Source organism: Andrena cerasifolii, chromosome 14 (genome assembly GCF_050908995.1).
Source record: "Andrena cerasifolii isolate SP2316 chromosome 14, iyAndCera1_principal, whole genome shotgun sequence".
Lineage (NCBI taxonomy): Eukaryota > Metazoa > Arthropoda > Insecta > Hymenoptera > Andrenidae > Andrena > Andrena cerasifolii.
Window position 1 is genome coordinate 2,807,726 of NC_135131.1, and position 977,572 is coordinate 3,785,297.

The 977,572-nt window shown below is 41.3% G+C and overlaps 6 protein-coding genes across 33 annotated transcripts; 3 read left to right on the forward strand and 3 right to left on the reverse strand.

Annotated features, from left to right (window-relative positions):
- Nucleotides 1-1,092: 1,092 nt before the first annotated feature.
- Nucleotides 1,093-680,374, reverse strand: Atg16 (Autophagy-related 16). 14 transcript variants are annotated; one of them, XM_076826311.1, is made up of 11 exons: nucleotides 679,745-680,363; nucleotides 679,332-679,590; nucleotides 679,064-679,226; nucleotides 678,863-678,951; nucleotides 673,889-673,942; nucleotides 673,187-673,325; nucleotides 670,260-670,365; nucleotides 668,534-668,676; nucleotides 195,124-195,181; nucleotides 20,196-20,316; nucleotides 1,093-1,234 (listed from the first exon to the last, which is right to left on the reverse strand). In XM_076826311.1, the coding sequence occupies exons 1-10, from the start codon at nucleotides 679,872-679,874 to the stop codon at nucleotides 20,204-20,206; spliced, it is 1,254 nt and encodes a 417-aa protein (XP_076682426.1). In that variant the 5' UTR covers nucleotides 679,875-680,363; the 3' UTR covers nucleotides 1,093-1,234; nucleotides 20,196-20,203. The 14 variants fall into 14 exon arrangements, 13 of the variants coding, with proteins under 13 accessions (XP_076682426.1, XP_076682434.1, XP_076682431.1 ...); XR_013087045.1 differs by lacking the exon at nucleotides 195,124-195,181 and adding an exon at nucleotides 266,705-266,829 and having other exon boundaries at nucleotides 1,206-1,234; nucleotides 679,745-680,365; XM_076826316.1 differs by lacking the exons at nucleotides 1,093-1,234; nucleotides 20,196-20,316 and adding an exon at nucleotides 193,053-193,120.
- On the forward strand, nucleotides 79,142-372,518 carry Neo (ZP and PAN domain-containing protein neyo). Of its 4 annotated transcripts, XM_076826273.1 has the most exons (7): nucleotides 79,142-79,302; nucleotides 168,790-168,832; nucleotides 262,714-263,111; nucleotides 295,408-295,609; nucleotides 352,224-352,560; nucleotides 356,499-357,164; nucleotides 366,752-372,518. In XM_076826273.1, the coding sequence occupies exons 3-7, from the start codon at nucleotides 262,742-262,744 to the stop codon at nucleotides 367,313-367,315; spliced, it is 2,139 nt and encodes a 712-aa protein (XP_076682388.1). In that variant the 5' UTR covers nucleotides 79,142-79,302; nucleotides 168,790-168,832; nucleotides 262,714-262,741; the 3' UTR covers nucleotides 367,316-372,518. The 4 variants fall into 4 exon arrangements, with proteins under 4 accessions (XP_076682388.1, XP_076682390.1, XP_076682389.1 ...); XM_076826275.1 differs by lacking the exons at nucleotides 79,142-79,302; nucleotides 168,790-168,832 and adding an exon at nucleotides 254,616-254,701; XM_076826274.1 differs by lacking the exons at nucleotides 79,142-79,302; nucleotides 168,790-168,832 and adding an exon at nucleotides 260,956-261,057.
- LOC143376564 (uncharacterized) lies at nucleotides 680,356-682,430 on the forward strand. The gene is made up of 4 exons (XM_076827043.1): nucleotides 680,356-680,372; nucleotides 681,114-681,273; nucleotides 682,021-682,106; nucleotides 682,221-682,430. The coding sequence occupies exons 1-4, from the start codon at nucleotides 680,356-680,358 to the stop codon at nucleotides 682,414-682,416; spliced, it is 459 nt and encodes a 152-aa protein (XP_076683158.1). The 3' UTR covers nucleotides 682,417-682,430.
- Nucleotides 682,431-682,885: 455 nt separating this feature from the next.
- On the forward strand, nucleotides 682,886-933,470 carry Cask (peripheral plasma membrane protein CASK). 11 transcript variants are annotated; one of them, XR_013087042.1, is made up of 23 exons: nucleotides 682,886-683,789; nucleotides 702,590-702,702; nucleotides 707,431-707,536; nucleotides 711,172-711,249; nucleotides 714,272-714,447; nucleotides 721,019-721,090; nucleotides 729,547-729,722; nucleotides 729,876-729,998; nucleotides 732,374-732,563; nucleotides 732,920-733,041; nucleotides 735,734-735,913; nucleotides 894,338-894,529; nucleotides 895,631-895,795; nucleotides 896,993-897,067; nucleotides 911,727-911,756; nucleotides 917,250-917,487; nucleotides 922,945-923,001; nucleotides 927,362-927,481; nucleotides 927,700-927,816; nucleotides 928,722-928,829; nucleotides 928,909-929,084; nucleotides 930,173-933,207; nucleotides 933,238-933,470. XR_013087042.1 is itself a non-coding variant. In XM_076826255.1 (22 exons), exons 1-22 carry the CDS (start codon nucleotides 683,731-683,733, stop codon nucleotides 930,350-930,352), a joined length of 2,853 nt encoding a protein of 950 aa, XP_076682370.1. In that variant the 5' UTR covers nucleotides 682,886-683,730; the 3' UTR covers nucleotides 930,353-933,470. The 11 variants fall into 11 exon arrangements, 10 of the variants coding, with proteins under 10 accessions (XP_076682370.1, XP_076682371.1, XP_076682375.1 ...); XM_076826255.1 differs by having other exon boundaries at nucleotides 930,173-933,470; XM_076826256.1 differs by having other exon boundaries at nucleotides 896,993-897,061; nucleotides 930,173-933,470.
- Nucleotides 933,471-934,516: 1,046 nt separating this feature from the next.
- Karl (lipocalin/cytosolic fatty acid-binding protein Karl) lies at nucleotides 934,517-942,102 on the reverse strand. Its single transcript, XM_076826348.1, has 4 exons — nucleotides 941,831-942,102; nucleotides 935,680-935,908; nucleotides 935,324-935,495; nucleotides 934,517-935,224 (listed from the first exon to the last, which is right to left on the reverse strand). Exons 1-4 carry the CDS (start codon nucleotides 941,990-941,992, stop codon nucleotides 935,065-935,067), a joined length of 723 nt encoding a protein of 240 aa, XP_076682463.1. The 5' UTR covers nucleotides 941,993-942,102; the 3' UTR covers nucleotides 934,517-935,064.
- Nucleotides 942,103-945,018: 2,916 nt separating this feature from the next.
- On the reverse strand, nucleotides 945,019-950,202 carry Cnb (centriole duplication and spindle assembly protein centrobin). Of its 2 annotated transcripts, none has more exons than XM_076826370.1 (8): nucleotides 948,405-950,202; nucleotides 948,222-948,330; nucleotides 946,494-947,186; nucleotides 946,202-946,428; nucleotides 945,921-946,123; nucleotides 945,585-945,841; nucleotides 945,348-945,506; nucleotides 945,019-945,294 (listed from the first exon to the last, which is right to left on the reverse strand). In XM_076826370.1, the coding sequence occupies exons 1-8, from the start codon at nucleotides 949,856-949,858 to the stop codon at nucleotides 945,265-945,267; spliced, it is 3,132 nt and encodes a 1,043-aa protein (XP_076682485.1). In that variant the 5' UTR covers nucleotides 949,859-950,202; the 3' UTR covers nucleotides 945,019-945,264. The 2 variants fall into 2 exon arrangements, with proteins under 2 accessions (XP_076682485.1, XP_076682484.1); XM_076826369.1 differs by having other exon boundaries at nucleotides 945,019-945,281; nucleotides 948,405-950,201.
- Nucleotides 950,203-977,572: the final 27,370 nt, after the last annotated feature.

Sequence of the window (977,572 nt, forward strand, 5' to 3'; positions counted from 1 at the left end):
CGTTTCAATGACTTATAATTCATCTTTTCAAACACTGCGCGAGATCCTAGCTTTCGGATCTAATTGAAACGCAACGAGTACATGAACGCGGGTCAAATGCTGCTGCCTCTGATAGTTTACCGCTGAATAGTACGTGAAGAGCATCCGGAATTGTCGCTTTGATGGCCCTGCACGTGGCATCCTGCGATGGATGCTCTAATTGGCAAATAATTGGCCCTCTATAGGAGCATAAATGAAAAATTATAAATAAATCTGCTTGACCGTTTCGCGTGGATGATGGTAACACTGTTATCATCGCCGATAATGAACTCGGATTCAGGTGCCATTTATCTTTATGCAGGCTGCGTTACGCAATTTTGATGGTCGCGCCAGCTGTTTCGATAAAAGAAGAACGCGGTGTTTGGTAGGCTGGACGAGGTGATAATGGAAATATCGTATTGCAATATTTCAGACCACCTTTCCCCACCCTTTGCAATATGCACTCTTTCTGAATGGAATCATTAGATAGATCGAAAAAAGCAATTTTCTGAGACTTTTCAATTACATAGGTATGTATGATTTATTCATCTCTAGGAGACGAGGGAACATTTCATCGCGTAATAAACTCAAAAGTTGCGTTTCGTGACGTTTTCTAACAATAATGGGATTTTTAATTGTGCATACAGAACAAATTAAGAATGCGACGAAGGGTTGAAAATTCGAAGAAATGCAATGGTTCCACGAATCGTCTACAGATCTTTGAATTTTATATTATGTTGCAACAAGTAATAGTAACTATATGCAATTACCAATAGGTGTGTACAATAATAATATTTTAACGCTGACGTATTTGATGGTTTAGTGCACAAATATTGTGTGTCCACTTTTTGTGAAATTTGAGTTGAAAGAAAAATGAAAAATAGTATTTTTCTTCATTGTACGTCGCTGAATCTTATGTAACATTTTATGTTTAAACCTGTTTTTCTCGAAAACGCTAAAAATGGACATACAATATTTGTGCACTAACAAAAACCCATCGATATGTAAATAATAACTACTGGCGTACAGAACTCACCACGAGATAAATCAAGTGATGTCACCTTCCCCTCCAACAGAATGTCATTCGAGCTGGATTCGGCTCTCGTATCCCAAAATCTGATTCTCTGATCAAAATGTCCGCTGATTATCGTGGAGCCTGCCCCGTCAGAAGTTACCAGATCGTTGCAGCTGGAGCCTGCGAATTTTGTTTCTACGCCTGCAACCAAAACATGCCACTCGAATTAAATACCCTTCACCAAAATCAAATTTCAGATGTGCCTGTGTAGACAATTTATATCGAATCACAACGCTCCTAAAATACGTTATTGCATTTAAGGGGAATCGTATTCTTTGGGCTAAAAACATAGTAAAATTTGGAATTTTTTTTTAAGAAACCTGCGTTTCGAATTATCTGAAATTTGGAGGATGCTTTGATACATCTTTGAAGAAGCTGCAAGTTTTTTTTTATTAATTTTTAACCATAAATATTGTAGTTATGCATGATCGACCATCACGCCGCGCGAAATTCGTCGACCGTTGGTGTGCATGATATTTCTCTACCCGGTAATCTGAAACAGCAAAATGAAACGGCGTTTTATTTTATACATGTGTAGCTTGAAATTGATGAACCAGCAAAAAATAAAAAAAATTATTGAGCAGTGTGAAGAGTTTTCAAACTGAAAGGTCTGAACCTTTAATTTTTGCGATCCAATTTTGCGCCAATTTTCTTATGTAATAAAAGAAGTATAGAATTTAGCGGTATTCTGGTTGATTAATTTTAAGCTACACATGTACAAAGTAAAACGCCCTTTCATTTTTCTGTTTCAGATTACCTGGAAGGTAAATATCATGCACACCAGCGGACGACGAGTTTTGCGTGGTGTGATGCATAACTCCTAAATTTATTATCAAAAACGAATATAAAAAAAACTGCAATTTCTTCAAGGGTGCATAATAACATGTTCCAAATTACAGATGAATCGAACTGCTAGTTTCTTTAAAAAAAAATTCTAACTTTTGCTATGTTTTTAACCCATAAAATAGGATTCCCTCCTTAAGCTAGCACACAATTTAATGGAAATTAAATGAAACGAAGTTTGCTGCTGGCATTCAATCACCTGTTCGAAATAATAAATAGTAATTCCAAGTTCGGTTCTTAAAGCTTCCTCGAAATTAATGAACCGGAGACACGTGACTCCACCTTAAGTTGCTTCAATAGTTTGGAAACTCTAATTGAATCTGACCACGGGATAGGAATAACTTCGGACTGACTCTTTACTGAGCATTTTAAAGTTATCCTGACGCCAAGAATTCTCTAACTGCATGTCTCGCGACCAACGAATATATTTATATAAACATTAAACCTAGTTATGCGGGTGAATCAAGCGTTCGAAATTAAAGCAAAAACAAAGGGTACGTTTCGTTCACCTCGATATTAACTATACGTCGCTTGAGGTAATAAAATTGCGCATCATTTCAATGGCGAATCGATTGGAATCAGAAAAATATGAAATGTGGGAAGTAGCGAAGCAACAATCGCGATGCTCGGTCCGAAACTGCAATCGGAACGCGTATCTCCGCATTCGTATAAAATCTGCTTACGTCGGTACACCTAAGTCGACGGGTATGATGCATCGCCACGAAGTAATAGGATCCAGTAATTCCATCCTCCTAGGAAGCACAGAGCCTGAGGCGATATCAATAACCGACGTATCGTCGTAGTAAATTCGACAGGCTAATTGATCGGGCATTAAATCACGTTTGATTTAACATGGGCCGGCAACAACAAAGTAAAACGACCGTCCCCCTGTACAAAATTCGTAAATGTACAAACGAAGGAAATGGGCACAGCGAGATGGGTTGTTTATAGTTGCCCTGTTGCAGAGCCAATAGTTGTCCACCGAGCCCCCAAACAATTAACATCAAAGAAGCACTGGCCCTCGCAAAACAACACGGCAAAGGGAATTTTGTGACAGTGGTTGAGGTGAAAATTCACTGTCGCAATTCATTAGTATCAATGGATCGTTTGAAACAATCTGATAGAGTTTGGAGTTCGTCGTATCCATAATTGAAGGGTAAGGGGGAGGGGGGGGCAGGGAATGTCACAAAACAGCTTTATCGAAAAAATTAAGTTAGAATACTTTAGTCCACCAGTGACAAGGGAAGTTCGGTTACCCGAGTATTCCGATTTTTTCTAAACTGTGCAGTTTTGTAGAGGATCTCAATAGAAGTATCAGGTTTCGTTTGTACTCAATTTCGCTTCTTCAAGGTGAAAATGTTCCTTAAAGATTTCCTACTTTCGTACATGTATATTCATGTATTTCTCGGTTCCATCTTCAAAACCTTTATAGAAACCGAAATACGCAAATACCGGTATGACGTCATACCGGTATATTTACCTATATTTACCGGTAATTTTTTCGGTTTTCGGATTTTATTACAGTTTTCAAAGTATTATTAAGCAAAAGCGATTGTACATGATATTAATATTGCTGTAATACTGAAGCTAATAATAAAATAACATGTATAATGTGTTCGCAAGTGAAGAAGTAAGTGATATTGCGTCTTCCGGAATTCGGAAGGGAAACGTTGCATTTTTTCTTTATTCTGCGGCCACTCTATAATGAAGTTACGAATCTATTGGTATTTTTATGAAAATATATTACGTTATGAAGATAATACTTTAATCTACCATGGCACCTAAAGAGAAACCGGAAAAATGCCGGTATTTATTTCGGTTTCGGTACTTGAACGATTTCGGTACTCACCTATTTCGGTTCTATAAAGATTTCGGTAATCATCTGTTTCGGTGCGATTTCGGTATAGATTTGTTGACGTAATACCGGTATGAAAATCATACCGGTTTGAAGTCCCTGCCTTTGGGGGTGTTTTCACCCTGAAGAACCGAAAATGGGCACAAACGAAATATGCCTGATACTTCTATCGAAGTCCTCTACAAACCTGCAGAGTTTAAAGAAAAATCGGAATATTCGGGTAACCGAATTTTCCTCGTGAGTCTCACATCATTGAGGGTTGGTAGCTTTCTACATAACTAGTCCCAACTAAAGTGTTCAGAAGCTCTATTCACAGGTATTCAGGGTAACAGCGATATATGTATTTCAAGCTGCAGTCCTTATAAATAAAAGGAGGATCATAATATCGTCGAAAATTAGCGTACAATCTACTATTCGACCAGACTGCTCTCTCAATTTCAAAGCAGTTCAGCACTATCCGCAGCAAATACACTGCAGAATCCAAGAGTTCGTCGCGGAAACAAGGTGACGCGAGCGTTATTTCCCCGCGTAAATTAAGTTTGAAATCCTGCTTATTGCGCCGTGGAAATCTATGAAAACGACCGGCCTGAGTAGCGCAGCCCTCGAAAGGGGAAACCGCCCTCGACTTGTAACGTACTTTTAATAACAGCGTTAACCGGCGTGGCGCAACACTGGCGTCGCACACTTTACTCGTATTTCAAAGCCGCGATGAAATTGCACGATCCGGTTTCTTTGTTACTTCCCTTCGGCACAGTGGTTGTGTCGATGTTTCCAAAGGCCGCGCTATGGCCGCGGGTTTCGTTATTATGTAACGAATAAATACGTAACGGGATAACTCCCTTTTCCTCGATTGCACCTTCGAGGTGCTTCCGTCCGTTTCTCGTTTCCTTCCTTAAGCAGCTGTATATCACATTTTATTCGATATATGCAGCACTGGATGTGATTCTTTCGTTTCGGCATAAAAGTATAAGAATAAAGGGTTTCAGGGATGTAAGGCAGAATGTAATTGGATCAATTGTGAGATTACTCTAGCGAGCGGACAAAATATTGCCGCTTCTTAATTGGGTTTTAGTCTGTACCAATGTTGAAACGGGACGCGGTATGATTTATAGCTAATGCAGGTAGTTGAAGGATTCGAGGTAGAAGTGAACCAGAGATGGGCGCAATTTATATTTAAATAGATTTTCGTATAACGAGTATAAGTTACAAAAATTATTCGTCACGCGTCGAATAAAAAAATTAGCTTCATTCGTCAAATAATCTGAAGTTAAAGTAACTTTTATTTGATCCGTTATTTAAATAATTCTTTATTTAGTTACTGCAGAACTCTGAAGTACGGGAAATATGCGCTGTACCTATCGCTCGAATATTTAGCGTGTATTCGCTTACACCTCGTTTAGTGTTAGTATTTGGAAAGTACTTTTGCGCGATTGCTGACTAAGTATTCGGTACTCGATATGTTTAAAATAAGTTGGATACCAGCTACTTTATCAATCATTACTGTAGTTATAAAGATTGTTTCGTAGTGTGATATAATAAAGATTTCCAGTATTGTACAAAAACAAGAAGGAATTTTGAAATAGAATTTTTTTATATCAGGCTTCATTTTTCACAGAAACGACTTTGAAGTTTCATGGGACGGAATTTAATGCGTGCACGTAGGATGCGGCTTGCCTAACTACGGCAACTGCCTACGGCTGACTACGGACAAGTAGATTCTACTCGCACTGGCCGTGCCTTCGTTCCATCGCCGTAAACTAGCAGTTCGAATCAGAGTACCGAAATGGAAATTTTATTACCTGAATTAAGAAAAACCTGAGAAGTAGGTCAAACTTATTCTTTCACATTTTTATCGGGAACTTTGAAATTTATTAAACTATAGAAATGCCTGTTCATTTACTTGCAGTATCTTAATGAAATTCAGCACAGAGGTCGAGTATTGAAAAATATTCTACACGTATTTTTCATATCGACTAATCTTCTTGTTTAGGGGGTGAAATTAGTGCTCTAAGTTGGGGATAAAAACATATTCTGCCTGGTTGCCTCTAAAACTACTAAAGATAGAAAAGATGAAAAACACGATCCAAACAAAAATTGCGCCTCATCATAGGTGAATATTGCAAAAAAATCGCTTTTCCTTAATATTTCTTATAAACCATGTTCCTGTTACTTAATATCAACTAGGTCATGATTAATCAGAATTAATTAAGTACATCATTGAGAAATAAACCTTTAAGTGTTATTTCCACCCTGAAGAACCAAAAAGTAGCAGAAAAGAAAAATCGTCTGATACTTCTATCGAGGTGCCCTGCAAACCTGCAAAATTGAGAAAAAAAATCAGAATTTTCGGGTGACCGAACTTCGCTTCTGAACGTGTCTTGTTTTTTCTTCTTTTTTTTTTTTCCTAAGCAGTAAGAGAAATCAGGGAAGCCATTGAGGGTCTGAAACTACCGCAGAACAGTATTTGAACTAGCAGATCCAGCTTTTCAGCAAACCAGATATCGTCTCTAATGTAATTATCGAGGGAGTTCGATATTCGAAATCATATACTTGAGGGAAACTCGATCGGTTGTCAGTTTGCGATGCGCTAGTAGAGTGCTAGACAGACTTCCGTAGGCTACTAATTTGTTCGTCATGGTACGATATACTTATGTACACCAGACTGAACTTTCCTCTAAAACGAATGTTCCTAAACTTTTTCCTATTGCACCATCCAAGTTCTGCATCGTCCAAGCACTGTCGCCTTAGCCCCTTCTATTGCTCAAGTAGTGGATACTGTCCCTTCAGTTGAATTCAAGCAACGTATAGTATACTTAATTCTGTTTTTCACACGATACATACGTTCCCGAAAAATCCGTGAAAAAAAGATGCAGTGCATATGAAAAAATACTTGAGAGTGTGTAGCAGCCTTAAATGCAAATTCTCAGAATTTTTTTAATTGAAAATAAGTGGAATTTTCTGTGTTAAAATTAAAACCATGTCAAAATTTTAAAAAGACAAATTTATCGAACTGTGTTAGATTAAAACAAATCGCACAGAAAGATAATTTATTATTTCTGCCCCATGTTAAATGAAGATCCTGTAAAAAGCAGAATTAAGTGTATTTTGAATTATCTAAACTTCATCCCTGTCTTTTATCCTCGCACTTCGCTGCATAATCGCTAGCCAAAGGCAACGTCAGTTTAGATTTAGAAGCAATTCAGTTCCAAATCAGCCTGAATCGTACATCAGTCTAATATTATTTTAATCAGTTGTAGTTCCAATTCCTGTCGAGACTCTTTAGTGAACCATTCCAGCAATTTTTTCCACCACTTACTTCGATTAATTAAATCTTATAACAAGTTACCTGTCCCTCTCGTTAATTTTTCGCCAACCACTAAACACTCTCTTGAAACTTGAAGCAATATAATGTGTCTTATCGCCTTGAAGACCAAAAACCCTTCAAGAAATGTGTTCTATCTGCTGTGTCGTTATCATCACGATAGGAGCTTTAATGACGAAACAAAGAACCTATACCAAGGTACCCACCCCCACGCAACACTCCACTGAAACCTCATTTTCCAATGTTGCGCATTGAATTTCATCGTTGCCGGGCTCAAGCCTCCGGAAATATTCTCGGCGACTAGCTGCAGCGCAAGTGAGTAAGCAGCAAACTTTCTTTGAAAGTATGCTGGCACGTAAGGGGAGGCTTGTCAGTCGATTTTCTGCCTCCGCGCCATTACGCAGACACGAAACGTGATTTATAATAACACGCTACATGACTTGCTCTGCATGTTAAAAATGGAGTCACGATTAAAGACCACGCGCGGCGAATCCATTCAGCGGCAAAACTGTATACGAAATGCCCGGGTATTCAGGCAACGAATAAATATTCCTAATTCACCGAGCTTATTTGCGAACGTTAACGATGATTACTCGGCTGAATCCTAATGATAATGCTGGCGGAATACGAACATTACCACAACAAGCCACCGCTTGGGACTTGGCTAACGTACCAGAGAAAGACCAAATGAATTCAGCCACCAACACTTAGCAGTGCCCTGGCCTTTAATCCTCTGACACGACACAGAAATTACTTAACAATAGTTTTAAACCCACCGCGCTATCAATCTTGCGCTGCTTCTCTTTTATTCCAAACGTAATCAGAGGCTTTTCACGAATCACACAGTCATCGCGGACCTTGACGGACCTTGAGTAATTATGGTCGTCGAACTCGACCAAGTGTTGACTGTGATTACGTACATTAAAAGACATATGGTTCTGTTTAAAAATAGAGGGCGATATTAATGATCCCGATAAGTGTAGAGAAGGTGCCCGATGAGAAAAGAGTCAGGCACGCCCATCGCGAACGTTCTGTGTAATCATTTAATCCGTTAAACGGAGAAGGCGAGTTTAGTCGTCATTCAAAAATGCTTCTGCGTTGGCGAAGACGTGTTAATACTTTACAGCTATTTAATAATTGAAGGGCCGTGTTGCAATAAAGGACCTAGCGCTCGAAAATGCGCGAAGGTATTGGATTTTAAAAAATATAGTGTTGTAAAGCCCGCCACGATACACATTTTTTCTATTTACAGTTTTTTTATTCAATCATTATTAATTGTGGTAAAAATTATGAACGATAAATGTTTCTTCGTCCAAAGTCGATATTTTCTTTAAATATAAATTTCGATAATTTGCGGAAATATTCACGGGTTATTTTGAAACGCAAAGCATAACTTCAGAAAGCTCTAGTGAAGTGTATGCACAAAGGCCTAATGTAAAAGAATCTAATAATGTTTAATTAAAATGTAATACTGGGCAGAACCTATGTTTTTCAACATTCGCCGATAAAAAGTATCGAGGCAATTTTGAGGTACATATAATTTACAGCGAAAAGTTCCTCCTTAATATACGAGGAAGATTTTCACAAATTTTTACATTGATTAATAAATAATTGTAGAAGTTATGGCTGTTTATATGAATCTAGCTCGGCACCAACAGTCAGTAGCCGCGTATACTGTGCTACTTAGCACTCGCGTTGACTCACGTCCCCTTATTGAGTCGATTCGCGTTTGGCCATTATTAGGGACCTATTTTTCAAAAGAATAAAATTGTTTCTGGTCGAGAACTGACCCAATTAATACGTAAGTTTACTGTGATCAAACAGTGTGATTGAATGTTTGGACAAGAGGAGGCAGATGGGGATGCATCTCATTTCATACTTCACTTGAGCGGGGCGTGTAATCAAAAACAAAGCAACTTTCCAATTATTACGATTTCAGTTAGTCGTGGCTTTATCCTCATTTCAATAATGTTGTCACAGCGCCGCGCCGTACGAATGGGACAATAGGTTGCACGCTTTCAATTCGCTGAACGTTAAAAACGGTGGCGCAAAAATTGAGTAGTTTACTGCTTGAAACGTGATGGCTGTGTTTTATTCAGATGGATCTCTGATATATGGAGGGGGATTCGTGATGGGATACGCGACAAAGCGTCAAGCAGGGAGCAATATTGAAAATAGAATGTAAAATAATACACGCGTCTGCTGGATTTATGGATTTCCATTGATTTCCACGGAAACTTATTAAAAATTAATGAAATACGAATTAAAGGATCACTTGATATCATGGAGATTGGTTAATACTTTTAAAAGGAGCACGTTGAAATTTGTTAAAAACTTTCGTGGAGTTTTGTGATTTTAAATTAGAGATTGTTGCTTGTTGTGTGAACTATATGTGCAATGGTGTAAATATTAAACTAACAGGCGTAAAGTGTTCTATTCAAGTATACCCATGCGTTTGTAAATATTTTCAATTTAACATTGCATAGTGATGTTTTCAGAATATTGTAGGAATGTGTCTGTAATATTAACCGCTGTATGAGTGTGCACACCTTCTCCAATATGAAATATTTATATTAAATTCGAAATTCCGGATGAATACAAATCGTTACTATTTTTTATAAATTCTGTTGAAGAATTCATTAGCCTATCAATAACAGGGTAAAGAATAAACGAAAATAACGAAACCTACTTCAGAAATTACTATTGTCCGTGCCACGTGGGTCACTGACGATATTTATCTTAAGCTCAAGTGAAACTCTCAATAAAGAAAGACGTTGAAACGCAACAGATGAAGAAGAAAGGTTAAACTGCGAAAAATTCAACAGAACATCAACTGTTTCTAATTTTCGAAGTGCCATAAAGAATCTTAAAATCCAAAATGACACTTAATATGTTAATATCCTGATAAAGGGTATCAGAGAAATATAGAAATTATTAATTGCTCGAAATATTAGTAGAAGATCACGAAATGTATTGAAATATTAAAATCTGCTGCCCTACTTCTTAAACTTTTTAATAAAAGACATCACAGAAAACACACATCAATGATTTAAGAAACCTAGGGTAAAGGACCCAATTACTGACACCTAACCAATTACTGTCACCTTAAGCTATTTTACTTAAAATAACGAATAAATAAACGTTGTAAAGTCATACAAAAAAATAATTATGTAATTCAACCTATAATCTATACTATATTTTATTTATTCGTTATTTTAAGTAAAATAGCTTAAGGTGACAGTAATTAGTTAGTTGTCAGTAATTAGGTCCTTTACCCTGTAAGAACAACTAAACTGTGCCTAGCCAAGTCTAATTGTTTTTGTAACACAATAAAAGCTCGTTTCAACAGGCTCTTCAAATTAATCTCGACCAGCGTGGGCCAATATTGATACGCCAAATTAAGGTTTATGTATTAATTAAACGACCGTGTTTGCATGTTTGTCTATCCTTTACAACTCTTGCATCCATTTCCTCCCATACACGCTCTCAAAGAGCTAGACACTCTCAATTCGAGTAACTCGTGCGCTACAAGCAAATAAGCGTTTCTCGATGTCGGCTCGCTCTTCCTGCTACTGTCTATATTAGCGAAGAAGAGTTTGCAACGGATTGCACTTGAGCACAAACGCGAGTTCCCAGGCGCATTCACTCTGGCTCTGGATTCTTCCTTTCCTTTTAAGAAATAATCAATCGTTTGGAGTAAGATCGTGTTGAACAAACTGCACAGTGTTTTAGAAATAGGGTGTATAATTCCTGAATAAAACTAGAAAGTGAAGTCTTCGTTTGAAAATTTGAGATTTAATTCTACTAGCATTGAGACTACTACCTGCACCTTCGCTGACTGCCAACTGGGATACCGAAAGCTGTTGCCTTTAATAATTATCCAGGTACATTTAAATCGTCTCGAAACAGCTGGACTTAAATTAAGAAGCCTATGCGTTAACATCGAAGTCTTCACAATCCTACATCTCTAAAAGAACTATTGTCTCCTCTTTAAAAATTATTAAAGTGATAATCTACTAACCTACTATTGTGGTCAGGGAACCATAAACACCCTAAATATATGTATTAAAAATATCTGTCTATTAAACTCGATAGTGACAACGTGTTTTAAAAATGTCTTCAAGCTGGATAGCCCAATGAAACTTTGCTTTCAAAGCGTTCATGTTTGTGTCAGGACCAAGATGGAGCCTCGCTGTATCAGGTGATGCTTGGTGACTGCACGTCACGCAGCTATCTTGTGTGGCTTGAGTTTTGTAGAACGGTGTTACTAAAAAATAGGGACATTCTTCCTAAAGAATCCTGTCACGATTTGGAGAAGGCGAAAGCGTCTTCTGATCAGGGAACCCTAATGAACCACGTGGCACTTATCCCAGAACCTCTAACTCCTAAACTACTGCTTCTTTTAATCCATCTTGCATCGAAGCTAGCAAACTGGCAGCTTTCAGTTGAAAATAGGGCAATTGCCCTGATGAAGTCACCCAGCCAGGGCGCTGAGAGGGTACGGTAAGAAAGATAATACCCCAATAGAAAGCAGCTGATCCACTTTAAGCCTTCTTTTTGTCTTAAAGCGTCCTAGATAAACAATAATTCACGCCTAAACGCGCTTTCAGCGGCGGCGGTCCTCTATTGTCCCCTCCTTGCGCGCAGAGATTTATTTGCGCAAAACTTTTGTACACCTCCTCCGCCGCCATCCGCCTTTCCCTGATAGCAGCGGGCTTGGTTTTCACTATTTTGCCGTGGCACCGCGTTCACAACAAAAGCGTAAAAGCCTCTAACCGAAATGGATGTCCGAGCCCGGTATGTGTGTATCAACCTTGCCCAGCCCCCTCCCGGCTGCTGGATGTGTGCGAAATTAACTCGGGTTTAACTCGCAGAAGCGGACAAATTTTTGCGAGAATGGCTCAAGTGTGTGTCGCCGGGTCCGGTAACCCGGGCTCATATTTCTGCACGTCAAAAATAAAACAGCCGACCGGGAGGAGAAAAAGGAGCGCTCGCACGGTACGTTTGCATCGCAAAACAATGAAGTTTTGGCTCTCCCTCATCTACTTTCGTCGAGTGCTCGTAATCGCCGGGGACATGTTGACGAAAGGCGCCGTCATTTCTGCGCTCCAAATGGCACACCGGGCAGAATTCTACCCCGCGCGGTTTCCTTTTAAGTGACTAATCAGAGGCTATGTTTCGCGCGAGGAAACGGTACCTACGATTTTCTGTGTAGTTCGACAACGCTCGATCGGAGAGCTTTCGTCATAATTCTCCACTAATTACTATTATACGCGGCTGAACATTTTTTTTACAACTTACTGAAATGTTAAAAAATACGTGTGGTGGGAAGGGAAAAAATTGGGCTTCTAGACGAGAACACCTACCCCCTTAAGGGGTTACATCCACCTAGAGGTCCCGAAAAAGTATACAATTTCAGGAATTTGTTTGGGGAAAACTATAAGTGAAAATCATGCACAATGTTTATTAACTAAAGGAGATATCGACTTCGATATGAGACGTGCTTTTAAGCATTAGCCGGTGGACATTCCCAAGGCTAAACGATGCATCAGAAAGCAAAAATTCAAGTAGATTTTAAAAATAAATAACTTACAGAAGTACCTGACGTTCTCCGAATGTTAATATTGTATTTTGGTAAAAAAGGGCGACCGTTTGAAGTTGAAACATGGAATTTCGTCGGAAAAAATTTTCTTCCTTCAAGAAGGCTTTGCAAGTATTTCCATTATGGCAAAATTGAAAGCAAAATTTAAAAATACGAGAACGTAGAGTACCTCTGAAAAAAACTTCTTTAAATTTGTATGCTTTTTCCGGACCTCTAGGTGGATGTAACCCCTTAATGGATCCGTTCAACAGCCCTCTGTCGTCCAACAATTTGCAGCCACTCTTAGTAACCAAAAGTACATTTTACAATGGCCCTTGGTCGATTCTTGCAAATTAATACAAACGAGTACACTGTCGCTTAAAGCGGGCTGCGATCGAGTGTCCTCTGTCAATAGAATTTCACCCCTCAGTGGGGGGCGCGCTTCGGTGCTCTGTGGCGCAGTTGACCACAGGTAAAATCGATATCTCGAACAGTTCTTCGGCTGATATGGTTTCACGAGATTAGTCAGCGGTCCATAGGGATCGAATGTAAATCCTGCATACATTTGCAAACTATAGAGAGGCCTCTCATCCGTGTAGCTCGCATCAGCCAGTCACGTCCCTGCGCGTTCAATTTACTTTCCTCGTCCCTTACAGCCACCTCCATTTAGCGTAAGAGCTAACCCCAGGCTCCTTTTCCACGTTGCCTGTATCCCGCCACAAGAATGGCCACTTTCACTTGCCAGTAAATTATCATTCTGCCCCTATTTTTAGAGCGCTGCTTGTCACGCGAGATCGTGGCTCAGAAATGTTCAAGGGTCTATCGGTTTCACTCCTGTGGCTTTAGATACGAAATATATTGAATGTAAGCCGTCGGAGGATTGTAAATCATCAGCTTCTCCCTTTTTCAACTATCGATTCGATATCATATAGACTGTCGCTTAAGCTTATCATATAGGTATCATATAGACCGTCGTTTAAGGTTATCAGAGCTGCAGGATGTCTCGTAGAGAGCGATTTCATTGGGAGGAAAGTGATTCTTGAGAAAGAATCAATTGGAGATGTAAGATTTAGGTACTTTTTGCTTTTCAGATAGTCAATCTCCATTTGTTCCATGCTTTACGTATCAAATTTTAGATTAAAGGTTGCTCGTAATTAATAGGGGAGGTTGCCCAATCGGCTGAAGAATTTGAAACACGGATCACATTAACGAGGATTTTCAAGTCTTTGTTTAAAGTGACACAAATATATCCAACGATTTCCGGCTGAATAAAAGAAGAAAGCTGAGAATTAAATTACCGCAGGTTTATTGAATATTCCTTTTCTTATGCGAAACTATTTTTTTCTCAATTTTACCACCAGTTATTGTGAGAACTTCATGCAAGAAAAGTATATTTAATTTCAACGTTAATTAACTAAGGTGAATGTCCCAATTTCTGCTCATGTCCCCATTTCTGATCAATTCGTATTTTTCTTATTATTATATGCGTTACGTTTGTATTATAGTTGCAAGAAAATAATTCTAAATTATTTAAACATTTACGCGACTGTTGCACGAGCTTGGGGCAATACATACATCGATATTTTTCATGAGCAGAAATACAGACATTTAGATAATTATATATTTAATTACAAATTACTAATAGTTAAACATCTTGAAATATCTTTCTTAAATAGTTTTTGAATTGGTTGATTTATTATTAAAGAATTAATCAATTACTCTGCAAATTTTCATCACAAACAAATTTTTTACACCTTCTTTATGACGAGTTATCTCTTAAATGAGCAGAAATTGGGACATTCACCTAATTGACTTCACGTGAAACGAAAATAGTTTTGTCATGCGATTTTTGCAAAATCGAATAAATTCGATTTTTCTGAAATTATAGTTTAAAAAACGAAGGAAAGTATTAAATAATAGAGCTGGATGGAATGATTCGTTGAAGACATCATTATATATCCTATAAACATGGCCGGCTGTTTCTAAAACCACGAACTAAGTAGTATCGTACACAGAGGCTAGCACTTTTCTTTTTACACAGTATCGATTTTCAAAATAATTCCAATATTGGTTGGCCGTTCCAGGATAAATGTTTAAAAGTCAAATACACCCACGCTGAATCATTTTCGCTGGTGATTTGCGAATATATTTCATGGCGATCTCCGATTGACGCAACACGACCCATGTCAACATAGCTTCCCCATTGATCTTTGGATTTTTTACGGAACAGCTCCCAGGCGCGCTGTCGCCTTTTTGTGCAAACTTGGGCAAAACAAATGTTTGGTTTTATTCAAACATCGCGACACTATTTATATTCGAAATAAAGGGAGCCAGTAGACACGGAATAGACGCTGGTTTTAAGATTCCCAACACGTTGCGAAGGTGGATGGTCTGATATTTTTGAGGTGTTATTTGAAGAAACATCGTTTGACTGCAATACTTCGTGTAGTTATCGTTGGAACAAAATCAACCAGCCACTGTCACTTTGTGCGAGAAGGAGGAAAACACAGTAGCTGGGTATCCAGGTACGATGGGTAACAGCTCCTCATTGGTCCTCAACGACCAATTGATTTTGTTGCAACTACTACAATAATCAAGTAGATAGTAGAATAAAAGTATAGTGTTGTATAATAACTATATAGTATAGTGAAAGAGTCAGGAGTCTGGAAGGAGACCATTAGTCCAATTTTTAGTTTTCAACAACGAGTGCTTCATATGGTATTATATATCTATCTTCAAAATGCTACCAAGTTGATGAAAAGTGGTGAGATTGTTCTTTTTAATCTTCCTAATGTGCTCCAAAAATTTTAAACGAATTCACTAAACGGTTGCTGAGTTATAACGATTTTAATTTTCACTGATTTTACACGTATTCTTATGGAAAGAAACGATCTTGACAGATAAGACAGCTGAAAAAATGTTGAAGAAATGGTACTAATGTTTTCAATTTTTTGTACATGTGGTATTTGGATAGATGAAAATATCTGCCGAGTTTCAATTGTTTTCACTACACCGTTTTAAAGAAATAAATTATAACCTGAGAAAATGGCGATTTCAGGGTATTTTCACTGGCAAAAGTTTAGCAAGTAATGCTTGAAAAAGTATTTGTAAAGTGAAAAATATCTTTCTAGGAGTAAAAATAAAACTCCAACTGCTGTTCGAGTTCCTTATATCTAGATTTACTATGCGTAAGACTTAGATATTCAAGTATTTCAAATTTCATATATTTTTTCTAATATTGTACGTCCGAAACATCCTTAAATATTACACTTGTGTTTTTTAAGAGAAATTTCATGTTATTCCAAATACTTCGTGGCACCAAATTGAATAGCAGAATTTTTCTGTTTGCACCATGTACGATAGTCATTAATTAATTTCCAAAAGAGATATTATGACATAACCAGCAAACAAATTTATTGTTCCAATATAGAAGTATCCTTCATTCTCCATTTAACGTCCCGAAATTTACTAAAAAAATAAAAATATGGACAAGATAAACCAAGACTTCAGTCTCGAAAATGCCTAACTTTCTGTTTTTCTTGCATCTACGAAATTGTCTGCCTTGTACGTAACTTTTTCAACTCGATAAAAGGAAATTCCAAGAGACTAAAAGTTTCCCATGCTTCACACAGAGATTAACAAGTAAAGCATGAATATTAAAAATTTTACTTTAGAATTCTGAGAAAAAGGAATCGAATACTTTGGAACAGTGACGTGCACTATACATCGTCGTTACCAGTCTATGTACAAGAAAATTACGTTGCTTTGATCCGCGTTAAATGTTGAGCTCGAGGCACTGGCTGTTCCGACAAATACTATCTTGAAAAAAGTTAGCGAACTTTCGCGCTGAAAAGCCGAAACAGAATTAACGCTATCGGGTCGCAAGCTGATCTAAATTGAGCTTCTTCTATCACAAGTTCCCCTTAATCGGTCTATCTAACTTCAGGACAGGCACATTCATCCCGCGTGAATTTACCAATTTCTTATCAAACCACCTTTTATCGAGAAGCATTATGCGTCGGTGGCTACGAACAAAAGGTGTTCCTGCGAGGAAAAAACTGCAGATTGAAGCAAGTTAGGAAGTAGCCGGCTAACTCGTGATAGGAGCCTTATCGGCTTAATTAATCCCACAAAGTGACGCCAAGACGGGAGATCATTTTTACTGGATCTTTCTCGTTACGGCGGCGTTAACTTTCACGGGACGAATAAATTGGCGTCAAATTTACACTATATTTCGACTACTAAAAACCACGTTCGATGAATCATGAAACACAATAACGCAATTCAAGCTGATGGGTGCAAATTTAACTGGTTGATAGAAACCATAAAAAGGAGTTGGGAATGCGTTAGTAAACAGATACACAGCCAGAAAGGGGTTCAGAGATTCATCTGAATCAACCCTGTAGTTTAATACAGAAGTGGGGAAAGTGTTCACGTTGGAAGTCTGCATTAAGGCCGCATTCAAGACACTTTAGTGTGTCTGCTTTTTGTTGGAAAGCATTTGGTTGCAGCATGAAGGTCCGCAGTATCCCTTGATCCTCTAGATGGGTATTCGTCATTTGACGAACAAAAATGTATTAATAAAAGTAAAACGATAAAAGGAAAAATAGCTGGTACCAATGTACCTATGCATCTCAGCTAGGGATTGCAAACCGGTAAATCGGTAAATCGATTTGAAGCTTTTTTCACTGATAACGTAGTAGATATCGACGGAATTATGCGCTACATATATGTGCTACATTGCTATACATAAAATTTACCGGTAATTCGCCAAATTTCTCGCGATCTATCGGTAAATATCGAGAAATACATAATTTACCGGTAAATATCGAGAAATAAGTAATTTACCGGTAAATATCGAGAAATAAGTAATTTACCGGTAAATATCGAGAAATAAGTAATTTACCGGTAAATATCGAGAAATAAGTAATTTACCGGTAAATATCGAGAAATAAGTAATTTACCGGTAAATATCGAGAAATAAGTAATTTACCGGTAAATATCGAGAAATAAGTAATTTACCGGTAAATATCGAGAAATAAGTAATTTACCGGTAAATATCAAGAAATACGTAATTTATCGAATTCCCGGTAAAAATTTGGCGATTTACCGGTAAAAATTGTATGTATAACAATGTAGCGCAAATATATATAGCGCATAATTCCGTCGACATCTACTACGTTATCAGTGAAAAAAAACTTCGAACCGATTTACCGATTTACCTAATCTCAGCCCGTGAAATATTGCAAAACACATTTGGCGCAACACAAAACAAGATCATATTCCTCCAGATTTCGATGTGCCCCGAACTATTCTATTCGCAGAGTTTGTTTTCTACTGTTCTAAGTTTGTTACTTCCTTTTCGCCTTCTATGAATTTATGTTATTTCTACGTAGTAAGCAAAACGAAGTAAAAGGTTTCCTATTAGCGTTTCAGCGAAGTGAAGTTACCAATTAGCTGGTGCAGTAGGTTGCAAGTGCATGCAAGTTGCAAGTGTACGGCCGCGACAGCTCTGGGAAAGCATGCAGAAGGTATCGGCGCCAAGAATTGAAAATACGTATGGATAAATGTTCCGCGATTGCCGTTCGGAATCGCGGCGCGCTTTATCACGCTGCACAAGGAAGGCGACATTGCTGGATAATTCTGCGCTATCCGTGGGAAAGGTTGGGCGGCTAGGGAATACGCGCTTTAATGTCCAGCAACTTTCGACTTTCATTTTTAATCTTAATTAAAATGCGGTCTGACGTAATTACACAGCGCGAGACGCGAAGATGAAAAAGAAATGAAACACGCCCCAGAATCTGAGGTTTCGTGTTAATAGCGCGGGGGTGAGGGAGCTTTCTAAAAGAACGGGTGTGAGTGAATTGTTTAAGAAGAATTAACGATGCTTTCAGGTAGTATTTCATCAGAGCCCTGGGATAGTCTTTTAGTACACTTCAGTGAATCGATGGCGAGTTTTCGCAACCTTCAGCGAGTTTTTTGGGAATATTTAGGGTAGATGCACCATTTGTGGCCACTTTAAGGTATTGTACCAGTTTTGGCCACTTCTTAAAAAATATAATATATTCCCGGGTAAGCAATAAATGTAACCTCATATTTCTGACGATATACTAACAAAATATTTATGATGTGAAATTCTCCACATAATAATGATCTGTAAACAATTTTAAAATAAGATAATTATTATTTTGGCCACTTCTTAAAAAATATAATATTTTTCCGGGTAAGCAATAAATTTAACCTTATATTTCTGACGATATACTAAATAAAATATTTATGATGTGAAATTCTCCACCTAATAATGATCTGCGAGCAATTTAAAAATAAGATAATTATTATTTTGGCCACTTCTTAAAAAATATAATATTTTTCCGGGTAAGGAATAAATGTAACCTTATATTTCTGACGATATACTAAATAAAATATTTATGATGTGAAATTCTCCACATAATAATGATCTGCAAGGAATTTAAAAATAAGATAATTATTATTTTGGCCACTTCTTAAAAAATATAATATTTTTCCGGGTAAGGAATAAATGTAACCTTATATTTCTGACGATATACTAAACAAAATATTTATGATGTGAAATTCTCCACCTAATAATGATCTGCGAGCAATTTAAAAATAAGATAATTATTATTTTGGCCACTTCTTAAAAAATATAATATTTTTCCGGGTATGCAATAAATGTAACCTTATCAACACAGCTACTGGCCGCGCGGAACCATGCCCGCAACCCACTATAAGTCCGCCGCCAGCCCTGTTCGACGGACTCATAACGATTACTGTACTCGGATTTCCCGGGCCGTCCGAATTATGCGGGCACCCGGCTCGGCTCGAAAACCGAGTCCCGGCTCGGTCCGAATTTCAAGCTGTTCGAATACTCGAATACCCGAGCAGCTCTATTTATAAAGAGCTACAAAGATTACAAAACAAATTTCCCTCGAAGCCCCATGTACCACCCTAATGATACACCGTCCCCTTAGAACATAGAAAAACTAGTCTCACGCTAGTTAAACAGCAGTAGCATCCGATAATAAAATTCTGCACAAATTAACGCTTCTCTCAAAACGTACAAAACTTCAGTGTACGAAAAATTAACGACTACTAGTGGCGTCATAAACGCGGGTTCGATTCACGGCCCTCAACAAATTATACGCGAGCTATTAAATTTCCATGAAGCAAATCGTCTCCTTATTACCGAAGGGGCGAGCGGGGGGGCCGAGGGCTGGTGAGGGGGTTGGCTCGAAAGGTATGGCCAGCAATGCGCGGTACACAGGAAGAGCCACGTATATTCGTCGTTCATTTTGTTGTCTCGAGACGCCCGTAGGTGTATTAGCATTACACATGACTAATGGGAATAATGAGGAACGTGATTACCGCTAATGCTGCGCATTACTTTCTGTCTATACTGCTACGTGGCCTCGCATCACGGTTACGAATAAACGGCCGGTGATGGGCTCAAAACGTTTCTATTTGTCTCGCGCCGCTTACTTACACGCTTTGCTACGCAGGTCCCAAATTTTTAGGGTACGATCGTAACTGCCGGTAACTACTTTTGAAGGCTCGCCAAGAAACTTCGCTGCCATCACCTTCCCGCAGTGGCCCGTTAGGGTGTGCTGAAACAGAAATGAGGATGCCGTTTCAGAGCATTCGCCAACACTAGCTGGGGCAATAACAGGATAATCTGTGACATACGTGACTTACTAAAAACGGCCCTAGCAGTCCTATGTCTGGATTCTATTGGCAAGCATATTGCGGGGAGATTGCAGGACGTTTGGAGTTTTAAGGGCGAAAGTTCGGGAGGGTTTAGAGGTGTCCAGAAATGAGAAATAATATCTGTGAATGTAAGTTTGGAATTAGGAGGGAAGGTGTAATAAATTTTAGATGTAAGCTGGGAGTGGTGGAAAATGTGGGCGTGAGTAGGGAAGGGGTAGAAAGGAGGCTGGCAAGTAAGATAGATTAACTGTACAGACTGTAATTCCGTAAACTGGGGGAACATTGGCAGCACGGGGTAACATTGGCATACGCCGGGATTACATTGATTTGCGTCAGATTAGTAAAACTTAGCCTGTTAATGCTAATTATATGATGTGCCAATATTACGAGGAGATTTTAGTTAAGATGTAAAAAATATAATAAAATTAACAAATTTAAGTGTCAATGTATCTTACTGACTTCAGATTAGTAAAATTTAACCTGTTAATGCTATCTATATCATGTGCCAATGTTACCCCGGTACACTAATGTTTTTAACATGTATTAAAGAAGGGAAAGGACAAAAATTTTATGCATTTTGACACTTGCAGTACAATCACAAAATATGCCATGTTATGATAGGATACTTAAAGCAAATGTAAACATGTTAATTTTTAAATTATATAACAAAATGTTTCCAAAACCTACGAATGTTTCTCCAGTTTACGGTAATAAGTAAAGCAGAGATACGTAAAAATGGTCGTATTGATATCGATAGTTTCAAAATATCGTTTGAAAGTATGGAATTTATACTTTCAGCTGCTTTGTTCCAGATTTTAGTGGTATTGGTTTTTGGCAAAGTTATAGCGATATAAAGAGCACTTTGTCAATTTTAAAATTTTTTCTTCAAGTTTGTAATGTTCCATGGAGCGAGTGAAATTTTTTAAACAGGTTATATTTATATCAGTCGAAAGCAACTACTTTCCTGTGTAAAATCAGTGTTAAGTGGTTGTTGTGCGATTTTTTTTCGCTGAGTTATTCGACTTTGAAGCAAAACTCGTCCTTTTGACTTTAATTGCTTCTAGAAAGCGAAGGATTCATCATAGAACGTTCTTAAAAAATGCAATAGAAAGGACAGTCTTTCCTCTTTAAGACGCATGTTTTGCAAGCCTGCAACCCCTCATTTCATTAAGAGATTCTTCAATAGGAGTGTTACAGTTACTCTACGACAGAATGATTTTCATTTGTAGCGAAACTAAATTAAAATGCACTAAAAACTAAAAAATAATTCTTTTTTTGTACTTCAATTTTGATGGTGTTAAAATGGTGTTTAATCACTTTAAATAAAATCGTGGGGCACCATGTGCAACCAGAAGGTGAAGTATTAAAGTGATTCATATCCCGTTTTGAAATATCGTGCCCCACGATTTTATTTAATGTGATCAAGCATCATTTTAACACCATCAAAGTTGAAGTACAAGAAAAGAATTATTTTTTAGTTTTTAGTGCATTTTAATTTAGTTTTTACTACATTTTAATAAAATCGTTTAACATAATTTTTTTTTATATATTTTTTATTGTAAGTGAATGAAGTTATACCACAAACGATGTTCCCAATCAGCGACGCAATTCTAAAGAACCACATACAGCGAAGTTCGATATGCTTCGTAATACAATCTGGAAAGAAGATGGTTCCTCATTCGAAACTAACAATTGAAATCACAGAATAAATCTTCTCGATAAGAAGCTTCCGTTGCGAAAGGGCTGGCTTCGAAATTCTGTTGAATGTGCATCCGCTCCAACAAAGACCCCTCGATACATTTTCATGCGAACTGATCTTTTGTTTCGACGCGGTGCGCCGCGCGCACTATCGTGTCTATCAAACTTGCTTAACATGCACTGATGACTTAATAACTTATCGCCGTATTTAATTAGTAATTGCTTAAAAGCTATCTGCCTCTTGGCGCCCGCGAAGTGATCGAATCAAAGATGTTCATACGGCATGAGAATCTTTTACATTTCAAACGTATGTGAGAAAAACGAGAGGGCTGGTCTCATTAGTAATTGTTAGACCACCCTTGATACGATTCAACATTGCATACGTGAGTTATCACGCCACACAGTGATAACTCGACAGCTATTTTCTGCAGCTTTTCTAATCTCGAGAAGCGGGATCATTGCACAAGGTCGTGCTGGATTCGAATTCCACTGTCTGAATGGTACATTGTGTTCGAATCATATGAAAGCAAGTTTCTTAAGCGGTTCCCTTGATAGTAGATAATGTTCTGTTACAGCTAACAGTACACAGGAATCTTGTATCCTTTTGAAATAATTACTGAGGCTACCGCGTAGTCATCGAGTCACATCGTCTTCCCAAGTATTTCAGTTTTGGATAAATAGATTAAATGTTTATAGAATGTTTGTGTATTTTTAAATGATAAATAAATAATATAATTTGCTTTATTATGCCTCCAATGATTTCCCCACTACTTGCAAAAATTTCTCTGCTTGAACAGGTTCGAGAAGACCTGAATTAATAGTAGTTGGAAAATATATTTTCTATAGAATGTAGGAAGTGGAAGATAGGGGTCTGGGTTCTTCTAATTTTCCCTTCATCAATCGAAATGCTTAGTTTAAAGCAGGCACCGCAGATTTATTTGCTAAATGCACAAGAATTTAACCCTTCGTTGACACAACTCTTTTTTTCGATCAACTTTGACATACCTGGGTGGCTCACACCCAGAACAATTTTTGAACGACTGCCGTTCCTATCTGAAGAATCTAATCGTTATGAAAAAAATCATAGGTCAATTTCAAAGTCTGTAGAATGTATTCTAATAGTTTTTCTTATTGAAATTTCATCACAGCTTTTGTAAAAAAAAATTTAGATCACCATATGTCGAGAAAACACGAGGAAAATCTTCAAAAAATTGTAACTTTTACAAATTTCAATATTAGAAGCTGAAACTCTACAGAGTTGTTGTTCGGATATAATATTTTGAGAGAGAAAATAGTTTGTAAGTTAGCTTTGAAAAGAAGGTATTTATTTTGCATATAGAAGATACAGAGCGTCAAAATCAGCTTATGGGTGGCTCACACCCAGAGTGTCAACGAAGGGTTAAATCATCTGTCTTGGGAAGAAGTAAAAAAATGTTATTCCACACTTCTGAAAGAATAGGAAAAAGAAGAAAGGAATAGCAAAAATGGAATAGGGTGGCTCGGCAATATAAACAACAGGAATTCATGTGGTTTCGCATAATTACGGTAAATATACAGAATGATCGTGGGCACAAATGGAGCGTTTTCGTTGATAATACACGTACAATCGTCGACTGGGGAGTAGCATGGGTTCTATCAACTGCGTAAATACGATTTAATATTGTGTGTCAATTTGCATGTTAATATCGATTGACATTTCGGAAGATAACCTAAGCACAATCTGCAATGGTCATTTTGTCATCGTGACAGAGATACCCGCATTGCGACGCAACATTAAAACGTGATACGTGCAATCTGACGTTTGAAGTAACATGATACCCATTTACGTCATGGACTAGTTTAGGTGTATATAATATTGTAACGTTCGTTACAATTTATTCAGCAATTAACATTTATCACTGACCAACTATCTTTTCAATCACGATTGACAATTTGTCATGTACCTCTCGTAAATTAATTACGCAGAAGCATAGTGCAGCGAAGCACATAGCAATTAGCAATCATCTGATTGTTCATCATGGGCAATCAATTGCGTCTTAATAAAGGTTTCGAATGCAAAATTGTTGGCAAATAAATTATTCCTGAAGTACTAGTTTACACGTCATTATTTTTATTAAAAACTCTTTCGTTATCACCTTCAAACACAGGATTGCTTGCATAATTTGCCCCGTTAACAGACTTCATTAATGTTTACCAATATCTTTTGCGCATAAATTATAAGCATAGCTAACGATTGCCCTGAATTATTTACAAAGCTATTCACCAGGTCCGCAAGAAATGTTTGGTCGCAAAACATTCCAGCCACTAGCACGGAGAAGGGTTCTTCGCCACCTTTAAACTGTAAAAGGCCAAACTGTGAGGAGTAATAGAGTGATAGCGGATGCACGGTCTGACCTTTCGGCTTCGCCGTTTAATGGCGAAGAATTGAAGCGTGGCGTCGACAAGGGAGGCACGAACAACTCGAGAGCTCTTCCCCCGTGAAGGGGGCGCCATGAAAAAGAGGAGTTCGCCAATTTTAAGGTACACGGTCGTCGGGAGCTCTTGAAAAATGTCCTAATGTAAATTAATGGCCCGGAAGTTTAGTCAGAAGGGCTCTAACGTGAAAGAAACACAGGTAGGAGAACACAGCACCCACCTACGTTATACGAGCTAAGGAAGAACTTTTCCCGCGCCCGCGGGGGAGGGCGGAAGGGAGGAGAGGCGAGAGAGAAGAGGGAGCCGAAGTATACGATAATCTAACGTCTCGAGAAGTTGGTCGAAAGTGTAGGGGCGAGTCCGCGTTTCTTACGTGGGGAACATTAAACGATCCAGTGGATCTTCTTTCTCAATCGCCCACCACCTAAGGAGAGTTCAAGTTACGCTTCTGGTGCCGTTTATGGCTTTTAATATGCTTCTCTTCTTTTACGAAATTACACGAAGTAGGCATAGTTAAATCGGGACAGTTTATTATCTCCGGTTTGCGGACGATTGATAGTTATATTCGAATTAAAAGTTTCCGCGTGGGGAGTCCCATTTGACGTTACACGATAAATTGAATAAACTTATTTTGGCGGAGAATTTTGCTCAGTGAAATGGAAATATAGAGGGTTAGTTTTAGCGTAAGGGGTCAGTCCATTGCGAAGTTCAGAGGAATTGTCATTTTTTAGGATTTATTTTTTAGTACTTATTGATACAATTATTGACAGTATAAAAAAAATTATTTTAAATTTTAAACAGTTTTTTTTAAATATATATCGCACTGATGTGAGCGCCTTGAGAAAGCGACGCAGTGCTGGCGCAGGTGGTTCCGGGAGAACGACGCATTTGAAACAAAAAATTCAAAGTGTGATGTAATCATTACGAGTGTGGTTATCGCCGGAACCAGGATTATTTTTACTGATAAAATATTAACAAAATGGCGGAGGTTTGAAGTTTAAGTGTCGAAATAGGGTGAATTTTTCAATCATTTTGCCTTGTAAAAAGTATGAAATGGTTAATCCAAAAAGGTTTCCGTGGTCCCGGCCATAGCCGCAGATGTTCTGAATAACGTGTAAAAATTTCAGACTGATTGGTCAAATAGTTTTTTTTGCAATCACCTGCACCAGTTGATAAAATGTTGTTTTGAGATAATCGCTTAAAGTTTTAAAACAAATTAAAAAGAGTAGCTTAATAAATACCAAAAAGATTTATTGCGTCATATGCTGTATCTGCGGAGAAAAAAAAACTATAAAAATAGCTTAATTTTTCAAACCATCACAGTGGACTGTCACCTTAAAGTGCTACCTAATTGTAAGATCAGGTGTTAAATTTTGGACGTGAAAGTTGATAACATATATGCTAAAAGAAACTTTTATTTTTAACTTCGATTAAAAAAAAAAGAACAAAAAGGAAACTGTTTAAGTTTGAAGTAAAAATTGACTTATACTTGTTTGCCCGCCCATCAGAGATATGTTCACGAAGTAATCAATTTGGAAGTATTCAACTGCTTACTTAAAAAATTAAAAGTAAATTTAAACTCAGTAATTTTCTTAAAATCATACTACACACTGATGTTCTGAATAACGTGTAAAAATTTCAGACTGATTAGTCTAACAGTTTTTTTTTTAATCACCTGCACCAGTTGAAAAAATATTGTTTTGAGATAATTGCGTTTTAAATTTTTAAAACAAATTAAAAAAATTCTTTTAATTTTTTGTACAATATAAGAGTAGCTTAATAAATACCAAAAATATTTACTGCCTTATATGTTGTATCTACGGAGAAAAAAATCTTTAAAAATAGCTTAATTTTTCAAACCGTCACAGTGGACTGAGCCCTTAATTTAAATATATTTCAGTGTCGGTGCAATCTCTGGATTGTACGAAACTTCGTTTTTGAGGTTATGAGCGCGCTACTTTTAGCGCGCGCCATTTAAATCCCAGACGGGCGACCGTGCGATGGCGCGTGTGAAAAAATCTTTAAAAATAGCTTAATTTTTCAAACCGTCACAGTGGACTGAGCCCTTAATTCAAATATATTTTAGTGTCGGTGCAATCTCTGGATTGTATGAAACTTCGTTTTTGAGGTTATGAGCGCGCTACTTTTAGCGCGCGCCATTTAAACCCCAGACGGGCGACCGTGCGATGGCGCGTGTGAACCCCTCTTCAGTTATTTCCTCGTAACTCTCTGTACGAATAACGACACACGAAGAACCACTAATCCACTTTCAGAAAAAATGCCACCCTCAACAGACTTCCCAAGTCAAGTTCCTTACAAAAGGAAGCCTCGCATGAGAGCTATATTCATCCACAATCTTCATCCTTACACCTTTTTGTAACCCAGAGAGCGTGCAGAATCACACAGGCCTATTCACAAAGCAGAAGCCTCATGTTGCAAACTCTGTCAGCATGGGCATAAAATAAAATCAACTTTTGCACTCCCTGGACACGTAAGAACGTTACGCGGCGTTGTATAATTGTATAATGCGGCGTTTAAAGCATCCTCGTCAAAGGGAACGTCAGGCTATAAAAGCGTATCCACAGTGCGGCGGCGATCTGTCTGCAACCCGCTTTTATCGTCGCGTTTTCAACGCTCGACCTTCCCTCGGCGATGCGCATAAACAAGAAAGAAGATCTTTGACGATCCTATTCGCGCATGTGTTTCGCCTCCCATGTTGCACGCCTACGAAAACCTGCCCCTTTCGTTCCGAATCCGCGCGTTACAGAATTGTGATCGCGGAGCACGCTTGGGGTTCTTGAAAAGGATCCCTTCTAATAAGACGGTGCACGTGATGGTGCCTATCCTCGCGCCTGCTAACGTTTGCGGTCGGAAGCAAACAAAATGAAAGGAAGCTGCGCCGTCATCTGCCCGTGTTTGAAAGCAACTATATAAATACATCGAGTTCTAACGCCGGGTGCTCGTCCTGAAGATGCTTCAGGTGTAAAACTGTTTGTTTTGAAGGGAGCACAGGTAAATTTCTTGCCTCTTCTGTCAGCTTTACGCGGATACGTGTCTGAATTATTATTACTGTTATTACTGCAACGCGACAAATTGCTGATTCGTGGTATTGTACAGTAGGGAGGCCCTTATTTATATGTTTCGAAATTGTTTTTGTATTCCTCTGCTCCCACCCCCTAGAACGGTGCCATTTGATAAAAAAAATAGTCCCCGAAAAAGTGAATTCCAATCGGAAAACAGGAATTTGGATTTAAAGAATTTCTAAAAAATGGTAAGCCCTATCGAAATTTTGTTCAAATAATATTAAAAGAGAATTCAATTTTCTGCAATTACTGTATATATAATTTTTTCGTGCTTCCAACCATTTTTTAGATAATTTTTTAGAAAATCTTCAAATTCAAACCATTAATGAATTATAAACTTTAAGGCCTGGTCGGCAGCCTTTCCGGTTGTTCGATTCCAATAATCTTTTTCAGGGTCTATTTTTTTATCAAATGGAACCATGTTAGGGGGTGAGAGCAAAATAAATCGCAGGTTGAAAATAAGTACCACCCTATTGTACAGTACAATTATAAATACTACTGACAAGGGAAGTTGGGCAAATGGAAAATTCCAAAAATCTAAAACTTTGCAGAAATGTAGCTCAAGTGATGATAATAACGCAACTATTTTTTGATTCGGCAGTAAAACACCCCTCAAAGAAATTGTGAGTTTTCATATTATCGTGAATATCCGCAGAACCGTAAAAGATATCGAAAAAATTTCGATATCCTACAATATGGCGATAAAGAATTGTCGGAAAAAAGATAGTGGGGATCAATTTTGAACAAAACAAAGTGTTTCGCAATTTTTTATCGGCGTTTTATACCGCATAAAAAACAATAGAACTTTGAATATAATTTCTTTCTGATTACATTTACAATTTCGTAGACATTCACGCAGAGTTAGGAGCGATGGGTCCGCAGTAAATGGAGGGGGAAACACCTACAGGAGCGGCGGTTATGTTTGCATGAACTGCGCCTGCGTCAGTCACGCACACATTACCACCGCTCCTGTAGGTGTTTCCCCCTCCATTCACTGCGGCCCCATCGCTCCTAACACTGTATTCACGACAGGTAATCTGAAAACTCGCCACTTTTCCGAGGGGGTGTTTTCACCCTTAGGGCCGTGTTATTGGCGAATCATAAAATAGTTACGTAATTAGCATCACTTGAGCAACATTTCTGCAAAGGTTCAGATTTTTTGAAAGTCGGTTTTCCCTTGTAAGTAGTAAACGCACTTTCACTATAAATTTCACCAGACACAGATCAAACACCTATCTTCATAGGCACTAATTTATAAACCAATATTATATAATCTCCTCGCGATCTTGCGATTTTATTACTGAAACATATTAAAACAGAACGCAATAAAATTTTCACAAGTCCCTAACCCAGACTCGAATCTCAAAATCCCGCTAAAACCGCGGGTGTCGTTCAGCTACCCCAAAGCAGACATTTGTCTCAATCAACGCGGTCAGAATTAGAAGCAAATGGCTGTATTTCCATAAACGTACACGCCGACAATGGTGAAGTAGCGGAGCACCCGTTTCATTTTAAGCGCCTGAAGATCCTCCGTACGCCAGATCGCCGGAGCAACGTGCGCGCACCCCTTACGAGCGGTTCTCGGAAGGCGGAGGCCGAGATTCACGAAATACAGCTGATATCGTCCTTTTTTACGGCGAGCCAGCAGCGGCAGCGTAAGAAGTGTACCAGATGCATACCCGGAATAAAGGCATAAACTCTTTCGTAGAGCTGAATCGAGGGTGGGCTAGCGGCGGGGCTGAACGCGGAGAAGGGAATACGGCGAAATAGGGAACGGGTGGATGTTCCCAGCTGTACGAACGTTCAATTAAAGTCGACAGAAGCGGGGAAGAAGAAGGTGGCAACCTTCTTGGAAGCAACTAGCGACCCCCGGTTTTACAGCCGGCGGGTTCGCGCTGGTTTTTAAAGCGCCTGGGCTGGGTCCCGCGCGCTCCGCCGTCGAAAGCGCGCGTGTAACTGCTGCCGAGGCACAGGCGCGAATGTAATAATTTCGTGACGTGCTGTCTGGCGAGTGTATGCAGTCGTTACTCGCCGCAATAAATTAATGTCGTAGGGATAGACCCGATGGTAGATTGAAGGTAAATTAACATGTCGTGTATGTATAACTGTACGCTGTAACCCGAAGCGCATTGTGTACATAACAAGCTTACAGGCGTGCTGTGATTGATAATATTCCGCGCGCAAGAGTTCGTACGTATTTCTGATTGTACTCGATTCGATGGCGTGGCGTGTATCCCGGTAGTCTGGATGTGTTCCCTTCCTGGATCTGTCCTTAACGATGACGTCGGCTTTTTGCTTTCAGCGGAGCGGTGGAAGCTTGGTAGTAGGCGTGGTTGCCACTTGCATCCGTGATTCGAAGCTGAAGGTAGCAATTCTGAATTGGGCAATGTTGCTTCGGAACAATTCTGAATTGGGCAATGTTGCATGGCTCCTGGTAGGGAAATCCTGCATGCGGGGCTTGTTAATGTCTGTGGAAGGATCGGGGACGTGTTTAAAAGGAGGGTGGAATAAAAATGGTACCATTAGATGGATCGGTATCGGTACGTATCTTGTAAAATAGAACGAGGGTAGATCGGTGATAGCAACATGCTGAGTGCGGTATTTAAGATGTTTAAAGATACGTACAAAGATATACAATATAAACGTTCTTTCATCTATGTGGCAAATATGGGCTCGGCTGAACATTTTTCTGCATTAAACTTTTACAAAGCTGCTGCGATCGCTCTGAAGATTTGTAAGGGAACGAGGCAAGACTTCGGTGCCTCCGCTCCTTCCTGAGTTCGCAGGATAGGCTTGAATGAATCAATTAGCGCAATTCCAAGGCATGGTACCGGCGAATTTATTGTAACATTGTTCCCACGAATGCGTGACTTTGATTACGTGAGAAACGCGAGCATTACGTATGAATGGAATCGGTTTCATTCACTTTTCATGAACTCTAGGAAACATCTCCTTATTAATCCCGGTCGTTTTCATTGAATAGATTATATGCGAGATTAATTGAGCTTGCAATAAGTACGGGGGCGATTCGCGGTGAATAGAGGGCCAGAGAAAACGCTGGATTCTCGCGGATTCTGTACTCGAAGGTCTTGTTCTAATTCAAAGGCGCCTGTTCGTGTAAAATTTTTGTGAAAAGGAGTCTGCCTCATATTTCTTCCTGTATTCAAAACGGTTAGTAAGGTTATAAAAATGCTGAAAGCGTTTAACGTTGATTTCTAACACTCTCAAAGCTGAAGGTACGCATAGACGGGGAATTAAGAGGAAGAACAGAGCAAACTCTAAATAACGAAATTATAGATACCAAAACGACGAGGATCAAAGCAGAATAATATTGGGAAAAATGTGAAAAGAAGCGATTAAAGTTAGATGCAAAATAAGTTGCATTAGGAATATGTGGAATTCAATGTTACATAATAACGGGAAACCTGTGATTTAAAGGTAGAGATAGAAAAGCTTCTCAAATCAGAACGTGATATTTTATCCTCCTAACTTCAACAGATTTTCATATCCTTGAGCATAAATACTGTTTCATAAATGATTAAAAACCCTTCCAAACTGGAGGATTCATAAGAACAATGCTTCCTAGGTTTCAATCTACAAAACCTGTGGCCTTTATTAAATAAAAACAGTAAAAATAATATCTGAGAAAACTGTCAAATAATCTGCATACACAGAGACACCGCAAATTTCATTAATCAAATCCCACCAAATGTCTATTACTCATTTTTTACGCATCCACTGAATCGTCTACAATCCCCAACAACCAAGTACGTATCACAGAAACGATCTGGGTGATAAAACTGTAATATCTACAAAACATGTGGCATAATTTTGCAGATACCATCATCGCGAAGGTTAGAAGATACGTTACTGCATTAATGACGAAGCAGCCTGTGCGGTAATTTACTTCGCACAGGCAGCAGGGGGGAAACGAACACGCGCCAGTGACCCAAAGAAGTCACGGCGAACTGAGAGCAGATTCCGGCTCCCTCCGCGAGCGGGTCTGGCCTCAGCGAAAAGAACGGGGCCCGGCGACAACGTGTTCTAAATGTGCGGAAATCGGGAATCGTTACCCGAGAAGCAAACAGCCGGCTACTTTCGCGGGAAACATCTCTCTTGGCAGAAGGCGAAGAGCATATATGCCCCGCTCTAAGCAAACTTTACACATAGTAGAATGCTTGCACGCGAGCGGAGCGATGGTTCTATGCCGTTCTCATCGTTTTTCACTGCCACTTCGTTAGCACAGCACAGGCAGAGTGTGTTTCCGCGAAGGAGAATTCCGCCGCCTAACGTCCTGCCCATAATTACAGCCGCGCGGACGCGATGCTTTCGTTTTGATTGGCGAAGGTTGTCCTGGCTCGCTCGATACCTGATGAGGGGGACCAGAAGTCGTACCTTTCCACGCCACCGCAAAAAGATAGGGTACACGTGACTCAGCGACATCGCGGAACGGCGTACAACGCCGGCCAATGGGCTTGCGACCATAGAAGATATCGCCGTTTTATTGGCTTTCCGAGGAGATTCTAGGATGCTAATCTTTTAAGGGCCTTTACGCGGCAAGAACACGATTATGAGATGACGACGTGGTAAGCTGACGAGTGAAGGGTGGATTATATACGCGGCTAAATAGTAACTGGAATTAATTAATTAGTGGCATGGGGATTAAATCAATTGGATGACCAAGAACTTATTACACGTTTGTCGGTCAGAAAATTAAGGGAATCCGGGGAGAAAATTGACAGGGTAAAGGGCCCAAAATTCGTCCCCGCGCCTAATTTCGTCCCCTTGCGTTTCTCGATTCCTTTGATTTGGAGACACTATAATAAGAGTCTGACCACGAGCCACTGTCCGACATGTTTCGGCTAAATCCTACGAGAGAGAAAGAGATATACACCATTTCACTCTTAACCACTCTTAACCACTCTTAACAACTCTAAAGGTGAAATCAGAGGGCTCGTGGCTCCGCGAGCCGGCTCGCCTCGTTTAGCTCGTCAAGTCAACTTGGCGAGCCCGACTCGACAAGCCATGACCGATCAGACGGATCGTGGCTCCGCGAACTGGCTCGGCTCTTGTAGCTCGTCAAGTCGGCTTGGCGAGCCTAGCGAGCTGAGCCATGACCGATCAAGGCGGCTCTTGGCTCCGCGAACTGGCTCGGCTCGTCTAGCTCGTCAAGGCGGGATGGCGAGCCTGGGCGAGCCGAGCCATGACCGATCAGACGGCGCGTGGATCGCTGATCCACGAGCCGTCTGATTTCACCTTTAAGGTCTGGGTTAAGCTTACTTTTAAAGTAAAATCAAACGGCTCGTGGATCGGCGATCGGTGACATATAACATGCCAGAAAGATCGATTTTTTTTATATATTTTGAGTGTTCGATACGTGAAAAATGTTTTCCCAAAATTTGAGACCAAAATTCGCAAAAATATCCAAGATATATACATTAAAAGTGAAGCATGCTCACGCGTTGCCACACGTTAATGGGAACATCAAATAAATTCTTCTCGGAACCAGGTTTTCAAACACGGTACCCACGATTACTAAAAAATTACTCCCAATTTTTCATGGCCACATGATAAAGTATTACGCACTTTTTGACGGAGCGGATTTTTTTGAATTCCTTTACAAATTAACTACTTTGAAATCGGCCGTGTCAGAAACAGCATCTGTTAATATACTTCAAGAAACTAATTTGCTTCTTGCTTTCGCGTGAAATCTGTTTAATTAGGAGTGGGTGCCGCAAATCACTGCAGCGAATGACGCATTTGGAATTCGCCCCTGTAACTGTATTATACGACTGATATACATAACAAAAAATTAAGTATTACACCCAAAGATATGACATAATTAATAAAAAAAATGACAGGTGCAATAATGTTAAAATTTTCTTGAAACATATTCTAAAAGAATCTCAAGCTGTATATCTCCCCTTAACACGGAAACATCATCTCCAGTGCATTAATAAATACTGGCAATGTAGTGATGCGTTAAGGGGGAAGCCCTATTTAGGACGCTAGGAATAAGGTGATTTTTGGGAATTTTTTTCTAAGAAACTGTTAAGCGGATCTTCTCCAAATTTTCAGGGTATTTTAGTTCACATTCAAGCAATAAATATTATTCTTTTCGTTAGAAAATGTTCGGTAGAAATGGAGATATATGAACACGTTCGTTAGGACTCGCACGCCGGAGTTGCAAATTTGCGATTGTAATGGTGGCCCCAATTCTTCCCTGAAATAAAAAACACAAGGTTTTTCTTATTTCTAGTATAATTACATTGTCGATGGACCTATAACTTTGATAAATAAATTGAATTGAACAACTCCTTTTCCATAAATAGTACGAAATATCTTGGGGCAGAATCGTAATTTATTTTTCTTTGAAGTCCCACCAATTTGCGAACTTTTAACTTTTTTCCCGTTTGTTAAGTTCATCGACAATGTAATTATACTAGAAATAAGAAAATCCTTGATTTTTTTATTTCAGGGAAGAATTGGGGCCACCATTACAATCGTAAATTTGCAACTCCGGCGCGCGAGTCCTAACGAACATGTTCATATATCTCCATTTCTACCGAACATTTCCTAACGAAAAAAATAATATTTATTGTTTAAATGTGAACTAAAATACCCTGAAAGTTTGGAAAAGATCCGCTTAACAGTTTCTCAGAAAAAAATTCCCAAGAATCACCTTATTCCTAGCCTCCTAAATAGGGCTCCTCCCTTAACAATGACTAATTTAACTGTTACAGACGATTTCGTCCTATGAGAACGATTTGAATAAATCTTATATTTTACGAGATCCCATTCCCACCCAGTATAACAGCATTACTTTCGTCTGCGAATGTTTCCACCAACCCCTGAATAAATATTTTGCACTTCCCCGTGTCGTGGAAAATCGGTTCGCCGCGTCGATGCGCATGGAGTAGCAGGGTGACAAAAAATGGCGCGGTTCGTACAGGGTGCGAGTGGTAGCACATAGGTACTTGGAGGCTTTTATCGAAGAATACTTGGGCGCGACCCAAGTATTCAACTACTCGGCTCCTTCAACCCCTTCACCGGGAGCCTAGTAAATCTATATTTTCAAGGCTGCAATGCTGCGAAGACGGAAAAAGCCATTTCCTTTCCCTCTTCCTTTCTTAGCCGCTGTTCTGCCCCTCTTTTTGCGAATTCGACACTGGTTGCTCGCCATCCCTCTCATTTTCGATCGCGGCTCGCCTGCCGCCCGTGTCCGCGGAAAATAAAACGGGGCCGCCATCAAAAGGCGATAAATTACGGCTGACAGGTAAACATTCCCGTTTAATTAATCCCATTAGCGGGCGGCCATTTGCCGAAATTGAGACATCCCGCCCGTCGTCCCAATTGGATTATCATAACGGAATTTTAATAAAGGCATTACTGTTATAATTACTCGGCCGAAACGCTGACCCTTCCGCCGTGTATCGATTATAATAACCAGCCGGACAAATAACGAACGCATAACAAGGGGCGGGATGTTTTTCGAGATAATTCTAGTACCCCGCTCATCGGTTCATCGTATCAGTAGTCAAAGATAACAGCTGAATATTCATACGCGTCTGCTGTGCATGCAGCGCGGGGTCCCAGGTAGAGTTTAAACCTAAACCAACATTGCATTATTCCGTGCCAGGCAAGAGTGATATATCCCGCGGGATCCGCGAAAGGCACATCCTGAATTAACGTGCGATTAAATCCTAAGTTACGCAACGACTGCAATTACGCGCCAGTAATATTGTGCGGTCTCGTACTCGATGTACCAAGACAGAATGACTCTCCCTCTGATCTTCGTAATGACACAAACGGTTACCAGCGGCCGCCTAAGGCGCCAGGATCTAACAAGATTCTAAATGGATGGCGCTGCAGCTGTTTTCTGCTTTCATTAATTCATCCGAGTATCAAATGTTGGATTGCGCAATCCTTTACGCATAACTGCGCGAAATATTACTGGTAATGGTGAGTCGAGACCTTCTCGGTCATGCCTTAACGATCAGGGGTATTTGCTACTGGTCACTATACGCGTGGCTATTCAATTGCCTTGTAATTGTTTCATCTTCGTGACACATACAGCTACGATATGCATTCTCACTTTTTTTATTTTTATTAACGTATAAGCGTGGCAGTTCGTGGTGACAGCTCGGTGTTGTATCTTCGGTGGCTTTTAAGTATTTTAATGGTTAAGGTATTTAGATACATTGCTGAGTTGAACTTGTTGAATTTGAACTTAAGGGGTCCACTGTGACGGTTTGAAAAACTAAGCTATTTTGAAAGATTTTTTTCTCCGTAGATACAACATATAATGCAATAAAGTTGTTTGGTATTTATTAAGCTACTCTTATATTATACAAAAAAAATTTAAAGAATTTTTTTTAATTTGTTTTAACACTTAAAACGCAATTATCTCAAAACAACATTTTTTTCAACTGGTACAGGTGATTGCAAACAAACTATTTGACCAATCAGTTTGAAATTTTTACACGTTATTCAGAACATCTGCGGCTATGGCCGGGACCACAGAAACCGTTGTGGATTAACCATTTCATACTTTTTACAAGGCAAAATGAGTGAAAAATTCACCGTACTTCGACACTTAAACTTCAAACCTCCGCCATTTTGTTAATTTTTTTATCGGTAAAAATAATCCTGGTTCCGGCGATAACCACAGTCATAATGATTACAACACGCTTTGAATTTTTTGTTTCAAATGCGTCATTCTCCCGGAACCACCTGCGCCAGCACTGCGTCGCTTTCTCAAGGCGCTCACATCAGGGCGATATATATTTTAAAAAACTGTTAAAAATTTAAAATAAATTATTTTATACTGTGAATAAGTGTATTAATAAGTAGACAAAACATTATTTACGTTGGACATTCCGTTGACTAAAAATAAATCCTAAAAATGACTTCACAGTGGACTGACCCCTTAAGGGGTTAGTGGACATTTGGATACGTGAAATCGTTAGTTTATTTGACGCTAAATTACTCTGATACCGAATAATCGTTATAGTCGTGCTTTTCAGAATCTATTGTGCGCACGTTTGCGAGTAATTACCAAAAACAAAATCGTCGGAATGTATAAAATTGTCGAAGGTATTAATCGGCGAAGATAGCCCTGTACAGCGAGCCGCTGCAGGTGGTGTACATCGATTCAGGTGAGCCAATCAACTGAGAGCAAAATGCTTTGGGGTGAATACTTTATACACCAAAATCTACAGAGTGGAACTTTCCCGATGAATTTGAACATAAATTGTAGCAGTTACACACGAATCAATTTTCCCCCACATATTTACGGGAAAAAAGTCGCCTTTGATCAGTTATAAAATGTTTTACAAACATCCAATGTTGATGCGGGAATTCCACTCTGTAGAGGAAGGAATTCTACACGTCCAGTAAAACTTTCAAGCGAAAATATTCATTGGTTCAAGAGCTGTGATGTACACCGTGCCTGAAAATGGTGTTTCGAGAAAAACGGCTTCAAAGTTAAGTCCCCTATGCCAGTGCCGCTCTGCGAGGCCGTTACTCGACGGTGCACTCAATTACGTTCGCTGCTATAACATCTACAATTACTTGAATTTCTTCAGAAGCTTAAAATGTTCATAAAGGAATAAGACTTTCAGAATCAGTAAAAAAATAATCGATTTTTTGAAGCTGAAATAGTCCACTACCCCCTTAAATTTCAGCTTCGAAATATGCCAATTTGTAAATAATTTGTAAATAATATTATGGTAGTCTGATTAAAAATAATTTCTAACACGTGTTTGAAGCAGTTATGAAGATCTCGCTGTGCTTACTATGAAAATGAGTAAAATGGAACAGGGTGTTGAGTTGGGCAAAGTGTTTCAGATAAGTACGTAAGACTTCGGGAGTAAAACGGAATGAAAACACTAAAATACAAGGGAAATATATTCTAGTGTGGTTGACAACAAACTATAGCTTTTTTAATGTAATATTACTTAACTGAAAACTGATGTTGCAAAGTAGAACAAACCTTTTATATATATTCTCTGTGTCATTTAAGAAGGAACCTGCCGACCGACGAGTTTAGACCAATTCTGCGCAGGTTGACGCTCATTGGTGCCGCAAGAAGCCACTATTGGCTGTACCCCCGCCAACGCTTTTTCGGAGCCAATAAGCTCATTCTACATGCGCGAAACGGGTTCCTTCTTAAATGACAGGGAGAATAGTATTATCTGAGGCATTGAGAGTAAAAACGGACTAACCCACATTTTTTGTGAAATTGATTTAGTAGCAATAATGTATTCCGATATGCTGTATTAATCATATAAAATAGGAGAAGTTAATTTTTTTTTCAACGCGAGTTTGTCCGATTTTGCTCCCAATGCCTCATCTGAGAATCCCATTTAAGACACATATAGTACTTGCAGCACAACTCCCAGTTTATTTACATTCCCCAAAGACAAATAAAAACAGAGAATAATATAACCACTACTGAAGTAATTCAAGATCCACATTTTATTCTTTAAATAAATTTTTACAATCACCTAATGAAATTTGATTGAATTCGCATTAGAATATTTTTATCCGCTCAACTCGGTTCCCCTCAAAATTAAATCCTGAGTGCCCCACTGTACTCAGAACACTGTACCTCTATCAGTCCAGATCATTTTCCAATCTGTTGGGTTTAAAATTCTAAATAGTTGCCAGCAAAGATACTTCAAACCTGGCGTTCCAGTTGTTGCAAAATGCCTAGAGCTCGCCCCTAATATCAGCGCGCGTCAACAGACCTTACTTGTTGCGCACAAACGACTACATCAGGCAAGCCACGAGGAAAATCGAATTCATCGTATCATTATGACGCTCAGAGCGTCCCACGGTGCAAGACGCTCGGCGCCCTTTCTGCTCTTGTGTATTACAGCTCGGGAGTACATCGACACTCGCGTCTTGCCGTAGGTGTCGCGTTAGAGGCGGTTGCTTACTGCAGAATCGCGCGGTTCTGCTGTCGATATTCCTCCTAATTATTGGGTCCGGTGCCTATCGAAGGCGCCGGGTACCGCGTACCGAGGGGAGCTATTATCGGGAAAGCTTGGCAGGCGACCGTGAACATGACAAAGAAAATGAGAAGGTGGAGGTTGCTAGGTAAATCTAGCCACTTGTTATTTAGTAGGAGCCTCCAGTTTCACTGTGCCCCGTACTCCAGAAGCACGCCGGAGAGCAAGAAGAGACCAACTCGGCGGAGAAGGTGGTGAAGGTAGCGGTGAAGAGGCAGCAGAGGAAGAAAGGCGATCGAGGGTAGAGAGGGGGGAGGAGGAAGAACAGGAGGAGGAAGCACTGTAAGGCACTTTACTAGGCGCACACGTACAGGGTGTTTCTTAACATGTGGGAGGCAATGTAACGCTGGATTCAGATTCAAAAGTGGTTTGTAAAAAATTCTGTTATTACGTCTGCTAAGACAGTGCTTTTGAGCCACAGCGAGCGCGAGCTGTGTTGTAAGGGCTCCTTTTTAAAGTAACAGAAATGTACTTAGGGGAGACCGGGGCTAGTTCATACGGTTTTCTGTTTTTAATTTTTTTTTTCATTTTTATTTGAATTCATTACTTCATAACAAATATGCCAAAATATACTTTGGTCCTTCCTCTTTAATATATGGTAAGCGGAAACTTGAGAACATACATAGAAAATGAAGGAAATAATGTTATTTGGATGAAGGTAAAATTTATCAATTTGCCCCACTGCGGGGCTAGTTGATACGTTATTCTGTTTTCAATTTTTTTCATTTTTTATTTGAATTAATTACTTAATAACAAATATGCCAAAATATAGTTTAGTGTTTTCTCTTTAATATATAGTAGGCGAAAACTTGAAAAAATACATGCAAAATGAATGAAAAAATGTTATTTGGACGATCAATTTGGATTTTATTTACATTTTCTTTATATGAACGAAAACAGTTAGAAAACGATTGTTAACGTCAAGGTACTCAGACGTACGCTGGATCGTAGTAAAGAAATGAACAACAAACTTCACATATCTCGCTTGAAATGGAGCTACATATATACGGTGTCGAGATAATTCGTCTGTATCAATCTGCCCCTGTATCAACTAGCCCCAGTCTCCCCTACATATTGCTTTGCTATTTACACGAGGTTTAGGTTGTTCATTTTTACACGAGGTTAGGAAGCTTATTTTTCAGCTATGAAAATATGGTCTTCTCACCATCTCAATCTGATGCTTTTTTATAAAAAATAAAATCAAGCAGGGTATGAGCACAATTGATCTATCTATATACAGGGGTAGCTCAATGATGGTGGAATTTTCAATGTGTATGATAATTGTATGGAAGAGTATGGAACACTGGAAATTTTTTCAAATGCATTCATTTGCTCATTAAGAAAAATAGAAACTGAGAAATGGTGGAGACACTATAATAAGAGTCTGGCCACGAGTCGATGTCCGCCATGTTTCGGCTAAATCCTACGAGAGAGAAAGAGATATACCCAATTTCACTTTTAACCACGCTTAACAACTCTTACGTTCATGGCGGTTTTTTACTTCGTGTAAGTAGTACATACAAGTGGCAATAACTCCTCAAAAAAAGGATGAGGATATGTCATGAAGGTATGTTATGAAAGTGTTTATGAATATATATACATTATTTATTTTACTACCCAAATGCACATTTTCAGATAAATAGATTAGAATAGTATGACAAAAACCTTTTTTTATTAACTTTCAAACATATATTTTTTTAAAAAATGTGTTACAATTAAGATTAGTATAATTGATAGATTGAAAAATCAGCGGGAATAGACGAAAAAAGGCGGACCAATCAAAAGTGTCCTTTTCGTGGTCAGACTCTTATTATAGTGTCTCTAAGAAAAGGTAGTCTAGGGAATGATCGGTATAACCGCAGCCATTTTGGAGCAAAAGCGGAACTAACATAACCTAAACGTTTATCTATCTCTTTCTATCAGTATTTCTGTCCCTTTCTTTTTTACACTTTCTTTCTCTGTCTACTTCCGTTTTTGCTCCAAATCGCGGCAACCAATCAGCAACGATACACGTTGTCCCGATCACTGCCTAGACGATCACTAAGAGAAGGTATCATTGTACCCCATCTGACGTATAATTAAGTAAAACAATTAGTAGATCTGATGTCTGAGCCTCTGTGAACAATAAATTTAACAAATTACTCAAGTATAAATGCAAATGTAAATGTATAAATTAAAACGTGGTTATTATATGTCGAATTTTTATAATTTCTATAATTTTTTACTCACTTGAGCCACCCCTAAACATAAAAATGAATCGCCCAAAGTTTGTATATAGTGTTTGTATGTCCGAAGGAACAAATCAGGATGGTAAAACTTATAAAAAAATATTTAATTTTTTTTTTTAACTTCTAAGCTCCACCCTACTCAATACCAAAAACACCGTCCACGCGAGCAACGTCTACCCTGGCCCCCATAGCCCCAACAGCCCCACCTCCTCTGCGACCAAGGACAGGTAAACAAAAGGTAGCATTTAACAGTTTCGTTCAATCATCCCGCGACATGCGCGTAACGCGATACGCCAAACAGGGCTCTCGCGTTACCCCGGGGTTTCCCACATGCTGAGAAACACCCTGTAGATCGTGGGCGCCTAGGTAGCGAGAGCAGCGTGGACTGAATGGTAGTTCGCTGGCTTCTATACGTACTTACGTACGTACGTAGATACGTCGCTACGTTAGTAACATAGCTAACGTAGAGTACATACGTGCAGACTGCGCTCAGCACCGAAGGGAGGTTCGTTGACCGCGGTGAGACTTCTTCTCCGTCCCTCCCTCCCCGCCCCTTCTTGCGTCTCTCCCTCTCTCCCTTTATCAGCCTATCTGTCACTCCATCCCTCTCCGTCGCCGTCTGCCCACCTTCCTTCCGTCTTCCTCCCTCCGTCGAGACTCCACCACGACCTTGGCGATTCAATGCCCGCACCAGATAAATCCCCTTTTCAGATAATAGATTATTTCATTCGTGTAACTAGTCGTTGGTAGCGGTCTCTTCCTCTTCCCCTCCCCCTGCTCCGCCCCTCTTCAGCCGTTGCATCGGTTACCCTCTTTCGCTTCCTCCCCCTCCCCGCCCCGGCGCTCTTCCTGATAACTCGCTCAGCGAAGCGCGCGCGAAACCAGCGTGTGATGCGCGGGTATGCGCGTACCCTGCCCTCGACAGTTGCACAGAGCTGGGCGAAAATTGTTACGAATCCGAGCGAGACGATCCGCTGGGGGGCAAATGAATGAAAAATTCTCGCGCTTCTTGCGCAGCTAGGTGATTCCTCTCTTCCTCGGAGGGAGAGGCGACTTTTGACTGTCGAGGGTGCCAGTGATTAATGGAGAGTTTGTTTGGGGATGTGGTTTGAAGTGGGATAGGTGGATTATTTTGTTAGGGTGCCGCAGGATCTCTTTTGCGTGGCGTTTTGTTGAAAGTAGCATTCTCTTTGTGTATCAAGAGTGGAGTATGGATTTAGGAGGCTGGGGCATAGACGTCTTTAGAAACTGGAAAAGTATTAACGGTTAAAGTTAAGGGGATAGCAGGTTTGGTCATGAATGATTGCTGCACTATGGCAGACATGAAAGAGGTGTGTACCTGGGACAAGGTCTAGATCAGGTACCAGGTATGTGTAGCGGGAAGTTTTAAGTTCGGATCAGGCGCAGTGAAGCTTGTTAAACCGAATTTTAATCGTGTGCAGTGAGTGATATTAAGCATAAGTTCTAGGCAAACCAGGAAGACTGTTGAACCATGTGTAAATACAGTTGATTTACTTTCTTGAGTCACCTTTGCTCGGAAACAAGGCATTACTCTGTAATATGTACTTTTTTAGAATGGAAACTTAATTAATATTCTATACAGCAGGTAGTGAATTTTGGACCAATGGTGTCAAATCGTTTTATAAAATCTAATGTAAAACAATCAATCCAAGAATAGGATTCTTCTGCTACAGATTTCGAGGTGTGCAGACGTGTTGATTGTGTAATAAGCATGTTCCAAATTTATGAAGCCTTTATCAATATATAAATCAAATACAAGCACTTCGAGGGCGATGGCTAAAAATAGGCACTTAACAGAACAATCAGTTTTGTTTATCGAGAATTATTTTCGAGTTACTCTGTAGATTCCCACCCAAAATGATTCGCACATCTATAGCATTCATGTGCACTGAGCACATACACACAGTGGAAAAAGACTATGCTACTAAATATTAAAAATACAAATATTAAGTGCTATGCTACTAAATATTAAAAAATACAAATATTAAGTGCTATGCTACTAACTATTAAAAATACAAATATTAAGTGCTATGATAGCTAAGTATTAAAAATACAAATGTTAAGTGCTATGCTACTAAATATTAAAAGTACAAATATTAAGTGCTATGTTACTAAATATTAAAAATACAAATATTAAGTGTTATGCTACTAAATATAAAAAATACAAATATTAAGAGCCATGCTACTGAATATTAAAAACAAATATTAAGTGCTATGCTACTAACTATTAAAAATACAAATATTAAGTGCTATGCTACCAAATTTAAAAATTACAAATATTAAACATAAAATTCTGTATCGCGACATGTGGTTACGCTCTCGTTTAATCTTTAATATAGTACAGTTTGCTTAATTTAATTAATTTAATTATACATATTCATAAACTATAATAAACCACACATCATAAGAATTAATTTTGAGTTCGGCCTGTCTATAATTAACTAAAATATACAGCATCAAAATCAAACGTATCCTACTGTCTAAACATTTTTGTCACTCGCTGTATGCATTGGCGGGAAACGGACATCCACTCAAAATCATTCGGTGTATCGATCTCATTAATGTCTGTTCCCAAAATGTTCGTAGCATTGCGGTTTCTTCGAGGAATTTCAGCGGTACTAAGGTGATAATCTGTACCGAGTGCTCTAAATCATCCACGCATGATCCGTTATTAGCGGAATAAATGTATTAGGCGTGGAATCAGGTTCTGTTTGAAACCGAGCATATCGAACGCATTAATATCCTTACCGGGTATTACATGATTAAGCGACTGGTTTCAGTTTTTCCGATTCGAACGAGTTTCGCCATACGTTTCCACATATTGTCGGCCATTACGATTAAGAGACTAAACGAGGGAAGAGTTCAAGCCGAGGATTTTTCCTAGGATCGGGACAAGAAACCCTTGATTTGTTGGAATAGGAAAACTTGGTCGTTTCTGCTGCACGAGAGGGGAAACGAGTTCTGTGGAGGAGCGAAGCGTTTTTGAATTTTCAAGTATCGCACGAAGCTGGGCTTAAGCATTCCCACATTCTGCGAACGTAATGTAAAATTATATTATGGTATGACGGAAAATGTAATGATCCAAAAAATGGAAATTCGTGCTCCTGCGAAACGTGACCTTTAACGATCTCAGAACTGTGTTTCCAGATAGGAATATCGTTTAATGCATTTCGACTGGATTTCACTGGCAACGGATGTTCGGTAAACCGAAAATTCAAGAACACTTGAAACTTTGAAAAAGGGTAGATACTTTAAAAGATACTAATAACGTGACGTAAAAATTTAATTTTTGCCCCAGCTACCCCTTTTTCAAAAATTCTTTGTCACCATAGTATAGGACATGAAGAATCGCATAACTTTGAATTTTACCTTTTTTTCGATATATTATACGGTTTCGCAGAGATCTTCGATAGTAGGAAATCCAGAATTTCTTTGAGGGGGTGTTTCCGCCCCTAGGACCGTTTCATTGGCGGAACAAAAAATGGTTATGTTATTAACATCACTTGCACTACATTTTCGCAAAGTTTAAAATTTTTCTGAACTTTCTATTTGTTAACATCCCTTGCAAGAATTAAAAATTAAAAGACTTGAATTAAAAATTGAATACAGTTGGAATTATTAATCGTTATTCGACCGTGATATTATTTCTTGCATTCTCTCATTAAGTTTTCCTTCTGCTGTACATTGCTACATCCCTGAAATTAAGGATGCAATTCTATTAATTTAATTTCGTATTTAAGAACGACTCCCACAGTCTAAGCAGGAAAGAGAATAAATTCTTTAACGTATAAATCCTTAATGAGGATCGTTAATAAAATTTGATTCATCTACAACCTAATTATTGTCTTAATCAGTATATCTACCCTCCAAAGACACTTCTTTTTCAATCCTAAATAAAGAATGTAGTTTCATATCTCCAACATTCCTTGGGTACACCACAGTCAAGGGTTTTCATCAGTCGATCCAGTCAAATAATTGTGAAAACTTCTTCGTACTTATATGTTTATTACAGCAGAAATTGAGGAATCAGTTCACATCGCACTACCATCGAATTTCTTACGTAAAGGAGCCAGTTGTGCTCGTCAGGTTTCCTTGCTCCAACTGATGAATTATTCCGTGCTTGTGTTCGACATTATTTCCGCTGAAAATAGCCACGAAATATCTTCCTCCGACGAATACATTGAGATATATTGCGTGAGTAAAGTAGGGGTGGAATAAGGTATCGTACGTCGATTTTATTCAGTTCTGTTCGATTCGTGCCGTTTGCATAATGCTAGTGGACTGCATTACGCGGATGTGAGTTTCCCCTTGCATTTCTGTTTCATCCTTTCTTCTTTTTTTTTTTTAAGACCCGTCGTTTTTATCCGGTCGCCAGTAACTCGTGAAAAATCACAGAAATGGGATTGCTTCTTCTGTTTAAACGCATCGGCGACGTGACGTTGTGACGGTTGTTACCATTTCCAGAGCGGTGCCGTCGAAAGGTTTTTTATTTACGAAACGAACGTGACCACATTACAGTTATCGAGAAGCCCGGAAATCGTTTTACAATCAATATCTGGCCACGGGTAACACGTTGTGGTCAGACTCAGCCGGGCTGCCGAAACCCGCGTGTAACTGGATTATTGAGTAATTACTTTATAGTTCGAGTAACTGTGCCTCCTGTTCACTGACCATGAATGTCACAAATCTTTCTCCAGCAGGAGCTACAATGACCTATGGGATTCCTTTTTACCACGCATCGAAGTACCATAGCTTTTACTGCTCCCCTTTCTACGACCCTCATTCTACCACTCTCAGTTCTATAGTACCATTTTTTCCTCCGTCACATTCCTGCTTCGCTTATGACTATTAAATTATACTCACACTAGCATCCCCCGTCGCGGCTTCGTCCGAAATAGTAGCGTGAGTGATTCATAATCTGTAGTCTGCAATGTGTAAACTCGAGAGCCCTCGGCCACTTATGCCCGGCGCGGTGCTGTTTTGCAAGCGAGAAACGCTCGCCCGGTTGCCGCCTAGCGGTCGCGTCCCGAACTACTATTATTTAAAAATCAGTATTTTAAAAAAATAAAAACGTTAGAACCTTCCTCTCGCCAAGACGAACAAAGTGATGTAACACGCTTGTGCGTACAGTTTATATTTATTAAGAAACCGCATTTCAAATTATGCAACTTCAATTTTATTGTATAATAGTATAGATAATATTTCACGCCATCTTGATTGTATTATACCCGAAGTTCGATTATGGGAATTAATTGGATGTCACGTGGACAGTGTTTGGGTAATTAGTGGCCCATTATTTTGTTACATTCTGCATGCCATTGAGTGAGTACCTATATACAACTGTATTTAAAATTTTGTGGTATGTATTGATTATTCTGTACAGTAAAATTAGAAGAAAATATTAATTAAGTGTCTAAATAATAGTTTTAAATTCCTACAAAAAGTCATACTTAAAGAAAACCAATTAACTCGTTTTCCTTTGCTGAATAACAAATTTCCTTTGCCGCCTGTGTATATTATTCCACCTGACGTGCAAATTTTAAATACGTTCATAGAAGTCAGGCGCTAATTTTGATGTAAAATATTCACTACTGTTTTGATTTCATCTTCACCAAAGAAATAAGAATATATTTCCCAGCAAACAGTTTTATAAATTGCACGGGTAAATGCATTCTCAGTAAAAGAACCCCCCAATTTTCTAAAGTGTTACGCCTGCAACGAGCAGCATGTATTATCACAGTGGAATTAAACATTTTTCTATTTACTAATGCCAGCAGATTTTAGCAATTCTGCAGCCAGTGGTTCGGGCTGACGAGAAAGAACTCCTGCGTTTATACTTTGATTAGTTTCCAGCAGTTCAACATGAATAACAATGCACTTATCCCACTAAGAAAATACAGACATCTTTTTCAGACGCAAATCCCCTCTCGCCATTAGTTTGCTTTCTTATCTCTATCTGTCCATTGTCTGTTTCTTATAACATCATTGTAAATTTCTCATCAGCGGCTACAATGCGGTCAAGAAACCGCTTTAGCGCGTATTCGGATACCGGGGAAGTGCAGGTGATTATTCGTTACTGAGAATTGGCTTCTTATAACTCACGAGATACTAACAAGGGAAGATCCCGAACCCGAAAGTTCAGAAAATTCTGAAACTTTGTGAATATGTAGGGGATTTCCTCCTGATTACAACGCAATTTTTGTTTGCTGCCTAAATTCACTCGAGGGGGGTGATATTAACCCCTGAAAATTCGGCTATTTTCCAATTTTGTGCTATAACTCGCGAACTGTAAGAGATAGAAACAAAGTTTCACGACAAAAGTTACTTCTTTTAATTAGATCTATCATTCGGTGGAAATGTTATTTTACAATTTATGAGTTATAACACAAAATCGGATAATAATCGGATTTTCAGGGGTCAGTTACACCCTCTTAGAGTGAATTTGGGTAGCAAACAAAAATTGTGTTATAATCAGGAGAAAATTCCCTACATATTCACAAAATTACAGAATTTTTTGAATTTTTGGGTTCGGGATGTTCCCTTGCAAGTTTCTCACGTATGACACATTCCCTAAATCTTTTTAATCTCGCTGGTAAAACTGAGTGTTTACATGGTGAAAATTCAACTAACTTAGTGAAAATTCGAGAGTGGGTATGTACAACTAAAGAAAGATGTTCGTGTGTAGAATGATTTATTCATTCGATGAGACAAAAATATAAATGACTCATTACAAATCGGTGCTTCCTGAATTTCAAAGGTGCAAATGCACAACGAGACAAACATTTTTGGATAATTTTATTATTTTTTAATTATTTTGTCATTAGATCCATTATATACTTTCAAAACTCCCATCTCTCGCAACTATTTCCATTAGATATTTACAACTAGCTGTTACTGAGATTTTTGTCAAAAAATAGAAAAGTCTCGGGTAAAATGACATCATGGATTCGCACCTTAACCGAAGAACTTCATTACGAGCAATTAGACCATTTGAAAACAGTACCATAAACTGGGGGAATGTTGGCATGTTTTTGGAACATTTTGCTATATAATATAAAAATTAACTTTTTTACATTTGCATTTAAGTATCCTATCATAACATTGCATCTTTTGTGAATGCATTACAAGTGTCAAAAATGCATAAAATTTTTGTCCATATCCTTCTTTAATACATGTTAAATAATATTGGCACATCATATATAAATAGCACTAAAAAGTAAAAGTTTTACCACATCTGAACTTACATCAACACATAAATTTGTTTCTTTTTCATGGTCAATGCATTTTATTTATTTTTCTATTTTTTTAATTAACAGTTTTACATTTGCTTTAAGTATTCTACCATAACATTGCATCTTTTGTGATTGTACTACAAGTGTGAAAACGTATAAAATTGTTTCCTTTCCTTTTTAATAGATGTTAAGTAGACGCCAATGTTACCGCGTACTGCCAATGTTCCCCCAGTTTACGGTAACAATATAGAATTTTATTGCATCGAATCTACGTGCGACCAGGCGTCGCAGGGAGCACGTTGCTGAAAACAAGTCCTACTCCAATTGGAAGCATTATGAATCCCCATCTCTCTCATCCGACGCTGCTCCAATGATATTTCCATCTTGCCCAGGGATCTGAAGATTCAAGATTCCCCGACTGGCAAATGTACAAGGTCATTCACCATCGAACATCCAGTATCAAAAATATAATCGAGGAATCTTCGAAGACGAACCCGAAGGAATTCCACGACAAGAGAATAGAAACCCCCGGCGCGGCGATCTGATAACATAGAAAACAGTGGTATAAACTGCCGATAAAGTAGCCTGAATCCCTAGGAGCAGTCGGCGATATTCGAGGGAAGATGAAAAATTCCTCGTAGGAGCGATTGCCACCAGGTATTTCCATTTAGCGGTGGGAAGTTTTCACGCACGTGGACCGGCATAATCGGGATTCCCGAGAGCCAATCGGATATTTTTAGCCCCCGTTTCGCCGGGCAGTCGCGTAATCGGCTGCCGGCCGACGGTCTCGAGGCAGCTGTCTCGCGGAAACCGCACACCGCGGCCGTGATCGCCCGCGGGGAAAACGTGGCAACGCGGAAAAGCATCGTACAAGGCAAGGAACTCGTGTGCACCGACCTTAATGCAAATTTACTGGCGGCGCTCTTTCTGTCTCCTTCGTTCTCCCTCTTTTTGCCCTCGCATCCTCTCGTTAGCCGATAGCACGACGAAGCTGATCGCGCAGCAGGAACGAGACTGCGCGAGGATGAGAACGCAATTGAACGTCCGGAGTCACGGAGCCTTCTTTCGACTCCTTTCGACTCCTTTCGCCCTCTTCCTCCTTCCGGCTTGCACGCTCCTTGCGAACGTTCGCGCGCGTCCTCGGAATTCTGCCTCGATTTCGACGGAAGAGGGATTTCGACGTGCGGGCTTGCCCGGCTGCCGCTAGACTAGTATACTGGAATTGAAGATACGGCGGGGCATCGCGGCAGGGCGAAATTCCACGCTGGATGCCCTAACGCGTAAGTTTTAGGGAGAGAATTTCGAGTATGACATTCTGCAGTTGGTTCTGACTAGCTTTTGATCTGATGAAGTATCGACCGACAGACAAATGCGGGGCAGAAGACAAAGAGACAAGGAAAGTTAACCCTTCGTGGTCACGCGGGGTGTATCGCACACCCCGATAAATAAGTTTGTGGACCTTGATAATAAAATTTAAAATTTTTGTGAATTTTAACAGAAAAAGTAGCTTTTCTCCACAGCTATTTTTTCCAATACAAATTTCAACATATCAAAAATTATATTTCTAGGAAAAAACGAATAGGTAAAAATACGAAAATGGTAAATCAAAAATGTAACTGGGGAGCGGTGAACCCCAAGTGATTAAGGGATTATAAGAAGGTGTGACTACGGAGCCTTAAATCTTAATATATAAAGCAGAAAGTGTTTGTGCGACTGACACCAAGAACGACGTAATTCGGACCATAATGAAGGAAATCACATAAAAAATTGATTTGCATAATTTCAAGCTAACTTCGTTGAAAATAGTCCGATTTATATGAAATTTGGTATGATTTTAATCGGGAGAACGCCAGGAATCTATTGGTGTCACTTCCATATCGATACGATGAAGAATACAGAATTTCTTAATACGCTGAAATGAATATTTCACATTTTCACCCTGGACTGCGGGGCGCCGATATCTCTTTGATCAGGCGCACCGACAGAATCACCATGTATACCGAAACTGGTACGTCGTTAAGAAGAAGTGTAAGTTTGAATTTAAAATATCAGAATTTCCTTGAGCTACATTCCTTCTGCCTTTATACAAGGAAACAAGCATTTGTTAAAAATATCCCGGAACGTAAAATATTTGGAAATGTCACATCGAAATAAATTTATACCTTTTACCATATTTTTCATCTGAAACGACACGGCCGTTCATCGACTGTGTACACAGACAGTGTAGAAAAAGTAATATCCAGAAATATCATGTAAAAGAAATCAGCAGCGGAAAGATTTATGATTTTATGATATATGCTTAACCTCGTCTCTTTTTTCCTCACCCCCATCTAGAAATGGTATATGAATTCACTGAAACTTATTCACGCATTTGAAAGGCGGTTTTTGAAAGTACCAAAAGTTGGGGTTGGAAACTTAAGTGTCGCGTAAATTACATTTTATTATACATGGGGCGCATGCCCTCGGTTGAATAAGTGATAAAACTTAATTGCAGGACCTGGAATAATAGTTCTCGTAATTAATTATGCATTGAATCGGCTCGTATCCCTTCGTACGTGCACGCAAATTATTCAACAAATCGACGGGCCGACGAACAAATGCTTGTCCAGGCGGGCCACGCCAGTGGAAATTGGCTCGAACCAGTTTTAATGATGAGCGCGGACTGTTCTGCTGGTAATTCTGCATTCATAGAGTTGGAGCACGGGGGAGTGCTCGTCCCCGTAAGTTTCGTGTTTTCGAAAAAATAGTATCTCGTACCTTGACGCTGGACGATTCGAGCGTGTTTATAAAAACATATTCCTATTAACGGTACCAAGTGTCATTAATTAGCGATAGCTGTTGGTCGTAACACTTCGCCAAGTACAATTAATATAATAACGTCACAACCCAATTTAAAAATAAAAACCAAAAACAGTACATAAATCTGTATCAAAATTTTTGTCAGTAATAATATTATTGTACGACATGAGTTTGGTGCCACTGATTTGTTGCGAATATATAATAATATTAATAATTAAAATATGGAAATGAAGATGGCCATATTTATAATTGATCTGAGATATTTAATCTTCTTTCAACTTTTAATAGCACTACGTTCGAATTGAATATGCAGAAATGCCTAGAAAATTATTAATGCAAATAACGGATGCAAATGTGCTGCAGTTCGAATGTTACGGTTCTTTGAAAGTAACCTGTTCCCTCTGCAAACTGTTCGCAGCGTCGAGTACAATGGCTGCACCGTTTTGGTATCGGGGAGGCATGAAATTCTTTGAGAAAAAAAAAACTTTCGTTCCCGTTTGAAGTTTTGTTTCCATGCACGACGGGAAATACGAGGCACGAGGTGCATAGATATTTCGTTCCACGGGAACATCTCGCCTCTAAGGAGCGGCTGGGCAAAGGTGCAAACAGTTTTCAATCGAAGAAATGTTAGAACAGCCTCCGAGGAGAAGGACGAATTTCAACGCGCATGGACTCCTGCAGGTACAGTGAATTTGTAAGTTAACAAGGTGCATTCATCTGGAGGATTAAAAAAAGTTGATCAATTATGGATTTTTTCTTTACGACACTATCAACTTTCTGTGAAGAATTTTTTATTTTTTATTAGTAAAATTCTTTCAATTTTTTTTTAAAAATCACGAAGGTATAGACAGACATATGATATACGAACAATTCAATTTACATAATAATTGTGCAGTTATCTACATATGCAAAAACTGAAATTTCCTATTTACAATAAAATGATGTTGTTTTAAAATAGTAAATAGAAATTTCTACATTTTCGTTCCACAATTTTTCGATTTAAATATTAAATGAAACCAGTCGTGAAAAAATCGAGCGTAACTCTGTTCAATTTTGTAGAATATTCTCTGAAAATGGAATGTGGTTTCGAGACAATCACGATTCTAAATTCTGCAGGAGATATTTCTGAAGTGAGACACTTATATTCTATTTTATCCTTTATCAGTGATTCCTGATCAAATACACTCCAAGAAAGTGTGTGTACAAAGGATAAGGGACTATCCGGAGAACATAATAAAATTCGAAATCCTGCCGATACTATTGACTATTGACCTGGGGGTAAATGGGGTGTTCCGTGCTCATGCGCTCGAGAGCTGCTGCGCTTTAAATTTCATAACTTCGTTAATTATGTAGCATTCGATGTAACAATTTTGGAACATGTTCAGAAAACTTCGTCCGTACTTCAAAAGAATACAAAAGTAAAAAAATCTATGAAATCGATGAAAAATACAATTTTCCTTAAAACGTTCGATAATTTAAAAGAAGACGTGTAACAAGATGGAGAGTTTATTATAAATATTTTCATTGGTCGCAACTATTCATACCAATCTGCAAAAGTCCAGATTATCATGACACTTTTGATAAAGCATAAATGCCAAGAATTTCTAAATATAATTTAATGGTTTCTCTTATGAAACATAATTAATGCTCTTCTCATTTTCACAACTGTCTTGGTTTTATAATTTGTTAGAAACCTCGATACTTGTACAAAAAATGAGGCTGAAAGGGTGGTTTCCCATTTGATACATAATACAGAATTCTTCGATATTAAAACAGAAAAATTCCTAATAAAAAGACTGAAATAGAGAAATTCCCAATTTCGACTGTAAATAAAATTCTCTGTTGCTAACGAGGCATACCTACAATTTTTCATAAAAATGCAATGCATATAATTTATATGCAGATATTGAGGTTGCATATGTTGAGGCCCCATTGTAGCAACAACAGACCAGTAGATGTAGTCAATTCTACATTTCTATAGATGCAAATATCTGTTTTACACGTGAGAATGCTGGCAGCTTTTACGAGTGAGGACTGTTCACTTTGGAATGCGAGTGTTCCTTCGATCGGACGAAGAATTGCTCGCGTCAGAATTTGCAAAGCCGTCGAATAGGGATCAATGGTGTAGCCATGACTCGACACGTGCCATTAGAGTTTTTACGTCAGTCATTTTTGTTCGTTCAACCAACTCTCGTCCACTGAAAGTACTGAAACCAGGCTCTGTCGACGACAGTGAAAAAAGGATTCTGCCACTTGAACTTGCAATAGGGATTAGGAGTTATAATTTCAATCTGCGCGTGATGAATCCTGACAAACTAACAATTATAATGAAAATAATTGAAATCTGAAGGGGAAACAATGTAGGTACAGAGTTGATATTGGAAAAAATGTCATAAAAGAAAACTACTTCGAATTTGGAGACTCGTCGCTCATACGTGAACGACCTTTACAATTTTTGTCGCTATTCCGACCAATTGCTTTTTTTCTCAAAAAGACGAAACACGTCATTTAGCAAACTATTCTTTCTAGCTTCTCGAAAAAACTCAACTCCTTTGGACCAGTTCTAAAAAAGTTATGCGATCTTAAACTATGTAAACTTTCTTTCGTCCGCCCCTGTATGTGTTAGAAGATTTATTCAAAAGCTTCGCTTTTATTGCTAGAATCGAAATTTTTTACTTTTCTCAATATGGAATATGGGTGCTTGTAAAAAAGAAATCAAGTATTTTTTATTCTTGCCAATTTTGTTTTCGGAATAATAAACAAGACAAGGGAACAAAATTTCACTGCCAACTTTATATTTTCAGTTTATTTAGTTTAAAAAAAACGACCTTTACTATTTTTTTCGCTATTCCCACCAATTGCATTTTTTTTTCAAAACAACGAAACACGTCATTTAACAAACTAATCCTTCTAGCTTCTAAAAAAACAATTCAAAAACTCGTTTGGACCAATTCTAAGAAATTGATACTACATTAAAGGATGTAAACTTTCTTAAATTACCCTAATATATATATTGCATGCTTATAAAATTCTTTACCAAGCCTTAACGAATTAAAATACCACAGTAATACGCATAATCGTGTATATAACCAATTCCTCAGCACCAGCACGCAAACGTGTATCAGTTTCAAAAACAGGAAGGTGATCTCAGATCCGCCGTTTGTTCCTGCCAGCTCCTAAATCTCGACGGCCCGATTAAATCCAAGTTTTAGGCATGCGCAGCTCCCGGAGCTGAACGTTTCCGTTATTCAATCATTTACACGTTTATCTCCGTAATTATACATTCAGGATGTCGTGTGTGCCCCTCGGTTATATCTGCCAAAATCTCGGCGGGAACAATTACTTACCACGAATTGCCACAGTCCCTGCTACCCGACACCGTCTTCAGCGGAGTCTCACGGGGCCGAGGAGAAGCCGAAGTTCGTGGGACGGGAGCAAGGCGAAAATATGAAATTTGCATTCAATGTCTCGGTACGAGGCATTCATATTCAACCAGCCGCGACGCGGGCAGAAAAATCATCGTGACGCGGCCTACCAGGGCCCCGAGGGCCCGTGAAACACGGCTCACCGTGTCCACCGCCGTTGTTTAAGTAACCGTAGAAACACGCTCGACTGGGTTTATTAAAATCTTAGCAAAGCCCACTTTGTCCCGGGGCAGCATTGATTCACTGCCCCTATCGATGAAGAACGAAACAGCCCACCTACGGTATCGCCTGTAACGAGCCCGCGGGATCCCTGATGAAGTCGCAACGAATACATTCAGCGGGACGAACTGAAACGATCGCCGAGCTAACTGGCCGGCTGCGCTCCTCGACTTTGAATTTCTAACGTCCGAGTTGCAGATACTTCCGTCAGGCAGGAAAAAGAAGGAGCCTGAACTCGGCCTGGTCTAGGCACTAGCCAGGGGAGCGTGCGTAGGAGCGTAATTTGTTTTGACAGGTACGACTATCGAGAGAAAGGAGCGGGAGGGTGGAAGAGGGCGTGGGCGATCTGGAAACGGGCCCCGAAGCGCCGCGGCATGATACAGAGGCGATATTAGCTGCCCCTGCCAGCGCTGCCGTTGCTGTCGCGGCGGATGCTGCGGCACCCCTCTCTCGCTCCTGCCAGCCGGGGCAAGCTTGCCGAGAAATTGATTCGTCATTACTTCGCTTGTAAAAGCGGGGATATTGCACATTCCTGGTGTCGTTGGATGTGTTCGCGGGGCCCCGTCGATAAATACGGCGCGAAAATGCTCGGGGATTTTAGAGGATCGTGTCCCCGGGATATGCACCAGCACTAGCGCGCTAAGTGGGTCGTGTACGTCGAAGCACATGTACACGCGGGTCAGCTTGATTCTGTCCCTTTCTCTCACTGATTCTCACGCCCGTACACTTTCTCATTTCAGCTATCAACACGGGGGCCAAGTAGTTCGTCTACGAGGCACGTGATAAATCGAAGCCATTGAAGCCTGATGCGGGAACGGAATAAGAATGTACCACGGGGCTCAGATTATCCACGAGATTCCTTTCACGAGGAGGCAGGGTCCGTCTTATTCGCTCCCAGGGAAACGCAGTTCGGGAAGCGAGGTTTTACCAGGATTATCGCGCGAAGGGTTCATTATACTCGGACGCGCTTACTACTTTGCCCGCACGTAACTATACGAGGCACACGTGGAGCCTTATTCCAGCGGAGCATTCATCGTGTGCGTGTCACCCGGCTCAACATACCGACCTGCAGGAATTTATTGTTGCTGCCTCTCGCGGCTGAGTTTGTTAATAACTCTGGTCGAAGGAGACGAGATTACCTAACAAGAGGAACCGTCCGCGCAATAATTATAGGGTAAGCGAGATTGCCCCGACGTCAAGTGGGTATTCGGCTGGGTAGGTATGCGTATCATTAAGATTTTAGCGAACAAACTATTTAGCCTAGGAATTCGCTGTGTATGATAGGAAGCTGGTATAATTCCATGGCAGGATGTGCTGAGCGGTGTACCGTAGGAGGTTTTTTATGTGACTTCTGTGTAAGTAGCCTTGAATTAAAGTGGGTTTAAAGTAAAAGTGTATGTCATAGTGAATAATGTGCTAACTACGGCAATAATATTATGTAGATTTTAAATACCACTTTGTAGACCTTGTTTCCCTCTGAATATTCTTCAAAATTTCTTAGAGGTTCTTTAAATCTATCCTTTCTAAAAAAAAGCTTTGAATACTATTTAAATACATTTTCACCTTGTACTGATTACTCCATAAAACCTTCCCCTCAAAACAAGCCTCGAAGCAGCCTCTTACTTCCCATAGTACTACACCCTTTACAACGTTGTAAATTAAGATCATCTGCGCCACGGACATACCTCTTTCTTGAAGTGGCACATTGACGCTATAAAAAAACATTTAAAACAAATTAAAAATATCTTTTTCAATTTTTTAGTAGCTTAATAAATACTAAAAAGATTTATTTCATTATATGTTGTATTTACTGACAAGGGGAGGATAGGGTGTGGTAGACATTGATTTTGATGAGCCTCGGCACGATGGAACTATGTCGAAAATAAGTAAATAGGTGTCCGAGCGTTTAAGCCAATAGGCCTTAATAATAAAGATATTTACATGTAAATTATTAAGCATTTCATAGTGCCCGTTTAAAAATAAAATAAATTATGAATTATTTTTTTTTAACGTGGGGAAATCTTCAAAAGGGACCCCGACACCTCCAGAGGGGAATACCCGGAGGCGCCAGGGTAGTGTGGTATTTTTACCGACTAAAACCCCACGGCCATTATAAAATGTTTAATAATTTACATGTAAATATGTCTATTGTTAAGGCCTATTAGCTGAAACGCTTGGACACCTATTTACTTATTTTCGGCATAGTTCCATCGTGCCAAGGCTCATCAAAATCGATGTCTACCACACCCTGCCCTCCCCTTGTGAGTATAAAATCATTAAAAATAGCTTAATTTTTCGGCCGATCGATGTAAAATAACCCCCTAAAATACAACTACTGTGCTCGGATGGAAAGAAGTCGGTCGAGAAACTCTAGGGTCCGAATATCAGGTCCGAATAGTATATCCCTATTGGCCGGCGCGACAACGTCCATGAATACAAAGCTAGCAAACTGGACACGGGCGGGGGGAGCCAATGCGAGCGAAGAACCCTTCTTGCCCCTGTGACATTTCAACCGACTTCTTTGCATCCGGGCACAGTAGCTAGAATGAAAAATGTCGCTTTTTGGTAAACAGTTCATCCCTGATTTGACGTAGGGATTCCACGTCTTCCTTGCTAACGCTGGCCGAAGCAACAGGCCTACAACCTACAAGAACATGCAGGCCGAAGCCCAAGTACGTATATCCGAATAATGAAACCCAGCTAGCAAAGTTCATCTCTACAAATGAATTTTCTCAGCGAAACCGTCCACCAGAACCATACCCGCCAGGTGTCCCCAGTAACTCCACCGAGAAGACTGAACCCAGGACCCTGGGACCAGGGGAAGGCGCCGCAAGTTGGACAGTCGATGTGTCCTCCGGCCAACTCAATAATGGCACTGGCAGCGTGCGAATAAGGAAGCGAGCATCCCGCTAACGGAACAACGTTAGTCATCGCGAATTCGCAGCTAAGCCCACGCATACCCGAACGAGGCTACAAATTCTTCAAAGTGGCGGCGCACTTTAAGATGACGATAAGGGAGTTTAAAAATATTCTGCATAGCTCCGTAACGAACAGTCCCCGCCGACAAGCGTGAACCCATCGCGAAAAATCCGTACCCGCGTGCGCTTTGCGTGCGCGGTAATAGGCAGATGCTAGATTCTTTTTTCCCGCGAGGTGTGCACACCTCTCGTCGAGGTGTAACGTACTCGCGGTGCGTTCTTGATGTCCAGATAAATCTGGCGACACACAGATAAGATCTGGCAGGGGGGGCTAGGCGAGCGTGGTAGGAAGTTATGCAGGATTCTTTCATGGCCGCGGCTTGAATGTCCGCTTTCCTCCGCTTCTATCTCGGTGGGCTTATCAGAGGGACACCGTGTTTGCTGGCACCGGAACTGATGAGGTCTTTAGCTGCCGCTCTCGCTTGATGGATAGAGGGGTTTATATTGCGCCTGTAAATCTTCCCTCTTATAAGAGATCCATAAGCAGGATTACAAACAGACTCAATTAGGCCGCGACACCCTTGCGGGGGCCAGCGACGGCGCGAGGAAGGCCCGCGCCAACGATTACCTTTTTTACGGGCCGGCCAGTCGGGGGACACCGCTGTTTGCTCGGAACGGGAATCGGCTTTGATCGGGGACAGATCTTTCTGTTGTTGCAGCCCTCCTCGGCGGGATGATCGACCGATCGAGTGTCAGCTGGGGTGAGCAGGGCGAAGGAGAGGAAGGAAGGAAGCTCGGCTGAAAATGGAGGAGCCGGCTTCATAAGCTGCAACGCGGTCATTAATCGCTTTTCACCTGTCGCGAAGTTGGACTACCGGGTGTGGCAATCTATCGGGAACGCCAGTCCACGTGTAATTAGTAATTACTCATAAACAGTGGAGCAGCGACGACTCCTACGGAAATTTGCTCCTCTTCTTCCAGCTGTGTGGCTAGCTAGGTTTTCCTATTAGGTTGCCCAATAAGATCCTGCCGTTATGAAGCATTTAATTTTCTCTCTTTTACTATGTTTAAGTTTTTCTTATCTGCTTTTTCATTTCCTCGCGGTAAATTTGAAACTATGGGGTGTCTTTGTCGATAAACATGAGTATTTCCGACGCCTTGCGTTATTTCAGTTTAATCGAGGTTGCGCCGTGTTCCGAGCTGCTCGAAACATATGTGTCGTTTATAGAAAAGACACACTTTGCAGAGAGAACAGCTGGGAAGTGGTGGTAAAGCCAATGGTGGTTCAAGAACGACAATTGCAGGGTCGGCCACGAGGAGGCAGTGGGTGCAAGACACGCGGGGCCCGGGCTGTACAGGGCCCTCAGAAAAAGGAAGAAATAAAGAAAAGCGGAAATAAACAAGAAACAAATGAGGACAAATCTTTTTATTTGATTAAAATTAGGAAAAAGAGAAATTAGAACATAATATCTAATATAATAATATAATAATCTAAGATTATTAATGATATGACACTAAAATGTCATATATTTAAGTATGGTAATGCTTTTTTTATTGTTTTATTTTATTTTCTTTATTATTATTAATATCCTTTTTTTCCCGATTTCCTTCTGTGAAAAGATATTATGATTTTTTACCCTTGAGAAATTGTTTGAGGCCCCAAAGTATTTCTTGCAGACGGGCCGCTTTATAGAGAAATTCGGCCCTGGACAATTATAATACCTCTGACGAGCCACGTTTTGGGCGACCGTCCGCCTTCAATTATGATCGATTGGAGGCCTTAATTCTGGAGAATCCTCGTCAAGCAGCCCGCAAATTATTCGACAAGATGCGCTTCTTACCACGATGGGGCAACGGGAAAGGTTCAAAAATACTTTTCCATTACTAAAAAGCGCCACTTACTTATTGGACAACCTGGTGGTTTGACAAGTGCTGAAAGCGCGCAAATGCAAAAGCGTTTTAGCAGGTGACCGGGTCGATACTAAGCAGCAGACAGGTATTATAAAACCAGGTGGATAGGTGGTGTGGCTAATTCCCGTTAGTTAACTATGGACGTTGAAGCCGTTGAACCAATATTGTGCCCACCTGCGCTCTTTTTCATCTGCGGAAGTCGACGCATTTGTGAAATGGAAATTCGGAACGAGTCCGGCTGGCCTTTAAGAGAATGAAACGCGGGAGGAAGTGAAATACGATGTTGTTAGGTACCGTGTGGGCTCGATTATTCGGTAAATGAGAGTGTCAATGACAGTTCGCCAAACAAATTTTTAATTATGCTCAAAGTTGTACAAATACAGGCTAAAAAGTATTTTCACACTATGACGCTTACTTTTTTTAATATAAAATCCTAAAAATGACCTATTTCTGGAGTGATTTGATGGGAGAGTACCCTTAACGAAACATTGTTTTAGGGTTTTACGGTATTTATTGTCCTGACAACTTAGGAGGGAATATCTACCCCTGCCCCATTAGGGTGGCCCTTATTTTCTCTAATATGGTTCCATTTCATAAAAAAATAGTCCCTGAAAAAGATTATTGCAATCGGACACGCGTCGTACTCGAAAACAATTCACAAAATATAGTTTTGCAAATTTTTGCAGATCGATCGTGTGATTAAAAAAAAACTAGAAAGTCTCTACTTTCCGTACATTCAACCCTTGCTGCGTGGAACGACGTGGAACATATAGTAAAATACTGTTTCAATAGCCATTTTAAGTTAGATGAGTCAACTGTGGCTCGAAATTTTTTTTAAAATTCCATAGATATCTCAGAAATTACAGGAATAATCATTATATTGTAACTGATAATTATAGTTAAAGCACAACATCTACTGTCGTTTTGTTCTTCTTCCTCTATTGAATTAGTCATATTTTTATTCTATTGATATTTTCAGTGAAATAATAAACTGTGATACAATTTGAACCCCATATAAACCCAAAACCGCGAAAAAATAATTTTGTCCAGCCAGCATGTAGTATACTCGAACCACTGTGCGCTGTCCAGAAAACATCCGCGTAAAAACAATGCGGAGCAGCAAAATCCCTCGGCGCGTCTTCGCGCCGACGCCACGGAAAGTGTTAAATACCATTGTACTGGAGAACATGGTTTGCGCACGGCTGTAACACGTAGTAAACTGTATGCATACAATACACCACAATTGCGCGCAGCATCGTCAATCAATCAGCACCCAACACCACCAATATCTCAATGCTTCATCAATCTAGAACAGAGAGGATACAGCGCAACAGCGATCAGATATCATGCCTCGAAGATTCGTTATTTTCGACAGAGCACTGTGCGAATCCCACGCTCTAGGTGTTAAAAAATCCCCGAGCAATTTATAATACATTTGCCGCGGAATCTCTGAATCCCCGTCGAGCGCGTGACGAGCAGGGCGGCGAGCAATCGCGCGAAACTTTGTATTTCCTTCGTCAAGTTTCCACTCGATTATACGCGATTAATGGGTATCGACGGTCAAAGCTCGACAAAACTATTGCGCTGCAGGTACCGCACACGGTTGCCCGCACGTAGCTGGGTCTGACAACATCAAAAACGCACCGGTCCGCACGAAAACGAACACCGCGAGTAGTGTCCGAGCAAATCAATACCACACTCGGCCGGCACAATAGAGCTGGCAAGTGCGTGGCCGGTGCGCACTGTCTGCCAACAGACTAATGAAAACAGGGAGACCGGATGTTGCAGAAAAGTTAATGATTTTATAAACACTGTCGCGCTCCGAAGCCTCGTTAGCCATTATCACTCTCCGCGCCTTTTTCCACCCCCCCAACCCCCGTCGAACAAATTTGATCCAGCCCGTGCAAATGTTTTCTCTGCTGTCGTTGCAAAAGAGGGAGCTCGACGGGCCGTCGAAACTGCGGGCTGGACGAAAGAAATTCTATCGTCTCTCTGTTTGCTTGGGTGGGGAAGGGCGTATGCGAAGGCTATTGTGCTCCTTCGGCTATTCACAATCGAATATCCGAAAACCAAGGGGAATCGTAAACAGGGTAAGCAGTTTCCCCGGGGGGCACAAACGCAGTAGAAATTCAAAACCACGGCTGTTTGCTTTTCTTCGGGAATGATACGTTTATTCGTCGATCGAGAGGCAAGTAGATAAACGTGGACAGCGACGCGCTCGAGATTTAATCCTGCGGGGAGGCGAGTCGAATGGGGTAAAAATATTCTTAACGCGAGTTGAACGAAATTCATTGGGTGATTGTAGAAATTTATTTAGAGAATAGGATTCAGTTTTCTTCCCTGTTTACAAAGCTCTTGACTTGCTTCGGTTGTGACATAATCTCCTTTTTTCCATTAATATTGCTGGGCATAGTTAAATACGCGCTTCTAATGTAATTAAAATTTTAATTTTTAATTTTTTGTTAGAACAATTCGAATCGCCGCATTTTCCAAGGCCCCTTGTGTCTACCATTTTTATCGTTATGGATGTAGTTGCTGAGGATCGATTATACGGCCACCATCCTGCCCGAGCTCATCAATTATTAATAGAGGAACAATAGGATTCTACAATTTCATGGCATTAACATCGACATAAAATTTCGTGGACTGGCGCTTGTTAACGTTAACGGAATAATCAGTATTACTGTTGGCGGGTGGAGTGTTATTCAGCGGCCGACCTGGTATTACATTTATTACCAGGAAAGAAGCACGCTTACGAGATAGATCCTGTTAAAAATTCAGTAATGCACTGTATCGTTGCTTCGTATTACAGCACACACCGTTTTAATAAAAGCGTTCCCCTGGGCAATTTTGTATTTTTTAAAGTATTAATGTGTTAATTATACCATCCGCGTCGGTTAGTAACGGTACATTACCAGGGAACGCTGAAACATTAAGTAATACTTGCCACAGATTTATGACGCAACTAATCGCTCGAAACGAAATGAATCACGAGCTAATGCAATCAAATATCGTATGATCGTTCCTATACTTAAGGTGCACTGATTAGACGAATGATGAAAGATCGTTCTGAGTGGAGTTCATCATGAATCATTCCACGTTCTATGGGGACAAGTGCTTCAAATCAAAGTTAATCTGTTTTCAGGACATGTAATCGAAAACGATTTATTTTTATGAAGTTCTTTTCGGATGAAAATCTTGTGAATATTGCAAAGCCGCTGTCCGCTCTTTTTTAATGGAATTTATAATGCTGTGTTATACATAGTTTGTAGATGCACGATGCAGAGTTGCTTAACATCCTCCTCAGAGCGAAGTAACTTAGGTAATAAAAACAAGTCTGCTATAGCGAATTTCAAAACTGAAGACATTTCAGTGCTGTAGATTGGAAACTTGCACTGCAACGGCGCAATGACTTTTGATTGGTAGATTATTATTTCAGCAACTTTTAGTCTTCAGTTAATAAAGGTGCTTCCTTAGAAGAAGTCAACAACAAATGGAATAAATACATTATTTACACAGATTCCAGGGGCATCCTTCCAGCTCTAGAAGTCGCAAATATGAACATCCAATTATCAAGCAACTTATTGAGGAATATAATGAAATTTTGTGGAAAAAGGACCAACTAAAATCCTACTTGGAAGAGTCCCTTCACTTGCAGGAATCGAAGGGAACGAAAAAGCTGACAAAATTACAAAAGAGGCTGCAAATTTATTGTATGATAACCCAATTATACCTGGCTACCATAAAGGGATTCTAAAATCATTTCACAAAGTTCTAGAAATTTTTCTAGACCTAGCCCCAATTTACTATCCGAATATTTCCCGTTTCTGCCAAGTGTCAGGGATAGGTTAAAAGCATTTAACTCAGAAATAGTGAATAACTCGTTATTACAAAACGGTAATACACCCTCCACGCAATTACAGGCGCCAACGCTCCGTCTACTTGAATACTCGCGTCGAAATGCAGGATTTCGTTGGGGCAAAGCAAATTACCAGTATAAACGGCGTTTATTATTGTCCACTGAGATTGCATCGCGCTCAAAATGCCAGGCGTCAAATTCGTTTGCGTCGAGGGGCGCGTAACGAGCTGTCGCTAACCTGTAATCGGCTGATTATGGGGATTCCTATTAGTGGCACCGTGGCCAGCTGGGTGTTTTTTTTCCGCGGGACAGTCGTGACGGGTAACAACGCGCGACATTTATATCCGGAAGATTGTGTTGCAAATTGCGGAGTGTTGTCACGAAGCCCACCAAATCTATGGACAGGATCCTCATTTGTGTCAACAAGGACGTGTCGTGTCTACTGCCCAAAAAGGGTTGAAAACCAGCAACTGTGAAAGCTTTGACTAATTGTGAGCTTATCGGCTGGTCAAGGAGAATTATATCGGTATTAACCCTTAACTGGTATCTTGGGGTCGCTCATGACCCCAGGCACGCAAAGTTCGCTGCAAAATTTTTGGTTGCCTAAGCTTGTAAACTGTTTTTCTAATTAATTTTATAATAACAGTTTAACTTTCTAGGTTTCTATTATTTTACACATTACCTGAGAACAAAATATTCATAGAGGTTGATTCAGGGTCGACTTTACAAATTTCTGGGTCCTTTTTCATTTGGGGTCTGCCACGACCCCAGTATACCAGCCACGTTTGCCAAAAACAGTATACCAGTTAAGGGTTAACCCTCGTACACCGAATGCAGGGTCATTTTGATACAACTTTGACAAAGTCTATCACGATGTTATATTTGTGTTGGCAATGGCAAAATGTAGCATATGATTCCTAAATTGCAGTGTTGTATTCCGTATTTTTCGTATTACTTTTATTTTATTAAATAACTTTATACAAATAACGGAAACTAAGACGATTACAGATAAATACTAGATTATAGATTTAGAACTAGATTCTCGTGTCCAGACTATTCGGACTGAAGTGCTCAAGTGCTTCTAACTGGAAGAATTGCGTGTAATATATATATGTACGGTTTTCGGTAAGCTGAAAAGTGGGGGTTGTCCTGAGTTTAACGGTCGTTAAGGGATGAGGCATAGAGATCGAGGTTCAAGGATGAGTAATAGGGTACGGATAAGGTCATAAAAGAAGGACTTCAGGATGCTTACTATTGCTATCTGGAAAACTAACGCGCTGACTAATACTTTATATAGATTTAAATGACGTTGGTATACAACAGCAGTAACATTATTTGTAAAAATCATACAGGAGATACCTACTCCATGTACCAAATGTACATAAATAATTTTTTTATGTATTTCTTTATTAATAATATTTTTAGTTAGTTTGAGAAATTTTAATTTTAATTCATTTTATATTCAATTTTTTCGTGAAACCGGTGTACCATAGAAATGTTGCTATGTGTCAAACTGACCCTGCAGTCGTCTCACGCGACCATATCCACCATTCGTCTTCTGAGGGTTAAGGATACAGTCTTGTGTAACCCCTTAAAAAATTTAGGATTTTTTTTAAGAATTCTTAAGATGACAAAAATGGTTTTTATTGTTTCTTTTCCTATGTGATCTTGAGTAAATAGCTGAAGGTGATAACAAGTTTTTTTTTAAATATATTTGTACAGTTATCGCATTATCGCTAACTCCTTAGCTTACCGTTTAAATTCCGACCGCCGGCACCAAATCAGCACCAGCGGTGAGCCACGCGTCGAGCCATTTCACGGTTCGGCTCAGCGTCCGAAGTTGTCAATCGCACGCGTCTTAGCCCCGTTACGCAGTTGCAACAAAGGTGCCGGAAACTTAGCTAACGGGGCTTATGATGTGTGTAAATAAATGTGTATGCTGCCAGGAATAACTGAGATGAAAAGACATCGGCGAAGCGTTCAGTCGTCGTCGAGGATTGCTAGCGAGGCGTGCCCTTGACCTTTGGTGTTTACTTTTCGCCCGATCGACGTACCACGAGTCTGACTCGTGCTTTCCATCTTTGGCCCGATCGACGTGCCACGAGTCTCACTCGAAGTTCTAAGCCAAGGGGTTAATAAAAATGTCCCGAAACCGGTAAACTACATCGAAAAACATATTGAAAAAAAATTTCTCTCAGCTTAAACTACCTGCAAATTAATACCAAAAAGGCTTTTTTCCCTATGTGTCACAGTTTCCTTTAAAAAAATCCTAAATTTTTTAAAGTATTACGTAAGTAAAAATTTTATCAGTTTCTTAGGTCAACAGTTATAATTTCTTGCAAAAAGCTCATCACTATATTTCGAAGAGCTGTAACATCCACAATTTCTAAAATTTTGAAAAATCCTTCGAAATAAATTTATATAGAGGAAGTGCAGCATATTTGGAATAGGTACTGTTGCTAATTTGGAATACCGAAGTATCTATTAAACTACTAACGCTATTTAATTTGTAACACCGTAGAGAATAGGGGCTAATGATCTGTTAACTAATGACATTTGTGGATGAACCGGCATTTTGACATTTTCGACTTAATCCGCAGAATAAGAAAGCGTTAATCTGCAAAACTTTTTCAGAGTTAAAATAATCATAGTTAAAAGATCTCAAAACTTTAAACACTTAATCTACTCATTTACATGTTCCTTCTATGGTTCCGCGTGAGTTTTGCGATAATTTCGAGAATACAAAGTGTGACATGAAATGTTAGGTTTCAATGCCATGTTGCTAATTCGGAGTACCGAAGGTGAAGCTAATTTGGAATAGTCCAACGCTTGGCGATGCTTTTGTTTCACGCGCAAAAGCTACCGCCGCGTTAGTTCATTAGCGCTGTCGATTTATAGGTATTTACCTAAGATTGTTCCTATATTGTGATTTTTAAGCCTGATTAAATCATAAAAGCAAGTAATTTTATTATCTACATGGTTTCTTAAATTTATAAAGTGAAGGTAAATTGTAGTACCGGTATTCGAAATTACCTGCACCTTAACGAAGTCGATACTTACCTGTCATTTTTCATTTAGGCTAAAGTTTCAGTTACTTTTTCTTTTTTTATTAATACTGACAGTTTGAAATATAAAAGTTTATTAGTTTCCCTATGATAATATTCAGTTTCATTTGTTCCCACCCGCTTCCGTAATTTTGTATTCGTCTTAAACTGGTATTCCAAATATACTGCACTTCCTCTATCACTAAAGACTAGAATTCTATAAGGATCATTCTGTGCAGACAGGACCAGTACTTTTAGAAAATCCTATAAGGTCCCGATGAAACGTCATGACCCTAGCCATCTTTCGTCTTCTCCTCCAAAGCCTATTTCATATTTGAAATAATGTTTGTTACTTACGATTAGTTAAAACACGAGCGTATCCCTACACCGCGACAATGTCCCTTCTGCACCGTTCCAGAGCGGGTCCTATGGTCGTTACACCGTACGTACATTTGTTACGTGTGCCCTTTAACAGCGCGTGCATGCATTGTACGCTGTAGTCGGGTCTATTTTATGGGATCATGGCCGCGGATGCTCGTTGCGTGGGGGCGTCGATTGGCGAACGGCTCGTGTTATGAGTCCACCCGCGATATATCCTATTAAATGCTATTGCTAGATTGCATATCCATAGATAGCACCGAACACACTGCGAGTACAGCGAGTAATGTAGATAGTCATTAAAGGTTTTTTCTGTTAATCGCGTGCACAGCCTGCCGTACACGGGATGTAAATAATGCACTGGCACGTACGAGCGTCGGGGGTTGATAATACTTTGTGAATGGGAGAAAGAGATCTTGGTACATGCGCAAGATGATTCAGAGCCGTTAGTAGAAGCTTGAGTGGGCGATGGAGACTCGGGGCTGCGAGGTAATCGATCTTGAGACATACAGTGTTTCAAGGAGAAGTTGCTTCTTAGTGTTTCGGGGCCCAGTTGATTGTATTTCGATGGGCGCTTTAACTGGGGGAAATAGCAAGGCATATGGATTCACGATAGCTGAGTAAGATCGTGGCTATTTAAAGTTAATTTTGGTATTACTGAAAATGTAAGTGATTTAAATTACAAAAATAGATGTAGCACTGGATCAATTGCCGCCAGGCCCCGATCTATGGGGGCGCAAGCAGGGAACTGACCAGGGTGCAAATTTGGGGGCAGGAAATTGGTAGAAAGAGAAAATTAGATAAATCCAATAACAAAGTAAAACTATTTAAAAAGTTTGAATGTAGTATCAAACTGATAAATTGTTTTCAAATCTCTCATATAATTACTATTATACTAGAAAAAAGTGCGTACTTATATTAAAGATCTTGGATTGTCCCCCTTTTCTTATATTTAAGAATATTTCTTATATTTAATTAAAAAATAGGAACCTACCTCCTAGCTATATATTTTATTTTGTTTTGTTACAGGTTTCCTTATGAATATTAAACATTTTACAAAAAGAGGCTTTTGTTATTCAAGAAAATACCTGCAAAATAATTCATTCACTGTAAACAATTAGAGAGCAAAATAACTCATTCACTGTAAACAATTAGAGCTCTATTTAGATCGCGTTCTGATCACCGTTCAGTTACTTGAAAAATGTTCAGATTTGTTCGATAGGGTTCCATATCTGTTGTTATACTGTGTAATAAAGAATATTCTGCTGAATAGATTACAAAAAAAGATTGAGCACCCCCGAGAAATGAAATATTCGTTACATTAAAGCGAAGAGATAATATTCCACTTGCGATTAATAAACAATGCTCGAAAGTCGCAGGAAGCGTGCAACAAGAAGATAGAAAGAAACCATTGAATACCATTTTCCCGTAGTTACTTCCACGTTAAACCGTTCTCTACCTGCACCAGAAATTCCGTATCAAATAAATTTTTCGCGGAAAACGCCGATGCCTTCAACGACCGTGAAGATAATGCTCCGTTTGGTCGGTTCATTATAACCTATCATAATTAGCACAATGAATGTCTAACGAATTTCGTCGGCACTGGTACTCCTCTCATAAATTGAGCTAAGTAGTAATTAGCAACGATAAAATATCTTTCTACGCATACTGCAAATATTCCATCGTAATGATTGGGTCAGTGTCGTAGCATAGGGTAAGTGTGGGCATTATTGCGGATGCCCCGATTACTGCGAATATTCTAAAACAAATCGTATTTAATGTTGGAAAGTACATAATCCCTTGAAAATTATTTGACAAAATTATTTTATACTCTATTACAGATAATTATTAATAAATATCTGCAGCAAAGTTATTATTAATTCTTTTATCGTAGTTTGAAATTCGTCAAGGCGAAACTTTGATCGATTTCCCGATGTGGCGATCATGAACACCTGGAAAACATTTATATTTTTGTTATTAACAGTAATACATGTAATGTAGCGTTATTACTCGATAGAGTAAGAGTGACTTTCTTCAGAAAAACAGTAAATCAGTCATCCACATTTTAGTTTTAATTTTTATTTCTCGCCGCAGTATTAGGCGCAGTACTTCGCACCATGTGCATGTAGTACTGCGGATTGGCGACTGCTTAACCTAACCATTTTTCAGATCCTACGTCAATCTAACCTCCAAAGTGAGCCGCGGTGCGTGAGTGACAGTTACAACTCTGTAAAGATGCCAAGAAAAGATAAAAGTGAAAAAAAAAATAAAAATAAAAAAAAGCCAATATGCTTTCTTATACTAATATTTCGCCTAACATCAGCCCGTAGTAATACACGCGCAGTAATTGGTATTTCGTTAGTAACTGGCACGCAGTAATGCAATGACACTGATGTTTAAATCTCTGTAATTTTAATTAACCGCTTCGTTCCCTCGGACGTGTTATGTCGCTACGCAATACCGTTCGTGCGACGCCACAGCCGAGTAAACGCGCCTCTTCTGTGGCAACCTAATACCGAATTCGGTACTTCGCACTGACTCTGCACTGGTGCCAAAGAAAGACTTGGATTGGTTGATTCTTATAGAGCTATCTTCGTTTCAGAAACAACCAATCCAAGTGATTTTCTGGCACCAGTGCAGAGTCAGTGCGAGGTACCGAATTCGCTATTAGGTTGCCACAGAAGAGGCGCGTTTACTCGTCTGTGGCGTCGCACGAACGGTATTGCGTAGCGACATAACACGTCCGAGGGAGCGAAGCTGTTAACTGCGCCTATTACCGTGTCCTTATATTCTTTTTTATAGAATTATTAAGGTCCCAACTTTCTTTTAAAAGAAGAAGGAGGGACTTACATTCACTTGAGCGCTTTATCGAACGTTCCACAGTTAACCTATCTTAAAAGTCCGCAGTAATACCCACACTTACCCTACCACTCGCGCTGGATACAAAAAAAAATGTAGTAAAACTTTACTACGAGAATGAATGGATTAAATATAAATTGAAGAGCCATTGAAATTAAACCAACGATAACGTGATCTATAGATGACGCATTATAATACGTATATCCCATTGTCAATAAACCTATTGCAGTAAAACGAAAATAATGAACATATTGAATGCAGAGACCATATGCGTTCGATGACGGCAGGGCTTTATGAGTAAAATAATAAATGCAGCAGAACTTATTCCGTTTTTGTTATCAACGAAATACCCCGCGCCTGCGAATAAATTTCTCATGTCCTCGGGCTCCAAATAAAATCACTCGTGCACCGATGCGTCTGTCGTAGTACAATATTTATTTACACCACCCACGCGTATGGACGCGTAGGGAGGCTCTGGCGCAATTATTAGTACTCGACTGAATGAGCAATCTGAGTTTTACACCTTTAAAAATTTCATTGATCAATATATTATTACGATTATTATATTAATTATTTTTTCCCCTTGTGCGTTGGTTCGATTTTGCTTTTCAATGCCTCATATTAACCCCAGCGAGAAAATAAACTTGCTGGTGTTTAAAGTCTGTTAGAACCAATGAAATGGTATATAGACATTAATCACAGTGGTTAATTTATCGCAGAGGCTAATAATAGCTTCTTATAAAATTATTAAAATTTTGCAAAGGAAACTTGAAACAAGAACTAAATAGTTGCGTGTTTCATGATCGAGGTCATTACGCGTAAGTGCACAAAGTTTTCTATTTTTTTTGTGTTTGCTAGAAGAATTATGTTACTTGAAGTTTGTTTCTGATTGTGAGTTACCGTGATATGCTTATTTGTCACGAGCCAGGAATAAGCTCCTAAAGTCGAGAGTTTCAGTAGCGATCTCATTGTTCCTTAGAGTTGACTTTATTGCATGCATTCATCAAGTTAATTTTCCCATTACATAATTTTCCTATACTACGAAAGCGAGCTCTGTAAACCTGGAGGGGCTTTATAACTTTCGTTCTTGCATTAGGACCTTCTACACTGGTTTTACAGTGGATTAACTTTGCTCCAATCAATTAGGTGGCTATTGATTATTCCTGATTCACCAATATTCAACTAACACTTACTGATTCTCCTTGTCAATACCTTTCGAAACCTTCCAGTCGATGAAAATTTCTCTAAAAACTTAGAGGGGAGGTTTTCGATTCCAATAATACCTACGTATTAATGTTAAATATTAATAGTTACTATTTAATAACTTAAATTGACAAACACTCTGTCTGGGTCACGTTGGGTGTACACTCTATTTTTCATGAACGAACTATGTAGTGAGAATTACAATAATCGGTTATACTTCACGAACACTTAGTATGAGGTTCAACTTCGAAATATTTATACGAAACAAATTATACTAAAATCTAGACTACTACAAATACAGTTTCGAAATCTGTAGCGCGAAATGGTAATGTAATAAGAGAAAATCTCAATGCTATCGGTAAAAATAGCACGAAATTGTATTATTCAGAGGTGTATGAATATTCGAAAATTTCGAGTCACGCAGTGTCAGGTATACATATTGCAATCAAATCAGAATCTCGAAAGCTTCCTGCCATGTAAGATGACTCAGGTAGCTGTGACTTTCGCGAACCTCAATTCTGAACGTATTTCCGTGATCGGATTGGGTAGTCAAATATCTAACCGTCAATAAGACAGACATATCTAAAAAAAAGAAAGAATTACAAGTTAAATGAAACGTAATGCTGTCTTTACAATTAAACCAGTTACGACATTCGTTATTACAACGATGTTACAATGTATGTACAAAATGCAATTGTAATTATGAAAAACAAGATTTAAATCATATAGCTTGGCAAAGAATAGAATTAATTAAAAAATTAAATAAATGTAAACTGCGTCTATCACTAGATATACGATTACTTCTCACAAGGGAACATCTCGAACCCAGAAATTCGAAAAATTCTGAAACTTTGTGAATATGTAGAGTATTTCCTCCTGATTACAACGCAAATTTTGTTTGCTGCCCAAATTCACTCTAAGAGGGTGTAATTGACCGTTGAAAATCCGGTTATTTACCGATTTTGTGTTATAACTTGTGAACTGTAAAATATTTTTTCACCAAACGATAGATCTAATTAAAAGAAGTAACTTTTGTCTTGAATTTTTTTTCTATCTCTTACACTTCGCGAGTTATAAAACAAAATCGGAAAATAGCCGAATTTTCAAGGGTTAATTTCATCCCCTTCGAGTGAATTTGGGCAGCAAACAAAAATTGCGTTGTATTCAGGAGGAAATCCCCCACATATTCACAAAGTTTCAGAATTTTTTGAATTTCCGGTTTCGGGATCTTCCCTTGTCAGTAAACCGAATATCGAAGCTTGCACACATGTGTACCACTTCCTTAAAAAAATGTAATCTAAAAATACAAGCACGCATAATCAACGCCACTGAACACATCATGTACCTTGCATTACTGAACAAAGCTAAGGTAAACAATTGTTTATTAAAAAAAATGTAGAAATTCATGTGAAGCTTTATAACTATCTATTGCAAGTTCCTTTGAGCTCAAATAAAAAAGAAACAAAAATCACGACATTATTTCAGTAATTAAGTGGAATATAATATCATTTGAATTTTAATTTCTAATTGCGTGCATTGCTATTTACTGACAGAAAAACCAGAATAATAATGTAGTCTCTACCTGCCAACACAAGATAATCAATTTTTTTTGTTATCGAGTTCATAAATTTCTTCCGTAAATACAGTCTTTCACGAAGAAGTACATGTCTGTTTCTCGAGCCTTGCAAGAGGTGTAAAATATTTGTAACCTGTTCCGACCTAACAAGTTAACAAATTCATACGGGATGCAGCGTTGCGAATGAGTTTCATCAACACACGCTTTTATAGCTCTTTGCGGGACCAAAATGTAGCACGAGAATTATTTGCACATTGAATTGAAACTGGGTTAAGACAGCCCAGACAGGATATACTGAAAGATTCATAAGCATTTTCAAGATAAATAAGATAAAGCCGGTTATGCATGCGAGATAAGGCAACCACATTACTTACGAAATAACCGGTGGAGCGCGAGATTCCAATGTTCCCGCCCAAAGTAGGTTTCGGGTATCCGAAAATGCTACGTGGCAAAAAAATGTTGGCTCTTCCGCTGAAGATAACCACCTTCCTACGTTATGCAATCTAGAAAGTAGTTGTAATAAAATATAATAAAATCGAGGGAATGATAATACAAGGCAGTACAAACTGACGCTAGAAGCTAATCCTTTGCAGTCTAAACATAGGTAGGTGCTTCTCAGGTTCATCGAAGTTGAGTTTAATGTTAATGTAAAGTTACATAGTGATATCGTTCAATTTTGTAAACGTAGAGGAATACGTGATCCACAGTATTAAATTTATGAATTTCTGATTTTAACATCACTGTTTTGTGTTTTTTTTTTCATTCTAAGGTTCTGTATTTAATTAATAAGTGTAGCACTTAACCAAGGACATTTATAAATTGATGAGCGATTAAGTTGGAGTGCAAAGAGTTAAAGTTCGTCAAAAGGAAACCATTCTATACAATAATAATTCTATAGTGTACATTTATTCTTGAAATAGCGGCTCCAAAGGAAAGGCCACTGAACTCACGAATTTTTACTGTCACATTTTCTTATCCTGACGTAATGGTAAAAATTCTCTTATCCTTAAAATAAAATGTTCTTATCGCGACTCGTGATATCCCGGTTTTTAGCGCCAGATCGGGTTCAAAATATCATTATTCCTGAAATGTGGGGGAAGACGTTGAGGGGGGAGAGAGTTGGTATCCTTAATCGGAGAATGGAAATAGAGAATCAAAACTAGTGAGACTTCTGTCTGAGGTCGAGAGATACTGTCTCTGATACTAGCAAGTTTTCGTTACTTTATATTGTAAATAAAAGTCTAATAGATCAAAGCAGGCAAAGAATGTGTGTCTCATACGACTAAATATTTTTGCCACTTATTTCACAATATAATTATTATTAGGACACTCTATAGCAGAGTTCAGACATCCTGATAATGGGTCCAGTATCTTATGCAAACGGAGAATACAATTATTGCTTCGAGCGTAGGTGCAGAAGACTTCTGCTCCAATAAGGAAACATCCAATAACGCCAACCCACACGTTACATGAAAACTGCTGTCGATAAAAAGATACGGTAATAACAAAACATATGTGTCTTCACACCTCCACCGATGATTATTATGCAAATTCGTAATAGTGTCTAGGAATGAACATAGCCTTGTCTATAACGTACGAACGCTCGAAAATTGCATTTCTTATTATTGCAAGTACCATTTCTGAAGTATTAATCGTGGAGGATGATGTACTGATCAAAGAACCTATAGTTTTAGTACACAGTACAGGTAACATGGATCGTGAAGGACTTCCCACGCAATTGATTAGGGCACATCTACTCCTATTACACACTATCTACTCCTATTACTGTAGACTTCTACATCCTCATTAACGCCTTCAATTTAGAGCTGTAAATAGTCGAATAACTGGAATAATTTCGAATACGAATAATGTCTTCGAATATTCGAATAATTGGGAGTATTTAATGTTCGGACTGATCGAATTTCGAATTGTACCGAATAGGAATCTATACGTGAAATATTTTTTCCCACTTTATCGTGAAATTCTTTTTATATTACCCTTTACAATTATTTGCTTTACAAACGATAATCTGGGCGAATATTCGAATACCAGAGAATTCAAGTTTGAGATTCGAATATTCGAATACCAGAGAATTCAAATTTGAGATTCGAATATTCGAATACTAGAGAATTAAAATATGAAATTCGAATATCGAATACCAGAGGATTCAAATTTGAGATTCCAATATTCGATTGCCACAGAATTCGAATTTGAGATTCGAATATTCGAATACCAGAGAATTCGTATTTGCGATTCGAATACCAGAAAATTCAAATTTAAGATTCGAATACCAAAGAATTCGAAATTGAGATTTGAATATTCGAATACTAGAGAATTCGATTTCGAGATTCGAATATTCGAATCCCAGAGAATTCGATTTCGAGATTCGAATATTCGAATCCCAGAGAATTCGAATTTGAGATTCGGACATTCGAATACCAGAGAATTCGAATTTAAGATTCGAATACCAGAGAATCCGAATTTAAGATTCGAATGCCAGAGAATTCGAATTTGTGATTCGAGTGCCAGAGAATTCGAAATTGAGATTTGAATATTCGAATACTAGAGAATTCGATTTTGAGATTCGAATATTCGAATCCCAGAGAATTCAAATTTGAGATTCGAATATTCGAATATCAGAGAATTCAAATTTGAGATTCGAACATTCGAATACCAGAGAATTCGAATTTAAGATTCGAATACCAGAGAATCCGAATTTAAGATTCGAATGCCAGAGAATTCGAATTTGTGATTCGAACGCCAGAGAATTCAATTTGAGATTCGAATATTCGAATACTTAGAATATTCGAATATTGGTGTATTAACGCCGAAGGTCGGAATTTAAGTATCTCATGGGGTTGATATTTTCGACCCGAGTCCCGGTTTCATCGGGACCTTGAACTGGTAATAGAATTCTCCTACATCGAGCAGCAGTTACGCTTACAATTAGTCAACGCGGGAACAGTTACAGATTTTTAACCCCATCCCGGGTAACACTACTAACGGCGACACATCCTTGTTGACACAAGTGGGAATCCCTGTCTACAGGCAGTGGTGGGCTTCCTACTTCCTAGCGCCATCCGTCCGCACACCTCTCCCGGGCTCCGGCGAGCAAAATTCATACTCGCTAAACCGATCCCAGCTGCGTTCGAATTACGCGTGTGTCCACTGACCGATGTGGAGCCCGAAGAAGTTAATCGTCGTCTCGGAGCAGAGGCACGCCACTAATAGAAATGCCCGTTAGGATGTTGGCTACGACGTGAAGCGTAACCAGCGAGCAACGCCGGAACGGAATCAAGCGAACGCACTCGTTGCAAGTCCGAACTATTACCCGGCCGGCGTATATCTTGATGGTCGCCGCTACTTAACACATGGCTGTGCCTCAAAACGATGACGCGAATCTCATTGCTCCACTTATCCGCGCGGGCTTATGCACCGATGACAAGTTCCCAGGGCTATTAAAGCCGCCGAGCTGGACGCCAAACGGGCGGCGCGTCCCGCGTCGCGGGCAACGAGATTCATGACAATTCCTTGACGAGCGTGAGTCACGTTCGCGGCCAGCAATTCGAGGCGCATGAAAAGCTTTCGAACAGGTTGCCACGGACAAGATCCAGTGGACGTTTTCCTGAACGCGTAACGTGCCCCGGCGGCAGCGCGAACTAGCCCCAAGATTTATGGCATCCGCTTTACTACATTTTAATGCGGCGCGTTCGCCCGGTTTAAAGAATGGTATCGCGCGCGTCGGCAATCATTTATGATATTATTTTGCCCGATGATAATATCAGGAGACGGATACCAGCGTGGCGGTCCATTCGATGGCTCTGCGGTTCGCTGCGCCATACGCGCCGATCGCGCTCAGATGTAATTATAGAATTGGAACAAGAAAGCGGGCACGCAGGGCGACGGCGTCTCTGGATAGACGGATCTCTCTCGATCAAGGGATCGTCGTGATGAAATAACACGTTTATGAAATTCGCGGGAGTGGTGCATTGCTGAGGGGGGCGGTTCCTGGCATGCAGAACACTCGAGGTGAAATTGTTTCATCACTCTGTGAGACGTTGGATAAATAATACAAGTTCTCAGCATTGCGGGGAACAAGAAATTCAGAATTTGGGTAACCTCCTGTCTGGAGATATGAAGACATGGAATAATTGGGTCAAGTTGTGCAGAAAACCACCCTCAATAATCTGAAATCCAGTTTTAGTTTGATGAATTTTAATTGTTAAAGAAAAGTAGCTTTATTTTGTATTAGGTATATATTACCTCTTGGTATTTATTTGCAATATTTATTACATACTTATTTAGTAGTGAGTTGTATAATTAATATTATTTAAAATGGAACTATGGCTTTAGTAAATTTATTACTTCTTTGGGATTTTGGGGGTTGGTAGGAGTAGATATTGAATTAGCATAAATGAAGTTATCAGGATCTCCTAAAATATATGGATATTGTATAATGATTAAAAAGTGAATGAAAAAATTAAGATAAATCCTAATATATCTTTAATAGTGAAGTATAGGTGGAAAGGAATTTTATATTTATTTCTTCTTGTACCTAGTGAATTATTTGAACCTTTGAGGTGGAAAAAAAATAAATGGATAACGACTAAGATTAAGATAGTTAGTGGGAGAATAAAGTGAAATGAATAAAATCGATTTAAAGTGGCGTTATCAATTGAAAATCCTCCTCAAATTCATTCTACTATTATTTGTCCAATATAAGGGATTTCAGCATAGCGCAGCCTAATTGTTTTTATTCGACGATTTTTGCTGTAACGGCATGCTGAAAGGAGTAATAATCATAAATGTGGTAAACATACGGAGAAAGTGTTTAGTATCGATTAGAGTGAAAGATATTTTTAATGACTTCGATCTGGAGATGAGTGTCAATATTAATTCGATGCGAAGTGATCGTTAAAATTCAATGAATTATTTATGACTGTCATAACTGCAGACCTCACTGAGAAACATTGGTCAACCTGTTGCACAATCCATCATCTTTGAGAAATGAATCCTGATTAGTGAAGGATTTCTTTGAGAAATATTCGAAGCGTAAAGAAATGCATGCAAAGTACGATACGCGTGATGCTAATTCTCCGCGAATGGAAATCTCTCAAGCAGTAACAAACCACTTGTATGCAAATGGACCGAATTCTTTTTTTTTAACGAGACTTATTTGTGATCCTGCGGAATTACAGGCCACGAACTGTTACGCCGCATCAGCAGCCGCTTTTGATAAGAGCAGCTGGACCGTTTCGGTGAAGGAAAAACGGTCAATGTCCCTGAAGAGGTGCACAGGTTTTCTCCGCCAAGGCAGCGCAAGGTCGCGTGCCCCGAATAATACATCGCAGCAGAAACTGCAACAGTTTGATTGAGAAATAATGAAGCATTCACTGTATTCACCAGATATCGTACTACCGCGTTGCGTTGCTTATATAGGGTCGTCCAGACAGATAGGACTGATGAAAACGCGGCGGAGGAACATGTTGCGTGCAAGATATGGAATACTTAAACGAAACTGACAAAGTCCATCAATAACATTCGGAGAAACGGTGGAAAATTTACAGGAAACTTTATTCCAGTGGGAAGCAATCTCTCACTTAAATTACGAACTGTGACGAGACATAAGAAGTTGGCACAATTAAAGCCATAACAGTATAAGAATAGTTAAAAAAATATCGCAAATTCTGGGAGTTTGGGAATATTCCGCGCAACGTGTTAAGATACTAGTAAGCACAGACAAACACGTATTATATTGCAAAGTAACCTCAGTTAAATAATTAAAAGCAAGCCAAATATATTATTTAACTTTTAAGAAATTTCGGATTAGGTATCTCAATTCATCGATGTTCAGAGACACTTGATAATTATTTAGCAGTACCTCGCAAGAGACAAAGGCACGAGAAAAATAGAAGGTAACAAAGTTTGCCTATCTTCTTTGAGAGAAACGATAAATTAAGGGGTCATTCCTGTTTTTTTTCTCAGTGAATACAATGAATAACCATGTCAAACTTTTTTTCATTTATTAAGCTACTTATAATGTATACGGAACTATTTTTAAATCCACCTTTAATTGTGTTTTTTCAATGTTATCTGGAGGTAAAAGAAATTAAAAGTGTATTTTTAATTGCTTAAAAAATAAAACAAAAGTTTGCCATTGTATTCATTGTGTTCACTGAGAAACAAACCTGACTGTTACCGAATTTTGCGGCGTGATTACAGGAACGACCCCTTAAATTCATGCCCACAGTGCGTCACATTTCAGAGCGCACAGGTCCACTTAACTAATTTATGAAGAAAACCACAGTGCCTGCATATTCCGTAGAACCAGCTACGAATATAAAGTTCCCAGCGGTTGCCGCGCGACCGTCCACGACGGAGTAATCCAGGAAACAATCCAAAGAAATTCCATAAGGGTGGTTTCGAACGGTACAGAGGAAACGGATGCGCAGGCATTCGCCGTCCAGAGGCCTTAAAAGCGGCAAGGTCAAAAATCCGAAAGGTTCATTCCGCGAAACCGCGGAAGCGCAGACCCGGTGAACGTACTTGAAATCACACGTTGAGTCGCCGAATCGCGGGGGCCTTCCTCCCTTGGTAACCCCCTCCTGGCCGCCGCATCTTCTGCCCCCCCTCCAACCGGCCAGCAAATACACCACCATCGCCTCTTCTCCTTCCCCCTTCCAAGAACGTCCCGTCGCACTAATAATTCGCGAGTACGTTGCGGTGATGTTGAGCATTCCACCTGCCAACAGCAACCGGGCACATCCCCCCACCTGGTGGTACCGGCAGGAAAAGTGGCCGCACGCCTTGCAATCCCAGCATTTCTGTGTTGGTTGTGGCCGTGAACGGGGCTCAAGTCCAAGGTTACGCGAGAAAGAGAGAAAGAAAGCTTCGAGTGCTACGACAGTCTATCCTCCGCGCTAGAACCGCCACGTTCTGTCGTCAGGTGTACCCCCTTGGTCCCGTCAAGCCGAGCATCCCCAGGCCAACGTCGCCCGTCCAGGTAGGTAATTTCTTACGAATGACAGAAACTGACTACCAAGATCGCCGGCGCGAGATATCCACGCCACCTTAGCGCCCCGCGAGTTTATCGTCGCGGCCGACTCAATCACGCGAACGCCGGGCGTGCACGCGAAACGACGATAGCGGGCCACCACCTTGGGGGCACCTTGGCCACCTCGGCCGGGCACTTCCGCGAAGCGGCGTTTTTAATCCGGCGGTGCCGGATCGGAGCCCGGCGAATTGGGTCTGGCTCGGAGCGGGGCGCGAATAAAAACGGTGATTTATCTTGCACTCGATGCTCGAAGGAGCGCGGATTGGGAATTCCCACGGGAACGAGTGACGGTCTGTCGCGCGTCGAGGGCCATCCTCGCGGATGGCCGTGCTGCGAGACGTCTCTCCGGTGATCGTCAAGACTCCGGGCGAATGGAGGGCGCCCGGGAGATATCGAGCACGGGGGAAATTCTAAATCAGATCCTCTCAAGGGGCTCGCCCTGGCGGTCCTCTTTTTTCCAATTAAACGCCAGGCTCCGGCGCCACGAGCTGACGCGAACCCTCTGGCCCCCGGGCCGTCGAATTTTTTTCCATTTTCGCGTTTTCACGTCTCGCCGGCTACTGGACGAGCCGCGTGTATCCCCGGGATCGCATCCCGCCGGTGCGCGTTTGTATTCCCGATAGAAATCGATAAAGTCCCATCCGCGACGGTTATAGCCGCAGCCACTCTACGTATCACGGATAGCGGCAAAACAATTTTCCATCCCGACGGTTTCGCCCACTCGAGAGAAATTTCGATCTTCCGGGCCTTCACGCCAGTCAGGAATAATTGATTGCCTACGAGGAATCAAAGTCCGCGTATGGCTGCAAGGTGATAGCCACGTAGACAGTCTATTCTGTTGTGCGTCAGTCAAGAAAATACACGCGGTCGACGGGATAGGTCTGCCGGGGTTTCTGCATAGGACAGGACTCGGTTGCTCAGGGTTCAGCTAGCTTTCAGCGGAGGGAATAACGTGGTTCCGAGGGAGGGACAAGGTGGACGTTCTGAGTAGCAGTTTATTTAAGCGACCGTCTTCCCTCGTCTTGGGAAAATTTGTCAGGCAACTCTCGCGAAGCTGCTATTCAACTTGCTCAATATTCTTTGCATAGACGGGGACCTTCCTAAACACCTTCTCTACATTGGGAATGTTTTATCACGTTCACGGTGTTACGTGAGTTGGTGAGGTACGAGGCTGCAGAGTCAGGCGAAATACATCATTTGCTCCCTGACTATGCGAGCACACCTTGCAGAATATTCCTTGACTATCTGCAACACCGTGTTCCCCAACCGTCCCTATTAAACCTGCACTTGCGCCGACGTATTTGTGGCGTAAATCGGTCCCTGTAATAACCTTAATGAATGGCAACAAAGGCGATAGCCTTATACCGAGCGGTATTATGTTCTCTGTGCTCCGTGTTCCACCGCGCGTAGCCTCACTTTCGCCTTCTTGCTCCCTTTTTGGTCTATCCGCGGCCCCTTTCGCCGCTAAGATCGTTTCCTTCGCTATTACATTGTGGCGAACTGTTCGACTAACTTTGAAATAATTAGTCCGGATAATGAAGTTCAGCTGCACAATGGCCTTAGCTGCGGAGGGTAATGAGATTCGTCCGCCTCTGTCCCGTCCTCCTCATGCGATATTGATTACGTAAAGCCCTTCAATGGTTTTACAAGGGGCTCGAGGGATAGACGAATCAGTCTCATCATTCTCGACTGGACGTTACATCGTTTCGCACCTATGTGCGTAACGCGTCGCTGTCAATTTCCTCGTTAATTAGAGGCGAAAAACGAACGAGTCGATGCTCGCGGCTCTGACGTTACCTTCGTCATCAATGTCAGATCCCGAGGGTGGCTAAGATTCTTACCTCCTAACAGGATTTAGTGGAACTGTAAATACCCCTCTCTGATTCCTTAATGGAATTCCACTGATTAGTGCGCGAGGATCCTGCCACCGATTTCCTTCAAATTTAGGTGTATTCATTAAACGCGCAGGATGCTCTGCTAAAAAGTTGGCGAGTAAATGGGATTAAACGTTTCGCTTTTTCTAGTCTCCATACGTGCACTCGTATGTAAAGATGAAAGTGTAATTAATTTACAGTGGCAGGTTAACTATTATTTCTACTGATTCACACACCAGATCAGGAGAAGACGAAACTTCTAACCCGGTTTTTCCACAGAGTTTTGGGAAGTACACACTATGCATTTAATACCCAATTATACAAAATTTGAATGAAATCAGTGACTCGAGCCCTGTGCACTCCCCTTGTTAATCGAATGCTCGACAAGTTCCCAGTACTAACTCTGCGTCTGTTCAGGCAATAATGAATACTTCAGAGGAAAATAGAGAGCCTGCTTTTCAGCAAAGTGTGCGCGAAATGTGATAAATCGATTGCATCGTATCAAGTCAGTGAAGTGTATTGAAAATGTCACGCTGCAAGCGGTGATACATATGAAAGTAGTTCAATGCCTGATTAACGAGCCGCTGTGCGCTAGATTGATAGACGGCGAACCGATATTGTCCCCAATAATTAACAAACTGCGAAACATGTTAAACAGATCGGTGGAATAAAGGTAACACTTGCAGCCGATACTCATCCGTTCGAATTCCGTAGCTAATCGAGCGAGGGCGGAAACGTAAACTAAGGGAACGCTTTCCGTGCTCCGTTTCGAGATAACAGGTTATCGATAAAGCTCGTCGTTATCGAACGTTGCCTTGCCTCCTTAACGGTTAACAGCCCGTGTAACACGCTAACGAAACGATCATAAACCATAAGGAAGGAATTCTTTCCATTTCCTTCGTCGAGCTTGCCAAACGGTTTAACGACGATTCAATCCCATCGTTGCCGGCAAATTAGAAAAGAAACCTTCGCCCTTGATCCAATACACCTTCGCCCCTGTTCCGCGTTCAATCGATCAAGGATCCAAGCACATTATTCGTGGCACATGATTTAGCTGCTGCTACTTTTACTTCTTCAAGGTGGAACAAATTGATACTGCCGCCGATAGCCTGTACAAGATTAGCTCGGCGTTAAAGTTAACAGTCTTAATTACGTGGCCGATGAGGGGAGCGTGATAATGCAAATCCAAACGACGCGTCGCGCCTTTGTTGATCAGTAAAGCGCACCATCCCCGCGAGTTGTTCAGAGATTATGAGACACTTACAAGGAACACTATTCAATTGATGATGAAATCGCCCAATTTTTTTTATATGGATCAAAAGTATATGTCACTAAGGTCACAAAAGTGTAAATTAAAGATGCTCCCAAAAGCTGGTCTGATCTTGAAAAATCAGCACAAGTGGAACAGGGGAAGGAAGAAAAGTGAGGGAAAGGGAATGACAAAACCGTCTTTTCAAAATGAATTGTCTTCAGTATATGAAAATACATTATAGTAAATGAATGATAGATCACAATTAGAAAAAATTAATGGTAATATATTATAATACTAATTATGTCGCGCAGTATATGCCTTTACAGTGACATGTTTAGACTGTCTCGTTGGTCAAGGTATGAAAGAAACAGTGTTCCCTCGTTGCAGTCGTTGTGAAAATTATCATTACTTGAATCACTTTATTAAACCTCCTTGTCGACAAGATTATCATAAATATAATGGTAAATTACCCACTGTTGTGATTTCATTAGTATTATCATTTATTATCATTAATTTTTTCTAATTGTTATCTATCATTAATTCATTGTCATTCATTTATTTTAATGTATTTTCATATAATAAAGATAATTAATTTTGAAAAAAAAACAGTTTTGTCATTCTCTGTCCCTCATTTCTCTTCTTTCCCCTGTTCCACTTGTGTTGATTTCTCAAGGTCAGGCCAGCTTTTGGGAGCATCTTTAATTCAGATTTTTGTGACCTTTGTCACATATACTTTCGATCTATATAAAAAAATCTGCGCGATTCCGTCAATTGAATAGTGTTCCTTGTTAGGGGTCCTTAAGAGTAGGGTAAATTTGATGGAGTTCGACCTGCAGAAAAATCGTTTTAGTTGAGGGTCGCTCCAATTCTCTAGCTAATCGAGCGTGGGAGAGGAATCGACCTGGGCGAATGCTCAGGGTGCATCGTCTCGGGATAACAGGCCCTCGATAAAGTTTGTCATCGCGACGGAGGCTGGCTGAAACAATTAACAGTCGGCACGAGCTACTGGAACGATCCACCGCTGTCGACGCGGGTATACTCTTTATTTCCGCGGGCTTTCGAGCCGCGGAGGAGGGCTCGAAGGTAGGCAGATTGGAGAGTTCATAAGCCCCGGAGATAAATCTTCATCGCGGAAAATTCTGAATGATACGCTGGCCTGCTCTCGAGAGGCGCGTCAATAAAGTATTAACGAGTGCTTCGGGATTACTTTCTCGCCGAAAAAGTCCGTCTAAAGCGAAGCTCGGCGTCACGTAACATTAGCGCCGCGGCTAACAAGCCGTGTAAATTGCGAACAAGACTAGTTTCCTTCAATGGACTCGCGCGGTTCATAAAGACCCGGTGAAATCAACTTTATCGCCCTTGACCGGATGTAAACCCCAACGTGACCTTAGAATAAGCCTTCTGACAAGGGTTGCGTGATTGGATACGACGCGACGGTCATTCACGCTTGGTTTATTTAGTGGCGCTAATTTATAGATAGTTGGGGGATAACGTTCGTTTCATTGCGCGTAAATCATGGCTCGAAGTATTGGCCTATTGTTGGCCTCTAATTCCTCCCGGATTCCTTTTGATTGAAGCAAAACGACTACTCTGAAAACGTGCAATTATAAACGGAATGGTGTAAGGACTGAGAACCATATATATCATTAATTTAAGAAACAACAATACTTCTTTCCCTCGCTTAATCTCATCCTGGCAAATTAAAATTAACACGCGTGCAAAATTAGACTTATCAGTATTATTATTATTAATTATACGGGAAATCCCCAGGATTTACAAAAAATAAAGCCAGGTATTAATTACAGAGTCTGTACAATAAATCAGCCAATAATAAGTAGCTAAAAAAGCTAACTTAACTAAACTTAAAGGATAAATAAAACACTAAGTACTAAGTACCTCCGTGTAAGTTAATTGCATGCCTATATAGGATCGTCCTTACCGAAGTCAAGTAGCCCAGGAAGGGGTCTACGGCACCGAAATTTTGGTTGGCAATAGTCAACGCTCTGTTAATAGGGTCGACAGCGTAATGCCGATATTTCGGAAACCTCGAAACTTTATGAAGGGAAATTGTTTCCGTGAGTAACCTTGCTGTTACAGGTAGAAAATAGCTGAACCTTTGATACTTAATGTTCGCCTTTCAAAAGGAATATAAATAATAAATAAGAATATTACACTGAATGTTATTTAATTCATTGGGGTGCATTATTTTTAGCTTCGTTAGTAATCGCAATGGTACTACTTCGCATGAGCCATATAGTCGTTATTCACTTGAAGATATCGGTGTTAATTATTTTCAGAATTTTCCTACACCTTTTGGCAAAGCATCCCTTCTTTGGCTGCCAGTTTAATTTGTTCAAACAGTATCTCGTATCCAGCAGTATCTTTCGTTGTACCAAAATTAGGCTGCTGTATTACTACCTGCAGAAAAACACCACCATATTACAAAGTACGAGACGACATTCGACCAAGTTAACGCGACAGCCCAGACAAAGAGACACTGTGCCAGAAACGCAAGGACCCCAACATTATCAGCGGAGACAGATAGGCTGCCATAACGTCATTTGCAGCGCCCCGTGTCCGTTTTTTAATTTGTCAGCTGATCAATTAAAAACTGTGGTGGTCGGTGATCAATCACCCGTGACATCAGGATGAATAACCTTAAATGGATGACAACCATAAGACGCGGACCAGTATCCGCGCCAGCAGTGAGACCAATTTCTATATATACCCGTGAACATCAATCAATTACGTCCTTAAGATTCATTTTCTTGTAAAAACCAGTGCTTAATCTCGGGTAATGAAGCGAGCAAGTACAGGATTCGAAAATATGAATATTTCAAATTTAGTCAGCATCGTATCTCTTCCAAGCAATATTCGAGCTTCATTTATTACTAAATATACGCGAGCGCGACGTACGTGTAACGTGAGCAGCGTGCACGCGGATAGGAAAGGGAGAATAAAAGAAAGCGAAGGCACCCGTATATATGTAGTTCAAGCATATTCTGTTAGAGTTCGATTATACTTTTAACTTCTGCTTTCGTTTTTCCAAACACCATCAAGTTTCGATATTGGGGGTTGAAAACACATTTTCTGAAATTTTGTAAAAACTCAGCAGGGGGCTTCGTCTTTAAAGAACTCACTCAAACAAAATTGTTCCCTAATAGTTCTTGAGACATTCCAGAAAATTTGTTTTCAACCCCCAACTGTAGGGGCTGTTTTCACCCCTTCCGCATGGAGGATCGCCGATACCAAAAAATAGGTGTAAAATATTTCCCACTATTCCGCAAATCTGCAGAGTCTCGTCAAAATCGGCGTCATCGAAATAAAAGCCTAGAATCCCCCGGCTAAAATATTTCTTTTAAATTAAACAACCCTTGAAATACAAAGCTTCGCAATGTCTTCAATCCCAGTGTCCGTCAACCCGTGCTATTTTAAACAGCAGCAGGAGTTAATCCCCGCGAATTTGCGTTCCAATATTCCATTAACGCCCGCGGAATTACATAAATTCCTATTTCGCGGTGCATTATGGAAATTACTAGGAGAATTAATTGTCTGTAAGGTATTACAGATCTCTCCCGTGTATTCCTACGGAATGTAGCGTAATAAAGGCGATTAATAATAATAAGAAAATTACAAGCTCCTTCTTAATCAAGCGTGCCAGTCCCCGGCAGACGCGTTTCGTTGGGTTTTGCCCAGGGACAAGACCGTCATGGTGGCGACGAGAAACGAACGGCAGGCGTTTCCGGTTGATCGTCCTTGAGCTAGCGGTCTGTCGGTGAAGTTTTGTCGCTCCGCGGGAGGGAAACCGCGGAACTTAGCGGGGAAATTATCTACAACCGTGTTGTGGAGATCCTCTTTCGGCAGTTTTGAGTAATTGAACTAGTTTCCGCAGATAAGACATTTGCCTGCGAGCGCGATGAGTTGCTGGCGAGCGGGGATAATGAAAGGTTAGAGACGTTTTTCAAGAAAGTTAGTCACGCGTACCCTGCGGCCAGCACACAGGATGCTCCTTAACGCGGTCTAGGCCAAAAACTACCGTTAAGCTGTGTTCTTTACGCGCTTATGCTACATATCTTCATAAATTATTCTTCGCAATTTGCGCGCGAAAAGAAACACGCAGGTTTATTACCTGTTTAAAAGAATGCTGCTGTTGTCATTGGCGAAAATGTTAGGCCTACTCTATTGAAATGTAAAGTGCTTTTTTAATTCATCAGGGATGATATGCGCGTCTTTCTGAGGAATGAGGTGTAGACACGGAAGAAGTGGGGAAAATATTTTTGCGGGCTTCGTAAGTCGTCATGTAATAGAGGAAAAGGCGGTATTATGGCCCCCTCGTGATTTTTATATTATAAAAAAATATATATAAATGCTAATAGCGTTATCTACTGCACCCACTAGCTGTATAGAAAGAGAAATTGTCCTAGACTAAGACATATTGGCGCTCGGAGCATAGTCGTCGCTAATAAATAATCAGCGTAAATAACATAACATGTGAAACGAAAGTTTTTCAACGTCTGGAGAAAAATAAATTAAGAGCAATTTAAATTATGAATCAGATTTTAGGAGGATATATAAAACTGGGGGCCGTGTTGCAACCCCTGAATCTAATAATAATAATACGTATTTATTACATTCCCATCTGCATACAATTAACAAAAAATCAACCACCCTAAAATAATATGAGCCTAGTTGAGAGACTCAGCAATTTGCTGGTCTTAAGTCCTGAGAATAATCTCAAAACACTAATCAACGAATTCTGTTAGAAGCATTGCACATGATTAAACAACCTAGCGTAAATCTTAGGTATGAAATATCTAAAATACAAGACTATTACGCAACTTTACTTAAAAAGTAAGGCCTAATGACACAGTCGCTCTAATAGAATTTTGGTTTTTCTGTTTCTCTATGATTGGACTATTATTACATATGATAACTTCTTAATTTATGTAACTGTTTGGTTTTTTACACCTATGAGGGATGTATTTATCACCAAATAAATAATAATAAAGATATTAGGCATTGTTGGCGTGAATTAATAGAGTTTCGTCTTTTCTAAAACATTTTAAATTGTCAACGGTTATCGCTTCGGCGTCGATCGGGTGCCTTTGGCATACTGTTTGGATGTTCTTGCCTGATTTAACACTGTTTACCTCAGTCACCAGTCAGCGGACTCGAGAGTCGCATGTCCAACTACGAACGCGACATTTCCACACTCTTTTAAATTCAAAAGTTCATTTAATATCAATTTTTATTTCCACTTCTTAATAAATAAATTTTACTTTCCTTGAAAATGGTCAGAATTATTGACGGAAACGTTGGAAACTCTTAAAAAAATGTTTCAAAATTGCAATTAGTTTTTGTTTAAATATTCGAAGGACCGAACCAGTGCGCCGAAGCAACACTTTTAACTCAAAACACTAATAATAATAAAAAAAAGAATACAAATACTAATAATTCCAACGACGTGAAATTAAATCATATTACGGTACTACACTACTTACGGTAAGTTTTTTGTTCAAATTTACAATTTTATCTGCTCAGCTCGAAAGGTATCATGGCTTCTCCACCATAAAAAGTATATTCGCGACGTGAGTTGCTAGAATCGACGTGTTCTTGCCGGCTTGACGTCTTAGGACAGTGCCTAGCGCACTTGCCATATTTTAAGAAACACCCCGTACATTGGCGTTCAGACGAGCCTCCTATTGCATCCCTTAGGCTAGTCTGTGTCAGCGGAACTAATTAGAAGCTGTGGTACAGTCCAAGTTTCTTCTGCCGGCTTGTGGCCTGTATTTTTATTATATATCGCAATTAAGGTTGCGATCTACGGGTAGGAAATTAACGTGTCAATTAAAGCTCGAACGATATATGCTTGTCAACCTGGCTGCGATGCCTCGACTTTCATGCGATATACGGTGCAGTAAATTACTGCGCTGCGCGTGGTCGAAGACACGCGATCGCTTCGGCTCGTTTTACCTTTGATTGATCAAAATTTACTGGTCGGTTGGATGAACGACAATCGAACGAACGATTCTGGCCTGCAAATCCACCATCCCCGCAACCGGCATACATTTTCATTTCATATCCACGTAATTTCTGCGGTATTATGGCTCTGCGTTGCGCCTGAGTATTTTTAACGTAACTGGATCCGGTGCCCTGCAGGTATTTATTTCAAGCTACTATCTTCGAAACGCTGCACAGTGACGAATTTGCACTAAATCGTGGCCAAAACTAACATCTTCATATTTAAGTTACATTGCTGAAATAAATTACAATATCATGACTCTAGGAAGATATTGATGTACTTTCTTAATGAATTTTTTTTTAATTATACTGTTATAATATATTTGAAGCATTATATATATATATATATATATATATATATATACATATTACAGTTGATATATATATATATATTATATTACATATATATATATATATATATATATATATATATATATATATATATATATATATATTACAGTTGAATGCTTCAAATATATTATAACAGTATAATTCAAAATTTTTCATTAAAAAAAGTACATCAATATCTTCCTAGAGTCATGATATTGTAATTTATTTCAACAATGACAGCAACAATATGTATATAAGACACATTCTACGTCATATTTAATCGTAAATAATAACTGTTATAATATAATGTTGAATATATGCAATAACATACAAGAAATTTTGGACAAAATTAATATTTACAAATGACGATCACTGGTAAGGTCGCAGATTGTCGCAGCTAATTTCAATCAGAACTTCTTCTATGACCTTTAAACTTTGCTTTAAAAAAGAAATCGAAGCTTGATCTCGCTTGATACACGACTATTCGCTTAAAGACAGCAAAACATACATAGGTCTTGTATTTTGAACTACCACAGCTGTAGAAATATTTAAAAACTAACACTATTAATATAAATATAAATTTTCGGACATGTTAGATAATACCAACATCGACAATAAATCGTAGCACAATTTCTAAATCCATTTTCTAACACTGATAACCTTGAAGTTGGATATCCCCCAGAGAATTGCAAGTTAAAAATTATTTTTCATGGAACAACATGCTCTGACATTTCATAAATGAAGTAGGTACAATTCGCAGATTTTTAAAATTAAAAAAAAATAAAATTTCTTTTGGGCATTATATTAAGACAAATCCGCCACTGTGCGCTGCTCTGCAACCATGAACTTGCACACTAATATTCCACTTTAAATGGTGATGAGAAATACTCTTTGCAATTCAGAAACACCTTCAGTTCTCACAAGTTTCGTTACTCCCCCAATGGCCGTTTTGATAATCCGACAAGCCCCGCGCTGTATTAGGTGTTTCTGACGCAGAATATTCTGTATAAGCGCGATCCCAACATCATTATCTTTAACATACTACCTGCGGGATCCCCGCGCACCGATAGATCCGAACAAACAGCTTCCTTGTACGTATGTAAAAATGATATTAAAGGGAATGGCGATGCAAAATTGTCGCATTCTCGCGAGAGCCGGGTGTTTTATTGTGTTTCCTATACGATTATTTCGCGTTCGGAATACGGCGCGGGGCTCCACGTGCCCGATGCTCCCGGAGGATGCGAACAGTCGGGAAAGGAGACGGTGGAATTTTTCTTTTGATAAATCCGCGGGATATCGGCACGCTCGCGCGAATTTACACACAAAGGGGCGCGCGCGTTTGTGTGTTGACAGGAGGCATTAGCATGCGGGAAGCCGCGCGAGCGCGTGCGTTTCGGTACCGCCCGGATCGCGACGGCCGATCAGAACGGACGTATCGCTAAATTTCATTATCCGCCCTTAACGAGGCAACGATGGTTACCAATTAACCGCTTTAACGCTGCGAATTTCCTGTCATTTTAAAACGTAATTCGCCTAGGGGGTGGGGGAACGATCCGGCCCGGGGCCTGCCGCGTGCCGAGCCGGGCACCCATTGGAATCCGACTGGCCAGGAAACAAAGCGCTCGGCCACTCGTTTACACGAATAAACGGCAACAAGCAATTTGTAGCGTACGTTCTTTAAATAACCATAACTTAATAAAGCAAGTAAATATCGTTTAAATGTAACGACGCGTTCCCAGCGATCCGTTGTTCTGGCAACCGCATCGCATGAAATTCAAATAACATTACTGGATAATTGGGTAATTAACTGAATTAAACGAGCAGCACTCTGCAGAAACAGTTTTCTATGTATAGACGTTCCGAACGCGGAATGACTCCGAACGGAAATTAACAATATTCCAATCTAGTTGTCTAAACACGAGTAGCACACCGGAGCCTCACGGGCATGCATCATCAGCTAATAATGGGTAACCGCTGACAGACAGAACGAAGTTGCTGAATAAAAAGTAACTGGCTGGAAAGTAAATGAAAGTTTAATCGAGCAGAATTTTGCTCCCCACTTCGGGCAGGACTGCGTATAACTTCATTTGCTGCCCCATTATCCAACTACCTCCGTAATATCCATTTTTATCGGGGAACCTTACGAAACGCTAATCCGGGGAAGGTTAATTCGAGCTTCGTATCTGGCTTGACGAGCAGTCACGCGAAAAACTAGCCAGCCTGTAATTCGTTCTTTAAACGCGGCCTTCCGCAAACACTGTTTCCGAGAAAAGATGCCTGATAAAATATAAAGATACCCCTGCACTCTCGGAATCGAACGTCACGAGCCAGCTGGGAGGATTATAACCGCCTCGCTGTTATAACGGTACAGCCATATGCGTATGCAAGTACGTACAAGGTTTCAGCTCCGAGCGAAATCGGAATAATATTCTCGCTTCCTCCCCGCGAATTTGCCGCTCCGCTCCTCGAGCTCTAGCCTTCGGTAGGACGTGACGATGCTCGTTCAGCTGTGCAACTTCCGAGAGCTCATAAAACTCCCGGCCCAAGGAACACCTCATTAGAACGTGAGAAAGTAACAGGTCAACGACGTCGCTATCAGCGATCGCGACTTTTCTTTTATCTGTTAGTATTCCGACAAGTTTCGTGTAAAATGACGTGACGTGTTGCGTAAACAGAGAGCTTTCCAATGTAAATGCAGCGGCACTTAGTTGGTAATTAGAGATGATTGAAAGGTTGCAAGGGACTGTATGCATCTGCATAGTGTTTAATATGCAGAGCGTTTAATGAAAAGATGGTTTTCTCGAGGGGGGGTGGTTTGAGAGGGAAAGTGAAGTGAAAGGGTAACTAGAAGTGGCTTCTACTTGGCGTGGGAAACCTGTGCCGAATGAATTATTAATTTTACATGAAGATAAACAGTAGTGTGGTCCGTATATGTAGATATGGTTAAAAATTGAAGTTTTTAAACATTTCTTCTGGGTGTAGTAGGCAACCGGCATTTAGGCAAAGGCCTATGGTGTGCGATGAGGCCCATAGGTGGCGTCCATTTATGAAGAGTTCGGAAGACAGGTACCGTGGAGAGTCGGCGTAGCCGTGGTGGCAAACGCGAGACTGATCAGCACGCGGACGGCTCAGGTCTGTGAAGATAGCACCCCCAAATTCGATTTTTTAAAAAAAACTCAACGGCATTCGTTTGTCCATCGTATGCCCACGTTTGCCCACCCTTCAAAAGAAATTATGGCAAAAAAAAATTTTCATCAGCACCCCCATGAATGCATTTCAATTTTTTAAAAGAAGGATACGAATGTACCCGACCTGGCCGCGTTTGCCCACACTCAGATTTCATTTGCCCACCCTCTAGAATTTAAATAAAAAATAAAAACCGCGAAAAAATGGGTATAGATGAAGCGATCGCGTTAAAGTTCGATTATTCTCGAATATATTATCAAAATCGTTCTCTCAACGGTGCAGTTCGTTAGTTTAGATGTAGAAGAGATTTGCCCATCCATTAATTTCGTATGCCCACCCTCCAGAATCGAATTATTAATAAAGTTAGCCAAGAAGTGCGGTACCCGTTGAAGCGATCGCGTTAAAGTTCGATTTTTCTGGAAAATATTATCAAAATCGTTCTTTCAACGATGCATATCGTTTGTCCAGATGTATTTCTGATAAGTTGTCACCAAATACACTAAACTCTTACGTTAAAAACAAACATTGAAATTCGGTAACAAATATGAAAAACATTTCAAAATTCCAGTGGAAGAAGAAGAAAAAGAAATAGTGGATAGCATTAATGTTTCTAACGAAATTAAAAAAGTCCAAATAAAATAAATAATATACTGCTGCAATTATATTTTGATATTACATTGTCTGAGGGGCAATGGATAAATATTAATCAGAGACAATGACCACCTTTAAGTGGAATTTTGATCAAAATCTTTGCCCACTTTTAAAAAAAACTTGAAAAAAAATATAGCTTTATATTAATTACTCATTACATTTTGAAAGAAATTTGACGTTCCACTATTCTTCCACGAGTATCGACGAAAAGTTTTTTATTGTCTATCCCGTTTGTGCCGACAGGAAAAGCACAACTACCTGGTTGGAAATACTAGCCCGAATAATCGGACAGAGTGTTTCGCCAGGGTGGTCGTTTATGGCGGTAATGTCCCGCGAGTCGACCGTGGATAACGGTACACGCGTGTATTGCAATGTAATATCAAAATATAATTGGGGCAGTATATTATTTATTTTATTTGGACTAGAATTCGCGAATTCCAATATTACTTTCGTTAGAAACATTAATGCTATCCATTATTTCTTTTCCTTCTTCTTCCACTGGAATTTTGAAATGTTTTTCATATTTGTTAGCCAATTTCAAAGTTTGGTTTTAACGTAAGAGTTTAGTGTATTTGGTGACAACTTATCAGAAATGTTTATAAATGCGTAGTTACTTTCGTTCGATGACGGCACGCAGCGCTGATACCCTAAAGGGTCGCAGCGCCGAGTGCCACTGCCGAAACGTAAACAGATGTCTGCGATACTCGCGAATTCTTTCCAACGACGCACGAAAGTCAGTCGGTCTACAGAGATCGGGCACAGCTCTTGCAATGTCGTGCGTTCATTTACGGTTTGTGAAGTAACTGTCAGATTATATTATTTTCCGTTGTGCGATATCATTGCGGTAATTAGTGAAAAATGAGTAGAAAACCACTCCGGTGTTATTCTGCGCATGCTGCAGATGTGTGAAAAGTGTGAAGTATTCGATGAGCGATACAAATTCAAGTGGATAACATGTCACCAAGCAGCTTAAACCTTTACGGTAAGAACAATCCATTTTGATAATTCATTCGGAAAAAAACGAACAGAAAGGTATTCGGTTCAACGGGTACCGCACTTCTTGGCTATCTTTATTAATAATTCGATTCTGGAGGGTGGGCATACGAAATTAATGTATGGGCAAATCTCTTCTACATCTAAACTAACGAACTGCACCGTTAAAAGAACGATTTTGATAATATTTTCGAGAATAATCGAACTTTAATGCGATCGCTTCAACGGGTACCGCACTTCTTGGCTATCTTCATTAATAATTCGATTCTGAGGGGTGGGCATACGAAATTAATGGATGGGCAAATCTCTTCTACATCTAAACTAACGAACTGCACCGTTGAAAGAACGATTTTGATAATATTTTCGAGAATAATCGAACTTTAACGCGATCGCTTCATCTATACTCACTTTTTCGCGGTTTTTATTTTTTATTTAAATTCTGGAGGGTGGGCAAATGAAATCTGAGAGTGGGCAAACGTGGCCAGGTCGGGTACATTTGTATCCTTCTTTTAAAAAATTGCATTCATAGTAGGTGATGGAGATAAATTTTTTATTTTGTTTATAACTTTTTTTGGAGGGTGGGCAAACGAAAATTTTTCATGGGCAAACGTGGGCAAACGATAGACAAACGAATGCCGTTGGGTTTTTCCAAAAATTCGAATTTGGGGGTGCTATCTTCACAGACCTTTGTAAACATAATCTCCCCTAAGTATATGTTTTTCCTATGCTTACAAGATGTCTTAAACTGTAATAACAATTTGCAGAATTTCCGAAATATTTTTCGCATGTGATACACTTTTAAATAATAACACCAACACTAATATTCCTTACGCCATTTTCGTGTGGCAGTTCCTTTAACATTTACAGGATCTCACAAAGAAATCATATCTGCCCATATTGAATTGTACCAAAGATTTCAAAAGTTTCTAAAACTATTGCACTCGCTTTTGTCACATCCTGTTAATGCTTCAGCCATTCAACCCCCACGTTGCTCGAAGTATTACATTTCACACAGTTCAGTGTTTCGTGGAATAATTATTTTCAAAATGACCAATCATTAATGAATAAAGTGTAAGCAATTGCTTTTTCTTAATATTTTACTAGGAATTGCTTAAATTCATGCGAATAAAAACACAAGCATTTGCTTTATCTTGTAGGAATACCTAAACGCCTAGGAATTGCTTAAAGGAATCGCTTTTCCTTAATTTTTTAAGGAATCGCTTACGATCGAATGAATAAAACAAGCAATTGCTTTTGCTAAATAAGCAATTCCATAAGAATTTTTAAGACTGCTGTACATTTGCTAACATTTGCTTAAAGGACCAATTTACTTCATTAGTATGTATTAGGGTACGTTTATGTTGGAGCTGCGACAAGAGCGAAGAAAGAGAAATATTTCTTTCTCGACGCTTTTATCGTTGGTCATCTATATAGTCATCTCGCTCTTATCGTCGCTCTGATCGTTTGCCGCAGCTCCGACATAAACGCACCCTTAGAGAGAAAGCGTATGAATAAATGGTACATGAAGCTCTTTAAACGATAATTAATTGCAGCCGTTTTAAATTCATATATGTATTATACAGGGTGTAACAAAAATGTTTCCGTTCCTTAAAAGGGGTGATTTGTGGAGTGATTGCAAACGATTGCGAGCCGCGGTTCCACGCCCGCGCGTCTCGGCTCACGGGCGGCCTACGAGCGTATTTGGGTAACTTCTCGATGGTCGGCGTTTCTCCATGAAAAGTTTCCTTTTCTGCATGCTACACTTGTAATTTTGTTTACGCTGCAATAACCTATGGAAATGGCGCACTCCTTAAACGTCCGGAAAGAAAAATTCATAATGTGCGAAAGAAATGGAAAAATTGGAGATTTTCGAAAATTATATCTGCAAAGGCGGGCGCGAGTCAGGAGCACTGAACGCCAGCGAGCAGGGGTAGCCCGAGAGGGAGAGTGAGAACGTTACCGGCAGTCACAGCTACCTTTTACTTATACGGTCTAGCAAAACCAGCAATTCCTTATGATTTTTATTCATATGAAAATAAGAAATTCCTTTTTTGCTTAAGTAATTGCTTTTTAAGCAATTGATTTGGCTAATAAGGAATTGCTTGTAGGAATTGCTTAGTTTTTATTCATCAGGCCCATTATGTGATACGGATGAGGCCTCGAGCTTTAAAACATTAAAGCCATTAAATGGAGTAAATGGCCACTTCTATTTACAGTTATTAATGGGCACGTTATATCTTCAGCTACACGGTCACTTCTTTCGGTGGCTCTATTAATTATCAGAAACGAAGGTCAGAACGTTCTTGTGCCAGAGTCTGTCGTTACTTTAAACTGTAATTTTGGACATTCGGTTTCGAACTTCATTAAATTGTATACGTGGCTGTTAACGCGTCAACGACTCCGCGCTCGCGTCCTTTGTGATGACAAACAAGTATCCCCCCATTCTTTGTGACATTCGAGACGGGTGATGAGAATGCGTTTGAATGCGGCCTTGCGGCAAGGAGGAGCCAACGATCCCGCAAACACGCGCAGCTGTCGCTTCAATTTTCGCCGAGTTTCGCGCGTCTTTCGAAACTACCTTTTTGCAGCAGAGGTTTCTCTGGTCAGCTGCGATTTTCGATGCCAGCGTCATTAAACTCGATAGTCTCGCGTCTCCATACTCAATTCTCTAGTGTTTCACATGCCTGAATATTTTGAGGGCTATTTCCAAAGCTCGTCACGTGGCTTTTATGGAACGTCTACAACTTACGACGGATGAAAGAATTTCGGACAAGGGTGCCGACAATTTGCATTCTCTCGTGCAAAGGAAAAATACACATATTTTAGTATTTCGATCGATTCCAGAAGCGAAATCAAAGAGGGGCCCAAAAATGGCCCGTTTTTGGCCCCACGATTTTGCAACCGAGTTTTGTGCCAAATGACACCTTATGGTGAAACATCAATCACAACAAATTTTCAAGTTGAGTCGACAATTAGTTTCTGAGATATTGGAGGTCCAAATTTAAAAAAAAAAACCCTACTACATCGACATTTATTTTTCTTGGTCAATGGTCAATCCCATGGGCCGCATATACCCAATCCCGATATATATACATAAGTAACGTAGGGTAAAGGGCTCAAATTTCGTCCCCCTTTGTATTTGACCCTGCAGAGGGTGCATAAAATGTTAGAATGAGCTAGCACTTTGCAGGCATTTTCTTTGAGCGTTTCTCTGTGTATCTACGAATCGCAAAATGCAATTATGACATGCCGACACGAGATAATAAACAAAACGTGCAAAATGTGATATCTGAAAAAAGTGTTCCTAATTTCGTCCCCCAAGGAAATGTTTGTAAAGCAGGAAATAAACTGAAAAATTACTTTTTTTTATTGATACAAGTGATCTTACAGTTTATGTGTGCAAGCAATCGCGGCAAATAAACGTCTCATAAACATTTACTTACCACCAGATGACACTGAAAATGCAATCATATGAATCGAGAAAAGCAGGGGACGAAATTAGGGGCGGACCAAATTTGGTCCCTTACCTATCACCATCTCCAAAAATCAAAATAAAGAAAAATAAATGTCGTTGTAGTGAGTGTTTTTTTTTTAACTTTGACCTCTCCTATCTCAGAAACTAATTATCAGCTCGACTTGAAAATTTGTTGTGATTGATGTTTCATCATACGATATCATTTGTCGCGAAATTCAGTTCCAAAATCGTGGGCCCAGAAACTGGCGAAAAACGCCCTCATTTTGGGTCGCTCTTTTTCCTTGTTTATTGAAGTATAGATACTAACCCAGCTAACTCAACTACGAACCAGTGGGGTCTAAGTACCATTTTTGAACCGGTTCGCCAAATCTCGCGTGTTCCGTCGAGCCAGGTCGCGTTGCGGTGGCAGGCTCGTCCAGAAAGCAGTGCACGGTTCAGGAGAAATCTGTGGAACCTGAGCCTTCGCAGAAACCTGTTAAAGTCCCCCGAAACGTACGAGTGTGCAATGCAAGTGACATTTAAAATCGTGCAATCTGCTTCCACGCATGAAACTCGATTCGTCTTGGAAACATTTCGGGGACAGGCTCCTAAAAATAATGGCCCCCTGGCGCTGAGGATCCAAGGCAACTGCGAAGCTGAAGGATTGTCGTTCGCCATCAATTAGCCGTAGTGGGTGGCAATTCTCGTTCATAGTACAAGGTAATCACGACATCTCCGTCATCTATCTCGGAATAGCGTTGCCGTTAAGCGCGGATGCACTGACTCGTTGTACAAGCCGCTCAATTAGGAGACCACTCAAAAGAGAACACACTCCCCCCTGGATACCCTTATCTCCTGGCTGGAACTCTCTCTCTCTCCTCCTGCTTCCCCGTCTCCCACCCAGACTGGAATTCTGATAAGACCGCGCGGCGGGGAGAGCACTTCCGCTTCTAGATCATTGTTTGCGAACGGTTAATAGCCCCCTGGGTACACCTATCCGACCGCCCGAAGTCTGGCCGCTCTCATGGAAGCGCAAGCCGTCTTGGCGTCTCTGTTCTTCGCTTCCTTCGCCCCGTCTTCGTCTAGGCACCATGCTTTTCCCTTCTTTCCTGCTCACCTCTGCCTCTATCTCCATCCCATCCTGCTCCCTGTCCTCCTCCGCTCTTCAACGATCATCTCTATCTCTCCCTCCGCCCTTCTCCTCACCCTGTCATGTTCCTTTCTGGCTGACTTCCTCTCTCGCTTCCATCTTACCGTTCTCCGTCGGCTCCCTCGAAAAATTATGCGCTCTGGGAGGTGAACATCCGTTTTACACGGGGCCGGGACGTACCCGCTGCGTGCGCGGCCCCCTCCCCGCCTAGCGCCGCGCGTGGATCCGTGCGTGTACGCTGTTTTTTTTTTTTTTCTCCCCCCCGATCCCTTCCCTCCCCCGGTTCAGAGCGTGTGCTCGCACGCCCGTTCACAACGGGCGTAATTGAAGACTTGCAGCCAGAATGGGAGTGCCACGTGGACGAGCGAAATTAATTGCCGCTGGCACCGTTAGCCCCATAGATCGTAGGTGGTTCGCCGCGGACCGTGTACCAACGCGCTTCTCGGAAAGGGAATGGAAGGTTTGTTCGCGGTTCAGTGACTGGTGATGCGCTCGCCACTTTTTCGATCGCTCCTGACAATATACGCTGTACGTTGACCTGTTGAGAGCGCTATTTGGAACTACCAGCGTCTGAGAGATTGGAACTGACCGGATAGAAGTACAGCGTGCCTCGCGGCGGCGAAATATTTTCCACGAGAGAGAGCTTTCCGGGGTGTTTGGTCCTCGGTTCCATGCTGAAGAGCTTATGCTGTCCATTAACGTAACTAGATTTCATTTATATTTGGTCAGTGCAAAAATTCATTTGCTCAGTGGGTGGTATCGTTAGATGTAGGCACGGAAGTGACTATTTTTAAATGATTTTATTTAACTTCTCTCTTCTTTATGTTTGTTTGATTCTCCGTTTGTTTGGTAAAAATTTTGCAACCCAATTTTAACTCAGTTCCACAAACCCAGTCGACTTGAAACTTTGCAGGAGTATCTATGTTGTTATGGTGACAATATAATAATTTATAATGGGTGAAACAATTGCATCCCTTGCAATTTTAACCCATTTCCACAAATCCAATCGACTTGGAACTTGATACAAATAATTGTAATTTGCTGAAAATAAAAATTAATTGTAATTTGCTAAAAATTAAAATCAATTTAATTTTTTAATGTTCAGATCTATCTGAATTCGGTACTCATTATTTACGAAGGAATATTTGAGTGAGAAGAAAAATTGATTGCAAAACACAAACACTAAATAGTAAAAAATGAAAAATATATACAAAATTTAAGTGAAGCGATTCTATTTAACTTGATCAATAATGCACTAAATAGTAAAAAATAATTATTTTCTTGAACTATAATTTCGGTGGTGATATGTGACGTTAAATAAGATCATATTAACTTTGTGATTATCCTTTTTAGAATTGATTTGAACAATTCTGCACGATAATCACAGAGTTTGTATTATGTTATTTAGTCACATATCACCAGCGAAATTGTAGTGCAAGAAGAGAATTATTTTTTAGTTATTGGTGCGTTATTTTGCAATAGCTACCAGAATTCTTACCAGAACAGAAGAAAATATTTTTATTAAAAAAACATATAATATACTGTTACTTTTACTAAAAACTTTGGTTCAACATAGCGAAGGAACTTTTACACCGACCTAATATGTTATTATGTGATAGTGGTAGTTCTCTGTAAAATATTGCATAGTTTGTCGTACACATTTGGACGAAGAGTGATTATTTTAAAGCTGCTTTGTACGAATACTTTTCATTTATTAAAAGAATGCAGGTAATTTAATCTTTAAGATTTTATTCTGCAGGATTGTCTTAATATCTAAAACTCAGCTACAGCTAACTACTCTTTAGAAAATTCTCATCATAAGAAACAACTTGACGAACTTTATGTAAATGCACTTTTCCTTTGTCAAGTCGACTTTTTGCAACCACATGTTGCTGCCCCTCTTTGCATCCAAAAATGAAAGGTAGCTAACTTCCTCTTGCAATAGACTATATTCTCAAGCTTACAAATTCTTAGAAAATTTCAAACACTTTCACCTTTTCATAAGTGAAACCTTACAGAATTAGGGTGAAGGTACCAGTAGTTGACAACTTTTCAGAAAAACGTGAAAAATAAAGTTTTTAGAAGTGGCCAACTGTGGGTATTAGGAGCCTCAGCGCGCTGTTGAAAAGAGATAGTTGCACTTCTAAAAACCTTATTTTTCACGTTTTTCTGAAAAGTTGTCAACTGCTAATACATGATCAACTACTGCTACCTTGTACTACTGGAAGCTTGAAATACAGAAAATAAATGAAGCTTCTCTATCAATGGCAACTCCGGAAATATGCCTGAGAGGCAGTGTGGTAATCTACGATCCGCGTAGGAAAATAATAATCGTCATAAGATGGGTGGCCGAGTAGCCTCTCGAGGTCATACGGTAGTCTCCTGATGCAGCCAAGAAAATAGGATTAACGTCACTCACTATTAAATGACATCCCACCTCACTTGGGGCAAGTAGGGGCGCGATTCCCGGAAGAATTAAAATTTCGTGATTAATTGCAGTGGAAATACGTATACAGGACGCATACGTCCATTAGCTTATAAATAATTACTGAAACGTGTGCTCGTTCGGTTTATCCCGCGGCTCGTGATTGAAATTTGATATCGGCGAGCTCTATTCAGAGATTAAGTAACTAAGCAACGAAGAAATTACAGCTGAACTTTAAGCCGTGTAATTTGAATAGAACCGGTGCTGATAACGTATTTCGATTAATTAAGAGGCTTAGCCAGTGGAAATCGAATTAGCCGGCGTGGGAAATATTTAAAGTTATCACGACTTACCATGCGAGTAACGAACTTCTCAATAACACTCGTTCCAACGGTTGTACTAATTGGTTAGAGAGCACTCGGGCTCGCGTATTATAAGGACATTCTAGATTCCAGGACATCACGCACTTCCTCGAAGCGATAAAAGTACGCGGCACGAAGTGGATAGGTAATGTAGCGATCTCAATCCCACTATGTGTAAAGCAACGAGTGTGTGCACAAAATCTGGCTCGAGTGTCCACCTCATCGAGGTTAACGGTGCAAAGAATGCCGCGCGTTGGAGCATCGGATTGCTTAATTCCATCAGGCATGTACCCGGGACTCGAGTCTTCTTCGAAAGGATTAACGGTTACGCGTCTCGATCCGGTGAAAAAAAAGGAGGATCAGATGAGGAAATGATGTTCGCTGATTGCCAGGCCAGAGAGATAGCATACCACTGCGAAACGCTAAATGAAAGACACATTCATTTAAAAATAATTGGCCATACCTCGGGACCTCCATTGAAGATCGCTGATACGTGTATCGTGGCCAGAAAGTGCTTTCAGCCCTCGAAGCGGTGCTCGAGCCCTGCCTTAATAACGCGATCATCTTTGATACTGTTGCCTGTTCGAGGAATCCTTTCATATCGAGGTTACGCTATGTCGAGGGGCACAGCCGATCGTCGTAAGATCGGCGCGACTTTGTCCTGGCTATGAGTCGAGTGGCTGATAGGACTTTACCATGAAGAGTGATGAGAAACTTTAGTTATATGTGGAAGAGAAGCAATTGTATTAGACAATTCGTATTATCAGCTTCGTTATCCTTTTCTTTTCACCTTAAGTTTCAATTTTGATGTATGTCGTGGGTAACCGATGAAGCATAGAGTGCCGTAATAGTGCCCTGGTCTAGTTGTAATACGATTAACTACGTTTGATATTAAAATTTGCGTGTAATAGGTAGATCAGTGGATAGAGCATACGTATCAGGTAGGGATGGGACTATTCGAATAATTTAATATTCGAATACTTTGCAAGTATTCGAATGCTACGAATAAACTTCGAATATTTGAGAATTCGAATGTTATTATTCGAATACTATTCGAATACTATTCGAATAATGATGTATTTGAATATTATGGTGTGAAGTAGGTCAAAATTAGCTTATAAGATTTTATCCTGACAAATGACCCTAAAGAACTTGATTTATAATTCACACCATACCTGCTATTCGAATACTTAAATACTCGAATAATATTCGAATACTTGGATATTCGAACAGTATTCGAATACTTGGATATTCAAATAGTGTTCCAATACTTGGTTATTCGAATACTTAAATATTCGAATAGTATTCGAATACTTGGATATTCGAATACTTGAATATTCGAATACTTGAATATTCGAATACTTGAATATTCGAATACTTGAATATTCGAATACTTGAATATTCGAATACTTGGATATTCGAATACTTGAATATTCGAATAGTATTCGAATACTTGAATACTTAAATATTCGAATAGCATTCGATTACTTGGATATTCGAATTATATTCGCCAAATAATTGAGCAACTGAAGTATTCGAATATTCGAATACCGAAAAATTCGACAAATAGTCCCAGACCTAGTAATCAGGTGGCTGAGAACAGTTCAAGATGGAATGCAAATAGATATCTGTAAAAGTTCCTTCTCCTTCATCAACTTTAAGGCGCCCCTCGGCCAAATCTACTCTCTCCCACAGTTCAGTCTTCAGTTTTTCCGTTTTTCCGTCTCCGGTTTATCACTATCGCATATGTCTCTACATTCGAGCGCTAGTTTTGTTTTAATTTCAGGCCTAGGTTAAGTCTTAGTTTTAGGTATGTAAGGTTAGGTTGCAAGAGTCTTTTACGACTGAATCTCGCCTTGCACTACTTTTTTTCTTTTTATTTCTTATTCCCATTTTTGTATTGTGCAATAAAGATGCTGCATAATAACACTAATACTAATAACATCTGAAACACTTCTATTGAATTAGATAAAAAAAATTCTAAGCTAATTGGAGGCATATTATTCTCATCATTTATTAAATCGATTTTCCATTTTTGTTACAAAATCTATAAGTTTAAACCAGCGTAGGTATACGACGCAATAATGACACAACATACGTACAGAGATATCTTTCTGAACGTAGACTATCCTCATTTCCAAACAATTTTGAAAATCATTACACGGTATAAATTCAAAGCAGATATCCCGCATGGATGCTGATTCTCGCTGCTTCTCGATTATTTGGGGGGGGGAGGGGGAGGGTTCGATGATTGCGAGAAAAAGGGAACGTTCATGCGAATGATCGGGGTTCACGTTGAAGTGGGTACAGTTAATTGGAACGGCGAGATGAGGGAGGAAATAATAACGACGGGAATGAATGAGAATACGGAAAACGCAATGTCCAGTAACAGATACCGCGGGTTTTATAAAAGCACCCCGTTTCATTCTGAGCGCGATCTGGTTAATTAAATAATTAGCTGGGAATGTTCCTCAGCTTCCTGTGCAGCCGAAAGATAAGCCTCGGGGTTCTCTTACGGCGCTAGGACATTTTCGACTGCGATAATTGGAAGGACAAGCGGAAGTTTTGGTAATTACTTAATAGCGGCAGACGTTAATTTAACAGGCTGACTTCTGTCAGGCAGATTTAACCGAGGACACGTACAGGAAGCCATGACGAAGATAAAAAATCAACTTCACCATGTAATTAGCTAGCAGCAGTATTGTGCGAGCCGCGTTTATTTAAACGACTCTAATTTTAGCTGTCCCATCACGAACTATAGTAATCATTTCTGCGTAGCATTATAGTCATCGCTAAATTAAATATACCACAGCAGAGTATTAGAACTAACCACTACCACCATGCAATGAACTCTTCCCCTATTAGCAAGTTCGATTGACCACTTGATCGTCAGTGAATTCGTTTGAAATCTAAGCCACAGTCGCGCGCATACGGAAAAACACGTTGCCGCGACGCAAGCAAAATTAACGGCCTTAAAATCCCCCTGATACCTTCACGTGTGGAGAAGTGAATTCGCGCGAGGGATGTGCTCTCTAAAACACTTGCGCGTTACCTCGTAACGTTCACTTGTCACGCGTTACGTGTTTCACCCTGCATGCCGCCTTGATGTTGGGTGTAATAAAAATGCACCCCGTTCCGCGAGGGAGCGAAAGCAGCATCGAAAGGATTTTCAGAAATAGTCCACGATCGCGTTTCGAGGTGATTGGAATTAAGTCACAGTTCTTTTGTTAGCCATTCCCACGTTCAGCTGAAACGGAGGCGTACGGTGTTTCCAGCCGCGTAATTCACTGTGCGCTCTACAATGAACGCACGACGGCTTCAAACAGTATGGTATCTCCGATCGTATGGTATTTTTCGTGATCTTTACGGTAACACGAGCAGAGTGAATGGAATTGACGTTTCCTACGAGGCTTCCCTCAAGGTTCATCCACGTATACAGCTCGAGGCGTCACACAGCTGCGCGTACGCGTTCCACCGCTAACGAGCATGTAATATTTACATCGGTTCCAATAGGCGAAGGTTGTTCACATCTTCCCCGCGTAATCGAGAGGCGAGAGTCCCGTAACGTGACGCCGGGACTACGCTCCTGCTACGCGGCTACGGAAACGCTGCCTCGCTAACGCGTTACGCCCTCTTCTTCCTCTTTTGTACGCTCCTCGTTTCTCTCCATCATTCGCTCTTTACGGATCAACAGGATGAATTTCGCAGGAATATTTTCAAACCTTCCCTATTGGTATTTCAACAAGTTTTTTCTTTTAATAGCTTTCATTAGCTTTCTGCGAAGGAAATGTTTCGGTTCTTCTATTTATTTTTGGAAATTTCTAAATCTCTCTATTGAATTTTCGAGAACGAAATTGTGCGAATGCTTTCAAGCTTCGAAAGCTTTGAACGCTTCCACTGCTTTTCGGTGAACAATTTTTTTTGCTAAACAAATTTTTAAATACTTCCACTGCCTTTTAGCTTCACAAAATTTAAATCCTTCCACTGCTTCTTCGGGGTGCAAAGTTTTAAATTCTTCCACTGATTTTTCGCTGAAGAAATTTTTAAATTCTTCCACTGCTTTTTCGCTAAATATATTTTTAAATCCTTCCAGTGGCTTTTAGTGGAGAAAAATTACGGATTCTTACGCTCACTTTTGCCAAGAAACTTTTCGCACTGTTCCATTGAGTTTTTGAATGAGATATTATCGAAGGATCAGAAAATTATAATCCTATGATTTTATTTGACTATTTATCGCGTTTCGAAACATTTCGGAAAGCATCAATAGAAGTGGTAAGACACATTTTGTTTGCAGTACAGAAGCGAAATAGTTTGGCAAAACGTGCGGCGTCGACAGTGGTAGTCAACGGCGGCGCGCGATACACTGCCACTCACAAGGGAAGATCTCGAACCCAAAAATTCAAAAAATTATGAAACTTTGTGAATATGTAGGGGATTTCCTCCTGATTACAACGCAATTTTTGTTTGCTCCCCAAATTCACTCTAAGGGGGTGTAATTGACCACTGAAAATCCGGCTATTTTCCGATTTTGTGTTGTAACTCGCAGACTGTAAGAGACAGAAAAAAAGTTTCAAGACAGAAGTTATTTCTTTTAACTAGATCTATCATTTAGTAAAAAAATTATTTTACAATTCACGAGTTATAATACAAAAATTGCGCCCTTGGGCAACAAACAAAAATTGCGTTATAATCAGGAGGAATTTCCCTCCATATTCACAGAGTTTCAGAATTTTTTGAATTTTCGGTTTCGGGATGTTCCCTTGTGAGTGGCAGTGTATCGCGCGCCGCCGTTGACTACCACTGTCCCTTAGTTTTGGAAATAAATTGAAAGATATCTTCAAAAATGAGTGCATTTCGGGTGTGCTTTTCCTTTTGATCGTTGATTAAACATATTTAAATGTTCATAATGCAATAATAACTTACATCGTTGTATTGGGGAGGGTTCATAGAATAATTTGACGCAACGAGCAAACAAATAACTATTACCGTTTCGACACAAAAGATGTTCAAAATTGAAATTTTGCAATTTTTTTTCAAATTCGAATTTCTCAAAAACGGAGGGTGATGGTGACAAAGGGTTTGCGAATTCGTTTTCAGCACACGAAAACCTATAACAAACGGCTATTGAATGTTACAGAACAGAAAAAAGGTTAAATTTTGTTAGACAGTGTAATTTGCAACTGCGATTCAACTAAAGCCCTACAGTGGTGTCCTACTCTAAAGCCACTTGCATCAATAAAAACAATTTTTAAACTCAAACCGTGTAAGTCATGACTCATCACAGCCGAAATATCGCCACTCCCCCAGAGCAGCGTCGGGCCTACAGAAACCCATACACGATCTTAAACCGAAGTGTATTCAGCGGTGGCATTTCATCACCGCGACCATTCGAGGCGATTCGAGAAGAAGCTTCTCGGAAATCCTGATAACACCCCTGGCGCCCGTGGTCCCCTTCTGATCTGTTAATATAACTGTCACGAATTGCAAATCGCCGGCGCGGAAGGACGGACAGGATCCAGGGGCCGCAAGGTACACCGCGGCTCTTCTGGGAAGTAGAAGCCGACCGAAGAGGATTACAAATGGCTGCCGTAGTTTGGGAACGGCCACGGGTAATCCATAAGGTATTTCCTGTACGCGGCGATAGTCAGGGAATATCGAATTCAACGTCCGATTTAATTTACCGAGTATGCGGTGAGCAGAAGCTCCGACGTGCAGCATTCCAGCTGAAAGGAATTCTTTCGTGCCCCGAAGCTTCTGCGTAAATCATCCGAGACAACGAGTTTTAAACGTGAAATTTTCTTCCAATCAGGCCAGTCGCCAGGGTTTCCGGCACGTAATTAAAGACACTCGAATTGCTGCTCGGGGATAACGAGAGGTAACGGGGCGGGGGGCAGGGGGAGGCGGGACGGTCAACGAGCCGGACAGATCTAAGAAGCGTGACCAACGACTTCATAGGTTCCAACGGCGTTCGTTTCCAGGTTGTGATTAGATTCGCAAACGATACTTTATGCCGTTTGCTGTACGTTAGATCAGGGGATCGCTTTGTACGTGATGCAGTGGGTGGCAATTAAATTCAGGAACGTAATTTATGGTGCAAACGGAATGAAGGTGACTCCGCGCGCGAAATTCAATTAACGGGTGTTCATTGAGTACGTGAGCATTTCAGGGGAGAGTTTGAAAACGTATGCAAGATTCTGCGATATACTAAATTCGCCGCGATGAAATGAGGGAAGTCTTTGTAGTAGCGCGACTTGTGTCGGTAGGTCAAATTTGGATTGCAGGAATTTTTAAAGCAGTTGAGATTTCAGAATTAAAAGCTTTCATAAATGCTGTCAGCTGATCAGAATTTACGACGACTCTTTTTTTTTCTCTGCTCTTTTTCTTCGTGGTTTGGAGTTTTGTAAAAAGTTATTTATCTCCGAGGAAATGGGGGGAAGACGGAGGATTTTGTTGGGGTATGAAGAGGCACAGGAGAGGATATGATGTTCGTCTTGAAAAGATAAATAAGGATGTAAGTTGAGAATGTTAACTAAAATTCATGCAAAATTGCTACATATTTCTAAAGTCCTGAGAAACGCAGGGAACTTTTAGTGGAAGTAATTTTTCAAATAATACACCTGGGAGGAGTTACAGACAGAAAGAATTTCAGTGGTTTAGGCTTGGAAAGTGTGTCTGATCACATACGGTCTGTCTTCCCTTTCTCGCCTCTACTTTGTCTGTCGTCATACGGATCAGCCGTAACTATCTCTATCTCACTGTCTAAAGTTGCTTAGATTAACAACAATTTCGTGACAATGTACAGATTTATAAATAATCACAGTACGTGCTGGAAATGTTTATTGCATCACTCGAATAAACACGTTGTCACTTGTACCTCTCTTATTAAATATTATTCGTTGCAAAAATATGTAGCTGCATATCTTGACCAAAATAAGTTGGATATGAATCATTTTATCAATCATATTGCTATGAAAATTGTGCGTGCTACTTTGAGAGTGATGCAATAAATATTTCCATTACTGTACATATCAAATTCTCAAGTTAGGTATATCAATGTTTATCTCACTATTATACGGTGTCCATTCGTTCCTGATCTCCAGGAACAGTCCCCGGAACAAGATTTGCGTCCCCAATTCTGAATTTAAGGTAATGATGTGTCCCCGATTCTGTATTTCTTCATTAAAGTCACACAATAATCAAAATGAAACCGAAACCACGAGTTTGCTATTAAAATTCTACTAATTTGCCAACAATGTAGCCGAGTCTACGAGGAGTAGAGGTGGTCCCCGAAAAAAAATATCTCACGTCCCCTGAAACACCACGAAAAACATACCTTACACTACAATGACCGTGAGATTTTCTGCTTCGCGTAGTACGAAAAACCCATTTGCATGGTGAAGCTTAAAGAGGGAAGTTACTTTCACATTATAAATACATTCGTCAAAGCTTTTTGTAAAGAAGCTGTCAAACACTCTGCACATACATTTCTTTAAGGGGTCATTGTGGTAATCACGCCGCAAAATTCGGCAACATTCAGGTTTTTTTTTCTCAGTGAGTACAATGAATGACAATGTCAAACTTTTTATCATTTATTAATCTACTTATAATGTATGCGGAACAATTTTTTAATTACACTATTAATTGTGTTTTTTCAATGTTATCTGGAGTTCAAAATCGCGCCTGTGGAAAGACGGCGTGAGTGATTTCAGCTCACAGACTCATCTGAAACGAAAAAACCAAGCTGATTCTTAATCATCATGAGTACCGCTGTCGCAGGTGCCAGAATTAGCCACGTAAGTCAAAATTTAACAAAATTGCGCGCATTCAAACTTCAAGTAAGAATGGAAAATTTCGAAACTTGAAGTTTCAATGCGCCAATTTTGTTAAATTTTGTCTTACGTGGTTAATTCTGGCACCTGCGACAGCGGTACTCATGATGATTAAGAATCAGCTTGGTTTTTGCGTTTCAGATGAGTCTGCGAGCTTAAATCACTCCCGCCAGGGAGGTACTTCTTTTCAAAGGCGCGATTTTATACTCCAGATAACATTGAAAAAACACAATTAAAAGTGTATTTAAAAAATTGTTCCGTATACATTACAAGTAGTTCAACAAATGAAAAAAAAAATTGACATTGTCATTCACTGTATTCACTGCGAAAAAAAAGCCCGAATGTCGCCGAATTTTGCAGCGTGATTACCAGAATGACCCCTTAAATCAGTCCTAAGAATATTACAATGCACTTCCGTCGTTGCATATAATATACTAAACAGTAAATGAAGCAATGATTCATTAACTGATATAAAAATCAGGCTATTTTAAATCAGTTTTTCCGACAATACTTCTATCATACACTTCTGGGGCCAGGAAAGTCAGCAAACAAAATGGCAGTACCACTGTACAAGCTCTTAAAAAATTTCTCTTCGAATTTTCACTCGCAGACGGAATGTAGAATGTACATATAAACAACATTGACATTTTAGCATTCCCCGAAGAGCTTTTTACGGCATCCTAGCTCCTCCAGCCTGTTAAGACATTTCCCCGCGACATTTCATATGTACCAGCTACTTGGGAAATATAGTGGGAGGTTTTAAGAAGCAGAGCATCGGTGTAGACAGGTACCTGGCCAAAGTAATGTTCGGCGGAGTAACGCGAGGAGTAGGTTCCGTCGATGGTGATTGGTGGGTGGAGGCGGGAGGTGAAAGAGGACGGGAAAGAAGCAGCAGCTACGTAATCAAAAGGATGAAAGAAGCTTGGAGCATTCGCGAGTGATTACGCGTTTACTCCGAACAGCAGTCGCAGCTTAAAGCTCGAAGATGAAGTTTTAAGTGGTTGTTGCTCAGGTGGTCCCGTTATTCCCACGGAGAATAGTGGACGCGACAATTTCAGAGGCAGAATGGCGGCGACGCCAGCCGGTATATTACACATCTTTTTAACCCCCAACACTCGGTTTGCACGCTTTGCAAATATTCAAATGGCTCCGCTAATGGACCCCCGACTCTCCCCCTGGCACCGACGGCGCGCCCCGGCGTTGCATCAAAGTGGCACAACGCAGGCGAGTGCTCCACATCCATCTTCCCTTGACCCACCCGATGCAACGCTGGGATCCGAAAATTACGGGCTAACGGAAAGTCTCCACCCGTCTCGCCCCTGCGCCCCCTTCATCACGTTCCTCTTCCTCGCCTCGCCCTCTTTCCCCCCCATTCCTTGCTCCCCCCCATTCTTCCGCGCTGGTCATTGACTTCACCTTGGCCATGTCCGGGGATCGCCGCAAAATCGAAATACAGTTCGCGTCCAATTTTCGATCGCTTCAAATTACACCGCCGCTTGCGAAATATTGAACGATGAGGCGCGTTTCATCTTTGCACTCTCAGCGGACCACAGTTATCTTTAGCAGTAATTATTTACCGTGGGTAATACAGTTAAGGGGTGGTTTCAGTTTAGTGGCTTCAATTGTCAAAATCGATATCGAAACATTTTTAGGGGCTATGCCTACCTTGCTGCCGAAAAAGACCATTTACTGTACTAAAGTAAGTATTTTTTGTATCTTATATATTTACGTTAATAATAACTGCTACTACTTTATTGCTATTTAAGAATTATTAAGATAATTAATCTTAAACTCGTCAAAATTTTAACATAACTTGCAATTTTATAAACGACTAAAGAAACCCAAATTAATTAATTCGGGTAAATAATAAAGAATTTAACACAAATTTATTATAAATAAAATATTTTTATTTCCACAAAATATTACCATATTGATTTATTTTCATTAACTGATAGAAATAGTTCAATTAAATATATATTCAATAATTGGGGCACTGATAATTAATGACTGGGACACGCTATGAATTTCATTTAATTACAGGGCCATATGAACAGTTTCATGGTGTAATTAATTTAAAAATTTTCCTTTAATAAATGTAGATTCTCGTTACTTTATCAGAAAGTAGATATTTTACGCTTTCGAATAATCATACTTAGTTATAAAATTGTATAGTGTTTAAACATAAAAGAAATTGCAATTATCCCAACTGCTTCCTTAACTGTTCCACCACTGGGCTATTTACCTTAGATATTCCACAAAAAATTCCCGAAAATCGCGTTCTCTTTCGCCAGTTGACTAGGCATAACCCCTTAAGGGGTCTTTCCACTGTGACGCCCTGATAATGTACCGCTGTTTGGAACTTTTTTCTGCCACAAAAGGAATGTGTTTACTAAATTGAAGATTTTTCTACTTATTAACACGCGCTTGGAGAATACAAAATTATTTTTTTCATATTATTTTAATGCTTGCTTGCGCCGAAATAAGTGGGTGTAATACGCGCTGTAAAATAAAAGTCGCCTCGACTGCGCGGTCGATTTTGGAGGAATCGTGTGTCTGAGACCAAAAAACCAAAAAGATTTGTAATCGGTATGACCGTCGCTATGGCAGGGACTAAGATTAATTAGATTGATGAGAAATTAACAAAATGGCGGTCGTCAAAAGTTGAACTATCGAAATTAGCTAAATTCTTAAATCATACTGCGACGCAAAAGATGACAAAAACGCAACAAAAATGTGTGATTCTAGTTCGGGCCATAGCGATAGTTATACTGATTACAAACCTCCCTGATACCACCGCCCTAGATGCATAGATCCTTCAAAATTGACCACGCAGTCGAGGTATCTTTTTTTTCACCGCGGATATTACACCCTCTTATTTTGAGGCAAGCATGCATTAAAAAAATATGAAAAAAAATATTTGTATTCTCCAAACGCATATTAATAAATAGAAAACACTTCGATTCAGTAAACACATTCCTTTTTGTGACAAATGAAGTTCCAATCAGCGGTACTTTATCAAGGCGTCACAGTGGAAAGACCCCTTAAAGGTGCGGGGAATCACCGATTTCACCAAAAGCATTCCATACTTTTTATGCATCCCTGAAGAAATAAGGTCCTCCTCCGCGTTGTGCTACGAGTTACTCTGCCCGACGTGTAACTGTAACGTACTGACCCTTTACTTATCTGACTATCTCTGCAAACATGAATCAGAGTAACTACTTTTGAGCCACGTAAACTACTGCTGCGTAAATGTAAACACTGCGTCATCCCTGCGACCCATCGTCATGTTAGCTAATGCGTCACCTACCCAAAATCCTGCAGTTCTGCCCTACCCCGTCATCCCCTCTCTTACATTCCTAAACCTTTAAAACCCCATTGCATTCCCTTATTCAGCAGCATTACTATTTCAAAAGCTACCAGTCTCAGTCACGAAGTCCAGTTCGAAACAGTTGAATCTGCAATATCTTTAATTCAGTTGAATAAATATCTTTATAAATAATATTCATAAAAGGTAGCTCAATTATCCCTGTGTCCATTACATAACCCCAAGAAAAGTTTCATTCACTGCCTGGGGAATTCGAAATGAAACAATCCCCCAATTATTAATGGTCCCCACTGGCTAATCCGTGGGAGGGCCCGCGCCCACTTTATCACGGGCTTGCGATACGCTGAGAGTTCGCCTGTTAACAGGGGAGCACTTGTGCCATCAAGAAAGCGAAATTTTGCGCAACTGCACGCAACAAGGTTGCCGCTGGGTAACAGTCAAAGTTGCCCTGGGCCATTTAACGAAGTCTCCGAACTCCCCACTGCGAGCTCCGCAGCCAGCAGCGCTGCACGTGCCAATGCAGCAATCTTTAAACAGGGCGCGGCCAAAAAGGGCGATACAAGCTTCTGCAAAAATAAATGAAAAATGTAGAAGAAAAATTTTTCATCCGGAACTTAGTTTACGAGAAAATCCAGCTTGAAAATTTGTTGGGCACGCATGCGCCTGACTAAGAATTCGTGGAATGCAGCAATAAACATTGCACAAGCGCCGGTGAAATGGATCCTTCGGCAGAAATAAGTAAAAATTGTAAAATGGCTCTCTTCGAATAACGATTTATTTTCAAGAAAATCTACAAAGTTATTCTACGATTTCGAATTATGTGTACACGAGGACTAATTCCACTCGCAGTTGCACCCTATTTACCAATTAATCCTGCTCCTTTCCAGTCGGGTTCCATTTCTGAAAATCGATTTTCTCGAAAACTAAGCCTGGGATGAAAAAATTTAATTCCACACTTTTGATTCGTTTTTCCGATTCAACAAGGATCGACTCCTGCCCGCTTGTTGTTTATAGAGACATGCTAAACGGAAAACCGCCCACGCGAGCGCGGTTATTTGCCCGCGAGTCTGACTAGGTTAGTGGAATGTGGACCGCGCGTTTTATTGAGAAAATAGAGGAGACGTAAGAAAAGGAGAAAACAGGGAACGTCCGTTGCGCGTCGTACGCTCGACGCAGCTGTAACGCTCGTAAACCATATTTCCTTATCGCGTCGCCTGTCTTTCGCATAATGTTCAATTACGGAATCTGGGGCGACGCGTTTTTCTTCATTTCGCAGAGACAGTAAAAGCTGCGCGGTAAAAACTGTTGCACGCAATTTGCAGGATTAGAGCGTCGTCTCGCGCTCGGTCGTTGCCGTTTCTCGATTCATCGATTTCTTACTACCTCTGTCGATGGGATACCGCTACGTCCGTGTCTTCCATGTCACGCATCACGTTACACTGATAACTAACGAGGGGGGCATTCCCAACCTGTGAATTCTGATTTTAATCACACTTCCTGCGAGCACGGATCCACACTCCAAGGAACAATTCCTGTTTCTGCGGAAAATTCACTCTGAAGGGGTGCAATCAGCCCTTAAGGGGTTATGCCTACCTGCATGGTCTGAAAACTCAAGTATTTTCGGGATTTTTTTTTTTTAAATTTACAAGAAGTTTTTAAATAAGACGGTTGTATATTCGAAAGTATATATTTTAAAGTTCTTGTAGTTTTTTTTGCAATGCGATATGTAAATAAATAATGGAATTATAAGCGATCTTCCGGCAGCGTCTTTTTTATTACGGTGATCACTGTAGCTTTGACCTGGTTCAACAGAAATAAAACATTCGACCAAGTTTAGTTAGTGTATTAGATTATCTTGTCCTTAATCGCGGCTTCTTCGTTTCCGTTGCGTAGTTTTTATTTCACAGATGAAAAATGATGAAACATGAACGCGATTCTGTAGTGAAAATTGATACTTTTGCTATGAGAAACCGCTATTTTGTAGCAAATTAATATTTTGGGATAATGAACGATCAAGGACAAGATAATCCAATATACTAACTAAATTCCCGCGAATTCTTTATTTCAGATGAACTAGGTTAGAATTAGAGTGGTCACCGCAAACTACTGAAAAAAAATCGCTGCCGGGAGATCGCTGATATTTTTTTTATTTATTTATATTTTCCATCGGAAAAATTACTACAAGTAGTTTAACATGTACACTTTTGAATACATACAAGTTTATTTCAAAAACTCTTCCAGTTTGTTAAAAAAAAAAATCCCGAAAATACTTGTGTTTTCAGACCTTGCGGCGGAAAAGAGGCGAATATTTGTGATTTTTTTCGAAGAAGCGGAAGCGTAAATTTTTACGAAACTTTTTGCGCTTAAAAGAGCAACATTTAATAAACATTTGGTAATTTTTTCGTGGAAAATATTTACGTTTATAATAAAGTAACAAGCGACATCCAATAAGCATTTTTAAAAATTTGGTTTTGCGGTGAGCACTGCCATTCGGAACTAGATTTCGTTAGTATATTAATGTATCTTCCGATTGACGGAGAGAATTTTGCGAAATATTAATTTAAAACAAAATGGCGGCTATTTAAAGTTGAAGTCCTGATGTTTTAGTGCAAAAATCACGCGAAAAAAATCAGGACTTCAATTTTAAATAGCCACCATTTTGTTTTAAATTAATATTTCGGAAATTCCCTCCGTTAATGACAGGCGATATTAATATACTAGCGAAACCATTTTTGTTTTCTAATTTTAGATAATCTGGTTTCGAATGGCAGTGCTCAACGCAAAACCAAATTTTTAAAAAGGCTTCTTGGATGTGGGTTGTTAATTTATTATATACGCAAATATTTTTCCACGACAAAATTACCTAATGTTCTTTAAATATTGCTCTTCTAAGCGCAGAAAGTTTGGTAAAAATATACGCTTCCGCTTCTTCAAAAAAAATTCACAAACACTCGCCTCTTTTCGGCCGCCTGACTAGGTACAACCCCTTAAAGTTATTTGCGTTCTTCCTTTTTTAAATATATACTTCATTCACGCAAAGGTTCATTTAAACCAGACTTTTCGGCTTGGGAGTGTTCTCGACTAATCTATGGAGGGATCATTCAAATTCTAAATCTGATTTGACTACAGTGTCCAGATGCAAGCAAGTAGACCTTCGTAAAAAATTTCACCTTACCAGTGCGCTATTAAATTGAAACAGGTAGCAGTGCCTCCTCGATGCTAGCGTTCTAGTAAACTCGATCCTTACGTACGAACAGAATACCCCCCAACGAAAGTCTGGTGAGAAACGAGGAGCACACGGGGAAACTGGGAAACCGGTAGCCGAAGGTGTAAAAATTACTCGAGCAGTTAACTGGGAACGTGACTCTTTACTCGTTAATTCGTTGCTGGGAAGCTGCGTCGAACGTTTGCCGACATTTCCCAGCGAGGCGTAGGAAATTCAGGGCGAGCGCAGGATTTAAGTACACACACCGCGGAAAATAAAGGCGAGGGGAGACGGGCTGGGCTCGGGTCCCGTTATGCAGTTTCGCGGGGTACACACCGAAAATGGTTCTGCTTCAGTTGCCGCTAAAACGATGGGAATTTCGCGTTACGCGCGGCCAGCGGGCAGACGAAAGGAGAAAGAGCGTGCTGCTTCTGCGGTAACAGCAGTTACAGCGGTAATTTTACTTTACGCCGGCAATAAATGCGCCCCGCTCACGCACGCTTCCGCGATAGCGGCGCTCCCTCCTCTCCTTTTCGCGCGCCCGAGCCGCGCCCGTACTCTCGCTACCTGCTCCTTAGAGTCTCCAGCGAGCGCCCACGGCGTGGCACGAGCCTCGAAAAAGAAAAAGGGAAGGAAAATCGAGGATATGTGCCACCGTTTACCTCGTATCCTACACGCGACGTCTTTATTAAACACGTTCCCCAGTCGACAGTGTTTCATTACACTGTACGAGATCAATTTTGCCCCTCGCTTCTCAGCTGTAGGCCGAAGATAAGGTATCGTGGGATACAAAAGGTACGCGAGGACGGAATGGAAGAGAATGGGATTCACTTTTATTCGGTATTCGTGGGGCTCTAAGAGTAGCTTGGTCGTGTTTAGCTGGTGGATTAGGGTAAGAAAAAATGCTTCTTTGGTCCGAGAATATTTGGAAATATGGGCGGATAATTATTAAGGGTCTAGCCGAGTAGGAGTAGGGAAAATGGCCCCAGCAGCAATTTTAGTATTTATATGTATATGAGACAAATGCTCTTTGCCTAGGAAACCACTGAGAAATTTTAGATCTCTACCCCCTCTCAGTTTACTCTAGATATTTTTCGTAGGTGTCACTCAAAAGGTTGTTTGCAAGAACAACCCCCACGAAATTAATTCCTTTATTTCCACCCTTAATGATTGATTTGCAATTACGAAAAAAATATATGTAGTGGAGCTGAATAGTACCTACTTCGTCCATTTTGAAGCATAGGAATATCTTAAGCAGTTGTTGAGAAAGAAAATGATAAAGTTTAGAGTTGTTATCACCATGTTAGCCTAACGAGATGGGGTGGAGATATGAAATTTCTCTCAGTGTTTTTTTGGGCAATGTTAGAATTTTTGTTTGGTACCTATACATAAGGTAAATGTCCCTATTTCTACTCATTTCGTATTTTTCTTACTATTATAAGTGTTTGGACTATAGTAGTAACAAAATAATTCTAAATTATTTTAACATTTACTTTGGGGCTAAGTGCAGCGTAAGCGAAGAAAAACTTTTAAAACAATAGACTCACGCTTTTTCGATCGTGTTCTAGCTCTTTGTGCAAAAATAGTTTTTGCAGTGAAAGTTCTTATTTAATAACAAAAACAGATACCGTATTATTGTGCTCTGGATTCAGGTTTTTGTTTACTACTCTATTTCTATTCGAAGGTATTTTACTTTTTATTTATCATTATTTTGTGCTTCACTGTTGTGTTATAAAACCTCTCCATACAAGGTGTAATTTAATTTAACCTGAAAAGGCAGCATATTATATCGTCAGATGTCTGAGACGTAAGGAAACATTGTTTCTGGTATTGACCATCAAAATTTCTCGCACGAAAAATAAGAATTTATTCACTTTTCATAAACAAAAATATCACTGATGCCTTATTGTCTGATAATTTCAAAAGTAAGACTTGTTAAAGCGTCATTTTACCATCACATACCTGCAGTTTGAACTTTCCATTTATCTCCTAAAGCACATATAATACATAAACAAGCGATCGTCCACAACTAGCACGAAAAATTTCACGAATAATGCGCTGCTGGAACAAAATGCTCTCTCACTCTATCACACTAACTTCAATTGACTAATTATTTTACCACAACATAAACTAGAAGATCAACGCTGTCTGTTAGTTTTTGCTCCATCCAAATTAAGTCACACAATTTAGAGTTACAGATAAAGGAAAAACTATCACGGAGTAACCTGTACCACGAACTCACCCGAACTTACCGCAGGGATTGTAACCCGCTCGGAGCCGGTTACAAGTAACATAAGACAGTCTAGTTCAGACAGCCACTTAAGGGGGCACTCTGGTCATCTGGCCGAAAAATTGAGCAGGGCACAAGTAGATGAATATTATGCAAAAAGTTTTGCACAATATAGTTTATTAATCATTGAGTAAAAAAATCATAAAGATAGCTCATTTTTTCGACCGGATGACCAGAGTACGTTAAGTGGCTGTCTGAACCAGACTGTCTTATATTACTAGTAACCCGTTCCGGGCGGGTTACAATCCCTGATTTACCATCCCTTTTACCTTCTAGATTTGAATTTCTATTGCAGGTACACAGCACACACAGAACCAACTTAGATTAAAAAATACCACTTGTACCATTCGCAATACTTACAATATTACGTATTAATTATACCCCTGGAAGGTTCCTATACAGAATTACCATAAAATGAAATAATTGCGTATCAAAATGAAATTCCCTAGCAAGATATTGAAACAGAGCTACTTCTGTTACAATTATTATCAACAACTTCCAACGAACCCGACGAACTGCCAAATAATAACACAGCCCGACAAAAGGCCACCAATTCATTCAGAGTCGAGTGTCCATGGAGCGGAGCTACCGAATGCGAGTTTCTGTCCGCTTGTTGCTGTTCAGATTAATTTACGCGGCTCTGATAAACCAAATCGCGTCTCTCGCAACAGGAGCGCGGGATCGTTCAGATTCCTCGGATTCCCCGACAAGCAGATAATTAATCGTTTTTCGGATACGAGCAAAGAGAGTATGTCACGAGCCAGTTTTGCGGTCCGCGGAAGGGCCCTCCTCCAGCGAACGAAATTGCGCGGCGAGCAGCACTTTGCTCGGTCTAAATTACAAGAGAATTAGGCAAACCGATTACGTCGTTCGATGCACAGCTGTTATACAGCTCCGCGATTATCAGGAATGCGCTGCACCACGTGATTTAATGCTGCAGACGCATCAGATTATGCGCGCGTTGACAAAATGACAGACGACTGCTGACGCCATCGCTGTTAATTCCTGGCTCGCGCTGGAATTATTGACCTATCAAAAGTGAACGGTCCACTTTTCCAACGATATGTTAAGCTTTCTCGTTGTTCGGCATAGTCTTGTGGTTAATAGCAATTATCGCGAGGGTGGGATACCCTTTGTACTCGAAATTAATGAAATTTGAATATGAATATGACGTACCGGGTAGAATATTATTTGGGTTTCACACGAGTAAAATTTTAATAGAAGTATGATGGAGGTATTTGAATTTACGGGTACAAATAATGAGCAAAAGGATCGAAATCGCGAAATCCTATTGATTTTTCAGTCTGTGATGAATGAAAGTTTCAATTTTTGTCTTTAAATGCGAAGTAAAGTAATGTGTTGGTTTAATTCCTCTCTGCTTTCGAATTTGCATCGTCGCCCAGGAAGAGTATGATATTTTGAAAAATATAGTATGTCATTAAAAATTAATTCGAGTTTAAGAAGTTTGTGAAATAAAAATAATTATAGATCTTTAAGGGGGTGCATACCTTTGTCACCGTGAAAAATGACGTGTTCAAGAATTTATTCAAGAAAAAATACCTCGTGAAATGATTTGATTTTTTTTTTTCGAAAGAGGGTACATTGTAGATTATATATAAAAAATTGTCGATGATGTGTATTTATAAGCAAATATGGCAGATAAATTAATTTCTGGCTGGAGTGTCTGCATGATTCAGGTTCCCATAGTGGTCCGATTTGAAAATGGTTGGGATTTTATTAAACTTTATCGTATTGGCTGTGACCAGAGATGGGCAAAATTTTTATTTAAATAAAATTTCGAATGACGAATAAAAGTTGAAAAAAATTATTCGTCATGTGTGGAATAAACTTAACTCGGCTGAACGAACGTATGACGATTTTTTTTAACTTTTATTCTTTATACGAAATTTTATTTAAATAAAAATTTTCCCATCTCTGGCTGTGAGGTATCGAAGGTCGATTCTTAAATTTCGAAAAATTAACAAAATTGCGCCACATTAAAAGAAAAACTGGCAATTTATGTAAAAATTATTTCTTTTATTAGTGAATAAATCTTGAAAAAATTAAAAATTGAAAAAAACAGCTCAACAAGCCAAAGATAATAATATTAGCTGTGTGTACACCAAAATTCGGGAAAATATACTGAAAATTGACAGAGTTATCGCGCAGACAGTTTCCCAAATTTGTGTTTCGAGAAAACGCATGTAAAGTTCTACACGGAAATGTATTGGTCATACGTGCTCTTACATTTTTAACTATAACCTCATAAATTTTCGGAATTTTCTAGCAAAATTTTTATAGCGTTTTCTCCATAGTATATACCTACAATTATTTACGATTATATACGATTTTTTTTAACCTCATAAAGGTATGTACCCCTTTAATGTAGTTTAGAATATGATTATCTTCTGGCTTGATAACAAGAGACCTGACACGATACACATGTCTGGCAAGCCCTGCTGATTAGAAATAAGCACGTGTTAATGAAATGACGCATAACCAGTTACACTGTGGTATATAGCAGTAATCGGAATATCCGATCGTTTTCAGTACAGACTCGCTGTAACAAAATGCAATTATCGATTTTACAGAGGATTAATGTCGATATGTCAATCTTATTCAAACGATGCCTGCAAATCTGATCAATCGTGTCAGTTGTTGGAAAATTCGAAATGACATCGATATACGATAAGGGGCAGGGACTTCAAACCAGAGTTGAGCATTGTCTAGATCAGTGGGCGATTAAATAATTTTACTCGTCCCCTTTGATTCGAAAATATTACGTTAGGAAAATCTGCAATCACTCATCTTGCTTCAGCTTTCCTGCAATCCATTTTCATGATCGTGTTATACAATCCTGCACCAATTTCCACAGTTCATTTCTTAAACCTAATCAGCGATTTTCGACCTTATTCTGCGATCTTTAAACGTTTGTAGCTCGGAACAACGTTCACCGATTTTGATGAAAATTTAAGCACGTATACAATTTACTGCAATCTACAAACGGTTTTTTTTTTAATTTTCATTACAAGCTCACAAAAAAAGTTTAAAAATCGACCTTTACTATATTTTTCGCTATTCCGACCAAATACATTTGTTTTCAAAACGACCAAATACGTCATTTAGCAAACTAATCCTTCTAGCTTCTCAAAAAAACTCAAGTCGTTTGGCCCAATTCTAAAAAAGTTATGCGATTTTAAAAAGTGTCCGAATATTAACGCGAGTCACTGTAGATACTGTCATTCCGAAATGTCACTTTATAATAATATAACACTCCAAACGTCTAGAACACCCCCGAACTGGGTCGTCGTTTGTTGCAACAATGGAGCAATTCAGCCCAATCGTATCGCGCCTCCCCCGTCCTCCGCCATAAACACTGTGACATTTGTCCGGCCGGTTCCACGACCTTCCCCTAGCCACGGGCAGCAGCGCGAAAGCTGAAAAGACAGCAGAAATAGGGGGTCTTCGTTGCCACCAGCGGCGCGACCGCGATGAAATCGAGCGATGACAACGGGTAATTGCTTTTGCGGATGAACAGCCGTGGCGGAGTTTCAGCGGGCGAGCCGTACGCTCGCGGCAGGGGTGCCCGGCTCGGCAGGGAGAGCCGAGACAGAGGCGTCCCAGGCGCCCCCGCGTACCTCCCCGCGCGTATCAAACTTTGTTTTGTCGTTTGCCACACGACGACGTAACTTACCCTTGTGTTTACCAAACGTAGTTACGACGCTGCCAACCTCCCTCCCCCGCCCTTTTTCCCTGCCCCTCATTTCTGTTCCCTCCTCATCTAAAATCTCTCCCTCTCTGCGACTGTCTTTTACCACCTACTCCGCGCGCAGTAAGCGCGAGCCCTTTCACCGGCCGCACAGGGGCACTTTATCCAGGGTGCACACGCCATTAATTCCCCCACCCCCCCGCCCCACCTTTCCCCAAAACGTTCCCGTGTGAGTGCAGAAATTTCAGATGTCTCTTTGTGCGCCACGGTGTATCCAGAACCTTCCTCCTCCACTTTACTCGGTTCCATCCGCGGCGCCGTCGTCGACACCGCGTAGACAAGTGTGCTTGGAAATTGCACGCGATGTGAAAAGGGAACCAGCGCCCGATGGTGGTAGGCAAAGTGCTGTGAGGCGAGCGTTTCGCGACCGACAAGCAGGGGTGGGGGGAGGTGGATGGAAGGGAAAAAAACTGTACGTACGGGAAAGGAGTGAATGATGAACAGAGGGGAGGGCGAAAGCGGAGTGAAAGTTTTTTCAAAGGTGGATATTTTCGGAGTGCTTTGATCGTGTTCTCAGTTCGACGAGCTGCTTCAAATAGTCCCTATAATTATCAGAACGGTGGTGAATTTTAATTTACCTGCTCTGCTTTGTTGATGAATTCCCAAGGGGTCGATATGCGCGCGCGGGCGAGGGGGAGTAAATTAAATAATGGACGTGAGCTAAATATGCTTCGTAAGTGTGACAAAAATAGATTATGCTGGAAAGTTGTTGCCAATGGCATTGTCAATGTAAACTTGCCACTGGTGACGGATTAATGTGTTAGAAAAATTTTAGTCGAATTAAAATGTAATGATGTACTTTTTTCAAAACAGGCCTTTGTATAGGAAAAGGTTATTTTGAGATGAAATAGTGTTCTGTTTCATCTATACCGTGTTTTCTTATTCACCTTATTTTACACGGAAGGTATCTTTTGAAAGAAATTTGAAACGAATTTGCTTCGTTAGAAAATAAAGAACGCATCTGTTATCACAACTAATTACAGGAACAATGTCATATAATCGATCCTAGTTTTAATTTAATTAAGCGGTCATGCTCAGTCAGGAGGCCGAAAAAAGGGTGGTCTTTGGAAATTTTTTACTCAAAAGCTGTAACACATTTCTCAAAAAATCTTTTTTCCTTTCAAGGATTGCATCTAGTACCGTACATCGTAATTTTTTTATTTAAAAATATTTAGAAATAACTAAGTTATTGTCCATCACTCGAAGGATCTCTAAAAATAAAGGCTTCTGCGGTGACCACTGCTGCTCGAAAGCCAATCATCTAAAATAAAAAATTCAAAAATATTTACTTATTATATTATATTATCTAGTATTTGAACGAAGGATTTTCCGAAATATTGATTTGGGAAAAAATGGCTGATGTTTAAAGTAAAAGTTTCAATTTTTATCATAAATCGTGCCTGATTTTCGCGAATTAAAAGAAAACTAAACATCGGATAAAAAAACCCTTCGTTCAAATACTAGATAATATAATATAATAAGTAAATTCCTTTGAATATTTTATTTTAGATGATCGACATTCGAGCAGCAGTGGTCACCGCAGAAGCCTTTATTTTTAGAGAACCTTCAAGCGATGGACAATAACTTAGTTATTTCTAAATATTTTTAAATAAAAAAATTACGATGCACGGTACTAGATGCAATGCTTAAAAGGAAAAAAGATTTTTTGAGAAACGTATTATCGCTTTTGAGTAAAAAATTTCCAAAGACCACCCTTTTTTCGGCCTCCTGACTGAGCATGACCCCTTAAATTACTATTTTTTTCGTTTAGTTTAAATTTCTTCTTCTTAAAAGCCACCAGCCTTCTTTAAAATTCCACCAGAGACGCAATCACGAAAATCAAATTATCGGTAATCACGTGAAAACAAATGAAACAAAATAAAACCGCCTGAGAATCGTTGCTCCAGCGACGCTTCTTCCATTGATGCAGGGAATACTTGACAAATTCTTCGCGACGAGAGATTTCACAATTTTCAATCTGTTCATCAGCGTTGTTCTGGTGCGCGAGCAACGAGTTCAAGCTCGTTTGGCGTGCAGACGGATTGCATAATGAAGAAAAAGCCGATTTTGCTTCAGTGGACTGGCTGCTTATCCTGTCACCTTCCGCGAGCGTCTCAGGGGAAAGAAAACTTGGAGAATTTGGTGCACAAAACAGGAAGCTAGCTCACGTTGTAACACGACATGTACCGTTGGCAGAACCGGCTCGATACAAGCTGCAATACGAGTTTTTTCCCCAAGTACAACAGTTTCGAGCGACGAATGATGCATGCATGCCTCCTGCCCAACGTTTACATCCAGTTTGCGAATACTCCACGGCGGTTCTCTCGGTCAAGGTTCGCTGGTCCCATTACGTTAACGAGAGTATTTAAATTCGCAGTTCCATTTACATACTTGAAACTCACTGTGGCCGCTTAATAAATCATATACGATGATGAAATGAACCGCGCACGGGGGTTTAAAGCGAAGGAGCTGCTCCCAGCTCACGCTAACATGGACTGAGCAACTTCATCTTCAGATTCATTAAGGGGTCTCGAGTTGGTACATTAAGGACACTTTATGGACAATATTACCCACCCCATTTCCAGTATCAATTTTTTGTCTCCTACTAACCGGACAAAGACTGCAAGAAGTGATGAGTAATATTTTTTAAACAGATTTCTTGAATAATTTAATCAAACTTTACGATAACTTCAGATAATTCAATGGGAATCAGTGATTAAGGGTACTAGGCAGTCGTTCCTGTCTAAAATGAAGCATTTCTGTTTCAATTAATTGCAAAGAAACCAATTGAGAATGAGACTTGTTCTTTGGCATGAAGTTTATTAACATCATAAGCTTTAAAAAAAAAATTTTGTGTAGTCAATAATATGGATTATACGGTACGCTACAGATGGATCATTAAAAAGGCTTTTTAAAAAAAGTTTCTTTTGTTTTGCAGTGATTATACTCGGAAACGGAGGTTCCAATCGATTCAAAAGAAAATCGAGGATCTTCACAAAATATGTAGTTTTGGAACAGACCTAAATTAGAGGTAATGAAAACTCTTATTCTTTATGAAAATAAACTAAAACCCCATTGAGACCCCATTGATGAGGTTTTACCATCCCCCAAGCCCCAAAAGGTGAGGTCTTGGTTTATTTTCATAAAGAATAAGAGTTTTGATTAACTTTAATTTAGGTCTGGTCCGAAACCACACATTTTGTGAAGATCCTCGAATTTGTTTTGAATCGATTGGAACCTCCGTTTTTGAGTTATCACTGCAAAACAAAAGAAACTTTTTCTCAAAAAGCCTATTTAATGATCCATCTGTAGCGTCGTATATAATGCATATTTTTTACTAAACAAACATGGTTTTTAAAACTTATGATGTTAATAAACTTCATGCCAAAGAACAAGTGCCAGTCTCAATTGGTTTCTTTGTAATTAATTGAAACAGAAATGCTACATTTTAGACAGGAACGACTGCCTAGTACCCTTAAGCTTATCAGCAGTATTATTACTAGAACCTCGCCTTTACTCTAGATTTACTTTTACTATTACTCATCTATATGTATTACTAGCTGACCTGTTACCTACTTTCACCTGGGAATTATTTATGATGCTTCCAAAATAAAGAAGCCTAAAAAATAGCTTATAATCTAATGTAGGACGTATGTAATGTATATTCAAAATTTTATTTAAATCCTTTCAGCCTTTTAGACGTGAAAGAAGGACAAACAAACAAACAGACAACGTTTCACTTTTATATAATAGTAGGGATATCACATATTTTCTTAAAGGCGTAATAATAATAATAATTCTGAGTTTGACTTCTGGTGTCATTTGAGACATTTCCACAGCTTAAATTTGATCAACAACAAATTAGACGAATCTGTAGCATACGCAGAGCAAAATACGTTTATAAATAAGAAGATGAATAGGAATTTTTGCGGGCCACCATTGTAATTAATTATTAACGATGTTTGTAATTAGATATTAACCGTAATTAATGTAACATAATAATTTACTAAATGCTTGCTAATTTCTCAAATTCAATAGCTCTCCAGTTAATCAAAATATTTTTAATAAACCACTAAATCACCATTCTAATGTTCAATTCATATTAAATACAATGTAAAGCATGTTACAAACAAATCAATAGAAACAAGTATAATAAGTCAAGCCAACAAAAGCTCACCCAGGGTCCACCACCCACCGTGCACATGAATATCGATAATAACTTTGTCATTTTAGACAGAACAATTTCTCTCTATATTCGCATATTTACATCACTTCTGATATTTACCTACTGTGCCACTCCAGTGTTTAACACGTTATTACTTATACCTCATTCAATATTAGTATCGAGAAAACACATATTATTGCCCGAATGTTGACTGGGTGTACAATATTGGATAATAACCACTTCACCAACCGTTTAGCCGCGAAAGTCTCAGGCAGAGTGGATCTGCGGGCTGTGCGATAAATATTGTTAATACATGGTCGGTAGCCCTATTCGTTCGTGTGCATCAGCAGTCCCTGTCAAATTACTGTCGCGGAAAAATGTGGGAGAAGGTGGATTTACAGGAATCGGTTAATCAGAGAGGAACGGGTGTCGTAACCTGACGTATGACGATTTTCCCGCTGCCGTAGCAACGTCGTTACGCTGAAATCTGAATCGGCGTGACATCGTGCTGACACGATAGCTGCGTTCCGCGTTACGAAATCCTCAACACGCTGAATATGGATGATGATCCTCCTCCTCCAGCGAGCTCTATTTGTGGTACATTGAGCTGTCACACCGGCCATGGAATTATGAAGGCTTCCGATGATAACCCGTTAAGCGTACGTACGAATAGACGAATGAGCTGGATGACTGGCCAATGCACGTCCCAGGATTTGCCCCGAAAGCGTTATGGCGGGCTGTTATTCGCACGCGATCTAAACGTGTACCGATCCTCGGCGTTAAAAGCGAGAATAAGCGAGCCGAGTGCCGGGAGATTTCCTACTACTGCGTTTTTTTCCGAGGAAGCGAACTTCACGACACGGGGAATCTGAGGGTATAGACTTGAATGATTAGTAGCTTTGTTTCACTGTCTCTGAGCCACTCAGAAGGTGTTATTGTATAAAACAGAAGTAGTTAGAGGAATATCTATACAGTTCGCAAGGCATCTTTACAGGTAATAATGTTGATAACGTTGGGTGCTGTTGGGTGTTCCAGACATTCGTATGGCAGTCGTGGAATAAAAACGTGCGCAATCGTTGTACTTGTCTTAGAATCGTTCTAATTACATCAGAGATATTGGGCGAAAGTTACAGATGTTGGGTTGAATGGGACTAACAATAAGAAATAGTTGAATCACTCACCCCATCTGAAGTATTCAAAGCAGCGCTTGAAACCGTTATTATAAAGATTTTGGTTCTTGACAGAGTTATGAAGAACCTTTATTCTGAATAACCGTTATAAAGAACCTAAATATCAGGCTATATCAGTTTAAGTTACGGTTCCTACATAGCTCTATCACTTTTATTTTTAGGTTCTATATAAGTTCCAGAACAGTTATAGAACCGATTTATATAATTCTATAACTTTTATTTTTAGGTTCTATATAAGTTCCAAAGTGGTTATAGAACCGATTCTTCTAACGATTGTACAGAATTTTAGAGTAAATGAAATCACAACATATTACAACTATAAATTACTGTGTATAACCAAATTGTTTAAAAATTATTATAAATAAGTAAGTAAAAATAAATTATGTACACATTTGTACATAGGTACACATACAATTATTTTGTAACATGAAGTGTTCGTTAATGTAAAAGTTTGGTTCTTATATCGATGAGGGTGTACCCTAGTAGCATTTCTGGTTGGCCCACAGTATTCCCAAGTTGGGAATTAGTTGGCCTTCAAAATGCCAACAATAAATGCTACTAGGGTAGCTCATGGATTTCAATGATTTTTTAATATGTTGTCAGAATCATGGTCCTGGTGGTGAGGTGGACTCTCATTGAAAAAATGTACTTGACAAATAAAAGTTTCGATCAATGGTATTAAATATTTATTGCACTTTGTGCTGCAATAATACACAGAATAGATAGACTTAATACGCATACTTAAATATATATGTAATAAACTTGTTTAGAGGCACGCGAGTTGCCTCATTCACCCAGCTTCTGATCCAGACGCTTCCCAATCCCACAGAACTTATACAGAACCTAAAAAATAAAAGTTATAGAAGTATATGAATCGGTTCTATAACCGCTTTGGAACTTATATAGAACCTAAAAAGTAAAAGCTACAGAGCTATATAGGAACCGTAACTTAAACTGATATAGTCTGATATTTAGGTTGTTTATAACGGTTATTCAGAATAATGGTTCTTCATAACTCTTTCAATTAGAACCTTTATATAACAGTTTGAAACAAAAAAATGAAAATCTTCAAATAAATGAAAATGCACCAAAAAGTAAAAAATAATTTTTTTCCTTATTTAATCTACAACTCTCAATATTTTTCTGTCGGCGTCTCATCATTTTCACTGTGTAAATCAGGCGCCGACTTAAAAATATTGAAAGTCGTAGATTAAACAAGGGAAAAAATTATTTTTTACTTTTTGGTGCATTTTTATTTTTTTATTTTTTACTTTTAGTTACTTAAGTTATATAATTACATTTATTTAAACAAATATGGGTAGGCCTACAAAAAGAGCTGCTCGTAATAATACTAAAGTTGATTGAGTAATCAGATTTCTTATTTTCGGAGTAACTTCAAAACTACTTAACCGATTTTGATAATTCTTTCTCCATGACTTAAGTTGATTGAAGCTAAACTAAATGCAATATGTTTTATGAAAATCGGTCCAGTGGTTACGGAGAAACTCACGGACTAACATAATACCTGCTGATATGCATACATACAAACACTTCAAACTGGGAACCTCTTTCTTTTTGAAGTCGGTTAAGAAGAACAAATTAATGTTTTGGGAACACAAAACATACAAGTATCGGTTGCAAAGATGCGTACTAGTGATGGGAATAATACTTCCCAAATAAATCATTATTCCTAACTATATAACACCCTTAAAAAAATATTCATCCTTTACAGTTACGATTTGTATGCGGTCAGTATCGATACTTTCACAATTCTACACTTACCAGTTTCTGTGTTAACACTTCCACATCTTATAATTATATCTGTATCACTTTATGACCCATCTGCAATGAATGGTTAGTGAGGAACTGCTCCTTCATTCCTAGTACTCAAAATACTTGAAATCCTCGCTGCTGTCCGCCACGGCACCATTATCAATCACTCTATCACGTGTAAAATATAAATCTGCGCATCCTTTAAATTCGTTTGAATTCTCCCCAGTCAGCATTGGAGTATCGAATACCCCGGGGAACTTGAGACAGCATCGGATCAGTTCCATCGCTGGCGCGAGCAGTTCAGTTGGCCAAGCGTCGATACATAGTTGCCTGAATCATCGCGCGGGCAAATAAGGTTGCCAGCGAGCATCCCGTTTCGCGATGCCCACGCGCCGCGCGCTCGTCCCACATACGAAACGAACTAACTGTACCGTTGTTTCGAGATCAAAGATTTTCGCGTCGAAATGAGCGGGGCTCGGGAGAAACTCGTCTAAAGCGGTGAGAAAGGGGTCGTATCGCGTCAGCCGTTGCAGCGGCCGCGGTAATTGAGATATTCGAAGGTATCGCGCGTGCTGGGGCCAACAACGGGCCGGCAAGGTGTTATTTTCCAGGCGATTTGTACGCCATGATTGCGATCGGGCGCATCGGCCCGCTGTCATGCATGTCGTAACGCGATCGATTGATTTAATATCTGATAGGCGGCACGTATCGAGCGCGCCTCGTCCTCTGCCGCTGGTCTGACCTTTCAGCCAATCCAGAATAACGTTCCCCGCAAGTTTATTGGCCTGCCTTTCGAGCACTCGTCAAACCACCACGTTCCCCAAGCCATCGGGTTCCCCCATAAATCCGTCAGCGTTTCAAGGCATGCATGATCAAGTATTAACCTCGTGAAGGGTAATTGACGTGGATGCGTGCCAGTGACAAATGGCACCCGATACAAATATATCGCGCGCGGCTTGCGTGCGAGCGCGGGGAGGTTGCGTTTTTATCAGCAGCGCGCTGTAACGGAATAACTAGGAAGGAAGGGTTATAGCTGGATCCCCGGAGCGCCCGGGAGTCTGTTGCACAAAGGCGCCAAGAGTAATAATCCCGAAAACGGCCGTGGCCCGTATCAGAGGCGAAATCTGGCGATGCGTCCTTAACAAACGGTTTCGTTACGTGGATACCGGTTTCATCGCGTGGCCGGGGCACGAAAACCCACAGCACGTTTCGCTGTAACAGAAAACCGTACGCGCGAACTTCATGCGCGCGATATTAAAGACTATAATGGCCGGCCATTAATTACCCGGCTCTCTCGAGGCTCAGCTATGCCGCGAGGAACCCTTGCAGTCCGGTAGTCGAGCATTCGTCTTGGAGAATTCCTCTCCTACGTGAGAACCGAACTCGGGGCCTGGGAGAGGAGCCGCGGAACCAGCAAGGGCGGGGAGGCGGCGGCGGCAGGCGGAGGTGGTGGAGGAGTTTATCGTTAGCGGCGCAGGAATATAGTATCCCGGTGACGCACGATCGGGTTCCGGGAACAATCGTTCCTATACCGTATTGCGAACATTCGCGGACGTGTACAATTATCCCCCTGTGCCCTGTCGCCGGCTCAGTTAAGTATGGCGTTCAGCAGGATTTATTCGCCTGGGCCGCTGTGTCACCATGCGTTACCGGAAGTCACGTTCGAATATGTCTCCCCTGTTCGACACTGAGGCTACGGTTCAAACGCAGGCTAAATGACGCTCGATGATTTCTCTGCGCGAAGCAGAGGAGGGTGGTGTGTGCTTGGTCCTACAGGTCTGTTCATAAGCCGCACTTTTCGTGGCTGATGACTGAGCGCTTTCTATCATCTCCAAAGCAACGGTGTCCTTGCTGACAATGAGTGAATAGGTATGAAATGCCAGGAGTGAACTGTAGCAGTGTCTCGCGTGGCAAGGACCTAAGTTGATTTGTAACATCACCGCTGTAACCTTATAATAGGAGTGTTTGTCAAGTTTGCTAGTGTGGGTCGGTTACGAGCAGCGTAAATCGTATTTGGGTCCTCCTCCGTTTGGTACCCTTCCAACTTTCACTGAGGAATGCTTTGGCATTCGTTTGGAATAGTGATTTATTTCGTTCCAGGCTGTGAGAATTAGGTTCAGTCGTTCTGAAATTGACATTTTTACGAAGGTTCGTAAACATGTTGTCTTTAATCTTTACTATGGTCCTGCATGTATTTTATAGTCTAATTGATTAAAAGTTTGCTATCTGAATATTAATTTTAACGATAAGCTGTGTTATCTTCTCGGCAAATTTTCAATGTCTTGCCTATTCAATGTAAGTGAATACTTAAATACGTAAGTAGAAGATCTCTACGAAGACCTCCCTTTAGAAGTGCCTTCGTACACCTGAAAATGACTTCGGTAATATTTGAAGAGCTTCAGGGATGTGGAAGCGCGATGTAATTAAAAATATTCAGCCCTGAATGGGTTAAGCTTTAAGAGGCTTTACAACATTAAAATCCCTATTTTATCCATACAGCAGGCTTAATGTTCATCCCTCAAATTTTACGCTCGGTTCTCTACAAAGCTAGCGCAGCTTTGGATCGTTTTATCAATTAAATATCCGCTCGACAAATCCAGGCGAATTGCATTTCAGATTCTCCTTGACGATGAATGAAATTGCATTATAGATCTTATTACTGCAAGAAACTTCCTATGTATACGTACCGGAAGTAGCTCCGAATCGACAGGAATGCTCATTCACAGATTCCACCTGTTTTATCCTGAAGCAAACACTCATCGCCTATCGATTAGGAGATTATTATAATTCGTCATTTCCAACGCCCCAGTTGGCATCCAATTAACGAGACAGACGTGGACGAAGGACTAAAATGAATTCTACCTTACAGGCATGCGTGGCGGGCGGTATTTCGTCGGCATAGTCTGAGAACAGAGCTCGCGACAGGGTTGAACGCTCATAAAGCAAATTCGCCTTGACATTCCCGGATTTATGAAGATTTCCAAAGTATCTCGTAAAAAGTGTTTACTACTGGCAAGAATTCCAACGACCGTCTCTTACGAGAAAGTCGTGCACGAGCTTCCTTAGGTTGTAGGCTCGGTATCCTGGTGCCAGGAGAGAGAGAGGTCGATGCCCCAGGAAAATCTCGTGAGTCGCAAATCCTTCCGAGCGTCCGCGAACCGACGTCCAGCGAGCGTGAAACATCGTTAATCACGTCAGGATTCGCTATCGAGTTTCATCCCTCGCCCCCAGTCACTAGACCCGAGCCACCATTCTGCGTTTTGAGTGTGCTCTCCGGATCCCATGCTCGCGAGCAGGCCATCATCACAAGTAGAAACCTGGTCCTTTTTTAACGTCTGCTAATTCCAAATAGGCTCGCAGAAGCTGCTTTCACTTGCAACTCACAATTGACAGGAATGAAAGCTCGTGAGGAATTGCGCGTTTAGTTGGAGATTTCATTGGCTGTGATGTCTGTATTACGTTCAAGCTAGATTCACCAAGCATTCGACCAGCGTTGCCAGTCTACCGTTGCAAGCTTTTGACTTCTTAACCCTTCGAAGGGGTGATTGTGGTGGATTATACTGCTTTCATCCTGAGAATTAGTTTTCTGTTATTATTAGAATCAATGCGGGGTTTCTTCCTCTACTTCTGAAGATAGATTCTAACAAGGAAGGATATAATGTCATAATGGTTTGAATGACGACAGGAGCTGGGGAATAATAAGAACTGCGATGATGATTCAAATATATACAAATTACTCTATAGTCCCCCACTTTACATATGAATTATTCTCACAGTGTATGTGGTCCATGTGACCTATGCTCGCTACTACACTTATATCACACCAGGATATTATTCTACATAAACACAAGTCTGTTAAGAGAACAGTAATTAGTGTATAAATTTAAATAATGAATGCGTGGTACCTTTCTATTACAGGCTGAAGCATCTGTAGTTGTACAGCCAGTTAATTGCTCAATAAACCTTCGAAATGAATAACTGGATCAATATAATAATTCCATGCTATAATAAGCCCAAACAGCGTATCGTGAATAACAGATAATCCGTACATATTCAAAGCGTACGTTGGAGAGCAATGCAGTTCGGTTAGATATGCATTGCACGCGACGTGCTACGTGCATACCTGATAATTTGTCCCGTAAAATACTATTCCTGCGCATATCTCATCTGCCCACCCGAATAAAAATAACCGCGATACTGGTGACGCAAATTATCTCGACGAGACGACTGCTCAGCCTAGTTTCGCGCAGATTAATCAGTGTGTGAAATGGTTTAACTACTTATGTTCGAAGTCACCGATGGCGACTGATAACGTCGATGGCGACACGGTCGGTTGCTTTGACCTCGAAAGACTGGTAGCGCTTACTACGCGCTAGTAAATGTGTCTGGGCTTGTCTAAACAGGCTAATATGTTAGCGCGGCAAGGAATTGAAAGATTAGCGGTACAAACAGGAATTCGTGCGAACTGCTATGTTTCATTAAACTGGATCCCTTAAGCCGCAAAAATTTGCCGTAACAGTTATTAAGTCGTCTCGCTAAGATGAATTTCCGACCAGTGGGTATATTAACGTGTTCTTAAATTAGAGATACCAATAAGGAAACGGGATCAATTAATATCACTCGTCTAAAGATAGACACTTAACTCTGAGAACATGGATCACTTCACACAGAACTGGGCAAAAAGTTTAATTGCGAATTCGAAGCTCGCGAAACGATGACTTATTTCAATGCCGCCAAGGTCCCTGACATCCAAGCGCAAAACCTGATGGGTTCAGCATGGAAGGACTCTTCCAACATTAAGGTCCCTGACATCCAAGCGCAAAACCTGATGGGTTCAGCATGGAAGGACTCTCCCAACATTAAGGTCCCTGAGATCCAAGCGCAAAACCTGATGGGTTCAGCATGGAAGGACTCTCCCAACATTAAGGTCCCTGACATCCAAGCGCAAAACCTGATGGGTTCAGCATGGAAGGACTCTTCCAACATTAAGGTCCCTGACATCCAAGAGCAAAACCTGATGGGTTCAGCATGGAAGGACTCTCCCAACATTAAGGTCCCTGACATCCAAGCGCAAAACCTGATGGGTTCAGCATGGAAGGACTCTTCCAACAATAAGGTCCCTGACATCCAAGCGCAAAACCTGATGGGTTCATCATGGAAGGACTCTCCCAACATTAAGGTCCCGGTTTCAAAAGAGACCATAGGGTTTATCTTTGTTAACCCAAGCCATCAATGAGTGGTAACATCACTACCCGCTTAACAATGGTTGACTTATTTAACTAATGCTAGCCCCAGCCGCGTCGCTGCTTACGTCACCGTGAACAACACATTGCGTAGCCGCGTGGCAAGCGAATGACACACGCAGGAATTAGATTGCACCTATTAGGGATGCGCCGCCGCGGAGCGCACGTGTTAGTTTCACGTTGCCTCGCCGAAGCACGATACATTGCGTCAGTGTTGTTGACACTCCGGCGAGTTCGTTGATGCGCGCACGCATGCGCCGGTGCACGCCGGGACCCATGCGAGCCGTGCGCCAAGGTGGGGCACCCATCGCGCTGTGTGTAAATCACGGCGTAATAAAGCCCCATCCGATAATTACTAACGAAGATCAAAGTTTTCCTGATGAGACGCGCGAAGCCACCCTTCGAGTTTCTCCGGGGGCGCCGGAGTCAAAGGTCTCCGCGGTGAATAACGTCTAATTGGGCACAGAGGGGAATCCAGTGCCCCGAACTCGGTAGCCCGAGTTACCCGCCACTCTTACTTCCGTTCGGATAGCCCGTTGTCGAAAACGGGACGAAAGTTTCGAGTTAGTTATCAATTATTCGGGGATCGGATAAGCATTCGCAAGAGGATTATATTACTACCCCGCGAAGCACAGGGCTGAAGTGCCCCTTACCTCGAACGACTCTCGATCGATGGTATTTGCGGTCGGAAATCCTAATGCAAAAGGGAAAAGTAGTCGATGCCACAATATGCTTTTTGTCTGTGATCCAACGATTCTGCGTTCTGAATTGGTAAGTTGGAGACGAGACTAATAGTCCAGTGAAATTGGGATCTGTCTTCGGAATAAATCCCAGCAAGCAAAATTATTGGTATGGGTCTTTATTTGGTCGTTTTAAAACAACATGTCAAAAGTCCCCATCGATTCGACTGCCGCTACAAATTTTACAGAGGGTTAAAAAAAATAAAAACGGATTTTCGCGAATAGCTCGTTATTTAGCAATTTCACGACAAAAAAGTTATTACGAAATTTATAGCTTAGGAAATTCTCTACAAAAAAGATCCTATGAGTTTTTTTCGTAGGTGTGACCATTTTCATGTACGTCGGGTTACCAAGTTTCAACCCCTATACTTTTGACGAGGGAAGATCTCGAACCCGGAAATTCAAAAAATTATGGAACTCTGTAAATATGTACGGGATGTCCTCCCGAGTACAACGCAATTTTGTTTGCTGCCAAAATTGACTGCATGAGGGTGTAATTGACTCCTGAATTTTTTTTTATTTTGTATTATTACTCGAAAACTGTAAGAGATAGAAAAACAATGTTCAGGAAAAAGTTACTTCTTTTAATTGGGACTATCATTTGGTAACTTATAGTCCCTACAGTTCTTACGTTTATAACACAAAATCGAAAAAAAAAATGGATTTTCAGTGGTCAACTTCACCCCCCTAGAGTGAATTTGGGCAGCAAAACAACCAAATAAAGGCCCATACCAAAATTTAGCTTGCTGGGATTTATTCCGTAGATTGACCAGATTTTCCTTTAATTTCACTGGACTATAGGGAGCCTTTATATCGTTGTAACTAGTGAAATCAGGGTTACTCTAATTGTAAGTAACTAACGAAAGTAGCTGTGTATACATGTTTGAAGCCATTTCTATTCGAAACGATCACATTTCGAGTTTATGTTTCGCGAAGAAATTAGCTCCTTTTCAGTGGCGGATTAACTGGCGGTCGATGAGCAGTTGCCGCCTGGGCCCCTGGCCAGAAGGCCCTCCTAGAGGCCCATCTTCAAAAATAAAAAAATAATAATCTTAACCAAACACTAAAATTTATTTTTCTCCACTACACTTAGCCTGTTTTTAGTAAATCCCATCTTCATTATCCCGAAAAATTTGGGCCCCTTAGAACATTTGCTGGTTGGGCCTTCTTCCTTTAACCCGCCACTGCTCCTTTTTCATACTTCCATGGACCTAACCAATGATTATAAAACGCAGCATTAGACACCCTGTCTTGCAGTGCTTAGATTTCTATACAGATTAGCAATACCCGCAATTTCTGACTCCTCCTCCTTCATTATATTGTAGATGGGAAACAATATGTAAGGCCCTACCGTCTCATCATGCACACTCCATCAGCTTTCTGTTACTTCATACTCGTCGCTCTTACATCACTCTTACCTCGGCGCATGCATATGTATGCACATCAATTGTTTCCCCCGTGTCGGCGACTAGGAGCGATATATTTTCGTCCCCCAGTCTCGCGGCTGTTCATTTTCAACGGTTCCTACTCCGCCTCCCCCTTTTTTTGAGACCCTTTTCACACTAGCCGTCACCTTTACTATCTCACGCGCCTCGTACTCTGTCCTTCGCCCGTTATCTTCCGTCGGCCGTGTGTACGTGCGCATGTGTTGTCGGAAGATTCAGCTCCGCAGACAACGACTACGCCCCGAAGACACTGTCGGGGCAGACAGCCAGTCAGACAGCGCCGTAATAAATTGCTACCGTATTAATGACGCTCCCGCGCACCGACAGCCAGGGTTAGGTCATGACATCCTTTCCGTCTCTGTTAGCTCATGTGCACGCTGCACCGCTGTCTCGCGGCCTCGCTCACCCAAGATTGACCGCGAAGTGATTATCATCAGCCTACTATGAAGCGTATTACTATCATTACCGTCTTAACGTCCATCGCGCAGGCCCATTTTCCGCCGCGATGAATTCATTTTGGGGAGCATTTGTTCTTCTACGAGCGCATTTAATGGGACGACGCAGGGAGCTTATTGTTAGCTATAAAATATCCACTGGTATATTATGGGTCAATCTGATTCGATGAAGTTGAGGGATCTTTGAAATTATATCATTAAGTGCTTAGTAACGGTAGATGTTAGACCCGAAATGGAAGTCTTTGATCATCGACGATCTGGATAGCTTCGTTGCTTGGACCAGTCGTTAGAAACACGGGGATCTAACAGTAAGCTTGAATCATCGGTCAGTGAGTAATGTGGATGATGATTCTTGCTCGTAGAAGTATTAAAAAAGTAGTAAATCGGTTTGTAAGAAAAGCTGTCTCTAAAAAATTTAGGATTTCTTTGAAAGAAAACTGTGACACATAGGATATGTCGCAGTCTTTTTGGTATTGATTTATATATATTCTAAGATGATGAAAATTTTTTTATTGTGTTTTTCACAGATGTAACCTTAAATAAATAACTCTAATTCTGACGGTGATAAAAACACGGTGTTCGTGATATTTCAAAGTAGGCTCATCTGGAATAAAAAATCGAATAAAATATATGAATATGATGTTTTCATAAAATATATGAATATGGTTATCGCATTAGCAATCGTTACTGCAAAATAATGAAAATTCGGTGATTGGTAGATGTTTTAATAAAAGTGCCCGAAACTGGTAACTTTTCGCTAAAAACTACCGAACAAAATCAAATCGGGTGGACCAAAACTTAGGAGAGGAATCCCGAAAGAATTTTTGAAACCCGTCAATTAGTTCTCCTGTCAATTAGTGTTTCTGTCACCGACAAATTTATAGCTATTTATTCCAGATTACATCGGAGAAGAAACAATAAATTTTTTTTATCATCTTAAAATATGTATAAATCCATACCAAAAATACTTTTTACCCTATGTGTCACAGTTTTCTCTTAAGAAAATCCTACATTTTTCAAGGGATCACACGAGAATGTACCTTTATACTAACCATTTTTATCAGTTTCTCAGTTCAACAGTTATAATTTATTGAAAAAAGGTGACCCCTATATTTCAAAGAGCTATAAGATCCACAATTTTTAAGATTTTGAAAAACCCTTCCAGACACATTTATATATCACTAAAGACTACAACATACCCAGCTTTCAAAGTAATCCGAAATGTTACTCCAAAAACTGTCTAATTTCGGGTGGAATGCCGCGAATAGGAAGTGCCATTCCTACTCAACACTCCCGTAACCATAAAATCCGCCACGTTCCATGGCTACCGACATATCTCGCGAGATCCATAACGGTGTCAATGATCGAGCACGGCAGAAGCCGGCAAACAAATAAACTCCGGCCGTGGACGCGCTCCATCAGGAGGCCGCATGGGGTGGAGCGAAACGTGGCCAAAGAACAGCGCGTGCTTCCGCGGTGTTGTGCTCGGAGTCGATAAAAAGACGGGAAGAATCATTTAATTCCTCGCAGAGGCGAGCCGGGGCGTACGTGATTTGTGTTCAAAGCGGACGCCGTTCGTCATTGCCGGCACCGTTACGTCCCACGGGCTCTCGGGGTTCGAAAAGTCGAAGTTAAATTTAACGAGCTTAACCGATAACTCTTGCTCCGATCTCTGGCTCTCGTTGCCTTCTCCCGGTACCGGTCCACCCGGCTCTATGTACGTATCGCCGGGAAATAGATGCCAGCAGCGGAGGCCCCGCATCGCATCGCGTGTATCAAGCCATATGCCGTGGAGATTCGAACAGTGATCCTGTGTGTCAGTCGGCATATCAAATCGGGGGGCTGCATGTGTTTCTATTCCCAGGCGACGCTGCGTCTGTCGCTCGGAGGCTCCGCGTGCATTTAGTTTGCCAGTCGTATGTAAACTCGGGGAAACGAGACAGCAGATAACGCGAGAATAGAAGGCACAGAGGAGGAGGCAGACAGAGCGAGGGTGCAGTAGGTGCAGGCGCACGTATAGGCGCGGAGAGGACGGAGATAGGGGTGGACGGGGGTTGTACACGCTCGGTTACGTTCCTAAATCCCGTACACGCTGGGCTCGCAAGTACAATGATATTACGGTTATTTTTCAAGCCCCACTGCCACCACTGACCCGCTATTACTGCAGATGCAATTCATTACACGATGGCGCGCCGCTAAAGTGTGCACAGTATCGCGAGGTATGATTGATCGCGCGGCGTGATCCGCTGAACAGCCGTGTCCCATCTGTCACCAATAAATATCCAATTTCACGTTACCGGTGACACGTAAGACACTTTAACGCGGAGTTTTTGCCGGGCCGCGTAATGGGATCATTTATTAAGGAAATTGGCTGCTTGAGGGACGGCGGTGTCCCCGATCTCTTCGTCGCGGTCCTTTAGTACTCGTCACGTCCTTGGGCGAAGGACGATGAATTACCCAGAGAGACGTGCCCCCTGTCTCGAGTTAGTCGCCAGTCAGCGAGTTTTCCGCCGGGCAAGAACTCGGTCGACGGTTCGCTCGCGGCGCGCCGCGTATAGATGACGGCGAAACGGATAGGGCGCTAGCCATTTTTCACGGGCAACGCAAAACAAGTGGATCCTTTGAGTTAGGAGAAAGGAGAGGCGGCTCCCGCGGGCAACTACTTGTCGATATGTCACGTAGAGTTCTTTACTTGACTCGAATGCTCGTGGTTTAATTGAGTAACAAATTTTAGTTTAAGTAGGAAGTACGCTTTGCAATTCGGAGAAGACGTGAGATGGGTCAGCGAGTATAAGTTAGAGTCTGAGTGACTTGTCGGGTTCCTCGGGGCGTTATATGTCCTTTTCCGTCCTTCGATCCTACCTTTCACCCATTCCCAACCCCCGACAAAATTGGAATAATCCCCCTACGCTGACCAGTAGGTAAGCTTGCAATAATTAGTCAAAGGGGAAACAGTTGTGGGTTTTCTACTCTTTAACGCCAGTAGAGACGGCACAGCCTTGTGACACAAGGGAGGATCTTGTCCACGGATAGTGGTGAGCTTCCTAACCAACATTATTGCTTTATTTGGCAGCGGTTTTCGGTCGACGATACACGGTAGAGATACTTTTCGAGTGTCCCTATTGACGAGGGAATTATTTATTTAAGTTTGAAACGAAGCACTATGTTTGAATTGAGGACGGTATATTAAAGATCACTCTCAGCACTCGTCATTTAGATAGCTTTAAGGGGGTATTCTAGTCTAGACACTCGTTTTTGAAGGTGATATTTGAAAATTAATTCTGGAAAACCTATCGCACCTACAGGGCAGGGCTTTTGCACACATATTTAGTAGTGTTTGAGCTATCAACACAAATTTTTGGAACGCATTATATTGAAATTTGTACAAGTTACACGCCGAAGGGCAGGTCATGTCATCAAAAACCGGCCCCATCGGGCGCACGAATTGCGGCCGTCCTAGTCATCTGAAACGAAAGTACCAAAGATTTTTTTAATCTATATGAGTGTAGTTATCGCCCGAACTAGACGTAACCAAGTCCGGACATTGTTACCGAAATCACAGCTGTTTAAAAATTTATATTTGATTTTTCGACTTTTCTTGAGCTAAAACAAGGTGTGGGGGAGGTTGTACTGAAACTATTGATATAATTCTAGTTCCGGCTATAGGTACACATTCACTTCGAATGTGTGCCAAATTTTAGCTGAATCGGTCCAGTAGTTTTTGAGAAAAATGTGCGCCCGATCTAAAGAAATCGTTTCGAGAAAAACGCGTTTAAAGTTTTTCATGCAGTACGACCTATACTACTGAAGTTGCGGTAGATAACAACTAATTTCTGTAACTTATCCCTAATCTGGTATACCAGGACCGTAGAGGAAACCTTCTTGAGCTTAAAAAAAATCATGTTGGGCAGCTCTCTCTTCTCTGCTGGCAGTCATAGCCTCTTTAGATACAAGGGTCGAGGGAACGACTGCCGGCCACGCTGCGGCCTTAAACCCCTATAACTCTGGGAGTTTTTCGAATTTCACTTTAACCCTTAACTGGTATACTGTTTTTGGCAAACGTGGCTGGTATACTGGGGTCGTGGCAGACCCCAAATAAAAAAGGACACAGAAATTTGTAAAGTCGACACTAGATCATCCTCTATGAATATTTTGTTCTTAGGAAATGTATAAAATAATAGGAACGTAGAAAGCTAAACAATTAACTATAAAATTAATTAGAAATTCAGTTGACAAACTTAGACAGCCAAAAATTTTGCAGCGAACTTTGAGTGCTTGGGGTCATGTGCGACCCAGGATACCAGTTAAGGGTTAATATTTCAGAGACATATTTTCGAAACCCTAAAATATTTGAAAATCAAACAAAAAAAGAATAGAATTTTTGGGTAGAATACCCCCTTAACGCGAAGCTTGGGAATTCAAGCTCATTAAACAGTACCATAGAAAGATCTCTATTCAATTTACAAAATGCAGTTGCAAAAGTTTTCGGAGACCAATGAAAAGTTTGGAGGTTTCAAAATACCCAGAATTATGGCTTCCTTCGGTAAATATGCAACGTTTGTAATTCCCATAGCTAGAGCGATGAGAAATGGAAGTAACAGATTTGTAATAAATCCTCCAGACCTGTCCATTCATACTTCGCATTAACATGCGATATGTGCACAGTGCTTCAAAGATTCCATGCAAAGTTTATTCGCCCACCGGTGCACACATTTCACATTAGCTGCAGACGCGGGCATTAATTTTTCGTCCACGACGTGGAAGTTCATCTAGCAAAGCAACAGCAGGATCACGGTCGCGAAACCGGACCAATATCCGTCACAATGATCTATTTATACTCCACGCAGCCGTGCCAATTATACGTTGAACGTTCTCTGCGAAATCACAGCGACGGGCAGACAAACGCGTTAATCACTGGCACGATTACCAAGCTCCAGTTTTATATCCCTAGGAGCATAAAATCCGCACGGGGTGTATAAACTGGGAATTCCTTTTCCACGACGAAAGAGCAGACAGATGCTCGAGAGATCGATACCCCGCGGAAGAACGACGGCAATGTCGAGCGAAGATTTGTTTCGTTTTTATGATTCGCGCGCAGGAACAAGTTGATGAGGGAGGAAAACAAAAGCTCGCGATCGTCGATATCTTTATTTGCTGCGCCCCGGCTGGAGCGTCGCAGCAGCAGTAAGCGTTTTATTACGACAACGGCGTTTCGCTGAATATCGTAATGCATAAGCTGTCCCGATGGAAAGTAGGTCTTTGAATCGTTAGCGGGATAATTCCAGCAAATATATATTCAGAGGTGCAGCCTCGCAGAGGTATATTAAATAAGCTTCTCCCGTATACTACTCAGCTACCAAACTCCTCAGTTCTAGCAGATCCATTCGAGAAGAATTATTGCGTCACTGTATTAACCCCGCGATGTTTACGCATTGTACAACAAACGCAATGCCAGGGGCGACAGCGCCACTTGGTTTAACAATTTCCGGTGTCAGGATGGGCGCGCACCCTCTCCCTCGGAAGAGAGGGAGGATTTTAACACGGGGGCATCGGAAGGGAAGCGGATGAAGTAAAGCGGCAGGACGGTTTCGAAAATTATAATCAAGCGAACAGGTGGGAGAAGCGAACGGAACTGGACGAAGCCGAGGAGCGCGCTGCGTGTGGTCGATGTCTTCAATTTGCATCGAGCGTAATCCAAATTACCGGCATTAGCGCTGGCAAAAAGTGCGCGTAATAACACAGAGCGGCTGGCGGAAGAAGTGGTAGCTCGGTCTAGGCTGACTGGGGTGTTTCAAAAATACCTGCAAAAATGTCTGCGAAATACCGGTCAGGGGGAGTAAAATAGTTCTCGTCGTTTGCGCGGCGTTGCCTCTGGCAGGACGAGCGCGGCCGCAGCCGAGGGCAGTGCCAATGCGCGGGAGAAGGGCGGAATGGGAGGTGGAGAAAGAGAAAGAAAGCCGCGGAGATCATTATTAAGGAGTAATGAATAATACCGGAAAAGATTCAAGCGTGTAAGGGTACGACGCGCGACCCCGCCGAGTATAATTCTCGGCGATTGCGTCATTAACTCTGCACAGCGTAGAAGATGGCGGAGGCCGCAGGTAGAGGAGGACGCAGCCGCGAGTGCTCCTCCGCGGAAAGCGAAGTGCGCTACATCGTAAAACCGCGTTACAATATACGCGCGGAAATTATTTATCGACTGAAGCAAAGCGACTGGGGAAATGCCGCGATTATTTTTTCGGAAACGATGAAAGTACGACTTTAAAATACTCGTGCGAGTGTCTGGTCTGGAAGTTACGTTTGCGGGAGTCTTTTCATCGTAGATGGTTTCATATTCGCTTTATGCCCGATTGCAATGTCTCGAATGCTGGGAGGGAGGAGGGCAAATGAAATTATGGGTGTTGTGTAGAGAAGTAGGGCACGAATTGAAACGATTTTTTTCTAAAATGTACACTCCAGAATGATATATGAACGATTTAAAAAAGAGCTGTAAGTATTCGAATAATTTCGAATACGAATAATTCGGATAATTTCGAATGCATATAGTTTCTTCGAATAGTTTCGAATACGTATAGTTTCTTCGAATAATTCGAATAATTTCGAATACGAATAGTTTCTTCGAATAATTCGAATAATTTCGAATACGAATAGTTTTCTCGAATAATTCGAATAATTTCGAATACGAATAGTTTCTTCGAATAATTTCGAAAACGAATAGTTTCTTCGAATAATTTCGAATACGAATAGTTTTTTCGAATAATTCGAATAATTTCGAATACGAATAGTTTCTTCGAATAATTCGGATACGAATAGTTTCTTCGAATAGTCGAATAATTGGAAGTATTAATTATATTTTAGTATATATTACTTGTTTTTAAAACGAAAAAATTGAAACATTGTTAATCTTTGGTAAATTTTCAGCTTCCTACAAAAATATATGCTTATACTAAGGTTTCAAACAAAATGAAGACACGTAGATTGACTGCGAAACAAAATTGGGCATTATTCTAATTATTTCAAGTAAATTTATAAGCATTTAACGTAATTATACGCATAAATTCTTTTTAGTGCAATATTTTATTTAAATAATAAGTACTTACTCTTTGCGACATATTACTTCTTCTATTCATTCGAATAATTGATCATTATTTATGTGAATAATTTGTTCGAATAACGATTGTAAAATAATTAGCATAATTAATAATTCTCGCTTGTTCTCGTTTAAAAATTTATAAATTTACGAAAGATTAATAACGTTTCAAATTTGTCGTTTGAAAAAGAAATTATTGTAAATGCCAACAAGAAAAGAATTTCACGATAATGTGTGAAAAAATATTTCAAGTTCAGATTCCTATTCGGTACAATCCGAAATTCAATCACTCCTAATATTCGAATACTCCTATTTATTCGAATCTGAAATTCGAATTCTGTGGTATTTGAAATAATTAAAACCATAAGTCCCAATTTAAAACCACAAGTAGTCTCACAAGGGGATATCCCCAACCTGGAAATTCAAAAAATTATGAAACTTTGGGAATATGTAGAGGATATGCAGGTATCTGCCCCACGCATTTTTTTGTATCCCCTTTTTTACTCTAAGGGGGTGAAATTACTCCCTGATAATCCGGCTATTTTCCGATTTTGTGTCATAATTCGCATATAACGTTCGCCAAATGATAGTCCTAATTAAACGAAGTATCTTTTGTCTGAAAACTTTTTCTCTACCTCTTACAGTTCGCCAGTTATAACACGAAATCTTAAAATAGCCAGATTTCCAGGGATCAATTCCGCCCCCTTAGAGTGAATTTGAGCATAAAAAAAATATACCCTCTACATATCCCCAAAGTCTCATAATTTCTTAAATTTCCAGCTTGAAGATCTTCCCTTGCTACACGAAGGAAATGTGAATATTTCACAATTCTATTGCAACTATAATAAAACATCCCCTTCCGATAAAAATTATGCAGCCGACATGCATCGCGAATAAAATTTCACCCCATACACTGCTGCCACTAACCTACCACTATAAAGCCGCGCGACAAGTATGCCAAAACAACAAAGCCTAATAACAATCACGCACGAAGCGGCACTTTATACATCTCACGCGTAACAAGCACCACAACGACAGAATTTTTAATTCTGGCTGCCGCGAATAAAATCTTCGCAACACGTTCAACGCTCCGCCGTAAAAAAAACAGCAGCGCCGCCGTAAGAATCCCATAAAACATCGCTGGCGCGAATATAGGGAACTGCATCGGCGCAAGCGAGCCGAATAAAGACCTTCGCCGGGCCGGAAAATTCGAGCGGGAGGAGTGCTCACGTTTTTACTGACGCGTTCTGAATACGCTCCTTAATCTCTCCTTAAATTCCACCCGGTGAAATTTAGCTTCTGGTATTACCGCGCGAGTAATGCATTACTACCCCACGCTATTTCGTGCTTTTCGGCTGGCCGAACCCCCTCGGCAGCCGGTACGTGCCCGCTTACGTTATATCTGGGTACAATAATGTAGAATTATCTATTGATTTAGTTTCGAGGGGGGTTAGATAGGGGGTCCGTTGGCGGTGGCAGAGGGACAGGGGCCGGGGGAGGGAGGGCGCAGCGTAGTTTAGAACTGCTATGCACAAGAGCGTCGCCTTGAATGCGAGATTCGAAATTATCGCGACGATTCGGAACAGTTAGGTTCGTCTACCGGTCGAGAATGGCGCGCGAGAGAGAAGCAAAGAAAACGGAACTGCTTCACCGAGCAAATGTATGCGCACTCTCGGAGATAACGCGAACGCGAGGAGCTCTCGCTATCTCTCTGTTTCTTCCCCTGCTTTCTTTCTCCTCCTTCCTTCTCGCCGGCATTAACGTGCTGATGCGGTCTCAAGCTCAAGAGTAGAGGTTAACTCTCGTGTCCATCTTCGCTCTACACGATGGATAATTCAGCGTTACTTAACCGTTTCTTGGGCGACGTGAAAGAAACGGCGACGCCGCCGCTAAATCGTCGCGCGACGATGACAGTCTGCTTGTTTATCACGCATTTCCATTGTTCCTCCCTACTGCCACTCTCGCGTTGCTTTGGAAAAGTTCTCGGAGCCGCCCCCTACCTCTCGCGGGAAGATCGAAGCGGCTGTAAAAGTAGAAGAAACTGGGAAGCACTCCGCTGTTGTTACCGAGTATTATGAGAGGATAGAGAATTTTAAAAAAGCTGCTAAGAAGCTGACAAGCAGGGCATGCTGAGGATCGCGCATCCGTGTGTAATGTGCGAAACATAACACACTTGTGATACCTCTTTGGTACAACACCTTCCCGTATGCTCTGTACTGCGCGATGCGGTGCGGGGAGCGTGACTTCAGACGGAACAGCTGGAAATTTTATGGCAGCGTGTAATGTCGTCTCTGAATTTAAAAATAGTTTTAATTCGAAATGTTGGAATGTGTACAACGATAGACTGTTCCTAGAGTTAGAGTGTCAGGGACTTTAAGGACCCGGTAATTTATGAGTTTCCTTTCTTTCGCTACAGGAGACCCAAAAGAGGGGAAAACCGTTTTCTCGACCCCTGCGCTTCTCAGTCCGAGAAAACCCTCTGAACGGATAACTTGTATCGCGCTAAAGACAGTATTCTTTCTATTAATTTTAGTTTAAGTTTTATACAGTTCTTATTATTATTATTATACTGACGTTCGACTGTGTAACTTTTATTTTCTTGAATAAATAAACATTATATTCTAACACGAAATGTCGTCTCAATTAGAGTGACACTTGGCTTTCACATGCGCGGGGAATTTTTGGCTTTACAAGGACGTGTGAAATGTTTACGCGTTGTTTGGAGAACCTTGTTGAGCTTGTAGAGAAATTTGTTTTTGTGAATTTATCTGAATAAAGGGATGGAAATATTGTTCGTTTGTAATAAAGAGCTTCTGCAATGGTTGTAGAAGATTGCGTGGAAATATGTCTGACGAAACTGTAACCCTCCCACGTGAAAAAAAAATTAAATAAAGTGAGCAGCGATTTTTCAAAGGGACAACATAACGACTGTTTTTTTATACAAATAACTAAAATCTTTATTTTATGAAATAATACTAGAAATTGTAACTGATCTGTTAACTAAATTTTCGATTTAATTTTACACAAGAATTTCCTCTTTATATGAGTTGAAGACGTTTTTTAATTTAAGACACCCCTTTATATTTTTCGTAAATATATTAATTATTTTGATATATTTGACAGGGCTATTTTATTAAAAAGAACTTAGTAAAAATTAAATATAAATGTAGTTTTTATTTTTTATGAACTACGAGTTCGCCTAAATTGTTTTGTTAATCGCATGAGCATTATTTATGGACTTGAACATCTCAGCTGTATCATTAGATAACTTAATAACACTCAAGTAATTCTTTTCAAATGAATCTGACATAGCACACATTTCATAATACATTAGCATATCAATATACACATAGATCATATTGTTTCTATGAGAACTGATTTCATTAATGATGCTTTTTTGAGTTAACTTCTCGATACAATTAAATGTAGATTTTTTTCGTTTTCAACTAATCTTGTACTATTTCCAGTTTTGACCTTGAAGTAAATTTTAATGGCATCGCCTTAATAATGTTACACTACATCCTCCAGTTACACAAAACACTACAAAATAAGTTTAATTCCTTTTTGAAAAATTGAAGTGAAAATACATGTTTTATACAAAAGGTCTTATTTCCAAACGTTTCTTTTAAATAACTATTAAAACAACGCCAACAACAATCAGATGGAATAATAAAATGTACACGAACTAATAAAAAAAAAATTTTTAACAAACGTGGGTACCACAGTTTTTGCAATTATTGAATTTTTTTCTAACAATAAGTTGAAGTCTGCCCTTCTGAAAAATCACTCCTCAAGGGAAGTATAATAGTCACCTGTTCAAATACAATCACCCATTTCTTTGGAACTGTGAGCAACCCTTATCGAACACCAAGCTCAAGAAAAATGGTTTCATGAGCGGCCTGCATCTCACAATAATCTTACACGAGCAATAATACCCCGAATTCTAATGAAACTATGAAGCTAGTCTGAATTATCCTACGATAGTCCTTGCATTAATTATCGACACGTTGGAAAGCTTGTTATTCATCGGTGTTGTTATCCCGAAAAGATCGTGTAGCGATTGCCTTAAATAATGATACCGGTCCCGGCCGCTGAAAGGCTCTATTGGCATTATTATGCGGGAATTAAAATTTTACGATTATCGCACCGATCGCGGGCGATGCCTAGGCAAAAACCACCGCGTGGAACAGTTCATTGGAGGCACCTAGCGATTCGTTAGTATCCAGCTTCTTCCTACATAGTATCGAGGGCCGTAGAAAAGATCCTTCGACCCTTCGTGATACTCCATCATGGGTGGTCTAGCGATTCAGATAGCGATCTCCTTTAACGGTAATCTATACTTTAAGAAGCCACGCTCCCTAAGGAAGATCGTTACCACAGATTCGATGAATATTGCCAATGATTCCTGCGCATCGTTCACTTTCGCGCTGCATTCGGCCTAATGAAATATTGTTCATTGATTCATTAATTCCCTCGGCACGGTGGGAGTTTACAGTCGATTGCATCGATAGGCAGGGTGTAAATATACGCCAACTTATGCTCCTACGAATTTGTTGAACAGTTGGATATGGAATTCGAAACCGTTGCTCCGAAGTCGATAAATAACTTGCAAAGCTAATTCTTACGAAAATTAATACAGATACCCCGTCTTACCACATCTGATGGGTTCAATCGCTCAGGATCAATCTATCCATGCCACCGCGTGAAAAGGAATGTAATAAAAATAAAAAAATGAAATCAATTTAAAGGTCTGGTCTCAAACAGTGCACCTCTCGTTTTTGAGTTGCACGCAGATGGAGATCCTGTTTTTCATTCTGTCCTGTTTCTCATTGATGTTTGCGCTCTGATAGAAGAGCTGGGGACTTCCCTTGAGCACGGCTCAATTAGCCATTTGTCTCTCATTTACGCATGGAACGGCAATCGATGACGCGGCCACAGCAGCCGCGCCTTTTCATAATCCTATTTCGCTATTCCTCCTGCAGCCTCTGCTCGTCTCTATGCTTCTGATGTGTTAAAAATACTCTGATCAGAGCGGAAAAGTTTGCAGGAGGAATAGTGGGATAGGATTATGAAAAGGTGCGGCTGCTGTGGCCGCGTCATCGACGGACGTTCCATGCGTAAAGGGGAGGCAAATGGCTAATTAAGCCGCGCTCAAGGGAAGTCCCCAGCTCTGGCTATCTGGTCCTTTCAGTGTCTCCTTCGCGAAAGTTCTTTTCCCACACGTTCCCTCCATTCTCGATGCACGACTGGCTCAGCACGGCGCACGCGTTACTCAAGCCGCTACCTCGTATTTTCTTTCTTTCATTCGCTAGCCTACTATCCCGTAATTTCCCTTTTCTCCGTTCCAGCTATCCGCGTCCCTGTTACCTATCATTTTACTTCGTCCATTTCACAGCCAGCTCGCCACGAAAGTCAATATTTGCTCTCAGACCTTTTTAGCGATCGTGATATCCTCTGATTTCGCTCATGCAAATTGCCATGGCTGACCTCTTTAGAAAACACGCTGGGATTCCGTTGCAGTTGGGGTCATAAGATTCTCCAGTCGAGGTAAATAAACGACAATACTGAGGCATTAACGTTTGTACGAGGCACAGCTTGCCGCTGCGGGGGCCATTTAGAAATATATGTGTATCCTCAGCTGAGGCATTTTTGTTAAGTCCCTTTGCATAGCAAGTACTGTAATTTTCTATATTTGACACTAATTCTGCACAAATCATATTATAATAATCAAATTATGGAGTGCACTTGTGTACCCTGAATTACCCAAAAATAAAACTGCAAAGATTACGAACACTGAACGTTCGAGTCGTTCCAGTGAAACAGTGGTTACAATTAACCAGTCGAATTGCTGAGTCTTAAGCTGAGTCACTTAATAAGTTTTTAGAGTTCCACGACTTGGTTCCACGGATATGGCAACCGTTACGATTTTTCAAAGAATTTCAAAGTAAAGAATTCAATAGTTCGTTTAATAATTTTGGGGAGGCTTTAATTGAGTAACGTTTAACGTATTAACAGTTTTCGTTATAAGTTGAAATTAATATTCTTCTCGTGAAGAAAGAGGGTGAACGTTTTCTAACTTTAAATTGTCGATTACGTGGAAAGAGTAATTCTATGTACGAAACGGTGGACATGGAAGCAATGGAGGACAGTACGAGATACTAATCGAAATGTCGTACAAACGGAATCGAACCGAGTTACTGTTATTCGAAGTCAGCCGTAGTTCTATCTTGCATGTCAGAATAAGGTTATATCGGTTTCATCTAGACCTCGACATTCTTTGATAAGACCCGCATTAAATCTCGCTCATGGATTTGTTTCGTTCCCTATTCCTGCTTCTAATACCCGATCCCGCAATCCCGTGGAGGGTTCGTGACCTAAAGTAAGGGAGCCGGGACGAGATCACGATAATTATTGCGTTGGAGTCAGTTGCGCTTCTTATCAATCCAAGATTCCTTAACGTTGCTGCACTGTGATACTGTCGATCGATCAGCGTGTGGAATTTGTATTTTTTAAGTGTACTAAAAACCGACGCCGCGGGAGAAGGCTGTGCTGATAGGATATTATCAAATTAGGTGGGGTGCCTTTAGCAGTTAGGGGAATTAAGATCTTTCGTTTAATGGGCGACCGGCTTATCAATGAATCTATCCAGGCTCTTCACAAATATCCAGCCTTACTCGAAGATCAATGTTTAAACACAACTGGCTTGTACGCAGAATTTGTCTGCTGATTCAATTCAGACACAGGGATAACTTTGCGATTTCGTTGGTAGCTGAATTTTATATGCTAATTGACATTTTCGATGGAATGTTTTGTAAAATTATTAAAGATTAAATCATTAAAGTTAAAATTGATGAAGTCAAAGAGTGGAAATTGAGAAAGTCAAAATCATTCGAATTGAAATCAGTAAAGTCCAAAAGCTGAAATTAATAAAGTCAAAATCATTGAAGTTAAAAGTAATAAAGTCAAAATCACTCGAGTGAAAATTAATAAAGTCACAACCATTAAAGTTAAAATTAAAGGAGTCAAAAAGTTGAATGTAATAAAGTCGAAATCATTGACATTCAAATCAATAAAGTGGAAGCTGAAATTAATAAAGTCAAAATCATTAACATTAAAATCAATAAAGTGGAAGCTGAAATTAATAAAGTCAAAATCATTAAAGTTAATATTAATAAAGTCAAAATCACTCGAGTGAAAATTAATAAAGTCACAACCATTAAAATTAAAATTAAAGGAGTCAAAAAGTTGAATGTAATAAAGTCAAAATCATTGACATTCAAATCAATAAAGTGGAAGCTGAAATTAATAAAGTCAAAATCATTAAAGTTAATATTAATAAAGTCAAAATCACTCAAGTGAAAATTAATAAAGTCACAACCATTAAAGTTAAAATTAATAAAGTCAAAAAGTTGATTGTAACAAAGTCAGAATCGTTAAAGTTAAAATTAATAAAGTCAAAATCACTCAAGTGAAAATTAATAAGGTCAAAACCATTAAACTTAAAATTAATAAAATGTTAAAGCAAACTTAGAACTTAGTTCCTGCACGTTGTTTCAAAAGAAACCTTATTAGAAAAGTATTATTAAATATGGGTCCAGAATGGCCCCCCTAAAAATTGACGAAGAGGTTTCAGGATAAATTTCTTGGACCTACTAAATTTTATTTCCCCTTACCACTCGCATAATCCCACCGAATACATACAGTATTAATAACTAAACGCACAACAACGTGTAAAGAAATATTTCGTGACACATGTATGTTTAGAAATTACGCCCCCTTTTGCCCCAAATTAAAGACTTCACTCTATGAAAGAGCGCACATTGCAGGCGTCTGTAAGTAGTAGAATGCTACGATAAGATCGTAAACTACACATTGCTCTATAAGTATATCGTTTGAACAGCTGATACACGTATAATTGTAAAAACGTAGTTGAACTAAGGACGCAACAACGAGGATGTCGTGTAAGATGGTCGATTTGCTGTGTTGCGCGCAGGGTCCCGAGTAACGGGCTACAAAAGATAATTATTTTGGTGCCAAGGGTTCATCGTGTATAATTGGGAACGTGAGTAAACACTTAAGTGACTTTAATTTAATTTCCTCCGTGTACTTGCGGTGTATCTCATCATGTGCCGTTCGACGGCGATCGTGATGCCCACGTTATATAACAGGCCGTATCCTGCCGATACCCGTTACCTAAAATTTGCTTACCCGGTGAAACAATGAATTGTGACGCTTGAGAATATAGAAAAATTGCAGGATAAATTTTTTCCTACAATGCTTCGATTTTGAGGAAAATATTCGAAATGCTATGCACAGTTAGACAGTGAATTCTTTCAAAAGAGAAATCGAGTATGAAAGAATTGATTCCCCAAATTCCACTTATTTTTCTGTTTTTCCTTACGTCATAATTTTATATAAAGTCAACAATTAATGTACCTACTCTTCTTTTGGGAAGTGCAGGAAGGGTTGACGATGGTGACAAATGCTGTCGAAGATTTTGGTTTTCTTTAAACACGATTGTTCTTGTAAGCAGATTTACCTAACGTGATAAGGGATATTTCCCGCGGAAGCGTGTACTTGCGTAAGTGATACCGCAGTAATTACTGAAATTACTAAAATGTCAGCGTCGCGGGAATAATAATAAAGGAAATTAATCTTTGTCATAGAAACAGCCACGGTCTTCCGATGCTCTACTGTATCGTACTATTAACGTAAAAGCTGGTTTAATGATAGTTAAATTATGGCCGTGTATTATGAATTCATGCGCCAGTGAATTCTGACCTGAGAAATGGCATTCACCGGGGATGACGTTGAAACGTTACAAACCGGGGGTTTAGTTCGCGAGTACGTAATTGTGTTACTTATGGAAAATAGGATTTAAAGTATTTAGTTTAGAAGAACATTATTTGCTCCCCGTATGCGAGATTCCATTAATGAAACGAGAATCCCTGGGAGAATGGTGTTAATTAACTAGTTAATTAACAAATAACAGTTATTTTTGTTATTTCGAATAAATATACTTAACTGTTATTCATTCGATAACTTTCTCGAACGTAAAATTTCTTAGCATAATAAAAATCCATACGTTATTTTATTAGCAAAGCATATTTTAGCCCCCACAAATTCAGACAAGAAACCATTTCAAACTTCTGACAGTCCCACGACAATGTAAAAATTATTGAATACTTCAGTGGTCCAATCATAATCACTTATTGTCCTTTCTTCTTCTCACTGCTACTGTTATTATACAGGCTTTAACAGAAATAGTGGGCATACCACGAGGGCGCATTCTACTCGTCTTAAGGATGAAGAAAGGTCATAGAAGCACGATTCTGTAATTTTGTTGAGATCTAAACTGTTTATTTATTTCATTAAAGAAATTGCTAGAAATGATTTCTTTCCTCTGCTGTGGATGACTTATGGACCGTCGGGCATGTTCAATCTGATGACAACCACTGCCACTATTTTCCCTTACCAGAAAATTCGTAATAACAGTATTTAAATTCTGACACAAAAAAAAATTTTGCATCTTGGAAATAAAACTTTTAGAAAACCGTTTACGCGATTTGTCTTCGCCCTTAACGAAAAGCAGAAAATGCTTCTAAAATACAAAGGGTGGCGAAATTATTATACTCAAATCATTTTCATCAACATCTGTGAAAGTCGTGGCTGTGATTAAAGTAAGAATGCACGAATGTTGTTGTTTTTTCATTTGTTGATTAGCTACAACATCTGGCAACATTGTGAGTAATTTTTCAAAATATAAATCTCATTTGTTTTTAAAAGGGTGGGGATAAAATTATTACAAATAAGAGAGAACTAATAGAGAATATCATCAGAGTGTGGCAGAATATTCCAAAACTGCAGGAAGTAGCCACAGCCGTCATAAAAGCTAAAGGCGGAGTCACCAAATATTGAGTAATTATATTTCCCCTATGCGGCTATATTATCAAACCTCTATACTAAAAAAAATATTATAACATTAGAAACGAGACATCTATTGTATTCCATCGGTTAAACTTACAAAATCTCAAACCTTTTTATTTTAGTATAATAATTTAGCCACCCACTGTACATCCACCTAATTGTGTTCCTTCCTGTCTATCAGTAAACCAGTACCAGTGCCGATTCTCGAGATAATCGACTATTCCCCTGCACGAAGCATTCCTTCCCATCTGTTCTTGCCATAATAATTATCTACTGAACCAGCTGAATTTTTAGCGACCGCGCTATACGCGAACCCTTCCCACGTACCAAGGGGTCAAATCCTCGAGCTTCCTACCATAACTCGATCAGACCTAGCAGCGCATTGTTCACGAAGAGAGCCATATAGCCACTCGTAATTGCTATTGGCCCAGTTGTGTACATTCAGGCCGGGTCATAGGCGACGACAACACAAGGAGCGAGAGGAGAACGGGGGTCTGCGGGAGGGCCGAGCGTAGGAGTGTGACAACGTATAGCTACGACAGAACGGTACAGATACGATGTAAGGGGAGGAAATTAGAGGCTGGACATTGATCGTCGGTTCAGTGCCACGTGACACCACTGTGGAGCCTGACCTCTCCCGTGATATCTATCGGCGCTAATTAGCCCCCGCCAGTATCTGTAACGTGTATTAAGAAGCCCCGTCCGATAATATTCCTCTAATGATACCCGCGTATTCCTGTCCGTCCAGTTAGTCTGGTTCCGCGCGGGGGTCCCATTTCCGCAACGCCCCTGGGCGAGCCAGACGCACAGCACACCTTTCCGCGCGGGTTAAGGAGCACCGATTTGCATTTCCCTTATACATTCCCGATAATTCCGCTTCCCCCTGGCCGGCTGGGCAGACTCAATCTTTACACCGTGAACCCGTTTATCGGTTCCGCAGCCTCGTAAACTGAGCCGGCATGGCGCGGCGCGGCTCCTCGCGGGGACGAAACGTAACGACCTGGGCAACGTGGACGGTTCCAATCTGGCGTGTACCGTTAAGCATGGCGACGTTTGCCGAGTCAAGTCAGCCGGGCTCATACCGTGGCGTGCGCAAAAACGACAGGGGAGAGAGGCTTTCGCAGGTAAACCGGCTGCCAGGCTAGCCTTCGGATTGGTGACAAGAAAGTGGGACGCGTGAAATATGCGTCTGGTTAAGGCAGGCGCCAAAATAACGCACAACGCCGTCAGGCTTCCCTCCTCCACCGTTTAACCGGAAGAAGGGAGCCGCGCTTCGTAGTAAGTGACGGCGGAGCGCGTACGTGTAACCAGGCGAATAAATGGTACCCCGGCCCGTATATGGATCCCCCCCGTTTATCCATGACAAATGCATTCGACTAAACGTATAGGCGATCCGGTGAAAGAGGGCGACGAAGGGTGGGTTCGCCCGTTCAATGGGAATCCAAGACCGTGCGCGGACAACACACGAGGAGCTGCAACGATACAGTGTCGTTATCGATCCCAGCCCTATTACGTGATTTGTCGCCCCGATGAATCCAACACGACAGATTAAGATCGCCCGTGTGCGACGCGGAATTATTAATTCAACCGTGGCCGATAATTATTCCCGTTCCCCTGATATCGCTCGCCAGATAAATCCCCCGGTCCCGTTTCCCGGCGTTCACACCAGCCGCGATATGACACATTCAGCTGGACCTGGACGTGCGCGAAACGAATCCGATTTAATCGTCCAGTCGAAAGGATCTGCGAATCGGTCGCCACCTTGACTCAGCGGCACTGTCCCACAGTAGCCATCGGACAGCTTCCATCAACGGATTTCGTTAGTTGCAGCGCGTTGAAACTGGATGCCTTTTTCAATGAGGAGCAGGAATTATATGGATGTGGACTAGGGTGGCTTTTATATATACGTGTCCAAATTTTGTTTTTGTGTATCTATGTTCCCACCCCCGAGAACCCTGCCATTTCATAAAGAAATAGTCTTTGAAAAGGATTATTGCAATCGGACAACAGGAAAGGGTGCCGATCATGCCTTAAAGTTTAGACTTCATCAACGGTTTGAATTTGAGGGATTTCTCAAAAATGGTAAGCCCTATCGAAATTTGGTTCAAATAATATTAAAAGAGCATTCAATTTTCTACAATTACTGTATATATCATTTTTTCGTGCTACCAACCGTTTTTTAGATAACGCCGTTTGAATATAGAGAGGACAGCGCACTACGCGCGTATAGGCAATACGTCACGGCGTATAGGGGGACGCGCGAGGTGCGCAGTTCTCTTTATATTCAAACGCTGTTATCTAAAAAACAGTTGGAAGCACGAAAAAATTGTATATACAGTAATTGTAGAAAATTGAATGCTCTTTTAATATTATTTGAACAAAATTTTGATTGGGCTTACTATTTTTGAGAAATTCTTCAAATTAAAACCATTGATGAATTCTAAACTTTAAGGCCTGGTCGGCACCCTTTCCTGTTGTCCGATTGCAATTCAGTGACTATTTTTTCATGAAATGTAACCATATTAGGGGGAGGGAGCAAAAGAAATCGCAGGTTGAAAATAAGGGCCCCCTAATGTGGACGTTGGCGTTCACTGCAACCCAGCGTCATTTTTGTGTTACCATTTTCTTATTTTTCAAGCTTTTAACTTTTCAGCGATAATAGTCTCTAATAATTTGTTTTCTAAAAATGTAAATTTTGATATGTTGAAATTTGTATTTGAAAAAATAGTTGTGTTTAAAAGGGACTTTTCTTGTTAAATATGGAGAGGTATAAAATAGAGGACTCATAAGATCGAAGGTGGCAACGGCCTTTATCTGTTTAAAATAGCCACGCGCGTCTACACTCAAGAATACCTATCTTAATTCCACGCATATCTAAAAAAAATATAGGGCCCATAAATATTCGATACGTAATCATTGCGACGAGTCCTCAGTTCCTTTCGTTATACCTAGCGCGCTAGCATTCGTCGCTGATTTCTCCCGTTGTTTCGCCGCTGCAATGCGAAAGTATCCCCCAACCGCGTGGTCAGCCACAAGTGCAACGGCCAAGCAGACCCGATAACGCACGCCAGGAAAAGTGTCCAACTTCGGATTGTCCTGTCCGCAGGACTCTGGAGATCGCCCGCTGAAACTGCATCTCGTAAACACCGTTACGAAAGGGGCGTACGTTTTGCACACAGCCGAGTGCCCGCGTGTGGACGCGCTCGCGCAAACTAGCCACAGCCACGCGAATCGCCACGCTCGTATTTCCATTCCGAGTTTCGCATAGGTGTAACGAAGTGATTTCAACGGCGTCAGCCGACTCTCGCCCCCGCGTCTCGCTTCCTCTCTTCCGTATGCACACGCGTGCGTGCACGTAAGGACGCGATGGCTCCGTCTTCGTCGCACCTGTCCCTTTCCCTGGCCGTCTTTATTGTTCGAGGTACACGCCGCGCGGCTGGCAATTTATATAGGCTACTTATGCAACGGTTCGAGCTGGTTACAGGCTAGGTCAACGAATGCGAGTACCACTTGCACGCGACAATCGCATACCAAGTCCGACAGCGATCTACACGAGGTGTCCTTAAAATGTATTCCACTGATCGTACAGAGGAAAAGTCTCGCGCAGCTGTGGACTCGCCAATGCTCTCCTCGCGACAAAGGGGAGCGCGATCGAGGCTTCGAGCTTGCAGCGGCGACTCGCTCAAAATTCAGGGGCCCGGTAGAAAACAGGCGCATGCCACGTATACGTAAATTTTCGTTTCTTTGCACCACTGATTCGTTGCTGCGATGTATCTACTGCAATTCCACCGCTTCCTAATATAATAGCGTGCACGTTTCACCGAGCAGAATTATTATATTAATTTTTCTTCGCGCGGGGAGAAGTTCATCCCGAAAAAAGGACAAGTCCTGCAAAGAGGTGAAATAAATGGTAAAAAACGTTTTTGGGAGGAGAATAAATGGGAAGATGGCGAAAGGAAAATATTAAGAAGTAATGGCAAACAATATTACACCGCGTAATAAAAAAATAAAAAATTGATTAATTTCTCATCTAAAATTTGATAATAGTTGCCATTTAATATCTAATTCAAGTACAGTTTAAAATCATTACAATTTCGTATCGCATTTCTTATGAAAATAATTTCTTCCTTCAACTTGCTTTCCTCTAAAATTATAAAACAGTGCCATGTGCTTGTTTCCTACTGGGACCCTCAATTGTTTTATAGTATAATTACTCTATGCCACGTATAGTAGGGTGTTAAATACACAGAGCTCGTTATTCAAAATTTTGCGAGGGGATCAATTTTAAAGTTTCATTTTCTACAAATTCGGTATATAGATTTACGAGTAAAAAAAGTGAAAACCAGTGGCAATGCGTGTATATCTGTGGAATTACTATGAGGATTACAGTTGAGCTGCCACTGTAGCCTAGTTACGGTTCCGTGCTCACGCATGAGTGCATGTATGGAGGGTAGGTATGGAAAGGGTAAAACTCGAATCTCGATTTGCTGGTAAATTTTTAATATATTATTTCTCGCGTTATGCGCTAACTGTAGGCAAAGTATGAATGAGATTGGTGACTCGAGCCTTTAATTGTTGCTCGTTTAAATCTCACAGCAGAAATGAATTTCGGAGTACCTACAGTGATTCGGCACACTGACAAGGAGAGTATTTTAGGTGTCCGCCTCCGATCATTTTGATTTTTAGATATGTTATAGAGGACCAAAAAATAAGAAATACGTGTTTTTTTATTTTTCCCCGTTTTCATATTTGTGGAGTGAAAACTGCGTTCAAAGTTAGGGTTGAAAAATCATTTTTGTGGAATATCTCGAGAACTATTAGAGATAGGGGAATAGTGTCAATGGACGAATTTTGTGTCTTTGAATGCGAAATATGACTGACTCACCAGATTTTAAAAAATCCACAAAAATGATTTTTCAACCCTAACTTTGAACGCAGTTTTCACCCCCCAAATATGAAAACGGGGAAAAATAAAAAAACACGTATTTCTTATTTTTCGGTCCTCTATACCATATCCAAAAATCAAAATGATCGGAGGCGGACACCTAAAATACTCTCCTTGTGAGTGTCAAACACGTTCGAAAATTCCTGGCGCACTCTGAATCGCGTAACAGCTTCGTACCACCCGATCGCAGAGATTGTGTAAATTAGCAGCTAGTTCCTGATACACTATCAGATCCCCGAATGAAGGAATCTAGACCATCGTGGTCCAGTGAACGTGCTAATTAGCTGTGAACGTGTTAATTGCAACTGCTGTACTATGTCATCGATACTGCGTACGCACGAAATATTCTTAATACAATTCGTGGTCTAATTGTCATCGTTCATATTCTATGCAGAATTCAAATGAAGTCAGTGAACGGTGTTTTCGAATGTTGAACAATTTTCATTCGTTCATATAATCAGCTGTTCCATTTTGCTAAAACATTTCAATGTTCCAGCTACCTGCATACTGATATCGTAAAGATTTTGAAGAGTATTTTTTTCCAAAGAAATTCCTCAGTTTCTCCACCATTTTGTACCTCAATATCGCGCAACGAAATAAAATGAAACACAGTTATGGATAGCACCACGAAATACAGGTGAACGGCCACGTGGTATAAAGAGAATTCACCGTTGAACAGTTCTAGCCGAATACTTGCACGGTGGAGTTGCATTTTTATGTTGTTCCGGTCGTTGGGGGCACTCGGCGCTTAAGACGAGACGGTAAAGGGACGAATAACTGGCCTTTATAGGATCTGAAACGTCGGTAAGGTATGTGTGTTTCGAGGACCAGGTCGGGAGACAGGCATTTTTGGATTCCGTACGCGTCGCTGCACAGCTTCGTGACCGCCGCGGGGTCCTCTCCGCTCGCGAAATCGCAGGGAGCGGGGCATAGTTATGACCGGTCGTCGAGGTCGTTAGTTTGGTCGCGGGGAAATCACTGCCCGGACGATAAAACGTGAGGAAATTCGGGGCGAATATTCGTTAGGGACGTGACTTGACGGGGAAGGTTAATAGGAACTGCCGCACGTAGCTCATTCTACGGTCGCAGCAGGTGCATATTATTCACGTCTTGCCCGGATAGATCTCGCGCAAATTCATAAAGCAGTCCTTTGTATGGATACTTCTGCAGGGGTCGGCGATCTTTATGGTAATTTCCCGGACCGGTGCCCGCCTTACGGCCGGGTCCAGAGGAGACCGAGGTGGAAGAGTTGGAACGAACGAGAGCAAGCGAGAGAGAGACATAAAGCGAACGAGAATTTCGGTAGGGAGGACTTAAAATATTGGCCCGCATTCGTGAGAAATTCTTCCATTTCTTTCCGCATACGCGACCATCCGGTTCCCTATCTTCTTGCGCCCAGAACTATCCACGCGCTGAGGGTCTCTTCATAAATGCTAACTCGATAAGGAAAGGGGCAGCAAAAAGCCACCTCTGATCTCTTCTTCCCGATTGATAGTTTAATCGGGCATGGCTTCATGGCCGTTAATGACTAGCTACGACGAAAGGCCGGGATTAGTTCTGCATCCTTTGAAACCTCCCCTTGCGAAGACACTCTGTCTACCCGATGAAAAATATATTTCCCCGTGGCCGTTCTCCCTTAGCCGGGCCGTGTAATCGAAAGTCCATGATGCAATCTGCGGGCTGTTCTTGAAAGGGATTCGAGCTATAGCCGCCGCAAATTGCCAAGACGTTCCACTAATTTTACGGTCAACCGCCAATGTGTACTTCGCCCGACAATTTTGAACCCGTGACAGATACAAAGTACCCAGCGGTGTACTCTGCCCGATAACGATACTAAGACGCTTCCAGGGGATCACGTGACTTTAATTATCTCCGAAGTAGTTGCGAACTTCGGTAAGGAAATAGGATACACCGCGCGCAGACTTTGCGCGGGGCCCACAGGCGTTCTTTTACTGTCTGCGGGCAGGAACCATTTCTCGTTGGGAGTTCAGGGTGACGGGTCGCGTAGTGTGAAATTCCAAGTGGCTTGGCTTTACTAACCGGGTCCGTTTTGACCCCGGACTGGATGAACATGTAACGACAAAGCTTATTCCAGGATATGTACGAATGAAATTTTATTACGGGGCGAGAATGAAGCCTGGTTCCACGGCAAGATCCACTGGCAGCCATTTACTACCCAAGGGTCAACGGCGACGAGATTACCTTCGCGCAACGATCGATTCTCAGCGCATCGCCGTCCACGTTTTACAGTGGAAACTAATGAAACGCCGTATAAAACCGTAACCCGAGGCCATTTTTCGGCCCTGCCGTAGAGTATGTCTCGGCGCATTGGCAATGAACCCAGAAGGCAGCGGTAGGCCGTGTCGCGGCGCAAGAAAATTTCTTCCTGCTCGATGCTACCGCGCGGCTAGACATACGTCCCAATATACGAGCCACTTATCAGAAGGCCGCGTATGCGCATTCCTGCCCTTAGCGCGATAGGGATACGTGTACGGTGTCTTTAATATGCGACATACAAGTTGACCTCGCCCTTTTCGTGGCGGTACTTGTTCCAGACTATTATCCAAGTACGTACACTACGTAGCTACCTACTCCGCGGTTGCTGGTAGGGAATTTATAATAACCGAGCTATAGAGTTACCACGGGGCCGTGGCACGTTCATCGTAGCGAACAGCCACGCTTGTGCCATACCCAGGCATATTCTACGTCTAACATGCCGCGCGGATGCGTGCACAGGGTGTTCCCGTACGAAAGGGCATTAGCTTCAGATAAAGGGATGCAGTCGCCGCGAACACGGCTCTGAAATAGTAAATGCACGCTCAGAGTGCGCTTTCCAGCGGGGTTATTAAATTACACCTCGTGTCATCGAGGGCGTTAATTTGTCGATAAATCGCGCGGAGAAAGTGCAAATTGTTTTAGCGGGCGGAGTCTGGTTGTTCGAAGGGAATTTTGACGAATGAGGCATGCGAGGGTTCTTTGGATATTGTGGGCAGAAGAGTTTTCATTTTTGATACGCTTCTTTGCAACCGACGTTGATAATCTTTGTGATCTGGGGCCGTTGTTACCCGTTTTGGAATAAGTTCATGGACTTGGCGAATTAAATGCAGTAAAATCCTGAATTAAATATATATATATATATATATATAGGGCCGTTTTATAACCGAATCAAAAAACAGTTGCGTTGTTAGCATCGTTTAAGCTACATTTCTGCAAAGTTTCAGATTTTTTGGAATTTTCTAGTTGTAGTGTTTCAAGTACAATAACTTCTATGCTTCAACCTTCAACCAATATATATATATAGTTGAAGCATAGAAGTTATTGTACTTGAAACACTACAACTAGAAAATTCCAAAAAATCTGAAACTTTGCAGAAATGTAGCTTCAACGATGCTAACAACGCAACTGTTTTTTGATTCGGCAATAAAACAGCCCTATGGGTAAAAACACCCCTTCAAAGAAATTGTGAGTTTTCATTTTATCGTGAATATCCGCGAAACCGTAAAAGTTATCGAAAAGAAATTCAATTGAAAGTTTTATGGCATTCGATATTCTACAATATGGTGATAAAAAGTGTGTGTGTGTGGGGAAGGGGGGTAAATTTTTGAAAAAATAATGTTTTTTTGCAAATTTTTTATCGCTACTTTATAGTAGATAAAAACCACAGAACTTTGAATTTAACTTCTTTTTTATATCTTTTACAGTTTCGTAGATATTCACGATAATCTGCAAACCCCCCGTTTCTTCGAGGGGATGTTTTCACCCTTAGGACCTTAATTGCTGAATAAAAAAAATAATTCCATTATTAGCAACACTTGAACTACGTTTCCCCAAAGTTTCAGATTTTTTTTTAATTTTCGTGTCGCCGATCGTCCCTCGTGAGTGTAATTTAAATAATCTTAATATATAAAACAGGAAGCTTTGTTTGCGCGTTTATCTGTCGCCTAAAAACTTTCGACCTCTAAACTTTGGGATCACGAAATGTGCCTCAGCTCACTATGCCTGACTAATCCAGCTGAATGTAACTATTTACACAAAAAAAAATTATTTTTTATAAAATCAGAATCTAAATTTCGGGTGAAGCCGAGTAGTAAAGCTAGTTCACTGTATTCCTATCACCAACATGGTTGACAGCCAGTCATCGAAGTCTGACAACGACTCACCATTTCTACTGCAGCCACTTTCACAGCCCCAACAACCAACGACCACGACATTCTAATTGTAATCAGCATACGAGCCACGTAGGGCTCGAACGACCAGTGGCAGGGTGTAAAAATCAGAAGCAAATTGAGACGGAGATTAGAGGCTGGATAGATTTGAAATTATTGCACCGCTACGGATGAAAGGATTCGTAATGAAGCGTCAGCGATCCTAGCGGTCAGTGAATAGACCATCTGAGCGCTGTTTTGCTTCCCTCACGTGTTAAGTAGTAATATCGTTAATTATAAACCATGCGATCGTGAAAATGAAACTGTTCGCTACAACGGCCTGTTAATATTTTCTATTCCGATCGAGCGTCGGGGTACGAGCCCAGACGGTAGATTAGAAGGATGACGTTGACACCGGCCGCTGAGAAGCGGAGGTAGAGAGAAGGCATTAATGCAAGGGTGTTGACGGAGCAAGAGTGCAGGTAGATGATGATGTGGAGGCAACTGGCAACTACGCCGGGACCCACGATGATGGATTCTATATCCTTCGTCATTCGTTCGGACATTCAACCAGCAGCCTCTTCTTCTTCTGAACATATGTCACACAGGAAGTGGTAGTGAGAGCTTCTCGGTGCACTTTACGCCATAAACCATGCCATGTAATGCTCTTTTCACCGCCCCGTCGCTTCTTCCCCCGTGTCATCTTCTCGTCCCGGCTGGCTTAGTGGCCAGTATAGCTTCTATTGCCTCTGCACGAGCCACTGAATTTCTAGGTAGGTCTGTCAGCCAGCAATTGAATATAGTTACGTATCGAATGACGATGCAACAGATGCGCGGACGCTGACAGTGCCTCTTTCGCTCCTTCCCTTTCAACAGTTTTACAGCGACACTAGGCCGTCGTAAGAAGTAGAAACGTTCTCCGGAAGTTATGCTCCAGCCAATGGACGTAGCTTTACGATCGACTAAAATTACCCGCAAATTTAACTGCGTGTCGCGTACTCCCGGCCATCCCATCCCTAATTGAATGACCACATTTTAATGGGGCTCAATGACTTACGGCTTATCGTTCGGCCTTTTTTATTCCGCATGAAGGCTGGTGTACCGTATGGTGGTGCTTCGATGCGGAATGCAATTTCTTGGTAGACGAGGATCGCGCGTAAAATTCTTCCCGCATTCTGCATAATTATACATATATATAGTGGCCACTGTTTCTATGCATTTCAAACGGGGAATCGCCAGTTAGAATAAAATATGTGTTGTTAAAGCCGTCGCAATTACCATCGGTAAAAAGTTCTACTAGATACTCCATTAGCTCAGTGGCGCAATCAGGATTTAATCCTGGGGTGAGCCGAGTTGAACGGATGAAAACATTTTTAATGCAAATTCACTGAAATTCATTAGGTGGTGATAAAAATTTATTTATAAAACGAAGTGTCCTTAATTTTCTTTTCCTTTTACAAAGCTGTTGAATTACTTCAGTCGTGGTGGCATTAATCTCCTTCTTTCGGGGGTGGGTTCTAGGGACAGTCGCCGCCCCCATCTGGGTGCGCCACTGCATCAGCTACCACTTAAATTCTCTCCATTGTCGTTTGCAATATTTTCCATTGAATTGTCCCTGAGAAGCTGCACATCCGATCAAAGTCTCCCTTCGTACAATAAGATTTGGTACCATGTATATTCCCATGGAATCGCATCGAACAATTCGAGGCGATGCCATTAACCATTGAGCCCTTTGCCAGTTCAACAATTGGTGCACGTAAACGGTTACCTTCCCCGAGGATCCTCCGAGCATGTTTCGAGCAGATCACTGTCAAGAGAACGACAATTGAATCGCATCGACCCGTTGTAGGTCACCAGTCCAATTAAACGATCATATCATGCAATAAAGTCGAAACAGGCCCTCGACCCTGCGGCGAGCTTTGAACCGGCGAATCGCGAGCCGAGCAACGGCGCCTGCGCGGCGGAGGTCGAATCAGGGACGGCGGCGCAGTTCCGCGCGGCAAGCTAGACAAATATGTGTATCTGTCTCCTCTGGAAATGACCATTATCGGTAGATTAAACGGTGCGATTTCAAGTCCCGATGCTGGTTCCCATAGTTTGTCGATTTATGTCGACCGGTGTGTTTAACGGTCGCTTCGAACGTCCGAGTGCCGTTCGTGATCGATGAAAACCTGCGACGAGTTCCCCGCGAGGTCATCGCGGGCCAGGATTGCGGGGGAGTTTCAGGCAAACAGGCGGAGGCTAGGGAAGAGGCATGCATCGGACGGCTGTGTTTCTTGATTTCGTAACGTGTTCCCTTTACGAGCCTCCCAGGGCGTATTAGTCGCGCAGCACCGCGTTACGTACTCCACATGGCTAATTATTAATGTTACGGTTATTACCGTTACACTCGCCGCAGTTACGCGCCATAAAGTAACGCTTTATCGATCCGCCGAACGTGTTCTGTTAGGATAGGTGACCATTCCTTTTGCCACTTTCGGATTCCGCCGCTAATGCTCAATAGGAGATTTATGTGGACCAGTTCTTTCGCGGGGAACAGTCGGGTGGAGTCATTAACGATCTCGCTGTGATTCTGCTCTAATAGCTCGGCGAAGTTTTCGCCCCGCGGTCGATGTGGATAAGTGACTTTGTCGTTATTCGGTCAAGGATAAAATGCGAACGATAAAACGTAAGGAGGGCAGAAATTCCTTCACGTGCGCGGAGCTCGGTCGTTCAGCGTGGTAAAGGTGGGGAAACAGAAGGCATACGCGCGTAGCCAAGTTTTGTTCCTCGATCGCGGGCACTCTGCTTTATGGAGAAGAATGTATGAAGGGTAAGGAGAAACACAAGCAACGTCACAAAATAGCGGTATTGAGAAAAGCAAGTTTTAATACTTTCAGTCCATCAGTAAAGGAACAAGGTTCAATGAACTTAACTGTATTGTTCGTAACAGGAACAATTTATATTCTAATTAGGCATCAGAAAAGGACTGAGCAAAAGGTTAATTGTTTTACACTGTTTTAGTATTTTTTTAGTGGAACACTGTAGAATACTGTAACAAATTAAACGTCCACTTCTATTATTATCAAAACTAGGATGTGCACACAGTGACGTCCCAGGGTTCATGATGTAGTCTAAGCTTACACTAATCAGAAATACATAGTGCAAGTTGGAAGACTGGGGACATTCCTTGATTTGTTCCAGTGGAGGGTGGACATGTGCTGTTTTGAACGCAAACGTTGTCTTAGGTGGACATTTCTATTTTGTAACCCTTTGTGATTCGACAGTTCTGTGGCTCCAGTAAAAATGGACATTCCCTGTTTTTTCCCCTTACCCTTCATTTACCTATGCGCACTTGGAGAGAGTAACTGAACATACAATATTTAATTTAATGGAGAAATGGTGTAAGATATACAACTAAATTTAATGGAGAAATGGTGTAAGATATACAACCGATTAACGTAACGTTTACCGTTTTACAGAAGCGTAAAGTTCTTTTAGAGCTCGTAAACTTGAAAGTTCCCTAGAAGTATTGGCTAAGTGGCAACTAGCTGTTCGCTATATTTTTGTAAAATCTTAGAAAAATGCCTCGGTCGTTCAATTACCGTCGCATTTACGTCACAACGTCACCTGGTGGGGTGGCAGATTTATGAAACGATTTTCAGTTGGCGCGTAAAGCCAGCCATCCACCGTTTCAGATCGCTAATGAATCCTCTTCCCATAGCGTCTACGCACGCGCGTCGCGCGTTTCCGTTCGTTTGGCCATTGTGCCAGGATCCTTCGATTTAGGTGCTCGTCCTCGCAGATATTATTAGCTCCCAGCCTGCGTTCATCCATTACCAGCTCTCAGAGACGGAAATTTATTCGTCTTCTCTACCTTCTTGACTCTAACCCCGACCAACCTCCGCTACGTACTTGGAATATGAGAGCCACGTATAGTCACACCTCCTCACAGGCTGGGGCGAGAGAAAAACCTGGAATTAATATTTCTTTCTGCGCCCAACCGCCCCCCCCAACCCTTCCCCGACCGCTCTTGCCGCCACCCACCCCTGCTCGCTCGTTTTCTAAGGCGGATTCTCCAAGAAACTGTGAAAAGAATTTAAATTCCGTAGCCTGAGTTCTTATAACGGCTGGTACGAGGGCTATGTGTCATATTAAAAAGTTCAGCGAAGATCTTCGGGCTGACGTTTATTTCTTAGCACGATGATAATACGACGGTGGAATTTTCATGGTATCACCGGTGGCTTTGCCTGCCCAAGCATCTGTCGAATGATTGCAGTGGACAAACCTTGCCCACTTATCGAGTGCGCGTATATTTCGAGCAATTAACGAAGTGCAGCTGCTGAACGCACGAATGGAATGCTCTTAGGGGTTGCATTGTGTAATTAGAGTAAGCAAATGTAGTTAAGACTAAGAAACATAAGTGTTGCTTAGTGAGTATGATATTACTATAGAATAAACAATTAGATAGTAATATTTGGGACAACCGTGTTCACAGAAGTTCATGCAGGTTTTTGATGTAAAAAATAGGGTTTCAACAAAATTTCGTTTTGCAGCCGTTGCTGCCAGTGCAGGAATACTTTTTTGTTTCTGCGAGGTACTATTCGAAGAGATTCCTAATAAAGATACAATTATCTTTCCATTTATTTTAATACCCAAGTGTTGCACATAGATGTCACCACAAAATTTCAATGCAACAAGTGATTTTGTTATGCCACGTGGTTTTAAAATAGAAAAAATTAATTTCTCGTATTTTATATGATTAGTACAGTAGGGTGGCCCTTATTTTCAACCTGCAATTTCGTTTGTTCTCGCATAAAAAAAATTATAGCAATCGGATAACAGCAAAAGGTGCCGACCAGGCCTTAAAGTTTAAAATTTATCAAAGGTTTTAATTTGAAGAATTTCTAAAAAATGGTAAGCCGTATCGAAATTTTGTTCAAATAATATTAAAAGAGCATTCAATTTTCTACAATTACTGTATATATAATTTTTTCGTGCTTCCAACGGTTTTTTAGATAACAGCGTTTGAATATAGAGAGGACCGCGCACTACGCGCGTATAGGCGATACGTCACGCCGTACAGGGGGACGCGCGAAGCGCGGACCTTTCTATATTCATACGCTGTTATCTAAAAAACAGTTGGAAGCACGAAAAAATTATATATACAGTAATTGTAGAAAATTGAATGCTCTTTTAATATTATTTGAACAAAATTTCGATAGGGCTTACCATTTTTGAGAAATTCTTCAAATTCTAAACGTTAAGACGTGGTTGGCACCCTTTCTCATTGTCCGATTGCAATAAACTTTTGAAGGACTATTTCTTTATCAAATGGTACCGTTCTAGGGGGTGAGAGCAAGGGAATACAAAAAAAATCGACACGTATAAATAAGATCCATCCTATTAGCACAGCCTGCTACTAACTCAAACTTGCAAAACATGGGGGTTAGTCCGTTTTTGTACTCAATGTCTCAATTGTCGTTTGGAGTTTAAGGTTCGGATGCTCGAAGCAAAAGATTGTGTCGTAAATTTCATGTTTGCGTAAAATAGTGAGTTTTCGTAGCGGATTGGAAGTTTACTTAATTAGCCTAGAGAAGCCCTAGTTTTATGAAATTGGTGTTTCTTCGAATTACGACTCTTTGGATTTTAGGGTCCAGTTACTGTACGAAATTGTACGGTTGTTAGAGAATAAATCGTGCTGCTGACCTAGTTGTACTCGCGCGGGCAAAAGTACTTAGCGTTGCCAGGGCTACATAGATCAAATAAGCGGTGTTTCTGAAAGACTGCAGCAATTTTTATTCGAATATTTCGTAAATCATTTCAATAGTAACAAATATTCCTTAATCTATAGACGATATTGGTGATCTCTAAAGGACCTTTGTCGTCGTTGCTTCGAAAATTTGAAGAAAAAAAAATTATTCGCGAAATCATTAAAAACTGTACCCACAATACCTGTGCGGATTGCGTCTATAAATACAAGCAATTAATTTCACAAACGAGGTCATCAGGAATGAGTGTTCAGAACTGCTCAGGTTGCAATTTGGTCACATTCGTCTACTTTCTCCAAGTAATTCCGTTTAGTTTATCGGTAACCAATATAAACTTCTTTCTCTCGTGATTAATTTACAGATACGCTTGGCACTGTTCTTTGCGAGCTTAATTCCCCATTTCATTATACCCATACATCATTGCTTACGGCAACATTGTCTTTTTGTTACAGAGTCGAGGGAGCTTGAAAAGCATCAGTCGCTGCTTCGGTATTGGTGAGTCAATTATTTCACTAGAAATTACGGAAAATTGGATATTAAACTGTTCGAGTGCTAATTATATTCGCCGCGCACTGCAGGACGTCATTAAGGGACATCTCGTATCGGGAAACGACGAATACTGGTACAATTTTCTTACTGCATCGTAATTTTATGCAAGCTGCAATTATATGTCCCGGCTAATTAAATCATGCTCAACCGCTGGAGATGAATTGTTATTTGTCGATTAATGTTCTTTTTATATTCTCATATGCAGCACAGTGACGTTTCGTGTCATTATAACGTACCAAAGGATTATTACCAGGGAATAAATAAATAAATAGAAAAAATTATGTTCATATTATCAGCAGATAATAAAATGTATCGATTCAAAGAAACCTGCAGGCCATTCCTTTTAGCAGTCGGACAGTTATTCCGATACAAAATCGAGGCATAAATCACCGTCATGGCAACGCAATTCCATCTATTCGCGCAAGACAAAATCAACAACCTTTGCGTTCATTGGACGCCGGCAATCATCCCACTCGATCAACGGCGTTCCAACATTTAATATCAATTCACTGAACGTCCGTTCACGGAGACAAATGATTACGAGGGCTCGCAATAATGGTTAAAACGCGCTGGCAGTCGGTCGTTCTTTTAACCGATGTGTGCGTCCCTTTGTTCGCCGTTGTGTCAACGGTAACGTATATCTCCCCTCCTGAAAAATAAAGGAACACGTCTATCGCGACGGTAACCGGAGGGAATTTCCGTCATTCGACCCCAACGTCTTGTCATATGATTCCACAATGTTTATCCACGCGGAAGCGCAACTTTGATTTCTGAGCAGAGCTTTTTCGCGCAAACCGATCCGCGTTATTAATTTTCCCTTGATGGCGAAGGTCCAATGGAGGACGTTGAGGGACCAGAGCATTGAAAATCGTAGAAGTAATTAAAATTATAATAACACTGATTTGCGGTTAATGCGTGGTTTTTTAAAGTGTACGAATCAAATAGAATTGTTGTGGAAAGAGTCACCATTATTTATTAATTTGTGAGGGGAATAATATTAGATATGTAAAGGATATTCATAATTTATGGAAAGCTTAATATTTTACTTTCACCGTTCACTTTTTACTTTTATTCTATTTTCTATGTATTTTCTATTTTCATTTTCGTTCTCATTTTCATTCTTATTTACATTCTCATTTTCATTATACATTTTTCATTTTTCATTACTCATTCTTCACTTTTATTTTCCATTTTTCTTCCATAGTTAGGTATATTTTGATATATTATGCATTTATGTATATTTATTTTCTTATTCAATCTATACACGCACAAAATATTATGTATTCTTGTTATGTAATGGGTTTTAACATAATAATAATAATAATAAACGAGTTAAAACCCATTACATAACAAGAATACATAATATTTTGTGCGTGCATAGATTGAATAAGGAAATGAATCTACGTAAATGCATAATATATCAAAATATACCTAACTATGGAAGAAAAATGGAAAATAAAAGTGAAGAATGAGTAATGAAAAATGAAAAATGTATAATGAAAATGAGGTCGAAAATGAAAATAGAAAATACATAGATATTGGAATAAAAGTAAAAAGTGAAAGGTGAAAGTAAAATATTAAGCTTTTAATAATAATAATAATAATAATATACGTTCTTTATTACACTTAAGTTCTTAGTGCCACTGTGTTGATAAATTTAGTATTCCCTCATCGACAGTTGAACTGTGAAGCTTTTGATATTTCAAAGTATGTGAATTTTTATTTAAAAACATTCTTCCAACATCCCCACCGTCTTTCAAATCCACAAATTCGCTTTAATTTTGCATAAAAAGCGATTAAAACAAAGGTACCCAAGCGCGACAACAAAAGCTCCCCTAACCGAGAAGGGAAGAACAAGGACTCGGTAATACACGACAGATATCAAATTGTCAGTGTGGTAATCGTCCTGGGAATTCGATCACCGATCAAATAAATCGATTCGATTCGCGGGGCCGTGCTGCCCTGCATAATTGAATCGAGCCCTCATTGAAAGGGGCAAATTGACAATTTCTCGTGCGTCGACTTCGACCAATAGGGGCTGCGCGCCAATTGTGGCCGCGTCGCCCCGTCTAATTCGGTTTATTGTTGAAACGTCAGAATTAGCAGCTCCTTACGTATCGCGGTATCTATCTCGTCGTTTCAGCGGGCATCACCGGGCGTAACCGCGGAGCGCGAGCAATTGGGTTTCGCTATTGAAACCGCCGTGCCAAGGAGCCACTGCTTACCCTCGAAACAACTCCACGAGAACGCACGCACCGCGCGCCTATTTTGCATAGCTACATTAATCCCCGCGACGCTCGAGTAATTGCAGATGCCGGTAGTTTGTGGCGCCATGGTCGCGTGTGAATGTGCATTTTATTTCATTGTAAGACGCAATTAGTCGAGAGTGCTTCCGCGCGTAGATGTTGCGTGCTGCTAGGATCCTTTTCTTAATTCCCGGTTTGGCTGGCCTGTTGGCGGAGCGCGAACACCGAGATGATTTGCGCAATGTTTCCCTTTGTGATTCCGCGTGGATTGGATTAGAGTACGGACCGTTATGGGGATTGTTTTCAGTGGGTGGTAGTGACGGTGGTGGTGGTAGCAAACTTTCGGTCTAATATCAGACTAGTGTTGGAATCTAAACGGAAGGCGGGGATGTAGTAGGTTTATATAGAAAAAAAATTCTTGCACGAAATTTATGCGTAGAATTTAAGGGTAGTTTTCTTTATACCTTCCTTTGTTATTCAGCTCATTGGGAATTACCAATGATGATGCAAAGTATGAGATTAAGAGTGTCACAGGCGAATTCTTGAAAATTAAAGAAGGTATGAAATATTTTTTATAGATTGTTTGGTTTAAAGGGGAATATAAGTTTCTAAGTATTCATATTTATAACATATTTCTTGATAAATGAGATGGCTGTATAATAAACAAGTAGTGAACGGAGCACGATGCTTTTTGTGAAAGAAAACGATGAATTTTCAAAATAATACATTTCCAATAACTTTCAATATTAATATTGTAGGATTCTGTACACGAAAATGTTTATTAATGGTGTACAAAGCAGTATTAAATTAGTAATTATACGTCGTTACTAATTTTGTAGTCGAGGGAAGGCCAACACATTGTGGTAACTGAAACTTACTTGCATGTTCATGTAGAAGTTTTAAATAATAAATAGTATTACAATAAACAATGCCTCGCAGGAACATCACATGTTCCCTGGACTCTGGCCTAATTATATTATCGGTGTTATGCTCGTGATTCAATTGAATTGCAACGCTAAATGCGTCCGCGTCATACCCAGAGTGATATGTCTGATCACATATTGGACATTTCTACTTGCGCGTCTGCGTGGCAAGGGAACGGGTCTCCCCTTCCTTTACCTACTGCTCTACCATTCTACTCTCGATGTGATCTTGTGTATGTATAGTCAATTTACTTCATTAGCGATGCGCTAATAAATCTTAGTGTTTAAAACACATTGTTATTTAAAGAAACCCAGATAACGCTGGTATTACACACAGTAGGTTCTTATAACTTTCGATATAAAATTTCACCGTAACCTTATTTTTATCCAAACACGTCCTCCAATCCTCTTAACAAGATATTACCAAAGTTTTAAGATTCTACTTACACGGTCCCCGAATTTTTTAGGAAACATCATTGATGAAGGCCTTAGGTGCAACATCATTATGAGGCCTCAAAATAACAAATCTATTTCTACGGATGTGTGAAATATGCAAGTAGATATAGGGGAAAAATTGATATTATCCTACTAGATTTTTGTCTCGTCTGGTACGCTCAATACAGCAGTTGTTAGTTTTATATTCTAGTATTAGAAATGGAGGCGGGAGGCCTCACAAATTTCCCAGCTGCCCCTAATTCTTATATTAAGAATTTAATATTTAAAAAGAAGTGTTTCATTTTGCAACTATAACTAGGCTGTTTTTCATATTGTTGTTCGTGAGGAGTAAGGTTTTAAAATGTGGCTCCCCAAATAATGAGCCCTTCAGACCTCGAACAGCCTTGAATTGGCTTTTACCTTCAAAGCCAATATTCACGTGCCTCTCTCTAACATTCGTCTGAGAAGAAAAAAATTGCCCTCAGGTAAAAACGTTACTTTCGGTAAGTTCTATTCCACACCGACCCTCACCGTTTGCTACCAATTCCTGCGCAGTTTTTCGTACACCCTAGATCGCCATCCTGTTACACTGCCTAATCGCATACAATTATACCTACTGCACCCAGCCCACAGAAAGGTTCACTGATCCCAGACACTCGAGTCCCCAACGCGGACGACACATCCAAACGCTGATCGTCTGGTTTAAGCGGAGCAAAATCCTTCGAGTCCCTTCCTCCATATAAAGCAGTGGCAAGGGCAATCTCAAACTACAGCAAGTCGAGACAGACCAGTTTCCAGCCCACTTGTCTCGTATCAATCTACCTTATAAATCCCTTCGCTGGTACCATTAACACGGCTAATTAAGCCTGTGGCTGAAACTTTTTCCCCGGCCGTAGCTCCGTCGACTTGTTATTCAAACTTGCCATCGCTGTGACTCGCGTTACTCGGGCTAATTACTTCGCTATTTGTTTCTACCTCTCTCCGCCATCGTTTTCAGGTGAAGTAGAGGGGGATCATAACGCGAGAATTTAATCTTACATCCGCCACCGCGAGGGCAGATAAGATAAGCCAGTGGAAATGTGGGCGAGTGGGGGGAGAGGTGCTGGCTCGATAGTCGCGAAAGAAACGAAGGGAAGGGGTCGGGGAAAAGCAGAGAAGGCCGAATGGTGTCGGCGAGAAAAAGATGGTCACCGAGACTGCGGCTCAGGAGTCTCGCTCCCTCTCTGCCATTCTCTCGCGAGATATCTCTCGAGTGGCAGTGTAACGCGGTAGGACGGCACGTAATTAACGCCTCATGTAGATGGTATCGTGTTGTAGACGATCCGCGTGACGACCAGTGATGTACGGCCTCCGCTGCCGTAATGGAATATTATTATCGGTCAGCATCAAGTCGTCGGGGTTGAACTCGGCTGGCGCGGTGGATGCGCGCGTCCGCCGACGGGAACGACCAGCGCACTGTTCGATGATAGCCGATGAACCACGGGCGCAGCCGTGCGTTGCGGCTAACCGTGCACCATCGAGCGCTTCTTTAGAAGCTAACCGCGAGAGACAAGCCGATTCATCGCGGGACTTTCGCTGTCCGGGCTCGCTCGATCATCCGGCAGGAACGAGACATCCGCGTCCTGGATCTGGCCCGACTGCGGAAGGGGTTGGGGGATGAAGAACCTTTGACACTTGGCCAGCGATGGGGGGTATTTTGCGAGCCAAGCGTAAGGTAGCATGATCGCGAGTGTCACGGTTGTAGGGACCACTTGAAAAATCGGAAATATTAGGTAGGCGACAAAGAGAGCCTCGGGCGATGGGACTCGAACCCAAGATCTGGCCTGTAGACCTTGCCAGTGGTCCTGTAGGCATTCGAGTCGGTGACAAGATATGTAGTTATTCTGGGGCGTTCCTAACGCATCGTCCGAGGGTTAACGCACCGCTTCGACAGGAAACAAAAGGACCTTGGTGATACTGAACCCCGCGCGGGTATGATGGTATAATCATTCAGCTATAAAAATACCTGGAGAGTGAACAGCAGTGGGAAGAAGTAGAGGCGACAGCGGTCCGAGGGAAATAGAAGATCACGGGTGAACCTATCCTTCTTTTTCCTATTATCCCTCTCTATCTGCACTATCTGCGTTATGTATGTATGTTCTGCGCGGGTAACTTCACTCACATGCACTGTACATCCATAACCTGTTGTAAGATAGAGATCGGTTCACCCCTTGTCTTCCCTCTTTTTCGGACCGGCCCACAGTGGTACATAATGGCATTTTTTGTTCAAATCACCCTACAGGTCGTAATTTTTCAGAAAACTTGACGATTTTTTTTTAAATTCTTCGCAATTAAATTCTCTATCGATCTGTCCGGCCGAAATTTTGAATTTCTTTGCTGATTTTTTTATATTCAGCGAAATATACAGCACTTTTCGAAGATCAGTATCTGTGGACTTTTTGGCTGCCTATTCTGAATTTAAAGTCAGATTTTCGAAATTGAAGCTGGTGAATCCAATATGCCGAATATAGTTGACTTTTCTGGCTCAATATTGATCAGCAGGATTTTTAAGGTTTGATATTTTTCAACACGTACATAAACAAAAATTCAGAGATTTGCTTCCAGAAACACAAATCCTGCTCCTCCATCAAGATTGCAAATAATCAAATCGGATTTCTACAGGCAAGTGGGATAAAACGTTAACTGAACCAGGCCTTCTAAAAATATCAAACATTAAAAATCTTGCTCGTCAATGTTGAATCCGAAAAGTCAACTATAAGAACGCGTGTGAACACAAACGAATAGGCTTAAATATGCAAAATCACGTGCATATTTATGAGATGCGTAAAAATTTGTCAAAATACGAATATCCATCCGCCATTTTAAATTTTACAATTTGATCTACCGTATTAGATTTGCGGTACAAATAAAAAATTTGATCTTTACAGTAGTTACCTCATATTCGTAATCAACGTCCCCAAAAATCTGGACGCACTATGTTTCTTCCGAATAAGCCCATTTTCTGAAATTTTGCTTCAACATATTGGATTCACCACCTTCAATTTCGAGAATCTGACTTTAAATTCGGAACAGGCAGCCAAAAAAGCCCACTGATACTGATCTTCTAAAAGTGCTGTATAATTCGCTAAATATAAAAAAATCAGCAAAGAAATTCAAAATTTCGGCCGGGCAGATCGATAGAGAATTTAATTGTGAAGAATTTAAAAAAAAATCGTCAAGTTTTTTTAAAAATTACGACCTGTAGGGTGATTTGAACAAAAAATGCCATTATGTACCACTGTGCGGCCGTCATTGGACTCTCCAGGTACTTTTATAGCTGAATAGGTATGATAGGAGCACGTGAAGGTGTCGTCAGGTGAAAAGTAGGTTGGATTAAGACAGCGTGGGGACGAAGTTCGAAATGGGCGTGAAGTTTGTTATATCTTTTCGATCCGTTCGCTTCGTTATACGGCCTGTTTTTATGCTAGCTTCCAGTTTCGAAGTTAATTACGGGCGCCACAGTAATCTGAAAACAATTTAACGAGCATGCCTCGGCGAAGTTTATCTAGGATAATCAGTATAAAGGGCTCGGTGTCGGGATCCTCGTATTTGCGTCGGTGAGACGCTGGACGACGCGAGAAGACAATGGGGGGAGGGTCCTCCCCCCGAGGGACGAGGAATTGGGAAGCACCGAGTCCCTGGCTGCTATTGTGCGAAACTCGCTGTCGAACTTTGTTGTGACTTCTTAAAAAGTTGTAAAAGACGGCCAGAGGTTCTGTCCACAACTGACGGGACGTTCTTCTCGACTGTCGGCCACGTTCTGCGGAAAATTGACGTCCACGATGTTTTTCCCCGGTCCGTTCTTGCGGCGATGCTTGGGTGCCTCTGACCTTTCGCCTCTTTCTCTTTCATCTTGTCGCCCTATCGCTTATTACGATTGTTCCTTTGGGCGCGATTGATCGCTGTTGGTTTGGAAACCTGGTGCCTTTTTCTCGGTTCCATGGAATTTATTTTCTGCAAGGGTTGGTGGGCTGTCTTTGCTCGCGATTCGAAATTAGAATTCAATGTACTTTAATTGTACGTTATATTTGAATGGCGAGTGTATTTTGTTTGTAGCGTTTCATTTCCATGGTGTATTTCTAAAAATAAATATCTTTTAGACTGTGGAAGTCGGATGTAGGTCGGCGATTATTTTTGTTCTTTTTTTTAAATAGATCAATATTATTTTCATGGTGTAATGTTCGAATGAGAATAAGAATCTTTCAATTCTGAATTGAAGCGTTCTTGTAGAAAACACTGTAAGTGCCAAAATGAAAAATAAATATACTTTATTAGAAAGTGTTCTACCTGCCAATGGTAATACCGTTGTATAGAATTTGATTTCTGGTATTCACAGTGTTTTCTACAAGGATTCTGCAATGTTTGAAGGATCCTAGTAGTGAAAAGTAATAGTACTTAAGAAAATTTATGAATGGAACAAACAAAAAGGAATGTTAGTTGCTACTGTTGATCCAGTACTGTATTGTGCAAAAAACTGACTTCTTATTTATTTAAACTTTTTACTTATTCTGGTAACCTGTACTACATTTTCGTAAATCAGAAAAATGAAAAATTATCTCAAGCGACCAAAGAAAATTTGTTTTCGATTTTGGATGAAGGAAACACGCGTCATTAAAAATAAATTTTTAAGTATGTAATAGGTCCCTGCATTTTAAAAAATTAATTGGACAATCTACGTTTTTATATTGAAAAACTGTGAGACGCTTAATTTAAGCTTAATACAAAAATTTTCTGCGACCATATTTTCGAAAACACATTTTATTCCATCAGAGGGAATTCGTGATTTTGTGTTTCTATTTATACGTAATGATCATCTGATTCGTTAAATACAACTACGATTCATTTATAATTAAAGGCTCGTTAAATTTCCCAGCAAATAACTAATGCTGCATTTACATTTATAAGTTACAACCAATTTTGACAATAAAAAGCGCATTAAGAACGTAATCATATTTATAAATCCTATCGAAAGTATTTCATGCATAATATTGTAATAATAATAAAGCTTATAAAATGACATGTGACAAAGCTATACAGGAGTCAGTGAAAAAGAGGGTGTTTAAAAAAAAATGGTCGGACGAGAAGGAAAATAAACGAGCACATTTTCTGAAGATTCAAACTGAGTTTGCATCGAAGATTTTCGAAGAAAATATATGTTCAGAAAGGGTATATAATAAACTTCTGGGGCACAGTGAATAATCCAGATATGAAGATCCCCAAGAATGATGCTTTATTTACTGACTGATAGGCCAGCGAATTAAATTCCCTCTCATTTGCATTCCAACCTCGTAAGGACCAACGAAATTATGATTATTTAAGGGTTAATTTGAGAACCCTTCTGAGAGGCAGGAAAGCTCTCCTCCCAACTCGGAAACCTTATCCTTAGTGAATTAGGTAGATTGATTATTATCTACATCGAAGGGAATGCTCCCCCTTTTCTTCATACGGACAGATTTTCGAAGAAGCTTTTCCAAACATGAATTTTTATTGACTTCTTTTAATGACAAATAATTAGAGCAGCTCAAAATATTCCTACACCCGATGCTTTAGTAGAATCAGTAGACACCTTGAAATCAGCTTTTTACTATTTTATGTCTTAAAGATGAAAGCTCCTTTTAAAAAGCCATCTGTTGGAAAGCGCAAATCGTACTAGTGCAAGCTCAATAATTTATACCACGTACTAAATACACGTCGCGATGTTAGTGTTACATTTGTGATTAAAAAAAATTATTTCTCAGTGCTTTCACCCTGAAACAATTTCAAAACTTCTTTTAAATAATGTATTGTGGATTTTCTTCAACATATTGCATTTCACACATACGAAATGATATAATTACACTTATGCAAAGAAATCATCAAACCCTTAACATTCCTCGTAACGATCAATGCAATAATGGAAACAAGAAACGTTTAAAAATTATGTAACTATATTATGAAACTATATAAATTGGGGAAAACTATAAAAATTATGTAACTATATAAATTGGGGAGTTGAAATGGTAAAAGATGTAAGTGCCGAAGAAATAAAAAATTATTTTCGTAGTGGAAAGGATGAAATCCCCCAAAACAAACATGCTGATAAACGCAGTAAGTGCTATAATAATTTATTTTAGCTTCCAGGGCTGTCACAAGATAGAGCTGAGATCATAAGTAGATACCTACCCAGGTCCTTGCGGTTAAAAAGAAACTACTGCAAATGGTCACTTCTGGCAGTTACATAATTTACCATTTCAACTCCTCAATTACCAAGCTCTGCAGCGAAAGAAAAGCCTTCCACTCCGAAAAGCCTATCGCGATCCCGCAGCGAGGCCACTGCGCTAAACGCAAAAAAAAGACGTATTGTCTCGAACGTATCGCCTGCTGTCATCGTCATTCGAAGGGACACTCTTACGCCTAACGGTTCCACAGAGAAACTGTAGCGTGCCGAATGCGCGAACGGCATCTCGCGCGCTGGTATTACGAAATTGCAGCTGGGTGTATGTACCGTTGCCAGCGCGCTGTAAAGGAACTGCGACAAATCCGATTTCACCGCGATCAAAGCGCGCCCCGGAATTTCCGAAAGCCGCGGTGACTCGCGTCGTTATTCGCGATTAGGATAAACGTCACGGCAATCAGATGATCGCCGGTGGAATGCTTCCGAGCGCCGCGAACGAAAGTGAAGAATTCCTAATCCGCGACCGCCGCCCGTCAGCCAATTAGAGTTAGCCGCTGATGGCGCGTGGACGTTAGTTTGCTGGAACTCCCTGGCGGGCCTAATGAGCAGATCTATATGATCACCGCGTCGAATAATCCTATCGAGGCCTGATCTCGATTGCTTCCGCGTGGAATTCCGAACTGAGACGCGAACGGTGCAGCGGCCACCCTTTTTCTCGCGAGAAAGGCACGCGGCTTCATTAACATGTGGTATGTTTCATCAATCGTAAATTGCTACCCGCCGATGATACATGCCGAAGAGCAGCGGAACACCGTGGTCTTAGAATTCCTAAAAACCTGTTTCGAACACCGTCCGTGGGAGGCTCCTGATCGTCTGTCGGTTCTACGCTCGTACCGAAAATTGCTTCCCCTTTACGAGCCTCTTCGCTAATAATCCTTAGCACGCGCTAAACTTTCACTGGCTGCGCTCCTTGGGATCCATTTTCTTTTCAATCTGAGAGAGAATCTGACGGCACTTCCACTGACTTTTACGCGAATACGAATATCTATTTCCACTGCGGTAGATGGATGATAAAATCGGTAACAGATTATTCACAGTCGTCTCATCTACGTATGGACAAGTGCATAGCCGTTGCTTCTACCTGCCGTTTTATTCGATCATGCGTACCCTGGATATTTGCACCCGCGTATATGTATCTGCGAGAAACGGGAGATAAAATGAATAAATGGGGGCTAGCTAGTCGAAAGAGCGACTTGAAGAAGAATTTCGAGGTAGCCTCTCATCCGAGATTGCTGTACCGAAATGAAACAAGGAGGAATTGTTTAAGAACCATACAGCGGGCATGTCTTTTATTTATTTCTCTAGCTCGCCCGTTTTCCCTCTCGATACGATCAAACAGCAGAAGGCTCCTTTATTGCAACAAGACGAGAAAATAATCCAAAGGGGATGGAGGCGGGGGCGCCGGCGTTTACCTTTTATTGCCCCCAGTGCGCGAGAATCATGAAATGGGAAGAGGCTGCGTAATTTTCTGCCGTATATTACGAAACAGAAGGTTATTTGCTTCTTCAAAGCCTTTTGACTCTGCAAACGATAACTCCGCGTAGGAACTCTTTATTGGCATATTATCCGCTAAGTCTCGTGGAAATTCAGCTTGATTTCGGGCTTCATCTTGAAAAGTTCGAATTACCGAAGAACGTATCGAAAATTTCCGTCCCAAAATCTTGCCGGTGGTAACGCGGAGCCCGTAGTCATCTTCATTCCCCGATACCTCAGTCTAGTCAGAGTTTGTTCAGTTTAGATGGATGCTCGATCTTCCAGGACCGAAATGAGAGGGACCTAGGGAGCTGCGGGGTAAGGAAGAGACAGACGTAACGGCCTGGTGGAGGCGAGAAAAGGAAGGCAAGGAGGGAAGGCACTCGCATTCCTTCACGCTTATTGGTTTCATCAGATTGCTTTGCTTCTATTAGGTGGTGTCTACATGGATACCACGTACCGTCGGCACGTTCTCTAATACCCCCGAGGAACACCAAACAAATGAAACGGTGCGCTCGTTCCGCACCCTCTCTTCCCATCTTATCCTACCCCCGGTGCTTTCATCCCTCTCTCTTTCTCCCTCGCCAACTTTTCCCACCGCTTGACTGGAGTTACGCAACGCGGAGACTGCAACTCCCCAGTTTACACTTGCGAACCCCCTTACCCATCGGTCGACTTATATCTACTTGCAAGCATAGTCTCATCCGTAGATCCTTATTACGTAGCAGGTCTCAGATGTAGGGGTTTACCATGCTCGATAGCTCTCGATGATACCTAACGAAAATCTAAAGGAAATTGTGGATTTAAGTCATGAATTAACCCTTTTCGCTATCACCTGACTGCATTTCTCTGACACTAGCAAACAGACTACAAAATAATGTTTAAAATAGTGTACTCTTATGAGGGGTTTATAGACAAGCTGACGAAAGATACTCGTAGTAACTTGTAACCGTCGCTTCTCACAAGAGAAGACCGCGTCGTGTGAAAACTAACCTCAAAGTCAAATAGGCACTCCCACTTTTTCGCGTATAACTCCTAAAGTACAAGAGATAGAAACAAATGTTTCAGATAAAAGTTTATTAGTGCACTGAGCGCTGGAAACTTTCGGTATCAAAATTTTGAAAAAAGTTTTTTTTCGTCAGAAATATTATTTTCCAAATTCTATTCAAAATTTTGTTACCGCATGTTTGCAGCGCTTGTGGTACCATTAAACTTTTGTTCGAACACTTTTCTTCTGTCTCTTGTACTTTGAGAGTTACATGCGAAAACGTGTGAATGTCTAATTGACTTTGAGGTTAGTTTTCGTACCTTTAGTGGGCACGAGTGATACATACCGTTGTTCTTGCCCTGAGTCACTCTATAAACCCACAAAGTTGCCATCCAATCCGTGGGCGCTGGTTCGCGGTTCCCCTTGTCAGTCACCATGCAAATCACTCCGCTAAATTACGTGGCGACTGAGGATTGCCCCTCGACTGCAAAGGGTTAATAATATCGTAGCCACTGCTCAGACGTTACGTTCCGGGTAGATAACTAGGCTGTCACGATAAGGAAGTAGGAAATGCAGAAGGTGCAGCTAGCGAAGAATAAAGGTGGGGGGGCGCGGCTGTCGCTGACGGCCACCGCTAACATAACCTCGAACCGTCATGGAAGTCCGAACCCCGGCATGAACGATGCATTTGCTTATTTCCCGCAGAAACGTACGCGCAACAATGTTGCTCGTCCATGTCGGCCCAGAGGTAAATACCCTTCGTAATACCTATGGGGAGAGTTAAGAAATGATAACCTATCAGGGACATAATGAAATGCTGTGTACACGTGCATTTATAGAGGGTCATGTGCAACTTGCACGTACAGGTACATGTTCGCGCAGCTAACAGCAGGTTAGAAACATTCACTCTTGTTATTGATCACCGTAAATCCTGCGGCCACGCTTTTCAAAAGGGGCCCGCTGACTGACGAGGAGGGCGGGAGGGGCAAACGTCCACTGTACCGTGGTTAGCCGCCAGAATATTACTAGCAAAACTGCCTACCGAGTTTACTCTTTGCCTCGTGGGCCGATCAATAGCGACAATCTGCGGTGACCGTTGACGACGAAGGTCAATACCGGCTACCAGCTGGGGCCACGACGATGACGGGACCCTGGACCGCAACGATGACACCCATGAACTCGCTGGGTATAATAATCCGTAAATTACGTGCTCCCCAGGTCCCCATTCTCGCGCGAGGATTTCATCGTGATTGTGTTCAATGCAAAGGAATTAGTCTCCTTTCGACTCTCTTTATGCTATCTTGATTGATCCCTGACGGGAGATCTTCGGGCAAGTATCACGTAATCATACCACTTCCACTGGATAAAATCTCCGTGGAATGATCCAAGCGTGAAATATTCTGAACATTTCCGCTTCAGACTGAACCGCTCTGTTGTTTTATCCGTTCCGTCGCTGGCAGTGTTTGGGTAGATGGTTATGAAGAACGTGTTAGCTTTAGGTTCATCTATTCCGACGTCGAGGCTGTGCATCGCAGGTATGCCACTCGGTTAACGTGGATGAAACAGCGGACGATCGCGAAACTTTAACGCTTTAACGCTCTCGCGAAGTTACGTTGACTCGAAATTTCGGGAGCATCACCGAGATGTTCGTGGCTGGCGGCGGGGAATGAGGCGGAATCGGGACGACCATTGTGAGGGCGTGCTGCGAAATTCCAGCGGACGGTGAACACCGCAAACGTTCTAAGTAATTTTCTCGTCTTCAATATATCCTCACGCGATTAAAGTGCGAGTGGGATTAATTCTCGTCGGCGGGGGGCGTGTAACAGCTGCCTGACAGGGTTACGCAAAAACTTGGCGAACGTTGGGATAGAAATGGGGAAGCAAGAATAGAAGGGAAAGGAAAATAAAGTCCGTTTTAACGATGGAAGCATGACCGGCTTTTTAACTACTCACCTTAGAACTGACGGTTACAATTGTAGGAGGAGAATCGTTTTCTACGATGACTACTATTTAGTATGTCATGCTCCATTCTTTTGCGAAGAATGTCGCGCTGACTGCGCAAACAAGGCCTGAACGGCCCAGCGCGGCATTGTTCTTTCCACAAGCCTTTATCTAGCTTGCTAACGCGAGTCCACGGTCGTAATAGAACACACACTATTAACATATAATTATCAGTGCTGGCGAGTGTGCAAAGGGGTACATCATGGGCTTCCCGAGAGATATGCGCATTAGGAAGGGCTCTCCCACATTAAAGACGTCCTAATAAGCGAGCGAACTAGGATATTACTAGAGGATACTCTGGTATAGTTCTCGCGAGTGAAACTGAAGGGACTGGGAAAAGGAGAATTCTCAGCGTCACAGGTAAAACGAGTAACGCCTCGACAGAGAGTTATGCATACAATTTTCTTTTGCAAAATATTCACATCTATCATTCTTGTGAACAATTCTGTCAGAACTGGGAATTTTTACTTTTCTCCCACCTGCGTTAGTTTTGCTCTTAATATTTTGTAAAAAAATTCTATGAATAATTGTTTGTTGTAAATATAAATGTTTCCGAATGATTATGCATTGAGTATGGAACACAACGCTGTAAAAGTTTACGATCTAAACTATCGAATCTTGTTAAGGGGGTAGACTACTGTGACGGCCCGAAAAAATAGGTAATCTTCTGATGCAAATTGTAGAGAACCTAATCGATCGATTAAATTGCGGTTTAGCACTTGATTTTGGCATATTGTAAAGCATTAAAAACCATTATAAAAATTAAGAAAATATGTATAGATATATGTCACGAGGCGGTTCCGAACTGATGGTCTCTCTTAAACGGTGTACCTCCTAACTGAAATTTGGATTGTCTAAAACCAAAAAAACAAATGTTGTCTATTAAGTACAATGTTATACCAAAGCATTAACGGACCATTTTTTGGAAATTACTTTTTTACGGGAGTTACAGACGAATCGTTGCGAAAATCGGCATCCTTTTCTTCAACACGCTGCTATTCAGCGAATTTTCAAAATATTAGAAAACGGGTCCGTTAATGCTTAGGCATGACATTATACTTAATAGAAAACTTTTGTTTCTTTGTTTTAGACAATCCAAATTTGAGTGAGGTTGTACACTGTTTAAAAGAGACCATCAGTTCGGAGTCACCTCGTGACATATATTTATATACATTTTCTTAATTTTTATGATGGTTTTTAATACTTTACAATATGCCAAAATCAAGTGCTAAACCGCAATTTAATCTTCTGATTAGTTTCTCTACAATTTGTATCAGAAGATTACCTATTTTTTAGGGTCGCCACAGTAGTCTACCCCCTTAAGAGAAGCTAGAAGATTCATTCTCAAAGTACTCTTAAAACCTGTTGCCAGTAACTTACGTTGAATATGGATTCTTGATGAGTATGGTTGTGTAAATAAGTCCTACCGAAACATCTACCAGAGTTGAGTCAGATAAATGAATGTTCCTTGACTCGGTGAATTGAGGTTCACGTCTTTAACCCTTCTTCCACAGTGTAGCCATATCTTGATCCTCCGTAAGCAGAATACGTGTTTCCGTAATGGAATCTGTGCTTGAGGAAATTAAACGGTCTTGCACGCTGCTTTAAAGCGTGCTTCAACGCGCTGACGTAATACCAATAATCATAAATCACGCGTACACTGATCAGCGTCTTTTACATATAAAATTGCATATAGAAACTAATCAAGCATTTATCTATCTCCTTTATCTACTGTACATTACGCAATAGCTTCTATCCAGAAGGTAAGGAAAAATATACGGCAAAACCTACTTCAAGCTTAAACTACTCTAAACTCCATGTGCCGGCGATGCGCTGGCGATGATAACCGCGGCCATGTTAAGTACACGAAACAGATAGAAGTGGTTGAACCGTTAGGGTAGGCGAGTCACTAAAGACTTCGCGATACAAAGAAGATTAGAAATATGTTATTAGAAGAAGTACGTCTCTACCGATCCAATTACATCGCCCTGTAATTACGAAGCAGCGAAGTAGACAGGATCTTGGCCAGGTCGTAGGATGTTACGTCGAGGTGATTCAGAAGGGTGCTCCATTCGAGAAAACGCGCACGTTGCATCGAAATACGTTTCGCCGTCCGAGGGAGTCCGATCGCGAAGCTATCGCATAAATCTTGGCCCGCGGTAGACCTAAATAAATGAATCCCCCGGTGGCGGCCGATCATAACCATCCACCGCGGGGTATTTCCAGGGGGACGATCTGCAAACGACGTACGGGCAAGATCGAGCCAGAGCCGCGCCGACCCTTGGTACGGCCAGGTTGCCGAAAAATACCGAAACCTATATCGTTAATCAGGCAAAAATTCCCGCGGTTTACGCTGGCACGAGCGGAGAGCAGAGAGGAGCTTTGGGCAACTGCCAATCCAGCATCAAGGTGTACATCCGTAGCCAAGAACTGCCGCGAACGAGCGACGCCGCTTCCACGGGCCCCCTCGGCGAAATCGTGCATTTTTATTTGGCCCCCGCGCCTCCGAAATCCACGCGGCGCGCATCCCGTTACCGTGCACGCCCGGGGAGCAGAAATTTTTCCAACGTCGCACCCGGCAGCTCCCCTTTGAGAGGCCAGGGTCCATGGCGCGCACGCTCGGCCGTGTTTCACACGTTCCTGGCAACACGGAGGTTCGTTTAAAAAGGAGGAAGGAAGTTGGCGGCGGTGCACACGTACACCGGGCCCGTGGAACAACGTGGGGTAACGCGATCGCGATTTTCCGTGTTCGATTAGCCGGCGCGCTCTCCGTGCTGCGAGCTTGAGAGGTGAACGAGAGCCTCCCATATATCTGCCTCTGCATGCATCATCCGGCGAGAAAGAACGCGACGACGGGGGCGAAAAGAGGACGGGACGAGGCACGGAGGAGATGGGGTCGCTGAGGAAGGAGACCGTGGAGCCCTTCGGGAAGAAAGTGAAATACGTTACGATCTGTCTTGAGCCTCTCTTCCGCGGACGATACGTCGTGACTGCTCTCGATAATAGGACTCCTCGCGGTGGGTGGAATATAATACTGAACCAGGTGGAGGAGGGTAACCGGCGGAAGGGGAAGGGTGGGGCGAAGGGGGGGGGGTGGGGAGATCGAGGGGGGAGGGGAGGGAACGAGGAAGAGGAGAGAGACAGCAACAGGAGATGAGACGAAGCTTCCCTCTGGGTCCCGTTATTTCGCCAAGGTTCTTATTTACCTTTCTTTCCTCCGCCCGCTCTTCCTCCTCCACACATCGTATATTTTCGGGGGCGGAGGGCTCGATACCGACCTAACCACTTCGTGATCCACTGATCAGCCTCGCGACGAGCCGTGGAACCTGGTCTGCCGTGGAACTCCCTTGGAATGAGGATGCTGCGCCGTGTGTACCGAACGAGAGTGCCCTCGAAAGAATCCCACCATTCAAGCTAATGAAATGAGTTACGAAACTGGCATGATTTTTTACGATCAAATATACGGAATCGCGCGAACGAGGGAAACTTTTGATGAAACCAGATTTCCGCCAAAACTTTCTCACGTTTCCTTTTTCTGTCCTCCTCCTCCTCCTCCTCCTCCCCCCTCCGCCATTTCCCCTCCCCATCATGCTCTTAAAAACTCGTGGCAACTCGGTGTACAGTTAGCCAGCTTCTAATCTCGCAATTTACCTTGTCCAGCCGGCGGTGTTAACGAACGATCAGGCAGCAGCTCGCGAGCCTCGTTTCCTGATTTTCTTCGGGGTGCCATCCGTCACGCGCCCCTTAGGAACGGCTGAATTCATGCGATTCTACAAATGGTATCCTGTTACGTGGCACGCACCAGGAAAGCCGACACGGGGTCGGCGTTACGGGCACGTCGGCCCAATAGTTTCGGACATTCGATGTAGGCAGTGCTCGATAAATAGTCGGTGTATCCCGTGCACGCGAAACTCGTAAAGCAGAGCGTCACGGCCACGGGCGTGCGAAATTGATCGTCACTTGCCGCTGCAAAATCTGAAACGTAGCCGGGCCGTGTGTCGAGTTGAAATTAATAATGGAGACGATTCAATTTCAAGAACTCGGGTGCCACGGTTTACGTACGTGCACGGGTACGCGCGTGTACGGGTTTGTAGCCACGGTCTGGCGGGCGCATCTGACACGTGCTGAGAGCTTTACAGTTGAGGATATTCAGCGAGGCGGGTACTGACGTATTAGACACCTCGGCAGACTGGCCCGCGCGGAGGATGGCTCTTTAAACATTGATCTTAATAAAAACTGATACAGAGGAAAGGTGCATAACCGGAAATAGCTTGAGCATTGGTTTACAATGTCGGCTCTTTTTAGCCTCCTCAGTTTTTTACAGAGATACATGTACATTAGGGTGGCCCTTATTTATACGTGTCGAATTTTTTTTTGTATTCCCTTGTTCGCACCCCCTAGAACTGGGGGTAGGGGTAACTTTTGTTTGATCAAAAAATAGTCCTTGAAAAAATTTATTGCTATCAGATAACAGGGAAGGATGCCGATCAGGCCTTAAAGTTGAGAATTCATCAATAGTTTGGATTTAAGGAATTTCTCAAAAATGGTAAGCCCTATCGAAATTTTGTTCAAATAATATTAGAAGAGCATTCAATATTCTACAATTATTGTATATATAATTTTTTCGTGCTCCCAACCGTTTTTTAGATAATAGCGATTGAATATAGAAAGGTCCGCACTTCGCGCATCCCACCTGTACGGCGTGATGTATGGTCTATACGCGCGTAGCTGCAGACTTCTCTGCATTCAAACGCCAATGTCTAAAAACTGGTTGGATATACGAAAAAATTATATATACAGTAATTGTAGAAAATTGAATGCTCTGTTAATATACACCATTTTTTTTAAAGAAATTCTTCAAATTCATACCATTGATGAATTCTAAAGTTTAAGGCCTGGGCGGCACCCTTTCCTGTTGTCCGATTGCAATAATATTTTTCAGGGACTATGTTCGTATGAAATGGAACCATATTAGGGGGTGAGAGCAGGAGAAATCGCAAGCTGAAAATAAGGGCCACCCTAATGCAGACTGCCTAGTGGCAATACCATTGAACGCAGCTCTGGTTATACAACGAGCGCGTATCTAATGATTGAACACAGTATCCGCGCGTATAAAAGCAGAACCGAAGGATGTGTTAAAATCAGCAGACCTGCGGAAACAGATACTGGAGCAAGTATCCTCTGTTTAATCTCCAACTACAGAGAAGTTGCGCTAAAATCAATATACAGGGAATTGCAGAAGTAGCTCCCCAGCCGCGTATGGCAGACGGTCTACTTGGCAGACGCGAGCTGGAGTGCATATCGTCGAGCCCGATCACGTGGTACATTTAAAACGTACAGGAAATACGTGGCGTCGGGATCAGCCGCGGTGTTTCTCCCGTCAGGGCTTCCTGAATGCCGAGGGAAATAATTTTCCCATTCCGAAATAACCTCACCGTGAGGCGAATGGAAGAGGAAGCTTGGCCTGGGGTTGGCAAGAGTCTCGCCTCACGTTGGTTCAAAGTGCCCCCTAAACCACCCCCCTCCCCCTCTGCCTCCCGAACGTACGTGGTAACTTCCGTCGATTCGCGAATATCGTGAATTTGCAAGGCTCGCCAGCTGCGCGCTAGTTACTCGTCGAATCTACGATCCCACTCCGCCCCAGACCGTGCGCCAGATCCGCTATTATACACGCGCTGCTGCAGCGGACGAACCTTCATCGTTCCCGAGACGAGACGAGGGAGGTGCCCCGGCTATGGCCGGCCGGCTCTGCTCCCAACGAAATTGATGAAATGAAATTTCATGTTGGGAAACCCTCGATGAGGGTGTATGAATCGTAATTAGGCAACACATTGTTCACGGGCGTGATTATGGAAAACCCGTCGGTTAATAGGGCTGGGGGGGGGGGGGGCAGGGTAGCGGTGCGTGGGGGTAGTAGTAATGGAACGATGAAGGGAAAATCTAATTTTAAAGATTCCTGGCTGATGTGGCTCGGCGCTTTAACGCGGCCGCCAGTGTGCTGGTAATATAATAATATTAAATTACGTCCCAACGTTTTATACGCTGTAGAAGTTACGCTAATATCGGAGTGATTAACGTGCGTGCCAGGGCCTGCTATGACGTAGGGAAATTCCGAAAGGCCAGCGTAGCGTAAAATGAGAGAAGATGTGAGAAGAATTCTGGCTACCTTCGTCTACCGCCCCCGTTCCCCTCGGCTTTGACGTAGAATCCAAGTCGTATATCTTGGCCGTGCGTCGATGTTCTTCGATCGCGGGGAGAGCGCCAAGGGATGCCTCGCGGGGGAATGCTTATTGCTCATTACACGCGGCTTTCCTACGCTCGCGTAACTGGGGCCATTGCGGCGCGCGCTAAGGTTCGTCCCTTCTATCCGCGAGCGGATCAGGACATAAATTTCAGTTTGCCCGGGAACGCCTGATTTCGAGGCTCGCGATCGCCGGGGTAACAGTTGTTTGACTGATATAAACGTCCCTCTCGCTTGATGGACGTTTTACGATGCCTCGGTTATCCCGCGGATATCCATTAGCCCGCTGCCAATGGGCATACCGCGGGAACAAAACGTATTGGGAACGGAGGGCCAATGATTTCGCACGCAGGGGCCATTAATGTGTCGCGCGAGGCGGACGATCATCGCGCGAAAAAGATTAACGTATTAACAAAGACTGGTTTATGAGATTTTAGTCACGCCCGGCGCGGCCCGCGAGCTCGGTTAAACAGTAATACGGCGGATATGGATCGCCCGCGGAACAGAGGAACGAGTCGGATGAGGATGGAAAACGCGTGATACATAGGGCGAAAGGGTGGAGAGAGCGGTACATCCGCGGCTAATCGGTAATCTACTTTGAGTCTGAAATATAGAACATAAATTCCAGGCTGTATCAAAGGCCGGGCGCGAAAATTTAATGCCCCGATAAATTAGCATACTAACGAGGGGCGCCGGAAGAGGGACGAAGAGGCACGGAAAGAGCGGGCGGGTGGCGGAGAGAAAGAGGAACAGAGGCGTATTCACCCACCTCCCCAGCTATCTGGCCTCGGTCAGGTCGGTCGAGCAGCTTTTCCTGCGATAGTAATCAAGCAAAATATTGTGGCAACGGCCGCGGGCACTCCTGTCGAGGTTCTTGACTCTCCGGAGCATCCTAGGGTCCGTCGTACTGGTACCTCTGAAGATTACCGGATCTCCTCCTCTCCTTCTCCCTTCCTAACTTATCTTTCAGTATCCGCCCCCCACCTTCTTCTTCCGTTTCCCTTGCTATTTCTGCGGCCCGATCGTGAATAACTCGATAGTTTCGTTACTTACGGGGAAAGGTATCGCGGGACTAGGGGCCGCGAACAAAGGACAGCCCAGGACGAGAGGCGGGAGCGGATCGAAAGGGAGATCACGTAACAGGAGAAAAAAGGGTTGAGAAATAGGGAGAAAGGTTTAACGAGCGAGAAAGGGCGGGGATGGAGGTGGAGGGAGGAGGCTAGCTGGTTATCCGATTCTGTGCCACCATGCTAGCTGTCACGGTTCAGCTGCCATGGCTAAAAGTTAGGAGAAACTTCCTAATGTATGTGGGAGAGTCGGTCGGCCGGTGGCTTGCATCCGTTCTATGACCGGCCGGTCCAGGTCGTGGCCTGCCAACCCCCCCGGGTCCCCTTCCTTGCCCACTTTCCTGAGATCTCCCTTACATCTCAACGTCTCTTCCATGGCTTTTGTCTATTCCCTTTTCGCTCTGCCTCACGACCGTGCCCGGGTATCGATATGCGCGTCGCCCTACCGTGCCGTACGTGAACCCAATTGGTAACCCCCTAACCCTGTTTGAACGTGTTCCCCGGCTGCAGTCTGCATCCGCTGTACGTATCACTGTGCACTGTCGTCGAGTCCAACTGGCTCAGGAACGGAGGGCAGGGAAAAAGGTGGACGCCAGGGTGAGAGGCAACACAGCGGTGTTGTTAATGATACCGCTTGTCCTCCAGCGTATTAGACGAGCACAGACATGTACGCGTACACAGTTGCTAACTTTCTAATCTCCTTGGACCATGCTCACCGGCTGCAGTACATGCTCTGCGTAGGTATCCCAGCCAAGTTCAGCTGCCTCCTTTGTCACCATCGAGGCGCGCAAACGAGAGAGGCGAAGGAGAGGACCACGGCGGATAAGAGACACGGGGCAAGAGGTATTGCCCGAGCTTCTTCTTAGCTGCTATCGATTCCATTGGATCTAAGCACGTGTTTAGTCGACACTCGGCCCTTCTTTCTGCCGATTGCTCGATAATGAATGCAGGTGCCTGCAGTCCTATTTTCTCCTACTCCGCTCGCGGGGGGGGGGGGGGACAATGTGGCAGTGGAGGCACGCGAAGGGGGCATCCCACAATGCTACATACCGTGTCCTAAATAAAGAGAGGCCCGTTACATCTAACACGATGGCGACCTACCCGCGATTTGCAGGCTCCGATCTTCCCAGTGTCTTATATTCCCGGTGACTTGTGTTGTATGATAATAGCGAGCGATTAGATTGCTTGACAAGCAAGTGTTACACGGTATTATAGGTCGTGACATGCAATCCCTGCTCCTGGCATGGAGACCCACTCGGTACCTCTTTTGCGCCTCGACGTCTCTTGTACGGCTATCTCCAGAGTTCTCTCGAACGCTCACGACTGACCGTGTCCTTTGTTGCATTCAATTCGAGTTTACGCAAGGGTGAAAAGCTATCGACCAATATGGCACCGTATGCCACGTATGTCATCCATCTTTGTGCTCCGGAATAGTTGCCTGAGTGATGCACCAGATAAAGAAATGATAACTTGTGTAGAACCGTGAAGCAGTATCTGAGGAATATTCTTCGTGGTAGAAAGAGAATAGGGAAATGGAGGCGAATGGCGAAGACAGTAAAAGTCGCTCTTGCGAATTCTTAGTCATGCGGGAAGAACTATAGAATCGAAGGCGAATGAAGTCTCTTCGCAACTGAAGTCCTAATTTGCTTCTCTTTCTAATAGTTGGTCACTGAGAAACATATCTCTTATAGACCTTATAATTACAATAATAATACAGCAAGAGTCATGAAACTTTGGAAATTAGTTGGCAGAATTTTGTAAAATTCTCATCCAAGCACAAGCATGTTAAATATTAATAATTCTAATTGAATTCCTTTGACAATAATGAGTAATATCAGCCGTCAGCTGTTTTTGTAATGGAGAATGAATTCCCGCACTGAAGAATACTGCGTCATAAATCAACAGCTTTTATTTAATGCGTTTTTATTAAGCGGAGGGTCCATATTTTATAGTTCAACACCACCAGCGAGGAACGCGTGTCAGAAACAGGAGTTTCAGAAGTAAACACGTGATCAATTAAGAGCGAATGCTCCCCCATATTTGCTACTTTATTTCGCCCCTCGCTCCTCCACTTACACTTTACCCGCTATAGTAGTTAAAGCTAGCGAGAGTGCAGAAAGAAGTAAAAGGAGCATAGCGGGGGAAGAAGTTGTGAATCCTCCCGGTGGTCTACTTCTATTTCCATTTTTGATACGCAAGGATTTCTCTCCACCTGTAAGAAATCCAGCCGGGAAAGAAAAATTCCAGTTGGAGAGGAAATTTTCAGCTTTCACCTTTCTACGACTTTTTTATTTGTCTTCTTTGCAACAGACCCACTCAGAACGTACGACTTCGTGTGATTATCTAGATATGGGATTTTATTACGATTCTTGCTGGTGTCGTTCCCTCCTCCATTTTTTTTATCCTTCTTCTTTTACTGATCTCATCTCGCGCCCGCTCTGAACCAAACCGTTCCTTTCAGCCTGCAAGTTTATCGATGATCTCATCAGCGCAGGTGTGTCATTTGGTCGTGGGCGATCTACCGCTTCCACATTTCTGTAGTCATTTTTACCGCTCATAATATCGTATGGGCCATCGTTGAAACGAAACACCATAGTTTCTCGAGAACTGTTAGAAAATTACAAAAAAAAACGTCCCAGGGAGATGTTTTTTTGTTGGGGGAGGGGGGGGGGGCTGAAATTACGATCACTGTTAAATTTTTTAAGAAAGTCTGCTGCCAAATTTGCGTAGTGATGTAAAAACATCACTCACCGTGAAGACGCGACTTGTGAAGTGATTTTTTCACGAGTTCTGAAGTGATAAAGTTTACCTATTATAATTCCAATACCTGTACTTGGACTAATCTTTCTAATAACCTGCTTTTTACGATTAAATAAAAATCATTTCTCAAAAATACACCATTTAAATTTCGAAACTGCCTTATGATATTGACATTTGGTAGACAGTATTTGATTATTTTTATATTACAATTTATTGCTATATATATATAGTTTTGTTAGTAACAAATTTAATATAATAACTAATGTTGGTATAATACCAAAAATATAATTGTCATATGGGGAATTAAATATATATAAACTAATAGCATTTATTTCCCCATATGACAATTATATTTTTGGTATTATACCAACATTAGTTATTATATTAAATTTGTTACTAACAAAATTAGTTGATGAAAAAGTGTTGATCGGTTAATCAGTTTTCAACTGCAGAGCAGTTGCAATGATAAAAGCTTCGAACACACTTTTCTCTTTAAAAACAAGCATCCAGGTAACTATCTACATTGGGAACGTTCAAACTAGGAGAACGTTGATGTCAAGTTTACCATGGGAAGTTAGTTTACTGTTTAAGTTTGCCTTCCACACATTACTGTGTCTCATGCGTCGTGAATCTACTATTATCGAATCAAGCTATGTACATACGTCATACGTTTACCATGTTATATAGCTCTCAAATGTCAATGAGAATATTTCCCTGCCCTTCCAGTAATAGCAAGAGGATAGAATAATATCGTTCTACCGAAATAGCTCAAAGTGATCTCAAAGTTTTCAGAAAGGAAAGTAATTTTAACATTCCCCGTATTGCAACTTCCTACAGATTAATTAAGAACAGGTTAAATGTCCGCAATTTCCCTTCGTCAAACGAAAACTGTTGAAGCGAATTTGTATATTGAAATTTCCAAGTAATATTATAATCAAATGTATAGTATACATATCGTACTGCAATGATAATTCCACATTCTAGAAGAAATTGTTCAAGTAACAAAATCTCTTTTAAGTTGTATATATTATTACGTCATATTCAGTGGAATGAATATAAATTGAGCCAAGTTATGCAGAAACCTTCCAACCCTCAAAATGACAAAAAATTAGTTGAACACAGTACGGATCCCATAATTTGGTGATATTTATTTTACAAAAAATTACCGATTTAGAACAATTTTTACATTATACAATTATTAAAACTACCAACCCATAATGCATTGGAGAATTTAAAATAATATGAATTATACTACTCACTATTAAATAACCCAGTGAAAAACATTATAAAACAATAACAAGAAATAAAATACACTAATAGAAATAAAGCTACTTTTCATTAACAATTAAAATCTTCAAACGAAATTTACCAAATTTCAGACCATTAAGGATTACTAGTAACTCTCTGCATAACTTGGCCCAATTGGTCTTTTTTTCATGGCGCTACAGTAGCATTATTAAATGATTTTTGCAGGTATGCTCGTTAATAAACGTAGGCGAATCATTTCATTTACGACGGTCAGCGAAACAATAAAAACTACATGTTTCGTAGCTCACAAAACATAAATGCGTTTTCAATAAGTCTCAATTGCCTGGCGCAATGTATCTGCTGAACGCGGGCATAAAAAAACAAGTCCCTCATAAATGTTTCTCATCTGTCGTACCTACTGTTTTTCGCCTTATAAAGGCGAGAAGTGAAACGACGATGAATTTTCTCCACGCTTTGCCCCCTGTTGCTTACGATGTTTTAAGATGCAAAAACATGTACAGCTTATATGGTACACGTAGTTGTAGTACACGCGAGAATATCTTGCAAATTACATGCTGTTAGTGAAACTCGAAAAAGCTTACTTGTTTCCAATATTTTCGATTCTCCATGGGACCTTATTTGAATTGATCGAGCACTCACCTGCAACAAAAACATTAACAACAAGTAATGCATGTGTAATGTCGATAAAATACGTCTAATAGTATTTGACGAGTGAAAATTAATCATTTTGCTGTACCCTCTTACTGTAATGGAAAAGTATGTTTTATTAAATTATTTTGATTACTAAGTTGACGCTTGCTTTGCAAATATGTAGTCGTTTTTTCTTGCTACATTGATATTTATAACGGGTGTACGAAATTTATTAATTTAAAATAGAACTTGTTTATTTAACAATAGTTGGAGCACAGACAAATTTAACAGATTCAAAGCATGAAATATATCATTATTTGATACAATTCAATCACGTCACTCGGTTATACAAACTAATTCAATTCCAGCTTATAAATTCAGACATAAAATTTAATATATAAGCGGAGTTTCACATCAATTTTAATTGAAGTTTTTTGCAACGATTTATAATCACCTTCTTAAAGTTTCATACTACAATCTAATAAAAGTCTTTTACTGACATCAATTCACGCTCCGATTACGGGCAAGTACTGACGAACTCACAACCTGATAAATATATTAGTGAAGTTTAATCGGATTTCCAAGTTTTCGTCGAAACACTTCGTGTCTTTTTTATTCTTATTATTATATTTTTCTAAGAATATTATAACATCGAGCCGTGTAATCGTATCTTCCACCATATAACACGGCCCACGTCTGAAAGCCGCGAGGAACGTAGACGAAATATTTTGCAAGTAACACTGCACACAGCCCTGGACGTGGAAGTTAAATGAACCGAGGCTTGGGGGCGCGAAGGCGGACAAATAAAGCAGGCAAACGTGAAAAAGACTGAGGTCTGTTTGCGTTGTCAAAAATCAACACAAATTGAAATCACCGTCGACCTGTGTTGACTGGAGAAAATCGACTTTATCCGTCTTCAGCTAGTAGATTTTCCACCGTCTGTCGCGTTTCCCCCGATTGGACATTCCGCGAGAAGCGAATCGTCTCGAAATACGGAGAGATTTTCGAGAAATTTCATGGAAATTACTTTCATCTCTGGAAACGCTGGGTATACAATACACTCATAAATAATGCTCCATGAAAAGCATATTGGAAACTGAAATTGCAGTAACAAGACAACAAACAGACAAAGATAAATTTGTGCCTATATGTGCGAGCCACGTTACACTCACCTTCAATTTTATTTATTTTATACACGTAGGTACTTAATTCAATCGAAACGTACATGTACAAATATCCACGAAAGTCGTGCCGTTTGTAAAAAAGTCTCTGCTACTAGTTTACTCGAAATATAAAACTAAAACCAGAAACCAAATCGAGACTCACAATTTTTCGATAATTATTTTTACTCATTTTTGTAGATATAAGAAAAAGATGCAACTTTTGTTTAAACTTCCTTTCGACATCTCTCACCGTTCTCGAGATTCACGAAACAAAATTCTGCATTTTTTAAGGGATGATGTCACCCTCCAAAACAGCACTATGGCACCAACAAAAAATAGGGTTGCGTTACGGACGAACTACTCTACTTGCACGCAAAGTTGCATAATTTTCTGAGTTCCCGGGTTGCCTAACTTCCCTTGTCAGTTCGGTTCATTAATCCTTCAAGCTGTGTTTGATAATTATAAATCCAGCAGCGTATCCCACAGCGAGCACGCTTATCGGAATGCTGTCACGGTATAACACGCTCGGTCCTCGAGAGGAATTCCGAAAGGTAACGGAAGAATATATCCGAAATTACCCGCTAGATTCGATGGGGTCCCGGCAGCAGTGAAAATTCATTTATAACTGTCTGTTTTTGTTGCGTCACCGAGGCATTCATCCCTGTCTCCGCCCGGCCGCCGCGTGGAACGGCGAGTCGTCGACTGAAGATTGAAAATCTCAAATCGAGACTCTAATTGACTCTGCTCAGCGGAGAGGAAACAGAGAGCTCAAGGGGAAACCGTGGGTTTCAGGAATTGCTACGGGATAACGAAGCAAGCTTTCCCTAAATCAATAATCCCCCCTCTCTCTCTTCTGGAGGATCCCAGCCAAATTACGTTTAACTTACGTCTCTGATACGTGTAAGATGTGTATCGTGCTGGCTGCAAGTTGCCTTCAATTAGCATTTGTTCTTTGACGCGTCTCCTGATTCTCCATTAGAGACCAGCGGGGAACTTAGGTATATACAGGAGATTGTGACGTAGTTAGCGAAGATAAGCACAGAATATAGAGCACGTATCACCTAGTATTGGTTGAAGGGAAGCCTGAAAATTCCTGGAAAGCGTGACAGGGTCGATATGGAATAATTCCTTTCCATCTGTCCTTACGCTGGAAGTTAAGAGCTTCCACCTAAAGACCCCTGACTCCTCATTGTCCCCATTGGGACATTTTCTAGGGACCAAGTGAAACGAACTACACCCCGGTAGGGAACATAGCTGCGACCAGATGAATGGTCACATGTAACTGTAGCACCCAATAGGAGATCAATGGGATCATCAGTTACAGGCAACTCCGCGCGCATCGCCCTAGCCAAGGTAGTATTTCCATGCGAGGGCTTCTCGAATTACTTTGGCCGTAATGCCCGGGGCAAAGGTGGCATTTCAAAGTTCTCCAGACCCTCGTTGTAATAGGATTACGACTTCCGCAGACCTCTTTGATAAGGCACTTGGTCCAACGCAAGTCCAACCGCCATTATCAATTTCTGCGTAATCTTCGCCCTCGCTGTAAGGCGACATTAGGTGATCTCGCCAGCAAACGTAAATGGCGGCTCAGTAACGAGCTGGACGTAACCGGTACTGTTTAATGTCGTCCGTGTTTTCATCAAACGATTTTTCGAGGGCGTAGGGTGGCCGGAGTGGCCTGGCTGGTAATTAAAGGAGGCAGCGGGAGGCTCCAGCGGCGGCATATTGATGGAGGAATTTCCCAGCGTGTAAAGCTGCCACGACTTCGCTATCCTCTCCTTCGATTTCTAATCTGACCGGCGTAATGTCGCCCGTAATTAATACAAGTTGTAATCCCCGGCAGTATTCCGGTTTTGCGCTGGACAAGATATTAGTTGCGCCGTAGTTGCGCCACCAGGCAACCGCCTGCACATAGATAGGGATCGACATTAGAGGTAGCTTAGTCCTACACCTATCTTGCTCGTTCCGTGTTCGCTCCAGTCTCTCTTGGTTTCCTGTTACACGTTACAGTTGCTGGAAATTCAGCGGCGTACGGTTCAGCCCGGTCTGAGTAATTTCCACGTCCGAGTGGACGGCCTCCTAAATTTTTGTCGCTGCAGTGACTGGCCGCTGGCGTCTCGTTCTGAGAACGCATCAGCTGGGAAGCTTCCTTCGCAGTCCCCGAGGCTAGGAGGTTGAAAATCATAGGGATGAAACGAGCATAGAGCGCAGAATACACGTGGGGTGAATTAACTGATAATGGTTTACTTCCTATGGTGTTAATTTCTCTGGAGGTGCCGCAAAATACTTGCAAAGCATAGATGCATCCTTTTTATTAAGGGAACCGTTTGTATCTCGCTGCATACATCATTCTATCGCGTTATACTGCGGTAGTTTGTGGAAGTAATACCTTGCAGGAGAAAGTTGTATTTAATTAAAAGTCGCAAGTTTCAACTACATACCACGTCGTCAATTAACTGTCGAATAACTGACGATGAGTTATTTAATGTAAAATATCGCAGGCGTTAACACAGGGTCTTCAGTCCTCTGCAATTTGCATCTCAATCTGGCTTATGGTATTTAACAAAACGTATTGAGGGAACTAAAAGCCTCTAAAAAAAATTATCTCCCGCGTACGTGCAGACGTTGAACGAGAATGCCATCGGATGCGGGATATTCAGGTCTGCGAAGCTTCGTCCCTCGTTAGTATGATTGGAAAATACGAGTAAGGCGACCAACTTCGGGGATCTCCATCAAACAGAGAGGTGCTCGCGTGCGCGCCGCGAGATTAAGTTAAGCGCAGGGCGACGCATGCGATTACGTCCCGATGTTTTCCGCCTGGAATGCGCTTCCGGCCTACGTGCCTCGCTATATCCGCCAGCGAAGAAAGCTTTATGGAAATATTCGTAATTTTCTCACGTAGCCGAGCATACGTTGCTCGACATAACTAAATCTATTTCCATGCATGAATATGGATGGGCTTTGTTTATGATTCAGTAGACCCGTTTTCGACTATGGAATAATGGAATTGCTATTGCCCCCCTTTTTTCCCCCTCGCCACAGCCATTTTCACAGCTTTCAGTGCCGTTTAAACGAACTATTTTGTAGCGGATGCTTTTACAATTAGTCCATTGATTATTCATCGTTTACGGGTGGACGTTTTTACACCGTCTGCTGGCCAGTTTCCAGAGCTTAGCGAATATGAATTCCTCTGACAAAACACCGTAGCTATCTGTCTTTAAGGGCGAAAATAGTTGCAATGCTTGTGAAATTGTATGCACGTTTAGTTTTTGCAAACGATTTCGTAGCTTGGAAAATGCTTTACTAAGGTTACGTTAGATTATGTTGAGTGAGGCAGAATTTGTGATACAAAAATATTAAAGTAAGGATAAATGAAAATAGTGAAATATATTTTCTCCCACGAAATTAACCCCTCGTTCACACTCTGGGTGTGAGCCACCCCTAAGCTGATTTTGACGCTCCGTAGCTATTATATTCAAAATAAATATCTTTTTTTCAAAGCTGACTTACAGAATATTTTTTTTCTCAAAATATTATATCTGCGCAACAACTCTGTAGATTTTTAGCTTCTACTATTGAAATTTGTAAGAGTTACAAATTTTTGAAGATTTCCTTCGCTTTTTCCTCACATATGGTAATCAAATTTTTTTTTTACAAAACTGTAATAAAATTTCAATCAAAATACAACTGGAATATATTCTAGAGACCTTGAAATTGACCGATGATTTTTTTCATAACGATTGGATTCTTTCGTTGAGAATGGCAGTCGTTCAAAAATGGCTCCGGGTGTGAGCCACCCAGGTATGTCAAAGTTGTTCGAAAAAAGAGGTGCGTCAACGAAGGATTAATCGCCAAAGTTTCCTATTCCCTCTGCGCACGCCTAATACAACTTTATGTTTAATTCACTGTCCACCATACCTATCGCTAGATTTTTAAAGTAAAGGGTACGAAATATTTATTCTCCATTTCGTACAGAGACTGTCAAAATTAACTTCCATAAATAAACATACGGTAGTGTCTGCTTTTTCTATACCCACTTGTACATTTACCAAAAAATGGCAAAAGACTATAGACAGCCAAGGAAGATACTTTGATTAAAAAGAGACGTAATATATTTTTCGGTTGAATAAAGCAAAAGAACTTTTGCGCCTCCTGCCTTCTCAGAAGAATCTCTCTGCACTCAGAAGTCTCATTCCCCGGACCGTTAATTTAGTTATCGGTACAGCTGACGAGCAAAACACCACGGCGTTCCTCCGATATCTTAACGCGTACCAATCTCTGAAACGGAGATTCATTACGTTTGTGGCTGGCGAATTACATTATTCGGATGACGATGAACACGAGGGGCGTTGCTGAACGGTAGGCTCGAAGAAATTGCCTCCCCGCCCACCCCTCGCCGCTTTTAGCCTCCCTCTCGCCGCGCAATGACTAAGGTCGATTCCGCTGCGGTTTTACACGTTAACGTTCGACAGAGAGGATCATTTTTCTTGGCCGCGGCAGCGATAAATTTCTCCCCGGCAATTTCCGTGCCGAATTCGATACCACGATAATCTCGTTCGCGGTCAGCAGAGGCGCAGCCCCGTTGCAAAAACCATCCCACGTCTCTTGAGTCGAGGATCCCGTACGGTGGTTTTTGCCGCCAACTTTTCCCGCTCCATCACCCAGAATTCACCGTCTAGCAGGTACACAGTGGCTCGCTTACTCAGGGCAGAACTAGATTTATCAAGCGGCTCCTTGATACGAGGAGGGCCAGACTCCGGCCGGAGCGGATAGAGAAAGCGGCTCTATCGTCGTAAAACTATCGACGATCGGCAAAATGTAATCTGCTAGTCACTCCCTTTCTTCCTTCTTCCCTCGACACTTTCGGGAGGAAGACTTTTCTGCTCGTTTTGCGACGATCGGTTTAACCCGCGCTGAAAAGTGGCGAGTTCCAAGGCACCGGGGGGATGCAATCACTGCTGAGGCGGAGATTCGATTCTTGCTGGTCAATGAGACCTCTTAAACTGATAAGTGACGGTTGCCTGCGTGGCCGTTAGTGTGGTGGATCTGCTGAATATTTTCAGTTCAGCTGGCTACGGTGTTATACTGTTTCTATGAATTGTAAAGGCGAGGATGCACCTGGAAGCTAAGCTAAGCTAGACTAGGTACGCTATACCTAGCTGTACTATAAAACATAAAAAAATATGTTTTGCACAGCTTGGCTTTTGGTGGGAATGGTTCCGTGAGGATTTATTGAAGCTAAGTTTTTAAAACTAGGCAAAGCGTAGCATAGCTTAGCTCAGCTTTCAGTTGAGTCCTCGGCTTAACACGGGAACTTCAACAGTTGCACGGAGAATTGATTAGTTAAATCAGTGACGTACTTCCATTTTTGCTTTGACTTCTAAGAGTTCCGTACTAGATATTTTTCTCATCAAACGTGATTGCTAGCAGAAGAGCCTCATCCTCCATGAAGTTCGACCATTTTTTCGGAGCTCTACGCTACATGGTGAAATGCGCAAAGTTCACGACGAACCGGCCCGTTACCATTCCATCGAAACGATAATGATCGAAAATTGGCTCGATACGTCCGAGAAATACCCGGCCGCCCGGTCGTCGTGGTTTCAACAGCTGCTCCCGGTACGCCCAAAAAATCCTAAATTCCATGTAGACGTGTTGAAGAACTCCGGCGACCTGAGCCGGCGGCCGCTCTAAAAATGCTTGTAATCCACTCTCCCGATCAAAAATCGAAACAATCTCGGTCGCTGATTGAGCACGCCACAGGAGGCAGCGCCGATCTGGTCCAGGGATCTATCTAATACACCGCAGCGTCGTCTGACATTCGCGGTTTTTCAGGAGTCCGCTTCTCTTGGATTCCTTTTTATCCGAGCTTCGTAAGCCTTGGTCTATCTGAGGCCGTGATCGGCGACTCGATGTTGTTGGGAGGCTGGTGCCGCAAACGAGGAAGATGGAAAGGCAAAGGGGGGTCGATAGATAAAGGAACGGGGAGAAAGAGAAAAGAGCAACAGCGGGAGCGGGAAGGACTGACGAGGGGGGAGGGGCGGGGAGGTTAGACGGAGGGAGGGGAGGACGGGAGGAAAAATCCACGGCAAAATAGCGTTGGCTGTTATGGCCGCGGCACGAACTGTCACCCGTTTCCGCGTGTTTCTTACTTGCCGCGTTCCACAACTCCTTTATCCTCAGTGGCGACACGGCGATCGCGCTGTGCGCGCTCTTGGCGGATGCCCTTGTACACACGTCGCTCTCCTCCCTTCCGTCGGCCCCTCCCCCGCCCCTATCTTTTCCCCTTTATCTCTCTATAGCCGTGTATGATGAACAACAATCGGGGGATGCTCGCACGAATACGCTGGAAGCGTGTCCCATTGATCTACGAGCGAGCGCGGCGCGCGGTCCCCTCGACCACCGTGCGTGATACTTTGCGGCGAGCGCGGACAGCCCCCTCGGATCCCGCCGCGTACATGCGTGCTCGCGCGTCGCCCGCGTGCAGGTGAGTACAGGAAGAGGCCAGATACGAAAGTTGCGCGCCATAACGCACGCGGAGCGCGTCTACCCGAGGGGGGCGATTACCACGTTCCTCCATACGATAATGCCCCGCGTCGGAATACCCACTTTGCAGCGCGCCAGCTACGAATGAAATTCCATTCGCGCTCCTGCTGCTCGTTGCGTAATCATACCGTTCGAAGTTTCAATAAGGGGGCTAGCGTTTTGGACGGGGGGAAGAGAGATTGATATCGTCGAGCTGATGGATACACACGTATGTAGATCGATTAGTGGAGGGTTTCTTTTCCGAGGAAGCGCGGAGGTGGTGGAATCTTTTGCTTGTCACAGTGACGAGGATGATGCAGACTTGCTATAAAATAACATCGCGAGGCAGCGGCAATGAGTAATTCACAATTCTCTAATTTTTTTAGAGCAAGTGTCGTTAAGATCTATTTTCTAGCCCAGTTGTACCTTCAGTCCGACTGTTAATAGTTACGATCACTAACCAGAATTTGAAAGGGATGCGGTGTCTGTTCTCTTTGCTTTATAATAATAAAATTATAATTACACGTATAAATACGGGCCACCCTAATAACTTGTAAATAACACTTTGAAGAAATGATTTGGGGGAAGCATAATAGATCTCTTTAGTGATTGAAATCGACGACTCTATCAGTAGGTACCTTTTGTCAACTACAGCAAACAATAAATGTCGAGTGCTGTGTTGTGCTTCATAAAAATCTTCGATGCAGATCGTTGCACACGTTCAAACAGTACGACCAGGACGTGGGGCTCGATGAGATTTGAAAGGTACCTGCTGATAGGGATCCAAGTAATGAGACATTAAAGATGCTCGGGAGCTTCTGCCCTCTTGGGCGCTTCCTCCTTGCATAGCAGTGCTGATAGAACGAAACTGATAGAAACCAGGTAGAATCCAAACTAACCCAGTACTTCTTCTGTTATCCAGTAAACTGGCTTGTTGAAAGAGTGGCTGCCGGCTCGTGAGGCGACTGTTCGCCACCCCGACCTGGACCATAAGCATGGTCGACCGATTATTATCGGCTGGTTATATTCCCCAGGCATACAGTACATCTTTGAGACTATCGAAGGTAGCCGGAAGGGAACTTCCTTAAGTCCAAAGAGAGCTGGAATCCATTCGTTTCTACTTCGGTGCCGATTCCATCTCACACGGTCTATCTCTAGCCTGTTTTACTGTTGCTACGCGACAAGAACTCGTTGCCTCGTTCGCTCGATTCGCCCTCGCGTTATCTGTCTCATTTTCCTCTCGAACAGTTCACGGCCATCTTCGTGTATCAGCATCGGGGTTCGTAAACTCCTGCAGAGCCTCCATTGCTATCGAGGCGAACGGAATGCGGGCTAACGCGGACGGCGTCTATCGCGTGCCATCTCCTCCTCTAATTTTGGTAGTTTCTTTGTGCGTGGAGTGACGTTTCAATTGGAAATGTCGCCGACGGAATTGGCACTGGGCTCTTCTCGTCCAAAAATCTTGGACAGCACTCCTTCTTTCCAGGAAGAAGCACAATATTCCAGGATGCTTTCTGTTCTGATCGAAGTAGATTTTAGTCATATATTTTCTTTTTTTGGCACTCACGAGCGGTCAACTCGCGACCCTAGTATGTGGAACGTGTGCGGCATGAATGAAAACTTCAAAATAAAAGTTTCCGAAACGAAGCTTCGTTTTCGAGGCATCTACGCGCGAAAATACAGTTAACAGTTCGCCGAATTCTCTGTGTTTAAACAACAGAGTGCGTTTTATTTCCAGAAACCTGCTGTTCGTTTTCACGCAACTGCCAAACGAATTTCATATTTGTGAGAGCTCGGCTACCAATTCTACCGCAAATGGAGCATTCAGACTGCCGAACTGATTTTCCATAATTTATCTATCGAATCCTCTTACTCGTCCATGCGATCTAGTAAACGCTATTCTTAGGGGAGGAACATAATAGCAAATGTGTTTCGTAAGGGCCGATGTATATCAAGGTAGGAAGATACGATCGTAACCAGTGTCTCGTGCTGCCGGAGAAGAAACTGAGAAAGGAACAAAAGCTGCTCCGAAGATGGGCTTTCGAGGCGGAAGGTGGGAACGATGTCAAGAAGAGGGGGGGATGGCTCTTCGTTCCAATATTGAAAGAGGAAATAATACTCGGCTACAAGATAACCGCATTACCCCTGCGTCCCTTCAGGTTTCGTGCCCGTCTCGGGCGGTCTACCCCTCCTGACACGCTGCGAGGCACGACGACGAATACTAATTTGAAAGCGGAGACCACCAGCCGCGCCACCCCCGGAGGAATTCCCCGCGGTATCGAGTTCGATTGATAAATAAAATACGTGCGACGCGGCCGAGTGAAGAAAGTATCTTTCGGTCTCGTGGCGACACGTAACCACCCACGTAACGTGAGGCTGGTCGCCTTTCAGGGGCGGGCACGGTAATGATTCCTCGCTCGAAATCCTTCCCCATCCCTCGGGCAGCTTCGACCGAGAGTGCCGCAGATAAGTAGGCGATACGTTCGTCACGCGTTCGCCTCTTTAATTGAAAAGATTGCGGCGAAAACAATGGAGGGGCAGTGCAACTGAGGATCATCGGTTTGGTCTTGTGGCAGAACCGTGGACCTTTTCTCTTTTTACATCCTCCCGGAACTTCCAGAGCAGCGTCCTTATTTAGAGACAGTTCAGAAACCACTTCCATCCTGAGTAAATATTCTTTGCCATGGAGTAGAGAGGTACTGGGATCAGCGTTGAACAGGGTGTGACGTAAAGGAATGGTCAACAGCAAGGGGCAGCGAGTGATGTAATAGTGCGCTGGAAGACCCGTTTCTTTCGCTGAAGGAATTAAGGGAACTCTTCTTCGGGCGAGGGAAAGGAGCAGAGCAACTGAGTAAACGCGGTCGGTGTACAGCGGCCGGTGACGTTGCGTTTAAACGAAGAAAATACTGATACCGTGAATCACCTGTAAAAGAATAACAAAGCCTGGATAAAGTATAGTAGCACAGCAACAGAAAAGAAAATCTATGGCAACGAGGGATATTTAGCATCGCAGATACTGGATGCGGCGTACAGAAATGTTTCGAATTTACATGACGACCTATATACCGTCGCATGTGCGCGGCGCGAGAGGGTTCCTCGCGCGGAACAGAAATTATTTTTCTGGCAAAACCAACAGGGAAACGTACAGCACTCGCTGTTGCGCAGCCCTTGACGATGAATTTTCGGCCTTTATCGTTTTATGCTGATTTATCCGAGGCCAGTCGAGCTACGGAGAAGAATAATCCTACAAGTTAGCCAGACCTAGAGAAAAAATGGGGCGGGAGCGAAAAAACTCGGCCATAAATTGCCATGCAAATAGGAAGCTGCATCTTGGAAACTCAGGTACCCGGATCCTTGCGAAGGGACGATGGGGATTCCTTGTAACATTGAAAATCAAGCGATGGCCCCGCGAGCCCCCGCCGCAGCGCTTTCTTCCACCTGGTGTAATACCAAGGAGCAAAGGATCATCTAAGCAGTTTCAGGTGGCGGAAGGTTAAGGCGCGGGAGTTTTATCTGCGCGTTTCACGCGCATTATCGCGCCGGCGTCCCGTGATAAACGCGGATAGTGAATTCACTCGTTGCTAAGCTAGCCCGCGGTTTATACGCGCGTGTAATCCTCCAATTTCTCTTTCCTCTGTTGCTTCCTCGTTCATTGTTCTCTTCTATTTTCGCTTTCCCGCCTTTAACGAGCGTCCCCCTTTCCGAGCGGCGTCGCCGGGCGCAGGCCACCAGGATGAATCGCTGAAAGCGCGACGACTTATAAGTCCGTTCCGGCCGTGTTCGCTGTCGATCGAGCGGCAGGAATTTTACGCCGACGTGGAAGGGACGAAAACGAGGAAGGGGGCTCGCGTCGAAGGGGAGGACGAACGTACGGAAGAGGACGAGGAAGGTGAAGGTGAAGGTAACGGCTGGTATGGAAGATGAAGGTGAAGGTGAGACCAAGGACGAAGTCACGATTCAGCGGCAGAGCGATTGTCCAGAGCCGGCGAAGTAAATTTTCAGGTTCGCGGGCAGAAGACGAGCAACACAATGCGCCGGTTGCCTTTCATCGAGAAAACGCGGCCAGAGTGTACAGTTCAGTCTGCTGTAAAGATGCCAACTCCTGTTAACAGTCTGCGCGGATCTCGAGCCCGGCGAACAAAGATTTAGCGGTACAGTTCAGCAGTCCGCTGGCTCTTTCTGGACGGGGCCCCTGGGGAAGCGATGTGACAGTGCGCCCGCCCCCCCCCCCCCGTCGGCTTTATCGCGGGCGTTAATCAAGCGGATAGAGAGCCCCGGGGATATGTGAGAACATTGGAAAACGATATCCATACTTGCCGGAGGGGTCAAGTATATCATAAACACCGTACAGGAGTAAGTTGATCTCCGCGGCAAGGATGCCGAGCTAGTTGTCGGGATAAACTACCGCGGCGATCATCCGTGGAACCTTATCCGAAAGCATCTGTACGACAAATAATAATAAGCCGGGGTTATTAATGTGCCCCGCGCATCGATGAAGCGAAGATCACACGAAAGATGCCGGCGATAAAAGATTATTGGCCCGGAGAACCTATTATCATGCTGGAAGAAGATCGTAGCCAGGCCACGATGTTGCTTTCGATGTAGCGGAACCTATGTGGGAGAGAAGACAGTGTTGCGAGGAATAGAGCGAGGGGGTGAGAAAGACGGGGTGAGAGGGAGAGACAGAATGAGCGGCGGAGGGGGAGAGGGTACGGAGGATCCATAATGGCGAGCTGGCCCAGGGTGGTAGGGGGCACGTAGGACAGTAAGAGGCACGTAGGAGGACAGTGCAGACAGAGAGAGAGGGAGAGAGAGAGAGGAGCAGAGAGAGATTGAGAGAGAAACGTACAGGGAGGCACCGAGGAAGAGAATGGGACAGTATCGGAAGGGTGACGAGGGGAGAGGAACGAGAAGCAGGACAACGACGGGCGCGGGCAGGTTTATAGAGGGGATTTAGATGCGAACGAACGAACGAACGGTTCGAGGCATTGTTCGATATAAGACACGACTTCATTAAGCATTCAAGTAATGTTCAAACATTGTACATTGAATTGTACCTGCGTCCCCGTGGCCTCACAGCCTCCCCCCCCCCGCGCTCCCACCCCGCGCTCTTATCCACTGTCCCACCAATCCCTCCCCCTCCCTCTCGCGCTGTGACTTCGGTTTTGCCCGGGCGTCTACGAACATCGTCCACCCCAGGCCGGCTATGTATTGCTGAGTGCCGGCGCGGCATACAATGAGAATATCGTCCCGGGGGAACTCGTGATGCCGCAATATCGAATAATGTATAACTATATCACGCGGCGGGGAAGCGGGGGCGGCCGATCGCGGTGAAGAGACGCGAAACAGAGGGGCATGGAAACGAAGATAAAGACGACGGGGATGCCGCGTTTCGTGGCATGCCGATGAATAGTGTCGGCGTGGCTTAGATAGCCCCGATGTATCTAGATTGCGGGCGAGCGCGGAAAACATCGCCATATAAGTAAAACCCTCCACGGCCACGGGGATCAGCGCCACTGCGCCGCTGCTGGGGCTCCGAGCGCTGCTTGATTCATGACAGGCAAAAGAGCCGCCCGTTCTTGATGCCGCCGCTGGTTTATGTCACCCCCGTGCCATCGACACCCCAACCATCCACCAAATCGTTTCCGCTTCAGCCGTATCCTACACTTTTGCACACTTCCCTTGCAGAATTGTTGGACAGTTGGCCAAGGTAGAGGAGGTGGAGGGTGGATGAAATTATTCCTCTGATTCGGTGGGGTGAGATCTGAGGCTTGAAGGTGATGGTGCAGGCGGACGTTTGTATGACATGGTTCGGACGAGGAAAGTATGTCGTGGTCCAAGCGAGATACTTTGACCTTTGGTTTGATGCAATTTCAATGCATTTTAAAAGAGGTTAAGACGGGCTTAAGAATTTTTGCGCTTATCGGGTGGAGGATCGCGCGTATAGTGGAAGGCAGACTTCGTTTAAAGGGACAGAATACTTGCTGAGATTCAATGGTTGCGTATGTGTGCAGGCTTTATAGACGTGACGTCAAGGAAGTTGAATTCATTTAGGTGCAGGTGACAGATGCTTTGCGGTGAAAGAATCTCCAATTCTTCAAGTACGTAGGCAGAAGAGGCCTTTCCTCTCGCCTAACTACGAAAGGACTTTGAATCCAGCATCATCTTTTTAGTGATTTATTAGAACATATTATTAGGAACTTTAAATAATTTAGGTTTTTTTAAAAAATTGTAACAGATCAGATAAAAGCGCGGCTGTACAGGAGAATCAACCCTTAAGGGTACAGGCAGTCGCTCGTGTCTAAAATAAAGCATTTCTATTTCAATTAATTACAAAGAAACAAATTGAAACTGAGACTTGTTCTTTAGCATGAAGTTTATTAACATCATACGCTTTAAAAAACATGTTTGTGTCGTTAAAAATATGCATTAATTTTTACAATTTACTCTTGTTATTTTTCAACTACACATATGACATTCGTGCTTACTCTTAATTACGTTATTTGGCTGTCTACATTTACTTTCCGTGTACACTATTAGTGTTAGTTTTAAGTAGATTTAAATGGTAAGGTTAATAGCAGCTGACAGCTGTACCTCGCCTTTTGCACTCCCCCACTGTTATATTCGCTATTCAAGTCCAACTATTCTTTTCCTTTTTCTTTTTCTCTTTCTCGTTTTCTTATATGTTTTCTTTTGTAAAGTGTACTGTGCAATAAATAATTATTATTATATATGGATCATTAAAGAGGCTTTTTAAAAAAGTTTCTATTGTTTTGCAGTGATAACTCAAAACCGGAGGTTCCAAACGATTCAAAACAATTTCGAGCATGTTCACAAAATGTGTAGATTCGGACAGGACCTAAATTGAAGTTAATGAAATTCTTTATGAGAAGAAACTAAGACCTCATCTTTTGGGGCTTGGGGGAGGGTAAAACCTCATCAATGGGGTAATGCATATTTTTGACCAAACAGACATGCATTTTAAAGCTGTTAATAAACTTCATACCAAAGAACAAATCTCAGTCTCAATTTGTTTTTTTTTTGTTGCAATTATGTAATTGAAACAGAAATGCTTCATTTTAGACAGGAACGACTGCCTAGTACCCTTAATCTAGTGAAATTACATTTCAAACATATTCTAGTTCACCTAATCAATTAAGTATACATTTCTTTATCTCTAGATATTTAGAATCTAATATTAAAAAATCACCTTATTGATGCAACGAATGCAAAAAACCAGAATTTGTATATGCCATCTGGAGGGAAGCTGCTGATATAGTCTGTAAAATATACTGCCAGCCAAAGCAGAAGCACTATCCCAAGTATCATTTGGTTAAGCTAATCGGATTGTTATGCTTCGTCACAGGGGCGTTTCGAGCTGTTATGCTACAGTCCAGATGGGGAAGAAAATGATACTTCAGAACCATTTCTCATAAGGCTTAAAGCTAGCTAGTTGAAATTCAGATTTCCACGTCACTCGTTCCATCTGCGCTGAGGAATTTACTTGCTGAATCTTCGGAGGATATTTTATGGAAACGAGTTTGGGGAACGATAGATGTCTTTGGAATTGCCCTGTGAAGAATACCGTACAAATTTTGCGCACTTTTTCGCGCACACATTCCAGGTGTGAAAATAGGAATTCGTTTTATTTTACTTGGAAACAAATTACGGCGATACCAAAGTGTATTAGAAATTTACATTTATTTCTGTTAGTAATTGCTTTACATTAATTTTAAAAACATCCGAAAACTTACTAAAATATCTGATCACTTTTGTCGATAAACAGAGCTTTCGATCAAGTTTCCGAGAAGCTACGGATTTACTAATTGATGCATATATGATACAAAGAATCGTAAGTCAAGTAAAATCTAGAAAGATATTATTGAAAGACCACCAAAATTTCGCGACACTCTCCTGCAAAATTTGTACATTTTACAAGCAGGAATCGCCTTTTATCGTCACTTAAATGTTCCTCGGAACGTGAAGCGTACGTGTCTTTAGCGTTTCTCGATTCGGTCACGTACAATCCTCCAAGAGGGAAAGCATTGCTCGCGAAGGTGTTTTATGAAAAGGCGGCCACGGCTTACTTGGAGTAGCATCGTTTTATGCAAGTACAAAGTTGCTTGAAACCCAATGGTTCCTGCTACGGCAGCATAAAATTTATACCCTCCACGTTCGATAATACGCGCGTGTTTTACATCCGACTGCAGCTACGGGGGAATCGCTTGTCAACCAGGGCTCGCAAATTCGAGGGAAAATTGCGAACAGAATAGATGCTCCCCAGCATCTGAAGTGTAGATAAATTTCCATCGGACAAAAATAACACGTCACACCGTCGCGCAATGCGCGCAATAAAGCTCGAACTATCGACGAAAGCGACGAGCTTCGGTGTTCCATCCTACCTGGAGACAGATCAGGTAGTTTCGTGCGAACGAAAGCCACTCGGAATTTCAATATTAAGATTCGCACGGTCTACCGTAAAACTGCTCCACTCGCCGTCTCAAGCAACGGGTCCGAAAACAACGCGAATAAAAATGAAGAGAACGAAACAGGGAATTCACCGAGCACCCCGTGAAATTCTGTGTAACGGACGCGCGTGGCGAATATATTAGAAAAGCAAGGGGAGCAGGCGGAGTCGAAAGAGCGCAAAGAATATCCGAAGAACAAAGGAAAGGAGTGGAGGTATCCCAGCTGAACGAAACGTTTAAAATTTAATTGCGCCTCCTCTTCAGCCCTGGCCGCAACGCGTTCCCCTCCCAATAATCCCGCGAAATTCCGCCGGCCAAATTGAATATTCGCGAACGTCGTTACGCGGTCCCTTCATTTTCTTCGCGCAGTAATTTAACAAAATTGCCGTCGAAATACCCGCGCCCGCGCGGAATAATGCACGGTGTAAGCCGCGGCGGCGGCTGTCTCGCCAACGAAGATGTATAACGTTGCCAAGGGAAACAATGACGGTGTGGTTTACTGCAGCCGTACGCGGGAAATTTTCACGATCCCCGGGAACGGAGATCATCCCAACGATCAGGGGCGGGTTTCGGGGCAGAAGTGGCGCGACGGTGCCGCGCCAGCGGAGGGGCCCCGGCGCGGCGCAGTGGCAACTTCAACGTAAGCCAGATGTATCGGGTTTAAATGCGTTTCGCGTAATTGAAGGCACACACCGGTATGGAAACGTTTCGCCGGAGGGACGGTAATAATATCTGTCTTGCGAAGAATTGTGACTGCAATTTTCGAGTAACCCAGCCGGCCAACCCCCTTTTTCCTTTCCCTTCGGCGCTCGCCTGCGCAGGCTCCTCCGCGTTCAGTCGCCCTCCGTAGCTGCGCCGCGCCGCGGGACCGGGGATGTAAAAAAAAAAATATAACGCCTCCGCGGCCGTAACAGGAGCCTTAATGGCATTGTTAACATAATTCTCGCGTACCAGCTCGCGCATAACTTGCAGGTGCCGGGGCCATGGGGAATTGTTTATTTCCAAGGAGATACCACCGGGGTGGCCAAAATGCATCACTCCACGCGACGCGTTTGTGGATCAGTAGATTATTCTTGGTGGCGTGTTTGGCATTGGAGTGGAGCGGTATTCGTTGACGGGGGTTGGTGTTGGTTTGTATGCCTCTAGGAAGTCTGGGTCTCGTGTTTGGATGGGTGGTGTTTAGAGGCTCTGTGATTCTTTTAAAATGGCAAACTGTTGAGTAGAGTGTCGGATGAAGTATTTTGAGCGAAGACAATCTGATGAAGGGTGCTTAAACGGCATTTTCATTTCAGCATCATCAGTGCGTGGAAGAGAAACGTTGCACAGACTCTTCAGAGTGAAAGGGATTACTACGGAGGAGCTAATTAATTAATTAGAAATTCTGTGGTTGTGTTTTTTTTATTATAGTTGCTTCGGCGTAACTGTATCGGAAAGGAATGTTTGTGCGATCAGAAGATCATCTCGCAACAGGTTACGCGCGGAAAGTGAAAGGTGCAAGTTTCGAGCCCTGAATTCTGTCAAGGTATTTAACTTTCAAGGCGCAAAGTTTGAGAAATATATTCTCTCCGATACTATCAGATTTTATGTACCCAGCCGATTTTGTTTCGGAAGTTACAAATTCATGCGAACAATTTTACTAATGAAACATAAATTTCTTATAATGGTGATCATTTACTTTTTAGTTTCATCACAGATTTTTATGAAACCTAGATGTATTGTAAAACTCCACATTTTGAACAACTGTTCTGTCTTTGCAGTTAATCTAACCCAGAGTTGGGCAGAATGTAATCTAATTACAAATTACAAAGTACGATTAAACTGTAATTGTGTAATTGATTACGCATTATTTTCTGTAATCGTTCGTTTAGATAGTTGACGAAACCAAATGGTCAACTACCTAAATTAACAATTACAGAAAGTAATGTGTAATCAGTTACATAATTACAGTTTACTCGTAATTTTTAATTTCTAATTAGATTACATTCTGCCCAACTCTGATCTAACCCACCACTAACTCTAATTATAAAACCAAAGCAAGAAATTTGAAAAATATTTTTGCGAATATCTCGGAAACTACTGCCGAGCGACGGTAAGATGTATAGGAAAGAGTTATTCAAAATCATGCCCGCAGTAACATATCCAAATTTCGTCAAAATCGGCGATAAAGCTAAAATAAATAATTACCCTTATAATTATTCGATAGGTAATTTCAGCAATGCGAATGAAAGTTAGTTTCCTTGTAACTACCTGCTGATATGAAAATCTTCTGAGATATTCTACTCCAAGTTCATTGCAACTGAGGCACTAACGGAAATACTCAAACTAATTCTACTCGCCGCGATCTATGATCTGATGACTCTGCAGAATCCAAACGAGCTCGGGCAAGAAAATTGCTAAATAATCTTCACACGACTGCCTGCGCCTAATTAGCAATCCACTTGCGAAAAAGGGGCAGGGATTAATGCTGCGGAAAAAGACGACGATTAATTACTAACTCTCATGACTAAGTCCCTCGCTACCTCGTAATTACAGAGAGCGTTTAAATCCTGCAGGCGGAAATACGTAATGTTGCATTAACCGGCAAAAATAAGAATAGAGGAATCGGTTCCTCGCCGTCCATATCATTTCGATTTCCATATCCAGCTGCCTTCCTTCTCCTCCTTCGAAACCTGTTCGAAACGGCTCAGGACGGAAGCCGCTTCGCGGCGCTTGGCAAATGACACATGGCTGTATTAAGCGGAGCACGTTTTGCAACTTTAACATTGCGGATTAATATTAGATCGGTTAATGGCACCGGGCCTGCGGGATGTATCGAAAGAGAAAGGAGGATCCTAGTACAGCAAAAAATATCGAAGTTGTATAAACGGATACTTGTCAGTGCTGCGTACGTATATCTTTATTACGATCGTAACCTCACAATCATAGCTAACCGACAATTATTTTCGTTAATGATTTATGGAAGTAATAAGAAATCCGGTTCTGAATTCCCAGCAATATCGTGTCTTTGCCTACTCCTTTAACAAGGCATTTGCTCCACCGAGCAACCTTTGCGTTTCTTTTACGCACATTTTGCTACTAATAACATCTCGTACAGTGGCTTGCGCTAGGGGGTTCGTTCATCGAACTGTGGCCTGGCGCTGGCATTGCTCCTAGATTTCTATTTTCATTAACGTCGATGGTAATAATCGCCTTCATAGACTAAGGGTGTGATATTCTACTGGAATATTTTACTACCTTCCTTTTCGGGGTATCGCTGTTAGTCGACTGGGCTAGAAATTTAGAATGGAACGTGAATATTTTTCTGTGGCTTCTGAATATTATCTACGCCCATCATACAAAATTTGGGACCATTCTTCCAGCATCGCTCAACTAATTTCTGCAGATTAAAGAGAGCAACTTCGCTAGAGGACCATAGAGCAACAGTGTATAAGTGTCAGTTGCGGATTTAACGCGCGGGCTATGTGCAGTTACCGCCTGGGCCTCTGGCCGCAAGGCCCCCTAGAGCCCCATCTTCAAAAAAAGAATTATGACTTTAACCAAACACCATATTTTCTTTCTGTACAACTACAATTAGCTCGTTTTTAGAAAACTACCGCTTTATTTTCCCAGAAATGGGCCCCTGTTGAGAAGGCCCCCTAGGGCCCTATTCTCAAAAAAGGAATTATGATTTTATCCAAGCACCATATTTTCTTTCTGTACAACTACACTTAGCTGGTTTTTAGAAAACTACCGCTTCATTTTACCGGAAATGGGCCCCTATTCAGAAGGCCCTACAGGGCCGCATCCTCAAAAAAATGATGACTTTATCCCAACACCATATTTTCTTTCTGTACAACTACACTTAGCTCGTTTTTTTTAGAAAACTACTGCTTTATTTTCCCAGAAATGGGCCCCTGTTCGGAAGGCCCCCTAGGGCCCTATTCTCAAAAAAGGAATTATGATTTTATCCAAATACCATATTTTCATTCTGTACTACCACACTTAGGTCGTTTTTGGAAAACTACCGCTTCATTTTCTCGAAAATGGGCCCCTGTTCAGAAGGCCCCCTAGGGCTCCATACTCAAAAAATAATATGATTTTATCCAAACAGTACATTTTTTTCTGCACTTGTCTGTACGCTTAGCCCATTGTAAGTAAACTATCTCTTCATTTTCTTAAAAAATGGGCCTCTCAGAACACTTGCCACCGGGGTCTTTTTTTATTAAATCCGCGCTGATCAGTATACCCAGCAATAATGACGTGTGCAGTGCGCATGCGCAGCAGCGGGAGCCCCACAGCGCAAACTCTGAAGATAGCGGCGACTAGACTCCAGACATGCTAGGCCATCTAGTGTCTAGTATGGTGAACCCTATTGTTTCACATCCCCTGCTCTTAATTCCACAAACCTTACTATTGCTTGATACACCTATCCTCTACAGCGAGTCAACCCATAACCACCAACAAGCAACCTGTGTCTCAACCTCAATCTTTAAAACTGCATTGGTATAAAAAAAAACACCAGGAAATCTACTGATTTCGATTTCCACTTTTATACCCAAATATCATCCCCGTTAATGACACGTCGCCAGGCGCGTTACGCCGCACGCAGAAGTGTGCCAGTTACACTGACAAAGAGATCATGATACTGTAGGGATGAAACAGCATCTTGCGTCGTACAAGCACAAGAAGATTGGACTCGCACAGGGAAAAACGCGTACGATCCAGCACGCGATACAGGAGTAGCGATCGAACGATGAAAAAGTAACCCGGCGGCGCGGCACGTCGAAAAGGCGCACGCGGTATTCGCGTATTCTTATCCATGCTCTTTTAAGGCGTCATCAGCTGGCAATAAAAAGGCTCTACGGCCGGCCGACGGTGCTACCCTTAGCCGCGGACTTGAATAAAGTGCCGTATAAGGCGTCGCAGCGATTAACAGTTGAAGAACGCGGTGTGTACTGGTTTATATGGATATGTAGGTACGTACTAGATGGGGACGTAATCGTCGTTAAACTGTTAGAACATCTAACGAGACGTACGTTCGTTCCGCGGGGCCAGGGATTCTAGCTGAAGAGGCAAGCCGCTGTGTACATTGGCCCGGATGTTGAATAAATTTCCGTGTATCCATTATTGTCCGCCATCGTCCGTAACGTACGACACACGTTTTCGGGCACTAATCCTATTCAATCCCATTACGAATAATTCGGAGCCCGCCATAACGGGCACAAGAGAGGAAAGTTTCAGTACGGGCACTGGATTATAGAGACACGAGGAAGCTCGAGGACCTTAATGATCGATGCATGCCGAGATAACCTGAATTGTGCTCTTCCCTTTTAACAAAACGTTCGTTTTCTCGTATAATGGTCTTTCAGTTTCTAAATATTGAAAATTGGACATTCGTGTGTCATGGGTGCGATGTAAATTGCACGGGTTGAATATTTAATGGCTAAGGACTGATTTTTAGATGATGTAGTAACTATGTCTAGATAATTTTATGAGATACTGAAAATGGGGGTTCGATATTTAGTTTAACCCTCCAAGATCACACATTTCGATAATCACGAATTGGCCCCGTGGGGTCATTTCTGAGTTACCATTTTCGTATTTTTGAATTTACATTCGTAATACTCATACAATCATGCTCTATTAGTTTTTTTTTAGAAATGTAGATTTTGGGACGTTGAAAATTGTTTTTGAAGCAATAGTTTGTGGATAAAAGCAATTTATTTTTTGTTAAAATTCACAAAATTTTTAAATTTAATAATTAAGGTCTAAAAATTTACAGAACAATTTGCAAATTCAAATTCTGGGGCGCGATACACCTCGTGTGACCAGAAGCGGTTAATTAACCCTTAATCGAAACATCAACTCCGACAGGTTTATTTAGAACCAATTTTCGGCGATAGTAACACAAGTGATTTACTCGCTTCTTTTATTGCGCATGTAATAAAAATGAGAGATCAGGTTACTGTGCAGCTATTGTACTTCATTGAAATGTCATGGGACAACGTAAAAGTTTCGCTTCAGTAAGTAGAATACGCTTGCCATGGCCAGACGAAAAGGTTCGCCGGAAAAGCACTGGTATCTTCGGAATTTTGCAACGTAAAAACTTTTCAAAATATCAATTTGAAATTTTACACCTTACTTTATCAATATTTTGTCAAGCGACATCATTTTTTCAAACTAAAGTACCTACATAATAAGTTTAAAGATAGGCGCTGCAAATGTGTGGCCAAAAAAAGTGACCCGCGGTTAAATTCTGTAATACGCAGAACATTTTTTATAAATATCAACGTACTATTGCGCCAAAATAACCTATCCTCTACAACCTACACCCAACAAACCGAACCAAACAAATTACTGAAATTGTCAACGCGAAAAATCACTTCTAACTCTGACAAGTTTGATTTTTCCACTAATCTTAATTATGTTCGAAGTTCGGTAACTCGAGAATTAAAAAAAAATCTGTAACTTTGCAGAAACGTAGCTCAAGTGATGCTAATAACGTAACTATTTTTTGATTCGGCAATAAAACGGTCCTAAGGTTGGAAACACTCCTCGAAGAAATTGTAAGTTTCCATATTATCGTGAATATCTGCGAAACCGTAAAAGAACCAGCAGCAACGTAAAGGCAAATCCTTAAAGTTCCTTCGCCTGCCACATTCCCAGCCCGTTTTATTTGCATTCGTTAGACTCGGGCCGTGACCACGCGCTACAGACTGCAGCATCCCTCAATAATGCCAGCTATCAATGAATAAAAATTTCCCTCGGCAAACACAATACGTCCTTCCACCCTTTCATTCGCTGCCAGCGAGGACAGCTTATCCGGACAAAGAGCTGCGGAAAATTTCGGGGGGGGCCGCGTCGTGCATATTAAATTTCGACCGGCGATGCAGGCGGACCCTGTGCCTTTCGCGCTGAATGTCAAACAAATCCCGATTTCATCAAAAACCGATATCGGTCTATCTAGCCGTCCGCCGGCATCGCGAATTTCGCCGCGCGATGGCTATCCCGCGTGTGTTGTTCCGGCCTAAATACACGAGCGACAGAGTAAAAACCAGATACCATAGATTGTCAAACGTTCCGGCCTGCGAGCCGGGCGAAAATGTGAAAGCGTTGTTACCTTATCCGCCCCGAACACCGTGGACTCTGTTCCTTTCGAACTCCGCTGGTTCTCGATTTTTTTTTTTTTTTTTCACAAAAATCATTGTTTCCCAGCGCCCCTCGATATTGGCGTGTTCATACGCGCAAGGGGCCGCTGCGATGGATATGACTTTTTGCAAAGTGGAATTTCGAAATAGGCGGACCTCAGCGCTCGCAGTCGGAGTTCACTGCAGAAAGCTCGGAAGCTATTTCGGTAATTGCTATCACTTCGGAGCAGCAGTGAAGTTGGTAAAACGTGGCCTGTGGCTCGGAAGTAGTATTTCTGACATTCGCTTCGTCCAGGCAACGTTGCTTTCAAAAAGATGGAATATATATTGCGTTAAAATGCCAATCGTGACTGAAGCCGAGCGGCGGTAATATTATTATTATTATTATTATTAAATTAACGGGAGAACCCTTTAGATACAAAGTATAGAGCAAATTAGTACAAAGATAAAGTAAATATAATAAAAACATAAAATAAAATGTAAAACAATAAAATAAAATAAAGTGAAATAAAATAAATGAAAACAAACAAAACAGTCTGAGCCCTAAGACCTAATCACAGCACCAAAGGTGCCAAAATATGTACAGGACAAAGTTATTCAGAACGATGAGTCATGTAAAGTTTTACAACATATTTCAAGCTCATCAAAATCAGTGAGGTGTGCCCTTCTTCTATGTAATTAGCAAAGTATCTAATTCCTCTGCTTTCAATAATTTCCACTTCAACTGGCAAGTATTTCATCCCCTCAGGTACAAATGAACGAAAGCAGAAAATCGCATCTCCATTACTATTCGCGTTACAATTTGTTAATTACCCGCTGCGATCAATGCCACGCCGATGCTACTGGGAAGCACGTATTCTATCAGCGAAATGAATATGTTCCCATCGACTCATGACACAGCGAGATTTACACGCTTTCCACGTTTCACCTCTTACACGCTAATTCGTTTAATCGAGATCACGTCGGGCTTTAATCTCGTTCACGTCTATTCATCCATCATCTTGCCACTGGGCGATCCTGCCTCGCCAGCGCACACTATCGCGGCAACGCGAGTCGGCAAATATGCGAATGAAGCTAAGCAATTGATTGAGTTACGTCACGCGTCATTGCCCGCGTATTTACTCGCCTGCGAGATAAGGGCGATGCGTCATTTTGACGGATTCCCCGATGCAGCCGTTTAACACCTCGGCGAACGCTGTGTAGCGGAAGAATGCAGGTAGCCATCGCGGGGCTCAGTCAAATTGCCCTGACGAATTTGTCACTCTGACAGCTTCGCGTTCTTAGGATAGAGATAGAGGCGTGGATGAAATTGTGGTGTTTCGCGTCGCCATGGAGAGATTTTTTTTTAAATTAAGCAACGCGGAATATTGTTTTCCTTAAACTATTTTCTTTAGTTTTTTAAGAATCTGTACGAGGTAAAGGTGTCAAATAATATTCTGCCCTCCTTCTGGCATTTCGAAACATCCAAGAAAACTGAAGTTTTACCATTTTCTTTCTGCCATACGTGTAAAAAAGAAATAAATAAATTAAACTGTTTCTAGATCTCTACGAAGCACGTAGGGTTTTCTAACTTTACGTAAAAGACGCGTGGAACTTCAAATATTTTTATATTTCTGGATAATGGGAAAATGTGGGACACTTTAACTAACAAGGAACACTATTCAATTGATGATGGAATCACGCAGATTTTTTTATATAGATCGAAAGTATATGTCACAAAGGTCACAGAAATGTAAATTAAAGATGCTCCCAACAGCTGGTCTGACCTTGAAAAATCAACAAAGGTGGAACAGGGGAAAAAGAAAAATGAGGGAAAGAGAATGACAAATCTGTCTGTTCCAATTTAAATATCTCTATTATATGAAAATACATTATAGCAAATGAATGATAATTCATTAACGATAGATACCAATTAGAAAAAATTAATGATAATAAATGATAATACTAATGATGTCAGTGTCATGTTTAGACTGTCTCGTTGATCAAGGTATAAAAGAAACAGTGTTCGCTCGTTGCAGTCATTGTGAAATTTATTATTGCTTCAGTCACTTTGTTAAACCTTCTTGTCGACAAGATTATCATAAATGTAATAATGGTTAATATTACCCACTGTTGTGATTTCATTAGTATTATCATTTATTATCATTCATTTTTTCTAATTACTATCTACATTTACTCTAATGTATTTTCATATAATAGAGATAATTAAATTTGAACACACGAATTTGTCATTCTCTTTCCCTCATTTTTCTTCTTTCCCCGGTTCCAGCTTTGTCGATTTTTCAAGGTCAGACCAGCTTTTGGGAGCATCTTTAGTTTACATTTTTGTGACCTTTGTGACATATACTTTTGATCTATTTAAAAAATTGAATAGTGCTCCTTGTAAGAAGGGCAATATTGATGAACAGTGGTGATAATTGAAATTAGGATAACATGGGAAGTATTCGTTTGCCAGGGGATGCTTATCGAAATTCGAAATAGGTAGGTACTATTATTTAGGTACTTTATGATTCGTAGACACAGCGTTAAGATTGAATGGAAATTTAATAACTTGGAAGGTAGATGCTGTTATGGCGAAAATGTAATACAATAATTGCGATTTTTAGTCTGGCAATCATTTGCAAAGTATACTTCTTGCATTCGTGACATTACTGTACTCCTTTTACCGTGTGTGAGATACCATTTTTGAAATGTAACGCGGCATTTGCATGTAAAGAGGACTCTCTAGATAGCCGAAACATTAACGTTTCTCATTTAATCGTCCTAAGCACGGTTCTTTACTTGCTACAATTTAGAGATACCTACTCTTTAGTAGATAACCACAACCGTATGAACTACTAACTAAACTACTTTGATAGGAAGTGTTTCCTAAATACTATTGCTAGTATATGCAATACTGTCTTACAAGGGAAGATCCCGAACCCGAAAATTCAAAATATTCTGAAACTTTGTGAATAAGTAGGGGATTTCCTTCTGATTACAACAAAATTTTGGATTGCTGCCCAAATTCACTCTAAGGGGTGAAATTAACCCCTGAAAATTCTGCTATTTTCCGATTCTGTGTTATAACTCGCAAACTGTAAGAAATAGAATAAAAGTTTCAAGTCCAAAGTTCCTTCTTTTAATTAGATCTATCATTTAGGTAAAGAAATTATTTTACAGTTTACGAGTTATAACACAATCTCGGAAAACAACCGGATTTTCGGGGGTCAATTACACCCCCTTAGAGCGAATTTGGGCAGCGAACAAAATTTGTGTTACAATCGAGGAAATTCCCTACATATTCACAAAGTTTCAGAAGTTTTTTGAATTTCCGGGTTCAGGATGTTCCCTTGTTAGTCAGAAATAGTAGATAAGTACCTTTTCGGATTTTTAAATTCGATGCACACAAATCTGTTCCTTCGCGAAATTATCAGATGTTACTCGCACTACGTTAACTAATGAGTAATTAAATATTTTCTCATACTATCTAATCAATTTCAAATACACTAAAATTAGTAATAATAATTCTATCGACTTTGCACAGGTAGATTTATATTTAAAGATCTCTTCAACAGTACTCACGAGTTACATTATTTAAGTATAAACATCTCATACTAATCCTGTCTCAACTCTGCGCTGAAAATGTCATTTCGATTCTACAGCTGTCAAATTGCACTTTTAATCCCCAAAATATAATCCCCATTACTTACGAGGAAACCATTCTATCTGCGAAAATTATATCTGAAGGGGTGAAATCAGCCCTTAAAGTCATTGCCATTTTTTCAGTTTTTAATATAGCTTTGTAACGGTGCGAGATAAAATAAAACTTCAACTCCAAGAATTGCTCAATTTTTTATGCTCTATCGCTTTACCAAAAGACAAATAATGTTACATAAAAAATACGAAGAAACGTGACTTAAAGGGCTGATTCCAACCCTTCAGAGTAAATTTCTCGAGGAAAGAAATTTCTCCTGGTTGCTCGTGCAGTTTCGTTGAAACCCGAATTTTCGGGTTGGGAGCGTTTCTGTGTTAGCTAACGCAACTCGGAAAGCTAAGCTATATAGGTTGTACATTGCATTAACACATCAACTTCCCATTAAGCAGCCCAGCAATTTGCACGGAAAAAGGACAGGTTGCGGGCTGAGACACGAGCAAGCAAGGATAGGTAGTCGCGGAAACCGTTTCAACCCCGAAAAGTTAACGCAACAGCACGCTGGGATGAGCTCGGGTATCGACTTGCGAGAAGATAACAAGCCAGCCCTTTGAGGGGTCTTAATTAGTTCGGAAACAGCTCGATCGTGTATAACTTCGATCTGACGAAATCTGTTCTCGATGCTGATGAAGCTATTACGTATTATTGTGCAGCCCCACGAAGGGGACCTAGGAGTAACGCATGTTAATGAACCATATAGGTAACTCGGGGATGCTCGTGTTGCGATTCCCGGGGTTCCGCATGAACGGACATGTCAACGAGGGGGAAGCACCATCGCATATATAATATTTCTATACATATATCCGATTAATGGGGCTAATGAAGCGTGTTGTTCCGAACTAATTGCTTGTTACGTCAGACCGTCCTTGTTAACCACAGAAAAGTGAAGATAGAAATGTGCATACGCGGTTAGAACGGAAGGAATTGAGACCAAAACGAAAAGCTGACTCGGATGAAAAATGACAGGTGAATGAAACAGGATTCACTCAGTCTACTGACTTTATTTCTTAGAAATCTGATGCAACTAATTTACATCCCCAAGAATAAATTCCACCTCATTAAGTGTAGCATTCAAATGTAAGTAAGATACTCTTCCTTTCAGTTATCTAGTATCAGCCATCGTGTAAATGATCCACTATCAGCTGTCAAGCCGAGCGGTAGATCCATCCATGTGATAAATAACGTGTTACAGGTGTCTGGTTTTAAGAAATCACTATTTAATCTAATTGCCCGGCAATGCCGTCGATATGTACAAGCTGCGAGCATGATAAATTAGCTATCCTGAATAAAATGAAAAGCCTTCAAAGCACTGACATAAATCAGCTGCTAATAATACGCAGTTAAGGAGACTACTTAGGCAGTCAGATCGCTCGAAAATCAAGTACTCTTTGCGAATTAATTACAAGGAGATGAAAGCAAGCACAGACTATTCTACAGTGTTCATTACTATCACGTAGGCTAGAAAAATGTTTTTTTTTTATATACACATCTATTTTACAAATGGAGGTCACACGAGGGTGATTATACAGGGTTTTAGAAAAAGTGTCTTTGGTTTTGCAGTGATATCTAGCTTAAAAATAAATATACATCGGTTTCCTTGGAATATGTTTCTCCTAGAACTTGTAACTTCACCCCGAGCCTCGGAAAAAAGAAGTGAACCAGAATTATTAAAACAGCGACTTGGAAAAGACGATTTTTAACAATAAATGTTGATTTTCGTGGCGCACAGATATTTGTATTTTTTATCTCGGAAACCAAAGCTTTTACAGTTTAATGTTGAGGTTCAGAGCTGAAAGAAATATATTCGTTGGACGTACTGTAAAAATTGCAACCGCTGCAAACCATAGAGAAAACACCCACGTCACATATATATTTAAAAAAAAATTACGGTCTTCAATGAAAAATATTAGAAACCACTTTTTATCACAAACTGCATTTCTACTCTGAACGTAAGATTTCAACTATCCTCGAGCTGTTACGAAACAGCAGGGAAATTATTCAGCGTTTTACGTTCACCCTGCAGCTTTAGCGGCCTCCGTCGCCGTGGTATTGTTTCCCATTCCAATGAGCCCCTCTTTGACCCAGGTGATATAATGTCGTACCTGTGGTCCTGCAGTTTCCAGCATGCACAGCCACACTCGAGCGTGTGTGCACGCGTGTTTATGTACCACCTGTATGGCCAAACTGCCGAGTACCTTGTCCCGATACACACGCTAGTCAGTGGATTATGCTGTACCTGTACACGAGTTGTTTGTACGGGGGATGAGAGGGATATGATCTATTCCGAGGGGTCAAGAGTCATCCATTTTTCAAAAGTTCTCCAGTCGCCGCGGAAGCTCTCCCTTTCTCCATCTTCCTCTGGCCCGTGCTGTATCTTTCTTGGATCTGTTGCCCCAAAAACATATTGCCTCCCCTGTCGACACGTTCGCGCGCTTCGAAACTGTGTCAAACAACATTGTGGCAAACGAAAAAGTTGTATTTCAGTTTCAGTGTAGAAGGCAGACTGACTCATCCTTTTTTTTTAAATAATAGTTTTCAAAATGAAATTTATTAGTCAGAGTTTGAGTTTCGAGTTTGTACTACTTGGTTCTTAAGTAGCTCAAAGAATGTTGCAGGAAATAGAATAATCAGAAGTTAGCTACTCCGATTTTTAAGATTTTTGTTTAGAGTAAGTTCGTTATTTTAGTGTAAGCTTGTTAGTTTAGAGTAAGCTCTTGACAATTAATTGGAGTAAATTGAATACATTTAGTAAAAAAGTAAGGCTCGAAATTGAGAAACTGAGACCATTATTTTTTCAATAACACTAACATTAATCTTATTAAAAATGACTTTGGTAATCTAGCCAATCAGTAGAACAAATACCACTGTTCACATCATTCACTCATTCCCCCCCTACAATTTAAACCAACCTATTGCCTAAAAAGAACATCCCTTAATGGGGGATTTTCGTGTAACAGCCCCCGAAATTTATGATTTTTTTAAAAAACTATTGTTAGTGTTGTATTAAACTCTTTTGGGATATAAGGAGGCGTCTTTAAACTTGAAGAATTTTTTTTTATGTCGATTCTTCTTCTTATTTATTAATTATTGTGGAATCGTGTTAACCTCTTCGACGATATTGGCGTCAGGTATAGCACCTGTCACAGTCATCTGATTGCAAAAAGAAGAAATTTGTCTTAAAGTTAAATAATCTACGCTGGGACTGGGCCTACAATTTTAATTTTAGTTTTTATTTATAATACTTTTTTCGTCGATATAAAAAATAATATGAAAAATTTGTGTTAAATAAAAACTTACTTTTTCTTTCAAACGCTATAACTCTTTCAATTTCTCATTTTTATTCTTCAAAGTGGACCAATCCCAGCGTAAACTATCTAACTTTAAGAAACTTCTATTCTTTTGGCAATCAGATCACTGTGATAGGTTCTACACATCCCTCCACCAGGAGTTACATCGTCAAAGAGGTGGACAAAATTCCACAATAAATAATAAATAATAAGAAAGATCGACATAAAAAAAATATTTTCCTCAAATTTCAAGATGCCTCATCATATTCCAAAAGAGTTTAATCCAATATAACCAACAGTTTTTAAAAAAAAAAATCTTAAACATCAGTTACTTTTGGGGGCTGTTAGACGAGAATCCCCCCTTAAACATTCAGATAACCTCATCTCCCCACAGGGCTCACATCAATCTCCAGTTCGAGGTGCCAAAACTAGTTGGCAGCAGGGGTCAGATAATCGAAAATTTCAATTTCTATTATGTCGTTCAGCAAACCGTACGACCGATTTCTTTTCCCCCATCAAACGAAAGATTGATTTATCGCGCTGCCACGCTGAAAGTGGCTCGCCATTCTTCCCCAGTGAAAGCATTCGTTGCTCTCCATTAACGTTCCTTCGCAGTGAAAAACACGCTGCTCCGAGGGGGGGGGGGGGTTGCGAGGCGCAGCCAGGGCGCGATTTCCATCGACGACACGGCAGAATGCACGTCGATGGGATCGCGCGATAACGCATACGGAATTCCACGCGCCCGTTTACACGCGGTTGGGCCGAACTTTTATCTAGCGCGGAACGTGCGAAGGGAGCGAACCTCTCAGGCAGCGATAGTTACTCCGGGGGGATAGGCGCTGCCCCTGCAAACTTTATACCGAACTTTCCGCGAAATTATTTCCCAGATAAAAGTTTCCCGAGGTGTCAGTGGAGTCATGGCCGATATATAACCGGATATTACGCTGCTAAAGAGTCGCGCGAAGAGCAGCATTTACTGGCGAGGGTGATGAAAATGTCCCGGGGAAAAGTTACGCCGCCGAGGGTGAGACTGATGGTAACCAACGGCGAGGTAATACGAAACAGTTCGATCGACTATGAAGTGGAAATAGAAGTAGTTATGCGTCGAGCCATAAACTTCACCCCCCCTCGTGATTCTTTCACCCACAGTGGCTAAAGTTTCTACTCGCCCACGTAATAGTAGACATATTCTAGCCTTTTAACGAATTTCAGCGAAAACGACGTTTTCCTTTCGCGAGAATATTACTTCGCGAAATATAGACTACCTTCGGCTTGAAGTATATACTTGACCAAGGAGCACGGGGATTTATAAGATGGCAGCGGAGCGCAGGTGGAAAATGTCCAAGATTAAAGGCGAATGGAGGGAAGCGAGTCGGGAAATAAAGGAACAAAGCGCGGTGTTCCTCAGCGAGAAGGAAAATGCCCGTTAAAACCACTTCCCTTTACTTCGTTGCAGCCCGCCACGGCTTTCTTAGCTTTCGCTAAGACGCCGGGGGTTGGGGGTTGGGGGGCGGTGTATCGTTTAAACAGAATTAGAATTTCGAATGGGAAAGTAAAATAAATAAGGGCGTTATTATGCGGCGGCACAGTAAAGTGTTTCATCGCCGAGGCGAGATATCGCGAACTTTGCTGACCGCCTTCCAAATGAGCCGGATAAAATATTCTTGCCTCGTTCTCGGTGGCGGTCGACTCTCAAAGTTGCCCCAGGAATTGCGTTAAATGTCTCGAGCAATTTCGCCAAGTGCTTTTATCCGCTAACGAGTAAGTTGTAACGCCGGAAATTTAATAACGCCGGCATTCGTTAGTTGGGCGATTTAAATATCCCGCCTACAGGAGCCATCCCCCCCTCGTTAGCCTTTTCTTCTGCCTTATGAAAAGGTGGGCAGCGGAGGGGCTGAAACAGCGACGCCGCTTCGAAACCGACCACCAACATGGCGCAAAAAGCCCGCATGTGGTACCGGAACCGTGGCCCAATTGTTGGCCCAGTGGCGCTGCAGCGAATGCGGTGGGGGGCGGCCGACTCGTTCAGAGTCGCAGCTCATTAAAGATAGGGGTAATTCCCCGATTCCGGGCAAGTTGCGCGTAACCGTTGCAGATGCTTGCCGCGTTTCGTTATCAGCGCTCCGACAACAACCGACGACCATTCCGCTAAATTGAAGGTCCATATGGCACGTAGGAGAACCAGTCAACGAAATTCTGCAGCGCGAAACGCGATCACGGACGTGTCTTCGTTAACCGAACCATCCCATTTATATTGCAGCCGCATTCCTAACTCGAGCTTCCTTGCATGTGTTACCCTGTCGGAGATTTTTAAAACAGTGGGTTCGAATGGAAAGTTTTTGCGTTTTCTACGGGGTAATTTCTTAGTAATTATTCTTTTATTTTTCGTAACATAATTTAGTATTTTATTATAGGATGAGTCTATAATTGAAAAGTCCTTGTAGGAAGCTCTGTAAGTACCAGGAATAACGTTCTTTCATGAGAGAGAAAAAACTTCGCTGACATTAAATTATTTACGAAATTTGGTTTGTTTTGGTTGCTAAATATGCTTAAGTATACGATAACCCAAATGCATCACATCGTTTTTTGATATTTATTAATATATTCCAAGTTCGTGAAGAAGGAATTGTATTTGTTGACAAAACTGAATGGGGCTTCATTTAAATTTGCAAGCACTGCAAATGCCAATCCTGTTGTCCCTAGCTAATTGGATGTTACATTGTTTTTTTATGGAAGTGGTGTTGGACGTACCAGCGGTACCATCTTTTAGCACTATTGGTAACTTATTTATAAGGGGAAATTGCATTAAAATTATATACTATAGTATTACAAGTGGCACGCAGAACATTTTCCGATATTTTTTTTTAATTTTGGCACTGGCAGTGTTTTGTACAACGCCTCTTCAATTATATTCTGAGTGTTCCATTTAGTATTTTGTCCTGAAATTCGTTCGGGCATGCCAGTTAGTAGAGTGCATACTCGACACGGACTACTTTATGCGTTTCGAACAGACACTAGAGTCACAGAAACAGTAAAAAATATTTTCCAAGTGTCTTCAGAAGGCGTCATTAAAGTCCAGATGTGTCAGATTAATATAGTTTCAAAAATTCAGGAGATTTTGGGTGAGGCGATGCACCACGTCCAAGCGATCAAAGGTTAAACGAGGATGATTTACAGCTGACAATTGTCATAAATCGACGCAGCACAGCTACAGAACTCGCCATTAAATTTAATGTGCCTCAAACATGTGTCCTTTTTTCTCATTAACGCAGTTTGAGTCTCCACATGTAGGTAATTCTGCAAAACATTCTACACTTATTACAAACCTGTTCATGCACTCATTTATAAAAACAGTGCTTCTTTAAATCACTAGATTGCATTCATTTGGATACGAATAACCTAAATTGCATACTACTACCGTGTGCTTTTAATGTATCACATTACAATAGATGTGTTCTGGAAACACTCTTGAATAAAAGTCTAATAAAAGAAGAACGCAAAAAAGTTTCGTTTAACACAATAGTATCTAGTAAATCGTGGGGTGTGTCAGCTTGAGATTCTTCGATACGCATAGCCGAATCTCGCACACCTGTATATACCACCAATAAGAAATTCCACGGTGCGGAACCACCGCGGGGAAAACCCCATCACTTATGAGATGGCCCAGCAGCTGTGCCGCTTTTTGTCAGGCACAGAGGAACGGATATAAATGACTGTCGAAAATTCGTGACAAACGCCAGGTCGGTTCGCCGTTCGGAAGTTAGCGAGCAAAACGATAGCCCTCTCACCCCCTCGGCCTATATGTGTACGTACAGCGCGGGTTCGCGTAAAGTTCGCGCAATTGTGGAAACGGGTGACGTAATTTACGTGGATACAGGCTCGCGGTTATATGATACTGTATAAGTGCTGGCGGGAGTACGTATACGTACAATTCGTCCATTAATTTTCGTCCAAGCTGCTCCCTCGCCGTGTCAGAAACAGCGATGCAGTAGCGGGGTCGCGAAAAAAGTTGCTCGATTAAACTGGATCCTACGATATCTCAGCCTGGATGGATTAACAATTCTATTGTTATCGGGGGGTCGTTGGACATTGACACTTTATTTATATGTGATTTCTTATATGCGAGTTGCGAGGCTACGTTTAATTGCGGTGGGGTTTAGTATCTTCTTTTCCATCATCAAAGCATACTTGAATATTAATATATTCTTATTAATTACTAGCTTAAAGTTCCCGGTGTTACCTATATGTCTTTTTTTCGGTGAAGGGGTGGCAGTGTTTAAAAGGATTTCTTAACGAGCACCTAGGGGCTAAGAAGAACCTATCTACCAAATTTCATGATCATAGGATCAGTGGTTCCTGAGAAATCGTGATGAGTCAGTGAGTGAGTGAGTCAGTCAGTGCTATTTGGAAGTTATATATATATATACCTAGTCCTAATCTGACTGAGGAGATTAAGTATTTTAAGATTCTGTAGATTTATTCAGCTGGTTTAGACAGAATCAAATTCTAGGTCAATTCTAATCCTTAGTCTCCTATTCAGTCAGATCCGAGTTTCCTATAACCGTAACTCACAATTCAGTTCTAATGGAGTTCTAAAGCTCTGTCTGGGTCTAACAACTCTAACGAGTCAGCCACATCACTTCTATTTCACGATTCCTGCATGGTAACAAAGATAGGAATCTTCACGATACCTACACCGCCGGCGTTAGTTTCTGTGGCATACCTGTTCATCGCGTTCAATTCCATCTAGGAATGAAATGATTTTAATCAATACGACCCAGGTTTTAGTTACGCACATCGTAACCGCAGGTACGCAGGGGGGGGGGGCGAGGGATGATAGATAATTCAACTGTCTGCCGGCTTAACAAGGTACTTTAGATAAATCACTTTAGATAAACACTCTTGCTATCAAATGCATCGCCCTACCTGTCCCCCTGAAAAGAATTATGCGTCTGTGTGGTATCTTAATCTCTCAGCCGCCTTGTCAACATTCAGGTATCTGTTCGCTACTTAACGCCCATTAAATACCAGTACAAGAGGAAAGGTATTTGGCCGTTACATATGAAAGTAGCCTGCAACGTTTACACGTAAACGCCCATAATGTTCCCCTTCGCATCTGATGGAAGACCAACGCTCTGGTGTTTCCATTCCCTCTTATGAGAATAATGCTAACGCCGTAATAGGCGCTGGCACCTCTTTCTCAGGCGGAATTGATTAATAAAAGGATCACCTCTTCACCTGGACTCATAAACAATTCTAATTTCGCGGCGCGCCAACTTTGGAAGCGATAAATCACAACGATTTCTGAAGAATCATTACTAACAACCCTAGCCGCCATCAGACCACCAGCAGAATCGCAGAACGACCTCTATGAAGCGCTGTAGCAGTCCCCAGTCACCGTAGGGATATTGATAGAGTCGTACAAGTCAGCCGGTGAATTCTCCCGCGAACTCAATGAAGTATGAAGTATGCAGCTGGATATGTTTCTATTTCAAGAGACGGTCATTGGATACGTTATAATCCGCAGCACACGATCCGCCAGGCTACACGCCAGAACAGTGCTCGTTTCCCCGAAAAAAAAGGTCGGCGGTCGCATTGAATTACATCGGCGGGACAGCCAGGCTGAAACAATCCAGATACATTATCGAGCCATCCAAGTATATCACCGGGCCCTGGCCCGTGTACATTTCTATTCGCGGGGATTCCTAAGGTCGCCACCATTATACGTTCACCGCGGACGTTTACGCTGCTACATCGACCGGAAACCTGGTGTTCAATGCGCGCGTACGGGAACACGGGACAGGGGAGAGAGGTCTATTGTACTTAACGTGCATGCAGATACCGCGCGTACAAACGGACACGATCTCTGGCGCGAGTTTACAGTCCTCAGCCACGGATAGGTATCGTAATCCGTGTCCCGGGTCAGCCATTTTAAAGACAAAGCGCCCGCGGAGCTGAGAAAAATGGCCGCTCGGGGACCCCTGGCAGCGGCCACCCGTGATCGTCTATTCGCAAGCTCGGCGAGGATCGCGGAAATAACGTTCCTATAGGTGGACGCAAGCCGCATAAATATGACGGCTGAGGCACAGTTTGCAGGCCGAGCGGCCTTTTTCTTTCATGTGTCTTATTTGATCCTAATATCGCGTTTCCGGTATTCCAGCGCGATGATCTACATACCGGCGAGTACCGGTTGGCAGTCTGGAGAACCGGTTGATTGGGCGCTTTCTGCTGCTTTTGCCTTGTATTTTTCAACTGTTTGTTGAACGATGCTATCTTAGCGTCGGTAAAATTAGATGCCTGGCAGATGTAGATGTATTGATTAGACGTAGGGTAAAGGAAGAGATGCGCAGCTGCACTTTGTGGATGCACCGTGGTAGTTGTGAAGATTGGTTTGCCTATACACGACTGGACGCAACGTCGACAATTTCAAAGTCGATTTTCTCGAAAATGAAGCGAGATATCAAAAAAAGTTACTGTTCCTTTTCGACTCGTAACATGTAAATAAGTCGAGAAAAAGGAATACAATTTTTTGATATTGCGCTTCATTTTCGAGGAAATCGACTTTGAAATTCCTGACGGTGCGTCCAGTCGCGTATTGGTAGGTCGTGTTGGGCGTTGTCATTGTCCTCTAGTAATGTCTTTCAAGTATTTTCGACGGAATAGAGGATAGTAATCTTGTCCTGCCTATAGTACCAACTAACTAAAACGAAGATGGTGAAGTGAAAATTTGTAATTATCGTGTATCTTTTGTACGGAATTAAGATATCCAAGGTGCAATATATTTCAAATGTTTTCTGCTTTGAGGAGAAAGTTCCCCTAAGTTTAACAAATGTAAGAGGCGTGGGTTTGACGAATGGTGCAATCCTTAACTGGTTGAAGCACAGTGGCAATTGAAACGAATTATTTAAATATAGGCAAATTCTTGTGCTGTATCACAAGCCCTGATAAAGTGGGCCCCCTTAAACACTGTAATTACTAAAAAAATATACCCTTATTTCTCAAAAATTTAATTGAACTTTTTGGAAAATTTTATTCACTTTTTATAAAAATTAAGTGGGACCCCTTTGTCTCCTGGCAACCACTGAAAGTATTAATGTGACTTAACAGGAATTTGTAAGAACAGAGATTGTTGGGGTGCTGGTAAAACCACAACCAAGTCCACTTTTTTTCAATACTGAGACTTTGGTGTTTAGCAAATGCCAAGTGTATTATCTTTTAGTGAAGAGGAAACTCTAATTTTTGAAAAAAAAGGAGACATGATCAGTTTCACCACCGCACCAACGAGACATGTGATCCTACCGGAAATTTCAAAATGAATTTATTTCTATCAGATTCCGCAAACACTTTATTTTCTGGCATCGATGCCTGATACTGCCATAGCTGGGGCGTACCGAGAGCCGACCATGTTTAAACAAAGTCAACAAACATGAATCGTTGCCCGATTTTAACGACGGACTGCGCGTCGCCAGGGCTGCGAATACCCGCGGAAATTCGAGGAATCGAGGACGATTTTTGCCCAGCGCTGTTTAATGCGAGCACCCCCGTAAATCTTCCTTTCGCTAGCGTACGAAACCCGTTTTGCATGTGCATGTCCGGTAACGATGTTGTCCATGCAAACACAATCACTGATGCAAGAAGAACGCATCGAATAGATTACACGTAACTCGCCGCGACGTAAATCATCGTGCTACTGAACTAAGGCACGGTGGATCCTGAAAACGACAATGAGTCCCGTCCACTGGTGTAAATCAGGGGCCCTTTGATTTAGGGATGTTTGCTACGTGGACAGCTTAAAGCGGTGGAGTCCGAAAGAAGGTAACATTTCACGATATAATCTCGATAGGAAAGCAAAGTAATATCTCTTGCGGGCGGGCAAACGAGTATAAGTAATATCTCACTTCAAACTAAAACAGTTTCTTTTCTGTCTGTTTTTTGTGAGTCCAAGTTAAAAATAAAAGATTCTTTTAATATATATTATATATATATATATATATATATATATATATATATTAAGTATATTTATATATACAAATATTATATATATGTTAAAAGAATCTTTTATTTTTTATATATATATATATATATATATATTATCAACTAAAAATAAAAGATTCTTTTAATATATATATTATATATATGTTAAAAGAATCTTTTATTTTTTTATATATATATTATCAACTTTCACGTCCAATATTTAGCACTTTATAAATATTCAAAGTGTCTTCCTGCAAAACTAATTCCAGCCGTGGTGCAAAACCATTTTATTAAGTGGCAAATATGCAATATTGAGGTACAGTAAATTTCTAATTTAATAAGTAATTCAATCTTAGCCGATTCGACGGCGTGTACACAATTTAACAATAAAAAGATTCTGGATTTCCTGTCACTTGTGTAAGGGTTGCAAGATTCAGGTTCCCACTAAAACCCACGCAAATCTCAGAATAATTTTATTCCCTGCTCCTTCCCTCCCTTCCATTAACAGTCGCAGAGATTCCATTAGTTTAACTTCTGGGTCACTAAAGTTATAATCAAAATTCTCAAATTTCGAGACGCCTCTCTGCAGCTAAGTAAATAGTTAAACAACGAAGAAGTTCAAATATTAACTTGTTAGATTACTGAACAGAGTAAACGCAATCCAACCCTTTAGAATAATCTCATAGCCACTTTAAGAACAAAGTCAATCTCAAAACCAGACACCGTTTACCATAAAGCTTTTCATGTCTCAACAGCTTTTTCTCCCAAACCTCCAATTAACCTATTGGGAACGGTGCGCATTAGTGTTCGCGTTCTTCTGGCTCAAGCTCCCCTCCCCACGCGATCGGGGGTTAATAGATCGACATCGTAAACATTTACAGGATTTAGGAGCAGATCGCCGCGGTTTTTCATGCAAACGATAGCTCGCGCACGTTCAGCTGCCGCGCGAGCCATGATTTCTTTGGTTGACGCATTCGTCAACGTCGAGTGGCCGAATCGCAGAAATTTAACCCGCTGGAGAAATGGACGGCTTTGCGGTGTGCCATTGGCGGATGGATTATATCCACTGTGCAAAATGTCGTCTGTGGAAAGCCTCGATTTGTTCACGTGCTATATGGCTGGGGGTGGAGGTAATCGTTCCTTGTGAGAACTCCGATAGAAGCATAGACTTTCGCTCTCGATTCGTTATCCCCTGCTTTCGAATATTCAACGGGAATGCACGTTACTTAATAAAAAACACACAAAAGGTGATAATCTGTTGGCAATCACTTCTCATTTAGAGACACAATTAATGCTAGGTGCTTAATATTTTTTAGTTGAAAAATGCTCAGTGGAAACTGAGAACAGGTTGATGGAAGAAATTCGAACTCGTTGCAGAGGAGTATTCAATTTTCACTCCTACTACCTTCAAATGGAGATTGAGCGATTGTAAGATGTAGAAGTTAAACTTAAGTATTTTTAGATAATTATTTCTGTTTAATAGAAGCAGGTAGTATCTAAATCTACGCAGGCAGAACATAGAGTTGAAAATTCTTAGGTAGGGATTCCAATAAATGCCAGGATTCTTCGTTTTACTATTTATCCCCCGTTTTATTACTTTTTCATCGCAAACTACATGAAGCTCTTCCCATCGATAGTGGCGCTGAAAAAGCGCGGCTTTTTCTCTGAAAGTTGTTAGAGCAATCCACTTCCAATAGTCAGTTTTGATTCCATTAGTACGTTAATATCTCAAGTATTCCAGCTTCAGTGGTGTGCAATCAAATTGGAATATGTACTGCACCCCTTGTTTTCCAACCACTAGTTAATGAAACTTCCCTCCGTACTATCTTTTTCCCGGCAAACCAGCTCCAACGTTTTCCTCGTTAAATTGTTGCTTTTAAGGATTATCCAATTTGCACTGTAATCTCGAGCACACCAGACATATTATTAATTAATTAACTGCGCAACAACGCTGGGAATATAATGAGCTGCATTATCAAAACGTGTTCATAAATTTCACGAGATTATCAAGGAATTTTCATTCACCAAAAACTTAATTACCCCTTACATCAACTTGTAAGGGGCAGGCCTTGATTTCCAACGTGAGTGACACAAGAGAACCTCGCCAACACCATTTGCCCCATAAAATCACTACCATCCTATCAAGGCGAAATTATCAGTGCAAAGTATTTAAAAAAAAAATATCGCAAATTTAGCGCCCGCTTTTAAACAGTTACAACAGCGTTGCAGCTTACGAGAGTACACGGTTTCGTGCGTACGATGCGCTCCGTAAATCACCTCCCTCGGCAAAGATTCGTGTGCGTTCGCTGAATAAATTGTTACGGGTTTATGCATGAATATTTAATCGCCGTAATCATTTATTCCGCCGGGCCGGGATCCTCCGCCGTTGCAGAAGAAAAAAACTCCCGCTAAACTCGATGAATTAACTAAACTCGCCAACTAAACCGTTGATACCCGCGTGAAAGTTTCAACATCGTTTCCAGAGGGTGGAAACTCTCGCCGCGATCGCGTTAGCTTTATTATTTCCCTGGACCCGTGCAATCAACAATTCCCGGCGATTCCGTTCGAGCTTCAAAAATTCAGGCCGTTAAATTCTGTTGCCCCCCGGGGAGCGTTGCTTCGACGAAGTACGCGCGCGCGCGCTTCGTAACGTTCGCAATCAGTGCAATGGAAAACGGGGTAAGTCAACAAGGGACAATAAACACTTTGCAATTTACAGCACACCGTTGGCATCGGGTGAGAAAGGATTTGTAGGATCGCGGGTGTACCGCGGGGCGCGGGTAAACGTTTCGGGAGATTCAATGGCGCGCCCGGGTGGTTTTAGCTGGCTAATTTCAGCGCGAAAGGGAAAAAAGGAGCCGGGTCGTGACAAAAAGCGGGAAGAAGGTTAAAGCTCTCATATGTGCGCGGGCACATTAGTCGTGGCAGAAACCGTCCGGGTGGCGGTGTAGTGGTCGCTCCTTGCGTCGGGTTTAATTTTATTCGGTCGGCGGGTGCGGGAGGGGGCGCGACGGAGGCGAAAAAAAAAACGGAGAGGGAAGCAGAGGGGGCGAGGGTGCTCGGCCTCGTTCACGGTGGTTTCGTTCCTTACCGTTGCCTCTCCCTCTAAAGGACGAATTAGATTACCTCCGACTCGATTAAACCGGCGTCATTCGAGGCTGGTCCAGGATAATCTCGGACGTTCCCTCGCCGAGGTACGTGTTGTCGACACGTTCCAGAGGAAGCCATGATTTCGTGCGGGTATTACCGGGAACTTTTACGAAAGCCGGTAACACTGGGCGAATCCATTACACGGAATAATTACACCGCGGGTAATTATCAGCGAGTAATCTCCGCGGGGGAAAATAAAATAGCCCGCGTAATGAACGATAATTTCGCGCAATTCCGGGCCTTACGATAAATTCACGTTGTCGGCGGCGAGCGGGGTGGGATATTTCGGGACGTGACGTTGAACGATTCGTCGATATCCGACGGTTTAAATATCTGTCGAATTCTTGCGATTCGATTCCCGTGATTTGCACTTAATGCGCTCGACGCGGAGGGAGCGCCGGCGAAACCCTGCGATATGTAGGTAGGGATGCTCCTCCGTGGCGGTTTCTCCAAGTTCCCAGCGAGTATCAAGATGGAGGTTTCTGGGATGTATTTTATAGCATAAGCTTCAGCCTTCTGTGTAATTTAATCTTCTTGGGGACAGTCCTATGGTTACTTTGTGGTATTTATTTATATGCGATCCTGGGGTGCGATAGTAAAATGATTTTAAGTGTCTCGCGTGGTAGTCAGCGTACTCGAGGGAGGATAAGAGTTTCCTCTCGTGAGCATTTTTAATTTTCCAAAATTCGTAGAAGCTCACACAACGCGAACATAAACGTACAACACCCTTGCCAGGGTAACTTTATTTCAAAACCCTTTCATCACCCTTATTATCTACTTATTTCATCCCCCTTCACTTAAGGCTGACACTAAAGTAACGACGTTGCCCATGCACGCGACGCATTAAACCCTACGTACCAGCTTTCACCAAACGTCACCTAATATGCTTCCTGAGTCGCCGAAATTATTATCACGCATAACCGGTAAATACAGAGTCCCCTCCATAGGCTACAAGGTTTGCAAGAAGCAACCCCTTGCTAAGAAAATCAGCGCCCCCTCGAAATGTCACACTAGTCAATCACATTAAACTACAAAGCACGAGGCAAGCTAAGAAATACCTTGGAGTACCTACTCCCACGAGACGTTGCCACAGCAGAAGCGCCCAAAAGTCACCACCGCGGTGCGCAATCACGGTGTGCGAGTCGTACGCGCCACGGTCCTCCGTTCCTTAAGTCGTTGTCGTTCTCCATAACACCTCGGCGTCTCAGCTTCAAACGGGGCCATATTATATCGTGCCGAATTGCGGCGCCAGCGATACGGTGGAACCGGTGTACGGAGAAATCCCATGAAATAGGGTGCACGCCGGTGTACACGGGGGGGGGGGGGGCGCGATGCGGCGCGGCGCGGCAGTAAACGTTAATTGAATGCGCTAATTCACTCTCTAATCTTGTGTAACCCTATTTACGCGTAATTGCAAAATACACGGCCGCGATATTGCCCCGCGGGCGTGGCGCACTTCTGCCAGTGCTCCGCGAAGGTCGCCGCGCGCAGAGCCGGGATTTTCAGGCACCTACGGGAATATTAATTTGGAAGAGAGTCCGCTGGCACCGCGGCAAATACCTATAGTCGAATATCAGGCACGTAACGCGACGTACGGCGGGTCCCGGTACCCTCGTTCCACGCGCAGAACCTCGGCGTAATTATGCCCGCCCTACGGAGAACCTGCATTCCGAAAACGGGCGATAGCGTTCGCCCAAAAACGTTCCACGGGCGTCGCATTTCTGCGAATGAGTAATACGTGGAAGCTGTTATCCGTGGGAGCATTTCCTTGACTGATCCCCTGTGTTTCTGAGATTGGTTTATTATTTAGTGTAGTTTGCTTAATTATTGATTGCTTTGGCAGGGGGTATACAGTATTGCGTGACAATGTTGAGAAACGAGCGAAGCATTATTATTATTACGAGTTTATTGCTCATAAGAAATAAATGAAATAATGGATATAGATGAGTAATAGTAAAAGTAAATCTAGAGTAAAGGCCAGGAGGCTGCAGTAGAAATTAGAGCTGCAAATATTCGAATATTCGAATACCAGAGAATTCGAATATGAGATTCGAATATTCGAATACCAGAGAATTCGAATATGAGATTCGAATATTCAAAGGATTCGAATATGAGATTCGAATATTCGAATACCAGAGAATTCGAATATGAGATTCGAATATTCAAAGGATTCGAATATGAGATTCGAATAATTTCGAATACGAATAATTTCTTCGAATAATTTCGAATACAAATAATTTCTTCGATTAATTCGAATAATCGAATCTCAAATTCGCATTTCCTTGTACTCAAATATTCGAATCTCAAATTCGAATTCTCGGGTATTCGAATATTCGAATCTCAAATTCGAATTCTCTGGTATTCGAATCGCAAATTCGAATTCTCTGGTATTCGAATCCCAAATTCGAATTCTCTGGTATTCGAATCTCAAATTCGAATTCTCTGGTATTCGAATCTCAAATTCGAATTCTCTGGTATTCGAATCTCAACTTCGAATTCTCTGGTATTCGAATCTCAAATTCGAATTTTCTGGTGTTCGAATATTCAAATCTCAAATTCAAATTCTCGGGTATTAGAATATTCGAATCTCAAATTCGAATTTTCTGGTACTCGAATATTCGAATCTCAAATTCGATTTCTCTAGTATTCGAATATTCGAATATTCAACATTCGCCTAACCATTAAGTAAGTACCTAAAGTTAAGAACTAAGATTAAAAATGATGACTCGATAGTTTACGAATTAATAATGGAGGTAATATGGCAGTGAATACTACAAGAAACTTTAAATTTAATAGTACTGCTTTCCCTTTGTGTTGCATTTGTTAAATAATATACCTAATCGATATGTTTTGTGGTGCTGGCATTTCTGTGTTGCAATCATCATCGTGATCCTTCAGTGCTCATTTAGGACCACCCAATTAAAATACGCAAGACTACCCCTATTGTTTTTATTTGTAGAATTATTTTCCCCCATGATTGTTATGAATTCATCTATTTCAAACTCACTTAAATAAAAGCTCCAGACGGATTTCAAAAAACCACAAGACAACCTCAGTTGAAATCACTGTAGGATTAAAATTCGGTACCATTCATCTTGCGGTACGATAAAACACTATGTTGCGATATTTAATCGTCGCGAGTTTCTTGCAGGAAAATAAAGCACGTTTAATTGGATATCGAGGTCGGTACGCGCAATTTGTGGAAGTTGCTGAAGGTATTTCGGAGTATTTTGTACGACACAAATAGTCTAATTAAATGGGACACCTAAGATTGTCCTTCTACTGCTGGAGTTTCATGAAATTGTTTTCGACAGGGATTGTATGGCACTCGAGCTAGGAGAAGGTAGGGTGGAGATAGTACAGCCATTTTCTTCCACGTTACACGACATAACGTAAAAGAGGATTTCAGAACAAGTCTGCGATCCCACTATTTCAGTGGGCCAATCTCTTTTTTCTCAAGAGAACGTCCAAAATGTCCCCCTTGATTCGAATGAATTTTAAAAATCGTTGCGTCTCCGAGCAACATGGTGCTCGACATTAAAATCTCAAATATTTTAACTCCACCAACGTATCTATTATCCACAGTGTGTTCAATATAATTTAGAACTAAAATATGTTAAACAAGCGAGATTAAAAACGACAGAAATTATAATAATTTTTAATACGCAACTTGCAAAACACAAGAAACTCAGCAATAAACCACTTAGTATCCACAAATAAAATCACGACCTGCCTGCTTATCTCCACACAAAAATGTACCAATTCGAATTCTCAATCGCCAATTAATCCTCCAAGATTGATAAAAAATATTTCAGTTTTCAAAAAGTCCAGAATTTCCATAATGTCCTTAAAGCTCAAATTAGCCAGCAATTGTAATAAAACGAATCGCACCCACCGACGTACGGTACAACGTGCGACATAGGACCGTTCTCTGGCAAGGCATAAATTCCACCCAGCAGGGGACAAAACGAAAATTCATCGGCGACAAGCGAAGCACGGGGCTATTCGTGTGCCGGATAGCGAAAGCAAACGTTATTCCTCTGAAACTGTCCCCATTGTCCGTCCGTACCGTGCCTCCACTTACGTCCATACCAGCGATTTTAACATTTAAACCCTCCGGCCGCTAATTGGAAATGGGTCCTCCCCTAATTTTCCCTGTTTAATGGACCCGTCGTCCGTTCGAAGAGCCGCGAGAAAAGAACACAGCTGCTGCCAATGTAAGTCCGGCTATTAACATTTCCATTCGTGCAGTTCGTGTGTGTCGGACAGTGCAAAGAGGACTACCAAGGGCGGGTGGAGCTCGAATAGGCGAACAAGAAAGGCTGATTAATACCCGAGGTATTGTTTTATGGAAATTCCCGGCAGCCGGGGGCACTTTTTATTCCTCACCCCTTCAGCCGTGTAACCCATTAGGGTGGGTGGGCAGAGGGCCGGGCGAAGCCGCCAGCATTGTCATGCTAAGACACTGATTTTCCTCCGGTCCTGATTACCTGCCTTAAATCCTGACCAGGTACGGGGGCAGAACAGAGGGTGGACCGGTGCTTTTTCTCCGGCGGACCCGTTGGAACGAGTCAACTTCTTACAGCGAGATCTTTTGACTTAATTACGGCCGAACAAAGGGAAGGAAATCGGCGGCCGGGTCTGCGGGGAAATAAAGAGGACCCCTACGAATCGAACCGCCATCTTCGCCGCGTAACGAAGTTACGGGCGGCGGTCGTTTGCATCCGCGTACGCTGATGGCGCCTGGTGAGTTACGTAATTCCCCAACATGGGCTTGGGGAGGCGTACAAAGAACGGCCACGGGACCGAAATGGAATAGAATAGGAGAAGAGGACGGAATAGAATAGAGCACCGAATACAATGAATATATAAAGTAGATCCGCAAACGACGTGTTATCCCGTACTAAAAGTAGCTCGTCGAAGGTGAATCGTTATCCACGTGTACCTAGCCTGCTGCCTTCAGCTCCGAGGATTCCCTGCGTCGCGCTGGCCATTACCGCGACGTATTGCGTTAAAATATCGGCTGTCTTTTTACCTTTAAAGCTAGTTGGCCTTTTTTTCACGGACTTCCTACCGCGTGGGAGATACAGTAGGCGCGAGCCGTGGCACCACAAGGGCAACGAACGACGGCGACACTGAAATATATGGACATGTCTGAGATCGTAAATTACTAAAAAAAAAACCTGCTCAGCTTGTGAAACAGTCGAGCGGTAGGCACTTTCTGATTCACCATCTAAAACACTGAGAATTGATGCCGGCAGTAAACAGTCGGGACCCAATCTTCACATCCACGGGATAATTAGGCTCCAACAGAGCCGAGCCTATCTCGGTATCAATACACCCTGGAAACAAGTTTCCAATTCCAGATCTACTGTATCGCGTTACGAGCATGGAAAGTTGCGATGGAACCTAACGGTTGTGAAACGACCCGGCTTTCCGTGGAATCCAGTAGAATCGTGCGTCCTCTGCTAACACGTCCTCCCTGGAGCGCTGAAAGGGTGTCGCCGCCCGGGACGTCCGCGGGGACGTTTCAACGACCAGCGCGACTTCCCTCGCGATCCGAGGAACGAAAGTAACAGCGCCGCGGAAAGTAAGCGTGCGCAACCGTCGATCTGTCTCCGCGGTAGGCGCAATAAAACTTTTGCGAATGATATATCGGCGTTTCAGCGGCGACGAGAATTATTTGCCCTCGGAGCGTGTGAACGGGCCCTCCGCTGAACACATGTACATACAAACGCGACCCGTTGTTGGCTGGCCGACGTGGAAATATCATTTCCGCTCTCAGAAGCTCACCGGGATCTGTCTCTATTACTCGGCGCAGGCTACACAGAGCTGGTGCCCGGTCCTCCGCCGGTGCGCGAGTAGATCCTACGCGGCGCCATTGGAATTACCCCGTCGAGGCTGACACATCGACCTTTTATCGTATCTCGGGTACTATTAATTTAATAACAGCGAGCACGACCGCGTCGTTTAAATATCATCCGGTTTAATGAGCGTCGCATTCACCTCCGCGGGTCGATTTCTCCCTGGATTACCGGATGAAAGCAAGTGATCTAATCGGTTGTCTGACAATTAGGATTCAAGATGTAGGATTTATGGCTGCGCCGAGTGGTTTCCGGGCGAATCTTATCCACTCCCAGCTTCCTTATTAGCGGTCCCGATGAGGAATCCGTTTCGTGGATGCCCACGAATTTCGTCAGAACCACGGCCACATTCGGGACAGGCCAACGAACTTGTCCCACGCTCCTCGCATGGCGTCATAATTTTTTCTCAGTCACGTGTCGGCCCCGTTAGAGACCTGCACCCGTACCCCGGGATATTATCGATTTAACGACGGCGAATCTGCACCCGGCTTCCTTATTACAGGCGATATCGAAATTCTCGGGCGTACCGTGCCCCCCGCCTGCACTTCGCGGAAACTATGATCGCGCACGCAGATTTTTCTGGCGCCTGCTATTGCTAACCGCTTAACGACAGCATCGGTTGTACCTTGTCAGAGGCGAATTCACTCGCGGCGCACGGTTATCACTTACAGTTGCATCCAATTTCAATGAGCCGAGTACGTTAACACCGCCCAAGTAACAACATGGTAAGTACATTGCTAAGTTGTAGCGGATGCGCGTAGAGTAGGTATTTCCAGGCAGTGTAATGCGCTGTGCAACTGCAGGGCTAGTGATTTCTCGTTGGAAAATAAGTACCGTAAACTGGGGGAACATTGGCATGGTTTTAGAATATTTTCTGTATAATATAAAAATTAATATTTTGCATTTGCTTCACCCTTCGTGGTCACGCGGGGTCGCACCCCTGGCAATTCTCTTCCAGAGGATATGTCTTTGCTAATATTTCTGTAAATTTTTAGACCTTGATATTAGAATTTAGAGACTTGGTCGAATTTTAACAAAAAATTGCTTTTTTCCACAACTATTGTTTCAACTACCGTTATGTAAAAATTTTCATTTCCGGAAAGAGATTATTACAGCATGATCGTATGAATATTACGAATGTAAACTTATCACTGAAAGTTAGAAATACGAAAATGGTAACTCAAAAATGACTGGGGTCCAGTGAACCCCATGTCACGAATTTGTGATTATTAGGTGTGTCCACGAAGGGTTAAGTATCAAATCATAATATTGCATTTTTTGTGAATCTATTACAAGTGTCAAAATGCCTCAAAATTGTATCCTTTTCCTTCTTTAATACATGTTACTTAGCTCGGTTACTGGGTAACATTGGCACATCATACCTACAGTGGCGTGCAAAAGTATTCAGGCACCCTTTAAAATCGCATAACTTTTTTAGAATTGGTCCAAAAGACATGAGTTTTTATTTTGAAAGCTGGATGGATTTGTTGGCCAAGTGACGTGATTGGTCGTTTGGAAAAAATATGCACTTGGTCGGAATAGCAAAAAAATAAATAGAAAAGGTCGGTTTTTAAATTTTTTTTATTAGCCCGTAACAAAAATTTTAAAAAACCGTTTGTAGATTTAGGTAAGTTATACACGTGCCTAAAATTTCATCAAAATCGGTTAACGTTGCTCTGAGTTATAAACGCTTAAATATCGCAGAATAAGATCGAAAATCACTGATTTCAGGAATTTCGCAATTTTCTACCTTATTCTGCGATATTTACAGCCTCATAAAAAAAAGTTTAAAAAACGACCTTTTTAATTTTTTTTTGCTATTCTGACCAAGTGATCTTTTTCAAAACAACCAATCACGTCACTTAGCAATCAAATCCATCCAGCTTCTAAAAAAAATCCTGTCTTTTGGACCAATTCTAAAAAAATTATGCGTTTTTAAAAGTTGTAAACTTTCTTTCGCCCGCCGTAGGTATAAATAGCACTAACAGCTAAAATTAAAAATTTTACCAATCTGAACTTACATTGACACTTAAATTTGTTTTCTATTTACGTTCAGTGCACTCTCCCTTACATTTTCTTATTTCTTATTTGTTTTGTTTTTTACTAATATTTTTAAATTCGGTTTAGGTATCCTCTTATAACTGCCAGTGTTCCCCCAGTTTACGGTAACCAATGGAATAATCTCTCATCTGCTTATGTGCCTATCGACGTTATTACGCTGAGAGCTTCGACGACTCAACGACACTTCACAATTTACTGACATGTCAACGAGAACACTCGCAGCAGTAACTTAACAAACTGGGCTTCTATTAATAGAAAATCGTTTTAGAAGACCGTTGAGAGTACCCCGCTAACTGCGCGCGTGCTAGACGTCGCTCGAGGATGGTTGCCTCGATGAGGAAGGCTCGGGTGGTAGAACTTTGCCTCGCGTATCTGCACTTGTATCTCATCGCGAAATATTACACCATTCTACCCGACGGCCCGTATAACAATTTACTGTGCTCTACGAAATTCTTGCGTAGATTTTTTGCAACCGTATATCCGCGCATTACGCGGCTGCCCTCGTAGGCACATTACACACCCCCCTCCGCCGCAGCCCTCCGCGTTCAGTTTTAACGATTATTGGCCGCCTAACTAGTTCTTCCAATATCCTGTATTATTAGGAATTTACATATTTATGCGCACGTAAAGCGGTCGCTCCCAGCATGTGATTTCATTCGGAGTCCTTTAATATAAACTTCGACGGCGGTTTCACGTGATACGTCCGCGGGTTCCTCGAGTAGAAAGTAACGGGCGGAGAGGACGGGCCCGGCTTGTTTACGATTATCATAAATGCGATCTAGTAACTTCCTGTCCTTGATCTTCATGCGTCACGAATCAATTCCTCTGCTGTAACATTTATGAACATCATCTGCGTCCCCGATGGCCGGGGAAGAGTTGTTGATCTTAATGAATATTGGGATAAGTTAAACCCCCGGCGTTGCGTGCGCGGCGTCGTAACTGGTAACGGAGGAAATAAGACTGGGGCATCGACGATTTTCTCTCATTCGTGGCTGCACTGTTACGGCATCGGCACGCAAAGTGAAACTATGCGAGCCAGATCAGGTGGAAACGTCAGTCCTCCAAAATGAGCACTAGGGTTTTGGAACGTAACTGCAAATAGGCAACAGTATCCGTCTGCGTCTACAAACTCTACTAACGAGGAACCACCGCCCGAAAATTCTGATTTTAATGAAACTTCGAAGCAATGTAGACCACGTTGGAGTACACAAGCAGCAATTTTTTCTGCGAAAATTCACTTTGAAGCGTGGCCGTCCGCAGGGCTTGGGAAAAAATCGCTTGTTTTTAAAAAACCAATCTTTCTTAAGTTTATGCCAACAAAGTGAATATTTTTAATTTTCAATTTTTCAATTTTAATTAAATCCGCGCCACAAAATGGGCTCAGCAAGCAACCAATGCTTGCCTGTCAACTGGACTATTCCTCAAAGTTCTCTTTGAGGTCCTTACAGTCGTCGCGTCTTTTCGTTTTTTAATATAACTTTACTTTTCTCTTGGCAGTGCGATAGAGCATAAAAATTGAACAATTCTTATATTCGAAGTTTTATTCTATCTCTCACCGACTCACCCCTTCAGAGTGAATTTCAGCAGACAAAAAATTCCTCCTTGCATACTCCCCTAATTTTCCAATAAACCGAATTTTTGGGTTGGAGATGTTTCCCTGTGAGACCGAATGTGTCTTTCTAAAAATCCCCTCTCGCTTTCACTGTTCTTCTTCTCATTTGCAACCAGACCTCACAAATAAAACGCCACCATCGCGCTGAACCTTAGTACCAATCTTTCTATCTAAATATGCCACTGCTCTGATCCCACAGTCAGCATCTTCCATAAGCAGGGCCGCGCAGGCAAAGCCAAGGAGCCAGCGCGTTTGCGGCTTTGACGATCTAATAGCAGCCCTTCTTTGTCAAACGACAATCTCCCGTAGCGTGGATTAACTGCTCGCAAATATATTGTGCATAACGCCGTTGCCTTATGTGTCCGCGTAATTAGCCGATCTTACAGCGGGACTGGCGCTAATGAAGGGTACCTACACGCATCTGCCGGGGCTACCGTGTACCCAACGATGACTAATCTCCCGCTTGTGGCTCGTTGACCAATCGCTATAGTCCGGGCAACGACACAGAGCTTCTTCTTCTTCCTCCTCGCCGAAGAAGAACCCGGCGCTCTCGCCCTCTGCGAAACGTTTTAAACCTCGGCCGACGATAGAGGTAATCGCGTCCGCATACCAGACGAATCGACGGACCGGCGACGATGATCGACGATTGATCGTCCAGCTTTAATCACTGTACCGTAGACCCGGGAGATGTACAGTACTACCGGTCATAAATATTTGGACACCTACTGTGCTTGCAAAAAAATGTGATATTTGGTGGAGATTGAGTACTTTTCGCTGGTTTTAATTCAAAATGCCAAATGAAGGGAAACCGTAATTATTCCGCACCGGTAGATGTATACTACCGGTTGCAAATCTGTGGCGCGCGGGCAAAGGGGTATAAGTGGAATTTTGGTAAAAACGGGATGAGTGCGCTAACATTTTACACATTGATGTATTTTGCTTTTGGTTTCAGTAGTACCAGTCAATATCACTTCTTTCTCGTTTTTTTTTTACTAGAAATTGGAGTTAAGGTAGTTCCTGAATAATCTACTAAATTCAAGAATTCTTTCAAATTTCGTGCTAATTTGTAACACAAGAAACCCTTGTGCGATGTTTAAAATCGATTTACCACACAGTTATCGGGAAATTGTTTATTAAAGTTTGTGCATTTTAACACAGTAGCATGTAGCAGAGTCGGAGAAAGAGGGTTATAGTTTCAGTTTTTCTTCTGAAACAGGAAAACTATATTCACAAAGTGTACCAAAATTGGCAGAAATATACATTGAATTGTCAGGAAATGAATTTATTAACATGTTGGTGGAATTAAAATATTTGTGATTTTAATGTCGAGCACCATGATGATCGGAGACGCAACGATTTTTAAAACTCTTTCGAATCAAAGGGGGCATTTTGGACGTTCTCTTGACAAGAAATCAATTGGCTCCACTGAAATAGTGGAATCGCAGACTTGTTCTGAAATCCTCTTTTACGTTACGTCGTGTAACGTAACAGGAAATAATTTTCTCAAATTTGTCGAATTTTCTTTCCCAATATTATTTCTTTTAATAAATATGACCACTGCTGCTCGAAAGTCGATCATCTAAAATAAAAAATTCAAAACAATTTACTTATTATATTCTATTGTCTAGTATTTGAACGAAGGTTTTTTCCGAAATATTGATTTGGGAAAAAATGGCTGATGTTTAAAGTAAAAGTTTCAATTTTTATCATAAATCTTGCCTGATTTTCGTGAATTAAAAGAAAACTAAGCATCGGATAAAAAAATCCTTCGTTCAAATACTAGACAATACAATATAATAAGTAAATTCTTTTGAATTTTTTATTTTAGATGATCGACTTTCGAGCAGCAATGGTCACCGCAGAAGCCTTTTTTAGAGAACCTTCGAGTGATAGACAATAACTCAGTTATTTCTAAATATTTTTAAATAAAAAAAATTCGATGCACGGTGCTAGATGCAATGCTTAAAAGGAAAAAAGATTTTTTGAGAAACGTGTTATAGCTTTTGAGTAAAAAATTTCCAAAGACAACCCTTTTTTCAGCCTCCTGACTGAGCATGACCCCTTAAATATTCTGCAAGTGTCTTCCTGCAGAACTAAGAATTCTGACTCATACTCGTGTGCGTGCCCACCAATGAAGTATTCGGACACGTACCTGCTCTGCGTGGCAACTTTATCGAAGAGGTGTAAGAAATTTTACTTCATTCGGTAGTTTAAATTAAAAGCAGTGAAGAGTATACAGTCTGTAGCAAACATCAGATTTGGGGCCAATACAGCAGGTTTCCCAATGTGCACTTATGAAGGATCGACGACAGGCTTGGCGCGCTCCAGCTATCCGTCTCGTCGCTCTGTAGCTTGCCTAGGAGCACGGGATTCCTATCCTATCCTCGTTGATGAAATTTGAATTATGATAAGAGATTACGGGGAAAGCCAGCGTAGCCGAGATAGCGAACGCGATAAAAATGTCTCCGCCGCGATGCTAATGTGCGGGGTGGACGTGCCACGAATACCGTCGCGTTACCTCGAGTGCCTGGTAATCCCTTCCTCAGCTGATTCCCACCTGGACCCTTTTGTGCTCCACCTTCGTTCGTTTAATCCGAGTCTAACCGCAAATTGGATTATCGCGAACTTTTCGATTGGGCGTCGGCTCGTATGGTTTCCATGCGGCAAATTCTGGATTGTGATTCTGCACCGTGGATGTTGCGGGTACTGGTACAAGTAATTTGGTGCTAGGCCTGTGGATATTTTCTTCTGGAATTATTCTATATCGTCCTGGTAAATTAATAAATTAATGTTGATCTTCTCGAATAAGAGGGTACCTAGGAGTAACGAAATTTATGAGTAGGGAGTAAAAAAAGTTATCTTTCATGGCAATAGAAGTCGAGAATGTAGAGTAGAATTCCTCTTCGTAGAATGCTGATAGGTACTTGTGTTAAATTTTTGTATTGTGTGGCGGAGGGTTAGTCGAGTTTTATGTACTTGGTTATGCACACACGCAACGGAGATTCAAAGTTAAATTTCTCACAAAACAAGTCTTCGGGTCACAAAAATTTCTTCTGCTGTTTTGATCTGTTGTTTTAGTAGGAAGCTGTTAAGTAGTTTTATTATAGAACAACAGAGAATTATTTAGACTTTACAATCTGAAGAATTCTGAGCTGTGAAGTGTTTTACAATTGAGGACCTTGCAGTACGTAAAAAAATCTACATTGTTTATAATATTAATATCAATATTTTTATTGTGGAATATTTTTTCGCCCAAGGTAAAAATAAAAACTTATCAACTCAATGACTACCACTTATTGTGTGAAAATAAATATTTTCCATGAAAATATATATTTCCCAATTAGTGTTCTGTTTTCAATGTTAAGTCAAAGCAATAATTTTATAAACACTTTTTTCTAATTTACTCCAAATTGATGAAGCTGGAGCTGCACCTCTCTTGCTGCAAGGTCCTCAATTTGTTGCAACGATTTCTCCAATTGTACCTATATAGAAGTGTCTTCTTCCCCCGTCGAATTACCCCGCAAGAACGGTGAAAGATCGTCACGATGAATTAACGATAAATTTGCGAAAGCTCTGCGCGTAAATTCTTATCACCTTCAAGCCTTCAATTATCGTAAGCGATAATGGGAGACTTTCGTAGCACGCCCGTGGGAATTTCGGTGCGAACGAAGATATACGATTTCGAGGCGGTCTACCCAGCTTGGTCTACTGATCTCACTCTTAAGGGGTCTTTCCAGAAGCAGGAAGTAACAGAGTTTGCCATAAAATAACAGTAAATCCTCCATTCACACACCGTGAATTAAAGTTGCATTACGATAAGTAATTGTGTTTCCTTGTAAACTCGATATCCTCTCGAGCTGCTGCTTCATGAATATTCCCGACGTGCTTTTTCGCGAGCCTTTATATCGCTGCACTTTCAAACTTGCATTCACCATTGTCGAATCCAGGATCACGATAAACGAGTGTTTGTGAGGGAAGAGAGCTTTCTTAGCAAGTTGTGTGTCTATAGTAGATGCAAACGTAATTACAGCTTGCCACGCATTCGCTGGATAGAATTACGCTTTATTTGAAAGCGCCACGATCATTAGGAAGGCGTAAATGTAAAATAGGCCATTCATTTCACCGAAGGAATTCAGACGCAGGAGCAAATTACTTTGGCAAAAATAAGAATAAAATATTCGCTTGATGGTAAGAAATGAAAACATCAACGTTCTGCAAAGTCTTAAGGGATTCACTTGAGCGGCCATGATTACATTCATTTCATTGTAGCATCGTTGGAACAGGTATAATCATACAAAATTACACGGCGACGTTTTTACAGCAAATGAAGTCTTCCTTGAGAAGAAAAAGCTAGGAAGGAAAACTAACAAGGGAACATTGCTGCCGAAAAAAATCTGATTTTATTCAAACTTCGTGTGAATGTAGAGCAGATTGGAGTGTGCAAGGAGTAATTTTTTTTCTGTGGAAATTCACTTTGAAGGGGTGAAATTAGCCCTTAAAGTTGTCGCGTTTTTTTTTGGTTTTTAATATAATTTTGTAACAGTGCGAGATAGAACAAAACTTTAAGTATAATAATTGTTTAGTTTTTCATGCTCTTTCGCACTGCTATAAAAAGAATAAAGTTATACTAACAAACGAAAAGACGCGATTACTTTGAGGGTTTATTTAAAAAATATTATCTCTACATTTACACCAAGTTTCATTAAAATCAGAATATTCGGGTTGGGAACGTATTCACGACTGTCGAAAATATTGTGGGGACTGTGCTCTCCTGTAGTCAAGAATGACACTTCGTACTGATTGTGAGTAAAGTTCGGTAGCTCAAAGTGCAACACAGGAAAAGAGAAAATTAATTAATTGCTGGGCTATTGAAACAGACAGTTAGGGCGGCACAATAGTAGTGCTTGATTGCAATGAATAATAATTTTACTTCGATTGTGGTTGCAATGTTAAAAATTTGATACAATTCGCCCGTTATAAAATCAATTGGCTGCTCGAGGTTTTGAAGAGGTTATTCTGACCACATTTTTTTTTTAATTATTTATTTAATGTCGCATCAGCTTAGAGCTATTATAGACGGAGTTTAACGAGTATTGCCTAGTTGTGATAACATTGGATGTCTTAAGACCTACTACTATATATAATATATAATTTACAATTGTACAAGGTGTGTTTTTTGAGGTATTTTTTTTATTATCTTAATCTATTATGGTTCCTCTCACCTAGTTCATATATCCTTGATTATTTTCAGTTGCTCTAGAAAGGATACTGTATTCCCAATATACTTTTTATTATTCAGACATTCTTTGATAGTGGATGGGATTTTTTCATTTTGCCTTAGGTCTGACCACATTGTTTGACTGTCCCCACCACGATAGTCGATTGGAAGATTCTGTAATATTACTCAATTTGAAGGGTATTAAATCTTATTTAATTGAAAGGTAATTATAATATTAGGTTCCAATAGCATACCAACAAGACCAGAAGGTAATCAAATATTGTGTCTCCAACTTATCACGGACATTATTAATAATAAGACACAAGTAGCAAAGGAAACAATTTCGAATGGAACACTGATTTTAAAATAGTCCCCAATATTGCATTTTCCACGGAATATCCATGGTGTTCAATTTTGAATGTGAAAACTTCTAAGTCTCTAGACAAGAATTAGTTCTAATTTTAAGAAAAACATTTGTCTATATTAATAATATTCTCGAATCCAACTAAAAAAAAAAAATAGCAATATATCTTTAGAGGTTTAGGAATTTCTAGAAGGCACAGAATTGTTTGGAATCACAAGGTTATCACATATTGTCACCTGAAATCTCTATTACGCAAGAAGTGCCCAAGATAGTCTACGGAAATAGTGATTGAAATAGCACGGGAGTTCATATTTCCAGAATCCCGATTTATTTCACAAATTGCAGGCTCGTATAGAATTTATTAAGCGGGTAGCTAGCAATGTCTAGGTAATCGCAGCGCCTGTTTCGTGAATCTAACATGAGCGCGAGCATAATAAGCAAGTTGCAGAATTAAACGTAACAAGTTTCCAGTAGGTCGAACGCATGAATGTTGGACAGTCAGATGGATTCTATAGCGTGTACCACAATACATTAACAATGCCAATAAAGGAGCTCTTCACGGTATGAATGCATTATTCAGTCATTACCAGTGCGCCAATTTGACGTACAGCTACGCAGCTCGTGTCATGTCTCGTTCGTTCGGCAACGATATCATCTGCCTGGAATTATTACTCGCGCACAGGCGTCGCGGGGGTCATTTTTGCGGGCTGTCGTTTGATTGATTCGCATTATTAAAACGAACCACAATTATGACCACCCGTGCTATAAACTAGCAGGTGCAGGGAATGCCATTAATCAAAACACCATTTTCGTTCATTTACTCCGACTTGGGAGAGCAGTAATTTTCGCTCAGGTGTGCGTGCAGTGTAATTAATATTGTACATCGATAAAATTGTAGAAATTTTATCATTCCTTAAGTTTTACTCTATTTTTATGCGCGACGACTCTCGCTGGATTCCTACGTAGAATAAGTTTGGAAAAGGGGCATCCGATGTGGAAGGGAATTGAAGGGGAACGTTGATTCGAATTGAGATTAATGCACGTGGAATTTTAAAAAGTTCACCGACATTAAGAAGAATAGGGTCAAAGAAGAAACCTGTTCCGTCCAAACGCCATAAACTGAGATTGGAATGTGGTCGCGTGTGCGGATAACAGGTCTACTTTAAACCTCACGGGGACGCTTGCATATACAATTCTCTTCGTAACTGTTCGAATGACTGCCCATCAACATTACAGAACGTATAAACTGTATTACACTGCAACGATATCGTTATCGACACCAGCGTCAAACGGTAGCTACCACGTGAAGAATGTGTCTAATCTTGCTGATAAGGGATATGAGTCTTCTGCGACTACCGATGTTCGTAACAAATGCATCAGGTGGCCCAAACATAGCCTCTTTAGACAAATACGCGATTACGGTAATAAAATGGTAAAATATCGGGCCAATAGGAATTAACACAAGTGTTTTAATTCGTAGCCTTTGAGAGAATTGATCTAGATAATATTTTATTATACTTTTGCAATGTGAAAAAGTAGGAGATAAGAGCATTGTTAAACAATAAATATAACACTTATCTCTGAGTCTACTTTGGAGTAAATTGAAACTCATTATCATTCGAATAATTATGGAATGCTGTGTGCACGGAAACTTCACTCCATCAAACCGCAAAGTTCCATCCAGGTTGTTTAAATTAAAACAGTTTTATCTAGGTACACCACCAACCAATATTTCTTCCTGAAATTTGGCAGAACATCAGCTGGACAATTACTCTATCTCAAAGAGTATTCCGATTTTTTTAAAACTCTGCAGGTTTGTAGAGGACCTCGATAGAAGTATCTTCTTAAAAGTTAATGTGTGTTTCCTACTTTTCCGGTGTGAAAATAGAGTAGATATAAACAAATTTTAGACTGAAAACTTAACGGCTTTCTATGCTGTATAATATTGCGCAATCAAATTACTTAAAATTTGTAGTTTAGACGGGACAACATTCCCCACCATAAATTTTAAACAACTCGATTACATAGTTTAATACAGCAAAAGAACCATTAAATTTTCTTTATCGCAATTTTTTTTATATATACCATAGTTTACAAGACACTTATACCGTGAAGTAGGAACACACTCATTAACATTTAAGGGGTATTTTCACCTTGAAGAACCGAAAATGGGCCCAAAGGAAAAATTGCCCGATACTTCTATCGAGGTCCCCCACAAACCTGCACAGTTACAAAGAAATCGGAACGTTCGGGTAACCGAGCTTCCCTTACAAACCAGCAGAGTTTGAAAAAAAAGTCGGAATGTTCGGCTAACCGAGCTTCCCCTACAAACCAGCATGAGAATTTTAACGAAGAGCAGAGAACCCACATTATTCACTCGCGATACGTCAGCAGAGAATTATCTGTCAACTGTAGCTACAAGCATCTTCTGCTTAAGATCCTTAACTCAGCTCTTCCTTCTCCGAACTTTCCCTCTAAAAGGAAAATTGAAATTCGTCTCCGCATTCCGCTAAAGGAAGAGTACAGCCGCCGATCGTTAATTACAACAAATCTCCCCTTTGTCTCTACGTAACTTTCCATTAAAAGAACACATCGAAACGGCGAGCAATTTACGAATAATTGATGACCGCCGGGTAGAGCCAACCCGCGCTGCAGAGGCAGAGGGATCCTGAAGCAATAAGATTTCACCGGGACGACAACTGTTACTCTCGTCCTGACGACGCAAGTCGTGGAAAAGTTTCCAGAGAGGCTCTCGGCGGAGGATGTAGGCGGAAGGGGGTTGATTCCCTCGGAAGACTCGAGCAACCACTGCTTAACTAAAGGACGGGAGTAGTGACTGAACGGTTTGGTAAATCGAGCGTAGGGAACGTACGTTCTGCACGATTGAGAAAGTGTTGGTAGTTGTAGGGAGAACGGCGGCGGTGGTGGTGGTGCCGGTGGTTGTCGTCGTCGTCGTCGTCTTCTACGATGAGATTTACGTTCGACGATACGGCGGGCTTCGCCGAGGTTATCGATTGTACGCAAGGTGAGTTAATTGCCACTGTTCCTTCTTCCATCGTTCCTTCCTTCATACGGCACGGTTTTCTTCCACGGCTATATGGGCTTTAATTGCGCCGCCGCGATTTCGCGAAACGGGACGCAAGAATGAACCGTTTGAAGCGTCGTGGGTGAACAGGAAGGGATTTTTAAAGCAAAAGAAACGAGTGCAATCGCATAAAAGGACTCGAGGTATATTGTTTCCACGCGGAGCGCTTTATCCGCGATCAGGGTTCTCCTAGAGCGCAACGAGCGGCCTACCGCGCGGGCAAACCCACGCAGCGCCTCGGCAAGAAGCTGATGAACGCGGAAAGCAACGGTAATGACAATCAGAGAGCGGTAGTCCCATTATACGCGGCTAGCTTCGCAGACACGCAAGTGTCTCACGACCTTGTACGAACACCTTCCTTTAATCGTTTTTCATTCCACTTTTCTTATCGCCGCTGCATCCGCCGCGAGTCGAGCAGAGGTCTCATCCTTACGAATTACAGGCTGCTAGATTACAGCTCTTAGAGAGGCTTTAATGATTCATTAAGACATGATGTCACTATTTACGGTTTTTCGAAAAACCCTGTCCTCCCTGCTTCACTACACACGTACCGTGCTCCTCTTGCACCAACGCTCAGGCACAGACACACACACACGCACAGTCGAATAGCAACGTCGTTATTTAATCTGAAAGCATTAAACCCGTCCAGCCAAAAATTACCGTGCAGCTGAGATCTGCAACGTAACATCATCACCGCGAATTCCCATCGTTCGAATAGGAAGATTCGATAATACACGGTTACGAAGGCCAGCAATCCGCGCGTTAGATAGCGCCGAGTCGCAGGTTTGCGTGCACACGTACACGTGCGCGGCCGTCTATCGGAATCAAAGGTGGCCGTTGCACGGGCACACAAGCACAGTAGACGCCCATTGGGAGGGTACCCGGTATCGGAGGAGACTTATCCAACGCTGGTGGGTACGTGATCCATATATCGGATCGGGACACCACCCACGGCAGTCATCGAAAAGGGGGCAGAAGCGAGAGTCCGGGGAGCAAGCGGGAGGAGCGAGGAAAATAAGGAAGTTATGAGGAAGGCAGGCACCCAGCCCGGTACACGCGCATCTAACCTCTATACTCTATGCAAATAATGCATTCTCGCGCGCGATAGAGACTCGAGCTTGCGGATCGTAATGCTGCTCCATGGCCCGTGACAAGATCTTTTATCGCGATTGAACGCACGAGTCCCAGCACGCCACCTCCCCACCGTCCCTGTTGCGCCGGTTCCCGATAAGAGGCACCAGCACCGCCAGAGACAGCAAAACCAGAAAAGCCACGGCACCGTCTCGCGTCCGCAGAGTAGGACAAACGAAAGAGGCCTGGCGGAGCAAGGTGGATCGAAAGGAAGGCAGGCTCGAGCGGCTACGAGGACGGTCGGGGTCACTATCAATCTCCCCCGCGACGTTCTCCTGGAGGACGCGCTAGGGATCAGACGGGCCTGGAACTAGCGAGACAGCGCTGGGGACGTAATACGGCCAAAGTTTAATTACCACATTACTTTGGTACGCTTTATCAATCTCATCCCGGGGCCGCTCTCATCCTTCTTCCGTTGAATCCATCAGCAGTCACAGGCGGCGGAGGAGAGAGGACGGGGGTTGATTGCGAGACACAGGGGACCGTGCGGAGGCAGGATCACCTCCTCTCGAAATTCTATACACCATTTCCCTTGAACTTCATCCTCCGGCTGTTGGAGCGATCCTACCCACCTTGACGCGCTCGTGATCGTAGGCTACGTGCACGTCAAGGTAACCGCTTCTTTTCTCTGTCCCTATCGTTCGCCACCGTTCCATCTAATGACCAGTCCAGCTTTATTTCGTTCCAGCCAATCCCCCTCTTGGCGTGTATGTGTGCGCGTGTCCGTATACGTCTCTCTCTCTCTCTCTCTCTCTCCCTCTCTCTCTCTTTCTCTCTCTAACAGTATCCGTGAACAGCGTAGCATCTATAGATGGTAGTGGGCAGCCACTTAGAGGCGCGGAGCGTAACCACGCATAAACCAGTTTCCTGGTTATTCGACTCCTCGCATTTTCCTGGTCGACGCACCGCGCGTCGAACCCGCACGGAACGTACCATTAACGGAGGCTCCGCTCGATTCCGCTGCGATCGACGATCACAAGCAGCAGCAGCAGCAGCCTGGAAACCGGTGGTGCCGATGCCGCTGCTTAAAGGCCCTGGTATCGTTTTAAGAGCGACGACGTTACAGGCAGTCTGCATCATGACAGCGAGCATCGAATAATTACGTAACGAGCCAAGCTTTCTTCTGGCTGCGCAGGGGAGATCGGGAGAGACACTTGGGCAGAGAGAGACGTTATCAGATTGACTGGTTTGCGACTGATCGAACAACACTGAACGCGCTAGCACGATCGTTTTAGGTGTTTAGAGATTGGGGTGGATTAACTGGATGCTGCGCTCCTCTGACTGTGTTAGATTTCTGAAAGTAGGAATAGAGTGTTCCGAGGTGATTGGTGGCCACCATGGGACTGCTGATGATAGCTTGGTATTGGGCCATTTAAATAAGGAATGGTCGTTTGGAGATATTCGCACATTTACTTATTATATTCTTTAACCTGGCTCTGCCTCTGATAAGTGTTACTCTAACGTTTCACGTAGTCGCCCGCCACTTTGATTACCGAAATAATGGACATGGGTTAGGTCTGGGTTAGCAGAAGGTTCCCTCGCGATTATAGTGTTCGTCTTTGTGTGTTTAAAGTTGTCGAACGAACGTGATACGTGGGTATACCACCGTTGTTATTCGGTGACCATGTAACTCTCTTTAGTATCCTGATACACTCGGCTAACAGTAGTGGTCTACTGAGAAGACTTAGTAGGACTCAGATTTTGTTCGCTTCGAATTTCCTTGTAACTGTAACTCCATATAAAAGTGATAAATGCTAGAAAGCTTTTTCGAAAAGTGTACAGTCCGCCTAGTTCCATATTCAGCGCGTGTCATATTTTTCGAGGACAACGTACAGACTGACCTTAAGGCCCCGTGGATCGTGAAAGCAGGACAATTCACGAGAACAACCGGCTATAAGAAAATTATTAAACGAGGGTAGGAGCTTGCTTGGAAGTCGGGAAAGAAGCCGCTGGCAAGTTGGTTTCGCAGTGCCGTGGACGCCACTGCGCGATGACATTTAGTAATTTAGTATCGCCTTAGAGAGACCCCTCGTTTCTCCCTTTCACGCGATAGACTGGTACAAATTAAATCAGCATGGGAGAATATCGTTACGGGAGGACCAACGTCCATAAATTTCCGGAGATCAAAGTGGCGAGTGTGCATCACGGCCAGGCATTCGCGTACACTCTTATAATCTTCTGCATAACTTTGAGAATCCGTTTGACCGAGAACCAGTATCGAGAACGGCCTTACGCCGTTATGCGATAAGTCGCGTGCCCGTTAAACGTTCGCACCAGTAATTCGTACGTTTCGCTTGTTGTATATTCCTGTCTGGAATCGCGGTTACGCTATGTGCGAACTAATATATTAAGCTTGCTAAATTAAAGGAACGTGTTGAATCGCGTTACTTTAATGGCGAATTAATCTGCCACGTAACTGCTGGAACAACTAACCGTTGTTTTTGCCGGTCTCCACTGATAAACGCAATATCGTTCTCACGCTTTGATAATATAATAGTATCATCTGCGACTTTATTATTATATAATAAAACTAGTAGAATATGAAACATGGATTAACGGAGGCAAGATCGAATAGCAAAGTGTTTGAGTTACCACTAAAAGAAATGTAATAAATTTATAATTAAAGAGAACTGTATGCGACTAAAGATTTTAACACCTGAGTAGACTATAATCTTCGCTAGTTACTTTGGCGAGTGTTGACAACCACTCGTGTGCACACCATTTACTTGTTCACAATTTTCTTGGCTGAATGATTAAAATTTGGGTCTATGACGGCAACAGCTTTATTAGTAAAAGATGTTATTCTAAATCTCAATTTAAATATGCCTGCTTCAATTTTTGTCCCCAATTCCCAAAACTGTAGAAATAGGATTTCTGAGTTCATAAGTTCTCTAAGCTGAAAGTACTCCGGATCAGCAGCGCGCCTCCGTAGAGGCCAGGCTCTGAAGTGGAGCACTTATTTGAACAATCCCAGTTGGAATCGACCGAAATACCACGCCAGCCCGATGACAAATCGATGAGATCTTGCTTTCCTTACAAGGTCGTCATCTTCGATGATTACGATCCACCTGGCTGCCACTGAGAAAGGCAAAACTGAACGAATCCCCTGGACGGGGAACTCGTAATACAAGTATCTTGCATAAAACGGGGGCAATCGAAGTGATCGCGGCACGCGCACCCATCGGCTTTATTAGAAACGAGTCCGTAAGACACGCATCAGCAGACCAAACGACAGAGCTAGGGGGCCATTGGGTCGATCGGTACTCAAGGGCGGACGAATAGCGGCCGCTCGTAAATCGACGAAGACGACTACCACGGCAAAACGGTCGTTTCCTTGCGAAATTCCGCAGCAGAAGATTGCCGATTGCGATTGAACCCGATGAGACATCCAGGCACCGTTACTTCAACATGGTGACGCGATGGTATAAGCACCTGGTACGAGCGCTACATCTTTCTCTCTCTTTCCCTTCTTTCTCCGTCCCTCTCCCACCCTATTCTTTCTCTTTCTCTTTCTTTTTCCCTTCCTCGTTCCTTTCTTTCTCGCTCCTCCTACTCGTTTCGCTCCTTGTACGCCCAACAGCCTCTAAGCATCGCGTGAATCGGCCGGGGTATGCGTTCAGAAGGACACCGACGCCCGGTTAGGTCGCACTGTTCACACGTGCACTAAATTTTGCTCTTTTTCGAAATCCCCCTCCGCCCCTGACCCACCTTCTCCCCGTCCTCGCGCACTCGTCATCCGCTCTACTATGTGCGCGATCAACTGATAATTATCATATACTCCATATGCGTCGCTGGCTACGAGTTTCGAACACAGCAGCGTCGGTTTAATCACAGACCGCTGGAATGTCTGTCCCCTTTCATTTAATAAGTCATTCCTACTTCTCTAACTATCGTTCCTTAGCCTGTAATTCGCCGTGCTGTTCGACTCCTCTTTTCGCCACGCGGCACGCATCCCGTGCAGGCCCCGCGTTTTGGGACCCTTCCACGCAGGACACTTGTCCCAGATATATTTGCTGGCTGGAGACGATGCTTTAAAAGAAGTAGAGAAAGTAACACGACGTCTCTAAAGGCCCTTATCCTTGCGCAATCGAGGCACACGAGGCCCCGTGGCAGGTGTACGACCAAAGAGCAGAGAAAAGAAGTCCCCTGTAATTATACCGGGCTCCTCTAGCTCCAGCAGAAATGATGCAGCAGTTACCGACGAAAGAAACGGAAATGAACAGGTAGTCCCGACTACCCGATAAGTCTCTTCCAACAGTCTCTAGCTTCCCTCGCGGATGACGATGCAACAAACCCGGCCGCGAGTGAATTTCACAGTTATTAAACCCGGAATACTTAATTACTTGCGATCCCCGCTGGAAGATTCCCGAATCGAAGAGCGTGAGTCGCTTGATCACGGACACTCCAGCGGGGATCATCCGTTCTCGCGAGCAAAACCGAAAGGAATGCAGAAAGCGCGCGCGAATACTGTTAAAGGCATAGTCGCCCATACCGTTCACAGTTGGCCGGCGACCACTGTCTGTACGGAAAGTCTGCAGTCCCTGCGTGCATTTCAATCATATTCGCCGAACCGTTCGGCGAACAGTTCCCGCGCGCTGGCATCGGGACCGGTGCCCACGGCGCGGCAGAATAAATTTCGTCGCGGTCCCCCGAAGCGCGGGGTTACGTCAGACGCGTTGGTGGGGCCCAAAAAAACACCGTTGCGCCTGGCTAAGAATAGGATTTCACCCAATCGCTTTGAAATACGTGAGCGAAATTCAGGTCTATCGGTATCTACGCCGATCCACCAGGTGTGGGAGGGTTGGCACAGAGCGGGAGGGGGGGGGGGAGGATGGTGCAGAGGTGGGGGTAGCCGGCGGTAGTGCTGTAATCTCGATAGGAGCACGAGGAATGAACGGAATGGGGGTAACAATTCGGGGTAGAGGCAATGGACACACGGGTGACGGAAGGAGAAAGAGGTTGGCTTGTTTTCAATGGTGTCGTATACCTGCGATCGAATTGTGCGTACCGTTCTGTCCTCCTTAGTCGGCAGCGGTCCCACTGCCCCCTCCCCCTTCCTACGATCGGTCGAGGAAGAGTCGTGCGCCGCGGCTCAGCCAGGTGTACCCAGTGCCTAAGAGCCAGCCGGTCGACGTCGTTATACCCTGCAGCGTGGTGCTCGCGAGGTGCGTATTATCATTGCCAGTCGTCGCACGATATCCAAAGTGGTTGCCCGCGCGCGATAAACAAACGTAAGCTCACCTGTCGAGAGCTTGTGGTTCGGTGGTGCACGCCGTTAACCCCAGTTGTGTCGGTGATCATCGCCGGTCCTCCAGTTGGGCATCGCCAGCCGAACGGCCCCGTGAGAAACGTCCCCGTGGTACCTGTATCAGGTTCGGGCAGAAGGAAGCAGTAAACGCTGCACAATTCCGCCCGAGTTCCGCATCGAATTTAATATCGACAGGTACGTTCGCCGCCAGCGCCGCGCGCTACGGAATCGTTCCGCTGAATGGGGCATGTGCATCGGTGTAATTATTTCAACGGGCGCCGGGGGGCAGGAACCGGGGACCGTTCGCGCGCGAGCCGCTCGTCGCGTTTTACCGCAATTTCCACGGCAGGAACGGCGAAATTTGTACAAGTTTGCCACTTGAGCTTTCGCCCGTCCTCTCGCCGAATCGCTCGTACAGGCGCGTATTCGATCGGCGATGTCGAGGCTGTGCCGAGTGTTATTTAGCTTCCGCGCGGCAGAAAACAACGTGACGGGAATCGGGGCGGGCGGAAACACGCGCCGGTATATTTGTGCGTTTTTTCCCTTCGCTCAAGTGGGGCGACCCGACCGAAACTCGGATGTACGATTCGGACGATGCACGGGCCCGGTTTGATGTGGTGGAAACTTCGTCGCGCTCAACGCTTGCACACTTATTTCGGTGATTTATGTTTGCGAGACATGATTGTAAAATTATTTGGCTTACTGTGACGAGCCTCCGGTGAATTTAATATACTTGATTACACGAAGACGTTACTTTTGTGGGTTCCGAGAAATATTCTCACTACTGGATCCACAAACACAGATTTTCATCTCTGTAAATTCTACGTGCCTATACGCTTTGGTTGAAGTTTGTAGAATTTTCATTAAACTCTTGAGGACGCATTGATAAAAACTGATAGACTGTACAGTGATTACACGATAATACGATTATTGTTTTCCTGGAAGCTTAGTTAGACAATGGACTCCGCTGAAATGTTTGCGCACGGTATAATACAATTCAGTGATTTAAATGGATGCACAAAATTCATAATGTGCCGAAGCTTTGATTTACCAGTACTGATTAACAGTCATCAAAGTGGATCAAATATGTATTTATCAGTGCGATCTCGAATTCAATCCAGCGATTATTCCAATTTCGCAAATAAACATGAGCACACGAAAAGCCGAGATTTAGTTTTCAATAACGACGATAATTATAACCAGGAGCGTATTCCACTAAATCTGTCGGCATATGTCATAAAAGAGGATCACCCGAAATTACTATTATAATATCAAACATTAAGCACAGACATCCACGAAAATGCTGAAGAGTTCCCGAAATATAAAACTAAGAGCAACTAAAAAATTCACAGCTACCAACTATCTAATTTATCACATTATCTCTTCAAAAAATCCGCTCGGAAGGCTTTACTCTCACCTTCAGAATCAAACCGTCTGTACCCCATTTCAACAAGATTGGTCCATTACCTAACTCGAGCGAATAGACACGGGGGAATAATTCGACCCCAGAAGCGAAGCAGCCTTCGATTAAATCTAACCCTGTCAACTAACCCCGGTTGCTTTCCTGTTGCAGATAAAGCTCGAGAGTCAGGTGGATCGGCATGATGACGAGAGAACTGATCGCGACGTTCCTGCTGCTGCAAGCAATCGCAAGGTACGGTCGCGTGGCGGCCGCGGAGTCGACGCACGCGGCTGACCAGTCGGCCTCTTCCGCGGTCCCGTCGGGGCTTTCTGGGCCAGATTACACGGGCCCGTCCGCTGGCTCTGACGAGTGCGACCCAGAAATGGTCGGCTTCGAGCTGGTGACCGGTTACGTGTACACCGCGCCCACGAACATGCTGGAGTCCATACCGGGAACCCTGATGCTCACCGACTGCCTGGAGATCTGTCAGGGGAACGACTCCTGCCAGGCGGTCAACTACGAGACGGGCCTGTGCGTGCTGTTCAGCTCGAACGCAGACAGCAACCCAGGTAAGATTGAATCGTTATCGTACGGGGCGCGCGAACGCTGGAGCGGTCGGGAACGATCGGCCGGGAATTGTGTATCCTGGATGGGACCGTGAACGGGTCAGGGGACTGGAGCCCCGCTGTCGATCGGTCTTTCTCCCGATTCGTCAGCGTCGAACGGTGCCACGCATCCGGGCATCGTACATATATGTATGCCCGGCGGCCGAATAAGGGAATTCCACGGAGCGTGTAAGCGTCCCGCGGAATGATTAAATGTCTAGGACGATGGATAAAATAGACGCGTGTCGTTCGTAGTGGGCAGCCGGCGCAGCCTCATGCAGCACGTGAGCCGCCTGGCTGAGAGCGTAACGGGCTCGAAACGATATTAGGACGGGGAGGTGGCTATTTCTTTGTGCGATTCTGAAAAAAAGTAGATGTTGAAGAACCAGTCTAGGTGCCTAAGGTAATAGTAAGAAAGTGCGATATAAGGTAGAAGAATAGAGTCCACAGAACTGCGATTTATATAATTGATTATTCTCACAATTACTAGTCATGACCAAGATGCTATTGATTCTACATTGACAAGTAAGGAGGTTTTATGATTTATCGTTTCTGAAACAGTCTACCAACAAGTTTTACTAATCGCAAGTTCATCACTGATCATTTTGTGCAAGGATTTAGAAGGAACTTATAAAACCCCCACGGTTTCCATATAATTCAAAGAAATCCTCATGAAATTATTTTTATCGAAATTTAAACTACACGGGGTAGTACAAAATAGCATCAACCGAACAGATTCCTTCTATGCGAAATTAGGAAACCACGCACAAGTGGGAAAACATTCGACAATCTCAAGGAATTAGTAACTATGGCAGTGCAGTTTAAAATCAGTGCTTACGTATCAAAATAGTAGCGAATTAGCGCGACAAGCTTGTAAATACAATCTAAACGCATTCGCGAACGATCGAGAATGTCCAGTTACGATTAATCCGGCAGAGAGAAAAAAAATTGAATCGCTAGCCTGAAAAATCGCTGACCAAATGTTTAGGGAATCCCCCGGCTCAGCCATGGTATGCATTTGATAGAATTCACCGGTTCGTATGTTACCTGTCGAGCGTATACATGTACTCGATCGTTATTAATCGTCCATTTCACGGATTATACAGCGAGGCGTAGCGTAATCCGTGTTTGCCGATTGTATCGCAACACCCCGCGTATCGATCTCGCGAGCTGCGAAAAATGCCCCAGCATTTCGAGCACCGGTTCGCGCCGGAAGCCTGCCGCGTTCTTGGAACACTTTCGGCGCGTCGAACTCCGAACGGTACTTCTTTGGGTCCCATCGTGCGCGACAGGTTGAAATTTTCACTGTTAGCGGCTGATATCGATATTCACCGCCGTTGCAATAGTTTCGCCGCGGGAAACCATTTCCGCCCGGACGCGAGAACGCTTGGCTTCTGCCAATTAACTTCGCCAGGTTTATATTTATGAAATATAGGGAGGCTGCACTCTCGGGGCCACTTTTGCATAAAGTGTTTAAAAATTTTAATGAGGCAGCTGAAATTAATGCGTTTAAAACTTTTACGCGCGTAAGAGTACACGCCAATCCAAAAACATGCCACCGCTGTTAATCCAGTTTCGTCCACTCGAGGCTTCTTATTTTCGAAGTCTGCCTTTTGTAATGTGTATAATAAGCTCGTGAAATTATTATTACGTCACGCCAGTGTACACTGGGAATTTCGTGAACGCTGTTACGTGGAACAAGCAATTGCAGCTGGGGGAATGGTGAGAACTGTTCTTCTGATACGAGAGAAAAGTTAGTGGCACTAATGTCTGGAACTATTAGAGTGGCATTCGCTCATTTAAGAATAAGAATAAAACACTCTGCGATGCACCAGTCACTCTGTCTGTCTTCGACTCGCCTCGGCCTCGTTAAAACTATTTTGCAAAAGGCAAGTCGCCGTTCAGCTGCCAAGCACAGTCGATTTTCCTGCGAAGGGTTCGCGCAAAAATATCGAGAGGCGGCCGAAGGATTTGTCAAGCGCGCTCCTCTCGACCTACTCCCTCATCGCATTTCGGAGCGTCGGATTGAAGACAATTTTAAGCCATTCCGGCCGCGAGCATCGCTCAGATTACGTGTTAAACTTTTACCGTGCAGCGGACCGTTTTTGCGCTACCTCTCGTCACGTTTGAACAGAGTTCTCACCCGAAGAGGGTGCGCGGGGGAGAGAGAGCGAAAAAAAGGGGCGAATTTCCGCGCTACATCGCGTACACGCTACTCGATATTAAAAACGTCGCTCATTCGTGCGTCGATTGCAATGTACACGGTTCGAATGGAAGGGAGGAAAATACAAGGATGCCTGTCGGGGTGAAAAATACGTAGCACGTCATTATCGTAATTTCTTATCGCCGAGCGTCCAGCCGAACCATATTGAGAACTCTTTGGAGAAGGCGAAACCCCGCGCATTAAAATTTGTCGTCCCCGCGAGAGAAAAAAGACACGAACGGAGCCTCGTTACCGGGGTAACTAAAATTACAGGAAACTTGCAGGGGGGAGGGGGGCTGATGTAAATACGGGGCAAACTTTAAACTTCATTAAATTCGATTAAACCGGTGGGCTAACTGTAAAGCTGCAGCGGAAAGTTTGATCTGCTTTAGTTGCCAACATCGATTAAAAATACAATTTGCTTAAAAGTTACGGTGGTTCCCGTTAACGCGGCCGGAGATGCGTCTACCTAGCAAGCGGCATGAACGTCGAAACTATGATCTCGGACAATTAGGTGCGCTACAAATAAGCCGTAAGAACGATGGTTCCCATGCAGCGTGTGCAGCACAGTTAAGATACAAGATAATTACCGTGAAACAAGGATGCACTGTAATTATTTCGACAGTCCGAAGACACGGGCCCCCCATTGAAATTATGCGCCGCAGAAACAGACTGCTGCTTCGAGAAACTTTGCAGAAGCTTGATATAATTCTGCTCTGCTGTTGCATAATGTGGGAAAAAGACCGGGGCAAATTTGAAAACAATATCCTTTCTTCTGACTTTTCCCGGAGCTTCGGGTATTACTGCGTTACGCTCCGCGGACGGAGTTGGACGAAACTCAATCTGAAACAATCGAATTAGTCTGTCTCTCGCCGGCCATAAAGAGAATTAGCGAGACTTATCGGAATATCCATTAGAGGGAATCGATTCGGATTTCTTGTCGTTTACATAGCCGTCTTCGTCTACTTTCTGAATGAAAGGCGAGACGTGAGAGACGGAACGGATGAAACAGATATCGCGGTATAAAGAGACTGAAATGCGATGCACCTCTTGTTACCTTTTACATCGGTTTCCGTCAGCGAGATTAAATGATTCAGGGTCTAGTTTGAATAAAGGGGCGAGCATTTATTCCTGCAAAAACTATCTCTCACTGTTTCTGTTAATAATAATCTCTGATAAAATCGAGGCTGTAGTTATTCGAACGGAGCCTTCAATGAGTCTAATGCCGTTAGGTATTACTATTGACGTAGATCATTAACATTTTGAATGGCGCAAGGTTTTGAGAAATGCCCCTTTAAGTCAGTCAGACCTTCCCGAGTGAGCGTTTCCGCCGAGAAAGTTATGCTTAACTCACCCCGGGCAAACATTCGGAGACTCTCGAACAATACTTTCGATGGGATCCAGAATATATCGACGTGAAGGCACGACAAGAGCGTGCATAAAATGCAGATCCCTCGGCGTGGAAACACGCCGATGCCACTGAAACAGTTAAGTTCATCGTAACTCGTGAGCAGTTTATCATGGTTGGTGATATATCTGAGAATAAATAGAAAGCTAACTAACACTACGTTAGAATAACAATTATCCCACAAGCTCAGCTAAATTCCGGTCGCGGGTGACTAAAGAACTAACTTGTAGTTGATAATTAGGGGGGGACCACCACTGTAATGGCCCGAAATCTTTGGGAATTTATTAAAAGCAAACTACGTAATGAATCTTTTTCAAACTTTCAGGACTTTTTATTGGATATTTAAGTTATACGAATATAATTTTTTAAATTTATTTAAAGCAGATTTGCAAGCTGTACAGGATTAGTAACTGTGCGCTGCAAAAAATCTGCTTGACAGTTTTCTGACGAAATGAGGCTTCTAAAATCAACAAACCAAAATGTTTTAGAAACTATATGCGGATGGCTATGGCACAACCGGAGATTTTTTTGATCGGTCGTTTCCATCTATTTATTTTCCAACGAAAGCGGTTAATTTACTAGAATCAAATTTCACTTTTTTTTCAGAGATTCGCCAATTTGTAATTTCAAAATTTTTGCAAATCAAACCCGTCGTGCCACAGCCATACCATATAGTTTCTAAAACATTTTGGTCTTTTGATTTCCGAAGAACCGTTTCGTCGGAAAACTGTCAAGCACGTCAGCGGAAATTTTTTGCAGACCTAAGTTACTGGTCCTGTACAGTTTACAAATAAATTTTAAAAAATATATTCGCACAACTTGAATATCCAATAAAAATTCCTGAAAGTCTGAAAAAGATTCATTACGCAGTTTGCTTCTAATAAATTTCCAAAGATACCTTTACTTTTCGGGGCATTAAAAAAATTCAGTAGATTCGAAACATAAAAACTTCGCTTCCATTTAGAAACGCCTTTACCGAGTCTATGATCTCTGTATCTGCTAAAATTCCTCGGAACCACGTTAACAGAGTAATTGTATTTAACGGGGTATCGTTATCGGCCAAAGAAGCTTAATAATTGCGGCCAGCCGCGGTGGATAAGGCCAAGGAAACACGTACAGCCATTCAATATGTTAACGATCACTTGATGTAACGAGCATCGCGAAATTTCCGGCAGCATTAACAATGAACCGCGAAAGAGATTTTCATTAATGAAGGCGGGCTCTTAGGTCGAGCGTGCTCCAGATGCATTTTTATCAAATTCCATGTACGAAAATCTCGCTGGAACAATATACTGTAACGATCACGTGCATTGTCAGGCAACTACTCCGCCGCGCTGGTTCCTCATGAATAATGGATACTGGTATAAGTAAGTGTAATGAGAAATGCACTAATTGAATCTTCCGGGGTGTAATTAATATAAACTATGCGTTCGTGGCTGGCCGATCCGTGGGCATTAATTACATGGTAAATGAGTTACCGCACCTATAGAAAAACGGTGTTACTCCGCGAGATCTCTTTCGATTACGGCCGCCGGTGTGTTCGAAGCGTGTATTAGCCGCTGGCCGAGGAACGATCGTATTTATTACATCGTTACATCATCCTTTTTACGGTCCCGGGGCGGGGTTAACAAACTTCTTCCGCGTTTTCGAATTCGTAATATCTCCGTGGGCGGGAAGTTAGCGGCGCTCGACGCGGGAGTGAGTTCGTAGAATTGAATTTAAACAATCGCTGGAAAGGGGTTGGACGGGGGGCCGCGGTGCACTTTTACAACAATGAAAACCAATTTCTGCCCCGTGCCTCGGCAGCGCGAGTCCCTCGCTGCCTGGGAACGTGTCGGATTGCTCGATGTTCTATGAAGAAATGGAGTTATTCAAAAAGTTGCGACCACTTTCGCGAAGTACGTAAATTCTGCCGAGTGGGGTGCACGCGCGGGTCACGGTTACGAAAACATCGTGGAAATGGATCGACGAGCCATCAAACCGCTCGTTTTATTCATGCCGGTTTCAGTTTCTGCGGATTCGGAAACAACGCTGGCAATCTGCGTTAAATTTGGTTGGGGAATTTCCTGCTGATTTCTTTTTTCGCTAGGCTTTCTGGAATTAGTAAACTATTTTTTATGAGTGCTGATTAAGCTGCATTGGTGATATTTTTCGACTCGATTTAAAGTTCTATATTACGAAACAAAATCGAGTCCACGAGCAATAGCAAGAAGAATAATAACACAGTGAATTACTAGTGTATATACCATTAAGAATATTAGGATAAAAGAAATTTAGTAATTCGCAGGAAAGGTCAATGACATTGGAACAAAATTGTTGGTCTCGGAATAAACATTGATATTTCTATTATATCTATTAATGAAGCCTATTCGTCTTAATGAATTTCAATGACAATTATACTGCTTTTGTATTTTGTTTCTATCACGTAATAATAACAATAAAACTTTTTATCGCACCAGAAGAAAAGAGAAGAAAAAATTAATGTACCAAAAACGAAAAAAGGAATAGACGTGGCTCGGCATAGCTGCTATTAGGTATAGGGTTGCCAACTTTTTTCCGGGGACATATAGTACTTTACGGCCAATGTGTTAAAAAATATAATACATTGTGAAAGAATATAGTACTTCTCGGAAGAAAGTGATACAAAATAAAGCTACATTAAAACAACCACATTTTATTTTTTCAAATGTGTATTTTTGTGGAATTTTGCTTTATTAATTAATTTATTTTCTGTGACAAATGTGTCAAAGGTTTGATTGCACTGAAAGTCCAAATTAACATATATCAGGAGCTCATTTTTTATGATAGATACACTGGTTCTGTTTCTCTCTTCCCGCCACTTTATATTCATTAAAGACAAAATCCTCTGTTAAAGTTTAAATTCGCAAATTCAAATGTTGATGTTGCCGTAGAATATAAAACTAACAGGGGAACACCCCGAACCAAGAAATTCGAAAAATTCTGAAACTTTTTGAATATGTAGGGAATTTCGTCCTGATTATACCGCAATTTTTGTTTGCTGCCCAAATTCAATCTAAGGGGGTGTAACTGGCCCACAAAAATCCTATTATTTTCCGAATTTGTGTTATATTTCGTGAACTGTAAAATAATTCTTTTACCAAATGATAGATCTAATTAAAAGAAGTAACTGTTGTTTTGAAACTGTTGTTCTATCTCTCACAGACTGCGAGTTACAAAATAAAATCGGAAAATAGTCGAATTTTCGGGGGTTAATTTCACCCCTTTCGAGTGAATTTGGGCAGCAAACAAAAATTGCGTTGCAATCAGAAGGAAGTCCCCTACATATTCACAAAGCTTCAGAATTTTTTTAAATCCCGGGTTCGGGATCATCCCTTGTAAGTAAAAATTGTAGAAATTTATCGATGTATCGGAAATATAGTATTTTAACGTACTATATCTTTTCCTAATTGTACATAGTACACAAGACAAAACACAGTGCAATACTATATATTATAGTACGGTGGGCAACCCTAATTATGTCTGAGCTGAGAGAGAAAAGGAGAAAAAGTATGTTTGTTGTTACAACTACAGTTTTTGATCGATCAAAGCCAACGCAATTCATCGAATTCCTTTGTAACGTTTGACGATCAATTTAATCCACCCGACCTATTATTCTCTGATTCACGTACCTCACAAAAAGATTCAAGTATTTCGAATAGGTACCTTACACGTCCGGCTTCCACCAGAAAATCCCTCTTAACCAGGACAATGAAGAATGCCAAAAAAAAAACAGTTAACAATTGCCGATTTGGTCGCGTTGTACCGATAACAGCGGCAATGCGGACGAGAGAGCGTGATTTTATTCCTGAATCATTGATACAGGAAGTTCGTGTCGGGAAGCCATCAAAGCGTGACCACGTCGGGTCTCGTCCTCTGGGGCCACGAGTAGTTGATCTTCGACGGCTCCGTTCTTCTTACTCTCCGTTTTTGCCTGCCTTCTCTCGCCTGGCCTCCTTTTTTTCCCCTCTTTCACTTGAAAATACCGCGGAGGCAAGCACGCTTGACACGACCGATTTTACGGTGCATGCTCAAAGTGACGCAATTAAGCTTTAAAATCGTGCGCGTCTGATTTTCATCGGTTGCTGCCGGCCTCTATCTGCCTAGAGAGGGGCGGGCGGCGGCGAGCAGCAGGGGCAGGCGGGGTTGTTGCTAAAAGACGCAAAAGAGTACTTCTTTGTGGACGTGAAGCTGTCACGGGCAGGTATGCCTGCACGTCAACTCGATAACTCGAAAAGTTCGCGGTAAATGATCGCCAATGCGCAAGGTGCCTCGAATATTTTGCATGTTTGTTGCTCGCCTCGCTCGTCACCACCACTTTATCCTCGCGGCTGCAATCTTTCCTCGGTTTCTTTCTCCTTCCTTCTATTCTTTTTTTTTTTTGACGGCGATCATCATCATTACGTGCGTGCCTCGAGATTCAATTTTTCTGATACCGCCCGGGCAAAAAAGGCAGTAATGACACGATGCTCTTGCCGTTGCTTTTTCTTAATTATGGAGCATGACCGTCTCTCGTCGCATTTCCGGATCTGTCATCTACATAACATCGAGAATTGTCTCGGCAGTGGCTGCGAGTTGATTACCGTGTAAGAACACCTCGAAAAACTCTACTTTGGTGGAAAGTCGGCTTCGGTTGGATGACTGTGCGTCTTAGGCGTGCGGTTCATTTAATGGAAATTGAAAATTATGATTATAATTCAGTGGAAACTGAATTGAAAGGAAGCCAGCGACAAGTGTTTTCTAGGTTTCGTATTACTAGTATTAAAAAAGCTTATTCAATTCTGATCAATTTCAGTAACTTACAAGGGGAGGACACCATGAGGTAGACGCCGATTTTGATAAGCCTTGGCACGCTGGATCTATGTCGAAAATAAGTAAATAGGTGTCCGAGCGTTTCTGCCAATGGGCCTTAATAATAGAGATATTTGCATGGAAATTATTCAAAATTTCATAGTGGCCGTGGGGTTTTAATGGGTAAAAATCCCACTACCCTGACGCCCCCGGCGAATTACCCTCTGAAGGAGTCGGGGTGCCTTTTGAAGATTTCCCCAAGTTAAAAAAAAAAATGATGAAAAAAATAATTTATAAATTTTTTTTTTAACGTGGAGACATCTTCAAAAGACACCCCGACGCCTCCAGAAGGGAATCTCTCACGAACGCCAGGGTAGTGTGGGATTTTTACCCACTAAAACCCCACGGCCACTATGAAATTTTTAATAATTTACATGTAAATATCTTTATTATTAAGGCCCATTGGCAGAACCGCTCGGACACCTATTTACTTATTTTCGACATAGATCCAGCGTGCCAAAGCTCATCAAAATCGGTGTCCACCTCATGGTGCCCTCTCCTTGCTAGACAAATAATGATCATTCACTCTGCAAGCAATTTTGAGAAAATATTTCCACGTTCATAAGTTGTTCCAAAGAGCATTATTTGGTATACATAAATACTAAAATTAGTGTTGGGGCCATTTTCCCTATGCTTACCCGGCTAGACACTATCATTCCCCTATCTTTAATATTTTTTGCCAATTTTAAACACCATATAGACACTCTCCTATTAATGCCCTTAATAAGATTCCAATTTTAAATAGAAATCCACGTACGCGTCATTCAATATCGACCCGATGCATCTACAACTGTACGAGGCAGAGGAGATTCTTTTGTAACGTGGATGAAAGTTTGTTCTAACGTTTCGCTGGCAGTACAGCTATCTTCGACGAAGGTTCCGCACGTTCGATATTTGTTTCTCGTAAAACGGGACCAGTGGTAGGTTCGCAGGCCCCGTGTACCGTGGATCATGATCGACGATGGGACAATGACGACACAAGCGCGCGCGCGTCACGATCACGAAATTTCTGTACCCGGGCTCCGTTACTCAATGATAGGATCATCTTACCAGCGACCTAACTGCCGCCCACTTACCATTCCTCCTCATTCGTCCGCAAGTCGTCCCTGTTCATCGTCCTCCAAGGATCACTTACAATTAGCGCAGATCGGCATTGAACGCCGCGGTAATTAGTCTCCTAGCTAACGTATTCTGGGCATCGCGGGATCATGGGAGCCGAAATGACGTTTCTTTGCTTTTCTTGCTTCCACTTCCGTGTTCACTCAAGTCACATCTAATATTTCTTTAGGTAAAGCTGGTTTGAAAGCTTTGTTTGGGAAACTATGCGAGGGTCGAAGAGAGTATTTAACAGAAGAAGAAGAAAGAACCTTTTAAAAGTAGATACTTGAAGCCACAATGAAATGTTTGTGTTCACAGATATCGATAGAAATAATCCGTAAGCGCTCCACTTCTCAGAATTGCGTATATGTCGACTCTATTTCAAGTATTTCTACTTGTTCCATTCCAGTTTCGACTGCCTCGAGTTTTATACCTGAACATTCATCTAAAAAAAATGATGGAGATTCTACGACCCAGACCTAACCCAGAACAGACCTAACCAAGACCAGACCTAACCCAGACCTAAATTAACCCAGACAATTATTCTAAACACTAATAATACAAAATAGCTACATAAACGCCCCCTTTGTCGCGTATCAAGTTTACTAGGCACCGGTCCCGCAGTAAGCAAAAGTCCTGCAAGGCACGGTGATTGTAAAAATTCTCGAGTAATTTTCTCGCCGGTGCCCCCAAAGGAAATATATTCATTCAGGAATACATCAGCGACTCCACCACTGCCTTTTACCCTAACCAGTGATCACGCTTCCGCTTTCACCGGCGTCGATTCTTTTCACTAGCCCGTCCAGCCACGACAAAAGAGACAAAAGGAAGGCTCTGTACAGGCTTTCCCGGCACAATTGCTCAGGCGTGTATATCCACTTGACGCGCTTGAGCTTGCCAGGCCAGTCATTTTTCACTCTTATCGTTCGCCGTTTATTTAAACGGGAATCGTATGGCGCCCCGCGTATAAATAGAAGGCGCGCGGGGCTGCATACAGACGACGTTGCGCCGAGGTGTCCCCGTCTCGATAAAGAAAATCGCGACCGTATCGCGGAAAGTTTATAACGATACAGGTGGATAAGTGGTTCGAAGAAGTGGTGGCTGGCAGCCCAAGGAGAAGTGAGTTTCCCTTCGTTGGGTTTTGATGGGAGCCGAGCAGCGGACTGGCCTGATACGAAGTTACCGCCCTGTGTCCGAGAGATTTAAAGTTTGTTGCGCATACTTTGTGCATTACGGGATTTTGATGCGGCTCCGGCCACCAGGCGAGCCACCCGGAGGAGCGGTTGAAAAAAAGCTCCGGCACACTCGGGGGAGATTGTTTATTAATCGTTTCGAGCACAGCCACCCGTTGAATAAGCGATGCTACCGTTGAAACATCGAACCACCAGCTCCCTCATGCATCGTGAAATTAGTTGCGCGATTTCTGGGATGGGTTGCCCCTAGTCGCGGGCCACGGCTGCCCGCTTAATTTACGAGCTTTATTTGGAAAACTGAAAGCTACGATCTCAATCTCCTACGGGATCCCACGGGTTCATAAAATATTCCGTGGCTCGCCTTGGCGCGGTTTCAGCTTTTAGCATTAGCAACATTTGAAACGCACACGCAACGGTTAGCTCCTAACTGCTGATCAAAGAGGATTACCAGCTTAGGTCTCCTGGCGCTACGACGCGACCGGCGCAATTGACAATTCTGGTAAAGGTCGTATTTAAAGCCCGCGAAAATGTGGAATAGTTAGTTGCTGGCGGTTTAGATTAGAGCGACGAGTATAGAAGGAGAAAGAGACGGTGTTGCACAGTTCCAAACAGCATGTGAAATTGCATCGAGGAAGAGAAATTTCATGGATTACCACCAGTGGGGGACTGGCCAGGGTGTCAGCCAATCAGCCTTCGAATAATATGTTAAAAATATTAATAACTTTTTAGTAGCTTGAAAATAGAATCGCTACAAGCAAAGTATTTAAAAATATCCCCCATTTAATGAAAATTAAGAAAGACAATTTAAGGGGGAACTGTGACGGCCGAAAAGTAAACCATTTTTAAGAATTTTTTTCAGGAATAATATACAGTTTTCATATAAAATTTGTATTCATTTTTAGTATAATGTCTTAAGAAACTGTAAAAAATAAATAAATAGAAAAACATGCATAAATTTTAATATATTAATTAATCTTCTAGACATCAAATTTCATTCTTTTTTTATAAACAATATGAGTGTAGTTTCCGTTGTACACACGGATTCTTTGATTAAAAACAATTTTTTTTAAATACACTCGAAAAACTGTCCATCTTATTCACGGTTTTTCGAAACTTTTCTTCTAAAGTGCACCGTTTTTACAAAAATAATTTGTTTAAGAAATCGATATGTGCAACGGAAGCTACACTCATATAATTTATAAAAAAAAATTAAACTTACACATTCGACCAGCGCGTTTTTCTATTTATTTTTTTATAGTCTCTTAAGACATTGTACTAAAGGTAGGTAATAAAATTTTTCTATAAAAGCTGTAAATTGTTCCTGAAAAAAATTCTTAACACTCTTACATTTAGTACACTTACTGCCAGTAATATGTACAATATATGTACACTGTAATTACTAAAAAAAATATAGGTACATTTAGTTCACAAAAATTTTAAAACCACTTTTTTGCCACTTATGTATTTTTTGAAATTTTCATTTATTTCTTATGAAAGTTAAGTGATAACCTTATAGTTGTGGGTGGGCCTCCTTTGTCTCCTGGCAACCAACATTTTTGGACCCAGTCCGCTAATGATTACCTCGAGTATTTCCAATATCATACTGCACTAAGCTTTTCATTTATTTCCACCACCGCCACTCTTTGCATCATCATTTCTGTCCTCCACATAAGTTAAACAACTTGCGAGTGCAAATTTAATGAATTCAATTAATTAATCACTGTTTAGACACAGACTGCTTCCATCCCGTAACGTCACCGAAAATTCTTTCCATCCGCGTGTTCGAGGCATCCGCTCGCAGAAGCGCTCGATACCTGAGAGCGTGCACCGCGACCCCCACCCGTTAACGGCACGTTAATCCAATCTCTAGGAGCCTCTCGCGTTAAATAATAAATCGCCGCGGTGGTTCGTTTCATGCGGGACGATCGCGCCCGGGAAAAATGCATTCCGTGGCTGCAATTGCACAGAACGAAAGCTCAAGCGGGGAATCACAGAAGCGTTAACGAAAGATCGAGGAAATGATTTCACGATCTGATTGTCCGGTTATTTACTGTCACTCGCTATGTTGCGTCGGGTTATTCACCATCGAACCATCCTTGGCTAACGGGGCCTGGCCGCATACCAGCGGCTGCAACGCTGCAACACTGCAACACCATAATGCCGCACGTGCATAACACGCTACAGTCCGATGCATAATAACGATTTCCATATAAAACGGAAAGGCAGCCGGGGCCGCGCGGCCGAGGGACGCTATGGCCCTTTAATGAACGATATTACGATTTTCATGCGCGTCATCGGGGGCGGGGGCGGAAGTCCAAGCACGGACGTCGCGCTAACGTTTCATCCTTTGATGAGGATGAGTCATCCCGTGCTAGGTGAGCACTCTTTTCAAACTAGCGCGAACCCCCATTATTCCGGCGCTGCAGAGAGCGCAGTGACATTAAAATGGAGGAGATTGCTTTCAGCTGTTTTCATCTGCTTGCGAATGATGCTGGCTAACAGTGTGGAGAGTGTGGTCTGTAACGAACGCTGGTATGTACCGTTAGCCCGGCTGTGTAAAAAGGATTAGAGCTCGCTGCGGGGAGGGATGTTCGTGATATGAGAGTGGAGAAAGTGATGTGCCTAAAAACAACGGGGCACTGCAGAGTACTATTGGTCCCGTGGGAATTGGCTTTGAAAATTTCTTGATTATGCACGTAGATTTAATAGGTTTAAACATGTTTGTGCTATTGCTCTCGTTGGTGGAACTTTTGTCAGTTGCGAATTTAAGGGCCCGTGTGGCAAACGCTCTGAGAGGACCATTTCTGGGGAAAGTGAAGAGGTAGTTTATTAAAAACGGGCTAAGTGTAGTAGGGCAGAAAAAATGTAGTGTTTGGATTAAATCATTATTTTTTTGAAGATGGGGCCCAGGCGGCAACTGCTCATTAGGGTGGTGGCCCTTATTTTCAACCTGTTTGATTATTGCAATCGGACAACAGGAATTTGAAGAATTTCTCAAAAATGGTAAGCCCTATCGAAATTTTGTTCAAATAATATTAAAAGAGCATTAAATTTTCTACAATTACTGTGTATATAATTTTTTCGTGCTTCCAACCGTTTTTTAGATAACAGCGTTTCCCTCTGTAGGGCGTGGCGTATCGTCTATACACGCGTAGTGCGACTAGTGCGCGGTTTTCTCTATATTCAAACGCTGTTATCTAAAAAACGGTTGGAAGCACGAAAAAATTATATATACAATAATTGTAGGAAATTGTATGCTCTTTTAATATTATTTGGATAAAATTTCGATAGGGCTTACCATTTTTGAGAAATTCTTCAAATTCAAACCGTTGATGAACCCTAAACTTTAAGGCGTGATTCTAGGCGTGGTTCTAGGGGGTGAGAGCAAAGAAATACAAAAACAAAATTTCGACACGTGTAAATAAGGGCCTCACCCTACTGCTCATCGGCCGCCGGTTAAATCCGCCACTGACTTTTGTACTGTCCTCTAGGCTACGTGTATCTTATTTGCTCCCACGGAGAATTTCGTTCGCCGTTGAATTATGTAAATGGGGAGTAGTACCTAGTTGAACTTTTACGGAAAATATTGCTAACTTACTAGATTGAACGTCCGCCTGCTGAGCAAGGATATATTTCCTTCTACTTTACTAGGAGGGTTAGAAAAGTAGTTTATAGCTTGGCTCTTAAGATTACCTGGATCTTGCTTTAATAGGCGGCTTTTATGGCATTATATTTGAAACAAGATCATCGCATCGATTTAACTGCAAATCCCGTTGAGTTATGTACAAGGAACTGAACTCTTATCCGCCAAACAAATCGCTAATGGACACTATTTAAGTTACAAATTGTCAGACTACTTTGCCTCCTATAACACTGCCAATTATAAATGCAAGCGCGAGCAGAAAATATTGTGGTCCCCAGAGAAATCAGTGCAATAATGTCCTGTATGCGTATCTAATGGATTTTTAACGCCAATTTCATAAACACACACAGCAACGTCAACATTCGTTCTGATCACGCCCAGCCAATAATCACGCATAAAACGTGTTATCCACGACAAATAATTATTTATCCAACTCGAGAGTAATAATTTACCACATAAAACAGACCTGCCCTTTAGGGTGCAAATACCTCCTCACGTTCTGGGACCCGGGAACAGCCGAGCGCGAAACTGTTACGTTGCTAACCACAGCATGGGCTGCAGGAGGTTGCAAGACTGTGCGTGCGTCCATGCTGGCTCGTACCACGAGTCTGCATAGCTGGGCCTCACGCGCATGGGTGCATACGCACTCTTGCAGTTGTCCCAAAACCCACGCAACGGTTAGCAAGGTGACAGTTCCGCGCTCGTCTGTTGCCCGGGTCCCAGAACTTGAGGAGGTATTTGCACCCTAAAGGGCAGGCCTGTCGTAAAACGAAGTAGACTACAGAAACACAGGACATGTTTACTGCACAATGGTGGTGCAAAAACAACAAAAGTCCTTAATAACAGGATGGATAACTCGATACGTACACGAAAGTGACTTTTTTCTGCAATATCTTTATTTGCTTAGAATTTTAAAAATACAGTAACGTGCACAGTCACAGTAGGCTTGTTTAGATATTATGTGAATTTCTCTACGATAGAATTGTATGGCAATGTGAAAAAAAATTGAAAATTTGTGCATCTAATTTACATTTAGCGGATCTTGATTTTAACTTGTAACTAATTGGGTGAATGGCCCAAGGTTTTTATTATTGTGTACATTGGCGTCCGTAGGGGGAATTGCCTTTTAAGAAATGATCGCTTAATTTAAAAAAAAAACTGATCTTTATTAAGGTTGTACTAAAAAAGCGAATATTTTCCATTTTCTGTCTTAAATTTTGAATTAAATTGGCACCACAAAATGGGTTCAAAGGAGCAAGAGGGCTACCCCACTTTGTCGCCCCAAAGTTGCCCCCCTCCCTCTGGGAAAAAAAGTCTGCTGACGCGTTTGATCGTATAGGCCCCCCAGCGGTCAACGGAAAGTAAACAGAAGCCCACTTTGGCCCCAAAACGGCCCGTGCATCTTCGTCGCGTGTCCCAGGACACGCGTTGCACGTGTGGAGGCGCGTCTTCGGGATAATTGCACGGCAGAGGCCGCAGTCGGAGGGGTCAGTTTCACGTGGAGCGACATGTACGCAGGATCGTTTACGTTGCGCGCAGCCATTGGTATAACCGCGAAGTCGCGGTCCGGCGCCGCCAGCAGGCTAGTGTGACAAATTACACATAATTCACGAGCCAATTTCACACACGGTTGTCCCGCCAGGGAAGGCAGCGCTGTTGAATGCCGAGTACCGCGGGATAATTTGAGGAACGAACGACTTGGACCGTGAATGGGAATAAACACGCAGGCGAGGATGATACGTACAAAATCCTCGTGACGGAAAAATCACTGTTTCAAGAGGTCTTAAGTGGGCAGCAAGAGCAATCTGTTCTAACCCCCCCTCGTTGCAGAAAATGTCCCCTCGTCGATAGGAACGGCGTACCCTCGTGCAACAGGTACACCAAATGGGAAAAACGAGAACGCGTGGAAGGTGGCGAGACGGGTTACGTAATTTTTACGGAGGCGCGGTTTCGTTTAGGAGCTAGGTGTCAGTGAGTTGTATAATGCCGCCGATGAGTTATTTCTTTATCGCTGTTGCGTCAATGAGGAGTTCTTCAGGGTCAATGTACCGTTGGAGTGTAAATCGTGATTTATTAGACATTATCCAGTGGGTCCGTTCAAAGTCCGCTTCGGCATCAACATTCGTGAGAATACTTCGATTTGGTTAATGGGAAGATTTCGTTTAGGAGGCGATATAAGTAACCTGGCACATTTGGGTGTTTAATATAGATCGCCATTGATGGGAATCGTCAGGCGACGTTACATTAGCAGACTATACAATGTGTCTATTATATGTTAGAAGAGGTGCGGTATAATTATGTGGGAAAATGGTTATTATTCGTTCCACCTTGTTCTCATGAAATATTTATCACTGTCGCGTCTGCCCACGTCACTAATGGATAAGCTACAGTATGTATAGTCCCGCCACTGTACTTCTTTAGTAGAAAGAGGAACGCTAGAGCCAGACTAGATACTAAGAGACTACATTAAATCGAGATAGTCTTGAAACCCTATCTTTCCAGATCTGTGCATATGGGACATGCTTGTAAACATACTACTCATCAGATAGTAGTTTAAACCACGTAGCTTAGAGTCGTAAGTGTTATTACAAGAAGAAGAGCAGCAAACTTATCTGTATTTGGCGAATAACAAGCATTTCTTTCGAACAAATTAAAACGACAGGGATTCCTAAATACTCCTTTCATTCATTTATTAAGCAATCACCAGGCGACTTTAATATGATTGGGGACGGCAACCTATTCTATTTGCTTTATATGCGAATAAAATATTAAACATAATTTACTAGAAAGGACCACTTTTTTATTTTAGTTGTTTCGACCGGGTGATCTTTAAACACAGAGGCTTACGAGAACTTTAAAAACAATTCATTTTTTGCACGTAGCAAATTAGCAACAACTCATATGTGAGTTGTCATATTGAATTAATTTTTAAATGATCTCAACTCTTTTAACCCGCCGTGGGCACACCCATTTTCGCTCCTTCAGTGGGCACAGTGGGTCGTTTATGTCCGTGGCGGGATTTTTTACTGTTTTAGATTTTCAAAAAATCTGAAAAAATTATAGGATACTAATTCAAGTCTCTACTTTAATATACACTCGTTTTTCAAGTCAAATATTTAAAGGATTAATTAGGAAAAATAAAAATTCGGAAGTAAGTTTAAGAAGTTTAAGCTTTTGCCCGGACGTAAACGACCCAGTGTGCTCACGGTGGGTTAAATTAAAATATTTTTGATGATGATTCGCGGAAAGGGCGGCAGACGCTTGACGCAAGTCTCCAAATCCGCCCCTGAAGAGAGCTAGAAGATTTACCGAATCAGGACTTCAGACTGATTCACCAACCCGCCCATACAAGTCAGACTTCTGTTCACTCGTGCATAATATTCAAACCTGAGCTACTTCAAAAATTTGTCATTGCAGTCACGCACAATTTCAAAGCTCGAAACTGCGAGACGTATCGTGCCGTAGACGTATAGTCGTAAAAGAAGTATCTAGGGGGCGCAGTTGGCACTCCCTTGAGCATCTTGCCGACAAGTCAAGGATATAGGGATATATTTAGCATAACTATTTAACATTAGTATTTCAAACACCTAATGCGTGTAAGAATGTAGCTCTGCGATCAGGTTTTTGTGAATAACAGGGTTCTCTTCGCATCTCGACCATTACTTCAGAAACTAGACCCTGTCTCTTTATGTACCTTCCACCGCCGCGCATAAGTAGGTATTACGACGAATCTATGTGGTATATATTTTGGAAAACGTTGCAAATTTATTAAAGAACTCTAAAAAACTTTAATTTATTCAGTATTCTATTATTTCCTATCTTTTGAAGAAAGTGAAAAATTTATTGAAGACCTCTAACAAACTTTAATTTATTCAGTATTCTATTATTTCCTATCTTTTGAAGAAAGTGAAAAATGTATTGAAGACCTCTAACAAACTTTACTTTATTTAGTATTCAATTATTAATTATATTGTGAAGCAAGTGGCAATATCGAAGAACTCTAACAAGTAATCCTTTCCTCAGTCCTCTACTATTTATTAAACCTAGAAAATAAGAGCACTGAAAAATATTTAACCTGTACCAAATATCACATTTTATGCAAACACAGCATGTGTCCAAATATTGATAAACAGCAATGCATGCTGCGCATGTACGTCTCGACTAACAACCTAATACTAATAATGTACGATAACGAAAACAATTTGGCGGCCAGTACCCCGAAAATATGGCTTTAGAAGCCGTTTAATCGGTTCCCAGGTTAGTCCCCATACCTCTGCAAGGGGTTTTATTCGCCCGAGCCAGCCGCCTGCGCCTAAAAGCCCACCAGCGACAGAACAACGATACCCATTTCGCCGGCGCACACAGTCCCGCCTTGCTACATTCATCAAATCCCGAATAACGCGAATACCAAGGGAACCCCATAACCCGTGGCGGCTCACGCGGCGACCCGTGGCCCTTTTCGCGTGTCCAGCGCGCGGCGCGGCGAGCATTGCGTGTCGGGTCGTCGCGCCGGCGACTGAATACCGAAAGAGTATACATAGTGGATTCCAAATAGCCGTGGGAAGTACTGTGGGCCCCGATGCCTTTCGAATACTAAATACCCAGCGTCCCCGGCCACGCCAGCGGGGTACACGTAGGCGAGGTGGCAGGTGGACTGGTCGGAACCGAAGCGTTAAAACGTTCGTTGCCGTGATAGGGGCGCCCGCGCCGCTCTGGCTCAGGGGCAGGCCCCCCCACCGGACGGGTGCGTGCGTGGACGCGTGTATTACTCGCGTCCGTGGACACCTCGCGGACGTGTGCGTGCGCGGACGCGTGTACCACTCGCGTACCGTGGCCGCGGATCGAGGTAAGTAAGGCGTACGTAAGCGAATACCTTCCGTGTACGCGCTCGCATGGCAGTTGTGTTGGATGGCCGCTACGGTGTGTCGTCAAACGGCCGGGCACGAATACCACGCAACAAAGAGAGCCGAGATCATTCGTGTCCGCCGGAATTTATGGGGCCCGCTCGAGCAGCACCGCTACAGCCTGCTGCTGAATTTGCATAGTGCCGAGCGCTAATAGTCGGAGATAACCGAGGCAGGAAGAGACACCTCCGACGAGCGTCGGGGACGACGCCTTCGTGCCACGCGAACTCGCTGCTTTTTTTTGCCGAGCGGCCACTTGGGGAAGCTCGCGAAGGCGACAGGCCCCCTCGTGGACTCTCTGGTCAAGCCGAGATAGTTTCAGCCCGGGGTCTACGGGGATATCTGGACGTGTACGCTGTTTCAGGTGGAGGTGGATCGTGGGGTAGGGTTATTGTTTACGTGCAGGAGAGTTTAGTAGTTAAGCACATAATTAGAAGCATATATGGAGAAGCAATATTCTCTGCCTTTTGTTTTATGAAGATGATCAATTTGCCTTCTGAGAAGAGCATGTAGGATACGTTTTAGGGGGTAGTTTGGGGTAGCGCGCGAGTTTCAGGACCAATTTTCAGAATTTTTTATGGGCAATCAAAGTAAGTATAGTACACAAAGTGGTGCTAATATCCTAATCGTCCTTTTAACTATGTTTACAATTTTTTTTGCCGTGGAAAGATTAGTATGACGTGTGTATATGAAGACATGAAGATTGTGTGTTTTGCCATGCTGGTTGGCATGATTCTGTTCTTTGTAGGCATTTGAAAAAAATGATTAATGAAAAATTTTATTCAGTAAGAATATCGTATGGGACGAGATTATTCATTGAAATTAATTTTTCACAAAATGGCGCCATATTGAACAGAAAAGTCCGTGTCTCCCCCTTCAATTGTGATACTAATTTGTTAATTAGGAAGACAATTTTGCAGATATTTTTATAATTTCGATTCAGATAAGAATGACATCGTTTCGGAATGTCTGTGCAAAATGGCATTGACATCGTATGCACTGTTATCTTCATGTCTTCATACAGACATGTCATACTACTTTTTCCACGACAAAATAATTTATGAATATAGTGAAAAGGACGAATAAGATTCTAGGAGAAAATTTGTGTGCTACACTTACTTTGATTACCCATAAAAAATTCTGAAAAATGATCATGAAACTGGCGCGACCCACCCCTTAAGGGGGTATTCTGGTCTAGAAGGCCAATTTTTAGACCATCGCGTAGCCGGAAATTTAAAAAATTCTGAAACTTTGTGAATATATAGGCGATTTCCTTCTAATTGCAACGCAATTTTTGTTTGCTATCCAAATTCACTCTAAGGGGTGAAATATCCGGATATTTTCCGATTTTGTGTTATAACTCGTGAACTGTAAAATATTTTTTTTTACTAAATGATAGATCTAATTAAAAGAAGTAAGTTTTGTCTTAAAACTTTTTTTCTATCTCTTACAGTTCACGAGTTATAACACAAAATCGGAAAATAACGGAATTTTCAGGGGTTAATTTCACCCCCTTCGAGTGAATTTGGGCAGTAAAGAAAAATTGCGTTGTAATCAGGAGGAAGTCCCCTACATATTCACGAAGTTTCAGAATTTTTTGAATTCCCGGGTTCGTGATCTCCCTTTGTAAGTAGAAAATGTCTGTCGTGGTCAGACCACGAGTTTTTAAAAGAATTCCTAATTCTTTGATGCGCAGATATAAAGTATCTCTTTATAGAAGTGAACAGAGGACACGTAGAGCACCTTTTTTAATTTATTTCCATCCTGCATGGGATAAACAGAAAAATGCAAATCACTTAAATTACCAACACTGAAAATCACTTCCGCCATGACAGATTTGATTGATATTCCAATTACTGAAAATACATCCATTTTAGAGGATTCTTTTCGCAACGGATAGCAATCCAAAAGTTTCGACTGGTAATGCACTTCAATGTACCGTTGCCAGTACTTAAATAATCATCCACGTGAAAACCACTTCGTAGGTTCTTGTCACATTGTCGCGAAATGACTGGAAACAGAGAACAGAAGCCTCTGCCAATTGTGTACTTCATTTGCCACCACGGAGCTACAAACGACAGTCATAAAATCGTCTAGTCATCATTCGCCGAGCAATTCTGCCAAGAGCTTCCGAATCGGTGAATGCTAAAGATGCATAATCATCCCGGGGTTCATAGGTTACTGACGGTCGTGAAGAAATAACCAGTAGTCACTGGCTTCGTCACACTTGGGTAGCCGACTATCTCCCTGATCTCACATCCGCAGGAGTAGCCGATTGTGCTCGATAAAGCGTGTTAAGATGTTTGACGTCGATACTGTTACACGGAGAGGAATATAAAAGCACCGTTCTATCATTCAACTCTACAAACCAAACTGCTGAATACCGTGCAGAATTACTGAAATAGATGCTAACGAGCCAACTACATTACTAGTTACACAACTGACAGGAAACATTTTTCGTGTTAAAAAAAGGGCGACACTGCGAACGTTTGTGATAAAGTTGAATTAAGTAGTGCACCTTTGACAATTGTTCGTGGGTAAACAAAGAAATAAGTCGAAAGTCTGCCTAAATGCTTTTACCATACACATCTTAAGTAGCTTCAAGGTATTATCTTTTCTTTTCTCTTTGCCAAAACAGCACTTTACACACATTTCACTCGGAACCACGTTCTTCAGACTGGCTTGTAGCGTAACTCAAAGAAATTTTATTCGATTCACTTGACATTTTTACAGTAGCCTCTACTAAATTCTCTATAGAATTACCTACCGACTTTACGATTTACTGAAAACTTTTAACGGTACGAGCAATTTTTGAGCAGGAAATCGTGCTGAATGGCGGTGAATGGAGCTAAAGAGTGAACTTTACATCCAAAAGCTTACCATTTCTAAGACAAACAGTATTTCACAATATCGGCAAGCATTTCGACGTGGCATCGCCATTCAAGAGCATCGAAATTTATGAAACAGTCCACGCTTAATAATTCAATAAGAGTACTCCCTTGGAAACCAGCAAGTAGTCTTCCACTTCATTTTCATTCGCAACATTCCAATCTACTTTACCTTAATATTCAAACCGATTCAAACCTATTTATGACATTTCCTGCCAACCCTTTCAACCCTGCATTACCATTCTCGGAATAATTGCAATCACGTGATCTCTCGGAAGCTCGACGAAGGCTCTCTGCTAACCAGCCCTGTCGCTATCATCTCGGCCGGGCCTAAAAGAGCAGAAGGTCCAGTGGGAATGCTTTCACAATCGGCACGGCATGCGTGCCGCAAGTGCGAGGAGGGATTCCTGAGGATGCGCCCGAAGCAATTACGTTACGGGGCCGCGTTTCACTTGCGGGTCGTACAAAAGTCCTCTCGTGACTTAGCTCGGCGATGTGTCGTGCTGAAACGTCACCATTCGCGCGGGTCGCTCCCCCGGAGCCGCCTAGGCGTGGTTTCGTTTATGAAATTCCCGCCGCGGCTGATGGGGTGCACGGTGCATGCACGCAAATTAGAAGCATACCACCACGGTCGCGGGATACATCGGGGAAACGTACTCGTCCCGGGCACATTACGCGGCTGGAAAAAGTGACGTGCCGGCTCGACCAGGTTCCCACCTTTAGCCCCCCGTGTCTCGGTTACACATTCGTGGCAATTACACGGCATCGAAATGCGTGTCTTCGCGCCGCCGCGGACGCGGACGCCGCGAGACGCGCGTCGCCGCATCCACCGCCCCGGCAGGCAAGTCCCGCGGGGTCCTAACTGCGTTACGATTATCGTCGCTTGACGCCGGGCGAATGGATGTTCATTTGATTTTCGAGGGATCGCTGCAACTTCGCGAAACACGCGCCTGGAATATTGTGTCGGGCGTGGGAGGCATTGCGCGGGTGTGTTGGTGATTTCCGTGGTAGCGCGCTTAATGCGAAATACCTACCAGCTGCTTCAAGGTTTCATGCTGCAGAAGAGACGGTTCTGGAGGGAGGTTCTGGAGGCATGAATATTCGAACGACGTAGATAGAAAGACACTATTGCCGGGAGAATTAAGCGGGGACAACACTGTAATCGGCCGAAAAGTAAAGGTATCTTTGGTAATTTATTCAAAGCAAACTACGCAATGAATCTTTTTTAAACTTTCAGGACTTTTTATTGCATATTTAAGTTATACGGAAACCTTTTTTTTAAATTTATTTAAAGCAGATTTAGAAGCTTATGGTCAACTTACTTGCGGTAACAGCAAAGTTACTGGTCCTGCACGGCTTGTAAATCTGCTTTAAATAAATTTTAAAAAATATATTCGTGTAACTTAAGTATTCAATAAAAAGTCCTGAAAGTTTAAGAATGATTGATTACGTAGTTTGATTTTAGTAAATTTCCAAAGATACCTTTGCGTTTCGGGCCACTACATTGGTGTCCCCCCTTAACGTCAGGAGCTTAAATAAAATTTTCGAGGATCGGGTTGTATTAGTGTGGAAAAGTTGCGTACTAAAGTTAATAAACCCAGCGAGAAATTTCAGCATAATCGGACAATATCTTCTGTGAGCAGCAGAGGCCCTTCTTTCTTTCTATGAAAGAGCCAAAACTAGAGCACTTTCGTACTGCAGTTTTTCACTATTTTCTGTTATTAGAGAGGCAATAATCGTGGACTAGAGAATATATAAAACCACCTTTAGTTGTCAGTAATCCAAAATGGCCTAAAAAATAGTCAGTGTCATTATATCTTGTCTGACTATCGAAAGAAATGATTTTGCGAATTTTTTTTTAGGAATTTGATGTCCCAGCTGAGTCTGTTGGCTTTGAAAGGTAGAGATTATTGCATTGAGTTCGAAGTTCTTGAAAGAGACTTCTTGATTTATTGTTAGATGGCTTGAGAGAGTAGTCTGAGTTTAATTATGGTCGTAAATGGACTTGTCGGTCTCGTAAAATTTCATTCCACCCAGTCACAAGTAATAATAATACCCGCAGGGTCGATAAAACGTTTCGACAGACACATTAAGATTAAATGACTGAGTGCATCATCCATGTTTCATTCGACTTTGTATCGTGGAATGTAAGAGAGAGATAGGTGATCTTGAATTTTATTCATTTATTACTATCATTACCTACATGATTATTCCAATGTTATCGCTAATTACGAAGATATCCTTGGGTATTGAAATTTAAATATCTGCAACTGAAAAACGAGATAATGTTCCTCGGTAAGTACTGAAATATCACTTTTATTAGTACATCGGTACTTTCAGATTATCAATTCAAGCAATGCGAATGTAAAGTACCCACACAGTCCATAACATTTTACGAGCCCCACAAGGTTCTACTTTCCTTTGTATTTGAAGCGCGCAGTATTAATTCACATTTCTCGCATTTTTATTTAAGTAATTGATATAAAATGTATATACAGTGTATGCCAGAGAAGGCCAAGTCCTCCTTTTACACCTTACACTTCCATATTAAATATAAAAATATTTCTCGATATTCTTTAACACTTAAATTATTCCCATTCACTTTTCCAAACAGTCGACAATTCGACTGTTTCGACATTCTCGAATATTTAAGCGCACCGTGACAAATGTACAGCTGCAAAACGTACGGTTCCGCCAGAAGCCAACAAGCGCTGGGCCATTTAAGGAAAGAAATTTTTCGAAAATGCCCTGGCTGGGATCTCGCCGAACGTTTCCAAATAATTCACTGGAATACGTAATGCGACAGGGAAGGCGAGTGACGAGACATTTTTGAAAGTAAAATTTCAGAGACAGCCGGCCCTGAGCCGCGTCCCGTAGCGAAAAATAAAAGGGGCCGAAGGAGGAAGGGTGAAGGCGAAGTGGTTGAGGGCGACGCGAGCGCGACAGTCGAGGGATGTTAAAAGTACGAATACATTCAATTCCTCGAATTGCATCACTGTCTGCCGAGCAGGCAAGAAGCCGAAGAAAAAGAGCGCCCCGTCGAGTGCAAAGGGCGTTTGAAAATGTTGGCGTCGGTTCAACGGAGAAACTTTCCTTATTCAGACTTCGTATACATGCTAAGCTTCCCTTTTCCTATATAATATCGCCTCCGCGGCTACGTTCGAGCAGCGCACAATATCGGGTCCGAATGCCCGTAAACAGTGGATGAAGGAAATAGAGAAAAAAAAACGAAAGAAGGACCAGGGAGAAAAGAGGAAAAAAGAGGAGAAAAATGATGGAAACAGCGAGGGGGGGAGGGGGGCGAAAAATCGATTTCATTTTGCCGATTAAAAGTTTAATTACAGGCGGACGCTGGTTGAATTTTCGCTGACCTCGAGGATACCCTCGCAGCGTTGAAATAAAAATAACCGAGCCGTGGCATCGACGTGAACGAAGCAAAACTGAAATCACGCCGCCTATCTCGTTTCTGGCCAATAATCCCGTGTCCGTTGGGGAAGAAAACGGGAAAGCCGATTATGTCGATCGCGGCCGACCGGGGCCAATTGTTTATCGCGCGCTCGCCGAGGGAGAAGGACGCTCGGCCGACGACGGAAGTGGCGTCGTGCTTGTCGCTTCTTCGTTCGAGGAGGGCCTGAAAGTACTCGTGAAAGCGAGCACAATTACGCAACGTCCGGTCGCGGCTGCTTGAAAAACTGTGACTTTACACGGCGCGTTAAGCCCGCGTAACGACCGGCTGCAATTATGCGCTGGGGAACGAGCATATAAATATATGCGCGCGCGCGCGATGTTACGCGGGGTGGTCCGGCAATTACTATCATTCGATGCAGCTTCGGGGTTACGCTGTGGGATATGCGACAGGGATTCGTCCCGCGACAGCTGCGCGACGCGGAAGAAGTTAGGATGAGGAGCGTTTCGTCGTAGGAGGATATTTAAGGAATTTAGTAGTTGCATTGCTCTGTGTGAAAGTACCGCGAAGAGATATTGCATATGTTTTCACAGGTACAGATTCGATTTCGGAGGTTGGTAAATTACTAACAAGGGAAGATCCCCAGCTTGGAAATTCAAAAATTTATGAAACTTTGGGGATGTGTAGTAGGGCTGGGATTATTCGAATAATTTACTATTCGAATATTTTACAAGTATTCGAATGCTACGAATAAACTTCGAATATTTGAGTATTCGAATGTTATTATTCGAATACTATTCACATGATTTCACCCTGACAAATGACCCTAAAGAACTTGATTTATAATTCACACCATACCTGCTATTCGAATACTTAAATACTCGAATAATATTCGAATACTTGGATATTCGAATAGTATTCGAATACTTGGATATTCGAATAGTGTTCCAATACTTGGATATTCGAATACTTAAATATTCGAATAGTATTCGAATACTTGGATATTCGAATACTTGAATAGTCGAATAGTATTCGAATACTTGAATATTCGAATAGTTTTCGAAAACTTGAATATTCGAATAGTATTCGAATTTTTGAATATTCGAATAGTATTCGAATACTTGGATATTCAAATAGTATTCGAATACTTAAATATTCGAATAGCATTCGAATATTTAAATATTCGAATAGCATATATCCTCTACATATCCCCAAAGTTTCATAATATTTAGAATTTACGGGATCTCCCCTCGACTCTCAGAGCTTTAATCCTTTCGAAGTTAACAGGTGCTTGCGTAATTCGTCATCAAGCGAAGTACCTTCAGTGTCAGTTAGAAAGAAGCCACGTACCTACGTTCATACCACCCAAGCAACTACCCACAAAGGACCATTACTACTTCCTAATAATCTCAAACAAATCAACACGCCTATCGGAAGAACAGCAATCACACGGTATCCATGAGAACCGCGCTCCGCTTAAAGCAGCCAAACTGCTACCCGCATCTCTCGAATATCTGCGCTCGCTGCCTACCCATAAACCTTTTAGCACCGTGCAATTATCACTGGCCACATTCTCCCCGGCGTCCACCGATTCGGAAGATATCCGGAGCGGTAATCGCGGACCACCCTGTAGAAGAATCCACGTTGCAACGGCGAGCGCGGAAAGTCCACGTAGGGAAGGAATTTCGTTGCCTTTGTTCGCGAAAGGAAGTCAGGCCGGAGGGCGGGGGGGCAGAGGACAGAGAGAAATAAGAGCGCGAATAAGAGAAAAAGCTGTAGAAAACGGAACGGGGGTGGCTGGGGAAGAGACTGTGTGTGGGGGGGAGGGGAGGAGAAGATAAAGAAAACCGAGATTATACATCAAGTTCACCGCGACGAAGGAGTCGCTGGGACAGCGAGCATGGTACGCTGGCGATGCCACTTGAGGCTGAATCGTATCTAAATGTGCCTCGTATATCAGAAATCGAACTGTTCCGCGGTACTGGTACACAGGCGGTTCACTTGCATCATTTTGTGCGATCGCCGTCCCGTAATACAGCCGCTGCAGATGCACCCAGGCCGTTCCACATTTCCCTCGGCGTCGTGACAACCTACACGGTGGAACTTCCCTTTCCGTACTTCGCCCTCCCCCCCCCCCTTCCGCCCCTACGGAGTTGGTTTCAACGGGGAATCCCCGTGTATGAAATGATGTAGCATGCCGGCGGAACGACGGCGTGGCACGATAAATCTTGGCCAGATTTACGGCGATACAAAGTTATTTCGTTCCCTTAAGTACAAAGGCACGTCCTTCCCAGACGGAAGATTTTTGCCCCATTGGCAGGAAGTCGGACGTCGATAAGGCCGGCGCGGACGGATAGCCTGCTCGATAGGGACCGGCCTCGATACACCAGCGCCAAAAACGTGGCCCGCTTTACGGGGCACGGTGATCCTCGATGGTAGCACGTTAACGTCATACGTGCTGCGTTCCCGGCAGAAATTAGAAGATTTATGGCTGCACGCAATCTTACCCGGAATCTGCATCCCCGAAGAAACGGAAACGGGAAACGGGGAGGGGGGAGGGGGCGAGGTTGGAGCCGCGCCAGAATGCCGTGCTTTCGAGGATTGACAGTTTCGCTTCGACTCGTTTACTGGTTTATCTCGTGCGCGCTCGGGAATCGGCGCGCAATCCTTTGTGGATAAGCAGCGTGATTTTTTTTTTTTAACCGGGGGAGACTTTGCAGCGGGTAGTCGTCGGGGACGGTTCGTTCGTCGTACCTGCGTGATCGACGGTTTTGTTGGATGAGCGAAGTGTAAGAATTCTGCAATTGCTGAATAAGGTTATGTAATAATTTTGTATAGGGTGGCTTGCTTAAAATAGGACCGCTTAAATATCTTCTACAGTTGTGATGATGCAAAAATATTTCACATTTGATTTGTATGGTATGGAAGAATTTGTTTTTTACTTCGGTGGAGGAGATAAGTGACTTGTTTCAGAATTGAGCATTAAGTGAATACAAAATTGTTTAAATAACGGATCAAATTAATGTTATTTTAATTTTAGATTATTTCGCGAATAAAGTTACTTTTTCTTTAACCCTTCGTGGTCACACAGGGTGTATTGTACCCCAAGAATAATTTTCCAGTTAAAATGTCGTGTCTTTACGACTTCCAAAGAGGATTTATCGCAAGAAAAAAAATATAAAACAAAATAAAAAATCGCTAAAAAGCGATAATTTTTTTTATATTTTTTTCCCCACAGCCGTGGAAAATATCTCATTTTCAACTACAAATTTTATCATATCAAAATTTACATTTCTTGACAAAGACTATTAGACCAGGATTGTATAAGTATTACGAAAGTACAATTATCCCTGAAAAGTTAAAAGATTCAAAAATACGAAAATGGTAACTCAAAAAATGACGCTGGGGTACAGTGAACCCCGTGTGACCAACTTGTGATTATAAGAAGGTGTGACTACGAAGGGTTAAACATCAGCGTCGAATAAATTTTTCAACTTTAACTTAACTTTATTCGACACGTGACGAATAAATTTACTTTATTCGTTATTCGAAATTCTATTTAAATAAAAATTTTGCCCATCTCTGGCCTGTATTAAGTGGGATCCCCTGTAAATTAGGATTTTCAGACAGGTGAAGCACATTTCGCTCAGCACGTTGATGTTGGTAATATTTTTTTAAAAATCTCGGTATAGTGCTCGGCGCATAGTTGGAATTCGGGAGCGAAGTGGAATTGTCGGATGGACGAATTGGAGGGATTTCCTTCTCAGAAATTGGTTGCAACGGTTCGTATTTATCACGCATTTAGGCGGCCAGGTATTCCAGCAGCAGCTTGCGGTGTCTGTACGCGGGGGAACGATATTTTTCATAGCGAAGCGAGCGATGCGGAAGAGAGCTCGTTAAACGAACGGTGAAAAACACGGAACGATAGCGCCGGTCAATACCACGGCCTATGTATGACGCTTCCTTCCGCAATACGGATACAACTGACACGTCCTCCTACGTGGAATTACAGGATCTATCAGACTGCCGGTTTGCTCGTTGCGCGTGTTAATCAGCTGACTCGGTGATCGATGAATTACACCCCGCGGCAATCGAAGTAGGAACTATAATTTTAATTGGTAGCTGTTAGAGACGACAAATGAGAATCTGCTACAACAAACATCGCCATTTACGTCGTCGATGGTTTAATTCGACATTTTTTCTATACGTTGAGATCAGATAGCTCTGGGGATATTCAGAACTCCAACTGGACATTTTTATTACTCTTTCTCGCGTCTGCTTTTACCACAGTTTTCTCAATTCTCAATTCTCTCAGTACCTGCGGTATTCTCTAGGATGTGAAGTGTAATTCCTCGTTTTGTCCTCGGAGCTAGTTGAGAGAGGAAAGTATGGGATTAGTTGGATGTAGTATAGAAAAAGGGATTGAAAATTCCAGAGTAACACTAATACGAGGCACTGTGAAAGGGTACATTTGTTCTGCAGTATAAATGGGGACGAACGGAAACAAAGGAGGCTGCCCTGGTTTTCAATAAAAGTTCCCTCCGCACCTGTGAACTGCTTATGATTCGACGATGATCCCATCTCCATTATCCCATAATGCGGTAGCATTAGAACGAATAAGTGGTACTTGTCTTCTACATGTGGGACCCAGGAAGTACTCGCTGATTACTGTTATGCGCTTACCCCTCAGCCCGTAACGAGGACCATCTTCCTACCGTCTTCCGTTCCGCGAGAGATTCCGCATCACGGGCCCCGTAGAAGCCGCGAGACGAGAGAAAAAAAACGTCCCCTTTGCGCGGCGGTCGTGACTGCGGTCGCGGTCATTAAAATTACTAACAGTTATTACCTTGCGAGACTAGGAGCACTTAATTGAATATCTTTAACGCCCCCTGGAAGATCGACCCCCCCCCCCCTATCGACGGAAACCAGCCACCTCGTCACTTGTCCCCTATATCTTTCGCAGGGAAACTTTTCAACGAATCACGCTCGCAAAACTGTCCCTCCCTTCGTTACTTTGCCGAGATTAATTATGATTTCGTGAAGGGGGATGACGCTGCAGCGACGCTGGGGCGGGGAAATTATCCTGTCACTTAGCGGGGGCCCCCTCAACCCACGGATCGACGGGGTAAGAATAACGAGCTGCTGCGCCCGAGACACTTTCGCCCGCTGAGAGAATAATGGGCATTGATCAGCGTCAATTTAACGTGGCAATGTTGAATTAGAATCTTACCCGGCTGGATATTGATACACTTGAAATTAGTGAGCCGTTTGAGAAGGATTTTCAAATGGGATATATGTGGCGGCACGAGGCTCGTCTTTGAGGCCATAGATCCCAGATCGAAATTTCTTAAGGGGTTACATGCAATCATTTTAAGAATTTAGAGGTTTCAATAAAAAATTTATTAGAAATTACCGCGTTATTTTTATATCGGAAAATGTTTCTTCACTTCTTGAAATACATAGTAATATAGGCTGAAAGTTTTAAACAGATTGCATGTATAGTCTCCTTACAAAAAATTCCCAAAAGGAACCTGGGTTTCTGCCGATTACACCAGGTTACCCTCTTGAACCGTCTTTGACAAATTTCTCTTTAAACGTTTATAATAAGTGCAATATTCGATCTACACTTGTGAAGTTTTGCTAGATCATTGCCTGATGGTTATACGCATACCAAAGGTCCATTGCTTTAAAATCAGTTCTCAGAAACGCTACATTAGGTACCTACACAGGCGCGCAAAAGTATTCGGCCACCCTTTAAAACTGAATATCTTGTTTAAAATTGGTCCAAAACGACTTGAGTCTTTTTGAGAAGCTAGAAGGATTAGTTTTAGCCGAAAACTGCAGAAATGTGTGATTTTCACCAACTTTAACTGTTTGTAGCTCATAGCTGCGTTAACCAATTTTGACGAAATTTTCAGCACGTATACATAACACGTATAAACAGCTTACTTAAATCTACAAAGGCATTTTTTAAATTTTTATTACAAGCGCAGACAAAAAAGTCGAAAAACACGACATTTACTATTTTTTTCGCTATTCCAACCAATTGCAATTTTTTTTCAAAACGACGATTCACATCAGTTGGCAAACTAATCCTTCTAGCTTCTCAAAAAGAACTCAAGTCGTTTGGATTAATTTTAAAAAAGTTATGCGATTTTAAAGGGTGGCCGAATACTTTTGCACGCCACTGTAAAGTGTGGCCGAATACTTTTGCACGCCACTGTAAAGTGTGGCCGAATACATTTATATGCCACTGTAAAGTGTGGCCGAATACTTCTGTATGCCACTGTAAAGTGTGGCCGAATACTTTTACACTCCACTGTAAAGTGTAGCCGAATACTTTTGCACGCCACTGTAAAGTGTGGCCGAATACTTTTGCACGCCACTGTAAAGTGTGACCGAATACTTTTATATGCCACTATAAAGTGTGGCCGAATACCTTTGCACGCCACTGTAAAGTGTGGCCGAATACTTTTGCACGCCACTGTAAAGTGTGGCCGAATACTTTCGCACGCCACTGTAAATTGTGGCCGAATACTTTCGCACGCCACTGTACGTATGGGATGACCTAATACATATGTCTATATAATTCACGCAACAGAAGCTGCCAACCATATCGCTCAATTTGCATGTTCGTTTTCGTTACAGGTGCCCTGTCGCAGTCCCAGTTCCCAGTGTTCACGATCTACGCCCAGAAGAGCTGCCTGGCCGTGAAGCCCTGCGAGCGTGCCTGGTGCATCGACAGGGTCCAGGGACACCGGCTACAGGGCCACACACGCAGAACGATGTCTGCCTCGTCGCGACAGCACTGTCTGGAGCTCTGTTTAGGCGAGAGAGACTTCCTGTGCCGGTGAGTAGCCAGCGTAGCTATTTTTCGTCTGGTGCATCGGGAATCCTATCCAAGGTACGGTCGTTTTCCGGCGACCTGGTTCTCTCTCCCCCGTCGTCGTCGCGGCCACGATATCCGCCGTTGGGGAAAGGCGGACGCACTCTGGCCGAGATTCGTCGCGAATCGACACACAGTACAGTCTTCCCTTCGTCTCCCTCGAGTAGGTCTTCGAGAATCGAAGGCACCTCTACACGCTCCGGTGCGTTTTCCAGTTATTGGATTCCTCGATCGAGGGAGGACGTTACATCACGCTTCTATAGACTCTCGAGTGTTTCTCGGTCATGAAGCGGCCGCCCCCGACGTTTCACGGGAGCTGGGGAACACCGAAAGGAACGAGCTATCCTTCTGGAAAAGTAGCAGAGAAATAGCTCTGAGCCACCCTGATTCCTCGTATGTTTGTCGTTTTACGAGACGGCTATTCGCGATTCCTTTCCCCCTCGGCGGAATCGCAGCGTCGATTCTATTTAAATATTTTTCACGCGTTTTCCGCTCCGCCTCCCTTCGGCGAGCAATATTTCCTGCAGTTGTCGCTTCGCGTCGGGTCGAGAGAGAATCGACTGCGACGCTCTCGATCGTGGCGAGAGTAATTATGCGCCGCGCTGCTGCGCGTCTCTTGTTACTCGAAAAACTGGATGAAGGGAAATAGTCGGTTGGTATCGTGTGTCGGACCATACTAATATTTCAAATTGCTGTCAAGAGGGATGTTTGAACATGATTCTCTCTAATTTATAACGAAGGTATTTACCACCAAATAATCCTTCCAAAAGCTAAACTCTGGAAAATGAAAAGTAGAGGAAACTGAGTGAGGCACTTCTTATGTGCTTCAATACTAAAACTGAGAAATTTACAAAGGCCGAAAATTCTCATTAAAATAGTTGACAGTGAATGCACGGCGCAGTGTGTTTTGTTAACGCTGTTGCAAAAAGACTTGTTTTAATGATATTAGTATACTTTTCTTATTAAATTTCATGGCTTGAAAAGCTCTTTCAGAATATGTACACAGCAAACTCGTATGTTCTTTATAAAGAATTAAATGGAGGGTGGAACTGGAGAACCTTAGATGGAATTGTTATTAACACATTTGTACACGTTTTTAAAGTTCTTCTTTATTCGAATAATTCTTACTCGAAAGATTTTTTAAACTACATATCTATGAAAAGTTATGCCTGATTATGAAAGATGTGTCTGACAAGTAACAGTCTAGTTTCACTTTCTACTGCTCTCTTTCACTTGAATCATATCTATCAGTTGCAAGTTATTATACTTTGCTTCATTATTTAAGAAATCGTTAAGATTGCTCAGCAATAATATTCCCAAATTATAGTACATAACGTTTATATTATAGAAAACGTCATAAATCCTTTTCACATAATGAAGATAACCGAAAATGTTCAAAAATTTTAAATCCCTCTATAAATGTTCATTATGAAGTAATTAGTAAAACATCGACTAGGTATATCCCGCTTGAAAAATTTTATTTTCGAGGAAGTTGATTAAAAGAAAACATTCCTATCGTTTTATAAAATCAGCTAATGCTCTTGTATTTTTATATTTTTTTATTCGTAATGCTGTTATCGTACAAACTATTTTTTTTTATTATTATTATTTCGACTTTATTACTTGTTAAACAGAAAATATAGTACATAAGAAGAAAGGATATTTCTGGAGAATAACTAAATTTGATATGGAACTGCTTGGCATGTATGCAAAACTTTAGACCTTTCTCAAATATAAAATACTACCGTCCCTCATCTCGGCTTCGCCCGAGATATTAGCGTGACTGTTTCATGTTTATTAGAATTAATATCTTTTAAGGAAATTAAGTATTTTGAAGAAAAAAAATAATTTCTTCATAATACTTCGTCTTGAGTTTTGCGCAAACATAAAAATCGGCTCTCTCTTTATATAATAGTATAGATGTAGAAAGTTTTTCCACGTAATGTTCAATTTTCGAAAAAATAACTTTTCAAATCAGTCGAGCATTCAAGTGCAACACTCAATTGCTTACAACACATAAAATGTCACATTTTAACATAATTAAAGAAAAAACTGGCAATCGGTTACTTTTGTTAGTTCACCATGACAACATAAAATAGGTATGCGACTTAACTTGTAATCTTTCCAAGTATTTCAAAGTATTTCCCTTCGAACTCAAAAAGATTCGAATCCTTTGAAACGAACTTTCGTCATATATCATGTCTCGCGTCACGTCCATTTATTTAAAACCATTCATCGTTTAAAATGTGCAATCCCTGTTGCACCCCGTATATCAATGCACTTCATCGGCACGCTGTTCATTAATGCATCCCGGTACTCCGAAGCCGAAGACACAAAGCGCTGCTTTTCGCAAACACTTTCGGTATAGGTCGATCGAGTGGTTTTGAAGTCAATTAAGGACACTGCGCCGTGAAAAATGACAACAAAGCGGGACAGATAGAAGAGGCTCCAAGTGCCTTTCGATCATACACTGTCGGGCCATTTTCGTAACCGAGTTTTCGTACCCACGAAAGCGCACAAATTTTCTTTGACACAAAACGATAGAATCTTCGATTCCCTTTGTCGACGGGCGCACTTTTGCCTGGTGTAAATATTTCAACTTCAATACACGGGACACAGGGAATTCTTAAGGTTGTGTCATTTGGAAAATTGGTATCACTGTACCTTCGCGCATAGATGACACAGAAAAAAAGAACGATGCGAATAAATGAGACACGTGAAATTCAGTTTTCGTCACACAGATTTTTCCTTTTGAGATATTGGACCTGGACAACCGATTGGGTATTCGTATGTGTGACAAAGTTTGTACAGTATGAAAGTACCCTTTGAACAATTTGTAAGTTTATAAATGACTGCTTTAGAATTCTGGAGAAGACAAGTTTAATTTAGTCGCTTGAAATCGCTGAATGGATTTTCACGAAACCGATTGTGCTTCGGCTATAATTTCGATTCATTCTAAAAATATCATAGTTTGTCAATAGAGGCACATTTGTGTTGGAAGTTTTTGAATATCGTTTCTACCAAGTCTAGAACGAAAACATTTTGTTTCACGCTTTGAAATTATTTGGTTAGATTGGAACACTCCTCTTTTGGCTGACCCCAAAACCGAAGCCCTTTTATTTAAATTAATTGTAACAATTGTTCGTAGCATTACAATTATTATTATTATTATCATTCATATGGTGGCATTTAATCACCCCGAATGTTTTTAACTGCATTGCCCGGAATATATACAGTGCAATCTGTAGCAAATAATTCAATAAGTAATGATAATATAAACTTTTTCGATGTGAAAAGTTAAGTGACAAGTACATTTGTAAAAAATGTATTTTAAATTTTTCGAATCCTTAGAAAATTGTCCTTTCCTCAACAGAATCTTTCAGTAGACTATAGATCTACTCGAGACTATAGTCCGAAGGTGCATTTGATAAAACTTAGATATAGTAACCAATTATTGATTCATAAAACAAAATCAAGAGATGATAATGATCCTCTGATACCTTCATCAAAGTCGACTAATATAACAAATTACATACGAAGAAAATCCAACAATAGAACAGCAGAAGCACTAACATATTCCACTATTATATTTTAATATTTTATAATAAATAAATACATACGAATTCCCAAATAACCATTCTCATGAAAATGTTTGAAGAAACATTGTGACTTTTAGCAGAAAATTTTATTACAAAGATGCGTGAAGCTAATAATATTTTCAAGCAATCGTAAAATGCATATGCACTTCTTTAGATTCTCTCAAAATTTCAAGTCAATCATAAGCATAGTCTCTGAGGTCCGGGCAACGTCAATTTGCCAGTCAATCTTAAAGAACCTACCGCGTGACGAGTCTAGCACCGTTTTTCGTTAAAAAAAAAAATTTTAGTCTTGAAGAGATGTATCATATAATAAATCCCATTAATTTTCTATTGAGTTGTTCCTCATTTAAGGAGAAACAGTTGCTAAATAAACCTATGACGTCCATGCGTCCAACATAAACATTTGCCACTTAACGCATTAGCAGTCGAAAGATAAAAAACCACTGGTCCGTGACAGGAGCTACCCTATAAATGAAAAAATACTGTGCAGTCCACAACAGCAGCGCAAAGTTCCACAGCGTAAAGTACCCCTCTAACAGAGCGTTCGAATGAAGCCGGTATGAGCAGTCTAGTAGCCGGCACGCGGCAGATGTTGGCGCGTAAAGGTTAATTAATGAACAGCCGTGTCATAATCGTGACAAGCAACAATACTTGGGCGGCAAACGAGCCGCGACAACGGGCGACCGGATCGCGTCCCGGCCGTTGATACACTCGAGCGCGTTTAGGGGCGCTTTATTCCCGATTCGTCTGGTAATTACGGGTAGGCGCGTGGTAGAGACAACGGTTCAAGGAATTTCAATCCATTAGCCGCGTGAAATATCGGCGCGCCGGTAAGTATGCGGAAGGGCACCGCGGGGGCCGTGGCGGCTTCTTCCGATTTCGCTGGGGCGCAGGGGACGCAAGTTTATGCGATATCACGGCGACGCGTCAGGCCCTGCATCGGCGAGGACGGTGATCGTGCACGTGCACACCTTGAAAAGCACCTGAAGCGAAAGGTCTCTGCCAGCTGGTCGGTCGCGACGACCCTCGAGGTTCCTACGCTTCGATTTGAAGCAGGGTCGAGAGGTCCTTGCCCAGGCGGAACCGTATCAAAAGTGGTATAGCTATGCGTTCACGTCCGGGGAGCTCGTGGAAAGGGGAGCAGGGATTTGATCTCCGCAAGAACGAATCAAGTCCCGGATTGAAAGCTGCTACGTGGCGCCGCGATCTATCTCTATTTCCTGGGGATTCGATTTTGTTTAACTTCGCGTCTAACGTTGTCCCCCTTTCTTATATTGCCGGGGAAACTGGGCATATCTTGATGAATTTCTTAGGAGCAGTTGACATCTTCTTTCCTGGAGTCGAAACTGACAGGTCTGTTACGCGGACAGAGTAAAATAAAAGAGAGTACACCCGAGTACACGCGAGGTTATCAAACATTTCAGATTTAGCCTGAAGAATGCAGTGTCAAGAGGAAGATCTCTATTTTCCAAACGATGACTCTGAGTCCCCCAAAGATAAGATTCTTTTCAGAGAAATTAGACTTTCGTAAATTGGCACGCGGCTCGGATCGCTTGTAAATTTTCAATTCGAAGCCCGCCGCGTCTTCCAAGGAGCACCGCGCTTCAGCCCTCCGCAGATTCCCAGAAATCAAGCTCGAACGATCTCAGGAAAGTCGAGGACCCGTGTTGGCCTCACGACTCCCGCCAGAAACGCGGAAGAGATCACAAAGTGGAGGCGAACGTCTCCATTAAAACTGGAGAGACCCTTAGACAGGGAAGACGCTTCCTCGTCCAGGGCTGTTGCGTAGTGCCTCTTTGCGGATAATCGAGGAAAGCCACTAGAACGGCGTTATTGCTCAACAATATGTGCGTGTGGAGGTGGAATCGGTTGTCTTGGCGCTCTGCTTAGCCTCAGTTGTAAGTGGAGGCCGCGGTTTCTACGGGCCTTCGGTGTAGATCGCATTAACATTCCATGGGAACGGTATTTCCTCGGCATAATCGGCTGATTAGGCGTCCGTGGCTCGGACTAGCCTCGCGTTCCAGCTTCACCCGCATGATTGCCTCGATTTTCAAGCAGGCCCACGGATGTGCTACATTTTGCTACGCAAATGAAATTCTGGTCATCAGAGGCGAAGTGTACAGGGTGCTTCGCTAATTCTGTGCATCAGAGTTCGTTCAGAATGTATGCATAACATCGGCATGGTTTCTTTTACGGAGAATCTATTACACTGATCTTCACGAACTTGCTAATTTTAATGGATTTCGTTTGTATATTTATGACATTCGCGACCACGTTTTTACGGTTTTCAAGGGGATGTGTGGGTTTCAATATTTCCACGATCTTCATCAGATTTTTTGATACTCATAGCTTTCATTATGACTACTTTATGACTACTTTCGCCTGGTTTTAGTCATTCTCCTGTTTTAATAATTAATAATTCAAAAAAGTGTAGCACCGTTGAAGAAGATGTCTGACCAAATATTGTCCAATTTCCCTTACCCACTGCTACTCCTATTTAGCTTGCAGTTTAATTATATATTCCGTATCTTCCTAGATTTTACTGTATCGTTTAATACTTACATTCATTTTCGGGAAAATTCTCTCAACTAGAAGTTACTTAAATAAACAAAAATCCTCGTAAAGATATAAAATCTAACAAACAACGTTGTTTAACCTTTTGAATCCGGGCGGCGTATATATACGTCCTGTACATTTTAAATGAATCCGGGCGACGTATATATACGTCCCGTACATTTTAATTGAATCCGGGCGACGTATATATACGTCCCGTATATTTTTATTGAATCCGAGCCTCGTATATATACGTTCTGTACATTTTAATTGAATCCGGGCGACGTATATATACGTTCTGTACTTTTTAATTGAATCCGGGCGACGTATATATACGTCCCGTATATTTTTATTGAATCCGAGCCACGTATATATACGTCCCGTATATTTTGATTGAATCCGAGCCACGTATATATACGTTCTGTACATTTTTATTGAATCCGGGCGACGTATATATACGTTCTGTACATTTTAATTGAATCCGGGCAACGTATATATACGTTCTGAATATTTTGAACGAGTCCAGGCGACGTATAAATACGTTCCGTATATTTTGATCGAATTCGAGCAACGTATACATACGATCTGTATATTTTGTTTGATTCAGGAAGAAACATGAATTTTTATTTTAAAATTCCCCTGATTGAAAGAGTTCATAAAACTGATCCCAAATAGCATCAGACTGCAGATTCCTTGGGTACCTAACCACCCTCGATTTCAGATCTTCAAATGCACCTCAATAGTATCTACCCATACCATATTACCCCTAAAAACCAATTCCCCCAAACTTCCTTCACACATGTCCGAGGACTTCTGAAACGGGTCGTCACAGCACCAGCCGTCATCCGCCATCATCCGCCGAAACACAGATCTCCGTTCAAGTGTTCGAATAACGAGACAGAAAATTGCATCCGCGAGATTACGGCAGCAGCGGAGGTGAGCGAAGGCTCGGAGCGTTGCACTCTCATTACAATTCAATCGCGCTCAAAGGCAGAGGCCGAAACGGCGGGGGATGATTTCAGTCATCCGATCTCGCGACAAGATTATCCCTCGCAAGTGGCCCCGAGAGCCGGCGGGGGGATATGCTCGAAGTGTGCAAATAAAGCAACGAACCGTGGGGCTCGCAGAGGCAGATTCAACACGGTTCTCCGCTCTCGAAACGTCGGCGATTTGTTACGAGCAAATGGTAAAGATCGGATGAATCCCGCGCGCCCGGTGCGCGCCACGCTCTGGAGTGTTTGAACCGCGGCGAAGGGACGGCGACAGAGAGGAAAAGGGAAGCGGCGGTAAAAGAGAAAGCAGGAGAAAGGGCTAGCGGGTGGAAAAGAGGGCTGGGCCGAGGCTGTTGGCTGCTGTTGCCGCTGCAGCGCACGGTTTACGAGCGTTGGATAGCAGTCGGGCGATCGATCAAACGCGAATCGGTTGCTGGAGGATCGTTGGTCGCGTACGGGTCTCACCGCAGGACCCGGCCACATGAGAGATAGGTTATTACCGGTGGGGCGCGCGCGCCTGGCATCGCCCCCCCTCCCACCTCCTTGTTAACGGGTAATGAGTTTATTGTTTAAGAATCACGCCGCAGTTACATGTGCCGCAATCAATTACAGTAATGTAATATAATCGTAGCAAGGTACCGCGCCGCGCAGCCGTATAATGAGGTCCCCTCTGTAATGAGAGGATCGCTGGGGCGCGGCGTGCTCGACTTCCCTATGGAAGCATTCACCTACGCCGGGCCCCGCGTACCGGTGAATCCCCCGCACGTATTATCAAGCCGGCGCGCATTCACGGTAACGTCCGTGTACACTTGCGCCGGGCTGCAGGTGGAAAGAAACGCGGCGGCGTTACTTCGTATATCAACGTCGGCGCATCTAGCCCGGCGGGCTAGCAGCAAAGTTGAATTCAGTTTCGACCTCGCGCCGCGGCCAGATAAAAAGTTGAAAGTTCGCTGCCAGCTGAAAATTCAGCGGAGATACAGCTCGGCGGGGACGTGCTAAAAACCATTAACTTGTATACCGTCGGGGAGCTTCCTGGGTGGGGAGCGGGCGAGAGAGTTCCGTTGAGCTGCGAAAATTCCACTTAATCAGCTCCAGACCGTTCAATTTATAATTCGACGGAGCACAGAGCGGGAAGGAGATTTAATCGCGCTCGAGGAACCGACGGAGCCCTTAACGGCCCCGGCCGCCATCTTCGTGCTGTCCAACGGTGAATCCCAATCGCGTTCCTCCAGCGGACAGATCACGATTTCGAGAGATCCTTGGCAAAGGAAGCGTTTATGTACCGTGACAGCGTGAAAGTGGCGAGCAACGAGCGTGCCGTAAACGGGGGGGGGAAGTTCGGGAGAAAAATTCGCGTTTCTGAAACGAAACGACGTGGAGTGTGCTAGACGATGAATGAACTGAAGTAGCGCTTTTGTGCCGGAGAGTTGCCACCGCGACTTCAGGAGGAAAGCGGCCCTCGGTTTGACCCCCGCTGGAAAGGGAGCCGCGCGTGAAATTTTCCCTCCGCGCAAAAACGGCCACGCCTTCTCCGCCGTTGCGCCGTTTTTTGGGCCATGATATATTCAGGAAGAACGACGCCGACGAATTATGCGAGACCCTCGGAACGACGCTTCCGGTGCCGGAGTTTGCGAACGCTTGGAAATTTACGCTACACGGCGCGGATGGAGATGGCCACGACGTACGCGGTTCCGCCGGAATTTCCAGGAAAGGAAGTGAATGCTCGATGGAGGAAAACTTCACTCCGCAGAGACGCAGGCACGACAGTTATTCGCCCGTAACAGCGGGCAAATTCTCGCCCGTGCTTTTGTTTTTACAATGCGAAACTCGCTTCGCCACGTGCGTCGCAGGGCAGTTGCGTGTTGCTGGGTGAATTATGATTTTTGCTTTTAGTGTTCGGGTTTGAATTGAGATATACGTGTTAACAACTACTTCTTTATACCTCCCTTGAAGTGAGAAAATAATTTGGGGTGGATCAAGAAAGACCCGGGGTATCGGACAGTGTTGGAGATATTTATTGCATCACTATGAAATGTACGTAGTAGGAACGCACAATGTTCATGGCGATATGATTGATACAATTATTCCAGAAATGGTTGCTTAACATAGGCAAACCGTGCAGGTGAAGAAAAAGAAATGAGAGTACCGAAGCATGAGTGACACATTATTTTTTAAGGGATCATTCTACTTTGATCGGCTGAAGAATTAAGCTATTTGTGAAGATTTTTCTCTGAGTAAATACGACGTATAATGAAATGAATATTTTTCGTGTTTATTAAGCTACTCTTATATTATAGGAAAAAAATTAAAAAGAAATTTTTTAAATTTGTTACAATGTTTTTTTTACAGCGTCAATATGGTACCTAAAAAAAGAGGTATACGTTCATAGCGTAGGTGATTTCCCGGCTCAGGCTTATCCGAAACAAAAAATTCCAAAAGATTCTTAATCTGTATGAGTGTCGCTATAGCGTCTAGCTTAATTAACAATTTTTGTCGAGAAGTAACCGAGATTTTTCTCATGGAACACCCGCGAATACATCCTTTTGGGTGTTTTGACAAACTTTTTTTTCAAACCGCCGCCATTTTCTTAATTTTCAACCAAAATTGTTAATAGAGCTAGGGGCTATAGCGACACACATACAGATTAAGAATCTTTTGGAATTTTTTGTTTCGGATAAGCCTGAGCCGGGAAATCACCTACACCGTGAACATACCTCTTGTTTAAGGTGCCATATTGACACTGCAAATAAAACCATTAAAACAAATAGCAGAAATTCTTTTTAAATTTCTTTTTTAATCATATAAGAGTAGCTTAATAAATACCAAAAAGATTTATTTCACTATAAGTTGAATTTACTGAGAAAAATATTTTTAAAAATAGCTTAATTTTTCGGCGGTTCAAAGTAGAATGACCCCTTAAGACAATAAACAATCAATAATAGAACGACTTCTGTTGAATACTGTGTACAGTGACTTGAATATCATATTGTTTGTCTGTTTCAAAGCGGGATACTTCCTCTACGTATTAAAGAAGGAAGAGGTACAAAATTCTATTTATTTTGAGACTTGTAGTACAATTACAAACAATGCAATGTTATGATAGGATACTTAAAGCAAATGTAAAAGCGTTAATTTTCACATTATATAACAAAACATTCCAAAAACATGTGAATGTTCCCCCAGTTTGTGGTACATAAACAAATACACACGAAATGGATACATGAATTGCAGCCCTGCGTACGTAAAAACTTTTTCTCAAAGCTTTTACAAAGTCCATACAGCGAAGTAACTCATTTCATACGAAACACAATATCCCACAACGCTCAAGAACAGTAGCACCAAATATACAGACTTATCATACACGTAGATATATTTCCAGCTATAAATAAATCATTGTCTCAACCACCGTGTAAGACGGTTAAAGCCAATTTCAACTTCCCCAACTAAATATAAATATAAAAAGATCCAAGTTCCAGTACGACAAATCACAATGAAATCACTAAAACTCTGTAAATCTGTCATATTTACAAAAAAAAAATTAACTCCAGGAAACCAGAGCATACTCTTCCTCCCACATTTATTTCAAGGGGTGGAGAATAAAAGAAGGTGGCGCAAAGCATTAAGTAAGCCAAGCAGTGACTCGCCCCCTACGTATAAATCGGTGACTTCCAACGAAACGGTGGATACTTTTCATTGGGCGCTAATAGCCTTCCACTTGTCCACCTCAGGTCGATGTTTGCTGAAATACCCGTTCGACACATTAAGCAGTAACAGCGTGTCTCCCCGGCGACAGATATTGCGCTTTAGTTGGTCTACAATTTCCTCCGCTCCCGAGGAAAGTGGGTTACTCTTCCCTCGCGCTTCCCCGTTGCACTTACCATTAGGAGCGCTGCCCGTAACAGCGACACATCCAATTATAAGTGCGAAATACATTGTTCGGTGGGGCACGGGCGGGCGGTTCGGTAGCCGATCTTGTGCTCTTGTGCTTGAACGACTGCCAACTTGGGCGAGATACCTCTTGCCGGGGCGAGTGTGCCGTTGAACTACTCAGAGGCGCCAACAATCCCGCAGTCAAGCAGCTCCCTTGAGAAATCTTCCGTAGATATGTGGCGGAAAGGTGGAGGGAGGGAGAGGAGGTTGCGGCGAGAACCAAGAGGATTGAAAAGTATGAAAGGGAAGTGTACCACGGACAAAGGGTAGTTCCTTGGGTGCACACAGGGTTCATCAGTGAGCCGAGGACTAATTTCATTTATGGACTTGGCGTATAACAGTGTCTACTGTCGCAGGATTCAAGCTTGACGAAAAGTCCAGCCTCCAAAAGCTACTGAATTAATACCAGAATGTCACCGCTGTAGCTGCAGATAATACCCCGTGTATTTTATCGCTCGGACTTTAGTCGCGACCCCTTTATTCGATCGAAACTTCCGAGCCGCTCGCGAAACACCGTCAGAAACAAGTAGGCCGTAAAAGGTGGATCTTGCAATTCCTGCCTAGTTCAGCGACTGGAGCACCTGGAGCCCCTCCAACCCCTATTACACACACGGCAAATTTCAATAAGCAGACGTAGCCCGCGTCCTTTGAGACACGCTCCATTACTCTCGATCGTATTAATTTACTTTCGAGTGGCTTCTATATCGGGCAATCAGGCGGCAACGTTTGGAGGACGCCGTGATCGCAATAATTTACGGCAGCCGCCTGGAAAGACTGGAAGCGAAGGAAAATTCAAGAACAGCAGGGGCGAGGGGTATCGATTGCTGGCTCGATTTGAGCAGCTGAAATGGGAGAGGCCGTGAAATTTGTACACGCGAAGTCACTGTGCAGGAGACAAGAAGATTCGTCGGCTACGATCAGTGACTGCGGCGATGTGCATTTTAAAGGTGGACGTCGGGTTTTATTTCGCCGTCACAAAGAGACCTCAGGCAACGGCGGTGATTCCTCTATAATGCTGTTCGCGCACAAAGCTTAGCAATTCCATTTGTCGAAATCGGACTCGCTTCGTGGATTCGTGAAGCACACTTCGTGGACCACTTGGTCGGTTATCGGCCGTAATTTCTGCTCTTCAAGAAATATCCGTTGCCGGCCATTGCCACTGCACAGTGGCGAGCGATTAACGCTCCTTCCCCCTCGATATTCCCGTGACAAAGAATTGATTTGTTCGATTTCTCGTGAGCTGGTCTTTGCAATTCGCCGAACACAAAATGTTGCTAGGGAAGTATCAAACGGTTTTGTTAAGTACCTCTAGAAACAGTAGAGGTGTGTTTGGCTTGTAGAGGCCACGATTAGAAACGAAGAAAGGGAAATAGAAATAAAATATTTTTTTGTGCTGAAATTAAATTACAGTATGGAACTGGGTGAACTTGTTCATCAACAGGACGTTCTCTTAATCTACTTTACAGAGAATTATAATCCTAGACTTAGGTTTATTTAAATATCCATTCCAACGTGAATAAATTTAGCTACTGTGAAATATCTGATTCGACTTACAAGGGAAGATTTCGAAGCCGGAAATTCAAAAAATTCTGAAACTTAGTGAATATTTGAGGGATTTCCTCCCGGTTACAACGCAATTTTTGTTTGCAGCTTAAATTCCCTATACGGGGGTGAAAAAAATTTTTAACCCTTAAAAATTCGGCTGTTTTCCGATTTTATTTTGTAACCCGCAATCTGTAAAAAGTTTCAAGACAAATGTTACTTCTTTTAATTAGATCTTCTAAATGGTAAAGGTTTTATCATTGTTTAAACAATGAGAAAAATTTATTAAAAATAGAAAATTCTTTTTCCACATCAAATCTGAATTTGTGGTTTAAATAATTATGAAACAGCGTGATTCATTTATCTTCCATACAAATTCTGTATATACATGCAATGATTGGCACCCTAAGCGGAAATTCCAATTGGAATGTCTATATTTTTTTGTGAAGTTTATATATGGTCTTAATTTTCAGTTATTATCAATGATTATGGATTTATCATTAAAATAAAACATCTTGAGTACCTATTAAGGTATTTATTTTAAAAATATTCAATGAAACACAGAAATAGGCATAAAAGTACAATCATTGGCACCCTAAAATTTGAGGTTATATAGAAAAACATACATAGTTAAACACGAAGTTAAAAGTGTTTAAACAGACTATTTCATTCGCTATTAAATACCTACAACACTTAGTAAATCTGTATTTCAATCCATTACTTAGTTACAAAGCGACAAAATATACTTACCTACCCCTTATCAAAATTTTAAGAAAACGCCTAAAACCCACCCCTTTTTTCCCACTTTGTGGTGTTGCTAGATATAAAATGTGTAGTTCAACTACTGGGCTTTGCAGTGTTGTAGTGAAAGAAAAATAAGAAATTGTAAAAAAGTACTTTCTAAGCTACTTCTTAACATTCGACATTCTAATCAGGAGTGTCAATGATTAGTGCAGTTTACCCTACTCGCAGTTTCAGAATTCTTTCAATTTCCTTCCCTTGTTAGTGCTGAGACTAACTACCCTGTGAAAAGATTCATCTGTCCTCTTCAGCGTTGCCCTCAAGGCGACACTTATTATTTCCACAAGTGCTGGCAGAGTTATTTCTGTTTGTCCATAAACAAATAAATGAACATATCTGGCGGACAGGTCGTTTCGCGGACTCGCCTCTCGTTCAGCCACTTTTTCTTTCTTCGTCACCGGCCGAGTACCTGCGTGACCGGACGCCGCAGATAACTGTCGATTGAAAACAAGGCCGTGAACTCCATCGACCGATCCGAAAGGCAATTCCTTTCTCGAAACGAGAGCGTCCTGTCTCGCCACGTCGAGTATTCGAGTCCAACTGTTTCGAAGGTTACCCTTTGCCCATCGGCTGAAAGAAGCGAGGCTCGACCTACGCCCGCAGAAACAGAGAAACCGATGATACAGAAACACTGTGGCTCGTGTGCGCACTGGTGTGTGTGTGTGTGTGCACGTAAAGGGCTGCAAGAAAGAAAGGGGAGGGGCCGTTTGAAATAAAGAAAGAGGATGGAACGGCATTTCTACGTGGCGTGCAATGAGCAATTATCGCAAGGCAGCTCGGCTAGACGCTCGTGGTTTGCTATTTTCTCTGGTGGCTCGCAGCTACGCGTGTATACAGCGCTATTCAAAAGTCGCGAGCCCACCTCGTTGCCAAATTAATCTTGCAGTGACGAATCCTGTGTAGAAACGCTACTTGATGCATCAGTCACTCTGCCATAATGTCACCGCAGCTTCCTACGTTCATAGGATTCAATGATTTCTGACGAAGGACATCTCCTAGTCTTCACTTCCCCAAAGAGTCCACCTCAAAACCTGTCAGAGTGCTCTCGCGCTGGTAAATTCAATCGCGCGGTGTAATAATATTCTGCAGAGCTCTGTGCAGGACACGTCACAGGGGAAACTCGTACGAAGAAACGGGCGAGGAAAAGAGGCCCGTCGTCTCGTTTCCGCGTGAAATTCGCGGTCGATCTGGGGCGTAAAAACCAGCGGGAAGCCAGCGGCCGTAATTGCCACGCGGCGCGAATCGATGTCCCGAAAAAAAAACACGGATTATCACAAAGTGGCTGATCTGTCCGTCGTTTTAATGAGCCGAGGGTCCGCCAGGGGGACGCGTGCACGCGTATCCAATTCGATCAGGGCGAAAAGGACGTTTTAATTGCAGCCCGAGGACGCGATCCAACAGTGGACGATGGATAAAAAGCGCTGGTACATTGAAAGGGTAGTGTGGAGGGGCGGGATGAGGGGTGGGGGCGATGATCCAGAGACACAGTAATTACTCGGACGGATATAATAACTAACTGGAACGACGTGCGCGAGGTAGAGAGTCTCAGGGATGAGATAATGAAGGGGCGCGAAACATGGCGTAATGGAGCCCTCGAACTAATTAAAACTGCAATTTGTTGGGGCGATCGGGGGACGGGCCTAGCGCATGATTATCGGGGGTCTAGTGAATTAAAGGCGAGGGCTATTAACGACAAGATTTACGAAACCGGTTAATAAGGTGTGAGAATCTGTTACGTCGGGCCAGATGAGAAGAATAGAGATGGAACCGTGGCGCGAGGCAGATAAAAGCAACCACCTACCGCGTGGGCGGCGTACTTGCCGCGAGAAAGTTTTAACGCCGCCGAGCACAAAGTAATCAATCATCCGGCAAAGTTGTTTAATCCCCGCAGTAACTTGTAGCACGCATCTATCATGCTCGGGCCCAGGCATACGTAACGACTCCGATATCGAAGTTGCATCGATCGAGCCGCGTCCGGCGCGCGAAAAAACGGCGAGGTACAGCGGCGACAAAGTAGGGAGGGAGGGTTACTATTTTCCGGGGTGGACTGTAGGGCATGCTTTGTAGAGACACAGTGATTTTCTCAGAGCAATGGGGGGATGAAGTTGGTGGCCGTCAGAACTACTAACTGGCGTCGGCGTGCTTTCGCGCCGGGGATCTGCGTCCTGTGAATGGTTCTGGCATGTTTTCAGGTTGATGTTATTTGGAAAGCATTGAGAGTGTTGGCTGAGAGTCGTCTGGTATTTACTCTGCACACAACCCAGCCTTGCGCTACTCAGAGTGTTAAGTGTCGTGCAAAGTAATCAGCAGGTTGCGAGATGTATTCAGTATCATTTTTGGATATTAGTGGAGGAGAAGAAAGGCACCCTCGGGTGGTGGGACACGAATCCATGATCTTTGGATCTATTGCGTGCTGTACAGCTGCCTTAACCGATTCCGCTGACGCTGACTCCGCGAGATTTCTGAGTTTCGGACTCTGCTTAAGGGGGGAAGACCGTATGAATCGAAATGAAAATAGAAATACAATCTTTTCCGTAAATCGCTTGTAAAACATTTCAAAAATATATTCTCGAAGTTATAGGCCGAAATTCAACTCCGTATCGGTACTGTAGCTTGGTGAGTCAACGCACCACCGAGCACACAGCATAGGTACATATAACGCATTTTAAACGCGTTTTTCTCGAAAGCACGTTTGCAAAACTGGCGCGGGGATAACTAAAAAATTTTGCACACTTTTAGTTTGTAATATTCCTCGGAATATGAACCACAAGGTTTAACCGAATTATTAACTTTAACCACTGCTTTTAAACAAATAAAACGCGAATTTTTGGCGAAAATCTCACAAGTTCCACTATTTTTAAAATACCCAATTTTTTACACCATTTGTGGTTCATACTCTTACAATTGGTACATAAATTGAGGAAAAAAATTATTGGTCCGTTTCACATAACTACCGGGGACGCTGTAACCGGCGCCGTTTTTGCATCTCGAAAAACCCTATTTCAGATACGGCTCTATTTCTTTTGTATTTATTATAATTTTACTATTATAACAATTTTGTTTACTTGTTATAATGTTAAATAAAGTACCCTTAAAGCTCCGAAAGAATTTGCGCATTGGTATCGTTGCACAAAATTCCTAAAAATTGATACAAAAATGAGACGTTTATACGAGCTTCTCCCCTTAAGGGGCGCCACCTATGGTGCCACACTCGCACCATAGGCCGTTCCTAAGTGCCTGGCTCCTACATTAGTGATGTAAGGTTCCGAAGTGGCCAAATAAATGCAGACAAGGGTACATTTGGTGGCTCGCATCCTGAAGCTTATTGAATTATTCACCACTGTGGGTTTCAGGTTAGCCATTATACAAGGCGCGCTGCATAGTGACGTTGCGGAGAATTCAATTTCTGCTTGTCGATCGCGTCGAGGAATACGATAATTACTTGCGATTTAATCAAGCATTATCGCAAAATTGTTGGGAGTACCCGGCAGCTGAACGCTGGCGATCCGATTTCAATTACACTGAACCTCTCCACAAATTGAAACACGCAATACGATCGTTTTTCTATCAAGCCACTTGGCACAACAGATTTCCAGCCGACAATAGGTAATCGAAAAGCAACCAAGCTTCCCAGCGCAGGGTCATTATTATCCTTCTTCGGCCAGTGAGTGTCTATTACGTTTCGGGGAACGCAGTTATTGGAACTTTAGAGGAATTGTTCGAGTGTATCGGCGTTAAGGAATAATATCTTGCACACACTGGAGGAATGTGTGCAGTTGCAGCAGCTCGATTCAATCCACGCGTTGATCAATGTGCTTAATTCAATGCATTTCCGTGAAAATGGGGAAAAGGGGGTTTATGGTAAAAGTTTCGATTAACACACTGCATTTTATAACAGTTCAGATAATAGTCATAAAATTGCAGCTATTTCAGAATGAATTGAAAATTTTAACTAACTAAAAATTATAACTTAATTCCTAGAGACTAAATTATTAAAGATTAAATTCTCAAAAATTAAAATTTCGTCGCCAAACCATGGAAATTTGCAGTATTCCTTAATAAAAAATTCTATATTTCCACTATATTAAACGAAGATAACTCATTTGATGAAAGAACTACTCAGTTCTATGTTTCGAACATACTACGTTCCTAGTAGTCTGAGGAAGTAATTGCATGTCTGGTCCTCATTCCATTGTCACTTCTTGTTCCCCCTGTCCCCAGCCATCAATGATCGCAAGGCTTCTCGTTCGCCTCGCGATCTATCTTAGGGCGGTTTTTCATCAGCGCTGCCGGACACACTGTTCCCTGCTTCGTTCAATGGCTATTATCGTGAAACCACAGACGTATTTTTCTCGCTGACGGACTTCAAAGCTGCGCCACTGTAAAAGCTGCACAGATACGTGACACGAGGACAACGCTGAAAGCCGTTGTTTTCCACTTTCGTTCCCTTGGAGAACTCTTCCTGCCGCTCTACGAGCTCTGTGTCCGCTGCCTTGATTATTTTATAGGGGCTTGTGGAGTAGATGTCACCATTATTCAGGGGTTCTAAGTAACGAACACAGAAATAGTGTCTTTCAAACTGCGGCAGAAAACTTTTGTCCGGTGTGACATTTGCGATCATTTCAGCCATAAAATTTCAATTCCAGCTAGGTAGTCAGAAATTAGTAGCAAAAGCAATTACTATAAAATGATTGGCATATTTGAAATTACAAGATTACTGTACAATTCATCTTAAATCCTGTCGAATGACGAATGAGTTCCATTTCCCAGTCGCTGTTTAATGTGTCCTTAATATTATGTCAACAAAATTTCGTACCTTATACCAGAATGTCACACTAGAATACTCTACCATTCATTAACAATACTTAGTCAATTACACGGTCAAAGGTGGAGATGAAAAACTAAAAGAAAACAGTAAGAAATGTTCAGAACTGAACAAAACACGTAGACAAACACAACTACTATTCGTCCAAAAAATATTTAAAGAAATCGTTCGCTCCATTAACTGTACTCCCTGAGCCAGCCTTCATCAAACAACCAATGAACCAAATCCATCAAACTGTATCAGGATGTCCATTCATTCCCCATAATTCCAGCATTCAATCGAACACGAGAGATGCGACACCTAATAGTCCGTCAGTAGATCGCGGGAGACAATAAAGAGCACATATATCCATTCATCTGCCAGGCGGAGATCCGTTTGGAAACCGTGATATTATCGACACGTCCTCTTTTGTTTCGCACGCGGCGGCACCCTCGATCGACTCGCCGTCGAGCGCGTAAACGAAGGCTGAGCGTGGGGAATCGGGGTTGAAAGAGCGAGCCGAACAGAGGACAAGAACAGACAGCACTCGCGAGGTTGGATAATCGCCCGGACGTTGCGATCCGGTATTACTCGGCCTCCGGGGTTAAATTGCGATCAAGGGCTTAACGGTGATTCCGAAGGCCGATGGAAGTACGTGACTGATTTCTACGATTTATTCGCGCGTACACACGAGGCAGGGGTGCGGGCCGCCTACGGGTATTATCGATTCCACTCGTCGCTGAATATCCACATCGCGTTTATTCCGCCATTAGAAAGGACCACTGATGGCCAGTCTAATTTTCACGGCGGTCCGGCCTGGAATCCTCGACCGACTGACACCGAGCGGTTTAGACGGGGCATATCTGCGGTACGTAATTGAAGCGCGGATTAACTTTACTACGGGGCCCTCCGTCGAAAAGGGAGGTTTTATAGAATTGGTCGATATTGGCTTCGACCGAGCGTCCTCGCTGGCATTTATATTAGCCCCCGTGAGCCATCCACGGCTGACCGTATCGGTTCCCCGATTGACATTCCACCCCTTCCTCGGCCGCGATATTACGGAATAATCGTTTGTCGAATTGCGACGAAAGGTGGACCTTGAATACTTGAACGCCCGGGTAGCTCCAGAGGGAAAGAATTATTCATGCGGGTGTAGAGTTCTGTGTCGTTTCTCCGCAGAGCGAAAGAGATCTCGGGTGTTTAGGTAGAACGTGAGGTATTCAGAATCACGCTGCGCGTTGCATTTGCCTGATACGTAGATCTAAGAAATCCCCAGATAGAAGCTCGTTGGTTACTGCCATCGGAAGGTGAAAGCATAACTGTCGGCCTGTCCGTTGAACAGCCCTCTCGGAGGCATTGCCCACAAACATGAACAAAGAAGATACACACGATCCATCATCGTTCATGCAAACTAATAAATCATCCCGGGCACGGGGCGATCGCGGGTCAAGGTCGTGAAACAAATTCCTGCCTCTATGGATTCTAGCGACCCAGCGGCGATCCCTCGGTTCCAGAGAGCGACACACAGCGAGGCTGCCTGACAGCGCGATATCTGGCGGGCGGAAGATCAGGAAATAATTATTTCAATTTCACGTGAAAGCGAGTCTGCCGTTAAAGGATTACAGCCAGCGCAATTACGGCGCGGTCATATCCCAATGGCGGCAGCGATCTCATCTTTAGCGCGACTATGGATGGGCACTTAAGGCTGCGCGCGAAATTAACGGCACCGGTCGTTCGCATAATCCAACGGGCGAGTAACGGCGTTCGCGTTGCAATTAGCTGGGCGAGCACGCAGGCGAACGAATATTCGAAGCGAGAGCGGGCCGGAGTGAAAGAGAGACGTGGACAGCTTACACCCTCGACAACGGCACCGTTACTCCGCGCCATTGTAGGCCACCTACTGTACGACATGTCGTACCGAATCGTACACGCGCAATCAGCCCTCCGTCGATCCTCCGTTTTGCATGGATCTCTATAAATACTTGGAAAGTGCAAAGCCAATCGAGCCTGGCAATCGATACAACAGGCTAGCTATCAGGATAGGAGCGCCGGCGGAGGAGGTGATCCTCGGCTAAAAAGTAGCCGACGACAGGGCTCGCGTCCGCTCGACGTTCACGCTCGATCTGGAGGCTGTCCACCCGACAATATCGATCGGCGACGATCGCTGATCCAAATGGCAATTTCCGGGCCGATTATAACAGTACCGTCACCGTGATCATCCTGGCATATTCGCGGAGCTATAGACGGAGATTCGAGTATGGGTCGGCCGGTCCTTCAGTTATCTGTCCCACATTCAGAGCGTGTTCCTCGTATATCTCGTTAGACAGCCGCCCACGTGGGTCCGAAATAACCCATCGTCGGGGGTCGACGGCGGCGACTGTGCGCTGGCGATGGTAAAGCAGGCACGCCGATAGGTAGGAAGCCAGGGACAGCGTGGCATAGAGAGAGAGAGAGAGACGGAGCTGGATGGGGAAGCAGTAAATGGATGAATAGGTAGACGGAAAGAGAGACAGAGAGAAGGCATCGTGGTAAGCGATGAGCACACGCCTGTCGGATCCGACATAGCCGCTGAGAACAAGGTGGTATTGGGGGATACTGCCGGTCTCTCGATCGCGGTCGGCCGATAGCTGCCGCATGACAAGCCCAAGGGGTGTACGTAAACGGGCGAATCTAGCAGGCAGCCTCTCCACACCGCGCGATGCGAGCAGACCCTTGTCCAGCGTATCTCCCCGGCCCCCCCCCCCCGTGTCCTTCTCCCTGTGACTCGCCTGTAGGTCGGCTCTCTTGACTGGATTTGCTTGATAGCCTACATTCCTGCTCGCCCTCTGATACCCGCCACCATTTCAATAATTGTGTACGCAACGCGCCCCGGTATGGATGGATGGGACTACTACGTTCGTTGGTCCGCGTGCCCCAAAGGCTTCTGAGACCTCGATGGGCGCGCGTTCCTGGAAGAACGACTAACAGGAGTGCCGAAGTGAGCAGGCGATACCGTTCACGTGGGCGACCGGCTGATCAGCGATGCGCCGCAGCCTGGACCACGTCCCGGCCACGAAAAAGGGAAGGAGCGAGCGCGCGATCGGCGGAATGCCGCGTCGTAAATACGCCACGAATCGTGACGTCTACGGTGCCTGATACGCCGTCTTCGGGGGCCCTTTTCGTCCCACTGACTCGGGACTTTCTCTTTCTCGATCGCCCACCGACGATCGCTGGCCGAGGACGCGCCACCCGAGCTCCGCCAGGCGATCGACGACGCATGAATTGATGGAGCGAGGGGGAAGGCGAAGAAGACTTAAAGAAGAGAATTAAAAATACTCGCCGCTGTCAGAACGGAGGAAATATCGCGTGGAGATGGTAGGAGGGAAGATAAATGCGGACGTTAGTGCTGAATGAAGCGTAGCGTCCGTGGAACATCCGTTTCGGGATGGCGGGAGTAACTCTGTATCAAGTTAATACGCTGTACGATATTATGCATTGCGATGGGATATTAGACGACGTTCCATGTATATTCAAGAATTTATCATGGAATTCCTTGGTTTCTAATAGCCACTTTAAACCCGAAAGGCAAGAGCTCCGAGTCAAGGATGATATACAACGTAACTGAAAAATTTCCTCAGATTGGAAACGAAGCTGCTCGAGAGGCTAATTAACAGTGTCTCAGCCTGCGGAGTGTTGAACGCAGACGCTCGTGGTAGTTTCCGCGATACGATACCAGGAAACGAGCAAAGAGGAACTGTCCCGTCCAGTTCTTCGTTTCCACGCGCGACGCTGCACGCTTCTGCTCCGACACGTACGAGAAACAGGAACCAATAATCTAGGGACACGTATGTAGAACGTTAGTTTCTGCCCTGTCATTTCGATCCACGGTAAACGCGACGGTCCTCGTTTTGCGCGCACGTCGAGCGCGGTAGCAAGGGGTACGCGAACGAGACACAGAACGATGTCTTCCACGGTGTCTTTTTACGATAGCTCGCCCGGAGAAGCGGCGGCTGAGGGCGCGCAGCGAACTGGTGGGACGAAGATAACGAGTTCACGGGTAAATGCGATTATGAAGTCCCCTCGTATAATATACGCGGTGTGCGTAAAAGTGGCCGCGGATAAACATAACAGCCAGACTCCTCGGGACAGCTTTAATGCAAAATTCACGTCCCCCTAGCCCCTTCTCGCGAGTGGTGTGTTCAGGTTAGGCCTGGCCGGCCGATACGATCGGAACCGTGAGAGCTGTTTCCTCTATTCGTTTTCGTAGCGCGCTTCCGGCCAGCGATACGTATGAGTAACAAGAATTAATATCCAGCGGACCGTAAGAGAGCGTTCACTTTTGCCTTGTCCGTTCAGCATCGTCCCACAATAAATTCTTCCCGGTTTTCTTTCCCGGCCGGCCGCGTGGTGCACGCGCCTGCGTGGTCGTGCACGTACGTGCAGCCCCTAACGACACTAAAGGAAATTTGTAATGAAACATACAAGACATAATGGCGAAGGAGGCCGGAGGGGAGGTGGAGGAGCCACCGGAGCGATTTATCACGAACGCGATGTGATCGGGGTTCGCCTCTAGCGCTTGGACGTTAATAACACTGGCTGCGAATCACGAGTCCTATCCGCCGCCGCCACCTCCTTTCTCCGCCGTGTCTACCCCGATGCATACCTAATAAAGCGGCACGGCCGCGCATCCTTCGCGTTGCGCTGGCATCGCCTTTTCCGTACAACGGGGGTAAAAAACGCTCAGCGGCCTACAAAGACAACGGCGACGGTACGCTGACGATGGCGGTGTGTCTGGACCACGAGGGAGCACTTCGCTACGTCCACTGACAAAAGCACGGCAAAATTGGGCCCATGGTTATGGCTAAGTCTTTTTAAATGCAAAACCTTGCTTTCTGTTGACATGACTGACGATAAAATTGTGAGTGTTTAGTCACCCTCGGATCGTGAAGAACAATGCTTCCCTAGTCGAGAATGCTGAGGATAACTTGAGGGTGGTTGCGTTATTGGCGCGGAACGATCGAAGGAATATTCACCACGGTGAATTACAAACGCGATATTAATTATTTACCATCGCAACTCGCCCGCTGCTAACGGAAAGCCACAATTGTAACGAAGCTAACCGAGCGTCTCTACGTAAACACCTACTTTAGCGCGGAATAGGACCACTAAACCCGGTTCGAACGTTCCCCGTGTGGTCAGCAGAAAATGCGGCGACATTCCCGTGTAACGCGTCCTAATCGTACATCCTTCCGGGAAAGTGCGGGGCCGTCGTCTATGGCATGGTCGCCGTCGTCGTCTTCCTCGAACGACCGTTCCTTAAGGTCAGTTCGAAAGGGCGTAATAGAGAAGCTCGACCCCCTCGCGATCAGTTCTCCTGTAGTCGGACGAGCGTGGAGCAGGGGGAGGCAGAAACCCACTGGTACGGACACTAAAAGTTCGTGCTCAGTATTCGCAGCGGCGTTCCGCACGTCGCGCAACGAGCTACGTGTACAACGGTCGAGTTCGTAATGGCGGAGGTCCGGAACCGTACGGACGGATGTATCCTGCTGGCTAGATAGCTTCGGTACGGCTGAGCTGGCTGGAAGATGAGAAGAAGGGAGCGATCTCGGTGGTAGACCGTGCCGACGGACGGGGCACAAATATGTGTAACAATCCGTGATTGCTGTATCACTGGCAGCCACCGATCTTCACCCATGGAGCCGTTCCTCCGCTCCTCTTCCATCGGCGTGCTTGCGTTTTATTTCTTGCCAGGTGTTCGGGCCCGAGCTCCCTCGGCGCGCCGGCCCGCTGGAACGGGATAGCGGCAAGACACGGCCACGAGGAAGTAGGAGGAAACGGACAGAAGATGAGCATCGGTCTAGGTCGGCATAGACGTTGATGCAAAAGCGCAAAAACAAGCGGAGGAACGCGAATCGACGGAGCGGAGCAAAGAACTGAAACGTGCTTGCGAATCCGCTAGCCAGTCAACCAGGTTAGAGCCAGCCGTGGTAGCCACTATCGAGTTCGACTCTCGTTCAACGAGTTGGCAAACTGTTCCCAACGATGCTCGTTCCCCGTTCCTCTGACCTCCGTGGTATTACCACTTGAACAGAGAGAAGGGGGCTGGCCCGCGGGAGAGGGTGAAAAAGGTCGGGTGCAACGCGTTTTCTACCCTCTTGTAACTTTTATGATCCGCGTAAAGCAGTGATTTTCGCCAGCCCGCCAGCCCCCGGCCCGCCCCTTCCCCGTTACGTTTTTCTTCCTTCTTTTCTCTTGCCTCTTCTTTCCCGCAGCCATCACCGGGCAGCTCTAATTAATTCGGGTTTTACCGTCGAAACCTCCTCTCGCCACTTACTCGTTCCCTACGCGTACGAGCGGGGCCCGATGAACGTAATAGTGAAACACAAGAGGCTGCTCGCGCCTAATGAAGAAAGTAGGAACAAAGTCTTTTCGCGCATCCCACGCGATCCAACGTTACCGACCGTGTTGAGAGCCCCTTCAGGGCTTGACCACGTTCAGAGTTTACTGGTTCATTCTATGGAACGAAGGGATAGGAATTTTTTATTTGCCTTCATGGGCGATATTAGATCACTCGATAAGAAGAGCTTTTCCTTTGATCACATGTCTGACTTTAAGTAGAATGAGTCAAGAATTGTGATGGAAGTGGTGGAAGAATACATTCGGCATGATATATTGTACAAATTAAAACGAGAGGACTACTTCAAACTTAAAAGCCACAGGTAAAAAATTATCGCAGCGGGTTCCGGTGGAACTCACAACAGTCGGCAGACTCTCCGCTTTCAAATGAGCTTAAGACATTGATGTTGCGGTCATCTCTCGCGGAGATACAGCGAGTTGAAGGAAAAATGGAATTTGTGCAACTTTTAAGCATATTTTCGAAAGGACATCGTAGACCGAAATTTTAACCGAATCGAAAAAGTCAAAGATGCCTCTGAAAGAGGAAAGACTGATCTTTCTATTGCTTTGTCACGAAGCTTCTACGATGATTCCTTCGCTTGCTAGAAGCAACTAAAGTAAAAGAAAACGGTTTTTGCTTCAAAGTTGAATAACTCGGCCAAAAAAAATCGCACAAGAAATTAATTACTCTCCTTTCACACAGGAAAGTATCGGCTTTCGACTGGTGTAAATGGAATTTGTGTAAAAAATTTCATACTCCTCGTGGAACTTTCGCAAGCTGAAGAAAATTTTTTAAAATTGGCCAAGTGCTCTTTATATTATTATAACTTTGCCGAAAAGCAATACAGCTAAAATCTGAAGAAAAAAAAACAGCTGAAAGTAGGGATTCCAGGCTTTCAACCCATATTTTCAAAATATCGATACGACTATTCTTTCCGGAGTTATGACCATGTGAACTTACCCCTATTTTCGGGTTCCTAGAGTTGCTCCTTTAATTAATGTAATTAATGTTGAAGAAAAATAGATGGTACATCCATAAAGACCGATTTAAAAAATTTCTATTACGTTTCTATATAGTTTCAATATACCTAATGAAAAAAATTGTAGCGCGAGACGAAGACATTTTACAAATTCCCGTTGAACAAACTTAATTCCACCACTGGAAACGTTTTACAAATCCTCAACTCCTTCTACAACCCGCCACTTAACAAAACATTAAAAAACGAAAGGTTTTACCGAAGGTTGTACCACAAGTAGCTTATCCTTCAAATTTTAAACTGAGATACCATTTTATATATAGACGAAAATATGAAACAAATATGCGCAAGAATTGGAAGAACCGAATAATTTCCATCTTCCCACCAAAATATCCCCTGACACCTTTTATAATCAACCCCGCGATGATAAAAGGCGGGTCACGCAAAACCCGGGGATCTTTCCGCGGTATTTTCGTTTGCCCGATGGTGGGACGAACTCGAGAGTCGTTTTTAACAGGCATCCCAGCGACGGGAAAAATAATAGTGTCGTATTTGCGTAGCAAGCGTCATAGCGGAGCTTTACCTTGCAAAGCTGACAGATGACCCGGCGTTTCGAGCTTATGTTGCAAGATGGAAACGAATACATCCGGATATACGTCACCGCTCGAACGTGCGCAGGCACACGGTACCATTTAGAAGCGGCCTGACTTCCCGACAAGCCGAAACCATCCGACCTCCATCTTCGTTGCAACTTACCTAGAACAGAGAAAAATGATAGCCTGGATCAGTGGAAATAGAAAGCATGGAACTGATGAGTTCTGTGCACGCACCGATTCGCTCCCAACGCCCCGGGTTTATTGGTTTCTCGGGGCCGCGGTAATTATTTCCCTTTTCCAGGGCGAATTTCTTTCGCCCTAAAATCGATGTTATCGGCACGAATCGATTAACCGTTCTTATTGCTCGCAACGGTGGGAGTGGTTCCCGAGCTTAATTAACCGAAATACCTGCTTCGTTTTCGAACCAGTTAACCCGGACCCTGGAATTAAACTTAATTCCCGGGTTGCTCCTGAACTAAATAAAGGATCGTGCTCTCGGTAATGACGAACAGTCATTTTATCCACGCGTCAGCCTGCCGACCGGCTTATGTATTGCCGAAAATCGGTTAACCAGGTGTTAAATAGCGCCCAGTTGTGAATAATGACTAGCGTCGTTGTTTGCTACACTGGTGAAGGTTCGTGGCTCGCGGCTGTTTGGGAAAATGGACACATTTGTGTGCGGTACGCTCTGAGATGATTCTCTAGATTTTATTTTTATGAATTGAAGACGTTTCGAAATTTACTTCGCTAGCCCAATTAACAAGTGCTCATTCCTTTCATTTATTTCAGGGAAGAACGAATCTTGAGATGCTGCAGGCATTAGTATTTCCCTTCGATAGCGACAGTCGCACGTAGAAAATGGAATCCTGATTTCAACTACTCGCCGTGAAAAATTGATGGGGGTGAAGGAGCTAACGGGGGGGATGAGACAGGGGCTTAAAGCTGAAATTCCTCCGGCTTCCCTGTCATCGCGGTGTCTTCTTTCTTATACTTACGTTTTTTATTGATTGGAAGTGAAAAATGAACGCGTCGTAAACAGAAGAAGGGGGTGAAAATATTTCTCGATTAAAGTGTCAAAATCGGGTGGGCAGAAATGCTACACAACATATTTCGAAAAGATTAAGCAGCATTTTGTTTATAATTTCATTGCGTTATGTGGAGTGATGCTTATGTAGCTCCACCATAATACTTTGGGGGTAAGTCCCTCTCGTACATTTAACAAATTATAAGATAATTAAGGAAAGTGACTGAAGTTTCATATATTAGCTAAACATCCATTACTTTAGCATAAGTATATGTATATTCTGATATTTGTCACTTTAGACAGAAATTTGACAAGAAATTGATGTACAAAAAATGTGGCGCTTTGCTTCATCGATATTAAAAGAGGAATTTATTGTGATATTAATAAGTATCAGGCTAGTAGATAGCGCAACTCTTCATATTATATTAATCTACATCAATCTAGTAGATCAATTTCCTATATGATTATTCGTTGAAGAATATTCTTCAAACGCAGCATGTATGTAAAAGGGGAAAATAGCGTAGGGATAAAATATTTATCTCTACTATCATTTACTTCTCGACTCCAAGGTTCCCGTAAAACCGCAAACTGCATTCAAGTGTCACGAGTCATTCCCAACAGCATTATTCCCTCACTACCAAGGATCATTTAAATTGCCAGCGGTCGAAGTAGAAATCACAGGCCGGAAAATCAAGTCGCCGTATGATCTTCGAGAAAAAAAAAAGGGGCGTCGTTCGATTGTATTCGGTCGAAGGGCGATGGGTGTGAAAGTTGTCGGCGGCGAAGGCAGTTGACGAAAATTATTCCCCCGGGGGACGTATCGGCGAGCGACGGAGCGTATTCCTTTTACGAAGCAGGCGGAATACGGAAATTACGTATTCGCAGCGCGGTCATTACCAAGATATCCCGAAAACTTGGTGACTTTTGCGTGGAATTCAAGCGGCAACGGTGCAAGTTCCAGTGAACTGCTCCCGCGAGGGCAGATTTCAAGGTGAATGAACCGAAATGAAAACTCTACGCGGGCGGTATCGCTGCTTCTCCATTTTAAACAAAGACTTTCCATTTTCTGCTTCACCGTTCGCACCAGTCCTCCCACTGCAACTAAACGTTCCCCCAAAAGCTCCTTGCAATAGCCCACACTCTCTCAATCAATAAGCAATAAAATCACCGCAACAATAACCAGCAGACGTGGACAAATACTTCCCCCAAGAACACTAAGAGTTCGGTAATCCCAGACCCCAAGTATCGCGCCCCTTTTGTCGCAAGGCTGGCAGCGGATACGAGACGGACGTACCTGGAATTCCAGGACGCATTTTCCTTTCGGATGGTTCCCCCGTTTTTCCCCGGCTGGCGTCGCTCCATTCAGACTAACGACCACCAGGGCCCGGCCGAATCGGCCGTGAGGAATCTGGACTATCGCCCCGGAAAATCTGGAATGCCCGGGGCAGCGCGCGTCACGCCCCATGCGACTCGCTCTAGGCCGGCAGAGGCTTTTCAGCCGGCTCGATAGCCCAATATTTATTTCGCATTGTCTTTGCCCGCTATCGTTCCCCTCCGCTTCTTTTCCTGGGCCCTCGTACCCCAGGCGGAAGTCGTGAGCGCGCTGCATGCATTGCATGCCGCGCGATGCGATGCGCAACAACGTCAAAGGGGCCCCGCGATTTCCCTATGCAAATCGTCCGCTCCGCCGGGCTACCAGGCGAATCAAGGCCACCTGGAGGGGCAAAGGGTGCAGGGAAAGGGGGGGTTGGGCTTGGAGAGTGAGAGAGGGGGGGGCGCGGGATGAACCAGCTAAAATAACCGTCGGGAATAATGGCATAGATTGGGAGGACGAGTTAGCGCGCGCATTGCGAGAAATGGACAATATATCGCTGGGCCGGCCATTACAGGGGACCATTAGATAGTCGACACGTCGAGATAACGAGCATTAGCCACACAACGGCCACGTTAGGTGGGTGCTCGCTACGTACGGAGGCTGCACCAACCCAGCAAGATCCATAGGCAGCCACACTGTAACTGACCATCCCCACGCTCTCAGCGTCTCGCTCTCTCGCACTCTCTGGGAACTCTACCGCTCGGACGATCGTTCCACCCCTCCCCGCCCGCGTCCCCCTGTCTTTCGCGCTCTTGCTGAGAGGCCACGTGGTGGTTGCTGGGGCCCGTCGAACGTTTATCGTTGCAATCGAGGTAGTTCGGAATCATCTGTTCTTGAACTGTTGGACTCGCAGCGGTTTATAATGCGGCGCTCTGTATTTACCAGCGCTGGTTAGGCTAATGATGATTCCCGCGGAATTGATGGCTACTTCGGCGCCCAGTACATGGCCTGGCCCTTCGAATTGTCGTGCAATCAGGAAGTCGAGGTGGTTTGTCGTGAAAGAGTGAATGGAGATTGTGAATTAGGGCCCCGCCGGCTACTGGGCTTTGCCCACGTGGAAACCGACTTTGGGAATTAGCGCGGCGGATGGCGAGCGCGGACAGTTGCGGTACTTCGGGATAAGATCGATGGTGGAATCAATTGAAGCCTGCGGATCGGTTAGCCGTATTTCTTGGTATTTCTACGTTAAGTCAAGGCAAGTTTCGAAGGGGCTCCTGTGGTGTAAAGTGTAACGATCGTTTATACAGTATTGTTTAAATAATAATTGAGAACAGAACTTACTCTGATTATCGGGATCAGCAATGGGCTCGTTTGAGATTCAGAGAACATTAAATTTTGCCAAAGAATGTTGACTGTTAGCATGTTCTATTCAAATCTTATTATAATATCGTTAATCAGGAAACTTCATTGCATGTTAATTGTTCGCTTTATTTAAGCAACATTCCTTGGCTAGGAGAATAATAATTGAGATCCTGACACGGTTAAGATCTTGGAGAAACTGAAAGACGATAATTCCAATTTGCAATTTGAATACGACAGTTTTTTTAAAAATTTCATTTCTTTTCATACAGCATTGCATCCAACCCTGACATAAATTCAGTGGGAATGAATATTGAACGATTCTAAACACACCATCAAAAGGTCACAATGAATTAAACACCAAACATTAAATCCTCTACCACCACAAGTCCCAAAGGTGAATTATCCAGTAATTATCAAGAACTCTACTGAAATCTCACCAAGGAAGCCAGTTAAACATCTACCCTTCCGCGTCCATTAAAATACCCAATATACCTGCCTGGCTCCAAAAGGCGAACGCAGATGGCGGTTGTAACTTCAGCCCAGTGCGATGCAACTCACAAAACTGTTATTTGAAATGAAGCGGAAATAGCAAAGTGAGCAAGAGAAGGGGCGTTCGGGCCCCGTGGGTACCCACGCTGGATCTTCTGTAAAGAGCAGTCCCCGCGATGCAGGACGCTTCCTTTTTCGGCGTGGTAGATGTTGAGATCGACTCTCGACCGCGGGGCTCCCCTCCGCCGCCAGCGTAGTTCTCATCCCCCCCTCATCGCTAACGAAGAACAGAAACGCTCGTGCGGATTTCTCTCGCGGTGCCCCGCATTATTGCGCGCCCCCTGTCCGCTGCTACAGTTGAATAAAGAGACCGTGGCGCGCACCACGGCGGACAGAGAGCCCACGCCGGGGCTCGATGCTGTGCGTAATTTCCTTTGTTTCTGCCGCGCCGTTAGTTTCCAGGTGATTTCAAGAACGGTTCGACTGCCTTCGACAATTTCGCGGAGCGGCGAGCGTCTATCTTCCTCGGTGCAGCCGGGCAAGGTGAATGTGTAATCATTGGAACGAAGGAATAAGCTGCACCGTGAGAGAGGAGGAGCAGAGGAGGGTTGTTATAGACGAGCAGCGCGAAGTAATTTTGACGTTTGCTAGACTAGATCGTCGAGGGCTCCCTTCTGCTCTGATTCGCGGAAATACCCGGGGCTTCTGCTCTTCTTATCCCTCTGGCGGAGCGTCGGCGTATAAGATTGTCGAAAGTCAATTCTCCGCTAAACGAGGAGGAAATAAAAAGGCATTCGCCGGGGCGCATCAGCCAGCGCGCCGTATTCCGGAGGCGAACGATCGGGAACGGGCACGGGGAACGAGTCGCCTACCCCCTTATTTCAGGCAATGCAACTCAACGACAAAAAGTATCGCGGTTGATTGTCCTGTGTACTCAGTGGTGCATTAGCGTGTCGAGGCGAAAGCGTTTCACGTCCCTCCGCTGGATCGGTGGGGAAAGGATGCCTTGGTCCGTTGCGGGAAACGTAACTTGCAAATGCGGGATATTAGGGAAAATGTATTGTCATCGCGATAGGGATAACGAGTAGCAATACTCGTATTACTTGATTAATTGTGAGTTTTTTAAAAAATCATAGTCAAAGTAGCAATACTCGTATTACTTGATTAATTGTGAGTTTTTTAAAAAATCACAGTCAAGCTAGTCAACTAGGAACAATTTGCATGGAATATTTGGATTTGTATTATAAGACGCTTAACTGCGAAAATTACGCAAGCTCTCTCGTCGAAGGAGTTTCAACGAATTTCTGCCACTGTCGTCGAAACTATCTTACAGCAGTTCTCATTTTTTATATATTCATTTACAGATACTTTTCTTGAATACATGGTTTACCAACAACTACTCAACCCCTTAACGAGACAAATTTAAAAAAAAAACGTTTCTATCTTACTATATAGGAAATGTTTACCAACTGGGATGAAACAGTTTTTCGAAAAGGGCGTTTAATTTTTATTGTATCGAATTCCGTAATATTACGGAGGTGGAATTTCAAGACTCGCAAGAAACGGGGTTAAGGGGTTAATCGCTAATACAGTGGCGGACGAAAGAAAGTTTACAACTTTTAAAATCGCATCCTAACTTTTTTAAAATTGGTAAAATTGGAGAAAAAATGCAATTAGTCGGAATAGCAGTAAAAATAGTAAACGTCGTTTTTTAAACTTCTTTTTGTGAGTCTGTAATGAAAATTCAAAAAACTTGTTTGTAGATTGAAGTATAATAAGTTCTATACATTCCTAAAAGTTCGTCAAAATCGGTTAACGTTGCTCTGAGCTATAAACGCTTAAAGATCGCAGAATAAGGTTGAAAATCGCTGATTTCGGGGGAAAAAACTCACGTCGTTTGGACCAATTTTAAAAAAGTTATGCGATTTTAAAAGTTGTAAACTTTCATTCGTCCGCCACTAGTATATGCAATTTTCACGATCGCCTTATATTAAGCTAGCAGTACTACTCGACGTCTCCCGGAATTTAGATACCTACTGATTTTATAAAAAAAAAAATTTTGTGAAAATAATCACATTCATCTGAATTAGCCAGGTACAATCAGCTGAGGCACATGCCGAGATCCAAGAGTTTTACGTTCGAAAGTTTCTGCTTTATTGACATATATAGCCCAGCTACAGTCAATGTACAAAGTTCACTAGTACCACGCTTTATATCCAAGTATAACAGTCTCTTATATCAATTGACTTCATACTCGCTAGACTCCCACAGTAATCGTTGCAAAATTTGAATCTAAATCATCAACGTCACGAAATCACATTCCCCGTTTGGTCACACACGAATCACCAACTATCCCGCATAAAATCGCCGGCACCCTCGTTAGCCGGTGTGCGTAAATGGTATCAGCGTGATAATTCCCGGCGAATAGTCAGAAAGGCCTCGTAAACGTCTTCATACGTAATTCGCAATGAGAGATTTATCCGGGCGGGGATGGCGCGTCGGCACCGTTTGTATTAGCCCCGTCGGGCCGTAATTTGCGGTTAATTAATGCTAAGAGCCGCGCCACGATTTGTTTTAGCCGCGCGGCGTTTACGATAATGATATCGTCTTGGCCAAGTAACGACTAAGTAGTTTGGTCACGTTCCACGTCGGAGAGTAGCTTTCTGCGACAGGGGATCGTGGTTCGATCGATCAGGCTTTTCTGTCAGCTCTCGGGGACGCTGGCCCGCCCCGGGCCTGGTGAGAAACAGGGCGCCTCGTTACTTTCAAATCGGTCAACCGCACCGAACGTAGCGAAAGGCCGGGTGCCCGAGCGTCCAGCCGAATTCCGCAACAGACATCGACTTTGCGTGCGCTCATGCGGAACCTCGTCTTCCCCGCGCGTGTGCCCGTCACAAAGGAGGATTCCGGGGCGACTGTTGCAAAGAGGACGGGGTGGATCGTTAGGCGGGTACTTTCGAATCGCGCGCAAAAGTCGCGACGAAGATTCGAAAGGGCAGAAGAAACGGCGAAAGGGGCGACGCGGAAAAAGATCAATTGGTGAGGAAGAAAAGGGTGGAGGGAATGTCGTCGATGTCGCGGGTGGTTGGCTCCTAATCAGGCTGTTCTACCCCGTTCCCATCCTACAATGCCCGAGACGCGAATTGTCTTACTTTTTATCACCGGGGCTAATGGGGCAAAGGGAAATTGACGGAGAGCCGGCGCGACAATGGATCCGGCTGTCAATAGGTTAGCGCGCTGTAACAGGGCCCGGAACCACACAAGCTATTAAAATGTAAATTGACCAGGGTTCGTTTGACTAAACAGTCACCGGGGACCTCGGGGGAATGGTGATTCCATTGCACCGCTGTAGCCTGGGCCACGATTCCCTTCCCCGATACCATATGCATCAGGCTAAACACAGGAGCCAGCGCTAACACGGTAATTTCTGATGAATGGGAAAAGACGTGGTTGTGAACGTATTACCTGGGGAGCAAGAAAATGATACGTACGGGTTGGCAGGAAAAGTAGTACACGCTTGTACCCCTGCCAGGGCTACGATGACAATAACATACCCGTGCGATTGAGAAATTGCTGTAGCCGTTGTTACGATGTACAGAAACTACTCGCGTTTTAACCAACGCTTTACACTTGGAAGGAGAAGTCGAGAGATGGGTCAGTGAGTAGCAGAATTACGATGTAGCAAGTAGTCTTGTTGGATTCATCGGGACCTTATTTATATGCCCAAATGGTGGTTACTGAAAACAGTGGTCCCGTGTACACAGAAGGTCTCTAGCAACGTAGCATCTGCCGGACCTAGATGTACTTATTCTCAACATTGTTATAATTCTCCTACGTTGACCAGCCGATGAGCTTGCAATTAGTCAAAGCGGAAACACTCGCGGGTCTCGAACCCCTTTTGGGGCGATGTCGCGACGTCATTGGAGATGGTGCATCCTTGTTGCCGCAAGTGAGGATCTGTTCGTGGATAGTGGTGGGCTTTCTAACACCGTTCCCCGCGGAACGTGCCACGATCGCCCCACGAATTACGGCAATTCACCGAGGAATAATGTTTTTGCCGTCACGTTCCAGGCAACGATTACACGGTCCGGAACAATCGTTCGCCCCGCACCGCGAGCATTCGTGTAGCATTCATCTTGCCCGGTTTGTCGCTTCCGCGTCTATTGTCAGGCCGCGCGTAGAACCCGATATCCCTCTCGTTCCAAAAGACGCGCCAGGGACGCGGCGATGCGTTATCATGCCGATGGTGGTGTGTCAAAGGGAGTAAGCCGTCGTTGCGTTCGCGCATCGTTTGTCATGCGATAAACGTCCGCGCCAGAAAATCGTTAGTTGTTAGCTTCGAGTTCAGACGTGGGCGTCACGCCAAGGCAAGGATCTCTGTTTAAGATTCATTCAAACGCGCCTTCTTAATCGTCCACCGAGAAAAGACTGGCCGTGCACGGCTGCCACGGGACTCCTATAAATCATCCTCTCTCGTTGGGGGGACGCGTGCGTCTGAATTATTTCGAGCGGCTAAACATTTATCCGGACCAGAACGAGGCAGCATTTCTCATCGATGGATCGGCGGCGCGGGGGAGGGAGAGTCTTATCGGACGAATAGATAGAAATACTTTGGAAGGAATTACGTTCGCCGGTGCTAATGAAAACCGATGGTCCACGGATTCGAATAATAAGAAAAGTTTAAGGGCAACGATGACGAGAAAGAGGTGGAATGGAACTAGCCAGGGGGGAATCGCTTGTTTTTTGTGATAAACGTCCTCTAGAAGCGTTAATTACATTCCATGTGAACGACCACCATCGAGAGATTCGGAAGGCAGCCCGGGTGCCGGGAAATTCTCCGCTGAAAACACTCTGGGGGTGTCTTCCTCCCCTCTGGTTGAAATTTCTTGGGAGGGTCAGAGTTATGCGTGAAGATCGCGGGACTACGGGAGATTACATCCGATTTAGGAGATGTCGAATTTCTTAAGCGTATCAACTGAGAAATAAAGCCTGCGCGCGTTAATTAGCCAGGGGTGCTATCACAGTGTCCTTACGCGGGATTATCAATTACTGCCGCGAGTCGGGCAAACAAGGATGGAAAAATTCGTGCCTTGTGCGTATTATGCTATGCAAACACCGATAATCGCGTCGGGAGAATTCGTTCCGCCGTTAATTAGTTGTTCGCCTCTGCCCCGATTTCCAATAACCAGCGCCTAACGAAGCCATTCCTTGTTATCTGAGGATCCGTTGGAACTTCTCGCCGGATGCGATATCGAATTTGTTAAGTACGAAGCCAACGGCCAATCGTAGAAGTGGCAATTATCGAGCGTGTCCTAAGGCGTCTCGGGCCACCCAACACACTCTCGTTAAATCTTTATAAATTCCCATTGGCGAGAGCCTGCACGGTGGATGCGCGTCACAGGGGCACAGCGGCGGCGGCGGAGTGCCGTGATCGCGAAGCATGAAGGTAAAACGGAAAGATGGAGAAGATTTCCTGTGACATTTAAGCGTGCATTAGCCCGTCGTTTTACGCTATTGCTCAAGGATTTATGAAAGGTGAAGTTCAGCGGTAGCTGGCTGACAACGTATATTCGAGACGCAACGGCACGGATCAGGATGTAGAAGCGGAGAGCGCTCGCGATGGAGAAAGAAAGACAATTCCGCGAAGACTGCTGCAACTGGAGTAGAATGTTGCAAACTGATCCCTTGCAAACTGCTGAATTGAACTCTTGGAACTTGTACCACATCCTCAGACAGTGGAATCTTCTTACTGCACAGGGTGTGTCTCAAAGAGTGGTTATAAATTCAATACTAGATCCGCGAAATAAATGTTTGCTCCATCTTTTCCGCTAAACTGCAGAACAAACGCATAAAATAATTAACAAAACTGAGTTGGTATAGGCGACTGACAGAAATATACCCCACGACTTCACGACTCGGATCCTACACTACCTTCAACTTCAAAAGATGTCCATTATATTAAAAGAAAAAAATACCATCGACCATAACATTGCACTAGAACACGCAAATGAAATGGAAATAAAGCTACGTCAGACCACGTCCACGTGAATTAATCTGGCCAGCAGAATATCCATGAAATAAGGCTACCTGATGCTCGACGTACACGCGAAATCGAAGGGAACGGCTCGCCACAGTTCGCGATGTTTAAAACGCGAATGTAATACGCGCGGTCCGTAATCAATTAGTCACCGTATAAGGATCAGCCTGTATGGCGATATATCTGCGGTGCAGTTGGTACGCGTTGGATATAGCCAGTGCAGTAGGTGTACTGTCCGTTCAACCAGTAGTCCCGCAATCGTCGGTACTCATCTCGACGGATAGAAACCCCGCTGGGCCCCCGTCGTACCGCCCCCATCGCCGGGGCCCCTGCACCTTGTACAACGGCTTGATGGCAGTGACAGCGGCCCAAGCGGCGGCTATAGCAATACCAACCTACCGGCCACGATCATACTGGCACGCGAAGACAAACCGGTACCCTCTGGTACAGCGTTTATTTAAACTAAACAATGGCGAGTCCCAGTAAATCATTCAAGGCGGACGTAGGTATGTTAAGGACCCGCGCTGGTAGCCAGCCTTCTAATGCGCATGGCTATACCCGACTGTTTCGTCTCTGCGCCTGATTGTCTGTCCATCCGCCTTCTCGATTTACCTGTGTACCCACTTGTCTGGCTCGGCCAGTTTTGCCTATCTGCAGCATGATTTTCTCCGTCCCGAACAAGCTATAGCTCTTTCGCAAGGGAAGCCGGAGGAAGATGGCGATGGAAAGTCGACGGTGATTCAATAAACCGCGTGCTCCGCCGTGTTTTTTACTCGGAGTGCTTCGAGCCGCTCTCTGCGACATTTATAAACGTATATTCGGTACGTTTAGCGGAGTTTGAATAAAAAATGAGTTGAATCCGACTCCACTTTCGCGATCTTCGCCGAGGGGAGACCTGAAAGCTGCGCGTCGACTTCGAGGCACTTTAAAGAGTCCTGCACGAAGACGCGCGAAAGTGGTAGCGGCTGCACGCTTTGATTCTCACATATGCAATTTATCACGCGGCGATTCTCTGTGCATTAATGAAAGGAATGCTTCTATGCGAGCTGGGCGAGAGGCACCGATTGGATCTCACGCCGGAGACCGAGAATAGTCGGCTGGGGATCGACGAGTGACGAAAACACGGAGCCGTTTTTACATAAGCGTTCATGGTTTAACGATCGCGAGCGCGGATGGGATGTCGGGCGGGAAAAGAACGTTCGCTTTTACTGTGTATCTTCCTCGTCTGGCTCGCCTGTTCGTTATTCCGTTTGCTCTTCCCTCCCTGTTTAACCCCATTTTCCTTCAGCATTTGCACGACGTTCCAGGGAGGGTTGGCTACGTCGTTACCGTGAGAAATAGGGACGTGCATGCGCGCAGAAATCCAACCATTAAAATACATCCTGTCAGTATTCACCGGTGTGTACGGATCACGGCTGTGTGTGCGCGCAAACAGCCGTACTGGCAATGCTGCTCCTGCTGCTGCGGACCGTACTATTCTTGCGTGTTCGTTGCTAGCAACTTGGGGAGAATTACAGCGAAGATAGCAATAAGAGAGATACGACTTTATCGCGACTCTGCTCCTATCTACGGTATACCTCTGCTGTTCTGCCTGCGCCGTGCGCAGCTTCTGCTTGATCAACCCCTCTTTCCTGCCCGTGGACCCTTGTTCCACTTTCCTTTGATATCTTCGGACATTATCGGATCGTAGTCTGCTCGTAGCTCGCGTTACGCACCGAATCCTGCTGCAGATTTTAACTCGCACGATGCCGAATCAGATATGCCCGACAGTGTCGTCTGGGGTTCGTTAGAGGCCGTTGCCAGGGAGAATTGCCCACCGACACTGGTGATAAAAGTGTAGTTACAGCGCGGATGGCTTATCGACGAGCACTGCTTTATAACTTCATAGATCTCGCTGCGGGGCTTTGCAACACCGTGTGCTTAAGTTTGAACGTGCATGCAGAGTACAGTTGGTTCGTGGTGGAACTGAAAACGGCACCACCGCTCGTGGGAAAGTTAATCGAAGGTGTGCTAGGAAACCACGACGCTCTTCAGCCTCTGAAATTGAAATGTTAGATAGTTCTGGATGCCGGGTGGTAGTTTGTTAATAGATAAATGATTACAGCTTCCATTTTCGTTGTCATCAGAAACACCATAACGAATAACGTGAGGATTACCTACTAAAACTTGGCGGAAGTTTGTTGATCACACGTCTTTGATAACTCGTATGGCAGAAAATGTGAAATGAACAACTTTTCGGCGAAATGGAAAGTCACTCTGCACTCTATACCGATCAACGCCCAAGATACTTGCGGCACGGATGAATCGAAATTTACTCCCAGTCTTGGAGGAACAACGTATTTGCAGCCTATCAAGCGTCATTAACATGTGCCGTTACAAGAACGCCTGATAGGAACGAATTCCCTCAGAAGTGGACCGGTTACACCGGTGATGATAGCAGCTCCTTGCTACCAACCCTGCTCGACCCATCTCCATATCTCTGACTCGGCTACAGGATTTGCATATGCAAATAGGGCAATATAAGTAATTAATTTGCAATCAGACCCGCGTTACCATTTTGTTCTATACGCCGCCGACAGATACCGCAATTCATTAGGTATGGCGATATTTATTAATTAGAAACGCGCGTGTAGGTGGATAACTTGCGATTGCAAGCTCAATCCTCGTCATTGATGCCGGGACTTTTGCTCCCTTTCCGACTACCGCGGCTCTGCTCATGGTTAATTCTTGGTGTCTGATGTATGCGTAAACAAATTGCACCCAGTTTCTTCGAATATAGAGACGAAAGGCATATTTATATTCCGTCCTGGGGTTGAAGGAATTTTTGGACAGTTGCGCGTGCCAAGTCAACTGGCCAAAGTCAACGACCCTTTTAACAATTGAACATCATACACTATGCTCTCAGAAGCCCATGTTTTATACATGAGAAAGGAATTTGTGAATTTTCATGTTCCTAAATTATTCTCTCTCAAAGGCGTACCCTGAGCTGGCATACTCGCGCCAAACAACCAGGCTCCAGTTCATTCACCTCGCACAGTAAACTAAAAACTAGCTAACAGAAAGACAAGAATGTCACCTTCTGAGCATACCCTGCAGTAGTGATGCAAAAGCAATAGGTAGCAAAGTTGGTAGGGCCCTTAAGTGTCTCCCGGACCAATCAACGGTATAAGTTTTGAATGTTAGTGCTGCAAGGTTCTAGAGCGTGACGAATGTGACAAGTAACGAGTGGACAAGAGCACATTCGCTGGCTTGTACCCTGAAGAATCTTACACTTAACTTGACTGGATCTCAGGTTTGTAACTATATCTCAGAAGTCTGTGACAGTCAGACCTAGCTCAAACATATCTACACCCTCTAACTTGTTATACCGCAGATGCAGTTAGTTATTCGTCGATCATTCGCGTGCAATCTTCAGTCCGGTCCACTGCATTCCAATTCCAATCAATTCAATTAGCTCCTAGGCCATTAATTTAACGTAAGAGAGGCGGGAGCTCAATCGACGCCGGGCACTGGCGATGCTGTGCCGCAGGAAATAGAGCAAGAGCTAGTGGAAATGCTTACACGTGTCACGTCGTTCGAACGTCATTCACGAGGTAAAAATGCCCCCGTTGAGTCGAGTTTGCGAACTTTTCGCCGCGCAGCCGAGCTATTCCGAAGACACAGCTGGGCCCATATCTTAACTGCTTGCTTGCCGCCGGAGAAAAGCGCTATACCGATGCTCCGAAACTCACGGGGTAGCACCTGTTACACCCAGGCCTTCGTCGATCGAGCGCAGAGCCAGCTGGGCCATCCGACACCCTTACATTAACTTTATCGTAATTACATCGAGCGGCCGTACGTATAAACGCTAATACCAGCGAGCGTGCCTGCGCGTGAATGCGTTCGTGCATGTGTCCTCGCGTGTGCATCGCCCTCCTCTGCAACGTCTAATTCCTTACACCTCCGGGGTGCTTACCGTTCCTAAGTTTCTGGGTAGCGACCTCACCAGTCTGCCTGCTCTATTTTCCAGCCCTTAACCAGGTAATCCCGGGGCCATGATTTCTACCGAATCACCATCGGGGAAGCATCGTTTGTACCTCCGAGGGAATGCAAACTGCTCCACTTTCCCTGTGATTTTCTAGACTTTCACGAAGTGATTCGATGCCTCGCTTGGAGCCACTCTGCTAACCAGAGAACGCCTGAGTTTGGTGGGACCTATGGTTGAAGGGGTACAGTGCAAAATCTTGACGCTGTTGTTGTACGCTTATTCATGTTTCTGCTACGTCACTCCCCGATAGTTCCAACACGATTTCCGCGGTATGCCCATATTCTTGGTACATCATTCTCTCGCAGATGGCACACGATTTTTATGCTACTGTGACACTGTTCCCACACCAGTTTTACTTTACTTTTGCACCGCTTGGGCAGTGCACCTGTTCCACGTCATACGTCACACTTTACACATCAGAGGCTACCGATGCACCAGCTTCTAGTCAGACCTTAGTATGACAGCTTACAATGTTACAAATCGAATTTCGACTTTTCCGACAGGCGCAGCAAATTTACGGGGGGAATGTTAGCTTCTTGCGCGGACGCAACAAAGTTGCAAATCTAATTGCCACCTCTTGTGCTGCTGCGGCAAACTCACAAAAGAATATTAGTACAAGTTGTGTGTAGATGGAAGAAAAATCTCAACGGCGGAAGGAATTTAGTAATAGTGTGGGATTAACGCTTCGTGGGATTAACGCGGGGTGTATCGCACCCCAAGAGCAATTTTCGAGTTCACATCGGGATGAAAAATATCGCTTTTTCCCACAACCATGGAAAATCACTCTTTTTGAACTACAAATTTAATTGTATTAAGGGGGTAGTCTCGTCTAGATGGACGAGATCCTCTATTCTCTTCAGGGATGACCCACAAAAAACTAAGCAATTTTTACCGATCAGCATTATCCACACGTATTTACTAACATTTCAGCAAGTTGTAAACAAAATTTCAGTCATATATAACAATAATTAATGGAGATATGGGTTTTTCTCAAGACGGTGTTTTTCATGACACGATATCTCAACTTCTAGTGGGCCAATCTGGTCCATCTTTTTCGTACACCTTCAGAAAACATATAATTGAATGAGGCAACTTTTTTTGCACACGCTTTACGAGATGAATCATATCTCCATTAATTATTATTATATATGGCTGAATTTTGTTTACAACTAAGTGAAATATTAATAAATACGCGTGGATAATGCTAATCGGTGAAAAGTGTGTAGTTTTTTTGTGCATCATCCCCAAGGAAAGGCAAAAGCTTGGCCTTCTAGACGAGACTACCCCCTTAAAATTTACTTTCCTAGAAAAAGACTATTAGGGTACAGATACGAGTATTACGAATGTACAATTAATAATAATAATTCTATGCTGCACAGTAGACATTACGAGAGTAACAAGAGTATAAAAGTAACAAATACATAGGTGTAAGAAAACAAGAAAACGAAAAATAATAAAGTTAGAAATTATATAATACATGTAAAAATAGAAGTAGATTGCAAAAGGCGAGGCACAGCTCTCACCTGTTGTTAACCTATTATCACTGAAAATCTACAAGACTCAAAAATACGAAAATGGTAACTCAAAAATGATGCTGGGGTGCGGTGCACCCCCTTTGACCAATTTGTGGCTAAAAGAAGTTGTGACCACCGAGGATTAATGTAAAAATGTGTGAATGTTATGCAAAACAATGTAGGAATAGCGAGGGTGTGGCGTGGATGAATCTATATCTACCAGGCGACGTCGAATGCAAACTATTCGGCACCTCTCTTAACTTTGTCAAATTACATACGGCTACAACAGTTTGAGGAACCGCAGGTAAACGACGTTTCGTTTAGCTCCTCGAAACTACTCGTCGCAAAGCTATGACAAGAACTTCTCCCGCATGGCGTGTCGCCCCAAAAAACTAAGGGTGGAGGCAGAAAGGCGGGCGGGGGTAGAAGTGGCGGGGTTGAAAGTTGTAGATGTATTATCGGACGCGTGCATCGCTGGTAAACGGACGATTCGTGGCGGTGCACTTTGTTCGGTCGTGGGAGGGGTTGCGGAAGACGAGGCCGGCGGTGTGGGTTATGTATTGGCACATGTACGTAATTGTAGCCATTTGTCCAGAGAGCAAGAGACGAGTGAAGCCGAGGGGATGGGGAGGGTGGTGAGATTCGGTGCAACGGGGGAAAAGTCGATGGCACAGCGGGGAAGGGAGAGAAATTCCAAGTGCGAGAAGGGTGCCTCGCCCTCGTAGACACGGCTGAACACGCAAAGCATCACGGGACTGCGTAGGCGACGTATAGCACCGAGCACTGGCGCACGAATACCTACGGGGTGGGTTACCGAGATTGTAGCTGCTCGCAGCTACTGAATTGCCTGCTAAAATTCCTCTCTCTTTCTCTGCTATTATCTCCTTTGATCTTCACCTTCCTCCTATCTGATTCCTGCTTGACCCTCTTAGCTCTTTCCCCCTGTACCCTTCGTGACACCATTTACTGCTTAATATGGAGTTAGAGGTGTTAGATATTTGCATAGATAAAGCTTTATCCTCGGGGGGGAATGGAATGAAAGGGCCAGTCGACTGAAACGATAGTGATTTAGGGTTAGTTATATTGGTCGCGTTACTCATTTACGGTGAAGATACTTATTTATAGTAGAGAGGATAGTTGCATGTGGAACTTGCGCAGTTACGTAATAATACGTCTACAATGTAAATGTCAGCCAGCTAGTCGAAGCAGACCTTAAAATCGATTGTAGCTGGTTCAGGGAACTCTTGAGTCCTTGCCAGAGAATTTAATGTATTATCTTTAATGAAATACCCTGAGGCAACGTTTGATTGTTAAATAATCCATTACGTAGATAGACAAGAGCTTAATGGAATTGTGGATTTGCTTCTTGAAGCGATCGTTCTACAAACCCTGCATATTTTAGCCCCACCCCAGGATTTTCCTTCGAATCGCTAACACAATAAACAACCATTCCGCGTTAAAATCTCTTAATTAAGAATTACTGTTAGGCAATGATCAATTAATATTTAGACTGCTTGTGAGCCACGAGCACCTCCTCGAGATTAATATCGAATTGCTTGTCCACTCCACACGAGATTCAGATAACGTAACAGTCGAATAAAGTAGAGGTGAAGCATAATGAAATTACCAAATTCCTTTCTTCCCCATCCCTTCAGTATTGCTCATTGAGACTGTGCAATTCCTTATGCAATTCCTATGGCATACACGAAGGAAATTACGCACGATAAAGTACCAGTGGTACGCCATAAATCAAGCCTGACATAAAAGCCACTCATATGCCACAGTAAATATAATAATTCTATCCTGTATCTGAAAAACATTGCCCCTAACGATGTCATATCTCTTTGATGTACGCTCATGAATACCTAGCAGGCTGCCTCGCGGAGAAGGTACCTGAGCTGATTAGTTCGTTGCAGCCTGGGAAAAAATATCCCACATACGAACTTGTTTCGGTCGACGGGTACAAAGAGCAGCGGAGGACTTGCCATGAGCCTGTTTTTGCAGCAGGATCGTTAATATCACCGCTTACCCAGGGATTATTCCCCAATGTTGGGGTGCACGCGCAAAAACGAGCCGCGCTGCGGCGAAAAAATAACGCGCATTAACATTTCTCAGCCAGCGCCGTGAATGCTCACTTATACAAAGTGCGAGGCATATCATAGGGAGATCCGCAAGTTGGATTACGACGTCACTAATTATTGAATACATAGCAGTGCCGTCTTAACATAGAGGCGAAAAAGGCAGCCGCCCCAGGGCTCCGGAGCTCAGAAGGCCCCTGAGAAATTGGAGAATTAAAAAAAAAATAGGGTTGTTAAAGCTAGAAAGGAATTGGAAATGGACTCTCCAACTGTGACAGAAAGAAAATAACGAATAGATACACCAAAATTTAGATTTTAAATTCGGGCCCTTTTCTCGTGGAATGCACCCCACGTTTAATCTTATTTATCTAATTGTTTTAATACTTATTTACTTCGCGTGTTAGCGCGACACTTTTGATTTTGTTCAATTTAGAATAATTTTGGGGGCCGCATATGGAGCTCGCCTCAGGGCCCCGAAAACGATAAGACGGCACTGATACATAGTAAACTCACAAGGGAAGCTCGGCACCTCGAAAATTAAAAAAAAATCTGAAACTTTGCAGAAATGTAGCTCAACTGATGGTAATTAGCCAACTATTTTTTTATTCGGCAATAAAACGGTCCTAAGGGTGAAAACACCCCCTCAAAGAAATCGTGGGTTTTCAGATTATCGTGAATATCTACGAAACTGTAAAAGATATAAAGAAGTTATATTTAAATATCTTTGTTTTTTATATCCTATAAAGCGACAATAGAGAATTTGCGAATTTTTTTTCTCCAAATTATAAAACTTTGAATTGAACTTTCTTTCGATATCTTTTACGGTTTCGCAGATATTTGCAATAATATGAAAAGTCACAATTTCTTTGAGGGGGTGTTTTCACTCTTAGGACCATTTTATTGCCGAAACAAAAAATAGTTACGTTATTACCATGACTTGAGCTACATTTCTACAAAGTCATAGATTTTTCTGAATTTTCGAGTCGCCCCCGCTAAATCGATAACCAAAAAAAGTGCCACACATTGAATTGCAACGCCACCAATTATCGAATTCATAGTAGAGTCAGCTTTTTATAATGTTTCCTCGTTTGGCCATTCCCGCCTGCGATGGTTAGCAGATCAATTTAAGTTTTACGGCTCCAGCCTGCGATGTTATTTTCAGCGAACTGTCCCATGGCGCGACGGCACTGCAACGGAAACGCAATCGTGTCCGCATCCACGTATTTTATCGTTCCCGCAGGTTCGCGACGAAATTTTCCTCTCGGCCGCGACACGCCCTAAGAGACTTCGACGAGTCGAGGGTGGCTGGACACATACGGGGCACTCTGTGTGTTCATAGTGCCGCCACGCTGGTTTCTTGGTGGGAAATAAGTTGAAACTGAAGCGTGCTTGGTACCACGTGACGTTTCGCTTTTCGTGGAAACTGTAGTCTGTTTACATGGGACACTTTTGTGGCTCGCGACTGGTACTTGAGATATATTTACACTAGCTTTACTACTCGGCTTCGCCCGAAATTTAGATTCTGATTTTATACAAATTTTTTTATGTTTTGTTTTTTATGAAAACGATCACATTCTCGTCGCCCTCCTCAATATTTGTGCAAATCTCATGAGCCCATCCGCGATCTATACATATAATCAAGATTATTATTGGATTTTTTAAAGATTATAAATCAGCTTTTATAAGACATTTACGCCATACATAGAAAGTATGGGTACCCGATTTTGCCCCATACTCAAATACCCGGTTTTGCCCCAAATGAGGTGATTTACTAAACATTAAATATTTACACTTTAACCTGCGATAAAGAGCCGGGTAAAACGTAAAAATACTGTGTAAAGACTACAGAACACAATGCAGTACTTACCGTAATAGGTTCTTTAAATTCTAGTGGTATAAAAAAGGCAATTCACCAGCGCGACACTGGAACTTTTCAACTCGAAATTTTTAAACTTCTCTGGACGAAAAACTACGACGGTCTTTGCGCTGCGATTGATCTCATACCGTCGTGAGGTCCACCCGAATGTAACACCATACGTTGGGTGCATATCGCAGCTCTTGTCTTAGAAAAACAATGATATGATTTTGCCCCACTTTCCCCTACTGTCGAAAAATGTTTTTTAAAAAAATCGATTTCTTCAACCCCTCTAACCGGAATGACCCCTTAACCTATTAACCGGAGAAGACGACTGAACTTGGTATTTGAAGATTCCTACACGTTGCAAAAATTTATTGATTCGTTAAGTACACGACTGTCGAAATAAATCAGTGTAAAGTTTTAAACACTCGGGGTCCTTCTGATCGAGAAATGACTCACTTAACAGGTTAAGTGCACTCTGAACATCAAGTCATTTCTCTTCCCTCGCAAAACCCCAGTATTAAAACTGTTTATTTCACAGTTTCGACTCACGTACAAGAGAAAAATCATCTCCCCATTAGATCACAAGCATGGAACGCGTTGCTTTTACGATTCACATTCTTCAACAGCATTACATTGGACACGAAAGTGGAGCCATGTACGAAGTTTCCTCAGAAAAAAATGGCACCACTAAAACGGTTTAAATACCAGCAGAAACTCAATTATAGCTGAGAAGACACAAGGACCTTGTCCGCTGTATCCGTACCCCTTCACGTTTCGTAGAAGTTACTTCAGGAATATCGCTTTGATACTCGAAATCGCGACAGGGGAGGGCAAAGTCACTTTTCTGGTACGCTCGGGGGGCAGATCGCATTTATTTATTCGACTTATTTAGTTTACGCTTTCTGGCCCGTGTCGCTCAACCACGATGGAAATTTAATGCAAGTCGGACGCGCCAACACACACACACACACACACACATAGTCGATTCGTCTGTATTGAAACGCGGTCGCGACGAATAATTTGAGATTCATCGAGATGCAGCGGGTCGAGTCACTTGTAATTCTTTTCCGGCGTCGCCTCCAGCGTTTTCCATCCCTCGACTCGTCTTACTCCGCCCAGCCACCCTGATCCGCGCCATTTTATTTTTTTGCCTCGCCATTTGTTCGAAATAGCAGGGCGAGGGAAGATGGTAAGAGAATCACGATGGCGGAGGAACACAGAGGGATCACCTCGGACGAAGAAAAGGGAAAAAAGGATTTGGGGGTGGAGCGGGGTACGGACATCCCCCCCCCCCCCCCGTCGAAGTTAACTTCGCATTTAACATCTGCGCGGGAGGTTAAAATTTCCCTCGAGGTTTACTTTAAGTTGTACGGCGAACGGATATCTTTTGTCTCGAGTGGAAGAAAGAAAATCAGAGGGCGCTTTGTGGTTAAGCGACGGACCCCTTTGGCGTTCGGTGAATGGATCATTTTGAGATAAAAAGTCGCAGGCAAAGCAACTTTCAGGAGTGAATGTGTACAACAAATGTACCAGCCGGCTCCAGAGAGCGTTGAAACACAAAGGCGGAGAAAAACATCTAATCAATTTATTGAATTTCAATCGAAGGAGTTTGTCATGTAATCTCTTACCGTCGCGGGTGGCATGTAATGGGAGGTGAGGCACTTGCTAATGGAACAAAAAATAGTGAATTACTTTTAAAGTTAATTCCTGAACCCGCATTAATTACTTCGCTTATTTATAAATTCTTCAACATTCTTTACTGCACCTTTCATGCAAGGTGTTGTCAAAAAATAGCATTGCAAAATGTCACAGTAGAAATGACATTACCTAAATAAAGTACCTACGTGCATTACAAATGTTAAATATAAAAGAAGTTTAAATGGACAAATTAATGCACGCACACCGCAGTGAGAAAAAGGAGACACAATTGGCTCCTTGATTCGCTCGCAGCGTCGACGATGCAGCAATAATTCAAGCGAGAAATATCGGCTGACGGCCCTATTAGAGATCGATGGTGATCGGGCGACGCGTAGCCGCGCGCGTTAATCTTGTCGCGGCACAATCGCAGGCAGGATCAGCAAATCGGATAAAAATAATTCGCGATAAAAGCGATTTCCTGAGGCGCACGGGCGCGATGAATAATAAAGGCGGCTCGAGCACGCATATCGCCGGCCAATTACTCGAATCCCGAACAATTCGGTAGAAACATTTTGATTCAACGGACGAGCTGTTAGCCAGATACGACTAGCTACGAAACCGCAGCCTACGAAATGTCACTTTCGAGAAATTCAATGAATCCTCCTGCAGAAATGTCACGCTACTTTAAATGATCGTCGTCCTGCAAACGCTCCATTAAGATCGCTGCAAAGAAATACAAGTCTTCATGGATTTCTTCCTAGCCTCACGGACACTCGCATCTATTAAATACAGGAACATTCGTGGATATAGAACTCGTTCAACTTGCACCTCTAACAAGCTCGTGGAAACTAGGGTTGGAACTATTCGAATAATATAATATTCGAATATTTTACAAGTATTCGAATGCTACGAATAAACTTCGAATATTTGAGTATTCGAATACCATGCGAATACTGATGTATTCGAATAGTATGGTGTGAAGTGGGTCAAAATTAGCTTACAAGATTTCACCCTGATAAATGAACCTAAAGAACTTGATTTATAATTCACACCATACTATTCGAATACATCAGTATTCAAATACTTAAATATTCGAATAGTATTCGAATACTTGGATATTCGAATACTTAAATGTTCGTATACTTGGATATTCGAATACTTAAATGTTCGAATACTTGGATATTCGAATACTTAAATGTTCGAATAGTATTCGAATACTTGGATATTCGAATAGTATTTGAATACTTGGATATTCGAATACTTAAATGTTCGAATAGTATTCGAATACTTGGATATTCGAATAGTATTTGAATACTTGGATATGCGAATACTTGGATATTAGAATAGTATTCGAATACTTGGATATTCGAATAGTATTTGAATACTTGGATATTCGAATAGTATTTGAATACTTGGATATTCGAATACTTAAAAGTTCGAATAGCATTCGAATACTTGGATATTTGAATACATAAATGTTCGAATAGCACTCGAATACTTGGATATTCGAATTATATTCGCCAAATAATTGAGCAACTGAAGTATTCGAATATTCGAATACCGAAAAATTCGACAAATAGTCCCAGCCCTAGTTGAAACGCGCTCCTATCGAGCACAGTTTTGAATTACAACCGGTCGATTTTGCAGCTCCAGTGACTAGCGCTCTATTTACCACATAACCAGTCCCGTAAATTTCATTGGTGCTTCAACAGAGATTACGGAGCAGAGTCACTCGGCCCAAGACACCGATCATGGATTTGATAGGGACTGCGTCGCTGGCAAGCACGATAAAAAAGGGGTCCATGATAATCGCGGGAACCGCAGGCGATTCGATTATACGTTCAGCTGAATGGGGGCGTTTATCGCGGCCAACCGCATGAGGGGCGAGAACGGGGGGCAGCGATTTTTCGACTGGAGGTTTCGTTCGACGAAAACCCCGAGAATATTGAAATCATAACGCGCCAGCCATGAATATTATTCAGGTCTTAAGGCAATATAATTCAAAATCGATGGAGCGACGTGGAATAAATTTGGCACCCCTGCTGCTCGCTTTAAGTCTCCTAGCCTGGCGCTGGCGAGGCGCAGGGGGCGGTACTAACGTCTGGAGCAAACTTCAGTTAGATGATGATAGTGGTTCGACACCTGAGCCCCTCTTGATGGAAGTTTTCACTTCCTCCCCTTTCCTCGGCGCGCTTTATTTTATCTGTTATTCTTTCGCTGAGAAAATAGGAAGCTCAGGGTTTCAGCACCTTCGAAACTCACGTTCGGGATTAATTAAAAGTACCGCACGAAATGGAGAATCAATTCAGAGTGGACGTGATGAATAAGAGATACTTGTAGAACGTTTGTTAGTCATGGAACGCATTGTTTCAGATTGAGTATATTCGCTGTAATTGTTCACGGTTATAGAATCCATGTATTCGAAAGTAAATTCATTTTCTTGTGGAAAATTACATCCTTCAGAAATTTGTTTTCAGACCCCCGTTATTTTTTCTTTTTATTTGCTGATCAGTTAGCAACGAGAATTATGTGTATCAAGTTCTTTTTAAACCTCCTTATAATCAGGAAGTAGTCACAGGCGGTTCATTGCACCCCAGCGTCATTTTTCAGTTACCATTTCTGCATTCTTATGATGAAATTTGTTGTTCAAGAAGAGCGATATTTTTATTTGCTTTTGGCAGTCGCAGAGGCGCGACATTTCAGCTCGAAAATTGCTCTTGGGGTGCGATACACTCCTTGTGACCACGAAGGGTTAAACATCATTGATTTCGTGCATCAGCGATCGCTGAAGTGTAAAATAAAAAAGCAATCGCGCGCACCCTGTACCTTGCCAAGCATCCAGCAAAGGAGACTGCACGGATAGCACGATATGGACGAATCAGAACGCAAACATTTGCCGCGCGACATTGTAAAGCACTCTACCAATATTTATATACACCTCAAGATGTGTTCGTGATAAATATTTACATAACAGCAACAATATTCTCTTCCACCACGGGTAGAGGCATTATTTCGCTGTAGTTACCACTGGCAAACTCTCGAATGTGGGTTTACGTAGCGTGGTGTGCTTCAGCGAATGACACAGAGATTGATATCGATGAAACAGATTACTGACAGGTTGAAGCTAATTTTTCGCAGCTCGTGTTTACCTTTTAATAGAACGTGTAGCATTAACAGGCTACCGATATCTGTTTCTAGGAAGATCATTTTACAATGAAGCTTCAGTCGCTCTTGTTACGTGCCGCGGCCTTTTTAGTGTTCGAGCGGCACGATTTTTAGACGCAATATCGATTAGGGGTATCCCACAGTCGTTAGACTATCAAGTATTGCTGGATTGAGTTTATGATTTAGAAAAAGCAAGGAGGCTCGCCGCAGTCGTAACAGTCGATTCTTTTAGTTGATAATTATTTAGGTACCTTCTCAGAAGGAGAAGGGGTAGATTTTGGGATCGTTGGTGCTCTAGTCCCGTACGGGTCTTTTCAATGGAATCAGATAGGTAATTGATGAGTAGAATTTAATAGTAAATAAAGTTTTAATGATTAAATAATGAATGGATGTAAAACATTTAACAGAACTGAATATGAACAAATCAATCAATAATTTAGAAGGAATAGACGTTTGTGAAATCGGTATAATTCCTGACTAGGGGAATCCCACAGTCGTTTGACTGTCAGAAATTATCGTTAGGTACGAATTAATTATAACGGTGTATTTTCGTGTACAAAAAGAGATAAGATGTGCAACTCACCAGACAGTCACAATAATCTAATTGACAATATGCTTTAAATTTGCTTTTTGAGTTTTGGAAAACTTTCTGGATCGCTGATAAACCTTGAAGCTTGTGTAGTTCTGAGTCGCTGATAAACCTGAATCAGAAAAGAGGATGAAACGCGAACACGCACACACTTGGTTATCGTTTTGAGTAGTACTGAGTTGAATTATGAAATGAAACTGAATAATAATAATTTTAACTAGTAGATACAATAAAAATTTGGATTAAATCGTTAACAGAATAAATAGTTTCGAAGTTATTAGAATATTTGTTTCGCAAAGTCGAGTCTTTCACGCGGTTACACAGTAGACCGGAGAACTCTAGCTCTAAAACACTTGCGGACCCCAATGACACGCACCTCACGATTTATCGTCACAGAGTGCCGCAGCTTCACGCTCTCGGCAGCGACCACAGTGGGTCCGTACCGAAAATGCTTACGCTGCATTTTATCGCTCGGCCGCGCTACCATGGGCCCGTCTACTTAACGAGGCGGTGTGTGTGTGCGTTTTCACGTCCATCCATCAGACTCCCGATTCAAATATATGATCAATCTTTACGGAATATTCGTACTCACAGGAAAACATGACGTCTCACATACAATTTCGCACAGCTAAAGGTCCTCCCTTAATGTTCATGATTTCATATACACAATTTCTGACTAGGGGAATCCCACAGTCGGTTGACTATCAGAAATTGTGTTGGGTATTCAAATTTTAACAACAATTTTTAATTAATTACTAATTCACACATGCGACAAGATCGTGGGAAGGCGCGGTTCCCTGCACCGGATGTAGAGCATACAATTTCGTCAGTCTTCTAAGAAATGATCCAGTCTGCGCATTCCCGCTGTAGCCGTTACTGATTATGTTACAATGTTTAACGCGACGGTCAGAGGTGTGCTCAACGAGGGTTCTCCCACAATGCTGCAAAGCATTGTTGAAACGCAACCCTGCCGCTTACATAAAACGGATTCGGCACAGAAGGAGAATCACTGGGTCTTTCCGAACGCGACTCTCTGGTGAGAACGCCGCTGCGTCAGCACCGCCTTATCTGTATCGCGGGACGGCAGTACGTTGAGACGACGACGTTCCAAGAAAAGGGGTTTTTGTTCTATCAAAAATATTATTAATTAATAGGCAGGAGTATGATCAACGAGGGATTTCCCATAACGCTAGGCGTTGTTGATGCATACCCTGACTTAAAAGAAAAATTTTACGTTCCGAACGTAACACTCTCTTCCTGCCCACCCTTCAAGTGCAGTTCTTCTTCATCGATAAAAAGTGCGCGGCGAAAGAGGGATAGATCCGTATAAATTGGGACATGGTGGAAACGGGTTGACGTTCTTGCGGGAAAGATTACGTCTTGCAGGCGGGACAAAAACCTATCGCCGCCGACTCCCTCCAGAATTTGCATTCATGGATGCCCACATAGAACGGTTCTATCTATACCCCTATTACCTGGCAGATCCGTGTAAACACGTAAAATATCGCGATGCTTGACGTGTTTGCGCCCAGCTTGAGGAACAAAAAGCGAAATACGAATGAGCAAACAACGATGAAGCGCTCCTATTTCCGGGCGGACCGTGCGGCATTATCCTCGTTGCATGTGGACACAGAGGAACGCCGAAGAAAGCGCGAAGGGGATGATGAAGAACCGTTCGGTTGACTTCGCAGTAAACGTCAGTAAATTGGCATCTTCACACTTGTTCCGTGCTTAGTCCCGTTTCGCCTGGCTAACGATTACGATGCAATAAACTATTGCGTTTGAACGTAATTGCTTTTAACCCGAGGCGCCGAGCTAAGAACGTGCGGGGATAAAAAGCTCGAAGACGTTGCTTGTTTTGTGCTTCGCTGTCTGTAGGTTGCTCTACTGCCTAACGCTTCGTTTGGGAAGCCAGTGGTTTGAAATGTGACGTTTTTGCTTCGTCGCGTTAAAAGTAGAAAAGCAAACATTTTATTCCTCCCGGATTTCGATTTATCTTGCAAGTTTGAGATACGGCTTGCGCTAAATGTGCTGGTAATGATCTTAAATGAGGCAGAGCTAATGAAGGAAAAAGGTGGTGCAATTTATATAATTTATATGAACGCTTGTATCGAGTTGGCTACAAGCATACGTTGTCCAGTAGTTTGAACAGTACTTGTAGAAAATACTGCAACTGCCAAAGTTAAATGCCAAAAATACTACAGTATAGAATTTGATTTTTGGCACTTATAATGTTTTTTATAAGGACTTTTATAAGGGATCATCGTCGAAATTATATTTTCTAAGAAATTATTATGTTAGACGTAACGGTTTGCAAAGATTTCTCGTAATAAGTTTGGGAACAGTCCTCTGGGGTTGTAAAAGTAATTTATTGTCAGCGTTCCCATGTCAAATTTAAAGAATTATGTTGATGGAACAGAACGATGAATTAAAAAGTGTTATGGTAATTGTGGGAGAGATGCCGCACCTTGCGCAAAATTGCCACCGTGTCTAAATTTTGCAATGAAAGCTTTTTCCAAGGATACGTATTAGTTGAACATTTTGTGCTAATATTGTTATTAAGGAAAATGAAAATTTTAATATTTGACACCCTTAAAAAATTGAAACTAGAAGTCGAAACTGCGGTGGTGCCGCATTTCGAAAAACGTTTAATTTTCCATTCCAACTCGTTAATTTAAACTTTTTATTTAAAAAAAATAGTAAAAGCAAACTAAAATGTAAAATGTAACATTTTATTAATTTATACAGTTATAAAATACAATAGAATTGGAAAAATCAATAGGTACAGATATTATTTCTGTATTTCTAAATTTAATTGTCTTTTCCTCTTTCTTACACATTCATTACACATAAAATAAAATTAAAATGTGAAAAAACAGTAGAAAGCTCACAAATATGTTGGGATTCTCAGATTTGTCATTAAAAAATAAATAATTCGCCTTGAGATATCACGGTATCCATTTTGAAACACTTTTTTTTATTTTTAACATTAAAAACATCAGTTTAGTCGATTTAGACACCTTCCGATACAGTACCTTCGTATTTCCAAGTGCTATGTCGAATGTGACATATTCTGGCTGAGAAATATTCTACAGAGTTCCTTTAACGTGTTACAAAAGTTATATCACGAAAAACTATGAATTCTTAACTACTACGCTAGTAAAACTAAGCTCGACGTATAACTATTGAGTCAAAGTGCGGTAGGCTTACCTCGAAAAACAGCAAAATCTTTAAAAGTAATAAAGCAAACACATTCTCGCTTATTAATCTAACTTAAACAAACAGCCTAAAGCAAATACAATCGACAGCGTTGAATTTTATTACCGATAACCCTGAAATACCGAAGGTGCGGCGTCTCTCCCGCAATTACCCTAAGAAGATATTCAATTTTCAAGAAGAATGTGCAAGTTGTTGGGTTGTCTAACACGCTTATAACGAGTAACAAAGTAACTAACGTCATCGACAGTGTCTTCACAGCAGACTTAAAGAAAAATAGTATCTTCTGAGCAGCATAAAGCATTGAAAAGCGTCGAGCTCCGTTTCCAAGAGAAGTAGGAAGATTGCGTTGGAGGGGCTGTGTAGTTCGCTGCTAAAGGCGTGTAGTCGCTCGAGTTCTCTGTTGAACACTTCCGTAGTTAGTGATAAATACGCGACGAGCTGGGTGCAATTTGTGGTCCAGCGATATTTGGCAACGTGCAGCACGTAGCTCCCTGGAAATCCATTACCCAGCACCCATTACAATTTCTGACCCGGATTCAAGTTGGAACCAGTTGATCCTTCTTTATGGAGCACTGTTGTAACTTAATATATTCGCAGGCGGTTTCATTGAAATCCAGAAATACGGCTTTTGCATTATCCGCGACACGCTATGTCGCGTCGTTATGATAACTTAATAGTCGTTGGATGATGCTAGTCATTCAGTTGGGCGCGGTGCAACAGGTCCAATTTAATCGACGACTCCGCGCAACATTTCATTTGGGCATGGAACTAAAAATATCTCTGTGACAGCCATTAACTTATTGCAATAACGAATCGTCGACAGGTTTACGCCTAGTACTTTACAGAGCAGCGGAACGTACACGTGGAAAAAAAATTGGCCGCTGCGATTTTATCAGCATGTCGCCACACCGATACAGGGCATGATCGAGGGCACTCGATTTTTCGAAACCTCAGTGTTTCGTTTTAAAACCACTGATAGCCTTGAAGAGTTGTGTACAACGTTATTGCACGAAGTTAAGGGGCATTTTTCAAAAGTGTTTTACGGGTTAAGTAGATAAATACATACAGTGCCACCTAATTTGTAGTAGACTTAAGGGGTTGTACCTATTTAGTCAGGCAGTCGAAAAGAAGCTAATGTTTGTGAATTTTTTTTGAAGAAGCGTAGGCGTGTACTTTTACAAAACTTTTTGCGCTTAAAAGAGCAACATTTAAAGAACGTTTGGTAATTTTTTCGTGGAAAAATATTTACTTTTATAATAAAGTAACAACCGACATCCAAGAAGCATTTTTAAAAAATTGGTTTTGCGGTGAGCACTACCATTCGGAACCAGATTTCGTTAGGATATTAATGTATCTTCCGATTGACGGTGAGAATTTTCCGAAATATTAATTTAAAACAAAATGGCGGCTATTTAAAGTTGAAACCGTGATTTTTTTCGCGTGATTTTTGCACGAAAAATCAGGATTTCAACTTTAAATAGCTGCCATTTTGTTTTAAATTAAGATTTCGGAAAATTCTCTCCGTCAACCTGAGGATACATTAATATACTAACGAAATCTTTTTTGTTTTTTGATTTTAGATAATCTGATTCCGAATGGCAGTGCTCACCGCAAAGCCAAATTTTTAAAAATGCTTCTTGGATGTCGCTTGTTATTTTATTATAAACGTAAATATTTTTCCACGAAAAAATTACCAAATGTTCTTTAAATGTTGCTCTTTTAAGTGCAAAATATTCTATAAGAATATATGCTTCCGCTTTTTCAAAAAAAATTCACAAACATTCGCCTCTTTTCGGCCCGCCTGACTAGGTACAACCCCTTAACAAGGAATGCTTTGTTCTCGATAAAGACGCTTTTGAAAATACAGGTGCTGCTAATAAATTCATTTAAAAAATGCTACGATTCTTCTTAAAATAATTCACCAATGTTAACACGTTATGCTAACTGGAAGCTACTGATCTGAAGAAATTATTCCACACCTGCAATATATTCTGTCTCGAAGAAGCGGTTTCTAAAATTTCTTTCTACAAGAATCACGCGAACCAACGAGTAACAGAATCTTTAACAAAGAATGTCCCTTCTCTGTTTCAGATCTGCCAACTACGCAAACGCAACGAAACAGTGCGAGCTTTCAGACATGGACCGATTGACCGTCGCTGGATCGAACGCTTTCCAGGTGGCTAAGAGTTTCGATTATCTGGAGAATCACTGCGTGGACGAGCCCGTGAAGCTCTGCGAATTCAAGAAACTCGCTGGCCGTATTTTGAAGACAGTGGATTCCGTATACCAGGACGTTGGAACCGCCGAAGAATGCCGAGAGCTTTGCCTTAATTCCCCATTCCGTTGCCATTCCTACGACTACGGTGATACTGGCGACATGGTGTGCCGTCTTAGCCATCACTCCAGAGCCACTCTGTCTGATATTCAGGTAAGAAATGAGCGAACATTCTTCTTGTTTCATGAACGCCTTTGGACGTTGTTTTCAATTAAATTCAGATTGCCTCGCGATCGATTTTTCTCGCTCATTTAAAACACTACGTGGCGATAGGGTGCAATCCGAGGTATCCGATTTATAGTACAATAAAAAGTTGAGAAAATGCTGATCAGGGGCGGATTTGGAGAAGTGACGCCCCTAGGCTAAAATGTGTTTGCCGCCCTTCTCGTGAAATATCATCGAATGTTTAAATGCCAAAGAGTTGGAACATTTTTAAAATTAATCCAATACGACAATATTGTTAATTTGCTGCGTGAGAAAATAGTGAATTATTTTTAAAGTTGTCACAAGCTTTTGTATTTAAAGATCACACGGGTAAAACAGCGGAAATAAAAAATGGTCGTTTCTATTAAATTATGTTTAATATTTTATTCGCGTATTAAACAAATAAGCTTATACGATGCCGCCCCCAAAATCTGACCCCCTATGTTGCAGCCTACTTAGCCTATACAATAAAAATCCGTCCCTGACGCTGATCATAATTTTAGTAGAAAATTTATTACATAGTAATGATAAACAGAACCAGTGGATTTTATAGGAAACAGGCATATGTAAATTCCTCGTGCCAAAAATACTAGAAATGTTAAGTGGAATTCCATAAATAGTGATTCAGTTTCCCATAAACCAAAGTTTAACCCTTCGTTGACACTCTGGGTGTGAGCCACCCATAATCCGATTTTGACGCTCTTTACCTTCTACATGCAAAATGAAAACCTTTTCTCGAAAGCTGACTTACAAACTATTTTTTCTCTCAAAATATGATGTCCGAGCAACAACTCTGCAGATTTTTAGCTTCTAATATTGAAATTTGTAAAAGTCACAACTATTTAAAGATTTTCTTCGTTTTTTCTCGACGTGTGGTAATCTAGAATTTTTTTACAAAAACTGTGATTAAATTTAAAAAAAAAAACTGTTGATATATATTTTAGAGACCTTAAAACTGATCCATGATTTTTTTAATGACGATTGGATTCTTTAGATGATAATGGCAGGTGCTCAAAAATTGCTCTGGGTGTGAGCCACCCAGGTATGTCAAAGTTGATGGAAAAAGGAGGTGTGTCAACGAAGGGTTAAAATCGATCACGTGGCCCGATCCCATTCCATTCACGCGAGAGGAACGGCCCTCTGCTCGACGAGGAATGTTTAACGAAATATTTATCAAAAGTGTTTAATGGAAATGGTGTGAAAGGATGTCGGAGCGCGGTTTAAATATCGTCGGGGGAACATACTTTAATTCATTCGGCGCGCGAAGTAGGTAAAACAATTTCGCGTCAATCCCGGCTCGTGGAATTCGCTTAGAAATCGTAGACCGCACATTTCACACGTTCCACTCCGGCCACGTACTGTTGAAAGGGCCGATAGGGATTTTCTGTAAACGTGATTACATCGCACACGTGCACACCCCGGGTCGAACAATTCGCCGTGAGCGCATTCGTGGAAAATCGAGTTTCCATCGCAGATGCTTACCCTATCGGGCCTGTGGCCGGGCTCTTCGGCTCGTGCATACGAGAGAGAACGGTACCCCCGTGCCCCGAGAAAGTCAAGACAAAGACTTTTCTTCTCGCCAACCTGTTGAAGAATCAGTTCACTCTATCTCCCCCCAGCGTTTCACGTCGAACTGAATCACTTGTACTTCCTACATCTCATACCCCGTCGCGATTCTTCTCGCGTTTCTGTTCGACCGCGTCTTGATCACCCGAAGGAGCTTTTTCAGCCAGATGAATTGGAAGTCGAGATACCCCGCTATTTAAATGGGGACGGCGTACTGCAGCTTCGTGGAATATGTTATCACGATGAAGGATGATTTGAAATTGTATTAGGTCGGTGCAAAAGTTTCTTCGCTTTATTGAACCAAAGGCGTTATTAAAATTGAAATTGTATTACATGTATTTTTAATCAAAGCGTTGTCTTTGGCTATCTATATCGTTCTGTCAATTTTCTGGTAAAAGTACAAGTGTAGGTATAGAAAAAGTCCGTACACATAATGTCGCGTGACAGTGGGCGAACGAACTTTTGCACCGACCTAATATATTTCGGGGAGACAGTGTACCTGAATTGAAAAGGAGGGAATGGAAAGCTGTTTTGGTGTCAACTTTTGAACTGCTAGGAGTTATTTCTCGAATCATTAGTATCTCATATTTAGTAATATAAGAATTATATAATATTAGCGAGGTAATAGTAATTTAATTATTTAAAATTTTAATTAGGTAAATTCCCTGTACAGTAAAATTTCACATTTTTCAAATTTACGAATTTTACCAATTTTCGAAGTAGGTACATAAAATTTTACATTGTACAACTGTAAATATAATGTAAAATTTTATGCACCTACATGGAAAAATGGTAAAATTCTATTATTCTATTAAATTTCTATTATTTTAATGTGCTTCAAAAATTTTCTTAAGATTTCAAAAATACAAATTAGCTAAAAATATTCACGTAACAGTCTTTTCTTGTTTTGCATGAATTTTAATTTTTTCCTAATATGCAAATAATAATGAGAGCCACGCTGTAGTTTCCTGCATGCTCGAAGCACATTTTCATTTCCATAAAAAAAACATATAACAATATGGGAATAATAGTCAACCTGTACGGATTTAAAACTGTAGTACCTAGATGATAGGATATGCACAAGTACAAGATTACTTGTTAGTGTTGCAAGCGTGGTCTGATAATAGTAGGTACTAGCGGTGCTTGAACGAATCTATGTACAATACAGAGCACTGAATAAACGGCGATGCAAAATGGTGATGGTTATTGGTTGCGTACCACGCGCGAATAATTCCTATCATCAGGGAGGACTATCGAGTTTTAACAGTATCGACCAAAATTTCGGATTTCCAATTTAAAACACCAGTTTCCTCGATATCTGAAATTTTAAGTCATTGTTTTAGATTAATACGGACACGAAACAGAACGGATTATCGTTATCGAGCAGGCCATATTTTTGTATGGATTTGCTGTTCACAGAAACGTGACAGTATTTGTGGAGTTGGTTTCGTGAAATGCGTATAGTGCCAATTTTTGTAAATATCCTGCATTCACTTTGAACGACTGAGGATTAGTGTAATAAATATCCACTTTAGTTTAACACAGAAACCTTTTACAAGCGACAGAAACTAGATTTGAAGATTAGTATTGCAGCGTAAAAGTTTATAATTGTTTAATAACCTTCGTATTTATTTTACTTTCGCGTGCATCGCGTAAATGAAAACGTCACTCACATTTATCAAAAATATTTTATTTCGGCGAAATTTTACACGTGGGATTATTTCGGACTCCGCTGGAAATTCAATATTATGCTTGAAATTTATGAGAAAATACTTGAACAAAAGTCTATGGGTAGGCACTGTTTGCAATTGCCAATAGTAAAAAAAGGACCGATGTATCGTGTTATTCACTGTAATGCAAGAATGGCCGGGATATTACATATTTTCTACACTAAAACGAACAAAGCAAATTGCACGCGAACAGGATAATTGGCATTTAAAGAGAGAAACAGGAAATCTGACAAAAAGTTATAAAAAAAGGGTATCCTACATTATTAACATGGATTCGATAAATGTTTCAACAGAAGGGGCAATTTTATTATTTTGAAAAACAGATTGCGTACGTGTCCATGTCACTTGAGCAACCACTTCAATTTCCCTCGATTATGTATACTAGAAAATAAATAAACGAGAGCCTCGCTTATTAACTGTCCCTTTCACAAACAATCTGAAAATACTTGAGGTTCACTCGAGACCCCAGAAGTCCTCCGTTAGCGAGCAGAAACCATTTGCCTTCTGTAATACATTGCAGTTGGCATTATTAGTTTAGAAAGCATATACGAAGGGCACGTAGCAATAGACGGAACACTTGGTTGACTTCAGGAACCCTATCTCGACGTACCAGAGGGATCAACGTACGAGCTGAGCTCCTGCTACAACGTCACCATCGACTGCCGTGCCGGCGATATGGTGACGAGAATCCAAACTAGCAAGCTGTTCTATGGGAAAGTTTACGTGAAAGGGGCGCCGAACTCGTGCGTGCAGGACGTGAAGGGTGCCTTGGAGTTCGAGCTACGAATGGCCTACGACGATTTGGAGTGCAACATCAGACAGCAGGGTCTGGGTCGTTACCTGAACGACGTTGTCATCCAACACCACGACACCATCGTAACCAGCTCGGACCTCGGCCTGGCTGTCACCTGTCAATACGATCTAACAAACAAAACGGTGTCGAACGAGGTGGACCTAGGCGTGCACGGTGACATAACGCCAGCCCTGTCCGAAGAAGTGATCGTCGACTCCCCGAACGTTGCCATGAAGATCACCGATCGTAGCGGAAACGAAGGCATCCCGTCCGCCGAAGTCGGTGATCCGTTGGCCCTCAAGTTTGAGATCCTCGACCCGAACAGCCCGTACGAGATCTTCGTGCGAGAGCTGGTGGCCATGGACGGCGTCGACTCCAGCGAGATAGTCCTGATCGACTCGGATGGCTGCCCCACCGATCATATCATCATGGGCCCGCTCTACAAGTCGGCTACCACTGGCAAGGTGAGTTACAGTTTACGATCCACTATTTACAATCCCCACTGGGCAGCGTGAATGCCAAACTCATACGTGTACAGTTGAGTTTTCGTGTGTTTTCTAAGTAGACTGTGCAGCGACACGAATCCTTTTATTACCGCGGGAATCTGTATTAGAAAACGTCCCTCGACTTCGATCGGAATGCATCTTGCGTGTTTAAATCGGCGCCGATTTAGAAGAAATTTATGTCCTGAAAAATGGCACCTACTCGAAGTCGAGTATGTGATGTTTGACAAGAGTTTTCAGCTTCTTTTTTTAATAAAAAAACAGAACATGACGTTAATAAAAAATCGTCTCGGCAAGTAGTGGATTATAGTCCTAAGAATATTCGCGCGAAATTTTATTCAAATCGCTCCAGTAATCCATGAAGTAGTTTTGGTGCCATGAATATCAGGAGGCCTTAGGAGAAGGGGCTGCTATGGCACCATTTCTTAACATATCAAATTTATTTCTGAAGAGAATACAGCTTAATCTATGCACAACGATATATATATCCTGATTTTTAAATATGACGTTTCTTTATACGAACAAAAAATCATAAAAGTGACTCTATTTTCCGACCTGTCAAGGGTAAGTGAGCCCTTAAAATCTCGGCAGACGAAACACGATTCTCGTTGTTAAATACCCTGTAAATTTTTGGAAGTCAACGCAAATCTCCGAATATGGATTGCACGTTTTTCGGTGCTCTGGTGCACTGCGCGTAGACCCCTTACAAGCCGGACGCGGATATAGGGGGCCACAGCTGTCACAGCACGGACTATTTGTTACCAACGTTCGCCCCTAGACGGCTGCAATGCCTCCTACGCGAGCGTCTCGATGTTAATGATGCAAAGAAGGGTAAAGACCGTTTCTAATTCGGTAAACACAGCGTAATCGTGATCGTCGCTGCTAATACAGGTGACTGACACCTATTACGTTGATACGTGGTCGGCAATCATTATGGGAACGTGCGTGACGTTGTTTTACATTCATGCGCGCGGGTGGAAGAAAGGGAAAGAGCGTGAGGAGAAGCCGCGAGTCAAGCGGTCTTCTTGCTAATCAATCACTCGGACAGATTTTTCGACGGGAAGCAATTTTCTCACATCGTAATAGGTCGCGTCCCTGATGCACCGCCGTCTTAGCGATGACGCACCATGATGCATTGACGGAGAGTCGCGTTCCCTCCGACAGTTGGTCATTATCTGCGAGTCACGTGCAGTTTGTTGTCGATTCGTAATCAGGGAAATAATGATATTATTTTTCCTTCCACTACGAAGTTAATTTAATATAAATTTTATCGGAAAAAAATTCAAAATTAGGAGATGTACAGTAAATACTAACTACATTCAATAAAAGATGCTTAATTGTTTAATTATTTTTAGCTTTTGCGTCTGAAATAGGTAGGTAGCTATTGTAAGCATTACTTAAAGAATTTCTGGTCTGTGCATGGCAAGCACTTTCTACTTACTCGGTGAAGCAAGAAAGTATGCATTACTTTCTACAGTTATATAATAAAATTATAGTACAATAATTACTGATCGTAACAGACACACGGTACAATTGTTAATTATATCGATTTATTTGCAACACAATTTCATTCCTTTCAGAAAATTCCTTCTAAACTTTGAGGAAGACAATTCTTCGACCTACGTTGACTAAGTAATTTTTATCCTGTTTAGTCAGTATTAATAGTCCTGAAGTCTTTTTTGTGGCAATACTTTTATCCGAGAGTACAGAGCTACCAAAAAATTTGTAAGCAGTTGATTCGAGGCAGGATTTTGTTGTGTTACAAACGGAGGTGCACGGGCGACTTTAATATGGCCGCAGCGTAAATAAAATTCCCTCGGGCTACCTCGATCCATGAGTTCTGGTTACAGTTTAATGTAATATCACTTACAAGGTACCACAGAGACCCTTTCATTTTGATCTCTGCTTGTGGCGAAGAAGAAAATAGGAAGCGCCTAAGCATGGAAATCAAAGTACCACAGAGAGTTATAATTCGATTATTTCTCAGCCTTTATCTTCTTAGTGCCCGCCTAGTTCTCAAACGTTCCTTTGAAGAGCAAGCTAATTGAATGTAACACGTGTCTTTGTAAAATCAACAAACAATACTCGCGTCAACCTAGCTTTATGAAAACGTATCCATTACCTATGCATTCATCGGAAACATGATTCGTGTCATTTATCGAATTCTTTCTCAAGCAACAGAACCGCCTTTGAGCTGCAATTTCCGCGGCTAAATTACACCGCAGTAGTACAAAGCACGCGCGGCGCGCCATTTGAAGGGAATTAAAATATCAATACACAGACTACCACCTGGCGTATACAAGTTACGGTCAATGAACGAAAACGAATAAATCATCGTTCCGCGCTGTCCATCGGATGAAACATGACGACGATTCGTTTTACTCATCAAGATTCACCGGCGAACGATGACACACGACTTGCCCGCCACTATGCGCGAGATCAATCGGCTGGTAATGATTCCATCTCTTCCGCGTGTGCCACACAAGAAAGCGTGAAATTAATTTCAAGCTATCGTCAACACTTGATGTCCAAAACAGCTCAGCTGAAGATCAAATGCTTTGATTAAATTTAACCCCTCGTGGTCACACGCTGTGTATCCCGCCCCAAGAGCAATTTGCGAGTTCAAATCGCGCCTTTATGACTTCCGAAGGGGATTTATCACGGAAAAATGAATAAATAAAAATATCGCAAATATACAAATACCGCACCAAAATTTACATCTCTGGAAAAAAAGACTATTAGAGCATGATTATACAATTATCACTGAAAAGTTAAAAGATTACAAAATACGAGAATAGTAGGTAACTGCGAAGTGACGCTGGGGTGCAGCGAACCCCCACGTGACAAATTAGTGATTGTAAGAAGGTGTGACCACAGAGGTTTAATCAAGCATTCTATCGATTCCAAGTGTCCCATCCTCGACCCATGTATGTTCTCCAAAATGGACTTCTAGCGCGCTAGATCTGCCGGGATGATAAGTACCCGATCATCATTTCTGAAAGCAGCGACTACGTACAGCGCGCACGCTACGATGTGACTGATGTTACCTAGTCCAGGCCTTTCCTGGAAGCCCGACTCTACGACTAATTACACGCCCCCGCATCATCAGGCCAGGCTAGGCTCGAAGTCCTGAGAACTCGTCCGGCACTTTCGAAGTTCAACGTCCGTGGCACGCCGCGCGGCGTTGATACGCTTCATCTGTCGACGAGTAAAACAAACGGATCGTTACGATAGTGGCGGACAGGGACGAGAGAATCCCGGCGGGTGAGATGGTAGGGGGACAACAAGAGGCATACCGCCTCGTTAACTCGTCGTTCCACATCATTTGCTCGTTGGGAGCGCGGCGGCGTCGGCGCGGGGCAATATCGCTTTATTAGAAAGTAATAACAGTCCGGGCGGCTGAAGAAAAGGGCAAATTTATACCCGGTTAATCCAGGAAAGACGCGACTCGCCGAGATATATCGCCGGGCCGCGTGCACCCTGACACCCCGCCACGCGAGAAAACCCGATCCGTCCGTGTCGATCCCCCCGCGGATCACGCGAGCCAACCCCATTTCCTCCCGGGGACTCGTCCGAGTAACGAGGCCCTGGATCTACGAACGGCCGCCTTGTACGTGCCCCGCTCGTACACAGGAAATTACAATTCGTGGAACAAGCGACTAGTCAGAAGAAGCACCGCGAGCAACGAGACAGCGCCGCGCGGACGACCGCCGTTCATGCACGCGGAGCGTACTCGCCGGCCGAGAGGCGGGAGTGATAGAACGTCTGTCGGATACACTCGATGCGTGTTATCGATGATCATTTGCCCGTGACGAACGACGCCGCTGTTGCGTCATTAATGACGCCGTAATAAATGTTAGCAGCGTAGCCTCCCCAAACAGACAGACACCATCCTGCAACCCAGATAGCCCGGAACAACCCGGGCAGCCGTGGATATAGTTCCCTTTCTACCGAGAAACCGTTGGTCGCGTTAAGTGCTGCTTTTTATCGCGCCTTATTGTATCAGCCGTGCAAAGAAGCACACACTTATCGCGTACGAGGCATTAACGAGGCTTCCTCGGACTATAAACCTGCTGGCTTCTTTATGCTCCGCTCGACGCTGCAAAGTTACTCGTTAACAATTTCCGCTGCATTCGGGGGCGCCGGCCTGGACGGTGGAAAGAAGATAATTAATGAACAGAACAGCCGAGTGTGCGGGGGGGGGAACGGCGGAATTAGGACTTGAGAATTGGCTCGACACGAACGCTGAAACGTGGAAACAATAAATCAGGAGGTAGCACGCAAAAGGCGCACGGTCAAACGGATAAGACGAATGAATTACTCGCTGGCAAGATAATGGAGCGGGAGGAAAGAATTGACAAATAGGAGGCAGAGCGAGCAAAACCGTCCTGACAGCTGTTTGTGGAAGTCGCGAATTGCTGGCGGTGAATTCCACCCTGGCCAGACGTCGGAATACGATCTTGGCCTCGTGAACCTGTTGAATCGAAGAAAAAACACGCACGCCGGAGAAAAACAGTCCTTTTATGAAAATTACTCTGCCCATTTCTCGCTTGCATCCCCTGACGAGTGCGTGGCGGCGCAAACGTGCCAATGAGGTCCTGCCTATTACGATTGATCGTTATAACGTCACCGAAAGCGGAGAGTTCAGTTAAAGGTTAAAAAATAGACAGCAGTATGAAGATTCCGGTAAAGGGATTAACGCGCGTTTGGTGTTGACTGTGTGCAGAGCGAGGAATAATATATCAGGAGGCTCCTTCAATTTGTGGCCATTCTGTAAACGCTGTGTGCGTCAACCGCCTTTCTCATTTGCCACTGCCAGGAATTTTATTAGCCCTGGATAGTGGATGGGAAGAAAAACGACCACCGAACATTCGGCTGGGCCTGAAAGGGCTGGCAAAGGGATCCGTCTCGTCTAACCAGGAATTTGCCAAAAGTCAGGTTTTCCGGTATGTCTGTCACGTAGCCAAGCCGCGGCGCGGGGTTCTTCCCATTTCACAACCGGTTTGAATGAAATTGGAAACATTTCTCAGCCACCTCACACGCGCCTGTATGCAGAAGCTGGTGTGTGCGCGCGTGTACAGGATGTTTCATGACACATGGGACCCATTCTGGGGGTATATTAAAGAACTGCATGCGAATGCATTCACATTTCAGCCATCTTTTTATCCATACGATTATTCACTCATTTATCCTCGCGAGAAGTATGTAGGAGAGGAAGACTCCCTCATAAATGTTTTCGTTTGCAAGCATTGTGGTACTACGTCCAGGGGACGGCAACTCGGGACGTCGTTAAAATAGGTACACATTCTTTACTTTTAAAAGAGGCACAGAAACTTAACCCTGCCTAGTCACACGGGGTGTATTGCACCCCAGGCAATTTTTTTCTTTGCCAATATTTCTAAAAAAAATTAGGCTTTTAATATAAAATTTTTTATATTAAGGTATTAAAATTTAAAAATTGAATGAATTTTAATTTAAAAAAACGCTTTTTCCACAACTATTTTTAACTACAAATTTCATCATATCAAAATTCACATTGAAATAAAATTAATTTTTCCCATTTTATATGATTAGTACAGTCTATTGGAATACATTATTGTTATTAACTCAAATTCGCAAAAAAAATGTTAGATTCAAAAATACGAAAATGGTAACTCAAAAAGGTTTTCTCTAAAAAAAACTACCATATATCGTCTCCTGTGCAGGCGGTAATGGTATGGAGACTCTTTAACGAGTTAAGCTCTGAGCACGCATATCACTTCCGTGACGATTCATTGCCGAGAGTGTGAATGGTCTCATCGCTACTCCGGTCCTCTCTCATCATACGTTCCTCTCGGTCGCTGACACTGAAACAAGGGGACCATTGACGGCGCCGAGCCGTCATGGAACTGACATTTGTGCCGGGACCTTTAATCCCAGCGAAATCACGAAGCTCAGAACCCCGGGCACAGCGCAACAGCCCCGCCGGTCTCGTATCGCGCGATGTCTGCCACCATTCGCGCGGGTTCATCGTCGCCGCCGCGCCAAACGTAATCGTCGCCGATGTCACGTACCCCGGCGTTTCTCTATTCCGAGTCGAAAGGGAACGCAGGAGCAGCCCGCACCGCATGCCGCGGACACGACAGGCGTTTCTTTTCCCGCGTTTTGCCGATCCTGCCCCCTCCTGCGCGGCTACCTCGCCGGCTTCTCAGCGCTCGCCTGACGTGGAGTTAATAAAGTTCCGCTCGTTCCGCCAGACGCGTCCGCCAAAGAAACAGCTAAATGAAGCTGTACGCGGAATGAAGCATATTTTAATGTCTTAGTCCCCCTCCCCGCCGCCGCCGCGCCCCCCAGGCCCCTGCCCAGCCCGATAATGTACGTGCTCGGTGTGTAAATACGATGAACTTGGTAATGCGCCGTGGAAACCAGTTTCCGAGGACGTACGCGCGCGCACCGCTTAAAGCGCGCGCCGTGTCTGGAGCCCATCGTGAATCGGGACACGTTTCCCGGTTCAATGAAGAAGTGTCAAAAGAACCGCCGACGAAGAGGGTTCAGGGTGGGGGGGGGTAGGGGGTGGGGGGCGAGTCGAATTGATTTTCTATCGGGTCGCGCTGTTGGAGGCGGAGTAATGATAGACAAAACGCGGTTACGCGGAAAGGGATCGTGTCCTGCGCGGGGCTGTCGGTGGATGCTGCGATCGAGGCGCTTAGGCGATAGAGAACGCAGGCACTAGATGCTGGTCGCTGATAGGCCATTATTCGCGGCTGGCTAAGAGATGATTAACACTCCGTAAATGGAAGGAGGAATGAAATTTGGACTCAGAGCCGATGGCAAGTCAGCTGAAAAGGGATAGGGGATTCCTGGCGATCGTTTAGATTACGAGGGATGCGCGTGTAGTTTAATGGCACCTGTGATAGTCGAGCTACTGGCCATCTCATAATCCCGCGTAATTGCTGTTACACGGGCATATCCGATGAAGGGCAAAAAGCTGACGCGCGGCCGCTTCGGGGGGCAAGAAGCAGCGCGCGCTCAGTGATGCTCGCTGATCTGCGTTGCCTTCGTGCGCCTCAGCCGGAGTGGAGGCTAGGCGGAAGTAACGCGTGAATGGTTATTATTTGCCCTAATTGAGTGGTTTATAGATTCAATACTCGGAGTTCCGAGTAAGTACCCCGTTCTATAGAAATACTTTCGCCACAGTATCTTCGGCGATTGTAAACAAGATCGACGTAATGGACGCGCGAAGATCGATCTCCAAGTGGCTAATGCATCATCACGTTTTTGAAGATGGAAGATAGGTGAAACTTATTTACACAGTTCCTCCGCTTCTTCGATGCTCTTCTAACGGGAAATAGGTTCTTCAGTGTCGGTTAAATTGTTAAATTAACGGGATGCTAATTTAGAATAGTGGCTCGCGTGGATGTCGCCGCGAATTAGGACCAGGCCGAGTAAAAAATCTCCAATCTCCTGTTCCCCTCGCGCGACAACCGCGCCGAGTTGCTGATTACATTTCTTGTTGTCCCGCCGCGTCCGACTCGATGAAAAGGCAGGAAAAATGTGATACCTCAGAACCCCATGAAATACAAATTTTACCCTCTTAACATCCGCGCTTGATGGTACTTTAATTTGCTTCTTGCGCTGCCGGGAATTCATGGAAATTGTGTGACGTTGTGCTGCATTCAGCCGCGGAAGCATTTATCTGTATAATAAAGGAAAAGAGGGAAAGAAGTAAACACGGAGAGCGGCTTACGACGATAGCCAGGTTGTCTCTGGCAACGGTAAACTTCGTCGACAAAAGAACGCAACAATCTCAAAGTTGTTAGATTCCAAGGAAGTTGTTCTGCACAATCGCTGGCGTTTTTCCTCGTCGACGCGAACGTATTATCTTAATGGCGGCTAACGGCGTGAAATAATTCCCCATGTGACTTGCAAATCATCCGGGGGCATAGGATTATTGCTTAGTTTCATCGTTCTGCCGGCCCTCGTAATGAATTTTCGATATATATATAGCGCAGGCACCTCCGCTCCGAAGAACGTGAAATATACTGCAAAAACCACTGCGCCATTTGGCGAACTAAGGGGATGATATATTTGATTGTACAAACTTCCTCTATCTAGCTTTCGTTTCAAAGATTCTGAGATAAGCGCTATGCTGAACCTCATACTTCTCTTCGGCGCTAGTGAACGGCATCATAATTCTTGTTACTTGTGATACAGAGCTGACTTATTGCCACTCTCGAGATCAAAGATACCTATTTCATATATCCCAATCTCTCAATAAAATTTCGAGTTGTGATTGGAAGACAGCTTCTTGTATTTCCATAGTAATTAATATACTACATAAATGTAGAGGCATTAGTATGAACGCCATTTTCAAATGGGGGTTAAGCATTCCGTTCCAAATTTATTCACAAACCAACGTACCTACCAAAAGTCCGAACCCTCAGGTAGAGCTACCTCTATTTCAAAATGTACACTATGCAGTCTCAGTATTGATTCTCAACAAAAGGTGTAATCTAGGGCCCTTATTTATACGTGTCGAAATTATTTTGTATTTCTTTGCTTTCACCACCCAGATAGGTGCCATTTCATAAAAAATAGTCCCTGAAGAAGATTATTGCAATCGGACAACAGGAAAGGGTCTCGACCAGGCTTTAAAGTTCAGAATTCGTCAATGGTTTGAATTTGAAGAATTTCTCAAAAATGGTAAGGCCTATCGAAACTTTGTTAAAAAAATATTAAAAGAGCATTCAATTTTCTACAATTACTGTCTATACGATTTTTTCGTGCTTCCAACCGTTTTTTAGATAATCACGTTTGAATATAGGGAGGCCAGCACTACGCGCGTACAGACAATGCGTCACGCAGTACAGGTGGGACGCGCGAATTGCTGACCTCTCTATATTCAAACGCTATTACCTAAAAAACGGTTGGAAGCACAAAAATATTATATATACAGTAATTGTAGGAAATTGTATGCTCTTTTAATATTATTTCAACAAAATTTCGATAGGGCTTACCATTTTTGAGAAAATCATCAAATTCAAACCATTGATGAATTCTAAACTTTAAGGCGTGGTCGGCACCCTTTCCTGTTGTCCGATTGCAATAATCTTTTTCAGGGACTAGGGTAGATGTCCCATTTACTGTCAGTGCCCTTATTACTGCCACTTTATTTATCTCACTCAAAAAAAAAGTAACGTATAAAGAATGTACTGTAATAATAAAAAGAACAGTCCCAATTTTATGATAAATTCTTTTTTACACTATTCTTCATACGTTGCGTGTTTATTAAGTAAAGTAAATGAAGTGGCAGTAATAGGGACGCTGGCAGTAATTGGGACATTTGCCCTATTTTTTTATAAAATGGAACCATATTCGGGGGTGAGAGCAAACGAAATCGCAGGCTGAAAATAGGGGCCACCCTAGTGTACACTGCAAGTTATTTACTTGCCAACATACAGTAACCCCGATAAAGACACGTATCGCTCACAGCACGTCAATTAAACACACCCGTGCCGTGGTATCTTATTTACCATCACGTTCACAAGCATCCCTCTTTTCTGTTTCAGATCCTACTGTCCCACTTCGACGCCTTCAAATTCCCGAGCTCCGAGGTGGTGCAGTTCCGCGCGCTGGTCACCCCCTGCATGCCCACTTGCGAGCCAGTACAGTGCGATCAAGAAGAGGCGACTGGCGAGCTACGGTCCGTGATCTCCTTCGGCAGGCGTCGCCGTCGCCGCTCGACCGGCTCCTCCTCCCAGAGCCGCGAGGATCTCCTCCTGGTGCAGTCCATTCAGATCACGGACAAATTCGGATTCGAGCACGATAGCAAGGCATCGAACGCCAGCTCGGCGACCAGGGACACCGTGTTCGTCGAGAGCGAGGACATATCGTCCACGATGGGCGTGTGCATCAACTTAGGCGAGGCGATCGTCGCCGGCACCGTCTTCCTCGTCGCCCAGATCGCCATCATCGCCGCGTGGACCTTCACTTGGCAGAGACGCCGACAGATGCTGAAGCATCAAGAAGCCCTCTCGGTCTCGGTTTCCGTTCCCGGGATGCACTCCGTCCCGGGTCGCACCGACAGCCTCTGTAAGTTGTACGACGCCGGATATTCAGCGCGCCGTTTTTGAATAGCCTTCGTTTCCTGTCACCCCGCCCTCCCCCTCGATCTCCTCTCCCCTCGCTGGCAACGTTGCAAACACCCAGCCGATCTTCGCGAATAACCGTGGATAATCCCTTGCTTCGATTCAACTCTCTTCCATTGGCATCCCTCGTGATCCTTCCTTATTTTTTCCCTTCTCATGTACCGATGCACTTCGTGCCTTGCAATGCTCGGTGATGTCGACCGTCGCACGCGGATCGGATATTTCGGCGGCGACGATCTGCGGGGGATGCAACACGCCGGAGGGGAAACGATCAATAACATTGGCTTTTTGGCGCAGCCGTCTGTTGCCTTCTAATCGGGAATCGTGCAAACTTCGTAGGGCGTTCTATGAGTCTCAGTTCGATATAATGTAGGACAGATAGAGCAATTTTGAAGATATCGAACTGCGAGGTACTTCTGGATGGAAATTGCCCGTCTCGTCCGTCACACGCGCTCTCTTCTTTACCTTTTAAGAATCACCCGTGTACGTGCTGGTCTCTCTCTCTCTCTCTCTCTGCTGCCGGGAACGATGATCCCTCGAAACTGAAGCAACCCGTAATTACACCCATGGCGTCGCTCTCACTTCCGTTTCGTAGCTTTAAAAGTCACGCGCCGCATCATCCGGGAGTGAGAAAAAAAACGAGCTCTCAATCAAACTCGCGGTTTCAATTATCGAATTACCAGAATGGGCATGCCGGCTTCCTCGCGATCGCGTCGGTTTCTTCCCAAGGCCTGCTAAACGACGACGCCGTCAATCGTCTCGCGTTTCTTGCTCTCATTTGTGCCCCGTGGCAACCTCTAATTAACATGGCGCTGGATGTTAGCGACCATGGAAGCGCGTGTACGCATCAAGTCCCCGGCGATAATTAGCTGGCGGGATAGGTGTTCTCGGGAGATCGACGGAAACTTGCGCGCATCGATCGCGGAAACGGTTCGTTCAGTTGCCCGCGAGCTTTTTGCCCGCGGTCTCTGTCCGGGTCGTGTCAAATTAAAATCGGACAATTCTGAAAAGTCGGACGAATAATCGTAGGGGAAACTAATTACACCGTGGCGGCTAGAAGCAATTAAGGGATAAAAGGGGCAGGCCCGATCGATTATCTTTCAGCCCCGTCATCTGTCATTCATAATAGCGCATAATCTTCCTCCTTTCTTGCGACGTTTCCTTCCACATCCCCGTTCACCTTCTTTCCTCCACCCTTCACTCCCCTCCCCCTTGGTTTTTCCTGTCCGGGCGTACGCGAAACGAGACAGGACAAAGCGAAACAAGCCGAAGCGGGACGAGGCGGGGCGTGGTTCTGAAGGCGATGGAGGTCGACGTGTACTTGCTACGTAGGATAGGGCACTGGCACGGACTCTAATTAGCATTGGGAATCGAGCATGATTATGCAGATACTCCAAGTAGGATATCAACAGGAGGAATAGCGGACGGGTGGGTGGGAAGGGTCAGGGAGACAGACTGGTTGAAACGGAACGACTGGAAACAGTAGGAGACAGCGGTAGAAACCAGCAAACAGGAGGCAGGGGCCGAGGGGAGCGGGGGGATTTCGCGCGAAGGGGTTGGTGGAAGGTTAATTGCCTCTTGTGGCGTCTCGGGGTTAAGCTAAGCTCCGTAGGGTTGGACGAGAATTCGGGAGCGAGAAGGGTCCGGAAACGAGACAGCGATATGGCGTCGGATCGCATCAAGGATAGCTATCTGGAGCGTACTGGGACCACGTAACCTCGATCCCCATCCGACTTAACCTTAGCCACGTCCCGACCATCCGTGTTGGTCAGGTTAATTTACATCGCGACACGTGAGCTTATCAATTTGGACCGACGTGCTCTGAGCTCGGCCGAAGGCTAGGAATGATCCTTCCAACCAACGACAGCCAGCCTTTGAGACGGCATCGGTGAAGCAACCTTTCACCCCGTTCACCCGGAAACGCGCAAAATTGCCGATCCCGGGATGGTGAGTTTCGCTTGACCTCTGCGGATACATCAATCCACAGATAGCCGTGCTCAGTTATTTCCCTTGTTCTGCTAGAATAGTTGAAACATCCGCTAAAGTAGTTGCGCAAGGAAACTGTGCAAGCGTTCCGCGCGGAGCATCCCGGGCGTTACCAGAATTCAAAAGTTCCCGCGAGGGGGAGGATGCGGGAGGCTGCCATTGCGGCCAGAAACGAACGTTCGCGTTAGAGAAGTTATTCTGACGTTTTCCGTGCCGCGGACCCGGCACGAATCCGAGCTTAAATACACCGGCTGCCCCCGGTGGAAGTTATAACGGGGAGTCGATCTTAACTTCGGGGGCATAGATCCGACGTGCAAACATCGCGGAACAATGCGCGCTGCGCAGAGACAGTACGTTCGAACGGGTTACGTTTCACGGCGGATTGCTGTTTAACATAACAAGTCTTACGGTCGAACTTACCGGGGCCGGGTGATTCGGAGTTCGGCGCGGCTCGGATTTTCCACGGCGCGGCGCGGCACCGCGGCTGAGCAACGGGGGCGGATGAAATCCGTGCCGGGGGGACTCGCGGAGACGGCTGGCGGAGGGTGCGCGATACGTTGGATAAATTTAAGTCGGTTAACCGTGTTGCCTCGGGACGTTATCGATTTCGCCGGCACAAGGGCTCCGCGAAGGATCGGGTTAATTGGGAAACTTGAAGATTTGAATACGCTCGCCAAGATAAACAGACAGAACGGAAGGACAAGCGAAGGGGACAGATGAAGACGGCGCGAGGTGCGAGCCTCCCCGATCATCGCGGGACGTTTGCATTTCAATTAACCGAACTTCGGATCACCCGGCTCCGACCGACATTCGTCTATCATTGGCAAACACGCCGCGAGTCTACCCACCATCCCCCCGTCCTGGCTTCTTGTTCTGCTCCGCGCGCATAAACGTCAGCACTCGTAAATTCGCGCGCGCGCGCCGTAATTTTCGCCGTACACCGAGGCCACGTGGAATGACAGGCCGAAGCGGGATTGTTTCCGCGACAAACTTCTCCGGGGACAATGCTCTTGTCCTGCCGGCCGCAAAGCGCAACCCGAAAAAATGTCACCTGCGCCCGGCCGATATATTGTGTCCGGGCGTCGACGCGCGCTTTAATTATTGGTTCTAATTGCCGTGGAAATTGCTGGGCTTTCTACCGTTTCGCGTGACTCGCGCGCACGGCTGAACGGAATTTCGTTTTCGAATTGAACAGCAATTGATTGAAAGCGCAGGCTGCGGCTGTGCCGAGGCCCTCCGGAGCACGCCGCGCGCGCTGCGCGTCGCGGACCGACGCCACCCCGGCCCGCCTCGCTGCTACGATCTTCTATATAAATATCAGCAGCACGTGTACACATAATACGACGATAAGATGCCAACGAAGGTGCCTGCGCGTATGAATAAGCGGCGCTACTTAACGATTATATCTTACACTTACGAATATGCTAAGGATTTTTCGCTAACGCTGACGTAGTATATCCAATTTGCTTGTGGTGAGAGGGTAGAGCCAATTTTCTTTTTTTTTTTTTTTTAATAAACGTTCGAACGCCGAGCGTACGAGCGACGGGATCCACGAGCCGCGGTCGCGCGTGCCCGCATGCGCGACTCGCCGCCGCCGACATTTTGTCGACGCGATCCTGCCGCGTGTACCGAGCGTATGAGATGGCGCATGCAGAATTTCGTTCCCCTTCGCCGTGCCGCAAGGCTACGTTCCCAATGCGAACGGCCCTTCAGACGCGCGCGGGGAGGTGGTCCGAGATTTTCTCGCGCCATCTTGTAAAGGAAGCAGCATTTCAAGTAGCACTAGAATAGGACACACACGAGCACTTTTCATCGACTTGACCGGACTGAGGTGCCGCGAGCCGCGCGGCCGGGCGTTCGGCCCAAGTCAATGGAAACTGCGTTGTTTCTTCGTCGATAAGGTCACTTATGAAGTAACTGCCCCACTATTAACGCGTATACGATGGAAGTAAAGCCGAGCAAGCATACATGTATCGTCATTTAATTACGTAATTAAGAATTAAGTTAACTCGGCCCTGCGATGCGAGGATGGAGCAGTAGCCGCTTCTGAAATGGTAATATTAGGCTCGAGGACGATCGCTCTCACGATTGCGCGCCGAGAGACCATCTTTATGCTACTTCGACCCGCCTGGTTCTCGGCGCTCTCGCGCGCAAGAAGTTTGCTTTCCCTCCCTTTCCTTCTGCCGTTCCCTTTCGTCGTCCTTCATAATGAGCCCCGTATATACTCGTGCCCTCGCTTTTCTTTATCGTGGATGTTCACGAGTGTGCCGAGACGTCGGTGCTTGTCCTCGAGCCTGAGGTGCGCGCCTACTCCGTCGTAAGCTTGAGACGTTCGAGTCTGTTCTGTACCTTGACAAGCGTACGTAGGTATTTCTGCAGCTTTTTCCCTCCCGTTCCTTTCCCCTCGCTTCTCTCTCTCTCCCTCTCGAGAGAATTTTTTTTTTACCTTGGCCCGTTGTTCTCCCTGCTCCCCTAACCAACCAAACGGTCCTGATTCGCCGTTACGCAAGTCACGTACAGAGCTTACCCGACGATCGAGCGTTTTTACATAACACGCGCACCAACCATAACGGCTTATTTATTTTTTACGTTTAACCTGTGCCGCCCTTCAAGAATACTCTCTTACATTGCCACGCTTATCACTCCTTTTTTCATCCCTCGTATTTTTTTTTTTTTTTTCGACTTACCTAACCCCCGCCCTCCCCACGTCTGGCGCACAGCCTACCGTTTTAATGACGTCCCCTTAATTTGGACGCAGTGCAGCGTGTGTGCGCGCACACACGTGTCCCAGCGCGCGCGCGTGTGTGTGTTGTGCGAGGAAAACAGATAACGCCGCGACGAGTAGGTGATTAAACGAATTAATTGTACCAGCAGGGAGTTCGATGCGTGCGCATGTTTAATTAATTTCTCATTAATCCCTTTCTTCTTCTTTTTTTTTTTTTTACCAGTATCGAGACATCAACTTTGCTGAAAAGTCGTATATGTCAGTACCGTAATACACACGTTGTACATAGCATATATGGTACAGAGAAAATAAACTCATTTTATAATGAACAGATTTGTTGAATATTTATAACCACCTATCCGATAAAGAACGAGAAGTGGAGGAGGAACTGTGTTAAGGGGGTATTTTCGTTCGATGGAGCACGCTTATTACGCTCGTGGAGAACGTAACCAGGTGTAGCAGGTATCAGCGCAAAGAAACCAGCAGATAATAATAGTAATAATAATTCTTTAACAAGGAAATAAAAAATAAATACAGATAAGAAAATAAAGGGGAGGAATGTACTGTGCCCCGATGGGAAGAAGTCGGTCGAGAAACTCTACGGTCCGAATATCAGGTCCGAATAGTGTATCCCTATTGGCCGGCGCGACAACGTCGACGAATACAAAGTAAGCAAACGGGACACGGGCGGCGGGAGCCAATGCGACCGAAGAACCCCTATTGCTTCTGTGACGTTTCAACCGTCTTCTCTCCATCGGGCCACAGTAGTAGAGTTAACAATTATATAGTGTATGTAAAAGTAGAAGTAGAGTGTAAAAGCCGAGGTGCAACTGCTTATTCTGAAGAATGGAACACGTGGAATTAGAATCCAAATCACTTGTACGTATTTAAATTACAAACTCATCAGTATCACTTTAAATAAAACAGTATATCACTATTGCCTAAGCACGATGATTAAAAGTGACACATTCAGAAAATTAAGAAATTCTGTCTGCAAATTTGTAGTTTGATAATGAAGAAATCCATCCTGAAAACAGAAGTAGGGAAGCAAAGAGACGTTATTAATAACCCTCCATTTATGCAAACGAGCGTCACTGTGTCAATAACTGTTCTTCGAATGGAACTTTCCTGGCTTAATGTCTCAACTCGAAGCAAACGGCTGAAAGCCGGTAGTGAGTTCGTACGTAGGCGATGACCAGGTCAATCGTAAGTCCTGCTGGTAGCTTAAGTAGGTTTCCTGGTACGATGTTGGCTGCAGGGGAGCTACACACCTTTCCAAGTCACGAGAAACGCTACATCGAGGACAAGCAGTCATACGGACGCTGAAACGAATCGTGTATACCTCGCAACGACAGTTTGATTCACGTGCGTATCAATCAATTAATTATTATGCTAAATGTAATCGTGCATCGCATGTGAACATGCCGAACCATCCGGCAAGACGAGGTACAAGCTCTATCAATTCGAACATGCGGCCCTAGGTGATGCGTTGTATCAGCTTATTCGAACTGCATATAAGTGCGAGCTTGGGTAATTAAATTCTCACACTGAGTCCATCGCATGCGCACAAAAGACGCGAAAGCATGTTTTGATATGTCAGTGGTAGTTAAGTAAGAAATGCTGTACGTTCCTTTGCTTAAACTAATTCGTCGGATAGGATTTCATTTCATAAGGAAAAAGTGGGGTTTTTTGTGTACAAGAACGTTGGGGTTCAGGCTCTCTTGCTCAAATAAAAAATTTCTGAACTACATCAGAAAATTACAAGAAAAATATCATAATATAATATAAATTATTGTAGGAGAAAATTATTATGAAACTTTGCGGGTATTTGAAGGATATAAAGGTGTGTATTATGCATTTTTTTTTGCTGCCCAAATTTACTCTAAGGGGGTGAAACTGACCCCTAAAAATCCGGCTATTTTATCTCGCGATGTAAGAGATAGAAAAAAAAGTTTTCAGGCAGAAGTTACTTCTATTAATTAGGACTATCATCTGGAAACTTTCATTTCTCACAGTTCGCGAGTTATAACACACAATTTATTGAATTTTCAATTAGGATTAGTGATGCTCCCTGCTGTGAATTGAATGTTGAGTCATTTCTTACAATATTTCTTATGGATAGATAAACCTGCAAACAACTGAAATATAATTCGCGCAAAGTATTTAAGAATTAGTGTTTAATGACAAAATTAATTTCTAAAATTTAGTTACTTTTTCCGAGGAGAAGTGAGAACCGGAGAAACATTTTTCAAACTACATGACGCAAATTTAGATAAGACACTGTGCGCAAAGATAATAGAAGCTGATAAATTTCAATTAGGTAATAAAAACTAACTTAATTATACTCCACAATCCAAGCCAGTCTTCTCAGATTCCTGATTAACATAATAAATTCCGAACAAATTAAATAAAGAAAACACCGAATAAAAATATCAACGTGCAAAGAATTGGTAGAAACAAACCGCAGTGAAAGAACGTCGAAATATTTCCACCCGAGCAGTTATTATAGTCGTCATAATAGAGCCCGGAATATGCAGCCGCGTCTGGCGATCCAATTACCAGCGAAAATTGTTCCATATTCTGCAGAAAAACAGGCCGCACCTTTTCCAACCAATTGGAATGAACGTCCACTGTAGTTTTCCAAAATGATGTGCCCTGAAATTGGAATTCGAGCACGTCGCGCCCGTTCGACCGCGACTGATCGCGGCGAGTGCTGAACAATGAACCGTGTACAGGAGGTCGGTGCTTTTACATTATACATTCAGTTAGCAACGATCCCCCGGTTCGAGCGGAACACACAATGCCCCGTGGGCGATCGTCGAAGGCGAGACCAATGAAAATTAGATCCCCCCCCCCACCCCGTGAGAACAAAAAGCTACAAGTTTCAAGGGCAAAGGCCGCGGAGCTGTTGGGGATGGACCGAAACATGCCCGAGATCAATGATGGGACATCCGAAGGAATACCAGGTGCATCGTGCAGCACGAGCGAAAAGTGGACCGCGTAAATACCCGGGATCGCCGGTTTCCAGCCTCCGTTAGCTGCACTTCCCTCAATCAGCGTGGGAATCGTGCTCGGTGACCCTGAGAACGAAATTTATGAGCTCGATACCGTAGCAAAGCTGCCGCCTCCAGCTGGCGCGAAAAATCGCGGGATGCTAATAGACACGTCTTACCCATTCGATACCCAATTCCTCCGCGGCGGTATCGAACCCAGCCGTCGTTCCCCATCCAGCGAACCCCCCGCGGAAAAACTGATCCCCCATTATCCGGAGGGAAAGCCGGAGTAAACAAGGGACTTCATAGCCCTCCGCTGGAAATGTTTAATGCCCCGTGTAATGAGAGATGTGTAAGTTGAATTCAGCTCCTTCTCCCCGGGCAGGAAGTTCCGAACACGCCTGTTAATCCGGACGACTTCGAAATCGGGGCATTAAGTGCCCCGCGGCGCCATTACTGCTATCCGAGGCACCAAAGACGATTATTTTCCTCTGCGAAAATAGCGTCGCTGCTATCTTAGAGCCGGCCTGAATAAACTGCGGGATTATTGCTCCTGGACTGGATCGAAGAGCTGGCGGGCGAAACTTATCGTGCATTAAACAAGAGTGCAAGTCGGCTGGGAACGATTCGGCGAGTCCATTCGACGGGTCGGCTATGTTAATGAACTGGATCGAGATAATGGCGTGCAATGCTCGTAGTTTACGGCAGCCGTAACGCAGCAGGAAGTATCCAGCCGTGGCTACCGGGTGACAGGACATGGTTCCGCGCTATCGACCTGGGGGAAGATCTCTCTATTCGCCTCTGGTATGTATCCGCGGCGCTAGGGATCGAACGGGCTTCGCCCGGTGGCATAAAAGTCTTGATAGGTTCCCGGTAGTTCCAGACATTTCGCTCAGGGACGCCGACGTTTACCACCCCTGCGCGTCCGAAACACGACTTCAATCCACTCGCGATAAATTCAAGCTGGTAGAGGATTGCGTGCCGTTGCGAGGATCATGGGAAACTGAATTGTGTGGTACAGGGAGGATTAACCTGTTAATTGTGCTGTCTCAGTCAGTTCGGCACGATTTGTCCGGAATGTTACATGCAGTTCAATTCTTTATTTATTATTTGCTTATTTAAATAATTATATGGGGAGTACCCATGGTTTACAAGAGACAAAGCAGAGAAATTAACTAAAGAGTTTATTAAATAAATAAGCCAAGGATACACGGCTAACAAAGCCAACTAAACTGAGCTAAACGATAAAGAAGAACTAAGAACACAAAAGTAAATACTAAATACTAAATACCCCTATGTAAGTTAGTTATAGTTCTATAAAGAATCGTCCTTACCGAAGGCAAGGAGCATTGGAAGGGGTCTATGTCATTGAAATTCTAATTCGCAATAATTAGTGCCCTATTAATAAGGTCAACAGCGTAATGTCGATATTTCTGTACAATTGGAGCAAAGAGAGGCCTAGAACGCATGCTCCTAACCGGAGCATTGAATGCTACTAGTGCAGGCAAGTAAGGACAATCTATATAACCTTACGAGTGTAATTTGTTAACTTATCTCTGTACGAGTGTAATTTGTTGCTTGATTGTTGCGACGAATCGGCGAGTCAAATTTAAGGTGCAGGGATTTCCGTATTGCGAGTTTACTTACCTTGGATAGTTGTTAGGTTGAAAGTTTTATGTAGGAAAAGGTAGATGATCAGTGGCGTAAAATTGCGAGGCGAACTCTATTTTATAGGCAGTGGTCGCTACCTGAGGGTGTTTCTTTACAACCTTTAGGTTGTAGACTGTGTAACATTATAGGTATAAGTTGGTAACTTGTAAGGTAGTTGTTTAGATTGGTAGGACGTTAGTTAAAAGTGGCGAGGTTCGATGTGGATAAGGCGAGTCGGAAATGAACAGTTTATACCACATACAAGCTACTCAATTAATGAAAATTATATACGGTATCTCAATCATCGAGTCCGATTGCACGTAACAGACTGGATGAAGTATTTAGAATGTAGACAGTGATTCTCAGACAGCTGTAAGTGGACAGCTTGGATTTTATTTGAAGTGTACTATCATTTTTAGGGTTTATACAAAAACCGACTTTTGAAAAAACGAATTTCGAATTCCACTATTCCCCAAAAAAGGTTAAACCGATATTCGAATTTTCACAAAAAATTTAATTAAAATAGTAAATAAATGTTTGTACTTATTTAAAATTTTTAGTTTCCTTAATATTATGGGATTATAAGAATATAACAAAATAAAATATACTCTATCTATACAAAACTAAATATATAACAAAAATTAAAAGAACTAAAATCCGTGCAAATGCGTACAAATTTTGAGTTCATTTAATATTTATGCATCTACAAAAAATATAACACAATAAAATAGACTGCATACAAATCCAAATGAAAAAAAGAACTAAAATCAGAACAAAATATAAATCTTTTAAAAGGTTGTACCAAATTATAAATCTTTATTCCGTTTAGTATTTTTCGTCAGAAAATATGAACTCATGAAGATTAGTTTTACAGTAAACTGTTAGGTACTAGAATATTCTTGTGTCCGAGGCGATTTCGAGTCAAAATATCAAGGTTTTTAAATAAATAATTAATTCATTTCTGCATATTAATTCTAGTATATAAAACCGGTTTTTTAAATTTTAAAACCGCTCTTCGAATTTTACAAATTTATTAATAAAAACCGGTTTCCAAACCAGGCTTTTAAAAACCAAAAACCCTAATCATTTTGATGTTTTGTATTAGAAACTATGAGTAGACCTTTAAGATAGATAGAATTAGAAAACAGAAGTGTGTTATACAAAGTTACAATGCTGCTGACATTTGTACCATTTGTTTTAGCATCATTTAAATTGAATCGAAAAGTAGTTTAACACATTTCTAGAATTACAGAAACATTTTTCCAACGTATGTACTCTAGGTAATACATGACACTATAAAATTACAATAATTATACAGTATGCAACGTGATAATTAATTCTTCCTCCTTAGTTTCATTTATTTCACTCCAATTCGCATTGTCACGAATTTTGAAAAATGAGAATCGTGAAAAATTCACAGCAGCCTCAATACCCTCTGAAATTTTATGACACTAATAGAAAAGGAAGCTAGATACGTCGCAATGCTCCCGATTACTTATTCATCCTCCGCGCAAAGGATCAATCACTAAAAAATTAAACAGCAACATGGGAAATACAAATTGCTCGAGAAATTGGAAAGCGGTTTCTATTACGATAAAGTAACGTCCCATGGGAGGAGCGGTAACCGCGATGGATCATCAGTCACCGTAGATCATGTCCTATAAGGAAGCCAACTATAAGATATCAACTGCGGGCCATTTGTCAAAAGTCGAAACGGTCCTCTCGAAATGTCTCTACAGAATTATCTGCCCCTGGCGCCAGACCCAGGAAATTCCGGACAATCTGTCCCCCTCGAATTATCCGACATTAACCCCGGGTTATTGATCCAGCGATTTCTGTCCTCGCGCTCATCATTTCATGACGCTCCGTTCGATCTTCCAGTTATTTTCAAACAGCCACGAGTGGGTCCTCCACGAAAGCGCAGTAACGTTTCATGGTCCAAAGCAGATATAACGACGCACGGTCACGTAAGATAATAAAGATATGTCAGTGGGGAATGCAAGCTGCCTTTAGAAAAAATAGTACCAACTTTTTCCCGATTTAACTCACTAATATTAATTGTAATTACACTAACGTAATTACTAAATTTTCGCTTCGAATTATTTTGTCTTGGCGAATACAGAGGAATTTTTTAAACGACGCCACTTGCTTCGCCAAATGCAGTGGAATTTTTAAAACAACGTATTCACTCGTCTCGGTAGACACAGTCAAATTTTAAATTTTTAATTTTTAACACAGCGTGTTCATTCGTCTTGCTCAATGCAGAGGGATATTCGAAGTGACGAGTTTACTCGTCTTAAACAGTCGTCTACGACAATTAAACAATGGCGAGGAATTTTCAAAATGAAAAGTTAACTCGTCGACGCTGGTTAACATGTTAATCGATCCTTATCCTTCTATATTCCATTTCAAATTATTTATATTCGGGTACCGTTGGGGTAACTGAATCGTTGAATTTATTATTGACAACAGTGTAATTATGGTACGTTATTTACTTGCTGCTCTATTTCGAGACTCGTCGATTCACCGTCGTATTTCATTCCAATCATTTTTATTTAAATTTCAACGCGGCTGGGAATCCCCGACCGTAATTTCCATTTAATCAAACTGTTCGAGACTGTCGCTCGTTTGGTTGTAGTATTGAAGGTGCATTGAATTCACCTCGATTCTGCAGTGGCAATTAGGAAATGTCAGTTTCCAATGAATTCTCAAGGAACACATTAGCTTTATTCGCGTGAGACATCGCACACTGTTTACCATTAAATATAAGAATTTATTATCATTCCAATATTCCTCACACTTATCTACGTGTTTATTACTTTTATTTTAATTTGTATAATATTGAAACACGCAACGAGGACACACATAAAATTAACGAAACCTTAAACTTCAATATTTGCAAATTTTTTCCAAACATCATAACAATTATCGATTATCGTTTCGATCCATCAGTGCGTAAAAAAGAAGTGTGCATATAGAACTGATGTACCTACGTAGCATACAGCATTATATGTACCTTATAAAATTAAATAAGAATTGAAAAAATAATGTAATAACATTGGAAGCATATATCGCAGAAAGCCGATTTGCGCGTCCAACAAAATACTGTTGTCACTGCTGCAACTTAAGAGGGGTTAAACTCGAGTCACTGGTTCCACCTTTTTCCTCGGCGTGTATAAACTAACAGGTAACAGTAACTCGCTCTGACTGTAAACTCGATTCAGACGTGCCTTAATTAAATTACGACATTCTTGCCTACCGCACCATTTTGTACGTGCCTGAAAATCTGCACGCCCTAGAATGAATACGCCAAAATTGCATTCCTCGTTCGTCAAACCCGGAAGCCATGGAACTGAAGTTAAACTAGCAACGACGAGTCACAATTCCTGAAAATCCACTTTATTTACTGCGAAGTTTCTCAATCAACGGTTTAAAGCCACGTTTCTATGTGTGCTGGCCTGTCCGAACAAATTCGGCCAGCGTATTTCGTAGTGACCTCGGTTATTGCATCACAGTATGAGCATTAAAAGGGTCGTAGCCTATTATTTATTTCGCAGATAGTCTCGCTTTATTATTTCTGAAATTATTCTGCACCTTCAAACAGAGTAACGATAAAGTGAACTCGAGTCACTGGTTGCAGTACGAATTTCCAAAGGGTAGAAAAGAGGGTAGTTGCTGCTAAAGGAAGTTCCAAAATGTACAAGGGACCAGGTTACGTTTTTTATTTATTTATTTATTATTCGTGGAAAAATAATTATTCAGAATTATTAAAAGAAAGAAAGAATTATTTATTCAGTTTTTCTGGAGAAAGAACAATTTACCATATCTCCATTCTAAAGAATAGGGTAAAGTAGTCAAATATAAGGCCCATTTCTTAAAAACATCATAACTCTTGACTGAGAACACTTTTATTAAAATTCGATACAAGTTTTAAAGGTAGAACATGTATTCTTTAGCAACCTAAATGTTGTTATATTACTGGAAAGTAATATAACAAGGATTCGCTGTCTTCATAATAAAATAAAAACGAAAGTCATTCAAATACGCAGATAAAAACAATGGGTTTCTAATATGAAACCCACTTTATTTTTTCCTGAAATTTCTTTTTTCTTTCTTTTTTTATAAAGTCGGCATGTGAAATCTATTTCTTTACTACCGCAGTCATAACTATCTGCGGTCAGAGATACAGAATAGCTTACGCTAAGCTCAGGCGGACCACTTCAGAAGCCGACTACAACCACAGAACAGTAGTCAGGCCGCCGTTTTGTCATCGACGACAAAAAACTGTACCAGAAAATTGTCGCTGTCGGTGTTTGACACAACGCACAACTGTATTTTGTGGTTGCAGTGTTCTTCTAAAGTGGTCCGTCTGAGCTGAGCCTCATCAATACTTTCCAAACGGAGTGACAAAATGCTCCCCAACAACAGAAATTAATACCTCCATTCATGAGCCAAAGTACCAGAGTCGAGACAAAATTTAAAAAAAAAAAACCGCCCATGGAAATAGCCGAGGGCCTCGCGAAAGCTCCATCGGGCCAAACCAGAAGCCCCGCTCGAGCATGACGCCGGTCCGATATTCCCCAATTCGTGAACACTTTCCCGACATCGAATGCGTCAGAGCATCCATCGTATTCCCTACACCCAGCGGGATTTAATACCGTCCCCCGAAACAATGCCGGCTCCCCGTATCGGTTCGTGTCCCGCGAGCGGCGCGCACGTGAGCGACGAAAAGCGGAGAGGGTGCGAGGAAAATGCGCGCCAGCCACAGGGCCGTGGAAGTAGCCTCGGCGTAAGTGGCGGCTGGGTTCTCGACTGTTGGAACGGGTAAGGGGGTCGAGTGGGTGACTGGCTGGGACGAGGGGGTTAGCTGGTTCGGGTTCGCTCGGCTGGGGTTAGGTTGAGTGTCACCCGACAGCCCGCTGGAGGAAAGGATAGGCGAGAATGGAAAGGGACGGAGTCGCCTAGCCAATAGAGAAGGGGGTGGCATGCAGGGAAGAGCCCCGGTGTATGAAAGACCGCGGGGGAGAGAAAAATAAAGCAACCGGGGCGGGGGAGGGTGTGGTGGGTGGGGTGCGGGAGAGAGGAAACAGTCTGTTGTGAAGACGGAGGCCCACATTCCCAGGGGGCGGCCGAGCATGCCGCAGGATGGAAGCAACTTTCCGCCGCGATCTGATCGGTTATATCGGAGCCACGCGTGGTGTCACGTAAACCCAAAGAAAATACCTCCTCGTCTTTCTTCTTTTCTGGCTTTTCGGGCTGCCGCCGCAACCGCAGTTACACTGGCCATCCGGCCAGCATTTTCCACTCGCATTCTTCGCGGCCAATAGCTGGCATCGTTCACGCCGCAGCTATATTTTCAGGGGGTGGCAGGGAGGGGCCGCGCGCGGGAGTAAAAAGACGGAGAGTCGTGCAACGAATCGGACGGATGAAGGGAATTCTTGGCCCCCCTTCAGTTTCGCTGGGTGCATGAGATATATGGAGTCCCGAGTGTAGTCCACTGCTTTTCAGCGGGATGCGGCTTCCCTTATTCTCGCGAGATAATGGCGACGGTGTCTCCGCGCCCGTTAATGCTGTGTATTAAGCACGTGGGATGTATTCTTTCGGCGATTCAAGATTCCGTTGATGGAGAGGCGCGGAGATGCTGTTCTTGATTATTTCAGAAATGTTTTATTCTAGTCGGAATTAATTCTTCCCGTGGGAACGTTGGGCATCCGTTATTAGTTTTAAGCCTGTGTGTAATCCCCGGCTATTATAGAGGCTCCTTGGTGCCCGCTGTTTTTGTGGTATCGCGCTTAGTAATTTGTGACTGATTTATTCAGTTGGAATCGATGGATTTTGATTTTTGTGGAATAACAGCCTCCTTGCGATCTTGAATTATTATTATTATTAAATGTCTTTATTGCACCATTGCAATTACAAGTGGGAGAATAAGCGAGGATCAGCATAACGGCTGCTCCGCAACCTGGGCTGAAAAGACGTTTAGGAAGTAGAAGAAGGATGTAGAAAGGAAGAAAAGATTAAGTAACCACTGAGGAAACCGCGAGAGGATGAAAGAACGAACACTGTGTTTAAAGGAAGTAAACGACGACAGAGAACGTATATTAGGAGGAATGGGATTATAATAACGGGAGGTAAATCAGCGGAGAAGATGCTACATTCTGTTCCTGTTCAACGATGATCACCATACTGTCAATCAAACGGATATTCCACTTTTTTATACGACTATGCAGAATACTGTGAACAATAATACTCTTCTACCCCACGCAAAGTCTGACGAGGGAAGTTCGGCAACTCGAAAATTCAAAAAAATCTGAAATAAAACGGTCCTAAGGGGGAAAACATCCCCTCGAAAAAGTGGTGAGTTTTCAGATTATCGCGAATATCTACGAAACAGTAAAATATATAAAAATAAGATAAATTCAAAGTTCTATGGTTCCTTATGCCCTACAAAGTGACGCTAAAGAATTCGCGAAAAACATTATTTTTTCCAAATTTATCTCCCACCACCCTTTTTTTGACAATTCTTTATCGCCATATTGTGGGATATCGAAAGCTATAAAACTTTGCAGTAAACTTTTTTTCGATATCTTTTACAGTTTCGTAGAAATTCAGGATAATCCGAAAATTTACCAATTTCTCGAGGGGGTGTTTTCACCCTTAAGACAGTTTCATTACCGAATCAAAAAATACTTACATCAGTAGCATCGCTTGAGCTATATTTCTGCAAAGTTTCAATTTTTTTTTTGAATTCTCGTGTTGCCGAACTTGCTTTGTAAGCTATAAATGATACCAATTCTATAAATGACCAGTAAGTGTAGCTTCCTTTGTTCCTCGACACTTGAAGACTGGCAGAGATGATGTTATTTTAAACAGTCATCGGCGCAGCCCGGCGCAGGAATCGTAATGGTCCGGGTATTGCGTTCACGCATAAATATTTCGCGCTGCTCGCCACGAACTTGTTGGCTTTTTTCCTTAATTAGAGCCCCGCGGAACACCGAGCGGAAACGGAAAGCGGAGACCCCGAACGTTTTCTCATTTCAAGGTTCGTGAATCTCCCGGAGCAGCAGACCTCTTCTTCTTCTACTTAAGCCCCGGCCGGTCTCTTCCTTTGCCCTCCCTCTCCTCTTCGTTCGCTCCACGTCCAAACGTCTGCTTCCGTCTCCCAGGCGTCGTTCCGACAGCCAATCCTTCCGACCTCTCGCCGCGCTGCCGAACTTCAAGTATTCTCAGAGTTGCAACCATCCCGTCCTTATTCAAAAAGCTTTCTGCGTGCTCACTGACTGGGAACAGTTCCGCCGGATTTCGTACACCCCCGCTCGGATTAGTGCGACGGAATAATATCTAAAAGCACTTTTGTAACTACACGACCGTCGGCGTTCCGCTTCATCTCGGTCCTCGTTTGATCGACGGCGCCCAGGGCAGGCAACTAATTCGATTAACGAATTGGAGGAGCAACGGATTTCACCGAGAGGATATCCCAGGGAGATGGAACAAGCGATCCTTGGGATTGCATTCTGGTTTTTTGAATTCACGGCTATTCTTTCGCTCGGTTGGAGCTTTCCGGCGAAACGCAGTGATGTGGGACATATTATTTGTACAATTATGGATTCTGATAGAGGTTTGCAATTGAATAATATCGCATTTCATGCGTAGTATAGTAATTTAATGGATAAAAGATATTTTTGAGGAATTGTATATTATCTATGACTCGTGGGATATTTTGTGATCTTTTTTTGGAATGGTGTTAATAATAAGGAGGATTTATGGATTCTAATTAAGAGGTAATTTCTATTTAAATAATTCCAAGTACTTATCTAAATGTACTGTGAAAACTACTTTTAGACAGTTTCCTTTAGAATATACCAATGAATTATATGTTATTGCAACAATTCCTGACATCGTTTACATCATATGGTAGCCATATCAAATATAAAACTGTGATCGCGTCGAATTCTTCAAATATTTCAACATATAGCGTCCAAAGAATTTAAATCAAGAGACCCAGGAGATGTCGTACGATAAAGTCTCCACTGGAAATTTTACTGGAGGTTTGATATAAAATCTCTACTGAGGGTTTGATTTCAGTGCTATTCGATATTAACCAGAAAACAAAGTGGAGTATAATACTGAAACTATATTTATAACCATTGAATTGTACAGAAAGGGTTGCATTTTACTCTGACATGTAACTAGATAGTTTTAATACCTGTGACGTTGGTAGAATAAATCCTTGAATTCTTAAACATCTTTATACTATTTGCTTAATACTGATTTACTTATACTAATTTGGTTGGCAACGCTGTTAACGATAACTGTATCACAGATAACTGTAAAAATAGAAGTTGTCCCTGCGTGTATGATAAGCAAAGGCTCAATTAAATAACGAGTATACTTAAAACTTACAACCCTACAATTATAATAATAGAACTCTAGCAATGCCTCTGGTTATCAACAATTACAACAACGCAGGATATGAATCACTCATGATTCACTAATCGAGTCTCTAATAACATGTACACCTCAATCATAACTGTCATCGCCCTGTACTTATTGGCTGACTTAGCGTTGATCGTACTACTGGTTCCAAGCTCACGCATCAGGCTGTCACTGACCAAAAATGCCACGTTAATTCTTCGAATTAAACCACGTAATTAATAGTAATTAAAATTATAATTGCAGGTATTACTTTCGACTCGTTCCATCGTAATTGCACGCTTCCACCAGTAAACAATATTTTCTAAAAATGTAAAAAATCAACGAAGTTTTATCTACCTCCTAATTCATTTTGCCTTCACTTATGAATACCCAATAATCAACTTTATATTCTTCCTACAGAATTAATGAAACGCAGCACGACACAAAACCGATCATTTCATTTAAGGGTACTAAGGCAGTCGTTTTTGTCGAAAATCAAGAATTTCTTTTTCAATTAATTACAAAGAAATAAATTGAAGCTGAGACTTGTTCTTTGACACAATGTTTATTAACATCATTAGCATTACAAAATTCTGTTTGTTTCGCCAAAAATATAGATGACGCTACAAGTGGATCATTAAAGAGACTTTTTAAAAGACTTTCTTTTGTTTTGCACCGATTTTGACAAAACGAAACAATATTCAGCGACCTGTTTATAAATTCTACTTCAGAATACCTCTGAATTTGTAGTGAACCTATAAAAGAAGCAAAATTATAAAAATGACAGCTACGAAGTGGTGATTTTTCAACAAAGGGCCATCTCGTTAGATAAAGATGAGGTTTAATTTATTTTAATAAAGAATAAGACTTTTTTATCAAGTTCAATTTAGGTTCAGGCCGAAAGTACACCTTTTATGAACATCTTCATTTTTTATTCGAATCGATTGGAACCTCCGCTTTTGAATTATCACTGCAAAACCAAAGAAACTGTTTTAAAAGGCCCCTTTACTGATCCATCTGTAGCGTCATATATAACGCACATTTTTGACTAAACAAAAATATTAGATCAACGCTTATAATGTTAATAAACCTTATGTCCAAGAGCATGCCTCAGCTTCAATTCATTTCTTTGCAATTAATTGAAAAAGAAATGCTTCCATTTCAACAAAAACAACTGATTAGTACCTTTAACCTCTTTCTCCATAAACTCTACCAGAAAAAGCAGAACATTCGTTCCAAGTACACATTCGTACTAACGGTTAGTTCCATCTAGTTACGCCTAGAACCGCCAAAAAGTACAAGCTCGCCGATGATTCTTCCCCTCATAAATTTAATTATCCACGGAAGCATGAGCAAACCGCCAGAACTACAAACACCATCGTCCCGCATGAATCACGTTTATGAATCGGTTTAAAGCCAGGGGAAACGGCGCGGAGTTGGTCGCAGAACTGGAAAAGTCCCCCATAAAACGCTGTTGTCTATGAAGCGGAAATAACAACGTCATTAAAACCCGGCTCCCTATCTATCCCACGTATAGATGCATGCATCGATACGTAATATCGTATGCGTAGGCCAACGTCCAATTACCTTAATGGCACGGAGACATTCATGAAATTATATTGGCCGCGTACATACTGAATTTTTCGCTGGCTGACTTTGAAGGATACTCCTCGCCGTGGATTCCGCGTTTCTGTTATCGATAACGACGCCAGTTACAACACGGCAATTACGATTCTATCGTAGCTCGCGGTACGACTCGTAAAATCCTCGGCGCGGCCACGGCATGGTCTTCGATTAAAAACGATGATCGCCACGAATTACTGCTGAAAACGTCCCCGCCCCGCCGTCTCCGCCGTTGCTAGCCGTATCTCCGCCGGTGTTATCTGCCGTGATATTAGCGACTGTGTTTCAGGCGCGTTTACGCGGCCCCGCCAAAGCTGATAAAACGCGCGGCGAACGCTAATGAGCTTCGGAACTTTTGTTTCTCGCTTAGCGGCGCAATTTAAAGTTGCACCTCCAATTATTTACGCAGCACGTGCGCGCCCCGCGACCGTTGTTGACGCTCTTCTTGTCGCCGTTGTCCCAGGCGTTGCCGCGCGCCGGGCGTATTTCGAATATAAGACAATTAATACTTTAAGCTTCCCGTTCGGGGTCAAAGAATTTCCTGCAAGCCACTCCTGCGGCGGCTGATTTCCCACGGGGCACTAATCCTATTGTGGACGAATAACTTTTTGCCGGATACTTCCAACTAACCTAATATACTTCTAACCAGCTGGCTGGCCTGAAAAATATCAGCAAGTATCGCTGCCGCGTTCAGCAAATAAAACGATACCTCGGCGGTACCTAGTCGGGACGTGAACAACTTTCATTTCCTTCTCTTCCGTATCATTTTTCTGCGCAATACTCTGCGTTGTATTATGTCACGGTCTGTGCTAACCTGATACACGTTCTCGTTAACGGTGGCTTTGGTCGTTACTCATTAGACGGATTATAGATTCTTTTCAGGTGGAAGTTAACTAACTTCAGTGAGTTGGAATAATTTCAGGTAATATGAATTTTTTTTGATAAACTTTCGAGCGTGGCTATTGTTGTTAATTGCATAATGAATTTTGCTTGCCTCAGGCGCGCTGGTGTAATTAGAAATTTTTAGTGCGTGAAGCAGAGGGAAGCTTGTTAAGTGGCTCGATCAACTCGATTTAAGGGGCTAATCTTTTCATAGATTCAATGAAAGATTTTTATGCTGAGGATTTTACTGTATATTTATTAATATCATTTTTTGCTTGATAAACCCATGAAAGCCGATCAGCTCGAAATAAAAATAAAGAAACCAGGAAGGTTCTTAAATTATTGGGCCATGACTAGCGTTGGCAGCAGATTTGGATTGAAATTTCAATAATTCTTAAAACGGCTGCAATTCGAACATTAAGTGGCGACTTTCGCGATTTTTCTTCGTCTTTTCCGGGCTATAAAATTAAATAAAATTAGAAAAGGAAAATATTGTGGCCCAATTCTGCTAGAGACGGTAGCGACACATCTGCTGAAGATGTGTGTACACGATGGGGCTAATCGGTCAAGTTTAATTTCAGACATCGTGGCAACTATTTCCTAAAATACCGTTTGAGAAAAACGTGTTTACAATTTTGCAAACAGTTCCAGTGAAGAAACTTTTACTTACATCTAACCTGCCACGCCCAGTCCGGAATAAAAATCTTTCATTAAGTGCATAAAAAAACCGCAATAGAATAAGCCCTTAAGAGGGGATTCTCGTATAAGAGCCCTTGAAATTGATGAATTTTTTTTTAAGAAACTATTGTTAACATTGAATTAAACTCTTTCGAGGTATAAGGAGGCATCTTTAACCTAGCAGAAAATATTTTTTTATGTCGATTCTTCTTATTATTTATTAATTATTGTGGAATCTCTTCGACGATGCTGGCGTCAGGTGTACCACTTGTCACAGTCATCTGATTGCGAAAAGAAGAAAATTTCCTTAAAGATAAATAATTTACGGTGGGATTGGACCTAAAATTTTACTTTTACTTTTTATTTATAATACTTTTTCAGTCATATAAAGAATAATATGAAAAATTTGTCTAAGGAAAAGACTTATTTTTTCTTTCAAACGCTGTAACTCTTTCAATTTTTCATTTTTTTTCTTTAAACTGGACCAATCCCAGCATAAACTATCTAACTATACGAAACTTCCATTTCTTTTGCAATCAAATGACTGTGATAAATTCTACAAATCCCGCCAACAGGAGTTACATCGTCGAAGAGGTGGACAAGATTCCACGATAATTAATAAATAATAGGAAGGATCGGCATAAAAAAAATATTTTCTGCAAGTTTAAAGATACCTCCTTATATCCAATAAAAGTTTAATCCAATATGACCAACAGTTTTTTCAAAAAAAATTCTTAAATACCAGTTACTTTTGTGGCTGTTAGACGAGAATCCGCCCTTAATTGCGTACAAGTAATCAGCTGTTTGATAAAGAGAACTCGTAAGCCGTTGCATACGCTTCCTCTACATTGAATACTTTATGCTTTACTTTAATTTCACCCGCTCCGTTCGGAGTTCTATTCTTCTGAGAAGCTGCTTGCTAGGTTAATATCCTCGGCAAATAGCAGCGCCGCGTATTTTCTACACTTTCGCAACCCCGTACTGGAATTAAATGATAACACAATAACGCGGCGGGGTCACCGAAGAAACAATCCTCCGAATAGCTTGTAAAACTCAATTTCGCTACGCAAACGTGATTCTCGTAGGCGCGAGCTTGCGAGCGTGTCGCGTTAACCGAGTTGCGAGTTATGATCGTGCCAAGTTCACGCTTCTTCGCCAACTTCCTTCCCGCCTTCCAGGAATTATGCAAATCGGGCGGGAGTCGCTGCCTGTCGCGATGGCCATTCGCCCTTTCCCTTTCCCAACTGGAATTCTTGCAACCGGAAGATCGCGGATCGCATCTACAACGTCCGCGAAACAGAGAAAGGCTATCGAGCCGCGATAAGCGAAACAGCATTTAAAGATGCGTATCGAACTGTGATAAAGTCTACTTCCTGGTTGCACACGCTGTGGCCAACGCTAACAATCTTTTAAACTATTCGGGATATCGACACAAGGGTTCAGATAACAATTGAGTGGTTACCAAAGAGGAATAGTCTGTTCCAAGAGGAGCAGGCAAAATTAGGAAGCTGCCTAGGGCGTGTACTTTGTAAGAAAAGTTTATTGTTTTTGTTTTCAGACACGACATGCAGCTGTTTTCAAGCCCACCGTTTAGCCGTCTAAAATCGAGAGTCTTTCGGATATGTATGCATAACTTCCAAAAAACAATAGTTTTTTAACTGAAACTTTTTTTTTAAGTAGTTCATGATACTGTGTAAAGATAGTAAAAAAACGGGGAATCTCCATCAAGCCGTTGACTTGTAAAAAAATCCCCAAATGTACACATTTTCCGAGGGTTCAAACGGGTATACCCCTTAAGGGGTTATGCCTACCTGTAAGGTCTGAAACCGCAAGTATATTCGGGATTTTGTTTTCTTCAATTTGGAGACTTTTCTTTAAATAAACGGTAGTATATTCGAAAGTATATATTTTAAAGTTCCTGTAGTTTTTTTTTGCAATGCGATAACTAAATAAATAATAGAATTATAAGCGATCTCCCGACAGCGCTTTTTTTATTACGGTGATCACTATAGCTACGACCTGGTTCATCAGAAATAAAAAATTCCACCAAATTTAGTCAGTATATTAGATTAGCTTGTCCTTAATCGTGGGTTTTTCATTTCCGTTGGGTAGTTGTTATTTTACAGATGGAAAATGATGAAACATGGGCGCGATTCTGTGGTGAAAATCGATACTTTTGCTATGAGAAGTTGCCATTTTGTAGCAAATTAATATCTTGGGATAATAAACGATCAAGGACAAGATAATCCAATATACTAACTAAATCCCCGCGAATTTTTTATTTCAGACGAACCAGGTCAGAATTAGAATGTTCACCGCAAACTACTGACAAAAAAATCGCCGCCGAGAGATCGCTAATATTTTTTTTTATTTATGTATATTTTCCATCGCAAAAATTACCACAAGTAGTTTAACACGTACACTTTCGAATACATAAAGGTTTATTTAAAAAAAAGTCTTCGAGTGTTTTAAAAAAAATCCCGAAAATGCTTGTGTTTTCAGACCTTGCAGGTAGGCATAACCCCTTAATCCATGCTACAAAGCAAACTTATCAGCATCTACCGTTGCTGCTCCTACATTACAAGCATCGCATCTCACACCTATCCAGTGTCCCCCGAGGAACACCCAGCGGAGCCACCCCCTTTCCGAACCCTCGATCGACGACACGGGACCACTCCCACGAAAATTGCATTTCCTCGTCCGGGCAGTGAAAGACGTTCACGCGCCCCTTGCCGCGAGCGGGTCATAAATCGGTTAATTAAACCGCGCCGACGAGCTCGCGAACCGATCGACCCGTTCCGCGACAACATCGTAACGACCGGCCGCGGGTTCCGTCCAGCTGGGTATAAAAAAAGCCCCAGCCCACCGCGCTCGCTTTATCTGAGCGGGCACAAACTCGAAAACAACCCCCTGGTGGTCGTTCTGTCGCCGTAACAGGGGCGTAAACTGCGCCTACGAGCGTTCCCGCGATCGCGACACGGGCACCGTTTAATAAACGTCGATGATATCGCCGGGCGATACAATCGTTCGGCGGCCGCGAAGAAATATGCGCGGACGTTCGTTAAGAATAACGCAATTTCCATGATCGTCGGAGCCGATAATGATATATCGCCGCGTGATAACATTCCGTTTCAGCCGGTTCGCGGAAGGCTGAGCGCTGTACGCGTTGGCCTGAGGTGAACTGTGGTGAAAAGGGGGTGCGGAATGAGCGGGGGTGGTCGGGGGGAGGGGGTGGGGGGTGATACAGGGTGTGCGTAGCACGATAGGGGCGTAGAGAGGCTGGACGGGAAGGGCAGTTGAAAACGGGAGCTCCGTAAACGTGGCAAGCGCCAATGCAGCATAACGACACAGCCAAATGGTTCGACCATTACCAGCGCCAATATTACCTGCTCAACTGAATTATTGTGTCGAGCGGGCCGCGCGAAATATCTGGCATCGATATTGAATCGCCGGCGATCGCCGCGCGAGAGCGGCTCACAGGAACGCGCGGCGGGACCGCGGGGGGGTGCGGAGGATAGACTTGACAGAGAACGCGGGCGAGCGCGGAATAAAAAAAGGAGAACGGGGGATTTTTAACGAAAATGGATCTCCCAGGCGCGAAAGCTCGATTTCATGGAATAACTTTCAATAAATTCAGCCGTATTGCCGTTCCGCGGACGATTCCGAATCAGCTATCTGCGTGGTCGCTCGTACGATGCTTTAGTTTTCGCACTTGTACCTGTCCAGGCGCTATTGGGGGAATTATATAGTCGATGCGCTTGTTACCTGTCGCAATTTGTACGTCGGCAGAGAATTTCTGCAAGCGAGTAGGAGGGTGTTTTGAGGTTTAAGAATTTGGGAAGGTTGTGGTGGGTGGTATTGTGTTTTATTATCTGTGGGAAGGAACTGTGAATTGTTTTGAGTTATCATTCTTTTTTTGTAGTTTGATCGGCCGAAAAGTGAAGCTATTTTTATTTTTTTTTCTGAGTAAATAAAACATATATGAAATAAATCTTTTTGAGATTTATTCAGCGACTCTTGTATTATACAAACTCTCTCTCCAAATATAAAAAAACTTTTACATTGCATTTTTCAGATATTAAAATTCTTGTAAAGGTTTATGAACCTTTACATTATAATATATTTTAATTTTTATTTAACTGGGTTTCGTATGTGCGATGAAACATTACTTTTTAGGCTACTGATACTGAAAATTGGGTTTAAAAAATATTACGTTAAACGCTACCCGACTCCCTCTCCCGCCCCAAAACAGTTATGTAATTTAAGGACGACCCCTAAATGTGGTAAAAGTTGTGTTAGTATATTGTCACACTCTTGCAATAGTAGGTCTAGCCATATTATTTTATTTAAATGTAATTACATAACTTAAATAACTAAAAAGTACAAAATAAAAAATTTAAACAAAAATTAAAAGCGACTTCAAAAAAATAAAAATGCCTTAAAAAGTAAAAAATAATTTTTTCACTTATTTAATCTACAACTCCCAACTTTTTTAAGTCGGCGCCGGATTGACACAGTTCAAATTATAAAGCGCTGACACAAAAAATTATTTTTTACTTTTTAGTGCATATTTATTTTTTTGAAGTCGGATTTAATTTCTCTTTAAACTTGTTTATTTTATATATCTTGCTGAAGAGAAAGCTGCCTTATAACGGAATATCGCGACACTGTTCGCATCTGCAGCACATTTTTCGTGCATTCTTTATAATTAAATTATTATGTCTGCTTTGTCGACGCATTACACAAATTTGTGTGTTACTTCCGTCTCAGAAAAAGTTGGCATTTCAAACGAAATGGGCCGAAACTTCGTGCCAATTATCTGATTTCGTTCAGGCTTTTCAACGGGCCACTCGATACGTTCGACGGCAACGAGCGAGGTTCGCGGGGCGAGCAAACCGAATGAAAATCAGATTATTTGGTGCGTAATCATTTTCCACGGGGCGTGGGTGGGAGTTAAAGTTATTTGCTAGGGTGCAACGAAGCATGCAGGCCGTCCGGTGCATTTACTTCGGGCGCTGCGATTCGCGAAATCGCAGTTTATGGACTGTGCTCGGCTTCCCGCTAATGTTCATCGAATTCATTTTGTTGGCGTCAATCAATTATGAGCCGCGGACCAATCCTGGAGGAACTGAACGGTGCCATACTTCGGTTTACGCGTATATTATCACGTGGCGAGATTTCGACCACCGTTTGCCGTTTCGTCAGCTGCTGCTCTGCGAAATGTAGCACCGCAGCTAGGTGGCCTTTCGTTCTTCGACGATAAGGGTTTTTGTCAGAAGATTGACACATAAAACGCGAAATATTGTACATTATTATTAACAATATTTCGCGTTTTAATAATCAGAGCATAAGACTATATTGTAAATAAATAATCAGAGCATAAGAGCTAATTTTAATAATCAGAGCATAAGACCTTATATTATAGGGTCTCATGCTCCGATTATTAAAATTCGAGCTTTGAAAAAGAAGAGACTCTTAAATTATCAAACTCCAAAAAAAAAAATTGGACAAAGACCTAATACCTATATCTAATTGAAGAGTTCTTGTAGAAAATACTGTAAGTGTCAAAATTAAAAATTCTTTTATCGGAGAATGTGCTTCGTGCCAATGGTAATACTATAGTATAGAATTTTAATGCAATTTCCCTTTGTAAATAAGTTACCAATAGTGCTAAAATATGGCACCCCCCCCCAATTATTATGTTACCAGGAGAAATGCTGTAAGAATTAGAAACAGGAACTTTTCAATACAGTGTTTATTTATTTTTCCATCGCTAATGCAGCCAACTAACATTAGAAGCAAGATCTAGCTTTGGCCGGTACTGTACGCTGCCCCGTACTATAGAACGTTCCCCTACTATTCCATGCTCAAGTAAAATCGCGAAGAATATAACTCAAATGATACTTTCCTTACACATTAAATAAACCCCAACTTAAGGTCCCAGCAAACACATAAAACTCCACACTCAGACTAACCATTCTACTCCCGGCCGCGCTGCACTTTTTGCAGTACTCGCGCAGAAGGAAACGAAGATGTGGGGGGCGAGCATTACAACCTAACCACTGGTGGGACCCTGCCAGAGCCAGCGAGTCAAGCAAGATCAAGTACTCTGTAACCGCTGAAATATCGTGGCGGATCCAATGTTTCGTCCAATCTCGCAGATTCCCTTCGACTATCAAGTGATACGAAGGTGGTCGACAAGGCAATCGGGGGCCGCATGGACACACGAGTCCTGTTGCAGGTAAGACCAGATCCCCTGCAGCCCTGCGCCTCGTTCTTGCCCGGCTAATGCTATTGTTATTACACGTATTATCTCTTCCTGAGCAATCATGTTTCACATTACCATGGCTCGTTCCCCTCCGATCAAGCTCGAACCTCCGGTGGAACGGCGCCGGCGAGGGGCAGACCCGGCTCGAAACGCCCACTCGTACGCAAATCACCCGTTCGCAAACATGTGTGCGCACTCTTTCGACATGTTCATAGGGAAACCGAGAGTGATCGGACGCGGTGTAATACACGAGCACACGATCTCGCCACGGGCGGACGCCGATGCCCCCACGAATAGTTCCTGATCGCTTTACGAATAGTTTACATGGCACGGAGGCGTGGTACAGGTGTACAGCCGGGGATCGGAATAATACGATACAGAATTCATGAAGGAAAAGCAGCGCACTGATAGAGTGGTTTCGTGCTGGGTTACACGCCGCTGGAAGGCTATCATTTAACTGGCGGATGCTCGAGTATTTTCTTCGAATGTTGCGTTACGTACGAGGGGATTCAGATGTCGGGGGCTGTTGGATGGACAGTGTCCTGTTACCATTTTGCTAGGCAGCAAGGGACGTTTTTGATCAGGAATTGTGTACGAACTGTGTTTCAAGCAACCTTCCTGTCGTAATAGTTTCCATTGCGAGACTCGAATTCGTACAGCGCTGTGCGGAAATGCAGTGATGTAAAAGCAGGCGGGGGATAAGTTAGTAGCACCGTTGAGTACCTTACTTGAGTTAAGAACCCAGGGATGTATTCGACGTACTTATTGAATATTAGTGATCTGAGATTGTGGAGCCTGTAGGGATGTGACTGAATAAGTGCAGCCCTGTAAGCAGTGGCGGATTTAAGAAAAAAGGCCCAGGTGGAAAACGTTCTGAGGGGCCCATTTTTGGGGGAAAAAGAAGAGGGAGTTTACTAAAAACGGGCTAAGTGTAGTAGTACAAAAAAATATATAGGTAGTGTTTGGTTAAAATCATCTTTTTTTAAGATAGGGCCCTAGGGGATCGTCTTCTGGGCAGGGGCCCATTTTTCAGGAAAATGAAGAGGTAGTTTAATAAAAACGAGCCAAGTGTAGTGGTGCGAAAAATATGTAGTGTTTGGATCCCTATACCTAATCATAATTTTTTTTGTATTTTTAATTATTTTACTACCAACGAGAATGGAACATCTACTGAAGATATATACCACGTTTGAAGTAAATCGGATGATTGGTTCCTGAGATATCATGCTAACCAAATCGAAAAACATCATTTTGAGAAAAACGCGTTTAAAGTTTTAGGTACCGCTTTTTTTAATTAATTTTTTTTTAAATGTTGCTTAAATATGTACAAATATAGACATACAGTTTTTAATTAATATAATTTGGAGGTTTCTCTTAAAAAAAATTCCAAATATCGCGCTTCTTTTCAAGCTGTCAAAGTAGGGAGACCCTTTAAGTTAAGAAGCCAGTAGTGTGTGTTCTGCACACGGTTTGGTCATTAGTATTTGAAGAACCTGGGTTGTGTAGGAATGCAACTAAATAATCACGGCCCTGTAATAAACGACAAAGAACACATGCCTTTGTACTCACAGGTAAATCGTTTTATAGATCGTGTGTAGATCTCAACTTAGTCACTATATTTTTACCAGGCACCAAATGTATTCTTCGCCGCTCATTACAGGGCTGCATTCACCTCGTGACAAAAAGTGTACTGATTACATTCCTGAATGCTCGACTTGAGGGAAAACACCGAAGGGTCCTACCATTACACTACATTTTAACCCCTGCCACTTTTGCAACATCACTGTACCTATGCAGAGCATAATATACAGTTCACCTGACTCATGCTATTACGAAAGGCCATGGTCATCCTCTCTCCATCAAACATTTAATCTATATAAGACTAAGAAAACTGTAAACTGTATCATTGTAACCGGTGGTGTTTGTGAAAAACGTTATGAAAATATATTACATCGTTAATGTGCAATCTTCTGCGACGTTTCTTGCCTACGATACCAAGGACTCGTGTTGAAAATCAGTCGAGAGGAGGTTAACTCACTTTAATCTAGGGACATTAACTAGCGTGACACGTTTAATAATCTATAATACAATATTCCATATCCTCGTTTCATTTAACATGCCACCTCTGGCCTCGTTATATTACAAAACAACCGAATTTTTTAACATTATCACAAAATTCAAATGTCGATACGTATGTAGGTACAGTAGTTCCTCGTTATGGGCTCGGTTTGGTGTACACGATACGGGCTTTTCGCTATCCCCACCACTTCTGTCTCACTCTTGTCCGGCGAAGGCGAGAGCGAGATGGAACGAGAGCGAGCGAGAGGCACTGAAAGCGAGCGAAGACCGTACGAGACAGACGATTGATGTTTCGTCTCGTTCCGTCCTTCGGACGCCTGACACTCTGTCCTTTGCGTGCGCGACCGACGTGCGCGATGGTCGCGAGCGCTTACCGTGACCCGGGCCTGCGTCAAGATTTTGCGAAGAGGTTTTCGTGCTCACGGTAAGCGCTTGCGACCATCGCGCACGCTCGCCGCGCACCCAGTGTTCCATCTCGCTCCCCCCTTCGGCCAGAAAGAAGCGAGAAACGAACACTCGGAATTAGGGCTCTGTTCACGATACGGGCTCAACGCCGGTCCCGACCAGCGAGCCGTTAACGAGGAAATACTGTACTGCTGCAACAAATTGAAATTTCTTCAATACAGTAAACGTGTATTTTTAACCCTTCGTGGTCACACTTCTGTAAAGCTCCGCGGTGGCCACACGGCCGATTTTTAAACATTTACCGTACGAACTGTGTTTTAGTAAGAAATGAAGTGACAACATGTCGCCAAAAAATCTGAAAGGTGCAAAGTCCTGAAAAATAAGTGCTTTTACTGAAACAGTTTTACAGAATTTTATTTTTCAATTAATTTTCGTACAGATTGTGGCTGATACCAATAAGATATACTCCTTTTAGAAAATATAGAATTTCATACCGTGCGTTTCAAAAAAGGTACTTATTTCGAGATCTGAAGATGGTCAATTGTGGAGTAAAAGACACGATTAATTTAGAGAAATAACTATTTATTATTATTATTAATGTTATAATGTTTCTTATTATTATTAAATAATTATTATTATTATTATTATTATTATTATTTTTATTTTTATTCATAAGAAAGTAATTTTAAAATGAAAAGAATTGGATCTAGTCTTCTCCCGCGTATTCGGCACACATATAAATTCTGTGTTCGTACACATTATGCACACATATAACTTGGGGGGAAAAAATATCGTCACAGCAAATAAAATTTTTTCATTTTTTCGATAAAATTTGCACGTTGGTCACACATGGGTCCGAACGACCCACGCTCAAAAACGATGTTTTTATAACGGCTTCCACTCACCAATGGACTTTCCGATTCGCAAACTGACGATCTACACCGGCAGAGGAAACCTCAAATTTCTGTGAAATGTCAGGTAAATGCCACTTCAAAGCCAGGAATTTACCGGTATCCAGCTCCAAAGTTAAAAAGCGAGTCTATTGGACCCAGTGTGACTATGAAGGATTAAACGGACTCTATCGATGCTGAGAATTTTATTGGTCCGCATTTATTAATATACCAGATTAAATACACATCGAAAGTTCTTTTGCAGGCCAACTTTATTTCCTACGTAGAATCGATAATGTGCATCTTCATTAAATGCGCGCGTGTTCGATGTGAAATAATTTAACCAGGGGGAATCAGCTTTCCTAGGGAAATGATTATTTTCAACGATAATTCTGCATGGATCATAAAGCGCCCCTCAGAATGGAACGATTTCTAGCATGCTATTGATTGCAAGAGAATTCCACCCGCTAATGTATGCACCGCGAGTACGTACGCTCGTTCCCATGGGTAAATACGTGCTTGGAACATAATGATCCGTCGTACAGTCAATACTGGATGCTGATATTTTCAATATTCCACCCTCCGGCGGCCGAGTACACAGTAAAAAGTTCCCAATACCGTGAAACACGTGAATGCAGCAAAGTAAACTCATCGTCAGAAGCCAATATATTTGTCGAAGGCCTTAAGATTTCCGTCGCCAGGCTATCGCGCCACAGCTAATGATATCTGAGCTACTATTTCTTCTTCGTCCAGGGTCTTTCCCCCAAAAAGAACACTCGACAACTGTCAACTGTAGCAACCCACACAGTGGAAGCCTAAAATAGTGTCTATTACTGTAAATTTAATGAAAGGTAAATCAGCTTCGAATGTTTGTCGAAGGGTTAATGGTTGCTCTATTTGTGTGAATCTGTAATACATTGAAAGTTTAAAGTGTTAACTACAAGTGGGCCTAGTTATGCAGAAAGCTACCAACCCTCAATGATCTGAAACCAGAAATGGGCAAGATTTTTATTTAAATGCAAATTTCGAGTAACGAATAAAAATTAAAAAAATTATTCGACGAATAAATTCTGGTCGAATAAGGTTAAAGTAACTTTTATTCGATCCGTTATTTAAATGAATTTTTATATAGTTCATTACCAACTCTGCTGTGTAATTAATTGCTTGTCATTTTGAGGGTTGGCAGCTTTCTGCATAATTATGATCAAGTGAGAGTGAGGCTGTGGAAATTCACTCAGAATTCAAGGACCAATGAGGAGCGACCTTCAAGTCGATCAGAATTTTTAAATAAAATTGACGAAATTGGATCGTAGATCGAATAATACTAATAGAAGAATGACACTTGAACGAAGGCGACGGCACTGTTGCGCGTACTCCGTGGGGTTGTCAACAGTCAGAATAAATCATGTCACGTCATTCGATGTTTTCACACTGTTTTCAAGCTTCCAGTTTAAATCTAACAGCTGCTGTCGTCGGGCGTTAAATCTATCAGCTGCGACATTAATCTCGATGGATCGCCTGTACCACAAATTGTGGTGCCCGTTGCGTATTCTATTTTGATCCGTATAATTCCGAAATAAACAATGTTACATAGAAATCTCGATCATGCGCATGATTCGGCTGAGCACGATCAAAGATAGACGCTTTAGTCAATCGAAATTACGATCCGTCTGCGGAAAAATTCACAGCAAGTTAAATTGTTATATGCGCCCTTATCTCGCCGTTTTAAAAATTGTACAAATGGTCAAAGGTAAACGAGAACAATTCTTCGCGAATATCTCGTTATCTATCAGTTTTACGACAAAAATAGTTATAACAAAATATGTGGCTTAGCAAATTCTCTACAAAAAAGGTTCTATGAGTTATTTTCGTAGGAGCAACCATTTTCATGTATGACGGCTTACAAAGTTTCAACCCTCGTTCTTTTGGCAATCTCGAAAGTTCAAAAAATTACGAAACTCTGTGAATATGTAGGGGATGCTCGCCTGAGTACAACGCGATTCCATCTTCTCCGAATGCTAAATATCTCAGGTTTACAGCGAGGGATCTACGCTCGCGCGGCATTGTGACAGCCTAATTACCCACCCAGGGTTATCGAAGTAATTCGAGATAATCGAGATCACATTGCCTCGCTGTTACATCCCATTACCATCGTCGAAGGAGCCAGCCATCGGAAGTAATGGGGTGGCGGTTGTAACGAGATTCAACTAGCAGAAGGAACGAGTTCGGGTCGCAACACAGTCGACATCGAAGTGGATTTAAAAGAACTTTCTCGGCCTTAGCCGTGCACAGAGGGAACAGACTTATTAGTAGGGTACCCTTCGCACGAGTAATTAAGCTGAAACTTCTAATTATGAAAGTCCTTCGTTAGTTCGCCTCCCGCGTAAAGGGAATAGATAAGTGTGCGCGTTCTCGAATTCGAGGGAAAGCTTCCACCCGAGTTTACGTGCACTCTCCCCTATTTAAGATTCAACTGTACATTTACGATTTACGCCGCCTTATATTTCATTGCATAAATGTAGGGTGGGGTACGACATGTGGCGCGCTTTAAGTTCGCGTATAGTCCGCACTATGTACGTATAATAAATCTGAGGCTTGTCACTGGAAAGCTTTTGTCTCCCTAATGAAATGATTTCCTCTTGGAAGTTTTTCATTAAGGGGCCTTTCCACTGTGACGCCCTGCAAAAGTCCCGCTGTTTGGAACATTTTTTGTCACATAGAGAATGTGTTTACTAAATTGATTTTTTTTTCTATTTATTAATACTAACACCGTGGTAATAATACTATTACTATGTTCTATTATTATTATATTATTCTACCAATATTATATCTATTTACTTATCCTGATCTTTTATCCTAAAGCTTTTCATTGTTCAACCATACACTATTTTGCAAGGATCTGACAACTATAGCCATTCTTGAACGAAACCATGTAGTTTCTGTCTTCATCACAAGTATACTCGAGGATATATTACATTTAGAGTGAAGCCTTTCGAAGTTACGCGTCGAAGGAAATACTGGAATGAATTATTAAACTCATAAACACGATTTGAATTCGGTTGGATGAGTTAGTGCAATTATAGTCCGATGCCAAATTACGATATCATTAAGAATACCAGCTTGCAATTAAATTATATTCCACATTACGATGTTATTTCAATGTTGAAACGGTAGATGAACGATCATAGATATGCACGGGTGAATTCGGATAATACAGAAGCACAACGCTTCTGCCAGGAAACTAATCTTTATGCGGACTGTCTAGGAAGACATTTCTAGTTATTAATGAACATCTGAGCGGAAGGAAACAGTAGGAAATCATTGCCCGCTCGAAGAGGATATTCTATGTGTTTCGTTGTGTATGCAAAACATTAACTGTAGAAGGAATCATCTAACAATTTACATTTAATTTAATTTTATTTGACATTTACAGCAAGTAACATCACGAAGTCTGTCACTTCATTTGGAAGACACTGTGTATGAGCTGAAACTATCACAAAGACCGTAATTAATTAATTTAGCTTCTTCATGGACGAATTTGGGCCCTCCCTGCAAACACGCGGCTTTGTACAGCAAAGTAATGCTACACAAACGTGACAAGTGCTTAAACCGCAATTTCGTAAAAGCAATTAAAGTTAAGCGTCGCGCTAGGAAATTTGAGTCACTATTTCCTACGTTCATTCATTTATCAAGAAGCAGATCCCGAAGCAAATATTAAACAACGTAAGAATAGTTCAATAAAAATCTATATTGCTCCAAAAATCCATTCGCTAACCATAAACTGTACAAATAAATTATATAATATAAATTATTACTCATAGAAAATAAATAGAAAAAAAGCGAAACCGTCACATGCAAATATTCGATTTACTTAAATAACATTTAAACTTTTAGATTCACTTAAACCGAGTGCTTATAAAACTTCAAGCAGGTACTAAAATTTTATTAAACTCTCGAGAATTTTTTCGTTATTTGCAACGCAATCCTTCCAATGCTCCTTACACACGAGTTTCGCGCTAGTCTCGCTAATAGCAGATCGGTAAGAATACACACACGAAAAAAAGTACCTACGCCGCGTTTACCGCAAAAGTCAGCGAGCCGAAAAAACGTTTGCTGAGAAGCGAGGGGGTTCTCATCCCCTGATCTCGGGGAGGGATGTTGGCGCGCACAAAGTGGAACGATCCCGTGCACCGAAATCAGAACGTCTAGTCGTACACGTAACACGATTCGTATTTCCTCGTCACAACGAGCTTTGCTTGCTCGATTGGAATGAATTCCATTCGACGAGGACCGGGTAAAGGCGACGACATTTTCGACATACAGGATGTCGTAGCTGGCTACTTGTGCCCTGCTGCACGCTCCCGTCGCCGTGCCCCGAGAAATTCCGACAAGAGGCCTCGTTAAAGATTCACCTACCCCACGTCGACCGTATTAAGGTCGGACGAACCCACTTTGCGAATAGTGATTTTCCGAATGCGAGTGTGTGCGTGTACATCACACGTACACCATCGCACCGGCCATATTTAAACGGCAGCGTGCATGTATGCATACAAGGTGCTCCTGAAATGAGGTGTCAAACTTCGGGGATGGGCTCCCCTCGCTATAGCGACGGCAAAATGTCAGCGCGCGGAACACTCGACGGGCAGGTGCGTAGAGACATTCGGTGAGGGTTGATACCGCATTCATGGTGAATTAGTAGGGTGAAAGGTTATTGCCGAAATATTTATGCGATTCCCTCAGACACTAACGCTAACTTTTTGTAACATTAATGCTAACGTGGGGCACTAGGGTGGCCCTTATTTTCTACCTGCGATTTATTTTTCTCTCACCCCCTAATACAGTTCCATTTCATAAAAAAATAGTCCTTGAAAAAGATTATTGCAATCGGACAACAGGAAAGGGTGCCCACCAGGCCTTAAAATTTAGAATTCGTCAATGGTTTGAATTTGAAGAATTTCTCAAAAATGGTAAGCCCTATCGAAATTTTGTTCAAATAATATTAAAAGCAGCATTCAATTTTCTACAATTACTGTATATATAATTTTTTAGTGCTTCCAACCGTTTTTTAGATAATCACGTTTGAATATAGAGAGGTCAGCAATTCGCGCGTCCCACCTGTACGGCATGACGTATTGTCTATACGCGCGTAGTGCAGACCACCCTATATTCAAACGCATTTATCTAAAAAATGGTTGGAAGCACGAAAAAAATTGTATATACAGTAATTGTAGGAAATTGAATGCTCTTTTAATATTATTTCAACAATATTTCTATAGGACTTACCATTTTTGAGAAATACTTCAAATTCAAACCTGTTGTCCGATTGCAATATTCTTTTGCAGGGACTATTTTTTATGAAATGGCACCGTTCTAGTGGGTGACAGCAACGAAATACATAAAAAAATTTCGACACGTATAAACAAGGGCCACCCTAACGGGGCACACTGTACCTCGTGCTGTAAAAGTGACATTTGTATTGTTATAGTAACTTTATTAATGTCAAACTTGCAAAAATTGTAAATACACATTTACTGAATCTAATTATACTTTTAATGCGAATGCAAGCAAAAAAGTACACATGGAAAAGCTTCAGAGTTCATTAGAGGTTCACTTGGGGCATTGTATTCTCCAGACTAGTGTTCTAGGGTTAAATATAATTGTATTGGTGGATGCAGTTTGTAAAGAGAGGTTAGAATGTGCTAATTTGTCAGGGGAGTTGTAACTGAAAATGGAAGGAAAATTATGTTAACTATTGATTTTGGATCTGAGTTTATAGATGACTCTGACAATTTGTAGGTTTTTATTATTTACATTATATGAATTAAATGACCTTCTGGTACACGCTTAGTTGTTAAACCAGCGATACAGAGGAACATTCCATCTTTAGTATCTCTGAAATCATAATATTGTTCGTGAAGTTATATATTCAAAATGTTGCTTATATTTCCAAAGCGCAGAATTCACTAAACAGACCATTCAAGAAATTACTCCACCTCCTACCAGTGAAAGCGATTCTGTTTGATAAAATAAAACACTAAAACACAATATAAATAAATCACCGAGCCTCCCAATAAATACTTTCCCGCAATTAAATATCCCAACGCACGGAGTGTGCACTTATCATTGCAGTGTTAGGCCCAGCTGCCATGCTATTCAGTGACCTTATCGTTAAGCGATACCCAGCTATGGGTGGAAAGATTCCAACCAGGAAGTGCCCCCCCGAGTATGTAAGGCTGAACCACTTCCCGAAGTTCGAGACCACTCCGTTTCAGGAGCACCCAGTAGATGTTCGTGTACATTCTGCGATGGCCGAGAACGCGTCGATAAATTTCTTATGCACTAGCACTCCAGCACGTGCGTACAAGGGACGACCCGTTTATCCATCGATTTATTTACCGCTTTGCAGACATCCCGGGGCTTCTTTTTGGTCGCCGGAAACGAATGGTCGAGACAGCGACAGAGCCAAGGGGAGACGAATTTTCAGCAAAGCCTGCGACTGCTACACGCCCCGATGAAATATTAGGGGGAAGGAGGAAAGTCGTCCGGGCCCGCAAAGTGGGGGGTTGGAAGTGCACAGTGGAAAAGTAATAATCGTACGTTCGCGTTTGGGGGAAAGCTGACGTCGTAATGAGGCTACGTTTCCACGGGAGATTTGTAGAAAAGCATCTGGACAATTCCATTACGTCGTGGGAGTAAAGGAAAAGTTTCAATGGGGGTGGGGGAGGGTACTGCGCGCGGACGCTGCAACTGGAAAAAATCGTTCCATTTTCTGGTGACGTTTACGTTCCTTCCGCAAGAAACAAGCAGCTAAGTATTTTTATGAGAATGGAGAGGAAGGTGGGCTCGGTGGATGTTTGCTGGATTACTTGCTGGTTTCACTGAGCAAGGGTAGTAAATATTTATTCGTCGGAGGGTAGTTCTTTCGGAAATCGTACACCGTTCTTTTGTAATTTTAGAAAGGGAAAAATACGTTTACAGCGGGATATGGAAACATGTACTTTTGTCGCAAAGTTGGCTTTGCGAGGAAAGCACGCTTAGAATGCAGAGTGATATCACGAAGTTTTATGGAAGATAAATCTCAACAAAAAAAAAAGGAACTTTTTAAATAAAATTAAATATTTTACCTCTCACATCTGCGTAGTATAATATTACTTCGTTTAATTGGTGAAATTGAGGTGGAAGTGTGAAATTCAATAACGGGTAGTACATTATTTTATATTATTTTCTTCCCTGAAAGTGGAGTTTATTGATAAAAGATTTGCGAAATTATTCCCAGTATATTTATTATCATACGTGTATAATTCATATAGGTATAGTTTCTTTAAATATTTCAAATGCACCCAGCAATTTTTCTTGGCTGTAATACCTATTGTGCATATAGAAAGTCACTCTATTATCAAATATAATCGTAAAATAGGATTCGACTGCCAAAAAACTGAGAAAAAAAAAACAGAACGGAATTTTAATTATCTATTATTAATATGACCATACAGTGAACCTAAAAAAATCGCAAAAACAATACTATTTTCAAAAATGTTGTTTATATCTAAGGTTCAGTGTATGGTCACATTATTAGTAATTGAAATCCCATTCTTTTTTTTTGTTTCTATTCAGTGGTTCTGGTTTTACAGTGTCAGCAATTTAAACAAATAAATGAAAAGACGACACAAACTGATGCCAGTATTATTATAACTACGAGTTATTTTGAGTGAAAAAAAATGTGTGCAATTTTTGCATTGCATATATCAGATGTAGGTGAGTAAATCCTAAGCTCTTTTCATTGCATAGATTTTTCTACAAAAAATCTGAAGAAAACAAAATTCATTTTATTCTCGATCCAAATGACCCTCCGCCCTTAAGGGGAGGTTTCGGTCTAAATATCGATTTTTTATATCGTTTTTCGAATGTTCAAGCTTTTAAAAATACGTGCTTAAAAGGATTTTTTGAAATTCGTAAAATTCCCGAAGTTATAGGCATTTGAGTACCGGCAATTGCACGAGTCACACCCGGCTACTCGGCGCACGCGTAAAACTTAAAACGCGATTTTCTCGAAACATTGTTCTTAAAATCGGTGGAACCTGTATCTCCAAAAGTTATTATCCGATTCGACTGAAACTTTTTTTATTTTGAAGAATATACTTCTGGCTCGTGGACAAGTCAGCAAAAATTAAAAAAATTAAAAATTTGTAATTATTATAGTCGTTGAAAGGACGAAAAATATTGAGAAAAAGTGATTTCAAACTTCAAGTGTCCTTATTTTCTCAAAAAATGTGATTTTTTATAATTTTTACTGATCAGTCCACGAGCGAGTTTGATGCCCTTTAATAATCTGGAATTGTTTTTTACTTCAGACCAATGGATTAAGTGCTACAGGTTCCACCGTTTTGGATGAATTTTTTGACACCTCGACTTTAACGACTCCCCAGTGGCATCTCCAATGATTGATTATAAAACTAAAAAAAATATTTCTATTACTCAAGACATCGTTAATACAATGCAAAAAGTCCCATTAAATTATATGCAGTAGTTTTCTCTTAATTAATTCCTAAAGATCAGCTATTTTTATGGACTCTAGCCCGGAACAGCCCTTAAAGGACACATTTTTACCACGCATTAGCCACCTTTAATAACAGACGCTCGCAAACGTTTCTCAACCATATAGCACTCGTTCTCTCGAAACTGCCACTCCCACAACGCCGCAAGAGCAGCGATACATTACAGTAACAGATCGACCATCATCAAATCCCGATTTTATGCGGCAACAACTGTATCGCCCCGGCCGAAAAGAAACGAATCAATAACAGTTAGCCAAACACAGTTGACAACGCGATTGTTCATCGAGAGCCCGCAGGGATCAAGGAGTTGCTCTTTGCATCGTCTGACTGGTATCGAGAATATTACTCGAGTAATCCCGGTGATCAATCTTTCGCCGTCGTGGCACTGAAAGGTAAGTCGGAAAGCTGATAGTTACGGCGCGCGCTCGTTAGACGTAGATGTGATCGCAGACGTCCACACAGAGGGAGACACGAACACAGTCCCGCGCCCGTCCTACTAATTAGACTGGTTAATGAGGCTAGTTATTATTGCACTGTATCGGAGTTACCTGGCTGTGTTTAAGTTTGCCTTGGGTTAACGCAGGGGGGGTATCAGCCCGGTCGTAGTCGCGAAAGGAAAGTAGTTTTCACGGTTCTGTCACGGTGAAAAGTCGCGGTGCCTTGTGCAGCAGTTGTATGGGATGTCCGCCATACGAACAAACTTCGACGAATTCTGTCTAATTGATCCGCGTACAAAGACAAAGTTTCTCTAAAGGGGGAGGCGAAGTTTCAGGGCGCTGTCTTCTATTTGACCTCGCCACGCCTGTCGTCCCGCTGCACCGTCGAACTGTGCAGACGGAATTGGATTCTTTGTGTTCCAGGGGAGAACATCAGTTTTTATTAAACCGATACCCGACGACGCGAGCAATTTTTACGGGACGAAATTAGATCCCTCGGAAGAGTAGATTGGCGCCTGCTATTAGCAAATATATTGCACGTTTGATTCTGCTGGTAAAGGAGTATGAACACGGATTAGAGGGGGACATTTTGCTGCTCTAACGTAATCCTCTTTTGCCGTTAATAATAAATACGAAAGTTTTGGCGAGGAATGGTATAAGAAGACATTAGTTCTCGATGAAGAGTTAGTTATTCGTGGTTATTAGGGTGGCACTTATTTACTCTTGGTAAAATATTTTTTGCGAATTTCGGTCCCAACTTTTCAGGAAACATTCATGACATATGAAACACTGAAAATAAGGAAAAAACATTTTTTTACCTTTTTCGCATATTTCGGTACATGCACCGCCTTCTTAAACGTTTAAAAAATAGTCCTCGAAAAAAAAGATTCCATATTTTTGTGCGCCTTCATAAATAAAAAGTGTTCTAACAGCATTTAAATTTTCAAAATTTGAGGAAAGGAAAATTTTTTTCTCAGTTTTTCGGACTTTCTTCGAAAACCGTCTGTCACACGAGAAAACTAAAAAATAGAACATAAAAGATACTCCTTGTCCCGATCTACAGCTTCTGTTTGACATATTTTTTTATTTAATCCATAACTTGGAGGATATTATATAAAATCGACTTCGCGAGCTGTTAAATAATGATTTAAATGTTTAAGGGCCCAGGGGCACCCTTTCCCGTTATCCGATCGAGCTCAAACTTTACACGGATATTTATCAATTATTTAAAAATTCAAAAGTCGAAAATAAGAGCCACCCTAGTGGTTATTGTTCAATAAATAGTCGAGAAAAAAAAATATGGAATTTTTGCCATAGGTAGTTCGTGTTTGTTTGTATTTAAGCGAGAGCAAGCTTAGAAGTTTAAGAATAAATTATTTTTATGCTGAGAGATACGTATTGACTCATTGATATACAACTTGTGACAATTTACGGTCGATATATTAATAAATAGGAAATGTTATGAACGTTTATAAACTTCAGGAATTGAGTGGAGGAAATATTAAAGTATATGTAGGCGTTTTTTCAATGTTGCGTTGAAAATAAATGTACACAAAAGTGACTAATAATTAGGACGTGGATTCATTTAATTTATTTACTCGCTGAATTTATTGGAAGATCAAAGAAGCCTCTGCTAAGAACCACGTAGAGCGTCTTGAAATTAGCAGGAGTACAAGAAACCCAGTCTGGTCAAAAGGGAAGTCTACCACAACATTCTGAAATTACCACTAAGACTGCAATGAAAGCACTAAAAGGAGAGACTGTCCTTTGTCGAGGACTTCGTATCCCACTTTAATTAATCTCGTTGAAATTACGCCTTGCCGCGCAAGGGACAGCGAAGAAAGGGAACTGAGTAAAATGATTTGTTTTCTCAATGCGGATTTTCGAAAACTTCGGTGTATTTGTATAAATGTGCGTTTAAATATTATAAGCTCGTCAGATCTGCAGACAATTCAGGCAATTTAAATAGAAGGAACTTCTGAATCGTAGAAATAATAGAAGCTTCGAATGCTTAAATGCATTCGTGACAATAATAATTCGGTAAAAGTTACCTTAATTATGGAGAAAATACATTCAATATTGGGACTCAACGCAAATTATAATAAATATACTCTGGAGAGTGTAATTATGCTAACTATTGTACTCTTGACTTTTTACATGATATATTTACATACATACGTGCATCCCTTAACAAGGATCTATCTAAATTACAAAATGTAAACTTAGCTTAAAATGCATCGAGTTCGTTTCATAGTTTTTCTCGGTACGTGAATCCTATCTCATTGCTTTGTCCGATACCGCGCCATGGCCATGGAGACAAACTGTTAATCGATTTAATAGTTCCAACTTGAAATTTAGTCCAAATCGAGAAGGCAGGGTGGCTGGCAATAATTAAATCTCACGCAACTCCCGAAAGGCTGAAATTGACGTTTCATTACCAGTGAAACGTTTCCCAATGACTAACGCCCGTGTACGATTTTCAGTAATATAAATGACGTTGCTAGTCTACCTGCAATAAACTTGAATAATGAAGGATAATAGTGTTACTATAAACTTTACACAACGAACCCAGCAACGCTTTATCTAGAATCATTTTTTTATACAACTTTCCTCAAACCAAATTATTACAGAATAGATATTACGATGGACATTCCGTGGATTTTTTTTTAAATTGGACACCAATTTTGGGTGAGTGCTGTCACATTTTCGATTTCTTTTTTAAAATATCTTGATATGTAATTGTTTTATATCAAGGTACATTTATTTTATGAGATCCTATAAATGCGAATAATTCGAATAATTACGAATACGAATAATTTATTCCAATAATTCCAATATTCGGATATTAAGGAGTATCTGAATATTCGAATAATTCAAAGTGCTCGACTCGGATTGTACCGAAAACGAATCTAAACGTTCGAAAAATAAATAATTGTAAAGTGTGAAAAAATATTTCATGTTCAGATTCATATTCGGTACGATCCGAAATTCGATCATTCCGAATATTCGAATACTCCTAATTATTCGAATATTCGTAACAGCCCTAGTAGGAATGTGTAATTCAAGTTAAATTTTTTAATCTCACTGAATCTGTAATTTTTCTATATTTTAATAAAAATGAAAGATGAATGTTGCCAAACTAAAGACTAAATAATACAAAATATAGAACGTAACATACAACTGTACCCTGATTTCCTAACAGCTCGGACACTTCAGTGCATCAACAATACCGTGCTTCCTGTAAATATATTTAGTCCTCGCAGCAAAGACTCTTAGCGACGTTTCAACATCAGGAGATACGTTTCTGCGTATTATGAAGTATCGAGTCAGATGGAACCTCTTGTATACTACTTTTAAAGACACGGAAGGAAACATTTCCAATATTTTATCCGAACGTTTCTAAAGGAAGTGCACGTCTCTCTGTTTATCAATTTCAAAGGCCAGAGAGGAGACAAGCAGCTTGACTACGAAACTTTGAATTTCCAAGCAGAAACACTACGTCGAACCTGTCGTTCCATTTTGTTTCCATGACGAAGTTCGCATACCCGCAGATTTGTAACCGCAATCACTTCTGTCCTTGAATTACCTCGGTCTGTGCAGTTTATAATCTTCTCCTGGACAGAAAACGAACATTTCCCCTTTTCTATCTCTCTCTCTATCCCTCCATCTCTTCCACTCCTATCCACCTCAACCCTTTTTTCATTTTTATCAGGCAACGGATTACGCTAACTGCATCGTTTCCGAGCTTCACGAATCATGGCTTCGGTAATGAAAATTTTCTAGTACATCATTTGTTGAGGTGTTTAGAAATTATGATCCCATGTGTGATTGACAAATTCTACAACTCTAATGGCTCTATTGTTAATGCGATCACTTTAAAATAACCTGGTATATAAATAACAAATTCTATAACTTTGGTTGGAAAACTATTCTTCAAGTTTTTGGATTTGGGGACCATAGTTGCTATTTATATGGATTACTTTGAAAAAGAAATTTGTAGAATGATTCAATCAAAGTTACAAACGTCTACTGCCAGGACTATATCCTCGTCCAGTTGTTCAGCAGAAAAGTTCCTCAAATGCTATTTGTGATCTTTACTTTTCTTTCTCCACCAACAAGCATTGTGCTCTTCTGCTATCAGCAAGAGATATATATTCTTCTGCGACTCGTGGCTTCCCACTGATAGTAAGAAAATATTTCTTCAGAGGAATATTTCATTTTAGTCAATCGCTGCAAAAATACTCGCGACTTTAACTGTTAATTGCTTGCACAAGTCAATGATAAGGTTTCTATTAAACATAACAATAACTATGTAGCCGTGGTTTCTCTATTCCCAAGAGTTAGAATTTTAGTTAACACTTAGTCTACAAATCTCAAAAATGTAATTCGACTATGGGTGTTTGGCATCTCTCAATATTAATCAGTCAGCTTATACTTGCAACTTCAAATTTGTATTATATTCCTGCATTTAAATTTTACACCTAAGACTGCCATTTTGATAACATTCGCATTCAAATTATACATACTTTACCATTGGAAAAGCAATATCTTCATTTCTCACAGAGATGGGAAAAATTGTTATTTAACCCTTCGTTGACACACCTCCTTTTTCGATCAATTTCGACATACCTGGGTGGCTCACACCCAGAGCAATTTTTGAACGACTGCCACTCTCATCTAACGAATCCAATTATTATGGAAAAAATCATGGATCAATTTCAAGGTATCTAGAATGCATTCCAATAGTTATTTGATTGAAATTTTATCGCACTTTTTGTAAAAAAAATCTAGATTACCACATATCGAAAAAAAACGAAGAAAATCTTTTAAAAATTGTAACTTTTACAAACTTCAATATTAGAATCTGAAAATCTACAGAGTTGTTGTTGGGATATAATATTTCGAGAGAAAAAATAGTTTGTACGTCGGCTTTGGAAAAAACTATTTACTTTGCATATAGAAGGTACAAAGAGCATCAAAATATGGGTGGCTCACACCCAGAGTGTCAACGAAGGGTTAAACAAAAATGTCGAATAACGAGTAAAAGTTAAAAAAAAAAACGTTAAAGTAAACTAACACATGACGATAATTTTTTTAACATTCGATCGTTATTCGAAATTTTTATTTAAATAAAACTGTTGCCCATCTCTCCATATCACTGAAGCCACGAAGTCTGCGAGAATTAACGATATCTGAGGAAAATTTTCCAGAATTTTCCCATTGCTCGATCGTCAGGATCATCAGTGCGCGTCAGGCCTGGTGCATGGACCTTCCTCGGCAGATCGATTAGATCGACAAGCCGTCTTATTTATATACGCCCACATGCGCGAATACCAGTCCGTGGCCGTTTCTACGGTCTATCGATAGCGGCCCCTTGAATTATGGTACCACCCACCGGCGGCTTTCGATCGCATAAATTATTCAATAGCGAATGCCCACCTGTAATGGAGCAAATCAGTTACGTGTAAAAGTGACGGTCACGGTTGCAATTATTTCGCGCGGATCTTGCCGCGATTCCGCGAAAGGGCTCGACCGCTGGGACCCAATTAATAAACCCTCTGGCTGCCCGCAACGTCCTCGTTTTATTGTAATCTCGTTAATGCGTCGGACACGTTGCCGGGGAAATTGAATCGCTTTATCTTCGGCTTGTTTCCAGGCTTCACGCTTCTGCGCTCGCATTATTGGCGCGTACGTTTCGAACTGGCGTTTCCTAATGGTTTTTCGATTCGAGCACCGCGACCTGTGACGTTCGAATAAACTTGCATCGTTAGAGGTTACGTGATTCGAAGTGCGTCCGGGGGGAAAAAAAATTGGTAACCAGCCAGGCTCCGCGCAGAGTTCCTTCAGATTTCATCGTTTAGTAATGACTTCGGGGAGGCATTTAAGCGCGCAAGTTTCGCAATTTGCAAGTTTGGGACGTTTATGTAGTTGGAGGGTTGCGAGACGACTAAGTGTATTCAATTAGGACTCACCGTTGCACTTTTAAACCTGACGGGTACTGTTCCGTCCTTAGACAGAATTTGGTATCTGGCGCCTTGAGAGAAGTGTTTATTTCAAGGCGACAGTATTCTTAAACAAGGCGCGACTTTGCAAAGCTAGGCGCCAGTTTTCCTGGCGTGCAAGGGGATTTTCAAAGGCCCCGTTGCACTCAGGCGACAAGGATCTGTAGGACCCGATGACGGATCAGATGTCCTCGTAGAAGCTGGCCTCCCACGTCGCTGACTTTCCCACGGCGAATTTTCCCTTTCTCTAATTATTAGGGGAAGACCTTATTGCCACCCCTGGTGGGAGTTATGCCGGATTGCATCAATAAAGTCATAGGATTCGGTAAGACGAACTGAACTACACCCACACGGAGTCCACGTTGTGTCGCGTGCGGTTCTTTACATCAGTTGCCCGAAAACCACCATAGGGGCAAGCAAAATCTATAATACGTAGAGTCAATTATTGTATATATCCGCGTCTTAAGTTTCTTTTTTTTTTTATTAACCCTTAACTGGTATACTGTTTTTGGCAAACGTGACTGGTATACTGGGGTCGTGGCAGAACCCAAATAAAAAAGGACACAGAAATTTGTAAAGTCGACACTAGAGCAACCGCTATGAATATTTTCATCTTAGGTAATGTGTAAAATAATAGAAGCGTAGAAAGTTAAACTATTATTATAAAATTAATTAGAAATTCAGTTTACCAACTTAGACAACTGAAAATTGTACATCGAACTTTGGGTGCTTGGGGTCACTAGCGACCCCAGGATACCAGTTAAGGGTTAATTGAGCGTTTAGAGTCGCATCTACTTCTATGGTCATTAGCGACTACATTGGGTGCGTGAGATCAATTAGTCATCGTGCGAATTAGTGAAAAGAAAAGAAAGTGGAATAGAAAAGGAAAAAAAGAAAATGTTCCTGGGGCTCAGACATCTCAGGTACTGGTGAGCACAGCGCGTCTTAAGTTTTTGCTGTCTACACTCATTAGTATTAAAGTCAGTGCTAGGAGATACACTGTGGTTACAGTCATTTCAAATTCTCCCAGCCAGTCACAGTTCCCGTCGCCATTAGTTTGCCGCCGGGAAGCGTTGTTTGATAAGCAAAAATTGTCAAACGCGCACCTACGTTCGCTAAGTTTAGTGAAGTACGGTCGAAACAGGTACTCATTGGAAGATTCAAACTCAATAAAGCGATCAAGTATATGATTGCGATGCTATCCACTGACAATACCAGTATATACTCGCGTGACGCAGTTGTAATGTACTGACCCTTTCTTATCGTTTTTCTCTGAGTTTCTCTGTAAACATGATTCACACTAACTACCCAAATGCTGCGTAAATGTAAATACTGCGTCATCCCTGCTACCCATCGTTATCTTAGCCAATGCGTCACCTATCCAAAATCCTGCAATTCTGCCCTATCCCGTCATCCCCTCTCTTACATTCAGAAACCTTTAAAACTCATCACAGTCCCTTATCCTACAGCATTACTATTCCAAAAGCCACCAGTGTCAGTAAAACAGTTGAATCTCCAATATTCTTACTTTAAATTGAATAAATATCTTTATAAGTATTATTCGTAAAAACGATAGTTCAATTATCCTTGTGTCCATTACACAGTGACATTTTTAATTAATTGTTCTAATACACAACTGTAGAGGTAATTTGCATCCCGCGACAGAATTTATTCACTCGCCTTGCGTATATACAAAATTTATTAAAGGGGACTTTTTATGGAAAACCAATAAAGAGTGAACTGTGCCGATTCTTCCCACCGGTGGGTTTTCTTAATACTTCTTGCGTCCGAGGCTTCTGACGGCTGCTCCCTAAAAACAGCACATTCCTTCAGATTCGAGGCAAGGTTGCTGAAGCAACTCGGTCCCATGGCAGCCAAGAGAATCGAAAACCGCAGACGCTGCCCGCCGTGGTTGAAAATTCCGTGCACAACATTCTATTGACCCGCGACAAAAATTAGTTTCGCCAGTGGGACGAGACGTTGCTCGTAAAACAAATCCGCGATCCCCACTCGTTACATAGCAACTCTTTTTTTTTTTTCAGCTGTCGCCGCGCTACTAGAAAATCGACGATTGACCGCGAACGCGCGTGTAATCAGTGACGGATGGTCTCGCGTGGCGTTTTGCTCGCAGTTCAGTGAGCAGGATCACGAGGATGGCAGGAGATGGCACAGCAGATACAATTTGCTTGATGTCCACTCGAGGGGACTGCACAGTGACAGTTAATTCTTCAGGATCGAAGCTGCCTGATTTGTTCTTCGCCAGTCGTCACTTAATTCAGAGTTAAGGCAGGCTCTCACTGCGCCTCGCGCCTCGACTCCGAGCCGCGGGTTATTCCTCGAGAATATTTTGAGGAAGAGAGGCGAGGCGAGGCTACCTTTGCACACTTGCAGAGGCGTGCTGATGGAAACACAATAGGGGAGGAAATTGGTACTATTCTTATCTCGAAGACAAGTCAAGAACTCGGGGACGTATTTCAGCATACCTTTAGGACACGAGTAATCCTATAAATTAATATAGAAATATGTGAAATTGTAATATGGACTGTATTATAACATTGAAAGCTCCTAGGATGTCTAAGAATGTGACCTGACAAATGTAGTTCTGTAATGAGCGGCTAGGGGCAAATTTCGTGGATTGAATCTGAGAGTAGTCACTAGGCACAATTAATTACAAAGAGACAAATGGAAAGTGTGTCTTGTTCTTTGACACAGTGTTTATCAACATCGTGAGCTTTCAAAAAAACACAGAAACGAAATCTCTTCTCTGAGGGTACCAAAGTACTGTGCCTTACACTGCCTACAGATATGTAAGGCAGTGTAAGGCACAGTACCTTGGTACCCTCAGAGAAGAGATTTCGTTTCGTTTCTGTGTTTTTTTAAAGCTCATGATGTTGATAAACACTGTGTCAAAGAACAAGACTCACTTTCCATTTATCTCTTTGTAATTAATTAAAAAAGAAATATTTCATTTTCCACAACACCGACTGCCTACTACTCTGAACCTTTAGAGGGCCGGGGTGGCCACTATAGTGTCCCAAGGTAGACGACTATTTAATGTGCATATGTACATAGGTATATTTTATGTGCATATCTGGAATGTATGTATTTCAAAGGAAAGTTTCATATAATTTCTGGTGTTCAGTTAGGTTTGTTTAGGTTGGCAATACTGCTGCTGTGTACAATCTCGATAATCTGAACTCAAAATCGCGATTAACGACATCAAAAACCCTTAGAAACACTGAAGTAGAAATTTTGAAAATTTCAATATTTGCCAAGTCGTTCAAGGGCGGATTGACCACTTTTCTCCTTTCAGTGAGCAGAATATGTTGATGCAAAGAAACAAATTAACATTAATTTTCAATGTTATAAACAAATTTGCAGCAAGTTTTTTCTACAAATCTCCACCGATCCAGAGGTGTATATTCACCCCTGAAAGCAGTGACCATTACTTTTTTAACGTCCTGTACTTGCCAATCTCTACTAATATTTTTCATGTTTCCAACGTTGGAGATACTCATAAACATTGCATCATCCCCTTGACACAGTGCGATCCATACTCCAGTCATCGCAGCGTCCATGTCCTCCACCGAAACTTCCTAAACCTTGCCTTACCACCACCGCTGTCACTTGCAAAATCCATTGCATCTCCTCAGATCCCATTCATTACTATTTCAAAGGCAAGCCGGACTCAATCTAATACCAGTTCACTTCCAATTCCTGCCATTTCCGCTACTAGGTCCCTCTGAAATCTTGTGCCACTGAATGTGTTAATACAGCATCGCAACTTGCACATTCGGCTTGCACCCGACAATGAAAGGCGCGATTAAGAGTAGCCCGCAGTCGTGAAGGGTGTAAACGAGGGAATCCACAAACTCGTGTTCCAGCAACAACGATCGTGGCAAGAAGTGACCGCAGCTCCAATCCTATCCTACTTCGACCGCGTTTGTTTCTTCTCCTCCGCGGGCACGCCCTTCCTGGTCCAGCCGCAACGTTCCCTGCAGTGGTGAAATGCCAGGCCCGAGTTTATTATGATTATAAGGAGAACGGAGGCGAGACTCATGACTCTCCGGATCGGTCTCTCTTCGATTCCTTCGAGCCGCGTCCTCTTCTTCTTCCTCCTCCCCACTCGACCGCATATTTTTCTCCTTTTTCTGCTATGATCGGAATAAAATCAATTGGTCGTTCAAGGCCACTTTCCGTGGCTACAGGGTTTCGTTTCGACGAGATACTGACCAGTGGAATATCGCGATCGGAGCGTGTATTCTTTCAACGGAAGTCGGTTTAAGTTGCCGGACTCGATGGGTGGAACAAACAACAAACTGTGGAAGGTTGCACGTATCCCACCTGTGGTTTTTGTGAACAGAATCACCTTGCAGGTTTGTGTTTTCTTCATTTTATTGAATTTCAAGTCGTCTTCAACTACCACGGTAATCGAGATGTTGGGGTGCAGAATTTTAATAAAGAGAGTAATTCTACTTTTATATGTATTATATAATTTCTAACTCTACTATTTTTCTCTTGCTTGTCTTCTTATGTGTTATCTTCTTGGGATTATTCTTAATGTCTGCTGGCGCAGTAAAGAATTATTATTATTATTCGAATCCTGCAAGGAATGAAATTCCAATTTCTGGAAAGTGTACAGACGCTTGATAAGTCACACAGAATACACTTTGCGGTATGTACTTTCAAGGATATCACATTTCATACTACTACTTCCCCTATAAATCATCAACGAATTTTATTGATCTAAGTTGCTGGATCTCCAACCTCAATCACACTCCCCATCATTCGTACGAATGAGGACATTGGAGTACGGAAGGAGCAATTCTTTCAGCGGAAATTCACTCCGAAGGGGTGAAATCAGCCCTTAAAATTTCCGCGTTTTTTCGTTGTTTGAATATAACTTTGTAACGGTGCGAGATAGAACAAAACTATAAACATAAGAATTGCTCAGTTTTTTATAGTTAATCACTCTACCAAAAGAAAAATAAAGTTGTATTAAAAAAATGTTAAAGTGATAAATTTTAAGGGCAGATTTCACCCCTTCAAAAAATACTCTTTGCATACAGTTTCAATGAAATCAGAATTTTTGAGATGGGAATACTTTTTTTTCTAAGTTGCACCAGTGCTGTGATTAAGAGACGTTACCGAAATATACTTAATTTACATGTTCATAAAACTGAATCGACCTATTCGTTTCACCCTGTGTTCCAACATTTGTTCCCGGTATCAGGAGCGTAGCAATGACTTCCTTCCTCGATTATCCCCGTCACAAGCCACGCTGCTTTTAGCCCTGCCTTTAGCTAGGGTCTAGCTGTTCCGAGTCTCCGGTGCTAATCGTGAGAGACTGGCGCGAGATTCTGAAGAGTCAAGGGTGAGGATGGGCCGCGACCGCAGCTACTTCTTTCAATGAACGCTGCGGGCTTCCCCGTTTGCGGTTCTGTTTTCAATGAGAACGCCCGTAAAAACTTTTAAGCACTCCTTCCACGTTGCTGAGCGGTGGAGGAAAGGAATCTCGGACGGACTTTAGCGGGCAAGACGGTAGGCAGTTAGCAGACTCAAAGGATAAGCCCGAATTGGGGGATGGCTAGAACGGAAACTGGCTTTGAGTTCTTACTGACTGCTTTCACTACTTTCGGTTCGTGCAAGAACATCCGGCCGTGTAGTTTAATTAAATCGCTGAGACTGAAGCCACGCCATGCATTTCGCAGACGCCCTTGTGCCGCTGGACCGCGAGAACTCCCTAGCGGCGAATAATTGTGTGCGGGACTAAGTGCGATCATCCTCTTGGTAATTGGGAGCAAAGCCTTCAGTTGGTATGCGGTAAAAATTTCTGATTAAATGCAGTGGCTAGGTGGCAAAGTGGGTTGCAATCAACGCAGGCTGTTGGAGGTGTAATCGATTGGTGACTAGGAATTGAAAATCTTGGTACAAGAACGTCTGCTTACAATTCCTTCATTTTTTGTGGAAGAAATTGGGTTGTAATGACACAAAAAATGGCGTGGTTGAATGAAATGCTTGGAAGATGACGCTAAAAGTGAACCGGTAATTACTCTGACAGTGAGAAATATAAAAAATGGGATGTCTTTCAATTTCAGAATGTTAGCTAATGATTCCCAAGTGTATTTCTAAATTACGCTTCACCCAGATGGTATCTGAATAAATCAAAAAGCTCCAACAATGTCACCCCCTTTTAAGCTGCACTAGGAATTATATCACGTAACTGAACCTTCAGATCGTTATTTCTTTTCCACCTTAATTATTCACAGAACTTTCAAGTTCCCGAATCACCTGCCTCGCTCCGCGTTGCGCTACCCCCTCCGCCCCTTTAAATTCTTAAGCAATCCAAATCCTCACGTCAACGTTCCACGAGATCTCTCTATTGATGTAGACTTTCGCTCCGCCAGAAAAATACCTACAGTTCTTCAGTTGCGTTTCAAGCGAAGGCGTACTTTCTAGAATGAAACCCAACTTCACGGAGCAGCTGAAAAGTAGCTGCTAAAATGGAAATACATCTTATAAATGAACTCGTCCGTTCCGCCTGACTTGCGGTTGCCATTCAAGTCCCTGTTAACAGGACCAGGTTCCGACGAAAAAATGAAATCACACCCTGGCACAAAAGACGGATAATCCGCGGCCATTGTGGAAGAGGAAGCATGGTTCGACCTGTCACGTCGACTGGCAGCGGCTCTTTGTTCGCTCGAGAGGTTTGAGAAGTTCTAATCCATCGTGCAGCTTCGTTTCTGCGCGAAGAGCCGCCTCCGGGCCTGACCTTGCGCAATTGGCCGGTCTCGAAGAATAACAGGCGTTACCATGGGCCCAATTGCAATCACTTCCGATCTCAGACCCAATCCGGGCAAAAACTGATACGAAGGACACGCAGCGAAGTTAGCAGAACTGATCGCAATAATGACGAGCGATCGGGATATCGAGGATGACGCGGCGTTTACCTGGAAGAAAAATGTCGATGGTAAACGAAGGCGGACTTGATACAATTACCGTAACTTTATATCCTTCGCGGACTTCTTGCGGAGTCATCGCTGTAACGAGCTGACAGCGTCGAAGCCTGCGGGATGTATTTGAAACAAGACTCGCTACTAATAGTCAACAGCTGAAGTATCTAATCAATCAACGGATTTACAACACTCGCCGTGCCGTCGTGAATTTTTCTACCGAGCTTATGAAAGGAATTAGGCGTGTCCGATCTTCTATTGGACTGTCGATCTAGGTATGGACAGGTGTTGCGATATCTTGACAGACCAGTTCTTGATGCTTTGGACGCTACTGTTTCCTGTTACTAACAATAAGACAGTGATGAGAAATAAGTTGCGATTTGTAGGTAAATAACATCTCAAAGTAATCCTGCCTTGGGGTGATTCTCCGAGATCCACCTTCCCGCCTCCGATTGCTTTGGTTTTTGGATATGTTTTAGAGGACCGAAAAATACGATATACGTGTTTTTTTAATAACGGCCAGTTTTCATATTTAGGGGGTGAAACTACCCTTCAAAGTTATAAGATTTTCAGGTGTTCGTCTCCGATTGTTTTGGTTTTTGGACACGTTTTAGAAGACAGAAAAATAAGAAATGCTTGTGTTGCTATTTTGGGCCTCTTGCATGTTTAGGGGATGAAACCACCCCTCAAAGTTCATAAGGGGTACAAAGTTGTGTTGAATGAAACTTGATATAAATTTAATTTGATTATAAATAACTTACTGTATGTATATTCTTGTCGCCAGTCACCGTTATTAGGGGGTAAAGGCCCAAAATAGGAACACAGGCATTTCTTATTTTTCAGTCCTCTAAAACACATCCAAAAACTATAGCAGTCGGGGACGGACACCTGAAAATCTTATAACTTTGAGGGGTGGTTTCACCCCCTAAATATGAAAACGGGCCGCTATAAGAAAACACGTATATCCTATTTTTCGGTCCTCTAAAACATATCCAAAAACCAAAGCAATCGGAGGCGGACACCTGGGATACTCTCCTTATAAGTGGCATTATTCATTAAAAATTTTAATGTAGTGGAAATTTAGGAGATACGCCACCCTTTTTGCCAAATTTACCAAATTTAGTTTCGTACTAATTAAAAAAATTCCCTGCTTAGTTTCCGAGAAAACCCTTACAAATTACCATATGAATTTGTGCTCGTCGATTGGGCCCCCCCATAAGTCCCACTAATCTCACTGCTGCTCCATGCACCTATCTATAATCAGTATTCCGCTAGCCGAATAAACATTTGTAGCAAGTATTTGGTTCTCTCCTAGCACTCATTACCCCGCAAACAGACCAGCTTCATTCCCACCCAGGCGGCTACTTTCAATTTCTACTCCCACAGTCGCTGAAGAGAGAATAGGGACGAATCCGCTACAGACACCTGCGGGATTTCGACAAATGCGCGCCAGGTCCAGAAGCAGTCTATCCCAGTCAAGTAAAATAATAAGACACTGGGGGCGATGAAACGTGGCGCGTCCATAGAAAGGACACCCAGTGTACAAGTTATACCGGGGCAAGCAACGAAAGAAGGAGAACGGGGCGAAGAGGCAGAAGGGGAGGGGCAAGATAAAGCTGATTAACGCGATGCCTTGTTCCATCCACCTACCCACGTCCCGGTGGGTTGATTCGGCGCGATAAGCAGTTTATGAAGCAGCTTGCCCAGGAATAATAGATTAGCGAAAGGCTGGCGCGATGAAACGGCGGAGGAAGAGAACCAGGCTGCGGAGAACGAGGGAGGGGGTTTTCGGGGCGAAGGGGTGGTGAATGCAGTAAACAATGATGGGCCTTCCGCGTCCAGTAACTGCCGTGCTGCTCTCTAACATGGGAGCTCATTACGGGGTCTCGCGTGAGCGCATCCACCTATACTTGATTGCATTATAATATGGTCTGATCTCTCCTTCGTCGTCAAGTGGTTCTACTGCTGCAAGCTATACCGACGCTCCCCCTTGGCCTACCTCCACGTATTTGCTCCCTATTCCGTTACCCGTGTACACGTGTACCCCCGTGATCCAATCTCGTCGAATTTCGACCTCCCCTCAGCAGCAAAGAATGGATATTTTAGTCCGCACGATATCTCCGGCAGTAGGCAAATTGCAGCTTGCGCGCGGTCTAATAAAATGTCTTCGTTGGTGGTTTCAGGCACGGAGGTAATGAAACACAAGTATCGGCGATGGTATCTCGCAAAAGTAGTCGGTTCGAACGATGGCTCTTGCTTGAAGATTACCATTCGAATCGATTGGGCGGAGTGGTTTAGGCGAAGCAGCGAGCGATTAGACACGGGGTGGTATTCCATTCATCTCCTATGATAGGACCATTAACACAGTTTTCATTATCAGGCCGGATATAGTCACCAAGGCACTCCGTGTCCCCTATTCCTCGACACACAATCGCCCGAATTCATCAGATCAAGCGAAATGAAGCACGTCGAATTATCATGAATTATTACGCGGCCACTTCAGTGGAACCGTTCCGCCGCTCAGAGGATCGATTCACCTGCGCCGGAGTAATCATTGAACATTCGTCGCTACAGGCTGGCGGTTGCCAGAGGTGTAAGTGGCGAGGACTGGCCGATAGATTGCGAGTAATAGGCGCGGAATTGAAAGCTGCAGGATTCTTTGCGGCGGCACCGCTGATCGAGAAAGTAGCATCCCTAGTTGCGGCGTCTCGCGAGGGGGCCTGCGCCAGGCTACCAGCCGCGGCGGTGGATTGCGTGCGAAATGCCGGGTCTGTCGAGGAATCGCCGGCGAAACGATAACAGGGAGGTGGGAGGGAGCAAGGGGGTGTCGCGGTAGAGGAGAGAAGTGATAAAGAAACGGGCCAATATGCGCGGCCTTCATGCGTCTTCGTCTAGGCGGTGGCCAGGAGAGGAAGATGACGATGGAAAAAGGAGCAGAAGGGAGAAGAAAGGAGGAGGGTGGGGAGAAAGGAGAGGGGAAAAAGGGGCCCGCGACCGTGCTTTTCTTGTCGCCTCCATTCACGTGTCATCAGTCACGCGAGTAATGAGTGTCGGAAATACAAGGTTTCTTGAGTCAAACGGGGCATTATTTTCTCTCTTTCTAACCCTGTCCGCCCCTCCGCCTTCCTCCTCTCTGCTCCCTCCGCGTATTTATCTCTCCCGCTCTCTCCTTCTGCCAAGGGAACTTCTCCGCGCTATTTATCATGGCCCCGTACGTGCATACGTGCACGGAAAATAAAGCTCGCGTCTTCGGAACGACATCAACGTACCACGGTACGTACTTACGTACCGGGAGATGTTCGTCATATCTCGCGTATGGATCTACATTAGGATGACTTTACCCGCTGCGTACTCATTCGTACTTGACATCGCGACGCCTACCGACAGACAAATGGCCAGATGAGCGAGCGGATACGAATAGTCACACTGTACGCTATTTCCACCGCGGTGAAGACGGTCGATGTAAGTGATCGCAGATTTTCGCAAACCGAAATTGAACGGTGTTTAAGAAGTCCCGCATGGTCTCGCCGCCGGAACGTCGCATCAAGGAGATAAGGGGCATTTGGGAAACATGGGGAACTTCTGACGTCAGGTTTTCCCCGCCAAAACACCGGAAACACCAGGAGCCTGTCGAAAGCGGGAAGGACAGACAATGACACGTCCTCAAGGGACGCGTTCTCATTTCCCACGTATACTCTCTCTATCCACGAGAGAATAAACCTCTCCCGCGCAGTTTATCACCATGGGCCCAACTGTGGTTTCTATAGCAATTGGTGAATAGGTCAAGTGCCAAGCAAGGATCCGCCTTGCTCCTTCCCACTCTATATACACTGTCGCTAGCGCTCGAGGAAATTACTATTGTTATACAGGGTAAATCCGGGGTTGTCGGTACACCTAACGTAAAATGGCTATCAAAACTACCGCTGGTGTTATTTATTTTATCAGAATGAACCTAATATGTTCAGGATTTTATGCTCATTCGGAAAAACTGATAGATATTTGCTTTAAGACAGTATTTACTGAAAATCGAGTTGAAAACTGAAGTCATGACATCTGACCATTTCTCCCGAGGTACCTTTTACTTAAGGAGACTAGGCAGTCGAATAATCGATTTTTTTAATTGCATTTTCCGAAAGTACTATCTTTTCTGACTGAAATGCCGCTTGGTTTATATTAAAATTCCCAAAATAATTGATTTGGCAGCTAAAAAGGTGAAGCGGTAACCTATAGCGTCGCCTTTGCCCAGAAACTTTAAACGCGTTTCTCTCGAATCTTTTTTTCACTTGGTTTTCGGCTCGTTGCGAATGAACATTGAACGGAGGTTCAGATCGACTTAAAAAAATTATAGGATGTGTGAAACATGTGCCATTTCCCGCCAAATCTCTGACATGGCCCGTAAAAAATCAAGACTTTCATGTAAATATTCAAAAGTCGCGGATTTTTAATAACGCACAAACACGACCTACAAATTATTCGGGAATTTTTTTTGGAAAATCTAATGTATATTTTTTGCAACTATTTGCTTATTTTAAAAGTACATATATACAGCAACTGACACTGATTTTGTTAAAGAAAAATATTGAAAAATTAACGAATAGCAGCCAGTCTCGCGGAAGCTATTTCTTAGTGGTGATCACGATTTCTCCGAACTGGATCATCTGAAATCGAAAAGTGAAGAAGATTCTGTTAGTATATATGTTTATCTGGTACTTAAACGACGGATTTTTGTTCACGATGAAAACTCTATTTTTAATTCACGGAAAATGAACAGTTCAGACATCGAAAAATCACGATTTTGCGTTAAACAGCTACCCTTTTGCCCGAAATTATTTTTTTGAAAAATCCTTCGATCACGCAGCAGATAAACTCATATATTAACAGATTCATTTTCACTTTCTGATTTCACATGATCCGGCTCGGAGAAATCGTGCCCACCGCGCAGCGCCTTTATAAAAACAGCTTCCGCGAGAGTGGCTGTTACTTGTTCATTTCTTAATATTTTCCTATAACAAAATCACCGCGAGTTGCTGAATATATGTACTTCTAAAATAAGGAAACAGTTGTAGGACACGTACATCAGATTTTTCACAAAAAATTCCCGAAAATGACGATCTTTTTCGCCTGCCAACTAGGCACGACCCCTTAAACAGAAGGTATCAGGTGATCGCTTAATAATTCAGAGCTAACAGAATCATCCAACGGCAGCAAATTATATATGGTATAGCAACAATGTCTCTGCATTGGTCACAAGAATGTATCACAGAAATATTATGTAACTAATGAGGAATACCTGACGATGCAACCATGACTCAGGGATTGAGAGCAGGTCGAGGGTTTAATTTAAAGAAGCCGCAGACGCCGTAATGTTAATACAGAAGGATCCTTGATGTAGAAATTGCGGATAAATTAAGAATCGCCCTATACCGTTCCCAGGGAAACATCAAGCACCGGAATGGTAATCTGAAAACTTCCATCTCGCATCGAACATCCACACGTAGGTACGAGGCCATTGAAAAAAACCGCTGACCGTCCAGGGGAAACTTAACAAAGCTGCGGCGAATAAAAAAGGCCAAGTGTCAGGAGGAAAATTGTAAAGAAAAGTTTATGAAGAAGAGCCTCTCATTGTACGGCAAAGTTCCATCCCTTTTACGACGGGGTCCACCCTTCTACAATACAGGGTTTAGAAAAGTCCGGTGTCCTCGGATGGAGGGAATAAAGATTATTATTTCACGGTGTCGCTGAAATTACGCCGCACGTGAGTTTTTGTCATCCATTCCGGATTAAAGGATACGAAGTTCCCTATTCCGAACCGCGCCCTTCCGAATTTTAAGCGGGACCCGCAACGGGAAGAAAGGTGATCCGCCCCGGGGAATATTTTAAATTCGCGGAGGCACGTCTAGAAATATTTAGAAGACACTGAATTATTCAGACGGTATCTGCAACGGGCAGGTACGACACGAAGAAGACAGTGCGTATTAATATGCGCGCGGCGTTTAACATTGAAATTCATTTTTCACGGGGCTCCAATTACGCGTATAATTAATCTGGTCCTCGGGACGGGCATGAATACTAAATTTCCGTTGATCGGAAAATAATGTCCCCTCCCCCTTGATAAATATGTACACGGTCGGCGCGCGGTGCCAATAAATCCCACTCGTAACTTAACCAGTCGACGCTAGGCGGACGGTCTATTAACGGCGACGAATTAATAACCGAAAGACCCATCGGGCCGGAATCACGTTCGCAGCGGCAGCTTTGTATCCCGGTTCATCTGAACCGGTCGGCTGTACCCTTAGAAATTGCACTTTGTGGAATTGCGTCCGACCAAGTGGTAGAACTGCGCGCGCGCGCGCGCGCGGGAGGAGATATAAAGTGGTACTTTGCCTCCAAGAATCCTCGATTCTCTCGACTCGATATGACACTCGAGACCGTCCTTTCGCTCCTGATGGCGCTTCTCTCCCCCCCTGTCCGCCCTCCTTGTCGTTGCTGCGGAAGGTAATTTAAAGAGAAGTGTCTTGCAGCAATTTTAACACCATCGCGCCGAAAAGGACATAATAGAGGGGAAATTGCTTACAGGAGGAAAGAAACGGGGCTGCGTAATGAAACATCGTTACAAAAGTACTCTTTATTAACGAACGGCGGACGGATAGCCGACTCTCCTTACTGCCACCGAAATGGAATTCTCGAGAGGCTCGCTCCTCGAACCGGCGCCGGAATGTCCGCTCGATGAAATTTTATTCCGCAACAATGAAGCACGTACCGCTTAAGTCGATACTAGGCAGGATATAGCCGGCCCCCTCGAAGATAACAAAGCCCCCTGGCCTCTTACATTCGCTTGTCGTTCGATGTTATTAACGGGCGAAAGATTGAATATCGAGCCGCCAGGTAGACACGGTACGCATGGATATTGCGTCCAACACAGTGGAGACACGCCAGTCTTTTAAGAAAATCACGGTGCGGCGGGTAGATAGTCGTGGTGAAATAACGGGCTAGCTTTATGCTTGATGGGATCATTATATTATATTCAGGTTCATAATCAAATTCCTTGTGTATATTCTGAGATGAATTCAAACGATGCGTAAAGTAATGTTTAGAAGGATCTGAGCCATTAAACGTGTTTTTAGACAGTTATCACAGGGTTGCGCTTATTTCGTCGCATTGCTGTTATTTACTTATTTATTCAACACATTTAGGAATGAAAAATCATTTAGGAATACAAGTAAATTAGAAAATGACAATATAGTAGAGTCTACTATCGATTATAATACTCAAATAACCTGCGACCCACCTATATAAGATAAGGTAAATTTAATAAGGCAAAGAAAACACATTAAAAATAGGTGTTTGGGAATATAATTTCACCTTAATAATATTGAATTATTTTAATATATATTGAATATACTTAGAGATATTTAATATATTCAATTATCTTATGTATTTAGTGTGATGATTGTGCTTGCATCTGGATAACCAGCTTTTTCCTTTTATCATTTATGATAAATAACTGTTAGTACGTCATTAACAGAATATGGCAATGTAACCATGTTAAAATAAATAGGTGCTATGAATCGTCAACTAAAAATAACGGCGGCGATCCCCCAGAAAGCACGTTGCGACCCACAGGTTGGGAATCACTGTAGTAAAGGCAACAAAAAGAAAAAAAGAAAACAAGGAAAATGAACAGACAGTCCTATACGCGTTGCTATTAAAAGTGCAGATTAAGGCAGAGAAAAAGTCAAGGCAAATAGGTACTACCCAGGTCGCAGATTCTATGTGTAGGATCACCGGTGTGGAACCTCGAAGTGTAGCAATGCTCTTTGAAAAGAAGTGGGTTTCATGTGGGATAGCCCGGCGAGTTAAAGTAGATTAAGCTAGCCCTTCATGGTCCCAAGGGGTATCGCACCCTAAGCAAATTTTTTTTCTTAGCAATATTTCTCTAAAGTTTTAGACCTTAATATTAAAATTGAAAAATTCGGTGAATTCTAACAAAAAAGTCACCTTTTTCCACACCTATTTCTTCAACTACCATCACATAAAAATTTACATTTCTAGAAAAAGGCTATTAGAGCATGATTGTATGAGTATTACGAATGTACAATTATCACTGAAAAGTTAAAAAATTAAAAGATACGAAAATGGTAACTGAAAAATGTCGCTGGGGTGTATTGAACCCCGTGTGACCAATTTACGATTATAAAGTTGGGACCACGAACGGCTAGTGACAGGCGAACTATCAACTGAGCCGTGGATGATCATGAAAATGAATACGGTAAGTCCCGATTTGAATATCACAGTATGAACATCCAAAAATTCAGTGGAATACGTCCGCGAGTTCGTCATTTGTCTGCCAGAGACTAAAGGGTGCCACGATCCACTTGGCCTCTTGCTGCTTCCACATCACCGCGCCTCTGCAAGGCAGAAGTGCACGCTGGCATTCGGCTACATTTGTAAGTGCAGCGAGGCTGTCCGCGGATAATCACGATCTTCGGCGGGAGAGTAACGAGCCGAAAGGGAAGGGGAGCGTAAAAGTCCGGTGAAAAGGAACGCGGTGATACGCGAAACGTGTCCCCCTTGCGGCGAGGGCAGCGCCATTCATCCTGCGACGTTTAAACCGAGGTATCATCGCCAAGGTTGCGCTCCGGTTTTCACGAAGGTGACGCGACCAGCCAGATCTCCCGTGCCCCTAATGAGGTCGGATTAATTACCGTGATGCATTATTAAATGCCGCCGAGGCGGCCTGGGCGGAACGGTACACCAGCGACCAGTATAATAACGGACAATTAAGAGCAAAAGTAAGAGGGCGTTGTTGTTTTCCCTACCGACGACGCGCCTCGTCCCCTCGAGTAGAACCGAGAGAAAGAGAGAGAGATAGAGAATGAATCGGATGGCTCGCGATCCCGAATTATGATAACTGTAACGACGATCGTCCTGGCGAATCGTATCTGGCCAACTAATCGCGTCGCCAAGGCCACAAAGTATAAACGTGCTTAATTAGCAGGCCAGTTATCGGGTCGAACGCGAGCACCTAACGTCAAACTGATAACGAGCTAGCAAGTGGGAGAGGGGAGCAGGGGGATGCCGGTAAAGCCATTTAAATTGACTTGCATAACCGCGTTGCCAGAGAAAGAGAAATGAAGGAGAAGACAGAGGGGAGCGAGAAAGAGGGAGGCTGGCTGTCTCCGCCCGTGGTCCTGGTGGAAAGCCAGTAAAAACACGCATCTATTTCCATATAACAAGTTTATATATTACCCCGTCACCGGCAGCACGTAGTTACATTTGAATACGATGTCCTAAAGCCGAGAGCAAGCGGCGGCTGGTACAGCGCAGCCAGCCAGGGGTACACGTAGGTACACATCGGCCCGCGGAGTGGGTCCGTGTGCGACGGGGGACGAGCACCAGCGGGTCCGCCGCCGGCGTCGATTGCACTCCACGAATTGCAAAATGCAACTTGGCACAGAGCAAACGCTTAACTTTGGGTAATTAGCGACAGGACGTTAAAGTATTTCGCCGCGCCAAACTGCCAATTACCACCGGGCCCACCTTCCCTTTACGATCGTCACACCCCGGGAACGGTTTAAATTTCTTTGGACGGGCCGGGATTTACGACGCTTTTACTGCCCTAATGAATCTCGAGACGCTTTGAAACGTTGATCTTTCCTGCGTCGTTTTTTCGCCACTCTTCCCTATCGTCCCTGCGGAACGTTGCGAAGTCTATTATCCGAGGACACGGAAGTTCGTCTCGGGATTAAATTAAGTTGTACCGAGCGGGGGCACGGTAAATCTGTTCGCTATCGGTGTCTATCGTATACTTTACTATGTGAAAACGTGCTTCGTGCGGAAGATCTATGCTCTTGTGCAGGATATCATGCGGTTAAAGTAGATTTTTTATGATGCGAAAATGTCACACTTTTGGTCGCGCCATTTATGTAATAGCCTTCTTCGAAATTATGCGATCCTTTGAGTGTCGAAAAAGATGTACATAGTCAAGTCAATTTTGCCGCAAAATGACATCTTGGATTTTTTTTAATTTAATTACAGTTTTTCCTTTTCTTTCTCCATTTCCATTTTCCGTTTACAGTTTCCCTTTCCATTCCTTGCGGCAGCAGGAAGAGTATTTTCAATTTTTCCCGCCATTAACCCGTTTCACATCTGACAGATCAAATGTTTGAGTTACGTTACGAGCCGTGGCAAACTTTTTCCGTGATAATAAACGTTTACATTGCAGCAATTATTTAACAGTATATAACAGTCATTTAAATACATAAGATATAAAATTCAGCTAAGGGGACCGTCCGGTCAGAACACTCGAACAATAGGTGATTTTTATGATTTTTTTACAGGAACAAGTTATAGCATAGTCTAGAAAATGTTTTTGGCTTTTAGTGATGAACTGGTTAGAGTATAAAAAGAAGTTTGTTTCGTGTTTTCGGTTCTGAAGCATTTTCTAAGTGTCGCTTAGCGCAGCGCTGTCAAAAAGAGATGCCTAAACGGCAACCACGATTTCAGAAGATCTAATGAACCGATTCAAAAAAACCTTTACGCATTTGATGCGTAATTGAACTCGCTATCACATCATCTACTAATATGATTTTTTGAAACACAGCGTTTTTTTTTATCTGCATATTTACGCGTAATGTTACCCGTTTTTTTTTTGCACTATTTCGTTCAAATATGCATCAATCAACGTTAACCGATTTTGATGAAATTTTAGGCACGTATACAACTTAGTGCAATCTACAAACGGTTTTTTTTGAATTTTCATTACAAGCTCACTAAAAAAAGTTTAAAAATCGACCTTTACTATTCTTTTCGCTATTCCAACCAAATACATTTTTTTCAAAACGACGAAACGCGTCAGGTAGCACACTAATCCTTCTAGCTTCTCAAAAAAAAAAACTCAAGTCGTTTGGACCAATTTTAAAAAAGTTATGCGATTTTAAAAAGTGTCCGAATATTAATGCGAGTCACTGTATGAAGCTATCCTTCGCGCCTGAAATCCTACTTTCCAAGTGCCACGAAGCTGGCCTTCGCGCCTGAAATCCTACTTTCCAAGTGCTACGAAGCTCGCCTTCGCGCCTGAAATTCTACTTTCCAAGTGCTACGAAGCTCGCCTTCGCGCCTGAAATCCTACTTACCCTCAGTGCTACGAAGCTCGCCTTCGCGCCTGAAATCCTACTTACGCTCAGTACTACCAAGCTGTCCTTCGCGCCTGAAATCTTACTTTGCAAGTGCTACGAAACTTGCCTTCGAGCTTTACATTTCCTTACGACCCCACATTGTCATTGTCCTAACCTCCGCCACCCAGGACATAGCAGTATTTTAATCTATTCCTGCAAAAAGTTCATAAAAGTCACTTATTTTTCGAGCGTTTCGACCGAAGGGTGCGCTTATTAAATTATTGCATTGCACTCCGTCACAAATCAGTCGAAATAAATGTCAAGTAGGGAAGATCGAGGCAAAGTGACGGGAAAAAAGTTTGAAGTCGAATAATATTTTTCCCTGTCAATAAATATTTGTGAAAATAGATTTATAATATAATTTGAAGATTATTATTGATAAATGGCAAATAGCATACTTAAAATAAACTTAGAGTATATTAAAATTCAACTTGAAAAGAAAATACCAAAACGACCACTTTACCCCGGTCACTTTTCCCCGAATGTGTACTGAGTGGAAAATTAATTATTTAATAATGTTAGGGTTAATGTTTTCTCAAACGCGTGCACATGTATGTTTATAAGCATGTTATAAACAAGTAGAAAAATTTTGGAGTTAAAATAACACATTTAACACTCATTTATCCAAAAAGCTAAATTGAAAAGAAAACCAATTGGAAGTCTCTAAAACTTCATTTTTAATTTTTTAAATGAATTTCCATTTTTCGATATCTGAATGTGCATAATTATCATTGTGGTATTATACAATTTATTACGTCACCAAAATTTGTAAATATATTCTATTGTTAAAGAATAAATTAAGAAAGCTCACTTTACCCCGAGGTTCACTTTGCCCCGGTCTCCCCTATAGTCCAGTGACTACACATTTTCAAATTCATTTCCCCCAATTCAAACAAGTTCACCTCATATTTTCTACAAAAATTCGACTTGACGAAACACAAGTGACTAATTACCGAAACACGTAAGTACCATTGTCCCCCTCCCTCGCACCCTGCCTCGTTCCACGAATAACACTTTCCGGAAGTTGCAGAAGACATTCTTGATACATTTTGCACGAGCCATCAGCAGGATGCTTAGAATAAAAATATTGTCACTTGGTTGCTTGGAAAAAGTGCGCATACCTGTCTGGAACGAGTTCCTGGTTATCGTAGGCATGCATAAATGTTTATAAATAGTATGCCCACGGAAATAAGATCTATTAGAAAGGCTCAAAGCGTGATCACCATTCTGCCCTGTGTATCGATATCGTTAGGCATTACGAGATTAACGTTTTAATTATGCTAAACGCTGGATGATCACCTGCTACTCGAACCTGAACGACGTGTATTGAGGTGGCGACTGGCAGAACCACGTCGTCCAATAAAGTCAGGCATGTCGACCGATCATCTTATACTCTGCCGCCTCTTAAAACGTTCGGCACTCTTTTCTCTCCTCTCGCTGCCTCCCTTCGCGCCGTATACGTGCGGTCATCGCTTTAAATTATCGCGATTCCCATTCCATTCATGAAATTAAGGCTGCTACAGGCCTTCGAGGTGTCGCGAAGGTGTGCCAGGCAGTGTCGATAAAGTACGCCTCATGGAAGATAAGGGTGCGATTCTTGGTGGGAGACACGATTATCGAACTTTTCTTCAGGCTGCGTGAAGAAGACACGTCTTTAAAATTTAAATAAGGACCTGAATATTGCTGTGCTAGCGTTGGTATGATTTTTCCACTGGTTTGTGGAACACTTGATGAACTGTGTCAAAGTTCAGACGTAGGGTAATCAATTACTTTTAAGTAATGTCGGTTTTCTCTCACATTTTTTAATTTTATTGTCCCTTATGTAACACGAATTTACCAACGTTCGACACTTCTGTTACCACTGATTGCTATTAAAGAACACCAGGAAATAAAAAATACTTGTTCCGAAGAAATACAATTAGCTGTTTCAGTACTGTGAATAATTCGCCAGCTTCTGTGTATCGTGAGAAAACAAAGGATTATAATTAGCATCGCGGACGTTCCGTCCTGCCATTTCATCTCTATTTTTGTACAAAAGGTCCTACGTGCTGTTCTTTCATTTTAATGCAGCTTATGTATATTCGTGTTAACAGGTTTCTCGCTTATTCAAGTAATCCTATAATTACGCATGCATCTCTTCCGTTCTCGAAAAGTAATCACCAGTAAGCAATGAAAAAAGGTACGATTCCGTCAGAAAAGAGGGCATTCCCCTTCCTCAGGTGGATGCTTGGTCACATTCGAGAACAATAATGTCAAGAAACTTGGACTTTCCTAAACCTCTCAATTAGTGAATTATAACACAAACGCGGAAAACAGCAAAATTTTCAGGAGTCAATTTCACCACCTGAGAGTGAATTTGGGCAGCAAAAAAGATTTGCGTAATGTGACGCCACGGCCCCACCACATGGGTCACGCCGGTTAGTCTCCGCCGGCGCCGCTAGAGGTCTACTCTTCTCGCAAGTCCTATCGGCCACTCTCGTTCCAATATATACAAGTTCCAAATTACTTCCCCTTAGTTCCCGTGTGTCTAGGGCAGGGGCCGTCAGCTATAGCCCTGCTGATGATGAGTCTGACCTTTGACGATCCCAAGACGGGGAACACGGCACATCATCCTTCGTTTCCTCCTAGATCTTTAATGCCAATCCACCTGCCCCGCGCAGCACAGTACTCCAAAAAGGCATGACCGGCCCAAGGGATGGGATTACGGTTACGCCCGGAGACGGACGGGGAAAGATATCCTTCGTTTACGTTCCGGAATAAAAATCACCAAATCACCATCTCGGTGTTTCAGACGCAACACGTAGTAATTATAATACACATCTCTATGCATTTTCCACGTATCCCCAAAGTTTCATAATTGTTTGAATTCTCAGCTTGGGGATCATCCCTTGCAAACTATCGCTGTCCAAAAAACCAAAGCAATCCAGAGGCGAACGCCTAAAAAGTAAAAGTTGTTAGTTAAATTACGAGGGTTTCCCCACATCGTAACGCCGTCGGAATGACATGCGGCGATATCGTTCGCAGTACCGTGAGTCAGGAGCAGAGGGGTTGGCGGCACAGGCTTGCTCTTGTGCCGGTCTCGCCCAATTATACCGGCGCAACGTGAATGCAGCCTGTCGTTCGTTGCAGGCGGTCCTCGTGGAGATGCGCGCGAATTAATTATTATCGGAAGGCCCGAATAGCCGCCTTATCGGCGGCCGGAAAATTATCGCAGGTTTGATTAAATACCTGTGTAACAAATATGCATAGGGGCACGAAAAGCGGCGCGGGTTTGGCAGGGGGGATTCACGAGGCTGCTGGCTGCACAACACCATCCCGGCAACGATGGTAGAAGGGGTGGGTGGATGGTTGGAGGAGGTGTGTGTGGTGGCCGTTCGAGGGTCACGGGTTGTTATTAGCGTTAAAACAAACGGCCGCAACGTAATTATCGGCCCCGTGCCGCAGCAAGGTAACAAACGATGCCGTACGATAGCGTAAATATTCCCCCGAAACGAAAAAGGGGAACAAAGAGGGCGAACGGGGGATCCCGCGTGTGCATGACAGAGACTGAAGGTAGAGCCAGAGGGGAACAGAAAGTGCGGCGGGGCGGGAGGGCGCAGGATAATCGGAAAATAGATGAAGAAAGAACAAAGGGGAGGGTTGCTTTTGTCGACGGGGCCTGGACATTGCCACAATGGCCGGGAGCAGCGTTATAGGGAAGTTAGCGGCGCCACCGTGAACAAAGAGTGTTTGTTCGGCTGGTATGCGTTGTTCGCCCCGAACATTTAACCCCGTAATCGAGACATCGCGATGTTTTGACAGAGAAATACGCGGGGCTAATAGAATTTTCAAGTAAAGCCGAACGCGCGCCGCGCGCTCCCAGCCGCCCCAATGATTCGTCGCTAATGTATCGCCGCGAGTGTGGCGTGACTCGGGTGCACGCGTGATTTAATGATTATTGTTCCTGTTGCGGCATGCTGCTTGCTACAAACAGGAATAATTTCCGAGGTTTACATTGATTTTTTATGTCACGCGACGAACTCTGGCTGACACACAAGTGGTAATTGTGACAACGGGGACCCGCGAGGGTTTTTAGTCGTGGAAATATCGGCAGGGTTCTTTCAGCCGTGTTAATATTTTGGGAGGGACTTGTTTTATTCGGATTTCGAAGACAGTTCTTACGACAGTAAGGAGGAAACTCGGGAATGTCCGTTTTTCGTGATTTTATGATTTATAGCATATTTTGTTGGTGGCAACGGGGACTGCAGAACTGTCGAATCACGAAGGGTTATAAAGTTCAAATACCCCCCGAGGTTAACGTTAAAGATTTGGTACAGTGGTTAAAAACAGGAAATGTCCACTCCGCACTGGAACGAAATACTTTGCCTAAGCATAAGCTTCTGTCGTCAAGGTAAAACAAGAAATTGTTTAAGAAGGAAATTATATAAGAAAATTAAATTCATCGAACCTTGTTTCTTTACTGTCGGACTGAAGTATTAAAACTTAATTTTCTCGAATGCGCTGATTTGTGACATTCCCTGTTTTCCCTTTACCCTTCAGTTGTTACATTTCCTCCCGCTCTGGAAAGTAAAGAATTCCTCATTTGATATTTTTTATGATAAAGAAACTAGAAAACGCGATATCGATGAAATTGTCACCACGTATACAATTTAAATTTTCATTACAAGCTCGGATAAAAAAGTTGAAAAAGCGACCTTCGCTATTTTCTTCGCTATTCCGACCAACTGCAATTTTTTTCCAAACGACGAAACACATCACCTAATAATTCTAGCTTCTTAAAGAAAAAAACTCAAGTCGTTTGGAGCAATTTTAAAAAATTTATCATGTTCTAAGTGGTGTCCCGATGCTTTTGTCTGGCACTGTATATTCGAAACACGAGATGCATTCGTAGAGCAGTTTAAAGGAATGCAGAAGAAAAGCATTAACAGCAGCAATTACAAAGCTTCCTTACAGAACTGTTTTTAATAAATCATACCTCGTATATTAGAATGGTGATGCATTTGCACAAGCCGCAGTGCGATTTACGATAAGAAACTGAGGAATGCGATAAGCCCATAATTCAAGTCCGTAATTGCACGCGCACATATCCGTTTCACATCAAAACGCGTCGCTATAATTGCAAGGCGTAAAAAAAATGAAGTACCTATCTTAGTTCCACCCGATAACCGCGGTGCACCGTAGAGAACAAAAAACTTAGTCGATGGCTTTATTAGGAGAATTATATCGCCACATTCCCCCCGTTTTATTCATGGCGAGCACTAAACCTGCGTGAAGGTTACGCTTTGAAAATCACAGGCGCTCCTTTACCGTGAATTTCTCGCCCTAATTAAACGTATTCGACTTGCTGCTGTGAAAATCCCGGATTCCCTCGCAGAAATTCGCACGCGCGCGAGCGTGTTCGTTAGGAGCCACAGGAATGCCGCGTCAAGGCACCGATGTTCATCTGAGTAACGTTTCCAGCGTAGACCTGACAAACGGTGTGCTTTTTAGGAAACGCACTGGCGAGCCGGGGCTATAAATAAGTAGCTCGTTACACGCCACGATTATGGTCGTCCATTTCTATGACAGAGCCGGTCCCTGAATCTCGAAGTTCATCAGACGGTGATTGGTGAAAGTGGAAGCGATTCAGTCACCAAGCAGAGGCGCACGACCAAGGGCCCGGCGGCTCGTTAGGGGACGAGCCGCGTTAAATCACCGCAACGAATCTGTCTCTTTATACCAATCGCGTATCGGACGTCAGACCGTCCGACGTAGCATCCTTCTTCTATCAATCGCGATCCAGGCTCGGCGGACTAAATTCGACGCGATGCGCGCCAACGGCCTTAATGAATCCGTCCGCGACCAACCCCCCCGGTTTCAGGTAATGAATTATGCCGGCCGACACTCCCTCGGGCCGTGACGAATATCGCCGGCGATCGATCCAAGGTCCAAGCCCGATCAGGGAAAGGAGTATCCCGTGTAGCCGCCGCTGGTAGCCACGTTCCGCGGTAACGAGGATTTTCGAATTATCTTCGGGCAGCGTTATGAGCGGGGGGGAATTTATCGAAGAATTAACGATGGGTGGACACTGCGCCGCGGCGCGCCATGCGAACATTCCTCAACGTATTAGGCTTAGGTAATCACGGGCTCGCGTGGCCAGACAACGACAGACGGCTTGCTGGAGGAGGGCGGATAGGGGCAGAGACAGAGAAGAGGCTACGAGAGGAGCAAAAAAGGGGGAGTCTAACTCTGTACGATCAGCGCTGTGGGTGTAGGTAGATGCAACCTCCTGTTCCAAGTAAGAGTCGATAGATCGGACCTGCTTCCACCTTGCCTCTTTAGGTTCCTCTTCCTCTTCTTCCCCTTCTCGTCCTTTTCCCTTTCGGTTTAACAATCCTCTCCTCCTCTGCCGTTCCGGTTGCATCGCGGATCGTAGCCACGTTTGGCAGTGGAATCTTCAAATGAATGGCATAACGTGAAGCGTATCCACCATGAAGATGCTACGCGGAAACGCTGCGTGGCTTCAACGATCCTCAGCGGAGGAACTGTTGGAGAGACGGCCTGCTGCGGATGTTACCGGGGCGAGGTCTAGCTTGCCATGTACAACGAATGATATGGAGATTCGATTACTGAAGTACGAAGCAAGATTTTTATTGTTGATGATGGCACTGAGTAATTATACTTTGTAATTTTCTTGTTGTAATGTATCGTGTAACGGGGACAACTGGGGTGTAACTGTGGTGCGATCGTAACACAAGCTGTAACTGTTCGTTATTTTGTACTACGTGCTTGAAGGATAAGGGGGATAACAGGGAATGTCACAAAATAGTAATGTCGCGTAATATTTGCATGTACTTCACTTGCTGAATGCGGAATGGATATTCCCTTATTGTAATTTCTTGTTTTACCTTGACGACAGATGCTGATGCTTAGGTAAAGAGTGGGGACGTTCCGTGGTTTGCTCCAGTGCAGAGTTGACGTTACCTGCTTTTAAGGATGTATCGGACGAACAATATTAGATAAAAGTAGGGGAGACTGTTGTACCTCGGGCAACCTAGACCTAATTCAGACCTAACCCAGACCTCGGGCATAGTGTACCTTGGAACATTGTCTATCACTGGATAGTGGTGCTGTATAAACGGTTGAAATTCATTACAGGTTGTAGAGAATACGGCTAGGTAGCTCTGATGGAAGTTCTATTTATCTGTGGTGCAACACGTGTGTGTAGTGAAGTAAACAATTTTTTAAGCGACAAAAGTAAATTTTTCGTTTCTGTAATTTTATTATTTAGTAAGGACATTAAATTGTAACTGTGACCAGTATTACGTACATTGTACTCTACATCTCTTGGTGAGTAAATAAACATGTTACTTCAATAGTTTTAGTTAACCTGTAAACTTTGCAAACATATTAGTATAAATGTGCACCCTGTTGTACCTTGAAACACAACATCCTGTACCATGGAACATGGTTCAAGGTACACGATGCCATATTTTTTCAGATAATCATGCCACGAAGTAAAGAAGGTGTTAAGAGGGCTCCAATTGATCCAGATGCTTTGAAGAACGCTGTTTAGGCAGTTAGGGAAGCATGCAAAATTTATAATGTTAAATTAACCACTTTGTCAAGACTACAGGCAAAATTCCGGAACTCAGGATGCGCAACTTTTGATTATAAACCAAAATTTGACACTGTTCGAAGGTACGAGAGGTTGTGTTTCATGGTACTTGACCATGTTGTACAATGGAACATTTTACGTGGCACTGGCAATATAATTTTTAACTTTCAATATCATTGCAAAACACAAAAATAATTACAGAACGATGTAAAGGGATACTCAATAATCACATCATCACTTTTTAATTAAAAAATATCCTAACCAAAAAATAAAAACAGTAAAATGTAAAAAGTGTTCCTTGGTATAACAGTCTCCCCTGTATGAAATTTGAAATACTTGAATATCTAAGTCTTACGCATAGTAAATCTAGATATGAGGAACTCGAACAACAGTTGGAGTCTTATTTTTACTCCTACAAAGATGTGTTTCACTTTTCAAATACTTTTTCAAGCATTACTTGCTAAACTTTTGGCAGTGAAAATACCCTGAAATCACCATTTTCTCAGGTTATAATTTATTTCTTTAAAACGGTGCAGTGAAAACAATTGAAACTCGGCAGATATTTTCATCTATCCATATACCACATCTACAAAAAAGTTGAAAACATTGGTACCATTTCTTCAACATTTTTTCAGCTGTTCCATCTGTTAAGATCGTCTCTTTCCATGAGAGCACGTGTAAAATCAGTGAAAATTAAAATCGTTATAATTCAGCAACCGTTTAGCGAATTCGTTTAAAGCTTTTGGAGCATACCAGGAAGACTAAAACGAACAATCTCACAAATTTTCATCAACCTGGTATCATTTTGAAGATACGTCCGATACATTCTTAACCAGTATACCTCAACTTTAACGCTATCTTACGGGGGCATTTGAACTTTATAACACTTTGTGATTCGACAGTTCGACATAAAAGCTAAGGGATGAAAGGAGAGAGATGTGGAACTATATTTTAAAATAGAAAGTAAATATCAGACCTAAGACCTATAACAGAGGTAACTATAAAAAATTAAATAAAAAGGAAAGACTATACTGAAATACTAGGGTCGGAATGATACAATCATTTCCCTGGCTACACTCCGTCGTTTTTTACGCTGCAAAGGATTCACGTACATATGCATGGAGCCTGCAGAGATCGAGATAAACAATAGGTTAAAGTGGGCGGAAATGACGATGCTTCTGACAGCGAGCTTACGAAATCTGTAGCTGAACTAGTATCGATATAATAACGTGTGGCAGAAGTGCAACCCTCGAAATCATTGTTCTAATCATTCTCCAGCTGGGGAACTGCATCGAGGTCGAGATTCAATCACAAAGCGGTCCAATTATAAAGTGCTCCACCCCGGGACAATCTCCGTTTTGACAATGTTTCGCCGGACACGGACAATGACGCATCGTACGGTTTCCAGTAGAGTGATCTGAAGTGTCAGACAGCCAGAGTGCACAATGGCGGAATATCTATTGAACGGCGGCAAGGCTGGCCACTTGATTCTCGATATTTCTTCAAGCTGATTCGTCAACTCCTCGTACGATTTCCCGAGAAGGTGATAGTTCACGTAAACATAGAATTTCGATTTATGCAACTTCCATAGTTGTACACGGACTGTTTTCAATGCACTTAGCCGCTAAATAATAGGGGATGATTCTTTAGAAACAATTGAAATTGGAAATGAGAGTAGAAGTTTTAGTCTTAGATTATTATATGTTGCATGGAAATTAATATTTATGCAGAAATTCACAGACACCTAGATTTTTAAATGATAAAGGGAAATAGATTTTTTGTTGCTACAAGGAACTTGCACACGTTGCGTAAACGACAGAAAAATTACAACGAGCAAAAGGAAATTAAAAAATTAAAGAATAAAGTCGACGTCAATGAAGCACAAGTATTCATTTTTAACCGACTTCAAAAAGGAGGAGGATAATGCGGGAAAAAAAAACCCTCAATGATTAATGAAACTAATGAATAGATGTAGTATCCTTTCAAAAACGTTTTTAAAATGTAGGATCATAAAATTAGTTTCACAAAAACAAGGTCAAATATCCCAGTACTTAGTAAACTAGTTATATGTTTACGTTGCCCTCCTTTTTTAATGTTTTTTAATATCACCTCAGAAAAATTCCGCTTTTCCACCGTTCACGCCACACCTTAGTTTTCGGTGAGAATAACTCTATTGACCGCTTCTGCAATTTAGCCAATAGGTTCTGCCACGCTGTGAACTTCTTTCTAATACTAGCGGGTCTTTTAAGAATCAGCTTTTAGCTGTAATGCGCGGCAACTGTGTTTAATTGCTTTGTGTTTGCGTATACTGTACTGTGTCATTTGTTACTAGCTTATCTCCGTCTTCTGTTCATGTGTACTTTGTATTTTACCAAAGGGTAGGTACCCACCCGCATACAAACAAATAAATAAATAAATCATAATAAAAAATATAAAAAGATGAAGGAAATTGTATTACTTATTAACGAGATTATACCATATTTTATACGCGGCCGAAGAGTATCTCTCTTCACCCAATGTGAGCCAGGCAACCCAAAAGGTTTGGCACCCATGACACATCCCAACATCCTATCAATTGCATAATGAAACATCTCCATTCCTGTCAGCTGATTCTTACCAAGTACCCACTGTATTGCCATACATCTTCTTCTAACTATCGCCCTATCTCCCCAGGAACATGGATTTCGCTTGATCGGTACCACGAGTAATTTATCACAACCGATAACCCCCGCAGCCACACTTAGGACAAAAAGGTCCCCAGACGTCCCCTCTTACGTCCAGTCGGACTGCGAAAGTGAGATTTCGCGGTGCGACCGAAACGGCCGACGTCAAATTAGTTACGTAACGGGGACGTAAAAGAAGCAAGTGATTTACGCATCCACCACAATAGCAGCACGGGTACGTCCAACCGCAGGTTTTCTGATCTCCTCCTGGCCACCCCTGGCCCCCTCCGGCCAGACTGTTTCTCCTGTTGTTCCCTGTTGCGTTCCATCTCACCGTCACTCCCACCCCGCTGCACTTCCTCTTCTTCTGGCCGGTTTCTCGCGGTTACGGCCTTGCAATGCTGCAGAAAGGTCTGCACCACCGAGGGCCCCCTCCCTCGTGCCCCGCGGCCTCCCCCCGCCCCCTCGGCCGTGCCGCTTGCACCGTTGCAGCTGCAACAGCGGTGGCGGCAGTGCGCGCACCATCGCGAAACCAGCAGCGAGAGGCAGTTGCAGCGGGCAGCGCTGGTTCACCTCGTAGTACGAGGACGAGACATTGACCTACCACGCTCGACCTTGCCAGTTCGTTACTCTTCCCCGTTTCTCTTATGCATTATACACGGCTATCCGACTACGTCCGTGCCATCCTTCCCTGTCCCTTCCAACCGTTCTTCCTTCTTCCCGCTCGGCCGCTCTTTCTATTACTGCCTCCTGTTCCCCACTCTATTTCTATCATAACCGGTCGCTGGTCCCCATAGTCCAGGTACTCCTTTCCTCCTTCCTCTTCGCCGCTATCTCGATCTAACTTTCTTTTTATGTACATGTACACGCATACACAGGCATACACAGCTACACCTTCCTCCATCTGTCTCTTTCCCCTTTCTTGCGACGGTTCATCCTTTCGGCATCGAAGAAAAGCCCGCGCAAGCTGCCTCGTCATCCTACACTCTCATTTATCGTACTCGCGTTTCCTCCCCCTCGCCAGCAGCCCCTCGCCCCGCGGGCGGTGGGTAGCGATCGGAGGAACGAATACGGGTGTACCGGTGCCGATGGTGGTCGTGCTCCGATGGCTGAACCGAAGGGAATGCCCTTAGCGGCTCGGATCATAATTAATTAACAACAATGTGCGCCACTGCGACGCGGTAGCGGCAACAATCGCGTGCCGCAGCGCAGTCCGCGATAATATGTCCGCTGGTAACATCAAGCTTCATTAACGCGGCGGCTCCGGCCGCAGCCTCTGGGACTATAAATTTCACAAATTGCCCTAATTGAGCGTTAAACCGATCCCAGACAGCGGAAATCGTTTTCTTCTGCGGGCTGCCGCGGCGACTGATCGTCGAACCCCGGCAGTATCTTATTATTGCCGCGACTCTCCTCTCCTTTGACCGATTAAACGAACCAACACATCGCCGCGGTTAATTGGTTACGTGCGCTGGGAGTATACGGGATCGTTACATCCGCGATTGCTTTGTCGCGGGTAGAGGCTTAAATTGTTACGTGACTCTAACGAATCCGGGACCGTGCCAGCTTGAGAAGAACCGATCTCGCCGGGCATTATGCTTTTTCTCGATTTTAGATTGCTGCTGAATAGGGGAGTGCATTATTTCGCGCGGGCGAACTGTTAATCCAGGGTATTTCATTTATATACTGGTTATACCAGTTCGCGCTCGCCGACTTCGTCAATTCGCGCGTGCTATACGCACAGGTTTAAGCGCAAGCTCGCTTCGTTCCTGCGATTGTACGCGTCGCCGGCGTGTATTTAAACTGTTCTACTTTCACTTGCACGCCGGGTGTCTGAAAGGCATAAGCACAAACTCTACGCGCCGGTGGAAATTAGCAAACGAGATTCGTGGATGGTAAAATAATTCGGAATTAAATTTACTTGGGATTAAATTCTGTAGAATATTCAAAACAAAGCTTAGGTTTTATTAATTGGGCAATCTGCGGGTTTATTATTTTTTTTAAGGGGTGCGCCACTTTGGACGCATGAAAGTCGTAGGTTTATTTAGCAAGTTTTTATCTTTGTATGACTTCAATCTAGGGGTCCTCCATAAATACATAATACTTACGGTTTTTTTTAAATTTTAATTGAAGAAAATAGGGGAAAATTGTAAGTTTTTATTCAAACACGCGCCAGGTTGGGATCTCAATTTCTTTTTTAAATATTTTTAGGGGGTTCACTAGCTTTAGGCCTAAAGTTTAAGAAACCATTTGATTTTTCAATTTTACTGCATTGCACGCCGCAAACACCTATCATCTAAAGAGACTTCTCTTCCGTCCTCTATAAAAACAACACAGTTTGTTTTCCTGACAATATAAAAACGGTAAATTATAGTGCAAATATAGATGAATAAAATGCAAACAGTTTCGTCGAGATATCTTGCATAGTTATTTAGAAAAAAATTCCTAAATATTCTATCATTTATAGGCGTCAAACCCACAAATACCACTTAAAGGAGGGTTGCGCCTTGTTGGCCCAAAATAAATGTAATTCTTTGTGAATTTTTTGTACAAAACCGGTTCGACAAATTATTTTGAGGATTGGCAGGCTGTTTTATTGTACCTTGAACTATTGTTCTGAATTTTTGTGACAGTGAAAAAAGAAACATGGCAGGTACAAAGAGAGCGTTGAAAAATAATCGGGTGGTCCTGACGTTGACGGAAAGTACTGTAAGAGTTATCTAAAACACAAAAAGGAAAAGAGATTCTTAATCTATATGAATGTAGCTATAGGTGGTAGTAGATGCATTAAGAAAAATAAAAGAATGTTAAAATGGCATCCTTTGAAAAAAATGAAGCACCCTGATTTGAGTCTGAGAAAGGTTTTGCCTCAAAATCGGGAAAACTTCTTTAAATAAAAAAGGAACGGTAACATATACCGCAATAAATCTACTACCACGCATAGCCACATTAATATATGCTAGACTTTATAGTAAAATATAGAATAATATATTTATTAACAATAAGTAATGTCCATATTACAATGGTAAAATTCAACTCTGCTAGCTATAACTGTTGCGTGATACTATATTTCTGCACCATGGAGGCTCTGTGCAGACTGAACGAAAACCGTCGCCTCCGCATCCTTCCCTGAGTCCCTAGAAACAGGTAAAAAAAGGTCGAGGAAAAACCCCAGACGTCAAGAGGCCCAACGGTCGCCAACTGCTATCCTGCGTGTAGATCTCGCTGTATTCCAACAATATAGTTTAAGAATCCCTCTTCCTTTTTGTGTTTCGGATAACCCTTACAGTACTTTTCGTCAACGCCAGGAACACCCGAATATTTTTCAACGCCCCCTCTGTACCTGCCACGTTTCTTTTTTCACCGTCACAAAAATCAGAACAATAGTCGAAGATACAATAGAACATCCTGCCAAACCTCAAATTAATTAGTCAAACCGCTTTTGTTAAAAAAATTCACAAAAAATTACCTGTTTTTCGGCCCAACAAGGCGCAATCCTCCCTTAAAAATCGGGTAACATGTTCGAAATGCTAATGACCTCTCAGCAGCTTAAAACTATAATAGAAGTCCCGGCATTATTACGAATTCCTGGAGCTACCCACGTTTCCGCAAAAAAGTCGAGAAACACCGCGACTGGCGGCTGAAACTGTGGACCAACGGCAGCATACCTTGCTCGTCCAGCTCGACCTGCGCGTCAGTGGCGACGGCCGAAGATAATCGAGACGAATGTTGCGTTTAGAAGCGAGCCGATCGAATTCCTTGCGACAGATAAACGAAGGGCGCCGGATCGGGGGCGGGAGGAGGAGGGGCGCAGAAGATCTGTGGTGAACGATCGGAACTTTTCTTCACTCGGACTTAACGGTGACAGGTACCTAGTCCATGTCAAATTGTAAGTCGATATCCGGTCGGCTCGTTTTGTCCCCCCCTCGTCCTCCGCCGTACCCTCTCCGCTGTAGCGTCCGTTGCCGCGATATCTGTTTGACGGAGGATGGATGTTGAGGCGGTTGGTTCGCTCTGACCGGGTACGTTGAACCCAGCTCCCGCCGCAGCGCAACGTCGAACGCATCCTATGCTTATAAACCGTAACGACACGTGAAACTAACGGACTTCGTCTTCGTAGCCCATCTACACCCGCGGGAGCTGCACTTACGGTCCCCGACTTCCTGCCGCTCCGTTCGGAATTACGTGTACGCGCGCGAAATTGCGCGACGCAGCGGCGATTTCGCCCACCGAAACTCATTAACCGGCGATGGATGTCGTTATTACTTGCAGATGCGCGGACCGAAAACGAACGAATCGCGGGGCACGGGCACCGTTTCCAGGGATCCGCGGGGCCTCAAGTTCCCGGTCGTTTGTCCGGCGACAAGTGGGGACCATTATTGGGCTGCTGCTGGCCAGCAGAAGGTGGAGTGCTTTAGGGGCACGATGATCCCGGAATTGTCGCGTGAGGAGACGAGCAACGAAAGAAGTCGTTTGAAGGTAGTCGAGCGGTCCAGTTGTGTACTTGCGTCTTTGATCCTTTTACTTATTATATATTTCACCATTATTCACCACTTACCTCCACTTATATTAACCCTTTTAGTGCCGGCAGAAATGAGCAGAAATTGAGACATTCACCTTAATTGCTTTTTCTTTAAATTACGATAAGAATAAGTAATTATTTTTATAGAAATTTCAAGAAAAATAAATTTAAATGCAATTTCAACAGTTGTTTTGTTGTTATACATAAGCATATTCAAGTATTAATCTCAAAGGTCCATAGATTCAACAATTCGGTCATTCACTGGTTGGTTTACCCTACAAATGGTCACGTATCGTGTGGAAGAGGGGTAGTTGACTTTAACCGCAATGGATAGCTTATAGTTTGCAGTCACAAAATGTGTCGAATAATTAGCAGTTAATCAAAGAGCGCTCTAGGGCCAGAGTGACGTGTCTATATCGACACATTCTGGCTTTAAAGCATCGGTTGACGCTCCGGCGATCGCTAATTTTAATTAAAACTTTCCAACGAGAGCGTAAATCTGTGTAGCTATCGCCAGTCTTAAGCGACTGTAACTGAACGGAGGAGAGATTTATGGGTAATCGGTTTTGAAACGGGCATTTGTTCAGCCGAGAAGCTCGTAAAACCGCTAATCATTTCGATCTGAAATGAACGCCTGATACCTCCCACCCTGAATCCAGATAAAAATCTACAATTTCTAAAAATCAATACCCGCGGCGATGTCATAGACGGCGCGCGGAAATAAATGTTTGCTTTTTCAAAGGAACGGGAAATAAAATATCGCAAAAATTCATTTATATAAGTAAAACGTTTTTTAGTTTCGACGGGGAATTTCCGCGAAATGAAAATTTGACAGATCAGTACTAACAAGTAAATACGCGTTTCAGAGTGGACACTTTGACCAATTACGATACAGTCGGCTGCTTCCGCGCTGCATGGAGTATCTTCCTATTTCGGTGTTCTCGTTGCACAACAGGTTCAAAGAATTTTTCAACCACAGTATTTGCAATTCGAATTTCAATTTAAAATCGAAACCCCGCGTAACCAGTCCCGATCATTCCATCTGCGTAGCACGCCCTTGTATCATATCAGCGACTATGGCAATTCTTTTTCTAGTCAGTGGCTAATATTGAAGCGGAATTTATTCCTGAATTATTCTGCCCTCTTTGCCTAGCTTATTGTCTAGATTTATAAGATGAACTAATGGTTTATTGAAGTTCATTCGTGAATTTTTTTATTATTCATTTTATGCACCCCTATTCATGTATTTAGTGTTACGCATTCTCGTCCTGTATACATATTACAGTACAGAATAAAGAGGAATATCAGTTGGTTAATTGATCGCCCCATTAGATTACATGGATGGGGCAAATTACGCGCGTTATACGTGTTATGTAGGTGTGCCAGATTTCCGTGACGTTATTCACATGGCTGGGATACGTCAGACAAGATAGATTGATTAGGTGTTGTAAGATCTGGGTTTAGTTTGATAATTAGATTGGATTGTAAACTAATTTGGTAGTGTAATTGTGTAATTGTGGTATTTATATTGAACAGCTGCCGGGTTCTTTCATTATTTCATGACAATCGTGATTTCCAAAATCATTTCTGGAAGTAAATTAAGGGGTTACATCCACTTAGAGGTTCGAAAAAAGCATACAAGTTCAGGAATTTTTTTTTGGAAAAGTATAAGCGAAAATCATACCCAAAGTTTTTCTACTAAAAGATACATCTTTTAACTATATTATTCTAAATTTTCATGAGATATTATTATTAACTAAAGCAGATATCGGCTTGGATGTGAGTCGATTTTTTTTAAGCATTAGCTGGTGGACGTTCCCTAGGCTAAACGATGCAACTGAAAGCAAAAATTCAAATAGATTTAAAAAATAAATAACTTTCAGAAGTACCTGACGTTCTCATATTTTTAAATTTTGCTTGCAATCTTGCAATAATGAAAATACTTGCAAAGCCTTCTTGAAAACAATTTTTTTCCACGAAATTCGATTATTCAACTTCAAACGGTCGCCCTTTTACCAAAATACAATATTAAAATTCAGAAAACGTATGGTACTTCTGTAAGTTATTTTTTTTTTAATGTATTTGAATTTTTGCTTTCAGATGCATCGTTTGGCCTAGGGAATGTCCACCAGCTAATGTGTAAAAAAACAGGACTCACATCCAAGCCGATATGTCCTTTAGTTAATAACAATATCTCCTGAAAATTTAGAATAATATAGCTAAAAGATGTATCTTTCAGTAGAAAAACATTGTGTATGATTTTCACTTATACTTTTCTCAAAAAGAGTCCTGAACTTGTATGCTTTTCCGAACCTCTAGGTGGATGTAACCCCTTAAATAATTCAGTTTTATATAAATATTATTTCAAATAATATTATTTCAAAGGGTATTGTTATTGTACGTCCATATAACGAAACAATATGAGTGATGTAGAGAATCCTATCGTCGAAGACAATTTCTACGAAACCGCTGATTTTCTTAGGACATGTTACAGTTTCGATTAGGTCTACGATTTCTAAATGGAAATCGAAGGATGTACGTGTACCGTATGTGCAGGCAAGCAGGACAAACGCGAATGCGTCACATGGGAATGTGTACGACATCCTGTGCCTTAGACTACTGTCAAACTTGTCACATGGGACTAGCAACGGGACCTGCTGCAGGATCAATTGAACGAACGACCGAAGCTAAGTAATTATGTTTGGGACGCGAAGGATCCCTTGATTCGGAACACCACCCCCGCAAGCAGCACTGAAATCGAATTCCCGTTATAGCAATTTGGTGTTTCAAAATAAGGTACACAAGGGACACCCCACAAATACACAACTAGAAATACACTTCTCCACTTAAAATTAATAAACCCACATTCTCTTTCTGTTGTTATTTTATTCCATCACGCTGTAAATGTTTCAGTCTTATAATACTCAAAGAATTGGACTTACAATTAAAAACCCTCCTATACAGAAACACATTCTTAATAAATACAGTGCATTAAATAATTAAACTAACCTGCTAAATATTTAATCCCAATCAAATATCATATTTTGCATGGACACAGCAATTTGTAAAATTTGTAAAGCTAGGTTTTCCTATACATGACTGTGCGTAACGTCAAGAATTTCAAAGTCGATTTTCTCGAAAATAAAGCGCAGTATCAAAAAATTGTATTCCTTTTTGTCGACTTATTTACTCGTTATGCGTCGAAAAGAATCAGTAACTTTTTTTCATATCGCGCTTCATTTCCGAGAAAATCGACTTTGAAATTCTCGACGTTGCGTCCAGTCGCGTATAGGGAAACCTACCTTTAGACAGAAAATTTGTAAACACAGCTACGCTCCTGGTAGCTGACCTCGTCGTGCGTGACAAAAAGGCCTGTCTATACCACCCACAACGAAGCAGCGTACGGAACAGGGAGGAAGGTGTATGGTACATTGATCATTCGCTGGCCACGTTTCCCAGACAGGATAAGTATCGAACGGTGGATAGCGCAGCGAGGAAGCGATCGTCTGCAGATCGCAGCTACAGCCGAAGAGCGGCCAGATGTACAACCAAGGATCAGCGGGCGCTCGTTGGACCATGAGGTGCGACCAACGTTTATTGCAGGTCGGGACGAAACGTAGAAACGGACCACAGGGAGGATATTACTGGCTTCGTCTTCTCACCAGCCGAGGGAGCACGAAGAAGATAGATCAACCAAGGAATAATAGTGTCCGCTCACGGATTTCCAACAATCTAATGGAATGCATTCCACACGCGACGGGGTCCGCGCCGCGCCACTAGATTCCGAGATTAAGTAGCCAGGATTCAGACTTAATCACCTAACCCAGTCCTCCCTTTCGAGAGAGCCGAGCGTTATGAACAAGTGGCTCCACCATCATCTTCGTACCCGAGCTCGGCTCGGAGTAAGTTTCCTGGCTGCTGTGTAGTATTCCTCAGGATTGCTTTCAACCCGAGACTGTATCACAAGTGCGTCCAGTTTTAGATTCCGGATTCTATATTCCTTCGTAGATTAAAATTGGTTATCGAGTTACGCCAGGTGGTGAAATGCTTGGGAAACTCTTGCATATGTAAGGGAATTCTACAACGTTTCTGTGAACGAAATGAAGCACCAAGTTACTGCACAGTAGTAACTGTTACTGTTAGGTTTCGGTTACGTATGTTAGATCGTCTGGTTAGTTATAGCGCGTAGATTATGTGTACGCCAGTTAAGTCACCAGATCAGGTCCGGATTTATATTAATTTGATATATTGTGTGCAGAGTTGGGCATTAACTAAATTAAAAATTGTTTAAACAACGAATGAAATAAAAGTCACTTTAACTGAAGATTATTTGACGAATGAAGTTAATTTTTTTATTCGACGAATAAAGGTAACCGGGGTCAACTTTGTTCGACACATGAATATTTTTTTTTAACTTTTGTTCGTTATTTGAAATTGTATTTCAATAAAAATTTTGCCCATCTCTGATAGGCTAAGTGCATTCATTTTAGTTACGTAAGTCTGGTAAGTCTGTTCACGTAGATCAGCTGGGCTATTTCCAAATTCAACCACCTGCAATTACTCAGTAATTAAGGGGAGGTTCTGGTCTAGAGTCCATACAAATAGGTGTTCTTTAGGAATTAATTACAGGAAAACTATCACAGATAATTTAATGGGACTTTTTGCATTGTATTAAGAATGTCTCAAAATATATAAATATATTTTTTTCTGCAATTAATAAAAAATAAAAAATTTCAAAAAATCCTTTTTAATAAGTATCTATTCTTCTCAGGTTGAACATTAAAAAATTAAATAAAAAAAATCGATTTTTAGATCGGAACCTCCCTTCGGTACACTTATTTCATCCTCAACTGTGAGTACAATCCCTCGAATTCGTATAAACGATTTTTTCGATATCTTCGAAACAGTGTTTCGCGATGTAATTTCGATTCAGATACAGTATCGATACTACACACGGGGAGAAACCATGAAATTTAAGCATAATGGCCGAGAAGAATGTGTAGGCATACCGAACTTCCATATTTCTTCATCATCCCGACCTGCCGGCAGCCGATACGCATCATCGACGAAAATGATACCCGCGATCCGCGCGGACAATCATTATCAAACGGCACGCTCGATATCATCTTCTACGGGGCTCAAGTCACGAAGTCTCAATGTGATCTCGAACAGAAGGCAGGAAACCGATCTTTCGGACTTGCCGTGCCGATTGATTCCCTCTCCGCGTCCGGAGGAAGCGATACGTTACACACCGCTTAACGAGCACGTAGACATCGCTATCTCCATGCTTTCGACGATCACCGGGCCGCAATAATTTATCAAATATAATCGATCGATCGTCGATTCCTGGACGTTACCCTGGCATTTTCGTATACGTGACTCGTTTCGCCTGTGACCCCCCTTGTCTTTCCACGCTGTACCTTCCTAATGCGCCAGAGAATAAGTGTTCCATGGTCCTACACGTAGACCCAAGGAAAATCAGATTTTTTGCAAAAAGATATTGCATTACGCATTCACCAATCATAAAAAATACTCGCGGAATTTGCGCAAAATTTACTGCCACCCTCAGAAGGAAGACGAAGTGCTGGAATCATCAGCATGAGGAATTCTGAGCCTTTAGAGTCTGTTTAATAGAACTGTCTTTTGATGGAAGTAGAAAGCAAATTTTATGTGTTTTAACCCGCCGTTATGTCTTGAGCAACTTGCCCCTTTTCTTAAACTTCCTTCCGAATTTTTAATTTTCGTTTATTAATCCTTTAAACATTTTACTCGAAGGACGATTGTATATTAAATTAGAGACTTGAGTAAGTATTCCATAATTTTTTCAGATTTTTTGAAATGCAAAAACAGTAAAGTAAACAGCCATGGACGTAAACGACCCCGTGTGTCCACAGAAGGTCCTAAAATAAGTGTGCCCACAGCAGGTTAAGTTCATTTTAGAAGTAGAATTTGTGGTGACTGTATAGAATATTCAATTGTAATACGATTGTAAGTAATAATGAGAATAATACGTTTTTATTACATTACCATCTGCACACAATTAACAAAAAATAAACCAAGCTCAAATAATTTGATCCTACTTGCGCGAAGAGATGTAATGGGCGAGATTCAGCAATTTGCTGCTCTTATATCTAACCCTGAGAATAATAACAAAATACTACTAATAATAGAAAAATAACTGGTAGGTATAAACAATTTCAAGATAGTTAAAGCCTGATTTTGGTGGGATTACTTTGGGACGATGTTCTGACAGATCTAACGACACGTGTGCTATCATTTATTAGCGAAATTTTAATTAATAAGGTGTTCCCTTTCTATATGCACAATAGGGCGGAGCGGAAAATTTAAATTTGAATTTTCAGTTGTGGACTGGGTGCGGGATAGTTGTCTTTTGATTAAGCAAACACAACTGTAAAACAATTTTGGAAAAATATTCATGTCTGCAGGTTCTTTTTTCTCCTAAAAATGATTATACGATTATATGATTATATGATCATTTTTAGGAGAAAAAGGAACCTGAAGACATGAATATTTTTCCAACATTTTTTACAGTTGTGTTTGCTTAATCAAAAGACAACCATCCCGCGCCCAGGCAACTGAAAATTCAAATTTAAATTTTCGCCTATACAGTATCGCTCCGCCCTAAATGCACAATGACGAGCTTCGTTCTGGAACTTAGAAAGTGTGAATATGAGCTAATATCCAGGAGGCGAGAAGCCAATTTTCAGAAGCAGTAGGTGTAACCAGAATTCGGCATTAATTAAATAAAAAAATATTTAAATAACGCTTCCAATAAAACTTAGTTTAACTTCAGATAATTCGACGACGAAAATTATTCTTTTTATTCGTCAAGCGTTTCAACTTCAGCGTTGAATAAATTTTTAAACTTTGACACATGACGAATAATCTATCTAACTACTCATCAGAACAACCAGTCCCTTCAAAATAGCCTCATACTCCAAACACAAATCTTCAGCAATTAATTTTTCAATTAAGTTACAATCAAAGTGCATCTAAACAGTTCAAGCTTCCCTGAATATTATTTTACTACGCCACAATCACATACAGCCGCATTTACACCAATCGGGTAATTTCTCACAACGCACAAAGAAATTCCCCGAACGCAAATTACCAGCTCAGCCACAATCACGTTAATTAGAGTTACGAAGTCACACCGTAATAGGCTTCCACCGCTGCGGCAATTGGATTGGCATCGAAGACCCCCCACTAAAAGTCGCGACAACTTTTAATTATGCTTTTAACAGGCACGGCACCGTTACTTTCACCGATTGGCTCCGGGGGTCGCAATAATAGAGGGAGGCTGATTGAGAGCGCGCGGCGGCCGCCGCGAACGAACTGCTCGCGGATTTAATTTATTTCGACGCGAACGCGACAACAGAAATTAAACGTAATATCCCGGGCAAACAATAACTACACGGCTGGATGCATTACGACATTTTGATCTGTTCACATTGCGGTCGGCGTTAAACATTCCGCGCGCGCGTACCCTTCTATCGGTAATAAGCGGGGTGCGACGACAGTCCGCGCGTTCTGGGGGGCTGCTGTGCGGTCGGCACATTAACTGTGTAATTCGTCGAACGGGAGTATTCAGTGTTCGATCGTAAAAGGGAATTCGATGTGCACAACTACCCGTGAAAATGGGTACCGGTCGATGTGCATCTAGTCAGGGGCATAATAATTGCGACCCCCGGGATTGTAATATGTCACAGTAATCCTTGCCTCGCCGCACAAAAGACTCGAATAGTAAATTAATTCCATCTCGAATTCAATTAGCGCTTTCAATTATCAACCCTGATTCATGTTTTCTCCGGGTTTGTCAATTTACGGGGTACCTCGCTAAATCCGTTTCAAGGAGTCCTTAGGAATATATATTGACGACATTTGAATGGCTTCCCCCCCGAGCTTTGTTGAATTAAATATTAAATTGTATAATAGTTGAGATTAATTTGAAAATTCAAGCTCGGTTTATTTATTCCAACAGGGTTGCAGCATTTCTTAGTGCCCGTTTATACGAGACACTTTTGTGGCTTGTATAGATACATATGCTGTTTATCTGTTCTTTTGATGCAACATGGTTATCTTTGTCAAGTGAATATATATATGTCTGAGATAGAGATGTGAAATCAGAAGTGTCTCGTTTGGGAAGCCTTCCCGCTTGGCTCTTAGAGACAGCAAGCGATGGAAATTTGAATCGATTCAGAGAAAAGTGAAGTTGGTATTTTTTTAGATCTGATGGGGTAAGGACTCCAAAGAACCGAGGACTCTTTTCGTTCTATTCCATGTAGAAAAGAAAAATTTTCACGTTCTTCTCAGCAATGTGAACAATGGTGTAATTTCATATGGAATTACTTATAACTTTCTAGATCTACAAGACTCCATTTTTTTTAGAACTTTTATTAGAAAAAGTAGCTGAAGGATGCTCCTAAACGATATATGTAGTATGATATGAGAAGGCAATTGATTTGCACGACGAAATTGCGACAGGGGAATAAAGTATCAGACAGCAAGTGAAAAGGGATTGTATGTGGTCAGACGTGTTTTATAGTCTGCCTGCTGGAACCATAGCTCTCTGTAACGTTTAGCACGTGGAGGACCTTAAAAATGGTTTCAAGTAAGAATTATGTACATTAATAAGAATTGCAGAAATGTGTACACATTTTATAGAAATTGCACTGAAAAATTTCAAATTACACCGTTGTGCATCTTTTTAGAGAATTAGGTATATCGCTAGTATTAATACATTTTCGACAAACTCTTTGTAACAGTCAGTGAAGGCACCCTGTATATAAAAGGTGAACAGGCACCTTGCATATAAATGAATATAAATTATATACACCTGTAATTTCTGAAGTATGATGACAGTTGAAAATTCTAATTTTTCGATTTCTATAGTTTTATGTAAACTATGCCACGTAGATGAAACTATGCGACGACTGATTATAGTGAAAATTGAAAAACCTAATATTACATGGTTAAAAGAAACCATTCCCAAGATTACGTGGATACTATTACTATAAATAAATTAATGAAAATCTAAAGATGCGAAATTGATATCTATATATACACGCGATAAAGAAGCTCAAAAAAATTCTTAATATCTCTTAAAAAATATCTTAATATGCAGGCGAAACGCCAGATACTATAAGCCTATAGTTTTCGTTGAATAAATTCCTGAAGATGACGTGGAAAAACGGACAGTCACAGTAGAACACCCCCTTAATATAATCTTCGCCACATCGCGATTGCATCTGCAAGTGGTGCCCTCCTCAGAATGAAACCAATGAAAGGTATAAAAAAAAACAGAAGTCTACAAACACAGCATGATTTTGCGTACCCAATGTAAGCCTCTCAATCCCAAAAAACAAATGACAAATATTTCCACTTAAAGTACCACTAACCCTATCTTACAAGCACCGCGTCTCCTACTTCCCAGGAACACATAAATATTTTCGATAGTACGTTAACCCACTCCCTTTTGTTTGACTTTCGCCGATAAGTTGAACGAAACACCGTGCGCGAGTCGATGAAAGCAGAAAATCACCGCGTCTTACATTTTTCACGAGCCATTTGCCGGCATCTTTACGATCCGCGGGATATCATGGATTAATAATGATCTTCCTTAACATTCAGGTATACAGCAAGTATTACCATATCGCACGCCGCTGCACAGAACGTTAAACATACAAATGGTTTTATTTCCGGTTACTACATTTCTCAGTAACAGGTAATAAACGTTAGCCTTTATCGTCCCCCGTTTTAAACACCCTGCGGCCACTCATGGCCAGAATGCAAATGGTACTTTACCTGTACCGTTCGGCCGACTATCGGTGCAACGGGCAATAAAAAATACTATCACAGCCGGCGGATCTTAAATTCTGCTCGAAAGACCAGCGCGAGCCACCGTTCGAAAAAATAATCGCATTCGTTGCGCCGAGATCGCGCGCACGTGGCCGTTCCAACGTGAACGCGTTAGACGTTAGGTACCAATTAGTAAATGTCTTTTCACTGGCTCAGCTGTTGGAATAATGTGTTGCGAATGAACAGTAGCGCGCTGAGGATTTAATCTTGCGGGAAGCCGAGTTGAGCTGATGAAAATATTTATAAAGCAAATTAAAAAAAAAAAAAATTCATTAGGGGATTATACAAATTTACTTGAAGAATAAATCCAGTGTTCTTTTTTACAAATCTTGAATTACTTCAGACGTGGTTACATTAATCTCCTTTTTCTTTGGGGGGTGCCAGGGCTGCATTGCGAATAAAAATGACTTTCTAAATATGTGCACATGTATAAGGGTGCCTCCTTTAACAGTATTTGGCGTCAAGTGCCAGGTTTGTTGGTCAAGGCTTTCCTAGCAAGACCCTGCCTTAAGTCGCGTTCCCACGTATGCAATGCACTGCACAGAATACACTTAAGACCCTTCTTTAGCAAGTGCTGCCTTTGCTGAGTGGTGTCTCTCCGAGTGTCTTCAAGTATCTTCTCTGTTCTGTTACCTCTGTGGGAATGTAGTTCAAGGTTCAGTTGTTCGGAATCGATCTGCACTTTTTCGAGGGCTATTAGGCCTGGTACAAAAAGCTTCGTGTCACAATAGCTTTGTCCTACAAGATAAATGCTGGCAATTTCTGCCTTTCCCTCTCTTTTACTGTTATTTGTTGTATTTTAATCCTGGGACCTCACGGTCCATCTCCCGACGTGTTCTTTTTGCTGAGATGTGTTAGAGTAGGTACTTACGAATAAGTGTTTCTCGTTCGCTTAGACTGATTGAGAGGCAAAGTAATTCTGGGTGGCTATGAAGCTTCTCTTTCGAGGGCTACCCTTTTTGCCATTCAACTTTCAAGGGCTAAATATTTATCTTGGGTAAATATTTATTCTAAATATCGTTGCCTAATTGAAGGATAGAAATACACTTCGAGTACTATTAAAATACATCTGGACTTAGAGGCTGCCCTGGAATGTTTGCGTAGTACATTTATCTGCGGAAGGAAATCAATCAAACCACACGACACGTTGACGTGCATGGGTTGCTTGAGTGTCAGTTCATCGTCGATAGCGACACGTACTGATGTAGATAAATAAACACGGAATAATACGGGAGGAATCCCGTTTCAGAGATGTTAACTTTGCACTCTGACAGAACGCAAATTAGCTCTGATTTTTATACCGATGGTGGTATCCAGCAAGGATTGCTTTCCTTCACTCCGAACCTTTTAGTAGAATTGCGTCCAATGAGGAAGTGCATAAAGGAGTCAACATGACACTTGTGATTCTTAAACATATATCTATCATAGTTAGCTAATCAGGTGTGTCTGATAACTTGCGTTGAAATTCAAAACAGCTATATTGTTTTTTTCTTCTTATTATTGAATCCATCCCAGAAATGTTCTCCGGATGTCATATTCAATTCTGAATTGGGCCAAGTTATGCAGAAAGCTACCAACCCTCAGTGAACTGAAATTGAGTAAATTTAGTTTGAAGATTTTAGTTGTGAAAGGACTAACTTTATTTCTAGTCTGTATACTTTACTTCTTGTTATTGTTTTACAATGATTTTTAATAGCGTATCATTAATATTATTTTGAATTTCCTGTAGGTTTTGTTTTTTAAGCCTAAAGTGGAACTATGGCTTGGTAGTTTTAACGGGGGACACCACAGTAATGGCCCGAAAAGCAAAGGGATGTTTGGAAATTTATTAAAAATAAACTACGTAATGAATCTCTTTTAAACTTCCAGGACTTTTTATTGGATATTTAAGTCACACGAATACCTTTTTTAAAATTTATTTGAAGCAGATTTGTAAGCTGTACAGGACCAGTAACTTAGGGCTGCAAGAAATTTCCGCTGACATAAGTTGACAGTTTTCCGACGAAACGGTTCTTCGAAAATTAAAAAACCAAAGAGTTTTAGGAACTACATGCGCATGGCTATGGGACGACTGCTTCGATTTTGAAAATTTTGAGTAACGTCAAAATGGCGAACCTCCGAAAAAAATTGTGAAATTCGGTTTTAATAAATTAACCTCTTTCGTTGAAAAAGAAATAGAATGAAACGACCAATCAAAGAAATCTCCCGTCGTGCCATAGCCATCCGCATATACTTTCTAAAACATTTTGGTTTGTTGATTTTAGAAGCACCGTTTCGCCAGAAAACTGTCAACCAGATTTTCTGCAGGGCAAAGTTACTGGTCCTGTACAGCTTGCGAATCTGCTTTAAATAAATTTACAAAAAGATATTCCTATAACTTAAATATCCAATAAAAAGTCCTGAAAGTTTAAAAAAGATTCATTACATACTTAACTACAATCTTAACAATTGTAACGTGTCGGTAATTCTTTGCAAAATAAAGATCACAAAATTCTGGGATTCGTACTACCATTAACTAATTTTTTGACATTTCGAGGGTTGTTAGGCTTCTGCAAAACTTAGCCCGATTACAGCCGTTGCTCTTTTCAAATACTTCTTCCACTTTCTCAACTGATAAACCTCATCCAGTCATTTCTGTTATATTACTTACAAAGCCAAGTCAGTGGCAGATATAAATCACATAAACGTCTCCGTATGTGAACGCAATAACCACCAACACAAATCAGTAATACGTTGAAGAATCTCGCGCGAGCTAGCCTCGAGCGAAGCATTTGCTAGAAGATGAAAATTATTCAGCTACACGTGCTGCCAACGTAGTTACAACAGAAATATAAGCGCGAGGCATTTCCGAGGGAATTCAAGCGCCGAACCGAGCAACGCAGTGTTAAGCAGCGACGAAAAAGGGCAGCGCCGCGCTGGTATCGAGAGACCGAAACTCGAGGGATGGTCGAAAATATTTTCCAAGCGTGCTTATCCGCACGTGCAGCGCGTTCCACTCGCGTTTTTGCACGTTCCTTCAGACACTTTGCAGCCCCGTTGCAATAGGAAAGAAGCAATGATCCAAGACTAAGGGAAACGAAAGGCTGGCCTGTGAAGAGCACGTGTCGACGGCGAGACGTGGAAGAAGAAGCATGGTAGATCAGTCACGATCGAAGGAAGAACATCGTATACCGCTCGAGGAAATAATATCGCGAGGCTAACGGCGTAAGAAAAGTTATTACGCCGCGGCGGGGGGAAAAAAGCAAGCGGCATTAAATTTAATTTCTCGCCTCGGAGAAAATTTGTTGCGAGACGTGGTCTCGTCATCGGGCGCTTGTGTTTTACGATCTTTATGTCGTTACCTGCAACGAGTTCGTCGAATTTTTGTACAGAGATATTCTTGCCCCTACATACTTCTTTGCTCTCTTTTTATTGTATACAAAATTGTGGATGAATTTTGGAGTTAATTCAATTTATTTATAATTTTATTAAGACACAACTCCAAAATTATTATGTAGAATATTTCAGTATCGATAATGCTGTTTACGTAGCAGAAATATTTATAAAGTTTAATGGAGGATACCTGAACTTCCTCAGTTTGGAAATAGGGTCACTCCGGGAGAAGCGCACCTAGCGGAGAAATGCAAAACTTCCTGTCCCGGCCACTCTGCATAAGTGGCAGCACTGTTTCAACGCGTAACGCCCGGTTTCTTTATATCTGGACAAAGTCCCGGTTAGCTAGCGGCCAGCTAGATGCTATCTGCCAGATGGCAGTAGCGCGTGTTTTTTCACGCTTTTGGATCCTATGGTTAACTGACTGAAAGGTTGACGCGGCAACGTCGCGAAAAAGGTAAAGCGACAACTTCATTGTGAAGCTGTCATTCATTTTTGCAGAGTCACGTGTCGAAGGATCGACAAAAAAAACTAATATGGGAAAAATTGTGAACATCTATTAAAGCTAAAGGAGGAACTATTACAATTGCAGAATCAATTAGTAATCGATGAATCGGAAGCAAAAAAAGTTAGTCATAAATTGGCAATAGATGATGGCGAAGGCCAAAAAAGAATAAATTAATTAACCATTAAAAATTTAGAAGCAGAATTAAAAATAAAAGAGTATATAGTGTTACAAATAAAGAACCATGGTTTTTAGTAATGATATATTAATTTTATTTTCCCCAGGTTACTGTTAGAAATGTAGTTTTAGATAAAGAGGAGTAAAGTAGGCCTCTTCTTCCTCCAAATGTTCGAAACCGTTAATTTTTGGGCCTACCGTTTAGCCGTCTAAAATCAAGAGACTTTCAGATATGCATGCATAACTTCCGAAAAACAATAGTTTTTTAACTGAAACTTTTTTTTAAAGTAGTTCATAAAACTATGTAAAGATAGTAAAAAACGGGAAATCTTCATCGAGCCGTTGACTTGTAAAAAAATCCACAAAATGTACACATTTTCCGAGGGTTCAAACGGGCAAACCCCCTTAATAGTCCGAGAATTAAGAAACCAAAGACTTCCGCGAAGAAAATGAATTCAGCAGCAAAATCCTTTTATTAATCTCCACCAAACTAACTACGAAAATTCATCTATGATAGCCTTGACCATCAATCACCATCATCCTTCCACGCGCGATATAAAAGCATCGGCATCGCGACGGTTACTGATGAAGAGCAACGGATATTCTCTCGCCAAGCAATCGCGCTCCATTACAAAAATTACGCAAGGATTACTAGGCTGAAAAAAAGTCTGAGGCAAAGTAACCAGAAAGCGAGTAACCACGGGCGAAGAGCTGCCCGATCGATAAGATTCAATAGCGCTGCGTCTAAACGGGGAACGAGATCCAGGGGCAAATCCAAAAATCTAATAGGCTCATGATACGCGGACCGTTCCATCCACACGCCAGGAGAAGCTATTATCTGATCCAGTGGATGGTACGCCGTGCTTATAAGTTATAACTTAATCCTCTGTTAGCAACGCTAAATAGTAAACCGCGGGACATGATGCCCCCATGCGGACGGCATCGCGTCCACGAAGCACGCGCATAATGCATGAGAAACGAGCGTAAAGGGGATGCGTTACGTAAAGTGCACAGCGAGCGATACCGATCTCCGTTTTCGATCGAATCTCACTTGCTGAAACGGGGCTCCCACTCATCTCGAACAAACGCAGGAATCTTGGCTGAGATAGGGGCAGCAGCATGTCGGTGCTGGATGGCTCGGGGACTCGCTAAAGCTCTCATCGTAATTCGACGATTCGCGATAAGGGATCCAGCGAACTAGGGACCGCTACGACCCCGGTAACCGATCCTTCTCTTCATTGCACCTGCATTCATCGAACCTCCTAATGGCTCGATGTGGAAGAACGGTGAATGATGGAAAGTACGCTCTCGAAAGCAACCCTGTCCCACCATTTCGCGTGCCCCCGCGGCTGAACGTAACACCGGCATTCATGGGAAATTAATGAACGCTTCTTCTGCAGGGCGATATAAGAACGCGTGCAGGGGCGTGTCGCCTCTTCTTTTACCTTTTCCGTCACGCGTACTGATTATGATTCGGTTGAATAGTGACGGATGCTGTGGGCTCTGGTTGGTAATCTATTGTTATTTAGCGCTGCGTGTTGCGCTTTGTTTTGCTAAATTAAAGGGCGAATACTAGATTGATAATAATTGAACTTTTATGGGGATGTACAGTAGCGGGCGAAAAAGTTATCACATTCTCGACTTGCTTTATTTTTTATCACCAACTTGGGACTGTGGAATGTGTTTAATAAATATATTCTGATGGACAATTGCAAGCTGTATAAAACCCAGTTGAAGTTGAATTTATTTAACTAACAAATAAATATTTGTATGGCATCGAACGAGGCAACACATTTTTGGGGCCGGCAAGGGAGTTACCACTTTTGGTAGATTTTTAGGCCGCCCTAAAAGCAAATGGTGTCCGCACAAAGTATTAGATTTTTTATTACTCTTCGAAAGTGGTAACTTTTTGGAGGCTTTAAAAGTACGTTGGCTTGTTTAGTGTTGTGTAGGGATTTTGTTTGTTAGTGAAATGTATTCAAATGTAACTGGGTTTTAAAAATATTTTGATTCTCTATCAGTGTATTGAACATATGCTGCAGTTTTGAGTTGATGTTAAAAAGTAATAGAGCGGATAGAAAAAGTGGTAACTTTTTTCTCCGCTACTGTATAATCAACTATAATTTCAACTGATTTTTCCATACTAAAGGACACTTCGTTTTGGGTCCACAAAGATTTATATTGCTACCACCAATGGCTAGCTATAACAATTTTCCGAAGATGCATTTTCTTCTGTTTCTACAGATCTAGTTCAATCTCAGGGTCAGTAAAATTCGTACGCAATGACGTGTAACGTACTTGGGACGTTCAAAGAATACATCCCATGGGATGTCCAAATGGATCCCCATTTAGGTCCACAATTGAGGAGTTGAAATGGTAAAGGATGTAAGTGGTAAAGAAATAAAAAAGAATTCTTTTAGTAGAAAAGGATATGAATTCCGTGCGGAAAACGGTGGCAAAAATTATAAGTGCAAAGAATAATTTATTTCAACTATTAGGGCTATCGCAAGATAGAAATAAAATCGTAAGTGCCAATTTCCCTGTAGTGAAAAACGCTGGAAGTGCCAGCAATCTTCACGGCCGCAATCTTTTTGTAAATCTGTAAAGGTGGTGTACACTGAAGGTCTATCGCGTTCAAGTCATAAACGAAGTAAATGCCAAAATGAGCAAACATGCGTGTTTTTGTTTCTACTGAAAGTTTTAACTCAATTCATAGATACTCATCCGAGAATATGTATTTGTGTTATATTTAAATCTCACTATTAATCAGTAGCTTGACACATGGGGCGGGTCTAAGTGGGCCCAGTATCCACTGAAACAGAAAATTGGTAATCGCAACAAGAATGCTGAACGAAACAATGGCGAAGGGATGAAAAATCGGTTGGACCGCTACCACGTGCACCGTACGGGTGGAAAGAGGTTCGTAGTCGCTGGGGTGACGAAGGTTAAAGCTGCCACAGGTTCTAAAGTCGGGAATAGACTCGTACCCCTTTGGTATGGGAGGAAGCGCCGCGTAATATAGTCGCTATTTACGGGGCCCTGTGTGCGTGGTGCGTGTCCAACGACAGCACAGCGCCTGCGGTGACCGCACGCAGTCGTAAACATTCGGAAACAATTTAGCCGCGGCTGATAGTCGCTCTTGAGGCGCTTCAATAGCGCGTGAAGGTGGTACGTGGCCGACACACATGCATCCCAGCGCCATGGGGTGTTCGAGAACGGGTATGAGATGAGCACGGTCATTACGGCTTGTATTGCTATGCGAATCAAAGCGCCTTCCAGACTTTGTGTGTCGCGCAATAGCAATACTGGGTGTCCCGCGTCAACCAACAAGTAAGCGCGTCTCTGAAACTGGGTGTTGGATTGGGCACACAGAGGTTAAGGGAGGCTTTCTCAAAGAAAAATGGTACTTTGAACTATTCAGCGGTGGTGCTCCAAGCGGAAATTGATCACTCCAATTGACAAACTCACATGAAATAAATATATTCAAGGGCTCATCCTATTTCGAACCGCCGAAAATTAAGCTACATTTAAAGATATTTTTCTCAGTAAATGCAACGTATAATGAAATAAATCTTTTTGGTATTTATTAAGCTACGCTTATATTATGCAAAAAAAATTAAAAAGAATTTTCGCAATTTGTTTTAATTGTTTTTTTACAGTGTCAATGTGGCAGCTGAAAAAGAGGTATGTTCATGGCGTAGATGATTTTCCGGCTCAGGTTCATCCGAAACAAAAAATTCCAAAAGATTCTTAATCTGTATGAGTGTCGCTATAGCTCCTAGCTGAATTAATAATTTTTGTTGAAAAGTTACAAAATGGCGCCGGTTTGAAAAATAGTTTGACAAAACACCCAAAAGGATGTATTCTTGAGTGTTCCATGAGAAAAATCTCCGTTATTTCTCGACAAAAATTTTTAATTTTAGCTTGGGGTTATTATAGTCACACTTGTGCAGATTAAGAATATTTTGGAATTTTTTGTTTCGGATAATCCTGAACCGAGAAATCACTTACGCTATGAACATACCTCTTTTTTTTAGGTACCATATTGACGCTGTAAAAAAAAAACATTGAAACAAATTTAAAAAAATTCTTTTTAATTTTTTTCTATAATATAAGAGTAGCTTAATAAATACCAAAAAGATTTATGTCATTATATGTTGTATTCACTGAGAAAAAAATCTTTACAAATAGCTTAATTTTGCGGCCGATCAAAGCAGACTGACCCCTTAACACTAGATTTTTACTCATCATAGAGTAACAGATGTACGATATTAAATAATGTTACTGGATATCAAATAATAGCACTGCGGTGTATGGATCTGCATCACCACTCTGCTGTTAAACTTAAGGAATACCTCTCTTAAATATTGTTAAACACGAAAACGCAAAGTTCAGCCAAATTTCTCCGCATTAACTTCCCAGCTGGTGTATAATCCAACCTAAACGCAGCTATTTTCGTGACTAATTCACCGACGTGGATATTTCATCAGAATTAAACTTTATCCCCTCGAAACGCCCTCAACGCCACCAACCTTCGACAACCTCTCGACCCATTCCACTCATCACCCTCGACAACCACTCTCGACATCTCCATCCCCAGTCCCCCAAAGCGGTGACGTTTCCCAAGACGCCTGCGTGCGCAAAGTAAAACGGAACACCCTGTACGCGAGCGTCCCTGGGTTCCCAGTCCCCCGCTGAATTTCATATGTCACGGGGAAAAACTGTCTATCCGTAAGTGATCATCCCGCGGCAGAACCGCCACGACGCCGCTATCAATATCAACCCCCACTGGCGTACACAGCTTCGTACACGGCGCATGCATCACGGGGGCGTAATGAATGCGCCCCTTTAAAGAAGTCGCGAAGCCATTCCTCCCCTCCCTGGTGATGGATTAGAATATTACGCGAGCGTACGACGCGCTCGATCAACGCGTTTCGTTGCGCTGCCCGAATGGCCCGCACCGATGTTCCTCGGGATTTCGCGCGATCGGCAGGCCCCGTTCCACGTGACCGCGCGATTCCCCGATAAGTGTCGCCCCGGTGTTTATGCCCCGCCGTAGGCCCCGGCAATTCAGGCACGCCACGGAGCGCTCAAGAATAGAGACGAGATGGGTAAAGTCATTACAGGATTCCGCGCGCAGCGCCGTATAAGTGCACGCGGCATAATGTCACGGTGCCCATGCGACTCTGCATTCTGGAGTGTCCGGCAGGAGTCCGTGCCGTGCATTTCGCAGAGAAGTTCCCTTTGCGGAGACGTACCGAGTGTGTAACTATGACGGCGTACATTTTTCACGAATTTTACGTCGGCAACCTTTACGCCAGACAGTCCACTGTGATGGAACTATTTGTCTGACGTTTTTTGCCCCGCCAGCCCTAGGTAGAATAAAACGCGCCCCCCCCCCTCCCTCCCCTTAATCTTTGTCGCCGACGTAATTTCCATCATTCTCGACGAAAACTTTGCTGCCTCCGTGCTGCTCGCGCGAGCATTCTTTTTAGCTGGAATTCGAGTGTTGCAGAAGTGTTGGTCGAGCTTCTTCGTTGTCGGGCATTTTTAATATTTCAAGAATCTTGCGGGGATGCGAGGGAATGGGAATGCCTGTTTGCAGGTTTGCAGGTCGCACCGCTTCGTTACATATTTTCCAGGCTAATTCGTGTCACGTGTGCCTCGGATCAAAGATAAATTTTATTTGGGCCAAGTTATGCAGAAAGCTATCGACCCTTAACGATCTGAAATTCAGCTTCAGTTTCAAGAATTTAAATGTTAAGGAAAAGAAGCTTTATTTCTTGGTATTGTTTTACTATGTTTTTTTTAATGGGGTTATTTCATAGTAGTATAATTAATGTTACATGAAATTTTATGTAGCTTTTGCTTTTTAAGACTAAAAGGGAACTACGGCTTGGTAGTTTTAATAAATGATTGTATAATGAAAGAGGTGTTCTGGGGGTTGGTAATTTTTTGCAAAATAAACATCACAAACTTGTGGGATCCGTAGGTACTGTGTTTAATTAATTTTTTTGTTATTCCGAGGATTGGTGCGGTTCTATGGAGATTCTATGGGGATTGTATACGTCAGAATTGGACGTGCTAATAGAGGTATAGGTAGAGGAACGTGTTTACGAAATTATTGATGGTATTGGTACTTTGAACGGCGTGGTCGAAATGCAAAATTACTGTTTCACTGCTGCAGGTGATAAGGGAAAGTACTAACACTATACTGGAAAAAAAGGAAATTGTAATTACAAATTTTAATTTTTGAGGAGGGTGTTGTGGGAGAAGTTATTTGTAACGACGTATAATTGTCGGAAAGCTTAATAGATATTTTAGTTGGAGAAAAGTTTGGAATAGTTTTAGTGAAGATTTATGAATTTTTACCTGCAATATCCTTTATATCTACTCCACAAGCGTTCGAGTTTATAAATAAACATTGATGGCCAATACTTTATATACTCCTCCATTACGTTACATGAATAACAAAAATCTTCGAAGAGTTTTACAACTTTACATTGATTTGTATGTAGAACAAAATAAAGAAAAAGCTATTAAAATGCAAAAATCGTATTAAAATGGACAATGGTACGAAAAGCTGTGCACTGGCAATGCAGAACATTCAGAATTTAACCCCAAGAAATCTTAACTGTATTCAGTTATTGTAAAAATTCCCACAATACCTTTCAGTTATACCTAACTTTACACTAACTTTTATTAAAAATATTTTCCACTTTCCTTTGCCTTCCATGCATTTCGTAAAATCGACGTGCCTTCTATTTTACATCAAACACTGCGAAGATACTCAAAGAAAACTATAAGAAATTAACGCACAAACGATTAAGAAATAACATAGTGGCAGCAAGAGTAATTTATACCCGCCTATAGCTTCATCATCGTCCTTTCTGACTGCTCTAAGGCTTCCAGAAGCTCGTTTGCGTACGCGTAAGTGAAAATCTTGTTCTCTGTCTCGATAAAAAGGATTACTGACGACCGTCCCCATCGTCGATGATGAGGAACAGCCATTAAAGTCGATTTGCGTTACGGAGATAAAACACTGAATGCAGGCAGTTTGGCCGTCCCGTCATCGTGGGAAATCGTGCGAAATATGCAGAGATGGAAAAACGCTGATGACGTCGGGGCTTGATGAAAATTGTGAGGCTGATGAAGAACGATATTTTTACAAGCACCTGAATGCGAAACACGCGCTCTTCTTTTCCCCCTGACGAGGAAGCTGAAGGACAAATGCCATTTCACGGGAATAAATTTTTAGCTGACAGAAACATCAGGCAACACGATGTAATTAACACTAAACAGGTAACAGCAATTAACTCGGATATATCGCTTAAGTGTGTGACATTTAATGCTAAACGAAGGGAATACTTTAGTAATTTAATGGCACTAACTTAATGGCATAACTTTAAGCACTTTAGTAACAGCACTTTCACTATCACTCGTTTATTGAAATATTCGGAATTTCCTTGAGTTTCTGGTGGATCTTCAGAGGGAGATAGTAAGAACGGTTTAGACATACGACAGCACTTTCTAAATAGCGTACAATTTATTTGTCTTTTGCATCTGTTCTAGAGAAAATTATAAGCTGACTCAGTTTTAAGGAAAATAATGTAATGTTTTTATTATTATTATGAATTATAATTAGTACAAATAAAGGTGTAATTTTATCTACCCTCTTCGAATGGAACGATAGTTAGTTTTAGTGATATTTATCTAATGTAATTTATTATCAGGTGACACACAGGTTATGGATGGGGAAGTTTAATAATTTGGAGAATAATTTGTACTCGTTAGTTCGAGAAAAAATGTTTTGTCACTACGAGTAAAAAGACATTATTCTATCGGAGTTGCAACTGGTTTCCGGTTCTGGAAACTGATATACGATGGCTATTCATTCCGAGAGCCATTGACGTTCCGTTATCAATAGCACAATCACTCAATGATTTTCAAAACCGTTTTCCTCGAAAACGAGGGATTCCAGGGGGAAAAAAGTTCGTTTGGTGTTGGTAACTAGCTTTGTTGTAAATTATCGCAACTTTCGGTTGTACCGTGAGTTAAGCCACAAAAATGTTATCTACAATGCAATTTGCGTTTCTAGTTTTAAGGGTTTTCGAAAAATAAACGACACAGAAATGTTTTCGTATATTCCAGCCTGTGTCTGCAGGTTCCTTTTTCTCTTAAAAATGTAAAAATTCACAATGTGAATTTTATTTTTCACATTTCAGCGGGATAGTTGTCTTTTGATTAAGCAAACACAGCTATAAAACAATTTGGGAAAAATATTCATGTCTGCAGATTCCTTTTTCTCTTAAAAATGTAAAAATTCACAATGTGAATCTTATTTTTCACATTTTAACGGGATAGTTGTCTTTTGATTAATCAAACACAACTATAAAAAATTTGGGAAAAATATTCATGTCTGCAGATTCCTTTTTCTCTTAAAAATGTAAAAATTCACAATGTGAATCTTATTTTTTACATGTGAATCTTATTTTCTATATTTTTAAGAGAGAAATGAATCTTATGGAGGACTGTGCATCTTATTTTTTACAAAAAAATTTTGGAAAAATATTCATGTCTGCAGGTTCCTTTTTCTCTTAAAAATGTAAAAAATAAGATTCATATTGTGAATTTTTACATTTTTAAAAGAAAATGGAACTTGCAGACATGAACATTTTTCCAAAAATTTTGTATAGTTGTATTTGGTAAATCAAAAGACAACCATCCCGCACCGAGGCCAACTGAAAATTAAAATTTAAATTTTCGCTCCGCCGTACTGTGTAACCATACAGTAATCGATAGACACTGATGAACTTTCGAAACGCGAGTCTCTTAGTATATTGTAAATACTAATGTTATAAATTGTTACATTATAATAATACATGTATTTCTGTATTCAGTATACACTATCTACATTACTCATTTAATATAGTAATATAGCAGCATAATAAATAAGCCAAAAAATCAAAATAATAAGATACTTTACTATTCAATGTTTGTATCCTCTTATTTGCCGATACATCAATAATACTAATAACTCGAAAACACTCTAACCTTTGCTGACTTAATTAACATTCGTAATCCTTCAATCATTTAATCCACAGCCTTTCTCTACAAGAACAATAACTTCAATTATTACAAATTAAAACCTCTATATTATATCGCTAACAAACACAAACAATTAACAAATAAACACAACAAAGTGTCTAATAAAAATCACCAAACTCACACACCTTAGAAATCAATTTTATAGAGCACGAACACTTTCATCCTACCTCCTGAATTTATTTTTCAAAGAGCAATCGCCCCTCGTCCTATCGAGTAACAAATTTCGAGACCTCATTTACAGTCGCACGCTAATAAAATAATAAATAAATCAACATTCGTATACTTGGGATATACATTTATCCCTCGCGTCCCAACGAAACTGAATTTTTGCAACGTCGCGGGAAATCCCTGTCTCGTCTGATTTGTCTGTTTTAACAAACAAGCTGGTGGAATTGATTTTAAAGGAGTCGCACGCTGAAATAGTGACGCCTTTTATCGCGGTCCGGCCAGCACTCTCCCTTGCGCTGCACTGTTTCCCACCTGCTTTTTCTATCCCCCGGTGGAGAATTTTCGCGTTGCCATCGTGGTCCATTGCTTCCCCGGGTGGTGCGTGGCGTCCGTGAGTTACACGAAACCCCCGCGACCATAAATTTCCACGGGCGAAACGGGGGGAGCCGGAGCCAAGTAACGAACGATCGAGAGCACTTAGTGAAATAAATAACGCGGAGCGGCCTCTTTGTCGCCAATTGTCGAACTTCCCGATGGAAAGTAAATGTTAAGAGCGGCCACTTCTCTGCACAGCAAAATGTCTTTCGTCCGAGGTGACGTGCTAAAGTGCACTCTTTTCACCAACCTCGGAATCCCTTTTCGTTAACTGACGCAGCCTCTACCGCTTTCAACCACCACGCCGGGCGCAATTAATTAAAATCAGGCGAGAACTGCGTCAGCTACGCCGCACCACGTGCCGCACTCGTTTCATTGCGATTGGTAACTTTAGTCTGGCAAATTCGATGTGATATTAATTGGAGGCTTCAAAATGTCGCAAGTGGTTTTTGCATTTTGGTAGTATTTAAAGAATTATGATTCTAGGGAAACAGTAGATTTTGGCAACGGGGTTGGAAAAGCAATCGGAGATTCATGAATTTGTTTTTCAAAAATTAAGCACAGGTGTAATGGATTCGTGTGATTATTTTGGTTTCCATTCCGCAGATATCGTATGCGAATTTTAATTTTTGTACCTGTGTAGCGGCGGAATACGAATGAACCTCGTAGCACATGTTTTGCTAAATATTTTACTTAATTTTATGTTTCGACATTTCATACAGTGTCGAATGCAGCTTCTGTAAATATTCTGTTCTCGTAAACCTTAGAGGGAATCGCTGTCTTTCAATTTGCTTCCTCGTATTTTGCAACTTTTTCTCTTTCATTCGCCATTCACTCTGAAATATACAGGGTGCGCATAGAATATACCGTGCATTCCATCGAAACATAGCTATGGCCGGCGTACAAAACCTCTGAGGCGCTTGTATCGAGTGTACGCGCACCCAACAGATTTATAAAGCCAATATTCTCGAAAAGAAACTGTCGGAAGAAAAATTAATTCTACGACATTGACTTATTTCTAAGCAAGGGGATGTTTTCCTGTAAATCTTAAATGCAATTCATCTGACCAGAGAAATTCTCGATATCTCACTATTGTTACAATAACAGTAAAAAAGATTTTTTTCATTATTTGAAGGAACATTAATGTTCCGAGGAACGCCGGTTAAGAACCACTGTCCTGATGTATATTTTTTCCATTTACAGATTCGCGTTTCCAGTTTAAAATAATTTCTGAAACAGAAAATAACCTACTTACTGAACAGAGTCTCGAAACTAGACTTTTACCATTCAAAAATATTTTGAATTCTATCACAACCGATCTTCCGCACCATGGTTCGACAAATATAATATTTCTCGCGAATTTATAGTCACTTTTAATAGATGTAGAGCTGATCATTACAGCCTAGCCGCGTCTGTTGCTAGAATACAGGTACTTATTTCAGGTTAATTCTATATCTGACTGTACATAAGGAATAGAAGATCTGAACCACTTACTATGGCAGTGCTCTCTACGGCAGTCAAAGGAAATACTTAATTAACAAATTGAGTAAACTTAAAATCCAACTACCCCTTCAAATAGAGACCTTAAGCGGTCTCCCTACCAGGAGAGACGAAGAAATATGCGAACTTTGGGAATTTTTTAAAACAAAACCATTAAATATATATACTTCTAGCTTTGTGGCTTCATTTGTCAATCTTTAGAGAATATGGCAAAAAAATTGTATGCAAAAATAGTGGTTATATCCGGAGTTATAGTGCTTCAAATAGAGCGCCTTACAAAAATCATATGCGCCTGGTTAGCATGAAATCAGTCGTTGTAATAGAGCTACTCCTAAGGGTCCTCCAGACGCTGATACATGTTGCATGAATCGTTGATACATGCTTGATGATACATGTTGCTACGTCTGTAGATCGGTTTCCGTGTTCCAGCATAAAAAGCAGAACTGGCATCTTGCTCACCAGTTAGGTGCGTGAGCAAGATGCAAGTTCCATGAAATCTGTATCATGAAGCATGTATCAATGTTTCACTGCGACATGTATCAGCGTCTGGAGGCTCCTTTGTTGTACAGCAGATGTACGCCTAAGGTTTAAAATCTTCAAACTAAAAAAAAAGCTCCCTTATATCTACTAATTCTAAAGCGACCCCCTACAAACACACCCCCAAAATCCTACCACAAAAAACGATACAAGACAAGCTAGATTCTTCCAAAGCTTTGCGGCCACAGTGCCCCCTGGAACCCGCCGCGCTCCCCCTAGTGGCAACGCGATGTAATCATTCGCGAACGATAAATACCAGAATATCCGCGCACGGTTACGCAGTCCGTGGCTCGAAAACTGATGTTCATACATACGTACATATCCGTATCCGGATATAAACCAGAGGGGGGGTTTGCAGCGCGAGAATTCTATTAAACGGACCGAAAATTGGTTCGCCTCGGGAGCGGAAAGTATCACCGGATGCCATTACAGTTTTCGCTATCCAGCCAGCGCGGCGCGGCTCGATACTCGGGAAGAGCGCTGGTCGTAAAGCACGCGACGAAACGGCCACGATCACGCATATCAAATTTAACGGGCATTTTTCAGGTGTCCCGCTGCGAACGAGTGGCATCTCGTGCCATCTTAACGAGAACGGGGGGAGGGAGAGTGGTAAAGTCGGGGCCCTGACCCGGCACACGCGATTAGATCGTGCACGCGTGTTCCCATCTCTGACCTATGCAGCCATCATCAGCCCCGGCAGTGGCTCGTGATCGTTCTAATGCGCGACTCGCACGCGCCTCATCGCCGAGGTCGCCTAATGGACCACAGGTGGCTTTTTAACGGCATAACGAACGCGGTATTTCACGCAGCCTCGGCCGTATTAGGCGGTGCGGTCGATCTCATCGAAGCGCCAGGCGCCGATTTCGCCGCTGCTTCGAGCACTCCTCTGGGGCGGGTATTTCGGAAGCTTGAGCGGTGCTTCGCAAAGGCGGCGCTAGTACCCCCCTTGGGGGGCCTATAAATGATCTAGGAGGACATTAGGGATTAAGGCAGTGATTCCCAACCTGTGGGTCGGGAAATGCTTTCTGGAGGTCCGCCACGGTTTTTTAAAATTTTTTTTTTTAATGTTATTAAGTTAGAATTATATTCTGAAATACCTAATTTTAGTGTGGTTTACATTATCCATTTACTATCCGTCGATTACCGTCGCAGGTTATTTGAATATTATAAAAGGGCTTCGCGACAAAGAAAAAGGTTGGGAAACACTATTTGAGAGTGAACCTGCAATGATTTTAGGCGTTTAAAAGTCGTGTGTTCTTATGAACTACATGATGCAAGTTTTATCGGTGTGAGAGCTGCTGGGGTTAGTGGATCGATTATAGTTTCTTTGTTTCGAATATTTGGGTTCAGAAGGGCTCGCATATTGGTTCATACTGATGTCCTGTAAAGTCACCTCTTTGGAGACTTCAGACATTCCAGGGTAATTAAGATACTTGCTAGAGAAATGTTGCACGCAGGCCTGGCTCTGGCCTTTCTTGTGTCCTAGGCAAACTGTTTAATGACCTTACTTTAAATTTTTATTCGTAGTTTAAAACATTTATAGTAGGGTAAATACTTTTGAAGTGTGTATAGAATTTTAATAAAACTATTCTTAGTCAAGAGTTATGATGTTTTTAAGAAATGGGTCTCATATTCGGCTACTTCACTCTGCAACTTTAAAATTTTCTTTAACACTTTGGTTTAAAAAATGCCTATAATAAAATGACCATGTTGCGCCCCTTGTCAACTTTATGCCCTTGGCAGCTGCCAAATTTTGCCTACAGGGACGAGTCGGACCTACTTTTTAGAAAATAGATATAGTTTTACTTCAATCTTTGTCTTCCCCGTCATAACTAGTCCTTTACAACCGAACTTCTTCCTTGAGGTCGAAGGGAAACCTATACCTACCCTTACATATCTCTACGAGACAGCCGGAGAAATTCTCTTGGTCTAACCTCGATTTCCGACGTCCTCGCCCCCCATTAAGCCTGGGTGAGGCTATCGCGTTCACAGAACACTCTCAGTCGAGACTTTTGCAAGGCCTCGGCATTGGTGAGCCAGCTCAAGTACCTCGGGATCGCCAGTTCCCGTCCTCAAGACATGCTTCTGGGAATAGTCACCCAGGAAACAAGCCACAAGCACGGTTAATTTTCCAAGAAAATAAAGATTTGTAGTAGCTTCCTTAACAATGGAAGCAATAACAGTGATTCGGTTTTGGGGCTCGCTCTCTACTAATTAATAGGTGGACAATAACTAAATCTTTGACTACTTATGGAAGCTTATTTATCTGTGAATTCTGAATATAGAATTACAATTATAATAGAATTCTAAATACACTTTTCTTTATTCATTTCTCGTGGTAAAGTATACTTTAATTAGCGAACAACAACGTTGCATCTTAAATGATTACTTTATAACAATTTTATGTCATAACTTGCATACTTCGATGTTTACATTGAATACAGATAAACATTAAAGAAACCACAGTTTATGGATTCTGAATGTTATAGTGTATACTAAAATTCTCTATTTAGTGGTGGTATCTGCGTGATCTGATTCCAACTGTAACGGCTTCTAAACTACTGATCTATGCCTGCTCGATCACGGACCGTTTCTACTTGTACGTCACGTCTGGTAAAGAAACAGTGCAGTAAGTAGGGAAGCCGAAAACAAATTTCCTTCTGCTTGTTATGTACTTACTATTTCTATTATGACAGTTGCGTAATCAACGCATAGTATATTAGTTTTTCTTATTTCTTCTTATGTTATGCAATAATGTATTTAAAGGGTTATACCCGTTAATAATAATAATAATAATAATAATAATAATAATAATAATAATATTCCTAGTAAAACAAGCTAAAAACATAGATATTTAAAACCAAATGTTCCCATTAAAAAATCAAAACGAACTTGGTATAATTCACATAGCCTGGCTTGAAACGAAATTAGCTTAACCAAATAATATCAGTTTCCGGATCAAACAATATGTAAAGGATATTGCACTCGCGTTTAACGGGTCAGTCCACTGTGACGGTTTGAAAAATTAAGCTATTTTTAAAGATTTTTTTCTCCGTAGATACAACATATAATGCAATAAATCTTTTTGGTATTTATTAAGCTACTCTTATATTATATAAAAAAAATTAAAAGAATTTTTTAATTTGTTTTAAAACTTAAAACGCAATTATCTCAAAACAACATTTTTTCAACCGGTGCAGGTGATTGCAAAAAATCTATTAGACCAATCAGTCTGAAATTTGTACACGTTATTCAGAACACCAGTGGCTACGGCCGGGACCACGGAAACCTTTTTGGATTAACCATTTCATACTGTTTACAAGGCAAAATAATTGAAAAATTCACCGTATTTCCACATTTAAACTTCAAACCTCCGCCATTTTGTTAATTTTTTAACAGTAAAAATAATCCTGGTTCCGGCGATAACCACACTATCTATAATAATGATTACAACACACTTTGAATTTTTTCTTTCAAATGCGTCGTTCTCCCGGAACCACTTGCACCAGCAGTGCATCGCTTTCTCAAGGCGCTCGCATCAGTGCGATATATATTTTTAAACAACTGTTAAAAATTTACAATAGATTTTTTTATACTGTCAATAAGTGTATTAATAAGTAGACAAAACATTGTTTACGTTGGACATTCCGTTTACTAAAAAATAAATCCTAAAAAATGACAATTCCTCGCGACGTCACAATGGACTGACCCCTTAACGAACACATTCATTTCATCCTCACTCTCTTATCCCGAGTCTACTCAATGCCGAAGCGCCTATTACTAGTACACTGCGAAACGAACGAATAGAATTAATCGCAATCGATTGTCAGTCCTCCATTCGCTGCCAGAGGGTCATGCGCTTGGAAAAAGAACGTAAAAGCTGCCTCTCGAAATCGATTCGAAGCAGCTGATTCGCAACAAATACATCGAGTACCCTCGAAATAAAAACACGCTGTTTTTGTTGCGCTGGCGGAAAGGACGCGCGCGATGCCAGGCACGCTCGATAATTATGACCGTTCGTTAAAGTTCAGCCGCTCCACCGCGTATTTATCGTTTCATGCGTTTCCGCTCGAGCGTATCGAGTACGTCTGAAGAGCGAATAAAGAATGCGCGACTTAGCGCTCACGAATGCCCTGTTGTTGTACACGAACAACCCGCGGTTCACCCTCAGCGATAACTTTTTTTCTGCGGCGGTAATTTAAACCACTTGCAAGTCTGACCCCGGGAACCATTCATCTTCCAGTCCCGAGATTTGCGGCCGCTGGATGCATCGCTCGCGATAACTTTCAGCCGCTAAAATATCTGTTCAATTCTAGTTACGCTCGACGTGGAAATTAAACGGTTTGAAAAATGGAGAAGACGGGGAACGGTCATGGCACAGCCGTAATTGATCAATAAAACCAGTGTGATAATGCGTGACATTTAATCGCGTTGAAATTTGGAAATGTCACGAATTTTAATTCTGGAAAATATTACAGAATTCATAGTAGGTATTATCGAAATTGAATGTTATTTTAATAATATGTATATAATTGGGTGTATGTTTTTCTGTTCGGTCATTTTTCGCTGGAAATCAGTTTGTTTTGTTTCACGCTCGTTTATACTACAAGCATGGAAACATGTTTTTGTATTATAAAATCATTGTTGAAGGATATGAATTTTATGTTGCACAGAGGTTACATGCAACTTTTGGCGAAGCAATTCCGCGAATATTTTACGTAATGTTTATGAAGCTGATTATACAGTTCGTTTTTACTCTTTATTGTGTATTATATTGCTGAAGAAAGTGTAGATCGTTTAGAGTGTTATTAAGTTTAACATGAACAGTGGAACTGTATACATACAGTGGCTCACAGCCATAATCGTACACTCTTTAAAATCGCATAACTTTTTTAAAATTAATCCAAACGACTTGAGTTTTTTTTAGAAGCTAGAAGGATTAGTTTGGTAAGTGACATGATTCGTCGTTTTGAAAAAAATGCACTTGAAATATTCGAAATTCTTTCTGGACAATAAGGAGTACGTTTAAAAAAATTGAAATAAGCAAAAATGTACAGAAGTTCTCATAGTGACAGAGCTACTGTGCTTGAAGAACCCACTTACCACTTTACTCTGAAAACCCTGATCCCATTTTCTTCATACCATCGGACAATATTTGAGAAAGGTAATTTATGCAAACTGAATGGTTTGAAGAAGTCCAGTTGAATAATCTCGCGGTCTTTAGAACTAAATCCTCTGAACCTCCCTTCGGAAGGCACGTGAATGGTTTACTCTGCTTACCCGAAATTAATGATCAAACGTAATTCTGCGTATAAGAGAAAGATCTCGTGTTTTTATCGAAATGGAATATATATAGGTATATCCTATAGGAAAAAAAATCGAAAGTAAAAATATCCATTTATACCAGAATAGGAGCATCGTGAAGAGAGGAACATCTTTCCGGATGCCAGCCCTGATATCAGCAATTTTAGTGATCTCAAACACAAAATTCAAAAAGATTGGTAATCAGTAGACATGTGGCTATCATCTGAACCATGATGTAAGGATATAACGACGCGCGTTACGAAAAGTAGCACGTTTTAAATGATTTTTGCACTTATTGCGATACGAGATTGTCACGCGGGCGTCTTTTGATTTTTTGTGTTCACTAAGCTAACTTCAAGTGATCCTGTTCTGTTCCTTTTCGTCCACGAGACGTGTGAGCTATGTAAGCTACGACTGAATAAATATTTTTATATACTTTTCAACCAACAACACATTGTACAAAATATTACCTGTAATCTCAGATTATCTTAAGTATAAGATAATCTGTAATAAAGCAGAAAGTTCGTATATTCGTGTGTTTGTGTATCGCCTAAAAAGTTGCCTGCGGTAAACTCTGAGATCACGAAATGTACCCCAGCTCATTGTGCCTGGCTAATCCAGATTAATGTGTCTACTTTCACAAAAAAAAATATTTTTTTTATGAAATTAATATCTAAATTCTGCAATCTAAAGCTAGTAATCACTGAATGACGAAATATGTAAAAAACGCAGCGAATGCCTACTTAAGTGTCGATCCGTCCCACTGTGCGTCGCCCGCGAATTGATGCCAGCCGCTGTATGCAAATATTGAAAAACTCCCGGCACACGAGACGTTACGCGCGGTGATTTTCCGTGGAGTTTCGCGGCACATCTTGGTATTAATGTGCGTTAATTAATCCGCAGTTGCAAGCCGCAAGTAATGGGCCGCGGTATTTCACGCGGCTGCAACGCAGACGCCTCGCAGCGTCGGGGTGACCTCGCATGAGGCATGGACCAATTTGTAACGCGTGGCCCATGTAGCGGCGGAGGGGCGGGGGGGGGGGGGTGGAAAAAAAACGAGCTGCAACTGCAGCGAACGGAGAGGAATCTGAAAAGCGGAAGCCTGCGGTCCAATCGTGGTCGTACGCACAAACTTTTCCCCGAAATTCGCCGGCGTGAATCTTGCTGGTCGTTAGCGGTGTACGTGCACCCCTGGCCGAACCATTTCTTTTTTTCGCCACGAGTTTAACGGAGAACTGTTCAGAAAACGATTTATACAATCGTTCGAGGAGGCGGCCTGTTTAAACAGTCTGAAAAGCTGCGGCACTTTTATAAAAATGTCATAAAGTACGTTTTTTAGCGGGGCAATTTTTATACCGCGACGAGCGCTGCGGTTGATGACTATGGGCTCAGCAGTTTTCCGGCTACGAAATGAGCAGCGTAGCGTGTAAACTTTCGACTGCGGCTTGGGCGACAGGGGTACGCGAAGCACTGCGAGGGGTTCCTTGTGAAGAATCACCGAAGGTAATGGTAAAAATATTTTTTTTTTGACGGTTCAGAAGGGGGATGAGCTCTTTTAGATGACAGAGGTAATTATGATTTCGTGGGACAGTTTTTGTGTTCGCAGCAAAATGAATTTCGGCTGTGTGTTTAGATAAGTGAATAAATCTCAACGTAGAGTAATTAAAGGGCGAACTCGCGTGTATGTATTAATTAGGGATATTAACTAAATCTACTTTCGGTCTCTGCTGCTTTCAGTGGAAAAATAAAGACAATTTATGAATAAAGGGGGGGCATGGTCGCTAATGGGGACACCTACCCTTATATTATTCATAAAAAAGTACGAGAGAAGAAAGAGGGAAAAGAGTAATTGAATGAAGGGACGAATTCTACCTACGAGGATTTCGTGGCCAATAGGATTATGGAAATTCCGAAAAAGTGGGAATTCGGATAATTTTGCGCACCCGAGGGAAAGGACCTAGCCTCGCGTTTTAGCCAAGAATCTCTAAGCCCTTCCCAGCGCAACATAAAACACCTTATTGATCTTTTCGTTCTTGTTGATCGGTGAGAATAAAAGAGCCGCAAAGTCTTTTAACGATGGAAATTAATGGGAAAAGGAGAGGAAAGTTTCCTCAACTACGGAGCTTCGCCATTGTGCTTAATTAGTGCTTGCCGTTTTTAAGATACTTATGTAAGGAAACAGGCGTAATGGGGCGGGGAATTCAAGCATCGCGACTCTAAGACGCCCTTAAATGAATTACTTGCAAATAGTAATACTTCGAAATAGTTATATTTATCGAGTAATTGCCGTAATGAATCGTGATAAGTAGCTGCAATAAGGAGATTGCTAGCAGACTTGGAGATAGCAGCGGCCCACAGTGTGACGTGTTATGGACAAAAGTATGAGAACTGAAGTCTGAAACTCGTAGTTTATTGTATTTTAAAATACTAATAAAGGAACGTAGATTTTAATACTACCCGCAATTTATACTGAATTTTCTAATTTGTTGTTAAACACTGGGGCTTCAAATTTATTCGAATTTTCGGGGCAATTTTTTAAACACGCGCTATTTGTCGAATTTTAGTATTATAAGGCCTTCCAAGCTGCCGAAAAACCTTCTTGCAATATCAACAATTTATCCCAATTTTTTCTGTTAAATGTTTATCGTCTTTGACTGGAGTTTTAAAAAAAGTACCAAAAAGTACCTCCGTCATTTTTGGTACATTAATTGGGGGCATATTAAACTTCAAATTCGCGTGAAATTTAATTACTCAAAATTGCTGAGAATGGAGAAAATAGTCGAAATCATTATTAAGACGCTCAACGTCCAGGCCTCCTGCGTAGTCTCTGAGTCTTCGTGTTCTGATTCAGATGTAGGCATCATATAGCATATAATTGATTTAGAAAATATATTAAAAAAATTAAAATAAGTGTTAATTTCGTATCCTTTGACTCGAAAATCCATATGCTCTAAAGTCTAAACAATCGTTTCAATTTCCACGCATTCCCGATAACTTGATAAAAATGTTTTTCAAACAAAAGTTAGTAATCATGTGACAGCAAACTGTAACCGAAAAAATTGGCAAAGCCTTTTTATTTAATAAAAAATTAAGATCACTAATTTTTTAAACGTAATTTTATTTTTTTATCAATCGATGCATCTTCGTGTCCTCTTTAAAAAAAATTATTAGGGTACTTAGGTCGAAAACTTATTAATTCAGAAGTTATGAATTTTGTCCCGAACGCCTACATACTTCGAGACACTGTGCGGCCATAATTGCAGCTGTTTTGATGCTGTTACTGTTGGATTACTATAATTATTAAAAGGCAAAAGTGATTCAACATTCAGGGAAACCTGAATATAGTAAAAGATCATGACACGTCTGTAGAGCGCCTTTTTCTTTCAATATCCGGCAACGGTGATAAAACAGTCCGTTGTTAGAGAAGAGCTCACTTCTGTTCGGTATACCGTGTTAGAAAGACATTCTTTCCTAGTCGTGAAATAAAACTAAAATATAAAATATAAAAGGCTCATTTATTTAATAACCAATTTCCAATAGTTACTGCATATTTTCAATTATTCTTTACCAGCTCGTTTCCCAGTTAATTATTTGTTCTTTTGCCGCGACCCACGTCGAATTTAATCAAATGCAGGGTACTGTACAGAAAGGTTTCCAATTCAGCTTTAAACAATCATACTACGATACTGATAATATGATTAACAAGTGGAGTTAAGCAACCCGGAAATTCAGAAAAATTATGCAACTTCGCGAGCAAGTAGATTAATGCATGCGTAAGACAAATCTATTTTTGCCGGTGCTATAGTGGGGTTGCAGAGGGTGAAATCATCCCCTGAAAAAATGCAGAATTGTCTTTCGCGTGGAATATATCCAGAACGGTGGGAGATATTGAACAGAAGTTTAAACAAAAGTTGCATGTTCTTTTTATATCTACAAAACTGCGTAGAAGTAATTATCGAATTAAGGATTGGTCGTGGGGATAACTTGAAAAGTACCTATAGATTTTCCGATAGTTACTTTTAAAATTGTATTGTTTCTGCAACTGGGTTAGTAAGCAAATTGAAAATCTGCATATCCCCGAAACCATTAGTTCCCAAACACAAATATGTTTACTAATGCCCTCCTGTGCCATTGAATAACCACAATCAACCCCCACAGTCAGCAGCTACAGGCTATTTACAAAATACTCACACCGTCAACGCGAAACCCATCAGCCGTGCACACCATGAAATCTTAAAGGCAGGACGGACCTTTATCGCCCAATTTCGATTTACCTTTTCGACGAGGAACCAAGCGTTCCCGCTGCTCCAGCCACATCTCTCACCGCGGCCAGCATAAACGCAATACGTCCTCCTCCGCGAAGTCGTTTCCAAAGGCAATCTAACATTTTTACGTGCCAAGTCCGCCTGGCAACTTGTCCAGGCGTTTCCACCGCATACGAATCGTAGAACATACGAGACGCAGAAGCTCGCGAGCCTCCGCGGGGGTGGATCGATCGGCGGGGACGAGGATCGTTCCCGGAGTCGTGACCTTTTATTCACCCCCTTCTGCCCCGGCGAAAATCCTTCGCGCCCTCAAGGATTTCGCTTGTACGTAAAGAGGTGAGAGGAAAATCCAGAAAAAGGAGCGAAGGGGAGAGGATTCCCAATATTATTTCCGACCAGGCAGGGTTTATAGGTTCGCGTTGATGGGACACGTTGACGGTGCCACATCTACTCACGGTCCCGCCGCTCGTATAAGACCTTCCTCTATCCCCTAAACCCGTGGCTGCGCCCCCCGAGCACCGACATCTGTCACGCTTTCAAACGAGTACAGAAATCGTTCGTTGGCGGCGAGGCCACGAAAAACACTGCGCTCGGTTGGACGACACTGTTCCGCGGTGAACGTACGGATGGTACTGTTACGATTACGCAGCCAACTGGGTTGCAGGGAGGAAGTGTTGCTTGCTTCGGATAGTGACTTACCCAGAGGTTCGGCTGGTGTAGCAAGGGCTTCGACACATACCTGAAACAATTGCATGGGAGTTTTTGTGGGGAACTTTATGGCGAGCTCTGATAGAAGTTTGTAATGGGAGGGATGCTGAATTAACTGAAGTGGTATGAGCTGGTAAGGTATTATTGGGGAATCTTGTTGATGCAAAGTAATAATATACATAGTTGTGAATAGTTGTGCCACATCTTTGTAGCATATATTTCTGCTGTCACAGAGTAATCTCACATATATTGTCACTCGTACGTTTGTCCCCGAAAGACTGTCACTTTTAGATTTTTTATTAAAATTATGAAGCAAGTTATACCAGTCTAGGTATCAGCAGGAAAAGCAAAATATTAACTTGCACAGGTAGTTGTTCTTCTTAGGGGTACTAGGCAGTCGTTTTTGTCGAAAATGAAACATTTCTTATTGAATTTATTAGTAAAAAATAAATTGAAGCTGACACTTGTCTTAAAATTTATTGACATTATACGCTTAAAAATTCAAAAAAATTGCACTTCTTTCCGGGCGTCAAGGTGTTGTTCCCCCTTAACTTATATGAACAAACCTGTAAGTCATTATATGTAGCACCGACAAAAGAAAATCTTTCAAAAATTGTAACTTTTACAAATTCCAATATTAGAAGCTAACAATCTTCAGAGTTATTGTTCAGATATAATATTTTGAGAGAAAAAATAGTTTGTAAGTCGGCTTTGGAAAAAAGGTATTTATTTTGCATATAGAAGGTACAGAGCGTCAAAATCAGCTTCTGGGTGGCTCACACCCAGAGTGTCAACAAAAGGTTAAAGATGTGCAGGTATAGCAGAAGTAATCGCTACTGGATTCTTTTACGAATATACGAGAATAATGGGGTCTCGGTAATTTGAGATGAGGGGAGCCTAAGTAGGCCCTAGTTATCGAAAACTCAGATTATTAGCAATGGAGAATATCGATAATTCCTTCGCTGCATTTTTTCATTAATAAGTTTCGCTATTTAAAGAATGTACATAAATCAGCAAAGTATATCCCTGGGAAAATTCTTCATCTCCCATTTCCTGTCCTTACTTCATTCGTACATAATTCAGCAGAGATATTTTTTATAATATCGTTCCTATTCAACTTTTTTAATATCTCGTAATTTTGCTTCAGAGAAAGAAAACGATACAGCCGTTTCGCACGAGACTTCTATAACTCGTGACATCGATATTTCGAATGTATTCACATGCTTTCCAATTTTTTACATCTTCTAAATTAGTGTCATCCTTACTGAATGAATATACTGACTATAATTAATTTCCTACAGAAGTCTCTTTCGTGAAAAGGTAATCAGAGATATTTCAACGGTATTGGTGCCGTAAACATCGACATATTTTCATAAAAATATGGTGGCTTAGGTAGATTAAGTTGGTCAAACGTGATTATTTATTAAGTTATAAATCAGAGGTCTCTTCATACATATAGTGTACGAAATGAACACAGGTATTAATTATACGATACAGAAATTTGCAACCACTGCTCCATGTAAATCAAGTAGACAAGACATAATAAATTCATAAAAAAAGTAGTCTTTTAGAATATATGTTTGCGAGACAAAATATGTTAGCAATAGCATATTACTTATATTACTTATCCGATAGCTTGGTTACATAGTTAGGTCTCGACTGTGTAAATTGATCTTATCGAATCAATTAGATATCTGTATTGGCTCAGGACTGGACCGGTTAGGTATGTATATTACTTGGTTATGTACGTTACGTCCAAGTTCCACGGAGTATCTCCAAATTATGGGACAAGTCGAAGCATAATAATTTCTGTTACTCTATAAAATCGAAAACTAGTTTATCCATTTTTAGTCTCAGGCTTCATTTTCTCCAAGAACGCGAGCAATTAAAGCTTACAACCTCCACTTCTGACATTCTGAGGATTCGTAATGTATACTTTCACTTTTACTGATAACATATCACACCAACATGTTTACTCTGCGCCGAGCTTTGCGTCATCTTCCCCATTGGTATTTCGTTAGTACATAACTGGCAGGCAGTAATGCATGCAGGGCTGGCGGAACCCATTATGCAAGTAATGCGCCGCATAAGGGCGCTAGCCGAAGTGGGCGCTAAAAACTATATCGCAGACTTAATAATAAAGGAGTCCAGCTCCCATATAAACAAAATGTAAATGTATTTTTTTTATTGTACCTCGTGACGGCAAAACACATTAAATAGAAAACAGGTGCAAAAATTTAGGGGCGCCAAAAATGTTTTGCATAAGGGCGCCAACCATCTTCGCGCCGGCCCTGAATGCAAGCATGTCCGCAGTAACTCCTGCAATGACATTGATGTTTCAATCCCTGTATTTTTAATTAACTGTGCCTATTACCCCGTCCGCACATTTTTTAATGGAGTTATTAAGGTCCCAACTTTCTTTTAAAAAAAGAAGGAGGGATTTTCATTCATTTGAGCGCTTTATCGAAGGTTCTAAAGTTAACCTATCATAAAAGTCCGCATGTAATACCCACAACTACCCTAATCCACTAACAAACACTTTGATAGAAGAACGTGCAGCTTCTGTAGTCACAATTTATATTTCTATTTTCGATGCACAAGTGAATTCACGACCTGATTTGGGTAACTCCCTCACGATGCCACTTTAGGGTTAATTGTTTAAGCCTTAAAAGCCAAGCCACCCTTTCTGCCTTCCTTCAGGTGCGATGAAATTGAAACTGGAATAAATCGAAATATATTTCAACCTGTAAAATGATTTTACAACCCTCTACTATGTTTTTTGGCTCGCTTCAAAGGCCAAAAGCTCGCCACTTCTACAGTCCGCATAAACTGCGCCACTGGAAACACGAACATGTGATGCTGTCGTATTACATCACACAAGGGAATCACGTGTGTTACGCGTATAATTTAATTCCCAGTTCCCGCATACAGAGACGCCTGATGCGCCCTCGGACGGGAGCGGAGTCGCTGAAAAGGGGTTCGTTTCACTCGCCCCGGAAGTGGCGGAATAAAGTAGAGCCGTTGCATTAGTCCGTATTCAATATTGATGCATAATTCAAAGCAGTCGTTAGCCCGATATCCCCGTTGAATTATTAGTTAATTTTGGTAGGTTATTGGCGGATCATGTACCTACAGAGGCGCGATTGGGAACGTGCACTGAGAACGCGCCCCGATATGCATACCACCGCCGTTTGCGGGATAAATCATGCACGCTGAAAATTGCACGCCGGTGAAAATATTTGGAGGCGTTTACTTCGTGACCCGATAACAAGTTTACGAAGTCCTGTGCCGTTTAAGCCCGCGCCGCCCACCCCGTGGAACACGCTCCGCTCGCGAAATATTTACTGTCACTTTAATCGCTCCCGGAAGCACCGGGCGTATTTGTTCAAGCGTTTCGAAAATCCTGACGTCGTTTCTTTCGCGGAGAAATTCTCCTGAATAAATCCCGAGGCGCAGAACCGATTAAGGATTTAAGAGGCGAGGTATTTAAATATTAAAATATTTTCAAGGAAACCGGCTGCGGATATTTACGGGCAAGGATGAGGAAAATATGAAGTGCACCCGGCAAGCGTAATCAAATGAGCAGTGAGGTGAAATGGTGAAAGTGTTTCGTTTGAAAACTTGCCGAGGGTAATACACGATTATGTTCAGTGAAAGTGGGTTAGAATTAGGGGAGACCGGGGCTGGTTGTCCAAAGGGGTAGGTTGACTAATTGTTAATAACATTGCATTGGCATATGCTCTACTGCGGAACGATTTACTGTAGAAAGAAGTCACTTCTACTATGCCATGCATTTATGTTCAACCAAGGGATCGCACGTTTTTTAACCCGGCGCGAGGCGCACCCCATATTGTAACACAGGTTGTCGCTATCGGGTCAAAAATACCCAAAATTGAAACGTAAAAAACCACGGTTTCAGAATATTTTTTCTTAACTTTGTAATTTTTATGTTAAAGTACAGTGTTTTAAGAATCAAAGAAAATTTATTAAATATCTTAAAGTCTTTATTAAAGTTCTTTAAAAAATTGTAACAAAAACTCAGTCTTCATATTTTCGCAACAAGTGCTTCTGTGGTAAATTTTACCCAGTAGCGCCTCCCGCCGAGTTAACAGTTATCAGCATTTGTTGAAAATTTGACTATGTAAGTATTTTTTCAAAAAAAAATAAATAATCTCGCGAGATTAAAGTCTCATTTGAGACACGATATTTTTGCCTCGCCGCGGATTTACACCTGGGAAACGTCGACAACCACAACTTTTGTTTCGCTCGGATAAAATTCGACGATGATTAACTTCAATCGAAATTAATCTTTTGTATCACATTCCTCCAGGAATGAATCTTTAGTGCATTAATAAACTACAATAAAAAAAAGGATTGCTGAACTGAATAAAATGCATCATTGACGAAGGACTTAAAGGAAGTAGAGACTTCGAGGATAAAATACTAAAGAGAATTAGCGAATAAGATACTAAAACGTAATGCAATAAAAATAATTGCAATCGCCTTTACAAGTATGAACTTCGAATCAGAAGAAAGTTTCTTACTGCACGTGACTTGAATAAAAATCGGCAAGCGATTCCAAAATTTTGGCCGTCAGTATATACCAAAATATTCCACCCAAACTGATTATTAACACAAACTGTTAATTTCATCAAACTAAACACTGCCTCTCGAAATCACACCACTGTCTTCGATCTTGCTTCCCCATTGTGCTCTAAATCCACTCGAATTATGGCGCAATGATAAAATTAGTGAAAAAAAAGAAGCGAAGGGTGAGGATAAATTCTGCAGCGCTCCGTTTAAAATTCCCCCGCAGTAACCATAAACCAAGCGTAAAACGATTTCCCGTCGGTGCAGCCCCAACGACAATGCCTCTAACGACCAGCTAAATTCAACATTACATCCGGGACCGTTGCGCGCCGCCCAAAAGATCGCCGCCTCGTGATAAACAGAAGAATTTATTCATCGAATCGTTTTGCGCTGGTAAATTAACGAGCTCACTCATTAACGTCGTTCGGCCAGTATCCGGCAGAAGGAGCGAGCTCTCCTCAGCGGTCGTAGACGACAGGGCTGTCGATATTTCACGCGACGTCAGCCGGGCATGTTTGTTCACATTTTCCGCAAGTTTAGAGGCGAGCCACGGGAGGCCATGAAAGGGAACCGTTCCCAAAGGGCGAGACTACTTCGAGATAGTCGTAAAGGTAACGTTACGGCTGCGAAGATGAGCAGCTCCCATTCTTGAAGTACCCTGTGGCTGGGCGTGGGTATTTCCTCGCCTCTTCGTTCTGAGGGACGATTCCGAGCGGAAGGAAAGGCGGCGAAAAAAGGAGAGCAAGCTCCAGACTACTGGATTGTGGAAAGCGCGTAGACGGTGCTCTTATCCCGCTAATCAGCTGTCGTTCTCAGGGAATCACACGCGGCATCGCGCCTGGGTGTGTTTGCGTATTAAATTGAAACGGATGAATGTTTGCCTCGCCTCGTAGGTCAAGGAACAGAAGTGGCAACTTCTATTCCTCGAGTAGTTTACGCTTCGACTGTCGAAGATGGTTTGTTACCGGGGTTTCTCGCGGGTTGTTTGCAGGTGAGTCGTAAAACGCGGTGGGCATGGGGAGTGTGTTGGTGGGTGTGATCGTTTTAACAAACACGGTGGTAACCGAGGCGATGCATTCGTTGTTTGTTTAGGCGTGAAGCAGACGAGCGTTCTTCGCAGGTGAAGGCGGGGTGCGTTGGAACTGCTGTTGAAATGTGGGTGAACCTTGGTGTTTGAATAAGTTGGAATAGATATGTGTCTATGATGATTAACTGAATGGAATTAGTTTACCTATTTGAAGCATTTGTCTGGACAGTGATTATTTGTTAGTTGTAGCGAATTATTCTGCCGATATTATTTGAGGAATCTTTACTGCGTGGGGTACAGAGGATACTGTAGAATACTGGAAGAACTGTTAGGGATGGATTTAGTAAAAAGATCGTGGAGTTAAAATTTAATTGGATTTAATATTTAATAATGTGAAATATGTAAGATGGATGCGAGCATGTATAGATATGTATCTCTAAAGGTGAAATCAGACGGCTCGTGGCTCCGCGAGCCTGGCTCGTGGATCGGCGATCGACGCGCCGTCTGATCGGTCATAGCTCGGCTCGCCCAGGCTCGTCAAGCCGCCTTGACGAGCTAGACGAGTCGAGCCAGTTCGCGGAGCCACGAGCCGTCTGATTTCACCTTTAGAGTTTCGGTACTATGGATTTGTACTTTTGGACTTGAGTCTTTAACGAATACCTTTATTATATAATAACCCAGACCTAACCCAGACCGTGTCACTATGATATGGAATTTCGTACTTTTCGAGCTTTCAGTGCTCGATTTGTTTTCGTATTCACAGCGATTTGACAAAAGTATTAGCAGGTTTTGCCTCGTGAAATATTTTTTTTAAAAAAAACGAGAAAAGTTTCTATGCATTGAAAAAAAGAATTTATGGGCCACTGTATTCGAATAGTTATTGATCGGTGCACGGTGCGGAGAAAAAAACAGAACCTTTCTTTTAAACATTGTTTCACAGTACTGTACCAATGAAAATATTACTCAAGTTCTGGAATACCTCGATATGGATTTCGAAAAGATAAACCCAGACAATTTGCACAAAGTAATTTTCGACATCCCAGTGCTGTTTGGTTATACTGCAAACGTTATGAATAATTATATAAATCGATGAATATAAATACATGTATACATGTAGCATTCATAATACAATGTTTGTATGCATATAAATGTGATATGAACAGTAGAGTCGTGAGATTTCAACGAGAAATACGCTACCTGCACTAATTTTCAGGGAAAAAACAACTGCTTCCCAAAATCCACAAAATCAGAAGAAAAGTCTAATATACCTAAGGTCGTGTTCAGATATATGAGCCGGTGAGTTTCGTGAGGGGTATTCTCCCACCATACCGCTTGCCTGCTCCTTTTCTCAACGTTCTGACTCTCTCGGGCTGGGCCTGCTCGTCGCGCGGTGGGGATTCGGTGCCCGTGAGGTACGTATGCACGCAGCGAAGCATCCCCACCACTTTCTCGCTTCTTCACAGAACAAGAGTGAGTCAGAAGTGGTGGGGATAGCGCCAAGCTCTTGACGTGTAGGCCAAACCGAGTTCTTAGCGTAGAAATACATACATCAGAATAGGTGTGCGTTAGCTCCGAAAAAAATCAGGAGTTTATTGGGCAGAACATTGATTCTTTCTCGATAGTTTTATCTCGTATTAGTTTACGCATAGCTTCGTAACGCACACAGCTACAACGCTAAGAATAAACAACAGCCACACGGCTTCGTTCAGGTGGAGCCGAGCAGCGTTCCAAACTCACCGGCCAATATATCTGAACACAACCTTAGTTAAACCCTTTGAAATTGTTAAATAATAGAAACAAACGATAGAAAAGCAGCTGCTGCAAGAGCTTCTCAACACGACTTCCCTTTAGCCTAAGATATTTCAGTTTAAATTACTTAAAATCTGATTTCTTTCGATTTAATAATGCATTCGTGATACTCAACTAAGTACTTTTACGTTTTGATACTCAAAATAAGTATTCAACACGTGCCTTCTTTTTTAACCATTTCTTCAGAATTCTATCGATTTTGCGACTTGGCATCAGTTCTCGAAGGCGTACATATGTTTAACAACCATCGCAGTTCGCAGCCCTCTAGTGTGTCATGAGGTGAAAACGTTTGCTCTTATGTTCACAATCCCAGCAATTACAAGTCTCGCAGAAGACACTCGTAACGAAGTTTATCCCGCGTTTCGATCTTTGCAGAAGCCTGCGTACCGTCGCGAAGCAATTTATGTTACCGAAGGATCCGTGCACGCCGAAGTTCGGTTGCATTTGCGGTTAAGCGGCGGGCTCTTAACGCGCATACCGTCTTACAACTACGAAGCAACTTTCCCGCTACGGGGATTAACTCTTTGGACAATTTCTAGTGTCCCGTATAATCGCACGTTTTACAACTGCTGCTGCTGGCGGTTGTGTCCGTGGTATGATTTAATATTTCCGCTTTGCGTAACTTTCGCCCCCGAGCGATAAATTGCACGTTTATTCGGGCAATTGTTGAAGCTGAATCTCGCGGCCAGTGGAGACGTAATTGTGAAAAGTTGAACGTTTCGTAAGAGAACGATTTTTTTGTGTCGAGTTAGTCTAGACACAATTTTCAGTGGGGAAAGGATTTCGGAGGATGGGGTGAAAGGAGGAGTGGATTTAAAAAATACTGTAGAAAGGTATTCTAGTGAAGTTGTACGATGGAGTTACATCCGCAACAGAATTTTTTAACAATTTTTCGGGGAACATGTAGGAACATGTGTTTCTGTCTGTAAAATTTGTTTGTATTTCCCTTTTTTGTAATGTCGGTGGATGTAGGTGTTATACTACTTGTAACCAAAAGTTTCTTAGTTTTGTAAGCAGAAATCATTGAAGTCAAAATTTAAATAAATTTGTGATTTACGCTGGAAGTATATATATTTATGTCTCTTGAGAAAGTTTTACAGTTTTCAATTTATAGGTACCTATCATTAGCAGTTTCCTACCAGGTAAACAAATTTGACGCGTGTAGATAGTTACACTGCTATTACATAATGTCCAGAAAATTGTACAAAATGATAAATTTGCAGAAATATTCTACTGAAACCTTGGCCAGGTCAAGAGTGACAAAAACACTTTTATCCATAGAAATTTTTTAATAAAGATAGAGACATCTTTGAATAATATATACCTACAATTTTTTTCAAATATCAAAACATTCTGAAAACTTTAAATGCGTTTTTCTCGAAACCACGTTTTCCGAAACGGTGTACCCTGTAATTGAAATAAAAGTCCACGGATTTTTATACAATTTTGCACAGATGTTCTTAAATGTATTCTCTATCGTCCGACCGTCAATATTTTTGCGAAATTACAGCGTTTAAAAAAAGTTGTGTATATTATTCAAAGATGTCCCTATCCTCATTGAAAAATTTTTAATCGATAAAAGCGTTTTTGTCGCTTAGAAATAAGTTCCCAAAAATGCACTATTTCTTGACCTGGCCAAGGTGGTCCAACCCCATAAGGGCTCATTCTACTTTGATTGGCCGACTAAATTAAGCTACATTTAAAGCTATCTTTTCTCAGTAAATACAACACATAATGAATCAAATCTTTTTGGTATTTATTAAGCTACTCTTATATAATACAAAATAAATTTAAAAAGAATTTTGAAGTAAGGTAAGATGACCCCTTAATAACTTCCACATTATGCTCCAAACAAAGTCAAAAGACCAAAACGAACACGCGAAGCTCGCATACCCGAAACAAATTCACGAGCCCCAGTATATCTCTCAATATTTCACGAAAGCTTTTACAAATCGTTCGCCCATTTTGTCGGTATTGGTACGAAAGGGAAATTACCGATAACTTTCACGGGACTCATAAACGTCCAAATGAACTGTTGCCATTCGAATAAAAGCAGATATAAATACACTACGTAAATGTCGATATTTCCGACCAAAAAAATCGAAGAAAATAAAAAAAAAGGGAGGGTAGGAGGGGGCAAAAACCAGAAGATACAGAGAAATAAACAGAGTGCCGCGAACGAACGTGACTATCAACCAGCAATTTCACTCTGTTTTAGGGCGAACGAATTCATTTGCGCGGCGTTTAGCGAACTTTAGATTCGAAGAATCATCATGGCGATAGATCATGGTCGCGGGGGAGGACGGGGGGCGTGCGTGGACGCATTGGAGACACATTTAACAAACCACCGGCGGACGAGTCGAGGAAATAAATAGGGAAGGTGCACACGCGAACGCCAGGCCGCGCGAAAATTATGTGGTTGTCTGATATATTTCCCATTCACCTTGAATTAATGTATCGCCGATATTACGGCGATGCATCAAAAGCCATCCGCCCTCCCACCTTCCCACCTCGCCCGACCCGCCGCCGTGCAGCCTAAAAATTGCCGGCGTTGATGCATTGGAGCACCCGCGAGTGCGAGTTGCGGGTGAAATGTGCTGTTGGCGAAATGTATTGGTGGTCGTTTGTACGTGGTCGCATATTTTTTCCGCGGCCGGCGTTGGAAGTTCGGGGAACAATCTCGTTGATGTCTGGTTGACGTGGCTCGTCGTTCGGCTAATAAAACATCAGCTGGATTGATTTTCCCACGGCGCGATTATTATTACTGCTAATTCACGCTTCCCGCTGATATATCGCTCCCGACGCGATTTCCTTGTCGTTCGGATCGGTTACAGGTAGATAAGTGCGCGTCGCTGGTAAAAGCGTTTCGCGAGCACTTTTGTCGAGGGGGTCGTTCGTTCGGGATGTAAGAAAATTTGAAAAATTGTTGCGTGCATCACAGAATTGAGCATTAAAAAATTAATCTGATAAATGATTCAATTTGATAAATAAATATTATCAAATAAAAGTTACTTTGACTATAGATTATTCGACGAATAAAGATAATTCTTTTATTCGACCGGTAAAGTTAATTTTTTTATTCGACCGGTAAAGTTAATTTTTTTTAGCGTTTCAACTTGAGCGTTGAATATATTTTTCAACTTTAACTTTAACTGTAACTTTATCTTTCACTGTAATTTTAACTTTAATTTTAAGAGAAAAGACGAAAACTGTCATTGAGCGATACTACATTGTAAAGCGTAAGTTAAAGTTAAAGTTAAAGTTAAAGTTAAAGTTAAAGTTAAAGTTAAAGTTAGAGTTAGAGTTAGAGTTAGAGTTAAAGTTAAAAAATTCTCAATAAATAAAAAAAAAAATAACTTTATTCGTCGAATAAAAATGTTTAATTATTATGAAAGTTTGCCCATTTCTGGTGCATCACAGGAAATATAGGAGTAATTTGATGGAAGATATTTTGGGGGTACATATTTGATAGAGAGCTGGTTTAAGAATGGTGGAAGGAAATAGAAAATTTGAGTCTGTGCAGATGACTGGCTACATGAATGTTTTGTGTAAAAATGGTTTAAGATGTTTCTTTAATTCTTTCGTTTTTGTTTGAGATTCTGAGTCCACGATTAATCGTCGTGGTGTAATTTGCCAGGAAGAATCACCCGCTAAATTAATATTGACTGATCACTTTGCAAAGCAGAGTAAAAGGTACGAGCAGATAGAACTACCTATGATTCAAAAAGATATTGATTGTTAGATCGATTTAGACTCACTTATATTTCTATGGAAGTTGAATTTCAATTGTATCCAATTGAATAATATTTAAAAATGTTAGGATTCAGTTTATACCTGTAACAGTTCTAGCAAGCATTGGAATCAGAAAATTACAGTCGGAAGTATCCATTCGAATTGAAAGAGGAATTCAATGGGCAACACGTGATTCAATGGTTCGTTATGAGTTGAAAGAACTACAAATTTAAAAAAAAAATATACGCAACAGAGTAATTGTACCTTGCAACATGCCTTAAGCATAGAACTCGAATGAAACCATAGAAGAATTGAAGCGAACGTATGACAAACGGGCTGTTTTTACCAAAATGATATTGCTGTCATAAAAAACAGGAGATCAATAGTACACAATTGGAATTCGTGTTTCAACTTTGATATCCATTCAATACGCGTCAAAGGGAGGACAAATTTCAGTACGAAGGACCTCCCTATGACTGTGAAACTGCTCGTAGTAGGTGCAAGAGTGCCGCGTTTGCCAGCATGGGTATGCATATGCCTTCCTCTCTTCCTTTTTTCAAAATCACACCAACAGAACTTCGCAATATAATTTAGTTATCGGTGGCGTGCACGTGCAAGAGGATTCGTCAATGAATTTTGCAATCCTTTTGACTGCCAGGATTGCAAAGCTAAAAAGGTTCCATTTCACAGAAATGAACGGAACGTGAAAATATCGTTTTCCCACGAACATGCGACCGTTTTCAAGGGAAGTGTTTCTAAAATTCCGAGGAGAAGTGTTTCCATTTAACAGTGCCGTATCGACATTCACCATCTCCGTTTTACTTTCTAGCACTGCATATTTATCAGTGCTGCAAAGAAATAACAAGAGGCTATCTCGCTGAATGGCTCTTAAGCCAATGCAGTTCGTTTTCTCTTCTTATTCCGTGACAAGTTGAAGAGAAATGTTTAATTCTACTCTCCCCAATCGAGATTGATTTATTTGGATTAAAAATCCATTTAAACACGTATTCCTAAAAGGTTGAACATTCGAAACATGAAATAAAAGAAAATCGATTTTTAGACCGGAACCTCCCCTAAGCGTCCGGCACTAGGGAAAGTCCCCCTATAACATTTCATACTGTTCATTAAATCTTCAGCTTTTAATGCATGCTTTTACAGAACGAAAATAATAACTGTATCAGTTTATTGATACAGGATACATTCGATTGTAATAGGCTCGAATTTTGTACAGCGTTCTAAAATATAAAAGTCGTGGAAATTCACAGTACTGTGCTTCAGTTTCGAAATTTAGTTTCAACTGATGTGCAAAATTGATGGAGGACTTTTTGCCACAAATTTCGAATCACTATTAATTCCAACTTTTACTTCAGAGTAAAATATTAATTCAGAAATTAATTGCTGTTGTAAGTGGTTCAATCACTGAGGTTGCTCGATGACTGTACACGAGTAGTGTTGAAAGAAGAGCTTTCCCTCCGTGGCCTTCAACATCTTCAAGTAGTTGGTTCCAAAAATACGAGAATAAATGCTCGCTATTTGTTACGGAAGAATTCTCGTACATTTCCTCGTGTTTGTCCATTTGCGCGAAAAGTATTTCACTGCACGCGGACTGCGCTATAACCGGCACATGTGCAGAGCATTCAGCGAGTTTTCATTAAAACTTTATGAGGTCCGCGTTGGAAAAAAACGCTCATATTACTTGCCCATATATAAATAATAAACTCGTTTTCATTGAGACTAGAACATTCGTTTCTTTCGGGGACACCTGCGCAAGACAGAGGGTTTGTAATGACCAAAGCGTTGCGCGCATGATTTTTCCATCTCAAGATTGTCCTCCTTCGTTCACGAATTCCGACCCGGCAAATCCGGGTGCAACGAATATGCAAGCGGTCAAAAGTGCGGCTGAAAAAATAGTCAACTGTGTAACCTGCGCAGAATACTTAAGCAGAGTTAAATTATTTGAATCTTCGTTATTTAAACGTTGAATTATAGATTCCTTTGAATTCTCTACCGTTGTAATTGTAAATAACCATCCAAGATGGATTTGGAAATAATTATGTTTTCGTGAAAAAAATCACGCGAAAAAAATCAGGATTTCAACATTAAATAGCCGCCATTTTGTTTTAAATTAATATTTAACCTGAGGACACATTAATATACTAACGAACTCTTTTTTGTTTTTTGATTTTAGATAATTTGGTTCCGAATGGCATTGCTCACCGCAAAACCAAATTTTTAAAAATGCTTCTTGGATGTCGCTTGTTATTTTATTATAAACGTAAATATTTTTCTGCGAAAAAATTACCAAATGCTCTTTAAATGTTGCTCTTTTAAACGCAAAAAGTTTTGTAAAATTATACGCTTCCGCTTCTTCAAAAAAAATTCACAAATATTCGCCTCTTTTCGGCCGCCTGACATAATCCCTTAAAACGCCACGAAGAGAAAGAAGTACTTTCCATTATAAGTACCTATACCAATGAAACATAAATTCAGAATTAGTTAGTACCTTGTACGTCATACTTCAAGTATCATGAAAAAGGAACGATCTAAGCTTCTGTAAATCTGCTATCGAATTAATTAAACACCTTTCTAATAAATAATTTTAAATGAAGTTAAATTTTAATATGCTTTCATACATATACTTAACACCACTAATAACGTATGGATACCACACGCGACAGCAATTCATTTAGTATCGCTCTAATGACTAGTCATCACATAATATCGACGATTAGAAATGCTGAACAACAGGGCGCAAGGACGTTGCGTGGCAAAATGCAGGCGATACAAAACACGCGTCACACGCACATGCGGAATTATCAGTCTGCATTGAGCAGTAATCAAATGCAGAACACATTTAGTGCACGCCGTTCGCCATTCGCGCCGACGTCCAGGCTAGCGTATCTATACATGCACCACAGGCTGAAGAGCGAAACAAGACCAAAGTTGGACAAAGATAGGATTTCGCGAGCGAAGACAGATAAATCTGCACAGAAAAGCAAATCGGGGATGTGTACAGCAAATACACATATATAGGGTGCCCTTGACAGTTTTGCACAAAGTCAGCGTAGGTACTGTGCGACTATAAAAAATACGAAAATATATAAATATAGGTGCATAAATGCTGGATTAAAAAGTTGGGAAACGATAATTTCTATCTATTAGTACCTATTGAAGATTAAAAAATGAATATCGCATTTACCGAAATAAAACAAACCCCGACGGAATTTAGTACTGCGAAGCTTCTGATGTGACGAGTTGTGTTAGAAGAACGTTTCCTTAATGTTGCAATTTTTTGGTTACATCTCTTCAATAAATGGTTTATGGTCCTATGCTTAAGTGACATTTTCGTCTTGGCTTTAGTTGCAGAGCACACTGGCAAAGTTTGTGCGGAAACCTGGGGGACACCCTGTGTATATATGTATATGTATAAAGAGGGATAAACAAAGGGAGGGAGAGGGAATCCAAACAGGTAGTTATAGAGGTCGGGGAATAATCAGCGCGAAGCCAACGCGTCCAACGTTCCATGGAATTGACCCCTTCCTGACTGGACGGAATGCAAACAATGATGAAACCTCCACGAGGACCGATCGATTATAGTACCAACGTTTCGCTGGGTGCTAATGTTCGCGGCGATGCTTGACGTGGCCTGATATTCGTCGGTTACCAGTGCCCAACCGGTCGGATTACAGCTGTTCCGAAAGCTTTGTGTAGCGATTTTCCCACGGGGGCATTCGGGATGCATGTACGAATACGAAATCAATCCGAAGGAACGAGTTCGCAGCTCCCTGCGCCCGAGAACTTCGAAAACCCACGTAGTATTCGATTGCCCGACAACCGGAGGAATACAAATCGAATGCCACCGCGAGATATAAATTAGAATTTCCGGGTTCAGAGGGCAGTTCTAGGGTCTGCGGTTAAACGAATCGATGCGTTCCCTTAGGGTGCAAGGTTTTAATAATATAAGTTTAAAATATCACTATTTAATTGGTGATGTTAGGGGCCTTTCGACCGAATGCTGCGTGGGTATCAAGGTCGCTAGGTTCACTCTTGTGTCAGTTCAGGAGTAAGAAACATTTTCTAGTAAGGAGAAAAACTGCAAACATTTAAATAAAAATAGTTGTTTTCTTTCAAAGTGCTGTCATTTTGCCATTTTTCGATTTCATGAATTTATTATAACAGGGACTGAAATTATACTTCTGTAAAATAGGAATCTGTTTCCTTTTCCTTGTATTCTGATTCCTGAAGATGGTGTAATTATTGTGGCTGTCTATTGGTACTTCCACAACTCATGCAATATTGAAAGAAGGTAGATAAAATAGAAATTCATATCATGTCATGATAGATAAGTGTGTTAATTTATATATAAAATTTCATTCAAATAAGCGGTGTACCTACTTTTTTTTTAAAATCAGTCATTTTTCCACTCGACACACCAAACTATCTCTTTGAGTCGAAATATACTACCTACGAAATTTTTCTACAATTGAATCGTTTAAATTTCGTCGAAAATTTGATTACAAATTCCTGCGTCGATAGATACGCTGGAAATAATAATTGAAAATATCACTTCCAAATGTAATTTTTTTGTGAAAATGTCAACTCTACAGCGCAGCGTTGAATTCAATTTGTGCGAAACGAAATCAGTAAACAGATTTGTGAGCACAATACAAAACGCTGACCAGCAACGAATAGTTACAATTCGTTTCAGAGATACCTATAGTCGAAGCAATAAATATTCGTTACTTTTGAAATGTGAACGCTGACTTTAATGATTTTAGAAATAAGGTTCTCGATCTACGGCTCGTTATATGTACCTACGTGTATTGATCGTTCTTCAAACGAGGTGTAAAATAATAAATGAACTTGAAATTCGTAGATTAAGTAAACTTTCGAAGGAGCGGAGCAGGAGATTAATAAAAGGAAAGTTTCCAGCGACACAACGTTAAGTGGAAACTCGACGCGAAAACCATTCAGTCTCCCTCGTTGAAAAATAGAGTAAACTTGTCGCGGCTTAAATCTTGCCATCGCAAACCAGGAATGCTGCAAATTCTTCCATTTGAAAACACGTCAGGAGTTTACTTGTTTCCTGAATTATTCTCGGTTGGAATCCTCGAATAGCTTACTTTCGACGCTCATGAATATTTGAATTTACTCCGGTAAATACTCTTTGTTATTTCTTAAAATCCTTAAAAACTTCTTGGGCGCGAACACTGAGCGGCTCATTTGTTTTGCTGAACGTTTAAAACAAATCTGGCACATTTTTAAGCAATCCACTTAATATTCACCGAAATAACGAAGACGTTTTCCTTTCTAACATTAATAATTGTCGAAAGAATGATAATAAATATAAAGAAATTCAATTTGGAGAAGCTGGACCGTTGCAACCTTAAATTGCAACAGATAAATCGGTTCAAAATAATAATCTAAGGAAGACGTGAGTTCTCAAAAGGACACAATAAATGTTGTTTAAAATAATAATTTACCTGAAATGTTGCTTACGCTGGTGTAACAAACGCTGACACATACCTGCAACAAAAAGAAATTTGTATCTATCAATATACGCGATACTGAATTAATATTGCAAACATCAGTTATAAGTAGAATTGATTAGTAAAGAAAAGTATAAAATTTTATGACTTCACAGGAACGTGGTCTCATCGCACTCTCGATAATCCGATGTGACTAAATGTGGAGCAAGATGAAAAGAAAAAATAACTGGAAGAATAATAAATTTCTAATCCTTTTTTAGCATTTATATTTATTTACTGATAGTAAATTTGTAACGCACTACTAATGCATGTCTGATCGCACACTGGATGTTTCCACTTGCTCGTCTACTTTCTTATCTGGCAATGAAACAAATCACGAAGAGAACCTTTCTGGCCTTTCTTTACTCACGATTTTACCATTATAAAATTGATTTAAGCATGACTGTGTCTGGTCATTTTACATTTTACTGGTCAAAAGGATGTATTACTACATAAAAAGATCAAGCTTACTCATTGGCAGTGCTGTGTACAAATATACATCTAGAAAACAATAAATTCAATCATAAGATATCCTCCTCGAGATTAAATAATTCCCTAAAACATAAAAATTTTACACTTTTCTATACTTTCTACTACTTGAAATTCCATTTCAATTCCAATCTTTATTATTTGTTCTCTAAATTGCGATGTTCGATATCATTTCGACACTCATTCAATATTTTTAACATTTCACATTTCGAATTCCGATATATCGAACAATGTTGCCGCATGTTATTTATTATAATAATTAATATGAAGTTACAAGCAAAATATTAAGGAACATTACCAGCAGAAAAGCTTCATTCGTCACTTAACAGCTTTCCCTATATCACGCCAATTTCAATGCAGAAGCCACAAAAGTATTATAAAAATCCATTTTGCACTAAATAATCTCCACCAATCTTTTCTGCAAAGAAACGCTATCCTACAGCATACGTACGTGCAATTTAGAAAAATCTTTTAAAATTCTTATCTACGCATTCTGTACTACACGTACTCCACCGTACTTTCAATTCCTTATCGTAACGTAACTCGATCGCTGATATTAGAAAAGAGGAAAATTCAAGAGGGAGAAGAGAAACGAAGTTATATCATCGGTTAGCTTCAACGTAGGCCATGAATTATTTAAAGTGCCGGATATTCGGGATAGAGTGGCTAGCCAGGGGCGAACGAATGCGCCAAGTCGAATCTAATTCTCATTCACGGAAAGTAGGTATCTCGATCTTTTTAATCGATGCGACGGCCCGAATTTAGGATTTTTCCCAGCTGAAGGTTCCACGGTACATCCGTTCGCCAGGGGCGTGCGAACGAATTCGCATTATCCAGCCACTCGGAGGCCTTCGCCTGGGCCCGGGTGGACGATTTTCATCCGGGAGAGCTCCGTCCGGCCACCATTTATTCACCCACACCCCATCTGTCCCCTTGCAAGGACCAAGGAACGAAAGGAATTAGAGATTCAAAAATAAGGGACCGTTTCCTCGTTAGCGAGTTCGGATCCCGTGGAACGGAGTGAAAGCCAGAAAGGACGGCGCGCAGGACCGAAGGGTAGGGTGGTCGGACGGGGAAAGAAAGACGGAGTGGAAACTGTGAAATGGAACGAACTTACGCTGGAATTCCAGCAATCGTAGTTTATTCTCGTACTTTAATTACCTAGTTATCCCACCAATTTACATAATGCACTTTGCCCATCGCGAGGAGAGTCGACTCCGCGAGCGAGAGTTTCCAATCGGTTCGACTCCCTTGCGGATACCTAATCGAGGGAAGGGTGGCCTGCCCGGGCTGGCGGGGGAGGTATTAATTCCTTTAGACTACCGATCGTTATAACTCATTATTCCACTGTTCCCGGCGTAAGGTTCCCATGCGTTGCCCGCTGGCCGGGTTTCAAACACTTTTCCTTTAACGAATCGCGTCGCGATAACGAGAATACAGCCGCCCCTCGTCGGTGGATGTGAAACAATGTTAACGCGCTCGTGAATTCATCTCTAATTTGTAAAACGCTGGGGATGTACGCAAAGCCACTAATCCGTTACCATCCCTTTGCTTGTGCTCGTCCCTCCCTCCTCTTCACTCGCCGGATTTCTAAATTTCCACTGTTACGGGTTTGCCAGTTTTAGCTTGCGAATTCAGGTGATCAAAAATTAGTTCCACAGGAAAAATTTGGAACTAAATAATGATCGCTGAGTTTTCGAGCAAAGTGGTACATATAAAACTAAAATTTGTGGGCTACATTGTAAAGTAAACTATTACAAGCAAAATGTATAAAAATAAGCATTAACACCGCAACAACCACCAAAAAAATCGACTTTGACGTCGATGGTGATCTCTTACTTCGAACAGTAAGGGATGGCGTTCAACAGGGGCTTCCTTCAAGTGGGCTACCTTACACATTTATTTTCACGAAAGCTAACAATCCTAACTGCTTTCATATACAACACATATGTTCTTGAATTATCAATTTTTATGTCAGTAATTATTTCAAACAATTATTTATTGACATAAACTTAAAAGAACGATTTATTTCATCAACTGATGAAAAATTAGTGCCTGATCAAGAACTAAGTAGTTCCTTAACGGTATCCTTCCGGATGCCGGACCTGATTGCCAAAAAACGAAAAGTCCTGGGCCACTTCAAATCTGTCAGGCGTACTCGGTAGACGTTACTTTATTGTTAGAACTAGAATTTTGCAAATATTTGCGAAACTAAGTTACTACGATCAACAAAACCATAATTTTTTTCGTTTTTGGCGAAAATATTAATTTTCATTGTTTCAACTAAAATATCCTGAAGGTTTGGAAGAAATCTGCTTAACAGCTTCTTAGAAAAAAATCCCAAGGATCACCTTATTCCTAGCGTCCTAAATACGGCTCCCCTTAACACAACTGTGCACCTTGAGATTGAAGCAAAGCGAATATATCAACGGTCACCACAAAATCACAAAGATATCCACGCGAAGACAATTGCCAAACAATCTATCCGTCCCACTAATTTCGCGACATTATAAAAGTATAAAAAAAATAAATTTAGATGGTATAATACTAAAAATAAGTTTATTTGGTACTTTCTTTTTAATTATTATGGCTTTCTGATCAAATATTAGTTCCTTACCTGATAAGAAATTAGTTCCCATGTATTTTAGATGATCAAAAACTAATTCCTGACCTGATAAAAAATTAGTTCGCATGTATTTTAGATGATCAAAAACTAGTTCCTAGTCACCTTATTATTCCATACCTTATAAATAATGAAATTATACTTATTTCCAACGTCTTAAAATTTTTCCTTAAAGTTTAAACATTAATTCACCTTTTAGTATAAAAAACTCTATGATTTAAAGTTTCATTAGGATAAAAATAAATATTAAAGCGGGAGGCCCTCTAAACTGATCAAAAACTAGTTCAACAGTATTGTTCTCCTCACGATGCTCCCATTCCGCTATAAATGGATACTTTTACTTACAATTTTAATTACAGTCTTGACAGGTGATAGCATAAAGCTACAACCGTGCAAAATGATTTGTTTCTCTCTTTAAATTCCAAAAAATCGCGTTTCCTTCAGCCGTCGCACTAGGAAGGCTCCTGAACGCAGAAGCCAGCGGCGTCCAAGCGAAAACGTGGCTCTCAACCTACCCCATCCTCGCCGAGGAACGCGTGCATCGGCGCGCCTAAAAGGAGCAACCTGCGCGGCGCTGTATGTCGCGAAATTCAATGGCACGCGCAGGGAATGTCGCACCAGTAAGCTGGGGATGCGTCCACGGGCCCGGGGCCTAGCCAGTATCCCACGCTGGTCGAAGGAAACGTGACTGGGCGATCATAACTCGAAAGTAGTCGTCGTACAACCGGCGAGGAGCGGGTTAACGAGGCCAGGCTGCTAGGGTTAATGGGTTAACAGGACAGTGAAGCTGGTGTATCGTGGCCGCGTCGCCCTTAATTCACCGCTCGTGGGATCGACTCCACGGAAAAAGTAGCAGGGCAGGGTAGGGGGCTCGGGCGGGGGTGGGTCGTGTAGGCCCGTGTACACATTCCCTGTATCGTTGCCTTTCGTGTAGCCACGCGCGCGTGTTCGTAACCCGGCGCTATATCCTATATAGGCGCTTGTACTTTGAGAGTCGGGGGCGAAAAAGGGTCGCTAGGTAAGGCGAGGGAGCTCTGATTGGCCGATCCGTAGGATCAAAGTACCAGCTCGAACGTGGCGCGGGGCGAGATAGAAAGGGAACGGGGGGGAGCAACGACGGAGGGGGCAAGGGGGTCAAATAAAAGGCGAGGGAAAAAGAGGAACACGAGGAGGAAGCAGAGGTAGCCTGGATACGAAACCAAGCACGTCGAGGATCGAGTCTACTCCAGTCGAGTCGACAAGGGCTGCCGTAAGAGGTGACACAACTGACACCTCGTAATACCAGGACTTGGACTGACGCCAGTTTGCATAAGAACTGCGCATCCGGCGCGCACCCGACGCGCCTTGTACGATGCCAGTAACCGTGTAGCAACCACCGTTTCCTCCGCGTGCAGCCTGCTATCTATTCGATAGTCAATATTACGTGACACAACACACCGGTACGTGCGCACTCTCGGTCTGACAGTCCCGACGGCGTACCCCGCCGCCCTGCCACGGAGCCAGGGGGTAATGGAATATTGTCGTGCTGAATCCGCGACGGATATCGCCTATGACTTTCCTATGCGCATTCCCCGACGGCGCTGGGAAACGGGGAGAGGGGACCTGGGACACGTTGCACCAAGGGGGAACGATGCCTCTCCCCCGCACCCTCCCAGCGCAAGTGGAGAATAATGCACGGTGTCAGTCGGGGAACTCAGTTAGCTCGCGGGCTAACGGGGGAAAGAAATGAGCGGTTAACGTTTCTTGAATACACCCGGAGGAAGTTCCTTGGGTATCACGAGTGGAGAAGAAGGGGATGTTTTTGGACGCCACTGAGTTTGGAAATTATACGATGAGAAGGGGAGGATGTTAACGTTAAGGGTTAATGCGACGAATGTTTGAAGTCGATTTAAACGATAAAGTACCGCTTTTTGTTTGGGGAGAGTGTTAGGTACTCTAATTTATATGGGGGTGTGGTATGGCAGAAGGAAAACTTCAAAATACGACTCTCGTTTAAATATCTAGAAGCTCTAATTATTCTTCAAGAAAATATATGAAAATTAGAGGAAACCATTACCATCAAAAAGGAAACTTGTATGCTAATATGGACAACCCCTCCCGTCAACACTCTTCACCGCACTACTTTCATTCCTACACACCTCGGAATAAGCTTCTCTATTAAATCCTCGACCTGCTACCACTTCTTCATAAAAGAAAATATTAACATTAGGTTGGTGCATATGAAACTGCCGATCGCGAATAGCGTAAAAGTTCCTTTGCTTATGGTGGGGATACAATAACAATTGCTACCGCTGGCTCACGATTCGAGAGATGCTACAGAGGCTCCAGAAAGTAAAATAAAAAAATAGTCAAAAAGCAAAGAATATTTTCAATTTCATATTCACCGGCCTAATAATTGAGCCATGCAGCTTCGTTTTAAGCAGGCCCACACGGGCCCGGATTCGCTGGACGCGGGTTAACGAACGAAAAGCTGTCCCTTCCGGGTAGCCATCGATACCAGAAGACGCGGCTAGCTAACCGAATCGCTGGGAGCGTAAAGTGATTCCGCTGTGTTCTCCAACACTCAGGGCACGCGGCATGGATGACGATGGTCGCGGGCAAGATCGTATTTATCTCGTGGGTCGTAGCAGCGCCGTGCTTCAGGTGGTACTCAGCGTACAAAGTACCGATTACAGAATCCACTGAGCGTGTTATTTATCGACTATTGAATTTCAGATCGTAGATTTTCCTCTCTAATTCATATCTAACCGGCGATGCTTATAGCAGAAACAAATCCTCGCAATCACGCGGCCCGATTATCATAAGGGCCCGGCTCGAGTTATGCCCACTCGAGCAACGGAAGGATCGATCTTATCTTTACGCCGCTGTTACCCGTCCCGGCGACCATTCGTTACTCCTGTCAATTGCCACTGTCAGGTGGAATTCTATAGCGATTTCGCTTCTTCCGTGACTCGGGCCGACTCCCGGCACGGCGAGCGTGTGTTTCTTCCTGCGGGCTGCTTTGGGGGCGGCTTTAAGAATTTCAGGCACGCGTCCCGTTTCGTTGACCGGATCACCAAAATCGGTCTGCGGGATCGACGAATTTTGTGGTTCACGACTTCCACTCGGTTCTATCGGTCTCTGTAAATCGAGCTCCGCGATTAGTGGACTTGTTGTGGAGGATGTTCCGTGGTGTGTTTCTGCTAGGAAATGTTTCGGTGGTGTTTGTTAAGGGGTTACGCCACCCTGAGGCCCTCGAAACAGCACTAAACTAGACGAATTTTTTTTACCGATACTATGAGGTGGAAAATTATTTATTTTCTTCTTATGGGTAGAGCATGTATTAGTGCATATATTGTATAAATACTGTACAAAAATATTAAAAAATGACCGAGTTATTTGTTCTCCCGCGAAGCTCGTCCGCCGTTACGCGCGTGACTAACCTAACAAATTATAACGAACATGTTCGTCTGAAATCAAAAACCCGATGATTTTCGTGTTCCTTAATAAAATACCTATGATGTAGCATAGGGATTTGAAGAAAAAAAATTGATTGCACAAATCAGAGCAAAGTGAAAAAAATTATACGTTTTTCACATGAAAAAACGAATTTAAACCATTAATTATATACGAATGGGGTATAGGATGGAAAAACTGATATGCTACATCGTAGACAATACCATTAAGGATATGCGTGCCAAGTTTAAACTCAATCGGACAAATAGTTTTCGAGAAAAACGCAAAAGAAGAAAAGTAGAATGGTAGCTACCTGCTGCGGAATATCGACATCCGCGCCGCGTTTAAACTCTACAACTCGGCTATTTTGGGGAATTTTTGCGTCTACCACGGCTTAAATTATTCTTAAAACTTTACGTAATAAGAAAGTGCAAAGAAAAAAAATCGTTTTTTCAAAACTTTCAGGGTGGCGTAACCCCTTAAGCCGGGAATCCACCTGGAAAGTAAGCAAAGATGTGCTATGCTATGTTTGGCTATGCTTTGCTACGTTAAAAAAATTAGCTCCAATACAATCGTATGGAACCGTTTCCACCACAAGCTAAGCTAAGCTGTGTCATGATATGCTATGTTTAAAAAAAACAGCTTCAATAAATCCTTTTCCACCAAAGGCCACATTTCTGTGCTATGTTTTTTCGGGTCAGCTCGACGTGCCACGAGATTTGGCGCGTCAGCGATTTTTTCATCGACTTTCCACCATCCTATGGATTAAAATGTGTGAAATAAAGACTGAAAATAAATAAAAAAAATAATAATACCTTCACCCTCAAACGCCACACTATACTTTCCTAACGCTTCCACCACACTGGGTCCACGCAACCTAGAATTTTCTTTCCTCTATATATCAGGATCCGCTGCACCGATTAAAACAATTTTTTCTTAATCAATTCGTCAGACAATGAGGAAATTGAATATATCGATAGATTGGTCAACAATCTTCTGGTGCTCAAGATATTTTTAAAAAAAGACGTCGGTGTTCTGAAAGTTTCGTTTTTCTTCTTTTAATCGCAGTTTTTTTTCAAAGACGGTACGGGAATTTTATTATACACCAATTGAAAGGTTTTGAGTCAGACATCAAGGAAATATATATGTCGTTCTGATTGGTTCCAAGAAATATAATTATATCGAGAGGTGAAGTCAAGTGATTTTTTACTTCTTTCGAACGAATGTTCTCTGTGAAATTGTACAATGAAATTTTTCGGAATAATAATTTATTTTATAAAAACATTATAAATCACTATGAAATCATGTTCCCTGCACATCGACCGATCGCTTGTGAAATCAGCCGTCTGGTAAAAAGCCTAGCCCCTTTGCGTTTCGACTTCATCATTAGAAAACGTCAATAATGCTGCATTGAAACATAAACATAAACATTGAAAACGCTTTGCGTGTAGATATGAAAACGACGCCTTATAATAAACAGCCAAATGATACCTTTACAGAAAACATTGACGGTGATGTCATGCTTTGAAAAGGCACCATTCCTACACAACTGAACAGTAAAGTTTCATTTTAATCACTGATCCATCTCCAGCACAGAGCAGACAGGTTGGATCGGAGTTTTATTGAAGCAGCGGCGACACGGCAGCAAGCTAAGGGGACAATAAAATGATAACAGCCACGCGACGCAATATAACACATCGCGTCGACGGTTATCGGCGCTGTAAATACCATATTACAAGGAATATTTAACGGATCATTAAACTCGAATTGCATGTCCGTAGATTTATGATAGATCAATGACTTCGGTTATCCCCCGGTATCTTCCTTTTCTCGCGAGGCTCGCGTCGAATGCCCAAAGCCGCGAAGACAAGCAAGGCGTGGTGGTGATTTCATGTAGCAAACAGTGGGTAAGTGCTTCCTGCTGATCAGCGTGGTACCAACAGCTGCGTCATTCCCGGGGAGATCTGATTTCTAGAGGCAAGTCGTCGCTGTGTGCGTCCAATGTCGGCAGGAATGCGAGACGATTTACGTTTAAATGATAGGTATCGTTAAGGTGGCTCCACACGAGTAGCAAACCCGAGAGCGTAACCCTAATCTCAAACAGCAAGTGGAGCCTTCGCTACACGCGATAGAGCAAAACTTCGACGCAGGAATCATCGAGGTAGAACCCGAAGAAAGTCATCTGATCACCCAGCTTAGATGTCCCAGCTGTAAAGTCCATTGACAACTTAACGTAAATTCCTTTGACACGTTTATTGCTGCCAAATTCTAGGTTGGAGGTGACTTCCCAGTGACGTCGAGTGGCCCAGTCGATTTGGGTACCTGGTAATTACCAACGTGACGATGTGAATGGGACCTTGGAAGGCTCGCAGTCTCGCAAAATAGAAAATGGATGTACTGGAGGGTTCGAGCTTGTTCAGTGCAATGTCGGCGTTCAACTATCGCGCGAAAGAAGTGGTAGAGCTACAAGGCTGGGGGCAAGTGTGACGGTGCCTGGTGTCACTTACAACACCGTTCGCTCATATCCCTTCTTTCCATCCCGTGTTGCCCGCACTAACTCCGCAGGCAATCAGGCTACCCTATTCCAGAGCACGGAATGCAGGCTTAGCTCGCGTCACCGTAGCGTGTCAGTTCGCCAGCCGCTGATAACACGGCAGCGTTACAACCGCGGACGAGGCCGAGATGTTGCCAACGTTATGTCCGCGGTTCGGTTACATGTGTGGGCACACCTTTAGCCCGGGCAGCATGCGGTTGCGTGATCGCGAGCACATTCCCTTTTCTTCGTGGCACCCCACTTTACTTGCAATCTGTTGCAAAACGACAGCGCGGACGTGCTCTAACTTGATAGAGGATAATAATAATTAACATGTAGATGCGTTATCATTCAGCAGTTCCGAGTTCGCCCATCTCCTTCGCGTTTTATGATGCGATGTTGCGTCACAAATGAAACGCGGACCATTTACTTGCTATTTAATGGCGATGCCCGCGTCTGTCGAAGCCTAGGTGGGATCCGCTCGGCGACTATGAGGCGTCTACTTCTGAAATCTGTACGTCACACACGACAGGCCTGAATTAATTGCATCAGCTGCTTCAGCTCCGTCGACGTTCTTACGCGCTCGGGGGCCAAAAACCGGGCGAAGACTTCCGCCGACCTTGTCGCGGGAAAGAGCTAAGTACGTCGATCGGGTATCGATTGGAACCTACGTCAGGTTCGGTTAAGCCTGATTATTTCCTGTCAGAGTCCCACGCTTGCGTTCCTGAAGGAATGTAACAACGGTGGGATTGGTCCCCACTGTTGGTTGTAAAAAGGTACCGTCCGTTGAGCAGTCGCTGGGTGATTGATTTTGAGCAGTGAAGCAGTGGTGTTTTGCCCGGAGCAGGAGCGGAGCCGGAGCGCGGAAAAATTTTACTGCTCCACTGGCTCCAAATTTTTTTTATTATTTGATTTTTTTTCGTTTCATAAGAACAGGTGGTTTTTAATAAATACCAATTCTTAATTTTTAATCATTGAACAAATATTATATCGTAGGGCCGCGCAGCCCGGTTTTGAGGAGGCATAATACAGTCCTCGCCCGAAAATTAAGCAGTCTTCATGATTTTTTTTCTATATGAAAATGAAAATCTAGAAAGGTGGGGTTCTTGCAAATGAAAGGCCACTGTTTGAAAGTATTAAAAGAATTTTTATTTAAAAAAAAAAACACCATGGAACTGAGCTGGAGCGGAGCAGGAGCGGAGCTGGAGCAAGTATTCTGATGGTGGAGCGGAGCAAATAAAAAATTGCTCTGCTCCAATCCCCTGGTTTCAAATGATCGATCAGTTCGAGGTGCACCGTAATTAATGTGAATGGTTCGCTAATTTAGATTTAGAACAATTTTTGTAAAAATAACGATAGAATTATATGTTCCATAAAATTTCATGTAAAGAAAAGCCAGTTTCCCTGGTGCACGTAGAATTATTTAAATGCGTAGTAAAACGTTAAATAATTGATTCAACTTGTCCAATATATTCAGTCGCAGGTGTTGGGGAATTCAGCGGCGGATCAAAGAATTTTAATGAAAACGAATCGCCCACATAATGAAAGAAAATTCGTTTTCATTAATGTTCCTTGATCCGTGAACGAAATTCCTGATATCGACGCCGGAATAAATTCAACAAATTATTACCTTATTATGTTACGTGTTTAATCCTACAAAAACGAAAGGGAATATTCACGCCGCATGCAGATTTTATGCATATGAAATATGCAACTCTTATATTTCTGATATTACTGTTGGACTAAGGACGTTTAATGCGATTCTGTAATAAATGTGTTGGAAATCATAAAAGTAAGTGGCAGTTTGTTGTTTCGATGTGCGTAGCATTGCTAACGCCATTGGAAATAAATTAAAAATCTGGAAACCGTGTAAGAGCGCATTGAATCGCCTGATATTTAAAATGTGCGCGCCGAAAGTGGAACGTTGGAACTTCAGTTGCTTTTATATCGTAAACGAAGCTTTGAATTGCAAAATGCACAAAGGACTTGCCGATTTATTTTGGTTAATGGAATTTACATACTTTGGCTTCCACGCGATTTTGGCTCACTCTGTGCACAAATTATTTATGAAGTACCCTATCATCCATTTTCTTTTTGCACCCGAAACTTTTAACCTTAATAAGAAAATTCGATAAATAATTAATCTACCATAATGCCTTCCTGGAGTCTATGTTTATTTACCTACTCAGAAAATGTATATTAGGTACTTTTTGCGAGACAAGCTTTATACGTGCATTGGATGAATTTCTATCTTTTTTCGTCGATCGTAAAAGACGATAATCCGATAACGCAATATCGTGAGTGCATTCAGGACATGGGAAAACTTCCCAGCCGAATTCGTGTCATTTTTCTGGGCCCTTTTTGCAATATTAAAAATGCCTATTGTGCTCGATTATCACTGTTTTTATGCACTCTACAACAATACTTATTTCTTATAATAATTATTTTTTATTGTCATTTATGCCTCAATTACATCGCAATATATTCTTTTCTGTTCATCTGCTGGTCAATGTCCCTCAAATAGTACGACACAGTGAAGTATATGAACAAAAAATAGATAAGACCTAACTCTAAGTTACTAAACGATCATATCAATTGTGCATCGGTTCTAAATTCTACTCCCTCCCTCTAAATGCCAACAGAGTACCTTTAAAATAATACCACTTTGCTGTAAACTACATCCCAGAATTGGGCATTAACTAAATAAAAAAAAAATATTTAAATAACGGATCAAATAAAAATTACTTCAACTTTAGATTGTTTAACGAATAAAGTTAATTTCTTTATTCGACGCATGACGAATAATTTTTTTTAACTTGTATTCGTTATTCCAGATTTTATTCAAATAAAAGTTTTGCCCATCTCCATGGCTGGCCCGGTTACTCGTAAAACGAGATTACTTTCAATCCTCCAACCAATAACAAAATAACAAAACACTCGGCGTCCATCTTATATGCATGCCTCTATCGCGACAATATCATTTCAGGCTGCTGACAACCTTTTCGTAGCGAATCCGTATTACAATCTCTTCGGGACGAAAGCAGCAACGGTCCCCAACGGGACGCTAAAAGTATATCATTACGCGGACCGACTAAACAGAAAGCGGGGGAGCTTTCGCAGGGGGCAATGAAAACGCGGGGCTGACGGCGACAGAGTTCTAACCCAGTGTGGTCGTATAATTAATTACAACCAATTCTCCTCGGTCCAGCGAAGTTACTCGCCCGCTATTTTATTAAAATCCTATTAAAGCAGATGAGTTTGTGGAAATCAACAAAACTTTTTCCCCGTGGAACTTAACCGGGGAGAATGGAACGGCCAGGGGTGGGGTGCGGGGGAGGGAGAAAGGGAAGCACAGTAATAGCGCGACATCTCGAGAGGCTGCGTCTCGAGGAGACAAGGAAATTCCACTCGGCGTCTGTCGCAGCGTTTTCCGTTTTCTCTGCGGAAATTTTATTATGCTCCCGCAGTGGGGGGCTTCCTCCGCGCTCAGAGCAGACCGAAGACGGCGGCGTGCACCGCGAGGAAGAAGGGCGGACCGCGTGCAAACTTCCGCTCCTTTTTGCGCTTCCCGTTAACACGCGGCATTAAGTTCTGTATCAGAAACGTATCACGCTGGTATTGGTAGCTAGATCCAATAAGGGGTCGTTAGACGCGTTTCGAGGGGTGGTTATCCAGCGGTGTCGGGAGCACGCCGAGTCTACAGCACAGTCGACTACTGGGCGGAGGAGAAAAGGAAACGGGCACGGGGAACTTGTCTATTAAATTATGAAACTCTGAATGACGAGTAAATCCGATCCTTGCGAGGGTGGTTACTGTGCTCTTAAAGGGCATCGGAGGAATGTTCGGTTGTCGAAGGTGCTTCGTGATCTGTTATGGTTGATCGCGAATGGTAAAGGGTGGATTGTAATTCTTCTTATTTTCGTAATATTTCATAGGAAATTGGAGTGTTTCAGGGAAGGGAATTGTTTGTGCTTTGATCTTGTCAGAGCTCACCTTATGGAAAACACAGTGATATTTTTATAGTTTAATATTTTTGCGGGGACCCGCAGCGGAACGGAAACGAAAACGATAAACAGAAAGAACGAAATGCTTTTCGGGAACAGAAATAGAAACGAAACGAAATTCTTAATCCTACTGCAGGAGTGAAAATGGTGTAACTGAAATAAAATTTTCGATTAATACCGTCATTATTTTGGTTTCCATGCACACTTTATGTCAACAAATTTAAATTGACCGCGCCCCTCCTCGACACAGCTCGCGTCGGAAAGCCTCGCAACTCTCTATTTTTTTTTATAATATGTAACATTTTATAATATAACTACCGAATGCAATATAAAATATTAAAAATAAGTTTATGAGTTTTTTTGTAAATGAAATGACTGGATCGGAACAAAATGTATGTTTCGTTCCAATGGAAACGAAATATTTTTCAGCAGGGACGATATTAAGCGGAACGAAATTATTATTATTGGAGCTGAACCGAAATGAAAGAAAAAACCATTTCGTTCCACGTCCGTGGTTTTTTGTCAGGTGGATGGTCTTAAGAACTCGTCCTAATACATAAGAAACAGATGGAATCAAAGAAGAATGCTTTCTGAAATTCACTTTTTTTGTAATTATTGAGATCACCAGTGTCTTTCTAAATGAAATTGTATAATCTGAATAGTGAGTGGCAATCAACTGTGCTACAGTTTGCACGCGTTTATTTTTACCCGTCGGGTGTCACACCTATTTTTTTAACGCAGTTGTCGCACTGGTATTCGACCCCAGCCAATCTCCAATCACCTGCTTTTTAAAAACTACCTGTTAAATTGAGTCGCAAAAATTCCGAATATAAAGTTTGAACAGTATGGAATATATGTTCGTGGTTGAAAATTGACATTTAAAGTATCGTTAGGTTTAAACAGTAGTGCCATTTTCAATGATACCTCAAAGATATTTTACCTAAAAGTCAAATTGTGACAATCGACAGTGAAGCAATACGAATGATGTTGAAATCTTAAAAAATGCGACTAAAGAAAGAATTTGTCGTTTCACACAAACACTTCTTTTTTTTAACTCCTCGCATAGTTTTCAAATTGACTAAAGATTACACTCAAAGTGATCGTGGAACTTTAAGACACCATTAAAAACGCTAGAAAATTGCAAATTATAAAAACTGTATTAGATACACTATTTTTTAAAGTTCTATCCACAAAATTATCAAAATTTCCTTCCTGAATTTGGTGTGCACTGTACACTCTAACACTTGTAACCCTTTCCCTGAAGCCCTGATTTGGATTGTTGACTCGAGCACGCTCTCTTATAGCAAATGATCCATTCTTGGAGAAGCTCCGTAATCGGAAGCAGCCAAAAAAGGATGAAGACGATTTGAAGGGTAAGTGGGCGTTGCAAGATCGTTGGCACGCTTCCTGCTACGAGCAGTGATATTTCAAAAACTTTAGAAGTTGTCTAGTTCCTTTGGGGCGGGGACGTTTTCTTAGCTTTCGCGTAAGTACCGATGGCGGGTCAATTCTCTCCCCCGAGAATTTTCAAGCAATTCGGTCATGCAAAGAGTCGGATCGTCTCGAATATTACTCGAGTCGTGGCGCACTTGGAAACCTCGAAAATCATGATGAATTTAAAATTTCAATGAATTCAAATATTTGAAACTTTGAATAGCCCGAAACGTTAGAAGAGGATTACACCTTTTTAAGAACATTAAATATGTTGAAATATCGATTTACAGTAGACCCCCCGTTATTATCAGAATTATACTATGTGTATGTTATACAAATATTCTCTGTTCAGATAACAGAATTCTCAAACAGCAGAATATTGCCGTCCCATTTTTCAAACATGCAGTGGCATTTTTTTTTTGCTAATCAACAATATCAATTAACTTTTAATTCTTCCTCTTGTGACTTTCCAACGTCGCACATATGACTTTACTCCTTACTCGCAATTACGTTATTTGTCTGTCTCCATCTATTTTAGTGTTAGCTTTAAGTAGTATTAAATGATATGGTTAACAACAGCTAACAGCTGTACCTTTTGAGCTCTTCTACTTTTACATGTAGGCTAGAGTGTCCCTCATAATGAATTTTTTTAAAATTTAAGAATTCGATTGGATACACCCCCTGATTATTTCCCTTTGGTGTGGTAAATATGTATGCAAAATTTCGTCGCCATCAAACAGCTCTAAACCCTGCCTCAAGAGGCTCAAAGTGTCGAACGAAACTGCGCTCTTGTAAACAGCTGTTTTTTTTTAATATGCAACACTGTATGTAAGCAAATGTGTGATGGAACTAGAGTTAGAATTATCGATTATCGATATCTTATTGATACTTAAAGTTATACCAATAATATAGAAGGTGGTAAAAGTTTTCCATTTCTCCAGCCTTTGGACCATGACGGTAAAATATTAATGCATTCCGGCAACCTCTGTTCCAAGTGAACGATTATTTTCCAAAGGTGGACAAAAAAAAAATAAGAAAAGTTTACAGTATTATATCACAACTTTAGGCTTCTTGAGGCAGTGTTCAAATTTCGCATACTTAGCACATCAAAAGGAATCCCCACAGTCCCAACATTTAATCGCACCTTCAATTCTAAGCGACACCCTAATGTAGGTACTATATAACTTCTAACTATTTTTCTCTCTCTTGTCTTCTTGTGGTTTCTTTCGCAATATCTGCTGTGCAATACAGAATTATTATTATTCCCATAACGGACATGCAAATAATATTTCTACCCTCTACTCACGCGTACACTAAAATTTTACATGCAATACTCGCGCGTAAACTTATTCACGTACCCCCGGTCTTACTCAAGATTTCGAACACATTGAGAAACTTTGGATTCCCCTATCCCAGTACCTCACATCCTCCGAATTTCACAGAAATTTACGATATACGTACGCCCATGTAACGCGCAGTTCGATTCAAGGGAATTTCCTTTCTTATTTCGTTACATCTCGGGAACCTTTCATTACGAAGTGCTCACTATTCCCTCGCAGCCTCGCCCAGGCTCGCAGATATTACTTTCCAGGATTTCCATAAAAAAAAAAAAAAAAAAAAAAATGGAAGGGAGGAAATTCTACCGGAGTCTTTCATCTCCCACCTTACTCCGCCATTACGTTCGTTCTTCCGATTGCTCGGCGCCGTTCCTCCGCCAAGGTCCAAACATATTTCTCAGCCCTTTTTATCACTGGTCGTTCTGAGTAAGTGCCCCCTTTTTATTTCCATCCGTCCAATGTAAACGTATTCAGAGCTGTACCTAATTCAATGCCGGCCACCTTTCCCGCCTCGCCTCTCTTTTCGGTGGCCGTCACCGAAGGGACCCTGGACGTTTACGGGAATCTGGCCCCCTCCCCCGAGCCGAGTCGCGCATTCATGAACCACATTTCCCGCGGAGGCAGATACGCTAGACCGACGTTAAGTCGCGGTAACACACTTGCCAGAAACTATGTGCATTCGACAGCTCCACCGCGGAACGCCGCGGCCGTTTCAAAGGGGCGCTTTGATGTGATAGCGAACGATTCCCGGCAAATGAGAAGCGGGATTACCAGCAAATGCATCGGAGAGCATTTGACGAGGCTCATTGTTAGCGGACACGGCGACGCACTGCTAATGGAAGCGTTGGTTTCATGGCAACGTCGTTGTGATCTTCGTTGACCCAACTCTGATTACTTCTTTCGCAGTTCTGCATCTTGTCTCGGTTAGGTGTGATGGAATCCTCACGGCAGCTGTGGTTCCAATCATAGCGACAAACATAATAATGAAAATAAACCTCAGTTTTTCCATTTTGGAGCACTAGAACGGTTCCCACGTCAACGCCTGTCGGAAAATAATTTTTTTGAAGAAGTTTGCGCCACCGACTGTATATATGTATATGTGCGGTAAAAAGGATCAAAAAAATTCTGAGTATTACTTGAAACATACCTTAATATGCAGGCAAAACGCCAGATAGTATAATCTTATAGTTTTTATTAAATAAATTCTCAAAGATGGTATTGAAAAACGGGCCAGTTACACTACATAGAGCACCCCCTTAATGGAGACACGAGTTACGCTTTTCTGTTATAATGTTTTGAACAATTCACATTTCAGGATAAAAACCCCTAAGCTTTTCAAAGTTCGTGACGTGAAATGAATATCGTATAGTTAAGGGGGAATCTTTTTTGGGGACTAAAAACATAGAGAAATTTGGGGATTCTTTCTTTTCTTTTTTTTTCGATTCATCTGAAATTTGAACCATGTTTTTATGCACTTTCGCAGAAGTTGCAGTTTTTTTGTTATGCTGTTAGAAGTTCTATTAAATTGGGAGTAATATTCATTATTAAAAATTAATAAAAAAGACTGCGACTTTGTAAAAGATACTTAAAAACATGGTCCAAATTTCAGATGAATCGAATCGCCAGTTCCATACAAAAAAACACAATTTTGCTATGTTTTTAGCCCCAAAAATAAGATTCCCTCCTTAATTAGTAATAAAGGAAGTAATATCGACTAATTTAGAATAATAATCAACGCTTCCTTCGTTGTGTACTTATTTAAACCCGATAACTTTGCAGGAAATAAGGAAATAATCAGGGGGTGTATCGAACCGAATTCTTAAATTAAAAAGAAAAAAGTCATTATGAGGGACACCCTACCACTACAGCGCCTTACATTCACGTTGAGTCTTTCATTTTACTACTTTCTTTATAGAATATAGTCATAAATATTTAACCAGCTGCTTAAGAGGAATATTCTAAGTTTTAATTTTAAGGGATCCTACATATAGTCGGTCGATTAAAAAAGAAAGGGTGTGCCATACATCAAGCGGGAAAATATTGAAACGCGAAGTTCCCGTCTCCACGGACGGAGACGTTTGAATTTATTGGCCGTTCGGTGGGAATTTTTAAAAGCGAAGGTACCGTGGGAAAGACCGAGAGGGATGGCCACAAATCATCGAAATTTGATTAAGCAGGAGTGCATCTTTTCAGCGCCCGGGAAGTGAAAAGTTGACTTAAGAAACTTCGCGGGCTGAGAAGCACTTTATGGATCAATTATTAGTTGAACGAACTACGAAGTTGCATAGACTTTGGCAACTTACCACCCGCCCCTGCTTAAGGTACCGCTGTGTTGTATATAACAGGGATTATACCTATTTTAATGCCCCAACTCCGACATGGATCAAACTAATACGGCAATATAAACGCGGCTCCAGTTTCCGCCAAGGAGCTGTTTCTGTAATGAACGGTTGCATCGTTGTTAACAATTCCGGGCGATCCTTGAAGTCCCCACTAAATTACGCGCGACCCCTTAATTCGATTCACAAGCGGGTGGCGTAAATATTCTTTTAAGGGGAGAAGCCCGTATAAACGGCTTATTTTTCTATCAATTTTTAAGAATTTTTTGCAAAGGTACCAACGCGCTAATCGTTTCGGAATTTTAAGGGTAGTTTATTTAACATTATAACAAGTAAAACAAATTTTTATAATAGTAAAATTATATTAAATACAAAAGAAAGAGAGCAGTATCTGAAATAGGTCTTTTCGAAATGCAAAGCAGCGCCGGTTGTAGCGTCTCTAGTACATATGCGAAACAGACCAATATTTTTTTTTTAAATTTATGTGGCAACTATAATAATTTGAACCACAAACGGTGTAAAAAATTGCATATTTTAAAAATGGCGGAACTTGAAACAATTAGGTGTGTTTTTCGCCAAAAATTCGCGTTTTCTTTGTTTAAAAACAGTGGTTAAAATTAATAATTCAGTTAAACCTTGCGGTTAATATTCTAAAAAATATTATAAACTAAAAGTGTGCAAAAATTGAAGTTGATTGGTCAAATAGTTTTTGACTTATCCCCGGCGTCAATTTTGAAAACGTCGTTTCAAGAAAAATGTGTTCAAAGTGTGTTTTAGGTACCTATGCTCGGCGCTGCCTCGCCAGGTTATATTATAAATACGGAGTTGAATCTCGGCCTATAACTTTGATATATTTTTTAAATGTTTTAGAAGCGATTTAAGGAAAAAATTTTGTTTCTACTTATCGTTCGATTTATATTTATTTATACGGTCTTCTCCCCTTAAACGCGATATATAAAAACACGTAACAAATAAAATTTATCAAAACAATTTCAAATTCATAATCGTAAAATCTGCACCATACGTGAAGGAATTCCTTGAAGGTTAACTTAAGCCTGCAGATTTGTTGCAGCCCCACGTGTCCATGTCAATAAATAAAATACAATGATATTAAAGAAATACTGTTATCGATGAAATGCGATCGTAAATATGGAAACGAGGGTGGAGGGTCAGGGGGGCGGAGTGTGCGCCTTCGAGGAAGATCGAAAAGAGTGGTAGCCTTCTTCCAAACATTAGAGGTCGCACGAACACATATACCACACATATTTATCCCCCATCCAGCCCTCGAATGGCCAACGGAAGCGTGAAATTCCCAATTTCTTTTCCCAACCGACGAGAATATCCAAGCCTGGATCCCTGCCCCTACTCCCCACCACCCCTGGCAACATACATCAGAGCTCTCACACACGACCCCGAAACACTGTTCTCGATCCACAGGCACCCAGCGAACGTGAGCCTGTGCACGAGAGTCCTCCAGCTCTCGTCTCCTTCCAGCACGAATCAGGAATCCCGAATTGGACAGGCAGCGGGGTAAAAGGAGCAACGAAAGGGCAAAGGGGTGGTGGTGGTGGTGGTGGCGGCGAGACGGGGACACCGGAGGAAATTCCCGTCGTAATTTCTACTACCCGTTCCTAACTCTCGGAACGATCCTTGTACACGCCCCGCGGGAGACACCTGTTCCTCGTATCGGCTCGAATTCCGAACATAAGGCGGCCTTATCATGCGAATCGATCCAACTGCATCGTTGGTGCCCGTGTTAAATCTGGGCTTGACGGGGTATGACACGGGGGGCGAGGTGCGACGCGTTTGCGTCTTGAACCTAGAACGATTCATTTTAATTGGATCGGGTTCGAGCGTTACAGTTGATCGTATGTTGCGAAGGGTAGGTTGGAGGGGAAACAGCGTGACGGAGTGAAGTTCGCTCGGCGTAACTTGATTTTATGTTGGTGTCGTGAACGCAGTCAGCGGCGGACTGGGTTTAAGAATATTGGTTGCTAGGGGACAAAGGGGACTCGCCTATAACTAGAAGGCTATCCTTTAGTTTTTATGAGAAATGAATAAAATTTTCACAAAATACATAAGTGGCAAGAAGGTCAATTAAAATTCTGAAGGAGGGTTTTATTAATTTTTTTTATTAAAATAGTAATGCAACATAAATTTTAGTTACGTACTGTAATAATATTGGAACTTGTATTAGATTTTCTAGCTACTGAAAGGTCATTAATATTTTTAACGTATTGAGACTATTTTGCAGACTGCAGATACTTGCTAAGTTTTTCTTCAAAATGAAGGCTTATGAAGAATGGACCCTTTCCTTACTGCGCTGCGAACTACAGTGTATTGAATAAAGAATGCGGTAATTTATGAGTAATGCTGTTCTTGACTAATAATAGTAGTTATGTTTTAAGTGAGCTGTGGACATGATGTGCTCTAAATTGCAGTTCTGCAAAGTTATCGGGTTTAAGTAAGTACACAACGAAGGAAGCGTTGATTATTATTCTAAATTAGTCGATATTACTTCCTTTATTACTAATTAAGGAGGGAATCTTATTTTTGGGGCTAAAAGCATAGCAAAATTGGTTTTTTTTATTGAACTGGCGATTCGATCCATCTGAAATTTGGACCATGTTTTTAAGCATCTTCCACAAAGTTGCAGTGTTTTTTTTATTAATTTTTAATAATGAATATTACTCCCAATTTAATAGAACTTCTAACAGCATAACAAAAAAACTGCAACTTCTTCGAAAGTGCATAAAAATATGGTTCAAATTTCAGATGAATCGAAAAAAAAGAAAAAAAAGAATCCCCAAATTTCGCTATGTTTTTAGTCCCCAAACGGGATTCCCCCTTAACCATACGATATTCATTTCACGTCACAAATTTTGAAAAGCCTAGGGATTTTTATCCTGAAATGTGAATTGAAAAGCTTAACTCGTGTCTCCATTAAGGGGGTGCTCTATGTAGTGTAACTGGCCCGTTTTTCAATACCATCTTTGAGAATTTATTTAATAAAAACTATAAGATTATACTATCTGGCGTTTTGCCTGCAAATTAAGGTATGTTTCAAGTAATACTCAGAATTTTTTTTATCTTTATTACCGCACATATACATATATACAGTCGGTGACGCAAGCTTCTTAAAAAAAATTATTTTCCGACGGGCGTTGACGTGGGAACCGTTCTAGTGCTCCAAAATGGAAAAACTGAGGTTTATTTTCTTTATTATGTTTGTCGCTATGATTGGAACCACAGAGGCCCCCTAACAACAAAAATTTGCAAAATGACAGCAGTTTGGAAAAAACGTCCGATTTTTGCTGATGAATTTAGCTGTCTTCCTTCCTCAGAATTAATTTTATACAATACAGAGACTCGTCCGTGGTTCCAACGGTTCCAGTTATTCCAACTCCTATTTCCCTATAATCTAGGCACACCGCCAGCTCAAGTACCGCAACTAAAGCCTCCCTCTCAATAGCCAAGTTGCACGACTTCAAATCGCCTGAATTCAGATAACCTGACCAATCCTCGCGAGCCTACGAAGAAACGAACTTAATAAACACCGCAGAGAAGTGCAGCTCACAAAACAAGCAACACCCTTCGATTCTTCAGCACTTCCCTCCAGCACAAACAAGCGGCGCGCAATAAATCAGGACGTCTCATCAAAAGGGGCCCCAGACAAAGGTAATTGCGCCACGGAGGTTCGATTATCATCTCCGTGGCCGCTCCAAGGAATTCCCACCCTCGCCGGCAGCCAAGACCGGAAGATTTCGCCGAACTCCGTGAACTTGACTATTGATTTAGATCACGCTCGGTGGGCCCCGAAGACTTTCACGGCCCCCGATTGAAACGTTCTGTTGCGGCTAGGAGCCGCCCCCGGAGCCCGCTTTGACTTGCGGCCGGCGCAAACTTCCTGCACCGTTCCATCCTGCTCAGCGCGCTCTCCGCGCCCGCAGGATCGAGCGGTCACGCCTATGCTAGATCGGTCGTGAAAAACTCGCAGCCGCCTCGCCGTCTCGCGATTTGCGCCGGGCGAGCTGGTGGTGTACGTGTGAGCGCGGAACCGCGGCGCAGAAGCGGGCGCGATACGTAGAGGCAGCGAAGCATGGAGCTCGAAGCACCTTGGAGGAACTCAACGCGGTGGCAGAATATGAGAAGGCGAAAGAAGAAAAACACAACCGATCGGAAGGGCGGCGAGGGGGCGAACTGGGAGGGGAAGGGCGAGAGAGGGCAGAGCCGCGGAGAAGATGGGGTCATTGGGGCCATGGGACATCACGGTGCCGCGACGCAGGGATGCGGGTGCACTTAGCCCCCCAAGAAGATGTTATCTATCTCATACACGAGAGCGAGCTGTGCGGCGGACGCACCGTTTCCAGCGTCCCCTACCGTTGTCAGCGCTACGTGCAGCCATCTGACGCATTAATTCGCCCGATCTTCTCCCGGGGCAAAAGTCGAGCGGCGGCGGGGGCAGAACGGGGGCGATGGACGGGCACCGCGGTCCGGCGGATGAAAAGGCGCGAAACTGGAACAAAACGGGAAATCGAGGTGCAGAGAGGGCGGCGGCACCATATCGGACAATGCTTTCAATATAAAAGGGGGAATAACGAAACGGCGTTTGGGAATTATTTTGCCGTTATCTCTTTGCGCCTGGTGATTTTCAATCGAATCAATATTCCGCTGCCGCGTGTATGTATGCATTTGTACACACGATGATCCAGACATCGGTCGTATGGGCGCTTTTGTGTCTAATGCGCGCGCGGGGAACGGTGGCCCGGAATTTAGGGAATGTACAGCGGCTGTGAAAGTAAACGCGCGATGCCTGTTTCGTGCAGGTTTGCTTTAGTATAAATGGGCGCGAAATTTCAACCGTTCTTCCAAGTACGAAATATTCTCGGCTCCGTTGTTGGGGGAAGTGGTGCAAATGTAGGCTAGGGTCTAAATATGAGATAGTTGAAGTACTGGGTCATAGTGGGTGTTTCGCTGGATCGGAAAAGGTGTAAAAGTACGACGGAGACAAAAAGGGCTGTGGGGAACAGATAATGGCTTGCATTTGTTTGGTCAACGCGTTGCGTTGCAAATCGTCACGAAAGGATGAACGAGGTTAAGGGGTTATATAGAGGGTGGACAAATTATTGTACTCAAAATATTTTCATCAAAGTCTGTGACAGTCGTCGCTGTAATTAAAGTAACGATGCATGAATGTTACTGTTTTTGCATTTATAGATTAGCTACAGCATCTGGCAGTATTGTAATTTTTCAATATATAAAACTCATTTGTTTCTAAAAGGGCGGGGATGAAATTATTGTTAATAAGGCAGAAATAATAGAGAATATCATCAGAGTATGGCAGAATATTCCAAATCTGCAGGAAGTAGCCACAGAATGCATATTCCGAGATATTAATTTAAAACAAAATGAGGGGTATTTAAAGGTGAGGCCCTGGTTCAAAATTTTTCAAGAGATTATGTACTTTCCAAAATTAAATATGATCTGTTTTAGAATATCCGCAGCAATACCCCCACCTACCCTAGTTCATTTCACACTGAAGTGCACCTTTGAAGTCTTCTCATAAGTACCTCCACCTGACTTTCAGTACCGAAGTGGCGCCACTTGATTCCCTTTCACGAGAGCTTTCAAACGATATATAATAATCAAAATCCCTTTCCACCCACAGTCACTCTATCGACTTAACACTGTCCTTCCCCAGCCAGCATAGAACCTCCAACCCCCTCCAAATTAAACTCACATTTTCTTCATCCCCAAATTCTGTCAACTACATTCCAAAGCTTCTTAACCTCCTAGCACGTAAATACTGCAGTTAGGTGTATGACGGTTCAACACGTCGATCAGGATAGCCCCTTCGCGTGGGCGACAGAAACGTAGCCGACAACCAGTTCCCCAGAACGAGGGCGTCCCGTTGAAGAGGCGAAAAGAGAGGCGCAACAGGAAGACCACCGTCATCGTATTAATATCCTCGGTACGTAGCGAAGCGTTCACCACTTGCCATGGGACGGCCGAGACGTGCCACGTGAGGTAGATGTAATTAAGTGTAACGCTCGATCTAGGTGCCAAGCTCTAGGAGGAGGGACATTCTTGTCCCACCTTCGCCACTGTTTCGCCATGGTATTATCGTTTTTGCGCTGACGCAACCGCCAGCGGATTACAGGAAGCACGTAAACCGTGCCGAATTGGCGGTCGGACGTTATCGGCGCATTCCTCGTCGATTTCCGAAACACGTGGCCGACGGGGGAAAGAGGTGAAATTTGCGGTTGCTCGGAATCGACGGAAGATCGCCGGATAACCGAGCGGGCAGCGATGATCTGGCCTCCACCGCGTGCATAATTAACCGTAACGTCTAATCCATGACGGTTTCCTCATCATTTGAATATTCCTGCGCCGCGCAGGCCGCTACGCTGTGCCGGTGAAATCATTTCTCGGCATCCCCCGGACGAAGCGCATGGATCAGAGAGGCTGCACGAAATCGCCGGTCAATCGTGACGCGCGTTCCTGCTGATTCTTTTGGCACGCGTGATTAAGGAAGAGGGAGGGTCTTAATCGTGGGTCAGATGTAGCACAGGGTGATTAAAGAGAATGCACGAGTGGGTACTTCGGGCGAGCCTGTGGTATAATGGATTTGTTTTAGTAACGGAAGATATGTTGGCTACTTTCTTTTGCATTGCTCGCACTCTGCGCTACTGCACGCTTCAAATTTGGATTCGATGTTATTAGATGAGAAGATCGAATTGTGTGCTCAAGTATGTGCTTCAGGAGGAATCCTACTTTTTGCGCGAAAAACATAGCGAAATTGGGGATTTTTTTACTAGAAACTAGCGATTCGATTCTTCTGAAATTTGGACTTTTTTTTATGCATCTTTGAAGACGTTGCAGTTTTTTTTATATTTGTTTTTAATGATGAATATAGGAGATGTGCTGTTAGGAGTTCTGTTAAGTTGGGAGTAATATTCATTATTGAAAATTAATAAAAAAACTGCAACTTCTTCAAAGATGCTTAAAACATGGTCCAAATTTCAGATGAATCGTATCGCTAGTTTCTGAAAAAAATTCCCACATTTTGCTGTATTTTTAGCCCCAAAAATATGTTAAATATGAAATAAGGGACTTGCAGATTTTCAGCTGAGAAATGTATACCGATTAGATTCTTCGGGAAGGTCAATTCTTCTTGATTAAAGCGAAAAAGGAGACAAATCCGTAATGTAAAAAGTATGGCGATCCGTATTTTTGAAACAAATTCGAAGCCTGCGATGTGATGACTTAAACCCTCCCTAATTTCGCATGCACTCTATCATTCTCAAATTTCATCGAAACCCCTGACGCCAAATCCAAAACACGATCGATTTTGCTTTTGCATGGAATTTCTCTAATGTAACTAAAGGCGCCAAGGTACTGCCTTAAGTTATATAAACAACAATAAGCTGGCAAATCAGTAATAAAACGTATGCACTGTATATTAAAAAATTTTCTGTTGCGATAAATGGTTGCAAAATAATTCAAGGCTAACATAATTAGGGAGACAAAACCGCTACCAGAAAAACAACTTCGGTACACAAGTTTAGTCCGGTGTTAATATAACGTTCTTGAACCAAAGGTACCTTCGGAATTCATAGCGAAAATATTTGTACTTACTCCGAGGATACCTGCTACATGTGTATGCATAAGTAATCACAGCTGACGTGCTTGGCTAATATCAAGGCAGGGATTAAATCGTGGACGACCCGTATCGTTTATTAGAGGCCCTTTTCATCGCGAAACGCACGATTTCGGAGAAGCGTTACTTATTACCGAGTACGGGTTTCCGCTACGGAAATACTGGCCGAGCAATTTAATAAATTAAGAAAAATTACCGGGCGAAATTGCAATATTCATACTCAGTCGTGAACGTACTATGCATTTCATGGCGCATAGTATGCTGTATCATTATTATGTACCACGTGGAAAGGCATGCTGAATGATAACGTGGTGCATCGTGCCGCTGCTGCTCTCCAACTACATATGTACATAGTTTCTGGCAAGCGAATATCATCTGGGAGAGCTAAAGTAAAAGTCAGAAGAATAGAAAGTATTAGGTTGTGCCCTGGAATGGCTAATGTTCAATGAATTGTGTATTCAAATACACTTCTATAAATTAATATCACTAACAACGTAAAAATTATAGTACGCAGGCTATTGTTCTTAAGGTACTGTTTATTTAATCAATAAAATGGGGAGCATTTCATATAAATTGCAACTAAGAATGGTCTGCAGCCATTATGGTAGTAATATTTACTTTTAATTACGTTAATCTGGTTTCACTGAAAGATTCGCCATTTCGTATGCAACAACTTAATACGAATGTCGCTGAGTTACTAGAGTGGAACGTTTTACCTAGGACTGTGTACCTAAATCGTAGCCGCCGCTAGTGGCCACGAATAATTCCTGGCCGTAGTTCTGCAGGAAAATCGTATGAAACGTTGAATTTTCGCGTCTGAACGTTTCTCCTATTCTCGCGTTAACCACTTGGAAATATATGAGTCACATACGTTTGTCATAGTTACCACAATGTGCGCGGAGACACTGATTTGGCAAATAATTCAAGTCTTCGTTGAAATGAAAATTTTGATAATAAGTTACACTGAATCGTTCAAAAGTCTGCGTCAATAACTCACTCGAGCAATGTTTACAGATATTCCAAATAATAATGGGTAAAGCGGCCAATAAATGTTTACCAGTATACGCGCGCCGTTTTAAATGGCCAATAAAATTATTTCAAAATCATACGATGTTTGTCTCGCCGTGCTGAATGCTGTTTTAAAATATTCCTAATGGACAATATTCTCCGTCGTGTTGGTTTTGTTATGCAAAATATGGAAACGTGCTGGGAAATATATGTGTGCTGTGAAATTTATACTTCATCAAATTTAAAAATACAAATGGGATGTTTTTACTAGCATTACATAAAATCCGTAACAACTATCTAGAGAACACCTTGTAATGCCATTTCAAGTAGAATATTCAATATGGACATGAAGGGGAAGAGATGATGCGTGAAAACAGATGATGCATATTTTAGCAGTCAACCTTAGCTTATGTGATTTCCCTTTCAAATCTTACAACTCGCATTTGTTCCTCCACCGACCACTGAAATTACAGTAAAGTATTCCTTGAGCAGAGAACGAGTCCATAGTACATAGATGCACGCCGTCTGGGTTAGGGTTAGGTCTGGGTTAGGGTTAGGAAATTCAACTACTAGGGAGGAACGAAAAAATCTAATTTGTGCGATTGTTTTCTAATAGTGAAAAAAGCCTGCCTAATATTTACCTTCCAAGTAATCTAAGACAGAAAAATGAAACGGTGTTTTACTTTGTACATATGTAGCTTGAATTTGATGAACCAGAATACTGTTAAGTTCTATACTTTTTCTGTTACATAAGAAAATTGCCGCAAAATTGGATCGCAAAAATTAAACGTTCAGACCTTTCATTTTGAAAACTGTCCACACTGCTGAATAATTTTTTTTGTATTTTGCTAATACATCAATTTCAAGCTACATATGCATAAAATAAAACGCCGTCTCATTTTTCTGTTTCAGATTAGGTACCTGGTAGATAAATATCACGCACACCAACGGGCGACGAATTTTGCGCGGCGTGATGGTCGATCATTCATAACTACTATATTTATGGTTAAAAATTAATAAAAAAAAACCTGCGGCTTCCTCAAAGATGCACCAAAGCATGTTCCAAATTTCAGATGAATCGAAACGCTGGATTCTTAAAAAAAAAATCGAAGATTTTGGAATAGGATTCCCCCTTAAATATTATTATGAAATCCACCTTTTGCCAACTATTAGAAGCCATGAATAATAAAAAAATCTATATCCACCCTATTCAACACTCTTCCATCCTGCTTCAGCTACTTCCCTCCCATTCCTTCTCCTCAAGCTTCTCTGTACAAACATCAAAATCCAATTTCCATCCTTAGCATTCTGCTTCAAGTTCTCGCTAAAATCTCTGTATCTCAATCCACCACCACCACCAGTCAAAATAGCCAAGCTTCTCTCACGAGTACCAACCGGCGATATCCAGAAATTTGCCAATTTCGAGCCACCAATCCGTCAGCACTCGTTTCGGGCGAGGGTCCCTCAAGCAACCCGCCATGCTGCCCACATTACGATGCAATCGAGGAGTCCATCTGTCCGGACCCCATCCTCGGCGTACCCTCGTCAAAAGAAAAAAACAACGCCGGGGGAGGAAAGAGATATGCCGGACCGCGGGGAGGGAAATGAGTCGGGTACACGGAAGCAGGGAGACAAGTGAGGAGAGGCAGGCAGAATTAGAAGCATTGCGAACTATGCGGTGGCAAGCAAACCACGGCTGGTCTATGGCTCGGAACTGGGATAACTCGATACACACCGGCGGGCATGTATGACCCTTGCGCGTACATTGGGATATGCAATTTACCAACCACCGAGCCCGTGCGGTTGGTAAATACACGCATGTCAAAAGTTCCGTAGGCAGCGAGGTTTGTCGGAGTCAAGTCGAGTCGAGGCATACACCAGGCGCCCGTAGAGTACACAGCCAGGCTCCCCTCGGCTCTTGGCACGCGAATACGTTAATATAGCGTTAAAAAACCGGCAACGAGCGCTCCTACCAGGCCAGGCCGAGACGTCCTGCGAATTTATCGCGGCAGAGCGCGGGATAATGGCCGTAATTATTGCGTGCGTTAATGCGACGCACCGGTGAAAGTGAGAAGATGAATGAAAATGGGGGCTCGTCGCGTGCGCGCCAACCACTCGCGGATTACATACCTCGTACGCTCGATTAGATCTTTCGCGACCTTGCTCGTTGGCGGAGAATCGCGGGCGGTTGGGAGCGATTTCAGGGTTTCCAGGGGGTTTGAATCTGGAAAGGGTTCGTTGAATGCTCGGCGTCGGGGATTAGGGGATTGAATCAATTTTAACAGGTTTTTGTGTATTTCGCGTGGTTCGGAAGGTGAGTTTACTTACAAGGAAACATATCGAACCCGAAAATTCTGATTGTAATGAAACTCCGTACGACTGTAGAGAATGTCGGAGTATGTAAGAAACGATTTTTTTTCTGCGGAAAAACACTCCGAGGGGGTGAAATCAGCCCCCAAATTTTCAGCGATTTTTCGTTTTTCGAGTATAACTTTGTAACGGTGCGAGGTAGAAGAAAACCGTAAAGGGACAAAATGTTCAGTGTTTGATGCCGTATTACGCGCTGCAAAAAAAATGTTTGTACATTACAATCAGAATTTTCGGGTTCGATATGTTTCCTTGTTAGTTATTAGATACAGTGGAGCTTCCCACACCCGAACTAATAGGGAGACATCATCAGTGTCAGGATAAAGGAATTTTCGGATAATAGAACAATAACTTTTCTGCTACTTACTACACTTTATTTTTTTAAACAGAGCTCAAGAAACCTGGAGAAGGCATCTGTTGCTTCTCTAGACCTGTAATAAATCGTTTGGATATTAGGGTATTCGGTTAATGGAAGTTCGGATACGGGAGGCTCTACTGTGTTGTCAGATTATAGTGTAAATATGAATTTATTTTTCGTATTTGTCGTTTTTGGCCAAAGTAGGTATGCAATAGGCGAGGAAGAGACTGCTTTGGATGAAAATTCTTCGACGGGTAAATTCGACAAATAACTGAGGGTAAATGGTTCCTCGGAACTTTTTCAGCGATGAAGAATTTTTAGAAACGGGAAAACTCAGGAGTATCAGAATTCTGCATGGCTACCTCTCGCAGCGTCCTAATTAAGTGTGACTCATACTATTTTTTGAGTGACAAACGTGAGTAACCGTGTGTTTCGCAGCAGAACACGCACTACTGTTATCCTGTATGCATTTCGTACAATTCCGCGTAGTCCTTTGTCACACTTTACACGCCGAGTGAGCTACAAAAGCAAGAATCACGTATACATACGCGATATGCATTTCGAGGATCATCGTGCCCACTAATTTATTGCACTTTACATACGAAGGACAAAGGGATTATTTGCATACTGCGTACAGGAAGACACACGTACTAGCTGGCGACTGTTTCTGAGCAACTACAGTGTCATTTGAGGATGGTAATACGGTAATATCAAACTTCCCGCTCTTTTCGCTTTGACGTAGGAACATTGGTAAACTGAAAAGCAGGGGGGAAACATCAAACGCATGAGATAAGTCACGCATAATGAAACAATTATGAATTGCGATTTATGTAATAAAATAGAGAAAGCACAATCATACTTTCGTTTGCAGCTTCGACTTCAGCAATACCAACATTATTCACACGAACTGAAATAATTTATTACAATTTGCTATCTCTTCTTTCACTCATACTTCATTTTTACTGCCCCTCTCCTGTTAATTATCCTAACCCAGACCTTAATTTTAAAACTTAGTTTAGCCTCCTTTTTCCCCTCCCTGCTATCCCTTTCTTCCAAAATTCAATTTCACCCTATTCTTATATTCTTATACCTATTTTCTTCTTCTGCTGTCTACACTTGATATTCGTAGACATTTAACGTCTACCTGTCTCCTTGCACTAATTCAATTGTTTTATCAATAAACTAAGTAGATCTATTTCGCTCGCAGCTGCACCTTTAAATACAGAACTTTGGAATAGGTCATTTAAGATCGCTAATTCGTGGCATTCTCCGAGCCATAAATTCTTGCAGTTTTATAAGGTTCAATGCTGCCACCGTGTATTATTAATTGAAACGTCCAAAAGGCCCTCGCCTGGACAGTGACCCGCATCTGTCACAGTTCCGCCAACTGAATCGTCATAATTTAGAAAGCACCAACAGCATCCTTTTCACCCTGCCCATTTTTTAACACACGTTGCCCCCAAAACCGCCCAGCGCTCGCCTGCGTCACGAATCACGTCGCATCTTGTATAATTTAACGCTCCTCTTTCGTACGTTTCTGGCCAGGACACTGTATCCATGGGAACACCGGGAAAGCGCAGGGCTCCACCGGAGGCAATTCACGCGGACAAACGCCTTTTAACCGTTATTAATTGCCGGGTATTAATATAAACGCCGGGCTTAAGGAGAATTAATGCACCCATCCACGACTTAGCAGGGCCCCGTTGGAAAATCTGACCCGGTGGATTTACACGGTTATTCGGATCCTGGCCGGCCAAGGAAATTAGCGTTAGGTCATACACGACCGCTGTATTATTCCTCGACCTTATCTCGCTGCTTTCAGCACAATGGATGTATTTCCGCGAGCCTTGCCCGATTAGAGATACTGTCTGCTTTGTCTGGTGTTTGCGAATGGCCACCGTTTGGATAGGGACTGCCGCGTATTTCGCTAATTGCATCTTAATTATGATTCATTCGCGGCTGTTTGGATTGCCATTCGTTTGGATGGACGCTTATGGGATTACAGTATTGGGCTACGCAACGTACCTTGACTAGGGGAAAGGTGACGTGTGCTTCGCACATTTGTACTGAATTATTTAGTGATTCTAATACATTTCAGGGAAACTTAAACATTCAGGGGTATGGTGTAAAAATTCGGTTAAGATTTCCTTTTTCTTTGGAGATAACTGAAAAAGTAAAGGCCGGAGAATTTTTTAAATAGACGACTACAGAGATAGGCAAACATGACGAAAACACTTAAATTTACAATGTCAAGATTGCTGAATTGGTATGTGGCCCCTGGGAGTTAAAAAACAGGTAAACATAGATTCTGAAGTAAATTGATGCGAGGAATCCGAAAACAAATATTTATAAAATTCTTCGGCCTTTCCTTTTTGAGTTTTCTAAAAGAAAATGATTTTTTATGAAGAGAATTTCCGTATTTTGAAAAAATTGGGTTAAGATTTTGCATTCTTAAGACGAGTATGTCAAAGCAGAAAGCGATTATTGTGGAAAATAAGCTATAATAGATGTCTACAGTTCAATTTAAATTGTTTATATTCAAAGGTAGGGGAAAGGTGTCTAAAACGACCCCTCGGGGTAAAATGATTCCTGGCTGTTCTGGGGTTGTTAGTATCGCTATTTCGTAATATCGATGTACAAAAGTTCAGCCCGTACGTCGTCAAGTGTCACGCGAAGTGCCATGTAAATATCAGCGCTGTGTCAGTTGTAAACAAGAAAAAAAAATGACTGCCTTTTATCTAAGGTAAGGTCTTTTTCAATGTTGTGTAACTTTTGTCGTCAACGGCTTAGTGCGACAGCTGTTTTTTCGCGAATTCAATGATAATTTAACAATAACTTAATGCACGTTTCGTTACCGAATGTAATAATTTGTCGTTATATTAAACCACTGAATGTGAGTAGGATGTTTGGGGTCAAACGATCCCAGGAATCCCAGGGGGTGCGCGGAAAAATTTGAGTCTGTGACGCTGATCTCATTTTCTTATGTTCGTTAGTTGAATATAATAATTCTACTCATTGATTATGTACCAAAAAATATCTAAGCTTTGATTTTTTTAAAAATTGCTTAAATTTATTATGTTCGCATACTTTGTGACCCTGTTTAATTTCTGTTTTCATTTAAACAAATCAATACTTTTTAATGTTCGTCTTATTCATTATCAGTGTGTATAAAAAGATCCTAGGTGTCATTTTCCTAAGGATCCCTGGTAGGGATCATTTTATACACATAGGTGTACAAATCCATCACAAGTCTGCCATCACAAAAATGCGAATAAAAAATGTAATTGATCAGATAGCTAAATTTCATCTAAGCCAATAATAAGGTAGACAAACAACCTTACAAAAACTACTTTACTTTCATTTAAATAATGCGCATTTGTATTTGTTATATGAATTATGCCTGAAGGGGATCGTTTTAGACACACTTTCCCCTGCATAAAATAGAATTTCACTTATTCGCTACGCCTCGTATGTTAAACAATTGCGAAACACTATTCGCCCTAGGTACTTGTGTCAACATAACACACCCAGCGACGCCCAATTCTGTGCATTGCTGCAAAGAACACCCTACTCGACATGAAACGAGATCACATTCTTGGTGCTTAGTGCACTTTCAAGTGGTCATTCTGACGATAGCCTCCATTCCTCGGTCACATAGAGTATACTGGATAAAAGAAATATAGTGAGACCGTAAAAGCAATGGTTATTGAGGATGGCGTACTCGAGTGTGAGGAATCAAGAGACGAGGAGCTGGACCAGTGTAGTTCCAGGCTACTAGTGCACAGCATCTGTAAAAAAAAACCCTGAACCTTTGAAAACTACGCGAACACCAATGCCAAGCTTCCCACTACTAACACATGAGCAGTGAAATTGAGCACAGCAATGATCAGCATGAAAAGTCTCTAAACACTAAATCTTTGTCAAGAGCAGAATTCTCCAACTGTTCTTCGAAATGAATTTCGTCAGGAGGGAAGAGATAATTCCTACATCCCTTAGTTTTGAAAAGTCACTGCGTCTCTGTTGCGCCGAGGATCGCGCCGCAGGCTATTCTTAGTCCAGCTCGGTTTTAACAGCGAGAAAAATGATATTACAGAAAAGACGGAGACAAGTGCGCAGAACGCGAGCTGGGGCTGGCTACGCAGGTACACGCGATACAAATGGACCCGCGGATACCGATGTAAGATTAAGTACACGATACCGACCTCGTAATCCACTCTGTATCTGATAGCGCGGTTACCGTATAAACAGACGTTCGAGATCGTCTTTGATAGCAGCACGGCCACTTTAGTCCCAGCCACTATAGGCCCCCACAAATAGACGAACGAATCGTGTTTACTACTTACTCCGCCAGCCTAAAGTTGCTTAGGATGTGTGTAGTTTCGCCAGGTATCGGCCAGCCATCGAGCGGGCTGAATTGGATGAATAATGGCGAGCGGCGCGGAAGTTAAAACGTTTACATCCTTATCGAGTTTCTGCCCGCGGCTGTAACGCCTTGTTGATACTGCGGCCGATTTGCCGTTCCGATCTCTACGCGTTGTATATTATCGGCACTATATCACTTACGGCTTCTAAGCTCGTAACCCTGAAGAGCAGCGAAGCTTTCCGGTCGCTCGGCTCTGTAATATAATAGATAGATTCTCCCTCTGTATGACTTTGTAAATAGCAGAAGTTGGATCGCGCGAATTAATCGGGAGACTCTTAGCGGACCATCGATGCTTTCTCTGGTACTCTGCCTCTTCGAGGCTGGTCAGTTTGTCAACGGCTGACAGTCAATTACCAACAGGGGAAGATCGAGGTTTGGATTAGTATTTATTAGTCGTTGAATTAGTATCTATCTACGTTGTTTTGTTAACGCGTTCGCAGGGGAAGTAAGTATTAGGATTTATCAGGAATTATGATTATTATAATCGTGTAGGAATAGTTAATAAATATTTAAAAGAACCCCGAGTTATTACTTACAGTGGGAGGACACCTTGTGGTAGACACCGATTTTGTTGAGCCTTGGCACGATGGATCTATGTCGAAAATAAGTAAATAGGTGTACAAGCGTTTCTGCCAATAGGCCTTAATAATAAAGGTATTTACATGGAAATTATTAAAAATTTCATAGTGGCCGTCGGGTTTTAATGGGTAAAAATCCCACACTATCCTGGCGCTCTGGGGAATTCCCCTCTGGAGGAGTCGGGGTGCCTTTCAAAGACTTTCCCAAGTTAAAGAAAAAAAATAATAATTTATAACAAAAAAATTGATAAAGTTTTTTTTAACGTGGAGACATCTTCAAAAGGCACCCCGACGCCTCCAGAAGGGAATCTTCCGCGGGCGCCAAGGTAATGTGGGATTTTTACCCACTAAAACCCCACGGCCACTATGAAATTTTTAATAATATACATGTAAATATCTCTATTATTTTATTAGGACACCTATTTACTTATTTTCGACATCGTGCCAAGGCTCATCAAAATCGGTGTCTCCCACACGGTGTCCTCCCCTTGTTAGAGCAAATCTCTTACGTACAACATATTTTACTTATTTAACCCTTAGAATCGTGATTTCTTTATTTTACCAAGAAAAATGCTTATCCGTGCATTTTTGTCCACACTTCACTGTAACCCCATTGTCTACCCCATTCGATGGCTCCAAGTTATTCCGGGTATCCGACTGGTCAAAGTGTCGTAGCTCTAATTTGGTGCATTTATTCTCGAAACGCAGTTCAGCGACGTCCTCCATCGACATCGAAAATGCGCAACGAAGGTTAACGAGCCTTTAACCTACACTCGCGCGTTCGACGCTTATTGCTCTTCAAAGGTGGCTCTTCAAACGCCCCGAACTTCGTTACCCAAACCGAATGCTATTTTTCCACGCGGAAATAAGATAAAACGCGAATATGTAAATCGTTCGTTGCCATTGAATATCGCAGAAACTTTGTTCGATACCCCATCGCACCGAGCGCCGTTAACGAAATTCCAACCGTTTCCCGGCCATCCCCGCGTCGCAAATATCAGAAGAATACGTCCGTGCGTCGCGGCTCTCTGGAAATGGGAGATTGAACTCGATCCTATCAGGTCTCTGCTTCTCTATCCAGGATAGTATCGTGGAATCGGTTGACTCGTTAGGAACTCCAGCGAATTCGATTCCACCCGCCCCTCCCAGCCCCTGTAATCATTCTATTGAAAGCGCGGTATCCCTAACTTCCAGGCTGACCGCGAGGAAAGAGTGAAACTTTACGAAATAAAAATTATCCTCGTTACCGCGACCCGTCCAGCAAGTTCCAAAGGTGATGAGAAGAGTGTTCCATTATTGGCCGGGGTGGGTAGGTATCCCTCGTTCCCACTAAAATGAATTCCGGAACTGCGATTTCCCGGGGAAACTTTGGGAATTCCGGCAACTTTCTGCCGCGCCGCAGATTGCACGGTGGCCGGATTTTCCTATTGCGCCCGACTTCGGATCCTCTGCCCCCTAGCCAAACGCTTCTGTTTACTTTATTTCGGACCACCGCGGAATTTACGAGTTCCGTGGATCATTCATTGCTCTGCAAATACCGCGATGCGATCGGGAACGAGGCGAAGAGGGGTTTTCAAGATAAAGCTGGAGATTGGGGCATTTTTGAGGGTAAATAATTTTGAGAAAGTAAAATGTATAAGATGTTAAGGGTACTAAACTGAAATTACTGTTAGGTATAATAGAAAACTGGAAGGTTCGCTTGAAAATAACAATTATCTAGTTTGGAAACGCTTAAAAAATTGTTATTTTCCGATTAATTGGAGCTAGTTACTGTGTTACTACATACAATTTTTCGAAAAGTGAAAAATAAAATATGTAAATATGGGGAGAAGCTTAAGGAGGCTAGGCAGTCGTTTTCCGTGAAAGAAACACTTTCTTTTTAATGCATTTGTAAAAAAATGGAAGCAAATCCAGATGTATCGGTAAAAACACAATGTTTATTATTATTATAGAAATTTAAAAAAATTGGTATGAAATATATATGTGCTTTTAAAATGTCGGTGCTGACTGTTAAACTTTTTAAAGTTCTTCTGTGGTTTTGCTGTAATATTGGTCTTAAAAAGTGACGTAATCCAATTTCAAGGTGTGACTCTTGTTTGTTACATCCGTAGTTTCGCGCGGAACCAATAGAAACTAAAGTTAAAACAAAATTGTGGTGGCCGAAAAACGGCGATTATTTCAGGAAAAATCCGGACGTGTTTTTGCGCTACTAAACTTCCACGACTTTTTAATTTTTTTCTGAAAATCTCGAATTTGTACGGACCATATCAGAGGTTTCGCGGGAAATGGCACGTGTTTTATACATCCTGTAATTTTTTAAAGTCGATCTGAACCTCCGAAAAAAAATCGAGAAAAACGCGTTTAAAAACTGGGCAAAGGCGACGCTATAAGATACCTATTGACCTTTTTAGCTGCCAAAACAATAATTTTGCGAATTTTAATATAAACCAAACGGCATTTTATTCAGAAAAGATAGTACTTTCGGAAAATGCAATGAAAACATCGATTTTTCGACTGCCTAGCTCCTTAATATGACCGTGAACTGTTGCAGTCAGATAACTGCTTTTCTAATGTTACCAATAAGATCTCGAATGATTATTTAATTTTTTTACTATCTAGTCCTAAACAGAATTGTCCCCTCCTAGCTTACCTATTAAATTACTACTAATGTTAATATCCACATGATTAGAATTGCTCCCGAGTACCTGCTACAGATTTTTAAAGAACATTGTTCCATGCGGAACAATGAATAAACCATCGGAAGCCCAAAGAATGTGATGCGAGCGGGGAATTCTAAAGACCTTCGCCGTGCTTTACAGAACGGCTCTATTCGATTGAAAATACGCTCGATTAACCCTGGGCTCAGGTGATCTCTTCTCACGCCGTCTAGAAAGGTTAATCTCGGCTCGGAGTAACTCCCTTTCGTTTCCCCCAGAATTCCCGAATACCGTGGCTTACTGATGCGTACGAATACCGTGCCACCATCGATGCGTGGCACCGTCTCGTCGTCCAGCGCCACGCACACGATGCCCTCCTGCGGGGCTTTACTGATTACCCAGTGGACACACAAGTCAACCTTGTGACCGCTGGCGGTAATCACTGGCGCGACTTGCGTGCCTCGAGACTTTAACGACGAGGCCAAACGATGCCATGCCTCATTACCAGCCCCCGACAATGTATATTCCACCAGCAGCCGCGCTCTCGGCCGATCCTCATTATTGCTGTTTTCCAATAACAACGCGGCGCGTAAGGAGGAGCTGCCGCGGCTCGCTGCACCGCCGCGTTGCGACGTCCATTAAATTCCAGGCAAAAATTTCGCCAACGCCGATGTCTGTAATCACCTGCCCAGCGATTCCTAGCGGACGAGGGCAGGGTCTTTCCAAGTGCCATTTCGGCAGAACAGCTACGCTGAATTTCCCTTGGCAGCGGCCCGCGACGACGGTTAAATTTTTGCACACACCACCTTGCCAGCCAAATGCTTTTATAGGCGAAAGCCTGAGGTAGAGCGCGCTCCACTTTGGGCCAAGATGTGGCTAGACTAGTTGTCTGTAATCACCTCTCATTAGAAATGACGAATAACGAAAGTGACGCTCGTCACTCCTTTCGGAGGGGTGTAAGCAATATTTGCGGGTGAAGTCATTGGGGACAACCATTTCTCGGGTATTTGAAGAGGATATTTTGTACACGAGGTCAGTTCTTGGAACCTGGGGCGGATTTGGAGATTTGGCGCCCCTAAGCTAACAAGTGTCTGCTGCCCTTTGCGACAATTTTTAAATTAATTCAATATGACAACTCGCATTATGAGCTATTTCTAATTTGTTACATGAAAAGAAAGTGATTTTTTTAACCCTTAACTGGTATCCTGGGTCGCACATGACCCCAAGCACGCAAAGTTTGCTGTAAAATTTTTGGTTGTCTAAGTTTGTCAACTGAATTTCTAATTAATTTTATAGTTAATAGTTTAACTTTCTATGTTCCTATTATTTTATACATTACCTAAGAACAAAATATTCATAGAGGATGATCTAGTGTCGACTTTGCAAATTTCTGTGTGCTTTTCTATTTGGAGTCTGCCACGACCCTAGTATACCAGTCACGTTTGCCAAAAACAGTATACCAGTTAAGGGTTAAAGTTGTCTCAAGCCTCTGTGTTTAAACCTCTTGCAATTTCTTTCGCCCGAAATTTGCCATCTCTCAAAATTTGGTGCCCTAGGCTGCATCCTACTTAGCCTATATGCAGTGGCGTGCAAAAGTATTAGGCCAGCCTTTAAAATCGCATAACTTTTTTAAAATTACTCCAAACGACTTGAGTTTTTTTGAGAAGCTAGAAGGATTAGTTTGCTAAGCGATGTGATTCGTCGTTTTGAAAAAAATACACTTGGTCAGAGTAGCAAATTTCTTTAACACAAATAAGTTAAAAATATTAGAAAATAAATAAATAAATGTAAAAGATATTAAATTATACATCATTAGAAAGGAATAATTTTTCCTATTTTTAGGCGTAAATTTCATTCCGATATCTTAAAACGTAGAACCGAAAGGTGGGAAATTATAAATCCGGCCCACTGTGGTGCGATGCAGCCTCTCTTTTTCGATACAGCGATGCTGCCTCTCTTTTTCGAGGTTTCCTACTTATATACATACACAGATCTACCCGTGACTGGAACTATAAATTCGAAGTTTACGTAGAGCCTATTCGAAATTAGTTAATTTACACGTGAACTGATTTTTGGTGCTACGGCATTCTTCTAAGGGCAGCGAGCCGCGTTCGTCTTGACTTGTCCTCCCGTTCGCACAATTTCCCTTGGAAAGAGACTCGACAATCTTGAAATGCTGGAAAAAAAAGTGATCTCCATCTTGTAATACTATGTTCGGCGATAAAATGGAATCGTCTGGAAATACAGCCGCGGGGATCCGCAGGCAGAGGCCAACTTTCGGACGGAACTCCAGCTCGGGACACGTTTCATCAGCTTTTTCACCCGCAAACTCCGGCCCGCTCCGCGTGGGCGTGTGGACTTGAGGCACAAGTTAAATTGTTCGTTGAAGTTCGAGCTCCGGGAAGTGAAAAATCCCAGGCGAACGCGCGGCGACAGGCGAATTCTGTGGTTCATTGAAAGCGACGCCGTTAATTACCGCCGCCAAAGCGAATGAAGTCGACCACAGGCATGCGGAAACGCGTTATACAAGTTGTGCAACGTGACTCGGGACTTTACGAATAACTTGTCGAACGACGCCAGCGAGAATTCCGCGAGACGCCATCGCCAGCTGGTGTTCGCGCAACGTGTTTCTCTTGTTTGCGGAAATTTCGCGGATGACTTCTTGCCCGGCGCGCGCTGAAAGAACCCAGATGATATCGCCGGATCGTGTGGCGAGCTTATATTATTCACGTGGCTTTTGCTAATCGAGACACGCGCGAGCGCGCGCTCGCAGAGATGCCGGACACGTAGCAGAGGGACGGGAATCGCGCGACAGCGCGTCAGAAGTTCGTTAATTCGATAAATGGGACCAGTCGCCGCGATTGCACGGGGATCTGCGCGAATTTTTTCACGAATCTTGCTTGGATCGTAGCAGCCTTTATATTCGTTAACCCTTCGTCAACGACGGAGCAGGTATACTGCTGCGTTTCTCCTCAGAGATTTCAGACAGGAAAGATTTGAATGAAATGAAAAGATTATGAGCAGACGGCTTGTTATCTGCACCCTAAAGGGTGTAGCCGGATAAGCACAGTGAAAAGTGCCCCCAACTAAATTGGACTTTATTTGTGGCAATCGATAGGTTCCTCTAAGAAAACTATTTCTGCCGAGTTTCAACAAGATACAACTACTACTAGGGTAGTTTCAGGGTGAAACGTAATTTACAGTTTAATCTCCATTACTTTTTTTCCGTTGAATAGAAACTTATACAAAAAATTAGAGGCGTTCTTGTGAGACTTATTACATACTGACATCACTTATACACGCAATTAGGTAAAACTTCACTCTTGTCAACGGTACAATGCTATCAGATTAATTGCATTGACTCGTTTAAAACATGTGAAAGTATTTAGAATTGCATGTAACACCCGTTTAATGAAAAAATATATTCGTCGTACGAGTATGTCACAACTTTGCGTAGGGGAAGGTAAGAAATACCAGTTTTTGATTTGTGCGACTACGTTCCACCCTTTCGAAAAATCTGAAAAAATTAGACGTTAATGACCATACACAGACGCCAAAACCGTAAAAATATAAATGTTGTAATTTGAATTTTTTACTTTGAAATCGTCATTTTTAATATTTTTGAATTTTTTAAAATTCGGTCTTGCCACTGAAAATTCTGAAAAAAATCACAGACACGTGTATCATTGGGTAGAAGGCCTCTGATTTTTTGTATAAGTTTATATACAATAGAACAAAATTAATGGAGGTTAAACTGTAAATTACGTTTCACCCTGTAACTACTCTAGTAGTAGGGGTGTCGGGTTGAAACTTGGCAGAAATAGTTTTCTTAGAGGAACCTATCGATTGTCACAAAGTTCAATTTGGTTTGGGGGCACTTTTCACTATGCTTATCCGGCTACACCCTTTGGGTATACGCATGTCCCAATTATTGAAAAGTTATTTATTAAAATGGAACCGAATGCAATCGCGGCGCGACGCGTGCTACGTACAGTGCTGGAAATATTGATTGCGTCACTCTCAAATTTGATAGAATTTCGAGAGTTCAGAAGTCGATAAGGTTATTAGTTTCAATTATAATATACGTTTCATTCTCTTTTCATTTCTTTAAATTTAACATACTACGCAGAAAAAAAATTTAATAATTCGTATCAAATTTCCTTTGGCATAGCGTCTTTTTATAAGATTAAAGGTACGTCTAGGCGACGACAGTTTTGTCTAGATCAATATTTATACTTTCCTACGCTAGGCTATTGTTTTGAAAACGCGTGCGTGCGGACTGACCATGGTATCCGTGTAGTTCCAAGCGGTGTGCACTATCGTAAGTTTTATTTTTTTATTAACTGTTCCCAAAATCTCTCCACTCTTTTGAAAAAGGCATTTATTAGTTGAAGACTTAACGAATCGAATGGTATTTTTTTCAAGCCGAACCGTGGGTGGGAACGACGTCAAATCGCGATTTAAAACTTTGACATCGATTACTGTTAAGATTATTAACAATAAACAAAATATTCTATATAGGTTTTGAGAAAGTATTCCTTCAGCTTTAAAATGAACGCAAGACGATTGCATTATCTTTAAAAATGACCGAGATATTACAGTTTAAGTGATGACGCGTCAGCCGATTTTGTTTGAATTTTCGAAACTGTAACATTAAATATTTCGAGAACTATTTGACATAGGCCGTTGAAATTTAGTATACTTTGTTTTGGCAAGGTTATCGACAAATGCTGTAATTTTGAAGAGAATCAGTCAAACTAAATTTTTCACCTATCCGTTTTGACGTGGAATAGCTCAAAAGTGTCGTCGTGTAGAGGTGCCTTAAGAAGTGTCGATCAATATTGCGTGAAAAAAATTGGTGCATGTGTGAGTACAGACAGCTATTTCACGACGTGCACGCGGCACAACTATTACGAACTGAAAACAATAGAGGCCGGAACGGGAAAAGTATTTGGCAAATGCACTTGCCCGGTTCAAATGTTCCCCGATGCTTTTCCAAATTGCAGTCAGCACACATTCGCCCGCCGATACGCTTGTCCATTCGAAGGCAATAATTTTCCAATAGTCCGGTTGCAAACTTCCTGATTCCAGTAGGACCATTAATTATCGAGGGTTTCGTCCCGGTTTCGAACTTTGCCGTGTAAATACGTTCGGAGGTGCGTTGGACGGCACGTATACACGCGAAATGGGGCTGAGCATTCGGAAATTACGACCGCTAATACCTATGGAGCGAAGGTGTTCGTTGAAGGCTTGCACCCGGAACATTTAAAGTTACAGAGTGGTCTAGGAGTGAGATTCGCCGTGGCGCCGTGTGGGAAATAAGGCAATTAAGAAAGTACAATAAGGAAGGGGTTATTTAGCTCCGCAGTGAAGGATCCTGTACGGATTCAGCATTGATAAAGCAGCTCGGATATATCAGGATCACCAGTTCCCATCGTAAGGACACGCTTCTCGGGAATGAACACTCGTGAAACAGCTCTGAGGGATAAGAAGAGGGAAAATATACGAAGCGATCTACAAATATGTGTTCACAGGGCGTCAAGGGGAGTAGGCAGTCGAAAAATCGATTTTTTTATCGCATTTTCCGAAAGTACTATCTTTTCTGTATAAAATGCCGCTTGGTTTATAGTAAAATTCGCAAAATTGTAGATTTGGCAGCCAAAAACGTCAAACGACAACCTATAGCGTCGCCTTTGTCCAGAAACTTTAAACGCGTTTTTCTCGAATATTTTTGTCTCTTCATTTTTTCATAGATCGACTTGGAAAAAAATTACAGGATGTGTAAAATATGTGCCATTTCGGCGCAAACCTCATTATTTGTGCGCTACCAAAATCCGGTGACTTCTTAATTTTTTTATGAAAATCTCGAATTTTTACGGACCTTTGGATACTGTGGGTGGAAAATGAAATAATTCACTATAACTGTTTAACAATAACAACATATATTCAACGACTATCAAAGTGAATACAAATAGCTTGTAAAGAATGAAAAGGCTAAAGAGCACGAAGCATTCGGTACGAAGCTTTCGGTACGAAGTCCCGCAAGGTTCTGCCCTTTTTCGTCGGCGTTTGACGAACCCCCGAAAATTAACGAATGGGGAAAACAAATTTCCCACGCGCCCCAAGGTTGCGGAAGAGGACACGCTGTCCTTAGGATTTCACTGGGGCTTTGGGAATCGTCACTTTATTGCCCTAGCCTCCAAGCTCGACCACCCGCAGTAGGCACTCGAGCAACCGACCGTTTTAGGCCTAGGAAATAAGTAAAGAGGTTTGCCCAGAAATGGCACACGTTTTACACATCCTGTAATTTTTTTCCAAGTCGGTCTGAACCGCAATTCGTTCGCAATCAGGAAAAAATGAAGAGACAAAAATATTCGAGAAAAACGCGTTTAAAGTTTCTGGGCAAAGGCGACGCTATAGGTTGTCGCTTCACGGTTTTAGCTGCCAAATCTACAATTTTGCGAATTTTACTATAAACCAAGCGGCATTTTATACAGAAAAGATAGTACTTTCGAAAAATGCAATAAAAATCGATCTTTCGACTGTCTAGTCCCCTTAAGTCAGTAGAATGATTTGTCAAAATCGTTCTACCACATCGTGGCAAAGCTCTTATCGATATGAATTCTATAATGCTACTTTACACTTGAAAGTCAGAGGGGATCGATTTGAGAAATAGCTTTAAAATTGCTTATTAAGAGTATTCGAGCAAGAGAAACTCGTAGGAAATTCGTATTGACTGAAAGTAGATACTTAGGGTAGGCACTTGAAGAAAACCTGAGTGGTGTAAACGGCGAAACTCTGCAGGTTAAGACGCCAAATCACCTTTCGTTACAGGGTTATTTTTTATTATTTAAGCTTAAATAGTACTCTCGATGGAGAGTTATAAACCTGTCCATGAGGTTTATGTAATGTTTTACAAGCATCTATTTGTGGTACACTACAGTGAGGTACATGAAATTTTACACACAATAATATTTTCACACAATAAGTAGTGGTTACTGAATTAATGAGTGATTTCCATTCTTGGCGAACTTTTCAAATCTGGAGCTGCCCCTGACTTGCAGCAGGGTAATGGGCGCAAATTGAAAATTTGCAAGAAATCGCTCATTTGTTATTGGATTTGCATGAAATGTGCGCCGAACGATGTAGAATTTATTTCACGTATATCACACGTTACCACGTCACTTGCACCCCTCTTGCTGCAAGGTCCTCAATTGCATCTAGCATCATCTACAATATGTACACGTGCAAGGGACGCGGAAAGATTATAATGGTCCTATCTACGGTGATTGATCACCAGAATAAATCAGCGTGAAAAACCTTTCTTTAAAAACCATGCCCTAGCACTGTCCCAAAAATAATACCAAAAGCACGACCCAGACCTAACCCAGACCTTTCCCTAAATTACAGGGTTGCCTCGTGATGTCGATAAAGGCTATATTTTTGGAATTTAATAAAAGAGTTTAATTTGAAGATAGTGGAGGTTGTTCTTATAATTGTTTTTCTAATTTAGTCAACAGATAGCAGCATTCGAGTTGTGATGTTTCTTTCAATGGTACGATGTAGAATACCATCTAGTATTATTATGATATTGCTGATCTTCTCGAGCGTTGGGTGCGGTGGCCACGCGGTTTATCGCGCACGAGTGTGAAATCTATAATTCCTACATATCAATTATATTATTCCGTTAATTTAGAAACACGTGTGTTAATTATATTCCTCGCACTGACGACTTCGTTATTCCCAGGAGCCCCTACACGCTCCTAAATGATTCTACCCAAAAACCAAGCAAAACCTCCTCGACTTATTCAATAAAACTACCCACCACGGCCACAGACGACGAAGACAGTGGCAGGGAAATATGCAAAGGGGGGTGATACGGAGGGAAAGCGTCCATTTCATCCAGGACGGACTGTTACATCGGCCCAATAAGGCTGCCTGTCAAACTTGCGCCTCAGACACGGGAACGTTCAATGTTCGAAGTGATCTATTCCGAGCGGGTCGATGGCTGGGCAAGAAACTTGCAAAGAAGGAGGGATTCCGCGATAATTGAAGTTCCGCGGTGGGGATTGCCGGGGACGTCGCTGCTGGGGAAAAAAGTAGAGGGGGTGGGATCCAGATAGAGAGACGAGGGAAATGGCCCCGGGTAGGGGGGGGGGGGAGGGCGCGGAATGAAGGGAATTAGGGGTGAATGTGTGGTCCAGTAAGCGGCAGTCTTCAATTCCGCGCTGCGGCGCGCCAGTGTAGCCCGTCATTTGCATATGAATCAGGATCAGAGGAGCGCACCGAGGTCCCGGAGCGTGTACGTAGCGGCCATGATACGGGGACAAACAATCGCTCGCAATTATGCAAATCCCGTTGCAGTTGCACGATGTCTTGGAAAAAAAGAGGAGGAGGAGGAGGAGGGTGGGCGGGGTGGGGGAGGGGTGGACGAGCTCGTTTGTTCTTGCGGCGAGGTGTATAGCGTGGGGGGACAATGAACGACGGATAGGAAAGGTCAGAGAAAGAGTAGAAACATCGAAGGTTCCACGATCAACAGCGAAGGGTGGGGGGATCAAGCGTGGCCGGTCTGGTATCGATTATCGACTCGCTCACTTTGCCGCTGTGTGTCAGTCCGGGCTCCACATCGATCGACTCGCTGGAAGCTGCCCTTCCGCATTACCAGTTCCCGCTAAAAACCCTCCGCGTCGCCGAAATCTCGCGGGCGCACCTCCCCCGCCCAGAGCCGAGACCGTCCCTTTCGCGCCCCCTCTTTTGCATTTGCATATGAATCCGAATTGGGCGTGAGGGATGGTCGGCGGTTGGTCACCATTGCGGGAGACGATAGGGACGGGCGAGAAGGGGAAGAGGGACCTACAGAGGAATACGTGTACGTATGACGTGCGCGGGGCTAGTACACTGTAAATTAGCGACTACGAATGGCTTCCTTGTTTTCGGTCGCGGGAAGGTTTGTGCTTTTACAATTCTGCCGGCCACCGGGGTGGGTTTTACAGCGGCGCGCACACTTGCTCGCTACTAGGCCCCGTTCTCTGCTCACTGTTAATTCCATGTACAATGTCTTTCCGAGGCAGCAGGACACCTACACTGTGCGGAATAATTGTGAAGAACGTTGCAGCAATGATTGAGGAACTCTACTGAATTTTACTTTATTTGGGGTTTAGAATTGAAGGCAGAAAATAAGAGCAGCGACAAGTGTGAATCTGTGCGAAATATCAGATTTTGTGCAAATTAGTAACATACATTTTTCGTGAAAGGATAGTTAAGGGAAAGTTCTTTCCACTGTCCACGTCGCATCTGACGAGATATAATTGATTTTTAATTTTAAGAGTTATTTTGAGGATAATTTGAGAGTTTCTCGTGAAATGTTATATATTTCTGTTCAGAGTGTGTGAAATAACAAGCAGATGAAAAAGTAAGAAGAAGCAGAGGAGCATACAGTGAAACCGATAAGTTTTCTCGAAATCCAGTAGTACGAGTCAACGATTGGGGCGTGAAGATCCCACCTAGTAGTAGTGGTCGACGATAGGTGACGCATGTTTACTCTAATGTCTAGACGTTTAAATACTACACTCCTAAAAGGAAGTTTGAATTTTGAAAACTGATCGGCCATAAGTGCTCCTGATTAAAAATCAGTTCCAACTGCAACACTACTTTCCCGCAAAACGAAGCCTGGTTGGGAAAAGAGATATTCCACATTTTCCACTTATTCCAACGCAAAGACTCGCAGCATCCATATTTATCACTGCCCTCTGCCAATTTTGACTCCGTTACATAGCAGATGAGTCATAAAAATCGATTTCCCGAAAACGAAACCACGAATAAAAAAATTCAAAATCCGCATTTCCCATTCATTCCTCCATGCAGAATCACAACCTGTCCCTGTTGCGTCACCCATTGAAATATACCCAGTAAAATATCCTCTTAAAATGCGCGAGCATTTCGATAAACAGGCAGACGGAAAATCGAACGTTCATCGCCAACGAATACAGCAAATCTGCATTGAAGCAAGTCGTTGCTCGAGCCACCGAATTTGTCGCGAACAACGCCACAAAGCGTAATTGCACCCCTTATATCGGTTTCTAACGAGTCCCGCGGGAATGTCGTAAAGCGCGACTTCGTTAGAGCTGGAGAAGGTTCAGGGCAAGGGGAACGACTTTTGAATGGCGTGGAATTCATGAAAGCTGGGACATTCCAGGGTAGATAATAAACTATTATGCGCGCGGAGGAATTGCCTGCCCGTCTCGTGCACAGGTTGCAATTTTCGAAACGATCGCTAGAGTAGACCGATACGTTGCAATTTGTGCGTGCTAAGAGCGGGACTCGCGGGATTATTATGCGAGTCGTGTGTAGCGGAGAACAAGGACCCGCGATATCCGCTCGATTGCAGGGTGGAAATTATTCTTTCAAGCGTGGCGACAAATTGCCACCTTTATTGCCATTATCGGGCAGTTGCTTATCATGGCTGGTAAAGTCGTGAGTGAAATCCCGGCACGTTTACACGCGTTCGATGCAAATTTCGCGCTAGAAATACCTGGAAACGGGTCGCCCGATATTTATTGCTCATTTTCGTTGCAGCATTAATACCATTAATGTATGCATGTATGTGCCTGGCGCTTTCCATCGAACTGACCAGTTCTTTCTTCGGTTGTTCTTTTTCCTAATTTGCTGCTAAGTGTTTGAAACTCGGAGGAAATAGTGATTTAGTGAGGATCTTGTTAGGGGACTTTAATGGCACACGGAGTTCACGTCGTAATTTGTTTATGGGGTAATAAAAATTGTGATCGAAGCAGAAAGTAGCGTAATTAGATGCAACTGGCAATTTCTCTGGACGGAGATTAACAAATTCTGGTGGTACTTCATCGTGGCAGGTACTGATTAGATTATCGTCGAACGGAATACAAACTTTGCATACAACAAATAATGGCACAATGAGAAACTCCAACGCTGCGGTTGCATACAAAAACATATTTGTGCTCCTGCAGTCGCGAGCCACGCTATTATCGGATAACCTCAATACACTACTATCGTGGAAACGTTAAATTGTACGTGTGTCACATTGTTATTGCTTCAACGATGCAATTTTACATAACTGTACGAGTAATCTGATCGTAAAACCTTTATTTCCATTTACATATTTGTTCGTCAGAGGCAATAAATAATCGTGTTCCCCGATAGCAACGTTGCGACGTTAATTTGTTGGAGGGAGAAGAAAGAGACAAGGAGAACGGAAAGGTTTCTTCCCGCCCAGAATCGGGGTATATCGAATTTTTAAATCCACGATTAACTGGGGTGAATATCTTTCATTTCTAGAAACGTAGGCAATTTACCGTCGCTGAAAAGAAGTAAGACTTTCAAACTGAACTAATGTTATTATAGCGTCCCCTGTTCACGATATTAGAATTAATTAATGGAATGAATGTGTTTCTGCCTTTAATTAATGTAACAGATTACAAATTTTGAAACACTGGTAAATAAATAAAGTTCCATAAGGGTCACGTATCACACAACTGTGTAATATAATAGCAGGTCAGGTTTAAAAGCGGACTGGAGAAATGGTAAAAATTATAAAATATTTTCAGAGCGTTAAAATGTGACTGCGCTTAAGTGGTGCAGGTTAATTGTTTCGTTTATTCAGTTTGATATTTTGTGGATATGTTGGACTTAACTCGACACCTAAATGAAAATTGCGACGATAACGAAGTGTAAAAAAATAACTAAATTGTGTTGATAATAGTCGCACAAGATTTCAGATAAACATTTCAAAGCTTCAAAAAAAAAAAAACAAACAAAAGGTTTTCCTATTCCTAAAACGAACCATCTATTAGATTCAGTACCTAGCCTTCCGACATAACGAAACTGTGAAGATGTATTCTATGTATAATCACATTGGTGCTTAGTTCACTCAACTAACTGACATATAGGGAAGAAACTTTTTCAGTAGAGAAAACATGCCACCAATTTGGCATGCCACCAGTTCTTTAAAAAAATGCTTATTCCAAAAATTAATAGAATTCGTTTTCAGAGATTTGACTGAATATTTCATAGCGCAGAAACATCTACAGCTTTGAAACGAATATCTTACAATCTCCACGTGGATGAGGATCTTTTTCTCCGTTTCAAGTGTCAGCGTACATACGTATGTACAGATTAGTTAATCCTTTGGTATCATTCTAGAAATCCAGCCCATTGTGTACAGATCCACATATACACACACAATACGGCACATCCGCAAATACGACGAACAGCAGCGGCCTGCCGTTCGCTGCCAACAGCTGTCCACTCGATTTCACATAGCTGACGTGTGTTTTTCCCCCTCGTCCTCGAGAATTACTATCAGAGATGAGAGGTATATACAGACAGAGTGGTACTTCGTCCTGCAGAAAATCCTTTTCAGAAACCGTCCGCCCTCTATATTCTCCATTTCTATCAGTGTGATATATTTTTCACTTATGGCCCACCCGCCAGCCGGAGTAATGAAATAGAAGAGTGATAAAAACACGAGAAATACGAGGCAATACGAAGCAGACGGTTCGGGTAAGTGTCCTTAAACGTCGAACGGTTGAAAAAAAATCGCTTTTGGATATCGTAAAGGAGAAACCTAGTGCTTCTTGTTAAGCACATCTAATTTGTGCATTGAAACTGGTTGAACGGCCTTTGATGTGATAGTATAATTTCTGACATAAAATGTCCCCTTTCTAAAATGGATACAATAGAACCTCTATTATCCGAAGTAATGTAGGTGGCAGGATGACCGGATAATCGAACGTATGACATTATACGTAAGTTTCACAAAAAAATGATGTAAAATTTATTATACATGCAGGGTGCCCCAAAAATGGAGAGCAATCCAGAACATGCAGTATCCTGATGCAAAAAGACATCGAAAAGTCCTTTACCGTTTTGGGATCCGCGGCTTCGTTCTCGAGATATTCACGGTTGAATATTAGCGATCCGAGTTCCGGGCCGCGCAGTTTAAAGCCAAAACAGCTGAGCGCGGAGCAGTGACCGCTCGCATGCACGCGCAGGGGGCACGCGTAGATACAAACGCACACACAGTAGAGCCAACCGCGCTGGTTCAAACCGTGAAACGCGTTTCTACACGCGCCTCCTGCGTGTGCGTGCGAGCATACGCTACCGCGCGCTCAGCTGACTCGGCTCTAAACTGCGCGCCCGGGAACTTGGACCGCCAGTATTCAACTGTTAATATCTCAAGAACGAAGCCTCGGATTCCAAAGCGGTAAAGGACTTTTCGATACCTTTTTACATCATGCTACTGCATATTCAGGCTGTCCCCCAATCTTGGGACACTCTGTATGTTTCAATCATTCTCTTCGTCTTCCAGTGTACTTTTCCAATCTGAGCTGCTAAGGTGCATATTTTCTTTAAAGTTAGTAGCTCCGCAAGATTACTTTCAGTTTATGCTTCATAGCATCTGATTACTGTTTCTGATATTCTGGTGCTATAAATGCTTCCGAAAGTGCAGGGATGTTATTCATGTTTTTTGCTGTGTTATACGATAATTCAATTCATCTTTTAATATCCCTGTACAGTAATACATTATATTTAATACCCCAACGGTATATATTCAATAAAGATTGTATTTGCTCGTTTACCCGCTTTGTACGAGCCAGAATAATTTTTCACATTTTACCATGGCTTGAAGCCCAACGACAGGACTGCATTAAGATTATGTCCGAGCCTGTAGCACCGCCACAGATACTTTCAATCCTTGTTACCTGTAAAGCAATCACACCGCCTTTGTCGGGCAGAGTAAATTTCTTCCCCAGCAGAGCAGAATGTAGCAATGCTGTAAGATTTCCCAGGGGCTGGTCCTACCAACGTTTTGCAAAACGCGCGTGTAACAGTTATGACCAAGTGTGTATGTACACACGGCGGTGCTCCACAATAAAAGGAACCGCGAGGAAACAGGAGACAGAGACAACAGAGCTAAATGAGAAATCTTAATCTGCACTGTGGTAAATTAATCCTCGGGCGCTCTACTCACTATGAATGTTCTGCTTAATTATCGTCCATAGCGGGACTCGTTACTCTGATTGATTTGAACGCGTAATATATAATACTGGAGGTGATTTATATAATAGAACTAATTGGCTGAAATTGTAAATTAGCTTTATTCTTTTCCGTATTCAAATACTTTTAATTCATATTTTACAGCACTGAATGAAGATAAAATTGAACCACCCAGCTCCGTTTCCATGTAATTAATTTAATAACGTATAGTAAAGGTACAGAGGGAGTTGAAAAGTTCCAGTGTATATACACTATGGGGCGTGTGCAGCAGTCGTAAATATAAATACAGTGATATAGAGAATGAATATTAATTAACTTGAATATATTTCTGATATTTATTGTGCATTTAACAACCATTCAATTTACTATTCCTACTAGTGCATTCTATCTCTTCATTATGGAAGTTTCTAAAAGTTGCAAGGTTGCGTTTAATATTCCTGAAATTTGAACCAAAATGTGCTCAACGTGACCGAATCTTCTGTGGTACTTTTTACCACAATTCACGAATGTCTGAGGAGAACAAAAATAAGTAAACATGGCTTTAGAGACTAAAGGAATCTCAAATTAATTATCAAATGGTACAATCACACGTACACATAGAAACAGCAAAGCGTTGTGCAAACTTTCATAATTCCACAGCAAATGTAATTTACACGTAAGTGAAACGATACTTAATAATACCCAATTATTATTATCTCCCCAGTGACCCGCGCGCGAGTGAAATATAAATATTTAATAACACCGTCGTCACGCCCCCCTGCAGGGTACCAATTCCTCAGCAGTTACGTCAGTTTAATTTAAAGAACGGAGGAAAAGCGACCCCCAGCATAGCGAGGACCGAGATTTCGCAGCACGACCATAATAGCCCGCGTCCGTAAAAAATTTACGCAGGGACACAGGTGGTGAACACCGAAGGCTGGACAATTAAAGAAAGGGTGGAGAAGAAAATCGCCGGTGTTGGAGCCCTGGACTACAGTCGCATATTATTATGTATCCCTTTTAAATTAACGAAAGCTTATATTACTACCCCCACAGATGCACGGCGGACTCTGTGTGTGTGCGCGCGCGTGCGGGACGGAAAATAGAGGAGCCATGATGGCAGGCGATGCGGGAAAGCGGAAAAAAGGGACGAGGAACCGGGTCCCGGGGAAAAAATTGTCGCGAACGGGGGAAAGATGAGGTGAATAGAACAAGAACGAGCAGAACAAGAAGGTAAGAGTCGCGGAGCTCGGGAGTACGCGTAATTATAGTGACAGCAAGAAGCTAGCACGAGTTAAAACTTATGGTAATACTGTACACGGTGGGTAGTCTCTATAAATGTACAGAGGTATGTAACGCCGAGTGTTCTTCTGTCTGTATCGCGTCTTCTGTGCACTCGCGTAGCCACAACAACCCCCGTTTCTTCCTCCGTGCTCAAGAAAATCTCTTCACTGTTGTCGTACCTCCTCCGCCCCGGTAAAAACATGTTCCGCCGGCTTCTTGCTGTCGCGGAAGTGAGGACGTAGGAACAGCTGCGTTAAACATCGCCCTGATCCTGGGAGGCACTGACGGAAGCTTTGGAAGATGGTCCATGGGCACCGAAAATGGTCGATTCTTATAATTAACTGGGTTATTGCAGGATGAGGTTCCTTGTCTGCGACATCAAAAGGAGCATCTACCATCGACACAAAGACAACTCGGACAATAGGAGTTCGTGACAATAGAGTCTACCTGATAGAGATTTATTTGATGGACCGAAAATCGTCGCAATTCAGGGTCTAAAGATAGTGGGTCTGGGTTAGGTCTACTTTGTATTAGCTCGAGCTGCCTGTGCCAGCTAATTGTGGGCCAACTTTCGCACTTATTACGAAAAGACTACGTCGAATCGTTATTGGTTAACATTCTAGGCTTCCTTTTGCGTGGGATCTCTCTACGTTTAAGGTACAAGCTTGCCTGGTAGTCTTACTATCGAGTGTAGCGACACGAGTGTACAGGTTTTAATTTACCGGCTTTTGGGAAATTTTACTGAAACATGTAGCAATCATGGAATTTTTATTATTTTGCTGTAACGTTAGTTCATACGATAACCATACTCATATGTTCTAGGAAAAGCTTTCAATTTTTTTATTCAGGTCAGCCTATCTTGAAATATTATGTGCACATCTTCTTATTTTGTTTCAAACGAAGCTTTAAGGAATACCTGAAAAAATAATATGCGTGCTTTTTCATGTTTCGTTCGCCTAACTTTGGGCTAAATGAAAATAACGCCCTTTTCTGTTACTACCTGTAAATATTTGAGAAATAATTTTTTTAGGAAGAATAGTGTAGATCAAGAATTGTGAAACAAACTAAAAAAAAATTGAAAAGTGGTTTTCTTCTACACCGAGAGACAAAAAATGGAAGTTTAAAATATCCGAACTGTTTTTCGAATTGTTCACACAATATCTACCATGACTTTTCCATCCTGGATGCTCTCTTCAGCTTTAAAATGGCAGTCAAGTACATATGATAACAAGAATTTCATAAAAAAATTCTGCAAAAGTAAATATTGATACAAAAACTTTTTATTCAATCAAAAATCAAGATCACCTTTATTCTTTTGAGGGGTTATGCCTAGTCAGCTTTCGAAAAAGGACGCGATTTTCGGGATTTTTTTGTGGAATATCTACTGTATATTTTTGGCAATTGTTATTTTGCAAACTTTTGCAGACTTCTTTTATATGCCAAAGACTAGTAGATGAACGAAGAATTTTTTATGTTAACAAAAACTCTATTTTTAATTAACGAAAAACGAACAATTCAGACATCGAAAAAGCGTAGAGTATTGCGTTAAACGGCCGCCATTTTGTCAAAAATCAACTTTTTGAAAAAACCTTCGTTCATCTACTGAATTCAACCACATATTAACCGAACGTTTTTTAATTTTTAATTTTAGATGATTCGGCTAAAAAAAAACGTGCTCACCGCACAGCGCCTACATAAAAAAAGCTTCCGCGAGAATGGCTGTTATTCGTTCATTTTTTAATATTTTTCTATAACAAAAGTACAGAGAGTTGCTACATATATATACTTTTGCAATAAGTGAATAGTTGTAAAAAAGTATACAGTAGATATTCCACAAAAAATTCCCGAAAATTGCGTTCTTCTTCGAAAGCTGACTAGGCATAACCCCTCAATGGAACTGTATATTTTTGTATACGCCAATCGATGCTTCTTCTCTTTAAACGTATCAGGGTACATAGTCGAAAACTGATTAGTTCAGAAGTTATGAGTTTCGTCCCACATGCTCATGTACGCGAAGAGCTGTGCAGGGTAGCGATTTTCTAACAGTAGAACCCTCCGAGGACCATCAATCCCCTAAACTTAAATACCATTACAATGTATCCGATCTTGCTAAGCAAATACCCCCGAAACGCAAACCTCCCTCGCAGACGTCACTATAGCAACAAAACATCCTGTCCAAGCAAAATGAAACATGCAAGCCATTACTTCCGTCATCCTTCGCCAAGCTCTCCACCATCGTTCACCCCAGCCCACTCCACCCCACCGCATCATCCTCCATACTTCACGCAAATCCTCCAGCTCGAGCCCCCGCCGTCAAACGCGATTCACCATCTCAAGTAGGCCGTGTCTCATTAAACGTGCGGCGGGGAGACACTGCAATTAGATCATTTACAGTCAACAACACGTCGCTACATCAGGACGGTCCTCTCCAAACAGGAGGGCCCTCGATGCGGGCGCACAGTCTTTCAGGCGGTAACCATTCCCGTTAACCCATCGTACTCTATCCTTCGCCCTGCCGCTTGGCCCCGCGCGCCCGCCACGGATCGGTGTTCACGCGCGTCCTGGCCAGGCTGCGAAAGCGTCCTGCTGTCAAGCGGTGACACGTTAAACGGCCGACAATGCCGCGTGGCAGTTGGTGCTCGTCCACGCGGACACGAGGAGCCGAAGGGCCGTAAAACAGGCCGGAGTGCGTGTTAAGGGCACTAAACGGCCGTCTTTTTCGAGTGGCCAGCTGGGAAGAATTGATAGCGCCGCGACTGCCGCTGATGGCGATCGATGCGCGCTCGTTATCCTAAGATTTGTTGCTGGCGCCGTTGTACTACATCGCGGCCCCCTTGTTCGCACCTTGTCCTAGCTCCGCGCGGCCTTTATGCGGAAGGGAGGGCCGGCCGGGGGCAGGCACAGTCGCCGGTAATAAGATGTTTTATCGGCGAATCACCGCGTACGAGTGTCTGCTATCAATCTGCCGGATGGAAGGCGCAGTGGAACGGGAATTAATGCGCAGACGCTTTTAAACGCCCGAGGCTGTACGCGTTTTAGCATCGCGTGATCGCCGATCCCGCTAACTAGATGCTACTATTGATCTATCGCGTTCAAGGGAGCCAAAGCTTCACGCGCAACTGACTTCGACTGACCTGGCGGGGTAATATTTCCATCGGGGGGATGGAATTATGAAATTCGTGGACGTTTAGACTCACGCGTTCTTCTATGTCATTTTTCGTTGTACAATCGATAGGGGTGTTATTCCTCTTGGGTCCGGTTCTAGATTTTAAAACATTTAGACAATTACAGTTTGTATTTTACACCCCTCCTGTTTAGTTTAATAAATAGGTCTGTATTAACAGCTGTGATATTATATTAATTATTAATAGCTGAGAATATTTATAGCGATAAGTAACTAAATCAAGCAGTTTGAAGCTCAACCTTACGACTAACCATGTCTCCGTAACTAACATAGTGCATTTGTTAATTAGTGCGAGAAAAAAATTAATTAATCTCCACGAACAAAGGCAAACACTTTCACTTTTTAGCTAAAGCAAACATGCCGAACACACCAGCTCCGCCTGGCGGTGTTAGATAACACCTGGTCCGTATTACAACCCTGACCCACATTTACACCTTCTCCCCTAATTAATGCAATGAGAAATAACGCTCCCGCTGTATTTTCACATTGCATACACATTGCGCTACACTTGTTTCGCTGTGCGATTAATTACCGTCACCTACCGCGCGAACAAGCAGTCGCTAAAAAGGCGTGAAGTCCTCCTCTATTGTTCTCAGATTTACGTTGAAAATGGCTGGCACTAGGGTCGACTGTGGCCGAAGCTATGAATCGCGAAACGAAACACCGGCATCGCCCTCGCACGAGAATCGAGAGCGAGTCCGTCAATGTTCGAAGTTTCATCCAGCAAGTTGCCCCAGTTCCGCTGAATTTAACCGCGAGGGGGAGGGGGGGCAGGGAGGGGGGGGGCGGGGGTGGAAAGGGTTTACTTTCGAAATTGATGGCCGATCCCAGCAACGACGGACCGGGAGTCAAGTTGATGGACCGAGCGACGATAAGGTTACAGGAGGGTGATCCGGACGGAATATACATTTCCCTTCAGATGAGTGATGTCGAAGAGTTTCCACTTCGTTATTCACTCCGACACGGCCGCTCCTGCTCGACGTATCGACTCTGGCGACGCGCCCTTGCGGGGTCCCTTTGAAAATGGGAATCCGTGCGCCAAATTTGTTTCGTCCTCCTGTGGGCGCGCGACACAAGTGTAAAGTAAATCGATAGCACAGCAGAACAAAGAAATGACCGAGCGTTTCCCGGCTGGCCTCGATAAACCGACGAAACTAACCAGGTTGGGATCTCTTCGATTTTGTTTTCGCAATAACGCGGATCTATCGCGGACTTATTCTTATCGTAATTTAAAAAAATAAAAACAGTTATAAAATGCAAAACCTGTAGAAGCCCAGTAAATGACCGCATACTTTTAATGAGAACTGTACCTGTTTATGTTTTCTTAATACGCGTAACTAAAAATATAGGATATTAAAAGTGCAACTACACTCCATTTATAAACATATAATAATGTTTAAATTTATAATTGACAGTTCTTTGACAATGGTCATTCATTGGTGTGCGGTCAATTACTGGTTGGTTTACCGTACTTTTTGTTTTTTATTATTACTGAGAGTTTGAAATATAAAAGTTTATTAGTTTCCCTATGGCATTATGCAGTTTTAATTGTTCCCATCCTCTGCCGTAATTTTTTATTCGTCTTAAACAAACTGGTATTCCAAATATACTGCACTTCCTCCACGAATAGAGTCAAATCCAAAATCAAATAGGAAATTTGAAAATCTGGAATCCGATTTCTGGAGGGTATGGATTCCTAGACTTTCTAAAATTTAGTTTATTCTCTAAAGTGAGGGTGGTCAAATTTAGTAATTTAATTTCAGTTAATTGATTAGTTGAATTAATTGATCTATAAATGTAGATTTTAAATTTAAATTGCTTAAATAGCAATTATTATTTTGATGTGTAGAGATTAGATTTAATAATGAATGAAAGCTGCTATTTTGGATATCTATATTCACTTGGCAGAGGCAGAGCTGGTTGAAGGAAATTAACAAATGTGTGGACATATTCGAAATTAAGACTGTCTAAACGTAATTATTTATGATTTTCAAATGAACTTCGAATATGCTTAATTGAAATGACTTTTTCAAACTTTTCTCTATAACACATTCCTTCTTCCTGCAGCAAGCTACTTGGAATAAATTAGCAATGATACAAACCGTGAAACTCAGGCCAGAATGCTCAATGTAAGTGATATTTTGTCCCTTATCAGTGACCGTCATCAGCAATGTACATTGTGCCCGCAACGCTTAACGCTACATGAATTGATAATAATGTATTTCATCAGTTGACCAACAAATTATAGATCGATTCATATCGAACCGCAGTATGACTTAATGAAGATCCATCCACGGGACAGAAAACCGCATCGCGCGTGTGAATATGTACGTATTTTGGTAGAGTGATATCAGTGTTTCACTGAACCGAATGGCGCGCAACAGTGCATCTGGTTTTGATTAGCAGGAGAAGTAAATCGTACAGAGAATTCCGCGAAATGTATTCACAACTCCGGGGATACATTGAGCACGTAAAAATAAGGAACAATAACAGTTTTATACAAACACTTGCTCCACTTTCGCTGGCTTAGCTGCGGTTCTCTTTACTGTTTCTGTAAATATCACATCAAACAATCGAAATAATTGCCCCCAGTTTTTTGTATAGTTATTTCGTTTGTAACGTTTGGGTAATTTAAAAACGTCGTCAGAAGTCTCTAGTGCAACGTTTAACGCATAGTAGGTGTTAAATTATTTTCGAGAAATGAAAATGTGCTTGAAATTGTGGCAATATTTATGAAACTGTTTACACAAGCAACATACAGATGTGTATGTTGAAATTTAAGAGGCTTCTGTCATCATAGTGGGAACACTTTGATTATGTAGATTAAGAATCGTAACAAGTATTCTAATCGGTGAAATAATAACTTCTAAACAATGTCACTTATCTTTGACAAATCACTGAAATGCATTTTCAGAAATTAATTTCATTTCCCATTCGGCGCGCTCAAACATTAACCAACGACATTTCCAATTGAAATCACTGTAAATTAATAACACAATGACGTACTGCCAAATGGAATTAAATTGGTCAATTACTATGACTGAAATAATATCGTTGCGAGTCGCTAACAATTTCGATAACGATAACCGAGAAAGAAGTGTACAGGTAAAATTACAGGACACGTTTGCTAGAGAGTAGAATACAGAAGAACGGTGGAGAAACTCGCAAGTTGCGATGTCCAGGACCTCCGTACACTTTGCCAAGGGGCGACGGGGCACTGAAGCGAATAAAAAAGCACTCGAGGTCCTACTAAGTCTGCTGGTAATAAAAAAAGCAACCCTTCGTTCGTTCTTTGTTTCGAAGACCCAGCTATTAACCGACGTGTCCCCGAGTTCCTTAATAGCCGAAACTCCAGTGGCCAACGAAACAGAGGCATTCGTGCCAGCAAAGTTAGTTTCTCTACACTTTACCCGATTGAACATCTCCCCTCCAGGGAACTTCTACTTGCCTTCATTACCATATTCTTTAGTCTTTAGGCAATTGTAATTTGTACAGAATGGGGGAGGGGGGTGGGGATAATATTAATGAAAACCTCATACTTCTACGTAAGCTTTGTTCGTCTACTTCTCGACGTACAATCGTGTTACAATACAGGTATAACATTCGCGATTGGTGCTTCGTACATACATATTCATGTAGCATGGGAGAGGTTGCGAGGGATGTAGAAAGGAAATTCATATTTACCGATACCGTAAGGGGTCGCCAGAGTTGGGCAAAATGTAATCTAATTACAAATTACAAATTACGATTAAAACGTAATTGTGTAATTGATTGTACATTATTTTCTGTAATCCTTAATCAAGTTGTCGAAATTGTGGTCAAATACCTAAATTAACGATTATAGAAAATAATGTGTAGGTAATACTAGTTTACACTGAAAATGTATATTTGATGAGAGGTGACCTTTCTTATGGATTTTCTCCCGCTGAATTCGAAAATCAAGGTTGAATTTTTTTTTATGTATCAGATTTTAAGATATTGTAAAATTTTCAATTTTTTTACCTGTTCAGTTTAAAAACCATATCTGGAGCTAGATGTGTCCGATTTGGTCGTTGTTGGTACCAAATGAAAGATATTGAAATGATGAGCAAATATGTATAATGGGATCTTTAATTGGTTAAGCGGTTCAAAAGAAACTGGCCGGCATGGCCACTTGTCAAAATGTGGGATTTGGATTTTTTCACTCAGTCGCTAATAACTTTGTCATTTTTCGGTCGATTTACTTCTGGTTGGTGTTATTTTTTGCGTAAAAGTATCAGCTTTACGCATATGAAGAGAAACCGGACGTTTTTTTATCGGTCTCTATTTTTCCGTGAAGAGGTAAAAAAAATTCAAAAATCATAATATCTTAAAAAGTGTTCCATAAAAAAAATTTAACTCTGATTTTCGAAATCAGCGGGAGAAAATCCATAAGAAAAGTCACCTCTCATCAAATGTACATTTTCAGTGTAAACTAGTGTAATCAATTACACAATTACATTTTAATCGTAATTGGTAATTTGTAATTAGATTACATTTTGCCCAACTCTGGGGAGTCGCCCTTAAATTACGTAAGGCTCTTTTGGACGGGAGAGGGTCGCGAATTTCTTACGTATCCTTACAAGGGTGGAGAGGGAGTCAGGTAGTGTCTTACGTAATATTCTTTCAACCTAATTTTCAATAAGAGTAGCTTAAAAACGACGTTTCATCGCACACAGGAAACCGAGTTAAGGGAATTGTATAAACCTTTAAAAGAATTTTAATAACTGAAACAATGCAATGTGCAAAATATTACGTTGGAAAGGGGGAGGAGACAGTTGGAATATAAAATCTTACGAATTCATATAGTGGGGGAGGGAGGGCGTAAGAAATCGGCAGAATTACCCTTACGCAATTTAAGACGCCCCCTAAGCGGCAGTGACTTTGTAAAAATGAAAAAATCATATCGTAGGCGAGGGTGACTTTCGACACTTTCTGATGTTTTTCAAATATCGCACGAAAACTATAGACTGTAATCCCGAACCAATGCAGTACACAGTAAGAATAGTGTAAATGCAGAGGTGAAATTGCACAATAACACTGTTTTACTATCGTGACTTTGTTTCCCAGAAAATCAAGTTCGAGAATTCATCGGGAATGCGTGCACTCGACTAGAAAGAGAATTGGAATCGATTTTCTCGAAGCGAACAAAAGGTATTCTACAATAAATTTCGCCTTATTTTTCCACAATAATTCATTTTATCTGCAGCTGAACCATATTGGTTATTGCATTCTGTCAATCCTTAGCTTTGACGAATGCATTTGTGCATTTGTAGGCAGGACTGACTTTTTTCGGAAAACAAAATCCAAAATCAGAAAATATTTTTCACGCAGAGTCACAAGCTTATAGTTAGTTCTAACAATGGTGATTACGTGTGGTGCAATGCGCTTCTATTAAAACCTCCAAAGAGTATAATCAATTAATTAAACATTCACCTTGAAGCGAAGGTAAAACTTTGCAGTAAATGTTTAACCAAGCATTCACTGTAAAGTTACGATCCACCCTCCAGCCAGGAACGCTGAGTTGCGTGTTACCTGAACGATACAAAGCAGTCCGGCTAAAGCAACATTTTAAAAAACAGAGAAAACCTCCATTTATGTAATTACTGGCCGTAATTAATTTATTAATTACGCTCGCTCCAGTCTAATGCACAGCGAGCTGCACTCTTTGCCCCCGCCTGCTTGATAAGTTTCTTCATAATGAAGTTCCTTTTTGAATACCTACAGGAACTTTAATAAAGGAAGCATCGCGCGGCCGTCAGAAAACTGGGGTACAATTACACGACGTTTAATATCGAATGCAAAGCATATCTGAAAATGGAATTTCCCCTTTATACTAGCCGGCAGTTGTACCTTCCCTAGCAATCGAACATTCCGATATTAATTCCCCCCCCTTTTCCCACGTACTTTGATACCCGCTCCTTTGAAGCAAAATATTCAAGAACTTCGCTCACATAATATTATCCATTACCGTTGGCAATTTCGCCGGCCCTCCCGCCCCTCGTATAATGCGCAGAAGTGTCCACCCAGACATTAATACGCGACGGTCATTTGCGCGTTCATAAATCGACCCGCAATATCGATTAATTATTAAGAGGGTAATTTTGTTTATCACCGCGGTCGGTTCCCTCGAAAATTGTACGGAAGCTGGCGGGACGTTATCCGAGGGACGGCCGAGATAGTTTCGTTATTTATAGAATTCAAGTTTCCAGGGGCTTTAAAAGTGCAGTATATTTAAAAGTTCGGCCAACTCTCGAAAAGTGCAAAGCACGATGCAACTTATAACTGTCACGCGTTACGTAGTTTTCCGGGGGGGACGTTAATAAACGCTTTACACGCTACATCTCTCCCCCATACACACACGCAAAACTGTCCCCTCACCCTACGCGGTGTTGGTTAATTCGTCGCTATTAAGCATATGAGTTCCGGCTATCCAGCAAAGTTGCAGCGCGTTTCCTTCGATTCAATAACCGCCATAAACCGGGGGACTAGTGGATGGCTATCTTATCAAATATGAAAACAGTTTGGGAGCGAGGGGATGTTCACCCTGGATGCGCCTTTCGCTAGTGGCCTGCGCGTTTCTTCACTTTAATGCCCCCCCCCCCCCCCCGTCGAATGTGCGCCATTTCAGGGACACATTGTCCCGTGCAGCGGGGTAACCAGCGGTTTATCCTTATCGGCCGCGCTCGATAACAGCCGATCCGTTATCGGGTACACGGTTCCGGAGACGTTCGCCTTCTGGACCGGGTAATCAGATCGAGCGAGTTTCGATGCAAGGGCACGCGAAACGAAGGCAACGTTCCGCATGGCTCGGGACATCGGTTCGCTTGTTAGTAACGAGGAATCCGGTCGGGGTGAAAAACAGCGGCGGTTGGTCGCGATTAGATATTAGGTTGTCCGACATGAAACGGTTGGGGGTTTCCACTTCGGTACACGGTGTTCGCCGTGCTGCGTCGCAAATACATAGTGTTCTCGCCTGTACTTACGGGACGATTCGGATAGGGGATATGTCTGTTAGTATCGCGCGATCGGAGTAACTTTCTGCCTTTCCAATTAGGGGCGAATAATGAGGGTGATTCAATTATCTGTATGAGCACGGGCTTGGACGCGGCGCAGGCGATACGCCGCACCAACGGTCATTTAATTTAATTCGCGTAATGAATTATTTTAATTGAACTTCATTAAGCGCTTCTGAGGTCGTTTTGTAGTTGTTGTAAGTCAAGAAGTTCGTGTAATATGTGGGCATCTGGGGGCGCATTGCTTGGAGCTGGAATGGAGGTGGTTTTCAGAATTGCAGTTGTGTAAGAAAAGTGTAAGGAGTGGCTTTACAAAAATATCGAAGTGTTAACCCTTCGTTGACACACATCTTATTTCGATCAACTTTGGCATACCTGAGTGGCTCACACCCTGAACAATTTTTGAACGACTGCCATTCTCAGCTGAAGAATCTAATCGTTATGAAAAAAATCATGGGTCAATTTCAAGGTCTGTAGAATGTATTCTGATAGTTTTTTTTATTGAAATTTCATCACAGTTTTTGTAAAAAAATGTAGATTTCCATATGTCGAGAAAGCACGAAGAAAATCTTCAAAAAATTGTAACTTTTACAAATTTCAATATTGGAAGCTGAGAATCTACAGAGTTATTGTTCAGATATAATATTTTGAGAGAAAAAATAGTTTGTAAGCACGCTTTGGGAAAAAGCTATTTATTTTGCATATAGAAAGTACGGAGCATCAAAATCAGCTGAGGTTAGGTCTGGGTTAGCTGGGGTGGCTCACACCCAGAGTGTCAACGAAGGGTTAAATGTGGTTATGTAGGAACAGTAGACGAAATAAGCAGTGGCGGATATAACGGGTGCCCGGTGAGTAGTTACCGCACGGCCCTGAGGCCGCATCTCCAAAAATAAAATTCTGGTTTTATCCAAATACTAATACTTTTTATCTGCACTTCTACGTTTAGGCCGTTTTCAGTAATTTGTGAAACCATCTTTGGCATACATGTACGAACAACTACAGTCCCACCTGCGAAAATATTATGGAAATTTTTGACAGCTGGTTTGTTATTGTTTATTTAATACTTGTGAAGTATATAAAGTGTCCTAAAATTATGGAATACGTCGAAACCTGCAAATTCAAAGTAAGGTATCATTTGCACCTTAGTTGGGCAAAATGTAATCTAATTACAAATTAAAAATTACGAATAAAATGTAATTGTGTAATTGATTACACATTATTTTCTGTAAGCGTTAATTTAGGTAGTATGCCACAATTTTGTCAACTACCTAAATTTACGATTACAGAAACTAATGTGTAATCAATTACACAATTACATTTTAATAGTAATTTGTAATTTGTAATTTGTAATTTGTAATTTGTAATTTGTAATTTGTAATTTGTAATTTGTAATTTGTAATTAGATTACATTTTGCCCAACTCTGATTTGCAACCTACGAATGAACACGTTTCGTCAATGAAATTCAGTAGGGAATCGTTTCTCATCATAAAACGAAGGGGAAATCATCATACCAATTAGAAGGTTTCTAGTTTATTACGTAACAGTGTATGGGAAGTATTGATTTATACCGTCAGCGACGGATGGCGGACAGGAGTAACGCGAAAATCTAGCAACGTGGTGGACGATAACCATTTCAGAGCATTAATCGAAGCAGATTCCTGAAAGCCAGTACGAAATCTTGCAAATGGAGTTGGTGTACACATAGTAACCATTTTACGACCGTACGAGGCCATTGGGGAGGTCAAGAAGCTCGACAAACGGACTCCACGCGAATCGAAGGACGACCAAAATAGTCTACCTTTGCGCAATAAAAATCGACTATTCCTGGTGAATGCGACGAAAATAGATAGTTTACGATTATCGCCAGATACCTACATGATAGAATTTTAACAGAAGCATTCTGACATGTTTCCAAGGAAGGTAACTGACGCCTGATTATTTATATTTTATTTCTCGCCTTCGCGATAACTTGGTAAACCAAAAAAGTTGAACGCAAAGGAAAATTAATAATTTGCAGGGTTGTGCTAGAAAGTACCCGAAACCTAGTGTGAATTGAAAGGAAAGCAATCAACGCCACTTAACCGAAGAAGCCTTTCTTCAAAACACAAAGTGAGACCCTACACTTTATTGGAAGCCTTTCGAGATCTAAACGAATTGTGTTACGCAATACTGTTAAGAGTATTAAGGCGGTGCATGATTTTACCAGCGGACTGTTACGCGTTTCGAAAACATATCTCTGTTGGCCAGGCGAACAAGTAGGTAAAATTGAAATTTTACCTTAAACACTATTTTCCTTCTTTCTTATGAATCGAAGATAAAAATTAAAGTTTCTTTTAACATATATGCTGTCATCTTTCACGTGAAAAATTTAACACCTGATCTTACATACTATTTTAAATAAATATTCTAGGTGTCATCCTGCAGAACTAAGAATTCAGACTTACACTCGTCCGAGTTGGGCATTATTCGACTACATTTTTATTCGAATGAACTCGAATAAAAATTTCGAATAAAATGAAGTTATTCGAGAATAACGAATAAATTTTTAGTCGACTAAATTTTTAGTCGTTATTCGTTATTCGAAGGACCGCTGTGGCGACTAGGCGCCACGAATAAACGGGGATCAGAACCCGAGCTTCTCGGCCTCCGGCCGGGCGGAGGGGGGTATCATGAGGCAAGGAGAACACTTTTCGAGTGTACCTACTCGAGCCGAAGCGGCTTAATTATTCGTGACGCTTAGTTGCCACGGCGGTCCTTGCAATAACGAATAACAAATAACGAATAACGACTAAAATTTTAGTCGACTAAAAATTTAATCGAATACAAATTTAGTCGACTAAAAATTTTTCCGCTATTCTCGAATAACTTCACTGTATTCGAAATTTTTATTCGAAGGTTAGTCGAAGAACAATTTAGTCGAATAATGCCCAACTCTGCCCACGAGTCACAAAGGTATCCCGTGTGAAAAGACTTAAGCAGCTTCGAACCTCAGACCAACAACATGGTCCACCTCGAACAAACGGCAAGGGTTGAAGATACGCCACAACGAGAACCAAAGGGTGCAATAATTGCGATCCGCGGAAATGGTCGAGGGTCGGCGTCACATTTGTTCAGCCGGGACAAAAAGAACAGCTCTCGCGGAATTTACGAGCATTTCGATATAAGCTCGAGCGGGTTATGGATCGATGAAAAACTGTAGCCAATGTCGAACAAAATTGCGGAAACAATATATTCAACGAACGACTGGATGAATAAACGGCCGTGCCTATCGATTTTCACAGATCGATAGGTATGTGCTGTTTCGTTTGCCTTCAATCCTCGCAAGGGGTCGGGCTGCTCCACCCGTCGCCGCCTCCCCCGCTCGTTTATTGGTTTCAGTCTAAAAACAATGCCCTCACGCAGCCTTCATCTCGACACGATGGATGTACCGTACACTTGCCGAAATTGTGGTTCGATCGCGTGACCCAGCTCGGTATTTCAACGGCCGATGACAGCAATATTTGCTCGATGCAAATTCATAACGCGATTCAATGTGCGGGGCGCAGCGTAATTTCTGACGCGGGAAATAGAGGGGTGATCCTTTGAATGGCGTAAGATGGATGTAATTTTCTTTTGGCGCAGCAGCGGAAACTTGCATACAGTGACGGTTTTTATTTGGAATGGCATTCGTTAAATTCGAGGGCCTCCTTTTGGATTACATTTTGTGTGGCTAGTGAAATATAAAATTTGTAAATTTAGTGGAGGTATGGAAAAGTAAATGAGGGTGAGAATGTTATGGGTGCCATTTGGAGAACTCAGGGGAATTTATATCTTTTCGTGGAGTGCCATTGAATTTTTTCTGTTTCAATTAAGCTTCGTTCGAAAAAATGTATTTTCAGTTTTAACTTACTTTTGGTTAAAGGATAATTTTCTGCTCCGTTGTATTATAAGGTATGTCGTGATATTTAAAGAAAGAAGTCTGATAATTGCCACGCAATTTAAATTTTATACTGCCGCAGTAGATTTGCGGGATATGCTAGTTTCAAATTGCTTTTGGATAATGATATGATAATACATAACGCTGATACAAAAGAACGCAGTTTAATGGCGAGCCCCTATAGAGGGCTAATCCTACTCACGACTACTTGATTGAGACAAATTGCTGACCTAATCTACTGAGATTAGACTGTAATCCCACGAAAAAAGTATACTTGTAACGTCCATTACTCATGTCACCTCTACATCGCGAATAATGTATGGCTCTACTCTTCAAAGTGCAATAAATTCTGAAAAATCCTGCAAGATAATAAAATAGGTGAAAGTAAAGTTATGGATCGGTGAACTATCTACGTTGCTAATAGCACAATTCGTTGAAGCATATTACACAGTTTTCTCGAATATGTTCAACCATTTTCCCAAAAATCTGTTCCTCTAATCGCAACTAGTATAAATGACCTGATAAGTCCTATATGAAATTAAAGTATTCCCACATTCAATTGTCCTTCCCGCATAAATAACTAAGAATTTCAATTACTTTGGCAGAAAGCAAGGATAATTGAAGTCCATGTAGAAAACACTGTAAGTGCCAAAATTAAAGGAAGAAATTTTATCGGAAAACAATGTAGTTTTCTACAAACACAGTTTTATTTTCAGGAATTTAGACTATATTAATGCAAAAAATAGAAAAATTTGTGAGCTTGGGTCATTGCATACTTAAGCATATTTAGCAATCAAAACGAATCAAATTTCGTAAATAATTTAAAGTCGGGGAAATTTTTTTTCTCTCTGCTGAAAAATTGATTTTTGGCACTTACAGTCTTTTCAGCAGGGGCTTTACATTAAGTACCTTGTATAATATCAATATTTCATAAATATTCAGACCCAGCACCTATCAGATTCCAAATCATTTCGAGTCGAATGCAAATTGCTGTTTATGCATGCTCGATATGGCGTCGGCAGCGAAAAGCCAAAAATTTTAACCACGATACCGCAGAGAAACGACTGCTGACAGGTAGAAACAAGTGCATGGATTTATTTGCTATAGTGACCGAAAGAAACTGGATACTCCCAGTGGCCAGAATAAATCCCAAAAGGCGGAACGCCATGTTCACTGGACCTTTTTTCATGTACGCATACACATACACACAAGGGAGCAGACATCAGGCAGCAGGGGATGCCAGCGAAACAACGCAACTAAGGTTACGGTGGGTGGAAAAAAAAAGCGGAAAAATATTCTTATTCAGACCCACGGACCAGTATCCCTTTGAGCGAACGTAACATGGAAACGGAAATGAATGATGCGGCCCTCCGTGAGTAAACTCAAGAATCGCTGCAAGGAAAACAAATCCCTATTGCAAATTCCGACCAGCGAAATTCGTGCTGCATTCGCTCTTACGCAATTACATCCGCTGTAATTAAAGCCGTGTGGTTTAATCTAATTTAAATGTCCATCGTGGGACCGATGCGGGGCGTTCGAAACGTACGTTTTTATGTGCACCCCGCGCTAAGGGACGGAGAAAGAATTTTACGGAATGAACGACCCTGTTTCAACGGGATAAATAAACAATCCCTGGCAATAAGTTGGAACCAAACGCAAAGATATGAAACTAACGAGAAATACCAATATTTTTATATATAAAATGCAACGGCGCACGCATGAAACGCGTGGTAATATTAAGTTCGTCTATTTCAAAGTAGAAACACCGAAAATAATTAAGTATTTAGTTTATTACGCAATACAAAACGTAGATGGAACAAAACGATGGTTGGAAATAAGTATGGAACCGACGGAGTTCTGGAAAAATGTATGGAAAATTATGAATTTGCAAAGAAATTAACAATAATTTATTCAATATTTATATTGCTTAGTATATTCTGACGGTTGTACAGTCAGAGGGTTTATAAATAATATTTCTGCTCTGAAGCGACACACAAACACTTCCAATTGTCATTCTGAAACTTAAGCAACACAGTTCTGAAGCTGAGTCTCTTGCAGACTCAAGTTTACTCTCCCCTTAACGTCATCCAAACAAACCAACGCCCCCCAAAAAGTCCCCACATGTTCACTTTAAATCTCCACTGGGCCCTTTCTTCTCGCTCAACAACATGACACCACTGTAAGCAACGGAAAAAGGGAGCCTCGGGTGCTGGGACTCGAACCCACGATCTTTGGATTCGTTGCGCACTATGCGGCGACGGCACGTGTGAAAGGTCTCTATATGATCTTCGTTCCTTTTACCGTAAAAACGGTGCCGTGCCGTGAATGTGTGAAACGGGCCTAAGCCACCTCGACCAACGCCGACTCTCCGATTGTCCCTTATACTCCGTCGCTACATAACGTGCAACTAGTGATCTTCTAGGCCAGGAGTGTCGAACTTCCCCACTCCGAGAGCCGCACGAGTCGGGCCCCCGGTCAGCCGGTTCCCCCACTTATTTTTCTCCAGGCGGACAGGGAGAGAGTGCAGCACCCGGAGGAGAAATTCATCAGAGTGAAGTAGGTGTGGAGGGGGCCGTTCTCCTACAGCTCTACGGAGCAGGCGAAGAGGAGAAGGAGTCACTGCGGCTCGCGAGCCGCTAGTTCGACACCTCTGCTCTAGGCAGTGATCGGAATAACGTGTATCGTCGCTGATTGGTTGCCGCGATTTGGGGCAAAAGCGGAAGAAGATAGAGAAAGAAACTGTAAAAAGGAAAGAGACAGAAACGCTGACAGAAAGAGAGAGAGAAGTACTGATAGAAAGAGATAGACAAACGTTTAGGTTATGTTTATTTCCGATTTTGCCCCAAGTGGCTGCGGTTATGCCGATCCTCCCTGGAGCAGGCCTGACCGGGGATTTGCTCGCACAAGCAGCCGCGAGTTGCTCTTCGCTCTCGGAGGCACCGAGCCGGGCCCAAGAGCGAAAGGTCTTCTTGGTGGGGGGATCTGTGAACGCCACTATCTCCATTCTTTTACGGCTGCCGCCCGTGGCCGTCGCTCTTCGAGGGCAAGAGCAAAAGTTGGACAGGCCTGCCCTGGAGGATCACTACGTACAACACTGTCGGGGCGCCACCTATGGGCCTCATTCGCACCATAGGCCGTTCCCTAAATGAACACCACTATTACGCGGGAAGAATCTAGCGGAACCAGGTATCGTGACGAACCGAAGCGAAGATGAAACAAGGAACCAGCCGAAGGAGTAGCGTCCGGTGTTTGGGAATGGAACGTGGCAGAGCGAACGGGCGAGGATACGGAACGGTGAAAGGAGCAGAGGGTAGAAGCGGATCGGTTGATGGCAGGACGCGAGCACTGCCCCTGAGAGAGACTCCCCTGGGATGCTCAGAGGAACGCTATCGACCACTCCATTGCTCATCACGCGGCGTACCAGTTCCAGCCCGAACAAAGCTTCGGAGCGATGCTTTTCTTGCGGCCTTCTAATCTGGCTTAGAGAGGACCCCGCATCGCTCTCTCCCTTGTTCGCCTCCTTCGGTCCAATTTAGCTCGGCGAGAGCCGTATCATCCCAGAATAGCGCGATATCTTAAATAATGTGCGTGATTGTGGACTACGATCGGTGCACCAGACGACTACGTGGACAGATGGAGACGATACAGCGTACTCCGAGGAACCCGCGAGCAGACTGAACGACAATCCCCTTTGCGATATCCTGGGCGTACAAGGGAAACCCTCTAAGTACGTAAGACTATGTTTTGAGGAAGGGCGATTTTTACCCTTCGCGAGGAATGTAAAATGTAGCGGTGGTGAACTGTGAATTCTAGCAAACATGGACTTGCTACGATGCAAGGATTAACGATGATGTACTACCAAAATATGAAAAAAATAGTTTCTTTTCGTTTGGAAAATTTTAATGGGAGGGTATCCTTAACGGGACATTCTACTCTCTCGGTCGAAAAATCCGCCTCTTTTTGGTGATGGATTTTATAATGAAATAAATACTTAACCTTTTCGAACTTTTAGGGGTATATTGTACCACTCTTGAAATACAAGAAACAATCTTTGTTGTTCGTTTATTTCACTTGTTTACTTAAATATTTCTTTTGTTTTCAGAATTTGATCCCTTGCTGGCGGTTGAAATTTCGGAAGACTGGATCATCCGAAATAAAAAAACCAAACATATTTTTAATTTGCAGAAGTGTGGCTAAGTGGCTTACCGCGAACATGTTAACTTTTTTAATATGTTCCCACTTTTTTATATCGATTAAATAGAATAGAAATTTCATTTCCGGTACTTGCAACATTGATCGACCGCCATTTTAATAATTTTTGTCCAAAATTGTTCTTTCGCAGTGTACCAGATAACCACACTCCTGTGAATTAGAAATATGTTTGGTTTTTTTTATTTCCCATGATCCAGTCGCCCGAAATTGCAACCGCCAGCAAGAGGTCAAATTCTGAAAACGCCAACTTCACTGCGAAATATTTATGTAAACAAATGAAATAAACAAACAAAGATTTTTCTTGTTGCATTTCAAAAGTGGTAGAATATACCCCCCAAAATTCGAAAACGTTAAGTGTTTATTTCATTACAAAAACCATCACCGAAAAGTGGCCGATTTTTCGGTCGAGAGAGTAGAATGTCCCCTTAATGTATTATGGGACACTTGTGTGTCATTATGGTGTGTCCAGGTGAAAGTTGGAGTCGTTTATTGACATCTTCCAGTGCACTGTTTATTTCTAGTTGGCTGACCAAAGTGGTGGTTATTTTTAGTGCATGGTTAGTTGAGATGTGTTTGCGAGTGTATGTCAATGTTTAGCGAAAGGTATCCATTTAATTATTCCTTCTGTACGAAGCTGACCTGCCGAGTAATCTTTAGATTATTGTCTCGGTTCATTGGGTATCAGCTTGCAGATCTGATGGCCTTACTAGGAGAGAAGGAAGGATCAGTGTACATGGTATACAACTGTTCAAACATCCTCAGGATTATGGGGCATAGCAGAAAGTCTTCGGGGACCTCACAGCCCTGAGTTACGGAGTAACATAGCTGAGGACGTAAGGCAGAACGGTGTACGATGTTTAATTATGTAAAAGCAACAGGAAGCAAAGAAGGCAATGCCCTTGAGTGTTTCCCCTCAAGACAACAATCCAGAAGTGTATTCAGCACACTTTTTGGTCACTGACAGGTACTTTAAAGGTCTGGCTTGTGTAGGAATGTGAAGGAGACATTTGGTAGTTCGTACACTCAGGGGTTTTGCTTTACACACCACTCGTGGGGGTCTCAGGTTAGTCACTATGTACATATATCTCTGCAAGGCACTATACTTGAAATTAACATAAGGTTCAGTGAGATATCTTGTATGGAAACTGCAAACAAATATTGATTTTAGTCTGAAAATTTTAGTACTCAAACGTTCATAGTATTAACATGTTTCCAACTAAGTATTGTCGCGTGAAAGAACACTTGATTTTCAACTGAAACAGATTTATCTGTATTATTTTACTTTTAAAAGAACGTCCACTAGATTTTTTAGACACCGTACATACATTGAAATATATTCAAAGCGAGAGAATTCCACGTGTGCATCACTTGTGAAGTGGAAAAATTGAACCGACCGGAATAAGAATGATCAAACGTTGTACACTAGACTTTCGGAAAGGATAATCGTATGGTGAAATAGTTTCCACACTGGGGGAGAGGATCGATCATTAGAGCAGACAAAAAAGTATGACAAAGGGAACGTCAAACCACAGCTCATCAGCCAGAATCCCGTTTGTTCGGGGGAAAATTCCGGGGCGTGTATTTTACTTGAACCGAAGCACTTTGATAGGGTGGAAATTGCTTGAAATCCGTTTTGCCTGAACCGTGACGCGTCTGCAACCAGGATATAATTCTGAGGGAAAAAATTCAGCTGTACCGATTAAACTGGCAACGTCAAAGGGACATTCTCCTATGCGTGCACGTCAACCTGGAAAAAGGGGGTAAAAGGGCCAAAGAGAGAAAAAGTTTAACGATTTGTACGAAAGTTCCCTTTTTTCTTTATCGGGAGTTAGTTGCCTTTATCGAGTAACGAATTCGATACGGTTCATTGGTGAAATTCGAATCATGTACTACGGGACCGATAATGGTAGCCTGAAAATATTTCGAGTTGTTTGTTGTATTAACATTGTGCATCTTTTTAATAGTAAAATAAATATTTTTATACACTTCGTGGATTTAAAAGTCTCCAAATTCTCCTCCTCAACCAAGTTACTTTTCAATGATAATTTTCTAAAACGGTTTATTTAAAGAGATGAAGGATTCATTTATAGTCCTCGATTATAGCTCAGGACTGGTAAAATTATTTTCATTTGGAAAGTATCAAAGGAACTGAAGTATACAGAAGTTAAACATACCATGGATGGCTAAACACTTCTCACAATTAGTGCTTCAATTACACTGTCCAACAGCCATTTTGGTCTGTAAGATTCAATAACCGTGTCTTATAGATTTTTGTGCGCTGAAAACAAATCCGCAAACCGTTTGTCGCCATCACACTCAGTTTTTGAGAAATTCGATTTTTAAAAAACCTGCAAATTTTCAACTTTGAACATGTTTTGTGTCGAAACAGTAATAGTTATTCGGTTGCTTTTGCGTCAAATTATTCTATAAACCCTCTCGAATACAGCGATATAAGTTATTGGTGCATCATGAACATTTAAATATGTTTAAACAACGATCAAAGGGAAAAGAACGCCCGAAATGCACCCACTTTTGCAGATATCTTTAAATTTATTTCCAAAACTAAGGGTCTATGAGAATATCTGACTACTCCACGCGACGCGGCAGACATTTTTCCTTCGGAAAGCATCAACAGAAGTGGTAAAACACGTTTTGTTTTCAATATAGAAGCGAAATAGTTTGGCAAAACGTGCGGCGCGGGCAGTGGTAGTCAACGGCCGCGCGTGATACACTGCCGCTCAGCGTCACGGAATCGCGTAACGCGCGTGACTACCACTGTCCGCGCTGCACATTTTGCCAAACTCTTTCGTTCCTGTATCGGAAGCAAAAGGTGTTTCATAACTTCTGTTGATGGATTCCGAAGGAAAAATGTCTGCTGCATCGCGTGGAGTAGTTAAATTTTCTCCTAGACCCTTAGTTTTTAAAATATATACCAAGATATCTGCAAAAATTAGTCACTGAAAGTGATGGCGATAAACGCTTTGAGGATTCGTTTTCAGCGCACAAAAATCTGTAAGAAACGGCTATTAAATGTTACAGAACAGAAAAAAAGTTTAATTTTGTTGGACAGTGTTATAATAATGTCGTTAAAGACAATTGTACACAAATATTTACCAATGGGTATGAAATAAAATTGTTTATTAAACTACATTCCACGTGCTCCTCCCTCTTTCAATATAAGAAACCCCCTATTAATTTTTAACAAACGAATCTCTCGCAGAAGTGTCTTAAAATCAACCTAACTGCGGCACTATTACATAAATACAAAACACAACGTCACCTAACAATTTCAAACATCCAAACCAACAAAACATTCTCAAAATCCTCATCCCCACATTTCTCCCGAAACCTTAATCTGCCCAAACCTATCACAAGTGCCCCGGCATTTAAATTCTAAAAAACTCGCGTGATCGGTAGGCGAACGGCCATACGCTGGACCGAAATCAACGTCGAACAGGGGCGTGCAAACACGCGGAGCGAAAATATTTTTCTAATCGATTCTGACTGCGCTGTGCACGGTTCGAGGGCGATTCTAACAAACGCTCACCCCCTTCCCCGGCCAAATGTCGTTCACAGTTTGCAAAATGACTTTAATTAACTCGATTTGAATTGCTGGATAGAGAGAACGGCCGATGAAACGGGGCGCAAGCACGCGGACACCGCGACTAGGGGTGGCGCAAAAAGGGGGTAACAAAAAGCCAGCGACTATGCCGCTCCTCGTCACCGGAATACGCGAGCCAACGGCCTGCGTGTCCGATCGCAATGATTACCCGTTGCACGCCTACCAGATACAACACGACGACGGCTGGTGACGACATGTTAAACCATCATTCGAATCCGCTGGCCGAGCCTTTTTGGCGCGTGTGCGAGCTCAATTATACGAGCGACGCGCCCCTGTTCGCGGGGAAGGGCAACCGAAACGAAGCCTGTACAGTGACCATTTTTAAGTGCAATGGAATAAAGACTCTTTCAAGTGGCATATTCCGTCCGTAGGTGCTGTTTAGGGGAGACTTCGTGGTGGTGGGTTTGAGGGAAGCGTAGGTGACGCTGAATCTATGTAACGATTTTGGTGTAAAGAATGGTGTAGGTGTCATGTGCAAGTGAGAAGCTGTCGCGAATAGGAAGAGAGTATGTCATAGAGGTTTTTTGCAAAATGACAGATAAAACGTATCTCCAAGAAATTCGTACCGTAAGCCCGACCGCAGCCCCGAGCAAGTAAGTACGGGTCCCTTAATGAATCCTCGAAACTTACGCACCGTTCTCGCGGCGAGTCCGTGCATAAAGGCCCAACCAGTTAGCATACGCTCGTCAAGTGGAAGTAAGGCGGGAAAGGCGTGCAGAAAAACAAGAGGAGAAAGCACGAGCGGGGGAAAATAGTTTACTCTTTTTCCTCCTGGACGAGACCATCTTCCGTTTTTTTTTCCCAGGCTTCCACCCCTTTCATCAGCCAGCCGGTGAATAGAAAGGGGACGCGGTGGGCAGCAATAGGGAGGGACCGAGGTATCCGTCTGTTTCACTTGAACAAGGCACTTTTCCCGTGGCAGCACAATAACCAGGGCCGGTTATGTACGTGCCTGAAATAAAACGGGACCTTCGTTCTTAAAGTGTTCCGTGGCACTCGCCGAGACGCGGAGCCAGTCGCTATGTTTGGATAAGAAAATCGATAGACCGTAACGCACAGATCCCTTCGCAGATTGGGTATTTTACTGTATTTCTCCGGTTTCGGTCGGGGAGCCGGGACCGTGCCCCCGCGACGTTTATTTTATACCTGCCAATATCAGTGTTCGTCAAAACGCGCGCGCGGAAATGTCCCTTCCTTTGAATCGACTCGACGTTGTAAGACAACATGCGCGGAGTACAATGTTTCAAAGCTTTCATTCCCTTTCTAACGTCTCGGCAAACTTGCCGTCTGCAGCGATGTTCAGTGATTTCTTGTTTGGAACACTTTGGGAAGCATTTAGCCTCTGATGCAGGCTGTTGAAAATTACCATCTTGGGTAACACTGGGAGACGCTTTTTTGTGGGTATATTTGAGGGTGGATTTTAAGGAAATGGTGAAGCATGAGCGTTTGTTCGAATTGTGTTAGGAAAGTCGTAAAAAACTAGTGCAAATATGGCTGTGATTAAAATCACGTGGGCAGTATGATTTATTCTTGCCTTGTTTTGATAATCACTCGCTTTGTCAATAAAAATGTAAGCTGCAGGTAAATTCGAAGCATAAGATTATTGTTATATGTTATAGAATTTATAATAGAGTGTCAATTATTATGTAATTAAGAAGTGCAGTAAAATAAAATGGACTGTCATTGTTTCACATTTGCACTTGTTTTTTATAACCTTCTCATTACATTTTGTATATTTTCGAGATGGTTCAGAAAATGGTAATTTTCTACACTCGTTGATAATGCGTTGATTGTAGTTTTTTAATGAAATGCAGTTATTGAGGCTTCGCGTCGGTATGTAGAGTTACCTCTGCTTCAAGGTAGTATTAGAAAGATGCCAGTTTGGACATTGCCTAAACAGCTTATTTCAACAAATGTTTTCCTCAAACAATTACTACAATACTAAGTTTGCCTATAAGCATATAGGCCAACGTTGCAGTCTAATGCAGGGATTCTTCCTTTGTGGCATTCACAGTTGTGCTAATTGAATTACGTAATTGAATTACACTGTAATTCAATTACGTAATTTAATTACATTGTACTTCAATTACATAGTAATTCAATTACGTAATTTAATTACATTGTACTTCAATTACATAGTAATTCAATTACGTTCTAACTCAATTACATAATTCAAAGTTTTCAATTAATTCAATTCCTAATTACTGTAATTGTGTGTGTAATTGAATTACAATGTAATTAAATTACAGCTGAAAACTCTGAAGAAGTGAGAAATAAAGTGGAAAAACGTAACAAAGGAGTTTATTTCTCTTTATATATTATAAATTTATGAATAATACCATATTCAGCACTCATAATAATTTTTTTCTGTTCGAAACCATTACCTACATATTTATTTCCCACCTCTTATTACCTCGCAATTTGGTTACCTCTTAATTCGTAATTTTAACTCAATTACATTGTACTATGCAAATACATTGCAGTTACGAATTGTGATGTATTTTAATTGAATGCGAGATCTGAATTACGAATTACAATGTAATTGAATACGATGTAAATGAATTATTTTGTAATTATAATTCATGGAGTAACTCAATTGTAATTCTGCACAACTCTGGTGCCATTCTATACACAGAAAATTTAAAATGTTTAAGATAAAATTGCGTATGGTATAATTAGATGACATTGTCCTCGCGTTTAATTCGTTACTGTTTCGGTGCATTACGCTGCCAATAACACGTAGTTCTCAAAACTGATGTCGTTACCGCGACCACAGAGAATCACTGTAAAAATGCTCCAAAGCACAAAACAAAATTGTGTTGCTAATTTTGTTACAAGAGGGTCCCCCAATTAGACTGTGCGCTCGTTATAACTTTGTCGCATGAGAAGCCTTTCTGTTTCACATGCAGAAAAAATTTCAAACCATTCTTGGCGGCGTAAATGTTCGCACAACTTGAGAATCTTTCACGCAATTGCTTATTAGTGTCTATATCTTTATGAAAGTTTCATTAATTTCCGCAGCTTTTGCATGAAACAATTATCAAAATAGTGTGCATCTAAAAGCTTACAAAGTATAGGAAGATACGATAACTATGTGCAATTAGAATGCAGGCAAAGCGCAAAGCGTGTAGGTGCAAGGAGAAAGGGATCGTCTATGGTCAGACACGCTCCGCAAGACAATATGAGTGGAATCTCTCCATAACTTCTTGGCGGTGCATTCTTTAAATAACTGTTTCAAATAACAATTATTCAAATCGATAAGAATTTTGGAAATATGTTGAAATTTAATAGTAATTCTGTTTAATTACATGATTCACACCTTTAACTATTTCTGTGAAATAAATCCTAAGACATTTTCCTAGTGGAAATTCATGAAATTTAGTTGCATAATTAAGTCAATATTTTGCACGAAATTGGCAGAATAAATACTCAGTCTACAAATGATTTTAAACACGTTGTTTCTTTCTGTCGGAGCTTCGGTCCCCACTGACTCCAATCATTGTGAAAGATTTTCTAATTCCTTTATTAGAATTCTTCTGAAATGATCAAAACCACACGAATTCGGCCTTTGATAAATTAACTACTGCTTTAAAATTATGACCAATCGGTCGAAAACTTTGTGGAATTAAAATTGAACTTTATATTTGCGCACGCTGGCATTCTCGCTTCTATTGTTTGCAACGTAGCGAAGGAAGAGGAATCGGCCAAGTCAGAATTTCAGACAGCCGCGATTCATTCAATTAGGCTGCTCGTCCCGTGGATTAAATTGAATTCCGCCCGCAAATAAATTAATTTCCAGCGAGGCGGCTGAAAAGGCGTGCAACAGACAAAGAAGGGAAATAGACTCCTTTAAAGGCAACATTTGATAGAGATCGGCTATTGAATTTGACACATATAGACGCGAACAGGGACCACATCCTATTCCATATTCTGTTTAAATAACTTTGCAGGAGACTCTTCTTTGAAATCGATCGCAAATCTTTACACCAACTTTCTCAACTCCTTCAGACTATTCTACAATATTAATGAATAGACGTCATTTTAAAATTCTACTATGGAGATAATGAAAAATATTTTTTATCTCCGAAGTGCCTAAGTGAATTAGTTCGTGAAAAATTGATAGACTCACGTCAGTTATGTTAATCAGTTATGTTATCAGTCCACCACAGCCAACATATTCCGCGATAAAAGTCTGAACCTCCATCCTCTGTTCAGTTTTTTCTCCCGTGTATACGCCTGTACGGGTGTATATGCGTGGGATACAGGGCAGAATCATTTATTCACCTTCGAAGACAGAGGGGGAGCGTTGGCACACGTACGTTCCCGAGCGAAAGGGAAACAAAACATTTTTTACCTTTAGTTAATTTAGCGCGTACGTACGTGGAGCGTGAATTTACGCCTGTCCTCGTGAGATCGATATTTCAAGCGGAGTCTTGACTCGCCCCTCGCCTAGCGGATTGTTCGCAGGGCGGAAGTAACGGCGAAAATAGTGCGAGGTCGGCGGCGAAATAAACTAGTTGCAACGAGAATACGATATTCCTGAGGATGTTTCGCAGTGCGAAAGGAAAATAAAAGTCTGCCGGCGTGGCGACAATCGGCAGCAGAGGGAAATTCACCGTGGACATCTCATAGGAGGTGGTTTTATGATGGAAATGAGACTCTGCTCTGGCGCTTTTATACAACCCGGTCGAATATTTATGACCAATGCAGCTCACGCCTGATGATTAACTTCGACTGTTGTCGAGACGGAATGACACAGCCCCTCGTGGATGCAATGGGTCTATTCCTCCACTGTACATTTTGGCTTCCTGCCACTTACTTTAAGGGCGCAGGGGAGGGAGGCTGAGTTTACGATACGGGCGTGACCACTTCATTATTTTTAAGATTGTGCTTTATATCTCTTGTAGGTGGAGTGTATTCTGCCTTGCAGAGATATAGTTATTAACCCGAGGCCCTGGCCAAGCGTTGTGCAAAGAAATATTCTTCAGGGCACAAATCGGCGAATCAATACACGCTCGGATCAATACCCTCTTCCCAGACAAGCTCCTGGTAATGAAAATAATATTTAAACAGCCGCAGAAGGATGTTTTAATTCCACGCCGGAGAGCTAAGGTAATCGAAACTAACGACGAAGAAAAAGGTACGTTCTGTTTATTACCACAATGACTCATAGTATGAGAAATGGCAAAGCATAAAGTAACTTTCAGTAGAGTAAAATAAGTTGTTAATTAAAAGTCAACTAACCCCACAGCCGGGGTTTGTTGACTTATTCGTCTCACTACTCTAAATATAATAAAAACTACGATTTAGACTCAATTAAAACAATTTTAAAAATTAAGCCTGTATACCCAATGAAATTTTTAAACTTTTGGCGTGCAACAAGTCAACAAAATACCAATGGTCTATTTATAAAAATTAGAAATGTTAAAAATTAGTCAACTAGCCCCGGTCTCCCCTACCCAAGATGTTTTATTTCAACGAGAAATCCATAATCATTGATAATAACAGAAAATTAAGATCATATAAAAACTTCACAAAAAAAAAATATAAACATTCCCATTGGGATTTCCGCTTAGGGTGCCAATCATTATACAGTTTACCCTACCAAGGAAAAATTGTGAACCCAGTAAATTAAATGGGCTGTTGTATGCCAGCAGGCTTTTATTAAATCGTACCTACAATATCTTACATAAAAGTCAGTAGTTTAATCGGGCCGTTGTTTCTATTGTGCGCGGTGTTGCAACATCACATGTTCCGGGGCTGTACTAAATAGAGATTTCCGTGGCCATAAGCATCGCCGTCGAGCAATTCAAGCTGGCGTAATACCGAAAAGTACCCCACACGATCAGCGGACGCCTATCGAAATTGGAAATACAGAACGTCCCATGTCCCGCATATAAAGTGATGCCATATTGCCGAAAGTTCTCCAGAAACCATCCGCTTCCCCAAAGCCCATTTGTTTCGCAGAGCCCGATGCTCGGGGAACTCGATCAAGCCGCTACTCAGCCGTCTGAAAAACGGTCGCCCCGATAAAGTCGTACATAGAAGGACGCGCCTGAGCTCGGGGACATTTGAATTACAATGCCGGCGCGGCGTAGAGTCGAGCGAAGATTATTTTCGCACGATGGACTCGTACGATCGCGATACCAGTGCTCCGGCCTGCCTGGAGGACGGTTTTAAAGGTCGGCGCGGAGTTTCAGAAAGCACCGCGCAGAGGGGCGGGGCAGAGCCGGGGAAAGAAAGAGCTCCGTTTGGTAGGTACGGCCGATTCCGCGTCCGCGCGGCTACGTACGAGCTGTGTGTGACCTGTATTACCGTACACCGACGCAGGGAGACGCTTCTGCGGGCAACTCTGTGCCGGAAGATTCCTCGAGTCACCGCATTTCGCTCGCTCAGGAACTCCACGCTCGGGAGATGGCTGGGTTGAGGACGTTCGTACGGACAATTTTCCTTTAAATACAGCCAGCAAGAATGGCGGTCCTTTGGTAACGACCCGCCCCCCACCCTCTCGTCCCCCATCCAGCCAGTCCACCCTAAAAGACTCTTTCGGAAGACTGCGACGACGGTCCGACCTTAAAGAGACAAGGGGTAGGTAGGGTGGTCTCCCATCTTACTGCAAGGTTTCCAGCCCTCAGAGGAACATATGGGGCTCTCTGCCCACCCTGTAGCCCTTTCTTCTTTCTCCCTTTGTCTCTCAGCGCTCTTTGCTTCCCAGACGTCCTCTCCTCCCTTGATGCCGCGTTTCGAACCCACCCCCCCCCTCCCCCACTAGTCAGAGGCCGGAGAAGTCGCCACCCGCGAGCAAACCTTTGTCCTAAATGATAAACTTTCCCCGCAGGGGCTACGCCGCGGAAACTTTCCTTATACAACACCGTCGACCGATATGGAAAACATTCGGAAACTTCCGTCCCTACCTGCAGCCCCGATACGTCTCCCCCCCCCCGTCCCTATCTCCTTTGGACACTTTTATTTTTACCCTTCCCACCGGCCCCTCGATCGCGGGCGATCATTCTGTAGGCAGTTTCGAAACTGTCGCCGAGGGACCGGCGCGGAACTGATAAATAAACGGGTCGGCTATCGAGGCATGATGAATATGGGGGACAGTGGAATCCAGTGGGGCGGAAATGGCGGAAGACGGTTAATTGTACAACGTTCGGGGTTACCCGTGCGCACGATTAACGCGGAGCAGAAGTAGCCGCGCGTTAGGTACCTTTTTTGTCGCGTTCTGGGAACTGAAATTGCGTGTGCGATTTTTAGAAAAGGTCAGTGGAAACGCGGGGAGGGCTGGGTAAGGTGTAAATTACTGTAGGATCTTGCTGCATTGCCAGACCCTTTCGAATATTCGTGGGGTGGTATAGTCTGGCACGAACTTGCGTAATCCAAATTCATGACATTTTACGTTTCTCGTAGATTAAAGGACAACATTACTGAAGAAAAATCTGGTGTTAATCCCGCGACGAGATGGAATGAAAATAGACCTTTATTGACCTATCAACTTGAATTCTAAGCACGGGTTTCTGCGGATGAAAATATGCAGCAGGAATATGAATGTGTCGGTCTGTGGACTGTGGAGTTTCGAGGGAGAAGTGTCAGACGATCGTTCCTTGATTATTAATGGTTATTGACGTTTGAGTATCTTTGCGTGGAATATTGGATGTTGATGTATCTTTGCCAAGAAGAGTAAATGTAATATTTCAGTATCCTTGAGACTTGTAGACGTTCCGGGGATAATTAAGGGGGCACAGGACTATTGGAATCTCGGAAATCTTTTTTTTTGTTATTATTAATTATGAAAGTGTTATCTTTTGAGTACATTTGCAACAAAGTTTCATGAGGAGGTTCGAATAATTACGGAAATTATAGCGCTGAACGTAATTGAGTGCACCGTCGAGTAACCGCCTCGCAGAGCGGTGTTGGGGACTTAACTTCGAAGCCGTTTATCTCGAAACAGCATTTTTAAACACCGTGTACATCATAAGTTTTAAACGAATGAATATTTTCACTTGAAATTTTAACTGGAGGTGTAGAATTCCTTTCTGTACAGTGTGGAACTTCCGTATCAACATTGAATGTTTGTAAAACATTTTATAACTGTTTAAAGACGATTTATTTCGTAAGAATGTGGGGAAAAGATTGATTTGTGTGTAATTTTCACAATTTTTTTTTAAATTCGCCAGTAAAGGTCCACACTGTAGTCAGGCCCGGATTAAAGGGGGGCTGGGGGGGAGGGGCGTTCTAAGCGATTAACTCACTCTGCCTTCGTTGGAAATGTTGTATCGAATAAATTGTCTGAGTTCCACAACTTCCAATTTTATGTTTTTATTTTAAAATTTCATTGTTTGAACCTCCTTTAAGATATCTATTTAAATTTTTACATCTTTCTACATTAGACCAATTCACTGCATTATTTAAATTACAACCCGAAGGTTTTTTTTCTAATCGCACAAAAATTCCAGACGAAAGATTCAACTCACTGAATCCTCTGAAAGTGCTAAACTGGATAGTCGATCGACAAATGATTGATATTTTCCCGAACATATACATTGCGTATTCCTAGATTATTTGTAACTACACCAATCGCAAATCGTGAGGCGGAAAAATCATTTTCTGTACCAAAGAGAATAAAGAATATGTATAGAGCGACGATGTTAGATAATAGGTTATCATCCTTAGCAGGTTTAACGATTGAATCTGAATTATTAAGATCTATCGAATGTGAAGACTTGATACAAGAAATTGCAAAATTAAAGTTAAGAAAAAAACATTTTAACTAAAAGTTAATTCTACAATATCTTTTTTTTCTAACTAAATATTTTTATACCAAAACATTATATAACAACCTGTTAAAGTGTCCCCCACCTGAATACAAAAACCATTGCATAAAAATATGCATGTACTTTCTGAAATAAATTCCCAAAGAATCGATTCCTTTTCTACCTTCTGACGGTAGGTATCCCTTTAATCTAAATCTACTTTCCTTCAAAGCACCCATTCAAGAATCTTAATTATTGAACCCCATCCACACGACACTTTATTCTCGAAATTGAATTATAAAAGATTATTTCCTCAATGATATTCCCGCCCCTTTTAGGTACGTCAGTAATTGCCCCCCTCTATGAGTTATGAAATCCAGCAAACCAAGTGTCTGTAATGAATAATTTTCCCAAGTGAGACTAAAACCCCTATTAACTTCCATTGAAGTTTGATTATGGAAAATCAACTTCTTTATGAAGTGATCCACAAGAATGTAAAGAATTTAAACGAAGCGCTGAAATATTGTCAATTGCATGCTTTCGCAATCAATGCTTATTTAAATCAGTTTATTAAAAAAACAAAGAAATTCCTTCACGTTTTCGGGTTAAATACAGTCAACCCTCCTATAACGCGATTAATTCGTACCGCGTTATAAGAAACTCAGAATTACATAGTACAAATCATATTAATTCGAACCGCGTTATATGGAAACCGCATTATTGGAGTACCCGGTTATAGGTAGGAGGACTGTTGCAATTTTTGCTGCGCGTTATATGGAGACCGCGTTATGAGAGTACCGCGTCATAGGAGGGTTTACTGTACTGGAGAATTCTGAATTTGAGGACCTTGCAGCAAGAGGGGCGCAGCTACATATTCACCAACTTCAAGTAAATTAGAAAAAAATACTGTTTAGAAAACTGCTTTCACATAACATCAAAAAGAGAACACTAATTGAAAAGTATATATTTCCACACAATAAGTAGTAGTTACTGAGTTGATAAATTCGTATTTCTATTTTTGGCGAATTTTTCGAATCTGGTGCATTCGTATTGCGCAACACAGTAATGGGTGCGGATTTCCATGAAACGACGTAGAATTTTCTTTTACATATATCCTACACCAGAACTCAAAAACTGTCAAAACTGGAGCTGCAATAAAAATAATTGCCTAACACTGTACGCATTGCTCGAAATAATTCAGAAATTCTTTCTACCCTAACCCAAGCACATTTACAAGCAGTCCTGAAATATTATTGCGCAAAAATATTAACGTTCAGCGAGAAACCTAGGCGCGATCGAACGCGACGTAATTCGAGTGGGCCATAATACGAAATGATGAAGAATTTCAAGGAAGAATGAAATCACGCGTACGTGTCAACGGCAGGTGAAAGTGTTGAGCACGTCCACACAGCCGCGTGAATTTCTAAACCCCCAATTGGGAGCCAAATCCCCGCCAGCGTAGGATTCTCCATTGAAACTTAGCGCGAGAATCCGCTGGCGTGGTATTCGCGGGGCTCTAGAAACACGCGATATAACGCTCCCTCTAATTTCCAGGCAGCGCTCGGCGGTCTTCAATAGGGCGCGAAATAAAAAGAGGCAGTGGAAGTAGACCGAATTAGCTGCAGCGCTCCGAGTAGGCGTAAATTGCTCGACGCACATCCGCGCGAGCCTCGGTGCATGGAAACGCGACCAGAAGGGGGTAGGAGAAGAGGGTCGGATAGACACACTTACGCGTGTGTACACGGGGGCCTAGGCTAGAACACTCTTTAAACTTCTGCCGGTATTCGCGGAGAGAAAGCAAATCAATATGGGTGCGGATAGCATGCGCATTGCAATGCCGGACTTCACAAACTGCCGCGCATGGAATTTATATTCCTACCCCCCTTTTTTTTTTGTTCAAGGAGCCACGCAGCCACGTTTCAGCCGCTGTCCTCTTGCGTTCGGGAAGCTGGTCCATCGTCGGGGCAACGTGGCCCACATGGTTCAGCGAATGCGGGTGCAGCAAGAATTTCGCGGGGGATGAAACGATGCTGGTGTCTTGGAATTTAATTGCTGTATGATTGTAGCAAAGGGGTGGTCTTCCATTTTGTAAACGGCCAGTGGTAGATTTCGGTTTTGAGAGCGAGTGTTAAAAGATAGGAGTTTGATGTGGATGCGAACGGATCTCATGGGAATATTCGAGGGAACGCTAAGCCATTGCTAAGTTGTAAATGAAAATGGTTTTTGTTAATTCCTTGCTGTTAGAATAGTTTATTTATTTCGGCAGATCTCATTGGATGTACTCGTTGGTGTTGTTTATTATTGTGTATAGGATATTAAGGAACGATGCTTCCATCTGTTTGCGAATAAATCGAACGATTATTCGCTCGATTAAATGCTTGAGAACTTTATTTAACGATCGACCGGCGCATTTGGGTTACCAAATAATTGTACGCCAGGCGTCCAACTTTTTGACGATTTTTCGAGTTTAAATCAATCGAAAAATTGTGCGGGTTTAACAAAATTATCGGCAGGCTCGATTGAAGTTTACACTGAACGCATTTACATTCGTCCCTGTAGCTCCCCCCACCCTCAGATTCATTTGGCGCATGCAATTAAAATTGGGAAGCGCATCAAATCAGCGGACCGTTCAACACCGGTTCGGAAAGTAATGACAGAATTTGTAATTTGAGGGCACGGGATATCGAAGAAATAAATGGATGCAGAAATTGCATGCAGCTACAAGTGCCTGGGAACGGGAAAGAATATAATCATCGTGTTTCCAATCTGGCATTACGAAACGAACATTCGGACAGACATGACCGTTTTTACATTCGCGACCCCGCAATTTTTTTAAACCAGTTCATTTACATGAACAATCGTGCGATGATATTGGGAAGGGTAGATACATTTTTGCTTCTGTTTATAAAACAATGGAGGAATTGTAACGGATCGCAAATAATATCGACAGCTTACAAGGGAATATTCCGAACTCGGAAATTCGAAAAGTTCTGAAACTTCGTGAATACGTAGGGAATTTCCTCCTGATTACAACGCAATTTTTGTTCGCTGCCCAAATTCACTCTAAGGGGGTGTAAACGACCCCCGAAAATCCGGTTATTTACCGATTTTGTGTTATAACTCGCGAAATGTAAAATAATTTTTTACCGAATGATAGATCTAATTAAAAGAAGTAACTTTTGTCTTGAAACTTGTTTTCTATCTCTTACAATTCGCGAGTTATAACGCAAAATCTGAAAATGGCCGAATTTTCAGGGGTTAATTTCACCCCCTTCGAGTGAATTTGGGCAGCAAACAAAAATTTCATTGTAATCAGGAGGAAATCCCCTACATATTCGCAAAGTTTCAGAATTTTTTCAATTTTCGGGATCTTCCCTTATTAGATATCATTTTTGACAAATTTATGAAGTAGATATAAATGCGATTTTTATACAGCAGGAAGACAAAAGCAAGAAGTATTTATTACATAGGTACTAGCATTACTATTCAGCTTCGCCAGAACTTTAGATTCTAATTTTATAAAAACAAAATTTATTTATTTAGTTTCTTGGTGAAAATATTTAGATTCGTCTGGATTAGCTAGGCATAATGATCTGGAACACATTTCGTGACCCCAGAGTTTACCGTTCGAAAGTTTTTAGGCGACAGACAAACACACAAACACTTTCTGCTTTATATATCAAGATAAAAACTCAAATTTCACAAAAATGGACATTGTGGTTATTCGAATATTATAAAATAGGGTCGCGACTCAAAATAGTTTGCGAAACACTGGCGTAGAGTATATATTTTCCAGTCTAGTCATTAAAAAGTATTCGAAGAATGAAGATAGGGCGTATTTGTAAGAATATTCTTACAATCTTAACAAGTACTGTGCAGCTCATAAGAATACTTGTGGAATAATCATGAAGAATCATCGGGGTTTCACAAAATGACCAACCAAACACACCAGTGCAATGAGAATAAATAAAATGTAATGATGGAATATTAGTATAAAAGAACGAAGAAATACAGAAGACAATAGCAACGTAACTGTGCTCTTAGCTTTCCACGACTGCCCAAAGACGATCGGCACGACCGCCGAGCACCGCCTCGATTCGACGGTCATCGCCGAACTTCGTCCGCCGCCGACCTCCGTCTTCCCTTGCGAGAATGTAACGCATGCCGGCCGCTATTACCATTCCTACAGTCATATACTTAATATATCTATGCATCTTTTCATGTTAAACTACCCTTTTATCAACCATACTGATCTAAAACAAATACATGCAGGGATTACAAAAAGTATCTTCTACATGCATCTTGAAGAATTGTATGCTTTAATAAAATAACGAGATACTAAAATTGTAAGTAGTTTGTATTCCAACTTGTATCATGTAGTTAACATACTTGTTACAGACTTGTATCAGTACACAATACAAGCTAGTGTACGAGGCGGAGTCAAATGTGGAATATTAGACGAAGAAGCGATCGTTTTGACGTGGAACGACTCCACCGTGACCGGCACTCTCCAGATAGCAGTAAAACGATGTTAACTCCATATGGAGAGAGGAAATGCACTGCATACGTAATGAACCGAGAGGAAAGACCGGGATGCTTTAATTATTCTTTGAAATTTACTTTTTCCCCCGCTCGCATTGCACCGGAGTGTGTTATAAGCGTAATCCCTTTATCAAAAGATGTAGTTGCTAAAATTTTAATTAAAGAACCCTTGACACCGCGCAATTAACTGCAAAACAAAGCGGAGGGGGGACTTTCGTTCGAATCGTTGACAAAGCAAAATTCATATCCCTTTTTTGCCATTTCCTTTTGCTTTGTACTTCCATTTACTATTCACCACGTCGCCGTGGCAGAAACAAAAGGTGCTTGTACCTCCCAATGAGCTTCATTCACTTCCTGCATCAGTGTCACAAAACTGAAACCCTTAAGGGTAGGGTAACTCGGGGTAATACGCCACAGTTAACTTTGAAACGCGATATCTCACAAGTATAAGTCGATACAGGTAAATAGATAAAACCATATGAAAGTGTAACTAATTCTGTATATTGACTAATAAGTAAAGATATGTAACTTTTATAGTTCAATGAGAAACGTACAAATACAAAAGTCCTCGAAAGTGGCATATTACCCAAGTGGTGGGTCTGAGGTAATATGCCACAAGCTATGAAGTGCGAACTAATCACTTAAAATGTTGAGAATCAACAATATTTTAAACTATTCAAGCTATTAGTAACTAATAACAAATATTTGAACTCAATGAAACGTAAAATATATTTTAAAAATAGCTATTTCCAACAAACTAAACAGTCCCCAATCTCAACGCAGTCTTCATGGATCCACTTTTTGCAACAAGTAGTTTTTACCCAGTCACATTTAGGTCCTTTTTTATCGTAATAATATAGTTCACATATTCCACAGTAGTTGCACATTTTCTGCATCAGTCGAATTGTCACAAAAAATATCCACATTCTCAAAATTTGTTCTCTATTGTAGTACGAGCCTCCTTCACCATTCGAATGGCTTCCTTTAAACTTTCGTCTGACCAAACAGCACGGTTTGAAGTTCGTACATACTTCTTAGGCATGGTTCTAATGCGAGAAAACAACTCGATGGCATTAAATAGAAAGAGTTATAAAAATATTAGTTTGCGGCATATTATACCGACAAACATGTGGCGTATTACTCCACACGGTTCATAAAAGGGAGGATTGTAAATCTCTCCACAAAGTACATAGTGTTAACGGATGTGCGAGAGGTTGTAAAATTCGTTTATTAGTCTACTTTGTGATAATCTACTGATTTTTTGTATAACTGTTCACACGAATGTATAATCTGCATTCTAGTTACAGTGTGAAATTAAATCAAGACGATACTTTTATGACTTACCAGAATTTACTGAAAATAAAAGAAGGTAACAGCCAAAATCTGTTGTCGTCTTAGCAGTTACACTAAATTGAACGGAATTAGTGCAAATGGTAACGGCATCTGTGCATTGTTTAACCCTTAACTGGTATACTGTTTTTGGCAAACGTGGCTGGTATACTGGGGTCGTGGCAGACCCCAAATAAAAAAGGACACAGAAATTTGTAAAGTCGACCCTGAATCAACCTCTATGAATATATTGTTCTTAGGTAATGTGTAAAATAAAAGAAACCTAGAAAGTTAAACTATTATTATAAAATTAATTAGAAAAACAGTTTACAAGCTTAGACAACCAAAAATTTTGCAGCGAACTTTGCGTGCCTGGGGTCATGAGCGACCCCAAGATACCAGTTAAGGGTTAAAAAAGTATTGAACAGTGGCATATTACCTGCGGTGGCATATTACCCCGAGTTACCCTAATTTGTTTCTCGAAGAATTACTTCAAGGTTCGCTGTAACGATTAGTAGCTAGCAATAAGTATCGATCAAGTAGGACATTCTGAAAAAGAAATCCAGTTGCTCAGAGAATTGCAATCGTCTCGGGAAAAACAGGCGCCTCCCGCCCCGTCGTCTCCCTTTTCCTAGCTCCCAATAGGGGTGGAAAGGCATAAACATAACCGCGTGAACAATTAAGCCGCGCCGTTCAGGAATCCGCGTAATTTCTTCGCTAATGGAAAGAAGATTTAATTACACGCAGGAAGTGAATGTAAAATGAATCGGGGCGGCATTCTGCAGCGGCGCGATTTAATTGAAAAGAATATCGAGTGGCTGGGCCAGGGGACCGTTCAGAAACGGGCGAGCGTGTTTGTACATCCGCGCGAGAAACCGACCCCGGGAATCGATCGAGAAAGCTTTCTGGAGCTTTGCTTCTCCTCCGACTCGGTTAAGTGTCCAACGTATCGCCCCCACCCCGCCACGAGTTTCGCGGACGGCGAGCCGTCCGTGCTTTAATTGAATCGGTTGAAATTAATTTCAGCTGTCGTGGCCCTGGAAGGTCGGCCGGCCCGGGGAGAAAGCGCGCAAATTGCTACCAGGATGAATATCGCCCCTTAAACTTTAACACTCCATCGAGTGCGAGCGCACTGCTTCCGCACGCTGGATACGTTGCCGGGGTGTGCGATACGCACACGCGCCCGTCTGCGTGGCTCGCGAGCGATATCGTCCGTCATGAGTCGCGAAGAGTGAGGCTGCACGCCGGAAACACGGGACCGTGATTATCCACCTACTTGTAATTCCAGCGTCGATATTCAGTGCCACTTCCAACCCAGTCAGCTTTTTCCCATAATCCAGTTTTTTTTCCAGATAATTATTGAGTTAGAGGATTCGGTGGGGAGGGATTGGGAATTGTCAGGGAAAGTCGAGGAGGATATTTGTGATGTTTGAGTGAAGAAGGGAGTGACTGTGACAGGTGGACTTGCTGAGAGTGGGGATTAGGATAATTTTCTAGTTTCCTAGCGATTAGAGAATGGATAATGATATTGCAATGGGGTGAGTGATAAACTTTTTTAAAGAAAAAAGTATAATAGAGGAAGCGCAGTATATTTGGAATACCAGTTTGTTTGAGACGAATAAAAAATTACAGCAGAGGATGGGAACAAATGAAATTTCATAATATCATAGGAAAACTAATAAACTTTTGTGTTTTAAACTCTCAGTAATAATAAAAAAAACTTTGATCTAAATGAAAAACGACAGGAAGTATCGATTTCGTTAAGGTGCAGGTAATTTGGAATATTGCTATTCCAATTTACCTTCACTTTAGAAACTTAAAAAAAAAACATGTAGATAATAAAATTATTTTCTTTTATGATCTAATCAGGCTGAATGAACAATCTTAGGATGAATAAAATACATAAAAAGTAATATTTAAGTTAAACGGTTTTACTTAAAATTCAGTAGAAACTAAAAAATTTAGTGTATTTTAAATAAAATCGTTTAAGTTAAATTTTTTTTATATATTTTTTTTATTACTTACTTTTTAGTGTCTAAGTTTTATTTGTGGTTATAGTCTGATTTCAAGTCTACTATTATTACAATTAATATAATAATATTATGACACGTCTAGAGATATCACAAGAAGCGATAGCCCGACTTTTAAGTAATTCAACATTCCACAAGCAGTTTAAGAGTAATTCAACGAAGTTTTAAATGCGAACGCCAACCGTATGTAGAGTAGAATCTGTGGTCCAAATGCGATAGTCCAGGTTCAGATTCAAAGTTCACAAAATGCTAAGCGCATGCAGCTCCAAAGTTTAACCAATTCTGGTTCCAGAAATTGACCTGAGAGTTAAATGAAGAGCTTCTGTGTGCCTCTGCAAGTGGTTCTTGGAGGGCTGTATGTAGGGGTGCGGGTTTATTGGGCGTTTTCCTGAATCTTGTATACGTCCCGCACAAGTCTGCTGCATAGGACATGTAAGTATTGAATGCGGAGCACATCCCTGATTTGGGGAAAACTAGGCCGCAATCTTCTAGTTGATACCCTCTGGAATCTGAATTCCTAGGTCTCCAATACGTCAATCGCTATCGCTACCGAGTCTTGAGAGTTCTAATTAGAAATTTCAAGTTTTCCCAATTATGAGGAAATGAAATTAATTTCATCAGCAAGGCACATAGAAATTTGGAGTTTTCAATAAAAAACGAAGATCTCACGAGTGTAGTATAAACAGTGCATGCTCCATTAAATAAATACATTATTACTACGTCAAAACGTTAAATTCACAGAAGTTATTAACAATGAAATCCTCTGAGAACAGTGGATTCAACTTTTGTTTACATTATTTATCCGACCTGTAGCATAGTAGTTAATTATTATACCACAAGGAAAATTTATCACATTAATTAACATATTTCTTGTATTCAATTTAATGGTATAAAACAGTCTTTGAGAATTATTACTACAGATAACTTCATACTTCTCTTAACGTAGTTAAGAAATTTAAGTGGCATTGCTACTAAATTTTCCACACTTTAGAAGCTTTTCATATTCTGAATAATTCTGTATAAAACAATTCTTGAACAACCGTATGCCCAGTCAATTTCAAAGAGATACAGCTTCGGTCATATTGGTTCGACTACGCGTCTGACCATTGACCATCCACTTCCCCTTGCTCCCTGACACGTATTTTCTTTCACATTTCGTATATCTGTTTTGGAAACTTTAAGATTTTAAATACGTACAAATTTATTGGCTCCATTTAAGCTTCTCAGGTTATAAATCATTCTGCACACTGGTAAGTTACCTTACAGAAATCTGAAATTAATTAACGTCTCCATTTCGTAAGACACAGAAGGGTCCTACAAAAAATAAAATTCACTAAAACAAAACGGACTTATCAATTCGTGAAATCACGTTGTCCAGAAATTAGTAAAAATATCCTACTACAATACAATTTACAAAGCTGAAATTGTTTACTCATCCAGCGCTAGTCCAAGTAGACCTTAATTAAAAAATGCCTCCAACATTTATACAACTTCCTCCTTAGTTACTTGCCCGTGGAAACTGGAGAGGCCATTTCATGGGTCACTTTTACGACCAAACGTCCCGTTAGAATGGCACACGGGCTGAGCAGAAAAGTCACGCGGAGCGATTTATCTCGATCGCGACGCGGTATGGATATAACGGCTTGATCCAAGCAAAAGAGGTCACAGTGACAATTCCTGGACGAAAACGATGGTACGTGAAGAACGACCAGTTTCATTCCCCAATCGGCAGACCGAAAGTTGTCGATGGACGCGAATCGATTCGACCTCTCGCTCAACTTCATCCCTTCCACCATCGCTTTATCATTCCCCACCCCTCCATCGCGCGTGTGAGATTACAGTACAAAGGATATCCTCCGTTCCTGTGGCTCGAATGCTAATTTTCAACCACTTGCGCATTCTGCACGCATGTTGCAATTCTTTTACTATTTACTTGCTCATTAACAAGGCTAAACGGACACTTATAGCTACCGCAAATTGAAAGAATTTATGCGGAACCTCGCGCAAAGGGTTTCGAGTATCGATAACAAGATTCCAAATCGTTTAATGTATTTAGAAATATATATATAGTAAAATAATAGGAATGCAATGAATACAATTGCGAATGCCTGTTTTCTGGAGGGTAAACAGGCTCCTAGATTTACTTAAATTTAATTGATTTCTCTAAAGTGGGAGTGGTAAAATTTCAAATTTTTATGAAAAATGTAAAAGCCTGTTTTCTGGAGGGTAAACAGGCTCCTAATATAATTCTAAAGCTATAGAAGGGACAGAAGCAATTGCTGACGCTAAATCACTGCTTGAGAGGCTACAGCTTTGCGCTAGAGTAGCAGCGCAGATATACAGAATGGTGAAAATAGCCTTTTAATGGCCCCCAGTGACCAATTGATTTTCCTCGGCTATAATTGCACATCCACCGGACACTGAATTGATCTTTTACCCGTTCAATACTGCCTTACGATAAGTTACTCTCAGAAGGCTACTTCGGGGTAGAATAGACGTCCCAATGTCCCTTTGCAAATATGTTATAAATATAGATGCAACATTTGCCAAGCACTATTCAACGTTCTATTTGTTTCTCATATAAAATGCTTCCGCAGAGCGTGCATTCACCATTGCACAATTTTATTTTCGCAAAAACACGCGCACGATTATCTAGCAAATTTCTTGACCTAAATGTTATGCAAATATCCCCGCTCGATGCACGCTGATTTCTATTACGATGCATTCAGAGTTTCTGCACGGCGAACAGCCCTGGAAAGAATCCACGCTGCGCGTTCAATGAGACGCTGTTTTAAAGAAATTCCAATACCATAAGGGTACGTTTAGTGATTCAAAATGGCGCGGCTTTTCCTATTTATCCCGTGCATCGACACAGAGAAGCATTTTTTTAAAAAAACTGCCCGATTCAACGAAAGCATCAGCGAGTTTCTCTCTCTCTCTCTCCCTCTCTCTTTCTCTTTCTCTCTCTGCCTCTCCTTTTTTTTTTGCTCTTCTACGTCGGCGGAGTCAGTGCACGACGGTGTTGGCACGTTAAACGAAACCTGGAAGACCGGAAATCCCGCGTAATAAAACAAGAACGTACCGGGTGTCCCGGGTGGATCTACGAAATAATCACCGAATGAAGAAAAATCCTTTAATAATTGTAATATAATATTTAGAAAACGGAATCATGCGCATCTTGTCTTTAAAAATGTCAATGTCAATTTGAAATTCAATTTTCTTGAAATATAAAAGACTTCTCTTTTTAAATTGAGGACTTTGAGATGCAGCTCCAACTTTACCAACTTTGAGTAAATTGGGAAAGCCTGTTTATAAAATTATTGCTTGGGCTTAAAATTAAAAAGAGAACACTGGGAGTTTTTTTTTTATTCTATTTTTGTAAAAATTTTCAAATCTGGGGCATTCGTATTGCGCAAAACAGTAAGGGGCCGTCCTTAAATTACGTAAGGGTTATTTTGGCGAATTCTTACCCCCTCCCTCCTCCAGTATAAAAATTCGTAAGATTTTATATTCCAACCCCCTCCTTACGTGATATTTTTTACACTTAATTTTTTCAGTTATTAAAATTCTTCTAAAGGTTTATATAATTCATTTAACTCGGTTTCGGGAAATTTAAACTAAAGCTACTTTTCTGGAACATTAAAGATAGAATCTGTATTTATTTAAAATTAGGTTAAACAATATTACGTAAGACGCTACCTGACTCCCCCTTTTAAGAAAACGTGAGAAATTCGCGACGCCCTCCCTCCCAAAAAGCCTTACGTAATTTAAGGATGACCTCTAATGGAAGTAGATTGAAAATTTGCAATAAATCGCTGATTTATTATCGGATTTACATCAAACGCTCTAGATTTTTTTAAAAGTATATTACACGTCATAATTAAAAAATTGTCAAAAATGGAGCCGCGCCCAAATTGGTGCTTGAGAAAAATATGGAGGTACAAATGATTTTCGTTGGAGGTGTGGTGTGTGATAATCTTAAATAAATAATAGTAGTCTGCTGTTAATAGACTAATACTGGCGTTGTTCCGACTACCAGCCGATACCCCTCGTTTCGCAGTGTTGTTGACTGTGCTCTGTAAACTACGCGATGGTTTAAGCAACCCCATAAAAAGAACACCAAAGGTGTTAAGCCTGGCTGGTGCTGATCAATCTACAGGACATGTCATTTAAAATACGGCGCACTTAATTTGCTGTGTGGCTGGGAGCATCATCGTAAAACCAACTCAATCTTGCTCAAGTGACAAGACTGACACAGCCTGGAAGCTTAGGGAATACACGTTCTATAAAATTATTGTGCAAAACCGCTGTAAGCGTGTATCATCGAACACGATACATAATCTATCACTGTCCTAATGCCCGAGACCACGTGTTCCATATCTTGGAATAAATTGCTTGTCCCGACACGGTTTTTTCCTGCCGATGCACTGCGAGATGTTCGCTGCTTGACGCTGGCTGCAATTATAAGTGTTTGATTGCTCAGTTGCAATCACACGCTGTACAGACTCACGTTTCCTTATATGGAAAGGTATGAATATGGATCATTGTTTCGAATTTTATTACACCAAGTCGAATTGTTAAGGTAGTATACTAACAAGGGATGATCGCGAACCGGAAAATTCAAAAAAATCTGAAACTCTGTGAATATGTGGGGGATTTCCTCCTGATTACAACGCAATTTTTGTTTGCTGCCCAAATTCACTCGAAGAGGGTGAAATTAACCCTTGAAAATTCGGCTATTTTCCGATTTTCTGTTATAACTCGCGAAGTGTAAGAGATAGAAAAAAAAGTTTCAAGACAGAAGTTACTTCTTTTAATTAGATCTATTATTTGGTGAAAAAAAATATTTTACAGTTCACGAGTTATAACACAAAATCGGTAAATAACTAGATTTTCAGCGGTCAATTACACCCCCTTAGAGTGAATTTGGGCAGCAAACAAAAATTGCGTTGTAATCAAGAGAAAATTCATTACATATTCGCAAAGTTTCAGAACTTTTCCAATTTCCGGGTTCGGAATATTCCCTTGTAAGATGCAGTGTTAAGTTAGGGGAAAATAGATATTCCTTAAAAGGATATAATTCGTTATGTACAAACAGAGATGCAAATCACGTTATAATGAAGAAGAAGCTATTTCCCCACTGTAAAGCAAGCGGAAAACGTAATGTTAATTGCTTTCATTAAATTTTTCCTCTGTGTCTGTTAAGTATGCATTTAATTGACAAAGGGTGCTCACACGTCGCTAGTACCAACTTGCAACTGGTTCTTCATAAAAACTCTACTATGTTTCGACGTAATGCACACTGCATATTTACACTTATAGAAGTAATTTGTACACGCTTGTACGCTAAGAGCATTGTTACCCAAGAAATTAAAAAAAGTCTCCAAACTTTCTTATTTAATAAAGACGTAACCCACTCTGACTCTCTCAAAATGAAGCTCACGCACTCCGCAGATTAATTCCACACTGTTGGAGATAAGAAAATTTAGAAAAATCGTGCTTCTCGCTGGCGTTCCTTTATTCATTTGTTGTGCCGCGCGTCACCTGTATAAGTAGCGAGTTACTTCCTTAGATTTTGTTCTAGCGTGGCCAATGTGCGTTTTGCTTAAAAGTCGTTTTTATTCCTGGTCGCATTGCATACGTGGCTTCAAACTTTATGGTCGACTTTGAATAAACAATACGTGACTTTATCTACTGGCGAGCCTCTCAGGTGCAGAGACGGGCAGCATTTTTAATGAAATAAAATTTCGGAGAACGAATAAAAGTTAAAAAAAATTATTCGTCGCGTGTCTAATACAGTTGACCCGGGTTAGGATTGGGTTAGGTTACGTTAAAATTAAAATTGAAAAATGTATGCTGCGCTGAAGTAGCAGAAATTTATGAAACGCTCGACGAATAAAAAAATTAACTTTATTCATGAAATAATCTAAAGTTAAAGCACACTTTTATTTGATTCGTTATTTAAATGATTTGACTAAATGACTTATCATTGACTTATCTTTTCTCAACGAATTACACTTTATTTACGTTCGCAACCACTTATCGCGGAAGTGATAATGCGAGACGGTGAAAACGAAACACCCCGTACATAGACGGCAGTGCATACGCTTTTATAGTTGTCGAGACAGTCCGCTACGTGCAGTCCGCGCGTTTAAAGGACCGAAAAGATGTGTCGGTGGGCGTGCATCTGAGGGCGAAAGGACGGACAGTCGCGACAACGTGAATTTCGTGTGATACTTGCGATTTTTCCCCGTTTCCCCGGCGTTCCTTTAGCAGAGCCAGCCGTCCCTTTCGCTTTTACGTGAGCCGTCGCAAACACACAGGTGGCCGCGCGACGTAAATTTCAGACCCGCCAAGAGATCGCTGAGAGCTGAGACAACACCGCAAAAAAAAATGTCTGCAAAGGCACACTGGTAGCTGGAATTCGCGCGACTGCTCCTGTCGGATAATACGGTTCCTTGAAACGAATTCTACATTTTATTTTCCCCAGTGCTTGTTAGTCGGCGGGATTTAAAATCGTAAATACACGGCACTGGGCAGGCGATTTCTTAAAATCAAAAAGTCGTGATGGGGTTGGATATGATACTGGATAGTGCTCCTCTTTTTGTTGGTAAAATGAATAAGGGTTTGCTGAATTCTAGGATTAATTAAGGGGTCATGCTCGATCGGGAGGTCGAAAAAAGGGTGGTCTTTGGAAATTTTTTACTCAAAAGCTATGACACATTTCTCAAAAAATCTTTTTTCCTTTTAAGGGTTGCATTTAGTACCGTGCATCGTAATTTTTTTATTTAAAAATATTCATTAATAACTAAGTTATTGTCCATCACTCGAAGGTTCTCTAAAAAAAAGGCTTCTGCTGTGACCACTGCTGTTCGAAAGTCGATCTTCTAAAATAAAAAATTCAAAAGAATTTACTTATTATATTATATTATCTACTATTAATGTTTCTGAATTTCCATACGTATTTCTCTAGTTTTAGGCACGTAGAAAATAAAACTGTTTGGTTTTTTGTTCTAGGTCAAACGGTATAGCCGTGAGATGGAACACCGTGAGGAACGTCGCTCCTCAAGATCTTGCGTATCGCGTCTCTACCACCGCCATTTTGTAGGAAAAAAAATACAATTTTTTCCGGCGAGAATTGTACAATAACAGGCTTCATATTAAATATTCTGTTTATTGCATTAACTTCCTAAAAAAAAAATGCCGAAGATGACTGCAATTTGGCTCCGTCCGAGGTGGCCTAACCCCTTAAGGCTTCACATTCTACTTTAGCGTGTTACAGTACCTTGCAGCATATTTAAAAAAAAAACAGACCACACCTAATAACACTAAAACTATTCACCAAGCAAAGAAGCTCCCACGAACGAGCAACATCACCAACGGAGCACCGTGAATTAAAAGCGAAATCGATGCTCGCGGTGTCGGATGTTGTCCGATTTGACGCGAGCCAGCTACTAACGTCACATACATTAAATACCTCACATAACAACAAACGCCCCTGCGTGCGCGAGCGATGGCCCCTTTGAAAGCGAAACGAACGTGCCGCAAATTCCACCAACCCCGGACTTTCACTTCTGATCGAACAAAAGAACGGGGACGCTCTCTTTGGCCGCGCGAGATGGATTTTCTTAGCCAGGACATTCCGGCGCTAATGCCCGCGGCACGCAGTCCTTTTGCGTTCCTAGGACTCCGTGGAAAAAAGGAGAGGGGAGGCATCGCCAGCATCCGTGGAAAAAAGGACGCCCAGGGAACTTAAATTATCGCGCCACCCCTTTCCCTCCTGATTCTGCAAACAGACGGCCCCGTTCACACGGGCCCAAGGATTAAAGCTGATTTATTACGGTAATAAACGATAAGTGTTCGAAGACACTGCTACCGCAGTGGATCCACGTACGTCCGTACGAACGTAATTACCTGCGAACATCTGTAGGGATTGCGGTTAGTTTTCAAACTGCGACGATCGCGCCGAGTTTCTCCCGCGAGGACGTCACGTGGGACTGGTATCATTATTACGGGCTTATCGTTATCGCCGCTGGCGGTACAAGGATCTGCCGCGGAAGTCTTTCGAGCGGCGCCTTCTTGAACAAAGGCGGTGCCTGCGTCTACCTTCGGGAGGGCGAGCAGCAATAAAAATGATACGCGATTCCAGAAAGCGATTCGGGGGTCGTTTTGCGAAGCGAAGGGGTTGCGAGAGCACGCCCTTTTGCTGATTGGCAAGTGGCTTGATGAAACGAGTAAAGGAAAGCCAAGATGAGTGCTTGAAAATGTAGTAGTTTCATTGCTTCAGGAAGCTCGAAGAAATTCGATCTGATGTCTTGCAGCTGTATTACCTGTTTAAAGTTCATAGAGCATACAATGTAGCCACAGAATTTTATTTCTGTTGCGCTTCTTTCTGCTCTTCAGAACTAAAGATATCTTTTTTCTCGAAAATACTTTGAGCAGCTTGTATCTGATAAATATACTAATATAGAATTGAACTTAAATCGCTACCGGGTCAGAAATACCCAAATTGAAACGTAAAAAAACACGGTTTCAGAATTTATTTCTTTAACTTTGTAATTTTTATGTTAAAGTACAGTGTTTTAAGAATCAAACAAAATTTGTGAAATATCTTAAAATATTTATTAAAGTTCTTTAAAAAATTGTAACAAAACCTCAAACAGTCTTCATATTTTCGCAACTAGCGCCTCTGTGGTAAATTTTACCAAGTAGCGCTTCCTGCCGAGTTAAGTATCGCATTAACCGCTAATTTTATTCATTGCGAATCTGATGTCAGTTGGGCCGACAGTTCACACGGTTTTAACCAGTAAGAAAGCTTCCTCTTGTTGCAGGATTTAATTCCTGTACAGACAAGTTGAACTTGGCGAAATACGTAATGGAATGTCGGAAGGGGTATTCTCTTTTACCTTCAGCGACGAGTCACATCTTGAAATCGTACGAGGATTATTCATTTCACCTCAACAACCCTTAAGGGAGTTCTATGGTCGGCGAAGGAGTTGCCGTAAGACGTAGTTGGTACGAACCGCAGATCCCTCGACGACTATTTCAACCCCTGCGATGTCACCCCTGCTAATTCGGAATGGCCAGCGAGGCGCTGACACTTTAAGACGATTTTCAAACAGCGAAGTGTCATTTAATGGAAAGGAGAAGTCGATATTAGAACCTGAATCTATTAATTGGGGGAACGATAGGCACTATTAGATGATAACTATTGAAAACGAGGTTGCCAGAACGTGTCATTCGAACAAGAGGGGAAGTTCGTTACATTTTTTATTATCATTAGGACTAAAAGCATATCTCCCTCCTTCATGTGAGAATATTCGATTAAAAAGTCTCTGCATATGAGTTCCATGCATCCTGAAATTGGATTCTTGCCATTTTTCAGCATGTAAAAGCTTTACTTTAATGGTCAATGGATTTACGGACTTAATTCTACTGAAGAGTTAACTGAGATGGGAGTAAAGGTATTAAAATGGCCTTTAGGGATTATCTGAATTATTTTAACGAGATACCTAATTCATTGTAATTTTCCACTAATTTCGTTGTTTACGCAAAATATGCTTTGGAAAATGATGAAAAATATACTGTTTTGCCTCTTCAATCTTGCTTTTAACAGCACCATAAATTTCAGTGCTGAAAAATTTGAATAAAATATTCAATAAAGAAACAGCATTATTTTTCTCTTTCCTGCCTCACTATCTTCTTTTATTACGAGAGCAGTAGCCCATCGCCTGATATTTCAGGTACCCCTATAAAAAAATATGATGGTATTAAATTTAGTGAGCTGGGAAAAACACTGGCTGAGATTAATACATCATCTACAATTTTTAGGGAAAAAAGCACCAGAGCACAAAACGCGGAATACTTTCTGACTCGCAAATATATTAAAGACAGATAAAATTTTGGGGCAGAGGAGAGGGTAATAGAAAAATCCACAGCCTAACAACTAATCTTTAGAACATTAATTAAGATCAGAACTCACGAGCAAATGGCATGCCTTCATGCCCAAATACAAGATCGAAAAGTCCCTCCCATTCTACAAAATCCTCCATGAAATCTATGAAAAAGAAATTTGAATCCATTCGAAAAGCAAGTCGCCTAGTATCGCGGCTTTAGTATTAAGTAGTCGGCAACCCAGACACCACCTTATTCTTTCCCATCTTCCGTCACTCTTCCCACAAGCCTCACTACTGCACCAACTGGCCCTTCACAGATCACAACGTCTCAACCACCATCGTGTAAATCGAAATTCGCAGCATCGCGAGATATTGCAGAGAGGATTTCAGCGCAATGATAAAGACAAGACAAGGGGAAATGCAAAGTAATCAGCTAGACACGCGTCAGCAGAAACGTCGCCGTATGCGGCCCCAGTCGAACGTTCGCGCATGCAAGGAGCATCTGTTCAAACACCATAAACGTCTGTCACAATTGTTTCGCGCGGAGAGCGGAGTAATGCACGTCGAAGAGGATTCTTCAGCGCCTTACGTCGCGCGGCATATTTCGCTTAACGCCGGGTGTTCCGGTGTGCAGACGCCGCCCTTTGGAAGCTCTTCCAGCCTTCATAGACTGGATACAGCTCTATCACTCTCAACTACGATATCTCGTGCACCTGCTCTCGGGGTAGCAAGTACCTCCTCCCCGCTGTCCTCTAGCTTTCCTACTTTCACGCGTTGCCCCCTCGACACCCTACCGATCCATTTCTCTCGCTCCACCCTTTCCACCCGCGAAGCTACCCTCCGCGGCTGTCTTACCCCAACCCTCGTGTCTCGTTCTCTATTTATCTCGCCTAACCCCTTGCGCTCTCTCGCCCCTCGCCCTCGCGTCTCGTGCAAAGCAGATTGCCAAATATCCACAGGTTGTTGATTTTACTGACTATGTGCCGCGGACAACACGTTGCCCCGCGCGTCAAAGCCAGTGCAGACAAAGCTGTGGGCAGTAGACACTTTATAGATGCTTCTCTGCTCCTGGGGCGATGTTGGCTTGGATCTTGAGGCTCAACGAAATTCTGGTGTGTCACGTTTTCTGGGAATTCTTTTGCGAACGTGGATTCTGTCGCGTGTGCCAACTTGGGGCCGTAGATTTGTAAGGGAGGTAATAATTGAGAAGCTTGCAGCGAGAGGGGTGCAGCTCCATCTTTACCAACTTCGAGGGAATTAGAAAACACTGTTTATACAATTATTGCTTTGCCTTAACATTAAAGAGAGAACACTAACTGACAAGTATATATTTTCACAGAATAAGTAATAGTTATTGAGTTGATGAGTTTTTATTTCAATATTTCAGTGATGGGTGCAAATTCAAAATTTGCAATAAATCGCTCATTCGTTATCGGACTTGCGGCAAACGTGCAGCAAGCGATGTAGATTTTTTTTACGTATATGAAGGATCGCGGAATAAGCGGGCCTCGAAGTCGCAGGTGACGCACCTGGCGTGCGATCGGGTTTTGTTTTGAAGAACGTTCCCGCGAGCGGTGTGCGTCGGTAGGCAGTCTTCGCCGAGCCACGTTGCAAGAAGCTTTGTATTCCTTTTTAGTAAATATACACCTTTTATTATCTACTAGAGTGTCGCTACTCAATTCCGCCCACCACCGCCAATCCCAACCCTACATATATTACACGTCACAACTCAAACACTGTCGAAACTGGAGTTCCACCCATCTTGCTGCATGATCCTCAATTATAGTAGAGTGCTGCTAACCCAGACATAACCCAGATCTATCGGCCGTGGAACACAAGGGGGATGGGAAGGAGAAAATAATTGAAAGTGGGACTAATATTATATCAGAGCAATTAAGATTTTCCAGGATAAGTAGCTGAAAATTTTGAATTAAATAAATTGAATAATGCACGTAACAAGAGTTTTGTAACCTTACTCTATACGTATAATGTTCGATAGTTTCGTGGGGGCTGACTGTCCTGGATGACATCGTGCTGAAGCACAGTGTCGCGGCACGTGTTCAAAAAGTAAAAATTTGTGTTTTGATATTTTTTATTTCATTTCATGGAATTGATAGCAAAGAGTCCTCCGACATAAGAACATCATAGCTTAGTAACATAAATAACGGGTTTAAGGTGAGTAATTACATTCAAAGTCGAATAACCAAACGCAAGCTGCAGACCACACATAGGAAATATTTTACCATTGCGTTGTTGTTGTATTTGTAAGTTCCTTCTCTTTATTTTTTTTTAAATAAGGAAAATATATCCTTTTTTCGTTTTAGTAATTAAAAATTCTTGCATTTAAAGGTATGGATACGCACCAGTGGCTCAATTTATTACTTTTCTTATCGCATCTTCTAAATTCTGGAGTGAATTAAAAAAAAAACGAAACATATCGGTTCTTTCATTTTTTTTACGACAATTAGTTCCGCCCTTTTTATGTCCGTGACCTTGAACGATCTTGAATGACTATGGTGATTGAAAAGCCCTTGAGAAGGGCTACAATCGTAGGTCTTAAAAATTACACGGTTTCAATTTAAAAAAATGAAGTTGACGTACAAACCCCCTAAGCACCTCCACCTGAGAAAATGTTCCATCCACCACGGAACATTTCCCGTCGGAACCAAACAGCTTTTGTCTCAAACATTTCCTCCTATCTCGGAAATTGTCGAAGTTATTCAGGTGACTCACCCTGTCTATAAGCTTCGTCCCTCCAGCAAAAGTCTTCAGCGTCTAAGGCAGAGTCTGCCAGATACCGAGTCCACTAGCAGACCCAGGATTAAACGCACTTCTCCTTTTTCCTCCGCTCCCCCGCCCCCGCGGCATCGTCCACGGTTCAGCGAACGACGCAGCCGTCCATCCAACAAATCACCGTTCGAGTAAAAACTGCTAAAGGAAAATCATCAACGCCCCTGGGAGGTGTTATACAATTTCGCCAGCCAAGGGTTGGAAAAAGCTCGTCGCCAGGGCGCGCGGGGCGCCCCAATAATCTCGACGATTCTGCCCGTTAATTGCGAGGCGTACGGGAGCAAGATTGCGAACACTCCAGGCCCGATAAGCTCTCCCGGGGCCAAACATGATCACGCTCGATGCGTCCGAGATCATCGACGAAATTCAATCACCCCCGACATCGCGATTCCAGTGAATCGAGTAGAGCCAGGAAGCTGCGGGGGGGGGGGCGGCGATGGGGCGGGAGGGCGCGCGCCTTCCTTCCATACAGCCTTTCTGGATCAGCCGCCATCTGCTCTCAATGCAGACTCATATTTGAAGCCTTACGACGTCGAAGCTTGAGAAGGCGATAAGCGGTCGAGAGGGAGTTTCCCGGGGATTCCATCGAGGATTCGAGTGATGTTCGGGCTTGTCGTGCTAACCAAGAGTGCGCGGAACTACTAGTCGAGCGGTTTACGAGGGAGCCAGAGGGGGTGGAAGACCAGGGACGGAAGGTGGGTACTTGGATATGGAAATGGGATGGCCCGGCGCAAATGCAAAGCTCGAATCTATCAATTTCACTCTGCCAGGTAACCGCGATTCCCGTCGCTGCCGGGAAAGTCAGCCAGCTCCTATAATCCGCTGATTCGAAGAGTAAACACAAAGCTACCCCCCTTCCCCGCAGGAGCCCGCCATTTTGGCCAGCAAGTCCGGGTGGAAAATGGAAGGTTGTAAAAAATAGAGACGCGAGGAGAGACGTGGGAAAGGAGGGCGGATGATACAGGTATTAAAAAATGTGCGGCCGGGGTTGATTGGATTTGTTGAAGCTGAGGCTCCGGTCTGAAATGTTGAGCCACTTTTTTTCTGGCTTCGTGAGCTCTGTTTGCGGGAAGAATGGAAGCTTCGGAAGGGATTCGGCGAACGTTTCTGGTATGAAAGCATTTGCACTCGATAAATCATCGCTAATCGTTCAATTCCAATATAGAAGGTGATTTCGTACAAATTTACGACACGTAGTCTCCACCACTCTTCCTGGCCAGCAATTTTCTAACAAATTTCTTATAACCTAAACGGACGAGATATTCAAGACGGCTGAAGATAAATTGCGTGGCCCGCCGACTAGTACATCCGCGTGGAAAAATTTCGCGTACTTGGTGCACACTGAAGTGGTTTTCCAGCAACTTGCCAGGGTGCAACAAAGAAGCATTCTGTTTAAAATATAGAATTTCTAGAAATACAGTTTTTTTAGCTTCTTAGCAAAATGATTTTTCTGCAGATCATTCTGATGCAATGCAAAACTACCAGGGTACTATTCTGCATTATATATCGATGGGAGACTTATTGAAACTTATTTTTGGATTGATTTCTACTTAAGAAAATAGTTACATACAGAAATTTGAAGTGTAACATAATTGAAGGTTATAGAACAACGGAACAATTTAAAAACAAAATTCTGCACTGTGAAAGAAAGCAAAGAAAAATCATGTAGGTAGTTTCGTTTAAGAAAACTTAAAGTACTTCAACTTTATACTAAAAACATGTGTTCTTTTCAAATATACGTAGGTACTGTATATCACTGTACTATGAAACAAGTTTGTGTGTCACTTCTTTTGTCATATTAATGCAAGTAACTTAACCAATGTACAGTCTGTTATATACTCTTCAAAGTCTATTCTCAACCCTGCTTCGTACAATTCTGTAAAGCGTAAGGGTTGGGTCAAGAGAGGGGGAATAAGGTGAGAGGGACGCCCGTTCGTTTACATACGTATGTTATTAGAGAATTGAATCACGACAACTTAAGCTGTCGAAGCGGATGGTAGAGTCCGAGCAAAATCAACTGGCCACTCAAAGTTGCTGAGAAACTATCTCCACCATAACATTTGGTTATTCCAGCGCTTTATCTCTCGCCACTTTGCCCAGGACTGCAAGCAGTCTTTTCGCCTCGCTACGGAAAGTTCGGAAGTGGCCCTATTTAATTTTGAATGCTTCTTCTCAGAATAGTGGCATTGAAATTTCAGTTGCCACATTTAAAATATTTGATCTAGATTGCTATTTAGTAACTTCAATGATATAAGTGGCTGGGTAAAGAAGTAAGACGTTGTTTCTGAAATTTTTTAGGAAGATTCTGTAGTAATTACAGTATTTAAAATAATTGAAGAATTATGTATTCTAATTAGGTGATGATATTATGATAGAAGTATCAATGTTAGCTGAAAACATTATAGCTTTAAGTATACAGCGTTTATGTAATAACTTCCTAGCTATGGGATCCTCTAATCAATTTAAACAATCATTAATGAGTCAAAATAGCAAAAGAAATAGCAGCTGTTTATAAGGTGTAAGGTTCCAAGGTTCAGCCTCTAACCGGGAAGCACTACCACCGATTGCTTTTACTTTTACTAAAAGAAAATCTATTATCCCTCAGTACAGTGACACATAATAAGACCTAGGTATCATTTTCAATAAAAAAAGAGGAACAAATTCTTTCCAAAATTCAACTTTGCAGTCTCGAGTTCATAAAACAGTCCCTTAATAGCTTATCAGACGACGATAATTTTGAAAAATAGAAACTTTTGTACATTCCCTTAACACCTACCCACCCCTAAAACTGCAATAAGAACTTCCATTCTTCCAGCTTACAAAAGCAGGTATAAATAAAAGAAAAATAACAAGGCACCCTCGTACCAGCCAACTTCTCACACAAAAGTAGCAAACAAACAAAATGACTTGCCACCCAATTTTGTCCCAATGATAGTGACAAAAGCAGTGCACAGCAACGCCTGCCTGTATTCCCCCAGCAACGCTGGAGCTGCTCCACTATGCATGGAAATGACTGACAAATGCAACCCCCTCGAATTTCATCGTCCAAGGACCTTCTGGCTTAACAGGGCCAGGGCTAACCTTCGCCGCTACCGTGCATGTACAAGCCCCGCGTTATGACACGCGTTGTACGAATGCTTTGATATCTGTCGTTGATAATGCAATGCGCGGGCAAACGTGTAGAAATCACTGGGGAATTGTTGTGCGGAATGTAGAGCTTCTTCCTGCTCCTCCTCCCTTGTCGTGGCTGGCGACCACACGCGTGATAACGAGCTTGTCGCCTGTGTTCGACTCCCAGCTTCACAGGATGCGAATCCAGCGAATTCGGCCGGGCCTGTGTCACTCGATACACAAAAGCATCCGCTCGATTTACGAGCGCATAGAATTTCCTGCGAACAAGCGTTACGCAATCGACCTATCACGGCCAACCCCGTTCCGCAGCCCTGCGAATTTTCCAAAACTCCAGTGTGCGTGCACGTGTTCTAAGTGATCAGGAGTTGCATTACGTTGCTTTATGCGAGCTCTGCGATGGAGAACGCGGAGAAATATTCGAACATTTACAGCGCTACTCCTCCGTAAACGCGCAAAAGTTTACGGCATATTTGACAGTAAAACTTCTGTGTCTCCGAGTGTTGTGAATGGAGGATCAATTCGCGAAGGTCGTGATAATTTTCTTGCCGACAGCAAAGATCGACGATGGGCCATGAAAAGGCAGGGGCGGTAAAAAGTTCGTAAAGTGCCGGGGAAAATTCGAGATAGCGCCGCGCATTTTCGATTCTAATCGGGGCGCCCCGCGGCGTTCGGCGAAATCGCTGATGGGCCTTCGATCATAACTTAAAGCGCATTCTCATTTAATCCGCGCGCCAAGAGAATGGAACTCTCTGTCGTTGCAGTTTCAAATTGAATTTTTTGCCACCCCTCTTCGGCGGCAACTTCGGAATAGAAGATTGATGCGATAAATTAAAATAGCGCGAATTAATTGGAAAAGTTTGTTCCCCGAATGTAGGTCGTTCATCAAACCCGGCGTTCATTCTGCTACCCGTTCGTTTTGCGAAATCCTGTATGCAAACTCCGAGACTGTATCATTTTTTTTTCCCCCCCCGTCGGTAATAAATATACACAGAGGAATCCCAGAAATTGAAAAACTGTGCACCCCTCTGTCGTAAACAGACGGACGGTTTGGGAACTATGTTAATTCCACTTTTCCATTACTTTAAGCTTCTATCGAAAATTCATTTTCGAAAGCCCGTTTCGAGCTTCAAGCAGATCAGGGGAAGTAGATGTTTTCTTCTTATTATTCTAGGCTCTCTTCAATGAATTTTTCATTTGGTAACTGACAGATATTTCATTTCTGGTCGACTTGTTGCATAACTAATTACCTATGCAATCTGCGACTAAATCGTGTTCAATTGCAAAAACGCAGAAGTGGTCTTGATATTAAACCATTACTCAATTTTAAATTTTCCTTGCCATTCTGGCTTTATTATGAAAGTGGAATGGGCAGAGGAATATTAAGAGACAAAAATTACCACGTAACGACCAATAGAAAGCAATGTTTTCTTTTTCCTAAGTTTAGGTGGTTTATGCCTCAAGCTGCTTCGTATTTATGCATCAGCATTTAAGGTCCCCAGTATTTTTCACTGCATGGTATAAAAATGGCCTTTTCAGTTTACCAAGCAGACGTAATATTATGAAGATTAATGCGCGCTGGTAAAGTTAGGTGGCCCAAGATTCCCTGTCGACTAAAGCGGCAAATGGACGAACGGGACGTTTTGTTTATTCATAGACTGACACGTAAGGTAAAGATAAATCCTTGCAAACTTTTTAACGTAAATTGCATCGTATCTTCCACACCTCGTGTGCGCGAAGATAGGAGAGGATTGCGTTAAACTTTATAATTATTTATATTCCCAGAATATAAATGAGGTAATTTTATTCACGCGGGAAATTTTATTACGACATTAATTTCGTTATCTTCATTAGAGTTTCTTTGCTCTCTAATTCTAGCAATCCCTTCTATAGCGAAATTTAATTAAAAGACAATATGAACGTAAGGTACCCACTCCTATACATGTGGGCAAGCTTATTACAGAGATGAAAAAATGGAGTAGTTATGACTATTTCAAAGTAACAGCTCTTTAAAACTACCTACACGTAAAAAAACATGTTTGGAAAGAGTTATTTGAACAAGTAGAGGTGTCTGAGCACTCATAAAATACAAGTTTCATAATTCTCTGATTCAAGGAAATCGACCTGTAAACCGTGAGTTCTTTCACCCATGTCTGCCACTTCACAAATGGCATACCAGTGTCAAGATGATATAAAAGTTTGATGATATGAAAGATTGCCATAAAAACTGTATGCATGCAATTTTTTTCTGGATAGTTATCTAACATTATTCACGTTTAGGTTCTTAATAATGTATGCTAATCAGAGATGCTAATCCTTTCATTCACAAATGTTAGCTTCATCAACTGAACTTTTCCATACATAAAATGTACTGAAATTTATTTAATTTTATCGAGATCTAACACCACAAAGTGGGCAGGATATAATTTTAATTTACAATCCTACGACTCACAACCACATAACTATTACTATTTGAACACAAAAGACGTTCAAAGTTGAAAATTTGCATTTTTTTTCCAAAATCGAATTTCTGGAAAACTGAGGGTGATTGCGACAAACGGTTTGGGGATTCGTTTTCAGCGCACAAAAATCTTTAAGAAACGGCTATTGAATGTTACAGACCAAAATGACTGTTGGACAGTGTAATTCATCATTTGCTTCTCACTGTCCTGTTCATGTATACCGAATACGAATGAACATTTGGTTAAAAAAACATCAGAATTCATTATTCAACGAAACATGCATTACGATTCTTCAACCTCGTTCCAAGTGTGAAGGAATTAACAAATTGTGACGTCACAAGGGCCAGGAGCAAACAACAAGGGGTAATGTCGTGTCCCATCATGCACAGTCACTCGAGAACTCTCTTGGCAGGGTACAGGACGGCAAACGAAGCGTTCATCGTCGACAGACATACATATATACAGACGCATACACAGAGGAGGGCGCGCGCGCGCGCGAATGCATCAGATCCACCGTATCTCGATACGGCTCACGCGTTAATTAGTTCTCCATAAATCATGTTAGTACTTCCACGAGGCTGATCAACGAAGAGCACCTACCTGCGTTCATTTCGTCTAGACTGTATCAGGGTATCTCAGGCACATTCGAGGAGCCAAAGGATGTTTCCTCGAGCTAGCGGGCCGCGAGCAGCTCAACAGACCGATCACAGATAAAGCCTGAGTTTCATTGAGAACAAGTATCGCGGTCGCGCATGATAAAGTATCCGAGGTAACGTAAAAACCTTTAATGATTGCTCGAGGATGTGGAGAGTTACGTGAGACAGTCTGGGTTCGAGGGACTCGTGTGAAACTTGGAGAGTATTCTTCGTTCGACGTGGACGCGCAATATAATATGTTCCACAAGATGTTTGAAATAATGAGCCTGAAGTTTCATTGAAGAAACAACCCTTTGGGATTCAATCATTAACTTCATTTAAACGACAAAGTGGATGTGAAACGGGCGTGAAGGATAGAATGGTTAATGTTAGGAAGAAACTAGTTCGATAACAGAATCGTACCCTGGTTGATTATGAAGAGTAAACTAAAACTATTTCGAAATATTTTGCAGAATTACACCTACCATGTGTTTACTTAATTTCGGATTCTGGTAGCGTTAACTGTACTCATTTACTCTCTTAATATTTAATTCAGTAGGTATGTATTACATTAGTACCTGTAAAAAGGGTCAAAGATTTGCATATTGCAGTATTAGTTCTCCAACGTAAGTAATTTGAAAATTATAAACAAAAACCCGGGCTGTCCTATTAAATTTCGAGTTCTGATATCGTTAAATGTCTTCGCTTTGTCCCTTAATATTTAATTCAGTTTAATAGCCCCATTCCAAGTACTTATCACTGATAAATTATCAGCATCATTCACGATGGAAATAAGACAGTCGAGGGTGGAGGATCGAACGAGGGAGGTGAAAAAAGGAAGGATCACTTGTTAATTGCAAGGCTCCCTTCTAGGATTCTTAAGGGCACATTCTCACCGTGCTGGTCGGTCTTCGATAATTATCAACGGCATCTCGCCTGAAATTCTCCGAAGGACTAGACGCATTCCAGCTCGTTCGATAAACAACTAATGAGGAGGATTTTAGGAAGCCAGTCCTCCATCGTTAAAGAAGATGTAACGAGGAAAATTATACAGTGGCTCTCTCCAACATAGACACCGAGTTTAGTCACCCAGGGTTGTCACCACGCAGCATTCAGCAACCCGACAAGGGAACACTCCCAATGCGAAAAATCTGATTTTAATAAAACTTTTAATGCAATTTTTCTATGGAAGTTCACTGTGCTAACTTTATATTTCTTTTTGCAGTGCGATAAAGTATAAAAAACTGAACAATGCTTATATTTAAAGTTTCTTTCTATCTCGCAGCGTTGCAGAGTTATATTAAAAAATATAAAAAAACCCTTCAGAGTGAATTTCCGCCGAAAAGAAATGCTCCTTGCATACTCCAATATGCTGTACGTTCAATGAAAGTTTCATTATAATCAGAATTTTCGGGTTGGGAATGTTCCCTCGCAAGTCATATTCAAAGGGCAGACTCGTCCTTGCGCACCTAGATATTTTCACGGACACAAAAGCTCGCCTCCCTTGACCATGTCAGCAGTCTCCTTAGTTTCTCTTGACACCGAAACTCTGTCGAGCGCTCCCTGTAAAACGGTCGCCGAGGATGCCGCGCATAATTCGAGCAGTGTGTATTCATACATTATGCGTAGGTATATTAAACGGAAATCCAGAGTGAAGTTGGTGAATTTATCACTTGCCTTTTATATACTGCTCGACACTATTTTGGTGGTAGTTTTAGAATTTGTCTATTTACCTGCCGTTTTAATTTTCTATTTATCTTCTAAAGCACATATAACACATAAACAAGCAATCGTCCGCAATTAGCACGAAAAATTTCCCAAATAATGCGCTGCTAGAAGAAAAACGCTCTCAATCTCATGACTGATTCCTTTACTGTTTATTAGTTTTTTTTCTAACTGAATTGGGACTGGCAATTTCGAGTTACAGACGAATGAAAAAGTATCACGGAGTACCTACATTACCTACATTATTTGAAAAATAAATTCCCAAAAAAGGCATATACAATCTTCTTAAATGATATGCTATTTACTCTACATGAATACTGTTTAACTTCTCGCGCACCCGATCGGTAAAAAATAGTGTCCAGCAGCTTATCCACCCAGCATTCCTACGACTCTTTCATAACAACGTTGTTACGCGTAGCCACAGGCGATCCACGCGTTATATTTCACGCTATCAAAATTAACACACGTGCTCAGGCACACTGTCTGCCATCTAGATAACGCGCTATCTCACAGAAATACGCCGGTGCGCCCGTTCCTCCCTGTGTGATTTCTTGCCTCACGGCGTCTCGTGAAATAGGCACCGGCGTCGTCGCCGGGAACGTTCAGCCCGTGCGTTTCTGCTTTCATTTACTCGTCCCCGCAATTAGGACTCCAATTAAGGCGTTATCAAAGCTTTCATGCTGATTATGAGCGGCTTGACAAACGTTGATAATTCTGTGTACCTTGACCACTGACCGTGGACAATTTTCAATGGCCAGCCATTAAATCACGAGTTTTGGCATGGTAACTAACGCGGAGAGATCCTTCGGCGCGTTAATTAAGGCCGCTCGCGTGCATTCTATTCCAGCTTGCCAGGACTAAGTGCGGAGGGAAGAATTATTGGACGATGTTGCTGGGAGTGTGCGGTCAGGTGGCACGATTATTAGAGGCCTTTGAGACTAGAGTTCTCGATCAGATTAATGCATTCATGCCGAGACTAATTTCAGATGAAAGAATAGAAGCTGAAGTAATTGGGAGATAGGAAGTGTAGGCACAGAAGCTATCCTGGCCTGCAGGAGAGTTTAAGGCCACTTGAGTGGGCTGTTTATTGCCCTGTGCCGAGGAAAAGGACGTGCCAGGGCGAAATTGGGGGCCAGGGGAAAAGAGCGCTCGGAGGGCACTCAGAACGTCACCGTCGAACTAGACAGTCAACCGTTTCGACTGTCTTTAGCTAAAGCTTACAGTGTATTTTTATCAATATATAATAAAGAGCTTGTTAATTTCTTAAATTAGTGAAGTTCTTACTACAGAAGATATCAAGTACCGAAGACAATGTTAAGTTACCAGTAGGAGGATAATGCAATATTAGGAATGACGATGAGTGAGCAAATAAATATGAACTGAAAGGTGAAAAATATGTTATTTCCTTATTTAATCTATGATTCTCAATTTTTTATGTCGGCGCCTCATCATTTGCACTCTGTAAATCTAGCGCCGAGTTAAAAAAATTGAGAGTCGTAGATTAAATAAGGAAAAAACTTATTTTCACTTTTCAGTGCATGTTTATTTGTCTGAAATCGGTTTTAATTTTTTTTAATTTTTTATTTTTTACTTTTTTAGTTATTTAAGTTGTATAACTGCATTTAGGTAAATGAGCTGCGCGTGAAAAAAAGAATTGTTTGCTAGAAACGGGAGATTCCAATAATAATGAAACAGATGTCATATTTTTTTGTGTAACTTGAAAACTACTGGACCGATTTTGATAATTCTTTCTCCACGACCTAAGCTGATTGAAGCCAAACTAAATGCGATAAGTTTCACCAAAATCGGTTCAGTAGTTTTCAAGTTACACAAAAAGATAAGACATTTGTTTCATTATTATTGGAATCTCCCGAGAAATTCGCGGACAAACATAATACGCGTAACATACATACATGCAAACACCTCGAACTGAGAAACTCTTTCTTTTTGAAGTCGGTTAAGAAATAATGGAAGCTGCAAAAGTCGTATTTCTTAATTTTATCTTCGCACACGTTTAACAGACCTCCGTTATTTATGGATAAACAGATTTCGATACATGTTACTGTTTCACAAATTTGTCACATAGAAAGAAACCGGGTACGAGAAGGAATTATTCAAAGCAAGGAATGCAAATATGACAATGTTCGAGGTACGATAAATATTGGATTATCGAGAAATGGATACAATACTTCTGAGAAACCGATCGAACTCGCACATCTGAAGTGAAATACGAAAGAAGCACGCCACGAAAAGATTCTCGACCCTCCATACGAGAAACTTGAAGAATTGCATAGCTACTTAAAAAATCGACTCTACTAATCATATAAATTAGGAAAAACGAATTTATTTCAATGTGGGATAGCTCGTTTCTCGCTCTCAATGCCTCAATTTTATTCCACATCGCGTGATGCAAGCATTCCGCGAGTTCCCACGGATTTATCCGCAGCTTGAAAGATAGTATTAGCTTCTGTACGACTTAGCGCAAAAAGCCTGAGAAACATTCTGTAGCCTAATTACCCAGAACTATAAACGACACCCTACTGTATCAGGATCATCGTGCATATCAGCTCACGATGCGCGTGCACAGACGCAGGAGCGTCGAACTGGTGAACGTGTCGCTGCGCCCTGAACGAGTTCATCCTGAGTGGATGTGCCAAGCAGCCGATCGTTTTTCACGTGACGTATACGGCCCTGCGCGCAGCCACAGCCACCATTTCATTTTTGCACGCTCTAGGCAACTCTGGTTCAGGTTATGGAAATGGGATGACTAACGACTTGCTTCCTCAGCGGCCGCGTACGAACGCGACATCCTGCTTGTCAACAGTCGCAATGGTGGAAACTCGAGGAAAGTCCTTGCACGTCGGAATATGCAGGTGTACTTTCTAGGTAATCAATTTCACGCGAGCACTAAGCAGTTAGAGTTTGTAATAACGATGCCAATATTGTCTACTAGTAGTTCAGCTGGGGACAGTAGTTAACGTGTTTATTATACTCTATATAGTGTCATTCGGAAAGACGACAAAACGATGATGAGAAATAGCAACACAATCGTGGTGGATTGAATTTAAAGAGTAGAGTAAAGGTAGCAGTAGTTGACCATGTGTCAGTAGTTGACAACTCTTCAGAAAACCGTGTAAAATAAGGTTTTTAGGAGTGGCGAATTGTGGGTACTAGGGCCGCAGCGCGCTGCTGAAAAGAGATAGGGTAAAGGACGCAATTACTGACACCTAACGAACTACTGTCACCATAAGCTATTTTACTTAAAATAACGAACAAATAAACGTGGTAAAGTCATACACAAAAAGAGGTATGTAATTCAACCTATAATCTATACTACAGATTATATACTATAGTTGATTTATTCGTTATTTTAAGTAAAATAGCTTAAGGTGACAATTGGTTAGTTGTACTTCTAAAAACCTTATTTTGCACGTTTTTCTGAAAAGTTGTCAACTACTGATACATAGTCGACTACTGGTACCTTTACCCTACTTAATTCTTGAATGAATATAGAAACATCCAGAATTTAATCCTATTTGTTAAAGCGATAAATTTACTTGACCTCTTATGATTCAGCTTTATGTAATTCTATGTGAAGTGTAAGTACTTTGTAATCAAAATTCAAATATGTAATCATTGTGCGGAGGTAAATGGTCGTTAATGACGCTATTGCCAATGCGACCACTGTAAAGTAAACTCATATATGAAAAAAGAAATACCTACTGAGTTGCTGCAGTTGAATTGAATTTCGTCATTAACGGGTTACACATAGTCGTAGCTGAGATTTTTGTCTGACGATAGAAAAGTCTCGCGTAGAACCTCATCGTGGATTCGCACCTTTATGCTAGAAACGTGTATGTTATTAAAAACTTCGAAAACCGAAGAATCATAGAATTCCCCGGTGAATCCTAAAATTCACCGCTACGGGTCGGTAAAATTCCCCAAAAAATCCCACGAAACATTCAAACCTCGGGCTTCCATCCTGGTGAATGTTAGAATTCGCCGGTCAGCCCTGTTAGCAAAACTCCGAGGTTCAAATATTTCATACGAAATTTCGAGCCCCCACCGGCCCGCATCGGTAAATACTAAAATTCACAGGACTTCGAACTCTCGCGGTACCCCACATACGTAGAACGTTTAGCTACGGTTACCACGCGGAGCTCAAGGCACTTGCGAGTAAAATAAAACGTTCGCTGCAACGTAAACCAATTCACTTCCCGTACACTGGCCCGCTAAATCCTATTAAATACAAAGTACAGTCCGCCGGCAAACAGTTACGAGGGTAATTGTCGTAATTACGGCTGGCGTGGAGGCGCCTTTGAAAGCTCACCGTGCAGATGTATTTATGACATCGGATCGAGCCGCCCCGTACCGATAGGCAGCCTGCCACGGCGCCCGTTTGCCCGCGCGGAATCGCTCTCCCTTGACAACGAAGTCATTTCATACGTTACAGGGAACGAGACACCTTAATACGAGCATCTGCCCCGGTGTCACCTCGCGTGTCCGTCCCAAGGACGTGAATTTTATGGCCGCCGTTCCATTTGCCGGAGCCCGCCGATACTGTATTCCCGATTCCATAGGATCGATGGACAATCAGCCAGGGGCGGACGGCGCAACAAGAAAACGGGGAATCGTGGCGGCATTAAAGAAAATCGTTGCGGTGTCCTCGGGCCCGATAAATCAGCGACGGGAGCAACAGATCCTCCTTTCTTTCACGGGCAGCGGATCCTGACAGATCTAGCCATATAAAGTGTGCTTTACACGAAGGGAGCCAGTGCGCCACGGACACATGTGATCGTGCAAGCAGAAAAGTGGATGATTCCGGCGATCGTGAAATGGGCGTAGAAAAGAAGCAGAGGGAGGGATGAGAAAGCACCGCCGGTATACGTGGTGCTGAGTCGTCGTTAGTGCTCGGACCGCTGCCGAAGTAGTTTTCAACGATAATGGCGTTCGAACGCACTGCACAAAGAATCCTGCAGAAATCGGCGGCCCCTCGCCGTGGCCGCGCGAAATTTTCGTTCACGCGAGTCAACAGGCTGCGGGGCTAGACCCTTTTAGAGGGAAACTCTGCTGTCGTCAAAGGGGGCAGAATTCTGGTGGCTGCGAAGTGTTATCGTTCTTTCCTAGGCAACCTGGTCCAAGAAGCGTCTCTGTCCTGAATTAACTGACGAAGCTAATCGTCTTCGAGAGTTCAAGCTGACAGCAGCGTCACTCGTTCGTTTCCATATCCCCGCATTCGTGTGGGGGAGAGCTGCTATAAAAGGGTCGGGTTTTAAATGGGACGAATTATATTACGAAAACGAGAGAGACTATTAATAAATAGTTTTGAAAGTAATCAGTGCTGTGTTTGTAAAGAAAACTTTGCTACCAGAATTCTATGTGGTATTTATGATATTTTAACCATTCATCTCATTTTTGTTCTCATTTTGTTTATTTTCATTAGCATGTCCCTTTGAACTTATTTGAAAATCGAAGATTTTGTTATTTTCTGTTATTATAAATGAGTTTGCAGTATATTTCTATCGAAGGCCAATAAACATACTTTCTATTAATGCGCTTGCTTTTTAAATAGCTATATTGATATCGTCAGAAATTGGCCCTAAAGAAAATTGTCCCTTTTATAGCACCTCCCACCTGCTTCGTTGCTACATAAATCAAAACTCTGTTAGCTCGTGTGTCGCAGCTCTTTTTATTAGAACGAATCAAATGGTAGTACTCTGGCGGAGCATAATAATCGATGCGCGGCTAATAATCGGAAGCATGTAAGGCCTCTTTGAAATTCATTACCAATTAATCTATCAGCTGCACTATGAATAACTATGAATCCCTAATACGTTGTATATACGCGGCGCAAGGGGGAGAGACTCGCGCGCGACTTTTACAGTGGAACAGAATTTACTCGTTAATGCATTTGAAATTGCAATCATCGCCTCGAGCAGAACAAAGAGGCCAAACACTCGCCGGGTTGGCTTTCTTCAGTGGTGCCTACGGAACATGCAGAGGGAACGGCTAGACCCCCGATGCCTGGTGTCGATTCTTTCAATAGTATCATGAATATTTACGCCGTGGCCAGCCTGTATATCAATATTACATGTAACGCGTAACCAGAGGGCGTTTCGACGCGAGGGATATTCAAGAAGCAACCCCTCCCCCGCTTCGCAGCACCATGAACAAGATTTCTTCTTCTTTTTTCCCTTGCCGGGGATCAAGGAGATTGGCCGGAGCATCTGCTCTCGCTAATCCCAGAAGAAAACGCGACGGAAGAATAAGGAAAGGGGGAGAATCGTAGCGAAAGCATGACGTAAACGCTCGTTTCTCCATGCTCTGCCACCTGGGTAACACGGGCAGCCGTAATTCCGCGGGAATACTTTCCCGTCGGTTAGAATTCGTATTCATAGACGGCTGTGCTTCTTCGCGACGGTTACTGTTGCTAAACCACGGCGAAGAAACGAACGTTCAGTGGCCCCCGAGCGACTAATTCTAGGGGAGAACGAGACGGATGGTTGCTCGAGTTACGAGCAAGAAATGGCTGTTATAGAGAGGAAGCTACAAGGATCGCGTTAACGTAGCAACTGCTATGGCTTAATCAAAAGGGAACGGTATAGTAATACCGTGTACCGCTTGAATAAAATCTGTGAACAGATGTGCAATTCTGTGGGCGTGTGAAAGTATTTATTTTCGGACCACGTGGGAACGACCACGAAAATAGGCAAATAATGTTTTTAAATTTACATTTATATGGATGGTGATTTTGGGTGATAAAATGTGCTGGGAATCTAGAGTATAATTTTTCATGTCTGAAAGATTACTCTTAAGTTTCAGAAAAATTTAGTACATGTGCCTATAATTAACGCAGAAATAAATGAACAGTGTTGGTATAGTTGGCATTTCAGAGATGATCAAATAGTGCACTAAAAGTGACTGAATTTGATTTGCACCGGAATAGGAACTACTTACTAAAAATTGAAATTAGGTTGAACCTGATTTGGTAGACTTAGAAGGGAACATCCTAAACCCAGAAATTAAAAAATTCTGAAACTTTGTGAATATGTAGGGGATTTCCTCCTGTTTACACCGCAATTTTTGTTTGCTGCCTAAATTCACTCTAAGAAGGCGTAATTGATCCCTGAAAATACGGTTATTTTCCGAATTTGTGTTATAACTCGCGAACTGTAAAACATTTTTTTTACCAAATGATAGATCTAATTAAAAGAAGTAACTTTTGTCTTGAAACTTTTTTTCTATCTATTACAGTACGGGAGTTATAACGCAAAATCGGAAAACAGCCGAATTTTCTGGGTTTCAAAGTTCTAGAATTTTTTGAATTTCCGGGTACGAGATCGTCCCTTGTTAGTAATGCATCATTAAACTAAAACTGCACTCGTCTTACAATCTTTTAAAATGATAGAAAACTGCTTATAAGTGCACTGAAGAAGAATCGCTAACTTCATGACTGGAACACATGGTCCATGTGACGCAAAGTTTTGAGACTGAAAACAATCGGGTTGAGAAATATTGCCATACGTACCTAAACCGTAATCTTGTAACTGCAAACGCCAGGCATTAACCACGCGCAGTGTTTCCTAGCAAACGCTATCTTTCACTAGCCCTTATTTTTATCATCAAAGATAACAGTGGCATTTAGAGCGTGGTCACTGTAAAGAGTGCACTCTGTATCAGGCAGTATATTTCCATTCCAGTGGAAAGATACCAGAAATCGCACGGGCGGTACTCGTTCCACCGTCTCCACATATTTCTCCTCTCGACGATTCACCCTCGATCCCGCCCGTGCCACTATTTTCAGTGCAACCTGTACACAGGTACGTAAAGAACGTGGAATGAACTCTTAAATATTTCATGACGGCCGAAAGATGTGAATTACATCATAGACTGGAGGGAAGATGGCGGTGAAACGCTGGCCGAGGGTGTGACGCAGAAAAGGGAAGAGACGGCAGCCGGAAAAGGCGGATGCAGAGGGTGAGGAGGATAGAGCGTGGCTGGTTATGTTGGATGTGGGTGGTGCGAGCGTGGTGTGGCATATTATACCGTTAATACAGTGCATATCGGGATGCGAGCAGCTGGAGAGAAAATCATAACCGAGCTCCTCTAACCCCTTCAGCTCCGTCTCTTTTCACTGCGGGCCAACGTGTGCGCGCCGTGCCTCTCTCACTCAAGTGGGTACCACTATTTCAGGATTACTCGGGCCGAAAGTTACTCGAACGCGACCAGGGATCCCCCATTCCCCTACTCACTGATCGCATTCACGTCTCCTCGGATTTGGAACCGAGGAACATCGTAAAGTAAATGCTTCTCGGCCAGGGCAAGACAAATGGTGAAGAAATGTCGTATTTACTGGTCTTTTGGGAGCAGTTTCTGCTGGTGAAAATGTAAACAGAGATGAAACTGATACTCTTACGCTCCCTCCACTGAAACAATGTGAGATGTGGAATAAAAGCTGTAATTCATGAGTTTGTTGATACCCTGTGTGCCTAAAGGATGACCTAACTAAAGTTGCTCGACAATAAAAAGCGATTTTACAGTTTCGGACTAACAAGGGAACATCCCGATCCGGGAAATTCAAAAAATTCTGAAACTTTGTGAACGCGTAGGGAATTTCCTCCTGATTACAACGCAATTTTTTTTGCTGCCCGAATTCACTCTAAATTCACTGAAATTGACCCATGAAAATCCGGTTATTTTCCCATTTTGTGTTATAACTCGAGAACTGTAAAATAATTTGTTTACCAAATCATATATCTAATTAAAAGAAGAACTTTTCCTCTAATTAAAAGAAGAAATCCCCTACATATTCACAAAGTTTCAGAATATTTTGAATTTTCGGGTACGGGATCTTCCCTTGTAAGTCTCAAAAGAGGAACCAGTTAAGGGTTCATTCTACTTTGATCGGCCGAAAAATTGAGGCTTTATTTTTAAAAAAAAAATTCTCCATAAATACAACATATAATGAAATAAATCTTTTGGAATTTATTAAGCTACTCTTACATTACACAACAAAATTTGAAAATGCCTTTTTTTAATTTGTTTTAAGTCAATATGGCAGCTAAAGAAAAAAGTATATCCGTGGGGCGGTGATTAAAAAAATTATTTTTAAATATTTTTTGTAAAACATGAGAGTAGCTCAATAAAACTTTTAAAAAAATGTTCATTTCATTGTATGTTGTATTTACCCAAAAAGAAGTCTTTAAAAATATCTTAATTTTCCCCCGAATGACGTCTTAAAGTCAACTTTATAGGCCCTAGTCACAAAGTGACGCCGCTCGCAATGCGGGTACCATTTCCTTCCTATTTTTCCCCTAACTTCACCCTGGTGGGTTACGAGCAGGTATTCTCACGGCCGAGAGGGAAGGTCAAGGCACAGAGGAACGCGGGAGGAGCGTGGCCTTCGGTCGCGAATCCAAGCGTGAAACCAATTATCGGCGGATACTATTGGAGCTCGTTTACATCAGCGCCGCATGCAATCGAGCTCGTTTACCGGAATATTGGAAATAATTATCCCCGGCGATACGCGAGCGCTGGCGTGCTCGCTCGACTCCCTCGCCGAATGCGATTGCAGACGGTCGCTAGAACTGCTGGAAGTCGATGGTCGGGCGAGAAACGAGAACTCCAGCGACAGGGGTCTAAAACGCCCGCAGTATCCGCATCAAGAGGAACTTCAAATAAGTTATGCGTTCTCTCACCCCCCCCCCCCCGTTCCCCCAACCCCAGCCGAGTTTCGTGGATCCGACAATAAACTGTCAACGGGGAGGTAAAGTTTTCCCATTACCCATTAACCCAATTAGATCAAAGCCTGCGGTATTGGCTATTCGATGGAGAACGCGCGAGAAATATGTGTTCGTTTGCTGATCAATCGTGCGTCACTTGACTATATGCACTTGTGTCGAGTTAGTCTCGCACATGGCGGGCGGTGCTGGTTATTTCCCGTGTCGATCGAATCATCGACTAATGAACGTTTAATTATCGCCGTGCACAATCATTTTTAAGGGCACCGTTGGTATGCTGCAGGCCAAGCTGGTCTTTTGATGCTGGAGCGGAAGGTTAGGCGACTGTGTCGCTGGGGAGCGTTATTTAAATTATTCGCTGGAAAAGGAGGAGCAGGTGAAGTTAATTAAATGTCTGCCATTTCCTGCCTGGGGATAGGAATGGTGCTATTTGACTTAGGGCAACGTAAAAAGTGGTATGGAACGAAGTGGGATTATGTGGGAGAAAGTATCTCATGCAGGATCTGAATCATGGCCATCTCTAGTACAGGCCGGAACCTACGAGGTTGCAACACCGCATTTCGAGCAACCACCAGCCCGATGACTATGTTCCGGCCGGTACCAAAGATAATAGTGATGACGCCGCGACATAACGCGCGAAAGGCTTCATAAAAACTCAAGTAGGACTGATGACGCCGTTGCCAGATTCACTATGTTCCGGCCTGTTGCTAGAGATTGCCGTGTCTGAACCCTACCTGTAGCTATTTTACTATTTGCAAACGACGCAATTTCTAAATAAGGTAAATTCCGGCTTTTAACGATCCTCCATTTTAACCCCATTCGTTACTATCATCCCTCCTGCGCGCAGAATATTCTGTAATCAAATAAATCGTTACCCAATTTATACAGAACTGCTCGGAGCTATTTTCAAACTAAATTTGCTAAAAAAGCCGAACCCCCTCGCAAAAGAATCATTATTCCACATTTTTTTAGGTACTCCTTCACGAAGAATAATACCCCCTTCGGTGTACTGCCCGTTTTCGAGTACCCTGCATAATTTAAGCCATACTTAGGATGATCATCTTAAGAGCCTCATCCTGTATGTATCGCAGGGTTCGGGAAATATGAACGTACGAGGGTATCGATATCGTATTTTGTGTAACGCAAAATGTGGCCCACCCACCGGACCTCCGTGCGTTATATACCGATCAGGCGCGATAGTTATTGTATGATAATGCAATATAGTATTCCAGATGGCGAAGATTGCCAGGCTTAACTTAAATGAATATGAATGCGCGTCTACGACGGGACACGGGGCTTATATTCCGCAGGCAGACGCTATATCGTTATCCGAAGTATGGGGGGGGGGGAGGGGGGTACATCCGAAAGTGCTTCCGGAATGACTGTTTCGTCGACTTCTTAATTAACAACTTCCGAAAAGCGATGAAAACTCTGCTGCTAGGGCGAGACTGAATGAAAGGGGATGGGACACAGACAGAGGGAGGAAGGGAGAGAGAGGGATCGCCGGATCCCCGACTGTGGATAGTGCTAATTAAATCCTAACACCGACCCCTGCCCGTACTCACTACCAAACCGAACGTGTCGAAAGCCCGTGGAGGCGTTCACACTTAAATGCAATTTGCATTTCATTAATTCGCCACGATTCCGGCGATTTCGCCTGTCCGCCTTGACAGAGGTCGCCCGTCCCTCGCAGTGACGTTTCAGTTTTCCGCTTTCTGTCCGCTGATCCACGCAGAACGGATGTCTCCATCGGAGATCACCCGAAGTGGATCACCGCGGAGTCACGTGAAAGTCGAAGTATTTGCGAGGAACTTTTGCTGACACTTGGTTACTTGTCTGGCGAAATATGATGCACTTGACGAATTGCAGCGAATCGAGTGGAAGGGGAGTATGGAATATTGAAATTTTACTTTGGATGCAAGAATGGCCTCGGTACCAGAAGTCAGTTTCGAGAAAAATATCTGCAAACATTAGGAAGTTAGATATTTTTTATACATAGTGAAGTTGCTGTAAAAGGGTTTATAATATTTCAAAATCTGATATATCTCCTTTGTAGTTGCATTATTACAATCGAAATTGTGTAATAAATTAATCAGTGAAATAAATTATAATCATAGCCCTCGCAGGCTCTTCCTGCATAAAATAGAGAAACATAGAGAAAATGTTTTTTATCATTATTTTTTATTATTTATTTAATATTTGCTTAATATTTGAAAAAAATAAAGAATATAGAGCGTGTCATGTTCAGGTCGATGTATGTTTGGCTTAGATACGAGTTAGGGTCAGTTGGTCAACATTGATTGAAAAATTTACCATAGCTCTGTCAATTTTTAAACATACGACAATGAAATTTAGAGGGCATGTGTAGAAAAGAATGAGGAATTTAATTATGCGTTTTGTGCATAATTTCTTGATCTCTAGTTAAATGAATGAAGTTTAGTAACAGAAAAGTGATTGTTCTATTATCCGAACTCAAATGACATCCTATTAGTTCGGATACCAGAGGCTCCACTATATTTTTATACGATTATGCAAAATGGGGTGGATAGGGACTGGAATTCGTGTAATAACTTTAGGAATGCAGATTTTGTAGTAACCTTAATGGAACGAGTATTGCATTTTACAAAAGAATACAGAGTGCACTTTAAGTTAAGTAAAATGGAAATCTGGTAATTTACTAATTGATGAACGCCTGTATTCTTGCTTCAGCAGGTAATGTCACCAATTACGGTACTCATTCACTTTGCCCCTCAAATGTTCTCTTAATGCTGCGCTCATGTTATCCTGAGCAAGGATGATCCCAACAGAAGCAAGCAGACGGGAATTTTAACAGAGAACATTAATTCAAATATTAATAAAGCTGCAACGCGTTTCAATACGTGAAATGAACTTGCCAGTGGGAAAACCCAGGCAGACAGGATTTTGGGTAGAGTGAAATGCAACAGTCGTCAGTCAAACTGAAATACGACGGATAACGGCCGCTTGGGGGTTGTTTTGCCTAACATAACTGAATTCAATTCGCTATTTTAAGTGCAATATTCATGCAATTCATTTTACCATAGGGTAAATCAGGGGGAGATGGTCATAAGGGAGAGATGGACGGTGATAGTATTTTTTAGAAGGAAACGCTAAATGGCGCTGCCTCCACGTGGGTACAAAGTGTCATAGAAAAGTAACATTCTCAAATCAAACTGTTGGAATAGAACGGTTTTAATGGTTTGCAAATCCACTGAGAAATTTAAACTAGTGCTTCAAAATGTTTGTTTAAATTTTGGTTACCCTGTTTGTGTTATTTGTGCTGAATGTTTTTAGTTCTCAAGATGTATTTTGGATAGGGTATTGCTTACAGTGTTTCTAACCTTAAAGTATTCAGGGTTACGTTTGTTACTCTAAGTGAAATGGGAATGGCCATCTTACCAGGGCTTTAAGGGAGAGATGACCAATTTTTGTCCGGGAGAGGTGGACATAGCTGTATTTTATATAATTTCAGATATTTCAGTGAAATTTGGAGAAAATTATTGCGAAACCAAAAAAAAAGAAGAAGATTGACTAAGACGTAAGTCATATGGTTATATGCAGATTAGAAGACTCACAGCAAAAGCCCAAAAAGAAGTTTTGAGCGGGCAAAAACGAAAGTGGACGAAAACTAGAAAGAATCAGTCATAACTAGGTAAGGTCCACAACTTGTTAGCCTGAAAGGTACACATGGCCATCTTTCTCGGACATTAAGGGAGATATTGACAATGACACGTTTTTTCATTTGTAAAATTTGTGTATTAAATAATAATTTTTCGCTTATTGGTATTAAAGGATACGTAGACAAAGGATTAAAGTTTTGTTCTAAATCATTTTCGTTGCTTTATTTCAAACAGGTTGGATGTAGGAGGCTCCAAACGAAACTATGACCATCTCCCCCGGACACACCCTAATTAAAAATACGAACAAAAGTAGTAGCCGCATACCCATTCGAAAGTTCCAGCTTTAACCTACTATGCTACGCCCTCGAAGTGAGCTGAAAATATTCCCCAAATGTCGTGGAAAAAATCGAAATCCGTTTGACTGGCCATTTTCTTGGGACTGAAGTAGGAATGACGCAAAGCATTTCTTCCCTCCCCCCGATCCATTAGTCATGGGAGACCGAAATGGGGGTCGCAATCTTTTACGGCGGGCAAGGGTTCGCGGCCATGGTTCGCATATTACACACCCGAAACCCTGCACGGTTCTTATCTCCTTCGGGCTCTCAGCATCCACCTGCGAAATTTACTTTCACGAGCCGAGTGACCTCGTCCCATTAGTATTTTTCATGGAGTCGGCTAACTATGTCCGTGGGAAGCGGACTGCTATTATGCTCAATCCCTTATCGTTACTGGCCCCGCTATATATCCTCGTGCAACCGCTTCCTTTCCCCGACGCTTTTGCCAGCCAGGGTTAGCTCCAGGAGGTTACCATCGCACCGAAAATATGGACGCTGGCAGGGGCCTGTAGTTGTATGAACGTCGGAGCCGTCTTTTGCCATCGTCTATTCTCGTGGCCGGCGAAAAGGCCGCGGGCGAGTCGGTTCGTCGATAAACTTTTCTACGCGGAACGTAGCAGATAGAGGTTTACGGCTGGTTCCCCGGGCATGATCGATGATAAGTCGACACGAAATTCGCTTTACCAGTGCCTGTCCCCGCCTTTTATTTTCAAGTTTTATCGATGGATCGGGCATACATGTCAAGGACATGATGATATATTCGGGGAGACAAAAAACTGTCTTGCTGGGGCTCAGTGTATACGAGTCCGTTCCTCATCGCTTGATCAAACACCGAGGAGGAACAGGGATTACAGAGGGGCACAAGTTTTTCTCCCCCCTCTGTGCCGATATTATAGGCTCGACGTACCTTTATTAAACCTTTCGGACACGGGATCCATCATAATGGTCAACAATTTCAGCTGACATCCATCTTGTCCCTCGGAGAATGGAGGGTACCGTTATTAATACGTAGGGGTATCAAACGTCCTCGATACTCCCGTCCTTCGAGTGGTATCGGGAGATTCTAATAAAACTGTACCTACAGATTTTTATGCATCGGCGGGGTTTGTTCAGTTTCGTGCAGAAATATTCGAACGCGAAAGCAAGAAGAATTCAGTTTAACATTATCAGATGGTTTTAAAGTGGGACCAAGGATGCCAATCAATTATGTTTGACGAATTTACCTTTGTCTCTGCTAAATGGGATGGGGATGCTTGCAAGATTTATATCCAACAATCTCAGATGTTAGTATAATTTCTCTATTCCAGTGTTAGCACTACAATCATCCCTTTTTCAAATACTCTAAACCTAAAAATGCGGATTTTATAAATGACCACGTACGCAGGTACCTGTTAAACGATTTCTGTATATTGGCGACCTATTCTACTGTATTCCAAACATAGGTAGAAACTGACCGAAAATTTTGAAAGTCGAACCGCGACTTCACAGACCTGACTGTTTTTATTATAAAGGTGTAGATCCTTTTAAATTCTAAGCTGATAGAGATTACAAATACGGCTGGCCTGCCACGTTTTCTATTAGTGAAGAGATGTACGGGGAACATTTCTTTCAAACGTCAAGACCTCAAGCTCGTTTCAAACAACCAGGGCACGTAGATAAGTTCTGAGGAAGATCGCACCTCGTCCAAACACCTGCTACGACGATTTGTCATCCATAACAGAGCTTTCGGATCCGGTGTGTTCCGGCTGTGCGTCGGAACAGCTTTCAGCGAGCACTTTAAAGTACAATTTGTCATCCCTGCCGGACACTGGCTCTTCCGCGCGTTCGAGCACCCTCTCCTAACGATGTTAGTGGAAGACAGCCAGAATTCGATTCCCGGCTTTCTTAATATTACCCCTGACCCAGTCAGGCCACCTTCCATTTCGCTATGAATTTCTGGGGCCATCGCTGCAAACGGAAGGCGCCGAAGACAACTTAGGTAAAGGAAATAGAAATTGCTATGGGAGAACAGGAAATTGTGTGGTATGAAAAGGAAACGATTTCTCGTGAGAAAGTAAGCGAAAAAAAGTGGAGAAGACTCTGGTCCAAGATTTTGACTTTCTAGCAATTTTTATTCCAGATCATGCGAATACAAATTTATTCGTTATTCTCGAATGACTTTATTCTATTTGAAACTTTTATTGGAGATCATTCGAATGCAAATTTGCTCGTCTAATGTCCAACTCCGACAGCGGAGTCTTCATTATGTGAACCTCCATTACTCGAATACCCCAAATACCAAAATATTTATTATATTTGTGAGATATTGCATATGTACTCCTGCGTTCCACATTAGAGCGTACCCGCTTCGCGCAGGGATACACTGTTGATTGGTAATAAACCGGCAGGGAAAGTGCTACGACCAATCGCGAAAGTGCTACGACCAATCGCGTGTGTCAGATCTGTGGGAGCTGCGCAGATCGGTCGCAAATAGGTAGGGGCGTTGGTACGTTCTTATATGGAACGCGGTATATACATTCTGCTATACTTGTATTACATTAACATTAACTACATAAAATATCTCTTATTTTGTTGAAACTTGTTTCCATAACTATCAAAAGTATTTCTAATTATAAACATTTAAAGCAGTGCCCACTTATCGGTAAGAAACTCCTCTGACTATTATTTATGAACGCTGATCGCTTAGAAAAATATTTCGTACGATATAAAACGACCTATTTATAATACACAACTTGGTCATTCGCAATGTATCATTATTTAAATCGAGAATAATTGTTCATTTCAGTACTGTAAAATAAAATGTAGGTAATAAATTTCAACGAATTAATCGTACGTTCCCGATGTTAAAAGAAGAAGCAATTTTCACTACACTATTCTTTGAAGCTTAATTCAATTCCCTCTAAAAAAGATTCCATTCGAGCTAACGCCACGGGCTACTAAACATAAAATTAAGCCACAATATCCTTCGTGACACGCAATCGGTCGAACAATCGAAACGGAATATCGCGTGGTTCATCGCAAAGTCTTTGCCGTTCAATTGTATCTTTTTTTTCTGTATTTTTAGCGCGCGTGCGCAATGGCCGAGCACAAAAATGCCTATTAAAGTTCAATCAAGCCTATTCACGCGGAGCGAAACTTGCAGAATGGATTGGCACGCTGCGCGCAGAGAAACTCGCCAGCGTCCAGTATTTTTGTTCTCGGCTAAATGCTCATCTCGAGCGGTCCGAACGGAATTTAATAGCGACGTGTAATATAAGCACCCCAGTAAAAATTTCATTTCGGCCAGCGGATGCCCCGGCCTCGCTCGGAACGTACGAAGAATCCTGACAGAGACAATGAATGCAAACAGATGTCGAAAGGAAACGTGGGTCGCGTTAGCAGTGTCAACACCGAAGAAAAGAAGACGGCCAACGCACGGAGGAGTCCTTGACGGATGCGAATGGGAGTCGGTTGGGGGTGGCTCGTTTCCTAACCGCGACATTATTGCAAGAATGAGTAAATGCTGTATTCAAAGGGAACGTGCACGGTGTAAAAAGAGTGTACAATTACTTGCTTTGCAATAGTTCTGTATGGTATTCTTAAACGAAAGGGTACTACCGTTAAGGGTACTACTTAGACAATCGTTCCTGTCTAAAATCAAGCATTTCTGTTTCAATTAATTACAAAGAAACAAATTGAAACTGAGAGTTGTCCTTTGGCATGAAGTTTATTAACATCATTAACATTTAAAAACTTGTTTTTTTTTAGTCAAAAATATGCATTATATATGACGCTGCAGATGGATCATTAAAGTGGTTCTTTAAAAAAAAAGTTTCTTTTGTTTTGCAGTGATAACTCAACAACGGAAAGAATATATGCTTCCGCTTTTAAAAAAAAAAACTAGGTATAACCCCTTAATTAATGATGAGGGTGATTGATAAGTTAATCTCCATCAGTTCATATTTATTCACCCCTACACGTGCGCAGAGGGATCACATAGTCATTAACACTCAAGCAACCCCTCATTATTATGAATCCATTGTGGTAGTTATAATTAAGCCATATTGAAATATATTAAACAATACGTTCCACAAACCGTACTGCATTGTGTTTTCAAATATCCCCAGAAATCACAGTGCAAATCGGGTCTGATCATTTAATTAATTTCAAGCACAATGGAGGCTTTAAAACATAAACCCTTCGTCCTTAACAACCACTATAGTTCGTTAAACCTAACATATAAATACTCCATTCACAACACTTTGTTTCTCCCTTCACTGTTCTTCATAATATCGAAATTACATTCGTCAAATTCTTATTAAAAATATTTTTACTCACAAACATGCGCCAATTTAAAAATGTCGACATCGAAACGAAATTACATTTTGAATGAGTCCAGAGAAAATGGCAAACACAAACCTAGAAATTGCAGTCTTTGATACCTCATCTACTTAACCCTCCCCCCTCCTTAATCTCCCCCCGATTCCGCATTATTCTCACTCGTGATGCACCAAAACAAAATAGTTTCCTTGTAGAAAGTTACTGCGAGAGAGGCGTGCGTGCGAAGCAGGGGTTCCGCTAAAGCAAATGATGAAGTTGGAAAGCCCGCGAGTTTTCCCGAGCCAGCATTTCCTCTTGCCGGTGGGCTCGCTCGCCTTTTGCTGTTTCGCATCGCGAGGCAACGCTGTCAAATCTTTCGTTCGGATGAGAAACGAAGCGCGAGCTTACCACCCCCTCCTCTCTCGTTCACGCCGCTCCCTCTCGTTCGCCCTTCATCTCCGCGGAAAGTTAGCGCGCGATGCAAAGTTTCGCGATTTTATTGATCGCGAAGTTCCGCCAACTCGCTCGCTCATTCCGCGGAATTTTCAGAAAAAAATTGCACTCCGCTGCGAGCGGGGTTTACGCGGACGCGGAATTCGTTCTGTACGTTTCATATGCAAGCGGGTAGCGAGCGAGACCGGCGCAATTTTCAGAGCACACCTCTAACTTCCGATAACCCGGCCTCGTTTATAATTTCAAACGCACTGTGCACTCCATCTACGGCACGAAAGTCGTGGAATATTTAATTGTTCTCTCGAGTTCCGCTGCGTTTTTCGCGCGTCGCGCACCTGAAACTCCTCGGGGAATGTCGCCTCGTTTGCCGGATGCGTTCCGCGGATGCTGCGTGAGTTAGCAAATTTTTTGTAAGTTTGGTAATTTCAGTGAAAAGTCAAGAAGGATATTATCAATCGATGAGAAATATTGTGCAGCGTGATTATTGTATCAGAGGCCATAGGAGGCTCAAGTGAATTATAATTAAAATATTTCGAACGCGCCCCTCAAAATTGGAAAAATCTCAACAGTTCTCATTCCTTCAAAAATCAATATTTTTTTAAATGGCGGCTATTTAAAGTCGAAATCCCGATTTTTTCGTGCAAAAATCGGCGCGAAAAAAATCCGGATTTCAACTTTAAATAGCCGCCATTTTGTTTTAAATTAATATTTCGCAAAATTCTCTCCGTGAACCTGAGGATACATTAATATACTAACGAAATCTGTTTTGTTTATTGATTTTAGATAATCTGGTTCCGAATGGCAGTGCTCACAAATTTCAAAGCAAATTTTTAAAAAGGCTTCTTGGATTTGGGTTGTTACTTTATTATAAACGTAAATATTTTCTACGAAAAAATTACCAAGTGTTCTTCAAATGTTACTCTTTTAAGCCTAACAAGTTTTGTAAAAATATACGCTTCCGCTTCTTCAAAAAAAATTCACAAATATTCGCCTCTTTTCGGCCGTCTGACTAGGTACAACCCCTTAAGGCTTAAAGATTCAACAATAGCTACTGCAACTGTTGACAATGGTCCACGCGTACAAAGCCTACGTTTCCAATTATACAATAAAAACAAGCTATTATACTACACCTACCCCTAAAAATACTCGGTTGCAATTCTTTATGAGATCACTTGTGACATAATGCAAACATGAAATATATTTTATGTGGATCGTTGCAAGTGAATGGTCCTCCAACGAAGAAACACCAGAATCGACAGTGTTTATTGTATGCATACCATTTTTCTTAGCCTATCGTGCAGACGCAGTCGTGATATACAGCTTTAATAACGAAGCATCTTGCTCGACGATACGGGGCAGTGCGCTTATGCACATAAAAATATTTGTCCCCGGCAAAGTTATGACCGTTGAAGAATTATGTAGACACTTTATGGCGGTGCAATCTACACAGTATTCAGTATTCAGCATCCAGCGACCTCGCGTCACGTCATAATACAGAAATCACTTTAGCCAGCCCGTAAAGGCAGGGCGAAATGCCTGCGACTACAGAACCTCGGTCTACGAGGGGAAGCAGCCTTGTTTGTAGATGCTCCTTTGAGTAGCATCCTTGCTCATCATACCGGAGCATTTCGTGGCCCGCCTGTAAAGGTAAAACCAAATAATCCCGATTTAACGAGGCATTCCACTTTTTCCATTTGAATTTTTATTCGTGCCACGGGATACGCGGCCCATTTATACCCCCGGAATTTTTTTGATACTGTAACATTCCCATCAAAGCCAGAAAATTGCATGGGAAAAAGTAACGCTGCTGAAAATAAGCAATCACAGTAAATTTTGCCTCCTATAATATATTGCAAAGGTTTCGTGAAAATTTCGAGTGAAAAGCGATCACCATATTTTCCAGATTACACAACCGCATTGGTTTTTTTTCTTTTTTTTTTTAAACGCGAATAATATATTGGACTACATCCCCGGTTTTTCTCGTTCAAAATCGCATATTCCCCTTTTTTTTTCATGCCGGAAATATTTTGGGAAGTGCCTGGGAAATGTAATTCTGTTTTTTATTCACGAGAAGATTACTCTTCTGCCACGGTGGGCTGGTTGTACAGGAAAGAGCCAAGGCCACACTCGTTTGTATTTAGATATTGTTTGGCTCTGTTACAAAAATGACTGCACAATTTATCCGTACACGTGGCAACCGGGAATCTTGCCCTCGATCATGTTGAAACTCACAGGAAGGCGACTATTTCCGCATGCGTTGGGAAATTTGAATTCCAAGTTTCATGCAAATAACGTCAGCCCGTAAAGAAGATGAGCACAGAGATATAGCACAGAGGTGACCGTACTTATTACGGAAGTATATTTGAATGTATAATTCATGAAGTCGAATTGTTGCAGGCAGAAAGCTGCTTAATTTAAAAATCTGCTTTAAAGATGCACAATTCGTGAAAATTCACGGTACTGTCTCTGTCTCTCTCGCAGTTGGAATCAGGTTTTAAATGATCCATGCGTTCCACTGCTAGGGTAAATCACTATACAGTTACTATATTTCAGAATCTATACCTAGAAGCCGAACAGTTGAATGAATAGCGTCTTTCGCATCCTTCTGTGCTTTTCTCGATTTATAGGCTATAAAAGGTAAGTTGAGGTTACATTTAACCTCTTTTATAAAACAGTAGTGTACAAAAATATACTTCTAAGTTAATTTTCATTTAACGTATCAGATGATAAGATACTAGAGGTATTGAGAGACAAAGCAGCCAAAGAATTTGGCAATATTAACTCTTCCTTTCAAAGCTAACAAGAGGACCATCTCTCCCTGCAGAAAGGAGAGGTAGTTTAGTTATGATTGGGATAGATGCTTCGCTTTCAAATTGAGAGTGAGGGCTGACTCACTTTCAAAACTTTTATTCTATCCGATTCCAGTCCGAAACGATCCGGTGACAGGTTAAAAAGCGAAAGACTAGCCATTTAACAGCCGTTAAAAGCGCTTCTACGAATATTTCATGAAGAATACATTTGGCGATGTAGTTCAAACGAACTCGCCACTGAAATACCCATTTTTGCGCCGCTTTAACGCCGGATCTAATTAAACAATTACATGCTTCTGCGTTTCGTGTTTATGCGCTGCTAAAAGCTCATCGCGCGCAGGTTGCACAGAAATGGGACGATTCGTAATATAATTGAGATGGTTAATAGTGTCTGGAGGTATCCGGTCGTGAGCCCTGCCCTAACGAATCGCTAACACTAAGCGTACACTAACATTAATGCTAACGATAACTAACGAGGAACAATGGTGAAAAGATGTGGGAACACTTTTCGAAAAGAACCTGATAACTGAGGTGGAAATAATAAAGTTTTATAATTTAAACTTAGAACATTAGAATTCTTGCAATTACACAGGCTTCTCCCAAATTAAGCCTGATCCTTCAAACATTCTTTGTTGTCAATTTCTGACCCCATTTCAGTAACACCAATACTTAAAAAAATATTTAATACAGGTTGGGGGTTCCTAATATTATTTAAGAAACTTCCTCATTGATTCCCTTATATAATAAACTCAGGAAGAAATTTTTTTTACCAAAACTATGGAACGTATAATTGTAGAAACTTGTTAAAGAACTGGCAGAAACCGGTGCCGAAAGTTCCTGCGAAGAAAGTACCCGAACAACTATCGAAATTTATTTATTCACGATCTAAACGTTCACCGACCGTTTCCCGCCAGTGATGTCAATTTAAACTGGAATGATGCATGCCCAGAAATTCGCTGCCGAGACTCTGCGTCGCGAATTTTTCGACCCGAGCCTGGGCAAACGTAACAGCGCATGCAGCATACGTGCGCTACATAATGCAAAACGCTCCGCTTGATGATAGCTTATCCAATCACCGCACTGTCAGTTACAATCCACTGGCTCCATTACCTATCGATTTATCTTAATGGGACGTGATCGTTATTTATCACTATTTTCAGTCGCAACCACCGGCTCGATTTCTCTTGCTCGGCTCCGCGCTCGAAGGAGGATAGGAAAATAAGCAGACGAAAAGAGGAAAAAAGAACTCGAGGAGGAAGAGAAAGGGGGGGGACGGCGTGACGGGGGGGAAGGTGAGGATTGATCGGGGTGCGGCGGGGAGGGGAAGTAGAAAAGAAAATTTCTACGTTCAGTTCGTCGGGGGAATAAATTGTAAACGATCGCTGTATACTAGCAGATTGCGCTGCTATTAGTTCGAATAGGTTTCACGAACGCGAGGTACCTACCTTCGAATCGATAGGTCAATTGGTGGCTCGATTCGAGTTTCTCCGCCGCGTCGAAAATTCGATGTTCGATAAGCGTTAAGAGTAATTACTTTAACGTGCGGCACGGATGTTTCTATGGTGTATAAACTTGCTGATCGGGTTCTTCCGGAATTCGGTGAGGATAATTCTGTTTCATGTGCCAATGAACGCGATAACTTGGCCCCGAACTGTTCACCCTACAGAGGGTGGATAACGCAATTTTATACGTGAGACGGTTATACTATTAACCGCAATTCGGTGCGCGCGAACAGGGCGAACGTTTTCAGAGGTCGCCAATCGGAGATGATAATGAGACTGGTTTCGGCTGTTAAGGCGTGGATTGTCGCAATTATGCAGCAATTTCTGTTTGCAGCCGTCTAGTTAACCCTCCACTTAGCCCTCCCACTAACTCTAAACAATTCTGCAGCTAAGCTAAGGCCGGCTAATTGTGTAACCTAAGGAATTGTACTCAGAGAGAGAGAGAGAGAGAGAGAGAGAGAGAGCACAGTGGCGTACATGTACAAGCCGTTTCGCTAATTCCATTACAAGAACTGTTTCGGGAGTACGGTCGTGTTTCTAACTTGTACTTGTTTTACATATCGCTCTGTGGTGGGATTTTAAGTATCACGTGGGTAGATGGAAAAATTGTACGTGCATCGCGTGACAATGAAAAACGTTTCAACTACGGGTGCTTGTGAATTGTATTTTGCAAGTTGGCAAGTATGAAAACTTGTTGAATGGATGATTTGTGTGATAGGAAGTGGCTTTCTTCCAGTAGGGGAACGTGTGTTGCTTGACTTAAGGTATTAGATATGAAGCAGAGATATGGGAAGCAATGAGAATTAATCGTTTCTCGAAGCAAGAGGCTGAGGAACGAATTACTTTTGATAAACAAGTCTATATTCCGACGCGGGATTTTATGTAGATGAATAAAATGGTCATTCCACGCCAAATCGATCACTCTTCTCCCCTCGATGTTGCGGGTTTTGTTCAAATTAGAATGTGTTGCACTTATTGTGAAATTAGGGAGGGTTTAAGTCTCCATTTTACCGATTTGCAACTTGTTTAAAAATACAGGGCCTTGAATTTTGTGGCTGTTTGCCTATTTTTGCGAAAATGGGTTGTACTTATAAATTTTTATCTTGGAAACTATTTGTCGGGTTTAGTTGATTCTTCATTTATTTTAATTTGGAAGGATCGGCCTTCCTGAATATTTTCTTTTTGGCTGAAAAATTATGTTTGCTTATTTTGTAGGAAATACTTCAGCGAATATGGTAGTAGTTTTGTCAGAAAATAAAACTTCGTTTATAATTTTCATTATTACAAAAACAGTTTTTCAACCGAAAAAAATATATTCGAGAAGGCTGATCCTTCTAGATTAATATAAAGAAAGAATGAACTGAATCCGATAAATAGTTTCCGAGATAAAAATTCACAAGTACAACCCATTTTCACAAAAATAGGCAAAAAAAAACACAAACTTCAAGGCTCTGTATTTTTTTAACAAATTCGAAATCGGCGAAACGATGACTTAAACCCTCCCTAATTTCACGAGGACTAGGTACAACATATTTTAGCTCGAACAAAATCCCAGACATCCAGGAGAAAAAGTGATCGACTTGCCGCGGAATGACCCAAAACGATAAATGGCACACAGAAAAATTACACAATGAAGTGGCATTTAGTGTAAACACACAGGGAACACTATCACCGTAGTATCATTTACTGTTATCGTGATTCTCTATTAATATCATAACGATCATACTTGCTTCGATATTTTTCTGAACAATTAAAACTGTTACACCATTACACGTTAATGGTAAATTTCGCATGTAAATCGTATGCATAATACATCGACGAAAATGCAGGTCGACTTGCATCTTAATTATCGGCCAATTACGATGAAAATGCGTAATTTACACTGCAACGTAAACGATACGATAGTCGACCAACGGCAATGTATTTTACTTCGAACAGCATACACGTCACTCGATAAATCGTTATGCATTCCAAATTTACAATGCTTTGCGCGAACGTGATAAATAATATTGCCTGTAACCAGCGAAACACCCTGTATTTTCAGCAGCATCGCCGTTCCAGTATATTTTACAGAACACGTGACATTTTTTAAACGAAAATTTACCTATTCCACCATCGTTGCCCCCAAAAGATTTTCTTCTTAGAAATCAATGGGGAAGCAAGCAATTCATACTCGTGCAATGCTTTGCACGAACATGGTTTCATTTTTCTTCTTCTATTATTCAACCGCAAGTTATAATTTACGATTTGTTTGTTCGAAACAGTCGATAAATTGGCCGAGCGTGTTGGAGATAAAAGCATGTAGGTATTTTCCTAGTGGTCCATACCTTTAATTGAACGGTTTACTAGCAAGCGTCTGTTGCTGGCAGACTTTTATTAGTCACTGGTAGTTACATCGTTTGGGTGTAATTTTGATGGATTCTTCTTAGGCTAGATGGTCTGTACAAATTATTTGCTGAATTATTTGCACGAATGTAGTTAATAATATCGCCTGCAGCAGTTAATAGTTGCTAGAATTTCCTAGATTTTTCCCTAAACAATAGGTTGTTAAGAAACGTTACTCTTTTTATAAAATAATAATTAGTTGACAAGGAAGAATTAATTTAGAAAGCAGTGTATTTTATCAGTTTGTAGACGGTCGCATATCAGTTCTTTATTAAATAATATTAATTTGAAGTATCGTAATTGAGTTGGTTGTAAGTAAATAAATATTGAAAATTGGCACTATAACGGCCAAATTGAAAACTTTTACCATTATCGCGAAAAAAATTCACCTTTTCCACAGCACCTAAGAGATTGTCTTCGCAGAGTTCGATGGACCCAAGTTATCAAGCAGAAATCGATTAATACTCATTTAATGGATTAACAGGACGGCTTAGGAGGTAGAGAGCCCCGAACGTTCGCCTCGTCGACGACGCTGAGTAGAACGGCCGTTATTACTCCACTAGGAGCGACGCATTAATTTGCCGAGCGTCCCTTATCAGTGACGTTTCATTTGTCACCAGGTTGTACCATAAATGTCACCCAGGGCGGCTGCCAGAGGCCTTCCCAGGCACAGCGCAAACTTGCGTCTCTCGCGCAAAACGTTGGCCGGGTAGTGACAGTAAATCTGCACGTAGGAGAAGTTTACGCGCAAGAAGAGGGAGGAGCACCCTCGTCGTCTTCCTGGCAGACGTCTTAAAGCCGTGCACGGTGCTTAAATGCATCTCGGGAATCTCTTTTCGTAGTCCCGCTTTATGTATTTTCCACGGGCAGCGCTCTTATCTCGGGAAATTTCAAAACGTTTGGATGCACGGCCGTTAGTTAGAGCAGTAAGCACAATTGGCAGACGGAAGCCTTTGAGATTGACGGAGTCCCGAGGGAAACTGGGTTAAACGCGTTTCCTGTACCTTGACTTCTGCAGAGGAAATCATTCTGTCACGAGAAGGGAGAAAGGTTTATGTTAACTGTGAACGAGGATCTTTACAAATTGATAATCCGGCTGTAAGTTTAGAAGCAAGTGAACTATGGCGGTTTCTCTTTTTGTTATGAAGCTTTTCTTTATTACTTCGCTGTTGCACGAGTTTCCTTTGTGTGTGTGTGTGTATCTAAGTATTCGAATACTATTCGAATATTTAAGTATTCGAATACTGATGTATTCGAATAGTATGGTGTGAATTATAAATCAAGTTCTTTAGGTTCATTTGTCAGAGTGAAATCACATTAGTATTCGAATAATATTCAAATAATAGCATTCGAATACTCAAATATTCGAAGTTTATTCGTAGCATTCGAATACTTGTAAAATATTCGAATATTAAATTATTCGAATAGTCCCAACCCTTCACTCTACAACAAATACAATTGTAGAACAAACGCAGTTCTTCGTTATAAAGATCTCTGATTTTTTTATATAATTCTGATTTTTTTAATTATTTTTCTTTATTTTTGTGAAAATAGTCACATTCATCTACTAGATTATACATTTTGTAACTCCAGACTTTATCATTCGTAATTTTTTAGGTGACAGACAAGCACACAAACATATAAACCTTTTGCTTTAAGTATTAAGATACACACATTTGTGACACGCTAATGTCTTGTGACAGACCAACGTCGCATACTTTATATTTTACGTCGGTAAACCGAGCAGGGTCCACTTCCGTAAAGAGTTGAAAACAGATAGCCCAGGGTACATTCAGAGCACCAACTTTGCCCCTCATGAGATTCCATATGTAATTAGAAATGTAAGTACACAAGGGCGGATCCAGAGTAAAAGTAATAAAATAGAAAAATATTATGACATTGTGTATTATTCTGTATAAATAATTAATGTGAATTTAATTATTTATGCTATAGTATCAGACAGAGATATTAAAATATAAGTTACAAGCAAATTTTAAATCTTGTAAAAGAGGGTTCAAAAATGTATCCACCTCTGTAAATACAAAATACTAAAAATAAACCACAAAAAAAACCGTCTAACAACTTTTGTCAAACATTGCTCCAACTACCCACTAACAACAACAACCTCCACGCACTGACTACTTAACAAACTATTTCCAGTGAAAACAACCCCCAGAAAAATTCCGCGAAACATCCTCCAGACACAAGTTCACACGACATTGCACTCCTACGCTAATTTACCGCCTCGCTCCGCCATAAGTGCTCGAACAGCCTAAACGCACATGTAGGTACGCTACCCTCTTTGTCTTTACTTATCCGAGCCGTTGAAACGGTCCGGACTACGTGTTGCACGCTACGCCTCGCTCATTTTTCTTCCCAGCAAACACCATTAACCGCTACTTCCACGAGAGGGATCAAGATTTTCTATTTCCGAAACAAAACGCGCAATAACCCAGCACCGTTACTTCGTGATCTTGCCAGTGGCCGAGCCGGCGCTCGGCGGGGGCCCCGGCGGTGGAAAAAAAAAGCTGCAAGTAAATGCCGCTTATAGATTTCGCAGTTACGCCGTGGCCGGATAATTAATTGATAGCTCGATTCGCGGAACCGGAGCCTAGACGTCGGACCCCGGAAACCGCGGCCGTTCGTGGCCGGAATCCAAACGCAATTAGTTACACGCGCGGTGGGTTAGGCTGCAAGACCCGAGTTCCTATTACATCCCTCTATTTCGCACACACTCTCGGGCGATACGTTTGCACGCGGAACGGTCCCTCCGTTCGGCCGAGCTCCCGAAGGACCGGGTCTTGTCCTATTTCCACCTTTACGGTGCCTCGACCTTCCAAGCCACCCTCCGCTCCCTTAATTCCTGGGCCAGGTTAAACAACTCAGCTGTAAACATCGCGTGGGAGACCATACGCGACCCCTCCTAATGGCGTAATGACGTTCCCCCTTTAATTTGTTCGGCTCTCGATGTATCCTTGTACCATTTCGAACAGCCCACGTCGCCAGCCAATAACGTTACGACAGGGGGGGGGGGGGGGAGCGTGATTATCATTGACAACGTTCTGACCCGATGTACAATGCTATCGATTCCCCACTGTGCGCGCCAAATTGATGCAGACCGAGCTGCTTCGAAGGGAGGACGTCGGTATTGCGCATTCAGGTATGGTGATCAAGCTGACACTCGCTTGGATGGTGTACCGGGGAACGGGATGGTGTTCTTGGGGGTGCAAATCGCCAAATGTGCTCTTGGGTAGGGTAAAGGGCCCAAATATCCTCCCCCATTTGTATTTGACCCTGTAGAGGGTGTATAAAATGTTAGAATGAGCTGCCACTTGGCATGAATTTTCTTTGAACGTTTCTCTGCGTATCCACGAATCGCAAAATGCAATTATGCCACGTCAATACGAGATAATAAACAAAACGTGGAAACGTGCAAAATGTGAGATCTGACAAAAGTGTTCCTAATTTCGTCCGCCAAGAAAATGTTTGCAAAACTGGAAATAAATTGCAAAATTAATTTTTTTTATTGATACAGGCGCGGGGACGAAATTTGGGCCCTTTACCCTACGCGTTACAGGGCTGGACTTATTTGGACGTGGTGGTAGATGGGTAGTGTAACTGAAAATTGTGTTTTGGACACCACTGTAACACACAACGCTGTGGTTCGGGTTGTTACTGCGACATTTTTATGCAATAAAATACTGGTAGATAGAGAAGTATGTTGATATTGGGACTTGATGATTGCATGACTCATTGTCTAACGAATTAATCGGAGTGACATCGTAAATTGATACAGCATGCAGCCTGCAACTATGGATCTGTGATTACTTTTCGTTTAAACGTGATGCTAGTCGTATTCCACTCGCGTTCGCCGAGTTCTACGTCGTACCTTACCCCGACGCAAGCGACCACCCCAAATGCCCGTGTAAACCCGCAAGCCCCGTTAAATGAATGCATAAATTTCTCACCGTTTCTTTTAGGCGTGTTTCTTTGTACTTTATAGCCCTAACCCCGCGTCTACCACAAATGGGCTAATAAACAGAGACCAATACCAAACAGAGGTTTCCAATCCTCCTCATTCACTAAATTATTTCTTTGACCTACCCTTTCCTTTTCATCAATGTGGTACCTAAGCCTTTAGATACGACGCGGAATTAAATAAATAATTAGCTGTAATTACATATAAGAGGAAATGACTTAACCCTCAATAATCTGAACCTGAGTATATTTAGTTTGAAAATTTTAATTGTTAAAGAAATGTAGCTTTATTTCTATTGGGTATATTTCATTTCTCTTTACTGTTTTACAATGTTTTTTAGTGGTTTATTTGATATTGAATAATACAATTAATATTATTTTAAATTTCCTGTAGCTTTTGCGTTTTAAGCCAAAATGGAACTATGGCTTGGTAGATTTAACAAATATTTGTATATTCTAATAGATATTCTGTGGGTTGGTAATTTTTTGCAAAATAGAAATCACAAAGTTATGGGATCCATACTGCGTTTAAATTTTTTTGCCATTTTAAGGGTTGGTAGCTTTCTGCATAACTAGGCCCAATTAGCCTATTTCCTAGAATAATTCTAAGATGCCTCAAAATTGTCGAACACCACAATTATGTAATTCACCCTCTATCCTGTCCCTCGACAAATCACTCAACATACCCACCTGTGTATGTAGGTATAAAGCAGCGTCTGTCAGAAAATCTTAAACACTAAATAATTCGATTATAACCTAAGTAAAATCTACTGGACATTCAAGATCACTGAGGGATTATCTTCAGCATGCAGTTTGCTACCTCATCCCTCTACCTCTAACTACTCTGCATAAATTTGCAAACACTTCTTCATTCTCAACTAGAAAAGTAGCTTTGCTATCATATTATATCAGGATAAAACACATTCCTCTGACCCCAGTCGCTTTCATCTTATCATCCCACAGCCACCGGACCAAATTCCAGCACATTTTGCACCCTCGCATTCACAATCGATTATGGCATCACACTTAATGCTCGCGAAGGTGTCGGTAGCCCGGCAGCCAAACCAATACCAGAACCCGTATAATATACGAGCTGAATTAATAACACCCACTCACTGGGAACGTACGCACACAGTCATATGCATGGCCGAATATATATGCACGCGGAGTGTTTGAATTTATGTACGACGTAGGCGCGAATAATATCAAAGTTGGCAGAGATCGAAAAATGGCTCTGTGGAAAGTTGGTTGGCGCGGAAAGCGGCGGTTAACCGACACCCCCGACGTAACCGAAGTTTTCTACTCGACTTCGACCGAAACTTTCGCGCATTATTATTGGGGGAACTGTGAATTTATGTATGTGGTGTTTAACAAAATGTTTTCTGCGCGGACCGTTCCTTGAACTATTGAACGCCACTCGAGAGTTATAGGACGCTTTATATCCGAGTTATTCCCTTATCGAAAACCTGCTGGTGTCTATATGGCAGGGGCTTGGAAGAAATGAGTGATAGGTGTTAGGTGAAAAGTAGTCGAAGACATAAGACGTGGGTGGTGGATCAGAAGGTGAGGCTGTCTGCGCTGAACGATCCTTCGGTTTGTTACAATTAAAAACGAAATAGACGTGATTAGAGAAATTATGAAATATGCGGAATGAAAAGAGGCGATATGTGAAGAAACGTGCCACTAAGGATTTTATTCATGCGAGTATTACTTTACAAAGAGGAAATGGCATGAAGTTAACTAATATAGGCTTCGTGTTCCCTCGGAACCTTTGAAGTACGCTTTTCTCGTGTATTACTCACAGAAAAGATGAATGGAAAACCTAGTAAAGCATGGAATTTTACATTTCTTTTTGGTACTTTGCATGCAAATCAGATTTCAAGAAGAAATACAATTTATACTGAGAAGTTAACAAAATTGATGTATGCATTTAAAGGTATATAAATTATACAAATAAGAATTGTGTTCTCATGTGGCATCACATTGATGAAATAAATTATTAAAATGGCTAAATATCGTTAAGAATTTAATAAATTAATCACTACTAGTGTATTAAATACCGATACCAAATATGTAGCTCAAAATAAAGCAACAGATTGATTATAAGATTGCTAATGGGATTCGACTGACAAGAGAAGATCCCGAAACTGGAAATTCAAAAAATCTGAAACTGTGATTATGTAGGAGATTTCCTCCTGATTACAACGCAATTTTTGTTTGCTGCCCAAATTCACTCTAACGGGGTGAAATTAACCCCTGCAAATTCGACTATTTTCCGATTTTATTTTGTAACTCGCAATCTGTAAGAGATACGAATAAGTTTCAAGACAAAAGTTATTTCTATTAATTAGGACTATTATTTGGTAACTTACAGTTTTTACAGTTCGCGAGTTATAACACAGAATCGATAAATATCCGGAATTTAAGGGGCCAATTTTACCGAAATATCCCAAAAGACATTTAACTACACATTAAGCGTGATAAAGATTCATCAGACGCAAGTGAACCCCCAGTGTTCCAGGGGCGAAACGTTTCTAGGGCCCCAGCATCGCGTCATCCCCCTACCCTCGCCGGTGTATTTACGACGAGGGGGTGAAACCGTGCAGAAGTATTTCTATTCGTTACGCCGTGCCACATTCTATTAACCCAATAGACCTGCCCGCGAACGAGGGCGGCATTTAAAAAGCGGCCGGGTCGATAGCCGATAGGAAAAAAGTATCCCGACGAGGACGTGACTTAGCACGTGCCCACTTTCTCTCGTATGCGTCCGGCAATGCCGGGAATTCATTTACCCAGCGACTCCTAAGTGTTACGATGAAGATTAAGGGTGTCTGGCGGGGAACCGCCCGCGGTCGGTCAGGTATATTCGTCGCGAGACGAGCCGTGCCCAGGCAGATCTCGGGAGGATTCAGCGATTCCGTCGCCGGAAGACGATTTGCATTTTCCCGCCCGATGATGGGATACGACGATCCCCAGACGATCGCTAAATTACTTACTGCTCCACGTTCTTCGCGATCACAGGGTCTTATCCGACGCGAAACAAGCGGCCCATCGGATTAAGATTAAGTGAGAATATCTGATACGATGAGTGCCTTCGAATTCCGAATAAATGGGATTACGCCGCGGGAACGGGACCTCGTTTCGAAGCAGACGACTCGGAGGGGCGGTAATTCGCTTCGATATGTGGATGCACGATTTCGATTCGCAGGATGTTTTAAGGGGTACAGGGTGATTCAGAGGTAGGGTGAAAGTGGCTCTGAGTTTGAACTGGTGGGTATTGGCATTTTCTTATTTCCACTACGCAATCTGGTGGCGAGAATTAAAGCAGTCTAATCGGGTTAGCTGTCACGTGTAATTGGCAGCATTGGGAATTTCGACTGTTTGATGATCGATATTGTAAAATTTAACAGACTATTTAATGACAAAAACATTATTGCACTGTTTCAATACTTGTGTGACACCAGTCCTGTAACGCGATTGACCCGATTACAGAGCTTACTTTAGTAGATGGCGCTCTCACAGTATTTCCGAATACACTATACTGTCATATGTATGTATGTAGGCAGAGTTGGGCAAAATGTAATCTAATTACAAATTACAAATTACGATTAAAATACAATTGTGTCATCAATTACAGAATTACATTTTAATCATAATTTGTAATTTGTAATTAGATTACATTTTGCCCAACTCTGTATATTGGTACATCCTATTTTCAATACATTCGTGGTTATACAATTTTATTACTGTTATAATATATTTAATGAAAAGTAACTTCTAAGGAATAAAACTAATAGGTAGAATATTAGATAAGGTGAACGTCCCAATTTCTGCTCATTTAAGAGGTAACTCGTCATAACGAAGGTGTAAAAAGTTTGTTTGTGATCAAAATTTGCAGAGTAACTGATTAATTCTTTAATAATAAATCAACCACTTCAAAAACTATTCAAGAAAGATATTTCAAGATGTTTAACTATTAGTAATTTGTAATTAAATATATAATGCTCTAAATGTCCGTATTTCTGCTCATGAAAAATAGCGATGTATGTATTGACCCAAGCTCGTGCAACACTCGCGTAAATGTTTAAATAATTTAGAATTATTTTCTTGCAACTATAGTACAAACGTAACGCATAAAATAATAAGAGAAATACGAAATGAACAGAAATGGGGACATGAGCAGAAATTGGGACATTTACCTTATCAGTTGTTTGCAGTTGGAAGTAAAACGCAATTAAAAATTAAGCAACTTCGTATGAATAATATATTGCATCGTATCTTGCGATTTTACTGCGACTTACAGCGCGATAATACTTATTACTCGGAATTACTTCTCAAATAAATTATCAAAGTTTTTTGCACGCGTCTTAAATCACCCTGTATAATATTAATAATAACAACACATGCTTATTGTATGTAAGAATTATAATAACTGAAATACGCCATTCGTTTATTATGCAATCTGTGTGGTTAAAGATAACCAAATATAAAAGCCAAGTAAAAGCAAATATGTGGGTACAACGAGTTGTTGCACTGAACTATGTATTTTGTAGAAGGTTGATCGTAGTAATCCTTGAATTTCATATAGCACCACGTAATTGGGCACATGCAGGAGTCTGAAGCAAACTCCAGGAGTTTAGCTTTCAGATTAATAGTTCCAGAGACCTATACTTGCCTCGGGTACGAGATGACTCGTTCAGGCTAGTTATATTAGAAAATTTATTTGAAATACAAATTAAAGTTCTTTAGAGTAACAAGTGGACGGTGTCTTGATGTTAGAAGTAGCTAACATACAACTATGAGGGAATCAGACACGAAATACTTTTCCTGCAAATAAAATAAATAAAGCCTACTGTTAAAGTTACTTGTGCAGATACGTAATAATGTGTTATTTAAATATTCTTTAGTCCATCGTTGCATACCGCGAATATAACGTCTGCGTATGTATACCTACATTTCGAAGTGGTATTCAGCTAAATTGCGAATTCGTATGGGGAACGCTTCAACTAATTCCCCTGCCAAGGAAACGAACTTTTCCCACGAAAATGTTACATTCGAAGCTGCGTCATAAATCACCTATTGAGCTGGCACACCTGTGACGCGTATGGATCGATAGAAATTTGGCCGTGCTCGATAGGTTCGAGCGATTCTCTCGCGGTCTCGCGCATTAAATTTGTGCCATTCCAGTAATCCCAATGATTCGCGCAATTCGAGCTCGCGAGATGCAAGCACGTTATGCAGTTTCCATGACGCCAAATGATCGAGCATTGCAAGCCTGTCTTCTTGGAACAATGCACACGGAATATAAAATTCAAATGGAAGGTGAATCGCATTACTGTCGATGCGAGAAGAAGCGGCTAACATCTATCATCTCGATTCGAGCTTCAATTCTTTCACTAACATTCTTCCGCTTCACTGCATAGGAACTCGTAATTGCATACCAATACTTCGTACATTATGAGAATCGAAATGGGAAAAACTATATTAAAATTGTCTCAATGACGGTTGCAGCTTCATTAACGACAAATATGCTTTTAGTTTTCTTTCTCGTTAAAAGAGTCCGGAAAAAATGGTTAAAAATTGACATTAAAAATACTTGTATATTAATTTATTTATGATTTGATGTAATGTCAATATAAACTTTTGTGTATACATAGGTACCTACAGTCGCATCGGAAAGTAAATTGATACTTTTTAAAATCGCATAACTTTCTTGAAATTGGTCCAAATGACTTGAGTTTTTAACGTTGCTCTAAGCTACATCCGGTTAAAGATCGCAGAATAAGGTCGAAAATCGCGAAATTCCCGAAATCAGCGACTTTTGACCTCATTCTGCGATATTTAAGCGTTTATAGCTCAGAGCAACGTTAACCGATTTAGATGAAATTTTCAGCATGTATACAACTTGCTTCAAACTACAGTCGGATTTTTTGAATTTTCATTACAGGCTCAGAAAAAAATTTGAAAAAACAACCTTCACTATTTTCATCGCTATTCCGACCAGTTGAAATTTTTTTCAAAACGACGAAACACGTCAGCCAGAAAACTAATTCCACTAGCTTCTAAAAAACTCAAATCATTTGGACCAATTTTAAAAAAGTTATGCGATTTTGAAGAGTGTCAACTTACTTTCCGATGCGACTGTACATTATTTACATCGTTTGGATTAATATTAAGTATCTATCAAAATATATGAAACTCGTTAAAAAAATGTAATTAAGAAATTGATTGGTAAGGAAAACGTTCTTGTAAAAACCATCGAATTAATATCTGCATCTATCATTAGTCTTTGCAAATCATAAATAATTTAATAATTATGTTGCAAACAGAGAGGACAAGCTGCCAAAGAAGATAATCTCCGAGAATCTGAAACAAAGCTACATACGTCTCGCTGCACAGTGAATAATAAAAACACTAAAATTAACCCACAGATCATGATACATCGAATCGAAGGGCACCATCCGTCTGACGCCAGTAAAAATCATCTGTTCGCAGGAGGGTGCCGAAAGAGTTTCAGCCGATTCCTCCCCGAAATTCTTGCCAGGATATCGACATTCGAATCAGAATGATTCGGACAAATCGTACAGTCTGAACGCGTTGTCGACGCCTCGAGCAGTCAAGAAACTTCGATCATGTTGCACCTGTCGACGTTCCCCGAGTCAGAAGTTTTCAACTCACCGCCAAGATGGGGGTGAAAACGTAGAGAAAAGGGAACCGCAACAGAATGTTGGAGAAAATTCTACGGGGGAAAGAGGCGGAGCGAGGCGAGAGTCGAAGTTCATAGGAGGAAGCTGATTGCAGCGCGGGCCGTGTCACGTGAAAAAGGAAAGTAACTCTGCTCCTGAGGATGATAAGGGGAAGTACTACGATGCATCGACTGGCAGCTCAATTTACCTCATGTTTTACGGTTTGATCGTTCGATAGCATCGGCAGGCATGTACTCGTTATCGATCGTCCTGATCAATGAACTTTCGTTTTCGTTCGTTTGGTCATCACTCATAAGTGGCTCGCCCCGAGTGACTTTGGGTTAAGGTCTGCGCATACCTCTTGGCGGGATGATCTCATACCCCATCCGTGCTGCCAATTCAGGACGATGCCAAACAATTCCTACGTCACTCCTGGGTAAAATGGATATGAAGTAATTTAGGGGGAAAAAAGATTTGTAGTTCGGTAACCGAAGGAAGAATATATGATACAAACTTTGTAAATTATCTATTATATTATTATTATTTGGGATCACTTCCTTCGTTTACAGCCAGCGTGTACAGAGCGACTTCATCGAACGATATATAGGACTTAGGTTATGTTTTGTACTTTATATTTTTATATTTTGTTACTTTTTTGTTTTTGTTTTGTATCGTTTCTTCTGTACTGGTTCTGGGTGTTGTAGTGATGTGTCTTTCACATATTTTTCTTGTATTACTGGGTAGTGCCCCTTCATGTGAAATAAATAAATAAATAAATTATGATGTAAGCAGGTTTAAAAGAACAAATGATTTACGCCAATAAGGCCCCAGAGATCCTCGAAATCTCATATTTATTTAATAGAAGAATCCATTAGGCAGCTGTTCACGAAACTGCACGTGACGTTGAATAACACAGACTTCATTCAGATTCAATTTTGGCGAGATATCCATCCAAGGTATTAGAGTAATTACCCCCGGCCGATATACGCAAATAGATCACGCTTCCAAAGAGCGCCGACCACATTCGTCCAAACGCAGCGGCGCCGCAACACGTAATACAATAGTAAGTAATTCCCGTGCAGCCGCACTTTGTATTCCTTCAAAGGGTATTAGTCAGCCGTTTGCAACAATCAGAAGCGTCCTTCATTACGCACAGCCGCGAACAGACGTGATGAAGTTTCGAATGGTAAGACACACCGAAAGGCGCATAAATAAACGCCAAGGGCGAGGGAAATTAATGAGCATTAAATTACGAAGCGTTGCGCGAGCATTATTTATGGCGCGGGGTGGGGAAGTTTCGATGGTGAATTAATGTCATTAAACCCTCGCGGCGGGCACTCGTGCCTTTTTTCCCCCCCGTTTCTACGATTACTCACGCCGAGTATTATATTAATGACATTCTGGAACAGTACAAAACAGACACGGCGCGCGATGATGAACGCGCGCGCCATGCCGAGCACGACTGCGGTGCATTCCGCTCGGTCGCATTGTACGAAACGAAAATTGATCTCGCTATGAAAATTAAAGATTGCCCGTTCGATGGTTATCTATGAATCTGCGGCTCCGTCTCTATCCGCCCCAACAGGCACGGCCTCTAACGAAGAATACTTTTTTTCCGCTGTCCCTCGCAGACAGGAGTTAATAAACACGGTACGGCGCAACGAAGGCTAGCCGCTCGGCTTGCTCCTTTTTCCCTCAACCGAGACCTTTCATCCCCGCGGCTGAGGTATACGCTGTCTAGATAGAAAATCTCAGACCCTGGCACCGCGAGCAGCCGCGAATCAATCTTCGTCCTTGCTTCTGATAGAGGTAAACCCACCGTTTCCTTTTCCGCTATAACTTCCACGGCGAAATCCAGGGACCGATTTTATATCGCGCAGACGATATGCACGAGTGTTTACGGGGCTGTGGATCCCTACTACTGCAGAGGAGCTTGCCAAGATGCGCACACGACGTCAAAGGGGCACGTCTATTTGAAAATCTGACGCTTTGCCCGCGACGCAGGCACGCGTGCACGCCCTGTCGGCGCTGGATACACCGACGCATGCATAATTGATGTACCCTGCGCGCGCGCGTAAATGCGCACGGGCATGTACACATAGTGTGTTTGGTTATTGGATTTCGAGACATGACGCTGGACTCGTTCGAGCTTTCATCGATGGTCAACGTTAATGGGCTTGCTCGTGTATAAATCCACTAATTTATGGAGGACTCGAAGACGTACGTGTTTCGTTGTGTAGATACGGGATCGCGTGGTGGTTGTTGATGAACTGATTACCCAGTCTTTATCGTTACACACGTTTACGGTACTTGATTTTTTTTGTGAGTCTATACGTTAATGGGGGGTTTTGACCTGTGAATCAAGCGCTAGTTCCTAATTATAGAAGGGTGATTGGTGGTAGTTGAGTAAATACTTAGGAATATGGAGTAAAAAGATAAATTAATTTGAACTGGAAGAACTGAACTCGACGATTAATGCAAATGTGTATTCACGTGCAAGACTCAATTTTGCAAAGAAAATCCAATGATGCTCCATTACATTCTATAGTATTCAATTATTTATCGAAGCAGTGTAGACAGAAGACAGTTCCAATTAAAAACAAAATTAATCTCGATTTCCTGACATTTCTCTGAAAAGCGTTCTTGGGAATCGTGGAGTAAGGGTAACAAAACTTTTCTCGGACTTTATTAAACTGTTCTGTAATGCTTCTCCAAGAAGTGACCAACGTGGATGTACGTCATACAGGGTTCTAAGATCCAAAGAAGACCAGGAGAAATTCGTAAGGCAATGTGGCCCCGTGTACAGCTAAAGCTTGCGAATCACGTGCAGTAAAACTGATACGGAGACCACTTCATTGCACCTTGGGGCGGATCCCCTTAAGAACGCTTATAACAAACTGCAGCGTTCCTCTCCTCGAAACGGATACTAACGCACATTTACACACAGATGATAACTACAGGCGGCACAAAATCAACTGGTCGCTCGAAGCCACTCAGAAATTATCCCCACCATACCGAGTTTTTCACTCGCCACTGTTTCTCGGTTCCTCGTGCGAATTTATAGGCAAACTTCCACTGTCGCTTAAGGGGGTACAGGACTATTGAAATCTCGAAAATCGATTTTTTTATTATTATTAATTCTGAAAGTGTCATCCTTTGTGAACATTTACGACAAAGTTTCATGAGGAAATTCGATTAATTACGGAAATTATAGCGCTGAACGTAACTGGGTGCACCGCCGAGTAACGGCCTCGCAGAGCGGTATTGGCGTAGGGGACTTAGCTTTGAAGCCGTTTATCTCGAAACTACATTTTTAAACACCGTAAAACACCGCGTACGTCATAACTTTTAAACGAATGAATATTTTCACTTGAAATTTTAACTGGAGGTGTAGAATTCCTTTCTCTATAGCATGGAATTTCCACATCAACATTGGATGTTTGTAAAATTGTTTATAAACGATTAAACACGATTTTCTTCTGTATGAATGTATGAAAAAATTGATTCGTGTGTAACTTTCACAATTTTTGTTTAAATTCGCCAGTCAAGTTCCATGCTATAGATTTTGGTGTAGAAATTATTCACGTCAAAGCATTTTGCTTTCACATGATTAGTTCACCTGATACTACGTACACCGACTACAGCTGCGCGCTATGCAGGATCATCTTCACCGCTTAATAATGTCAACACATTTGAACGCACCGACAATTTTTTTTTTTTGGCAATTACTCGGAAACGCGTCCACAATAAACTGTAAAAAGTAAGGATATAATGATTACTTGGTACCTAAGCAATCCGACACAACAGAAACCATCCATTTTACGTGTCCAATAGTCCTGTACCCCCTTAACGCATTAGGCGCTAATGTAACACTTTGGTTTATAAAACCTTAATTCCCAGTTGATTAGCAAATAACACACTTTCCCATTTGAATAATAAAATGTAACTAAATGAGCGTTATGAGCGTAGTTTATAAACACTTTTTCGTTCCAAACTAAGTCTAAAGTTCTTGAAGTGACATTTTTGTGGATACCACGAGCATCAGCATTATGCGTAGAAGATTGTATTTTCTTCAAATTTAAATATAACAAACTAAGTAAATTCCAATATAATTAACTGTATGAATAACCATATGGTACAGCTAACATTTCTCGATAATGTTCCAAAAATGGGCAGCTAATTGTCCCACCAAAATATGTATAATTATATTCCAAGCTTTGCCTTGCGTTACATAGAAGTAACTGTGAAAACAATTACAGACAAAACAGAGCACATTCACTGGAGCTAGGACCGACGATAAATGACATAAATGGAGAGACAAGTATGCAAGACCAAAGCAGTATTCGATTTGTATTCGGGGGCGTGGCCTCGAGCGGCCACTTGCTTTTGCTCCGACTGTAGCACACGATGCCAAGGCAATGGAAGCTTCCTCTAATGCACACACAGAGACACCAGCGCGTAAAGTCACGCACGGGGTCAGGACAACAGGAACAATACCGCGGCAGCTGCGGTTAAAATCTACCGTCTCTTAAGAGATACTCAAGTTTACAGTTCGCTTGGGAAGATAATAGGGCGGCGATGATTCTAAAAAGGGCAGGTCACGCGGAACACCGTGGTACACGCAAGTGAAAACAATGAAACTTACTACGGAATGATGTTTGAAAAGGTGAACTTGGGATTCATTTATTTCCATAAAAAGAAACCATTGAGCTCTAAACATACCTGGAGAGCAGGGTTGCCAGGCGTACTGAATAAATGACGGTGTGCTGACCTATATGACGTCGTACATATCTTCTCTTTGGTCGTACGGTGTGGGAGAAGGGGAACACTTACATTTGATTGGTGACGCCGTGACGTCATACCAACGCTAAACCAATCCAAGACAGGTGACGTCATATACGCCTGTACGGCGTACTGAACCGCCTGGCAACCCTGCTGGAGAGTGAACAGCAGTGGGAGGAAGTAGAGGCGACAGCGGTCCGAGGAAAATAGAAGATAAGCGGTGAACCTATCCTTCTTCCTATTATCCCTCTCACTCTGTACTATCTGTGTTATGTATGTACGTTGTGCGCAGGTAACTTCACTCACATGCACTATACATCCATAGCCTGTTGTAAGACAGAGATAGGTTCACCTGTTATCTTCCCTCTTTCTCGGACCGGCCGCCAATGCTCTGTTTACTCTCCAGGTACGTTTAGAGCTCAATGAAAGAAACAAATAGATACGGATAAAAACAGTAAATGTTGCCTACATTCACTTCGGAACCTTTGCCACGAATGACATAGAAACCCGTATAAGAATCTCAAGTTATCTTCTATCAAACGCTTCCGTACCAAGAACTTTTGAAATCGTTTCACGGCTCTCACTTGAGATACAGCTCAAAACGCGCCAGCGTGAGCTAATTAGCTAATTATCAAGCAAAGTAGATAACTACGTTCGGCAAATTGCTATTCACTGGCCAAACGATAATTGTGCCTGAATAACTACGCAGCGGGTAGGTATTCTGTTTGTTTAATTCCATCAATGAGCTACTTTCATCGAATGCTGAATTATAGAATATCACTGCGCGCATCGAGTGTTTACGGTTAGAATTATCCTTTCTATCTGCACGTAAATCCTATGTAAAACAGAACGGAGAAGAAACGACCTGAAAATTTCTTTCATCCCAAAGTCAGGTTCCATTTTCACTTTTACGACCTAAAAATTGCCGTTCCGACAAATGGTCGAGTTAAGGCGGCCTTGTTCGTTTACAAACTGCCGCGCTGATTGCCTCTCGTCTGGAAAAATAATCTGCTCCGCGGTGGATCTTGCCCCAAACGTGCCATTTCCCAAGTAATAACAGCGTATTTTCTGCAAATAAAGAAGCAACGATCCATCGACTTCGTGGTTTTATAAGCAACCTATCGACGGGAAAAAGCCCGACCACTTCGATTTTCACACGCCCCTGAATTTGAAGTGGAAAAATTAGTAACCGACGACAGCCATCGAAAGCTAATTTGAATCCCAATAGAGTATGTCTGTGAGTTGAGCCAAAGAACGTGACAGGTGCAAGGAACAAAGGCGTGGACGCTTTGGAAGGCCGACGTGGAGTCTTCGCCTACTTATACTTTGAAGAATTAACTAATTATCTTTTTGTACCCCCCGTCGCGGCGTCAACGCCCCCGTCTAACGTTCGTTCCCTCCTTTTCTTTATTCTCCTCGCTCCAACTTAACCGAGCGAGTTGAGTACGTCCGCCTAGTGCAGTACCTGGGTCGATATTCTTGTCCGCTTTCATCGTAACTATAGCAACGGCGGATCACGAAAAGACCTTCCGAACTCGTCGTCTCCCGAATAAAGATTCGTCTTTAATTATAATCTTTGACCTAGCAAGATCCCCCGCCTTTCGGTTACCGCTCCACAGTCGCGTCTACTTTCAACGAGACGTAATGATTCCTTTGTGCCCTGTAATCAAACATCCTCCTTTGCCGAGCATGTTCGCTCTCTCGTAAGGAGGAATCCTAATTTGGAGCGTCAAATTTTAACGACTCGTTAGTCTTTTATCGTCTGGCCCGTTCCTATGTATAATAGGTCGAGGACCGAGGAGCTTGCACGTCGAAATTCGAGGATTTAGACATGAGACGAATCGCCTAGTAGTGGAGGCTAAAATATCTTGTGATGGTACGAGGGAATGCTCGAGGAATCCAGTGTTATTTAGCACAAATTCCTGAATGTCGTGATTTTTAGTGCTTGAAGTTGTTAAGCAGTTTATTAGTAGACAACTATTGACAAGTAGTGAAATATTTCAAGTCACAATGCTAGGTGATTAAGAAATAGATCACTGTGTGTTTGAGGATGGAGGTATAATAATTATCTATCTTACTATTTCAAGAAACACTAACGAATAGGAATGCAAGTCTTTATGTACTAAATGTTGAAACTTATATTTAGACTGGAACAGTGTAAAGTTGGACAGATTTGGCGGAGCATTTATCTACTTGAATCTAACGAAGGGTGAGCAAGGGCCTACAATACTACGAACATTAGCTCAAAACACAGAAAAATAGAGTCCCCTTAACCCAGTTTCGCATTTTCTGTCTACTCAGTTGTCCTGCTATCTAAAGGTCTCAGATCGGATACTAAAGCATTTGCAATTCAACTGCAGGAGCCCAATTCGTTTAAATCTCTTAAGGAGTTGCATGCCTTGACAGGATGGAAAATAGGGTTACCTTTATGATTTCATTTTCATATAAAGAAGCGTGTTATTTAAGAATCAAGATATACACCTTTATATGTATAAATTAAGCTGTATTCTCTTCAAAATGGAATTTAATATCCTAAGAAATGGTACCATAACAACCCCCTTTCCCAAGGCATCTTCATAGTTATTTACAGCATTTACAGTACCAAAAGTATCTCAGAGATTACTGGATCGATTTGAATAAAATTTTGCTCGAATAGGCTTCAGACTATCTAGTACTTATCGAAGCCAATTTGGAAGAAATCTATTCTTGGAAAAGTGGCAGCTACTCAAAGTGAAGCCTGTGATTTTCGACCTAAGTTTTCATCTTCTTTTGTTAATAAAAAAAAACGAGAGGACACGTCTCGACCTCCAGTCTTAAGAATATTCTTGCAAAATTTTATTCAAAACAGTTCAGTAATCTCTGAGATATTTTTGGTGCGATGGCATCATTTCTTAAGATATTAAATTCCTTTTTTAAATGAATACAGCTTGATTTATGCACATAAAGGTGTATTATGCCTTGATTTTTAAATATAAAGTTTTTTATATGAAATAAAAATAAAAATACCCCAGGGTTTTCAACCTGCCAAAGGTATGTAGCCTCTTAAGTATCCCACACAAATGGAACTAACCCAGACCTATACAATAAATTCTTGCATTTTTTCAAAACGACGAATCACGTCACTTAGCAAACTAATCCTTCTAGCTTCTCAAAAAAACTCAAGTCGTTTGGATTAATTATAAAAAAGCTACGCGATTTTAAATCGTGGCCGAATACTTTTGCACGCCACTGTACGTTTCGCAGCACTTCGGTCTAGCCCATTTTCTTTTCTAAATATACATGCCCACTTTTTGATACGTACAATTATTCCTATTATCTACTACTTATTTAAATCCACCCCGATCGCACATGTAGCCCATCGTACAAAGTCCTCAAAGACACCAAATTTTGAAATTCAAGCGTACCGTAAAATTTTAGCCAGATCAATGACTGAAGCCTAGCTCATACCCCTTGTCTGGCTCGAGAACCAGACACTCCAGCGAATAGGCGTTGTCTGTTTACACAGCGTGCGGCACAATTGCTCCCATTTGTCGCTCATTTGGTGCCCGCGAAACGTTTAAGCGGAGCGCGTCTGATTCTAATATATCAGCATTTGTTTATTCCGCCAGGGGCCGGGATGATTAAGGTCTTCCGCGTAGACTCGTCTAATTGAACCGTCACTGGTTCGCAGATAAGGTCTGCACAGGCTCTATTTGGGGGTACAATGGCGGCTGAGCGCTGCGTGCGAAATAATCTGACACTGTGCTATTATAGTCTGCAGCCGTCCCTCGATCTCGCGGCTCAACAACGAGAATCTCGAGTGCGGAATAAGAGGGAGACAAGGGGACAATCAGTAGAATGGGGGCCGGGCGCGAGCGGGACGCGCAACTTGAGAGGGCGGCAGTAGTATCTATGTAAAAGGGGGCGGGGGTGGCGCGGCAGGGGTGGCGGGCGAGTGGCGCGGAAGGAAGGAAAACGGAGGGTTTACGTTTATCTGCGGCAGAGATCCATAAACTAATTCCATTAAGTTAAGACTTCGGATTAACGAATGACGTGCAGCCTCGTGCACTACTGTCTGGTAAGAACAGTAATCAGATATCCCCCTCCCGCCGCCCTTGACAGAGTGATTTCGTCGGGTGAATAGATTCAGCGGAGTTTTGAGAAGTTCGCGTCCCATTCTTGCCAGGGAACGATTAATTTTTGCGGCTATGTCAGAAGCTTCTACTTGGAAGATAGCTTGAGTCGGTGTAACAAGCAAACAAGCCTCGAGGAATTTCATTCCCCATTTTTACGAATGATGAGTTTCTGATAATTATTCGGTACAGTTTCACGTGCAGGCTGATTTATTGGGAGGATATATTAGGGCGTTTATGGCGCGGAAGAGGGTTTCGTTAGGGAGCCACTTGTCTCGGAATTAATAAGGTGATCAGAAGTTTTCTACGAGGGAAACGTATTTCTGGCACTGCGATAGAAACTCTTCGCGAAAGGAATACACAAGAGAAATTATTGGTAATTGTTTCAGAGAAGACTATTAGAGTTCCCGGAACTTGGATGTTGTGGGTTAACAGTAGCTAAGGAGGCCTAACTGTCTTCTCTTTAAATAAGGGGCCTCCTTAGTGTGACGGCCTGAAAAGGAGCGCGATGCTTGAGATTTTTTTTTAAGAGGAACCTTCAAATTATATTAATTGAAAACTGTGTACCTATATTTGTACAGATTTAGACATTCTAAGAAACTTTGTGAATATGTAGGGAATGTCCTCCTGATTACAACGCAATTTTTGTTTGCTGCCCAAATTTACTCGAGGGGGGTGAAATTAACCCCTGAAAATTCGGTTATTTTCCGATGTTGTGTTATCACTCGCAAACTGTAAGAGATAGAAAACAAGTTTCACGACAAAAGTTACTTCTTTTAATTAGATCTACCATTTGGTAAAAAAATTATTTTGCAGTTCACGAGTTATAACACAAAATCGGAAAATATCCGGATTTTCAGGGGTCAAATACACCCCCTTAGAGCGAATTTGGGCAGCAAAGAAAAATTGGGTTGTAATCAGGAGGAAATTCCCAACATATTCACAAAGTTTCAGAATTTTTTGAATTTTCGGGTTCGGGATCTTCCCTTGTGAGTGCGCCACTGATAACTGGTAGTTATTGAGCTGGTAAGTTTTTATTCCTATTTGTAGCGAATTTTTCAAACCTGCAGCTGCCCAAAACGAAAATATTGCACAAAACAGTAACGAGTGCAGGTTCAAAATTTGCAATAAATCGTCCATTTCTTATCAGACTTGCATCCAACGTGCACCAAACGATGTAGAATTTTGTTTACTTATATTACACGTCGTAACTCAAAAACTGTCCACGATGGAGCTGCAGGCCTCTTGCTGCAAGGTCCTCAAATTCAACGTTAATTCTACATCCTTGATTTAAAAAAAAAATAATAAACGCAACGACTTAAATTGCCGCTCTTAAAACGTCTCAAGAAATCGGCCTGCAACTGTGACGAATTGAAGAAACGATGAATTGAAATTACACGCCTGCTTGTAGCATCGCATATAGGTACTTAAAACTCCCGTTTCTTTCCCTATGTACGCATTACTGAATTATTAAATTGCATCGCGGATACGCGAGAAGTCTTAAAGCCATCAATAATTGCGCAGCATCCAAGCCGGCGCAATTACGTTCCATTGTGCGCGCCATAGTAGTATATCCCGCAATAGGCCGATCTCCTGATTTAATTAGCTCAGAATTCAGCAGGTTGGTCGACTTGGAATCCTTACCCACCCCCTCCCCCCCCCGGCGTTCCCCGTCGTTAAAGTTCTCAACACTTTTCATTTAAATCCGGTTCATATCTGAAGTAGAGAGGAAAATAGCGCCGGATGGCACCGTGAATAACATCATACAAACCGTGTCCCATTAATTAAATTCCTTCCAAGGAGTTTTGTAACCCTGTCAGGACGGGATACCGCCAACGAGCGCGGTCGGTTCATTAGATTCGAATGGAGGCGATATCGAAAATAGTTTCATGCTCAATTTGCGTTTAAAGCGCCCCACGGAATGTCGCTTTCATGTCAATTGCGAGACACCGTCCAGAGAAATGAAACAGAACATAAAGAGGAAGCGGAGAGCACGAAAATAAGCGAATGGGGGCGAATTGGCGCATGCACTGTACGCGCGTTCCCTTTTAAAAATATCAAATAAGCCACGTCAGCTCTCAATATTCCCATAAAGTGTATTAAAAACATTAACGTAATGTTTTGCCAAAGGGAAACCTTTCAACAAGAATCTCGTTATCGCAGATAAATTTCATAAGAAATTTCCCTCTAAAGGAATCCAGAAGGCCATTATCTTTTATGAGGGAAAAGCGTGTACAGGTCGTTCCACAGCAAATGGCGCAACTTGGAAATAGGGTATTCTCTGTGAGCTGAAAAATAATATCGAACGCGGAGATGGAAATTTATCGACCGAGGCCCCATTCGCGATGGCATTCGTTTTGGAATGGCCCCACTGTAGAGCGTGGCAGCGGTGACGGATTCGTTCAATCCAGCTGATTTGTTCTGAGTTTGGTGGGAAAATATAGATGAACAGTTTGGAAGCTGCAATTTTCACCGACGTTTCGCCGGTCATTATTTTGATTTTCACAGAATCGTGGGAAAGCACTTTTTGAACGTGCAATTGCAGTCGCAGATGGACAGAAACATAGTATTAGTTGCTTTTTAAATTACAGCCTCTGGATACTCTTCCAAATTACAAACACGTTAAGCAGAATTTGTTTAAATCTTATTAAATGTTTTACGATCAATGGTTCTGTTACAATATTTATTCTGTCGCGCTACAGACCATATCCTTATCCTCGCACACTGCCTCCATAAAACTGCAGGCTGCACAAGAAATTTGTGACTGTTTTATTACAATTGAGGGCTCGGATGCAATAACTATTTAGCGCGCTCGAAAATGGGAAAAATTATTATCCAAATGCTAAGAAATATTGGACAATTAAATGCTGTTAAACTGTATTTTAAAATATATAGTGTTGTAAAGCTCGTCACGACACACATTTTTTCTATTTACAGTTTGTTTATTGAATCATTACTATTCGAGTTAAAAATTATAAACAACAAATTTTTCATCGTCCAAAATCATTATGTCTTTTAACATAAATTGTGATAGCTTGAGTAAATATTATATGAGTAAACATTTATTGCATCCGAGGCCTCAATTTCAATTCTTTCGGGAGCACAGCATCATAAGTTATGGAATACCCTGTAACGCTGCGAATAAAATTTCGCACAGTGTATTACTTAGCAATTAATCCGATGCCAATCTGTGCGTCCTCCTAAGGAGACGTTGATAATTACGAGTCGCGCACAAAGGAGCCGTGGAACACGGAGAAACAATACACTTCCAGCGAGGAATATCAAAGAGCGTTCACCTCTCGTTCCTTTCTATGCCGTGGCTTCGCAGAAAAGCGTTTTCCACATTGCCATGCGATGCGTAGCAGGGCGCACAGTCGCCGAGCCGGTTCGAGAATAATGGATACAATAAATGCACAGTGCCTGGCACGAAAGAGATGAGGCCGTGGTTAAAGTCAAAAGTGTAAAAGCTTGCGCTTTCCAGCCGATTTCACCCTTTCGCTTTTAACTCCAACGAAGGCCTACATACACGGTTCAAGGGGGCGGAGGGAGGGTAGGGGCGTTTTTAACTTACAGCCCTGGTTATGGCGTACGTGGTCAGAGCACACGAGTAGTAAGCATCCGAAGAATAGAGACTTGAATTGAAGGTAAATCCGATTTAGATCTGAGGTAGTCATTGTGCCAGATCTATAATCTCTTCGAAAGCTCTCAACATCGTAATTGGAGCGTGTCTTTTCTTCCATTTTACCCTTACCCCTCCGCTCTGGCTGCCTTTCTTCCCTTCCTTTTTCTGTATGCTTACGCTCCGACGGCGATGAACGAGATTAAACGGTAAAAAGATCTCGGCCTGTTGGTACGTTCGCGAATGATCGTTTAACAAAGTACGAGACAATAATGAGATAACGCTTAAAAGATTTCGATAAAACGGGGGAGGGGCATGATTTCCATCCGTTTCAATGGGCCGGGGATATTTTCCCGTCCCGATCCGTAATTAACGTTGACTACTGTCGAGGGACAGGGAATCGAAGGTGACCGATACTCTTTATTAATTCTTCCTGTGGGATCTCATCAAACGCTGACCTAATAACAAAATTGCCACTTGTCGCACGACTATTTAAATATTCAGCACCGACTTTTCAGTTAATTTAACGCATCAGAATCTAATTATTGAAATCGATATAGTGACAATAATTTTTAAATTGTTGGTTAAACTTGAGGTATCCATATAAAATAAAATCTGTTATTTTAATATATTCATTTCTTAATTGAAAATAACAGAAACAAGATTGTCATCCAATGCCATTCTACACCAGTGGTTCCAAACCTGTGAGTCGCGACCCCTAAGGGATTCGCGAAGTGTTTTCTGGGGCGTCGCACTGTTATTTTTAGTTGACGATGCATTGGTTACGTTACCATATTCTATTAATGATGTAACACTGATTTTTCATAAATGAAAAAAAGGAAAAGCTGGTTACCCAGATGCAAACACAAACATCACCCTAAATAAGATAATTAAATATATTAAATATCTTCAAGTTGCAATGGACACAAGGATAAAGTGAGCTACCGCTTTATGAATAATATATTTATTAAACTAAATTAAGAATATTCGAGGTTCAACTGTTTTCAAACTGGACTCCGCGACTGAGACTGGTGGCTCTCGGAATAGTAATGAATCTGGATGAGGGGATGTGGTGGGTTTTTAAGGGTTTCGGAATGTAAGAGAGGGGATGACGGGATAGGGCAGAAGTGCTGGACTTTGGTTAGATGACGCATTAGCTAGGATGACGACGGGTAGCAGGGATAACACAGTGTTTACAATTACCTAGCGTTTGGGTGGGTAGTATGATGCATGTTTGCGGAGAAAGTCGGAGTTAAACAATAGATAAGGGTCAGTACGTTACAAAGTATATGTAATATATGTATTAAGTTAATAAAATATTATTAAGTTAGAATTACATTCTTAAATACCTATTTTTAATGTTTTCTTTACCTTATCAAATTTACCTTATCTTATATGGAAGGGGGGCAGGTTATTTGAATATTATAAATACAATTTAAACATTACGAAGGACTTCATTATATCAAAATTTGAAAAACAGTATTCCAACTCTCCCAATCAACGCGTCTTTATTTCCGACGCCACAAAGAACAAATGTAGAATACCATCACAACTGATAGGTACTTCGGTGACATCTGTAAAAACGCATCACAAGAAGCTTACCAACCATCGATCAAGAAGGTGAAGCATAACCATTCAGTATCCATCATTAAAATGTTGTTCAATGGCGCGCCCGTATCGCGAGATTAATCTCTAATTAACAAGAAACTAACACAGGGCGAGGCCGCCTCTGTATACGGGACACACTGCGCCAACGTGACATCGGTTTTCCTTGTGTGCGCCGTACTGCATCATCCTCTTGCCTTTACGAATACACGCCCGCGTTATTTGGGCGCACGCTTTTATGAATCCTCCGGCAAAGTTCATGGCTCCCTGCATTACGCCGCGTTAAAACGTACTTCTGCGTGACGAAAGAAAGGAAGACACCGGCGTCGCTTTTGAAAGTGGCGTAAATACTAATTACCTTCGTAGCCGTGGTTATGCAACTGGGGTCGAGCGTTTTCGCGCCGAGGACATAAAGAAGAAACAAGGGGGAAAAAACGAGAACGAGACGTGAAAAGAGCTGGCTTCCGTCTTTGCGCGCGAGATTATATGTACAGGGCGATTCGGGTAACTGGGACGGGCCGTGGCACGTTATTAAAAACGAACGAATAAACAATGCTAGCGGAGGGAAATGTTGGTTTAAACGAGATCTATCCACGCCTGGAAATATCGTAAAACTGAAGTCGTTTCTTGAGTCATACTGTATAGTCTGTTTTGCAATGAAAACTCTTTGTATCGTTTAGAGGAAGATTTAGGATCCAAATCTTGTATGAGTTTTTTACAAGTTGCAATTGTATTTTCATTCGAACTATCGTACTTTAATTAGGGTAGATCTGATTTTACATTTCGTTTAAGGGGGTATTCCACTGTGGACGGTAGAAGAATCAAGCTACTTTTAAAGATTTCTTTCTCAGTAAATACAACATATAATGAAATAAATCTTTTTGGTTTTTATTAAGCTACTCTTATATTATACCAAAAAAATTAAAAAGAATATTTTTAATTTGTTTTACTTGGTTTTTACAAAGCGTCAATATAGCACCTACATAAAAACGGTATGTTCGTGGTGCAGGTGATTTTCCGGCTTAGGCTTATCTGTATTAGAAAATTCGAAAAGATTCTTAATCATCAGCACAATAATAAAAATTTAACAGCGATCTTGTGAAATGGTGTTGTAGCAATGCACCATCGGTACCAAATTTTGAATTTATAGAAAATAAGAAAATTATGCCACTATGAACAAAGTGAATTTTTTTAAAGTTGAGAACGTACATATGTAAGTCCTTAACTAATTTTTCGTTGCTTCGTTTAAAATGTTTCACAATGCAATTTTTTTAGATTCTTGGGATAAGTGAGGTTGGTGGGGTACAAGCTTAACAATTTGATACTACTCTACCACTCTGTGCTCTCGAAACATTAATCAATCTACGATCTATGGAATCCTCACCCTAAAAGATTGAATATCACAAAAGGAATTGATCCACTAACGACTTAGTTAAGTTTGTATTTATAGTTCTGCAACATACTGTTCGTTTTTAAGGGTGAAAAAGTGAATTATTAAAACCGCGTGTGTCCTCGCCACTTGTTTCCGCAAGATTCTCCTAGAAACTTAACACCGTCCCGTAAATCCAAGCGTGACCCTCTGCCCCCATCCAAGATGTAGTTAGCTGGCCAAATATCTACAGGTTGTTCATTGTCCCACGTGCGTTGTCCAATACAAACGTGCTGATTTCGTTAGGCGTGTCTCTGGCCACCAGCCAGGACATTTACACCACTCGAGAACACAGAAACTGCAAAAGTTTTCGACTGTCTCGTTCCGAGTGTCTCCCCCAAAACATAAACAGTTCTTGAGCACAGTTCCCAAATACGTGTAAAGGGGATGCTAATTTATACAGTGGCCCCTAACAGGTTATACCAGAGGGAACGCAGTGATCCTCGGAAACGATTTTCCCGAAAATCAAGCTCCATAAATTCAATTCTATTCTATGCGTCAGTATGCATCTCGTATGAATCTTGGTTTCACAAAAGCTGTGCTATATATATATATATATATATATATATATATATTCACCTATTTGATATAAGCACAGTTGTGCTAATTGAATTACACTGTAATTTAATTACATAATTCAAACCTTCCATTTAATTAAATTCCTAATTATTGCAAACAAACGTGTAATTGAATTGCAATGTAATTGAAATACAATGTAAATAAAGTACAGCTCAGAATTCTGAAGAAGTGAGATAAACGTTTATATTTATCTTTCATGTCTATACGACGCCCAATTAGTGATTAGTGATGAACTAAAAGTGTTATTTTAATAAGAGCCAGTATGAGTGGAGGCTATTGTTCCATTGATGACTCTAGGTCCAATATTTTTTTTTACTTTGAGAATTTAAAGCGAAAGAGTCAAAAGAGGATAATTATCATGTTACGGCGTTTCAATGTGGAGAAAAGAGAAATGGAACGATATCAAATATATGGGGACAGCATCAGGTCCGAATATGAATTTAATGTAAGAAGAATTATTCGTACTGTCATTCAACAAATATGGTGAATAAAAAACACATCATTAGGAAAAGGGGGACGTGCCTTTGACTCTCCTTTTTAACCAAGATTTGATTTTGGAAATCAGAGCTATATGCTAATATTAATTGTTGACTGTGCACTGCTGATGATAGCGTGCATGGTATACAGATGAAGAGAAAATGAAATTTGTCACGTCCCACGACAGCACAGTAGATTATCTCTTCAAACCACAGACTTCACAGGAATAGACATACTACAAAGTACAAACACAGTACCTATTTAGTAAAGAAAGAACACTGAAGGGTTTAATTTTCACGCATCTCTCATTAAAATACATAAATTTCATTGCTCAGCCGAAAACCAATTTAAAAATTGAAAAACGCCATGAAGAATAGTGTAGTAGCTACGCATTAAAAAAGAAAGCAGTTCAACAAGAACGTATTCTGATTAGAAGAGTAACTGTTGCAACAGTAAAACTGTATTATTATCAGCAAAAGCCTCTAGTATCTAGAAATACTTTTAGAAAAGCGTAGTCTTTGAACATATTTAATTCAGATCTCAAGCTTCGTGCTGTGCAAATGAATTACGTTGACAACCTCTGGAAAGAAATGAAAGCAGGAAGAAGATAGCACGTGGAACGAAACAGATACGAAAATGTGTAAGAACACTAATTCTCCCTTCATCCACTTGACGCGATACATATGAAGTACATGGCGTATAATATATGGCGAAGTGGTTTACACGCCCTCTAATGGGGCTGGGAATGGGAGAGTCTGCCTTTCACGAGTCTTAATGAATATCGATGAATAATCAACGCGCCAGTCTCGAGTACGATGATACAACTCGTCCTCTAATAAACACTCTTGTAACCGATCGAAACTTTTTACTCCAGACATTTTGCGGCTCGCGACTGGTACTTTAGAAATATTCACGCAGTTTCTACTTTGCTTAAACTAGCAGTGCCTATGCAAACATACTCGTAATACCAGTCGTGAGTCCCAAAAAAGAAAAGACCCTAAATCGCCCTCATTCAAACAGAATTCCTATGCTTATACGTAAATGGAACAACTAAACAAATTAGAATAGAAGTGAAGGCCAATTCGGTTAGGTTGTAGCAATTCCTGAGAACTACATCAGTAGAAGATGTAGCAACCTGTCAGACAGAATTTCCACGCTGCACTGGATGGAGTTTTGACAGCAGTTACACAAATCCGTCAAGTTGTTTCTACATTAGATGATGCCAATGAAGTAGGTACGTATTATTTTATTTAAACCCAATCTCAATTTATGGGGCGAAACACTCCTTTTTCCAATATCCAATATTTTTCATCGCTGGAGCGATATTTGCATTCTCCTCGTGAAACAACTATAGCCTATTCCCCTTTTCTGGTGGAAAACAGAAAAATAAAGGACAATACCAACGCATTTTTACACTTTCTTTAAAAATACAAATCGAAATGCCTTTCGTCTGTTAGAAACGGTCTGACAAAAACGCAGATACTCCCTCAGCATGTACATACACCTACAGCATGTAAAATATCGTAAAAGAAATATTTAAATATCGATGCCAGATATTCCATTAAGCATCATTAACTGAACACTTCTGCCATTGGACTAAAGCATTCAATTATCGCGAAACTTATAAACTCACAATCCAAGTGATTGCTTTCGAAAAAAAAAACAGAAATTATTCTACCAAAGTTGCAAGATCCACTAAGATCATTAAACATTCTAGATAACAAAACTCAAAACATTCTTCGTTTATCGAGCAAAATTTATTATAAAAACTAGCATTTCAACCTTTATCCTTCCTGGAGTTTATTCTTTCAACAAAATCTGTCCTAATCATCGCATATCTTGCGACGAATCAGGTCGAAATAACATCTTCCGAGCTTCTTGTACGCGCGAAGTTCGGTTTCACACTGCCACGAGCAACTTCCCAGTTGAAGGAGGTAAAAATAAATTCCTCCGAGTATGTTACACGTGGAAAGTTTAGTTCCGTGTTACCACTGACGACTGTTCACGGTTAAAGAAAGTCAGATTCGTATTATCGTTACTTCGGTTACAGCTTACAATGCGGACAAAGAGCCGAGCACGGCAAGAAACGCGAGCGCCCGTAGCCTCTATTGGAAGGCCGAAGCAGTGGCAAAAATATATGACGATTTCACAATGGTAGACGACCAGGAAATCACTGAGGGCTTCGCCGAGGAATCGATAGTGTGTCGGGACGTGAGAAATCCAAACGACCGGCGCTCTACTGCCGCGAAATTGAGTCCATTATCGCCTTGGTCAGGTACCCTCCAATACCATCGATATTCGTTTAACGCGCCGTTTTTTCGCCAGTGGGGGGAGGGGGGGGGTGACAAACAAGGGTTTGGCAAGAAATATAAAATTTAGGACTCGGGGCCAGTAACGACCGAGAAGAAGGGACGGCAGACGAAACAGACGAAGAAGATAGAAGCTATCCGAATCGTTCTGAAGGAGTGAACCGAGAGAGGAAAGGGAAACAGATGATAACCCATGGCTTTCAATTCCACTGAATCTCTAGAAAGATCCTTTTCTCCTTCCTCTGTGCCATTGCTGGAGGGAAACTCCGGGAAAAAGTGAAGAAGAAACGGGAGAAGTAAAAGTCCTCCTATGATTAAAGTAAAAATTTTATTCATGAATTCCACCGCATCTATTATACGTACTCGAATAAAATCTGTCGGTGAACGATTGCACGACCTGGGGGGCGGTTCGTTCCTAACGAAAATATTGAAATTGTATAATTGCGCCGGCCTCTTTACCGAACAACGGACTTTGTATAATCAACGCGGAGGTGGGACGTTTCGTTTCCATCGGCCCGGTGGAAGCGAGAGGCCCTCGAGTAAAAGGGGCCACGATTTACGAGAACAGGGGATGCACGCGTTGACACGACAGGCCAGCTAGCTTCTCGACGGAAGCTGCGCGCAAAAAAAAAAGATCCCGCGAGGCTCGGTGAAGAAATTGACGAAGGGTTGCCTTGCTTCGAGAATAACGCCTGAGAAACGTTGCTACGTGGTCGGGACGGGGTGTACCGAGGAATAAACATCAGGCGGTCAGTTCTCGCGCCTTTCAGCGCGAATAGCCTGGCTACGCCTCGGGTGCCTCGCCGTTTCGCGTGTTTCTCGCAAGTTTACGCGCCATTGGCCGCCAATCTTCAGAATGAAACTGTCGCTGCTGAACAGACTCTCAGCGCGTGCTCCTCCGGGAACAAGAGGGCGGAAAAATGCAAGAGGGAGAAGACGCTGCGGGGAAGGGAACAGGCATTCGAGTGAAGAGAAACGGGAGGAAGGAGTTCGGTTCAGGATGGAATGCTCGTGCGATCTGTGGGCGACGAATAATCACATTTAACACGTCCAACGATGCAAGAACAATACTCCCAGCTGACTCTCGTACGGATATATTACACATTGTATTCCATCGGCCACGGCGAGACTATAAACGGCGATATTGCCGCGCGGCGGGCAACTTACAATGCAGCTTAGAAACGAGGCATCTATGTGATGGAACCGCGAGACTCTAAAGTCACGCTATCGTCCAATCTGCCCCTGGTACATGCCCTTATGCTTGCTTAATGAATAAGTAGTACATGTGATCACTTGGGAAAGGCTAGCTTCAAACGTTGCTAACCCCCTTGTAGCACCTGTGTAAAGGTCGCACAGTGGGTGATGGATCTGCTTTCTTCATTCGCTTATGATCCGCAGGAATTTTATAATCCGTATCGGTTCGATCTGGCGGTTAAATCGTAACACTTTCGATGCGAGGTTTCCGCGAGTGTGGAAGCCAAAGCCACTTCGAAGTTCAGGAAAAATGGTAAGTGCAGTCGCTGACATCGCATCGATGCTTTCCCCGAACTACGATCCTCGTCCCCTTTAAAACCTTCGGAAAAATCATCGGGAAACCTGTTATCGCGTTACTTCCTGACCTCGATTTCGATCTCGTCGACGTAACGAGGTGTAAAGGTTACGACTACGGGTAACGTCCCAGAGTAGAAACAACCGGTCATTCCTTGATTACACTTTCACGCGTGCCTTCGGAGTACGTGCAGTATTCCTTTAAATTCATCCCTGCCCTCGCAACTTCGCGTTAGAAGGGGGGAAAAAATACATTTCTAGGTGACTTTTGTGCTTCCAGCGTGGTGGCCGCTGGGAAGGAACACAAAGGGAGTGGAGGAAAGTTGAGACGTAAGGAAGACAACCGCGAAACTTTTCGTTCCTTCCCGATATCAGGAGCCAGCGGAGAACAAAACTGGGACAAACTTTAGATGAGAGAATATCGATATCACCGCCGAAAGGAGACAGTATTATTCTTCGGTAGAAGGTTACGAAACTCGGAAGCCTCGGATGGCGTCCCGATTGCGGCTCGAGGTGACGCACAGATCCGCGAATAATTTCGCGAGACGATCCGCGCCGAGTGGGTTTTTGCGAGTCGTCATTAGCTTTACGATCCTTGCCGGCAGATTTACATGAGCCACGCCGTAATAGGTCGTGGAAGAAGGTGACGATAAATTTCGTATTCTAGTGCTGCTGGTTTCACAGACCGTCTCGACTCGGAATGGCCGTGTAATTTAATGCGCGTTTTGCGAGGCGTCTGTTTATACACTTCCTGGGGCATGGCCATGGAGCCAATCATATTTTCATGAGGAAAAGATAAGTACGCCTCGTTACCGCGCTTCCTTCGTTGTGTGTTTGCTCCTGGCAGAACCATCCATCCATTCTCTTTGCCTCAATGAATCGTAGGACCATTAGTGCGGATAGAGTTCTTTTGGTATAACTTTGGTCCTTTTTATACGTTTACATAATCATTTGATGCACATATATTAGAGGTACTTTTATCGAAAAATATGACAGTGTGTGAAAGGGCGCAATATGATTTCGTATATACATATGCTTTATTAAATTCTACAATTGTGTAGAATTAATTTAAAGTCAGGGATGTTTCTTCTTTCCCCTGAAAATTTTGTTGACACTTACAGTGTTTTCTACAAGGAAGAGTAAAATTCACAAAATTTAGAATGGATGTATATTACTCTTACTGCTGCATCCATTCTAAATTTGTGAATTTTAACTTCCTTGTAGAAAACACTGTAAGTGCCAAAAATCAAAGTTTTCAGTCTTTAGATAGCTAAAAAACAGCACTGATTGCTGATTAGTCTTACTGCTGCATCCATTCTAAATTTTTGTGAATTTTATGTTTTGAAACAGAATATTTATACTCTTCCTTGTAGAAAACACTGTAAGCGCCAAAAATCAAAGTTTTCAGGAGAGAGAAGAAACGTCCCTGGCTTTAAATTATTTACGAAATTTGATTTGCTTCGATTGCTAAACATGCTTCAGTATACACTACCCAGAATGCATCACAGAATTTTCTCTTTTAGCACTATTGGTTACTTATTTACAAAGACAAATTGCATTAAAACTCTATACTATGTATACCACTGACACGTAGAACATTTTCCGATAAAAACTTTTTTTTATTTTTGCCACTTAACAGTGTTATCTACAAGGACTCTTCAATTCTTGTAAAATTTCCACCCAGAACTGAACATGACCTGACAATATGTATCCAAAATACAAATCGCAAGCCACAACCGTAGCTACTTTTATCCAAGCATCGCGAATATTGCCGGAAATATGCATGGCACTTTTAACCTATCAGTTCACCACTATGAACTTATTTTTACAACTACCTGTCCCTTTCAACTGCTTATAAATACGAAATGTTGGAGAGCGAATCCCTTCTTCTGGAGGAGCACTCAGGTGTCCGTTCATCCCCCATACGAACCACATTACGTGGCAGACAGATTCGCCCTCCCCGTTTAAAGGACCACCATATTCGCGAAGGCTGTACATTCTGCGATGTAAGCTGCGTGCCAAGTTGTCACTTACCTTTAGACGAAGATCGTTGACATTCCACACCCGGCTGGCATAATCGTTAGACGCTGCGAGGATCAGTGATCCCGTTGAGTCGAAATCGACGGACATTACTCCAGCGTTACTGCCCACGAGAATACCTTTACTCTCCCAGGCACCTGAGGAACGTAACGATTACATTAAAGCCAACCCCACGGACAAAGAAATCGATGCCCTAGAATGGCATTCGTTCCTAGGCAATCCCCATTCACTCATACGTCGCCCCATTGTCTACGATTCCGCCTGACTTAAGCCTGTAACTAAACAATCAACTAATCCGAAAAATCATCCGCATCCATTTCTCCCCTTCATTTCCAATTTCCTTCCAACCGCGACCCCTTTCGCCCCCATTCCCCCGAACCGTTTAAACCGACTACGTAGTTGTTCAGCTCGACGCGAAACGCAAGGCGCGTAAATCGCTGGATGATACGAATCGGATAAGGAGAATCGGGAGCGGAGATTTACAGTAGTGGAGAAAGACAATGTGCTGAAGCGTCGCGTCGGGAAAGGGTGAGGAATCGAGCGGAGCCGTGGAACGGTGGGATAAGCGGATCTAGCCCGTTCAATAAGGACGAATGTTTCATCCAATTTGCAACGTGGCGAGGGGATTACATCCGAGCACGTTATAACACGTGTGCGATCGCTTCGCCGTAGCGGGGAGAATGTTTCTGCCCGGCGAGCCGGGGTTTTAATAGGCGCCTACGTGCACGCCTATACACCGACGCGCGTATCGCACCAAGTAACCTGTTGATTCGTTAACATACTTCATTAAGTGGGTGGAAGAGAGCCTTCCGTGAGAGCGTCGCGATATGCTTCGCCTGCCACGTACGATACCCCTCTCCTATCATCACGCTGTAGCCGCTCAACGACTTCAGTCGCTCTCTATAATCCTCATAGGCAAACAAAAACGTGCGCAACGTAACGGTCGGACCGATAAAGAACAGCCCCGATAGCGGCAGCCGGGTTTAACGCGCTCGTTCTCGTAATTACCATTTTATAATTCGCCATTGAATTAGCCAGCCCATCACAATGGCCCGCGATCGATTTCTTTGGCACCCCGTTATCGCGCGATTCTTTCTTTCCCCCGGCGAAACAAAACGAACTTCTCAAGCACGTATTTGTATTCATGAACAGAGGATGGTAGCAAAGTTTTAATTACTTCATTATGGTAAGTTTTAATGAAGTTCCAAAGTGACTTTCGTATCGCTTTATTAGCCCGCGTGATCCCGCTAAACGTGAGGAAATTATATTTTCGTTAAATATTCGGTTTCCCGAGGCCAGTGGCTCGCGAAGATCTCTGTGTATCACACGCGGCGCGAGTAAATGTCGACTTTTCTAATTCTCCCTTCGGCTGATATTCTATTCGGACTTGATGCGATGCAACGAATTCTATCTGTTTGCGAAAAACAACGATTCGACCGCAAACCCCAAGGCCTAAGGGATTTGCAACAGAAGCGAGAGCTGTGTAATAATTTACCCGTTCTATCGCAACTCGTTACCAATGCGAGTATTAACGAGGCCAGTAAATTGATTACAGAGTTGCGAGATCTCGGCACTGGCACGCAATGCCCGCGTAATAAGGGTCGTTCGAGGTATCGTTTACGTTGATTAATCGCGTGCGTAACGACGACACGTGTACCATGACCAATATTTAAATTCAACCACGTTTTATTATAGTGCGATTTTTTTTTTAATTAATCACCTTTTGTAATGATCCAAAGTTTCACTTTCCTGTCGGCCCCACCGGTGGCGAGGAACCTCTCGGCGGGAGACCATTTTACGGCGTAAACCTCCCCGTCGTGTGCGTTCTGCAAGGGTTATTAAACATTTCACGTATAAATTTCGAAAAATGCTTGCATGCAGGTAGCGATAGTTAATGTATTAAACCTGTCGAATCATAATTATGCTTTACGCCTGAGTTGCGTTGAATAAATTTCGAACGAGAAATAATTCTGCAAGGAACTGTGATTAAAAATTGTATGTCTACTCTTGGAGGTTTAATAAATTACTATGTGGCAAACGGATTAATACGTGATAACTGTGTAGGGCGCACATTAGTTTCGAGTTAGAAATGAAAGGAAATAGTAATGTGCGTTCACTTGATGGCAAGTTGAATTTGAATTTCAGAAATTCCGAGCTATTGCTAACGCAAATAATTTCGTATCTTCAGCTATTATCATGCATTGCAGAGATTTAAATTCATGTTGAATCATACAAGCTGAACATTTCAAATTACCACTCAGATAGTGTTGGCTACTTGTGGCGATACGATCAAATATCTCGAAAGTGAATTGCTTAGTGGGAAGAAATAAGCCAACGTTTTCAAGGCGTAGTTTCTTTTTAAGTGCAACTATATATCTTCTTGTTTGTGGTATTTTGAATACAGCCAAAATTTAGAAATGATTCATTTTCCGAAATAACTTGTTCAGAATTGTATGTTTCACTAACTCAAATTTTTGTATTCAGAATCATTAAGAACTCATGTTTCATATCGTTGAATTCATCTCAATATTAATTAAAATTGAAAAAAAGAAGCTTTACATTGAAATAAATAAGGATAAATATAGATAAAATAATTTCATTCAAATAATTCCTTCTAAAAGACGGTTGTATGATCCCAAGAAGCAGAAACATTTGTAAAGGTAAGTTCAGGTATGCTGGCCTGTATATGCTCCAGATATTTTATGAGAATCATTAATCGTTAATGACATCGACCAAGCAACTCGAGTAAAATGAACTTAAAAAGCTGGTCCATAATTATAATCCTAGCGTGAGATAAAGTATGCTCTTAAACATTGAAATAAATTCGTACTGTTTGCAGTTTTCATGCATGGAACGCATAATACATATTGAACGTCATTATGATAATGTATGCTATATAGAGTGCTTTAATGAAGCAAATATTTCACTCTTTCCAGGACATGAACTTCCAACATTGTGAGAGGGCTTCCTGACGTGAGTTTCATTTGACAGAGCATGGAAACTATGGATTTTGTAACATTAACAACAGAGGGATTTTTCCCATTATTCAGATATAATAATATAATGGAACAAAAATTACTTTTTTTATTCCTTCCTAAGTTCTTGAAAAATACTTAGATTGTACTTGAAAAATGGTAAAAAATTTCCCTCTATCGTTATCAAAAAACTCAGTAATTTAGATGTTATTTCGAGCGACATTCACAAAATGAACACCCTATGGGAAAACAGAAAAATTCATTTAGGAAAGCGACTTGAAAGCTTGTGTTTTAAAAAGTCTAAAAGAAATAAAATAAATTTCGTTGCTGAATAAGTGCATATGTGAATCTCACTAAATACTACTGTTAATAGTAAAATAGACCACGTAGGAATATACTTCGTCCGTACAAAATATATTTATATTCTTATAATCACTCTTTTCCCTTTCTAAGTAATATAAAAATTCAAATCGTGTTTCCAAAGGTTTCATATATTAGTGTTGTCGATATAATTGTGAACAGAACAAGTATACTTAAATAAGTTAAACGGTGTTAAAATTTAATACTATATTAAACTTCACTTATTACAAACAATATAGGTACCCTCCTTACATATATTCCACTAAAACATAACAAAGGATAGATTTTATGCGATTCTAAATACCACTAAAACATTGATCAGTACAATAACGTCTACACGATAATTTCCGTAACGTAACATGCACAGGTAAGAAGTGTAAGATTCATAAAAAGTAGTAACAAGTACCCAGCGGTCACGCGTACTCCAATTAAATAGCCTATTTGTTATAAATACGAGGTGCTAACTTAGATCAGATGACATTATCCTAATGCAACTATTTTAATACAAGTACAATCTTTCCTAATAAACTATACTGCTGCCCGCAGAAAATACTCGAGAATCGTCAGAAAACCCGATCGATCAGCTCATAACATAGTATAATAATTTTTATTGTCGTTTAGTAAAATAAATACTGTTTAAGTCGATCTAAGCTTTTAACACAGGAATATTTGCATTAGCATTTGGAAGAAATAGGTAAAATAATACATTCATTTCTCGCTCGTTCTGAAGAACAAGTCACATATAGATATTGATATCCATATTACGAGAGTCAAATAAATAATCAAATGAATATCGTATGTCTATGCGAGTATGGTAATTCCTCGAACAATGCAATTAATTCCATTATTATAATCGGCCGAAATATGCTCAAAAGCACTTGTCCCATTTAAAGGCACCCCAGACATCCCCAAAAAGCAGGCTCGCGTTGCAACGAATTAATGGACATTTGTACTGAAATTTCCACAACGATAGCACGATATAAAATATGGGTTACCTTTAAATCACTGGCAATTATTTCACCGACACGATTTCACCGACACTGATTTCGCAGACACTCAGTTCGCCGACAATGTTTATTTACCGACAAACAGTTCATCGACATTGATACCGACTTCTACTGGTATAGGTCTTATTATTCATTAGAAGTCGGCGTCGATGTCGATTAACTGATTGCCGGTGATTTCAACGTGTCGGTAAATAGACAATGTCGGCGAACTCGGTGTCGGTGAATTCGTGTCGACGAAAACAATTGTCGGTGATTTAAGGGTGACCCATAAATTATCCCATAAATGAAAAGTTTTGTCAACGTACAAACGTGACGGACACTTTTGTCGGCACTGAGGTAGGGAGACCAGAGATTCCTTCTTTCAGACTCGATCGATCTGGGCTAACGGATCGCGTATCGCGGGCTGCGTCCTCCAGCTCCTTTTGCATCTTCGCCTGCTTCTTTCTGCAAAAGAAAGAACAGACGGTTCCCGTAGTTTCGTGAGAATTAAAGGATCGTTGAAAGAAACGGAATAATGTGTACGCAGGAAATATACCCAGGAAAACATCGAGAAACACCACTGATTTGTCTCTGAGCGAACCGTCAGATTGTTATGCCTCATGCAAGCTAAAACAATTAGTATCACCAATTCGTCGCCATTGTTACACATTAATATACATTAAATCACATTAGTCCCGCTTAATCGCTGGTCGACAATCGTTATGCTCGCACGTTTCACTGGAAACGTCTCCTTCTCTTTCTTTTCGGAACGATGTCTGCGTTTAACAGTAAGCACAATTGCCCTTTAAGCTCTTGTATAAGTTTGCTCATTCGAAGGAGATCATTTGGAATTAATGCGTTAAAAAAAAATGTATGTAGAACATTCGCGTCCACCAAGCGCAAACGAATGAAAGGTGTAACGACGTGTACGAACGTTTCGGCGCGATCTGGTTCCTTTAGCGAACGGCTCAAAGCTACGAAATAGTGCATTAAGCGTAATTTCTGTCACGCCACTTGCTCAGACTTACCCGAACTTTGATATGGTATGCATCAAAAAGGCTGTCGGGCTGGAAAAACTCTCGCTGAAACGAAAATGTCAAGCAGTGTGATGTGCTAGCGTAGACAACCCTACACAGGATCTCGCATACATATCTCCAGCTTAACGATTTTTGCGTGCAGCATTAACAGTTTGTTACCTCTGGCTGCATATTGTCCCTAATCTTCCAAACGTTACACATCGAGTTAGATAAGCAAACTCCAATGATATTTAAATGCGAAACAATTGGCATCTAGCATCTACACTTCAGTTATTGAATAACTCCCTTTGGGAATAAATCGTGTAAGAAAATTCTCAGGATACTATTTACATTGTAATTTCAGCAGAATTAGTGAGACGTGTTATTAATATGTCTACTAAAATAACTGTAATTTTGTTAACAAGAGAAATTTAAATAATAGAAGAGAATAAACATAAATACTATTCAATTTCTAATAGTTGGAGTGTATGAATTATGAAACTGACCAAGATGTCTTCATAATTAAATGTTCGTAAATTAATATAAAACACCATGCTAGAAGACTTCATTAATTGTTAGTTTTATGCAAATAACGTTCACAGATTTCGACGGTAAAAATTGTAAATAAAAAATATTCGAGTACATGATGCAATCTTTGTACAAATTTAAAAATTGTATTTTTTTAAGCACTGCTAACATGTAAAGGGACAAGTTGTCACTATCAGGAAATCCTTTCTTGGATCAGCTTTATTTCTGAATAATGAAATCATCCCTGCAAGAATGGCGGATAATTTTCTATTTCCACAAATGGCTGGAAGATAGTAAGAGATTGAAAAAAAAATCTTTACACGTTTCACGGTTTATTATGCACCATTACGCAGCGTAATAGGCCAAAGGTGTGTATAATTTTATTCTAAATACAATATATATATATATATTAAATCTAGTGAATAATGGCGTTGCATTGATAAGGATAACTGATATTAATGTCGAATCTTTTATCGTTATTAAGTACCTTTGTAATCCACTTGTTTATTAACACTTCAACGGTACAAGATAAATGTATGTAATAAATCTGCTTATACTAATTTATAATAGCCATTTGCTGCGTACACGATATATCGGATGCACCCAAAATAATGCCCGGCAGAGAACTAACAGAATACTTCGTAGCCATGATAATAAAATGTCCTTTATCATTTTGAAACCTGAAACTTCAATCTCGATAATCGTGCATATCGATACATCATACATAAATTTCGAGAAAATAAAAATGAGAGGAAAAATGCATTAAAAACCCGGAAATGTATTGGATCTCTTGCTATTTGAGAATATATTTTGATCGAAACGAAGCCTCAAATTGTAAAATGATAAAGAGCTTTCGATTTCTTTAGCCACGAAGAATTTCCATGTTTCGATGTGTTTCACAATTCTGAAGCGTCTAATACACTTTCGTTTCTTTTGGAGCAATTCTATGTGATAAATTTAATATAATTCATTATTGCAAGTAATATTATTAGTATTTATTATTATTTCTTGATCCGGTATTTTCTTCGGTATCCCAAGTGTTATTTGCTTTTTTTTTTGATAATATTTCCTGTAAATCACTGGGAGTGCCTGCTCCAAGAATATAGCATCGCGATGTCTCATCTTTCGCAAATAAACGTTTGTTGACCAATTTCTTAGATCCATAGATGCTATCTTTCTTTCAAATCGTTTATCATTCGCCGAAATTACAGATAGAATCAATGTCCAATAAATAGTATAGACAGGATGTGAGTTTATCTTCTTCCACTTCTCACTAGAATTCTGTGTACGTGGTCTCATATCATTTGCAAATGCGTTGCTCATTAATTCCCAATTTGTAAAATGTTTGTAAATTGAGACTAATAATTGTCGTATTTAAGATGATTCCATGGACGTTTGCGTTACACCAATTTGTAATCTGGTTTGAATAAAGTATAATTGACCTCATCTTCTGATCCTTATGTATCCGCTACTGAATTTCAAAGTCACAAATTGCCATCCGGTTTTCGTAGGCAATAAAAAATATGTTCATCACACATATTCTGCAACAAGAATCCCGCGTAGATCCATCTTGCGGTATATCCACTTCTTATTTGAGAAGCTAACATAAGAACTTGGCTTTTCCAAACCGATGATATGTAGTTCGATCAAACAGTCGTGTTTGCTTTCCAATATTGAATAGCTCATATTTTATAATTGAAGTCGATAATCCTGGCTTCTTTTTTATGTAAACATACACCATTTTCCAACAGTTTCCTCCTTAGACGATATGAGTGAATGAAGTATAATAACACTACTATTTATATAAGTAAAAGATAGGTACCTCTTACATAGAAATAATTGCGATATTTCGAAAAAATGCATTGCGATTTATATTCGTAAGCATTCATTCGTCTACCACTAGAATGTAATGAATAACTGAATAATGGAAGTATGAAATATTGTATTGACCGAAGATCTCGAGCACTGATATTAGTCACTCTTATCAATGGAACGTATTGACACACATCTCACGAGGAGAATACAAACAGGCTTAAGTGATTACTTCCTGTACGCCGTAAAAAAGAAGATAATTATTACACTCTTCGATAGAACGTAATGCACTATGAAATTTGTATTTGAACAATTTATTTCTGCTTCGTATCATTTCCATGACGCTCTTAATAATTCCAGGCGGAATTTCATTCGTGAGAGTATAAAATGGTCAAAAAAACCTTGCTTCGTTCTTACATTGATTGCCTTTACAACTCAGCAATATTTAAAGAATGCAAAGTTTTTTGTGTTATTAAAGAAACAGGACATGTTTCTCTTCTCTTATCAGCAGTTTGGCACAGTTACATAATAAATTATAACATACAAAGTAGTGTTATTTATGACACTGGAGTTAACTTAGTGATAAGGAGCTGGCACTGGAGTTAACTTAATGGCCACTAAATATTAAAATTGCTACTGTAATTAATTAGATCATTTTAAATATTTCATATTATAAAACACTCATTACGAAAAAAATTTATTCAAATATTCTACTGTATAATCATATAAATTATACAATTTTGTGCTAATTTTAAAAGAAAAATGTATAGGTTGGACTCTATTATAACAGAGGAGTAAGCGATGTTTGTATCGTGTTCAAAACAGCATAATATACAACACAAACAGACGCTGTTAAATGGTCCGGAAAAACTCTGATACAACTTTGTCATATACAAACGCAGATCATGCAATTATAAAGTGGAACTTATATCATGCAAAATTCAGCTGACAAAACACCAGGAGAAATATTTTAATGAATATTAAAATAACAAAATAGAAAAGAAGAAAATCTAGAAAATTTTAAGTGCTAGTAGAGAAATAGTATTATTAAAATTTAAGTCACACCTAAACACGCACAAGCGAAATGCGAAATTATTTATATCTAATACAAACTCAATGGAACTCGAATAAATAATGCAAATAATAAACAAAATTAACTAAATAACACTAAGAAATGTCTGTTGCTCTTGTAAATACAAGAAAATGTTCGACAACCACGTTCTTTATCTGAAGGAAATAAATATTACATAAAATAATATTTCATGTGTGTTAATTGTTCCCGAAAAGAAGTACTTATTTTACGAAGTAAAGATCATCATAAAACACTATAGCACGGTCAATGACCTGATCCCTTCGAAGCGGAAGTTTATACGCGGTATCAAGCCATGTGCTTCGCCTCTTCTATTTTTATTACGCTCGTGTGCTTACGAACCTTGTCCTATGAAGCTTTGGAAGAATTTACATTACACCCAGACCTAGTCTTACCAAATATTTTTCCGAAATATTAATTTTAGAAGTTATATTATTAGGTCTACGGTAAGAAGAAGTTTGCGTTGTGTCCGAAGATTTAAAATTTCTATCAAGTCTACAATAGAAAAAGGATTTACTTGTGTAGGTGTGTACCCTTAAAGGAGTTTTATCAATAGATATTTTTATATTATCAAAAGATAATCTAGGCACACAGGATATGATAGACGAAAGTATTCTTTCAAGGGCAAAGACAAAGTGAATTTAAATCTATATATATATATATATATATATATAAAAGAAGAAATCCTGACTACCTGAGTGACTGACTGACTGACTCACTCACTGATTCATCAACGCCCAGCTCAAACCGTTTAACCTAGGAACGTGCAATTTGGAAGGTACATTGTTTTCATTACGTAGGCACACACTAAGGAAGGATTTTTGGAAACTCTATCCCCAAGCGGATGTTAATCGAAGTTAATTTCAACCAAATTTACTCAAATTTAGTTGCTCCAAATAAAAATTTCTAACGTCGTCAATTAAAACCGAAATTAATTTCAACTGAATTTATGAAAATTTGCACCTCCCACTGAATATTTATATTTAATAAAAAAAACTTGAAGTTAATTTCATCCAAATTTACTTAGGGGCAAGGGGGTGAAATGTATTTTCGATATCGATATATTTCGATTCGATATCAACTTGATTTTTACTTCGAAAGGTTACCCACATAAATGCCTAAAATCCAATTTGAGGATTTGCCCTAATCAACCCGGGGATGGTGAAAAGGGGCGAAATGTGTTTTCATAGAGTCCTTAATATCTCTTAGGCCCGAAGCGAAGCGCGGGTGCATTTTGCTAGTAACCTCTATATATATATATCGTGTAATTAAAAATATATTACGGTTTAAAGCAAAAACTTAAAACCATGTGAACAAATATTGACTGCTATGCTACATTTCCATAAAAAGCATGCTACTGAACAGCAGCATAAAATTTGCATATGTAAATAGTGTGTGAAGACAGAAAACTGTACAAGCATTTACCGAAATACAGACAATATACCAAAATATATATGGCGACGTAGCTTCTCATATATAGATAAATAGTAACTCCAAAGAAAAAGAACAACTGTTATATGTAAGAACTATTAAAAGAAAATAATATATTTACTCACTTCAAGAAGTTGTCATTTTCTTCGTTCACTTTCTCCGCATCTCGAGTTTTGTACTTAATTAAGCGTTCTACTAATTGACGATTTTCTTCCTGAAAGCATACGTTATTTATTATTCTTCATCCGCTGTGTTCTTATTCTATCAATAATAATTAGTTTTCTATTACTAACGAACGTAGGTAAATAGTGCTTTACGATAAATACCTGCGCCTTCCTAAGTTTCTCCTCTAAAGACGTGAAAGCGAGCTGCAGGGCTTGATATTCATCTTTCAGCATTTGATTAATGTTTTCCAGCTCTACCTCTCTGCTACGGGATTTAGTTAAGTCTAAACGTAAACTGATATTGAGGTCCATGCTTTCGGCGAGGCTGCAAATTTCGATAACACATGAATACGTTGCGAGCACGTTTCGCGTTCGGATCGAACAGCGTCTAAATATTATCCGCACTTTAGAAATACACGAAATTAGATACCTGGTCTCCTTGGCATGAAGCTCTTTCGTCACTTCTTGTACTTTATTATTCAAATCTACTATCTGTTGCGTATGTTCTCCTTTCCGCTTATGTAATGTTGCTAATTCTTCTGCTTGTTTCAAAAGACGAGCGTCTAGATCCGCGTTTGTGCCCAACGCAGGCGATCCGCTGGCCGCATTCCGGCGAAGAGTCTCATTTTCTATAGTCAACTGAATGTTTTCGCCGCGCAGCGTGTTGGAACTTTCGAACAATCTGGTATCTATAAATTAAAAGCTGCGTTATACGTTACTAAATTGCAACCGAAATTCGAAATATGATTTACTCCATTTCATGGATATAACGGAGCTTGAGTTAAACTTCGCTGGGATTAAGGGAGTTAAGTAAATCGATAACTGTAAATAAGCGAATCTTACGCAAACTGATGAGATCCGCGAAACAATATGTTTGCTTCCGATTTCTTTCTTGGAGTTGGAAAACTAAATCTTTCCTCCAGTTGTTATTATCTCTGGAAAGCGATGGTACACCTGGCTCGTTCGCAGACATTTTCACTGTACGATATAACTCGTCGATATCCTCGCAACGTGAACTTATTTTTATCCCTCCTTATCAAAGTCGTATAAAAATCATTTGACAGAAGAACAGTTGGCAAATATTTTGACAATCTTCACTTCTCAGCACGCTGTTGTCCCCACGAAAAGTTCAGTCCCGTTCAGCGAAGTCACGTTCGAGTCTCGGTCACCATCGACATCGAAAGGTCTCGAGCTAATCGCATGACATTCAGATCTACTCGCAATATTTTGAATTAGGAAAATAGCTACTCTAACCTAATCGTACCAAACACTACACTGCTACCCTGAAATTGCCGATCATTCGAAACATCGATATACACTGGTTTGCGAGTTCGCGATAAGTCCATTCCGCGGATAGTTTCAGTTGAGTAGATAACAGCGGATAAAATATTTTTCTTCAGCCTTTGTTGGGTAAATATAATACGCCCGTTTGTAAATAACGCAGATAAATTAGCATGGAAGACAACGAATTGTATGTATAAAAAAAAGCATGGAATTTAATTGAATGCGTCAGAGACATACGTGGCAGATGATGAAACAGTTTTCTCTGTTTTCTACATCATGCCTGTCCCGACCCGTTCGCATTATCCAGGTTCGATACATGAATTTGTTAATTGATTCTCTTAGCTTATCAAATGGCACGCGTCCTTCGAAAATATTTGTGCTCAGGACGTTTTGTATTTTGAGCGATCAATGACCCGATATATGGTACGAAAAGATAAGTTTGCACACCCTTCGAATATTTACGTTTAAATGTCGATTACCAAATCAAAAATGTCACGTGGCAAATGTGACAATTCTTTTTTTAAACTCTGCCATTCTGAGATAATCTTTGTGTATACTTACACGAAATTTATTTTAAATTAACCCTTGCTTTTTGAATGAAACGTTAGATAACGTTCATGGCTGATGTCGAAACGCAGATAAAGATGTTGTTTTGGCTTACATCTTCCAAGTCCAAGGGCGCTATCTCACAATGAAATTTCAGAAAAGGAACACCCAAAGGTGTCGATGAAAAAGATCAAACGAAATTAGTGTTAGCACAATGAAAATAACTAATAGATTTATATATTCTTCGTGTGGTGCCTTGAAATTACTATCCCACAGTTTTGATAGATTTTAGTTTTATAAAAATAGGTTATTTAATACTTATTTTAAAGTAGAATGTAGAATGATACTATTAAGATTCATATTCACTGAAATTTAATCGCAGAAAGGGTGGTAAAATATGTAGAAAGCAAAAAGACCAATTATGTCAAAATTATAAAAAACTTCGTGCCACTGGTATTCACGCGGCAGGGCCGTCCCAATATGTATTTTACGTGATTCTTAACACTGACCTACATCTGGACCAAGGAACAGCAGCGGCTGCAGTAAGAATGTCTCTAGCTTACAAGGGGAGGGCACCATGTGGTAGACATCGATTTTGATCAACCATGGCACGATGGATCTGTGTCGAAAATAAGTAAATAGGTGTCCGAGCGTTTCTGCCAATGGGCCTTAATAATAGAGATATTTACATGGATATTATTAAAAATTTCATAGTGGTTTTAATGGGTAAAAATCCCACATCACCCTGGCGCCCCGGGGGAGGATTCCCCTCTGAAGGAGTCGAGGGGTACCTTTTAAAGATTTTCCCAAGTTAAAAAAAAAAATAAAATAAAAAAATAATAATTTATAAAGTTTTTTTTAACGTGGATACGTCTTCGAAAAGCACCCCGACACCTCCAGAAGGGAATCTTCCGCGGGTGCCAGGGTAGTGTGGGACTTTTACCCACTCAAACCCCACGGCCACTATGAAATTTTTAATAATTTACATGTAAATATCTCTATTACTAAGGCCTATTGGCTGAAACGTTCGGACACCTATTTACTTATTTTCGACATAGATCCATCGTGCCAAGGCTCATCAAAATCGGTGTCTACCACATGGTGCCCTCCCCTTGTTAGATTATTTCGAAACTTATGTAGCAGCAGTTTTAAAGTACAATATAATCAGAGACGAGATATAAGAGACCTATATCTCGTTTGTATATAGTACTATTTACCCGAGTTACAAGAAAATTGGCAATTACATATGTGCGTAAGATTGCTTATGACTCTTAGCCCATTTATTTTAGATAGCGCGAGGTCTGATCTTACTTTATACTCAATTGGACTGTGATCAAGTAAAATGTCAGTATGTCGATAAGTGGATAAGGAACGGGTAATAATTTGCTTATATATATATATTCGTAGTCACTTTATAATGAGCACCCTAGTTATTTAATTCTTAACTCCTTTCGTAAACAAAGAAATCTAAGCTATTATGTAATAACAGACGAAGGATAATAATCCTAAAGGGATACGATCATAAGCACTTGAAGTATCTCGAAGAAGAAGTAAAGTTTCTAGCGCTTGGGTCCAAAATAGTCCGCCAAAGCTGGAGCCGAAATAAAGAAATTGTTGTTCTAGCGATTTTCGGGCAGAGGGAAGAACTGGATGAAGCTTTCGCAGGACTTTCGTATTTGCGATAAATTAAATTGATTCATCAGCAACTAGTTAATTCGTCATTTAAATATACGTTGTTTGTCATGGAACATGCTGTACACACATTGGCAAGCTTAATGTACGAAGGTGCAGCTGCACGTTTCCGTATCGACAACTGGTACAACGTCCGTCATGTTCCCTGTGTGGTCAGTCGTAATTACACATGTAACCACATGTTCCCTGTTTGTAAACTATTGTTACTCAGCGATTGAGCATTTGCAAGAATCAAGTTTCATTGGCATGCGGCGCGACTTATCATCGGAGTAATCGCGTGCGTCGGTATTCAGAAGGTTGGCATTGCGACAGCACCAGTGGGACGCTCGATGGTAGCGTTACATACGCTTCGTGAATATTGCGGACGTAGGGACGAAGTAAAGGACACAGCGCATTAAAGCGGCAAAGGTTCCACGCGAAGCGGCGCCACGCCCGCCCCACCACGCAGAACGGTTAGTCAGAGGGGACAGAGAAGAGGGTGTTAGTCGGCGCAGTCGCTCGCCGCGTTTTATGCAACCAGTCTTGCTTCGGAGCGAGTGAATATACTCCTCCACCTTTGACAGACGGGGAAAGCGTGTACAGTGGCATCGGTGTCCGTCTGGCCGCTTGTCGCTTGGTCGGTCCTTGTCAATCACACGGCCAACTGTTCGCTCCGACGAGGCAACCGATTCGGTCCAATCCGGTTTTCTTCGTGCCCGTGACACCGTACGATTGTGTAAACGTCTGTAACTACGTACAGCCGTATCTTCGCCAGTTGTGTGAGTTGACTTTGCCGGCGTGAGCAAGCCGAGACTGGGAAGGCGGTGTCGGCTGTGTATTCGGTGCCGTTCCTGTAATCGCAGGGAATTTTACGTACGCCTCGGTGACGGAGTTGAGTAGTACGGGTGGCCAGCTCGTGTCCACCGATCGTGTGTCAGTGCAACGATAGTCCGGGCGTGCTGCTAACACGGGTGTATTCATCGTATTATCCACGGCTTGTGTACATATAGATGTGTGTATGTGCGTAACGTGTGCGTAGAGGAAAACAAAATCGTCACTGTTGGGCGAAAGAAAGAGACAGACGGCGAAGAGAGGGTGGGGAGAAGCCGAGGCGGCCGTGAATCCACGATACGTGGCTGGGCTCACGCCGCCGCCGTATTACACACGGCACGACACGAAACACGACGACGTCAGCCCAGACTACGGGAGAAGAGAGGCGCGTATTTGCACGGCTTACGAATTATTACGAATTCGTATAGCTCCGACGCGCCTTTTGGCGCGTACAGCCTCCTCGTTCGGTCGACATCCTCGACCTCCTCGTCGCCACTATGGCGGACGACGAGGTTCTCTTCGACGAGGTTTACGAGCTCTGCGAGATTATCGGCAAGTGAGTAATGAAACCATGAGAAAGAACGAGACAGCTGCGCCCTTGCATTCGTGTATGTGCGTGGATGCGTGTGCATGAGTGTGTGTATGCTGTCAGGGGTAGAAGAAGAGGGAGGAGATAGAGAGGGAAAGTGTCAAAATGAGGGAAAAAACGCTCGATGAAAGGGTGAAGGAGGATATAAGAAGCTGCTCGATGGCGAGAGGATATCTGCCGACAAATGTGCCTCTGTCCTGTGTGTGTATGCCTCTTTCTGTTCTGTTTCATAGATGTGTGTACATGACGCTGCGCGTGCTCACGTTTAGGCGTATGGACGGGGGATCGTGCGCGTGCGCACGGAAGCATGCACCGCGTGTACGAACGATGACGTGTATATGTTGACTCAAAACGGGCAAATGGGTAACAACGCAAAAGTAGGGGGAGGATGTGGGTCTAGTAAGGAAACCGATTTGCGTGCTGTACTGTTCGTACGAATTTTCTTCCTAAGTAGTCTCTGCTTTTCGTCAATTCCATGTAGTCACACGATCCATCCCTTTTGTAATAAACCAATAAATAAATCACTGCCATTATGTTTCGTTTCTGTTTCTTTTCATCCAATTGATTTAACCCTTTCAATAACCCATATTTACGTAACACATCGAGTCTGAAATTCTAACTCTAAATATTATTCGCCAGACTGTTACGGAGTAATGTATTTTCGCAAACTGTCGCGAACGAAATAAAATAAATATTCTTATAATGATTGATAATAAATATTATCACTTTATCGAGTGTATGCGTTCACTTTACATCGTAACTGGAGCAGTATTGATAAAACCAGCGATACATCACTATAGCCAATGGATAAATATAATAAAACAAATAGCTGATAGTATGCACCTACTAGTAGTGCGTCGTGCAATTTTTTTATTGGAGAAACATCTACAGTGATACCATTCTACATACTGTTACATGTAATAAAATGAAACTTGAACAAGGTGTCGCATGCAACGCGGTAATAAATTGATATAAACTTTCAAAAAATTCACTGCAGCGGTTGCTGTTGAAATGTAATGAAATCGATAATTTTAAAATGTTTATTGTCACGTAAAAGCATTGTCGTTGTTAAAATAAAATACAGTTTTTGACAGGCAGTATAAAACAGGAATTGCAAAAATTATAATTTTGGACGAAATAACCAAATTTGGTAGCAAATATTATTTATGAACTATATGAAAAACTGCCGCCAAGAAAATTAAGTTATAACGAACCCCAGAATTGAATAAATTTATATATCTGCATACAATAATTCAACAAAAGCGGGAATTTTCTGTAATTTGTTACATGATCGCAACATGATCTGATAATATTTTAATTTTGCCAGTCAAAAGTAGTATTCCAAATGTTGTAAATTAAATTTTGTACTTTAACCAGTTGTATATATATATATCGCATATTTTTAATTGCAGTGTTATTTTTTATATTAATTTTTCACACATACAGTAATCAAAATTTACTGCCTTCAATCTTTTAATAGAAAAATTGTCTAAAATATCATAAAAGATTATATGGATGATTCAGTGAGAAATGATTTTAACAAGTGATGTCGAGTTCACTGTCCTTACTCTTTCCCGTACAAATGAAGTTAAGGCTTGCTCAATTCATCCAGTTATAACAGCTATATCTCTCTGACTTTCATATGGTTCAATTATGATGCACTTTATTACAAAAAGACACTTAGTCTTCAATATTTTTTTTAATTTGTGTCAGAAAAATTCGTCACAATTACGAAATAAGCAATAATTCGTGCACCCAATTTGAGAAGTGTATAATACTATCAACAAACGCTAAAATGTTGAGAGAGAGAGGAAACGCAGAACAACCAGTGAGGATGTTTATAATTAATACCATAATTTTTTCCGAATAATAATTGACGTTTGATTAATAAAACTGTGATTTAAATCAACGTTCAATATTTTCCCGTGATCTACAATACAGAAACGCACTTCATCTGCATATGGGAAAACCCTGTATAAGTGTTTATTGAAATGTCCGCACGATGAAATGCAATAAAAACATCAGCGTATAAAACCAATCTGTAATAAAATACGAGTGGCGCCGTGCAGGATGCTCTTGAACGTTTCATTATAATTTAAACATGAAAAATGTTTCAAATAGCATGACTGCCGCTCCAGGCATTCCATTTTTATCGATAACGTGTAATTTATAAGTTTAGTCGACTGGTGCGTGTTAAGAGTTTCCTTGTTATAAAATTCTGCAACGAACACGCTATTTCCAAGTTTTCTCTTAACAGTTCCGAATGATAAACGAAGGGCGTCGACTCATTTCTGATTCTCTCTCTTCTCCTGGTCGCACTTAAACGAACGGATTAGCCGGAGAATATGAAATGGAAATTTAATATTTGAGGATTGACGTTGATCAAGTAGAATGGAAGCACATTCCACGCCGAAAATGCAGGAAAATTGTTACAGGGTTGCACGCATCTTCCCTATCTCCGTATAATGGATGCCTGAGTGCTCCAAGAAATACGCGAAATACCTTTGCGCAGCTAAATCTTAATGCTGGCATATACAAGGTGGGACGCAAAACTTGGTTTGCACTTCTTTTACGATGCTTGCCCTACTTTTACTCCCCTCCCGGTAAATAAGTAGTGGATAGCCGTTTGCACACTGGCCGTGTGCACACGTTTTCGGAGAAGTCAGAGTAAATTCTTGCTGCTGGAATCCGTCCTTGAATTTAATTGTGGACAATGGCCCACTGCAGACCTGTTGGAAATGTTGCAGTTTTATTGTGCGTTAGTCTGACCAGCTTCACAAGCATTCGGTGTGAAACAATATGCACGAAAATCTTAATAGTGATTGGTGGTGAAGGCGATTATAAACATTAATAAATCTTTCGTATTTTAAAACTAACAATGAGTGTGTATCTGTCAGCGAAATATTAAAAATCTGGAACATTTTTTGGACGAGTTATTAGTATGGATCGAATATGTCAAGTACAGGAGTGCTTGGTACAATTTGGGGCGTCTGGCCGTGTTATCTTCAGCCATATTTTTAGATATGTACCTTGATGTTTTGACATGTTCAAAGTCAATTCACTCAGGAACTAAAGTTACTACCAGAAATATTTACCCGAAGTTCAGACTGAATATTTGACAGAGAATTTATATTACATATACTCTGCACGGTAAATAGTACAGTACTACTGAAGAGTCAGATTTCGAAAGTGCGTAATAGATCCTGTATGCAAGGGAAATTATTCTGATACGGTGAAACAGATTGCCTAGAGCAAACCGTAAAACATACTCCCGTTATTTAATTAGCACGGATCCTTTAAACAAACGTACCCACGTGCCTAGTACATACTTTGAAAATGTATTTCCATGCTCTTCTTTGGAATTGTGGAGGAGCATACGAAAGAAGTAACTACAATACAGTGAAAAGCACGTGTAACCTCTGGAGGAACGGAAATAAAATCGAACGATCACAGAAGATAAGAATTAAACTATTGACTTGTGTCAGAAAAGTTGAAGCCTATGATACTTCAAAGCCGAACTTACAAAATATAGTTTCTTCATGGCAAGTCTAAGTAAATTTGAGAAAAATAAAAGGTAAATGTCAGCCATGTGATATTGGCGACACCAGTTAGATGCGTGTCCTGGATTTCGGCAGGCAGCGTCATAAACCGCTACCCTTAGACGGTGGGTCAGTGACAGTTGTGGTTCCATCCTGGAATTTACCACCTATAATACCAGGAATTCGTGATTGCCCTTAAAAGGGAATTGGTACGAACCTCGGAACGACCTTTTAGGCGAGCCAATGGGATCGCCAGGTGTAAAGCCGCCATCGATGGTGTTTAAGTTGCGGAGCATCCTATATCTCGATATGTGTGTAACCGATGCCGCGCGCAAAAGAACCCGTTCAAAAATTGGCCAGTAACGTTAAAACCTCTGGGACGCTCGCACTCTGAATGAGTCATGACGCGACGTAGTCGGTGACGGTAACACCTGGCGTAACCCATATCAATCCGACTGTATCACATTGGTCTGTGGTGTAGACAGTATAGTTGCGAGACACAACCACATTGCCCAAGAGTGTCTAGATCAGTGACACTTATCAATGACTGTTGTAGCATCAAGTCGGTGATCTGATAGTGGCTCAAGCTCCTCGCGTTCTATCCTTGTTCTCCCGATAGCTTATCGCGCACCCGAGGTGGACTTAGATAGTGAGTGAGTAGTGATGAATGACGAGTGACGCAATGGTATATACGGGAATTTTACAGCGATACTCTGATGGGTTCAGAAACAGAGAATTAAGTTCAAAATGTTAGAGTGAACACATAGAAGATGGTATTAACGAGTGTATGAGACACTGACTGATTTACTAGTATTCGGTTTGACTCTATAGTACCTAGTGTGTTTCGTGTTTAAATAGCTGTGACATTCTGCTTGTGTTGTGTGAATTCGTTCTTAATATTAATGTGAGTTTTTTGCCTATTGGTAATTATTTATAATTGACCACCTTTGGAAATAATTGATGGGCTTATTCTTGAGTGAGAGGCACGAGTGTTGTGTATATGTACATTATTTCGAACGGGAGGAAAACTTTCTGGGTTTCTATTTTTAAGAAACGAAATTTTCAAAATTGAACACTTATTTTCGAAAAGATGTGCATTTTTTTTACAAAAATAGTACCTTTCAGATTGCTTCTATAATTTCCTTTTATCATAGCTACCTATATAAAGCTGTTATTGAATGGTACCATTAATATTTAGACACTAATACTCTAAATAAGAACACAGTCATTAATGGTTTCCGATAACTAATGGACGGCTCTGTACGTGTATTTGGCTGCCTAGGAATCCCAGTATATCATCAATCCCACTTTCCAAGAAATAAAGTGGTGTCTAAAATGAGGGCCTTTCTGATCTTCGTATGTTTCATTACGCTTCAAGAACGATTTTTATCGTTAAATGTTTGATACTCTGTTAAGTAGCCACAGAAACTACTATATTGCTACAAAATGAAGACGATTTCCTAACGGGAATTGGACTTTACTACCTATTTTATCCCACTGACGATTTTGCCGTGGTCACTAGTAACCTCAGAAGCTGCATGTGACCTTAAACTCTCAATTAAAAAAAAAACAACATTGAAGTCTAACATTTGGCGGCTTTCTATCTACCTATGGAGTTTTGATGTGTAATGTCTAATAAAGACGATAGTAAATTTTACAATTGAAGAGTCCTCGTAGAAAACACTAAGTGCCAAAAATAAAATAAAAAATTATCAGGGGATGTTCTATGTGTCAATGATAATACTACAGTATAGAATTTGATTTTTGGCACTTACACAGTTTTCTGCAAAGACTCTTCAATTCCTGCTTTACGATTATGGATTTCTATATTTGCCTTCAAATGTACCAAATGGCATTATTAGAGAAGAATCGAAGCAGGGTATGAGAGGATATGAGATTCACCTTAAAATCTTTGCACTTACTATCTCGAGTTTTTTTAAGTACCTTCGCTTTGTAGTTTCTGAATTTCATTTGCAGCATTTCACAATGAACGTTGCTGCAAACAGCTGATGGTATCGAAGTGGTCCGATTGCTCTCCTCAGCAGGGGTATTAAAGTGAATGAGAAATATTAGTTACTAAGAGGATTGCTTCCTCGAGTGCAGATTGTCTTGTAACGAAATATCTCGGCATTATTCCCTGCCAATCGATATCATTCCTCCACTAATAAGTCATTAACTGCTAAGACTGTAAACGTGCTGTCCATTTCCTATGACTTCTCGGTGGCATTAGGCCAATTATTAGCGGAGATAAGATGAAGTGGGATGATGCTTCATAGAAACAGATGCAAGTGCTATTGATCTTAATTAATCGTTCTTTGCGAGACGATACGACGTGACATGGTTGGCATGGAATTCATGACACATTCTGTGAACAATATTCTGGACTTCATTTCCCCAAAACTACCCCTTATTCGATTACAAAATAGTTGTCCGTCTGAACACAATTCGGTCACGTTTACATACCTATATGAAGTTCACATGTGCACATGTAACGACCAATTTACAGTTTACTACTTCATCCTACATTGTCTGAAGCTCGATTTCAATAATTCTTCGGTAAGCTTCCATAGATAATCTGCTAAATTTACAGCTTTTGTTAAAGAACATTTACACAACTAATTTATAACGTAAGGAACACCTTGGAACTCGGGTTCGAAGGCTACACGGGTAGTTTGGGTATCTGTTGCTATCACTATTCAATATTCCGTTTGGTAGCGGTACGCCTGGATCCAAAAGGACCTATACACTGCCGGTCGAGGGTCAACTATGTTCTATCTTGACTCCAAAGTTGACTGTTAAGTATACTGTCCCAAATTGCTATTAACTATACCATTAATGCTACGCAAACCTATAACCGATAGATCATAAATTTCAATTTAAGTTTAAAAGGAAATTTATAAATGGCACTTTCTAAGAGGAATATACTAAGATTAAAAGTAATGTCGCGCACGTTTTACACCATGTCCCATCACTGAACACGAAAATGCCCGGCCAATTGTTGAAGTAAAGTTCGAAATACAGTGTACAACGGCAGCTAACATAAAAACCAATATACATACGTCAGCGGGTTTCTGTTTTCCATCAATCACTTCCATCGAATCGTGATACCCCAGAACTGTGTCAATAGTCAGATTTGTCAAGTACCTCCCTTTCAAGCGCTCGAGTTCTCGTAGTCTGTACATTGTGGTGGCTAATGTGGTTATATCAAAGCAACTACCACATCCAACGTCAGTATTCTCGGAATTGTCGTGCGAAGACTATTAACCCCTTGCGATCCAATGTCGACTTGGACTCGGCATCGCGTTTCGTTCCAGCCAACCCTACATACGTCCAGCTAGACCAGGCTAGATCGATCTAGTTAGAGACTAGTCGAGTGGCCATAAACTAGTCTTGCCTGGATTAGCTTAATATAGGAGTTTATGAGAATGTTTAAAATGTTGTTAGTGATTTCTAGAATATTTCGTTTTTTACTGTTTCTCGTTTCTTCACATAATCGTAGGTTGCTGCAAGCATGTGACGCGTTTAAATGTAATTCAAGTAGTTGAAGACAAAAAAGAGGGACAAATTTATTTGATGCTGAAGATTTTAGTTGGACGTTTAGGGTTGTTTATGGTTTTCATACATTTAGAGTTACTAGGTAATACAAAATTCCGTAGCTGCTTCAGCAAAAACGAATGACTGTAGTCAAGTGATGCGCCTGCGGTGTATTGTATTGTGGGTAGGGAATACAATCCCGGGATCCCGCGATCCCGGCTATTTTTTGGATTACAAAAATCCCGGGATTTGATTTAACTAATCCCGAGAATTTCGTGATTTTTTAAAAATGTGAATTACTTTATAAACACCTGAAAAATTTAAAAATAAATCGAATAAATAAACATAGTGATTTCATCATAATGACAATAATAATAATGATTTATTTAAATAATAATATTAAGTCGCATATAACTAACTAAACTATATTTATTTTTACAATGATATTCTCGCTTTCCGCTATTTCGAAATCGCGCGAGTTGCAAGTCGCAATTTGTCTGAACACATAAAGTCGAAACTTTGTAGATATGTACTTTAGGTGCTTTGCTATTTTTGTACTTTCGCATTTCTAAAAATCTTCAGAATGGTTAACCGATATTATCTACTTATTGAGACTTTATTATTCTTCATTGTTCTACTGTTTTTATTGTTAAAAATGATTTTAGCTTTTGTTTCAGACTAATGATAAATAAATGGAAACATACTACTAGAATTTCATCCAAGTAGTTATAAAATCCACTTTGCACATTTCGAAATATTGTTCGAATAACAGTTGTCCCTTTGTTCACGAGGTTACAAATTATTAATTTCTTTTTGAATGTTAAAAATAGCCATAGTATTTCCTCAAGTATTTTCGATCCAAATGAAAAGAAAAGTACATGTATTATTACTCCCGTGACGGCGTCTGTGTGCCTATAAAAGAGTGTGTTCCTTTCATTAGCGAAATAAATAGGAGAGAAAATTTGATCAACAATTCTCAAATGAAAATTACATTAGTGGAGGAACAACACCAGAAAAACCTTCATTAACCTCCACTGGTACTCTAAACTCACCAAAAACATTTCATGTAAAAAATGTAGCCGAGTCTCGTGACTCTTTACCCATAAAAAGTTGTGAAATGTTATGTAGAGCCGAGTCTAGCGCTCTCATTAACTCTGACACTTTCATGCACAAATCACTCCAAGTCTACATCTTTGGTTAAAGAACATTTTGTGACTTGGCAATTACGCAGCACAGGGAAGTTATTACACCCTACAATATTATGTAAAATTAAGTCCACGCTATAAATACATATACGCTCAGTTCCGGTATAAATATTATTTTATGCAATACTTTATTAATAAACGTGAATATGTCAGAGTTAATGAGAGCGCTAGAGTCGGCTCTACATGACATCTCGCAACTTTTTATGGGTAAAGAGTCAACGAGGTTCGGCTACATTTTTTACATGAAATGTTTTTGATAGGATTTCACTTCTTTTTGTACGTAATCCTCCTTTTCTTAGCCTATGGGTTCTTTTTATTTTTACACGCGAGAAACGTGATTCGCGGGTACCCAGCCATCTGGCGGTCGCAGCCGCATTCGCGCCTCGCGTGAGAGGATCGCACGATTTTTGCGGAGTGGGGAGCACCGCGCTGTGACTACGTTACGGCGTCAGGACCGAAACATTCGTCGCGCGCGCGAGGGCTAAACTTTCATGTATCGTTTTTCGGTAATAGGGTGGCGAGTTTTTTTTTTTAATTTCTTAGCGAACACCTGGGGGCTAAGAGGAACGTGCCTATCAAATTTCATGGTTATGGGTTCAGTGGTTCCAGAGATATCGAATTTCATTCATAAATTGTTAGTGAAGAGGATTTAATCAGATTTTTTTTAATTTTTCCTTTTATTGTATCCCAAACACTACCTTTCTGCCAAAGTTTAAGTTTCTAAGTCTGCGAGAAGTACGTCCGATTTCTGATGATCGGTCAGTGTCGAAATAACGTAACTTTGAGTTAAAATATCTTACGAACTAGAAAAGATAGAAACGTGAAATTTGGAGGTTTAGTTCCGTTTGCAAAGTACTCTAGATAAATAGAAGTTTCAGGTTCCTGGGTAACTCCAGCACAAAGATATGGGGGGTCAAAAGTACGCTGAGTTACTCCCAGAAAAGAGTGCTTACGGCTGTGCTTGCCCGACTCGACTCGGCGGGGGCACTAACGTGTCTCCAGATTCGAGGATTATAAATGAAAATCGCACTGATTAATGCCCGAAGAGTATCAATAGATTCTTCCATGGATATTTTAAACCGCTGATGAAGCGACGGCCAGAGGTCCAAGGTTGTCGGCATTCCCACGAATTATTGCACATTGTCGTGTTTAATGTACGTCGAGGATGAAATATACTTTGGTCCCGAGCACAAAGGCAGACGGAGTTCAGAGTTAGGTCGGCGTAGGCGTATAGCCGGGGATGCTGAAGTGAGAAAGTTCGATCCACTCAAACTCAGAAGTGGCAGTAAGATTGACTCGCTGAAATCAAGTTACTCTTCCTGATATCGAAGAAAAAGGTCTTTCTAGACACGAACCCGCGCCCCATTGTCTCCGAGATGCAGACGCAGTGAATAAACTTTGAACTTTGAACTGCTTGGGATATGAGTTTTCCATAGAGTCGAACCGATGGGGTAATGGTCCATTTCGTAGACAAGCTTTGGACGAACATTTTGCAAGCGATACCTCGTTTACGCGGGCATTTCGACGGCAAAGAGGAATTCTCCGTAATTACGCGCACCTCGCTCCATGGTGAAAGCAAGGGGTATGCACATTGATTCGCAATTGCTGTTTTAAAACGGAATCTGCTAAGCATTCTGTGGAAATACTCGGTGGAGGAGACAATTCACTGGGATCTTCTTCATTTGCATAATTCAATTAATTAAATGGGAGTATTGATGTAAGAGAATTTGACAGATTGCAACAGTTCTGATTTATTGAAGTAGAGGGATCACTTTAAACTTAAACTGTGAACTAATCTTGTTTTAAATGTATGCTACTGTTTTGAGAAAGATATTGTTAAAATCCTTCATTTGCAAGAGAAGAAGCATGAGATAAGTTTTGAGTTCTTAGAAGATTTATTTTAAAACTTTGCTCGTAAGAGTAAATCTTATAGACACACTGATAAAGGAATGTGGCGTTTTTGTTTTACAGTAATGCTTTATTAAAACATGAAAATGGTCCTCTCGTGAGATACTGACATACTGTTTATAAAGGGAAAAAGAATGATCTACTAACCCAGGAGGGATGAAGCAGCTTGAACATTGAACTGCTCGCCAAGAAAATATTCCCCTGTCAATTGAAAAGTCTTCCTTGAGAGTGGAACACTATTGGGAAGTCAGACCATTAATATAAAAAATATTGCCCGAAATTAAATCAGTTCACTTCGGCAGCGAAAGAAATATGGCCGTAATTAGTGACGGGGGAAAGAAATCGCTTTTCATTATGACATCACCAGACCTCAGAGTTCTTTCAGGACTTCACAGGAATTATTGCAACCTAGCCGGGACTTATTAAACCACTCAACCTGCTCGCCACATATTACTCCACCATCCTCGATAAGAAATGGTATGATAAGAAGTTATTTAATAACATGAACAGCGACGACAAGTACGTGCTTCTAAATCCCTCGTGAAGAAAAACGAAGGTTTTCAAGTTAATAGAAGATGGCGATAAGTTATAGATCCGGGGTGCGATGAGACACTATTCGTGAGCAAGCAAAATTAATCGTAAATAATTGTATTGCTTAACTTGAAGAATGTTGTTTTAAATCCAAGTACATACCAGAGCTTTCCTTAATTCAGTTATATTCGTCTGCTGGAGAAAGAAAGCAGGGATGTAGGGAAAGCGTAAATTAAGCGAGGTGTGAGGAAGGATGCATGCAAATGAGCATAAAAAATGGGGAGAGAAAGAGCAATAAAACAAGGGCACTTCTCTTTAGTTCCGTTAAGCAGCATTTTGAATATGTCTTGGTGAATTTAATATTTTACCGTTACCAACTACACGTCCGTGTAGTCGTTCGTGTTTCTTTCCACCAGGGCTTACTTTTTTTAAAAGGACCCTCTTTAGCTTCACCTTATGACGAATGGGGTGTGCCACATACAGCATTTAAAGTGCTTTCTTCAAGAGAATTATGAATGTAGACTATTTCTTTAATATCTCAACCATAATTAGTACTTTTATCACGTACTTATTTCTTTTAATACAATAATGTGATTTCGAACAGTGCAAACGTCACTTTATGTTTCTGCATCTCTAGGTGCCTTTACACCACGAGTTATTTTGGTGGTTTTGGCTTGCGATTGGTATTATAGAAAAACCGACACATTTCTTACGTCTCTTGATCATCTTTAAGCTAGTTCTATCTCTGTCGAGGGAACACATACATCCCAGATACCAGAGGTCAGCTATAGAAGTGTCTCGTGTAAAAAGGTGCTAAAGCCATGTTTTTGCTCTCGAACTTTGCGACGTAGAACGTGTTTAAAGTACTTGAACAGGTTTGGAAAGCACTTATCAAGGGCAGCACATATCGAAGAGGCGCCATATACTATATGCTAGTGTTCCACATAGCGCGGTGTATACACACGGTGAACCGTAGCTTAACGGAATAAAAATTGGATGCTTAGGTGTATTCCGGCATTTTGGATGCGATATCGATATTTAGCCATCGCATTAAGGAGATGATGCGGTTAGATAGGTTGAGAAAATGAGATGGGACACCACGTCACTTAGGTTTTCTTCCATTTTTCTCGCACAGAATCCGGAAGCAGTGTATAAACTTTATTTCAAACACGGGGTGCAGGCTTCGCCCGTATCATCGTGACTTGTTAATTCGCTAGGCTCCAATAACATAATAATACAATTATGGGAATAACTAGAATGTCAGCATTAAATGCGTGGATCTGTACAAGAACTTTAAAGGCTTCTATATCTGGTTATAAGAGCCAAGCTGTAAAAATCTAATTGTTCCTTTGTATGTCTTCAACGATGTATTGCAACCTTTGGACAACTGAAAAATCAGTCTGATCATTTGATTATTCTATAAATGGAATGTAGTTGGAAAGTCTGCTCACCCTGGCGTCGGAAATTAGCGTTCTTGACCTCACCTTAACCTATAAAGGAAAGCTCAGACAGCCGTAATTGAACTTGACGCGATGCAAGTTGTGTGTTCAGTCTGAACGGTTTGGAAAAAATTGAACCACATAGTTATCATAAACATGACAATTCTAATCAGTACCTTATCTTCGATACAGCTGAATTGTAGCTGTAAGTTCATAAATAATACAAATAAGTCTTTATTATGGAAGAAAATGTATATACCCAATTATTGCTTGCCAGTCAAGGTTTTGTTATTAAGCAAATATACTTCAAAGAGAAATTAAATCGTATGGAAGGGTTGTCTAGAACCGAACCTTTCGAATTGTAATATTGAAAATAATGTTAGTTATATCTGAAGTTCAATATATCGGTCTTCTATCTGTACTTATATAATCCTTGTGTCACTGATTCATCACCGTCTAGCCCAAACCGTTGACCCTAGAAACATGAAATTCGCAGGGTACCTACATTCCCTTTGCGACGTAGGGGCTTGATAAGAAGGGATTTGTTGAAATTGCAATCCGAAGGTGTTAAAAAAGGGTGAAACATGTTTTCTTAGAGTCCTTATTATTTGTTAGGCCCGATGAGATATCAACTTGGTTTTTAATTACAAAGGTTCCCCGCACAAATGCCTAAGAACCAGATTCAGCATTTTGCCCTAATCTAGCCCTAAGGGCGTGAAAACGGGTGAAATGTATTTCCACGGATTTGTTAAAATCTCGTCGGCTCGATTAGATATCAACTTGGTTCTTACTTCAAAAGGTTAGCCACATAAATGCCTAAAACTGAATTTCAGGATGTTGCCCTAGGGGGTGGTTAAAGGAGTGAAATGTGTTTTCATGGAGTCCTTAACATCTCTTAGGCCCGCAGCGAAGCGCGGGGGTAGTTTGCTAGTTATACATAAAATGTCGATCATGAGAGTTACTGCAATATTGCTCCAACAGTTGACTCTGACACTGTACTACACAAAGTGTTTATGCCTGTGTAAAAAATGACGTGCCTGGTGGAATTAAGTGGTACATATTAACTACGCGAAGACGGTGACAGCAATTTGTGTCAAAGTGCATCGTTAAAGTCGGGCTCCATCGATATTAATGCTCCACCTCTATAGTTTAGTTGTTTCCACATTATTGGACGCATATAGACGCGGCGGACTCGATACTCGCGAACGGGAAACAAGAGGAATGGGAAATTGAACTTGATAAATGGAATTATTAGAGAAACTCATAAACAACACATATCCGCAAGATTTCGGGGCTCGCTTCAGCGATTGAAATACCGTTACTGCCTCCAATAGATCTCTTCAACATATTGAATTAATCCTGTTTGCGTAGGCCATTTTATTTGTTTCCGCCGCGGGCTAGCTAACTACGCATCGTGTATTATTTGGCCAGCTAGTCTGTGGAAATAATCCTATCAGTAGTTTAAGATCCAAATTCTGCGATGCATTGAAAACGACGGGACACCTAAAGTTATCATTGTGATTTGCGCCAATATTAGCGTTTCTACATTGAAGTGAATGAAGAAGGTACTACCTACATGGTTTCAATGTATACTTGTTCCATGTAGACACGTGCTTTCAAAAGTGTACCGCACATCGTGAAATACACTCAAATCAGTTATGGGGTGGTTCCGCTTTAGAGTGCACAAAAATAGGCGATCTTTAGGAATTAATTACAGGAAAACTACCACAGATAATTTAGTGCGACTTTTGGCATTGTATTAAGGATATCTTAAGCTGTAGAAACATATATATTTTCTCCTAATTAATCATTTTAAATGGCCCGGGGAGTCATTAAAGTCGAGGCGTCAAAAAATTCATCCAACACGGTGGGGCGTGTAGCACCTAAACCCCTAGTGTGAAATAAAAATGAATGCCAGATTATTAAAGGGCATGACATTTTATGGGGGGAAAACCTTTAAAAATTGCAGAAAATGACATTTTGGGATAAAATCGACAGGTGAAGTTTCAATTCACTTTTCCCCTGTGTTTCTCGTCCTTTTAACGCCTTTACAAAATACAAATTTTCAATTTTTGCAAATATTAGATGCCTGCCCCCTGTGACAAGCATATTCTTCAAAATAAAAAAAGTTTCAATCGAATCGGTTAATAACTTTTCGAGATATATGTCCCACCAGTTTGAAGAATACTGTTTAGAGAAAAACGCGTTTGAAGTTTTACGTGAAGGGGTTTTACTTAAGGAATTTTTTACCACAAAAAATACTGAAATATCTGTAAGATGTACACTTTCCAATAGACTAATGTTTGATAATAAAAGTTTATCGGTTTTTCTTGAAAATATTCCCAAAGAAGGATGTTGTTTTGACCGTTCTAGGCGGGCCTCCCCCTTGAAGAAGGTATCATAAAGCAAAACAGTACAACGTGGCCAGTGGGGGAAATCAATACATGTACCTGAGTAGAAATAGTTGATTCGTTTTGCAGACTGAACACCAAAACTTAGCAGTTAATGTTTTCACGGTAACAACAAATACATTATTACAAGATACATTGAAGATTATACAGCGCCTTATAGTGATATCAGCGATGTTGTGGAGGTAACAAGATGCCAGAATCAGTGGCACCCGAGTGTATGTACCTGTACTATTTATCGAGAGGTTGCAGACTTAACGAGCATAGCTTTTGGATAGCGAGTAATACTTTGAGGACCTAGGATGTGTGGGAATACGATGAAATAAGTATGACCCTCTAACGAGGCTTGTACCCTCAAGGGTATCGCTTTCCACGCCACTTAAGTGGGTCTCAGGTTCATCGTCATGTCTCTGCGAGGCACTATATTGGATGGTGTGTTACGTATGAAGGATATTGATCAGATGATGTGTGATTGATGAAAGTTAGTGCTGCGCTGGGTGTGTGTAAGGTGGTGTGTTGCTGTAAGGTAGATAATGCTCGCGAAAATGCCAATGAACTGTGGCCACGCGCACGCGAATGCTGGCGCGTGTCGTCGGAAGCATTAGAAGGAATGTCCGCTTGTCACCATACGTGCCGTGCATTAATCCGCCCATGTATCAAAACAAATCGACGTCTATATCTGTGTTGGCTACATAAACCGTTTATTCTCACACCGATGTACACACAGTCAATAGTTCTGCATGTTGCTGTTTGCGTGCACATATTTATTTCCTGGTTATTAGTAGCATTATCTTATAGAGTGTCCTGTTTATAAGGAATACTTGGAACATCACTAGGTATTGCCTTTGAAGATGAGAGAACAGGATTAGGGGAACAATTGCAGAGTTCGAGGGGATAAACATGGTCGTAAAGATGAAATTATTCTCGGGGACATTTTGGGATCGTCGATATGTTTTTGAATAAAATAAATCAAGTGGTGATGTTGCAGTGTAATTAATGAGAAAACTCTAGTAATACTGAAATAGAAACAATAGAAATTTGCGTCCCAGATAGGTTTTCGAAAATTCAGAAGTCTGTGCAAGTAAGGGGACATTTTTGCAACTTACGTTTTCAAAAACCATAACGCAATTAATCCACCATTTTGATGGTGGATTTTTTAGATGTTCCTCAGCGTTAATAATGTTAATGCGAGGAAGCGTGGTGTCTTTTGAGGAATCTCAAATATACCATAAATTGAAGGGAAAAGGGAAAAGTGAAAAAGAAAATAAGGATGAAGAGAGTAGAAGGACAGGAGCAGAAATTTCTGTCTAAAAGAAAAGACACGAAAGAAGGGAGTTTTAGCTGCCGGAAAGCGGATGCAGGAAAATGTAAGAGGCAGAGAAACGAAAACGATTGCAAAGTAGCGTAAAAACGCATTCTGAAAAAGTAGATGAAATGCACCTATATAAAAAGTTAATGGATCATTTATTTTCTCCATTATTAAGTTACCTAAAACAAATTCATACTAGCTTTTTATCTAATGATTTCAAGAAATATACACTAATAAGAATAATAAACACAACGGACAAAATCTACTCACCAGTATAATTTTGCTACAGATATTCACTTTATGCTTAACAATTAACCTAATTAAGAAAGTAAAAATACCAACGTTTGGGCAACTCTATAACTCACACGAATATCTTTACGTGTTAATTCCATATATTTATTGTTAAATAATCAAATACTAATACGTCTGATAATAATATTTCCTTCTTATTAAACAGTACTTCTGTTATTCTTCATAGCCAGTTTATCTTAGAGCAATACAGTTGAAAATTCTTATCTGTATTTGTAACTATTCGTGTGTGGAAACGGGAGTCTACACAACGCATGGAGGCCATCACTGAAAGGTTAAGCTTCAGTTATTAACCTTCTGCGGTCCCATGTCGAGATGAACTCGACATTATATTTCGTTCCATCCGGGCCAATGTCGAGTTTAGCTCCATATTGGATTTTATGACAGTTGCTACATGCACTAGTAATCCCAGGTATATTTCTCTTAAGTGTCGCGGTTGCATATATGTTTGAAGAAATATTTTCTACTTGTTATTTAATCCAACGTGAGTTTTATTACGTAAAATTGACACGCAGGAACGTAGATAAATAACTGTCCAACTAAATAGTGATAGCAATACGAATAAAAAATAGTGATATTTCCAAATACAGTTTTTACAGGGAGGGGACAAAATTTTTTATTTTTAATGGCGAAGTAACGATGACAGAGTCTCGAGTAACAGAATGTTGTACATTAATTGATCTAAGGGATAACAACGTGTCGATAATTTCTTGTAAAAAGTGGGTCATGTTCGCGAGTAAGCCGCTTTGCAGACTCTTTCTGAGGTTATACATTGTCCTATAGAAGAGCTTTTAACCGGTAAAGACTGAAGACGTCGTTTCCCATAATTCGTTCAGTGTCACTAGAATGGAGCGCTGAAAGAGTGAAAGCTTTGAGCTCTACGAAGATTACATGTATACATGAATTCTCGAGGCATCCATTTTGATTCCTTTATAGCATTTTGACGTGTCTGTGGTGCCTTCCAGAATGTAATATCCCCCCCATAAACATGACTCGTGTATGAAAGAAGCTAATTCCTATTAATTCTCGAAAAAAAAAAAAATTAAAAAGTTCAGATGCAAAGATTGTGAAATCAACTTTGTGAATTCCAATTGTATACAAATTTCAGTGCTCAGATTTTCAGCTTCGGTTTTACGAATATCTTTCACAAAAGATTGAAAAGTATCAAGGGAGACGTGTCTTCAGCGTACTTTCATCACTAATGTGACTTGCTCTACATTACAAGCAATCCGCCACAATTTTCTTAATCCCGAATGCTATGTCTTACGACAAACTTTGTCGGTTTACCTTATTTGACAAATTTCCAGAAACTTGCGCGAAAGAAGTTCCAAGTCTGTGCGTCCCCTGCGTTTCTATAAGCTCTGCATAAAAAGTCTGTTGAAAAAATTAGGTTCTATAAACTCCACATAAAAAATCTATTAAAAACTTTCGGCGACTTATCTTATTAATTGAAACAATAATTCAGTCTCCTATACGGTGGAAAAACTCGTGACATTTAAAAAAATTTAACAACTGACGTTATTTGACACTTGCCAGGTTATGATGGATTGACACTAATAGCTAGGTGACATTCACTAGCGACCCGAATGCAGCGGCTTTTTGTCTTTTTCGTCAACTGCGCAACCGTATTTTTATCAAAACCATTCCTGATTGGATAAATTCCGTTTTCAAATGGCGACATACTGGCGTCAAGTGTAGGAGGAAAACGTAACGTCACGAAAACTCTGACTGAAAAAGTATCATTTCGACAACTATTAATTGAGAAAAATTCTTTTATCTTTTAGAAAAACAGCTTGATACACTAAGTAAAACGACAAATGGGTTAAAAAAAAATTATTCGCTGGATCATGTTAAAACACCGGAACTATATCTAAGATAAGATAATAAGGCCAAAATAGCTGCGGGGTAGTACCCATTTCGCTATCATTCGTGTAGAGAAACATGGTCGCTCAGTGTGCCTGTGGGTAGTGGGGGAAGGGGAATTAGCTTCCAGACGCCACCGCGTCTGTTGATAATATATCTCTCCTGACAGAGAATTTAGTGAAAGTTCCTGATAGTTCAACGTTCCAATTTGTACAAGGGTCGAAGAATATTGAGTAAATAATGTAACAGTTACCTTTGATTGCTCGTTATCTCCCTTATTCCTAAGACAACGTCACCAGATCAAGGTTAAGGTGATTTACTTTCGTGACAGAAATTTTCGAGCACCTGAAAATGGTGCTTTCCATTCTCATTTCAACTAACATTAATACTCTATGCACCTTTCCTTTTTACCACCGCGGATGCTCGACATATTGCCCCCTCTAGCCTTCCTCCGTTGGAAATATCTTACAGGTCAGGCTAATTGAATCGGCTGAATGCGGGCTCGCTTGATCACCAGAGTATTCGATGAATACGCGTGTGATGAACGTTCGACGAATTACTCGGGCCGTTATCGGGCTTAGCAGAGCTCAGCGGCTGGCTTCTCCACCTAAGCATGCAATACCGCGGCCGCGTTTATGGCTGCATAATGAAGCATAAATGATCGAAACAGCGCCAGTGTCGTGATTATTATCACTGGCCCATTTTCTTTCTGCCTGTTACAGGGGGCCGTTCAGTGTTGTGCGGAAATGCATTCACCGACAGACGGGCCAGACATTCGCAGTAAAAATCGTCGATGTGGCGAAGTTCACCTCCAGCCCAGGTCTAAGTACGAACGGTGAGTCGGGCGCGCTGTTCCGCCATTAATTTCCGCCAGCCAGCTCGAAACATAACGTATTCCCTTGTGGTTGGCTCCGTGTTTGTCTATTCTCTTTTACACCCTGCATACGTACTTACGTGGTCTCGAGCCGGTGAATTCGTGCCACCCATTGTGCAATTGAATCGGAATTGGTTTCGTTGTCACGGACGTATGCCGGGGCCCTTAATGTGGGGCACGTACGAGGGATTCCAGAAATGAACTGTAAATCCTGGGATCGTTATTGGAAAGTTTCGTTTGAAGATCAGCGGAATGGAGGGCTCTGTTTGTATTGAGTGGACGCAAGGGGATAGGTTAATGGTGGCGAATGGGGCCGAATATAGATTTAGAATGGTCTTCGTGTAGAAATCTTCTTGGGGGTGGAATGATTGATAACGGGTTTTAATGTAACTTTCATGTTAGGGTAGTTGGGGATTTATTTTAATGTTTAACTGTGGGAGTTGGGATTCTTCTTTACGGACGAAGTAAAGACGTGTTTGGCAGTCGAGTGTATATCTAGATTTGATTATGATATTTTAGCAAAGGTTGCTTGTCCCTTAGCCACGATTCTTGAAAAGAAAAGTGAGAAATGAGAGGTTTGGTTTTTTTATGTAATAAAATTATGTATGAAGCATTTGACCTATTTCTTTGGAAGGGATTACCCGGGAAGGATCTCTTTTTTGAAACTTCATCATGTGAAACATATGAACGTGTCTGAAAAGAATATTTCAATTCCTTTTTAACAGTTTAAATGCTGGTATAATTTCTGAATCTTGATCTTCAATGCTGATAAGTTTATACATCTCTTTGCAATTGTTTTTACGCGAACAACTTCCAGTCAAAACCGCTTGACGCAGTTCATATATTATACTTCACAGTATGCATTGCGAAATACGAAAGGGTATGATGGATCCGCGCGCTTAGATTGCGAGAAAGAAGCGCAGTGGAAAGACGCAAGTGAAAGTGGACCGTATATGGTCAGACGCGGCATTGAAATATGCGACTGGAATTGTAAGCCTTGGGTATAGTTTCATTAGGATAACATATTGAATTATTTTATGTCTCACGAGGGAACACCGCGAACCCGGACTCACCGATTGGAACGCAACTTTGTGGGTTTTTAGAGTGACTCGAAACAAGAACAACGGCGTGTTTCATTTGGGCCCTATCGCCCTTTAAGAAGGTGAAAACTAACCTCAAAGTCAAATTGGCACTTCCACGTTTTCCCGTATAACTCTCAAAGTACAACAGACAGAAAAAAATGTTCCAAACAAAAGTTTAATGGTGCAATAAGCGCTACAAACTTCCGTTAACAAAATTTTGAAAAAAGTTTTTTTCGTCAGTTATATATATTATTTTAACTTTTTTCAAAATTTTGTTGATGGAAGTTTGTAGCGCTTATTGCACCATTAAACTTTTATTTGTAACACTTTTTTCTGTCTCTTGTACTTTAGGAGTTATACGCGAAAAAGTGGAGGTGCCAATTTGACTTTGAGGTTAGTTTTCACCCCCTTAAAGGGCGATAGGGCCCAATTGAAAGACACCGTTGTTCTTGTTTTGAAACACTCTAAAAACCCACAAAGTTGCGTTCCAATCGGTGAGTCCGGGTTCGCGGTGTTCCCTTATCAGTAAGCAATAGTAAATTGTAATGGAAATTAAATATAAAATAAGAAAAAAAGTAGTATGGTTTTCTTAATACAGTTGAAATTAATGGAAATAATAGTGCCTAACATTCACTAGATTTATATCACATGTACGAAAATTGTTTTGACTAAAAATTATTCAGCTAAATAAGAACACTAGAAGCACTTACAAATTGCATAGCAGTTTCATTAAAGATTCTCATTTCACACTTCCTTCCACCCCTTTTAGGGGAAGTATAAAGTCTCTTCTGTGTTATATGAAAGATGTCTTCAAGCAGTAAAGTTTAATAAAAGAATTACGTCGACATCGTGAGTATATTCTCAACAAATTGTTTATTATCGGGGGAGTGAGATGCCTCGCCTATATACATATACTCTTCTTTGTTTCCTGAAACCATTTGCACATAATACAAAGACATCTATTGTTAGAATACTTCGTAGACGTGTGATCTTCGTAATGCATATTTTTTGCATGTCTAAAAGTAAATATCGTTCTTTTTACATACCCACGCGTCTAAGAGATGCACATTTCTAATAATAGACAAAAAGGAGATGCATCGCTTTAAGGGTTAATAATATTATGAAAATGCGTCATAGTTAGAACGTAATTTCAAGAAGCGCTTGAACGTCACAGAACTGATGTAAATCAATTCCGCGAACGACTACTTTGAGAAAATTAATGTTAAATACTTCTCGTTCTATATTTAGCTCATATTAACTGATTGCATTCCACTCGTTCTGCCTGGGTAATTACAGTAAATTTTCCAGCATTTTATCTGAATTTCTGATGCACCTTAAATTTCTTAAATCACTAAAATATTCGACAGTTTACATTTCCTAATTTTATACAGTGCAAATTGCGAAACTATCAATCCTGTGCCTCCCTAGCTTGAGATTATAGACAGCAGCTTTACTATTGCAAGCTAAGGGACAAGCTGATACATGCAAATCTCTCGTATCAAAGAAAATCAAAAATTTCATAGTCGCTTTACAGTCTGAGGCTTCATTTCCAACATATATCGATCGAAGCATAAAAATCCGCCTTTCAGCACACGTTGTTTAAATATGAAACGGCTGGGCGCAGACCAGAATATCGTCCCGAAATCTAGAATACATAGAAAATGTAGAGCAAGTGGTAGAAACGGAGGACAGCAGGTTGGTGGTACATATGTGTAAGATTTACGACGCGGTAATGCCTGAAATTCCTCCCTGTATGTTTATTCTCCATGCACGCTATTCGTCACTTATCGTTTCTTGCCACCATAAAGCTGTACTCTAGACACTGGCCAGATGATCCTAAAAAATACAGTGAAAAGAGAGAAATTCAGAAACCGGCGTGTTCCTCCACAAAGAGAATCCTGTGGCACTTCTCTATTCGTACCCTGTCATAAATCTTGCACAACAAAGGTCAGAACTCTGCGTCTGAAACTACCCCTAACCAGTCCACCCCTTCGGGCACCTGGCCTACATTTTTTGTGTACTTGGAATTTCGAGATAAGCAGAAATAATTCTTAAAAATCGATCGTATCGCGCAGTCAGTATTATTTAGACCGTGCAAGGCCTTTCTCGAAAAATATTTTTCACGACGCGTTGCTGCTCCATCGCGGCAAAAGCCGAAGCTTGAGTGACGTAAAATATGTGTTACGCTGACGGTTTTCGGTGCACGAGTGAACATCTTGGAAACTAATAACCCGATATAATATTACGGTGGATTTTAAAGTGCATATATTTAATTCTCGAAAGGTTTTTTTTTAAGTGGAATTGCACATGGTGGAAACATTTTGCTGCGATTAAAAGTCAGTGTGCTTTATGTGATTGTGAAATAATAATAGATGTGTTGATCACGAAGGGAAGGCGTGGGTGGCTTCCTCGCGTGACATATTCACGATAAGTGAAGAAACGTGTCATTAAACTCTTTACGGTATTAAAACACTTACTGTTCACAGTAAAAGAGGCGGGAGCGTGCATTGGTCGCATTTCTCATATGCGAGTGTTCACGTTCCCGGTGTTTAAATAGCGTGTGCCGAAAATCAGGCTTTAAATTGTAATTGTAAAGGAAGCCTCAGACTGCAAATGAATGGAATTCTCGGTTACTTTTAGCATGGGATGTGATTGTTTATTTTTATAAATCTTTCACTACACACTGTTCACGTGAATGACAACGAGGAAGGGAAAAAATGATGGAAGACTTTCCAAGTCGATTTTTATTTTCACCCAACGAAGTTAAAATCTTTAGTTTCTTTTTTCTTTATTCTTCTGCTCAGACTAACAGTAGCATCTTCTGACAGAGAGCTAATACAGAAACACTGTACAGTCGCATCGGAAAGTAAGTTGACACTCTTTAAAAGCTCATAAATTTTTTAAAATTGGTCCAAACGACTTGAGTTTTTTTTAGAAGCTAGCGGAATTAGTTTTCTAGGTGACGTGTTTCGTCGTTTTGAAAAAAATTGCAACTGGTCGGAATAGCGATGAAAATAGTGAAGGTCTTTTTTCTCAAATTTTTTTCTGAGCCTGTAATGAAAATTAAAAAAAAAACCGATTGTAGATTGAAGTAAGTCGTATACGTGCTGAAAATTTCATCAGAATCGGTTAATCTACAATCGGTTTTTTTTTAATTTTCATTACAGGCTCAGACAAAAATTTGAGAAAAAACGACCTTTACTATTTTCATCACTATTGCGACCAGTTGCAATTTTTTTAAAAACGACGAAACACGTCACCGAGAAAACTAATTGCGCTAGCTTCTAAAAAAAACTCAAGTTGTTTGGACCAATTTTAAAAAAGTTATGCGATTTTACAGAGTGTCAACTTACTTTCCGATGCCACTGTATGTATAATACCGCGAGATTTAATTCGAAACAAAATTTAATTTACCTATATAACAGAAGTAGGTTTGAAAGTTTGGTGACCATTTTAAAGCACATGACGCTCTAATTACTTTGAGCAGTGTACATATTTGCGTCATGTTTCCATCGGTCGTATCATGTTTTAGCGTGAATTGTATTAAAAAATAGAAAATGTCGCGCAGATATGAAAATAATGGTTGAAAACAGTACGATTGTTGCAGATTTGAAAAGGGAGGCCACGATATGTCACATGCTGAAGCACCCCCACATTGTAGAGTTGCTTGAAACTTACAGCTCGGAGGGAATGTTATACATGGTATTCGAATAGTAAGTATAGTTATTAAATCGTACTATTTTGCTATATAAAAGCTTATATTTCACGTGGAATTCAACGCGGACCTTGAAGATCGTGTGCAAGTTTCTCTTAGCTTGAATTTGCAGTGTATTACTTATTTGCTAGCAGGAATGTATGCTCGTTTTTACAAGACTCTCGTATTTTAAGGAACGCCACCCCATTCAGTAAAACGTTTGTTCGGCTTTAACACGATTCAAACGTTGGCTTCATGGGAAGAGGAGTGAAATGCGCTATCACAAGCTTACTAATGTCTTAATTCCATATTTAATTTAATTTTCATGCAATGAAAGGCGTTTAAAAGACGTTTTTCTGCAGCCAGGGGTCGACCGTGGGGTTTTCTTTATGCGCAAAGTAGATCCTTTGAATTTTTGCTTTTATTTCTTGCACTAGCGCAGAGGTGCACGGTAGTCTAAGTTAGAAATACGTTCTCCAGATTTAATTCGTCGTATATTTTATTTGAATTTTCTTAACACCCCAATTTTTAATACACCGTTATCCGAAATTCTGGATTCATCCTTTTGGATTCCATTTACTAACTTGGTCCTCTCATTCCTCAAATTGAGAACATCAATTTTAATATTCCGAAATTTGGACACGTATCTTCTTGCAAATTTTATTTATCTTGTAGCTAAATTGTTCTGATGACAATTGGAAGTTTCCGCGGATAGAATTTCTTTGGAAATCTATCTACAGTGTCTCATAATAAATTGTACCATCGAATAGAACATAACACCACGTGCAAAATTGAATCGAAAGTGCAGCATAAAATATTTCTGCCCCAATTTTGATTTTAACCCTTCGTTGACGCACCTGTTTCTTCGATCAACTTTCACATACCTGGGTGGCTCACACCGAGAGCAATTTTTGAACGACTGCCGTTCTCATCTATAGAATCCAATCCATATTCCAACAGTCTTTTTATTGAAATTTTATCACAGTTTTTGTAAAAAAAATCTAAATTACCATATGTCGAGAAAAAACGAAGAAAACCTTCAAACAATTGTAACTCTTACAACTTTCAATATTAGAAGCTGAAAATCCACAGAGTCGTTGTTCAGATATAATATTTTGAGAGAAAAAATAGTTTGTAAGTACGCTTTGGAAAAAAGCTATTTATTTTGCATATAGAAAGTACGGAGCGTCAAAATCAGCTGGGGGTGGTTCGCACCCAGAGTGTCAACGAAGGGTTAAGAAAATGAATTCTAAAAATCTATCTAATACACTCGTCTTTCGACTTCACAAATGCCTGCAGAGGCAATTGCTTTCGTTTGTATAGAATGCTCGTTTCTGACACATTTAACTACCTTCCTTAATTTTTCCAGAAACTTGTTCCAGGCTTTTAATTCATTTCTGCGCGTAAATTCACCTCCGTCTAGATTTTATTACCCATTCCGGACCACGTCGTATAATTTTTCTATCATCGCCGTGTAAAGCAGTCTGTTTTTTCGTCAGCAGTTGTTATAATTGGATGCCTGGTGTCTGCGAAGTAATCTGCGGCTGAGCATGAATCATTTAAAGCAAGTCTCGACGGACACGAATTTAGAGGCATCCAGAGCTTATAAACGATCACATTCGATAGTTTTAACGTTTTGAAACCGCTGTAATTCCACCGAATTCGCTTGAACGTTTTATACCTACGCTCCGTCCCGTGTACTTGTGCAAATATTTTTCTCGACGAAAGATAATTGTATAATGCGGCTGTTACACGGTTCCAGATACATCCACGTGCTGGAGAGAAATTTCACGTCACTATGAATCGACCTAATTAGCATTGAAACCATTACAAACACTCCATAGAACGTTTCCAAGCAGCGAATCGTGTTGCGATTGTTAACGTAATCAGCTCTGCTAGCGCCGTGGTTCATTACTTGATCATCGACACGGTTCGTTTGTTTGTGCCTGCCATATTTATTTCTCGCATAACCAACCCCCGTGCGTTCTGTCGTCACTGTAACGCGTAAATTGGATAAACAGAAAATAATAGTCGTACTTGCAGACAGGACCTTGCAACTAGAACAGCTTACATCGCTTTTTTTGTGGAAAGAAGGGCAATAAAAAGTAATAAAAGTGACAGTTTCGAAATAGTCTCATTAAAAATTGTCTAACTTTTTGCGTAAATGCCCCTGTGGAGTTGAAGAATATGCAGTTTTATTATTTCTCTTCAGTGGAGCATACTACATTCTCATGTTGTTTTTAATAAGTTATGTTTATTGGTATCCTCTACTCATACGCACCATTATCATTTTTTATAGAAAAGTACTATTTAGTACAGTCGAACGGAAATGAGATGAACTTGCTAAAGAAATATTCTATCACAGAAATGTAGGTACTAGTTATTTGGCAGTTCAAAGCAGAGCATTGAAATAAAAATTATTTAAATAACGAATCAAATAAAAGTTACTTTAACTTTAGACTATTTTACAAATAAAGTTAATTTTTTTATTCGTCGAGGGTTTCAACTTCAGGGTGGAAAATTTTTTCAACTTTAACTATGTTCGACGTCAAATATTTTTCCGGCGCGCGTTCCAACCAACCTGGGTCAACTTAATCGACACATAATGAATAATTTTTCAATTTTTATTCGTTATTCGAAATTTTATTTAAATAAAAATTCTGCCCATCTCTGGTTCAAAGTATTTTCCACGTGATTCAATTTTCGAAGCCTCTTTGTATCTTCATCAATGTACATAGGTCTTTTTGTCATTTGCAAATCCATTCTCGATTACTTTAAATCACTTCGTCATCATTCCGCCAGCGCAGACTTTCCAATTCTGCCCTCAGCTTAGCAAAAAGATGATTATCATTTGGCGTCCCACTGTGTTGCAGTTTCCGTGTGTCTTCCATGGTTCTTTTGGTTGCTTCGCGTGTAGTATTGTTCCGACGGAAACAATCGGTCCCCTGGTCGTCCTTTGTTTTGTTTTCTTCACCTCATTTGGCAACAACGCTGCATAGCAATCAGTATTGATTGTTACGCCTTCCTGGTGAAAAAGGTTTGGTCCTCATTGACGTCAGTAAACTTGAATGACGTCATTCTTTGGCTGCATTTCAAAGCCAGTGGTGGACCTTGGTTCCTGAAAGCTTGACAAAATTCTCTGCTTCGTCTCATTGCACCAACACCTGCGCAGCTTCTTCTGAGCAATTTTAAGAAACGAAACACACTAACTTCCTGATGATGATCCAATCAGTGTTTAAAAAATATCCACATATTATTCACACTGATTTTCAAGCACTAGGCAATATGTTACATTCTAATTCGCCAATTTTCTTTGGTAAGATGGAAAACAGTTCGACGTAAAAATAAAAATGATAGTCTGCCATAGCTTCCTCTGTTTTCAAATAATTAGTTGTGAACACTTAAAGTATTTTGTTTATATTTAAAAGATTTTGCCTTAAGCTGAAGGGATCGTAAATTAAACAATTTGATGGAAATGTTTGTTCCATCAGTCAGGCGCCACTGCGTGCGGCTGAAAATGTGTTTTATTATACAGTTCATTCGAATACATGCACGTCACAAGTGTGACACGACATAATCAACGTGCTGTTTCGAATAGAATCGTAAATTGTTATGCTTTGTAAATCGTATGTTAATATCGCGCTTCTGTTTCAGTATGGATGGTTCTGATTTATGCTTCGAGGTTGTTCGAAGAGCAACTGCTGGATTTGTGTATAGCGAAGCGGTTGCAAGGTAAGAAAATCTATGCATCGCGGGCACAAAATCAATTCCATGATCAGAAATCTTTCTTTAATCTAAACAAATCTAGCTTGGCGCAAAGTATTTGAAACAGGATTATTAACCCTTCGTGGTCACAAGTTCTTATAATCACAAGTTCGTCACACGGGGTTCACTGAACCCCGGCGTCATTTTTTGAGTTACCATTTTCGTATTTTTGAATCTTTTAACTTTTCAGTAATAATTGTACGTTCGTAATACTTATACAATCATTTTCTAATAGTCTTCTTCTAGAAATGTAAATTTTGACGTGATAAAATTTGCAGTTGAAAATGAGCGATTTTCCACGGTTGTGGGGAAAAAGCGATTTTTTAATCTTCTTTTATTTTTTTTTCTTGCGATAAATCCCCCTTGAAAGTCGTAAAGACACGAAATTTTAACTCGAAAATTATTTCTGGGGTACAATACACCCCGTGTGACCACGAAGGGTTAAAATAACGAATTGTCTTATTTGATCAAATATTATTTTTCAAATAAACAATCCTACTGTTCGTAGCACATATTTAGTACACATTTTTACCTCATTTTCTCCTGTCACATGTAGTTCACTCTCGAATCATAGAAAATTCTGGCGTCTTGCCACAACTTAATGACAAAATGATTATTTCTGAAAATTCTAATACAAATCCTTACCTTCATTGATTTAGCATAGACGAATGCAAGGAAATAATTTTTGCGCGCGATGTGGCAAGATTCTATGATAAACGTAAAATTAATTTCCCACCGTAATTGAGGTCTTTATTTTTGACAACGGGCCACAGAACATCCGGGTCCCATTTTCTGTTGATAAACGCAAAGCTCCTTGGACAGTTGGTTCTGCTGCGTTATGTTTTCGAGAGCAAGTGGCATTTGCTCGTGTAAATTCTGGCCTCCTGTTTACAAATCTGTCCCTGTTGAATAGCAGTAAATTAGTCGGCCGCTATGATGGACAATGTAGGCACACGTCAGGGCCAAAACTGTCCATGAAATGCTCTGTTCTCTTCGTGGTCATTTGTAAGTTCATATCGCTGCTCGCGGCTATTACATCGAACGTCTGCAGCGAGCAGGCTAAGGGCAAATGAACCGCTTTATACTTGCCCCTTAAAAATCAGCAGATAATACGAACCATTTAACTGCACCCCATTAGATAACGCGAAAGGAAGAAAATGCGATATTAACGTCAACTGTCCTCCTTTGAGTCTATTCGAGGTGAAATTATTTTTGCACCCTTGTAGAACTAAACTTTTGCGGTATTCAGGAGGAGTATCGAAAATTGTCACGAAAGTTTCTTTAATTTTGTAGCTACGAGTAAACGAAAGTTAGGATTCAATAGACTGGAAGGGTATACAGTAATTATCGAAGATGTTCCGAAATATTGGATACGGAGGGGAGGAAAGCACCTCGTCCAATATTATACTTCCCTCCAGTTATCGATGATGCGGTTTTTCTTTCGTTATTTAATAAAGTCGTGTTCCGATCCATCACATATAAATGTGATGGTACTCATTTGGATACTTATTTTCCAAGTAGTACACCCTTTGAGAGTTTCGGAATGATTCGAATGAACGAATACGATATTTCTTGCAACCTGTAGTAGTAGCTCAATTGGAACTGTTTACTGATTAAATAATAAGCCTGTTCTAGTCTATTATCCTTACATTTCTGCTGGACCAAAATAAAGAATCAGTATAATGTCCCGAAAATTTTGGTCATTTTCAAATGTCTGTATGACCGCGAAAAATATTTTTAAGAAAATGTTAACGCTTGAAGTTTCTAGTTTTTGAATCAAGGACTCAAATTTTTCTTATGGTGCTGTTTTATCAAGATGAAGCGCAGAAAACGAAGTTTCAGAAATTTTTGTTTAACAATAAATTTTTGTCGAATACAAAAATACAAACAAACCAAAGGAAAAACTAAATTAAATAGAACTGTCCGCTCTACAAGAGTTCTCCATGGGATGTACCTGAAAATAATTTTTTTGGCCCGTATATACGTTCAAATTAGACAAAAATTTCTTAAACTTCGTTTTCTGTGCTTTATATTGATAAAACATAAAGAATGAAAAAAGATGATTTCTTGATTCAAAAACTAGAAACTTCAAGCGTCAAAATGTTTTTTTTTTTAAATACTTTTTTTCACGGAGATACAGCCATTAGAATATGACCAAAAATTTCGAGAAATTACAGTGATCCTTTAAATTTGTCCAGTAATACAAACATTATAGGGTGCGCAATTAGTTCAACTCCATTTATTACTACACCGTTAGGGGTCATCCTTAAATTACGTAAGGCTTTTTGAGGGTGGTGGGGGGGTCGTGAATTTCTTACGTATTCTTACAAGGGGGGTGGGGGAGTCAGATAGCATCTAACGTAATATTTTTAAACCTAATTTTCAATAAATACAAATTCTATCATTAATGTTCCAGAAAAGTAGTTTTACCTTAAATCTCTCGAAACCGAGTTAAATGAATTATACAAACCTTTAAAAGAATTTTAATAACTGAAAAAATTCAATGTAACAAATACCACGTAAAAAGGGGGTTGCAATATCAAATCCTACGAATTCTTACACTGGGTGAGGGAGGGGGTAAGAAATCGTCAGCATTACCCTTACGTAATTTAAGGACGGCCCAATACAAGAAAACCCAGTAGTCACTTCAGCTCTAACTCGATCACTCAGACATTCCTGAAAAAACTCTCAGCTAACAATCAATACTACACATTCCCTACGATACAGACTTTTATCGACGCCACGCGGAAGCGCGAAACAAATAGCAGGACTTATAAAATGAGAAATGCGAGAGCCATTGCTGTTATTGTGTCTAGGGGCGGGCCGCCGGAATTTGAATGCGACCCCGAGTTTCCATCGCGCGTTATGTCGCAATAAGAACTGGGGATATTCTTCCTCCACGTTCAGAGAACAAGGCGCGTTCATTTTTCACCATCCCCATCCCCCTCCCCTTTAGCAGCACGGTGTAACGTTGCCTCTCGTTTTCCAGCCATTACATGCGACAGATCCTGGAGGCGTTGCGCTACTGCCACGAGAACGACATAATTCATCGTGATCTAAAGCCGCAGTGCGCCCTCCTGGCGGGCAAGGAGAATTCTGCACCGGTGAAGCTACGCGGCTTCAGCGTCGCCGTGCAACTTCAGTCGTCGCAGGCAAACGGCGTCGGTACGTTCAAAACATCTATTCTTCCATTCGTTCACTCTGCGTGTGTAACCGTCTTCGAGAACGTACTCTTTGCTACGCGTTCCCTACGAAACACCATACGGCGTTAGCTCTCTTCGATACCCTCCTCAGGCCTGTTTCCACCTGGTCCCTCCCTACCCTGGCAGCGCGCGTGCCAGCCATTAAGCTGAGGTCTGCGAGGCTCCCGCTATTTGGGTTCTTGCAGCTAGTAACCGGCTGAGTACACTGTACCAAGTATGTGAGTTGGGAGTAGCTTCTGTTTGGAACAGTGTTCGCACGTTGCAAGTGTATTCAAGTTGCCGGGAGTTCGGGGAAGTATGAGTGGAGTCTATCGGTCACTATTTGTGATCTGTACTTTTGTAACAGCATGGATAAATAGTTGTGATGTTTGGGATAGATGAGACCCAGGAGATACGCGGTAGTATTAGCGCGTCCTCCGATGCTTGATGGAGCTACTCGCAATGCAAGAGAATCGTTGACATACTTTTCCAAAACCGTGGCGGCTGAATACTTGACTATTATTAGCGGTGAGGTATTCTATGGCAAATGGCACAAAATTAGGCAGAGCAATTAAGAATTTTTTTTCTCAAATTCGCAGCAGTTATTAGTTGCCTCCGAAGAAATTAGGTCGCGTTGAGTTTCGTCGGTTTAGAATCGCTTGAGGTATGTTGAATCTTAATGTTTCGAAGCATTGAGGAAAATTATTCGACGAGTTACCATTGTGTCTCTAATTCACGCACTTGTCCTTCGGGATGATATATTTTGTTTAGAAACGTTTGGAGCTGAATGAGGATTCTTATGCGTAGGTACATTATGCTGTTGGAGCACTTAAAAGTACTGTAGAATTTGAAGAAGTTAAAGTGCACTGAAGCGGCGTCTCAAATTTCCTCTGTATATTTCAGTACCTATAATGCATCGCGCGTTATACACGTGAGAACACGTCACGCAAGAATGAACCAAGTCATAACGATTTCAAGTGACCAAGTAATTGATATTCACTGTTCAGAGAATAGTTGAATTTTAGGTGCTCTTCACCTGCAAAAAGGTTGGGCTTAATAAGTTATTGTACAATTTTAGATAGCCTTATGCTGCAGCCATTTGGCTGTTTGCAGTCCGCGTGTCGCTGCGAATACTCTTTGTTTTCTTAAATTTGTCAAAGTCTAGCTTTTGGAAGTATATGCTTCGCAGAAGAAACTTGAACCAATCAGCTGCTATCTTTTCGAGTCGATTTATGGTTAGAAACAGCGCCAAATCGGGAATCGAAAATGTAACTTGGAGTAACTTGTTGTAGATACCATCTACTGTCCATAATTGGAAAAGACATTCTTTCAGCCTTAAACTGATTCTGAACAAAAGGTATTATCTTTAAGTACACAGGTCGTAAATATTAGTGGGGGGATGGCGGTTCGTTAGCCCATTTTACTCGTTTATCAAAACTTTCGGATTTGGTACCTTCCAAGCTGCACTGTTCGAACTAAGAAGCCGAAACTTGGCACACATTATATTTTCCGGAATGTCAAATGCTGACTACCTGTTTAAAAGAAACTATTGCAATAGTCCTCGTAACAGTAGTATAACCGAACTCTAATCCGAAGAATACGACCGCACCAAAAACAGTTTTTAAATATTCTTTCGAAATCTTTATTTTCTATCACATTCAACAGGCGAAACAAAATGTAAACCGTTCCCTACACCAGCTTCTAAATATTTCAAATATCACTTTGAAAGCTTCGTAATGATAAAAATACTAGGTTCGATAGGAATCATTAGGACCTTTTGCAAAGCTCAATTTTATCTCACAAGCGAATATTTAATAGGAAATTATTATAGCCAGTGACGTAACAGCTTCAGCTCGTTCAATTGAGGTATTTCGTAAATATTTGTAAAGCTGCAGTTTCCTTCCCCGAAGATCTCAGCGAGGTAGCTAGCAATCAGACCAGTTACGTGTGTGCCTGAATAGTGCACTGCAATAATTGAAATGGTTGTGTTGAGATATTTGCAAAGCGTAAATGGCAATAAATTAACTCCTTGCAGTGGAAACAAATAAACTCATTTATCTGGAGGAGGGCAGTAGAGTTGGAAAGTTATCGATTCTCTACCGCTTCTAACGTTTCTCACTGGTATTTGGAAGAGAGCTAACATCGTTGGGATTCAATATGGCGAAATGGTCGCCATCAGTTAAGGTTATTTAATTTTACGATAAATCGTATCAACACTGAGACACATGTACACTCGTGTCCCTTACAAACGTTGAAGAGGCAGCATTCGATACTGATTCTCACAATTTCGATTGAGAAGCTATTTAGCAACTAGTAAGTACTTGAATTACAGTGGGAATCGCGGTATTGCTTTTCGGGGACAATTTTGGAAATTGATATTAAACGCAGGTACATCATGGGTTGCATCAATTTATGAATGTAACTTATACATACTAATAAACCACTGCAACTTTCTTTACGAAATAATATTTCAATGTTTTAATACTTTTTGCGTCATAATGCTTCGGAGAATAAATTTAGATGTTAGAATGAGAAAGATGTGTGTTCGTACATTTTATAAATTAACACATACACCAACTATTGCTTTTATTGAACTGATTAGGTAGTAAAAGAAGAGAATATACGCTGCAATGATTTTTCTTTACTTTTTATAATTCGAAAAATAACATTTGTGTGCACAACATTTTTTTTGGCTTACAAGGGAAGATCCCGAACCCGGAAATTCAAAAAATTCTGAAACTTTGTTAATATGCAGGGGATTTCCTCCTGATTACAACGCAATTTTTGTTTGCTGCCCAAATTCACTCGAAGGGGGTGAAATTAACCCCTGAAAATTCGGCTATTTTCCGATTGTGTGTTATAACTCGCGAACTGTAAGAGATAGAAAAAAAGTTTCCAAACAAAAGTTACTTCTTTTAATGAGATCTATCATTTGGTAAAAAATTATTTTACAGTTCACAAGTTATAACACAAAATCGGAAAATAGCCGGATTTTCAGGGGTAAATATTACACCTCCTTAGAGTGAATTTGGGCAGCAAACAAAAATTGCGTTGTAATCAGGAGGAAATTCCCTACATATTTACAAAGTTTCAGAATTTTTTGAATTTCCGGGTTCGAGATGTTCCCTTGTTAGTCATCTAGATTTGTCTCCTATACTATTACTAATATTTCTTAATATTCCTTAATATTTCTATCATTAATATTCAACTTCTTTTACTGTTGTCATCACGGAATAGTATAAACCTCGAGGTTTCCAGAAAAAAGTTATTTTAACCAGACGTTAATACGCTTACAAAATACAAATTGCCCAGAGTAAGAATATTTCGCAATCACAACACTAAGAACCGCAGTGTTCCCAACACCTGCCAGTGTATTCGGTGAAAACTTATACTAGTCCCCAGAGAAAACCAAATACTAGAGACTAATAATCCCGAAAGTCTCCATTACGTTCTCCTACGAGGATCCATTTCGACGTCTCCGTGAGCTACCGGCGCTCCTGTAAATCATAATTTCCCGCGAACGGTCCAAATGATATTTACATAAGCTCAGCCTACTATCCAGTCGACGAAATTTTGACGAACGCTAAAAGGGGCTGCGTTGTCAGCGGGCGAATCTATTATTTACGAGAACGACCTTAACGAATGTCGTTGAGCTGCTGCGACCTCCTTTTCGCAGACAGCGTTGTAGGAGCGGCTTTAAAAGATTCAGCGGCAAGGAGATGAGCTTACCCCGTGGGTTAGGACATTCTTGCCGCCGGCAGAGTGACATATTTGTAGACAAAGCTAATTAACGTCTCTGGAAATGAAAAGCGCCACTTAATCCCCTGGAGGGGCGATTCTTTGGTAATGAATCGCGGCGATAGGGAAGGACGCCCTCGGCCTGGCCGGGCATGCCGAAGCGTTCGCTCGGTGAGGGGCAAGTTGCGCTAGTTGAAGATTGAATGCTGCCTCTTCGTCGAGTGCATCGACGGTACATGGTCTCTGTTGCTCTCTCTCTCTCTCTGTTGCGAGCGGGACGGCGTGTACTTGAATGGACAGTATTCGTCAAGAGTACCTTTAAAGACACACGGTGTTTTCGTATCGTCTCTTTACTGAATGCCCTATTCTTCACTATTGGCTGGCTTGGTCGATGATTGGCAGACGTATTCGAAATTTCTCGGTGTTCAGTGTGCAGAATGCAACGGCTTTTATCGGTCCTTTCACTTCTCAAACGTATCTCCACGTCACTCACCGTAATGGATTATTATCGTTGGTGGACGTTACTTATCGTTTTCTGTTGCTTCGGTATCGCATGGTTTCGGTATCCACGGTAAGTAGAGGTCGCTCTTGATTGGGGGCGAAGAGCGGAGTAATCTGTCGCAATTCCGTTTAAGCTGGGCCATTCACAGTGGCTGGATAAGGGCCATTCTCGCGCGGGATACTTTCGCGGGCCGTCACTGGTGTCGCCACGGGTTTTCGCTATTCCTCGTTACACCCTTCCTTCCACGATCACCGCCGGGGAACAAATTTCACGCGACACTCGATCGTATCGCCGTTAAGAGCCGTTGATAAAATGCACTTTGTTATATCAATTGATCTATCTTGTTCGGCGCTCGCGAGTGAAATGCTCGGATCTCTATTCATGGCCCGTGGCTCGCATAAAATCGATAAATCGTTCAGTCTCAACAGTCACCGGTGCGAAACTATTTTCATGCGGACGGCAATTTCGCGTTGAAGAGTGATCAGAACACGGGGACAGATCGCACGATGTACTCTTCGTGCAAGATGTGCAGTATTGATCCAGTTGTTTGCGAAGGAATGTTACGCGGAATCTAAATGTGTGCAGCGTATCTCGCGACGAATCAGAGTTGGGCGCGATTTTATTCGAACATCGAATGATGAATTGGATTTTAACCGAATAAGGATTTGTCATAGTACGATAGGCGGGCTAATGTAGTGGGTGTATTTACGAGTTAGTTGTCCTTGGTTTGCTGATATTTGATATTGTCATACGCGTTTGATACGGCAGTGGTATCGATTGTCGAAACAGACAGACGAGAAATAAATGAATGCCAGGTATTGCTTTCACGAATTATTAGGCTGCTGCAGGGTTACCTGTTACCAAAACCAAGTACCGTTTAGTGGTTAAAAATGTGTCGAATAATGAAACATTCAGGGGTATTAATTAGATGCGATGAAAGGTTGGTCAGTTTTTTATTTGAGGTACTGTTCGGAAGCTGAACAATTCTCTTAATTAACTTTACCTAGCATGTCTTACCCAGACGTTTATTATGCTCGTTAGTAACACAGAGCAAGCAATGAAAAAGTATTCGGGCAACCTAGGGAAAGAAAATAGTGCAAATGAGAAATAAGTTCAGACAAATATCTACTTGTTCCGAGCACAATGCAAGGGAATTATTATTGCTACTATTACTACCAGAAAACGTTTAAATTTTCGACAAAATTTTGGATAAATATTTTAAACTATCGGGGCAGTTGCCTAAATAGTCACTAGTACATTCAGTATCAATTTGGAAAAAGGATTGGCGGCGAAGAGATTCTTTTTTCTTGAGGCCTCAGTGGAAAAACTCTTTATTGCAGCCACAGAGAACATCTTGTCGAAGCACTAAGGCATTAATACAGCTGCAATTTGAAGGAGCAACTTAGTCTTTCAACTTTGGAAATTAATTCGGCATATCTAACGAGAAGAACAGTACAAATATCGAGGGGAAAGCACCCCTGGGAACTAGAACGTGAAACTTCGTATCTTTGAAAATTTCAAAGTCTTGGACTCGTGAATCTCCTAGTGAACTACTTAGCCACGGAGTCGCTTATTTCGTGATTTTCTGGAAAATAATTAGTCCTCGTTCCTGGAATTGAAATTCATAATTTCCACTCTTACTACTTGATCGGCATCCAACTAGCGCGGTTGTTTCGCAAACGAATTTTCATTCGTTTCTTGCAGTTTCAATTTTCACTTAACGAAATTAATCTTTGATATCCTGTTGCGCAGCGTAGACGAGCGTTCTGACCTGTTTCTTGCCCCGAGAATGACTGAAACGCTTCGAAACGAGAGAAAATTCGTTCATTATTCATGTTTTTCTCGACGTTACAAAAGCAAAGGAAACGTATCTGCCCGAGTTAAATGCTCCTTGCATTAAGCTCTCGGTGAAGCGAGACTAACGCGGCTAAGTTTGAAAGATTCTCATGGAACGAAATTAATTGTATCTCGACCCGACTTCGCAGAATCGCAACAAAAATTAAAAGAAACGTCCCCCCTCCCCCGAAAAAGGTGGAATGCGGTAACGACGAAAGTTCGTTCATTTCGCGTCTAAAGGAGTTTGAAGACGTATGAAGCTTTGTAAGAAAATTTCGTTGTGGATATGAAAACAGAGGCGGGGCGGGGGCGAGATTCGTTATTTCGTGACTCGTTTAATTAATGTTTGAAGCGCAACGCAAACGGCGCGAGCCTCCGGAGGCGTCGTGAATTGTTTAAAATGGCAACGGGGGTAAAAGAGCGTCCGTCGGTTGAATACGAATTTTCATAACTTGAAATTTGGTTTGAATGAATACAGAGTGTTACACGACCGAGTATCGGCAGTGTCTGAGCCCAAAGGGGCAGCTCTACTTGAAGGCCGACAGCGAGGGTAAGCCTTACCTAACCTTTAATCATCACTTCCGCCAGGAGCCTTGTATCATCATGCCATATGTGTCACACACACACACACACACACACGTCTCACACACGCACAATCATGAATATCACACACGAACAGACACATCTGTCACGTTTACACCGATTGTATTATGCTACATCTTAACCCGATCCGTGTGCCCCCTCTCACGTTACTGTACACTAGAAGCTGCCACTGCTTGCTTGCTTGCTTTTTCGCGTTCAGATTTCAATTACGAAACGGCTGCGAGCCGCTCATGTCGCGCAAACTGGAGACTTTCAATGGAATCACTCTGGGGCCGTTCCATCAAACCGTTACCAGATACGAATCCAAGTTGAAAGAATGCTCCTCGAGAGCGAGAATAACCTACACTTGAGATTCCTTCGTACTGTTCACACCCTCTACCATTGTTTCGCGTGTTCCCTTCGATACTAATGGCTGTACCGGGTGTTCCGCCGCGCTCCGCGCGAAGAATAGATGAGACACTTGGAATAAGTTTGTTTCCGCGCGAGGTACCGCTCCTTGGATCTGTTTTGGAAATCAATGGAGCGGGCATGCACGTGTAACGACACTTCTATTAACGTCTCTATGCTACTATGTTTGCTGCATCATTCTACATGATGCCAAAAAGTTATTACAATTCGGATTGTATGGGTACAGACTTAAGGGTTACATTTAGCTAGAGGTCCGGAAAAAGCATACAAGTTCAGGAATTTTTTGGGGGAAAATTATAAGTGAAAGTCACGCACAATGTTTTTCTACTAAAAGATACATCTTTTAACTATATTATTATAAATTTTTATGAAATATTATTATTAAGTAAAGGAGATATTGGCTTGGCTGTTGTGAGACGTGTTTTTTTTTAAGCTTTAACTGGTGGACATTTCCTGGGCCAAACGATGCATCTGAAAGCAAAAATTCAAGTAGATTTTAAAAAGAAATAACTTACAGAAGTATATACCTGACGTTCACCGAATTTTAATATTGTATTTTGGTAAAAAGAGCGATCGATTAAAGTTGAAATATTGAATTTCGCGGAAAATTCTTTTCTGTTTTTCAAGAAGGCTCTGCAAGTATTTCCATTATTGCAAAATTGAAAGCAAAATTTAAAGATATGAGAACGTCAGGTACTTCTGAAAGTTATTTATTCTTAAAATCGATTTGAATGTTTGCTTTCAGATGCATCGTTTAGCCTAGGGAATGTCCACTAGCTAATGTTCCTCCTTTATTTAATAATAATATCTCATGGAAATTTAGAATAATATAGTTAAATGGTGTATCTTTTAGTAGAAAAACATTGTGCGTGACTTTCACTTATACTTTTCCCAAAAAAAATTCCTGAACTTGTACGCTTTTTCAGGACCTCTAGATAGATGTAACCCCTCAAGGGGGTACTCTAATGTAACTGCCCGTTTTTCAACCCCATCTTCGGGAATTTATTTAACAGAAAGTATAAGTTTATACTCTCTGGCGTTTCGTCTGCTAATTAAGGTATGTTTGAAGTAATACTTAGAATTTTTTGAGTTTTTTTATCGCATACATACGTAGGTATAATTGGTGGTATAAGCTTCTTTATAAAAATTCTTTTCCGTCGGGCAATGGTGTGGGGACTAAGGTAATAAAGTAAGGTTTATCTTCTTTATTATGGTTGACGTTATGCTTGGACCCACAGACGAGTTTCTATCTTATTAAACATTAATTTCACCGAACGAAAACAGCTGAATTTTTAACAAGAATCGAACATTTTATTCGAAATGCTGGCATTCTGCAATTTATTATTTAAAGGAGGCCTCTGTGGTTCCAACCGTAGCGACAGCCATAATAAAGAACCTTAGTTTTTCCATTTTGGATGACTATAACAGCCTCCACACCATCGCCCATCGGAAAAGAATCTTTTTAGAAAGAGCTTGCGCCATCGACAATATCTATGTATATATGCGATAAAAAAACCTGAAAAAATTCTGTGTCTTACTTCAAGCATACCTTAATATGCGGGCAAAAGACCAGTCAGTATAAGCATATGGTTGTTGTTAAATAAATTCCCGAAGATGGCGTTGAAAAACGAGCAGGTGCAGTAGAACACCCCCTTAACTGGTTAATAGAACTGGTAAAACGAAGCAAAAAGAACCTAGGAGACGTAGGTCCACAAACTAATTGTTTCTCAGATACACAGTGCATGCATACTAGACTGCGATCAAAATCGATTTTCCCAAAAGGGAACCTTCGCACTGAGAAATCCTTTCACTCTTGCACTATTTTAAATACGTCCTTTTAACTCATTTCTCTACGTGTATAGACCAGATATCTCCCGATTGTTCCATCTATTACGGGCTATCCATATTTAGTGTTCCATTTTTGTACCAAGTACGGGCACCATTATTAGTGGTATTAACGTATCGTTGGATTCCATTCCGTATTGATGTGCCATTTGTCTATCCATAAATGGAGTAGCTGTATATTTCAATGTTCTAATTAGTTCACCGTTGTGATCAGGGTGAACAAGGAATATAAGCATACAGGCCTGAAGTAACCTGCTCAAGGTCTCGCGGTACATTTTTAATAACGATCATTCAGTGACAGAATAAAGAGGGTGCAATAAGGTGACCATTCGTCCACAATTTTGTCTCCAATTCTGAATTCAACTTCACTCCCCGATTCTGTGTTTCTTCTCTAAATTTACAGAACAATCAATATGAAACCGAAGCCACGAGTCATGCCCTTAAAATTCCACTAATTTGGCAGAAGTGTAACCTAGTCTAGGTGGAGCAGAGGTGGTCCCTAAAAAAAGAAACGCAATCCTCATGTCCGCGGAAATCCCAAGAAAAAAAATGGTCACCTTAGGGTGCAACAGTATCCAATCTAAAAAAACAACGTTCCAGAGCAAGCCAGAGATAGTAAAGCGAATGATAATAACGACCACAGCGTCTTTACCTTGGACGACAATACGTCGAGGCATCGTTAACCGTGTCAACGAGCTCGTACATCCGATTGTCCGACGGAGGCGCCCTATGCCAAAGAATCATGGCTGAAAATCGGTTACCCATGCTGGCAAAGTGTTCCGGGTCCCCTGAGCCGAGCTAACTCGATATTCTTTTGTTGCCACGGCACAAGCACACAGGTCTTGTCTTACTCTACGAATAACGGCGACGACGATATCGGCTCTTGTCGTTGGCGACGGCAGTCAGTCGCTGCACACTCCGATCGATAACGATCCTGTCTCTCCCAATTTCTCTGTGTTCTTTCGATAGGACTGACCTCCACGAGCTGCAATTTCCCTTTCGAGGACCTGACCGACGCCGAGGATTCGCTAGTCAGCGACACGGAAGACAATATCGGTACTCGTATGCCTGCCACACCCGCATTAGCAACGAGAACCGGGGGTAGACACGAGAGAGAAAACCCCACCGACTCGCCCTTCGATACCGTTTAATATCGTCCCTACGGAATTCGCTTGCGGCACGTGGAAAAAAAGAAAACCGTTAACGTCCACGCTCTATATGCATATAATGTGGGTCACGGTGGAAAAGACTTGGCGACCTTTGCCACACGACTCGTCGCGCGTCGCGGGGCCACCTTCCACCGGCCCCGTGTTTCCTTTTGCCGCGCGGCTATTGAAAAATCGATGGGGACGGGTTGTTTTCGATGCAATGATACGCACATGTCGTTCTACCCCCGTGCCGTTCGATTATGTCTGCTTCAGATGGACACGTAGTGTCTCTGTAGACACTCCACTTGACCTACGTGCGGTAGTTTTGTTCCTGTAAGATCGTTGTGCAGGCTCGCGTAGTGACAGGTATATACACGTTGTGTCGTCGAGCTGGTTATCTTCAAGAATGAGACAGAGAGGCCGGTTCATTTCTGTTCCTTGTTTTCCACCCCCCCGCCCCCCTTTCTCTTCTTTCGCTTTTCTTTCAGCTCGCTCCAGACCCTCGTCCACGTGCATTCCGTTCTGTAGCGTGCGAATGACACCGATTTTGCTTCATCGTTGTAGGGATTCGATGATTGAAGGGTTCATTACGATCTGTCTTCTCGATCAGAAGCTCCAAGCAGCTTTGTCGAGATATCTCTAGCGTCTTGTGCCTTGTCCACGTTAAACGAGAAATGGATCACTAACGACGCAGTTCGGTGAATTTATTCACACGTATTTGAGTATAACATTCTGCGTGTGCAAGGCTCACGCGCCGTGTGTTCCCTGAATCGGAAATAATGAACTGGCCGGTAGAATATTTGTCGAATAACATCGTGATGTTAGCCAGCACCCTCTGTACGTAACAAACCCTTCAAAGATTTTCTGTTTATTTGTTTGTTTGTGGTAAAAGACTGCCCGATTGTTGGGCTTGTTTGTGTCGTCATTGTTCGTAGCGGTAGACTAGCCTGTCTCTGTGTGTCTGCCTCTCTGTGTGTCTCTTTGTGTTTGTCTGTAATTTATTGTTCGTGGTGGATTGTCGTGCATTACAAACAGCGGTGTGTTCAATAAATTTCCGAGAATATTTCGCGCTAAACGAAGATGAACGCGGACAAATAAACGCGACTGCGTGCAGGGTGTTGGTGAAGAAGATTTAAGACATGGAAAGGGCACGGGGTGCTTACTTAAACTGAGTAAGAAATGTTTAGTGGACGTAGGTTGAAATGTTAGAATTGATTTTCGATTTTGATGGTTCAAGTAATTTATATTTCTCTGAACATCACATACACTGTGCAAATAATTTTCCTACTGTAGTAATAATTTTAGACTCTAGAGTGTTGTTATTTATTATTTTCACTCGCACTTCACATCTTCGTATCACAGAATTGCGTAAAAACCTTCGAAATCCTAAAATATTACAGGTTTGTACACGATTGGTATTTTCTACTCGTTGACTCACAAGCTATTAGAAAACCCTTAATTACTAATTCTAAGCACACCTAAAAACAGTGTTTTACTCTGTTCATTCTATTGTCAGTATCACAATATTGTTTAGCGAGTGAAACCCCCTTTCCAAGTCTCAAATCCTTTTTTCACGCACTGTATGTTTTGCGCAAAAATCTATTTCATTGCTGTAATTATCTGAAAGGAGTTTTATGTAGTTGTGTCAAGCGTGCAGGATTTAAAACGTTTCCGTGTCGACAGCAAAGAGTGCCCTATTGTGTAAATATAACAGTGACAATAAAACGATTTTTAATCCCTCTCTCAAGTTATCGTTTCAACGCTTCGCTATTTAAACCTGCAGGCTACCACAAAATCTGATCACCGGTGTTTTATATTTCACGCGAGACAATACGATAAAAAAATAACAGAAGCGACTATTCTAGGTAATAGTAATTAAATTGCAATTACTTTGGAACCATTCATAAAGCGTGATTGTATAAGCACCTTCTAAACACTCATCGTTAAAGATGACGTGAACAAAACGACTTCGCGTAGAGGGTAATGGGCTTTTGAATCCGCTCCGTTCACGGCGAAAATTTAAAAGTACCCAGTAAAGAAGAGTTTATAGCGCAATAAAGTCATTCGCCTGAAAATGACAGATTTTACGTTTTAAACGATATTCCCATGATGACGTCTCTATTTAAAGCAGAGTGCAGTACAGTCACACTGTCTCTTTCATCTACAATACGCAATAAAAGTGATTCATTATTATAAAACTTCCGTGTTTTATTCAATTACAGTTAATCACTTACTGCAATAAATTTCGCACATAAATCTCTCGAGCAGTACAGTGCTGTCTGGAAAAGAACCCGCAGCTCGGGAGCAGCCGCGAGTTCTTGTACCGTGTACTTAAATTTAATGCACTGGCATCAGAAGTATAAAAATTGTTTATTTGCGCGTGTAATCAGGAAGCTTGTTATACAAATATCTTCTGCATCTGTTGAAAAGGCCGATGTAATATGATTCATTTTTTTTTTTAAACGTGACGCAATTAACATGTAAATAAAACGATTGGGGACAGAATTAAAATTATTTCACTGCACCGATAATTATAATCGTAAAACTAATCCGGGAACGCTATTTTGCAACCGATACGACGCATGTGTGTTAACTTTGCGCAACGCTTTTATTTCTGCTATAACGAGAGTTATACGTACATCCCCGAAATATTTCACGAGTGCTCGTTTCAAAAGGATCAAATTCTGCGCCCTCATTTTCATTTCATTGCAGAGCATCAGAACTTTCTCTACACGTTAATGAATGATTCATATATAGCACGATGCATTTCCTTTGCATATTTTCCACATGTCATGGGTATATACTTGATTCTGTAAGCGTATGCTAATTTCGACCTATTTTTCTGCGCTTTTACATGATTCTGATAGGTGTAGGAAAGCGCAAAATTCGATTTAGCCTGCCTTCTTTAATTTCCAACGGTGTTCCCCGTTCTCTTATTTTTATTAACGATGGAGCATCCCTTGCTGAGTTTCTTTTTGCTTTCGAAACAACGCATCCGATGCTACAGAAACGACTAATAATTTAAGAGATATTTACTTGTGATAGGCAGGACGTCACGTGCAGTAAAGTATTGGGTGTACGTAAATTGTTGCTGTAAATATATTGCGCAAGAAATACTTTACTTGGACTGTATTTGTATATTACTACATCCAGATTTTCGTGTTCAGTGTCTTTTGCAATGTACACGCCCTTTACGCACAGTGGTGGATAAAAGAAAGTGTAAAAAGGATGTTTCTATGTGTCTGTATAAGCAACTTTTTCGCCAGACTTTTCCTATCACATTGGTATCACTCATTCTTGGGAATCTCTTGACTCTTTGTTACACAGATGTGCAGTGCTGAATTAATCAATAAGCAAAATAAGCACTTGCTTAGAGAATCAGGAGAAATGGGGGCACCATATAAATTTTCTGAATTTTAAAATTTTATTTTTGTTAGAAACACTTTTTAGGCAAATTATGGGAAATGCCTAAGGTACCTTACATTCCCTTGATCAGCCAGTATAAATGGGCCTCAAAATCTTTTAAGTGCTTAGATCTTCTAAAGGTCTTAATCCGGCACTGCAGATGGGAATATAGTTTCTCCTTGTTAAATTTCGGTATTTTTGTTATCACTCGTTGCATAAACTTCCTTTTAATCACCACTGCATTGTTTATGAAAAGATCCGCCAGAAATAGAACGTTTAATTATTTCGTTTGTGTGAAAGGTAAAAGAAAATATTCAAATCCTTTTCGCCAGCCTATGTAATAAGATTGGTGAAATAAAGACGAAAAATAAAATAAAAATAAATGAATGTTGCGTGATTTCATAAGGTGGCTAAATTTCGAAAATTTCTTTCAACGGTTATGGTTCGTAATGTCTCCAAAATCAATGAATACTCAAACAAATTTACATTCCCCTTTTCGAATACATTAATAATTAAAGGTTTCCTTAAGAAAAATTCTAGATGAATGTTGCACTAATAATTATTACTCCACTGGAAAAATACAAATACAATAATGTAACACGGGTTTTCCATCCAATCATTCATAAAAAATATGACCTATCAAAATTTTGTTTAAAAAATCGCACAGTGAATTTGAAGGTGCACTGATAACGTTGATTACTTTGAAACAAAGTGACTTTTCAAGAACATTATCTTCGAACCTGAAGAAAGTCGAGCAAAGTTTCCTTATCATATGATTAAACGTTCAGTTTCGGTGGATCCTCCTGTATCAATTATACTTCATCGTGTAACATTAAATTCCGTACCACCTATTTAACGTACAACTACGTTGACTTCTACATTTACTGTTCTAACGTTCTGCGCGTTCGTGTCGTTTTTGCTTCTGGTCTTGACAAACGCATCTCCTTGCGCACACGTCCCCTCCACGTGCGTGAATTGTTGCTACCTCCTGCGCGGCTTCATGTATCATTTCTGCAACCACCATCCTCCTGTACACGTTTCGATATGTTTGTGTTTCGATTAGCACGCAATCATTCGCAAAATCTCTATACTTTCTGTGCCCGTACGATGTGCTAGATGCGCTAATGCGTTCTCTTTTCACTGAATGTTCCATCCGTTTACATGCCACACATTCGATCGCTGATATCACATACAAAGTATATTCAGCTCAGTCCAGTCGATCTGCCGTCTATGCGAACATGAAACAGCTTCTTGTTATTCGTTCTCCTACTATTTTTTTTTTCTCTCTCTACATTTCGTTTGTCGAGCTAACCGATGGTCTTAACGAAAAGAAAAGCTCCGATCGACCGATGGATACTAAAAGAATTCGTTGAAACGTCACGCTGCTCTTGCTTGCGGATCGTTAATAGCTGACGCAAGAAGCTGCCAACTTCTCGGTTGTAACTCGGCGGCGAAACTTTCCGGCCGGTTTCGAAAGTTTCATCGAACCTAACGATCGACTGCGAACTCTCGAAGCAATCACTGAACGCCACGCTTCAACTTGGCCCGACACCGAGGATTGTTTTACACCCGTCTAACGGCGTTCTTGGTCGTTCAGGTCGTGTCGGTTGCCCGCACTTCATGGCGCCGGAAGTGATCCAGCGCAGACAGTACGGGAAGCCTGGTGACGTTTGGTCAGCGGGAGTGCTACTTCATGTCCTACTAACCGGCACGCTGCCGTTCGTCGGCTCGCGGGACAGACTGCGGGAAGCAATTTGCAGAGGACGCGTGCAGGTAAAAACTAATGAGACTCCCCCGTTCTGCGGGCATTGTGCGTTCGCCGGATATTTAATGATATTTCGCTTCGCCTGGCCAACGCGCCCCCACCTCCCCCTTCATTCACCGTTTTGTCCGTGACGGGTGACGAGAAACTCGTGAAATTTGCAGATGGAAACGCCACTGTGGGACACCATCAGCGAGCCAGCCAAGGATCTCATACAAAGAATGCTCACGACGGACATGAATCACAGAATCACCATTCAGGAGGTCCTCAACCACAGATGGCTCAGAGTAAGTCGCATATATCGCGTTCAGCTTCCACCCGAATTGAACGTGGAACTTTCTTTTCCTAGTTCCGGGATATTCGGTAATTTCTTACTACTTGTATTTACTTGAGCTGTAAATACTCGAATAATTCGGAGTTTCCGAATGTTCGAATAATTCGGAGTTTCAGAATGTTCGAATAATCGAATAATTCGGAGTTTCCGAATGTTCGAATGATTTGGAGTATTCGAATATTCGAATAATTCGGAGTATTCGAATGTATGAATAATTCAGAGTTTCCGAATGTTCGAATAATTCGGAGTATTCGAATGTTCGAATAATTCGGAGATTCCCAATGTTCGAATAATTCGGAGTTTTCGAATATTATCGATAAACTTAGAACATTATTAATCTTTGGAAAATTGTTAGTTTCCTACACAAATGTTTGCTTATAGGTATTAATGTTCCACCGTTTATGTTGAAAATTAAGTCGCGTAGATCGACTGCGAAATAGAATTAGGCATTATTCCAATAGTTTCGAGTAAATATATACGTATGTAACATAATTGTGGCAGTGAGAGCGACAACGGACCAACCGACATTAAAAAAAAAGAATTTATTACTTTATGTGATTAGTAGAGCCTATTGGAATACGTTATTGCTACTAATTCAATTTCGAAAAAAATGTGGGTTAATCTGTTGTTGCTTTCACTACTGTCTCAATTATCTAAATGAATTCCTTTTAGTGCAGTATTTTATTTAAATAGTACCTATTTAGTCCTTGCAGCAAATTGTTTCTTCTATTTATTCGAATAATTCATCATTATTTATTTGAATATTTTGGTCGAATAACGATTGTAAATAATTTGAATAATAATACTAATAACTGATGGTTGTTTTCGCTTGAAAATTTATAAATTTACCAAAGATTAATAAAGTTCCAAATTTATCGTTTAAAGTACAAATAATTGTAAGGGTCAATGTGAAAAGAATTTCACAAGAACGTGTGAAAAAATATTTCATGTTCAAATTCCTATTCGGTACGATCCGAAATTCGGTCACTCCGAATATTCGAATACTCCTAATTATTCGAATAATGATCGAATATTCGAATAATGATCGAATACTCCTAATTATTCGAATAATGATTGAATATTGGAATGCTCCTAATTATTCGAATAATGATCGAATATTCGAATATTCGAATGCTCCTAATTATTCGAATAATGATCGAATATTCGAATATTCGAATGCTCCTAATTATTCGAATAATGATCGAATATTCGAATACTCCTAAATATTCGAATATTCCTTACAGCCCTAGTATCTACTAGGTAGATACAACTTTTAACGGGTAGCTTCAGTTAGTCCAGTATTACCACTTTTTCAGAATGCTTGGAAAACTTCGGAATAAGAATGGTTATTCGGATTAGCAACTATTCAAAGCTAAAGTGTGGTCGTAGATGATCTTGGTAAAAAACACAATGTATTATCTGTGTCATATTAAAAATAGCTAGTCCGCCGTGCCACGTTGGGTCCATCTTGGAAAAGAAAAAAGGCAGAGAAAGTCAGGGCTCGTAAGATGGTGATAATGTAGAGCCAGCTCGTTGGCGGCACTAGCATACTTCCAGAGCGCTCGTGCTAACAACTTCTATTTAGCGGATGCTACGGGCGTATCTGCTTCTTTTTATATCGTATCAGGCTTTCGATAAACGGCCTCATTTTCTGTTATTATATCCGGCGAATGTGCGTGCGCATGTGCAGGACACATGGTGTAATAAAGTGCAGAATATACCTCTCTATGTGATACGGCGGTTAGCCAGTGACCTAAGGTAGCGAAGCTTGGAGTCACCCCATATATCGATGCAATACACGTGCAACTGGGCTATCGATCGCTATAGCAGGGGCAAAGTTCCACCGGTTAATGAAAATAACTGTACCGGTGTGTATTTTTCCCTGTGCTAGTTACAGTTTTTTGAACGTGACTGCACATTCGCTGAACCCCTAAGGACTTCGCAGAAACAGGGTCGTTTCTTTCCCATTAAAAGGAAATCGTCTGATACGTCTTTACATAGCGCATGCATTTTTAACGCAGTTATACCATTGCCCTCTTTCAATGGAACGCAACGTCACGTACGATCGCTGAATATTCACTTATTTATTAACCCGACCGTGTTCATCAATGAATGCTACGATTTCCTTGGTCAGAGAAATATGTAACTGTAGCTTGAAAAGGTGGCTAGTTAACGAGCTGAATAGCGCCGTGGGCATGTCGAATGTAGAATGAATAATTATATGGCACAGATTCTACGCAGTGTTCTAATTTTGCTTGTTAGTAACAGGTAGCTCGAGTCGATTGTTGAAGCTTCAAACTCGCTAAAGAGATTCTGTTGCACTTGCAGGATCGTGACAAGGGCGTGGCCCGGATGCATTTAGCCGAAACGATAGACGAGCTTAAGAAATTCAACGCGAGACGAAAGCTGAAGGAAGCTGTGAAGGTGGCGGTTTGCTCAGCAAAATGGCACGCCACCTACTCGGAAGTTAACGGCGACGGTTTTTTCGATATTGGAGATGACGAGATCACGATCACAGGTACAAATATTTTTAATGGAATCTGTCTGAATCAAGTATAACGTCATAGATAGATAAAATGAATCAGTGAAACGAGGTGTTACTAAAATGGGCGATATAAGTTCAATAGTTCAGCGCAGTGAAAGTTTAAGTCAAGTAAATCTGAATGGCCCTAAGAAAAGTTTATAAGTTACTTTAACCTTTGCGAGCCACTACGACCATATTGATTCCTATGTGTCAAGATAGTCTGAGAAGATTGTCAGCTGTAACATTTCTCATTAGAATTTAATAGTGTTTCCATTGTTGCGTTACGTTTGAAAAGAAAACATTTGCGCAGGTGTCTCCAGTTATTTCAGAGGAATGAAATTCTTTTCTAGGTGCCGTGGCTGAAATTTTAGACTCTCTGGACGATATCCAAGTACTTCAAGAGAGTGGAAGACTGACGCGCAATGAAATTTTGAGTGCAGTCGATGATTATCGCCTTCGAGCGATTTTAGAGGTACGAGTATTTATTCTAAACACGCAAACGCGTTAGACAGTACATGGAAATGCAGTTTCTAAACCCTCTTGACAAGGAAGTTAAGGACAGTTACCAGTTTCAAGCCGGGGGTTTTACATCCTCACTGATGCTAGGTAAAACTGTGCTCCATTTCACTCGTAAAGAATTTGTACACATTCCACTGTTCGGTGCTTCTATTCTTATGATAGTTCCAATACATACAATCGATGAGTGTCATTTTACCTGATTGAAACGGTAACGCCTACAAATATTAAGTAACACGATGCATAGAAGCCAGTTTCGAACCATACTTTCCCGGCACGGAAGTTCAATTCAGCCACATATAACGGAGTCGATAATATACCGACTGCGTGATGGTGAACTCATCTCGATCAGCTACCAACATTTGGTACGAACACTTGCAACACCCCCAAGATTCTGATTTTCATTACATCATCGCGGTTATCACTGTTACAAGCTTCCATCCGTTGCCAACCGCGTTACATTAACGATCGATGCTTCCATCGGACGTGGCGCCACTTTCCGTTTCCGTTACCCCCTCAAGGTCACTCCACCTTCCGTCGTATCCTCTCTCTTCTTACCCCTTCCGTGTTTTATTATGTTTATGTCCCGAGGGAAGAGGTACGCGCCCTCATTTTAGCCAGGAAAGGGGCGCAAGCGCCCGACCCCTCCGCTGTCAAGATGGCCGACGTGGCATTGTGGTAAATAAAATGCCACGCAAGATCGTAGAGTCGCTGAACCGCGGCTTCGAGCGGGCGGACGTGTATGTGCATCTCCTTTGTGTTGCATAAAGGGTGGCGTGGGGTCGCACGGACCCACGTGTCGGGGGTATGCCGAGGGTCTCGTGATCGAAAATGCGACTTTGCCAGTTAATGTTCATCGGCGAGGCCGAACTGGCCGGCGATCTACTCGAGATTGCAGGTCTCTTGGTGAGTAGATCGGTGCCGTTGCGCGCGGGCTCGGACAATTACCACCCCCATGTTTGCCCTCGTTTCTTGCCCTCGCCGGCAATGTAAACAATGCAGTCGCGCTACTTGACACACATGCACTAACTCTGACATGATAGGACATCTAAAGGCTTCGCGATGAACTAGGGGCTTGTCCCGCGAATACGATTAACCTCTTCCCCGGGGGGTAGTGCAGGCACGCTTATTACAACAACAAATTGGTCAGCCTCCTGTGGAATATTAATGCGTAAAGTCACCTCCAGTGTACACACAGGGTGTGTTGTAACTGTTGGTGCAATTCCGTTGACTCAACAGAATACATCGAAATTGTGCGATGCATTTATTTCGTATCGAGCTTCGATTTCCAGATGAATGATTTGGAATATTTGCAAATGTATTTTATAAATTTTGTAGAATGGGTACCCAAAAATTTCGGTGGCAGTAATTAAGTCTACTGGATATGTATACAAATTTATTTCCCATTTATTTGGAGCTTTCTCTTTTAAATATTGGCGCCTTTTTTCATCTTCACCGTCAGCGGAAGTGAGCAGCGCGCGCCTTCGCGTTTTATTTGTCCTCTTCTTTTCACGGCAATGTGCACACGTTCTTTTTCATTTTACTTATCTCCCTTCGTTATTAATAATAATACAGTATTATTTTGTTTTCCAGATCGGAACTGTTTAATTGCTTCCATAACCTCTAACTTGGACATTTTATAAGGATGTATTTCATTCTACATTGGAACCTATTTTGTAAATTTATTACGCGCGTTTTATTTTTATTTGATTACAATTATGAATTGACAAACCATTCATCATCTTCACATTCACAATAACAAACATTGTTTGAATGAAATATTTGCCAGAAGAATAATAATAATAATGTTAAAAAACACCGTTTCAGTTCTAGCATATTAAAAAATGTTTATTGTTTCATTGAGTGTTATCATAATGACCGTGTGTACCAGCGTGGAGATTCGAATTGCATTTCCCTTCCAGTGGCGTATTTAGTGTAAACAATGCCTAGGGCAAGTGTAGAATTTGCACACCCTCCCCCCGAGTCCCCCCCACTCGCTTCTACTCACGCATATCATTCCAATTCCATCTTCTCTGTTCTACTTCTATGTTAAAAGTGCTCATCACACAAAACATTTTATTTAGAATTTGGAGAATCCTTTTAAAGAAAGTGATGCCGAAGGGTGGAAGTGGCGAAAATTGGAGGCAAATGAAGCCGAAAAGTGCAGCAATTTTTTTCGAAGCTTCTCTAAAGAGGCATGCGAAGCACACGAATAACAAGCGTAAACTAATAACGTTAACTATCCAAATAAATTTATTCAAGAAATACTATTTTTTTTCGGATGTTTTGCGCCACCCCTGCTTGCCCCACCCTAAATACGCCACTAAATATAGAGAATCTCTTTCCTTGCTGGGTTAGGTCTATTTATAAGAGAAGAGTTTTAATATTATAATATGACACGTTTCAATTAGTGTAATCATAAACGAGGAAAGATATTATAACATTCCCATTGCCTGCAGGGTTTATAAATAATTATGCATTTCCGATTCCTTAAGACCTGTAGAAATATATATTCTGTAAAAAACTTTCGTTGCCAGCCAGGTCCAAAATTGGCCAATTTCTACCATTGTCCTTTGAGAGTTACACTCGATAAGATCGATCTTAGCCAATTACAATTGTAATAACCAATTGATCATTTTTATTTTCAGCTTTACGATAGGATTTCAACTCGAGTCCCAACACCCTGTCGGGCGCCACAAACAGACGCGGTTCAGCGTGCGCGAGAGGTTGAAGAACTTCTCCGCGAAATTGAGCATTCAACAATACGAAACATCGACAAGGCGGATCTTCGGGAGCTGCACGAAATTTTGGTCCAGCCGCACATGAGGGTAAGTTCTCAAAGGAATTGTTCAACTTTCGTCGATTCACCGTATAATCAAACTTTCACGAAAAAAGATAGGTTTGTTAATCTTTGGATAACGGATGCAGAGTCCACTTTGACCTGCAGCATAATTGCATTTGTACAATTCGCAGAATAAGCGTTAATGTTGGATTTTGATCTGATTATAATTTAAAATTCCTATTTTCTTAAAGCAACGATATTAATAAATAATGAGTAGCATAAGTAGTATAAGGTGGGTTCAAATGGGCCTTGCATCCACCAAGATGGTTAACCCAAGCATCGTGTAAGATATTACTAAATATGAAAGGAAAACGTATGCCGCAGCTGATTATTAAAATTCGATACATCAGAAATGTCTGATACCTTTAGTGCTTCGAACTTGATTTTCAACGAAATAAATAATTTTGGGCTGGCATAGAGACTAAATTTTGTATGCAGTTACATAGTCTGTTATAGTCGAATGTGACTATTTCTACGAAAAATCAGTTGAAAATGAGAGATACCTAGCTACTTGGGAAAGTAAGATTACTATAGAAACATCAAGCATTTGTTTGAAAGAGTTGCAAGACGTAGTTTTTTAATTGACACGTGACGAAACGATTTTATTAAACATGCGAACGTACAAGAATACAGTTGCAAGTCTCATAGTTGTTACGGTGGTCCTAATTTCCTTCAGACAATGATTAGTATGTGAAACTGTCATTAGGGATTTTACAGGTGTAGTTTGTCGAAAGTTGTCCTCGTAGAGAATTGAGGAACAATAACTTTTCTGCTACATTCGGATAACTGTGACTGTTTTCATAAAAAAATATAAAATATAAATTTAGAATCTAAATTCCGGGGAAGCCGGATAGTGAAGCTAGTATTTTAATATTTGCAAGTACCTCACACCGACCATTTGTAGTTTAACTTATTTAATGGACCACCATCAAATTCCATCAGTAGGTACACACACAACTAATCTCATCTCAGCAACAATATATCGATCACATTCAGGGCTAACGCCACGATGATAGGTCAAAAATGGTAGAATAACTTTGGAGGTGATTTTAAAGGAATTTATGAACTTTATTAAAAATATAACAGAAGGTTCTTATGATCTATATAAAAAACAACAATTTTTTTTTAGATTTTTTAATAAAAAATAGCCGCACAATAGCCACACAGCCGATTTCTTTCTTGTTCTTTTTTATACACATCATAAGACCCTTATGTTACATTTTTAATAATGTTCATAAATTTCTTTGAAATCACCTCCAAAGTTATCCTACCGATATTGGCGTATCATCGTGGCGTTGCCCCTTAATTAAAGCTGAGTCGAAACTCTAAATTACAGTATGTGCATTCATTAATTAACGGAAGTATTACGCCCAATTCGATCCAATTACCCTGTTGCCTGCCACAGAATATTAAACATTTTATCCACAGACACAGGCATATAATTTTATTACACACAGATACACAGTATATCATTCAAAGGGCCGTTTAATTACCGAACCCTTAATGCCCCAGAGATTTGTCACATGATTACCAACCATTACGAGATCACCTTCAGGACAATTAGTTTACGTTTTTGGGGGCCAGGGGGTGGACTAACCCCGTAGCTAGTGCGATGTGCTCCCAGCGTCGCTTTTCCTTTCCATCGTGGCAGTTGTCGTTAGTGGTAGTACATATATTCACCGCGGTGTTTGACATTGCCTGCGATACACCGTAAATAGGGTGCAGAAATGTAGGTCGATCGTTAAAATTCTCATTTAAAAATTCCGTGGCTGTAGCGAGAGGAACACGTAAAGAGGGGGAGAGAGACTGCACGAAAGAGCAGGATGACCGATGTGGAGGGAGGAAGAGAAAAAGGCGGGCTAAGGTAGACTAAAAAGAAGTATAGAGCGATATTCTCGTGAAAGGAACCAGTTCCGATAGTCGAATGGATCTATGATCCCCCGCGAGTCACCTTATTAATTTCTCCTTTCGTTGGACAGGCTTGACATTCATCGTCTCAAGCCTCTCTCCTGCGAAATTGCGTTGCCTGATTTCGGTTGATGAATCGCTTAATCAGTCTAGGGTTTTATTAGAAATTCGGCATTCCATTGTGCATTTTTGCCAGATCGATATCGCGCCCTACTTTAATTACACGAAGGTTAATAATATAAGACTGTTGACGAAAATAGAGGGCCGTTGGCTGCCGAATATCGCTGCTCTCGTATTCTTAATATGCCGCGGGGATATTTATTAAACTTTTCAAGGAATTGCACAGACATGAGCGCTCTGATAGTTTGAATCTTTCACGCTCGTTTGTAGTAATTTATGGAAATAAATTAAAGTATGTGCATACTTTGTTATTTAGGTCGCACGTGGTTGAATGTTTTAACAGTTTAACAGTTTCAGTAACTCACGATCCCGTAGGTTTATAGATTATTGCGGTCCACAAACACTGCATATTCTTGCCGAAGTAAGATCAGAAATTTCGCGATCTACCGGTATTAGTTCCATTTGAATTGTAAACCATAGCATTACTGAAGCAACTCCATTAGCTTCTGTGTAAAGACGGGACGTACTCTCAGTTCTGCTAAATCGTAGAAAATTTCAATTGCTGGAGATGTACGAGTTGTGTAAGATGCTCGGTTAATTATGCATCCTTATTGCATCTGCTTTCCATCCAATCATCGTTAAAGCGGACACAGTTTCGGTGATCGTAGGGCAGCTCGCAGAGCAGAATCAACCCCCCTCGTTGAATATCGTCCCATGGAGTGTTTAGTTAACAACTAGGCACCAGTTTAGGCGTCGTTTTAGAAGCGATACTTCCGAGGAAATGTTTGTCAATGGCTCTCCAGCTGTTGCGTCAGACGTGTTCTGAATGTTCGATGGTGTTTACAATCGATCAATCGCATTGAAGACCTTCCAGACAGAGAGCTCGGTGGCGAAGGAGTTCGGGTAGGAGCTCACCTCGTCCTTACTACTTGTTCATTCGAAAGTAGAGTAGCTCGAGGACTAGGCGGGCATATTGCAGCCGACACACGCGAAGAGCTCGTCTTTTGTATCCGCTCGATTGGTAACTGTCTTCACGAATGTATGCAAATGATGATAGAAATGGAGTTGATGCAATTACTTTGTACAACAATTGATTACTCTGGCATTGGTCTTCGATCATTAATGGCCACGATCGATGGAAGACGACGATGCAGTTTATTGGCGCGACGATTGTGTAGCTAATTAGGTGGGTAAACGTGCGCAAATATGCTTGTCGAATAATTAAGCCTGCCTAGAATATTATTTACAGAAGCGGAGTCGAGATTTAGAATGTATTTAGTATATTGGTTCCATTTCTGAGAAGTGTAGGCAACAGAATAAACAATTGATTAACGAGGTGTACTAGGACATCTCCATTTATCGATGATGTAATGTGTAAATATAGGTTTCGATTTCGTTAAACATTGAAGGATCAAAATTTGGCTAGTTTAGATATTACAGTGGGTAGCTAAATTATTATATTCAAACAAAAAGGTTTGAGATTTTGTAAGTTTAAGCGATGGAATGGCTGCATCTCTGCGAAAAATGGTCGCAAGAAATATTTAAAAATCGCATTTTAACGCTTGAAGGTTCTAGTTTTTGAATCAAGGACTCAATTTTTTTGTTAACATTATGATACTGTTTTATCAAGATGAAGCGCAGGAAACGAAGTTACAGACATTTTTGTCTAATTTGAATGTATGCACGGGCCAAAAAGATTTTTTCCCGGTAATTCCAACGAAGAACTCTTACAGAGCAAACATTTCTCTTTAATTTCGTCTATTTGGTTTTGTTGTACGATTTTTATTGACCGAGTTATTTGCGATCAAAGCAAAAAAGGTACTTTCCACTTTGAACACCTACAACTTGCGAACTCATGATCGTAGACAAATTTTCACGAGTGTATTGGAAAGCTAAGAAAGTTTCCTTTCAGAACCTTAAGTTGCCAATTTAAGATTTTTCTTAAATCGTATTAAATCCATTTTAAAATGATCCCAAAAATTGACGAAAATATTTTGAGTACAATAATTTGTACGATTTTGGCGAGTGTGAAGTAAATGAAAATTGCGGTTAAGAAAAATAGAGTTACAGAATCACACCTAATGTTCTCGCATTAAAAAGTCCATACGTGCAAATGTATTGAAAGCGATAAGGATACTGGCATCCCTGTAAAATACACTGAAAACATACTGCCTATCTGTAACCAAGCCCAGCGATCTAAAACTCCGTTGTGTCCACACGTGGCCCGGTATTCTCGTTCACTTCAATTCCAAACCGAATGGCATGAATCCTCGAGCCTGGTACGAGCGACGACCCTCTCTGAACCGTCACAGTGCCGTTTACCCGGAAATTGAACCTACCAATTGTAGCAGGAGCGACGGCCAGTTGACCACGGCACGAGCGCGTACACGAAAGAAAGCCATTCCACGGAGTTCGGTCGCGATTGATTCACATTACATCTTCCGGCAGCGGGACACGATGGTCCAGGCCAATCGGCAGCTGCTGGCTGTTGGCGGTACTGCGAAAATGTCGCCGTCGGCCGCGTCGCGAGATGGACGAGGGACGCAACGGCGGGTGGCCCGCGAAAGAGAGGGAGAGACAGAGAAACGGGTGGCACGAGGGAAGCTGGAGGGTGGGGGACGGTGACGGTAGCCGCGGCGGAAGGGGTGAAGCCGGGCCTGGAGTGGTGGTAGACTTCAGGGTACGAAAGCTAGTATGCCGCAGAATGTAGATCGCGCGCGACGCGCTCCGCCACCCTTAACCCACGGTTCCGTTGACGTTCTGTGCGTCCCCTGGGGTCGATCGTGTTGCCGGAACACGTGGAGATGATTACCGTCCGGTGACAATTCGCGGCTGACCAGCCATCCGCCGGGGGCACCCAGGCTCGCGAGCGGTGATAGGGGCGGCTCGGCGAAGGGAAAGAACCGCTAATTTCTGGCAACGTTCTCGCGCGCTGCCTGTAAACAGCCGGCACGACCCCTCGCAAGCGTGACGTCTCTACGCGGCGCTGCCGAGCACTGTGACCAGCGCTTGTGATCGGGGACACGGTGTGTTAGTTAAACGTGGTGTGTTGTGACTGTGACGCTGGAGTTCGGTGGTTCGGTACGCGCCTAAAGCGACTCGATCGCCGAAAATCAGCCTTTGAGAGCACACCCTCCCGTCCCGTTACCCACTGACCTCGCTTGAGGAACTGGGCTTCCATTAGCCATCTGCACTTCACCCTTCCTTTTACGAGCTCCTTTGTTCCGAACTTAGATATGCACACTTTTGCGAGCCGCTAGATCGAGCTCGGTGCCGGCAAGTGTCCACGGTTGGACGAATTTTCTGTTTCTCAGTTACTCGGATCGATTTGCTGCTTTCTGCGAATCTCTCTCCGGGGTGACTGTTGGTAGTATTTTGGGAAGCTTGTTGTGGAGATTTTTGGTAGCAGCTGTGGCTCTCGTGATTCTTCGAGTAACGTAAGATATATATAGAGGACATGTGCTATTTCGTAGGATTGATATTTACAAGTGGCAAGGTCCTCGATTTCGGCAGCACTGCAAACTTTTCACAATTTTGTACGAGCTCTAGCTTGAGTCAGACACTTGTGGTCAGTAGCACCTACCTACTGTTTCATATCTGTTGTTGTGATGGGATATGTAATACTTCTTTTCTCCTGTTGGTAGTAGTGGTACTTTATACTTTTCACTCTTTCTCAGATCTCTCCACTGCTAATAATTTTTATCTACAAAAACGGTCTCTGGGATTCCGTCGTTTCCGTGCCTTCATAACTGAATGCCACCCGTGAACTACATCTTCCAGTTCGAGGGGAGCAGCGTGCAGTGTTTTATGCATGTGTGCAGGAATCTCGTGCGGCAGTTGAGGGCGTTGATCTCGGGCGGTCACCGCGTACGAAAAGGCGTCGAATGTCTTCGTCGTGAATAGGTGTGTTTTTCTTATGTAAGCTTAAGCCAAAAGATGGGCACAAAAAAGTGCGCCAGAGCGACGTTGTCTTTGCCAGTATCCCCGAGTATCGTTTGTAGCGTATAGCGACGCAAATATTGGCTGTTCTGGATGAAAACAGAGAGGGCTGATTACCAGGGGACACATTAGTAGATGAGACAGTAGTTTACACCAGTGGCACTTTCCAAACGATCATGGTTCTGCAAAATCACAGTAGCCCATCACCTTTTCTTTTAACAGATACGCTTTGAAATATTTACCATTTTTAATTTTCATTTGCCAAGTCCCAGGAACACATTTTACAGCACAGAAGCAAGCTGAATGCTTTACGCATCAGGAGTTCTGGAAGCAAATGAAATAACAGCCTGGCACCTATCGATGTTTCGCTATCTAGTTAATAAATTCAGCCTCGGTAGACCGAAATGCGATCATTTTGCGGCCTCCTCGAGGAGCTTAACCGCTTTCTGCTTTCCTGGCGGTGGTTCCTCTCAATCGCGGCCACGTTTCACGTCAAACCCTATTCTCGTTATAATCGGTTCATCCCACCACTTACAAGTGGCTCTTTTCTGTCGCCCGATCTTTGCCCCTGGGCTACACTCGGGGCATCATTTGCGCAAACTTCGCACCGCAGACAGGATGCCTGACTCAGCTTCGAGGATTCGGCCCTGTGGCATGTGAATACAGAACCTCCAAGATGAGATGTATCGGTTCGCATAATCGTCTTGTATGAGTAAATGCTTCATCAGTGTCTCAGTCCTGTCATCGACGTTGATAATTCCGTAATTAATAGCAAACAGCACATTTCTGGGATGTCTGGGAATGCTCCACTACACGTTTCTCGTGAAACACGTTCGTTGCTGAAGAGCTTTGTTGGGAAAAATGAATAGTTGCTTTTCAAAAGTTCCAAGTTCCAGTGCAAGCTACTTTCTACCATGCGGCAGTGTAGAGTACGTACGTACAAATGCATCTCGCGAGAAAAATGTAGACTTGCTTCCATTTTTAAGGGCAGTTTCCCCTATTGTTCATAATTTAATTACGAAGTTTCGAGGGGAAAGGTTGCTTTCGTTTCCACGCTCGTTAGACCCTTTGTTACGAATGCTACCTATGAGTACCATTTATTCATGAACTTTTGTAGCGTGAGATTATACTAGTGACGTTTATGCCCATGAAACACGATGCGTGTACCATGAAATTTATCTAGTGTATTAATAAATGTCAGGGCGAAAGTGACTGCGTAAAACTGAATAAAATTGCTCGAGCTGAAGACTTCTTTTTGTCAGCACGTTGCGCGAAACCTTGATATAGATACGTAGCGGTTCACAGTTCCACGTGGAAATGGAACTGATGAACGAACTGATACGCTGCTGCGAAGTTTTGTTGTAAAATCTGCTCGGAATAGAAAACGCTTTATTCTAATGTCAGAGCGCGTATAAAGGCAGGCATGATTCGCGAGCTGGGGTTTAACTGGGGTTAGTCGTACGTCGCGTCCGGGACAATATGAAAGGAACTTGCGCGCGCCATGTTTGATAGCAAATAAGCACGTGTTTCCGTGTCGAGTGCTCATTTTTAAGAGCGTACACGTGTAGAAACTGTTCACTTTGAATGAGGCTCAAGTCCACTTCTCGTTTATAACTATATAAACATCTTTCTCATTTATACTATGTAAACATCTTTCCAGCGTTATTGTTATTCGCATTCCTTATGGAATGAAAGCATGATTACCTAATATTAACTTGCACAATTTATAGTTTTAATATAGTAGGGCTAAGTACGAGTACCTATTTGATCGCTCACACTCATTTCCCTTTTCTATTAATGATTCAACGATTTGAACAAGATTTTTTTTATAAATTTTTACGAACGTTCTTCGCTGAAATTACGTGTTTGGGACACAGAGAAGATGGTATGCTGCATATTTTTGTTTGCTATGGATCAGAACGAATGAATTCTTATTTTAAAAACGTGTACCTTGATTTTTGCAATATATTCTCTACGACCAGTCAGGCGTATATAGCGTAATGCTTGTCTTTTCTATTTCCGATCGCTATAAAAGTTTCATACGACGCGTGTTGTTCACGTACGGACGCGGCTTAACAGCTTACTACAGCAGTGAACACGTATCCCTACGGCGGAACAAAATTTGATCGTGTAAAAGAGTTTAACTATTTATAGTTTACCTAATTACACTTTTCAAGTTTAAATTGTGCACGTGTTTAACGAGGTTGTGGGTAAAAGTTTCGCTGCCTGTCAGGCTAGTTCACCTAATTTCCATTAGATTTTGTAACCTACGGGTGCACGCGAAATGTATTTCGTCACACTGCTTTCAAAGTTTATTTCCATTCGATGATACAGTCCAGCGTTTATTTGCATTACCTTTGGTATTTTTACCTTCGGTTTTCAAAAATATATCAATGCTTGCAAATGGGTCAGGATTCTAATTTCGTAAATGTCTCGAGTTAACCGGGTGATCGGAAATATTTCTCGACTGTTGAAATAGGTCCTTGTCTGAAAAGCGATTCGAATGGAAATATTCATTCAGTTTGAGAATGTGCGATAAATTGTGATAATAATAATTCAAAAGTGCTTAACTGCTAAATTATTTTTTGTAAATTCACTACACGATGTACCGACGTGCATTTAGAAATCACCTTGTATATGTATTATTGTATTTTTTATTCATTTCACGAGTATAGTCACTTTTCTGACAAAATATTTTGAGTAGAGAAATGTTCCTTTATGTTTTGAGTAGAGAAATGTTCCTTTATATTTTGAGTAGAGAAATGCTCCTTTATATTTTGAGTAGAGAAATGTTCCTTTATGTTTTGAGTAGAGAAATGTTCCTTTATATTTTGAGTAGAGAAATGCTCCTTTATATTTTGAATAGAGAAACGTTCCTTTATATTTTGAGTAGAGAAATGTTCCTTTATATTTTGAGTAGAGAAATGCTCCTTTATATTTTGAGTAGAGAAATGTTCCTTTATATTTTGAGTAGAGAAATGTTCCTTTATATTTTGGTAACTTATTCTATCTTGGAAATATCTACAACGCTGCTTTTTCACGCTCGTAATGACCCAGAATAGGTATAATTGGCTAGGAAGTAATGAAGGTACTGGTAGTAGTAGAGGTATCTCAAGTAAGCATTTCGAAGTTTTGCAATTACCATTTCTCAGTGATCTCACAGCTTTAGGAACACTCTTAATATTTATCATGAAGTAGACAGTGAGCCTCATCATCTTGTTCTTTCGATGAAATAATGTATTTCTTGTACAAGTAATTACAAACAAATTTATATTCCCAAGAAATCGTGTATTGTAAAATAGCTTTTTCTTGGTTTTCAAGCATCGATTATTTAAAAACGTCGCGAACGTTCGTGCTCTCGCAATTTCGCCTGCGAAATATCGAAAATACCACGCTAACGATGCTTTAGCCCCGTCTTGGAAAATCCGTACATAGAGGACAAGTTTCTGTCGTTATACATGTACCCAATTTTGTGGCAATATCACGTTGATGCAGCAAAACAAAGTACCTGTGTACACGGGGGGATGCTTGGAAAGTAGTAAAATTGATGATAGTAGTCGAGTGTAAGAAGTTCAGCGGAAAAAGGAGAAAATCCTTAAAGTTGTGAACGAGGATTTGAAGTCCATTCTTGTAACGTTGATAGCATTACAAAAGGAGCGTTGCTTAATCGTGATATAAAATAAATAGAGGATCTTCTACACGTAGTTTTATGTTTATTCCTCATATAGTGATAAAAAAAGTATAACCACACACCCCAGTTCCATGATTTGAATTTGCAATAACTTTGTACATAGTCAGTGATTCATGAACATCGATGCTAATGATTGACACGTTTGTAAACAAACAGTTACAAATTTTAGGACTGCAGGTTCATTGTTTTTATTAAGTGGTATATTCAGAACTAAATACTTCTAGGATCTGGGTAGTGTTTTTGCAATATAATGACCCTTTTTTGCAATGAATAATGTTATTGGAAATAGTGCACATTTGACGTCTGACGATATTTTAAAAAATTCAGGTCACATGTTTCAAGACAACAGAATAGGAAATACTGATTAATATAATATATATATATATAAATATGTATATCGAATATTTTGCCAATAATTAGTCAGTGTTGACTAAGTAAATTATTGACAACCCTTAAACAACAAAACATACGTACAGTAGGTACATATTTACAAGTTTTAAATTAGCAACAGTTAACCCAATAAACAATAGACATCTTCAATACAGTAACACATGTCAGCCTAAAGGGGTGTGACATATTTGATATATTGTTTCAACGTACAAGACTTACGAGGATTCTCGACAGCTTGACAGATCATCGTGAAAACAACGTCGCAGATCGATGGTTTTATTAATTTGGCACAGGCTCCGCGCACAGTTCGATGCTCTACGAAATCCGAGTTATCGGAATATCCTCAATTACGCTTTTGGCAAAACGCTCGTACGTAAATTCTCCCCGTTTCTGCGTGTACGTAGCTTACGTAGCTGTATTTTCGCGGTTGGCCCAATAAGTTTCACAATGCTGCGGCGTATATCTAGTAAGCCCCCTGATTTTTTACTTGTTGCGAAATTAATGAGTGGCCGATAGCAATTTGGCACAGCACGGCGCGGCTTTTACACGGATTTCCCTGGGATTCGCTCATAATTCAATAGGATCCAAGCCTTTTTTGTTGCTCATCTATATCACGACTCTGTAAAATGTTCATTCCGCAAAATTTATTTCGCTCGCGCTTGGATATCGATATCGATATCGACACAATACTTAAATGCCGGGATAAAAATGAATAGAGTTTTCACAAAAACTTTCAATCCATGCTTTTCTATAGGGCGAATAAGGGAGAAAATGAATTTTCGGAAATTACTTTCCACTTCGGTTTCTACTTTTTCATTAATATTTCTTTCATGAATGAATGATGATTATTTAGACCATCACTTTATAGTGATTGGTTTCTAAATACGTCAAATACGAAAAATCGATTTTTATTGCATTTTCCGAAAGTACTATCTTTTCTGATTAAAAAGCCGCTTGGTTTATAGTAAAATTCACAAAATTGTAGATTTGGCAGCTAAAAAGGTCAAGCGGCAACCTATATTTTTTTCTCTTCGTTTGTTCCTGATTGCGAACGAATTGAGGTTCAGATCGACTTGGAAAAAATTACAGGATATGTAAACATGTGCCATTTCGGGGCAAACCTCTTATAGGCTCCGTAAAAATTCGAGATTTTCATAAAAAAATTAAGAAGTCACCGGATTTTGGTAGCGCACAAACAATGATGGTTCTTAATTTTTTTATGAAAATCTCGAATTTTTACGGACCCTATAAGAGGTTTGTCCCGAAATGGCACATGTTTACATATCCTGTAATTTTTTCCAAGTCGATCTGAACCTCAATTCGTTCGCAATCACGAACAAACGAAGAGAAAAAAATATTCGAGAAAAACGCGTTTAAAGTTTCTGGGCAAAGGCGACGCTATAGGTTGCCGCTCCACGTTTTCAGCTGCCAAATCTACAATTTTGCGAATTTTACTATAAACCAAGCGTCAATTTATTCAGAAAACATAGTACTTTCGGAAAATGCAAAAAAATCATTTTTTTTCGCCTGCCTAGTCGCCTTAATACAAAACCGTTTGCTATTGAAAAATGAACTGGTTTTTTTTCTCAACAGTAGAGTGTTAACCTAATGGATCCATTCTTCACTTTTTATAGAAATTAAGTCCAAACTTGTCTGTTACGTCACAATCTGTTCAAGTGACATAGCATCGCGATAAAAGAAAAATAACAACACCGAAGGAACTGAACGAGAAACGTATCACAGAATACTTTCCTGCACAATAGATCACCATGATTAATTTTCCTCCGGCGACACCCACGAAATGGTCACTCGATATTATAAAGGAACGGATATATCCGATCAGATTCCTCCGTTTAGGAACGACGTATAATGAAACCGATGGAGAGGAAAGGAGGTCAGGAATGGGGGGTGACTAATTCGTTGCCAGAAGTAGGGTGTAAATATTTCATGGCAGACAGTTACGATCACCTTCGACGAATCTTCGCGCGACAAGAGCACGTTGATTTCCTACAAAAAAAAAGGGGGATGCAAAGCGGAGAAGTCCGCACAGTCGTAGGAGACCTGCGCGTTAGCGCATTGATTGAATTTTGTACAGGCAGTGCGACGGGGAGGGGGAAGCCGTGGAACGACAGAGGGATGTAGTGGCGGAGGGTGGCTAGATTTTTGAGTGTGGGGGGAGAGTGCGCAAGGGGGGATTTGGAGAGACGGGTCGTCGGGTCGAAATCGTTGAAGAGGGAGGGAGGCCTCGGGAGAAGCTAACATTGCAACCCGTCTTAGCGAATCTCTCCACTAACTTTTCTCTTCAAGCTCGTCGTCAAAGTTAAACGGAAATCTTCTGCTTTCCTTCTTACGCCCGCGTTTTTATTTCCTATCCGATCTCCCCGGTTTTTCTGCTTCTCTCATCTCCTTCGTTCCACTTGTCGTTTGGTTTGCCCCACGGTCGGATCCGTGCAGCGGCTGCCTCGACGCTGTCAACAGAGGCGAGAGCCTCGTCTCGAACGCTGCGACTTTGGAATAACGATCCGCGAAGTTGAACGTCGAGGCCGACTCGTCGTCTTGCCGAGGGGAGTGGACTCGAAACACGATCGGAGTCCGAGCACGGGGGCTCGTTAGCTCTTCTTACTCGCATCGAACGCCATTCGGGCAGGGTGATTTTTGAGAGTTCAGTCGCATTTTCGTTGATTGTGCGGGTCGGACGTTTTTAGTCTATGGAGTCGTTACCGAAGTGCGCGGCGGAGGTATCGTAATTAGGGGGTAGGGCGCAAGAAAGGGTGGGAATTGCATTTCTTTCTGGCCTGATGGTTGATTCGGTAGTGGGGCTCGTTTAGCGGGCTCCACTTTAGTGGGGGTTCTCAGGAAACGTTTAGATTGTCCTACGTATAGAAATTCGATAGTGATAGGCAACCAACGAGAATCGAGAATCGATCGCAATCTTAGCCCTCTTGTAGAAGACGTCGTTTAGAAGATAGTGTGTACAGTAATAAACGGGAATACATGGCTTTAGGTATCAAGAAGCCATTAACCCTTAGCCTAGGAAAATATTTACAGTGAATGTATTCTATTCTTTTTATTTGTTTGCTTATTAATTTTCATTTAACGCGACGTGAAATTTAAAACACAATACACTCCTTGTTCTGCAAGGAAATTGGCATGCCAGTTATGCGAATTTGGCAGGAAAATTATTAGTGAACGTAAACAATGTAAAAGGTGCCGTGAGAAAGCTGTTTTCTTTTATTTAGTATTATTTATACATTTAAATTCAGTTTTTATTTGGTTACATTGTTCACTGTCTATATGTACTTCAATTTTCATTATAAATGTGCTTTTATATTGTCAGACGCTCGGTATACGTTCTTTTTAACCTTTAGAGGCTGGCCACTGTAGTATAAAAATATGCATAAATTTTAAGTAAATACAATTTACAATTGCAATGAAAAAATTCCGGCCCTCTAAAGGTTAAAGAATACAGCAAGATGCAGGTAGATATGATTGACTCGTACTACTGGAGAGCCATGTAGATGATCCCAAAAGTGGAAGGGAAATGGGAGTGTCTAGGGTCAGACGTGCTCTACGGACCAATATGACTGAAATATTATATTTCTCTGTAATTCTGCATAGGGACATTCTTTAAAAAATTGTTTCAAGCGAAACTCAGTGGAATTGATGAACACTTCGTCTAGAATATGGTGTATATAGTATAAACGTGAAGATGCAGACTTAAGCGTGAAACGAAGAACTCATTAAACAGTGAATACATTCCGTTTTTCCTTTAATTTATTTTTTCTTCTGTTTTGTATTTAATACGACGTGATTCTTAAAATACAATGTCCCTCACGAAAATTTAAATCCCATTTATGCGACATTGATAGGAACCAATTGCTTAATTAGTGATTATAAGTGATATATAAGTTGTCATGGAAAAGTTATTTGCATCCGTTCGTTATTTTTCCTTACGAATTTATTCTTTACATATTTGCGTTCATGCTTTTCATAAGCAAACGCAGCGGAGGTAAATCTTTTTTATTTCCTATGTACATACCCCGTGAAGTTCCGTCCGTATGATATTCTTTGATACTTTTTCATCGCACCATCAGTAAAGGATGAAGTCGATCAATTCAAATAACATATTTATTAAGTACACAGTCACACGGAATATTAAGCAAATTAAATACAAACATAATTATATCCTCTTAACTATGGAATTCCTGGTATGACTAATGTTTACCACAGTTTATCACAGAATGTTTAAACAGTGCGCCGAGAAACATTTTAGATTACTTGAGTTGATGCTGTGCTCCTCAGTCAACGACTCCGGGTAATTAACATAATTAGACGGCATATAAGAGTGCAGCAGCTGTATGTTTAACGTTCTCCACTTAATTACATCATCCTGTAAAATAATTAGCACAGACACGCAGTGGAACGTCTCACAGGCGACTCTTCTTAATCAGTCCATCTCTTTTTTTTTATGAAACATTGATGTAACAGCCCTAGAAAGGAGCTTTGCTTTCAGCCGGAGCAAAGTAAAAGGCAATGAGAAAAACTTGACTGCTAAAAAGCATAGGCGGACTTAAACCGTGAAGAATCCTGGCCGCCGTCTGCCGGGGAATTAGTGTCAGCGTGGAAAGAAATAAGGAATGTCGTCGTTGGATGGGGATTTATCACTGCGCAGAGCATTATGTGATACATAAGAATGTTATGTAAGAATGCTGCTTGTGACGGCCAAATTGTGGTGGCTGCGACTTGGAAATCGTCTTGGCAGAGGCGGATACTATTTTTCTTGACGGATCTCGTAAGAAAAAGCGGCTTGAGACGGTGCATTAAACTATTACGAACGTTCTTAACGGCCTGTGTACGCGCGGGGTGAGTCACCCCTAACCAGACGACTCTAAGTTCCTCGTGAACTGTTCGCTCTATAATGGAAATGTTTCAAGTACGCGTTACGTGGTATCATAGGGGGCATTTAATGCAGCGATGAATTAATTGCCATTTTGCGCCACTTCTGTCTCTACGAAAACTGTTACGCGCCGTTGCGTAATTTTGCAGACATTTCTCTGTATTTCAATGCACCTTTAAGGGGCTACATACAGCTTGAACTAGAAACACCAGGGTGAATTTGGAGATTTTTTTTTCATTGAAAATATCTTTTAATTTAAAAATCTTTATATGCATCTTAAAATAGGTACATACAGGGGTGGATGAAAGGCAGTTTACAAATTTTAAAATCGCATAACTTTTTTAGAATTGGTCTAAACGACATGAGTTTTTTTGAGAAGCTAGAAAGATTAGTTTGCTAAGTGACGTGTTTCGTTGGTCGGAATAGCAAAAAAAAAATAGTAAATGTCGTTTTTAAACTTTTTTTGTGAGCCTGTAATGAAAATTCAAACAACTCGTTTGTAGATTAATGTAAGTTGTATACATGCCTAAAATTTCATCAAAATCGGTTAACGTTGCTCTGAGCTATAAACGCCTAAAGATCACAGAATATGGTTGAAATTTTTTAAATTCCCACTGTACTTTAATGTAACAGTTATGTACATTTAAATAAAAAACTAAGAAGATTGAATATGTAAGAACGTTTTTCTCAGAATGGTATTTTAAAAAAAAAGGTAACGAATATTCCTCGGGAACTAGTGGATCGATTCAGTTGAAATCTGGAGCAGAGGTATTTTTGATAGAATTATTTACTTTTTCTCAAGGGACTTTTTTTAAATGTCATAGTTCATTTTTTATAAATTAAAAAAGGGCGATTTTCAGCTGAAAAATCACACATCTGTATTCGAATGTCTACAATTTCGCAAAAAGTTGATATTTTAAAATCGGCCACGACAAAACCCAGATTCTTTCATGTATTTTAAGAGATTTTTTTTGTTTCGGATAAAACCTATCGGAAATTGCTATTACATATTTAATTTTCTTAGTTCTCGAATTAAATTTACACAATTTTTATATTAAAGTATGTATTTTAAGATTTTTTAATCGAAAGATATTTTCAATGAAAAAAAATTGTCAAAGTTCCCCCTGGTTTTTTTAGTTCTGTGTACGTTGCCCTTTAACATTTTCCGATAAACGTAATACTCCCTGTGTAGTACAGGGTCAGCGTTTTATCCTGCAACCCGCGCTCGCGCGAACTTGTAAAATGGCAACAGCGCCTCACGGACGCATTCCACTACAACCATGCACCGGCCCAGCGGAGAGCTGCCACTGCTGCCAGCGGCCAGCAGTGATGCCCGAGCTCCGAAAATTTTAGGATGGTCTCTTTCAAATTAACGTCGCAAAGAGCTATTGGGAATTTCCCGACCCAGGTAACCGAGCCGCGCGCTCCGCTTTTATGATCGGTTTACCACTCGCACCCCAGATTACTGTAATGAGGTTTGAAAATAATGTCGACTGATCGCGTACCCGGCTCAATTTCAAAATTTTTAGCTACGACAGGGTTGACCGCGGCGCTATACCCTTGTAGAAGAGATTTTTCGCCACCTGCGTGTAAAAGCCACAATAATGGCGCACCGTTCCAAAAAATGACATTAACGGAACCCGTATAGTCGTGGCGTTGAGTAGCTAAAACATTGAGACACAAAAATTCTAGAAAAAAATTCAAACACCGCTACAATCAATGACACGTCCCATTAGTTACCCCTTACGTCTGATCTAGGTATGCACTGCATTAAGGATAAAATCATAAAAAAAAGAAAACCAGAACAATAGATTCTGAGGTCTGCAGAACCAACACATAATTGAATAAAAATTTAATTTCTCAATTTCTGAAAGTAATGATACAGAAACAACTAGCCTATTGTTTATCAACACCATGAATCTTAAAAGCAGCATTAAATACAGTATCAAATAAACAGTTTGCAAAAGCTTATTACAATAATTATTGTTAAAAAATTGATAGAAAAAAAATTAAGTAAATGTAAAATATGTTAAATTATCCATCATGAAGAGGGAATAATTTTTCCTCATTTTTCGGCGCAAATTGCATTCCAATATCTTTTATAGTTCAAAAGATATACGAAAAAGGCCCAAATTTTTCAACCCGGGCCGGGAAATTCTGAATAGCTCTTTGCGACGTTAGTTTGAAACAGACCATACCAAAATTCTCGAAGCTCGGGCATGCTGGGCAGCTCTCCGAACGCCGGGACGGTGCATGGTTGTAGTGGAATGCGTCCGTGAGGCGCTGTTGCCATTTCACCTGTTCGCGCGAGCGCGGGTTGCAGGATAAAACGATGAGCCTCTATTTACTTCCTGTTGTACGATACGACAGTATAACTCTGCCGGATCATTTATCATAGTATCTACACGACAGATATTTCACACGTATCTCCTAAATAAAATGCCAATGTTTAATTTAGTTCGTGCCACATGTTCTTAATGCGGATATCTTTAATTAACGAATATTATTCCTCCGCTGTTCTGTACGTTTGGTCCTTAGACGTGGAGTGGAATATACCTAAGGAATACTGGAACTAACGAGACGCAGTGGTATTGTGACGGAGCCGAGCATCGTAACTGACGGCTCCAATACAAACGTCCATATATTAACGTGCTCGCGTGTTTCCTTGCAATTTCTCGGCCACAGTGGCTCGCAAAAATCAATTAGCAGCCGGGTCTCACAGTGAGCGAGAAGAATGAGGTTACTTAGCCAGGAAATTACTGGTCTGAATACGTAATGGGGCCAGTATTTCTCACTGCTTCAACTGCCGTTCGATCGAATATGAGGGATGGGGGGTCGATATGTCGACAATTTGCGTGCATTTGTAAACAAGCGCGTGTGTTTATTATCGCTCGTACAAGGTGATTGACAAATATGCAGGATACCACCTTCTAGATGTGTATTCTAATTTAAAAGGAAAAAGGAATAAAGATATTACTGGACGTAGTTTCTTTAACAGTGCTGTGGACCGTCGCAGTTGTTCAACGATTCTCATTGTCAGTGTATTTTAAAATTCTTCCTGTAGAAGGGCAACGTATCCAAAATCAGATTAATTAATTTACACATGGTTCCGGAAATTTGCAACAACGATAAGTTTCCTTCCATCCACAAGGGAGAAATTAAAACACAGTCAACTAAATCCTATACTTCTACAAATAATCTTTCTCATATACTGTGCCTACTTACTATCCCGAAAAATAGGGGCCAGTTCACATGGTCATAACTCCGGCAAAAATAGTCGTATCGATATTTTAAAAATATGCTTTGAAAGCGTGGAATCCCTACTTTCAGCTGTTTTTTTCTCCAGATTTTAGCTGTATTGCTTTTCGACAAAGTTATCACGATATAAAGAGCACTTGGTGAATTGTAAAAAAATTTCTTCAACTTGCGAAAATTTCACGGGGAGTATGAAATTTTTTACACAAATTCCATTTCCACCAGTCGAAAGCGGCTACTTTCCTGTGTAAAAGGAGAGTAATAAATTTCTTGTGCGATTTTTTTTGGCCGAGCTATTCAACTTTGAAGTAAAAACCGTTTTTCTACTTCAGTTGCTTCTAGCAAGCAAAGAAATCATCGTAGAACGTTCATGAGAAAAACAGTAGAAAGGTCAGTCTTTCCTCTTTAAGACGTATCTTTGACTGTTTCGATTCGGTTAAAATTTCGGTCTAGGATGTCCTTTCGCTCATTTTAAAGCGAAGAGTTCGACCACCTGCACGTCAGGCGTTTATGTTTTGAAATCATTTACATAATACGTGCTTCTCCTCTGGACCGTTGAAGGATGGGGCGAGAGGGGGGAATTTAAGACTCCTTGGAATCACGTGATCAGCAGCCCGAGGGAATTTGGCGATATTACTAGTTCTTGTGTTTCCCACGGGCAAGCATTCAGGCCGTGCAGGTTTTGTCATTGAGCCTCTTTGTTTGCGTTCGAGCATGAAAACGCGCTCATTCCGCGCCCGCCTCTCTCCCACCCCTCTGGCTTCCCCAGCGTGATGCTGTTTTTGATTTAGCACACGCGCATATTCTTCCTTCGCCGTCATCCCTCGCACCGCTGACAATTCTGAATGAGGATTTTTCCCTTTCGTCTGTTTTGTATCGGGTTCGAAGGAAGATCCTCTGTTTCGCTTTGGACGCCGTTATCACGCCCAATATTCCCGGAACAGTGTTCTCATTGGAAGTAAATGTACCAGCGGATGTTACTTTTCCTTCTATTATTGATTCCTTTGATTCCTTGTCTCGCGACACAATGCTTGTACAGAATACTTCGCTAACTGCCTGATAAGGAATTTACACGGACGTGCGGTCGACGCTGGAATGACTTTCTTTCCCAAGCTTTTTCATATAAAAGAGTATCTTTCGGTCGCATCGAATGGAAGCCTTCAAATCTTTCTGAACATAGTAAAAGTCGTGGGTGTGAGTGTTTCAAATGGAGGTGATAGGGAATCTGTACACCCTTATGAACTTTCTATTAATTCTGGCAACCTGTGCTCGCAGTGGTTTTCGAAATAATATGCGTGTTAAAGAATGCAGCAGGCTAGAGGTAGATATGATTGACCTGTACTACTGGAGTGCAGTAGGGGAGACCGGGACTGGTAGACCAGTTTTTCAGTTTTTGATTTTTAATAAATTATGTAGACGAAATATTATTAAACCGGTCGGTATTGCATGCTGGTCAACCAGCCCCATAATCGGGGTTGGTTAACTTACAGTATAGGGTAGGTTGACTTTAGGTACAATCAGTTAAGAAAAGTTATTAGTAACTTATCTCAGTGGTAATAAAATAACACAATGTCACAAGAGTTGTTTAATTATGAAATATTAATTCTTTTCTTTCATATTTTAATAATAAACTGAAAATTTTTCTAATTAAACATAAATTATAATGTAATTATAAATTATAATGTAATAGTGAAATTTAAACAAAAAATAAAAATCGCTTTCTGAATAATAAAATAGCAATTTAAACCTTATTAACGTTATTAGTCAACCAGCCCCGACTGATCATTTTGACTTCAATAACCAATATAACCTTCAATTATTAATGAATAAACAAATATAGCATGTCAATAGATCGTCTAATAAACAAACTTTAAAAAAGTCCCTTCACATTTATTCTATTGTAACTACATAGAGCGTGAAAAAAAAAATCTTTAAGAAAAAATATTTACTTACGTGGTTAATTTTTCGACGAACGCTGGTAGCTGTTAAAAAACGTGCGATCGCGAGGTCGGACATAAATGCATGCCATAGTAGAAGTGACTTCTTTCTAAGTCGGTGCAAAGTTATTAACAATTAGTCAACCTACCCCTTGAGACAACCAGCCCCGGTCTCCCCTACAGACGCGGTGCGTAAGAGATTAAGGGAAATGGGACTGTCTGTGGTCGGACTCGCTCTACGGACCAATGCGACTGGAACTATATCGTTGTATATGTAATTTTTCACAGCAGCGTTGTTCAAAAAATTGTTTCAAGTACAATTGGGTGCAATTGACCAAAGCATTCAGAACCGCCTAATAATTTTGCATCAGTTTTATTTAGCAGAAGTAAGCCCTTTTTACGTGGTACGAAAATTTTTCTCATTCCGTGAAGTTTGAGAAGAAAACCGTGCAGACATTATTATCAAATTGGCAATGAATTCCTTGTATCTAATTGTAAGTGTAAATTAATTTTTCAATGCAAAACGATTCGTATTCTGCCACACACAGTGCACTGACATATATTGCATTTATTTCTTCGAAAGTGTGCAGTTCGAAGTCAAATAAGATAATAAATAAATAAATCAGAATAAATGAAAGCTTCATACTTAGTTGATCCCTCGGAGAAAGATCGTGGAAAGGGGTTTAGGGAAATGGAAATCCAGAGACACATGCGAATGCATCGAAAAGAGGGTTAAGAAAATGTACGCCGATGGGAGGCTTTGGGGTGGGTTAAAGGGTGGAGGGAGGAAGGAAGAATGACTTCCAGACGAAAATGGTTAGTACATTTTGTTCGTTTTATGGCGTAGTGCCCGAAACTCTCCCTCGACATCAGCCAGCCAGGGAGCTTACACAAACAGAAAATATTTCGGAAGATCAGAATACATTTAGAAGTATACAGGGTGTACTAAAATAGTTGGCCAATCTCTACAAGTGCTTTCTACTAATTGTATTAACGAGACAGTATCCCGTAAATTATAGGGTAGTAAATGATATTCTCCTCGTTTATAGCTCTTACAAATTACAGATTAAAGTATTCTTTTTCATAATAAATATCACTGGTTTCGTACAAACTTTCTGTAATGTATAACATTTTCGCAATTTTTGTGCATACAAGAGTCTAAAAATGGATCTGAATTAAAAACCAGAGATGGGCAAAAAATTATGAAATATTTTTTTTTAAATAAAAATTTCGTACATAAATTTTTACTTCAAATAATTTTTGCCCATCTCTGTTAAAAACACTAGGGGTATAAAACTCAGAAGCATCCTCCTTAATATAGATATTCAGACTTCTGAGTGGCAGTAGACTAAACGATTCATTGACAACAAAAACTAATTAAAACTAATTAAAAGAAATCAAAACCCCATTTTTTCCAATGTGGGTTAGTCCACTTTTGCTCTCAGTGCCTCAAATAATGCAATAAAAAATAATTTATTCGAATAAAGTCTTTCTAACAATATCCAATCACGATTTTCGTACATGAAATCACACATTCAGTTGGAGTCAGATCGTTTTTCTGTTCCCACAGATTTTGTTAGGCAACGAGTTATTTCGTCCCAAAAGTAGCCGCATGTTATAATATGATCCACTGAATAATACAACGTAAACGAACGTTAGATGGAGAAACTTTAACGTTAATTTTTAACCGAGAAACTTCAATTGAGAAACTTGAGGGACTTTACACCCGAAAGTTCATCTCAAGATAAGCTATCTGAAGATCCGGGAAATCGTAAGTTGAGAAGTCTGTGTTTCGCCGTACGTAGTAGTTTCCCAACTGGCTCGAGTGGCGCCACGTTTTCGGCGATTGAACGGTTTTACGCAGAGCGACGTGCTAAAGCTGCCAGCTAGCTCACACTTTTACGCCGTGAAAGGAAACGATATCGGACACAAGTGACCTTAATACGTTGAATCGGTACGCAGCTGTCCTTGCGTCGCTTTCGGCGTCCTATTTTCCCGGCCAGAAATTCGCCGAACGGCAAATGCAGCATGTGGAAATCACGTTCCCACCGTTTCGCAGACAGTGGCCGGGTTGACCAGCGCAGCCTCGTCCAGCGGGCCGTTTGCCTGATTTCCTTCGAAAAGGATCAGTAAATCGTGTGAAATCGGGGTTCCTTTGAAATTTCCGAATTTTTTAGGCGAACGCTCGCGCACGCCGCCGTCCCGGCAGGCATCGCCAAACGAAAGCGTCGCTTACTTGTGCTGCGCTGTTTTATATTCACTGCCATGCATGGCTTCCCTTTTCCTGCACCAAGCACCTTTTTCGTTTGCGAAGAACTCCAATAGCTCGCGAAGACGATGGCCTTGCACGTTTCGCCCAGCGCAAAGCCGCGGCGGACCCTTATAATTTATTTCTCGAAAGGCCACGGCGCGCGGAGAATTATGCAAAGCATGATAAGGTGGCACAATTAATTCCTCGTGAAGTATCGCGGAGTGCGCGGTGAAAACAGTGGCGCGGGGAAAATTAATGACGCGGCAGGATCATCCGCGAGTCGAGAATGCGAGAGGAAGGTTTTTTGCTTTCTTTTAAGCGGACGATATCGAAAATGTTGGCAGTGGCCAGTGCATTGACGTGCGCTGTGCTTTTAGAAGTCTTTTCAATCATCTGTCCCGTCGATGAATCTTCGCGCATTGAGAACTGGCTACGATTTTCTGCTCGCTTTCGTTGGTGGTGATTTTATTTTCGCCTGTGTGATAATTTCAGAAAATTATGTCTACCTAGTTATATTTGTACTCGAAGCTGTTGCGTCGTGCCCTGTTAATTAGAAACGGCAAAGCTAGGAATCTCTTGTTTCTACGTTTGCACGTAATTGATCGCAGTAGTTCTATGTGTTCTTCCGCTTCGTTGATTCGCATAATTGAGGAAAGCTTTGTTGGTAAATTAAATCATATGCTCCGCGAATGGTGTGCTACCAGGGTGAAAGAATTCGCGGGAACTCTACTCTCTGCATAGGAAATTTTGCTTCTGCCACTGCGTGGCCCCTGTGCCCTTATTTTGCTCGGTCCTCCGAATTTCGTAGCTGTTTAACCCTTTGGAAGGCGAATGGTGTTTCAGGGAGGAATTGAACGTAAAATGAATTAACTAATTAATATTATAAGTACATATAGGTGTACATAATCGCACATAAATGAGCGATAAAAAATACATAAATACATAAAAGAATTGTTTATATACGTTTAATAGATAAAACAGGAGTACCTCGTGTATGATTTTTGCAAATAAATTTACTGCAATTTCAGCATCTTATAGGCACTATATTTTGTGTCATTGCCGACACAAATTTAACATCGTGCTCGACTTTGACAAAGTTGGATCTAAATGACCCTGCATTCGTTGTACAAGGGTTAAGTAACTTTAATTCTTATTACGACTTCGGTTTAATTACACCCTCGTGTACCGCGCCACTGTTGTGTAAGTTTGAGCGAGTAGAATCGATCCTTTGAATGAACTTTCATTGTTACAGGTACACGTAATTAGTACCGTTTAATAGATTGTTACTCGGATGACTGTGCGATTAACTAAACGCCAGGAACACGACACTATTCTACACTGTTAATTTAATACGTGCAAAATGTTTTAGAACCGTGATTTGAAGAGGAAATACCAATAAATCACAATCACATTTTCCATTTTTATGTATTTATTAAGGTCTAAAATCGAGAGAGTTTCAGATATGTATCCATAACTTCCGAAAAACAATAGTTTTTTAACTGAAACTTTTTTTTTAAGCAGTTCACAATACTATGTAAACATAATGCAAAAACGGGAAATGTTCATCAAGCCGTTGACTTGCAAAAAAATCCACAAAATGAACACATTTTCCGAGCGTTCAAACGGGTATACCCCCTTAAGTCAGCGTTTCATATAACTCATGGTACAGTTTTCTAATATGGAGTAGGTACCTTGTAATTAATCCACGCGAATATTGGGGAAATTATTTCTGATATTGAACAAACTTCAAATGAAAGTTGAAAAGTAGGTGGGAGGAGTTTCGGATGTACGAAGTCGTTGTAATTTTTTTTTATATAAAATCAAGTAGATATTTACTTTTTTAAATTTAGTATTCTAGATTTAGAAAAGAATGCATTCACTAGCAAAACGGCCTTAAATTACTTTAATGAATACAGGGGTTTGATTTTACCTTTTCTGAAGCTACAGTGTTATATAACAAAAGATAAACGATTCTACTAAACGACAAACGACAGCCACCAGTAGATCAAATTTATTACGTAACGTTCTCATCAAGGTGTTTTAACTTTCACCTGAAACGTTTTACCATATCACTGCTGTTTATAAATCAAAGAAATTTCCCATTCCTCTAATGAACTTCATTCGAGAATAAAATAAACCCTTCATTATTTTCGAATAGGAAACGGGTTTCAATCGTTATTCGCCAATCAGATGAAAATTCGCTCGACGCTGCCTCGTCTTCCCACTATTCCATGCACCCTTTGTGCCTTTGATAGGTGTTATCTTCGAGATTTTCCTAGATCTTCTCTGTATAATATATTTCATAAAACGATCTGATTTGACTTTCTTTGACGCTGCTGGAAAGTAATAAGTGTAGTTCCGTAGACGGCGAATTCAATATCGCCTTAGTTCTGGATATAGTGAATATGAATATCAAGTAATAGTGCATGGAAGTAAGAGCCTTTTCTATGAAATGGAAATAAAAAATGCTAGCAAACCTGACAATGACAGAAAGCCCATTTGCCCTGGAATTTCGACGTATGATGTTCCCGTAACTTTCGCGAAATTGTTCCACTTATATTGTCTTCGCCCAGCCGTAGTTATATGCGTCTAAGATCCTTCTTGTTGTTTAGGTAGCATTAGCTGCTCCAGTCCGTGTAAAATCCCTGTACGTGCACGCGCGTAGGACAACAGGAAAATAGCGTGTCAACGGGAGCACCTGGTGCTCACTTTATTATCTAAGTTCAGAGCGCCGCTCCTCGGAAGCAATCTCGCAATTTCAATCCCCCTTGCGAGACTCTTTCACCTTTCGCAGGATCCAACGCCTTAAAAGCTTATCTGCAAAACAATTCCCTGTTACCCATTCATCTCGCTTACACCCAACCACCTACCACTCTAAAGCCTTACCCCCAAACGAGACATAATTCGTAACGCTCCCTCGAATCAGTGCCACGTACGAACGATCAGGATTCAGCCGCACGATGTGAGTGACCGCGCGCCGGGACGCAGAAGAACACAAACGTGTGCGCTGATCTGCGTGCGGTGATCATCGGGGGGACAGAGGATGAGGATGTAGCCGCGTGTGTGGCGGTACGGTGGCGCGTAGGTGGTTGCTAGGAGAGGAAAGGCCAGGGTTCTTGATGCGATGTGAAGTTCGTCATGAACCACCCTGCGACCAGGGACCCGCTTGGCTCCAGGTCGCCGGGATGCTGCTACCACTCGTGGAACCCCCAGGTGTATCCACCGTGCAGAGTGTGCCAGAGGCCTGTACTGACGTTGCAGCAGTGCACCGTGCGACACACTCCGCCCTACGTGCGCCCTTCTTACGCGGAGCAGGAGCAACGAGAGGAATGCCCGCGTCGGCAGTGGTCGTCGGACACACCGTCGCCACGGAGGCACGTCGATATCGTCGATAGGCGGCCAGCCACCAATCCGTACTACCACACGCACCCGCCGCCAAGCTCGTCATCTGGACACCACCTCAGCAAGTCGGTCAGCGCGGCCAGGCTAGGCTCACCAGGCGGCTCCCTTGGCCAACGTTCCCCGGGTACACGCGCGCCAATACCGCCGGCGCTCGAGACACCGGATAGATGGATCGGTGAGGAGACCAAGAGATCGTTGCCGTCGCACGTTTATAAGTACTACCTCGCCCACACCAAGAAATACCGCCGCCAGAACAAGGTAACGCTCGATGGGCGTAGGGTTAGCTGCACGATGAAGGATGCTCGGTCGGAGGGTGGTTTTCTCTGACAACTTTGGAGTATCGATTTTATGGGTGGTCGGGGTTTAAATGTGGCTCAATTGGAATGGAAGTGCTAATCGGGCAGGCTTCGAGTGCTTGGGGTCTGGGCTGGAAATGTCAGCTGATTCGATTTCAATTTCTGTTCGAGAGGGGGATATTCGTCTAGTTGAAGTGTCTGGGTGATGTACTTGGGACCGTTGAGTTTGGAGGGCAGACGGCTGTAGTATGATTATGTGTGTTTAATGATAAGTTCTCTGCTGGGATGTAGTATTACTTTGGTGTTAGGGTATTTAATTAATGGAGCAGGGGAGATTGTTGAAGAGTTTGATGGTTCTGGTTGAAGCATTGTCTGGAGTAGCTTCAAGTTTGTTGGGGATGTTGCTAGAAGTATTAACTGACGTGTTACCTTCATATTGTAATTATGAAAATGATATTTCTTTCAAATCCGTCACATCGCTTTGTTATAGCATGCATGTTAGGTGAAAATATATAACAATGTAGGATTTGATAATAATTGTAGTCTAACGTGGCTATTAGCAATTAGGAAAATAGAAGGAACAATAAGTGAGCTATAAATTATGTATTTGACTTAATTTCAGGTGTTCTAAACATTCGCGCTTAGGCTCTTGACGTTCTAGTGGATAATTTGAAAATTATATTTCTTTACTATTTCAATGTCTACAATATACGGAGTAGAAATAAGCGTACAATCATTTCCGTACACTTCATCTAAAGTTTTATCCCCCAAGTTCGAATAGGATGGAAATTTATTTCAACATTAAGTACATTCTCCGGTATTCCCATACAAATTTTAGGATTTTATTTAAAGAAAACTGTAACAGTTAAGGTGAAAAGTGTTTTTGGTATTGATTTATATATATTTTAAGATGGTACAATTTTTTATTGCTTTTTTCTCCGATAAAATCTTCAATAAATAGTTATAACTCTGACGGTGATAAAAACAAGGTTTTAAATGATATTTCAAGATAAGCTCGTCTGAAATAAAAAATCGAATGTTTTTCTTAAAATATGTGAGTATAGTTATCGCATTACCAATCGTTACTGCATAATAATGAAAATTCCATGATTTGTACATGTTTTAGTAAAAGTGCTCTGAAACTGGTTATTTGTTATGCTGAATAAAATCAAATTGAGTGGACCAAAACGTATGAAAATTGGAAATACGATAACGAGTTTATTTACGAAAAGAATTTCGAAAGAATTGTTCTTTTGCTTTCATATACATCGTTTTTTATCACAGATAGAGTTGTAGCAATTTATTCAAGCTTGCATCGGAGAAAAAAAAACAATAAAAAAATTGTTATCATCTTAAAATATGTATAAATCAATACCAAAAAGAGTTTTCACCCTGTGTAACAGTTTTCTTTAAAAAAATGTTAAATTTTAAGGGATTACACGAGAATGTACCCTTAATTGCCAGAGATAACTCCAAATCCACCATCTCATAGATTTAAAAATTCGCGTCGTGAGGTATCTGTGTAATTATTTATTCCGACAAATGTCGATGAAAATCGTTAAATTCATAAGAATAAAAGGAAATATGTGTCACAGAAGATGCTTCCACAAATTAGTATATTTTAGCCAAGCCAGAATTAATGTTTTAAATTTACATGTGTAGATTATTCACAATTAAAAGTGCGCAGTACTGTACCACCGTATGTCTGTTATATACGGTCGCATTTAATAAACGTATTTCACAATGGCTTATACGCTGGAGGGTCGAAGGGCCGTGGTGTAAACCGAGGAAGCAGGTATACACGAATCGTTAGTGAAAACAAAACTATGCCATCCTTTTGCCAGTTGACAGAGGCATGCAGTAACGAATGACCTTCTATGCAGGAGCATATTTAACGTTCCCATTGTACTCGCTATGTAGCGTTCTAATGAACATTTGTTGTACACAAGCGATCCGTAGTCGATCTGAGTGGCGCCACCTGAGTGCCGCGTGCGTGTGACTGTTGCTATCGTCTCCATTCTAACCTGTACTGTCCGTATCCGTGCTCTAAATTCTGTGGCCGGAGGAAGAAAATAAAACGATATCACATTCGTCTTTTAACCTTGCTGTCCTATTCCGGTTTATTTAACGCAAAACAAATTTATTTAACATACAAATTTATATAAACAACAACATTATTTGTGGAAGACATGCTTTCATGATGAAACGTGGAATACCTCGCAAAGGAATTGTAACTTTGTATATTTCAATAAAATGCTGAAGCAGAGAGGACTTTAAAAATTGTGAGAAACTCAACAGTTCCAGTATCTCGCTGAAATATTCCAACTTGCACTTATTCTTCCATCTTAACACTATATTCGTGTTCTGGGGTTCGGTAGGAACAATCGAACAACATTTTAAGTTACATATTTTATTCTTACACTCTACCATAGTATTGCAAGTTAAAGAAATTCTTATATACGACTAGAATATTTGACAATCGCAGCCATCGGCTCGGTTCTCACCGATTACCAGGTCTCACCGCGAGGAGGTTGCTGCGCTTGGAAACCCGTAGAGAGATAGATGGAATCAAAGTTCCATCGATCTCCCTGTACATGAAGCCTACTAAACCAAAGAGATGGATGGAAACAAAGTTCCATCGATCCCTTCGGTTTAGATATAGAATCTAGGGAACTGCCAAGCAATCACTCGATTAAAAGAAATTCAGGAAAGAAGGAACGGCGAAGGGTAAGCATGAAACAAGTATTGGACGGCGCAGTTCCTACCACCCTGCTGTCCAAGTCGAAAGGGAAAAGCGCTCGGCGCCTCCCAGACGATTCCTGTTGCTCCGATGCAACTCGTCAGGAGCAAACACTTGACCTGACTCAAGCCGTCTAACACGGAGATTGGGTAATCGAACCGGGTGACTTACGCAGGCAGTGTACCAAAAGGTGCACCCCCTACGCCCAAAACTTTTTCCTTTGGACAAGAACACCAAGGGATGAAACTGATCCACCCATACCGATTCCATGCTCAGTCACTTGCTTCCGCAAACGGAAGCAGCGGTAACCTCCTCATCGCAGATGAGGAGCCAATAAACGAACAACAAAGTTAATGATTTAGTGACTGCTTGGCAATTTTACATGGGACCTTAAATACTTCATACTATAATAAATTAGCCTAGCCTACCTTAGATGTCTTCTTTCACTGTCACTTTGCACGATCACTTTTCACTATCACTTTTCACTATCACTTTTCACTAGTTTCCCCGAGTAACGGTGAACCTGAAAAGCTGAAACAATCAACTTTCTATATGTTAGTAACGGTGTGGTCGGCCTGGAAAGAAATTAAGGAAAAGCTTATTGAGTTGGAGACGATCGAGATAATTTCGACCAACAGCAGAGCACGCACGAGCATGCAAAACCACCGCAGAGATAAGTACTTGAAGGAAAGAGCAGAGAATGTAGACCCATCGATGAGATGCATGACAGAGTGACAGAAGTCACAAAAAACCATCGAAGACATAGACGAGATGAAATGAACCAGGGAAAACCATCGAAGACATCGACGAGATGATATGAATCAGGGAAAACCATCGAAGACATCGACGAGATGGAATGAATCAGAGAAAACCATCGAAGACATCGACGAGATGAAATAAATCAGGAAAAACCATCGAAGACATGAAATGAATCAGGGAAAACCATCGAAGACATCGACGAGATGAAATGAATCAGAGAAAACCATCGAAGAAATTCACGAAAATGAAATAAATCATTTAAACCCATCGAAGAAATGCATCAAATAAAATAAATCGTGCAAACCCATCGAAGAAATACACAAAATAGAACGACTCGCGCAAAATTCTCGAAAGTATGCATGGTAATAGGACAGATGATGGAAAACGACCGAAGAAATCAGATTTGACATTCGCGAAACAATAAAATTTTAAATGACTTACCGAACCCCAAAATTTCATCATCACCAAGCGAATAAACGAACCCAGGCCAGAGGGGCGAAATCCTGACCAGGTCCCCAGCAAGTGCAGCCGTTCCGAATGGTCCAGGTGGCTCGGCAGCTCCGGGGGGAGGGGGAGGAAGAACCAGGTCCCCAGGAAGTCCAGTAGATCCAGGTGGCTCGGCAGCTCCAGGGGGGAGGGGGAGGAAGAACCAGGTCCCCAGGAAGTCCAGTAGATCCAGGTGGCTCGGCAGCTCCAGGGTTCCCGGAGGTCCTTCAAGTCCGGAGGACCGACGACGACTGAGTACATGAAGATCTGTGAGCTCCTTATGTAGACTTCGAGGAATGATGTCCCCCGATGAAAACAAGGTCGACGGTTAGTTACAATTGCGAAATCCAGCGAATTCTTCGGCAAAAATGGATTTTCGGCTAAAATATCCATTCCAGTGGCTATTGCTGTGACAAATAATGTTAACAACATTTACACTAACCGCCCAGTATAAATTATTATTAACTATAATCGATAGAACTCGAGATATCAAGCAATTTGTAACATTTGGCCTTGGATTTGCAAATGATTTTCTGCGCCGACTGAATTCTCTTTTATTCTCAATGTTTAATCGTTCGATACATTAATGTTAATGCTTATACATATCACGTAGTATTATTTATAATGTATAAATACGTTTTAGTTGAACTTAGTGTAAGTGAATAGTTGCAGGAATATTTGGAGAAATATGAGTGAGATACTTGTTTCTCCCCCTTAGTTACTAACATCGGCGAAGTATAGGCTAAAACGATAGACCTATCACCTTATGGGAATTCGCGTTCGCATCACTAACACGTAGAGGCACGGTACTCTATGAAACACTTTTTGGCAGGCACAGGCACTGACTCTACAATCGCGTTGCACACGATTACAAAATCATTTTCTGTTTTTAAACATCCTTCAGTTTCTGAAAAAGTCTTCTAAGTAACGGGTATATCTGAATGGAATCCTGTTAAATTAAAAGGCCTCCCACATGGTTCATGATCGACGGTGTAGCATTAAGGCTTGATTCATTGTAGGAACAAATAAAAGGATATTTTAGCAATGTTTATTAAATATTATAATGATCAGTGTTAGTGGTATAATATATGTGAACGTGCATCAGTTTGTGTTCTGAATACGGGTAGGTGATTGTGTTGTTGACATTTAAATAGAGCGTGCCGGAAGTAAAGCCTCTGAAGTGTTGATTCTTTACATCTGGAAAAGGGAAGCTCCGACTGCAAAGAGATAAGAAACATGTGATTTATTCTAGCGCAAGGAACCCCCGTATGTTTCAACTTGATTTTTGGATATGCTATACAATTCTATCCGTGGGCATCTTTCATTTGAATTTCACCCATTGCAGTTTCTCATATGGAACTCTTTACTCAAGTGCATAATTAGAATGAAAATTACACTTAATGCCTGCGAGCAATTAAAAATGCGCATAACAAGAGCGGGGATAATTAACGTTTTATATTATACTATGAAGCAATTTCTTTTCTCAGCAGAATATTTATTGTACTTGCAATTAGTGGAATTATATCAGAATAATTTTGCATCCATTACAGCACACCTTTTATCGTAAATAAATTTTGCAATATTGATCGTTGAGTAACCATGTAACATGAAGCGAAAGAGGGGGAAAAATTTATTTCAGAAAACCTAATTGTGCCAGCTCCAATTATTTTCTGTAATATGTAGTTTTAAAGGTTCAAATTTTTTAGTCAGTTCGCAGCAAATGCCCAAAAATTGAAATATTTCATTCTTCCTCTGTACTACAAATGTCTGTAAAATACATACTGCGAATAATGGCAGATTTTATTCATACATCTATCTGTATTATTCAGTACTTTTTGTTTTGTATTATTAATGTATTAATGTCTCTTTGACAACACTTGTTTGATGTTTGAATAAGCATTAGATTCAGCAAACCAAAGTTTACAGTTATATGTATTATAATTTGGCTAATATCAGCAAAAACATAATTTGCATTGTATCTGGAAGGATGCAGGCTGCAGCTGCAGCTGCAGCTCACGATTGATTACCAATAGGAGACGATAGATGGCGGTGGTAATGTTTCTTGCTCCCATTGGCGACCAGTATAGATTCTTTTTTCGTTTCTACGTTGTTTAATTCGTACATCTTGATTTTCTTAGATAAATATATAGCGTAAAATACATGACAAATGGCGTGGCATCAAAAGATATAAATTACTTTCAGATGTATTCAATGTTTCCGTAATTTTTGTTATGGCTTTCTGCTAAGTGTGCTTAAAAATTTTCCAAGTACTTTGTGTGCCCTTAATCGCGCAATGTAAGAAGAATAATATATTTCTATTAATTTTGTAAATGCACAAACTAGTAGTTTTCTATTGATGATAAAATTTATTGATGCAAATCAGCACTTAGAATCTACAAAATGCTGCCTACGTGCTTATAAATATATTTATCTACTCATTTAGTATCTGAGACTCGCTTTAAAAAATTAGCCTGACTCTGTAGTTAAAACAGTGAAAAATAAGAATTTTGTATTCGAAAGAAGTCTTTTCGATAAATAGATAATCTGACATTGTCTAACGATTGTTTAAAGATTGCAATAAATAACTGAGTAATTATGTTGCGTTAACAAGATAAATAATGCAATCGGTATTCGGTATCGACCTATTTTGAATTATAATACCTACGCAAACATTTGTATCTTCAAATTCATAATACCCAAGTATCTCGATTTTTTTTTATGGAAATTGATATTATGTAAAAATCTATTTTTATACAAATTCCAACGTAAAACGTGTCTTTTTATGTGACACAATCAGCGATATAACAATTGGCAGAAAATCGAATTCCACTTCAATCGAAATACAATTCCATTAAAACATCGCAGAGATTTGAAAAGCAACAGAACGATATTCATCGGAGATGAAAAATTTTCAATAGAACTAACACGAAATGCATAAAATGCGGGCACGGGTTTTCCACGAACATTCTGCAAATTAATTTTCCATAATTTTCATATCCAACGTTTGCCTTTTTTACGTTACCCGACCACGCAGAAGTGGGTCAATCTGACTCACAGCGTCACGTGAGACATTAAGAACCCTCGCCTGTATTGCATTATTATTTGCATTATGCCCACTTTGGGCACATTATTACGTTTATGCTGCAATAACGAGGTGACCGTTAAAACTGATAAAATGCAATTCCGCGGAATCGATTAAACGTCATTAAATTATTGGAGCAATTTCATTGGCCGCAACATTTGCGTTGCTCTCCAGTGCAAGTGTCCACAAAAGTGTGATTAGATATCCAGATCGCATGCCCCACATGCGAAGCGGTATAAAAGTTAACGGCATAGTCTTTAATGTTTGCTGAAATTCGAAGAATTTACTAATAGCCTTGATTAAACAATTTTCGTAAGACATTAAACAGAAGCGTTCATGAGACATGAAATGTCAGAGTTTAGAAACATTAAAAATTACAATTTCGTGCATAATATATACTCTCTACTTTATAGTAACAATGCATTCACAATCATTAGAAATCTGAAAGACTAATATCTCAACTGTGTACAACAAATGTTAATTATCATGTAGATGGCAGTAAAATTTGAATGGAACAATTTTACTGCAATTTAGTGATATTCCCATTTTGTAGCCCCTTTGATTTGATTTTTCTTTATTGCTTAATATCTTGCAAATCCCTCGAGTTAGGATTTAGAAATTTTGCGTAAATTAATTTCTCCTAGTCCGCGATGTATTTTGTGCGAATTTGAACTAAATCGCTGATAATTGACGTCACATCTTGTGTGATTTGACGCGGAACGGCTCGTACGCAAACGATTACCGTCCGGGTAAAAATTAATTAAAAGCAGCACGAAGAGCGACCGGCATGTCAACTTATAAACGCAAATGTGAAGCGGCCGAAATGGGTTAGGTCGTAGATACCGATTCCGACCAGTATTGACATAAAACCTTTCGCGCGAAATTGAAATGTAGATGAGCCATAATGTTAGGTGGGTGCACGACATGCCAGTTTCAATTACCCATTCACCTGTGTTTAATGACACAAGAATTACAGCGTCAGTTTGACACAGCGTAACCCGGATCAGTTTGCCTTTTTCCACCGAATCCATCCTAAATTATTAACACTTCGATTGGTGCCCGGATTTTAGAAATACCCTTTCGAATTGGTCAGATTCTTTCAAGCGATCCGCTCCGCAGAGAAAGTTTTGTGCGAAGCGTGGGAAGCGAACTCCTTGCTTGGTTTGTGTTCAGAGTAAACATTCAGGGACTCTGGAACAATACTTTCGATATTCTGCCAAAAACATGGACATGGAAACGCGCCAGAACCGTGCGCGGCATGCAAATTCCTCGGCGCGAAAACACGCCGACGCCAGTCGAAGTTTTCATCTGATAAATAACAAAGAAGTTATACCAATCGGTTAGAACCAATTCGCGTTCTTCGACACACAGACAGCCAGATCTCGAACGCGTGCATGTTTATGTGTTCCTCGAATTAGTAGTCAACCCTCAGGTTGGCGCAGCTCGCGTGTACGCAACATGTCGTAGTTGCCAATCCGCAGTAGTCGAAACTATGTAATGATACGTGCGAGGTAACTTCCCCTAACGAATATCAAAACGCGACGCAGAACTGTCCTCGAATACCAAATAAGCCTCAAGTCCCTGTAACGAATTTACCAGCTGCGCGATTGCCTTACCCGACCCTCTGCTTCAGAAAATTAGCTTCGCTCGAGACACTAGATCCCTTTGATAGCTTCCGCTTGATCGAAGAGCATTCGAATCGAGATAACCTTAGGAACGCGTTGTTTACACGCGGCATTGCAGTGCCCATTACCCCGTTCTCGCGAAGTCGGCTGGCAAATGTGAATAAATAACTCTTCCCAAGGGTGGTTTTAAGGAAAAAGGCCCAGGTGGCAAACGTTCTGGGACGTTCTGTGTACATAACAGAATTATAAATAAATTTACGCGCGTGTGGAATGAAAATTGTGGAAAACAAAAAAAAATAGTTTTTGGATAGAATCATAATTTATTTGAGGATGGGGCCTTGGTGGGCCTTCTTTCCTTTCCTATTCTATTCCTCGCGTTTCTGCGTTTGAATACGTCTACTTATTATTCTGTAAATATAATTGACTTTCAATGCACTTTCGCCTTTGCGAACATTTGAGACTGTTGTATAGAGAATGTGGTGGGAAAAGTGACGGTATAAGTCAGCGCTGTCCAGCGTAGGGGCCCCTCACGCGCCTGCTTCCCCTTCCAATCTTTCTCTCGCACAGCGTGCCTTCCGTTGTCAAGGAGACCGCGCGACGCTAAGAAGGCTGCCATGAGGGGCTAGCCCGGCTAGCGTCTTCGCGGTTAGCGTCGCGCGGTATCCCTGACAACGCGGACGAGAGTGGGAGAACCCCAAGCTCCCGCGGGAGCCACCTTGGACAGCGCTGGTGTAAGTGGAAGCTTGGGCATTGCTCGAATTGAAAGCAGCTGGAGAGTGTAGGACTATTTTAGCTTGTGCAAGGTTCCGCTTTGGAGGACAATTATTTATTTATTTATTTGTTTACAACGGACCGGTAAGCCGAATTTATGATAGAGAGAAGAGAAATGGCGCAGAACACAGAGCCAAGTGGTATCACTAAAAGAAAGCAGAAAGTAACAGAAAAATATAAAAGAGAATAATAATAGTAATGTCTTAATTATATCGAAGGGAGAACGTTAATTCTTCCTGTTTGAAAAATTGAGGCCCTCGATTTGAATGTATTTTCTTATGCTTTATTGCGAATACGTTTTCCTTGAACTTTAGTGAGGATAAGTGACGATAATAACCTTTGCTCGTTGTATGTATTCAAAAAATGACATTACGTAATCGTTCCTTCGTTGTTTCTGTTTTAGGTAAGTGAACTGATTGACATCGAACCCAGCGATTCCATAAATCCTGAACAGGTAACTGAGTCTTTGCAGTCATAAGCTTTTACACTGAACTTAGGGAACAATTCTTATACGCGGCTTAAAATGCATTTTCAAAGTCACATATGCCACAGAAAATCGTCAGTCTTTTTTACACCCACAAGAATGAGAGTTCACTAAATTTTATAGGAATTCCATACACCGTACATCTCCGTTGCTAAATCTAAAAAAAATATTTCTACCAGCAAACGCGTTGAGCAACAATTTAAATTCCTAACCATCTTAAATTTCATATTTCATTATATCAGACTTTCAAATTCTGCCCCTTCATCTTTCATACACCGCGTGGCTGGCCTTGAATGTTTTCCCCCAAATAAGTATCTCTCTTACTTCTCAAATTTTTGCATAAAAATTATGAATGCCCACGTTCGCGACAAAAAGGTCCCCGAAAAATGTGGCGGATCCCTCGAGAAGAAAAGTCACCGAAAGTAAGACGGTGAAAAATGTTAGCAGTAAAGTGCCTTCGCGGGTGCATGCACAATTTGCGTGGCCGGAATATATCGTGCTCCCACGTTTACTCATATTTACACGCGTCCCTTCGACCAAGCGCTAATTTACACACACCCGCGCGCATACACATCCATCATAGCAACGAGCTATCGTAATCTAAATGACACGATTAACACGTACGCTAGTTGCATTGAATTCCGGCAACGACATGCATATGCATGACCAGTAAATCTTTTAATACGCCTATCGCTAAAATTTCGACATTTCGATCAGGCTGACCAATGAGTTATCAATTTCAAACACGCACCGCGATTACCCACTCCAAATCTCTGCCCCTGTTGATCGTGACTTCCACGCCTGTCGACTCGTTGAAAACAGGGTTCGATTTCGGGGGGCGCAAGCAAGGCAACTGCCCAGAGCGGCAAATTTGGGGGGCGACAAAATTGGTAGAAACAGAAAATTAAAATCAATAAAGTGTATACGTTGTATTTTTATTGAATTTTTTTTTAATATTTTATGAGTTCCTTAGATTTAAAAAATAGGCATGTACCTACGTACTGTCTATATATTTTACTATGTTGTTTAATGTTTTTTTTTAGAATATTAATTTTTTTATAAACTAAAAGGCTTTTCATTCACTGTAAAAATTATATTCTAAAAGAATTATTGATAATTAAATATGAAGGGCGCCAAAATCATTTCGATTGGGAAAATGGCTTCTGTGGTAGTTTGGGTTCGACATATGGAACGTGTTACACTGTAATCAAAGCTCTAATTAATAGAGGAACACTTTGGCGGGCTGTATTTGTCGTTGAAAATTGATAACGAATCGCGGAAGTGGTATAATAAGGGAGTTTTAATAAGCACGTTTTCCATGCGGGCATGAACCCTTAATAATTTCGAGAAGCCAAGTTTTCCTTCAATTTCTCATTCAGTTATTCTTTTCACTGTATGCTCTGTGGAAGCGAATTTAAATTCCCTGGAGCGATATGCACGCTAGTCTCATGCATAATCACGTGATCATGTATAGATACACTATTTCTGTACTGTCTTTGTCTTTACTTTTTTGTAACCGTCACACATCTCTTTTTCATGTTTCCTAGTGTGGCAATGATAATGTCGTAATTACTCTATTTGGCCCATTACAGAATTTTCGCTACGGAATAATCTTTTTGAATTTCGTTTAATATTACACACCTCAAAAAATAATGGAGCAATTTTTGTTTTTGAAACTTTCGCGAATAACGACCATTGATTTATATTATATGGAGAGATTTTTCCAATGCAACAGAAAATACCGTTTTTATTTATATTACGCATAAATCAAATGTGTATACGTTTATTTATCAACACACTCCAAAACATGGGAAATTGAATGAAAACAAACCGTGTTTATATAGCAGTTAATATTTTCTGAAAGAGTTCGCAAGCATGATGAAATTTTTTTAATTAGATTCAGCAATGATAAATTTACAACTACCTGCGTGTAGATTTTGGAATGGAGTAATAATTTGTAGTGTAGCTACACCAGTATTACTGCAGAGTATAATTTCCTCTCATAAATCTGTTCTCAGAGTTACACAATGGATTTGTAGAACACTTTTCACAATTAGTTAACAACTTCGGAAGCATTGAAGTAGAATTAGTGGAATCTGAAAAGAAGCCCAAAATGAGAAAAGGATACTTTTTGTATTTATTATGATGGATTGTTGCGGGGTTTGCAAAAACCGTAGCGTCGTTAGCTGAAAATGTCTTTGTTCGTAGACACTGAAATAATCTTGGCAGATTTCCTTTCCTGCGTCGTTGACGTACCTACTGACAACGAAGAAAGTAACGACCCGACGAAACCGCTAAATTCGAAAGTTTCGCGAAACTTTCGTTTACGTCTCCTACTTTTTACCACGTTGCGACGATGAAAATTATCTCGCCTCTGAAGAAAGCCATTACTGTTTCGGTAAGAATTTCCATCCGCCAAAAAACTTCTTCCCTTGCTTGCCAACGAAGTTAACCCCCTTCCTGCGGTTTCGTTTTTACGCACTTCGTCAAACCTTTTCGCGCCAAACTGCCAAACTTTTACCCTTTATTCGAAGAAGCAGTTCAGGTCACTCCACATACGTTAACTCCTTCAAGATCCAGTTTTCAGAAAAATAGACACAGGAATTGAATTTCTTAACTCCGTTATGACATATTGTTAGTTTACAACTCTGCCAGTGGTGACAAGGACACAATTTTCGCAGGCATTAATGGTGATTGTTTGTTGCAAAAGTCGGGGTTTTACTCGGTGCGATATTTGTTATTTTTGTTTTCAAGTTGATAAAATAAGTGGGAAGTGGAAATGGATATTTATTATTGTTAGTGAAGATTTATGGTGTGATTTATAAATTTATACGAGGTGTTTGGAAAACATCGTATTTTTAGGTGTCAGTTGCCACTAAATAATTTGTGCAATACGAAGCACTTGCTGTGTATAGTAAAACGTATTAGGAAAACAATTTATCCTCCATGTTTTATAAATTCCCTCGCGAAGAATTATCCGGGCGCGGGTCACGTTATTTATTACGAACCATCCTGTGTATACATACGCTACACAATAATTAGTCACTTTCAAAATACAGGTAATACGAAGTATGATGAATAGCATAGAACTAACGGTTGGTTTATTAGAAGCAACAGTTAAATGAATATAAAAACAACTGACAATGAATCTTTTTTTAAGAAAATCGATGAAATATTTTTTGAGCAAGTTATTCGGATTTATTTCGAATCGACTATCGTGTGCATCAGTTCGTTTCCCATGATCAAAGTCAACAGTTTTACACTTCAAACTGTTAATTACTTCGATCGATTTCCACACTGCCTTAGGCAGAAGACGGCTTCCAATGCGTTTTCTATCTCTCTGCACTAGAAACTCAAATATTTAACAGTATCTATTTAATAACTGCAAATGTTCTATCCATTTTAGCACTGCTCAGTTTGTTGGAATGGTATCTATGTGGAAGGTACAACATCGGTGCCATAGAAATAAAGATAAAATTATTACCAAATTATATGACGAAGATTGCTGAGTTTCATGTTGATGGTATTTTCCAGTGGTGGCGAACCTTTTTAAATAAACTACGCGTTGATTTGTATATACTCATTTTTTATATCATAAAAGAGGGGACAGAAAATATTAAAAAATTAAAGTGTAACAAATTTTTCTGTAAACAAATTTTCGGTGTTCCTAAATTATTGGGACTCTTTTTATCACCCCCCTTTCCAAGTGACGCCACTGACTTAGTGATCCACGGGCTAGTATTAAACAAAAATAATGAACAAAATTTGACCCACTTCTCAAAAAGGTTTGCCATCACTGGTATATTCGAAGAAATAAGGTGTCGTTTGGGAAGAAACATATCGCATAAATACAGAAAACTATTTAGGTCCATATTAACAACCATCCCCATTGGTATTGTTACCCCTTCATAGTCACACGGGGTGTATCGCACCCTAGGCAATTTTTTTTCTTTGCCAATATTTCTGTAAACTTTTAGACCTTAACTTTCATCCGCTCCTCATTTCACGAACTGAATCTGTCCCTCGGTGTCAAACTGACACAGCGGCAAAAGATCGATGAAATGACGAGGTAAACAGTTATTTTTCGATATTTGTTTATTCAAATTGATGAGTTACACGAGTGAACATTTACATCTTAGATTTTTCATAACTTTCGCATAAAATAAAACGATGCTCAGAACATGCTGCTTGTTCGCAAGAATCACAAATAACAAACAGTATAACTTATTACAGGAAAACTATGTCAAATTTAAAAATTTTGTGAATTTTAACAAAAAAGTATCGCTTTTTTCCACAACCATTTTATCAACTACATATTTCATCATATCAATATTTACATTCCTAGAAAAAGACTGTCACAGTATGATTGTATGAGTATTAATATAATTTAGAATTATCGCTCAAAACTAAAAAGATTGAAAAATACGAAAATGCTAACTGAGAAATGACGCTGGGGTGCAGTGAACCCCGTGTGACCAATTTGTGATTAGAAGAAGGTGTGACCAAGAAGGGTTGAGCATTTAATCGTTCCCTCAGCGTTCGCAGCGTGCGCAATAGCAACGCGGCCCCTATCTTTCATTATCGTTCTTCTTTGGGTAATCTCGAGTTTGCGGGATCAATGGCGGGTTGAGTCGTTAATCTTCAGTAGCGTATCCAGGCTTTACCCCCTTAGCTTGTATGGAACCACATTTTCCGTAGGTGCTCGCCTCTACTGTTCTCTACAACGGTCGTCTCCGCCGAATAGCTTCCTCTGCTAACCGCCATTGACAGCGGGCCGCATAAATTTATTCGCGACCGCGATTTACGTACACCGTTCTGGCAGTTTGCGTTACACGACCTGTTTGCACTCGCGGCTAATGCGTTCCTCGGTTTGCGCGGGGGCTATTATTTTTCCCGTTCACGCTGCTCCATCGACTGCGCATGCAAGATATTATTAAAGAATGCTCGAGAAATTAGGGGCACGATGTTTTATGGCCCCTCGAAGGAGACAGGGGCTGCTCAGAGCGTAGGTGTAGCTAGGAGTCTAATAAAATGGGTTACTATGAGAGGAATTTGAATTTTGTCGCTGGATTTATTAATGTTCGTCACTAGCAGGGTAAGCGCACCTAATTTCGCCTGCCCAAATTCAAATCGTTCTCAATTGATAGGCGACTGATGCTAGGCGGTATTGAGTACACTCTGGCCAAGACACAAGAAAATTGTTTCCATTAACGGGAACGTTCGAACCAATTAAAGTGCTTAACCCTTAACCGGTGACGTCCCACTTTGTGACGTAAACGGTGACGCTGGAGCCTCACAGCCCCTCTTTAATAATTATTAAATTATAATTTGACATTGCCAGGGCTAAATTTATTTTTAATATACTATACTCGAGTTATTAGTGACTTTATTACATATTTGCAAAGATACTTTTGCATGTTTTGTCGAAGACCACTGAAAGCTGTCTTCATGGCACGACATTGTAACACAAGGTCGAATGAAAGGGAGGAAAATATAGGAAATATAATTCTGCAGGTGTCTTCCAGACTTCATGCCACCGGTTAAAGGTTAACCATGTCATTATACTACTCCCAGTAAATATTCATGCATTCGTAGCTTGTTTAAACTCACCTTCTCCCAATGCGGTGTAAAATTGTCGAGGTTCGATCAATTTTTACAGAGTCAAGGTTTGCTAAATTAGTTTTGTCACGCTAGGCGTGGCTCAAGTTACATTGCAACCATAGTATGTATTCCAATAGGCGCTAGTAATCATATAAAATAGGAAAAATTATTCTTTTATCAATGCAAGTTAGTGCGTTTTTGCTCTGAATGCCTGGTATGCCTTCCTACACCTGTCTGGCTTTGAGGAAGACTACGAGGATCTGCATATTCTTTGTCCAATTCATCAGCCAATTCAATTCGAAATTTCACTCCTCACCACGTTGTGACCTTTCGTAACGCCTTTGCCATTTCTGTGGTCAGTTTATGGTTAAAGAGTATCGGTTCAAATTGCATAAGGTTATTCTCTCATGACCTTAACGCCGGTGAAAGTGTGTTTACCGTGTACCTCGTAAATAGTATCTATATCCTCATACCGCCTGGGGTACAGGGTTGACGCGTTAACATTCTTGTAAACACATCCTCTCGTGTGTGTGCAGGTCGGAGTTCGTTAATAAATATTTCTCTATCACTTCAACCATCCCTCTACAGTCACCGATTTGCATCCCTTCAACTATTCGCGGATCTAAATCTCGAGATCCAAGTTGCTCCGCGTCGCAGACATTCCCCAGAGATCGCTGCATCCTTCAGAAGAAATGCTCGACGACAGCGTCGCAGCATTTCATGTTCTAACGCACGTAATGGTCTTGTATCTCGCTTGCATAATGCTCTTCGATCGTTTTTCAAGAGCACTCAAATTCCCAAGACTGTTCCTCTCAGGTGTGTAGCACTCGCCTAGTAGTGACGACACCAATCTTTCTCGCACGGTGCTAGCCGTGCACTGAAAACTGGTCCAAGGCAAGTCCATCGGGGACTGTCTAATGCGTGGCAAGGAGACCAGGGCCACGGTTTCACACAGCCCTGGCAGAGTAGTTCGGGTATGTGCGCGTAAGTAAGAACAGGGTAGCGGGAAATGTTGGGATTAATCTAGGCCAACGTTCGCGTAACTTTGCAAACGGTACGTGTCTTTGCGTTTATTTGATAACGGGACGGGCGAAAGCTACCCGCGGAAATAGACGCGGAGGACTGTATCTCTGGTCAACAAGATTAAGCATCGCCAGCTTCCCTATCCTTCCCGCTGGCACCATCTCCGCAGCGTTGACGTTGACTGACGTATGCTGCATAATTCAACATCGGGGCTATAATGAATGAATCGCCCTTTCTACCCTCGCATAGATAGAACCGCCACCTTCGAGCACCTGGCATGTACTCAGGAACTGTATGCAAGATGATTCATCTAACTCTGCGGGCTTGAGCTGCTCGTTGAACTGTTTGGATAAAAAATTGTTCGAACAAACCGTTGCATGGTATTAATGGAAGTGTGTTGTGTGTTTCGTCAAGACATGGATGCTATATTTAATTTTTTCAGTTCAACACACATTAGTTGATTGTGTAGAGCGCTAAAAGTTTTGTCATACTATAAGGGCTATATCGTATTCTACATTTCCCACTGTGTGACTTGTGTCTAAACCATTGAGGGGCCCAGTAGAAAACAAGCACATGCCACCGCTTTCTGATTTTGGAGGAAAGCAAGTTGAAGGAAAAATTATTTGCATAAGAAATACAGTATGATGTTGTAATTATTTTATGCCATACTTGAACTAGATGGTTAATGACAACTATTATCAAATTTTTGCTGAAAAATTACTGTTATTAGGTCAGTTTTTAGTACATTTTACTTTGAATAAAACATTGGTTATTAGCTAGTATAATTTGAATATTTTTGAGCAAATTGGAAAATTATGTTGCTAAATTTGTGTTGTGCAGTTGGTAAATAACTAAGAAATAATAGTAATAAGCGTCGTATAAATAATTAAATTCTCTATCGGTTATATATTCCTATGTGCAACGAACGGTTCGCAAGTAGTCTAAATGTTGTCGCGTCAGACGTATGGGCAGTGGCGGATTTAACGGGCGAGAGCAGTTGCCGCCTGGGACCATGCCCCCAGGGCCCTGTTTTCAAGAAAAAAAATTACGATTTTATCCAAATATTATAGGTATTTTTTTTATTATGGCACTTAGCCTATTTTTAGTAAACTACCTCTTCATTTTCCCGAGAAAATGGGCTCCCAGAACGTTTGCCACTTGGGCATTTTTCCTTAAATCCGCCACTGCGTATGGTCCTTATACACTGGATTAATGCGATCCGTTGCTTGTATGGATTCTATCGCTCCTGTCGTCTTCGTTGCGGATAAAAATGAGAGGGCGATTAAAGATAGATCGATGGGCCAGGGCAACAAGTGCCGCGAAATCTCACTGCTCGAACGATACGTCAATAGAAGTGAAGCGAGAATCGAAGGGGGTACGTGGATACGTCTCGGTTGAGAAAGACGGAATACTTGGAGCGTATATAGCGAATGGGAATAAGATTATCTTTGCACCTACCTGCCGCCGCCTGTGTGATTTATGGCATTTGTTTAAGATACTTCGAGGGTGAAAACTCGCCTTTCGAAAAATATAGCCATGTGCCTAGAGAACTTCATCTCACAGATAGAAGGTCGTAAGGTTCTTCTTTACTTAAGGGGGGATTCTCGCGTAACAGCCCTCGAAATTTATGATTTTTTTTTTTAGACAGCTATTGTTAATATTGCATTAAACTCTTTTGGGATACAAGGAGGCATCTTTAAACTTACAGACAATATTTTTTGTTATGTCGATCCTTCTTATTATTTATTAATTATTGTGGAATCTCTTCGACGATGTTGGCGCTAGGTGTAGCACCTGCCACAGTCATCTGATTGCAAAAAGAAGCAAATTTTCTTAAAGTTAAATAATTTACGCTCGTAGTGGGCCTAAAATTTTAATTTCAATTTTTATTTGTAATACTTTTTTCGTCGATATAAAGAATAATATGAAAAATTTGTCTACGGAGAAAACTTACTTTTTCTTTCAAACCCTTTCAATTTTTCATTTTTTTTTCTTTAAAGTGGACTAATACCAGCGTCAGATGACTGTGATAAGTGCTGCACATCCCGCCAACAGGAGTTACATCGTCGAATAGGTGGACAAGATTCCACAATAATTAATAAGGAGGATCGACATGAAAAAATATTTTCTGCAAGTTCCCTTATATCCCAAAAAAGTTTAATCCAATATGACGAACAGTTTTTTAAAAATAAGTTCTTAAATACCAGTTACTTTTGGGGCGAGAATCCCCCCTTAAATGTTGGAGAAGAAGGTACAAAGATTTAAAATATATTAATTTATAGACGTGTTGGTTTCGTTGCATAACTCAGAACGAAATATCTCCAACTCAAAATTAAAAAATTATGAAACTTTGGGGATATGTATAGGATATATAGGTATGTATTACGATTTTTTTTTACCCTCTTAGAGTGACATTGACCCGGGAAAATGAAGTAACTTTTGTCTGAAAACTTTTTTTCTATCTCCTACAGTTCGCGAGTTATAACACAAAAGCGAAAAGTAGCCGGATTTTCAGGCGGCAATTTCACCCCCGTAGAGTGAATTTGAGCACCAAACAAAAATCGCGTAATATGTCTCCTATATATCCCCAAAGTTTCATCATTCTTTGAATTTCCGGATCGAGGATCCTCCTATGTCAGTATTTTCGTAAACAGTTCGTGTGTCGTAAATCGATAACACTCCTGAATTCGAGGCATCAAAAGTGTCCAATCAAGTGCCCGTCGTAATTAATTTTACAAGTAATTTATTATCTTCGTAATTGGAAAGACTAGTTATCAATCTTGCATGTGCATACGGAAGAGTTTGCCGCAGCCACTTGAGACAACACCGGGGGTAATGTTTCGCTCCAATTTGGTACCGCGAAGCTGGTTACAGTGTGCATTCAGATTTAACAATATGCATGTCGCGTCGCACTGTTCAATAACTTCTACAAAACTGGCTAGGATCCTTAATCCGCGCGGCGTGCATCACACTTTGTCGCATAACGGCAACTAGGGAAACAAAGTCCGCCTATTACCCTACAACCCTCAAACGCTGCCTATTTGCGCTTTATCGCTGGAAAGGGGAAACAATGGGGAACTCTGTTCTTCCTGGAGCAGCATTAAAGCGAGGCGTAATCGAATTCAAACACCGGATCATAATCAGTTGGCGCTAGAGATATCAGATCGATCCCGAATGTATCTGGGAATCGGGGTTACTATGTACGATGATGACGCGGCGTCACGAGTGCCACCTACCGTCGAGCAATCGATCGTGTTTTTCATTCATGCGGTTTAAACGGACGCCATACACACCAGCCCCTTGTTGTTCGACCTTATGACATACTATCTTCCCATGTACGTTAAATCGTACTGCACCTTTGATCGCCTACTTAGTCCGACCCAACGTGCCGCGCGCGGACTTGACGCACCTGGGGGGAGATGATTGTCGTATCGCTACCGAGGCGAGAAGCGTTCCTCGGCATCCAACAGGAAGCAGCGGCGCTGGGCTACTGATAGAGCGACAAAGGAGCGACGGTTAAATGCGGACAGGAATTACACAGGGAAAGAAGCGGTTGGAGGGGAAAAGTGTGCGAGTCTCTCGGCGATGGGGCCGGAGATTGTTCGCGGAGCAGGAAGAAGGAAAAGGACGAAGGAGCAAAGCGGGGAGGGCGGCATGGACGTAGGGTGAAAGATGGAGGGGAGTGTTACCGGAGACGGTGGGTGAACATTGCGGTCCAGAGGGACAAGCGAGAGAGACAGAGGGGGGCGAGGGAGAGAGCGGGGTTTACTGGCGGCGAGGGGTTGCGATGCTGGCGTAAGAGAGGACGGGGGACAGACGCGGCGCCAGAGTTTGGGGAGGGGGATGGATAGTTAGGCGATGGGTGGATGGTCGGGGGTAGTGGGTCGGTTGGTTGGTTTGCGTGGAGGAACTGCGCGGCAGTCGAGGCCGCGAGGCTCAGTGCTGGGGAGCGCAGCATCGCGATGTGTCAGCTTCTCGATGCTGTCGCGCTCGCTTACGGCTCCTCCATCCGTTCCAGCTTTTTCCTCTTTCGCGTGATTCTCGAGTGACAGCGTGCTCCCCTTTGTTCCGTCTCTTTCCGCTCCCCAACCGTCGTTTCGTTTCGCTTTGATTACTCGTCTTCCCTCTTCGATTGGTCTTCGCCGCGGTTACGTGTCCTCTCCTCCCCTCCGCCGTCTCACCGCGACCCGCTGTGCGATCGTGCACGAGTATATCGCGATTGACCGCGTGTCGTCCCGCGAGTGCGGTTTCGCGTGTGCGTCGAGTGCGTACGGCCCCGTCGCGCGGAAGGCCAGTGACGGTGGCACCGAGGCTGCCATGAAGGCGCGAATGGTGCCACCAGGCAGGGCCATGTGGCGGCTGGGACCGTAACAAGGCGGCGGAGAAGAGTGTTGGCACATTTGCGGCCCGCACGCAATGGATATGGATCCATACGGGGTCGGTTGGCCTCCTCAAGGTCATGGCGTAGCCGCTACCAACGTGAACCTCGGCGGCGGAAGCGACGGCGCTAACACTATACCGCGATGCTGGAGCAGAGCGTGCAGGTCGACCGAGCCGTCGCCGATGCGGCCGATCGAGCACAGTATGCGCTCGACCGAGGCGATGAGGTCGATGGAGTCGATGAGATCCATGGACTCTGTCATACGTCAGCCGCTGGCAGACCCTACGCGGCCCATCGTCGACCACCATCAATCCAGCAGGTCGATCGAGTCGATGGGCCGATCGACCGAGCAGATACGCACCGAGCAGCCTCGATCCGCGGTTGATCATGCTCAAGCATCTTCGTCCATGTCCTCCACGCCGATGAGGAGCGGCATGGAGCATCACGCGATGCGCGCCATCGAGCATCCCTGTCGGCTGAAAGATCACGCCAGTTACATGCACGACCATCACTTCGGTCGGATGCACGATCACGGGTGCAGATCCGTCGAGCACGTCTCCCGTATGCTGGAGCACCGTCTGCACGAGCAACAGCACCCGGGCAGGCAGCCGATCGAGCAACCACCATGCCGGCCAATCGAGCACCCTCCAGTTCGGCCGCCGCCCGTCAACTACTCCTGTCGATCCCTCGATCACGCCCCCGGAAGACCTATGCTGATGGACTGTGTCATCTACGGTCCGCATTCCCATCCGCCGTCAAGGTTACCCAGCGAAAGCGCGTTCCGTGTCAATTGCCCCGTGCACAGCCCATTCCGCTACAGATTCCCTAACGGCGCTGGTACCGACTATCATCAGCACCAGGTAAGACTAGGGCACATCTTAGAAATGACGCGGCAACTAACCGATCAGAGATGTATAGGATACTACAGCAAACTGCTCTTTAATAGCCCCGTTGAAAGGCTTTTTCAGGTACTGGCGACGTTGGTAGATTGCCACAATTTAACTTAGACAGAGCCTGAGTTTCCAATATGCCGGATGATTAACTGCTCCGGCAAGATACTTGCGAACGGTTATGTAAGACGTGGATTGAGAGTTACACTGTAGGTATACAGTGACGTAGAAACGGCAGGTTATGTTAAGCTTCGAACAAGTACAAGTTTGAACTCTGGGAAATTATACATGTCGTTTGTGCATTGTGAAAGCAATTTACAACTATGATTTTCCAGAGTATCGTGGCTTATGAAAATCATACTCACGGTGTGCGAAATTCATTTGAACCGCGGGAGCAGCGATCTGCGCGTCGGCAAATTGAACGCACCTAGGAACATTTTTAAACGAGGGGAATGGCATTTCGCGGCTGGTCGTGAATTTGTGGACATTCAAGGGCCACTTTTTCGCGCTGGCCTGTTGGAAACTTGTTCTGTTATTCATTCCGCTCCGCGATCAAACATTTTTTCACACTGCCACACCAGCGCCGGGTCAGAAAATTCATTTAGAAGCTTACAAATCGCATTACGCGCTGAATGGCGAAAGAAAAATCCACAGTCTTTTCTGTAACACTATTTTCCTAAAGAAAAAGCAAACTTCCACGTTCCCCTGCGCTGATATTTGCAAATTCTAAACAAAAGAGTGCAAGAACACTGCGTCTTTTATGACAGAAAGTTTTGTCCCCGGACTTATTTTGCTCACTGCAGGACTGCAGTCGCGTTGAGTATTTCTTTCCACCGAAATATTATCGCGACAAAGTTCAGGGAAACACCAGCTCTATTAAAACTGGAGCTTACCATTTTTCTTCTGAAGATTTTTTTAAAAACCTCACCACCGAGTAGATGATTAGTCTTATTACTTTGTGTGTAGCGAGTAATGGGATACTTTTCACGGATATTCTTCTACAAAGCTTCTGTATCCAGTTTCCCTTCCGAAGGATTTGTCCTGTGAAGCGAAACTGAAGGCAGGAAGAGGTTACTTGCCCTGGGAAACCACCACGTAATTCGTAACAATGGTGTCGCATGCTGATTGCAAAATGTAATAATATCGTGGCGAACCACGGCCACGTCACGTGCTTACGAACTTGAGGGTTCTGCACTAGATTCACGTTAGCTCGATACAATTAGTTACTATCACACGCTGTGTTTCCTTTGAGGTACTCCTAGACGAGATTATCAAGTTAGTTGCAGTGATCATGTCTAGAGGATGCACCGTCACTTGATCTTAAAAGGATTAAATAGCACAGGCTTTAGCTATTGCTCTAGATACTTATTCTGACACATCCTGTGCTTTTATAATATTAGGGATGATACATGAAGCAATAGATACAAAGTGCCCCTGATATTTATTTAAACTCTGCGATTTTTTACACACTACTACATATATCTTAATAGTGGACGTGAAGACAACTTAAGGGAGGATTCTCCTGTAACTGCCCCCGAAATTCAAGAATTTTTTTTGGAAAAACTATTCTTAATAATACATTAAACTCTATTGGGATATAAGGAGGCGTCTTTAAACTTGCAGAAAATATTTTTTTTATGTCGATCCTTCTTATAAATTATTCGTTATTGTGGAATCTCTTAGACATCTGATTGCAAAAAGGAGAAAATATTCTTAATGTTAAATAATTTATGCTGGTACTCGACCCAAAATTTTAATTTTTGATTTTATTTATCATACTTTTTTCGTCGATATAAAGAATAATATGAAAAATTTGTCTAAGTGAAAAACTTACTTTTTTCTTTCAAACGATATAACTCTTTCAATTTTTCATTTTTTCCCTTTAAAGCGGACCAATCCCAGCGTAAACTATCTAACTTTAAGAAGCTTCTATTTTTTTGCAATCAGAGGACTGTGATAGGTGCTACACATCCTCCCAACAGGAGTTACATCGTCGAAGAGGTGGACAAGATTCCACAATAATTAATAAATAATAAGGAGGATCGACATAAAAAAAATATTTGCTGCAAGTTTAAACATGCCTCCTTACACCCCAAGAGGGTTTAATCCAAAATGACCAACAGTTTTTATAAAAAAAATTCTTAAATATCAGTTACTTTTTGGGGCTAATAGACGAGAATCCCCCCTTGAATGGGGAAAAAGTAATGTGTGGTTAGAAAAATAATACTGTTTTTGTTACTGTAAGTACTAAATACAGTAGGCAATCGTAAAGGTTATGAAGAAATGGGAAATATCACAAATAATTGGACCATTCTATTTCCATTCTAACGGCATTACAATGTAGTAATTAATTATCCTGCATTTTTAGTTTTTTCGTGATTTGACCATTTCTCTCGTAAAGCCGTTGCAAGCTCGCTTTAGAAAACAGTAATGGGGAAAATGAATTTACTGTTGCTCCGTAATTAGCGGTTTTAAAGTTTACAGAGGGTTTCCGTTTCGCAGCCATTACCTATCTGGTTCTTGGCACATTGAACGATTAGCATTACCTTCTTTGCTAAATTGTACAGAAGGAATTTCATGAAACTGCAAATAAAGGTTTTGTTTCTACTTAGTACTCTTCTTCGTGATAGAAGCTCACAAGCTACCGACAAATCAGATCGCATTCTTTCATTAAAAACTATTCCAAATTGTGCGCAGACTGTTAGTTCTGCTACTCGTTTTTAAGAAAGAAGATTGTCAGCACTTCATCACATACCTATACGTATGTAATTTTAAGTGAATTAACCGCAAAAAGTTTTATAGTCGCGTTCGTCGAAGAATGAAGGCGGAGGTACGTTCTTCAAGCCAGCGTAAAAATCCGTCGTTAAACGGGAAATATTAAAAACTTTCCTTTATAAACCGCATGAAATTGCTTTTAACGATCTTCCCCAAGATTAAGCTGGAGAAAATCAAAGCCAACTTCTTTTTTCATCCCTGTCTTCAGCGTAGGTAGCTCATAGAATTCGTAGAATGCCTTTTTAATGCAAAAATTAAAAATATCCATCGATAAATTGGATGAGAAATATATCGGAGGATTTAAACAATCCAAGTTTTCGTTATTTCTGAAGCAACTCATAGGAACTTGATTTTTTTGTACAAAAATTGTTATCCAGATATTTTTAACTCTTGCCCATCTCTGGCGTCTCGTCATTCATTACAGGGTGGCAAAGGCTCGAAACCACTTATTGTTAGTGTGCCCAGACCCTTAATGAGCTACTGTCCAAAATCTAGGCAAAATGTTTTCCCAGCCCCTTGTCTCGTAACACTCAAGTACGCTGCCATCTTCATCTCCTTTCACAAGTCCACTATATTTCCTCTACCCCGCGTAACAGAGAAACACAGTGAAACCCCCATTACCTGAACACTGCTTCCAATCTTTGAACACCGAATTTCAGTACGAACACTCGAACAGTTTTATTCGCTAAAGAAATTCCCTTAGTAACTATCCTTGAAGATACTACATCAATAGCGGAAACCGAATGTGAAGGAATAATTCAGTTGGAAAAAGGGTGAACGCATTAACGTTCCAAAGGCACAATGGAGCGCGTAACAAGAATGAAACGACCAGTGAAAAGGAAGATTATATTCATGGAAATGATATTCCCATAAATAGTCTTAGCGTTTAATCTTAAATCCTGTGTATATTCTCAAGAGCTCACAGATTTAGAAGCAGTCTGAGACTTTGCGAATCGGGAACGGACATTATCTTCGCAATAATGCTAGCTTTACCAAAGAGGCGACTTGATAGCTTGCAATTAGATAGATTGCATTGCTAAGACATAATACTCTTCAACACCCCCTTATGTTTCTCTGCCATCCAGATCTCAATTAAAGCATAATCTCAGATGTCCTCAGCAATCTTCCTCCCGTCCTCATACTTTACAAACCACAATAGATTAGCCAGACGATTTAATCCTCATTCCTGATTCGCGATACGGTGACATTTATGAGCTTTCGACACCATACCCTGTCAAATAGAAATCCGCGTGAAAAGAATGCACGCCACGATTCCGGGGTAATTGTCGCCCCATATACAATTCTGCTCGTAGCTGTGTCACGATCCCTGCCGCGCTTTTAGCGGGCACATCCCATCTATTAAGTCTCTCATCCGACGACATCTAAATCTGTTCATTTCGTCGTCCTTTGTGCAGGCCCTCTTATTTCTCGAATCGATCTCGAAAAAGAGCGCTCGGGATAGCTCGACGTCGGCTCTTTGACATCGCACGTTTACGATCTCCTCGTCCACCATTACGTGTCTGAAATACGAAAGGGCGGCGGGCGAAGGGGGTAGGGTCGAGAGTCGGCGAGACAGAGAGCGATCTCGCACTGATTTCGTGGATCTCCGCGATTCCCGGGTTGGCAGATAGCTATCGCTTGCCGTTTCGCTGTCGTTGCGTGTTCCAGCCGGAACATGAAAATTGTTCCGCGTGCAGCCGGGACGCGGCTGCCGCGATCGATGGCCATCGAGTGGCGATTTAAGCCGGTGATCCCACCGAAATATCTTTCCCTGCAGCGAAACGCGATAACGTTTCACGTTCCAATTCCAGCGATACGACCGCTGCCTCGCTCCGTGTATCATGATCCGTCATTCCGCGGGTACCTGTCTACGAATATAGCCCCGGGCCGACGGCGCTCGTCGGCCAAGAGAGTTAATAATACATGTACGCGAGGCGATTGGACGCGGCATGATCGCGGGGGAGGGTTTCGCGGGTCGTTTTATCGGCGATAGAAAGCACGCTCCGAGGATGGATCGCTTTTACTTGCACGATGTATTAGGGATTAGGCGGGAAGTTGCTGCGAAGCAAGAGAGACGTTTCGAGGAACCGGGCGAAGTGGATGGCGTATATAGCTCGCGCCAAGTGACACGCCGAGAGACACCGGATCCCGTAACTTCGTCGTTATTATTCGGATCGTGGATTTTGATGGATGAGCTTCCGCCCCGGTGTTTGAACGAATAATTTATTTCAGCAGCGCGTCCGCCTTCGCGGAGGCTGTGAACGATCGCGTCTCCGCGGAACTTGATGCCTGTGCGTCGTCTTGAGCGTTGGGGAACTTTTGGCTGCGCCGAACACTGGCGGCGAGCAAATGCGGCTGCGGGTCGAGCTGTGCGTGGGTAGGAATTCATCGAGATCGGTACGGCGTAGCGGAGAGTGTTCGGTGACGCGTGCAATTTTAGTTCCCATTAATCGGCGCAGTGTAATCAACTACCATGTAAATACGTGGCACTGTTTCGATTCGCCTTGATTCCTCGCTGATCGTTCGGTTAATATGCGCTGGCGAATTTGATGATGCAGAGTGGTGCGCACGCTTTGAACGCAGTACGCAGCATGTAGGTATGGCTATTGGGTCAACCGATAAGTAATGCGGTTTTTCCTTATTGGTCAAAATCAATGATGCAATATATTGCAAGCACTGCCTAAGCGTAGAACGTCTTTGTGTTAAGAGAATCTAGAAAGTTTTGTCAGTAATGTATAAAAATGGCGGATGTAAAACGGCAAATTTTAAAGAAACGTGATTTTTCGCCACGGAAAAGAGTCATTTTTTTTTTTTTTTTATCAAAATAGGACTTTTCACAGACTTATGCCTAGGTTGAGGTCGTAACTAGACATGTTTCACATATGCTCAAATTTTTTCAAATTGATTTGTACCTCCGTTTTTTTCTCAATCACTGCAAAACGAAGAGGAAATATGATTCCGAGAAAAACGCGTTTAAAGTTTCAAAAGAGGAATCTGGTCTACCTGCGTGCGCGCAGAAACGGTTTATGGCGCGCTCGACCTTTTCGGCTGTAAAATCCTTAATTTTCCTTAAACCAAAGGGCATTTTACTCGGGAAGGGTGGTTCTTTCGGAAAATCTGACAAAAAAAATCGAGATTCTGACTGTCTAATCCCCTTAATTAGATCCATCAAATGGTATAAGTTGTCAGCTTCATCAATTGTCCCAACAATTAATAAAACTTTTACCGTATGATAGATCTAATTAAAAAAAGTAACTTTTGTCTTGATTTTTTTCTCTATCTCTCACAGATGGCGAGTTACAAAATGAAATCGAAACATACCCGATTTTTTAGAGGTTAATTTCACCCCATTAGAGTGAATTTGGGCAGGAAATAAAAATTGCATTGTACTCAGAAGGAAATCCCCTACATATTCACAAAGTTTCATAATTTTTGGAATTTCCGGGTTCTTCCCTTGTTGGTCTGATGGAACGATGAATTGCTCATTAAAGTAAGAAGTATTTAGCATACTTCTAGGTAGTTGGAGATATCAACCTCGAATTAAATTTCGTTGCAATTAAGAAGTGTTCAAATTTGACAGTTTATTATGCGGTGCTAAGAGAGTTGAGGTACAAATAACTTTCAGCTACCTTTAACAGGAATGAGCATTAACTGTGAAAGACGAAAGGAATTGTACTACAGTTGGAAATAATAGTACGATAACAGTAGATGTTCGGATGCTCGAAAATTTCGGAGTCGGATATTTTTATCACGATTGAATCGGGATTTCGGAAATCTCTTGTCGTATAGGCGTGTTCAATCGAGTGATGCTCCATCCGGGGCAGATTTTGTATCTGGTGCATCGTGGTACTCGAATTTCCCATCAGAAAAGTGTTGCGAATCAAATAAAGTACAACCAATGCTTTTCACTCACATTTGACTCGAAGGAATATAATTGTTTGTTCATCTAAAACGAATATCCGGCAGTAAAGACATTTTCACTGCAGACAGTGACATTGCAAGTGCATTCGAACACTCAAGATCCATTCCAAATCAACGCTGACTCTGCTAAATGAATACGTCTGAAATACCAATCTCGAGTCGCGGAAGTCTCTCATGTGAAAAGGCTCTTAGACGAGATCGAATCCAATATGATCCTATACAGTGATAGTGGATTTCTTAACGTGTCCTGAAAAGCAGTTTCTTTAACTGATTAAGAACTATGTTAGCCTCCTAACATTATAATACCAGGAAAGTCTGATCAGGGAAATTTATAGTAGTTTAATTCAAACACGATGTTTACAACAATCCAGCTAAGATACCTTTGCATATCGGAGGATATAAAAAGCACCATTAAATCTAAAATACGCTCCCATTTGCAAAAATTCTTGACAATTAGGTAAGGCAAGGAATCTTCTTCACGTCCGGAGATTAAATTCCAGGTTGATTATTCTAATGTGAGTTGTTAATTTTTCCATCCTATAGATTTTTCCTCATGCTTGGAGATTGAAAGACCAATTTCGGATTTCTTTATCTACACGCGGATTGTACTCTTCCATAGTTCACTTTATTTTTATTTACACTTCCTTTATTTAACTCCACGTTTCTGTAAAATATATACTAAGTAGGTTCAGCGCAAGTTGGGGAGTTACTATGAAATTTATTTTTAAATCAAGATTGAATACTCTCTTAAAGCTGCGATCGACCAATTTAATAAATACATTTAAATGCATTTAGTGGAAGGAACGTTTGCTACTTAGGCTGTCACTGCCAATGGACTCAGTAATCCAGAATTTAAAATTTAAATTGCTGCTTTATGGAGGATCTTCAGAAATTCGTGGAATAAAATAAACTTTGTACACTAGTAGTAGGGTAGCTCGGGGTGAAAGTCCCGTTTTTCATATAAACCTATGTAAAATTTAGTAATAACAATCTAGAGATACACAATATTATTTTGTATAAACTACTTCTATTAGGCTTTACTTTTACAAATTTGTTGGTTAATAGTGTTATTTTTTGTTGAGTTATATCACAAAATGTGTGTCAATTAAAAATGGACTTTTTGCCCCGGGCATGGCTTGTTTTTTGGTATACAATATTCAAAGGAAATACTACGGCACTCTTTTTTTATACAAAAGAATAAAAATACAGGACACAGATTCAGCTTGAACCGAAAATTGCACAATAATCTTGGCTCGACATAAAGATATAACTCCCTTTAAGCACTTTGGCCTTATTTCTTAAACTCAAATTATTTTAATATAAAAAACAGGAATAAAGATAGATAATTTATAACTTTACTAATTGGTTTGCTTCTATAAAGACAGCCACTCTTTTTAGCATTTTAATATGACTTCTTTAACAAAAAATAAAAATATAAGTCAACAATATAAGTAATGGACTTTTTGAACCAATATAGCAGTGGTGCACAGGGAGCCGTTTTTAGGGCCTAGCTGCGAGCAACCCGCCTGTCCCGTTGCTAAGGTTAGAATCGGTGAGGCGAACTGCAGTAGTGTACGTGCATTTGGTATGACTTGAATCCAGCTATATACACTACTGCAGTTCTCCGCACGAAAGCCCAAAAACAACTGGCGACTCTGCGGCCCTCCTTATTACCCTTGCCATCAACACAGTTATGCTGCAATATTCAATCGATTGTTTACGAATGGAGATATTGCATTCGGGACTTTTTACCCGCCGGACTTTCAGCCCCAATCTACCCTACTCATCAGATTAAACCGAAAAGTGTCAGTGAGCAAAGGTTTGGAAATTAGTCACTACCTAACAATAATCAGTTCCATCTTTATATCCCTTGACGTTATCTTATAAAATTTGTAAAATTGTCTAAGTTGTAAAATATCGTATATAGTGATTTATACTTATACGCGACTTTATACACAAAAGAGCATCGTGTTGTATTTTTCCGAATAACTCGGCACGTGCGCACAAATGCTCAGTCTCGTAAAAAACCAAAATTTGCAAGCGCATACTAACCGCAAAGAGTACGCGAAGCAAGATGGCTATCTCCTAGCCGAGGCCCCGAATTTACTCTCGTAAACATCCACGGTGCAATAGATTTCCCTTCGAGAGAAAATTCAGCAAAATCCTGGTGAAAATGCCTGTGTGGGTGGTATCGATCAGCCCGCTCGACACTTTTGCCCCGTTTGAAATTCGAAGCAACACGCGTCGCTGCGGCCATATTGTCAGGCACGCATCTGTGTAGGAGGGCAGAGAACCAAACGAGGTGATTGGAGTGAATAAGTCACGAGACAAACATCTGCTTTTGAACTATCGTGAAACGGAGGTGGCCCTGCCTATCCGTTTCAGCTCAGAAAGCTACCAACACAGGTGTCGGGCGCCGTTCAGTCTTGCCTGTTTGCGATCCTTTGACCGTCCTTTTTCAGATGCACGTTTAATCGATGACCGACTTTCGTGCACGTTACCGCTTTCAAACATACTTTTCAGGGGCTATAAGGAACCCCTTGCATGCTCGGCTGCTTGTGCCTCGTTGCGTTACATTTAGAATCCGTCTGAAACCAATCTAAATATGCATCGCGCAGCCTTTACCAGATTTCTGAGGAGATAGACTCTGCTTTCGCGACGTCTGAAGAGACCTCCCCCTTTGATTCCAGCCGACGACTCCCATCTCCTTGAACGTATCGATACGCAGTATCGAGTTATCCTTCAGAGACAGTACCTATCTGGTGGATGCATCGCTGCGACATGCTCAGAGGAAGATGACCCATTTATTAGTGCAGCGAAATTCCCGGCGCAAGCAGGAATAGGGTGACCGTTCGTGCAAAGAGGAGCAAAAATTTTGCGATCACTTTTCTGTCCGAGGTTTCGGTTTCAAGAGAAACGATTTTCAAATTTCATCGAGGACACGTGCACCTACGTGGGCTCGATTTCCCTGGCTACGGAGAAATAATAATATGTACATATATACCAATTTGTGAATAGGAACTGATCGAGAAAATTAAACTTTTTAAGAATCTGTTGTTGAAACTGTCATAGTCGTTGAATATCTAGTTTTTGTTAGCTGTGTTCTTCCAATGGTTCATTTACGAATTTCAGGTAACTCGTGGTTAAATTTGAATTATTTAAACTACAATTTTATTTCTCCTTTAATTAGACAAGATTTAGTCTGTTTTTTTAGTATAAAGTAGATTTTATATGAGCTCACAAGTAAAGCGGGTCAAATCGGGGTATGTGGGTGCGCGTGTACCCGATGAAAGTTCAGTCATTTTCCTCGAAAACAAAGCTTTGCGCCAGGAGAATTTATTTTACTGATACTATAATGAATTACTCTGTTTTTGCTTGTACCGCGAATTTTATTCCAAAATTGTATTTCATCGTGGCAATTAGTTCTTCAGTAATGGTTTCCACATGTGTCGCAAACACCCACTTTATAGTAGACTTATTCTTAACATTCTAACTTCCCTAAAGAAGCTTTCTAACTTCTAAGTTACCCTAAGGAAGCTTTATTCGACGCATTCTTTGCTATCTCCAAAAATATAAAAAGCTCTTAGTTGCTTGATATTAACCGACTTACAAGGGGAGGACACCATGTGGTAGACACCGATATTGATGAGCCTTGGCACGATGGATCTATGTCGAAAATAAGTAAATAGGTGTCCGAGATATTTACATGGAAACTATTAAAAATTTCATAGTGGCCGTGGGGTTTTAATGGGTAAAAATCTGAAGAAGTCGGGGTGCCTTTTGAAGATTTCTCCAAGTTAAAAAAAAACTACATAAATTTTTTTTATAAATTATTATTTTTTATATATTTTTTTTTAACTTGGAGACATCTTCAAAATGCACCCCGACGCCTCCAGAAGGGAATCTCCCGCGGGCGCCAGGGTAGTGTGGGACTTTTACCAACTAAAACCCTAAATTTTTAATAATTTACATGTAAATATCTGAATTATTAAGGCCTATTGGCTGAAACGCTCGGACACCTATTTACTTATTTTCGACACAGATCCATCGTACCAAGGCTCGTCAAAATCGGTGTCTACCACATGGTGTCCTCCCCTTGTTAGCCTTCATACTCCACCACAAGAAAGTGTGCAGTGGCGAAGGTAAAATAGGAAGTTCCAGTTGTAAAGGTCAATCTGTTGTTGGAATAAATAGGCGTCGCGTGTAACATTTGTAATAAGCATCTGTGAAAATGTCATTCACACCGTCAGCCTTGCGCATTGTTGAAACATTTATGCATAAACAGCTGGCTATTGGATAGCTGGCGTTTCAATCTGTCAGAAGCACGTGGAATTTTGTTTTTTCGAACGGAAAGTGTAAATTGAAAGAAAATATTTATCGTCCGCCTCTGCGCCGTGCACCACTGTTTCAAAACCGATTCTGAAAACAGAAAGCTATCTGTCCCGTCGAATTTAGTGCGCGCAGCCGCTGGAACGTGGCGAAAAACGTTGGACGTGATAACAAAGAAGAATCGGGGGGGATGGCTTCTCTTAGCAATGTCGGTCATCCGTGTTAATGCCTCCATTCATTTCAGTTTAACTAAAGGCGTAATAAGTAACTGCAACGAGCCACTCTATAATACATGCATAGCACGCGAGAAGCTAGATGGCGAGGCACCTTTAGCGTCGTTGAAGAAGATTCGCGAGCCAGCAAGTGCGCCCGCGAGAATGAATAGGCAGCGTTAAGTTGCCTGAATCGATGACTTTATAGTCGAGTTGTTCTTTTCTGCTGGCAACAGAAAAGTAAAATGCGAGAAACGATTGAAAGCGCGGATCCTCTGGCCACAAAGTCGAACAATGATTTTTTTTATTAATGCTTAGTGTCATGCCAATTGGCAGGCGTTCAGCGACGGGGTTCGCAATCTTTCAATAGTCAAAGTAGCTACACTTATGTGTACGTAATGTGGCAGTGGCGCACTCAGGATTTAATCTTGAGGGGAATCGAGGTGAAAGAATAAAAATATTTTTAATGCAAATTCAATAAAATTCATTAGGTGATTATAGAAATTTGTTTATAGAATAAAATTGTGATTTTTTTTCTTTTTACGAAGCCCTTTTCTTTGGGGGTGCCACTGTAATGTGCAGTTGTTAAATAATTTAAATTCTTGTAGGTATGGTAGCCAATGATTCTGGTTGAAGTTGTTTCTCAAGGGAGGTATCAAATTAAATGAAACGATTCAGTAGTGAGAGGTTTAATGCGATCAAGAATTCACGTTTTACACAAATTGGAAGAGACTCTTTTGTAAAGGGGATATTTATTACTTTATCATAATTTTTTAAGAATTCTTCTCCAAAGGTTCTCGATATTTGGGGTTGCAAAGTAGTTTTTGTTCATTCTTTTTCACTATCTCGCCTACTTAAGGGGACTAGGCAGTCGAAAAATCGATTTTTATTACATTTTCTGAAAGTACTATCTTTTCTGAATAAAATGTCGCTTGGTTTGTAGTAAAATTCGCAAAATTGTAGATTTGGCAGCTACAAACGTCGCCTTTGCCCAGAAACTTTAAACGCATTTTTCTCGAATATTTTTGTCTCTTCATTTTTTCCTGATTGCGAACGAATTGAGGGTCAGCTCGACTTGGAAAAAATTACAGGATGTGTAAAACATGTGCCATTTCGGGGCAAACCTCTTATAGGGTGCGTCAAAATTCGAGATTTTCATAAAACAATTAAGAAGTCACCGGATTTTGGTAGCGCACCATCATTGTTTAAGGCGACGCTATACATTGCCGCTTGACGTTTTTAGCTGCCAAATCTACAATTCTGCGAATTTTACTATAAACCAAGCGGCATTTTATTGAGAAAAGATAGTACTTTCAGAAAATGCTATAAAAAATCGATTTTTCGACTGCCTAGTAACCCTTAAAGTCGTACCTCGTAAACCGCATAATTTGCTACACCTCTATCCATCTCCACAGTGTCATACACATACGTCGTTAAACTTAACAGCCTTATCAGTATTTTGCTGCGTTTTTGTTACGCCGGCCTTGTTACTTCTGTCATCTAATACTTTATGGCCCTGTTACTCGCTGAACGACGTACATAGCGCCCCCGGCTGGACACTCTGCAACTGACGAATGCGCGGCGAGGTATAATTCAGAGGCTGCAACGCTTCGGCCAAGAAATTGAATTTGATATTAGGGCGCGAAACTCGCGAGGTTATACAAGTAATAGCGTTACAATCCACCGGCAGGATATAATGGTCTATGAAACGATGTTATTACGCTAGTTGGCGGATTATAGTCGCCGTATAATCCAGAAATTACTCCTGTCGCATTGACCTCGATAGGAACGCGACTGATCTTCAATATGTCCCGTTGAAACGGTGATTTCGGCTCACAGGCTGTTTAATATCGTGCCCCTCGGGGTAAAGGTTGCTAGACGACGTTTCCACGATTCCCCCGGTGACTTCTTTTCCTTCCTGATTAATTCCCTATCCTATTTTTGAAAATGCAATCTCAGACGGCAAATTGAGGGCACTGCGGACGTTTCTCCTGTTTTATTTCCTCCTCTTCGAACAATGCGGTAAACCTCTTTAGCGGCTCCCCCAAGACCGCGCACGTTTGACAATTAGATTCCACGTAGGATTGTATAAATAAAATGCTTTCTGTCTTCGGTACGCTATATTGTATAATCCTGTGCGTAATAATTGATTCAATTTGATTGCCGTGGTTCGATCGATATCAAAGAACGTTAAGACAATATTAATACACTTTAAAAGCAAAAAGAAACGTCATGATGAGCTGCGATGGTTTCTATAGTTGGTAGTGAATTGGTGTTATTACAACACTGGTAGTTGGTACTAACAGTACACTCGAAGTGAGCGAGTTATAATATCATATCATGCACAGAAGAAATCATAGTACTAGCGAACACCATTACACCAAGTTTCAGCCAAGTGTACGTCTACTTTATTAATATTGAAAGTGCTTTCCTTCGAAATGAAGGCTCACGTGACCCAAAATTTCACCCTCCACTTGGACTTATTTTAACGCATAGAATATAAAACGTCCCCTTTCTACGTGCATGACGTTTCTGGCCCAACTTCAATTGATTTCCGACAGCCTGCTGAAAGGCAGAAAAGACCTTCCTAATTTCCTCCCAGCACTGTCACTGTGTAAACTGATTCCAGTACCACGCCACTGACAATTGCGGGCAATCTTCTTTCATATAATATTCAAGCTTCATTTAATAGCGCACCTAGACTTCCACGACCTTCCGCGCTCTTCAGACAGTTCTGCGAAGGTTTTTCACTCGTCGAAATTTTAATCCCATTCATACAACCCGAAAGTCGAATCTATCGATTCGCATGAATAAACTTGTAGAGTCGGAACCCCGCACCCCCCCCCCCTCCACGCCGTTTCTCATTTTCTCGTTAGCGCACGGGCAGGAACACCAATTTCAGAGAGCGTCGACCGAGGTCAGCAATTAAGCACTTCCCGTCGTCCACCCGCTTTCCCTCGAGGACTAATTATTGTCCAAATGGACTAACTGTTTCGATGCATAAACCTCGAGGATCCCTCGAACCGCGGAATAATCCTTCGAGTGTCGGTCCGTAACAAGATGGCAAACACTGCCCTTTTCGAACTTAAGATCGTTACTAACTCTCGAATGACGAACACTGGGCACAGTGGCTCCGCTCCCTATCGACTTGGCTGGATTTATACCCCCGTGTTTGGGAATGGTGAACTTTAGACTATTGTTCCTCCACATCTCCGCGCTTACAGCACGCTTGCGTACGTGTGGCACCGTCCGTAAACCTCTTGATGTATGCATGTACCTATGTACATATATACGCAGTTCTAAACGAAAATCTGAAGTGCGGTAGGGAAGACCGGGGCAAGTTGACACAGGGGCAGGTTGGCACAGAGAAATTATCTCGACACCTATACGAGCCCGGGCCATTTAGCACATTATTCATTTTTTTATTTATATTGTATTTTCTTTTTTATTGTATATTTTACAGATGCATCAACATGCCCCAAAGGAGTACCAACTTGCCCGCAGTCGGGTAAATTGTATGTATTTTCTCAAGTTTTCACTTAATATATTAAAGAGGAAGGGCCAAAGTATGGTTCAGCCTCTTTGTTACTAAGTAATTAATTCAAACAAGAATGAAAAAAATTGAAAACTGAAAAACGCATCAACTTGCCCCGGTCTCTCCCGCAGCTAATGCAGCTTGAAGTAATTTTACTAAGTACTTGATACTATTGCGATTGGGTGTTTGATGTTAATTATTTGATATCGACAGGGATTTATTTTAATAAGGAATATTGCATTCTGGAAAGTAGTTTATCTTTAATATTTCGCGTGACCCCGATATTACCCAATTCTTAACGATACTAGTAAATGTTCAACCCTATTCCAGAGGCTAGATATTATAATAAAAAAAAGTAGAGCGAAGTGTGAGCTATAGACACTCATAAGGTTTATATTATGTTCGTGAAATTTTTGTTATTTTTTATTTCAAGAATTTTGAGTTAGAATCATCATGTGTTCAGAAGTAGAGAACACTGTGGAAAACGAAGTTGGGGATTATTACTTAGGATTCATCATTTTTGGTTCTCCCCTTTTGAATGCTATTCGAGCAAGCAGACGCGCAATAAGCTTGCGGGTTTCTGCAGCCAAGTTCCAAAGTGATTTAAAAATTTCTACTCTTGAGGACTGCTTAGAGGAAACTCCATATATCTGAGTAGAATGTAGGTGAGGTTATATTATACTCCCTCACTAGGGAGAACACATTAGGGACGTAGAAGAGTGTAGACTCCAATATCCACCAGTATTTTAAGAGCAGTTAGCAATCAATTTTCCATCAGATGGCCATTTGGAATCTTGGAAGCAATCAGAACTCCACCAGTCACTTTCAAATTAAAATCGGAAGCGCTCATGCTTCAGTCAGTTTAAGGGAGCAGTCAGGCTCCATCAGTTTTCAGTTAGCCGTAATCAATCTCAGCTGTCCGACAGCTACGACTTTGCACTAGCAAGTAGGCTTCGCTTACACAAGTGTACAAATTAGATCCCTCCTGTCGTTGTTTGTTAAGCATATGTGATTTTGTACCCTTAACAAGTTTTTCCTTTGAATAATTTCGACTTCATCTTTTACAGTAAGAATAAATGCTCCGATCATGAGAGACTGTATAGTGACTTTAAAACAGTGATTTGTCTTTTGATTGTAATTAATAATTTGGGTAGAGGTGTGAACATTTCTCGAACTCGAGTTCATTGAGTTCCCATCTGGTTTATTGGATGCATAACTTGGGCATAAAGGGACCACTTGCAGTTCAAAAAATCTTCATAGATTTGAATTTTCTGGAAGGTTACTAACGTAGCAAATATGCATTAACGAATGCTAATAATTAAAGTTAATTGTCATTTCAGTTGCTTATACCATTTATTTGACTAACAAGGAAGGGTTCCCAGGTGTCCGCCTCCGATTGCTTTGGTTTTTGGATATGTTTTAGAGGACCGAAAAATAAGAAATACGTGTCTTTTTATTTTGGCTTGTTTGCATGTTTCAGACGAACACCTGAAAATCTTATAACGTTGAGGGGTGGTTTCACCCCCTAAATATGAAAACAGGCTGCTATAAAAAAACACGTATATCTTATTTTTCGGTTCTCTAAAACATATCCAAAAACCAAAGTAATCGGAGGCGGACCCCTGTGAACCTCCCATTGTAAGAAGCCTCTTACAAAAGCCTAAAGAGAGTTATCAATAATATTGCAGTAATTGGAAATAAACCCATGACATCCTTAACAGTATACAGATAAAGTCACCAAATATTTTATAAATATTGGTAGCGAAATATTGAAAACGATACCAGTTCGTATATTTGCGACAATTTAAAGCCTCCCCACAACAGTTAATTAATGTCAATACGAACAGATCACGTGTCGTATCTCCTACATCTCATAACTCCTACACACGTGGCCAATATCGTAATAACCTAAGGATACCATTCGAAATAACTTATGGTTGACGGCGATGTGCAGTTTCATCTATACGGTATATTGGGCCGCAGTGTTCGATACGTCAGCTGTGCAATTACGATGATTGCGATCACAGCCATTATGCTTTTTGAAAGCTTCAGAAGTGCACGTTTTAGTTAATGCGTCCCATCTACCCTACACGCGAATCGCATTCCTCGTGTAACGGAAACTTGCAGTTTCGTAATCGATACCCGTATCAATTAAGCATTCCACTTTATACGGTCCTGTTGCGCTGAGGAACTGGCATTCAAATAATCGCCACGCTTGCCGTTCGGGAAATGGAGCGACGCTTAAAACATTCTCACCTTTCTGTGCGGAGATCTGATCACTCCGATAATATAGTGAACTGAAATTGTTAGAAATTGGACAGTCTGAACGCTGCAAATGCCGATATAATTCTTGCTGCTTTTAATCCATTACACACTTGTGTTGAGAGGCGCGAGTGGTGAAGGGTAGGTGTTCTTTTCAAAAAGGAAATTCTGGTTCTGGGCATGGCATCTGAAGGGTGGTTGGAGGGTAAAAGATCGTGTTGTTTCATCTCTTCTGTTTTTAATTTTGGGGGTGTTATTCTTATGTTCGTTTAATTTCGAAAAGTAAATTAAGGAAACGACATTCGTTAAAGCGATTTGGGATATTCCCTTGAACTCTTGTAAATCTGGATATCAGTCTTCAGATCGAACTTAGAGGAAGTGAACTATATTCGAACAAATGCAGTGTTATATAGTAAATCAATTTCTTCCAGTATATATCAGTTTTTGTTAATAAAAGAAAATATATTTCATGTCTTTAGTTGATTCTAATACCAGCGCTGAGCATAACCCTGTTAAACAATAAAATGGCAAAATATTAATTACAGATCAACTCGTTATCCTGATATTAGTTCCACCAACGTTCATTTTATTTCTAAAAAATACTGAACAATACACTGAACACCCCATAAAAACATATCAAAAAACTGTTTTGCTCGAACTTATTTTTCCACAAAAAATTTCCTAAAAGACACTATTTTTCGCGCGTGCGAATGACTACCCCCTTAAATAGAAACTTGTATGGTTCCCAAATGTCCTACAACATGGTGGGGAAGAATTAGCGAGACCATGTATAACAGGGGTGAAATCTGAAGAAAAAATTTCGTAAATTATTTATTACCATGTTGTACCTGTATTGAGAACCACGAAATAATATGAAAATTCACAATTTTTTCGAGAGTGTGTTTCCACATAGCTCAAAAATTGGTGTGTCACTGGTACCATCTGAACTATAGGTATTTTTGCTAGCTATCAGATTTTTTTAAACATTCAAGTTGCGAACTTCTCGCGCCAGCTACATGTTTCGAAATACTCGAGCAACTGTAGCAAGGCTTTGACACGAGCTTAGCACACACACACAATTCGATATCCACGGACAAACGAAATCGCGCGGGGGATTCTTCCCTTGAACTGGACCGATCTAGGCCATTCCATCTTCAGCGTTAAGTAGAACAGTGTACGTAATTTGGCACGAGTGGAGCAACCCTGTCCTCCTAAATTCGCGACCGGGGAGGTGCTGGCCTCTCATTATTTAAAACACGGGGAATTGTTGTTGGGTTACCAGTACGGGTTACCCTCAATAGAATACATTAACGTTGTACAAAAGCGAGAGAGAATTCCGCATAACCGCCTCGCAATAGTCCACCGTGTGTCGCGCTTCGTGTAATCTCTTCGTGTCCCTCTTTCTCGCTCCCTTTCTCGGTTTCTCGCCCGTTTCTTCACTCCGGGGCTCCTGTGTGCACGGCTGCCCACCGTACAAGAACCTGTGACCAGACCACGAAGCGTTTCCTTCCTTTTCACCGTCACCATCCACGGCCATTCTACAATCTCGGGCATAATAAGTGGGTGGCTCATTACTTTTTGGTCAATATTTAACAACCACCCGCCGGCTGAAATTGCGTCGCTCAGTTTCTTGACCTCTAACGATCGTTCCCTGGCCTGAAAAACCTTTGCAATCAGGAACGTGTCGCGATATGGTGGACACACAAGCCACGCATCGTCGAGGATACTGAATTGCATCAAGTCTATCACGAGTAGAGTATTGTTCAGTCATTAAATTCTTAAGTCATCATTGTGCTTTAGAATAGAAGGTCCCCTGTGCTATAAAAGAATTAGGTCATAACCAAGGTGGGGTTCTTCTTGTATGCAAGCTAAAAGTAACGAGCGTCTGGGAATTTTCTGTTAAACCTTTCAATTTCTTTTTATAAAATTACTTATTTTTCCAATGCCCACCTAATCGGCAAGCTGAGTGCAACTTTTCCCCACCAGTGGCGCCACTAGCACATGTCCAACTTGTCATGTATTGTTATTATTATTAGCTGTTATTAGTTATGTAGATATAAAAAATAAATTTGCATCTTTTAGGTTATAATATATTCGAACTCAAGCTTAGCATAAAAATTTTTATAATATTTTACAATTCTCTCCCTTTGTTGCCAATTTTGAAATCAACAGTCAGCGAAGGTACGTGCGCTGCTGGCGCCCTCTGCGCTGAGCTTTGCGGCAGCTTCCACGTTGAAGATATTCTATATTATTCCTTTTATTTGGGTTGGCATGCGTTACTATTAAAGTTAGTAACGTTAGTCTGAATTACTCATTATTATCGAGTTCGGACATTTTCAGATTACTTGTCGGTACATACTCTGTCAGTGGCATTAGATATTATTTCGAGGGCAGGGGATCCGGCTTTATTGTTCGGTGTTCGGAATTTTCGATTCTACTGTTCCCGATAGCAAATAGTCGCGGCGTAAATTCAGGAGCTTCCCAAGGGTTAGGTCGAAATTATAATAGTTCTAAGTTCTAATCGTTCACGGGACTTAGGCGACTAGACCGAGGATTCGGGAACTGGAGGAAACTCGGTGTCGTTACCGAAGTTACGTCCACCGGCAGTAGGTACTGTTGGTATTCGGACAAGTTTGCGCAGTGAGTTAATCAGTCGCTGTCCTACAATCCCGAAGGCAATCAGGGGATTCCAGTGAGTCTGTTACAGTCAGACTTCTATCACTTGTCAGTCAGTCAACGGATTTAATTATCGATCAGGCACACATTACACAATTATAGGGCGAGGCGGAAAAGCAAGGAATGTCACAAAACAGCTTTATTGAGATATTCAAGTTTTAATACTTTAGTCCATCAGTAAAGAAACTTGGTTCAACGAACTTAACTGTACTGTTCACAAGATCAACAATCTATACTCTAATTAGGCATCAGAGAAGATCTCGGCAAAGAGATAATTGTTTTACATTGTTTTTATATCTTTTAAGTGGAACACTGCAGAATACAGTAACAAAATAAATGTCCGCTTCTATTATTATCAAAACAAGGATGTGTACAAAGTGATGACTAATCAGAAATACATAGGGCAAGTAGGGAGACCGGGGACATTCCTTGCTTTGTTCCAGTGGAGGGTGGACATTTGTTTTTAACCAGTACACAAAACCTTTAACGCTGTCTTACGTGGACGTTTCTACTTTATAACCAATTGTGATTCGCCAGTTCTGTTGTTTATAACAAAATACGTTATGCATCGCAGAATCACTAAAAATGGACATTCCCTGCTTTTCCCCTTACCCTTTACTCACACTAGATCCACAGTTTATTCTTATTAACCGTTACTTATTAAATACGCATGATATATTATTATCACAAGTTTTTTCCAATACGAGGAATATTTCTAGTGGGATTAGAAGGAATCCTAACTCTGCAACTGTCAAAGTTGACTTACCAAATTCATCAGTGGACGTTAAAAAATTTCATACTATTTTCGGTCGTGGAATCAGAGTCTCTCTTTCAGTGATCGACAAGAATGAACTCCTTGGTCCCTCTCCCTTGCCTAAATACCTCATCATACTGAATAAATCGTCATCTAATTGACAAACCTAGAAATCCTCCTCGTTCATTACCTTTAGTCGCAAAAGCACCACAGTCTTCCACACTTGGAAGCCTCCTATCGTTGTTTAAAATCCCCAAATAATTTCCCTTCGCGTTCATCGAAGCACAAGTGTCCTAGCGAACCAAAGCGCTGCCTCCAAGATCCTCGAGGTTCAGCGAACCTTCAAGCGAATCCTGCGTTAATTAATTTCATAGTATCATGCGTGACACTCGTATTACTGCTTCGGGGCCTGGACATTAACTAGATGTTGGCGGAGGTTAACGCACGATGTAATTGTGAATCGATCGAGGGGACAATACATACGCGGACAAGTGATATATTGCGTATAGGACGAGTCGAACAATGACAGCGGTGTTGCATCGAGCAGGATGCGAGTTCGCGAAATGGTATATACGTATCCGCATTCAGGTTACGACCCTGGATCGAGTAAAACTATCGGAAGCCGAGATACGCAGGGGGGCGAGGTGGAAACTTTACAATGCACCTTGTTGCATTTGTGCACTCTGGGGGCTGGCCTATAGGCGTCAGCAGCTTCTCTCGTGGACGAGTGGGGGTGCGAAATGCAATTTAATACGTAGCTTTAGCGATTCTTCGCTAACGGAACCTAATTAATATGCAAATTCGTGACAGGGTAATTGTTTGTCGTAATTGGCTACCATTAGCCGTTGATACCCCCAGAAATTGGGGCCAAATTAGGTGTCTAAATTTTCCTACTAAATTGAAATTCATTTTTCTGCTTTGCATTAGGCGCTCTGCTGAATATTCAGATTCGCGATTCAATTTTTTCTACCATTTGCATACCGCTTTGTATTTAGTACCATTTTCGATTTATTCTTTACCATCACCTTTTTGAAATCTGCTGTATTTCAATTTCATCCCTTCGTTAGCTTGTGGGTTTTTAAAGATTATTGTGAATTGAAGAGTCCTTGTAGGCAACACTGTAAGGGCCAGAAATTAAATTCTACAGTATAGTATTACCGTTGGCACGTACATTTGGCCATTTTTTTTTCAATTTTGACACTAACCGACAGTGCTTTCTACAGGACTCTTCAATTGTGTGTTGTGGTATTAACTTGAAAGGTACCTACGTTAAATCGACCCCTGCCATTCGATTAGTGTTTAATTCAGTACGATCCCCTTGTTCATGACGACCATCTTCCACGATTCATTCGGTCGAATGAACAGAGCGCTTGCTGCTCCATCGTCATTGCGCAGCGGGACGTGATCTTCTAATCTTTAGCTGCTACCAGATCGCTCGTCGATACCAAACACAGTGTTGGAGGGACAGCAATCGTGCTAACGCTTGGTCGAACATCGCTCGATATCCAATATGGATTATGCACGCGGGTGGTACGATGTTTCTGGAATGTCTCGTTGAACTCTGATGAACGTATAAATATTTTGCACGGCTGAGCAACACTACTTCACGATGAAAATTGTAATTCACGCCAAGCTAAGAACGCTGTTGCTTGCCTTGAACTAGGGATGCGCGAGTACCCGGAATTTACGAGCTAAGTTGGACTGGGTTCGATTGCTCGAACCGAATCGAGCGTTTGAATATTCCGAGCTGCTTGAAATTGATCAACTGTTTGAAACAAATGGTGAGCTGCTTGAACTCAAACGGCCCGAATATTCGAGCTCTTGTAAGACCTCGAATTACTCGAATGTATTCGAACAGATCTCCAACTGCCGAGTTGTATTACCGAGTATTTAATATCAAATACTAGTCTAACCGTGTAAGATGTAACTTGAAATAATTCGAGTAATTCGAAAATTTATCTTCAAGTAACTCGAACTAATTCGAATAATTCCAAAATTTATCTTCAAGTCACTCGAAGTCTTACGAGGGCTCGAATACTTAAAGCGTTTGTGTTTCACAAGTAGCTTGTATTTTTTTCAAATAGTTCGTCGATTTCAAGCAGCTCCGATCATTATTTGACTCGAAATTCGAGTATTCGAAGTGTATATTTCGCAAAAAATGTGCGTTATATTCCGTTCTTGTTGTCAATGCCTTATTTGCTCTAACTAACAGTCAGTGATCTATTTGCAAAAGTATTTAGCTGAACCTACAACGATACCTATCATTTCCATGGCATAATCGTCGATCACTCGAGGTTACTTAAATAATTGTAGATAAAGTAGAAAGGTGTATGGAACACGTGCAGTCGGCGCAGAAATGTTGCACCTGTTCCATAAGTACAGATGTATGCGCATATTAGCTGAGCTAGTATGAGTAAATGCAATTTCGGCAGCTCCGCAATTACCTCCGCAGTTGCACGCACTGTTGGGCATCGATTTTTTCCGTGTCGAATGCGAAAATGCACTTGTGTTTTTCCCCGGAAACTTAATAACTCAGCACGAAATGAAACTGCGCTGTACGAGCAGCGAGACTCCGCCATAATTAAAACACGCTGGATAAAGTTGGATCAGAGAGATTAAGCGAAGAGCAAGGTCGTACAGATGATCTCTTTCGTCTTATGGCGGGTTGTAAGGGGCGACAGAATGTGTTGAATTATTAAACGGGGCATGTATATTAATTAGAACAGAGTTTTACAACAGTGAGCAAACTATGCAAAATTATTTAGTAATTTTGAAAAATTCTTTTCTTTTTCAGACAAATAACTGATAGTTTAAATCAATTTTATTATAATAGCATTTTTGCGTTACAACTAATAGAGTACTGTGATGCTACTCTATTAGCAGTGCACTGTACACTAGTGTATTGTACTACCACTCTACTTGGATTATACTGTACTACTATTGAACTAGTAATGTACTGTACCACTCTACCAATCAATTTTACCACTATTTCGCACCATAGCGAAATCAAACTGATATTGAAACTGATAGTTAGAAAACTCGAATAACTTGACACGTATGCAGGTCATATACACTAACAAAACTATAGTATTTTAAACGACAACATAAGCATCGTAAGAAACAAGGCGTTAAAGAGCAAGGGAGCAGAAGAGCAGACTGAAGATAAAAACACTTTTATGGCAACGGATGCACGACTGAAGCGAAAACAAAGTAGACTGTACTTGCCTTTATCGCAAAGGCTGCAAATTGTATCTCTCAAGAGGAAAACTATTCAAGCTGTTTACGTTTACATTTTGAATTTGTTAAAAGACGAGCATTCACTTAAATATCCCGTTTCCCTCGATTCACGGGCAAATGACACTTTTCATGAAGAAGCTGAATGGCCAGGTTCATTTATGCAGCATCTACTCCAGACTGATACTTTAATTTCATTTATATATTTCTTATAACCAGATGTAATCTTGGAGTAGGTATTCAGTGCTGTGAATTGCATCTTAATTTTCTCTCTGAAGACCTTCGCTGGTAAAGTCAAACATGAAAAGTTAATAAAATATAGATGCTTTATCGATGAAATTCATTGAAGAAGGTTAACAGGTTTCGCTAACAGCATGCTTGCAAGGTGATTCCTCGAGAAATTTATTTCTCCGCAAGGAAGCATAATTTAGAAAACAAAACTTGAAAGAAAACTGACAATTAGCGATACCACAGAATATTATCTAGTAAAGTAGTAACAGGCAGGGCTGGGGAGAATTTTAAATAATTTGGGACAAAATACTAAAAACTGAAATATTTCCATAAGCAAATACTGTTAGAAAATACTATTTCTTTTAATGCTTAAATCAAATAATATTTAAAAGTACTATTTCTTTAATAAATCATGAGCAAATACTATTTACTATTTACACTCGGATTCGAATATAGAAAAGAGGGGATCGAAAATATGAGATACAAATATCAAAATCAATCAGATCTCCCAAATGTCGCTCTGTACCTTCAATCAGTTAGTCATTATTTGAAACACCAGGTATTGTTTGAAATATTATTATTTGAAATACTATTCTCTTATACATATTTCAATGATATACCCATTTCACAATAGTATTTGTATGAGTTAGTATTAAAATATATATTTGAAATACTATTTCTTTATTTATCAAATCCTGTATCACTGGAAGAAATATTTATTTCTATTTATCTATTTCAAAAATCTATTTTCCCCTGCCCTAGTAACAACTAATATAAAATTGTATGGCTGATTTTGCGAGGATACCCAGTATGTTTAACCAATTAAAAACAGAACAATACTGTATAACAGCTGCAGCCTGATAAGGTGAAAAGAGGGACAAAAGAAAAGGTTGAGCGTGAGAGAAATACATTTCTTCCAGGACCTGCTAAGGGTCTTGAGGACAAACAATTTTAACTCCTTCAGTTCACTGAGCAGTTATCCTCGCCACATCGATTGGCTACCCCATCTTTTGTCTTTTCGCTGTGCAGCACCTTTGTATTTGACATACCATTGGGAAAGTGATCTTGAACGGTCGAAATCTTCTGCTCCAAATATACTGGACTCTTAGATAAGGTTAGCCAGTAAGCCCTGTCTTTCGCAGAGGACGCTCGTTACTGATACCAAGGATCTGTGTGTTGAAATTGACAACTACTCGGCAACAAAGAAAGATAGCGAATTCAAAAGCCGCTGCCACAATGCTGATCGATTTCGTGCAGCATGTAGAAGATCCTAGTTGGCATCCTAGTTAATCACGTGTGAAATTCATTCAAGGAACTGACTAACTAAGTGCTTTTTTTAATAAGCAACTGCTAAGGGCCACTATGCTGCCAACAGTGTGCAATAGCACGACATGAGTAGTTCATAAATTAAAACTCTGTTTCACAGCCAGTTTCTGGACACACATTTACTAAGGCATATTTATTCCTATCGGTGAGTTTCATTGCACTGTAAAGTTGGTGGCTATCACTTATTAACACCCTGCATATTTCAAAGCGCATGCACGCTGCGGCATGAAATTCAGTCGCTCGGGGAGTCTAAGTAATTAGCGTAGTTTCGCGTTGGTGCCTTCATTAGAGCACAATTATTTACTTTTCAAAGTAGCGACGCTGTGTACTTAAAGCACGCTCCGTCGATTACGTGTCCCTTTAAGCCTTTTTGCGGTAGACCGAACTCGTAATCTTCATTGGCAGGGAATCGTTCATCGCAGGCGACCAGTTTGCGAAATCTTTGCCCCGGAATTAAACAGGGTCCGATGATTATGCGCTGGGGGCTTTCGTAGCGTGCGTCGAAATTTGTCGGTCGATATAATCTGTAGGAACGAAAATGTTGCGGAGTACTAAATTTTCGTCAGTGAACAGAAATTCGTTGTTGACAAGCTACTCTTCGACGAATTATATTACTCTGACTTCATAGTGTGCTGGGTACTGGTTTTATTTGAATAGTGTTTCGTGGTGAAGCTTTTGAAGATATTTTTTGTGAACTTCGTACGTTCTTAGACAATTGGTAAGTACAATGTACTCAAGTAAGAAATAGTAGCAAAACTATTACACGCCTTTACTGCGCAAATATAATACAAAGAGGTTTTACCAAAAATCGTTGTCGAGTGCAACTCTGTTACTATTCTGAAGCCACACCTTAGTAGATCTTGAGGAAAAGAACGTCTCGAACCAAGCTTCCACCGTTGTGCCTCTCATATTCTACATTTTAGCTTTGCGGCACCCTTTTCAAACATATAAAATTACTCCTGAACATAGTGAATTCATAAAACTCAGAAGCAGTTGCGTTGAATCTAGACCCACGACTCTTTAAAAATTAATTTGACTTAGCTAATGGACCTAACTCGGAAGCAGCTTATTTAATCAATTTAAGGCAGTACCAATCAACGTAACTCATCCTGGACGACTACTTGAAACCTAGTTTGGTTTTTAGTTACAGTCAGTGCACGTATTCTTGGCCCCGATTGACCCAAATCTATTTATCAGATGGACCGTGACCCATATTTAACATTTAATCCCTCGCTATTCCCAATTAACGCAGCCCAGCCCGAGAACGTAACTAATCCCGGCGTAACGCGTTTGGCGGATACACTTTTGTTATTTATGCGACCGACAGGTCTCATTATACGGCTCGCTGGCAAATGTATTCATGAACGGGGCGCGTTAAGACACGCCAGGCGGCTGCATTCTGCAACTACCAGATCTTCTCGAGACCCACGAAAATCGCATGCCTCGTAACGTATCAAGGGTTGCCTGACATATTAATAGAGCCGTTAATGAACTCGGCAACTTGATGGAACTATGCTAATAACGCGCACTGCTTAGAGCTCTAAATGGCTGACTGGCGAAATATGTTTCGTCCTTGTCTACAAAATTCTGCAACAAAGGGTTTATATCTATAACATCACAAGGTTTCTCTTAAATCGAGTTCAACGTAATATTGTCTCGGGTCGATTTTGTGTTTAAACAATGACGTCCAAAGGTATATCAGGGGGCTACCGCTCTCATTAGCGATTTTGGAACAGTGTTTCACTGCCACCTAGGCAGTTCCAATTTTTTCGAACTAAAATTCAATATTTGTGAATTGTTGATTGATGCGAGCTAGTACCGTACGAAACTCAAAGTAGTAGCCCCCTGGTATATTGTGATGTCCACACTGCGTTCCATATAAGAGCGTACCAACGCTCCTACCGATTTGCGACCGATCTGCGCAGCTCCCACGGATCTGACACACGCGATTGGTCGTAGCACTTTCCCTGTCGGTTTACTACCAATCAACAGTGTATCCCTGCGCGAAACGAGTACGCTCTAATGTGGAACGCAGTGTTGTATTATTCACTGATAAATCATGGCAGCAGATAAATCTTATACAGTTTCTTTTTTGTTCTTTTTTCTGAATCGAAGTTAAAAATGAAAGTTTCTTTTAACATATATATGTTATCAACGTTCACGCGCAAAAGTTAACACCTGTAATATTTAACACTTTAAATATTCTAAGTCCCTTCTTGCAAAATTAATAATTCAAACTTATAATCACTTGCCCGCCCACCAGAGAAATAAAACATATTTTGTGTTCACAGTGACACGAATATCAGAATTATACTGCAGTATGATATATGATATATATATGTGTCATGTACAGGTGGATATTAGCACAAAGCAGTCTTAATGGTGCAATGTAAAGTGTATAAAGTTTTCTGGAATTCGTCGATTAGCGTAACATTCAGCGCGTCAGTTAGAGTTCAGTCATTCCTCATAACCTCCGTTAACGCAGATTACGCATTCCGACAAAGTTGCAAGTTGCTTATCGCCACGCTCGAGCAATTTAATTACAAGCTACGTCTAATTATAACAGAAGACGGCAACACGAACGGGGGAAACAGTATGTGGCTTCTAACGTTCTCGAATTTCATCTAAATATCGCGAGACTCGCGTAACTGCCGCTACCAACCTCGAAGTTTCTAATTAAAAGAGTTATTGATGATGTAGCTTGTGTGGTTGCCTCGAAGATTACCTTGTCCACTTTCAGATTAAACGAACATTGGTTGAGTAACGCTTTGTTGCAGGTGATAAAACTGTGAAGTTGATGTAAAAACACAGTTATACTGTTGAATGCAAGAATAGCCTGAGAACACTCGGGCCCTTTTTGCATAAAACGCATAATTAGATTCCTCGTTCTTTTCTGCATATGCCCTTTTACTACAATAAGTAAATCAGAATTATGTATAACTAGCAAAATACCCGTACGCTTTGCTTCGGGCCTGAGAGATATTAAGGACTCCATGAAATCACATTTCACCCCTTTTCACCACCCTCTTAGGGGTTGATTAGGGCAAAATCTAGAAATTGGTTTTTAAGCATTTATGTGGGTAACCTTTCGAAGTAAAAACCAAGTTGAGGTCTAATCGGGCCTAAGAGATATTAGAGAGTCCAAGAAATTACATTTTAACCCTTTTCATTGCCTTGGAGATGGAATTTCCAAAAATCCTTCCTTACTGGGTGCCTACGTCACGAGAACAATGTACCTTCCAAATTTTACATTCCTAGGTTAAACGGTTTGAGCTGCGCGTTGATGAATCAATCAGGACTTCTTATTTTATATATAGATATAAATAAGAAGCAATTTCCCTAGTGCAAAACCTTTTTAAGTTTTTTTTAAATTTTTCCTATTCAAAAGAGACCTTTTTCCATAACTTTCCCAAGTTACACCGCGGTATGTAACGCGTCATACAAATTTCAGGAATCGCTTACGTTTGATGTCGCGTAGGGTAGCAAAGGTTTGGCGAACATCCAAGTCTCTTTCAGCGTTAAATGCTTCTGACGACGTGTGCCCAGGGTTCTTGAAAACTTCAAAATTTTGATGGAATACGTCATGAGCTTTTCCTGTTAATCTACTTCTCTGTTACTCGACACGAGATCCAATTGCAAAGTAGGTAACACATTTTCTATGCGAGCAGCATTGCCTCCAGTGTCGATTAATTTCATTATTCGCTGCGCAATAATAATGGCAACGCGTGATTATTAAACAGATAGTCGTAATACGTGTAAATGATGTTATTCGAAGCTACTAGCTGCATACACGATACCTGACATTCGAGATAGTAATTTCAACAGCGTACAGAGTTCTCATATTTTAAAACATCATCCATACTCGCCTTTGGAAGATACACGTTACCATTACCAACACTCGAGTCTGGAAGCCATTTTGTCCGGATATCAGAGCCATTAAAATCTTCCAACAGCGGGCACATTTTAGTTACCACGGTGTTGCAAGCGGAAACCCAAAAGTGTACAGTAAAAGTACAGTGTATTTCAAGAGAACCAGAAGCAGTGTCCATTCACCATAGTTCTTAACACAATATTTGCATAGAAAGGACCGGGTAAAAAGGCTCGTATCCCCTGTGTTCACCTACGCAAACAAACCTTCCCTCAGCCAGCGCGGGAGGTAAATCCCGAACGTATTCTCACGTAATACCAGAACGATGTTCCTCGTACGTTTCCTCCGGGCAGCAGGCACTCCTCCGCAAATGAAAGCTGGCCGCACAATCCCCCAGCTAACGAGCCTCGAAAGTTGTGCGAATCATTTTCGTTGCCTGCGTAAATTAGTATTGAGAACCGGTCAGAAGAATTAGTATTGAGCATCACGGTCAGAAGAATTAGTATTGAGCATCACGGTCAGAAGTCTACGAGTAGTGTCTCACCGGCGTTACGTGGCGTCCGGGCACAATCCCTGTGTCGGAATGTGCTGGAAGTAGCGAGCGTGGGGGATGAATTGCGCGGATGACACCGAAGGCAAACGACAAGGGAAGAAATGGCTCGGGGCGGAAGAGGGATAAATGTGGCACGGGTATTGCCGGGGCTTAGGTCTTGGCTGCGGTCCAATACGTATGTCTTCATAATCTCTCAACTTAGCGAGAAAGAAAGGGGATAGGTGATCGATATTGGAAATAAATGGGTGGGACAGGAGCTGGTGCTGCTGGACCCTTGCTCGCCGTTGCCATCTGCGACCAATCATGGGGATCACGTTCAATATGTACCACGCGTTTGTTGCGTCGCAACGGTGGCGGCTCCATAAAGTCAACGCGGGGCCATTCCCTTTTACATATTAGAAATTTCATTCACATCCTCGCTCCAAGGGGACATCAGTGGGGACCAGTTTTACAGTTTTCCTTCCATGGTTCCGCGGATACATGCGCTTATGCGATTCTGTGTGAACGTTTGTACTTAGGGAGCGGGTAAGCTTCTACGCGCGTCACAGAGAAAATTGATGCTTTATGCGGGGAGTTCGAATGTATTCTGTTCTATTTAAATACAGTGTCCTCGTCGGGTTTGAAGTCCTGGCATCTAACCAATCCGCGTGTTTCGCTTCTGCAGCATGCGCATCCTTGGACACAGTAAATTAGTATCCATGCAGTAGTTTGTATGTATTCGAACGTCATGTAACGCTCATGGGCGCACAGTGGCGAATTTGCCCGAAATCCTGGCCAAGACTAATATCTTCAAATCTAAGTTTCATTGTTGAAATAAATTACTCTAACATGGCGCTAGAAATATAATTATGTCCTTTTTTAATGAAAAGCATTGAATTATACTACTATAATAAATTAAAAACATTCAATTATACATGTACCTATACTTTTATAATATACATGAAACACATTCTACTGGATATTCAGTCATAAATAATAACTGCTGTAATGCAATGTTGAATATGCGCAATAACATAGAAACTCTTTTTTAACTATATTTTTTACCTGAAAAAATCCATTTTCTAATGTTATTAGGATTGATCTCTTAAAGAATTGCAGATTCATAATTGATTTTAACGGGGAAACATGCTCTTGTATTTCATAAATGCAGAGTTTTAAAATGAACTTTTTTTTTACTTTTGGCTATGATTTTGAGGAAATTCGGCACTGTGGGGCGTCCGCAGGGGGCAGCTGCTCTCCCCTGGCTTTAGAAAAAATCACTTATTTTTAAAAACTAATCTTTATTAAGCTTGTACTAAAAAAGGTTTTATGTTAATTTTTCTGGTTTTATCCTTTTTTGTAGGAAAAATATTTTTTATCTTTTTTCGAAGAATTTATATTGAAAATGTGCTCCCAATACATGAAGGGGAATAGTTTCCTGCAGCTCCCTGTAAATTCCCATTCAAATCGTTGGAGCGGTTTTCGAGATTTTATTTTCACCCTTTTGGAAAACGTAGTTTCTGGGAAATCGCGTTTAAAGTTGGACATCCCGATCTCATGTGCGGGTTCGTACATTTTGTACTGTAATTCCTTCAAATTTGGAATTTTGGAGCCCGGTTGTGCTTAAAATACGTAGAAAAGATGTAGCTAGCGGAATATGCAAACATCCTAAAAACCAATTTTCGAAAATTTTTAGGGTAACCTACCCCCTTAAGTAGTTAAGTATGATTTCGATGGCTGTTTGTGCTTGTCAATATCCTTAAGCTTGTCTATATCAATAAGTGAACAAAAACAATAACATTCGTGCATTGTTACTTTAATTACAGCCACGACTTTCACAGATTTCGACGAAAATGTTTTGAGTAAAATACTTTGGCCACCCTCTGTAAATTGAATAATCTTTGTGTACATCGTGGTGGGAATTAATTCGATTATTCATTACATAGTGGACGCCCATGTAACATATGGTTGGTGTATAGCGATTAGGGTAACTAGAATCCCATGGTGACCACAAACAATGCAATCTGCCAATCCTGACGACCTACTAGGTATTCGGTCGATGCATTCCCTAATACCAGCCTACGGAAAATTGAATTGTTCGAATCGTCAACGATCGACTGAGTAAACGTACTATCACGGAGACCCGCCTCTCGTAAATACAGTACAAACACCAGCCATTAGTAGCTCCTACAGAAACAGTAACTGAATTATTTGTGGTAAACAGGATAAAATCTAATTGAAATTTTATACGTTTCATAATATTCGTATTACGAAAACTTTTGTAGAAAACTGACTAAATATTTACGCACAATATTATTATTAAACATTATGCAAAATACAATTTCTGAGCCTGGGATATTCTACTATCTAACCCCCGCCTATACAAGTTTAGGATTAGCTTTAGATTTAACTAATTTCTCTAAAGTAGGGGTGGTCAAATTTTGAATTTTTTGAAAATCTGAAAGCTTGTTTTCTGGAGGGTAAATAGGTTTAGGATTAACTTCAGATTTAACTGATTTCTCTAAAGAACCATCTCGTCTACAAGACCCGAATCTAAATACATCAGTGCTATCCACAGAAGGGGGGATTATAGTACTTTACGCAACGCTAAAACAGACCGATTTTGGGGATTCTTTTCTGCAGAAATTATGAAGCAAATCATTTCGAACTTTGTTATAGCTTTATATCTGACATTTGAAGATACGAAAAAAAATTTCTTACGTTAAAAATATGCATCGTAGATGTCGCTATCGAGGCATCTTGCTACAGCGTCGCTGCCGAAGTTGCAAAACGGTGAGGATAAAATATAAAAATACAAAAATGTTCGTATTATATATAAAATTACATCATCGATGAACCTCAAAACAATAAAAAAAAGTCGGCAATGGACAAAATAGTAGAGCTTAGGAGAAAAAGTACGATGAAAAATCTACAATGCATATTTTTAACATACAATTTTTTCTTCGTATCTTCAAACATTAAATATAAAACCATAAAAAGATTCAAAATGATTTGCTTCATAATTTCTCCAGAAAAGGTCCTCAAAATCGACCTATTTCAGCGTTATACTAAGTAGCATATACTAGATTAGTCTACATGTATTTTTCCCTACCATTTTCGAGCCCCAAATCCATCCCCAACAGCTTCGCGTACCACACTGAAAAACGTCCCGAACAGAATTCAGGCATCCCAGCCACAAATACGGAGGAAGAAGTCTCCAGATGTCTCCGAGGGTGGTCAGAGATCTCACACTTCGCGGCGATACTCGAGGTCAGCGGGTACTAAATTGCGCCACTCGAGTCCGCGTATGGCGGAACTTGAAATGAATCCCGCGCTTAATATCGGTGATCGCCGACTCTTTCGATCCGGTCCGCGGTCGCCGTAACATTGTTTGCAGATGGTCGGAGTATCGACTAAACCGCCAAACCCGTTCCGGCCATGCAGGAAGGTTCACTCCCGCCGTGTATGTACGTCACAACCACGAAATGATTTAATTCATTATACCGGCGAGATCGCTGTAATGTTCGTTGGTATATCAAACATTGACGCCGCGCAAACCGATCAGCGCGCGAACCACGCCGTTTCATCCCCTTTTCGACACGGGGATTTTCATTTCGCCGAAACAATACGTCAACCATTAGGTAATTAATTTAAAGCTTTTCACCGCCCCTCCCTTGCCGCCCCTTCTTTCAACAGCCGCCAATCACGCGTAATTAAATCCTTTCAGAAGGATCCAACGCTCCCTGTGTAACGCGCTCTTTTCTAATTTCTTTCTCCACCAAGAAACGGGATTTTCACGACAAACAATCTTGTTTGCTATAGGTACGTGCGCTGGGGTAGCTGGGGTGTTTAATCTCGTTCACGCGTTCACAGACCAGTTGAATCGTATCTGCAGAGAGAAAGTAAGTCTTGGTGGTCTGGTATTTAATCGTGAGAAAAAGTAAACGCGAAGGAAATAGGAATTTATCTGGTTCATCCCTTGCGTCATTATGTCAAATTATTTTCCCTCGAGACTTGCGAAAGGTTACAGAATTTTAGACATTTTTGCTTCGGTCTGTTTGGGTTTTTATAAATGAGACTGAGATATTTATATTTGCTTCTTCGTATCTGGGGAAATGTTTTATGTATAAAAAATTATATTTTGTCAGCGGATTTCGTGAGGCGTATTGGAAAAGTATCAAAGTTTTATGCTGAACATTTTTTACATGCAAAGCATTGTGTATTCTTGTATCTACTTCTTTAGTATGTCAATATGAATTTATTGCTTAATAAAAGTACAACTTTGTCATTGAAGAGTCATTTTCAATTTTCGGAAAGGGTGCCGACCAGGCCTTAAAGTTCAGAATTCATTAATATTTTAGTTAAAGAATTTTTCAAAAATGGTAAGTCCTATCGAAATTTTGTTCAAATAATATTAAAAGAGCATTCAATTTTCTACAATTACTGTATACATAATTTTTTTCGTGCTTCCAACGATTTTTTAGATAATAGCGTTTGAATATAGAGAGGTCAGCACCCCGCGCGTCCCATCTGTACGGCGTGACGTAATGCCTATACGCGCGTAGTGCAGACTTCCCTATATTCAAACGCTATTATTTAAAAAATGGTTGGTAACACGAAGAAATTATATATACAGTAATTGTAGAAAATTGAATGCTCTTTTAATATTATTTGAACAAAATTTCGATAGGACTTACCATTTTTGAAAAATTCTTTAACTAAAATATTAATGAATTCTAAACTTTAAGGCCTGGTCGGCACCCTTTCCTGTCGTCCGATCGCAATAAACTTTTTCAGGGACTATTTCTTTATCAAATGGAACCGTGCTAGGGGGCGAGAGCAAAGAAATGCAACAAGAAATTTCGACACGTATAAAGAAGAGCCACCCTAGTGAGCCACCCCTGTTAGTTACTGCGTGCTACCCGTCTTCCGCCGCCTCGCAGTTCATTAGGCACGTGGCTCGCCATAATAAAATGATAATCCACGGGTGCCCGGGAGTCGTGCTCGCGAGTTGAACAAGTGCCTCCCGCATTAGACATGAAAAAACAAGCTTAGAGCGGTGCTTCGCAAGAGCCATGACCGCGAAGAGCCGCTGCGCCCTTTTTATGCCCGTGTCACGTTTCCCCCGCGCTTCTGTAATTAAAACTCGTCGCGGAGACGCGCGCCGGTTATGAAACTAGGCATACCAGGCTAGGGTCTGCAGTTAGATCACCGAGACGTTCCTCGCCGCTACCGTAATTAATACGTAGCGAGGGGCACGAGTGGCTGTTTATCTGCCTTCCGAAACGGCGTTACGTTTTAAGGGGGCGGGGATGGGTGCCGGTGGCAGGTCGGATGATAAACAGGGAAAAGAGGAGAAGCGAGGAGGGTGTTCCTTCCTCCTGTCTCATGCGTCTTCTAAATGATACTCCAGAAGACCTGGGATGGTCCCGCGGAGCTCGTATCGTTAAATTGTTTGCTGCAAACTTTCGATGCCCGCGGCCCTGTCGAACGGAACAAAGTATCTGCTCGCGAAGCATTTCCAAGTTCCGAGGCGTTTCTCTTATTTGTCGAGGTAACTGCTGGGCACAGTGTGCCCGACGTAATACAAGCCTGACGATTTCTTTGGAAAATAAGGGAAACGGCTGGAACCTCTGAACATACCTATTCGACAGAATCAGTTGGATGAAGTCTATTATTAATCGAAGAATGTTGCGCATACTGGAGCCAGAGATTTAAGAAAATCTGGACGCTGGTGCGTTTACCTGCCCGCGAAGAATTTACGAGATACAGGCAGAACAAAGGAGGGTGGCTGATCATTCGAGGGGCTGGCGAGGGAATAAATTTGATGGGCGGTAGAGGGGAAAACGAAGCATCCAGGGGGTTGGTGGGCAGGGTTATCTTGTTTCAAACAAAATACCTTGCAGCACAGTCAGACAGGGGGGTGTCGTAAAAAACCAAATAATCCTGTTCTATCTGCCGCGGGTGGCTTTCCGCATCTCATCAGCTCCACTCTATTTCTCTCGCGTCCTTGTCTTCCGTTCGTTTTGCCCGTTTCCGTTTTCCCCTCTCCATCTTTATTCCGTTCCACCCTTCTGGCCCGTCCTCTTCCTTCCACGCCTCCCCTTCGCGGCCCGCCCCTGCGAATCCCCCGGTTTCTCGTCTTGCCGCTTCTCTACGAGCCGGTCCTTGATGCAAATGCCATGGTCGCGCGAATTCAGGTCGCAACCCTTTACGCGCGGTGTTTATCTCACTTCCACTTCGAAAATTGAGTTCAAACGCGGCCTCTTAAGTGCTAGCGGGATCTGGCGGCCGCGATATTTAGCGGTGGCGCGGTTTGTAAGCAGCCGTACACGTGATCCCTAACCGAGACGATAGATCTGTTTTCCAACGGGTTATTTTCGGTTCCTCCGTTTCGGTTGCCATTCGCGACGTAGATCTTGTAATTTTGTCAGGGAGGAGTTCCGGGCTTTCGTCGGGGTTAAGTTCGCCATTTACGTGCGAGGTATTTGCTGGAAATGTTTTATCTTCGGATTTCTTAGTAATTGAGTGAAGGGATGCCGAGGGTGTTTCAGGAAATTTGCAAGTAAAAGTGTGAGGGAAGTAGATTTTTGTGTATATCGGTGTTCTGGAATAAGTTGGAAGGTATTCGGATGAAAAGTAACGATGGAAATGCTGAATAATGTGTAAAGTTGAATAATATTTTTTATTTTTTTTATTTACATGTTTAACGTCGCATCGACTGCATAGGTCATTAGCGACTATATATCAGATTGTTAGGGCCTTTTCCACAGGTTTCTTGCGTGTCGTTGAAGATTCTGATGCTTTTACAAAACTTGATAATATTTTCTTGACGAGATATAGATGTAACTACCTATGTCGGAGAGATGGCCCTTGATATTGCAGCTTCTTCTTTCTTGGGTGTACTTCTGGCATTCAGTGATGATGTGGCTCATTGATAGGCGAGCGTTGCTGTTAGCGCACAAAACCGGAGGGTTATTATTTAGAATATGTGTATGAGTCAGTTTAGTGTGTCCGGTTGAGTAATATTGTCTGAGTATTGGTAAGGACATTGGGGATAGTAGTTTCATCAATGAAGATATCCTTTCTTCATGTACAGTCATGAATTCGGCACAATAATGATGCTTCCACTTAGTTTTATATAAAATTTCGAAATTTGATTCCAGATGAAGTGCAACAGGCCATTTCTGACATAAATATTAATAACGATCTGAAATGAGGCAGAGTTTAAACAGAGAAGGTACACTAACTTTCCACAGCTGTTACTGCCTTTTATTTATTTATTATAACTCTCGCAATTTTTCGAATTTTTCAACGAAATCTTTTTTAAAATACTTCTAACACTTCTGGCTACCATAAACAATTGAAACAAAAATTCGGTTTTTGACTCCGAATACCCATGAACATCCTCAAATGAAAATTTTGCCCGCCTCTGAAATCTACTATAAATACTATAATTAATCCCGTTCCTTTTATATAGGACCCTACAATTTGTCCCACGATGTCCTAGAAGGAATCAAAGCGCACAGGTGTGACGGGTCAGAACAGACCCAGACCTAATCAACGTAACCCAGTTCAGACCTGCTTAACCCAGACCTACATCAGGAGACCTAATCAACATAACCCAGGCGTAGCTTAACTTATTTAACCCAGTCTAACTTAACTCGACGCATCAGATCCAGGCGTATTCGCAGCGTATCTAATCCAGACCTCACCACACTCTGCAACTTCCTGTATAACACTGTAACACCGCCACCGTGCAGCGTCGATTTTCATGGGTGTATTGCGGTTGCTTTTCTCGAAATGGACGTTAATCTAGTCTCGTAGCGAGAGGAGCTCGTGAATTCTCCCTCTAACTTCGTCGCCGGCATGTCCCCTGATAAATTGAATTAAAGTCGACCAACTGAGCTCTCGAACTTGGCTGTGTACCTACTCTGCGATGAGCGTGGAGGAACGCCACCCTACTCAGCCCCCAATTCTCACTGTCAGGTAAAGAATCGCTCCGGAGGAACATTTAGCGAGGGCATAGTCGATGATTTACGGCAACGGATGAACTCTGGCTCTCGTTGGATTTATTTATTTCCTGGGGGGAATCAATTCCATTGACTGATGAACGAGCGAGTTATTTTCAAGCATGCTGATCGATAACGTATAACGGATGGCACTGTTTGCGGACAAACGGATTACGTGAATTAAGGGAAGATGGAATTGGTTGATAGAATAACTGATCAGGAAACACGAATCTTATTAGTAGGAGAGGTTTTCTAACTGGCGCGAAATAAATTGAGGATGCAAATGAGGAGTGATTCTTCAAAAGGGCACATTTTCACATAGAATTTTTTTTTATTAGTACACGTACCTACATTTTATTGTTCCATCTGATAGCGGTACTGTTTTAAATTTAGCGACATTGTTTTAATGCATTATAATAAGCCCTAGAGCTTGCACAATATTTTCTTCGTCATTTTCAAAATACAATGTTTATGGTTACTTTGTTTCGACACATTTTATTGTAAAGGCAGGGTTCGGCGGGTTCCAGCTACCGCTGATGGAGGGGGAAACACCTACAGGAGCGGTGGTTATGTGTGCATGAACTGTGCCTTCGTCAGTCACGCGCAGTTACCACCGCTCCTCTAGGTGTTTCCCTCTTCAGCAGCGGTAGCTGGAGCCCGCCGATCCCTGTGTAGAGGTACCATGACAGTGTTTGGGTAACTCTATGGAATTAAGTTCCTTTTCTTTCGAATTCATAACAATTTCATAGATGAGTATAGGAAATATGTCCGTCAATTTTTCAAAAAGGAATTAAACCAATTTTGTAGTGTTTTGTGCCACTGGGAGATGTAATTTAACATTATTAAGGCGATGCCGTCAAAATATGTTGCAAGTACCAAAAATGGGAATATGCTCCTTTGAGAAATCACTCATTAATATAAAGTATCATCAGTTTAGATTTCGATTGTAGTCCCTCACGTATTTTATACAATCTACTTTGGCAACTAGTGCGCGGAATGCATTTCTGTTTATCGCAGGTTACCGCTTCAAAAAGTTCTCTTAACTGCCTTCGAGTCCAGGCGAATAGGTTTCTTCAAATCGATCTGAAGCCTTACAAAATTCAGCTCCCGGATCAAAGTTTCCCTCCCTCCGCATTCGGGCTTAATCATTCAACGAATGAACGATTCCACTGTGAGGGGCGTTTCCCCATCTAAAGCGTAATAATCTAAAACACCGTATCTCTCGGGCGAACATTTCGTGGCGTCGTGCTGCAGGTACGGCCGGCATAAACCAACCACCGAGGGAAGTGTAAACGACGGGGAAAGAAGGAGATACGGGTAGATGGTTCGTTAACTCGCGAATGCACTGTTTGCTTCTTCGCCCCTTTACCGGCTCCGTTCCGCAGTTTACAGATTAGATTCGCGAACGGAGGCCTCTGCTCGAGACTATTGTCTCTTTCTCCATCGGTGCACGGTAAAGGATCCGGCGAAGGCTTGGGATAAGGCCCCGAACGAAGGTGGAAGGCAGGCTCTCTCCGTGTCGGCCACATGGGCCATGATCCTTTCATGTCCCTCGAGTGTCTGTAACAGCCAGGCATCACTTACGGTAGCCTTTGTGCCGCACTTCTCTTTATTTCACGCCGTCTTCCCGGCCCCCTACCCTTTCGCAGAGGGTAATCTGTTTCCGCGGCCGGGAAACTTTCGAATTATTGAAGCTCGGATCAGGGCCTGTTTGCTTTACGATCTCCCGCGCACCAGAGACGCTCCACGGCGTTCTTTCCAGGCACAATGCGGGCGCGAGGCTCGAGGAGCCGCAGAACCACCGGCGTCAGCGTGAGCCCGCGTAATTTTACGATTCCGCCGAGATGTAATGCTTGCTTACGCGAGATGAACGATATCTCCGTTCAGCTCCGCTGACTCTCGTCGAGATCACCGCAGATCCGTGTAAACGCTGCGACTGTAATCATTGCCTTTCGAATTTCCCTTGCGCCCGCGGTAGGCTGTGTGTGCTGCTAGATTGCAATTGAATTCTGCGACGTTGGTGAGTAAGGTCGTGGGTTTAGTTGGTGACTTGTAGCGTTAGCATAGTGGCTAGTAAATTTGAAATTATTCAGTGGACTTGAATTGCTAGGCTAGGCGCTTATGAATGGGGGAAGATTTACAACGCAAGTTGTATATTGTGCTATTGGTATTTATTTAATTGGGGACCGTGCAGCAGGCGGGGTGCAGCTCAATTTTTCAGATTTGATGTGTAATATACGTAAAAGAAATTCTACACCGGTTGGCGCACGTTTGATGTAAATCCGACGACAACCGAGCGACTTATTACAAATAAATAGAAATTTTAATATTAATATTTTTATTATAGAATATTTATTCGCCAGAAGTAGAAATTAAAACTTATCAACTCAATAACTAGTATATATTTTGTGAAAATATACCTACATTTTTAAATTAGTGTTCTCTTCTTAATGTTAAGTCATAGCAGTTTCTTCCACTGTAATATTCTTCAAAACAGCAGCTTACACAGAACAGAATTTCGCGAAGGAACGATTGAATTATTTTCGCAGTTTTGTTGTCGAACATTTCAGAACTCTGAATTCGTATAACCTATGTTATTAATATAAAATGTTCGTGTCATGTACGTATGTTTGAAAGCGCGAAACTTAAAAACTACTGAATCTTTTAATGGGACTGCTATAGGCTACAGAACAGTTCCAAAATCCACATGCCGAGGGCGCGACACTTGTTCTTAAAATTAAATGTTAAATTAAATAAGAACGGAAAGTCTACTTTATACTGTAGCGAAGCACGCGTATTTCGCCAATTTATAAGACACGAATTCGAATTTGTAAAATGGCGGTCTCAATCGAATGTTTTAATCCGTGAACACATTTAACGTTAAAATATTTACCAAACTCTCTTATTTGACGCTGCCTGTGTCTAGCAACAAGCCTTTGGCAAAATGTGCTGCACACATTTATCTCCGCCCATTTCATCAAAAACTTGCGCAGTGCGTAGCAGGGAAGCTGCTGAAAACTTTGAATTGAATCGAATAAGCGATAGGCAGTGGGTGTTTCGTTATTCTATTAATGCTCACGCGGCACTGTGTTGAACGTATAAAAGTAATGGAAAAAAAAAATGGAATATGGAGTGCCGATTTGGTGGGGGTTACAGAATTAATCCCACGAAGGGTGGAGCGAGTTTGAGCGCACAGGGGAGCACCCGGTATGTGGCTGGTCTGCGAATTCAGCCCCGATAGTCCGCAATGCGGAATTTCTGGTTCGAACGTGCACGCGCGAAAGAACCAGAAGTTTTGGCGAAAATTCGCGCGGCGGTCCTTCGATTGTGGGCACATTTGGTCAGGCCCTTAATCAGATCATGTTAACGCAATGCTGGCAGAGGTCTCACCCCTCCCCCCACCCCCCGTTTTCTTTCACCTCATCCAACATACATACGAACAACTCGAGGCTTTTTCCACGCGACTAATAACATTCCTGTTTCTTTTTGTTACAGGTAAGTTTGAAGTGGCAACTTCGTGCTCTTATTGTTTGCAACCGCGGAGGAAAAGGTAACGATGAAAAAGAAATGTTGAGTATTTGTCTCGTTTCGGTGTTGTTCCACTGTACCTCGGGGTGGGTGGAATTAATTTTACCTTGAGAGGGATGGTCGAGGGTCATTGCGGCCTTGAGGAAAAGAACAAGGATTTTCTTATTTTAATTACATTTTCTGTGGACAATGAACGACGTGTGACCAGTGTTGGTAGCTTCCAGTTCTTTAATTACTGGGTGGTTTTAATAAGACCTTTGGAGTACCACGCTTTTAATTTTTCATTGCAAGATTGTTCCGAATATTTATATATAAACAAACGAGAATGTGCGAAATTTGGTGATATTGCTAACTTTACACATTCGGATTAACTGTTTGTTTCTATACAAATTTTCTGCTCGGCCACTTTTATATGACATGGATTAGTTGCTTCGTTGCATAATCGATAAGTTTGTACTCTATTTTGGTTTATTATTGTACCCGGGAAGTGTGGTTTACGTATGTAGGGTGAGTCACGTAGCTGGAACGAGATGTATACTTATATATTTGTTTTTGGAATTTTTAAACAGTCTCTCATTGAGTTTATAGGGAAAACAAGGGCGTAAGAAATTAAGTAATTCTCTCTGACTTAACTAGACAAAGGAATATAACCTGAACTAGTAGTATAACACTGTGTACGGTCAGCCACACTCGCTTGTATAAGAATTAAGAACTTGACCAATTTCTGTCAGTCTCACCTGAGATAGGGATTAAGTATCGTCACTTTTTCAATGGAATCGTGTAATATACTTCTTCGATACATTACACTTTACATTTCTATAACTATTTTACACTACGTGCAACTGATAGTAGACTGGTTATAACGTGCTATTGTCTCTGATTGTCTTAGACTGATCCCTTCTTAAAAAGATTCAGCTATATGTTTTTCAATGTTTCTGGGTATCCCGTAGATAACATTACACCAAACCCTTCTATATTACAAAGCTGCTATACAAAACAATTGTGCTGTTAAAACAGTTGCCCTTATCAGCGAAAGTACTCCTGTTGATAGCAAACAAGCTATATAAATTAAAGGCTTGCAAACGTGGATATTGAATGACTGGAGTTACATTTTATCATTCTTATCATTTTCCCATTAAGTGGAATAACATTTTGCTTTTGGAAAATGTTAGTGAATAAACCACCAGAGAAAAGTAACTTCTCTAATATGATCACTCTCGAAAACATACACAATCGTAAATATAAGTAAGCAAATATATAGAAAGGTGAGATATTATTAGCCACAAAGATTTTCCTAAAATGCACAAATGAAATTAGACGATACTCCTTTTATCGAGGTCCAATCCGTGGGATATTTTATCTATTTAGTAGAAATGCACGGGCATGTTCTATCTGAATGAATAATTGGCAGGTGTGAGCGCGATTGATGGCTTACGATACGTATTTGATCGCGATTGTTTATAGAGTTGGAGGTCACAAAAAGTTCACGCGAACAAAGACCAGATCAGGGTAATTGTTACAGTCATTTCCCTTTCTATTCGCACAAAGCCTTTATCGCACAGTCGATTGCTTCGTTGATGGATACTTTTGCAACCTCGTATCGGGGCTCTAACGACCCGCTCGCTTACCACCTCTAATGCTTCATCAAGGATTCATTAAAAACCCCTTTCTACTTTAATCTGACTTACTGTCGTCCATAGATTCACCTGGGAGCATCCTACGTTTAATGCCATTCGTCTTATTTCGATTAAACTGCGCTCTGCCGTTAATAACGGAATAATGAGTTCCCCAGAAATGGAGAGGTGCGCGTACATGTAGATGGTACATAAATCGATGCCCTCTTCGGGAAAAAGATGAGGCAGCGGTTCAGTAATTATTTCGTGCGGCAGATAACAACGCTTTTAATTAATATAAAACCGTGGTTGAATTTACTTTCCCTATTCTCTTTGCCTGCTCTTTTCTGTTGGTCTTAAAATTAGAGAAACATTTAATAACCCAACTCAGCAGCAACTTATTACCCAGAAAGAGCTCCCGCCATAAGTTATTTTTCGAAAGTTTTAGGACGGCTTTAATTTTTAAATCGCGACGATGAAATCGTATCGCGAATTAGGAACGATTATATCAGCGCTTCCAAGTTCAATCCCCCCCCCCCGCGGATTCTGGATAGCTTTCACGTTTGCTCTACTTTTACGGCCCACTGCTATAACATCGAGTTTTTCCTTATCGCAAGCAATCACAATATCTCCTCAGGCAACGCGAGATCCTTGCGCTGAACGCCTCTCACCAAGCACTTCTCTTATTTCTGTTTGCACACTTCCTGGGGACACGAGGGGGGTAGGGATCGATAATGCAACACGAGTATCCAACAAATGTAAGGGCCACGTAAGACATCGTCGCGAGACGCATAAATCGATCCTAAAAATTTAACGCCCCTGCCGTAAGGCAAACGACGCGATCGTTCCTACATCGAGAAACAATTCCCTTTTACTCGGCATATTTCTCCGATTTTTCTTCTACCCCGATATTATTTCCACTCCGCCGGCTCGATAATTTCCACCCCTCCGTCTTCTCCTCCACCGGACGATCGTTCGTAAGGTCGTGATCGCTTATAGAATTTTTTCAAACTTCCAGGATACTGCAGACGCGAAACGAAGTTAACCGATAATCTGCGAAATCTTTACTACCCCCGACTATCTTCCTTGCAAGCTAGTCGGGAATTGATCCATCGCACCTGCGTTTGTCGCAATTAATGTCGCGAACTAATTTAAACTTAACTTTATAATCGGATGGAGAAGTGGAAAGTATTTGCGAGATATTTAACAGTGGCAGTGGTGTTTCACTAAGTACTTCGTTAGGGTAAATTCAGGAAGCGTGGTCTAAATTCACTTTTTCATCGCTGAGAACGTAAACAAAAAGATGTTTATTCATTTCTATTTATACAGCTTTGCTACTGTATATCGATTGTTAAGTATCTCCCAAAATGTTTAGTTTAACTGCTCTACGCAAAACGCCCGGCATAGATCAAATGCTTTTTCACTCCCCATCTATCCGCAACGTTTCGTTGAAATCGGCGAGAGACACTTCGCGTGGTCTCTTGCCAAACACTGCGCCCACGAAATCGCGTGACGCGTCTCGTCGAGTGGCCGGGTGTCTGTGATTGTTAAGAATTTGGAGGGAGCCATTTGCCAGCTCGAGCCCACTTCTTCTCGTGATCCATTAAAGTTCGTAATTAGTTCGGGGAGCTTCTTGCCTCGATACTTGTCGAATAATGGCGCGCTGCTCGTCCCTCTAGCAGCCAGCTAGAGCCAAGCGAAAGTCTCGCAGAGAAAAGTCCACGTCCGCGTTGTAACGTTTTATTTACGAACCAGTTGAATTCTCTCGAGCGTCGTTAGACCGACTCGCCTCCATGATTTATCACGTTACATTAATTGGAACGAACGTTCAGTCCTTTCTGTGCTAGCGCGAAACACGAAAATCCTTTCGCGCAACAGCCTGTAAATAACGGCTTGAAATTTCAGCGCGCTCCGCTTTGTGCAAAAATCGTTACCCTGAAGGAATATTCCCCCATGGAAATAAAATAACTTATGGGCACGCTGATTGCACAATTCTTGGGGCAACCTGTACGCCATTCGCTGGATATAATATTCCAGATAGAATCGCCAGTTTCTCGGTCCAATAAATTCCAGAGCATCCACTCTAATTACAAAGTATATTTCTGAGATAATCGAAAGTTCGGTTAATTAAGGTGGTCGGAGTGTTAATTGCGCTTGTTCTAGAAACCATTGTAGGGAAGAAGGAAAGTAATTGGTGTGAAAATAAATGAGCATTCGTGGTCTTGAATTTAGAGTCGAGAGAACTGAAGTAATTGTGTAGGTAAGTGTGTTTATTGCGGGTGCTTAGAAGTAATTTCTGTTTGTTGCCATTTCTCTGAAAGTTCACCGATGAATTTAGGTACTGCATCACGGAGTACTATTACACCTCTAGAAATTCAATTTTTTTTGCATAGTTGTACTTCATTTGGTACTTCAGTTTTATTTTTGATTGAAAAATCTACTACTTCTTTTATCGAAACATCTTTTTCGAGAGTAAATTGACTGATAGTAGTAGGTTTACACGTGTCATTAACATTTAATTCTTCGCAAACCGTTCAAGCTGGGATCCAGAAAATTTTACATGGGTTGGTTTTTCGAGTTCATCAATACGTACTACGAATTGAACGGCACCCGGATTTGGGATTAAATGTTCTACAGTCTGGCATAGAATGGTTTGCACACGCATACATGTGCACGAAATGTCCCAATAACAGGGTCAACGAGGTGATATTAATAATTTATTTGTCTTCTGGGATGCGTATTTCAACGTAGCTCTGGAGAATAGCGTGTACCGTATTATTCCAGGATTCTGGAACCAACTAGGTCCTGCGGTAATTTTCGGGTACCCAAACCTGATTTCACATCAGTGACGCTCCAAATAGCCGTTATACAAGCAGATATACTACGTGCCTTCTACATTTCGATAGCCGCAGCTACTATCCTGGATCTCCAGAAAAACTGGCGTGATTTTACTTGCCAGTACCACAAGCAACATATTTCACAGGTTCCTTGAAACCCCAAAATGTTCCTAAGATTACAACCCCCGTTCTATCCCCCTTTTCAGCCATTTCGACCCTTCAATTTTCCCTCGCGATAAATTATGCCTCTGGTAATAGCAGGCTCCATTAGGGGATGTTTCCCCTCTGTTGTTTCATGTTGGGGCATATCCCCCAATAATAGTAATCCAGAGTTCACGTCTCACACAGTAACGGATATCACTCAGTGGTAAGAAAAGTAATTTAGTGTTTGCCTTTTGCAAAGTACAGTCACCCCAAACACCTTGCTATTTGGCCCGGTAGTGCCTCGCAAATATCACTGTTCAACAAAATTGAACTTTTTTTCTGACCTCGTTTCTTATAGATTTTTGTGCGCTGAAAACGAATGCGCAAACCGTGTGTCGCCATCACCCTCAATTTTCGATAAATTCGATTTTGAAGAAAAAATGAAAATTTTCAACTTTGAACATCTTTTGTGTTCAAACAGTAATAGTTATTCGGTTGTTTGTTCCGTCAAATTATTCTATGAACCCTCGTGAACATAAAGATATAAGTTATTATTGAATTATATACATTTAAATATGCTTAAACAACGATCTAATGGAAAAGAACACCCGAAATGCACTAAGTTTTGCAGATATCTTTCTATATATTTCCAAAACTAAGGGTCTAGGAGAAAATCTGACTACTCCACGCGATGCAGCAGACATTTTTCCCCCGGAAACCATCAACAGAAGTTGTAAAACACCTTTTGTTTACAATACACAAACGAAAGAGTTCGGCAAAACGTGCGGCGCGGACAGTGGTCGTCATGCGCGTTACGCGATTCTGTGACGCTGAGCGGCCCACGCGCCCTTGACTACCAATGTCGGCGCCGCACGTTTTGCCAAACTCTTTCGTTTATATATTTTAAACGAAAGGTGTTTTACCACTTCTGCTGATGGTTTCTGGAGGAAAAATATCTGCTGCATCGCGTGGAGTAGTTGGATTTTCTCCTAGACTTTTAGTTTTTGAAATATATAGAAAGATATCTACAAAACTTAGTGCATTTCGGGTGTTCTTTTCCATTTGATCGTTGTTTAGACATATTTAAATGTATATAATTCAATAATAACTTATATCCTTATATTCCCGAGGGTTCATAGAATAATTTGACGGAACAAGCAACCGAATAACTATTACTGTTTAAACACAAAAGATGTTCAAAGTCGAAAATTGTCATTTTTTTTCAAAATCGAATTTCTCGAAAACTGAGGATGACAGAGTAATTCTGCTTGCAGATTCGTATTCACGGCAAAAAACTCTACAATAATCACCCAGCGGATATTGCGGACCAAAAATCTTGTTGGACAGTGTATTCAATTAATTCAAATTTCCTTAGAGAACTGATTATATTAACATATATAACCTAGCAAAATTTTCATGCAGCTCTCTTCAGTGAACATTCATGAAACACGATGCCTCCTTATACCGCATCACTCTAAATTTTAACACGCGATAAGACGCGACGAAGAGTGGTCACGATTAATCGGCCATCTCGATTTACTTAGTAAACCTGAGGATGCAATCGAGCGTTGGAGCAGAGTCTCGATTCCCAGCAGCACGTTCCAGTCGCCTCCAGAGCACAACCCCCACAAAAATCTTAAAATACATTGGGCCACTTAAATACTGACCTTTCGTAATGCACAGCGATTGTGGCGCCCTATCGATATTCGATACGACACAGGGTCACAATATGAAAGGAAACAGCAGGGGGGGGGGGGTCGCTAAGAACGAGACCCAGTTTCGCGAAACGGGCTTGCGACCAAGCACCGCTCATGCTTGTCGTCACCTTTGGCACCGTGATCATTTGTATTGGCGGCATAGCTGCCTTCCCCCTGGACGTGTTGCCCTGCCGCAACTATCGATCCCACGGATTTATACGAAAGCAATTAATGCGGGCTACGGCGAAGGAGCTGGCCGTGTTGGCCGCGGTGGGGAGGGGAAGAAATTCAATGCAGGGGCTTGTGGGGCTCGCGGACCAAACATTCCACAGACGCTCAAACATATTGCAACGCCTGGTAGAGCCAATCGGTCGGAGTTGCTTGGATGGTGGCCAACTTCCCTATCCTGTCTGCAGACGCATATCTCGAAATCCCGACAGCCGAAGGACAGAGAGATAGCCGGGCCCGTGCACGGATAAAGTGAAATCGGAGGAGGTAGAGCTGGCTAGGGGAAGAAACTACGGGAGCAGGACTGTGTGTCCTGCTGTATCGCCGGGAATGGGAGTAGGCAGAGGCCACCAACTTCGGTCGTTACTTTGCCCGAGCCAAAAAAAGGAAACGGCCACACGTATATCTCGCCCTAATGAATTGGCGTGGACATCCTGCCTAGAATTCGTCGCAACTACGTTCAAACCCACCCCCGCCGTGCCCTACCTCCGTTTCCACCTCCTCCTCTCTGCGAAACTACGCGATGGGAAACGGCACTAAATAATAGTACCAATTTTGCGTTACACCGTGCGTGATAACACCCGCTAATTTGCTCCTTTTCGCTTTTGGCCTTCTCACCCCTGAAATCAGTCGAAGCTGGTTTGCTTCTGCGATGGGTGGGGCGGTGGGGCTGTGAAGTAGCAAGCGCTAGGGTACCTCAGGGATTAGAAGGATGCTCAGGGTGTTTCGTGGTTCCTTCAGTGACTGTGCTGTAGCTGCCTCCCTTGTGTCCCTTTATAGACGATGATCGGAGGCTCTGTGTCATCAGTCAGCCCGGGCCCTTCTCAGCACAATGGCCCGTCGTTTCTTTCACATATGAAATAGCTTCGGGCGATATCTCGTTTCGAGGATATCTAGCCCGCGCTCAGATGGCAGGCACGAAAGAGAAACGCACTTGCAAGGATTTAGAGGAACGTTTCCATAGTGAGGTTCGAAAATGACGACAGCGCACGCTGCCTCCATTGTCTCGTTTTATAGTTCGGTGCGGCCCCTTCTTCTGTGTCCCTTGAGAAAGAGCAGTGCCATCTCCGCGGAGCTTGTAACGCTGGATTTTTCTACCAATGCTGGATGATTTTTCCTTTATCTTTTTCAGTGTTTTCTTTTTGCTCCCTTAATTGTGGTAGTGCGGGTCTCCGGTGTGTCGTTGGCGAAGCGGAAGAAGGTAAAGGAGACACGGTTTTCTGTGGCAGAAGTATAAATGATACACCGTATCAGATTTACCAAATTGTTTGACACTGCGGAGCATTCTCTTTATTGTTACAGTTTTTCGAGGAACGTAGTAGTAATACTTTACCTTGATTCTTGGTCCATTTTTAATGTATTCCGGTCAAGTTTGCTTGTTCTAATTATCGGAACTTGACTGTATCCATCGTTGGTATTAAAATGAAAGAAAATCGATTTTAGAAAAAGTACTTCCTCCCCTTTAATTTTATTTAAAGCCTTAAATGCAGACCTAACTCAGGTCACAAATCCTTTACGTCACCTTTGAAATTATGTTGGAGCGCGTCCAAATTTTAGTTTTCACCGTAGAACGTAAATCGTAAGTTGTCGAATTCACGTGTTAACTAAATTCCCGTATTTACTGACACAGAAACGTTACATGCCACGTGACAAGTTCTCCTTTACGTTTCAATTTTTCATCACTTTATTTCGACCACTTGCACTCGCACAAACGCCATACAAATTTCTAAATTCTAAGATGTTATTATACTCTTTATAAGGCAATTTGATTTTATATAAAAATACCCCATTTGTTCAAATTTGCTTAACAAAAACATCGTAATTCACTGTGTGCGCGCGACAGGATGAACAAAATCATTCAGAGATTTATGGCCCCACTTAATTAATTTGCCTATTGTTACATCGTTTGCACGAAATCGTACACGCATATATGCGCACGTATCGCTTCGCTTCGATCAGATGACATTAATTACGTTACGGATGAAATGGTTGCACACCGAAAATGCACGGTTAGGCCATAACCGATGTATCAATGGTAAATCGAATAGGAATTACATATCCGAGCGTATTTTATGGCGGTTCCAGTAAATTATACGTCTGGAAGTTAATCCCCCGGTATGTCAAATAGTAAATCGTGCTTTACGACGAGGCTCGTGAAAGGTACGGGTTTAACAACATCTGATTGAACGTGAAGGACGTCGTACCTAGGTACTTGTTTTTTACCCGTCAATGGAGCACTTTCGTAATTACTTCGCATGTCCAAAAATTTGCTTCATCATCGCGTCAAGCTTATTATGCAAATGATTTTCAGGGCAAAACAAACTCTCTTATGCGAGCTTCAGTTTTTCAAAATTACTTGTTTCTACAACCTACTAAGATTTATACAAAACCCCGACTTTTAAAAAACCGAGTTTTCGAATTCCACTATTCCCAAAAGCACGGTTAAACCGGTTTTCGATTTTTTTAAAAAAAAAATATATAATTAAAATAGTAAATACATATTTGTACTTATTTTAAATTTTTCAGCTTTTTGAATATTTATGGAATCACAAAAATATAACAAAATAAAATATACTCTATCTATACAAAACCAAAAAAAGAAAAAAAAATCCGTACAAATCCGTACAGTTTTTTACTTCATTTAATATTTATGGATCTAAAAAATATATCACCATAAAATACACTGCATATAAAACCGAATGAGAAAAAAGCCTAAAATAACTAAAATCCGTACAAAATATAAAATACAAATCTCTATTTCTAAACCTAACCCTACGACCTGCTACTGTATTTCCACGCAAGTTTTTACGATACCAGGAAATCATAGAATGTAGTTTTAGATTGTCATAAGGAATTGTTCAATTCTTTCCCCTTCTTCGTAATTATTCTTCTAGCTAACCACTAAAAGTCTGCAATGGTGAGAAGGTCGAAAACATTCCAACCTCTTTAAATTCAACGTAACCTGTTGATCGAGCAAATATCGTGGAGTGTCTAACGATCACTACCATTCTTTCGAAAGGCTTGGTTTGACTCCGTCCTTTGCAGCGCAATCAACGTATAATTAAGTCCCCCTTTTCCCTGATAACCTTTCATTACCCTCCACTGCTGACATTTCTGATCATTCCAGTTATATTACCATACCGATATTTCTCTACCGGTATATACTAAATTCAGCAGATCACAGTGCTATATTAATACAGTATTTTCAACAAACACTATTTACATCACACGTGGTACATCTTTATTCCTACTCTACAGGTTTTTTTCTTTAAAAAATGGTCGATCTTAGGATCGACGGTCTGATTTGAACGATTATACATAGGTCTGAGTTAAACACAATTACTTTTTAAATTAATTGTTGCCTGATTGACTAACTCCGAAGATTAATCGACTGCTGTACCCTAATTGCCCCCATAAACTGTCCAAAGTCTCAGTGTTTCTAAGTTTAAACGATTAACCGACTGTTGGAAGCCTGAGTGCATCCAACTTGTAATCGGCTGACTGGAAACCTGATTGCTTTCACTGTTTTCAACTTGACTGCTGATTGCTCCCTAACTGGTAGGCAGCTTGTGTTCTTCCACGTCCTCTCGCCGACGGTTGATTGCTAACTCTAGATGCCTCAGTGTTCCCCCCCGATGCTTAGCGACTGCTGAATTCTAACCAACTTCTAACTGACTGTCTGCTAACGACTCAATTTGTCCAAAGGCATCGCGACCTACATTCTATTGGCCCCTTGGTCCTCCTTATGTAAACGCAGGACGTAACGTTGCCTGCAGGGTCGGCGGGGCAAATTTTTCCCGAGTGTGGAGTTGGGCAGGGTAGTACAAATTAAAAGATCCAACGGCCTGAAAAACAGTACTAAGCAAACAGAAAATAAAAAATGCTACAGTGGTACATTCCGCACAACTGACGCCGGCCCTGGTTGCCTGCTGTGGAGGTTGAAACAATTTTTACTTATTCCTTTGGCAACTCTTCAATTTGTGTCACGTCTGCTTGCTACTGAGCTCGTGCCAAGGAAAAATTCTAAATTCTTTTTAACAAACCATGTTCTTTGATGGAAGCTCCCTGCTTCTGTTAGTGCACCTAAGTTAGTTATGAAAAGTAGTATTCCTTTTTAAATTTAAATATACAACGTAGATATCAGGGCAAACCTTAAATTTATTTTTAATGATTTGACGAAGGAAAGCTTGTCGCTGATCAATTTTATATACCCTCACGGCTAAAAATTCATTAAATTAACCAAGTATTTAAAAGTTAAATGTCACATAAACTTTCGTTACAACATTAACTTTAACGCGATAAATGTCAATTTTTCGCTAAATTTTATCGACATTCAGATGCAAGGGTAAAATGATGTTAGAAGCTACAGAAATATTTTATTTATATAAAAGTAATGGATCTGCTGTAACGAAGAAGACTTATTACTGTCACAAAACTATTGTAAAAAGGAATACTTTATAATTCATTAATCAGCGACTATATTTCCGTCCATTACTTTATAACCCTTCAGTTCTCCTTAGGGTTTAATGACACTGGCGTTCAGTTCACATTGAAGGCACGATTTTATGCGCTTTCACAGCGGCTAAAGAAGTTTTCTGCAGTAAGACTGCCAAGGCTTGAGCTGTAGAAGTATACTGCCGTCACACGATTATGGCTTTAAGTTATTCTACGCACGGACCGTAATTCCTGCTTCCAAGGAAAGAAGATTAAGTCCTCCAGGACAGGACTTGGTCCCTGTGTTGCAGCAGTTTTATTGGGAAACGTGCACTTCGTAAAACTTCGCAAATTCTGCTACGAACGGTGTAACGTATTACTCTGTTACCTCGGCCCGCCTCCCTTGAACTTTTCTAGAATTGGTACTGCGCGCTGCCAGCACTTATCCATCTCTTACAATTAGTTTGCATCGCCCTGGCACATAGTACGCGCGCAAAGAACGATTTGAGAAACTAAAACGGGCTCCGTCTCCTCTTCAAGCAACGCTAAAATGAATAAAAACGTTCGAATGAATTTATCTGCGCGAGTGTTTATTTCAATTTATTTAAATTAATTTACTTAGCTGCAAATCAGATCGAAGCTTCTAACAACATTATTCTATGCTCCCGGAAGAAAACTGGAACGCGAAGTGTTGCGATAATGCAAACATTACCGCGATAACGCGACAGCAAACACGAATTGCCAATATATTAATTATAAAGCTGATGTGATCGTGTATCCCCGCTGATCAACTATCCCACCTTTCCCCTATCACGATCAGCTGACGCGCGTATCCTCCCAGCCCCGAAGATCACGGTCGTAAAACAAGGGATTTTTGATGGACTTTATTCCAGGTCATACCGTTCCTGCAACGATCGCACATCGAGGAGGTGATCACGTTTTCGTTGATTTCGATTCAAACGGGCCGGTCTAAACGATCGTGCTTGTAATAGCCGGCATTAAAGTGATTTACACAACCGGAAACTGAAAAAGGAGCCCGGTCGCGATGATTTTAATCCGATTACCAGACACCTAAATCCATCCCCGGTGATCCATTCCGGCTGAAAATATTACCGAGCTCTGGCCGTTTCTCCGATTCACGGGGAATGTTATAATCACGCACCAGTTGCCCCGCTTCAACGCGAATGAACGATCAGGCGTACACGATCCCGCGTTATAACGTCCCCGTGATTCGTGTCGAAAACAATGCGCCCGACTACGTGCACCGTTACTCGCGGACAATACGTGTCGTTTGCGAAAATCGCGTCAGCCTGACGATACCTACCACCCCGAAGAAACCGCCGACGTTGGAGGTCAGAGGTTCAGTCTCCAGCTGACCAGGCACGTTTCACCCTTCGCTGTTTCTGTATCCTGCTGGAGTAAACTTATTTTTTAATTATTCTTTGTATTGGTGGCTTCTTTTAGTAGCGTATACTGTGGCGGACGAATGAAAGTTCACACGCTTTAAAATAGCATAACTTTTTTAGAATCGGTCCGAACGACTTGAGTTTTTTTTAGAAGCAGAAGGATTAGTTTGCTAATTTGCGGGTTTCGTCGTTTTGGAAAATAATTGCAACTGGTCGGAATAGCGAAAAAGATAGCAAAGGTCGTTTTTTCAAAAATTCGCAAAAATACGTTTGCAGATTTAAGTAAGTTGTATACGCGGTGAAGATGTCATAAAAATCTGTTAACGTTGCCCTGAGTTACAAACTCTTAAAGATTATAGCATAAGGTGGAAAATCGCTGATTTCGGGAATTTCGTGGGAATTTGAAATCTACAAACGGGAGTGTTAAATTTTCATTAAATTTTTTTCGCTATTCCGACCAACTGCAATTTTTTTCAAAACGACGGGACACGTCATTTAGCAAACTAATCCTTCTAGCTTCTCAAAAAAAAAATGAAGTCGTTTGGACCAATTCTAAAAAAATTATGCGATTTTAAAGGGTGTAAACTTTCTTTCGTCGGCTACTGTAGGTACTAAAAGCGATTCGTGTTGTGAAAGGTTTTATGTTAAGAAATAATATTTCTGCATCCCTTCGGACCTTCTTCCCATTTTGCAATCAGTTTATTTGTGTTCTTGAGAAATCTTGGATTTGGGAACTAAAGTGTTAAATCTGCAGTTCGAGATTATGTTTGCTTCTGAATGTTTTTGATAATTTACAGGGGTCAAATAATGATCGTATTTATATGACCCATGTTTTTGCGCTATGAATATGCGAGTAAATATATATTTTGGGAAATATTTTTTTCAATAAATAGAATTTTTAAGCTTCTATTCGTTTGTCGATATTTTTATTTATATTAATGCTTCAATGAATTCTAGAATTAAGATCTGTATATTTTGGGAGGGATCGAGTTTTTTGTACTCGAAAAAAATTTTACTGAATGGTTTTGGCAGGCTTGCGGAGCATTGGTACTCAAATCTGAGGTTGTAAAGTGACAAATTTTTAAATTTCTTCGATTTCATTGGACGATAGTCTACAATAGCCTGCATAAAGGAATATATGTTGCTGCGAAATCAATTTCGATATTGTTCCCGCGGTAAAATATCACCTGTGGGACTCGCGAATTGGAGCTTTCAGCGTTGGTGATTGAGCACGCGTTCATCATTCTTCCTGGGAATAATGTCAAGCCGCGCCATCTAAACTAATACGCCGCCGTTGTTTGGGGCAAAATGGATTGCTCGCGATTGAAATTATTCTTCCCTTCGCCTTTGCCACGTTAACGAAGCAAAATTGCAACGCTTAGCCAGTGGGTAGCTAGTAATTAACAGAAATTAGAAACTTTGTACCAAACATCAGCAATTTGCCTGTCTCCTATCATCAAAGCCAACTCTAAAACGTGCGAACGATATTAAACTCTTGTCATAAATGCACCGTCTGGAAGTGTACGTTATATGTTCCTCTTCCTTAATGACAGTAATATTAATAATCTGTACTTTAAGTGTCCGTAAGAGAGGAAAAGACTTGTTCGGAACATAAATTTATGGCGCATATAGCTAGATACCCTTCCAATTAAGAAATCAAATATAAACTCAAAATTACCGTCATAGTCTATTCGTTGCGCCAGTGAAAAGGCTATGAACGATGAAATAACGCCGTTTTCATCGCTCTAGCGCATCACGCTGTCTGTGTAAATTGCTTGCAATCAACACTTTCATCCGGCGATGGGTCCTCTTTTTTCAAAACCATTTTAAAAACGATGAGGGTGTTCTCGTGCATCAGAACCACTAGGTAATCCGTATTACCCACTAAATGGTAGCTCACTCGAGAATTTTAAGATTTTCCTATAATAATCAGGGATAATTAAAATAACTTATCGATCGTTAATACAGAAATGGAATATCTGTGTCAAGATTTCAGAAATATTAAATTTATATGCATAGAGCAACCATCTCAGCTCATAAGGGGCCGTCCTTAAATTACGTAAGGGTGATTTTGGCGATTTCTTAACTCCTCCCTCCCCCAGTATAAGAATTCGTAAGATTTGATATTGCAACCCCCTTTTTACGTAATATTTTTTACATTGAATTTTTTCAGTTATTAAAATTCTTTTAAAGGTTTATATATAATTCATTTAACTCGGTTTCAGGAAATTTAAACTAAAACTACTTTTCTGGAACATTAATGATAGAATTTGTATTTATTGAAAATTAGATTAAAAAATATTACGTAACATCTCATTCTAAATCTAAAATTCTCATCTCCTTGACACAGGGACACTAATAATAAATAAGATTAGTTTCAAGGGTTAACTTACGTTCCCACTTAACCCTTACACGAAATTCGTAAAGTTACGCGGATCAGTAAATTTGGTACCATATATTCACAAGAAACGAGCATACTAAAATTAAATTCATGTCATTTAATTATTACGGATGAACATTTTAAGAACTTATTAAATTTCTGCAACAAGAAGGATTTAAAAAACACTTAAAAAAACTTACTATTTATAATCTCACGGTTATTAGTTATTTAAAGATACGAAGGAGTTTCAGTCGAAATACTCCATTATCAAAAGAGGAATAATCATTTGTGACTGGATTTTCGGTAAAAATGGCCCAACTTCCGCAGAAGTATTAAGAAACGAAGAAAAAAGGCTTCCAGCTATCCAGTCCACCTAACGCGCTTCCCACATGCAATCATTTATTCGAAGCCCATTGCCCAGTTCCCATGAAAACACGCAAATCACCCCCGTGCGTTCAACCATCCCCAATCATCGGCATTATTCCCGGGACGACCTATTGTATCCGTTACATCTGCCGGTAGCTGGCTCGAAAACCGGAACAGCGATCGGGCAATTGCGCGAGGGCGATCACTGTGCACGTAGCCGCGTCGATAGGGCGGAAACCGATTCCTAACGTTGCGGAAACATCGGCGCCGCCGTTGCGGCAAGACGCTGCAACGTCGCGCCGTGAGAAATAACCAGCCCGTTGGCGAGCGTTCTCGATAAAGGGGTGATTCAATGCAGTGGTTCAGCCGTGAGCCTAACCCGCCGTGAATTCAGCGCCGCTGTTGCCAGGCCTGGGGCAATCACAGTGCCTGCGGGTGGTCGACGAAAAGTCAACGGTCACGATTCAGCGCGTGGGCCGGCCACCTGCTTCGAACCCTCCCCTTTTTATTTTCTCCCCCTCCCTCGTCCGGATTCCCGGTTTATCGCCGGTATGTGACGAACGAGCGACAGGGCGCGTTTATCGATTCGCCAATCGCTTTAATTTCACGTCGCTCCGAATCTTTCTGTGACGCCGGCACAAGGGGGCAAACGTTTTCGGATCGACTGGAACAAGTGCGTCGGAGATACAAGCTCGCCCCCCCCGAGCGAATATGTCGGTATTAAATTGGGCTCTGGAGCGCGTGCATTCGATGCAACTGCCGGTGAGGACACCGACAATAGGGAGCTTCGTTGCAACGAGACGATGATCTTCTGCACGCCGCCGGAGATCCCAGACGCTCGTCCATTATCGTCGTCGAGCACTTTCTTCAGATTTTTGTTTCGCGGCTGGAGAACGTGGCTGCGAACGAGCTGTGCCGGGGGAAAATTGAATGTTGAAGTTTCTTTTCTTGCTGTGGACTGGCGCGAGGGAAGCGCCGTCAGTTTTTCCTCGACCGACCCACGAAATAGGACGTGCTGGGTTTGCTGGAGAGGCTTCGGAACTTGCTTCTACGGACTCCTTCAATTTTCTGTACTTAAGCAGAGAAGTTTGGTAACTGGCGAGTAACGACCCGCTTGTGGCTTTCCGGGAGAAATCTGACGCGCGCGGAAACGACAGTTTTTGATAATATTTGTGATAAAGCACCGTTGTGGATGATATAATAATAATATTACGTATTACCTTGTAAGTAGCGTCGAAGTTAAGTCTTCATCATTTAACGATATACAACTAGGAAGCCTTAAACTCTATTTCAAGCACCATACAACAGTATTTATGAAAATCATTATACACTTTACAGGTATTTGTAAGTTATATACCACTTTACAGGTATTTGTAAGTTAATCGAACCACTTGAAAAACTTTCTGCAACGTATTTCAGAAACGTGTGCTTGCTCAAGACGCTCAATTGGTTACAATGCCACTGTGCGGACAAAACAACTAATACACGGTTAGTTAGTAAATAAATAGTATCGCTATGACATTCAAGAGTTCTGTAGCGGAGATAAGCTGGGGTCTCATATTAGGAGAGGTCGTCACATTCGGCTACATTACCCTACGAAGATTTTTTTGTTCGCCCGCTCGACGTGGGTACTTGGGAGCATCGCCGCCCCCTTCACCCATTTCAATCCCGATGAACGACGGCCGATGACGTACGTTTATGGGAATTATTGCGCTCTTTATCCAGCCGTGAACGTAACGTTGCGCTTGACAAGTAATAGGCGAATGTCCTGGGCAAACTGGGATATCGGACTGCGGACCGAAAAAGCTGCGCCCGATAGTGCATGCCTTATCGATCCACTCGGGAAGGAAGGGAACGTTTTCCCCCTCGACGCTCTGTTATCAATGAAATTCCCATTCTGCCCCTTGTAACCGTACTCAGAGCACTTCATCCCCTTCTCGCGTACTTCTCTTATCGTAAGCGTTTCAATCGGCTGTTCGAGCCGCTGAAAAATAAATGAAGTCAGACAGCTGGGTGCGCAGATACGTAGCAACGGAGCGTTTATTCGAGTTTTTTTTTAAGACACTTTGCAGGCGTGCTTGCTTCGTATCAGCTTGATTGATTTTTCAGATTCTCGTGTGCTTGCAACATTTAGGGGCGATAGGTCTGCTTCGGAAACACCTTTGGGTATGCTGGGTGGAATGCGTTGAATGCGAATGTTTGCAACCCTTGTAGTTTGAAGCAATGCAATTCCTAAGAAGCTTCTATTCAGTGAAATCATACAAAGGGAGTGCACGAGACTTGAATTGCAGATTTGGCTGAAATATTGCATATGGCTGATCAATAGGGAGGAACGAAATATAAGGGCAAAATTTTTTTTGTTAGTATTCACGACTGATAATAGTTGGCAATGGTTGCCTTTCACAATGGTACTTAAGCTGTCAAAATCTGAACTTCAGCAAGAAATGTTTTGAGATGCCGCAAGTCACTTAAAAATTATTATTTTCATTGATCTTGTGAATTTTATTTTATCATACGACAGCACTTCTTTTTAAAAGAAACCTACTCGTTCGATTTCTTAGCCGTGTATCCTATTTGATTGCTATGCGACAACTAAAGAAAGCTGCTACGATGGAAGAGTGACTAAGCGTTCTGTCGTTTTGTTGGGACTTTTGTTTAGAGGTCTGCATAGTGAACGTGTTATCGAAACAATTAGCACGTACAAAACTTCAAAAAGGGGTTTAAAAATACAAATAGTTTTTGTTGGACAGTATCTAGTTTCTGCGGGCTTAATCTGTATCAATACAGGCAAGTTTTTTCACTATTAGAAAACAATCGCATCAATAAAAATAATAACTTTTAAGTGACTTACTGCACCTTAAAACATTTATCCACGAAGTTCAGATTTTTACAACTTAAATGCCACTGTAAAAGGCAACTTCTTCTAACTATTAGAAGTCATGAATAATAATAAAAAAAAAAATTGTGCCTCTATATTTCGTTCCACACTAGTAGATACTTCCTGACACATCCTGTGTGTGAAAGTAGAAAGTAGGTGGCGACTGGCAGCTATGTATACTCTTTTCTTTCCCCCTTCGTCTACAACCTAGACTCTGCATGGTGCTGCTTTGTTTTAATTAGGTTAACATCGTATTGTTCGTGGTAGTTCATTACTTGTTCCATAATTGTTCCGATGGATAATGCTAATTCTACTGATAGCCATCCGACTTATGTTTAGACGTGTACCGATCAGTGAACAAATGTAGCGCGGAATAAAGAATTACCAGGGATCTGCGAATTACGATTTACAAATGCAGGCAATGGGCACGAAATTTTGGACATTTTTGCCGACGTAATATCAGACCTCGGTGAAAATGTCTTTACCCGCGATTCAGCTAATAATGCCGGCCTGAAACTCTTTGCCAGTTATCTGATCCTTGAAACTTGTTTCATAGCATTCGTGCTTTATCTGCTAGCGCAGCGAGGCTAGTTACGCAGTTAGTTGCACAGTTCTTCGACAAGTTCGGGTGTTGCTCGTTCACACACTTGCTGGTCGGAAAAGTAGTACTCATACCCTCGCCACTGCGAATTGAAAACGATCGGTGTTGTGTCCTCGTGAATTGCCAGTTTCAAATCAATCCTCCATTTAGTTAGTAATTAACGATCCAAGAATATATTCGAAGAGCATCGATTCTTTCAGTTTAAAGTTGTCAGGATAGGAATATTTCCAGTTTTGAGAGGCATCTGCTGATTTCGTAATGTTTTGAAGCAGATTTGCGCTGACTGTCCATCTTTCCCAAATTGCCGAACTATTCATTCATTTTTCAAAAACATCGAAATAGAATCTCGTAAATATTATAGGAACGACAAATCACTAAAGCGTGTTAGTTTTCGTAGTGAAAAACGAAACATGCTACTTTTCGTGGCAAGTCGCTAGTTTTCGGAGGGAAAACCGAAACGTGATTGTTTTCGTGACAACGAAAACAAACGTGATAGTTTTCGTGACAACGAAGACAAACGTGCTGCTCTTCGTAAGAAAATTGAATCGTGCTACTTTTCGTAACGCACGTCGATATCCTCCCGTCGACGAGACATTTAGAATCGAGAATCGTCGACAGCTTGCCCGCAGTTTCGTTTACTTTTATAATCATCCGATAGCTTCGAAGTCGGGGCCATGTTAGCGTACAATTACCAGCGATTTGCTTAACTAAAGTAATTACCGCCGCGACTCACCAGTGTCAATACATGGCGTCCCCCAAGTTTCAGCTTCAACACTCCACTTCTGTCTCTACGTTCATTGTTCTCCCCGGTTTCGCTCCTCCTTTGACCGGCCTCGCCAACTATCTCACGTCTCCTCCCATTGTCCCGATCCGTTTCGCTAAAAATTCAAGAAATCACAATCGGACGCCTAGAAGAAGCGGGGAATCAATTTTCCAGCCGGCGAAGCGACAGCTATTCATTCCCTCTTGTTGCTAAACGAATTCCCGAGGCTGGGGGCTCCTCGATCGACGCGCGGGTGCTTTTTCGACAATTTCAGACCGCCCAACTTACGCAGGCCGCGGAGTGAATTAAATTCACTTAATACCTGCGAAATAATCGGCCTTTCTTCAAACTTCCCAGAAATTAACCCGAAAACGCTGACCGAAGTTTAATCCCTGAAATCTCCGCGGAAACTTCGTAAGCATTTGCTTAATGGCGGTCCAAATCTTGACTCCGAATCCATATATTCAAATATTCCTTCCTCGATCCGTCATTCAGCTGCGATTTTCATTAAAAGGATTTCTTCAGCGAACAATTCACTCCCCGAATAGCAGGGCTCGTAAATCGAATTACGATTCGGGTTCGTAAATAATCCTAATCGTAAATTTTGCAAGGCCCCATACACAGATGTTTATTATTACAACAAGAAGTACATACAAATGCGTTTTTTTTGGCCCCGCATACTTTTGGAACCTGGCCCCGCAAAAGTTCCAGTCGATCCTGCCGAATAGGGGTGAGGAAAATATTTACGCTCGGCATGCAGGTTAAAAATTCATATTGCTGGGAACAAAGCACATTTGTCGCCTGCATAGAAGCGCACAGGCTGTTGAAAATGAAACTTCTTCGTGGACGTGCAGCCCCTCGTTTCAGCCAGTCAATAACGAGGGCAGGGGAACATATTGGGGGCGCATGCAGAGCGGTGCGCTAAAATCCTATTAAGTTCGAGTAGATTCGGCCACGGTTCCCAAAGTGACGTGCATCGTGGGACGCCACCAGCTTCCTGGATCATGAAATACGGGAAAAGTTGCGAGCAGATTCGACGTGGAATCGGGATTGGGGGTAGAGGTCAAACAGGGATGAGACGGGGGGCAGAGGCAGGCCGTGGTAAAATGGGACGTGGGGAAGCCGCGTTCCCAAGTTTTCGGGAACAACTAACGCTTCCGCGGGCATTTTCTGGCCCGAAGCCATATTTGCCCTGGCCGCAAGTAAGGGGGCCGTGGCTGGTTCACGGTGCTTTTAACGGATTAATCTTTACGGGTTGAATTTTATATCTTCGCTGGGAAGAAAGTTCTCGGAGTTCTTCAATTATCTCCGTCGCTCGGCGCGCCCCAGTTTCCCTGGGAATTTATGTCATCAGTTATCAATCTGTCAGCATCCTCTGATAAGTGGATTGCAAATGGAGTTGCGGCGTGACCTTGCGAAAAATGTCGCCCCAAGATGCAACCTTGGAGAGGCTGGGCGCTGCAAGAAAAGTGTTTGGGACACGCTCGGAGTGGCTGGTGCAGCTTGCATAATTTATAGTCTCCTGGGTTACCACTGCGCCGTCCCTAACGAAGTGACGTGGCGGAGGAATGTTAATTCCTTTAATTCGTAATTGCTAGGCCCGCGCGGGGAATTCGGGAATGTACCTAGTCGGGAATATTGTTGCAGAAATTAAGTAGAAATAAATTGTGGTGGCGAATTAGGTAGGGTGAGAATAGTATGGAGAGAAGGTTCCTATAGCAAAGTTATTCAGTTGTAAGATGGGGTATATTTGGTACCAGGAAGCAAGTGGCAAGCAATTGGGATTTTGTGACGATGTAATGAAGTTTTGTGAAACAGTTTTTATTCAATTGCCATATCAAAAGAATCAGTTAATCAACATTTTATAAGAAGTGTTAGAAACCCAGCACGCAAAACTCAGTTTATTTAAATAGAATTTCACATACGCTACCCACAGTTCTACTGTAAGAGACAGAAAGTATTTTTCTGAATAATATCTAGAGCACTTTTTATGCGAATATGCATAGGCAAGGATACGTTGAACTTATTTCCTTTAACCCTGGGTTGTCAAAATGACCCACAATTTGACTTTGAGGTAAAATACTATCTTTGAGGCATCATTGAAATTGGTGATACTGTTTAAACATGACGATACCTTAAATGTTAATTTTCAACGATGAACATATATTCTACAATGTTCAAACTTCATGTCAGAATTTTTACGACTTAATTTAACAGATAGTTTTTGAATAGCAAGTATTTAAAAATTGATTTGGGTTGAATCGACCCAGTTCGAAAAAATAGGTTAAATTAAATTAAGATATAATTTTACGTTATGTAACTAATTTATATAAAATTCACTTTTCTTTGTTGGTTAATATTGAGAATTGATATAGAAGAATTCGTTTTATCAGGATATAGAATTTCGCGAATGGATGATACTCGGTTTCATTATTCAAAATTATGGCCCAAAAATTCATTGCTGTAAATACTATCTATAATTGAGTAAATACATTTCACGAATATCACTGAAACATGGAATACCTGAATCATTTGACAGAATGTAGCATCTGTTGCAACAACGGAATCGTATTGATAAAACAACTCATATTTGACACAAATATTTCTATAATCGCATTAAGTTCTGATTTATTCCCGAATTACAAATCACAGCGATATTTCGTGGACGGCTGGACGTATTACCCCGCTTGCTGCTTACGCGTTTTACGGCTGACATAACATTTTAAATTCCACTGTCAGCTCTTACGAGTTTCTAGACATTTCGTCATTTGCCAACACTTGCATTAAATCGAAATTTGAAAGTAGATTGTGCAGTTTACTCATTTCGTTTTACTTTTAATCTTCAGAAAAAACTGAAATGATTTTGTGCTTTCTGTATGAAATCTTCTTTCATCTTGTGGCAGTTAATACCAAGAGAAAACATAAGAAAGAATTCTCTAGTTTATTGCTGCGGGTGATTTCCATGGGTTTGTATCGCTTATAAAAGTCTGACAACATAGAAAATGATTATGTTGGGAAATAGGGTGGATGTTTGTTTATTTCGGTTTAGTGAGCAGTTAAATTTAACTTGATCGTATAAAAAAATAAATAACGGGAAATTTAGAAAGAGAATTAAAAGCTGTATAAAACTCAGTTACAGTTAAATTTATTTAACTAACAAACAAAAACCCTACATGAAATTAAACAAGACAACACATTTTTAAAGCCAACAAAAAGATACCACTTTTGAACATTAATAAAAAAATTATTATTCGTTAAATAATCTAAAGTTAAAGTAACTTTTATTTAATTCGTTATTTGAATAATGTTTGATTTAGTTAATGCCCAACTCTGACATCGATACAGTTCGACAATGAGACTTCTACTGAGCCAGCATTGAACCGCGACTGAACTTGCATCAGATTGGAACTGAGCTCGAATTTGACGTTGTAATAAACAGAGCAATGATTAAGAAATCCTTCTTCAGTTACGTTTGCAATATATCAGGATCAACTCGTGACCTAGAATGGATCAGGATCAACTCGTGACCTAGAATGGATCAGGATCAACTCGTGACCTAGAATGGATCAGGATCAACACTCGTGACCTAGAATGGATCAGGATCAACTCGTGACCTAGAATGGATCAGGATCAAGTCGTAATCTAGAATGGATCAGGATCAAGTCGTGATCTAGAATGGATCAGGATCAACTCGTGACCTAGAATGGATCAGATTTCGTGTGGCATAGTGTTGAGAAGACAAAGATTTGAGTTGCCTGGAAGTGTTCAACTATGTCAAGGTTGTTGTTGCGTCACAGTGACCTCGCAATCGACGCCAAATATTTCATTGTCCCTTGTAAACGATTGCACCGAAACCAGCCGCCGACTCACTTCGTAAGCTCTTTGATATTGCGTCCCATTGAAGTGGGTCAGCTGATGCTAGTCTTGTCGGCCAGCTAACAAACGGGAACTTCCGCAGTGACCAACGTGATTTCTGTCGTTCCACGGCGTTTACAGACCTGTGTAAACGTTCACGAACGCACCCTTGCCAACCAATTCTCTGCTCTCTCCCTCTCTCTCTGACTCTTTGCTTCCATCTTCTCCATTTTTCACCCTCGCGCGTATTCCCACGATAGAACTATCGCGGCGCGATGAAATAAACCGGCAGCCATGTTGAAGGCTAACGGATTCACGCTTCGGATGCAAATTTTAATGATTGCTTCGAAGAAACCATGGTTACAACATGTCGAAACTGCAGGTAGCTGTGTATAGTTGAATAGTAATCGATTGATTGCTCCTTGATAACAGAACTTTGTAATTCAGTGAAATTCATGAAGGCTGAAGTATAATACTCACCTTGTGCCATTCAGATAATTACCTCATCGCTTAGGTTGCATTTGCAATTACTCGTGGGAAGTTAGCAGGGATAGTTAGTAGCAAAATAGTGTTCTACTTCTGTTAGAAATATTTGGTGAACGTAAAATGCATAAGATTCAAGTAATCGAAGCTTTGTATTTAATAATAATAATAATAATAAATCGTCTTTATTCCACACAAGATACAGAAGCAATAACAATTAATACAGCAAATAATTTACGGAATGGGCGAGGCTCAGTGTAGCTGCTATTATACCTGACTCGTATTTCGAATTTGATTCATTAGCCAACATGTGTCACTTGTCAACTTGTCAGTGGCGTTTCATAAATCATTTAACAAAATTCTAATCTGCCCTCGCACGCTGGTCATTTTCTAAAACGGTCGACAAGCATCCTTATATTGATATGAGACAGTTTTCGTTGCAAATTCTATGTAGAAGCAATTTGTCAGAAATTAACCATCTCACTAATTTAATGAACGATTCATAAGTCTATCAAGTATGAGAGACACAACATTATTAAGCATTTCTATAGAATACTACGTAAATTTCTCGCGGACACTAACGTGCTATTGAATACTAGGGTGGAACGAAATATACAGGTACAATCTTTTTGTATTATTCACGACTTCTAGTAGTTGGCAACAGTTGTCTTTTATAATTGTATTTTTAGCTTCTGCGGGGTTCGTCTGAATTATTAAATGCAATTTTTTTTTCACAATTATTATACCGTGAGTTCGTGAAATTTAACAGGAATATATTGGAGCAGCAGATCGAATGAACGTTCGCTAGCATCAATGTTTATATTGCACACAAGCAGAAGAGCTTGAGGGTTTCAATTACCAAACGATTCAGGCGACTCGCCTTTGCCAAAAGTTGTGAACCAAATCAACGATTACTGACGTAGCAGCAACGGATGCTTTGCTAGCCAGCCATCTTTCGGGCAATTAAAAGTTTCACCATTGAGCAACTAACCCATTGATGAAGTTACTGAAACTTCTGAATTTATAACCGGCTGCGTGTCGAAATTGCTGCGTATCTGCTTACCGTTAGTGAGAGATTGTGACTCGAGAGACCCTCGGATCGATACTTTATAGTTCATTGTGGCTGGGTTATCATACATTTGGTACGAAATTAGACATTTTACGCATTATGACGTATAACCTTTAGGAAGATTTCTAAAAATACCGTTACCCTATTATTATTTAACAGCGCGGTGCAAACGGCATTGCACGAATATATAACGCACCTTAACATTTATTGGATAATATATTTACAGTTTTAATTAGAAAGTATCTTAGGATTTTCTCTCAAAATTGAGTTATCGAACGATTTACTTCCTTTCAATTCTCCTGATTTTTCCTGAATTGAAAATCAGGTTTTCTAGTAACCGATGATTGAAGATTCCGTTCAATTTTGATCGCTTGTGATTAAACATAAGCATTCTCCGTTTGGAGTTAAAAACAGAAAAATTTCCGTCAGGTATGCCATAATGCATAAACTGTGTATAAAAACTGGCTATTTACGATGCGGGGAACCGTGAGAGAAGCATTTTCGCCAACAGCTCTTTTCTCGTAAATTTCACGATACAGATTGGTACATGCTTTTATGGGTTCTCTAAAATTTTTCGATGAACGTTTTAGAGGAAGGGGATTCTATTCATGGAAAATCCACAAAAGGGCACCGCACATTCTTATTTCAATTTGGAACAAATTTTATACAAATACTGTAATATTTTCGTGGGAATCGTTGTTTAGAACTTGGGTGATCAGAAATTTTGTATAGGAGAGTGTGCAGCATGGAAAATATTCTCCGAAAATATTCTCAAATGGATTCTCCATGAATCTTAGAAAAAAATAACCTTTCATTTGAAATTTCACTAAAAATCTCGAATTTCCAAATTTTAGAATCTATTGTAGAGAATTATTAATGCATCAAGTAGAGCTTTTAAGTTCACTGCATATGCTGTTCATTTCTATAACTGCAGTCCCACAATTACGTTTGATAAATTGAAGGCCACAAAATTGTATTCCCTACTTTTACTATATTTTTTAAACATTCTTTTCTTGAAGAGAGGAAGATTTGAAAATTTTCACATTGAAAATTTGAAGGTTTGAAAATTTCTTATCATAGAAGCATGCTCTGTGTACAAAAGAACATTTCCAAGAGTACCTCATAGAAGCTAAATAGGTACCGGAACATCATTCACATAATTATTCTCATTTTCAATTAACAAATATTTTACATAAAAAGATATCATACAAGAAGGACTGCAGTACCACAATGAATAATCACTGAGTCGTTTGAACACTTAATTCCCAGAGAAAGTAGTCTGTTTTTAAAAAGTTGGAGCTCCGCCTCATCCTCGAAACTTCGTGATCGAGAGCGCTATTGGAAAATGATGCTACCTCTCATTCAGTCCTGATGCATTCAATTAGAAGCGTGGACTTAAGTTGCCCCGACACTCGCGTAAAAGTTCCTCTGATGAGTACCGAGGGCCACGGAAACTTACATTTTCCTTTCGCGCAGCTTTGTCCCTGGAAACTAGGCCACGGCAAGTTACAAGAAATTGTAATAGCTCCTCTTCCGGTTGTCTTGTAACCGGATGATGCGGTCTGAAAGTTGGAAGTCACTTTCCTTGCTGTCGCGGGGGATTAAGTGGAAGCACGGGGACGGAGGAGCCGTAATTAATTCTGGGACATAATTTTAATGCGCCGCCAAGTCCTTTGAGGGCACCCTTGCATGTGCGCACTGAGACAAATAGCTGTCCCAGGTCTCTCAGGCGTAGTTCGCTGAAACAGTGTGAACTTTGATATGTTCCAGTTGTGACGCGAACCACAAATTGGGCAAGATGCGACACTGTCGACGACGTAGTTCTTAAGCGGGGTGGCAAATGATAGAGTGTGTCCTAATTGTCGACGACTTAGGTACCTTTACTTGTTTCAAGAATCATAATTTAAATTGACGGATTGGAGGAGGAGGACAATTTAACTTACATTCGTTTGTCTGGGGTTAAATACATGAAAGAACAATAAACATAATGCCCTCTTTACACTGCGTCTATTTTTTGTAATAGGTGTACCGGTAGGTGATGTGTTAATAACGTACCAATTAATTAATTGTTTTAGATAGGATATTATAACCATTTGTAAAGAAGTTTGGTTAAATACATTAGACTGTTTATAAATCTTTACGAAGCACGTAGAGTTTTCTAACTGTACTTAAAAGGTAAAAGACGCGTGGAACTTCAAATATTTCAAGATATCTCAAAAAATGAAAAAATGCTAGGTAGGACAGTTTAACTAAGGAGGGCAGCATAGCTCGCATATATTTTTATTCAGGAAACAATTCAGGTAATAGCCCTAAAATGGTCCCAGACTTTCTGTAATTTAATTTACGAGGACATCGCAATAGCATACCCGCGTGAAATTAAAGTTTTATTTTCTCATCAAGACTTTTGGATACTTTACTTTTTCATATCTCAATGGTTTCAGTCGCAATTACTTTTTCATTCCCTATTGTTCGAGTTCAATTTTGCCAAATACATTCTCAATGATTAAAGGAATTTTCGAAGCATGCTATTCGTATCCACCGACTTGTTTCCTGCAGTTACCCAGCAATGACTTTATTTAATTTTTATCTGCTAGCAATTGCGATGAAACGAAACGATGGAAGCAGAATGAAGCTAGAGGACGAGTGTACTGCACCGAGTATTCTTCGGTTTTTTCTCTCAGTGTTTTTTTTTTTTACGCGAAGCTTTCTACCCAGGGAGTTGAGCAGCGAGCCAGCATCTGCTAAGTAGAGTGCAATTTGCCACGAAACAAAGTTTTCTCTAAACATCTCCCGCGTTTTTATTCCCGTCGAGCACGTGACATGATGTGTGCTTACGTGTCTCGCGAGGCTTTACAATGACACGAAATTTTATAGCGCACAACGGATGCGAGTATGTTATACCGCGTGTACTGTAGAATTTTCTACAAGTATTCTGTGTTCAATTATTTTCATACGGGGTTCTGTACGTTGCAAGTAAATACGTGGCATTCGGGGTCCTTTCTAGCTCTGGGTAAAAATGATTTAAAATTATTTTGAAATATAATTTTTGATGAGTAAATTTTTTTATAGGTATTTGTTGAGTAACAAAAGCTTTCTTTTATATAAAAAAAAATAATATTCATAAATTACTAATTTTTCCGCCCCTAGTTGGGGCCCTGATTGAATTCGCTATAGTTTAAGAATATTATATATTTCTGCGATTCTGTTGTCTTGATGGAATACAGTTTCAAAATTTCTGTCTCTTCTACCCACTCAGCATATTTATATTCTATCGTCCCTGTGCTACTCATAAGTGAGACAATTAAACTGGATCGTTTTACTACCAGATAAGCGGATCTACTTTGGCATATAACAGTCACGGTAATTAATCGGGGGGAAAGGAAAGTTGAAGGCTGAAATTCATATTCAACAGGATGATTGAACGTCCTGTTTACGTAGCCAGGCGTTACGGGCATTTTTCCGCGAAAACAATTAGCAGGCATCAGGGCAACGTGATTCGCTGACAGAGCACGTGACGAATAGCAGCAATGTGATAAATTGCGCTCCGCACGCGTATGAGCGGATTTCGGCTACAAATTCACCCTAATACCGTATGTATCGCTAGCACCGGGCAGCGGAGTTTTCAGTCGAAGCATGGTTAATGAAACGATGGACATTCCTTGCTATGCCTGACAGTTCCACGCATTCGTGCCAAGCCAAATACCCTCGTTTATCGCTGTTGCACGATCACTTCATAGTAGCTCCGAACTCCGCCACGAAAATTTCGTGATTAATTGTATAGAACGTGCTGCGCGATTGCCTGATCTGTTAGCGATTTCAGATTTACGTTATTGCGATGCAAGGCAGTGTAATATTACTGGATACTAGACTAGGGATTAATTAGGTGCTCTGTATTTTTGAGTCGAGAGAATCGCGTGCTGGTGAAATTCTGGAGAGTAGACTTTTCCTTATGAATCTCTACCCTAGAAACCTATAATTCCATAAGGGGATATTTTTGAGGATATATTTTCACTATTTTAATAAAGAGATTGGCCTGTGGTAGGATTATGAGAATAATTGTTTTCTCTGATGGTCGTTGGACTGATCCAAACACTGTACAGTTCGTATTGGATTAAATTACTAGTAGAGGAATGTCAAGGTGTTAAAAATGGAAGAGATGAACCTGAATGAAGTTCAGCGATCGTTGCATGACAAACTTTTGGCGTTAAACACTGCCCCCATGCTAATTAAGATATGCAGGAATTAGCTCTGAGGTTTTACCAAACATTGACATAATTCAATAAAAATATAACACTGTGAAGAATATTGGTAACTCTTATACCCAAAAGTTTTCGAATAATATAAAAAACTCGTAGAATATCTCTCACAAAAACAGAGTGAAATACCACTCCAATGAATTAGTTAATATACTTGATAAATAATAGTTACCTTCAAAATAAGTGAAAGTTTTCGAAATGAAGTGTACTGCAATTAATTAATCAAACTATTCTAATTCACAGGGAACTCAAATTTGTATCACTTTCTATTCTGTATAAACTTTTGTAATTAGCTGAAGGAATCCTAGGCAAAAGAGAAAAGGCGATGTCCCTGTGTCTAATCCATTTCCATTTCAAGATATTTTAATTTTAAGATCCGATGATTACGTGCCTCCTCGACAAATTGGAGACCTTGAAGGAATACGTCATTGCAGGACAATATTCCACGAATTTCCCCGCTCGCGTATCCTTTCGAGGAGGGCGTAAGCAGAGTTCCATCGGGTTAAGGATCAAAGTAATGGGCGAGCAGAGGTGAAAAGGTTAGTTTAATTAATCCGCGCACGAGCGCAGGCATAACGTACGCTTAAGTGACAAGCAAATGACTGCTCCCATCGGAGCGATCCAGGGAAAAGTTTATACCCTCCCCCGAGGTAATCACGGAAATTTGCATATTATGATGCAAACTCTCTAATTATAGCTAAGTACTCTCGATACATAGCATCGTCTACAGGAAGTCGGTGATACTTGAAGATCTGTACACTGATCATTAGCTCGTTACCTAAAGCTCGCGTGTATCGAGGAATACAGTTCAAACGTAAATTTACTCTCTATATCGATAGTAACAGAAACCACTTCAAATATTGGTATTAAACCAGATATGAATACAAATGGGATATTTATTATTTGAAGCTCATAATCGTGTACGTGGAATAAAAGTTTTTTTATTTTACGGGGTCATAATATCTATGGATCAGTTATGGGTTAATATAATACGTAGGCTAATGATCATATATTTCAACTGATAATAGTAATGATATATTTCAATATATTTCAAATGATAATAGTAATAATATATTTCAATATATTTCAACTGATAATAGTAATAATAAGTGTACTTGAATATATTTCAACTGATAATAGTAATAAGATATTTGAATATATTTCAACTGATACTAGTAATAATATATTTGAATATATTTCAACTGATAATAGTAATAATAAGTGTACTTGAATATATTTCAACTGATAATAGTAATAATAAGTATACTTGAATATATTTCAACTGATACTAGTAATAATATATTTGAATATATTTCAACTGATAATAATAATAATAATATATTTGAATATATTTGAACTGATAATAGTAATAATAAATATACTTGAATATATTTCAACTGATACTAGGAATAACATATTTGAATATATTTCAACTGATACTAGTAATAATATATTTGAATATATTTCAACTGATACTAGTAATAATATATTTGAATATATTTCAACTGATAATAATAATATATTCGAATATATTTCAACTGCTTCAATTCATCCTGAGTAGTGGACTCTGGGAAAGCAGGTACGATCCTGGAACCTGTGGATCGTTATCGCAGCATCGTGGTGTATGTCTGTTGCTTTCCCGCGATGAGTTTTCTTCGTTTCGCGTGTAGAGACCGCACTGAGGCAACGGTTTATAATAAAGTGCTGGTGTAACTGGCCTCCGTCGTTCCTTCGGTGTTGGTTAATGAGTCCCCGCCGGGGTAAGGAATGTGACGAGTCGCTGACACGGCACTTAACCCCCCTGGGTACAGTTTTATTTGAAGGGATGCACACCCGAAGGCACGAGATTTTAGGGAAATGAAGAGCTTTGAATTACGTGCACGCGCGTGTACGCTTGGAAGATATCGTTGACCTTTCGTGCTCCCCTAATTTCTCTAATTACACCGTGAGGTGAAGGATGCGTATTAGCGTCTCTTGTTTCGGCTGATGCACATTCCATATTCAAGGAACTGGCGTCTTCAACCATTTTTAAACGTCGAGGGTTTTTAACGAAACGATACGAAGAGGAGATAATGGAAATCATGAGGGTGGGACCAACATTTTTGTACCATTTATTCTTCGCCGAATAATATATTCTCACGAAGGGTGGGCAATGTAAAAAGTTACAGTTGGATTTTGATATAGAATTGTAAATTAGAAAAGAGTGACACGAGTAAAATTTGCTCAGATTAAAAGAGAAATTTGGTAACGAAAATGTCACTTTTTCCATATTATCTTTTTAGACTCTGTAGATAAAATTTTAAATGAATCCTTTCGTTTCGTTTCTTCTTACTGAAGCAATATGGTTTCATAAAATTTATGCTGATGAACGGGTAAAGATAAATTCGGCGATACTGTTTATGTCATGTTTACTTACACGTATTGTGAGATTTTTTTTATGGAATGTCTAGAAAAAAGAATATGCCGTATCGACGAGCATTTATATTTGGAGTGCACTTTTTGTAGAAGCTTTCGCAAAAATGAAGAAGAAAGCATCAGAACTTTTGTTCTTCCTATAAGTTTCACGGTTCGGTGCCAGTGACCAGGGGTACAATGAGAGAAAAACGTATTTAGTCCCAAGAAGAACGCGAGAAATTAAGTATAAAATATTGCTGCAGCTGCTACAGGGCTACATTTTACGTTTAATTAAAAATATTGATCTGGGAACTTCGTATGGTGAATGGAGAGCTTTATTAATTCAATCGTTATTTTTACATTTATGAAAAATTAGCTGTGAAATCATCAAATATAAAAAGTTGAAAATGAAATGAAAATGAAAAAAAGGAAACCACAAATATAATTTGAATATAACTGGTCACTATTCTGAGATTAGTGCCAACTGAATTCTCAAATGTACAATAGCAACGAATTAGACATGTATAAAGAATTTATATACCTTGGTTGTTTACATACTTTTGGAGCACATGTATATGTATATAATTTGTTGAATGTTTATATTATTATACTAGCAGAAAGCTAGTAGTATCCCCAATATTCATATTAATAACAAACCAAAACTTACGATAAATGTGTGATTAATAATTTATTGTGTTAAATAATGTTACTTCATAGTGCTCTAAAGTTAGTAAACTTTCAAGTTTACTTTTAAGTCACAAAATAAAGTAGTTGAGAACTATAATACATTACGTTGTAACTGTTAAAAGCGAAAAAAGAAGAGAAAATTATTAAAACGTTTAAGAATCTTACCAAAACTATAAGTATCTATACGAAATGAATTTTTAACGTCGCTTCGCTTCGCAACCCCTCGCAGTTGATCGTCCCCTTCTTCCAGCCTGCAGTTTAAAAGGAGATCGTTAACTGTACGCGAAAGAAAGTCAGCTTAGAACAAACGTAGAATCGTTCGTCGCACGAAATTACAGCTTCGTATAAAAGGGGACAATTTTCTTCAGGGGTGAAGAAGGCGGCTGCTGAATTCAGCAGAATTTTATCGGGTGAAATGCAATAAGGTTTAACGTGAGCTGAATAAACGAGGATATTCGCGTCGTCCAATTAATCGTAAAAAGTTCCGTATTTCACAATGCAAGAATTTGATGTGTAGTTTGTACTGCAGCATACGGCAGCCTCTGTTAAAACTTTGCTAATTACGAGTGCGATGGTTTTTCATTTATGGGAAGCTTTGCCCAACGTCTACCCTTGTGACGATCTCTCATTGGAATATGGAAGAAATGGTCAAAATTCATGTAAAACCTAGTACTAAAAATATTACAAAACACGGTGAAACGTCTTCTACCTGATAAAGTCACCCCGTTCGTTATAATAATTTAAATCAAAACCTGTTGTTCTGTCTTCCTTCTCTGATGCCATTAAAATCACTTATTCGTATAAATAATTTAAAAATATTATAATACTAGTAGCTCACTCAGGATTTAATCGCGGAGGAAGCCGAGTTGAATGGATAAAAATATTTATAAAGTAAATTCAATCAAATTCATTAGGTGATTATAAAAATTTATTTAGAGAATAAGATCCAGTTTCCTTTTTCTTACAAAGCTCTTGAATTAATTCAGTCGCGGTTACATTAATCTCCTTTTTCCTTCTTTGAGTGCGCCACTGATACTAGAAACATACAGATTATTTCGAAATGTATGATATGTTAAGATAAATAACTCTACTGAAAAAGTAACTCCGAGACGTACAGTAAAACTGTTTGTACAGGGAAGTAAGGGCTGACCAAACAATTCTCCAAGGAATTCATGCTGATTAGGTATTAATGCGGAAAATATAATAGAAATGTGTAGCACTTTTCTGTTTACTTTAACGAGTACCACATATGGTACAGAATAATATAAGCATAAATTTGCGAATGATCCGTGTAACTTATTCGGGCTCCATATAATTTAATTCCACGTTTGCAGATTGTTAAATCCATTCGTAGGGCTAACGAGCCGCCGCTGTTCGCAATTCGAAGTCACGATTCTCTGTAAGGCGTAAAGTCAGCTGAATGCTTGGTTGACGAAGGAAAACGTTGTCTGAGAAATTGTGCGACGTCAACCTCATTTCGTTCTGGGCGCGGAATGAAAATAAGCATCGCAATATAAAGCACGAAGAATTGTTCTGCCTCCTCCTAACACGCTTACATCCACATTTAGTTCGTTTCACCTCCCGTCGTTCTATTGTTGTTAGTCTCCGTAACCGTTTTTGTGTTTCCTTCAAGGCAGTGGTGTTCAACTTCTTCTCCATGTATCTGTTATAATTTGCAAGTGTTCCGTGAAAATTGGGGGTTTGAAATATAATACAGGATGGTCCTGCTGGCAGGCGCAAATAGCAAATGTGCAGTTACATTTTTCTCGTATTAATAATTTGCGGATCGAACACATATGTAGATATTTTTCACTTTGGTAAATGAAGCCGCGACAACATAAGATAATTTAACGTAATTTGAATATGTTACTGTTGAACACTTATCATTTCTTTATTTTCTCAGTCACAAATCTGCCAAATTGAGTTAGGGTAAACTAGAGACACTATAATCAGAGTCTGGCCACGAGAAGGCCACTTGTGGTTGGTCCCGCATTTTTGGTCTATTCCCGCTGATTTTTAAATCTGTCAATTAGAGAGGTTTCATATGAAGAAGGATTACTGTTCGCGTTCACCCGATAGTGATTGTCAAAAGAATATTTAAAGCGTAAAAAGTAGCGAAAATACCACTGCTGATCCCATTATATCCAAAAATGCAACGTAAATTGTGGTATTAATATGTTAAAATATATAAAAATATCAATTTTAATCTTTCTTCTAGCCACCACTGTAATTTCACTTAAATCACACCATTTACCATTTATTTAAACTCAGAATCTATTGAATTTTTTGCATGAGGCATCGACTAGAAGTCGTTGAAAAAGAGGGAAATCGCATTAACGATTAAACTTCTTTCATAGCGCGTTTTTCTTCGTAATAAAGTTTAAACAAGAATTTTAAACAGTGCAAAGATTTTTTAAATAACCTAATATCTTGTAACGGGGGAAGAACGTTCCTTGATTTCAAAAGTAGGGCACGATGTAGCTGCTCCTGATAAATGACTCGAGCAACCCCATTCCAGGGGGTTACCCGGTGGTAAAGAGACTGCAAGGGTTGTCTGCACGTTCGCGCGCCATCAGCCGGGAAACAGTGGAAGCTCTCGAAATCCTGCAGAAAAGAGAAATGCACGCCCTCGGGGAAAATTCGTGGCTCGCGACTACCCTCCCGATGTTAGGGGTGTAGATTTACCGACAAAATCTTTTGCACCGACGCGCGCTTCGATTTAAGATAATACGCGTGGCAATCACTATACCGAGTTTTTTTATTAGAATCCTGTTTGATCTATGACGATGCGAATAAAATTCTTCACCTTGGTCCCATTTTAGTCCATTACATTTATTATCCCTAATACAAATTGCTGTTAAGGTTCCATACTTGAGGTGGTGCTTTCGGTATTTTGTTTCTTGATTACGTGGTGTAACGTACTATTTTCATTTATTATATTTACGATTTATGACGATGTAGCTGCACTGATAACTGGGAAATTTGAAATTGAGGAATTTGGCAATTTTGAACTGAGAAATTTTTAAATTTCCCCGGCAGTCTACTAGGTTGAACGTTATTGAAATAGCGTACTGCAAAAGGATGCGATTAATGTTTTTTTTTTTTTAAATATGAAGCACGATGCTCGGGATCGATGGATGCGCATAAAACCTGAAAAGGAGTTCGGATCTGTCTTATTTTAAATTTTAAATCTACAAACAGATTCGAGCTTCCTCAGTATCTCGAATTATTTATTTGCAGACACATTACCATTCTTCGTTTATTTTATATTTCAAACAACCTGTCTTCGCTGCTCCGTATTTTTAAAAATACTGATACGTACCGAATCAGATTCAGAAATGTCTGGAGCAAAACATTTGGCCCGAGATTATACGTTATTTAAATACACAATTCAAGCAATTAATCCATTGGGACACGGCAGTTATGATACGTTGTTAAAAAAAAAAAGTATAACGCGTCTGCTTTTTATAATAGATTTGAATTTTAAAGTGACCTGGATTTTGTGTTCCGGCCACTCAGTCGTGTATAGGAATAATAACCATTAATCTCGAACGCAAATGGCTGGCTGTATAATAAAACGAATGGAAAAACTGAATAATTTCAAGTATTGTGCTAACTATTTTAATTGTTCGTGATAAACTTGATTGTAGGCGTAGAATAGTAGGCAAACAAAATTTTAAAAGAAGACGATAGTAAAAATATCATAACCTAAGAAGAGGAAACTGAAATAAATATATTTTAACAAATTGTTCTCAATCGAAAGAATCATCTGAGTATCTGACGAAATATCATATAACTAAAAAATTAATTTTCTTTCAGGCTATTAATTACTATATGTGCGCCTTACACTTGACATTTTATCGCGCAGGTATTATAAGTATTCACGGTTCGTCGGGGATATATTTTTCAGCGTCACCTGGTTAGATGTCGAGCACGAAAGGTTTTTTTAAAGAAATTCTGCACGAGACATGCAATGATATAAGGATACAAAGTTAGACTCCTGTCCAAAAGGAACTGAAAAACATATCCCCAGGAACCTCGATAACAAGTTCGTTCCATTAAACACTCCCTTGGCGGATTAAAATAGTTTTTAGAGTCACCGATGGAATGAATATCTAATGACTTCCCTTCTCTCAGCAGTAATTACGTTCCACAAATGGATATAATATTCAACTTGCAGAGGTCGCTTTGCAGTCATAATGACATTTTTCTGTACTCGTATGGATAATTTATGACATGAAGCGAAAGATGGGGACTTAAATAAACGATGTATTTAGAAACACGAATTGCATACTTCTACGTTTTCTATACTTCGTAGGAAGAATATATAAAGAAAACCAAATGGTACATTTTTTTAGCAAGTAAGATTTCAATGAAAGAAGTGTAGTTTTGTTGAACGAGTAATTATTTCTGTGGCAGAATATTTATTCGAATGAAAAAATTCCCGGGCAGAACTTTTTGCACAACGTTTCGGATACACGTAGCTTAAATATTTTATCCCGCGGAGAAATAAACATGTAATCGTATCACTAGGACTTGAAACACCCTCTACTTAGCGTGGGAGAATTAAAACTCATCGCGGAGCGTGTCGCAGAGTGGCGCAAGTGGAGGAAGCCGTGTATAGTCAGCCGTCGGTGGACGGTCAAGTAGTAGCGATGCGTAAAGGGGAATACGCATGGAGAGGCTCTCTTTAGGAAAACATATTTGATTCATGGACGATTAACTTTAACGCGTACACGTACACAGGCTGGGCACGCAGAGCTCTCCGAATACGCGGGACACGATACATCCGCGTGAAATACGCGCACACTGCTGTAACCGGCACACACCACTGTGTCGGGCTTGTGCCACAGCCTGGCGAATTTGTAGCAGCGAACGTGGAATTTCCAGCGAAACACTTCCGTTGCACTAGACGGAAAAAGGGGCCTGGTACAACAATGAAAAATTCCAGGCACCGCTTGCGATTTGCCAGCGGGGATATTATCACTTTTGTCCGTACGCGACAGTTTCTGCTAACTGAACCGAGGTGTAAATATACTATTCTTCTTGGAATGTTTATTTTATTTGTCGGTTATCTCAGTTATCCGCGTTGCGGTGATGGAAAGACACTGCAATTCGCTAATGATGGCTTCAACGGAATTTGAAGTAGGTACTTCGAGAGTTATGGCAATAGATTTTTGTGGTGCAGATTAGGGTTTATACGAAAACCGACTTTTGAGAAAATCGGTCTTCGAATTCCAATATTCCAAAGAAACCGGCTTTCGAATTTTCTCAGAAAATATTTAATTAGAATGGTACTTAAATACTTGTACCCATTTTAAAAATGATCAGTTTCCTTAATAGTTATGGAATTACAAAAATATAACAAAATGAAATATACTGTATCTATACAAAACCAAATAAATAAAGAAAAATTAAATTAAAAAGGTGTTCGTAAAAAGTATTAATATTTGATCGACTTGTGATGGGCATTTTACGCAAGGGCAAACTATTTTACCGAAGTGATGTAACATACAAATTATGGAAGGTATCTTCAAAGTAGTAAAATTAATTACAAAATTTTTATTTTATGTTACAATAATCCATAACACGGTTTACTGCGATAAATTACAGTAGTGGCCATAGAAATGGCACCACTTTGGAAATATCAATGTTTCTGGTTTAACTCTCACGCGAGCAGCGCCTCTTTAATGATATTTTCGACTAAACGAGCATGTTACTTTTCAAGCTTATGACGCGAATAAAATTTATGTTAAAGAACGAGTCTCAGTTTCAATTTATATCTTCGTAATTAATTGAAAAAGAAATGCTTCTTTTTCGATAAAAACTGCCGCCTATTACCCTTAATTCGTAACACAACGCAGCAATTCGCATTTCGCCCAGATAATTCTTGCTTAACGAAGGCAAATTAGCTTACGAATAATCTGGAAGCACGCGAGATCAGTGGAGGTCCCAAAAGACAAGCAATACTTAAAATAAACAGAAGAGCCTATAAACAACCTAGACTGATGGTGAGTGAAGAGCTCAGAAGTCTTCCTATGGTTAAGTAGAAGCATTCGATACGTCTCATAGGATCCCACTGCTCATTAATATCGCACAGCGCAAGCAGGAAGTCGAAACGGAAGATAAATGGCATGCGATGCCGGATAATCTAAGCAAAGCGAGAACGGCAACATGTAAGTCTCGGAAAGGAACAAAAAGCCGTCGTTATAATGCACGGGGGTGAACGCTCCGCGTGCGGAGTTTGCTCATTGGGAAAAATATTCAGCTTCTGATCGATCAGCGGACGTGAACGCACGCACATGCTCACGCGAAGGGAGGGATTCAAGCGGAGTGCATAATTTGTCGATGTCGAAACACGTACGCGCGCGCGGCCCAAGGAAACGCGACGGGGAGGGGAAAAAAAAGGGGGAAAAAGAGTCTGAAATATACGGCTCTGCATTATGTACGCAAACGTACACAAACGGCGGGGGATAGTATAACAAATTTCGTGGTGGCACGAAAGCCAGGTAATCATTATTATTTCATTCCGTTGCGGGGCTCGGACGGCGAAAAAAAGCCACTACGAAACGAAGCTTCACTCTGTAAGTTGAGGCGGATCGATTACGTGCATTAATCAGAGACGTACAGCATGATTCAGATATTGACAGTGCACGAAAGAATATTTGCGAAAGATTTGCACTGACTTTTCCAAAGTCCAAAGTTACAGTGCAGAGTCCTTCATTCTTGCATTCCCTGCTGTCTTCGCAAAACCCTTCTCGCCTCTTACATGTACTCTGGCAGTATTTTCAAATATGCGAGATAAAGTTGAAACGATAACATAGCACCTACAGTGCTTCCCCACCTTTTTAGAATCGCAATCCCCTTCTATATTAATCAAATAACCTGCGAGCCCCGCTCCCGTATATAAGGTGAGGTAAATTTAAAAAGGTAAAGAAAACAGATTAAAAATAGATTATAGAAAATAATTAATTACAAAAAATAATTACAGAATATCATTTTATCTTACAAGGGGAGCTTCGGGTTTGGCAGTTTTAGAATATGTCGATACTTAGTGCACGTGAAGGTCTTCATTCGGACATTAATTTGCCAAAGCAGTGAGACGCGCTTTTCAGCCAAATCCGAGAAAATCGACTTTTAAAAAACACTTCGCGACCCACAGGTTGAGAACCACTGACCTAGTAGAAAGAAAAATTAATAAGACATCGTTATCAAGCAGGGAAACTTATATTTCGTGGGGGAAAATAAGAAACACAATCGACTTGAGATTTCCGCAATCAAATATCCCCATTAACCCTCCGTGGTCACACCTTATAATCACAAATTGGTCACTTGGGGTTCACTGCACCTCAGCGTCATTTTTGAGTTACCATTTTCGTATTTTTGAATCATTTAACTTCTCTAATAGTGTTTTTCTAAAAATGTGAATTGTGATATGTTGAAATTTGTTTTTGAACAAATAATTGTGGATAAAAGCGATTTTGTTTATTAAAATTCACTAAATTTTGAAATTTCATTATTAAGGTCTGAATTTTTTTCGGAAATATTGCCACATCTTGGGGTGCGATACACCCCGCGTGACCAAATAATTATTGTGGACAAAAGCGATTTTTTTTTGTATTAAAATTCACCAAATTTTGAAATTTTATTATTCAGGTCTAAAAATCTTCAGAAATATTGGCAAATACATATCCTGGGATGCGATACACCCCGTGTGACCACGAATGGTTAGCGGAATTTTTTTCGTGCAAGATTTCATTTTCGAGGATCAATTTAAAGATCCTCGGGGTTCCACAAGCGTACTTTGACGTGTTCGCTCGCGATTAATGACTCCGTTCCACATTAATCCCATAGTTTCCACGAAACGACTGTGACCAATTGCGGAACACCGTGAATACCAAGCACAAGAAACCGCGGACGAATCCTGTGTATTAAAGAATACCTACATCCTTATAGTGTACCGTTTGTGGAAACACGGCATTGCTTTCATTTGATGAAACGGCTAATAATTGGCACAAAGAAATGTCGCGTGCAGTTCGTACTTCGGGATGATAAATCCCAAGCCCTCGAACAACTCTCCCCGGCCACTCGTTTCCAAAAGCACAATCAACCAGGAAAATATCACTGTAATTATAAAGCAGGAAATCGATCGGGCTGCGTTGCGAGCTCGGCCACCCCAGTGCAATTTCTCGAAACCTCGTGCGAGCTTTATCTCCAAGCAATCCCGTTAGGAAATATGCATGCCGCGTAATTCTTTCCTTTTTACCACTCATAGCGTTTCTGTAAATAGACCAGCGAGAATGTCGAATCCGTACCGAGTCGTGCTTTACCGCTGGGGCTGACTTCATAAAGTCTATTTTAGGATTACCTGCCTCGACACTCTTTCATGCAACTTGTTAATAATAATCTGCTTGGAAGTTCATCGTTCCCTCATCATCCTTCTTGATGCGTTATCAGGTAACTTATCAGCGGATTGTGAAGACACTTTGCTGGCATGCCTCTTTTTTCTTGACTGACTTTCTGCCAATTAAATCTGGAACAAGCTGTATCACTAAATGCGTTGATGACGTCGGCTTTTGAAGACACGTTTAACTCTATGAATTTATGCCAGCTAGGTAGACTTCCACGGTATTATGGTCGGTGTATTCTAAGGAAGTGTTCAGTTATCGAACATCGCGAAACTTGAGATACGCCGATCGGGCTCCTTGAGCAGTTGGATGTGTGCATAACGGTCGCGTTATCGATAAATATCGACAGGTAAGGGCATTATTAACATCATCGTTTAAATACTAATTAGACAACTTGAATTTAAAGCGCTGACGTAAAGGGTATGTTCATTTAAACTTAAAACTTTATAATTCACCAGCGGCCGTAGCCGTGATGGAAAACACCGGTTCTCGTTAGATCACCGAAGCTTTAAGCATCACGGGGCAGTGTACTGGGGAAAGATGGGTGACCACCTTTTTCCCGGTGCGCTGCTGCTGCTGGGACCCGAAGGAGAGAGGAGGGAACAAAAAATGGGACTATAGTTCGTTGGGCAATATAAGCAAAAATAAGCTTGAAACGCCCATCCTGCTTAAAACACAAGAAAACAATAAAAAGAACAACAACAACTTTACAATTCTCTAGTTATAGATACATTTACATCGAGTAGAATCGTTAGTCGTAGTAAACTTGTACTTTCGAGCAAAGTTGAAGTAGACAAGCTGCTAAAGATATTTACAAATTAAAATCCACGTTAAGTCGCGTTAGTTCCTTCACTCTTAACCCTTAACTAGTATCCTGGGGTCAGGCACGCAAGGTTCGCTGCAAAATATTTGGTTGTCTAAGTTTGTAAACTGAATTTCTAATTAATTTGATCATAATAGTTTAACTTTCTACGTATCTATTATTTTATACATTACCTACGAACAAAATAGGTATTCATAGAGGTTGATAAGATAACAGTTACGTTTGAAAAGACAGTATACCAGTTAAGGGTTAAAATTGCAGTCTAAAATATTATAAAACTTTATACTACGTAGAAAAAAAATCGTTTTTTTTTTGCACGATCTACAGGACAACCTGCTTCCAAATAATTGTAATATACAAACCAAAAGGAACCTGAAATACACTTCGAACAGATTTGTTGTAAGTTTCAATAGTGCCTACCAGTCGCGATATTTTAATTCATTCAGTAAATCGCATTCCGAGTGAAAAGAATTTTGCAAACAATTTTTTTTGTGGGGCCAGTTTACGCGTGGAATGGACGAATAAATTGCACGCTCGATCGAGCGATTCAGTTCCCCGCGACAGCAGTATGCTGGACGAAACGAGAACGTATGGGAGAATTGCTCGTCTAGTCTGATATTTCATGACGGATGTAACTTTCCGACTGTGCTGCGTGATTTCCCGATGTCCCTCGGTATTAGACGAAATCCAGGGAGCGGGAAGTTCCGTCATCGGGGGATGGAAAGTTCCGACGGCCACAAGAATGGCTGCGGGGAATATCGCGGCATGTCTGTCTCTTCGCAGCTTCGTCTTGATTCCGCGAAATATCCCCAGGTCGCCCAGGGATGGCATTCTTATGCTGCGGAGCAAGGCAAAAGTGGAGTATTGGACTTGAAAAGTGCTTCGTCAACTCGATGGAAATTCGTTACTCCTCACTTAGTTAGTCGGCTGCTAAAACGCTTGAAGAGGTTACGCCCTTGTAAATTTCGCGGGACCGTTTGTCACGACGAAGGAAACTAATCCCGGTGGAGACCTTAAGTAGTGAACAACTGCTGCCAACTGTCCCGAAATTATTCACCGCATCGCCCCTTAATTATTCACCATGTCCAGGCTTTTAATGTTCAATTGCTCGCGTACCCCATGGTCTGCTGATTTCTGGCGATTCTGATATTTTCCAGCGGATGATATTGGGTGAAGGGTGAAGTGGAATTAGAAAATAGATACCAGGGCTGCGGTTAGGGAGCTTTGGTAATTCTATGTGTTTGATTTTTATCAAGCACTTTAATGCGAAAGTGTATAATATTTTTCTTGAACCAGTTTCACCAAATATTATACTTGTGGTGTATTATTCTTTATAAAATTGTGCAGCAGTGTCCTCGCATTTTAGCTTGAAAATTTATATTTACATGCAAACATGAACGGAATATGTAAATTTTTATGCTGTGTCAATAGTAAACCGTATATATTATATTTCCATGACGAATAAAATTGGATTATGATTCTCGGTGCATTTTTTTAAAGCATTAGTAAATATATTTTGCTAAAAACATTCAGGTTTTTTTCCAATTTTCTTGCCAGTCGTTGCTACTAATAAAACAGATCGTTCATTACTTATTTTGTTTTAAATTTACTTACTATTTCATTATACTATTTTAATGTTATATGCCTATATAAGTATATAGAGTAATAAGTATACTCTCAATTCAATATTACAACAATTATGGGGAATAGTATATATTAGGGTGAAGCTTAAAAGTTAGATAAAAAAATTAAATATTTTTTATAAGTCTCACCACCCTGATTAGTTCGTTTAGATATACAAGCACTCTATAAACACTTTGGATCACATATTCTTATGTTTAGGGGTAACTCAAGCGAGTCAAAGGTTATAGAAATTATGAAAATTCAACATATAATGGCAATATTTTACTTTATAAATTTACATTACATTATATTCACATTTATATTCGATAATTTGTTAAATTTATTGTTCCCAGAGGCTCAGACATCAGACAGTATCTATTTCCTGCTGTCAGGGTACATTCTACTAATTGTTTTACTTAATAATACATCAGATGGAGCACAATGATACCTTTCCTCAGTTTCTATTTTTCTTAATGAACAAATGAATGCATTTGAAAAATTTTTTAGTGCTCCATGCCCTTACATATAATTATCATATACATTGGAAATTTGACCAGCTACCCCTAAATATAAATCAATTGTTCTCATATCCTGCTCGATTTTATTTTTCATAAGAAGGAACAAATTGACATGGCAAAAGGATGATATTTTCATAGTTGAAAAATAAGCTCCATCCTAGTATATATTTCTCAGAATTTGTCCGTACAGTCTGTTTTTTTCCAGAAAATTGCGCGGCTTCATAATAAAAGAAAAGTTTTAGAATTAATTACCTATTCTACAGGATGAAAAGGTAAATGCACTAGTATTACTCTAATCCTTTTTAATTATCTCTGTATAAAGAGACTTTAAAATATTCGAAATCATAAAACTGTTAACTCCAAAAAGGAAAACTAGCTGATAATATTATCCCAGAGAGAAAGCGTACCTACAAATTACGTCCAGCCCTCTTTCACTTTTATCTCTCATTCTATTTCTACAATGTGACATATCACTCATAATTTACTCATCTTATTAAAAATCCCTGATCCTCGGAATAAGATCGCTCCACCTATTACACATAATTCCCGGATGCTCGGTCCCCGTTATCGAATTTCGTGGGAAGGCGGTCGATACACTTTCCTGCCCTCGAAACCAAAGAAACCTTTGTGTACGAATAATTCGCGCAATCGCGCCGCGGCTGGACGAGATGAGAGCTCTTAAACACGTTTCTATTCGGAGCACAATAGCGGCTGTTCATTTCTCAAAAGATCGTACGGGTCACGTGTCAGAGAATTGAATGCGTTTGTTGAGTGGCGACTGCCGGTGGCTTATAATGCCGCCGCTAGTCATCTGGGATTGCGAGCTTCGAAAGGTTGAATAAACTCAATGAACTCTGAACGAAATATTAAAAGTTCGCCAAACGCCGCGGCAAAAATCCCTCGGTTTCACCACTCGAAATACACAATGGAAGTGAACTTCGCTTGTCCTTTGAAATGTTGATTCAATGTGCAGGCCAGCTTCGCTTTATTCCACCGAACAAGTAGGGGAGACCGGGTATGGTTGTGTCAATTTCTTATTTTTATTTTTTTATGGCTGCATGGAAGTTCATTCAAACTTAGATTAATATAAACTACGTACGCCCGACTTTATAAAAAAAATTGGTCCTGTGGATTTTGTCAACCAGATTAGGAGCTGATTCACATTATTTGCAGGAACTATTTTGTAGCTCAGTTTGTGTATAAAAAGTCGATTCAGTTAACCCTTCGTTGACACACCTCCTTTTTCGATTAACTTTGACATACCTGGGTGGCTTACACCCAGAGCAATTTTTCAATTTCGAAGTCTCTAGAATGTATTCCAATAGATTTTTGATTGAAATTTTACACATTGTGTCTCCATGAGACTCCACAACGACTTGTGTGATGGGGGAGGAGGCGGCGATATGTTTACGCATCGCCATGGATTATTAGTACATTCCTATTGTTTATAGTTTCTTTGATATAGCGGTTGTGACAACCTACCCGTGTGACAACCATACCCGGTCTCCCCTACCTGCAATGCAGGTAATTAATTCTTGTGATTAGGTAGTACTGTGGAACTCATTGTGATCGCAGAGTATTAGATACTTAAATGTTTTCTTGTGATAACACTTCGCGCATTATCAGTTTTTTCCTTCATAAATCACTACTTAGTTATCAGTACGTACATGAAATATGTTTTTACTGTAGTTTAAAGGAATTTTAATAAGCAGAGTTGATAATTTAAGCAAAATCCAATGTTTGTTGATTTCGAACTTATTCCTTGACAGCAGAAGATATTTTCGAACGTAATTTCAGTTGCAAAAATTGTAACATTCTCATTTAAATTTCCAGGCACGAGTGTATTCGGAAACTCGATGTCCCTGTATTTTGTTTTAAATTAGATTTGTTCTTTAATTACTTGTTGAATTTTCTTGTCCGCTTTGAGATGCGCCGAATGAAGGTTTTATCGTGTCTAAATTAAATTTGTATTGCGACAAGGTAATATGTAATTTGTCGTAAATTTGATTGTGGGAAAGAGTGGAATTACATTCTGGATGATTCGTGTATTTAAATTTAAATAAACGAGGTACCTGCGCAGAGATTTTCAAAAAGCTTTAAACTTCAGCTAATGAATTACACGTGACATGTGAAAGCACTTACAGCTACAGTAAGTTCTTCGATAAATTTGCACAGTATGATATTCCAAGTACTCGAAGCTCTTTCCTTTACCACGTATTGTACTGTGAGATTAACGATTAAATCCATAAACTGTAATCGTCCAATGGAATTGAGTAGTGTATTCGTGGTGTTGGGTTAGGTAAACTCCAACAGAGTGGATAGATGTTTAATTAAAACCTGAGAGCTTAAGGCATGCTTTATTTTCTGTTTAAAAAGATACGTACACAGCTGTGCAATTAATATAACCGCAGCTTTTTTCATCTGCACGAAATTGATAAGTACACTCATCACCAAAAAATATAATTACGTGAAAACGAACGCATCTTTCATTGATAAGTAAAAGCAATTAAAGCAAATTAAATTGTCATTCAAGGATGATATAAATCTTTATAAGAAAATTATATCAAAATGAATATCCTTTCGTCCCCTTTGGCGACCTGTGCTTGTCACCGATTAGCCTATGTACCCGTTAATTAATTTCTTAATTACCTACATTAATTTATAGCTTGAGAGATGTCTTATACTAAATGGAACGACTCAAGGAACGTACATAAACCAAATTCGTTTGGTTTCGTTATATGAATAACCTCGTCATTTTGTATTCATAGAATTAAAAAGTCAGTCATAAATAATTTAACAGGGGAAATATTTGCAACCACTTTTTAATCGGTTAACATAAAAACAACTGATCGTTAGAGGGTATGCGGTCGCTAATGAGGACATTTATCTTAATACCCAACGAAAAAAGCACGCGATGCACAACACAGAGCAAATTATATGTACACTATATTACCTAAAATCAGATGGTGGTGTGCGATAGCTCTCTGAACACGTAATTGCTAACAGGGCTCGTGCCACGTACCCTGGATTTGGAGAAACACGAGCAAATCGATAAACTGCCAGGCCTTCAAAAACACACCAATTTATTATATTTCTTAATAACCAGTGATGGGATTCAAGACGCTTCGAACCACTTCAGAAATACAACAACAAAAAATTACTTAAATCATATGACAGAAAATTTCAATAAGATTTGAAACCAAAATGAATTTAGACGTTCTAATGGGTCTTCAAAACTTATTTTCTGCCTCCTTCAACCTGTGACAACATTTGTATTAGACTTAGAATTCCAAATGTATACTGAAAATAATATCCACTCCCCACTTGTTACACATCGAGCCACGTACAGAACACTTGCCAACGCTTTCAAGATCCATCCACACTTTTACCATTCCCACAGACCCAAATATTCATAACGACTCGAAGCAGAGATAGCGATCGTATCGAAGCATTCAGATCAGAGCAAATTGTGTGTCCATCGATAACATTAATTTCACAAACGTATCGATTAAACGCCGAGAGGCTTGTTTTCCCTTCATTTCTGAGGAAAATCTCTTCGCGTCAGCTGCCTCGGAGCAACCTTTACGGCGAAGTTTTCAAAGCAACTTGCTAATCGCGATCAGCATAATTCCATTCCACGAAGGTTGACCCTCTTTTCCATGCAGCCTGCGGGGGTTGCATTGGGCCTGGCAAAAAGGTGGAAGTAGCGTCGAGTAACAGGGGGTTTGGCGGGAAGTCGAACTCCAAAGCGTCGACAGCAGAGCGCGCAGAGTCAGTGTTCGGCCAACCGTCTTCACGCGCGGTGTTACGGGCGCGAACGCTCTGCTTCTTTTTCATTCATGATCAACGTGTCCGCTCGTTTGCGAATCAGCCCGGACCAGGTTGCAAAGGATTGCTCGTAGTGTTGCCACGTGTAGAATACACAGCCTGCACCAGTGCTTGCACCACCTGTGTTCAGTTTTGGTAATTTTCGGTCACCGGGATCAACGATGCTGTGCTACGTGAGTTGCTCCTACCAAAAGCTTCTGCATTCGGTGATAGTGTTTGAAGAAAGGTCCACCTAACTGCTCCTGAGGAATTCATTTGTTAGGTGGTGGTCAGGTACATGATTTGCTACCCGACGAACGTTGGTTGTAGGGATTTGGGCTTCCTCTGTGGATTCTGTATTTGGATTAGTGTTTAGTTATATAGAGGGAGGAGCTATTCTTCGAAATTTAGCAAGGAGACTGATGAATTCGAAAGTCGTGCTTTGTTGAAACGTGACCACTTGTAGGTGAGGCATTTCTTCGTAGCAACCATTCAAAATGGCACCTACTGCAGGTTGCATATTTGTTTATGCTATTCGAGAGATGGGGTGGAATTGTTGCTATCGTTTATCCCTTTCAGTGATTGTGTCAGTGATTATGTGCTACTACTTTCCTTCTAATTTAGAAGTACCACTTAATTAGCTACATAAATGTGTATCAAGTAACTCTCCTGTCGAAATAAACATGGTACACATCCTCATCAACTGAACAAATACACATTTGCAGTGGGTATTCCCGATTAGTGGAGTGTATATTTCTCGGAAGCTTCTGAAAAACTCGAGAGTGTTGAATTTGTCTCTGCGGAATAGGGGGACGTGGTATTTACAAGTGTGTAATCTGTAACAAAGGGGTAATATATTGCCAGATCCTCGTAGATCAACCATTATTGTCGTCATAAACCAGGCAAAGACAGTGAAGCATGTAAAAGGTTGTGTTTGTTCTTCGAATCTGTGGAGCAGGTAATCAAAAGCCAGTTGAAACATTACACACCTCCCACCCCCCCCCCCCAATGCTTTTTCAATTTCGCGCAGCGTGTAGTTTCCTCTGTTTCCCTGATACCGTCACTGCGATGTTGCCACTCCAAACAGTCGTTTAACAAATGGGCTGCAAATGATTCCAGCGCGACACACGTGTTTAAAGCGATAGTCCCGATGCCCTGGGAATAAATTCAGAAGATATACGACCAACGTTGCATTTGAATCCTTTTCCTCACAGCCTGCGTGGGACTCACAATTTTAACTGCGAATGGCACTTGAGGATTAACAATTTGACTTTTGTGATTTTGCTTTAAAATTGGCACTAACATTTCTTGGAAAAAATAACGTGGAAGTGTCGGGTGGGTAACAGTGTAAAGGTTCCTTTGTTTGTGGCGGAAATGCAATAGTAATTGCTAACGCTGGCTTACAACTCGAGAAATGTCGCAGAAACTCATGAAAATAAAATAAATTAAATAGTTAAAAGCGGCGCAGGCAATTTCTGCAGCAGAGACGCGGACAATTTTTATTTACCTAAAAATTTCGAATGACGAATAAAAGTTAAAAAATTTACTCGTCATGCTAGGATTTTCGAACCTAAAGTAACGAATAAAGTTAAAGTAGCGTTTATTTGATCCGTTATTTAAGTAACTTTTTATTTAGTTAATTATTTAGTAGGTATTTCTTTACGATTCATTTCAAACCTACGACTTTACGTTCTTCAGTTCTTCGTGACGAGGAAAATATCTCAAAATTCTGTAAATTAAATTCGTAGACCAATAGTCCCTGTACTAACACTCTTGAAGATTTTTACAAATGTCATTAAGTAAAAAAAAAAAAAAATTGGTGGGGATAGTTTGGCACAGAAGATAGCTTCAAAGATGTTCTATGTAGACCCTAGAAAGCTGAACAAAGGTAGCGCTGGTGGTCGCCAATGATTCCCTACAAATGATTTCGCGAGAGTTTGGAATTGGCGTTGCCCGCGCTAAGCTTGCCCGTTAATTCAATGTGCCCATGTGGAATACACTGTCGCCACCTTAGCACCGCCGTCTTCGGTAATCAGCCAAGCTGAAAATTGCAAGCTCCGTCGGTTCAAGGTCGCCAGATCGATTTGAGTAAGTAACTCGATTCAGCGTTGCGCCCCGCTGAACGTGCAATTGGCAGGAGGCTTGCTCGTTCGAAAAGAGGGAAAATCTAATTTAAAAGATAAGCGACCGCCGTGTAGCTAGATACCCGAGCGGTTTAGTGCATACTTATCGAGGGATCTGCTCTGGATACCAACGCCATTTGCGAATGCTCGAGCCTCGTCGCCGACGCGGAGGCATAGGTAATGGGTCACGACTGCGACAGAATAGATCAACAAGCCACAAAGAGCCCCAAGTTTTCCAGCGAGCGTACCCGGCAACCCCAATCCGAACGGAGCTGTCACAGCTCTCCGGAGCTTTTTATCGCTGGTCCCTTCGAACGTTCGAAATTCATGCACGATTCGACGTCCCTTTTAAAAGTGGTCGCGAAAATGCTTGTAACGCCAGCGGGGAGCACCTTAATTGATAGCGAAGCGATACGTGTTGCCAGTCATTGAGTAATTGCTTCCGAAGTCTCTGAGAAATAGACACGCGTGCAGCTGCCTGTAATTAAAGCATCAGGGCAATTAAGTGGAAAGTAAAACTTTAACGCAGGCCTAATCCAGGTGGAGTTTGTATCTAATACACATGTGTGTGTGTAACTCGCATTAAACCTTCGTGTAATCCGTACTGAACGTACTTAATTCTTATAACTACCCAGTGCAAGCCCAAGTTACATAACTTCGGTAACTAGCACACGCCTATACAACGCGTGTATAAAGTATAACTCGTACTGCGTACTCAGCAGGAACATAATTTAAATTAAAAATGGGACATTCAAATATTTAAAGATGAATATTGAGGGGATTAAAAAATGGAGCTATGACTTCGACTCAGTAATTGGATTAACTTAGTCTTGGTGTACGTACAAGCCAGAAACGGTAATGACATATTTCGTACATCGATGCTCACCCAAAACGACCTTAGCAACCTTCTTGCTTTACACAGCGAATAGCTTTCCCTCTGCGCATTAAATATTCCTTTACTCAAGCGCCCCTCCATAAGTAATGACTCTTCAACAAATTTCTAATGAAATTCTAAACCAAATACCCAACTAATGCTCCATAACTTGCCTCGTAAAAATTCAAATGCGGAGAGCAAAGTATTTAAGCCGGATAATCTAATTGCGCCTAAACACGACGGTTCGCCTTACAGAACGGTTCCGTAAAAGCAGTATTCTGCTAACTTATTTACCTTATTCACAAATTACATCAATTCTACCTATTGGTGAATTCAGTTTTTAATTAAAACCCCTTTTCAATTACGCTGTAGAGTGATCGCATATCTGCCGTATTTAAGAAGTCCTTGGAAAAAAATTTAATTAAACCCCCCCTAATTTTAATTGTCCACATTCTACTTTACAGCGTAATGCATTTCAGTTCGATTTGCAGTCATCGTTTCTGGAACTCGATGCGATTAAAACACATCCTCATTTCAATAATTGCGATGGGATGCAACACGATCCGATGCTTAGTATTAAAACATAATGCGATTAAAATTTATTAAGCGCGCATTTAGATGCAGATGATGGTTACACCCCGTGTTTTTATCTCCCATCGCTTAATCGCAGTGTACTTCAGCCTCGTCGTGATGCAAATTAGCGGGAGATGAATGATCCCTGTACAAATGTCATGTACACGCGAACAGCCAAGCATAAATATGAAAATCTGAAATCGATTTCAACGCCAAACCGATTGAACGCGCCTATTATTAAACATAGACGAATCAAATGATCGAAATGGTATTCTGACGAACTACAGAAATCTCACTGAGCAGCGATTCTTTTAAATTTCTTTAGGCATCAATAAAAAACAGGGAATGTGCATTTATCATGATTTTGCGATTTGTAGTATATTTTGTTGGTGGCAACTGGGACTACAGAGCTGTCGAATCACAGAGGGTTAACAAATTCAAATACATACCCCCGTTATTGCCTAAGAATAAACTTCTGTTGTGAAGGTAAAACAAGAAGTTATTTAAGAAGAAAATTATATAAGAAAATTAAATTCATCGAACCGTGTTTCTTGACTAATGGAGTAAAGTATTAAAACTTAACTTCCTCGATAAAGCTGTTCCGTGACATTCCCTATTTCCCCGCTCACCCTTCAATTATAAAACTGCAAACTGCCTGCATAAAAGCCACTTTCGCACTGTTATTCAAATGCTCTACCGCAACTAAGCCGGTAAAACGTATACGAAATCCTCGAAGCTATATTTCAGGTGGGTATTATGCTAGTAAGTAGCAGTTCCATTCGCGACTAAGAAACATGTGTAGCCTGCTCTACAAATACGAATTGTATTCTGAAAATGGCAAACACGAAATGGTTAAAAACAGCTTCGGGGTAACGGATTCGCCGGCTGCACCGCGTACTCGATGAATCTCTCTCAACGGTTAATAACGACTCTGAGAGCTCTTCGCGTGTCCGTAAAAGGAATACGAATGAAGTATAAAGCCCAGCGTACGCGCGTATGTACACTGTCGAGGATCAGCAGAATTATACCGAGCTTTCCTTTGCGGTCACCGAATGTTCAACCGCGGAGAGATCCCGTTTGTTTATAATAAATCGACGTTGCGAGTGTCCTTTAATGTTTGCCCGTTGGAAGTATCCGAACTTCGTCGAATGTTTTATTTAATTTGGAGACAGTCCGCAAAAGGTAGCGCGAGAAACGTCTAGCCTGCTTTGTGTCGCGGTGCCGAATTTCGTGGACGAAGGGAAAGCGCGTTATTGGGACACGGGAAACTACATTGGCTGTTAAATAATTTCGACACGTCGGTGCCATTAATGGGGCAGGAAGATGCGTAGGTGAAATGTAAGCCAGAAATAGTCCGAAACCCACGCGTTTTGTGGTCTCACTTGGTTGCATCCCGGAACTGGAACGACCGGGATAACGTTAACGCAAAAGTGTATGCGGTAATGCGAGAATGCCAGGATGTCGATGAAGCGTGGCGGTACAAGAGCTGCGAAACTAGAGCGCAACACAAGCAACGCTGTTCGTTTTAGCAGAATTAATTGAAATTTATGGGGCCCTCGTTGTTCCTCGATTGATCCTCGAACACTGACAATAGTCGCGGCCAGGAGCTATTTATGATTTTGTAATTCTAGGCCGCGGGAAGTGTGCCCGACACAGTTCGACATGCGTGTAATACTTCCACGATTAGAAAATTGAAAAGGGAGCACGAAGGGGATGTAACGTTTTAACGGTAGCAGGGTAAGGTGGACGGCTGGCTTTCAGAGGCAAACGGCGCGCGTTCCTGTGGATATAACGAACTAGCTTTAATGCTCGGCTTCGCCCGAAATTTAAATTCTGATTTCATAAAAAAAAAAAAAATTTTAGGTTTTTTTTGTGAAAATAGTCACATTCGTTTGGATTAGTCATGCATAATGAGCTGAGGCACATTTCGTGATCCCAGAGTTTATTGTTTGAAAGTTTTTAGGCGACAAACATACAGACATGTTGGAAGCTTTCTGCTTTATATATTATACAAGATGTTTGAAATGTTTTATTTTTATTATAAGTAGCTTTACTACTCGGCTTCGCCCGAAATTTAGATTCTAATTTTATGAAAAATATATTTTTTTTTATTTATTTTTTTTTTTGGTGAAAATAGTGACATTCATCTGGATTAGTCAAGCATACTGAGCTGAGGCACATTTCGTGATCCCAGAGTTTATTGTTTGAAAGTTTTTAGGCGACAGACAAACACACAGACATGTTGGAAGCTTTCTGCTTTATATATTATACAAGATGTTTGAAATGTTTTATATTTATTATTAACTAGCTTTACTCGGCTTCGCCCGAAATTTAGATTCTAATTTTATGAAAAATAATTGTTAGCATGAAAACTTTGCGGCTTTTTGTGCTTTATAAAACTGAGTAATTCAATTGTTTAAATTTTGTAATTTAAACACGTAGAATGTTTCCCACTACAAGTTTCAAACAATTCGATTACATAGTTTTATACAGCATAAGAAACCATTCAATTTTCTTTATAACAATTTTTTATATCCATTATAGTTTCCAAGATATACTGGAAAATAGGAAAGCACTCATTAACGTTTAGGGGGTGCTTTCACCCTGAAGAACCGAAAAGGGGCATAAATAAAAAATTTCCTGATACTTCCTTTGAGGTCCTTTACAAACCTGCACAGTTTAAAAAAAAATAAAATGTTCGGGTAATCAAATTTCCCTTATTAATGAGAACAAATCAGCTTCGAGAACATCAAAGACAGCCAAAAACGATTACATAATACTTCAGATATACCCACACAATTTCTATCCTCCTCTATACTTTCAACCCCACAAAAATGTCTCGCATGGAAAGACTCCAACAATTACAACACTGTACCCGGTTAGAAAGTGTTTTAGTTTTTTTGTTTTAGTTACAGATTCATCATGTATAAGTAGATCTAATATAATTTTCAGTTTCCATTAATGCCTGTTTTGTTACAAATCCCATGTGCCACTTTTAGGTTCTGAAACTCCAATAATACATTTAATTGATAACCCCTCGCTTCCTTCTTGTACTTCAGATACATCTTTTTGATTATCCAAAGAATTATTTTCAATGACAGAAGTGGAAACTTCAACACGGTGGTTTACCAACACCAAGTTCATTGATTTCCTTAAATTCCTTAATAATATTTTTAGCAACTTTATTACTGTCATTATCACAATTATTTGAAACAATTTTAGCCGCTTCTTCATCATCACCTGTAGTACTCGGTCAGAAAGTGTCTCGCCCAATGCTGTGCACTATCGAGCCACGCATTCCACCCTAAAAACCTCGTTCGAGAGGTAACGCTAGAATATTTCAAGATGCTAGGCGAACGTTGAGAGAATGGAAAGGAGAATAGCCCGCGCATTCTTACGTCGGGAGAAAAAGTCAATGCTCCCGTGGCTCTTTTCAAGTGCGCGGCCAGTTTTCGCGCGTGCTAAAGACACGAGAAAAGAAGACAATGAGCATTCAACCGCGATCCATCTTTCTCCCCCTCCCCCGTTCATCCCTGCTCTATCCATTCTTTCGCCGCGACTCCGTTTGTAATTGTTCGCCATTAAGTAAGCTCATAGTTACCGGTGGGGAAGCGGCTGTGCAACGACGAGGATCAACCCCTCGTAACTTCGTCCGCTCTGTACACCCACCGCTCCCCCGCTTCTTCCGCCTTCCCTGGTTATCATCTGCATAATTTTGCGGCCGTGTCTACCTGCACAATCGCGTACATCGGAAGTTGCCCGAGCGGAGGGGGGGGGGCCAAAGTTGGTTCATCCGGGACGATGTGCTTGAATGTCTCGTGGAATCGGCGCCACGGAAAATTGATTCGAAATTTATAGAGAGTCGAGAGCATGCGGTTAAGATCGTTCAGAATTGCAGGCTTCAACTCGTTTAGTTGCTACCTCGAATTCGTGAAAGCTGATCGACGAGCGGTTGAAGCTGTTGGCGGTTGCAGATGTACCACTTTAAGCTGTATTCCGTATTTCTGGAGATCCTTTGCGGAATTAGCGATTACTGGGTAGACTCGAGGCTGCGCTGTTGGCAAAGTTGCGTTTGAAGGTAGAATATGAAGGATAGGCCCTTTCTGTTCTTTAATTTAAGTTTGCTCCTTCGATATTAGAATACCAATGATTTATTTATTTATTTATTTACTGTACGTGCAAATAACTACTTGTAGCAAACTAAGGATTGCAAACCGGTAAATCGGTAAATCAGTTTGAATTTTTTTTCACTGATAACGTAGTAGATGGCGACGGAATTATGCGCTATATATATGCGCTACATTGCTATACATAACATTTTTACCGGGAATTCGATAAATTACGTATTTCTCGATATTTACCGGTAGATCGCGAGAAATTTGGCGAATTACCGGTAAAAATTTTATGTATAGCAATGTAGCGCACAATTCCGTCGAGATCTACTACGTTATCAGTGAAAAAAGCTTCGAACTGATTTACCGATTTACCGGTTTGCAATCCCTACAGCAAACGTAGGGGAAAAAACAGACGTGGCACTTAGACTTACAAGAGTTTAAGTACCGAGTTTCTGAAAGCGCTAATGTTACTATCAAGGAAGCCTAAAGGCGTTATAGAATTGGTGCATTTCGGGGGTCATTTTCCCTTTGATCGTTGCTTAAACATATTTTAACTTACATCGCAATGCAGGCCCGTCCAACTTTTGCTCTTGCCTTCGAAGAGCAACCACGGGTGGTCGTGAGCGACGGCAAGAGCGACGATTGTGCCCCACCATGGGGACCTTCGGTTCTTGACGGGCTTTAGGAGCCTGGCTCGATGCCTTCAAGAGCAAAGAGCAATTCGCGGTTGCTCGTGCGAGCAAATCCCTGGACAGGCCTGGTGTAATGGGTGGAGAAATTCAGTAGTGGTGTGTGGGGAACACCCAACTCGCAAAAGTTAGTCTTTAAGTTTATCAAAGTCTCCAGCCTGTACTATCATTGCAAATTAAGTATCTTTTAAAGAATTTTCTAAATATTACAGAAACATATTCCCATTCCCATTAAAACTGCAGAAAAATTAGGAAGAAAAAGAAAAGCTACCCTCCCCTCTTCTCTACCTTCAAATTACATCAGAGAATTCTTCCTCGCGTTACCGTAGAAGAAATTAGTAGCGTCGAATCTGCATATATATTACTTAATAGCAGCGTCTCCTCGCAGTGTTCATTTCCTAACGTCGAAGAGGGAACGTGTTCTCAGTTATTGCAAGACGTTATCCTTCTTTCGAGGCGGAAGGAGAGATTCGTGTCGAAGAAGTACAATTACGCGCTGGCTGGTCTCCCTTCGCCACGTGGAATTACGTTGAATATTCTATTTGAGTCGCAAAAGGAAAAAATTAATATCGGGAAAATGTAATTATATCGCGATCTCTGAAGCCCGCGCGCGGAAAGCCCGTCGCCGGGCAATCTCTGGCCCTGGATAGTTGTTTCGCGCCGGGCGAACAGGACAGGAAGGTTCTGCATCCTTCGGAGACAGAGGAAGTTCTTGCCGTGTAATTGGTTGCAGCGGTTCGGGTCAAGAGCGAAAAGCGACGCGGCGAAGTTTGCCGATGTAACCGCCGCTGTCGGCACAAAAGATGGTATTATGTAAAAGGGATCGCGTTATATTACCACTTCGTGCAAATTTGCCGAGGCATTAATACCAACGTCAGGGACGAATAATCCTTCGTCTCTGGTCTGGGATCCGATACTTTAGCGATTTCATTGCGCGCTGCAATTATTTTAGGAGCAGCGCGAGGAACTGGTGGCGTAAGAGGACATTAATAAGTTTCTGCTCGTTCAGTTTTCTATATACAGTTCTCTAATTATAGGGTTGCAGGTGGTCGTATGAATTTTAAATTGGTATTTGATGGAGAAAGGACTGTAGGGTAGTAATTAATGGGTGTGAATTGTTTGAGCTTGGGATAAAAAATATTAATAAATATTAGAGTAGTTATTGAGGTGTGTTGTTATTTAGGGCAGGCGTGTGCTGCAAAAATAATCGAAAGTTTAGAAAAGGTACTGCAATCAGTTATACAAAGTACTTTTGTGATATCCAGCGTAGTTTCCTGTTGGCATGGTTTCGATTCTGTTAATAATAAATATATTCCAACGTCGATTTTTTAATTTCAGTTTAAGCAAATCTTTACTTAATTAGTATTTTTGTAACCAGTTTATGCGATGAAGATATATCTGGTGGAAGTTGAAAAATCGGATAAATGAGAATTGAGTACCTACTGTGCCCGGATGGAAAGAAGTCGGTTGAAATGTCACAGGGGCAAGAGGGGTTCTTCGCTCGCATTGGCTCCCGCCGCCCGTGTCCCGTTTGCTTACTTTGTATTCGTTGACGTTGTCGCGACGACCAATAGGGGTATACTATTCGGACCCTAGAGTTTCTCGACCGTCTTCTTTCCACCCGGGCACAGTACACTATGAGTATTAAATTCGGGAGAAAATTATTATCATTAAATAACTTTGAACGGTAATGTTATGTAATGTAATTAATACATTTTCAGGGACGTGGTACACGGTTCTTTGTCAGAGATGAAGCGTAAATGAAATTCTGCACATAATTTTGAAATTTCATTTAAAATTAATAGTAGAATGCCATATTAAGGTGGCCCTTATTTTCAACCTGCGATTGCTTTTGCTCTCACCTCCTAATATGGTACCATTTCATAAATAAATAGTCCTTGAAAAAAATTATTGCAATCGGACAACAGAATTGAATGCTCTTTTAATATTATTTGAACAAAATTTCGATAGGATTGATCATTTTTGAGAAATTCAAACGATTAATGAATTCTAAACTTTAAGGCCTGGTCAGCACCCTTTCCTGTTGTCCGATTGCAATAATCTTTTCCAGGGACTTTTTTTTTATCAAATGTTCTAGCGGGTGAGGGCAAAGAAATACGAAAAAAAATTTCAACACGTATAAATAAGGGCCACCCTAATGCCATATATGTGTACAAGGTAGTACAGTGTGTACTCGAGTTAATTACTATTTTGCATTCAAAGATCAACAATACTCCACAATTTCCATTTCGTATGAAATCTTAACGAGAACGACGATAACGATGCATTACACTGTACATTGCAGTACGTAGTGTATCGTTTTATAATTTTAATTCACAGTCCCATTTGAATATTCTCCGACTTTGTCAATAAACAAAAAAGTAAACAAAAAATGTGGCATAAGGCCTCTGCGATAAAACTAAGTTAACCAGGAACAAATACAATGTAAATAATAATAAAACACAGCTTCTTAATTTTAAAGAAAATCAATAAAAAAGCAATCAAAATTTGTTGCAAAAATAAAGGAGGTAAAATCTCGAAATGATGAAGGGAACCGGGTTTAAATTATCACAAAAATTGGCAAAGTGAACGTTTCTTTGATAAACTGCTTTCAGATACTTTTCTTACTTTTATGCGCGGAATTATGTCGGAAAACTTTTAGACATCCGGCATCTATCTAGAAGCTGCTATCGTCCTCTCGAATTCTCGCTTCGTAAATAGCTTATCCGTGTAACTGCGCCATACACTGCCATCCGTAACTTATAGTACATGTATAGTAGCTTTTCTACTATGTGCAACCGACCGAAAGACACCACCCCTCCTTGCACCGTTCACCCTCGAGCTTTTGGGGGGAAACTTTAGCTCGCAGCGAGACTTCCTCTATATTTTCCCCTCCATTTCGCAACACTATTCCTCGAACAGTCTCTGGCTCGCCTTTTTACCGAGCTGTCAGACCAATCGAAGATTGTCGAGGTATCTTAAAAACATTTCCATGTGACGTCGTAAAACATTGAAATTGATTACTAATTTTTTATAGTAGCAAAGTGTGTGCGTTTCACATTAAGATTCTGTAAATTGAAATTTATTATAGCACGTACATTTTGAGGCACAGAAATATAGTCAAGAGTTTTGAAAATTGTAGAACAGGGGTGAGCATTTCAGGTGTCCAAGTATGCTTCAGAACTCATTACCAGGAAATTGTGATAGTTATTTCATAACGCAAAAATTTTCGCACTTGTTATAATTAACGGAAATTCACGGTCCACAGACTTCGCAGGAAATTTGATTTTCAATGCGGCGGTTGGTTCGAAATTATAATTCTATTTAAGGTAATTGTTTACCAGCAAATTAAAAGTTCGTTAAATATGCCTATAACATTTGTAATTATGCAAGTCGATCTGTCTGAAATTCAATAATAACGGAGACAGAATTTCTCGCTCATTGTGACTCTGTACTAACAATGAAAGAAACTATTTTATAAATGCAGAACCTGGTAAATTCGACTGAATATTGGCGATCAATATTCAATGCATTGATGAATATTATTGTAGAGTATAGTAATGAAGGTAAAAGTTCTAATTTTACGCTTAAGAGGATGCAGATTATAGTGGAAGCGATAAATGTTTCGAGGTGTATAAACATAATTAAAGTAAGATTTTAAACGCACGAAATTTGTGTGTTTTTACATTTTTTAACACTTTATTTTGCCTCAAACTATATCTTCGTATATTTCGTGGAAAATATCTAGAAAGTTATTAGACAGAGTATTGTCCAAAACGGTAATAATATTTTAAGAGAACAATTCATTACGCTTAATGTATTCTATTGTGATCATCTCTTTCCTATTCGCTTAAAATAATTTTGGAAACTTCAACGTACGTAGAAACCAGTCACCTGAAGCTTTGAAACAATGGCTCTTTGAGGACAAATAGCGCTGAAGGTAGATCACAGTCCTCATTAAAATCCAGCATTCTGTCTTTTCAATGCGTTCTTTATTCGGTCTGTCGCTGATAAGAGTATTAAACGGACCGTGGAAAGTACAAAAAACTGGGCTAATAAGTGAACACTCGGCGCTTGAAGAGACCCAGTAGAAAGTACAGTGGAAATTTTAGATTGCAACTCGTTGTCAATCTTTTCTACTGCACTGCAGAGATGCTGTGATATCTATACTTATTACGTCATTAGTATTTTAGACAGATTTGGGAATTAACTAAATAAAAGTTAGTAATTAACTTAAATGCTTAAAAGCCAGAAATTTATTCAGCGTCGAATAAAGTTAAAGTTGAAAAGTTCATTCGACGCTGAAGTTGAAACGTTCGTCGAATAAAAAGATTAACTTTATTCGACCCATGATTAATCTTTTAACTTTTATTCGTTATTCGGCATTTTTATTTAAATAAAAATGTTGCCCTTCTCGGATTTTACACCAGTTGAAAGATTCACTAAAATCTTCTCACTGTTTCAAAGTTAGCCCGTACGTAATTTTTGCAGCTAAATTATTAGTCACTGCTTCTTTATTTATTTTTGTAGCTAATCGTTGATATTCCAGGAAAACGTTAAAATTTGTTGGTGCACGCTTCCTTTATTGTTTCTTTATCCCAAGTCCACTTCAAACGTGGTACATGCTCGCATATTATCACACGTTCCGTGTTTAAGAGTGTTTGAACGCAATTTAGTGTAATTGGATGAGGCCAACAATCTAACTATATAGCAAACATATTAAACTACCCGCCAAGTACAGCCCCCACCAGCCATCCAGTGTATATAACCGCATAAAATCATTTTCGAACGTAGTAAATTGAATAACATGCTTAAAATATGTAATCTAAATGATCTACCTGGCTGTAATTTTCTGGCAATCGCAAAAGGTGCGGTAACCACAAATTCGTTAATTAAACGTTTAAGTGATCATTGAAGAGATCTGTAACGTTGTTTCAAACACAGTGAAACGACTGAAACTTAATATTTTGTGATTTTCTTGTTATAGAAAATTTATAATTTAAGTAATCGGTGGATTTGTTACGAGGGTTGAGTTAGTACATGGTATTCCAAGTTACGACACGCAGCAAAAGGTGAAGTTATATTGTAGAAAATATTTTTTACTCGTTGCTCAAGAAAAATATAGTTCACTGCTTTTTCACAGATTTAATCTACGTAACTTGTAATATTTTTTTTTTTATAGAAATTGGTAGATTTGGGGAACAGGTAAAAGTAGGGAAGACATTATTATTGATTGTAGAGCTGAGACAGTAAATGATTATCTATTAACCATAATTATTCGTATTATACACTAATATCGTGTGCATGTTAATGACGTGTAAACCAGAATAATTAATTTGATGTAATGATCGTGTTATCTGCATCAGAGAATAATTATCAATCTTAAATGATATAACGCGATTCGTATCAATTAATAATAAATTAATTAATACTTCTTCGTCATTCATTAGCAATGTACATGAAACATTAGGATAAAATACACACAATTATTGTCGCTAATTGTGAATTTAAAGCGAAATCACATGCTTCTGTCTACAGAAATTTAGATATTTTTCAAAATATTCTTGATAAGCAGCATTTTTGAATTCCTTGTTATATTTAAAACCATAAAACATGTATCTGAGAAACTTTTTCATAACTTCAGTCCCCTGGAAAATAGCATTACAGTTTGAAAAAACGATGCGTCCTTTGCTTTTACCTGCCAGCTCAAAGAAGTCAACCTGAAGAGTTTTATCAAAATTATAAATCTGCACTTGTTCCTTCTGTGTACTTACAGGGGACATCTTCCGACTGTTACACGCCAATTTTAATAAGGTTTACGTAGAATGTAGATTATACTTCTTGAAATAATATTTGCCACGTATCTTTTAATCTGCAAATGTCCATATCCAGGGCGTGAAATCAGCCCTTAAAATTGGGGGTGTAAACCACGTTTGCCCTAATATCTTAGAAACTATGCACCATACTGAAAAATCTTTTAGCCGAACATACTGTATTTTTTTTATAACAAATTCAGCCACATAATCAGATTCGTAGTACGTCAATTAATCTACTAAAAGTACTATTTATTCTCTGAATCTGATTACGTGGCTGAATTTGTTACAAAAAATACACCATTTTCGTCTAAAAGACTTTTTCCTATAGTGCATCGTTTCCCAGATATTGGGGCCAACGTGTTTTTCATCCCCAACTTTGGGGGCTGATTTCACCCGCTAGGTATGATCGCTTGCCGATAAAATAAATACGTGACCAATATTTTTTCGGGAACTATAATCTCCATAAATCTCATCAACATCGGCGCGGAACAATTGGGTGATGTCCCTTAGTCCACCAAAAAGGTACTGTATCAACATACAGTGGCGTGCAAAAGTATTCGGCCACCCTTTAAAATCGCATAACTTTTTTAAAATTAATCCAAACGACTTGAGTTTTCTTTAGAAGCTGGAAGGAATAGTTTGCTAAGTAACGTGATTCGTCGGTTTGAAAAAAATGCACTTGGTAGGAATAGCGAAAAAAAAAAATAGAAAAATAGAAAAGGGGTTTTTTTATGAGCCTGTAACGAAAATTCAATAAACCCGTTTGTAGATTTCGGTTAACGTTATTCTGAGCTATAAACGCTTAAATATCGCAGAATAAGGTGAAAAATCGCTGATTTCGGGAATTTCGCGATTTTAGTCACGTATATAACTTACTTAAATCTACAAACGGGTTTTTTGAATTTTCATTACAGGCTCACAAAAAAAAGTTTATAAAACGACCTCTTCTACTTTTTTTATTTGCTATTCCAACCAAGTGCATTTTTTTCAAAACGACGAATCACGTCACTTAACAAATTAACCCTTCTAGCTTCTCAAAAAAACTCAAGTCGTTTGGATTAATTTTAAAAAATTTATGCGATTTTAAAGGGTGACCGAATACTTTTGCACACCACTGTGTGTATCAATATATGTATGTACTATCCCCATTAGGTATACTCTAATGTTCACGCAAATATTTTCTAGCAATATTACGCCGCATGCGTGAGACACTGGTGCCAAATGTGCGAGTAGCTTTAAAGTGGTAATTGCAGTGGACCTCGGTGAAGCAGCTTCGGTGAAATAAATCGGGAGAAATCAATGACCCTTGGCAAGGCGGATGGTACCCATATGTCACGTGGGACCCAAGCGCAATTTTTACGCATATATCGAAGTCGCCGTGCCACTCGGTTCCCGTCTCGGTGTTTCCCTTACGGCCCCGGGAAGCAATATTGCTCGACATCTATCGTTGCTCAGTGTACATTTCTCATGGCGCACCTCGAAACAACTATTTTCTCCATTCACGCGTGTCGGCTTTTCGTGCGATACGTTTCTCAGCGTGTACGAATCACGTTGCGGAATAAACGAAATCGATGCAGCCCCGAGGAAATATTTCTCCCTTAGCGACGTCATTAGCTAAGCTAAGGTTCAACGCTGTCTTTCAGTGCGTAACGATTTGTATGGTACCGAAGCTAGGATTTATCACACTCGCGAAAAGAAGGACGATAGTCGTGGAAGAGCACGAGGCGCGATGTATCGCCTGAAATTTCGTATTTAATTCTGCGTGTACTTTTTAATGAAAGGCCCTGGAAACGTTTCGAAACGGCACGGTTATAAATTAAAGCGCCCTCGCTTTATCTTTCTCTTGTGCTCGCTCGTAAATGGATTAAGAAGAATTACGAGCACGTAGATAAATGTTCCTCGGTAAAAATAACAATCGAAACTCATAGTTTCTAAAAGCTCCGCTGATCTAGAATACATGGAACAATTTGGTAGAAGGTGGATTGATTACCTTTATATCATTTATGCCGATTTTGGCTTAAGGGGTAATGCCACTGTGCAGCCCGGAGGGGCAGCCTGACTTTGAGAATTTTTTATGCGAGTATAGTGAATGGGATATAAAATCTGTTTGAAAGCCTTTATCGTACATACCTTCAGGTATGATCACAATTTTTTTAATACAAAATGGCGGCGCCACAGCTCGACAAAAGAAGCTTCTTCAGAAAAACACAGTGCTCCGCGGCCGGATAGATTTCTCCTTCAATTTTTTACCTAGAACAAAAAACCGAAATTTGTTGAGTTCTATATAAGATTATCTCAGGAAGGACACGAGGAAATGAAAAAATACTAATTTTTGTGAGGATGGTGCGTGATTGAACAGAACACGGAACTGTCACAACCTCGAAATTGTTGAAACGTTTTGTTCAATCACGCACCATTCTTACAAAAAAACAGTATTTTGTAATTTCCTCGTGTACTTCGCGAGATGATCTTATATAGGACTCAAAAATTTTCGGTTTTTTGTTCTAGGTAAGAAATTGAAGGAGAAATCTTTCCCGCAGCGGAACACTGTGTTTCTGAAGAAGCTTCTTTTGTTGAGTTGTGGCGCCGCCATTTTGTATTAACAAAATATAAAAAAAAAATGTGATCGTACTGCAGGGTATGTACAATAAAGACCTTCAAACAGATTTTGTTTTCCATTTACTATACTCGCTTAAAAAATTCTCAAAGTCAGGCTGCTTTTCCGGCCTTTACAGTGTCATTGCCCCTTAATTATCGATTCTAATCACTGGAACAATAATTATTTTGGATTGCATTGAAAAGAAGGGTTATTGCAATTTAGAGATCTTGCTGAACGATGACTAGGTTCGTTGAACCGACGAGTTAGCTTCCGGTTGCGAGCCGATACCACCGCGGTGGTTACATTATGCCAACATTTGCATCGAATAATATTATTTTACCCTCAAATTCGCTAACTGGCTCATTGATGCGCAGACGCGGCCTCGAACGACTGCGGTTTCTCCCCACTCTGACGGTAATACCCTTAAACGTTATTCAAAATTCAAAGAATTTCCACCTCTAATTCCATTTGAATTATCAATCCGTGGACAACCACGAAAAGATTCCTGACTATTAAATAGTGCTAAGAAATAGTGCGCTTATATTGCCAGGAATGTTTCCTCTATAATAATGTTCGTAGTGAATCTATTTCCTTACATTAACGCAACATCTCAGGGACAGCCGTTAAGCAAAGTTCTCTGATATTTCAGTATAATTAAGGAAAATTAAATTGGTGTAAACAGATAGGTATCTGGATTACGTTACAACGTAATTGCCTTCTCCGTTGAGGAACTCGCGTACCCAAGCAGTAGAAAACTAAGACACCCTTTTTTTATGCCTTCCCCTCACTTTCATAGTGCAGGAATTTAATGGGAGCGAGGTGATTAAATTTTCTTTTAACCTAACCATGTGGTTAATGCAGATTTTAAGTACGTATCATTTTCTAAAGTCTGCATTTATAGAGTGCTTGCCTCGAAGGGTCAGGGATATAAAATACATGTACGTATTCACAGTGCAATAAAGGAATAATTAAAGCTCGTAAAAATGGATAGGATTGCGAGTTTGAGGGGTGAAAGTAATTAGGTAGGCTGGGAGTTTGAAGGATAAAGCGTGTCTAGCAATCACCACGGATGGAATTCTAATTTGTCAAGGGAAAAATGAAAGTCGAGTATCCAGTGAGATCGAACCCGACTGGCACTCATTGTCCTCCTCATTTTGTTCGGGTTTCAAGCCGGAAAACGGTTAATGGATGCCACTTGCCTGACAAGCTAGCGGTCTCTAATTAATGAATATCCGATGGGGTTGCCGTAATTAAACGACGTTAATGCCACCGGGGAATGCTATCGAACCGGGACACATCATTTTTCGCCTTTCAATTGGAAACTGTTAGTTCGTCTCGCGCGTCTTACAATTAGCGCACGTGTTTCCTTTCAGTGGGCATTTCTGATCGGGCTTAGAATTACTTTGAAGTATTCGGGATGAATTTTTTAATAAGGTTTTTTTTATATATAAATAGATGCACGAGGGAGAAATATATGCTACGTGGATCTTGTGAAAATGTTGAATATTTTAAGATTGTATTGCTTAGGTAATTAACCTACTTTATTGCGAAAATATCTATTAGGAAATTAGAGTATGAAAATATTTTGATAAAGGTGGAATTCAAAGTAGACACATTTGTCGCGTTTCACATGTCCAGGGTCGGATTAACCCTTCGTTGACTCACCTCTTTTTTTCGATTAACTTTGACATGTGGCTCACACCCAGAGCAATTTTTGAACGACTGCCATTCTCATCGAAAGAATCTAATCGTTATGAAAAAATCATGAGTCAATTTCAAGGTTTCTAGAATCTATTCCGATAGTTTTTTTATTGAAATTTTATCACAGTTTTTGTAAAAAGAATGCTAGATTATCATATGTCCAGAAAAAACGAAGAGAATCATTTGAATAAAAAGTGTTTCTAACAAAAGTAAGATTTTAAAATTCAGAAAATTTCTATGGTGCCCCCTTTTCTCTCGACGCCCTAAGCACGTGCTTATTTTGCTTATTGGTTAATTCAGCATGTGGTATATATCCTCTTGTCATGTAGGTACTTGAAAATGACATTAAAGAAAGCGTCATTCTGACCTGCGGCTAGGAAGAATAGGGAAGACTTGGGCCAAGTTATGCAGAAATCTACCAACCCCCAAAATTATCACCCTCCCATAATTTACTGATCTTTATTTTGCACAAAATTACCAATCCATAGAACAACACTTACATTATACAATTATTAAATCTACCAAGCCATAGTTCCATTTCGGGCTTAAAAAACAGAAGCTACAGAAAATTTGAAATATTATTAATTACATTACTATTAAAAAACCTTACAAAAAATTAGAAATAAAATATACCCAACATAAATAAAGCTACTTCCCTTTAACAATTAAAATCATCAAACTAAATTAACTCAATTTCAGATCATCGAGGATTGGTGCCTTTCTGCACAATTTGGCCCAATTGTCACACAGGTGACAAAGTCAATGGTACTTTAATTCATTCGAGAGATATTCCAACAATAACTCCCATTGTAATTACTAAATACCATCCTCCAATAATACAAAGAGAATACTCGATCATCAGGAAACAGCTCCACCTTATCGGAATTCCGGCATCCGTTGTCCCACGCGAATAATATTCATTCACCTGAAACTACTGTTCGGACGGTAGAGAAATCACCCATTACAGTTACTTTCCATTATCGGTATCGCCAATTTTCTTCCCCCGTTTATTCCTCATAATCCACGCGCGCAGTTCCCGTCGCCGCCCCCCGAGAATCACGGTTAAAATTGCCCCGATATCCCCTGCGCAGCCCCCCTGCCGCGTTTCACTTCGTCCACGCTCGCCACCGCAAGTGGGATTTACATATAGATTAGACGTCCACGGTACAGGGGAAATAGAAACGTGGCGCGGCTATCAATGCGAGCCATGTGACGATTTTGGCTCGATTTCAAGTTAGCCAGCCTGACGGCCGTACGTATCTCGCCCTGCACTCACATTTCCTTCTGTCCCGCCTATCGCGCCGCTGTCTGCCGAGGGGGGGGGGGTTTCTTTCCCTAACGCGTACACGGCCCCGCACCCGTGTGAAGTGCCCTACAACCGTGCAAGATTTTCCCAGGTTGACCTGCCACCGCTGCAGGAATTCGAAGCGGCCCCACCAGCCGCGGCTCTTCAGACACTGGCACCATTCCAACGAATTATTCCGACACTTCGCAACGTACCAGTTCGCGCTGCATGCCATATCGTACGTTGTTGCAGTACGAGCTGTCTCCACTTGCATCCGCCGCTCCGCCCTGCCGCATTCGAGTCAACCGACGTGACTTTTCTCTCATTAGGGTCCTCGACGGGGGCTTAGAAACCACTGGACGTGTCGACGACCGGGGTAGAAAAATCGGCGCTCAAAACAGCAGTTGCGCTTCCTATTCTTGCCACTTGCGGGTTGGTGATAGGTGTAGTGCCACCGTTTCGTAATTATACGGAACAGTTGTGGTTGGAAGGATTTGTACGTAATGGGGGTCGGTGGAAGGAGTGAGAGTATTTTTACGCACTTATGGAATTCACTTTGTTGTTACACTTCTTGGGAATCTCTTCAATCGTTGGTACCTGGATAAGGATATACTCTGTTGAAGTCTGATCTTGAAGACATAAACAAAATTATAGGGGAGAGTCCTGCAGTACCAGCTAGTCTAATCTTTCGCACCATAACTTGGGCTATTGTTGGTAAAAATCAAATTTCAAAAAAGTAATTTGTACTACAAATTGTGCTTAATAAAGGGGGATAAATCGTTTTTCTCAGATTTTATTGTATAGATTAATAATTCGCTGGAATTGAAAAGTTGTAAGTCGCAGCGAACGAAAAATTGTCGCCCAGCACCGTCCAACTACTTAGTAGACTTTAAGGTCTAAGTAATGTTAGTAAAAACGTTTAAAAATACAATAGAACATTTATTTAGGCACGTCTACAAATATCACAGGCAAAATGATCGACATTTTCTTGGTCTGTACAGCCCTCGTGAGCCCAACCCTTGCATTTGATGCACTGCACCAAACATGGGTGTCCGCAGGGGGGGGGGGCAGTTGCCCCTTTTGCAATCTATTGCACAATAAAAATCAGAACCTCTTTGATGCACACAATATATTGTACAATCTTGCAATATGATTCATAGACGGTCAATATTATTACGCAATATTCAATACAATTACGCAATATTCAATATTCAATATTGCGCAATAAATATTAACCGTCTAAGGGCCATTTTAGTAGCACCCGAGCAATGTAACAACTACATCCGTTCCAGAATTCTATCTTTTTAGAAACCTAAGTAACCGACATGCATACCGTGCAAATAAATCGCCGCGACATATTGCAGCCGAGCTTCGTTCGCTGCTTAATAGCCCTTGTTATTAGCCTTCGACGTAATTGATTTTATAATTTATTCCAACTATGTTGCAAGCACAAGATTGATTTATTTCCCAATACCCACCCTCCGCGAATATTGCTGGTACCTCGTACAGCAATAAATATCACAAAATTACAACTCGTGAGCTTATTTCCTGGACACCTGCAGGCCATGTTGTGCACACGTACTTCCAAGTACTTCTCTGTAAAAAATATGACGAATGCTCCACGTGTTGTGGAAAGTTGTACCGTTTTTTTGCTACAAAGATATTCCAGTACATAACAGGTATTAGCACATGGCGTGCAGCTTTTCAATGCTTGCAGAACTATTCCTCTGTTTCAACTGCTCAGAACTCCTGTTTCCAGCTGTTGCCCTGAAATGTCCCAACTTGACGTGCAATTTAGATCAGTGGTATTTTTATGTAGAACCGTTCTCGAAAATTTGTCTGGATCCTATATTTATTATTGAGATTTCAAAAGTATTTTTAAAACCATAAGCCAGTGATTCCCAACCTGTGGGTCGCCACGGTTTTTTGGGTTACTTTTTAATATTATTAAGTTAGAATTATATTTTGAAATACCTGTTTTAATGCGTTTTCTTTACCTTGCCTTATATGGGGGAGGAGCGCCGCAGGTTATTTCAATATTATAAAACGGGATCGCGACTCGAAAAAGCTTGCGAAACACTACCATAAACATTTCGTATACTTTATGTTGAAAATGTGGGCTGTAGAGTTGTTAGGAAATACTTCTGCGTTGTTTCATCCGTTTTGACAACTTAAAACTATAAAAGTCTAGCAGTAGTAATATAAAGTGTTTAACTCGAAACCTCGCTTCTGTTTGTTTCAGGCGCTTTTGCAAGCGCATGACGTAGCCGGGCACGAAGTCTATGGCGAGGAAGCCACCAGAGTAACACCACCGCCTCTTCTTCCGTACCTAAATGGTGGCGACGATCTCGAGGGACAGAACGGTGAACTAGACCTCGAAAATGTGACGCGCGTCAGACTGGTCCAGTTCCAGAAGAACACTGATGAGCCAATGGTAAGGCAATTCGAATTATGGCTAGTGAAACTTGACTGTCCCACTGAACCCAATATGCAGTACTGGGAATATTTATCTCTGCGAAAAATGGTCGCGAAAAATATTTAGAAAACGCGCTTTAATCCTTGACGTTTATAGTTTTTGAATCAAGGACTCCATTTTTTTTTCATCCATTATAATACAGTTTTATCAAGTTGAAGCGCAGGAAACGAAGTTTCAGAAATTTTTGCCTAGTTTCAACGTATGTACGGGCCAAAAAGATTTTTTTCCGTTAATTCCAATGGCGAGCTCTTATAGAGCAAACATTTCTCTTTAATTTTGTTTTCTTTTTGGTTTTCTTGTATGATTCTTATTGACCGAATGCTTTTCACTTTGCACATCTATAACTTGTGAACCCATGATCGTAGACAAATTTTCATGAGTGTTTTGGAAAGCGAAGAAAGTTTCCTTTCAGAACATTTAGTTGCTTTAGTTTAAGATTTTTTTAATCGTATTAAATCCATTTTAAAATGATCCTAATAATTGACGAAAATGTTTGTAGTTGTTGACGAAATGAGTATAATAATTTGGCCACCCTCTGGCTAAAAACCCCAGTGAGACCCCATTGATGAGGTTCCACCATCCCCCAAGCCCCAAAAGATGAAGTCTTAGTTTCTTTTCATAAAGAATAAGAGTTTTTATTAACTTTAATTTAGGTCTGGTCTGAAGCTATACTTTTTTTGAAGATGCTCGAATTTGTTTTGAATCGATTGGAACCTCCGTTTTTGCGTTATCACTGCAAAACAAAAGTTTTTTTAAGAAGTCATATATAATGCATATTTTTTACTAAACAAACATGTTTTCTAAAGCTTATGTTGTTAATAAACTTCGTGCGAAAGAACAAGTCTCGGTTTCAATTGGTTTCTCTGTAATTAATTGAAACAGAAATGCTTCATTTTAGACAGGAACGACTGCCTAGTACCCTTAATAATAAGAAAGGTATAAGTGTGAACGTGTTTATTCCAGTGATGCAATAAATATTTCCAATACTGTACAATGTAGTTAAAACGAAATACAGCGAGGGGGTGCGACGAAAGCGTAAAATTGTTTGTCTACTTGCAGGGAATCACTCTGAAAATGAATGAAGATGGGAAATGTGTGGTAGCACGAATTATGCACGGTGGCATGATACACAGACAAGCGACCCTTCACGTCGGTGACGAGATCAGAGAAATAAACGGGATACCTGTGGCCAATCAATCTGTCAATGCCTTGCAAAAGATACTCGTGAGTACAAACTAGCCTTCCCCCAAATTACTCACTTTAATTATCTTCATTAAAGTTTTTCATTTGATATGTTTGAATAGATTAATAATTACTTGAGACAATCTGACGTTTTAATCGTGAATTTCTGAATGAAAAATAATGCTATCAAAATACTTATTCCCGCTATTTTATGATCAGGGCTGGAGAATTACATCTGAAACGTCAAATTATGTATTTTACCGTTCATTAGTTTACTAAATTTGGCATAATGAAAAAGTCGAATAAGGCAGCTGGCAAGCCTTAAGGGATTAGACTACTGTGAAACTGTCGAAAAATCTTTTTTTTCGCTTAAATATTAGTTTGAAATCTCTAGAATGACATGCAAAAAGTTTGAAATATTAATATAGCTTAGTTTCGGAGATACAGAGCCGAACGAACAGTCGAATGTTTGCGCTCCGAACGATACTTTTCAAAACGGTGTAGGTACATGATTCCTCAATCAGTATTGACGCAATTGTGACCAAATTTTGCAAACATCTTTGTTGCTACATTCTCTAAGCATTCACGGACCATTTCTTGACAATTTCTTTTTTAAGGGGGGTACAGACGAATCGTCGCGAAAATCGGCATCCTTTTCTTCAACACGCTGTTATTCAGTGAATTTTCAAAATATTAAAAAACAGGTCCGTTAATGCTTAGGCCTAACATTATACTTAATACACAACATTTGTTTCTTTGTTTTGGATAATCCAAATTTGAGTTAGAGGGTACACCGTTTAAGAAAGACCATCAGTTCGGAGCCGCTTTGTGACATATATCTACGTATATTTGCTTAATTTTTATAATGGTTTTTAAAGCTTTACAATATGCCAAAATCAAGTGCTAAACCGCAATTTAATCGGCTGATTAGTTTCTCTACAATTGGCATCAGAAAATTACCTACTTTTTCGATCCGTCACAGTAGTCTACCCCCTTTAGGGGTTAGACCACCTTGGCCAGGTCCAGAGGCACCTTGACAAAACTACTTAGAAATAAATAGCCAAAGATGTGGAATTTCCTGATCTGGTGGTCTAACCCCAATAACTCATATTCGTGGATTTATGTGTACGCGATTGCAGCAGATAAAACAAAACACCTTCGAACGACTAAACCTTCTCAGACTGAAATATTGTAAATCGAGGCCCTGCGCATCGTTAACGACGTTGCTTTCTGTTGCAGCGCGAAGCACGAGGATCAGTGACCTTCAAAATCGTGCCGTCTTACAGGAGCGCACCACCACCCTGTGAGGTACAAGTAAGCCCTAAAACCGAAACCCTATCCCAGCCTCCCGCTACAGTAAATAAATCCACACAGGCGACAGTGTCTACGAGCACTGGCTCCGGCACTGTTGCAAGTAAGCCCGGGAAACCAGTGAAAACCTCTTCGGCTACGACGAGCAAGGAGAAGAGTAAGTCTAAGCCTTCTAAAAACAAGAGCGCTTCCTCTTCCACCGAGAGCACGCCCAGGCGACGGCTCAACCCGTTATCGGCTCTTAGGTCGCGTAAATCTTAAGTTGATATCGATAAGTCGCTGATAGGTCTTCATAGTTTTATCGGTACCAGTTCAAGTAGACATTAACATTGATTCACTGGGTAGGATCCTTCTGCCTTCGGACAGTTATAAAGAATCTCCACCAGTAACGTGTTGCTAGGTAATTATATCAGTGTTATACTTTGATTAGCCTGTCCATTTCAGCTTCTTTGGAATGCAATTTTAAGTTCCTTGCAGATATTAATAGGAAAGTTCGATCTCAGAGGTGTTAATAGCTTTTTGACGATCTTCTTGCCAGTTTTGTTGGAGTTTACTATTAAGTGGTAACTATTTAAGGAGTTGTAGCAAATGGAAATAAGGATTATGGACGTTCGCTAATTATTATCGAGTGCAACGCGAAATTCTAGAGAGGTGTGTTGCATGAATTTATAGAGTTGTGTTTGTTATGCTTGACTTGATTACATCAGGAAAGTAGGTATATAATCGAAGGGTATTTAATAAACACGCAGATCTTGGACGTTTCCGCGAAGATAACAGTTACTAAAATATTCGGTTGTGAGAAGTGTATGTAGTGTTATTTTCTCATCTCAAGTTTTTTGTTCAGGCTCGGCTGATTATGTTTCAAATTGTAATTTATTTAAAATTGCATGCTGAAAAGTGACCTAGTGCCAATTTACCTTTGTTACTTTGAATATTTTGCGCCACGTAGATATCTACGCATTAAAACCGATGACGTGCGAAAAAGTAACTGAATAATGAAATGCTTTAAAAATTTCCTTGTTAGAATTCGTGATTTAGAAAATGAATTTTGAATACCTGCTGCATGCACGCGTTTAATTTTGCAGAAGTAAAAAACATATTTATTCCATGTACTCAATTTAGTTTTTCGTGCTTTCTCATTATGCTATTCGATGCAAGCAACTCTATATTAATCATACATTAATCGATATTGAATTCTAAAGTTTAACGCTCATTCCTCGTTGCTTCTTCTTTTATAAAAATACATACGGGTCGAATCTGTAACCTCCTCCTTTTTGAAGTCGGTTAATAAATACGATTCTTTCCATTGAATCTGATAAATAATACCACTGGTCGCGGTTCGATGCATGTTCAGGTCTGACTTTACCATTTAATAGCCATACAGAATGGTAAATGTATAATTTACCGACACTGCTAGTCACATTATTAATTCTGACATAGAAAACACTGTGATCTATAAATCAGCTGCGACGCCAGCAGCGTATGTAGGTATACCTAGCCAGCCTTAGATACCCGCGAGTATGCAACGTAATTTAATAATTCAGTGTAAGGAAAAGTTAGAGTGGCCTCGAAATATTCTTCAGACTTCCACTTAGGAACGAAAATTATCACCGCTGGGTGTACACCTCTGTTAATATTGATACTTCCCTGTCTGTAGGAACATTACACTCATTTAAGTGTCCTTTTCCTCGGCCAATAACAATGCCTAAGATCTATCCAATCTACCCTAGAATGCATTAGACGCTAGCAATTATCAGCCTCCTAATACTCAGCTAATTTACATATTTATATCCTATAACTTGAGATTAAACAAGCAACTGCAATGAAACTTCTAGAAATGCTTCCTTAACAAGCCACTTCTGAGGAACCACATCCTCAGACTCTTGCGTCACTTACGTCATAAACAATGTATTAGTAAAGAAATTGTACGAAGGCTTTAATGTTATTCAAACAGTCTTTTATGCAAAAGCAAAGCGCAGCACGTTCACTTGATGGCTTGTAGGATGTCAGGTACCTGCGCTAGATTTCTCACGATACTCTAGGATCCTTCACGCGCTTAATCTGCACTTTGGTAATCGAGTACGGTACGGAATGGAATTAGATTTGAACTTTGGAAGTTCTCTTAATAGTTCGTAATTTATACATACATAGTTGCACGCAAAGTTCCGCAGAAGGCTTAACGGGACGATTCACGCAGTGGCTTACCGTGTACTTTGTGCACAGGGGCGTCTGTGTTTTGACTCACCCCGGAATACATCCCCGGTTAAACAATTAGATAGCGTCTTCATAGTGTCAATAGTGTAGCCTGTTAGCGCCAGCTCCCGAGCCCGAATTTAACATCGAACTTCCGATTGTAAAATCTCACGCTGCCATCGCCCGAACTCTCGGCTGGATCGAACTCGAACTTCGCGTTTGGAATTCACAAGTTCCCACACGATTGTTTGCGCGAGGGCCGAAGATTAATTTAAGGATTAGATTCCAGTGGTGCTATTACTGAAATAATTGCTGTCTATAATGTTATCAACTGATTTCACCAGTTACCATCGTATATTGCCTTGCGATTAATCGATACATTTTGTGCTTGAAACCTTTCCCCAATTCTATAGCTCGCTAAAATTCAGGAGATTGTGCGAATTTTTCGAAGTTGCGAAACTTTATGTAGGGTTCTTCAGATAACATACTCAGAAGCTTGATCAAAAAATTCTACAAGGCTACTCTAAACGTATTCTGATTGTAATTAAACAGTAGGCTAAAGAGTTCTTAAATTGTCGCCTTGTATATAGCACTATTGCATGTTACATACAATGTTGAAAGTTTGATAAGTAGAATGTACAATGCTTGCAAACAAAACTTTCTATACAGGAATTAAATTCTAACTATAATATTAACATATAGGGGAGACTGTAGGAATTAAGTTAATGGAACTTCGTCAGATATACCTAACATACAACTCTCGTCTGTCGTTTAATTTAGAACTCTAGAAGTTCCCTTTTATTGGGAAAATAATTCTACTAGTAAATTGTGTACAAACTGCTACCACATGGTACTGTGTTTAGTGAAGAAAAGGTTTGTTACATATGTTACAAGAGGTATTATAACGTTCTCCTCTTCTTGGTAGTGGGCCCTGATACTGTCCTCACAAAATCTGCCACCTATTGAAGGAGATTAGTGTATTATATACTCGAATGCTAAAGAATTGTGGAAGACACATTTAGAAATCTTTACTCGATTTACAAGAGGCGTAATACTTCCCCCCTGGCTCTAATCTCTAGACAACCAGTCAGCTTCTAGCTTTCAGGGAAATGTTAGGCCGAGACCTAGGTAATTTCTGACATTTTTGCATATTTATTCATTCGTATTATAAGACCATAGGCTCTGGAAAATTGACGAGGTCGACTTTTTGTGAAAGTCGTGTAACGGGGGTGTGAAACATTGTTTAAGGACTGTTTAAGGGACTGAAAAGAGGGTAAGTCCTTTTAGAAATCTTCTTCCGTCCAGAATGTTGGGTAGTGACATAAAATAGGCGACACATTCGCTTCAAGCACACAGGATGTAGTAATATTAGAAATATAATTCCTGAAGATTTAAATGCTATGATTGGGAAATGTTGCATTCTCGTGAAAAAGATCCTCGGTCCGTGCAGACTTCTTATGTTCTCGTATTTTTGGTAGCAATCTCGTCGTAGTTGAACGGTGTACATAGGCAGCAACCAATACGAAAGAAATATCAATCAGAAATTACTTACGGCTCCACCGCAGGTTTCGTTGGCATTGAGACCCCCACAGGCTCTTAGTATCCCGTAAACATGGTAGAATGAAACGAATAAATGTGAATTTCATGAATGGATAAGTATTAAGAGATGATGAAACTTTATCGAATTTCGATGTGTTGGAGATTGAATTGCTAAAAGAAGCGAAACTGGGTCGACGCAGTCGCTTTATGCAAACGGTTGCTCTTCAATTTCGATGTCTCGAAAGACGGTGCTACCGCAATTTACTTTCTTAAGGCGTTCGAAAGATTAAACGTCAATTTGAATCGTAAGCATCAGCTTTCAGACCTACAGTATGGGTCTCTTGCATCATATAAGTACAACTTCTCTTTGTACATAATTGTAGTTGAGTTTTCAAGTGGCACTTGGTAATAACTGTTTTTATTAACTATTCAAATTTGCCCACCGGTGAAATAATATTTCGCGCGATACATATGATGATTCTGAAAAATGTTTTCCCGAAGGAATTTGGCGTCTGCTTCGAAATTGAATTTTAAGTTTTATTACCTACACTTGACATGCTAATTTAGACATCAGATTAGTGTCATTTCTTGCCAAAAACACTTTGAATGGATCCTCTGTCCATGTGTGGACTAAAATGGGCAAAGTTTTCGTTCAAATAAAACTTTTAGATAACGAATAGAAACTAAACTCACTTTTGTCCATCATTTGTTCATAACTTTACTCAGTCTACCCCTTTAAATAACAAATAAAAATAAAGTGTCTTTTAGTTCTCTTCTTATTCAAAGTTTTTATTTACACAAACAGCGTGTGAAGATGACCACTCATGAAACCAATTTCAAAATTCGTAAGTTCCTTCGTTGAGAAAGTGACATTAATACCCCCTTAACTATAAAATGCATGTCTAATACCTAACGCGCTTTTCTGCCCACCACAAATCCAGTAAAATCGTGCACATAGGATGTAGATCAAGATGCAGACCCTTGAAATTAAGAAAGTCAGGATTTATTCGAACTGTTTCTGCCTTACAAATGAGTGTTTCAATATAGTAGTATAGCTAGGCCGGTTCTAACCCAAATTTGAGTTTTGAAGGAGGGGAAATCCAAAGTCGGATTTGAAGCTTTTCGAAATTATCTACCAAGCGTCTATCGTACCACTTTGAACGTGTATTGAACATCTATCGTACCACTCTGAACTTGTATTGAACATCTATCGTACCAGTCTGAACGTGTATTGAACGTTTATCGTACCACTCTGAACGTGTATTGAACAGATAGATATTCGAAATTAACTATCAAACGTCTATCGTACCACTTTGAACGTGTATTGAACATCTATCGTACCACTCTGAACGTGTATTGAACGTCTATCGTACCACTCTGAACGTGTATTGAACAGATAGATGTTCAATACATGTTCAGAGTGGTACGATAGACGTTCACTACACGTTCAGAGTGGTACGATAGACGTTCGATAGATAATTTCGAAAATTTTCAAATCCATATTTGGGTTGCCCCCTCCCTCAAAACTCAAATTTGGGTTATAACCGGCCGAGCTATACTACTCAATATCTTGCTAACGAACTCTGAAGAGAACGCGGCGTGAGTTTAACGCTCCCCTTCGTCATACTAAATGCCGCGTCCGGCAGCACAGGGGCAAGCTTCCGTTCAGTGATATCCACCTGTATTTCGATGCGTATCCGATGTTCAATTAAGCGAAGCCGATGGAAGATGGTTTTCACGTGTTTCCCGGGCATGTACATTCAGAGTTTGCACATCTACGCATACACATTGATCACGAGATACTACATTCCTTGAGCAAACACGAGCAGAAATTCAAACCGATTTTTTAATCAAAACTCGCGGACTTATGTACCGTTTCACGTACCGAAGAGAGAGCTGTGGAGCAGAAGGAGAAATTCAATAAACTTATCGATATTCGATGGTGGAAGAAAAAGGTCTGTTTGGATGTGAAACGCTATTTAGTTCTCCTCTCTACGCGGCTTGAAACGGTAACTGTAGCGCGCGAAAATACCAAAGTTACTCACTCTTTTCAGCTTAATAGAGATGTTATTTCAGAGTGCATATATATACACACATTGGTGTTACACGAACTATTGCCCCGTGAGATTCATTTTTACGAACATGCGGAAAAGTAACTTGCTTTTTTTCGACAATGCTCTGCAATTCTCGACGATCGCGTCGGTGCTAAGTAAAGATTTTGCAGTTGCGAATTTCCGGTAGTATTCTCGTTTTCTAATCGATAACCTTGCGATTGCTGATCTAGAAAGTGTGGATGAACGTTTATCTGATGAGATCGTACCACGAAATTACAACCTGCGGTTCGCGATGTCGATACCGATCCTCGCGCGTAGGAATGCTGCTCGGTTTGAGTTAGCAAACTTCTTAAATGACAGTCATCTCTATCTGCGATACAGTCCAATGGAAATTCGGCGCGCTACTTACATCTTGCAAAACTTTACAACGCACAAAAAATCGACACACAAATCCACAGTGTATCCCATCCTCTCTTTCGCTTCAAGTATACGGTAAATATATATATATTTACATCGAGTATATTTTCGTCGTTTAACGTCTTTACCTCGAGCAGCCATGGGAAAAGATAATCTTGGGATAAAAAGATATTTAACGCAAAGATAATCTTCTCCCGCTTTTTTAGTGTTTCGCCAGAACATGTCGGTGCTGGGTTAACGCTTTAGACACAGCTTTTAGAAGAAACCATTATTAATAACTGTTTACTAACGATTAATCATGTGGCTTATTTATTTAAATTATTTTCCTAATCGTTTAATGCATTTTTCACAAAGTTTCTGTTAAATTTTCTTGTCTTTATCCTCGAATGAATGTTTCATTCGTATTTCAAGCTCCAGAAATGTCGAAACACAGAGACGTGAAAATTATTTAATGGAATAACTATTTCGAATAATACCCAGCATCGCATAACACGTTGGCTTGCAAGCTATTCCGTGTTAAAGCGCACGCCTAAGTGTCTCATAGTTATTTTCAAATTCTTCTGGAGCCTGCAGTATTTGTTGGCGATTCTGAGATATAATCTGCGCAAAATTGCCAGCTGTCGAGCTGGAATAATAGCGAGGGGATTAAATGTTGCGTTCAATTTATTTAAAAATAATATTAAGAATATTCGTTTGCGAGTTGAAAACGCGTGTATTCCAATCAAACGTTGGGATATTATGACTGCTTATCAGTTTAATAAATAATATCGATCATCCGCAGAGCGAAAATTACTTTTAATCGAACGATATTGTTATTGCCGAAGTGCTTGAATTTTTCCCAGTTTGAAGCATCCACTTTTGAAATATGAAAACATTTTACAAATATCAGCGAAACGGGATTTAAATTTATCTGTCAATTTTCAGTATTATATCTTGCCGAAACATTTCACTAATTCTAAGAATTCTATTTCACTTTATAAATACACTGAATTTGAATTCTGCACAGATTAGACCCCGATACTATAAACAAATGCAGTCTCGAAGAAAAAAAATACCATGATGTCAAGTGACGTGTGATTTAACAATAGAACACTTATACCAGCAAGTAGTCGATCAAATTCTCCACTCAGAATAAGTGAAAGTTGTAAAACAAAATTTGTTTTAAACATTCAGCCTCGTTTTCGACGAAACTGGCTTCGAAAATTCGTTAGGTCACGTGCTCAACAATGGCACTTCAATGGTCCCCCATGCAGTCCATCGCATTTCGACGGAGCACATCAGATTATGCTTATCAAAATAATTCAACACATCTTCACGTGCCACTGATGTAATAATACTTTGCTAACTACTGTACTGTTTAAAACGCCCCCTTCCTGAACACACAGGAATCGAGTTCCCCTCGAAACAGTTCGCCACTGATCAAAGTATCCAACCCCCGGCAAGTAAAAATGCGTTGAACTACTTTCAGAGCCACGTCACTTTGATTATCCCATCGTGACGTAACAATAGCCCGTACGAAGGAGCACAAAACCGTGCCAATTTCTAAATCAGCTTCCTCGAAAACTACAGGCCAGTCGATACAACTTTTCGTCATACTTCTGACTTATCGCGCCTCCAAGAATTTCCCAGACCAATCCCCCTTTTAATTGCACAGCGGAATTGGGTCGCATCCATCGCAAATATACACACACACACACATGCAGAAATAATGGAAATACAGTTGTACACGTGGGCAGATCCGCGCGGTTTAACTCGTTGGCTGCCACCGAATCGGTGAGACGACGATTCACGGAGATCGTGGCAGCGGCGGGGATAGCCGGCGCGAGCGTGCTCGAGGATTTCGAATCGGTGCGACTCCCCGAGCCACTCCGCGAGCTTATCCCACTCGGGCGAGTGAGTCGCGTGAAACGCGGCGAAACGACGAGGCGAGGCAAACAGCCGCTGCTAGAGGATAATTAAGTGCGGCCGCGTGTTCCGTACCTGCGAGGTCCAAAGAAGACAGACAAAAAGAAGGCAGAGTTCAGTAGTCGAGCGGTGTAACAAAACGCTTTGGTCGGCGCTTTCGAGTCCACGGCGCGTTTGCATGCCACTCTCTTTTACCCCCTTTCTGTATCTCTCTCGATCTCTCTATCTGTCTATCTCTCTGTCACTCTCACTCTCTTTCTACCTAAATATACGAAACAGTGTCTCATTTCACTCGACCACCCTAAGCACTCCTATTTCTACTGGCTACTTGGTCGGCGATTCGAAATCGCGACTGGACACACTATCTGTTACTTTCAGTGTCGAACATTTTTTGGATTTTGACGAACGGTGATTTTGAAGGGTTGAAGGAAGTCGCGAGGGGTCCGCTGGCGGGATCGCGGCAGCGAAACTTGCGTTGCCAGACGTCCCACGTATTCTTTCAATCGTGGGAATGCAGAATCGCTGAATGCACGTCTGTGATTCTTGCAGTGACTTTATTTTCGAGCACTCGGCAGAATCCAGTTAAATGGGACATTTGTATCTCTCTCCCCGTTATTCTTTAAGTGTTTCTTTATCTTTCTCTTCCTGACTGTTTCTCTCTTTTCTATTTCTCTCTTGCCCCCTTTGTTTCTATTATTTCGTAACGTCGGGTTGGTTCACCTTGTACTGATAGACAGTAATATTGCGATCAAATTGCGTAAGGAATGCACCTTTCATTACAACATATGTTGGAATGTTGTTTGTTGTTTTTTGTCGTAAAGAAGCTTTTGTTACACCCCTCATTATACCCTCACCTGCATGAAGGATATCTTTGCAATTGTTGAAGCTTTCCTCTCTGACCGATATACATATACTAGTTCTCTTGCATTGTGGTTTTGGTCACTGCATACGTATTGCGCGACCTCCCTCTGGGTCGGGACCCGTGGACAATTTCGGGCCTTCTGATCATACTCATCTCCTGCACGACGAGACGCATATTCGAATCGGTGACTGAATCGACATTTCGAGGGGGAGGATATTTTTCTTTGCTTTTATTGGTAACAGTGGCGGACTGGCCAGCGTGCCAGCTGACCCGATGGCAAGTGGGCCCTGTGGGTCCCTTTGAACGTCTGGCAATATATTAAAAATGTTGATGATTTTTCAGTTTTTAATAGCTTGAAAATACAATAGAAGTTCCAATATTATTTCTGTAATCAACTAGAATTAACATTGTATTACTATATTAATAAAAAAAAGATTAATAAAATCATTTTTCGAGGATACATTTATTTCAGAAATATTTTAATTCTACTTCTTCGCCACTTGTGTATTTTTTGACAATTATATTTACTTCTTAAAAATTAAATTGTGGGAGGACTCCCTTTGTCTCCCAGCAACCAATATTTCTGGACCCAGTCCGCCACTGATTAGTAATGTACTTGGAGATGATTATCGAGTGACACTTAATTGCAGGTCTATGTTTTACGGAGTAAGTCTAAATCATAAGTGAACTTGAATCGTCCAGGCTCTGTTTTCCAAGTTCTAAGTGAGTCACAAAAAATGGCACTTCAGTTATTTTAAAAGTGCGATATTTGAATGAATAAATAGGAAAAGAATGCCTTAACAAATGTTCACTTAATACTTTGCTTGAGATATTTCTTAAAGTATCGACGTACAATCGTGAATCATTCTGTATAAATAATAGAAGATTTAATTTCAATAGCCACTTTTGTGCCTTCATCTGAGACGTACATCCTTTATCAGGGACGAATTTTATACAAATGTTTAAGCAAACATTTCGCATCACAGCGTATTCATTGATCGCGAATAAAACAGTTTCGACGAGCTTCGAACAAATGGCGGCGAGCAATTGCATCTGCGATCAGAAGCATCGTACAATGCAACTGATTTGGATGCTGTCGCGAGCCTTTCAATAGCGCGATTTAATTTGCTCTGACTAAAGGGTGATCAAGCATCGTAGGTGTGCCCCCTGTTTAGTAAAAAATCGTGCAACGTGATCGCGCATCCTCAACACGAGCGGATTCCCTTCCAAAGTAAGCAACGAATGTCACTGAATCTGCAAAAATTTCTGAACATGCAGCTGAGGGTAGCAAGGTACGATGAAATCTTACGTTCTCTGTCTGCACTGATTAAGTTTCGCAAGCCTACACGTTATTATGATACGTTCTCAGGGAGTTCCACCAGTCGTTTCTCGCGTGGACGCAACAACGACGACCGCTGTAACAAATGATTGTAATGTAAACGTTCTACTTCCCTCGTACCTGAAACACAGACGTCAATCGTTCACGTGATACGTAACCGAAAAACAGTCGAGGAATATTCGACAACCGTGACGCTTAGATCTCGATCGACTGTCCCGTTTCATTTTCAATTTCAATTCGCCAAAGGAAGAAATGGATGTAACACTAGAATTTCAGTAACTTGCGAATTCTGATACTTTTCCCAAGCTCCGCTGTTTTAGGAGCGTGATATCAAGAGAGCTCGAGAATTCGATACGGATGTAAGTTAATTCTTGCTTTTGGCCAGTCTTCAGTTCTCGAGGGTAAAAGCTACTGCGGTATTTTTTTACAGCTATAAGGAATATGAGAAAAATTGCTGGAGCAATAATTTTGTAATAGATAATGCTAGAGGTACACTAAGATATATTGTCTATAAAATTTTATAATTCAAGCTTGTAGGTGGTGTATTATAGTTATGTTTATTGTCATTACGAAAGTTTGTGGATCGACTGTTTTCTTTAATTCGTTATAACTTGGACGGTAAAGCGTGGACAACGTAACACATATATTTAATTACTCCAGAAACAACGGCATAAGGAGTTACAAATTTCAGTTTCAAGAACTGAGAGATTAATCTAAAAAGAATCAGAATTTTCGACTTACCGAACTTGCCAACCCCCCATCAGATCGACTCAGCTTGAAATCCCAGTTTCGTTTCGTATAAATGTGAGGTTTACGTCTCGGTTTGTACATAGTTTATACTTGTACATAGCTTTATGCCGTTTCAACTTTTGATTTAAAGCGATTTTACGCCCCGTTTCATTATGCAGTACGTACGCCAGCCGCGGCAAAGTGAGACCGTGACACCATGAGACTATCTCCAATCTCTCTTTCTCAGCACGTGTTCCCCAGTGTTTACATGTGTACAGACAGCTTAATCGATTTATTAGATTTTATAAGGCGTTGGAAACTGTGTTGAAGAGAAGTATATACGAATGTTACACGAAGTTCAAAGGTTTATCGATTATTATATGTGTAAGTAGAAGTGCTAATGTAATGGATTCTGGTATGTACGATTAATCTCACCTGACCCATGATAATTCTACTACGCTGCTTCGACAATAGTAAACGGAGGAGCACAAAACAGGCATAAATCAACTAATAAACCTGAGACTATATTCTGACCTGAAATTATGTTGCACATCAAATTGGAGACGTACTAAACGAATCTGGCTAAAATTTGGTAAAATTTCGAGCCAACTAGAACACGGAATCGAAGGTCGATGAAATCATTCACCTACGACTCAAAAGCGTAAGTGGATGTGGTAAGTACTATGGCAAGTACGACGAGTGAAAGATGAAAGACACGTCGGTCGATTCCACTCGTGGAGTTACTGATCATCCCTGTTTTGTGTGGCGAAACGCATACACCGTTCACACTTTGCCAAGCCGCGCTTCTCAAACGATCACAACGGCGACCTAGATTTTTACGAACCGTAAGACGACCCGTGCACACTCGCTTGTGATATACGCTTAAGTTCTCGCCCTCCCTCCCCCCAACTCCCAGTGATACGTCATCGGTGGACATCCTTGGCTGTCATGGAGGGGCCGTAGTGTCCCGCGGAGCTTCGGCCAGCGGACGCCCCGTGTAAAGATAAGGAACAAATTGTACCACGCTGTATCTGGGAAACGATCTGTCTCTGTTACCGTTATAGTGTTGCACGCGAAAGCAGAAGCGTCGCCGGCGGATGACAAAAAAAAAAAAAAAAACGAGCAGCGGTGTTATTGTGGCGGTGCATTGTACGAAGATATAATAAAGCACGAACAGCTGGAACACCATGATTCGTCGCACGTCACCTCCAACGTGATTTTTCTTCTCTCTCTGTTTGTCATAGAGATAGCGGACAACCGTTCTATGGCCTCCGATTTCTCGTTTACGCACGTACATGTACCCGACATACGATCTACTCATGTTGCTCCTCTGCACCGACCAACGTCCACGTACTCCTTAGTTTACGGCAGCCGTTTTCTAAAACGCGATCCGACGTCTGGCTCCAGACAGATTACTAAGCGGCGGTATTCTTTATTGCTCTTTACTCGCCTTTGTTGGCCTCCGATCGTCACGCGATTGGTTACCGATTTTTTCCTTTCTCGTTTCATTTCCGATTGATCAATCGACTGGATGCCCCAGTGGCGCAACATTTACAGTCCCGTGCCGTAAACTTGTCGAGAATCGTTCGTTGTCCCCAGCACACGGTGATCCTTTATGAAGTACCAATCCCCACACACGTTATTGTAACATGCGCGAACCAATTAGGTAACTTTTACGTGTCTGTGTTGTTTTGGCCCGCTGTCCCCGATCATCGTGTCAGCATCACTACCTACTTAGTCGACGAGTATGCGCAGCTTCGACCCTTGTATGGGGACGACTCGAGGGGACGCATCGCGGAAATTCAGACGGGACCGTGATCGGTGACGAGAGTCGACGATTCACCTGGCTTTGGGAATAGAGAGTGCTGCAAACGTCACAGACTCTCGTCTTACATCGTTGTAACTTACTTCGTATAAACGGTGAAAATGGCCCCAAGCAGCACTGTCTTCAACAAACTTGTACTTGCAGCACTTTCACGACTCGCCGTTCCCAACGTCACCGATAGAATCCCTTGGCGGATCGAGATGATTTCTCGACGCCATTTGATATTTGCTTGGACGCCACGCGTCCTTTCTTGCCTGCGCACTTGCGAGATGCAGGGCCAGAATATTGTCACCGTAACAGGGAACCTTCTGGTCCGACACTCGGGGGTAGAGTGCAGTCCCGAATGGAAATCGAGCAGAGAACTCAGCAGCGTCAGCAGCAGTCAGTCCACCAGACGAGTTGTCGATAGTGCAGTACCTGCTATGTCACTGTGTAGAAATTTTCGTGTCTTCCTTGGTCCCGACTGTCCGTCTACTTGCCCGCCACCGCCGATCCGTACCTCTCTCCCGTCCACTTGTCTGCCTCTCTCTCTAGCTCTTTTTAAAGTAGAACGTAACTTCCGATGCACGCGGGAAGCGATTCGACCATCATATCCATGCACTGTCCTTCGAGGCGTTGTTTAAAAGCCCGGGCGAAGCAACTCGCAGCGAGTTTTCTGGAACAGTGCGGCTTGAACTCCTGACGCTAGCCCCTGCCTCAATAGCTCCACGTGGACCAGTTCCATATGTATCGATCCTTCCACGACGTAACGTCCCCATTGATTTGTAAGCATCGGTACGATCGGTACGTAGACGAAGGTGGAATCTCACTATGAAACTGGTCTTCAGAAATTGTCGACCCTCCATGTTTTGTCTGTCTATTAATGCTTCACCATCACTCACCTACACACACCGGCCGTTTAATGTCTCCTTTTCTCTTCTATAGAAGTATTGTCTATATGTGGATGGTAGCGATTGTTTTGTTAGACACCTTTGTACAGTCCCCGAACCATGGGTATGCGAGATGATCATGTGACAGGCCGCATTGTAACGATAAAGTTCTCTCGCGGGGGATCCGCCGAAAGTGGGCGTAACTTGCCGCCCGATGTCGTACGCTCCGAACGTGAGTAAACTGTGACGTTGCTCGACGCTTGTGAAGAAGGATATCGCTCGATCGTTCTTGGAAAATCGATTCTGAATGTCCCAATCTCATCATCCCCGCATCCCCCCTCCCGACCAATTTGAACAGTTGGCGGAGCCTTGCGCCGAGCTTTTGCATCTACATTGCGTGTCCAAGTTTTTGCACCGTTGTTTTTTTTTTTGTGACGAATCCAGACGCTCTTGCATCCACGTACCCATTCTGGACACTCGACGCGTACGCAATCGATGTTTCCTGCGAAGCGACGGGGCGCGTCGTATCTTTGGTTCTCCATTTCGCAGCTTGGCGATGTTCTTTAGCTGTCGCGAAGCCACGGGCTCGATTACTTTCGCACGAATCGGCTTCGTTGCGGGCACGATCCATTACGGCTCGGCGAGCCCGAGAGGGGAGCTAGAAAGGAAGCTGCATGTGTCACGACAATCCGCGCCCGTGAATCTCGGAAGCGTTGACGCGCGCGCTGCGTGCTCGCGCGCGGGACAACCCAACGTAGGTGTTCTTTATCGTTGATTTGTATCAAAGAAAGGAAAGGGAAAGGACGAGAAAAAAAAACCGAGAAAAGAGAAAAGAGAAAAGAACATAGAATTCGAACATTCGCCTGAGATCAAGTTGATGAACATGTTAATTAATCGATCTTCCTTTTTTCTGTTTCTTCAACGCTCTAGTTGTTCAGGATTAAGCCTCTGCCAGTGTTAGTAAGTACCGCCACTTGATCTGGTGTGATTGGACTGCTGTAGTTAGAAGGCTATGCGTTTATCATACATCTACCCATCTACATTACGTTTCAACACACGCATATTGTGTACCGTCTGCATTGTGAGTCTGAGTAAACTGGCCCTTAACACCAGAGACCGGTGTTCAGAGACTAAAACGGTGCTACGTACTACCGCCCACGCTAGGGTGGCCCCTGTTTATACGTGTCGAAATTTTTATTTTGTATTTCTTTGCTCTCATCCCCTAGAACGGTGCCATTTGATAAAAAAATAGTCCCTGAAAAAGATTATTGCAATCGGACAACAGGAAAGGGTGCCGACCAGGCCTTAAAGTTTAGAATTCATCAATGGTTTGAATTTGAAGAATTTCTCAAAAATGGTAAGCCCTATCGAAATTTTGTTGAAATAATATTAAAAGCAGCATTTAATTTTCTACAATTACTGTATATATAATTTTTTCGTGCTTCCAACCGTTTATTAGATAATCACGTTTGAATATAGAGAGGTCCGCAGTTCGCGGGTCTCACCTGTACGGCGTGACGAGCGGTCCTCTCTATATTCAAACGTGATTATCTAAAAAACGGTTGGAAGCACGAAAAAATTATATATACAGTAATTGTAGAAAATTAAATGCTGCTTTTAATATTATTTCAACAAATTTTCGATAGGGCTTACCATTTTTGAGAAATTCTTCAAATTCAAACCATTGATGAATTCTAAACTTTAAGGCCTGGTCGGCACCCTTTCCTGTTGTCCGAGTGCAATAATCTTTTTCAAGGAGTGTTGTTTTATGAAATGGAACCGTATTAGGGGGTGAAAGCAAAAGAAATCGCGGGTTGAAAATAAGGGTCACCCTAGCTCACAAGCCAACAGTTAACTTTCCTATAATCCATTGCAGACATGGGTGTCCGCAGGGGGTGGGGCATGCGGGACAGTTGCCCTCCTGGCTTGAGAAAAAATCACTTATTCTTAAAAACTAATCTTTATTAACCCTTCGTGATCACACTTTCTTATGACCACAAATTGGTCCCATGTGGTTCCCTGCACCGCGGCGTCATTTTCGTATTTTTTAATCTTTTAACTTTTCAGTGATAATTATACATTCGTAATACTCATACAATCATGCTCTAATAATCATTTTCTAGAAATATAAATTTTGATACGATGATTGTTATTCAAGAAGGGCGATTTTTTTTTGCGATAAGTGTCCTTTGGAAGTCATAAAGGCGCGACATTGGAACTCGAAAATTGCTCTTGGGGTGCGAAACACCCCGCGTGACCACGAAGGGTAACTTTGTACCAAAAAAGTGAATATTTTTAAATTTTTAATTAAATTGGCGCTACGAAATGGCTTCAATGAACTTTCTTTACCGCCACTCTTTCTCAAACTTAGCCCTCCTCCTTTGGAGAAAAGTCTACGGGCGCCCATGATTGCAGTGCTTGATTCTCTGCGATCTCCTTAACCATCATTGTCACGCGTGTGCTGGAGAATTGTGTTTAACCACTAACAGTGCAGTCAACAATAATTGCACGTAGACACAGTATGCAGTATTGAACGAATCCCTCGATCTACTACTTGTCTTTGAGAAACACTTACCACCAATCCCTGCGTGCAATATTGAATTTGAATATCGAATTACCTCGAAGAAGCTACTTCCTCCCCAAAAAATGTCTGAAATTTACTCAGACTCATGCTGCACGATCATTCGACCACCACCCCACACACCATCGCAGAAAAAGTAGGCCTCCACTTGATTGTCATCCCGTTTCCCGCGTTTTCCTTCACTTTGCTCGCCTGGCATCCTGTCGGGCATCTAGATACCATTCAGAACCCGATACGTATCGATATGTGTTGCGTCTGAGAAAGGCCCTCTAAGAAAGCGCAACTCTCGTTTCATCCATCTTTGACACTTAGTGTGCTAAAGGGGTCAGAGTCCTTCTTTTACTGCCGATGCAACGAGATGGTGGGCTACGATGCTCGCGGCGTACTCTTTAATCAGTAATCACCAGGAAACATGTTATGTGCGAGCTTCGTAGTCAGTATAATCGGGACAAAGTCAACTAGCTGCTGCAAATCACTTTCCCAACTGCGAGTAACGCCAGCTGCGACTTGTACTCTTATGCCACGCCAGCTTGCTTCTCTATTCGAGAGAGAGAGAGGGACAGTGGGTCCGCGAATTTGCACGAAGCGATCGAAGGTGGCGCGCCCGAGTATGTAAACGAAGTGGCGGGGATGGCCTGTCGACGGCCTTCAGTGGCCAGTTGATTTTGTTCCGACCATAGGAGACGTAGATGACTGCGGAACTATCAAATTATCACGTTAGATTTAGCATAGAGACTAGGCCTGCGCGAATATATCAGTCTCCCGATCTTCGATTGATTGTATCTTCTTATACTTAACGCTTAATCAACACTTTGCTTCCAACGACTCTTACCATTCCTCTGATTAACTGTACAGTGTGTGACCCGCTGGTGAGAAAGTCCTTCTGAGCTTTGAAATAGAAGAAGGAAATATTTTATATCTTCCATTAATATGTACAACTTTTCTTTAAATCGAAGAATGTTAATTCGCGATTTTACCCTATGCACTGACATTTAATAAATACAGCGAATGAGAAATAATTTCCCAGTGAATTGTTTAGAAATTATTTATAACTAGACCATACACCTCCAACGGTCCATCAACAGTATCTTTTCGGAATATAATAATTAAATTTAAATCGGCCAAAACCAAATAGACTTTCTCACCAACCCATACCTAAGTAAATTGATCGAATTAGCGCTTATACCATTTAGATGCTTTTTACCCTCCCACCTCTTCCAACCACCCTCCCCTTCCCCCAAGAACAGAAACACTGTCTACGTTCAATATCCACGGCGAACGTTACGTTGCTACTATAAATCTGTTGCAATTTATAGTTGATTTGCGTCCGATCGAGGCAAGCACAAGAATGTCGAGAGCAGTATTCGTGCAGAGCTGGGTCTCGCAGAACACGAACTTTTATCCATCACATCACGCCCCTCTAAATCCATTAAGAACCATCGTCAACTCGTTTACTACTGCAAGTGATACGCGCGCAACTCCGATGGCACTATTTACAGTCACCGTGCATCATTTACTCTACTCCTTCCATACGCCGTTTCTTATTCGCACATTTACGTAGAGCCCGATTGCATAATCTGCATATCGCGCATTCTTTCCAAAGCGTGTACGTGTTTGCGTATGTGCGTGCGTGTACGTGTGTGTCAGTGTACTGTGCAGCATCCAGTGCTTCAGCTTATCATCAATGACTAAAACGAAGTACGAGGAGCTGTCGAACCGCTCGTGTCTGTAAATGTATCGCTAGACGAACGATCGTTGCACCGATCTTCATTACGACCCCCAGACGGGATCGTGTCACTTTCGTTCTACAGTGCGATCGAACTCTCCGATCTCTGTACATGTAAAAATCCGCGGTGACTAAAGGGAACTTTGGGAACCAGCGATTCAGAATACTCAGATGCTCTTTCTTTTCCCTTTTTTTTTTTTGTTCTTCTTGTCGCCCAGCTCGTTCGAACTGCGAGCTGATCAAACTAACGCTTTACGAATGGAGACTCAATCGTGCCTTTCGATGACTGAACGAACGGAAGCGAAATTTCGCAGAGATCATTGCCTTTTAGATTGTCACGAGTCACGCGAAGTCATCGTAATATTTATTGTTTTACACTGTACCGCGGAATGTTGATATATTTTACGGAGAAGAGCGTGCCTCGCTGTGCTGGCTTTATCTGGCACCATTTAAAATGAATTATAAGATGTGCACTGACAATATATTCTGTGAGCAAAGGTACATGCGAACGTTCATTTTGAAGCTGTCCCCTTTAAAGACTATCAATCATATTAACGTGCGTCGGTTGAATTTATTAAAGTTGATAATTCGTGTCCGCGGTAGGGTTGAAATATTAAGCAAAGAATTTATGCAAAGTATGAAGTGGCATTTTGGAATTATTCTGGAATTATTCCACCCTAGCATTGCAGCATATTTTACGGAAGGGAATAAAAAGCGAAGTTCACTATATACCGATCCTAGTTTCAATGTGTTTGTTGGTATATGTACGGGGTATATTTAAAACTGATGGACGCCGCTTTCGGGAATGAATCTACACCTCTGGATCAGTGGACATTTCTTTGTTTATTACATTGAGAATCAATGTTAAAGTTTTCTTTACACCAACGTGTTCTGCTCAACGAGAAGACACAAAGTCGAAAAGGAACCATATGCCACAAATCCATCGTTTCGACGCAAAAAATTGTTAAAGTTTATCTACACAAAAATTAGAGTGCATAGAGCCGCTTCTTTCGAACTCTTTTTCCTTTCAAAGAGTGAACATCAAGGAGTTGCCTTTGCGGCAAGTTTTTTTTTACAAATGTCCACCGATCCAGAGGTGTAAATTCTCCTCTGCAAGCGGTGTCCACCACTTTTTATACACCCTGTACATGAAACTACTTCTGGTAGCATTTGTTGTTTTTAACGAAGAAATGTGGACTTGAACACGAAGCTGACTTGTGACGAAATTTTATAACAATTAGAAGCAGACAGAGAAGTGCATAATGCAAAATTAAAACTAACGATTGCTTGTTTCGAAGTTCATACGCTTACTGTTTCTCCTCACAGAATATAGTGACAAAGCGAAGACCTTGATGTACATTTATACGTTACGATCTTTTTAAAATTACTTGTAAAATAAACATGTCCTCTTTCGTAAAGTGTTTTACCGACATACCGACGGTGTGGCTAATTCGTACTACGCTTCGATCGCTGGTTACAGAAAAACGATAGGCGAAGTTCAAGTACGAAGCATCTCTCTCGCATTACACTTATTTGCTGCCGAAACGGTCGCGCTATCAAAGAGCAAGCAAGGAGCAGATGGAATGTATTCTACAGACATAATTCTCTTACAAGATCTTTCCTGTTCTTACCCCTTCGTTTAAATAAGAGTATATTTAACGCTGCTCTGTGCAAGAACTGTCGCCAGCGCTTAGATATGTGGCATTTCCCGCTTCTTTTCGCAGCGATTCAATTCATTTGCAACAGCTAGCCTAGCTAACGTAAGTAGCATCAACAGCGATCGATACTATCGTAGAACGAACGTTCCACCCATATTTTAGGGCCACGAGTAATTACCATTAATGTGATTCTCTATTAACCTAAATGGTTTCGGTGATCCGAGTGAGAAATTACGAAAGTCTCCCTCGAGCCCAGCTGGCGGTATCACCAAACCAATTGTCTGCACTGTTAACGTCCTGAATTCTTCTTTTTTTTTCCCCTCTTCTTCCCAGACCCGTTTGTCGCATACCACTTTTAAGTACCACTAACGAGAAATATTCGATGCCATTTCCACCGATCTCATACAAAACCACTGATATTAGCTGCCACACGACCACGCGCTTAAGTGTGCGCGAGAGGCTACAGCTCGATATTTCTGCATCAACAGATTTTCGTTCGAGCGCAATTTGACTATGACCCGTTGGAGGACGAGTTGATACCTTGCGCGCAAGCTGGGATCGCGTTTAAAACCGGCGACATCCTGCAGATCATTAGCAAGGACGACCATTACTGGTGGCAGGCGCAGAAGGACAACGCGGCCGGTTCCGCGGGCTTGATACCTTCGCCTGAGCTTCAAGAGCGACGTATCGCTTACATGGCGATGGAGAAGAACAAGCAAGAACAAGGTAAAAACAGCTACACGTATATCCCTCGTCGATTCCATTTCTCTTTAATTACTCTCGTTGACACGAAGGAAAGTGATTTAAGGGCGTGATAAATCGAAATTGTACAATGCAAGCTTTTCGAAAGGAGGCGTTATTTGCGAGATTAAGGGGTTACGTCACCCTGAGACGCTCGAAACTGGACGAATTTTTTTTTACAGATACTATGAGGTTGAATATTATTTCTTTACTTCTTATGTGTAGAGCATGTATTAGTGCACATATTGTATAAATATTGTACAAAAATATTTACAAATGGCTGAGTTATTTGTTGCCCCGCGAAACTTCTCCGTGTGAGCAGTGTATCACATTATGACGTCCAGGTTCATCTGAAATGAAAAACATGATGGTGTTCCTTAATGAAATACCTACAATGTAGTGTATGGATTTGAGAAAAAAACTTATTGCACAAATGAGACCATGGTGAAGAAAATTATTCGTTTTTTACCGGACAAAACGATAATAACATTAAGAATACGAGTACCAAGTTTGAACTCAATCGGACAACAAATAACTCGGCCATTTTTTAATATTTTTGTATAGTATTTATGCCGTATATGCACTAATACCTGCTCTATACATAAGAAGTAAAGAAATAATTTTCAACCTCATAGTATCTGTAAAAAAATTCATGTAGTTTCGAGTGTCTCTGCGTGGCGGACCTTCCAGACAAAACGCTTGAAAAAAGTTGATCTTTATGTATTTTTTACAGGAAGAGGTTATAACATATTGGAAAAAATGTTTTTGGCATTTATTGATACACTCGTTAGGGTACCAAAAAAAATTTTTGTTACGTGTTTTCGGTCTTGATGCATTTTCTAGGTGGCGCTTAGTGCACCACTGCTAAAAAGAGAAGCCTAAACGGTATCCATGAAATTTACTCACAGGCTCGTCCAAAATTAAAAATCCAAAGAGTTTTGCAGAATTTATATCAATGGCTGTCGCAGTGTCCGTTGTTGCGGTAAAAAAATACGAAAACTACGACGATCGGTGCACATTTGAACGTAGTGCTAAAAAGCGGGTAATTTTGCGGATAAATGTGCAGATAAAAAAAAAACTTGTGTTCCAAAAAATTATGTTTTAGGATCCTGCGATAGCTATGTCAATAATGAATCAAATGCCTCAAGGTTTTTTTGAATCGGTCCAGTAGGTCTTCTGAAATCGTGGTTACCGTTTCGAAATATCGTGTCCGGAGTTTGAGTTGGTTATGAGACTGTAAAATCTATACCGTTACGAATTTTGGTGTGAAACTTTCACCAGGGTATTCTCCGGATGTTATACTACAAAAATATATATATAAAAAATTGATTTTCTGGAAAATTTTAACCAGAGGGTCCCCTTAAGTCACGTTCACGATTGTGGTAGAAATATCGAGCAACTTCGTTGCAGAATTTTGAATTAATCGAAATGCAGGATAATCTTTTAGGTTGGAGAGTTCAGTTTTCAGGAAATGGACTGGAAAGTCACCTTAAGCCACGTTCCTACGAGTGCAAGGACTTTTGTTTTACGTGAGACACTAATGTAGCTGGTATTTTGGATATATTCACGTCATTTCTGTCTTTCAGTATTTCTTTGAAACCAGTGCCATATATTCGAAATACCAGTTTTGAGCCACGGAAATATCTCGAGCGAAGAACCTTAACGCGCGACCCGGAACATAAGATGCCTCTTGAGTGTTCACTGGTTTGAATAACGGTCCTTTTTAAGTATTTCTGAAACATGCGTTGCGCATGTAGGAACGTGGCTTTACAGCCATATTCGTGCTTACAATAGTGTCTTATAATACACCTCGTTGCATAACGCCAGAGAAGTCGCTTTAAATATCATCGAAAATATACCATTTTCTCTAAAGCCACCAGGAATAACGATAACATTCAGTTCTCATATTTTAAAGCAAAATATTATGAGCTTCTTTTTTGCAACATAGAAGGTGTGTTTGTTGAGCGCAAACTCCCAGTTTTTCTCAAATGCACCGTGCCAGACGTGGTTCCTAGAAAGGCAAACTACTCTCTAATCTAAAATCTAAAGCACGAGGAAAGGCTTTTGTCGGTGTCCCTAGTAGTTTCCCAGAAAATAGCGTGTAACACTTTATGCAGTCGACTCTGTATTATAGCATTACTTTGCGCTTAACTATTTACGCGACGAGGTTGCATTACGAGAGTTTCTTGCAGCCGTGTGTACAGAACTGAAAACTCAACTCCACTTCGCTGGAAAGCATTCTCTTCTGCTTTCGCGAATGATGTTTACGATAGTTATAGCGATATCGGGATTTCTCTGTCAGAATTCTCTGGCAGAGCCCTGTCATTGAGGAGGACGATATGGATTATGGATTCATTTTCGATACGGAGTAGAGTAGTAGAAATATTTCACACAGTGACACGTTTATGGTCGCATTTCCTGCAGTTTTAATCGAGTGTCATTGGTGCCCAGTCACTTCGCTTTCGAGAATATTAAAACCGCACCGACGATGACGAACGGCGCAGTTAATTTTCGCGGATGTATTTTATACCGGAATAGAATTTTCGATCTTATCCGTAGCACAACATCGAACGAGTTCAGGGTAATCATAGGTTCCAGCAGATCGCATTCTATCTGATAATCAGATCGAACAATGAAATTTCCGCGGCGTTTTACCATCGCCTTACCGATCCATTATCAAGCCTGTCACGTTTGATTATCTCGAATGATCTCCACTACTCTCGCTACTGCCATGAAACGAATGTGCTGGTGAATATGATGTCATGTGTGTGTTGTTAAATAGCTGTGCGCAGGTTTTCGATGGAGCATGTAGTATCGTTCGATGTCAGCCACCTTTACCACGCGGTGTACATACAAGGGACGTACGAAGTTCGTTCTGTTTTTTTCTTTTCAAAAGGGACGAGCCATTACGAAAATTGAACTTTTAGCCACCGTGCGCGCAATCATTGATAATCAAATGGCGATCCTTAATCGAACGAGCTGCGATTAAGAATCAGCGTAATCACGTTTCGTGGGACTACAGTCATAAACCGGGTTTGGATCTTTTGTTCATTCCTTTTCTATTCATTCATGTGAATTCCTGTTGGTTTCTTTGCGCCAGAGTTGGGCATTATCTAAATAACGTATCAAATAAAAGATACTTTATCTTTATTCGACGAGTGAAGAATACAATTTTTATCTTTCATTCGAACCCAATTTTTTTTATTTAAAATAAATTTTTGCCCATCTCTGATTTGCGCGCGAGTCCTTTATCTTACACTTGCACTATCGACCACGAGTTTCAGATTATCTTTACTTAATTTAATACTTAGTGTAGAAATAACGGGTACGTGTTTAATAGTTGGTGGTTTTCATAGAACTTAGAGGTTTTATTTCTAATATAAGAAAAGAGAAATAATCCCCATTAATTTCAATTAGATTCGGTACTGAAATATAAAAATATGTTATTCGTTATATTTATTATCAACATAGGAACCAGGAGAAGTCTTTTAAGCCTCAACCCTCCACCCTCTTCAACTCCACGCGGACAACTACCTTCATCCTTCTTCCACGCACGTAAAACGTCACTATTCCTTTTTGCAGGCCTCGACGCCCTTCTTTGCACACGTCTAATAAGATTTCCTTCGTCCTTCTGGCGCTAGCCAGTCACCCTATTCATCGAACACCAATGAAAAGCCTGCTCACCGTCGTCCATTCACAGGTTCCTTCAACTCCGCGCGGAAAGCTTCCTTCATCCTTTCTGCACGCATGTAAAATTTCGTTGGTTCTACTTGCACTCGTGTACGACTCCGTTCTTCCTTCTTGCGCGCACCTATGACTTTGACCGTCTTGTTGTTAACACTATTCGGTTGTTTACACCTTTTTGTGACCTCGGTCTATCGAGCACCGGCAAAAGAACAGGCGTCTTTTGTACACGAGCCTAAGACATCGTTCCCCTTTTTCGGGACTTGTTCACACTTTCTTTCCCTCGGTCTGTTTAGCACCGGCAGAACAAAAAACAGTCACGGTGCGAGCTGACTTTAGCCTTTACTCCTCCGCAGCAATCACAGGGCGAAGGGAACTTTAGCAACTGCTTTGCAAATAGGGTCATTTTTATGATTGTTTCTCCTCTATAAAGAAATGTTATATTTAAACATCAAGATAGATACTTTGTTGTTTATAAATTAAGCTGTATTCACTTTAACAAGAAATTACATATCTTAAGAAACAGTGCCATAGCAGCTTCTTCATAATTACAGCATCAAGCTGTATATCTTGGTTTTTAAATATGATGTTCCTTTATACGAAAAAAAAATCATAAGAGTGACCCTGTTTTCCTACCTGTCAAGAGTGTGTATGTAACCCTTAAGGAGGGCTTCTCGTGTAACAGCCCCCGAAATTTATGATTTTTTTTAAAAAGCTATTGTTAATATTGCTTTAAACTCTTTTGGGATATAAGGAGGCATTTTTAAACTTGTAGAATTTTTTTTATGTCGATCCTTTTTATTATTTATTAATTATTGTGGATTCTTGTTAACCTCTTCGACGATATTGGCGTCAGGTGCACCTGTCACAGTCATCTGGTAGCAAAAAGAAGAAAAATTTCTTAAAGTTAAATAATTTACGCTGGTACTGGACCTAAAATTTTAATTTTAGTTTTTATTAATAATACTTTTTCGTCGATATAAAGAATAATATGAAAAATTTGACTAAAAACCTACTTTTTCTTTAAACGCTACAACTCTTTCAATTTTTCATTTCTTTTCTTTAAAGTGGACCAATCTCAGCGTAAACTATCTAACTTTAAGAAGCTTCTATTTTTTTGCAATCAGAGGACTGTGATAGGTGCTACACATCTCGCCAGCAGGAGTTACATCATCGAAGAGTTGGCCAAGACTCCATAATAATTAATAAATAATAAGAATAATTTTCTGCGAGTTTAAAGATGCCTCATTATATCCCAAAAGAGTTTAATCCAATATGACCAACAGTTTTTAAAAAAAAAATCTTAAATCAGTTACCTTTGGGGCTGTTAGACGAGAATCCCCTTTAATGCTTTCCAAAAGCTAATCAGTGGTAAAGAAGATGATCTGAGACTGGTGGTCTACAGTGTATAACAATATGCTTGTATAACTCAGTTACATGAAGGTTATAAGTCATTATTATCGAGGATCGACGTCAACACCCCTTTCATAAAACGCACCAGTTGATATAAAATCGCGGTACAGTTATGAAAGATGAATACTTTCAAGGCAGACTAAAAACACGGATTTCAAAGGCAATGAGTTTTCAGTAGAGATTAAATGTCGTCGGAGCGTTGTTAAATTTAAGGTAGAAAGAACCGTTACGTTTGGGGATACAGGGTGAGATGGAGATGGAAAGGTAGTAAAACGGGGTTGATAGTTGGGAGATAAATGATTGGCTGCAGTGATACACCTGTTGTTGTGTGTTGTGCGGGGCTAGATGCTGAAGGAGAAGGAGGATGTTCTTCTCACACCGAAGGCTGCGACGGTTCGACAGGTATGACTCTGCCTTCAGGTAGACAATGCGTAGAGTCACGTAGAACCGTGTAGTCCGCATGAAGTAAGAAATACTCGTTCCGTGCTTCCAATGCACGCCTTAATTTACAGAACGGGAGTTGGAAGGAACGCTTTATTACCGTAGAAACTATCGCAGGAACGACTTGGTGCCATTGTCGAAAGAAATACGAGAGAGCCTCGTGCACCCCCCGCGGAGAAACGAAATCAAATCGAAATTCGGCGCCCGACGCGGTCAAACGATGCGTACCGATCAGTTGTGAACTGATCGCGAGAAATTTTCCATGCTTGTCGAATCATTCAGTGCACTTCATCGTCACGACACGGCTGAACTTGGCATAAGACGTTTCAAGCATTTCCTCGTTGAACATTTCGCGTAAATACTGGCTTTCTTCTTTCTCTTACACGTAACACACGGCTGGGAATGGAAATCTCCGGGTTTTCATCGCGGTAATCGACGAACCAGAAGTTAGCTTTATTAGAGTTGAACGACGTACTATGATGATAATGTACTCGATCCTAAAGTCATTCGACCACTTATGGATACTTTTGATCGCGAGTCACAAGTTCGACTCAAATTTTCGCTCCTTCTGTGATCCCAATAAAGCTAACTACCATGCCGAAGTGCTGCATTCGAATATTATCCAAATACTCGAATGACATTTCCACCAATGGAATAGCATATGGTATTGACACATTGCTAGAAAAGTACAGTGAATCGTCTTTGACCGTTCCTCATTGGGTATTCACACATGGAATGTTTCACTAACTGTGTTGCCAGTAATTCAGCTTTCGAGAATGTATTACTGACACTGGAATAATTGTTTAAATAAAATTGAAGAAAACACTGCAAGTGCTAGATTTAAAAAAAAATATAATACTAGAGTATAGAGTTTGTTCCATATCTCTTCAATTCTTGATATAGGAAGTACATACTTCCTTGTGCATGAAGGAAGTTTTAGAAGTATCCAGAAATTCTCTAGAACCCCCATTTAAGATTTTCAACTCCAGTGAAGAAGCTGTAAAAACTGTATCTGAAATATCAAAACATGTATCCCTGGGAGTTGCTTGTAACGCAGTCCGTGAAACACTCTGTACGTCTTCACAGGCAAGTCTACAGATCTGTCTTCTAATGCTGTTATTGTTGAGAAGCAAAAACGGGGTAATGATATCGAGATGCACCGCGCAAGATTTTTAGAGGGCGTACAACACTACCAGTAAACGTTTCCTTAGAATATATTGTTACGTAGGGTGATGAGAACATGTTTTTTATTTCCCATGAATGTTGTCGAAGCGGTAGAGTTTCATTCACCGGCATCACTCTGCGAACAGCAAGTTACTCTACGTGATACAGGACATGTTTTCACGCGGCGTGCTTCGATGCATGCTTTCGCTTCGTTTCATGCACTTACGCTTGTTTCACACGACTCCACTTGTACGCACATCGTCGCAGCACCACCATGATGAGATTCTGAGCGAGGAATTTTCGTGACGCGTGAGCCAACTGTTAGCATTTCCAATTTCAGTTCTATAAATTACACATTCTAATTTGCTTTCTAAATTCGTTGAACCGGGAATTTAATTGCTTTCAATTAAAATTTATCAACATGCGAGGTTTGTGTATTTACAGTATTTTCATCTTGTTAGTGGGTTATATAATCATTTTTAGTATCAAGGAAATTATTCAAGTTTCAAAAAAAAAAGTGGGGAAAAATGGAAAATTCCACTTAGTTTCCAGAGAAAGATAATTAATGAAAGCTTTAAGTACTGCGTAGCTTCTTCACTTTATTTATACTTTTTGGAATATCAACGCGTATTACTATTTATTACAGACAGGCTAGAGCTGTTGCTCCCTCCGAAATTGTAACTATATTTCTGTAAAACACTGAGGAATCTATATGAGTTGTGAAATGTTAGAAGATAATTTCTACATGATCGTTCAAGCTCATTATGATAGTGCTCTGATCGTGACACTGATTTTCAAGGTTTACGCATTAAAACAACCCGAACAGTCCTTGTCTCTTCATCTTGTGACCTGCTGGAACACCCATCTCACAGTGGGAATCCCACTCCCTCCTTATGGTTATGGCTTCTATGTAAACTGGCTGAATGAATGAAATTCTCTTTACCATTAGACAAGAATATGCTTACACGGAGATTGATATTTTACGAAGTAGCTCTTTACTTCTCTTGCGCGTTCAGATGCTAATTGTTCAGGCGTTCGAGGAGGATGCTGTTTTAGCATATACTAGACCGCTAAGTGTTTTAATTGCAGCCTACCACACGTTACACTTTGATCGAATTAAAGGAACGAGTACGTTATGGATGTCACAGCAATTAATAAAAGACACATCTTCTGTTTGATTTTCATCAGTAATTGTTTACGAGATCGTTTCTGTCGCCGATGATGTATTTTATTGACCTGTTGAGACCATTCCTTTGACGATGCGCGGGTGCACCTTAATATGCGGTGAATCAGGGCCGTTCCTGGCGGGGGTGCGGAAGGTGCCCCCGCACCTGGGCAGCCAAACTTAAGGGCGGCCGCAGGCCGTTTATTATATGTACAGTTTTGACTAATAAGAATAATAATCGAAACTCTTTTGCACGATAACTGCTTAAAATTATGTATATATAGATATTAAAGTAAACACTGCATATCAAATTCTTCATTAAAAAATATTAAATTAATAAAGGCGGCAATATTGTTTTTGCACCTGGGCGGCCAAAACCCAGGAACGGCCCTGCGGTGAATATTGTGAGAATGTATTCAAGATCTGAAAGCAACGAGGTATAAAGGGCCATTTTCATTGTTTCGTAATATTATTATAGCTGCAGTGCTATATTGCTTTACCTCGAACGTAAGGCTTAACATCCAATGTAGGGATTGTAAATTTACCGACTTTTTCAATTACCGGTAATTCGGTAAAATGTTCAATCACAACCGGTTTACCGGTAATTTACCATTTTTTAAGGTATTGGAAATATAAGAGTAAACATTACCAAAAAAAAAACATTTTTTAACTCTAATCGAGCATTATAAAAAATATATGCAAATGAAACTATTCTGAACATAAAATGTAAAATGATATAACACCAAATAGATATATTTGTATAACTAAGTAATAGCAATAGTTATCAATTTGGATCTTTACCGCGAAAACAATGAATAGAATCTTAACTTACATACATAGTTAAATATTTTTTATTTAACAATTATTTTTAACAAATAAGCACGCAAAAAACATAATTTGTCTAAACTTTGGTCTCCTGATCGCGACCTAATTTTTTTACAAAATAATCCAGCCACGGATAAAGCGCTCTCAGATTCTACACTTGATGGTCGGGTAGTAATTAAGAAATCATATGCCATTTATATATATTTTCTCCTTACTTTTTCTACCTGAAAATACGTCCATTTTTTTGATGACTTGATTCAGATTTTTAGTTTTCTTTCGAATCAGAGTTCGTTCTTCATGAGATACTTTTTCTTCAATTTTTTTCTCACTAATAATACATGCGCTATATTATTATACGTAATTTATCGAATTACCGGTAAAAATTTGAGGGTATTTCTCGCGATTTACTGGGAAACCGGTAAACCGGTATTGCAACCCCTAATTATACAGACTCAGAGTTTCAGTGGTACTCAAGTTTGACAATAAAACTTTTAAGTGTACTGCAATTTAACTTTCAATGTGGCTCGTTTAGTTGATAAATTTTAAGTATTACACGGCTTGCACTATCCATCGCTTCGTCCACGTAGACAGGATAATTTTGCAGATTTCGTAGATTACATAGTAATTGCTGGAACGTGAAAAAAGTTTGAAATTAAAAGCAAATTGGTTGACCTCTTTAGGTTGTTTCCCGATTGTGAGCACATCCTTGCAATATTCTCATATTATGAGTAGCCTGTACGCACAGTTCCCTTTAGAGTTTGATATACGTACAGTTTTGCTATAAACACATTTTGCCATTAATTAACTTCATACAGCAGTGCCCGTATGCTAGATTAATGAAACGAATAAATAATTTCTGCTGGCATTTACTTGGCAATTCTGATTCACTGAAATATTCAGAAAATCGCCCTCACATGTGATGACTACTAATTACCTTGATCGACAAAATTAATTGCTGCCCTGGCGTACAATAATGATAATGACAAACCGGATACAATATCGACGAGTCTGGGTGCCTTTGTTTATTAGATACGCAAGCTCTATAGGGAATTGATTCAATGAAACAGGACCAGAAGCTGTTCTCTTACAGGATACATGATCTCGGGTTGTTTTCTTTACTTGCAATCGGTTCATGTGTGCGACTAATAAATTCTCTTGCGTTTCCAGTGAATTGCTCAATATTCGGCCGGAAAAAGAAGCAATACAAGGATAAGTATCTCGCTAAGCACAACGCAGTATTTGACCAGCTGGATCTGGTCACCTACGAGGAGGTCGTTAAGCTTCCCTGTAAGTGTAACACCCTCTCGAAAGCCACTTTTACGTTGTCTCCATAATCGTTTGTTTGTCAAACTAACTGAACTGTTCGGTAGTAGAGCAATCTCGATAATAGCCAGTGAAGTATCGTTTCGTAGGGAGATGAATTTAAGAACGAAGTTTTGCAAATTCTGTCCTTTCATTCGAGATGCTTCGAGTGTCTGTCGGTGACGTTTCATCACTTTCCGCAGATCCTGCATTCCAGCGGAAGACGTTAGTGCTATTGGGAGCACACGGTGTTGGTCGTCGACACATAAAGAATACAATTATCGCGAAGCATCCTGACAAATATGCCTATCCTATTCCACGTGAGTATAAGAACGATCTCTAACAATATAGTTACAGTACCTGCAAGTGTCGCGGTACAATGAGTTTCAGAATAATTTTAGACACGAATCTAACTGTGTATCCTATGAAAAAGGATAGAAAAATTTGGCAAATTAATATAGCTGTGGTGGACGGGCAAACGATTGAAGCTGAGAATTATAGCTTTGCAGAAAGACACATAGAACATTTAAAGGGTCAGTCCACTGTGACCTGAAAAATTGTCATTTTTTAGGAATTATTTTTTTAGTAAACGGAATGCCCAACGTAAATAATGTTTTGTCTACTCATTAATACACTTATTGACAGTATAAAAAAGAATCTATTTTAATTTTTCAACAGTATTTTTTAAATATATATCGCACTGTTGTGAGTGCCTTGAGAAAGCGATGTAGTGCTGGTGCAGATGATTCCGGGAGAACGACGCACTTGATTAAAAAAATTCAAAGTGTGTCGTAATCATTATGAGTGTGGTTATCGCCGGAACCAGGATTATTTTTACTCATAAAAAATTAGAGACTGCTTAAGCTTGAAGTAATAATTAACTTATACTTGTTTGCCCGCCCATCAGAGATATGTTCACAAAATAATCGATTGGGAAGTATTCAACTGCTTACTTAAAAAATTAAAAATAAATTTTAACTCAGTAATTTTCTTAAAATCATACTATACTCTAAAAACTAGCCAGAATTCTATTACTGCCGTAGTGAAAATCATTAAAAAGGAATATGTTATGAACATAATTTCTAGACCAAACGTTTTGTGGTGAAACACTGTGCACAAAAAATGTACAGGTATCTTTCACTGTGCACAACCTAAATAAAATTGACTAAATTGAAATTGAAATGAAGGTTGACTATATGAAGAAATGTTAAACGGTATTTTCCAGATACAACGAGGCCTCCGCGGAACGATGAAGAAAATGGTCGTAATTATTATTTCGTGTCGCACGACGAAATGATGGCTGACATAGCCGCGAACGAATACCTCGAATATGGTGAGTAGATGAGCGAGAATGACTGTATCGAGATATTTATTACAGTAAGGGCTACTTACTGATCCGATGCTTTACGTAGGTACACACGAAGATGCTATGTACGGAACCAAGCTGGAAACGATTCGTAAAATTCATGAAGAGGGAAGGGTAGCAATATTGGACGTCGAGCCACAAGCCTTGAAAGTGTTACGCACAGCAGAATTCGCGCCTTACGTCGTTTTCATCGCTGCTCCAGTATTCCAGAATATTACCGACGTAAGTGCCAAGCATTGATCGCTAACCTCCTGGGGATAGAGTTAACTATTGCCGCAGGGTTAACTAGTTAAACGATTAATCGACCATTGACGAGATTATGAAGCTTCGACACTTCCACTTAACCGAAAGTCCCCGGTCTACTAAAATATGTAAAATGATGCGCGTAACAGTAGTTCGGGTAACGATACAATTATTAATTGCAGAAGAGATTAGTTGGAAGAGATTAACTGTTAAACTAAAGGATGGGATATTCAAGCTTTTGGTTTTCCTTAAATATTATTTTTACGCATCTATTAATAATATTTCTCTCAAGTAGGGTTGATACAAAAACCGAGGTTTGAAAAAAACGCTTTTCGAATTCCACTATTCCCAAAAAAAAACGGTTTTCGAATTTTCACCAAAAATATAATTAAAATAGGAAATAAATATTTGTACTTATTTTAAAAAATTTCAGTTTTGTTTAATATTTATGGATCTACAAAAATATAACACAATAAAATACACTGCATGCAAAACCAAAGGAAAAAAATACAATAACTAAAATTCATACAAAATATAAATTATAAATCTTTATTTCATTTAGTATTTTTCTCCAGAAAATATGACCTCATGAAGATTAGTTTTACAGTTACCTACTACAATATGCTTGTGTCCGAGGCTATTTCAAGCCAAAATGTTAACGTTTTTAATGAAATAATTAATTGATTTTTCAATACTAATTCTAGTATATAACACCGTTTTTTTTTTTAAATTTAACAACCGGTTTTCGAATTTTACAAATTTATTAAAAAAACGGTTTTTAAGTCCAGTTAGATTCATCATAGATGAAAGAGTACCCCAGAAAAATGAAGCTCATTCTCTCGTATGAAACAAAACCAGGGAAAATTTAAGATCTAAAAGCACTCCCCACATGTTAACAGGGGATCCATCTGCTACCCTTGCATTGTCTTAACCCTAATCATCCCTCAACAAATTACATCTCCATTAGAATACGAGGCTCCGAACACGCGAAGTCACAGCTTCTAACCCTCCACGTACAATTTGCATCTACTTCCCTGTGTAACGGCCATCTCCAACGAATGTTTCAGTGCGATGGGAGCCTGGAGAGACTCGCGAAGGAGTCCGACTCGCTGAAGCAAGCGTACGGTCACTTTTTCGATCTGACCATCGTGAACAACGACATCGAGGAGACGATCGCACAATTAGAAGCAGCCATCGAGCGGGTCCACACGACACCGCAGTGGGTGCCTGTCTCGTGGGTCTACTGACAGCGAACCACCCCGACCCGTCACACCATCAGCGCGGACTGCAATGGCTCGTCGACCATGAAACAGTGATGGTTGGATCACGGTTTACCGAACGACCGGTACAGTCGCGATGGCCACGCGACGGCCACGGTAATATCCCCTGCGTACGGCTGCAAGGACACGGGGTGTTCGCAGGAAGTCGTAATGGCGGCCGATTCAGGGCAGACAGGCATATACTAAACACCGTCGGACCAATCGAACGAACAAACGAATGATACAACTCGCCGTCGATCCTTCGACCCATCTGCAGCACGATGCCGACTCGAACGTGTCACTTTGGCCGTGTGTTCATGAAGTTTCTTCGTTACTATTCAATTTACTGCTACTATTATTACTGTTATCATTACTATTACCATCGCGTGCGGAGGAGCGAACAGACAACGCTGTCGGCCGGATCCCGAGGCGCAGGACACGACAATCAAAATAGCAGAGAGCACGAGCTTCGACCTCGACGTGTAAGGTACCCAGGGTTCCTCGAAAGCAAGCTTGACTCCAAATACGCTTCGACGAATCGTCTCCGTTTACGGCAAATTCAACGGACGAACCTCCTCGTGGCTCTCGCGACCTGGACAGTCTTCTCTGTTCCCTCCCTTCGCGCTCTTTTCCCTTTTACTTTGTCTACTTCTATCTGTCTGTCTACCTCTATCCTGTCTCTGTTTTACGCTACATTCTTTTGCATTTCTCGAGACATTCCTCGTGCCCGCGTCAGTGCGCGCCCCCACGACTTTATCCGAGTTTTCGTCAGCCGCGTGCGTATCTGCGCGCGACGGCACGATGAAAGCTGTGCGAGTATTACCAAAGAGTATCGAAATGGTACAGCATGCGAAGGAGCCACGACGATTACGCCGAAGAGGATCAGAAGGGAGAACGGTCGTTCGAGCTGTTCGTGAATGTTGACCGAGTGGACACGCTTGTACCGTTATTACGAAATCTGTCAATCGACTATCCGTAACCTATTATTGCCTCCTATCGTACTCTCTTGTAAACTATTTACACGAAGTGAAGCTCTAGGACAGCCGCTGCTCGACGGCCCGCGCGCCGCGCCGTATAAGTCGCCCGATCCGTTTGGCGCGGGTCGGAAACGGTACACCGAGGCTGTCGGCAGCTAGTCGTTTACTTGTAATTTTAAGCAGTAGGGGAACTTCGCCGATTTCGTCTAGTACTTCTCTAAAGACATCTGACGATCGTTCATCCGCTGTCGCGATGGACCTTCGTGCGTGTATATGCGCGAGCGCTATTCCTCTGTAACGATACCACGTTCATTTCCTCCCCTTCTCCTCTATCTCCGGCCCTCTGCCCCGATCAGCCGTTCCGAGTTTAGTTGCCAGTGTTCCGAGACTTTCCAACGCTGCGTTCGACTTCTCGCCGCATCTACGACGCCCGGCCGGGCGTCTTCTCACGTCATGTTCCTTCCGTTTCTCTCGAACGTGCCTAGTCTGGCCTCGATTGCCCATCGAAGCACCACCGATCAACGACACTGCTTTTCCCGATTCGCGGGGCACTCGAGCGATCGCGGGCACACCCAAGCCTCGCACGGCGGCGTCTTAGATGGCGGCGGCCCACCTCCTAAGGCTACACCCGTTTCTCGCGTTATTACGTTCGACACACGACACACATAATACACAACGTCAACTGCAATATTCACACTCGGTTCGCATCGCACCCTTGTACAAAAAGAAGCGCATAATCGAATGACGAAGTAACAAAACGCGGTTTACTATACGATATTTATAACACGTAAACTCAAGTAAAATAGATAGTGTACCAGCTATATTGAAATAATACGAAACACCGTCTCTCGCATTAAAAGAAGATTAATAAAGGGAAAATGAAAGAGATCTAGGGACACGTGGACACGAACAATCGTTGCACACGTCTACACGCTTCACACTTACAGGCATACAGGCGCAGACAGAGGACACGCACATGCACACGCAGGCGAGCGCGCAGAGACAGAGGACACTTCACACGCGGACAAAACAGCGCGGACTTCACGAGATTACAGATTTAACGATTAGGTAATTAATTGCAAGCGATTAAATAAATTAATTGTGTAACTAATTAATACTGAATTACTAGAAGACTAATAGGAAAAATTTGCATATGCAGCCCGTAGAACGAAGGAGTGAATGCGTGTACGCATGGTGTGAATCCCCCACCCCCCCCCCCCCCCCGCCCTCCCACGCAATTCCCGATCAACGTTGTGATCGGCACTCGCGCGGCTTTGTTCAGAACTTGCTCGATTACAGCTCAACTAACTTGTAAAGATCTCGAAAATATACGCACACACATATACATGCATACACAAGACGCGCGTGCACGCGTGTACGCACGCGTTCTACTCTGTTCTTCCTACTACGACACACGATATATAGTAATCGAGCGCGTGATCGTTCCTTATCGAACGCGATATTACGATGGGGTTGTACAAAAAAAAAAAGTATACAAAAGAAAAATACGAAAATGGAGGGGAGAGACGACGTATCACGTACGTATCTGCGGATACTCCATGCAGAACACCTGCGATTAAAAATATCGACAACGTTCCGAACAGGCCCAATTCACACGAGGACAAGTCTGAGATCGTCAAAAGTGACAAGGATCGTCGCGTATAGGTTCGAGGGAAGCTCGTATCCGGTATGATCGTGTTGTATGAGTGAGAAAACTACTGAAACGCACGAAGAACGAATCTTCAGTGATTTTGTAATATTTCTTATAAGTTGTAGCTGCCATATCCAGTAAAATTAAGTATTAGGTGCGCTGAGTGAATTATCTGACGATGACTGTTACTGATTACGTTTCCGATGTTGGTGGTGGTGGTGATGATGATGATGATGATGATGAAGATGATGATGATGATGATGATAACGATGACGATACTGATCGTGATGATCCTACGTGCTTCTGCAAGTGTGTGCCCGCGACTTTGGATGAGTTACGCTAAGATGTTGAAAGATGACGGGTCTAAAGAAAACAATAACAGTTCATTACAATTATGTAATTATAAATACGAGGAAGAGACGAAGAGTATTATAACGCGTTGTTAATTGAATTAATAAAACTAGCCCAAAGTGTCGAAGGTACATTTATTTCATCACCCCTGTCATCAAGTTGCTCATAATCCAATGAAGAATAACGAACGAGGAAGGGGCTGGAACCAGTTGTTCGATTGAAACAAAATTGGGAGATCTCAGTGAGTTATTTAAATTAAAGAGATTGCCACCTGTAATTGCCGTACTTTAAACACCCTGTCTAGTTATTAATCGTATCAGCAGCTACTGTGTAATACAATTTATTAATTTTGTGAAATGTAGTGTGCTCATAGAGAATTTTTTGGGATGATAACCGAATCTTCACATTCTCTTTGCTGCTTATCTGCCTTTCGCTCTCTATTAACTACTCCATTACATAAGCTAATAAATTTAATTGCAAAGTTAAATACTCTAGTCTTAAATTCCTGAAATAGCGAATACCATTAGTAGGTATTTGTATTTAGAGTTCAAAGGGAAGTTCAGTCGACAGCGACCTTAGCCTTCAATATCGGAATTATGATATCATGAACATAACTGTGCAATATGGGTCACGTTTTACTGTTGTATCGAGTCCTACTCGGTTTCTAAATGATACCAAATTGACATTGTCGAATTTCAGGATATTTAATGCTTTGTCTTTGTTGGTATTAAGTTTTTGACAGGGAATTAGCTTTAGAAGTCGGGGATTGAACATTGATAAATAAACAGGATAAGGAATTTAGGAAGTTTGAGAATTAGGGAAATTAGAAGTTGAGAATCTAGGGACTTAGGAAGTTGGCACGTTGGAACGTAAATTATATTCTATTTGTGTCTTTTAAATAGAGGCGGTTTTACTTTTAATTGTAGGAATATATTAAATTCTTTCATTCGTAAACAGTTCTGGTAAAGAATTAATCAAACATTCGCGCACGTCCACAAAACACTTATTTAACTTAAAGAGTTGAATACGAATCTACACTCACCACTCCAGTGAGATAAATCGACCAACATGAATTGTCCTTATTACGAATCATGACAATTATAATACAATTTCTCCGCACAGACATTAATTTCCTATATTAAGTAAGATTAAATTAAAATTAACTCATTACAACTAGCTAAAAATTCATCGATTTAATACAGAGAAATCTGCAAGTACATTTCAGCATAAAAAGATTACCTCGCATAGAAGACTGCAAGTTAAGAGAATCAGAAGGTTTAAAATATCACAATTAATCAGCATACAGATTGTAACAGTAATTCAATCAACAGAATTGAATCGTTCGAAGTCTATCCCAGTGTTTCCCAACCTTTTTTGAGTCCCGATCTCCTTTTTCTAATATTCAAATAACCTGCGACCTCCCTCCCCATATAATGTAACGTAACTATTTCCTTCCTTTCGTTTGTGAAAAACACATCATTATTAGAATATGGCAATGTAACCATATTAAGATAAATAAGTGCTAAAAATCCAACAGGTTGGGAATCACTGGTCTATCCTACTCCTCGTCTGTGTCAATAAGTCAGAATTCTTAATTACATCTGTGATCGTAAAAATGTCCACGATATCGAAAATATTTGCGATCAATGTATAACACCCTCTGCTATCGACAACAATATCAGTATCGTCATGGTGGCCGCAGTTGAGAGTATGAATTAAATTCAGAGACGTTGATGCTTCTTTTTTAAGGGATGATTTCGCGCAGCGTAATTTCTCCTGGACAGCACAACCGGCGGGATGAACGGATCCATTTCTGAGCCTTCCGTTTTGTTGCACTGGCTCTGCACCATGGGGAACATGTACTCCAGATCGATATCGTACCTTCGAAACAATGTTAGACACACCCTGAATAATTACGTTCGCGAACAGGCGAGTCGATCGTTTATGTTCGGATGGATCGGAGACGCATTCGTTGCTCACCTGGGCAGCTTCTCGCGAAGATACGAGATGACGTTAGCCCCAAGGCTTGGCTCTCTGCTCATGATGAAGCTGGACAAATATCGCGGCGTGTTGCTCTGTTCCGCGCAATGCATCAGCAGTGCCCACGATTTGTAATCCGAATCCAACACGTACGTGTTGTACACGCCTTCGTCTGTAAAACACACACACACGCATAGAGTTGTTAGCACGTGTAAGGAACACAGAAATCGCTCTGCAATTGGAAGTTTTGTATGCAAACCCAAGTGGTAGAATTTGCAACCACAGTTACTGTGGGACTTGGGCGTCGATTTATTGTTATCGGGTTGAAAGCTTTTGCTGATATTCTGGGCACTTACATGGATACTCAGCGTGCACCCAGTGAGCGGGTGACTCGGAAGACGGAATCTTCCAGGTGATGTTACCAACGAGTTGTTCGTTAATGGGATCGTCAGTGAAACTGTAACTGAAGTTCATGGTGACTTCGGTGCTTTCGGATGAAATCGAGAGCTCAGCCCTCATGCATCTGTACGCGAGCGCTTCCTCCGAGCTTGCATAGTACTGCTCTATGTACCACGATCCAAGGAACTGCAAGAAATATTTGTTTTATTAAAGAACGCGGAATGTAGTGAAAAATCGTGTAACTTGTTTGCGTCGAAAACTATGGTCACAGTGGATGCGTGTTCTCCAGATGCCGTCATTTTCAGAAATTAATGACTCTAATTTGAGAAAATCCATGTTTGTGGGATATGCGAGAAAAAATTTACTACACGTAAGTGAGACGTACAGTTTAAAGGCGTGGAGAAATCGTTGAATTCCATTAAAACTATTTGTGCAGAAATATTTGTGTAAAAGAATGTGCATTCACTATTTATCCCCACATGTTTGTGAAGAATATTTGGGACAAATTCCTTAGAACTGTTCTTTATCAGAACATACACCCACTGCAACAGTAACCGAATACTCTTGTTCACGCGAAAATGTTAATCGACCTGCGACCCTGCACGCAGCGTATACTCGAGCTGCTGCATTGCAATGAGGAAATCGAGAACTCGCGCTAAACGGTCGTGAATGAATGGAAAAATTAAGTAAATGAGTAACAAATTTGTTTTTACATAGGTATCCCTATTCTCCTGAATGCAACGTGGAATAATCAGTGCAAGTGAATGATATTATTGCATCTGCAATTTATTACAATATTTTGTTGTAACATTCCTAAAAATATCCTGAATTTAATAACGAGCATCTCACATTTAATCTTAAATCCATTGCACTATTCTGCCATATTAAAATTTTGTGATGATTGGAATTTCATTGAAGGAGTGATTGAAAGGTGGATAATTTTCTGATCATTCTAATGATCTTTGATCGAATTTAAATTTAATGATTCGTTTTGATATAAATCTTTCCAATAGCTACTCAAAGAAATATAAAGGTTTATATATTTTAATCTCCAGAAGTATCATTAAGCAATCTAAACCGTATTACTGCCGCCTCACGAATTTATTATGTAGAATTATTATATACAACAATTTGAATATTTTCAAGCTTCATCGAATATGCCAATGATATTGTGGTAAATTGAAGTTTTACAACTGATACGCGAAGCATAATTTTACAATGCCGCTTTACAGCATTAACATTTTAATAATCTATTTAATGATATGCAAATAAGATTACCGAATAATCATTTAGCCATAATACTGTTAGAATTGAGTTAAAAATAATGTCGGGTATTTTGAATGAAAATTATGCATATAGTATGCTAGTTGTTCCTGCGTGCTTCGTCGTTCGGCAATTAGTGGCACGCATTCGCGTACAATAATGAAGCAAAGTACAAATCGATATATTCAAATTACGCTGATACACAGAATGGAACAACGTACGTTGTTTCCATAAATATTTCATTTCATTCATTCGTTTGTCTTCTCTGGGGTAAGGAAACTATCATAACTCCATTCAGTCAACTCTCGAGTGTCGTTCTACTTAAGCCAATTTATCTGTCTTCTTTATTTTGCCAATCTTTTCCAAATGCTAGAGAATTTCTACATCTTGTACAATTTAACGTGAATTACTTTCGACAAACTCCTTCAAACTTCTATCACTCATAAGTTCCTGCAATCTTCTTCTTGGCTCACAATCAGTTTTTAATGACATGTCGCGAGGGTGTTTTCATTTTAAACATCAGCCCTGAGTGCTTCCCACGTTAATGTAATCTTCTCCGAATGTTGAATTTATTTTTCTCGACGCTTCCAGCATCACTTCCACGATTGAATTTGTAAATTGAAATCTCTCGAATGTACCCATTGCTCGTGTCTTATATTACGTATAATAGAAACTTTTAATTGCAAAGTTAGAAGAGTTTTCGAAAATGAACGTGAAAATTCCTTCCCAATATCTTGTATAGTATAATAATTGACAATTGTCAATTAGCTTGGGTTCATCATATCGAAGCATTGAAATCGCAGAGACGTAATATTAAACTAGTATTAAGCTAAAAGGAGAAATGCGTGGAGTAGGTACTTTATAATAATTAGCCTTCGTATCTGAATTCGCGTAAAATCGGTTTTTAGTCCTAACAATGTGAAGGGAATGCCTTCTTTATACATACAATTAAATAAGCAATGTACTTTTTGCACGTTACCGTGTTGTGAGAAATGGCTGGGACACTTTGCTCGATAAAGATAGATGGCCCATATCGTGGAACGATTTATGCATTGAAATATGGGAACGTAAAATTCGGTATGCGCATCTCCGGTAAAGTCGCAACAGTTCATTGGTGTTTACGTGGGTCACGTTGCGTAATCCGTTGCCTCAAGCTATCATTTTATTCGGCATACGATGCAAATCTGCCCTTTTTTTCCTCTCTGTCGCGAATGCATCATCTGAACGACGATTTGTCTCTGTCCTGATTACCATTATTTCACTTGCAAATGGGTATTAACACGGCGCATGTAGGGAAGAAAGTGTCGGTAAATTCGTAACGCGTGATATTTTCATGAGTTTCCAGCAAATATTTTTATATGCTTTAAAAAATTTGTATTTAAAAATTGTTAATTGAGCTACGGGCGATAGCGACATTCATACAGATTAAGAATCTTTTAGAATTTTTTGTTTCAGATAAGCCCGAGCCGGGAAATCACCCGCGCCATGAACATACCTCTTTTTTGTAGGTGTCACATTGATGCTATAAAAAGACATTTGAAACAAATTAAAAAAATCTTTTTAATTTTTTTTTGTATAATATAAGAGTAGCTTAATAAATTCCAAAAAGATTTATGTCATTATATGTTGTATTTATCGAGAAAAAAATCTTTGAAAATAGCTTCATTTCTCGGTCGATCAAAGTAAAATGACCTCTTAACAGCTCGTTGTGATGTCAAAAATGGTAAACTTCGAAACCAGCAAAATGATGACTTAAACCCCCGCTAATTTCACATGACCTACATCATATTTCAAATTCATCGTAATTCCTGACATAAAGTTGCGAGGAGTGATAAATTTCGCGCAATGGCCATGTATTAAAAGTACAGAGTGATTTCAACGATACTGAAACACCTTTTTCCACTTTGCCTATTCCAATTCCTATTTTCTTGAGCGCTTCGGCGGTTTAATTATACTGCAAACGAAGTTCACGAACTCTTTACGCAATAGACTACTAATAAACCTCTTAGAAAAGTTCATTTTCGGTCGGTGAATTAAGTTTAATTAAGATGGGATGGATTCTAAGCTTGTAATCTTAGTAATCTTACTTTGCCACAATAAGTAGGTGCGGTAGATTTTCAAATTTAATGCCCGCTAATACTATTAACTGAATAGTCCACGCGAACGTGTTACCATATGAACTTATGCGAACTTCGTAAATTATACATTGCTCCTAAATGGTTTAAATCCATTCGACTTCATTTTAGTAATTGCTACAGAGGAATTTTTTAAATAATTAAAACAATAACAATCCATATTAAAATACGAATTGTTGCAGTATATTGAACAGGGAGTAATTTTATCGTTCACTTTGCGACAATATGAGCTGACATCCAAAAGGCCCTAATAACCTCAAAATTGAAATATACTCGGGTTATTTTTAGTAGACTGAATACAGAAGAATGTCGCGTAACGCTTATAGCTCGTAGCTTTCCAAAGTGGCGATGTTACAGTAGTCGTATATCAGTTCCGTTTAACGCACAAATAAAAACACTTTTGGCAGTTATAGGTAATTCCATAAATACTAGAGTTTATACAAAAACCGACATTTGAAAAAACGGTTTTCGAATTTCCCTATTCCCAAAAAACCGATTCAACCGGTTTTAGAATTTTACTTAATAACAATAGTTACTTATTTTAATATGTATTACATTATCTATTATACATATATATATATATATATATATATATATATATAAAATGCAATGAGATATATATAATGTATCGTCAAGTCTAAATTAAATATTATTGTTGGATTCCAAATATGAAGGTAGGGCAAATAAATTTCTAATAAGGAATGATATACACGTTGAATGCGCATTGTGATGTATAAAGTTGTCTCAAAATAGTGTCAGAGAATTTAGGGATGTATAGTCGGCGCAAAAGTAGACAAAAATATCCAATTAACACACGCCTGCAAATCAACCCCGTTAGACGAGTGCGCGATTTTCTGTTCCAGTAACGCAAACGACCCGCTTGTCTTTGTTCGCCGAATGATATATTCAGACATGATGGATCTCATCGCTATAATTACGCCGATTTCCCTCGTTATCATCTGTACGTCTGCTTCTGCACTCGTTTTCGTATAATCTCTTATTATCACCCAAAAATACCACAAACATAGCCACTGAAACAAGTGTACGAATAACGTAACAAATTACCATTAACAAAAATAAGTTTTTAAAATTCACTCCAGCTGGACATTTTTTGCTTATCTTCGTGAGTAATGGGTGCTCCTAAATTCTTCGACCCCCTTTTTTTAGACCAGCCTGTACATGTTTCACGGCTGCAGAAGGATATTAAGAATACGTATCACGTCAGTAGCTTTCGGGTTATCAACGAAACTAAATGCCTGGGTTCATTGATTATCTGGCAAGAATCGACCAAGGTTATCCTCTAGTAAGGAAAAATGGTCCACCCATATGTTGTCGTGATAGTACATACCGATGAATTTAAATTTACGAAAGTAATAATTCAACGTATTACAAAGAAATAAATCAAATGCAACATACCCACGCATCTAACCACAACAATAATAAATACCACGTTTAATGTTAATAGTACTCTGACATAAGTGTTATTAATAGATTCTCTACCAGATAATCGAAACAACACGAAGAAAACAGTCTGGAGGTTAATGACCTAAACGTTAACAATATTACTTACTATGAACTTTACATTTCTTGGTAAGTGGAATACAAAAGGGACAATATTTTCCGAAAACGTTAATGAATCGGTAAGCGCGTCATTAGAATTTAACGAAGCCTACGGAATTGTGAAACAAAGGCAGTGAATGGAACACGAATGACCAAACGCAGAGGTGTTCGATGGTGGCAAGTTGTTTTATATGCACGCAAGTCAAGTCCGAAATAGCCTTCCCTTAAACACGCATAAAGGTCCAGAAATAAGTTTGCGTGGTGTCTTCCTTTGAAAGAAAGCTCGCGATATTGTATGCATCTCGTTGTCGGCGGTACACGCGTTGCAGTATCCACCAAAATGCCCTGCACCGACCGACGCTTTTCGAAATTACACCCGCACGCGAAGTTCCCGTATCGCAGTAGCATTTTCATTGAATTATATCCTGCAATTAGACGCGCGGAAATTACCATCGAAATTCGTTATATATGTACCCGGGCGCGTTTTTCCATAACGTTCTAACCACAATGGTGCTGAAGATGCGAGAGGAAACGGGCAGATATCGAAGAGGAAATTGTAATATCTGTTATCGCGCTCGTACACGAACGAGAGCATTCAACAAACGCGTTCCAATTGCGCTCCCCGCAATTATTATTACACATTCAGCGCGCATATTGATCGGAAATCCGTCGTGATCATCTATTTGTGAAATCGGAATATTAACGAGCGACACGTAGCTCTGCGCCGAGCGATTTTCCCCCAAATAGTCGCAGGAAATTCAAAAACCGATTGCCACGCATGCCGAAGCGTTGCGCAGCGAAAAACTCGCATTTCCATAGGTCGATTATCGTTAAAGAAACCTTGCAACATCTCCGCCGTGAACCATTGACACGGCGATACCCCGCAAAACGTTCCAATACACATAAACGTACATCCTTTAAACAGAAGCGAATCACATGGACTCCCAAGCAGATTCTACGATCTCCCATTCGCAAAAGGAATGTATCCTTCCGTTCCCGGTGATTCACTCGCAACACGTTAACTTCAAACCATGCACCACTCGCGACACAGTCCACCGAATTTCGGGTACCGTTTTAGGAAGCCTCCACGAGACGGGACACGGTTCGATCTAATCGGTGATGAATTTCGACGGACGCTGCGCACACGTACCTGGGATATGTCAAAATTCCTCATGGCCTTTACTTTCGGGCACTTGGTCTTGTCCTCCCGCCTTTTCCATGCGCCGCCAGTGTGATCGATCAGGCAGGCGAGCACCAGCAGCAACACTATTATCGGGGTATAGAATCTCGAACATCTCGTTCCGGGCTGCATTCTCCCGGCCGCATTCAAGCTCCTAGCCACTTGGCGCACGCGGAACTTCTTGCCTGCTCGCTCTGTAAGTCCGGCTGGGTGACTAAAGGCCACGGAACCGGGCAGAATGAAGAGCGGACGCGCTCATGACTACTACTATCTGCCACGGCCGAAGAGGGGGTGGCCACTATCACGTTCCTCCCTTTGCATTCTTGCTGCTCTTTCGTTTTCAATCGGCAACTTGTTCTGCGCGTCGCCCGTGGAATCCTCATAACTGGCGCCGGCTTAGCACGGCGAAACACGCCCGATCGTAGGCGTGATCGTTGTCGCCGGCTAAAGAAGGGCATCGATTGTTACCGAACGCTCGGGCCTCTCTTGCTCGTCTCTCCTCCGTTCGACTCGCGTCCACGGGCGATTCTTTTTTACAGGTACCCGGCGAACGTTTGCAGCGCACGCCTCTCGCTCAAGGTAAAAGCCGAGCGGACGCGCGCGAAACCCAGCTACGCGGGGTTTAGGTATACTCGCCCGAGCGGGTGATCAATAAGCGCGTTGGACGCTGGATCGCTTCGGAATCAGTTGAAAAATGGGGATGCCAGGATGATCGATATTTGCTTCCTTTTTTCGCTAGGGTAATCTAGCGATTACGTTTCGGGGGAAGAGAAATATCTGTCGCGATGCTGGGAAGATTTGCGGGAAGAAAGGGGCTTGTAGAGCGATTCTATCGGTCACCTTTGGGAATTTCGACTGGTGGGTTGATTGTTGGTTGAATAAAAATGGGTAACATTGATGAACACTGAAACACCCTCTTAGGCAATAGGAATTAAAGTTCGCTGGTACCAGTTTTAGTAGTTCGTGTTATGCCATCGATATTTTAATCTGGATAAAGGGGTATCTAAATATTTGTGACAAACCCGTAAAAAACTGCTAGTTACGCCTTTTATTAGTAATATTTACAGTTACTATTTCATTTGACAACCAGGCATCGATTTCCCATACGTCCAAAAAATAATAAACTCTTATACTTTCAGTTTCAATGCAGATACCTATGCGTGCAGAACCTATTGAGAGCAAAAACCGACTAACCCACGTTGAAAAAAAATTATTTTTCCTATTTTATATGATAGTAAAATTATAATATATCACATTTCTTACTTATTAAATTATTTTATTTCTATTGGAATACATTATTGCTACTAACTCAATTTCGAAGGAAAATGTGGATTCGTCCGTTTTTGCTCTCAATGCCTAAACTATTCGCGTAAACTTGTCGCATCAAAATCAGAAATCATCCACTTACTCTGCTATCCATATTGAGTGCTTTGCTTTCAACGTTATGCTTTCTCAAATTTAGCTCTCTGATGAACATTTAGAGGGACTCGTGATTTACTTTGGTTCGTTTCTATTGTCAGGATGGCAGGCTTTTTCACGCCCATTGAATACTAAAACATCCATTCGACTAAAAGTATGTAAATTTTCAAGGGTGAAGTATGTTTGAAGCGATGTTTAACACAATGAGAAAGCAAGGTAGAAGTAATTTTTTTCACGTGAACGGTATATTTGTGAAACAGAAAGCCGATTACGTAGAGTCTCATTGTTCTGAACTGCGAAAATATGAATTCTACCATTCATGAAAGCGGAGTTCCATTGTACTCCGTTATACGCTGATGGAAACGTTGGAATAACCGAGGTTCTACTTCTACGGTATCTTAATTTCTACAGCTGTAAATTGATATTCTATAAGCAGTTATTAGGCTTCAATTATCGGTATTAATGATTGGGAAATTACTCAAAGCCTCTGTATAATCAGAGAAATCAATTCTATAACTGAAAATTAGTTGTTTCGAATGTAATAGGATCACGCTCGTGTAACAAGTACAATAACCAATAGTATCTTTGAAGCGACGGAAATATTATTAACTACTTAGCTGACCAGTTACCCGGGAATTATTTATGATGTTTCCAAGATAACAAAGCCTAAAAAAATACCCTATAATCTAATCTAGGACGTGTGCAATATACATTCCAAATTTCATAGAAATCCGTTCAGCCGTTTAGGCGTGAAAAAAGGACAAACAGACACCGTTTCACTTTTATATATTAGTAGGGATTCTAACGGGGTTTCTCTAAATTCACTGTCACCCGACTATGATACACAGCAATACGTTAACAAATTAATTGCATGCGTTAAGCGTATGAACAACCGTGGCACTTATGATATTGATTGTGATACACGGGCCGCAATTACCGTTTAAATTGATATGGATTTAATTAGTATGCGCCTTCGGAGTCGAATGTGCCGCATGTTCTGCTCCTTCGCGATTACTATTCAAGAAACGTTATCGATAAACAATTCAGTAACAGTTCCCTGAATAAGTTTAACATGCCATCTCGCCGTACGGAAACGTGTTCGAAATGAGTGATTCCGTCTATTTCATGATTCACGGTGTAAGATGCAACGGCGAAAGTATTCGTCCGAATACGACGCACAGAACGCACGTAAAATTGTTCATATTTAAAATCATCCACGTCTGCAAGCCCGTTGGGAAAAATGTTTTCCTCGGGTCCGAGGTTGCTAATGAGTCAGAGCAATAGGAAACCATCCTGATGATATTAGTCCTATGCTTTTACGAACTCTTAGTGGGATGACTAATTTTTCCAATTTCAAACGCGATGACTTATGGTGGAAATCAGATAAGGCCAGAATGCCACTGGGATTCCCTTGCACGGTGAATCATACTTACGTGTTACGAGAAATGGCCACAGTAAACTCGATAGACTTAATTGCGCCCACTGCACATCTTATCAATGTGTTTTATTATCGCCTCACGGAATATAGAATCTTCTCGTCGTAAATTTTTATGGGCGTCGTGTTGAATGGGCCTTGTCGTCTGAAACTTTCCAAAAGTGTCAGAAGATAGAGGCGCAGTTTTATCGTTGTTCCTTTATCGAGCATCCTTTTCCTCTGCGGGTTCGTAGCAGGAATAAAATCTTGTAAATAATATAACTGCGGTTAGTTAGGGAAAGCCGGGATAAAATAAGATAGACGGTTTGTTCGTTTTCAGCTTTCGTTTTTTGATACAAAATTCATTTTATTAAAGTAAAAAATATATCTTGTACATGTCCTAGTTAGGACTGATTAGATGCGCTGTACAGACATGGCTTGTGCACGGTCCACCTCGTCGAGACCATAAACAACATTCAGGGGATTATAAACAACAGGTCATTTCCATGGTGGCTTGGTCCTCTGTTGGTCGCACTTCGTGGAAACTCTTTGTGAGATGGGAATGAATTCGCTAGTGTCTTGGGTAGTCTGAAAAATACAACTGCGACGCTCCAATCTATCTCGACTTTCAAGTTCGACACTGCAATTACTTACTTCTGATGCCGGCTGCCATATGCTACTGTCTTCGTCCTTCAAACTCACTTCCTTCTTCGTATAGTGCTTCCGTGGCACTTCTCTACAGGATAGAGGTGGGCTTGGAATACTGTCTCTAATTTTTAAAAACTCGTCTCTGGATTGTTGTAGTTCAGCAATCTGTGGAATATTTAAGTGAAGAATTCTCGGGCTGGGCAAATAGGAAACATACAAAGTGCGTATAAAATCGAAAATCACCATTTTCACGTATTTTCGGAGATCATCTTTCGATTCTTTTCTACTCGTCAACGGGGTCTCCTCGATCGGTGTCACGGTACTCGTACTTTCGTTGTGATCGTGGAAACGGTTCCTATCCGGTGTTTGTAATTTGACCGGTTCTTGCGAAACCTTCGCGTAACAATTCGGCATCGACTCGGACTTCTTCGGGCCTCTCAAGTCGAATAATTTTTCCGCGTGAATTTTTTGAATTGGTGACAGATTCTCCATATTCCCGCCTAAGGGTCGACAGAAATTATACTACTCGTGGAACCGCGCGAATTACGCCATTAGGAAAAAGGAAGCTGGTGAGTTTACCCGATATAATTTGTAAAGCTTGCTGCCATTGTTTCTGCATCACGGAATGAAGCTGCTCGGCAAGCTGAGATTTAGTGGCACGTTGAGAATTCAGTTGCGATTCCAATATCGACGCTTTTTGATATGTTTGTGCCAACTGTATCTCGCACAGCCGCTTCTCCTCTTTATGCTTCTCTTCTACTAAATTTATTTCTAATTGATGTCTAAATACACAATAATATTATGTACACTTTTGCTACGATTGGTTAAACGGTATACAGTTCGAGTAAGCGTGAACATACTTATCTATAATATCCTTAATTTTTCGAGCTGCACATTCGGCGATAACTTGTTGCCTTGTCTTTAATTCTTCAAGGAATTCTGACTCAGCAGCATCCAGCTGAGTTTGGAATTCCTGTAATTTGACTTTGACAACTTCGTCAACTTGTTTCTGATAGACTTCTTGTAATTCAGATCGAATCTTCTCTTTCTGCTCTGCCACAGATTTCGTTTCGTCTTTGGCTAATTTCTGCAAACAGTGGATGAGAGGTCAGTGAAGTGCAAGTGGGGGAAAAATGTTAATTCATACTTTACCTCTGCCTTTTTGGCATCATCGACTGATGAAAGTAGCGCAGCATTTTTTTGGTCTAAAATTCCATTCCTAGTTATCTCTTCTTTCAACTTCAACAGTAAATTCTCTTTCTCCTGTCTCAAAACAATTAATTCGGCTTCACAAGTGTCTAGTGCTTTATGAATAACGTTCATTTCATTCCGAACTTCTCCACCTTTTAATCGTTCTTTACCCAATTCTTGTTGAAGACTTTTTACAGTTTCGTCAGTTTGTTTGTTTTTCTCCAGCACGTTGTTGTGGTCAAGCTTTAGCTCGTCGTATCTATTCTCCGCTTCCAGCACAAAGGATTTATAATTTTCTAATTCATCCGCGTGACTTTTTAATAACTCCACCTTCTCTTTTATCACTGCGTCGCTTTTCTCTTTGTATCCAGCTGCAAGGTCCAAAGCCTTCGATAATTCACCCTCGTAGCGTTTAATTTGCGACTGGAACTCCGAGATTTCTAACTGATGCTTCTCCGTAACATTTTTCAAATTTCCTTGCAAACTACTGTACTCGTTCTCTAAAATATGAAGCCGCTGCTTCAATTTGGTCCATGCGCTGTGGAACTGTGCTATCAATTCGTTCTTTTCGTTGTCCACTCTGAGCGCCACGGCAACCTTTTCTTGTTGTTCCAACAAACGCTTTTGCAATTCTTGTATTAGGTGTTCACAATGCTGTGAAGCGTTTTATATTTACAGATACATCAATATTGTTAATAATTGTAGAAATGTATTAACGGGGTCTTCTGGTCTAGAATTTGTTAAGAGACGATATATCATCACGTTTCCTTGAAATGGTAAATGTTTAAAATATGTTCTTAAATTATTAGATTTAAATTCGAAAAGATATTGAAGAACTGTTAATGGAAATACAATCGCGCGCAGATCAAAATTGGAGCGCTTGATGAAATGTTTAATACAAACGTGACTCGGGTAATATAATTTAATTACGTAGACTTAAGTAATCCAGAATTATTAAAGAGGCTCTGGGAAGAGCGTACACAGAATTCTAACGAAAGTTTTAGCGGCATCGTGTTTACTCCAAATTTTCATTTTCAGTCACAGAAGAAAAGAATTGTCCAAATATCGGTTTATTTAGTTGTTTCTAATAATTAACGTGGGTTAAAATTGAACTGACTTGCAAAATAGGTTCGCACCAAATCGCGATGCGTAACACACACACGCCGAGCTTAAAAGAAGGTAAAAACGGGTTTTCTGAATTTTTATTACAGGCTCACAAAAAAAGTTGAAAAACGACCTTTTCTATTTTTTTTTTGCTATTCCGACCTAGTGCATTTTTTTCAAAACGACGAATCACGTCACTTAGCAAACTAATCCTTCTAGCTTCTAAAAAAAACTCAAGTCGTTTGGATTAATTTTAAAAAAGTTATGCGATTTTAAAGAGTGTACGATTATGGCTGTGAGCCAGTGTATATTCACACCGGCTACAAACCCTTACCATTTCTCTATGTCAGATGAAACGGATTTAAGAAATTAAGGGCAGTACGAGCGCATGGCTGTTTAACCGAAGCAGTTAGGTCAATATCTCTTCAGCGAATTAATTTCGTTATGAAAACGAAATATATGCAAGGAGTATGTAAAGTTTGAAAAAACCATTATCAATAGCAATGTAGCAAAAATTCATAAACAAACGCCCTATCTCTGAGACCTCCAGACCAGAAAGCCACCGCAATGCAAATTTGCCCATACCTCCCGTCGAAACTTCTCTTCTTCTAATTTAATTCTATGCATTTCCTCTCTCGATTTATTGCCATTATTATCCCAGAAGTCTGATAACGATAAAAGTCTCTGCGATTTCCTGAGATGAAAATGGAAACGAATTACTTTACTTGAAGCTGCACGAACGTGCTTTAACCCGCTATAATAATATACCTCGGAAGAAACTCTGTATTTGTTGAAGCATGAGCGATGCTCTTAATAAATGGTGCATCATGCAGCTCATTAGAGTGCTGCGCAGTACCGTTGTATTGAGAACTCTGATAACTTTCTGGTAAATGGGACGTACTTTTTGTTGATACTGCGGTATTAAACTGTGCTAAGTCATTGAGCAACGAGGAATCTAAATTTTTGTGCATGGGATATGTTTGTATGCCATTCACATTATCCATAGTTAACGAAATTGGTTCAGCAGCAGATCCTTTTCTTTTTACATTACTCGCTTTTGGAATTGATTTATCTATGTTATTTGTGCTCCTTAGGGCATCAGTACCTTCTACCTCTCCTGGCTTTTGCACATTCTGCTCCCATGTTTTGAATTCTGAGATCATTTTATCAGTCTCGTCCAAACGAAATGAATCATAGTCTGGTAGTGATATATCAGGGAGGGGACCAGAATATTTCTTCTGCGATGCCACTGATAGGGTATTATATTGGCTCGAACTCTGCGGCTCGAACTCCAATTTTCGATTAATGGAATGCCTGTGGGTATCGGCGTTACATCTGCTTTTAGAAGCATCGTTAGATGCTAACAGGTCGTTCTGTTCCTTGAGCGACTGATGCATCGAGACTCTGTTTATTCTTTTCGATAGTTCTAATTCGGTAGCCTCCATTTCTTGGAGCAGCTCGTCAACTTCTGAGAGCTCCATATCTTGCACGCTAGTTTTAGAACACGAACGTGGCTGCCCAGTTGTGCTAAGTAAAGTCGAGGTGGATGGCATTGAACACAACCGATTAGAAGGTTTAACGTACATATTATTTCTGTTTCTACAATAATCACCAGGATAAGAGTAAAGTTCCCCTTTGGAAGAAGTAGCGGTAGCATGCGGGAGACCCACGCTGCGAGAAGCAGAAGGTACGACCACGGAGGAATCAGAACGGGACGTTACAAAATCATGCTTATTCTTATCATGATCGTTAGCATTAGTCGCATTAGTGCCAGTAGCCCCGGGAGAGTGATTCCCCAACTTTATGTCATTCTGACAAATATTAGTGTGGTTCGACAATGAGTAACCATTAGGAGTCGATGGAACAGACAAGGATCGTCGAGGCTTTACGGGTGTATTTTGTAAGCTGCAGCTCTGATTTATGGGGAACCTAGTTCTAGGCAACGTCTGCCTGAACTTGGCATCCGGGGTAATCTGGATTTGTGAATCCAACGAGTTGCTTAAGATAGTGGCGTCTAAGCTATTATCTTTGGACTCGATAGCAGTAATTCTGCTTTCTAATGTTTGCATATGCCCTACAAGCTCCGATATCACGCCGGTTCTCTTGTTACTGTAGCCAGACTTTCCAGGATCAGAACTGGTGTCGGAGACTGAAGACGATGGTACAAGGAACAGGTCAGGTGGAATTAGGAGTAAAAGATCCGTATCATCAGAATCACTCATTATCCATTTGAGTTTCCTCCCACCAAAGCAAATTAAATTCGGCTATCATAAGTTCCGTAGAAATGTACACGTATTTACAGGGTATTTACACATCCCTCCACGTTTGTTTGAAGCAAGCGGTATAAACAATGTGTTAGGTTTACTACCTTTCTCGTGTAGTACAGAAGAATATAAAGCTTAAGGGCACAGACGATCCATATACATTTCCGAACACCGGCCAAACATTCTTGCTTTTTCACTAATAAACCACATTACACTATGTACAGTCATGAAAATTTATGATCGAACTACTCAAACATGCTTTGAAGGGAAGCATCCCCGCCGTAACTAACAGAAGATACAAATCTATCGATACTGCCGCTAGGTGGAAGCATGGTACAGTTTGAAGAATACAGCCCTAGCTTTCAGGTCTGCCAGTAGAGGGCTACTCATTTAACCCTTTTCTCACAAGTATTTATCATTCGTCAAATCATATAAGAGCATACAGCACTTAAGTTTGGATGATTCGAATCTGTTATAAGGATTTGGATCATATTTTGAATGTTTGACTTAAGGAAAAATGGATGAATGAACTTGATGGATCGGCCCTACAAGTAAGCAATGGGTGGAGAATACAAGGTTTTCTAAAGTTTGTTGACAGAAAGAGATTAGAAGATGACAGATGATGACCGAATCGGCAACGCACACGGACAGGAGTAAGGATATGCTTGTGTGTAGTGCGATGGGACCAAAGTGGGGGAACGACGGTAGTGCTTTGCATTGCGGGTTTAACATTCACTTCACATTAAATGTGCAAACAAGTTAAGCTATGCGATTATTACCTGCTGTTTCTACATTACTTGAAATATCTTATATAAATAATAGTTATCTGAGAGATACTGACTTTTAATCAGCTTATAACAATCTAATTACGACGATGATAACGGATCACTGATTGCTAATTGCAATGTTCAAATTGATAAGTTGAATAGTAAAATAAATTGAGAAAGTAGGCCTCTCAGACGTGACTAGAATATTTAAATACCTACAAAGCTTCTCCACATTTTCCGAGAAGTGTTAGGTCAAGCTATTACTTTTTTAATTACGTACGCGTCGTTCATATTCTCTGAATCGTGTGTACGTGCTTAATGCACTTTCTTTCGTGTAAAGGCGCATTTAGACCAAACGAACGAATGCTCGTTCGCCCTCCGCTTCGAAAAAATTCGTGCTCATTTAGTGTAAACGGTAATCTTCACTTGCAATTCTTCATTCTAACTTGAACATAACCAGGGGCGGATCCAGAGGGGGACGATAGTGGCGTTCGCCCCCCCCCCCCGAGTAATAGAATAGAAAAATATTATGACATTGTGTATTATTCTGAATAAATAATTAATGTGAATTTAATTATTTAGGCTGTAGTATCTGACAGAGATATTAAAATATAAATGACAAGCAAATTTTAAATCTTGTAAAAGAAGGTTAAAAAATATACTTATGTACTTTTACATATTTCTCCCCCTCCAAGAAAGGGTCCTGAATCCGCCTCTGAACATAACTAAAAAAATATACATACCTCAACATGTGTACTGTGTCCTACCACTAATCTTAATATATAAACCAGAAAGTTTATATGATTGTGTATTTGTCTATCGCCTAAAAATTTACGAACAGTAAACTTGGATCACGAAATATGCCTCAGCTCATTATGTCTGGCTAATCCAGACGAATCTGACCGTTTTCACAAAACAAACTAAAAAAAAAAATTTTCATAAAATCGAAATCTAAATTCCGAGCGAAGCCAAATAGTAAAGCTAGTAAACTAATAAATCTACCTATAATGCTGATGATCCATTTGAAATGTACAAATGAACGTGGTCAGCCCGAAGCTTTGAACACGATTAACCACAAGTACCGATGTCTGATGCTTATAGATATTATGTTCCACCATTAGCATCGCTATCAGGATATCCTTCGTAACATCACCCAAGGATGACCTCTTACACGACCCGACTGTAATCGTAGGGGAAAGCGGGGATCTTCGCCGCACACATTGAAGAGACGGCGTTCGTTGTTAACGTATCGTTTTATTATACTTTTGTAATTCAAATGCACCTCTCCTCCTATAGCTACAATATTTACCTCGTTCGTATAATATACACCTGCTTTTAAAATACGCAGTGAAACGTTTCAGAATCGTGTGTGCATTCTCGTATCGCGCGGTGTATAAAAAATAAAGAGCAGTAACTGCCGACGTAGGAGGAAATACTGAGCGGAGGGAAGGGAACGGTGGCGTCGGAGAGCAATGTAAAAACTTTCACAACGTATGAATATCACATCGGGCCGTACCTTGTGTCTGTAATAACCGCGTAAATCTTGGCTGCGGTACGTACATGCCCGCGTACGAAAGCGCCGTGTCTTGGAGCACAAGCGCGGCTGGGGAAGAAGGGCCGCGCAGTAAATTCCCAAGAGGCTGTCGTCGATGCTACCTGTCCGCGATTTAAGGATAATAATCGTGTCCTGTGCACGCGGCCGAAGCACACGGCTGAGAATGCCGGAAAATAGTTGTCGCGCGAGAAACTCAGGCCGCGCGATTCCATGCGCCCCGAGTACAAGGTGCAATCCCATTCCGAAGTTTGTCACCCGGAATAGGATTTCGAGGCTGCGCGAAATATTCCGCAGAGTCGTGTTATCGAGTTGAACAGTGCGATACGATTCACATCGATCCGGTTGAAACGTTTTATCCATCCCCTGTCGAGGCTCTGTAACACTCATTAACCGTAAATTTCGTTAACAAAGTGAACCAATAGCGAAGTACGTGCCACATTCTCTCTCTCTCTCTCTCGTTCGCTCTCGCTCTCACTCTTCCTTTTTCTCTAAACGCGTGCACGCGTTTTTATTAAACGTATCCGAAGAGGAGGGTGAGAGGAAAAAACGGCATCGTTACAACGGAGCCTGGCAGCGATTAATTTACATGAATATAGTTAACGGGTTGGTATCAAATTCGCTCGTCGTTTTGGCCCTTATCCGTAGTAAAAACCATCGCAGTCCCGTTTTATAAATATAGTAGTACGAGTACCTGTATAACGACGGACCCTTTTTATTCTTCGTTCCGTTCTCGTCGTTCTCCCTATACAGCTCGTAACGCTAATGAAAACAGACACTTCTGACGCTATTTACGACGTACCGTTAACCTTAGCCGTGTAGTATACGTTAAATATAGTTCGTGTATGTGTATCTATACAGTACAAATAGTTCCACGTTCTCTTCCGCTCCCTTGACATCGTTTCTAGTCGACCGTTAACGCATCGAGCGAGCAGCCAACCTGAGTTCTTTCTTCTTGTTCTCGTTCCAGGCGAGGAACAACATGCGGGTCTATCGATTGTCCCTGATCAACTGCCTCAACTTTTAGTGTACGTTAATGTCCTTAAGTTTCTGAAGTTGTATTACGTGTCGTCTATGGATCACTGAGCCTTATCGAGCTGGCGAATAGGACAACATAGAGGCAGCCTCCTTCTGATATCTCATCGAAATCGATTCTGCAGGTTTAGTGGAGTAGGTACATACCTATCTCTGTATGAACAGATACTTATCTGAGGGAAGGATATTTGCTTCCCAAAGTTTTTCTCTGTGGAACTATCACAAAGCTAGCAGCTTCTGGGAAACACCAGTGTAGGAGACGGAGAAAAGGAAAGCCGCGTTACCGGAACTCGAACCCTGGGCATCTATCTGCGTGCTGGCCACCCGTCTAACCGATTCCCCCACGGCAACTTCCCGAGGACTCAGTTCTGTGAACTCCTCTTAACGGGCGCCACCTATGGGCCTCACTCGCACCATAGGCCATCCGCCCGTCTCCTAACCTATCGAACTCCTACACTAGTTACATAATAAATACTATAATGCCGTGCCACGATATTATTATTATAATTAAGGGGGCATTCTACTGTGACCTGTCGGAGGGAGGAAAGTCGGCCCAGCAAGACTTCTTTGAGGAAGAGACAGATCAGTTGAAAGTAGAATTTTCTTCCCTAGAACTGTTTGCAAAGCTTTAAACGGGTTTTAGAAAATGGTTGCCACGATATCTCAGATTCTACTTGACTGATTGGGCCCATCTTGGGCACACATCTTCAGCAGATGTGTCGCTATCAGAATTACGCCGCAATATTTTTCTTTTCTAAATTTGTTTTAATTTTATAGCCTAAAAAGACGAAGAAAAATCGCAAAAGTCACTTAAGTCACATAATCGTATAAGCTTTTATCCTTAACGTCCCGGTTTTGCCCCTACTTCCTCTACATTACGAAGTTTAGCATGAAACTCTTTCATTAACTCCATAAAAAAAATTCCTGAAAAAAGTTAAAAAATCGCACGCCACAGTAGAATACCGCCTGAAATAATATTTGTCAAACTTGAGATGCGGTTGACCAAATCAGATATCACAGACCAATTCGTTGCTGAAATAGAGAAGTCGTGCAACTACATTAAAAAAATCACATCTAGTGCTTCCCTGGACCAAGACTGCATAGATTAACTTCAGCTACCAGTCACAGGCTCCAAGACCACTGTCGTAGGAATGCTCTGCGAACATAATCGCCCATTGCCTAGGTAAGTACTTCTGTCTCGATTGACGCGTTAAGTCAGACAAGTCCCCCCCGTTGACGCGACGTTAACTTCTCCATCTGTCTGGCTGAATATTGAGTATTATCGCGCGGAATATCCTACACGTAAACGAATCGGAAGCGATAAGCGGCGGAACGGGGGACTCGAGGGAATCGGGCAGACGCGACGAAATTTTGCAAGGATCACGCGGCTGGGGCACTCGTGATCCGCGGCTGTGTGCAACAGTCAGCAGACGTTACGTACAGGGGGGAGGGGGAACGAGTTCGAAAGTACAATCAATAAGTTCGTTGGCCGATCTTCTTTCTGGGGATAACTACCACTCCGTTTCCTGCTGGACGAGCAGTCTACCAGAAGTGACCCCCGTGCCAGGAATCTTCCGAACGGTCGATCAATAACCTGGACCGTGGAGAGAGGAGCATTCGCAACGCCGTGAAAACCGGCTGATAACTAATAACTCGGGCCTAACGGGGTCGATCGGGGCAAATTAGGAAAGTGGTAGGCGGGGAGCGTGGACGGGTTGTAGGACGCGGACGAAGAAAGCAAATTTACCCATTTGCACTCTAGATCGTACATAGTCGGATGCCCGCTCTATTGGTACGTCTACTTCCGATCCCTGGAACCGAACGTGCATTGTACTCATTTGTATTGTCTACGGCCGACCACTACTGCGATAAAGAGCGGATCGTTGTTCGTTTTCTCTCTCTCTTTCTCTTTTAATTCTGCATATTCAATGCCGTTACGGACGATAAAAGGTTTATTGAAGTCGGTTATCGAGGCGTGCCCGTCGAAAAGTGCTTGTTCTTAGAACGCAGACAGCTGGACGCCGTGCACGTTGAACATTTTATTTCGCAGGGGTTTGTTCGGGATATAAGGGAACGTTTGCGCAAGAGTGACGTTTCCTTGCGCGATAATACTTCAATCGACAGGAGTATGGTCACAGGGCGCAAGGAAAGTTCATTTCCATTTAATTAAAATGTTTTCACCGCTTTGTAAAGCTCGTTGAAAGTCGACGCTTTAGATGTGTTATCCTTAATTCTTCCACGTCACGTTACTTCGGACGCTTCCCCCTTTTTCCTCGCTGGAAATTTTAAAAGCGGAATTAACAACCCCTTCTGTTACTGAAAATAATGACCGTGCTGTGCGTCAGAGCGTGACACGAAGAAATAAAGCGTTGCACATAAAAGTTGAAGTCTAGGACTTCACTCGCTCGTGGAAACGTAAGAAACAGCAATCTTGAAGCAGAGTGTTCTGAAGGAAACGGCAAACAGACTGAGTGGGGAGGGGGAAGAATTGCGGTACGATCAGAAGGAAAATGATATTTGATATTAAAATGAAGTGAAACAATAATGCAACATTATTTCTCCGACGAATATTCTCAATTAAATATTCCATAGGTTCTTCGAGCAGCTTGATCAATGCTTTCCCAACAGTGGTGAGTTTTTTTATTTTACACTTTAAAGTAGCAAACATGGTTTCTTAATTATATTGTTAATTTATTATTTTGGTGCACATCATTTTGCCTCTTAGAGTAGTAACAAGATTAAGGTTTACGTCACCCTTGAGATTCTGTGCATCTTTTTATATTGGAATTAGATTTCTCGTTTAGAGTAAGAAAAATTAAAAATTTCTAATTTGCATGTGATGACTTTGGTTTTGATTTATGTATCGTAAATCCACAAGGATGACAGGTTTCAGATAGATCTGATTTAAAGAATTGTAGGATATCTCCCACAACTTACATAGGTACCTATGCAATCTCCTCATATGAGAACATAGGTCCATCAGTTAAAAAAAAATCAGGCAAGCAGCTTCGTTGTACATAAAGACTGCGAATTTGTAAGTTATTTATAAGGGTAGGATTTTAAAACAGCATTTTGCTGAATCTCGCCCATTGCACTGCTCTGTGTATTAATCTAACGCAATCTGATGGTGTAATAAAGACTTATTATTATTATTATATAATATGCCTATAACAAACTTCTCAAGAAATCCTCATCGTCACTTTTACGTTCCAGCTTGCGCAGCATTCCAAGAAAATCTCAAAGGTACAGCTCAGACCCCTCTCTTTAGCATCGAATCGGTTTGCCTGTTTGTACACTCACAATTGTTTTGATCGCCAGACTTATAGAACCCCTAAACCTTCGAATCCCATAATTCTACACACGCAACACTTAACAATTCCAGTCCTAAATTCTTGTGTTTCGTTGTCAATTATTTACACTATCCTTGAACTTACATTATGGTTGCAAGAAGCACTCGTTGTACTCGCGAATAACATTTCTATCGGATCTACAAACGTTGTAAGAGCTAATATTGCCCCTGCATGCCCCACAGTCCCACCAACGGCAAACAATCCCCTTCTCATGCAAACGAACATTCTTCAAGCGCACAGTGCACGTATTTCACAGGACACAAGGAGCATTCTTGGTAGCGCGATAAATTCACCGCGTAATTGCGCGAGAAGGACGTTATCGAGAGACTGTGTTAGGCAAGGTACTTGACACGACTGAAGGATAACCAGCAGCCGAATAGCCTTGAGTCTGATGGTCTGCCAACCGGATGAAACTTAGATCACTTCCCTGCTGCTCGCGAAGATAAACTCCCCGAGATAAACTCGAGGATCTTGGAAAACCACGGCAAGACCGATGGCCATGCTGTCTCCGCAGTGCATCGAGTCTCGATTCACTGTTTCGCTCTCTTCCGATTCCCTTGCACCCGTGCTCCCTGGCTCTTGCTCCCTTCTGCCTCCTGCTCTCTTCTCAGACGGCATACGATCTCTTCAAATGCATCCAACCGAGGTATTTGCGGTATATCGGTTCGGCCTGCGTCAGCCTTACCCAGCCGTGCAAACTCTTCAGCATTCCCTTCAATTACTTTATTGTCTTCATTGCTACTACCTGTACAGATTTATGCGGTGACGTATGTACAGTCATATCAACTCGGAAAAAGATTTCAAGGGAGCATGCGCTCTGCAGGGGTTTCCATGAAGCTTGGATCAATGTTTAGGTTAGTTTAGATTATGTAGAAATCATTTATAATGGTATAAAAAATTAAGAAGACATAGTACTTTCTTTACCCAAAAATTAAGCATTCTGTATGAATTTTTTCTATATGAAAATGAAAAGATAGAAAGGTGAGGTTCGTTGCCAATGAAAGATCACTGTTTGATATTATTAAAAGAATTTGTATTAAAAAAAAGTGCCCCCCCTCCCCTCGCTATAGTCGCTCAAAGTGGTCCCTCGCGAAAATGTAAGTATCGACTTTCGACAATGAAACTGTAGATTTGACAGTCCGCCATTATGCTTTAAATGCGAAATTTAAGAATCGGCTCGGTCAACGACCACAAAATGTAATAAATTTTAATGTCTTGATTTTTTTTCTCGCATAAGCATAGAAGGCGAAATTTATGGCACCGGAATTCTACTCACTCCCCGAGGGACTAACTTTTAGCGACTATAGCGGGGCGAGGGAGGGTGCTTTTTTTAAATAAAAATTCTTTTAATACTTTCAAACAGTGATCTTTCATGGACAACAAACCCCAGCTTTCTAGCTTTTCATTTTCATATAGAAAAAAATTCACAAAGAATGCTTAATTTTCGGGCAAAGAAAGTACTGTGCGCCCTTAAACTAGTATTGTGGAACGTTGTAGCATAGAAATAAAATTTCAAATACTTTTCGGACATCTTTTTCTTTATGCAGCACTAGTTGGGTAGACTAATCAATCATGAAAATACCAATATCGCATAGCTCCCCGCCGGATATAGGGCGCACTGTAAATTCAACTAACTAAAACTTCATAAAAGTTCCGTTAGAGAGGGCTCTCGAGTGACCCCAGAAGTTAAACTCAACCGAAGTCGTGCCAGGTTTAATTTAAATATGAATCTCGGTAAACGGCGCAAATATGGCGGGCAAAGTTTGGAAGCTATATACCCAAGTCTCTTCCAACGAATCTGCCGTGTTCACAAAAAAACGTCGCCCGGATCTATCGTTTATCCTTCCTCCGAGGGCATCCCGAAGTCGTCAAATAAGGACGCCCTGTCCGCTTTGACCTCGAGCAGAACGCGGGACGCTTAGCGACCTATCCCCAGGACCATCTCGCTGGTACGTCCTGGACCGAACGAAATTCGTCTTCCAGCATTGTAATATCGCAAATAGAATCGGAGTCGATCGTTTCGTACGCTCTGTCGGCAGTAAAGTCGGAATGGGTTCCCTCGCAAAGTACGCCGTAAGCACGATCGATCTCTGCGCTCCACGTGACGTTCCCCCCTCGCTTCTGACGTTCCACCTCGCCCCTCCAAATTATTTATTCTCCCCGGAAAGCGATCAGGTGATCGCCGAGGCTAAAATAGTCGCCCGGTGTAATTAGTGGTCCGAACCATTCACTGTGCTAATCCAGAATTCTAGATGACGCTGATAAGAATCTAGAACTCCGCGCCCGGGTAGCATAGGCACAAGAAAGATCTAGATTTGTCAGTTTCCAGAGAACTAATACACCGATCAACTAATTCAGCCAGCGGGAGGATCCCTCCCGCTCGTGCTCGATAACCAAGTGGCAGACGTTTAATCTCGTCGGGCCTAAGAAACGTGACTGCGCGCTGATAAGCTGGAGCCTCAGAGCGAGAGGGAAAGTAAACGATGAAGAGATAAGGGAGAAAATTAGGGCTCCCGTTTCCGAAGATTACGGAGGAAAGAGTCGGTTTAGATCCGGATCGCTTGGCTTGCTGGTAGATTACTCGACCGAATTGAGCTATCACCGAGAGGCTTCCTGTCACTGGGTCTAACGCGCAAAATAGTTACGGTGTCTTATTGGGATTCGCGATGTCGCTGCGCTGTGAGGAGGCTCCTTCTGACTGGGGTCCGTCTCGCGGAACAGTTGCAGTATCTTACCAGGACCGGCGAGTTCAGCCTCAGCCATCGGTAGCCGAACACGATGTTTCGCTTTGCCGCAGCCGTAAACGTTAAACATCGATTACGGTAATTGGCGGGCCGCGTTTGTTGCGGCTATCATAGCGACGGGAACCGCAGCCGCATAAGCACAGCAAATTCATGACTGTATATACGTTAAATAATCCGTTTAACGATCGCCGCGGTTCAGCGGGGGTTTACGCTCGATATAAAACGATCACGGTTTTATTAGGGCACGCGATGCTGGTTGACTGGTTAGCGGGGCCTTTCTCTCTGGGAGCCTCCGCGCCAGGGAGCGTATTTCCAGTCGTTATTAATTATTCGACGTCGGTAATGGCCTTGGAGCAAAACGACTGCGCTGTCGCCAGTCGAGAGCGTGGATGCGTTTCCGGTTCGGGTTTCACGAGGATTTAACGGCCCAGCGCTGCGAGCGCGAGAAAAAGAGGTTCGCGAAAAAGGGGACATCGGAAGAGAGGTATTCGTGTGGGGCGAGGGTGGGATGGGGAGGGTGAGGGGGATTGTTAACGAGTGGTTTAAAACGCCTCGAAGCGCCTCGAATTTATAATTTCAGGTTTTAATTACATACTTCTAATATCGTTCGAAAGAAGAAGAGCTTGAAAGCCTTGGGAATAGGTTTCAGGTGTCTGGTTGAATTGAGTGAATGGGGCTTCGGTTTTGGTTCGTAGCATGCGAATTAGGAGTATAGAAATGCGGAAATGTGATGAATTTCTGGGAATCTAAGGGGTGGCTTATGAGGAGAATACTTAATAGTATTCTGTAGATATTTAGGGTGACAGTGCATGATTCTTAGCACAGTATTTTCTACGTACAAGGTATACTCGAAACATCGACGAATGATTTGAACCAGACATCCAAAATAACAGTTATTTTAAAATTTTTTGGAAAAAAATCATTAAGTAAACAATTTTTTTTATTTCAATGTAAATCAGTTATCCTTAAATCGCAAAGACATTTCTCAAAAAACGAAATGGTTAAAACAGACTAATTTTTAATTGTTCTGATTACGAGTAACCGTTATGAATGATTAAATTGTTCGGCTACCAGTAACTATTATCTAGTATAAAGTAAAACGCCGTTTCATTTTTCTGTTTCCAATTACTTGGAAGATCACGTATACCAGCGGATGACGAATTCTGCACGGTGTGATGGTAGATCGTGCATAATTCCTACATTTGTGATTAAAAACTAATAAAAAAAAACAGCAACTTCTTCAAAGATGCGTAAAAACATGGTCCAAATTTTAGATAAATCGAATCGCTAGATTCTTTAAAAGAAATCCTAAATTTTGCTATGTTTTTAGCCCCCAAAATAAGATTCCCCTTTAACTCAATCCCGAAACTCACTGTTTCACTCGCCGACATTTTGAGTACCAGTGAATTGAGTTCGAGCATTGAGCAAGTATAAATACTTCAGCTTTCATCTTTCACATTCACACTGTATCATCCGCGGTGCACATCCAAAGTGAAAAAGTGTAAATTCGCCTTAAACGAAGCGTGGTTGTCAAAGGCTGACCGCGAACAATACCACCAATCGTTAGCAAAGGGAAAGTTCGCGGTGTTGTGACAAGCACGGGGAAAAATTAATTTCTTAAGTCTCGTGGGCATTAATCCACTTTTAAGCGGCTTCGTGGAAACCGATCTCGGGGGCGTCTGGGATATCACAAACGCGGAAGCGATACTTTTAAACGAACGACGTCCCTGGTAAACGGAATTCCTCGCCACTCGTCTGTGAGTTTACCTTGCGTCAAAGTTTCCTGGAGGGCGCTGGGGACAGAGATCATCAGAAGAATACTCGTCGCGGGTCGTTGGATGGATTGAATTAATTTCAAACGGGGAGCAACAGTGCCCTCGGACAATATTAATCCGCGACCATTGTTTACCCTGGAACAATACGTTCGCGGGGATGCCGCAGAAAATATGAGTCTCTTTAAACAGCGATAGACTCGAATGCAATTTATAGTCATCCTCTCGATTGATTTGGGGTATCATTTCGTGGCACTCGTGAATTAAAGTGTTCATTATCGTTCGATTTTTACGAATCCCTTGGAACCTCGCACAGCATTTGGATCAGGGTGGACAGATTATCAGTTGGGATACAGGCTTTCCTAAATGTATAAAGAATTGAATTATAGAGGTTTTTCATGTGAAAAGTATGCGATTTATTCCTTTTCTGCTTTTCAATCTGGGGCTTCGTTTTCGAGATGCGAGCGATGGAATTTAACTCGTGCTGGGAACCAGACACTTCCACTTTAATTGCTTCTATTTCGAAAACACAGATTGTAGAATGGTAGTGGAGTTTTCGATTGCTTTTGGCTTTTGATTTGTCGTAGAATTTTAGAGCGCAATGTGCAAATGTTGTAGTATATTATGAAGATGGATCAGAAGTCGAGACGAGACTGCTCGTCCACGATCAGAGATTTTTGTTTTTAATAATTAAAAACAAACTGTAGCTTTAAAAAAAAATCCGCTGTGATAAACACTAGATATTGATGTGAGGAATAATCGTGCCAAGTTTCATTCAAATCGGTTCTGTAGTTTTTGACATATCATTGATCAACAGAGATCATTTTTTTTCCTTTGATGTTGTAGCTTCTGCGAATTCTTTATTGCAAAAATCGATTTTTTTTACCATTCTAAGTATATGTAACGCCTTAATAGGTAAATTGTTATTGCAACAATCTGTAGATCCAAAGAAAAATATGAGTGGTGATAGGATTCGCAGTTTAGGATTGAATCATGTATACAAGTTATCCACGAAACATTATATAACATTATAGAAATGAAGAAATTAGAGAGTTAAGTTCGTATTGTGTAGATTGGAATCTACTTAAATTTTGTACTTGAATTAAGCAGGTCAAATAAATAACATTTAGCCTGGAATAATAAGATTAAGATATTAGATAAGTTTGATTACTAGCTCTGAATTAAACAGGTCAGGGTGCTAAATTTGGGTTAAACATGGTCCGGATTGTAGAGATTCAGGAGTTTCATTGGTGTATATAGATTAGGGTATGAGGATTAGACAAGTTGGAAAACTAAATCTGGGCTGGGTAAGTTGGAGTATTGTAATTGACTGACCATGTTAAAGAGTTAAACACAGCTCGGTTAGGTCAAGAGTGTCTTCTCTAGTTTCGGTAGTTTGGAAGCTGATCTAGACAGACAACGTGTTTGTACCGACTTGCGTGTTCTACATCTGGCTTAGGTATTGCAATGTGAAGAAACGACAATTTTCATTCAACTTTTTTTTTATCAAAGTCTTCGATGTTAATCACAAAGTCATCCACATAAATAAACTACAACGCCATTGAATTCCTATAACATTCAGAACCCAGCATTTAAAGCTTCTCCTCGCCGTAACGCAAAGTGTTTGTCAATATTCTTAATGGCGGATCAACTAATCTTTTCGAAATCTGCAATTCCAATGGAATGCCTCTGGAAATATGTTTATGCAGGTTTGAACCTCCTGCTTTTAAGATGAAACGCGTGCACGGTCATGAAACGACGTGACGTCACGTTAAGCACTTTGGATCAGATCTCGTCACCTTTTTTGCACCGCACTCCATTAGGAGCTATTCCTCTCGCGCAGAGCGAGGGCAATGGCGCCAGGAAGAAGAAGACCCAATTCGGGAGCCACGGAGAACATCACTCAGCATTGCTTGTCATCGTTTGAGTGATGAAGCTTGCCGATCTGTCGGTTTATGCGCTCGCACCCGCCAGATATTATGCGAAACGAACCCTCTCCCTCTCATTTGCCTCCACTTTCCTTTGGAGGCAGTATAAATTTTTGTTTCACATTGAAACGCAAAGATGAGCGAGAAAATCGTGAATGTTATGAGAAAAGGATTGAAGATGTTGGAGGGACGCACTGCAATTCGTTGAATATTTTGCTGTATTAATAAAAATCGAAGGTGGGATGTGACAGTTAACCCTGCCGAATTTAATAGTAAAATATCCTTAATTTATTTTTTATATTTACTATTATATTTACTATTAATATTAATAGTAATATAATAGTTGTAATTAATATCAGTAGTAATATAAGAGTAACTATTAATATTAATAACTAGTAATATAATAGTTACTATTAATATTAATAACTAGTAATATAATAGTTACTATTAATATTAATAACTAGTAATATAATAGTTACTATTAATATTAATACCTAGTAATATAATAGTTACTATTAATATTAATAACTAATAATATAATATTTACTATTAATATTAATAACTAATAATATAATATTTACTATTAATATTAATAACTAGTAATATAATAGTTACTATTAATATTAATAACTAGTAATATAATAGTTACTATTAATATTAATAACTAGTAATATAATAGTTACTATTAATATTAATACCTAGTAATATAATAGTTACTATTAATATTAATAACTAATAATATAATATTTACTATTAATATTAATAACTAATAATATAATATTTACTATTAATATTAATAACTAGTAATATAATAGTTACTATTAATATTAATAACTAGTAACATAATAGTTGCTATTAATATTAATAAATAGTAATATAATAGTTACTATTAATATTAATAACTAGTAATATAATAGTTACGGGAACTGGCGATCCCGGGGTACCTAAGTTGGTGCTCCACTGCCGACCCCTTGCAAAAGACCCGACTGGCCACATTCTATGAGTGCAACAAACCTTGCGCAGGCTTAATGGAGGGCGAGGACGTTAGAAATTGGAATTGGATTAGACGAGTTCCTCCGTCTGCCTCGTACAGCTGTCTAAGGTTTTCTTTAACCTAGCAAGTCAATACGAAGTTTGATGTACGTGGATGTGCTCCAAAAATAAGCCAAGGGTCGCACACCCCTCACCAAACTGCACAATCGGAAGTAGAAACGAAAGCCTGAGTAATCTGAGAAGCTTCAACTCGGTGGCAGACTCAACATTAATCACAAGATTCCTTGCGTGAAGTGAACTTACGTATTCATAATTTATTACTAGTGCACATATAACGTCACAAGGGTCAATTGGCAAGATTAAAGACTTTGAACGCGAAAAAATGCATCGTCCCCGTTAATCACGCTTCTCCGCGGTATATTGAAATGAAAGAAAAAATAGTGGCCCCCAGAATATAACAGACAAAAATAATGGATTCTCGAAAACAATTTTCCAACCCTCAAGCTCCCCGACAGAAGTCGCCGAGCAACGCGCGATGCTAATAACGCCCAAGAACCAGTTGACCGCGAGCACGTTTTAATCCAGAAGTCGAAGAGACGAATGTCGAAGGAAAGAAGCGGATGCTGTCTGGGGGAATAGCGATGGACGCAGGGAAGAAGAGATTCGGGCGTATAATCTATGACGAATGACGCTGCGAAATAAAATTCCACTAGTATTTCTCTGTCCTGCCATGCTGCGTGCACCCACTTATTCGACGTTCCATTATGTTCCCCGATAGCGGAAGGGTATATATTGTTGACCTGGATGCTGCACAATGTGATTCTGCAGCGTTCCTCGACCCTTCTTCCCCCCCGTTTCCTTTCGCCTTCCGCTCCCGACCCCCGCTTCTTTTCACTCATATTCCGCGAACTGTGTAAGGGAAAGGCTCCGCTATTACCCCGGGGAATCACTTTATTCCGATTATTTCCAATCTGCCGGCAGTGGGTGGCATCCTACGCGGCTGCGGAGCCGTTTGACGTAGTTCTCGCTACCGGCCGCGGTCGTCGATCAACTAGAAACTGTTAGCCAGGGTGCAGCTTATGTCCTCGGGTCAAGGAATGGAGGAATTATTAGAGGGTGAAACTTTTTCAATACTTGAGCTCGGTGACGAGTCACTCGGGCGGGAAGGGGAATATTCGCGCGGAATAGTTGCGGTGGAGTAAGAGGGTACCAGACGGATGACGCCACGTCAGCGCACGTGCCATGCCACACTCCGAGGCGGGAAGTAGCTTGATATTTCTTCGGGGAATTTGGGGAAAGTTCGGCGGATGTACATCCCTCGCTGGCCGTGACAGAGTGGTGATATAGTTGGGATGCTTGGTATATAACGATGTAGCTAATTTAGAAAACAAATTGAACGGTATTTGCAAGTCTAGAGGATCCACAGCGGGTGGTTAGTAGGTCGAATGGTTAATCTGAAACGAAGTTCCTTTGATGCTAATGGAGAACTAGCGTGGCCCTTATTTTCAACCTGCGATTTCTTTTGCTCTCACCCCCTAATATGGTTCCATTTCATAAAAAAATAGTCCCTGTAAAAGATTATTGCAATCGGATAACAGGAAAGGGTGCTGATCAGGTCTTAAAGTTTAGAATTCGGCAATGGTTTGAATTTGAAGTATTTCTCAAAAATGGTAAGCCCTATCGAAATTTTGTTCTAATAACATTAAAAGCAGCATTCAATTTTCTACAATTACTGTATATATAATTTTTTCGTGCTTCCAACCGTTTTTCAGATAATCACGTTTGAATATAGAGAGGTCCGCAGTTCGCGGGTCTCACCTGTACGGCGTGACGTATTGTCTATGCGCGCGTAGTGCGGTCCTCTCTATATTCAAACGTGATTATCTGAAAAACGGTTGGAAGCACGAAAAAATTATATATACAGTAATTGTAGAAAATTGAATGCTGCTTTTAATATTATTAGAACAAAATTTCGATAGGGTTTACCATTTTTGAGAAATTGTTTAAATTCAAACCATTGATGAATCCTAAACTTTAAAGCCTGGTAGGCACCCTTTCCTGTTGTCCAATTGCAATAAATTTTTTCAGGGACTATTTTTTTATTAAATAACACCGTTCTAGGGGGGGGGGAGCAAAGAAATACAAACAAAAAAATTCTACACGTATAAATAAGGGCCACCCTAATGTGGCACACAGAAATGTTCATTCTTCGGTACAGTAGTATAGAAACTTTCCAGTAAGCAGTAGCCTTCCAGTTCAATTCATATACTACCCGCTAATATGAAATCCCTGGGAACTCGGGCACTTCTGCTTCAGTATTGCAGTTTTTACGCAACTCTTTTCACAGGACTAAAGCAGCCATGAAAAACCTGGTCCCTTATCTGACGCAGCGCAAGTTACGGGCTCGCGATATTTCCCGAACAACTATATAAGAAGGGTATTGTTCTTCATCGTCGTTACCCGTCCAAACGCTGGCGCGCTCGTATCGCGGAAAGGGAGAACAATGTCACTTTTGGAAACGATATAAGCGAGCGCGCAGATGTCCAGGCATGGCTGCAGTTGCTCCCGAAATCGATTCATCTTTTTTCCGTAGCCAGCCTTCCCAGGCGGTATCTATATTCTAGGCTTTATGTACCTTATCCACGTTGGAATTCGCAACTGCAAAATTTCGCCGGGAATCAACGATTCTATTCCCGAACATTGAACATCTTCCGGCCAGGGGGCTGATTCAGTGGTAAAGTTCGAACCCACAGTCGTGAAAGAAGTACACAAGTAACGAGGGATCCTCTTTCTATCCGCGGAGCCGACCGGTCTGATCCATGAAAAGGGCCAACTCGTCGAAACGGCTTCTTGCGAACTACCGTTACGCTCCCCCCCCCCCCCCTCCCAGTTGTGCTTCTTTTACGGCCAGTGAAAAACAATTCGTCTCGCGCAAAACGACCGGCGATTTCTAAAGTAGCCAGCCTGGAATGGAAGCGCCCTTGGCTGTCTCTCCTTCTGCCTCGACCATGACACCCTTGCGCTAAGAAGTTAACGCTACTGCTCTTAACGCTCTTGGAAATCTTTTCCGCTGTTTTTCTCAGGTGCGGTGGTTTGTGAGAGAGAAAGCTAGTGGGGCTAGTCTCTGTGTAGTCTGTACTTTAAACGAAGACAGTTCCAGTTTAATTTCAGGCATAAGTTTCACATGGGGCAAGTCTCCTTGGGGCATGCACGAGGTATTATGGCACAGAGGAGAACGCTACTCGACTCTGCCAGTAGGATGATTTCCCAGAAGATCTATTCAAATTTAGGATCAATTTCGATCGATGGGACTGGTGTGCCTGTCGGGCCCATTCTTGTCAGCTCCCAAACGCACGGTACGCTGCACGGGGCAGGCCGAGGCGAATCGGATCAAAGTAAGAATTCGATCTATGTAAACAATTGCTCGTTCCTATCGCGATGTAGAACATTATCCCTAATGGTACAAATATGTGTTCTTCGTCACCTGTTACAAAGCTGAATTTAAGTTGCTCATGTTTCTACAAAACCTGGGTTCTTGAAGCACTGGTGTCCAGAAAGCATGCTGAATACACTCCCGGGGCACTTGGAAGACACTCGATGGCGCTATCGACTCTGCTACATTTCTGCAAGGCAGAGCACGCCTTATATAGATTTACTCGGATGAAGTCACAAGGCAACCGTTTTCCGTAGACATCGTTGACTTCTCCCCTTGTCCATCCAACGGTGTAACGAGAATCTCGTTCACCGAGTATCGATCTCTCCCGGTAATGAAAAAGTCAGTGATATCCAGAAGACGCGTGACCGCATCCTGGGACTTTCAAATGGCATCGGCCCCTGTCTGCCGCGCCATCGCTTTTGATTCTTTTTCTTAAAGTACGCTGATCGTAGGCCGGCATCGTTGGCTTCCATTAAGCGAACCTTTGATCCATGGCTAATTAAAGCTTCAGAAGCGCCCGTGCACGGCAACCTTTCCTTCCACCCCGCTCTTCTCTTCCCTTATCTTGTTTCCTGAGCTACCCTGCCTCTCGCTACTCTTCTCTTTTATTTGTGCCCGATCGGAAGAAGATTTTTGGATCAACTACAAAGGCTGCCTCTTAATGCGCAAGACGAATGCACTGAGCACGGTAGAACCTGGATTACCCAAATCCGTTGGTGGACTAATTGATGGGATGTTCGTTGCTAACTAGAAGCTAGTTGAATGCTTCTGTGCTCTGGGTATCCAAATCTTCTGGACTCACATGAAGCCTATTTTCCATGAAGCTTCTACTTCTCTGGAGTCTTCCTTCACTTTTCTTGCTATATTCAATTCGCCTGCCGTACAGGAACATTATTTTCGCAAGTATAGCTGTCTTTATAGTAACTTTTTTTCAATTATTTTTAGTAAGTCAGTGCAAAAATTCGTTTGCTTTATTGAACCCAAGTCTCTATTAAAAGTAAAAATATATTACACGTTCTTTTAATCAAAGTATTTTCCTTGAATATCTACGACCTTCCACCACTTTTCTGGTTGAAGTACACGTAACTGTAGTGTAAAAAGATATTTCAGTAACTTAGCGTCACCTAACAGTGAGCAAACGAACTTTTCCACCGACCTAATATTATTAATAAATGCACGTGATTGCTCTCACTTTTCCAATTCAATACGTCGACGTATCTGCTTTCACTGAGGATTCACTTCCACTGTGCTGCGCTCATTTGTTGCTTTAAATACACGAGTTCCGACGGCACTGCCTGCAAAGGTGTAGCATCCTTTCGATCAGCGTGAGGAATTTTACGGGCATCTCTGTGCAAAGGTTCCTCGCGGGGGCAGAGAAGAAGACACGGCGATTTATACCGTGACTTGACGTCGGAGCGTGGCGTCGGTCAGGGGCCATTGAGGAAAGCTTTCGAGGTGATCGAAGCTCGTTGTAGCGCCGATACATCCTAGCCACCTCGACGCCTCCTCCGTCTCTTTTCCGTGCGGCCCCCGTCGAAATACGATCGTTAGGATCCAGAATCGGGGATGAAGACCGACTTCGCGTACACATCCCTGCGCCACGAAATGTATTGGAACCTCGTCTGTCCGAACGTGAATGTGTACACGTGTTGGGTGAAAGGTATCAAGGTAGAATCCCGGCCGAATTACGTGATTTCGCGAAGCTGATTATCACCGAAACGGTTGCTACTGCAAGGTACAGCATGGGAGAAAATAGTCGCTTTAGTTGTTAATGGTTTTAGGGGACCATCAGTGTTTCGAAAATTAATAGGAGAAGGAATGAACCTCAATTTACCGACCTGATAATCGTGATAAAATAACTGTTAAATTAGTTTCATGAATGTGAAAAGGAGAATTGGTTGGTCGTGGAATGAGGTCACAAGCGATAAATTCTATTCCACAATCCTGACGTGTTTCATTGTGAAGAATCGGTCTCTTTTGTAATACATTACGATTTACGACACTTTCTGTGTAATATTTCATTCTGCCATTCTTTCATTAGATCTGTGTGAGCACTAAAAAATGTCGAGTGCCCTTATAAATTTACTTTGTCTTCGTGTAGAAACATGCAGGGATATTAATTTTGAAATGAACGTAGCATTTTGATAGTATTTTGCATTACTATCGATATCAAAATTTCTAAGGAACTTCAATGTCCCAAATAAATCCTTCAATACTGAAGAATTGTATGATAGTTTCTAAAAATCACTGATTGAAGACTCAACGTCACAAATATTCATTTCGTGGATTTTGTACAAATGCACGATGATCGATGACTTTTGGAAAACAAATGGCACTTTTCAAATATACACGGTTCATTTTTTTTATTTTTGTGGCTTCGTATTACACGAAAGCACGCTTTGCATATAAATTACAAAACCAATTTATCGGAACAGTACATTCATATAATATAGATTTGAAACATAAAATAATTTTTACAAAGTACATGGTTTGAAAATTAAACACGAAAGTATAAGAAGTACAAATGAAAAAGCAAATAAATAATCTCCAATCCCATATCCTCGTATCTTTCATGCATATCGTCACATAACCGAGGTCGTGCATTATTATAGAAGGACAAAAGAAGGTACATTAAACATATATAAATACGTTTTTAACTCGTTGTAAACTGTACAATTGTTTTGCTCGTATCTGTGTATATACATACATTTGCATCGAAGAACGAACTCATTGCACTCCATTGATGCGATTAAATATACACGTTGTTTGCTGTCATTCTATAAATAAAATAAAATAATTTTTACTAGCCTCGCTATGTATAATATAATAACATTATCTTTACACTTTAATAAATCGTATTTCAATGTTAGGCAAAACTAAAAGCACACAACGATGTCAAACATACGGTATGCTGCGATGTTAATAATCGTAATTAAATCCTAACAACAATTCAGAAAAGAAACAAGGGCTAAGCAGTTTTTATCTTCGTTTAGTGAACACTATAGGTCCTCTAACAAAGTTCTGATCCTCTTTTTCAACACCTTTGCGTTCACACACCGACTCTGTTAGAATAGAGCGGTTGAGTTTCGGGTTTGCTTATAACGCAACTTGAAGAGTATGAAGGTTTAAATTACACGTCTGATGGAAAATGAATATAACGAAAGGATCCAATTGCACAACCCTGTCCCACGAGAGACAGTTTAGTGGATCCACTTAAAAACCATACCACAGATATATACAGAGTAGTGCAGTAAATTCTCGTTATAAGCTCATTTCGACTATGCGTTGTATGCTCGGTCGCTATCCCCACCATTTATTGGAATCCTTAGGCGAGAGAGAGAGAGAGAGAGAGAGAACCTTTCATCCCCTCTCACTCGCTCACAGATTCTCCCACTCGCGCAACACTTATTGGCGGCTCGGAATAATCGACGCTATGCGTTGTAAGCTCGCCGCTAGCCCCGAGCCAGGAGCCTATAACGAGAGTTTACTGTAGTTGCAAATTTAAACGGATTAACACAATCTATCCATTCTTCGATATAAAAAAAAATGGCTCCTTATTCTAACAGAGTTTTCTTGCAGACTAACCCATCAGCCCTGTATTTCGGAGCCTCTTTAATTTTACGTCTCCAACATTCTCCAGCTATTCCCGCAACACCCCTTCGACATTGCTTCCTAAATTCGTAGCGCAAAAGCGTCAAGTACTATACACGTCAATAACACGGCAAGCGTGTGTCGGTACAGCCATACATCTACGCGCAGCGTCCATAAAAAAGGAAGGAAGGAAAACCAATACAAGTTCAACCGGAACGTATGGAACCGCGGCAACCCGAGAATACGCGGGAAAATCAAATTTCATCGTTACCGTAGCCAATTCACCGCGGAACCCAGTGAAACGCAACGAGTTTTCTGTCGAACCCGATTCGATATGCAACAAAGACGATCGAACGCGAAACCACTCCGCGATAGGGCGGCGAAAGGATGGGTGGGTGGCAAAGGGAAGGGCCCCTCCCCCCCCTCCCCCCTTCCCCCCCCGAATACTTTGCACAAGGAAGCCTGAAATTCGATGTCGCACGATCGGGGGCTGCGGCGCGGCCGTTTCCGCAGGGATGAAGATATCTCCGCTGGAATTCGTCGTGGAAAAGTGGATGCACAGAATCGCTGGGGGTTGTTGTAAGCACGCGGACGTGTGGACCGTCGCCGGGTATCCGCGAGCATGTGCAAATTTACACAGAGGACCCCGGAGGAAGACCTATTACGTTCCTTTCCGCATGGCTTGGACGTTCCGCCCCCAGTACGCGCCCGTACGTTTGTATGCACCGGGGGACCGGTGCGCAAAGAAATGGATTCACGTGTAAACCCGATGCGGTCCGTACGCTGAAAAGACAGGTGGAAAAATACGGGGAAAGGAAGAGGCGGCCTGGAACAAAGCGAGAGCTGGAATTCAATTGCGCTGAGAACGCTACCAATGGGGGTTCCTCTCGCCCTGGGGAGGGCTGCTGCGTGCACGGGGGCTAATGATTCGAATTGCTTCGAAGAAGTGCACGGTCGACGTAGGTGATTGCCAATCTTGAAAATCGGGTTGCAATCAAGCTCACATCTTATGAATGTAAGGAGGGGGGTTAGACAACAGGATAATTAAAAAAATTATGCAACTTTGCGTGCAAGTAGGGTAGTTCATTCCGTGACAGACACATATTTTTTGTTGGTGCCGCAGTACGGTCACCATAGGGGCGGAATCATCCCCGGAAAAAAACGCATCTCTGTGGAAATACGTAACGAAATATCCATACTTTCCAAATTACCAACACCACCAATCCTTAATTCGATAATTATTTTTATGCAGTTTAGTAGATATAAATAATTTTTTTTAGGTAAACGATTTTATTTAATTGATCGAAAATGCACTAAAAAGTAAAAAATAATTATTTTCTTGGACACTAATTTCGATGGTGTTTTTTCACTTCAAATAAAATCGTGGGGCAGGATATTTCACCAGAAATTCATTTCGAAGCTTGATTCTGTATTAAATTGATTCATATCCTGTTACGAAATATCCTTCCCCCACGATTTTGTTTAAAGTGACACAACAGCATCATAATCTTCTTAATATATAATTCGTTTTAGAAAAACAAATATTCTGTCCAAAAATAAATTGTGAATTATTATACAAAAAATATCGATATTTTTCATTTAAAAATAACAAGATACAACATATATATCAGTTCTCCCAATTTTGAAATAATGATTCAAGGGCCTTGGCGTTAAAGGGTTAAACGACACAGTTCAGGCCCGAAATTTTCAACTTTTCCAAATTCCCCGCTTTTACGGAGTATTTCAAAATTCCCCGATACGATTGACTCCGAAGAATGCTCGAGGAGATTCGAATCTCCGCGCGATTAAATTGCCCGATAGTTCCCCAGGAGCCAGCCGAGCCGTTTATGGCGAAACGAAGGAGGAAAGAGAGTAGGCTCGGAAGAAAGGTGGGGGAAAGAAGGTGTTGGGGGTGGTGTACTTCGCAAGCAATATAAATTCATTCTATTATACGGGGCGCACTTGAGACCTGTCTGTAACACGCGGCGGCTCGATGAATTACAAATGTAACACGCCGGCAAAGTGTGGCGTTAAATTTCCATAGGCAGGTACTTAACTCGAGTACCGGGCGGTCCTGCAGCCGTCTGGGCTCGTTCGACTCCGCTATTTCGTTATCGGGACACGGTTACGTGCTCGTTGCCGCGAGACGGCGTTGAAACGCGGTCGATTTACGATCGCGAGAAGAAAGAGAAACTGGCTGACGGGCAAATAGGCCGAAACTTTGCCGGGGAACACCGCCGCGGGGCGTTCGGGTCACCGATTTGGCTCGGAACTCGCGTACAGTTAGTACACACCGCGTATTAATAATGCATTAATCGCGTGTGGCGGGCTGTACGAAATTTCGCGGTTAAATGGGGCTGAAAGTTTACAGTTTTCACTGCAACGAACAGTGCCGCTGGAATAATTATGGTTTACTATAATGCGGGGAGCTTGACAATTATTCGGAAACGATATCGCGAATGGTTGATTTCGATCCCGAAAGGGATAGATGTGTGTCGTTTTGTCGGCGTAGGTAGCAGTGGATCAAGGCTGGCTTAATCTCGGCATGGATGCCCGCGCAGCGTTCGAAACGTTGAAGTTTCTTAAGCTGCATGAACGTCCTTGATTCGGCGAACTCAATTCCATACGCCTTAATAAGGGGAACACGTTCATCAGTTTATCAGTTAACGAAGTAAGTTAGCACACGTGTGTGTGCTAAATTACTTTGATAAACACGGTGTAACGTGCGTTGCATCGGAGCCCGGTGGCAGTCTGTGTGGAGAGCCATCGAAGCGGCCTTGTCGATGCGCGCACACTCAACGAATTTGGGAATCGATTTTCTTGAGAATCTAGACCTGTACGGGCAAAGTGTTCCCTAAGCTTTCGACAGATTCGCGAGTGGAGTGTGACACTCTACTTGGTTCCAATATCAATTGGGGAGTGCTTTTTCAAAAGGGCACAGTTCGACATAGAACAAATTTTCAATAACCGCAAAAGGCTGTGGTACCCATTTTTTTTTATTAGTACGCGTACATTTTATTCTCCCACCTGATAGCGGCTGTGTTTTAAATTTAGCGATATTGTTTTAATAGTTAGTTAAAGAAAAGTTTGGAGATAAGCCATTTTGATGGAAACTATAAGAAACAAGATATTTTCAAAATATAATATAAGGTTTATGGTTTCTTTGTTTTGCCACATTTAATTGTAAAGATACTATGATTCTGATTTGTTTCAGGCTACAAAATTATTCCACTATGTCATTAGACAAACTTGGAAATAAGACCTTTTTTATGAAATATATGAAATGTATTTTCACTTCAATTTTTCAAAACGGAATTAAACCTATTTTGTGGTGATTTGTGCCACTGGGGGATGTAATTTAATATTATTAAGACGATGCCATCAAAATTTGTTTCAAGATCAAAAATGGAAATATGCCCAATTGAAAAATCACTCCTCAATTGCACTATGCTCTGCAACAGTCGTTAGAAATTGTAAGAATCGTATATTTTGCTTGCGAGATATTATCCTTGAGGGAAATTTGAATGCAAAACGTGGTCAAGTATACGCAGTACCTAAAATGGTATAGCAATAGTTCATGTCTGCTGTATGAATCGAAGAATTTCAAATTTATTTCTTTTAAATAAATAAATAAAGAAAATTTATATTTAACAATTAAGTTCTAATAAAATTGGTAACTCGTCAATCAGAAATTATTCTCCTTTGCTGTAAGCATTCGAAACATCCCTTACAATATTAACTGACTGATCACGATTTTCGATGTTTCCAGTACAAGGCAAAGTGTATCGGTCAGATTTTCATCGTTTTCTGTATTAAATCCCGTTTGAATCATCGATGCAGGCCATGCTGCAGCATCCAATAACTTCAGACAAAATGGCGCCGTACGTCTCCCGGTGGTACATATTATCTTGCGTGGAGGAAATAAGGGAGCCAATAATATTATGTACGTTCGGAACGAATAAAATGGAAAGATTTTCCTTCGCCGTGCTTTGTCACGTAAGAGTGGGCAATTTATCTCGGAAAAATGAAAGGTTCCTAGCACAATCGACAACGCGCGGCTAATTCGTAACTGTTCCATGGTGGTCGTTCGTGGAATAAAAGCAGACACCGCTTGCTTCAGCGAGCACGTAACAATGTGCAGTGATTGATTTTCGAAATTCACCGGTGCAACTACTATTTCCGCGTTTCTAGCTGCTAATTTTTCTTCTGCTCTGTTCTCCTTCCACTTTCCAACAGTGTTTATAGTAATACAGTATTAGCAAGGCTTGACCAAGGAATTACTAATGATATCAGTAGAATTTTCCTATTGAACTTTGTGTTGAATAGAATTGTTATTAAAACCGTGCATGGGTTGAAAGTTCTTACAAATTGGAACAACTTTTGCTTAAACAGTTTCTTTAAATAACGCGACTGTGAAGAGTTGCAGAGATTTAAATCCAGGCGTTTAAGTCACACCGTGCGTCTGACCATATACTGACCCTATTCCCCTGCGCGCAGCGTCTCCGTTAGTATCTAGTGGTGTAGGTCAATTATATCTTCCTATTCTCTTCTATAGGACGTACATAGTTATGTGACTACTACGTGCTTATAATATTAAAATTTCCAACGACTCAGGCATAGCTACGAATAAAAAAAAAACAATTTACACATCTGTTTCTTGAAACTAAAAATTGTCCCAAATATGAACCAGAGTTGCCAACATTTAAAATCAGACTTTTCTGCCAGGTCCTAACGAAATAGCAACCTCACCTTTAACAATACACGGATAAACTATTTGTTCACTCATCGAATCACCTGCCAGCGAAAGAGTCAAACAAACTATTCAAGGGTCTTACGCGGCGCACACACGGTTTTCCATTACACAAACGCGCGCGGCGTACTTTAATCGAGGGGAGCTTTACCCGCGCGACTTTTTTCTCGCGTAAACAGCCCGAGCAAACGTTTGCACGACGCAGTATCAATTCGCCGCGAGTCGGTCGTTGCGTTCGCGATGGGAAGTATCTTCGGGGTCGTTTCCGAGAGGATCGGTCGTTGCAGAAGGGGCATAAAGTAGCCAGAGTCCATTACTCTGTCTCAGTAAATCGGCATCCGGCGCAAAGATCGTGCGCGACCTAATTCCGGTCGTCTTTCTTGCAGCTAATGCGGTGCTTTGTAGAAAATAATGCCCATGAAACGCGCCCTTGAACACGGGAAACACTTCCAAAAGCCGTATAAAACGGCTCCGTGCGGAATGCGTTTCTGATGTTTTCGCCGGGAAACTGCAGCTCGAGATTCACTCCGTGTTATCTTGTACCATTGTTCAGGAATGGAACGGGGTGGGAGCGTTTTGGAACTGTTGGGAAATTTTCCTTTTAACTCGTAATTCTTTGCTGTAGTGCGAGCTGCTGAGTCGTTTCATTATGCGCGTCACTTAGATGGCTGCGTTTTGTTCTAACTGCACCAAGTCTTCCGACAATGAGATACATGTAAGTACTTCTTGAAGTAACGCCCTGACTCCTGATTTTATGTGAGAATTGTGGATGGTTGTTTTTTTCCAACTTTTCGCCTAAAATATAACTGACAAAGGATCCCCAACCTGGAAATTAAAAAAAAATTATGAAACTTTGGGGATATATAGAGGATATATATTTCAATTTTTTGCTGCCCAAATTCACTGTAAGTTTCAAGGGGGTGAAATTGTCCCCTGAAAATTCGACTATTTTCCGATTTTGTGTTATAAGTCGCGAACAGTAAGAAGAAGTGTATAATTAATTACCAAATGATAGACATAATTAAAAAAAGTAACTTTGGCCAAAAATTTTTTAACACAAAATCGGAAAATACCCGGATTTTCAGGGGTCAATTTCACTCATTTAGAGCGAATTTGGGCAGCAGAAAAATTGCGTTATACGTACCTATATATTCTCTACATATCCCCAAAGATTCATAATCTTTTGAATTTTAGGATTGAGGATTTATTTTCGTGTTTAGAGTGCTGTCCAGTTAGAACAAATGTTAAAGTATGTAATTCCCTATTATTGGCGTTATTTCAGACAGCACTTATTTTAGGATACTCTGAATGCCTGCTCAAATATTTTTATAAATAAATTTATTAAACACGTATGCCACAATATTTCCTTAGAAATCGTTTAAATCACCGGGAATAAAATGTACTCCATTGTGAATAATTATTACTAACACAAATTAAATACAACCATGTTAATCTTCAATTACGGCAATCATCATCAAACTTTTCATACTTGATTGCCCAACGTTTCTATTTCCTTCACGATTAACTTGAAGAAGCCTGTCCGTCGAAGCTCGCAACCCAATGATCAAAAACAAATTAATTCCGAGCAGTGGCGAATTTAATTAAGCAGTTGCTGCCTGAGCTCCTGCCCAGAGCCCGAACTTCCAAAAAAACATACTTTGTTTCCCATAATTTTCATACCCCGCGGGCGTAGATTTATTTGCAATTTTATTACGTATACAGAGTGTTCCAGAACGTTAGCCACTTGGGCTACT

Excerpts from the sequence above, each read along its gene's own strand:
- Cnb (XM_076826369.1), bottom strand. The coding sequence starts at position 949,858 with ATGAGTGATTCTGATGATACGGATCTTTTACTCCTAATTCCACCTGAC. Across the intron at positions 948,331-948,404 it reads AATACAGAGTTTCTTCCGAG|GAAATCGCAGAGACTTTTAT; the intron begins GTATATTATTAT and ends TTTTCATCTCAG. Across the intron at positions 945,842-945,920 it reads AGCTTTACAAATTATATCGG|GCGGGAATATGGAGAATCTG; the intron begins GTAAACTCACCA and ends GTCGACCCTTAG.
- Neo (XM_076826273.1), top strand. The coding sequence starts at position 262,742 with ATGATGACGAGAGAACTGATCGCGACGTTCCTGCTGCTGCAAGCAATC. Across the intron at positions 263,112-295,407 it reads GAACGCAGACAGCAACCCAG|GTGCCCTGTCGCAGTCCCAG; the intron begins GTAAGATTGAAT and ends TTTTCGTTACAG. Across the intron at positions 352,561-356,498 it reads CCACTCTGTCTGATATTCAG|GAACCCTATCTCGACGTACC; the intron begins GTAAGAAATGAG and ends GGTTGACTTCAG.
- Cask (XM_076826255.1), top strand. The coding sequence starts at position 683,731 with ATGGCGGACGACGAGGTTCTCTTCGACGAGGTTTACGAGCTCTGCGAG. Across the intron at positions 711,250-714,271 it reads TATAGCGAAGCGGTTGCAAG|CCATTACATGCGACAGATCC; the intron begins GTAAGAAAATCT and ends CTCGTTTTCCAG. Across the intron at positions 895,796-896,992 it reads ATGCCTTGCAAAAGATACTC|CGCGAAGCACGAGGATCAGT; the intron begins GTGAGTACAAAC and ends TTTCTGTTGCAG.
- LOC143376564 (XM_076827043.1), top strand. Across the intron at positions 681,274-682,020 it reads AAGGAACAGCAGCGGCTGCA|ATAGCGCGAGGTCTGATCTT; the intron begins GTAAGAATGTCT and ends CATTTATTTTAG. Across the intron at positions 682,107-682,220 it reads GATAAGTGGATAAGGAACGG|ACGAAGGATAATAATCCTAA; the intron begins GTAATAATTTGC and ends ATGTAATAACAG.
- Karl (XM_076826348.1), bottom strand. The coding sequence starts at position 941,992 with ATGCAGCCCGGAACGAGATGTTCGAGATTCTATACCCCGATAATAGTG. Across the intron at positions 935,909-941,830 it reads GGAATTTTGACATATCCCAG|TTCCTTGGATCGTGGTACAT; the intron begins GTACGTGTGCGC and ends TATTTCTTGCAG. Across the intron at positions 935,225-935,323 it reads CTTCGCGAGAAGCTGCCCAG|GTACGATATCGATCTGGAGT; the intron begins GTGAGCAACGAA and ends ATTGTTTCGAAG.
- Atg16 (XM_076826308.1), bottom strand. The coding sequence starts at position 679,874 with ATGTCTGCGAACGAGCCAGGTGTACCATCGCTTTCCAGAGATAATAAC. Across the intron at positions 679,591-679,744 it reads CGCGGATCTCATCAGTTTGC|ATACCAGATTGTTCGAAAGT; the intron begins GTAAGATTCGCT and ends TTTAATTTATAG. Across the intron at positions 670,366-673,186 it reads CAAAAGTGTCCGTCACGTTT|AACGCACACGACGGGGAGGT; the intron begins GTACGTTGACAA and ends TAACCCTTGCAG.